The sequence below is a fragment of the Ischnura elegans genome, chromosome 3 (assembly GCF_921293095.1).
Source record: "Ischnura elegans chromosome 3, ioIscEleg1.1, whole genome shotgun sequence".
Classification (NCBI taxonomy): domain Eukaryota; kingdom Metazoa; phylum Arthropoda; class Insecta; order Odonata; family Coenagrionidae; genus Ischnura; species Ischnura elegans.
Window position 1 is genome coordinate 119,929,540 of NC_060248.1, and position 1,153,433 is coordinate 121,082,972.

The following is a 1,153,433-nucleotide window of genomic DNA, read 5'->3' on the forward strand; positions in this document are numbered from 1 at the left end:
AGTGAACGTCCTCATCATTCCCATAGCTTTTCTTTTGTCTTTCCTGGTCAACAAAATCCCAATGCAACCAGCCCTTGCTTACATACTTTGCCCCTTGTAAACTCTTGGCCATAACGGCCCGCCCTTAGGACTCTTCTCCCCTTCCGCGCCGTGTCAATCCCTATCCCCACCTGCAATGGCCTTGTTTTCCTCTCCTTTATAATGTCCTTCTCCCCCTGCTACTCCCCCCCCTGCACCCCTCTGTCCGTATGAAAACACACTTTGCTCCCCCGCCCTCCCCCTCGCAAACAAGGGCGCGGCCGCCCGACTGACGTCCTCGTCGTCTGCGAGTGAAATGGAGACAGACGAAGAGCAGCATGGAGGAAAGGAGAGACGGTTTGTTCTCAGATGCACTGCAGCATAAACAGGATATCCGAATGGAGATCAGTGGCGCTTATGAGGAGATACAATGTTATTGGCATTCGGAGGATAAATGCTTGAAATTTATTATATTCTGGGTACATACCCCTGAAAACCACAAATACATAAAGTAAAATGGCATTTTGGGTTTAGAAATAGTAAAAGCAACACTGAAAACTAAATATAATTCCTATAATAAAGAACATATATAATTATATAATCCTAAAATTACTGTGATTTAAAGTAAAAAAAAGTTCATCACTGAGGCAGCAGTCATTAACAGCATTTGTACTTGAATGATTCCACAGTCGTATAATTTTGTATATCGTTAGGAATTTCATTCCATACAGCTGCTGGTCTGGCGACGAACTATTTATGCGGTGGGAAATAGAAAGATACGTAGATGTGAAAAGATTAGCTGATGGGAGAACTGAGTGGTGAGCTGCGTCAAACCAATCCTAGTATTGTTGACCAGTGATGATTATGGTGAAATAGAGATTAGAGGTTTCACTCCGTGTTATCATGGTCTTGGCTGTGGGCGCGTACTGAAAGAAGTCAGTAAATATTTCAGTATTTTATTTTTGAGAATCGAAAAGAAAAAGATAAAATTAAGGTATTCCCGCGGAGTGATAATATCCATCCATAAATTTTTCCTATAAGGGGAAATGTGTTCATCACAGCGAAGGTCTTGGATGAATTGAACACGTAAGTTTTTCAACAGTTGCAATTTCAGATTCAGTTGGCTAGTCAGATAAGATACTGTTATAGGAGAGAGTAAGGTAGAAAAGGAAAATTTATTGAAGAAAATATAAATAAATGATCTTTACGCTTCACTTAGCGTGTGATTCCAGTGCCCGTAGGTCAAATTAGCGCGATGATTCCATTATATTGAATTCAGTGGTCATAGAGCGAGAACCCATCAAGCCAAACCTTACCCTTTGATTAATTACCGCGAAAAATTGGCATGTTTTCTAGTCTCATATAATTCGAACTCATAAACTCGTAATATTGCGACTTGGAAGATAAATTAATTAGATGCCAGATGAAATTTTTCGCACCACAAAAAGCGCTACTCAAAAGAAAAACATATTTTGCGCAATGTCCCATTTCAAATGTACAGCCGCATTTTCACTACGTAACGATGTTATGAAGCATGTTTAATAAACAAAGTTACGAACAAGCATTTACAGACGGCCAAATTAAACTGTGGCAAAGTTATATGACACTATTTTATAACTTCTTTTGATCTTTACCGACACTGGGTGGGAAACACGGAGGACTGATGTATAACATATTTTCGATGTTATGCAACAAAGTTATATAAAATTTTGGTTTGTCAAAGTGTATACCTTAAAAGGTGTTTGTATTATAGTGCGAAATAACATCTCAATTTTGAAAAACTGCATTCCATTGCAAAGTGTTTTAAAACTTTGTTATATAGCAGTGTTTTGTAACATAGCGTAAAGGCTACTCTTGGTAGTCAGCCATCTTTGAAGGGCCCGGACGAGCTTCAACTGCTCACGTGCGGGATGAATGGCATCCAGGATTGTATTTCAACCAGCTAAACTTTACCCTTTTAAAGACAAAGAGAGACACATTGTAACTATGGATATGTTTGCAGTTAATGAATTTAATTTCCCCTCGCTTAGGGCTGGGTAGTAGAAAAAAGCGATAAATCCGTACAAAAAAATTTTTTAAATTCCAATGCCCTTACTTTCAATGGCGGCAGAAAATAGAAAAAACGAGCGCAGAACCTGGTAAAAATTTGCGCAAAAATTAGCATGGTCTTGGTCGATTATGAGTTAATGGGGGAAATTAAGGCGATATTTAGAAACGAGAATTGTCGTATTCAGAGTATATCTTGTCTTTGCAACTGTAATGTTATTTATTACCGTGAATCATGGAAGAAGCCAACTTTGAATGAAAAAAACATGTACAATGTATGGAACTTAGAGGTAAACTTCGAAAAGGAAATCTTTTCGGCTAAGACACAGCTCAACTCAATTTCAACGCCCTCTATGTGGCAGTTTTATATTATATCTCTGCATTAGAACGATAGAAAGCCTTTAAATCTCGCTATTTTTTCTATTTGAAGCTATGTTTTCGTTAATACTAATTTGTAGAATCTACAGCTGAAAATAAAACTATAGAAGTGTGGAACGCATTTGCTAGATGCTACATATGGAGCATGTTCACCTATGAGTGCGAGACGTGGACGTTGAAAGGTGCAAAGAAGTCAAGAAAGGAAGCGTTCGAAACGTCGCACTGCCGTGAGATAATAAAGATAAAATGGATCCACCGAGTAAGTATTGAGAGAGTATTAAAATCAATCGAAGAAAAGACTAAAAAATCCTGCGCCTATGATGGGATAACTTAGTTGGACACATTATTAATCATTATGAACTGTGGAAAACAGCCGTAGAAGGATAGGTGGATGAGAAAAACGATTAAATGCGTTACCATGAAACGGCTAGCGGATAGGAGAGCGGAATGGAGAGCTGCTTCAAACAAATCACAGTGATTTTGGATGATGAAGGCCTCGTCGCGTCTTTCCTCGTTGGAGCCGGGTAGGATATTTTCCGTAGACAAACATGGCAGATTGTTTATTATCAACGATAAATAAGGCCGAATATCTCTAATTTACATATGAAAGGTTATATGGAAACCGGCACAGAAAGACTAAATCCGTAAACTTATTAAAATACAAAGTAAATGTGTGCTATCCATCAAAAACTGCTGCTGGCGTTCATGTGGTCTATTCTCTAAGTCGAAGCTCCCGTTCTGGTAATTCGAAGTAGCTACCAGAATTGGCTACCAACCGTATTCCCTAACTGGAAGTAGCTACCTCGGACCGAGAATTTCTGGTAGCTTTCTCAGACGGGATATGGGGTATGAAGAATATTTCGTGCGAACTCAGTTTTTACTATTAGAACCAATGAAATTGCTCGTTTCATTGTGTTACCTGCGGGAAAATCATAATGTAGTCGCTCTCGGCTGACCCTCTCTTCTAGTTGAAATTATCACACTTTGTAAATTACGAAATGCTAAGTGCCTTTAGCTTTCATTATTGTAGAAATACGTAGAAATAATTATATTAGGCTATGCGGCATATATATCAATTCAATAGTTTCGATCGTTGTAGAAGTTTAAGTCACGAATGTTAATCATAACCAGTAGGTCATGTAAATATGGTTGAGAGAAAATGTTATATGGTGATAAGTAAACTACAAACACATAAAATCAATGCAATAACATTGTCATTCTAATTCACGAGAATATTTCACTCATCGCTCCGTATGCTTCTACATGTTTGATACAAATAATTTGATGACCAACTGTTTCTGAGCAGAGATTGTTCTTTCTTGCACTGCGAAAGAATATTGCAATTACACGTGTATACGATAAGCAATTATTTTGGGAATATTTTCAACAAAGTTAATGGGAAAGTGGAGAAAATTATTTTTGAGAGTTGCGTCATTTGGCTCAAATTGGCCTAAGCAATAATTTTAGGCTCACAAAATGCTTCAAGCGATATTCACACAAAACTCTACTGTCGTACCATTTTCATGACGGCTAAATCAATATTTAAAAGTTTTTATGAATCAGTATTCCATGCCAACCGACAGCCTTGCACTATTGCGAGGGCTAGTCATTATAATTTGACCATCATAATGATAAACCAACCTACCTAGTTACTTCTCTCAATATTAAAGTCATCTACTATTATTTTTTGTGATGACTTCCTGAAAAAAAGTCAACACTTTCCTTGTTTACCAATCCATTGCTAGCCGTGCCAAGAAAAATACTGATGGAATACAACAAAAAATTAGCGGCAAGCGCCACTTGGTTCACGGCGGTTCCTATGTATTTTGATGGTAGCTAGCTGAAGCGCGGGGTCCCGAGGGCCGCTTCGTGAAGCTACCGTGGTACCTAATTTGAAGCTAAGAAAGTAGCTTATCAGCCCATAGTGAATACGAGTTGGAGCCTAATAAGCTACCGCTGGCTCCTGCTAGCTCTTTCGCCGGTACTTCAGCGTTAGAGAATACAAGTGGGAGCTTGTGGCTTAATTAAGCATCTTCTTTCCAGAATTCTTCGCGCGCTTCGAGTTACAGAATAGACCCCAAGAAAGCGTGACAGATCCTAAAAAAAATTAGGCCGGGACCGACTAGAGATTCGGAGGCTTCGCGTTAGGCTTATATCGCTTGGGCAATTGAAAATGAATATCTTTCAGAGCGATACGGAGAACGACATATTAGAGGCCCGTCATATTTCCAGGTCCAGCAGATAAGATGAATTAAGAGAGATATTTTTCCGAATGGATAAGTATGGGAATGCGTTTCTTCCCCGAGGAATAAACGACCTCCATTGGAACTAGATGGAAATTCGTTTGAGTATTACCTTTTTATTTGCGAACAGCTGTTGTCCCAATACACCCCACCACACCCCTGTTGAGGCGGGTTCCGGGATAGTATGTAGATGTAGATGCCCATTTAATGCCCTTCTATCTTACTTCCTTATCAAAGTAAATGACTGATGCTAAGTGCTTTTATCCAAGGGGACTGCAAAAATGATGGGAAAATAATTGAAAACATCCTCCGTTTGATACAGAGAAAATAAATGAGCTTATGGCTAGTAGCCTCCGTGGCTACTATCGCAATGCGTGCAAATGGTAAGATCCAGTGTTCATGGTAAACCAGATATAAAGGAAGGAATTTATAACCTAATTAATTAATTATTTAAATTAATTAAATATTTCTAATTAATTTTCCCCCATGATTTGATTCATCGTATCCATTTAGTTGATTCACCGAGAGGAAGGTCATGGTAGAAATAATAACGAAGCAAAAGGTCGTACTAAAAATACTTTTACCGAATGTTTCGTAAAATTAAACTGGCTGGATCTGAGGAAAGTGCGTTACCTAGTACCCATTGAAATTTTGTAATTGATTGTGTGTACTGTCACCATGAGCAATCGGTCAAAGTTATGACCCGGCGCGGGCGTGTTAAGTCGTTGCGAACAGCGAGTTATGGCCCAGAGATCCTCTTTTCATTTCCCTGACGAGTATCATCGAAAGGGACCCCAAATATTTTCCAGTTCATTCATCAAGCTCAGTTATGCGATGTTAGTCTTTCCGTTTCAACAATTTCCCTTATGTGATTCGAGTTATTTAGCACGCTCAATGATCCTTGCAATCGCTGAAGTTATTAGGTTGTCCGCATGTAGATATGGCTATATTAATCGAATGGATTTGATTATGAGTCATTTCCTCTGCCCATGCGTTGAAGTTAGAGCCACGTAATATGCCAAAGGCCTTTTGATCCGCTTGAAAAATTATTAAACGAATTTTAATATTGCACCTAGTGCCAGGCAACTCTGCAGAAAAGTAAAAATCGGGATCAGCCTCATCATCATTGATCGAATTGACTTTACTGACACCTCTCTTGCTTGCCTTATTTGAAAGTCATAGCTTCACTTTTAGTAAAAATATGCCTTTATCTACCTAAAATAGGCAAAGTATCCGTACTCATAAAATAAACTAAATTTTTACTTCACCGCTAAGTCCATAGGACTTATCAACATGTCACTAATTTTAAATATATATATATTTTTTTTGGTAAAATTCTCAGTTTTTTTAATGCAGTAACCCGTTTCAATGCTCAGAATACATTAAAATTTAAATACTCAACATACAACTAATTATTCAACACCAATATAATGTAAACAAGGTAAAAGTTTTTATTCGTTGATAGTGGCGTCTAATAAAATTCTCTATTTGCTGTCATTTGAATTTAAGTTAATTCTATACCATGTGTATTGAAAGATAAAAAGTGTTTTCTAGCTGCTCGGAGATTTTCAATCTTTCTTAAAAGACGTGTTATTTTAAGCTGACACAGAAATAATTATCTAGCATAATTATACTCCTGTGTATTTTTTATAATCTCATTATATCTAAATATTTATACATATCTTCAATTTTAGTTGTTTTCTGTCCAGTTTAACAAGAAAACTTTGATGAGTTTCTATTATCTTCATTGTATTATTTTCTAGATGGTATTAACATTCCCCCATATCATTAAGTCATACCGCATTAAGTTCTCAAATTAACTATGATACATTAATTTTATAGCAGAAAAAGAAAATAATCTTTTTATATATTTCATGTGAAATTGATAGCCATGATTTTGATTTTAACTGTCCCCTACTTTGCATAAATTTGATTCCAAGAGCTCTCTTGGTTGGTATCTTTAGTATGAAGCAAAGAAAATTAATTTCCTTCAACCTTTGCAGTCTACTTCGTGGAAACTAGTATAGTAAAGTATATTCGCAGGGATAATGTAGATAACTGTTCATTTTTCCACCAAACGTAACAGAAAGGCGCACAAATATCCGAGAACGGAGGCCGATTGGATTAACTTCAGGTCCTCCATGGTTAATTGAAACTGAAAACTGTTTCATTGGATCGCGTGTCAGCAAAATTAGGCTAATACGGTTGGCACCGAGTCGGATTAGCCGTAATATTATTAAAAACCGGGTTCAAACGGAAGAACGCATCACAAGCGTATGCAGTGCATAGGACCACGTCGCTGGACAAGACTGCTCACGCCCTAGCCATTCTTCGACGCATCACTCACACTCTGACTCTTAAGGTGCGTTTACACTGTGTAACATTTTATATTAACAAGTTATATATAACACGTTTTACGAAAAAGTTACAAATCCGTGTAACAAATTACATTCAACATTGTGTTACAAAACAAAAATTCTTGTTACATAACAAGTTTTTGGGTTCCCGCACGAAGTGGGAAAATGTATAACATAACATGTGTACAGAAAAGAGGTGAGGTATAGGCTGTCGGTATAGAGGGATAGCCAGTTGATGGGTGGGCTAGGACTGAATCTGTAACGTGTTACTTGAGCACATTTGAGACTCTTTGAGACTCTTTTCATAAAACAAATGTTATTCAATGCAAATGTTACAAGTAACTTGTTACAAATAACATGTTACACATTGTAAACGCACCTATAGGCTCGCCTGATACATTCGGCATTCGTCACTCCCCAATACTTTGTGATCTGATGCTGCAGTGGGAATTTCTGATTAAACTACTTCACATAAACGGCCCTCCACTGTACTTATTGGGATATATTTAAATATTTGAATTCCAGAAACCAATTGAAATTCAGCATGTATTTAGTAATCCTGTGTACCAATCATATGCAAATGATCGCAGAGTAATTCGTCAATTACTAAGAGCTAACAGAAAGCCGTAACCAACTTTTACGCGAATTAGGCTGGGGGCCACGAGAAACCCGAAGGTTGCGGACTATGATTAGATTTCCTTATGAAAGATGAAGAGGTATTTTTCAGGTCGAAACGGAATGTATCATCTAAATAGCTCACTATATTTCTATGTACGATAGAAGCGATAAACTATGAGGGCTATTTTGCCGAGCGGGTAGGTAGAGGAATTCATTTTTCCCCGAGCAATATTTTGACTAAAATAAATGCTAGGTGAAAGTAAATATTTGAATCACTCTCACGCGCGCCTTCTTTTGCGAAACGCGCATATTATCTTTATTATGCATTTATTTAGTTTTTTCGTTAACTGCGGTCATCTTATAACCCCTGCCGCACGCATGTTAAAACGGCTGGTGGGTAGAATTAATATGAATGCTCTTACATTATCATTCTTACCGTCCCTTGCTGAAGTCATGATAAAGATAAAGAAATGTTTATTGTTCTTGGGGCCTCGTTCCATTAAGAACATACAAAGGTATAATTTATTATCAAAAGTCGAGTACACAGAAAAATTGGAAACAAGCAATAAATCATATAAAAATGATAACAGAAAATACAAGCATATTGCTAAAATAAAATTTTTCCATTAATATCATCTTATTGAACAGTATATTTTTGAGACATCAGTGATTTGGAGTTTGTCATTAGTTCAGGGGTACTATTCCAAGTCCTTGTCCCAAAAACAGAAAAGAGTTTATTAAATGTAGTCTTTCGATGTTGTGGGACAGTTAAAACATTTCGTGGCATTCGAGTTGCAATATTTTGATTTTTCCCAAAATAAATCCGCAATAAATGAACCATTCCATGAATAAAGACGCCTTTAAGGATACTAGACCTTTCAAAAGAAAGCATCAAGTAATCATGAGGCACTAACATTGCTCCTTTCTATAGCATATTTCAGATTCCAAATATGTATGCAAACAGAATTCTTCGGATTAATGAGCCAAATTGTACGGGCTCCAATGCGTACCAAAACACCAGAATGTTCTGAACGTAATTCTACTGGTCCTATCAATGTTTTTTTTCTGTTGTACTCCATATCGATGGGAATTTTCGAAGTGTAAGTCAATAGCGAACCGGGTGCCATTCATTCTGCTCTATCTTGTTTCAGGCGGTTGATTTATATCTAAACAGATAAGAGCTCCCGGAAGTAGGTGTGGTCCAAAAGGACCAACGTCATTGGTCAATGGGTGGTGGTGAAAAGGCGGTGTTGAAAGAAAAGCAATAAAATTTAAGTCTCCTCTAGGAGGTGGCGAGGATCATAGGGAATGGAGAGGCTTATAAAAAAGAAAGAAAACTAGAAGACGCAGACTCGCGCATAAAAAAGAAGATAAAAAAGGGGGCGGCGGCTTGACCTACCAAAACCTCCCCCACCCCTCTCAATCGCCGTCTCCACGGAAACGGATCCCCCAAACCCTTCTTTCTGCTTATCCTCCTTTTTTCCCAGCAGCCCCTACTCCCTTCTCCCTCAAGTTCCACCTTCCGCCCTGCCCTGCCGATATTGCCATGGTAACCTCGCCAACAACTCCCCGCTCCACCCGCGAAACCCGTCGTCACGGGGCGTGGCCCCCCTGGTGGTCGTCTTGGGAACCACAGGGAGCGGGATAAGTTCTAGAAGACGGACGGAGAGAGACGCCTGGAAAAAAATGGAAACGGATAAGGAGGGTATCGTTCCATGTGAGGAGGAGAATTTTGGGAGGAACATTTCATGGTTGGGAGGTAAAATCTCGGAAGATTGTATGGGAACAATGCAGATTACGCCAAGTTTCCGGGTCCGCCGCCTGGCTCTCCAGGAAACAGCATATGTCGCCACCGTCGTTTTACCCCGCAACTGTTCGTGACCATCAACAAGTGAAGCTGTGAAACATGACCATTCCGCCTCCAATCTTGTTTTTTTCCTCAGCGACGTCAGGTGTCTTTCGCATATGCCTCTCGAGTTGAGAAGCTCATTCCCTTATACGTTAGCCACTTGATGTATCTGACAAGCCAGGTCAATTCGTGTGACCGCGATCCAATCAACAACCCGCAATAAGATGTCAGCTTATCTTAATGCGATTTTTACTTGAAACAGGTGAAGTATTAGCGGCAGAAAGGTAGCTCTTTGATATCGCACATTTGGGGTGGCAATGATGAAAATATGTTTAAAATATAGTTTTGTTGTAACATAAACATATTCCATTACTTTGTTTTTTCATTAACTTATGGCAAATTATGATCATATTTTACATGTTTATAATTATATATATATATATTTATCTATTTGTTTATTTATTTCTTATTATTTATTTTTTTGACGTATTTGAGTAGTCTGCTTCAAAATATTTTATAGGATGAATCGTCCTTTTTGATATATAATTGACAAGATTTTGTCCTTGAGGGCTACATATATTGTGAGAGACATTCGTTTATGATTTGTATATAAAATTTATCATACTCTACTAAGATATAGTGATAGTTCCTATGATCTGAAATTGAATTCTTGTCGATTTTAATACCAAATGGCAATGCTCACTCTATCCAAAGTCATCTTCTATCAGTTTCGTTTTATTTATTTGTGCTTACATATTTCATTTACATTTTACTTTTATTGCATAAGATAGCTTCTGGTAATGCATAAGAGTCCGTTGGAACTCTGTCCTAATCTAATGAGACCAATGGCTCTGACCTAAGTTTGTTTCGTCATCTAATATAAAAGATCCATCACAATTTTCAATTCGTCTTATTCAATGAGCGAAATCAGCCATTGTAAGCTATTCTTATCATTTCACCGGTCTGTCGAGGTTTAATGTGGTGTGAGTTTTTGTGGGAAGTATATAACTATATTTTACACTGAAAGCAATATTCGCAAAACTCTGGTTGGTCAAAAAAATCAAATCATTGATCGATCTTGAGATTTTTCCATTCACTCGTAAGTTTTATTAATTTAATTATTTTAGTTAAATAAAACGCTGCAATTATTCCTCTGAATTGATTTTGCACGACTCGTTTTGTTGCTACAGCAACATCTTGAACAACCTTTGAAAAGGGAAAAATACCTTGAAAATATTGTCGTAACTACAAAACGCGCCGTGCAAAAATAAATTAAGAGGAAATATTGCAGTGCCTTATTTAACTAATATTAATAACTTACACCACATCATACCACAAATCATACATGCAGTGGCACCGACTCCATGGGGCCTGAGGGGGCCCAAGCTCCCTCAAAAATTCGTTATGGGTGCGAGGAAAAAATGTGTCAGGCTTGTCAATTTTCCCCGGAGTGTCCAGATATCGAGATTAGAGTTATCAGGGTTCTAATATTGATCATATGATTTTTCAAAAATGCTTAAAAAACTTATTACGCACTACTTACAAATTTTCCTTGCGCAAGATCCCCGGTTTGGGCCCCCCCAATATTTTTTGTATACCGGCATCCCTGCATGCATGAAACTCATGAGTTAATTGTGTGACTCAATTTGTGAATACAGTCTTTTTATCAATGCGCAATGATGGGAAATATTTTTGTGCAAAAATGGGTTTCAGCTCTCTGTGAACGCGTCTCGCCTTTCCTCCCCTTTCGTCGGAAGCGCGTCGGCTTTTTAATGCGATTCAATTACGGCGCGGTGGACACCCTTTGTCCTTCCGGCGCTTTATGGCGCTGGGAGGGTTTTCATTTGACGCCATCCCTGCCGAAAGGGAGGGGGAGAAGGCTGTGGTTTTAATGCCCAATCCGCCCGTAACCGCGCTTATGTGAGCGACCGTCGACTCGCCGCTGGTGGAGCGGAGAAAGTGACGACGCGGCGAGAACAATAACAAACATTCCTCCGAATCTCATCGCGTCTCCATGAACGACCTCTCCTGGCCGCGTTTTTCATGATGCCTTCATCAAAAGTTTATTAAAGCGCTCAAAAATTTCACGTCCGTCATCGAGACGCCGGTTTTTTCTCCTGCGCCGATTACGACCACAATGTATGTGGTCCAAGGCTGGGCAGAGACGGATACAGAAAAAACTGAGGGGGTAGGGAGGTGCCTAAAAGATTCCTATACATATATCGTAGTAAAAAATAATCAAGTCACTTTCAAAGTTTAAGAGAGTTTTATTTAAACTGATTTTCGCACTATAAAGGGCAATGCCACCTTGTGATATAAAAAATAAGTTACAATTGTTGTTCTGTAATGTTCGAAAATGCGGGCGCCCCCATTATGTAACCCACACTGGGGCTATGAGTGATGTGGAGAGCAATGACGTAGTTCAATCCTTTTCAGTCTTTTTGAGATTTAATATCCAGTATATCTTTTTTTTCCATGTTCAACCAAATTCAGCCGGTGTTTCTTGAAACACTAAAACTTACCCTTCCCATGTCCTATACCTCGGACAAATACTTATAAACGGACAATACTAATATTTTTTTTATTTGTATCTGGCTGTAATCTCTTTGATTCTTTGTCCTTATCTAGAAATTTTCCTCTTATCTGTCCATATTAATTGAAAAGTTATTAATCACTACCTTAGTGAGCACTTATTTCGACTAATTAAATTTATTAATAAATACAAATTTATTTTAATTATTATTTATGATACATATTAATTTATTTTTAAGGCATGTTATTACAAATTATTAGGCTAACATTTTCCTGATTTTTCTCTTCCTCCTGATTATTACTATATGTTCTTGTTACTTACTAAGTGTAATTTTATTACAGTGTAGTACTTTTGCTACTTATTGCCAAAATAATCGTGCCAGGTACATTTTCAATTTTATTGTTTGAGCATGTATTTTCATGTATACTTGTATTTGCTCTTATGGAGAAACCCAGAGCATAAATTAACTGAATTCATCAAATTCATTGATAAGTTTGGATAATACTGGAGTTTTCTTTTTCAACAATTTTTTAATGAAGAGGGTGGGGTGGTACTCCAATTTTGTCCCCTCTCGTACCCCGTGTGATTCTTCCTCAAGAGTGGGAGTGGCGTTGTTTGTGTTCAGTTTGTGCAGGCACGAATGAAAATTGGAGGGCTGTAGCGCTTACATTTCCATTGGAGTCATATCATTTCTCGCCGAGTAAGCCTCCAATCAATCTATACCATTTTAAATGAAAAATCAATCTGCCGGACGCGTTACGTGCGTGATTGTTCGGGGGAGGGAATATTGGTTTAAGATCAAAAGGAGGTAACTATATTCATCGCGTAGAAGTCGACCTCTTTATGTCTGAATGCCAACTGTTTTTAAACGTTTTGCATTTTTGGAATGGTCAGGGAGAGTTAAGCTGAAATAGCTGTGCCTATCCTGTGGAAAAGTGCACTCAGGCTCTTCTCAGTTAGGAATAAAAGTGTTGGAAAACTGAAGAAGGTAGTCGAGCAATGGTTAAATGTTCAAAAAAGTTTTTCAGAAGTCAGCGTGCAAAACGTATAAAAACGTTCCCGCAGTCTATGGGTTGACTCAACGTTGGACTTTTGAGTCAGTGAATTTCCATGCTTATGTTAGACTTAAACCTATACCAATAAATGTCTTTTCTCATTGTTATTTACTTTTAAGCCTTTTTTTTTGGCGGGCCGATCTACCGGCACTTGAAAATTTCTCTCAACTTTATGACATTGATAGAAATGTTTATAATTCCGTAAACGCAAAAATATCATTACTAACTAGTTACACCTCATCAATTTAAAAAATGCATATACGTGTATAAAAATTGGCTTCATATTTCTTCCCAATTGCTACAGTTATTAAACTGCACTCCGCATTTCTCACGAGTACTCAGGAAGAAAGAGAGCTCTATAAGGATTTCTGATTGAGACTTCCATGACTTATGATTTCATGTCTTCCTGAGAAAGAACAGCTTGACTGAATCATTTCAGAATGAATCTTATAGCGTTAATATAATGCATTCTGATAACTTAATGCCACAGTTAGCTAGCAGCTCCATGTCTTAGGAATAAAATCGGCAAATGATGTTTTATATTTTTAGTTGAAAAAGGAAGGTTTTTGAAAGCTGAAAAGGAAATAGTGTAACGATGGTCAGTTAATAGAGTGAATGATTATAGCATGCATTTTTGTATTAATTTACTTTGTATAACTCCTACGTTATTTATCATCATCACATTTCTGCTATTTTAGTCGCTTACATAACCAATGACCTTTTTACATTCATATTCATATATAATTTTGACATTTACTGGATTAGTATGAAAATAAAACTTGCTAGAAAAGGCAATATTTGTATCTTATTTTAGACAATAATCCCTTAAAATACTCAAAATGTTGACGATAAAATAAATATTCACTTTGATGATTGTCGGATCCTTCAAATGAAATTTTATTTATCTGATGTAAGTAAAAAGTAAAATTTTGTGTAGGGCATTGAGTTTTGAAAATCAGTGCAAAAAGTTGTAATGAATCGGTCAAGTTTTTCGACTCCCATTTTTTCAAATAGGATGGTCGTATAATCTTGGTGTGTGAAAAAAATTAGCATATGCCTCATGTTCGTACGTATCCAAGGCTGAGGCTTCATGACATCACCATCATGTGCTGGTGTGACTGATTTTTATGGCAGTGGCACATATGCATTTTCATATTAAAGGACCTTAACCTCAACATTGCATATTTATAAAATATTATCATGTGTTTTTTTGTGATCCAAAAAATATATTGTTATGAGGATTTCTCTTTTAACTATTTTTACGAATATATCAGCCCCTTAAAGTAGAAGTCCAATTAACGTTGGATTTTCGATGAATCACAGCCGCGTTTTCCTAGGCCTTTTTAACACCATGGCCGCTGAAAAATGGGAGCAAGCAGCTCTGAAAGAGTTTTTATGGAGTACAGCGCTACACAGAAAAAAATCTGTGACGCCTGAAAACAGTGAAAACCTTTCCCGCATTTCATAAAATATATAGCATACCTTACTGTATAAAGTAGAAAAAATGTAAGCTGACATCTACCGAAAGGATTTTTATCTCATACATGATATAGTTCAGTTGCGTTATAAATAGCATTTTTTACTGTTGGCTTTTCGTTCGAACACCCTCAAAAATGTGGTAAACGCAAGTAAAATACGTGCTTCATTTTTTTACAACGTAAAATTGAATAAGGAAAGTGATTAGATAACTAGTTGATCATAATTCCTCTTCATTTATTAGTCATTATTTTCCAAACATGAGTGCACATAATTTCTCCGTCGATAGAACTGCCGATATCTTCCAAGTTGCCGCCTCCACGTTTCGTTGCCCGGCTTGCATGTAGTTCAGCGTCACTCCGCAAGAGACCGCCGTCTGCGGATTATGCTTCTGGAGGGTGAAGTTGTGAAGGTTGCCGCTGGGATGGCAGCACTTACTCTCTACTCCACTTCTACTCGTTCCGCTTCTGATTATCTTTAGCGATGAAATGCTCCTAAACCAGTGATAAACAAACTACGGTCCTCGGGCAAAATGCGGCCTCCTGAAATGTTTAATCCGACCGGTGGATAATCATTACTTATTTGATGAATAACTGGCATTGAACCCGGTACTTCCACATTCAAAATGAAGAAAATCATCTACCACACTAGCCTCTTCCTGATTATATGATATACATGGCACTAAAGTGCCAACGGGCAAGAAAATAGCGCGAAAACCAGTTGTGGGTCAAATGACCCCTAGCCGTCCTTCTAGGTATAACACGTCATAAAAGTTTAAAACAAAGCATTGTTGTTGAATTTTCACTAATTTATCAAAATATAGACCAAAATGAACAAAGTCAAAAAGTTTCAAAATTTAAAAAAATATTTTAATAAGAGAAAAATAAATTGGAATTCTGAAAATGGGTCAAATGACCCCTGCCGTCCTTCTAGTGTTAAAATAAAAATTCAAAGAAATTCTACCATTGTAAAATATTTTCAGAGACCAATTTATTTTGATGGAAATGCTTCTCGCCGATGTGTTCTTGACTTTTCTATTTATTTATTATACTTTTATATCCGTATAATTATTTTTGAAACTTTTTCCCTACACATTACACATGCGAAAGCTGCATTGAAAAAAGAGTGGCACTGGCTATTGGAAATTTTCTGGAAGCAGAAAGAAGACAAGAATTTTGTAAATTATATCACTTATTGTAAATATTAATTTTTTATAACTTAAATTTGCCTGCTTAGTGCTACTCCCTTTTCCTTCGGCCTTGTTTTTAAAAAAATCCCATCGCTGCCCTAAACCAATGAGATGAAACGAATGAACTGTTTTCTTTGCTGTCGTACAACCGTGATTTTCAAGGGGACGAAGAACACGTTGCTAGTTTTCACTTATTCTTGATGTACTTCAAAAAATCATAAAAAATATTGCCCCATTAAAAGTGTGTTAATCATGATTTATAATTCCTCTCACACCATTTTTGTCAAATTTGAAATGGATAGTAATTGTTAATTTCTATCTATGACTGTTAAGGTTTCGGCACTGCCATAAAATATATATTTGTTGAAAAGCATCCTCCAAACTCGGAAGGGCAGCGCTGACATGATTTGTTAAAAAAACAACATGTTGAATTATATATATGCTTTACAGTTTGGCATGGCAGAATAAAAAGTAGAATTTGTTTTAGCTTCCTATCTGCTGAGCTCTTATCGTTCTCCTTCCTGAAGACTTGCGTATATATCTTGTGACCGGTTCTAGAAATTTAGTTTTTCCCATTTTTAAATTGGATAAAAAGCATGAGTATCAGCTGGTATATATGAGCTGAAAGAAATAAACCTTGCTCATTACTGCAGGAGAGCATTTGACCGATTTTTGAGACTCGAGACGAACAAGTTATAGTCATGTTAGGATGAATTATTGAGTCACAGTAGTGCAATGTTTAAACCTCAGATTTGCATTTTTAGAGGTTTGAATTTTTTTCTTCAGCATTTTGGAACGAATTTTTATTTATGAGGGTTTATTAAAACAATTCTTTCATAACGAGCATTTCATGACTCCGTGTGGCTTTTTTTATAAGCTGCCGGTCCTTTTTCGGCTGGCTGGGTTTACCAACCCTTGTGATGACGCTTCAGATTTTTTAGTGCCGCAGTTTTACGGTCGGGGTCCAGCGCTGGACCCTTTTCTTTGGCACACCCTCGATCTTCCGCCCGAGCGGCCGCCGGCGACCAATTCGCTTCATTTCTTCCGGGTGCGAGGGTGTTTACATCGTGGAAATCGAATCACTCCTCTTCAGGGAAGGGTTGGCGAGAAGGACCACGGCATATCTCAAAGGGGACGTTTGTTTTCATTGCATTCGGTGCGACTGTTTGGGGGATAGCTGCTCATCCAAGTCGGATAGTCCTCTTCTGTGATTCGACTGCTCTCGGTCTTGTCCGAGGCCCTTCTTTTACTCCTATTCACATTCTTTGGTTTCACCCGAAAGAGTTTCTGTCAATGTTACCTCCATTCGTGAAGCCTAATTTGTACTTGGAAACTTCATTAGGCTGACGAATAGAGTCATGGACGGGTGGAGGCTCTATTACTCAAGCCTCTTAACACCATTTCTTTTTTAAGTAATGTTGCACCCTGCAAAGATGTTGGTGATCTAAAATTTTCCTTGATATGATGTGATTATTATTATTTATACCAAATTACTGTCCAAGCTAACGTAAAGTTACACTGAGCGCACTTCTGTCGGCCTCCGTGGCGGTGGGGATAAGTCCTTGCCTACCATACCCAGAGGTCGTTGGTTCGAGTCCCGCCTGGATAGGTTGCCCCTTCCAGGACATAGGTGTGTGTGATTGTTGGTTGTTAAAACTCCTGATTTAAAGGCCCCATTGTGCTGTTTTCGGGGGTAATTGAGATAAATAAAAAATAAAATAAAAGCGAGGCTTAACTCTTCTCCCGAATTTGACTCACTTTTTTATTTAATGGCCTACTCCCTTTCATTCTATATATAAATCATATTCTCTTTACCGCCTTTCATCTTTAATTTTTTTTTCTGATACGGTTTTTAACATCCACTTCCCTATCACATTTTTACGGTTTTTAACAGGGATTATCTGAAGAAGTCCTATGGCTTCATTTCGAATTGTTAAACAAAAACCCCACTCCTATTTTTGAGAAAACTTAATCCTCGGTGAACAACAAGCAGCCGGTCTTCCTTACTTCAACTCGTGAAAATAACACCGGATAATAACTATCCCACTGCCACATGCACGACCTTCCCAAAATCCACAGGTCCAGTGTCCCTATGCGTCCAGTGGTCTGCCATTTTCCAGTTCCTCTCCACCAGAAGTAACCCTTTTCATTCTTCTGGATCAAATTGCTCGTTGTTGGTAAAGTAATAAATCTAATTCAATTTTGTCTTGGGGGAATCTAAATGACATTAACCTAGGAAGAATCATCAATCCATGTATCATACGAAAATCGAGAAATGACAAAATATGTTCAAAAGCCCGCTCCGTTCTTCTGGTGTTAAGACGATTCTTGCTCTAAAATCGACTTGTTTCCGGCACCTTTGATGGTAAAGAGTTCCCACGAGTGAGATACTTAAGTTAATAATGACTATGAAAGTAATAACGATTTTTTTATTCAAATTACGCTGAGAAAAAAGGTAAACTTTACTTTTATTCCTTAAGAAAGTGGCATTTATTTGGAATTTTTATCCCCTGAGTTCAAATGCTTAATTATAATTATGCTGCAACACTTACTTTACTTTGATGAATCACTTATCGACTTGTCTACTTGCTAATGAGAGTGTACGCTGGTGTGCGTTTGTTGAGAATGTCCGTATTCATGGATAGCAATTAATATTACCTTACTTATCCCCCATGAAATTCCAACTGATTCGACCTATAAGAGTTTTTCCTGTAATTCGGAATCATAAAGATTAAAAATTCATTTGACGGCCCCTCACCAAATACATTGTTCAAATATAGCTTCATAGGAAACTTCTTTGCTGATTGAATGAATTACATTGGAAATTGATACAAATAAAAGTAAACTTAAGAAAAATCCATAAGGAAAAAATATCATTCGCCTTGACCGGGATTCGAACCCGATTCCTGCGATTTCCGGTCGAATGGTTCAAGCGTCATTCTCTCCGGTGGAGAATGACGCTTCCGTAACATTAATGGTTAAAGCACACCACTCGAAATTGAGAGTTCGGGGTTTGAATCCTGGTCAAGGCTAATGATTTTTTTCTTTGTTTGATTTTTCGCACAATTTGTGCATTCCGGGTGACTCCGTAAAAGATGTCACCGTGGCTAGTCCCGATATACCTACTTAAATTATTCAGTGATATCCTTTTATAACTAAAATTATATTCAAAGTATTAAAATATTTTCAGAAAAAATAATAGATTCAGCCTATTTTTGTGGGATTTCATATCTGCTATTTTTTTACTTTTATAGTTTTTACGAATATAGTTTATAAATTTTACGAATTAATCCGTTTTATTTTGGATTAATTTTGGAACTACGTCCTTTATACGTCGTCATGATTTATAGAAAATATTTTTTTTGTTTCCCAAAAATATCTGAATAATTTTGCCATTTTAATTGCAATTGTATATCATAGTCGTTACTGAACAAGTTATTATTTACCACATTTTAATTTTGAAAATTCCATCTCCTTTCTTTAAAAATATTTGTTGGATAAATTCATCCAGGAAAGCTGTTTACACTTAGCAATGCGCAGCCTGAGTTTTCTCTCACGTTATTTCTGTATACCTTTATAATAGGCGTCTCAAAATAACGGATAAGCATTTTGTGACCATTCACGAAATCTCTGGAAAATCCTGAGCGTTTTAGATGTCGTGTCAACAGCACGTGAGCCCTTAAAAAAAGGAAATCGTTACATCGTCTTATGCTCTTGTTGCTTTTTCATCGGTGAATGTTTTGCAGAACTTCAAAATTCTATACACAAGAAAAAAAACGGGATACGTAGAAGTGCAATATAAAAAGTTAAGCAATTTTTCGTGATTGCTCTTTTTCTCTCTCAGTTTGAGGAATTATATTCAAAACATCATCAGTCGTTAATCTCTCGGGGATGAGAGTTGAAAGGTGCCACCGTAAAAGGGAAGCCTGTGAAAAGGTTAGAAAGTTCCATCCTCATTTTATAACGAATCCCTTTGAATGAAAGGGGAATATTCAAAGACGTCGTGAATGGGTTAAAAATACCTGCCTCATGGGGATTCTCTCTCTTCGATAACGAACAGCTCTGGCAGCGAAAGGGAATGGTTTATCGGGAAAAAATGCAGAAGTCATTAGCGGCTCCAACTCTCAACCCGTTCACCATCTGACGGTCTCCCTCCAATATCGCCTCGTCCACGTGGTCTTTCACAGCCAACCTTGACGTTCGCGCTGACGAGGCTGATTTAATGCTATATATTTTCCGCCCATTTTTTAAAGCATATAGTAATGGATAGGCTGAAGTTCAATATTTATTTTGGATGTCGATTGATTGTACGAAAATTCTGATATAAATGATAGTGACAGTCTATTATTGTTATTTTACTCGGTAGGTAACAGAGAATCACGGTGGCTTAGTGAATATAATTTCGCCCGTGATCGATGACTTCGCATTGTAATTTGGGTGGAGCTGTAAGACCAAATTCCTACGAAAATACAGCATTTCAAGGTTGAAATACCTTGGAACGCGAAATTCAAAACCATATGTTAGTTCGGCATGAGCTCTAACTCCTACTTAAAGGAATCACTTACCTATTAGTTAGAGTTTAAAAAGGCACACTTTGTGTAGGTCATCAACACTGGCGGATCCAGGACAAGAATAAAGGGGGGCAGGTGGGAGCCAAGAGGATAATCCCCGAATAGTACTGGGGGTCCGAAAAATATTACTATGTATTTTATCTAGTTTATATTGGATACTTAAGAGGGTCGCTATAGCCCCCCCCTAGCCCCTCTCTCGATCCACTACTGGATCATCAATTATGTGTCATATCAGTTATTATATTCCCAGTTACAATTATTTAGGCTTTTGTTACTGGTTAATCAGTCCCTAGTTGACATATCAATTAATGTAGTTGACTTTTCACCTTGCTATCGATTGATTATAAGCGGTGGATCAACCATTGATTCTCAGTTAGCTTTCGAAAATGGAAAATGAAGTTTCCAGTTCGTCATCTTTGCATTAACATCACCACCATATTGTCGATATCTCGTAAGCGATTGACGATGATTTCGATTGATCGAAGTGAGCCTTCAGCTGACTCCCCACCTGCCCGTTCTCTCCCTCCTCCTCGCTCGCAGCCGCTCAATAATGCATCCACGCCTGTGCCGAGCAGAAGCGGCGATCACCGTCGATCTCAGAGCGTCCGTGTGGCGGCCACGCCCCCTTTTCGCCCGCCCTTTTCGTTGCCATGGATTCCGAGCGCGCAGAAAGGGTTTATCCTCTCGTGGTTGCCTCGTCCGCCAAAAGAGGGACCGGAGGCGCCAGCCTGCTCTTCCGAGTTCCCATTGTGCTCGGTAGGTGTCCCGGAATGCCTTCGCAGGGCCTTGCTTCCTAAACGAGTTCATTCTCTCGCATTTTTCTTTCCCCCCCTTTTGCGGATACGCTAGTTGGGAAAAAGTCGAGCTTAACTTATTCTGGAAGGCGTAAATTTAAACCGCTCACCGTCGTCTCCAGTGATGAAGAGCGTTTGCACCGAACGGTGGAAGTTCCCGTTTTAGGTCAACGATGTTTTTCACTGGGTGCAAGAGAAAAGGGGAAAAAATATATATCTGTCGAGAGAAGGGGGTTGGAAGCTTTCCGTGGATGTCGGGAAGTTCGAAATAAATCACGGTCAAATGTGCAAGTTGTTTGCGACGCATCGGGTGTCAGATAACTTTCCGAGGCTCCCTCAACGGTTTGCGTTCGACGTAAATGCTTCTGATTGAGCGGTAATGTGCTTGTTTCTAATTGTACCTGTAAATCCACAGAAATCCTTTTAGTCGGATTGTTCTGGCAAATTAAATATTTCGCCTCATCTACTATGAATATTTTTGCGATTTCTTGACTGGTGATTCTGGTATAACCTATTGGGTTTGAGTTTTAATAAAATGATAATTCAAATATCATTTATAATTACAAGCTTATTTCAACTGCACTAATTTGATTTAAAATATTATAATTTACTTCAGAGAATTTTTAGGGTTTTTCTCAAGTATTTCTTAAATACCGTTGTAACGATAAGAACTTGTGCCTTGTGAGTAAATTAATTTTGCTATTGTAAGAATGCCTTTTATGATGTCTCCATGCTTCTTGGTATCACCGCGTGGATTTTCTTTGCGACGACAGATTCTCCGGTATTCCAACCGGCGTCTTCAGGTCGATTGAGATCAGGTCAGAGAAACTGTTGTCGCAAAGAAAATCCACGCGGTGAAACCCAGAAGCATGGAGACATCATCTAGACAACGCCGCGGAAAACTACGCATCAACTCAATTCCTTTTATTGCATAATTAGTAAACAGGTAAATTCTTGAATCCCATCCAGTCATGCTGTTGTCACCAGGATATTTGATATAATTCATCATCATCTGCCTTTCATACCATTGATCTACGTTTCTTGCTATTTATTTTCATAAAGAGTCTGTTCTTGAGAAATCAGTCCATTGCGTAAACAAGACTTGTTTGTCTTGCATCGTTCCCGTGATTATGCCGTCTACAAAGTACATTATCATAGTAATTTTACTCCCGTGTTTGACTTCCGGCCCAGTCATTTTTCACTTCATATAGCTTGGTGCATATTTTATTAAACAATATTGGAGAGTACGTATTCTGTTGGATTAATAATAATTGCTTCTTCCACGCGATTTTCACCCGTCATCTCAGGCAACTGGTCCGTATACACGCTGAAAATCACTCTCCTATCCTTGAATTTGAATCACCCTTATAGTATTTGAAATATCACAATCTTGGTGGCACAATTCTTCTTGTCCTATAAAGTAATATACCTGGATATACAGAATTATAATACCGAAGGAAAACTCCACATGAATATTGAATAGCAATTTATAAGTGTTTGTTAAAGTACGGCCACTGACATTCGATATTTTCTTTGTTTCACTAATCAGGATGGTAGAAATCCAAGGAGACTAAGTTTCCCTCTGATAAACTCTAATCAAACCCTCAATGCAAATTTTGTTGTAAATAGTTTTGCTGCCAAAGAAGCTGCGCGAAGGACTATTCGGCGCTTTTATTTTCCAACTAACGCTCTATTTTGCGATTTATTTTTATCATTATTTATGGCCAGCTAAATATCAGACTTGCTGACAGTGAAAATTATACTCTAGTTGTAACAAACGTTTTATTTTGCTCACACTGTTTTCTCAATGAGAGTCTATGTGATACCTTCATTTCTGATTGGAGCCTCATTCAGCATAACTAAAGTAGCGGTATTGACTTAATTACGTTACTCTCACATCCATAATATTTTTTTGTTTTGCGAGTGCTTGTGGGTGCACCTCTGATTAACCATGCACCTTCAATAAGGTACTTTCAGCACGGTGAGCAATCCCAGTTGGGAAAGGCAGCCTTGGTGGGTCCTATCAGAGCTTTCAGAGGATTTTAGTCGGGTTGTATGGGAGTGGCTGTTTTTGCGTCACTGACGAGGATTCTCGTTAACCACCACAGTTGACAATCCTGTTGATATCCTGGGGTTTGGTCTCACAATCAGCCGTGAAACTTACACCATCCCGCAAACTAACTTATAGTTAAAAAATGGTCATTTAGACGACATTTAGATTGAAAAGTAGACTAAACCTTTTAGATAAATTAAAGAGCAGTGTCTTTTATGACAAGGTCAAATATATCTTACGGACGCCAACATACTACGGAAGATCAGATCATATAAATAAAATAAGAGATATAGATTGTAGAACAGACGGATTCAGAATGTTTTTTTTTTCCACGATCAATAAGAGATTATAACGGCAGAGATATAACTCATAAATAGATTGCATGACTTGTAGTGTAGCTTACTAACCTATGTAAAACTTAATGCATGTTTCTTAATTTTATTTTTATTTCTAACAGCATATGATAGTATAATTTGTTATTATGCGTGACGTTTTTTGGACCGTGTATTGTGCATGTGGGAGTCCAATTGCATGCTGCATGCTGGTGATTGATCACTCCCTGCCAAGCACCCTAGAGGTGGAGAGATGTAGATGACCGTCCGACAGAAAAATGTGATTGAGGCCTTTTAAGCGCATCTTTAATGTAGCTACACTTAGTGCATGAATTCTCTTTACGTTTTATGGAACGTTCCGAGTTTTTTTAGCTTTTGGTTTGAAGACCCAAGATTGCGATCATCATTCACCCGACTGGCAAATTGTTGTCGGAATTCCTTGGAGTCTGCGAAGCGGATTGAGTGGTTGACGGGAGGGGGCTCAACGCGGAGGACATCTCGCGGTGGCTCTGTGAGACTGACGGCGGATTAATTCACCGCGATGGGTCCGTCCCCTTCCCTTGTATTCCTTCAGAGCCTTCTCAGTATTCCAGACACGCCCGTTTATTTATTATTCCGCTTCCGAAGAGGAGAGAAAAAACGTGGGAATCCGTGGGGTTAACCACGCCACCAATTTGCACCAGCAGTTGCGAACGATGCTGCTTCATTTCCTGCCCAAGTTGGGCGTACCACCGCCCATGTATCATTCAGTGTCATGATACTGACCCATTTTTGCCCGCACGAGGATATCCTCCGTTAGTCAGATACTGCTTTTTATTCGTTTCCCGTGTTTGTTTTGTTTTACTTCCGCCGTGAATGCCAGCGAACATTCCGAGAGTGCATCTACCTAGCGGTGTAGGTGGCAACCATTATCATAATGAAAGTACTTGTCAAATTCAACGCTTACTCATTTCTACAGACCCAGGTTTCGGAACATAATGCCATTTTCAAGGTGAAATAACTTGGTAATAGTATTTGTAGTTTAATGCCTCAGTAGTAAAATAACTAGGAGATATTTCCGTGAAATTTCCGTGGTGAAATACCCAAGGTATATTGCTTAAAAATGGCATTAAGTGCCGAAACCTGGGTCGGTAGAAATAAATATATATAGAACTAGGCAAGCGCTTTCATTATATTAAATATCAAATATTTCCACCGAATAACGCCGGAAACTATCTTTTATTTCAACCATTATGCTACCTAGATGGGAAACTGTGGGATCTGTAGTAGCATGGTACCTAAATTCCGTACCTTATACAATAAGAGAAGTCACACACTCTTATGAAATCAATGTGCAAATATTTATTTCAAAACTATGCGTTATTTTTCTCCGAAAATTAATTTTACAGACATATCACAAAATCTTAAATTTAAAAGTTATTTACTAGTTTCTATATCAAGCGGTTGCTTATAAATATTACATAGATGAATATTAGAAAGTTTTAAGTCGAAAGTTTAATGGTCAGAAATTAAATTGTTTATGTGCTCCAGAGTACTGCACGAAACAAGTAACAACGTTATGCATACCGAGGATGGATTTCACCAGGCTTAGCCAGGATTCGAACCCGGATCTCTCGATTACAAATCAGATATGGTACTAGTTTCACCACCAAGGCATCCTCTTCCAAGGTGAACTCATTTTTTCCATGGCTGATTTCATATTTTGTGCGTATAACTTTGCACCTGTGCGCGTGACCACGTACATAGTTGCTCCCTTCATGCTGTTCTTTGAAACACGTCCGTCGCGGAGTGAATTTTTTTTCTAATGGCCGCGCCGCGTTTACTAATGCCGCCGTTGGTAAAGTAGGGTTTATTTCTCCGACAGCGGCTTAGTAAGCACCACCTCAGTCTTTCGGGCGACTGTGTGAACTTATGAAGTCAACACATTCTTCAGTAAAACCCACCCTTGGGAAGAAGATGGCTTGGTGGTGTAACTTGTGATATACGTGACCGGTAATTGTGGGATCCGGGATTCGATCCCTGCTAAGCTAAATATTTTTTCATGCTGAAATTCATCTTTGGTGTCTATACTTATGTGCTAATTGCCTGTATCTTATGGTGGTATCCCTGAACATGACCTTTTGTTTTTGTATTGAGCCATATGCCATCTTGAACGGGCATGAAACTCAGCAACTCTTGAGGCAGGTTAAGGGGCTGGGTGAAAAAACATGGAAATTCAGCATTCATGGAATGTGTGTTTCCTTGTGGTCTATCACGTATTCGAGACACCTGGTGCTCGCTTCCTAGTCTTCATATTCTGCTCGGGGAAAAGAACTGGGTCATTAGGAGAAGGGTGGGGACAGGGCCGTTGACGATGAACAAGTGGACGCCATGACAATAGGTTTGCCAGATGGCGAAGGGTCCTCCACGAGGGTTCGGTCGTTTGAGCAAACGTGTCTTTGGACCCTTTTCGGCCACTCTCAAATAAAATGCTTGAGCGGAGAAGTTTATCGCCTTCCAAAGTGTGTAATTTGGTAAAAAAGAACAGAAAACTGCCGTACTCATAAGCAGTGGAGATATTGCAAAACTATTTCATTACATAAGAAAAGGTTTCTTACGACTTCATTCCGAGTGCGCAAATGCATGGGTGGGGCCAACGGGTACTCGGTGATGCTCATTGAAAATGTTCGAACTGATGACAACGACAAAACGATGGAAATGAACTTGGCGTCACTGATTCCATTAAATACGTTGAACATACTTACAGGGGTGTCATTGTGTTATCTCGAATTATCGTAAATTTAGATTTTCCTTTTTATCAAGTGAGTGTTTTTCAAGGACGGCGAGTTACACAGCAAACTATAAATTACTCAGCTAAAATATAATGCCTTCTTGATGACCATGAGCCAATGGTACCACTGTTTATCAAGGCTATTTTTCAAAGAAATTCTTTCACCCACATTTCAGCTCTTTCCTTTTCGTAAAGCTTAATTGTAGCTCACAGTTTCATTTGATATCACTTTACGGTAATAAATAGGGTTTTCACTTCCTAAATTCATGCGAGGTTGTATGCTGGCCCTATTTAGAAAAAAATTCTTACCGTAGGAAAATATTTTGAATGAAATAAACCCTCGAGAAATATCCTGCTGAAAAGCGGCAGAGTAAATGGCTATCCAGGTATTCTCAGACTCTCGCGGGACGGCTTTAAGGGGATACTCACTTGGGCGTGCAGCTGACACGTTAATTATATACATAATGCGGCGGAGGAGGTGAGGAGGTCCTTTTTGTTTACCTAAGAGGCAGCCAGCCTCCGGGCTCTTCTAGCTCAATCTACCTGCAGCGTTTTGAAAGACTTCCCACACTGACCGCATTAAACATTGCCCTCCCTGAAAACCACCCCCTCCCCCAAAGTTTAACCCCGAAACTAACTTCCCCTAAGCAGAGTTTATCCTTCCCTCATGAGCCCTTTAATCTACATCGCCTTGTCCCAGTGCGCAGACCTGCATTATGGAGGTGGAAGGACGGGCATGAAGAAAAAGCCCCCCCTTCAACCCTTCTCTTCCCATACCGCACTGTAGTCATTATGACCCCCCTCCCATTTCGCAACCCCTTTCACACTTACAGCCCTTGCTGCAGTATTTTTGTCCCTTCTCGGTGATACCGAGGCCTGCCACGCTCTTCTCTAGTTTCCTCCCTTTAGGGCCGACCTTAGCGGCGGCGAGCTCAATCCAAAATCTCGGCTCAAATGCGTTTTGAGAGAACTCTTCTTGCCTCCCAACCGCTTAAATTACTTAGGCGCAGAAACTTTTTGCTCTCAGAATTAAATTTGAAGTCTAATGCTCTTTGGATTATTGTCCAAGATCATTGTTGTTCAAGATCATTGTTGTTTACTTCGAGAAGGGTAAAAATGATTATTTTTGTAAAAAATCGAATGAGATGTTTAGTAAATCTCCGTGGAAATTGTTTATTTCAGAATTATTCGCCATTTTCTACTATTAAACAATAAATGAATTACAGCTTCAATTCGATGGAGGAGACTATCGGGTAGCCATTGAAATGATACAGTGTATCGAAGTAAGAAGGCTTTGAATTGGTTTGTAAAAGTAAATAAATCATTCTTATTACATGATGTAAGTTGCACCGCGTAGACTTTGGTACCTTAATTATTACTCCGTGGAAAGTTTCATTCAACATTTTTGAAATACTTATAATTAGTAAATTTATTCAGTTACCAAATAAAATTTGTTTGATCAAATAAGTTACCAAAGCTGTGACTCAGATAAACGGGTCATAAAATGGAATAATAATTTGATATAAAACGTGGACGTTATTTTATTGTTAGGTTGAGGTACATCAAGGTCAAATATAGATAAAATTTTGGAATGTACGAAATGTACGAAAAAACGCCTTAGTCTTGGGTGAGCTATTTCTTCATCTACTCAGATAAACGTTTGGATTGAAGCCAAAAATAAAGGAGTATTCCGGAACAAATGTTTGGTTTACTTTTTGGTCCCTTTTTCCTTAAATTTCATATGATTTTTTTATTCCCCACGAAGCTACTTTTTTATTATTCGAAAGTGTTTTCTCAGCAGCTGGAAGGCTGTAAGCAAAATAAAAGGCAATTTAATCGAGTAAAAATAATATTGCATCCGGGGCACTCGGAGTGAGCATCATAAATTAAATTATGGTTATTCAACGATTATTTGATCGTATTCCCGTTAAAGTTCTTGCAACGGTAGAAATATTTGTTGGAGTATGAAATATTACAACATGTATTGGGTTTGAACATTTGGTAACCTTTATGCTTTATCACAAAGTGTCAGGCTATACTTAAAATATTTGACTTAATAGTATCTCGGAGAATCAAGCTCCAAAAAACATTTTGCCCTGATAATATTTTATGAACATTTTATCAACAGAAATTTTAGTACCGTCTCATCAAATTTCAGTATAGGAAGAATGGCGTGAATAATAATTTTGTGATTGGAGCTGATGTTGCGATATATGCAACGCAATGCAGTTCACAAAATATTATCTGTATTAATAATGCTCTTTAGATCTTATTTTAGAGATTTCAGCCGCAAAAAGATGAGATTTTACATTTGTTTGGAATGTATTCCATTCCTTGTTCAGGACGCAGAGATGTAATGGAAGTCTGTACTGAATTTAAATAACCTTGCAGCCGCAGGAGAAATATGAAATGGACATCCGGAAGACCGTAAATTGTCCGTTTCTTCTTTATCTAAATTAAATCTTAAGTTAAATATGGTATTTTTCCCAATCTAAGAAAAGATTTTCGGCTTTAACTGAGGATAATTCTCTGTGTAGTATGTGCTTGAAATGGAAACTAAAGCCTGTTCTTTATAACCTCAAATCAAAACGGCATGGCAACTGTTTCCTGCCTCTACGGATGAAGAAACATAAATAACCCTCAATATTTCAAGGTCCTATATTATTGGAATTCGCGGACGCAATCATTTTCTGGGCAAAGATTTGAGATTAGTCCTTTAGCAACAACATGCGGCAATTAAAAAAATTATACATTCCCACAATAACTTGGAATGGGCACGAATAAGTATTTTATCTTTTATAATCTTGGATTTTAAGCTAGTCGTGAAATGTATTTCACTGGAGTAAATACGGAATTATGGCGGTTAAATGCCCGCGTTTGTAGTTTACAATTAAAATTGCTTTATTGGTAATTAGACGTAATTAAAGAGATTGCCATTTCTTAGACTATCCGCTGATTAAACCATTTTTTTTTTCGTTCCAGGTAAGCGTCGATTTTCTGGTTTAAGTTTTCCTGTTATTGAAATTGGTAAGTCGTCATTCATATACTAATCTTAAAAAAAAACAGCACTCCAAAACTTTTCACTCACCTGGCCTCATTGGATCTATTAAGATGCATAGCAAAATGGCAAGTAAAGCGTTCATTTATATTTCGCACATTTTCAATATTTACTATTATCCCCTTCATAGAATTATGTTCGTACAATATTGTGGGTTTCATCTACTTCATTGGAATTTATATTAATTTTAAGGTGATTGCGATCAGATATTTGGTTACAACGCCATAATAGATTTTGTGCGTTACACGGTCGATATTCTTAACAAAAATATCAAGTATCCCGAAGTCATAAAATGGACGCAGATTGGTCAACTGCAATATATGGGAGAGAGCCATTGACAGATCCGTAAGATTTCTTTCTTCGCTAGTAGGAAAATATTTTCAATTCATGAAGGGTATATTTTTCAATTTTTTATGCGTTACATATCTATTGCGTAGTTTCAAAATTATATGTTTTCCCTTAATTTTAGTTTCTCCAACTCGTATCTGAGGAGTTGGAACACAGAATATTATTCAATTAACTTGAAGTGATTAATTAGCCATTTGATGAAGGGATGTACTACATCTACAATATGTTAATTTATAACATTTACGCTTCAAAATTGTTTTATTTCGCAAAGGAACACTCGTATCCTCATATGTTTTGAGAGTTTTTGAAGTATCAGGCCATACGTTAGAAAAGCACGAAAGAAATTATCATGTAAACTAAATTATACAGTTTCCAGAACGATTTGATTGTTCAAACTATGTTTCAGGAAAGAATTTCTATTACCGAAGAGAAAAATAATTAGAGATCATTGCACAAAGGTATCGTGTGAAATGTGGGATCTAATAAAGGAGACTGATAATGGGAAGGGAGAAGGGAATTCGTGGAGCAACTGGAGAATAATGATATTTGACCAGTGCGGCGGAATCCTGACACGGCAGAAAAGTGAGGTGGTTGGAGTTTGTAAAGCTATTAGAGTTTAGGGTGTGAAGCTTAGTGGAAAAAACGTCCAGAACCTAACGGATTCAAAATTTAGAAGCATCGATGGTGGTAGAAAAACATGAATCTTATGGTACTGGACTTCCAATCAAGTAGTTCAAATCCTAGGTGAATTCTTTGGACATTCCTGAACTAAAATCCACTTATTTCGATAATGCTCAGAGTAAGCAAAATATCCTTCGACTTTGAATGCTTGAATTCACACGCTAATGTGAGCTCTAACATCACTCATCTTAACCAACGTTCGGGTGACAGTAGATTCTTCAACCTACTTCTAGAGGTCTGATGAAGTAATTAGCCTGTTCTTCCCCGACGGAGTTGCATATTGTAAATAAGATAATGATTCTGGAATTACCCATTCAACCTTATTCCATTTCTTAAAATTATTCAGAAATCTCGGTTGGCTGAAAATGTTTCGACTTTTGTATGCTCTTTAAAATATTGCTTCGACGTATTGAACAATCGACATTCTCGTAACTTCCTTATTATTAATCCAGCAGTGCGAGTAACTTTTAATTTATTTCTTTCTCCTGATAATTTATCTCAGCTATACCCTCTACCACCCCGTGAAAAATCCTTCGCGCGATAAAGGGCGAAACTGTATCTGTAAAATATTATCCTTCTCCGTCTCCCTGCCATTCAGAGCTTTCTAATTAGCGAGCTCGTTCGAGGATAAAGAGTTTTTATTCTTGCACTCATACAGCACGGTCTTGGCCTCCGTCTTCCACGCGTTCGAGGTCTGGTGACCCGAGTGCGCCTCGGGGACAGAAAGCGACTTGAATGTCTGCAACTGCTCCATTCATTCCGAGGTCTCCATCGCCCTCTTTCCCCGTTCCCGTTTGGAATTCTTTACCCGCTCTCGTCAGACGCAGAATGAAAACTCTGAAGACGTCGGCAATACCTCGTTTCACGTTGTCCTTGGGAATAAGTCTAATGCGTCATCACGGGTTTCTTTCAGAATCTCATATGTGCGCGCTCTCTCGTGCAGTTATTCGCCATGACGTTCGTTGCCGGCGGCCTCCGTGGCGGCGGGGTAAGGTCCTTGCCTGATAGTTCAGGGGTTGAGGGTCCGTGTCACGCCTGGGTTAATTTTTTCCAATAGAAGACATGGATGCATGTTTATGTCCATCTACTTAAGTGGAATAGAGGACTGCCTAGTCCTAGAATCGGGTAGTAAATAAAGACCAAATTAATATAACTACTATGCCGTTGAGGGGCAGCTCTGATAACATAAATTTATAGATAAAATTATCTTCCTCCTTCTTTTTATCACCACAAGCGATACAGAACATAAATAATAAGAATATAAAATATGTTCGCTATTTATATGTTATAAAGGAAATGAAAATTTAGGCTTCTACCATACTACTTGGGGGTAACTTTTCCCCGTAACTAAACCTATTGGCGCAATTAAGACAGATCTTTTAAAAATAATTATTTGCTAAAAATTGTTGATGCTTGGTAAACAATTAATATCATATTTAGTAATTGTTTAATAATTGTTGAAATAAAGTAAGTTTATTAATATATGACCTATTTCTGCATTAAAATGAAGGTGCGGTTTTTACCTCGGAAATGTTATGACAAGTGCCACATTCAATAGTCACTATCGTGCTAGCTTGGTTAAAACGTGTTGCTTGCAAATATTGACAAATCATAAAATTAAACGATAAAAATAAAGCACTATTTGTTTACAAGCCCTTAATGTTGACTGCTGAATTTTCAATTTAGCCAATTGTGATTCATTTCAAAGTGGGATTATATTTAGATATACCACCCTATTTTTATTTAAAATGTCAGTATATCATACTTAAATAACGTATCTGACAAAATGCGGTAATATTTGAGGTATTCAAAGCATATAACCTCTACAATGCGATAAATATCACCAAATCTTTATAAAGCAGGATTTTTTCCCTAAAAAAATCTCTCACGGCAAAATAACGAAGTTAAATCTTGCTCATTTTATATTTCTTAACAATTTTGAAATTTATTTTGTTTCTCATTCAATAAAACACGTATTTCGTATGTTGCATTGTGAATATTACAAAATTTGTTAAAAATAAAACAAATCATTCATAAGCGTTTACAAAATGTAGTTTTTCTTTAAAAAAAATATCTCCAATAATGACTCGAAACTTTTCATCGGGGTCTGCATGAGTTTAAATGGAATGACCTACTACGAAAAAAAAGAAAGAGGAAATAATTTCGAGAGCAATGCTTTTGAGAGTAGCGGAAGAGCTTCCGTCGATATGGTCAGTGACAGGGTCATCCACGAGTAGGGATGATGCTGCGACAGTGCCGCGAGTAGGGGGTAAAGCTTTCATTATTGGAGACTTTCTTCGTTATTGGTGGCGCCGCCGTGAGTAGAACGTGAAAGAGTTAAGCTCCCTTTCTTCTCAACAGCGAGAATGAATGCCGCGACCTCGCAGGTGCACACATGTGCATCCTTTGAAAAGAATGCACGTCGTGCCTGATGAAAATGGCTTCGACAGTATTATGAAAGGTGGTCACGGATTTATCTAGCTTTGAAATATTCCCGCTGTATATGTCCCTCTGGGAAATATCCAACATCTGTCCAATCAGGGGTGGATTGAGGTCATTGTTACATACATTGCTACGAGAATGTTAATTGTTGAATTAGGTTTATTGGCGCGTGAATTCATCCCTGCACAAAATATGCAGATTAAGGCAACTGTTATTGTTTCTTTAAACGATTTTTAAAGGTGTTTGAAGCCTAGTGATGCAAAATAGAGTCATATACAACTTTCTACAAAAAAAAATTGAAAAATAGAAAGATGATTAGGGTAATTACGAGAAAAATAATTTATTTTTCGGAGGACGTTACATGGTCAGCATACATCACAGCAATGCTGGGACGTTATAGAACTCCATTGGAAGATTCAAAGATAAGAAATGCTTGCGCGAAGTGAATGGATGTTGCATAGTAAACTATTCATATAGATACTTGAGTTGCAGAAAAGTACAGCAAACGTGTCGTTTTCTCAGTATTTACGGATTGCAGAGGGTGATTTGACTATCTCTGTTTTCGATTAGAACAAAAAAATAGTTTTACTCCATTTAAACATCTAGTTGGGGTATAGCTACAAACACGCGCTGTGACATTAAGGGAACTCAAAATCAAACAAGGTCTCGGATCCTTGCTGAGAGCAAATTACTACAGAAAAGAAGTGATTCTAAAGGATAGGTTTCGAGCAAAATTGAAAGAGATAAAAGGAAATAATTCACACTGTACTTTAGGATGTAATAATTACATTTTGAAACCTATAAGCATTTTAATAAAGAAAAAATGACAAATTTTCTACAGCACCTCACATGGAGTCTCTTTTTAAAAGACAAGTTGGCTCTCTACTGTCGAAAGAAAAAATTTAATAGTTCTTGTTTGAAACTGAGTATTCATCGCTACAGAATAATGGGTTAGTAATTTTCCCTTGCCCTGTATTTCATTAATGAATATGTATTTTATTTTGAACTTTTTACTAATTTATTCAATCTCTTCATTTACAACTAATTACATTTTTTACATGCCGTGATACAGCTGTAAAACCTAGAACGATTTTTCAAATCGGAAGAAAAGGTTTACGATGCGTCTATTTTAATCTTCTTCTCTTTTTAATTAGCTTCATGATTCAATGTGTTATTTTTACGTTCTCCGTCAATGATACGCAGTTTTTGCTTCTAATTTTTCGCAGAGTCCAGTCTATCCAGGGAAGACCTTGTTGGTATCGTGTTAATTTAAAAAATGATGTTTGCATAGTTAACCAGAAAATACATACTTAGAAAGATTTTTCAGCTGGTTATCTTGATCTCGACGTTACTCAGAAAGCATTTCAATGCATCATGAAGCTCATTTTGCGCATTCGCATGGAAATATTAAATCATTTGTTCAATAGAGGAAAATAGTGAATTACATAATGTGTCAGAATTGTAGGTACCTAATGAACTAAATCGGAAAATGTACAGCATAGTAATTTTGGTTCAAATAATAGGTAGAAATCAGTAGGGGCATCGCGTATAATTTATAATACTTGATAGTAGGGATGGACGAATCCACGATTTTTATCGGATCCGGATTCGGATTGGATCCTTGATTTTCGGAGCCCGATCTTTCGGATCGAATATTTTCGGATCCAAATGCATTTTCAAAGTCCTGACGCTGAGATTCCCCCGATGATTGTTCAATCTCTTGGGAAGAGTCACGCTATATGCCAGTCGTATTTTGCCTTTTTTATTTTCCATGGTTGAAATTCTCCTACGTAACCTCCGCGAGAGCTAAGTAAAGCAGTTCATGAGTATGACAAGAATCGCATGCGACGGCGCATTCGAAGAGAGAATCGGAACTCTTTCCACCCTTATATTCACTGAAGTTATTATTTAAAATCTCGAGTCCAGAGTGGATGACTACTCTGTTAACGGGACGCCATAGCGAGTCCTGGCTTTCCTTAGCGGAACAATCGTCATTATTCACAGTCATCAATTCTGATATTGGTTTGGCGCAGCTTAACACTCATTCATACTGTCGGCTGATCTTGAAACACCCACATCATAGTTATGTTTTACATCCTTCATCACTAACTCTACGTACCTCATCCGTGGTCAACCCATGCCGTGCTTCCCATTCACCTTCATTATCCATTGATAAGTTTTATTCTTCCAATGTGTCGTAAGATGAGGCTGATTAATATTTCCCGTCTTCTTCCCAAGGTTTTAAATAGGCTTCCCACCCCTCCTAATCTTTTTAGAACGTCCGTATTGCTCACACGATCTATTCATTTGATCTTCATCATTCTTCTATATCATCGCTTTTCAGAAGCTTGCATTTTCACATGTAAGGAGACGGCTATTTTTGAGGTATGACCTTTTTGCTTTGGCTATCCTAATGAATACCTTCTTCTTGCGTCGTCCATCGTTGGTCACTCGACTACTAAAGTAGTAACACTCCTTCACCTTTTCAAGTTCATGATTTCCTAATTTCTGATTGGTCCTCGCCTCTTCTCTTCTACTGCAGACTTATGTTTTCTTTACGTTGACTCTCACTCATATCCAGTCATTATGTTTTCAATTGTTATTGGAATATTTTTCCGGTAATTTCTCTGTCAAGGCTTCTATGTCATCTGCAAAACGCAGCATTTTACTTCTTTTCACCATGGATTTACACTCACGGCGCCTTCTCTTTTGTTTCGCTGATGGCTTTCTCAATGAACACATTGGACTTTAATTGGGACCGAGCACATCCGATTCTTCTCTCCTTTCCTTATTCTTGCTTCAAGACAGATGGATCCAGATTTAATGGCGGCATTTCATAAACTTTTTATAAAATTATGGATAATTCTGCGGTCATTATAAAACACTCCAATTTATTTCAGGATTGGGAGCATTGCAAACAAATTCACGTCATTAAAAGCCTTTTTTTGAGTCCTCAAATGTGATCAATTTGCGTTTCCCTTCTTCATTCCCTTCTCCACGGGCAGTCAAGGAGTCAATATGGCTTCCCTCGTGCCCTTGCATCTCCAATATCTGAATTGGTCTTCATGCAGGAATTATTCTGCTTTCCGTTCTATTCTCCTTTATATGATTCTTCTTAATATCTTCGTCTCATGAGTCTTTAGGATAATGGTCCTAAATTCCTCATATTTCTCCGCTCCCTTCTTATTTAGAATACGAGTAATGTTCTTCTAGATGTCCCTTGTTAGTTTGCCTGTTGTTTGCATGTCGCAGATTGTTTTTTAGAGTTGAGTTAATTTATTATATTTTATTCCTTTATTCGTGAATTTTAATAAGATCAGTAAGAATATCGTCAAAACAATTGCTTTATTTATTCCTAGTTCCTTAATTAGGGCTCAAAATTGGGTCTTAGATAGAAGCTCACAGATCTTTCTTGTTAATTTATTTTTCCTTCTCAATTTTTTTGCGTTGTAAGATTATTTCCGCTGCGCAAATCTTCCAGGTACTCCTTCCAACTCTTCAATCCGTCTTCATTTTCAATCAGGAAATTCCCATTATTGCTCTTGATGGCACGGCATCTGATGCTCTATTTCTTGAAATGGTTCCTTAATAACTTATAGGGAGATTCTTGTTTACCACCTAAGAGTCTGTTCTGCTCATCTTCTTATTTCGTTCCTAATTTTCTTGTATAATAGTTTTGGTCTTACGGTTTTAGCATCTATGTACCTTCTTGCACTTAATTACGGCTTATTGGACGAGTAAATCCACTTATACTGCAGCTAACCTCTGCGGCTAAAGTTTGATTCACCATCCACAACACGGTAGACGCACTCAGTGGCTTTAAGCTTAGTCCCCAGTTACGAATATTATCAAGGATATAAATTAAATTCTTCCGTTTGCTATGTCATTACGTTTAAGTTTCAATTTTTTGCGCTTCCTCGTGTTCATCATCGGAGTAAGAGGAGAATGCTTGGAAGGGGGGATTAAAACTCAGGAAAAGGCAATGGCACAGTAATGACGTTAATGGAGCGAAAATGGCTTTTTGTGGTGAGCGAACCTGGCACCTTGTCTTGAATGAGGCGCCGCGGGACTCCGCCACCTCCTGCTCCATTGTTTTGCGCGCGGCGGGCCTTGACGAAAGTTTAGATGGTAATGAGGCTGTGAGCTATAACAGGTCGCTCCCGCTGGCTCTTTTCCCGGTGCGCCGGTCTTGGGACTTCCAGCTGCGGTGGGAGTGTATCTATCTCTCGTTTAGAGTCAGATATCCACTGCTAATCACAGCTTCGACGGAGATTTTCTCAGTAAATTATTTAAAATGGGGTTCAATGGAATATTCTGAATTTACATTTTCACCCGGTGAATCTTGCTTTCATTTCGTCTTAATGTTTCATTTCATTCGATTTAATCGTCGTTTATCTCCATAAGGAACTATTGACTTTAAAATTTCGTATGGCGCATCGTCTTTTGTGAACTTATATGAAAATTATGAAGAAAATACAACGCTACGAATTTTGGTTCTCATAAGTACTTAGCATTAATAGAAATAAGCAACAAATTTTGCTTAAACTCGAGCAGAACGAAATGCAGCGAAAATTGTTCATTGGATAACTAAATAAAATTTTATTGAAGATTTTTACTTTATTCTCTTCTTTTTCTGATTCATAAGTAATAAAAAATATTGGCTGAAAAGCAGTAGTTCGGAAATTTTAAGCACTTTTTTACTGTATGAAAATTGAGTCTACACAAATTTGAGGCTTTCAAAATCTATCTAAAAACATAGAGCTTAAACTAATTTTCCAATACAGATTGTTCCTAATTTTGGATTAATAAATGTGTTGAGAATTATTTATATGAGAGTAGGAGATGGAGCAGAGTTCTAGGCTAACATTGGCATTTGGTTATACGCATACAAAATTTAAGAGGGCCGAGTATTTCGGCAGTTGAAAATTCAATGATTTTGTGTTTCCATCTTTTTTATATGGAACCACAGGGTGAGTATTAAAAATAATAGTTTTTATATATTCATTATTGATATAAAATCTCTATGCATGTTATGTTAGTTTATTAATGGGAAAAATTTCATACAAATCGATAATCTCATTATAATGAATTGTGAGGTATATAATCTCTGCCCACACTTAAAATAATCATGAATAATGTGATAGCATAAGTTTGGCATAATTAGCGTTCAAAATAAAACATGTATTGCGTGATATTTTCTGTGTACTCGTGTATAGCCGAGTAGCTGAAATAAAATAGCGCCCAAGGCAACCGGTACTGCTAATAAACTGACCTCTCCAACTAGGATGCATCGGTATTAGTATTAAAAAATGCAACACCGGCAAGATAATTTTCCCTATAAAAATTAATGTTTAGATAAGAGATTTTTAACCCTTATAATCAAGCTTTTCATTGCTCAAACATTAATTTTAACATTTGTCCTTGTAATTTTGAACGACTGTATAAAAAATACCACTACGGCTCCCCTCTCGCCGAGAAGTCCGGCAATGTGGATTTATTAACATGCAGCATTGTAAAACGGTTTGTTTATTTGTTCGATTGTAGATATCGTTTTCACGACTTCTATTCTTACCATAGCCAAGCAAAGCCCTCTTTACATGTCACGAAAATTGGCATCAGTGCAATTGTAAGGTTATAATACAGTTTAAATAATAAAATTATATAAATTCAGGATTATATAAACGTAACGTTTTCTAGGAGTGTTATATTGATGGCTATGTAAGCTAAAATATTTTTTCGTTGATTAGAGCTCCAATTATTTTAGATGTAATTTAACATTTAAGCTATTTTAAATTTAAGCTATTATAATTTAATTATAACTATAACAGAATCGTTGGAATAACTTATTTCAAGATGCAAGATAGTTCCCTCAATGTGGATTGAATCATGTTGAATATGAACTGATCTGGGAATAATAACTCTCATGGCACGCTCGTCTCAAAATCAACCGTTTTTTTATGCAAAAATCTTAAGAATTAAGAATCTGATAAAATAAATTTCGGCAATGGAACTGAGAAATAATTGCCGTATGCAAAGAATGTTGAGACTTAGATGGGGCTCAAGGATGCAGGAATCTACTCATGCGTGGTACATTCCGTTGAAATTCATCTTCAATTAAAATTCAAAGTGCAGTAACATAGGGGATAGAATTAAAAGCGCACACGTCTCAAAGGAGCTTAAATACCGCAGACTCAGAGATCTCGCGCTAATTACTTTTATCCCTTTTAATTCCTTTGGCGGCAATTTCCTTCAGAAGAGCTCGGCGAAGGGTAATACGTGGTAATACTACTTGAGTCAGATGTCACGACGCCGAAAGGCGACCTTTTTCCTGCGGCTGCCGCCTAATCCACGACGGGAAACCTCCCTAATCCCGCGGGAGAGTCTTGTTCAAGGAGTGAATGTATGTTTAAAAAATCATTCACTAAAACGCTTTCCGCCAACTTGGTCGGAAACTGAACAATGCAGAAGCTACTCCGTTGGTGTAGGATGCTATTGGACCTTGATAATTGTTTTTGTGCCTTTTTTTTACTTTAAGTAGAAAGAAGAAATGACTTATCGTTTTATATTTATCGTGGCCTTTGGTAGATTTATGACGTGAATACTACAATAGGGAATATAATCTGAGGTTCCATACGAGATGGATTGGAAACGCTACATATTTCCAACCATTGCTTGTAATTCTTTGTTACGATAAGGGACTTTCGCCAAGTCGCGCCCGCTGCTATTACTTAAATCATTTAATGATTCTAATTTTAAATCGTCTTTTCTCAATGTTAACTCCTAAATTACAGATAAAAAACATGTTATTATTTTGGAACGGAAGTATGCACGCATTCGCTGCTCGATGGCTATGGCTGTCCCTTCCTTTTCCTATTTTGTTTTCCCTCATTTCCCGAGGCGTATAACGGACTTGTTTTGTTTTTATTGTGCTTGTTGTCGCTACTAACGATGGCAGAGGGAAAGGTAAGGGTTAGGTGTGAATCGTCTAGAAGACGTACGACTGTTCTCTCTCTCTCCTTCCAAGACGTCGCGGACAGTTCGTCCCTCTACGAAGGAGGCATAGGCTAGCTGCCAAAGTACAATAGCGAGGACGTCTATCTCCCTCTCCCAATAGTACAATTTCATTCCTCAACATCCAGCTTCGCAAAGTCTATCTTGACAATTGACCTTTTTATCTAGTCATTTTTCAACGACCCCGAGTTGGAAATGATCAGTGTAAATTATTTCAAATGCTTCTGTCAACTTTAAAAACTGTTTGAGTCCATATCGATGTACTTGCTATTGAATCTGTAGTTGGTATCTATGTTATGTTATTGTATGAATCTGTGCCTGTAATACCACCTCACGATTTGAAAAAATGAAAATAGAATATAATATTTATGAATGGTTGGAGTCCGATCAGCATGTAAAAAAATCCTGCCTTACGGAAAGTATTTAAAGTAAATTATTTTTGCGCCATTAGTGCTAAGATAGTGAGCTTCTGGGGCAACAATGAGACTGCGATATCTCCAACAACTTTTATCCCCACTACTTTTACTCAAGAAGTAAGTGCATGCCACCTAGCACAGGATACAAAAAGGCCTACTTCCTCGTGGTAGTACACGATCTTACCGCCAGCACCCTTATTCCAGAACTCGGGTGGACGCGAGCTACTTAAAGCGCGAAGGGTTTACAGCTAACGGCAGTCACTTTGCCATCGTATTCTGGTGACCGGGCGGTTAAGTGAAAGTCCGTGAATCCGTCTCTCTAATGGCCTAGCCATAGACGTCACTGATGTTGGTGGCGTAGATCGTTGCGACCAATAGGGATGGCAAATGAAACTAAACGAAAGTCAAAACCAGTAAAATTTAAATATTTTCGTTTCCGGGAGCGAAATTCAGAAACGAAACTAAATGGATTTAAATTCGTGGAGCTAAACTCAGGGTTGAAACGAAATTGGAATCAAAACTACTATGGGTCGAAAATAAACTTAAACTCTGGGACGAAACGAAACACAGAATGTTTCGCACCAATGGTACCACGTGCTTCACCTTCGCACAGTTAAGTTTCGACCCACACACCGAGTACAAATTGTGGCAAGACGGAGTGGAGGCTCGGCCTACCGCCGTTAGGTGCATGGGGAACTCATATTTTTACCTCTAAAAGTAGAACGGTGAGTACAAACAGGCTATTCTATTTTCAAGCTCAATTTTTTAACCTCTCTACTCGTAAGTCAAACGTAATGGGTAAAAACTATTCCCTCTTTTTCCCATCCACTTAGCTTCTGGAATCGAAACTTACGAATCAGTAGCAGAATTTCGTTTAATTTTGTAATGTTCCTGGGAGTAAAGTTTCGTCCTGGGTTGAAACTAAACTCCTTGGTGATTTTAATTTCGTGCGGGGACGAAAATAAAGCTATGCCTGGTATTTCCGTTTCTCTCCGAGTCGAAACGAAACATTTTCGTTTCGTTTCACTTGCCATCCCTTCCTACTGTTAGACCAAGGTAGAACTACTGCCGCCGATGAACACGTGTAGCGCAGAGCTTCCTTGGCCCTCTAATGGACAAAGAGAAAATCAAAAGAAAGCAGAATCTGCACGGACGCTTCCATCAACTTAAATTACACAAAATGAATGATATTAGAGTTAATTTGAAGGAGATGGAGATAATATTCTACAGTTATTAACAATTAAGTCATTCTAGTTTATCAAAAATCTCTTTTCGATATCAATTTTTCTGATCGGTATATTATTTTCTAAGCTCAGAGAAATATACTTTAGCTTGGTAAAACGTATTCTTTGAAATCTAAAAGAGTACGTGAGATGAACATGGTAGTCGAGATTTCACGTGGACAACTCACCTAGCGAGAAATTTTTGTAGCCTTTATATACGGCCACTCTGTAAGGCTAGTATTCCACGTGCACGAGCTTCAAAATTAAGTCAAAACACTACTCTTGATTACTCGTTTGAAAACTTAGGCTTTCTTGCTGTGGCAAATTAATTAAACAAGACTAAAGTCTAGAACGTCATGAACAGTAAGTGGTTGCAATTATTATCAGAGAACCTTGCGATAAATATTTAAATAAATACCAACACATTTAATTTACGAGGCTGCTAATAAGGACTAGTTACTTAATATCACTTTTATGAAAATGTTATTCAAATAAAGAGCAAATATGAAAGTGTTTTTCTTATTCAATGATCCAGTTTAAGCATATTTTTTTTCTTATAGGCTTGAAGCTCTGCATGGTTATTATTTCTCGGCAGCAGTATTATCAATCTAATCGACTCAGAGAACTTGATGACCATCGGAAAACGTGATGAGCAACACAAGAGAGAACTTAAATACCAGTATGAGACAGTTTATCGCTACTGCTTACTTCATTTTCTAGGTCTAACAAGGATAGTCCCTATAGCGTCAACACCAGATCTCTGGAAGTACCAAGAAAGCGCCTAAATATATGCAACCCACATTGCACATATGAAAGATCTTTCGAAAGATCATTCGAATGATCCATCATTCACCGTGTATAACGGAAATTTCCTGGAAATTTCCAGCGCGAATGATCATTCGAATGAAATTTCAGGCCTGTTCTAATTTGCTTGAATGATTTCCGTGAATGATATGAGCGCACGGCGTCCATCTTGCCATTGGCATCCACCTCGGAATTTTAATATTTTATATAAAAACTTTGGAAGCATAACCCATGAAATAGATCAAATAATTAATATGTACTTTGAGAGAACATAAATTCACAAACATCAACTGTCTAAAGTCAGTAATTTGGAAATAACATTTCGGATAGTTAATGAATAAAAACGTCATTTTTCTCCTGGATTGCGTCTATATTTTGTTTAATTTACAATTATTAAACTATAGTTCATGATTTGAGCGCTAAAGTTTCGGGTTGGAGTCCCAATTTATCACACAATATCTGTTTATTCGGTGAACACATTCCAGCCAACACGAGCCGCTACGTTATCTTGGCTCACCTACGGGATCACAATATTGCCTATCTCTAATCATTCAAGGAACTCACCCGAAAGAAATTTCGAGCATGTCCTAATTTGCTTGAATGATTCCGTGAATGATATGAGCGCATGGCGTCCATCTTGCCATTAGCACCACCTCGGAATTTTAAGATCATATATATAAACTTTGGAAGCATATTAACTCATGCGATAGCTTAAATCATTAATATTTACCTTGAAAGAAAGTAAATTCACAGACATCATTCCTCAAAATAGAGTATTTTGGAAAAAACATTCCGGATTTTTAAAGTTCAAAATCGTCGTTTTTCTCCTCGATTGCGTCTATATTTTGTTTGATTTACAATTATCAAACTGTATTTAATGATTTGAACGCTAAAGTTTGGGGTGAGACTCCCAATTAATGACAAAATATCTGTTTATTCGGTGAACACATTCCAGCCAAAACGAGCCGTGACATCACATTGGCCCACCTAGGAAGTCACAATCTCACGGGGTTGCCTATAATTCAAGGGGCAAACCCTATAAGTTAGCCCATGAATATCACAGTCCACTTTCTTCACCTGCTTCGATAGCAAGCAATGAGATGACACTGAGCCAACTTCATTGTAGAAAGTATGAGGATGCTGAAGCGCACTCTTTCGAAAATAGAACAGGTCGCTTCCTTATTTATCTTCCCGTTACCTTTCTTCTCTAGCACAGAAGTCCATAAACTGGGATACTTACACTGTAAAACCGAATTCAAGGAATAAAGAAATCAGCGAGGTATTACTCAACATACTTGCAAATCACTCTCTCGCCCAAGTAGTTGACAAACCTACGAGAGGAAACAAGCTATTAGACCTTTTAGCAGTAAGCGATCCTAAGTTGATAAAACAAGTCGATATTATTGACGGTATAAGCGACCACAGAGTAATATTTGCAACGTTAAAAGTTGATGTGGTGTCAGCCGTAAAACCAAAACGCAATATTTACCTATTCGATAAATGTAACTTCACTAAATTTGGCGAGATGCTTAATGACTCCTACAAAAAATTCGTTGTTACATCAAAGGACCAAAGCACAGATGAAATATGGACACGTTTCTTAGAAATTCTGCGCCAAGGAATCAACGAACATATTCCGCAAAAACTGAAATGTGGTAATAAGGAACCTCGCTGGTACAACAACGATGTCAGAAGAGAACTTAGGAAACAGAGAAAACTATACAACTTGTACAGAAAGTCCATCACGTCTCGTAATAAATCGAAGGAACTTGAAGCTAAAGAAAGTTACGCTGCTCAACGCTCAATAACCAAGAAATCAATGCGAACTGCAATGCGAAAATTTAAGAAAAAAGTACTTGGTGAATTACTCGAAGAAAATCCGAAATCCTTTTGGTCGTACGCGAAAGAGCTTCAGGGAAAACATTCAACCGTAGATTCGTTATTTGATGAAGATGGTAAACTTGTCACCGAAAATATTGACAAAGCTAACACTTTAAATGCCCACTTCGAAAGTGTATACACTACTGACGATACTCAATTCAATTTAGACATCCCATATACTGAGGACTTGATGGAAGAAATATCTATAAAACGTGATGGGATAACTAAACAACTACAATCAATTAAGAATAGTAAATCTCCGGGTCCGGAGGGAATACCCGCGCGTGTCCTCAAAGAGTTAGCTCCACAGATCGCGCCTTACTTAGAGATCATATTCAAGAAGTCACTCTCCGAAGGGAAGTTACCGCCCGACTGGAAAATTGCAAGTGTTACACCCATTTTCAAAAAGGGAAACAGAAATGACCCAGGCAACTACCGTCCAATTTCCCTAACATCAATTATAGGCAAGATACTTGAACATATCGTTGTTAGTAATATCATGACTTTCTTGGACAGACGTAACTTCCTCCATGACTGTCAGCACGGATTCCGAAAAAATAGATCCTGCGAAACACAGCTCGCGCTCTTTCTTCACGACGTTATAAAATCTGGTGAATCGAAAAGACAAGTTGACGCACTATTTCTAGATTTTAAGAAAGCTTTCGACACTGTACCTCACAACAAACTTTTATACAAATTACAGTCATGCGGATTAAACGAAACAGTTGTAAACTGGATACGCGACTTCCTCAGAGATCGTAAACAAAAAGTAGTTCTTGACGGAATTAGCTCTGATGTTGTAAAAGTTATATCAGGTGTTCCACAAGGAAGCGTAATCGGCCCCCTGTTGTTCATTATATACATTAACGATCTCTGCTCCCGCATTAGCAGTAAAATACGTTTATTTGCTGACGACGCTGTCATCTACCGCGAAATTAGTGATCACTCTGACTATGGAAATCTATCATCGGACTTAAACAACGTTCATTTGTGGAGTCAAGAGTGGGGACTCGAACTTAATCTGAGCAAATGCATGGCGGTACATTTTTTGCGGAATTCGTCCAACACTAACAATGTTTATGCAGTGGATGGCATTAACATAAAGGCAACAGACGAAGTGAAGTACCTGGGAGTTACGATAACCTCGAACCTCACGTGGGGAACTCATATAAAGAATATTTGCGGCATAGCCCTGAAGAAATTAGGATTCGTCAAGCGTATTGTGGGAAGATTTTCGGATGAGAAAGTAAAAGAAAGGTGCTATTTCGCTCTCGTCCGACCGCACCTTGAATATGCAGCGAGTGTATGGGATCCAGTGCAGAAAGACTTAATCCGCGAGCTGAATAAGATACAAAGGAAGGCTGCGCGTTTCGTCAAAAACCGCTACGGGCGTACAGACAGTGTTACCCAGATGTTAAGCGAATTAGGCTGGGAGCCGTTGGAGACTCGGAGGCTGCGCGCTAGGCTTAGATTGCTTGAGCAATTGAGAATGGATATATTTAAGAGCGACACAGAGAACATAATCTTAGAGCCACACTATATTTCCAGGTCCGACAGAAGCGATAAATTAAGAGAGATTTTTAGCCAAACGGATAGATATAAGAATTCGTTTTTCCCCCGAACAATAAAGGACTTTAATAAACGCTTGTCCCAACCTCGTTAGAGCACTTCTTCTTTTTTTTTAATAGCTGTAAACGGCTGGTGTCCTAACACCCCCTGCCACACGCCTTTTAGGCGGCTTGCGGGGTATTATGTAGATGTAGATGTAGATGTAGAAGTGATCTTTGCTCGACTGTATTGTGAAGGCTGTGTACCCGAAGGGACCCCAAACATAAAAACTTATGTTTTACCGGCCTTCAACCTTGAGGAGCTTTTGCTTTATGCTTATTATGTTCTTTTATTATGGACCTGGACGCCGCGGCGTCAATACGGGACTGGTCTCCATAAGATAGGATTTTTCTGAACGAGTAACCATGTGCAGATTTTCCCCAAATAATCTTTTCACTTACTTTATAATTTAATGAATCGGAAGGGAAAAGACCTCGGGCAGCCATTTGAATATTAAGTTCCCTTACGATCATGTTACAGAGCACTTTATCTTGAAGCATAATCATCTTTGCTCTGCAGCGAAAACAACCCATTATGTACTTCGTTACAGGATTACAAAACGCACGCTTTATTAAAGTGGTTTTCCGCTGTCAATACGTACCGTTCTAATTCGCCTCATTACTTAGTGCGCCATACCCCACCGAAAGTCAAAGCAATACCAAAGTATACTGAAGCGCACATGTAAACAAAGCGTTCCATCGTCTGCGAGCTCCAAAACAAATCATGTGGTGAGAAACGGTCGGAAATATCGTTAGAATCGAAATACACTATCGATAGTCGCACCAGTGCGCATCGTTTCTGCGCAGAACTTTCACCGAAATCATTCACGGAAATCTTTCACCGTGTATAGCGGTACCGGCGAATGAATTTCTTGCGAATGATCATTCGAATGATCTTTCGAAAGATCTTTCGAATGATCTTTCACCGTGTAAAGCGGCCTTAAGGGTTTGTTGTTGCATTGCGGGTAGCATACATGTAGGCGTTTTCCTGTTCTTTCCCTCGCTAATATCTCGAAAACCAATGAACGTTGGCGGATGAAACAAACACTAGACATCGTGGGTATCTATTTCATATCACATAGCAAAATTTGAACGAGATCTGGTGGTTGCACTCGAGGGAGTTCATTTAAATATAATTCTTGATTTAAGTACACCAAGCCTCAGTGTTTCACTAGTTTTCCCTATCGAAACCACTATACTGCCACGCCCAAAAGGAAACCTGAGCCATGGTCTACCCAACCTGACCCACATCACACGGAGCGAAAGTACGGCACACATTGTTCTTGGCACCTTCGAAATTGCAAAACTTGAGGGGTCGTGAGTGCGTCCCGCGCCGAATATCTCCATGAATTATTCACTGCGACCTCCTCCTCAACCCTTTCTCCTTGCCCCTCGCCCATCCATTCTCCCCTTTCTTTCACCTTGACTCCTTCGCATCTTCGTCATCAGATGGCAGGGGCGGCGGCCCTTCATTAACCCGGAGAGAGAGGTCTCCTCGGACTCCTCGCCTTCAGAAAGCGCTGTTTGCCCATCGCTTTTACGGCTCGCGAGTCGGAGTGACGCCATTGCAATTGCCCTGAGTGCAAGCGCGACTCACACATCACGAAAGTAATCTTGGACGCAAGCCGCCCGCCCATCTCTTAACTTGCCGACGCAACTAAGTCGACGAGTTTTGTGGTCCGGGCATATCAAGGTGAACGGTATAGGAGGGCTCTTGCATATATATGCTTACTTTAGTGTGGATCTTACAAAATAATGTCTGAGAGAGAATGGCAATTAAAACTTGATGTGGACCGCAATGCTCGTTACTTACGTTGGTAAATTTTGTGCAAAGTCGCTTGGAGCTGCTTGAGAGGGACTCATGTGTAGCTAGCTATAGTTGCAGATATTGGTGAGGTAAATATAGGAAACGTCCTGGACATGCACAGTAGTCCAGTGCATCATAGGAAATTGAAGGATCTATCAGAAAAAATAATCATAATATTTCTCGCAAAAATAGAGGTTTGCCACGGTTAGCATAACACTGAATAAATGAGTAGCTTATAATCGAAATAAAATTGGTTGAAGATCTAAGAAATTTGCTTGGGATAAAAAAACATAATAAATTATACCTCTAGTTGATTACCACTGAAGGCAGTGCACCAAGAAAAATTAATAAAATAGGTGTAGCCAGTGATGGGAATATTAGAGCCGAGGGATGTAAATTTTAAAATAAATTTGCGGAAGTAAGATTGTGAACAATTTTATTACATCCGGTTAAATTTCTCTTAAAAGGATATATACATTTGAAATATAGGTCGCCCTGTGGAGAAAATGAAAATATGATAAAATGAACCAGTGTGCGCAATTTTCTGACATTTTCTCAAATCAAACTGAATGTATAAAAATATATAGTTTTTTATATACATAGTTTTACCAGTAAAATATTCACATTTCTTAGAGACATGATCATTTGATAAAGATATTTTGATGACGACATTTCCAAACGGTATAACTTCACATGACTTTCTTCACATTTTCACGTTTTCATAAACACTATGCAATCTGTTTGATGATTAAGTATGTTCACAAAGTAAGACTTTAACGTGGCTTGGGAAATTATTAAAAGAGTAGCCGGTGTAGAAAGCGGCTTATGATTATTAATGCTGCAAATAAACAACAATTTGTCGAAAAATTCTTGCATATTTTTGAATGGAGATACGAATTAACTCTTAAATTATGTAAAAAAATATGTATGCTACTGTTTACTGTTTTGCTCAAAAATCAAAACTCAAGAAAAATATGACCTTATCAAATAAGACATTCCTGATAGTAATTAAAATTTGCTATAATTTAATATATTTGGCTGAAAGTGTCTATAGAAACCTTAAAATTAATGTTAGGGCAACAAAGAAAAGCTATAAATGCTTTTCAGATATAGTGACTTTTGCCATCAATTTGTTTTTTGCTTTAATGTGCTGAAGATCGGATGGAGGAATGAATTAATTTATAATTTCTCTCTTTTAGTATGAAGGTTTGTGAGTTACCACTCTTTCAATGAATATTATTAAGCATCGAAGGCCTCATAATGTAAACAGTTGTTAAAAAATTAGGCGTTTTTATAAAATTCCTTATGAAAAGCGATCGAATCGAACACATGCATTTCATTGGAATGAGATGCGATGAAAGACAAGCTTTGGACTCATAATGGCATCTCTGTACGATAGTGGTAAATTTATGCTCGCGGTGTGGTGATAGGGGCTTGCAATTTGAAAACAACAGCGGCCCTCTCCTAGCTCGGATATCGTACTTATGCACATCCTCCGCACGTTGTTTGCGGTGTCCTTGGACCGGTGCTTAAGCGCCCCTTGTTCCCACGGCTCTTCTTCCATCGCCCGCGCGTGTGTTGGTGAATATAAGTACGCTGAGTGCTCGCAGGCGTGGAATTCTCGTCCGAGACGAAGGCCTTCGGACGTCGTCGTGTTTTGTTTCCAGCCCTCCTCCTTCGCACATCCGCAAGTCCGTGAGATTGCCACCGGAATGGGCGCTGTATGAGCTCAAGATGGATGGACGGGGAAGGCGGTGCGAAAGAAAAGGTTTTCTCCATGCACACAAGCTCGAAGCTGACCTCGAGGAGAATGCAATTTGGGGCGCTTGCCGTTCTCTCCCCCTTACTGCTGTACTACTAACACCCCCTTAGATTGAAACGGAGATATGAAACGCACACTTTAGCCCACCTCCGAAGGTCAGCGTAGCAGCTATTACGGCTATCACTTTTCACCATGAAGGATGTAATACTAATATGGTCTACGCCTTTGACTCAGTCAGGTTTCATGTTTTCCTTCTGTATTTTCTTCAATTTAGGAAAGATAAGGTTTCCTTTTCTTTTCATTCTAGCAGGAATTTTTCTGCTTCACTGCTTCTATTTCTGAGGACTAAGAACTGATTTTAAGGATAATAATGAGACGTATATGTGAAAATCATATTTGAAGGTCAACGGAGAAGGCAATTCAGACATTGAATTACAGTCCGGTCAGATGAATTTAATACTAATATTCTGGAAGGCTTTTTTAGTTAGTATTTCTTTTCCTACAATTTATTCTTCCATTTAGGAGAGTCCCAATTTTCTGTTATTTTCTTAGTGCCTAAGTTTCTCAGTTCTTGCTACGTAAATAATTCTAATTCATGATTTATAAAGCAGAATTAGCGGTTTTCAATTTGAAACGGAGATGTAAAACGTACTTGAGGTTCAGCGTCGGTGCTATTACGGGTTTGGGATGACAAATAGAAGGATTTAACACTGATGTGGTCTTCAGACTTTAACTCAGTCTTCTCATTTCTTTCCGATCTTTTCTTCAAGTACGGAAATCCCAGGATTACAAAATTTTGTTTTCTCGGATTTTGAAACAGATTTGAGGAATAATATGGTCACGGAGATGTGAAAATATACTTTATCCACACGAAAGATAAAAAAAATGCATTATAGCTACTGAAAATCAATTGACGATGATTTTCATCCTAATATCCTGTAAATATTTTATTTATTCGTTAATTTTTTGCTTCGAATTATTATACCATTTAATAATATCAGAATGTCATTTTCTTACAGTTATTACCACTTAAATATAACTAGTTATATTTCTTTTATGCAGGAAAAGCGGTTATCAATTTAAAACGGAGATTAAAATGCACGCATTGAAAGGAGTAAGAGCCACCTCAGGAGAGCATCTCATTAGAGAGAGACTATAAAATTAGTAATTGCTGACCTGTGTATACCAGATTTGTCTCCTAGCGAAAGCGAATGCAATCTTACATGCGCATAACGTAATTTTTTATATCCGAAATGTTCTTGTAAAACTTATTTTTCTTTCTCATCAATCATATTTAAAATTTTCAATAATTTAAGGGGCCTTGTGCAATTATTTTCTTCTTTTAACAAAACGTGGTTTTTTGTTAAAACATTAACTGTTAACCTGTTATTTTTATACTTTAATATTATTTCTACAATATTTAATTCGAGTAATTTAAGCCCAAGTATTTAAAAATTTTATCATCTCCGGTATTTTTCTGCCCAATTTCTTATTCATGATGATTAAGAAGTCACTTTAAGCCTTTATTCATACACAGGGATATTAAATGCACTATAGGACCATGTATGTCTATGCTGAAGGTAATTTGCCCGTGGAAACTCAATCCGCGATTAATTCAATCCTAACTTAGTGAATTTCTTTGAATCTGTCAGTAATTTTTTTCCCTATAAATACACTCTTCCATTTGGGAATGCCCCAATTTCCAGACTTCCATGTTTTTTGAGATTAGATATTTTATAGAGCATAAAATATTCGTCGATAAAACTCAAATCTCGCAGTTCATTAAATGCGCATGATTAAAGCTTTTAATCCCTCTCTGCTCATCCAATCTGCTACTGCATTCATCGGTAGCCATGGCGATGGGTTTATCACCTCCTAGCGGTGCATTGTCGGGATTTTAATCGCACCCTGAAATGGACCTGCTTCCTTGCAGATGTCGCTCCCATATTACCCGATAACAACGCAGCGTTCGCTCATTCTGCATGATTACCTCTCGCTGCACCATATCACCTCACACGTGGCACCATAGAACAAGAGAACTGAAGCGGAGCTTTAATCGCCGTACTGCCCAGCATATATTCAGCCAGTATCACGGAGAACGTATCCCATTGCAATAAAAACCTGTGAAAGCCCATTGAATATTTTGCACGGTAGAAAACCTTAATGTAATATAGTGCTGCATCTCAGAGGGTCTGACTAAGTAAATTTAGGATTAACCTTTCGTTTTCTTAAAAATTATTAGCCGAGAAGTCTCATTTCAACAAAGCTAAATTAAATTCATCCAGTCGGTAATACTGCTCGAATGTTTGGTTAAGGGATATAAACTAAGTGAAACAGTTATTTCGTAAAAAGCAAAAATTAGTAAAAAAATAACGTGATTGCGAATTATTTTGAATGAATGGTAAAAAAGGGGAAACAATAATTCTCAGTAACTAACTTATGACAATTATTGCAGATATATTATTCAGTATCAGTCGATGATTCTTTATTTTTTCATGATATACCTTTAGTGTTTAAAGCACAAGCAATTTAGTAGTAGCTTTTATCTGCTAAAGTATTTTTCCCTCATCAAACTATTTTTTGGAGAATATGCTTGAGGATATAGATGGGAGCTATAATACGGTTAGGATCTTGGAATTCGGAGTAATTGGTAACGGATAAAGCAATGGCGACCTTATGACTTTATTCTCAAACCTGTCGGACAGGAGTACATTATGAGTTTTTGTAAAAAGAATTACTCTATATTAAAGCATGTGTTGCCGAATAAAATATTTTTGTATTTATTCCCCTGTGTGTATGTACAAAATATGCAACAGGTCTATGAAATTAAGCTACCTTCAAAATTCTTGACCAAGTACCTAAATCAATCACATCTAACGAGAGGAATTTTTAAAATTTCTTCGTTTCAATGAACAAATGCGTCCACTATGTGTCCCAACGAATGGGTATTGAGAAATAATCAAACTCAGAGCGCCTAGTTCAGCTCGTTGAAAAGTTTACCTTCAAATAATGTCCGGGTTATTAGTTATACCATAATGCGTTATATTGTGTGTTTAGGGATTTCGATTGGATTTTACTTGAACATGAGTATAGCAAATGTGCAAAAAATAATTTGTTCTTCATTTGAATTTTGGTAGACATTACGGATTAGTACCAAATTAATGGCATTTCCAATGTCGCATACATTATTTATTATTTCCTTTCTCTCCAACCGAGGCCAGCCCATGTGCAGCTCCGTAATCACATGGATAGAAGAGTCAGCTGAAATGACTCGTGTGTAATGAATAGCGTACTTCTGTGCCACGAATAACACTCGAACGATACGAGTGTTGCACATGCAAATACCAACGCTAGAACAAATGAATCGTAAATGAAAATGGCCCTTTCTTCCTGTGCCCAGCAAAGTAGTAAATCAGTAAGCGTTCCTCTTCTGATATGAGTTTCTTTTTCTTGTCCAGCATGTGGTGTGGTTTTTACGAGTATTAGGCCCTTTTATTTCCAACCCATAGTCATTTTTCGGCCCCAACAAAATGTAAAGATTTTTGATCACCAACCTCATGTAACAATTACTTAAATAAGTAAATACCTGGGCTGATTGCGCCTCATATAATTTGTTTATTGTTATGCTGTAACGATGATCATGCTATGGCATTTAATATAAAAGTCACTTGAGCATAATTGTTGCGGCATAAAGCTTTAAATCTCAATTAGAGATAAATTAATGACATGAAAACTAGTTCAATAGAGTAGCAATACTTTTATCTTTTTAATTCCGTTTGCAGGCATCTGTGGCGGTAGGGTGAGGTCCTGAACGCGGGGTCACCATTTCGAGTCCCGCCTGGATAGACTGCCCATATTCTGGAGTGTTTTTGATCGTCCATTGTTATTGGTCAATAACCTTAATGTACAAGGATTCATTGTTTTTTCGTCGTGATGGAAATGACTAATCAAAATAGATCAATCAATTCTTTCCGAAGGTGTTGGTAATGGATTACGTAAAATAGCCTTAAAGTGAGGGATATAGAAATGAATCGTTAAGTATCGATTCCTTTTGGATTACAGTATTTTTTGCGGAGAGAAAGTCATTTTGATATTCCTAATATGCTTTAAAAATAGCTGCTCAGCTAGATTCCATATGCTTCCTTTCCAAATAGACAAGGTTTGAAATTCAAATGGAGCAGATGGTCTATTTATCGTGGATAAAATTATAGTAGCTTTGCTATTTATGATGATAGTAGGGACAACGGGAAATCCAAAGCTAAAAATAGCATTTATTCAAGGTATGCCTACAGTCTCAAGGTGAAATAAGAATCATGGCGAGAAATTCAAGGAAAAGAAACATTTTTGAAAGAATCCAAATGGATGATAAATAGCTTATTTTATCCCACCCTTTTCTTGGTTGCTTTTTAGGAAGAGAGAATAATCTGGCCACGAATGTATAGGTATAAAACAGAGATTGAAGACTCATCGAGTCAATGACCTTAAGTTCGGATATCAGAATGCATCTGTACTTTTTAATTGCATTTTCTGTCATATTACTCTGTCTAAACCTATTTATTCACGAGAAGTATAAAGCTGTCGGATAATGGATTTCAAAAAAATATCTTTCAAAATGCAATGTCCATAAGATTTTATGAATAATGGAGACTGCACTATAGTTTGAAATAACACTTACAGGGAGGTATGTAATCTTATGTGGCCAATCTATTTATGCCTGTGGAGGCGAGAAATGTATTGTTCGTTGAAGTTAGAGCTGATCAATAAAGAAACAACCTTCAGGGCACATTAAAATTTCACTTTGAGCTACCATGCAATGTAAAACAATCTTGACTCTTTTAATTTGCTCGCTCAAAACCCTGAAAATTAGAGGGTGGAGTTAGCAGCGACCACGGAAAAGTTTCTTATCGGTCGAAACGCCGATGGAAATTACGCCAAGAATCAGCCACGCCATCTGGTCGTAAACACGCAAAGCCAAAATTATAATCCGTGGTAGCTCAAACGAAACGGCCTGAGCATGCTCCTCGATCCCAATACAGGTAACACAGTATCTGCACATAATCCCCTGACAATGTCCAGCAGTTGCGGTGAGAAATTTGCTTGTATATATATTTAGCTATTACTAGGCTCGTGAGCGCTTCCTCGCTTCAGCCGTTACTAAATCATATGCTACTCAATATAGCTTATACTAGTTATTCTGTATTCCCTGATGAAAATGATCACATGCGGAGAGCTATTGGATTTTTAAATGAATCGCTCACTGAGTATCTCATTGCTGGAGTCAACAAACATGACATTATGGAAATGCCACGTTTCTGTGGAAGTAAGCCCTTTAAGTGAGCTGTAACTCGTTCTAAATTGAACATTCAAAAAATTTCATCAATTAGCTTGCTGGTTATTCAAATTTCAGTCCTTATTCGAACCTCACAGGCAATCAAGCTCACACATACCTATGCCATATTTCCCTGATAATATTTGTGCTCATTATTTAACATTTCTACTACAGTTTAGGCTAGGATATTAGTTCTTTTAAAAATTGTATGGTACATGAAGACCCTTATGTCAATTTTAGTACCTATACTTATATCATCATTGGTATATTTTCAGCGGTAGATAGATGACGGATTCAGTGAAATTAGTGCAGCCTTCATTAAACGTATCGGGCCGTTTACTGCAATTACTTCTCGTAGATATCTGAAAGGTAGCAACGCTCTGCATGTTCTTCGGTAGTCATCCTGCTTCTAATAGCAGTATAATTTAAGTAATCGATTTCTACATAGGTGCCAGTTATGCTGAGTGTGTAATCGAAATATAGCTCAATTTTTGGTTTAGAATTGGTTGGAATGTGTATATAAGACATGTTTGTCAGTAATATTTTGGTAGGATTTCAAGGTTTATAATTGATTAAGTATATCATGCGGAAGTGATCGAAATGAACTGAAAATAAAGCAGAGTTTTTCAACATTTGTAATACGCAAATACCGTTTCATAATTTAACTGTCAAAATATCTGTCAAGTGTGTAAGAAGAAGAGAAGATTATAGTTCATTGACATCATCGAAAAAAATGTGGCTGTTATTCATTTAAACCGTAGTTGAAGAGAGATTTTAGTGTTCAAATGTCTAATTATTGTTTCAAATTCATGTATTCACTTATTTTTAGTAAACTTAAATGTATTTACCCGTTGTTCGCTCACCGTGTAACCGACAGTAGCATGCATATAGAAGTAAATACGAGTAGAAGATCGAATGAAAAAATGTGCCATCGAAGATGCTTAATGTTAAGGAGATGGTGAGGTGGTAAAACTGAAAAAAATATCACGTTATATCTTAATCATAAATCTGAATTCACACCAAAACAAAATCTTCTTTGTAGCTCTTGGTACTATCAACTCAAAGGGAATTTCATTATTAGAATCAAATACATGATAAAAATAAAATTCGGTAAAATACCATTTTTCTGAAAAGATCATCATTAAATGTTGCTGATTATTTCAATTATAGTAAAGTATAAACAACTAACCTGCAGGTCATCATCAATCTCATCTCCGATGGTTGGTATTCAAAGATCATAGAAAACAATGGGGATAACAAAAAACCGCTATGGACATCCTTATTAGATATTCATTTTCTCTCAAAGTGATATCGATCCGTTTTTTCATAGCAGTGTGAGTTTAAAATGCTCATTGCGGTCATTGTTTAAATATTTTTAATTTCTGTGCCTATTAAGTAATATTCAAGCCCACGGACAATTAATGCAGAGAATGGCATGCCAAATGATGAAAATAAATTACATAAAGAAATTCGGTACTCATTTTGAGAGAGTACATTTCACATGAAAAATAAACTTTGTACTACTCTACAGTTAAAATATTACGCAAGTGGCTTCAAAAACTCAGCGAAATTTGACTCAGCTAGTACTATCTCTGCCATTTTGCAGTTCTAGTTCTTGAAAATGTGATAAAGTTTTGTAACCTAGGAAGTCGAATTATCAACAATGGACGAGGCAGGAAAGAAATAGTAAAATAGCACAGGCGATGAGGGCTTTAGACACAAACAACAATCTACTTATAGCTTCAAATTTAAGAATGGAAGTGAGGGAGCAAGTCATCAGATTCTTCTTATGGAACGTGTTTTTCTGTGGGAACGAGGCTTGGACGTTGACAGCAGCAGAGAAATAATTAGTGGAAGCATTCAAAATGTGATTGTTACCGAAGAATGATGAAGATAAAATGGATCGACCCAGCAAGTAATGGGGTAGTGTTGAGAAGGGTGAGCGGAAAAAGAAGTATTTTAAAAACCTTAAAGAGAAGACAGAAGAACTTAAGTTGGACACATGATAAGGCATGGTGGCCTGATGAAAGCAATCGTGGAATGGCAGTTGGATGGGAAGAAGTATAAGAGACGACTCCGAAGGAGTTTGACGGACAGGTTGAGGATGTAAATTCGTCGCTATGAAGAATGGAGAGCTGCGTCGAACCAATATCACGATTGTTAAATTATGTTGACGATTCTCTTAATAATTGCATTTAAGTGTTGAAAATGCATCCATTTATTCGGCTCAATTTCATTTCCGTGCCTATTAAGTAATATTTAAGCACACAGAGAGTTTGTATGGGGAATGACAAGTCAAACGAATGATATGGAGAACTTCAGTCTTCATTTCGTGGGAGCCAATTGCACCTGAAAGAATATACTTTGTGTTATTCCAAATTTAAGCTATAAGCCAAGTGGTGTCAGCACTATAATGCCATTTTTCTAAACTAGTCCCTTCAAGGCACTAAATTGTTGTAACCACCTAAATAAAGTTGGCTCAGTTTAAATAGATATGATATAAATTACTCAGTGCTATTTTTCTTTTCGGTTGACCGTGACAGGAGTAGAGAGATAGGAGTGGAGCGTGGAGATTCAGGCAACCTCTGACTGACGTACATTTCTTTCCATCGCTCGAAATCGTAACTTCTTTACAATTCCATGTGCGGCGCATTCCGCAGTGAGTCGATGGGAGAAACATGGTCTGCATCAAGATCCCATTTTCTCGTTCTCAACTCGCTCCCTCTCTCTCCGCGCGAATTATCCTCTCGAGGCAAGTTTCAAGTGACTGGAAGGCTACTCGAATCCTTGAGAAGGGCTCACCAATCTCACTGGACTCCCAACTCGTCATTCCTTAGTGTAGGTTTTTAAAATCTCCGTGTGTTTAAAATGGAACGAAATACACAAAATGGTTGAAAACGCTAATTGGCTGCTGGATCTGATGCACCATTTTTATCTCAACCGTCCATCAAACCCATGTTTTAAAACGTGAGACTCCGAGATCAAATTTGCGGAATTCCAATTTTAATTAAACTACACGAGTGGAGTCTTACAAAGTTTATGTCAAGGTCGTGTTGCTATGCTTTGTAATCAGGAAGAGTATTTCTCGTTAGATTCGCCTTTTTCATGCGGAAGTCGTCCTCATTGCAACAAGTTTTTTAAATGTTGTTTGCCTGCTTGAGTCAGCCTCTAATCAATGAAGCTCATCAAATCCTTATAACATGCTTCAAGTAAGATGAAGAGGTATTTCATGTTTTGTTAGTAACTTTATATGTGAAAATCACGTTAAATAAAATTGGATGCGGTGGAAGAGGATTTTATATTACTTCTTCATGTACTCATATTTATTTGTAAGTACCAGAAGTTTAATTTGCCCTGAAAATCAGAAGCTTAACGATTGATTCTCATTTTTAGCTGCTTGGCTGTGTACGCTTCAATAGACGCAGGAGATATAATCTCAATTGATTGCGCGCATAATCCGAATATTTTCGGATTTTAAATTTGTAATGAGAGGGTACTTGAAAGTAATTATGTTTATGAAAGTTTTCTTGTTTGATTATGGATTGCTACCAAGTCGTTCCAATTCACTAATATATCCTGTTAATGCGAAAAAAAACGGTTCAGATGGGATTTCAAATGCTTAAGCGATCTTTTTTTTTGGGCCGAAGAAAGACTGGTAAATTTAAGCCGAATGATAATATGGCGATGTATACAGTGGATCAGAAGGCGAGTGTCCAAATCCTGAATTTCATTTCTAAAAGGTTAGTCCATTGCTTGGAGAGGAATTTTTATTATTCGTATCTACTTACTTGAGCGAAAGAAGTTTGTCCCGCTTCTGTTTCAGATATAAATCCGCTCCACTGCGTCGAACTTATCTTACGGAGGATGAGAGGAAGTCCTGCCGTAATATTCTTCTTGCCCTGCGCAGTAACTGTTTGTCCCACTTTTTCGGCTGTTTGCGAGCGACATTGTCCCCTTTTCCTTCATCCCTCAAACCCTCAGGGGCGCCACCACACTGGCTCCATGCACGCCTCCCGTCCTCTCTACCCGCGACATCTAGCGATGGGAAAAACAACTGCAATCGCCCCTGCGCGGGGAGACGTCCACCGATTATGCCGAACGCATTACACCGAGTTCCCAAGGCGAAGGGCGTCGTGTTCTTTCCTTTTTTTGTCTTTGGGGCTATAAACCCTTTTTTTCGTTTGTATCACAGCAATGAGGCGTTAAAGTGTGTGTTTCTTCAAAATTCTGTTTGCTCATCTTCTAGATTATTCCAGACATGCGAAAGAGCAAGAGGATGATAGTCTTTTTTTGCATGTGTTTTTTGTTTTTATTTTTTTGGGAAAGCAAGTATGTTTCTTCGTGAAAGATCTTATGCTGGAACGTGATTGTAAATATTCTTTTTTTATTATCAAGGTCAATGCTTCCAAATGCTTCTATTAGCAAAATATATTATCAGGGATGAGAGAAAATTTTCAACGATATAGTCAATATTTTACTGCTTTCTTGTTTGTGGAATGAAAAACCGATGTTAGGGGACAGGATATATACTGCAATTTGCCTCATAATAGCTCGGTTTTGCCGTAGCCGGTAATGGTGTTCCGGTTCATAAATTTGGTCTCCATGTATATTGAACTAATAATTTTTGCAGTTTTGGCAGTCATCCCGGTTTTTTGCTAGGATAATTTTTTAGAAGAATTTCAAAGCCAATGCAGTGAGGTACTAAACAGTTCAGCATCGTTTAAACGTGTTACAATCTGGCGTTCTTTCCAATATAAATCTCGAAACTCTCTGTTAACATTTTATACTTTACGTAACAATTATTCATGCATATTTCTACGGTTAATGCTTGTTACGCCAAAAATGAGCTTAATTTAATTTTGATATTTTTTTAATAATTAAAAAATAATAATTTTTAATAATTTAATAATGAATTTAATTTTAATAACAATTGAATTTTATTTACTAAGCGATCCGTAAATTAAAGTCTTGGAATATTGTTGATTTTGCTTTTAGAGACTTATTGGAGAAGTTACAATAGAGGTAAATATTAAGATTTTGTTTTATAAATAATAGTAGCGGGCGTAACTTAGTGGAAATCCTTTATCGTTTGAATAGAAGATATAAAAATTTGGCTATTTCCACATGGTAATTTATTGTGACTGGCCATGATTTCCTTACAGCGTAACGTTATCAAGATTTTTCACTTAGATAATGTTACGCTGTAACGAAACCGTGGTCGGCCACAATAAATTACCATGTGGAAATAGCCAATTTTTTTATTTCTTTTATTCCTACGATTTTAGTTTTTTATTCCTACGATTGAGTTTTATATTAATCATAATTTTTTGGAGGAATAAGTTCTCAGAATACTGAGTACAGAGAATTAAGGTGCGTTAGAAAAATAAGTAGAGTTAAGAATAAAATATAAACAATCAACACTACATATATATCTGTATGAAAGGTATTTTTTAGATCGAGAATATATGTATTTGTAAATTGTTTTTAAGCGTTGCCTATGTTTTATGATATATTTCACTTGGCTGGCAAATAAAGAATGCATTTAACCAGATGCAGATTTATACACCGGGGCATCATTAGTTTCTGGTGCAGCTCACCTGAAAAATGGCCATGCACTTGGGAAATGCATCTGTCCCTGAAGACGCCATCTCGCTCTTACTGCAATATAAAATGCGTCATCACTGGCGTACTTCTGGCTGAAATGAAAACATTAGTACAAAATGTCACATGCAGTTAACGGTAATTGCTGCTCCGTGTCTCACTTTGCGATCACATCTCCATCATCATCATCTACCTCTCTCTTCGCATATTTTAATATTGTTTCCAGCGAGCTTTTGGCACAGTTTTATTGCTTCACTTACCCCAACCTTCCAAATCAGTTACACATAGGGCATTAGATAGATAGATGTATGCTCCGAGATTTTGTTTTTATGCCTTTTAATTCCGTGAGCCATAATACGCCCTTACCCCCGTTTCATACTTTTTGGCCGTATTCTGGATCTGGGAAAGAAGGGAATCCAATCGACTAAATCAAAGTTATAGTATATTGAGGACTATTGGGGAAGCCTTGTGGTATTGGCAAAATTATAAAATTATATAAATGGGTGTTAGTAACTATTCATTTCTTTAGTTTTGATTTTTATGGAGCAGTTTCCCAACCCATGAATACCACTCTTAACGCACGACAGGGATTTTTTATATCATCAGAAATCGTTGTTCCAAATTTACTAATCGAACTATAAATTTGAGCTCATTTTTACATGTATTGGTACATTGGTATATAGGTACTTGCATCAAGCCACTATTCTTTTTGTAATTTCGCATAGCCAGAACATCTTACTGCAGTGATATTCTCTTAATTTCATAGTTATTCATACATTTATTTTCGTCGAATGTTCCTTCAACGATAATCAACTTCTAACGACTCTTCAAAGACGTATCATTTTAAACTTTCATCATATTCATTATGAGCATTATATTGTTTGTATCCTTTAAACTTAATAGACATTGATAATGTATCCTGAATACAAAACATTAACAACTACTGAAAGTTTCTTTTCCAGAAAGCAGATGAATTATCCTTCATACAGAACATATAAGTGCTTTGATTACATTGAATGTAATAGTAAATTTTTCAAATGTACTTTCACAATTCATAAAGACGCAAAATTTGTACTGCATAAAAATTAAAAAGACATAATTTTACATTGATAAATTAGGGAATAGAGGTATCCTTAGACATTTGGTTTTTATGCCGTTTTATTCCGTGAGCTATAATGCACACTTGCCCCCGTTTCCTACTGCTTGGCCGTATCCTGGATCTGGGAAAGAAAACGTGGGTCTTTCCTCGCTATGGGCGTTTACACACCAATCCTGGAATTCAATTCGAGTTCAGCTGCGTAGCGAACAGTCTGAAACCTATTAATCATCAGCTGGGAATGGGATTTGTGGCCACTCCGGAGAGAATTTGACAACGCATTCATTACCAATATTCCCTGTAAGAATCATTGTTTAGCTAGAACAGCGTGACCTCATTTTTTTGCAACCTCTAGCACCATTCCCATTGCCTTTCGTCGGCATTAATCTTACATATATTTTTGGACTCTGAAGATACCTCACGAGGAATAAAAATATTCATTGCAACTGGGAGGAAATGCCACATTTTTGTAAATTATTCGATATATTTGCTTATAACTAGTGATTCCTTCTTCGGAAATGAAGATTTCTCGGTATGGGATTGAGAAGCCACAAAATTGAAATGTAGCATAAATTGAATGAACAACCTCGTTGGCTCTGAAGATACCTCAGTAATCCAGAGCTTGGAGAATAAATTGTAGTGAGAAAAAGGTACTGAGAGATACGTAGGTTTATCTAAAACTAGGGCAAATAATCTACTAGCACCACGTAAACTTATTGTTTGCTGGAATCCGACGTCACGCTCAGTAAACATGGCGATAGGCCGTTTCGAACGCAATATAACTATACAATTTTCAAAGTTGTATCTTACGAATAATACACAGGCTAGAAAAGAACTGCTTTCACTATAATTTACAGTGTTGAGGATATTTTTATCGCATAATCATCCATTTTAAGAGGAATTCCCAATTGTGGTTGCAGTTTAATACCTGAGATTAGCGTTGATAAATAAAAGGTATATAATTATTCAATGAGAAGAGTCTAACCAATTTTAATCTAAATTTATAGACATAGAGTGGCCCTACAACTTCTTAAGTTGAAGACTTGTGATCTGGTCTCAGGGACAGTGGTCAATACGGGGGAAGGTTCTGGATACACAATATATCTTCTCATCCTATGGCATTGTTGAAGAATGGATTCGTGGTTTTTCCTTAGAAGAAGCCTTACAGCTTCCATGAAAGTACGATTGTAGCTCTGACTGACTTCTAATGCCAAACTTCAGCTTGGCGTACGAGGTGGCCAATAAGTGGTTCTTTGATGCAAGAATTTTCCATAGGATATCAAATTTCATAAGAGTTTCAATCGTAGTTAGAGAGGATTAGAATTAGATTTGGCGACGATAAGGCAAGATTTGCGATTAAAACCTTTATTTTTTTTAAAGTTATTTATTTCACTATCGGGCCTTATTTACTTGTAAAATTCAAGGCTTATGGTGTTGTATGTTTCTTGGAGACAAAAGTGAGCATACGGAATTGGTATAGGCTTTTATCTTCCTTTGTGAATGAGAATACTTTTTTAATTCCCACAGCATCATTTATATACTCCTACTAAGTAAAAAGAGTTCTGATTCAAGATAAAGAAAACGTTTATTTTACGTTTCTCACCGAACTGCCGAAGCTCGGGAATGCTATTGCGGGTGCGATTCACACCGCTTTGTAATTTGAACTCTCAACGTTAAAAATAAACATAGAATTCTATTTTTATTATATATAAAGGCTACAAATTTTTTTGTGTTTTTTGAGCTTCATTGTACCCCATCGCTATATCGGCCGGTATTTTTTTCCGGCGGTCCACTAGTATTTGTACACTTTTTAATATCCGGCGGTGAATATGAATTAGAAAAACTTTAAGCTTGGTAAAAAAAATGTCAGAGCTACAGAATGAAGCCTATTGAAGCTGGTCACTTGCCTTTGATTGTGACTGCCCATTGAAAAATCGAAATTTTGTTTTCTCTAGTATCGCTGCGAACGGATACTCCATCGTACCGTATTGGCTCCGAATTTCAATTACCTCAAGTTATTGGATTGGATTGCAGCGTTGAAGAGAGCTCTCCACGCCTGATGATTTTTTTCCAGCTCTCTCCTGCAGCTGCTGAAGAGGCGTTCTCAAAAGCCAGTGGAGCGTGTCCATTCTGTTATTCAGAAAAAGAAAACTTGCCCGTATTCTGTGAGAAAAGCAGACTGTGGTCGTGTACTTCTCCTGTCTGTGAGGCCTTACAGGTCCACAGTAATCTCCTTGCTCATATTTTTTTTTTTTTATTTTGTTTGATAATGGCAGTCATTTCCAGCAATTATATTAGATAAGATATAAGATAGACAGTATAGATTTCTGCTGATTATCTAATGATTTGGTTACGTCTAAATACTATCCCATAGTACGAAATAAATCACTATGTAATATTCCATAAAACTTTTTCATTCCGACCCTGGGTTTGACTACTACATAGTCATTATCAAGGTGTTCTAAAGTTGTTGAAACGCAGGGTCGGAATAATAAAGCTTTGTGGAACACTATATAGTGATTTATTTCGCTATATGGATATGTGGTTCCACCAAGTGAATCGAAATTCCGTCTGGTACCTATTCATTGAAATCTTTTATTATTCGGTGAGAAAACGAGTTCCCGTACGAATTACTTTAGTGCATGTCTCGCTTATGTTACCGTTTCTGTCGGACTTGATAATATAATAAGGTTCTAATATGATGTTCTCCGTGACCCATTAGAAAGACATTTATTCACTAATTATATTATATTTTCTCAATAATTTTAAGCCTAGCACGCAGCCTCCGAGTCTCTAGCGGCTCCCAGCCTAATTCGTTTGACATTTGTGTAACGCTTTCTGCACACCCGTCGCAGTTTTTTTTTTACAAAACGCGGAGCTTTCCTTCTTATTTTAATTGAGTTCACAAGTAATTATATAAAAAACATTAAAAATGTCCCCGTTGTTTAAGAACCAGACATTAACAAAATGGTCTCAGTTGTAATTGCTATCCTACTAGTCCCATGTGGTACCCTTAACCCATTTGTAGAAATAATATATCGATTCTAGTTCCAAAATTACTTTTTTCTTAGAATATTCTAAAGTCCCTTCAGCAAGACGCAAGCAACATGATTTACTTTGTTGTTATTATAAGCAAATAATTTGAAAGAACAATGCAAAGCTTATTCCTTGAGGATAAAAAACTTAAGTTCCAAGTTTGGGGAATGTAATGATGAGAATTTTAACACAATGTATGGTGGTATGCCTGTGATATTACCTGAAGTTTTAATTGAGATTCATCCAAAGATACAGTTTTGCACCATTGCCTACCAAGTATCATTAGGATCACAAAGGTAACATGGCTGACAACGTTAGTGAAAGTCAACTTTTATCTTTATGTCTGAATTTTCATGCAATTCCACGTTGAACTCAGTGGCACAATCCATTACCGGAGTAAAATATCAGTTAATTGTCCCCATGACGTTTTTTATGCTTGATTGTAAGAAATTTCATGCAAAAATAAATAAAACGGGTAGTGCTTATTAATAGATGAAGGATGTTGTTAAATATGAAAAACTAAGATAATAAACTCTTCAATAAAATTTTCATGGTTCATACGAATGCATTGATTCTAATTAGGGCATTAAATTGTGATTTAATAATGTATTACGACCGAAAGAAAGGATTAATTTGATAATTATTTATTATTTTCATTTCGCTTTCCAATGTTTCAATCAATTACTTCCCGGAAAATTTTTATGCCAATGGATTAAAACTACTAATGGGTTTCATTCATTATTTTGAATAAATTATTGAAATCATTTGCCCATAAAATTGCCTGTTAACACCTAACATGCAATATTAATTTAACGCTATCTCAAAATTCATCATTAAAAAGTCGTTATTTCGCATCAAAATTCTGCGTGTTCTTCAAGAGCAATAATTTTGAATTCGGTCCAATTAACAAAAGAGTGCAATTGTTTTTTTTTAACTTGCCATTCGGCTGGCCAAGCACCCAGTGCTGGCGCCCGACGGACTCTATTTCTCCTGCACCGGAGTTACATCATATCTTATTTCTCTTCCGTTGCATTCCCGAGAGCCTAGTTACGCTCGTCGAAGTGGGCGCTGTAAATCATTGGCGGCAATAAGGGATTTAAATTTCCCGGAGGAAGGACGAAGTTTTATCCCAGAGGTAAAAATTTAGAAAGAGACTTCTCTCTCGAAGTCTTAAATTTTTTTCATGCCGAAACTCCTGCAAACTCACTAAAAAATTAATTTCGTCCCAGGAGAAAATTTTGGATGCATCTGGAATTTTATGCGATGCATTTCGGCGGGCCAATTTTTATTCCTCCTGTCGTCGTCTTTCTAGCGCACGGAGGTACGTATAAAGCGAAGCGGTTCCAGTGATTTGGCATTGGCCTCGGTGAGGAGGTCATCGACAAATTATGTACCAGCCTCGATCCATGCCCTGCTTTTACATTCATAAGCATTTGAATGAGTTCAATGGCGGGATTGGCCTCTTTTGCGACCAGCCAGAGCTTACCTAAGCTATGAAACAGTGTGAACAGACAACCTCCGAAACCTTAGATCAGGCATTCCGAGTGCTCGTCAGGACGTGATCACTGAAAAGGGGGTCACCTTATTGACGTCTTCGGAAAAAACTGCGTGCCCTTTCAATGCGCTGATTCGTGTTTTTTTGGCAAAACCAGCTTATCTATACTTTACTATTCACCGCAGACTGCACATTTTCTTTACGGGGGAACTCTCCCACGAGTCGTAATTCTACGCCGACGACAGCTTTATTCTAAAAGTCGGTATGAAGTGTCGATTTCTGATCTTTAGTGCCTGGTAGTTCATGAATTTTAATGGATCTCCGGATTTGCATTACAGTATTTTGCAATGCATTCACGAACTGTCATATAATTGAATAAAAATTAAGAACGGGTCATAAAATTTCTTTGAGGCGAATACTTTTGAGATCATTTATATTTTGTTGCTTAGCAAGGTACCAGAGGGCGACAATTATATACCTTTATAAGAAAACAGTTATGATTACTGATGCGCGGAGTATCAGTTTCATTTTTTTCGTCGATAAAGAACTTGAGCGCAAATCTAATGTAAAGTAAGGTGACACAAGTGATATTAGATTTTATTTGCCCTTTTCTCCTTGCTCTCAGTAATGTTTGCAATCTTTATCTGTTTGAATGACAATTTTCATAAAAATAGCGGATAAAATTATGTTATCTGTGAAAATATATAATATCGTGACTCTACTATGGACTGAAGGCAATGTCACATTTTTCCTGGCAATTCATACTGTATGCAGATTTATAATGATTTTGACGTTATTTTTTATTTAACAAGAATTTTCTATTCTCACCCATCTGAAATCCACATTAAAATGCCGTCCATTAATCATGCTCTTACCAAGAAGCATCGATTTTACCACAAAACCAATCAAAAAATACCTTTTTTATTAATTTTTCAATAATTTGTAGGTTTTTACAATATACTGATTCTTAATTATATGTTTTAATGAAATGTGAGTAGTTGCATTTCTTTCATTACTAAACAGAAAACAAATATTTTATTTCTTTACAAATTGACTCACTTCAGAGTGACTTTTCAGTGTCTTCGTATTTTGGTTTGTACTACTCGTTGTCGAGCTCTTTGGAAGTGTACTCGTATTACCCAGTCGATTTGACAGTGTTGTTGTGTTTGCCTTTTGTGGAGTTTTCCCTCATAAGTGTCGCCAACAGGTGGAAAGTGTTCTTGTCCCCGATAGGGCTAACGTTAGTAAACCCCGATTTGAAAACGTTACGCCACATAGGAACATTTCTCTTTAGGCTTCGTATAGCTGTACCAAAGCCAACTTATCGGTACGTTAACAAAACTGATTTTTTGAGATAGGATTTTTGGCCTTTCGGTCATGTTCACTTCTCTAAATGAAATTTTCCACTTGTGAGTTAATGACTTTGGAGCATCATTATGAGATACTAGCTGACCCGGCGAACTTCGTACCGCCTAACAATCAATGAACTTACAGTTTACTTACACCATTTATAAATCAAGAGCGGCTGTATCGTTTTTAATCATGTTTAATTTATTATAATAAAATAAGGATACAAATTCAATAAAACTACGTAATTGAGTACCACAATTGCTTGTCAGAAAGACATTTTCTTTATTGAATCTATATAGGGTGGATCGGAGCACGTTTACGCGGATTTTTTTCAACAAATTTTCTTACGTTTTAGCTTAAGAAATTTTGGGCATTGTGGTTTAATAAAGCAGTTCATGAAATAAAAATTATACGCATTCAGTTGTTGGCTATTTGCGTTATTAGCTGTAAAAAAATGTTTTTAGGTCCAAGTCTGTTGCATACACTTGGCCCATTCAGGGGGGAGGTTGACACAACCCCAGACCGACGCTTGACTGATGCTCAAAATCGTGCAAGAAAAGCCCCGATGAGGCAGCATTCGCATTAAATGACTTAAGGCGCGCCAGTTTTAGTATCTCTGTTTGGAAAAAATGCACTGCGTAAACGTACTGCATGCGTAAACGCACCACGGTGAGCCCTACACATTCGGGTTTAATGTCTTGCGTCAAGCACCTTCTGATAAACAACAGTTTTTGTTTTGTTATCAGGCGCAAGATGAAGCGGATGAAGCTAAATAAATATAGCGAAGCAAAGCAGTGACGCAGCGAGGGGAGGTTTCGGGAGATAAACCCTCCCCACCCCCCAAGAGCTTAGAGAATTTTTTTATGAAAGATTTTGTTATTAATATTAGGGGGACGGATGACTAACAAACAAAACATATTTAACTATTCACACAGCCGCAAAACCCACTATTTTGAACCATTTATCTTAAAAAATGTCTGGGGGAAGTGCCCCCACACTTCCCGCTTACCTTAGCGAGTTTTCTAAACCCTACAGACCCGTGGTATTAGCTGCGCCCAAAACCCCTATCCTAGCTACGCACTTGAAGCGAAGGAAGAAATACAGAGGATGGTTTATCGACTCGTGAACATAGCACGTTAAATTGACCATGAGGAAATCATGGGTTTTCATTAGTACATGAGCACAAACAACACAAAAACTGAAAGACTGACCATGCGATTTTTTAATCGTTATCACGAATGCAACACGAATTGGAAATTGAATATGTTTAAGCTCAAAAGGGCATATGAGTTAAGATCATGGAATCTACGGAATAAGGACTTCCTCACCTTTGAATTTTCCTTTGAGTAAAGTTGCGTGAATCGCATTCATTACCAATTATTTTAATCACCAAACACGTTCCGTTGGATAGTTTATGGTTGGTTTAGGCTTCGAAAGATCATGAACACAGAAACTACACTTTGCTGTAAATCGCGCCTTGGTAAGCCAGGTACGTCCAAGGAATTAAAATATTCAGATAGATAGTTGGTGATTTCGTCTTCGTTTGTAACACATTTAAAAGATTCGAATTCATGCAGAGTACGAACTATTTGAATTTACCTCGTTTTAGTCATCCACATCTTCGTACTTGCTCGCTAAATCAACCATCTTTGATTCTTTTGGCGATCAATCATATTTTGAAACTCTTTGTTGATGAGCTCACCTCAATCATTCCAAGGAAATGAGTTAAAACTACTCGACTCCTCGACAGGAACACGGACATTACCGTTTGTCAACAGTTGCTTGGAGATTTGTTTACAAACACGGTAGTGAAGTGTCAACTCGAGCTGGGCCACGGCTGGGCTTACAATTAACTCGAATTAAATTTTTAAAATGTAATTTCAATTTAATTAATATTTTGAATATATTTAGTTATTAAAATGTTATATTGTTACCAAATTCAGTTATTAAAGTGGTAAAAACAAAACAAATTATTTAATTTGTAGTTTTGACCGACTTATCAATTGTTGTGTTACTATAACTCCTAAAAGCATGCCCATAGGAAAGAGATGAATTTTTTGTGTGAAATTATCCTTTTTTTAATAGCCTATATGTTAACCCCGCCTGAGACGAATCCAAAGAACCAAATGTCATTGAAATCGGTGCAGCCGTTCTCGAGTTATAAGTGTTCTAACTAACACGATTTTCGACTTTCTTTTATATATATAGATTACATAAGATAAGAGAATTTTTCCGCGATAAAGTTGTCTATCTACTACCACTCTTTTTGAGATGTATGTGTCCCACATTGTCCTAAGGGACATCCTTTCACAATGAATGTCATTCCGTTCATCAGTAAATAAAATTTGTGATTCAGAGTCAAGAATGCAATCACGGATAAAGAACGACTTGCAATTTATGGGATAGTCGTGGGAATAATACTTTTTTAAATCAATTTCAAAAGTTTTCTGAAAGCTTTTGAGGTTCATCAAGTAAGGAAATGGAAAAATCATATAAAATTTTAGAGCTTTCCAGCTGATGTTTTGCTTTCCAGGATCATAGAGATTCATTTTAATCCGTTGTTCGTAATCAATAAGGAAAGTATTGTTTATTCAACTATGCCTCATCTCATTGCCATAATCTCTATTGATTTATTTACTTTTGAATGGTTTGACATAATTACAAGGTGTGTATAATTGCTAATGAAGACTTAACATATGACTTAAAACGCACCAACTGTCATGCACGATCACGGGCCAATATCTTCCGCCTTAAAACCGTATTATCATTGATATCTTTGTGATATGAAATTAATAGCAATATAATATATATATATTTTCTGAAATCTTCTTAGACATCTTACCTACAATGTTACCTACGGTGAAGATGGATCCTTGGTCATGTAACCTTAATGTATGTTTGTAAGGTTCACGTTCAAAAATCGATAATTTCCCACATACCAGTTTGCCTTAATTTTTTTATCCGACGCAAGTGATCCATTACACTCTTACGTGTCGCACTAAGCACTAAATGGGACGCGAAAAGGTACTTTTTTCGCCAAGCGAGGGAGAAAATGGGGGTGAAAAAAAAGGATTCCATGCGAAGTCACCAAATGTAATGGAGGGTAGAAATGCATCACAGAAATTGCGGAGTCCCACATCTTCTCTCTTCATTTAATTTTGTTGCTAACCTTTTATTTTCTTTTCGGAAGATCACCGTAATCCATTTTACTTGTTTTTTTCAAAATGACTTAATGGGTTCCAGTATGAAACGAGAATTGGAAGCGCGTCGACGGGCGCTCTGTTCCAGGAAAGAGAGGTCGCTTCTACGACTGCGGGAAATTCTCTCCGTTAGTTTTTGCTGAGACGCTGGAACTCCACTTTGCGCATCTGTTATTGTCGGTGTTGCATAATTAGTCGGCGCGATCAAGATTCTTAGGGACATTCATCAGGTAGATATTTTGAATGGCTTATTTTGAAAAAATTATTACAAAAAGCCTGGAAAAAGATTTATGAATATAGAAATTAAAATGTAATAAACTAGCACGATGCTTCCAGAAATGAAGGAATTCTTTGAGTTATTCCCGCCAGAGTATAAGGATGGTCTGTCTATTTATTGGTCCTAATAAGGGCCTATTTTGAGGCGTATGTGCGTGGTTTTGTAATTCAACAATATTATGTACCAAACAGATAAAAAGAAAAAAAGTGATTAGAATAATCATTTTTATAAGCTTTGATTACTTAGTCACAATCATTCAATGATTTTTCTGGCGCTACTTTTGATGTATGTTTACTCTACATGTACGTTATCAATATTTTCAGGGGTTAATGTAAGGTATTCTGTATCTAATGTAAATGATGAAATGCTTCTTTTTGAAGTTAATAGATATTGCTAGACATGATATCTGTAGTTGACTTGTTATAATTGTGAAATGCCAGGTGATTCAATAAAAAAACTGCCATGACCTGTACTTAAACCTTTTCTTTTTTTCAGGTAAGTACCAGACGTGCTTGAATAGGACTCATCTCACTGCGAGGATAGCTACATTTGTAAAGTAGTGCTCATCTAGGCTCTACAAAAAGGTAATGTTCGTCTTAATACCACCGGTTTTTATTTTCGCAAAAAAAACGCGTGCTTTAAGTCTTTGGTATGACATCATTTTGAAACCAGGGTCTTTCATACTGGATAGCTTACTTTAAAAGTTGAGAGCCATAAGATGGTTTAATACCCCAAACGATTTGAGTTTGTGGAGTAAAAACCTTACCGTTGATAAGACACAAGCCTTCGAAAATTGTGGTTAAAATTTAAGATTTTGCCTAAATTAAGGAATTAGTATTTATTAATTAAAAAAGCAACAACTATATGCGATAAAAATCCACTTGTAAAATGTTAATCGTTAGAGAATACGTAAAATATTATATTTTTATGGTAGAAATTTCCCTTCGCCCAACGTGGATGATAACAGTCCTAATTTTGGTTTCTGATGAGTCATAAGGACTACAAACCAACACCTTGCAGGCCTAGAAGTGAATTGAATATGTTGTATGACCTTTTCACTTTTTCCTGTATTCTATCTCTTTTCTCTATTCTGAACTCATTGACGGTCACTTTTCTTGTGTTTCATATTTATAATTGATTCATACGCTGAATATATAATTTCGACATTGATGGATCATTTATTTATTGCGTTAGTATTTTATTAAATAAAGCTAATCGGAAAGAAACTACATTGGTTGTACAGATTTGACATAATCGGTCTAATCGTCATGCAATAATAGGTAATTATATACAAATAAGAAAAAATTATTACGCCAGAGCACTCATCCAACAGGCTTTGGAGTTTATGTAAGACCATCTACTACTATATTATTTTTTTATCTTTATTAAATATAATAATTATCTAATTATTTATGAATTCCTATGTTCCTAAATAGATGCGATATGTTCGCTGGTTATTTTATGCTATGTACATGGCATAAGCAGTAAACAAAACATATATTTCTCAAATAAGAGGTTAGCATTCCTTTTTCGGCATTTTGGTTACTATTAGTTTTAATTAGGCTTTCAAATTGTTTGTTTTCATCCCCGCGTTAATTTTTTGAGCTATAATAATTTATGATAACGCCATATAGTTTTCTTATTGAGGCTGAAATGATAAATGCTGTATTGTTTTCTAAACAGGTCGCCTAACATGGAAAAAGAAAGCAAATTAGAGCACGTATAGGATTCTAATTAAGAATAACAACCAGGAAGCCATACAACGCCTTATTAGATGAGCTTTTTATTACGAATAATTTCTTGATTTTCTCAAGTATTTTTCGTACTAAAAAACGAATTGTTCTTTGTGAACCCTCAAATTCATTCAAGTTTTCACTTACGTGAAAGAGGACCCAAGTCCTCATTACCTCATGCAATCGAGATTCCACTGAGCACATAATTTCCGGGTATCAGCGAGGCCGTTGGCATGGCAACGGCCTCCCGGGTCCGGACCTCGGTCTCCGCCAATGGGCGGACCGGGGCACCCGGGGCGCCGGAGACGCCGGCCGGGACCAAATCATCCCTGCTGCTTCTCCCCTGCGCCACACATCCTTTCCATTCACTCCACCTCAACCACTGCGACTGGTGAATGGATTCCTATTCCTTCGCAAGAGGGAATGGTAACATGGTTTTCTACTGGATAGTGCGTTTGGCTACTGACGATGGTTAAAATATAAGGTTTCCGGCTTAATTCGATGGATTTTTTTTCTATTTAAAATAATGAAAAGTACCAGTCTATTTTCATACTCATTTATTCATTACAAATGACCCGAAGTTTCGATAAGTGAAATAACCTTTAAAATGGCATTATGTGCCGAAACATAGGTTGGTTGTAATGAATAAAGAAGTGTGGAAACAGACAAGGACCTTCATTATGTTTAATACTGATACTGGTACTTTACTTGGGTTCGAGTGAAGTTATATGGGTTTGTGTCAGAAAAGTATCCCAGCAATTGGAGTAGCGCCACTTATTATCTTGTATGAAATAATACCTTCTATAATCCCGTGTGTTACGCTAAGACCACGCACTTGAAGCAGGTTAACATGGTAACAGACGAATATGTTTAATTTCCATCAGAAAATAGTAATGAGGTGAATGTGCCTTCCCAGATATCGTGCTTATCCGTCCTGTAGTAAAAAAATTACAACCATCTCATTTTTCCCCTCTCTTTTTCTATATAAAATTCGATTAAAACTTTTGCAGGGTATCAAGCTCCCCGTAGATAGCAAAAGAAAAGTATTTCGGCCTTAAAATAACACGCTGCAGTTTAGAAAGCCCAACTTTGTCCTTGGGGAGCTGTATCAGCCCTTATCAATTCGGCCACCTGATGATGCTGAAAAGCGAAACCGGTCGTATTAATAAATGTAAAATTGTGGAAATTGCTCCTGCTCTTTCATTTTCATTATGTCACGTTTCCACTCCATCTCGCCTGAAACCTCAGACTTATCACATCCTGACAGAAAACCTCGTGGTGTGAAGTGGAACAGGGAAAGAAACTGCAATGAACTTATCATGAATGTTCGGAGTGAAGATACCTGCGGCAAGCAACGGGATGAGCTACACCCCAAACCATTCCGAAGTAACCTTCATGTGCAAATAGGAGTGAGTGAAAGAGTGGTGAGAAAAAAAATCGTATAAGACTTTTAATCTCCATTATATGGTGTAGAATGACAGATCATATAAATTCCAAATGTTTTATACTTTCTGGGTAAACATGGGTGAGATCTCCTTGAGAATTAAGCCTTATTTTTGTGGTTAATTTGCCCGCAGCATTTATATGCTCTGTTTGCAGTTTGCATAATGAAGTTTCTATATTTATTATTTAAAGTTGCTACTTGCAACGAAAAAGAATAACATTATTTGAGACCTTTGAAAAAACGCGGAAAAATCATAAAAACTGTTAAAAAGAGAATTTATTGTTCCGATTTTCAATGTTTTCTAATTTCATCAATGTACTATTTAAGTTTCTGCAAGCACAAACAACACAGTACACTTACAACACAAACATATGCGCACAATATTTGTTGTAATTGTAAACTGACTGGTGGTAGTGAATCTGGTTTACCTGGACGGCTTCAATTGATTTGAGATATATCACTAAGGACATTTTATTGCGGAAGATATTTTAGCTGCAGTGGTTTTATCTGGCAACACAGTAACTAATAATCACCAAACGTCTCACTTATCTCCAAATTTAGGTTTTAACTTGACATTCAAAAGAATGTATGTATAGTTCATTTTCATCTACAAATGCAAGATTTTAGGAAGAACGCTTCTCTTCTGCGCAGATCAAATGTTATAGATTTCAATGGTTATTTATGTAACCAAAAATTCATCCTATATCCAATGTATTTCAGCCTATTGATTTTATTTGAATTGAGATTTGATGATACCTGGATTGAAGTAACGCGACGGCATGGAGTTAAAACACCGTGAAGAGTTGTATCAAATGTCAAAGCGTTTATGTGGACCGCTTTTGTGAGTCATTCACTCCATTTTTCAATCCTTCCGGTGCTGGCAGCATGTGTGAAAACGGCCGAGAGGATAGGGAAATATTTTGTATTTTTTTCTGGATGACTGTAATAGTAAAAATTTGCCATCAGGTGATGGATTTCCACTGAAAGAGATTTATTTCTAGTATTTCACCGGGTAAAATGGGAGACTAGTATCTACTGACACCAAGTTTCTCTCTCTGTATCAACTCGTCTCTTTAAAATACCATTTAGATTTTAGGACTAGATTTTGGTCATCTGTGTATGACGGTAGCCTATTTCAAAGTAAAATTCAGTGAAATTCGTGGGTAAATACTGTAAATACTGATATTTTATACTACTCCGCTTGAAATATAATAGTAAGCTCAGGCAAGCATATTGTTTGAGAGTGATTTAAAATTTTTGAGGATTTTTATTTTGGATTCGTTGACTCGTTAAATTTAGATAAGGCGATGGATTCACATTTAATTAGGCACAGTTTAACGTTTCTGGAGTGTCTTGAAGTATAAATTGTAAAAAAATGTAGCCATATTTATAGCTTTACTGAGGTTGATAGCTCATCAGGAGATTCGAGATGATATACATTATATAATATTTCACTTATGCAAAGGCAAGCACTATCTTGGTGATCAAGAATTTTATTCTTTTTTATAGATTGAAAAAAATTACCTCCGAAAAAGTAATGGATTAATGTCTAAGTAGAGGAATCATAATTCTATGACCGTATCTAGTATGCCATAGTCATAGTATTGGTTGAAAAACTAATACTCATGCTTACCCAATGATGTTTGCTATTGAAAATTTTATTCACCTTTAATTGACAGCAAACTCAATAAATCAGATTGCCTTATTATTTTCTTATCGACTGATTAAAAAAAATATTTTTCACTGAGATTGATTTTTACATTTGTTGGCATGCGTGAAGTAGGGCTTTGTCACATATACATGCAATTTGCTTGCCATTTTTATGTAGATTGTTTGTTGAGGCGAAAGAATAAGACATGCCTCAATTGAAAAACGCTTCCTTAAATATTGACTTTCTTGGAAGCTAGAGAGTAACTAACCTTTTGAAAAAATTACGCTCTTACTTGGTGTATAGGATTTGTACTATGAGGTTAAGAAATAATCTACATCACAGTTTCAGGTGTGAAAATAATTGAAAACGTAAGCATTGTAGATATTGAAGAAGCAGTTTTCCATGGCGAAAGCAAATTTTGAAATGCATAGAATTTACTCTGGTGAATGTTGTCAAGAATATATTTAATTATTATCGTATGATTTCTATGGTAACTGTGAAAATGGTAACTTGCAAATTTAAATAGGAAAATTGACATTGGCACAACCGCAACAATGCCCGTAGTTGCGCTTGAAAAGAAATATCTCTTTAGTTTGGTGCCATTATTTTAGTAGTTTAAACGCTTGGAAATTGATAAAAATCTATTATCCGCCATATTTATGCAATGGCGCTTTGTGCAGTAGTAAATTCTAAAACAGTATTTCAAACATCATCAAATAAAATTAAGTCTCGTGTAGTGGAAATAAATGTAAATAAAAGCAATATAGAAATTTTCTGCATCCATTCAATTATTTCATCGAAATGCGAATATTATGTATATCAAGCATAATAGTTTACATCGTGTCACCCCTGGTTTGACTGATATTGACACCAAATGCCAGTGTAGTTAAGTACGAGACAAGCAAATGATCATATACTAATGACTTGATTAAGAAATTATAATTATGTATGTAACGTATTATTGTTATAAGTAATGTTACTGTAATTATATATTTTTTAAGTGGCAACATCATAAATCGCCTGCTCACGATTTTTGCCATGCGTATTTATATTTTATTTCTGGCAACTTATTTCATGCTTAAAATAACTAAAAGATAGCATGAAATGTGTATCATATTAGGTGGAAAAAATTCATTTTTACGAGATGAATATTCCAATAAGCATAGGATGTCACAGTAAAAATCTTATATATTATTCGGTTCGATAAGTGCATTATGATGAAATTCTCCTTAAATATCCCACTCCTTGAATAATCTCAAAAGTTAAATTCCTGAGGCATCAAATTAGTATTGTGAGCGATAATTGGCTTATGAGCCGGGAAGGAACTTTTTACGCAAAGAAATGTTGTTTTTTATTACTATCTTAAGGAATCAACCAAGCCGGCCTCGGTGGCGGCGGGGTAAAGCTCTGATCTGTCAAACAAGAGGTCGCGGATTCGAGTCCCGACAGGATATGTTGCCCCTATCCAAGGCAAGGTTTTTCGTGTACGTTAAAATTATTGATGCGCGGAAAACTACGGTGTATAAAGCCGTATGGAGCTGTTTTCTGTGGTATGAGAATAAAATGAATGAATAAATAAATAAATATATTTCCCAGTGCACCACTTTGTGTAGCTTTCACGGAGAACTTTGTTCAACTGTACCTAAGTTGGGGTGTATCTAAACCTTCTTTATCGCGGTCGCATTCTAGGAGTTTCGCGTGCCTCTGAGGCTCGGCTTGAATGTAAAATACGAAGAACCGCGGATATAAAATTTTAGAAAGTATGCGACACGCCCAGCCAAATGCTTCCCTTCAGGTTAGTTTCCCGGGTAAAGTTCAGAGGGCAGCTAGAGCGCGCGAAAGAGGATGTCCGCTGTCTTCCCGCCCTGGATGAAGCTCTCTCTCTCCCCCCCCCTCCCTCCACCTGTCATTTGAATATCCCGCATACTCCACCCCTTTCTCTCCTCCCCACCTCCACTGGATTGAGACGCAACAGGCGATAACCATTGGTCCGCGCAGTCGCCGGACACGGTCCAGCCCCGTTCTACGCGGCAGGCATTAACAGACGCGGGAGCCCTCTGTGGGACAAGCTAAGAAGGTTGGCAGCACGGGGTAAGAGTGTGCCGCGGGAAGGGTGGGGAGGTTTGTGTATTTTGTCCTCCAGAGGGAAGTGGAGAGATAAGGGTCTACTTCTACTCGGAAGGGTTGAAGGTTTGTTAGGGTCCGGCCGGGACCTTCCTGATATGGCTTATCTACCCCGCAGGCCCAAGAATGAGGGCCCTTTAGGTAATCCGCTCGTCGCGCACACATCGTAAATTTCAACTTGAGACGCAATAAGTGTATTTATCCATAGAGGCTATAGCGGTGGCTCTTCATATTCATTCACGTATCCTCTTAGTGCGTTGGTAGTGATAATTGATGGGTTTGCGTAGCTGAGCACAAGTTCCAAAATAAGCATCCCTTTGTTTTCTTTTTCTACTCCAATACATTGCCATCCACTTCCTTAAAGTCAAAATTCATCACATATACTAGGCTGATGAGGATAATGATATTTTTACTTGTGCGGAGAGGGTACAGCGCACAAGGTTTGCTTGCACACTTTTAAGATATTATCTACTCGTTTCAGTACAGTAGCCTACTGCTCTTAGGAACCTACAACTTATCCTTTTCTCCGCATATCCATTATTTTTATGATCAATTTTATTTTAAATTCAAATCCACGTAGGCGCACCTCTTTATTGTAACTTGGTTGCTAAAAATCACTTAGTGTCTATTATTTTGGTAATTAATTAGCGGAGAGTGTAGCTAATCCTAAAAGTTAAATTTTGACGTGAGTTGATCGTAACTTATGTATTTTTAATAATTTTGGAGATGGCACGCGTAATATTTTGTAAGTCACATATTTATAATGTTGTAGCATTTACGGATACCATCAGCGTACCTATGTTTTTTATAGTATACATGCAATTATATTTCTTTTTCATTAGTAAGGATAGGTTCCTGTCTTCTCAATACATGAGCCGATAATACTCGATATCCAATGATTTATCGTGTTCTCTACTTATTCTATTCTTCTAGATCATTGTTAATGTGTTTGTAGCTCAGCATATTCAGCGTATCCAGGATCTTCCTTGTGCTACTCTTGTGGTTTCGTTTACTAAACATCACGTGGTGAACCTCCGATTTTTTAATAAAAATGAACGAGTCTGAGGCGTGTTTTAAATGTTATTATATGGCACGTTATGAAACCATTTACTGAAAAGACGGGTGATATTATTCTTCCTGAAATTTAATAATACATCATTTTTATCTTCGTAAGCCCATATAACACATTAAGTACACAATTATGTTTATAATGAGCCGCTTTTTCTGCTCTTCAGCTGAAAGGTGGGTTTGGATGCGTATGAGTGGCCTCATCTTGGCTCATCCCGTCTCATGGCCATGGCATATGATTTACACAACGTCAAAAAAGGGATAGTGGCAGACCTTTCTCCCTGGCAACGGGAAACTAGATCCTCATAATTTTTTATCAAAAATTTCGTTTCAACTTAAAAAACTTATGAGTGCTCCAGGAAATTCCATGCATAGTGGAAGTAGTGTAGCTTTAGAGGTAACACTTTTTAGAAACAATCAATTTTATCTCATGAAAAGGCTTCATAAATGACTCTGAGAAGGTATTATTCGTTTGTTCCATGGTCAAATTTCTATTTGCGGATTAGATTCAATTTATATACAATATAACGTAGAATACCATGGCTTTTGATTTTGTTATTTGTTAGAATTTTGTTATTTGGTAGGGTACTTTATGCTGTCATATAATGAACTTTTCTCGAAATAATATTCTTTCGAGGTCTCTTAAAAAAATAAAGGAAGTTTTCAAATCTCGCTAGTTTGGAAATTACTCTTGTCATTGTTTTTAGTATGTTGGTATATATTTCCCTGAAGTATGACATAAGTTTCAGCTGTATACATTGTTTACTATGTCTGTGGCAACCGCTGACGTTAATTTTGCTTTTACGACATCGGCGATTTTCGTTAGTTAAAGTAAATGGATCAAAGAATGATTGCAAAGCGAAGAACGATCAGCAAATAAGGGTGTAACATGTTAATAAAGTACAATGAGCCTACTATGAGCATAATAAGAATTTACGAGTGGTATAAACGTTTCTATGGTGCAGTAAAAGCGTTGAAGATGAGAAACATCTTTCGAAGAAAACGTGAAAAGAGTTATTGAAGTGGATATAAACATCTATTACAATGAATATATATAGTGGGGGACTATTTTAAATGCGACAACATTAATGCAGGCGAGTAAATAAACATTTTTTCAAAGAACTAAAATTCTCGTCATTTTCTGCGCACATTTAACATGTTTATGGGTGTAGACATCTTACTTCGATGGGGTGGTGCAGGTGGCGGGACTTGGGGGCTAACCTCGATAACCTCACAGCAGTAGTGGGGTCCGGGAGGTTATGAAATTTTTTTGGCTTGTAGTAGCACTTTTAAGTTCGTCAAGTTTCTAATTTTCCAAAGGAATAAGTTTTTAAAACATCTATCTATGGATATCTTTTGTAATTTTACTTCATGGTTAGTTTCTACAATTCATTACGCTTTTATTCCTTATAATATAGAGTCCAAATCAGAAATATTGGCGACAGCTGGACAAAGGTACCATTTTGGATACCCCAAATTGTTGATTGTATTATATCCGATGTGGGTTTGGGTACCTCTAGCCCTTCTCTGGATCCGTCACCGAGTGATAGCAAAACCTTCTTCCCTTGGAGACGCGCGAGGGTTCAAGGCACTGCGGAAAAGGTCCAGGCAATGTGATGCTGAAGTGTGAATGAATCCTCGGCGAAGGGGGAAGCGCGCATCCTGCCCCTCTTTCCCCCTCCTCCTCCGCCCGAACTCTCGGAATGCTCCCATCCCCCAGTCCACGCGCTGCGGGACCCCTCCCCTCCGCCCCCACCCCACATTCCTCCCCTCCCCTCTCCCAGCGCGCGCTGGGATCGCCTGGGCGCCGGGCTCCCCGATCGCAGTTGGCGGCTGACATCGCTGCTCTCGACCCGCTGACTCTCTCTACCGCGGTCCTGTACGGCGGTGCTTCTCTTCCTCATAAAGAATACCGTCTCTTATCCAACCCCACGAGGGTTGTCTGTCATCATCTCTCTAGTTGTCAACCCTAATTAAACCGGCACACAAAGGACCGATAGTAATACAAGGAAAATCGTGGCGTGTGTCTCCGCCCACTTCTGCCCGACAACATTCCCTTTGGTGTCAGTGAACTCGGCTTTTTGTTCGTCATCTTAAGGTTTACGCTCAGTGTGTTTACATTTTTCTGTATTTTACCATTTTGGATGTGGTGTAGTGTTATTGTTAGAAAATGACCGCCTGGGAATTGTAAACAGTGCAAAATAATAATGTGAACGCATAAAATAAGACTCAAAACTTTTCTTTACTACGGTGATATTTTTATTTTTAACGACGTCTCCGGAATGAGATAAAATAAGTCAAAATGCCAGGAAGGAAGAGGCCAATGGGGTGATAAATAATGTGTTTTTTACACCCTGGGTAAGACTACCGAAGAGGTATTGTGGCGTTCGGTGTTCATTACTTAAGTGCTGACCAAATTTTCCTCGAAAGGACTCACCTCGTCCATAAGGTCACAATTATTGGAAGAAGCGGGGAAAACAGAAGCTTACTTTGTAGACTCCGTCGGCCCTCAACGTCTCACCAGGTGACGATTTAAGTGGCGTCTAAAGGCACCGCGGCGAACGCTAACCGTACTCAGGACTCGTGACTAAGAGCCGGCGGTCGCTATTCCTTATTAATATCCCGTGACGACTCATCAAAAGTGTATCGTCATTCCTCACTGTATCCAAACTGCTTTTATCTAGGCATCAATGATTTTACTGAAATGTTAAATCAATGCTTCTCACAATAGTAAATCGGGTGAGATCGGATGAGATTGGTAAAGAGTGGAAAAGATGGTAATGATGGACCCTAAAGGGTGTATCTCATCTTCAGAACTCTCCATAATCTATTCCAGCATTCTTTTTACTGATAAAGTCAATTTTAGACTGGTGATTCCACCTTAATATTCATACGAAGAGTTTTCAGTTTGTTGCGTTGTTTGCGGGGGGATACTTCATGTGATATATCCCACCTCCGGTTTAAAATTTTCCCCCGAGGGAGGAATATTGGCCTGCGGCTAGTTTGAGTGAGAGATTTGTCCCTGAGACGTTCCGTGAGTCAGAAATATTGAACCTCATAGCATTAGTGAGATTTCGTGGGTAAGATGGAAGAAGACCTAGGTGGTGCGAGCGGTGTTTTGGCCGCCCTCGCTCGGCAACCACGTGCCGGCGCCACGCCCTCGACCGCTCGACCGCCGCACCACGACCCTCCGCCCCCACACCCTTTGCCTCCCGCCGCGCTTTGAAGAAGATCCCGAAAGGAAAGAGTGTGGGAGGGTCCAAGGGGCGCCCTCTCTCTCTCTCTTTATCATTCTCCATACCCCCATCCTCCTCACTTCTCCCCACATCACCATCATCCTCCGGAGTGCTTCCGTACCGAAACTCTACTGATCCGCGGAAAAAAGGACTAAAACTAAAATTCTCTCCCGAATATGTCTCAGCAGTCTTGATCTAATCTCTCTCTTTTCATCCCGAGGAGGACGCCCCGAAAATACTTGCTCATCGCGGAGAGCAGTGAGGCAAAGAGGGAATATAATGCGGAAATATCCTTCTCTTAGCAGAGATCTATAACCTGTTGGAATTATTTGATGTTGCTAATGTTCTCTCAAGCAGCACGGAGTCGAGCTTAATGTAAACCTTCGCAGAATCGATGTTGTTCCTGCTGTAATTCGAAGCGAAGTGCGTATTCGTTACGGGAGTTCTGTATTTGTTGCGGAAATATTGTTGAGCATTGAAGTCAACCTCAGAATAATCAGAAGCATCACATTATTTTTATCGGGTATTCACCAAAACAGTTTTGCATAGTTTTAAATATCTCCTCCAATTTTCATCCTTGGAAAATTATCTGGAACGATAAAGGAACTACTAGGCATTTAAAATCCCTTTTTCATTTGGTTGAAAAAAATCCTTTTAACAAAATTTCCTCGTTAATTCTGTCAGTATAATTTTCTAAATGTGTGGAAACCACTGATTGGTTTACTTAAAGTATGACACTATAATGAACATAAATATATGGCAGGAAACTTAATCTGAATTCTTCTTCACTAAAATTAAAAAATTCATGCACCATATAATCCTCTTCCATAGGTGGAAATCGTTCTCCAAATTTTTGACGATAATCTTTTCCATATCTTTAAATCTTACGTCTTACTATTCTCTTCTCTTTCTATAATTATCTTCTAATACTAATATTTCGCGGGGTTCCAGTAACTTAACCTAAGAATTTGCGTCGCAAGAGATGTGATTGTTGCTTAAGACAACACGTTTTTCGGTACGACAATCAATGAATGTTGTTGATATTATTTTTAATACTCGCTTTTGAAGTTGCATTGTAAAGGTTCAGATTTTAATAAATTGTTATCATCGTAAAACGTGAATGAAAGTTATCCTTTTAAGAAAAACCTTTAGAAATATAAGATTCTTTCAGACAACAGGGTATCGAGTCGTTAGTACTGAAAGACCTCTGAAAGGATCCGATACTTTGTAATTTATCATTAAAATAAGGGTTTTAAAATAATTATAACGCTCTATAACACGAGGCATTTCGATGTTGTAGTAGCAGACAATGTTATTCGTGTGAGTTTGTACGTTGTGAAATGCTGAAGAAAAATAATCTAGCGCTCTTTCTCACATTCATCTTGTTCTGAGAGACATCTCCGCATTCATGACGGTATTAGCCATTTAAATCGATCTCTAAGTTTGTAGCCAAATTTTAAGGCGCTGAAAAAGTCTGAAGAAGCAAATTCTAGAGAAAAAACGCAGTATCATACCCTGCAGTAGCAGTTGAATCAACCCCGTCCGAAAGTCCCCGTTCGAAGCAACCTCGAAAGAATTACCGATTTATAGAAAACCGAAATCGATTCCGATAGATTGAATGCCCAAGACAAATCTCGAAGTTGATACATGCTGCAAATATCGCACGCCAGTTGAGCAGGTGGGTCGTGAAGTAATATACAATATATCCGTCAGTCGGTCTCCATAAACTGATTTCTCTCTGAGGAAGCTGAGCGTGAAAGTTGAAAACAAGGGATTGAACTTTTCCACTCTCTTGTAAGTTAGGATCGCTGTTCAAAAACTTTGGGGGGTCAACGACTTGGTACCCGAATCAAGACAATTGCCAAACTATCTGGGCCGTACTTGAGCAGGGACGTCGACCTGGTTCAGTAGACGGTTCCTACGTTGACTTGTGAGGGATACAAAGGGCTCTGAGGCTCCTTTCGGGAGAGTTTGGGGAGGTGTTCCGTTGTGGGTGATAGGAAAGGCAATTAAGAGGGCCAAGCGATCTTGATAGCTGCAGTTCCTTCCAACCCGAACAGGGTTATCGACCATTTGTTTAGCCAACGCCAACCCAAATTAGATACGTCGGCCCCCGCGACAGGACGGTTCCTCGACTCCCCCAAAAGAAGGAGACTTCCTGTCTGTCCATTCCCGTTAGCCCGGCTTGGTAAAGTTTTCGGGCCTTCCTGGAAATTCCACCCATTCAACTCCCCTGTGTGCTCCGGTAAACTTTCGAGAGACTCGTGTGCTCCTATTTCTCACCGCTCCCAATCAGTGCGTCGGTCTCGGGATTTTGCAAGTGTTTGAAGGCACCCCTCTCTCGACGCCTGTTTTCCGGAGAGAGAGCTGACGGTGAAGGCGATATTTCTCGTCAACAGAGCCTTGTTTTAAGCGAAGAGGACATCTGAAGTCTCCGAGATGAATACGGTGCAGAGTGGAGGCGGCCAAGGAGTCGCGTCCAGCGGCAAGAAAGGAGACGCTCTCGAGGTAGGTGAGTCATCAGAGCGGGGAAGAGGTGGCCAGAGGGGGGAGGAGGTAAAACGGGTTAAGGGTGTTTTTGTTGCCATGGAGACGGATGCTTATCGCCCCCGAGGCCCCTTGACGCTGTTGTTAAGGGGGGGGGGGGGAGAAAATAAAGAAGAAAGCCATTAAAAATATAAGCAACCAATCCGGAAGCTATTCTAAACCCTCTTTGTGTACAAGGGTTTGGAGAAAGGTTGGAGAAATCTCGCGTTATCTCTTAATTGCCCCTGGAATGATTATAATTATTTCTGAAACTATCTTGTTTTTTAGTTTTTTTTAAATTTTATCAATATCCTGGCCAATTGTGGGAACTTAATTTTCACTTTCTCGGGATGTTGCTCGTCGTTGACACAGGATTGCATCCACGCTACGTTGTGCAACATGTATCCATTGTCTCCAATTTAGTTGAATTCGGCTGGATATTAACATCACAAATGTGGGAAATAAATTACTTGGTAATCGAAAGCCTTTGCCCTCAAGATAGCCTAATTATCAATGATATAACCATACTCTAGATAAAAATCAAGTACAATTACTAAACACATTTTTGGGGAAGAAAAATATAGATTAAATGTTATAAGATGGCCATGAAGCCATCAGATCTCATTAGGCTCTTCTGTCTATTTCTCAGGATTTTAAGAAAGTAGCTTTTATCTTTCACTCTTCGGATGAATATCTTATATCTCTTTCTATGATTACCCAATAGCGGAACGATAAAAACGGAGCAAACTCAGGTTGCACATATTTTATTCCTATGCCCACTCACACTGGTTTATCATACTTTTGTGAAACTTCTACCACCTGAGATGTTGGTAGTCTTATCAAAAGCGTCATCATATATGTTGCTTAGGCTCATAGCTTCCTTTTCTCAATCTTATGCGGCTATGGGTTTATGTGCTACCGGTACTCACATTACAAATTAAAATATCTTCGATTAGACATTTTCGACATTTATAAATGTATCAATAGTTTTTCATTTTAAGGAGGATTACTCAGCTGGAGAAGGCTTTTGGAATTTATATCGCTTTGTGGCAACTGTTTATGTTGCCAATATTTTCATGTGAAATTTCATGGCGAGCAATTTTTTATATTAGATATTTTAAGAAGACGGATATGGATGATTTCGCTTCAGAAATAAATTATAATCATAAATATTGTAACCCTCCTTTAGTTGCGTCTACCAGACGCGTTTTTTCTTTCCCCACATCGTATTTTCATTGTTAGGAAATCCATATTCCTCGTATATTGTTATTTTTTGATTCTGAAATATCACCAATATGGTTATATATTATGGTATGCTATGGTATTGGAGGAGGCGACCGACAGCTGAGGTCATTTGCGCCATGAGGAAAGGTATACGTAAGGAAGGGTGGAGAGAAACCCGGCGTCGGCATGAGCCTGCTCTTAACGAAAGGCGCCTAGGGGACCACCGCTTACCGTCCCATTCGACGGACGGAGTGCTGCGCTTGAAATTTTTATCATACTTATGGAATAAATGTTGATATTTTGTTGTTTTTGGAGTCTGGTCGACGCCACGAGACGACTTGATTTACAATACATGTTTCCATGGTAATATCTTCGTGATATTCACCGCTAAGTTTTTAAACACGCTCATAATTCCAATTAAAAAATTTCTAAAGCACTAATTTTTGGGATAACTGAATTCGTCCTATCGCTACGAATTATTATTGCAATAAATTTGATATAATTTCGATGGAAGAGAAATAGAAAGAATCATCAAAATAAGTATATTCAGTATTTTATTAATACAAATATCTCCACCATTACTATGCATAAATCTGCCTTTGTCCACTCATGAAATTAAGTATTCAATGAATGATTTATTGTAGTTAAAAAAGTTATTTCTACTTTCATGAATTTTCTTTAACCCTTCCAAAATGGTGTTAGTGAGACTCCGCACGACAAATAGCGTTCCAAAATGTGACGCTGCTGACAAAGGGTTAAGTTGCCCATCTACTACACAATACCCTATGATTTCTTTAATATTTTTTTGTTTATTTTCTCAATTTTAATCGCAAATTTTTTATTTTTGTTTCCAAATTTATTGATGCGTCATACATAATGTTTACGAGCATTTAAGATGCAGTGCCCAGAAATTGAAAATCTAGAAATTAAGTGATTTAACACATGTATTGCTTTTTAAATAATATATTTGGCTTCAAAAAGTCTATTGAATACAGTATATCGTTCGGATAACTATTTATGCCTTCCCTAAGAAAATTTTTAAAAGGAGTGAATAAAGATTTATTTTATGGATCATCCAGGCCATCAACTTACTGGTATGTAGGGAATAGGGCCTGCATAATTTTCAACTCTTTTCTGCAAAAGCTCAATAAAAATTCTCTTCAAGTCACAAAACAGCGAATTCCAGGAACTTTGGAGAGCTAAAAATAAAAAATACATGCAAAATTCCAAGAAAATAAAGCTGGAAGAACCACAGTTTTAGATAAAAACGTTTGTCTTATACTTGTTCCCCTTTGCTGTGATTTGGGAAAAGTTTTCCGTTTTACTTGGTGGAGGGATAGGAAATGACTTTTACAGTAATAAAGTTGTGCTACAAAAGATGCTTTTGAAACCTGCCGGATTCTTATGACTCTACCATATTGCCTTTTCCTGAATTAGTGGAAAAGCTATGCCAAAAACTAACAGAAAAATTTTTTAGGAGATGATCTAAAGATGGTGATTTCAACTTTTAAGGTAGTTTATTATAAATTTTATATACGCTATATTTCTTCTCCAAATATTGCAGATGGTTTCGCGTTGCGTGGCCTTAGAATGTAGGGTGATTCTATAGGGCATAATAGATTTAAGTATGGGGCATCAAAGTTAGCATTTACTCATTTAGGCAACATCAACTCAGAATAGCTTATGGAGATAGGGGAGGAAGTTTTTTGTTTAGGAATGTTGTACATCGTGGGAATATTTTCTCTTATTATGAACACCAATACTCCAATTGATTGGTGGTGCACTCAAGTGAGTTTGTGGGTGCATTGCAAGTATTGCAGGTTAAAATTATTATAGGATGATTTTTCCTGCGCGTCTAAATGTAGTTTTCTCGGCACTTCCTTTCATATTGTTAGCATTTAGCATTCTTCTCTTTCTAAAAGAATGATCTCAGAGCCCCCATAGTGAAAATGCATGAATAAAGTTGATTTCTATTCTCATTGTGAATTAATTATTAGCGCTAAGAAGCACTCATGTTATACTCGTATTTTGTATCAGAGGCATTATGTTTTTGAAACGATTACTGAGGCTAGTGGAGTATTTATTAAAATTACATACTATTATATTTAGACACAAATGCAAGAGTTATGCGTAAGAGCGTTTATTTATGCTATTTTCCAATCGTTAATAATTTTCTCATCTCGCCAGTGTAGACTTACAATTTCAAAATTTTCTTGAAATTAGTTGTATTTTTTAAGAGCATTCAGTCAGTTGTATGTTGTTGTGAGTAGAAACAAAGCCCTATGATTTCAGTGATTCCTGATTGGCAACACGAAGGTCCTCAATATTTGAACTTTTACACAGGCTCTTATTGTCAGTTTTGTCTTATACCACCACATTTTTTAATGAATACTTTTTTCCAAAATTGTTTGTTTTTGTTTTCTCTATTACAGATAATCTTCTCATCATCATATTTGTAGATGTAAATGCAAATAGGAGATGGAATTATTCAATCAAAGATTCACATTTTTATCAATTTGATATTCTTACGCAAATGCCATAACTTTACAGTACTTGTTACTAAATTGAAGCAGAAGAGTAGTAGAAATCCAGAAATACCAAACAGGCGAATTATAAGTTTTTTGTTGGCTGGTACGAAACGGCATACCTACTGTGTAACCATAAATATTATTGAATGCACTTATTTGCTTTACATATTGTAATATAAGTTTCAGATTTTCTTTTCCAAAACGTCATTGAATATTACAAAAATCATAAACAACGGAAGCAAAATCCCACTATCGATAAGGTTCCAGCACTACATGCAAACCTCCCCTGCTTATATAATTTTGTGCTTTTGGTCTAATCTAGTCTAGCCGCTAGCAGCCTTCGCCAAATGAAGTCGATTCTTTCGTTGGATATTGCTAAAATTTATTTACCTTAAGGTATTTTTCGACTGATTTAATTGCTTCAAATATTCTACTGTGTCAAACCTTGTTGGTGCCTTTAGAAAGTAATATCTTGCATTTCACTGAAGATATTTTGAATAGCTATCATGAGTCATGCAAACAGGTAGACGAGTATCCATATACGCATTTTATGCTTATTGAACAATTTATATATTGCCAAGAATGCAATCACATATACCTACTTGGGAGTCTAAATATGCTTATGCGTATTCCATTTTATTTGCATTTAAGTTGGAATAGAAGGAAACGAGAATATCGCCGTTCGCTGATAGCCAAACCGAATTACAGCGTCCTCCGGGATCGAACTCTTTCCCGAGCCAACTCAACCCTTTTCCGCTCGTGGACCTCAATTTTTAGGGATTCTGGCTTTGGAGCGAGAGAAAGACAGAGCTGAACTTTGCGGAGGGATGGAGAGAAGACATTTCACTCGTGTCCTATCTCTTTCTCCCTCTCTCCCTCTCTGGAAAGTCAAAGGAAGCATGTCCGCGATCAAAGACGGAGCCAGAGGGGCTCCAATTTTAGAGTGTTTCTCCGCTCTCACGCTGGACCGTTTTGCCCGAGTCTGCATTTCCCTCGATTAAGGCGGTCGTGAAAAAGGATTCAGGAGACAGCCAGCTCCTGGCTCGCTCTCTCTCTCTCTCGCTCTCCAACTCCTTTTGCGACCGACTGACTTGGAGTCACTTGGAATGGGAGGAGGGAGGGGGTGAGGAGAGATATGTTGCCGACCAAATCTCTTTCTCTCTCCAATGGTGCGACCGACTTCGACTCCGATCGCCTTGGGGTTCGATTCCTGATCCGTTTCCCGCCATCGCGCACCAAGAACGTCGAATGCTCCCGGGCCCCATTTAACCTCCCATCCATTCCTACCCCCTACCCTCCGCTCACTCCCTAGCGAGCGCTTTCTCGTTTCGCGTACGTATAGATCTGGGTCAAGTGTCTCCGCTCCGGGGATCTTTTAATTGATCCAATCGTCGATAGATGACGCTTCTATAGAAAATTTCTCTTGCTCCTCACGGTCGATTCACCCCCATGATCACTTTATCACCTTTTTAAACCTGTTAAACTCGGAGGAGGATGAGTGTCTGTGCATGGGGTCGTAATCAGTTAATAATAGAGGCTCGTAAGTTATTTTCATCACTCGGGACAAAGGAAGAGTTTTAGCTCAGATTTGATTGAAGAATGCAGTGCCATTTTGACTGTAGCTCTTCCCCAAGAAAAGTGCTTTTTTTACTTTTTCTTCTCTACTATCATCATCTTTTCTACATTGATTTCTTCAGCTTCAAGTCGTCAGTATGTCAATGCGATAAATGAATGCATTCACTGGCGGATGCTGGTTTGCAACAAGGCGAGTAAGAACCAGGGAAGTACGTCCCCACACAGGTGGAGTTTGGAGTGCCTCCCCATAAACGTTTCGATTTTCAAGGTTCAAAGGAAAGGATGTATTGGCATACATCATATTAATTATTGTATTTATTTTCACTATTTTTAATTAATTTTCCGGTAGGTATAGCTTGATACTTGCACAAAGGCGGCCTCGTTGGCCTAGGGTAGGTTGCCCCTATCAACAGTGTGGATGCTTGTGTGTTGCGAATTATTAACGTACTCCCGATTTAACGCACAGTAAGTGCTGGATACTTGGTAATTGGAAATAAAAATGTGGTACCCTCCCGAAATTTAGATTTGTCTATTTGCTAGTTAATGCATTATGTGGGTGGGGTATAATGGTATATCATGAAGTGTTAGACAGCTATACACTGTGTAATATGGAAACCGGATCACAGCGTGTACAGGAATCGAACTTTTTCCGAGGTTATATATTATGTTAAATATACCTGACCAATATCCAACCGAATGAATCGACTTCATTTGGCTAAGGATGTTTGCGGCTGATTCAGTCAGCATAATTAGGTTCTAACTGATTTCCCGCATAATATTGTAGCGTTTTAAAGATGAACCTCCACAAAAGCATAAATGCATCTATAAGAATGGGAAGTTCACATATAGTGGCGAATTATTATCTCATCCATAGTGGAATTGTGGATCCCGTTGTCTATGATTGTTTTTATATATTCAATAACTTTTTGGGGCTGGAAATTCAAATTTGAAAAATTTTCAGGATCCGGTAATGGCAAAGCCCTGTTAGCTCATAAACATGTCGCAGATTTTTTCAAATTTCTTAGAACTAAAATTGAAGTGACAACCAATTATAACGCACATAAGTTTGGATTATCATTTACTTAAATCCATTTTGTTCAATCGTTTAAAATTGTGATAGTTCGTTTCTTCTCCGTTTATGTATGGTGGATATTGACAATCGTATTCATCTGTCATCCCTTGTCCAAACAGCCTAAGTAGGATTTTGCTCGAGTAAATTTCCAACAGGTATAACCATCTCATTTAATATAGCACGGCGCTGAAATAATTCAGCGTGCAGTGTGCAAGAAGCTTGTTTGTTTTTCGTAGCTTGGGAGCCATATTTTCATGGAGATCCGGGGAAGAGCATGGCTTTGGTCCATGTATCGTGTGAGAGGATCAAATTATTAGTTCGGCGCTGCGGCTGCCAAGCGTCCTTGGCTCTTGGTATCTCTAGCATGTTGCATTTGAATCCAATTATTCATCAGTGAAAATTCACTCTTTGAGAGTAGACGTTGCGCTTATGAGCCGCTGAACCTTGCAGATTGCTTCAAGTAATTAGTTAGTGAATCGTTTTATACACCAGTATTAATCGCTATGTTGCTTTAAATTAAACCAGCGACCAAAGCAAATGCAGCAAACCTAACAATAACGCCATGTACAAATGCAACTTTGAGCTCTTAGTTAGATAGAATGCTGGATATCGGCGATGAGGTCCGCGCGTGTAAATGCATAGGAAAATTTCAATAGAGGAGAACGCCAATAAGCCTTAATTGAACAAAGCGATCGGAGTAATAGGGTGGATCTGGATTACAGTCCCATCACGAAATTGTACTGCGTACCCTGCAGCGCACTAGATTCTGTTTCTTGACGCGAATTCTCCCGCATAGTTTGTGATGCTAAAAATTCAGATTTTAAATCTTTCTGCGAATTGAATAGCGAAAATTATATATCATTGAATAATATAGGTATCGTACGTAAAAGGATAGTGCATGCATTATAACTCTGTAACACTCCTTGGCCTAATAATTCGGAGTTCTCCTCCTAATCAATTGACACCCACCTGATAGGAATATCGGCATTGAAGACCTTATTTCAAAACAATTATCTTTCAGTTGTCTCCAGGTTAAATAATATTTCACGTAATTATGCTCTCTTACTTACGGTGCCAATTATAGTTGTAATTTACTGTCAAATTTAGTGTGAAACTTCTGCAGAAAAATATATCGAGGCTGAGAAAGCAAACAATTATCTCGGGAAGCATGGAGATATTTTACTATCCTCTGTCAAAAAAAATCGTGGTGACAAAGAAGCTTTCACTCTAATTAACCTCGATTTGAATATCATTTTCTACCGTTAGCTTACATAGATCTTCCAAGTGGCTATTCAGTCTTGCTGCTTTTTAGAGGACACAAATCTACGAAAAATCGAAGCATATTTAATTTATATTACCTTTTGTATTAAGGTTGAATTAATTTTTAACTAATTAAAGTTCCTCAATTACTTGAGGTCTAAAAATTCATGGCGCTTATTGTAGCGTAAAGAGTTGAATCCATCATTTATTTTAGTGAGTATGACACATTAGTGCATTACTTTCGCGCTGGCATATTTTAGCCGCTACGTAGAAACATGCCGGAGCTCTCAAGATTAATACTTTTTATGAATTACGTTAAAACAAATATAGCATATGTCTGCGGCACGTATGCATATGAGACACAGCAATTTAAAGTAGCTCAGTTGTAAATAACTGGTACAGTGGGCCTTACGGTCTGTCTAATGCGAAACTACGCCAGCAATCGATTGGTTTGATTTTATCAATGAAATGAGAAGGTTTTCCCTGTCGAACTGATGATTTTCCTAATACTGGTGTCTCTGTACAAAATAATCATTTGATAATCTAAATACTCTGGAGTAGACAGTGGTTAAATATTTTAAAGTAATTATTCCTCAATGGAATATCTTTTTGTCTTCCAGCCTCCCGTGGAATAATTTCAAGGACTTAAAAGAGCACAATATATTCATTGTTAAAGTTTTACTTAATGCGTACATAATCGACATTTAGGATCTTGGCTGTCATTATATGATATTATTTCAGCCATTTAGATAAATATTATAGTTGATTATGGCATGGTGAAGTTATTCGGGTGATTTTCTTTCATGAAGTACTTCTCCTATGACTTACATCAATTATAAATAAGTGATGAATTACTGGTGTAGCGGGTGTCACGATTTTTCTAAACCAGAACTACGTAAGCTACCGACTGATTTGGATATATCTCTGAAATCAAAACTTTTCCTTCAAACTATTGATGGCAGCATTAGAATTTCTTCCCAACACTTACGTCTCTGCACAAATCATTATTTGATAGCGCGAAGACAAATTTTACTCGGAAGAAAATCGGGAAAAATGTCTCGCTGGTTTTTTTTGGGTAGGCAAAAGATTTCGGCGCGACTGACACTGATTCCCAAAACCCCTGAGAGAGTTGCGTGTTGGAGAGTGTCTTATCTTCCTTCGCGAGGAGGATAGGGAGCCGACCAATAATTTGGCCCCAATGCGGCGCCACCCTTCTCCTTTGGGGAATCCGCTTCGCATACATAATGCTCGGCGAGGGATCTGTCGGGGGTTGGGAGGGGGGGGGGCAGGGGAAAGCGGGTGTTTTAGAGGGGGAGGCAAGTTGGGAGGAGAGGGGGAAGAGCGCAGATTGGGGAATGCACCCATCCCCATTCTTTCTTCTCCCTCCTCCGCACGTCCTTTGGGGACCCGGAAGAGAATCAAGGGCCGGCCAAATATCGTGGGGGCGTATACTGACTAACAACACCCAACGCCTCTCTGCGTTACACTATAAAGACTCGATGAGAGAGAGAGAGGCATGATGCCACGACGCATAGCAAAATGGGGCCAAACTACGCAATGTTCATTAAAATAACTCTTTAGAACTGGTAAAGTATTTTCAAATAAATTGTTCTTCAAGTTAAATTAAAAAGTAAACTTTGTCGTATTCCGCATAGTATTTATTGAAAGACTCGACCGGTTTCGACTTTTTCAGGCCATTATCAAGAGGTATTCACCATCAAAACGGTCGATTCTTTTATTAAATACTGAGTGGAATCCAACAAAGTTTAATATTAACTCTATCATGTCACGATTCCACAAAGTAACCTTGCAAACCAATGATTTCATTGTCTTAAAATTTTTAAAAATGCCAGAGTTTTATCCTTGATAGTATGTAAAAAATAAATGGCATTTTCGTAATATCTGACTTCACTAGCGACCATGATTTCGACACACTATGTCATTTTGAAGGACAACAGAGAAAATTAGATTGAGTGAAATTTGCACGGAGTTACATAGCCATTATCTAGAGTGTCGAAACCAAGGTTGATAGTGGAGTTGCATATTAACGTGTGGAATTTAACATCTATTGTTTGTATGTTAACAAGGCATTTTTTGCATTTCCACCACGTCAAGCCATGAATGGTTTCATATGCCACCGTATTTGAAAAGGTGCAGGGAAAAACTAAATAATTAAAATGTTTTACGGAATGCATACTTATTAATATTCCTGCCGTTTCTCGTTACTTTATAATTATGACGCAACAGGATTTAATGGAAAATTAAAGAAAGAGAGAACTAAGTTCAGAAAAATTTAAGAGATTTTTAATTTTCCCACAAAAAAATTTTGATACCTTAATTATAATTGAAACAATTCCTGAAATGTTGAACTCGATATAAGCGGAATGTTTAGTGAGCTCGCAAGGTAGGAGTGAATGGGAGGCATTGCAGCTGGCTCACCTTTCTCTGTCTCCCTTAAGGACGCACACTTGCGTCCGCTCGACCTTCCCCGCAGCCGAATGATGATGTAGCGCAGCCGAATCAATTATGGGAATTCATCGCTTCGGTTTCCGCCAAGTGATATGGGGGGAGACCAAAGCGGGAGACCACTCCAGCGAGCTGATAGCGCGGCCTGAGTGGCCGAAACCAGTGCCTGCGGCTTCCCATGGTCGAGCGAGTGACATTGGGTTTTAATTTATCATCATCGAGTGCCACTCTTGACTTGCTTAATTAATAACACTCGCAGTATTAAGCTGGGGCCTCCTGAGCCCTAAGAAATATATTTCCTAAATTTTTTATTCGCTGAGTAAATGATATTAAACAAGCGATGGACCTTTCTCGGGCTCTCCATTTCTGACGACGTACGTTTCGTAGGAATACTCAACCAACCACGTACAGCAATTACCACCGGCGTAATCCACCCTTCAACTGTGTATGAGCCCGTCATCTGACCACTCAGCGTCAATCAAGCCTGAGGACGATCGAAAGGTATTTAATTGAAACTTATAAACAGGAATTAAATGCCTGACCCAGGCGGTATATTGAATCGGTATGTACCTTTTTTGTAATGAATATGATTTGCTTATTGATTGTAACTAAACTAATACATTTCATAGATACCTATCAATTCTCATTTTTTAAATTTAAATAAATTTTGCCATTGTCGATGCATTATCTTTCATTACATTTTTGTTTTTAATGAGTTATAAAAGAGTACATATATTTTTAGAAAAGATCGGACGCGGTGCTCTCAACCCTATATAGTATCATTAGTTCCAACGAATGATATCTATGTTTCAATTAGGGTTTCCAAGCTAATATTAAGTTCTAACGCTGAGCATGTCCATTGTAATGCATTCTAATTATTTCGAAAGCTGGGTAGCTCTAAGTGGACTTTCTCTGTGTTTCATGATTTGCGTTTGAATGTATTTAAGTTTTTTTAAAAATTTTGCTGCAAAAATTAAACATTTAAAATATGGGTTCTACAGGAATAATATCCATATTATGAAGACGGAGACTCATATTTCCCGATATGGTATTTTGCTTTTCATTTTAGTTATGAGTCAGTGAAGTGCGATTGTTTTCATTCATTTATCTGATATCCACATCCATTTTTAAAATTATAATATCACAAGTCACCTTGCTTGCCGAGAGTTCATTAAAGCATTAAATAAGTTTTTAAGTCTTAATTAGTATCGGTTACATTATTACCGCAATAATCATCTCTTTCAGTCGTCAAATAGAGAAAAATTTAATCGTTCCCCCTGAGCAAGCATACATTTTTTTATAATAGTAGTTATAGTATAGTTCTCAGATGTCTTGTCCATGATTCTGAGTAATATCGATCTATTAATTGCTTTCTGAATTCTATTTCGCAGCATGTTAAGGTAGTAGATAGTTTTATTTTGTTTTGCAATTAACAGTGAGTTGTCTTTGTCAGCTACGTGTTTTGGTGAAGTATGATTAACTTACCCTTAGCCGAACGCCAATGCAGGGATTACCAGAGAAATTTTGTTGACGTACCTCTGAAAAAAAACTTCCGACTATTATAGTTCAAAGTATTTTTGAATATCATTAAATGAGCGTCATTCTCATCAATTTTAGTCATCGATATCTAGCGGTTTTATATTTGTACTACAAAATTTGGGACAAATTTAATCCCTTGGAAATAGCGACATGATGTGCAGCATTAATTCCTCCGAGCTTTCTCATCGTCCTCTGAGCGCACCTCCATACCGATAAACTGATACCACCACCGCTCTGCACCCCTTCCTCTCTTCAATCAACCCCTTAGTATCACTCGCATTCACCCCTTTGAATTATCGCTCTCGAATCAATTTTGGATACCGGGAAAGCGGGAGGTGAGTGTTTCGGGAGGAATTTAAATGAGAGCGGGCCATCTCGGGATATGGATACCTCGCTTGCACCCTAAATACCGCCAAAATCACTCTCTGAAGCATGACCCCCCACTCACTCCCTCCCTTTGTCCCAATATTTGGAAGGAAACATTGTTGGTCTACCTCTCCACGCGCCTATATTCAGCGCGTTGCTACCCGGCCGTTCTGAGGAATATTCGAAGTTTGTTTATACGAATAATTCTGTCCTTGCAAAAATTCGAAATATCCAAGCTTGAAATTTTATATATAAGTAATTAAGCAGTGCATGCATATGCTGCCGACAGTGCTTTCAAATTCTCGGTTATTGAATAATAAATTGGCAGTGATTTTTAACATCAATTTTCGGTGCTTATATTATAATTGAAGTGTTCATGAACAAGAAGGAACTTATGAGAGGATCGTTATGTAATTGTTTAAAGGAAAGGATAGTGATGAGCTTGAGCTGGATTGTAGCGCTTTATGCTGTTGAAACGGGGACGCTTCGGAAAGAGGACGAGAGAAGGATGGAGTTATTGGAGATATATGGGTGTGGCGAAGAATGGATGGTGAAGTGGACGGAGAGGAGGAGGATCAACGAAGTTCTGGACATGGTGGTTGAGGAGATGTAGCTTTTAAACGAGATACAAAAGAGACAGAAGAATGCATGGATAGAGCGAATACTTAGTGGGGAGGGAATATTGAAAACAGTGGTAGAAGGTTGAATATTAGGGAAACGAGGTAAAGAAGAGAAAAGGTTTTTTTTATGTAGAAGGAAAGGGAATATGCCTTATTGTGAATTAAAGAGTGAAGTAGATGAAGGAAGTGGAGGCTGCCAGAATATTTCGTAAGTACTTCATGGAAACCTAAAGAAATCGGTAGATTACTTTTACTGTAGTAATATTATGATAAAATAGTAATGCTCTAGGATATGCATTCATATGTGGCACTTCATCCATTTCGGGGACATCAATCTAAATGCATACAGGAGTTCTTGAATAAAAGCGTAAACATTGAAGCAACTGTTTTACGAGCGCCAAAATGCAAATATTATAAATACAAACCAGGATAAATAATTTTCAATGCCAGGATGAGTTCATGAAGTTGATGAATGAAATGAGTTCATGATATTGACGAAACATGGTTATAAATTTCATTTCATTTTCAGTTTATTTCTCTACAACCGAACGATTAGTTACTGAGGTAAAGCACGAGAATCTCGTATTGCAGAAGAATATAGTGTGGTAATGGTGGAGTATTTGGCCAAACATCTTTATCCTACGCATTTTTTCATAACATAATTTTTGATAGTTTTTAGCTCTGAAACAATCCATAAAGATCGCAAATCCTTTGCTCTCTATCTTCAACTTATGCTTCTATTCACCCATTGTATTGAGTATCATTAACCCCACATTTCCATGAAGAAAGTTTTTGTTCACTGCTATCATAAGTAATGAATACTATATGAATCCGAAAAATTCCGTCGTTATTTAAGGTAATTCTCTAGTTTACAGAACTGATATAATTTTGTAGAGACTTATTCATGTTTTGAACTTATCTCTCCTTACTCATCTCAATATTGCGTAAATTTTCTAGATCACTAAAAACATAAGCTTTTCGATTAAGTTCATCAATTTAATATAAAAAGATGATTAGCTGTCATATATTATCGGATAATATGATATTGTTCTTGATTTAAAACCCTTATAGAACTTAAACTCTTATTTTACTTTAGTGCTTTTGTCGTACTTCAAGCGTGATTTAACCGTTTGATACACTCTATGATACATACTTTCAATGAGGAGATTCCAATTTTTTCTCTTATTGCGTAAAATATAGACGGGAATCCCTAAACTTCTGATTACTGAGTAGAGAAAGTGATTTTGCTTTGGCCATGGGTTATGAGGGAGGTTCAATCAAAATATAAGTTAATATAATAGTTTTTTATACTTGTTTATACTTTTTCGGATGTCACAAAATAATACAATGATATACCTCGATGGTGCAAGAGATGGGTTATAAGTTGACTCGCGAGCGAGTCCTTCTTTTATCTGACGTAATCTCGAAGTTGACCGGCTTTGATGGCGGAATACAGTATTTGGAAGAAAGAATCTGCTCAAAGAGTCAATCCCCTTAGGGTATATTTTGCTAGCAAACCAAACGAAGTGTATCTGTAAAGCGCACCCACCGAGTAAGAACCTATCACGAGGACAGTACATTTCATCGTGGCCCGGTCATTTTTTTTTGCTGTGCACGCAATCCTTACATTTTTTCCCGTAAAAATACCTCCTGACTCTTGCCTCCGATCTAAAATTAGATTGTTAGATCCTATCCTTTTGATGTGGACTTGTCGAATCCTGTCTCTCTCTCTTCGTCCGCCAAACTCATGGGATTACATTTTGGTTGCCCGCCAGGTCTCAGGTTCCCATAGATTCAATTTATATCGAAGGGAAAATCTGTCCCGGGTGGAAGAAAGGCAACGAAGAAAATGACTACAATCGAGCGATCTCTCGACCTCGGAGCCAGTGGCTGGCGACGTCGGGGCACATTGTACTGGACGTGACAGGCGGCGGTTGGAGGGGCCGCCGCCGTGGGAGAACGGATTGTTCACGGGTAGCACTGAAAACACGCCGCGCCGTGGGGTAAATCAAGAGCGTCTCACGGATTTATTTCCGTTTTTATTTCGACCCGATCGTGACTATGTACATTCCCACAAAATTGGTGGATGGTGGCTGAGATGGAAAGAAAATTTTAACTTGGCTTTTTTCCTGTTGTGGCTTTATTACTTTTGACCATGTCTGGTGGTCCGCCTCTGTTGCGAAGTCTGGGTGAATACCGAACTAAGTGAAAATGTGGGTTCAATCCGCACTAGCAATCCCTTATAGTCGTGGGTTCGAGTACCACGTGTATATCACTGTGTACCAGTTTATACCACTGTGAGCATAGTTTTATGAGAATGTCTGAGGCATTTTGTGATAAAAATTTTCCTTTCATTTTTTTATTACCAACTGATTCATATCATGCTGAATATTTGTCCACGGCGCTTGCTTACAAACATTCAATGAAGCTTAAAAAAGAGTGTATTGTGAGATATAATAAGGCAACTCAGGAACATAACATAGAAAGAAGAGAATGTATCTCAATAAATTTGCTTATCATCACTTACATTTATGCGATAATAAATTGTAATTTTACTTGCTGTTCTGTGGCAAGGCAACTTCTTCTAAGAAGAAGTACAGCTTATAAGTATAGTAATATAGCAGTGAAAATTATATGGTAGTAATGAATACATTGAAATGAATTATTACATGCTAAAAATTATACACATAATTTATTTTTCCACCGGTAGATACCGGTAGAGAAAACTTCCTTGAAAATAAAATAATTTCCTCTTGATTGTTATCCGATTCATCTTTCATTTCCGTTCTTCATAATTAACGTCTCACCTTCATGTTTCCAATATATTTCTTTCCCAAGGTATGCACATAGTAAATGGGTGAATGTTAATCGATGAATTATACATGGAGAAAAAAACATGGAGAATTATTTTTTCTGTACTACCGACTCTTTTGTAGACCAACTGGGTTTTTTATCAGCGATTCAGGCTGCCTCTCGGCTTACTATTTTTTAACTCTTATGTTTGGTTCTCGGTGTCAGGTGACCGCTTTTAGGTCCTGGAATCCTCCGGTCTTTCGAAGGCCCCAATTTTTTTTCGATTCGCTTCTACTCATCCTGTCGACAGCAGGTGAAATATTTGCAACTGTGTTGAGGGATGTAAAAAATGCGACCCGCCGTTGAGTTGGCTTGTCCGAGGACCAATTAGCTGAATTCTGAATGCGGCAGTAACTCATTAGAAAGAGCGCAGTTTAAAATGGAGATTTTTGAAAACGTGCCAAATTATGGCATCTATGATTTTTTTATTCAGGAATTCTTTCCAACGTTTATGCTCCTTGAAGCGATAATATGCAAATTCTACGACTATTTCCTGCTATCTTAGAGTACTCTTTGAGCAAATTTACATGATTGCAGGTTTTCTCATCACGCTGTTCTCCAGCGTGGACGATTTTTTTCGCGAGCCTTCGAATTGTTGTAGGCGGTGGATTTTGTTTTCTTGGCTCCTCGCACTACATTTCGTTTCCACCGTTTCAACGATTACTCTCTTTTGCCTCCTTATCAAAAAATTTAATGTATTCAGCACTAATGCAGTGAGAGAATGTGAATTTTTTTTAATATTTAGGTACTATTTCAAACACTTGCTGCTTCCATTTAATAATTGCATTTTTTACAGATTGATTTTAATAGAAGCAGTCATCTTGAACTTTCAAATCTTACACGTTATAAATATCATAAAAAAATTTTAATTTCAATTTGTAGCAGAAGAATTAGTAGCATGAAGAAATGAGAAAATAATAAGGTCATGTAATTTGCCTAAAATTTCCTCAATATCCTACCATACCATGTTTTTTTGAAAGATACTTTAGATTTGCTTAAATTTCTATGTCCCACAAAAAATTAATTTTGAATTGTCAGTATTTTTATAATATATTCTTTAAGCTTTTTTAAAAATTGTATTTGGTCTAATCTTAGTTGATTAGGTTCTCCTGGTTCCTCGCCATGCATTTCGTCTCCTCTGATTCAACGAATACTGTCACTTATCTCCTCACACGATCCGCTTTCCTATCTTCGCCCCAGGGCATTAAGTCAGTGATAGGGTGAGTGTGATGGGCCCTGGTTCGTTTGAAATGGGAGAAGGGGTGGAACAGAAGAACTCAGTAGACCCTTCCGCAAGCCAGCCCTTCGTCGTTATTCTCGAATAATTACTTGCCTCGTTAGCGATGTCCTCCTCCTCTTCCTCCCTCTGTCACCTGTTTCACCAGACCATTTACCCAATTCCGAGTTCATTCACATCAGCAGTGCCCGTATGTCGTTAATGCCGGCGAAATGATTTTTTCCCTTTTTTTGTCTCTCTACCAAGACGATACTCTCATCACTGACCTCTTAAACGGTGACCTTAATCTCAGGAATTCATTAAAAAGCTTATGGAACTGTCCTCATAGCGATGAAATAGCGATGGCCCATCTGGTTCAATGAATGAAAGGTAAATTATTTTAAGTAATAGTATATCTCTACAACTTATTTGTGAACATCTTTCCTTTAAAGCATATTATATTTATTTCACCTTTTGTGTCAGGATTGACCAAACTTTAAGCTTATTTTAACTTCTCGATGTGCTTATTACTACAAAGTCATTGTGTTATTGCATCATAATTAATTGAAAACATAATTCATTTTGGCAAATGTTTCATGTCAATGCATTATTTCCGCGCTAATATATTTCAGCCGCTATCTAAAAACATGTAAGGCCTCTCAGAATTCATATTTCTGTCACAATTTGTGTGAAAATAAAAAAAACATGTGGCAGGAGCACGTATGAGACCTTGAGATTGTAACTCATAAAATGGCTGGAACGATTAACTCTTTGATTACTGGTGTTACCATTGTCTGTTTTCTGGCCTCTGTTCGGGAGCTAAGCAGGTAAGTAACCGACTGGTTTCAATTTCTATCTGAGATGAGAAAATATCCCCTGGCAGACTAAAGATGGCAGTAATAGTTTTTTTCCCGATGAGTATTGTCTCTGTGCAAAGTAATTATTTGATAATAATTGAATACTCTGAATTTGGCAGAAAACGAAGTTTTTAAAGCTCTTTTTCCCTTCCGGTCTTCAGTAAAATGATTTTAAAGACTTATACGAACACAAATTATTCATTCTGAAAGTTTTACTTGATGTGTAAATAATCGAGATTTAGAGTTTTGATAATTAATCCAATAGTATTGTGCCACTTAATATCATATTATAATATCAATTACTTAGAACATGTTGACGTGACTAGGATAATTTTCAGACATTAAATACTGCTTCTATGGGTTCTGGTTAAAGTTAAGTAATAAAATACAATGACTATAATAGTTAACCAGGGGAGTATAATTATCTTTTTATGTGATCGACTTGAATACTCATATTAATTCCATGAGTTTTATCTTATTGATGATTTTAAATATGATAAAATACCTAATAGGTTATTATATATCTGGTCGAAATTTAACAACTAATACTGTGAACGTAAAGATCAAGTGGCGACTACACATTTGATCTCCATGTAGTTATGGATACATTTGAGAGATACCTTTCTTCCATTCTATGTCCTAACTGCTGCAGTATGAAATGGAATGTAAAGAACATTAAAGTAAACGAAGTCATTATTCTTGGAGCAAATGATATTCAACATCTAGCTTGAGGAAAATCTTTGTGAATATAATATAGGAAGTTAAATTGCACGACTGGACTAAAATAAAATGCACATTCTGGTGTGTGTACCACAAACCCACGCCTTAGGCTTACATAATTAGGACAACCTCACCAACTGACGTAGGCTATTACGTTCCCATATTGTACCGCCCCGTGTGGAATTCTCAGTAGTCCCCTATCATCTCGGGATATCAACGAAATTATTTGAAGCTCCAGGCTACGGCTTCCGACACAGAGGTTAGGCCTCACTGGCCACGTCTCTGACCAATTCCTCGGTGGATAGAACCACGAGGACCGACTAGACGGTCATCTCGATTGGGCAGCGAGGCGGATCACGAATTAGGGCCAATAGATCAAGGGGCTCGAATTAGCCGGATCCCGCATGGAACATTGCCACGTACCTCAACGCAAGGCGGGTTAACCAGAAGTAACTGAGCGAAGCTGCTTGGACGATTCACTGAAGGAATATTTTTCGAGCCCCAGAGAGTGGGTGGTTGAGCTAGAGTCGGAAGTAGGAGTTTTTTCAGCAAGGGGGAGATCAGTTTGCCGCCCCCTTTTCATGATGTCCCCTCTCTCTCCCTCCCCCAAACTACTAAAATATAATATATCCGTTAGCTATTTCTTGAGATGCAGTACTTGGAATTATACATCGCACGTTTGCTATTAATGAAAAATATAAATATTTTTGTTGAATAATTTATTAATTAATAATACATGCAAAATAATTTAATTAGAAAAAAAATCATATAATTTTTAATGTACTTTTCAAATTTTGCCGCCCCTGAAATCTACTGCCCGGGGCACGTTGCGGAACGTTTACCCCCTTCCCCCCCTAGTTCCGAGCATAGGTTGGTCTTTTCGTTTCCATTAATTTAACGACTTCTTTTGGTGCATCGATAAGTTTTGTGTAATCAGAACCACGTATTAAGAAAGACTATTTTCGCCTGCCAACAAATTACTGGTATTTTAATACTAAAGTCTTAAATCATTATATTTGGATTTTAAGCTCTATACAAGCTGAATATGCGTACTTATTCCAGTCCGTAGCGTCAAGTGTAGTATTTTTGCGCATCATTTTCTTCATGTTGCCTTAATATTTTATACATATTCAAATATATAACATCTATTTAAATATTTAATTGATGTTATATCGAATTTGGTTTCAATGGCGGTATGTAATGTGCTTCTTAAGTTAAAATTTGATAAATATACATATAAAGAGTCAGAGGAAAAATGATTTTTTTGATTTTATATTAATAAAGTAGAGTTTCTGTAAGATCGTTGTGGTAGTTGTACTTGTATGATGACATAAAAATCACGAAATATACATTGCTTTAATTATCCTCTGCTACGGTTTGATTTTCTTGCTTTTGTTTCGGGCCATATTCAAAACGGGTAAATGCCAGCAGGCAATGCGCAATGGAATTAGATGTTTGCCATTTTTTGTTGATTTTTCATAACGCGTTAAATAAAGAAAAGCACCGATTTATTAACCGGTGCTACTGAAAGTTTTAATAAATTACCGTAATTTCGAGCCTTTAAAATGCTTCAATTGCAAGAGAGTAAGTAATCGTACGATTCATTATGATAGTCTTACGTCTATAAATTGATGGGCAATGCTGTTTTCATTGGTATCTATTCACTCCTTTTAATAAAGGTCTACATAATTTTGTAAAAGCTACATAAATCGTAAATGTATCTTTCAGGTCCGGCAAAAGTCAAGCAAAGTCAGCTGAAATTATTGATTTTATTTTGGGAGAGTGTACTATAATGTATTTGATGAAGCAAATATTCATACATCTCTCTTGTAATCGCCTAAAATATCCCGTTAATATTTTTAGGACAGCTGTAACTACAGAAACCTTCCATTACTGGAGGTGTTGAGAACTTTGGCTGCACGCTCTTTACAAAAATGGCACTCAATTACGGCACTTTTGTCGCGAAGTGCCTTACCTTTGTAATCACACTGCAAAAGATTTTCTCTCAAGTACTCTTCCATCTCGTTGACTTTAACTTACAAGTTTTAACGCAGAAAAACATTTCAGAATTAATGTTCCTGTTTATTTTCACATTTATTCCTTCAAATTGGGCCTTGCGGAATTTCCGTTTGCGACGAATTAAACACACTTGGACCAGTGCAGCCGCAAACTTTTGACAAACGACACGGACCAAGGACCTTCGTGAGGGAGGTGGGTGTATCCCAAATATGTTGAAGCAGGCTCAGCAGTCGCTCCGTTTTGAATTTCAAATCCGGAAGGAGTTGGTCTCCTGCCAGCGGGGTTTGTGGCTCTGTTTTTGCCACAGTCATCATAAATCCCTCGGGAAAAAGTGACTCGATTAAAATTGATAAGCGTTTACGGTTATGCGTGTGAGGTCACAACAAGAATGTCTTTGAGAAGTTGAATGCCATAGATTTTCTGAAAATTCCCAACTATAATAGCCACTCATGCCTAGCGCGCTGGTCAACCGTTGTTTATTATTCGCATATCTCCAAAATTTCATGTATAATGAGCACTCATAGTTATTATTCGCAGGACACCCATAGAACCTTGAGTGCTGCAATTCATATTTTTGAAACTATTGAAATTTGCAAGCAGTATCAATACTAGGAAATATTTCTGCATTGCCATATTAAAAACTGTAATTGAATTCACAATTATTTTATGTGCAATTATGAAATTATAGACATCATAATTACATGATGTCATAATCTATAAAATAAGCTGAAAATAGCAACGATATATACAGAATAATTTTTCATCATGAAGACAGGATTCACACATCCCTTTCGCAAAATGCCAAAAGTAACCCTCGTCTGTACCAGCGAAGTCCAATGGCGTTTAGTTTCATCAACTCTTTCAACTCATCAACTTGCTTCATTTATTGAGAAGTTTTTAGGTGGATTAACTACTTGCACTCGCAAATATTCATTTACGTATTATGGTAGCTGATGCACGAAAAATTACGTGATAACTACGAGGAAATATTTTCCGAGTCAAAATTTTCATGATGTGGAAATGATTTAAGTCTGTATAACCATTTATTACCGCATCATATGGAGAAAATCATTATATTTGTTTGCATCAAATTATGAAAGGTTGCAAGATAATTTGGGAACAGTCGACTGTGGAATTGTCATAGATCGATCTTGATTTCAATATCGATCTTACAGTTCTCTCCCCCTTCAACTAATTTTAGATTTTACAACGTTTAATGCGTCCTAGTTGTCGCAATGTGCTTCAAATGTCTTAAAAGTCACACTTTAAGTTATTGATTCGTATAAAACATAGCACAAACTTTTGTGCCTTCAATCTATCATTGTGAAAATTGAGAGCACTCACTTTATCCTCATAAACCAAATCTTGACGGCAAATTCTGACGCCTTATCTCTGGCGTCTAAAAAGCACGCACTTAGGATTTGGCTTTGGATTTCTTCTTCGCGCGGATTCCTGAAATCTTCCCTTGCCACTCCGTATGGGCACTGTGCATTTCCTCCCAATCCCAGCTCTCCTTCCTCCGGTCTGTCTACGAATCCCTCTTCCACATCCCCAATCCCAGGGCTTGCATTAATCACAAAGCAACAGCCGTGACGATGGCGCCGCGTTCCCATGGCACCCTCTCTCTCTCTCTTTCCTAACAGCTTTTTCCGATTCCACGTGTACCTCATAGCACTGGATATCGGGTCGGATTAACATCAAATTGCGTTCTTTAACTTAGGTCTCTCAACCCTCTATCGCTATATGGAGCATTGTAATGTGAATTTCAATGTTCCCAATATTCATTGATGTGATTTTTGTAGTGGCTGTATAAAGCGGTGATTGATGCCGGCTCAAGTAGTATAAAAGTGATGTTTTGTCTAGAAAAAAAATTATTTTGAATTATTTCACAATAAACATTTCCACCGCGAGAAGATGACATCAAATGAATCCTATACATATCATGCTAGCTGATATCCACCAGCCATATGTGTGGCATAATTTTCCAAGAGTATAGCAATAAATCAGGTACCCAAAATGCCTATATTTAATCACAAAATGTATCAAAATGTATCTTCAGGAATCTCAGATCACTTACGAAACTCTTAATGCAAAAACTTGGCTCCTTCGACTGCATACCAACTCTCTCACGATTCCAATTTTGTGTATCCTTAGCAGGTTTTTTTATACATCGTGTAAGATTTGGAAAATATTTTGCCCCTCAGAGCAACTTAATTGTTTTCTTTTTTTCTACTTTAATTTTCTTTACTCAATATTTTTTTAGCTCTTAAAACTCGATACCTGCATAAAAATAGCGTAGTTGGAGGTAATATTTTTCTCTCTATTTCTTGCACTGAATTCCATGACTTATTGTTTCAGACATTTACAAATCAGCATATGCATGCTTGTGATTTTTTATTAGGCAACTGATTGATAACTATGGTCCTTAAGTAGTCCTACTGGGTTTCAGTATAATTTAGGTTTATAATTTGAGGAAACATGGTCAGAACAACCTGAGGACTTGGGTCCCTGGCTTGATTGCAAGCGAATTCATCAACGTTAGTGACTTATCTAGACAACTATTTTACCTTGATTTTGGCTTGACATATAAGCCCTCTTACTCCGAAATCAAATACTTTTAAGAGCATTACTTCCTGTCAGGGTTGCTGCTTCCTTCAGTAAAATTAAATTTAATGTTATTTAGTACATTAATTTAATGTAATTATAATTATATATTATATTAATTTTATGTAATTTCCTCTGTTCGTTCACAACTAATACAAAGCAAGGAAGACATTAGGAAAACTTGGCAATTAATTAATAAACTTCGGGGGATAACCAGGAAAACAAGTATTGTTATGCATATCAAAACATATTTCAAGGACAGCAATTTGAGTGATGTTTGTGAAGCTTTTGCATCACAGTTCACCAATAACATAAAAAATATATTGCCTAAATGTTCAAAACCCCTTCTTAATTCGGGAAATACAAGAACTGTCACATCCACCATCTTCTTGATGCCGGCAACCACACTCGATGTTCAAAACATTTTAAATCACTCGAAAAAGAAATGTCCAGGACATGATGGTATGAGAATGGTCGATCTGAATGGTACACAAGACATGATTGCGGCCATAACTCACTGGGTAAACCTAAGCATAAATCAAAGCAAACTCCACAACGATTTAAAGCTAGCTGCGATCAGACCGATATACAAACAAGGCAAGAAAAATGATACGAATAATTATCGTCCGATCTCAATCCTACCTTCTATGGACAAAATTATTGAAAGATACTTTGCCGAACAACTAAAAAACTTTCTATGTAAATTTAACATTATCATAAATCACCAATACGGATATCAAAGCAATAAAAGCACTAAATTACTCCTTGAGAATTTTTGTGAAGAGGTTCGCAGAAGGCTAAACAAGAACTGGTCCACTGTGGCAGTCTTTATCGATTTCAGCAAGGCTTTCGATACAATCGATATCAACATACTCTGTAGAAAACTGGAACGTTGTGGAATACCACTATCATGGTTAAAATGCTACCTTAACAACAAGAAGTTATTTGTTAAACTATCTGATCATTGTAGTACTATCAAAACAATAACTTCTGGTGTACCGCAGGGTTCCATTATAGGGCCGATCTTATTTTTAATTTACATAAACGACATTCCAGATTTCATCAGATATTTTTATATATAAATGTACGCTGATGACATTGCGCTACTTGCAAGTAGTAAATCCTTTGACAGAGCAAAGAAAAACTACAGGATAATTTTTGTGCTATTCAAGGATGGTGCCATGATAATAAATTAGTCATTAACAACAAAAAAACTGTATCCATGCAATTCCTAAACTTTAAGGAGGACAGAAAGCTGATTAATTTAAGATTTCACTCACATTTATGTCTACATTCCAGTAACTTGTGTCATGAAAGGAAAAGGAAAAGTTGTGATTTACTTTCATGTTCCGTCATTTCTCAAGTCAATAATTTTAAATATTTAGGACTGATATTAGACAAAAATTTAGAATTTAGATTGCACTTAAATTCCCTATGTTACAGGCTAAGATGCATCTTGTTTCAGTTATATTATTTAAAATATACCCTGCCAACTCCTGTCAAAAAAATGATCTATCAGGGTCTTGCTGAAGCCTTATTGCGTTACGGGATTAAAATATGGGGTACCACGAATAAAAGATTATTGAACAATGTGGAACAACTTCAACATAAGATGGTAAAGCAATTGGATCCATCAGAGAAAAATTTGTATAAAATTTATAAAAAACTCAATTTACTTCCTTTGACGGATTTATTTAAATATATCGTAATATGTGATAATCAATTTAGCAATAAGTTTAAAAGAAAAAGGAATGTCCATCATGATAAGGAAATGTGAGAAATTCGAGGTTCCCAGGTATTATAATGTCCACGGAAAGAGAACTTTAGAATATACAGTTCCTAAATTGTTTAACCTAATACCTAATTATATCGAGTCTATAGAAAAAATGTCAATATTGAAAGAATAATTAAGAAATTGGTTATGTGAGAATTATATGCTCTAACATGTACTTTGGACATAATCGGGATGATGTATATCTATGTGCACATGTATTCATACACAAAATTGTATGTGATGTGCATATTTGGGTTCTTGAGTGAATGTATCCGTGTATGTCACAGTTTCCTTTTCATTTATTTTTGAGTTTTCTTGTGGGAGTGGAATAACGAAAAATATTTGATGTAACTTTGTATTTTTTTTTTACAAACTACCTTATTCACTGGTAAAATTTTCCGTTCACCTAATACTTGTTGACTATTTATGTAAAAATTCCAATCTTTAGGTTAAAAGTGGCACCTGCTGACAAGCCTTGTATGGCTTAGCGGGACCATATAATTTTTACTATGCATGTTAATCAGAGTTTTGCATGTATATACTTTTGTCTAGCGAAATATAATATTTATGATATGCTACGAAAAATAAAATCTGTCATAAATGTTTATACCAGAAGGTATCATGCTCGAAAGTGCAAGTTGAAAGAGCGGCAGTGGTTGGATATTCAAGACATTCCTGCTAGATATCAGGTAAATTTCTTTCGACGATCTCACATTTTATTTTTCAAATGAATAATAACATCCTTCGCATTCATATCATCTTGTTGCTAGGTGTTTGGAACACTACACGCCACCAACTGTGTCGGTCTGTACTTGAGACCTCACCGTTGAAATCTAGGCTCCGATAATGACTCATGATATACCGCTTAGATATTCTACCCCAATCATCTCCAAGAATGAAAGTATATCTCCAGAATAAAAAGCACAATCTGCATTCAAAATCCAGTTTTTACCATAAATCTATCCATCGTTCTCCGTAATCCCTTCGCCACAATTCCTTCTTAGCTCAATAATCTTTATCATATGGCGAAAATTTCCATGCGAAACTATGAAACCTGCATTAAATCCTCCGCCGAGAACCCAAGCTACCTCTCTGGGTCCTCGCTGCGTTCCTGCAGAAGAAATATTTGAGCTAAACTTCTCTTTCCGCTGCTCTCTCATGTAAATGACTTCGGAGAGATAAATGCAATGTCCGGGTAATCTCCCAAGGATTCTCCCATAAAGGAGTCAAGATTGAAGATTCATCCCATCCGTGAGACATATGACTTCCATATTTTTACCCTGTTCCACCACTTCCACCCTCGAGTAAAGGAAACCTTTTTTACGTCCTGTGGAGAAAGATGGCATTCCCTCGTGACACATTGAATTAGTGTCCCAGAGACGGAACACGTATTGTCTCACGTGTAGGAGGGATGAGAAACATAGGGGTGGAAGGCCATTAGGGAGGCTGGAACGTCGGGTTTGGTCCGTTAAAGCGGTGTTAAAGCAGTTGAGGAGGAAAAGAAGAAATTTGGGGGATAATAATGATGAAAATGAATATGAAAGACATACGAATTAATTTTTTAATAATTCGATATGTTCGACGGTTTTTATAATCTGAGCTAAATAAATTGCAGATTTTTTAAATTTTGATAGCTATAATTCTTCATTTTTTTGTAAAAAAATTCTGTGACTCATTCTTAAGGCAAAAATGACCTCCTGAAATCATTCAAAGATGATTTTACCCTGGTTTTATTGTATACAAAATGATTATCCCCATGAAGGATATTACTTTGGCCACCAACATATTTAGATAAATATCTAGGGGTGTAGTAGTTTCCGTGTAAGCCCTTTGGAAGTTATTTATTTTCGTAAACAGTTAATTATATCAAATAAAGATATTGGTAATTCTTCCAATATCTCTTCAAAATGCTCAATTTATGAGAAAAAAATCCTGGCGATTTTGTTTATCACTTATATTACACCTTGAAGTTATTTTAGCCAAACAGTTCCAATGGTTTGCTTTATTTAAAATTTTACTTTCTCAAGTATGGAATGGAATTGAGCCGTAATTAAGGTAGTTATAACGGTAGTTTAGTGAAGACATGCTTCAGTGAGGCGTGGAAAATATTTTACTACTCTCCCAGTAGCTAGTGGTGCGCAAGTTGTTTCACCGAATGCGTGATTACGCCTCTCTTAGCCAATTGGAGTTGAACGTGTCGAGAAAATCTATTTCATCGGGACACGCCATCAAAACGATCGTTCCCCCGAGCCAACAACGGAGGTGTGTGGCGAAAGTATAGCATAGCGGCGCGACGCCTCCATACAGCTCAATGCCGCGACGAAAATGGCCCACCCACTCAGGAGAGGGGGTGTTTAATGACACTTGGAAGGGCACGTGACGTCGTGGGAGATGGAGACGACGATACCCGAGTCAGTTCAGCCAGATAGCAGCGCGTTCGGAGAGGTTTGAATGCGTGCGACCGGTGGAAATGGTATTCTGAAAGCGATACCTATTCTTGCGGGAGTCTGCGTGTGTTTATCGATGTAGAACACACGTGCGCACACGTTTATATGTGTAAGCGAAGTGAGGGATTGTTCGAATGACTTCGGAGAATGCTCGTATGCGTGGAGTCGGGAGTGAGTATAAGGGAAAGTGAAAGGTAGGACGCTTATTGTCGCCCCGGCCGCGTCATCTGTTAGCTCCTGGGTCGTAGTTAGGGAGAGGGTTGTTCGAGGAAGAAGGGGTTGGAACGGGAGAGAGAAAAAAAGGGCGGGCATAACTTTTTCTCCATCTGTGAGAAGGGTCACGTGATGAAGCTTTTCTTGATTTCCGTTCGAGATATCGTACAGGAGGTTAGCGATGGATGGAGGTGGGGTCAAGTAACATTTCGGGAAAATCTGCTGCTACTACTACTACTTCGTCTTCCTCTTTTGATGAGGAGGAGTGGGGTCGAATTAATGGCCACCGTGCCGTGCCTACCATCGCCAAAGATAGGGAATGCGGGGGAGAGAGAGAGAGATTGGGTAAGGGTAGAAGTGGTGGGCGAGAGGCGACGTGACCCTTCACGAGTTGGCTCGGATTAGTGTTCGCGCGCCGCCTTTCAATTATTTGAGCGTGTCCAAAAGTTGGGGAGGACGCTGTTCGGAAGGGCGCTCGGAGCATGATGGGATCGTTTGCTCCTTCATCTTGCGAGGCGGCGTCACAGGGTAATTTGGGTAATTGGAGACATCCCGGGCGTTCTTTTCTCGACAAATTCGTGACCGAAAACTTCCGGAGTGATGCGCTAATGCCCCGTAGATTGCCACGAGGCAAACTGGGTGGATGAGCTTAGATCATGGATGCGCTAACTTTCCTATGTTCACTTCTGATCATCTGTCGTAGTTGGACCAAATTATTTTTTTAATTTACTGTTAGATTGATGCAAATCAACTGCTTTACATGGAATTTGATAATAATTTCAGTAATTATATATATAAACATGGCGTATATCTAAATACTACCCCGCAAACTACCTCGATAAGCGTGTGGGCGGGTTGTTAAAACAATAGCCGTAAGCGAATAAAAGGAAACGAAGTTCCTCTCAGCGATTATTCAAGTCTTTAATTGCTAATTTAGCTAATAAGTCATTTTGCTAATTATGGACGGATGGAATGCCTTTCCGTGGATGGGAGTAACCCACCCAGGTAAGGCTCGAACCCACATTCATTGGTTAAGAAAGTGAGAAATTTATCCCACCGCCACCCCGGCTACCAAATGCATTCATTGTCGTCCTACCTAAGACAATTTTGGAGACGCAAATAAGAGCGTTTATCTGAATCGCTCTTGAATAGTGCTTGTAACATGGAATATCTACTGGCTCGCTCCAAAATTCCTTGATTGGAAGTGAAATAAATGAGGCGATGTGGCATTACGAAAAAGCGTGCGAGAAAATGGTGACCTCACCAGAATAAACTCCATGATGCTTTCTTGTAACCCCATCTCCGTTAAGTTCTACCTTACTCACTGTGAAGGCACCAAGTATATTATAAAATATATTTTAGACGCAATAATTTGGAAGGATTGACAAAAATTGGAAACATTGCTGTAATTGGCAAAAGCAATAGATTTTTTGGACCTACATAAAGCGTTGCACAGATGTTAAACGAATCGAGCCACAAGAGGCTCGGAGTTTGCGCGCTAGACATCGATTGTTGAGGATTTGAGAATAGATATCTTTCACAGCTACGCAGAGAACATCATATATGAGCCCCATTGTATTTCCAGGTCCAACAGAGGCGATAAATGAAGAGAGATATTTTGGCGAACACATAAGTATGGTCCTTTGAGTCCTTTGTTTACTTAGGGCCTAAACTACTTAATATTACACCAAAAAATTTAAAATTTTTAGAAAACAAAATAAAAAATCTAAAGCTGCTGAAGGAATGAATACTTTCGATAAATAAAATTGGTATTTCGTATTAACTTGTGACTCAAATTATATGAAAAAATTGTAACTAATCATGCAAATTGTATCAGTTATGTAGTGGCGTAACTATAAATATGCTTTAGGGGAGGATGGAATGGCCTGGGGTGGCGACCAGCCAATTGGGGGGGCGGGAAAATTTTTGAAAAATGACATGCCTGGAAAAACATTTTACATAATTTTGGCACTAAAAATTTAACCTAAAGAAGACGCAGTTATTATGTGTCTAAACTATACAATAGTTTTTAATAATTCTTTTACTTCTCTGGGAGAGGATCTATACCCTCATTCCCCCCCATAGTTACGCCCCTGACTTAATGTATTGTAAAAAGACGTATGTATTTTTTTGTTTAAAAAAGTGGCGTAAATGAAATGGTCCTCGTTTGTGTACATACGCAGTATATATGCTCAGAAAGTTTCTGCTATTGCACAACAAAACCAAAAATTGGCATGTAATTACGCTCGTATTTACGGGAGGCAGTCTCGATACAGGTGCTTGTACCTTATGGGCTGCCGAGGCTCCGATTTATTTGCACTTGAAACAATAAAGAACTCTAGTATATCTATGCTCTGCGGAACTTCGTTAAAGCATTTAGTTTTTATTTGCCATCGGCTAATAGAATTACTTATAAAGCATCCCAATACTCCCGCCTCATGCCTATCGAGGCGGTTTGCGGGGTAGTATGTGTAAGGGATGCTGTTTACCGAGTGAACACGTCAGGATACACGCGTTCAGCCTCCACTCCCGCCATCTCACGACCTCCTTCCCTCGCGCCCCTTATCCACGTTCCCCTCCTTCGACGAGAAATTTATGGCGGCTCTCGCCTTCTCCGATTTCTATTTCCGTGCCCATGGGGCGACATCACACGGCACTAAGTTATATAGGAAAGGGGTCGAGACCAGGTCACGAGATATCGAGTTGTGCGGCGGAGTAAAGATTAAATAAAGGCAGAGAGAGGGAGTGGGAGATAGTAGATTAAATCTACCATTGACGGAAGGAAACACATTCACCTCTCTCGGTCGTTCATGCTTGAGAGATGACGATATCTTCAAGAAATGAGCTTAAGACCACTTCATTCGAGTTCCTCTTAGATTATGCAGGGTAGTTACAGTATCTTTCCTATTCTAGATACGGTTATCAAAATTTCCTCTCCCCTCATGTTAGCACGTACTTATTATTCATAGAAACACATGGACGATGGTACTATAAAGTTATACTACAGAAGAAGTTTCATGATTGGCAATGACTATAGAAGCCACTGGAAGAAAATAAGAGCCTGAGACTTACTTCCGTATTATCAGCATATCCATGAAATAAAATCTTAGTGATAAAATGTTGTTGTATACATACATACAAGTGTTATTCTTCTTTAAAAATCATTTAGGTGCTCAATTTTCTTAATCTGTAGAATATTCACGTTGTTTTTACACCGAAAGCGTAAATATGGCCATCTTTATTTCTCTCTTATTTCAATTGCATTTCAATAATTGCCGGCCTCAGTGGCGGCGGGGTAACGTTCTCGCCTGCCAAACAAGAGGTCGCGGGTTCGAGTCCCGCCTGGGTCCAGGTTTCCCAGGTCCAGGGCATGGTCGTTTGTGTACGTTTACTTGTTGCATTTGTTGAACACCCCGGTGCAAAATGGCCAATAAGAGCTGTATCTGGTGGTTTGAGAATAAAATAAAAATAAAATAAATAAAAATAAAATAAATAAAAATAAACTAATAATTGTTCTTTACACGCGGCGCAATGCATTTGGTTAAAATACGAAAGTAGAAATAGGTATTCTTGATCGTATTATTTATAATGATGTCTAAGCAAGCATTAGAAACTTTTTATCATCAAACTGAGCGTATGCTTACCGTTCGAGACTGCAGAAAGAATATTTTTTAAGATATATTTTTTTATTGAGGAATAATATTTTATATTCTGTCTGCCTGATGCCTTTCCGGTGGATACAGTTAATATCGATTTCACCTAAGAATTAGTAAAGCAGAAATATTTCACTGGCATGGCGTGAATTGTGTCAAGATAGAGTTTTATTGATTTGATCCAAATATATCTGCTTCTTCGGTGATTTATATTTAGCTTCGCATCAGTTTTCCTTCCGTTTCATTGAATTTGCATTTTGATGCAAATGAAAGATTCATATAGGCGTTTTTTAGAAAGTAAAACTACTTGCCGTAGTTTGCTAAAATACGTATCGTACTACCTTATCAATAATACTCAAATTTCTTTTACTGATGTCCAAAAGGTCAATTTTTTATCTAAACTAGCGAGTGGTTAAGATTACCGATATATATTGTTAGCATTTCCTTTTATAGGAACGATTTTGTATTTGTTTATTACAGCCTACAAAATTTTACTCTTTATTTCTATGTCTTTTAGATTTTAGAAGCTATTTTCTGGTGGACTACATGGTTACAAATTTGTTTATTTATAATGTGATAGGTGGCATTGCTTATATTTTCCATTCTATATCAAACCTTCGACCTATTTGGTGTAACTACATACATACACGCATGAGGAAACAAGATATAAATGAAGTTAATTTTTCTCTCGTTATAATGCTTTAACATCCATACGCTTCACTCGAACCCATTCGACTTTTAGTCCATGTGGTTATTTACATCTTGCCCGGCTGGTTTATGTGCGAAGAATAACAAATGAAAGGCCCGCGACACTAAGAGCAAATATAACACACTTGGAGTAAAAGCACGCGGGAGATAGTGCTATAATACTAATCTGTTTAAAAGTTGCTACTAGATTTTACTATGATATTCTATTACATTACAATGAATTCATATTGGTTAAACTGACGTTAATGTGAGCGTATTTGACGAACCCTGATTATTTCACTATCACGCGTTTTTTCTGGTTTCTGCAGCTGCCAAAACTTATTAAGTTATAATGCGTGATTTACCCTGAAAATAAAAACTGTGCGTTTAAAAAAATAATACATCTATATTCACCGTATTTCTCAAATTTACATTCCAAAAAGATAAAGATATCCGTATAACTTTGATAGTATTTGTCATCTTATAATGATTACCATTAGTTAATGCACTGAATAATACTCTGAAAAGTATAAAACTTTAACTAAATCAATGGTCGGCATTGCTTCAGTCACCAAAAGAGGTTTAACTATGTTCATAGATTTCACTATCTATTGCAGTTTGTACTACTCTATTTTGCCAGACAAAGTTTGCCTAAACGTTTTCCGTCTCCATGACTCCGTTCCTTATCGGTGCCAGCGTTCTGAGGATCCGTCGCGGCGGCGGCAGGACGAAGGCAACAATAGCCCTCATACGCATCTCCTTATCTCTGAGCATCCTCTGATATGCAAATAATCTGTTCTCGTACATCCATTCTCACGAAAGCATTTGTGCCCTTCTTGATCAATCCGCTCCGCTGCCCCATGTCTGTTTAGAGAGCTCAGTTGCTATTTGTTCCTTCAGCCTGGTATGAAGGAAAATATGCAATAATTTTTCGCATTTTATTGCACACGATCACCGAAAGATATGTAATTAAGGAGCGTTCGTAAATAAAATTTGTGAGAACAGATGAAATTGAAGAGGAAATGGTTTAAAAAAATACTTTTCCTTTACCCAATATATATTTCCCTCCAACAATTATTAAAAAAATATTTAATTTATATTTATCATCAATCTAACGTTAAAAATTAAGAGTTTTACATAGCGTACCTGGTATTTCTGAGCATCGAATTACGCTGCATTACAAAACTGATGTTCATTTTTCAGGGAAAACAAATGGCCCACAGCATATTACGAGGGTGGATCGATAAGTAACGCACAATTTTTTTAACAGAAAGTTTAATCAGTTAGGCAATATAAGTTTTAAAGCATTAAAGATACACATTTTTCCTATTTTTCAACATAAGATACAAGTCCTTCGACACATTTCTCCCATCGTGACACTAGTTTGGAAATATCCAGTTCGTAGAAGTCCGTTTTTTGAGAATACAACCATCTCCACACAGTCGATTTGACTTCTTCATCAGCGTCGAAACGCTGCCCCCCAGACATTTCTTCAAATGACCAAACAAATGAAAGTCCGAAAGTGCAAGATGTGGACTGTAGGGTGGGTGTTGGAGTACCTCCTAGCCAAAGTTGTCAATTTTTTCACGAACAGAAACAGCGATACGGTGACGAGCATTGTCGTGGAGCAGTATCGCATTTGGCCTGTTGCATTTGTCGCGAATGGCACGATGCCACTTTGACAATGTCTTTCCATATTTTTCAGCAGCGTATGTCACTCTGGCTTAGTCTTTTAGCCCAAAAAAAGCGAACTACACTTCGTTGCTCTTCGCGGGTGGACAATGTTAACACGCGCGCCATCTTAGCTCAGTAGTTCACGCTCCTACCGCAAGAGCTATACTTTATCCAAATATGGCTACTCTGGCGCAAGCCTTCAAACTAAATGTTCGCAAAATTTCAACTTCCCAGTCATAATAACATGGCGGAAATAATATGTTGTGCGTTACTTTCAATCCATCATCGTAATTGGATTTCAATATTTATTGGCTTCCTTTGCGCATTTCCGTGCAATACTTTACAATGCAATATTGATCAAGCGGAGAGTTTTGGTTATTCATGCTTTATATTTTATATTAACACTATGATCAATTAAATTATCATTTTGCTGAGGTGCTTGTTAAAAATCGATGAAAATTTAGGCGACTTATTTCGGTATTCGATTTCAAAAGTATTATTTTCTCACTCTCTACGTTTGGGACAAAATTTATATTATTTTAGTTAATTTTATTCGATAGCTGGTGTGTATAATCTGAGAATATTTGGTAGTGAACCATTTTGTCATTCCCTTAAAAAGAACACATCCATTTTCTTGAGTTTAGTTCGGGGGCATATAACGTTCTTTGTAAATATTATCGCTATAAAGAAATAATATCAATTTATGTCCCAGAAAAGCGTTTAATATTACCCATAGTTTTTCTTAACACTATTATACCTCTATTTACTAATTACTTAGAGAAGAAAACAAACATAATGCCATTGATTTTCTGCATTTCTGATTATCATCTTACAACCGTTTGATGTAACGGTTAGGTACTTGTGAGCGTATTTGCTAAGTTCTATATATTTTGTGTTTTTCACTATTAGAGCCGTTCTTTTGGAAGAACTGTTGATAAATATGAACAGGGCAAATGTCAAATAAAGTTTTTATAAAAAAAGGGAATATCAAGACTAACTCTAACTAAGATCAAATGAAGTGATCGAATGAGCAATTTGGAAGTCCTAAAGAGAGTAGAAGAGAGAAAATACCTAGTGATATCGCTAGACGAAGACGGAGCAACGTACGTATAAAATCGTTTCTGGGTTGATTTAATGGAAGTTCGATACATCCATGATGAAAGAACACAAATAGTGATTTCCATACTTTTTAAATTGATTACCTTGAAAGTGACACAATGTGTTGAAACCATTGTCGGTTGGTGAGTTATGAAATTTAAAAGTGTGGGAAATCTGTGTTCTTTCATCGTGGGCGGAGAAACATAATTGGACATATATTGAAGCATGTTTGCATGATTACGCAATAGACGAGGGACAAGCGGATGGCAAGAGTGCATAAGATACACCTCAAATAAATCAAATGGAACAGGTAACGATGGAAGAGAATTATGTTGCCGTGAAAAGATAAGCTGAATGAAATAATTGAGTTGGGAGCTGCGTCAAACAAATCTTAGGATTGCTATCCAGTGATGGTGAGGTCGATGATGTTTTGCCTATGCTTTAACCTTTCAATTGAACGTAAACAATGTGAAGCTTAAATTATTAGATTTTAAATCAATGTTAAATTTTTGTGACACCGAGAACCATCGTATAAATACGTACCTTATAGAAGGGTAAGAGAAAACGTTTTTAGGCTGCCAAAGTCACAACAGGTGAAAAATTATAAGGCTACCAAGAATGGTTATATAAAATGTTTTATATTTAGTTACACTCCCGAAGAAAATTAAAGAAATTTATCATGAAGTACCTCCTTCGCATGTTTACCGCCAGTCTGACATGCAAAAAATCTTCATTGAACTTTGTGGTATATTTATGGCCCGCAATTACTGGAAGGTTACCCCCTTTTGCTATAAATAATTCTCTAGAAAGGTGAAAGGGTTATTCAATCCTCTCCTTTCTCGTAAGTCGCGGCTGAGGAAAAGTTGGCCTGAGATATCTTGGGAATGTCTTGAGGAAGGAGTGTGGAGGTGGTTTACGGTTGACCCTGGTGTTCCTCCTGGAAAATACTGCGTCACGTGTTAGACTAAATTGGCTGCGTTAAAACATATGCACATGGGCCAAACCCTTAACCTTTCTCTCCCCTTTTGAGGTAATTTTACTCCGTGGGAAGGCTCTCACGTGCACATATATACATTTCATCCCCTTTTTTATTCGGTTATAAAGTTAAGCCCACGCTGCCATACGGTTATCGGACATTAGCGCATAGGTTTTATCTTAAATAAGCGCTCCAAGTGGTAGCTGGAATGAAATCAAACTTTAAGGTATACAAACAACCAGATTGTCCGCATTCTCTTTCTGGTTTTGCCGCGATGATTCATTTTCACGGGGCAATATATAATTTTTCCTTCCCACAGTCGCAAAGAACGCATTTTTATAACCTGGTCAAGCAATTAATGTAATATGTTTTAGATCATAGCCATGGAAAATGTCTATTTTCCTCGGCTAATAATAGATGATAAATAGCGAAAAGCACAATAAATAAATTTTAATAGAGAAGGCGGGTTATCCGCTAGCTTCCACGTTTAAACCGCTCTTCCAACAATTGAGTTCGAATTTCATTCCAGTCAATTGGTGCACGTCTGACTTATACCGCACAAGGAAGTGATCAGTGAAACTGTTATTCCACCCTAAATGAATCGACGCTGCAGAAACTAGGGATGGTCGGATCGGATACCTCGGATCCAAATATCCGCGGATATTGCCCTTCATCGGACACATCGGATCCAAATTCGCGGAAGGCATCGTATCTAGATCCGAAATTTAAAATAATAGCTTCAGTGAATGCAACCATGCCCCATAAGGGTGGAGAAAGTTCCGATTCTATCTTCGAATGCGCCGTCGCATGCGATTCTTTTCCTATTCATGAACCGTTTTGTTTGAACGCTCTCGCAGAGGTTACGTAGCAGAATTTCATCCGTGGAAAATAAAAATAGCAAAATACGACTAGCACATAGTGTGGCTCTTCCCAAAAGATTTAAAAAGCATCGAAGAAATCTCAGCGACAGGAATTTGAAAATGCATTTGGGTCCAAAAATATCCTATCCGAAAGATCCGGCTCCCAATATCAAGGATCCGATCCGAATCGGATAAAAATCCTGGATCCGTCCATCCCTAGCAGAAACCCAAAGAGAATACGTCCATTTAACTATCTTGGAAGCCTTCATCTATTTATACGGGGGAGGTATATTTTTCAACTTCCGATAGTTCATCAAAAACACCATACTGCGGAGTGAAAGCCGGAAAATTCGCCGAATGACTTCATGGTTGACATGTCTTAACCTTAATGCCGATAAAAGAGAATTTTTAAATGTAATGCGGCTAGAGTGTGAAAAAGTTTGAAATATTACGTGCATTTTCATTCAAAATGAAAGAAGAGACATGCTGGCATCTGGAAGTGTTCAGATCCATGACAACGCCCGTCATCTTAGCGTGATGCTGCCCAACTGCACCTAGAGCAATTTCAATGGAACATTTTCGATCACCCGCCGTTAAATGCCAACCTAGTGCCAGGAGACTTCCATCTTTACGCTAAAATGAAGATTTGGCTAGATTTCAAGGGTTTTCAAACGGGCGATGAGCTTCAGGACAGCGACATAATTCATTAGAAGTCATTGGCGGCAACATTCCATGAAGAAGGATGTTTAATCAATCATCGACTTTTGATAGTGTCCCGCGCGTTCTTTGCATCGTTTTCTCACTATCGGTTGTTGCAATACTTCGTACTGCTTCTGCGATTGGATTTTCTGTCTTGATGGGAAAATATAACTCAAAGATTCTAAACTCAACTATTTATCTAATCGGTGCAAAGCTTTATGTTGGAATATGTGTTCAGACGACGTCTTTGGTCAACACACGCACAGACGCACGCAACGGTCAAAGTTATAGAGCGGGATATGAGCCAATCCCGTGCGCGGTTTACGGAATATTTTTTTCCATTGTTTCTGTCGCATGTGTATACCATCATCATTCCTTTTCCTAAACTTTCATCAAAAATCATGTTTCTTCTCCTAAAATTCCTGCAATGTGTCCATGATTTCCAAGTTCCAAGCTTCCCACTTCTCTTGGTACTAACCGTTCCAAGCATCCCCGGGTGGCCTAATTGTACCAATATAAAAAGGATTTAATGCTATAGTGACAGGTTATTAAATCTTGACTTTTTCCCTTCATTTTATTTTAAAATGAAACTTTTTTTGTCAAAGCAAACCAAAACTGCTCTTGAGCATTTTTTCCGACACTACTATACACCCTCGAAATAGCTTTGCTGTCGTGAACCTTGCGGTAAATAAATGGGGCTGTAAAACATTGCATCATTAATCTTATCCTGTTATAGAAGGCAATTCCGAGTCGATACTTTTCGAGGAACTACGGTTTTATTACAGCCGTAAACTTATTAATGGCTCTCGATGGAGAGCTAAACTGAAAAACTACATCAAAAATTGACTTGTCTTATTTTTCAATCTTCGATGATTTTATAACTACTTATTTGGAGATAAAAACAAAGTGCACCATAAAAAAACCTCCCATCTTTGGTTGTCAAATTAGGTAAGGGGCTTCTTCATACGCGTTAAAATTATGCTGACTCTGGAATTAGAATCCTTTCCTTCATATTTAATGCTAGATACTTCTTTGAAGTTTATTAGTAGGATTTACGCCATTAAATTTATTTTTTGATTCCTAATACCGTGACAAACATTATAAATAGAAAAACTGAGAATGGCAAACCTGAAGAAAGAGGAAAATGGAAATACTGAGGAAAAAGTAAAAAATAAATCCAGAGAAATTGAGAATTAACGTTAAATACACGACCTGACTATAATGAAATAAGTTTATTATATGTTCATATTTGTGAACGGAATTCAACTAATTATGAGACTACAAGCGCAATAGCTATGTCATAAACGAGTTCATTTTACTGCCTTCGCGTAAAAACTAGTTTCTTCGAATTACAAACATTTTGAAGTGTGATTTTTTTACTACCCCAGTTTTAATAAATAGAAAAAACGTGTTTTATTTTGGAGGTCAAACGTGCATCGAAGTGTCTGCCGTCCTGGAAGTTGTTTCTTTTGGACGAAAAACTTGATGACACTCCTAGCTGGGTCCTCGTTTTAGGGATGCGACCTCATTTTCGTTTAACGGGCCGACTCGCCGCCCTGAGATACTGAGAGGGCTGTTCCCATCCACAGCGGCTCACTTAGTCGCCGCATTGGGGAGCAGACAGGACGTCGACCGGGCAACGCACGCACACCCTCCCATAGTTAGGCGTGCGCAACACATATCCCCAATCTATTCTTCCTCTCATCGACACCCCTTCACCCCAGTCCTTCATTCAGACAGATGGACTTCAATAGTTTCGAAATCACAGGCAAGATGGTTTTTTCCATAATTATGGCCGCGAATATTGTTGTAGAGGATTCTCCTGTCGGACTGTTGTATGCTATATACTTTTAACACCACTTTTATCAGATAATTTTTCCAAAATTATGATGCATTAATCTTTATAAGAACGCCGGATATTTAACCGTTAATGTATTTTTATATTACATTTTCACATCTACACATAGTTTAATGCATGTAAAATCCTTCGCAAATATATTTACGCCAGAGCTACGACCCTATGTCAGCAGAAAATGTGCTGCCACCTCTCGCGCATTTAAATAAGTTTACTGAAGTTAGCTCTCTCATCGCTGATGGGCAAGGGTATCCGAACTTCACGGATAAATAATCTATGTTCAGGGTTGGTAAGCGATATATGTATACGTTATGAATCTATCTATTGAATTCGTAATTTGTAAATGCAATCCGTCGCGATTTCAGATATGCTATTACAAATACTAGGAATATATCTAGATAGCTTCGAACTCTAACTGAGCTGAGGAATTTAAGTGCGCCTGCAGAGGCAGCAACACCTAAGCCTGAACAGGACGGCCTGGTGACGGCACTGCGTTATCCCATTGGATGCGACTCCTTCAGTAATAATGATGACTATCAACCAAACAGAACTGTATGTGATGGTGCCTAATCAATCAGGATACCAAACTTGTATTGATTATTGTGCTTGGCAATATTTTGACTCCTTGCGAATTCAGTTACTCATATTATTTATTTGTACATCTAATTGGTCTATGGTGTTAAATAATAGTCATTGGAGCCCAAAAAATGGTTTCTTTCTCTAAACAGTAACTGAAGGCTTTTAGAAATTTCTTGAGCACTACTTTGGTCGACAATTTCTCGAGTATATAGCTGTTTCCTAAAAATACCTCTTCCACTTCCCTAAATATATTTATGATTTCGAAACGAAAATATCAAGGTTTCATAAACACAGTATATGCGAATGCATTATATTTTATTTTGATATGAGGGGTATTTCCGATTCATAATAAAAAAGCAATCCTTAGCTACCCTACCGATAATAGGTTATTCACTTCTTAAAATCTGTCAATGTTATAATATGATGTTCGTGAGGTATACTGGAAATTACCTTGAAATATAATGTATGTCAATCATTTTCAAAATTGGAATTCATTTTTTGCTCACTGATAATACTACTTGTGGAGGAGAGATACTTGAGTTAGAAAATTAAGTCCTTTACTGATAATAGTTTGGGTGTTACTAAGAAAGACGTTAAGTCAAATTTATATTTCCTAATAGTATGATTTGTGATTTTTGGCCCCAATTCTCGAGGTTAAACTGTCGTTAAAATCATGAAATAGTTTATTCTCACGACCATTATCAATACATTATGCGTAATATTAATATGAAAATGAAAAGAAGTGAGTAAATTCATGAATGTAATAATGTAAAATATCTTGATATCGGTCATGAGATTCTAGTGTTCGTTGAAAAATGCAAATGCATTTTAATTTTTCATTGATATTTCATGACAGAATTTCTTTTTGAAATTTTGGTTAGTTAACTGAGTGGAGAAGCGCATATTTTACAACCTACAACTTATGGCATAAGCTTTTGATACTACCCTTAAATGATATCGAATAAGAAATACCGAACTATATTATCCAAAGACAAGGATTAATCATTCAATGTGGAAAGATTAATACTTTATCACATAATTTTATTGGATGACATTACTGCATGATAAGAAAAATAATATAAAAAAATAGGTGGACTTTAAAATGCGGAACCACTAAGTAGTGCGTCGCACATTTTTTATGGCCTCCCTTGCAATTAATTCTAAAATATATACCACATGATTATGATTTCTTACTATTTCTTAGGAATTACTTGAAATCTTAAATGGTAATACAGTGTGAGCATTTTATCAGTTCGGAATTATGATCAGAAAATACTTGAGCAAAACGAATTTATCATTAAATTTTGACGTTGCTTTTTCGAATATTTTTTACAGATTTATAAGGATTTTAATCTGCATGAGGACACAGGGAGAATGGTATTAACAATCTAATTTAGGTTTTTAACTCTATGTGTATTTTAATGTGACAGTTTCAAATCTAACCAGATGTCAATATGGGTGTACGTATAAAATCCTTCGAGAATGTAGTTAAAGGACTCCAGAACCATCACCCTATGTCAGCAGAAAATAGTCCCGCTAGCACATTCTCCTCCACATTCAGTAGGATTCCGTTCCTCCGAAGACCAACCCTTTTCGTCGGCCTCCCACGCACTCTCGAATCAATAGAGGCGTCCCGCACACTCCCTTGCGGCTAGCGAGCCCTCAAGATACACTGCCATCTTCTCTATAACAGTAGTATGGTCGCGGCCAAGTTTACGGTCACTCGCTATACAAATGTTTTATGATCTCTTTTTAAGAACCGATTTGACGCCTAACTTCATTAATTATTTACCTGACCTTCGACATGCAGCTAAAGTAAGTTAATTAAACGATATTATATGGCCTTCAAAATTTGACTAATACGTATGTCAAAGCTGATAAAATTGTATTTGTTCGAGAACATTTCCTTTTTTATTTCTTTTCCAATTTTCAAATTTAGTTAATTCTAAGGATTAATTCAAGACCATCCTTGAGGTTTTTACCATTCAAAGTTATGTATTAATACCTTCCATATAAGCAGCTTGTGAGTATTTTCGGCCTCCAATCAGTCTTTATTTCGAAAATAATATAATGTGATGGTAGTAATATGTAATGTGATTGGACCCCTCTTCTTACTATAAATGTTTTTTATTACAGACAGACCCTAATTCGAAAAAGAATGATAAATAAACTATGTTTAAAAAAATATGAATGCATGTATTACTTTTAAGCACACTATAAGCTCTCTGTCATTGAAGCAGTGTTTAATTTGACCTCTATTTTCATTCCAGGTAAGCATGCATCTATTCGTGAGGATGTGTAGAGTTGGTCGATGAGTTCTAATTAATAGAAAAACATTTATTGGATCCAATTCCCTTTTGAAATAACATTTATTCTCAAAATACTAGCATTGTTTTTTATAATAGTGATTCTCTATTGTGCAGTTTATCAAACTTCTGACTCTGAGTTTTTGATAATGCACTCCGTTAGGAATGAAAACAGAGTTAAAAAAAAAGGCAAGATAATTTATTGCTCTATCATCTATAATATCTGCAACATTTTGTGAAATTTATTTATTGGTATATCATAATCACTCTAGCGAATTTAATTTCGGTATATTTGATGCGTATTTATTGTTCCAATATATACAAATGAGTTTTTACTTTATTCTACTCCCCACGAGCTTCTTGTTAAATACAACAAGGCTTTGATAATGCATTATTACTGGTACTCCGCAACTATTTCTCATATCTGGTATTTTGGAATAAGAGGTTACCTATCCGTGTTATTTTTTGTGAGCGTTACTATAGTAAGAAGATGAACGGTATAAGTTGTTCCTTGTATACTTGGTTATTTAAAAATTATTCCCTTATTAGCAATTTCGCGATAAGAGTTTTTTGAAAATCATGAAAATCTACTCATTGACATCCCTATTTACGAATTATTTTAAAGGAGAAGTACACATATACTACTGCAATGTACCGAGATTTACTAAAATGCAGCCTACATTACCGCGATTTACGTTAATCTATCGGAGAAGACCATACGTTAATACTTTTTCACCTTTGAAATTAAAATACAGTTCAGTTTTTGTTACATAATACCTAGGATTATAATTATGTTGCTATTACTTATATTTTTAAGCGGTTTATATAGTTAAGAGTTAATGCAAATATGTAATTATATTAGATGCTAACACACGCTATTTACAATATTTTAAAATAACAATAGTGGTGAATGAAAATTGCCTTCAAAATCTTTTTCTCGTGTCCTGTCGCAAATACAGGTGGTCCTAGACATGAACGCGGTAAAAGTAATTCCTTTTCCAGGCCTCCAGCACTCATTCAAGGACAGGTTATACGAATCCCACGGTTAAGGCGCGAATTCGCCGTCTCTCCTGACTTTTATCTCCAGTTCCATTCGTTTTCTTATCGGGGAGTTCGGGGCCGATTGTTTGTATAAAGAGGGAATAAGAGAGAGAGAGAGGTAGCGAGAGGGATGGAGAAGTTTGAATGGATGGTGAATATAGGGGCGGTGTGCATTGGGAGCTTCCTTCGCCCATTCGCACTTCCTTCCCAGGGCCTCCGCATACACACACCCCCTCTCTCCAAGGAGAAGGGAAGGGCTTTGTCGAAGGGGAAGAGTGTATTCTCACCCGCTCTACTCTCGCTCAATCTTTCGTTTCCAAAACTCGTTTACACACATCACCTACCTCCGTTTCTTTCTCCCCCTATTCCCTCCTTCACGTCAACCTGGCTCCCTTGTCTCTTCCTTTTCCATTCCCTCCCATACATAGAATCACACCCTCATAACTACAGTACCAAACACTCCCATTTCTTTCATTTTTTCCTCCAGCTTTCCACGGCTCCATAACGGAGAGATCTCTCTTCTGATGCCAATGAGCAAAGATGCATTATTAAATATTGAGTAAAATGACGATAAGAAATATATTTTATTCGTAATAAGTTTTGGCATTTTCTATTGTTGTTATTCTTTCAGCCTTATTTGCCCAGGTGATTTTTAATACAACCTCTTTGCTTAGTAACAACTTTTTCCCTTGGTGGGGAGAAAATATAAATAAAGAGCGTAAGATTTTTTAAGTCAGGTGGCACGGAGAAAACTCATTGAGACTAATTTATGCAAATTTTTGCAATGAACTTTCCTCGTTTACCAATATATATTTTGAAATGTTGCCAACATGGGTGCTTATTTTTTTAACCCGGAGAGTTCACATTTCTCTCATATTTCTCACATTTGTTTCATATTCTGCTTCCTTTTTCTATCCCTCCCACATTTACCCCACTCCCTATGACTGAAGTCCCTACCGCCCCGCTAAGGAATCCCTTTTTTTGATGGAGTGCCAGCACACATCCTCCGTCAGAAGCACAATAAGCGTCCTTTCCTCCATCCGTTTCTTTCTTTTTTTCCTCCTCCATCCATCTCCATGGCTCCATGCCGGAGATATCACTCCTCTGTAGCGAATGAGCAGTGATGCATTACCCAGCCCGTCTTATATCAACTCAGGTGTCATTCTGAAAAAAAGTACGTTATTTTGTTGCTGGGTTGCCATCGGTATAAAATCATTATAAGTCGCAATGATAGAGTGAAATGTCTAGAAGCGAATATTTTGTTTGTAATTAATCTTGATACTTCATTACCATTGTAATTAATTGAGCCTAATTTGCACAGCTGAATTTTTTTATATCGCCTCTTCGATTAGTAGAAATTTTGCCCAGGTGGGGAGAAAATTCCAGTTTTTAAAAAAGAGCGTAAATTTTTTCATGAAGGTGGTACGTTGAAGGATCGTAGAGAAGTTACTCTTGTTCGCCAAAATGCATTATGTGTACGTGAGTGTTTATTTTTTTTAATTGGAAAAGGCATTTCTTCTTATAATTGGTTGCATAGTTCCAAAAGATATTATCCGTTTATTTTTATTAAAAATTTCTAGAGCTAAAGAAAATTTCCTAATATCCATTAAAGAAGCATCAGTAACTTTGATATTACACGGCATCTTATTTTTATGACAAAATGTGACTTACATATAATATCTAGGATTTCCATACTCTCTTGAGTATAAAGTTTTATAGATTTTATATTTTATTGAAATCAAGTAAAAAGGAGGAAAGACCTAATTTTAATGTTATAAGTGAACGGATGTTCTTCCAATGAACATCAACTCTTCATTGAAGCCCATGCCCATATATCTTCAGCAGATGAAAGGTGATTGGTTATTTCCGAATTAAAAATAACGCATTTTGCTAAATACATTAACTTTTATTTATGAAAAAACGTCAGCAGTTGATATGCGTGCTTTGAGCAATAATGTAATATGGATAAATGATTCTGCATTGAATATACAAACATTGGGTTGATACAATTATTCGAAAACAAATCTGAACTATAAAAATAGATTCACCAGGACGATTCTCTAATTGATATTCGTTGTCGCTTCATTCTTGTTTTCTTTTTCTGGCAAGTGACCCAACATTTGCTTATTTTGAATAACTAAGAAATACAGCGTAAATGATGCCGAACACGTTGCCATGGAGAAAAAAAAGCCACTCCAAAATTAAAATTAAATTTAAAATCGCACATTAGCAGTGTAGTATGCATATGGATGATATTGTGATTGCTACTTGTCAGTAAATAGGAACGATGATAGAACTAAAATTTGTGAAGATCAGAACATAATCCATGTGAATTCATCGAAAAATTTGGTTTTATTTTGAAGTAATTTTAATTACCGCCAAGTAAAATTCTGGATGTATATCCTACGCGAAATTATTTAACATTATTATTTCTTCGGCACTTTCTTTTTGTCCACTCTATTATTATATTTTTATGACCTTATTTTCATTGAATACACGCTTAAGTTGCTTAAAATTATCTAGATTACCTCTGATATCATGGACGAGATTAAAACCGCCTAAAGCAAACGGGATGATGGCGTAACTGCAGCGGCCATTCCGCGCGTTGTGAGTCTTGCCATCACTGGGATATTTTTCAGTCGGATGCTCTCCGCCCAGCTTTATTATTCCTAGCCCGTAGGATGTTCATTATCCATTCCGTACCTCATTTCCATAATTACTGTATGCGTTTGTTATGATATCAGTAGCGAAGTGGCTATACCTGCGAATTGACTGGCGTTACAGAGTACAGTTGGAGTTAAAAGCACACAAAGCGTATGGAATCGAAAACACTTGCGGTTTGTGTGTATATCAAATGCTAGATATTAATTAGCAATTAATATTCAGGCTTCAACTCCTATATCCTTAACACTCTCCAGCAGCTTGTAATGAAACAGGTCAAGTTTATCATAAAAAAATATACCCGCATCACTTTTGATGTACTAAAAATATTTTGTAATTATCTCTTTCGTATAGGTGTAACTTGCGTGATTATACTAATAATACTTATTTTCATTAAAAAACAGACTCAGAGCAAAAATTCTTTGATGGACTGTTAATGAATAAATGACCAAAACAACCGGTATAACGTTACCAGTACTAACCTAGATGTCAAGTTATTTGTAAAAAAACTCATTGCAAGCTTCCGTGGTGGAGATTTTGGCAATGACTCTTAGAGAAAAATGCTAACCGAGCTTTTGGGCATCCCAGACTCCAGAATGATTTAGGCAAAACGATTTTTTGAACAAAATATAGAAAATTTGGCGGAAAAAAGATGAAAATGTGAAGTTATTCATTTATGATATGTTTTCAATTTATACATTCGTGGATTAATAAAAGCTGATGCTCGTAGCATTAAATTAAAACTAAATATTGAGTTGACCCCAAACTCTTTTAAAGTTTTAGGAATTAAGTTTAGGTGTACAAGCGAAATGGAAGAGCGGAAAGAGGGCATTAGGAAGGGAATGAGATGAGAGACGTCTGTTTAGCTCTTTCTCCTCGGGAAGAGGCAGTTTTGGGCATTGCTGAAAAGTATTGTTTTGCAAAATTTGGACAAGCTAAAAGCAAAGCTAAATTTGGGCAGGTATAAAACATATTCTGGCATCTGCCAGTGCTTAGTTTCTAAAATTTTATGTGATGGAAACCATAACTAAGCGTTTAACCACGTGATTACCAAATATAAGGAATTATGATTTTTTAACATTCTTCTGAATTTTTTTCTGATCATTTTTTCCAATTTTTCCTGAGAAGTGCCGGAACAAAACAATTTTTTATCCGGCAGAAACGTATCACTGTGTTTGTGTTCGGGAAGGGGAGAGTCTCACCAAAGAGGTGCGTTCCGGTCAAAATTAATCACTACTTAAAGCTCAGTTTAAAGAAAAACTACACAGAGCAAGTAAATTTTAATTTCTCATCTGTACGCATTTCCTCAACAAACGAGTGGGCAGAAAACTAAAAAAAACTATTAACTACCGAATTTTAAAACAGCCCCTAACGGTATATTACATACTCTCTATGCAATATGTATCTTATATTTGTATACCTTCAATGTGATATACTTAGTTTCTTCCTGGATTGATTTCTGCGCATGCTCGGCTCACCCAATCTCAATGGCGTAGTAACAATACTGTGTCTCGATCAAGAAATAAACAAAAAAATCAAAAAAATTGAATTTGCTTTTTATATTTTAGTTTAAATGCTGCAAATCTAACTTTCTTCTAAAACAGAAAATTTTTGCACTCTGCAGACGAACAGAAATTAAAAAGAAATACGAGATAATTTGGTTCCGTATCGAGCTAACGCTTCTCTTTGAAAGAAGGGAATGAATATCTTTCTGCTAATGTTTTTTATATTTTGTAATGATACGTAAAAAATGCTAAGGCTAAAATATATAGGGCCCTTACCACTTAATTCACGAGCAGATTTCATAGTTATTCTTCAAAGTTATAGAAGCCCTTCTGTAATTTCTTCTCAAATATTTTTTTTAATCAACGGAAGACAGTGGGAGAGATTACCACCAAGATTACGAAATCCAAGGGAAATACAAAAGATTTAGACCCTAAATTAATGCTATATTAAATTATAAACTCAAATTTCAGTATAAAATCTTCCCATGTTATTCCATCTAGCAAAAATGTATCACTGTGTTGGTGTTCGGAAAGGGGAGAGTTTTACCAAAGTATTTGAATGGTCAAACTCCATCCTCTCAACTGGAATGGCCAAACTAACACATACAAGCAACCAGGGAGGGTATTCTGGTTGACAACCCGGGATTATTCGCAGGGTGAAGAGACCCTGCTAAGGATGCCTAGTTGTTGGTAGATGAACACACACAAGCACTCGGAATAATAAGTCACTCAGAAATTCGCTCACACACAGACAGTGGCAGATCTATAGAGAGCCCATGGGGGGCTTAAGCCCTGGGGTATCCGATTTACACTTGATAAAATGATAATTTTGTTCAGTTGTCAGATATATGTTGGAGAGGAAAGACTTTTTGGACCTTTTATAATGAGGAATTCAACCGTTGTGCATTATGGGAACTTAACATAAGATAAAGTTTCTAAAAATGTGCATAAATGTTTGTTTCAAAGGCTTAATTCTTTGGAAAATTAATAATGAGACCACATATGTGTTGTTAAAAGTCTAGAAAGTCTCTACATTATATAAACTTCCGTACCCCCGCAACTGCTGAGGGGTTACCCTCCAGCCTCCCCCTCTACCTCCCCTCTTTTCCCTATCCTGGATCCGACACTGCATACGGGTATGTTGGGAGGTATTATTCGTCCATTTTATCTTTCATATTTAGTCATTGAGACCGTAAAGCTGAATACTCCCCCTTCTGCACCTCAATTAATGGTTATATAAACAGTATTTATAATGTAAAATTCATATAATTTTCATAGCATAGTAAATCTATTCAAGGGAATGGTGTTTTGGTGCCATGGTTTGGCAAAAACAAAACGAGTTAGTTGGCGAACATCGGAGATGAGAGATTTAATTTCGCGTTCCTGACTCGTCCGCGAGTGGCTCGACGTTTGACGATGATCGATTGCGGTGCTCTCTGGCGGGTGTATCCTGGGACTTCGGCAGGGTCTGAAGAGTTTCCCCTTGCAGTGTAAACAAAGCAGTTTCGCGGGAATTCATTAATAGAGTGCGGTTGTGGGAACATTTGCACAAAGTGGACCTCCAGTGCCATCACCTGCACTCGATATTCCCAACTATCTGACCGCACGATCATTGCTTGTTTTGGAGCGTTATTGATAGATGGAGTTATGCTATGCTCCCTCGTTTGGTACCCTAGCTCAATATTTGGAGGTATGTTTTTCAGTACGGTGTAATTTCAAATGCATTAGAATCATTTGGATAAGGAAATTTAAATAAAGAATTCCATCAAGTTATGAGTCTTAATATCTTTTACAATTATTATTATGACTAAAAAAATAAATGCACGAGTCGACCATTCGTTCAGTTGGTAACTTGGGTTTGTTTTACCCAAGTTAATACGTGACGCGTTGACGTCGTGACGTGACGTCGTTGGAATGAGAAAATATATATATGGAGAAACAACTAAGCAGGAATGCAATATAATCTTTACCCTAAACATTGTAAACACATAAAAGGAGAAAGACTGAAAATTCAATATTAATTAACTTTCTCATATAAACTAGCTTGAGTTGACCGTTCTAATCACCTATAACGAGCAGGAAAGAATATTTCACAAAAATATAAAGCTGTTTCAGAAGGTCTGTTTTGTGCTTGTGATCTTTTTTTACAGAGAGTGTGGCTCTTCAAATCTAATTTTATTCGTTTCCGCGCAGCATTACCAACACATTCTGTTTAGTTTCACATAATTTTACCAGCTTCACTCTTTTTTTACAATATAAAGTCTTTTGTTATATCTGCATAGATCTGCTCTGGATTTTACTTTTATATTAAAAAAGGCTGCAATAAATCTAATACAGTTTTAAAATTACGAAGAACGTGTTCAGGGATGGAAATGCAAACTTTTTGTTCTCAGTAACGGAAACCAATTTTTAAAAAAATCACTTTCATGTTTTTTAATTCATAGAACATACATTATCAAGTTTTCTTGTATCTCTAAAAAATCATAGAATGAATTGTAGACAAAAAAATTGTGATCATTTATCTATGTATTGCCTTACGCAAAGCATGAATGAAAGGGAAAGGCAATGACGAAAATGAAAACTCGGCTGAAATTTACTTAATGACAAATAAAGCTATATCTAATGGTAAACTGTAAACCCTTTCGTTAGGTATGGATGCAGCAATAAAAATTAGTAGAATGCTCACCTGGATATATTCTATTGATCACCCGACTGTTGGTCGGTCATTGTTCTCAATTTTTCCCCGTCTGCCATTACCCTTGAAGCCGATTGCCCAACGTACTCTCTTTAATTCAACACAAGCGGTCACATATTTGTGGGTAAATGCGTAAAAATCATCATTTGTATTTATGCGTAATAATCTCGTTAGTAAAAATATCGATTAGCTCTAAACTGATAATTTTGACATAGTTTGTTATTTCCGTCAAGAGAATTTTTAAATCGATCTAAAAATATCCTCTGCGTATAAAGGCAAAGCAATACATTTTTACTGGGCTATTTTTTTGTGCAAAGGGTTATTTTCTGCACTAAAAATAGTTCACAGTAAGCTACACTGAGAATATATTGTGCAGTAAAAGAAAAAGGAGTGACTTCGAATATTTTAATTATTATTTTTATTATTGTTATCATTACCTTTGATTTCCTTTCTAAATTATTTAGGTCCAATCGGAAAGTGGCTCTTGAGAATATACTTTTTTATGGCTGGAAGTTAGCCAGGATAATTCGAGGGTTCGGTTGGTCGGAATGATCTCTGCTGATAACTTCAATCAAACATTGACGACGAAGGAAAATTTTAGAAATTGAGGGAGCATTTCTCACTCCTCTTATTCAATTCCAATGTCCAGAAATTTTTTTGCCCTTTTGAAGAAAATTACCTTTGGCTTGCCCAATTTCAAAACCATCGGGACTTCAACAAGGGAAATCGTGGGACTTCATTTTCCTCAAATTTATTGGTACAGAATCAGCCGCTTTAAAATTGTTTCACCACAGGCCTTTGGAGAGGCGGGCGTGTTTTTCCACAGCCTTTTGACACATGCGTGCCCCCCTTGCTCCTCTCCCTCCCTCATACACTCGCATACATCAGCCAGTGGAACCGTTTCGCTATCTTTTTTCATCCGTCTCACCTTTTCAGAGGCTCACCCTTTCAGCTAACTCGGAGCGAAATCCATTCCCCTTTATCAGATTCCAAATGGCGCTTTCACTGCGATATATAACTGCCTCGTCCTCGTTATTTAGGCAGGTAATAAAATTACCCCGTTTCCACGCTACGGAGAGATCCATCATGCAGTTTGGAGCGCAATTAGGGGGTCACTTCAGTTGCGCAAAAATTAATTTATTTCTCCAAGGGTAGCAGTGCGTGCATAGCGTAAAGCTGTATTTTCTCTCTTTTGAATTCATTGGGGGATGATTTCGTTTGATTCTTCAATGTGAATAAAGCAAAAAGAGAAAATTAGGATATTTGAGCATTTTAGTTGACAATACGTTCATGCGGTTAAAATTTAGATTGGTGAGAAATGGTATTTGAGAAGAAATCCGAATACTGAATAATTGTTAAGAATAAAAATATATTTAAAAAATTTTATTTCTTAGATAAATGGAAGCTAGGTAGATACACTTCCTCCTATTTTACCGTGAAATTTACACCGCCATAGCTCCAAAGAAATTAGAATTTGCTGAATGTTTGTACGTTACGCCAATGTGTATTTAAGGGTACTTGGATTTTTAAGTAATTCTTTGCATGCTTAATTTTATCCATCAAATTTTTGGTGTAAAATAGCCAAAACTTTCTATATTGTGCTATGACTGCATTTAGGCCTAGGTTACTAGTGTAAGCGACGCCAAAGACTCGGATATACGAATACTAGTCAAACACAAAATTTTGAAACATTCCAGGATATTTTTATAAATTTCACTGTTTTGAACATCGCGAACAGGGAAAATAGTATTCATGCGAATAATATTTTGATATGGTCTCATTGTTCATAGCAGCCTTCATTGTATTTTACTAAGATTTTCATTCTATATCACATGAACTAAATATCCGTAAATCTTTTAAAATGGAATATATACGGCATATCTTGTTTATTTTTTAGGGTAAAGGGGAGGTTTTTCAGTTTATTCTAACAGAATTAGAATTATCTGACCTATGTCCATGTTAAATATGGTTGAATTAAGATATTCCAAAACCTTCTCATGGTTCAAAATAATCTTTACCCTTTAAATTCATAGCTATTCAATTGTTTATTTTTCCCTATTGTAATGTCTGATCTTGAGTATAGCGCTTTATGGTGTGGAAATATGGACACTTAAGAACGAGGTTGAGGGAAGACTGGGGGCGCTTGAGATGTGGGTGTGGAGAAGAATACAGAAGGTAAAGTAATGTGGACAGAGAGGAGGAGGAACGATAAAGTTCCGGAAATAGTGTGTGAGGAGAAGGAGCTTTTATATGAGATACGGAGGAGACAGAAGGTACGCATATGTACTGTAGGTATGCATGTATACAATAATATGTACATGTTTTGTTACTGGGAAGGGGATGTTAACAACAGTGTTAGAGGGTATAATTTTGAGTAAACAAAGGAGAGGAGGGAAGAGAATAAGATTTTAATACACAATGAAAGGGAGCGGGCCTTATTGTGAACTGAAAAGGGAAGTCTATGAAGGGAGGGGGGCTACCAGAATACTTCGTGAACATTCCATGATAATCTACCTTAATCGGTAAAATACTTTAATAATAATAATTTTAATATATTTAGTACATATTTGTGTTTTCTTCCATCATAAGTTTTCCGCGATCCACCTAGAACGTTAGTTGCGGGAGTGCAGTAGGAAGGTATAGGTACGTTTCTCTCCTTTATTCGCTCCGTCTCCAGCTCCTGCTTCCCTTTCTTCTCTTTGTGAGCGTCTTTGATGATATTGCGGTTATATGGGAAACCGCTCCTTCTTCTTTCCTTTTGAAGCCTTTAACCTTTTCAATCAAAGGACTTGCCTCAGTATCACCACGTTAGGCTTCCAAAGAAGGAAAACCTGTCTGCTCAGCTGAAGCTCTTTTGGGCGAAAATATCACTTCTCTCTCCTTCACGACTTCCTCTTATACGGACACTAGGTAGAATCTTTTTTTTTATACTTTTCTGACTTTGCTGGGCGATATTAGCCGACCCATAGGTCAAGATTCTCTTACTGTGTCACTTGTGTAACCTAGCTTTATCATGAAATCTTACCATATAATTTACCGGATCATTAAAAAAACTGCGCGGTAAAATAGTTTAAATGATTCAGTCTTTATTCTTGCTTGGAATTTGGTCTTAAGGGTACCATTTACCTTCAAAGTATGCATAAAAAGACGATAATTGTCAAATATTAGATAGAGTTTACACAGAGAGGAATACACTGACGCTTTGGTGACTTAAATCGAGTATAACCCAGAAAATCCATATTATCCGAAAAATATTTCTTGCAAGGTGATCTATTGATTGATTGGAGACCATTCTTCGGCCCCGCAGAATGATACCATTAAGCATTTCTCATTGAAAAAACTGTTTTCTCGTTTTTCATGAATATAACCCTAATAATTTATAATTTTTGGGTAACTTTGTATGTAATTTCTTGACGGCTGGTACCTTCCGTGGCACTTGATACCAATGCCATAAGTTTCGCTGATATGAACCTGGAGCAAAGAAGGGTTTTTTAAGGGCTTTTTAAATCAGTCGATTCCTCAAAATGCTGTCTGTTTTTTTTTCGTTTCTTAGTTTTAGACATTCTATACTAGTCGCGTCACCTACTCACACGAATAATTCAATTTTTGCGGCCTGTCAAATGTAAGAGACTTAAATTTTATGAATTTTAAAATTTTATTCTTCCTTTTCAATACTGATCGTAATGCTTTCATTCATAACTGCTGAGATACTACTACTCTTATTCTCACGTGGCATCCGAGTATTTGTAGGGCAAAATACCGAAATTTGTTTTATTTTCGCGCTAAAATTCGTTGATACTTTAAATATTTGGCGTTTAGATTTTTTATTTTAAAATTAAAAATCCAATTCCAAATCAAAAACTTCAATTTATAATTTATGCATTCCGCAGCTTTTTGCAATAGCGAATGAAACTACATTTTATATTTCTTAACTTGGATGATGTTTAAAGATACTGTCTGGTTGCGGTAGATTGTTTCGGTTTTAAATTTAAAATACCTGTAATTTAAAATGTTAGCACCTCAATGCCTTCTTTATTTTGCAACCTTGCTCGATACATATAAACAGTTGAAGTAATTAAATTGTCTCCCGGTTGAATCGCAATAAGTGTTGAATGTCTCATCACGTTTTCGAAAACCGCTTCACATTTTTTTATTATCTTCACGTTTTAGCTACAACTAGGATATTTTCACGTTAGTATCTCAGAAGGAATCAAATTTAAACGATATTTTCTAGTTTCGGCAGATTGTTTTTTATTTTAAACTTCCAAATACCTGTAAGTTAAATTGAGAACACGTCATATCACTCGTTCTTTATTTATATTTTTATTAAATTCTCAGAAAATCTCATTAATATTTTATTAATTACTACTGTAGTAGAATTTCCAGAAAAATATTTTTTCAGTTTTATTAAATATCATTGACGATGTACTGGGTGGATAAAAATTTTGCTACGAAATATTATTTAACCTTTTATATCTGATACCAATAGGAACCAAAATTACTTTTGATCTTTAGGTAAAAAAATGCACCATTTTTAAACTACAGGTACTTTGCGACAAGCGCTCCGATTGGCCGCGAGTTTGCCTTGTTGATGGATGCCGTGGATAAATTGCAAACTTCAGCAGGCTAAGCATTCGAAGTTATGAGTTGTCCAGAGTATCCGGCAAGAGGGATAACTCGCGGCCAAACGGAGATTTCTATACTTTCAAACAAGAGTTATGAGGTGTTCTCAACTTAGCTAACAGGTATTTTGAAGTTTAAAGTAAAAAAGATTTTACCGCGACTAGAAAATATTGTTTGAATTTGATTCATTCTGAGATATTAGCGTGAAAATATCCTAGTTGTAGCTAAAGTTTCTGTACTTTGAAAATGATGCGTTTTCGTTCTGAGCATCATCGGTTTTGGTAAAAAGTTATATTCCTACAGCTTGGCATTAGCCATCCTACGTTAAAATATCGTGACACAATTTTTTATACCCTATGTATCCAATAGCAAGTGTCTCAAAATTGCTCCGTCTACTGACATATATTCCGTTTGCCCTCACATCGCTACCTGGTCGTAAGAGCATCAGATAATTCCATTCGCAGCCAATGTCCGCGTGTGGAACATGAGCGAGGAACGAGTTTATGGCTGTGTGAACGCCGGCAATGATGACGAGTTGTGAATCATTTTTCTCTCCCACGGCCCTCAGGAAAATGGATTCGCAAGAATACCGCGAGGAGCCTCTGGGTCGCAAGGAGGGAGACGGAGAGTGGCCAAAGGGTTCCACGTTTTCCATTTGCGAGAGAGAAAAAAGAGAAGAAGGGGTGGTAGGATCGGGAGGAGAGAGATTTAGGAGGATGTTCGAAGGCATAAAGTATGGAGGGGGTAGGTATTCCTATATTCGTCCGCACGTGTGGCTCTTCAACATTCCCCTCCCGACCGATGAATAACCTCCCCTTTTATGCATCAACCTTTTTCTCCCCACGGAGTATGGAGCATCCATTTTGGAGGAGCACGCTCACACGGATACACGCGAGAGACGACACAGCGGTACACATGCTGGAGCGGAAAAAGGATTCATCAGTGTGGTGTTGAGCAAGTGAACTGTCACGCTCATTGTGGAATGCAGACCCTCCGCTGTCCGCATTATACATAATGTGGGCCGCCCTGCGACGACGATTTCAACAATGCCCGTCCCCCCCCTCTCTCTCTCCCCATGGCGACCCCCTCCCCTCCTATTCCACTCCCGAAGCACATTTACAAGCTCCGCGCACAGAGATTGAACAAATTGTTTGGTGCATTTCCATACGGCCGTCCTTGCTTGAAGAGTAACGTGTGTCCCAGTTTAATATTTCATCGCGGTAATAAGCCACATATTTCTTCATATGCTCGCGTCAGGCGCTATTGCGTTTTTCTCCTCCGCTAGAAGAACCTTGGGGAAATTTCTTCTCTCGTGCTAGGTGGCGCGCGATATTGTATTCCATTTGCATATTGAATAGCTTGGTAATCACGGGTGAAAATGTGGCGAGCTGAAGTTTTCTTTAAATCTCCAAAGCCATAATTTTACTTCATATTCTGTGACGGCCGTCTTCATACCGTGACCTTTACGAGTCCTTAAGTTCTTGATCGATTGCTACTACTTGTTTTCATTTTTTCTCCTGGATCTGTAGGCTTAGAGTAATCCATTTAATCCTCGCAGGATCATTTGTCATTGAGATGTAAATGTTTTTGTTTTTCTGTAATGAATAAGGCATTTTAGATTTTTTTAGAATAGCTGGTACGATATTCACCAATTTAACAGTTACGGACTTTGTTGCTAACATTATATTCGATTTTTCCTTTATTTTATGTTGAATCGGCGAAAAGCTACGTATTTTTAATGGCACCTGTGGAACAATTTCGTGTAAGCTGCTATTGGGTAAATTTTATTGATGAAATGAATGCCAACGAATACTTTGGAACTCAGACTAGGATGAACATACTTCTACACTTTGTGCGGTGAAATAGAAGTTTCACATCCTAATATCATTCCTAAGATAGATTTTGCGAGACGCACAGACTTTCACGCGTATTCCTCTAAAATCTACATTTCTAAATCAAAAATATCAGCCCTCGGTTTCAATTTTGCCTCCTGCGTGCATTTTACATGGCCCATCACAAGCTGGAGTTCATATTTTTAAAGTTCATGCATAGTGTTAGGCTAGGTCTATCATAGTTTTAGTATTTTATATTCGTCACAAATTACCAAAATTAAAATTGAATCCATCGCTCTATGTATTTATTCCGCAGCTATTTTTGGGTTTTAATGTTTCAGTTGATTTTTGTGTGCGTTGCCGCTAATCTGTCTTGTCTTTGAAAGTTTCTCCTCATCATCTGATACCACCAGTTGGAGTGTTCTCCAAATTTTCAAACGATAGAAAATCTGCATAATTACCTCCCGTGTGTGCAGTCAATTTGAAAATATAACTCGTTAGTCAAATGTAGGAATTTCATGGCTGTCAGTAATCACGTCGACCTATTTGATTTTTATATTATTTTATCAACCATAAATAAATATGTTTATGTTTGACAGATTAAATTTACCTCGCTTTTTTCTTGCTTTTTTCGTTCAGCTGCGGGAAATATTTTGTACTGTCTAAGGGTAAACATTCTCACGATATTACACTAAATATTGTTACGTATTTCGAAAATATTTTGGGAACACCACCATTATATACTCTCCTCGAAACTTATTCATTTGGATTATTTTATTTCTTTTTATCCCATATTATGTATTAACCCATCTCTAATATGATCACAACACTAAAATATTTTTCGCTTTACTAAAACAAGTCCTTTCTTATGGACAAATTTTAATTAAATCTAACAACGATTAAAGAACTATCAAAAGTTGGTTTAATGATTTGTAAACAAAAAGTTCTGAGTGACTATACTATTGGTTAAATCGATTTACTCGACGGGAGAACGTTGGATTAACGACTCGAGTCCGTTCATTTTGCAAGTTTTCATCGGCGCTATTGTCTTATTTCTGAGCCTTCCCTTCATCCCATCTCACGCATTCCACCATCACTCTCGGGAAGATGAAAAGAAACGGAAACATTACTCTCTCTCTTCAATGACAGCGCTTATAATGGTTCAAAAACGGAGATAACACGTCTATCAGCTGTCCAAAAAATGAAAGCGCAAACATGCGGCAGGTGACCATGACATCTCTGGTTTAGCTACGCCCTTCCGGAACACCAAAAAAATTAAAATCGCCTTGCTGCCGCATTTCTATCTTTCTAGCTAGAATTTAAATCACCGTTTAATTGTGAGGCATGTTTATTTTTAAAAATTAAAATTATTTAGATAATACACCTTATCCTGTTCATGTGTGGTAATAAATAGATCTATATAGGTTATTTGATTAACATAAGAGTATATTAATTGACATTTCACGTCCACGGAGGAAGTTGAAATATGAGTGAACAAGTTGAAATATGTGAGAAAAGCTTCTAGTACTTTGGCCCGTAATGGTGCTTTATCAATAAACAATGAATATCAATTTAGGTTGATAATGACGATTAACTGGAAACACTTATTCCATTTTTCTATTCCTTTTTTTCCCATCCATTTCCCTTCGGTATCAGATTTGCTTTCCCATTGGGTTTTAACATGTTTTTATGTAAAAAAAACTCTAATTTATGTCAAAGGTTTACAAACCATTATTATTCATCGAAAAATCTCTCTCCGTAAACCTCTCTAATGATGAACTCCTCTGTCTCCAGTTATCAAAGAAACTCATCGATTCATCTCTCAATTATATTGCACCCTTATTGTGTTTGTATTAGCGAGGTTAACTAAACAATTCAGCACCTTTAAGAAAAAAAGTGAGAAAAAACTTTTGAGCAAATATTATGAAAGAACACGCTTTTTTTCAAACGCATACAGTAAATTTGGTTAGGCGAGAAAGATTAACTTCACTCTTTCATGCCATAACTTTTTCCCTCAACTTCAGAGCAGCCTCAGCGCTTGCTCTTTCGACCATGAGACTTGCACCTCACCTTTTGCCCCAGCATAATTAGACTTTATGAACCATGTAATAACCTACTTAACCTTTTATCACCGCGACTTACAGAGCCCTAATAATAATCTTTCTCCTGTCTGCCGCTGCTGGGACTAAGGCTTGTTCCGCTCATTGTGAGTCGAGGTTCTGCAGCAAGAAGCACTTCATTCTGGTGGCACTGCAATTATTTTTTGCTCATGAATGGAAATCTCACAAGGGCTCTCGGATTATTCATTTCTCTCCTATTGTACCGACACAAGTACGTAGAAAAACAAAGCTATCCAGGTCGGAAACTAGTTTCTGAGACAAAATAAGTTAATATAGGTACTACCTACATTATCTTCTTGTGCATGTAACGTAAAATTTTCATTTTTAACTTATTATTTGTTTCAAATGGATGATCTTAAATCGTGATTATATCTATAACCAGTAAATATTCCATTTTTCTGCTTTTTATCTTCTTAATTAAATATGATCATGTAACAGTTTTTCCTACAAGGTATTTTCTTCTACTTAATGAAACTTTATAGCAACAATTCTCTCACCTTTCTGTTCGTTTCTGCTGGATTTCGCTACCATAAACGATTTATCTTACTTTTTTAGCAATGAATACTATGATATTGTTCCTTTGTGCTCCCATAATTGATGCGTAGAATTTTCCCAGAGTTTGTAATTATCATCAACGGGTTGCCTAGCGATGGGTCCCTTTGATGGGTAACTCTGAATAAAACTGCGGAATAGTACTTTACTTCAAAAGTACTGAGGGCGAGGCAGCTGGGATTGTTGTCGGAAGGGGCGTCGGCCGTTCGGAGTGCATGAGAATCGATCCGGGGATAAGCGTAACCTTTTGTGTTACGTAACGGAGCGAAGTGCATATGATGGACACGACCTCTCCCTCCACTCTGTTTCCATGGCGCCCAAGGGCACTCCCGCATCCACTCCTCTTAGTTCTCCTGCTTGCAGATGACAGCTCCAATTAATGGACAATTAGCTGGTAACTAGGATTTCACAAATGCAAGAGCATATACTTTTTTCAGAGCTTAAAAATTTCACAAAAATACAGAATTGAAAATATTGATGTTGCATATGGTCTCAAATGTCAGTAACTTTTGCACACATCAAAGTTGTGGTGTCACAGGCATTTACTTTTTTTAATGTCACAGTCAAACTTGCGAACAGCGCAAATTTAAGGTTTGAATGACGAAGGTCGTAGCATTTTTCAGGATACAACTATTTTTTTAACTACATACATCTTTGAATTAAAATGATATTATTCTTTTTGAGATCAGTAGTAACCCAATTTTACACACTCTTTAGATTTCAATGTCGTCGAAATTTATAAATTTGGCAAAGCGATAGGAGAAGGTAAAAGGGAACGCAAAGTCAGTGTCTAATCGCTAAGTGCGTGATATTTTTTCAGATAATAAAATGATTTTTCAGAAATATTTTGCTTTATTTTTTTATCCATTAACAGTGAGCAAAAATAAGGACTTTTAGCGTTAAAACAGAGAATACTTATGCTCAAGGTCAAATAACGAATAGCATGATGCTTGTTCCTGCAGATATGTTTAATGTTTAAAGAAAATATTTCTCTTTTTATTTAAAATCGCATAAAATCAGATTGGTAGTTGAAATAAAACTGTTGTGCTTAACAACCTAACAATGTTTTTTAAATTATTTTGTAGGTAGCACTACGGTCAGCTTGACATAGCAGAATTCTGTGTGCTATATTCAAATTCAATACTCCTGGAGAGTCGGACATTTTGCCATGAAATTTCAACCCCTTAGCAATTAGAATTAGCAATTAGTATTTTAATGCAGAATTTCGAAAACATTACAATGCTAGTCATCTTTTTCCGGAATATGCTATATTCCTTTTCCTTTTTAGCTGAAATAGGTCGTTTTTATTGCAATTAGTTATTCTTCTGCTCCATGAATAACTATTAGACACAGTATTAATGTAAATAATTATCTTATTAATCTCAAGTTATAAACGCCGTTGTTCTCTCTTTGACTGACTCATCTTATCCTGTAACTAATCAACAACTCTTGACCCTTGGCAACCCTTTTGCTTGTTTCTTTTAATTTAAATTAGCAATTTGTTAATTCATTAACTTCCCCTCTTTCCCTTTCCCCTTATTTCCCTTGCAAATTAACATTTCGTTAAATCAATTACACAAGCTCTATCCCTAGTTAATTAATCAATAATACAACTCATGGATCCATTAATCTAGAAAAGATCCATTTTAGATCTCCATATCTTAAACCGAAATTTTGCCTAGAAAATAACCTGTTATTAATCACCTTTGTACTATTACTAAAGAGGGTATAATTTCCGTTCATTATGACCTCATTAAGTGATTCGCAACATTATTTTCATCATTTCTACTTCTAAGTTAAGAGTGAATTGTTATACTGGTGTTAGTACTTGCTCTAAATTTCATTCACTGTAGGAAGTGACGTTTCATTGTGCATGTCAAGATTCTATTTCCTACCCTTGCATATGTTTTTAGAATTGGGAAGGTATTCCGAAGGGCTGCCATTCTTCTAGGTCTCTTTTTATGGGACATTCTTAAGAGAGACATTCTCATGTGACAAGATAAAGCTGGGGGCTCTGAGTAGGCATAATATGACGTTGGGGGTTTCTCATTCTTGTAATCTTGAAAAATGGAAACAGTTTCTCAAAGAGGGGGAGCTTAAAGTAGTCTAAATCAGAGAAAGTAATGGAATGTTAAAACATTTCTGCTCCGTGTTCGCTAGCGCTATAATTTTCTTTAACCCAATTCACTCTTCATGTTTTAACTGGAAAGTTAACTTTTTTCTTTTCGATGAAATCATTTGTTTTGAAATTTTTATAATTCCTAATTTACCTTAATTTTGACAAGGGATATTGAATATAAGTATCTTTGAAAACAAATGAAAGTACCGCACGTCACATTAATATAATTAATCCGATTTTTACCTTACATTACACATATTGTGATAGATTAAAGGATATTTAACCTTTTGCGTCGTTGAAAAATGTATGGATGAAATATTCAGTGAATTCATGTTTTTCCAGAGTAATAAATCGCTAAATAACTTTACTCTGAGCTCTACGCGACTTAATGTAGTCAACTCAATTTTATTAAATTTAATTTCGACTATAATTTATAATAACCAATTTTGAATTTATTTTACATTCCATGAGTAAAATCAACCTTCTAAATGATGGAAGGATTTTAACCGACAATTAGATTGGGAATAAAGTTTTACTTTTGAATATTGAGCTCATTGCCTCTAACTTTACAGCCTCTAACTACAGTATTAACTCATGCATCCATGTCCCAAAATTTCTAACCGAGCGTTCCAGATATGATTTTATGAGCGAATAAAAAGATGAAGTTATCCTTAGCGATGTGTCCCTGTCTATGGCTTCCTACATCAAAGTTCGTCTTTATCACCTTTCTGACCTCGATTCCGAATTCTCTCTCGCGGAATCATCTCACGTATCATTGCTCAGCTCCATTATTCATCCTCTGGGCCTCAAACTTCGCAGACTCAGCGCGTGGAACTCAAAAATATGCCATCATTCTTTTTTTAAATACCTTAAAGTATAACCACTTTATTCTTTAACAAACTGAGAAAATAGTTATTAACTTTCATACTCCAGAAGATGCAAACATAGAAAAGGAAAAGTACTTGTTATACAACCTCTGCGATTTGTTTTTAATTCGTTTGGGTCACAATGATTAAGATGTTAAGATCCAAAAACTAAGATTTAAAAATGATAAGATGTCGGTTATTTTCAAATGAATATTAAATTTCTGTAGCAAAACGGCTAATGAGTTACATACTGTTTGGAATTGGCGGCTGCAATTAACGGTCTGACAACCGGTTTTGGCGATTTTGTCATTTTTTGAAAATGCAAGTTTCGGCGATACTAGGATAGCGGGAATAAAAAGCCCCGTCTATGTTTTTTTGTATTTGGAGCTGTTTGGCTTCCGTAGAGGCCCACTAACCTCCTATGTTTGCTTTTGTCGGTTAGGTTGTGCATCCATGAAATATTTTAATATTTTACCATTTCAGGCACACGGCTATCCCTAGTCCGCTTTGGAAAAACAACGTTAGACCGTGGGACGAACAGAAGTGCGTAAGCACTTAATACAGAATCTTTATTGAGTCACATTAAATAAATATTATTGTTTTTATCGTAATATAGTTATCTGATTTAGTGATCCAAATGCAAGGAAGAAATATTGATTGATTAACGCTAAAGTATTCATTTACTCAAAGAATAATCATTGAAAATCATGTTCAAATATCGTATTATATATCATCAACTAAATAAGGTTGCTGTTAAAAAAATTATAACTCCCCAACCATACATTATGTATCTGTTGGAAAATACATCCAACAAAGGTTGTTACATATTTTCAATTTCTCAGCCGATGAAAGAGTTAATAAATTCGGCGAAAAATAAAATTAGGCGAAAAATGTAATGTGAAAAATGTTTCATGTATTTCATGAATAAGGTTACCATTCCAAAGATATTAGCAATTATGGCAATAGTATATAATTAATTATTACAAATTGAAAAATAGTTATATTCTGGATAATTGTGCCTTTTAACTATCTGAAAAAAAGTTAGATCCATCCAATATTATCTATTTTCTACTTCAGACTTAGTTTTCCTTTATAGTATCTTCATTTGTCTATTGTATATTATATATTTGTATATTGTCTTCCGTTCTTTGTGTACCATATACCCTTAATGCAGGGGACGCATCTATCCCTCTTGACTCGTAATAATACGTCAGTTTCGATGGCTCATTCCTTGTTTAAAACATATGCTGTCATCTTGAAATACCCTGGTTTTGCAAAAAGGACAATTTTAAACTGTTTTTTTGTAATATCACTCATTCTATAATTCAACTAGGATAGTGGTATGGTTAGGTGAGGGTAGAGCTCACCCCGAACTAAAAAGATTTACAGAAAAACATTCAACTTGCTTATACAATTACAAGACAATAAAAGATAAACGAATGAACTATAGCAGGAATATTACATTCAACAGGAAATAAATATTACCTTCCACATAGCATCAGTAACTTCCACTCATTACATAACTAAATATGAAACAGTGCTGATATGGCGCAAAATGAAATTTGAACAAAAAATGGGATAAGTTCGCAAAGTATGAAAGAAAAAGTTACTACACTGAGATGCACAATAGCATACTATATACACATGCACCACGCCTTTTTGCCATTTACAGGTACACAAACTTACACTGCTGCGGGAATATTTAACAAATCGTGCATAATAATTATAACACAGTGAAATAAAATCCAAATTTATGATACTTTCTGTTCATGAATTGTGCTTAGAAATACTCTCTGTTTCCCAAAAAAAAATATTTGAATAATTTTATTTTGAAACTAACGAAATATTGAAATAATATTTTTTCTCCCGGGATTGCATACCAATACCTTGATATTGTATCAATGAAGGAGTTATGAAGCAATTCAGTTTTGTGCTGGGAAGGCTGCTTCAAGAAGAAATCAAATTTCAAGATTTTTGACTTTGAAAACATGAACATTCTGCACTCAATCATAATTATCGTGGCACCTAATTCGTCACTACAATTTCCATTGCAAAATAATGCGTAGTTAAGATATTTCCTAAATAGAGCAGAAAAGTTATACATGTTTGATGTTGCTTAGAAGTGAAATTGGGTAATAATGGGTTAAGGGGCTTATAATATTGTTTTTAATAATAATAATGATTATTTGTTTTACTTCTATATTTTTATTTTACAGCTGAATAACAAGATCACAAAGAGAAAAGGCTTTAGGTGGTCTCCAAGGTCGTAGGACCAGAATTGAGCCACTATCAAATAACAAAAATATATGCCAAATAAATAAAATAATAATGCATAAAATAATACATGATTGTCTTAAAGAAATAACATCAAAGTAAATGTTCAGTTATTTTTTGTGAGAAAAGTCAGTCTTTGGCAGTCTTAACATTTTATTTGATGATTTTTTTTTTTTTTATTTTAGCGAGCAGTAAATGAAATAACTAAAGTCCCATGTAAAGAAAACAACATTTCTATAATGTTAACCGTGGTCTGTTTGTTACTACAAATGAAACTCTACTTAAATTATATTTATCACATCCACTCGGCATATTGTCACTTCTGACATAAAACAATTTTAGGGCATAGAATAAATACAAATGTCTTAGTGGCAACTATTTTAGGGAAATATCGGAAATGAATGTTCATAAGTATTTTTGGACAATATTACCCAAGTTATTTTTTTTGTAAAACGAATACACATTTAAATGTGTTCATGTATGCACTGCCCCACCAGATTATACCATAAGGGAATTTGGAATGAACAAGAGCATGTAAAATGGTTTTTTTAACCGGAAGGTGACATTTGTTTCTTTAGTTGTAAAATTTGGACTAGGCACTTCTAAGGCGTTTGTTCGAAGTGCGTAAATGTGAAAGAGTTGAAAATGTACTGGAAATGGTGTCGGCATTCGATTCGCCTATTATTTCTCTGCCGCGCGGTTGTTCCCCCTTCCGATATATCCTTCTCCACCAAATTCGAATGGATTCGTGGGAACGTGTGTGGGAGCATCTCGAGTCCCGTGATGCGCGAAAATTATTCATGCATCACTCCATGCCCTAACGACGATTGCCAGTCACTCCCTCGCTCGAATCATTTGTCTTGGCTCTTGGGAATCGTCCCTCGTGCTCCAAACCGAATATCCAGCCGAATCAAGCGGTGCGAACGACGTGTGGGTATATAAGGGACTGGTGCATTTCGCTCACGTTTTTCATGCAGAAAATATCTTAATGGATGAAATTATAGCAATTAAAGTCATCCATGGACAATTTATTCAAGTCGTATGGTTTTTTTCTTTGATTATATGATAAAAAGACTCATTTTTATTTTAGCTTTAACATCATGGCAAGGCAAGCTTTATAAATCTTTTAGCAGTTGATCAGATTTATAAAGAAGTCAGTCACGCCTTTTCCTGTCCACTTAGGGTACTATCAAATAAAAGAATGCTTCAGAAGGATTCTTTAGGCCTGAGGACATTAATCATCCATCCTAAATTTGTTTATTTTTACGAAGAAAAATACCTCGCAAAATTGTGTATAACACAAGTTAATCAAAACTGAAATTCTATTTCCATTTCATTTAAGTTGCCCTCTTTTAATTGATTCGACTTTTTAAGTTTTACCGGTTAATTTCTGAAAATATTCAAAGGAAAAACCGAAACAAGCCCGATACAAATTAATTAAAATATTGAATATTGAAAATTTTAATGTATCTTCGTTTGCTCCAACCTTATTTCTATTTTGTTTTACTTTGGTATTACTAATTTTTTGCAGTTTAAAGCGAAGGATGTGACGAATGCGTTTAAATCAAACGTATTTGATAATGGTGATGCAATGATGACTCCTTCCAAGAATATTTTATTTGCTGAGTTATTGGAAATGTATTATCCGTTTTTTCTTTTATTCTTCTCATTTTAAGGGAAAATTCTCAGATTGATATTTTCAATGAGTAAATGCAAGGATGTTACGACACCTTGGATTAAATTTGATTTGGTTCGGCTGTAGTCAATTGAGCGATTGGCTTAAAGGCGAAGGGAGTGAAGCCGAGGTGGTTACGTACCTTGCTCTGATCGTTGTGGTCTGACGATTCCGATTCGAGTCGGTCGCGGTTCTCGTTCGTGCTGATCTGATTTATCTCGGGGCGCCACCTCTTGCTGCCTCTCACGATCGCGTACCCGCATGTCCTTCTCTCTCTCTCTCTCCGTCGGCCGTGTTACATTTGCATTCTCGCGTCTGGTTGAAAATCCCAACTCAAAAAAGCACACGTAACATTAAATTAATTAATCCATATTTTACCTTAAATTACAGACATTGTAATAGACTAAAGGATGTTTGCCCTTTTTTGTCGCTAAAAATATATGAATAAAATATTCAGTGAAGTCGCTTTTTTACAGATTAAAAGCCGCTGCAAAACCTTTCTTTGTGCTCTACTTGACTAGATGTTGTCAACTCAATTTTATTACATTATTTGTTTCGACTATAATTTATAATAATAATAATTTTTAAATTTTTTAGAATATTTCATGAGTTAAATGAGCCTTCTAAATTATGGGGAGATTTTATGCGGTAACTAGATTCGGTTGTTAGAATAGGTTGACGATTCTTAGAATCGGATTTTTATAAACACACTGAAACTCGCCTATAACGAATTACAGAGGACTTTATTCTATTTTATTTTACACGGGATTTTGTTGTATCCATAATAAAGGATTTTGCCCGGTACAGCATAGGATTGCCGGCTAATATTTCGTGAATCGTCTTAATTTAAGCATTAGATCCGTAACATTTAACCATCTATCCACCCTTTCCATCAAACGGCTGTATAGGGAAGGGTTTTAAGATCAACAGTAGAACCATGTGGTGATGAGAACACGAAAAAACAAGTGATGATAAGGTAAGGGACAGTTAAGTACCCCCGATGGCCGCAATTTCTTTATAAAAGAGGAAATAAGTCCCCAAGACTCTAAAGAATAGTTCGTAATAGCGGGGATTTCGTATCACCTGAACTCGTTTCATGCGGGGAAATTAACATTGGTGATAATAGGAAAGTCCAAGGGACCGGGAAATCACCTCGTAATAGGCGGCGTTTCTTTACATGCGAGATCGTTATAATCGAGTTTTCCTGTAATTAGAATCTTTAACAAAAGAACTAATATGTTTTGTAGCACTAGAACGGGAGAGCTAGCCTTTGTGGCTTTTAAAATAATTCTTTGTGGAGATGAGCTAATAATTCACATCTAAATATTGGTTTTATATGCGTTACTTTTCACTCTTTATAATTACCTTTCTGCTTGTAAAATTAAACTTTCAAGTGTCTTACGTGCACTTATTTTGATGACGCACATGATGTCGGAATAAACATCCATTTTGGCCAACATTATTACATTTTTAATGTAATTACCTATCTTCTATTCCGTGTATTTCATTTACTGAATAAAAGTACCAATGGATCATCCAAATTATAAAATTTATACATCGATGAAAGTTTTTAATTGTTAAATTCTTTCTAGAACTATTGTGAACTCAGGCAGCCCTCTGTTTGCATGTAGAAAAAGTTTTATTTTATTTTCTGTAGTTATAAAAATGATATAAGTAGTCGTTTACTTTTGTAAATAAAACGAACTTAATCTTTTTAAATTCAGTGTAGACTATTTAATTCAATCCCACCTCCCCAAAAACCAGAGGTATCAGAAGCAGACTCCGTTCAGATTAACAAAATTTTTGTGTTAAATTGGCAAAAGAAAACTTCCTTTTAAAGTAATTTCTTTTAAAACAATGATTTAAAAATTATAATTACTAATGTGAGTTTTTTTTGTTTTATTACAGAGAGAATGGTGACGCAAGTATTTCGATTTGGATTTATGTACTTATACCATGCAGAAGAAAATATATTATCAAACTTTTTCCGATATGCGTGCTCAGTTAAAATATCGTCTCTCTCAATTCCGTTTCAAATGAGTTATTATACGCACCTTCCTCTTCCCACTATTGCTATATTACCCTCCGTTTTAATGTCTCAATATGGGAGCCCTTTTTATTCTACTCTAGCCTCAAGCAAAGGAAAATACGTTTGTCCCGAGCAAACTAATAGGTTATTAAATTAATCTTTCTTCGTCCTGAATAGATGGGAAGAGTCAGAATTTATTCATCCTCCATGGGGATTATCAATTTCATTGAACTTAATCGCTAATTTTGAGCCTTATATTGAAATATCAGTAAGCATTGCTTAATTAAAATTTAGTTCAACGCTATTTGTAAGATAACTCTTGACCAGTGACTCAATTCATTCTGATTCAAGTTGCTTTAAAACACGACTAACTTTATAATTAATCTATCATTTAACAAATTAATATATTTTACAGAAATCTAATAGTGAAAGCCCTAACTCAACTGCATATAGGTAATTTGTGATGAACTGAACTATGTGAATTACGTTCATAATAAATGAAATAATAATATGTGCAAGTATATGTTTTTTCGACGTCCAAGTGATTCCAAGACGATGAAAGGTGGCTTAATTAGGGTTTGAGGTGTATTAAAACTTCTAAAATTGTGTGAGTAAATATATTCAAACACTTTGATGTGTTGAACTAATGAATAAATTTAATGTATTTTTTTCCATTTATCTAAAAATTCATTACCTTCGCGGCAGAGCCCCACCACTTTAAAAATCCAGGATGGAGGTACATAAAAATTATTTTTCCCTTTAAGTGACGGCGGCATACTTATGCATCAGTCTATATTGATTTATTAGGAATCATGTCAGAGTGAAAATTATGTGAGTCTTACGGGTATCTATTATAACTCAAATTTTTTGATCGTGATAAAAAATAGCCCGTATTGGTGGTGGACTTTATCAGTTCTAGAGTGGTCTTTTGACGATACGCCTGGTGAGAACTAATTTTACGGCCATCACGCCATGCGTAACTCATGAATTATGGCCCTCGGCTCACTTACGTCCCTTGCGACCGTAAGTACCGTACCATCACCATTTTATGGACGATTATCAGTTATGGCCCTGAAGCACACGAGTTTGAAATAGCGCCGTTGGGAAGGGAATCCATATTTGGAGGTTTTTTTAAAGGTTACTTTCTTTTCGCCTTCTGTAGGTAAACTCATCCCTCATGATATTCCCTAATAGGTCTCATAATTATTTTAATTATATTTTCGCTATTAACCACTTTTTAAACATTTCAGAACGGTTATGAAATTTTGACACTAGGCAATATTTTTAAAAGGTTCAATATTTATCGCTCACATTTCGTTCTTTTAATGCGAATATCATCAGGACTTCAGCTTCAAACAGTTGTATCCAGGTAACATAAAAATTTATCTTAATTTACGTCGTAATTATTGTTTTTTTTTTGTTACTTTGGCACAACTTTTTAAAACTATACGGTTCGTATTAAAGAACTTACCTTTGACGATAAGTTGACTTTTTTTTAATATTACTTACGATGAAAACTCCATAACCCCTCTGAAGTATATTTATAATGTCGATATGATACACGAGGCACTAACATACGCTATGAAAGATATGACATAAATTTTTCTCCCCCAAAATGTCAACTATTCTGTCCAAGATTCTGTTAGAGACCAAGCCATGGAATTGCTTTCGAATCCTTCAAATTTATTCTATTCTTTGTTAGATGCTTAATGCAATACCTAATCCGTATTTTAACTTGAGAGCCTATGACTTTATTCCAGGCGGTGATACAGGTAGTCCACTGGTAATCAGTAATGAAATAACTTTGTTCGTACTCATCCTTATCCTAGATAGCTAGTCAGTGTGGATGAAATAAAAATGCGTCTTATCCATTTCGCTAGTTTCAATTCAATTGCTATGCAAGTTCGTTTGGATTGCCGTAATAGCGGGTAATTTTATTCTCCACGAAGGAATACTTATTAACTTATGAAAAAAATGTGGAATTTTTTTACCCTACTTTGGCATACATTTTTTGTATTTATTAATAATTAATATTCCGTCAAAAAGTGATGACCTATGTGAAAATAAAATAGCAAAAAAGTGTGCGCAAAGACGCAGCAGGGTATTTTTTATTTGGAATATTTAGTGATAATAATTTAAGTTAATACTTTCTTGGCATATCGCTGTAAATGTGTTCCTATGGGCCTTTAACATTTAAACCAGAAAATCACTTAACATAGAAGTCAGGGAAAGGTTAGGAGGGTAAGCAAGATCTATGGATCTAAAGGAGGAATCCCAGACGACCAGAATGGATTAGTTTTGATCAAAACGACTCTCCTGAAAGATGACGATGGAGTGAGTGCTAATGAAAAACAGAATATATTCCTGCGCCAATGGTACTCAAGTATTTTCTTAAACTAATTATTTGGAAATATATATATATGCGTGACTGGATTTTGAATTCAATATCTAATAAGAAGGAAAGATATTTACCCGATAGCCAGTCTCTTCTGCGACTCTATGGAGGACAATCTTTCAAAACTGATTGTTCTCCATCGCGGTGGAGGTGAACCAGATAGCTAAAAATATTAGCTAATAGAATGGATTAAAGTTGCCAAGTTTTTATCTTTCCTGCTGATGCCAGAGGCCAGTAATAAGTCAAAAGACTATCCAGAAACATGACGATTGAAAGTATGTGATTTCAAAACAGAATGTTTCTCTATGCTTACAGTTCTCAAATATTGGATTAGATTAGACCAATTACTTGGAAAAGCACATGCGAGGCTGACAAATGAATTCCGAATCAAGTGAGAAGGAAAGAAACTTCCTTGATAGCTAGTCCAATGCGCAGCTCAATGGAGGACAATCTTTCGAAGCTAATCCCTCACCATCGCGGTGGAGGTAAACCGACTAGCCAAAGCTCTTCACTCTCAATTGCTCCCCGGAACACTCCGCAGTATTTCATCACCTATTCTTGGGTATGGTGGAAAATAAAATCATAACCCTCCTTTTTGCCGCTCGTTCTCGGTTTTTATGGGAAACGGCAATCTTTGATCTCACGTAAGCAGTGTTGACGTGGTAAACCCAGCAGGATGCATTCTCTTGTGCATTAGTTTGTGCGGAGGAAGAGTGGGCTATGCACACTACCGCTCATGTGGCGGAACGGGTAGCTCATGGGGTCAATGCAGGGGCTCAGGGCCGAGGTTGAAAAGGGTTTTAGGGTGGTTCCGGGCCATAATCTTCTTTCGAAGCCCACGCTGTCCACCGGTCAAATAAGATATTAGCTTGGCAGAGTGCTCTGGAGTTCGCGCCGGGGCAGCAGCGGTCGTAAATTGAGCGCATGCTGAGCCCTACAGCCTCTCATTTCACCTTTTGTATCGAAACTTCTTTATCGGGAATACCTTTACAACCTCCGCCATTCTGAAGGCGTTTTCTTTGCTAAAGGTGGCTGTACACTTTTCTCGATAATGTGCTGGTATATGTGAGAATTTTGCGAGTATTTATTTCGCAATTTTCGAGTGTAAAACGAATATGTATGTTCATCACAGTTTTCGCTTCGTAGATATCCAATGCAATTATAATATGCAGTTTTATGAATCATAATATCATTTATCTCACACGCTAATAATGACTTTCTTATTTCATTATTCGCTATGCCATTAATAGCCAAGATGGTATTTGGCCTCGCCAAATTTCTATCTACAATTCTTCCAATCTTCTGCATCCTCCTCACTGGCTCTCTTTCTCTTCATAGCAATAATCACCTCATCCTTCCATCTTTTTTTTGGTCGTCCATCAGGGTTTTCTGTCCAGACTTGTTTTCACGAGGTCTTTTGTTATCGCCTCATGATTTCATGATTATTGTGTGATACACTAATTATGAACATACAGATACTCTTCATAGGAATATGTCGTAAAAGTAACTAAGGCCGGCGATAAGTAGCAAAGGAGTAGAAGTATGGCAAAATAGCTTTTCTAAAGTAATTGGGTTGTAAAAATAAGTTCTAAGATTATTTTTGGGGATACATTTATCAATTTTGTTTGTCAAAAATGTCGCTAATGAACTGCATTTTACACCTCTGCGGTAATAAACTTCCGTCTGGTGATAAAAACGGCCATTAAATACAAACTAGTGTTGGTTGTTACAGGTTGTCACAAGGGTCAGAATTTCCTCAATTGCATTATTGCTATTGAACAAAATAATTGTGGTCCCTCTCATTGTTTATTCTATAGTTCATGGCAACTTCAAATACGAGATCGATGAGTCCCAAAATTTAACTTATACGTACCTGCATTTGACCCGAACGTAGTTCTTCACAGGCGTGGTTGTACAATAAATATGAGCTCTTTGAGATCACTGGTTAACATTCAAGACGCTTGCATCACTGTCGCTCGGCCGTTGTTACCTGACGATATCTCTTTTAAAGGCTTAACTGTAACAGGTAAGCAGCTAGCAAAAAATTATCTAACAACTAATTTCATTTAATTTTATACTTGTATTAGCTAGCTTCCCTGAAATAGTTTTTGGTGTGTGTACCTAAAAAGCAGTGATTGCAATATTGAATGGTTTTAATGTGGTCTTGCATTGAGATTCCAGGTTTGATAAGTTACAAATAATTAATTACACAGAAATAAACACCCCACCCATAATGGTCTTTAGAACTAAGGGGAATATGAGTTATTTGTAAAATTCAAGCAGAAATGCTTAAGAGAACTGTGTTCAGAAAAATAAGTAGGACCCTTTGTCATAGTCAAAAGAAGATGGAGGCTGTGAATCTAAGTATGTATTTTTTAGACCATTGATGATATACGTGTGTGAGACTACCTTTTATTTCTTTGAATCCGTGGCATTCCTGGTTAAATTCTATGGTCTCGCCGCCCGCATAAAGCCGAATGCATTTTAAGGCTTGCGTTATGAGAACTTATTGCCTACCATCCTAGAAATATATTTCGGTTTCCAACGTTTCGTGGTTTTTTAGCCTCTGAGACCGTCGCCAACCTTGGCGTCTCCTTTAGCGCAGAATAGACTCAATGGAAGGCGATGTGGTGTCGATTCTCATCTGCTTCGTGTGTTTTACGAGCGATATTGAAAAGGAAGTGGAAGGGGTGGGTGTGCGGAAAAGAGAGGGGATGGAGGGCCGTTCGGAGTCATCAATCACAGCTTAAAGGGATCAAGTTTTATGAACTCTTTTTCACTCCCTCCCTTCCGTCCCCTTCCCACGGTCAATTCAATTCCTAATGCATATCGAGACCGCTAATAGAGAAAATAGTACCCGAATCAACTCGTTTTTATTGCAACTAATATACTTATTGTTTTCCGTGCACTATTTTGGTTAAATTTCTACAGTATGTTTTAACATGTTTTATCTTCATGTATATTGTACATATTTAGTGTAGCTTCGTTTTTCTATCTTAGTTAAGACGATATTGTATTGACCGACGATGGAAAGTAGAAAAAATGTTATTATGGTGGTTACTAGTCAAAAATGTTTTATTTATCGAGTGGAAGAGACTTTTAGCAAGAGAAAAACAGCTAATACCTATGAGCTGATTTATCATAAACACGTTTCTATGCGGCGAAATCAATTGCATAAAGGCGATAACTTTCTGTAGAAATTTACAAATAGCATAATGAATATGAAAGTTATACACCCTTTTCATTGCTACTTTAACACTAGGAGGACGGGAGTTTCGCGCTACCTAGAAGGACGGCCAGGGGTCATTTGACCCCTAAAATGTATTTTGGAATAAAACGCCTAATTTTCAACCAATATTCAGTTTAATCGTATTAATTGTTGAATCAGTTCATTAAAAACACTATTTAAAATTATTAAATATTATTTCCATCGTCAAAAGTTAATAACAATTATTTTAAAGAATCATGAATTAAACCGTATGTAGTTGTCGATTGCAAATCAAATAATGAAAATACATACACTCAATACAAAAGTTGTGTTACATGTGTAAAAAATAGGGGTACTGGGTTTACAAAATTTGCATTAAAATATTAAAAACTTATTACTTTGCTGTAAATCTCAGGCAGACCGTATTTTTTCAGCGCTGTTTCCACAAAATATTTTTTTGCGCTGAATGCGTTCATTGGACGATTTTTTCATCTACATCTAAATCTACACACTAACCCGCAAGCCGATTAAAAGCGTGTGGCAGGGGGTGCTAGCACACCAGCCATTTGCACATGAAAAGGAATTTGGAAAATGGAAAGGAAATTGGTGCAATGATTCAATTTGATGGTATTTGGCACCTTTTTCTTTTTTGTGTCTATGGAGGTATGGCTGATGGATTTGGAGACGTGTAAATAAAATGATACATGCTATCCATCATATCTACTCCCTCTTTGTTTTTATTATGAAATAGGATGGTCTCTGGTACTCTTTTATTCGTTTCGGAAATAGTGTCGTCTGAGATCATGCTGCTGAGTGAAAGTACATTATTGTTCTAGTTTGCCTGATTCTACGTAAGAGTATGGCCTATGGTATTTTTGAGCACTCTGTTTGAATGGATTACATGCCTATTTTAGGGGTCATGGATATTTGTGCATCACGCCTGTTTTTTCAGATCGTCCATGCAAGAGAAGTTTTCCATTTTTAATCACTTCCTGCCAGCTGGATGGATGGAAAATAATTGTCACAAGTTACATTTATTCCTGAATTCTTGTATGTTACGGTCACTTTAGTAACTATTTATTTCCCCAACGCTTGATTTGATGGCCAACCATCATCTTTGCCACAACATGGAAATTCATTTAGGCTGTATTTTCATTTCATATCTGTCAAAACCCAGTACTCGATTCCAAATTTGTCTGGTTTATTTGGAATTTACCTCATAAAAGGACAGCTGCATTTTGTTGGATAGAGCTGTGCATTTGCTATCACGCCAAAGTCCACATCGGATTCACTATCTTGGACTTCGTCGCTTCCATCACACGCAGATGTTGATGGATTGGTCAGAATGTCCTTGAACTGATGTTTACGACTCACTGCCAGACTGATCTTCAATATTGCCCACAGCTATTTGAATCGCGACGATTCTCTTCTCCTGATATATTTCTCGCCTTCTTACTTTCTTCCTCAACTCGCTACTGATATGCATGCAAAAAAATCTATAAACGAAAGCGCATTATGGTAAAATCTTCTCTAGTTGCATTGGAGGTATAGAGAGTTGGAGAGCATTAGAAATTCATACAAAAGGACAAAATTTTCAGAAGTAACGCTAATTACCGTTCGAAAGGCAGGGACTCAACCGCCAACCGTATCCTGATTTGTATCTTCCAGAAACTTGCAGTAATGCTTCTTCTCCGACCTACGTGCGGATCCCAAGGGTAGAATTTACAGTAGAATTTTACAGTCCACCCAATTCCTCCGCTCTCTCAAAAAGAGAAAGGATTTTTCCCCAGGACGCAGCGTGCAGTCAACCCGCCCCAAACCCTGACGGGGTCAGGCGGCACTAATGCTGGACACACGGCAAAGGGGCTAGATCAAGTGACAGTGCCGTCAGGCCAGAAAAATGAAAGTTATTCGTTAACCTGATGAGTCGATATTGAAAATAATGTCTCTAAGAGCTCTGAATCTTGGACGACGGAAAACAATTCTTGGGATACGTGACGATTTTCCGGTGTGGGTAATACAATAATCATTGAGCAATAAATAAAACAAAATTAAAATATCATAATTACATGAATTTACGCAAATCAAGGATTGGAAAGGTTTTATTTCCCTTTGCTACCCAAAAAATATCGAAAGATTGTGCTTTTCATTTCACTGAAGCCTTAAGTCGCTATGCCTAGGTTTTCGAATACAGATAGGAGCCCTTGGGACGAAACTGGCATTGAACCGGGTACTTCCAGATTCAAAATGAAGCAAATCATCTACCACACTAGCCTCTTGCTGATTATATGATATACATGGCACTAAAGTGCCCACGGGCAAGAAAATAGCGCGAAAACCAGTTGTGGGTCAAATGACCCCTAGCCGTCCTTCTAGGTATAACACGTCATAAAAATTTAAAACAAAACATTATTGTTGAATTTTCACTAATTTATCAAAATACAGACCAAAATGAACAAAGTCAAAAAGTTTCAAAATTTAAAAAAATATTTTAATAAGAGAAAAATAAATTTGAATTCTGAAAATGGGTCAAATGACCCCTGCCGTCCTTCTAGTGTTAATGATAGCATTTATATATACTATTTATTTATAGCAACGAATTTTTTATCGCCTTGTATCATCAAATCGTATCCATTCCGCATCCTGTTATCTTTAAATTTAGTATCGTTTCGGGTACCTGGCTTTGTTCTGTCTTGATTCTTCGTATAGTGGTAAACTTATCTTTTTATTTCACTCTGTACCTATCGCGCCAAATTTTTCTTTACAGTTTTTTAGTACCCACACTCCAAGGAACTTTGTTATTTCTATAACTTTCCTAGGTTGATTGTGCTGTAAGATATATTCCACTATACTGTAAATAATTTTATTGAGATGAGAGTAACATAATTGGTAAAATAAGTGCCATTAAGTTATATGTATTTAGTTAAAAATAGTCGAAAAAAGACAATGAAAATTTGTGGCCAAAATTATTTGCGAAAAAATTGAAATAATAAATCGTATTTATGTAGTAACCATGTATTGGCATTTATTTGTCAGAGTTACAGTGTTTAAGGCTGAAAGTTTTCATACGCAAATGTATTCTAGTAGCTATCTGCGGTTTGAGTTTAGTAAAAAAGTTGTAACAAATGGATCAAGATGATTGTTTCGTTCATTTTTGGCAAACAGGATATACTGATAAATCAGTCTCAATAACCGAAAATTGACTTTTATAATGAAAAATGGATTTTAAACAGACTAAGGAAATAAAGAGGTATGTGTTACTGTGAAGATAAATATAATTATATAATTCGGACGCATTAATTTCTTCAATTGTAGAATAAGTATTTTGAAACTCTTATCTTTTTTATTTATTTTCTTTATTTTTTATTATTTTTTTTCAAACCACCGGATACAGCTCTTATTAGCCATTTTACACCGGGGTGTTCAAAAAATGTAAGAAGTAAAAGTACACAAACAACCATGCCCTGGAAGAGGGAAACCTACCCAGGCGGGACTCGAACCCGCAGCTTCTTGTTTAGCAGGCGAGAGCGTTACCCCGCCGCCACCGAGGCCAACAAACTTGACAATCTTGAAACTGTTTTCAAATGTAGACCATTAATTTACTATTTAATAGTTAAGTACTCCAATTTAGTCAAAATGCACAAAATATGATGAAATGGGAGCATTTTTTTTCGTAGAAATAGCGTCCTTTTCAATTCTATTGGCAACACTACGATGAAATTCTTTATAATTCTTAGAAATTTTAGAAAAATTTGTTTTAACCTAAATTATTTTGGGTGGAATTATAGGTAATTTTTACATTCATGCATTTGATTTTAACTGTCAAGAAATACGCTTAAGATATTAATGAGTTGGTGGTATTATTTTATAATAAAGAAAAACTTATAGGAAATAAAGTGGCCTACATTTACGAAACGTGAAATTTCTCGGCTGATAAAATGATATTGAAGAAATCGCACGTAAAAAAATATAAAAATTGTTACATAATTTGCCTATTTCACGCTCAACAAAGTTTTTATCCCCGTTCTAAATTCAAATCTTGTGCCGCTGCTCGAAATCCGTATTGTCGGTTGGTCTGCCTATTTTTTCGGATTTGCTCCCACTTTTCCGACAGTTTTATCGATGACCCGGAAAATTCCCCGAGTCATGTACAAATGGCGAGTATTTTTCAGCCATCTCTGGGGCATTCATGGCCGGTGCAAATTTATCCCCTGACAAGTTAACAGTGCGGTACGTGTCCTTTGAAAGACTTGCCCCCATCCACCTCCGCCAATCTAACCTTTCGGAATGCACTCGGATGTCTCCAATTAATCACCATCGTTTTGTCAAGGTTGTGTTTTCACTGATTTCTTCTGTCATGTACGGTATTGATGCATTTTTTACTATCAATCATAAAATTTGTCGCTCTACCCCTCAATTAGTTCGCAAAAAGTGCTGGTTACTTGTATACATTCTCTATGAAATATTAAATTCTTTTTTCTTTCATGAGAGTAAAATATGTCCTTTTTATTTATGTCTTGATGTATCTATCTGAACCGTTTTGTATCACTTAAGGGTAAACACCGCTATTGCTTCTTTTTAGAGGCTCGATTTTCAGGATAGAGTAATTACGAAAACAATCACGAAAAATTGTGCAATCGGGCCAAATTTGACGACATATGTTTTTTTAACTTCATTCAATAATGAACGAACGAACGAACCATATCAGCGAACTCTAAAAGCATTGTGGTACGTTCTTCATACTTAATCCAAATTAGTGTCAAGATATGGTTTTATCTCCAACCAAGGAATATTGTCTTATTAATTCTCAAGCCTTTGTTAGACACCTTCAAATATGCCTTTACACCTACAATCAGCCTCCGAAAAAAGAATTTGAAATTTTAAGAGGTCTTTCCATGAATGCCAAATCTTTTTCAAATATTAAAGAAATTATTTATCTACAATAATTTGTACCTACAATTAATTAATAGTAGTTTTTTCAAAATTTATTCTGTCTTCTACATTCTGAAAAACAAATATCGTAGGTCAATATTCACTTGACTACTAGGCGTATTATCTCCTGGAGTCTTGCTTTTCAATACTTACTAAAAATATAGGGGAAAAATAATTAAATATCGCCTCGCAATTTATAAAATTCTTAAATTTCCGATCATGGTAAATGTGTCGTTGTTACTGAAAAACATTGTTAAAAGATTTTCCGTTAATGGGTACAAGTTCTCTGGATTCAGAGTAACTACCATTTCATCAAATTGAGTGTGTTAAAAAAATCAAATTCAGATGTCAATTAAAATTGAGGTTAAATAAATATTTATTTTCCGTCTCTTAGAAAATTGGCAATCAATATGAAATGTGATCACAATGCACTCAAAATGTTTATTTTTTAAAAATTCATTCTACATCAGGCGGAGTAATGTCAAATTTTTATCAATTTGTCTCATTATTGTTAATGTAAAAATTTTATATTTTGTTATAATATTTTCGACAGCCCTTATTCTTCCGAAAAAATAGAATTTTTTTGCCCTGTTCAACGATTCTCACATAGCAATTTCTTCCAAGCCACCTTCGGCGAAGACCATTCTTTGCTGCATTATTCATGACTTTTTTATTCCTCCGCAGAGGCTAAAGAGGTCAAAAGGCTTCCATAGGTCGTTGTGATATTTTTTTCCAAAAGATTATCCATTTTTCTTCACAAAGTTGTTATCGCATTGTTGGAGCTAGCTTTTCTGCCGTAGCATAAGGTGTAAAACATTTTTCCTGATAAATTTGTGAAAATTGTTTCACCTTCTTATTGAATGGAGCAGGAGCATTTGTCTGATTTTTGAGGAACGCATTTTAAACCCATTGTAACATTTTAGTGAATAATAAAGTCTGTTTATTGCTAATTTCATGAAGATATAATATAAAAATATCTTTAATTCACCAATTCTTGCACAACAATAGTTCTATCGATGCTGGTATCATTCATCCTCTTTTTTCGTAGTAGAATATAACTGAGGCGTGCCATGCCATTATTGGTGTTAGGTGATATCCATAAATAATATTTGACAGATCAGCATGACCTTAACTAGGTGATTGGTTATATAGGGGAGTGTGGTAGAAAGTTCCTCCCTTCTCCGTCAACTTATAAACTAAACAGCCGCGTATGCGATTGATTATCAGATTAGACATTGAGAACTCTTTTCTGCTCATATTTTCCTGAAATGAAACCATAGCTATTAAAAATTAAAAAATTTGTGTCTTTTAGCATAAGTAAAAAACTGTTAGTTAAAAATTGGAGTGAAACAAATTTCTTTAAAAATCCTTTTGAAATACCGTGTTGCTCTTTATACCGTTCATTGTAATTTACAAGCCTTAATTTCTTCCGCGATGTAGAGAAGGCCGTAGAAGCGTGTATTCGGATCGTTCCCGTAGACACGTTCTAGTTCTTTTTGCATTATTAAACGGGATTTTTTTTCCATTTCTCCTCCACAAAAACGGTTTATTTATACCTACTTTAATCCCTTTATCTTCGCCGTCACATCACTGTCTCTTAAATATGAGAAAAACTTTTTTTATTTCCTTGAAACTTAATTTTTTTATTTAAACCTAAACTCTCTCTGGCATTAGTTCGATATTTTGTATTTTTAACGATACCCTTTATTTGCTCTCTAATGTTTTTAATTTTGATTCATTGACTACATTATCAGCCTTCGATTTGTGCTTCACGCAAATAAACTTTAAGAGATTGTTATATTCCCTTCTGATGACTGTATAAGTCGCCCTTATATCCAGTAAACCTACTATTCCCCATACTGCAGGCGTGATAAAGGGTTTAAAGGTCGAATATTTCTGTACATTTAACGTATTCTTGATTGTCACTGATGCGTCTCATTTTCCTACACGATACGCATAGCTGATCATTGTGATTACAATATTAGCACTCACGTAACCTGTGAATCGTTTTCAAGGGGGCAAAACTTCTGTTGGATCGGGTGATTTTCGTGATGTGCTAGTTGTTTAAACCTGAGTCAAGCATCATAAAATTTTGCAAAAAGTTTATTTAGTTGAATTTGTAGTTCAACTCAAATCTGCCGCGTGCGCGCCAGTGAATTTCACATCAATTCCCATGAGAAAAAATTTCCCCGGATCGTGAATTGAAGCACGGTCCGTTGGCTTTTTTGGCCACAGCGCAGATTACTACGCCATCCAGTTTTTTTTTTTTAATTTCCATGGCAATTTTACCGGGAGTCAACGGTGCTAGGTGATAGGCCCTTGCGGTCAATCAAGGATCTCAACGCGAGGCATCGATCTAGCACTCTTGAAGCTCTCGATAAAATTGCCATGAGAATTAAAGATTCTGGATAGCGTAGTGGATTGCGCGGAGCCCAGGAAAATCCAAAAGTCTATGGCTCAATTCCTGGTCCAAGGTAATTTTTGCACGCAGCAAATAATATGGACAGTAGATTCTGCCACACATCGACTGCATTTCAAATTAAAATTATATTTCCTAAGTATTCTCTCATGAGTAAAATTTTCATAGTTGGTTCACTTAACTGTCAAAAAAGGGATACGCAATCCGAAATTTTCAAGATGATGTCGTTAGTCTCAAACGAGTGATGAGAGGAAGTGATGAATTTTTCCTTTGAACTCATTTGTTGAAAATACAAGAAAGGGCCGACACTCATTTTGTATGGGAAAGAAATATTATTTATTTCGATGGTGACTGCTTTTTCCTGCTCCATAAAGAGTGAATTACTTTTATTTTCCTACTAAAGTTTTATTTTCTTTTCAATAGGCTATATGAGATTAAAAGGAAATGTTTTTTAAGCACTGTATGAAACAAGTAACTTTGTTCATAGTTTTACTCACGGGTGTTGCTTACAGCAAGGTTGAAATTCGCTGGCCTTAGCCGGGATTTTTTTCATAGCGAATTTCATCGTTGGTGCAAATAAATAATGTTTTGAAAAGCGGTCAAAAAAATCTATCCTTTCATTTTTTTCTTGCACAACTTGATCTGCTAGCATGGGTTGGATCAATTAGTTGTGGCAAATACTTGTGTTTTCGTTTGAATGCTGCCCTTCCAGGTCACCTTAGATTTACAGGGAAAATTGACGGAACGATCTTGGAACAAGATCACTGCCTCCCTTCGCGCACCGAGTCGATGGAAAACACGCGAGGCATGCATGTTGCTGCAATTAGGCAAATCTGTCTCGGGTCTTTAACGTGCACACATTACTGGACGCTCAACCGAGTCGTCAGGTGGGCACTTGTAACCAAGGGTGGAGCATTGCTGGCTTGGAAAATAGGAGAAGTTGTTTGCGAGGAGAGAGGGAGGGAGCCTTCATCAGGCACTTTCTGGATGGAGTGGCGTGAGATGGGAGACCCATTCACGCGAAGCCTTCGCGCGAGTTGTGACCCACATTCCACGCTCCCCTTAACAGCAATCGCGTGACCTTCCAGGGTGCCAGAAACTCTCGGAGGAAGGGCAGGGGCTGGTGGATTGGCATCCTGCTAAAGATGGCCGAGGTTTGTAACTGAGGTTGAGTTGGTTGGGGAGGTAAACAAGCTCTTATCACGTTGATGGTAATAGGAATTAGGTGGACTGGCATCGACGCAGTGCCAGCTTGGGCGTCTGACAGTTGTGTGAAGTGTGAGAAAGAATCGCGAATATTTCATCATAGAATTCTTCAGTCGGCATACAGATGAGTTGTCACCGACCGCGCATTGAAATGGGTTTGCGAAAGTTGCCATTCAAGATGCTAATGGGCAGAGCTATCCGAATTACACATTTAAATAAGCTTTATATAGAACGGTTGCCCAAAAGTTAAATCCGGGATGATATGATGTATCACTTTCATAACTTTCCAATGCTATTCCTCGCGATGGTAAATATCATGTAGAATAAAAGCTGATGTTTTCCCGGTGAATATATTGAAAATGAAAATGGCTATAAGGTACAGTTTCCGGCGTGATACGGTGGAAATCTTTGATATTCAGCTTATTGAAACTACTTGTCTGTTTCCACACTCTTTTATTTTCACCGACCATGGTTTCGGCAACTTGTGCCATTATCAAGGTTACCTTACGTTACATTAACAAGGTTACCTTGATAATGGCACAAGTTGCTGAAACAATGGTAGGTGAAAATAAAAGTGTGGAAACAGGCAAGTTGTTTTAATAAGCTAAGTTGTAAAAGGCTATTCGGGTTTCCAGCCGGGTGGTCTCCCTCCATTCTGCCAACGTTTCGGAACACGAGTCATCAATGCTGCGATATCATTAAAATATTCTGCTTCGCTATGAAAGATGCGATTTCCTGATGACAAAACCTGTTCCGTGAGATCGGTAGTAGATTCCAGTGCTACTTTATTCAAAATTTTAGGGAACCAATTGCATTACAAGCGCTACATTCATTCATGCATGTAATAAGGAAGTTGAAAACGGAAAGTTTTTAAAATTAAATTTTCCGTTCACAGCCTTAGATCATAAATCAAATCACATCAACTTCAAAATTTCTACTTATTTAAGAGTGCATCCTTTTTAATTTTTACATCAAGAAAGCTATCGATGTCATCAAGGAGAAGGCTTTGGGTGTCAATATCCATGGAGAAAAAATTAGTACGCTGCGATTTGCTGACGACATAGTCTGAGAAGGATTTGAAGAAGACTTTGACAAATATGGAAAGGAAGATGGCCAGATATCAGCTGAAAATCAACAAAAAGAAGACTAAGATATTATTATTCAGAAAAAGAAAGGATACTAAGAAAAACATTAACCTAGAGACGCATAAGCTTGAAGAGGTGAAAGAGTTTTCTTACTTGGGAAACCGAATTACAAACGATGGAGGAAGCAAGAAAGAAATAATCAGTAGAGTAGCGCAGGTGAAGAGGACTTTCTACAAAAAGAAATATTTTCTTACAGCTGAGTATACAAGCATAGAAGTCAGGAAAAAATTGATGAGCAACAAAGCTGCTACATATGGAGCATGTATGAATCTATGGATCTATGGAAGCGAGGCTCGGACGTTGACAGGAGACGAGAAGACAAGAAAGGAAGTATTCGAAATGTGGTGCTATCGTAGAATGATGAAGGTAAAATGGATTGACCGTGTAAGTAACGAAGAAGGTCTAACAAGAGTGGTGAAAATAGAACTCTTCTAAAAACCTTAAGCAGAAGACGGGACAACTAAGTTGGCCACATTTTGAGGCATGGTGGCCTGATGAAAACAATCGTAGAAGGGCAAGTGACGGCTGCGAATGAGTTACATTGGACACGTTATAAAGAATGTAAAAGAGAATAAATACGTCACTAAGACATGACCAGCGGATAGGAGAGATGAATGGAGAGCTGCGTCAAACCAATCTTTGGATTGTTGACTAATGATGATGATAATGAAGAGTGTGGCCATATTAATTACTCATTTCGGTGTTTTCAGCTAGAACGATCCGTTTCTCTCGCAGAATATCCCATAGAGGATAATGGAATGAATGTAGTTTGCTTCCTAGGCTAAGTAATGTCCCAAATACATTCAGGAGAGGAATTATTTTGGGAAATACAATCGATACCCGCACAAAACTTAAAAGTTACGTTTCATTTGAGTTTGCAGCAAGTTATCTCCCTTTTAGCTTTAATCTCAGCATTTCTAGCCCTGTATTCTGAGCACTGTATCACAACAAGGAGCCTTACTCGTAGCGCGGGTGACTCATTTAAATGCGGAATTCTTTTTTAAGAAGAGAACTATTTTCTCCGCGTCAATTGTCAGCACGCGAGACGGCTGTGGTCGGACGGCTATTCATTTTTATTTTTCTGAGAACAACGCGTAGCCGCAGCGGCGTTTTCCTTCGTCTTCGCATTGAAGGCTGAGGGGGAAGTGTAAGGCGTTCGCTGTCACGCGAGAGGGCCAGAAGACACGCAGGCCCTTCTCTATTGCCACCCCCTTTCTTACTCGAGCGCTGAGCGTGTTGAGGTTATTGGGGCAGCTAACACTGCTCGATTTGCATATCGCTCCGTAGTTATTGCCTCGGTTGTCGAGAGAGAAGGTGATAGAGTGACACAGTAAGAGGAGAAGTGCAATAAAATTTCATGACCGAAGTTCGGTGCAAAATTTTGTATTGTTAGAGGGTTATAGGGGGGCAAGCGGGAGCGAGGTGAGTAAATTCGATTGGGAGGAAGAGAAAATGGTGGACCAATCGCATTGTTCTGGGAAGGAGGAAGTTTTGCAAACACTCGAGGCTCACTGTGCGGGACTAATTACAGATGCTAATCCTCCTATAAACACGCTGCGATGCGCATGCATATATTACCGCATTTCCTCATCAGCATGCCGGTCATATTTGGGACAATGGGAACTGGAAACTTTGGCCGTCCACCTATTTCACTGAGAATTAAGGTCTGGATAGATATCACCAGAAACCTCATAGTTTGAATCATCTATGCGTTGAGTGGTCAAGCTCTACTACCTAAAGTCTCATATTAATAAAGTTCATTGAAGACTTCTTTTCATTAGTTTTTGTTTTTTTTTGTCAGCTATCAATGTTAACTGTGACTTTTTAAAAGTTGTCAAATCATGAATTTTTATTTTATTATAGCTCTCAATGAATATAATCCAGCCAATTTAATTTGCAATGCAATCATTAGGCTATCCAATCGTTATTTTGGACTAATCAAAGCCGTCAGCTGTGCCTATTATGGGCGGGTAAATTTGGTTATAGTCAATGCATTTCCGTAAATTTACAATTTAAATTATCTTTTGGCCTCATTAAGATTTTATGTAACTACCTCTGTCGGTGCCAGGGGCGCCGACTTATAAAAAATATTGGAGGGGCCCATATCGGGGGTCTTACCCCGGGAAGAGGTTAAATTCAAAGTGTGTCGCAGCACCGTAACACTATCATAATTCACACCACTTTTTTCAGTTAACCTGCTTACTACCTTAAAATTATTTATTTTAACACATTATTGAATGTATTTTAAAATGTATCTATCGTCAAACGTGGGAAACTACCAATATATTTTTGTGATTTCACAAGGCATAATACAACTTAATTATTTTCTTGAATTATTGAGGGGGCTCCGCCCCCCCTAACGAATCTTTGAGGGGGCTCGGGCCCCCTCAGGCCCCATGGAGTCGGCGCCACTGGTCGATGCCACTTTTACGTTGCATTTATTTAGAAACTATAGAAGTAAATGTAAAGATGAGAATTACTGCCGTTACCGATTAAGAGGAGTCGCTAAATAAGCTGCGGCTTCGTTAAGGTATACGTAAAATTCTCTTTCTTCTTCAAAGAATACAGGAAAACGGATGCTCGGGCGATGTGCTGCAAGATATCTAGCGTGCAAAAGTTTTTTTGCGCGTCATGTTTACCAACGGTGTACGAGAACCACCTTAGTTCCAATGTTCTGGCTTTCATACTTTATAGCATGATCTAGCTTAGCTCGACTTAATACAAAATTAAAATATCCCCTCTTTCAAAGAGTCCGCAAACTCCGCGAACGTTAAGAGGAAAGTGGGATTCATAACTATATTTATTTGCCATCCCTAAAAATGAAGGTATTTTTAATGTTTTTCTTTCATTATACCTACATTACCCTGAAAGGCTAATTAAACGAATTTTCGTGGAGTCAAAGCACACCTGATCCATGAATAAGCTATCATCACTTTCCCGTGCAGCAGTCGTTCTATTTTTCTTCTCATTGCTCAAAGGGACCACTCTCTTCAATAACAAGGTGAGCTACCAATTTTACTCTTCTGTGATATTCTTCTTCAATCACCGAAAATGAGGAATCTTTCCATCACGGCATACAGATACCCATCATGCATTCTTTTCAAGATAAAGAATACATGATTGATAAAATATCGTAGGCAAATGTGGCTAGCAATGAACGGAGGAATATTCTATTTTAATTTTATGTTCTACTAAAAAGAAATCAGTCACTAAATTCGTATTTTTTTCCATTGCAAAGCAAAACTGAACAAAAAATATATATTCATCCGGTTGCGTATTAAAAGCGATCACTAGTCATTGATAATATGGATAACGACTTTCAAAATCATTTGAAATTCCTTGTTTTAGTTGTCATTTTTCTTAAGAATGAAAAGACCACTAGCTATGGATGATATGGAGCTTGACTTACGAAAAAATTTGCAATTCCTTTTCTTGGAACCGTCTTAAGAAGTATAAAAAAATCTGCAATATTTTAGGAATAAATTATTTTCTGTAATAAAGTGAGTCATTAGAGTATCTGAAGTTCAAATGAGAAATACTCGCGCAAAACATGCTCTTTTCATTCTTTACCGGTAAATATGTTACTGTTCTCTATGTCAATGGATATTAGGCCTCATCTTTTAAGTTGCTCTTCCAGTTGAAGGGTTTACTATTTAATACTTTTACAATTTAATACATCATACAATTTAATATTTAGCACTCATACTACATGTCCTGCCAACTATTCAACATTCCTAATTTTTCCCCACTCTTGCTCTTAGTACCTCGGAAATCGAAACAACAATAATCAATTAATACGTTAATAGTTCTTATGAATATTAAAGGAGTTGCTTAAATGCCATTCGCTGTTACAATTTACCATGCAGCGATATATCCCCTGAAGCTAATATGCAAATCCATTTTTGCTAAATATTCTTGGATTCCATATATTACTGATCCATAAAATTGTATAATAGCAATTATTACTTTACGATACGGTATATATGCATTTATCCTTTAATGCTTTAGTTTATGAATACTTTTTAAAATCAAGTTTGATCAATTTTTTTTTACTCCATTCGTCTATGTATTGATATCGAGAAGATAATTCATGAATAATCTCAATAGAGAACATATTAAGTGTTTCAACCTATACCCAAAACGTGGAATAGTGCAGTTAGTTTTTAGTTTTGGAGAGGTGTGATGCGGAAAAATATTTCATTACATCCTCGATGGCGTCGGGAATAGTTCAATGGTCTTCTACGAACCGTTGCAACCCTATGGTTTAATATTTTTCCCATATTGTAATATATCGGGTTCTCTTCTTGCCAAAACCGTGGCAACCAGCTCTTTGGCGGCAGCTTACAAGGGGAGCGGGGGGGAATGAAAAATCAATGTCGATCACAAGGAAGGCCGAGATTAAAAAAGGGCGAAGACATTGAGGGAGCGGAGACAGTGGGCGGGATGAGGGTGCGTGGGTGACGTCGATGTCTCCGAGAAGTGCTTCCCTCTCTTTCCCTGGGGCCTCCTCTCGAGCGATGAAAAAATGAAAGCAGGGTCCCTGGAAAAAAAAGTCCAGGGCCTTTCTCCTCATCCAATCCCGCGCCGGAAGGCCCTCAGCGCAGCGGAGACCCTCAGGGGTAGGTGGTCCTCATTCTTTGGAAGAGTGGGGACCGAGCAAGAGGGTTGTCAACGGGTGCAGGCGGTCCTGGTGCCCGTCTCCTCCGCCTGTCTTTCCCCGATAGAAGTGTAGAGGACTCACTCCAAAACCACCACCTCTCTTCCAGCCTGTTCAATTTTCTTTCGATCCTCCCCTCTCCAGTTTTGTTTTTTTTTTCACTTCTCGTCCCCGAATTAAAGCAACCAATATCTTAGCCTAAGTGTTATCTTAGAATATGGAGCGTCAGTTTTGAATCCTCATCTGAGAGGGGAGAATTAAAATTAAAATATGACAAAAGTTTAGAGCTTAGCTGCAAGACCTGTAATGGTAAATTTAAAAGGAAGACAAGTGTTGTCAAGAAAAGCAAGAGATGATAGATTCAAAAATAAGCTTCTTTATGTTCTTTATGGTATTTATTAAAAACCCTACCGATTTCGACCTTTTCAGGTCATTATCAATAGGTAGGAACTCCAAAATCTCCATTCTTACGGTGCTACCGAGTCTGGTTGATTTTTGATGACAAAAGTTTCGCTGGTGCAGCTGCTAGGGTTTTCAGATATGATCGTCTTCGACTTAGCTTCGAGCTAGCAGGTATGATAACCTTCGACTAGAAGACGCTAGCAGCTGTGTTAGCGAAACTGCTGTCATCAAAAAAACAACCAGACGCGGTAGCAACGGAATAATGGAGATTTTGGAACCTCAACACCGCGAAAACCTACGCAGTCTCAAGATAGCAGAACTGTAATCAAGCTAAGAGAGCATTATCAAGTGGTAACAGATCAGAGTTTATGTTATTTGTTAATATATCACAGTACCATTCCACGAAAAGAACTCGCGACCATTGATTTGAGATGGCTTATTCCGGAGATGTTTAAAATTTTGGGCTGGAGCTCATTAGAGTCAAGGAGGAGATAAATTAAGGGTATAGGTACGTCGGTAATCCTGCGTGGAGGCACCTATCATACAGGATTAAAGGACCTAGTTATTTGGCGAGGTACGATCATAACTTGAGAGATATAGCTTCCGAGGATTAAATCTGGGGATGGAAGACTGGAATGGTTTATCATAGGAAATATTGGAGCCCGTCCCCATCAATACTACTCGCATTTTTATGAGGAGGTTGAAAATATTGAATTATGAGGGCCTTTTTGTATTTATTAGTATATATTTTTCATTTTTCACTATGTATATTTTGTGCTGCGTTTCCACCCGATCGCATGGTTTATTTAAAAATGCTCTTAGCAATAATAATACTCGTAATTTTAGCATTAATAAAAATAAAAATAATGTTAATTGTAATAAGTGCAATAATAAAAATTTACCCGGTGAACCCTTCTGGAAAATTCTTCGTTCCGAATTTGTCTAAGGTTGATTGCGTAAATGTGTACTCGTATTCCCCTGGTTCAGCTGCCGGGTTTACGCCCTTTACAATCGGTCAACAAAATTCCATTGACGTGGTAGAATTAAATGAAGTAGATTGAAAGATGGAAGCTAATACTAGACGTCGCGGAAAGATACAGTAGAATGTAAACCGGTAGTTTATTTAGATCACTTATTGTTAGTAGTGTAAACGCAGTCGTGTTATGATATAGTTCAACATATAAGTTAAGTATTGCTTCACTTGCTTGATGAAGACCCATTCGTACAAATTATGTAAATCAGTAAAATTATCCATTTACTCCTTTGAGTTTCCATCGTAATGCAAAATTTGACCTTATGTACGTCTTTTTATCGCTGAAATTCATTGTGAATCTAGTTTTATGGTAGAAAGCGTATAGCGTAAGCTGATCGGATCTTGTATACCGATTTTTTCAAGTGAATCAGATAGAGGAACTCCAATACTCTACTTATACAAAACTATTCGTGATAAAACTTAAAAATATATTCGTTTCTCTGGCGAAATCAATGCTATTTGCTATCGATAGTGCTTTTTGATAATCTTGAAATATATTTTCTGATCTAATGCGATGAGAGTATAAATAATATTCATAAAAAATCTAATCAATGTTTCCACGTGAGCTCATTGCTTTCCTTCACTAAAGTTGAAATTGAGAGATGAACAATGGCCATATTTCAAAATTTTCTATCCGCTCCATCAATGTGGTGCCACTTTTTCTCTTCAGAAACAATAATGAAGAATTAAGTATCCGTTAACGATTTCTCCCGCCTTCTGATTCTCCGTGGTTCTTTATTGCATCTATTATTTTTTTTCACATTATATTCCAGATTTTATGGGTAATTGCTACTAAGGGTGTAACCGTCTTAACAACGGATAGCAAGAGAGGGTTTTTTTCTTGAATTTATAACGTACAAGGCACCAATATATGCATGCCCTTTTAATAATATCTGAAGCCAGTTGAATTAAAACGAAAGCATGATTGAGTTCGACGATTAATAACGACCGGATTTTCACCTTGTCACGGTGCTGTTATTAATCATTTTCGCATGGCTTTAAATTAATCACTGCTTTTTGTAGCTGTCTGCTCCATCGGATTTATCGGAAAAAGAAATTAAATATCTATTATTCATTAGTTCCCCCCTTATTAATCCGTAAACTTTGAGCTGAAACCAATTTCACGGGAAGCCATTGAGCTTCACCACCGATTCTGTTCCTGGAGGTTCATTAGAGATTGGATTCGGCAGTCCTTTGGAAATCATTTTTTCGAGGAATCTTTTGTGATCTATTATACCAATGTTGAAAGCATTTAATCTGTTAATTAAATCCTGTATTAAGTTCTTTTGAAGTTCTGTATTATATCCCACGTTTTATTCGTTAAGATAAGGGATCATTTATTTCCACGAGTTTATAAGTCAAATTATTACAAGATAAGTCAATCCAATTCAGCCAAAGCAACTATTGTTTATTGCAATTGTTTAATGAGTGAATACCAGTTGAGAAATTAACTCTAAGCTATTGATTTATTGAGCATAGAAGTATTGGATATTCGAATTGATATCCTAAATTATCCCTGTTATACTAGGGTTTAAAAATAAGTTTCTTTTTTTCTTTATCTTATCTCCAACCATTAAAATCTTTCTATAAATAATATGAAGCTCCCAAAAAGTCCATATTTCCCTATTATTAGTTACCCTATACTCCTCACTATACTATCAAATGTGGCTGAATATGTAGCTCTCTGCACTCACGACTGCTTTGGTCTCCATTCTCCTCTGATTGGAAATCCATGCCTACGAAAACATGAACTCACCAAGGGAATCAATTCAGATCTACTAACTGGAAGAGGATTTTTTATCAGCATTTATCCAATTCTAGACTACCATTACACTTTTTTGCATTTATTGGCATTTAAAAATGACATTCATTACATTTGAATTATGTAACCATGGAAATGGGTAAGGTTGGATATCTCGTTATTTTTCCAAGCGTTCAAAAAGTTATAGAAAGTTTCTTTTAGGTGTATTGAATGCCTTTTCCCAGTTCAAAAGCTCTTACCCTCTCTCCTTAATGCTTGAAACAACCCGTGTTAGGTTTTGAACTCCCGTTTGTTCTACCTTTAGAGGGCATCTGTGGCTCAGGCGCCATGCTGCTTCAGTCGCTGCGATTTGATTTATCGTTGTCATGGAGACGATCGAGTTACAAGAGCGTCCTATTCCGTTGATGGATGGCATCGTGGGATGGGACGAAATGGCGGACAGACGGTCACCACACATGGGCGTACACTAGGATATGGCCGCGATTTGTCGGAAAAATGTTGCCCTGCTGTCGGGGCATCAAAACTTGTTTGATGTTTTTTTCTCGGTTTTTCTCTTCAAATGCATACATTGAGGAAACAAATAATAACCGAAGAAAAATTTAAACGGAGAGTTTTAGCAGACAACACTTTAAAACATAGTTAATTTTGCCGGCCTCGGTGGCGGCGGGGTAACGTTCTCGCCTGGCAAACAAGAGGTCGCGGGTTCGAGTCCCGCCTGGGTAGGTTTCCCCGGCCCAGGGCATGGTTGTTTGTGTACGTTTACTTGTTACATTTGTTGAACACCTCGGTGTAAAATGGCCAATAAGAGCTGTATCCGGTGGTTGGAGAATAAGATAAAAAATAAAATAAAAATAATTCAGATAAAGTAAGAAAATTACTCCATGTATTAACAAGGTCACTGCAGCCATGCGACCTTATGCTCATAATGGCCAAAGAATGAGTCACTTTTTTGGCCACTCATAGCACGCCGTTCGTGGCAGCTAATTCAGTGCCGCATATATGACGTGAACGACACGGCGCACGTAGCCAAATGCACACGAAAGCCTAAATGGAAGAGAGCAGACATATAGTTTAAATTTTCTAATTTTTAATTGTTTTAAATTATTGTAACCATGAAAATGTTCGGATTTATTGAATAATTTTTTAAGCACTATTTAAATTCGTAAAAAATGGTAATGTGCTAAAGTTTCGCTCTTTCATCTTGAAAAATGACTTGGCTTTTTTATAAAGATAGTAATTTTGGAATTTTCTACGGTTGCTATGGCTACAAATTAGAATGTACAGAAAAAAATAATGTGGCCAAGAGGCATCTTGCTAATCGACTGTGATTTCTATAAAATTTTATTTTGTGAGAGAAAAATTTATTCTGTAAGTTATTTTTCAAATCTTCATCTCTACGCTTTTGTAATCTGGTTCATGATTGGAAGAAAATAATGAGACATAACACGCGAGAAACCATTCACAGTTTTATAAATGGTATTATTTCCTATATTAACTATCTCTTATCTAGCATTTTGTTTTCCTGCAAGGAGTTTGGTATCCATTGGTTCACTTAAATTTTATGAGGAAACAGAGAGGCTTTGAATCTAACTCATTGCAGCGTGGAAAATTGAAGCATTATGCATAATTTAAGAGAAACCTTTTATACCAGATGACGTAAGTATTTTCCCGTAAAATGAATTGCTAAATAATAATTAGCAACGGAATTGTGTGATTAACTAGATTATAACATGCTAAGTTTCATGAAATCTACGAATAAATTGAGCTAAAAAAATTCTAAAATATATTACCACAGTTGGAACAAGTCACCAAAGTTGAAATTTAAGATATGTAACTAACTACACGTTTTCATTATTTTTGGTCTAGTGAAGGTACTTTTCCCAACGTCAATGTAGTAGTTACGTAATCATTGAAACGTTGCCAAAATTTCTGTTCCACATAGTCTTACACGGTACAACCTCGACAATTTCAACGCTTCCGTATCATTATCAAGAGAATAACTGTCTGGGTCATTATATACTACGGTATTTCTTCTTGGTGATGACACGAAAGTGTTGGAAACGGCTGGGGTTGTACTAAGTAAAACTGCGTGGAATTTACTTATTTTAATATACATATTTATTTTTCACGAGAAAGTTTCACAAAGTTAACTTGCTAACAGTTCAAGATAATGAATTATCAGTCCAATTTTATTTAATTCCTGGATTTTGAAGCCCGGTATCTTAAGTCAACCCTCAGGTAGTAACAACCAACATATCAGCTTGGAAGCGTCATCAAGCGAAGGGGGAGATGGAAAGAGCATACGGTATATGACCTGCGTTATATAATTATATGTAACTGGATATATCAATTGATGATGTTTATATTTTGTGCATTCGTCAATTTAACACCATTGCTGATGCATGTGCTTGACTAAAAATCTGCTTTACACCTCCTTAACAGAATTCTGCATTCACAAGTTTTATTTTGTTGTGATGAGGTTGGTTCAATACTGTACCTACTCTAATTATTCAATTTCGATGTAATTATTAAATTAAACATTTTTTCATTTTATTATTGAATTGACCCGAAATTGCCATATTACGGAGTTCAAGTGCGTAAATGAATACTCCATATGTTCCAAAGGTTATTATCCTAGGGCAATAAATTTATTAATATTATTATTATTCTTAATTATCTCCAATTCTTGGTTTATGAAGGCTAATGTCTTCAGTTTAGCTTCTGGAAATAACAGTCAACACTCTGGCTTGGAAATGCCGCGACTCCAAAAGAGAGAGGAGACGAACGTGCGGGATGCGAAAAGGGGAAGAGGCGTGTTGCCTCGCCTCCGGAAGGCACTGAGGGCTCCATCCTTCTCCCCAGAAATACCCTCTGGCCGCGGTATTCGCGTGAATTTTGACACACCAGGAAATTGAACCTATATCCCCGTTGCTTTGCAGGAACTGTCACAGGTGGTTTTCCTGCCACACTACATAACAACTGTTTCCCCAACACACTCGACAATTCCACTCCTGAAGCCCATAAAAATCCCAAATTCAATTTAAGTCTGTATCCAAATTGAATTTACTCAAGTATCTAATTTTTAATTCATTTTTCCGCAGAGCAAATTATTTTTAAATACTTCAGTTGATAATTTCCATTAAAGGATACCAGAACAGAGGTCTTATACCCTGATAACACGCGACGGGCGAATAAGAAATTACGATAATAATTATTTAGCTGCTTTATTGCTTTTTTATTTTTATTTATTGCTGTATGCCCCTAAAACAGATCGCGATTGTTGCTACATCGAGCATCCCAACAATTAACAACTTAATAAGTACTAACTTCCTTTCTCTGGATAGAATGGACTTAGCCAGGCGGGACTCGAACCCACACTTTCGGAATAGCTAGCGAGGACTTTACACAGCCTCCTCCGAGCCCGGCGAGAAAAGAGTCGCAAGAAGAGGAGCCACCAAGGGAAGTGTTTTCTCTTGTTTTTTTAATGAAACCCGATGCTTTTACAAAACGTGACATGCCCGAATGTTCTCCCGCCGAGGTCGTCACACGCGCAGGGACAACTTTCACTCAGCCTTCCCTCTCAGAGCAAGGAAGGCTTGCTTGTCGGAGCACCCTTGCCTTCTCCGCCTATCTCTCGCTGCTTCATCCCCTGTTCGGAGAAGCCCTCTCCTATGGCCCGGAACGCTCCCAGCCCGGGAGAGAGAAGGAAGCCTAGAGCCCGCCCCCCCTCCACCAAAATGCCCCGGGAATGCTTTATTTTATGCGTCCGGGATAGCGAGGGAGTCAAGGGGACGGAGGCTTTGGATGCGGGGACGGACTGGCATGGGGTCAGGGGATCACGTGGTTTGGCTCCCTGGAGCACCTGAGTCGAGAAAGGAAGGTGGGAATAACAGCCAGGAAGTGAAGAGGACGCGAGTGGAGAGGAGGAATGGAATGGTAAGGAGCAGCCACAGTGGAAAAGAGGCCCCAGGACCCCTTCATACATATATATATTTATAAGAAAAGGATGTCTGTTTGTTTGTCCGCTATGCGTTTCCATTCGGTTCCACGGATTGCGACCAAACTCTGTACATTAATGTATCTCATACTCAAAAACCCCGTAGTGCTACCTTCGGTTGGTACGACGCGTCCTTAGCAGGGTCGCAGCCAGGAATTAAGGCCAGGGGGAGTTTCAGGTTTGGCCCTGGTAAAATAAACAGCAAAGTCAAGTCAGGCGCAACCAATACTGGGGGGCCTGGGGGTGTGGTATACCCTCCAGGGTAAGCGGGAGGTGCGGGGGCACCCCTTAAGAAAATGTTTAGTATAAATGGTTCAAAATGGTGAGTTTTACGGCTTTCGGAGGGATGTATCATTTATATTTACACTATTCTGAAAGTAATATTAATCTAATTCAGTCAAATAGATTTAACTTAAAAAAATCTCTAAGGTCTGGGGGGGTTAATACCCCAATGCCCCCCTTCACTGCGCCACTGGTCCTTAGCGTCATTTTCTCATCACTGTTGGTTACATCACGTGGCTTACGAGAAATGGCTCATTTTTTTAGGAAAGAAGAAAGGCTTACGTTTCAGTGACCTCCTTTCCTTCTGTACTCCAAGCCGATTAAATGAAAACACATCCGCTGGCGCAGAAATTCATGAATAAATATTGGTGATCCAGTTTTTCAATTTCATTTTGCTATAATTGACTCCATACCTAGGCAATTATTGAGACAAAAATTCTCTTCTGTAGCTAATATTTCATGTCATGGCTTTGCTTCTTTATGATACATTGCCACCTCAGAAATGCAGCTCAATATTCCTCGGGTACGGAGAGTGGAAGAATGAAGGAAAAATAATGAATTGCATTTCTAAAAAGGAAAAAACGCCGTTAACTGTCATACTTCCGCTTCTGTCTTAGTTCCTGGGAGTACGAACATGCATTTATTGGATTCCGAAAACGGCAAATAATACCATTAACTGTCGTATTTCAGATAATGTTTTCAGTCCCTGGGCATAAAAAAGCAAAAAAGTGCACATTTCTCATTACTCATAAAAAAATGTGTATTGAACCTTCAACGATAAATTTGCTGCTGTTTGGATTAGAAAATATTAAAACAAAGCGATATCCTTGAGGTTATGTTTCTTTTCCTTTCACCACAATGTTGCGGGAAGTATATATTTTTGAAGCAATGTCGATTGCGCGGGAGGTAATATGGGAAATAGGTAAAGAATAAGGATAAAGACTAGGAGAGAAATACTTAGATCGAGTTCTAAAAGGATAAACAAACTTATTCACTGTTGTCCTTCAGTTTTGTTTTAGCTTTGTGGGAATGAAATGCGTTATTTACATTTTATTTCAGACATTGTACTATATTTATATTAATTTTTTCAGCTGTCAACCATAAATCTTGAGCATATGCTTGGCGTTTTCTGTTAAAGTTCGTTTACAATGCTATTCATTTCTGGATTGGACGGTGAATTATAAACTGCTACCTAAGGCCAGAGAGGATGGTAGGTAGATATTCCACAATGAAAACGACGAATAAGTGAAGGGTGTAGAAAAGTAATAAAGCTTCAAAAGTAATTTTGTATTATTTAATCTCTGACGTTGTATTTTCCACATTTGGTGACTTGCTTCTTAATTTGATGAATTTTTTTCGTGAAAAAATCTTTTCCTACACTCTTTCCAAATCTTTTAACTCGCCTGATGCATTTCAATTTGAGATTAAATCTTTCCGTACCATTTCATCAATCCATCTTTTCAATGCCTGTATTCAAGCCAATTTTGTAACTGGCTAAGAAGCGACTATGGTGAGGCGGTTGGCTGAGGCAAAAAGAAAGATTTTTCGCCGTATTATATATAACAGCTTGAGTTTGAAGATGAATGAAGCGGGCATGTAGTAATTGAAGTTCCGGATGGAACGTGCGATGCAGTTTTATTGACTTTTGCCTATTTCGCACTCTCTATAAAGCAAACAACCTTTTCTCCCTTTGCAATGGCATGAATAATTTTGGAGCTACAATCCTATCTTTTGTATCGGTCGAATGCAAACTTTAACGTCGGTACAAGAGAATTTTGTCCCATAAAACTTCTATTTGCTGTCACCAGAATTTTTTGGTCTATGTAAAAAATTGAAAAAATTGCCTTTGTATTCAGTGTCCGAAAAAATTCTGTTCAAAATATAAAAAATATTCCAAATAGACTAAAAAAATATTTCATTTCCGATTTAGATAGTCTGTCACCACAATTACTGATGAACAAAAGGGTAATGAAAAGCTCTGCCAGAGCATCAATACCGAGTACATCCATTGTGAAATCGTCACTAACTCATCAAAAACTTCTGGAATTCCTGGTTGAAATTGCTTCATATTAAATGAGATAACTATGTAAATTTTACCTACTTAATTTCACACGACCGGTTTTGTCGCAGTGCGGCATCGTTTAATTTCAGTTTTTTAAATGATTCTCGGCGTCATAGTAACGCCCCTGTATCTAATCATAGCTAATGAAATGAATGATTTTGAATATTACTAATTTTTCCAACGATTCAGATATTTATTTTTATATTTTAGTTATCCTAATAAATCATGAATAGGGTATAGTTCAGATAGTAAATATAGAATTGAGGTTAAAAAATGTTTTTATGTATTATCGATAACATTTTGCTGCAGGAGAGTGGCAAATTTTGCCCATTTACTTAGGTGTGCTGGAAATATTCGTTGCGAAAATAAACGCTCATTAAAAGATTTTTAAATATTCTTGGATTTATGCCCTTTTTTCCAACTAAATAATAGGGAAAAAATGTATCCAAAGCTGCAATACTTTGCCGCATAGCAAGTTTCATAATATTATGGGTTAGGAATTAGAAAAAAAAATTTGCCAACCCTAAATTTCCTTTTCACCCTCATAAACACCGTTTTCTTGCGTGCCATTAGCCTTTCTCTTTTTTTAGTGGCCTCGATTGCACGCCACAGACATCTAGGTCATTTCTTGGTCCTCCTTTCCAAAATGGCGTAAATCACTTTAATACTTTGCGATAACACTGATGATTTCCAGCTAAAACGGGATATGTTGTTTGCACTTTTTAAACGCATTTTATCGCACGAAGTATTCCCAACACTATTTTCATTCAAAACTATTCAATGATTTTAACTATGCTTTGATGGAAAATTTTAATCCTCATAAGGACAAATTTATCTGCTATTTCATACACACCGCGTCAAGCGTCATGTCATTGAAATATGTTGTTCTAAGTTTTCATAATCATATTCAACCAACGAGGAAATACGTCATGAAAAACACACTGCACGTAGCCGTAATTCGAACCCGGATCTCTCTATTGTAGGTCGAGAATGCTACTAGTTAAAACGCAAACCACCTTCTTTAAAGGTGTTTCTCACAATCAGTGTGGCTTTACCTAACTTATCTTTTCTGCCCAAATTTTAGTGTATAGTATTCACCCTAGGGTTTTTTCAGAGTTTACTCTCAATTTAGCGTGCTGATTTTCTATAGATGAAATTAGGAAGATGCTGCTGTAGATTTTCTTTCTCGTTATTCAGAATGGTAGAATAAAGGGAAAGGTGAATCACTATATAATCCAATACAATACTGATCACACTACGTAGATACTACTGTATTGTTGAACGTGAAGAATTTCAAAAGACCTATAGCCAATCGAACGACATTGTTGTCCTCGGTAAACGGTCGATCCGGTTTAGCGTGAAATTGGACTGCCATAAAGTAACACAGCCTTGAAGGTGGGAGACAAGTCGTCTCCCGAAACGTCGGCGTATATAAAAGCATTAACCTGGCTGAGAACCCGAAAAATATTCGTCAGTAGTATTCACCATGAAAAATTAAAATCGTTTATTACTGTATTGTGATTTTCTTTTTCGTAGTACAGGAAAATAGAATATATCAAAAGATGAATCATATTTTAGTGCCACTATAGTATTGGTCGCGCTGCGCACGTTTTGTTTATTATTTTGTTCTGAACTTCGAGAAAAAGAAGAGTTACCATTGCTTCGCGTGACCGCCAAAGTCGTCTTCGTTTTTTTCCTGTTTTGTCCTTTGTCTGCCGCTGACCTGTATAGTTTTGCTCCCCGCAGAATCTCTTCCGTTGCTGAACTATTTCTTGCCATCCTTTGAGCCGCTCACCGCTGAAACTTGGTCGTCTGAAAATTACTCAACATTAAAAACAAAACACCCCCAAAAACTTGTGGCGGTGACCCAGTTATTTAGCAGATCGTAGCGCTTCGGTTGTCAAAGCAAAGGGTCATGGGACAAAACACACACGAGGAAACACTGACGGTCCTCGAGTGTTATATATGTATATACGTGTGTACCATCCCTCTATCCCTTCTATATGGAGCAGAAGGATGAGACTAATAAACCAGAGAGAGTACACCATCTAAAATTGTACCTAAGAGTATGAGGTCCCTACGGGAATAATACTCATTATCATCTTTTGGTCGGCATAAATATTATTCAAAAACTATAATAAAGCGCAAAAATTAAATTAGAGAAGTTTAGATAAAATTTTAAGACATCGCATCCAAATATTAAATTATGCAGATATATCACAATAACGTATACTTAGATGTACATATATCTTAATAAGTATGTGAAAAGTAAAACAGTGACTGACCATATTATTAAACACTGTCGACTCATATTATTTACAGATTTTTCCGTTCTCTGCATACGTATAACATACAGTATATGTTGTACAACATAGAATAATATCAGAATCAATGACAGTGTTTTTTTGCCAGTCGTTTATAAAATATGGGCTACATTTTATTTAATATTTACATCATAGTGCAACGCTGGCCAATTTGAATATATTGTTTTTTTACTTTTAATCGTTTATTTAGAGTATTGTTGATTCAAAAGCAGTATTTTTATTTGATTGAAATGCCAAAAAAGAAACTCATTTTAAGCCCTAAGAGAATTATGCCAACTAAAACAATGGGACCTTCTTGTACATAAACCAATTCCGTCACACATAGCTAATGCCTAATTAGCTATAATTTCAATTGCTTCAAAATTGAATTTGAGGAGTTTATCTTTTAATTTTATATTCGCATCTGACTTATTACAAGGTGTGTTCAGAATATCACGAGAATTTTTGTTTTTCGAAAAAATATTCATTCATCCGTCTAAATTAATTTTCTGACCTCCAATATATATATAAGATCTTTGCTATGAATATCTTATATAAGATCTTCATAGCAATGTCTTTCACGTATTCAATATTTTCATCAGATAATATGTAATGAAGAGTCCAGGTCTACCGTCATGTTCACCATCTTCACGTTCATCTTGGAAACGCTTCTACCACTCCTAAACTTTATTTTACTCATAGCAAACTGATCATAGCAGACTCGTCATACACATAGCCGACTCACCATGTGTTTGCATTTCACTGACTTTTTTTATAACATTTTATTTTATTATTTCCTTTTTTCTGATCATTATTTGCTTCGCAACTATTCTTACATCCTTTCAACGATCTAAAATCGCCGAAGTTATAAAAACGCATTCAACCGTAGCGGCTTCCACAGATGAACGTTGAATTCAGATAAACCTTTTATTATGCTTCAGGGAAAAAAAGAAATTAAAAAATTCCTAATATTTAATGAATACAGCTCGTAAATTAGCACAAAGAAATTTCACCTGGACAATTGAAGAGAAATGAGTAGTCGTGGGAGAGATATAAAACGGAGGTGCGGAGAACATGCGGTCATTAGCCACAATTTCTCTATCTCTTCACCCAAGGGTGGATCCAGGATTTTTCTCTGGGGAGGGGCACAAGGGTATGACAGGCAAACGGTCATCTCATACTTCAGATTAAGAACTACAGACAACAACTACTATACGAAATATACTTTTTGTTTTAATATAAAATTTATTAATTGTAAAATATCAATAAATTTCACATATATTTACGACAGTTTTCTAATATATTTCCTTTAGGCAGCTTATATATTTTATTAATTCGTGTTTAATAGCGACATAGGATATTTTCAAGACGGATTATTTTCATATTTGCATGGCATGCTCCCTGTTGCCTTAATGAATTTCTGTCATTTGCGTCACCCCATCTCGGTTCGCTACCTTCTTTTCTTATATTACTTGGAAAATAACTTTTGGTACCTGAATTAACGTACGAAAGAAGAACTTTCCATGCACCCTCTAGATTTTACTCTATTAATGGTGACACAACGCAATATTAATGTAATATTAACGGGACGGTATTAAAAGTCTTGTCTATTTTTTAAGCACCGAGGGAGGGGGGGGGTGCCCCCGTGCTGCCCCCACCTAATTCCACCTATGTGCCACCCCTTTGTATCGTTGCTCGAGGGACGAAGAATCGCAGAGACTGAAAATTGAATTTGATTGGCGGGTGGAGACGCGTTTCCTGCCAACACTCCACCTGCTACGTACATCTCCCCCCTCCCAACCTCCTCTCATTATCCACCCCCATCCTCTTTGATGGCCACGAATCTCCACATGCGCCCACATAAGGCCACATGCACACACTGTTGTTGGCTTTTGGCGGTGGCTTGGCCGCTTCGGCAAACATCCTATTTTCAATCCAGTCAACCGCTGACTGAGAACAGTGATTCCGTTTACTTCTTTTGGCCTCGCATTTGGAGTACGGTACCCACACTTTTTGAGCTATTGTGGGCATTCAGAGGACACTTGACGTTTGATGGACGTTCCTGCCGGGGAAGTTTCACGAAACGCCACTGTTAGTTCAAGGGACACCGAAAACAAAGCATATTAGTTTTAACGTACTCACATTATTGTGTCTGGATTACGTGAGCATATGGGTGATGAAACTTTTTTTCTCCACCCAGCGGTTTTATTAATAGAACAAAAATACGTGCAAGCCCTTGGTTCTCTAAACCCTTTGTCGTAGAATGTGTTTGTATGAAGCTGAAATAATATCGTCGTTTGCTAAGAAATTTCAATTTCTTTTTGTCAGACATTCCCAGCGGGTTAGTCTAATTATTTAGTTTTCTCTTTTAATACCACAAATAAGTGGTCTTCTCACAAGTGCTCTTTCCATAAACTTATACTGTTAACTTAGTGATTCACCGGAATAAAAGTCAACAAGATAGATTATAGCTCTCCGTTGCGACGCGTCCTTATGGATTCCTAATCAAATTTTATGGCCATCATTCTACCCAAAAATATTGATTCTTATAGCTCAAGGTGCATTTTAAATTTTCTTATACATAATGATAGAAGTTTGTATGCACACTTGGCTTTAGTAAAATTCCGATCTAATGCTACTAATATGTTCCGGCTTGTTGTACAAAGTGAGATGACACAGGAGACATATTATTGGCACTTGTGCAGTAAGTCGACGCTTTCATTGACAGTCCATGGTAGCTTCATGCTAATATGAGGGGATGAGAAGGCAAGGGGTAGAAGTGATATTTTTACAGAATTGGATATAGAAATTGATAGATGAAATATACAAAACCTTGGTGACCAAGGGATACGAATGAGAGTACGTTCTGTGCTAACATCTATTGAAATACTGAATTTTTTATCAAAACCTTTTCCCAACAGCTCCAAACTGCTTTAACTTTAAATTATTTTTCTCAAAACTATGAAAACGTCACTTGTACCACTTGGACTTTAATGCCCTCATATTTATTTATCATTTCCAATTTTCCTTAAATTTTTAATTATATTGCATCATTTAAACTGTGATGCAGCGGAAGCTACACATTTCCACATCCGTTCCTTTTTCTCTCCCTCACGTGAGAATGCGTTGTGCAGTAAATTTTTTTATTAAAGCGAAACTATATTTTTTCGTATTATTTTCGAGCCCTTCCAAACCGATCATTTGCCTCCGCATCGCCAGTTGAACGCCCGATGATGTTGGTTCGGTGAGCCGATGGAAATTTTGGGAAGCGGAGGCACGCATGAAAAACGCTTTTACGGGCCACGGACGAAATTCCGTGGTTCTGCGGTGGATTTACGCATCGCGTTCGGCAGAGCGGCGGTGGGCCGAACCGCGGTCTCGGTTTCACGCTTCGGGTCGGCGGGATTAGTGTGGGGGAGTTAGATGGGCCAAGCCAAGGGCCCGGCAATCGGGTGTTTGGGAGCACTAAGTCAAATGGGGTGGTGTCGGTGGTGGAGTTCCGGGGAATGCTTTCAGTCAAATGGGGTGGAGTTGGAAGAGGAGTCGGTGGCAATGGCGGGATCAGCGCCGTCGGAACGTGGTGTGGTTTCCCAATTTCGGCGCAGGCATTCACGCGGCCATTCGCACCGAACTGCCTCTGCGGCCCTGCCCACTGGGACGTGCCTCTTTGCGGCCATCGCCTGCCTCTCCCAATTCTTCGCAGAGGGCGTGCCCGCAAGAGGCATCAACCGGATGCGAAGGTGATGGAAGCTCCGGCAGAAAGGCTAGCTTGTGGAGCATAAATCTTGAATGGGTAGGTGGAGCATGACGTCGTGATAGTGAAGCAAGTATGAGCCACCAAGTTCACCAAGCTGCTTTTAGCGCATTTTCTCATGTATGGGAAAAAGGCGCTATTGCATTCGTTTTTTTGCATAAATATCTGTCCTCCCTTTCAAGTCAATTTACAGAACTCCATGCAATGTAACATGATTTCGATGGTGGATCTAGGTTTGGTATGGAATGCCATTTCCAAAAACATGCTCAGGTCTCGAATCTACGACCTTAGGCTGAGGCTTTGTATGATTATAAATGATGAATTTCTTCGCAATTTTCAAGAATTTTGTTTTCGATTGCGTTTAGATAGAAATATTTGTAAACACTACATTAACTTTAAAATATTGTGAAAAAATTGTTTCTTATAAATAATTGCCTTAATATTATATCTAGTTTTCTATACTGCCAGTAGTATTATTTTTTTCAGTACTTTTTTCGCTAATTTTGGCATTATACCTATCTCAGCGTAGTAAAGTAATTGCAGTTTGATATACTTATCGCAGTAAAAAAAATGATCTATACAAGATTATATATGCGCTAAATTCCACTCAATGCAGTGAGTACTGATCTATTATTTGTATATACTTCCATCACCCGGAGGAGAATGAGGTAAAATGAAATCTTGAAAATTTAGAAAATACGCGAAAATTGAGAAAAAAATACGGCAAAATTGATCATTTTTTATGCGTCTTTATAAAATTTACCGCGGTTTGGCCCCCACCTTTAGGATTAATGTTCACGTTTCAGAAATGTTCACCTTTGTAAGCCCTCAGAGAAAATTCAAATGTTAAAATAATCCTATTCATCCCTCAAAATTAACAATAAAGTGATAAAAGTGGGAAGATCCCAGCGGCTCCCCCGAAAATGGTGGGTGTTCGGGAAAACCGGAGGTCATTTTCCTGAAGAATCAGCAGGAATGTTGTCAGGGCCAATTTTCATGTCATCCAGAGTAGCCTTATAACTGCCATAGAAACACGAAATACTCTACAACCGCTGCTCTATAGTGGACATTTTTCATGGTAGAACAAATACAAAATCACTTTTTCACAAACAATTGAATGTATTCAATTATTTTCAACGGCTTAGCTTCATTATTAATACAAGCAAACCTACTTGACTCTTGTTACAAAAGATTCGATACCACCACTGCAAAAACCACTGCAACAAATGCCCACCGAGTCAAATCCGCTCACCAAGTAGCCCAACAATACGAATCCGCTCAACTGGCAGAAGCCGGAGCACAAACGCTCACCTCCGAACCTTGGAGCATAGGAGATGAGCGTTTATGCTCCGGACACTGCCAGCTGAGCGGATTCGTATTGTTGGGCTACTAGGTGAGCGGATTTGATTCGGTGGGCATTTGTTGAGCGTTTTTGCAGTGGTGGTATCGGATTCACTTCTGTTAAAAATTTACTTCATAAGTGTGGAAGATAAAATACAACCAAAGTGGGAATGCATGTACCATATACAATAGATAAGAATCTAAATTAGTTTAGCTTACTTTGCTTCGCAGTTTAAATATTGAAAAAAAAAATACTTTGGTTTTGCATTGTTTTACCGTGAATATTACTTCCACCGAAAATGGATTCCACCTCAGGTCACGCCGAAATCAGTTCTTTTTATTAGACAATATGCGAAGAAGTTCACTGGAAATTTGCACACTTGATACGGCAGGGTCAAAGATAGTGTTATCAGGCTCATTTTTTTTACCTATTTTGTTACAGATAAATCTATACCAATTATCAATCTGCTTTCGCAACTTCAAAAATTTAACTTATATTTCTATATTTCCATGTTATATTGGGCAGTCGGGCAGTTGAAATAATCTTTTTTAATCATTAAAATTTCCGAGAAACAAGGTCGGAGCACATAGGATAGTCGAAAGCTAAGTTCAACAACTATACCCCCAACTAAAATATTTTTCTAGAACCTATTAAAGGCTGATAAATTACATACTTATATATTTGATATATATGCTGATAAATCTCTTCATTTATGAGAACTATTTTGCATTGAATTTAAATTCCGTTGAAACAAAAACATGATATCAAACTCACCGGACCATAACTCAAACAATCAGCAGATTGAGCGCTGCAATCAGCTAGTGGTGGGAATCAGACAAATCTCCGGAATCAGGCTATCACCGATCTCCCCAGACACGGAAGTCAGGTGGGTTGAGAAAACGCCTGATTCCTTCCCTATTACTCAGCGTAAAATTGATAGTATCGTGCAGACCTCGGACTGCAATCTTCCATGTTCCTGGATTCCTATATTTTGGCGTATGGCAAATTCAAGACCCCGAATTTAATGACGCATAGTGCACGGTGTTGAATTTTCTGGTTGCCTATGCTTCAGACATAAGTAACGATTAGGTATCATCACCTAGTGTCCAGAATACAAGCGCGAACCATCCGCAGTAAGGCAGGAGAGCCAACAACTCGGGTATTCCCGATTGATGTTTTGGTGTTGCACAGTACTGCCATCTATTGAAATGCATCGTGACCCTTCCAAGTACCCTACGGCCCAAGTATATCATTTGAGTTCTCTTCCTTGAAAAGTGTGGTAATTAGTTTACTAAATTGTCGGCCGAGATAGTTTTTTATTTGTGGTTAAATTTTACGTGAGTGAAAAGTCACGTTCTGTAGTTGGATTCTGGGTTTCAATTTTTTGTAAGTTACACGCCAGTATCAGATACTTACAAGCTTACTTGAGTATGAAAACTTCTGATGTTCAAGGCGCTCAAATGAAAACTAAATGCGTCAATAGACAGAGGTACGTTTTGAAATCACACAGAGCATAATAAGCTAAAAGAAATGTTTTACTGTATTTACGAAAACATCAGCGTTAAAATATTATGCATTTGTAACATATGTGTATGAAGAAAATACTTGCAATCGGGGATAGAATGCCGAATCGGGCGCTCTGTTTTAAATGCAGTTCTCCTCTTAGTTGCGTTTTTTTTTGCCGAAGTCGAAAAGTTGACGATGGTAACTTTTGAATTAATAACTTGCATAATTAATTAATAAGGCTGCCTCCATAGACATTTCGATAATGTTTTGATTCAAGCTCCTTTCTATATCAATTCGTAGCCGTACCATTTGAAGAAAACCAAATAAATAGACAGCATACGAAGAAGAGATATATTACATCAATTTAAAGGTAGGGTATTTCATCTCACATTGGCAGTGTCTCCTTTTTACTACTCGGTGTTGCCCGAACGAGAGACTTTCATCTTTTATGCAAGAGTTAAAACTGGTTGCTGAAAATCAACTTAATATCCTACCATGACCCCATCCCTTATTGTTTTCAAGTGCTTTTCCAACTTGGTTGACGAACACTTCGAGCGCGTTTTCCCTCGGATATGCTTGAGTCATAAAAACGTACATTTTACGACCCACTAACTTTCGCACCTTATCAGGCTGGAGTTGATATTTTCCTCTTATTTGAATATATCGATTCTGCTCCTATAATCCGCTCCCAATTCGAATCCTTCTCACCTTTAACTCTTGTTCCGCGAAAAGTATTGTATTCGTCGTAGAAATAGTCCTCGATTTTCACCATCTGGATGCGTTAGAGGGTAACAAGTGGCTTATTCCTAAGAATATGTATCACATAACTTTTTATAACAGTTTTAATGAGGAAAACGTCATAAAGGTAATATTTCTTAGATTTCTGAATTCATTTAGAGATTGGTTAGGTAGTATAAAAATTACCACTCCTCGTGCATATTATTGAAAATTATCTCTGCAACTTTGCTGTGTGATTTGGACTCTTTCTTTATTAAATAATTGTAATTTAATCAATATATAAATTTTTTATCATTATAAAAATCTAGTTTTTTCACAGTAATAAAATGATTTTAATATAAATAGTATAGCTTATGCCCTGTTGAAGGCGATTAAATTCATGGAGTCATCGATATTTTCCTAAACCAAACATTATTTCCGGACCAGTGCTCTAGATACGACGCATGGGAAAGAAAAAGGTAGACAAATGTCTAATAAATATTGTTTATGCATTTAGAGGGTTGAAATGAGAGGACATATCTGAGAATTGGGTTCATCTTTGATGTGATTAAAAGGATTATTATTTATGCTACATATACGAGAGAAGATTATAATTGAAGAAATATATAAAATTACCTACACATCATGCTAACCCGTGAGATCAGAAAAATAGGGGTATTTTACATCCCCGTTTGTATTACGCGGTCACACGATTCGTTCTTAAAGTGATCACAGTCCTTACTCGCATTATTACATGATCCCTGTGAACTAAATTGCTGCACGTGCTACGTTTGCGCACACGTAGCTTTTACAGAACCCTGTAAACCCCCCCAGTCACACCTATTCCCTCAGCCAGCAGCGTTACCTCCCGGCTGGTCCCGTCGACGACGCCCGTAAACCTACTTCCAGTTTAACGACGTGGTTGGGGAGCGCAAATCCCTTGAAAAACGCCGCCCTGGCTGCGGAAGTGTCGCCCTCTGCCTCCACGTGCAAGGAACCTCTCTTTTTCCCTTTCTTTCCTTTGTCTGCCCTCTCTCACCACCGACATTCTCTGCGTGTCACAGGTGAAGGCTATAGCGACGGAACCGTTTGCTTTCCATATTGATTTCAGTTCGTATCACCATGCAGTGGGAAAGGAAGCCAGTTTATGCATGAATACGAAGAATAACAGTCGGTGCTCGATGAGTTTGTGCCGAGTCGAGGTATATGGCATCCCCAGATAGCAACTGGAGCCCTTTGTGATGATAGCTTTCCAATTTTCCCGTAAAGTTGAGCGCAAGCCGTAAGCTTCTATTCGTGCCCAGCGAAGTTTTGTACGTTTTTAATATACGTCTAAAATTGCTTCTTAAAACGGGAATTGCAATTTTATTGACTTTAAGCTTGGATTTAAATTTAGATAAACACTTGAATGAATGCACTGGAATTTAGAATTTTTTGTAATCTTTTTCGATAGAATATTTATCTATGAATATAAGACTCGCATTTATAGTTAGAAGTGTATTTCTTATCTTCAGTCGTACGCAAGTTACGTTTGTGGAACTTTTTCAGGGTAGAATAAACATGCATAAACACTTTGTCAATTCTACATGGCGTTATTCGGTTTACCCAGCTGAAATTGTACCGAATAATTTTGTGTGAAATCAGTGTTAGTTGTCCTGAACATTGGAATCTCTGTTGGTCGTAGCAAATAAAATTCTGTGAAGGTGACAATGCTTCCAACATGTGTATTTATTGCAGATATCGCTTGATTTGTTTTAATCCTTCGACACAAATTTAGATTTCCCAATGTCTATTTAATGTTATTAGTTGATTAGATTAGATATTTAGTTTAATCTGACATAGGTAAAATAGTTGTCCCCTGCTTATTTTTGTGTATAACTAGCATTCGGAATCACTCTGCGATGATACTATTTGATGCGATGATATTGGTTTTAAGAGAATGTCGGCAGAATATATATGTTATAGCTAAACATTGGTGGAACACACAAATTCTGAATTATATCCTTGAAGTATAAGAGATGAGTATTTGCTTTCCATTTGGAAGTAACACAAAGTACAGCATAGAGTATTATGTCAAATATGAATATTAGGCAAAAAATTTTCCCTTTATGATCATCTAACTCCCATTTTCAGTCTGTTGGTTAGCAGAGTCTGGCGGACTTATCGCTTTGACATAGTCATATTATCCGTTTCTGTTCATAATTGTAACAGGAAATCATCGCTCTTTTTATTGATGGTTACGATCTAGCATGCGTTGAGCATCATATTCATTTAAAACCATTTCTGAATTCACATAGTGGCTTGTTAGCTTAGCTTCGAGATTAATTTCGAGCAGTTTCATGACGTGCTTTTGACAATGGGTTTACTCCAAAGATTAGTACAGCTCATAGAGAATAGCTGTTTATCTGCAACACTTAACCTCAAAGAAGAAATTGGGAACGATTTCGCTGATCATTTTACATGGAAATACTACCATTTGAACATCATTAAATGGGTTAATTTTTTTCGTTTTTGGCCAATTTGGACAATCATTGGCCTTTCATTACTACCCAATTTTCAGTGAGATCTCAGAAATTTTAAATGCATGCTTTTATCACCGATTCACACACAACATTTTAACGGGTACAACATTACATTTTTAGAGAACGTTTTTAATATATTCCTGAAATTATTCACGCAGGTAATTGACTAAATGAAAAAGCTCCATAGTTAACCGTTTTATCATATTTACATAATGATAAGTTAATTTGCGTCCTCTTTCGCTACGTTTTACCTTGACACACAACTCAAGTACTCACTTATTTGTTTTCTTCTTCAATACTGGCAATAGGTATTCATTCTCCCTCACCAAAACATTGAAAACAGTTTGAGCGTTTCCTAATATTAATTTTGCTTTTTCCGTAAGTACCATATACACTTATTTAAGATAAATATTTTTTAAATAGACATGTACATTATAATTACCTTATTTTCGTTTATTTTGCGCTAAGTAGTTCCAAATTTTTGCGTTTTCACTGAATCGTTAAAAAAATTCCATCCATACATATATCTAGAAACGTGGGTGAAAATTCAACTGCAAATTCATATCTTTCTCAAGTCATTTATTTTTGTGCGGAGTAACACGTATACACACACAGGTGCAAAGCTATAATTAAGTGTTAAATAAACCAAGAACCTGGATATCGCGATCACCTTGCATTGTGGCTGTTGCCGGTACATTGCGCCTCGTGTTCGATTGGCAGATTGGAGCGTAGACATTGGTCAAGTTCAAGAATAAAAACATTTGACATAGTTTTTATGGTGTAGAATTTTTATAAAATGACAATAGTAGAAAAAAAACTTCATTAATAATGATCCACACTTTCATTTTAACTCACACCGGCCAGGTTTGGACTGGTGACTATCACCAAGGTGCCAAACGCCAACAAAGGTCAGCTGTGATGGGTAGAGTTCTGAGGAAGAAACAGGGGTGATGAAGGATTCGCTCTGAGGGCTCTATACCTGACAATAACTAAGCTAGTTAAGGATCAACTAGTCAACACTTTGTTGATGGTTTATTTAGGCTGAATTCCTATCGTTCCTAAGGTTAATAGACGTACTTCAATTTCCTCAAGTTCCGGGTGTGAATTTTTCATCTATTTTTAATAGCCCTTGTAGCCCTGGTGGATAATGTGCGTGAATTTCCAAAATTTTTGACTATTTTAATATTTTGATGCCTGTCGCGGGAACTTATGTATGAATTACCACGGGAAAAAATTCTCCTTGACCAGAGATCAAACCACGGACCTTTGGCTTAACGTGCCACTGCGTAGACCAGAACGTTATCCAGGCTAACATGAAAACTCTGAATTGAGCTCAGTTAAGCCTTATGGAAAAATTCTTCAATTGTGTCTGTATATGTGGAAATCATGCTTGACAACTTCTCAACAGCCCAAGAACTCGTGGTTTCGTGATTGGAAATGTTCCTCGTCTCCGGGCATTGCCGCAAAATCAATCGCGGTCAACTCGTATTCGACTTGCACGCTCGTCGCCTCATCCATCTTTGCGCTCTGAATGCGAAATCAGAAATTTTGCATCGCCTCGCCCTTTTCCGATGGATATACGAATATGTGTGGGTAATATTACCTTCGGAAGGTGACATCCTCGCTCACCCATCCCTCATACTTGCGGTGATCCTTGGGTGACCTCCTGCGGAGCTCTCCAAGAAGATGACGCTTGCTGAAGCGGTCTTTCATCCATTTTGCAAATCCCTCAGATTCACCTCCTCGAGTCGGTCACGTCGCCTCTCCTGCGGCTCTTCCCTCCTCATTCGTCATTCCTCCCCTGCCTGGATTTCCTTACAGTCTCCCATCACAGACAAGGCATAAACCCTCTGGTAGCTTCTGTGCATCCCGTTTTCCCTTATGGCACGGCATGGGCCGTCACATAGCTGAAAAAAACTTTTCAAATAAATTATTTTGAGCTAAATTTCTATTAATATGCTTTAATATTCCTTAATTATCTTGCAAAGAAGATAAAATAATTAGGTCCGACGTTGTCGGCCGAGATATGGTGTAACATGTTACAAGAATTTTTGATAAATTTATTAGAAAATTTACTATATTAATACTTTCTGCAAAAATTTCGGCTATAAAATGTAATGCATTTGATAGATTTTGAGGTAATAAGGTGTTGGCATGGTAATGAACTTCCCATGTAGGTACCGAAGGATTATTTACCCTCGTACAGTCTTAAAGGTTAATCTGACCATAATTTGTCATCGTTTATTAGTATTTTGCTATCCTACTAGTTTCCTGAATGAAAACTCATACCTATAGTTTTTCTTCGTGCATTTCATACCTATATAATACACATCAATCGTAGATGAGAGTTGTTAATGAATTGAGCTACTTTTCACGTTTTATCTTCTGACTATCGATTAAAATTGAATCATTTTCGTCTTGCGCTCACATTAATTTTTGTATTTATTTCTTTTTTCAGGTGAGTACGAGGATATACTACTGGAAATATGAAAAGACAACTTTGATCACTCTGTAATTGGTAAGTTCTGAATAAAAAGTTTAAAATTCGAAATCTCTTTGTATTTACGCTGAGGCATCTGGCTCAGGAACACTGTTGGTTCTTACAAATTTATAAATAGAGATAAGAAAAGAGAGGTTGTTTATGGGGATTGTTACGAAAGTTGGAGGGCGTACTTTTCGTACTATTCATAACTATAATTTATTTTATTAACTTGCATTATCATTAGAAGCTGATAATTTCATTGAAAATCTCAGTTACGTATTCAAAGTGGACTAATCATACTTTATGTGTGTGTAGATTCAGTGTTATAAAGTGGAGGGCTCTGTATGCTCTACTAAAAGGAAGTATGAGCGGTGCTTTTTGTACACCCACGCTCCAACATCAAGGAAAACTTATTTCAAGTCACTTGCGTTACAGTTAGAGTAACAGCTGGAATCTTAGGAACTACCAACTTAGCCACTTTTCTCGTTGTCGCTCACAAGAAGCATTGAAACAATGCTTTATGTATAAAAACATTACGTTGCGTTTACCTGCGTATGCAGTGGCAGATGTTTTAGACAAGAGCTAATATTACTTGCATATGCAATATAGGGGCCTGATGAGGCCTGTACTTCCATAACACATTTAAATTACGTAAATTGTTCCATTATTTCTTGTATGTGTTACAATTTTCGTCAATGACTTAACAATAATGAGTTTTTAGGACGCAACTTTTAACAGACATATTCTGTGCAAAAATATTCTGGTAATTACAACGGCTGAATTCATCAAAAATATTTTTGTTTGTTTCCAAATGCGATTGTTCACTCAAACCCGGAATTGAAATTCATTCCAGTTATTCGATTGATGGAAGTGAAGGATAAATCACGGCGAAGATTCAATCGTTTAACCATTCCCTCGTAAGTGTAAAAATTAAATTTGTAAGTTACCGCCATTGTTTTCAAGAGTTGGTGACGTCATTCGAGGTTTTGGCTCCCTTACTCTTTCAAGGACAGCCTTTAATTGAAGGAAGGAATCTCTCTCAAGAGTATAAGCAGAGGCGAATAAAGCTCGGCCCATGTAAATGTCGGATTCGCGGAAAAGTGGTGACACGCTTGGCACGAGTTCTTGACGTCATCAAGTTCTTTAATAAAGGCCGAGGCCGTCGATTTTGCATGATGAGTAGCTCGAGAGGTAGGCGACGTATCGAATAATGATATTATACGGGTTTATTTACATTTTAAAATCTAACATGATGCACAGTCCAAAAAAGATGAGCGAAAGAAGACCGCGATATCATTTATTTTGCACTCACTATGTTCTTGCGAAAAATATTCTCTCCATTGCGCTTCTGCCGGAATTTCTCGGGACAGCCTCCGCAGGCACTGATGTGAGTAGGAATTCCATGAGAGTAAGGTGGAAGACCGTGTAAACAGTTGTTTCGCTGGATCGCGGGCCGTCGACTGCCGGTCGTAATTTTAAACTGCGCGCTCCAGCGTCGTCCCCGCCCATTCCAAAGCTCCCTCACCGCTCCTCCTCCTGCTTTTCCAACGGCGGCTTCACCTCGCACCTCACCCGTTTACAAGGTTCTCTCCCTCTTCCCCACGGCTCGTGTCGTGAGCTTATCTGGAGTTTGCGGAGGAACATATATTTGGGGCGTTATAGCTTCATTTGACGATGAAAGCGAGGCGTTGTGTCTTGTCGAGTGAAATCGCTCCTTTATTCCTCGCCACAAATCCCTGGCTCAGTTCCTACGGCATTATATATATCCCCCCATGGCTTAACTCTTTATTTTTTTTTGAGCTTATGATTTTAAGCTCTTCCTCAATGATGACATTAATAGCCTGAGAACACTCCCGTAATTCACTGCGCTGTTGATGAGGTTGTGGCAAAACTAATTATCAAAATCGGATTTATATTTTTGGGATCTGTTTTTTTTGGGGGGGGGTTGATTCTTTTTTCCAGGACCCCCTTATAAAAGATCAATTATGCGGAACCAATGATTTTTTACCACTTCCCGTTTTCTTTGTGTATTTTCTGACGCTTTTTTCATTTTGTTTCGTTTAATTATGGCAGTTTTTTTGTACAAAATCAGTTTTTATCATATTTGCTACAAATCCATGTATATTGCGTCCACGAGTTCAATGGAAGTTCTAATGCGTCAAAATTTATTACACTAGACCGAAATGAATTGATTATAAGCATGCGCAGTTGAGTTTAGACAAAAACTTGTATGTATATATGTTAGATTTTTCCCCTTTGCAATGAATATGGTCACCAAGTTCATTCTTGTCCACGTCAGCAGCCAACCATAATATAACACTCAGCGGTTAAAAAGAATTTCTCGGTGAGGTACGTTTTTGAAATCGTGTATTTTTGTTCTATATGACACCATGTTCAGCAGAATACGCCACGCTCTTTTGAAAATGTCGTTCCTCGTGTGCTTTTCTAACTGTTGCTATACCCTTACCTTATGCGTATACCCTACCGCACCCAAAGGATAGCTATGCAGAATTTAGCTTAGTTAGGATGCAGTGTGATTCATCGTCGCATTTTTTCGATTTTCATTTCTGACGACCTAGTAGATACCACGTACCCTGAGTATAAAAATAAAATTTTCGGCGAATTTTACGCAGATGAGATTTTCCAGTGACATGGAAAGGCTAAAAGAAACTTTTTAAAATTATAATCTACTTTGTGCTTACCAATAGCTAGGGACTAGGTCCCGTGACTGCTCAATCAGTAGTCAACCGTTTTGCCTACTAGGATGCGATTCAACTTACTACGCTTATAAGGTGCTAATTAGCTTCATATACCTATTCAATAATTGTAAGCATCCCTCATGCCTTCTACTAAAGCGCTTGCCGTTTCAGGTTCCTGCAGTAGTAAAATTTAATTTTATGTTACGTAAACGTGAATTTATGTGTTATAATAATTATTACGCAATAATAATATTAATTGAAACGAACATTTTAACATAAATTTAGCCTTGAAATACACTTATTTGCTTACGACACTGTCATCTATTGCGAAATTAGTCACTTGGAATGTCATTGGACCTAGACCGCGTGCATGCGTGGGGCCAATAGCTGGACAAGCTTAACAAATGGACAAAACAAGCAGAAACTAGAATTAAATCATAGACAATGGCACGGCTGTACATTTCTTTCGGGCGTCCAACTATCCCTTTGTGCTTGCTGTGGATGACGTTATCATAAATGCGTCAAACGATATGACTGTGAGTTATGATACATTCAAATTTATCGCGAGAAGCACGCGTAAGAAATATTTTAGGCATAACCCTAAAGAACCTAGGCTTCGTCAAGCTTTTTGTGGGATGCATTTTGGATGATAATGTGAAGTAGAGGCCACTTTCCACTCATCGTGCCGCACGTAGAATGCGTGGCGTGAATATTAGACCTATCGGGGAATATTAGTAACCTTTAAATTAAATAATAAGAAAGCCAGGCGATTATTAGATGATAAACTGATATAGTAATAAAATACGTTCCTTATGGCGAAAGAAATATTATAAAATGGCTATATTTTGTCGGTTAAGTATGAGAATGCCAAAAAATGATGCTCTATTATACTCTGGGCCAAGGAATGAATTAGGTGCCATCAGAAAAAAGTTTAAACAGTACGGCGAGTTTTCACTTTTAAATTGCAGGCTTCAACAATATAAATAGCAATAAATTGGAGTCAGTTATCATTGAAGAGAGGTATGTTGTGACGGTCTTGAAGAAATCTAGATGTGAAATATCCCATTTATATTTTTCTTTGGCTGTTAAAACCTTTTTCCATCTTCATCTGGTCACTGAATAGGTTAAATGTCCGGCGATACAAATCTATTTAAAATTGTGTTACTATTTATAGAAAGGACTCATTTAGGCAGGTTCGGGAATATTAGCTGTCTGAATTCTCCTTTACGATCATCATAACTATTAAAGCATGTGACTGGTAGAAATTTACCACTAAAATAACTCTCACTAAAATCACTCGTTGATACATGTGGTTTGTAGAAAATCTTTGCCAATCAGTTAAAACTTTCACTATTTATAGAGCAGCTGCTATGGTAATCGTGAACTAAACGGATTCTTGATTAATGCTGACGAATATATGAGTGATTCCAATTACTATCATTGCTCATTCGTCGAATCTTTCGTACAGCTCTTGTAAAAAAAGGGCATGCATAACTTAGCGGAAGATAGCATAACTGGAAGTGATCAACTACTTTTGACGGCAGTGGTTAAACACTGAATAGATTTTTGATACGCAGAAAAGTTAAATTTCTTTCTCATTATTGAGATGAAATGTGTAGTATTTTCCGAAAATATTAATATTTTCTCGTATAAATGCTTTTTCGTGGAGTAAATTACCCATGTAATCAATGAATAAAAATTCGGAATGTGTATAAAGTGTCGATGCTTGAGATGCATTCTGATAGAAGGACACACAAGTCTCGTGTGCCACTCACCCAGAACTCGAGTACCATCCCTCATTCGCAGCCTCAACAGCCTCACTCACTCTCTCCATTTGCTATCCATCCAAATAGTGGCCGTAAAGAAGGGAAGAATGTGAGTGACGCCGCTCCGCTGGGGGAGTCAACACATTTTCGCGGGAGGAGATTAATGACGATGGCTGAGGATTCGGAGGAGAGAGAGAGTTGCTTATGGGAGTTAAAGCGTTCCTCTCAACAATCCCCTCCTTCTTCCCTTGGCATCGCTCGTTGCCTGGGAAACGGACTCTTCCTTTCATCTTCCTCCGATTCCTATCCCAGAATCCGCTATTTTGGCTCGTTTCCTAGGACAGGCATGTGTCCTTTTTGCCTTTTGTGTGTGCCATTATGTATATTTGTGTGTGTGTCGGTATGTTTCGTCCCCTTAATGGCTCTACACTTAAGGAAACAAACAACGCTGCCTCGCCCCCTATCCTGCCCTGAAGGCAACCAGCGTTTTCACGACAATAATGGCTCCGATCGGGAGATATCAAGATGGCGACGCGGCGCTATCCGTGCTCTCCCTCTGTCTTCCCATCGGAACTCCCTTTTTATATTAGCGGAGCCTACGTGGGAAAGTGCTCCCGCCCACTCATGTGGAGAAGGAGCGAAGGGAAACCCTTCCGAGGGTTTTGCACCCTTCAGAGTGGAAAGGCACAAAGGGAAGGGAGAGAAGAGCAAACAGTTTGTCGTTCCTCTTTGTCTCCTTTCCCTTCCTCTCCTCTCCGTCCTTGCTTCTTCGTCCTATCGTCCATTTGTTCGTAATCCATTCCATCGAACGACTAGTGACCTTGGATCCTGGAGACAGAGAGAGAGGGAGAGTGGCCTACGTGACCAATGGTTCAACGCTGATCCCTCAAACCCTTCCTTGGTGGGGCCATGGTGACCTCCTCCACGTGCTTAGAAAAGATCCCTGAAGCGTGAAATGAAACCTAAACATTTTTATGGCTAGATTAGCGTTTTGGCTGTAAGTTTAACTTGTCTCACAAGTCCTCCTTGTTAAAGACACTGGATGATGATTATCGTCTGTAATCTCACTCCAACTTTGATGGTTTTAGAGGACAGATGTACAGTACGCAGTCGGTCGGATAAGTCACCGAGGCGTGGTTATCTTGCCGTCTTCTAAAAAGTTAGCTCAATAGATGGGCGTGGAGTTTATATAATATCTTGCCGCAAAACGCCCTCTCATATTCTTTCCATTCGGAAGCCACGCATCGTGCGGATTAGAATTAAAGTTCGTCGAAACAATCGAAAAATGAAATTTTACCTCACGATGCTGAATGCGATAAGTGGGGTATTTTATCTTGAACTTTAAAGCTCGCATTTGGTGTAGCAAATTACTAAATTAAGTGGATATTTTAATATCCTTCGGACTCTTCTGTGATTTTAAATTTAAGTGCTCACCTCAGCCTTCAATTACATGTTCCAGATAAACATCTCATCTTAATCGTTAGGTTTTTAAGGTAAATTACGTAATGTTTAAATGGTGCAAACAATTTTTTCACGATCAATGAATATCATGCGTAGACTGCCTGTTCTTGGAAAATTATATATGCTATTGGGTTCACAGTTATTTTGGCGGACAGTCCGATATAATTTGGGGATATCTTTACAGAATTAATGGAATCAAATATGCATATATATGTAATCACTTCTTTCATTATTATTATAAACACTTTATGCATCATCTCCTAGTAAAAAGATCATCCTGACGACTCTCATGAGAGAGGAAGGAATGGTATTGGCATACCGCCAACCGTTGAAAAGTATTGGAAGCCTTAATTTGAAAAGATGTTTGCTATTAAATTTATTGCCATTGGACGAAAGTCGCGGTCTTTGAAAAATCCCGTTTTTTATGTTCTCCTAGAGTGTACAGGTCATTTATAACATTGGGGGATTCATCTTGGAACTCCGTTCGTGAGTAAATTCTTATTTAGGAATCTACCATGTGCTTTTATTTAATCTTCGGAGTATGTTTCTCTATGGAAGCGAAACTTGGACGTTGACAGCAGCAGAGAGGTCAAGAGTGGAAGCATTCGAAATGTGGTGCTACCGAAGAATGATGAAGATAAAATGGATTGACCGTGTGAGTAATGAGGAAGTGCTAATAAGAGTGGGAGAAAAGGGAAGCATCCTTAAAACCTCAAGCAGAAGACGGGACAACTTAGTTGGCCACATTTTGAGGCATGATGGCCTGATGAAGACTATCGTTGAAAGACAAGTGGAAGGAAAAAAGGGCAAGGGACGGCCCCGGATGAGTTACATAGGACAGGTTATAAAGGATGCAAAAGAGAAGAAATACGTCGCCATGAAAAGATTAGTGGATAGGTGAGAGAAATGGAGAGCTGCGTCAAACCAATTTTAGTGTTGTTGACTAATGATGATGATGAACATCCCTTTAAATATTATTCGCCGTTGAACTCAAATGTGACATTAAAGTGCTACTTACCCTCATAATATGACTTATTTTCATACTTCCACCAATTGAGGCAAAAAATATTAATATAATTTAATAGAGTTATTACGTTTCTCCTATGAGCATCTTCTATCAAGATACATTATTTCTTATTGAATTCACGTTCTCGACTGATGTTATCATGTTAAAGTATTTAGGTTTAAAACTAAGTTGGAAGGCATAAACATCATTGATAAAAAGTCTTAATCATCTCGGTTGGCATTGAATCGCGCAGCAAAATATGATTATTTAAGCAAAGTAAACTAATCTGATTTACAACTGCATATGCCTCCTATTTCTGTACACTTTATTCCATAAACAAGGACGGTTTTAATCTAACTGGCATAGACCTTATGCAATATGTTCCCCCCATTTATAGAGACATAAAATATGAACATGTGATTTATTGAGAGCACTTTCTATTACAGCACTAACTTCAGGAGTTATTGAAAGTACTATCTACTAAGTTGTACTACTATTACGGTAACTATCATGGATTTATATCCATCTTGGAAATGTTCAGCTTAATATAAGGTTTTTTTTTATACGTCAGCTCTAGCTAACTCCAGAATATAATTCAATAACGTTTTCCTTAACATTATCTACCACTAGAAATGTGTTGCACTAAAGCTTTTAGGCATTACAAAATCGTACTTCCTCAGCGATATAACTCTTGCTGTATCTTCAGAGGTGTTTACTCTAAGCTTTTGTGTGTAAACACATTGGGAAGCGCTTTAGAGGTTTCCTCAACAAATTTATTGAGTGTGTTCTTCGCCTGTATGTATTAAAGAGAAGATTCGAAACGCAGTTATATATGCGGTCCTCTTCCTTTCCATGTCTCGAATGGAAGGCGTTCTAGCTCCATTCTGTAAACAATTCTATCTCCAGATGAGCCCATTCCCACAAAACAAACAAGGAAGAGGTCCTATTTGTCCCTTAGTTACTCCTATATATATTTCTAGGATCAAGGGAAATGCGGTTGGTTTTCACGATCTGAAATGGCATTCTGCAGGAATTGGCATTTGTAAATCTTTATTACCCTGGAAAGATTAGGAGTTCCAAGTTTCTTAAATAAATAGTCGTTCATTTTGCAATATTGTGGAAGGCCTTTTGATTTGCAAGTTGAAGGATGAAAGTAAGTGAGGAGAATTTAAGTGTTTCCCCAAGAAAGAGGAATTCTGATATTATGTATGGTCAAATAATTAAGTTTCGTTCGTGGAAACCTGACTTAAAATGGCTTAACTATGAAGTTCAAAAACTCAAAATGAGCGTCCGTTAGTTCATAACAAATTGAATAGGCTCAATTCGACTGAGGTTGGCCATTAGCTGACAAAAGACAAAAAATAGTTTTGAAATTGACTGATTGCAAGGAAGATGGTACAATTTATACTAATAATTATAATATCAATGTTGCCTTTATTACAAGCGAATTTTAGCTCTATGCAGTCCTAATTTACAATTTACTTGTTTCACAATCACATACATCCGTGCCCTGGATGGTAGTCTCTCAATAGTAGTAGACTCAGGTGGGACTCCAACCCGTGACCTCTAGGTTGGCAGTCGGGGTCGTTACCCCGGCGCCACCGGCAATGCTATAGACAGATGCAAGAGCTACCGCTAGTTCTCTTAAATAGATTTCACTATTTATGTACCTTTTGTACGGTCATTGAAGGAACTAACATCAATTGCTCTTGCTAATGAAAACTCAGGTTACGCCAAGTTACATTTTTGTGAAATCATGTAGTTCAATTTTCCGGTAGTATGTGCATAACTAAAATGTCACTAAAATGATGGATAGTGGCTTCAAAACTTGTCCACTTTGGACGTGTTATGATTTTGAGGGTTGACTTGATTTATATATTTTCATTGCTAATTATTTATTGAATTACAATATTGTCAATTGCATTTATTTCGTTTCAATTTACACTATTGTCACTGTTCTTTTTTAGGAATTGAATCTGTTTTTTTGTTGCTGAAAGCTGATGAAAAATCGAATTGAAAACATTCAGCATGAATATTTTATAGTACACCTTTTTCAACGCCAATAAATGCCAAAATAATGACCTTTTGTTTCCTGTTTCGTTTCATTTTGGGGGACCGTTTAGATATTTTAAATGCTGGAGGTACAATTAGGTCAGGAACTCAATTATAAGCTAGTGTATTCGTAATTATTGAATTAGAAATTACAAAGGCCTGTCTGTATGTAATTTCACTATTATGTAACTTCACGGGTTGAGACCTTTCAATAGTAATTAATATATAATTTAGTAAAGTATTATATTTTTGCTCGTTACGATAGTTTTTCTTACAAGTTTCCACATAAACTATGCAAATGGTTGTAACTATTAATTTATAAAATTTTTGTTGCTCAAAACCTTTGTAATACACGCAATTAAATATTATGTTATTCTCAGTGAGATTTACACGTTCATTGCGGATGGCATTGGTCCTGAACTAAAACCAAAAATATTTACTCTATATATCCAAACATTAAATAATGTAATCGAGTAAAAAACGTGCCTATGAGGGACATTCATGGATTTGAATTAAGGCATTCATATTAGATATAAAATTAGAGGCAAATATTCTTCAACTTCTTGGATTACTAATTTGGCTTCTCTCTAACATAGATCTAATTTTTATTGACCTGCAGCGAACGTTTGAACTAAGCATTTCGTCTGGGACAGAAAACTTAAATTTTCAAACTAAACGAAAAATAAATTGCAAAGTGATCACGATCTATCTCATGATCATCTATCTCAATGAAAGAATAATCGCTTCAGAGAAAGTTTTCCCTTCTATATTTCGTCGTTCACTCCACATCGTTTACTCCTTCGCCGTCCGTTCTCTACTCACTATCCAGCAAGCATTAAGCCTTAAGCTAGAGGAATGGGTTGTCCGACATACATTTAAACGTCAGCTTACACTCGCCTAACTTTCTTCTTACAAGTCTTTTCTGCGCCCATTAATTCTCCATCTTCGACAGCGGCGAGGGGAACTTTGGCCCCCCATCCCCACTCGGTCGGCCGATCCCAGTAATCCCGTGGACATCACGAGCTGCGTAAAGAAGATATCTTGCCAGCCGTGGAGAGGGGGGGGGGAAAGGGAGGGTGGAAGGGTTTGGGAAGGAACGTGCACGACTCCAGAAAAATCTGGCGAAAAAGCAGGCGAGGGCACGTACAATTTAAGGGGAAGCATACCTCCCTATCGAACGGTCTTTTTTTGGAGACGGATTATGATTACGCTTAAAACGCGTGATGAGAACATCCATTCATGTTAGAATATGCGGCAAAACTTTAAGTCCCTAATTTCCATAGGATGAGAATGAAAGACAGAAGTATATTTTCATAGAATTTTACTATTGATCGACACGGTTTTATTACATCCTTTTTAGTAACTTGATTCGTCTATTTATCTGTTTTATCGATGGAACCTTGTAACTTATTTTCTACCCACTTCCCATAGCCGGATCGGCTTCAAATTCTCGTTACGGAAATCAGAACAAGGTAAAAGTGTGTTCTCACTCTATTCTAAGGTCTTTAGAGGTAGTATGAACCACATTTTTTAGCAATCGACATGTGAAATGATCACTTAGCTTCAGGGTAAGTATTAATGATTTCATTCTTCCTATCCTTCTTCCTTCATTTCATTCTAGTAGACCAGTCAAATTAGCCCAAAAATAGGGGTACCCTTTCATAAATTCCCAACAAGCTGAAATTTTTCAGGAACGTTAGAAATACTACTCTTATGAAATCCTGAAAAGTCCCCATCGATTACGTGTGTGCAAAATATTTTAATCTAGGTCATAGCTCACAGAAATGAGTTTTTGCATTCTTTGGCTAAACGGTTAGTTTTACGATGAAAAATGTTCAGACCAATGTTGCAGATCAGAAAATTATCTTCAAAACTGTGATCATACTTTTTCTCTAAGAGTTACCTAATCTGAGAAAAAGCCATTCAAAAGTTGGCTGGAGTTGTCTAATAATGTTGGGAGAACGCAACAATAGAGTCATGCATATTACGGAGAATACGGCTCCAACTATACGGAGAATACGGCTATAGCGGAATGATAATTACAGGTTCAAATCGAATCGAATCATAGTGTAGTTGGTTGTTTTCCATACATTGTTATATGTTGTTTGCAAGTTGACTTATAGCGTCTTTCATCGTTTAAGGCTTTGCTATTTTGCATTTTGTGGAAAATTTCGGTTGCCTTATGGGCCTCACCCTTATGAAATAAGATTATACAAAAAATATTAAGGTGGATGAAAAAAACAAATTGAAATTCACGTTTATATTCTTACTAAAAAAATACAAATTAGAAAAAGATAAATAAACACGCTGTTTCCAAGAACATACTAAATGCACTGAATAGTGAGAAATAAGCTTTTCATCTCGAAGAATAAAGCGTGGGTACCAATCCATGCTCGCCTATTTCGCCATTTTACACTCATTTCTAAATAAGTAGATCGTGCTTCATAAAAAGTGTCTTTTTTCCATTTATTATATTTAAACATCCCTTCTCGCCGTGTGCATCCGTAGCTATTTTTTAGAAGATTTTACCGACATTCCTTCCTTTCCATTCTTTACTTGGCCGATTATTAATACTACTTACTGCTCACTGCTTTTACATCATCACCCCGTGAAATGGCCTCCCCCATTACTCAACTCCCCTGAATACTATGACAACTGCCGTGTTTCAAATGCTATTTCAGAAAATGTAGCATTGTGGAGTGAAGGTCTTTAAGAATTAAATGCAAAATTTTGGCCAACGTTTCGGTATATTTTCTGGCCCTCTTCATGGCTATGAATGAATATGATTATATTTATTTGCTAAATAAGGCATGAGAGGCGGTTATAATATTTTAGCAACAATAGATTAACCATTCCATGGTAAATTACTTAAAAAGAAGAGACAAGAGATATCAAAATTCTCGTCTCTTCTAAGAGTATAAAAATATAACGAATCATTGGCCAAAAGCTTTGCATTTCATCCATAAAAAAGTTCGCAAATATTTTCCTGATAATTTTCCTTCCAAACATAGAATAAATCGATAAAAGGCAGAAACACTTAAAGAACTATAGAGTAATCAAATTAATTCACGGTTTTTAACGAATTTGAATAAGATAATCTTAACCGTTAATGAAAAGACTGATAACTAACGTATTTGTTTTTGGAAAAATAAAATGACAGTGGACATGGAGGAATGAAAATTATTTTGCAGAAAGGTAGCTTATCCAATGGATGAATGCGAATAAAAAACATATTTGATATCACTATAGGATGTTGTACACGTTTCACTGGGGAGAGTATCGCTAAAAGCAATGAAAACTTTTGCTGTAAAGCTGAAAGATACTTTACTTCTCATTGGTAATGGAGCACAATATTTATGACCGTGAGGTTTCTCCTATGTTCATGGATTTATCAGTTGAAGCACTTACAACTACCTTCTCAGTTCTATAAGTGAAGCTGCTATCTCCTGTTCCCAATCCTTACTCGTATTACTGTCATGATGGAGTGTATTTTATTCACGTGTTTTATGTCCGCACTCAAACATTACTCAGCCCTTATCTATCGTTCGTGGAAATGATTTATGTGGCTCAGAGCCGCATCATCGTGATAGATGGGAGTTTTTTGGGAAGTGAAAACGTCTGTGCTCTCATTGCTTCTGTCCCACGAACGAGGGTCCACCCACTCTTAGGCAACCACGTCTTCCTTCCGACGAGAACTACTTCCCTTTTTCTGAATGGGGTCATTCACTCAAACTCAAAAATCGCAATTAACTGAAAGAAATCGGTGGATGGAAGTGAAAGGTACGTTGAAGCGAAAAAAAAACAATCTACCCTATTCAGCCATTCTCTCTTTTCATGTTTTAAATAAGAAAATTGGAGAGTTGCCGATCACTTTTCGTGAGTTGGTGACGTCATCAAGGTTCTTGTTCTTTTATTCGTTGAGTGAGAAACTTTCATCGAGGGAAGGAATCTATCAATGGAGGAAACAAGGACGAACAAGATACCATGAACAGTGCTGAGGATTGCATCTATATATCACCATTCATACCGACGTAATAGGCGCGTGGCGTAGATTGTAAAGGCCGTTTTACACGAGACAGGTAAATGAGCAATTAGACCTGTGTACAAATGCGCATTCAAAATTGCGTCGTGCAAAGTGGTGAATTGCTAGCACACGAGCGAGAACGCATGGAGCTGAACTAGAAAAGTTTCCCGTTTTAATTTCGTTCGGGTATTCGCGCAATTTCATGCCATAAAGAGAATTTAATTCAGTTCTAACCCGCGCACTCACGTGCCCCGTGTAAAACGGCCTTTAGGCTACCAGCCGTCTACAGATAAATAGGAAATGCTCAAACTAAATGCCACCTAGCATGTATCTAAATCCTTCATATTGAAAAACGATTACCCATTCCAATTCTTGCGGAAAAATATGTCTCCTATTTATCATTTCTGCCGGATCTGAAAATCTGAAAAAAATTATCTGAGCTATAGAAACGCAAGCATCTTTTTGGATGCACTTTACAGTTGACTGCGCAATCTTTGAGCTTAGTTAAGCCTGAATCGCACGATTATTTTTATTCGTCATTTTCGCGTGATCACTCGCAAATGATCGTCGCCGGCAATTGTTTTTCGCGATCACTCCAACGATCACTAGAGCGATCACTTTTCCGGTCGCGAAAAGCAATTGCTCGAGTGATCACTTTTCGTGACGAAAAAAATGATGCTGTGATTCATGCTTTAAACTATAGCTTTGAGCGAATATTAACAATACATTTGAGCAATCTCTTCCATTTGAAGATTTATTTTTTCATATAGGTACTTATAATCGCACATTTTCGTCCAACCTAAAGTATTTTATGTCCTCAAAAATCCAGGCTATTAAATAAAATGTCGAAAAGGCTGGAACCTAAGAAAAACTGTTTTCATGGTAACTGCTAATAACATCCGAATAATTTCGGCGTTGCCATAGCTAAGTAACTAAGGAGTTGCGACCCCATGTTTAAAGGACAAAAATTGCCTGAAATTTTTTTCCCATACCACCTGCTAAAGCGCCTCACATTCCACCGGAAGCACCCTGTGTAATGAGTGAACGAGCCCATTCATCAATGAATCGATTCCCCAATGCTCCTTAATCAGCAAATACTCAGGCCTGGACTATATAACGATATATGTTTAAGACGATCTAAGTAAAGCAACGCGTGCAATATTGCGGTGATATCGATGTTGGAAATGTACACTATATGTGCATTACATAATGGGAAAATACACAAATATTTCTGTTTTCAAGGGTCGCAGCTGTCCTTAATCCCTTGTTATTTTTTTAAAATAAGTGTTCAAAAGATGGAGTAAACAGCGATAGATATTTGATCCGTAGTTGCGTTGCTGTCGATCAGGATTGTTTACCCAATTGGGTTTGTAGTCATTTTTCTAAGACTTCGGTTGCTTACTTAGGGCATATAGAGATATAACTGATGAATTCTTGATACAATCTCATATATTGTTCTAATTGGAGTTCTTAAAAAGTTCAAACCTATTGACAAAATCAAGACCTGTTGAAAATAAAATTAAGATGGAAGCTAAAGATTGCTCTTCTTTCATTGTGAAGTGTGAAAAAAAAACTTCCGGAAAGGGACGGCAAAAAAATTCTTGCTTTATGGCATATCTAATTTTGTAATAAATGGTGTGAAGTAGGTAGTTCGTTCAAGTTCGGGATTTATGCATCTTATTTTTTAATGACTTGAGTTTCCACGCTTATGTGGTCATTAAACTTAAACTTAAACTTAAAATTTTTTCCTTATTTTGACCTTAAAACAAAAATTTACTTGGTAATGTCCAACCAAAGGGTCTCTTTGGTACATCTTCATGGATATACGGGCTTCAGACCAACAAGAGGATTTTTTCAACCTACATAGTCTAAAAATACAAGCGACTGCCGGAGTTTCTGGACTCTATTTCCCTGTAGGCGAATATGTTCCCCCCGTAGGAATCCCAGACGGATGAATGCAATGTGATTTACCACCTCCCGAGAAGTTTGAAGAGGCCTTCCCCATCGCGCCGAACAGCTGTCGCGCGCAATCTTTCCCGTTTGAGGAGAAGAAGAGGGGATCATAATACACGCCCAGCGCTCACCACTGGCACCTCGTCATCCCCCAAGACGAGACCGCGATGCGACGAGTCACTTCAAATGCACGGGCCCCAGTGTGTGTTTGAGCGTGCACGAGCCATCCATAAATTCCTCCGAGATTTCCTAGCGTGCGCGGGGGAACCGATGCATATCTCATATCGGAGCGCTAGGAATCTGCAACGGCAGCGGAGCCCTGCACCCCTTTCCCGCTATCCTTGAAAACCAACTCCCCGCTGCGATTCGCATCCCTTTGTTGGGGCGAGCATATTATCCCGCCCTTGCGAAACTAAGCCAATCCTTTTCGCTTTCTTCCTCCTACGAAACCCCCCTCCTCCCTCCCTCTTTCTTCCACAATATTTGGTGCATTCCTCTCGTCGTCATGGCATTCCTCCGGGGTCTTATCCTCTTAAAAGAGCCCCGTGCCAAAAAGAGCGCGCGTCACAATCCACCAAGAACTTTCCTGTCAACCCTCGTGGAAATTTTTTGTGGATGCTTTTAAGCGGATACCTTCTACCTCCGGCGTGCCTCCTTACTGTTGACTCCGTTCCTAGAATACTTCTTTCAGCGGCAAAAATCAATTTTCCGAGGAGTTATATGGGAAAACCATTTTTTTAAGAAATACAATTATGAGTCAAACACATTGGAAACGTATTGGAAAATCATCGGCTGTTCGGAAATGTTTCTTTCTTATAAAATTAATACTTCGTACTAAAATTTTCCATTAAGGCTTAACTGCATCGAGGTATTTAAGCCCTTTTGTTTACATTTTAACACCCCCCTATTTTCACCTCTATACATGGTAGGTGACATTGTCACAATTGTTAAATTGGTCCCCATTTTAAGCCATTACTGATTCCGAAGATTTTTTTCTCACTGCTTGCTACATATGCTTTCCGATACCGTTTTTTCTGAAAATTTAGATTATTTAACAATTAAGATTTATTTGTGCCACTAGGTGGCCTAAGCTTAGGGCTAAAAGAAAAAATGCTAGTTAAATACGCAGTTGTTATGCCCAAAGTTGAAGAAGACCTCGGGTATTTTATAATATTTCTGCTTGAAATAGTGCCTGGTAGAGTTTATGCAATAGATGGTTTTCATTTTTTAATGGCGTCCTCACTGTCAAACAATATATATAAATAATCAGCTAAAATGAAAAATTTATACAAAAATAGGAAATCTATGCCTCCAAAATCCCTCAATGGCCGGCAATCAAAAAATATTTTGCAATCTTTTAAGCTCTGCTAATAATCTCAATATAATAATGCTGAACATTTTTATCCAGGAAACGTTTATATCCATCAAAGTTGGGAAAAAGTACTTGTTTTATTTAATGACAGTGGAAGAATATTCTTGAGAATTTGAAACTCATTGGTATTATTTTAGACGTAAAAAGGTATCTTCTGATATTTGAAACGTTTTTAGGCTTATATCAAATAAATTAATGATGGTGTTATCCATCAAAAATATATACTATGACACTTAATGATAAATCCAAATAAATCAATCTCATAATTAATCGTTCACGGCATTAGGATCCATATATTCAAGTCATTTTCATTTGAAATCCATTCGCAAGCAATTCTCCATCGTCATCAACAAAGCCCTGACCGGGTTAGAATCATTTTCGATTTCATGATTCCGAGAGCACCGATGATAATTTATGCATCGGTCCAAGTCCACTTGGCAATTATCTCTGTATCGTTATTGCGATAGAGCTTTAATGGGTCGGCATTAACTGGATTTATTTGATTATTTTGTCACGCCTACTAATCCAGTGGACCTAATACAGGTTAAAATCTCCATAACAAGGGGGGACGTTGGAGTTGCTCGTCAATTGAACCCAATTACCGGATACTAGTGGTAAATTATGCAAATGAAGTTATAAGTGAGCTCCCAATAGAAATCAGAATGGTTTTCAAATCATGTTGAGAAGCTGGAAATCCAACAACTTCAACCTGATTTCTTACTGCCACATATTTTACCGCCTCAGTGATAGGATTTTCACCGAATTAATACAGCCTCCGTACCAAGTTTATTAAATTGTTTATTTTTCATATTGCGGTAAATTCAGAAAGGGAAATTCTTATGTTGGGCTACACGTATATCATCCTTTGCATGCGTTGCACTCATTGGCTGGAAGTTATCAACAACTTTTGGATTGGATCCAAGAGATTATCATTGCGATTGTTACTAGCTTACGTAGAGTGAAGCCTGCGTTATTTACTGATATATGATTAGGGCCATGAGCCAGAATAAATATGCTAAAAAGCCAAATGATGAATCAGGCAAGTTATATTTCATAATTATCGAGATAAAATGCTATAATTAGCAGGCTTTCATGTTGTCGTGATTTTTGTGGTTATCAGGAATGTTATTCTAAAGAAAATAATGCATTTTACTTAACAATAGTAAAGTAAAACCATTTTTTAATATCTTCTCTTATTGTTATTTTTTTATTTAAATGGTCAGCACGTGTGAGGGTCGTTTGCTATGGACAAGAATCTATTTGCTATTGTTAAGGTTAACTTGCTAGACGTGAACTAGAGCTATTAGGGAGTTCGTAGTATTGATATAGATACTGAAGTCTTTTTTGTTTTTGGTAGTTAAAAATAAGCTCTGCTTTAACTAGTAACCGGAGGAAATGAATTTTCTTGACGGACGTGAAATATTGCAAAGATTGTTCCTGTTCTTTGAGGGTATTGATGAGACTTTCAAGGTTTACGCAAGCATCCCGTGAGGAAGGGTCATGTGTATACTAAATAATGGGAGGGACGGCATAATATTACTTACGTAACGAAGGAAGTCATAACTCATGAGTGATAAAATGGAGGATTGATCGAGAGAAACGCATTGTATTTATATATACAGGATGCCTCAATAATATATCCATAGTATCCAACGAAATTTCTCTCATAGCTGGTATGAATTTTTAATTTTCTAATAAATTTTACATTTGAGTTGACTATGTAGAGGCACTTACAAATTCTTTGGCAAGGAGGATACCAATGAAGAAATATCTTCTACGATGTAATCTCCACCAGACGCTATTTCCAGCAGATATACTTTAAAAAAGAATTAATTGATAAATTTCTTACCTTAATGATAACAATTTATTAATAAATACTACATAATTTTGGAGGTTGGTAATCTAGTGGGTATACCACTTGGTTGATGATCGAGGGGTCGCGGGTTCAAGTCCCGGGTGAAGCTTTCGAATACCTTTAAATAAATAAAACCTTCAATAAGTGCGAGGTAGCCAGGATATGAAGCTGACCTTTATGCCCAGGGTGTGCGATTTCACACGCTTATGGCTTAGTCTGGGGTGAGCTCTACCCTCGCTTACCCATTCCAACCTTCGGGGAGATTCACAAAGAACTACTAAATTACTAAAGGCGCAAAAAAGGTGGAATGCTGAGTTTTAAGCATCTGTATGAAAATTTGCTAAAGCTCCATAGAGTCGTATGACATATATCGTTGTACTCATTGATTATTAGACTACATCGATGAACATTAGACATTATTCAAGCTAAACATTTAGCTTCTACGGTCTAAATATTCAAGAAGAACGCGCAAAGAACTACAAGAACGGCGTAACGGTCGTCTTCTTCATACCGTCACGGGAAAAATATTTGATTGGTACATTTAATTGTATTTTTATACAGAAAAGGACATCTACGCATTGCAAAGAGCTTTGTCAAATTAAATTTCATCCATAATTTGGTTTTTTAAATGATCGAAAGTCATATTTAAATTTCCGAGTAGCAGAAAAGTACATGGGTACCGAAGTTACGTATGCTATATGAAAAAAATATTTCCAAACTTTAATGTAAGGAAATTCTTATATTGCTCCTCTTACTTAAAATAAACCAAATAGATGAATACCGCATTCTTGGTGGTGTGCATTGCCGCGGAAGTTGTTAATAAAATGATAATAAATAAGGATTGATGAAGGGAAGGAGTGAGCTTAGAAGGGAGAAGAGGCGATTAAAGTTCAGCGCTTACTTAACCCTGCGTTGGTTGCGTGGCGTCTATCAGACGCCAAGCCATTTTCTTAAATTTGCCCACATCGCATTTTCATAGTAAGGAAACTCATATTCCTTTTATTTTATTATTTTATGATCCTGAAATAGTCACCAATATGACTATATGTTTTATCATATTTATGGAATGAATTTTGATAGTTTGTTGTTTTTGGAGTCTAGCAGATGCCACGCGACAAGTTGAGTTACAAGACGTTACATGCTAAAAGCTTCATGAAATTCATCACAAAGTTTTTAAGTATTTTTAAAATTTAAACTAATAACTATTTAAAGCATTTAATTTTGGACATGCGTCTTATTGATCAGAATTTTTTACTGTAATCGATTTAACACCTGAATAAAATAAAAATATCATTGCGAAGAATTTACTTTGATTCTCACATAATTTGAGTTAACTTTGGCTGTTTTCCCTCTGCTACATATGGTGGCTTATTACATTGATGTAGATGCGTAAAATTAACTGCAGTCTGCAAAATATGTTTCCATTTCCGTCCAATTTAAACATGTTCATATAATTTTGATAAAAGAAAAACTGTGAGAAACGTCAAAATAAGTAGTAGTCAGTCTTTTATTAATAAAAATATCTCAATCATTATTGTGCATAAATTTCTTGTTCATTCATGAAATTTAGTATTCAATGAAGGATTTAATGTGGTCCAAACAGTTTTTTTCTATTTTCTTGCATTTTGTTTAACCATTCCAAAAAGGTGTCCGTGAGACGCCGCGCAACCAATAGCGTTCTGAAATGTGACGCGACTGACGGAGGGTTAAGGAGATCCTGAGAAACGGCAGATGGAGTAGGGAGAGCGGGCGGGTGGAACGAGTTGATATTTTAAAATTCAACGGGGAAAGGAGTTCATGGCAGTCAGTAGTCAAGATTAGGGTAGTATGAAGTAATTTTAAATTAATCTCAAGCCTTAGGTTCTGCTGTTTAAATAAGAAGAAAGAAAACAGTATAGCATTAGAGGGCATGTTGTGTAAATGTTGATTAAAATGAGTTATCCATGCGTAAATGAGGACATATAATATGTGAACATCGTTCTAATTAGTGAAGGGTGATTGTACAGCATGGATATAGTTGTACAGATATAATCTAAAATTTAAGGAGTGCACAGACACATTTATGGCCTTTTTTTACTCCCCTACTTTTTAAGCAAGATTTATATATTAAGATAGTTGTATATAACCCATCCACTTCCCCACTTTAATAAGGAATACTTCAACAATTCATATTTTCTCAGAATAAAGAAAATAAATGTAATTCTGACTATTTGTGCAAAGAAGTGAGAGATGCAATCGAGGGTTTTTAGACTAGTCAGTGCTGGCATTAACCGAATTGGGGAGCGATATGTAGCTACGGGAAGGACTTGGCTGTGTTTGAAAGTAGAGGGCATGTATAGAGAGGGACGGCACCGATTGTCTCGCTTCCACTAGACCGTGAATAGTGCGGGCTGTTTCTTGCCCCACCCCTTACCCATTACTCTTCTGGGAAACAATCCTTTTTGTGCAGAGGCGTCATCAATAATAGAAGACGATCGTCTGGCGCTTGCTTCGGCGCCGCTCACACCTCCGCCCCCTCCCAAGTCCTCCCTTACTTTCCTCAGTCTCTCTCACCAAACACCCATGTGTACCGCTAACGTCTTCCTTTCCTCCCTGGGGGATCATTATCTTTTCCCACGTGAAAATTCATTCGCAAAACATTCGCATTCTTCAAATTAATCTACTTAAAAGTAGACAGCGATGTTTTTTTGGAATCATGCAACAGATAATATTTTTTTAAAGTGTTCGCATGATCCACAGATGTATATTACATCCGACTTTTTTTAATTCAAGGCCACCTTAAAAAATGGTTTCAACCCAAAATTTGTAGATATCTTCTAGCTAATGAGTGCAATACAAGCAAAGGATGATATACCTACGTACAGCCTTGTATCAGAATTTCCCTTTCTGAATCTACAGCGACATAAAAAATAATCCATTTGATAAAATCAGTACGGAAGCTTATTATATTTTATGAAAATCTTATCACTCAGACGATAAAATATGTGGTAGTAATAAATTAGGTTAAAGAAGCTTCTCTACATGATTTGAAAACTATTCTGATTTGTATTGGGAGCCCACTCATAATATAATTACTAGAATTTAATTCTAGCGGCCGATAATTAGTTTTATTTGACGACCAAATCTAACGTCCCTCCTTTATATGGAGATATGGAATCATGCTATAGATAAAATTTCAACCAAACGGTTGCATGCTCCACAGATTTTTACTTAAGTTCAAGTGGTAATTTATTCTAGGTCACCTTGAAAATGGCTGAGTTCGTCGAAACTTGAGTTGCAATAATATCTATACTATAACGTTTTTCAGTCATTATGTTACCTTCAGATGAATCGTGAATCGTGAAATCGTGAAATTTATTGCTCGAAAAAAAATGATGACTCGCTGGTAATGTTCCATTCCCGTGGAAATGCGAAAAGCCTTCCAAAAATCATCTTTTGAAATTATGGCATCCTTTTTTATATTTAATACCACCTATTCGAAATTCCTCAGCCTCTCATTATCTCCAGTAACCTTGGAAAATGGCTGGAGGAAGAAATAGTTCACAATCACTGCGATAAATCCGTTCCCCGTTGCTATCCGTATCCGGGAAAGGTGGTGGATTGCAATCATTCCGATTATCGCATTTTGACGGGTTGGAATTCAAATGTGTTGGTCGCGAGCAGAAAAAAGAGGTGGATGACTTTCGGTGTGAAATGCTTAACCAGGGTTAACAGTGGGGGGAGGGTGGAGGGAATGGATATTTTGTAAATAATTACTCGAGCCCGGGTGGGGTTGCTCATGTCACATAATGCGAATCGGTGGCAACGGAACCTGGATTTACATAATTGATTCCATTAATGAGACCGCCAATAAATCAATCTCTACGCTCATGCTCATGAGTGACGCTTGCGGATTGCGGTAATTTCGTCGAATCGAGGCTTTCTCTCCTTCTTGGCAATTGGAAACCCATTATTTGGCCGAAAATTCGTCTGCAGTATCCTTCATTCAATGTCTCAAATCCGCCAGACTCGTTCTCCTTATCTAATCTGGAAAAGGGATGAATATTTTTTAAGGTATAATGCACTCGATGGAGATGTGATTGTCATTTTGCTGAAGCTCTATGAAGCTTCTAAGACTGATAACTTCTTTGAAAAGTCTCTGGCCTGTATTGATACGTTCATAATATAAATTGTGCATGGAGGCTATGGATTTGATGACCTTATTTATTGAAATATGCCAATAATTCAGTAAGCTCTGCAATTTTTATCGCAATCAGATTTCATGCCTTTTTATCTTAACCTAAGTCTTGACAACGAATTTGCATGGCGTATAATGTAGGTTTTATATGGGAAGTGAGCGATAGTTGTTTCTTTATTACTCACCTTTTTATTGCAATTAATTCTTCAACAATTTAATTATTTTATTTTGTTAATTGTAAATGGAATGGTTGATTATAAGTAGAAAAAGTAAGTTGACTAAGTTGCGATGACCTAATTACTTTAATCGTGCTCATAAAACTCTGAAAGGTGCTGTTTCTTATTTTAAACCTCTCTAGCTGTTAATACGGGAAACATAAGTATTGAGTTAGGTTATGTAACTGAACTTAGCGTGGCCGTATGTGCATCTAGGAGAAGAATCACCTAAACTAGCATGCAGATGAATTTTACATCTACCCCATGATGTCATACTTTTTGGACAGGAAGTTTTCCTTCATCTAACCACATCCAGATGCTTTTTTGGTACATTTTCCCGTCGCTCAATAAGCATCTCCACGTTCACTACCTTCTGAGATTTAAAATTATGTTGAAGCTTTGTTTAACTATATATATAAAAGAAAGTCGAAAATCGTGTTAGTTAGAAAACTTATAACTCGAGAACGGCTGCACCGATTTTAGTGACATTAGGCTCTTTGGATTCGTCTCAGCCCCGGATAACATATAGGACAAATAATTTAAAAAATAGGAAAAGTTCACAAAAAATTTCAACTTTATCTTAGAGATATGTTTTTAGGAGTTGATTGTTAAGACGGTCAAAATAATAAGATTTTTTTCGTTTTTACTAATTTATTGACTGATCTTTTTAACAATATTTAAAAAATTTAAATGTTCAAACATGTTAAAAACATTAAAGTAATATTAAAATAGTATTTAAATAATTGAATTAGAGGTAAGCTCAGCTCTAATTGAGTTGTCAACAAACACATAGCTACCGTGTGTGTAGACAAATCTCCAAGCAATTGTTGATTATCAGTAATGTCCGTGTACTCTGCATGAATTCAAATCTTTTAACTTTGTAATAAACGAAGACGAAGTCACCAACTATCTATCTGAATATTTAAAGTCCTTGGACGCACCTGGCTTACCACGGCACGATTTACAGCTAAAGGTAGGCTCTGTGTTCATGATCTTTCGAAACCTAAACCAACCAAAACTATCCAACGGAACGTGTTTGGTTATTTAAAAAAACTGATAATGAAGGTGATTCACGCCACTATACTCAAAGGAAAATTCAAAGATGAGGAAGTTCTCAATCCGAAAATTCCATGATCCCAACTTATATGCCCTTTTGAGCTTAAACGTATTCAATTTCCAATTCGTGTTGCATTCGTGATAACGATTAACAAATCGCATGGTCAGTCTTTCAGTTTTAGTGATGTTTGTTCTCATGTGTCAGTGAAAACCCATGATTTTCTCATGGTAAATAATATGTGGTATGCTTACGAGTCGGTGAACCATCCGCTGTATTTCTTCCTTCGCTTCAAGGGCGCAGCTAGGAATTAAGGATAGGCGCAGCTAATACTGGCGGGTCTGTATGGTATAGAAAACTCGCCAAAGTAAGCGAGAGGTGTGGGGGCCCTCCCCAGACATTTTTTAGGATAAAAGGTTCAAAATGGTAGGTTTTGCGGCTGTGTGAACAGTTAAATATTTTGTGACTCATCCGTCCCCCTAATTTTAGTAACCAAATGTTTTATAAAAAGATTCTCTGAGGTTTTGGGGGGATTTTAACCCCCAAAAACCCCCTCTCTGCGTCCCTGCTTCGCTTCGCTATTTTTATTTATCTTCATTCACTTTATCTTGCGCCTGATAACAAAACAAAAACTGATGTTTATCAGAAGGCGCTTGACGCAAGACATTAAACCCGAATGTGTAGGGCACACCGTGGTGCGTTTACGCATGCAGCAAGTTTACGCAGTGCATTTTTTCCAAACAGAGATACTATAACTGGCGCGCCTAAAGTCATTTGATACGAATGCTGCTTCATAGGGGCTTTTCTTACACTATTTTGTGCATCAGTCAAGCTTCGGTCTAGCGTTGCGTTAACCTGCCCCGTGAACGAGCCAAGTTACGGTACGGACTTAGACCTAAAAATATTTTTTTACGGTTAATAACACAAATAGCCAACAACTGAATGCGTATAATTTTTATTTCATCAATATTTTCTCATTTAATTTATAATAAATCAAATATGATTAAAACGATACAGCCGCTCTTTATTTATAAATAGTGCAACTAAACTATAAGTTCATTGAATGTTAGGCGGTACGAAGTTCGCCGGGTCAGCTAGTATTAATATATTTGGTTTAATATTATTCTCACAATTAGTAGTTTTAGCGATAGGAAAGTACATACGTTACAAATTATTGTGCAGAATCGCAAATGCAAACGTTGGGGATTCCTAATCATTTAATGGACCTAAAATTTACTCTATGCTCCCATACGCCTCGCATTTAATATTTTTAATTAAATTTTCATTAATGCACCATAAAAATTCGCATTCTTGAGTCGTGGAAAAGGGCATCAGCCTTCAACTTTTGAAGGATATAGTGACAGCAACGTGATTTGTTGAGTCATTATGATGCCGGCGTAAAATTTATCTATTTATACGGACTCTTAAATCGCAAAAGGATTTGGTAAAGGTCCTGCCGTAGCTCCGGTGTTACGTTGAGTTTATGCATACCTCTCTGCACTTGATCTACTAGCCGTAGTCTTGGGCTCCCTAGTGGTCGTCTGCCTCCTGTTTACGAAGCCAGTCGAACTTGATTTTCTGCTTTTGATTTGGACAATGATGTCGGGATCTTGTCACATACTTGGCCAAGAATACTGCATAGAATTTTATTTACGAATACCATAAGATTCTTTTCTGATTTTTTACTTAGTGTCTAGATCTCAAATTTATAAAATAAATAGGCATTATAATACTCTTATAGAGCCTTACTTTTGTGTTATTTGACTTGATATTGCTTTTTAACAGTTTTAGTTGACCCAATTAACAGTCTATAAACATTCAAGATTCTAATTTTAATTTCATCCGCTTCAATTTTACTCTCGTTTATTATGACTCCTTATTACTTAATGTCTTGGCAACTTCCGAAGATATAGTCATCTACATTCAAAGAATTTTTTTTTTATATCTGGGTTTCTGCTTACTGGAAACTATTTGGTTTTCTCTTCAAAAACTTTACGTCCGACCTTTTCTACCAGTTTTATAAGCATTTCTGATAAATATTTCCCATATTAAATCTTCAGATATTAAAAACTATATTGTTAGCACAAGCTTAAGTATTGATTTTCTGCCCAAGTTTCACATCACATGCAAGAAAACTCAACGCGAAATAAATCTCAAAACCATTCCCGGGAAACAAAAGAGGATGAGAAATATTTCTCATTTAATTGAACCGGTGCTAATGAAAAACTCATGATATCGCCTGAGTAGCTGCACCCTTTGCTATTGCGCATACGCCGGGCACGTCATGGCCACTAGCCGCGCCCACCTACGTTTCTCCCGGGTCGCTCCTATTCGGAAGCCAGCGTAGCTTCTTCACTTCGCTTCCTGCGTTCCACGCCGAGAGAAAAGGGCCCTTCCGAGTCTCCGTTCTAATGAAGACGAAAGAAGAAGACGTGGCGTCACGTGTGAGAGGGTGGATGGAACTGCATCCTCGGAGTCGTTACGTGCCGAATTCGGAGCCGCTCTTCCTCTTCTTCCATTCCATTTCTTACGCCCCCATTTCATTCTCCTGCGTCTCTGCGGTCTTACTTCTTCCGTTATGACCCCATCCGCATTGATACGAACTTCGATTCAAATTCCCTTGGCATCCATTCCTGCCAATTATTTGAAATTGGAAAAAGTGCGTGCGAATAGAGCGTGAAATATCATTTTAAAGAGACTTAGGCTTTGATTTTTTGCGTGATAATGCTGCTAAATGTTTTTATCTTATGGAAGGAACTTAAGAATTAAGGAAGTTGAAAGGAATTAGCACTTTTGGAATGAGGCAAGATTTTTCACTCTGAACCTACCTTAACCTTTTGAATAACATTAATAAAACAGCAGAATTTTTAATATTGTCTCGAATTCATGGGTACTCCCAAGGGCAGGACACGTTTATGGGATATTTCATTATTTAATATCATTACTCTTCATCATATTTGGACGCTATTGACTAGAATATTAATGATATTTATACCAATCACTCTTTTATAACTGTGTTGTGTCCTTTCTGGAGTGTTGGTCGGGAAAATGTTTTGGTTTGATTCCGATTTATTTTTATCGACATTTAGATTTTACATATAATTTCAATTATTTTAAAATATAAAAAGGTATAGGATATGCTCACAATAGTTTATTGATTTTATTGTACAAAAATGAATAGAGTAAACCCTCGCTCACTTCTTCGATGTCTGGCTGGGAATTTCCTCATTGCGGTTTCTTGCGTCCTCAATCCAACTGGAGCATTTCAGAAATGCCTCTGAAAAGCTTTTGTTAAAGAGTGTGTGGAAATAAAAGGTGTTGAATCTCGTTGTTTTGGGGACTATGAGGGGACAATTTCTGTGGTGAAATGTCTCAGATTACAATGAAAGATGGGGAAAAAAATAATTATAATGTCTTGGGAAGACTGAGCTTTAGTTGGCTGTTCTGTGAGCTGCGTTGAAAGGAATGGAACATCTAGAGGGGTAGCATTGTGCTTATTCTTATGATGCATGGTTTTCTTTTATCCCCAAGGTAATCACCATCGTTTTCCATTAGTATTAGCGTTTTGTATTCGCAGTTAATGAAAACAAGAGCGTAAATGTCAACCGAGTAATGAAAGTGGCTTTATGTCGATTGTTTGAAATTTTTAAAATTCTCATTTCAATGTATTCGGGTGCTCATTTCAAAGTATATTTGTCAAATGCTATTAGCTCAAGTGGAATAATTATTCCACCCTTCAGTCTTACAACAAAGCATTGCTATGAATGACATAAAATTGTTTCACGTACTCGTAAGCCATACTTATTTAGTCTTAATTTTATAATTCCATGCTCCTGTATTTTATCTTATCCTCAAATCGCTTATGTGTTATGTTCATTTTTTTCTTAAGTTAGAAGAAATTCTATATAAATAAGAGTGTTTCTTCAATATCATTTTCAAATAATTGACTGAAGCGGTTTGTCGTAACCATAGGATAGATTTACATGGTATTAAGCGAACTGCTGGTGCTTCACCACATTCAAATGTCCCTTTAGGAAGTAATGACTTTTGCTAAATTTCTGCTGTGAAAATCCTTACCTATATTTTTTTTACCCTTAGCATGGTTTTGGGGTTTAATGGTATTCTCCGGAACATTTCAGATGCTACCATGGGAATTGGTTTTGTAATTAGTTTTTGAATGGGGATCGGAGGGTACCCTTAAAAATAATTGGGCATAAAATTCTTCGGTCTTCTCAGCCCAATTCCCAAGGGTCTACAGAAGGAATTTTAGATTAAGCCTTCCTAATTTCGGAAATGAGCGTCCCGGGTACCCTTTCCTCAATATTCTATAGTTCTGGCTAACTGAGTCAGTGATCCGAGTATGTTTTTCTAGTGTTCAACGGTGAAATCAAGGTGTGTCTTCCTGACAAGCTAGCTTTTTTTCTCCATTTTGTGTCTATTCAAAAACTAACCAAAAGTCAAGGGAGTGATGTGAACACATCTAAAACTGCTTGCCCTTTTAATGGTACCATTTCTCTTTTATGTGTGTCAATATTAAAGAGAGAGAATTGTTGTAAAGATATAATGTAAAATTTAAGGAGTACATAGGCACATTTTTGACCATTCTTTTAACACTTTCACTGCGGAGCACGTCTATCGACGTGGTCGCGATCTTCTGCAAGCGGCGGAACACGTCGATCGACGTGCTAACACACTTTCGTATGAAATGGCTTCTGATTGGATTAATTCTATATATACCAACTTGTGCTTAATCATTCTTCTTTTGTATGACCCAGACATCATATATGCGGATCCGTTTCAAGATGCCTTTCTTACATTGAAAGTAATGTTTATCATTACCTCGAGTAACTTTTATCATTTTCTTATGCTCTCTTTTGAGATTTAATATAATCATTTTGCGAGATAATTGGGGTTTCACATAATTTATTAGTCAAGAAATCCGTAATTAACTTTATAAATGAAATATTATGAAATTTAATTTATATTTACGAACAGTTCTTACCGCGTGGTAAGCTAATACATACATAATAAATATTGATTATCTAAGAGACAACGACACAATGCTCCTTTTTTCGCCATCTTTAGTATATTTCTTAACGTGTGAAGACTAATATCACAGCTTTCAAAATTATTACTTCTACGACGGTGCTGTGGTAGATGAAAAAAAATTAAATATATATATATATATGTATAAATATATTCCCCCCCCCCATCTACCACGGTTACAACTGTGTGTATATGTATATACACAGTTGTAACTGTTGGTTGAATCGCGCCATACCCGTCGATTTTGTTAGCGGACGTTTTCTCTCAGATTTTGCTGAGACAGCTATGTTATGAGTACTAAAGAACCCATTGGTACACAATGAATACAAAGTGGAAACTTCGTTAGAAAAAATTCTACCGTGATGAAGAAGCAATGCTGCCGAAAATATTTTCAGACCCGACACGGTAAGATGAGAATACGCAGAATGGACGTCGGTATAAATTCGCTGTAATTGATATTTCTGGAACAGGATACCATTACGTCCTAAAGGAAACTTTTGCTGCTGTCACATTCTGTGTTGTAATCAGTAAAATACACGACAGATTTAACATTTTGCTACAATAGCTGTGCTTCTGACCTACTAGTCGGTGAGCAACAATTCAGAAGCAATGTACTACAAAGTGACGGCACGGTTGAAAATTAGCCTGAAGTTTTAGATTCAAGAACGCAGAACAGACGTGAACGTGGAGGAGAGACGTTCTGACATCGGGCAGTGCAATTTTAGCTCCAGCACATTAGGTCAGTGGTATCCATAATGGGGAAAAGAAGACGCCAAGTAGAAATATCTCCCCAATATCTAGGTAAGGTTTTACCTATTTTAATAGTTTGTGTACAGTGCTAATTCTCAAGTTTTCATTTTCTATAAGCTAAAAAACGAATTTTCTATTAAGGGGAATCATCGAAACAAAAATTAAAAAAAAGGGATTTCCAAAAACAAATTATCATCTTCTCCTGAAGTACAGTCAACTCCAGGTAATTATTGCTTTATTACTTCATCTGTTTAATTGAGATTGCTCGGACACACTCGGACTATTAACTCTTTCACTCTTTGCATTAACGTTTTAGATTCTGATTCGTCGTTGGATCCAGTTTCCATACCCAAAGAGTCTCCAGCTGGTCCTTCAAATGCCTCTTCATCAATACTTGGTAAGAAAAGCAAACATTTTTCAAAAATTGATGACAAAATATCTGCCTGTTAAAATTTTCTCCTCCTATGTGTTTTTTATTTATATAATTTATTTTATTCTATCGACGAATGTAAGAATGCCTTCACCCAACGCAATTTCGGGATACAGAGGTAGAAATTTACCAGAGAAAGAAATTGAAGCGATCCTGGAAGATGATATTTCCGGTTCAGGGGACAGTGATGACAGCTTTCTTCTAAGTAGCGACGATATGGAGGATGATGGAAGCACCGAGTCCGAAGACTGCGCATATCCAGAGGATGATGACGCTTTCGGAGATTCATCCATAGGTATGTGTGATAGCTCCTCAAGTTCCCTAAGCCATGGCTCAACTGTGACTCCGGGTTTGTCTATCCACGCGCGTCGCACTGAGCGCACTTGGTCTATGGAAACACCCGCATTGCCAGAAATGACTTTCACTAGACAGAGGAATTTGAAAGTGAAACCAAATGGAGACACTCCATGGGATTTTTTTCGTCTGTTGTTCACTGACCAAATAGTAGAAACAATTATTCAAGAAACAAATAATAACGCGGACTGTTTCTTGAAAGAGAGGCTATCTCCTCGCGCACGCATAGGATGTTGGAAACCTGTCACAAAGGATGAGTTTTTCGTGTTTATGGGGCTACTACTGCACATGGGACTGATCCAAATATCTCAGATTCAGGATTACTGGCGGAAAGACAAGTTTTATAACATCCCTTTCTTTCCCTCACACATGTCTCGGGACAGGTTTCAAATAATTTTACGAGTATTACATTTTGCACCTGCCGAAGGGACACAAAAACCACGTTCATCTGACCGCCTTCAGAAAATAAGGCCACTGTTAAATCATTTTGATGACATAATGGATGAAATATATTACCCTTCCCGAGAATTGAGTATTGACGAGTCCATGATTTTATGGAGGGGGCGATTGTCTTTCAGGCAGTACATCAAAGGAAAAAAACATAAGTTTGGTGTAAAGCTATACATGCTAGCTGAACCCACTGGCCTTGTCACTAAAATTTTAGTTTACACAGGAGCCGGGGAAAACTCTGAGGGAGGGCTTGGGCACGCGGGCTGTGTTGTTCATAAACTTTTGCAGGCATATGGAGGAGTAGGACACTGTGTATTTATGGACAACTACTTCACCAGTGTGGACATTGTTGCAAGTTTAGCAGCAAATAAAATTTTGTGCACTGGCACGTTGAGGAGTAATCGAAAAGGTAATCCCGCGGAAGTTACTGCGAAAAAAAATAAAAAAAGGAGAAGTTGTGGAAATGTGGTCCGACGACGGGGTTTGTGTGCTAAAATGGAAGGACAAAAGGGAGGTGACAATGATTAGCACACAGCACTCGGGAAAGTTGGTGAATAGCGTGAGCAAAAGGAAAATTGAAAGGAGGGTTCCTGAAGCTGTGAGGGAATACAATAAATTCATGGGTGGTGTTGATAGGTTAGATCAACTTTTGTCCTACCACATAACCTCAAGAAAGACCTTGCGTTGGTATAAAAAGGTTGCTCTCCATATTGTGCAAATAATGCTATTAAACAGCTTTCAACTGTATAAAATGTATTCAAAGGGAGAGAAAATGAATCTACAGAGTTTTAGACTCAGTATTATAGGAAAACTCGTCAATTTTGGCCGGACTCAGGAAAACGTCATCGTTTCCCAAACCCAACCACTAGAGATGCACTTTCCCAAGTTCAACCCCATGACAGCTAAAGGGGATAGAAGGAAACAAAAAAACTGCCGTGTATGTACAAAAAAAGGAAAACGCCAACAAACTATATACCACTGCCCTGATTGCGCAGAAAATCCTCCTCTTTGCCTGGAAAAGTGCTTCAAAGAGTTTCACGGTATGATTGATTAAATTACGTGCATCATGTTTGGAGAATATGTTTTAGATATGTTTGTTTATGTGAGTGTTTTTATCATATTCTTGTATATTTACTGACGTTTTATTTTTTAATGGTCATAAAACCTGATAAAACATTTGTAAAAGTCATTCTATTTTTATTATTTTACTTGCTAAGAATGCAAATTGTTAATCTTAATTCGAGATAAATACATATTATCCTACAAATTAAACTTTTACCAATTTATTAGTGTATTTTCAACATAGAGGAGTGCATGAATTGTAATATACCTCTACTCTTTTCCACCACTCTTCAAGAACCATCGAGTATAGCGGGGCGGTATCATTCAAGTGGGGAGTATAAAAGATAGTGATCTAAGATAGGTTTCCAAGGTAAGTATAATGAGGCTAGGCATAAAAATTACCTAATTCCGGTATTTACCTCAAATATGTGCAGAAGATCAACATCAAAATGTATATTCTTCCCATCTAAGGTGAACGTCCAAAAATGTTTTCTGCATAAAATGTACGATAAAAAAAGAGCATCAGGTGGGATTCCGAGGTCAAATATTCAGTTAATGGTACGAGGGTAGTAATTAAATACGGATTAACTATCTACTTGTTTTAATCATCGATATTTAGCGACTAAAGAAGAAGATTTATGCATTAGAAAATTTACAACCTTCTGTAATACGGGTTGCATAACCACGGACCTTTGTCAACGGCGGACCACGTCGATCGACGTGGAAAATAAATTATCCAATTATACCGAAAAAAATATTGAAAATTTTAGTTTGGTGATACTGGATGTTCATTACATCCAATTTCAAACCTGTTGGCGAGAAAAAAAAATTCCGCATTTTTGGATCATAGGGCACCTGAACAGTCGCAGTCAAAGTGTTAACTGCGCTAATTTTTTTAGCAAGATTAATATATAAAGATATTTGTATGAAACCCATCCTATTCCCCTCTTAATTACGAAAAACTGCAATAATTCACGTTTGCTCTGAACAAATGACATAAATGTAATTCTAAGTCTGACTATTTGAGCAAAGAAGTGAGGGACGCAATCAAGGGGTTTTAGACTAGTCAGGGCTGGTATGAACCGAATTGGGGAGGGACATGAAGCTATGGGAAGGACATGGCTGCGTTTGAAAGTAGAGGGCATATATATAGAGGGACAGCACCGTTCGTCTCGCTTCCACTAGCTTCATAATGAATAATTGTGTTTTTTATGGTATTCTTTCACACTCTATTTCACCTTTCACCCTTTTTCATCCTTAAAAGATGATTTTTCCTTGCTCTAGCATTTTTCTTTCTATAAAATAATACATTTTTCAATATTTGTGCCTTTTTATGAAAACGGAACGTGGTTTCTTGGTCATAGGGGCGATGTATCATCCCATAGAATATCCGAGGATTTATATAGTTTGACGAAACATATCGCGTATTTCCGTCTTTATAGCACTGAAAAAACATAAGGTTATATACCCATTGAATTTAAATGAAATAACAAGCTTTAGCTGAGCAATCAGTTATTTCTATTGAGGAAAATATTTCTCTCTGAGTAACTTTTAGGTGAAGTTTCTAATAAATATTTAATTTACAAAGTATTCCATTTTTGGATACTCTTTTTTTATGGATCTGTAATTGTTTTGAAAATTACTATTCCCTGAAGCAGTGGTTATTTCATTCAAAACTAATTTCCGTCAATTCGTTTAAATAAAATATTTAAATTAGTTTTCACCATCTAAGTTTAATTTCATTATGTTTGCAAGGACAATGCTCTGCCGAAAGTATTGTATTTGGCTTATTGACTTCACCTACATGAAATCAGCTACCACCGGGATTTAAAGTCGGACCCACGGTGTGGGAAGCCAACACCTTAAAAAAACACACCAACCATATCCCTTGCATTATTAAATGGAAAAGCGACATATTTCACATATTAATATGATGAAATAGTATTCTACTGCTTCGCAATTAACCAAAAAAGTGCTTTTAATATGGCCGCCAAACTCAGCAATTGGCTTTTGCACCATGCACACGAGATGAGCGGCAAGGACTTCCAACGCCTGGAGTTGATTGGCCCAGCTGTAACGCCGCAACAGGCAAGGAAATATTGAACATACAAAGCTATTGCTCAGATAGAGATTTTTCTTGGAATTGAGGTTTTCTATCCTTCCTCATCATGTCCTATGATTGCTTTGACGCAGCCATTCATTCCGCTCTCCAATCCACTAGCGTTTTAATAGCGACGTATTATTTCTACACCTTTACATCCTTTATTGCCGATCCTATTTCCTGTCCATTTCTATGTCACCCATTCGGGGCCGCCCCTTGCCCTTCTTCCCTTCCACCTGTCCTTCAACGATTGTTTTCATCAGGCCATTACACTTCAGAACTTAACCTACTAACTTGTCCTGTCTTCTACGTACGGTTTTTATGAGACTTTTCTTATCTCCCACTCTTCTTAATCTTTCCTAACTACTTACTCGATCGATCCATTTTATCTTCATCATTCTTCGGTTGCACCACATTTCTAATTCTTCTACTATTGACTTCTCTGCTGCTGTCAACGTCCAAGCTTCGTTCTTAGAGGAAAATGCTCCATAGATAGCATCTGATGAATATTTTCCTTACTTCTATGCTTATATTCTCAGCTGTAAGTAGATCACGCTGCTTTTTGTGGAGAGCCCTGCTTGGTTGTGTTATTTTACTGACCCTGCAGTTCTATCAGTATCATTTAAAATGGAATTAATCGAGTGAACCGCGTAATCTCATGTGTGAAGCTCACCCTGCTTTTGACTTCACTATATAGAAAAAATAGGTGTACGTTGTGCATAACCAAATACTAGCAATGTGTGCGTCAGAGAAACGTATTTCCGGATGAGCAGGAGGAAAGTAGAATCATGCAAAAGAGATTGTTTTCCATTGCACTACGACTGCATAACAGAAGCCATCATTTGCGCTCTACAGCACACGCACGAGAACTGGGGCATCTATCCATTCCGGAGATGACACGATATCGCAGAAAGTGCATCAACTGACTTTGACCCAGTAACATTCTCACGGGAAATCTGGTGTGAAAACCATTAAGCAAACGGCGATTTGTGAAATGTGTTCGTTATAAATTTCAAAAGGTATGATTTATAATTTTACATATCGATGGCTAAATTCTAACAACACATATCTCAAAAATAGCAAATTTTCAGGAGAGCTAAAAACGATTAATTTCTTTTGCTTGTACACTGATATTAAAAATCAAAAGTTCATAAAACTGAAAAAGAAGCATTCATTTGCAAACAAAGAGTTGGTTTTTGCTCGTATTTTATTTTTTGATTTTATCACACTTTGCTTAAGATACCAATCTGAAACCGGCCGAATTTGAGATACATATTGTTAAAAGTTAGCCATCGATATGCTAAAAACATGCTTTTATATGTATGATCCTATTCTATCAAATTCGTATTTTTTTAACTATATGAATTTAAATATAAGAGAATTTATATAAGTTGAATATTGGGAGCGTGGTAGCCTAGTAGCTAGAGCGTTCGGCAGCTGAGCGAGGGGTACTAAGTTCAAATTCCGGGTGAAGCCTCCGAACAGGCGATCGGGTTGGTGTGGTGACAAGACTTCCTACCCCGTGGGCTCGGGTTCAAATCCCGGCGGTGGCAGAAAATTTTCAGACATTGCTCGGTGCCTGCTTGTTTGTTTCGTGGAGGGCACTTGTCCGTCGGATGGGACGTTAAGTGGGAGGTCTCCTTGGCACCTTTAGTTAATTGAAGGCTATTGCTGAAGCCGGGTTTCTCTGGGTCATTCACCCATAATCGTACAAAATTATTTCCATGGGCTGCCATAAAAAAACAATAATATTAAAACAAAAGTACCCAGCAGGCTCCTGGCTTATTATTTTATGTGCCCTTAATTACTTAAAAAGTGAAAAATTAGTAAAAAAAAATATATTTCCCAAATTTAATGTCCTCAGTCTATGATTGGTCATGTCCGTGGACAGTCTCACATTGGTTTTTTGAGAGGTGTTGATTGTAGCAACAACCTTCACTAAATAAGTTATAATAAAATCACTCATTAAGCAAATTTAAACAATATAAACATTATAGAATAGTTTATTTGGTTCCTTTTATTTCACAATATTTATTATTAAATATAAAAAATTTGTCCTACCCAAAAATACAATGTCCGTGTACTTACACACAGGAAAAATGGGGAATTAATCATAGGAAATGGTAGCAGCCCTGAACAACCAGTGTTTAGAGAAGGAGATTGTCAGCTTTATTGGGTTGTTTGAGTTTATACTCGGTTTAGTGAATGTTTTAATCCTTACAGAAAAAATTTAGTTCAGTTTGTTGAGAGATCCAAGATCACTAGTAATGCCCTTGGACAAGTAAAAAGAAGTAACTCGGCACATTTTACTAATTACAATTGAAATGTTTTTACGACTATAAGATGCAATTCCAATGTAATAAGGACAGTGTCCTAAACTATTATCAGTCCCAATCACAATTAGATTTAGTAGAAATTATAATGTCCGTGGACTGCAGAGTTCACTGATGGTAACGGACATGATGATACATTTTGACTAGTTACAGAATGTCTAATGATTGATTAAACAAACTTTTTCTCGTGAGTAAACACGTAATATTCCTCCTCTGTCGTGTCCGTGGATGTGTATATGCTCGTCCACCGAATCAAATCCGCTCATCTAGTAGCCCAACAATAGGAATGCGCTCAGTTGGCAGTATCCGAAGCACAAACGCTCACCTCCGAACCTCGGAGAATCGGAGTTGAGCGTTTATGCTCCGGCTTCTGCCAGCTGAGCGCATTTGTATTTTTCGGCAACTAGATGAGCGGATTTGACTCGGTGTGGGATTGTTGAGCGTTTTGTGCAGTGGAGGTATCGATATATCATGTTCGTAGACAAATGATTCATGTCCGTAGGCAATACAAAAGTAAATATTAACAAAAACAGTGTAATATTACTAACGATCTCTACCTTTTATGTCATTAACTTGTATGAATGGCTAGCTGTAATTTACACAATTTGGTTCTTACATTAACAAAAACTATTTTTTTTTAATTTGTCTCTAGAAATTGTACGTTTTTGGAAGAATTATCCCTCTCCTCACTTCCTTCTATACCCATACCTCATGGCGCAAATTACTTCATCTCAATAGTTCAAATACTATACCTTATGGCCACGGATAACACAAATGAAAATCCTCCTAGGTGGCCCAGGGAAAGGAACTACCCTCGTACCCTGAATGCGTGACATTAACGCACGTGTGGCTTAGTATGATGTGAGCTCTACCCGGTGATACTCAAACCAACCTCTATGTTTAGCCACTGAGTGAGCGAAATTTAAGATAGCCGGGTTACTTCATGGAAATGAAATTTGAAACGTAATGATTTCGGTCACATGGAATTATTTCGAAGTTTGATCTAAAAAAATTATGTTTGCTTAACAACGTAGCTTTTTATTTGGCTACCTATTGTTGACACAGCTTTAAAGCAGACTGTGATGGATAGACATGGTATTCTTCCGTGAAATATTTTACCCTGAGATTGTTCATTTTGTGTTTGTCGTCATGGCGGCCTAATCAGCGTGAAAAAATGCCCCAGACATGTTTGTCATCGTGTTGAGGTCACTTCCAGCTGCCAACTCGGATTGTTACTCTGAGCTTTCCGTAGTTTGTGTGATCTTTTGTGTAGCTTCCGGCGAGCGATGAAGCCATTGTTGCGAAAACAATGAAAAGTCTTCCCTAAAAGCTTCTTGATTAATTTTTTTTTCAGAAAACTCTTCTCCAAGCTCATGTTTTGTACTCGTTTGCTTGGCTTGTCTTAGTTTTTTTCTATGGAATGATAAAACGATAATTATCACCGAAGAAAATTTTATTTATTAATCCTTATTTTACTTTTTGAATTCATCCATTGTTTTCTTTTTCATGTATAAATTATAGCTAATGGTGCTTTTAATCTAATTTTACCATTTTTTCTTTCGTACTTTCTGCGCGGAAAAGTTCATAACTTTTCGAATTATTGTTATCTTGATAAATTACTAGGGTAGCGCACAGCAAGCCTCATTCGTTCTGTATTATCTAAGTGGCTAATTATAGCTGACATATGGATGAAAATATCTGTCTTTGTAATTTTCTCACAGGCAATGTATAGCGGCCAGGATTTCTGCACTTGTGTCATTATCAAGGCACTTTGGTTGAAAAATATTTATTTATTCATTATGCTTTATGTTCGCCCAACATATACATAATCATAGGGTGTCTGTATGAACATAAGTGTCTACTTACCCCTGAGGCCGCCTCAATAAAGTGTGGCAATGGATGTTTGGACACCATCCGAATACAAAGAGCAACAGGATTAATGGAAATTGAAAGGAAGGACTATTTCGCGTACTAAGTCCCATCGAGTACTTCATTGTTTTAGGGAAAAACGAATTTCTATACATATCCTTGCGGCAAAATACCTCTTTCAATTTATGCCACCTGCCTATCCTAGAAATATAGTGGCGTTCTAAGTTGTTCTCAAAGTCGGTCTGAAAGATATCTAGTCTTAATTGCAGCACGTAGTCCCCGAGTATCTTGCGGCTCACAGATTCATTCGCGTAATAGCTGTTTCACGGTTCCTGTTTGCTGACATTCGGACGCAACCATTGTAGGGAATAGATTATCAGTGTGAAAAGTACATTTTGAATTTTCTTTTCCTATGATTATGAATTAGTTAATAAAATAAAATAACTTTGTTTTATTCCACACCTGATGATAGCATTCGATGCTGAAACCCGGGTCGTGCTATTTAAAATAAAGTGTGGAATAAAACAAAGTTATTTTATTTTATTATATAATGAATAAATTCCACAAAGTAACGCCTGAGACCGTGTCTTATACTATGACTTTGAATGTTCAAAGATGATACATTGGTTACACATATCCACATTGATCGCCACCTCCGCTCTTTCCCTCGTGCGCAGTGGGACAGGGGCGAGTTTGGAAGAGGAGACGGGTCATTTCCAGGCGATGGTGGCCATAGTGCGCTTCGCTGGGGTGTGTGATGCGGGGTCCTTTGCTTGTTTGTTTTCACCGATGGAGAGGGAGAAAAAGGAGCTGGTTTGAAGGGAACTCTCTATTCAGCCATACACGTGGGCGAACTTCTCCACTCTCCATCGGATATTTTTATTTAATCTCGAGGCTCCACTGCGCTTGAATTTGCTCTGCGAAAGAGTAGAAGATTAAAAAAATGGGAGGATTGGCTTCCCTTTGCGTGTCTTCATGAAATAGATACTCATACTCGAGCCACGTGATCATGTTTTATTAAATTTATTCCCATATCACCGAATGCAGCACATATTGGCCATTTTACAAGGGGGTGTTCAACAAAGTTAACAATTAATAGTGTACAGACAGCCATTCCACATATATGGGCAGCCTGCCCTGGAGGGAGTCGAATTTGCGACCTATTGTTTGGAAGGCGAGGACTTTACCCCGCCGCCACCGAGACCAGCAAAAAATAAATAAAACATAAAGGTTTACTATGAAGTTCTTTCCGTATTTTCTTTTTTTCATGACGTGCGTACCACGTGTTTAAAACTTGGGGTATCTTCTTTAAATTTTCAGCATTCGGTAGTGTATCATGTGTGAAAATGCTTTGCCAGGAGTATATTTTGTTTAAATTTTTAACTTTTAGAAACGGGAAAATTTAGATAAGGGTTTTTGCTAATTTTTTACAGCTTTTGATTTATATGCAACACTCAAAAATGATTATCATTAATGGTATGCAATTTTCTCCGAGAGGTATACTAACGAAATTTATAAAGCACTTTCAACATTGAAAACTTCGAGGTGACGACTTAGTTCTGAATTAAGCGAGTAATCCGCCTTCGGAAAAAAATACTAGCCGAGCAGGTGTGTCGCTTCTCCCAAACGGGAAGAGGACAAAGCCCCACCGGAGCAACTACGGCCCTATTCTTCGGCTGCACACTCTCTCTCCTTTCCAACCGGCATGCCGGCCGGAATCAATCGTCACCGCGTCGAAGTCGAGGAAGAGAGGGGTGGAGGAGAAGAGTCACAGAGGGAGGATGTGCAGTGGATGATTTGAGGAGAGGGGGTGGAGGAAGGGGGGGGGTCTATCCCACTCCTCTCTCCCCTCCCCCTCCGAAACACAACGAACCCAGTCGCCTCGACACCCGGGGAGGACTCCGTCGTCATGGAAACGGGGAGCTTCCTCTCTCTCTCTCCCTTCCATCTCCACCCACTCCTTCCTCTCACGTGACTTTCCCAGTCCAACACGACGCCCATTTTTCTATCCACTGAGCACAAATCCACCGAGGATTTTTCGGAGGTAGGCGGGGTAGGTAGGCGTTGGGAAGTGTTATTCCATCAAAATTGCCCCTTAGCATGAGGCAGCCAACGGTTTTCGGCTGATCAGGTGGTGAAAGAAAGGTTATTTTTTTTTTTTTTTATAACTTGCCTCTCGTTGTGATTCGACATCTTTTGTGAAAAAAACATCAGAGAGAGATAGAGAGAGGAATTTAGGGTTATCGAACAGCACCTCATAAAGAATATATTCAGGATATTGTGGATTTGGGGAAGTTAACAAACGCATGGATTTGCGTCAATAGCGTTCAAGTTCACTAACTAATTCTTAACTATGTGGTATTCTATTACAAAGTTTCTTGGATAGCTCATTTAATGTGGTAAATATAAGATAAAAAATAGTATCTGTAATAGTTTTGAATTAGACTCTAGAAAGCAGTTATAATTTTTTAAAATTATTGAAATTCAGGACAGCACTCAGATAAGCGAATATCATTACCCATCCTTTTCCCCTATTCTGGCGTCCGTTTTAAAATTCATCTCTTATTCCGTTAGGTAGTTAGGTCACATTGAAAAGATAAATACATCATAATTTACACCTGAAGATGATGATTACTCATCGAAACCCGGGTCCGTTGTGTAAAAAAGTAGTGGTAAAATAAAAGTGAATTGTCTAAGAAACCTCCCAGTTAAAGTACTCTGAAATTATTTTTTTACATCCACCGTCCGGTAAACAGAGTACCTTTACATCGGGAGGAATCTAATGAATTACAACTCCGGACGATCATAGACACCGTGCCTGTATAGGAGCAATCTACCTAGGAGGTACACAACCAGCGTTTGGTACAGCGCATTTAAGGCTTTTAGAATTATGGTGGAGTTCAAATATTTAATTTGCTCACGATTGATTTCGGCATTAAAAACCTAGTAGTTTGAGAAAGATGTGCATAGGTATTTATCGCAAAGTAAATCTACTCTTTATCAATCAAGCGATAATAGTGCTTTGGATAAAAGTTCAATAGTTGCATAAAACCCTTTTCTATGGATTCGATGACTAATATTGATAATGCTCAATCGATGTTATTACAACAAGCATTACTTTTTGGTCAGTAACTTCCAATTTTGAAAGAATTATTTTTTTTTCATGGCGAACTTCATCCTTTGGTGTATTTAACTTTGCACCCGTGCGCGTGACTGCGTACAAAGTCACTTGTTCCTTCAGTGCTTTGAGAATTATTTTTGTCTGTATAAATTTATATATGTACACCACTCGATCTAATCTTTTCCCTTTATCTGACTACACCCTTTATGCATATTCTTATAAATATATTCAATGACTGAGTGATGAGTAGAAGATATAACATAAAGTGATATATTTTACAAAGTTATTACAAATACTTATGTCATTAAGATTCCCCATGCTTTACTTAAGCTGTTGAAAGTAAAAAAATATATAAATATTTCCTTTTCCCTTCGATCAGATTTTTTAATCACTGATCAACAATAATTTTTATAGTCCACAATTCGCAATTTCCACTAACAAAAATGGCTGAGTAATCAATCAAATAGGGTAACGGATATGAACTTTTTGTTCTAGTGTTGTAATATCTGTAAGTAATCTTCATCCTCTTAAAGATTTATATGTTTATCATTTTCAGATTTCCTTATATTTCTTCCCAAGAAATTTTAAGTAAATATTTCCCAATAAACCACAAATGTGTCCGCTTAAATGAAACATTGAATTAAGTCTATTTTTTACCCGGTTGAAAAGGACATTTTCTCCATTTTAAATGGTTGAAATTAAGAAAACTTTTTCATTAGCATCTAATAATGGTGCTTAATTTTAATCATCTAAGAAATATGTGGGCCAAAATATCTATTTTTCCACTAAATACGGAAAATTTGTCTGATATAATCATTTATGACCTGAAAAAATAGAGAAATAGAGATAGATATATGTATATGTTTCCTATAATATCTACGAGAGCTTGATTAATAATCTTACGTCTGCCATTCGATGTAAGAGACAGCCAAAGAATATCAATGGAATTTAAAAAAAAACATTAACTATCCGCAGGTAGGTGTCACGACAGTCACGACACTGGAAGGTGGAAAAATGTCTCCTTCTGTTCATCTTAAAAAGAAAAGCGGTCGGAATTCATTGGCGTTACCTCCGTTGGTATCGGCTATCTGAGGTCGCAAGCTGGCACGAACCCACACATTCATCCATATACATATCTTACCCGGAGCCATTTACATCCCGTTATCAATATGTGTGGTTGGCCCTCGGCTGATCGGAGGGCAGGGCACAAAGCAGGAGGGCGTAGTGAGGGGTGGCAGAAGGGCCATTGTTGCGTGATTGTGGACAATGTGCGGTCGAAATCTATTCCCGGTCGAAACAAACAATTTCCCATTCCGTCCCCTTACTCCACCCTGTGCCAGCACCTTACGTGGCAAAAAAAGGAACCCTCTCAGTATCTTTTCTAACCCTTTACGTCTCCCACGCCTTCCGTTCTCAAGGCAATCCCATACTTCCTTCCTCCATCATAGTGAGTTTTCTTTATTTATAGGATCTTTCCTTCCGATTTCTTCCTTTCTTATCCTCAACTGTTATCAGTAGTACCCTGCCTCCTTTCTTGAAGGTTTATATATTTATCATTTTGAGGCACATATCATTAATGACACGATGGCTGTAGCCATCTAAAATATTCACGTCTTCAAGTTGCTGCAATGAAATCTTGAGAGTAATGATGCCAATAAATTCCGAATTTTCCGTTGAAATTAAGTCCGTATCGTTTTTGTACGGGGTCGATGCAAGAAAATAATATTTTCTCCATTTTAATTTGTTGAAAATAAGAAAAGCTCAGTAAGTTGTCTTCGTTTACAAGATCTTTCCTTCCCATATATTCCTTTCCTATTCTTGTATCAGTAGTTATTGTAGTACATCAATAGTATTAGTATTATTAAAATTATAAGTAGTAGTGGAATAACCTTCCAAACTTTGCATAAAGTGTTGGAATACGATCACACTTGTGAAAGGATGCATAGAGGAGTGTCTCCATTGTTCTTGCTTCAATCGGATTCTCTGCCGCAAAAATCTTAATAGCTGTAATTTTTTAATCTCTATGAATCGTGTTATTTGCGTTGGTCGACAAACTGCGTCCCTGAGATGCGTTTTATCTCGGTTTTACACTGCATATTATGCCATGTGTATTATAGGGTTGGCCTAATTTGCACGGATTAACAGGTGTTTACTCTATTTTGTTCATTCACATTTTCTGTTGTATTAGGTAGTGCATTAGCGTTTTACGCTCAAGCAAATCTCGCTCTATCTGTATGTAGGTGATGTATGAAAGCCTTGCGTTGAGTGACATTTCGATGTACGACTTCGCATAGGCATGCGAAAATCAGCCTTGGGGTAACCGCAAAATTATAGCTCTTAGTATACGTTTTATTTCTCGCTTGTAAAAAGATAAGTCCACCTTTTAGAGCAATCAATGAGTCGTCTTTTTTTTTGAAAAGGCTAACAGCATCACCTTTTAGCCCAAATGGTAACCCTTTACCCTCACCCTTGGAAACCATTTCCATACCTTCCCATAAAACTGCACGATAGGTACGTCTTCGACCCCCGGGCATTAATCACTCCGAATTCCTCTCCACGATGAGTGCGGTGCCCGGAATGTTTCCCGTTTCTACCTCCCCCCTCTGTCTTCCCCCGCCTCCTTTCCGACCACTCCCTCGCTCTTATCTGCGTGCGAAAAGATTTATGCGCGCGCCTGACGTGGAAATCCAACAGGGAGAGAATGGTGTGAAGCCCGGGGCTTTTTGCTCACAAGTCTATGAAAATTCTAGCTTCTGCATCTTGATGAGCACTCCCTACGCTAAAGCAAGAGTTCAAATACTAATGGTCAGTTACTTGGATGGTTCATACTTCATTAGCGAATCAGCCGAATCTTTGAGAGGCAAAATTTGCTGCACAAAGTTGGGTTGAACAAGTTTGTAGTAACCAAGGAGGTTGTAAATAATATCTGGAGGCGCTGTATTCGAGTTTTAAGCGTGGTCAGAATTCCACCATCATGGTTCGACAATTTTCGGACTTATTCTCAAACAGTCTTCGAGTATAATCAAGTTTTCTATTCCTTATATCGCCTCTGATTTATAAAATGAAAATGTAGCAATTACTTCTTGATTGTCATCGGAGTTTTCCAATCGTTCGTCGTACAACTGTGTATATTTAACTGTCCATATAGTCATATCATGGTGATAATATATCGTCGTGAACATACTTTCGTACTATTATTGCGACCATTCCGCTATAGTAAGATTTCCATTGGCTGTAATCTTATTAATTATCAGTAGAATTGAAGGGGAATGGTTATTTTACACTTCTAACATGTCATTTTCGGCTAAGCTAGTTGCACAGTGGAACCGTGGTGATTGACAAGAATAATTTTACATTGCCCTGGCATATATTCACGAAATCTTTCCATAATGATAGAAAAAAGGTTTACTGTGTTCGTTTTCGATAGTGCATTTTAACGAAACAACGATCATGACCGAATATTTCACCAAATAGTTAGCATCGACTCTTATGGGATTATCAATGTTTTGGTCAAAGTAGGCGTGCCTATCCTACCCAGGCACCCCCATTCCTGCCACACTGCGCTCAACGCTCGGAACCAGTGGTGCCCCCTCCAGTATATTTACAACCTCCTTGGTAGTAACGCATTGTTAACTTGTCTTCGGGAATTTGTGCGAACTAAGTGCGTAGAAATTTATTCTTGTTGCTAATACTCTTTTCTTTGTCAGCGATGAAAAGAAAAGGTGCGATTTATACCTATAGTTGTTAGAGTAAAGTTTTGGACTTTTTATAAAATAACACAAATGGTAATTTCCACAATTTTTTAACTTCTCAACTCAAAAACCGACAATAGTTTCGACACATTGTGTCATTTTCAAGGTGATACAATCAGCGCTCTCTCAGTATTTATAGCCAGGCCAAGGTAGGTGGTGGGTGCAAATTGAATTGCTGTGAGGGGAGTGGGTGGGGGAAACAGTTTGGGTGAAAAAAGAATGAAGGCCGATAACAGAAGCTTACAAGTGGGGCGTGGGTAAAGGTCAGGGTTTAGATTTCATGAAATGACGCAATGTGTTGAAACCATAGTAGCTTCTTGGGTTTTGTATTAAAAGTGTGGAAATTACCATTTGTGTTCTCTCACCATGGATATATCTAACTTCCACAAAATCGAGCCTGAAACGTTGATCTAAATTTTTAATTGAAAGTTTTCGCTTTTATGATTAACTTTGGGAGTAGACGTTAACGTAATGGTGTTTTCACTGATATGCCTTAGATAATTGCCCGATTGTATTCGTCATGAAATATTTTAATCCATTGAACCTTTGTTGATAATTTTTTCGTTCCTTCTGCGGCATTGACTGGGTAGAAGTTTCTTACCGCTTGCTGCCGAAAAAAGAAATAGACATTTTTCTGATCGAAGCTTCATAGATGCCTTCGCCTTAGGTGTAATTCATTCAACGAAAAATCTGTAAGCGATAAGAATATCAAGGTTTTAATTCGTATTCTTTTGCAACTTTATTCGATATTACTGACTACCGATATAATTTTTAATACACCAATGATGGCTCTATCTGAATAAATAAATTACCACAAGGTTCTAGCTGATATTTTGGCCGACGGCGAAATTTTGAGGCGTATATCCCATTTAAAAATGTGATATCCATATCAAAAGTGACTCTTCAAGAATTTTTCAGCATAGCTACCAATCTACTAATACCAAATTTGATTTATTTTTATTGAAAATAAACGTGTGGTTAGACCGATAATAGTCATAATCACCTATCCGCTACATTAATGATGAGTTCCGGAACCTTATTGTTAAAAGATAAGCCAAAGAAAGATCGAAGATCAGTGCTTACTTCTTGGTTAGATGAAATTGCATTTGGTATAAAATTTTAAAAAGGAAAGTTTGACTGTAACTAGTGTATTTGTAGTGGTGAACGTGAATAGAAAAAGTGATATGCTTTAGGTTTTGAAGCCGCTATTTTTTATTAGTTTTATTTATTTGCCGTAATTTGACAACAGGAAACCTTTGATGTGGATTTAATGATCCTTAATTATCTGAGAATATTATTGGTTTGTGATGCATCGATGTTTTTAGCTGTTTATTGCTTTATTTTGCGGATTGTTTTTAAGTAAACGACGGCGTGAGATTAGTTAAACATTAGTTCTCATAATTGAGGAATGTTGTACAATTGATTATTTTTCATTATTTCCACATTTAGTAAGTATTTTAACAGGAAATACCTAACGAAAAAATTACTGCTGTACAAAAATATCTAATTTAAGGAATTTTTATTCTTATGCGTATCAATGGAAAAGCATATCCATCAACTTCTCTTCATTTTTATTTTTAACTATTTTATTTCTCTAAATATTATCAGGAAAATCCATTTTCCTCCACAGGCATTGGGTCATGATTTCTACACGATAAAGTTTCTGTAATTATGCATTGTATTTTTTTGTTCTCCCCAACTCTATGCTAATCTCATTTGAAAAAAACATTCTTGCTCAAAACTTACGCGTAACTTTACAACACTGGTTATCCATACGTAGAAATTTACTTTGAAACAAAACAGGTGCTTTGTCGTAATTTTCTAGGATGCTAAGCGCGTGCCTTTTTAAGCAAAGTTTGAGCCGTGGGTCCTTGATTTATTTCGAGCATCTTTACAGTTCATTTGATAAGAAAGTCTAGACTAGTCTCTCATTTCAAATTTTTTTTTCGCTAAAAACTGCTCTACTAGTCGTGATGAAGCCGTCCGATAAAAAAAGAACGGAATGGTAACCTTTCTGGCGCCCTAAAAGTGTTGACCTTCAAGTTCATTTTCCGAGTGCCTTTGTTTAATGCCTTAACCCTTGTTTTCTCATCCAAACTTTCGCGGAGAAACTCCTGTTGAAGAAAATTCAAGAACCAGTACGTTGAAAGTTTAAAATCCAGAAGCTCAACGATTCATTTTTTTCTTCGTTTATGTTGGACAAGTTTTTGGAGATCCGGCTACGAGGGGTTTCCTCCCCTTTCTCTTCGTTTCTACGTACCACCCCCTCTCCCATCTCACCTCTTCCTCCTCTTTGGCTACCCCCCTCCCCCCGATATCCCTCTCCCTCCTCCGAACTGTCTCCGAGGACGACGGACAAAACTCTCATAGTTCCTTTTCTTTCAACTCCCCCCTTTCAGCCTCTTTGAGGACCTTCTAAACTCCCCTGCCGCGAGCGGCAGTATCGGCTGAGGTTTCGGCTACTCAGGGTTCGCCGAGGCTTCCTTTTATTGCCGATAGGGTTTTGGGCTCGGCCCCTGGAAGGACTTCGCCGTGAAGTTTCTGCCTCGGGCGGTGCGGAGAGGGTAAACGCCGAGTGCAGACCTTCTTGAAAGCCATCTCGTATACGACCGTTGGTCTCCTCTTGAAATCGCTCTGCTGCGGCTACTTCTGCGCGTACCTTGCGGCGTGCCCTCGTCATGCGGTGACCTTTCTTCATCTAAAGCGGTCCCTTCGGTTTTGCCACTCTAGAGAAACCGGAAACTGCACCCATACAGCTCGAAGGACGAAGATGTGGTATTGAAGCTGGGTCAGTGAGTAGTAAAAATGACCAGATAGCACTCGTTTGATTCTGATACCTACCCTAAATTTTCTGGACTCAAATTTTAAAGTCGGCCCCGGATAATGAGTATTTTTTTCATTCAAGTACACTTTCGATTCCACTCGCGCCTTAAAGCCCATAATGTGAAGTAAAACTCATCATGGTTGAAATGTAATAAAAAGCTCAGCACAAAATATCCCTTCCCATGATAATTAGTGCAGCTGATTTTTGCCAATCAGGTTGTTCTGGCCATTTGATACTTCATGATTTACTCAATATTGTTACCATCTTATCATGAATCCACTCATAAATTCTATACTACCAGTGATGTATTTAGATTTACTTCCGACGCATATGTTTAACTTTTCCTTTTCTAGTTTCCTAACTGCGGATTGTAATATTTCTGATTTTTTATGCATTAACTATGTATATTATTATATGTATTGATAAATTAGACTGTAAATGAAGTGGGTATGGTTTTAGTCCTATGCACAAAGTATTTATATTGCTTGATCTCATCATTTGATTAGGTGAAGACACTACTTTTGTGGATTTTTTTGGAGAAGACCTTCACATGGTAACTGAATTTTTTTGTAGGCACTCAGCCAAAGGTACAGCAATATCCAATGGTACACATGGTTGTACATAATCACAATATTTCATATTAACAACCACTTTTTTAATCGACTAATACCGAAGCATTTTCAAGGCATGCAAATATAATCATATCCATATGTAAGGCGTATTAAATACAACATATTTAAATGCTATTAGGTTGCGTAAATGTAGCCGAGAATCTAATTTTTATCAACCGTTTTTCAAGAAATCGTGTTGAACTTATTTCCCTATGCTCTTCATCTCATTACTACTATGCCAAATGATTGCTGCCGTCGTATTTATCAGGATTAAAAAAAGCTCCTTTGTTATTTTTTCGTGCCAATATTATGTTAAGTCATATTTAAACACTATTCACGTGAACCACGGCAGCCTAAAGTTTGCTTTTCAAATATTTATGAGCTGTAATTATAGGTAGTAGAATAGTTTAATACGGTCGACAATTCGGAAAGAGACTGTCCCCATCAAAATGAAGGAAATAAGGTCTCGAATTATTGGGATTATATACTTTTTTATTTTTAGATCATTGATTTACTATCATATTCTTACCTAAGTACTAATTTCTTTATGGCCATCCATCAAAGTTTTTTTCGACATAATTCATCCCTTTTCATGCAAGAATTGAGCAACTAAGTTCAGAAAATCGAAAATTGCGGCGTCTGAATAAGGGACGGCCCATGAACGACAAATTCACTCAACTGTTTTCTTTCCATGGAGAGAATGAAGCGATGGGTAGCAAATGTGCTGAAATGGACGGGGACAAACAACAGTGCCTCTAGTGGGGAAACGGAAGACTGAGCACATCCCTCGTGGGCTGAAGATTAGCTCTTTGATTCTCTTTGATCGCGTGTCTTGCTCTCGTTTGCGTCCGCCGTTTGGGAAGACTCCTTCCCGGAAGCGCATTGGGCGATGTAAACGCGTCCGCTGATACACTTACAGCCTTTACAGAGCGTCTACTTGAATACTGTGTCTTCATCCTCGACAAGATAACGTCGAATCGCAATCATCGCGTCGTAAAGAATGAAACTCAATCCCACAAAATGAGGAGTTTCTTTTTTCCTGTCTCCCCAGAAGCGTTTTTTAGAGCGAATTTCGCCTAATTTCGTCTGGGTTCTCACGCTGCCTCTTCTCTCAGATAATTCTACTGGCATCGTCAAATTTTATGAGCTGTTTAAGATTGCATCACTGTCACAGCACTTTTATTTCTGTTTTACCAATTTTTTTTTTGTTGCTCCACCAGTTTTGTTATACCAATATTTTTTACATTGACATCATGCGATGCGAAGAGTGCAATTATTATTTTTATATCTATCATCCCTGAAACTTATTGGGGCGTTCCATCGGGGGCTTTAACACAAAACAATATAAGAAAACCACAAATTCCATGCCCCGGTTTGGGCTAAAAACTCAAGCGGTACGACCATAACTTTGGCAGGACAGGACTGCGCCCCGCCGCCGCTGAGCCTGAGGTGGGAGCAAGGATACGCTTTCAGACCATCAGAGCAATCTACTCAATCAATCTCACGCATAGAACTGTCTTCAGAATTTCTATTATTTTTAAGTATCCATGGAGTTGAAGATAAGGGAATGAGACCTCTCGAAATTTAGGGTGGTCACCGCACAATGTGTGTTGGATATGTGCGAGCAATTATCCTTCGATTGTATGAGAATACAGTTACTTTCAATAGTTTTAGGACTATGTTTGTGGCGCGACTTCTGCTTTCCAAGGAAATTTACTTTCCCTTAGTTATTATTACATTTGAATTTATGTTGGGTTAAATAATTATTTTGTGTTCATTAACTGCGCACTTACCCCAGAATTCACCATTTGATTTTATTTTTCTTATTTTAAGGCTTACATTTCACGGAGCTCTCGTGTTGTAAAGCTTATATTGCAAGGAGCAATGCGAGTTTGTTAAAGATTATTGATTTTATTTGCCAGTATTTAGATACGTGAAAAAGTGACTTGAAGTAGTGGTTTCGGATATCTGAGTTTTAAAAAGGATAAAAATCATGCAATATAAAATTTAAGACTTTAAGTTTCCTGTCGACTTTGCAGAGGCCTAGTGGAGAACATTTGTAGTTAGAGACGTAAAGGTTGTGGAATCGTCTCACCTTTGTGGTACCGTGCATAAACAAGACCGGTAAAATAAGCAGGGGAAAGTAAATTTCTTTGAGAAAGAGAAATAGCGCCCGATATTTTGTCCTAAAACTTATGAAAGTACATTTTTGACTGTACATTATGGTATACAACCCTATAGCAAGGAAACACGTTCATTGTTACCCTACTCTACTCAGGTAAGGCATCATTCATCATAAAAGTATTTTGAAGATTTTTTTTCGCTCTGCATTACTCTCTTGATGCAGGAACCACTGAAATCTAATTAGCTCTTTCATGTGCTACCGTGCCTTTTTCAATGCTGCCCATGGGTGATGCTTTTTCAAAGCCACGGTGTGACAGATGTTGAAAGCTATCGCGAAGAATAATCAGCGGACCTTTTGATTGCCGTCCCCTTTTAATGGAAGTGGGCACGCGATGCAAAGTACACTCTCAATTCACTTATTGACCTTCATAAAACAGAAATAGGAACCTTATTGGCATTCCGTGGTGAAATTTAGACCCCTTTCTTTCCACTTCTCAGATTTTTTCGACCAAACTCCGGCCATTTAGCCAGATTAAGAATCTCAAGATGGTTCAAAATGTCAAATTAGCTGAGTAAAATTTTAAAGCAACGTAAGAACAAAAATAAAAACGAAACATTGGTAGAAAAATGCCTAATAAAAGCGCTGTTTCGGTGGAAAAGTCTTACCTAGCTCATGAAGTACGATGTTGCCGGTAAGATAATCTGAGAAAACAAATAGAAGCTGCGTGCGAACCCAACCAACTCCATATACCCAGCCCACACATTATTTATGTACCCATTTCCATTTTCTCGCTTCTTTTTTATGCGTTCATGATGTGATGTAGTTCATTCAGCTAGTTAGTATGAAATAACATTTATCAACCAAATCTAAACTATAGTTCTATTAATGTTCTTCTCCGGTTTCAAATTTTATTTACAATAGTGCACTTATGTGCATTGATATATTGATCAAATTACTGTAGTGTGAAATGGTCATTCAATGCAAATATTGTCAATGTTAATTTACTCATCGAGGAAGATAAAACATTGATTATTTCAAAGTCACCGTCTCACTCATCGCTGGAGTTCATATTTTTGGCAGGAAGGCCTACTTCGTTTTCATATAGCTTTCTCCCCGTTATCTATTCAAAATGCAGCTTCTTTTTATTCAGATTAAGTGACAGAAATTGAAAAGCTGAACTCGTGGCTTTTGCTCATCGTAAAGAATTATTAATTTTAACAATATTGCATTTACCTCACTTTGTATGTAGTCTAACATGTAGTTTTACCGCTTCACTACACCTCTAGCAACTAAGTGTTGCTAGCTAACATGAAAATTTTTATCTAAATATCTATCTTCTACAAAGTTTAGCCGAACTTTGTTGAAAATATCCTATTTTTCCGTACCTCAATGTTTTAGCCTTTCTCTCATGAATATGAAACACCTTCGTCTTTGGTCTTAACCCGATATTGGTTTTTTTATTAAGTTTAAAGCAACCCCTGTCATTCGAAGAATAAAATTGAATTCAGTCGCATCACTCTTTCTCCACGATAAAATTTTGATCATCTAGTAGCTAAAACCAGTTGAATAACCGCAAAAGAAGAAATGAACATGGATAGGCAACTAGTCAAAGCTAATGAAATGAGGCTGATTGTGGAGAAAATTATCGCTTAGATAAGACAGCATGCAAGGCATTCTTCGATGAGGAGAAAGCAATCGATAATGTGGCACCGAAAGAGCCGTTTGAAATACTGAAGGAAATTGGCTTGAGGTTCAAGGTTTGAAGAGGGAATTTGAATTTTTACATACCTGTAAAAGCTGTAATGAAGATGATATATGATAAAGAAGTTTGTATACAGGAAGGTCACCAAAGCTCTTCCATCTATATACATATACAGAGATCTATTGACGACATTTTTGAGCGGGCTCAAGGTGGGATATTAGTGCAAGGAAGATAAATCCGAATGCTTCAATTTGCGGATTACATCGTGGTTTTAGCAGAGAGTGATATAACCAAGGAGTATTGCAACATGTTAAAAACAGACACTATATCCTGGGGTTAAACCTGCTGAAGAAAAAAGTGAATACTGGATGCCATCAGAGACGGAGATAAGGAGGTGAGGGTTTTGTTAGATAGAAAGTTTCTAAGGCAAGTACAAAAGTTTGATTACGTAGTTAACAAAATAAAATTTTAGGAAAGAGTACCAAAGGAATAAAGGATAGAATACTCAGAGCAAAGATCAAATAAAAAAGAGAATTTTTCACTTCTGACGCAGTCCACATATCGCTGAGAAAAATAGATGTGTAAGATCTTTGTGTGGTGTGGGAATGAACAAGGACCATCGGGAAAGCAGAGAGGAAAAGAGCAGTGACTTTTGAGATGTGGTGTGAGAGGAAGGTGTGCAAAATAAGTTGGACTGTGAGATGGACCTACGAAGAAGTCTTGAGGAATGTGTAAGAAAAGCTGAACCTGTGGAGAAATTCAAAAATAAGACGGGATGGATGGATTGGACATTAGGCCGGCCCTTATTTTTCAGATTTCCGAAAAGTTATGTTTTCCTGGTCTCAAAATGATCCAAATGATGTTCATATTCACGTGTTTAAATTTGGTTACTTTAAAATAACGGCAACCCGTGCCCCAAGGGCCCTAAGTACTAAGGACCCTCAATTGAGTTTTTTGTGGCCGAAAAAGCACTATATCTATGTAAAACGTAAAAGTAAAGCCCTTTAGGGCCGATTTTCTGTTTGTTTTAACCTATCTCTAATCGTTTAGGAGATATCGCCCGTCGTAATGCAATCTCCCCCCTAGGGCGCCACCCCGCACCGCGGCATCGCTGAGGTATGTCCCGCACCACTTACTAGAGACTTCCCCTCAACCCCCTCCCCTCCCTCGGCAAAGACTTTGCTCCTGATGTCAATATCTAGCCTCTGAAGAAATGTGCTTACCTTAGAAAGAATTTAATGCCATAACAATACTTCCAATCCAAGAGATCAATTTATTTTCACTCTGTCCATGAATTTCGGTACATTAACCAAAATAAAATAGATTTTCATTGTATTTCTAATTTTTCACTGACATCCTACATTTGGAAATGAAAGTGCCTTTCCGCACGTAAGGATTGTATTGCGATGAAAAGTCACTCTTAGTAATAAATTTTGAAAGCTCTCTTCCTTCAACGTGACTGCCCAAAAATCTTGAATTAGTTTCACTCCTCTCGCTGCACAATCATTTCCCACTTGATGACCCCGAATAATTTGCATATCGTTCTTGCATGTTCATCCCATTCTCGTATGTTCACATCAAAGAATGCAATGCACATTTACAATACATTAAATAGCTTTCTCGAATTAGTGGTGACAAAATTTGGTATAGATACCTTAGTCATGTCTTTACGTTTATATAATGCCTTCTTCGGTGGATCATATTTTCCTACACAAGACCACATACGGCGTATCACGTTTTTTTCACACCTAGAAATGGATCCGTCAAAGAAGGACAGGCCTACGAACTCCTCACTCATGTACCACAAGTAGTTTGAAAACCTCTTTTGTGCTGCTTTCGCTATGTCTTGGTTAACACTTCCGTAATTTACAAGTCTTTGTAGGAACTACGGGTCTCTGATGGGAGCTAATGCAACAAAAGGAGCGGAGAACCACATCTTTTCATTTCTTCTTGAATATATTGAAATCTATTCCACCAATAACTGCATTTCGTTCTCCTCTTTATTTGCGTAAGAACTTTATTTCTTCAGCCCAAGCACATTTATCCGAGAGATTAACTGCACTTTCCTCCTCGCGCGTCAAAAATTCAATGGTACCGCTCCTTGTAATGTCAAGCAAATCATCAAGTTTTGTTACGAAAGATTTTCTTCTCTTCATATCCACCGTAGTTTGCGTTCTCTTTATGCCGTTGCACGTTCATCCATTCTTTGCGTCATTTTTCTAACTTTTCAATCGCCTTATTTTCCGTAAAAACAGGAATTCTAGTTTTATACTAAGGATGAGACGCATTTCTCACGGTTTTTCTCGCACTAAGTCTTACAAATTTCGAACCCATTAGGAGATAGAGAAAACACATAGTACTTCTCTCACTGTCGGTAAATTTGAGCCGAGTATTTCTTCACTTTCTGTTCCAACCAGTTCAATGCCTGGATTTAGCCTTGATTACATGCCTTTCCTTGTTGGTCTATTCTTAAAATGAACGTCACGTTCATGATAAAGTATTTATTTCACCACTTTTCTCCTTACATCCTAAAAAACTCAGCTCTTCCTATCCTTTGCACACTATACACAAGAACTATCTCTATCTATCCACAGTGATCTACATCCGTGAACTTTCTACCTCCTTTCTTCTCCTTGAATATTTCTATCTACTGTTGGAGCCCTGGAAGCCCTGCTCAATCCCTTCATTCCTTTATTATTCATAGACACATTTCTATCACATGCTTATAATATTTTGTACATAAAAAGCACTTTGGAACAAAGCCTGTTGGAATGGTTCGCGGCCGTTTGGCGGCAAAAAATCAAGGTTTAAGGGGTCGGTACCCAATACATAGGACGGCGTTGAAGGGTTAAAATTGACATTATAGGCTTTAGCAACATTAATCATGACACAAGAGGAACAACCTATTCAATACTGTACCACTAGCATGTAAATCTTGTCATCAGGAGCAAAGTCTTTGCCGAGGGAGGGGAGGGGGTTGAGGGGAAGTCTCTAGTAAGTGGTGCGGGACATACCTCAGCGGTGCCGCGGTGCGGGGTGGCGCCCTAGGGGGGAGATTGCATTACGACGGGCGATATCTCCTAAACGCTTAGAGATAGGTTAAAACAAACAGAAAATCGGCCTACTTTTACGTTTTACATAGAAATAGTGCTTTTTCAGCTCCAAAAAACTCAATTTAGGGTCCTTAGTACTTAGGGCCCTTGGGGCACGGGTTGCCGTTATTTTAAAGTAACCAAATTTTAACACGTGAATGTGAACACCATTTGGATCATTTTGAGGCCAGGAAAACATAACTTTTCGCAATTCTGAAAAATAAGGGCCGGCCTATTGGACATACGCTGCGGCATGAGGGATTGCTGGTGATATTAATTGAAGGAATGGTGGAAGGCAGAATATAAACTAGAAGGTCTAGATTGGAATAATGGAAGCATATAAGGGAGAATAAGGCGCATGTGGACGGTTTACGGGAACGAAGAGAATGGCAGAAAATAGAGAGAGATGGAGAACTGACGCCAACCAACCCTGTGGTGTTTTGGTGGTGTGGCCAACCAACGATTTTTTTGAGCTAGGAAGTTGAAATATCGTATACATATTTTCAAATAGGTAAATTGCGCATAATTTTCCGGGTTATTTCTTTCCTGTGCCTTCACGTTAACAATGTAGTTGAGGTCAAACAAAATTGAATAAATTTAGCGAAAAGCGACCACCCTCGCTTTTTTTCTGAAAATAGACAACTTTATCCTCGTGCAGTGGTTTCATGAATTGTTTAACTGACAAAAATGTTAAACCATCTTAATAAACACTTCTTTTTCTTCCATTAAGAGGGTTTTTAAAGATTTTATTTCATCATTAACCATAAATATATATACAAAGCAAAATGGTGGAGCCTTTTTTCAGCAAATATTTTAAATGAACTTAGAGAAAAAATAGATACTTCCGCCGACTTCTGTCAATTGACTTGTACCACGTAGCCAAAAATGGCGATAGTCTGGAAGTATTAAGATGAACACATCAATTAGATTCACAAAAGCACAATGCATGACATTTTCACACCAAAAGTTGCAAGTCAGAATCAATCACTGAATAAACAGGAAGTCTGGCCGATTGATGATTGATCAATCCACCGAACAAACCGGAAGTCGGACTGTTTGGTGATTGATGCTCGACCTTATTTTGCGAAATGAATCATGAGTCATTTGAATCACAAGGTGATTCCATCATTTTGAACGAATCGATCACGAACGACCCATCACTAAGTACTAAGTACTGAACCTTGTTTCACACCGATTTGAAAGCCCTCGAACCCAACAGCAAGATTCTCAAGTACGAGGTGACTTAGGAAATGGAACTGGTCCTTCTGCTCTCGTGAAAAACTCGTAAAAAAACGGTGAATTTTTTGTACGAAGGGACCCATTTTGGGTCACGAGCTCACCAAAAGTGAACGGAAATAGTGGCTACCAGCCTCTATTCTGAAATGATGGCAGAGGGTGTTGTGACAGCTTACGCTATCCTGAAAAACAGCACAAGCTAGTTTGAATTTTAGTGTTGCATAGCAAGTGCTGTGATTAGTGCCTGATTTTTTAATGGTTCCATACTAATGCCAGGACAATGAATCGAATATCTATGTCAATCCATTGACCGGTCATATTTACTTTTTTTAGATATAAATGTATAGTGACTCTTAAATTCAATTCAATTCAATAATGATACTCCTCGTGTAATGAGATTCTAGCGTGTAATCTTGCAGCCTGTAGGAGTTCCTCGGTGTGAAGTCTGCGTAACCCTCTCTGTCCTATCATTCCGGAAATGGAACGAGTATGGTCCCTAGCTCATCATGAACGATCAACAATACAAACAACAATAACAACAATACTTACAATACGTTGGTCAAGTGGTGCGGAGTCCCTAAATAGCTTGTAAAAATAAATGGGAAACATGTAAGATGATTATTTTTGAATTAGAAAGTTCAAGTCTCTAACGACTACAGCTTTCTACGGACTGAATTTATTAATACCTATAAATTTTTCCTTAATTCATATATATTCAGGATTAGATAAGAGTGCTGCTTACGAGTATAGCGTTGGATTTAATATTTTTACCACTGATATTGAATAGGTGCCCCAGTTCAAATGATTAATCCCTGAGAGTCAATGCCTTTATCAAATTCATCGGAGATCTAAAAAGCGAAGACAAATCCACTCTTATTATATTCGGCTTTAACATGAATCAGTTACATCAGATAGTGTGTTAGGTCGAATGGAAACATAACATGGCATAGCGTTTGTTCAGCCTTCATCAAATAATTGTGGAACTCCAGGACATAGAATATTAATTTGATACATTGATTTTTTTTAGTTGTGTGGATGTTAATATTTGACAAGCCGTATTAGATGATGAGGCCGAAAGTTTTCGGAAGTGGGTAAAATTAAACGCTATGGATTTAACTAACGAAAAATCCTTCTCGGTACATTTTGCCCGTTAATACTAACCAATCAGTGGTGTCATGGTGCCGTGACGTGCCGGAACGCCGATCCCGCACTAGTTAAGAAAAGATATTAAGTATAGTCAACTAACACTTTTATCAATTTTGGTGCCTCGAAATTGTTAATATATATACATTCGTAACGAAAACAAAAATTACTTTAAAATATGCTGACGCATCTTATTTTAAAAAAACACTCGGAGAATAATTTCACTTGTAAAAAAGTAAAGGAAAATGCGTTCTAGCACTGTTAATTCTGCCATGACACTACTGTAACCATTGCCAGTAAATCATACGGCATTTCGCATTCGGTGCGTTGAAATAGTGGCGCTGGGTCGTTTTTGAGTCTCCGGATAGTTCGACATTGGTGGGACACGACCCTTGGAATGGTCTTGTATCAGAGGATCACTCGCTTATCCCTTTTAGTCCCCTGTTGGGAGGGCCAGATCCCGTTCCTAAGATTTATAGCGGCACTCTACAACGCCGCGTTGATCCTCATACCGAGAGACATGTTCTGCGCGGAGGCATAAACAAGTAAGTCTTGGAGGAGTTAATCATAAGGAGAAAGCAGGGAGAGACAGAAGGAGTCGTTGAGAGCGCAGAGACGTCTGGCCGAAGCGCTGACTGGCGACGGCCTCTGGAATGAAGCATGTCTTCGCAGCGAGGCAATTGTCGGGGAATTTTGCGGGCGTCGCCTCTTAATCCTTCCTCCAAGGGTGCGGGAGTCGAGATCGGGTTGCACGCGAGAAAATAATATATTTCTCCCCCGAGAGGGTCGCAGCGGAAGGGAATGTATAGAAGGCAGCTCGTTTGTCTACGTCAGCTCGAATCGAGGAAAGGAATTAGCATATAGCTCGGTTAAAAACACAAATAAGTACGCGCTATGTCGGGAATAGCCGTAGAAATGAACTTACTTGGGCGAAATGATTTTTTTTAATTTACCAACTATTTGTGTTGATTAGCATTTCATTGGATTTTTAATTCATGAAAATTGAGGTGGATAAATTATGTATATCTATCCACCAATGATGCATTACGATCTGATTATTTTGTGTTCCAGAACCCCCTAAGCCCATTTTCTAAACCAAAATGAGGCAGGAAACTTACCCAGAAGATTTTATGTGCTCTATTTTTTACGATGCTTAGATGAATGACGAAAAAAATGTAATTATGACGGCATTAAATTATAATGCGTGTGGAAAAACCTATGGGATGATTTAATTTTGAAGCTCTTTACTAAGATGTTACATTATGCTAAGATATTATTGATCGTATTCATGTTGTGAGTCTGTCCTGATGAAGAAACAGCGTAATTTAGTCATTATGTTCTAAAACCGTTCTGTTGATTAGTTCAGTGATCGGTTGGAATTTGTGAGGGGGAAGACCGTTGACTAAAATGAAGTGATTGGCATTTGTGGCTCGCGAAAAGTATTCAGCAGTAAAATCTACCTAGATTTCCGCACCGGCTGCCATGGTCAGTGTTTTTAATTATTGACATGTATGGAACATAAGATAAGCTTATAGACGTCCAATAATATTTTTCACTAAACAATAATTAACCCATGTCATTCTTTGTATGATTGATAGCTTACTATCGATAGATTTCTCTTTGAATTAATTAATTTTTCATACTGGTGTAGGTATTTCTTCCGTATCGAACTACTATTAGAATGATTTGTTATAAATAATAGTGTGTGTATATGGATGAAATGTTTCCTCTCTCATCCGTGATATTTTGCTATGGTGGAGATGGTCAAGTGCAATTTTTATAACGTTGGTTTTCAAGACAGCGAGTTTCATTGGTTTATCCAAGTGCAAAGGTGCTCTTGCTTTGTTATAAATTGTGCTAAATATTTTAAAATTGTAAAGTAACAATCTTCAGAAAGTTTAGAGCTAAAAGGTTAGCTCAATAATTCTACTCGAGCCACTATTACTGAGGAAAGTAATTGTTTGAAATAATTTTACGTATCCTACTTCAATAATTGTTGATTCTGCCGAATATAAATGAAATAAATCGCTTTGCCATGCTTTCATCCTCAATGTACACTTAGATTCCTGGTGAGATAGAACCTTTTTCAGTCTAAAATGTGATTTGCAAAAACAGTATTCTTAAGCATTGTCGTGTGGTATGCACTGTTAACTCTCTAGTTATTTCAACCCACCATATAAACCTCTGCGCTTTAGAGAACGTATTGACGTCAACCTTGAAAATATACTAAATCTTGATTCAATGCGAAACATTTTCTTTTCCAGAAGAATACTTGGGTGCCAAGAAAAATATAAAAAACACCCTTTTGAAAGAAGACATGAACGATCTGTCAGACGCTGAGAGCCTACTAATGGTCCCCGCGTGGGTACGTAGCAGCTCGGGCGACCCGCACAAGATGCCACGTTCTGCCACTAGGATTTCATGTACTATATGTGTGTCAAAACTTTCATTCGCCCGCCGCGTCTGGAAAGAGATAACAACAAGAAGAGGGAGGAGGAGGCTTCAACTTCTGCGCTGCCGACGGTGAATTATTTACTCATTTTTTCCGTTCCCATTGTTTGCGGTGAAGCGCATTTAGCATTCGGAGCGCCACGACGCGACGGTGGCGGGTTCGTGAAAATGCATGAACCCCCCGACGAGCAGTGACGTTGCACAGGGACTGGTGGGGGTATAGTGTTGGAGTTGAAGTGGCGGTGTGGTGGGTGGGGGAATGAGTGAAAGACAAGTAGTGGCCGGGGGAGAGAATGGGTAGCAGCGACGTCGAACTTGCAAAATGATTCTCACTGCGCGCCACGGCGGAACCTCGCCCTCATTTGTCTGCTGGGATTGGGATTCAGTTTGCCGAGGACGGATCGCCGCGCGCCGCGGTCGGCCGGCCTGCCTACCGCCAGGGGTGGCTTGACCACGGCTTTCAATATTCAGGCAACAGACTGGCTCGGTGGCTGCGGAAGAGAATGAAAAGGCCGGAATGGGAAGCAGAGATTTTAGTAGCGCGGAAAAGGAGAGAGGAGATGACCGTTTAAAATGATAATTTCGGTGGAAAACACATTTTCCGTAGCTCATATTACGAAGTCAGCAGAGCTTACGAAAATACGTGGGTGAGCGAGGAAAAATAACGGGAATGGAAATAGAAATGGTGATATGCTAATCGGAGAATGGGAGGAGAGAATTGCAAACCCCGGGAGTTCTCTTGGGATGTTGCTGTATTTTTACCGTTGTTCCGTAATCCATGATCTTGAATGAATAAGAAAAAATGATAATTCGAAATAAAAGATACAAAAAAATAAGAAAACATACTTTTAGAGCTGAAATTATTTTTCAAATGTGAGTAATTTCATTTCTTTCCTTAATACCATGCATTAAATGACATATTTGATTAGAAATCGAAATATAAATTTCAATGAAAGTTATCTACATGTAAATTCCATGATTTCTTTTTCTCATGAAACATTTTAAACTATCGGTCTTCAAAATTTATACCCGCATGTGTTCGGGGAATATATGTTATGATAGTGTGTTTTAATTTAGTCATTATATCCTTATCATCATAATACATTAAGGCAATTTGTTTCAAGTAAGTGGTGTTTCTATTATTCATGATTTTAGGCGAATAAAAAAAGGAAAACTTATTCTTGCACACTTTACGACATCAGTCATTAAGTAAATGATTAACCTTAATTCTCTACAATTGAGGTACGAATACTTGGGTCAAGAACATAAGTTAGGGGCTAAATAGAAGTCCATTTTCATTTATTCAAATGGTGAAAGGTTTTACTTTAAATTTTAATCTAATAAAAACCCTTAATATTTATCATGTTGCATTTTTTTATTATCAATTTCGAAACTGGTTGAGATATGTACTTGTTTCGTTTGTAATACCCACATAGGATAGAAATACACCTAGCACCGATCGTTTGAGTGATATTAACTACCAATGTATGGTGATAATGGTGTAAGGGGCTATGATTAAGAATAAATAGTGATGAATATTATATAAATAGCGTATTAAAATATAAAATGGGTTTATATAGTTTTTTCCGCCTCCAAATATTTCAAAATTTCAATCAGTATTGGATTATAATCATGTAAGATATTGGTATTTAACTTTGGTGCGCATCACGTAATTTTAGTTTAGTGTAGCTATAAAGTGGATGTGGCAAACGATGTCAAATTTTTAATGAATTTTTTTTGTCTCCATTTGCAGGTAAGCTTGAATCTACGTGGCACACGTGCGAGGCCCGTTCCCGCTGAGAATGAAGTGAGTGGAAAGGAATTGAGAGAGAATTCCCGTTCTTTGTGCCGACAGCTTTTCCAACTCGGCTCTTGAAAGAGTTTAAGCTCGCATTTCGCCGAGCTGTCTCCAAGTCCCTGCATTCTCACCAATACACATTCACAGTTACACCTTTCTCATATAAGTATGTTTGGAGGCATAGGCCACATGTCTTGAGCGTGGTGGATTCCATTTCTTTTATGGCGCAATGAGAATAAAATTTGTTTAGATGTATGTGTTCCGACAATTGGGGAAAGTGCTGTTAAATAGAGCGTGAGTTTTTAGTGGAGCATTTTTAATTAATTCCGGCGTTAAAGGAAATCGCGCTAGCATTCCGGTAAAATTTTTAAAATGAGTTTATGATACTTTCTTTTGCCAGAAAATGTTAGGTTCCTGTTTTTATTATCATGGGAATAATAGAAAATCCATTACAATATTTATCCTTTGCCAGTATTAAAAAAAAAAAGGAAATCTTAGTTGAGGGACTTAACGAAAACAGTCTTAATGTAAATTTTAATGCTAAATCTCTCTATTAATTGCGGTTAATACCCGTGTTTCAAGTTTTTAACTTCCTGGTCCATTTATTATTTGTCCATTTACCTGCTATGTTAGTTGTTGTAATTTATGAAAATAGTTCTGAAAAACGTTACACATTGAAGTATCAACGTTTGGAAGTTCACATTCCATTGATAACTATCCGTAATTCGTATTATTAGCCGTCCTTACAACAAGCAAAGAGCTCTTAGTGGTCAGCCCATCAATTATGCTCGACGTAATGCATTTTGTGGCATTAGTTCATATCTTTCTAGGTACATGTTTTACTAATACATTTGTGTTCAGCTTTCAATTTACTATTTCAATTCGACGCACAGACGAACGACATTTCCTCACCTATAATCCGAAAATTCTTCATGTATTACTTGTCGAAATATTTCAGCAAAATCAAACGCAACAGATCAGGTAACCTTAGAGACAGTAACAGTTACTGCTATTTCCGGCTTCCAAAGCATTTTCATCTTGTACCTGAAGATGGCCAGACATCAGAAAACGCTAGTAGGCATCTTAAATTTAAATAATGTATCGATTTTGCATGGATAAATTTGCTGCATAAAGTTGTAAACAACTTTCACAGTGTCATGTTATGAAAATATTTAGTATGAGACTTAATGTAATATGAGATTTAAAGATCGAATGATTGAGCACAGGAACAGTTTTATCAATAATGATGAAAAATCATCTTTTGCTAAACATTTGAACTATTGCAAACATTTTAGTAACTTTGATTTTGATATTTTACATTGCATAGACAAAGGGCAAAATCTGGAATTGTTGACTTGAACTTGAAATTGTTAACAGATCGCATAATCTTTGTAACGATGAAGTGTATCCTACCCAATCGCCTCTTTTTAACCATGAAATTTCCTCCCCGCTCTGTGAATACATAGATGTTTTTAATTTCTGACCTTTCCTGGTTGCTATGACTTCTCTTCATACCTCCCCCATTAACTGGCTTTACGTAATCCCTCGTCCCCCCACTCCTTCAAAGACCTTCCGTAGTACCCACCTTTTTAGTCAAACTGTCTCCCCCTCCCTTGCTGTCTTTTCCACCCCGACCTTCTCTTGCTGGACGGTATATATAGAAAGAGGAAGGCCAAATTAGTGCTTCGATAATGACACTACGTGTCGAAACATGGTCGGTACTTAAGTAAATAAAATTGTGTGGAAGTTTACCATTTTAGTTTATTCTCATGGTTATGTAAATATGTTCAATTTGATGCGATCATTTTCCGCGATAGCTCCAGGGATGGGAATCCCATCCTTTTTATTCATTACTCGGCACGTCCTTATTTCCCTTGCTGAAACCATGGTTGGTGCCGTCTTTCACCCAACCAGAAAGCATGGCCACTGAAAGTCATGGTACCGCTGCGATTGGTTTTTAATTGTACGACAATTCGTAATACGGAAAGTGACGGAATAAGCGACGGAAAAAGGGACGGTGGTAATGAGCGTGGGATTCAGAAAATGATAGGTCGAGCGATCACTCTTACCGTCCCCGAAAACCTATCGCTGGAGCTATCATTCTAAGGGATGAAAAAAACGATATTGCGATTCAGGCTTCAGAGTAGTTCCTACTTGATAAAGTAATACTTGAAGGAATATAAACTTGGGTTTTTCCACATAGTGATTTATTTTGTCCGATCATGATTTCGTTACTTTGTAACATTTTCAAGGTGAGGAGCAGTGGCGCCGACTATATAGGGCCCGAGCCCCCTTGAAAATTCGTCATGGATGTGAGGAAAAAATGTGTCAGGCTCGTCGATTTTCCTCGGAGTGTGCAGATATCGAGATTCGAGTTATCAGGGTTCTAATGTTGATCATATGACTCTTCTAAAATGCTTAAAAAACATAAAACTCACTACTTATCAAATTTCCAGGGGCAAAATCCCCGGTTTGGGACCCCCCAATATTTTTTGTAAGTCGGCATCCCTGGTGAGGAGTACAGGTAAAGTGAGCAGTATGGTGGTGCGAATAAGCTCAAGTTAATGGACTTAGAAGTATATCCTTCAGTTATAACACCAATTTCTACAAGTACACTTGTTGCTATAGCAGCAGCTGCACGGTCAGGCAGTATTGATCACAATGCAAAGCTGTAGTATGTAATTTTACCCTCATTTGCCATGGTGATTTATTTTTTTTTGTATGTACTAGGCAAGTCATATTCCTTGTCAACAAATTTCTCCATGATTGTTGAACTTTTCGTTGCGTCATTTAAAACCTTAACATCTTCATTTTCGGTTTCAACGGTTAACATGCTGCCTTTTTAAAGTGCAAGATAGCCTTTCAAGTCTATTGGTCAGTTTTATTGTCATTTTTAATCAACAGGGCTAATTAAAATCTCTCAAAAATATGCCTCAAGTAATTGTTACACAACTCCCAAAAATCGGCTAAATTGCTAAATTTATACATTTTTAATGATCTAGTGCAATCGGAAATAACTGTTAAAACCATAAATATGTAGTTAATAATAATAACCTATGCTAATTGTAATCATTTTTTGCTATTGCGTAGAAATATATTCACTTTATTTTATTTTTTTACAACGGAAAGAAAAACATTTTTTTCGTTTTTTTCATTTTTTCAGGTGCTTTGCGGGATCGGAAGATGACGTACAATTTTTATTATTCTTTTTTTTGTTTTTCTTGAACTAATGTATCGCAACTTTTCCGCGCTATAGCGACACGAAATTTGTAACTTGAGTTTTTTCGCACCACCTTAGTGAGCAGTATTCATTGCATTCAAATGAATGGGAAAATTTATGTTGCTAAGGGGTTGGTGGTTAGGGGGAGGTGGCAGTTGGGATCGGAGCTAGGGTAAGCGTCACTATGTGTAGGTGAAGCGTTTTATTTCCCAAGGTTATTATTTTATTTTCCAAGTTTTTATTCATTCGACTTTTACGATAAAGGATCTCCGCCAAATCATGCCCGCTGCTAATAAATAATTGATAAAGAGTAATGAACTTCTAGGAGTATAATCCTCGAGACCTTTTTTTCTACAAATTCATGGTCATTCTTCCAACCTTAGACGTAATATTCACGCCATTAGCTCAAGCCCACCCCCGAACGCCTCCCCAAAAGACTTCAGCGCCCCCGCATTCCTTCGTGAGTGGTTCTCATCCCTCCATTCCCCACTGCTTTCTTGCTCCGCACAACGCATAAACAGCGCCACAAAGCGGCCCTGTCCCGCTCATTTTATTCGTGCGGTCCGGGAACCGCAACGAAGCGCAGGCTAGCCACCAAGACCCTCCCTCCCCACTGCCCTCTTTCGGTCAGGAAGCGAACTCAACCTCCGGAATCCACAAATATGGTGCGCTCTCCCCCAAATTTCCGTTTTTCCTTTTTTTTCAGGAGACGAGGGCAATTTATGCCCTCGCATTTAGGACCACGCCCTTCACGCCGCGTTTAACATTTTTTGGGGGAGGGGTGGGAAAGATTTATTCACGGAAATTTAGTCACAGAAAAAATTGTTAATATATATATGTGCACTATATGCGAATGCGGTCGTCTTATCTCGCTCGTCGAATTTTCCATCTCCTGCCTAAGCGGAATTTGCTCGGCGGAGAAATATATATTCGTGAATATATATTCAGCGGATGTGCGTGAGCCACAAATCAGTGTTTCCTCTCTTTGAGGTTGTGGGAGAATGAAAATGGTGTTCATTATCCTCATACTTTATTGCGGTATGAGTAAAAAGCGGAATAAAAATAGCAAGATGGCTGCTTCTGGGAGAAATTAAATTTCAAGACTTTTCACTTGAAAAAAGTGAAACTTTTCTACTCATTCATAATTATTTTGGTAGCTACATATTTAACCATTAAAATTTACTGCACAAAATAACGCGTAGTTGAAATCTTTCCTGAATAGAGCTGAAAATGTATGCATTTTTGTTGTTACTTGGAAGCAACATTGGGTTATACTGGGTTAAAATATAAGCTACGACTTTTCAAAGATAAAATATTTAATTTCTTATCGTGTACACTAATATTTACACATCTTCAGAGTGATGCTGATGATTTGAGTGATTATAAAAACTATTTTCTTTTTCAGTTTATAGTTTTGATGTGAATTAGAAGATGGCTTAGTTTCGGCGACTTTTTGCCAATATTTACACTGAAAAATATGGAGCAAGTGTAAATATTCCTTTGATTAGACGTTTATCCTTCTAAAATGCTTACAGCTTATGCTTTGAGAGCATAAAGGGCCATTGAAAAAGAATTGTTTGTCATAATTAATTGAAATTTTTCCTGCATATCACACAATTACTTATACCACCTCTTTTTACAAAGTATACCACCCGGGTTTCAATAAGTTATCATCATCTTCAGGCGTAAATTAAGATTTGCGCCTGAAAATGATGATGAAGGTTTGTGCAAATCATGATGTGCGCCTAAAGATGATTATAATTCATTGAAAACCGGGTTGGGCTCTGTAAAAAGAAGTGGTATAAGTAATTGTGTGATATACAGGAAAACTTATAATGGAATAGCTCAAAGTTAATCTAGAGTTAGTGAATTTTATAATTAGTTGATTTGATAGTTGCACCGTCTAATATCATGGCAGTCCTAATTTTTTTATGATTGAAATATCAAATTCTGTCGTAACTATTGCCGAAAATTGGTAAAAACGATAAATCATTTTAAAACACGTTTTAAATTCTTTCTACTAGTCCTACCATTTGTTATCGATTGCTAATCAGATTTATAAATTGTGAATTTCTGTTTAGAAATTTGATACGTTGGATAAAGGTTCCCTCTTAATTGTTCCTCGAGAGAAAAGCAGCTTAAATATTCTTTATCTTTATTCTGCCGGATTCTTTAGCTTCGGAGGACAATTTATCTAGGTACATCATTTATATGATATAAACTTAATAATTTGTTTCATGGAAATCCAGTAGGCTAAGAAACTATGTAGCTATATTTTACATTTTTTCAGTTGCCACGTAATTGTTCCCGAAATTCAAAGGTAACCGTTTAACATAATTTTATAGTATCTGCAAATTTTATTAAAATTTTATACTGTACTGATTACATCACTGTGCATTACAACGTGGGAGTTTTCCCGGACTTAAATGTATTCAAGGATTTAAGAAGGCGATAAGATGTGTAAAACTCCGGTCGAAGAGTGAGAGAAGAGTTGAAAACTTGGAAGTGTGCGGAAACACGAAATGTATTCCCGTGAGGAGATGGCTTGAGTTTTAAGGAGGGCGGCAGACTGAATGTCTCTCTCCTCGGGTGATAGTGGCGTCGATTAGCGGGATCGGATTGAAGTGAACCAACTATGGGGGGGGGGGGGGTAAAGGGGTGGTTTCTGGCACCACCCTCACTCAACCTCCTCGCCTTCCACCCTCATCCCCTTTCAGCGCGATGGCCCACCAATTTCCCTGTCGGCCATCAATCTTCTCCCTTCCGAAATCCTTTCAACCCCCGCAGAAAAGCAGCTTTGTCGAATCCCTCTAGCCCCCCAACATCCACTTTCCCTTATGAAATCGCATCTCGTGGCATTTTACAAATCATCCCCGTATGACCGATTCCGTCTGCCCTTGCTTTCTCTCCGCGGCGGAATATATCCGAACCCTGGCTTCCTCCCCGGTGAATAATTATTTCACTTTGACCCTGGCTTTTCTCCTCCGATTTTGGCTTTGGGTGCCCTGCCGCCTTAAATGCTCCCGTATGCATCAAGGTGCCAAAATTTGGATTACGATTTATCATACGCATCTCAGGAGACTTTATGACAATATATTTGTGCATCAACTAATGTTGGCCCTATATCTCGGGTCTATGTTAAGAAGCAGTCAAAATAATGCAGTTTATTTCTTTTGCCCATAGTTTTAGCCAATTTATGGCCATAATAGTAATTCTTAATTATTCATGGAAGCGGCTGATCATTTTTTTTCCGCCAACCATGGCCTCAAAATTGGTCCTTAATCACGCTTTTGTTTGAGAAGAGTCGAAAAAATGCAGTTCACATCTTTGCCAATAATTTTTGCCAATTTATGTCTATAATAGTGAATCCTAAACATATTTGCAACCCAGTATTTGGCTAATAGTTGTAAAACTGTTCATCTATCAACTCTCAACGTACCGATTTCTTTAAAAGTGGTACGATAATCTAATTCAAATTCCCCGTCCAAGGGATAAATTCACAAAAATTAGAGTGACGTTGGGATTAATTTAAAAATTTTATGCGCCACACGCCTTTATACTGAGTGCAAGAAAATTAATGTTTGAATTTGGTTGTACCTTCTAAGTGACCTTGCATCAGTGAAAATGAATTCCCCCATCGTTCCTGTTTTAATCGTTTGGAAATTGGTGCAATAAACATACTGTATATGGCATTTAATTTATTTCCATCATATAGGGATAGTTGGTCTGCTATTAACTTTCTAGGTAGTGCGAAAAATCAATTGCCGGACAGTTTCACTGGCCTTATAGATCACTATGCCTCATGCACCTTACATCTTTTTCCAGACCAGTTTTTAAGAACCTTCTAAGTTCTTATTCTACCTTTTTGCAGTTAACTAATCCAAAAAGGTTAGATTCAGCATTGTGAGTATCTTACACTTTGACGTTTCCGAACTAAATTACCGGGGAAATTAATATGCGGTGATTTTTACCCATCTCCCTGAGAGAATTCAGTTCCGTTGATTTTGCATTGCCTTTACATTTCTTTAATAATGAAAAATGGAGGTTTTTACGCCACGGGAGGTGTACATATGTAAGACGAATGGGACTTGTGAACATTGAGCCAATCCTCACCAAATTATAGCTGTAAAGATAACTTCAACCGATTCAGGCGTGATTGATGTAGTGGAAGTTCGATATGCTAAAATAAAATGTAATTGCCCTTTTCCACAATTTTGTTAACGCGAGCGTTTTGACTCACAAAGCCATTATCTGGTACAAGATTCGGGGGTATACAATATAATAATTTCGGAGAATTGCAATTTTACTTTATATTAATGCGATTATAAAGCCCAAATATTATAGAATAACTCACTGAAAATATAGTGCGAATTTTCCAGCGATATCTTTGACAGCCTTGAAAGCGTGAGCATATTTTCTCGATCTTATTTAATATCTAAGCCGAGGTACGCATCTACGAATCCTCTAGCATCTCTTCCGTATGGAGTGTCCGTTACTTTCATCCTTTTCCCAATATACCTTCCCTGCTTCGGACATAAAAGAGTGCGCCTCCCACGCTTCCTCCGACGCTTCGCCCTCCAGTCGTTCTCGTGGTTCCTTGCCCGCCATTTCCGTGCTTCCGATTTATGAGAGCTTCCTTTGACAGCTTCAGATCCTCCCCACGAAACCAAAATCAATATTTGTTTGCGTGAGCCGGCTGACACCACTGCAGTGCATATGCAGTCTAGGGACCTCTCTATTTCCCAGAGATTAGACTTATGCGTCTCATAAAATTTAAATCTAACTTCGATAGGTACATTGAGGATCCCAATTTGGTCAAAAACAGTATATTTTTAAATCAAGGTCACTTCTATGGAAGGAATATTAATGAAACCTTATTTAACATAGTGAAAATTTCATGTTTATTTCCACACTTATTGATTCCAACCAACCCACGTTTTGGACATAAACTCATTTCCAAGCTGAACTTGGTTTCAAGGCTTCAACTTGAAAGTGGCATTATGTGCCAAAGCCTGTCTGTCTGTCTGCTGGAATAAATAACTTTGGAAATTGATGAGTACATTTTATTATGTTAACTATCAAACATTTCATCGAATTACGCCGGAAACTATCTTTTTGTAATGAATCCATCATTTCAGTAAATATGAGGTGCAAATATCACAATGATCCCTTCAAAATATCGCAGTTCGCGTCTTAATAGGTTTGAGAATCACCCGTAGTCCATAATTCATATCTTTATTTACTTAGTTATCATTAAACGTCGGTTACTTTTACTTTACATTTTTTATTCAATATTCAGTGAAACGATTCAAAGTCAAGTCATCGTTGACCGTTGCTTATTTATAAATGGCATCATTTAAGACCTTAGCCCAAAATGGAAATTATTAGTGCCTGACTAAAAAAAAACTTGCCAAAGTTGATACCTGGAATCGGATAAGAGAGAAATACACCCGAAGTTACAACTTAGCCTAATTACGCAATTTTGTATACTCGATTTGGTGAATCAAAAGGTGATCCCATATTTATACAATAGTCATATTTGTCTTTCTTATTTTTGAAATAAAGAGAAGTCAAAATTTTTGTTCATAAAAAGAATTTTTTTCCTAACATTGTCGACAATGTGTAACAATGTGTCGAAACATTTAACCATCGTTGTGCTAATGCACGATAGATTCAACGATTGTTGGAACAATTATAATCTGAACGAGGTACAAATCGATCAAAATGAACGATGGAAGATTCAAATCCTCCACATCCAAATCGTTCAACAAGAACGATTTGAATTCGGCTTGACTGCTTTGATGCTAGCTATGAAAGGCGGGGAATCATCTAGATCCGGACGAATTGCCAAGTCGGTTGGCAATAAAAGTAAATTCTTCACCATACTTACGATTGATTTGACTCGTAGGAATATGCCGTATGTACGAGTATTATAGTTTGACGGAACTAAACATACGCTGATATTGTGGAATGTGATAAGAGCTTTTTCACGGAGTAATCAGTGCTATAAGTATTCTTCTGACTATAACAGTAAAATGATTCTTGAGGCAAGGGATTTTTTTTAGGTGGAAATATAATGAATTCCCCATTTTCACAATTAAATGTTTTAATAAGCAAAAAAGTATTTGAGAAATAGTTGTATGCAATGAAACAGTTAAAAATATCTGTAATGTGACGATTTGAACTTAGTTTTAAGAGTTATTCACATTAAGAGTAATTGCATTTCGCAATTAGTTTATCGTGAACTACTGATTTGTATAGCAAAACATTCAGACAAATCGAGGATGTTTTAAAATCTGAAAGCATTATTAGAGTTGCCTTTAACATGGAAATTAATAATCACAGCGAACTGCTATCCGTCCGATATAATATTTGAAATGCGTTAGGTTGGCAGATTCTCATGAATTCAAGCATGATTAATACATTACACATACATATAATGTATTCTCCATGGATTCAAGAATCACGCAGATTCGAGATTCAGATGGATTCTATGTTCACATGGATTCGATAATCACATGGATTCGATATTCACATGGATTCGAGATTCTCACAGTTCATTCGGTTCATTATGAACGATTCAAAGAACCGATTCATTGACACGAATCAATTCCCATGAACCGAATCCGCCAAATGGACCGAAATTCCCACCTCTACGGTGTACCCAAGAGTTTACGTTACTAGTACGATTCATCTATCCAGTTAAGTACCTTTATCATTCTTTTATAACGCCACATTAATAACAGGTCCAAATGTGCCTTCTCCCCTGATGCATTCGTCCATGAAACATCACTGCAGAGAGGTATGCTTCAAATGCAATTCATTATAAGTTCCGATTTTGCTTCAATTGGGACCTATACACCTTACCCTTATAAGAGCAATATCACACATTTCAAACAAAGTATAATCTAAGTTTTGGCATCGAAAAAAAAGATTTTTTTATTAAAGTAATAATTACCTTTGGCCATGTTTTTTAGCTACGAATATGCATAAGTTCAATCGCTGTACGATTAATTTACACCACATTTCTTCGATCATTGAAAAAATATGGCAATAGATTAAAATTTTATTTTTCATCTCTTGTATCCAGTAGTTTTCATTCTTCAAAATATCTAAAACATTTAAGCTAGTTTGCTTTTCCTACCTGGCTCCCTTTTATGACCTCTTCCGAAATTCTCTCCACGCTCTTTTCAGTTCTGTTGCCTTCAAAGAATCAAGTTAATCAGCTTTCTCATCTCCATTATCTCTTCCCATTCTCTTTAATGTTTTTTATCGCCTTCCTGGTAATCCCATCCCTCACCGTAACTGGAGCTCACACCCCCAGGAGTACCAACTTTCCCCTTCCAAAGTGAGGGAATGTCCTATAAGCTGCGTATATAATGAAAGTTTTTCTCTGAACGAATGCAATTTTTCGCCCTTAAATGATTAATTGACGTCTTAAATTTCATAATTGCCGTTTACCTTTTGTTAAAGGTTATTTTTTTCATTTAAAAATTTATTTTCTGTTTGAATTTTATCTCTTGCTTGAATTAAGATTGTTTTGAGATATAATCCCCGCGAATGTTCGTCTACAGATGGATATACTGAGTTTTTACCTTTTGAGTTTTTGCTTGGATTCTTATCAACAATAAAATTCTTTGGCCTGTTGTTGCTAATCTTTGTGACATTCACAGCCCAATTTCAGCTCTTACCATTCTTCCATGGACATTTTCGCCGAAAGGAATATAAAGGTTACTGTACGGTGAACATCTGACCTTCACCTTCCTACAAATTGCTACTTTCACTTTAGTCTTTCAATTCAGAGCCTTTGGGCATTGGAAATTATTTTGTTGGTCCATAAATAAACTTTCGCATTGTCTCTACAGGAGGACCATATATCAGTTTTACCCCATTCCTCATGATATCAATGCAATCAAATTGAAATAACTAGTGATATAAACTCTCTTCAATATTTCAGTGCATCTTCATGAAATGTTTTTGTATGAAACACCCCGCCTTTGAATGAAATCACAAACACCTTTATATGAAATTCCCCGGTCAATAGTTAATTTTCATTTTAAGACAAATTTGATTAAAATAATAACTTAACGGACTGCAAAAAGATGAAAATGTGGTTGTTTTTTCTTATTTTCTGGTGGATTGAGAACTTTTATGATTAAATTATTTACCTACAAGGAGAAATTATTAGGTTGAATTATTTATCTTTATCCTATGGATAAAAATTACATTGCTGTTTAAAATATTTTGGAAATAAAGCGTACTAAAATTAAGATTTTCAAATAGCACTGAAGTTTTTGTTGAAAAATTTCTACGAGTACCTATAAGCCTCCAATATGGTTTCGAAATATTGTGTAAAATATTTTACGAAATATTGTTGGAGTGGACGTTGAAGATTTATTCATGCCTTCAAATCCTTTGACGAGAGCATCATTTTTATGCCTATAGCTATCAATGGAGTTATTAAAAATAATTATCTTAATCAAATAATAATTTGATACACTCAAATGTTACAGTTATTTGCATTGGATTTCATTTTTGAGAGACTTTTATGTGCAAAAATTTTAAAAATTAAGATTAGTGGAGCATATTTTTAACCGGTGGACTTCAGTGGACCATTCTGTTTTGATGGCCAGTTCTGTAATTCCGCGAATATTAAGTTGAAGTCTTAGGATGAAATATTCAATATCAAATTTTTTTGTGTTTTTATGATTCTTATTTATTAATATTAATTTATATTATTAGTATATTCCCTGGAAATTATGCTATAAAATGTTTTTCAAAGCATAAGAAATAACTTTCTGCTTCACATTCCGCGATTCCGTCTTTCCATCTCTCAACGCTCTTTGCTCTACCAAATCCCGTCCTTATTTAACTCCATGGCCTCAAAAATCCCTTCCTTGGACCTATTTTCCTCTGCCATTAGTTACAAATCCTGCTTAAAATGCCATCTGAATAATCCACCATTGTCTAATCAATAGTGCCTCTTCTTGTGTTTAAAAATTTTGTTTTCTGTTAGCTTTTATTTATTGTGCTATTTTTTGTTATCTTTTAGGTATTATTTATTTAAGAAATAGCCAATGTAAAAGCCTTTTTGCCGTTTTTGGTGATGAAATAAATAAAGAAATGCATATTAGCTTGAGTCCGATATTTTTTTCACTGTTCCTAATCGTTCGACCCGCGTAAATTACGGCCGAGTTCCTTCATGTGGAATGGAAATACGTACCCGTGATGTGACAATTTAGTTCGTGCATGGCGCCGGTGACGCTGCAGATATGGTGCGAATATCCCGCATAGGCCTGACCTGGTACCTTGCCTCGATCCTCATGCTCGCGCACGCGGATAATATCTGTGTGCACATTAACTTCGCTCCATCTCCTCTACTCCCATACTTCGCGCAAATGTTCGCGGCCGCTCGTGCACCAGTGCACCGCACGACTGGATAACGCCGCGAGATGACAGTATGCCAACTTAGGTGTCCTCTAGGAGGTGCATTGCATGACTTGTCCCTCAGGGAGTCGGAGGGGCAACAGAGAAGGGCAAAAAATATCGTCCGTTGAACGCGAAGACCGGGACGCGAAACTTATTGAGAACGGTGGACAAAATTATGCGTAAAACAGCTGAATAAAATTGCAAAGGTTTGGGTATACCTTTCTTGTTGCATAAAATTGGTGATTAAAATGGTTATGCTGTGATTGAGTTGGTCCTGTTTAACTTTATTTTCATTCAAGTCTAGTCACAAAATAATATGCATAGTAATTCAGTTTGGCTGAAAATATATGAAGAAATTATACACACAATTTCTGCATTATCTTTATTTGCATTACTTATGCTTAGCACTCGGTATCTTTTGGCCTATTTTAGCCTTAAACTCCTCTATTGATTTTGATAACTTTTTTGCTGTTGGACATAACCAGAAGGTGAGGGCGACATTATGAGTGAGGGTAAAATAATTCCGGAACTAATTTTTTTCTCCGTAGGCTGAAAATAAGGGATGAAAATAAAGCAATTTTCACGTCCTAAAATATTGTAGTTAAACACGAGTCTTTTTCTAGGCGTAATGGAAGATAAATGTTTTTTGAAACGATATAATACATTTTCATAGCAAAACTCGGCCGCAGTCATGGGCCAAAATTAATGGCGTCCCTTTACAATGTCGCATTCGAGAGAAAAAATGGAGTGATTCTTTATATGCTTTCCCCTCCAAGTACTCCTCATCGGTTGCAGAATGATTTTTTGTGGTATAACCCGCCGGAGACGATTCTTTATTTTGCCTAAAGGTAGCTGTTCTATTGTATAGTAATTATGAAAGGTGAAATTACTCCTGCAGAAACTGAAACTGAGCTATTGCTTTTCCAAATTTTCAGGAATGTCATTTTTTCTTTCATGTCGCTTATATCAACATGATCGGTTACATGTTCGGTTATCATCATCCGTTATTGGCAAGAATTTTTATCTCTCATTCTAAGTTTCGGTATAGATGTTGGAGTAATTTTTTGCCTGACATGGTAATACACAAACATGCATTAATTGACAGTAAAAAAATAATGTTGGAAAAAATTATATTTATGCTTTCAGCGTATTTGCCAATAATGGCCCGATTTAAACTGCATCTTTCGTCAACATGAGTCACCCGTTAAATAAATCTCTTTCGCTAGTACAGGCGTTTCTTTTTTATTGGAACTTCTTTTGTGTTTTACGGTGAAGTAGCTAAATCTTTTCCTTGATACATTTTTTTCATATTTCCAGCTTGGACAGCTTGAGAAAAATGATTGAAAGTAATTGGAACCTCTTCTTTCTTCAGGATGTTTTTTTTGCATGGCACGTTCAAAAAAGCTGCGAAACTCGCTAATAAGATTTAAGTTAAGATAATGTCTGATTTGAGAACAAATTTAGAGATATTATCCTCTCCTTTCATGTTATCTGTATAGGCTTCTGGGGAAAATTTTCTCGAAAGTGTCGTCTGATACTCTTTACGTCTCTAATTACCAGTATCTATGAATTTCGTTTTGTTGAATTTTCTGCGATAATCTTTGCTGCCGCTGCTCTATTTGCTTTGATCCGGGCAATGAATGATGTGAGATGAATGCTTTAACCACACAGATACATTTCCTTTTCTAATAAATTTTCTGTACTAGGTATTCCTTACATAACTCCATCTGGAGAGGCCTAAAGCCCTATTTGAATGTTAAACCATGGCACTTACAAGTATATCCATCTACATTCTATCTTCGTTGTGGCTGGTTTGGTGCGAAATGAAATTCTGTTTTTAAACTTTTCTCCTACTAGCGTTTGTGCTAAATTTTCCTTTTTTATGATTTGGGGATGATTACCTACTGATTGCTCTACGCCCTTCTGTTCCTCTATAAAATTTATTTGGTATTAACTCGAACGGATGGCAAAATGGACGCTATTTTTCGTCATTTATAATTTCTATATTTTTTCAATTGTTTTTCATTAATAAATAAGCAAATAAGCGCTTCATTGTTTTTGGCTGATTAGCTATTCCATTTAAACCATTAGAACGTACCTACCAAAAGTTGTGAATATTCACAGAAAATTTGCCCAAACGTTGCGAGTCTTGAAATAGTCTCCCCATGTGTTTAGTAATATTTAATACCTCACACAAAATAATGTTAAAGAGGCATGCTACTTTTCGGATTTGGCTGTTTTACGGTACTCCTTCTTTGTGTACTTTGTTCTATAGCTGTTCACTTTTGTGTGAATGTATACCATCTCGGCCAGGTGCGCCATGATTTAGTATCTGTGTCCTGTAGTAGTTTATATCCTGAATAGTTAAGGATGATTTTTATTTATTTATATATTGGTTTTTATTGTTTTCCCAGCAACATAATTACAGGAAAAACACAATTGATAGAAAGTATATAAACATAATACTAAAATACAATCCCAGTTTCTTAGAATATAACACATTAAATTTAGTCATCAAAGTTCATTAACAATATCAGAGCCATACAATACTCATTTCTTTGTTGAAACAAATTAAGTTCATTACAATATTTATCATATGTCTTGCACATTCTACGTAATGGTGAAGTTTTTGCATAATCATGTTTCGCATAATTAAAGTAAAACAAAGCTTTGGTCCTCAAATTAACATTTGAAGCATAAAAATTTAAGCTCGCCAAACAGAACTGGCATTCACCAATATTTATAATGTCAAATAAATACATGAGATCTTTAACATGCCTTCTCTTTTCTAAACTTTGACAGTTAAACCGTTTCAACGAGCTTTTATACGGTAAACAATTCTCTTGAGCGGGGTAAATATTGAAACAAATATAATAAAAGTACCTAATGAATTTCTTTTGAATTTTTTCCATCTCTTCAATGTATGAATTCATAGGAGGATTTAAAATGCCTCTCGATCATACATCTCATACTCTGTGCCTTATCTGTCACGTACTTCTTTCGTGTTATTTTATACAGCAATGAGAACTCTTGCATAACATTCTGTCAAAATTTTAGGCACATTGCGTGAGTTTTAAAATCCCCATATCAACGAGAAATGCATAACTTTTGTAGATATTCAATGCAGGCTCTTGGGGCTCTCTATGAGGAGGATAGTACACATCCCGGAATCCTATTCTCTTCCTAGCTCGCCCCTCACACTGACGAACATACTGTGTACCAGAGCTCTACCCGATAGCCTGCTTCACATCACAGATTCCAGGCGTAGAGCGACCTTGCATGCAAATGACTTTCGATTTGTAATTAATGCATCCTTTAATGCCGTTAACAATGATTGGCATTGGGGCGCTCTTTCAACCGTTGATAACCCATGTATATTCATGTGAGATCAGTCGGAATTCGAGATAAGCCCAAGTACACCACCGAACGCCAGAGTTTGGTAGTGATTAAATCGGTCCTATTTAACTTTATTTTCATTCAAGGCTAGTCACCAAATAATATGAATAAAAATGTGATTTGAATAAAATTATTTGAAATTATACACAACATTTGCGCTAGCTTTTATCATTAGCTTACACTCATAAAATCCCCTAAACTGCCTTTTTCCCCGAGAAGGTCTCACAATGTATACGGTTTGGTTGAGTCTAGGTAGATAGAACTCGGGCGTTTTCCTCAGATTCATTGAAATTCAATCACATGACTGGATTTAGGCATTTTTATGGACCATCCAGCTCCATAAAGTGCTCTGGCAATATAATTTAAACTATGGAAAGTGAAGCCTCATGATTAGCTGAAAATCCTCACCAAAACAAATTCCCGAGCCTATGCCTATACAAGCTTCGAGATACGAAAGCAGTATCAATGGAAATTACTACAACCCATTCAACTCTCGTGATCTGATCTGTTGAAGCGGTTTTCCGGAAATAAAAATAATCGAAAATTCCAAATACTTTTTATTATAATTCGAAATCTTATCTAATAGTAAACGCTCTCTTTGATCGCGATTACTCATGTATAAATTGCATCCTAGAAAGAACTTCGCAAAAAATGGAAATTATCAATGACCGGTGACCCCTAATTGAAAATTTGCGAAATTTGAAAAATCGAAAAACTACAAGAGAAATAAACCTAAAGTAAGCATTTACAAGGTATATTCCATATTTTCGAGCTTACCTTTCACAAGAATGAAGCTTATAAATAATTTCCATTTGTGTTCCAGTGACAGAATATGAGTAGTTTTGTGATTTTCTTCTGGTTTCCTCGACTTTATTATTTATTTTTTTTTGCTTTCCTAAAATCATATAAAATAAATTACTGCATTTAGATCCGGTTTTAAAGTGTATCGTCAAAGCTTATCAAAGTATAATGCAGCCCCCATTTGCAACCCCCTGATGGTAACGTCCCCATTACTTACCTTATCTTGAGAAATTTTTAAAATGACAGTAAAGATTTCACAGTTCACTTAAGCTCATATCTTTACATGAGAGAATTCGTTAGCTGCAGTTTTTACTTAACGCAAAATATTTATCAGGTATTGAAAAAAACCGGCACATAACCTTATGGAGCGTATGGATATCGTCACATGACAGCCGTTGCCAGCTTCAACGATTTTAATGAACTTCTTATTCTACATAACGTATGTATTACGAGAAATTAACATCCCTTCTATGATGATGTCACCTTGGGTTTTTTATTTGGTGTTATATGTTTGTCTTCGGTTACGTAAGAAGAAATATTGATCAGGCATTAAAGAGCCGCCGATAAACTTTATACATATCGCATGACAACCGTGGCCGTTTCAGCGATGTAACAGAATTTCTTCTTATAATTTCCGTATATAGGGTATTTCAAGAGGAATCTGAAAATTCAGCAACAGCAAAAATCTGATGTTAATGAGGTGGGAAGACAATTTTAAGCATATTTTTCGTCCACAAACATGGGGTCGCAACTTCTTACTTACTGAAGCTATAATGAGCTAGCTGAGTACGCAAAATTTATTGGATGCACTTTATAGTTACCATGTGAACGGATTTTATCGGGTATACAGCCTTTTTTTATTTGACGCCCTGAATTTTTAAGGACATTAAATAGTTTGGATTGCACGCAAATGCGCTATTATAATTGTCTGGACCTTAATTTTAATACAGCTTTGAGCAAGTATCAACAATACCATTGCGCAATCTCACCCATTTTGAGACGTGAGATTAACATCCCATCTATGAGGATGTGAACTTTGGGTTTTTTTATCTGCATCAGCAGTATCTCTAAACGGTGGGGATGGTAGAGTTCGGAGCGTAGGGAAGGGAACGTGAGCCCATCCATCAACTTCTCATTCTTCCTCACCATCTCCCGCAATCTCTTCATCTCGAGCAGGTGACGACGACAGGCAACCCTCTCCACATCTCCATTACTTTCCCTTTCACCCTCAGGCGCACAACTCCTGGCCTACCCCAACTCCTCTTTTCATCTCTCGTCGTTATGCTCGTGACAGATAGATTGGTCACCTCAGTTGCGAGTTTTATGTTGCTGTCATGTTTTTTTCTGACTTATACTGTAACTTCAAAGCGTCACACCTGGCTCAAATACAAGTTCAACGTTACTTTAGCTGTGATCACCTACTATCCCACGCAGAAGCTCATATCTTTAAAAAGTTTTCCCGAATCACATCTAAATCTTTATTTTCAATTGTGAAACATAAACCTAAGTTCCATCTTTCATTGCAGTTCAATTGAAGGATGATTTAAATGTTAAAATGAGGTGCCATTTCATCTTGTACCTCGGTACCTTTGCATCAAATTTCATCGTGAATGGAATCAATCCATTTCTCTATCAACTGAATGCTGGCAAGGGTCCGATTATATTATTTATTAACATTTCGGACCAATTTATAGTATCTCTTCTACCTCATCGGTTTTTGAGAAAAGTTAACATGCTATCCTCGGCCTCTGTTAAGTGGGTTTTACGTTTATGATAGAAATAATACCTAATCGGTAGCTAATAGCTCATAATACCCTAAAAAAATATGCCTTGCCAGCAATTACTGTTTAACAAGAAAATACCAAATCTATTACGCTAGGAGAGAAAGATTTCACTCAACACGAATGAACTATTTACTATAATACAAAGTTATCAAGCCATTTCTTTAAGTCTTCCCTGGGGCATGTTGCGTGTCATTGAGGCGTAAGGAAAGAAGTGAAAATGTCTACCATTTTTGACCTCTGGGAACTTATTGGTTTATCTCGTGGTCTAATGGCCCAAGAACGTTTCGTGCGCCGCCGCGCGGACATTTCTCACACGATACCGTTTCCCTCACGCGCCCCTCTAACCTTCTCACCCTCCCCAGGGTCCCGAGTTCCCTTTCCCAACTGTCCTTTAAGGCCTGCCATATTTCGAGGGGCCAGCGCCCTCTCCAAAGTGTCCTGCGTTGCGTGCGCGTCAACTCAAATAAGAGGCTGTCACGTAAATTACGTTTATATCCACTTTCCACGCTGAAAGCACGTAAGAAAAGGGCCTATTTAAGAACACCACACCGATCAATCGGAGAATGTCATGGGAAGCAAAGAATCATATGCATATTTTCCCAACTTGAATTGTATTTAACCAATGATTCGAACCAAAGTTTTTTCCTATAAATAATTTTCGAAATTTAAGAGTACGCATTCCTCCTATTGAATGAGGCTTTTTGGTGACGGATATATCGCTAACAACCTATCTCATCAACTTGATATTTTCGGGGCTTATAAAGTATACCTACCCTGTTAAGCATTAGCCGGGGTGTCAAATTTGAAAAATGTTTCCTTAGTACTTTCTCAGATGCAAATCTATTTAAATTTGTGACAAGTAAATGTAAACAAATGTCTTCTGTATAAACGCCGGCAATCTGCAGATGTTTTAAGTATTAAACGACTTTTGAACACGAAAAAGGGAAAAAACGAATGGTAGATCTGCATAGTGCTCATACTCTCCACGAGAACGATTGCCCTCAAATTTTAATAGCAGTTTAGTTTAGGTACTCTGTAATATCATGATGATAGCAGGAAGATTTAAGCAAATAATTCGCCACTAAAATATACGGGCCGAGAGTGAAGCATGGGTCCTACCGGTCCTACCAAATATAGGTGTGTATATTAAGTAATGGTTATAAAGTAATTTTACTTAAAAAAACAAGTCAATCAAGATTTATTAAGATTGATGTATTAATTAATAAATAAGGGGATAAAATAATTTAAATTACTTTGCGAATTTTGTCGAGCATCTGAAGGACTGACGAAAATTTTCTTCAATTAAACACAGCAAAAGTTGATTTCTAAGAAAATGATCCAAATTGCTTGTTTAAGGATAAGCCATATTTCAGGGATAACTGTACACACAAGCTCAGAATTATGAATTGCAGCCCCTTGAATTAAGTCCAAGAAGTGAGACCCATATTCATTTGTCTACCTACATCGCACTTGGCGAAGCGGATGAGAAAACAGGGAAAATGAAAATACGTTTTACAGGGTGAGAACTGAAAAGTTTTAAAGATGTGAGAGCTTCACTAAAGATATCGATAGAAAACTATTTTGGTTGATACAAATTGTGCTTCTTCAGGCGATTTTTCCTCGTTCCGTGCGCTCTCTGGAATTCAATAGCCGAAATATCCCACTTACTATGTGTGCGAGCGGCTTTGACAACTTCCAGGGTTTGTGGTTACCGATCAGCCAGCCAAAATTAGCGTCATAACGATTTCCCAGCCTCTCTACAGCCCCAATATTGCCCCATAGACTTTTTCCCATTCCCAGAGTTAAAACCGCCCTTTTAGGACTCGAACGTGGAGCCCTGGATGCCATCAAAGCGGCTTGCCCTCATGGTTTGAGGAATTTACCGATTGGCCGCTACCAGGGTGCGTAGGGAGCATGGAGAACTCTAATGCAGGAGTGCGTTGATAGTGAAAGAGCATACTTTGGAAGCTACCAGAGTTTTGTATCAATATTTCTAATTAATATCTTTACATCAATTCATTCTCTTTACCGAAAGTATATATCATGTGAATTTTTTTTTCGTATTTTCACATCCCCTTCCCCAAATTCGATGTAGAAATTCAAATGAGTATGGCTCTCACCTCGTGTACTAAATCTGAGACAAATACTTACAAAATTCTTCTACTTCTATGGCTTCCATGCCAAATTATCGCATTTACTTTCATAAAAATTATCGCATCGCATTATTTTGTACAAATTTAATGCATAATTCTGAGCTTCTATGGCGAAATTATCGCGGAAATATAGCTTTTTCTTCAGCGTATCATACTTGACATTCTCTAAGAATTTGACTTTTGCTTGAATTAATTAAGGAAATTTTTCGTCAGTCCTCTAGAAGCTCGCTAAATGCTCAGGGTAACTAATTCTTGGAAGAAAGGGGCGTGGTATTCAGAAGCATTCGAATCAGAAGGAAATATGGATCTTTTGCATGTTTGGGCGGGGAATGTGGAAAGTAAGCGCGCTTTTGGGAAATTGGATGTTATGAACGTATGTATGAAGAAATAAATTTCATGTCTGAGTAGGATCCTGAATACTTTGACCTTAAAGAAATAACGAGCAATTATTCAATTATTTACGAAGAAGGAGGTCATAGAAAGGTTTTTGCCCAAAACAAGGTAGAGTAGTACACCAGAAAGGCCCATCTCGCCAGAAAAATCCCCTATTATCAATGCAGTAAACTAACACTGTATCAATTTTAAAAAAATCGCATAAGCGTCGTCTCAAGATACGGGCTAAAATACGTCATGTGCCTTCTGACGGTTGCACTTTGTTGAAAAATTTTGTGCAGAAAAAATCTGTGTGGTCCGGTGACTTTAAAATGTTTTCTTAACAAGCAGGTTTTCCTCATGCATATGTGTTCAAATATTATGTTTTGATATTTTGACACCCATCGCACTCGCATTTAGATTCGCAGATATATCGATAACTAGTAGAGCAAAAAATAAAATATTTCATTTAATAAATGATTTTAATTTTTTCTGGTGAATACTTCTGACGAATACTTCTCGGGTTTGCAGCCAGGTTAATGCTTTTTTGCAAGCCTTAACCTGGCTGCAAACCCGACAAATATTCGTCAGAATATTTCTTTGCTTCACGGGTCACTAGTGAGCCTAATTATACGCATAGCTTCTTTCGCTAAAAGTAGGCAGTTTCGGAGGGGCACTTCTCCAAGAAGTTCTTTTCAGCCAAATGCTTTCTTTGAATAGGCTAGGAATGAGTTCCGATTTCGAGATTGATATCAACTTTTCTGTGACGGTAATTAAGCAAACATTTTTACTCATTTTCGGTTCCGAAACGATTTCATGGTATCATAAATGCCGGTGGCTTTTGATTAACGAATATATTGTCAATGGATTCGTCGACAGCCGTTGATCATCAATGAAAGATAGGACTATTCCATGTTTTGTGAACAATATTGCTGTGATTAAAGATTGTTACAAGTAATATCTTTTGGTCATCTTTAATCGCTTCAAATAAAATTCATTTTACTGATGACTGCTTACTGGAAAAGTCACAAATGATCGTTTGAAACCATATTTCTAGAATCCCACAAGGAACCAATTCCAAAAGTCTAGAGAAATTAATAAAGTTGAACCAACCAACCACTTTTAATAGACAAAAATATCAACCTTTAGTTGGCGACTGCAATATGGTCTAATTGGTAGCATGCATGCCTTACCGGCCGCTGGAAGAACCAGGTAGACGATATGCATTTACGATTACAGCCAACGCTCCAAATTATTGATTGCTAGAGCATGAAGTACCAAATATTTGTGGGATTCATAAAGAGAAAATTCTTTATTCTGAAGGTCGTTTGGCAGATTAACAATTCTCTCATCCTTATCTGTAATTTCCTTCCAGGTCGTTTCTGCAAGATATAACCAACTAGAATCGTATATGTTATTACGCAGCCCAAGTATGCACGATCATTTTAATTTAAAGGCATCATTAAAGGACAAAAGTAGTAAAAGAAAGATAATATGATCTTCAACATTTCATTTTAGATATAGAATCGGTCTGACTGATGATGACTGACTGAAACATTATTCTAAGTATGGCAAGTTTTATCATTGGTGCAAATACTTCTTGACCCTTGATTACCGTGCTACAATATTTTCTTTCGTGCCAGTGGTGTAGCAATAGGGACCCGGACCCCTCCTGCCTTCCGAAATATGAAAACACGATTACTCTACTTCGTAAAAGAAAACAAAATATTGAAAAATCATGTGCTTGCAAAAGATTTCTTTAAAATTAAGTGTTTTCCCCGATTATGAAAAATGTTAACATTAGTTTAAAACCCTGAATTTAGAATCCTGTTTTTCAAAAAATTTCCCCCCTGGTTTTGAACCTCTCCGAAAGAAATTCCTGGCTACTCCACCGTCTCATGCATGCTCTATGGGTTTGGATTCAAGGTTGATTCTTGGTGTAATTCCATGTTTGCTATCGCTTCTTCGTTTTTTTCACGAGATCCCGATCTTTCGTCCTGTTTGCACGATGCATGCTCACGCACTCCTGCGACTTTTTGTGACCACCGCGCTTTATGTCCAGGGGAGGAGGAGTCTTAATCCCACCGCAGATAACATTTTTAATTACGATGCTTTATGACGCACTGCGTCAGTTATGTTTCGTAATTTTCAAAGATCCGCATTGCGTCAGCAACGGAATGATTTTTTTTTCTTTTCGCCTGCATTGATATGGGACAATTAACCAGGACTCCTTAGACTTGTTTAAATTATCCCATAATCTTCTGGAAGAGAAACGATCATTTCTGCAGTCAGACCGATATCACATCTAATAGACAATGTTGAAGCTCATATCCCTAGAATCCTGGGGGTTAAAGTGAAATTCTAAAAATTCTGAGAACAGTAAATAATGTTTGGTAGGGTACACAATATTTTTGTAAAAAAAAGAAATAAAAGTGAAACAATGAATCTCTGTTTACAGGCATATCTACTAATCAGTGATTTAATTTCACCCTATACCACAACAATAATATCAAACCAAATATTATCTGCGCTTATCTTCGGGTTTATAAAATTGCTCTTGTACCCAATGGCTCGTAAGGTCCTCGCATAACCTTTCTTGTACTACTTTTGCCTTTTTAATTACGTTATTCTAAATAGGGTATGTTTGTGCTGTGCAATACTAAAATGATTCTAGTTGATGAGATATAGTGGAAAAGACAAGGAAAGAAAATACAGAAAGGATGACAGATGATAAATCTGCCGGACGTAAGACTGGAAAATTTAAATTTTTACGAATCTTGCACAAATTTGGCATTTATTTATCTCGTAATCAATTTGCTGGTGCGTAGGCTTTAATCGTGAAGGCATATCTTCCATAGTGTTACTTTGGCGTAGTTTTATTTATAATATCTTCCTATATCATTTCATTATATCATAGCCTCCTTACTGAAAATTTTATTCTTTGCCTACCTTTAACTCTCGATAGTTACAAATCCCAGATGGCCATAAGTGTAAAGTCTTGTGCATCAATTGTTTGCCTTAAGATACTCGGCATATTAAAAAACTGTTTATGTTATCAAATCATAGATGTTTTACTTAATTTAAATTAATTTGTCATTTTTAATGTTTTTGTATCTACAATCTAATATTTGTTTGCTAGTTCCGATATAAGTTTTTCAATAAAAATTCAATAAAACCTTTCCTCGTTAAAAGAAGGAAAAAAAATTAAGTTTCTCTCTCATTGTTCAACCTTCAGCTATATCTGTTTCATTCTCTCCATAAAAGATGCATAGGATATAACGCAGCGCTTTAGTGCCTATCGTGACAAGGCCGTCGTCATCTTTTCTGCATTTATTTCAGGATTTCCTTCAGCCGTGGAAACGATCCGTATCACTTTGTAAAAGACCTTTTTTCGTTGTTCTTAGAATACGATCCGCTTCCGTCTCAGTAAGAACTTCAAAGGTTTTGACGCGCTTTAATCAATTCGCTTTTGTAGAGCGGAGCGTCTTATTCAAAGGGCAAACATTTCCGTGTGAAAGAAGGAGGGCAATGGCGACTGTTTTATTTCTTGGAGTCCTGGTTAGAGACTGTCCTGGCGCCTCTGCTGTTCGCAGTATTTATAACCGTAACATGTTTTTTTCAGTGCTGCGTCTCATGCACCATGGGATAACAACAACGCTTAGATCTCCAGTGGAGTTTTGCTCATTTCTTTAATTTTTACCAGCGGCACAATGGTTGATGTTGTTTTTTTGTTGTCATTTCACCAATATTGTTTTCCAATTGCATATGCATTGCATTGCACGTAATATGTAGCCTAAAGTTTAGCAAGTATTTTTTCTAAATTACATACACAATTAAGCCTGTGATACTGGAAATATTTTTCTTTGGTTATTGTTAAATGTTGCTTTATTTAATACGCCAGTTGACTGTAGGAATTCTTGAATTGAAAACTTCACCGTACTACTTTTTCTCAAGTTCAATACTATGCATACATACTCCTCCGTTGAAAATAAAATAAGAGGCCTTTGCTTCAGTACCACAATTCATCTCATCTAGTGTCAAAATATTTCCCAATTATCAATTTTCATTTTCAAGCCAAAGAAACTGCGTGGCCATTATTTTGATTAGGAAAAACTTACTTTAAGAAGAAATATCGTGATTTAATGGCTGGGAATACAAAATATATAGGTATAACATTTTATGCGTGTGAAATCCTTTTTATTTTGAAACTTTTAAACAGTTTTTATTTAGTTAATTTTATCATGCGTAAGAAGAAAATACGGAGGTAGAGCTTTAGAAGGAGTCTCTGATGTAATCATGTTCCTAAAAATATATTAAGGTTCATTGATTTTCATCACATCCATGCACGCACAAAAATCAGATTAGTCGAATAGAATGCCTGAAAATTTCATACAATTTTTTTAAATTTAATTCATTTTATATTGTGAGAAAATATTGTAGTATGAGTGAAAGACAATGGTACCACTACAGTATTGATTTTGCATGTATTTTTCTTCTGGCACATAGGTACTGTAGCGTTGATAGCATGACGTAATTTATGAATGACATTTGCGGTACGTATATAGGACTAAAATATAGCATTTTTTGTCTAGTTGCTGAATGAGAGCTTGAAATTAATTATCGATCCACTTAACTTCATGTACATTATGGAAAGATGGCTGCATAAAGTTATTTTTGGCTCTGTTCCACCCATCTGTTGTCCAAAAACACACTTCTTCAAAGACAACCCTTTTTATCATTCAGAATTTTTAAGTCTACGCAACCACTATCGTACGCTGTTGATAAACTGATTTTTTGTGTGTTTCTACCCTGTAGCATTCATTCTTATTGAGGAGAGTGTATTCAATAAAAATAAAAATTTTAGATTTGACATTATAAGCAATAAGATATTCTTTATTCTATTACTCGATATGAGGTTGAAAATATTTTAATCGAGCATCACTGAATTTTTTTCCGTCAGAAAACAGGCCACTTAGCCACGGAAATCTTTTGCTGCTCGATAATTCCCACAGAAGATTTCATGCAGACGTTTTGGTATCTATTGCTTTTGAGATGCGCAAACACTGGAAACCTTTTGTACCGTCTAAAATTCTCAGTAATTTGCACATCTCTAATTATTACCTCCATAATTTCGATTAAATATCTATCCTTGCATGCGTGCTTACAAATTAGTGATAATCATAAATACCTAGTATTATCAAGACAATATGGGCATTGGGTCTATAGGTTCTGGTGAAAAATCGATGGCTCAGTCTATAAGTATTTCGAAATAGAGCTCTTTAATGAACCAAGGCATGCGAATTTCGCCCGTTCCAATGCTTCTTCATCGCTCGTTTACTTTTGTTGAGCGACCGCGAGGTCACGCAATCAGAACATACCGCGTCCTTCTCGAGGTTAACTGTGAAATTACGAGCAGCCATTCGATCCCAAAGAGAAGTAACAAGAGCCGTTTGTGGTGAGTGAGGTAGTGATTTTTTTACCTAAAGGTAAACCAAACACCACTGTTTCCACACAATGTAATAATGTCCTTCATCCGGGTGGGGGATGAGTGTCAGCCTTGATGGCTACGGTCCCTCGCATTATCACCGCGACGCGAGAAGAAATTCCGCCGGCAATCTCCAAGATTGCTCTCTGGAGGGAAGCGAAGGAAACTTTACTGGATCCACACCTTAAGTTTTAACGCTTTATATCCTCTGTATTGCGAGACTGTGCTCTGAGCAAAGCATTCCGTGCACGCTCTCACGTCTAAGGTTTCAGTCTGTGTTTACTCCGAATTTCGGCCTTCACAGCAGAGTTTATTCCATCCTAAGGGGAAGGCTTCAAGTTTCTACTCATCCCTTTCCATCGCCTTCTTATTTTATTTCTGTCTTATGTTCGAATATTGGGTAAGGTTAAACAATTTTTCGAATAGGAATTTCCGTTTAATTTTGGAATACTACTTGCTACGGTGACGAGTAAGATGAGGAATAATTTGAGTTCTGGTTGTTGCGGTTAGAATCAAGCGGTGTGTAGGCTAGAGGAAGTTGTCCTACAATTTTTAAAGCGTGCTTTGTGGGCTATAGTTAACTGATGAAATTTCTTTCTTAGGAAAATAGTGTAGAATACCAGATTCATATCATTTATGTTAACCTCATTTTTAAGAAAGCTTGAATATCTTTACTGAAAATAAGCGATGGCTTGGAACTATAAAAATGTTAAATCTTAGTAGCAATTTTTTTATCAGGCATTCAACTTTGCATTATTGGAGTAGTGGAAGTTAATATTAAATTTTGATGATGCTTTCAGGATCATCAAATCAGGATGCTTTAATTGGAAAAGGGCTGTAGGAGTTGGAAGAATGTGTGGTATTTCCACATTTTTACAATACTTGTACATTAGAGGACAATAAGTTGCAAAGTTATGCTCCTTGGGCCAAATTTTATATTTGCATCCGTTTAATTAAATTTCTATTATAGATAGTTATTTTTATAAGAATCTGTACATTGATCCTGCCTATAGGCTATGTAAAATCAATCCATTAAGAAATTCAAACGATGGACTTTATATCAATGTTTTATCATTATGACTACGTGTATAGATGGAAAGAGTTGCACGGTCTTATCTTAATGTTTTTACCTCCATATTTGAAATTTCGTTAACTTTTAGGACTGCGATTGATATAAAACCTTGCCGCCTTAAAATGAAGATAGTAAAATTGATAGCAGTAGTAATAGAATTGATAGTAAATAGTGCGTAGTAAGTTAACTAATACGTCTCTATAGGTTGCGAATAATGCTTTTAATTACTGTACTCTTGACCATATTGACACTAGACAGGTATGTTTGTCGCGCTGAGTGTACAGTAAAACGGATTGAAATTGATTACATTCGAGAGCAGGGATGGTATATTTGTGTGTATATATCTCACGAAATAACAGTATTTATCGATTGCTCCTTGCCATAATTTAGTTTAAGCAATGATATTTAAAAGCTTCCTTTAAATTCAGGTTAATCCAGGTTAAAAATTAACCTAGTGTTCCACTCGATTTTCTATAAAAATGAATTTTATCATGAAAATGTAATCCACGGTACGCTCCAGGAATTGAAACCTCATCTTCTATCCATAATATATGCTCTTCGAACAAATTTATTTCCTCCACATGGTTGCCATTCTCACCTTACCTAAAGGTCATTTTACGCGTCGCAAGTAATGGTGCAAGTTTGAACAGCATTAATTTCTCATAATGGCATGCAATTGCGCAAATGCACAAAAGAAAGTAGAACAGGGGCCATTTTACCAACTCGCGTCTATTCATTCTCGCATGCGTTCTTGCAATACACCGCTATGCACGACGCAATTTTGACCGCGCCTTCGTTAACACGTCGGATTGTGCAATTAAGTTCTTAAGAGCCAGAGAGTAATACAAAGACACATGCCATTCCAATACTCCAGTGACATAGGTAGGAACGATCATAAATTCAAAATTAAGTCCAAGAAGCAGATAATAGACAATTTTAAAAACTACCTCCCACATAGAGGAATAAAGGAGTGGAACCACCTACCCGAATACTAAAATAAATGCTAAAAATCATAATAATAAGTGTTCATCGATTCTGGGTCGATGACATTTTGTTTTATTATGGAGAATTTAATTGGGTTATTTGGGTCAATCTACATTTGCTAGTTGTATGATATTCAAATCAATGTATTTTCATCCTACTTATAGGTATATTTTCTGTTTGTTTACTTTGCTATTAGATAGGTGGACTTATCATTAATTTGTTTAAATCTAATGCTGCCACCAGGCAATAGCCTCCTTGCATTAATGTGTAACAAATAAATATTTCGGTGGTGGAAGGGAGGATATTTCTCCATCCCAAAAATTAGCAAACCCCCCACCCCTCTCTCTCTCTCCCTCTCTCCATACCTTGTTCCTCTTTCGTCTCTCGGAATGACGTAATTTATGGATGCCTCCCCAATTCGTGGATCCCCCGCGTCTCAAGTGCTGATTATGTTCCCCGAATGAGTTCATCAAAAATTTAGTCAGTGGGGGGGCGCTTTCGCTGCATTCATAAGACTGTCTGCCTCCTCTCGTTCGCAAAGACGCGGCCCCAAAGCGGGGGCGGGAGTGCAAAAACCGCTCCCCCCCCTCGCTGCTCCGCTGTCCTGTGTGGTGAGAGCAGGGGGTGCAGGGGGGAAGAGGTAGGTAGTCGTGTCTGTCGTTGGAGCGATTGCTTCGCCGAGAAGGTAGTTGGGAGACTGTAGTGGCGGTTCATGTAGTGATCAATCTCAAAGACAGGAGGTAGAGTGGAGTGGCTTCCAAGATGGTTCGTAGGGAGGAGGGAATTTCATCTACATCCCAAGACGGGATTGGATTGACAAAAATCAAAGGTCTCACTGAGCAGAATCAATCCATAAGCTGAAGATTTTTTTGTAGAACAGTTAGAATAATTAAATTCCGAAAAAGTGAAGAATGGGAAAAATATTCACGTTGAAAAGTTATTAACCAGCATCAAAGCAAATTTAGTTCGTAATTTAAATTTCAATTGAGGGAATAAATTATTCAATATGTTCTCTTTTCCCTAACAGTATTTCAATCATCGTTGGCTCTAATCTGGCAACAAATATATTACATATTAAGCCCACCTGCGTCCATTAGTGTAACCATAGGGATTTAAACCAGGTAAAACATTCGTACGAGCTTGGGAGCTTGCCTTGTTGTCCTTCGCATTTACTTGATTATTCTTTAGATTTTAAAGCCTTAAATTTACCGACATTACTTTACAAGACTACTATTTTTTACGTGACGGCAGTTATTTGCACACAAAAATATGTACTACTTCTATTTTTCTGATGTATATAAATTGTTAATTTTGGCTGCGATGACTCTTTTTTCTACGACGTTTGTTTTACCCATTTATCCTTTTTCTAGTCTTTTTACAATGATTATTACCTTAATTCGTTGAGCACAAAGCACAAGCTCGTCTTGCGCCCAAAGTCCAAAAAGGCATTGGATCAATAAATTGAATATATAGACTTTTACATGACCAATAATGAAATAACCGCTTGTATTTATGATGCATAAACTGTTTATTTTAGAAGTTATACCCCAGTTCAATAAAAAATATGAACAGGTTATTTTGTTACTATACGGACTTTAACCAGGTGAAACATTCGTGCGAGCCTGCCTTATTTTCCTTCACCCATATCGTATTTACTTGATTTATCTTTTGTTTTTAAAGTCTTAAAATGTACCACATACTTTTAAAAAGTATTTTCACTGTAGCTTCTTGCCTGTTTTTCAAGCCGAGATTTTCGCTGTCTTTACACGAGGGATAAAATTTTCCATGAAAAAGTTTTTGGCACCGTGCCTTTTCCACAGTTTGGGCTTGAGACGTCAACACCGCGTTCGGGAAACTCAGTCAAGAGATGTAGCGTCGGAAGAGCATGTAGCTCGGTGGAGTAACTGGTAGCATGACACGTGACCGGTAATTGGGAGATCCAGGTTTGAATCCGGGAAAAGCCAAAGAATTTTTTTCATTGCGAATTTCATCCTTGGTGTGACTTTGACTTTGCAGCCGTGCCTGCGCACAAAGTTACTTGTTTCGTGCAGTGCTTTAATTAGAATGTTCATTCAAGTGCGCCTTGCTAATATTTATATGTTCCCATGGGAACAAACTTGTGAATGAGACAGTGCCAATCCGGGCCTAAAGGAAAGTTCCTCAAGTTCCTCCAATACCCCCTCAGATCACGTCCTTCCTTTGCGGAATTCCGACGACTAACTCCGCCTTCCGCCTTTCAAGCGGAACTCTCGACACCAGGACTCCCATATAAGTCAGTCTACTTTGGAAACACGTGAACGACATCTGATGTTTAGCGCTACAACTAAGGGCAACTCCCAAGTTACTTGCCGGATGTAGGTTTATCGAATACGTTCGCCAATGCGTCAGTTTTGTGAAAGGGAATTCAATTCTTGAAAACTTGGAGCAATAAGTATGCTAAAGCGTTTTCTATAACCAGTTAAATGCTATAGTTATACTAATTCAAATAGGTCAAGATATTTCCCTTATTTTAAGCCATTGACGAAAGAAAATACGTACCATTTCGTTATGAAACAAAAAAGCACCAAATAAGATATGCGCATTCTTTAATCATGCTAGTTAGGCTTAGATAGACAAATGGATGTCCATTTCCTTCACGGATTATTATTTTGAATAGTTATGCTATCATTTATATGATGCATTGTAGTAATTCATCTAAGATTAAGAAGTGAAGTAATAAATTCTGTGATATTTTTGCTATTCCTTAGCACTTATGTACTTATGAGATGCGTTCTATTGAAAATTTGTTGAATGATGATAATTGATTTTTTGGAAGTTTATTCATCAATTATCATGAATATCTATTGACTACGGAATCTTAATACTGACATTAACGAATATTAGCCTTCATTTGGCCGTTTTATCGGCTTGTATGAACCCATCGCGTGATAGGTTTGGTTAAACAGCATTAATTGTTATCTTTATTAAAGTAACTTAATCCTTATGCTTTATATTTTTGTATACCCTCATTTTTATCAAAATTACCATGGTTATACTGAGCATATAGAAGAAAAGTCTCACATAAAATATTAACCATCTCTCTAGGAGCTATGAGGATTTTCCACCTCAACCTGCGCATTCAAATATAGCTATGAAGCCTTTTGGCATTAATTAAAGCTAACCAATGAAACCAGGACAGAGAGATTAAAAAATACGAAAACAAATTGCAAAAAGTTTGAACTTAAAAGGTAAAGTAACCTTCTTCGCCCATTAAACGAAAACTTCTACGGCTAATTCAAAGACGTGGAATATTATAATGCGACATAATAAACATTTATGGCACTTTTTCACACAATTTATCTATCACGACCGGTTTCGTCGCAGAGGCGACATCTTCAGGTACAGAAATTGTTATTTTTATTTTGTTGTTTATTCGTTGATATTACGCGTTGATAGGGGAGGGTTGCGGTGAGTTTGGAGCGTTATTCAACTTCAGGGGAATTTTCAATGGATTTTCACAAAGTTAAGCCTGAAACAAACGAGTTTATTATAATGTGAGTCAAAATTCTCAATGCCTCAATTCCATTATTAACTGTACTACATGATACGGAGGGCATGAATTCCTGATTAAAAAGTTAACCATTTTTCCGCATATTTACATTTACAGATACTAGTTTATTTTATATATATATATATATATATTACGTGTTTTCAAATGCATAACGAACGTTAACTTTCCATCTGCAGTAAAAATTTCTTCTGTATTTGCTTATGCTTTTTTTTGACATTTTTAAGCAGCATAAAATTGAACTGTTTTTATTCGGAGTAATTTGATTTAATAAGCAGCTGTACATTCGAATTTGAGATGTAGGATATAATCCTTTTTATCGCTTTATGTCCGGGAAGTTTCAGTGGCCAAAACGTGGGAAGTTGCGGTGTAAAATTTAAGTAGCTCATCTGGTAAAGCAGTTTCCGCAACTAGGGCAACAAATAGAAATTCCAAAAGGTTATCTCATCGTGCATCATTACAAAGATGAGAAAAATCCCACGTGCACCAAGGACCGTAATGATGGCACTCAATGCACGTGCACAGTGGTTATAGTATCTCAAGCCCTGACCCTAGTAAATCCAGATAATCCCGAAAAAAGTTAAACTGTGGCCAAGATTCAATTCTAGGTGCGCGAGGGCTCCTTGTGGTGAACTTAACGCGGGTCTGAAAGCTTAATTTCATTCCTTTAGTCTCTCGGCTTCATTTATTCAGCAGTAATTCGAAGCTAGGGATATTTCATTAAGGATGATAAGTCGGTACTTACACTAATCGGCTTTAAAATCTAAGCTAGTTGAAATGCTTAAAAAATTACACAAAAGGTGCATGAAGGTTGTAACGTTAGAAATTATTAATGCAGTACATATCATATTTTAAAATCAGGAGTTTTCATATAATTTGGAAGCGTGGCAGCATTATCAAAAGGTAGATTTAAGTCTAGCGTACATGTTGAAATGTATCAATTTTTAATTTTTTTAACGAAAATTTGCTACTGAATTTTCTCCTCAGACACTATTGCAAAGTTTACGTAAACACTCGGCCACAAGAGCATATTATATTGGGAAAATTCGTAATTTTATTTGCTGCATTGTAATCCGTATCAGCATACAATTGTAATTTCTTTTTCGCACGCGTTTTTCCATTAAGCATCGAAATTCCAGTAAAATATTCGACGCGAAATATAATTTGAAATATTTGTAAGTTTGATTCGATCATTCTTACACTAAACACAGCATTTATTGCACTACTGACTTTTTTATTCCGTGTTAAGTTACTCACTGGTCAACAGCTAAAAATTAAAATTTAAAAATATTTAAAAACTTGAACTTATTGCAATTTTAATCGTCATCGCTAGAATAATATCATTATTTCAAAGTTACGAGTTCGTTGAAACACTCAGTAAAATTAACTTTTGACATTAACTACGTTAGTAAAATTGGAGTCCTATAAGTACTAATTTATCTTCGGGTACTTCGTTTGACCAAATGACATGATCAAATTATTAAAATGCTACAATATTTCTAGTGCTTTTAATAAAATCATTTCAGTATGAAAAATACCTGGAAATTTGTATCATAAAATTCACCACTAAATTTTACTCCATAACATGACTTACTCTTTTTCCTCCAATTACTCCAATTTTATTTTCTTTAAACACATAAAGGCGTTTTTCTTCACAGGGAAAATTTCAATTGTCAATTTACCTCTGATTCAACCATTCAGAATCTATCTACCTCACCTTTTTTTATTTAGCAGGGTGCCTAAAAAGACGTTCTCACCCCAAAAGGACGCCAGAAAAATAGGAACCTCCTGAATGAAGTATGAGCGTAGCATTATCGTAAACGCGTGCCATTAATTCCAATTTCACAAGAAAGGCTGAAAGGGGGAAAATAAGGCTGCTGAGAGAAAAAGCCTGGGTGTTGCGGTGTAGGACCCCTTATAGAAAGAGGTCGGTTGCCTTAGTTTTTGCCGACGGTACGATCAGAGTCCCTCAATCCCTGAAAATAATGGATTTTCCGTCGAAGCGACTACGTTAGCTGTGACCTTCCCATATTGGCTGGTTTCCTTCAGGAGTGAAAAAAATTGTTCTATGCAAATTCAATACCTTCTTCTCTCACTTATCGCTAAGATGGTAGAAGAGTTTATTGCTTCGACGTATTATCGATATTTTTTATTTGTCAACGAATTGGATGTATCCCAAGTTGATATCATTTTTATAGTTCCCAAGAATTTAATTTAATTTTCATGAGCATTACATGCTTTGTAAGTCCAACAGTTATACCTTAAATGTGTTACAGGCACGTATGTAATATTCTTCTTCACCTCCTGCCTCATACATATCTTTTCTTGAACATCATGTGAGTGCCCCACCATATTTGACACAGCAGGAAGCACATTAGGTACCTAATTTTGTCTTAATTACTCAAGGTAACATTGAAAAAATTTTTATTCATAATTGAATAGGAATTAAAAAATTCCCATTGTAAACGATTATATATTATATCCTTCTTTGCAGGAGAAAAATGTTCTCTCCAGGAATGATCAAAAATATGTTTCAAAGGTCTTCATTCTTACTTTCAATGGAATAAATTAATCCATTGAAGGTTTAATATAAACTTTATAGGCTTAAAAGTAGAGTTTTCAGTGAACTATGCCTTACTTCACTGACTTCTATAGTGGCAAAAGTTATCTCTAGCAAACTTTACCATTGCATGAACCTAATATATTTCTCAAGGTACATTTGCTGATAGTTTTAATGCATTCATTTATTTTACACTGTTTATGACAACACACGATCATATTTGTAACTTCACAGTGCAGTCACGTCTCTCTAAGGGCTGAACTCCTTGCAGAGAAATGGTAGGGAATAATGAATGGATATTGGGGTATGAAGTTAATTACTCGTGGACAGGCAAGCATTAGAATATTTTATACTGCAATATATTTATGCTAAGGGTGAAAACGTTTCTGCCAAAGGGCAGGTAACAACTCTTAAGCACTTATTTGTGATCTTCATGGGAATAAAATTGTATCTAATATATTCATGAAGCCTTTTAGAAAAGATTTTGTTTCAGAATGCTATGCCAGGCTTTGTAGAAAATATTTTTTCTGGATAGCGTAATCAAGGTTGGTCAAAATTACTTCCTTGTTAAATGCTACCTCCGATATTTAATTTTTCCCTTATCGATTTATGCCTGAATCTATTTAATGCTGGGGTCTGCTTTCTGTCTAAGTTTCATGCCCCAATCCAAGTAGCATCTTTTTTTTTTTCAAATTCCAATTCCACATTTTTCTTCTGGGCTTTTTTTTGGACGAATCTATTTCAGAAAATATTATTTTTTCCCCAGTTCCATTAAAACCTTTTCGAGTTCGGTGGCAAGTTTTGAATCATCGCTTCGAGAGGATGAGGCTCATTCCTCGCGTTCCATTTTCACATCGTAGGACGGCGCTCGTATTCCTCCTCTTTGGGAGACTCGTTCATCTTGTTTTAAATAAGCCTTCAGATTTCCCTGGCCCACTGAGGCATTCCATAAGCTCCCCGGTAATTGCCTCGTCGGAACAAAGTCTTTTTCCCGACGTCCGTCATTCCGCTGCACATCCCGCGGGAAGAGGAAGCGGCTCGGTCGCTGATAAATTGGAGACTGCGGCAGGAGATAGAAAGAGGGCCGCGCCTCTCTCTCTCTCTGCGTGCGTAAAATGTGCGGACATGTCCATCCAAATGTCCATCGGACATTGGAAAATTCTTTCTTCATTAATCATCATAATTAATGACTATTAAATGATGAAAAATAACCTGGGGATTTACTATGAATTATTATAAAGCCCTGCATTTTGCATCACTAGTCCCGCACTCCTACTTCAGCTCGCTTTACACCCACGCCCGCACATCCCTTGATTCCTGCGCGGTTTATTTCTCTTTCCCCGCGAAGCGGAACGGGCAGTCAAAGAGAGATAAGGCCGGAAAGTGAGATGAAAGGAAGATATGTTCATCCGAGCTCTTTATAGAATTCCTTTCCTTCCGCTGTTGCTGTTACGCAGCACTCCCTTATTCCTCCTTTCCTTGCCTCGTTAATTTTTCTTTTCGAAATTGGAGTCGCTTATAGCCACAGCAATTCGTTTGCTGGAACATATTAGCGGATTCTACGACGTTTTTGTCTCGTGTATAATTAGCTATGATCTGCTAAACTCATGAGGTATCTCATTGCAAAAGCGGTTTGCAAATTGCAAATATTTGATGGAGCATTCCAATGCCAAGTATCACTTCGTAAAATGTATTTCCTAACATGGCTACTGGAAAGCCGTAAACGAAACTGGGTGGTCACTCTGCAGGCTACTTTTTAAAAGCTATAATTTCCGGGCTTCGAAAAATATTGAAATGAAGTAAATTCACGTGCTAAAATTGGGTTACTATATAAAAGGTAACGGAAACCCGTGCTCCAGGAAGCATGGACTCGGACTTGAGTTTTTGGAGCTGTAAAAAACAAATTTTCCATAAAAATTGAAGGTAAAGCCCTCTCGCACCGATTTTTCTATTTTTTGACGAAACGCGGTAGGTTCTATGCTTGATTATAATATGGGTGTATAATTAATATAGGTAAGTAAATACTTGTAATAATAATATTGTATTCTTCAATACTAACTATCTGTACGAATTTTAAAAGGAAAAAATTTAGATATAGTATTTTGCAGTAATTTCAAGTAGAATGCTTTTTCCCTAATATTCAAGATTTTAATTGAGTGCCTAATTATCTTAATAAAACGATCAAAAGGAGAAGCATTAGGGATTTATGTCAAGGGAAGATTAGGGAAAGAATGCAGAACCGACAGATTAAAGATTTTGGCTTTTTGCGTACAATAAATGACCATAATACCCGCGATATTTAAGCTCCATGATAGCTTGACTCGGAAATAAATGTAAAATAGGTTCTGCATGCATAGTTTATAATTTACTTTAATGGTCAATACTAATATCAATAGATGGCACATATTTACTCATGCACGAATCACTTAATACGTTAAGTTTTCGTTTTTTAACTACTAAACAGTGCTTTTACCTTCATGGTAGTATGTTCGTGTCCTTAGTACCTTTTAGTTACTGATCTGGCCGCCTGTCGTTGTCCTGTGTACTTGGCCTTCGTCCAGCAAACGAGCACGTTTTTGATAAAGGCTAGGATGAATGCTGCAAGCCTGAAGTGGAATCACCCCATGCCACACGCCCTAGAGGTGGCATGCACGGTACTACCTCGTACATGTAGATAGATTTTGGAATATGGCCCTTTGAACCCTCGCACCGCGGTGCGACCAAAGTGTGGCCCGCAACACTTCCTTCCAATAATAATCTCCATTCACCATCTCCTTGCCTCCGGCAAAGTTAATGCTCCCGGTATAAAGATCTTGGCTTTAATTTTACGTATTTCATGGGAATTTTACTTTTCAACCCCAAACAAAACTCATTTTTGGCCCTTTAGCAATTAGGACCCTTTGAGGCACGAGTTACCATTGCGTTGCAGTTATCAAATTTTATAATGCATATTCATTCGATCATTTTGATAAAAGGGAATCATAAATTTGTCCATTCCGGAAAAATAAGGGTCGCCCTAATGGCTATATACAGTCTACCATGTCTGCCGTTGGTGATTATCGTTAGGAATGATGTTTCTTTGGGATGCCTGTGTAATCATCTCTCTCCGACTGGAAATGGAATGAAACTCGAGAAAGTTAGGGCGTATCCAATTTTTTTCAGCCAGTAAACAGTTATACTACCGACGTTAGGGAGATCGCATTATATCTCGCGGAATTCATTGAAACGAAATGACGCAAATAACAAGTGTTCTGTTTTAATCATGGACGCATGCAAAGATGTACCAGTGTAGAGGCACACTGGAGTGAAATTCGAGGCGGTGGATAACTTTCCCTTTTGTATAAAAAATTCTAGCTAATATGTGCCACTACTCAGTTACCTAAAAATACATAGTTTTCTTCATCTGCTTCGATCCAAGCACGAATCAAATTAGAGTTAAATTTGGTGAAAGCTTCAAATAGTTTCAACGTTAATGTTAAATAAATAATCACGATGTCGTATCATCTCTTTATGAATTTCATCAGTAAATCAAAGAATCATTATTGTCAACTTTCAAACTCGTTTGATTGGTACAGAAAAGCACTGATAATTTTATGCTATTCAACAGGCCTTGGTCAAAATGAGTTAAATTAATCCCTTCCAAATTACCACGGAGGCAAGAGAAAAATCAGTATGGGAACTTCTCATTATTTCGTATTGGAGTATTCTATTATCTACGGAATACTCCTAATAATTCTGTCATATACATTATACTCCTATAACATGTCATTTATATCAATAATGACATTATAAAGAAATGATGAGAGATATTATTTGTAAATCAAAAGGTTTACCAGTTATGACAAAAACCAAGTAATTATTCGGTCATAAATACCCTAATTTGTGGCCCTTATTTATTTTCTGCACTTTCTGTTGCATTAATAATTAAGGAGCATGTATAATTTTTATAATAGCTTGTTGGCCATTAAATAATGTACAAAAACTTTTGTTTTTACTTCATCAGGGACATAGTCTACTCTGAAAGTAAAACGTTTAAACTGATCACCCTGCAATACTACAGATTTACCATTAATATTGTTTTTATTAATTTTGCATGCATTATTTACCTGCTCAAATCCGTGGACGTTGTAATTTTTGAAATAAATACACCCCTTTAGTACGCTCGTTACTTTCGAGAGCGTTTAAATTCATGTAAACACTTTCTCTTCCAGGGCTGAAAAGAATTTTTACGAAAAAGTCGTCGAGCGGAGACAAACAGTTGAGAATCGAGCCAACACTTAGAGCGGAGGGCGACCCTCTTTTGTTTTGACTCGGTTGTTTGTTGTCTCGCTCGGTTGACGACGGCGGGGTGGGGTCTGGTGACGGGAGGGAGTAGGCAAGAAATTTTTGGATGTCTGTGCACATTCAGCGGGTGACACACAACCGATTTCTGTGCATGCTCAAACCTCAAAGCGCGGAATCAAAAATCTGTCCCAAAGTTTTTTCCCTCCCCAGTGAGTGTCAAATTTCACTGAATGTTTGTGCACGAAAAATTTTTTACCCCAGAAATGGGGTTATTTGGGCCATTTAATCCTCCGAGGCGAAGCAATAACGGATAAGCCAGCAGCCATTCAAGTGGTGACAACGCTGGAATATATTATACGAGAATATTTAGCTTCAGTAACGTTTTTCTCTGCTTCGACGAGTATAATGGAAATGTGTCCATACCGCATGTGTGTAAAATCCCTTATCGACGGATAAAAATGTTTCTATCCGGCTTCAAGTGAGCTATATGCGATAGAAGTAGTATATAGGATTGGAAATGCATTACTTGAAGAATGTTATTTTGGATTTTTCTTCACCCAATGGGTTGAAATGGTAAGGATTTGCGTTACTGCTTTTATGTTTAACTAAAAAAGTTTTCATTTTATCAAATAATTCAAAATGCTGTGCTACTTTGAAGCCATACGTAGTTGTTATGAAAATGTATTAGAAAATCGCTTCATTTTCTTTGAATAAAACGTGAATAAGGGAGCATTCATGTTAAAATATCTGATTCGCAAGTAGACATATCAAATGAGGGATTTCATATTGGGGATCTGCATTGTAGTTTATGTCATTAGAATAGAAAAAATAAGCTAATTGCATAGTCTTTACTCATTTCTCTTGATATCATCGACTGCCTGCGTAATCACTTTTTTATCTATGCCTCAAAACAACAAACAAACGCCTATAATTTGTCATGTCGATTTGAAAGTCAATGATGGATGAATTTGAATCATAATACTAGCATTTATTCTCTAAAATCACGGCAATGGTAGGTAAAATATTGCGCTGGGATCTACATATTGATATTCATTCAAATATGATTCTACAAAAATTAATATAAGAGTACAATATCTTTAATTTTTCCATAGCTAACTAGTTCAAGTGACATAATCCATGATTTAAGCTCTTCTTAATATCATTATTATCCGGTGCAAGTATTTCCAAGATTGTTTGAGAATTTTGACTCATTTCTAGAATAAAATATCAAGAATGTAAGTCATTTTTGACTTAAAGCGAAGATAAACATTAAAATCTATCTTTTAGTAGAATACTGGAACCAATGTTGACTGCTCAACAATAGTTGTAGTCCGTATTCATTTCATGGGTGCGTTCTAGCTTTCTTCATTTTGCATTATTAATTTATTTGTGCTTGGCCCTAGAGGTGTAGAATTTCATTTTCGAAATACATTTTTCTAAGTAAATCTTTATCGAAAAAAAATGTTTTAGGGCTTAGTCTACAGTACAATATATCCACATTTATTTTAATTTTTGAATAGCTGTACTGTATGTGCGAAGATAATGGAATTCATATATATTCTTCAAAAACATTGTATAATATGGTTAGTTGCAATAGTTTTATTTTCTGTCTAAGGGAAAGGTCAATATGATTAAAATAGCAACCATTAACCTCAATAAAGTAATTTCATAGCATAGAAGCTTTTATATCCTGCTGTTAGTATATAAACGCAATCCTTTTATTATCGACGGTAACAATAGGAGATAACAATCTTCAGCTTTAGGTATGTCGATAATATTAAGTCAGTAAGAAATTTCCGTTTGTGTGTACAGAGTTCATTTTTTTTTAATTATTCTATCCCTAACCCAGTCCAACCCTTAATGACTGTTGAAGGTTATGAAGATCATAATTAGTGATGAAACTTTAACCTTTGTAATAAGAGCTAAACCTTCAAGGTACTGGTCTGCTGTGAAGTCAATGATTTAGGTTATTATTTGCTAAAAGATAAATTTTATTTCTTACCATTAATATTTACAGATTTCTGCAGTTTTTTAATAGTGGTCTCGGGTTTAATGTACTTTTTATCTCTAGACCATCACTAGGTTTTTAAGGAAATAAAAAGTTTTTCGATTGGTTAATTTACAGGCTTATCCTTATCATTCCCTATGTCTGAATGCATTTGTTTAGACTCTTCGGGTAACGATTACCTCGTGAAAAATCATTGAATCCTACATTAATCGCCGTAATGATCCAAAAGTTCCAGATTACGTCACAATAGACATGGATTTATTTTAAAGGCAAAACGTTTTCTCTTCCCCTTCTATTCATTAATATTATCAAATTCCTGCGTGTGCAATGCAACAGGATTCAAATTTAGATGGACACTATATTGCAGGTGATTTAATGATTAGCTTGTTGATGTAATTCCTTCTACCTGCAAATATTAATGAAATTTTGATTTTGTCCTAATGAGCAAATATTCTACGGTTTGATCATTTTCAGGAGTCTGATGTATTAGCTACAAAACGTTACTCCTCCAATACTTCTACTACATTCGTGTATTTCAGTACACATTTTCAAGTGAACGAACATTTCATGAGGTCAATTGATCTATAGTACAAAATTATGAGGAATAGAGAAACTGCCAAGGGAAAGCTGTAATAGCATTGTTAACTTCCTCTTTTCGAGAATCTCAGGGGTCAGAAATCTAAGATTGTTCGCTTTTACGAAATATTTCCTGTATCATAGCTTGCATTTTTTCTAGTAGGTCTCCTTTCATGTTCCAAAATATGGGTTTATTCATGGGAGACTTTTGCAATGTTCTAAGCATGAAGCGATACTTCGAGAAAAAAAATTAGAATCGTGTAAAATTTTTCATCAAAATCTTGCTTACTGCCTGACTTTCTTCACATTTTTCTCGAGCCTTGACTCTTGTATAAAAATAAATTTAAAAAACCGAGGCGGTTATCGTCCGCTAATGCTATCGGCCTGCTCTTTAGAAATGCCGGGCGCTTGGAGTGATATAATATAACGGCGGTCACACGCAACTCTTTTTTTACCTACACAATTCAGGGGTTCATGCGTGTATATACTACATCTATCTTCATGCGGGATCATCTCTGAATGTATAGATTCATTAGTATGAGGAATACAAGAGTATGAATTGATGCCTGAATACTTTTAGGGGAGGAGGCGGTTGCATTAAAATATCGCTCAGCTGAATAAATAATATATATATAGAGGGATATAAATATACGGATTTTGGGTCGGTTTTGGTGGGATCGGAGATTTTTTTTGGAGAAAGAGTGGATTTTTCGGGAGGAGGGTGGGGAGATGTGGGGGAAGTTAGGTGGGGGTGGGGTTTTTGATGGCGTGGGAGTGGTATCTTGTGTGTGTGTGTGCACGATGGGGTGAGGTTGGCCACCCTGTTGGTGACGCATTGCAGCAACGCCGCTCCCTCCCGACGGGAGAGAGGGGGTCGAGGAGGGGGTGGGGGCGTGGGTGGATTTGGGGAGGGCGTGGAGGGAGGGGAAGGGTTGAAGAGGGGAGGGGTGAAAACTATTTGAGGGGAGAGAGGGGAAGTTTTGAGGGAGCGAAGAAATGGGCGGTGGTGTAGGTGGTGGGGGGAAAGAGGGGGGCGTAACGCACTTGGCACCAAAGTGGTGCGGAGCCCTCGGAGCTCTCTCGTTTGCATTCCCATTCCTTGTGGATGCCGCGGCCGCGCTCATCTAGGGATCAGCAGAAAAAAAATAAACAGTGCCGCTGTGTTGGGGCAGGAATGGGATAGTTTACTCTGCATCTTATTTTTGTACATGAGAAAAAAACAAACGTAGCACACAAAGTCGCAACTTTTCACGTGTTTGCGAGGTCTTAATATAATTACGTAATCGAGTAAAATCCCACGCTTGTTGTGGTGGAAACTTTTAGCATTGTTTAAATTAGACCTTGAATAATATTTGTGATGATTTTATGTGATTACGACGCGTTTAGTTGTAAACATCTATATTATTCAGTTTAAAAAAATTGGGCAGTGTCAAATTTAATCAAAATTGTGTGAATGCTTTCTAAATGCTAAAAATGCCAGGAAACTGCTTTTACTTTCTTTTGTACGTCTTAAACTGTAAATATTTCTCTTGTTACCTCCTGATCTTGTACTGAGTAAAGGTTTTGTCACTAAATTACGACTAAGTATAGCTCACTATAGCGTTGGTAGGATCTTCTCTCTTTTCCCTATATGTGGACTTCATCGTTGAGTTCGGTCAACTGTCTCGTATAAATTACTACTTGAGTGTATCCACGTGGGATTTATTCTAAATATGTCCCGTTATTGTAATGTTTACATGTCAGTTGTCTTTAAATTTCACTAATATTCGACTAGAGACGTTGGTTTATTTTATTGCAACTTCTTACCGACTGATACGCGGGAAAATCGTTTAAAAATTAAGTAATTTCCTTACAAAAAGTAGAAAATTCAAAAGCATAATTTTTCTTTCCGTCTCAAATTTCTTGATATCAGATATTTGTAAGCATGAAATATAAATGGGGAGGCAATTGGAAATTCCATTTTGAGAAATTTTTTAGTATCCCTGTTAAAGAGGAGAAATTTTAAGTTGAAAACCGTGGTACGGCACTCTAATCAATCAAAAAATCCATAGTCAATTAATAAGTCAGGTAAATGCTAGTGGGGGCTAGAAAAACACCTTTGCTTATATTTTTCAGAACTAATTTTTGAAAAAAAAATTATCTTATTTCATAGCACATAGCAGGTCATGACTGCTGTTAATACCTTCAATTATTATAACATACAGTAAAACCTATTACCATATTATAGGCATGGCCTATGAAAATTATGTCCTTCAAAGGGTGTTGGCCATAAGTAGAGGTTACCAGAGGAAAATCTGTCATATTTATTTCAATGAGCAAGTATAAATATTTGATATAAATTCAATAAAAAAACTTTTAATCGGTTGCTTTTGGTATTGGTTTGTACTGAAGAAAATTTGGTTTCCTTTCCTATTTAACAGTCTTAGAAAAGCCGTAAAGAATAAACTGAGCACCGTTGTAAAAGGATTAAAATGGTCTTTGCGTTACTTAAAGTTCCTGCGAGATCCTCACAAGGGTCGGGGAAGCGTGAGACACTTCTTCTCCAACTGAGTGGTACCAAAAGTCAGCGCTTTTTTCTAAACATTAGGATTTCTGTGGACGTATGTCAATAATTTGTACTCCGTGTGTTGTTCATCATCAAAGCTCTTCATAAACTTAGCATGTAAAGATATAGCACTCTATTCTATATCCTAGCACTCAATAGCAATTCTGAGAAATAGGTGGGAAAACTCGCGCAAGAGAAACAATAAGCCTTCGACCAAATAAGCCAAAAACAATAAGCCAAAAATTCGACCTTTTTCCACAGGTTCAATCCTCCTACAAAAGAGGCTATACTTCTGCTGAGAATTCAAAATTTTCCCAAGTCTGGCATTGAGAATTGAGAAATATCCGTTAGAAGAGGTTTCGCTGGATATATATTTCACATAAAAAAATTTGTCATCAAACCATCTTTTAAATTTTGAGGTTATGTGTGTGTGTCCATATTAGATACTTTTCTACCTCAATAGCATATTAAAAAAAAACAATTTAGAGATTTTCGTCGGGCATCGGAGATACATGGGTCGGATATTGGACATGAATTCTGTTTTTATTTAATTTGAGAAAGCCTAGGAGGCGGTGATTAATCGCCTACCAAAGCCGCGACGCCTTTTAACTTGTCTTTTATTAAGCTCCAGCCAAAGTAAATTCTCATCTTTGGTTTGAGTATAAAAGCACTAAATACGAAGTTATCTCTTAAATGAAAACCCCTTATTTATTTCTTTAATCTGTATATTCAGGTCATTATCTCCTGCATATTTCTCCCCTTGGTAAGATACCTCTCTTATATATCCGGTTGGATTATTTAGTTGGAAGACTTCTTACTGTAAGATAAGCAGCTTATGGAAACACAAACTCAGATTAATTCTGGGAACGTTGCCATCTTTCCCTAAAAAATTAAAATAGGGAGTATTTTTTATAAGTATAAATTTCGTTTAAAAAGGTTTAAGCTACAAATTGCAGATTCCTGGAACTCAGTGTTGATTTTTGATTGTTTATCGCTATTCTTCCGTCATTCACCACGTATTTTTATATTAGATATTATTATATGTAAATACCTACCTACATTTCTCAATACCTACCTATATTTTCTTATTCTTAAGGGTATTTTTCAGCCCAAAGGGAAATTCACGCGGTATTTTTATGTCTGGGTTGCTTATTTTTCATTTTTTTACTCACAACTTTCTACAAATAATGTTTAACGCAATCAATTTGTGATTATCCAGAAATATATATTCAGCGATATTTGGATAATTTAATTATTTCCCCAGTCTTAGTTCTAGTATGACAGATATGCAACTTCTCACGGAGATATATTGCAGAAAAACCATTTCAAATAGTTATTAGTTATTTTCCGATTCAATTCCTTTATTTAAGTTCTTTATTCTTGAAGACTTTTATTTTGATCCATGCTTTATGTTTTCTATTTTTTAACTTTACCTTATCTTCAGTTTTTGAATAAAATTTTTCAAGAAATTATTCTAGTGTTTCATCTAATAGCGTGCCTCATGATACCATTTGCCGATTTCACTAAAGAATATCAGTACCCGAAAATGCTTTTAATACGGAATAACTTATTTTGATGAAAATCATTATTCGACCCCTGTTGGTAGTACGTTGGGCTCTTACCTTGTGTTAGATTGCTTGTTTTCCATTACAATGTCAATATATTTGATAGCATTTTCTGACGCATGAATTTCTTACGCTATGACATGGGGAAAATAAATTAATGATTCCGTATTTGTGTTTTCTACTGGCTTTTAGCTTTTAAAATAATTGTCGGTCGGGTACAGGTTGGAAAACTTTCTTCCACTGCACGACTCTTCAGCATCACTTTCCTAATGGGAAGAAATAATCTGCTGTGGCAGAAGTAGCCCTGACGCTGTAAAGAGTTATTTCTCACTCGACCTACGTTTGGAATAAAGGTGGTCATTAAAAGTTAGTGTAGCTGAGGCAGTTGACGAGGAAAAACTAGCTGTAAGCTCGAAAACTTTTGTCGAGAAAACGATGGAGTGACAACTGCCGTCGCGTCGTCACATCCCCTTCAGCTGTTTTCCTCTCCCCACCACCTCCACCACTCCTGCCTTTACCTTACCCAGCCCCCCGAAAAAGGCAGTTCCCATCTTAAAATCTCTCTGTACTCACTTATATCCTTCGTTCTTAGCTCGCCCGTGCCATTTTCACCTTTCTACGAGTAATATCATCGCTTTTTACCATCTTTTGCCTATTTTACGCCTATTCTTTTTTTATTTTGCCTATTCTACGAAAAGAACACATGCAATGTCATGTTACAGTGATATCTAACTGTTCTATTTACCATCACGCATTGTTAAAATCTCATTTCCATGGAGATAATGTTTTTTAGCACAATAGCTGCCTGACCATCAGCAGCAATGCTCAACATCAAGCCTACCTGTTTATCATTCATATTTTCCGAAAACGTAAGGTTTATTTTCTGTTCTATGACTATTTTCTATTCTATTTACGACTTAAATTTTTTCTTGATTTATGTATTTCCACCTTTTTACACGAGCATCACTTTTACGTTTCCTTCAGTTGTCTATACGATATTCTCATTTAGAAACATTTTATTTTATTTTTGTAATATCTGTTTCTTTCCCGGCGAGCAATAACAGTGGATATTTCTCGGACTATGCACCGGGTAAGGTCCTCCATATCTAATTCCAACATTTTGACAAGCATCGTTCATCGTCTTCCAGGATGCAGGTATCAAAGCATTGGATTACAGAATCCCGGATTCCAATGAATATGAATCTGAAGACGATGGGCGAGTTGCTTGTAGAAACGTTGGATAGGAGATATGGAGGACCTTACCCGGTGCAGAGTCATAGCAATCTTCACTGTGATTTTATTTTTTGCCTTCGGTGAATCAAATTACGAAAAAAAATCTCTGACTGAAATTAATTATTTATTTTTAATCCATATTGTCATAAATATCTACTTTTCCTCTTCTAGGATGATTGCTATTTCTCATGAGTAAGCTCTTTTCACTAAGTTTGACATTTGCTTAGCTCTTTTTTATTTTATACTGAGAAAACATCTATAGACTATTCAATGCAGGGAGCTGATGAGAAACACATGCTTTCTGGAGGAAGTCAAGTTCAAAGCACGTGGCCTTTACTCACATAAATCAGTAAAATATTTGTTTCCCGGTGTATAGTTGCGGAATTAAATAGCTCGTCGAACAATTTAAGGAGAGGAGTGCGAACTTTGAAAAGATATCTTTCATTTCCCCTGACGACGTGCTAAACAACCAGGGAGTCTAATTAGAGATGGCATTAGCCCAATTCACTTGTTTTTTCTCAATTTATTTAACTGTCCGTATTCCGTTGGAAATTTTTTCAAAGACTCCCGCCGCTTATTTTTTCTGTTAACTTTGATGTGTATTTTTTGTGCCACGATTCCAATGACTTATAGTTCGATTTCAAAAAATGATGCAACCAAATTTTTATGCTCGAATGAAATTATTGTGAATTTCTCGTTCTCTCTTGTTCGAATTTTCAAGATATTTTTATCCGTAACAATTCAAACCTACCATTTCTCCATTTTATTAGATATCGGGTACGTTAAAGACTTGAATAATGAAACTTTCAGTAAATTTTGTCCTCATATCAAGCCTACGCTTCTCCATTGCCTATCTGTTTTTTTATTTTTACAGGAAGGTCTTTTTCTGTCATTCCGCATATGCCCCGTTAACACTGCAACTAGGTTGGTATCATTTTAAACGTTGAATCATCGGCGTCTAACGAAAAATACAATCTTAATCTCAAATTTCAATTTTTTACCCATTAATTTGACGTAAAAGTTTTGATTTTTTTATGTCGATTACTCGCTCGAGGTCTATCGACTCCAAACATTTTTTTGTTATTCCAAACATCAAAAACCCGTCCGTGCCTTTCCAAATGAAAAGAAAGCATTTCTCTATCAGAGTGGCTTTTCCAATAACAAGTAATAAAGCACAGGGGCAGACTCTTCAAAGAGTCGGATTGTACTTGCCAGAACCCGTGTTTTTGCATTGACAGTTGTATGTACCATTTTCTAAGTTCGCTCTTTTCGTGATATTTATGTTTGTGTAAAAAAACTCATGACCAAAAAGTTACATACGACAAAATTACTACTTATAATATTGTCTTTAAAGAAGTTTTGTAAATAGCGTACCACTTTTCAGTAACAGACGTCTTGATTGTTACCACTGGTACCGAATTCTCTTGCTTATATTGTTTGATAAGTATCATATCTTTTTGTGAGAAAAAATTAAATAATGTAATTTATGATGCACTTTCTTCTCTATTTTAAACCCAATAACACCGTTTCTTTGACATACTTCTTACCTGATAGCTTGAAAGTGTGAAATGTTCGCTCGTCTTATTTAGTATATTCCAAAAATTTCGAGACAGAAAGCTCAATGCAAATCTATTGTTGGCTAATTTGTGATATCAAAGAATCTAATAATATTACCGTGAGTTTGAAAGAATATATACTATGTCAATGACGGCCTAGTAGAATATATGGAGTGTATCATATTTTAATCATAGATTCAACGAATTCTTAGTATATTTTCTTGTGTAAATAAACAATCTCCATCTTGGTGTCATCTCTCAATTCAGTTAATCTAACACATTTTTTTACCACTTATATCTGAATTTTATAACTGTATACTTAGTTCATCTTTCATTCATACAGTTACATATGCAATTGATGTAACTTCAACTAATAAACTTTTTGAATTCATGCGTCATTGTATTTAAAAAGATAAAAATTATTAGAAAATGGAACCTTCTCAATTTCTACTGCTTTTATTCATCAGTTTGTTATCAAAATTGTATTGCATTTCAGGAGAGTTCTTCTCAGGCTCTAAACCAGGCTAATTCAGCCGTGTTGGCCAGCATAATCAAGGAAGCTATAGAGATCCACCTCAATGCGAAAAATTTCAATCAAGACACTGGCTTTCATCTAAGATACCTGGACACCTGTACTGTAAATTGCATAAAAACATAAGGAAAATACACACAGAACTTCAAAAGACCTTCAAAGCCAATCGCATGATACCTGAGCCTTATAGATTTACTACTCAAACGGTAAATTTGATAGAGTGTGAACTTGGATATTTTGACAGCAACACGTACTAAGAATGGAAAACAAGTCGTTTCCCGAATCTTTAATAGGCCAATGATACTGAATTAACCTGATATCGAGCTCGAGAAGAAATTCTAAATGTTATTCACGAAGAAAATTATTTTTGTATTACATTTATTTCCCAAAACTTCCAACTAATATATCCCATCTCTTAGCCAATAATTTTCTTGTCAAATTTTATTGACCATTAGTAAAGAAATTTGTTAAATTATATTTTTTTTAATTTTCCAATTCACCTACTGATTTTTTAAAAACTCTTCCGTTAAAATCTTTGTTTGAACCCTGCTTTTCTTATGCACTGAATATAATTAGGATTTTATGCAGGGCGTATAATTCAGATTTTATGCAGTGCATACATTTGGATATATTCGTTTTGTATGGTGGACTTAATTTCCAATTGTAGCTCGTAATGTAATTCGTATTTTACATTCTAAGGGTATCACTTATGGTTGATTAGGGCTGCGTGCTAATCCTGTAGTATGTTAAGTGGGTGACCAATTGCTTCGCATAATGATAATGCGGAAGGCGTTCGTGGGATGCTCATATACACCACACCAATTTTACTTTATATTACGAAAGACAGTTACGTCAGCCGATTTAAGACATGCAATTCTTCATCTCTCAAATTTTCGCTTTTCCGATTTTACGCACATTGCTTCTGGTGGCTAATGGAACGCAAGGACTGATTCCTGACGCCAAAATGATTCCGGACACGGCTTATGTGCGCATATTTGAATGGGGAGAAAAAGAGAGGGTGTACGACGGATCTGTGGATACGTTTGTTTTTTTCCTTCCTGCTTCTCCTCTTTTCCTTCGTTCGTGGGAGATTAATGGCTGATGTGGGGGAATACCGAAGGGAAGAGGTGTGAGATGTTCGAAGGCGGGAGTTGCGGATTACGCGCGAGGTTGCGGGGGAGGTTTGGGGGCGTGTTCCGCGGGGAAGCGGGCGTTTTGGTGCTCGGAGGATTTTTGTTGGAGGAGATGATATCGCGACCTAGCTTCCATCTAGTGGCGTGAGTGGGATTTGAGAGAGATAGAGAGAAGGGGAATCCGAGAACGAACGAATGCAGAGACCTCCTTTAGGGATGAGATACAAAAGAATTCGTTTCCGAGATCTCTCTTACCCAATCGCAAAATTTTTCTCTTGCTTAGCTCTTTGCTGAGTGACCTGTATGCGAGAATCCATTTTAAACATCCATTCCCAAAGCTGGGGAAATAAAACGGTGTGCTCATCCTCTGCGTAAACGCATGGCAATGATAAAATAAAAATTTTTCCTTGCCTTATTTAACTGAGATATTAGGATATCTCTTCGGAGAAAAACTGGAAGAACCGCAACTTTATGCTTATTTTTTATAATAGTTCAAAATGTAGAATTGTGCTTTATTTATGAGGTGAATTTGGTTTTAAAAATTGCTTTACGGGAAATTTTTGAAACTAGGAGGATATAAATTGAGAAAAATTAGGATACTGATTCAAGTTTGGAAAAGAATGATAGCAGATGAATGGTATAATTTAATTACTGATTCATATTTCTATACTTGAGTTGTAATTCAAAAAGAGGATAGCTAACAGTTTAGAAAGCATCGCCATTAGGTCAATTTTAGGTTGAAACGCGTTGTAATTAGCCTTCAACCGGATGAGTAAACTGTATAAATAAGTATTCTGTCGAATTCTTGTTTTTGTACTCTCATCATCATCATCAGTGATTACTGTCCTTAGACAGGTTTCCACTGGACTTCTCTCCATCTTTCTCTATCCTGAGCATCCTCCTTTAGGTCTTTGTATTTTCTTCCTCTTCTTATATCATCCAACATTCCCATCCTCCTTCTTCCTCTTCCTCTCTTTCCTTCTATCTTCCCTTTTCTTCTCTATCAACCATTAATGTTCAAATTACATATAAAAGTAATCATTTATGTGACTTTTATAGTACTTTTAATGATAAAATTAAGGTGTTTCAAATGCGAATGCTTATGGATATTTCATTAATTTATTTTGTGTAATGAAACATTCAAATATGGTATGTTTTTGGCTCACGGTCCCGTCATGGTTTCCACGGGGAAAAAAAGGGCAGAACAAGGCCAGTGCTCTGAGATCAGCGGAGTGCTTTTGTCAGCGTAGCCGGGGATGTAGCGCCGGCTTATCTGGAGAAAACCCGAATGACCTACTGGCGGGAAAGAACGATGAGGAACGCACGAGGGATCAGAGTTCCAAGATTAAATGTAAAGACTCCCAAAATTGGAACAAAAAATATTCTGCAGACGAGGAAAACAAATCGCAACAATGCAGAAACACAATAATGCGTCTTATTGACCTCGACGCCGTGGGAGCATTGGCTGCTGGTAGCCGCTGTTTTTTTTTTTGTTTTTGGATTCGATGTGCCTTTAATTGAAACAGTCACCCACTGGAAATGTTCAGCGGCCGCAAGGAAGAAAAAGTCACGAAAAGAAGAATAATTAGCTCATTTTGCGGAGGATACTAAATTGCATATCGGTGGCTAAGTTCTAACAACACGTATCTCAAAAATAGCTACTTTTCAGGAGAGCAAAATGACGATTAATATCTTTTACTTGCACACTGAAATTAAAAACCAAAAGTTTATAAAACTGAAAAAGAAGCATTCATTTGAAAATAAAGAGTCATTATTTGCTTGTATTTTATTTTTTAATGTTATTACACTTCGTTTAAGAAAACTGTCTCAAACCGGTCGAATTTGAGATACGTGTTGTTAGAACTTAGCCATCGATGTATCCTTCTGTGATAATGGTTGACCCTTTTTATCCTTTATATCTAAACAATGTAATGTAGGTAAGTATTATAAGCATGACGCATTCAAAACCTTCTGTCGATTGTAAAGCTGATGTCAAAAATTTTGACCGCCTATCTTTCTCGGTAGAAATACTATATAATTCAAATTTAGCATAAGTGGGGTCTAGTTGATCTTTCATTTCCTCTGTTTGCATCCTTCCAAAGTTGCAATATGCCATAAAATCAGAAAGCAACAAATCAGTAGAAGAGATGATTTGATTTCTAACCATGCTGTTTGTTTAGATTTTCTTAAAATACTATAGTCGCAATTTTAAAAGATAAGTTTTAATTTTAACGACAGCATTTTAGGAATGATATACACTCTAAAAATTCTTTTGTTTTCCATGAGACTGATGTTTGAAGGATGCCAAGCACGGCAAAGTAGAAGTTTTAATTATAATTGACTTTGAGATAGAGTGACACTATCGCATCAGTGGGATGCGTAATTTTCCCCAAGCATTTATCTTTCTTATCTTATCTTTCGTTAATAGTGTGCCAGTGAAAGATTTTATGAGCAATTTGTTAATTCTATATGCGTTAAAGTTGCTTGCAAACGTTCAGCATGCCAATCAACTCAAACTTTGAAGAGCTATGATGAAAACATTACCTCAAGAATTATCTTGGCTTCTGTAGTATAAGGTCTATTCTTTTGCGTAATTGCTGTAAACTTCTGACTTCCTCGCCATTTACTGATGTTTTTCCGCTATGTTCAAATAAAGTTTTTTTTATAGATTAAGCGTTTTCTCACTAACCTCTGATGTTTTATGTATCCGTCCTCCGAGGTCCAATTTCGAAAAGTTTCTCGTTGAAATTCCAGTTATGGGAGTAGCTACGTAGCAGCGTAAGAACCGCCTACACATGCCCTTTCCCATGAGAGCCGTCAAAGGCCATTCACGGCTGCTGTTACCGGTATAAGACAAAGCAATTCCTTCTCTCCTTTTTCCTAGGCCAAGGAAAAAGCAAGGAATTTGATAGTAGTTTCAAAGTAGTGATTGAGTCTTATCAATTCTAAAATATTTTTCGGCGACTGATATATTTCTATACTATTGTAAAAAAAATAACTTTTTTCAATTGCATTTTTCTTGGTGTCTTAGAAAGGGAATATTTTCTCTCACAGCTGCCACTTCAGCATTTGATATTTCAACACTTTTCAACACATATTCAACATAAGCAGTAAAATAGTATGCGCTAAGAGCCTCAGAAACATAATTAGGGATGCAACAAAGTGTCACATTCTTCCAAAATCTTACAGCTATTTTACTTATAACTGACCGATCTATAGATTCTCTATGATCTACCGTCAGAAAATGTGGTCAAACTTTTTATAAATCTTTATTAATCGCCGGCCTCGGTGGTGGCGGGGTAAAGTCGTCGCCTGCCAAACATGAGGCCGCGGGTTCGACTCCAGCCTGGTTAAGTTTTCCTTATCCAGGGCATGGTTGTTCGTGTACGTTTCATTGTTGAATTTGTTGAACACCCCGATTTAAAATGGCCTATGAGAGCTGTATACGGAGGTTTTGGAGTAAAATAAAAAAATTAAATAAATTACAACGGGTGCTTTATTGAGAGGATTGGAGCATGTAAACGGTGAGGGATAAAATATAGCTGGTCCATGTAAACTAAGGTATCCGAAGATATGATTCAACCATGATTGAAAATAAAATTGTCAGTTTTCGGCTTTCTATCACGTGATTTATTGCCTGAGACAAGTTCTCTTATAATTTTAGGATACTGTTACATATTTGTTTAAAAATCGTGAAAATAATAATCAAGGATACTGGAAAGAGGAAACTTGATCTATTCGCTTCATTACGGGTTAAATTCTCCAATTCTGTGCTTTCGTAAACGTTTGCCTAACTTTTTTCAGAGAATTTTCTCTCGCTCTATAATACCGAGGCTTATTCAGTCTTCTCACCACTCTTTTGTTTTCTTATTTCATTATCATTCAGAAACGCTGAGAAATTTGGTTGAAAACCTAATTAGCCCGATTAGATCCAGTTTTCGATCTCTAGGTCATGATAAAAACCTGCGAGTAGCGATTAATTGGCTTGAAGTTTTTCATTACATGATTGTCTGTTTCTTAAATGACCTAAATTAAAAAAAACAATGCATTCGTAACGTAACTTTATTTTGGGAACAATACATAAAATATGAAAAAATATCCTAATGCCACAACCTGGTTGAATCAATTTTAATTTCCTGAGTGTTCTTTGCCAGTGCTTGTATGACATCCTTATCCGAAGATTATGCATGAGAATTAACGCTTGTTATAGTGGCTTCACTAATGAAATTTAAAAAGTAGGGGGAAAAGAAGACATTTTTATTCTAGTTAGCTCAAAACTTGGTGAAGTACCGAGCTTAATTAGGCTCATATTATTCCACCGGCTCCCTACATTTTATGATATTTATACCCTTATCGTCCTTTTACACCTCCATGTACATTATACATGGTATACTATATGCACACTCAGTTCAGCTAGGCCCCTATGTTTTTGACAGTGACTCATGATGAGCCCCTCCTGTTTTACTCATCACCTTTACAAAATCCGTAATTTGAATCACAAAACAAACTCGTTTTTAGTGCCATACTAATTTGTCGTGAGAAAGAAAACATGAGTGGTTGAGAAATGAACTTCCGTTGTAGCTGTTATTTTTGAGTGAGTAATTTTTTATACGGTTTTTAATTCACCATCCCACAGCGTGCCTTGTTAGTTTCACTCCTCTATTACGTGGAATTTTATATAGAATTCCAGCCAAGGCAGCCATTTAAATAGCAAGAGGCCTTGTTTTTGCTTAGAGTTGAATATCTGAATATCATTAGCTTCAGGAATAAGTCTTAAAGTAGATGTAGCATGCATTATTTGGAAAGATATTAAGTCAAACTTCATCAAAGTAAACTGGAAATATTGAAAATGTTACTTAGATTAGAAATGGAGAATATTAGCTCTGTGGAGAAAATTATCAATTTATTACAAAATATAAAATATATCCGACGATATTAAACATCTCCCATACTTATACTAGTTTGAAGTTGTATAGCTTACCATGAATATCGCTAACACTTTCGTTACGCATGTACTGAATCTTAAAAATTTTCAATGCACCACTATTTTTTTCCAACAAAATTTATTATAAGGAAGAACTTATAGGTGAAATATTTAAACGGATAATTAATTTTTTGGGACGTTTTCATAAGGATTTTCCATCTTTCTCTTTGCCTCAGGCCATAAGACTCGTTTTTCACCTATTTATTTTCTGCAACACATTTTTATTACCTATTTCCCTCATAAGAGCGTTATTCTCTCCCTTCCCATGCCTTTTCAAGACATCCATTAATATCTACCTTTACTGTCGAGCAGTGACGCATATTTTCAGAGAAGGATGTTTTTGTCTTTAAAAATTTCTTTTCCGTGGATTTATTTCTTTTCTGTTTAATTTCTTTTCCCTTATTTGGGTTACGATGCCGTTTCGAAATAATATGAAGTAACTTATGAATTTAACGATCATCAAGTCAAACTCTGGTCTTATTGATAACTAGCAGGCCTCCTAGCGTTGCTCGGGAAGGATAGTAACCAGAGAAGTGGCAAACTTGGAACTTGAAACTCATGGTCACGTAACAGGATCTTTATGTTATCTATTTGAGCGTGTCAGTAGGTGTGCCTACCTGTCAAGATTCCAGCCGCAGAAATGGTATGACGTGACGTGACAAACGGTAATGATAAAACTACGCAAATAACGTGACGGACGCAACTGAAAATAGCACTGCTGGGCTTAGTAGCATGAGATGCACCTATGTACTAACTTTTTTGCAATCCTTGCAGCCGTATGGAAACTTAAAAACGGACGAACAGAGCTTCCATATGAGGGGGTAGAAGCCAAGCGGAGCAGGTGATTTTGTATTCTAAACAGAGTTAGGTACTGGAAATTAGGCAAAGAAAACAAACGATATCAATTAGATACTTAGTAGTGCATTTGATTTTCCACTCCATCTCAGCACGGAACAGAGACTCACTCGAACCCTTGGCCACCAAGTTTTTATTTATTTCCTTTACCAATTTCTGAACCTTACACTCTTTATAGAAAAAATTCACTGTCACCCCTTTTCTTCTTACCCCCTCATATATGAGCATAGAGGAAGAGGCAATCATTTGCATCCAGCCATATTGGGAATAACGTATCTGTAAAAAGTTACTGAAATGCTCTAACTCTACATTGATGATGGGAAATCTTTTCATTTATGCCGATCCTTCTAACGTGGCAACAAATAACCTCGGGAGATAAAAATCACCAATCACTGATAATCATCTTGATTGATTTTTTTGTTGGATATAGAGTTGATGGATGACGCTCAGTTGTAATCTGCTGTGAGCCAGATCCCATCCCCTCATCGCGATAAAGCCGAACGAATCTCGAATACCTACACCTTGTCGATCACGTCAATTCGAACAGATGAGTCAACTGCAGATAAAAATATCCGATTTGGAACCTCGTTTCCCTATATTCTATCAATCACACTCTTTTTTTACATGTATGGCTCGCTAGTGATGGTAGATTAGAAACATGTATTTGTGAAAAGAAAGAGAACAAAAAGCGGGATTTCATTCATCATTATACTTTGCCCTGCCCGAAGCAAGTAATTAAACCACCAATCTTGATTTGTCTGCATTCCGAAGGTTGAGCAAAGAGTATATTTTGATTTACTTCCTAAAAAATCAGCTATTTAATTTTAAATTCGGACTTGTAAACTATTTTAAAATCTCTGCACTGAACGATACGATTGTATTTGAGACGCCGGTCCTCGTAACTATGTGCATAAATAAATAGATGTATTGAGATGGAATTATCATTGTTTTTAGTATGCTCATTTGTCAAAGAGAATTTTAATTATATTGAGTCCTTTTTATCGTCAATAGAATCCTTAAAAATTTCCCGTATTAAACTATCAATGATTGCTTCAAATACAATTCCCCTAAGGATCTCCAAGCATTGCAAATAAAGAAGAAAATAAATTTTATGCATCCACATTATGCAAGTTTTGTTACTATCGTAGGGCGTTTCTTTTACATTATACTGGAATATATTTTATATATTTTCCTGCTCAATGTAGGCAGTCAAATTACTGTGAAATAGGTATTTTATATGCCCTCTTCTGTTTCGAGTCAACCTCCGCGAATCACTTCACTGTCCAGAGGCATCACTTTGATTGCCTTTTTAACCCACGGCACTCCACTGCTCGCCCATCATCAAGCGGACAGGTAATACCTCTCAGTGAAATGTCGGATGCTTCAGTGGCCCTGAAACCCGTGCAGCAAGACCAGATCAATTGCCCCTCGCATCACGATCCGATGCGATGGATCTTCGATCCTTCTTGTATGTATACAAAAACTTTCAGTTTGAATTTAGTTGATAGGGTTTGAGTTCACTTAGAAAACGATACCACCTGCATTTTCGTATCGCCAGTCAATCAAGTTGTTATTTATTCATTTACGGTTCACTGAATTCTTAGGCGGTCATTTTGTTGGTTATCGTCAATTATAAGCTGAAATGTTTTTGATGGCTTCGGCATACTTGTTTTAAGTTTAACAAAGAAGCATTTAATTCTGCGTATTAAATAGTATTTTCACTAATACAGCTGTTGTCACCCTCCTAAAAAACCTTTGGATCCAATCAAATGTAGTTAACAAATTTTAGGAAATCTATTGCAGTAATTTTGAGTACTTTTCTCCAAAAAAAAAATTTAATTGGTGATCAGAAGTTTAATATACACCCTTCATAAGTGTTTTTGCCAGTAAGTAAGTAACCAAATTCATCAGCCATTTTTGTAAAGTAAGCCGCTTAAACGCTGTTTGAAATTGTTTGTTTAATGCGAGGTCTAACACTGTCGTATTCGGTACAGTATCTATCCCATTCAGTGTTTTTTTTCCTACCCAAAAGTTATTAATCATCTTCACTGCAATCTCTATTGGAGTTCTAGTTGTTCAATTGCTCCATTAACATAGAATTACGCAATTATTAACTGCGTTTAAAGCACATTTCACCACCATATTAAAACGATTATGCGTTGCTAGATTTACTTTGTTTGAATATCCAATTTATATTTTTTGAAAATATAATTATTTTTATTCTTCATGGTTGCATTTAATATATCTTTTAAATATCTCTTCAACAGCATTTCTTTTTCATGCGTATGCTCTTTCTTATACTTCTTCGCATGCACACCAGATACCAAAATAGTCCATGCGACTTTACAGCCCTAGTTCTCGGGGATAATCACATCCGAGCTTTGAGTGCTTTGAATTTTCCTCCTAACTTAAGAGCCTAACGCATGTACGACTGACGGAGACGAAGCGAGACTCGATATTGAATGTGTCGATGGTTTGTGGAAATGGAGTCGGTGATACGATATTGAGGAAGAGGGAAGAGAAATGGTTCCAACAGGAAGTGGAAGGAATGAGGGCGATGGAAATGCAGTATTTTTGAAGGTGAAAGAATAGACGGCGGACATGCAGCACGCTACCAAGTAAAGTGTTGATAAATTGCAAGTGTTGAGGAAATATTTCGTTCTTGGATCAAAAAATGATTGCTGTTTCCGTTTGGCTTGAAGCCGAGTATTGCGTTGCAAATTTTGGTGAAATAGCTACTCCTCTTCGCGGTCATTTTAATGGGAAACACAGAGACTTTGGCCTATTTTTCTTATTTATTTCACAAGAATTTTATCCTACATTATTATATAATTTAAAAGTGGACTATAAGTTGAATGCCTTAGGTTAAAAATGGATTATTTTCGAATTATACTATTTTTTTATATAAATGCTACAGATATTCATGAAATTGTATATCTCACATGTAAATTTGATGGAGGCACAGCTGGGAGGAAAAAAGGGCAAGGGAAAGCCACGAATGAGTTACCTAGACCAGGTTATAAAGGATGTAGAAGAGAATAAATACGTGGCTATGAAAAGACTAGCGGATAGGAGAGACCAGTGGAGAGCTGCTTCAAAGTAATCTTAGGATTTTTAACTAATGGCGATACTATTTCTCCTTTTATTTCCCTCTCATTTCGGGAAATCCAAATATTTTAGTTACCCTTTGATATATTTACAACGTAGATATATAATTGAACTTCATCATCAATGTAGTGAAAACGCAATCCGTAAGCAGTTGCAACCCGCTACGTCTTCTTTAGAATTGGTGAGATCGTAGGTGATTCATCTGTTTCAAGTCAATTCCGTGCGACCACCTCCGTGGTGATTAATCCGAGAACAGTCCGTAACACTTTCAAAAAGCACTCTGCAGAAGCTTCAAGGACGGCCGTAAAGTTTGGTGAAAAAATACACGTCTCCACTTTGACTCGTAGTTCACTGAGCCGGGCCGTCACCCATCAGTTCGGACGTTGTCCACTCTTTGTCGATTGGGAAAAGTTCGCGGGAGAGAGAGAGAGAGGGATAGAGAGGCAGACAAGGGATTCTCGTCGTTTGTCAATCCGTCCACTTCGAGTGCGACCCCAGCGGGGACTTCTCCCCTCAGCCACCCCTCCCCCTCCTCTACTCCTTTCCCATTCCACTCCATTCTATTCTAACAAACCCCTCCCAAGTACGCTATAGAAATACCCCTCTAAAAAGGCCACCACGATTCGTCTACGCCTACACGTACAAGGTAAACTGCAGTCAGTGTTATTCAATAGTGGCTGATCGTTGACTGCTAACCGTTCCATTCATTATTTATCTAATCCAAAAAAATGTGAATGAAGGCATAGTAAAATTTAAAAAAATCTATCTAACAATGTGTGACAATTACAACCACCCCCTACAAAAACTTATTACGCTGTTGATATATCTCTCCGATAGCCCACCAGAAGTCATATGCCTCTATATTCACGTGGTTAACTGCTGTCCATGTAACTTATAATATAGCTATTTTCCAATCTCACACTACATTATATTCTCATGTTATTTAGATGACAATTAAGTTGTATTTATGTTAGAGTTCATAAATTCGAAATTCTCCTTAGTAATGCCTTTAAATTACATCCAATTAGTCCTCGCCCACGTTAATGATAAATCTGAGTAAAAAAAAGACGACCAGCAGTCGCACACTTCCACTGATAGATGTTTAACTATAGGGGTACCCTTGCATAAATTGCCAACAAGCTGAAAATTTGCATGAACCTCAATGATACCACTCTAATGAAATCCTGAAAAGTCCCCATCGATCCCGTGTGTGCAAAAACATTTATTCAAGGTCAAAGGTCAGAAAAATGAGTTTTTTGCATTTTTTGGCCAAACGGTTAGTTTTATGATAAAAATTGCTCATATCAAAATTTTAGATCAGAAAATTACCTACAAAATTGTCATTTCACTTTTTTCTCTAAGATTTACCATTTCTTAGAAAAGGCCATTCGAAAGTTAGCTGGAGCTGTATTCTCCGTAATATGCTTAACTATATTGTTGCGTTCTCCGAACATTATTGGAACATTATTAGTTATTATTTCAAAGTTTTTTTTTCTCAGAAACGGTACATCTTAGAGAAAAAAGTGAAATCACAGTTTTGTTGGTAATTTTCTGATCTACAATTTTAATCAGTGCAATTTTTATCATAAAACTAACCGTTTGGCCAAAAAATGCAAAAAACTCATTTTTCTGACCTTTGACCCTGAATAAAATTTTTTCCACACACGGGATCGATGGGAACTTTTCAGGATTTCATTAGAGTGGTATCATTGAGGTTCATGCAAATTTTCAGCTTGTTGGCAATTTATGCAAGGGTACCCCTATTTTTTGGGCTAATTTGACCGGGCTATTAGTTGCCTGCATCATCATTGGAGACCCAATTTTAAGTAACAATCAGTTCTCATCAGTTCGTTATTGATGAACTCAGTTGTACATTTTTATCCCGTTCGCGATATTCAATTACTGTGCGATGGTCATATATGGTTCCAATTTTAATAAAATTTTGTTTTCCTGCAGTTTTAATTTAGGATCAAGTACATTTCCACTTTGCTACAGTTCAACTTGAAATAAATTTAATTTCTTTTTTTTGGCACATGAAATTTTCCCCCATTTCGAGCAGGGCGTGACTTTGCGCAGTTAAATCAAAGATTATCGTTTATCACCAGACAAGACTCATGGGCATTTCCATGAAAATGTCAACTATTTCTCTCAAATTAAAATTTAAACTGGAAATATTTTGATGAATTATCAGCTAAATGGCTGAATTTTATGAAATCAGTATTTGGAACATTATTCGGAGCCTTATTAAAAGTTTTCAGAATATACTTAGATTCACAGAATTTTGAAGATGTTTGAAATCATTACACTTATGAGTTGACCTGGTAGTAATTCCGTCACATGTTAATTATGGGCATATTTAGAAGGTATTTCTATAATAAATTATTTTTTCTGCATAAGAACATCACCTCAATGAATTTTTTTTGATCATGCACAGTAAGAAGTTTTGCATATTTTTGTATTTTACAATTTTTTCGAAATATTCCATCTCATAATTTCCTCTTAAGATAATTCCGTCACAAGTGGAATCGCCCTTATAAAATTTCAACATTATATGAGCATCTAGCATTGACGCAGATTATTATGGATGACGAAAATCGCCCCTGGAACGAACCATTAAGGACAAGGTAGCGAGATGAGAATTCGTACATTGAGGCATTCCGAAGTCACTCTCTTTCACTTATCCTTTTCTCGTTCTCTCTTTTAACTCTCGCTTCCGCCGAGGGAGTCGCCCCTGGGCTCACCCTCTGGCGGTGGCACACTGAAGACGACAGCCCAAACGGCCGCGAAATTCCGAAGCAACCGCTTATTAAAGAAGTTTAATCCTAGGGAAGAGGAATTTATCTTTGAAGCTTCCCCTCGGTGAATTTCTCTTGAAAGCGAGCAAAAAGAAAACTCCATTCTTGCGCATAAATTAATTAACTTTTCAATTCGAGTGAGAAACGCTTTTGAATTTGTTCTCTACCTTTAAATTACATTAGCGGGGGTATCCGAAGAACGCAGAAAACCCTCGGCTCTATGAATTGACCACTCGGCTGAAAAGTATTCCTATAATGAAATTCATGGAATAGTCACAATAAAATGTAACAGTACACGTTGTACTTTAGCAAATTGTTTTGGAAAATTCTCTTAAGTAAACCGGATTGAATGGTGTTAATCCCCTGCGGCCTGCATGGACAAATAGCGGCGACTAAGACGTAAAAATGATAATATTTTCTGTCATAGCGGATCCTTAGTATGGCCAAAATGATTCTGGTCGTGGTCTTTAGAAGATTATGTAATAATAATAAATTTTTACCTGACAAACGGAACAAAAAGTTACATGCATTTGTATACAGAAAAGTTCATTCGGGTTAAGCATATTAAAGTGCTAAAATTGAGTCTAAGATTTTACTGATAATACTGAAAATTTACCTATATTCCAAGAGAATAGTCATTAAAAAAGCAATGATTAAATTTTGCAGTACCATTACGCGTCACTTTTATTCATTCGATTCGCATTGATACAAAAGTATACAGTAACTCAATACGGAGTCAACTTTTTCATCAACTGCTACATTCCAATTTCTATTTCTTTTCAATAGTTTATAATATTAGAATATATAAATGAGATGCAAAACAAACAGTTCCCTTAACTTTTCGTCATACCTATCTGGAACCACTTAAAACATAAAATTCAGCATACAATACCTCATTTCACTGGCAATCCCTTTCATCGACGAATCGGCATAAATATGCAATATTATATAATACGTGTAATATGTATATGATCTCGAGGATCAAAAATGGTTAGACATTCTCGTGGAAGTATTCCAGCGGAAGGAAGCGATTTCTTGACTCCATAAATATTTCTCAAATAGTGGTAACTCAATAGCTGGGACCTATACCATGCATGCTACGTTCCCCAATGTAAAAGTCCATTTTGTATTTTGGCCAAACTGGACGCGGCTACTCGTCTTTTCTCGTTGCCAACTCAGCTTCTAAATCCCTCTCGTCTCCCCTTCCATGTACCCGAGGAGGCCGACTCTATCGTTCGGAATTGACTTCGACGAAAAGTAATGAGGAAAAAGCTCTCTCGGGAAATCTGTGGACGTCGCCATCGATTCTTTCTCAATACCTCTCCTTTTATGATTTCAAGTGCAAAATATTCTGACAATTTTCAGCTATGATAACTCATCATATTTTTTCATCGATTCGTATGTATTTCATCAGCGTCCCGGAGTCGACGTCTTCATAAAAAGTTAAAATGCAATTTTTTCCCAACGTTTCGTTATGTTGATATGCCTTAATCAGAGCTTGAATTAAAAATGAGTTCATAATTTTAATAAAAATCAGAAGTATAGAAATTAAGCAACTATTCTTATTATTTAATTAATCAAAATTGATAGGTGAACGTGAATTGCATTAGCTTACGATTAGTTACCATCCATAAACATTGAAAAAAGGTAAGTATGTCAACCTAAAAGGTTGTCTAGAAATTTTCTAGCCATTGATTTTTTAATTAACTGACAACTGAATTTTATTTATTTATTATATTTTATAATCGCAAAACAGATTTGTATTACCTTTTATGCTTTTTATGCATCAAAATTAATTACTCATTTTCATTCCAAGTCTTGATGAGGATGTATAATTGAAACATTTACATTGTATTGAGTTACTGAAACGGTGGCAAAGAATTTATCATTTAAAACTTATCAAGACCGACACACTAGAACGCTGATTATATATTTAATATAAAGGTCAAGGAGAAAAAACCTAATAAATTGGAATTTATATGTATAGTACACGGAATAATAAATTATTCACTCGTTTTGTATTTCACAATTATTTACTTCGGCGCAGATTTCATTATTATCATTTTTACCTAGAACATTTACTAATGCCTGAATAGCAATGCGGAAAACCTTGCCACATTTACTTGAAGTCTCGTAGTTAATACTTTGACCTCTTCCGCCCCCCTTCCCTGAATTCCTTCTCCCTATCTCCTCCCCTCCCCCTGTCTCTCTTTCTCGCTCAGCACCTTGTAACTACCTCCTTTCCAGCCTGCCTCAGGTCGAAGTTCCACCGGCACGAGTTGATTTCTTAAAAATTGAGATACTTCACAGTCCCATCGATTCGACCTAAGGTTGTGCTATTGATTACTTTTATGGACCTATCGAGGGCTTTCTATCCAAGCTAAATCAAGCTCGGATTTTGTAGAGATCCAATTGTTGTGTTGCGGAATGTGGAATAAGTTGTGGTGGCGGATTCATTCTCCGGTTGAATTTTTATTTGGTCTCTAAAATAACTTGGCTGTATCATTCTCATGGAATTATTTTGTCTGTTTTGAATACTATTAGGCATTATGAAGTCTCTCTATTTCTATTGGAGGAGAATAATTTCCTAAGTACCACAGAGTGCCCTTACTAGATACAGTAACTCTTTGATTTAAAATATACCTTTCAGAAACTTCTTACCGTGACCGTATTCGTGATTTTTATTTTATTATGCGGTGGCACTTGTATTTATGTGAGATTTTAAATTGCTATGAGTCATTATTCGCGCCGAAAAGTTTATGTATATTAAATTTTAAAAAATTTCCACACAAAGTTCTGTCATGCTCTTTTTGTTTTGACGTCTATTCTCTCTATTTACGCCGTCAGATCAATGTCTCAACTAGTTCCCAAAACAGATATTTATTTTTAAAGGTAGGCAATTCCGAGGCAGATATCTTTCTAAGGAACTTTTTAATTTTTCTTTATTTTGTCTATTGATCGATCTTTTACCTTCAGACTCGTCTCTAGCTACAGGTGTCAGGCATATTATTTCCCTGGAACGATCTTTTTTTACTGCTCTAATATTGATTAACAGAAGCGAATACTCTACAAAGAAGTAGTGACGTTTCTTCCGTCGTTCATCGGTATGAAAGTTCATGCCTTTTGCTTGGAAACCCTCGACGTTGTGTATTTTTACATTAAAAGGAATAGAACATCTGAGATTTAATTTCTATAATTTTGCCTTGTCTTTCATCATAAATGGTACTACATCCACATCCTAAGTGTGTATGGATTTCACCTTATTTCACTTGACGATTTCTTATTCTAAGAGGTCTCTTTTGATCGATTTTAGAGACATTTTTCATATTATATAATTAAGATCTAAAATTCATTCGATGAGGCTACGTAGCTGCATTAACCCTCAACAAAAACGGAGCTGATTCTTCCACCGTGAAGCTTGTTTGTCCCTTCTAACTTCACCCTCATCCGCATAATACCCTATTTATCATACAATTCCACCTTCTCCTAAATTTGATAGACACCTGCCGAGAGAAATGAAAAATAAAACTTTCGATTGTGAAGTCTCACTGAATTTACAACAGAAATCGTGTTTTTCTGGAATTGTATGGAGGGACTGAAAACATTGTTATGACACGTGTAGCTGCCCACGGGCATATTAAAAGCAGGGATGATACAATGGATTTGACAAAAAAGGATGAAATGACACACTGGTTGACTGCTTGATGAAAAGACCTCGCCACTTTCTCGGCCGCATGGCTCGGTACAGAAAAACAAGGATACACATTCGTGGCCTGCGATCCTTTTCATTCTCTCCCTTACGCGAGCCCTTTATCCTTGCCATCTACTCTTTCTTGAATAGAAGTATGGTCCAGAACCTTCCCTCCACCCCGTGGCGAGTCGAGCCTCCACAAGAGCACTCGTGGATATGTGCTCAGAGTCCCTCTCTCCAGTTCAACGCCGTCCGTCGGCCCTCCAGTCGAGGAGGGTGGTGGCGAGGTTAAGATGGAGGGAGGGGCTTAGGGGAGGAGGGAGGGCAAAGGGCAATTGACCATGACCTCCCTTTCTTTCTTTATCCCTTCGGTGGGCAGCTAGATTGCAACGGGAGACTACGAGCTCACTGCCAGGGGAGAGGGGGGGGAGTTGGGATAGGTCTTAATGCAGAGGCCCTTTCCTCCCCCCACCCTACCGTACCCTAAACCCTCACTATACCCTCTCCATATCCTATAAAACTCAACGCGAAAAGGAATGAAAGCCTTTAATGACCTCTCGATCTCTCTCCCTCTCTCTCTCTCTCTCTCTCTCTCTCTCTCTCTCTCTCTTTCTAGTAACGCTCGCTACCGACCGGCGAACTGGGGGATTCCATTTGGGAAAGAGAGAGCGAAAGGTATGCGGAAGAAAGGGGCTATATCGTGGGTAATGATGCGGTCTTCCACGTGACCGAGGTTCAGACGGGTGGGAATTAAAAAAAAGAGGGAGTGTAGAAATACCTATGCCTCTCTTTCTTCCATCCTAGATCGTGAGGGTGGTGATTGTAAGGCGTGATTAAAATCGTCAATGGAATCTCTTTCAATCTCCATTTGCCATTCTCAACCTTGAGGTGTATTATCGTCTGTATTTTTTATAGCTGTATGGATAGCAATAATTAATCAAAGAGTGCAAACCATTTCTTACACGTCTTTCAGTATGTGTTTATGTCCTATAATATACATTCACTGAATAGTATGTGCATTTTTAAACGATTGAATGTCTCAACATCAACTGACATCTCTAAGTTCTTTGTTCAGTAACATTTATTCTTTTATCCTGGTGAGGATGGGGGAGTCGTTCTTTAAAAAGTTGGTGATATACTACAAATTACGAAATTACGAAGGAAATGCCGATGAGACTTCATGCGATTGATAATTTTTGCTATGCATAAAATTAAATAAATATATTTTTCAATATAATTAATGCTATATGCCATTTTTCTTCATTAATAAAGTGAATGGAGTCTCTCCACTGCCATTTGCCGCTGTGGCCCTAACAGTGTATATTGCTGTGTTTTTTGAGACGTTAGCATAGTTTTAATGTAGAAATTACAGTTATTTTGTTTTTAAAATCTATTGAAAAAAAATCAAATTAAATTCTGCATAATCCATTTGCCCATTGCTATTTAATTAAGTAGAATTATGAATCGTATGGAAACCAGAAGGTTTTGCAAATAGTTAAATTTTGAATTTTTTGTCTAAGGATTTTGTATTCTTGTATTTACACTAGTTGATCATCGTAAAATATTTCCCCTTGGTGACCTCCCGATTTTCCAGGACAGTAGTGGGCAAATTTTTTTTTCAAATCATGCTTATTGATTTTTTTAGCATCTAAAATGTACTCTACGGTAAAAATCGAGGCCCCTTATTATATAGATGAATAATAGCCTTTTTGCGCTCAAACTTTATTGGCGTATTCATAGTATGATAAATTCCTTTCCTGTGCAATCACATATTTATAATCTTTTATCTCATACGTCAAGGAAAAAGTGACGTAAAAGATGAAAATAATCATAAATTTAAAAACGATCTGTTTTTTTATATTTAAAACTACGAGTATGGATCTTAATTTAGAGTGGATAGTCATGTACCCTTTATTATATCATAACCAATAATGATGAAAAATGACAATGTTTGCATTAGACTTAATTGAAGGTTTTCAAATACGGCAGTGCATGAGAAATGTGTGGATTGAGTTCGCTTCGCCTGCCCCTCTGAGCATGACACGGCTTGCGTAGGCAAACATTTCAAGTTTTCTCTCCCCATCTTCCTGCTTATCGAATTTCCTTCATTTTCCCAGCCCTCCCCAACAACAGTTCCAATTAATGTCCAACAGAGGCGCTCATTTTTCCTTTCCCAAGGGAACCAAATTATTGCCATTCCGGCGTACGCTCCGGGTCGTTAAAAAAATGCCTTAATTAACTCGAAAACTGAATGTAAATCATATCGCCGGGCCAAATATGAATTTCAACTTTGAGTTCATCTAGGTCCTATATTTCACCAAAAATTAGTTCCATAACGTGGCCATCAGTGAATTTCAGTAATGCATACTTTCCTGTATAATGATTCATTTTCAAAATAAGAATGTAGAATGTAGTTATCCAGCGACTCAGACTTGGAGTGTGCGTACGTTTCAGATAAAACGGGCTCCCTTGAGATCTCTTACCTTCAAAAATTAAGAACTTTTCTTCAATTTGGTTATGGGCCAGAGTAGTCGAACCCTGAACTAGTAGGCCAACTCTGAATATTCAACTCACCTACTCCTGCCTTCACATAGGTTTGGGCATTCAATTCAAGGCTGATGAATCGTCGCACCTTATTGGATATTGAATTATTCGATGGAATAAGCCACAAAGGTGAATTTATATCATTGCGAGTGCGAGTGATTTTTTTTTTATTTTTGAGTTACCGAGGTTCTTCGGTATTTAGAGGTAAATTATTATTATTAGATTTGTATTTGCTAGGTGACATAAACATAGAGCTATTTGAATCAGCGTCATTAACAGAAATTATTTACATTATTTACAAAATACCTTATTATTTTCGATTTTATAAATACCTATGTACTTTACTACTGCCTTGAATATTTGATTGTGAATAACTTTTTGCATAATCATGTGAAACATCATGTATTTTTTAAAGAAAAGCATAAAATACAAACATTTGTATATGAATAAAATATATTTTAGCACATTTATAAGGGTAACTAGGCGGAATAAATTAAATGAAAACGTAGGTGACCTAAATATATGAATTACATATAATTTTCGATACATATACAAGGTACCGTGCAAGCCACTACCATGATGCGTGGCACGGGCACAGATAAAAACTGGTTGCTCATTCATATCTTAGTACAGGAACTTCTGCGTTCTCGAATTTGTTCCTATTATTTTATGGGTGAGTTCATCTATTTTACTGATTAGGTTCTTTAAATTGGTTGAGATAATTTTGTTTACAACAAGTGAATGGATCTTAGGTATCTTTAAGATAGATTTGATCCATGTTAATCCGAAAAATCGCATTTAAATTCTTAAATCTAAATATGCTATGATCGAATAATGATTTCCATCCAAGATATCGAAGTAACCTGGTGTTGAGTAAATAATTTTCCTTTCTCTGCATTATAATGTAAAGATTACATTCTCCTCGCAAAGACTGCAAGAAATTTCGGAGCTTCCCAAATTATATAGACGTAATGAGTCAGAGGGAGCCTTATCGACCATTAAAATATAAATTAAATTAAATAGCTATATTTAATTATATATTGACAAAAAATTTACAATATGTTAACTATAGCATTGATGCACATAATTACGATATTATGTTTTAAAGTCCTAGTTGTAATGCCATGCATATTGTTAGCAAAGGTCGAATGTATCCGCATTACACCCGCGATCTGTCTTTTAGAAGCCCGTGCTGAGGTGGCATTAATCGGAAGAAAAAGTGGAATGGGAGCCCGTCGCGCTCCGCGGATATGAATGGAACTGCTCCCCCACCTGAATCGAACAGAAGGGAATCTTTTTATCGGAATGAGATCGGAGGAGAAGCACAAAGAATCAATCAGGCACTTCAAGCAGGGAAACCCTTTATATACATCGAGAGTGAGTTTTCTTCCTTTATTTTCAATAACTATGCTATCGCGTCGATCCCTTCTGCAATATCTCTCAAGCACTCGAAAAGGGGCCTTGGTTCATTGTTCCGATGATATTTTTTCCCTCTCTGCATCCAATGTCTTTCCTCTATCACCCTCTTGCACTCAGAAAAATGTGAATGAAAAAAAATTAAAGGAGGAATAGCTCGTGGAGTAGAAGGGGTAATGGAGGAAAAGGAGAAGCAGGAGAATGAAAGGAGAGGAATAAATGAAAAGAGGGCAGGAGAAAGGAAATAAATGTGAATGTGCACTTTAAAGAATCCTTGGAGGAGGAAAATCCTTGGAGGAGCATTAGGGGCGCCGAGAACGGTGGGTGGAGGGTGTAGAGGAGGGGGGGATGTAAATGTAATGGTTTTCCGTGCTCGGGGAAAAATAATGTGAAGATGAGGTTGGAGGGAGAGGGTGGGAGGAGGAAAAAGGGGGGGAGGTAGTTCCGAAAAAGGGTGTGGATATTCTCCCACTGTTTCCAAGGGGATTGAATGGGGCTGGGGGGGGGGAGAAGAGACAGACAGGACATCATCTCTGGCGAGTGCATTTTACCAACTCACCCAAAAGAATATTTCTATCAGGATAGAATGGTAGAGGCTCATGTCTGCTTCCAATGGAAATATTTAAGTATGCAGCCGAGCTACAAATATTGGTACGTTTTCAATCTCAGAAATTAACCTTTTGTCTTATATCCTTATATCAGATATCATAAAAAATGTCGCTACAAGTCATCAGCTGTCAAAATTGACTGCAAAATACTTAAGCTTATTTTGTACGAAAAATCCGAAAATTTTGATTGCTTTATGTTTTGTATTCTATCCTCTGCAGTAACCGGTGAAATTAAACTTAATTGAAAGATTTGTCGCCTAAATACAGCGTAAATTTCATATATATAAAGCCAAATAAAATTTTGAATTATGAAAGTAACTACGTGCAATTGACGTAAAACTTGTTTTACATAAATCATAAAAGTAATAGTGCGAGATATTAAAGGTACCTTTTTTGGGAATAATTATCACATCGCAGACTAGAAAGTATTTCTTGATTATCGACTTCGAATTTTACTTTTCCTCCCTTATTTATGTTTTGCGTGTATTTGCCATCGAAGGAGACAGTTGCGACGCTGCTCAAACAGCTTGATCTAATCCAACGACTGCATCACTTGAGCTTGACGAATACCTATCTCTTAATTGTTGTCTGAGGCGACAATATTCGTTTAATGATTATTCTTATCCTCATTTCTTATGTTATTTGTTAATCTGTCCCTGATTTTTACATTAATACATCGATATAATTAGAATAGCAATTAAAGTCGTGTTGCCTCGCTAAGTGAATGTATTATTCCATCCTACTAACTCTTGTGAACTAGTCAGCCAGTAACCCGCTGTTGCCGTTTATGATAATGTTGCTTATGTTAATAATGATTCAGCTGGAGTTGCTGCTGCTCTTTAGGTCTGATTCGTAGTCTTCATGTAATATCCAAGTCATTTTATTATTTTTAATTTTGTTTATTACTAAATCTTCTCCAATACTTGACACTCGTTTACAGAGTACAATTTTATTTTATATAAGCAATAGTAACCCACGCCTATATCATATACATATCATGGTCTCTAAAATCTTATGACCCTGGGACCTTTTTCCAACGCTTAGTTACTTAATCTTTTCTTGTAGTTACTAAAACGGTATAGTTCATATATATTTTTCTGAACTACATGGCCAATATTATCCCTTAGTTTTCTTCATTTTATATCACAACTCCTCCGTTTTTAATGTGTAGTGTCATCATAACGTAACCTTATTTTTTGGCATCCTGTTCTCTCTTTCGGGCTAGTTATTTGTCTTCAGAAATATTGTAGAAATTAACTTTTAAATTATATTTTAGGATGTTTTTTGTATCATAATTAATGTATTTTGTAAACTTTTTTATAAGTGGCAGCATTTTATTTACATATATTTCCTTTTTATTTTTCAGGTAAGTGTTGCTGGTCTGCACCATGGTGATTAGCTGGGATCCCCGTCAGCACTGATAGCGAAAGGAACCATTTCCGACCGGTTGTCTTACAGTAGATCGTATGTAATATAGGCTTCCTATATAAAAGGGTTATCATGTATATTGTAAACGCTGTATTGGAATATTAAACAAGCCATTTCATTCTTTCTACAGTATCCGGCTTCCATCATATTCCATTAAAATGTACGTTATACGCGCACATTACAAGTTCCTTTAATTCACAAAATATTATTAGATACTAGAAGAAACATTACTTTAATGACAACGTTTTCATTCGATTCGATCCGACTTGCACAATGTTATATTAATGAATAGTGCAACAAATGATGATGCATGCAATGTACATAAACTTAATGTTAATTTCATGACTGCCATTTGGATTACTTACTAAAAACGTTACGTCACATCTACTCGAACTCCTTAAAATATGCATAAAATACAATTCCTTTGCCTTTATGAGAACATTTCTCTCATTTGAATGTGAAAATATTGTTGTTTGTTTAATTCTATTTGGCATGTCCATCGCTTCGAGGATTAAAGTCGCACTTCCATTTTCTCTGTTGCTCCTCTTACGCATCCGTACATTAGCACGTTGACGTTCATTACCACGTTGACCGCCATTATGTTTTTAGTAGATATGTCCTCTGACGCCATTAGTGTTTTTCATTCCGTCAACTATTCCCGGATCATAAAACATTATTGTGTTTTGGTACTTTACTTTAAATTAAATATTTATATTCTGACGCTGCAACGGTCATGGCCCATACGTTAGCAAGAGATTCCGGTCACTCGTGGCGTCAGAAATCCACTTTGAAACAGCCGCTCGGAGGCCGGTCAGTATGACCGGCGTGGCGTGACAGGAGCCACTCGACTCCGGTCATTATGACCGGCATGGCGATCAACGTGTTACGCAGCCAAGCGGAATCCTTATTAAGGAACTCTTAACCAGCAATAATAAATTTCCGCCTGCATTATATATGATACCACGGTGACTTCTTCGTTCCTGCAGCCATCGTCAAATGTCCAAGAATTCAGTCCACTCGACTGACAATGAGCATTACTCCTTCATCATCGTACTTCGGCGACCCCATCATCACGGTGGCGCAGAGTCCTCTAGAGATGAGCGAAGTCGTTCTTTCCAATGATTATATTTTTATGTATCAAGTCTTTTGGGTGATTCAATCACTTCGATGTTTTGATTCTCAATGAATTGAAATAATCGTATACTAATAAATCAATCTATGGCGTAGGAACTGTATTTATTTGAACTGCACTATTTTTTTCGCCTGCGGATGTAATCGCCAGAGCATAAACTGAAAACTTAAACACGTGAATCATGGATCGTGACGATAGTAGGAAATTTCACCATTTTGTTAGGATACAACGAATGATTATTTTTTTAAGGATTTTTACTCTGCGTTTTTATGTATTTTTAAGAGCCTCATCCCTCATCAGCTGTAGCCTAATGATTTTTAGTCATAGCTTCACTACATGATCATGAACTTGTTACTTGTAACACATGTTGACGTTAATATTACTGGGTAAACGGGGAGTTAAAGCGGGATTTATATTTAAAACGCAGTTTTATTTTGCAATGCAGAACTATTTCGGAGTTACTTATCTCTATTTTTGTAGTCTTTATACAGAATATTTATAATTTTAAAAATTGTTTTGGTCCATTCAAATGCTAAACTATTCACACGCCTTTCAATGGTAGCCTGTTCAAATGAAAATAAAACAATCAATTTTTATAAAAGGAGCATCTGTCCAATACTGCCATCAGCTACTTGCTAATTTCTATTGCAAACCCTATGAATTTTAACAGTGAAATTTCTAATAATCATAACTAAAATAGCTATATTGAATTTGACGACATGAATTTCTTTGAATAGAGGAAAATATTTGAAAACAGCTTTATTCAATTTTTGTTTAGATATTTTTCAATCTATGTAAACAAAAAATTACATGTCTACACACTCACCAACAGAAAAAATGGACAAGTTCAGAAGAATTAAAGATACACACACTCACACCATACCTGAAAAGAGGCATGAACGAGCGTAAGAGTCATGCTGAGCCCAAGTAAAGCAAGCCAATATGACCTATTTACTCCTTCGCTCATTCATACAACGCCAAAAGCGCAAATATACAAGAGTATAAATTAATATAAAGGAATAGGAACACATAACATAAAAAAGACGAGGACAACGGTGCTATAAGTAGATTGAAAAAAAAACATTAATTTGAGGGTAAAAATGTGGCCTGTCTGGGATTCGAACTCAGAACCTATCGAGTCTCGGAACTTTTTTCCATCCACCATAGCACCGTTGTCCTCACCCTTTACCAGTTATGTGTTCCTATCCCTTTCTTTCCCTCTCTCTGAATTTATATTCGCGAAAATATATGTGGTCTATTTTGTGGAGCCCACATAGGTATGTTTACTCGATGCAAGTGGCAATTTCGACTCCAAGGAATGTGTTCGGTGTAAAGTGTGTGCTGGTAACGGGCGAGTGTGTTAGGCCTCCCACTCGCCATGGCGGCGAAGTGGAAGCTTGAGTTGGACTGCCCGTCTCTCTTCGTGCCCTTTTCTCCGCGACCCCGGCTGCCCGGACGATGTCCTTCTCGCCTCGGACGTGCTTTCCTCCCGTTACCCTGACGACCGGACAAAGGAGGTGCGTCGCGCGATCACCCGAAATGCGGTAATTGGAAAGTGGGAGAGCGGGGCGATTGTGTGAGCTGGAGAAACATTGGGAGAGGATGGTGACGAGGCGAGCGGACGCGAATTTAAACGGAAAGGTCAGGTGCCAACGAGGAAAATGCGTCTTGCGCTAATTTTCCGTTTATTGAAACTAAATGACGAATGGAATTCTTTTCAAGCTATGATTTTTTGTCGTTTTCTTTCAAACATTTTTATTTCCTTGGTACCACCAGGAGGTAATTTAAATCCTATAGATTCGCAAGTTTCGTCGGCTCTCTGTCCCAATGAAAGGGCTTAGCTTTTATTTTTGCGTCATAAATAACGGAAGCTAGTTATTATTTAAGCTTTCTATAAGCTAACAAATAAAATGATTGCCGTATTTTACATAAATCCAAAAATCAAGTCACATTTTTATAACTCTCATTCACGTAATGTTCGACAGTTACAGTTGAAAAGAATGGCTAATAATATATTTCATGAGGGAAAGATAATTTAATACTTTTAATTAACTGATAAAAGACTGAATATTATGTGATAAAAGGCTATCAGATAAAAAAATGTATAATTTGACTGTACACACATTTAAAATAAGTTGATTAAATGGTTGAAGGTGAGCCCAAGTGAAGCTTTTGTAATAATATGGAGAGGTTTTCTAGAAATCACTGAATTTTTAACAATCTTTCACAATCTCTCTGCAAAGTAAATAGAAAATATTTGCTTTTCAACTAACAGTGTACTACCAATTCAAATTGTGGTATATCCTTCGGGCGCTTAAGGCGTACACGTTTCTTATAGAAAAATCAGCAATTTTTCCTCATTGAATGCCTCTGCAGTTCACCCTTCACACTTGCAAGCGTAATGTGAGCTGATCGCTAGCCACCAGTATTATCTCCCTTCAATAGAAAAACATTTCCACATAAATACCCTTGATTGGTGAACAGTACATGACGGGAAAGGGACGGGTATTAAGAAGCAATGTTTCCAAAGACATGGGTCCAATCGATGGTCGTGATTTTCTACCCTACTCATTGAATGAAGTGGTCGAAACTTTGAAATTTGACCGACTCCTCGTTTTCATGTCCATACCCGTATCTTCATATATTTATGTTTCAATTTTAATCTTCTCATTAATGGGTAAAGTTTTTATATAATGAGAACTTATATGCACAGCAATAATTCTAATGGACACCCCCGAATATGTGATTCATGTTGGATTGTGATATCGATTTGAGCAATTAGTGGCCACTTCTTCTTTTCACTGGTGGAGGAAGCTTGATGGAGTGTACAGTGAAGACTGCACACCCTGCAAGTGGCTCACAGGGTATAATACAGATAAATATAAATAATTCTTAGAAACAGCCCCGAGGATGATGTACATATTTTGAGCCAAAATAAAGCGTATCAAGTTTTGGTCCACGGTACATTTCTATTAGCGGGAAAATTAATACAGAGCCTATTCAGTTACCTTTTGATGGTAATAAATTGAGCGTTTTTGAGGAGCATGCGGCCGGTGTTGTCCGTTGCATATATATAGCAATTAATGAAAAATAAAATTAACAAGATACCTTACTTTTTTTACTTCCTCTTTTGTCGGATTCACTTTCTTTTCCGTTTCCTTCTTTCTTTCACCGATTTTTTAATTAAATTTTAGTTCAATTAATTCTTCAATAATTATTTGAGTAAACAAATTTTAGATAATTATATGGCAATCTTTTTCCTTTTGTGATCGCAGCGCTACTATCGAATTCAGGTGGCCATTTGTTTATACTCTATTTTTACTGTAAATTCTGAATAAAAATTGAAAAATAGTTCCAGTCATAAGTGATTAAGTATAGTTGAGGTGTCCTGGGTCCGTACAGTAGGAGATAAAACTAAAGCTTGTTAGTCTATAAGAAAATTAGTTCAAATTGAGTGGCTAGATTTAACCCGGACAAGGCGGCGAAAAAACAAAAAGCGAGTAAAAATAACGCTGTAAAAATAAGTTCACTTCGTCTCTTGGGCGACTGAAATTTAATCTAAAATTCGATGAGTAGTAATTCTGAAGTATTTCAATGAGTGTAAATTTCGGCAATTATCCCCTGGGAATATTCGTAGCGTTCTTTCATGCGAAGTCTAGCGAAATTTAACTTCTGTAGAGCTTTCAAGATAGATATCACTGTTGAAGAGGCAAAGTTAATGTTGGTAGGAATGAGAAGGGTATCTAAGCGTGCCTGCTTTCGGGGTAGAGGAATGGATTGGTGAAAAGGTAGGGGGGATACGGAGGCGGGGGTTGGTGGTCGGTAGGGAGACGGGCAAACAAAAGAAAGATTAAATCCGTTGCAAGAGAATAGACGCGGCCGCGAGGGAGGAAATCATTCGGGAGATTTTGTTATCTTGGAGAGGATTAGGGGAGACGGCTGGAAAAAATAAATGAATGTCCGCTATGCGCAAACATGGAAGAAAATATGCCCATATCGTTCGAATGTGATCGAGAAACTGAGTAAGGAATCCAAATTCTGTTAGATTATTGGTCATGCTGGAAATGCTTGGTCCCGATCGGAAACCCATAAAAATCAATTATTCCCAGTTATTACTCTCAATCCTTATGATAATAAGTATTAACTCCGTTTTATGGATGAAATCACTTTATTTTTTTAAATCATGAATATTCCGACGGGTGAGTGAGTGCTAGAGTCTTATCTAATCCTGCTGGTACCCTGTTTTTCCTTCGTTAACTTCTAATTAGTGGCGTAGGCTTTGATCTTTAGTAATTGATGCCATGGGTTTCCATCCTTGTATAGTGGTCACTGAAACATAACTGATCCTCCTTCTCTGAATATGCACTTAACTGTAGCGTAGGGTAATTCGGGGAGAGATGCCACATACGGGAGAGACTGTGCACCCCCCTTATTTTCGGAGTTTCCGGACTGATTGCGGGTAGATGCGCAATTCAGGGGCACAGTAGATGCCATTGAATAATTGAGGATGTCCCATTTGTTTTTCATTGGTTTTGCAGATTTTAAACCGCAAATACCGAGATAAGTCTGGTATTTTACCTTAAAATTTTTTCCTCGCCTTGCACCACATTCGTATCGGACGTTGAACTACTGCTATCTTACGATTTTTTTAGGTTTGCAGGAACAGTACCTTCTGTTCGGAATGGTTTCAGTCTAGTTACGCCATATTGGCCTTTAAGGCTATAGAGCCACGAGGTGCGGCGCCTCATCCGTAGAGAAAGGGAGAGACGCCGCACTAATCTTTGGTACACATGCCGCATTTCTCTCATGGGCCGCGCGGAATGAAAAATGATTTCAAATGTATTACAACACAATTTTAGCAACGTTTTAACATTCTTGGTGTGTATACTAAAATTAAAAATTGTTTTTTTCTATGTAGTATTCAATTATTTGTACGCATATTTTGAACATTACAATGCTAAGTTTATAGGCAACAGCAATTTTTGACTTAAGTAAAGTATAACTTAAATTGATTGCCTTAATTTATTTTTCAACTTGTATTTTGGGATTCCAAAAGATAAACTCCTGAATTAAGTTTCTGTTAACTGAAATTCTTAGGTTCAACTTGTATTTTCAATAAAAATTGGATTAATATAGCCCATGTTAGTTAAATTTCTTGGTAAATTGTATGTTTATGATGTAATGGCATAAACATAGCTCTGCATTTCAGTTGCATTATAATCGTATACATGCACTATTATTTAGTTGAACAGTAAAAAATATATCAAAAGTATTTGTATATTTTATTTTCCTCAAAAAACCAATAATGCGGCAATTTTTCTTTTCTAATGGAGCTGCAGAATACAGAAATCAGTTTTAGTCGGTTTTAATAACATGCAGCGTATCATCCTTATAGGTGCGGCTCGTCACCCGCAACATACGGGATAGACGCCGCGAGGTACTGTTTTACAAAAATAATTCTTACTGCTAACAGAAGAGTGATATAAGTATACGTTTTTGTGTGTACGTCAGAAACAAGACTAGTCACCATTGTTACTACTTAGTTTAATCTAAAATACCAAATTGGACAAAATGCAGTTATTTCACAAAATGTGCGGCATCTCTCCCTAATTGACCCAAAATGCTCGGTGAGTTGAATAAATGTGTGGTTAAATACATAATGTTATATGTCTTTGCAGGCATTGTGGGAACGCAATAATGCCCTGATTTGGAATGAAAATTAATTGATAATACAATTATATTGTTCTCATGTCCAAACACCGTGATTAATTTAAATTTTTACATTTAAAAACTGTTGATAATTAATGGATTAACAGGGAAAATCATTCAATTATTTAAAGTATACAGTATTACATGATCGATTCCTATAGAGGTTCAAATAGAGATGTTTTCTTGCACGGAGAGATTAGTATAAGTAATATGCCATAATAACGCTTAAAACTTTTAATCCCTATTTCATTTTGTGTGGTTGACGCTAAGAGTATGATGATGCAGCTTTCAACTGTACCTGGTTGTGACTTAATGTTCTGGTTAGCTGCTGTCTAATGTCAAACGTCAAATGAACCAAGACTTTCAGTCACCGCCAAGTAAAGTTGTAGGCGATATAATCTTACGGTTAGCTCTAAGCAGACAATAAAAAATCAGCTCTTATCGGTTAAGTGCCATCATTCTCTAGCGCATCGTGAATTAGAGGTCCTTTCGAATGTTGCATTTAAGAGTTTGATTGTTATTCATTTGCGTACACAGGGATTTCTCTTTATCGTGAGGAAAATGTTTTCATGTTCCTTACTTTCTGTTTTAATTTAAACGGTAACTCTCATACCAGTTGAGGACTTGGCCTGAACTCTTTAAGAAATAGTTTACGAGGATCACGCTTATTTTTCTTGCATGCACCCGTCCGTAACTAAAGCTCTAAGCACTTCATCACCCTTCGACAGGCCATGATTATCCTCAGCCTGCCTTAGAAGGCCATTCATTGTAGAAGCAGTTTTCTTCAGAAAGGAATCGCAATTCTTCTCCATATCCGGCGCGGCTGACGGGCAATTTCCTGCATTCCCTCTATCATGGAAGAGGTTTCTTTCCCCCTAAAAGCAATCAAGGGAATGGCTTAGAATGAATTCCGCGCAAAAACGCGGAGCCAAGAATGAGGAAGATACAATGCCTTCATTTCATTTCTGATCCATCGTGGGATTCATTCGTGGAATAAATATTTTCCCGTTAATAACATTTTGAATTTTAGCTCAAAATAACTCTAATGAGTATCCTGGTATGGGTGAGAATGTCTACGCTTTTGTATCATCCGGGAGTCTATGCAAATGATCATGTACACTACTTCATTCGTGTATACTACATATACTTCAGAGGAATGAGATTGGTGGATTTGATGGCGTATAATTGATGAAGAATAGCAAATATCGAGAAGATGGAAAGCAGGAATGAGGAAATTAAATCAGAATACAAAAATCACGAGGACTGTAACAAATTATGTGATAGGCATGCGGCTGTAATGCATAAAAATAGGTTTATTTTAAAGAGATATATGTTGCGTTTTATTTTCACACTGGCAGAAAATATAAAAATCTGGAGGTTAGCCAAACATTTACATATGCATATTTCTGATTTTATTGAAGTGCTCTCTAAGTTGAAAGGATTTTACTTCCATAAAAATTTTAACTATTCGCCTTATACTTCTACTGTTTCCTTTCTAATATCTTTTGTATCCCAAATTTTTCCATCCTTGGTGTAAGTAACTTTACACCGATCGCGTGACTGCGTACAAAGTTACTTGTTTCCTGCAGTTCGTTGTCGCGATAATAATTAAATAATTGATTCAGTTTTAAAATGCTTTCAGTTTTCTAATTTGATCGGAAATATATGCATGTCAATGTAGAGAATATGTACTTTAATAAAAAGACAAGTCCTGTATCTAAATGTTGGCAATATTATGTCTTATCACACGGCGTGAATCCCTTAAAATGTTTGTAAATACGTATTATGCACCAGGGAAAACTTCAATCTTTTAAGTTGGAAATTTTTAAGCACGCTGCATTTTGCTTTTAATCAAAGTGGCTTACATTATCTAGTGTACCAAAAATACATTAAGACCCAGGTTATTTTTTCCTGCCACGCACAAACCGCTCGACCAGGAGTTCACTTAATTTCTTATGAAATGTATGAGAATATCTTTGAGGATTGAGAAATGAAAACCGCTTTTTAAAAAAAATCATCCTGCCATGGATTCCACCCTCTCTGTTTGCCAAGGGCTAATATTAATTTGGGGACATTTAGATTTCCCTCCACAATCCCAGACCTTTTTACCGCCCGTTTTTCCTCCTCATTCACTCTTTTTTTTCTGACCGTTCCTTCTGGAATAATATAAGAAGCGCGATGGTTTGCTAATGGGTCGGGACGGTTAATTTGCAATGCAAAGATCTCTTGGGGCCGAGTGGAAGGGATTGAAAGGCATTTAATGAACAGGGAAGTTTCGGAGCCTTTTCGACCATTTCCTCTCCCAGCCTCTCCCAACCCTGACCTCAGTAACCCCCGCCTGCACCAAACGATCCAGAATTACCAATGAAGAGAGAAACTAGTTTATTTAAATAAATAAAATATCGTTGCACTTTTCCACAATTTTTTTACTGCGTACAACGCGTTTCGACTCACTGAGCCATCATCTGGTGCAAGACTAGACCTATCTTTTTTATGGAAAAGCACTACTATCTTTTATTTATTTTAATATGTCTAGCTTCCGCCAGTTGAAGCCTGAATCTGTTGAACTTATTAGAGAAACTAGTGGCTGCAATATAGAGAGGGTTTGGGCGGTCATTGTTTGCTACTTTTTATTAGCTCTTTTCAGGGCCAGAATTAGGATGTGGGTGGCCAGGGGCCCATTCTGGTGGGAGGCCCCCAGTTTCAAGGTATTGCAATTTGTAAACTAATGGTAGGAAATGCTAGTAATATAATATCCAGCAAAATTTTTTCTCTAAGTGAAGTTAACCAATTATTAACGTCAATTTTGATGACTACGTGTTAGCCAAAATCAGCACAGCTTCACTTCGAGTACCCTGGTGAATTCATACATGATGTTTTTTTTCTATTTATCCGGTTTTGTCAGATTGTTTTCGATATTGGCGAAAGTCTTGGAGGGTTTGGTTGGCGGGCGGTCCAGGGCCCGGGCTCTTTGTGCCACTCCCCTTTTATCCAGCCCTGGTTCTTTCTTTCCCTCTCTTCAATGGGAGGAGCTGCTACATACAGGGAGGAGAAGTCAGTGCACGTGCAAAAGAGACCACTACGAGAGAGCTAGGTGGTATCTCGTTGTGTGGGAGGTGTGATATCATGACCGAATAGCCAAGTAAATAGTCCCCCTCGAAAATGTGCATAGCCTGCGACTCAGGCGCTAAGCCCCTTCCAAACACTTCCAATTCCAGGCGACGAAGAGCTCTTCGGAGATCTGCCACTCTTGACCTTTGCCGTTAAAGCGAACCAATGCAGGGGATACCATTAGAGTCCACCATTTCCACAAAAAGCGCCCCATATATGCAGGATATGGCTCTGAAATTATTGGATACTGTATTCCATCCGACGCCTAAGGATCGTGATCGTTTTAAAAATCAGGTTCCGACATGTACAGGGTAAGAATGTGGGTATATTCTTGAAGTATTTTCTGAGCAGTCTGTTTGAAAATAATGTACACCTTATTTTTATACCAATGATGCATGAAAATTTTTATATCGTTTTTCAAACGGTATGAATTCATGTATGAACTAAACGATAAGTGTGTTTGAAATGGTAAAAAGAGATGATTGGAACGGGTAGAGACAGTGCATGTGGCACAGAAAGTAATTGGAAACCAAATTCAAATGGATGAAAGGATTGGCAGTTTCATTTAATTATCCCTCATTTGCCTTTCATCCACGACATATTATTTTTTCACCGTTTGGTGGTTAACAAACTTGATCGTTTACGGTCAGGTGTTAATTTTTTCGCATTGATCAAACATATTGAAATTTTCTGATAAATCGTCCATGGAGAATATTTAGCTTTATTTATTCACAATGCTATTGGAAATAATCTTGAACATTATTAGAGTTAGTACTAATATTTTAACTACTTTCTGCCGTAATATCCTGCGACTAAAGGTTATTCTGCCGTAATCATTATCTTCTGCTCTAGCTCAGAACCTCAATAGGCTTCTCTCAGCTTTCATTTTCATGATTAGGCACTATTTTCCTTGAATTTGGTCTATATTCACAAAATAAAATCAATTTTCTCCCCGTGTTTCTTAAGGCTGTGTTACTTCCATTGGGTGCGATCTAAACGGTTTCATTTTTTATCATTTATCCGTTTGATGCTACTTCGTACCTCTGATCACGGCTATGCTTGGAGAGGCTGAGAAATAGGCCACTTCATTCAGAGAGCGAAATGAAATAAGGGTCATGCCTCATTTGGGATAGTTCTATATAAAGACGTGAAATAGATATTTCCATTTTTTTCAATTTCCCCTGCACCTGTTGTTATATCCTCCTCGATTCATGTTTTGCTTTTGAATTTGTCCGGAATTCAAAGTTCTGCCCGTCTATTTTCAGAAAGAAGTACTAATTGTCTAAAAGTCTTTATGGAGACATTCTGTATTCTTTTAAGCCCTTCAAACCATCTATACATCTAAAATTTGGCGTTTTAAGAATAGATAGGTCATTTAATAAGATCATGGTCCATTCTCAGAAAAGGGACTCGAAAAAAATCTCGTAATTAGAAAAGTGGATAATTTTGACCTTTACCCAACTGTGTTGAACCGATAGTTTCATTTGCACAGGATAAGTGGAGATATTAAGGAGTTAAAATATAAGTATCAGTCCAAATAATGCTCGCTATTATTCCCAATAAAATGTGCTAAATACTCTCAATGGATCAGTTGCCACAAAATTGCCATATGTTTGATCAGTGTTTAAAAAATTCATCACTAAAATGTTAGCGATCAAGTTTTTCCACTGAGCTAAGTGGGCCAATCCATGGAATAAATAGTCAATATGCTCTCTGAGCATGATAAAAAATACTGGTTGGTCTTGATACGATAATAACCTATCGGGTAAGTCCGAATGATCTCTGTTGAATGGAACGCTATCGCTCTTAATATATCGCGGCCGAGGGTGCAGGGGGATACGCGGGTCAGTAATCCTAGGGATACAGAGCGACCTGCGTGTAATCAAGTCGGGATTAAGTGCACGACTGCGACCTCTGTACGATCGCGGTTATCGTGCCACAGCCCCTCACCCCTCGAACATCTCTCCTCTCAGCCAGAACCACTCCCAATCGGGGAGTATATTGCTTTTCACGCGTTGGCTGCAGAGTCCTGCATATTCCATGAACTACCGTGGTTTCAAAGGGAACGAAATTTCGTATTAAAGGATTAAGGCTCTATGAAAGGAAGGGCTCAGAAAATGCATCAGTTGCTAACTCCATTAACAGGGACGAGATTTTTTTCGAGACTAACACCGCTGTATACTGCGGTGTAGGTGCATCAACGGAGCTGGCGTTTGAAAAAAAAAATGAAATACCTACCCTTTTTTTCTTCCTGACCACTTGTGCAACGCTCCCTGATGGTTGAACTGCGTGTTTCTCGCATACGTGCGTCTTTTTTTTCGAGAAATATATGTAGCCAACGAAAAGATTCATGTAAAAAGTAGTTTTCCAATATTTTTTTTATTGATTGCTGGCAGTGCATGCCTACAAGCAATAGCATGCAGGCAGTGCTGTGTTTGCACTTGAACGATAGGTTATCAGGTTATACATTGAATGATAGGTTATCAGCTATGAAAATGTAGGTCAAAGAAGCAATATCCTTAAAAATAAAGTGAGAGCCAATTTTTTACGGACATCGGGATTTGTTGTGCTATTTTCTCCTCCCGAGAAACGGAGGAGATAAAATAATGATCTAGGGATGCACTAAAAGCTATTCACAATTTTAGTCAATTTAGAGTTTTGTGATTCCAGGTAGCATTCAAGATAATTTGCCTGTTAGAGTTGTGGTAAAAACGAAATACAGTTTTGGGTATCCATTATTGCTCCTGAGCATGTATGTATTCTGCAACACGTGTTTTTCTGGATCATGGTAAAGTAGGTGACACGCGTTGGATAGTTAGGAAAAAAATATATTTATCTGTGCTCCAGTTTCTGTGCTCAAGCTCATTTTTACTCCATAATTGCAGAATTTGATGCATAAAAGCGTTGACAATTTTGTTACTGCAATTTAGTAGAATGATACGCTTTTCCGGCGTTTCGTGTTACCTACCTACTCGGTTCTCCGACGTGGTTTAAATTACCTTCATCGACAGCCGTATAAAAGGATGCATTTTTTCAGATTGTTGTCTTTTAGAACCATCCTGTCATTGCAAGTTTTTTCATGCCTCATATGACAAGATAATCAGGAATAACATCGGACTACAATATCCTTCAGAACCATTCCAAGGAAGTTTTTCCATTAACGTTGTCTTTCGCCGCCTCTAATCGTGATGGTGAAAGATAAATTGCGCCATAAACCACGTTCATCTTTCATTTCATGGCAAACATCATTTTACGAATTATTAGTTAAAACCTTTGTCTCACCACTTAATGCTAATCATCCTAAATTCATAAGTAGATTTTCTATTTTTCTTGCTATTCTAGTGGAAAATTTTAAATAGTAAAAGAAACGGAAGGAAGCAATTTATCAGAACATGGAGTATGCTTCTCGGTGAAGGTGAGGCATGGACAATGACAGCAACGGAGGGTTGAGGCCTTTGAAATGTGTTACTGCAGAAGAATGATGACGATCAAATGGATCTGCCGAGTTATAAACGATAAAGTCCTGAGAAGAGAAGCCTCATAAAAACCTAGAAAAGAAGAGAGAACAATCTTATAAGCCACATGCTGCGACTCCATTGCCTGATGAAAACAATCATCCAGGTAAAAGTAGATGGCAAGAACGAAAAAGGAAGACCTCGAACAAAATAATAAAAGAGGTAAAGAAGGATGTAAAAGAGAAGAAATTTAGGTAAGGAAAGATTAGGTTATAGGGGAATTGAGTGGAGATCTGTTTGAAACCAATCTAAGGATTTTTGACGAGTGATGATGAAAAGAAACAGTTAATATAAGGTGCATTAGGAAAGTGAACACCTACTCCATGATTTTCAACAGAACGCAACAGTAGGGTATCAAAAACGTAACACACTTTCATTTATTTTTTCCCCAACTCTCGTTCAATTATTTACATCCTGCAGAGGGGTTGGAATAACGGAGACAGAGGGAAGGAGAGAGAGAGAGAGAGTGAGAGAGAGAGAGAGAGTGGAAAATGGTTATTCTCCGAAGGGAGTCCTTGACTGGAGTCGAATCAGAAGTGGAATGCTCTCATTGCAACCCTTTGGCCAGGAGCCCCTAATGGAATGGCCGTGTGCCGGACGAGGGGAGGGAAATGAGAGACAGGCTCTCGATAAGCACATCCCCCGCGCGTCCAACCGCCTCCTGCTCCCGCTAAAAGCGTCCTCGTGTCGAAAGGGAGCAATTGCTTCCGCGGGCAGATTAGAAATTCAAATGATGAGAGAGTTACTACTTTTTTAGTTATCTAATATGTCCACCAAAGGGTCTTACTCGTGGCGTATTCAATTATAAGTTAATGGAAAATACTTCATAAATCTGGGAAAATTTCAATTAATACGTGTATAAAATCATTTTAGAACGCTAGCTGCTGTAGTTTCAATTCATTATAACTGCATAAGTCGTACAGTACGTTTTGAAGTAAAACCATAATGCTGAGACAATGCATTCGTTTTCTATGAGAAACAACCAAAGTTTGAAATCCGTGTAGTAACAAATTAATTTAAGCTAAACGCCCGATCAAAATGCTTCGGTAAATTTGTCGGTGATCACGGCAAAAATATTTGCCTTTAACTTTAACTTGATGAACTTGTGTTCAGGTTTGCGGCTAATACACATTCCGAATGCAGAGAGTCTTTTGATTTGCTCCATTTCTTTTACTTTCCAATCATTGTTTTTTAGGCGGCATTGCAGCCATGAGAAACTTTGTATTTCAATACTAAAGTAATTTTCAATATAATCTAAAATTAATATTGGAACGTAATAAATCATATTTAATAATACTAAAATTTAGATGGTACATGAGTAAAAACAGTTAATCGTTTTTTCACGGAATTCGACTGGCTTTAATATTTTTTTAATATGATCGCTGTAACCCTCTCTTATCTCTCCGTAATATTCGTTCAGAGAATGATATTAATGCCTCCCGTACCCCTTTATGTAAATGTAAAATTTTTGCTGTTATTTTAATTATTTTTTTTCAATTTTACATTATCCCCTTGCCAGCGTGCGATGAAACCGTGTGATTGATTCAAAGCGTAGAAGCTTAATGATGCAGTGTATCAGTATGCAGTATGAATAATTCTACTAATTATGCCCACTGCATATTGATTTTATCGAAAGCATGCATTCTAGAGATATTGAGTATATTCGGCGATAAGGAGGCCTTTTTATTTTTGCAGTGCTGTACGAAATTTCATTCAACTTGTCCAGCAGTCAATCAGGTTTACTTAGTCCTAGCAATCTTATATCGCATTGATTATTGGTTTCCGTGGGAAACTCTTATTACTCCCCTCACATAGAAATATCACATCCTCATGCTAATTCTTAGTGTCGAATCATTTCTCATTCCATGAAAAGAAGATTGCATTTTTCCTCGCCAAACTATGGCTGGATACCGATGAATTAATTACTTAACGGAATTTCTTAAATGTATTGAAGATATGAGGGGAATTTAATGTTCATTTAAATGAAAAAGCATCATCCTTGAAATGTGGTTCTGAATTAATTCTAACTTTCCTGCAAAACGTGTGTGGAATTAGGATTGCAGACCCGACCAGAACTTAAGCCTTTAGCGAAGAAATATCGTTCAGCCTGAGCTTTTTATGCTTCAAGCTGTATCGTAGTTCTATCTCGTTTTGTCCCGGCTATACAGGGGATTTTCCATGTTGTGGACGTGACTCTCCCAAGCGGCTCCCTCACATCCACCGCTTACCTCTTTCACGGCCTCCCATGCGCGGGAAGCCAAGCCACGACTACTTTCTCCTCTGTAATACAGCCATGAGGGACAGTAAAAGCGTTCTCTCCATTTCAGTTTGTCCCTTTTGCAGTTAAATGCTTGCGACAACTCCTTGTTAAATGCTCTGTGCTCAAGTTTTTTATTACGTGCTAAAAAGAGAGTGTGAGAAGGGTATTCGACTGCATGGAAGGGGGCGCAGGAAAACAGGAATATTTACACTAAAATTAAGAGTAATTGGTCTTATGCTGAGTTGTGGTAGGAAATTCAGTTTAGTTATGCTCAAGAAAAAGTGTTTTTCTTCAAAAAGGTTTACTGTCTTACATGTAAATTTACCTAAGTGGTTAAACCGTTAATTACAATTCCATCGATAGATTGTAATTTTACTTCAGTTTTATTAGCACAGTTGTACTTTCATTGATTAATCAAGCAAGTATTTACGTAAAAATCTAATATAGGCATCGGAATAGAAACATCTTAATATTGAGGGGATGGAAAATTTCTGTTGTTTGAAGCCCATTGGGATGCCAATATTCTATTCATAGTTGATATTTCATTATGATTTCCATGCACGATTCTGAGAGTTACAAAAAAATCATAGCGGTGATTAATGATCCCTATTCAAATTTAGGTGTTACAATTATAGATGCTGGAAAGTCTTACTCTTTTTGGGGTATTAAACATTACGTGAATCTATATGCTCGCGCTCTATGTTCCTTGAGCTGTAGGCTCAAAGTGTAGATTTTATTTTTTTCGCTTTCTCTTCATTCCTTTTTTTTCAACACTAGTATGAATCCTTCTTTCTACTCCTTGCATCGCTTTGACACAAAAAATTGATTTCCGTTAAAATTAATGTGCGACAGCTAAAAACCTTCTCCTATAACTCCATGTGCCACCAGTAGGTAGCACCGTTAGGATTCCTCGGAGAGAATCAAATTCTAGTCACAGTGTTCTCAGGGAGAGTTTATCTTGAGAATAAGGGTATTTTTTTAGGAAATAAGTTCGCATTTTTTTTAAAAATCGAAGGCTCATATCCATTGAAAAAAATATACTTCGTCATGGTTTTAACAAATTAATTAAATAGATAAATAAATTATTATCCTTCGCATCAATTGCTATGGGGAAAATGTTTTACTGGACTTCGGTTCGAAACATGGACCTTTGATTTTCCGGGCCATTACGTAGATCACTACGCTATTCCCTCTATTAATTAAATCACATTAAATTAATGGAATTTAATGTGAATTTCACCAACGTTCACGCGGCAGGATTGAAATAAATGAATATGTGGCTGTTATTGATAAATAAAGCAAATACCAAACTAATTCAGAATTGAAGCCAGTGCTGCTATCTGTCGACTGATGCAAGAACACAGTCGGTAACTCAATGCAAATGGCAAAATACAGAAATATGAATCTCATTACGTCTCTGGACAAAAGTTACCTGTAAAGGGCCAAAGGTACCCCATTTTGTACTTACTTAAAAATATAATAATTGTATGTAATTATCATAATTATCATAAAAAGATCAAGGAGATTGTTAGTTGCTATTTTTTTAAACCATTGCTATATCAGGGTTCTATTCATTGCCGATTATAATCTATATATAATAATTATCTATTCGTTATGAAATTCAATCATGAATTGATTTCAATCATGCTGCACAAAATTAGAAAAAAAATCATAGGGATTTTTAATGAGCGCTTTTTAACTCTATGTTTGTCACTACCACGTACCGTACCCATGAGGAGCCTAATCATGCTCGCAGTAAAAAATTCTAAGAATCAATCTCATTCGTATTTCAATTCAAAATGAAATTTTTATGGACTTCCACAAGTAACTTTTAGACCTATAATTTCCTCATTCGTTCATCGATTTTTCAATTATTTATTTTCCTTTTTCTTGCTTCTTTTCTCCATCACAAAATTTACTTGAGGATTTTGGTATTGTAATAACAACATAATTGTTTGCAATGGGTATGGATTCTGCCATGGAAACCGTACCTACTCCGGAGCATGATTTTTTTATTAACGCTAATGAATTCCGAGGAAATTGCTATGAAACGAGAGGTGTGGAATGCCCTGCTACTCTCTTTTTATCTTTCTCCGTATCTAATTTATTTTTTATAATTATGTGCTCGACTGTAATTAACGGAGAGAAACGTTTGAGGCATTTAATAACGTGAGGCCTCGCGGAGTACTACTGTGGCCACCTGGGATATTCTTTCCGGCCAAATGTATGTCCTTCAGGGACAGCGACGACGCGACGTGGGTTTATCCTTGCTCTTCTCGCCGGAAGGCATTTTAATTACGCTGAAATATTTCCACGCGTGGCCAGACTGGGAAAGTAATCCCTCGCTTGTTTTATTTATTCTCACTTTCCCTCCTCGTTCCTTCTTTCCGCTCAAATGAGGTTGCGAAGGAGGTGCCTGACGCCGTCATGAATATTAAGGAACACGAAGCCTCCCGTTCTTCAAGGGATTACCGTTATTGTTATTATCATGCACGCCGCCTTCTGCTTATTAGTCAATTTCTCCGAACAGCGCTTGTGCTTCGTGAGATGGAGAGATTGTTCCGGAGTAGCATGGCCTAGGGTATCGTCTCGTGGAGTTGGAAAGGCAAAAAAAAATAACTATCTACCGATGGCGGCATAGTAAAATGATATTCCCTCAACCCAGCGATCTCATTTCTGTAGTCGCAGCAAGTGTCGTGTGGCAATGAAGATCCGACGGCGAAGAAACTATATACCGTATCTTAAAAAGGATACGCAGTACAAGTGCCATCTGACGCTTTCTAAAAAAACTGCAATGTCTTAACTTACAAGAGCCTCAGTGATCGCTTCAAAACAGTTTCGAAACCAATAACTTCAGCATACATTTTCTATCTAGATCCGTAAAGTGAAAGTGAATGGAATTAAATAATTTAACATGTATTTTCTTAACTTACTTCATCTGTCTCATGGATGGAATCTTGTTTCTGATTATATATAATTCCACTTATGTGTGTGTTGTTTTAGTATTGTTTGTTTCAATTATATTTATAATACCTGGTAGGTCGTTATAGTATTTGGAGACGGCGGTTGATAGCTGAGGTGATTTTCGCCAAGAGGCAAGGTGAGCATGGTAGGGAAGACAAGGCACAGGTAGGGAAGCATGGGGGAGAGAAATCCGGCGTCGCCGTCAGTCTCCTCTTAGCTAAAGGCGCCAATGGAGCCACGGCTAAACGTCCCATCCTAAGGACGGAGTGGTGTATTTAAAGTGAGATCCACAGAACTCTCAACATGGCACAGGCAATGACTGAGAAATCAACTGTACCGCCTATATTTGAACCCGGGATTTGTATGTTTGAAAGGTAGCAAACAACCCGACACCACACCAACCTTAATTCTCTTTTTGTTATTCCCTCTATTTGTTACCTTTTGAAAAATATTAAATTCTGACATGATATTTGATTTCAATACGGTTAAATGTGAGACAAAAAGTCCCCAAAAAGAAACAAGTCACAAATTCGACTTATTTATCTCCACTGCAATAAATTATTTATTGGCCAACCGTATCAATGACTTTCATTATTTTATAAGGGCACTCTAAAATACTTAACCCTTAGAGTGTGCTATCGCGCTTCTCATGCAATTTCACTCTTAGATACTGATAATCAACTAATCATACAATTGTCAATATTCATTTTATTTTAACATTAACTATTTTCTTCAAATTATAAAAATTAACTCATATTACCAAAAAATTTGTCAATTAATATAATAAAAAGGTGAAACCACATATAATAAAGATTACGTAAATTTTTTTAACATATACCTTTTCTTGTTTTTGAGACCTAATTTTTTCCATAACCTGCAAAATGAGCAAAAATTCCTCGGCACTTTTGGCATAGTAACTAGAAAATCGGTTGTCACTCAAAGGGTTAAGGATGGCTGAAACTCAAGGGGAGCGTAGCAGCCTGGTGAGCAGAGTGCTTATCTTGGGTTCCCGGGTTCAAATACCGGGTAAATTCTTCCGACACCCCCTGTACAAATCTCCGAAGTGCGAGGTAGCCCAGGAAAATGAGCTGGCACCTCGTATCTCCGATCATCGTATCTCTCTCTTCTCTGGACAGCCCTTGGGTCAGTTATCTTTTCCCGTGGGAGGTGGACTCCTTCACCGTTGGTAGCTAGTTCCTTTCTATCGACTAGAGCTTATTTTTTCGCCTCGTAGACTTTACACGACCTTAAATAGCGCAAGTAACTTCAAAATTAGATAACAATACACTAGGCCCTAGTGACTAGGGTAATCCTTATAGGGTGGCAAAAATATACCCGTGTTTTAGTTAAGCATTTAAAACCAAACTTATAACATATCGATGCCTCCATCCACTCTCATGATATCAAGGGAAAGCATAACCAGAATGTCAATACTGAAGACTTAAATACCCACAATCAGTCTAAAAACTTTTGATTAAATTCATTTAATATTTTCCAAGGAAATCCGTCTACGTGAGCTCTCAGAGTTTTGGCGAATATCCCTGCTTGAGTATGATCCGTCGTATGGTCCACTAAGCTGCGACACTTTTCTGGTAGAGCAGGCTTCTGCTGTGGCAGGGTTTTTATCCACTCATCATTGGATACCTTTCCCACAAGGCGCAAAGGATATTAACTGTAGATTACCTCCATGAAATACCGATGTCATCGAGCAGTGCAGGAATGGATTGCAGATTTAAATGAATTCTACTATTATAATGCTTATAGTAAGCATATTTCACTCATGCCATGCATATCAATCATGTTGTCATTATTGCTTGGTCAATGTCAAAATCTCAGGATGTCTCATATGTTGCCTGTTGTCAGCTTGTTTGCCGAAATCACGGGACAATAGGATCTATCATTCCGAGATACTCCCACTTCTTTTTTCCAATCATCTCACTCTCAACCCGCACCCAACGCTTTCATTTGTCATCACTAGGAGAGAGAGGCGGTCAAAGTTGGCGCCGTTCGACGCCAGAGGTCTCCCAGGGCAGCGTCCTTCAGCTCCGCACATCCATCAAATGACGTGTCGATGATAATCAATCGGCAAACTTGACGTATCCGGTCAGGAGCTTCCCTCCTCTCTCCCTAAGAGCCTTTTGGCCTCCTTTTAACCCGTGATTGATGTGTGGGGGCCAAGTGAGCCATCTAAAAGGCATCGCTTGCATCTCTCCCATGAATGACTCTCGTGATCTCCATCAGCAGCATGCGGTGCAAAAATCCTCGAGGTAACGATCTATTTCAAACTTATCAGCATTTGCCGATCCGAGACTTATTGCACGGATAGCCAACACTCCTTTTTGCTCTCAGATTGCTGTTTTCGTCGTTGAATATCCACCCCTTTGACATCCTACTTCATTAGCCTAATGTCTATTTCAACCCCCGCTTTTCTCGTCAGTGAGTCTTTTCGTTTATATAACTTAAGGTACCGAGGTAGATGTAGTGATACTGATCTATCATGCGTAACATAATGATTCGCAATTCTTTGCTTTTATTAAAAAATTTAATGGTGACTAGTTTTCGATGCACGCAAACTTGTCATCATTAAATTGTTTGATAAAAGTGAAGAATGGCGAATCATGTTGTCACGCATGATGGAATAGCTTCACTATATCTACCTCGGTACCTAAAGTTATATAAAACAGGAAATCTTACTGTAGGAAAAGTCGGATCCATTACTTCACTGTACTTTCCATACGCTGCACAAGTTTTTTTAGTCTCATAAACGATACAGTTCATCGGAACTAATTGTCATTGAATTGATTCACAAAACTCAGGAAGTGCGAATTATTATCTTTACGTTTCGTTTCTGTTCCATTACTTCCTTCATTATCTTGTCAGGTAATAATAATATGGCAAAAACATATTTTAAAGCGCATGGTACAAGTTTCCAGAGTATTTTCTTCATTTCATTCCGATTATAAGGAAAAGTAGTGGTTTTTCCACATTTTTTCTTTTAAATCATTTCAATGTGTTCAGCAGTTTTTATTGTTGCCTCAATATACCCCTTACTTTAATTTCTTTCAAGGGCGCAACAGTAGTGCATATTTTCCATCATCAATTTTTATATTCTGTAGGTGTGTTCATAATCGTCAATATTCACAGTAAATTATTAATATGCAACGAGACCGTTTTTAATGGTGAAAAAAGGTAAGTGTATTTGGCAAGCTTGAATCTAATTTATTATCTGAACTCGAAAATTCTCAGCTTATATCGTTAATCTTTATTATAGGCAAAATTTACATTATTTTCATATGAAAAGCACGTTAGCTCAACGATCATTAATCACCTCGTGAAGCACGCGTATTCTAATTGTGTGTGATCATTTTATAGCCATGAATTGATAATTTTTCAACATAAATTAAATATTTATAAATTCCATCGATATTCCTATCATACGACATTTATTTAGGCATGGAGGTACTCGAGAAAAATCGATACTTTTTCTTTTATTTTTTCCCATGCATATTCATTTCAAGTGAATAAAAACAACTTCATTTTCTACGCTCATTTTTTTATTTATGCCCGTCCCGTTCTTTCTACTGCGTATGGATCTCCTGAATTTATGAATACATCTATTCAAATTTTAATGAAAATGTTACCATTGAGATCTAAAAATTTAAATTAGAGTCAAAACCCTCATCAAGTCTTGGGTTTACCGATTTGGTACGTACAATGATACTGTGTTTTATTCTCATTGTAATGAAATATAATTGCAAGTGAAGTGTACTTAAAATGTGAATACCTACTTTACTTCTTACTTCTTTCTCGAAGGAAGAGCTGTTTTGCTTTGATGATCATAATTTACTTTTCACCAGGAAGATGCTCTACCCGTAGTACTAAATGAAAAATAGGAATGGGTTTGGGACGTTTTATCTAAAATTACTGGAAATAAGTTTTTTATCGTTAGTTCCTTTGTAGGAAGAATATTTGTTACAGTGTACACGCTTCTTTGCCTTTTTAACTCTTCAGCTGATTTTAGCAAAGTGGCTATCGTAACATCACTTGAGCTGGGACAGATTTTTTCAACATAGTTTTTGGTGCTGACAAATTCACCATAAAACTTATTTTCTTGTATGTAAAAGTTTCGTTTTGGGGAATATTAGTTGTTGTTTCCTATTACTGATTCACTTACTGTAACTGGCAAACCTACTGAATTTAAAATATTTATCCTTCAAATACTAGTTAAAATAAGTTCACATGTACTTTTTACATGACTGCATTTTCGTTCGTTTTTTTCCATTTGTCTTTGTGGAGTTTTTCCCTCACTTGACCGGTGCCACATGAAAAGAGTTCCTTGTGTCTGGACTTACTTAAAAAATATCCAAGATTTTGACAACGTAACGCCACATAATTGGTTTACTACCCAGACCACTTTAGTTGGAAACTGAAATTTTTCTATTGAATTTATTTTCGCAAACCCGCTTCCTTGCCAAACAGTTTCAAGTTCATCATGTGCGGCCAACTTCTTTCACAAGTATTTTAGTTCTAGAGCCATTTATGAGGGAATAATGATGTTTGTGGTAAAAAGAGTCGTTTTTCGGGCCTTGGGATACGAAGGGGTTGGCAAAAGACCCTGGGTGAGGGTACAACGAACGGCTTTACTGTCTTAATATTCCCACGTTCTGACACCCAAACGCCATCAATCCTCTTATGCCCTCCTCTCTAGCAGAAGGGCATATTAGGAAGAACTTGTCTGCACATGATGCATTTGAAAATGTCGTTTTAACAATGGACAGCATCGTGCGAAGATAAACTCAGTGGAAATATCACAATCCTTGTGTAGGCTTTCGCGGTGTGGTGAAGATTCAGCAGACTGGTTTTCGGGGTTACTACCGCGTAGATTCATCTCTGCAGACGACAGTTTTTTCAGGTCAATGAAGTGACCTTGAATGAAGCCTGCTGCAATGCCGGCGAGACTGCCGTCTGCAGAGATGAATCTACGCGGTAGTAACCCCGAAAACTAGTCTGCTGAAATATTACAATGATTTATTTAATTAAAATTATTCCTATTAAATCCAGTGCTTATAAAGAAGGAGAAGTATCCGGTTTATAGTTAAACCTAGCTTACTTTTTTATTTCTCTCTGTAATATTGATGTCGGGGGTTTCATTTCTGACCTCAGCTCTTGGTAACGGCGCATCCTCCCTGATTTCTCTTGTTTATATTTAATGTGGGTTTGAGGCTATTTAGTCTCATAAAGGAAGCAATTTAAATAAAGGGGTGACACTATTGACCGATGATTACGATAGCCATTCGATATTAAGAAATCGACATTAACTTTTGCCTTAAAAATCATCAGCCACCTTCTTCTCTGTCATTAGCCATCGTCCCATCCTTCCTCTTACCCTCTATATTTAAGGGATAACTTGGTGCTCATGATGCACTTGAAACATTTGTTGTATGAAGAAAACGCGTCACGCGAAGATCAATTCAGTGGAATATTTGCAATCTATTGAAGAAATGATTCTCGGATTTCCCACCGGGTATGGTTTTGGGTAATTGGTCCCAACGTTTCGAAGGCTGAGTCTGCCATTGCCTTCCTTCTACCTCCGAAGACCATGGTAGAGCCTTCGAAACTTTTGGACCAATTACCCTGAATCACACCAGAGAATTATTCCTTCAAAATATACATCGGGATAAAAATTAAATTAAATATAAATGTTAATAGCTACACATGCAGAACCTACCACGATACGTCGAAACAAATATGCCCACAATGCAATGTTTTATTTAACCAATATTGATATTGTCCACCAAATCGTGTCACCTATCATACAGGATCAAGAAGTATTGTTCATTCCTGGTGTAACTGCGATACTGAGAGCCAGCGAAAAGATTCTTGTCGAGTTACTGGGAGTGAGAATGAAGTGGGAAAAAAAGGAAGAGCACGACAAGAGATGAATAGAAGGAAACGAATTGAAAGAATGTCGTCACCACTCTTTGGCACGACTTTCTCCACCCTCTTCAAGATTTGGTCTTCCGTTGCAAATGACGTTCTGTGTTTTTCGTGCGTCATATCTGTTCCGAGAGAGATTTCATCATTTTTCTCCGTCGTCGTTCGTTAGAACGCCATTCTTCCATAAAGAATTTCAATCTCAACCGTGAATACTTCTCCGTTCCTTTTCAAGTCGCTCGGCTGACCTGAGATTTCATTTAATGTTTAGCCTGTGGAAGTGTCCTTGTGTTTTTGGCTCCGATTTCATATATAAAATATACTGCCATTGAGGCAGGTAAGTTTTACAACTTTCAACCTTCATTTCTCGATCCACGATGGCAAGCCATGGTTGTTCACGTAGTAGGTAAGATTTAAGCATGTAAAAAGTGAATGAAATCAACATTTTAAGGAAACTGTAACAGCTCTTTATTAGTTTTTAAAATTATTTGCTTAAAAAAATATTATTTTCCTTAATAACATTTGCGATTTTTGCTTCTTGGGGGAGGGGGGGGGGGCAGCTGCCCCCTCCTGCCCCTCGCTGGGTACGCCCATGCACGAATGGTAGGAAGGGTAAAAGAAGTCTGAGGTGTTCACTTAGAGGTGGAGGAAGTTAGCTTAGTTATACTAGAAGACCTCGGCATAGATTCTGAAAAATATATCACTGATGATTCAGCGGATTTTAATGCATGAGCCAGGCATTTTTTTACAAAAAGGTTCAAGACCTTTTTCCAAATTGAGGTATAGCACTGCAATCTTATCACCTCTAGTGTCCCAAAAATTACATTAAAAACCTGTTTAAATGGAAATAAATTATATCCACTTCAAGGGGGAAAAAGCATTTTTTCCCACCTTGTTTAAGTAGACACCCTACTAACATATGCGTGGTTGATGGAAATTTTACCAATAGGACTGTTAACCATTATTCCTAAAGTGAATAGTATTACATTCATATTCTGGTTAGATGTTTTCTTTGGTTTCTTTGGTTACTTACCTGTTTTTCTTTCGCTGTATTTCATTTACAACCGCCAGGTTCATCGGCCTTTTGCCTCTTCCCTCTCATGAAAAAATTAGAATAGGATTCGTTAAAGGTGCAACGTCGATTAATGAAAAAAATACCATGAATAGCGTGATGATTGCAACTGTCACAGTCACACCCTTTTCCTATTTTTTTTGAGGTACTGAGTTCTATCTCGTCCCAATTTTATTGTCGATGGAGTCGACTTGATCTTATTTTTAGCCTCACGTCTTGCTTCAATGTTACCTCCATAATAGATCCCAATTGCAGATTTATTTTTGTAACCTATCCTTTAGCCTCATTGTTAGTATATTGCAATAGAGTGTTGTAATCATACTTGTTCTGTGTCATATTCCTTGTCTTATTTTTATATGGGCAACACTAAAGCCACACAATTTTATTCACTGATTGCAATTATACGATATAATTAATATTTCGAAATTGTGCCACTGCTGCACCTACCATTCAATGTTTTGTTACTCATTACCATTTCATCCCTATTAATCACCCAAATATGTTCTATCCTATTTCTGAATTATATTTTACTTGTTTTTATCAATTTGTATTAAACGCCAGCTTAGGAGATCCCGTAGTTCCTGATTTTATACCAGATGAAAGATAATTTTGTGCTTGGTCGATCGCGATTCTTTCGCAAATGACTTTTTCCTCCCTAGAATGCAAGACCGACGGAGAGATTGGAGGTTTCTCTCCCTTCGCCCGAGTCATTGAATGCCGCTGACCCCACGAACCCAACTCACCTCTCTCTGAGCGCAGTCCCCGTTTTCATTATTCCGCGGTCCACTTTTTTTTCTCGAGAGATTCGAAGGCATTCATCGTCCCTCTGCAGCGCGATAGACTCTCCGCACCCTTGTCACAGTCGTCTCTGAATCGGAGCAGATCCGTGTGATTACCACCACCACCAATATAAGGCCGTGTGATTAAACTTGCCTCCCAGTTCGGCGCAGGAATTTAAATCCGATTCGTGTCCTCAGCGGATTCTTTCCATCCCATCCCATCTCCGAAAAAACGGAAAGAAGTTCCGAGAGCTGACGAGGATGGGCGCTGCTGGAAGTGACGTCGACATATTCCTCGTCCACCCGAGTCACAAGTATTCGAATTTAGGGGAACGTCCGATAAAAAAAATATTCCTTAAGCCTTTAGTTTGAATTTCGTCTTTGGATTGCTCCCTATCACTTTGGGGAAGAAGGGAAGCATATTGAGTCTGACGGAAAATCTCCCGGAATTGTGATCGAGTATCTCAATATTATCAAACGTCCAAAAACATTAATTCCAAATTGATAAAAGGAATTAAAATATAATCCATAAATAGGATGGCACATGCACATATGAATAATAATAACAAAAACAAGCAATAATAGAGATGTCATGGGGATGAGTAACAAAGAATTGAGTGGTAGGATTAGTGGTGATACAATTTCGAAATACTTTGATCATATGATGGCAATCAGTAAATAAAATGGTTTGGCTTGAATTTTACCCATATAAACGTTTAAGGGGAACGTGAGATTTCAAGAAATATTCCTTAAGGCTTTAGTTTGACTTTCGTCTGTGAATTGCTCCCTCTCACTTTGTGGACGATGGAAATCACCATCGGAATAAGACATAATTCCCCGGGAAATAAAGGCAGGCAGAAAACCTGCCTTGCCTGTAGGCATCGAGTACCTAAATACTATAAACTACTTACTTTGTCATCTACTGCAATGGAATATTTTTAATTTCTCTAATCACCGAGTATCATCATTATTAGTCAACAATCATAAGATTTGTTTTACGCAGCTCTCCAATCCCTCTCTCTTATCCACTAGCCTTTTCATAGAGATGTATTTCTTCTCCCTTCCATCCTTTTTCACCTATCCTATGTAACTCTTCTTTGGGGCCGTCCCTTGCCCTTCTTCCCTTCCACTTGTCCTTCTACAATTATTTCCATCCGGCCATCATGTCTCATAATGTGGCCAACTAAGTTTTCCCGTCCTCTCAATAAGGTTTTTTAAAAGACTTCCCTGTTCTCCCCTTCTTCTAAGCACTTCCTCATTGCTTTCGTACGATGTGTAGAGACTAAAATAAATAGTGCGTAAATTAATCATCTTCTGTTGCCAAACTACTGCATGAAAGTAGTAACTTTTTACGCAATCACGCTCGCAAAGTTATATCTACCAAGGGTGATATCCGCAAGGAAAAAATCATTTTACTTATCCGGGATTCGAATCTTGATCTCCCGATTGCCGTTCAGGTATGCTACCAGTAACTCTACCAAGTAAATTACCTTCACGGTGAATCTCTGACTGGGTTTACCAAGGGTAGTGACTTAGTGAGCACGACCGCCGTCTCCTGCGCCACAGTGTGTACCTAAGACGTCAATAACTTGTTCGGTAAACCCAGTTTGAGATTCGCCTGGGGATAAAGCTGATTGGGGATGTAACTGGCAGCATGCCTGATCGTCAATTGCGATATTATGGATTGAATCTTGGCTCACTATAAATAAACACGATTTTTATCATGGCGAATTTCAGCCATGGTGCCTGCTCTTGGGTAAAATTCTATCTTCCACTTTTTTTTAAGTGAAAAATTGCTTTTCATGGAAGAGTACGCAATGTAACAGCTCCACCTTATCAACCGAAATAGTTACCATAGCACATGAACATAAATATATTTCTCATTTCCATAGAATACTATTTTTTTCTTTTTTGCGTTACCGAACTAATGAATAAATGGTATCAAAGATCACTTGCAAAGTTTGGTATATGGTAAAACAAAATTATCTTATTCTGGCTCTTTGTTTTCCACGGTGATGATCTGTATATGTTACCGTAGCTTCTGTATATTACTGCATTTGAAATCGAGCACTGCCTGATGTACATTTTTTTCACTGCCATTTTAATCACAGAGTCACTGTCCCCTGGACTTATCCCACCTGGCCGAAGAAATAAATGCATGCCGAGCAGTAGGATTTATTTCCCTGCCTTTATATTCAGTTAGGGGTAATAAGGAAATGTTTTGATTCTTCGCAGAGATCCGAGAAATATTGTAACTCTCCGTAATTAAAGTTGTGCAGAGTAATTGGCATATGAAACTGGATTGCAAAATATTTAGATACCTGCATTGAGAAATCAAGAATTTTGAAATAATCAGTGCAAAATCAGATTCAAGATATCTCCGATGTACATTTTAATTTTTTTAGTGTTTGGTGGAACGTAATAATTTTTTACATTTTAAATGGCATTTTTTAAAAATTCCATACGGTTTGAAACTTTGTCTGCCAAAACACTCTGCCATGAATTATCTTTTTTACATCGGGAGAGTTTTTATATGGCTCATTAATACCAACAAAGTAATCAGAATGTTGGCTTAAATATATTATTTATATAAGAATCACAGAATGTAACGTAATGTAGTTTGTTTAATTTTTTCCTGAATACTCATTTTTTATATAAAAAAAACTCACCGTCAACATTTCCATTCAATTTGAACGAAACTTCAATAATAATGTCATAAAAGTTTTTATCTTCCGCAATTTATTCTCAGCTTGCGGGTATCAAGACCAACTCTGCCACTCATTCCCTTTCGTTGGTCATTAGTAACTAACTGTGCACGAGGCTTTATAAACACGGACGAGGCGAGAAAGGAATAAAATGGCATTGAAAATAAATTCTGCGGTCTCTTGCTGCAATCACCATTTTCCAGATGAGTCTGCAGTCGGGGTTAATTAACGCCCTTGTTTGATTGCCTCCATGTGTGTTCAAATTTTCCCCTTCCGCCCATTTCCTGTTTTCGCGCCTTCCTCGCCGTCACCTCGTTTTAGTAGCTGTGATGTTGAGCAAACAAGAGAGAACGGAAAAAATTGAAAGTCGAGAAAAAAATAGGCATTTATAGAGTACGGTACAGCATTAACTTAGTTCCGCGTATTAGTAGAACAAGTACCTTTTTAATAACGAAATGTTATTCTTCTCATTTGTACATCTTGATCTAATATAATTTGAGGACGAACAGATAGTATACATCAATAAATTGGGTTTTTAATTTCATGGAAAGATAACACATTCTTTATCTTATATGACAGTTACGGCTATAAGATTTTATATTTATTAGTAAAAGAAGACTCGTTCTCTAAACTCCTACTATGTTCGAATTTTTAAAGAATTTCGATAATATTAGGAAGAAAATTATTGAATATATTTTTTCTCTGGTCTATTCTTTATTTATCCCTTCAGCTTCAAGCTGTTTCAAGCAAAAGCTTTATAATTTCGTTTTGTTCACATTTTATAATTAAAATTGGTGAAAGTACAGTTCCTTTCTAAAGCATATTTAAGGTAGTCCAATCATTGCATCCCTTCATTCATCATCATTGTATAAGCAAGCTTTATCACCAGGTTGTAAGGTATAAATTAAGTTGGTCTTGGATGTGGAATGAAATCCTGTGCCTTCAAAACACGTAAACCGCAAGTACTTCGTTCGCAGGTTTTAGCGTAAAAGATTGATAATATTTCTTGGTTATGAATTTCCGCAGGATTCAAAAGCACAACATGGCGTCTTCCTGGATTCAAATAAAAAATATTTACAATTTTAAGCTTCTCTCCAATGAAATTCAAGGATCCAAGACGAACTCAGTTAGGATAAAATGCATTTTTTATGTTTATAAATTGGTTTAGCTAATGTAACGATCCTATGTCCCGTCACTTATTTCATCTCTGAGCTTGTTTAGTTTCATTGTGCAACAAAAACATTTTCTGTGCCAAAGAGCAGGAATCGGTCCATAAAATCTAGATTTCATATGAAATCATCAACATAACTCTGTTCGCTTTTCCCCGCCGTTATTTTTGAGATTATTTGATAATTTTCAACTGACGGACAATCACCAGTTAGTTTTCTTAGTAAATGCATGGTTACGAACTTGCTGTGCAGTCCATAGCTACCGGACTACATTTTTAATATTACTGTGCCAAGATATGAGAAAATCAACCGTACAGGTGCTGAAATGAAAGGGGGTAGAGGATAATTCTACAGCTCAACTGCTATGATAATCACTCAATTATTGCATTGATAATATTATTTTATCATGTTAATTAAAAAAAATATATATATTGTAGTGCATGTTTGATATGTTGATAACATGCTTGGTGACACGCTAATTTTTCAAGCTTTAGGGGAACTGAAAACTTTATATACCAGAATTTCAAAAAATCCGCACGGAATGAAATGAAAAACGAAGTAGTGATACTACCTACCTATTTCACGATTTTTTCTGCCGAATCTTTTGAAATACGTCTTTGATGAGATGATTTAGATGAGGGTTCCAACGTTAACATGGAGCTGATCCAAATTGGCTTTTTACATATTTTCTGGGTTTTTTTTCGTGGGCTTTCAGTCGGGCTGACTACGGTTTTTCGGTATCACGAATAGTCTATTCAGTTGGTGGGAAGTTTGTTACGAATGAATAGCACTTGGGAAGAATGTAACAAGTGCCTCAAACTTCCCGCCTTTCAAAATAGCCTGAATCTTCCTTATCTGCGAGTAGTTCTCCCCTTCCTCGCCAGATGGGCTTCCTCTCGCGAAGAGCGGCTCCCCCCTCTCTGAGCTTCCTATCGCCCCCTTCCATTTTCTTCCTTTTCAACACCCGTTGATCCTCACCCGCGCCTACCTCCGACTCGCTCGGCCGAACTATTATACGGCTAAAAATATAGAGAGAGAGAGTTCCAATCCACTCCTACATTCTGGAATAGAGCCCTAATTTGGCAGCTGTTGATTCCTCTTGGCACTCCCAAGAGAGGCAGCAGAAAGTTCTTGAGGTTTTCACGTAACGCGAATGGAGAAGAGGATTCATTTTTTTTTTGCGACCACGCTAACGCGCGCTTTATTGGAGAAGTCTTTCTTCAAATTATCTTGGTCGAATTTCCTAATGATTGATGCAGTTACCGGGCTTGTTCGCTTTTTTTAGTTCGTTATTTAGGCCATCCTGTGGAAAAAATCTGTCCTGATTCAACCGGTAGCGTATTGATTTAAATATATTTCGTAAAATCAAAAATGAAAAGAAACTGAGCGTGTTGAACACGGATGCATAAGGCACATAAATGGCTAATGTCCCTTCCCTTACGAAATAAATACTAACTCGAGTAATTTAATGCTTAACACTAAATACAATTATAAAATTCTGAATACAATTGGTATATATCTTGGCTGAAATTTTCAATATATACTGTTGCGTATGATTTCCTTTTTCATAGTTTTTTATCCAGCATGCATAAACAAAAAACATTTTTAAGAACTCACGCTCTAATTTAATAATGTTAAGTAAAATATTTTCATCAGAAATGTGATATATGATATCCAAATACCTAAGGATTCACTATTTCCTTCCAAGAATGACATACCCACCTATTTTACTATTGGAAACGGGCCTCTGGACGAAGTATCTTTATAACTTCCTGAAAATAAGATGCAGATGTTACAAAGTATTGATGCGATGCATCCAATCTGTATTTTATACTCAGTAATTCGTTGATGCCCACAGTTTCTTTGCACTGTCGTAAGCGTTATTTGAAATGTTCTGTTCTCATTTAGCAATTAAAACGTAAGGTAAGCACTGATACAAAACAGAAATCCTTATCGGAAACAACATAATTTACGTAACAACTCTATTTCACATTGAATTTTGCTTCACTCAATCGGAAATGGAGTATCGGGCATGTACAAATGCAAACTTATAATTTAGTCAATGCTACGCTGGCTATCCTGAGGTCGATATTTTATGAAAGATAAAACTTTTTCTGATACCTTAATAATACTTTTAATTGGCATCAAAATTAAGATACCTACATGTACATTCACATATTGAACTAAGCTGTTATCAAGAAGCCCATGCGTAAGTTAGCGATTTTTAAATAACATATACTAATTTTTGTATGAAGATTTTCACAGCTTCTTTTATCAATGTTGGTGGTTGATTTCTGGATATTCTGTGTAGGTAATTAGTATTATCTGCTCGACGTTTCACTCCTCCTACTGGGAGAGTTTTCAAGAGAAAATTTGGCGCCTTTTACTGAAAACATTTCGTTAATTATTTATTCTCATAATTTGTTAATGATTCATAAAAGTGTAAATGATTCGATTTTTTCCTCAATCTAATTATGAACTTCTTGTAAGGTATATTTTTGCTACGTTTGAGGGGTAAAGTGGCCATGAAGTGACCAGTAGGAGGAGTGAAACGTCGAGCAGATAATTTTACCTACGCGGCATTTCGCGAAAGCATCCACCAATGTATACTATTCGAAATTTTATCATAATAAATCGAATGGCATTCCTGGAAATTGAAATGCATACAGCAAACTTGCAGATAAAAGAAAATAGTAACATGGCAGTTCGGAATGATAGAAAAAGAACAATATTTAAATTTATATTTTAAGCGTAGGTACATGAAATAATCTACGCAAGAGGAAAAAGTCGCAGAAAGATATTTATTGCGTAAATTTAGAGAAACTTTGGCGTCTTTTATTGTAAACATTTTGTTAATTATTTATTCCCATAATTTGTTATTGATTCATAAAAATATTAATGATTCGGATTTTTCCTCAGTCCAATTATGAAGCTCTTGTAAGGTTCCTAAGTTTGAGGGGTAAAGTGGCCATGAATTGGATACAAGAGACTTGTTATCTTCTCCTCAAGCATAAATCCAGTGCGTTTGTCATTTAATTTTTTGTCAGTATAGATTCAGAGTGATTACACATAAATTTGACATCATCATAGAGGAACCTGTGTATTTCTAAGAATAAGCCAAAATAGGTCATAGTTTCAAATTGAATTGCGATGACATCTTGGAGCCCTTTGATCTATTGGCTCCTCCTGCAGATGGTATTCAACTATGGAAATCCTATCCGGTCACGATTGGTGAGTGTATTTGTGAAAATTATTACAGTTTTACAATGTGTTTTCATAAAATAACGGGAATTTTAGTTTTTTAAACTTATTTATTCGTCAACATTAATGTTGTCACCTTCAAAATGGTCCACATTAGATTAGATGTCCATAGCCATGTCTTTTTTTCCTTATCTTGACCTCGTTTAATTCATGTTAAAATAGTTCTTGGAGTGTAGTTCAACGCATGTTATGCAAATAAAAGTTTTAGCCAACGTTTTTGTTTATTTTAAACCATCCTCAGGGCTTCAATATGTTTTAAGATTCCTCTTGTATTTCTTTTTAAATTTTTCATTTTCGAAGTCCAAAAAATGGGTTAAGGTTTGATGTTGTTATATAACTATTTCTTCGGATTCGTCTCCTTGTACTTCTATATTGTAGTATGAGATGACGGGGATATGAATGTGATGAATAACTTTCCTCCTTGGTTGATTAGATAATTATTTTTTTCTGTTGATGTTACTGGGGCGACGTCACAGTCAACGCTCAACCATCTTGGAAACGCGTATTCAACTCTTAAAGTCTTGTTTTTCTCATAGTAGACTTGCGTGGTCCTTTTTTAACATTTCCACACACTTTTTTACACTTTATTGCTGGTCATTCTTTCATTCTTAAATATTCTTGGAACCATTTATTTCAGCAAACGAAAATCACCAACCACAATGTGGTTGGTGATTTGACAACCAACCATTGTGGACCTGTCACAGGCACAGTAAACAATGAATAATGCTGAACATATCATCATAGTTCAGGGGAATTTTTATCAAAAAGACAAACAACTGACAATCAGAATCTCCTAACCCGTGAAATCTAAAAATTCCCGTTACTTTCTGAACACAACTCATGTAAACATCATTTCAAGAAAACTTCACTGCTCGAAAGTATCATATCGATGGCTAAATTCTAACAACATGTATCTCAAAATCTGTTGATTTGAGACAAGTATCTTAAAAATAGTGCAAAAATATTTTTAAAAATAAAATACAAGCAAAAAACATCTCTTTGTTTGCAAATGAATGCTGATTTATTTCAGTTTTATGAACTTTTGGATTTTGATTTCAGTGTACAATTAAAAATATTAATCGTGTTTTTGCTCTCCTGAAAAGTTGTTATTTTTGAGATACGTTTTGTTAGAACTTTGCCCATCGATATGCCCTTACATAAAAAAGCATCGTTATTCTTCGTTACGTTTAATTTAATCCGCAAATCGAATTTTAACTGTGGAACTAACAAATAATAGAAACATAAAAAATATTTAACGATCGGAGCCCATGAAATTTAAGCTGCTTCCTGAACAAACCTCCAATATCTTTCTCGGTCTATTCTAATTATTTTTTATTCCTTCCTTGTATTAACACTAGGAATACCGGACTTGACACCCCCCCTAGAACTACCGAATGGAGTCATTTTGACTCCTACCATATAATTGTTTATTTTTGCTTTTTATGTCTGTTTTTATTGATACATTGTATTATTTAATCATTTTTGTTGATTATTGCGATATTTCAGACGTCGTTTTAACAAAAAAATATAGTAAAAAAAATGCGAAATTCGACAGTGTTGCTTTGAAATTCTTTTTTCTTATATGTTATGTTGTTTTAATAGAATGTTAATAGAGGAATTGGATAAAACAGCAAACGTAGACTTTTCAACACATTTTATGATATTGTTTGAATGATCAAAAATATTACTTAGGCTACATGGAAGTTGGGAAGATAATTAAATAAAGCAAAAGAGTTGCTGTTGATACGCCACGCATTTGTCTAAGGTGCTTTAGAGTTCAAGCATTGTCGTTCATTTTCATTGCCCACACAAAGACTTTTGGCAAGTCATACAATTCCCAACTGATCGATTATTTTTGCACTTTGGTTTTGCCTGGATATACTTATTTTGCAGAAACCCGTCAGAAGAATCTGCGGCATTGGACACGCAACGCTTTTATCTACATCTTACATGAGGAGCCAACTCTGTAATGAAATATTTCTAAAACGTCTTGGGCGAAATGTTTTAGGTAGTCTCATTGCACACTATCCATGAATACCTGCTGAGTCGGTAGTATTTTCCAACGAGTAGATAGGCTATCACTGAGTAGACGTTCTTGTGGTATATTTGTGATTCCATCTCTTTTGGTTCTTCTTTTCTCTTTTATTTACCTTTCCCACAATGCCGTGGATTTTTTGCTGTTCAGCGAGTTTGACTGGGGTAAAGTAATTATATACAGTAACATTTCGCCCTTTTTCAGAAAGGGTTGCAATAGCTTCAGTACTGCTAAACGGCAATCTGCATGAAGTGAATTACCTTTTCCAACATAAGGGAAGGCGTTTGCAAGATATTTGCTATCCTTGTCAACAGGTAGCCAATATCCATGGGCGTATTTGTCCGGATTATAAGGAATGTACAGAGTGAAATACACCTAATTATACTGGGAAAAAGTTGTTCATCAACTATAATGTACGGACCAGGTTTGTAACAAGCAATTTAATTCTCTATGAAACTATCGTACACTATTGAAAAGAGGGCAAACTTAACAGTTTTGAACCGATGGAATCGATTAGATTTCTCATCAAATCTTAGACATTGCAAAATGTTAACAAACCTAGTCGTTCGTTGTAGAAAATGGTATTCCCCAGTCGTTTGACCAAATACTCTCAATAGAGTGATCATTTGTACCTGATATTCCACGTGCATAAAATATGGCTATACATGCAACTAGCTCCACATCGGAAAGAGTAAAATCTTCGTAATTTTGCCTGCGTGGTTCCACAATTGTACATCGCTTTATGTGAGTCAGTATCAACGAATCGATAAATAAGCGTAGATAATACCTTTTTTGTAACTACCTATGAAAGGGGAAGTAAATGTAAATTACTGCTTATATTTTGCACGCTTTTTGTCTGAATCTTCAGACTCGCTAGAAACGTTTTGAGGAATAAAATCCTCGACTTCGTCACAGCCGAAATGATCTTTTGTTTCGCGTTCCGATTCACCTTCCGGTATAGAATGCAACATAGATAGGACTTCTTCACGCCTTCGACTACTTCTTCTAGCCAAACTGCCAGTCAGGAAGAATGATCCTTGCTTCATAGGAGTTTTGCAGTCCACTCGAGAGTTCACTGGATTCACTAATGCGAAGGACAGCGCACGGTTTTCCTGTGCGGCACCCGGCAGCCAGCGCTGTCAGAACGTGATAGGACAGTAACTTTATTTCATTCTACTGGTTTATTTTCCTGGTTCATCAGTGTATCAATTTTTCTGGGGAATCAGTATATCAAAGGTACTTTTACATATTTGAAAATCAACTTCCACGCTGTCAAGGCTGAAATAATAGTGCTGCAGCGCAATACACAGTATTAGCGGGCGGCGGCAAAGGTGGGCGGCGAGAAGGAAAGGGTAAGGGAGAAGGGGCACACACGACGGATTCTAAACACATGAATTTGAAAATGCTATGAATTGCATATTCACCACTTTATTGAAAGGTAAAATAATATCAGGACATTCACATAGTTTGTAGATCCAAACACAGACCCGTAAAATAAGAAATGCTTTCAAAGTCTCGCAAATATGGGCCAAAAGGAAAATAATTGTATATTCAAGCCATTGATTGATTTCAATTAATTATTATTAACATAAGAAGAGATAAATACTTGAATAGATATTACTATTTGGTGAAAAGACAAGCAAAATACATTAGGGAGTCAAAATGACTCCCTTTGGTAGTTAAAGGTAAATTTTGAAAAACGTGCACTATTTTATTTTCTAGAATTATTTTAATCGCAAAGCCTTATTTTGTGTCAAAAATGAATAAAAGTCACGGAATTTCAGGCCGGAATTCGGAAAATTTTAGACAGGACAGAGAAATAAAAATGGCGAGGAGTCAAAATGACTCCATCGGTAGTTCTAGTGTTAATATTATTACCTAACCACCGAATACAGCTCACATCGGTCACTTATATCGGGGTAATCAACATATGTAAAAGTTGCTGGTACACGAGCAAATATGCCCTGGATAGGGGAAACCTACTTAGACGGGACTCAAACCCGCGACCTCTAGTTTGGCATGCTAGCACTACTGCCGCTATTGAGGCCGACGATATTACATCTTTCTACAGTTTGTGTCGCTATATGCGAGATGCTTACACCGATTACCAACATTGGATCCAGCGTAGGATATTATTTCATTCTATTCCAATTAATCATGAAACTACGTGCGTGCGTTTTGATCTAATGGCTTCCCCCACACACACAGCTTTCGATTCCGGATATCCTACGTGTTCTCTGGCGGTGAGTGAATTTGTTGAAATAATTCCAGTTTAATTTCATTCTCGGGCTTAGTTATCTCCCTCTCTCTCTCTCTCTCTCGACACACTGTCACGCTTCATGCGTAATAATGATAACCCAAATCCATCGTTGGACCCATTCTAAAATTTCCGCATTCCCTTTTTTCTGACTCTTGCGCTAATTGCTGCCACCGCCGCCGGGGGGGAGGGCGGGAGCGATTTGATCGTGCACGCGGGGATTCCGACGAGAGGATTATTAATTGCAGTCCGCGCGCCAGCCTCCGTCAGACCATTAATAATCGTGGAAACGAGGAGTATCCCGGGCCTCTAAAGGGATTTATTCTGTCGACGCGGACCTCGGGAGTCTCGTGTTCCGGATACGGCCGGCCGAGATTTCATTAGAACGGGCGAGCATAATATATATTCGTATGAGCGTGCATGCATGGGATATTAGCCGCGTCCCTTCCATATTCCATATGAATCCAGTGTTTTCTTTCAAACTGACGAAAACTAAGCTCCAATAAGCATTGATATAGATGCCCGCATTCATCCGTGCAGTCGTATTCGTTGCCAAGTTCCAATTAGAGGGCGGAAAAACGAACCGGCCATCGATCAAGGCAATTGAGGGCGATCCGTATACATCATACTAATGGTTTTCACATTACAGAGAAAGAATTGTTTTGGGTTGAGCATTCCAGTTTAGAATAAAGGCGGAATCCATATTCATATCTAGTTCATTGAGGGATGAACTGACTGTAATTTCCATGTTAATTACGGCGGATGAATGTCCGTAACTTCATGAACTGCCCATTATTGTCTTCAGCTGAGCAGATAATGATAGAAGTTCGCTACCTTTTCATTATTTTACCCAAATTGATCACCGTCTATGTTCTCATGGAAAGAAAAACTGATGTATTATTTTCTTTCAGAGTTTACGATAAATTAAGAAATACTTCCAGAACCCTAAAAATTAACTTTCCTGAAGTTTTTCGCGTGTTTTGGACCTTTTATTTTTGTATTGAATGGTATTCTACTTTTAATTTTTCCGTAAATGAATACAATACCTTATTTAAAACACTATTTGGAGAATTTGGGAACTGTTTTTACTACTTTAGATTTCGCTATTACAGGTCAATGCAGTCTCAAAAACATGGCCTCTTTTTCAGAGAGAGCCATTAAAGAAGTTTTTCAACGTGAGTATAGTTTAACAACGAGTCATGGGTTTTCAAATATAATTGATAATTCACACACCGAGTGGTGTACGTAATCAAGGGCTGTTTATCTGAATTTTGATTTTTAAGCTGTTTATCACATTTATTGGTGAAAAATTTCTTATTTATTAGTCCTGATTTTAAATTCTGAATTAAAAAATATATGGCGATAACTTTTTCGAATGGATTAATATGACTATGCGATAATAAATATATTTACGTGGCGTCTAGGGACGCAAAGCTTTTCATAATGTAGCGTAAAGCTCAGATTGGAATACCCGTATTTGCCGATTTGTGGATCCATATCGGCGAATTTCCACTGACACATCAATTGTTTATCAAGTACCCCCATTGTGAGACTTAATCGCACCTTCCCTAGGTATAAGTCAAATTGATTTCTTATCTAGAATATTATTTTGATCTTTTTAACGCCTACAAATATCCATTACCGGTAACTAGCGTGAATTCTTCTATGAATACATTATTACATTACGGGCCGGATTTCCTAATATCATGCGTTGGGTTAGCTGTATGGCTTACCTACTTCCTAAGGATGTGAACTTACTCTTTTACTATAACCCAGTTTTATCCTGTTTTATGTGGAACAATATCCTACTAATTTGCCAATTTAAATGACCTGTGAATGATATTGCAAATACATATAAGGAAGTGAGACTCTAAGGGTTAGAAGTGATTTTTTTATAAAAAGAGTTAGGTACAGAAATTAGGTCAATTTAAAAAGGAGAGCAGCTAAATATTTATCAGTGCATTTGATTTTCCACCCGGTTTCAACACAGAATAGTGTCTCAATCGTGCCCTATGGCCACCAAGTTTTTATATATTTCTTTTATAAATTTATATACGTAACTATGTTTCGAAATAAAATCACTTTTGCCACTAATATGATGAATTACCAAAGTAATTCACGTCTCCAACCAGTGAGAAATTATGAAAAAATATTTCTTTACATCGCTGCTACAGCTTGTAAAATGAAATACTCATCTAATAAATAAATACTTAGAGACAGTTTCAACAACGTTAATGGTAAAAGCTTTGGAAAATCTCCGGAACCAACGCTCAAAATGTTGCGCATGTCACTCACGAACCAACTCTGTTCTGTATTTCGGTAATTATTATGTGGACCGACATATTCCTTTTCGTAACCACAAACATTGGAGGCAATTTGCATTTTTATAAATAATATATCCGTGAATATTTTTCACTCTGAAGCTCGTCGAGATGATTTCACCGTATGAGAGTCTTTCTGTTAACGACAATTTTTAATTCGAAGGGACTTCTTAGTGTGGCTTGTTTTCATACCTAAATGGTTAGCCGTTCGCTTGCCGCGGATTCTATTTGCAAGCGCATTACCAAAAAATCGAGAAAAGGCAAAAAATGCTATGAAAATTTTTAAATTACATCCTGAACGCGTACCCGTAGGAAATATCGGATTGAGTGTAATGAATCCGTATAATTAATTCCAATTTATAATGTTTACATGGCATTTTATATTTAATGCCATTATTAATAAACTTTAAGCATTTTTTTGGATTAACATTTTTCGGCTCTCTACACTACGGAAAAATGCAAGCTCTTAACCCGATTCGGAAATAATTTAGGCTCTCCCGATAGGAGTTGCTTCATTTCAATCTGTGGATACTCAATTCCACTTAAAGTGCACTCGCATTTAACCTAATTGATAGTCGTTCCTACGAGTCCTGGAGCACATTTAGATCCAATTTATTGCTAATTATAAAGAGATTAAATCCAAGCTTAAAGCCTGTGAGTCCCTATATCAGGTTATTGGATTCTACTTCTGGAGTTCATTCGGACTTCATTGATCCACTAATTAATCATTTCCCAGGCGTTCATTAATTTGTCAAGAAAACTTATTTAGAGCTACTAATATTTAATTATCATAAAATTCATTCAATTTGCAATGATTACAAATTAGTAGAATATTAAATATTAGTAATGTATTTTGTGAAACATAACGCTTGAGAATGTTGCTTTTATTTTTGCTGCGGAAATCACAAAATCTTAGATAATTAAAATAATTTTGATGCTTTAATGCATCTATTTTACAGATATCGGCGCATAAAAATGTTGTAACTGGTATAATCAAAACCTATCATTTACAGCGCTAATTTAGAATTTTTTCATGGACTTCGCCATTCATGTAACTGAACCTTACTTTAAGAGTTAATTTTTTAGATTTTTATTTTCATGTATAAAGGGGTTGCTGCAATTTAATGAGATATTTTTAATTTATATATTTCAAACTGAGCCAAGTCATCAACCAGGATTGTGATTTTTATTCCAATCAGGATTCCGTTTTATTTTTGAGACAATATTTTCCTTGATTTATGTCTAATTTCGACGATATATTTACATTTTTGTATGGTGGTCCCAATATATTTGCCTGATAAAATGAAACTTTGCTGATATAAATATTACATTATTATAAATGAGAGCCATTAAAAATGTGGTCATGGAATCCTATAATATCATCAAACCAAGACATTCTCCTTACTCTGAAAAAGACGAGAGAAATATTTACTCTTAATACCTACCTAAATAATAAAATAAAACTTGGATAACGGAGAAAATGGTAAGATAAATGGAGGAGAGAAGATAATGGAAGAAGATGGACTCAGACCAGGGTAAAATGTGAAATTGTGTATATAGATAAAGTCGCAAAAGAGGGCAAGCCATGTCAAAAATTAGGCTAAAGATGAAAGGATGCTAAACGAGCAGAAAAAGGTTCGGAGTAGGTGGAAGGAATACGAGGTGTATTAGAAAATTAATCAGACTGATTATATAATAACTAACGTTTTCATTTTTTTTCAAACAATAATGTTATCCCCTTCAAACTAGTTCCCTTAGGCAGCAATACACCGGCGGAGTCGTTGTTCCCACTCTTGGTAGCAGCACTGGAAGTCTTGAAATGGCATGGCTTTTAACTGGTCGGTCACAGTCTTTTGAACGTTCTCAAGAGTTCCAAAATGATGTCCTTTGAGGGCATGTTTCAATTTCGGTTTAAGAAAAAGGTCACAAGGACTCAAATCAGGTGATTAGGGGGTTTAGAAACAACAGAAATGCATATATAGAGATCAAAACTTCACCAATGGAAATGGCCGTGTAACACGGGTTATTGTCATGGTGAAGCATTCACTTGTCTGCAATATCTGGTCTCACATGAATCACTCTTGACAGAAATCTTTCGCATGATCAAATCGTACGTCAAAATTTGATGCACGGTGGAAGTGTTTTAATTTAACTGTTGTTAATGTTAAACGACGGTCTGAGCTCACAAGAACCCTCACATTTTCAACGTTTTCGTTAGTTTTTTAAGTTGAAGGTCTCCCTGAGCGAGGTTCATTATCAACATGTTCTCGGCCTTCCAAAAATTGCCTGTGCCTGCGGGAAACTTGTGATCTTGATAATCTACGTTCCCCAAACGCCACTTTTAATTTTTCAAAACTCACACTCGCGGATTCACCAAGTTTACCACAATACTTTTTCGCACGACGTTGCTCAAAATTCCGATGCTCCATTTTTGTAAAACACAACAAAAACACAACATCACTGTTGGCGCTGTCAAAAATAATGTGTTAGATGTATGGAGTTAAAACTCGCACTGAAGAACTGGAAGAGATGAACAACGTGGTCTATTACAGTCCGGTAGACACAGCATTGCCCGTTCGTCCGCAGTATTGCCAGTCTCATGACTTTTCTAACACGCCTTGCACGAGGAGGATCTGCATGACGAAAGTAACAGGCCAGAGAGATTGAATTTTGAAGAGGAAAGTGCAGTGGAGGAAGATAATCTTGGGCTGGGAATCTTATACACGGAAATCAGGGGAAGTCTTCGTGATAATAAGGCTAGAAAATCGGTGGGAGTGTACAATATCCCGTGTGAGCTTCTGAATAATCTAGGGAGACGTAGTAAGAGTAAGTAAGTAATAGCAAGATTTTTTGAACTGGGACGTAGGATTCAGGACGCAGGATGAGGAGCGGTAAATGGTAAGAGAGGCATGGGATAATCTGAAAGCTGGTTTGAAAGTGAGGGAATGATGTTAAAATCAGTGATTTTCGCGGGTGATCATGCGCTGACTAACCAGTCAGCCTGAGGGCTAAGGCTCCAGCGGATGCGCTAGAGGTATTAGCGTAGCGAAAAATTCAATATCAAATTTATATTGTACATTTATAATTTCTGCCCCAAAGTTATTTTTTTCTTTGGAAAGGATTTTTGCCAGAATTCCATTCTAATGTGTTCTATTTCCTCGTGAAATACTTTTTTAATCCTCTCTAAATTGCAATGTTCAATATAGAAAAATATTAAAAAATGTCGAATAAATGTATTTCTATTGGTCTTGATCCTGCAACGCATTTCTTAATTCTTTTTTGCTTCGATTATGCATCAGTGTCTGTTTTTTTAATTCCTCGGGAGACATTTCTTTTCAAATTGGCCTTGGGTTGCCTTTAATGGCTGTTCCTAGTATAACTTTGGCTCCGTTGGAGTGAATAATGAAACGGAAATGAAAGACGGGGGCAGATAGCACTTTTCCCCTGATCCCACCCTCCCCCTCGCCTCGTCGAAGTGTATCGCTCGGAGTTAATTTGCGCCCACGTCTGCGGTTCCAGCCGATCCACCTCCCACCGCCCTTATGGGACCCGAATTCCATTCAATGCAATTCATCCGCGACGCATTCACGGCGCTAATTGATGTGACAAACTAAATTCAACCCCACCGCAAGCACTTCCCCTCCTTCGCCCTCGGCCTCCCCTCCCCCCACCTCCCCTCACACTCCCTCGACTCCCCCTGGCTCTTTCGCACCCCTCCAAAAGGTAGTGGTAAATTTAACTCCAAAATATTATGATTCTAAAGTTCTCACTATATGTGAGTAAAATTTTCTCGGGATTCCCACCGGGTTAAATTTCACCTTATAGGCAACGTTTCGAGCCCCCACTCGGATATACATTCGGATACATTACGTGGTCTTGATTTTCTTAGGTTTTTTAAGACGACAGGATATTCAAGTTGATCAATTTAAAAAATAAGTTCAACAGATTCAGGCTTCAATTGGTGGAAATTAGACATATTTAAGTAAATGAAAGGTCGTAGCACTTTTCCACAAGAATTTTTAATGCGTACAACGCGTTTTGGCTCACTGAGCCATCATCTGGTACAAGACCAGAGTTCTTGTACCAGATGATGGCTCAGTGAGCCGAAACGCGTTGTACGCATTAAAAATTCTTGTGGAAAAGTGCTACGACCTTTCATTTACTTAAATTTAAAAAATACTTAATCAGACACAAGGTGGAGAGCGTCCTTCTTAAAGAAAGACATCAATCAACAACTTCAACAATACGTTAAGAAAAAGATAAACACAGCGGAATAACAAAAATAAATAAACAAAATACAAACGATTACACTGTACATCAAGTAAGAGAAATTGCTCTGTACAACTCTTGGTAATGACTTCTATGTAAGTAACGATTTCCAGGTGCAAATGCGTCTTAAAATTTCATTCAGAGGATGACGTCTCCTTGGTAACGCTCAGAAAGGACCAAAGGTCGTTAAAAATGATTTTATTACAATATTGAAAATATTTATTGTTTACTCTTGTGATCTCGCTGTTGCGAGATGCGTCTAATCGTTTTTACCTTTCGATGCGTTGGCTATAATGGATAATTCAACCCGGTGGGAATCCCGAGGAAAGTTTACCCACAGTATTCGCCGGGATAGCATCAAATCATATTTCATCTTACCATATCTTCATCATATTACTATGATAAACATTTATTTAAAATAACTATATTTCAAGGGTTCATACTTACTCCCATTGAAATAAACCTTAATGTCTTCAATGTTCGCAAATTTTGTTCTTGCTTTGGTAAATCATCTACGTCTACATAATACTCTGCGAGTCCCCTCTAAGGTTTTTGGCAGATCTTTGATAGCTTTCATTCGCTCTTTTGGAAAAAGCTCAACCCCTGTTTACCATCTTTATACCTATAGAATAATCATTCATTTTTCGTAGCTCCTCACCTTCATTACCTGCTTGAATTTTCGCGGAGGTGATCAATTGCATGCAGGAGGACCGTCATAGGCACGACGCACGGTCATAAAATATTACGCATAATTCAAAAAGTACGTGCACTTTCATGAAAAGTCAAAATTTGCCAATGGTTTGTAATTCCTATGATAATTCCATTTAAGATCATAAAAATTGAAAAAATAAAAACATGCAACGAGTCGACCTAACGAGTGATGCCAAGGTGTCACGATATTTTCATCATAGTACTATGACTATGTTTCTTTTTAAATATCTACTTTTATTAATATCTACATCATACTTTCCCCCATTGAGATAGACCTAAATGGTTTTAATAATTGATGAATTTGGTCTTACTTCAGTAATTATTGATGGTGGTATCCAAGCGCTTAGCTGTAAACCGAGGATTCAAGGGTTCAATTCCATAGATGGAGCATTGAGAGACACCAAAATAAGAGTGAGTGAGAGTAGGCCCAGAGAAAGGAATTGGCCCACCGACCCCTGAATGGGCGATGTTCACGCGCCTGTGGCTACGCCTGGGATAAGCTGGGTGAGCTCTATCTGTAGCTATTCAAACCATCCTTCAGGGTAAATCTCTGTGCGACATTAGTAATTATTCGGTTCTGTGATTAATTCAATAATTAATATTCACTATGACAATTGAACATGCACACATTAGTTGCTCTTTTACGTTTCAGTAATAATTAATGCTCTAAAAATATGAGAAGGCAAACCGTTTGAATAACTATATTGAAAAATAATTCCGATTTACTTTCGCACATATTTAATGGCAGTGAAAGGAGAATAATGAATTCTCCCCTGTAGCTATGATTATTTTATTAGGCAAAGATTTCCTTAAGAAACTACGTCTTTACCTCTCATTACAAGGCTACATTTCTCAGATAACATTCATCAGAAGACAAAGGTCGTGAAAAAGAATTTTCTAACAATATTTAAAATATTTAGCGGTAAATTATGATATTTCTGTAATTATACGGGTCGGAGCACTCTAATCGTATCAACTTGTGTAGTTATATTTTTTCACATAAATAGGAAGAAAATTATTTTAATGGATCGTTTTAACTCTATTTTATGGAAAAACATGAGATCGATTCATTAGTTTCTCTCAATACTAGAGAACAACCATCAATTATTCAGTGAACAATGTGAAGCTTATTAATGAGATACGAATACTTGTTCGCCGTAATCATTCTCAATCGAAAAAACTCATACGTGATGGAAATTCCGTTTTTAACCAATGTTAAACCATTAGCTCCGATGAAAAATATGGACATCTTTAAAACGTAATAATAGGTTGCTTTTTTTGCTGTTTTTGCCCCATTTACTGCAAAACTTCAACAAATTGGAAACCTTAAATAGTTGTTGGCCGTTTCGTCAAAAAAAAAATGAAGTCCATGTCGTTGTAATATTATTTATGAATATCGGTGTACGGGCTTTATTTAGGATTTTTCAAATAACTACTTCTTTGTGGCCAATGCTACACTTTCTACCTAACTAATGACCTGCTTACTTATTCTGCTATGCAATAAGTGAAATCACTCTCTGCATTATCTAATACATATCATCATTTTGATCTACCATCCAGTATCGTGCCACATATTTTAGCATTCATCTCTTTAGTAATACGAATATTGCTTCCGTTGTGAGGCACTGATGAATAGCAAAATATGTTCTCTTTCCATGACTAGGATGCGAACGGTGTATCTCTGACAGAGGTTCGGCGAATGGGTTCTTTTCTTAGCCGCCTAGTCAAATGGACCAGAAGCCTCGAATTTTCCATTTCGGCACCCATTTGCATGCAAAGTGATCCGCCTTGTAACAGTACCTCTGTATAGCCTCCCACGCTGTTCGCATGTAAACAAATTTTGAGGCCGATCGGGTGAACTTTTCGTCGGAAAGGGGGCTCAAAGCTAGGATGCGCTCCTCCAATTCCCTCCCACAGACTCACAAAAGCATTCTGTAACCATTTCCATGGCAACTGCGGAGCACATCGATGCCGCTGTTGCAGCCTTTCGGTTTTCTCAGATATCATTTCTTTACCTTGAATGGTAGGGGATGCTTATAGGTATTCTAGCTCCCACGTCAAAATTTGTACAAAATAGCATGTTATATTATGTCTTTTTCCCGGTTGTTGGAATAAAAAGCTATTAATTGGCCTCCGTTGTGTGGTAAATTGTTCCTATCATATTATGTTTTGTAAACATATCAACAATCAATATTCAGTGCAAAAATATGTAACAAAATATTACCGTTTAGGCAAATATTACCATTTGGTGATAGCCGATAATAACAATATTAAATTTCTGTGATATTTACTTGATTCAGCACTAATCTTTTGACAAAATTTTTTGGGATAATATATTTTACTTAAATAAATAGTGCACTTAGCGCTGTAAAATGCGTAGTGAAGTGGGATGATGGACATTCCATTCGAAAATAAATTCCTAAAAATCAATTGGCAAGCCATTAAGAGCAGCTAAAGACTTCACGTATGGAATCTTTTATTTTTTTAATTAGCTTTAGGTTTGACATTTTGGTTTGCGGAATTGTTTTCTACTGTTATTGAAGTATCTATTCTTTGTATTAAACCTATCCTAAGTGTTGCACATTATAATAAACATTCTTACCTAAGTTTTTTCGGTCCTTTTTCTTTTTGATTCATTTCTTTACTAAGCAATCCTCGTTTGAAGTAATTCAGTTATTAACTTCTTGAGGAATATTTACACTTTACTCCAATCACTTTATATTTGAGGTTTACAAAATCAGCTTGAACTTCTCTGATGTAAAGGGATGGATAATTTTTTTTTGCCAATTGCGACGATAAGATAAGAGGATTTCTGATTTCTTGAGGGAATGGAAGGGGAATGGAAATCCGACATGGTGGAATACCGACATGGGTCTTTTTCCTTCAATCCAACTCAAGCTTGATCCATTACTTACAGCTTTAGTGGCTATCAATCAGCTCTTCTTTGAGAGTGTTCGTATTCATGTGAGCTCAGGATCAAATTTTACTGTGTATGTAAATGGTATGCATTGAAGAGAGGATTCAGCTTGTTTGTAAGTGATTGGGAGGATTAAAATATCTATAAACATTGACAATCAGTTCGTGCATGTAAGAGTAGAATTTCAAATATAAAAGCATACTCTTATCAATATAATCTTGGGAATAAAATCAGGCTGAGCCTGCATAAACGTTACTGTCACTTCTGCCGAAACAAAATCATTCTTTCTTTTATTGAGTTTTTATGCCTGTGCTTCTCTACTGTAAAATATAAATAGGCTTGCTTTTGAAATGATGAAGAGCTATTGGTGTCAGAATTGAAAGTAAACGTGGATGAAGACAAAATGGAAATCCTTGTGAGGGAATATATTGTTTATGTGAATTTATTCCAATATTCTTCATTTGCAAAGTTTATGGGATAGTGAATAAGTTAAGTAAACTATGGCAAAGGGACTAAGATATTAAAGAGAAGTTGGATAACGAGATATTTTAAATTTGGACGTTTCGACATTTAATCTTTCTTCAATTCAAAGGAAATGTAACGAGAATGAATGTAGTTAACTGGCTTGAAATATCTAATACAAGCAATGATAAAAAACACAAATGGTGATTTGTGCACTTGAAATTCAAAATTCAACTACAGACTATGGGTTCAATGTACTTTAATTGTATTGAAAATGACTTAATATGTTTTCAACCATGGTCAGTAGTTGAGTTTTGAATTAAAAGTATAGAAATAACTATTTGTGTTTTTTTTATCATGGATATATCGAACTTCCAGAAAATGAAGCCTGAAAAGATTTTATACGATCTGGTTCCAAATTTTGTATTCGTAAGAAATAAGCACTGGGTGAGTGACAGTATTCACTGCTGATTTTGTTTTGTTACAGGTAATTTTAGCTTGAGGATCAGAACGTTTGGCGAAGATACCAGGACGAATGAAGATTTCCAATTCCGAAAATCTCCAATGTGAGCGGATTATGGGGGTTTGCGTGCTTGCAGGGGTAAAATAGGTTGCCAAGGGTGAATGGGGAGAATTTCCTTCTGAGCGCTGGGATTTGGAGAGGAATAATTCCATCATTTCTGCCGCCCCGATAATTTCCTTCCATCGTGTCACTCTCTCGTACAATGTCATATGTTCGAATGCAGGAATTTATAAATCAATCTCAATCCAATCTTACAATGACTTTTGAGTTATTGAGTGAAAAAAAGATACAAAAATGAAAGGTGAGATCAAGATTCAATTGTCCTTCCATGTCTCCTTCTTGCTTTGATTCTTGAGTCTATCTGACATTTTGGAGTCACATTTCAATAGCATTCATGTTTTTCCTTGATTTTTCAATCAGTTTGCAAACCTTTTTACAACATTTTTATGAAGAAATGTAGCATTATGTGGCGCCAATATGCTAGCCAAATTATTGATTAGTCTATCTATCTTTCACTGCGACATTTCGAAATAAAACTCTCCCCCCAATCGTTTCTCATCGTCAAATGAAATTTGAAATCAAAGGAAGCTCACTCACTATTTTCTCATACAGATTTCATTTTTTCAACATCCTAGCTATCATCCCTTCAGTTATTTTTTCCATATTATCTAATTTTGTTCATAGATGCGACTTTCGACTATTTTAGAAAATATTTTTAAAACGTCGGTGAGTAAGCATTCATGCTTTTCAGTGGTAAAACTTATGTGATAAGATCTATGAATTAAATGAGTCTATTATCAATTATAAACGTTTATGTCGAAAACAAAGCTTACTGAGTTATTACAAAATATGTAAGAACTTCTATGCGTGGCACAGATTGCCACGGTAAATATGATTAGTAAGTATTTTTACGGCCTTGTCAACTCCCTATGTTCTTACCTCTAACAAGATGTTTCTTTTTTTTCATTACAGGTGAGTTCTTCTATTACCTTGCAGTCAATATTCTATGTAACCAGTTCCTTCATTGATTCAGCAGAAAATCTTTTATGTCTCCCGACACCAGATGTCTTTTATCTTCGCTAACATTTCATCAATGAGTGAGTGAAAATATATTTTTTCTATCTTTATTCAAGACAGTGACTTATGGTGATTATGATAGGGTAGTTTACACATATGGAACGAACTAGCGCTTTTTCATCGTTATTTTTAGTCTGAGTAAAATTTAATTTGCAGAGTGTGCAATGAGAAAAGTTTTAGCTTACTTTCAACCGAGGGATATTTATGCTCCTCGCATTCCTATTTGAAACCGGTCAGTGCACAATATTATCATTTACTTTGATCTATCAAGATAAATAAATTCTATTATTTTGCAGTTGCACGCATAGATTAATGGCTTTTTGTAAAGACTTTCTTAACGGCTTTTTTGAATGAATGTTTTCTCATAAAAATGAAATATTTAAAAAAAAAACAGAGCAGACCTTGCTATGGTCAGGGAGTAAATGGTCCATGCATAGTGGTAATTGGTCCCAAAGTTTCAACAGCTGGATCTCGACAATTATTCCTTCAAACTATACGCTGGGAAAAACTAAAATTCTATATGGTCCATGTACAGTTCGAGCTTTCTGTCCTGGCCGTTTCTTGATAGATTTCTCTCCCTTCGCGATTAGTTGCATTGATTTTATGGCTCATTATGTATGTTAGAATGACAAAATATTAAATCCATTTATTCTTTTAGTATTTATAACTGTGTATTGCGTATTATTATGAGCTAAAGTTGGCACAAAAAATGTACATAAAATAAGCTCTGTGTTCTGCGATAACAATGTAAATTATCATACCAATCCCACTATTGAATATTTCTTCACCACTTAAAATTCTTAATTTTTGGGTTCTAGATCTCTTGACTTAATTCTTCCTCGTTCCGCAGCTTTCAGTGTGACCTGAATTCTTTTGTGGACAATACACGTGGTTGAATTAATGAAAAAAATACGTGTGGAATCGAAACCCACCTCCTCCACACGGCATCGACTCCGCCCTGAAGAGTGGCGGTGTTCCTCGTTGACCCAATTAGCCGAGAGGAGGAATGGAGAGAGGGTATAAGAGATGAGTGGTTGAGGTGCTCGGAGAGAGAGAGAGAAAGAAAGTGGGAGAGAGAAAGAGAGAAGACTGCTTGGAGCAAAGCGATTCGTGCCCAAGAGAGGGCGACACACAGAGAGAAAGATTGCAAAGCTCTTGAGAAGCCTTCCACTGTCCCTCCTTATCACTTCAATAGCCCGTGTATTTTTCCCTTCATTCCTGGCTGTAATTATTCTTTCCTAGAAATGGTTATTCATTGCATTTGCTGGACTAACGGTGATAGTTTGGTCATGTAAATTTTTTTCTTTTAGCTTCTTTTTTCTTACTTTTTCTACAGCCTGCTGAGAAAAACATTATGTTAAGTAAGACTGTTAAATGCGTGAAATTTTTTACTGTACACATATTCCCTTCACTGTTCCATCTACTTGCTCAGGTCCTAAATCGAATTCTCTTTCCTCAAGGTGACTAACCATTACATTAACTGAAAATACGTTAGTAGTTGCGAATAGTTTTTCTACTACCTGCTGATAAAAATATTATTTTACTGACATTCCATCTTTAATAAAGCTTAGCTTTTTTTTTAGCTATTGCATTCTTATGAAAAAATTGGAATCTAATTTGCCTTATTAATTTGAAAGAGAAAAAATGATTGACAAGTACTTGAAACCCTACCCCCCTCGCACTTCGTTATTCCGTCTGCCCCGCCCGTCAAAATTACCCACCTTTTCTACAGCCTACGAATGAAAAGAAATCATTGTCTAGCATTAATAGATTTCTAAATGCATGTTCCCACATTCATATCACTATCGCATCCACTTCTGGTGATCCTATCTCAAATTATCTTTCCCAAAAGTGGCTTGACATTGCATTTGTTGAACTAACGTTAGTAAATGTGATGTTAGATTTTAGTTTTTGCACAACCTGCTGATAAAAGTATTCTTTCGTGGTCGTTCTATCTCTTAACTGACGCTTTCTTTGTTATTTGTTGCATTTTTTTAAGAAAGAAGTTGGATTCTTATTCGTCTTATTAATTTGAAAGAGAAAAAAGGATTGATTAATACTTGAAGAATTCAGATATTCCCTCTGCACTTCATTCTTCAGTGTGCTGATCTCAAATTATGTTTCCTAACTCCTTAACTGTTTCCTAACTGGTTAACTATTGAGCTTGTTTAATAAAATTTGGTAGCTTAGTCGAGTATTTACCTTTCTTACAACCTACAGAGGAAAACATTTCTTTTCTTACATGAAAAAAGATTGCTAAATATGTGGAGAAATCGACCGTCCCCCTATTCATTTCACTGTCTCATCTTTGTGTTAGAATCTTGTTATAACTCTCTTTCTTGTGAGTAGCGACACATTGCATTTGTTAACAGATATTGTAAGTCAAATTGTGTGATTACGTTTTGTATAACTTCACAAGAAACATATTCATTCACTACCATTCCATTTCGTTTCTAACACTTGATACATAGGCCATTGCGTTTGTTGAAAAAACGTGAGCGTATGCTCCAATGGCCTTCACGAAGGCCTAAGTCATGAGCGCAGACAAACTTGTTGGCAAACGGATTTACTTGTACCTTCACAGTTAGTGGTTGCGTAGCATGTGTCCGGATCAAGAAATACTGATCCGAGTAGTACTATGTGGAAGGCAGTGTCATGGAAAGAGAGATATCCCTGGCCTTGGTGACAGAATGGTAACTGAATTTGAGATGTTGGCTCGATATTTAGATGGTCTCTCCGTAAAATCAGAAACGCAGGGATCCTTTTGGACACTATCCCACCCTACCCCCATACCTCTTAGCAGAATGGAACTTAATTTAGCGTGAGACAAGTGACGTCATGTTGACAGGCCAGTGTGATTGATGTGAAACGCTGGAAGCGGATAGTGTTGGAAAATGGAGAAATTGAATGAAGTGCGTGAGCGATCCGATAAATGGCAAAACCCTTTGGCGTCGAAGCTTCATCATAAATGAATCAGAGTCGGTGAAGGTAATTTTGAATCGTATATTATCCCGTTTATTGTAATGTGTAAATAAGATATGGGTATATATTTAGGTATTTAATGTTTAGAAGAATTATACAGGGAATAATTACACATGGTAATTATTTCTGTGATAGCTTTTAAAAATATGTCTTTAAGAGTGATCGAAAATATCCGAGGAGCTAAAATATATATTCTTCTTTTGCATTATGCATGATGTGGTAGTAACACAGGAGGTAATTCTAAAGAATTTAATCACATAAGACATAATTTAAGTAAATTTACGTAAAAAAAATTAAATTAAGGAAAAATTGAGAGATGGTTGATTGAAAAATGGTATCATTCAAAGTAAAAGAAAATCGTATTTAGCTGAAATACAAATAAATTAGAAATATAGGCGACGAATGAAAATTTTTACCTCACATTATCAGCTGGATTGGTATAGTATATTTCGTTAAATGTTGGTTTTTTGTATCGTAGGCTGTATAAATTGTATACTTAATTGTATATCGAGTATTTGAATGGGGTACTGTACATAAAAAGTGAAAAATGTTGACAAAAAATCATATATTTAAAATCATCTACTGACAAGTCTGTAACAACTTAGCGGTAATCAACAGATTCCTTTTATTTTATGAGCATGGATGTTTTGTATTTCTGTGTAAGTTAAGGCATCGTTATGATTCAGAATAGGTATATATTCGAATCAGTTTTCGTATTTATCATATTAAAGATTTTTTGTCATAAAAATTGGACATTTTCAAATTATTCAAGATCATTTGCTCTGAAGTTGCAAAAAGTTAAATTATTTCATGCTAAAGTTATTTTAAGAAATTAAAATTAAAATTTTTCGAAGCAAAATATTTTCGGGCTTAGGTAATTATGACTCTAAACTTAGTCGAAAATTCGTGGTGCAATCAGTTAAATTTAGTGGAATTGATCAGAATATTTTAATCATAGTCAGTGTCACCACTTTCGATAGGGTATCGTCCGATTCGATCTTCTTGACCAGCAAGATAGTTGCGGCAGCAAATTCCATCCACAGAGATATCTCAAAATACCTTCGGACTCTAAATATTTGTTATCTCAATGCTCTAATTTTTTGCCCACTAGCTTCCACTACTAGCCGGTACCTGATGACTTTTAATCACATAAAATTATTTTGTTGCAAAAATTTGTTGCCGTGATATTTTTTGACGTTAATTCATCATTATCTATGATATACTTCCATTTTGGCGTTTCGTGTGCAAATTTATTGCTATGCAAATATGTATGGACAGTTATGACTAATTTTGTCCCCAAGAAACGAATTTTTGCATCATCATTATCCGTGGCTTCTGAATCATTACCTTTCCCTCAAATCCGAAGGGCTCGATAGACATCGTGAAAGACTGACTACCTCCTCCATCTGTGAGGGAGAGATTGCACTTCGAGCACGCAGGTGGCTCATTCTCCGTCTCTACATCCACTTACTTCAAGTCTTTGACGCGAGATGGCAGAAGTTGTCGACTCGCCTCCCCTTCAACTGTCTCTAACGTTCTCAGGGTTCTCAGTTTGGAGAGGGTATTCAAGCTCGCTAGGTTCATTTATGAATTTGTGGTGTCGGTAAATCAGGGATAATTTATCAACTCTCTTAATCGTTTTAAATTTTAGAGATATTCACAGGCTTTGTCTTCCTTAACCGTTTACTTTTAGGAAATAACAGAGGTTGGTTTTGTCAGAGCAATAATACTGAACTCCTTCCCCCTCATATCTAGATATAATCTTATGCAGTTGCTCTCGTAAGGTTGCCTTTTGCGTATCCTAGCATGATTGTTCATTGGACTTGCGCAAGTACAAGTATATTCATTTATAATTCCAAGTAAAAAAATGAATTTGCCGTTACTGGCGGAAAATTGCCTTTGGGTCATGCTTCATAAGTACATCTGATGCTCTCTTACAGTCCTCCATAAAAATCATCTCAAAATTTAATGATTCGATTTTAGAAGATTTTGCGCAATTTCAAGTGAATTTCTTAGTAATGATATGAAACAATTTTCTATAATAAATTTATTTGAGTGGTGAATATTGCTGCTTTAATTAATCCTTGGGAAAAGAAAATTATTGAGCTAATTTTCAGAGAAAAAAAGGTTATTTTATGTGGACAGGATTAAGATGGGAAAGTAACTATTTCTGGAACTAGAGATCGTCCCATCATTAAACGGTGTGAAAATAATTTTTATCTAGTAAAAATGTTGAAGTATTGCTCATTATTTATGATTATATTAATATTTATTGAAAAGAGGCTATGGATTGCAAGCGTAGATCAATGGTTTCTCAAATTCAGATGTCGTTATCGAAACAAATCTCTCTTTTGGTCCCACCGCTCCTAGTCTTAGAGGATCAATCGCTTACTTGCTTCGTTTTAGAGTTCATATATTCAACTTCTATTTAATTAATGCTGGTAAAGGATTCACTTCTATTGTTACTTCACCACACTATAGGAAGCTACTCTTCGTAGAGAATTACTGCAACGTCTCTGAGGTCAATGATGAAATCATGATATGGCTGAAACGATGATTCCATAGTTATTTTATGACAGTTTTTGTTTTTTATTGAGAGCCACGAAGCCTTATTTTATTTTCTGCGTTTCAACTTGTTGTTGAGTCAACTTAATTAAGGTACTTATCATACAACCAGAAATGCGTATAATGAAGAATGAAAGCATGCGTTGTACATAGCTGAAATAGAGTTGTGTCTTAAATTAATATATATCATTGTTGTTTGGTGAAAACTGCGAATACATTTAAGTCGAATGAAGTTAATAATAATGCATATAATTCCCCATTTAGCAAAATTATGAAGCAAGTAAAACTAAGAGCCACTGAATACTAAGAACAGAAGCAGATTCCCATGTGCAACTGTTTTGTATAGCTATATTAGAAGTTCATTATTAATGCAAAAATTATTTAGCCACATAGCAGTCAAATAGTTCATCCAAAAATGACCCTACCACGCTCGCAAGCTTAAGAGCGAAGTGCTCTTTCCTTGCAATATACAAACGCATTTCCCCTTGGCTGGGTAGATAGGAAGGAAATTCATATAGACAATCATTGCTCCAGGAATCCCTTTCTGAAATTTCATTTCATTGTATGGGTTATTCACCTAGTTTTCCGGTTCGAATGTCGATACCGCTTCCTTATTGCGAGCAAGTGTCTACGCTGTGGGAATTTCAAGTTTATATTCCGCGATTTCGGTAAAAAATTTTGATTTTATTGCCATGGGGCGAGTGACATGTTTTTAATGGGTAGGAACCAAAAATATAATGGTGACTCTACCGATGACACCCGGTTCAAATGGTCGTGAGTATTCAGTAAGAGGATCGTTCCTTTCATAAGAGCGCATTTTAATTCTCCGCACGTACTCCTGCATTTCCCGCAGCGCAGGCTCTCATGTTGTTGCATCGAATTCCAATTTCCGCGCTCCAATGAGATGTTCAAAGTGCTTTCCCTCGTACGCAGCAAGCCAGCTTTGCGACTCGGTGTGCGCGCGATTTAATCCAGGTATTTTTTAAAAATATATCCAAATGTACACTTGTAAAAATCTTTTGATGCCTTTTGTTCACGATTTTTTTCCATAGCTTACGTTAGCATGATAGCACATTGAAGTGATACCGCATCATGGCCTGGATTAGATTTTTCGCTGCCAATTTATAAACAGTTTATCAACGAGAAACTTATGGCTCAGAATATTTTTTTTAATTAAAATGGGTGTATTCAAAATACTCTGCTCTGTGAATAATTGGGAAAGATTTGTTTGGACGGAATCAGCGAGGAATTACCTTTTTCGTAAATTAATTTAGGATATTGCATTATTTTTAAGAAATCAATACGCCTTTGTATATAATACGAATTTAAAACACCATCTTTGCCTAGCTTGAGCGTAATATTCGTTCCATTAAGTAAGGCCTGTTTTATGTCTAGTAACAATTTTGTCTTGCATGAGAAATGCAGTTAACAATATCCTCAACCTAAGTACATGAGTTTAACTAAAATTTATTCTAACCTATTTTGCTTTATTTTAAGTTTAAAACATCCTCAAGTTTATTTTGTGGCTGTCTCATTATCTGGTTAACGCTAATCAGATATATTACAGAGCCGACCCTGAGAGTATACAACTAAATGATCCAAATTTTGAATTCCGTGCATAATCCTCCAACTGGTCAAATGCTCTTACCAATTATTCTCGTTACCCTTGTACTAAAAGGGTATTTAATACACCACTCTATCCGTTTTTACTATACATTTATGTGAGGCGTTAAGGGGTTTTTCAACTGCGATGAAGTTACTATCATGGCTCCTTAAAACAACGGGGCAGGCTTCCTAATTATGCCTCTCATTTCAATGAAGTTTCAATACAGCTATTTTTACAAGAGTTTCGTCTTTATATTTTTGTGATTCAATAGTTCATTATTTGAAAAAGCTTCTTTGATGGTAATGCTTGAAATATAATTTCGTCCTGATCATCATTTTATTCCTCTTCCCTTAGTTCCAGTCCTCAGTAAATGATAGGCGTTGTCCTGCTGCGTTTCTCATTCATTACGATTTCCTTTGTCTATTTTATTTCAATCAGATGATTATGGATGCGTTTCGTCATGAATTAAATTCTCCGTATTTAAAATATTTGTGTTTTTTTTACTAGATGGCTCAGTTTCATGATCATTTATCACTTATGCTATTGGAGCGTCTTCGTTAGTCAATATCCTTTTTAGATCTTTAGTTTGCCTTTAGTTTGTTCATTACATTCACAATATATTGAAAGCGCTTAGTTATTGTTTGTGTTCATTCCCTAAGTACAAAGGACAAAAAATATCCATAGCATCTCAATCATAGTCTTTGTATTTTATTTTTTTATGTATTCCATAACCTCAGCTCTGTGCATTGACGGGGGTGTTCAAACGCAATGATGAAATTATGATAGGATCGGAATCTCTCAAACTTAAGGCTTCACATAGTGACTACTGTTGTTTGAAGATCCTAAGAGTCCTAGGCGTTCGCCTCAGCGAAATCCACTAATTTTTTCACGTCATCACTTTGATGTAAAGCGCGAAAGTGATGATGTGCAACCCTCAAACCCTCTTCCTTCAGGACGCCAATTACGTTCGGAGATGACCTCACGACCAAGAAAACGGAGAACGCAAGTTATGAGCCACTCTCTCTCCCTTATTTATGACAGACTCAACTGACCGTAGGCGAGCAAGAAGGATGCGGTGACGGCACCCAGCTCTTCTGGCGTCATCATCAAATTGATGGCCGCATCGACGACTTCCTCCATCCCCGAGGAATAGCTCCTTCTGCCGTTTCAATTTCGTGCGTGACGTCACTCACTCGGCCTGCCATTTGAATGGAAAATCTCATCACCAGAATTACGGCCGACGCATTGCTTTATCTAATATGCTTGTACAATTACTCGGAATCGCATTCGTCTACTTTTCGAGGGCGTGCCGTGAACATTTCTGGTGTGAACTTGGATTTTTTTATTATTTCACGAAATACATGGATGCAAGGAACTTTGGAGCACAGTTATGCACTTACTAATAGATAAAATAAGTATTCTTTTTTAATTGTCTGAGGTCATAGGGAATTAGTAGGGTAGGGTGGTAGCTGAGACACCAACATCTTATTCCAAGAGTACCAATGAGTATTCAGGTTAAAGATGTTGCGGCAGTATTCCTGTCCCCAATAGCTGCGTGAAAGGTACCGACCATTAGAGTCCCAAGAATACGGAATCCACTTATTGCTGCCCTTAGGACACTATTACTAAGAGCAAAGGAGCTCGTATTTGGTATTTACTATGAAGCCAATGCTTCCCAAATCATTCGGTTGACTCCGTTAATTATCCAATAACCGTAGAAATATTTCCATAAATCATTGATTTTAAAATTACCTATAACCCCTTTTTTGCAAATAATTCATTTAGGAAGTAGAAATAGTCATGATATACGAAAAAAACTCTTTGCTGGCTTAAGAGGACAGTTTTTCCCAAATAATTGTAGAATCAGAAACTCTAAGTTGCACGGGAAGTATTGTGGAATGGAAGGCTAAAAAGTTTTTGCTTATCAGAAGCTGGGGCGTCAGTTTTTATAGTGCCCCAATGTATTAAATCATTCAGATCTAAATATATTACATTCTTATGTGGTTCTGATTTTTATGACTTAGAAAATTTCTGGATGCTTATGGGTGTTTAAGAACGTCCGGTGATAAACACAAAATAAGATTTTTTTGGTTTTAGCATGAATGTCGCGAGCGTATTTAGGCTCCTTTCAGTCGTCTCTTCACAGATGGTGCTGATGGAGTAAACCACTCGGCTGCCTCAAACTTTCTAATGACTGCAGAGATGCCTTCTGAAATTGAATTTTAATGGAGCACCACCTCGCCATATTGCTATCCATTAGAGAAGAGTGCTCCCTTTCGGGATGGATGAAATTGAATTCTAAGTATCACTGAAATTTACCTCCACCGGGAGAAGTCTAGTATTCCAACGATATTCACCACGAGAACCATTTCCTACGGTTTACTTTAATTCCCTCAATTTCAGAAGTACTCCTCTAGCCTTCCAGAATACTGCACATGAAGTATCAAAAGTTTCTCACTCCGAAAAATGTTTGGTAATAACCGTTCACATGGGTTAAGTTTAATCAATCCATATTTTTGTAAACAAATTTCAGGAAGGTAAGATTTATGCGAAATCCCGCAAAAAAGTAAGATATCAATTTATATCATAATGTACTTTCCCTAATTTCAAGAGTAGATAACATTAGTTACGTTGGGAATTATTGGGATGGAATACAAAAAACATATAAGTGAAGCCATTAATTTTATCCTTATCACCCATTCATTGAGAGAAAGCTGTCGGGACATTTTCATTAATGTTTCACCACTATTAGTTAGTCAAACGCTGATATAGTATAGGTATAATTTGCTACTCTGTTCTTACACAGGTCCTTTAATAAATCCAACAAATTTCATTTTTTTATAAGTAAAATTATGGTTTCTGAATTCTCCCCTCACTCAAGTTAATTTTTATATAATGGCTAAAAATATTTTCGATAATAATTAGACACTGGCTGAAATAATTCCAATTATTTTCAAATTATTATATGTATTTACGAAACGTAAAAAACATTCTTATGCTTATTGCTGGTGACAATGGAGGTCCGATGACTGTGGTCGTGCATGAACTTCGTTACGGATTACGAATCTCAGGAAGGTAGCCACATGTGAGTCTCAAATGTGGGTTTCAAATAATGTCTTTCAGAAGCCTTTTATTTTTCTTACTAATCAGTCAGAATCGCATTGGGAGTTACACAATACGAGTTTATCATGAAGATGGGCGCGTGGCGGATTAGTTACAGCCCCAGCTTTTACTTCAACTATTTAGGTAGCCAAGACATAACCTCTACGGTTTACAATGTCTTCATTCCATAAAAAATCTAATGGTTTACCTCCTTGTTGTTTGATTAGTGATAATTGAAAGCTTCTAGGCAGGAGAAAATGATAGGAGGGAAGATAAACCAGTTCCGGATTCATAAAAATATTTTGGATGAAAGTTTCATTATTATTGTCTAAATATATACCTTAAAAGCACTAAATTTGTTTCTAATTTTCTCGCATGGAAATATTTCCATTCTTTACCCTCTCTTTTGCGCTGTCTCCTCAGTTTAAACGGCGCTCATTCCGTTGAAGACCGATCGCGGCGCCACAATCGCCCTTTCGGATCTGTGATACAATTGGGTGCACGACGTCAAAATGAGAAGGGACGTGCTCAATGATGTACAAATCAGTGAGAATCCACATGGCTGGAGTCATCTCTGAAAATGAATGAGTCACATCGTCATTTTAGGCGATGGCTTCAGCCATCGTTGAGGCTCCTGCCAAATGAGACGGAAAATATGGTCGTGTGATTGTGAATACAATTGCCTTAAGCTCTCATCTTCAAGGACGCCGTTAATATATTGCTTTACTGATCCATTGTAAATACAGAAAGTGTGGTTGCATGGATTAGACTTATCCAGTTCAAAAGAAATTTTCAATGAGGAATTTGCTTCTCAAGGAGGCTGGGAATGGTAAAACTACGGACGGCATACCTTAGTTACTAGGGATAATAATGTTAGCTAAAGCCCAGACTGAAAAAGTACGTAAATGGCATTAGCTCAAAGACAGAGCAGTAGCGTTCTGTAAAATCATGTAACATACCTTGCTTTGCTTTATTTTCGCCATTCACATGCGATATGACTCTTTCCGCGCTTGGCTTCAGCTAATTTTTACAACTTAAAAGATCTCTGAATTACGGAATTGTGATCAAAGATGTGACTGGTGCATGTGGTTTATCATATTATGGAATTCAAATCAATGGCTATTGATTAGTGATATTAATCACTAAAAGTTGTCTTTGTAACCGATAAATGCAATGCATGCCGCAGAAACCAAGGGAAAACACGAGGTTTGTCTATTTAAAGTGGGCAATCTATTTACGAGGGCCGTTTTTTTTCAACCTCCGATCACTCAGCAAAAGCATCATATATGCGACAGGTGGACACTGCGCGGATAGGGCAACTGCACATTTTCTGCACCACACACTCAAGTCATTTCTGACTATTAGTTGTGAGTTTAAGGCTAGTGGCAACTTCATTGACTACACTGCGTCAATTGATTCTCCCGCCAAGTGTGCACTTCAGGGCGACATCCAGAAAACTCTACGAATGGCTTCAGCATTGACATGTCTCCTTGCCGATGAAAGAGAATGTTTTCATTAATGCAGCTGCTGATTGTGAAACATTACACCCATTCCCATTCAAAACAAAAGAAGATACATGATGACTACTGGACGTGTTCTGATCCATAACTACGCCCGTTATCTCAGCGATGATACAGCCCAACTGCTCGTTTAGCAATTTCAACTGGACATTTTCGAATACTCGCCAGGCAATGTCGACCTAGTGCCGGGTGACTTCTATCTTTACGCTGAATTAAAGTTGTGGCTAGGACGAAAGCATTTTCAAACGCTTCAGGAGAAAGGCCCAATTCATTGGCGGCAACATATCCTATGAAGAAGATATAATAAAGATTATCCATAGGCACGACCAATTCTTCAATCGCTGAGGCGATTATGTCAAAAAGACACCACAAGTGTGCTCAATTTTTAGCTATTAAATAATTTTTAATCAAACACTTCGTCTTCATGTCTGATCGGAGCTCGAAAAAACCGGCTCTCGTAAATAAAAGAAGTCCGCTATGCATTTCCATGAGGTATAAATAGGGATGTTGACCGAAATTCATGTACATGATGATGTGACCTATCATATTTATTAATTTTCAATGCTAATCCTCTCAATTAAAAAACTCTATACTGAAAAATATTGGAAAAAAGTGTATCGCATTGCACTCATCACCGCGCCGCGGAATTTTTTGAAAGCTGATTAAAATGCGATCGAAGTGGCGACAGAAATCAGCCTTCTGTGAGATGGAATTGCACCTCCTCTATGCAGTCTCCTTGCCTTTCCAAAGAAGATTGAGTTTTGTTGTCACTTCGGGCCTTTTTTTTTAACTTTATATAAATTTTCTGACCCATCCATTTTCAGTATATTTACATTATAGTATTTCTAAATGAGATTAAAATCATTGAAAATTTATGAATTTGATAGATCGCATCAACATGAGTACGATGTCGGTAAACATCCCAAAGTTATTGACAGTCTAGGCAATTAAATCTAGTCAACTGACACGTTAACCATCGGCCGAATTCGGAACTAGGGCTCCGCGGATACTTGGCAATTACCTTAGGAAACCAGGTTGAGAAATCATTGGTTCGGATTTATCCTGTTATTTTGACGGCATTAAGCTATCATAACATTCTAATCAATATACTTTATGTATTCATATTTATGTATAATGCCTTTTAGCTGCCATTCATTCCTAGAATTCATCATTTATCTTGACGGTGGTTTGTATGTATCAGGTATTTAGGATAACCAACGTATTAAACTATTCCTTTTCTACCTTGCTATCCTTGTATTTTTTTCTCATGAAACACGCATTTATGGATGTTATGAATATTTTCAGTAATCGCCGTGCGCTATAGCGGATATTTCAGCTATAAGTTATTACTTCCTTAATCTTAATCGCTATTTTTCCTTGTTCCTAGGTATCGAAATACCTCCTTAAAACAAAGAAAAATCTTCCTTGACAATCTGTACCTCATTTTCGCTGTGGCATGACAACTCCTACTATTACACCAACGTTATCATCACAACATTATCCTCCATGCCTCGGCTATATTGGCAAATTACGTCAGCGTCGCCAGTCGGTGAATTTGAACTCGAATATTTTACTTCTCGGTGAAATACATATCGTTCTGTCCGTCAGTGACGCAAGTGGCGGCTTTTTTTTCAGCCTCCGATGAGCCATGAACAGAAGACGAAGTGATTGTTTAAAATTACTTCAATGCTAAATTATGAGCACACTTACGGTATCCCCCGACATAATCGCCTCGTCGATTGAGGAATAGGGTAGTTTCCATCATTAAAGACGACGAAAAGCATTGATTGCGATTCGTTACCCACCAGTTAGTGTATTCATCATATACAAATTATTTAGTTTTAGAAATTCCAGTTTAGACGAATTTTAGTGGTCAATTTTAATTTAAAAGGCCAGATTGGCGCCCATACGATACCACTCCACGTGATGTCCCAGGGACCCAGGTGCTATACGAGTCGTCAGGAGTTTACATCGTCTGAGATTCCCAATACATGCATGAGGCACAGAGCTCAGGGAAACATCTCTTAATAATCAATCACCTATTAAAATTGCCTTCGTTTGATAGGGTATTAAAAATCCTTATTTAAGCCAAGCGCTACCTGCTAGCAGCCTGCTTTGTAACAGCGCTCATAGCCTAGCACCAAGGTGGCCTCACATGGTGGTAGCTGGAACCAGAATGACCTCTCACGGGCTTTTCCCAGCATTCATACTTAGCCGTCACGTTTTCGCGCGCTTGAAATTTTTCACTTTACATTTAATCACTAAAATTAGATATCGTCATTCAAAAATCTAAAAGCGTGAAATACGTACTCCAGGAGAAATAATCTTTAGGCAATAAAAAAATAGGAAACCACCTTATTGGTTATGCCTGCGGACAAGCTTTACTATCCCTTTTTCATAGGATGCTGCCGCTAATGACTTCCTACGAATTTTCTCTTTGCCCTAAAGCTCATCGCCCATTTGAAAACACTTCTATCCCGGCCACTTCTTCATTTCAGCGTAAAGATTGAAGCGACATTGCGCAGTTGGTGGTCGAAAATATTGAAATTGCTTGGGCTGCATCAGCGCTCAGATAACAGGCGTTGATGTGGATCAGAACACTTCAGAAGTCAGCGTATCTTCTTTTGTTTTGAATGTGAATGGACGTAACGTTTCACAGTGTTTCACACTCTAGCCACAGTGCATTTTTGTATTCTCTTTTATTGGCATTAAGTTCAAAACATGTCAATGCTGAAGCCATTTGGTGAGTTTTCTGGCTGTCTCTTCGCAGTGCACACTTTGCGGGAGAATAAATGGAGGCAGTGTAGTTAATGAGATTGCTGCTAACATTAAACTAACAACTTAAAGTAAGAAATGACTTGAGCGTGTGGTAAGGAGTACGCGCAATTGTCCTTCATGCGCAATACCCGCCTGTGGCTTGTATGGGGTTATTGATGAGCAATCGAAGGTTTTAAAAAAAACCGCCCTCGTATAAACCCACTTTCACCGTGCGGTGGGTGACAGCCAGGGATGGCAATCAAAACTAAACGAAAGTCAAAACCAGTAAAACTTCATTAGTTTCGTTCCCGGGGGCGAAACGTAGAAACGAAATGGCTTTATTTTCATGGTTTAGTTTCGACCCTCACACCGGGGACGAAATATAGTTGAATGAAGTAGAGGATCGGCCTACCGCCATTAGATACTTGGGGCACTCATATTTTTACCACTAACAGGAGAACGGTGAACGCAAACTGGCCATTCGATTTTTAAGCTCAATGTTTTAACCTCTCTACACATACGTCAAACGTAATGAGCCGAAACTATTCCCTCTTATCCCCCTCCTCTCAACTTCTGGGATCGAAACTTGACAATGAGCAGCGGAGTTTCGATTAATTTAGTTTCATTCCCGGGAGTAAAGTTTCGTCCCGGGTCGAAACTAAATTCCTCGGTGATTTTAATTTCGTGCGGGAACGAAACTAAACCTATACTTCGTATTTTAGTTTCCCTTCGGTTCGAAACGAAACGTTTTCGTTTCGTATCACTTGCCATCCCTGCTATTCACCCGCACACATAGGAAGGGGGAGGGCGGAGAAGGAAATAGAGATAGGAGGCGCCACACGGCGGACTGAAATCGAAAAAAGCTGGAAAAAACCATAAAAACAATTTTTTTAGTACGGAAATTCGTTGCCTTACAGTCACATCAATCCCATAAGGAATGAAATGGTTACAGATAATTGAAGCCAAGGATACCCGCAAAAAAGAAAATGCGATTGATTTAACACAGGATAATGTAAAAATTTACATATAATTTTAATGTAAATATCTCGTGGTAACTCGGTAATCCCTATTGTAGATGAACGCAAAATTTCGATAGAAAACAGGGTCCACCATTTCGTATCTTATCGGCGATAAATATCGCAAGGCAGTGAATAAATTAGCTTAAATGAAATAGAAATAAATGTGGCCGTAATATATTATACATTTTATGCCATAAATCTGCTTAAAAAGAATCAATTTCCACCATCTTCGGAGCACGATATTCCCCATGGCCAACAGCGAGCTCCGGACTGTGCCGCACGTTCGAAAAATCAATCTTAAATTCGGCGTCGCTGGCGATCGCAATTCTCCTTTAGATATCACACTTGAAAGTCTTTGCTGTATATGTGGTGTAAATATGTCGAGGTTACTCGGTGATCCTTTTTTTATAATCGTACATGAACACAAAATTTCGACAAAAAACAGGGTCCGCCGTTTTGTTTCGTATCGGCCGCATATACTGAAATTGAAACATAAAAGTTAACAACAGTTATCAAAATTTTAATAATTTTGTAAATTTTTGTTGCTTTTTAATAACTACAGAAGGTTTGGCATTAATTTTAACACGCTGTATTTCGAAAATAATTCTCTGCGGGCAATGTTTGCGAAATTTGTTCAACTTTGAGGCCAAGTAATTTGTTTAAAAAAAGTTACCCATCCAAAACAGTTTGCGTCAAAAAATCCACTACTGTACAGAAAATAACTGTGCAAGGTTTCAATTTCCGTGCTCAAAAAATCGTTTTTGAGGTTTTGTCCAGCTTTTTTCGATATCAGCCCACAGTGAGCTGCCGCGATTAGAACCCGACACTCCTCCACTGATAGGGATAGGGATGGAATGGAGGGGATAGGGAATCCCAACGCCTCCATTAGGGCGACGTGAGCTTACTACTAGCGAAACCATAATTTAATATTTCTAAAGAAAGGAAAGATTTCCCTATGAAGAAGAGAAACCCAGATTTTCCGCAGGCACATCTGAAATTGATAACTGGAGTATCATTTATTGTAATAATCGCGGATTTAATGCATGTGAATCGTAGAGTCGTCGCCGCCCCGTTCCTCCCGGAGATGTTCGCAGCCTACCGCACTCGGCGTCGCCCGGCGAAGCAACAGCTGCTTCGGAGTGCTTAACGAGCCACTTGTAGCTGCCGGGGACGCGTGCCGCACGCCTTCCCCTCCGCTTTTCCTCTTTCCCCTCCAACCCCCTTCCCATATCGCCCCATTCACAACTCCCGCGCTTCAAGAGGGCGTGCCCGCGGAGGGGAAAGAAAACATGACCTTCCCCTACTCCAAGGAGCATACCTACGACGACGGGGGCCTCTCTCTCTCTCTCTGACTTTCAAAACACACGCGCCCCTCTCTTTTCATTTTTTTCTTCGTCCCTGGCCAAGATATTTCGGCAGTCATTTCACATTACTTTTAAAATTTACGGGTAAGCGGTGGTGTGCTGAAATCTGGATTTTTTCAAGGCAAAAATGTGGGTAAACAACTTAATGGTGACGTGAAACGTTTCCTAAACTTACGAGGCCTGGCTTTTGGGAGCCAGATGGTTGGTGGTAAAAAATGCATACCCAGTCACGTGTTAAAAAATATATTATAAAACAGACTGTTCCAGAAAACGGATAAAAAACTAATTGAATGCGAGAATACAGAAGACATTCACGTTACGATAATAATCCGCGCTGAGCACTGATCTTTGAGCGAATTTCAGCGCGCTAATTACTCGCTCGAATTCGCTAGACTGATACATACCTGTACCGAATCGCGTGTGGAAAATGAGATTTTTTCGGTTAAATGGACTGAAAACCAGTTTTTTTGCAGGGGGCCGTCGGATAGCTGCTTTAAAATACCGCATCCTTTCACACTCTAGTACAATACCTTATCCTATACCGCTAGGGAATTCGAGCTAACGTGCAAGGCTTCAATTGGTTGAGCTGTTAAGTAGAGATATGGCGACTCGGAGAACATAATTTGAAACATAATCTCACTAGGTTTCTAGGTGCGATAAAAAAATAAAATATAAAATACCTAGGTATTTTTTCGAAAGAATAGTTATATGTATTCGTTTTCCCCCGAACAATAAAAATAAACTTTTAATAATGCTAGCTGGGGCTCATTATTCACAAATATCTTCCTGAAATCTCATTTTTGTCCCTATCTCTCTTTATTTTATCGACTGGTTTCCTGATACTCCTCGCCATATGCCTGCTATGGCAGGTTTTGGGATATTATGTAGATGTATTGTGTGTTTGCGGTCCTCGATGGCACCGGGATACAGTCCTTGCCTGCGCCTCCAGGCCGCGGGCTCGAGTTCAGCCTCGGTAGGTTCTCCCTAACCACGGTTGATTGTTATTTTGTTGTAGCTCCCTGTTGCAAAGGCCAAATAGTGCTGTTTTTCGTGGTGATGAATATGAATAAATAAATGTATGTAAATTTACATATACATGCTATCTATGCCCGTGAGCCGCCTCAAAAGGTGTGCGGCAGGGATGGTAAGTGCACCAGCCGTTTACCTACTGTAGAGGAACTCTCTGATATCGACATGGATTGGGGATAGGGAATGAATGGGGAGTGCTCTGGAGTTCATTATCGTCCTATTTTAATTCCCATCGCGATGAATGTCCGGTCACCGGTCTCCCCAGGTGGAGAGTCAACCCTTCAAACGGGGATGCGACTCGGCGAGGGCGGTCGGAGATGTCCGGCCTGGATGGAGGCATTGGAGGGAGCACTCAGGGATATTAACGTTTTCCGGGCGACGGGGGGCGCGCGCTATGGAATCCCTGCTCTGAATGGAAGCCCCCCCTCCCCTCTATGCTGAACACTTGGAGTCTCTCAGAGAAAAGGCCCTCCCCGTAGGGTGCTCGCTACGATGGCCGAGAAAGAGGAGGGACCCTGGGAAAGCTCACTCTCTTTTTGTTTCTGAACGCGGGAGTGAAGGGATGCTGTAGGCGAGGGTCCATGAAAGCAGAGAATGAGATGAAAGGAGAGCGGATGACGGAAGATAAATGAGGGATTTGATGCTCCGCGCCGGGTGACGGCCTGCACACGGCCGAGGGCGAACACTCACTTTTGCATAGTTTCCCCATTAAAAGCCCCGTCCATCTTCCGCATGCTGGCTTTCTGTGCCATATTTGTCCCTATGCATCATGAAAAAAACATTTTAACGCATAATGCTTAATGGAGCAGTAATATGGAATACAAAAGAATGAAATAAATATAAATTGAGGGGGTGAGGGCCCAAGGATTGTAAGTGATTTTTTTTCTAAACAGAGTTAGGTACAGGAGTTGTCAAGAAGTGTACAAAAACTTTGTAGCCAAGGGATACGAGTGAGTCTCTGTTTTGTGTTGACATCGAGTGGAAAATCAAATGCACTACTAAATTTCTAGTTGATCTCGTTTGTTTTCTTTAGTAAACCCTGAATATAAATCTGTTTAAAAAAAAATAATCACTTGTACCCCTTGCCTTCTCACCCCTTCAATTATGATCAATATTGATTTTTTGTGAAAACTTGGCGTAGAGTCTGGAATAGGAAGAGTAAGGAATGAATGATAATGATAAGTTAAGAACGAAAAGGAGGTTGTGATGGAGAATTTCAAAGGCGAAAGATTAAGATGGTTTGGACATTTCCAAAGAATGGGGGAAGATAGTATTCCGGAAGCTGTGGCCTTAGGCCTTATATAAGGATACCAGATAGCAGAAGATAAGGACGAAGACCCAAGGTTCCGTGGTTGGAGAGATGAAAGAAATGAATTACTCATGAACATGTGAGAAATGGAGAGGACTTCCAGCTGTATACGATGAATATTTCGTTTGATAAGTAAAAACAGCTGTAAAGTGAAACTCTCCCCAAACTCGTATTCCTGAGACTCATATCATTACCATGTAATGGATGAAAGAACGTCCGGAGAACGCTCGAACCTTTTGAAGATGAAGCTGAGACAAAATATTAATATTTTCATGGTGAAACGAGCAAAAGGTTTTCACAATGCATTTAAATTTAATCTTATTGGTAGTGAAAATTAAATCTAGGTATTGGCGTATCAGTAAAAACTAAATTTTATACTATCTCGAATTTCTAGTTTTATTTTATATAGTTTTCATTAACGTCACAAAGCATCTCCAAATAAAATTAGGATTTACCTACTCCGCAGTACTCAATCTTCGACACTGGAAGATGGGATAGTAAAATAATGGAGATGTAGTCATAATAATGGTATGTGTTGGACCTGTTTATTTTCGATTACTATCTCAACAGATGCGTCTGAAAACTCACATTTTTAGCGATTCTTTTTGCCTTTGTTTCAGGCCTTGAGTGCTTTCCTAATCTTTTAAGCCGTCGTGGGAGTTTCGGAATCCTTCCTGCAATGTGTATCATTAGGAAAGGTCGGGTACCATAAGCGGATGGCTTTAAGTCAAATTTTGGATTATAACTCTTAAATCCAACTCACTCCAGAAGATATAAACTAAGTCCCTTTTGGGACTTGAAAACGCCGTCAAGCATCAGATCAGAATGTTAGTTGAGGTGGCTTATCTCGTGAAGTACGAGGAAAGTAGATGAACCAATGGAGGGTAGGATTGGATAATTCTTGAAGATTCACATTGGCTGAGGTTAACACACCTATGACATCAGAATATCATTAACATACCTTTTATTCCAAATGAAAAGGCTTAAGGTGAAAAGAGCATTCAATAATTCTATTTTCCGTCGTTTTAATGTATGTCTGATTCGTTATAATCTGTATCAAAATTGAGCTCAGTCCGTTCTGAACTTAAATTGGAGATTTTACTCAGTACTTTTCAAAAAGCATTTAATTCACTCACTTATCAACATGAGGCTCCCATATTGCATGTGTAGCGGAAAAGGAGAAAGGCGTCCGGACCTATCACTCATACAATACTGAGATTAGCTTCTCTCGCAATCATAAGCCTTTCCCCTCATTGGACTGCCAGTGCTTGAAATTTATTTCCCGTGGTCATCGTCATTAATGGTACCTATGTTGGTTTAGGGGTGAGCCTTAATGGGGGAATACAATGATTATTTTATCCCCTGAATAATTCAAACACTAGGTAATTTGAGATCATTACTCACTTTAAGATGAAATGTTTAGAGCGTGCAGAGAATTTTTCTGGCAAAATTAATTGTACGAGCTGAGATGCGGTTCCGTCCAGCCCTCATATATACGTCTCACCGTTCACCAAAACCATTTTTTTTCTATGATCCACGTGCCAATTTTTTTTCGCTCATCGTATAAATTTTTTGTGGGCCATGAACCATTAATAACTTTCGTTCACTAAAGTTGTTTAGCGTTAAATTTTTCTTTACGTGGTTGGCTTTCGTTTCCTTCTAAATGTTTTGAAAATGTGTACATATGTAAGATGGATAAATATTGCTCAGAATTCTCATGGGGTATCCGTAACGTATAGCCTAGTCAATTATATGAACAGTAGATCCCCGCTTCGAATTCAGATGGATTCGATATACCATTTGAGATGATAATGTGCTTGATTTTTTAAAGTTTCGCATCGTTAATGCGGTTTTCGACATTTAAAGTTCACGCTATATTCTACGCGTTGTCCCGGTCGCCTATATTGAATTCATTGGTCTTGACGCTCTTTGCAACAATTCCTCATCCGGACATAATGCCGTGCGAACGTGTGATAGGGTTTACTTTAGGAATCACTCCGCCGCGGGTCGATCTCTTCAAACGAGGGCCAACTGTGCCTAGAATCTGACACAACATGTTGCTCACCCGTTTCCATTTTTTTGTGATTCTCAATTTTTCCTGGTAAGTACGATGCGTACAATGAATTTTATGGAAAGGATAATAGAAAATTTCCTTAGAAAAAGGGGACATACAAAGCCCATGAAAGTTTATCTCTTGATTTTAATTTAATTCATTTAGTAATATGCGAGACTGTAGACGTTTTTTTTGTCGGTTGATTATTCGACTGCTGGAATATCATCACGGCGAGAAATATTTTAATTTATGTTAACCTCTTCGAAAACATGACATTTAAGATCTTAACGTCAAGGGACTTTTAACAATCAACAATGATAGAATATTACTAATACCCATTTCCAGTATAGTGGTAACTTACCCAGGCGAAACTCGAACCTGTGACCTTTGGTTTGGCATATAAGGTCTTTGAACCGCCTCGAGCGAGACTGGTATTGGTGGAATTTGGAGGTCTTGCATGCTTCGGCCTAATGATCGAGATTTGTAAGGATGAATTACATATAATTAAATTATTTGATCCCATTGATTTCAGTGAACGTTTATTTCGACCAACTACGTTTACCTACTTGTGTGTCACCCTGAGTCACCGACATAGCGGGATCCGCTCATCACCGGAGAAGTACCCCTCGTGATGAGGGAAATCGATGTTGAGAGTGCGTTGAGGAATTCTTAATCAAAGCCAGCTCGCATACTGAGGAGAGACAGGCGTGAGGGCATATCGCTCAACCAATCCCGGGATAGGATCCTCCTGACGTCAAAGGCACGCTCCATTCATTGAAGTGGTGGCGAATGGATGGATTTACGGTGGAATTATTGCGCGAGATGGCTGTTGTTTAGAGTAAATTGGAGTAGGAGAGAAAGCATGAATTTTCTCGAATAAAGAAGTTATTCTACATTTACATCTGCATTAAAACTGTATCTGTATAATACGTGCTTCTGAATTTCCTAATATTGATAACAGCATTCTTTGTGTGTTCTAGCTTTATTGACAGATTACCTTAATGAGTGGTTGGCAATTTTTCCATTGCATGAATGTAGTAGTATAATTTTTTAGCTTGCGTTACGTTATTTGGACCATGTGGTGCGCATGTGAGAATTGCATCCTTCAAGCTGGTGATTATTCACCCCCTGCCAAACACCCTGGAGGACGCTCGCAGGGTATTATGTAGATAGATAGAGAGAAAAACCACCCAAAATAACAGCCACCCATAAGGTGCTTGGCAGGTTACCCAAAATTATTAGCATGTGAAAGCTTTACCATGCGCGTACTACATGGTTATAATAAATCATGCACATAGCAAATTAATACGCTCAAATTCACGTAAATGGTGTGAGCTCCTACCGAGCATGAATCTCGCGCACTTGCAATCCGAAACTTAAACACAAATATACTTGCAAAAAAATATATTTTTCCAACTGCTAAAAATCAATTTTACTGTATCTATACCAGGATAGAATAATTCAATGGTTTTAGAGTGCATCGCTATCACTGAATACATCTCCGAAAGACAAATCATTCGAAATAATAAGTTGTCCGGAGCATTCGGAAACAGAGCAAACTCGCGAACAATTGCAGCGCTTGTCTTTATGTTTCTGTGGTATAAAAATGCTGCGTTTTCGACCCAAACATAATTTGTAATTTTGGTTCTAGCTGGCATCAGAATCCAGGGTTAAAATTTTGTGATACAATTTTTCTCCAACCTGTATTTAGGGAGAATAGAATATTATTAACGCACCACTCTTTTCCCCTCACTTTTAAATTTCGCAGCCAAGGTTGTTGAATATTTTCCATTTAAATAACGTTGTTAAACGTGTACACTATGCTTCCGTAACATAAATTTTTGAAAACTGATGAAAGTGCGCCCTATATAGGAACATGAACCAAGCTCCTTTCGGACGCCCAAAGTCCCCCTCAATGTTGCCCACCCCCACTTGGGCGCCGCCACCATAAGACATTTTGGTCAACAACCCGCGTCCAGGTGACTCCACCCTCCCCTCTTACATTTTCCCCTCCTCACTTTTTCCTCCCCTTCCTTCCCCTTGAGTGTATGCGGATGCACGAGCACGGCGATCACTCGAGTGAGTCACGGGAGAAGAGGGAATGGGTTGAGAAGGGAGGAGATGGGTTGGGGGCGCGAGTGACTTTGAGTAGTCGCGCGAGATAAAGTTACTAAACCACTACTCTTGTGACATGGACTCAGAATTTAAACCTCTTAAGTAATAATGGCCACAAGAAATAATATTAGATGCTTTCCCGGTAAATAATGTGGGTAAACGTTTCTCGGGATTCCCAACGGGCTAAATTCCCCATTTTAGCCAACATTTTGAGCTCTTAGTCGGAGTTCGAAACTTCGGCTAAAATTGAAAATTATATCCGGTGGGTATACCGAGAAATTTTTACTTACTATGGTCACATGGTTGGAAATAAATCTGGATTAATAAGTTATAAAAAACTGAAACATTTTAAAGCATTTTACAATCTTTTCCCATAAGTTCCAGTGGTCTTGTACATAGTTTTGCACTTAATTTACAGGCACTGTCATCTTCTTCGCAACCATCACTTTATATTATATACGCTCACGGCGAGCCGTAGAGCGGAGTGTTTTAGAGGAGAGTATTTTTCAAAACGAAAGCACACTCTTCGGGTCAAAACGCCAAAATATGATATATTATGCATGTATCCGGACACAAAAATGGCATGAAAAGAAGAAGGTAATTGCATTATGAGAAAGCATTGGACGTAAACTGCTAAAATATCTTACAGAATGTGAGTTTTATTCATTAAGAAAATACCTATTCGCTCATAGAGATCAGACGCGACTACTTAAAGGTTGAGATGAGGGGGTTGTCTGGCTGCCGGCGATCATCCCCTTTTCGGAGAGCCTCTCGTAATCCTGCCACCCTCTCGGCGCGCACCATATAGTTCCACAGGGAGCGAGGAAGGGGGTGCTATGCCTCGGAATCCTCATCCCGTGCGCAGCCTTTTATTTTTGACGCGGAGGGGTTGGAGAAATTGGAGGGAGGATTCACCCCCACCCCCGTTGCACGTTGGATGCCATGGCAACGGACGCCGCCCCCCGCCGCCGCAGCCCACGCCTGTTTTCCCGCCCCCCCTCAAAAGGCCTCTCCTCGCCACCGAGGCCCCGTCGCTAAGCAACGTCCCGGGGAGAGATGAGTGTGGGCGGCAGAGGGCGCGCGTGCTACGCAGTTGAGTTGTGCCCTCGCCCCCGAAAACAAGTGAGCAGAGATAGAGCGCCTCCTCGTACACCTTCGTCTCTCGGCGGAATAAAAATGGAATGCTAATTTTCGAATTGGGGAGTGCGATCGTATAATACCAATCCATGTCATCGAACTGGAGAACACCGTTGTGAACGCTGATGAATAATGAAAGTAGGTGTGCAAGTACCTAATGCCAGTGAGGAAGCACTATAAGTACCATCGCATACTCTCTCACGATAGGAATACCAATTTAAATTTCACGATCAAGATATCATCCAATCTTCGCGGGCTAATTCATGGTGGACACTGTCGCCTTCAAGTGGCAGATATAATAGTGATCGAGGACTGAAGAGAACACACACTCCAGAAGATCATGTCTGATTTAAGCGTCAAGGTGACCATATCATACCTCTCAACGTACTTGAAGATAGAAGTCTTCGGTGAACACAGCCACTTTCAAGGAACATATGTGCAGGCTGGCAGAGACTAAGCGGGAGCAAGACGGTCTATCGCGAAAGGAGTACCCACTTGAAACAGCGAGTAAGACTCGTGAAGTACCAATCTATTAACCTGTGAAGATTTCCCTGCGCTGATTGCTGTCACTCACGAGGAATAGTGGTGTTTTACCTTTCATTCGAGCGTGAGCTGTGCTTGTCTTCCAACCATCAACATATGCCGGCCTGTTGCGTTGAACACACGCCCCCTTTTTAGAACACGCTGAGTCTGAGTCATCTCCGGTCCATCTTCACGTCCGCTGAATAAATCTGATCACACCACTGCATATACATGTGAAGAAGCCTCTATACGACTCTAGTGTCTGCAAAGAAGAGAGTTCACTCGTTCCCTTGTATTGCACCGTGTTTGTCTCCCGAGAACCCGCGATTACCCGCTCGTTACGTCGAGTTGACGCCCCCTTTTGCGATATAAGCGTCTGCGCCACTCCCCCATTCTCCTTTAGTTCTGCCCCCCACCCGTGGAGAAACCAGAGTGTGCCTTTCCCATCCGACCCCTGGTGACGGTCATTGGAAGCGGCCCCCGGAAAGAGGGTGCCCCCGCCCCCCTCATCTCCGGCCCCCTCTGCTCCGAGCTCTCAGGTCTCCGCGTGATGGAGTCGGAGGCGAAGCAGCAGCCTCCACGGGGGCCCGGGGGCGGTTCCGCCTCCTCCTCCGCCCCCATCGCCTCGTCTTCCTCCTCGACCACCCCACCCAAGCACCACGCGCCGCCCCCGCACCACGTTGTGGAGGCCAGTGGCTCCCAGCGGCAGCACCAACAGCACCATCAGCAACAACAACAGCAGCAACAACAGAGCGCCAGGCACCGGAGGCCGTCCGATGACTCGTCGACGGGCGGTAATCTGCCCTGGTACCTCTGCAAAATCACTCAGGCCATCCAGGACTCGAAGGTATTCTTGAGCCCCCCGTCATCAAGTGGAAAAACTTTGGTCGTTTTTAGGTGAATTCCATGCCAATTAAATGTCATCATCATAAGTCAACAATGCTAAGATTAGTTTGACGCAGCTCTCCATTGCCATCTCCTCTCCGCTATTTTTTTATAGCGGATAAGAGAGAGGAATGGAGTCACTTCAAAATATAAACTCTGTACTTAATTATAACTAAATATAATTTTATTTCCCTTCCTTGAGAATGGCACAGAATTGCGGATATTGGCGCTTGGCATGATAATAATTGTGGAAAAAACTATTTTCATAATTTTCAGAAACTATCTTAATGAAACTCATCAGGCCTTCCAATTTTTTCAATCCGTGGAATATCAATATTTGGTCATTTTTAGCATTTTACCCGTGGTATTTCCAGTGGATATTCTCTGGGGTCAATTACTAACGCAGAGAAAAAGTGCCAAATTATAAATGGATGCGAAGAAAACGAATCTATTAATACACCGCAAGCGTCTACAAGCTAAGATTTTAATTCATTATGTCCTGAGGATCAATTAGGCCGATTTAGCGTGACAAGATGGTTCGTCAAATTCAATAGTAATCGGATACTTAACGTTCTAACGAAACCTATTTTTCGACTAACAAAACCATTATTTTGACTTGTTTTGACTCTTCACGTCTCTGATAATGGTCACCACTGTGCATCAACAATGCTTTATTTTTGCCATAATATTTTCATTTTTAAATTGATATTTTCCTTTGTGAATATCTCTGAGAATGTCTCTGAGAGTATTTAAGTTATGAAATATTTTACTTTAATTTCTGAAGTAATGATACCCAGGCTGAGATATATTTTTAAGTGTTTAGGATTGGCTTTCGTGAAATCGGATTTCTCTCCGTCCATATTGACACAAACGCGTTTTAACTCGAATATCATCAGTACACCTATTTCAATATGTGCTAGGCTTTCATTCCATATTCGATTTTCCAGTGATGAACCGCTATGCTAGTGAATATTTTGATTAAATGAGGTATTAATAATTTTGCTTTATATTAACTGTGAAACATTATTACTTTGTTTAAGATATCTTTTACTCTTTTATAAGGTCAATGTTTTCCATAACACCAGAAAAACATCAGTAAATAATTGTAAAACTGCTTTATACTGCAACATGTCTGCTTACTTGCTCAAAGCATTTGTTAAATAGTTATTTTGAAATTCTATACTATATATTTTTTTAATCAGGTGTAAAGAGTCCCAAAGTTTTCATCGGGGGGCGTTTAAATCTGCCGAGATTTACTCAGCGACTTCCGAGCAGTAATATTTTCACACAACCGAGCGATGATGAAAACGCTCTTAGATAAAATCAAGGACCCCTTTCTATTGGACCCTTCCACCAAGTCATAAATTCTACGAGATTTTTTTTGTTTCAGAATCTCCGCACTCGATGACTCTTCTCAAGAATGAATCTTTCACGCAAGATTCATGTCATCGATCTTTTAATAGCATTTTACATGTTTGACCGCGCATCGGTGCTTTTTCTTTTTTTTAAATTCCCTTCTCCACAATTTCTCCTGATTTTTTGCTCGCCAGTTGCTGAGTGTTCAACCCCGCTTTGCATCCCACACTCCTCCTCTCCTTCACTCTTTCCTCCAGCTAAATCTCCTCTCCAAAACACTTGCCATTAAGTCTCATCATGGTGAAAACTGAAACCTTTCCTCCCTCGCTCCCTGGCATATTTTCTGATGGAGTCCATTTCAACAACTTCACAATCCCTGTCATTATCTCAGGACTCCACTCCGATTAAAAAGTAGGCACTGTTGGTTAGACGAGGCAAGGTATGAATTATCATTATCAGCTTGAAATTCTATGCTTGCAACATTATACATTGATGTAGGTTTGAACAATGAGAGAGAATAGCACCATTCGACATTGAGCTGGTTCTCAGGCTATTTTGATCGCGTGAATTCGAGCAATTAAAATAGAGTGAAGGACATACACGATGCATCGATAGTATTGAAAATATTATATTCCATGATAGGTGTAGGAATTATTGAGAAAAAAAGTATACCAGAAAGTGGTATTTCTTTAGAAAGGTGCCTTCTTATTTTTTCAGGATTTTATTATTGGTTTAAATTTTGATTAATGCATTTGAAACACGACAAAAACTTCTATGATTTTATTTATCTCTTAAGTAGTATGTTAATTACTGTTTCTTTTTATCCATGTATATCTATTTACTTTTGTAGAAAGTTTTTTCCAGTGTTTTGAAATTCATTTTCCATGAATTCGGCGTACTAACTAATCAAACATTTCAAAAATGAAATTCTGCAAGTGGGTAGAGCGATGGTGAAATGGATTTAATGGACATGGCAAAGGTAAATAATGTTTGCTTACATTGTAAAATGGAATGCAAGAGTGAAATAAGAAGGAATTCGTCGGGAGGCATAATTACGAAAGGTTTGAACTTAGGAAAATATTTGGCTCAAGTCTATAGGCTAATTAATTTTGTTTGATTTTCAGTGAAAAGATTAATTCATTGTGAATCACCTTTTAACTCGGGTTTTCTTTGCTCCCTCGAAAGTATTTCCATATGTTATCTCTTGCAACTGTATTCAGTTGCTACTCCTCAAGATGTGCTGGCTGTCCCAATACAAATGTCGAAATAACGGGGTCAGCCATGAAGATCGTGGATGTGAAACTACGGAAAAAAACTAGTGTACTCGTAATTAACGGCTAAATTAAGTATTTAAATCTTTACATTGATATTTTTGAAATGTATAGTATTTTAATGGTTGAAAGGCAATGCTGTTCTTTCTCTAAATCGCATCAACAATTTAGTTGATTGTCAATTCTCGTGTTTCAATTAACGCTACATTGGCATGCGAATATTTCTGTATGATTTTATCTGAAAACAATATCCGCATACTACGTAGTCACTCGTATTATACCTATCTGTAATAATGTAGTTATTCACAAGCATAATAATAATTTCGTGGAAAAGTTGAATGGGCTGCCTCCAGATTTTATCTTCATCACCTTCCTGACGTGACCGGCTAGATTTTCTAAAACTCCAGTAAATCTTGTCCATCACCTAGCTTCAAACTTTTATCAAATATCTCATGAAGGTGCTGGATTCATATTCATCGTAATAGGTCTTCTATGGAGAATAAAAAGGAATTTGGAGCTAAATGAAGTTTTCTTGCTTGTCATTTTTTCGCTGATCCTGCGAGAAATGAAAATTCTCGTGTTCAGTCAAAACTAAAACTATGAAAACATAGGAGGCCGGTACAGATTTATGACGTCATTTTTCGGTAAATATAATTTCAACAGCCAAAATGTTATTCCAAACACAGATTGGAAATCCCTTCGATTAAGGAGCCTTAATTTTGACTCAAGCGTAATTTTCTATCTATTGGTGAGTCGTGAACATTTTAATTTGTCCATTTCTCGTATTTTCTATTGAATGAAAACACTTGAAGCCTAGGACAACCCGATGTAAAACGATAATGATGGTGCTTTATTATATAAATCTTACTAATCCAGTCGCGTGAGCAATTCCTCATTGGCAATATATTTTTCCAATATTCTCTCACATAAAATATTATCTTAACCGTCAGATCTAATCCAAAATAGCCCCGATTATCACTTGAGTCGGTCTTTTATTTTCGCTGAATCATGTGACTAATCGACAGACATTGCTAATTTGAAACATATCTTGTGAACCGTTTTCAATTCACTTTTCTGTGTGCCTAATGTTCGATATCAATGACCAATTGGCCACAAAATATTTATGGCTTATAATACAAGATATTAGATGGTATATTTCTAAGAATTTTCTTTATATTAGTGATTTTTCAATTCCTAAACAATTATTGAGATAATAATCTTATAGTTTTGCATATTTCATTTCATGCTATTAAATTATGCTTATCTTTTATCAATGAAATAAAATTAACGAAAATAATAGTCATTCGCATGAAAATTGAATAAGCTCAGCCAAATGATGGCGATTGTGTTTGTAGAAATAAATGACAATGTAAATGACTATGTATTGATGAATAGAGGAACTGCACTGAGTGTAATGGGAGGCTAAAATAGAGGTATAAGCATCCCAATGATGCAGGAAACGACAATGCTATTTCACTCAGCATTAAAAGGGTGCATGCTGGTGTACACATACAAGATCGGATTCGGTCATAAATCGGTACATTCAAGGAATCGATTCATGGATTCCATGTTCAACGTTATGGATCTTTCATATCCATCCAATATACATCTGGATAGCTACGAAGGTATTTTTAATTCTATTTTTATGAATATCTTGTATTTAGAGGTAATTATATGCCATGTGAAGTGACTTTTAGTGCTTCGGCCCGTGTTGAGGATGATTCTTTGTGGGTAGAGCTGACGCTCATTTTCATGTTCAAAGCCAAGGCATATTTTCTCGAAGTCTTGCTTCCCTACCATCTGCTCTTTGTTCGTAGCGCCACAAATCGCTCGCGGCGTGCGGCGCTGCTTGAAGCCGTGTGCGTAACAGGTGGGAGGGGGGAGGAGGTCAGTGGCCAGACGGGGAGGGGATAAATGTCCCGGAGGACGGGGAAGGAGAGGGGGCCGGTCACGTGTTGAATGTCCGACGCCCACCCCAACCTGAGGGGCACCGCCTTGGCCGCGCCCAGCGGCCACGACCGCAAGTGAGACAAGTGCTAAGAAATATGGCTCGTGGCTCATTATGGCCCAAGCAGAGAAGAAAAAAACAATTTCATCGTATCTTAGCGTTAGTGGTGTGTGTTTTTCCGCAGAAATGATGACGATCTATACGGTGACGAGTTTGAGTTGCAATATAATCCATCTTATATACATATAAAAGAGGATGTATGTGTGTCTGTCCGCTATGCTTTTCTATGTGGCTGCGCGGATTATAGCCAAAGTAAGTACTTAGGTGCATCTCATGCTCATAAGGCCAGTACTACTTGTCCAACGCGTCCTTTGCGTCGTTTTCCCATTACCGTTTGTTACGTCACGTCATACAACCTCTGTGGTTGGGCATACTGCTGGGTAGTCACACCTTTGCTGTTACATATATGTATACCACCATCATACCTGCTTTATTCCTTCACCTAAAAAATCGTGATCATGACTTCCAAGTTCCAAGTCTCCCACTTCTCGAGGTATTATTCTCACCGGGCAACGCCGAGTGGCCTGGTGGAAGCAAATGAATAGACACAGTCCGTCTGCTCAGTGTCTAATCTCAGATGTTCCAATTACTCTCCAATTTTACATCGTACTAAAAATGTTATTTAAAAATCGGGATCAACCATCAGAGAAAAAATAATACATGAGGCCATCAAAGTAATCTTCCCGCTTTCTTTAAGTTTTCATTTACGGTTGAGTTTTGTCATAATTAATTTTCAGTGGAAGTTATAAGAATTGTGTTGTATTGTGTATTGTGTATTGTGTATTGTGTTGTGCGCCAGTTCATACTCAAAATTTAGAGGCTACAATTATTAAACATTATTGTAATATAAAAAAAAACTCTGAAACACTAATAATAATTGGTATTCTACTGCGTCACTAATGTTGTTGTTGGGTTTGTTTCATGAACTAATGTTCACGCCGCAGAGTAATTTTAGTGGTCAGCCTGTTGAATTGCAGCTGCAAAAGTGGAATTTAATGATCATAATTAATGATGTGGTTAGTTATTCCGTGATAATTGATGGTTCGGGATACATAATAAATGATAGATAGGTTGCAACTGTTATACCTAGCAATACACTTCGTATAGTTTTTTTAAGGAATAAATACTACCCAATCCATTTCATGCCATCTCTTCTCCCTCTAAAGTCAAAAGTAGAGCTTGGGATTGGATACCGTTCCCTATTCTTAATTATTATATACTATTCTGATCCCAAGTCAATCGGAAATGACACCCACAGTTTTTTTATTCCTTTTTTGATTCAAACAGATCAATCATTGCTACCTCTGTATATCACAAAATATTACACGCAGGAAGACGTTACAGGATTAAAATACATATACCCTAAGAAGAAGGTTAGCGGCTAACATTTGATTGTTTCAGGTAGATATAGTAGATTCAAGTACTTTTGCAGTAGCATGTTTGAAAATCTAATATTTATTCTTTTAGTGAAATGTATGAGCCCTATAACTATATATTTTCATAACATTAATGAATTCAGAATAACGTATGGCAAATAATTTTATTTTTTATGACAGTGACCCGTAAATTTTTTGGTCTCTGCCAGTATTTCCTCCGCTTTCATTGTCCATTGTTTTCAATTTTGGTTCACCTTTCCTATATATTTTGATGAATCTCTTTGAGTCCAATTAATTATTCCCCTATTATTTTGAGGCAACCATGGTGATTCTGCGATCCTCTTGTCCAACGCTTGCGCGCTTATTTTTTAATATTATGCATTGCAAGCATTGAAAAATATTAATAAAATGACGAGAACAGTGCACGCGAGAACCGAATACCCGTTGATAATAATACAAAAAGCGAGAATCGAGGCTATCTACTAAGCATCGCGATGACGTTCGCGGAGCCTCATATGTATGCCATTCATCGCTTTGCAAGGGAGGACTGTATTTCCTCATCAGCGAAAACGGAGAGATAATTCCGGTCACCCATTGTTTCCAGCGGAGGATCCCTTGGAACATATTGCCGTACTCGGTGTCTCCAAGCGGCTCGGAGTTTGCTCGGAGTCTACGCTCTCGAATTCGGTAGCGAAGCCATTCTGTGGTCTCCTCATTAATGAGATACCCCGTTCCATTTCGAAAGCGTGTGTGCCTGCGTGCAATTGTCAGAGCCCGGAGAATCAATCTACGAGCGGGAGGGAAGATAAGAGCGAGAGGGTATACAGATGTACCTACATGCCTCCCCGTTATACTTTCCCCATTCCCTGCTCCACTCTCGTATTGGAGGAGAGGGTGACGGGAGAGATCGATAAATTCCGAAATAATACTTAAAATGTATTTGCAAAGAATAGGAGAAAAAATCAATTTCATTTCACAATAATAGTCATAATATTCAAACACTCCAATGTACCAGTTGCACCCAATCAGTACTCTGTGGTTATTTCACATCAGAATCTATATTTGGGCACTGTTACTATTTATTGCTACTTTCATGCTCCATTATGAAGAACTGAGCGGTATTGTATTGCGGCGGTAAAAGTTCTGTACCGATTTCTCCAATATATTTCCTTAACCAATCGGTAATCTAAGCTGACATCAAATCAAAATCAACATATGGGTACTGTACCCATTTCTCGATACCTTCATATTCCAGCAGTAGTTAATCGTGCTTAATTAAGCATGACTGCTCACATTTAGCTAACAGAGATATATTTAACAATAGACTAGAGTTTTGGTCGCATGAGAATATGAAGTATTTTTTATGTACTTTAATGGATAAGTATAGGTCTATCCCTGAAAATTTTAAATTTTATTCACTTTTTAGTTTACCTAAACTTCAAGTTAAATTCCAATTTATGTAGTTAATCTACGCGTTATCATAGCTTTAAGAATACTCCCAGAAATTGCTAGCAAGAAATGTCAGATCTTCGCTCTTTCTATATAATTTCCTGCACTGATCAGTTTTATTTGCCGAATTAAAATCGAAATCCATTCAATGAGGGCATTTTAATTTTCCTCTTGCCTAATCTAGTATGTATGACTGGGCAGTGATGATGAAAAAGTGGAGAATTCGTTCATTTCAGCGGGAAATATTCAAGAGGAAAACCAAATTGACATTGAATTTGCATTTTATCTGTTGTGTTCCTATGTAAGAAGGCCTTTGTCGTAAACCTCTGAACAATCATTTCCTTTCTAACTTCTCTACCTGTTACTAATTGTGAATACCATCCCGGAAACAAACCAATGAGTATTACACACTTCGTTTCTTTCACCATTCAGATGTTGTAACAGGGATGGCTAAATATTCATGGTGGAGGAGTTGAACGAGGAAGTTACCGAGGTCGTCGAATGTCGGCGATTGGATGGAAAATTGGAACGAGGAAATATTGTTGAGCTTGGAGTGGGGGAGTGTGGGCGGAAGGGATGCGCTTTCAAACTGCCTGTGCTCCTTCAGAGGCGTACCGAGCTGTGTATCTCGGTGGCTTTTATTTCGTCCATCCACGGAAGTCTTAACAACCTGCACATTGCTGCTCAGCTTATGTTGGGGCGGTCATCGGTGTATTCGTTACTACTATGCTATATAAATGTATATGGCCGAAATTTAACGTGAATTAAAGGCCATATCGTCCTGTTTTGGAATCATACTGCACCAATAGCAATATACAAAAGCGATATATATTGCTTTTATCTTCTGAATTGGAGTTGTATATTTTGAGAATTTACGTAACATACTGCAAGAAACCTCAGCTTGCGATTTTTGATGATTAAATACTGACTAGATGCGGAGAGATAAAGAAAACTTTATGGATAACTGAGTCGTAATCTGTGCGAAAAATCCACAGAGAAAAAATCATTCGCTTTGACCGGGACCGGGACTTTTTTTTCGCACAATTTGTGCATTGCGGGTGACTCCCGTAAAGTTATCACCGTGGCTAGTCCCGGTACACTTAAATTTATTAAAAATGAGTCGTAATCTATTAATATTTTTCAAAATAATGACGCGGTTCAGAGACATGACGATGGTGACGTGACAGGTCAATACAATGTGCAACACAAGTCCTTGTCGTCTGTCTAAACGACATTTTCATACATTTATTTATTTATTTAACTTTAAGAACACTCAACATGAAAACACAATGTTAGGGAAACCAATTTTAACAATTAATCATAATTACAATCACAATACAAAAGGAACTTAATACACAAATAGTACAGTGAATAGTCAAGGCCGGCTGAATGTCACATACTTTCTATTTTCTATACAAATTTATAATTTCGCTAACGTAGACGATATCGGTTAAATTTTCTCGGGTTTTCTGCCGGGTGAGTTAATTGTAGGCCGACAATTAAATGCCATCTCTGCCATCGTCCTCAGGGCAATCCTCAGGGCAGATGACTGCCTAATATCAGGTATCTAACGATTTGATCGTTGGATCCTTCTTTCTCATAGAATGGTCCTCCAAGATCGTTAGAACATTAATGGCTCCGCTTGGTTTCGCTAGGGTAGGACCCACCCGCTTCTGTGACGGTGCGGGATTCCTCGTCCCTTCCCTTCCTTCCCTATCCACTCCCAGGAGGCGTCGTCGGGCTCCTATCGCGGCGGCGCCTCCTTCCTTTCTCCTTCCTGTCCTCCCCCCTTCTGGGTGCAGAGGAGAAAAGCTCGCGCTTACAGTCCCTGCCCCAGGAGCGTAACCTTGCGAGCCCGCCCTTGAGTCTCGTTACCACTGCCTAACAGCAGGTCGAAACGTCGGCCTATAAGCTACTCATCCGGTGAAAAACCCAAGGAGATTTCGCCGGTAACACACGCCGGGAAAGATCAAAATCATATATCGACGATGCCTGTTCGCGTAGCATTTCCTTAGGTAAGTTTGTATTCAATTCACTTGAAATAGTAAGCAGGCATCCCAATTCACTTGAAATTCTAAGCTGAAATTATCCGTGAAACCGTCGGTGAAAAGCATTCCTGTACTAAAATATATGTTCCTGATATTCTGCACGCCCATGTTAGGCCCCAAAAGGAGTCACCTCTGCTCAGTGTAACGAACCCTTGCGTAAGTGATAGCCCTAAGTGGGTTGCGCTCGGTTTCTCGGAAAGGACGCATCCGCAGAATGGTATGGTGGAAATTGATGACGCGGGGAAAGGAATGGCGGTGGTAAGTGGTCCGTGGGAGGATAAACGAGGAGACGACGTCGAAGGAGACGACTAATTTCATTTTCTCCTAAGATTGTTAAGTTTATATTTAATTCAATTGAAATTGAATATATTATAACGTCCCCTTTTTTTTGAACATATCAAACGAACACACTTGTACAGGGCTATTATTCACGAAGAAAATCGGGAGCTACTCCACAAATCAAAATATACACACATCGCGAACACAATTCGTAAGTTTTTCGTTTCACGTTCGTTTCTCCATTTAATAAATTATTCATACCAATAGCTCATTATTTCCATAAAATGAAGAATTCATTTCAATTCAGAAAAATTCTCATCACTTTAAAAACAGTATAATAATCTCTAAGCAATGACCTGAAAATTCCTTTGATATTACCACCACTGTTTCAAATCAAAATTTTTTACGCAATAAATCAAGGTACGACAGAAATTTGTCGTACCAAGCTCTGAACATAACATGGAATAATATAACATTGAATCTCATGATTTTTCTGAAGAGCTTGGTATGAATTTGAGGTTAAGGGCTTTAAAAGGTATAATAATAATAAAATTTCCTGCATGCTTATGTAAGGCCCAAAAACGAGTCACCACTGCTCACTGTTGCGAACCCTTGCGTAAGTGATACACCTTGTGTGGGTTGTGCTCGGGTACCCGGGAAGGACGCGCACGGTGAAGGGTCTGGTGAAATTTAAGACGGGGGAAAAGGGATCGCTGTAAGGGTTCTTGGGAGGAGAGAAATGAGGAGAGGTCGCCGAAGGAAGCGAATAATTTCATTTTCGTGGAAGGGAGAGAAAAGAGGATGGAATGGGGAGGAAGGGAGAAATTTCGGAAAAGACTTTTCCACGGGAATCGGTGATATTGGAGGGAAGTTATGCGAGGGGCTGGAGGCCGAGGGTTGGTGCTGAGTGGGAGAGAACAATTTTCATCGATGGGTGGGTAGGAGGCGAGGACGGGGGAGAGGGAATCGGAGCCGAAAGTTTCAGAAAGCAAATATGTGTTATGGTGGGCGGGAGCGTTTGAGGCTCGTTTTGAATGAGTTCAAAGTGTAGCGAAGAGGTTTGGCTTCTAAAGACTCCTCCTAACTTCCTGCGTAGAATCATAGAGATACATCAGCCAGCCTTTTGCACATACATTGGCATTCCTGGGGATAGAATGTTATGATTTTTCTACTCATGATTGCCGAAACAATCAATTGCTAATGAAAATATATTGTATTTGGGTTCTACAATGTGTTAAGACTCTTTGTTCTTGATAGTATTTTTACGAGTCATAAAGGGAATGTTATTAAAACTTATACCTTCAAATTTGCATCATGGCTATATAATAATTAGTGCCAAAAATGATTTGATTTTTTATAGTATAGATAACATCTTTTCAAATGTTATCAGCATAAAGACATTTATAAATGGTTATCCTTTCAATGATTGTTCTCTAATAGTGGAATATATTACATTTCTTGAACTAAATATTTCACGTTGCTGAGATCTTCTGGTGTTTTCTCTCTTCCAATCTTTCAATGTTCTTCACTATGCTCGTATCTATTTCACCTAAGCCTTAGCTCTCGCTTCTTCCTGCTTTCCGAAATCAATCGTAAAACTCAAATAAATCAAGCATTCCTTTCTGTGCCAACATTTTATATTCACTGAATATTACATGTAATTTTCATGATAAAATATTTTCTTCTAAAATTGATTTCTGTATGAAGACTATAATATGTGATATAGAAATATCATTGTTCGCGTTTATTACATAATGATAAGGTTATCATAATGCATATAATTTGAATGACTCTGTTTTCATCAAAAAGGGTGCCTTGTGAAGTATTTAAGTTGACGAAGTATTTTTTACTACTCCTAACCTATTTTTAGCCTTGCCAGTGTTATCCTTTCCTCAATTTAATAAATTGTTCATATCAATGGCTTAGTGCTGCCATCAAATAAAAACTATATAATAATAAAAGAAAGACACTCCATTAATTCAACGAAAACTTCTCATTACTTTTAAAATAGTTCAATACTTTCCTGAAAAACAACCTGAAAATTCGTTTGATATTTCCACTGATTCAACTTCAATTTCTGCGCTTGACTTCTGGCACACCAACCTCTGAAAATACGTTGAATGGTAAAACACTGAATATCTAAATTTTGTGAATATCTGGGTATGAGTTAAAAAATAAAGACTTTCAAGACTTAAATAATAACTATTTTAACAAAGCAAGATAATTAGAGTTCAGTATATTCTTACCCCTCTATAATTTTTGTGAGAGCGTCTCGTAAGGAATCTCAACCACCTATGACGTCAGCCTCAAAATGAAGAGAATAGGTAGTGGGGGGGATGGGGGATGGATTTTGGTTGGCCATGATTGAGAAATCCAATGGATGGAGTCCTTGGAGCCCATCCTCACATCTAAGGGTTGGGGTTGTGAGGGAGGGCGTACACTTTGTGAGCTGAAAGTGGCGATTAAAGGTTGAAGATGAAGGGCAAGTCCTCACTTTGAGCAGAGGGGGAGATGGCGCTTAATTGAGGGAGAGAGAAAGTCAGGAAGGGAGGAAATGGCTGTGAGCAAAAGAGGAGCCGAAGCACTTATGTCTCTCTCCCTACTTATATTTCCCTCTATCGCCCTCTCTCTCTCTCCCTCCCTCGACCTTCTCTGATGATAATGATGACGAAATAATTGCTCTCCCTCCCACTGCCTCCTATATTCCGTTTTAAGATTGTCAACTCGGATTGGAATGGAAGTCATTCAATCGGATTTTATGCGAGAAAATTTGCGGCGGGCTCAGAGAACAAGCTACGTTGGCGTAAGGAGGGTTTGTCATATCGCAAAAATCCGGCCGGAAACGGTGGATGATCAAAAAAATCTTGATGCGCGTGAATCACAAGGCCCAGAGAACTCAAAAAAAAGTACGTAGAGGAAAAATATTTTTACTATGTCCTGCTATGAATCGATTATGTTGGCATCGAATTATTCTCAATGCTCAGCCCTCTCATCGAAATAAATGTAATGGATTCCTTGAGGACAGTAAACTGTAACGATCACTCGAATGATCGGACAAATTGAAGTACGGATATTTATAAATGCTTTACTTGCTCATTTGACCATAATTGCTGAGGAGCAGTACTACAAATACCTAACTCTCCATCGTTAATAGACGTTCGTATCTTTAAAAGCGTACATTTTTTCAGCTTATATCACCTCTGATGCGGTGAAATTTTTATTTCTCAGATAAATATTACCTTTTTATAGCTTGAGTTTCTAATGCTAAATATTTTCCACGATTTTCCCAAAAAATATTCTTGACTTAGATACTTTCATGAAATTTGGTCTAAGGATAAAACTAATGGTGCCCTCAACTATGATCGCTATATGAAGTAAGGACGTCATATTTCAAAAACATCCATGCCCTTGATAGGTAGGTTTTTCCCAGGCGAGACTCGAGCCCTCATCCTTTGGTTTGGGAGGTGAAGGATTTACTACTGATGCTGGTAAATTAATATTCTAATTATAAAAAGGCCAGCCGACCGTTTTCACGTAAGCAAATAATTCATTATTTTTGCCCGTGAAAATGCTCCTTCCGATACATTATATCGGATCTGTAACTTATTTATTGAAGGGCGTGATAATACTAAGTCCCGTAACCAAAGAGACACAGCTAATGTGTGGGGAAAGTTAAATGACTTATCTACCCTCGACTGTGATTCGATTTAGTGATAAGATTAAAGGCGCTCATTGAGTAAGAGAGACACGGAAGGATGTGCTGATGTGGAGGAAGGGGAGGGGGTTAAGATCCGGAGATCAGATCAAACCGTTGTGTACCGTTTGATGAAGTGCTCGTGGGGAACGTATCCCGCTGCTATGGGTCCCCATTTGGAGGTTCATAAAATTAGCTAGGCTGTAAATCGTTCTATCTTAACCCATTAATGTAGTTTTATTTTTATCGGAGTGATATGCAAAATCAGTGAATCTTTTAGAATTTAATGGTAAAAGGAGAGAGCATTATTACATTCAAGGCAGGGGTCTCAAGTGGTTGCTACACTCTAAATCCTATAGTAAAATTTTAAATGATATTTTAATATTAATTGTAATATAAAAGCCCCTAATTTTACAGTCAAAATTGTATGCTTCTAGCTAAGGTCCATATTACTTGATGGATAAAAGAAAATAACAGATTTGGCGATTGATGTATGGAAATAAACGAACTTCTCAACAAAATAGAGACTAATAGCAAGTAAATTTATGGAAACAAAATCAGTGTTATATTATTTTTATCAACTGCAAAGTTTGAACATATTTATGAAAGCTTTTGGGGTGTTGTCACAAAAATATTTAGCAATCATATTAAGTATTTAATTATAAACAACGTTTATTGAGCTATCTCAGTGCTTTCCTTTATTTTTTCTTAGAGCCTCAATATTGATTTTTTGTATCATTCTTACATTTAAAGTTACTCATAGGTACATGGATCGTTTTAATTTGAATTTTCATGTGTCGAAATGGAAGTTGAAGAGAAATTTGAAGTATGAATGCATGATAAAATGTGAAATATAAATTTTGCAAGTTTTGAACCGATATTTTTATAGTTGGTAAAATTTCTATTTATCGCTTTGTGATTTCAGTACAACGTAATACCATCCATAATTCATACTTCAAACTTATTACTGTTGATGAAAATCAGTCGGAAACCTTCATATCGTAGATATATGTATGAGAACGTCATCATCAAAATTTCATTGATATTGATAAGGCTTTGCATCGAATATTGTAATATCTAACCATACATTTTACAAAAGGGAATTTTCTTTTTTTTATTCGATGTTTGTTGAATTAATGCTTTAATTGTGCAATTCTGTTCTAAAGAACCAGTGTATTTTTAATTAACGTTCGAAAATTCATAATAATATAACGGTGAGAAGTGTATCACTTCAATCTCAGTTCCAACAAGAATACGTATTATGCCATACGTCTGAATCCATCATTCTCACAGTATAATTACGCGGGGAACTGGGGAGGCCGCTTCATAATGACGAGACAAAAGAGCATTCGGTAATAACTTTGTGGAATTCTCACCGTTGGGACTTTCCAGCTATTCATTATCGTCCTTCCATATCAATGATAATGAAGATGAAACCTCTTTCCTTCTGCATTTCTCTGGCTTCCCTAATTATTCGCTGAAGGGAAGCACACACGATGAATTGGATGTCTTGGATGATATATTTCATTTCCAGGTAACAGGTGGGAACAAAAGGAAGGCCACCTGTCTGTGTGTGTGGCTTGTTCAATAGAGATTCGAAGAATATACGTATTCACATCAATATCATTCTTTCCCGTTAAAAATTGCCGCTGCCGAGTATCGAACAAAAGGTTTCCAGGTTCCCATTTTCTCAAAAATCTTCTACGCTGAAACATTTGTCAGAATATGTCTCATATTATTGGACATATGTTTCTCCGTAAGAATATGATTGTCTCCTAACGTGGCACATACGAAACCTGAATACGATGAACCCCAGTTCAATTGTGTATAGGTAGTCGACGAGGTAGGTTGTAAGGCCGAAATTTCTATTTGGCTCTTGTGAAAAAAATGGTCCAGTGAGAATCCACGTTTGTTTTCCTATTTTTATCGTACAGATGCATGTTCTATTCATGCGGTTATTTTTAAATTTTGCTACTTAAAAGTATGACCTATTTTTATGGGTATGGTCTTGAATTATATTTTATGGGTGTTTCTCATGTAACTTTTCATTTTTTTGCTATGTAAAATTTAGAGCGATTTATTTTTTTAAAAATCGAAAACAACTTTCAAAACGATCTTCCGGGAGTTTTTGAGTCATCAGAATAGAAAATGGGTGTTTTAAACTTTTAGGTTCATCTTAGTATACCTACGCTTACATTACGTCAATTGGGGTTGAAACGTTTTTGCCTAGTCTACAATAATTTCAGCATTAATAATCTGCCAATTTATGACGTTCATAAACGATGTCGATGTATTTTATTTTTTCTTCTATTCTGGAATCCACGAAGTTTTTAATATAAATCCTACGTTCATGTCTTGTACGTGTTGCACTTTTGTTTTAATCTTATCTGTAAAATGTGCCTCCGAACATTGCCTTATTTACATTCACTGACAACCGCTACACAAGATGCTATTCTCGAGGGAGCCTAATTTCACTAATTTTCTATGTATTTTGGTGTGTGTGCTTTTTGGGCAGTAGAATAAAAATATTTTTATTTATCTATGTGTTGTATTTCTAACCCGTTTCTATTCAACAAAGATGGCAGAATGGCATAAATATGCATATTTATTTATGTCAGTGGTTTACAAGCGGAGAGAGAGAATCGGAGAATCCAACCAAGTGGGAGGAGACACCGGCGAAACTTCGAGCCCATTCGAGTCTGAGCATTAGCTTTGGGCTCCTCTTACGCGCCAAAAAGGAGAATGTAGTATTCGAGACGTGGGAGGACGAGCGGGAGAAGGGTGGTCTCCACTCGCAGTGGCCTTTCCGATCGGATTCGCATCATTCCGCGCCATTTGACCGCCGATGTTCCCTTGCAGGACGCAAAAGGCCAAGGTTCATGTCCCCTCTAAATGCTCTTCTTTCCTTCCTTTCTGCCCTTCTGTCTTTTTGCGCGCTTGGCCAATGTAACTTGTGTTCGCTTAACAATGTAACTTGTTAGGCGAATCATCTGTATTGGTCTAATGAGTTTGCTGTGTAAATTTTATTGGTTACTGTATTGATAATTTCTGCGGTGCCAGCCAAGTCAGCTGCATATTGCAGGTTTTAATGTGATTATTCTCATAGTAAATAAAGGTTTTAATTGAAAAATAAGACTTTATAACGATTACATTGAATGATTGAAAAATATCCCCATCGTATAGTAGGCTGTAAAAAATATATTTATAAATCCTGGATGCTGATTAAAAAGTGCTGGTCTTTTCAGTGGAGTCCTATTTTCAACAGTTGTGTATTATTTGGTTTATTTACAGCCTTTTCATAAGATTGAAATTTGCCACTTTTTCGCATCCAGATAACGTTAAAAATTTCATGTTTCCATAAAAATATTTCTCTCGCCCCCGGTTATGTTCAATTTCTAAGGTAAACTCAGAGGCCGTAAAATAAATGTGTCATATATCTAGCTTCTCCTCAAGAATTTACAACAACAAGAAAAGTAGGATATTTACTAGATATAACTAGAAATGACCTTGGAAATTCCAAGTGCATAGTAATCCTGAATTTTTTTCTGCTTATGGAATCTCCTTAAGCTATTGAAGGAGACATTATTTACGCAATATTTGTTTTACCTTATTAACAATGTCGGAGTGTGAAAAGAGACCCCAGGTGAATTATAGCAACTGGATGAACTTCTTTTTAAGGATATACGTTGAATTTGACCGGCTATGTCTGTTTTGCACTCGCAATGTATCTTCTTTTTAATATTTTCACCTTTTGAATGACTCGTGTCAACTTTGTTCCTAAACTCGCATCTGTACCGTGTTTTGTTGGTCATTCATTATCTCATTCATTCCTTCTCCAGTGTTTTTTATTTATTACATGTTAAGAATTTCACAATATTTATATCTTTTCCTCTTAAGAAAAACTTGGGGCACAAAATCTTCCGAAAACGATTCTAAAATATGTCATAGTTTTTATATTAGGCTTCAATTAATCTGGGAAGAATTTTTCTCCCATTCTTAATTAAATACAGTTTCCCTGCGTAAAATAATGCGAAAAAATATTTAGAATAGAAGGAAAATGCATTTTCTTTCTACTTATTTTAAGAAAGCGCGTGTAATAGTATTTGTGATTAAGATATAATACTCAGCAAACAATTTGTGTCAATCTATTGACAAACTTTGCTGCTGCATATCTCCTCCAAATGAGAATCTGGCAATGCCGATGGTGAAAGAGAGAAATCTGAAAGGTCGAGGGGCATTGTGATCGGTTGAAAGGTCGGAGGGCATCGAGAGAGGCATCGCGTGGGTGTCCTTACCTGGATAGAGTTGCCTGCCCTCCCGTGCCCTTATCGCATGGACCGCGGTGATGTCCTGCATGCATGAATAAATTTTCTCTATCCTTTGAAAGCTTTATTTCATTTCAATTCACTGAAGTCAGTGGATGGTGAAAGCCATTTATTTTTTTCCGCCCGATATCAGATCGAATTTTTCATCTCAATAAAATGTAATCATAGGTCGCCAGGAGTGCAAATTTAAATTTGCCTGTTTACTTAGCTATGAAAACTATTTTCACAATATTTATCGGTTTCCAGTTACCAGATTAACATTTGGAGGGCTTTGAAACATATTGGTTTAAGTCAAAAATAAAATTTTTTCAACTATGAAACTGCTTAGGTACCTACACAATAATGTGAGTCAGACTCACTTCACTATGATTCGCAAACAGGTTGGAAGTGTGCTGAGGGCTTCCAGTATGTGCTGCCCTGTCCGTCCCAAGTGAAACTATGCCTTACTATACTGTGTTTCTAGGTCGATAGACTATTTTGAAGTCGGTTACCATGGGCATCTCAAAATCAGCAAAAATTGACTTACGCCAATATATTTCTCAGCCCTCCAAATGTTAACTTGGTAACACTGGCCATAAAATCGAATCGCTAGTGTGGGTGAATATTTTCCTTTATAAAAGGTTTAAGCATTTCAATTCCATGAAATTTGACATTATTCGGCGAGTACGACATGCTCTCGTAAAAGGGTGGTGAGTAGATTTATTTTGCACATTATTTCAACTTTTGCCTACTGATTTCAATCGCTCTACCAATTTCATAATATCATGTTACATTATGCATCGCAGCCATATGCAATTGAAAAAGAATGAAAGTATAGCGAGCAATGTGGCATGAGGGTTAATCACAAGAAGGCTAAGGTTATGCGGTTTTGTTAAGGAATGTTAGACTCAAGATAAAAGTAATTGGGAAAAAATATTTAGCAGTTACAGCAATTTATCCGTTGATCAACGCATTATTGGAAAAAAGGATTCAACAATAAGGACATCAGGAAGAGAATTGCGTTAGCAAAGGAAAAGTTCATGAACTGGAAGGAGCTTATGAGAAGATCTTTATGTAAGAGGTTTAAGAAAAGGTTAGTGAAGAGCCTGAATCTGGGGTGTAGCTCTTTACGATGCGGAAACATGGACACTAATTTGGGTGGACGTGAAAATACTGGCGGCGTTCGAGATGTTAGCATGTAGAAGGTGAAGTGGACGCAGAAGAGGAGGAACGATGAAGTGCTGGAGGTGGTGGGTGAAGGAAGAGGGCTTCTCGATGAGATTGGAAGTGTACCTAAGGTTTGGATGAATCGAGTTTTGAGTGGAGAGGAGAATTTAAAGACAGTCTTAGAGGAAATAATTCTTAGTAAACGCGGGAGAGAATGGAAGAGAAGAGGATTTTTAGATAGAATAAAAGTAAATAGACCTTAAGGTGAATTTAAGAGAGAGTTCTATGAAGAGAAGGGAAACTGCTAGAATACTTCGTAAATTCTCCATGCACACCTACCTTAATCGATGGAATATTTATACATAGCCCACTATGATTACGAAAACTGCTTGTCTCACCGTATCTTATTGTCCACACAGCAAGGCAAAGTCGTCCCATCTACCTTGAGAGTCTTTTCACGTCACTTACCTTGGTAGTTGGTCTTTGTGTTGAGGAATCTTTGAAACAATGGAGAGCAGTGGTGGTCCCTCCATTTTCCTCCTATTGTCTTTGCTATCCACCCGTGTTTCGACGCTGAACACAAATTGTTGCTTGGCCCACTTTTGACAGCGTACTTGAAAAAACTCTTCTAAAATTCACCCGTTTTAAGTTCACAACTCCTGGATCGAGGGATGTGGTTGTTGACTGGTTTCCTAAAAAATATCACATGCTCATTTTACCTCTTACACATTCAAGTTTGATGGCACCAAACAGTTAGACTCCAAATGAGGTAACCTTGACGTATCTTCCCAGCCATCATCCGTCTTTCAGGATTTTCGTATTCAAAGATTATTATGTTCGTAATGAAAATAAAACTTCGTTTAACAAGAGAAAAATTTAACGGAGACATTATATTAACTCTGTCGCGCAATTTTTCTTTATGTTGTTTTATACTTGCACAAATGTTCGTAATCATGGTATGAGTTCTCTAACCCGATGATATTTAAAGCCTTTTCTTATTATTATCCTGGATGTTACGCCACCCGCAGTTTAAATGAGATGTGAAAGTTGTCTATCACAAGGCGTCCATTTCGATCCATTTCGGAAGTAATAGTTAGCGAGGGATCGGGAAATTTTGATCGTGCATGTTTACCGTTACTTCTAGAGCCCTTATTCCGCTTACCTTTTGTGTGGCTACCACAACATGCAACTGATTCGTAAGTTCACATATTTAGCTTCGCTAAATTTGGCTGGGGCGTTTATTAGATACTTTTGGGCGTAATTTGCTTTCCACTGGTGTTGTCACTGCCACAGTATTTCCTACGATCCTCCAATTTGCGATTACTTTTCATGATTTATGATCTTTACAGTTTTTAATATGGACATTATGTTTTTGTGCAAAAATAAAATCTTACGTTTTGCTTACTGATACGGCTTGATGACCGCGGAATTATTAGATTGTTACTGAAATGCTACATTTGTAGTGAGTTACTATTCATGTAATTCAAGTTAAATTTTGCGTAAAATTAATTGATTGAATGAAGAAAATTTATATTTGTGTGCCCTGGTGCTATCAAAAGTATCACATTTTCGATTCGTAGAATTATTTAGTATCTGATGCTAAGTAAATTCTGTCTATGAAAGACTTTCTTAGGACAGATTACGTTTCTTGGACAGATCATATTCAATCAGTTAATTCCTATTTACAAAAAATGTGCTACATAAATCATCGAACGCTCCCGCCTGAATTCAATCCACTCCAAGGGTACCTATAGGTTGGTGGAGACCAAGGTCGGTACGGACCTTGTTGGAAACATGTTACTGCTAGCTCCATCTCTGCGGGAAAGCTGAGAACTTTGCCTCAGGTGTCCAGAACGCGAGGTACTTCCCACCGTGTCCCTATCTGCCACCTGCCGGGAACAGCTTGAACGTGAAAGAGCGCAGAATCCCTCATGTCAAGACGATTGAAATATCTGTTTTACTGCCTATTTTCAAACTATAAAATATAGCTTCACTTAAAATATGAAGCTTTTACTAAGAGATAATGTGCTTTTTCATAATAAAGTCGCTCGTACCTACATATATTTTTCCACACATGCATTTCCTTCTAAAACTGGTTGGTGCTTGTTTTGATTAATTTATCAAACCATTTCAACGCTCTAACCCGCGTATTTATCGATTTTGTTTTCTGCTCGATTATTTGCCATTACAGGCATATATCTACTTAGTAGGAGACACCATTGCTTCACTTCGGTTTTGGCGACCTAAAAGAGTTCTTGGGCATTTACAAATATTTATTACCCCGCGAAATAGTTTCTGGATTCACTTGAAGGAAGAGATTAATTGCCTTCGGTGATTACTTAGACTTGGCTACGTAACAAATTTAACCACTTAGTATTTATTTATTTTATTCGTATTTATTAGTTGTTTTATTTACATAGTATTTCTTTCTGTATTTATCATCGATCACTATTGTCTGAAGCTATCCTTATATTAAATAATACTTTCTATTAATGAAAGGCAATTTAGAGTATGAAGCGAATAATGGATGGGATAGCCTATAGTGAAAAGAGCATTGATTTAAGGTTTTAAGATTCACCAATACCCATAGGTATCCTAGCTTGAATCCTCAAATTGGGAAATTGACGGCGGAGAGGAGTTCACTCGAATACCGATAATTATGTATTTGTACTGAAAGCTAGTGGAATGGTATGATGGTGTTCAATGAACCTTCAACAATGGTGAATGAGTTTAAATTTCAATATTGCCAATAGAAAACGCTGCTTTAATGCTATTGTTTGCGTTTATTTTATAAATCCAATATTTATTCAAATAACAAATGTTCCCGGTACATAATTTGCCTTAGGCTTAGCAGGACTAAGATGTCCACACAGAATTTAAATAATCCAGCGGAGGTATTCAACTAACCTTGGTTTGTGGACAAAAGCCCTTTTCAGTTATGAGGAGCTAATTGGTCACTGACGCTACAAACAGATACTAAATACCAGTGCATTGCATTTCAAACTCGCATTTCATGGCAAGCCATTGATTGCTCTGCTCCCTTCGAGTTTTCACGGATTAATTTTATCTATGCCAATGAACGCATGTTTCATGGAAGGAGGAAATCATTGACAAAAAATTAATTTGTTTTTACGTACATATGGTAGAGTTGGGTAGCTGGAGACAAATCCAACCTTGGTGTTATCGGATTGTTATTTAAAGACGTCAAGAAAGTTTCTGTTTTCCGGTGGATTTAACCGTAGTGTGTGGATTGCATAATGAAGACACCAAAATAATTATTTTTATGAGAGCTATGGTCAGTTTGTTAATTTATCCCAATGATTCACATAAAAGCAGAGAAAAATTGCCAAAAGGAGTGTAAGCTCTTTCGTATTACAGTCGCAGCGTAGCCATCGCTTATATTTCTAATACATTTTAAATACACCAACGGATGAAGTTCGCCATGAAAAAGTATTTGATTTAGCCGGGATTCGATCCCGGATCCCCCGATTGCCAGTCAGGTGTGTTGGCTGTTGTCGCCACAAGTCCACACTGTGGCACATGTGGCGAGGGTTTTACTAAGCCACTGTGGGAGTGAAAAACCCTTATTTTGTCGCTGGTCTGCGAACACCTTGTTCGGTAAAACCCATTCCGAAGTTCGCTTTGAGAAAATGGCTTGGTGGTGGAACTGACCGGCAATCGGGAGATCCGGGTTCGAATCCCGGCTATGTCAAATATTTTTTCATGGCGAACTTCATCCGTTGGTATATTTAACTTTGCACCCGTGCGCGTGACTGCGTACAAATTCACTTGTTCCTGCAGTACATTTTAAATAATTTATGTGCAAAATTTCCTCGCTCTGTAAGTTAAATGTCATGCATCATCCGTCCCGAAACACTCTTCCCTTCGATCATTGAACCTTTCACCAACAGTTCGGTGGTCTCGTCCTTGAATGATCCATGGTGATAATCTTCCAATACCTTCCGTAGAGCACCCAAGTAGGGACCAAAGTTCTTGAGAAGGGTCTGCAATTCTGACTATTTTGATAGAATGTTACGCTTTATTCTTCTATTCCAAGTTGCTACGGCTAAAATGCAAAGTCATTCGTCTCAGTCACTTTATGCGTGAGGTTTAACATTTTTTACAGTACTACAACCGTTTTTATTGACTCTTTCTGTTGTTTTATACAGTGACTTAATCTTATAATTATGTGTGTTTGAAATGTTTTTAACATTTTGGACATTTCAGTGCGATTGAATTTAAAAAATAATAAATAAATAAATAGATGATGTAAAAATGCCAATTTTTTCCCTTGAAGGCAATGGTAACTGCTCCTCCTAACATTTCTATTTTGGTTCCTGCAAATATTTTTCTCCTCAATGTGTCCATTATTCTATTGTGCTGTAGTGTTTTTTTTAAGACTTCTATATCCTCTCCAATGTGGATGTGCTTGCCTTTTATTTTCAAAAGTAATACCAACCTGGACAAAGACCTTTAAAAATATCATGTGCTAGCCCATACATGTCTTTCATGAAACAAAAAGGGAAATAAATTAAAAAAAGAACCTTTCTTCGTCACTGACAGCTCCCCTCGGTGTCTATCCATTAATTCTTTCTCCTCTTTTTTTGCCAATTCAGTGCTTCTTCTGCGCTTTGTTCCCCATCACTTCTGGTGCTCTCTCTCTCTTGCATATGGGTAAGGGCAATGCATGTGTTAGTGTGAAGCCACCACATACGCCCTTCACGTGAATTTTCGTCAGCGAAGGGATATTTCCTCCCCTCACTTGACCCACATGCCTCGTCTATCCGTCCCTTTTATCCGCGAGCACGTCCTCCTAGTCGAACACACACTCATCCCTTCCTCCCTCTTCCCCTCTCTCGTTCGCCATTTCTTTCTACCACTTACCACCAACACATACTGGTAGTGTGCGTTGTCGCGGAAAGATTTTCGTCTTTGTGGTTTATTTTAAGTCAGAGGAACGATATTAACTAGGGATGGACGGATCCAGGATTTATTTCGGATCCGGATTTGGATCGGATCCTTGACTTTCGGAGCCGGATCTTTTGGATCGGATATTTTCGGATCCAAATGCATTTTCAAATTCATAACGCTGAGATTCCCCCGATGATTGTTCAATCTCTTGAGAAGAGTCACTTTATGTGCCAGTCGTATTTTGCTATTTTTATTTTCCACGGCTGAAATTCTCCTACGTAACCTCTGCGAGAGCTTTCAAACAAAACGGTTCATGAGTAGGACAAGAATCGCATGCGACGGTGCATTTGAAGATAGAATCGGAACTCTTTCCACCCTTATTGCATTCACTGAAGCTATTATTAAATATTTCGGATCCAGATCCGATGTCTTCCGCGACTTTGGATCCGATGTATCCGACGAAGGGCAATATCCGCGGATATTTGGACCCGAGGTATCCGACCCGACTATCCCTAATATTAACATTTTCTTACACGAAAATTTTGGAAATATTTTTTGTAGATACATACACGTATGCATACGTAACTTCGATATTCATGTACTTTTCTACACCTCGAATATTTTAATATACCTTTCGACCATTAAAAAAATGAAAGAATTAGTAACGTATAATTTTGGAAAGCTATTTGTAATGCAAATATGCCGTTCTCTCCATAAAAATACAAAAAAATTCATCAATAAATTATTTTGCCCGTGACGAGGTGAAGAAGACGACTGTTTTGCCGTTCTCATAGTTTTCCTTCTTCACTCTTTCGACCGTGGAAGCTAAAAGTTTACGCTCTAACAATTTTCAATGATGCGCTAATGTAGTCAAATAAACAATGAGTAAAACCGTGTACGGCACGAACCCATGCAGCTTCGATAGAGTTTCATACAAATGCTTAAATTTTATCGTTCTACCTTTCTTGCGGCGATGTAGTGTGCTGCTCCATGTGCAAAGAGTGCCCCTCTCTTTCCCTTCATCCAGCTCTCAACCCCATTACTTCCCACCCCCTCTCCAATCGCATCCCTTGCACTTTTAGAGGTTCCCCTCCATTGTTCAGTCTCCTTGCGGGAACACGTGACCTCCACATACCCATATCCCATCACCGTCACATCATTAGGGAAAGGGGAAGGCCGTGGATGAGGAAGGCCGTCCGAATAACCACCAGCATTTCTTATATTCTACGGTACACAACGGTACCAATCAATTTTCAACTGACAAATTGGTTTCAAATTAAGCAGATATTTTCGTCGTTCAGAACAAATCAATCTGTTTTAGTGATGCAAAATATTTGTTTTCTGCAAACTGTTGATACTAGATCTGGCTTTCTTATATCGAAATTTCAAGTTACTGGAAAGAAAACTACTGGAATACCGATTGCTCAAAGTTGGGCAACTTGATTTTGTGCGCAAAAAACGGGTGCTTTTTTGTGGAAAAATTAAGTACAGAAATTACTATGGAGCCAAATATTTTTTGAACGATCCAACGTAAAAGTAAATTCCCTTTCGCATTATTTTCGTTACAATGAAATTGATTGCTTCGTTTAGACGCTAGAGCTTCTCAAACTCGGGTGTATTGCTTTTTTTACAATATGCTCTCGATTAGCAGTAAAACTTAGTGAAATTTTTGTCATTATAGAACTAATTAATATAGAAACTGATAATGAGTCTAAAAAAGTATTTACGTATCTATGAACAATTAAGGTTGTTGGATAGAAGTAGGCATGTTCTGGTAAAACACTGCATTCAGTGGTTCCTAGCTAAGTCCATATTTTATCAGGAGAACCTTCAAGGCATTTATAAAAATTTAGTTCATCGCATGCATCCAGCGTTAAAAGTAGTCGTGGAAGACAGATTTAATTTATCATCATCATGAGTCATCAATCCGAAGATTCGTTTGACGATATAATAACCGTTTTTATTGATCTTTTCTGTTATTTTAAAATTGTGTGATATAATAAAATCTCGTATGAGTTTAACGCTTCATTACGTTATGAGGGTGCCCATGTTACTCGCGGTAAATTATCCTCACGAAACGAGGAAACGATTAAATATAAGCTATTCATTTTTAGCTAAACGGGTTTAATTTTTTTTCACGCCAACTTTTTATTCATAATCATGCTCACACTTATTCTTTTTTTCACAGCTAGATTGAATGGTTTTTATTCATTCTGTTTAATTTTCATTCTACTGTAGTAAGTGTTGCATATAAAATTGCATTGAGACGGGAGGATAAGGGTGTCAACATAACTTTCAATACAACAAAAAAATTATCTGCATGCGAGGAGAAAAAAAAATCCATAAAGATAAAGCGGTCTTTCGTAACATAGGTGCTGCATATCCATAGCTTTGTGGGTTAATAAATTTCAGATAACACCTACTCACTGTGAGGTAACTTTTATCCCCCATCCTGGTTGAAAAGCCGATCACTTCGCTCACTGCACCCTGCGCCTCCGCACCGGTGAGCTCGTCCTTGAATGATGTAGACCGATGAAGCGTGAACACCAGGAGCAAACCACTGGAAAACGGGAGTTGGTCCGCCACTCTTGGTCACTTATCCAGCAGATGTTGCATGAAAGTATGAGAGGAGTATAGCATCGCGACGAGGTGAGAGTGTATTACTCAGAATGACGAGATGCTATCACCTTTAAGATTCTATACACTCACTCAGTGAGCCTAGCCAAAAATCTACTTGGATGACTTAGGGTAGAGTGCCGAACTAAGTCTCAGGCGTGTGAATTTCACTTTCACAAAGTAGGGTTCCAGTTCCTTTTCCTGCCTCCGAAGAAATCGAAGTGACGATTTATTTATAGACTATTATTTGGGTCTAACTGAGAAGACTAAGGGAATTATTTATAAAACAAATATAATGTGAAAAAATATTGGGTTATGTTTAAAAGCATGTTAAAAAGCTTTTTATCTATCATAGATGAGGGCATGATGATGAAATTCACCTATTTTAGTTAGCCTTTATTCTGTTTGATTCTATTTTTATTGTGTTGTTTACGCGTCCTCTCACACGAAGGATTTCGGAATTTGAAGCCCAAATCCCTTGATTAGCAACCAAGAACAGTGCTCTACCCTCTAAATCACTACGCTCCCCAATCTATACACTAGAGTAAAAAAATTACTTCAAATGTATGATTGTTTTGGATTAAGATGATACCACTGCTTTCCTTGAATAAGCCATTTTAGGACCTGTAGATAAAAGACCATTGTTTCACTTGCGTCAATGGATAATTAATTTTAAACGGTTCTGCGGCCGGTAATTCTTCCTTTCTCGTCAACTCTAGTTGACTCCCGCTCAAAAAGGGGAAAAAGTGTAATTTATATCAATAAAAATTGTCGTCTTCATCCACAATTTACCCTTCCAACATTATCCATCAGTACATTTTAAATTGTGTGTGAATGATTTCCATTTTATATCTTATATGGCGACGCATTGTGAATATCAGCTGCCATTACCTAAGGAAATAAAGGGAACAGCCTCATGAAACTGGAAATTTATTATATTTACACGCATAAAGGAAACGTTTTTGCTCATTATTATCGTTTGAGCTGATAAAATATTTATTGTATTGAATTTTAGATGCGTCCAAGATTCCGTATCCATATGGATATAATGAGGCGTATTACGTAGGCTTAATAATGATGTTTAATGGCTAAATTTTACCATGAACGCAAGACAAACTCTGTTTTGCCAATAAAAATTTATTTTTTGAATGTGATATTTAATCGCATAAATAATTCCGTTTCCTTTTTCAGTTAAAGCCCATTCCTTTCTTATTATTACTCCTATATCATTCCGTTAAGAATTTTTATTTCTGCTTATCCATCTTTCTGATTATAAAACTAAAGGAGGACTCGGGATACCCAGCAGGGGTTTAAAATAAAACCATTTCCATCCCTGCTAATTATTACCTTCATTTATTTTTTATATGAGGCGACACTTTCTTTAAATTACCTCACACTCACCGTATTATTTCTTTATTTTGATTACCTGTGGGGTCTCATTTGACAGTGCCAACTTCCCCTTAAAAAAAACTCTTAATTTGGGGCTTTCCATTTCGCTCCTACCCGAGGCAGGGATGGTGGGAACGTTGAGCAGAACTTCGACTTAAGGTTGTGGGAGCCACCTTCTCCATCCCCCCGCTGCGCGGCGCCACCTTCCTTCGCCTCCGTCCCTCGCCCTCTCAGCCGCTCAAGTGACTGACGGCGGAGTGAGTGACGCCCACAAGTGCTACTCCCTCTCTTTCTCTCTCTTTTTCTACACTGTGTGATTCTCTCCCAGGGGGTGTCGGAGCGGTGGCGAGAATATGGCAGGCCCCTCTCCTTTTGCACGTCTCTCTCTCCGCTATCCTTTCTCTCCCTCCACTCTCGTCTGGCCTCTTGAGCAAGAAATTTTCAAGAAGGATTTACAAATCGTAAGAAGTACGGACGGCATATTTTATTTTCGATGGAAAATAGGAATATATTTAAAATTAATTTGACAGTTTCGGTCGTAGTATTATTTATTGGCATGTAGGCTACTTATTAACCCATTAAAGCCCAGACGCATCCCTAGATACGTCATAAAATTTTAAAAATTCCTAAATGCTATTTAGCTTGCTGTTCATCCAATTTATTTACCAAATATGACAGAAGAATATAGTAATAGTATAAATATGATTTTAATTATTTTCATAAAATTTCAAAACGCTTATGTATATTGTAGTATACATGATAAAACTTTATCAATATTACATTATTTCATTCATAAAAATTAATATTTTAATATTAAAAACTACTGATGAAGACTTGTGATAGATTATTTAGTAAAAATAATGTATTCAATTGAATGATGAGGTACACTCTTGCCTACTCAAGTGCCACTTAGGTGTATCTTAAAATGCGTATAGGATTAAGTGCTATGCAAATGCTGGCGATGTTTAAAAACATTTTTCCTGCATTAGATATTATATCTAATCATATTTTAAGCAACGAAAGTAAAACATTTTGAAAAAAAATCTTCTCTGCATTAATGGGTTAAAGCAGTAAAGCTGAAAAAAAATGTGACATCATAAATGTTGTTGATATTCTAATTTATAATGGGTCTAAAAACGATAAACCTAAATATGAACAAGTATATTTTTGAAGAGAGGATTTTTCTGGTAAAGGGCTGTATTCAGTGATCAATATCTAAATTCGTCTTATCAGAATGATCTGAGAACCTTTATCTTTGAAGAATTGGAGTGTATATTTATTAAAATGGGCCATCTTCGATATTGCTAATTATATTTTACGTTCGTTTGCTCTTTAGACTACCGAAATGCACCTATGCATCACATTACTAGGATTTTATAATGACAAATGAGCTGTATTTTTTATTTATATCAATGAATTTTCTTCGCACCAAAATTTATTTGTATGTTAAGCTTCAACCAACTTTGACGCTATTATGGAATGAAAAGTCGTTATTTAGTCGACATTTCACAGCCTTTTCAACCATATACAGGAACACTCAATCAGTGAGCTTAATGAAATACTGAGGAAAGCTGCGCGCTACGTCAAAAACTAATACGGGGGTACAGAAAGCGTTATAGACCTGTTAAACGAATTAGGCTGGGAGCCGCGAGAGACTCGGTGGCTGCGCAATAGGTTTAGATTGCTTGAGCAATTGAGAATAGATGTCTTTCAGAATGGCTCGGAGTACATCATATTAGAAGCCCACTATATTTCCTGGCCGGACAGACACGGTAAATTAAGAGAGATGTTTTGCCGAACGGAAAGGTAATGTTATTCATTTTTCCCCTAGAAACAAAAGATTTTAATAAATACTAGGCGCAACTACATTAGAGCATTTCATTTTTATTTGTAAATGGCTGGTGACCTAAAACCCCTCGTCACACGGCTATTGACGCCACTTGCGTTGTAGCATATAGATTTATCTTAAAATTTCAATTCCTGGCAATCGTTGACCTTTATTGACCGCATTTTACCCGGCTCAAACCGGTGATATTTTATACTGTGCGCATTATAGTTACCTACGGGTCAGTAAACATGTTGAGACTTTCTGCACCTAAATTTTACAACCAGGAAATCGTGGAGTGAACTGTGAGACCGATTCCTCAGCAGGATAATCGACTTAACACCCCTATCTAATGTAGGACGTTATGTGGCATAGCAAACAATGAAAACGTTTATAATATCTGATTTAAATTTTTCGCTTGAGGTTTAGTATTTTAGAATGCTATAAGTAGCCTTATTTGCATTAAAATTGGAAGCTTTCATGACCCAATTCGTCCTTATTTTCATCATTAATTTTTAACGACAGGTAAGGATCTCCAATTTCCGGTGTTAGGCTTCTGTTCTTAGAAGAGGAAGTTCTAAGAAGAGTAGGAGAGAGGAGAAGCCTCATTATAACCTTCATAATAAGACGGAATAACATAATAGGCCACATCTTCAGAAATGATGGTCTCATGAAGATAATCGTTGAGGGACAAATGAATGGCAAGAACGTAAAAGAAAGATCTCGAACAAAATATGAAACAGATAAAAAGGATGTAAAAGAGAAGAAATACGCAAGTGTGAGAAGATTATCTGATTGGAGAATTGAGTGCGTCAAACCAATCTCAGGATTTTTGACCAGCGATGATGCCGAGTCTTCTGTCAATCTGGTATTCAAGCGGTAGTTTCAAATTTTCAGAGATTTTTGCTCATGTTGGCAGAAAAAATTAGCGCACGTTACTGATTTTGACTAGCGAACCTCGCCATTTTATTTCAAGAGACTGCCACTCGTATGCCAGGCCGCGATTAGGGGCAGTGGTCATAATTACTTCGTGCGTTCAAAGAAATACTCTTTATATCGCATTGATCTGAAGAGCGTAATGGAAATCCCATCAAAAACATTATTTTCTAAACCATTGTCAGAAACTCATATTAATGAATCAACGCTTAAGGTTAGTGACGGATACAAAAAAATTAAAATAAATGATAACAATTACCGTGACCAAATAAACGTTAAAGAAGTTATAAAATTGATAAAGAAGTATTTCTAAAATAAATAAACAGAGGAGTGACAATTGAATTAGTATGGGTGATCGCTTTCCTCTTGAACTGCGAAAGAGCAAATACGAAGTAGTTAATAATTGTCATTACCTTAATTCTTAATGGATTTTAAAACCGTTGGTAATGATTTTTATCGAATATATTAATTCAATCTCAGTAAAACTTCTGTAATACGTTACTCCATGACTTAAGTCTTAAGTCACTAAGTGTTGAGTATTGTAGGAATCTTAAATTATTGTAAATTGCATTAAAATGGGAGTTCCTTTATAAGGCACATTGGATATTCATCGAATCAGTCTGATTAGCGCCACTTGGCAGCGCATTTGCTTGACGTCACTGTTGAGGCATCTGCTTCTGTGTGTGTTTACGACTCGGTTGGAATCGCTCCCTCTCGGTTGCCGTGCCGGCCAGCACACCAGTGCCTCGAGGATGGACTTGATAGAGCAGAAAAGCAATTGGATCCCGGCCAAGCCGTGAACACTACTCACTCTCTCCGTCTTGCAGCCGGATATGCATCTTGGCAGGATTACTGCTGGCGGCGGTGGGGGCGAGGGAAAGAAAAGAAGAAGAAAACGATCCAGTGAAAGAGAGAACGAGGGATAGCCTTGGGGAAGTGTGGAGGATGTTGAGCATGGACAGTCGTCCGTGAATAATAAGGGGGTGCTTGATTCTCTCATTACTTCCACATTTCTTCCTCCATCACCCCGCCAATGAATTCAAAGCGTCTTCCATTCTCTTCTGCGTTATGTTGGTTATTTTTGGGCGAGGCGTTTGAGGTTAAATGCTCCATTAACTCATTAATGCCCAGAAGATATTTTTTTTTCAAAATTTTTTACTTTCGCCGCTTAAAATATGATTATATATAATATCTGATGCAGGAAAAAATGTTTTAAAACACCTTCATCAGTTGCATAGCACTTAATTCTATACGTATTTTATGATACACTTGGACACTTGGTCAAATATGTACCCCATCATTTATTGAGTACATGTTTTTGCTAAATAATCTATCACAAGTCGTCATCAGTTGTTTTTAATATTAAAATGTGAATTTTTATGAATGAAATACTGTAATTTTGATTATTGTAATTTTGAAGTATTATCATGTATACAATATACAGAAGCATTTTGAAATTTTATAAAAATAGTTGAAATCACATTTATGCTATTATTATATTCTTCTGTCATATTTGGTGAATAAATTGGATAAACAACAAACTAAAGGGCATCCATGAATTTTTAAAGTATGACGTATCTAGAAATGCGTCTTGGCTTTAATGGGTTAAGGGTAAGTCTTGATAAAGAGTAAAGCAATATTGTTGCTTGTCTCTTTCAAAGAAGGTAGCTTTGTAACTGTGCGATCCAAAACAAAGATTTTAGTCATTTAAAAAAAAAACGTTTTGGCATCATCTACCAGCGTTTAAAAGTAAAAATAGTTTACAAGTATTTTTTATTGATCAATCATCATATTTTGTACTTCTACCAGTAATCAGCTAGCTATTATTGCCTACTTTTTCCAGCTAAGTGGCCCATGTTGGAATATTTTATGTGATTTGGATCAAATTACATTTCTTGCTTGCTAACAACTCGAAAGGTGGAACGATGAAGTGCCAATTTTTCTAGTTATCACCATTTTTGTAGAATCAAATAACAAATCCTGCAGTAGATTCTTTAACCACTTGGGCACCTAAAAGGCTGAAGTATAACCCTATAAACAGAAATAAATGCTAATGTGACAACAACTTAATGTATTGTATGGTATTTGGAGGAGGCGACCGACAGCTTAGGTCATTCGCGCCATGTGGGAAGGGTATGGAAGGAAGTGTGGAGAGAAACCCGGCGTCGGCATTAGCCTGCTCCTAACGAAAGGCGCCACGGGGGCCATGGCTTTACGTCCCTTCCGACGGACGGAGTGTTGCGCTTGAAATGTTCTCCACACAACATTCAAGCAGGGATCGGGCAGTCTCTGAAAATTCTCTGCCGCCGCCGGGATTTGAACGCGAGTCCACGGGGTGGGAAGCCAACACTCTAGCTACCACACCAACCCGATCCCCCGCAACTTCATGTCCCATGACACGAAAAGAGTAGTGTAGGTATCTGTTTATACCTCAGAAAAGTACCCAAACAAGGATTTGTAGTCTTATGGAAAATGTTCATTTCGTCCGCTAATGGTGCAAGGCCTGCGGGTGCGAAAGAGAACAAAGAAGCCACCACAGGCAGCCATGTTCCAGTAAAATTATCCTCATCTAACCCCTTCTCTTTTTTCGTCCTACTTAGGGCTTGCACCAATGAATGACATCCTTTACATCGCCCCAATTAATGCCAGAAGCGGAGACTCAAGAAATGAGGGAGATATCGAGCATTTAAGATGAAGAAGTGAGAAAAATTGCGACGTATGCTCTCAAGAGACGTCCATGTCTTTCAAGTAATTGCTCTCCCGTCTCCAACCTACAAACTTTTTCATGCATTAAGGCTCTCTCCGTTGAAAGATATACCTCGCCCATTAATTTTACTCGCACCTCTGTCCTTAAGTTTTTTTTTGGCACAGCTTACAAAAAAAACGGCAAATTGCCATTTTAGCTGCTATAAATATGGAAATTCGCAATTTAAATACGCTATTAATACTTTATGCCTAGCAGGGGATGTGAAACAACCATTTCATCGGATTTTTCTTCACATTCGGTTGTAAGATATAAGCCTTCGCTCTCAAATGTTCATGTAATGCGTTTGTTATGGTTGAAAATCATTATAAAATATGTCGTAAAATCTGCTTTTGCTTTATTTTTAGTTAGAATAATAAACTTGGGCGAATGGAGCCTGAAAATTTCATCTGTTTTTATGCTAGTATTTTTACATTTTTTCATGAATAAATCGTGCCAAATTCAATAAATTACCGCTGCTTTAAAAACGAGTGTTTCGGTGACATATTACGAGTACGAAAGTCTAAACACGTGAAGTAATTTGTTTGAGTCTTCTATCGCGCAGGACATGCACCTGGTACCACCATACGAGCGTCTCTGGTAGTATTTATATTTCGTGGCAGATTTTGTCATTGAATCATTTTGTCGAGGCTCTTAAGGTGTGGAGAATTTGACTCAAAATATTTAGTATATTTCCGCAACCTTTCGTGATATATGGTAGAGCTTGTCACTTGATTCCTTTGAAGTAGAAATGTATGCATAGGTGACTGTAAGTTATGAAACCGAGGTATTTTATGCAATATATTACAATTCACCCTCTAAGTTGTCTAAATTCATCTTAATTTTACCCAGCAGTGTCAAAATTTGACACTAAAGTGCTGTTTTGGGTGGCAAATGTCCCCTGCTACGGTGTCTCCTTCAATATTTACTATTTCTTATCTCCATCCGGACCTTGGAGCCTGTTGTTATTTTTATTCCAAGTTACCTCCCACGTTAGTGGAAGTTTGTTCATGCACGGAGACGTGGGCCCGCGACGATATATCGCCCGCGACGCATCGCGGACCCCCACCGTAGAGAGACAGTTGCACGTGCCGGTTTTTCGGCATCTGATCGCCCCTTCAGACCCTCGGAGCGTCTTTGCAGAAATCCTCGCCATTTAATCATTTGATCCCATGGGTTAGAGAGGCTTTTCAGAGAAAGTGGGGCACCTATCTTTGGACCATATTCTCGTCCTTTCGCATACAGCAAACGGAATGCTCTAATATCCCATAGCCATGTCATACAATTATCATTTTGTGGTTACGTGGGACTTGAATAACCTTCCATTATTAAGGGGGCTACCGAATACTTTCGTGGAAAGCGTCATTGCAGGCATCATTACTTTTGTTTTTATCGCTTACCTTGAGCCATGATGCTTTTGAATATTTCAATGTGTGCAAAGATAAAATTATTATCCACTCATTGCTGGAAAATGTTTATTTTACTTCTGACGTTAAGGAAATTTGATTCAAATTAATGAAAATTCCTTTTTTTAACGTGCCTTCTAGAAACGAGTTTTTCACCCTAAAAAGAAATATATTCCATAACAGTTGCGACGATTGGCCCTTTATCTACGCAAGAAAGCAGTATGCATTTCGTAATTTGCGCATGAAAAATTACAGTATGGAATATAGAAATTTATTTTTCGAGTTGTGAACTCAGACTCAAAATCTATTTAAAATGCGTTCTAATATTTTATGAAGTATTAATTTAAATTAGTAAAATTATTATTGAAAATTCCATATGGTATTGAGACTTCATTGTAATTTTGCTGCTATTAGATATAGTGCCAAGCGGTTACTGGTAATGTAGCATGTGATATGTGCATTTAATAATTACGGTGATTATTGTGTTGCAATTATAAATTATTCAATAAAGGACAAAGAGATATGGACCCGAATCTGGGTGAATGCTCTGCATACTCAACCATTAAGTCATTCCAATATGGTTTGCGTCATAACTTTGTGATGCATTACAGATGGGCTTGGGAAAGAAAATAGCCCCTATACTCTGAATATTCTCTACCGGTCCATATGTCCCAACTGTTGGAACCCAACTTTCCGTTCCTCAATCTAACCATAGATTAAATACTCATAAGTTATTTGAATTGTTTTCTGAGCCATTCGTTCTTTTTTATTCTTTGCTGTTAAAGGTAGAGCTTTTATCTACCGGCTATAAATGGTTTGTTATTCATATTTCACCAATTTTATGCCTACCCCATTAATTTTAGTCAGTTTTATGCTTCGACTAAATCGGTATTTATATAGGGAGTATCAGTTTGGTTCGCGGGTGAGAAGGCATTGATTAGCCAGTCAGCGAGGGAGGCTCTAGTGGATGCGTTATGCGAGCGTTGCGAGGGGAATGGGATGAGGTTTAATCACAAGAAGACCAAGGTTATGCGGTTTTGTAAAGCATCGCGAGCGAGGAATGTGAGACTCAAGATAAAGGTGGATGGGGTAAAACTTGAGCAGGTTGAGCAATTCAACTATTTAAGTAGGCAGCACGCTTGAGGAAAACGGGTACAATGGTAAGGGCATCAGGAAGAGAATTGCATTAGCGAACGAGGCGTTTATGAACATGAAGGAGCTTATGAGAGGATCGTTATGTAGAAGTTTAAGAAAAAGTTAGTGAAGAGTCTGATTTGGATTGTAGCGCTTTACGGTGCGAAAACGTGGACACTAAGGTAGGAGGACGAGAGGATACTGGAGGCATTGGAGATGTTGGTGTGGTGAAGAATGGAGAGGGTAAAGTGGACGGAGAGGAAAAGGAACGACGAAGTGCTGGACATGATGGGCGAGGAGAGGCAGCTTTTAGATAGGATACGGAGGAGACGGAAGGTATGGATGGAGTGAGTACTTAGCGGGGAGGGGATCTTGAAAACAGTGCTAGAGGGTAGAATATTAGGTAAACGAGGGAGAGGAAGGAAAAATAGGATTTTTTGACCGAATGAAAGGGATTAGGCTTTATTGTGAAGTGGAGAGGGAAGTGGTTGATGGGGAGGGAGGCTCCCAGAATTCTTCTTAAGGAATCCATGGAAACTTACCTTAATCGGTAGAATACTTTCATTATAATATTGAGAGTATTTCGAGTGCACTAACGCCGAAAAAATTTCACTAGAAAGCTGATGGTTAATATTTCGCCCCAAAAACAAGTTTTAGCGTATTATGTTTGTTATACATCTACCCCATCTGAGAGACTATTTGATAAAATTCCACGAATGAAGTTTAGGCTCCGGCTATTCAAGAAGAAATACCACTGAATATTTTTCTCCGGGGAATATTAATGAAATAGAGATTGAAAGAAGAACAGTAGAAAAAGCTTAGTTCATAAAGAGATAAGCTGCTATCAACCCAAGATATAAGAGTGCTCAGGTACAGCGCCGCGAAACACGCATTTAACATCTTGGTGTACCATATGGTAAAATTTATATTATTACAGATTTCGTAAAGTTGTGGGAATAGTCTTAAATATTTCAGCACTCATTGTGAAATGTTATCGTGTCTGTCAAAAAAAACGATATGGTTATGAATACTTGCACAGATCTTGTCTCTTGACAAAGTAAGTGGTCCTTTGGTTGCTAGAGCAGTCTACTAGATGATCCCATTTATAGCAGTGAAAATCCCATTCTTATGATATTAACTAAACATATTCGGAACGATTTTTGGCCATTCAGTTTAGTAGATATTGGGTAATTTTTTGATTGCAGAAAGAAATTTGTGCCTTCGTCCGCCTTACCTCTGGAAACCCTTCCCACTGGTACTCGCAGTGGGTAGAAGAGTGGCAAGTAGATATTTATCCCGTGCTTATGAATAAGTCCTGAAGGCAGGGGTGACCCCTCTCACCCACGAATGTCCGCGGATGGGAATTCAGTACCACGCGCAATTGTGTATGAGGAGGTACGGCAATGTGGGAGCGATGGAAAGGAGCGGAGGCTGTGCGGCCCATCACGCCCAGGGGGAGAGGGAGAAACGCAGAAAGGAGCGATTGATTCGATAAAACATTCACAGGGCGCGCGTCGCCTCGAAGCGTACGTATCCCCGACTCCCATTCCACTCCGCCTGCTGGGCGGGTGAGGGAAAGGTATGAGTGTCAACCGCCAGCCGATCCTCCATCGGAATCTCAAGGGATAGAACGGAATAGATTAGATTATTATCGAATAAAATACGAATGTCCAAACGTGGTGGAGTGGGCTTTTTCGATATTGGAATAAATACTTGCAATTGCTCAAGATTATAAAAATTATTACGTCTCAGGCTTCCATTTTACTATACATTATCTTCATTTGCATACATTTAATGAACTTCACACCATTTCTACCTTGAAGTTGATGTACTAACATTGAAACCTATGTCGTAAAAAATTTTATAATCGTAGAAAATTGCAAGTATATATTTCAATATTATCATAGGTTTATTTTCGCAGGAATACATGCTTTTTGGGACATCGAATTCCTTTATTAAATTAACTTTACATTTAATAGTGGCGTTAGAAAACAATATATTAAAGGGAACTTATAAATAAAAATTATACTTGCATAAACGAGTACAAAAATATTACATAATTCGTGTAATAACATGCATAACAAATTATTCGTCTCTAACCAATGTAACATATAATTAACAATTAATACAATCATTTATCAAACAACTGTAATTTCGATTAATCTCCATCTTAATAATAATTTACATAGCTGGCATGAAATTATTTCGTGAATTAAGGGTGCAATACAATAATTAGCAATTGCAATGCGATAATAAATAGGAAAGATATCTTTGTTTGATCGATCACTTATTCTGAAGCCTGCCTGCATGCATGGGCTACTAATTTTCAATGCAACATCAGGGTTTTTGGTCACACGCGAATGATATGCTTTGAAACTCCAGGGTTGCTCTAATTACATGGATTTGAGCAGCTTACTGTGCGATCGGTAATGCTTGGCTTTAACCCCTACGATTTTTCAATATTTATTAATTAAATAGTTTTCCATATTGAGCCGGCTTCTTCTCAGAATTTAAAATCAAATCGCCTATAAATGTAAAAAAGAAATTAGTCGGTGGTAAATGATTTTAATGCAATCAATATAAATCAATCAAAATAAATTTCGATAGAAATTTTTCGTGTTTATGGGAATTCATGGGTATTCGAGATGTGGGTTCGGGGAAGAATGGAGAAGGTGAAATGGACGGAGAGAAGGAGGAACGGTGATTTGCCGGACATGGTGTACATGGACAGAGAGGTAGCTTTTAGATGAGATACGGAGGAGAGAGAAAGTATGGATGGAGCGAGTACTTAGCGGGGAAGGTTGTTAAAAACAGTTTTAGAAGGTATAATGTTAGGTAAACGAGGGAGAGGAAGGAAAAGAATAGGAATTTTAGGCCGAATGAAAGGGAGAAGGCTTTATTTTGAAGAGGGAAGTACTTGGTGGAGAGGGAGGCTCCCAGAACTCTGTTTTGTACTCCATGGAAATCTACCTTAATCGGTGGAATACTTGAATGATAATAGTAAAAAGGAAAATTCAAAATTGTACTTTTACCGTTATGAGCGATGCTTTCACATATTAAAATGGTTTGTATAGCGATAAGGAGAGGAAGGCAAAAGTGTAAAAAAATGCAATTTAATGTAATGCAGCAATAAAACACTAGATTGATACTTTGAAAATGTTATGATATTATTTCGGAATACCGCGAAGGCTATAGATTTTTATCGTGGTAGGGCCTATAGGATATCACAAGTAATATATAGAAGTGTACGGTGCCATCAACGAATGCATTTCATTCACTCAGTGCATGATTACACTTTCTGAGGGAATAAAATAGGGGCAGAAACAGCGGAAGAAATCATACAAATACATACAAGTTGTAACACAATTAACGAGTTGACTTCATTTTACATACCTACTATTTTCTGGAATATTTACGCTAAAACGAGGAAGTATAATTTATAAAAATTGTACTTATAATTTTATTTTTGAACTAAGTGCTTCAAATCTCATGATATCGAATCTTGGGAACTTTAATTACAAATCATTTTTCGTATAGTATGTGAAATGCCGATTACATGGACTCAAGACTGCGTGTATTAATTTTTATAGAAGTTTCATAGATGCCTCGTGGATTTTCCGTCACATGTTTCCGCTATCTATTTCCTCTGTCTGAGGATCGCGATTGCCCTATGCATTTACGAAATGTCACGAAAAGAATTTTATTATCTATAGTATACGCCAACATTTTGTTTCTCCAAGCTATTAGCTTTTCCGAGATAACTTTCCAAGGAAGTGCTGTCTTCCCCATTGAAGGGAATATGAAAAAGATGATCCAAGGAGAGACTCGGGAAAAGATTTTAATGTGTTTTCTGTACACTTAAAATGCCTACTTGTCTCACGTCTTCATCGCTAAATATCCCGTAAATGATATGGTATTCCTTCCCTTATACTCCCATTCAAAACAGAGACAGTGGATTTCCCGTGCTCTGCATTAATCTCTCTCTCGTCTCCACCTACTCGGTTTCACCCATTCCTTCCTTTCAGAGACGGGAACTGACTTCACTTGCTCGGTACGTGCAAACCAGACCAACAAAACACGCTTCTTGGCTTGGCAACCCACGTGCATTTAATTCTGATGGGAGGACTATTGTCCAACGCGTGGTAGATGCAGGTTCCTTCACGCTTTTTTCCACCATGTGGTCCCGTACATTCTAAGTCCATTTAACACTTAAACATGATGGTGAACCGTCGCAGGGTACTGTGATAATTATATATTGTTGAGCTTCAATGTTAAAGATGTATTATCAGGATTTTTCACATTTATGAAAAATAATGATAATGCCATTTAATAGGATACAACACTGGCCTTGATGTACCTATATAGTTTAGGTCTTTCGTCCTACTAGTTCCATTAGTGCTTATGCCAGAAGGTCGGTTTTGATAGATGATGGCGGAATTCGTACAATTCGCCGCAGGAATTAGAAAATACGCATGCATAGTTAAGCGGGGCTATTTTTTTCTTTTCATCCCACCTCATAATGCCAGTATATTTGTTTGGGACGTCTTAAAGTTCCTCGGTTGTTTAAGTCCATTTTTTTAGTCCTAAATGTTAGTATTAAAATATGAAATTATTTTTCGATCCTATGAATGATAGAGCGAATTTTTTTACCTGTCCCATAAAGCATATGAATACTGAGTAGCCTTCTAAAGGTGAAGTATCAACAATAGCGTTCAATTATTATCAGTTGATAAGTCACACGAGTACGAGCATTTAAGGTGTGGATATACTTCTGGCTGCCTCAGATGTTGTGTTTTCTGATGAATTAAGAACAAAAGGATCTGAAAATAAATACCTTACCTGCTAAATTTGCTGGCCATATATTTAGATTTTCAATAAATTGGACCTCGACAGGTGTAGCTATATTTATTATGCCAATTATTTATATAATTAGTGAACTAATAGATGCTTTAATATGAGTGTGTGAGCTTCTCACTCAAACCTTAGAGTATAACTGCCTCCTCCAAAACTCTGTGAGCCCAGGCTCAACCGAGGTAGGGGTAAAAGGAAAAGGCAGAGGGATATTGGAAAGAGCAAAGAGAAAGCACCCGACGACAATCGTCATGTACGCGCCGTATCCATGGCAGCATTCCGCCATGCACTCCCCCATTCATCGCCACGACGTGCTCAGTGACGTCACTGCGCGACGTTGCCAAATCCCCAACATGGAGGGGGAAATCCCATAGTGCTTGTGATGATTTTGGACTGAGACGGAAGGGTTTGGACTGGGACGGGCGGTGTCCCCCTGAGGGTGACAGAATTTTCTGAGGCGGGGAATGACCCACACTCTTAAATCCCCTATGTACCGTTTTTCCCTTTGAATTCCAGAATATATGAAGATTTTGAGATGAAAGGACCCTGTTTGTTCCGCAACTGAAAAGAGCTTTAGGGATACTAGGGTCTATGGTACATAAAATTACCGAAGGTACATGCATAAAAGTAGAACTGTACTGTTTCAGGAATTTATAGGTGAAACCTGATACCGTAATATATAACGAAACTTCAATTAACCCATAAATATCTTCTGCAGTGCCCATCCCAATGCACCCCGTATTTTATATTATTTCAATCCGCAAACATAGTGACTTTGTAACCTAGAGATCCAAGTGTCTTGGGTACAAATCTACTCATTTTATCTACACATTTCGTGAAAGAAATTATAAGGCGAAGCTTGGAAGCTTGGAAGAAAAGGTACTGCATTCAGTGACGTCGCTGCGTGATGTTACGATGTTTCCTAGTTACGTAAAATATAAATACGCATTATTCAATCCACAAATATCATCTCCGGTGCCCACCCCAGTTGTAGGAAAAAACTAATTTTTGATGTATTTGCGAAATTCACCTCCCTGAGGCTTACTCCGAGGTGAGGCGTTAACTTATCAATCCTCAGGAACCTTCGAGTTGACGCACACTGTGAAGTAGGCGTAAAGTTATCGAAGAAAAAAACGACACTTTTGGAGAAAAACATTCATTAATGAAAAGAGTGCTGCAGCGCTGGTAGTTATTTTATGATAAATAATGTTAGCTCAATCAGAACATACAATGTATGCGAAAACCCCATCGAGTTTGATTTTCTGCTTCGGTAATAATGATTACTGGGTAAAAATTCTGATACCTCGTCAAACAAACTTTAGGGGGTTAGGACCCAAGCCGTTTGCAAATTTTTATTTTTTTATTTTTAAATTTTATTCTCAAACCACCGGATACAGCTCTTGTTGGCCATTTTACACCGGGGTGTTCAACAAATGTAACAAGTAAACGTACACAAACGACCATGCCTTGGACCGGGGAAACCTACCCAGGCGGGACTCGAACCCGCGACCTCTTGTTTGGCAGGCGAGAACGTTACCCCGCCGCCACCGAGGCCGACGAATTGCTATAGGTACCGGTCCGTTGGGCAAAATATCTCTCTTAATTAATCGTTCTGTCGGACCGGGATATACAGTGAGGTTCTACTATGGTATACTCCATGTCGCGTAGAGGAGTATCTATTTTCAATCTGCTCAAGTAACCTAATCCTAGCGCGCATTTTCAGTGTCTTTGTCGGCTCTCAGCCCATTGTGTTTAACATCAGCTTAATGCTTTCTATTCACCCGTAGCAGTTTTTGACAAATCGCGCAGCTTTCTTTTGTATATTGTTAATTTCAAATCTTTCTGCACCGGATCCGATATAATCGCTACATGTTCAAAGTGTGGGCGGACGAATGCGAAATAGCACCTCTCTTTTACGTATTCATCCGAAAACCTAGCCATATAATTAATTCAGCTCGAATGTAATCATCCTGGTTCTCATAGATTCATTTGAGTTCTCGAGCGATAATTTTGAGCATTCCAGAAATCATAATGGTACTTCACTTGTAATCAGAGATCACTTTTGCCTCGGCTTCACTCCTAAGCCACACTATGAGGTCGTCCGTTCATTATCTCTTGGCATCCTTGGGCCTGGTCTCATAGGGCCTCATCGGTCTTGTCGTCGCCGGACAAGTCCAGCTCGGTCACCGGTATCGCTTCTGAGTCTCTTTGGTTGGCGGTCGAGAGAAAGGATCAACATGCTGAGAGCATCCAGGCGAAGTGAAAACTCTGAGAGATGGTTCTGTTAACAACAATGGAAAATGGTTTTTCCCACTAGTGTGACCACTGCGAAGTTCATCCTCATGGAAGGTATATAGGGTATTTCAATTTGGTACTCTCCTTCGCTGAGGAAATTGCGGACTTCATCGTAATGTAATTTGCTTGCATATTTAATGGTTGGTTATTTATTGGTAGGAGGCCATCGGCAGCTTAGGCCATTTGTGTCGGAACATGAAAGGGCAGGTAAAGGCATATGCAGAAAAATTAAGTCGGCATTGTTCGACTTAAAAAGATAAGTGCTGAAGGAACAAAGACTTAGCGCCTTATCCGACGGCCTATATTAGAATGCGAGAGTGCTCAGGGCTGCAGGGTAGTCAAAAGTTGAGGACAAAATTGAAACATACGTTCAAATTGGAGAAAGTGAACGAATTAAATACCAATGGATATACGAATAAATTTATGGGGACAATTCCTCTGACTTGGGATTCCAGTTAATGACCTCTTAGGCCCATAAAGCCAAAGGTTTGTTGTCCATTATAGGTCCAAGGCATTTTTTTCATGGTATTGAACGCGGATTTCACCACCGTCCAAGTGGCAAGCTTGAATTAATCTGCTAATTAATAATTGTGTATGCCTTTTTTAACAAAAAAAATGCAAAATATTTATGCATAAAATAAAATTAATGTGTAGTTCGCCGCTAAGTCGCTAAGGACTTGTCAAAAGGTGTCATCATTTACATATATAATTTTAGCATTATTTTTAAATTGTTCAGTATACGGTAGCCAATAAAAATGCTGAATACGCATTACAATATGAACTCTGAATACCAATGCATATTGAAATATACAATACCATAACACCATAAATTATAAAGTAACGTTATACACTATATGGAACTAGCCCCTCTACCCTGAATCTGTTGTTTCACTCATCTATGACTTAACATTATTCCGGAGAGAGCTCTACCCTGACCTGTCCAAACCAACCCTCAAGTTAAATTACCGAGTAAGAAAGTGATACCTCTCTTTCTCGTGCGTGCTCAATTTAATGGAAATGAAATCTGCATAATTAACGCAATACCCGGTTTAGTGGTTCTTGCATGTTTTTTTATTATGTTTTTTCAATTTTTCTTTTGCGGTATCAATCGATTTTCCATTCTTTTTATTGTTTTCCCTGAAAATTTTATTTTTATTCTTGGCTTTTTTTCTTTGCGTACTGGTGTCTGATTTTTTCTCATTTTACGCGTTGGTTGCCCTTTAAATGTGTTTTTCCACGTCATAACGTGACACATTTGTACACAGTTTACATACTTGGTTTCGTTTTACAATAAGAATAAGAATAGTAATTAGAAAAACCGGACTCTGAGCGTTTACTCACCGTGAACGCGGCTATTAATCGCTCTTAAACCATGTTGACTGAGAATGGAGAAGCACGCTCAAGGTGCATCTGAGGAAGATATGCGACCCATAATTCGGTCATCGCTCCCGTGCCAAATTACTCCAGAGGCTGTTCCTGCTTTATAAGCTATTAGTGCGTAAATTCCTCCTCTCTTCTTTAAACTAACTATTTTTACCACTCCATCCACACTACACTTCCCCCCTTCCACCTAACCTGCCTCCCTCACGAGAGAGTGAAGGAAGCTTTAACCCGCTCGACTGACTTCATTTGTTTTGCCCTCTCGGGCGCGCGTCGCCACGCGACCCACGCGTCTTTTGCCCCTCCCTCCCGGCCCTGTCGGCGGTCGCGTGCATTAGGGCGAGTGGATGGGATGGGAGAGGGGCGTTTAAAATAAAAAAAGTGAAGTCCTCGCGGCGCGCGCCAATCCACCCCTTCCATCCCCCACCCTCCCTCCCATTCCTCGCTTCCCCTCCTCGTACACAAACCGACCGCCCGCGAGTGAGCGAGACAGAGAGAGAGATAGGGATAGTGTGTGGTTGGTTGTTGTTGGTGGTGGTGGAGGCAGGAGTTTGCTGCATCAGCCTTCCGACGTTCCTCTGTCTCCACGAGCTGAACAGAGTCGAGTCAGTCAGTCTCCTTCGCAGCGAGAGGCTGGAATAACACGCTTCCTGTCCATCGTGCCGACGCGGCGAGTTTTTCCGCGAGAAATCCAGAAGTGTTCGTTTCCCTCCATCAATCGCCGCCGTCGAGAAACACCGCCGCCAGAAAAGTAATAGGAACAAGTGCGGTCTCAGTTGCGCACGTGACATCCGCAAAAGTGAGCGTCCCAGCAACGAGGAGTGAAATGAGTTGTTAACTTCCGCTCCGCTAAGGTGAAGACCGGTTTGGATAACATCTCTCGTTCGGGGGAGGAATCGCTGAAAGCAGAAGGCGAACATGGGAGAGGATTACGACTCGCAGGAGGAAGACGTGAGTGATGGGTAGAGAGTAGCGGTAGTCCTTTAGTGACGCCTTGATCCTGCTCGACTATAATAATACTCGCGTAAAACAGGCTTACCATTTAATACTTCAAATGCTAAGATAATAAGATACATAAATTAAATTGAGTGCAACAAAAACATTATAGAAGCAGGTAATCATTTTCTCCGTTTGAGTCTTTCTGAGAAATTGTGGCGCAACAGAAGGTTCTCTGCCTTTTCCTTTTATCATTGCTGCAATTAAAATAAAAAATTAACTGCTGATAAATACATGCCATAATATAAATATTCTACATTAATATTCTTCATGATGTCGTTATCTTAACATTTTGTTTGTTTATAGTAAAATCGACCATTTTCAACATTTGACTTAACCTCAAATTTGATAATTTTACGTTTAACCTTTCTATTTTTTGCTCTTATTAACTATTTTATGTTTGAGATTTCAATTAAATTCATTTCAAATGTAGAACAATCTCTACTCTGCTTAACCCACCAATTTCAAGACGTAAGTTTAAGTTTTATGCAAGTTTTTTGTCACGAAAAAGGCCAATGGATAGGGAAGTTTGGTTCATAGTGTGCATCGGTTCCACCCGACCGATCGTATTTTCCTTTTTTCGCATCAAGTTACTGGCTTTAAACCTAAAGTTATCATGTTGAAAATTTCAAAGCATAGTAAACAATTTTCCTGCATCTCATATAAAAATGTTTTGCATCGTAGAAAGAAGTACTGAGGTGCAATTTTAGAATTTGAGATGCATGCAAATGTTGACACGGGTCTTATTTATGCACCTTAAAGTAAAAGAATGGCTTTGACATTAAAAACTTATAATTAACAAAAAAATTATCAAGTTTTTTGTGAGTTAATTATCACAAAATAAAAGACAAATCGTTCGGGTGTGACGTATCCTTATTGCGCTGCTCCCGCTCAAATGACCGTGTTTTTTTTCTTGACGCTTTGCTAGTACGAAAATTAAGCCGTGATCTTCACATTTTCAGGAAAAATTGACTTGTGAATACCTTGTTGACGTTTGATTGCATCTCAACTTCAAAAATTTGAAGATTCAAGAAAAATTCTGAGTTGCAAACATTTATTTTTCAAATCAATGCAAATGTAGACAATAATCTTGCCTATGCGAAATGCATTCCCTAATCAATGTGATAGCTCAAGTTCTTAGCAAGTCATTGTAATAATTCTACGACCATTTAAGGGGGAAAATGGAAGTGGTGTACCCTCTTAAGCCCTTTCATTTGAATTAAAAAAGGAAGTTCTTTCATCTAGTGCTAACTTTGAGTTGATGGTTGTTTTTAAATTAAATATCTCCCGCAAAATGTAACGCATAATTTAGCTATCAGCAGCATAAACTGTTTTATTGGTGGAGACAGAAATATTTCGGTAGCGTTCCTAAATTCCCGGAATTAGATATTGAATGGATAAAATTCCAATCAAAGTCAATTTTGTATAGCAGAAAGGTACTTATTCTCATTTCGCGCAATCTCAGCCTGCCCATTGTTTGTTGATTTTATCTTCAAGAAACAAGGAATACGGTCGGTTAATTTAGATAGATTAATTTGTTCTCAAAATTGATAGATATGTTTTCTGCTTACATATTATTCGAAATATTGATGACATTAAATGAGCAATCATGTCGATGAGAAAATCATTATTTTCACTGGTCAAAAATTCTAAGATTTGTTTGAAGGAGCCCTCCATTGAATTCTCCTATCAGCTAATGTTTCACACCTACGTATTTCTTCTCTTTCACATCTTTCTTTATTTGACCAATATATTTCATTCGATTTGTTTCTTTTCTGTTCTTGCCATCTACTTGCCCCTCTATGATTGTCTTCATCTGGTCATCATGTCTCAAGATATGGCCTATATGGTCTATGGTCTTATTTTCAGACACTTGTCTTCCCTCCTATTCTTTTTAGGACTTCCCCATTACCTGCTCGGTCGACTCATTGAGGGGAAAATACTATTTTTAATTGCTGAATTTACGGCATTCTATTTAATTAAAAAGGAGAGCGTGGTTACCGATAGGGTAGATTGCTTGGCCGCTCTTCAAGGAGTCCTGGGTTCAAATCCAGGGTGAAGTCTTCGGACACCCTCAAAAACATTTCCCCGAAGGTGGTGAGGTGGTCCAGGGAAAGGAATTGGCCCAAACCTGAATACGTGAAATTTACACGACTGTAGCTCAGTTCAGGGTGAGATCTACCTTCGTCCATCCAAATAAACCTTCAGGTTGAATCACTCCGTGATCAAAAATTAACATGGAACGTTTCTACGTAAAGGATGTGTTGGGTTGAGAAAAAGGCGACAGGAAATATATGGATCTAACAAAGGAGAAAGCTTGGAAATTTTATCAGCTAATTGGAGTATGATAGCCACACAGTGAAAATAGATCGAATTTTTGTATCTATAAAACTGTATAGTTAAAAATTAGCCAATTGCCGAACAAAGGAATCCCACGAGCTGACCAATCCAAAGACACAAAGATTGTGGCGCTGGCACCATCAGCGGCAAGAAAGTGAAAGACAGAATCAATTAAAAGTTTTCAGAGGCGGAGTTTTTCCCCCTTAATGTGCTTCTGGAGAGAACAATTTCGCTTAAAAATATGGATCGATAATTTTCATGACTAAAAAATGAGAAGAGTATTCGGGAAAGAGGGAAAGATTTTCAATTAATATTTCCCATTTGAATTACTTGCCAATGGTGTTATCATCACCATAACTCGCTTTCCGCTAATTCATGCAACAATTATTATATATAAGAATGCGCAAACTAAATGTTGGTTAAAATTATTATTTAAATTTGGAAATAGGGAATAACTTTCTATTAATCTCTACTGCGTGCAGAAAAGGTGAAACCATTTTTAAAGTGTCGCTAAAAACACGCATCTTTGGTCGTCTATGAATCTTTCCTTGCCCATGCGAGTATGACTAATTCAGGAGAAAGATTTACCCCCTACAATTTAAAAAATACTTCCACCTGCTGAAAATGTCTATACGTAGAAATTAGATAAACATATCAATTAGTTCATTAGTTATGCTAAGAATTGTATAAGAGATCTAATAGAAGTGAGTCATTTCTAGTAGCAAACATACCTAAGTTAACGGTATATTAACGCTGTTTTCTTCACATGGGGCCAAAGTGCCCAATTATGCCCACTAGAAATTAAAAAAAATAAAAGATAAAAATAAATAACTATTATTTTCATCAGATTTGACTTTCATGGACTCAATTACGTACAAAGGACGTTTTCCGCGCTGCCACAGAGTAATAATTGCATGAAACCTTTGCAGACACTGTATTCACGGCATTTTATGAAGATCATTCAGTGTAAACTACGTTAATAGAACTAGTATATGTATTTATGCGAGACACAAATTAATATATGGGAATGCAACCCAGGTGGGGGTAAACATGATTAAAAATTTGGGAACACAACGATTGTCTATCTATCCATATTTTAAGTTTTTTATTGCCTTATTCACTCGAAGCAGCAGTTCTACAATTAATTATTGCTCTTTCGTGGGACGTTAGCTGTTTACCCGAAATGAGTCATTACATTCATTTCGCTAAATTTTCGAAAACCGAAGTTAAATTTCCAACTGATCTAACAATTCATAATTACTCAGTCATTTTCAACTAATATTTCCGCTTGTATGGCAAAAAAATGCTTTGGTTTCATCAGCAGCCCATTTGAATTGCCGTAGCGCTTATCTGTGGGCACTAAAATTTTAAATTCATTGTATAATGTGTGAAAAATGCACCATATTCAACAAATTAGTGAGGGGAACGAGTTGCCGCTGAGCGCTGATTTTTTAAATGTCATCCCACGTTTTCCTCTAGACTGCGATATAAGGAGGACTCAAAAGCAGGTGATATTTTACTGTACCATATCAGGCGAATTGTGAATTATTTGTTCGAAGTTATATTTGCCGCATATGCACACTTTCCACGCGTTTAATAAAATTCAATGTGGTACATATTTTGGTGGTATTAGATATATTGGAAAGATAAACGGGTTTTCATTGCAAATGTAGGCTCATTTTATCAAAGATTTAAGATCAAAATTTATTTTTAATGTATGTAATCCTAATAAAATATTTTGAAATTTTGGTGTTTTAGGTAGATAATTTTTCATTTGGAATTTTGTGACGAGTGACCAACTCGCAGTAACTTAAGCTAAATATTTTAGCAGTGTTGTTAGGGAATAAAACTTATTATTACTGAAGTCAAAAGAGATGAATCAGCGGCTTTGGAAAATGTACTTTAATAAACATTCATTTCCGCAACAATTAGGTAGAATCATACTCAGGGAAAGCATTTACTTATAATATTGATAAATAAAATTTATTCTAATTTTATTCTATACTGGTAACAAAAATTTCAGTTTAGGCACAAATATCTGATTAATTATTCGTATTAAATTATTTATCTTTTATAGCGTCTTTGATTGAAGTTTATTCCTTAATCTGAGATTTTCGTGGGCACAATCTCTTGAAAACTTTATTACAGCAATTTCTAATGAGACAATTTCTACATCTACAGTTTAGATGATTTCCTACCATTCCCTGACAGGAGTGGTATGGTTCGATGCGATTATCACTAATTAAGTATTGATCCATGATGAATAAATACTAGACTTTGTCATCCCTTACAGCTTACACCACCTACCATATTATCTCTTCTTAATTTCCATAACTACCATTCATTATAGTACCAATCATTCTGTTTCGCCGTATTTGTAGTTATTCAAAACATTATTCATGTTGTTTAACTCAAACAGCTGTTTACATTGTATTGTAGTTAGGTTCGAATTCGATGCCTCTTATTTAGATATAGGGCATGGAAAAATAAATTATGAAGGGAATATGAAGAGGAAATTAATGGAAATATTGGAGGACAGAACTCATGATCGCGCAATGTTTAATTCTGTTATTTTCTCTGCTAATTGTCATTTCCACCACTTATGTTCTCTCTTTTTTAGTGATCCATCGCGTCTTTAAACTTGAAGTCAAGACATAGCATCGGCAAGATTCCAGCAGCAGCAGAAAAAAGTCCAACAGTCTTCCAAAGCTTCCAACAGTCCTAATCTATCGCATCACATGTGCGTGCCATAATGTGTAATTAAATCTTATGAGACGTAGTGAATCGTTAGTTTTCAGCCAAAGTACAAGGATAATCGAATATCATCAAAGAGTTACAACAAGACTATTGCTATATAGCCTCATTGTGGACTTGAATTTAATTATTTGAGGAGAAAATTCTGATTATTTAAGGAAGGAGCGCAATTAGTAAACCCCACGAATGGCACTCAAAAAATTTGAACTTTCAATACATTCAGGTCTCCCACATTTTATATTCCGTTCAAATATATTTCCATAGATATCCCTTGAAGCTAAGCGGAGCTCGCGCGCGAAGATATCACTTTCGGCAGCCGCGCTGCCCCGGCGCACTGAAGAATTTATCGGGCAAATAAATTATTTCTATTGTTCCTGGCATGGAGCGTTGAATTCCGTCCTTGTGGGACGAAGGACGTCCGCTTCCGCGATGTGTTTGTGCGGCGTCGATGGACGCGCGGCCAGAGAGAGAGACAGAGGCTAGATATCTCGGGCGGGGAAGACGCTCTCCCATCGACAATCGATCATATCCACCCCACCCTCTCCCCGGCGAATAACCTTCTCGTTAATTTTTTTTCATTTTTTCCCCCTTCCACACACCACTCTTTTTCTCTTTTTTCCATTCGGAAATCTCTTACGGAACCCTACGATGTCCCCCGATGAAGGGGGGACTGCTTTCCGTGTCATAAGTATTCGAACCTACCCGATATTAATGTTACGAACATATTATCATGTAGTGTATATTTAATATATTATCAAGTAGTTTATATTTAATTCTTAGCATATTATCTTTTGCATAAATTAGTTACCGTTGTATGTATGTATGATTGGTATTTCATGAAACCATCAACCAAATCTTAAAATCAATCGAATGGTTAGATTGTACCAATGTTAAATTGTACTTTTTGGAGATATTTCCTTCATTAGGACCTCTTACTTTTAAAAATCGAGGCCGATGATAAATTATGCAAGAATTTAATTTATAATATTCACCACATTAGTTCACAGTTTACATCGAAATGGATTCAATGTTTAGTATGATGTCTGAATTAATAATTATGTTTTAAATAATGACGGATATCTAGAGTTCCAAATTTTTAGCGATGACCGTAATATATTTAATTTTGATTTTATAGTTGTAAATGCGAACGACATTTTTAAAAACAATAAACTGAAACTGTGCATCTATCCATGCATAGAAGACATCCGTTCATTAAGACTCCAAGTGGAGAAGAGCGTGTGAGATTTTTTACCATGTATAATTGTAATTACCAGTATCATCTTCATCGACGAATTCAGACATAATATTAGACAGATAGAAGGTTAACATATTGATCAAACTGACAGGCAATTTTACACCAAAATTTTTAAGCAACCATTTAAAATAAATTTAGTATCTTCGTCTGGTGGCTATGACGAAATTTAGTATCACCATCTGGGGGCCATGGTGGTGGAGATTTTATTCCAGGTATTAATATATACTATATGCACATTGTAAGTTTTTCCAGAAAATAAATTAACAACGTTGAACCATATGCTTTCTAATATTTCTGCTACCAGTTCTCATACAGAAATGATTTTTAGCCAATTTTAAAGCTATATTTTGCACAAGACTATAAATATAAAAATGGGTTTAATGTCATCTCCAATTATTTTCTAACATTATCGCTTCCAAAGCTCTTTAATTACTTTTTTATGAAAAATTCCAAATCACAAATGGTCGAAACTTTTATTAGATCACCTAGGTGCAGACATATTGATATCAGTTTTATCAATTTGATATTGAGTTTTCGCGCATTGAAAATGTGCGCAGAATACCACGACGGGCGTCTGGAGCGTGTCTCTCCTCCGCTTCTCCCGTCCTCTCTTGCTTCGCCCGCATGCACTCTCCGTGTCCGGCGCCGGGGATCGATGTGCAATCCACCGCCACCAGTGCGTCCGGAGGGAAACGGAGAGAGTGGAGGACGGACGAGCCGCCTTCCGACTGTCATTTGTTTATCAACGCGAGCTTGGCGAAATCATAAATAGTGCACGTGGCAAGCGCTGGATTTTCGCGGCTCCCTTTTTTATGCCCGTGTAAGAGAGAGGGTGAGGGGAAGCGGGAGAAGCGGAGGTTAGAAGGGAGGAAATTTACGATAAAAAGCTTAAATCGAACCAGTAGGAAACAATACTTTATGGATTACATGTATTGATATAGCCATAAATTCCGAAATGCTTTACAACAACGTGATCGAGGTACGCAATACTTATTTATCTACACTTTCTTCAGTATCTCTGCTTCGTTCATTCGATATGAATGGCACAATAGTTTTCAAATAAGTAAATTTTATTTTTTTATATTTTCGGGGTAATCGGTGGTTTGAATATTTTTTTGCACGTGCAATGTTAAGGGTGTTCTTTTTTCTTCCGTGCCACTGTGTTATTCAACTGTATTAAATGGTTGCTCCTCACGGGAAACTTATTCCCTTACCTTGAAATCAACGGCAGAAAATTTGAATGTTTTAAATATTCCGAGATGTATTCCATTTCCCTGAAGTCAAGTCAGCAATTAAAAAGGCATTTATGGATACAAGAGTTTTTCTTGATTCATGCAAGTGATAACTATGCAATTAACGGGTATATTTAATTTACTTTAGAATTTTCGTGGACATTAAGCTGCTCTCTTTGCGAGATTGGAGAGCGTGGTGGCCTATTGAGTAAGGCCCTTGGTCGCTGATCGAAATGCCCTTTTCTTTTAAGGAAAGTTTTAATCTCGGGTGAAGTTTTCAAACAACCCCAAATAAAAATTCCTCAAAGTGCAAGGTGGTCCAGAAAAGGGAACTGGCCTATCTTCTCTGAACGCCGACGACTAAGTCTGGGGTGTCCTCAACCCTCATCTATTCAAACCAACCTTCTGATCTCATCACTGAGGTAGTATGTGTTAGCCTTTCTACCGGAATAATCATGATGATACCTTTTATAACTCCGTTTAGTACTCCGGCCATTTATGAGGCAAATTGAAACGGTGTTGCTCATAATGTAAACATATGTTTTCGTCAAAAATATTTCATCGCCATATTCCCCGCGAAAGACTCGTATCAAATATATCCCAGTTATAAATTTAGCCTCTGCTAATTAAGTAATTTTACATCGCCAGCATTCACAAAACGGTGTACTATATCGTCTGAAACTTTAGAAACTAATGCAGCCGTATTTTAACCTCATTTTCTACACAGAAACGTATATTTTGAGTACCAATGACACCACACCCTTTGCGCTGGAAGAGTGGTGATGGGAGCGGCACGTGATGAGCCTGGGGTGTTTCTGAGGTGTTTGCGTGCGCGCGTGTGATTGCCGCAAAGGATGATGGGAAGGTAAAATTATCAACGGGAGGAGGGAGGTCGGAATCGCATTAAAGAAGGCTAGAGTCGCCTCCTGTAATTAATTAATGATGTCCCACGCCGAGTAAAAACCCTTAGGCTAATGAGTTCCAAGTTTCCGTGACTGCTTAAGGTTATACATATTTTATTTTTTTCATTTCGGTCGCCCGAGTGATATTGAATGAAAGTCGCACGCAGAGTGAATCTCAACGCATAGCGGGGATTTTTTTCGGAAGATGTAATTGCTTTTTAGGTGACCTGTTGTAGATATTCACGAAAAGTTAATTTGCCCGTGGGTCTTACCGCGAAATGGTGATACTTCCGAAATTTTTCGCCTTAACTTTTATGCGCACACAAGTTGATGGATTAAGTGTTCATTCACTGGATTCTTTTAGATGCCTAATATCGATCACTGAACGAAGTGATGCGGGAAAGTTACATAATAAAGAATTGGTTTTATTTTCGACGTACTCAAATTGAAGCAGCCATGTGAATGAAAACTATTGTGTTTTACTCGGATAGTATGTCGATGATAAGAAAAAGAACTCCTGGCATGGTGATATATCTTGTGTACAAGTGAAGTCACTTGATTATTTTTAATTTCAGGGTAACATTTTTTATTTTTATGACAAACTAGCTGACCCGGCGAACTTCGTATCGCCTAACAATCAATGAACTTACAGTTTACTTACACCATTTATAAATCAAGAGCGGCTGTATCGTTTTTAATAATTTTTAATTTATTATAATGAAATAAGGATACAAATTCAATAAAACTACGTAAATGAGTACCAAAATTGCTTGTCAGAAAGACATTTTCTTTATTGAATCTACATAGGGTGGATCGGAGCACGTTTACGCGGATTTTTTTCAACAAATTTTCTTACGTTTTAGCTTAAGAAATTTTGGGCATTGTGGTTTAATAAAGCAGTTCATGAAATAAAAATTATACGAATTCAGTGGTTGGCTATTTGCTTTATTAGCTGTAAAAAAAATGTTTTTAGGTCCAAGTCCGTTGCATACACTTGGCCCATTAAGGGGGGAGGTTGACACAACCCCAGACCGACGCTTGACTGATGCTCAAAATGGTGCAAGAAAAGCCCATATGAGGCAGCATTTGCATTAAATGACTTAAGGCGCGCCAGTTTTAGTATCTCTGTTTGGTAAAAATGCACTGCGTAAACGTACTGCATGCGTAAACGCACCACGGTGAGCCCTACACATTCGGGCTTAATGTATTGTGTCAAGCACCTTCTGATAAACAACATTTTTTGTTTTGTTATCAGGCGCAAGATGAAGCAGATGAAGCTAAATAAATATAGCGAAGCAAAGCAGTGACGCAGCGAGGGGAGGTTTTGGGGAATAAACCCCCCCCCCCCAAGAGCTTAGAGAATATTTTTATGAAAGATTTTGTTATTAATATTAGGGGGACGGATGACTAACAAACAAAACATATTTAACTATTCACACAGCCGCAAAACCCACTACTTTGAACTGTTTATCTATTTTGTAAAATGTCTGAGGGAAGTGCCCCCACACTTCCCGCTTACCTTAGCGAGTTTTCTATACCCTACAGACCCGTGGTATTAGCTGCGCCCAAAACCCCCTATCCTAGCTACGCAATTGAAGCGAAGGAAGAAATACAGAGGATGGTTTATCGACTCGTGAACATAGCACGTTAAATTGACCATGAGAAAATCATGGGTTTTCATTAGCACATGAGCACAAACAACACAAAAACTGAAAGACTGACCATGCGATTTTTTAATCGTTATCACGAATGCAACACGAATTGGAAATTGAATAAGTTTAAGCTCAAAAGGGCATATGAGTTGAGATAATGGAATCTACGGAATAAGGACTTCCTCACCTTTGAATTTTCCTTTGAGTGAAGTTGCGTGAATCACATTCATTACCAATTATTTTAATCACCAAACACGTTCCGTTGGATAGTTATGGTTGGTTTAGGCTTCGAAAGATCATGAACACAGAAACTACATTTTTCTGTAAATCGTGCCTTGGTAAGCCAGGTATGTCCAAGGACTTAAAATATTCAGATAGATAGTTGGTGATTTCTTCTTCGTTTGTTACACATTTAAAAGATTCGAATTCATGCAGAGTGCGAACTATTTGAATTTACCTCGTTTTAGTCATCTGCATCTTAGTTCTTGCTCGCTAAATCAACCATCTTTGATTCTTTTGGAGATCAATCATATTCTGGAACTCTTTGTTGATGAGCTCACTGAAACTAATTTGCAATCATTCCAAGGAAATGAGTTAAAACTACTCGATTCCTCGACAGGAACACGGACATTACCGTTTGTCAACAATTGCTTGGAGATTTGTTTACAAACACGGTAGTGAAGTGTCAACTCGAGCTGGGCCACGGCTGGGCTTACAATTAGCTCGAATTAAATTTTAAAAATGTAATTTCAATTTCATTAATATTTTGAATATATTTAGTAATTAAAATGTTATATTGTTACTAAATTCAGTTATTAAAGTGGTAAAAACAAAACAAATTATTTAATTTGTAGTTTTGACCGACTTATCAATTGTTGTGTTACTATAACTCCTAAAAGCATGTCCATAGGAAAGAGATGAATTTTGTTTGTGAAATTATCCTTTTTTTAATAGCCTATATGTTAACCCCGCCTGAGACGAATCCAAAGAACCAAATCTCATTGAAATCGGTGCAGCCGTTCTCGAGTTATAAGTGTTCTAACTAAAGGCCGTATCACACTAGCGACTGCGGCCGGCGCTGCGGCTGCGACCGCGACTGCGACTGGCCCGTCGACCAATCAGAGCGAGGCAGTCGACGCTGCGACTACGACTCCGAAGAATAGCCGACCGGCTATTCTTCTGAGTCGCAGTCGCAGTCGCAGCCAATCAGAGAGCTCCATTTCAATCTCGCGCGCTGGCGGCAGACGTGTTTGTTTGTTTTGGTTACCGTAGCGAGGGAAGTTCAAGAAGGTTATAAGATAACGCTGAGATAATTTCGGATTTTTAAAGTGAAGATGGAAGCCCAGTATATTGGATATTGCACCCGAGTACACAGGTGAATGAAAATGAAGTACGTTTTAACATATTTTAGGAACATTTTCAACAATTGCTGCTCTCTATCTATTCTTTGGGCTTTCGTAAACAAACAAGCCACAAGCAGAAACGTTCATACGTGCGCATGCGCGATCGTGGCGTCGGCCGCAATGTGTGATGGGGTGTAGTCGCAGCCGCAGCCGCAGTCGCGGTCGCAGCGGCGGTCGCAGTCGCTAGTGTGATACGGCCTTAACACGATTTTCGACTTTCTTTTATATATATAGATGTATTGGGATTTTTGTTGAACAACGTATTCTTAATTACGTTGATGTATTTATACGTAGTATGAACAAACTATCTTTCATATTTAGAGCTTAATTTGAAGTCATTTTCGATGATAGAGCATATAATCAAGCGTTTACTTCATTAAATACCTCATATGTATTCATTCTTATAATAGTTATCACTTACCAAATTATGCTATTCACACCACTTAGTTCAACAATGATTGGCTAGTTCTCCTTTCCTTGCATTCGGCAACAGTTTTTCTTCCATTTTCGCAAAAGAATCATCGGTAAATGGCGTATGCTCAGTCCTAAACATTGGTCGCTAGGGAAATTACTACGATAGCTTCTCAATTTTTTTCCTTTTCACTGGATTGAAAAGTTACATTAATAAACGATTAGCTTTTAGAACCTTTACACTGTAACGATTTGCGTGTATTTTCGAGCGTTTCAATGTTTTCATCGAAACGTGTTACTATTTCATATCTCGTTTGAAACTATTTTTTACCTTTCATTATGAAATTGAAGCTTCCGTATAGTATTTTGTTGGTATATAAGAAAGAATTCACAGCTTTTTCATATGTGTAGTGCACTAGTAAAATCGCGTAATCATATTTTATTTTAGAGTTAAATTTTGTAATTATTTAGTGGTTATTGTTGTCAATTTTTTTACGCATTATGCCATATTATTATCTATTATTCCTTCTATAGAAACTCTATTTTTCCCCCTCATTTATGATCTCAACGCCTCGGCGTCGCTAATTCCTATTCTACCGGTCCTTAGAGATACCAGATGTAGCCAGGCAATGGTATTTCGAGGAGATGAAATCTTCATTCTCTGCTTAGCTCGTGCTATTCTGGTGGATTTTAAAAAGGTTGGGAGGGGGATCGGGAGGCGGTGTTTATAAGTGATCTTGCCCTCTCAAAAGCGGCGGTGAATTGTTGGGATCGCACCTTCCCCCCTCTTCCTCACCCCCTCCCAACCCCGACCCACTTCGAGAGAGCTGAGTTGTCTCGTTGCCTCCGGATCCCCGCGTCGAATCCTCTTAATCGGGAACATTCATTCATGCATCCAGACATCCCTCCAACACGATCTTTCCCCATTCCCTTTTCCCGATCAGAGGGAAGGGAACATGTTTTTGCAATGGGATCGCCGGAAATCCAAGGAATCCAAGCGTTCGACACAATGAGGTCACTTCCGTTCTTATCTTGTTGCCGAGGAACTTAAACGGCGGTGAATCACTCTCACAGTTTGAGAAGAGTAGCTATTAACCCTTTCTAACCCATAGCTGCTTCTTAGAGTGATTAAAATATCAAGACCTCTCATTTTAAAAACGTGAACATTTTCTTCTCAATCATAATTGTTGTGTTAGCTACATATTTTGGAATTAAACTTTGCAGCACAAAAGAGCACTTAGTTTAATTCTTTCCTGAATAGAGCTGAAAATGTGTACATTTTTTATGCTACTTAGAAGCAGCATTCGGATAAAATGGGTTAATGTTGTTGACTAAGTTATTCTGAAAGCACAAGTTGTTAATTTTTATCAAAATAATTTCTCCAGTAAGGTGAAATAAATACATATAGCATATGTAACTGAATATAAGATATTAACATCGCCGATTTAATGGTAGTAATTCTGAAATCATATAAAATGAATGGAATGTAACGTTATTCAAATAATGTGCACAAAAGGGTAAAAGAAATGCTTATAGGATAGGTATCATAATGCAAGTTACTAATGTCGTTTACTTCATGGAATTGATTCTGAATTCATAGATAATGAATAGTTATTAGGATGATTTCCATTATCAAGTAAAAGGTATGCTCATATGATGGGTCACAAAATGTTAGCTGTTAATGTCGTCGATTGTATGAAAGTGGTTCTGAAATCATAAATTATGAATGATTGTCAAAATAGTTTCCACAATATGGTAAATTAATGGTCATTTGGTACAGCATGTGACGTTTTTTACTTTTAGGATTCCGAGTGATTGAAAGCTGATTTCTTCCTTGGGTAGAGAACCGTCGGGACAGAAATTGTCAAATTGTTCCAATTGCATTCGTTTACTTAGTAAAATCATGAAGAAAAGAGAAAACATCTTTATTTTACGTTTTTATTTTCCAATTTCATCAATATCTACCATTTTATGAATGCATAAATATTTAATGTAAATGCATCAGAAGTTTCAAATGATTGCTTTCATATAAGGAAAACGGTCATACTTCCAAAGAATCTACGTCATGGAACGTCTAGTGTAGCAGAGTCTCTCTCTCTACTTTTAAAATCTGGGCATGGAAATTTGAAAAGTAGCTATGAACGTATTCATTTTATATTCTGATGTCTATGCCATAATGATTTAAACACCTTTACGCATTTTTTCGGTAGCATTACATCTCTAATAAAGGTGTGTTAAGGGACTATGCCGTCATCATATGATTTAAAAACAAGAAATCGGGTTTTGTGTGTGATCATTGAATTGAACTCTTGGATGGAGGGGACGCTAGTGGTAAAAGGTTGTTGAATAAGCAGTGGTAGCGGTGAAATATTTAGCTGCTACCCGAAAAACATACTTAAATGACGTGTTGTCGAACATCTAGGCATCAACAAAATTATATACTTAGCGAATATTTAATCTTAAAATGAACATCAAAGTCAAATGGATGATAGTTTTAACCTCAATTAAGAATTCCATTCCTTCGTGTGTAAAAGTGTAAATCCCGTGACTGCGATGCATTTTTGAAGAACACTCCTATTTCGTGCTTTAACTTTATGCTAAGGAGACTTTTAATAAAGTAATACAACTTTTAAAGAACATGCTACCGTTTGATCTCCCTAGAGATTTGCTGAGGAGTATATCAACCCAGTAATATAGCTATTTCCACCCGTCTTTATGTACCATTTCGTCCGTGGCATTAACAACCATGCTGGACGAGATCTCCCCCAAAGAACTAATCGAATAATATTTTGGAACGTGTACAAAATTCTCTATCCTAAAAATATAACTAAACTGAGCTCCATAAGGTTGTATGAATTACTATCAAGTCAGAAATCTCCTTTAAAAAAAAGACGCAATTGTTGAGTAGTCAACTACAGCTCAAATTAAGCGTTGTAATGTTCGTGGATTGGGGTTTAAATTGGATTGATTCTAAATTAAAGTAAATAATGACTAAGAAATGATTAATGCTCTTCCTTTGTTATTTAAAGTGTAACTTTTTTCAGCATTCGTGTATTTTTTAATTGAGGAAATGCTTTTTTCATTTCTATTTCCAAGTAACTATTTTGAGGCTAAACCTTTTCCCAAATAATTATCAAAATTTGCAAGTGCTACTTTATTCTGTGGAAATATTTGGCAATATTCGTAAGAAAAGAATAAATATTTGTCGTTTGGAGAATTCATAATTTATTTCTTAAAAGATAACATATTGTCCCATGGGCTACGCAATTGAGGTTTCTGAGAGGGATAACAAGCACCGCGGATATCTGGACTAAGGAAATTCGTGGAATGGGTTGTTTACAATCTTTACTCCACGTGTAGTTTTTGAAGAGAAGATGGTCTCCAAGAGAAGCAAACACAGCTTAGTTTTTCCAGCAGCAAACGCCGAAGTTGATTTATAGCCGTAGTAAAACCTAGTCAAAAGCATATCTGACGATTTTTAAACCTACCTGTCGGAAGTTGCCTCCGTTGAGTAGAGGTGGAATGCCATTCGGCTCAACAAGGTTCTTCTCTTTCTTCGTTGTGACACAGGAACATCTTTTCACCTTTGCTTATGCTGTAAAAGTTTGAAAAAGAAAAATAATCTGTCAAAACCAGGACACACACTTTATTTTTATCACCTGACATATAATATTGGTGCTGCGTACATGCGTACGTGCAAATGGATTTGGTTATTTTGATAAACTGAAAATTTTATCGGTAAAATTTCGAAAACTCTTGTTTTCATTGGCATTTTACGAAAGGCACTTACCTACAATACCATTTAAAGGTGTTTGCATCCAAATTTTGCCTTACTCTTAACATGTTTTTAAATCTAGAGCTCTTCAGAGCTATGAGAATAAGATTCATGCTTGAGAGAATGCCTCTTTCTGTTCGAGGATTGATTTTCTGCTTTTGTATTTAGAGGATGTTCTCAGTGTTTAACTAACGCGGTGTTTAATGCAATATTAAAAATTTTTCGGATTTGACACCTCAGTATGTCTCCAACTTTTCTTTACTAGGAAAACTTTAACCTGAAAAGAAATTATATTTGGCCCACCCGATTCCATTACTCCCTTGCTTCAAAGATATTTTACGAGTATTAGGATGTCCAAACTCAATTTCCATTGCCAGTAAAGCTGAAGTATAACAAAAATTTCGAAAGTCTCTGTGTATATTAGATACCGCTAGCGTAAAAAGTGAACCGTGGGGCCTCATTTGAATGCCCATTTTAGGAAACAACTTCTCCTATGCAGTAAGCAGGTTATTGGTAGGGACTTGTTTTTTGTTTTTATGTGGTTATTTTCAAGTTCCACTCTCGGAGTTGTCTATAAAAGGTCTTATTCAGCAAAAGTTATCGGTGATGTTTTTAGCCGTCATGGTAGGGATAGTAACTCAATGAATAGTTATGAAGCATTCATACATCTCTTTATATTTTAAAAGATTTTTTAAGCATGGCTATGAACTTGGTTGTATTCAGTTTCTTTCGAAATGTTTTTCGATTATTTGTCCTTTAATATATTATAGATCAAACACCTTTTGTGAACTTTATCCTAAGTACCAAAATTTGCATGTTAGTAGGTCTAGTAGTTCGTAATTTTCATATAACTGAGAATTGTCACGTTTATTTTCTGTGGAAAATGCTAATTCAAAACGTTATAAAAACATATATTTTCTATTTCATAGCCCTGAGGATGATTTTAAATAAATCGAAACGTTGGCTATAACTTGGTTTTTATTGGCCTAAACTCCTAGAAATATCATAAAAAGTTATTAAACAAGGTCAAGAATAGAAGAGGAAAAGTAATAATAATATTTACCATCGTCATCAGAGCAATATTCCATTGAAACGTTGGCAGAATTGGAGAGCCTAACGTGGTGGGAATCCCGAGCACGATTTTCACATTTTATGAAAGTAAAGAAAGTCATTCAAACCTTTCCATCCTATGCACAAACTGTAAGTCATGATCTAATCTCAATGATTTGCACTCACGAAAAACAAGGAGCCACATGAATTAGGTATTTATATTTAAATTAAGAGGTGGGCGGGGCGTTGAACCTTTATTTTGTGAGTAATTTCGATCGGTACATATAGGAAAACAGTAGGAATACGGTAGCTTGCACTGTGGCAAAATAAGTCATGGCCCATCATGGCTCAAGGACGAAGAGCAGCAATTGTAGTGCTCCTCCAATATATCCCATGTGGGATTTGGAATTTCGTATAAATATATCCTACTTCACGCTTGTAAGGTTTTCGGTAACGTCTTAACTTTTCGATGTCTAATTTCTACCCTTTTCGTAAGCTTTACACCCAGTGAGTCCGGGGTGTAATCCCGGCGGTGGTAGAGATTTTTCAGAGACAGCTCGATCCCCGCAGGAGTGGTCTAATTTTGGATTCGGGTCTGATCTAATTTTATCACGGGAAAAAAAAGAGCAAATGAATAATACGAGAAAGTTTCGATAAAAAATTCAGCATCCTCAATATTTGGTAGATTATCAATCGTTAGTGGTTCTCCATCATTTGTCATTCATTAAATCCATTTCCATTTTTTACATTAACACATTAATCATGTTTTGTGAACGTAGGTTGAATGTGGTTAGCCCACTAACAAGTGGGTCCGATTTCCAATCCTGGCGCTGGGAGAGATTTTTCAGAGACGTGAGACATGACCCCATTGGCGTCTTCAATTCAGAGCACGCTAATGACGACTCGACTATCATTCCACACTTCCTTCCCTTTCCCTCATGGTGCAAATAAACTCAGGTGTCGGTCGCCTCCTCCACACTAACTACTACTATTTTCAAGGCTATGGGTTACCATTCCACTTGTTTCTCGCCTTCATTTCACGATGGTCCTTTTCCCTTTTTCGGGAGATTTTTTATTTTTGTAAGTTTCTCAATAAATTTTTTGTAACGACAGGATGAGGTGACTTTTTAAAGTTTCTAGCGGTCATCACTTGTTATAATTAATTCTCGAGAATCCTATGATTTCAAAGTGAATGCTGCTTATGCATTTGTGCATTTAATCAAGTAAACTGTTATTCTCCATAATTTCTGAGGTCAACGTTCAGTAATTATCTTATTATCGACATCTTTAAATTTTTATCTTGTGATCTCTGTAACTATGACAAAGCCGGGGAAGAAAATTTAAATGAGAAGAAGTAGAAATTTGAAAGTTTTTTTTATATTTTCATACGCAAAAATTCCTCATATTCCGTCTTTATATGATCTCCGATGAAATCCCCGCAGTCCGTTTTTGCCAATTTTTGGCCTCCCGAGTATTGGCTATGAATAAATGAGATAAAAATTGACCCGTACTTCCGACGTCATGGTACTATCTGCACCTATATCTCAATATGATTCCGCAGCACTCGGCAGTGGCCGTGCCTACCAAGTCCTGGCTCCCGATGTGAAAGGGAAATGGAAATATGAACGTCATTTGATACTATCACTGGTAGTCCAACCAACAAAATATTTTAGTTTCGGTGCGCCCTTAAACTCTGGGACATCGTGAAATCATGAAGTCGGCCTCAACCTCTCCTCCTCCTCCTCTTCGCTCTCTCAATGGAGTGATTTGTTTGATCAATAGTTGGTATCCGGTCCCCCGTCGCACTCGGGCAACGACCACTACACGCGTTGCCTTTGCGGGCATTTGCCGGAACAGGTCGTTGAGGAGGAGTTCGCACGCCAAATTCTAAAACACTTACTTGGAATATACCCAAGTGGATGCCAATTGTTTCAACGCCGTGAAATTTACGTTTATCTACCTGTAAGTGCATGCTCAGTTCACATTGTGTACGTATGAATGCAGGGCCGGATTTACCCAAAGTTACGCTACAGGCCCTATACTTCTTACTTGAGTACCTCTCCTCACTTACCCCACCCCCCCCTCCCCGATTTTTATGATAAGGCTAGTTACTTCGGAAAAAAGTAATAAACAGATATATGGCTGACAGCATAAGTTTATGCTTGAATTTTTACGCAGGAAAAACATAAGACGATTCAATTAAAGAAATACAGCTTGGAGTAAAACTACATCAAACAGTTTAACTTTTATGCAACTAAAACACTTTATGAATGCTCTTTTCAAAAAGAATGTCTAGTCTTAATTCATACAACAAAATAGAAGAGTAACTTCAAATATAAAAACATCACGTACTGTTGTAACTGAATGAACTGTCGCCCTTGAAGGTGCCCCTTGGACTGAGACGCTCCTAGGCACTTGCCTATTTTCCCTTACGGTAAATCTGACCCTGCATGGATATGCAACGAGCATATGGGATCCGGTGCAGAGACTTAATTCGTGAACTTGGTAAAATACGAAGGAAAGCTGCGCGATTCGTCAGAAAATGCTGCGGGAGAACAGAAAGCTGCAGATACAAGATGAATTAGGCTGGGAGCCGCTAAAGACACGGAGGCTTTGCATTAGACTTAGATTGCTTGAGCCATTTAGAATATATATCTTTCATAGTGACACGGAAAATATCACATCAGAAATTCACAATATTTCCGGGTTCGACAGAAACGATAAATTTAGAGAGATATTTTTTCAAGCGGACAGGTATGGGAATTCTTTTTTCCCTACGAACGATATAGGACTTAACTAAATAATGGCTGGAACTTAGCTAGAGCAATTTCCTTTTTATATGTAAACGGCTGGTGTTTTCATAACTCTTGCTACACGTCTATCGAGGCAGCTTGCGGTGTAGTGCGTAGATGTAGATGTATGAAAATTTTTCGCTTATTTTTTCCTAAATATGAAGCCTTTGTTACCCTCTTTGAATTTCTTTCATGAGTTACCTAAATGTAATATGTAATTTCTCTGTAATTCCGACCTGTAATAGGCTTAAGAAACCGCTCATAGATTTAATTTGTTTTTTTACTAATTTTTAGGTATTTCTTTTGACCAAGCAAAGAATAATTAAACTAGTGTAATTAATGTGAATTTTACCTGTTATAAATTATGTTAATCATGTAATAAAATCCCGCAAAAATAACCCAAGATTGTTTTATTTCGAGTTGAAATTTCAATCGGGTTAAGTTCTCAGTTTTGTTCAATTGCAAAATGTCTATGCGTTACACTTGAAGAAACTCACCCCTTGCTATGCATGTATCCTATGGGATCGTCTCATTACGGGTTCTGAATTAATTGATTATGTTTCAAGTTTGTCCTTTACTTATTCGTAAGCAATTAACCTTTATTGTTTCCTTCTTTTTCGAATGTGAATACGTAATTTCTTTATAATTCCGACTTTTAATAGGCTTAAGAAACCACTCATAGATTTAAATTGTTTTTTTACTAATTTTTAGGTATTTCTTTTGACCAAGCAAAGAATAATTAAACTAGTGTTATTAATTTGAATTTTACCTGTTATAATTATGTTTACCATATAATAAAATCCCGCAAAAATAACCCAAGATTATTTTATTACGAATTGAAATATTTATCAGGCTAAGTTCTGAGTTTTATCCAATTGTAAAAATTCTACGCGGTAAATTTGAAGAAACTTGCCCCATGTTATGCATGTGTCATATGGGGTCGTGTCACTACGGGTTCTGAATTAATTTATTATGTGTCAAGTTTGTCCTTTACCCATTCGTAAGCAATAAACCTTTATTCTTTCCTTCTTTTTTCCAGGTGAGTACGCACATCTGCCACTTTCCCCCGATGCTTCCGAGGGCGCCAAACCTCCGCCGCCACTCGGCGTGATGAGGAGAGGTTGACATGACGGGCGGATAACGTGAGTGCAAGGGGCCCAACACACACAGCAATGTGTGGGGGAGATGAGGATGGGGAAGGGTGGTTGGAGGCGACGCCTCGTGCGTGAGAAGAGGTGAGCGGGACAAAGGGATGATAATGGACGAGGTGCGCAGAGGTTGGAATGCGAGAGTGAAGGGAAGAACACCCTCACCGCCTCCGTCTTCCCTCTGGAGGATGTGGTGCTGAAGGTTTTTCCACTTGTCAAAAGAGCCGAGAGAAAAACTTTCCAGTCTGTTCCGGTTCAAGTTTTTGAAATACCCCATTCTTTTAATTCAACCGTTGGTGGCTCGGCATTGTGGAATTTACGATGGTAGATTGCGTAATTGTTAAATGCACCGAAGGATGAATTTCGCCTTGAAAAAATATTTTACTTTAATTTTTTCGTGGCAAACTATACATCCTTTGGTGTATTTAACTTTGCAACCGTGCGCGTGATGCCTCGTTCACATTACGATTGTCCGAGCGATCGTCCTAACGATAGTTGGCCGAATTAGCAGTGTGAATGCATGTCCTGACAATAGTTCACGTAGTTCCGAACGTTGCCACTTCATGATGGTTAGGCACTTGGATACCGGAAAAGGAAGCGATAAGAAAAAGACGAAAAGTTCGTGAAGCTCTCTTCGCACTATTTTTTTCATTGAACTGTCCTAGGAAGAAAGAATATGGGCGGAATAAAAATTATACGGTAAATACACCCTGAACACAGAAATATCTTGACCCTGCATACCTCAACAACTTTGCTAACCGTCAATTTCTCGTTCACTTCAGATGTCAGAACTAGAGAACAGCACAGGTTTTAAGCATCGTCGTGTGAATGTACGATAGTTCCAACGATTGCTGGAACAATCGTAATCTGAACGAGGCATGACTGCACTCAAAAGCACTTGTTTAATGCAGTGCTGCGTTATTGTGTATATCATTCATAACGCGAGCGAAAGAGAGAAAGAAAGCCCGCGATTTGCAGCCGTGTTCTGTTCGTTCCAACCGTGGATCGTGGAAAAAAGACTCCTTGGAATGAAAAATAACGTGGGTATATTATAAAAATTGATTGGTTAACTCCGGAAAAGACATGAATTCTACTAAAAGACGGCATAAATCAATTTCATTACCTAATTCACACCAGTTTGTTTTTATTGTTTGAAAGGAGAGTGATTGGTGTGGTCCAATCCGCACTAATTTTTTTCTATGGACACTTAGGAGCTGTGGCGCCAATTTTTCCGTCAATACTAATTCATATTTATTTTCAATTTCTTCTATAATCGGCCTTTACTCTTGTCATCGGGGTAAATTAAACAATTTTCGGGAAAGAAATAAGACATTGCTGTTACGCAAAGTATAGATTTAATGCGACAAACAAATGCATAATAGCATTGAATGAAAAGCGGACGTGGGCTAAAAACATTAATTAGGAGAGGGGTTGTTTTCTCCCATTACACTCACCTCTCGTTGCCGCCTGTCCCTCTACTACCCTAACGCCACCACCACTCATACCGTACTAATTAAGTATGTGATGTGCCTATGAGCATTGCCACATGATGATAGATGATGACCTTATTGAAACCAGTCACATTAAATTTACATGGAATAGTCGAGTTTTCTTGCTTCCCTACACATTTTGTATTTTAACCACGATGGCGGGAGTAATTTCCGGTTTATAGAGTAAATTAGCAATAAATTTACATTACAATTAACGATGAAATTAGCCTCACGGCTTTGTGGCGTTGATAGAATAAGCGCGGGCTATTAGTCGTTAATAATTCTTTTGCTGAGCTAGAACCGTAAACTGCTGCACATGAGGTATTAAAATTGAGATGAGCTGTCTCTTTGCCTCATCGATTTCCTTTCCGAAGCTTACTACTCAATTTCATATTAAACCCACGTTTATTTTACATCCATAGACGTGTTGTCATTACAATTTTCTTGTGATTTCTCAACGACTTACGGTTTTAACTAACAAAAAACGGTTGCAAATCGCACGAGACATTTGAATGCGACACTGCGGTTTCCAAAGTTTCACGCTAATTTTCCCGATAGTTCAAAATCAACCGAACTCCACGCAAACTTTCGCGACAAGTTTTCTGTCGAAGCCGCCATTGGCGTACGGGTGCTGGAGTCTCACGCAATCGCTCCATACGAATTATTCATTGCTACATTATTCAATAAAACGGTCTTAATGAAGAATTTGTCATTTCCCTCACTCTACAATTCACTCTACCGGTTGCGACAGTCACCGTTCCGTTATGAAGTGTACACTGTACACCATTAGGGAGTACATGGGCGGCAGTGGCGCTGCGAGTGGGGGGTTTTAGAGGAATAAAATCCCCCCCAGAGCTTAGTGAAATTTTTAAATTTATTCCATTTCACTCAATGGATTAGTATCAATTACAGAATAAGGTTAGGATTAATCTAATATCCCTCAGAAAGCCGTAAAACTCGCTATTTTGAACCATTAATCTTAAAATTTTCTGGAGGAGGGCCCCCGCAACTCCCGCTTACCCTGGCGAGTATGCAATACCCCCCACCCCAAAGTATTATAGTTACGCCCAAAACCCCCCAGCCATAATTCTTAGAGTATAGCGCGAAGTTGCCACTTCATTCCCGGTATGGTGAATCAAATTATGTTGAAAATTACGACGTCGTTATTACTCCGAATCATTGCGTTCATTCTATTCTTCGTATCATCTCATGAAAGCCTTGGACCCAATTCTTGAAACATCGCATCAAGAAAATTATTCCTAAAATTAAGAATTTCCCATTCTGCGGCTCATAAGTCAAAGAAAGACTTGCTGAATTTGAAAGGTAATAAATTCAACGTTTTCCTACGAATACATATATAGGTCTTGAGCTCCAATGGGCATGGCTTCTGGACACGCAAGCATTAATTTATTTACGCGATGTTTTGATAAGTATATAACTTCAAGAATTTAGTTGATGTAATCAATATACACTCTCCTTAAGGAGTTTAATTCCCTTAAGTGTGTCTGTTATAAATTATGTGGGCCGCTAAAAACAGTATATTTTTGGAGCTGTCCGTGGCCATTCCCCAATCCATGATTTTATGCCATTCGTTGTTGTCAAGTCCAAGTTTCAAGATAAATTTTATTGCTTATCTCCATTTATTTTATATTTATACCTTTTTATTAGCACTTTTATCAGTTTATGCGATTGTGAGATTTATCTTTCGTTGAATTCTTGATTCATTTCATTCAAGTTTTGTGTCGTATATTGGTTATCATTTTGGCACTTAATTCTTCTAAATGCAGAGATGGCCTCGAATCATCAGTCAATTTTTACTTCAGTGGACATATAGCGTATTAATGCCATTCCTCTTTGATTTACCAGGGTATTGGCGCGCAGAAGCTGCGGCTTACTTTCTCAGTGTGCATAGTATTCCGATTATAACCGCTCCATACTGATCATACGAAAGAGTGATGAATATGGAGCAAGAGTTTCCTTGGATTTATTTTAAACTTTAAAAGACCGAATTAGCTTACCAACTGGTTTTTTTTTGCGTTTCCCATTTATTTTACAATTAATTAAGAGATATTATGAAAGAAAATTCGAACAAAAATTTTTAATTGCGTTTTCAAACATGTTCCCAAATGGGAACGCGCCGAAAAATCTTGCTATTGTATGAAAAATAAATATGAACTTGACCAAAAATCTAAGTTTAACAAAGTAATAGATATCGATATTGTAAATAAATGAGCATTTGTCACTGGAGAGCGAGTATAGGGGAAAATATCGAATAAACCACATACTCAATACAGAGGTGATCAAAACAACCATATAGGAAAGGCGTAATTAACAACCAATGTATGCACAACTCATGTGATTTACTTTAAAAAATACTTCCATACCTTATTTACACGACAAAAGCTATAAAAGTGATCACAGATACGAAACATAATTTTCACGAAATTTTATAAATCTGTTCCCAGTAGGGAATATTGGACAGCAAACTGTTGAGATTATCGCCGATACGAATTTGCGTTTCCTCTGTGACTGTGTTACCACCTCCATGGCCACTATTCCATTGCTCTTTTTTATTATCTCGGGGAAGAACAACGTAACCTTTTTTTGTTTTCGACAAATAAATTGAATCTCATTATCATTTATCTTATTCTCAAACCATCGAATAAAGCTCACATGGGCCATTTTTTACCGGGGTATTCAACGAATTTATCAATGAAACGCACACAAACAACCATGCCCTGGAAAGGAGAAACTTACCCCTGCGGGACTTGAAACCGCGACCTCTTGTTTGGCAGGCGAGGAATTTACCCCGTCTCCACCGAGGCGAGGCATTTAGAAGTTAAGTGTGAATTATAAGTACGTATTTCGAGAGAAGGTTACTCTCGAAAGGTTCTCTGGTAAGGATAAGAGAAGGATAATTCGTCGTACCCATCCCGGGGTAGTATTGATGTCATAGCGCGTTGGCTTCGGTGAAACGATATAGATCAATATTATGACTGATCAGACAAAAAGAAGACTCGTCCGACCCATGCGGAGAAGACGTCCCTGGAGGGAATTTACGTAAGAGATGACGGTGATCGTTATCTGGTAGGATTTCATTTGGCGTGACCCAAAATGAAAGGGAGATTAGACTGATTTGGAAGCAACGTGCGTGAGAATGCATGCCAAGCCATACGATTGCGGCTTTATATATTCATCCGCTCAAAAGACTCCGTATTCAGCAAAAGCTCTAAGCCATGACTAATGCAAAATCTTCCTCCACGGCTTACGTGGTCGGGATTTTATGTCACTTTCGTGAGGTAGCGTATCTTTTACTCTCTTGGTTTCCACCGAAAAATGTAAAATACTAGGCGTCGTAATTTATTTTTATGATTTTTTTTATGTCACGAAAATCGAGTACATAAAAGAAGAGCAAAATTTAAATAGGAAAGTTGGCACAGAGTTAAAATTAATAAATGGTACTTCATAAAGTTAGCGCTCATTTAGGAAATGTTACATTTTCATGCGGTTAAAAGCCAGTAAAATTGGGAAACAGTTCTAGTATGCTCTATTTCTAAGACTTTGTTTTTGGTTTTATACCTACATTACGTGGCATGAAGTATTGTAAGCGGTTGAAACCCACGTTTTGATTTTAATAACAAGGGCTGGAATAATTTCCATTTAAAATTTATAGTCACAAGATGGTTTCAAAAAGTAAATTCTGCAAAATGGTTTTGCATTATACCGTAGTTTTTTCCACGAATGCTGCAAAAGAGGATCCTCAAGTAGGTCTCTGAATATGTTGTCACCCGCCGCGTATTTCAATGGATTTACAGAGGTCGCCGCTCGCGTTGCCGACGGACAGATTGATCCGAGCTCCACGGGAGAAAAAAGTTAAATCAGGGCAGTTAACTGAAAATTGTATGCTGTTTGAAATACGATCCAACAAATTCATATATTTTAAATGCTATGCCTCGCGATAGGGTAGTTTCCTTCATCAAAGAAAACGAAAGGCATTGATTGCGATTCGTTACCCACCATTAGTGTATTTATAATATACAAATTATTTGGTGTTAGAAATACCGGTTTAGACGAATGGCAAGGGTCAATTTTATCCTCATTTGAAAAAGGCCAGATTGGCGCCCATGCGATGCCACTCCACGTGACGCCACAGGGACCTAGTTTCTATACCAGTAGATAGGAGTTTTACATCGTCTGAGGTTACCATGCATGAGGCACAGAGCTCAGGGAAACATGTCTTAATAATCACCTATTAAAACTGCCTAAGGTCGGAAAGTTTCCTTCGTTTGATAAGGCATCAATAATCCTTATTTAAGCCAAGCGCTACCTGTTATCAGGGTACTCTGCTACCTGCTAGCATCCTGCGTCGTATCAGCGCTCAAAGCCTCGCCCCAAGGTCACCTCGCTTGCGGCAACGGGAACCAGAACGACGTCACACGGAGTTTTCCGGGCATTCATACTTACCCGTCGCGTTTTCGCGCGCTTGAAAATTTTCACTTTTCATTTGATCGCGAAAAATAGATATCGTCATTTAAAAATCTAAAAGCGTGAAATACGTACTCCAGGAGTAATAATCTTTCGATTTATGCAATAAAAAAATAATAGGAAACCACCCTATTGCAAACATTATAATGCAAAATATTGGATCGCATTACACTCATCACCTCGCCGAGGACATTTATGAAATTCGATTAAAATGCGATCGAATGAGCAACAGAAATCAACCTTCAATGAGATGGAATTGAGCCTCCTCTATGCATGCTGTCCTCTTGGTTTTTTTTTTATTCTGAAGTGGGAAAAAGGAAGAGGTGGGCCTCTTATAAGGCGTTATTTTGCTCATATCAATGGCTAAGTTCTAACAAGTATCTTAAAATTTGGCCAATTTGACACATGTATCTTAAACAAAGTGTAATAAAATTAAATATTGAAATTCAAGCATAAAACAACTCTTGTTGGCAAATGTATGCTTCTTTTTCAGTTTTATAAATTTTTGTTTTTAATTTTAGCGTACAATTAGTAAAAGAAATCGCTTCTTTGCTCTCCTGAAAAGTTGCTTTTTTTGAGATACGTTTTGTTAGAACTTAGCCATCGATATGGTGGTTTAATCGACCTTCCTATGCATTGGTTGCCCAGCAGCGGCCTTGATTCGCGCAAAAAAGACACCAGTAGATGGCGTTTTAATTCCTACCCGAAGGCCCGCTAGCCAGCGTTCATTTGTTTCCGTTGAGCGTCTGACAGCGATCGAAGTTGTCGCGCGCTCGAAGAAGAATGAGAGGCGCAACGACAAGTGAAGATCGTCAATCGTCGTCGCCTTTCTTGTAATTCCTCTCTCTCGCCATCGGCCATTTCCCCTTCCTTCCTCTACCATTACTATCTATGCCACAAGTCTCTTTTTTCCCAGTCCATCGACGGTCCCGTTGTAAAAGTGCTGACAGCATTGGCTGCGTCCGGCTCACCCCCAGTATACAATTGGGTTCTACCCCCCACGAGGTCGATTTTCTGACACAGCTAAGGCAATGGTGGCATTGAAAGGGCATTTTATCTTACACCATCGACTCAGCCTCGTATCGACTCCTACGTTCCGGTGTTTGCATTCATAAAGCTTGAGGCGAAAATGTAGGGCAGTCCACAGAGGCATCGGTACCAACCAGTGACTGTGTCCGGAACAATTCAGAATGATATGGCTTGTAAGAATTTGAATATTATACAGGGAATATTATATCTTGGGTATCCAGAATTTTATTTGCCTCTTTAAGAATATTAATTAATTAAGGTTGGACCAAAATGGGCGATTATAATTGTCTGAAATGATCTCAAAATGGGAGAGATGAACAAATCGTATTTTCGATGCTCGCTCAAAGCTTTCGTTTAATAAAGCTAAAAGATTTTTTTTCAGGCAAAAATAATCTCACATTTTCGTCCGATATTAATTATTTAATGTTCTTAAAACTACAAAGCATTAAAAAAAATTTTAAAGGTTCGATACAAAAATAAACGTTGTCATGGTAACTGCAAATTGCATCCAAAAAATGTTTGCGTTGCCATGGCTCAGTAACTAAGGAGTTATGACCTCATGTTTATGGGAAAAAATACTTAAAATTGTCTGACCAACCACCTCCTGAAGTATTGAAGACTCCTCCTAAAACACCTTGTTACATTTTTTATGTTAATCAAGTAAGCTGTAGCCATACATTTAGCGAGTATTTGGCAAAGTTTCTCTATTTCTTGCGAAAATTTGAAAAAAGAATATTGCAACATAAATACCTTTCCCTACTCGTATAGTTGGCAGGAAAAGTTTTCTTGAGATACTAACAGTTAGAATGCCTTACTTGACATCTAATTCTCATAGTGAAGAATTATTTATTGCTTACGCTATCAAATTTAAAATAATAATTTTTGGTAATTATAATAAGCTGATTCAAGGCAACTCCATGATATAATTTTACTTTTAATATTAAAATGTTATTTATTATGTTTGGAAAATTTCTTTAGCAGTAGAAAGTGTGCAGCTATTGTATGTAGCTCTCGTTCATTGTTTAGGTGTTCGGTGCATATATTTTGTAGGCACTCCTTCATACGATACGAAGCTGAAGACTGTGTTTAGGACTGCTCGATTGCTCTAGAAGTTTGCTATCGCAAGTAAATGTGTATATGAAGCGATATGGGTTGTATGAGAGGAATGGATCATGTGCCAAGGATTTTTATCACTAATGGATCTTTCCCATGAAAAAGTCAGGTGTATGCAACCTAAGTACGTTTTTCTTATATAATATTTTATAACCTTGTGTAAGGTATAACCTCCATATTTTCTCAATGGAAAATTTCCAAGGACAATAAACCATATTATTATTTTTTAAGTATTCTTTTGAGCTCAAATTTGCTATCAGTAGGTAAATTTTCTAGGTTCGGTTCTAAATCAAAGGTAGTGTAAATGATCAGCATATTTCACCTCACTTTTCTCTATAAACCATAGTAGTTTTCATTGCATTTTCAATCGTTTCTTGTCAAAGAAATATTTTTTGAGCAAGCGTTTATGAGATGTTTTCTTTCTAAGATTTCATTTGATAATATCTGCGAATATGCATACGGTATAGAAAAATTTCATTACATTATGAAGCTGTATTGTTTTTTTCAGTCCATTAGTGTAGTACTTTTACAAGGTATTCAAGGAAATCTTATGCTTGCTTTTGAGTAGAAAGCTAATTTTAAGAAAATAATTACGTTTATTTAATTCTTCAATCCAAGAGAATCGATAATAGATTAAGACTTAGACACACCAATATATGAATAAAATGAGTTTTGATACTATTTGAATTAAGAATTTTCAGTGCTTTCATGAAGATGATGTTTCATATAAACCGTTTCTCGATATGATTTTTGTGGTTGATTTATATTATGCAAGTGAACCTGTATATCAGATTTATTCATAAAATTCTAATTTATGGAAGAAATCGATGAGAGAAAATCGGTGCCTTCAATGAAATTCGAAGTTTTATCATTTTTAGATTTTTTATTTTATTTGTATATTATTTATTTATATATTTATTTGTATATTGGGTAAAATACAATATATTATTATATATTGTATTATATATATTATTATATATTGTATTATATATATTATTATATATTGTATTTTACCCAATATAAAGAATTTTTATTGAAGCTGTCGGAAAATTCATCGAAATGTGGTAAAACGTAGCCTGAAATACTATTGAAATACAATACGGGTACGAATTTTATTATTAATTTCGATAATGTCATTTTTGATTTCATGATAATCAAACTCCCTACATGGGTCTCTGATTGAGCTGCTGGGCTAAAGGAAGTAATCGTCGTACAGCACACTGATCGATATTAATTAAATTAGGCTTACCTTCTGGTGTATGCCAAATTTCACCACATTGAGGCTGGGATTTAAGGAGAAAAAAATTCCCTTATGCATATGTAGATATATATGGAATTGAATTTTTTTCAAAATTCCGCTTCAATCTACTAGATTATGTTTCGATGCCCTCTTGTGCTATGATACCTTTGAGCACCAGACGAACATCTAATCTTTCAAATTACCTCCAGCCGGCCGCATCTCTTGTGCTGCAAAATATCAATGCCTAAATTGGTTGCATTGAATTTTTTTCCGTGAGCATTATCATTATTATTTGACAAGTTTTCGATGTACAATATGATAATTGGTTACAAACTCTACTTGAAACGAAATTGCATTCCGAATTAAAAATGTGTAAAAAAGTAATTTAATAATGGAAGATCCATCCCCTTGAGAAAAAAATCACTAATATAACAATTAAATAAAAAATCTAACAATAAGCCAATGTCAATTATTGCAGAAATTTATGTGACGTCATATGCATATTTGAATTCTTGCCGTATAAATACATGCTTCCAAATAACTATATGAAGTAGTATTGATGCGATCGTGCTATTTCACTTATCATCATCATCATTAGTCAACAATCCTAAGATTGGTTTGACGCAGCTCTCCATTTCTCTCTCCTATCCGCTAATCTCTTCATAGCTACATATTTATTCTCTTTTACATCCTTTATAACCTGTCCGATATAACTCATTCGGGGCCGTCCCTTGCCCTTTTTCCCTTCCACTTGTCCTTCAACGATTGTCTTCATCAGACCATCGTGCCTCAAAATGAGGCCAACTAAGTTGTCCCTTCTTCTGCTTAATGTTTTTAGGAGGCTTCTCTTTTCTCCTACTCTCCTTAGCACTTCATGGTTACTCACACGGTCAATCCATTTTATCTTCATCATTCTTCGGTAGCACCACATTTCGAATGCTTCCACTCTTGACTTCTCTGCTGCTGTCAACGTCCAAGCCTCGCTTCCATAGAGAAACCCATTTTACCCATTTACTTATATGATTTTTTAAATGGAAATTCTGGTACGCAAAAACAGTTGGCTGGATACTTCTGCTAAATTTTGCGGGTATAGATGAAACCTGTCAATACACAAGAGAAATGAAGCACGTCAGCCAACAACCGGTAAATTGTCTTGTGTTCTTTAAATGACTTTGGAGCTAAACACTCATTTATCCTCTCACTGGAGGTGCAAACGAAGGTTTTTCGGATATGGGACTGGTACGAAAGCTTTTGAGTGGAGATAGAGATTTAATACCTGGCAACATTGTATCATTTTGTTGATTCCAATCTCTGATTGTAGCTTTAAGGTGCGGATAGGAGCAGGATAGGAAGTATTTGAACTCGTTAGTTTTTGCCTTTGGATACCTTTCTTCTGGACTTTTTCCCTGACGATTCTGAAGGGGATGGAGTTAGGGAAGGAATTAGATTACAGCTTCCTGGACGTGATGAGCACGACGAATCCCCTGGGGTCGGGATCGGTTTGAGTTTGCTTCAGAACTTTGGGAAGGTACGCTATCATTTGGACGGTGCAATCTACCAGTAGCAAATACTGAAAGGTATTGTATCTATTGTACCTAGAGGAAGCAAGAGCCACCTTACGAGTAAGAAATTATCACGAAAGTTTTTTTTATGTTTTATTCTTTTCAATCTTTTTCATTTTTATTCTTTTCAGTTTTTATTCTTTTGCCGCATATTATTTTAAAATGTAATTTATAAAAATTAATTATTGTTATAGAGGCTCCCTCTCGAATTTTGCTTATTTATCTCCGTATCGTATGCGAAAGTAAAGCACTCATTCTGAGCCTGTCGAATAGGACGGTAAAGCCGTGTCTCTTTCATACTTTTCTTTGAGGAAAAACAGTCTGACCCCATGTTTCTCCACGTCCCATCTCTTTTTTTATGGAGCCACTTGCAGAAGTCGTTGCTTTCTTCTCCCAAAAAGCATGACATACGTACCCTACATCGATGGTGTTTTACCCATTATATCAAGTAGAACGGTAATTGATACCATTCAAAGGCAAGCCATGATAAGTATTTTTTCCCTTCAGTAAGATATTTTACTCAACATTTATCATATTTCAAACTTCTCTTTTATCTTAAACCATAATACGATTTGGTCCATGGTAAACTGTACTGTCACAAGATCTCCTTTCTGAAAGGAATAGAAAGCCTCTACCACTATAATTTGTTGTAAGGACTTGGCAGTTACTGATTCGTTTTCCTCTACTCTTAGGGAGTTTCATTCCCAGTATGTAGATTTCAAAATAAGGGTTCCTGCATTGCTCACTCAAAATGGGACGAACGCTGCCGTTGAAGTTTGTGGCCGATTCATCGCTGGTTGTTCCTTTCATATCTACACCTGGAAAAAAATAATTTACTTTGTTAAAAAAACTATTGTGCGGCCCAACTTTATGACTCAAAAGGTGAAGAGTATGAATTTTGTCGGATAATCTTAGTTTCAAAACAGGTCAACTATGTGGTATGGAGACAGAGAGAAGAGTTACGAAAGATAAACTGTATCTGCTATTAGAATGAAATTTTCTTGGAAGCAAGAAAGTACTAACACGTCAAAAATGAAACACTTAACTAAACTGGTATTTACACCGGCAAAAAAACTGATCTTGGGGAATATTGAAAACGAGATAACACATTATTCTATGATCTCCTACCCAAAGCAGTTAATCCTATCACTCAATTTTTAATGTTTGCCTCTTCGCTTAAGTTGCTCGTTTCATCCATGTTACATAAATTACAAGTATTAATGCATGGGCATCCAAGATTTTTGCATGTTATTCCTACTTTATGAATATCGTGTTATATTCCATGGGTAAAAGTGCATCATTCTACATCTTAAGTCAGTGTGATTGTTCTGTATTCTTATACCAGTCAGTATGTTATATATTAACATATGCAGTATGTTATCAAATGGAGAGCAACAGCATCGGAAAATCCGCTCTTAGCACTTTCAGTTTGCCTCCATCACGTGGAGCCCTCTTGCGAAAAAGCTCAGTACTCACGTGGCACCAGCGCCACAGGTTCGAGCGTTGGGCGCAGAGAGGACTCTGGCTGTCTGCGAAGGCGCGCATACGACGACGCCCTCTGGACGCCAATCGATTCCTCTCCTCTCTGTTTAACTCTTTTAGCACCCCCTGCCCACCACCCCGGGCACCTATGTCCCGATCTTCTCTCCTCTCCTTCAAATCGTCCCGTGACCATCATTTACTCTCCATAATCAGCGCTGTCTCTCCGCCATTTAACAGAAGATCCCGGACATCGCACCCTGCTGTGTGTTGGGTAACCTAAGCGCGGGAATGGGTCGCAGTGACTCAAGTGATATGAAAAATTACGGTGTTGATGACTAAATTTAAGTTTAATATTTACTGATTTAAATTCTCAAAATATATAAATCCCCGAATATTGTTAATAACGTCTCAAAATGGGTAAACTCCTGCAATGAGAGGATTCTAGGTATAATAGCATTTGAGATGCCATGGAAAGGGGTTTTCAATAATTCAGATGACATACATGAATTACATTTTTATATTCGAAAAAGGTAGGCAAACAGCCATTTTAAGGGCAATGTATGGTCTATGTACGGTACTTTTGAGATCCTAGCTCTCATTAACGTATATGGATTTTATTTCTTTCGGGGTGGGTACAGATCAACGTGTGGATAGCTAAATTAGGATTGAAGGAAAGCAACCCATGATTTATATTATGTTTTAGGAGTGAGGAAGTTTGGAAATTTAAAAATGTTAATGCGGGCGGGAATGCTAATAAATGGAAACTACTGTTGGCGCACATGTACCTCAAAAACATACAACGCCTACTTAATCTTACTCATATCACCTCACCAAATTGCAATCACTCTCAATTTATGGAATTTACTTTGTTTTTATTGGAAATCTGGAGCTCCTTCATTAGCATAAATGCTGGAAAAACTGTATGACCCATTTACACTCAATTCCCGATAATTGCCCTATGCTTACTCAATATATGTTTCCAACCAATGGGTAATGAGCAATCTTAGATAAACTCTCGACCCTTGTTTGCCTATTTTCAAGTCAATATCGAAATATCATTCCCTCTTTCCAGGCCATTAATTATATCCCACGAAACGGTAATAGTAAATAGTGTTTTAGGGATATTACACGAGAACTCAAAGCTTTGCTAAACATCGGAACCATCCAGTCAGAATATCCATCCTCTCTCTAACAGTTAGCATTTGCCTGCATAGAGACCCAACTTAATTTTGGTGGATATATGAACTGTCAGAGTCAAATCAGAAGTATAGTATACTTAACGCTATATGTTTGTGTGTTTCAATCTTGTGCGTGACCAAATTACGTAATTTACACATACCTTTATTATTACCTGCAGAATTGAAATACCCTCAAAAAATCAAAAAAGTTCCTTTATTGCACCAAGAAGTAAAAACATGAACTATTTATGCTAATAATTCATGCTTATTAAGTTTATAATTTCACCCGTCCTCAGCCGATTAATGTACACTTTTGGCATCTTTTTTTCATATTTCCTTTTATCTGACCGTTTTATTTTCAGTCTCAAAATCTACATTGGAAGTATTTTGCGGTCAGCATATTGTATTAACCACCGTCATTGCTGGTTTTTGGTCAAAGAAACTCTTTCTCTTATCACGAAACTTTATGTCGATCGATATTTATATTACTTTCACACGCTTCTTACATTCTCATGTCACATGATATCATTGTCATTGTTTTCGATATTGTAGACTAGCGGGCTACCCGGCGTTGCCAGGGAAGGATAGTACACAGAGAAGTGGGAAACTTGGAACACCCCCAATGCATCCCAAGGTTCATGAGCGTACCCAGCGGGGGTCAGAGGGGGCTACCGGCCCCCCAGGAGCAAAAGTTAATATAGATCAAAACGAAAGTTTTTGAACAAATTTTCATTAAATTCAAGAAAACCAATATTAGTATAAAACACGTAATTAAAATCAAAACTCAATTTTTTTCCAGTCAATGATTTTTAAAACTAATTAAGCCCTGTTTAATTTTCTTGAAATTTTGGTTTCCTTAACCTTCTCCGTGTTAAAATTTGAAGGACCACGGCTTGCCCCTCTCTAGTTTTTATCCTGGGTACGACCTTGCCACGGTTTACTCGAGATTGAAGGAGGACGGTGAGCGGAAGACGCTAAATGGTAAAAAATGGAGAAAAGAACTATTTCTGCATACCGCGTACGGGATCAGGTAATGCCCCGCTCCACATTATTAATCGTTTTGTGTGCGACGTTCGTAGACTAATATATGTATAATTTATACCTCCACTGGTGATTCTCCTCAATGCAATCAAGTTAAATTGTACTTAGTGAATTTCCTCTGGTTATAATGGTCGGTTTTCTCGGGTTTACAACCGGAATAGTCGGGCTCCCATTTTTCCTGACGATGACCGCTAGCGTGTCGGTCCTTGAAACGTAGGAAAAAATGGACACTCATACTCACTTGAGCACACCTTATTAAGCCTATTCGCCGGGAAAGTACCAGACTTTCTCCTCTTGTCATATTATTCACTCTTCTAGAATGTGGCTTGTCTTTTTTCTCCCATCTTATTTCGCCCAATGAAATTGCCTTTTGGAAATTTAAGTGCACCCGCTGGGCAGTGAAATTATCACAAATAATTATCAGGCTTTAAATCCATGCATCAAAAATGAATACTCAAGCAGCAATCGATATCCCTACAACGTGCAGACAACATTGTCGGCGTTAACATATGACATTCGTGCAATATCCAAGATACTTCAATTGTCGTTGTACGGATATCTGTCAAATTTCCAAAAGGAACCGCTAAGCAACGTTGCAGGGATGTCCGACAGTTGATATCGAGACGACAGTTGATATCATTTTACGACATCTCGTGGATATCATCACAAAATCTAATAAGTATAGAGTGGTTATGCTATTTATGGGTTTTGGTAATACCCAGACATACAGAAAAATAATTTGTGGTCTTCAATTCCATACAGCACATATGTTACCTATGGATATTGTTTGGAATAAATTATTTTTAGGAAATAAGTACCACTTCTTGAATTGATGGTAAAGGCGATAAATATAATAAGTACAATAACATTTTCCACAATAATTGTTTTACTCTAATAGTCATTTCGTTGATAACACTTTTAATGTTGCAGTACCTATAGCGTCATAATCAATCCAATCAAGAAGTTTCTTGATTAAATCTAGGTGGGAGTTTTATAGTTTGACTTATTAACAAACCGATTCTTTCAATATAATTCGAAATTTAGCCTTTGTCGTGAATTTAGGACATAGTGAATGCTCTGAAAAGGTTTAATATGAGAAAGAATTACAGCATTAATTCAAGTAAAATAACTGGAGAGAAGGCGTATTTTATGGTCCTGATTTATGATACTGAGTTTTTTTTTTAGAACTGAAGAGAAAAAGTTGTCTACGATTTATAAACGTAGAAAGAAAATCGGGTGATTGTGATATTTAATTGTAAACCAATTCCAACCTGGATCTGAATCAATTAATTCGCTCATGAGCTAATCTCCTTCTGCCATTCTGCATTTATCACTACCCACGGCCTGGTCTCCTAATCCCACAGGTCACCACAGGGCTTATGAAATAGGTGATTGGAATGCGAATAAATTTCATGGCGTCCACTATGGAAGGGATTGCATTAACTTACGACCGATTGAAACTCAACCGGCTTCATCCTTCTCGAGCTGGCGTCAAACTGTCCCAGGGTGCGCAAAGATCGAACAAGAAGCTTTCCACCCACGGCATATTTTTACTACCATGCCTTTTTTGTGTTGAATTTATGACTCTTTTTCATAAAGTTTTCATTTCACATTGCTTAATTAAGTATGACGCATTTTATGATAGTAGATTGCATCATGCGTTACATAATATTTTGCATTTTATTACACAGACCACCCGGCGTTTCTTAATAATAACAATAATAATAATTTCGTCTTTATTATTCAAGCAAATCGAGGACAACATTGCCCTCCCCTACAATTTACTTGATTGACACTCACAGACATCAATGCCCTTGATGGTGGTCAAGCCACCCAGGCGGGATTCGAACCCGCGACCTCTAGGTTAGCATACGGGGACTTCACCCCGGCGCCATCGAAGCCGGCAAGGAAGGATAGTACCATGGAAGTGGGAAACTTACAAGTTAGAATTCATGGTCACATATTAAGATATTTTGGTAAAGGACCAAAAAAAAGGTATGATGGTTTATACGTGTAACAGCAAAAAATTAAAAAAAAAAACGATTTCCATATGCCTCGCACGGAAATAGCGTATACCCCGCTCCACAACTGACCAGTATGTGCGTCCATACGTGTGTAGACCATAATCGTTGTGTGAACTCATACCCCAGCAAAAAGGATTTGCACCAGCAGGAGAAATAGTTAAGTGTAGAACCCTCTGAGCTTGTTTTCCCCTTTGATAGTGCCAAGAGGTGTGCCTACCCTGCAGGATGTGCAACCACAGAAGTTCTTTGGCGTGACGTAAGAAACAGTAATGAGAAAACGAAGCAATGGACACGTCACACACTACCAGAAATAGCACTTTAGACTTTGGGAGCATAAGATTCACCTACATACCATATTTGGTAGCCATATTTAATCCGTGTAGACGTATAGAAATGCAAAGTGGACAAACAAATAGACATCCTCATAGTGTATACAGGTCAAAAAATCAACAATACGGACGGATCTATGAACTACAAAACTGACTTGGGCACCCTTTAAAACCTATGGTTCTACACGTTGGTTGTCACGATAGCCCGACGTTTAGCTCTATGACCTTGGAGGTCAACTAGTGGATAATACTGGTATTTGGACAATACCATTGACTTGGGCACCCTTGGAAAACCATGGATGGACACCCTTGTTGGTATGCTATTCCTCTTGCCAGCCTTATGACCTTGAGTGTGACCTTACTGGGTCAACGGTTGACTTTTCGTAAATAAAAGTGTTATTTTCGGTTTTCTCGTGTCCCAAAACCTATGAATTTACATCTTGGTTACTGAAATTCAGACTTTTTTCTATCTCAATTTTTTAACATTGAAACCCCATAAGGCAAATTCAAGTTTTTGGTTTTCACCTACATTGTTAGGCCAAAGGTCAAAATTGTAAAAGTTTGCTTACACAAAAAATGGGACCTATTCCCATAAGTAGGCAAATTTTCATGGATATTAGTCGATGAAAAGTTACTAATATTAGAGGTAAAAAATGACATACGACCTGTGGGACAGTCTGTATGTATACAAAAATCTTTTGCCCCGAGGAGGATTCTGTAACTTTGTTTTATCACTGCTTCTATACCATTAGCATCACAGCACAATCTGAGAGCGATATTTACAATACTTACACTCCATTTTCGTGAGGTATATTGGTTTATAGTTATGCTACGCTGCATAAACTTTTCACGGTTTAATTTTTATTCACTTATCCATTATTTATCCAATGAAAACATTAATGCCTTTCAAGTACAATTCAATGGCGTTTCAGTTTCTTTTCATCGTTATTCAGTACATTCCGGCTTTCTAGCTTCTCGCATTCAAATCATGGCTTCTTTTTCCAGCTGGGATATGGTCATTTTTTCATTCTTATCGACTGATATCACTTCCATTTTTTATGATCTTTTTTTTGGGAAATTTTCCATTTTTCTTGAATCACTGCGACTTCTCTTTTTTATTATAAGCATTGCCTAGCTCAAGTTTCTGTGTTCTAGTTAAAGGGTGAAGTATACCTTAGCATTTTTCATCTATGTAAATCTATAGGTCTTTTGTACACATAAATTGTTCATGATATCTGCCTAATAATTTATTTTGGAACTAAATTATTGTGCTGGGCTGCTTCGTTGACATGCGTTACCTCATACATGGCGCTATCAAACCTCATTTTTGTCGTTAAATGGACGCTATGAAGTTATTAAGGAGCGAAATTTCTCGGGTTTATCTGGTGGATTTTCTTATCCCTCCGGAATACGCAATGTACCCGTGTTCGTTATGCAAGCTCAGCTCATTTACACTACTAATGAAATTCACCATGAGAAGGTCATTTGGCTTATCCGATGTACTCTGATGTTTTTGGTTCGGGAGTGACTTTTTCCATACTCAATTTTGTAACTGGTGTGAATAACTACGCATTCTTGCAAGTGATCGCGTAAAAAGTTCGTTGTCACGCGCAGTTGGTTGACTGCGGATTGAGATATTGAGATGGCTTTCTTTTGCTGACTGATAATATATTTCCGTCTGTATGATATATTTTTAATCGTTATTTAATTTTCTACAATGCTATATTCCATTGTTTTATCAATTTTAAAATGAGAACTAAGATATCCCATGAAGGTACCACAGGGGAAATCATTTTGACTGGAGCAACTTACCCCACATTACAAAGCTACCGAAGCATCGAACCGAATTTTCATCTTCATTTATTTCATTGTAATAAATAATATTTTTATTCTAAATGAATGAACTATTTTAGTTGAATCAAGCTAAGTGTGAAATCGAAGAGACTGCAATTTTGTAAAAGTATTTTTTTATTTTTTAAAAGTATTTTGTATTTTTACTGGACCACTGTAAACCTAAATTTTAACACGAAACCTAGATTTTTAAGCCATCAAAGAGCACCTTGCCGCACTTTAATTCTTGATTAAACCACCGTTCTTACTCGAATAAATGAGGAGGTGAAAGCGAAGAGACCACTACGAGTTCATCAAGGTCTAGCTTTATCACTGGAGCGCTGTAATTTATTTTGGAAATGAAATGGAAGTGACCGCTAGTACATCAAGGTGCAGCTCTTTGACTGTAGAGTTTTAAACCTTCTTTTTTTGGCCACCAAAACACAGTACACCATTCGTATTCTTTTTGCCAAGCACTGCCCGCCCGAGAGGTAAAATGGAAAGGCTACAATCGAAATCGCCCGCAATACATTTTTTGGTTTATCCTTCTCATTCGGAATGCATCGCGTGTGCTTGCTTCCCAGCAGAGGGAGGTGTGTTTCCTCTGCGCGGCGCCGAATTTGAGAACGACCAGGACCCCCGGGGCCCGCTAACAAAAAAAACAACCCCTCTCCCCCTTCACCTCCCTTCTTTATGGGGGTGCGCGCGTGGGGCACTGTGGGAAACGGGGTCAAAGCGCCGATAACGTCCTCCGGCCCCCAGGGGGCGGTGGTGGGATTTCTGAGGAGGAGACGGGGTTAGGGGAAGGTCGGAGGGGCCTTTTCCCCCTCCCGCCACGCTAAACGGTTCCCACCGCCGCCGTCATGTGCGTATCGCTCTCTCCCGTGTCTTTCGGGAGAAGAGAGGGGGGAGGTAGGGGGAGAGTGGAGGGAGGGGAGGGGTAAAGAATGAGGGAGTCGGCGGTGAAATTTGTGTACTCGCCCCGGCCTCGACGTGATTAGAGCTGCGAGTACTCCGCACGGCTAAGAGTGAATCACGTACTCACGTATTTACGTGCAACCTTTTTTTGGCCAGAAAGAAAAGTAAACCTCTTAATGATTTGATTCTACTCGTACTATCTAAGTGATTTGCAGGGAAAACGACAAATTGGGACCCAAGTGGAACCATTAAAAAATTAGCCCTACTACAAATGTAAAAGTAAATTCCATCTTTTCCTGCAGGTCAGAGAATTGAGCCAGGTAAAGCTAAAAGTCAACAAATTGAAGTCATAAGGATCCAATGAAAATTACATATTTCTCCAACAAAGATCATGAAATAAATGGGAGTATAATTAGCCGGCGGGAGGGAAAGATGATTATTTATTGAACTGGAATCGAGGAGCCATAAGATGAATGAAGGAAAGTTGGATAAAGGTTGCACATCTACATGCTTGAAGACGAGGAGAGAAAGAGGAGCATCGAAATGGCGCATGTTGGAAACATGATTGTTTTCCACCGTGAAGCAATGGATAAGTCAATAAGAAATCAAATGAGAAAATTTAATAAAGTGTGCAATCATTCTACGTTGAATTCTCACACGAAAGTGGAGTTTGAGGAATGTTTTTTTCCCCTCCCACCCCCATATAGTCCAAAGATTCAAATAGAATGGCAGCAATAATAACATTACAGACTCTTCCTTATGGCACATCCACAGCACCAATTAGTAAGTAAATGTATAATTTAATGAAAAGTAATTTCTAACGTTCGTGTGTCACCCTCCCTATTTTTTCCTGGATTCTTTAGGGTCTCGGTTCGCGAATGAACGATTCAAATGATTTTTTTCCTTTTTTATATTCTACCGACAAAGTAAGGTTTGCACGTAGCATTTGATTGAAAATTACTACAGTTGTCTCCACTCCAATCTTGGACTTCTCTTGTGAAGTCACCTTATAGCCTACTCGATTTCAATATATGTACCTATAAATCCCATTTTCTTCCTCCCTTCTCCTTCCTGACAAGCATTCTTTCCACTACCAGGATTTTTAACATCCCCAAAAAGGGGATATCGTGATAGTGGGAAGTGGCTTTTTCCGTATCTCATCTTAAGTCTTTCTTTCCTGGCCAAGCATTTCTTGCACTCGTCATTTCTCTTCGTATGCATTCACTGCAGCTCCTCCATTCTGAACCACACCCTTATTTTAAACGCTTCTAGTCCCTTCTCGTCCTCCTTCCTAAAATGTTCTTTTGTTAATGTTTTGCCACTATAGATGATGGCCATCGAGATCAAAAATGCAAAATATTTATGCAGACAACGTAGTAAAATATGTGCACAGAGAAGTTTTATGCTGTTACACTAAATCTTTCTAGCTATTTTAGCCAAGCGTGGCGCCATTTTGATGTTATTTGAATGCAATTAAGACGTTGAATTTAGTCACAACAGTTAGTCTAATATCTTTCAATATGTTATAATAATGTATTCGTGATATCTATAAACACATCAGCTGCGCCACGAAATTAAAAATTTCTATTTTACAAGTCCCTACCAGCAGTACTTTGGCGGAGAGAGGAGATAATCGGCGCGAGGTATAGTCTATCATTTACACAGTTGGTAACGGCTTTGCATTATGATTAAGTAAACTACTATTCCCACTAATGTGTGAGGTGGGGAACAGGTGTATTAATCATTTGAAACATGAGGAATCAATGCAATGAAATACTTCTTACAATCGTAAATAACCATAAATATTTCCACTAATTCACCTACACACATAAAAATGAAACTTAAAAAAATTAATTTTAGGCAAACTATTTTCTTTCAAAATTTATTATTATTATCTATTCCGTTAAAGTTTTTTGCGATAAATATAACTTCAAATGAAACTTCCATAGAAGTTGAACGGCTGGATCATGGATGAAAGTTATGGATGGAAATGTACCTCGAGAAATGATTCCCAGCTTACGGCTGCATTACAAAGAGCTCATCCTCCATGCAACGTTTATTTCTGGAGGAATGGTTCGTTCCCTAGCAATAAACAACGTCCCGCAATGTTGCTATGACACCGGTCGCCCCACATCTTATCCCTTACTCTCCATCGCATATCCTCTCTCATCTTGGGAACTGACCCCTTCTCCCTCTGCACTCCAAGCTAACCGCAGTCCCATTCTCTAAATGCGTCCAGAAACGTCCCTAGCATTCGCATTCTTGATTGAAAATGGCGGCAACCCAGGAGCCTGTGGTCTCAAGTGCAAACGGAAAGCACCCTCCCCAAGTGGATGTTTTGGGTTCAATATGGTTTCAACGCTCATGGGTAGGGAAGTCACACACTTATTAATCATTAGAATTCTCTAGCAAGAAACTATAATGGTGAATATCCCATTCTTTAAGGATTAAAACTTTCGCGTTACATTCTCGTCAAGGAGTAAATGTTTTTTTTATTTAAGCCTCGTCATGGTTTTAAAAAGGCCAGCGTTTCCTCTCCTTTACCAAAAACCACATCAGCATGAACGACCACGTTATCTTTTTTTTGCATCACTTCATAGACCCCATAATTTCCCAAACCAAAGGTTTATTTGTTTTAGCTAAGATTCCTTTAATTTTAACCAAAGTTTAAATTTGGTTGACAAAATACGATCAAAGATAGTAAAAACATGTAAACCCTCCTAAAGGAAGTTTAATGTGTCGCCATTTCTTAATCTAACATGATTGAGCATTCGATCTAATTACAAACCCTATTTTCTTATTTTTTAGGTGTGATTTCATCCTCCAGTCATACTAACTCTCCTTTTGAAATTTTCGTGTGGCATTCCATTGCTCATTCCAAGTCTCAATAGAATATTTTACACAATCTTTTCGTAATAATATAATCTTAGGGTACCTACCCCCACTGTACTCATAAGTTTCAGCATTTTCTTATAACCCTATTCATAAGGCGATAAAAATATTCTCCATAGTATTCAATGAGGTATTGTTTTTTTCTCGATGTATAAAGTGTTCAAATAAAGCATAAAAAATAATAATCGATCGATTTTCTGCTGCTTAGTTCATCATGTCCAGGCACGCAGCTATAAATAAAGGCTAACGGGGTTTTAGGCACAACTAATATTGGAGTTATGGAATACGGGCTCCCCAGAAAATCTTTAAGATAAATGGTTCAAAATGGCGAGGTTAATGGCTTTCTGAGGGATATTTTATTCATCCTTAAACTATTCAATAAGCAATAGTTTTCCCATTAAGAAAAATTGACTAAATTTTAAAATATTTCTGAGTTCTGGGGGGGGGGTTATTCCCCTTAAACCCCCCTCGCTGCGTCACTGCATTCATGTCCAAGGTGATTCTTCCACTGACACATTTCCTATGTCCAGCGTTGCTAAGATGAAAATCTCAATAATACCTATATCTTTGACGGGAGCTAATTTCTTTAGAAGCTACATAAACTTCGTTATTTTATCCCACCAAATACTTTTTTAAAGTAAACGAATCATACTGAAAGGGTTTTCAAAGTTTAAATTGTTGATTTCTGTCGAAACAACTGTGGTGTGGTTAGGTCTGGGACTCTTCATCGGAGAAGCGTCACAAAAGCATTAAAGACATAGAATCTGAATTGATGTAAAATAAAAAGGCTTTGCGTCTTAATCACTGAACACATCTGTGAAGATTTCAAGGAAAGGATAATTAGAACGAATGCGATACTTCACCATAGCATAATCGATTTCTGCTGAGACAACTCTCGCATGTTTCCTATTGATATGTTTTGGAATTATGATTAATCATTCACCGTTCTCAAACTACATTAGTCGCGAAGTTTGAGTGGAGACCCCGGTGGTTACGTCGAAGATTATTTGCGGATGTTTCCGCTCTACATGCGGCCGGCTTCGCTCCGGTTACGATCCGGGATGGAACAGCTCCCTGAGGATTCCGAACTTCAGTGAGCTCGCGGAGGAAAATTTTATTTTCCGCGACATCTGAGGCCGAGCCATTCCGCTGAGAACGCGGATCGGACATCGTTCTGCTGCCCTGACATCTGGAGGTAGTCTTTAAAGAGACGACTGGGCATCGGGGAGGACTGTCGACTCTCGAAAGAGAGAGATAGAGTCCTCGAAGAAGTTGGGAATGAGATTTGGAAATGGGGCTGACCTTTATTCGGTTTGTGTTTTTCTTCCTCCTTGTTCTAACGACCCGATCCATTCATCATCGTCTTCCGTGGATATGTCAGAGGGGCAAAGTGCACCTGGATCGAAAGTCGTGGTGTGACGGGGCTGCCATGCCACTGCTCCCGCTTGAGTGGTAGTTTTAGTGGATGAGGGAGGAGTAGGAAGTGAAGCTTTAATGCATTTGTTTCCCCTTCCGCCAAACTGCGACAGATGTCCCCATTTCATCCTCCTGGAATGATTTCCACGGAAATTCTTGGGCACCCTTCAAATCAACTCTACTACCTTAGTTACTCTGAGAGATAACGATATGAAGAACTGCAATTAAGAGGGACAATTTTGCATTGATCCCAGCAAGGATTTGCATATGCAGAGAATATAGCACAAGTTGCATTAAATGTGAATGACCTAAAAGAAATTTTTAACGTTTTAGAAAACACTAGTGAAGAAATGGGGCTGAAGATTAATAATGAATAGATAACCAAATACTTTAAAATGTCACCTTCTAAGAACAAACGAGACCGATAAAACATATATTATTATTAACTGAGAGTTTGGAGGGGCCGTGAGTTTATCTACTTTGGAATAAAAACTTAATAATTAAAATCAGATATCCACTGACATAAGCCTAAGTGTACTAGAAGGGAAAAAGGCATATTTTCAACGTAATTTTGTAATTAAGTAAAATATGTAACGTAAATATTTTGTACTTTTTCTTGCAAATGTAACACTGTTCAAATAAACGCTACTATCAAGGAATACAAAGCTTAAGATCTGTAAAACTCTCAATAGACCAGTTGTAACTTATGACACTGTAACATGAACCTCATTCATTCGGAAACCGTTAAAAATTTTAAAAGACCGATCATCAGGAGAAGCTGCGGCCCAATTAGAGAAGGACAAAGATGGAAAACCAGAATGAACATGGAGATAAATGAAATACTAAAAGGGAATGGGTGGCTTGGAATAATGTAAAAGGACAAATGCCCTAGGTTATACATAATAGTAAGACGGAAGAGAAAATTAAAAGAGGTAGACCGTGGAAGAGATGACTACAGGATGTAGAGAATAATAATAGTAATAATGTCTACATTGATCACGGGTTTCCCTAATTTCTCAAGGTTACGATCATTTTTATATAAATGGATAACGCATTGAAACACACCCATGTCCAGGCGGGACTCGAACTCGCGACCATCGCTTTGGCTGGTGAGGACCTTGTCCTGGTTGCAGTTACAGATTTATGTCAAGCTAATTATTTCAAAATATAAAAGCAGGTCCATCCTCTATCCTTAGCTATTTAAATGCGTCTCATCATCATCACTGGTCAGCAATCCTAGGATTGGTTAGATGCAGCTATCCACTCAGTTCTCCTATCAGCTAATCTTTTCACACCTACGTATTTCTTCTATTCCAAATCCTGCTTAACTTGTTCCATATATTTTGTTCGAGATCTTTCTTTTACGTTCTTGACATCCCCTTGTCCCTCGACGATTGTCTTCATCAGGCCATCATGTCTCAAGTTGCGGCCTATAAGGTCGTTCCGTCTTCTACATCTCCTAGTCTAACTTGATGCTGCATTCAATCTAATTACAAGTATTGCTGATGATTTGAAGACAATGGGGGATGCAAGAAAGCAAGAATAAGAACTGAACGGTGGGATTTGATTGATCCGAAAGGCCGACAGCGAGCTGCATATGAGGAAATATTTTGACACCCCTTTCGCGAGTAACATGAATGACGACTTTGCAAAGGGCAGTCTCTTGAATGCAGGGATATTTTTCAACTACCTTTTCCGAATAAAATAAGATCATAAGTCGCAAGTGCTTTCCGAAACATATTGAAGATGTCTCTAACAAGGCATATGTGATTTAATTTCATGATTAACTTTTCATTCAAAGTATGTTGATGCATTTTTCTAATGATTATTTTAATCAAATTTCAAAATCAATTTTTTTTTTCAATTTTCTAAATAACCATAAAAAGGTAATATTTATGGAGGTTTTTATTCCCGGACTAAATCTTAGGCGTATGAATTATGCCCTTTTATGGTTCCTTCCCATGTTTTTTCCCATGAATATTTTTTCATCTCTCAAATTTTCCGTACATTTTGTTCAAGGAGATATATACTAAAACCTTGCCTGTTCCTAAGGGTGACATATGCTTACACTCAAAACTTACCTAAGTTATTTCTTATCAAATATATTAAACTAGCAAGGAAAGCAGCGCTATCATATAAAAGTTGCTATTTTATTTGGATTCAGTGATAGCTTTATCCACGAAAATGAGAGAATAAAAAATTACTTTCTACTTTCTGACATTTCCGTCGATCATTGAGGCGATTATTTGCAAAAAAAGACCTCTTAAAAATATCTTCTGTGCATCTTACTGTCGATCTTTGTTTGCGTTTGCCTCCATTTTTAAGAGAAAGAGGGAGAGATTGGATGCCTCAGTTGGACGTGAATAAGACGATGATGCAGACCCGTTGTTTACAAACGCATCTAATCCGAAACCATGTCACGTTTCCCCCCTCTTATCTTTGGCCGACATTTCCGGGTCGCGGAATCCTTTGCCAGCATTTCGCTCCCACCGAGAAATGTCAGCAAAGGGAAAACGTCTCCCAATTCAGCCATTCTTGTGGAGCATTGCGGTTTGCGGTCAAATGCGGAAGTGAGGAGTCGCCCACTAAAAGCATGGAAGACTGAACGCCCACATGTTGGATTTGATCTCCTCATCCCTACGTGGTGAAAATCTCGTTATCAGCATAGTTGCTTTGCGATATAATTTTGACAGCGATGGAGAACATACGTCTCTTTACCAAGCAATCAAGCGATTCTACTTTAGGTGGCTGACAGCTGAGATTATTTACACCATGAGGGAAAGGGGAGGAATGGCGGAGAGAAACCCGGCGACGGCATCAGCCAGCTCTTAAAGATAGACGCCAAGGGAATCACGGCTTAACGTCCCATTCAATGGACAGTGTATTGTTCTTGTAGTGCCTTCCTCTAAGCATTCAAGCAAGGATTTCAAAGTCTAAAAAATATCCGCTAGCACCGAGATTTGAACCCTAGCCCATTGGGTAAACAGTCAACACTCAACACTTCTACCTTTAAAAAAATATTATTCTAGTGTAAATGGGTCATTCATTCTCTCATAATCGTAAAAAATTATGTCTATGGAATACCATAAAAAATCATATTAAAACAAAAATATACTGGCTTATTATTTTATGCACCCTTACTAATTTTATTGAAAAATTAGTCGAGAAAAAATATATTCCCCAACCTTAATGTCCACAGAAGATGATTCGTCATGTCCGTAAACAGTCCCACATAGATTTTCAAAGAGGTATTTATTGTATCAACAACCTTCAATAAATAACTTACTATAAAATATATCATTAAACAAGTTACAAGAATAGAATCATTCCAAAATAGTCTTTTTGGGTAGCTTTTATTTCATAATATTTATTGTAAATAAATAAAAACAATTGTCCTGTCCAAAAAAGCAGTGTCCGTGGGCACACAGGAAAAAAAGGGGGAATTATGCATGGGAGATGGTTGCATCCCTGAACAACCAGTGTGTAGAGAAGGAGATTGTCAGCTATATTTGGTTGTTTGAGTTTATACTTGGTTCAGTGAATGTTTTCACGTCGGAAGAAAAAGTTAGTTCAGTTAATTGAAAGAGACAAGATCATCAGTCATGTCCGTGGGCAGGTAAGAATTAGTAAAAGTAAAATCTCTTACTAATTACAATTTAGATGTCTTTTACAGCTACAAGATGCAAGTTTAATGTAGTAAAGACGGTGTCCTAACATATTGTCAGTCCAACTATAACTTTATTTAGAGGAAATCGTCATGTCCGTGGACACTGGACATCATGTTGGTGAACTAGTGACTAGTTAAAGAATGTCCAATGACTAATAAAACAAACTTTTTCTCGTGAGTAAACACAATATTCCTCTTCTGCTGAGTCCATGGACATATATATCATGTCCGCAGACAGTACAAAAGTAGAAATAAAAAAAAACAATGCAAATAACAAAATTAACTAACTCTTGGTTAACCTTGTGGTACTCCATTATAAGTTTTTCCTGGGTATACACAATTGCTTATACCACCTTTTTATATTGGATCGTGACCCGGGTTTCAATGAATAATCATCATCATCAGGCGCTAATTATGATTATTATTACCATAATTAGCGCCTGAAGATGATGATAATTCATTGAAACCCGGGTCGCGCTCTTATATAAGAAAGTGGCATAAGTAATTGTGTATATCCCGGAAAAACTTATAATGTAAATAACACTAACGATCTCTGCCACTTACGTCATTATATTGTATTATTGACAAACTGTAATTATACAATTTTGGTTCTTAATAAGCAAAAATTATTTCTTTAGAATTTTGCCTATAGAAAATGCACGATTTGTGGGGATTGACCGAAATATAATATGGTGACGGACTTAATGAGTGACGAATGACAAATAATGCAGAACCACTAGATAGACCACCAGGATATAAATTAATCATTGATAGAATTGTTGGTCAATTGATTGAAATCTTGAGGGTACTACTTTATAACCCATTGTTGGTTCTAATTAACATAAAAAATGTAAACATTTTCCGCTCTATTCAGGAAATATTTAAACTACGTGTTCTTTTGTTCAGTAAAGTTTAATTGCGAAATATTAAACTGAAAAAATAATTATGATCGAATAGAAAATTTTCAAATTATTAATTTTAGAAGTCTTGAAATGTAATTTCTCTCAGAAGTAGCCCTGGGTTAGCACGGGTTAATCACAAATATCTCATAGTTAATGACATATTTTCTTTATTTCACTCTGTGTACAGATATAATCAGATCAGACCCTAAAGGATACAAGTAAGGGTTTAGGACCACTCTCTACTTTAATTATCAATTGCATATTCGTGCTAAATAATTTATTATCTACTAGGTCGTAGCAAGTATAAAAACTGGGGTTCCTATATTTGGGAAGATTCAGTGCACAAAAAGAGATGCAAGTGTTCATAGTTTCTAAGAAACTCAATTCGATCAGCTACCATTTCCTTGGCAGTATTTCTTGGTTATATATATGATGTCCTTATGTAAACTCTAAAATACATTTATCTCCTCTAATCCAAATAGTAAATGCATATATTTAGAGCAAGCATGTTAATATTCGAAGGAAATGCCAAGATATTAGTCTCTATTGTGCTAAATTTCGTCGACCCACGTTCACTGCTAATATCGGTGGTATTTTAAATTCTGGGAACACATTTGACTCATCCTTAATTTCTGAACATTACTCATGTACACAAAATTTTACTATAATAATTCATAAGGCACCATACTTTCATATAAAATTGCTTTTTAAGGATTTAATGCAACGGGCAGTTCCATATATTTAGGTAGCTACACAATCGCAATAATCTCTCCCCGGAATTTTCGTGCAAAACCTTTCAAGGACGTTTTTATAGCGCAAATAATCAAGTTAATCTGATTTTGAATTCATTTGATAACGAAAGGCAACAATCTCATACGACTATTTACGAACTGCCTCCGACGGAAGAGACATCTAGTGGTCATCGCCGAGTTTGAAAAATGAGCATCGAATTTCCAATTACATATTCCCATAGTGCCAAAGCCATAAACTCTGCTATTACCACTAGATTTCCTATCTACTGTTGGAGGTGAGTAAATTTTCATCGGAGAAATCCTAAGAAATCATATTAATTTGTTTCTGGCGGTCTCGGAAGGGCTCTCTATATTATGATTCATTCTCTACACTTAAATGAGGTCATATGTTTTGCGCTCCTTGCAAGGTCAAAACGTCTTTCCAAGTATATTCACCTAAGTAACGGTTTTTTCCGTTTGTTACTTGAGTGGGTTTCATAAGGTGGTTCATCATTAGCGAGGGTAGTTTACAAGTGAGATATTTTGGTTACCATTAATAATTAATTATTTCCTAGTATTATTTGTGCTGAAGTGCGTATGTGCATAAGGACGCAAGGATACCAATGGAACTAGCCTAGCTAAATGGAAGAAATTTTAAGCTTGAAATTTGAGATTATTTTTATATATTGTGGGATCCAAGTATACAAGTACATATGGTGGTAACTATTGGAAGAGAAAATGGTGTACGAGTCGCTCAACAAATTGTGAAATGATATTGAAGTTCCTATGCCCTCCACTGTAAAGTCAGGGCACCACTTTCGACGCGAGAGCAAGTTGTTCTCTGCCTACAGCATACGCCATACGCTTCTCTTTTATTTGTTTACATTCTCTCGTCGTCTTCGTGTTGCTCCTCTTCAATCACATTTTTTCACGGCTGCGCGTAAAACACAAACGGATCCACATGTTTACTATCTCGCTGCTCGCCATTCTTCCCATCCTGTTTAAAACGTCTCCATGAAACCCTGCGGACGTAAACAAGTAAATCCCGGATGTCGTCTTCATTTCTGCTCCCTTTTAGTATTAGTTATCTGCATATTCAGATCTTCTGAATTTATCGCTGGGTCACACTCGATCACTTCACAAGATTTCCGATATAATTATTTGCTCCCATTCTTATCTATGTTTGTGATAAATACAACTGCATATAAAATAATTTGACTGGCCATTTTATCCTTTAAAAAATATTTAAATGGTGTCCCTCTTTTCTAGTCGTTTTTGTTTTAACTGATGTATAGAAGTTTTGGTTTAATATTGGAGAAAAAATATTAAAAACAATAACTTCACTAGGAAACGTAACAATTGAGTAAATTTTGTTCTTTTATTTTACGCCAATGCACTATATGTAATAAACTCCCTCAAAGCATTAAGTTTTCATCATATCTCATTTGGATACCAATTTTCGTATCCACAGGATATGTAGGATGAAGCTAATTTCATAAGTGCTCAAAGTATATTAGTAAATCAGTCCAAAATATATTACCTACGAGATTCTTAAATTCGGTATATTTTCTCTAATGCTCCTCGGTGACATTATCACATTTTAAAAAACTGATAAATAATAATACTAAGTTTTATTTACTAAAATAATAATACTAAATTACTTCCCAAAACAGAAAAACAATCTTCACATATTATTTACAGCCTTCTTCAAATACAAAGGAGGATTAGTTAGTCTCGAATAAATAACTGCGGTGAGGTAATCCCAGTATTTGTAGCCTTATAATTACATTATATTACAGTATTTAGAGCTTATTTTTTTTAAATAGTGCAAATATTGATTTTTATGGATAGAAAAAATCTTCTTAACCTCTCCTGGGTTGGCTCCAAAAATACGTTCAATAAGATCTATACGAATGCATCATATTTGATTTACATATTTCAATTATACGTGGCAAATCGCTTGATCCGATGGTTAATGCTGAATTATTGATGTAAATTGTATCTATCACAGTTAGTATGCATTCGTACGTCATAACATAAATTTTTCATTAAATCTCATTAGGGTACCCATTTTCTTATCCATTAAATATGCAGGATAAAGCTATTTTTTTTTAGAGTTGTCAATGTGAATTAGTAAATATACCCGTAATAAATCACCTCTGAGGTTCCAAAAGCTATATTCTTAATCGAAATATATCGTCCGGTATAGTTCACATGTTTTCGAAGAGGGGAACGACGCCTCGTCATCTTAAATGGCTAAAGCACTCGACCGGAAATCGGGGATCCGGGTTCGAATCCCGGTCTAGGCGAATGATTAGAAAAAGTCTCTTTGACCTTTTCTTGCTCGTGCAAAACATTTTTTCAGCCAATAATATCATTTAAGAAATGCATTTTCTTTGCTTGACGTATTTCTAACTGCTTGATTGCATGGTTTATGCTGAATTATTGCCGAAAATTGTATCTGTCACAGTTAGCACGCATTCGTGCGTCAGAGAAGCAATACCTTCGTGAGGGGAGGTCGTAAAAGCAGGAGGGGTGGTATAGGAGGGATTAGAGTGCTTCAAACGAGGGATTGGCCGACTGGATGAGAAGGGAAATGGATGGCGGGGTGGATCCGTGAGTAATTAACGCCCGGGGATCCGCGGCAGAGTTTAGCGGAGAGCTTCAAGAGGAAAACATCGGGCCTCCGGCGCAAGTGGGCTCATGGGATATGCATTATGTGGTTTCTGCAGCCTTCTCCTTTGGGCGAGAGTGAAGGTGGAGGAAATGCGAGGAGAGGACACACAACGCTGATTTCTATCCACAAATGTAACGAGCTCGAATTTTTCTGTTGAGACATGTGTTTGAATTTCTTGTTCTCGGGTAAATCTATCCGTGAATGAATCCAAACATTCAATCCTTATCAACCTTTTGTAACGAGCGTTCCATGCGACCGAAAGAATCGTGCCCACATATGAATTAATTGACTAAATATAAGTTGATGACCCGGCGAAGTTTCTCCTTAAAAAAAAAAGTGAAATGTCCATTGTCTCAGCAGTAAAATAAGCTTAAATCGACAATTGGCTCAATGAATAAAGCATTCTTTCATCTTAAATGTAAATTAAGGAGATGGAATGGCGCGTTTCTCTATCTCGATTATTTTCAGTCTAATGAAGAAAATCCGTCAACTCATTGACCAATGGCCGAGTTAATCTCACAATCGTTTCGGGGTTTTCCACTGTATTTTCATAAATACTTCCGTTATATAGCATTACGGCATAAGTCTTGAAATCAGAGAAATAATTTTCAATCGTCTTTTATAGAATATTTTCATTGCCTTCGTTTACAGTGTCCTGAATTCAAGCCAGTCAGTAGACAAACGAACAATTTATGAAATGAAGACGCCAAATATCTTTGCCGTAAGTCAATATTTTGGTGTATTTGTCCCTGGAGGTTGAAAAATCTATACCTAGCACCCATATACCCGCAGAGCTCCTCGTGCAATGAACGTGTAGCTGAGATAAAGTATTATTATTGAAACGAATTTTGGGGAATTCTTAGCTTATAAGGGGGCACATTATTTTTTCTACGCTTGGAAGAGTTTGTATTAGGACTATCTCTAGGGCAGGGTTTAATACTCCATTTTCTATAAATTACGATTTTCTATTTTGAGCATTTTTAAATATATTCTTTATAAGATAAATTTAACTCCTCCGATCCCAAGCAAATTATTTAAATTTAGATGCGAACAATGATGTTTTGTGTTTCTGGTAATTAAGAGAAAATAATGAAATGAGGCAAAGAGCTCTGGATATTCCTCTCCTGTCTTAAAGATTAGAACTTCAGTAACATTTTTTGTATTCGAGGAAATTGGAAATGTTTAATAATACTCGAGAGCAGAAGACCCAACCTGAAACAGGTATGAATACAATTTTTTTAAATGTACTTTTGTGTTAGTCTTTGTATGCATAGATTTGGGAGGGGAGCGGAAAAAACTTCTCCCATCAAAACTTCAGCTATATCACCGTGCCTGGCGTCACACCAATCGACTTTTCTCGGTCTCACAGACAATTTGATGCACGCGTGCTGTCTTGTATGCTCAATTTTCGAGGTCGCCTCCTTGCGTGACCCCTCCCAACCCCCTCCTCGCCTCCGTCTCCGCCCATTCATTGATTGATTCGTCCCCGGAATACGCTCCCCCCACAAGGAGTCCTTCTTCCCTCTTCCGCACACTCTCGCCGTTTTCCCCGACTTCTCAAGCTCTCTTCGCTTATTTTTCTCTCTCTCTTAATCAGAAAACACAGGCGAGACACGTGGCTGGACATCGATTGATCTTAAACGTTTAGCAGAGCACTTGTAATCGGTCTAGACAGCGTGGTAAAAGAAGGTCCATTTCACCACCACCGATTTCACATCTTCCGGAAGGCAACAATGCTCCACATCACTTTATCAGCACGCCAGTAAACAAAATATCACATAATTTCAAATTGCAATAATCTTTATTGGCTGAAAATTTCAGTCAAATAATGCAGTTTTTGGCATTGTTTACTTTTGACGAGTGTGTCGATATATATTTTATACTATGTGGCGCGATACAATATTTTCTTTAGGCTCTTGGGGCCCCAAGAAATTAGCCGGCCCTGGTGCCACGGGTTGAAGACCCTTGGCTAAAAGGTAGAGGAAAGGTTTTCTGTCCGTGGAGGTTGGAAGGAAACGTACCGAGGTCACAGCTAAAGGGTTGTATAAAGGTTGTGACCAATTCTCCAGAATTATCTCAGAACTGCGTCCATTGGAGATTAGTAACACGAGGAAAGTCCTTCTAGTGTCACTAGCAGAACTCGTTCAAATTTTGCTAGGTGATAAGAAATAGATACCAATGAGATGTAGGTTTTGTTTCATTCGCCAGCGGTCAATACTTTTCGATATTAGCGACTTAAATTAACATGAACATTGGTTAAAAATGTATGCAACTCGCAATGCAACAATAAACCCTTTTTCCGTTGCTAGGGCGAAGAGCACCGACATGACATTGTATTGTTTCTCTGTGGGTTGCATAAATTTGGTTGTTTCCCTAGTGCTTTCCGTCGTTTATATCTCGAAAACTATTGAGCGTTGGTGGCTGAAACGACAACTACGCCTCATGGGTTTCCATTTCCTATCACCTAGCAAAATTTGAACGAGATCTAGTGGTCACACCAGAGGTACTTCCTTGTCAGCCTCAAATAGGTCTCCGATACTCTTGTAGATTTATCTCAACAACGAGTCTGAGTTCTTCAAGCGGGTGAGTAAATGGGATTGTGACATATTAGTGTCATGTGTCTTGTATTATTGTGTTTATAAGCGGTTTTAATAGCGAAAACGTCACTCGATGATTTTTTTAAAGGAACAGACTCCTTCACCGTCATCAATGCTGTAGCTCTATTAACCATTTAGTGTATTGGAACGAATTCAAATAGCGTTATTAGCGAATTAAAGCGCTAGAATAATAAATTTACTGATGTATTTAAAAATAATACTACGTTACCTACGTTATTGTCAATGCCGGGAGATCATGTGTCATTGTTTTTTTAACTTTAATGAATCCAAAATCACAAACTTGCTGAAAATATATTTACCTCCCGTGTAAAATAGTATTGAAATTATTTGGTGAGTGATGTGTATTCAGTGATAAGGTAAATACGTAAATCTGTGTCCGTTAGTTGCGTTTCCTACAATTTTCTGGTATCAGGGCTATAATGTGTCTACTGTAGGAAAAATACTGAAAATTACGCCGCTATTGTTCTGACACACGTCTTAGAAGAACGAAATTATTTCGAATTTTAGGATTTTTCATGCGAGATGAAAAGTATGCGTGTCTACTGGCAAATAATTAAAGTCCACGAGATTAAGTTAAAGTGCACCGGTACTAGCCACGATGATAACTTTACGGGAATTACCCGCAATGCACAAATTTAATTCAGAGTCAAGCCTGGGCCTTGTTCTGCAGCTGTGGCGCTGGACGCACGATTTGGACTGCGTGTCGCATCAAATGCACAGCAGTCCATACCACCTTGTCCGGTAGTGTCCACAAATATCCACAGGTTGGAATGTCGCCTCGGTAGCTAATTGGCTAAAGTACATGACCGGAAAGCCAGGGGTCCGTATTCGTATCCCGACAAAGGCGAATGATTTTTTTGTCTATTCATTTTTCTACGAGATCTGTCTCACGTTGTCTCCGAGAGTGATCTTACATCTATGTCCACACTGACTCTACTCACAAGACTCAATCTCAGAACTTTTTGTCCTCTATTAACATTACTTTCTACTGCATTAATCGAAAGGCAGTAGTAGTTCTTCTTCGTTCCACAGAGTTACGTACCGATCGCCAGTTTTAGGTTCGCTGCGGAATGCTTGGGCTCTGACTGATGTCTCAGTGATTGTCCTTTTTCAATGTTCATGGGTATATGAATCAGCAGTCACTTTCTGGGACAAAGATGATTTTTGCTTCAATATTAGTTTTCGTGGCAGTGTATTGAAAAAATTATGGAGTCCATACGGCGTCCATACGAGTGCATACATAAAATTTAGATCATAAACATGAAGAGAAGAGTTTCATGAGTTCATGCATTTTTAGCTGCAGTTTTAGCTCTCCGTTTAAATTGCATACCGTTTAATGCCTTTTTCATCGACATTTTCCGAATGCAGTCATAATAATGCACCTATTTTGGATACTTAACGTAATTGATGGACACTAGCATGGAAGAGAAGAGCTCAATTTCTAGTAGAGATAAGTTCACCTCATTTTTATCTGTTTTAAATATCTAAAAAGCGTACTGCCGTTGCTGCGGAACAGTAACTACTTTTTCAAAAGTGAAAGCTATCCACTGGAATATATGGATTAACTTCACCACTTGAGAGTTAGTCGTGATTGGAAAACTTAGTTCTCGGAAATCCAATCTTCAGTAACAAAAAGTTTAAATAGCTATTTTTATATTTGCGAAAGCAAGAAGGCATCATAAAAAATTTCGTACCCGCCTGTTTTTGAATATTCCCACACGAATCCGCCTTGCTTTGATTCTTATGAAAAATCGGACCGGAATACTGCTACTGAACCAGTAATTTGCCTACTTTCCCTTGTTATGATACCGATTATAATAATTATAATCACATATATTACTACCTACTTGTTTTTGATGCGTACTTGGGTGGTTCTAATGATCCTTCGCTACTATTCAAATCACTGTCAAAGAAGTGTTTGAAATGACCCTGAAAGAAAGTCTCGCGCAGAACACAAATAGACTCCTAACGATCGAAGCTTAGAGGAAACATTTCAATAAATCAAGCTTTTAACACTTATTTTGATAAACAAAAATAAAAGACCTTTGATCCTGGGAATTTTCTCCCAGGTGATCGCGGCACACCCAGGTATTATTGACGTTTTCCGTTCTGCAAATTCGAACAACTCAAAACCTTCGCTCATTTTTTATTCATTCGATATTTTCGAGGTAAATAATTCCCGACTAAACGATTTGATACTCGCTGAAGGTGTACCTCTATTTGACCTGTAGAAAAAAGAGTTTTCAGTCAGTGTTATCGACGCTAACACGAACCCTGTTATAAAATTGAACTTTCAAGTTGTGCATGCACCCGTTCGTTACGTTTTTAGCCCTTCGTTGAATATACGATAAAAATGTACTAGACAACGTCAGATATGAGGTAGTATTCCATTTGAGAAGTATTAACTCTGAGGATGAAATGAAATACAATGTATACGTCTTACTTGAGTACTTGATATAAGATAATATAGATAATAAGCATGATTTTTTTGACTCATAAAAATATAGATAACCTGAGTATAGTCGCATTAGTTACTATCTCGATTATAAAAATGCGAAATTTTCTTATAAATATTACACTGCTCCCTTAGCACTAGTATCTCCAATTTTTCGCCTTCGTGCAATTTAGTGCAAACTCTTCCGTTCATTTACTCTCACCGAGACTGCTCCCGAATAAATTCGCGAAAAGTTTCCGCATGCAAAATCGAGTAGGATTTTTGGCTGGACAGAGGTTTGAGGTTTGTATAGCTGGATACACACTGAGAAAAATGTTTTAAAGGAAACGCATGTTAAATTGCCTAAAAATTGGCAAGTTTAGGATAAGAATGGTCTAAAATTCTGAGACTGTTTCAATTTTTTCCATACCCTTTGCAATACCCACGGTATGTACTCCATCTCTGTATATTTATTACGATAGGAAAAGTTCCACCATATCTGTCTTGGCACTATCTCCCTTTGTCAATATATTTCATTTATGCCAGGCTTGTTTACTTTTACCTTCGGGGCTACATATGTTTAATACGTAGACAGACTCTAAAAAAAAGGCTCATTTCGCGACCAAGTTCAAGATAATGGAATGGGATTTAGGAAAAACGTCTTAAAAACTTCAAGGGATGGCAAGAAAGCTTCCATACTTAACACATTTTTCGAAGCGCAACACATCTCTTTATTTTATCTATATTTTATTCAGATTTCTGCATTTAATAAATAAACGGAGTACTTGAATGGTGTCCCAAGCGCTTTGGTGTGAGGTGGGTTTGTGCACCTTAGCGATAACACCATATAACTGCCATTTTGGCCTTGAAGGGTCAGGAGAGTTCTAACTGGTTGTTTCCCATGAAATAATACACCAAAGGATGAAGTTCGCCATGAAAAAATTTTTGATTTAGCCGGGATTCGAACCCGGATCTCCCGATTGCCGGTCAGGCGTGTTAACCAGTTCCACCACCAAGCCATTTTCTCAGAGCGAACTTCTCATGATTTCTCATGAAAAACTTTAGTGAATTTAGTCATATTCTTAATTATCGTATTTTAAAGAGATCTAATAGGTTTGTCACCCCATCTGGCTTATTTGTTTTGAAACTGTTGAAATTTCAAACCTTGAGAGTCAATTTGTTATGTATTCATTTTTTTTGGCTATTTTAAATGGTTCCTAGGTTTTTCCTCCACTTACATGTGCTATTTAAAGAATAGGTCATGTGTTTTCTCTTGATGTATTGATTAAAACTTGCAGCGAACAGTTAATTTAAATGAGACAATGCCTTCGTAAGGTGGCGAGCACTCTCTTTCTAGTATCGTGCCTGACATTGTTAATTAATGAATGCTTGGATACTTGACGCGAGGGACCCGTGTTCCTGCATTTGCAAATGAAGCCGATTGGTGGAGGTAATGGCGTGGTGACAGGACATCGGATGCGGATTGTATGTCGCCGTTTGGTGAATGGGGTTTTCGCTGTTTGCACTTCCAAGAACAGATGGATCGATGTTCTTTATCAATCTTTCATTTCCACTCACTATTTTTCGAAGGCTTTAGCGTATTCGCCGATTGTGTGCATATAAATGTGCTGGTTGAACAAAATGACAAAATTCTTGCATGATAGACGGTACGATGTGGTGCAAGATCAAAATATTTATTAGTCAAATGAAAAAATGCAATATTTCCACAGGATTTATTCGAACAGGACGCGTTTCGTTGTTACAACAACATTATCAATATAGGTATTAAAAGAAAATAGAGATGGCCATTTTCCTAAGGTTTATTTAAAGTACGACGCGTTTCAACCGTTCGGTCACTATCAAGTGCCATTGTACTTGATAATGACCTAACGGTTGAAACGCGTAGTACTTTAAATAAGCCTGTGGAAAAGTGCCATCTCTATTTTCTTTTAGTACTTATAGGATGTCATTCCACCACATTTCGCCTGCTTCTGTTACTTTTAGCATTATCAAAATGATTGCAAAGTCTCATTTAGCCAATTTGTCGGCCTCGGTGGCGGCGGGGATAAGTCCTCGCCTACCATACCGAAGGTCGGGGGTTCGAGTCCCGCCTGCCCGCCTGGATAGGTTTCTCCTTCCAGTACATGGGTGTATGTAATCGGCTGTTGTTGATTGTTCAAAATCCTGATGTAAAGGCCATATTGTTCTGTTTTCGGGGGTAATTGAGATAAAAAATAAATAAATAATTAAGTGACAAAATTTCGCTTTCATGAAATTTGCCGAAGTGTAATGTGATTATAAACTCTCTATTTTCATCAGGTGTGGAGGATGCACATTTGCTTGCCAAACATCGCTTCCGAACATATTTTAATCGGCACAGAGAAATACAGACATCTATTTCAGTGGTGCCATAGTGCCGGAACGCGACGGAACGACGTTCCGGCACTGGTTGGCAAAAGACATAATAGTGAAATGAAACTTTTATCAATTTCGTTTCCTGAAAATTTCTAATATATACATTCGTAACCTAAACAAAAAAAATAGTAATAAAATGTATATAATGACTTGTAATGAAAAAAGCACAGAGTAATATTTCACTTCTAAAAAAATTAAGAAAAGTGCGTTCCAGCACTGCTAATTTTGCCATGACGTCACTGAACTATTCTAGATTGATTATTAAGCATTTGTCAAAGACAAATTATTACCAATGTTTTGAATTAAGGAATTAAAACACACCTCAAGCAAATAATTATTCTCCCCATTTTGACCATTTACAATATTCTTCTCGGATTTTAGGTGTCTGTAATTATTTCTTAAACTATTCTTGGCCGATGTTATATTATTTTAACGTAAGGGCAGCATTGAAAATAATAACATAACGCCTAACATTTCCATCCCTATGTTTCAAATTGCGTTTATGTCCTAAAGTGATCTGTATAACTTCCACCGATCGATTCAGGGCTAGCAGTTTGCGATGATTTGTCTTTCTTATTATATATCAGCGACGTACATGTGGTGCTGATATTCGTGTTAATGACGAAAATTCCAGACTCGTACTAAATCTAAAGGCTCAATTTTCACTCTGTTTCTTGTTCTACCAACTTGGCAAGTAGATAAATTGCCTTATGCTATACACGTGCAAGTTATTAAAAAGCGGTCTATTGCTGTCATTTTATTTCACTGTTGGCTTCACCACAAGCTATTGGCATAAAATTCCTATGCACCGTCAAAAACATCTATTTTAATTCATAATTCACTTTGTGTTTTTTTTAGTTTTGCTGACACTATGGACACTTATGTTGTAATTATTTCATCTACCGGATATTGAATCATTCTTTTGTTCGATGGATTTCCTACTCACCTATTTATTTTCACAATTTGTAGTGTTAATAATGTTTCCAGCCTATTTTGTATTTAACAAATACTTTTTTGGCATTGAATAAAATGGATTTTACAATTAAATAGTTTTTCCACCCATTTATTGCGTTCAATTTTTTTGATTGCTTTATAATGATCATTTTGACATAAAATGCGATTCGAGAAAAAATTTTCCGTTCAAAATTTTAATTTTTGTATGAATTGCCGAATTCATTTTTTTTAATATTCCAGTATTATTCATGATTTTCTAAAGTAGCACAAATTTTCTATTCTTGTCACAACGTATTCTTAGCCTTTCCGTTAGAGATTTTCAAAACTTTTTTTTAATGATTTGGCATTATCAATCGTATGCCTATTCATACGTTGAAGAAGACCTGTACCGAAAAAGAGAAAGGATATCGTTACTTGTTGCTCTGAAGCGGCAGAAGTTTTTTCATTGAATGAGAAAATAGAGCGAATTCGAAAAGTCTTGAATAAAGAGTTTTTGAATTCATAGAGGGAATTTTTAATAACTGGTTATATTACATTTTATTATAATTTAATAACTGTTATGAATGAATTTGCTCAGAACATATCCGATATTTCATCATCAATTCCTTGTATTATGAACTTTTTAAAAATCATTTAGCTATCTGAAAGCATCCTTATCCCTAAAGTATCGTCGATTTGTAGTCTTCAATATTATTAAGTAAGGATGGATGGATCCAGGATTTTTTTCGGATCCAGATTCGGATCGGATCCTTGATTTTCGGAGCCAGATCTTTCAGATCGGATATTTTCGGATCCAAATGCATATTCAAATTTCTGTCGCTGAGATGCGCCCGATGATTGCTCAATCTCTCGGGAAGAGTCACACTATGTGCCAGTCCTATTTTGCCTTTTTTTATTTTCCACGGCTGAAATTCTCCTACGTAACCTCTGCGAGAGCTTTCAAACAAAACGGTTCATGAATCGCATGCGACGGCGCATTCGAAGATAGAATCGGAACTCTTTCCACCCTTATGGGAAGTTGCATTCACTGTGGCTATTTTTTTAAATTTCGGATTTAGATCCAATATCCGGGAATATTTGGATCCGAAGTATCCGATCCGACCATCCCTATTATTAAGATAAATTATGTGTATAATTTATCTTTAGGACTGTTCACTTTTTTAATCTCCCAATTGCATCCTGTTTCTAATTCATATGAACTTCCACAATTCCGACGTTTTATCAGAAATGTAACTTGGACCAACTTGTCCCTAGCTTTTGTATTGGTTCAATGTTTATTCATTCTTATTTTTCTTGATTTCTTGATATTTTTCAAAATTGTACTTAATAGCAACATTCTAGCTGTTCAAATTGTTTAAATTTATATTGTAATCACTAATAGAGCACACAATTCCTATTCGAGAACATTTTTTTCCGTTTAAAATTTGTAAAGGAAGTCCAATGAAATTTCCTAGGAAAATATATCCTAGGTTTATGTTGATTCCACTGGAGGCATAATTGCACTGTTGTGCACAGGTACCCATTGATAGGCGCGATAGGCAGAGGAGTCAATGGCCATTGCTTGCTAGGACGCGACATTATTTCTGACACATAAGTATTGCTTTTGCGTTCAAATTACTATAATAAAAATTTATTTTCAGTATTAGTGTTATCTGTATTATGAATTGATGTAATTCTATTTTTCTTGAGATACATGTGAATTTACCTCTTTATATCTTAAAGCATAAATTGTTTTATCATTGAAAACCTCTGAACTTTTATAAACATGCTAACCTGATCAATAATCTGCTCTTATTTTGCATAAATTATGTTTTGTGATGATGTAGAATTCTCAATAAACAACTCATCACAAGTTCAATTTTTTAATTTGTGTATACTTTTTCCGCCATTTTTTTTATTTTATCATATTTTCCAAATGATAAGTTTATTATCTGCAGCTGTATGAACTTTCATTCATATCAGACTAGTATTTGGTATTTTGCCGACTCTCTCCGATTTTGGCTCAGGTGTGCGACGGTCAAGCTGGTAGCTAGTCTCGGAAGCATTCGGTTTCGGAGTCTGGTCGCTTCCATTTGACGATATGGGCGGTGACCGCAGCGCGAAATCAAAGCCATGTCCCATCCTCAACTCCATCTTCCCATCCCTTGAGATCCCTTGAGTCTCCGAATCTCCAGCGGCTCCCAGCCTAATTCGCTCAGCATCTGGGTAACGCTGTCTGTACGCCCGTAGCTGTTTTGGCGAACCGCGCAGCCTTCCTTTGTATTTTACTCAGTTCGCGGTTTTAGTCTTTCTGTACCGGATCCCATACGCTCGCTGCATATTCAAGGTGCGGTCGGGCGAGTGCGGAATAACACCTTTCTTGTACTTTCTCATCCGAAAATCTTCCCAAAATACGCTTGACGAATCCTAATATCTTCAGGGCTATGCTGCAAATATTCCTTATATATGTTCCCCACGAAAGGTTAGCGGGTATCGTAACTCTTAGGTAATTCACTCCGTCCGTTGCCTTTATGTTAATACCAGCCACAGCATAAATATGGTTAAAGTTGGACGAACGAAGTTGTGCAAAAAATGTACCGACTTGTACTTGCTCGAATGAAGTTTGAGTCACAACTCTTGGCTCCACAAATGAACGTTGTTTCAATCCGATGATAGAATTTCATAGTCAGGGTGATCACTTATCTTACGATAGATGACAGCGTCGTCAGAAAAAAAATATTTTGCTTCTAATTCGGGAGCAGAGGTCATTAATGTATATAATGAACAATAGAGCTGATCAGGCTTCCTTGTGAAACACCTGATGTCACTTTAACTACGTCAGATCTAATTCCGTCAAGAAATACTTTTGTTTACGATCATTCAAAAAGTCGCGTATCCAGCTTACCACTGTTTCGATTAATTCACATGAGTGTAATCTGTATAAACTTTTGCTGTGAGATACAGTGTCGAAAGCTTTCTTAGAATCTAGAAATAATGCGTCAACGTGTATTTTCGATTCACCAGGTTTTGAGAACGTCGTGAAGAAAGAGCGCGAGCTGTTTCTCGCATAATCTACCTATGTCGGAATCCCTGCTGACAGCAATGGAGGAAGTTACGACCATCGAAGAAAGTTGCTAACGACGATGTGCTCAAGTATCTTACCTATAATTTTTAATGAGATTGGAAGATAGTTGCCTAGGTCATGTCTGTTTCCCTTTTTGAATACTGATGTAAGGCTTGCAATTTTCCAGTGTAGCGGATTCTTTCCTCCTTTCCATCGATTCCCCAGTATATGGGATGTCTAAAATAAAAATTCAGTATAGTCCGTACTGTATACACTTTTGAAGTGGGAATTTAACCTGTTAGCTTTGTCAATATTTTCCGTGACAATTGTACCATTTTTATTACATAACGAATCTACGGTTGAAGATTTCGCTGAATCTCTCCTAACTATAGCCCTATTCTCCTTTCATTTTATCTCTGCGGGCGAGCTGGTGTGGCCAAAGAAAGTGGAGATGAGGGGAGGGAAAGTTTCTTGACATGTGACTTTGCCTTTGCCAAACAGAAAACAACAGGCGAAGCCTCCGTGAGTCGCTCTCAGACCTCCCCCGAGTGAACATCATGAATCTGCTCGCGGAGCAGTGTTGCCAAACCTCACGCGTTCTCTTTGTATGTGACTAAGTGTGCCTTCCACGGGCTTCTGTGAATGATTATCCCCAATACCTTCCAAATAAGTAGGTATATTGTCTCAGCGCCGGGGTCAAAATACCTCTGGCCACCTATGACTCGCACGTTTTCAGTGACAAAGCTACGTTACTATTTGGCAACGTTATGTTCGCTCCTCCTCCCTCTCTCTCGGTACTACCCCTCCTCTATCAGCGAAGCCATCCGAGAGTGTCCAGACTCTCACAAAAGCTCACCCACAGACATATATGTAGTAGAGACTATAATGTTCAAAAGAAGTACTTATGGAAAGCATAAAATTAATCAACCGCTCTTGAGTCAATGCCGATTTTGTGGCACCGCCTTTTAGGTGGCGTAGATCAACTTGGACAATTAAAAAAACACAACCGAGTATTGTAAATTTTTTACATATGATGGCAGTAAATTATAGGTGAAATCTTCGTGAAGAAATTCTGTTATGTTATCTTTTATTGCGTTCTGTAGACGCCTTTGATTGTCGATCTCGGAGGCAGCGGGGATACGTCCTCACCTGACAAATCGGAGGTCGCTGTTTTGATATCCATGGCATCCCATCTGGATATCCATAGCATGGGTGGTTATATATGTGTTTTTATGACATTGAATTGCTTAGAAATGGGGAAAAGTGTAAAAATAAAAATTATTATTGCTATTTTTAATATCAACATCCTGTTTTACATTTTTTTGTATAAATTATTGAATTTGTAATTAAGCAAAACTGTACAATTCATAAAATGAATTTTATTCAAGAGTTTTGTTTCTGCATAATTATTAATTACAACAATGAACTACGTCAGAGCTGATATTTCGGTTCGTTGCACTTTTCGGCTGAGAGGTAAAATCCGATACATCGGCCCGCGGCTCTAAAAGGTTTTTTATTTTTTAAACAGTCTGAAGAGAAGTAAGTTTTTGCTTTGAATGGAGCACTCTTGGGCGACCTTCAAACTCGGCCCTTAATACTCTGCCGGCCATTTGCGGCGGCTCCATCAACCAGGCTTTCAGGAAGCCTCTCTTTCAAGTACACGTCCCTACACATACACGCTAGCCCATCTCTCTCGTAACTCCGCGGTCGCGACTGCCGCTCCCCAGCGCCTCTCTCCAAAGGGATCGGCCGAGGGTGAAATGTTTGTGCTCCCTCTCTCAGACGGCGGCATATTCGGCGGGCGAGAAAGCGACCGTTTATTTGCCCGACGACGGCGAGTGCGACATTGTTTCGCGCTGTCGACGCCTTTGATTGCCGTCTCCTGGGATATGGCGAGAGCACAGCTTGTGGACGGGGTGTTGCGCCCGGTGCATTATGGGCACTTTCCAACTTGGGGGGACTCCGCCACGTTGGTTCTGGTACGGGTAATGGCACCGGTGATTCGCGGGTATCCCATGCTTTTTCGTCTGTATAGATTTTTGGAAATTGCCGCCCAAATTTATGGTGCTCAACGCAAATGAATATGCCCTTCATAATTAATATGCAAAACCAAGGGTGAAAATTCCCCACAAAAGTTTCATTTGTTCTTTTCTGATGGTTTTTCCTTATTATTTTTATCCAAAGCTTACTCCAAAAAAATAAGAATTTATTTTGCTACAAGGTACAGAATTAATTTATGTACCAAAAAATTAGGAGTGTAGGATTTTAACAGCGTATGAATAAAATACTTTGAAGCTAGACGAAGACTATCTGGGAAATTCTAAAGAGGAGATGAAGTTGAAATTTTTAAGTACTCACGTATTTTTTTATTTTTTCTCTCGATGGATTACTAACTCAATTGCTTTACAGAAATATAACTCCACATTTAAATGAAAATTATAAAAAAATAATGAGTTACTGTGACGCGGTTGAAAATTTTACATTGGTGCTTTGGAAATTCCGCACAAGGTTACGAGTTTGAAGAAGCAGCAACTAAATGAATTGCAAATTATATGACTAACAAAGAACCTCAACCTTTTATTATCTAGCATAACTGTTTAGTATTTTCTCGTTATCTCTTTGAGATTATGGGAAAAAAGGATCTAACGAAGCCCAAGTAAGAAAATTGAAGGATCTATTGTATTAAAGGAAATTAAATGTTAGCTATTCACTTCAAATTCCCAATAAACTTTGAGCTCGCATGCATATACTATTTCTTTTTTGGTAGTAGCCAGGGTAACATAAAGCTGTTTAATTTGCTGTGTCCTTAAATAGATTTTTGGTGCCCGAATATGTTAACATTAAAATGGATTTTTATTCGTTTGAATTGATGTATTGAATGAATTCTGACTTCGGGTGCGAGAGGTCCGGGCCATTAATTTTTTGCTCCCCTGAGAAGCGACGGGGTACATTCATTATTTGCCAAACCTAAGGACTCGGGTTCGAGTATCTTGCCCCTATCCAGGGTATGGCTGTGTGTGATAGACCCTTGATATTAAGCCGTAGACCCCCGATGTAAAGGCGTAATAGTGCTCTTTTCGTAGTGATGAATATAAGAAAATAAAATAAATGTTACCATCAAGTACATCAATGGATATTTTGCCAATGTTGCAAAAAACGCACACCCTATATAATGCATCATTTGGAGTGAGTTTGCGGTATCAACAATGACTCTAACATCCAAATGAAAATACAAAGACTTCCGTAATATTTATCCTCTTTAAATAAGTCAATATTCATAAAAAATAAACCAAAAACTAGTATTCTTGATGTCTTTTCTCTATTTATTTGAGTAGTGAAGCTATTCTTTCTGATATTTACATGTCTGCGCATGCAATACTTCATCTGCAAAGCTCTATACTTGATGTGTTCTATTTTAATTCGTTATGCTTCTCCACGCCTTTAAGGAACTACTTACGAACGCACAAATAAGTACTTGCTTTCTTTCAAAATGATGCTAGCTCTTTAAGTTCTTAGAAATGATACGTGATTTGTTCGAGTTAATTATGGTCGGCACTATTTGTCTCATTATGTATACTTGCATATTTATTTTAAAGAAAAACTTTGTCAATTTCACCCAAATAATTTTGAACGACCTGCTTCTTCGCCATGCGAAAGCCTTGGCACGAATGCAGGGAATACACAATTTGTTGCAAGTGATTTGTGTGACAAAGTGATGCAAGGTTTATAAAATGAGAAAGTGACAGTAAAAAAAGTGTTTCATTAGGAAAAAACCCTTCATAATGATCCTTATACATGATCTTTAGTTATTAAGTATCTAAGTGAATTATAAAAGCTTATTAAAAAATAATGTAGAAAAGGACTATCTGCGGGATTATATTTTAGTTTCTTATGATAAACTTAGCAATGTTTCTCTCTAGGCACTTACCTAAAGTTTAGGCAAGAAGCATGCGAGCTGCGATGTGAGTAAAAAAACTAGGGATGAGTCGATTCTCGGTTCCAACGATTCTCTAACACAGAATCGGAATCAAGAATCGATAACTTGAAATTGAATCCGATTCCATCGATTCTGGGATGATAAATATTTTGAAAATAGGCTATAAGCTAGGGGCATAAAGGCCGCTTGGCATCCGAGCTATCGTGCACTGTACAGTACTAAGATAGCAATTTATGACTGAATCAGTTAATATTTCTATTATTTTATTTGAGCTGAGAGAATTAGTATTACGGTAATACTAATTCGCTATTTTTAATAAATATAATCTTTTGCGCCACATAATTGTTTTTGTTATTTTATTCCATTCTCAAATTTTAATGGCAGCAATGCTACTGACAATTCAATATCTCACCTGATCGTATGAGTGAGAATCGATGGGATCGGAATCGAGAATCGATTTGAAATAATCGAAAATCGGATTAGAATCGAAAAAAGTGGAATCGACTCATCCCTAGTAAAAACACTGAGTGTAGTCCAAAGATTTTTATGATGGTGTACATGATACGTACCTTCCTGCTAAACTGCCGAATAAACGAGTGAGAGTAGCATTCGTTTAGCACGTGGTGGTTATAAACTCGGATTAACACGGATATGCTGCTAAACCTACTTTGCGGAAAGTGGCTCGTTGGTGACCTTTTCCCGCAGATAGGCCCCCGCTGCTGAGTCACTCCGTGAACTGCAGCTAAAATTTATGGCGGGACATTTTGGGCCGTTTATGGCGATTAATAACGGAAGTGCATCCAGTAGTCGTCGGTGGCCCCTCCTCCATTACCCCGGCTTTTCCTCACGCTCGGCCGTAACCGCAAACTGCTCGTGTTAGCAAGATGGCCCCTCTCGTACCCAAGGAGGTAGGCAGGGAAGGAAAGGTCCGCACATTTCGCTAACCCCTTTGGGAGTCGGCGGCGAACATCACAGGTGATAAGAGGCTCGTGAACGTAATATTTACGCAAGCGCATCAATCAGTAAGAGAAGTACCGCGGGAAAGTAGGGCGAGGTCGTCTCGGTTAAGAAGGATAAGTAGGATATGGCCCATCCTGTGTCTTTTTAGGTACGTGGGTGAAGGAGGTGACGATAAATTCCGCCATGCTCTCTCACGATGATGAGAGTAAATCATTCTATTTCTCCATCCGTTCCTGTACCTTTTTACTGAAGAATCATCAAATCCTCTGTCACGAATAAATCGAACATACACTCAGGGAAGTACGTGAGTCTGTAGAAAAAGGTATAAAAATAAAAAAGGTACAAATTATATTGGGTAATTTTTTAATGATTTTCATAATGATCTCTTTTCAACACTATAAACTTTTTAAAACATTTTTTCAAGTATTCTTAGCTGTCCTAAAAGTAGAATTCCGGGATATCTCAAAAATACGCATTTTTTGGGTGATGACCTCCTTTTTAAACGTAAAAATTTGTCCGTCAAGCCATTTTTTCCAGTTTTGAGACTATAAAGAGTCTTTGGATTCCAAATCTGGTGAATGAGGATATTTTGTAATAGTTGAAACATCAATTCCGTAATTTCGGCGATTTCAACTAAACAGGTGAGCAACTGTGCATTGCCTTGTTGAAGGAAGAACATTTTCTGTTTCAAATAAGGACGCTTTTCTTGATTTCAGCCATCAACCGGTCCAGCAACGATGCATAATACTCGCCTTTTATCGTTTTTTTTCCTTTCACAAGTAATCGATGTAGATTATTCCGCATACATCCCAAAATATCGTTGCCATGACCTGAACGGCCCCTTTCACCATCTTTGCCTACTTTGGAGCCCGGTATTTGCATTTTTTTCACGCGTTTTTTTCTCTGTAGTCTGGTGATGAAACTATGTTTCACCAAAAGTTATGCATCGATGCAGAAAATTCTCAGGATGACGATGGAAAAGCGCCAAACCAGCCTGTGAGTTTACCGCACTATTGCGTTCATTCTCCACTGTGAGGAAACACGGCAGGGATCCTGCGAAAGTTTTTTTCACACCCAAATTTTCGTGCAAAATTAAAATAATTGTGCATTACGATATGCTTGTGGCCTTACCCATAACACCCACTTTGATTAGTTTATCTGTAATCACCACATCGTGAAATTTTTCAATCATTTCGGCGGTAGACACTTCCACAGGGTATCCGGAACAATACTCATTTTTTTGGATGTACACCCTAGTATATATCCATTACCACCTTGGAAAACAAAAATAGTTGTGACATGAACTTGATGCAAATCAGTTTTGATTTCCCTCAGCGTTAACCATTTAAAAATAAGTTTTTAATCACCGCACGAAACTCCTTTTTTTCCATTTTTATATACAATTGTAAGCTGTTCACTAGAATTGGTAACAATAATGACACTATGAAATGGATACCGCTGAAACTTTAATAGCTGACAAGTCACGAGTCCTGCCTTCTGGTAAACATTCATTTTTTATGATATAAGGGCAATTTCTCTAAGATTCTAAGGATTTCTTGAATGACCTTCATATGCGTTCGTAATATTTAGCCGAAAATTATCCATTATGAACTATGTAAGACTACGGTACATGTATTAACTTTCAAAAATTTAAATCCGTATATATTTATTTACTTTTGTATTTTACCGAACAGTTGAAAGCTCATAAAATCGTAAATACCTGAAACTTGAATAGTGTTACTAATAACGAAACAAGAAAATACCAATAATGAACCAAGAAAATCCCGTAACCCAAGTGACAAGCACCTAATATTAGAGAGTTTTCACAAGGTGGATCACTACTTAATCGGAAAAGGTCGCCGCAGTTCTTCACAATATTCCTTCTCTTACTTTAACGTTTATCAACTCTGATTCTGTACTTAAGTATCCAAGTGACGATTTATTAACCCTTCCCTTATTATTGTGCCCTTAAGCTTGTCATTCCAGGATTGAGTTGGTCTTGCTTATGTTCTTTTTCTCTCCCTCGTAACCCACCATAATCTCCATATTTACCTCTCCTAATACCTACCTACCTCAAAATACGAAGATAAATCTGTTTGTCCATTGCTTTTTACGATCTTTTCAAAATTTTTAAATCGTCATTCAAGTACCAGGAGTCATTCTTAACCGTTTCCCTGACAGTTACTTCCTCAGTTCATCGATATCGTAGCCTACAAGTACAAATTGGGTTCCCCATGCCTTGGTCGGCTTTGTCATTTGAAATCCATTACAAATTCTCATTTTCAATGGTAATTTCGAGAAAATAAGGCTTAAGAAGCCAAAAGTATTCAATATCCAGTCGACACTCTCTTTAAGGATCTGCAGTGACAACGGCGTGAGTATAGTCATGTCTTGCAAAAAGGCAGTTCAACGTAATTATTGCGTGAAAAAGTTTGTTGAAGAATTGCGCGGTAGGCTGAATATTTTGCTTACATTTTTGACAAAATCAATAGTTTGCGGAGTGAAAACTTGAAATCGCCATGTAAAATATTGAAATGAAAAAAACTAGGAATCTCCCGGAGCCCTCCTTCCCCATGGCCAACCGCATTCACCGAAAAAGGCAAACTCCTTCGAATTTTCGAAAATTTATGTAATTTTTGCTAACAAGGGTTTTTCTTAATGATGCCCTTTTACCTTCCCTTCCTTTTTTTCTAAATTTTCCATCACTCTTTGTCATTTTCTTTCGGCCCCAATCGGACAAGTATATTTGATACTGTTTATTCCCTGTATTTATGCCCGAGGATATGGCACCGCGACGGAACCTATATTTTAAAATAATCCTCGTGAAATTCTCCAGGTTTTTATTTCTTTTTATGTATTTCTGACATTTTAAGCTATCGCATGTAATGGAGAACAACATCGGAGAGTCCTCTCTCTAACATCACAAAATCGGGGCCATATATATATAGCAGCGTGGGACGACGTACGCTCTTATTACACTTCAGGTCTCCAATTTAAACAGAGTATTTTGAAATTTTCTGGGAAATGACATTTCCTTCTCGTCGCTCGCTGGATAAGGAAGCTTTGTCGGCTCCAAAGTCTTTGGCGTGATAGACGAGAGGATGGGGATTGGTGGGGGTGAGAAACGAGTGGGAAATGTACTGAGGACTTGGTTCTCCTTCCCCATTCCCCTAACCCCTTTTCGTACTTCTCCGATTAATCGCGATCGCCGGTCGCCATGACAACCCGGGCGCTCTATCGACACGGCGCCAGCGCCCGACGACCAACCCCCTCCCTCCCGTTCCCCCCACCACCCCGATCCTCCCTCCGCCCCTCTTGCTTCTATTTTAGGGGAGGGAGAGGTCCTCCTATGCTCCAATCCACCCACGCCGAATCGCATACACCCAAGAGACAAGAGTTTGGTCTCTCCCATTTCCTCTCATTTGGTCTCTCAGGAGATAGAAAGAAGATCCTGGTACGATTACCTACAAGCCCGCTCAGCAAATGTAACGCTTTAATCCAAAGTATAATGATTCTTTAATTCTTGAGTCCAGACCAGTGTCGGATGTTTCTATTTAGATCTCCAATTAACCGGGACTGCGTTGTATTCACATGTTTTGTGTTGTTATCTTCGAACAAATGTTGCTCCCAAAATCCTTATATATTTCTTCTTTCACAGCAAGGCCTCAGTGTGACATTGGCAGCAAGTTTTTAGCCTCTAGTTACAAATTCTGTTGGAATTACATTATTTATCATGAATTTTGTTGTATTAAAATTTTAACAACGTTAATAATGAAAATCAAACTCCCTGAACTCTTTAAACGGTCGCTGGTGTAAATAATTTTGTTTTGGCGTATTTTTTCTACAATAATATGATTTGAATTGAATTTACTATTTTTCCTGTCGAAGAATTGATGCAGCCATTTTAAATTTGAAAAGGGTGGCAATATATGGATTATTTTATGTACGTATTAGCGGTATTTCAAAGCCAATTTTTATGCACCATATTCTTTGCGCACATACTTCGCTTTCGAAAATTATTCTGCATAAAAATATTATTCAGTATTTAATTTCAATGGCATGATATTTCTTTTGGTGCTACGTTTTTCATTTTCTGGAATACCCTAAGACGATTCGCGACTTCACATTATGCAAGATAAGTTTCCGTGGCTTAATTTTCATGTGTGAATTAAAAAGTTTTCGCTATTTATGATGTAGAGTCGTAATTTAGAATCTGGAAAATAATCTCTAGTGGTAAGAATTTATTTTAGCCAGTTTTGATTACCAGGAATGACGAGAATTGAAATTTGATGCCAATTATCTCGTGGATTGGTAGTTTTATAGCAGTAAGTGTCCATCGCCACCTTTATTGTAGCATTTTATTTTAAAATAATATGCACTATAAGTCCTTTCGAGGGTTTGTCTTGAGCGAAGAGTTATCTTACTTTTCCCTTGGTCGCATGTCTTAAGACTGCCCACCCAACATTGATGTCGTCGCTTTGAACTCGACTGCCGGTCTTTGCTCCCTCGCTGCTGGGACTAGAGTGGGTGGTTGAGAGGTAATGAGGAGTAAGGGTAACCATTAGCAGTTCACTCCGTGAAGGCACTAGCCACAAGGGGGGCTTAAAGTTGAGTGTAACCGCCAAGCAGGAAAGTAAGCCTGCGGCCAAGAAAGTCAATTCCCAGAGAGAAATTATACAACTGTAAACAATAGCGAGAATGTTATGGCACTTAAACTCAATGCATGATAATCGGAAGTGCTGAAACTTACTATGGCGTTCTCTTCGCTAATATTTATTTGTTTTAGATGAATTAATATCTCATTGTTTTAATATAATTTTAAGGTATATACATTAGTGCTTTCGAAACATTCACCCATTTTATGCGTAAATAATAATTCCATTTGCGTTAATGCTGGATTTATGATAAAGGGAATTTTTTTGTATGCCTACATTTATCTCCTCATAACTGCCGAATTGTTTCTCCTGATCGACGGTTATATGGTTGATGCGAAATAGATGAAAGGTGATAAATATATCATTTGAATTCTTAGAGGCTCATGGCATTAATTACTTGGTAAAACAGTTTGTTTCTGCTTATATTCTACAATAATTGAATATGAATATCGTAAAACGAGGGTATTCCCAAATCTAGAGAAATCTTTTCGATCAAGATTGATTCAGGGTGGCCTTAAGAGCATATTTCGGCCATCGTCGCGCTGCGGTCACTTTTGAAAACTGATATTAAAAAGCGACTATCAAGTGGCAAAAAAATCAAGTTTCTTTTACGGGACGGTCCGCGTACTCATCAATGCGGTCCCCTCTTAGTGCCGCGGGCCACGCGCGGGCCGATGAATCGGCTTTTGCATCTCAGCCAAAAAGTGCAACGAGCCGAAATATCGTCTTTGAGGTAGCTAATTTTTTAAATCAATAATTATACAGCAAGTAAAATAATAAATAAAAATTCAGTATTAATTATACAGTTAAAAAATGATATAAAATGAGAAAAAAATTAAAAAAACAGCATGTTGATATGCTAAAAACATGACAAAATATAAATATTTTCTTGAATATTTTACATAAAATTTAAATACCTTTGGCATTTCTCGCCTGTGCCTTTTCAAGAAGGCGACACTAAGAGGGTCAAACCGTCAGGGGAGCATCATGCATGCAAATTCGAGGTCGGAATCGGCGGACAGGGCACTCAGCGGGCTGGGATCCGCGCCGCGGGTGAGCTGACGTTCCAATTCTCAGTCTTGCCTGACTGCAGGGGGGGGGGGGGGGCAGGGGCGCCCGTCAATCGAGGGATCCCCCTTGATGGGGAGGAGTCGCCGCCTCTCAACCCCTCCGTCCTCCCCACAGCAAATGGATATCGAGATGACCACACGGCCGTTTCCTGCCCCCGAACATTCTCCCTCGCGTGTTGACATGCGACCTCCCACCCTCACTTCACTGCATTAAAAGGCCTCTCTCTCTCTCCCTCGCCCGCCAATCCAATCTCCAATGGGAGACGGCACGGAATCAAGGTTTGGTGCAAATTTTCGTCGTTTCCTGAAGTCTCGCCGTTTGCGGATTCATCAGCGGGGAGGGTGGTGTCTAGATCCTCTTCCTTCGCTGCAGAACGCCGCAAAGCAAAGAGACAAAAAATTAGTTGCAAGCGCACAATGGTTATGCAGCAGAAAGATATGAAGCTATCATTTTTTTTCATTTTTTATCAAAGAAAAAAATATGTCAGAAACTTTTTTATATGGAGGGCTGAGAAACATATTGGTGTAAGTCAATTTTTTTCTGATTTTGAGATATCCAATGTGCCGGTTGCCATGGATATTAACTTCTCCACATGCTGGGAAACGTCAGCACAGTTACAAATTGAAAAACTTTGATTTTTGACTTGAACCCAATTTTTTGTAACCGAGTTTTTGAGGGAGCATAGTAGACCAACGGGTTTGGATGCTGGCCGAAGGGTCCTGGTATCTAATCCCGAATGAAGCCTTCGGACCCCCCCCCCAAACAAAATCCTCGAGTGGCGAGGAGGCCTAAGGAAATGAACTTACCCTGGTGTTCTTAATGTGTAATATTCACACGCCTGTCTAATATGGCTGAGCTTTACCCTCACCTATCCAAACTAAGCTTCGTGTTGAATCACTAAGAGAGTGAGTTGGTGAGCCGATTGTCATGACTTTTTATTTATACTTATCGAGATACGCAACACAATTCAGGACCCTGATATTCGTTGAGCATCGGTGTTTACATATTAATATAAAACCAACTTCTGCGAAATACATCGTGATGTATACACCACCATTACAGAAGGGCGTCTACAGAGTGTGTAAGTTAATTAAAACTTCTGCGACCGTCATTGACGCCGGAAATGACATTGGTTTTTCACCTTTCGGCGCAGTCTAAGTTAGCTCCGACGTTGCATGCCGTGGTGTTGCGTGAATTGCGATGTGTTATGGTACTCTAGGCCTCGATACGGATTTTTTAGGCCTTAACGTTAATGACTAGAATACAACATTTTTATCAGCTAATTCTCGTTTTGTGATGTACAAAATATAGGTTATATAGAAAGCTATATTTAGCATGCGTAATAGTCTAAACTTCCGCACTAAAAACATATTTGTTATTTTGGTTAGCTTTCTTCCGATTTCAGCTCTCCGAGCAGGGTCTTCTCCATACATCAAGTAATTGATGTATTTTTCTTTAGAAATATACCAAGATACTAATTGATTTGTTTCGTGTCACAGACAATTGCGTATTTAATTTAGTTCAGTAATTTGGTAATTTGACCATTGATTGACCGTGTGTGAGATAGCCATAATAAGGGTGGGAGAGAAGATAAGCATTATGAAAATCTTGATGAGAAGGCGGGAAAACTCAATCGGATGATACTAGTTGTGGAAATATAAGCAATTTAGAAGAATTGAGTGGTTCAAACCAATCTTATTATTTTTGACAGTTGGTGGTGATGATAATAACTCATCATCATCATCATCATTAGTCAACAATCCTAAGATTGGTCTGACGCAGCTCTCCATTTCTCTCTCCTATCCGCTAATCTCTTCATAGCTACTTATTTATTTATTTATCATTAGGTTATAAAGGATGTAAAAGAGAATAAATAAATAAATAAAAATGATAGTAACTAATAAGTTTTATAGATTGACATGCAAGTAGATATGTTAGTCCGACCGTATTTTTCCGTTATTTCATAGTGAATCAATTTTTATTATATTTTTTACGTTGTCGAGTTCTGTTTCAATTATTGATGGACAACTACAGCTGTCATTTTATGTTATTTTATAATCGTTACCAACATTGTACCTCTGAACTTCTGGTTAGTGTCACATGCTAATAAAGTGATAGAAATTAATGGATAAGTATACATCTCATGTTCCTTTGACCCGTCCTTTTTCTTCTTATTGTTTTGTAAATTATGCACATTTTTAAGATTTTTGGGACCGTGGTATCTAGATGCAAATTACTGTACACTTAATGAATGGGATTTAGGAATGTTGATTATTTTGGTCATCGTCCTATCTTTTTGTCTAATACATTCCGAGGATTCGTAATGGGAACATCTTTGTAATTAAAAAATTATTTACTTTTTTTCTAAAATCCTCATCTGCCCTTACGAACTTTTAAAAGGACTCTTGCCTTGGATGCAGATGAATAGATACCCCACATCATTCTGTTCGTGTGCAGAATGTCTATTTTCGGGAAAGGGTCGTTTTGTGATCGTGTGTGTGGCTGTTTACGATGACACCTCCATATCTGCACCCTGGCACGGCTTTTGCGTGTGCGGGGTGTGCAGATTGCTCCGTTTCATCACCCACTCCAAACCCCCGCCCACCAATGCACCAATGCCACCCGCTGCTGTCATGCGACGTCGGCGATAGCCTTTTGTCTGGGCTGGAGTGGCGATGGAGGCTGGGAGGGGTAGGGAGTGGCGCGCTGAGGGGTCGTCTACGGCGGGCACCACCACCGCGGAAGCAGCGGTGCACTCTAGTACGAGAATAGCACTCCGGGTGCGGCAAAAGTGGATGCGGTAACTTCCTCGTCCCCCACCTTTGCTATACATTCCACTTTTATTCATATATCTATCAATACTTGATGCACCGATGATGAATTACCATCGAATCACTTCTGCACTTGTTTTTATGTACGTTATCTTGGTTTCATTCCTTGTTTGTTTCATTTATTGCTTCTATCCTGATCCTTATTTGGGTGCTGTGAATATGGCCTTATTTTTACAACTTCAGTTCGTAGGCACGCTAACACATGGTTTCAGGCGCAAAAATATCGCCAGAGCTCGGCGTCTTTCTATATTTTTCGAATCCGATGTTTTTTCATTGGTGTCGCCAGTTTCCAATTACATATATTCAAAAGAAATCTAAATTGAAAATGTGCCAAAAAGTGTACTTTTTCAGCTTTAGAATCTTTTTATTTCCAATATTATAAATTAGAGCAAAAATTGATTACTTCTCGGAAGCTGCATCCGAATCGCTCCAAGCAGTCAACCTCACTCAATCCTTTTCGAGCTTTTCGTCTTACTCTGATTTCTGCACTTCCCGCCAAGTGATTTACACTAATACTTCGTTTGGACTTTACAGACTCCATATTGTGTACTAACATTGTCATTTATAAGCTAGAATAATAATTTTTTCCCCATTAGAGGTAAATGTTGAGTTGATGGTATTTTTATTATATTCACCATTTTTTCATCAAATTCCAGCCGTAAGCAGCGTAATGCCGTATTAAAAATGAGAATTTTTATACTCAAAGCTGAAGACGATATTTTTTACAGGGTAAATCCGATTTCCATAGTCAAGGCAACTGGAAAATCTTGGGTGAATGTATCTACTTTCCCAAACTATGGGCTGATGTCATAACGATCGCATGATAAAATCCACATGGGTTGAAAAAATTATTGAGCAAAAGCTCTTAAAGAAATGTCCTTTTCAATTCTTTGATTGATTGCTTCTCGGAAGCTGCATCCGAATCGCTCCAAGCACTCAACCTCACTCAATCCTTTTCGAGCTTTTCGTCTTACTCTGATTTTGATGGAGCTCCACTCACCGGCTTCTGCATCATCCTCTAAAGGGAAATTTCGTCTCCCGTAATGGGAGAACACACGCGTGAGTGAAACGGAGTGTGGTCGGTAGGTTCGTAGTCCGTAGACGCAGTAACCACGGAGAGAGATACCTATCACCCCTTACTCTCCTGCTGCTCCGCTTTTGAGCGAAAAAGAGGGTCTTTGGCGCGCTGAAAAATCGCTCAGCGGATTTTATTGGCCGTGAAACCGACGGTGGTGGTTGAGAGAGCAGCGGAAAAAAATATCAGAGAGCGGAAATCGTCGGCGAAATGTCAGGATGCAGCCAGCCGCGTTCAAGCGACCGTAATCGTATCTAGCGTCAGACCCTCACTCACCAGCCACCATGGATCCCATAGGCTAGCCCTGAAAGTGTTATGTTTTTTTATTTATTTTTTTTATTTCATAGAAGCATAATCATATATCATGTCGCACCATTAGATACTCGTCGAAGCGTCTGCTTTCAACAGCCGTAGCCAGTGCGTGATCCGAGAGAAATTCACAAAAAATAACGATATTTGACTTTAAAAATCCGTGCCATTACCGCATCCTTAATCAGGCATTATCAATAATTAACCAAGCTTTTAGTTGGTTAACTTTTAATTACATCACTACTTTTTTACGTAAAGTCACGCGGGTTTCTCAGGGTTTTGTGAAACACATTAAATGGTAACTGCCATAGGAGTGATTTTAAAGTGAATATTTAAAAATTATGCAGCGACCGCCGAATTAGATTCTAGAGAGCAATTGGAAAATTGATTGTTTTAAAAATTATTGAAAACCAGGACAACGCTCTCATGAATGAATGTCATTATCCATCCTTTTCCCCTATTATGGTGTCCGTTATAAAATTCATCTCTTCCTCCGTTAGGTTACCTAACTCAAAAGTTAGGTAACTACGTTACAATAATAAGATAAATACATCATAATTTACGCCTGGATACATATGATGGTTGCTCATCAAAACTCTGGTCGCTTTATTAAAAAAAAGTAGTGGTATAAGTAAAAGTTAACAAACCAAGAAACCTTATAATGGGATACACACAGTTAAGAATGAGTAGGTGAATATTTTACAATTCAGTTTGATGCCTTCCGCCAAAAAATGATAGGATCACACCAAAAACCCTTCTCGTAGCATCTTAAAATCTCTGGGTTTGCACCTATTGTTGAAAAGAGAAGAAATGAACTATGTACAAACGGGCCAATTGAAATTTACAGAGCATTAATTTCAGAAATACCCTGGCAATCCTGCGATAAAATTTAAAATAATAAAACGCAATAAGCTTGGTGGGAGAGAAACTCTATTTAAGTCTTTAAACTCTGGCTTTAGCGCAGGTTTGAGGCTCTCAACCGGTTGTGGCTTCTTGGAAGTCCTTTCTCCCTCGCGTTGCCATCCTTGATGGACCGCGAGGGCCTAACATCTAGTACCAAGAGCCTCGGTATAATTGCCATGAGAATTAATGAACCTGGATAGCGTAGTGGTCTGCGCAGTGGCCAAAGGTCCGTGGTTCGATTCCCGGTCCAGGGGAATTTTTTCTCATGGCAATTCTTGTCTATTTAAGTCACCTATTGGAAAGGGCAAGGGTAATAAAGAATGTGTGTGGAAGTACAAAGGGATCATTGCGTGGATTGGAGGAAGTGCAGTTGAGGAAAATAGAAAACCGTTTTGTAATCAAAAGTCTGGAAATAGACGTATCTAATAACAGGCTAACAAAAATCGAAGCGTAGATTATATGGCATAAAAAATGCGGAACATATTTGCTGTTAATGGTTTATTTTCCAAAAAAAAATTCAGATAGGTACATTCAGAGGATTAAGCAAAGAAGAAAAAACATTTTTGTAGTCAATGGTAAACATTCTCCTCATCCGTCGATGAAAAGATAATTTCTTATACTTTTTATTGTGTTTACAAATCTATCATTTGTTGTGACTCTACGTGTATTTGACGACACATTCCATACAACAATGGATATTTTTATGATAAAACAGTCAGAAAATGGATTCACATTGAGTCTTGATGGAAACAAATTTCCGTGCGAGATTTGATAAGTATAATACCATCCTATTCCAACCGTTAGCCCCAATCTTTAGCACTGTTCCAATTAAAATAACTTTGGATTTAATTAACATGTCCTAGGGTTTATCGAGCCGTACATCTAAATACGCATTCTAAAGTTCAATCAGTGGTGTTTTTTAAATTGTAACTATCTATACTTATATTCATGGTTAGGTCCTCAGTTGCTAAGTTCTGCTGTAGCGGAAATAATCTATGTGTGTATCAATACTGATATTTTTTATCATCTAAAAATCCCCGTTCCCTAGTTATTCGTAATATTTTATGTTGCACATTTTTATCTGTCGGCTCAATGCTAGTCGTATAATAAAAATCTGCCCTGATATTGTCGCATGTACGAATCCGTTTCTGCGCTTCCTTGTGTTTATAATAAATGAAATAATTTGAACCAAAAGGCGTCTTGAAGATGCATAGGTTAAATTAATTTTTAAAAGTTGCTGAGAGCTTAAATTTTTTCGCAGTTCACGGCTATCTCCAAAAATTTCCTAGTATTTAACAAGAGGGAAAGCAATGCTATATAAGCTATATGTTATGTATGTTTCCAATTTCTCATTATTATTCCCCCCCCCCCAAAATGTATCCTAAATAAAAGTCAGTAACGAATAATATTTACTTAAAATGTAATATCCTATGTTTCCTGTGATATACTTTTGTTTTTCCTAACGGCATGGGCACATTTACCGTTATATCAAGAAAGTGATTTATTTTTCGCTTTCTCATGGAGAATTTTTTTGATAAAGGATTCTCTATTTTCTAACTATTGAGTCGTTAAATTATTCAGTATTTAATGGAAATTTCGTCGAGTGTACGCAGAGTTATATCAAATGACAAGTTTGTAAACACCTAAAAAATATTAGGGAAGAAATTGTTTTTTCATCGATGGAGAAAAAGAGTGTTTACCATCCTTTTTTGCCATCTGAATGCAGATACATGCCTGAATTTTTTTTGGAAAATAAATCATAAGCCGCAATAAGTTTCAGATTTTCAAGGCAATATAATCTACGCTTCCATTTTCGTCGTTATTTATAATTACTATTATCCATAGCTCTCCGAACTTTTTTCAATAAAACTTTTTTTTCGAATCCTGCTGGGTTGGTATTAATTCATAAACAATTAAGTTTCAAATAATTAAATATAGAATGGCTTTAGACATTTTTTTCATTATTCTAAAGCTTCAAGCTACACGATTTCATGAAACAAATATGGTTAAGTTGATGGAACTCACAATCCGTAGCAGATTCAAATAATCAAAATTATTGAGGAGGAAAAATATTTTTGTTTATTTTATTTTTTATCAAATTTATTGAATTTTAGTCCTTCAGATACATTGCCGCAGATACATACAACCAGATACACACACATGCATACAACTACGTATACATTCAGATGATTTTACACAGCAGCGCGATTGTGCAGTAATCTCTTTAGGAAGGTAGGCTTCTTTTTTCGTGTGGACTATATGTTCAGATACAGATATGGCGTTTCCTTTAAAAAAATATCTTATATTTAGTCTTTCAGACTGGCCTTCGCCTATTTATTTCAATCTGATTAAACACATATATATCACTTAATAAGTTTAAGCAACTGTAAAACAGGGTAGATCAGTGAACACTCACATAGTCAATGCTATTGTATGTGCTTTGCTTTTTGGTGAACGAATTCAACTCCCATGAGTAATTTAATTATAGTATAGTTCGTATTAGGTTAGTTTTTACGGTTCATTAAGCTCCTACTTCATATTTAATATCAATTTAATTCAAAACTAGCGAGCAATCCATTTTGGTTAACCACTTTAAATCATTTTTTTATGAAACATTATTTTTTGCCGTTTCTAAGCTGAGCACTGATCCCTTTGGGAGATTTCACTGCTTTTTGTAACCGTGTGAATGTTCAAAAATAGAGGCGGCGTTTTATTCCAGGAAATGATATCCCTTTCAGTATTTTGGACTGGCCCTGCCTCGTTCATTTCCCTTTCAGCCATTTCCGCCACATTTTTTTTCGGGGCATCCCATGGGAAATCAATTTTGGCAACCGCTGGAGCATTAAGCATATTTCTGAATCACGGCTTGCGGCTCCAACAAGTTGACTTTTTCTTCCTGCGAAGGCCATGTGGAACACGTTTTGGAAGGGATAAAATTTTACACCGACCCATCATCTAATGCCAGTATCTCATATAAATTGACACCGCGTGATTAATTTATTGCTCCTCTTCCTGTTGGACGACGCGACGCGGCGATTACCTGTCTTTAAATAAAATCTGCTTGCTTGATAATTTATTGTAAATTCTTTTTAAATTACCATTTAGTATAATTTTATTTTATAGCCAACAAAAAGGTGTAATGAGAAAGGATTTGGGAAAAGCTGGTAGTAATTTCAGAACTTCTATGTGGGGTTTAATTTAGAAGGCGACTGATATTTTATTATTTCCATCTGGTAGCTTGATAATTCATCATAGATTCTTATTAAATTACTATTTAGTAAATTATTTTTGCAGCCGAAAAAAGGTGTATTTTGAAAGGAAATGGAAGACAGCTGATTGTTTATTTAGAATTGGTTTGTGTTTCAAGAAAGCGACTGATTTTTTTCAACGCTAATAGTTTTTCGAAAATTGTAGTTTGAATAATACCTTCGTATCATACGAAGCCTCTTTAGTGTTACTGATAGAAAATGGATTAGATTTCCGATATGATTATTATTTGGAGATAAACCAAAGGATACGTTACGCGATACGATAAGTGTTTATCGGTCCTTCTCAACCATACCATGGATTTGTAAAAGGAATCGCCATAGATAACATTTTCCGTTGGCAGTTGCATTAATAGAGAATAATATACCACTTCCAGGTACCCTGCGGGGAAATAAAAGAGAAATATCCAAAGTTTTCGAAGAATAGAGCATTAAATTACATTTTTTTGAGTTAACTCAAGAATTAACGCTAGTTTGTTATATCCTGAAAAAGAAGACATGTGACGTGCTCATCAACCCAAATTCACATGGCCAAAAATTATGCACAAATGAGGATGTTTATGGCAAGCCTGAAATAATACTTGCGTACAATCAAACGAAAGGTGGGAGGGATAAGGGAGTGTCTTTGTGTTAGCAAAACCGAATACTGGGCATTCCGTTGGTTCATGGAGATGTTAGATATTGTAGCTCTGAATTCCTACGCAATTTGTACAAATAAAAATGAGTAATGGGATAATGCTATCCCCTAGCAACGAAAGAAATATTCTTCATGAGCTGTTTTTGCATTTAATGTTATCATGTATCCACTAGAGAGAAAATAACTCATTGGCTTTTCATAGTGATTTAAAGTAACCGTGGAAAAACATCACTAGAAAAAGATGTGCCCTTTGCAAGAGGAGTGAGAACAAAAAAACTAGGATCATATGTACGGAGTGTGGTAAACCAGTATGTTGCATACGTAAGAGGAAACATGCTTAAGGGTACAAATACTGCTTTTTAGAATATTACATAGATATTATTGAAATAAATATTGCTATTTTATGTAAATATTTATTAATACAAGAGGCGTGCGGTAATAAATTATTTTTGTCAGAATTTACCCTCTAAAATGGAAATAAAACCTATGCGGTAACCTGATTAACCCTTTGGGAGAGTTTAGATGTAAAAATACCTTGGTAGCCAAAGTGTTAATTCTTACCAATGGCCAAATGATAATGTTGTTATTATTTTTTTAAATTCAATCTCATCTTTCTTAAACGTTTCAGTGTTGTGAGAACTGGAGCGGCTCAAAATCCTCTGTTTCCCTCTCTTTCTCAAGTTAACCTATACATAGCAAATGCCATTGGGGAATTTGGGGAGCATGTTCCCCCCAGACGCTTAAAAAATTGACAAGATTTTTAATAATCATCATTACGTTCGTTTTGTTTTGTGTAATCAGTAATAGATTTAAAGGTAGAGGGTACTTGAAAAGCTTTCCTTTTGCACGTAAATTCTATCATCAAAAGTTATATCCCAAAAAAATAAAAAAGAAGGCTGTAAGACGCGAAAGTCAGACAGTCAGAGTCACAAAGGCGTTAGAGAGTATTCCATCAAATCATGAAGATAATCATGCTGATATATTTGCTATTGATCACGAGTTATTAATAAACAAGCATAAGCTGTCGAAAAGAAACATAAAAGGAAAATGTCGTTATTAATTAGGTATTTAATTTATTAATATTTTCATATCAATTACTTATTTATTAAAATAAAAGGATATTGTGTACAGTGATAGTTTTGTGATTTTTTTTTAATCTCGTAATATAGGATAAGACCGTTTGCCTGTCAGAGCCTATAAAAAAAGCCCCCCCCCCATAAAAAAATCCTGAATCTGTCATCGAAAAATGCAACATCTATTCTACCATAGTGCACCCTTCAATGTCGCAACGTCTCTCCCAAGATATCTTTGCGAAGCAGTATTTCATTTACCTCATTTATAAATTTATTCTCTTAAAACTTGCCATTTTATCTGTTCTAAAATAAAAGCAATTATTCATTAATCAAGAACTTATCTCCAATCAGTGAAAGTTTGGAATTTGGCTGTGTGATTTGAGATGTATTTGATAGTCGACAATAAACACGGAAAATATTTATGCCCATCCGTCTTTAATTCGTGTTTCCGTGTAATATTTCAATTAATATCTTTAAATACACCCGCTGTGTACATTTTTTTGAATAAAGAGCTTTAAATAGCTGTTATCTTATCTAAATAGAGGAAAGGGTCATTAAATCATGACCTTTGCTGTATTTTATATATCTTGAGGTATTATCTGGAATTTTTTGGGATATAATTAGGGGAAAATAAAGTGCTCACAAGATATTAACTCGCAAAAAAGTTTTAAGGTTATCAGCCGTTAAAAATTATAATGAAAACGAAAAATGTTTGTGTTGATCCATTGAATTATAAGTTGACTGCCATTTTCTCCTCTATACCTCTTTCTGAATGCATTTCTCGCGTTCTCCTCTTCCAGTTGTCACTATTTTTGAGTCCATTTTCTGCTCCAGTGTTCGGGAGTTACGCAAAAATGCACGTTAAGACGAGCTTGCGGAGGAATGCTCGTAAAATATGACCGCCCTGAGGCTCTCCTCCTCCTTCCATCCTCTCGACTGCTCTTGTTGCAGCCCATTCCAGTGCTGCCCGTCGCTCGTTTTGGTTCCAGAATATTGCGCACTCCAGGCGTCAGACGTTAGAGGGCGTTACGTAAGCCATCCTCAAAGTTGCTCAACTTCCAGACTTGAGATCCAGGAGCAGTCCATCCCGTAGAATTTTGAGTTTTGTTGCCAAATTATAATCGGTTTTCACAAAATGTTTTTACTATTTTAAATGGTCATTTAACTTGAATATATGTGTGACTTTGTACCATCCGAGCACCAATTACATCCCTCAAAATTCTTGATAGTACAATAATATGTATGAAATGCAGCAAATATCTTGATTAAGTGACCCATTCCTCTCCCTCGGTAAGGTAACAGCGCTTCATTCATTCTAAACCGAGCGATTCATTTATTCTAAATATTTATCATCGTCATCATTTTCACTGGTCAACAATCCTAAGGGTGGTTTGACGCAGCTCTCCTTTCAATTCTCCTATTTGCTCTATTCTTCATTCTCCGCCCCCTCCTTGATCCTCATCATTCTTCTGTATCACCACATTTTGAAGGCCTATACCATTGATTTCTCATGTCGAAGGCCTCTATCCTTACTTTCTCCGTTGCTGTTATTGTCCATGCCTCACTTCCACATAGGAGCATACTCCAAATGTAGGTTCTAATAAGTTGTTTTTTTTTTACTTCTATGTTAAAGTTTCCCGCTGTAAGCAAGTATCTCTTTTGGTTGAATGTTCTCTTTGCTCAGGATATTCTCCAGATAATTTATTTCTTGCTTCTCCAGTCGCTAGTGATTCTGCTTCCGAAATAACAGAATCCATTAGTGAGATCAATATTTATTACATGTATTATTTACAATCTTAAGGAGTAGCAATGAAAAGCTATGAATTTGAAAGATCACAATATCACCATTATAACTTTGGTTAACATCCCTAAAATACAGCTTATTTTTCCATAAATTTTGGATCGCTTTACCTGCCAGCAACGCTAATGGCGGTTTTTCTAAGCTCATTCAAAAAATTGGGATATCAACATGTCTAGCCTTGAGAGAGCTCGTGGCAATTTTAAAAATCAAGAGCATTATTTATGGTAAATAATAATAATAATAATTTATGTACTCCTACATTTTGTTTTTACATCTGAATAAAAAAATAGCAAAGAGGAGCTTTAGGTGGTCTTCAAGGTCATGGGACCAGAAGTGTGCCACCATCAAATAATAAAATGTATGCCAATAAAAAAATAATAATGCTTAAAATAATTCATGAGTGTTTTAAATAAATAACATCAAAATGAATTTTCAATTATATCTTGCGAGAAAAGCCAGTCTTTGGCCAGTCTTGGCATTACATTTGAGGATTTATTTTTTTTTATTCTAGCGGGCAGTAAATTAAATAACTTTGGCCCCATGTAAAGAAAACAGCGTTTCCATAATGTTAACTTAGGTCTATTTGCTACTACAAATGACATTTTTTTCAATTGAATGGTCATTAAACTTGAAAATGAAATTTGAAAATGAGTATGACATCTCAAATTAACATTCCGGGCAGAATGTCTAACATCACTCCATTTAACAAATCGGATTGATCCACCATCGCGAGTGGCGACTTTTGTAATTCCATATACTTGGACATACATGAAATATGTGCGGTGAGTAACGGCGCATTTAGTGGCCGACTGGATAGCCCTCTGTTGAAATGATCGCGTATGAGACACGTTGCTCCCTTCCGTAATATCCTTCCCATGAACAAAGATCTTGACTGCATCACCCTGTTCCCCTCTTAATAGTAGCTCTAATTGAGAATAACGGAGGAAGTTAGGTTTATGTAGAACTGTGGAAGATATTAAGATCAACGATTCCAATTCTTGAGTTGATTTCCGTGTTGAGCCTAAGAGGTGATTGGTGTAGAATGCTGGCTGAATATTAGTAGTAAATCAATTCAGATCAACATTCAGCTGGTAATCATTATGTTTAATTACTTTCACCATTTCGTGGGTGAGAGAGCTGGTTTAAAAATGCCGGTTAAATGATGGCAAAATGGAAATATGCGAGTATTTATTACTTCTTCAAGGCCTTAGATTGATGCACTTTGGGTGATATTCTATTAAGAAAGGTTTCAGCTAAAATGTTCTGCTTTCGTAGGGACCTTGACGTTTATTTGCTTTACTTTTATCTATATATCGGTTTCTAATTTTAATGGAATTTTCTATTGTTAAATGTATCTTTAACACCAACTTTTGTGTCGTAGCTCGGCGCTGCGGTTTCTTTGTGTATATGCCCAATGCAATTTATTACGTGTCCAGTCAAGTACATACATATTGGAAAAATTACTTCCTTTCCAAAACACCCTTAATGTGGCTGTGGATCGATTATGGAGGAGCTGCAGGATAGTCATGACTGACTTTAAATGAGGCTTTAATCACGTAAAATTACGTACGTAATTGGTAACATAGGGAAATTATACCGTAGCCAAGGTTGCTCAACTCCTTTGAAAAGTTTGGCTTGGCTAGCCACATGTAACCAAAGTCATTACTATTTGAGCATAAAACTTCAACTGAAGATGAAAATATTTCTTCTGCCACCACCACCACTGTAATGAACTTAGCCAACCTGTTCCCACGAAAATGGCGACTATTCCAATCTATCCCGGTTCCTCTGTGTTCCCGAAGATGAACTTTACGGTGAACTCCCGGCTAATACCTTGTGGGTGGGTGTATTAAGGCCTTTGCGGGAGCGCGCAAGTCTTCGCCTCAATGGATACTCTTTGAACCTCGAATGTGCTCCGGCAATTGTCTCACCCTTTGACGGGAGAGACTCGGGGTCACCTCTTCCCATCGCGAACGCCGCTCCGGCCAACAATCGCGCCCTGATTGCGCCTGAACTTTGGCCCTGAAAGATGAGTCGCCCCAATGACGGAAGAAAGGATACGGGACACTCTCCACATCTCCATCCCCGCATGCGTCCCCTTCTCTAAAAGACGGGATGGCACTCCTCCTTGCCTTTCCTCTGATTCATCCTTTTCCACGTGATGAGCATCGTTTGAGCAGAATTTCTCCTCCGCAACCTCCTCTTTCACTTTTCCATCTTTCTTTTGTATGATTGTACTATGGCCACTATGGTTGTATAGCACTGATTTCTTGCCAATTTACGAGCTAATTCAATAGTAGATAAATAAAACAGTGCAGCATTTTCGCTGAATTTCTTCTTTCTATGATTGTACTATGACCACTATGGTTGTGTAGCACTGATTTCTTGCCAATTTACGAGCTAATTCAATGGTAGATAAATGACACTTTGCAATGTTTTCCCTGAATTTCTGTTCGCGCGAAGCGTTTCGTTTTTACGTCATTTCAAGTGCCGAAATTGTTTTTTGTTGTGACCACAAAACGTGTTCCGCGTAGTAAAATTCAGTGGAAATATTGGAATTTCTTATTAAACAAGAATTTCTTTAAACAAGAAAACAACTTTCGACCATATCGTGCCACATTTTATGATTCTATTTTGTCATGCGAAACGTGATGGGACTCGTTCATGATGGTGAAACAAGGAAAGGTAATGGCAGGTTCAAGTATTATTTATTGATTCGACCGGTTTCGATTCAAAATATCATCATCAGACACTTCATATAAATAGCATTTCCATTATTATACACATATATTTGCCTGATGATGATAGTATTTATCGAAACCAGTTGAATCAATAAATGCTTGTAGAAATTGCCATTGCCTTTCTTTGTTGTACTATTAAGAGCTATTTTTTTAATAAATAGCTTTAAATATATGTTTTCTATTCCACAACGAGTATATGGCCGTATATGATATTATTTGTAGTATTTAATACGTATTTCGGATTTTTCTCTTATTTGTGTGGTATATATGTAGATAATGAAGTGCTCAAATGGATCCTAGCCACAAACATTTTTAATGATCAGACGAATATTGATTGCTATCATCTTACTCTCCAGTTTGAAATACCTATTTTTACCTTAAAATAGTGGAACTTATTGGTGGAAAATGGTGGAGAATGGTGGAAAAAATATAGATTGCCACATGAAAATTAATTCGAATTGAATTACCGTTAATATTCAGCTAGAGGAATTCACACTTTCCTCGTCTTCGGCTCCCTACGTAAACAAGTTCAAAAATTGAGATCCTTGGTTTTTCATCCCACAGATGTTCAAATACTTCCTCTTGCTTCCTATTTCGCAGCACGTATTCTTTGTATTCGGATGATATTGGGTTACAGGTAAATCTCACAAGTTCCAATTGATGGCCTTGATGAACGCGTTGGGAAAAGCGACTAATTTCCGACAATCAGTGCCTCTATTACCGCATTGAGATGGAACTGTGACGTAGAGGCTAAATTTAGAGAAGGCACATGGCGTCCTCGTGTTTCATCCACGTGGCATGGGAAATGTTCCATGCAAGTCTACTCTATTCAGACCTTTGTTAATTTATCTAACCATGTTTCTTTTCTTTCGAAAGTCGATGCAAATGAACGACACACAAGCATTTATCTTCGAATGATGAAGAAAGAGAGAAGGTCACGCGATCAAGAGTGTTTTGCGGAGACCAATATGAAAGAGTCTGCTTTGTAACCTCAACTTAAAGAGAAATGCAGATTACCCTGGTGCAGTTGCTTTGACCTTCAGTTTCTCGTTCGCGAAAGTGCTTTTGTTATCGGCAAATAATGAGGATAATCTCGTGTCTAAGAGAGACATTGCCTCAGAACTTATGCAGGTGATATTGGAGTGGTTGAAGGCATTTACGATGGACACTAGTTCTAATGGGTACACACTGATCTGGAAAGTAAAATCTCGGCCTTTTTTGATAAATCTGCGGCAGTATAGATAGTGCTGTAGATTTTTTTAAATATCTCTGGACACGCTCTTTGGAGCAAGCATTCATAGAAATGAAACTTTACAATAATGTGTGTTCATTAAAAATAAACATATAGCAACCAATCTCAGCTTCAAATATGAGATTTAAAAAATGAGGTTTGATATTTAGAGGACTGGACAGGCATCTCTGAGATCATCTACGCCGCATGGAAAGGGTAAGGGAAAGGAGAATGCGGAGAAACCCGGCGTCGCAATTATCCTGCTCTCAAGGAAAGACGCCATGTGAACCACGGCTTAACGTCCTATTTGACGGACGGAAAACTGAGCATAGAGTACTTTCCAAAAAAACACTCCATAACGGATCATGCAGTCTCTGAAAAATCTGGGGAAAACTTCGAAAGTACTCAACACAAACCTGCCATAATCTATAGAATACTTAAATAATAACCAGACTCCACACAAAAGTTATTACGCATTGGTCACATTATCTGCTTTAATATAGTTTCCAATCACAATGAAGCCCTTCTAAGAGTCCCAAAATACTCCATACTAATCAATCTCCCCAAGGTTTGAATCATATTGCTCCTTTAATTACTTAATCAACTGAATTAGTTGATATATTTTGATGTTTCTCTAGATATTCTTTATTTAATGTGGTTGGGTGGATTTGTTTTAATGACGGCAATGTCTACAATTTTATACCCTTCCATTTTTTTACGATTCTCCCAAAGGAAACATGGTCAAAGTGATGAATATTGTGTCGCCGGTGATTGAGTGTGCGTCATGGTGTTCGTCGTCATGGCGTCCAGTGCCTGATAGCCCTCACACACGCCATTCCTCGGCAGATACATCATTTCGGAAACCTTTCGCTGCGTACCAATCAACTTCCCATCTGATGTGTTTCGGAGTGACTGGTCGTTTGCTCTCCCTCGCGATAAAGGGTGTATCACGCGTTTCGACCATTGCGAAAGCAGCTGACCTATTCCATTCCCCTGATAACACCGTAAACTTCCAATTGTAGCATATTTCCGCTACTCAAGTACCCAAGCAATTCTCTAAAACTTTGGATATGCATCGACAATATGGGATCCGACGCAGAAAGACTTAAACTTAATAAAATACGGAGAAAAGCTACGCGATACGTCAAAAACTGCTGCGAATAGATAACGGAACGCGTTTTTCCCAAACCTCTACTTTGGGCACAATATCTCTCTTAATTAATCATGTCTGTCAGGCCTGAGAGCATAATAGGTTTCTAATATGATGGTCTCCGAGTCGCTCTGATATTCTAAATTGCTCAAGCAAGTTAAGCCTACAAGTCTCTATCGGTTCCCTGCCTAATTCGTCTAACATCTGTGTAACGCTTTCGGTACGCCCGCAACATTTTTTGACGGATCACACAGCTTTCCTTTTTATTTTGTTAAATTTTGTGGGTGGAGTCTTTTTGTGCCGGATCCCATGTGATTACTGCGTATTCAAGGTATGACCGGACGTGTGCAAATTGTACTTGAAATGTTCTCGAGAAAGCACTCTAGAAGAGATAAAATCTCCGCCAACGTCGGGATTGGAAACCGCACCCTAAGGTTGGTAAGCGACTTAATGGCCAGCAAAACAAACCGAAACCATGTCATAGATATATATAGGTATTCATTGTCGAATAACACTTATTGCTGATATTTTCACATTTTGGTAGGCATTGTGCCGTGATTGTTGAAATCATTACCTACCATTTACTAGGTATGAAAAATTCATCAATTTGCAGTAACCAGTGTACTCCAGTTTATGTGGACGCATTGGGTCATTTTCATGAACGTTTTTTATGCTGTAATTTTGTACCTTTTACCTTCGCGTTTCGCGTTCCTTGGAAAATACACCTTTCAATCTCATAATTTCAGTCTGCTAAGTAAGAGACTATAGAAAATGCGTTGATGCATCAGAGCATTATATTGAAAATATTTCTTTGTGTATTTTTACTTTTATTATTTAGTGCGTCTGTGTTTTTGCATTTTTCCGGAAAATATTTGTATGGTTTCCACTTAACCGTGGTAAATACCTCCATCTACTGCGGGCATACAAAAAGCTCTTCCCAGATGATAAGCAAATTAGGCGGGGAGTCATTAGAGACTCGGAGGCTGGGCGAAAGGCTCAGATTGCTTGAGCAATTGAGAATGGATATCTTTAGCAGCGACACGGAGAACATGACGTAAGAAACCCACTATATTTACAGGCCTGACAGAAACGATAAATTAACGGGGGTATTTTGCTGAATGGGTGGAAATGAGAACTCGTTTTCCCCCGAACAATCAAGAACTTTAATAAAAGCTAGTCGTAATTTTGTTAGCATTTCCTTTTTAAGAGTAAACGGCTGGTGTTCTAACACCCCCTGCCACATGCCTTTTAGGTGGCTTGCGGGGTGGTATGTAGATGTAGACCTGACGATGTTCACGCTTATTCTTCATTTAAAAATCCTATATTCCTCTCAAGATGTTTTAGGAAAAAACAAAATTTTCATCACGACCCCGGTCAGTGTGTATATTTTTTCCAACCTCTCCCGCTATTAATATCTAACCTGAGCGATTTAATTTCCCGTTTAAAATCTCTCATTTCGCAATCCCTCTCCTGTTTTGCAATTCCGATCTGGATTCGGCGAGACTATTTGAAATGGCTGTGGTAATTTTTCTCGCCAGATACCTTCGCAATTGTGTGGAAATTTCAATCCCGCGTGATTCACCTGAGCGACTTTGAGCGCGTCGTCCGTCCGCGGGGTCGCCTCTCCCACTTACTTCTGGGGATAACTTTTCCCCGTCCAATGTTTCGCGAGGGCCCGGGAGAGACGACGCGGGCTGCAGCGGTTCTTCCTGCGCCGCCCGAGTTTCCAATTAGGACTGAGGAGGTGGGGTTAAGTGAGTCAACAGAGGAGGGTGAGAGAATACACGCAGGATACTGGGGTGGAGGCGACAGGGTTGTAGACGGAATGGTGGTGGGGGGAAGTCAGTCTTTTGTTAGCGAACTGGAGGACCAATGAGAACAGACCAGCCATTCCACCAGTCTGAACCAATTTCGAGGAGGATTTCTTCGCCTCTCGATTTCGTTTTGTTTATTTTCCTCCGTAATTCTACCATTGTGCCCCGCGTGGAAGATTGCCGAAGCGCAGATTGAGCAATGAACAGGTGTTACTGCCACGGTCTTCGGTAAATTCCATCGACGCGTTTACTAAATGCTTTGCTCGAAAATTGCCGTATTGGTGAAAGCGAGCGCTTTGGAATGTATTGTGGCTTGAAATTAAGAGAAAGAAATCCGCAAGCTTTATTTTTCTACAAAGTAAAATTTTTCAAGCACTGTATTGCAAATGCATTTCGTTAATCAATTTCTTGATCAAAAACCATATTAGGGCAGTGATTAGTGACTCAACTTCTGCTTATTACTAATATCTTTTTGTAAAATATGTCGAAAATTTTCATGCATGAAATAACAAATATGCGAATCGTTTTAAAATAGATGAGTCCAATGTGGAAAGATTAACTTTCATTTTATTAAGAATTGTGGAAGTACTAAAGGAAAAATAAAAGTAACATTTTCGAACGCCAAGTTTGCTGACACAGATGTTAAAAATTGAACTATTTAATTACAGTTGTATTGTTTTCTCAAGATATTTTTTAACACATCGGACTCAATGCTTGCAAAGGGTACTATAAATCCAATAGCATGGCAAGTAGGCGCACAATATTCTTTTTGAAAGTGCGTTTTCAATATACAAAAGGCCTTCCTAAGATTTTGATGTTGATGACGACCTTGAAACATAATTGGATTTAGAGACAGAGGGTGGACGGAAGTATATTCTGCTAGTGTTTTTTGATTACCGTAGGTGGTGTGAATATCTCAATTGTACACTGATTAGCTTCAGCATCTAGACCATACATACATACATAACAGCATCAAGCCCAAAGGTTTGGTGTAGCCTCAAAAACTGTAGGAAACAGAGGTTGTTAGCCCAGCAAATGACATAAATGGGATTGCATGAATCTGTCGGTAATCAGAAAATACATGTAAGAGTCCTGTATGGTTGAATCCTCTAGCAATATAGATCAATCGTAAATATTTTTTATAGAGTATTTATATTTTTCTCTGACTTCAGAGGGGAAAACAAGCCCTACCATGTAACAACAGTTACCTGTACTCAGATAATATTTTCACTCTGGTCCTTACTAGTAATTTAGGTAATAGGTTGAGATAATTTATATTCGACAATTTTTAATAATTTCCATGTATTCCCTATTCATTTTTAGCAGAATTTTTAATGGTGAGAGAGAAAGTTCTGGCTTCAGTACAGTTTTTGTCACAGTATCTGAGTAATCACCTGAAATGGATTATGTATGCGTTAGTAGTAGGTTGGTGAAAATTAAGGGTGCAACTACAATGTTTCGCTCCTAAAATTGACTCTGCACACGTGAAAGAGTATCTTGCTTTAAAATTCCTGTCAATACCTCTATTATTCTAGCGAATATCTTGAATTTTAGAGTAATCTAGTCGACTATTCTCAATGAAGAGTACTGCACATCTGCCGAAAAATCTACCGCACAGTCCCATTCGGCAACTTTGAACTCATCTGAGGACGTGGAAGGATTCCCATCCCTAGGTAGATGGTAGACCGCAGCTAGCTCTCCACCAACTCTCCGAAACTCTTCCTCAGCCTCGTTGCCCTGCGAACCCTCCTCAGCAAACCGCCGCAATCTGGCCACCACCCCCTCAGCCCCTTTCATCCCCCTTCGTCACCCAACCCCCTCCAGTCCACCCTCATTTAACCACCCTGGCCGTGTGCCCAACGCCAAGTGCGCGAAGCGGTGACTGCGTCAGTAGACGGAGAAATCTAGATCCCCTAATGGAAACCGAACCCCAGGGTGGCAGACCGGATGCTAGACTGAATTTCCCGGGACTCCGTTCTCGTGACGTGTGATTCAAACACGCATTTTAGTCGCTGCAAAAAAAAACTGTTGAAAGATAACTTTGGCCTACATAAATTTCATTCTATCGTATATTTTTTTACTGCTGTATGATGAAAATCATCGAAAGTGGTCGGTCACTTACCGTTTTTAACCACAAAGATTTTTATCCGTGGTTTTCATTTATATTTCTAGATCGTTTCATGTTTATGGCATTTATTTTTATAAAAATACTTTAAAAAGAAATTCAGAAGTTATATGGGCTTGGAGATCTTAGAAACCTGGCATATTTTATACGTTAGAAACGGTTTCATGGTAGGGCCTGAAAAATGTAGTCATTGCATTGAAGTCACATAATTTGAAGCCCTAGAGTGGTAGAGATGATACGGAGAAACTGCAAACTCTGCAGGGCTCACTTGAGTGAAGCACCTCAAATACGCTGCTCCACCTGTTGAAAGAGACACCAAGCAGTAAAAATGTTGTTTTTCCTTAGAAGTAATCCAATATTGGGTTTCTTTCCAATCCCCTCTCCATTCCCATACTGATGTCCTTTTTATCACCCAAGACCCGTAAAAGTAGGATTCAATGGCACACGTCTCATAACTTCATAATGAAATACTTCATACAAACAAATAATTCATACGTATTGCCCAAACCAAGTGTTTATTTGTTTATTTTTCTTTACTTGTGGTCAAGAATTTACAACTGTTTGCCAAAAACAACCAAATAAAATAACAACAAAAGTATATATTCAACAGCAATATATATATTCCTAAAGCATGTGAAACTCTCTGGCTATTTACCAACAGATATATTGTAGGGGATATGTCATATAAGTATTTTCAAGCCGTATTTTTTTTCTAATTTAATTTCAATCCCGTTTTTTCTCTGCTGCATCAATAATGCATATCACTTATGTATCAAAAGTTCATCAAGGAGACATTTATGTTATGCAATAATGTGCACAGTAATACGATTGTTGTCTGAAAGTTATCTCACCTACAGGCAAAAGCCTCTGGGTTCGCTTACAGCTCCAATCTGGTTTTTTATCTGTGCATTATAAAACATTGAAGAAGGAATAATATATTATTATTGTTATTAATGCAAAAATAGATAAGGAGTTATTGGATATGCATTAGTAATGTAATTCAATTAACAGGAAATAAAAACCACTCTCGCTAGGTTATCTCACATTGTTTATTAAAAGAGTGGTATCTTCAAATAAATCAATTTTTTATACATTTTTTGGTCATTTTTGAAATCAAATTCAAACCTCGGTATTAAAGTCCACGTTGAATTATAAATGATGTTAGAATTGAGTTTTCTGTTTGATTTATGACGCAATGATTCTAATTATTTTTCATTTTTCTTTTCAGGTAAGTCAATGAAAGCTGGGATTCATATTAATTACTGAGTATGTACCTCATTTGGCTCATTTGGTGTGGTGAGTACCATTTATAAATCTATGGTCTTCATATCATTTATCAGTTCTCAGAGTTGGCACCCTAAAGAAAGGAATTATTCCTTTCTATACAAGTAGTTAATGAATTATTGTCTCATTATTATTTATTTACACCTGAAGGTAGAATTTATTGATATAATTCCATGGACGGTTATTTTTTATTCCTTTATATGTATTTAGAAATATAGGGGTCTCATTTTTTTTCTTAAATCCCCAATAAAAATTGCTACTTAATTTCTCTTTGGAATAGTTGTTTCAGAAATACGTTCATATGTTTCGCTTTATCCAAAAACTAGTATTTTATCGAAGAGCATAATCATTTATTCACTTAAAGTAATCATAAATTTCCTCTCATTACTCTTTTCTCTGTTAATGGTTTTTAAAGATAAAAGAAGTGATAATTTTTTTATCACAATTCTTGCAAAAGAGCATTAAATCTAGCTTTTCCAAATGTGCTCGGCGATGATTGGCTGTCCATATCCTATGGTTTTGAAAGTAAGAGACTTGTAGCCCATTTACTCTGCTTTTATTTGTATGTTTGTAATTAGATCCCCATTCACGCTAACTCTCGACTTAGGTCCTCAGTAACGGTCACTATCAAAGATCGAGTTAAATAACAGTTATATCCATGTATTGGGCAAAGGAAAAGGAACAGGAATAATAATGGTGTTGGGAAAGAGGCAAAGGCAAATAAGGGTCTCCAAACGCATAGTGGCTGTGGTGAACAGGTGATAACAGGTGTAAAAGAGATCTATAGGATTCAATATTCACGTAATTTTACATTCATGTAACCTAGAAGTTATATGAATTCCTTTTTACGATTGAAGGAATTATTTATACAAAATGGAAAATAAGGAGAATGGGTAATAAGGTGAATTAATTTCTATACGTTTAGCAGCCTTGTGAAGCCTATAATTGTTTAGGTATCTATTCAATTTCAGCATAAATATGCAGGTGATATCTTTTTAGGAGAATATTTATCGGAGTGCAAGTAGACTACGAAGTGTGGAATGAAAATGTACTGTCACATTGGATTTAATTCCATATTAATCGCATAATATTTTTGGATCCAATTAGTGTTCATTCTATCACAGAAACTAGAATTCCTACTTTTCTGATGCAATCCTTGGGCAATATTCGTCTACTTTATTCGACATGGAAAGATTGTAATTATTTTTTTATGAAATGATATGACCCCATTTATTAACTCCGCAAGTAAAATATTATGTTTACTAAGATGAGATTTTACTAACATAATATTTTGCTTTAATTTTCGCATTCGTGAATACGTAAGATCCCTAATACTTTTTGTAACTCGTTAATTACCATCTATTTTAGCCAATTCCATTTAACATATCGGAGATCTATTGAATTGCACGTCTTGCCTTGCCATTGTCTCGACTGCGGGAATATTTGCTTAACCAGAGCAACTGGAGCTCAGCATAGTGATATGAGATTGCGTGGCAAACGGAGTGAATTGATAAACAAGTATTGTCCTCCTCCCCATTATCTGACCACTGATCTCACACAGCACTGGCAGTTTTCGTCTTCCTCTTCCACCATCTAGTAATTTGCTGCACGCTTGCTCACTTGCTAATTTGATCGTGGCAGTTTCATTCAATATCCCTTTTTTACTGTCATACCATGAGAGGTATAAGAAAGAGTTAAAGCTTGAAGTATGTGGTAGGTTTTGGACGTAATTTTATTGAACTGTGGTAGAGAGATTTATCTTGTCATGATAATTGCCCCTTTCTTGCCCTCAAGGTGACTTCAGTTCAACGCTCAATTATCAGATAGCGTTCAGGACTTCGAGTCTGATGCATGACCTCCAACTAATTTTCCCTTCCATCAAAACTGGCCAAATCAGGTTCATCAATTCGTTCATCAATTACAAATTTATCTACAGCCGACAGACATAACAGTTGCATCAAGTTGCAATGATTTCCATTGCATTTTTTGTTGATTCGACGTTACTAGAGTCTTCCTCTAGCATAACTAAATTATAAATCACTTCAGATAAACAGATCACCATAGATACATCAGGTAATCTTCAGCTCTACATGTACAAGTGGTTTGTCTAAGAAAGAGATTAGATTGAAACTTAAAGTGTAACTGGAAGGAATTTCCGAGAATTAGACTCACCCCCTCTGATCCGACCATGCCTTTTCAAATGGCAAGAAAATAATTCCCTAACAAAGTGGCTTTTACGGTGACAGTTAAAAAGTCACAGGGTCAGACTCTTCAAAGATCCGCGTTGTACTTGCCTGAACCCGTGTTTTCGCATGGGCATATGTATGTAGCATTTTCTATAGTTCGCACTTCCCGTGATTTTTATGTTTGTGTTAAAGGAACTCACAGCTAAAAAATTACAATGACAACATTGTTACGTCAAATATTGTCTTTAAAGAATTTTTGTAAATTGCGTTCCATTAATCAGTAACAGACGTCATGATTTTACGTACGGGGACCAAACTCTCTTCCATGTATTGTATTAAGGTGTTTTGTATATTTTTGCAAGAAAACAAAGATATACAAAAGGATAAAGAAAATACCTTCTGATACACCTTATTCTCTATATAAAACCTAACTACACCGCTTCCTCAACATACTTATTCCTTGATTGCGTAAAAGTGCGACATCCGTCCGTACGGGTTACCTAGTTCCATTTTTGCGGACATTTTTCGATTTTTGCGAATCGCGGTCGTTAAAATTAGTTTCGGAATGATTTTCCATTCCCGTAGGCTAAGCCGCTAATATATATATATATCGCGTTCTTGCGCTGATCTTAAATATCCTTGAGGGTTGCGGTTGAAATCCGCTCGGAGGCAATGTGCTTGCAGGCGGGCGGCGGCGCGGTGCTATCAGCAATTTCAGCATGAGCGACGTAGCATTACCTCTCTCCTAAATATCCAAAAATAGGCAAACCGCGAATGCGCAGCGAACTGGAAATTCAATCTGCTCCCTACCGCCGCAATCAACTGACAATTTCCACGATCACTCTCTAATGTTTTTTTGTCGAAAATTCTTTGGTTTCGCTTCCGTTTTTTTTAATTAATTCCACCAATTTAGAGAAAATCCCACAGACTCCTCTCCTTCGCCTCGCTGACTCTCGACCAATGAAATTCGAATCACAGGAGGGATTTGAATGAGAAAAAAAGGATATACATTTACGACCCGTCATTAACGCACTGACCCGAATCGGCATCCCATTCGCCGTTGGCCTATCACTTGGTCGGCGCAAGTGGAAAGGGAGGCTAGCGGAATACGTTTCGGATATATTTCAAGTATTATCTCTCAGTCGTAGTTTTATAAAATAAAAACGAGAAAATTTTCGGATTTGGGGCTTTGTAAATAGAAAAGGGATTCATGACTTCCCCTTTTCACCCTTTGGCATCAAAATTGAATAAACTTCAGGGTATCTGATTCTGCTAAAAATCGACTGAGAGTTTATATCGATATAAATATGAGAGTTTATATCAAAATATGAGTCAACGCGGAAGGAACCCGAAAAACAATCACCAACAAACTCACCGCGGAAGCCTCCGTAATAATTTTATATCGATGTTATAATGCTAAGTCCATTATCGTTGTTATAAACAATAGTTTTCCACCAAATTGATCCAGAACGGAGACGATTTTCTACTACGTGCTTTTATAATATATATCTGGCTGGGATATCGAACTGAAGCTGTAGGCCATCAGTGTTTATTTCTAATCCAGGGATGAGTTATCTATTTCAGTTGTAGAGCTGCTACATTTCAGTTCAAAGAATAAAAATCTATATAAAACCTGTACCAAAGCATTAGAAAGAAATTGAAGGAATCACTGACGCATTGTAATCACACGTGAAAGGTAAATATCATTTTTAATCCGGATACTGAAAATCGCGCGGTAACTCAGCGTAAAAGATCTAAATTTCATTGAATTAAATGATTTGAAGAATTTGAAAAGAGAAATCGATCAATTTAAGGGAATTTCATGAGTAATCAATGGGGTTAAGTGAAATCTGAAGAATATTACCGTCTCCAATAGAGAAAAATATCGTAATTAGAATGAATTGAGCAACTACGCAAGCAATTTGTTTTATTAATATTGAATCATTTTATGAATCACTTGGGCCTATATTTTATCCAGAAGAAAGTAATTTAAGTTTGCCACTGTGTTTCGCACACTGAAAAAATTTTTGCTACAAATATCAAATTCTGAGGAAATTTATCAAACTTTTCGGTTCATATGGAGCATTGTATATTTTGGTGGCACTGACCAAACCAGTTTGATAAATATCAAAATGACCACAGTAGTTCGATTAAAACTTCTAAAATCGATAAAAAAAACCGACGTAGCGTGCGCATACGTATGATTTTTCCCCCAAAAAATCAGTTTTCATCTAAAATCATGAAATTAGAAGTTTAACCTAATTTTCCGCAAAAGACATACAATAAAAGTGGAGAAAAAATACAACTTCAGGAAGCATTGAACGTGGGCCCCCGCGTGATATAAAATTAATCAAGTGCCTCATTATTTGCATCAAAGTTTAAGTATCTTTGACTAAACTACACCCAATCAAACTAGTTTGATAATTTTTCATAAAATGTTTTTTTGTGTACTGCATTCAGCAATGAGGAGTAAGATATTTTGAGTGATTCATATTTATGGAGTGCAGCGGTATGATGTGTTTAAGAAACGAGATGCGTCAATATTCGGTATCACCTATCTCGTGCAGAGCGCAAATCTTCTTGCGCATCCATGCATTTGCTGGTATCTCCTGTCGTGGTCGACGGCTGCGTATCCGTCAGCTGTTATTTGTTTTCGCACGTGACTCACGGGGGCGGAGATCGGTGGAGCCGTCTCCCGCCGCTCGAAGCAGCCATCGCTCGATGTTTGTGTGTTTTCAATGGCATAATAATGCGATGTTGTTTGTGAGCCCAGTCGGAACTCGACTGACGTGCTCCGCTTCGAGATAAGCTACGAATGCACCGCTATTAATTTTTATCTCGGGCACGAAATTCACCAATGAATAAAAAATAACGAAACTCATGCATCCATCTCCCTCTTTGATCAAAAACTTACATAGGCTATCTAGCGATGTGGTGTTGTTTTCGATGGTTTTCTCTCTGCTAATAATATCTCTGCGAAATTAATAGCCAAATAGGAAGCGAACAAAACACGATTAACGACGATGTGCAGAGGTATATTCCGGAGCTTTTGCTGTTGCTTTAGTGTTCATTTGTTATTTTTTGTTTTCTTGTTTTTATTTGGTCACGTCCGTACCAAAAGCTGCCTGGTTTTATGACCACACTATTCATCGTCTTAACGTAGGGTTAATTATTGGCGTGCAACTCAGCGAGGCCCATTTGGACAATGAAACTGAAGCATTGATAGATTCGCGTCGTAGATAATACAGAGGGACTGAATTATCAAAATGGGCATCAGCCGTAATAAAACCATCCAACTCTCGGCGTTGCGTGAGAGAAATCAAATTAACGTGACCAACTGGAAACGGAATATTTGTTCGTGTTTTTAAATCAGTGAACAACGATCAGGTAATAATTTCTGGTCATTATTTAGGAAAATGTTTAATTTTACCTTTTCCCCACATGCAGTTCTTTCACTCATTTCTGCGGCTTGTGTTTGGTGTTTTATTTTTATTTGCGCGATAAAAATGTTGAATTTACACATCAATTTACTCGGATTAAAACACAAAATTAATTTCTGTTCAAAAATTAAATTTCCTTATCTCCAGTTTTTGGAGTTTTGTACCGTTTTTCAAATTTTGCCATAAAACTAACTAATTACGTGAAAAATATCTCTGCAGGTACTTCATACTTATCTGAAAATGGTATATGATTTATTTTTATGATGTCAGATATGCTAAACCTTTCTTCAGGCACAGTATTGGAATTTCTGAGTTAAGGCGCAAAGTGCCCGACAGACACCGGGGTTAAAAAAATCATTATAAACTCTTAGTATGGCTCAATAATAATAATAAACTCATTTATTGCTCCAGGAGTTTTAACTCATTTGTTACATAGTAATTGTTAAAATGGAGAGTTAAATAGTAAAACAGTGAGTAACATAGTAAAACTGGAAAAGAATAATTTCTTTTTCTAACAGAAAAAACGAACATTACCAAGAGGATACCAAGAAATAAATATCACAACTTTAAAAAAGGAAATTTAGCTTAACAAATGAAACAAGAACTATATTAATACTTCTAACACAACAATAGGTATTAATCACATCAATGAGCAGATAAATGATTATTAAATTACATGATCAGTGTTCATGGGTGGCCAGAAAGTAGGTGGGTGACAACCCTTTTCTTAAATACTTCCTGTGATCACTGTCTTTTACATGTTTCGGCAAATCGTTCCACAGCTTTGAGGCAACAGCAGTAAATGATTTCTGAACTTTAGCTGTGCGGAACTAATGGTACACCTTTAAATCAACATTATAAATGCAATCGAACACTTACATGATGATACACTTTTGTGCTATGAATAGATCTCTTTACATCAGTAGCGGATACAGAAAAAAATCGAGGGGGGCGCAAAATATATCTTGAGTTACCTTTATTTTTATCCTAATAAAAAATAATATAGTTTTATTTAAATTTATTACACACGTATACAAGACAATGCCATCTTGTGATATAAAAAAGTTATAATTGTGGTTCTACAATGTTTGGCCCCCCCTTGTTACTACCAAAGTACTACCAAATCCCCTGCGCCCCCCATCCGTATCCGCCACATACCGTCAAGACGGCCGCGGACCGATCTAGCAAGGTGCGATCTAACTTCCTCTTTAGGCTATTAAGTATCTTTATATATAATGCATTTTAGGATGTGAATTCTATAACATTAGTGTTTTTTATTTTGCTATTAAATTTCTCTAAAAATGCTTGTGTTTTCCTCCATTATGCCATTGTTTTGCTTAATAATGCTGAATAATCTGATTGAACTGATCTGTCGGCATAAATGCGGAAAGTGAAATAGCACGTCAAAACAAAAAGCTACTGTAGGCGTCATAGTCTATGAAAAGAAAACTCGCGCTGTCTGTCAGATCCATTGCGCCCGAAGGAAGGTTAAAATACTTATCTCTTTGCAACTTCTATTTTACGTAGGGAAACGTAGAAGGCTATTGGTTCGAGCGCTTGGCTTCAGGCCGAAGAGTCTTTGGAACTCAAGTCCCGCGTTAAGCTTTTGAACCCCGCCGACCAGAAATCCTCGAGCTGCAAAGTTGCTCAGGGAAAGGAAACGAAAGTATCACACATTAAAAGGAAAAATTCCCCCAACCCTGGATGTGTGTTGGCCACACGCCGGTAGTTTAGTTTGTTGTAAATTCTACTCTCACTTATGGGGACTAGCCCTTGCTCTCATTCACTATGTGATTGAGAGAATATATTTATGACTGAAAACATAATTACTGAGATTTGTTCTCTGGGATCTTAGTTACATCCAAGTAACGCCTTTTCATAAGATATGATATTAGTTTCTTCTTGCTGTCCGATGTCAGGAGTTTATTGTTCTTCAGTCTTCACTCTTTCACCATATTACGAAGACGATAGTTTGCCTATTTTAGGGTAGTATAACGTCTTGACATGCGTAAACCGGAATGCAGGTTGCATCTCAAAAAATTGATGAGTTACTTGTATCGTAAAACATAGTAAATATGCAAAGAAGTATGTGTGTTTTCGGTGTAAGTAGGTAACTATTCTCATAAACGGAAGTCACACCCTGTCTTTTATGTAACTTTATTTTCTAAGCAGTAATATTTTTTTCTATTTTTCAACATTTATTTCAGATTTTTGTTCATAATATACATTAATGACCTCTGTTTTCGAATTAGAATTAAAATACGTAATTCGCTGATGACGCTGCCTTCTATCGAGGCAAAAGTTACTCTGACTTTCTATCTATCTGATTATCAGCGTTCATGAGTGGAGCCAACGTTAAGAATAGGGAGGCTTCCAATTTTTTTTATTGCCTAAATCGAAAGGTTACTTCTCCTGGAGTACGTATTTCACACTTTTAGATTTTTAAACGATGATATCTTTTTTAACGATTAAATGAAAAGTGAACATTTTCAAGCGCGTGAAAACGCGACGGCTAAGTATGAATGCTGGGAAAACCCCGTGTGACGTCACTTTGATTCCGGCTGCCTCCGTATGAGGCCACCTTGGTGCGAGGCTATGAGCGCCGCTGCGGTGCTGGCTGCTAGCAGGTAGCGCTTGGCTTAAATAAGGATTATTAATACCTTATCAAACGAAGGAAACTTTCCGACCCTAGGCTGTTTTAATAGTTGATTATTAAGAGATGTTTCCTTGAGCTCTGTGCCTCATGCATGCATTGGTAATATCAGACGATGTAAACCTCCTGACGATTCGTATAGCATCTGGGTCCCTGTGACGTCACGTGGAAAGGAATCGATCATGGGCGTCAATCTGGCCTTTTCCAAATGAGGTTAAAATTGACCATTAACATTCGTCTAAACTGGGATTTCTAAAACCAAATAATATGTACATTATGAAGACACTAATTGTGGGTAACGAATCGCAACCAGTGCCTTTCGTTTTCTTCCATGAAGGAAACTACCCTATTAGAAATTAAACTGAGCATACGCACATTTCTGGCGCAGATCGTCCAACTGTCCCCATATAAATGTGTTGGATGGCGTCAGCATATAGGCGATTGATGAAGTGAATAACCTTGGAGTTCCGATAGCTTCGAATATATATAGGATTTAGTGGGGAAAACGTGAAAGAGATGTATGATCTCAGGTTTTCCCGGCGTATCAGGTGCAGAAAAGCGAGAAACTTTTCTGGACATGAAAAAGATAATTGTGCCAGAGATTAAAAGAAGGTATCTTTCGTCAATCGCGTTTTAGGAAGACTTTAGGATGAAATAATGAAGGAATTATGCTATTTCACACTCGTCCGGCCACACCTTGAATGTGTCGCGAGTCTACGGAAACCGGAGCAAGATGACTTAATCCGTGAATTTAATAAAATACAAAAGAAAACAGCGCGAATCGCCAGAAATTGCTGCGGGCTTACAGAAAGAGCGATACAAAGATGTTTAACGAATCAGGCTGGGTGCCGTCAGAGACTCGGACGCATAGATTGCTTCAGCAATTGAGAGATATCATTCTGAGCGGCACGAAGAGCATCATATGAGAACCCCATTATATTTCTAGGCCCAACATAAACGATAAATTGGGGGATATATTTTGCAGAAGGGATAGGTATGGGAATAAAGGACTTTGCTAGGCTGAACATTGATAAAGCATTTTGATTTTATTTTCTAACGTCTGGTGTTCTAACACCTCCCCCCCTCACCTCCGTACGCCTATCGAGGCGGCTTGCAGGATAATTAGTAGAGATTGGTGTATATTTACAATATTATAATTTAATTTGAATGTAATGCATCTATAAAGCGTTACAAAAACAGCTTAAAACATTCATGAGATTGATTAAATGAGGACCCGTAGAAGCCATGGTGCACACGTGAATTTTTTTATAATTTTGGAGACAAGTGCAGATAATGTGGAGTACATATTATTGTTCTGGCAGAGGTATGGTATGGTATTTGGAGGAGGCGACCGATAGCTGAGGTCATGAGCGAAGGGTATAGAAGGGTGGAGAGAAACCCGGCGTCGGCAGTAGCCAGCTCTTAACGAAAGGCGCCAAGGGGAAGACGGCTTAACGTCCCTTCCGACGGACGGAGTATTGCGCTTGAAATTTCCACCACACAACAATCAAGCATGGATCGAGCAGTTTCTGAAAATTCTCTGCCACCGCCGGGATTTAAACCCGAGCCCACGGGGTGGGAAGCCAACACTCGAGCCACCACAGAAACCCGCACGCGATCCCTCTTCTGGCATAGGGATAAGAGTAAATCACTGTTATGTACATCAATGTTGATTCAGTGATTCATTGTGATCCCTTGATTACAACAATATTATTTTTCCCACCAACCATTACCTGTGTTCATCTCCGAGTACATAAGAATTGTCCTGGAACACCTTAGCTTCTAGGGTCTTCAAATAATATATCTATTAGCAATTAATAATATCTTGGAAAAGGAAAGGATGGACTCGAAGGCTGAGTTCACGAAGGTTCAGTGATATACGTATCTCCCAGCCGTATGCGCTATTTTGATCGTGGGTTGCGGAGAAGGCCTTGGGAACGCCCTAAGGACCGGTGAGTCCGTTCTTCCTTTGATCGCGCCCTTCCTACCGCCTCGATATTTGCGCCCTCTCGGCGCGCACCTGATGGACGGGCGTGAATTGCTGCCCTCGCTTGATTCACGTCTTCCTCCCTCAAGCCCTTCCTTCTATTTTAGACACGTTAGGGTGTCTGGAAAGGAGTTCGCGGAGAGTGTTTGGCGTAGCGGGTATATCGAGGCACGGTGCGTGCTTGTCACTCAAACCGCTACTTGCCTTCACGTTGCCGGACTTCGGAGGGAATAAAAATAATAGCCTTTTTTCACCCTAATCTAAAGACATTGACGGCCCAAAAAATGCTCGTACATGCCGAAAGAAAGTCAACTTGACCGTCATTTCGATTCTGCAAAAATGCGAAAATGAAAATGACAGGTATCGCTAGACCTCTATCATAAACGAATTTATGACCTTGTGTATTAGTCTTCCGGGTGACTTAATTCTCAGAAAATGTATAATTGTATATGTGTGTATATAATGTGTATAAATGTATATTTAATACTTTTGTAAACCGTACAAAAAAATCAAAACAAAAAATAATGTGTATAAGATATGGTAACAAGCTCAGTTTAGTGTTTTTATAATTATAATTCTGCAAGGTTCAGTTTTCTTTAACCAAATGAATTGATATCTAATATATGCGTTAAGTATGATAAATTCGTGTTGAGCAAAACGTTGACGAGGTGAACGCTCCGCTTGATATTATCAATAATTCAAATTAGACTTGGAGGAAAATTTTGATTTAAATATTTCCAAAAGAAGCCAAATTGTCATTTCTCTTTGCGTTATAAAATATATACGGTTGGACAATTACCACTGATGCTAGAATTGCTCATGTACTACTAGCAGATTTTCAATAACCAAGTGTTTGGAAACATCTTCAAAGTTTGATTCAACCCAGATTAAAAGCGGCGTTTGCGTTCCAATATAAGTAATTATTTAGTATTGCATAAATTATTTATTTTTTAATTTGAAAAGCTTTTTGTTTTAAATTTTCACGTGAATTATATTTGACTCAAAATGAACGTATGTAGTGAGGAATGATGATTTCATTTCATTTTACGATCAGGTACTAACTAATGGAAATTCCCCAATCGGTAACCATAGAGCCGAACCTATTACCTCGATAAATTTTGAATTTGCATGATAAAAGATATACGGTTGGGCAATTAACACTGATTACTCATGTACTACTAGCAGACGATTTTCAATAACCAAGTGTTTGGAAACATCTTCAAAGTTTGATTTAACCCAGATTAATTATTGCATAAATTATATATTTTATAATATGTAAAGCTTTTTGTTTCAAATGCCCACGTGAATTACATTTGACTCAAAATGAGTGTATATATTGAGGAATAGTGGTTTCATTTCATTGCACGATTACTAATGGCAATTCCGCAATCGGTAACCATAGAACCGAACTTATTACCTCAATATATTTTGAAATTCAAGTTTTCAATGCTAGGTCTACCTAGGCCTAATTTTGTGGGAGAAAATAATGGATGTGGAGTTAGGAGTCTTTTTGGCGGTGAAAGTCTGTAGTGTGGCCTCATCTTACTTCTTTTTGTGGAAAATTGAGGGGCGCGTGCTTCTGGTAGGAGGAAATCGATTCGAACGTTCTCTTGGGAGCAGATTGTGATCCGGAGGTATAAAACACAAGTGACTCTCGGAGAAAGCTAGGGTGTGTCAAAATCCGTTTAATATCTATGCATGACTGTAAAGAGATTCGGAGTGCTGAAAATCACTTTTATAGGTAGTTGATATTTTCTCCTACTGAATTATTGAATTCCAGAGTCCCATGATTAACTGAAAGATCGACCAGATTTTTAGTATTTCAGCCTCCGTTTATACACGAATATCAATGTAAAATTGTGGTTTTAAAAGTATTATGGCATGATAATAGATAGAAATACATATTATACAAATATTATGTCTTGGAGGATGGTATTGTGCAGACGCTATCTTTTCGGCTAGTTAAAGTATCCCTGTGGTAAAGGCTGTGTGGTATACTTTAACATAAAATGTAGTAATAAAACCATTAGGTTCTTTTTATTTATTAATCTTTATGAGATCCGTAGTTTCTTAATGTTTTTCAATACAATTTATTCACCATATTTTCAAATCGGCTTTTTCATATTTTCATTTCAGTAGTTCGGTTTTATATAATTCCGTGTCTTTCCCCAAAAATCCACTCAGTGATAAAGTTTTCTGTTTTTCATTTGCATATGACTGCATTCGTTGCTGTAAACTTTATTAGAATAATTTATAACAGTATTGCACTTAATTTTGACAAACAAGAAGAAATGCAAATGCGTTGTTTTAAATGTGTCTTATTTTGTTAAATATAATATATTAATAATAATACTTATAAAATGTAATGATAATATAATTCATTTTATATTTATATTTTTATTTAATAAAATCCTACATTTTACGTGGAGAATAGATGAAATTTTTCCATTTACGCTTTCTATATGAATTGGAATTTGAACATACAAAATATATTATATCCTAAACTTTGCCAAAATGGGCTAAAAATTTTCTGTTACTTCTAAGCGTAATATTTTGCTTCCTTTCGAAAATGTAGTAAAAACTTTGAAGCAATAGTTATTGAGGTGAATGGCATTGAGGAACCGCCAAAAAATATCGTGGTCATAGCATTATGCAATATTAATGTTCACTTAATAACCGTCAATGACATTGAGTCATTATGTAAATGAGTGTCATATTAGAAGCGTTAGTGAAGGTCTAAAAAAAAACATTTTTCGCACACTGCATCAGTGCATTTCTTCCCGTATCACGTATGTAAAATAAATCTCAGGATTTTTCCTGACTTGTAAACGTTTCGCTGGAGAGTATGACGCCAATTTAATTCGTTTCAATACATTTAGTTTTAGATATTTCAACGAAAATTTAAAGCTGCTATATTAGTCTTGCTATCACGAGGCTAGTCATAATATTATGAAAATTTGTTGGCAAACATCGTAATATGTTATTTTAGTTTTCCCAATCTGACGGAGAAAATTAAGCCACTATTTGCTCCTCAAGTGCGGGAGTGACCCTCCGATCCGTTTCCAACCAGATTTCACAAATAGCAGCTTAGTGTCGACTAAACCAAATCTGATTTGGTAGGAGGAAGAATAATTCATATCTCAGGTACCTGCACGTCTTCGGTAATCACTTTACGTACATTAATTTGGCATAATGGAGCAAAAAAAGTAAATTCTTGTCTTTCGTTGACTCCCTTCTCTGTCACTCTTGAGATATGACACTCTTAGGATAAAGAAATAGGGCTGTTATGGAGTATAAGTAGCATAAATATATAAAGTGTTTTTCACTCTATAGAGATATTTCGTCATTGAACTTTGCTGGAAAGAAATATTTATCGAAAATGAACGCAGATAAGGTTTTGTTAAAGAACTGTTGTCATTTCACGCAACCGTTTTTATTATCTTCGAAGAACGCCATAAAAATTAATTATTTTCTTGATATAATACCATGCATTTATTTATCATGGATATCTCCCACTGTTTCCTGATACATATTTAGAGCATGGAGTATGGGGCATGAAGTTCTATGTCAATTCCTCACGGCTTTCAGGAAATATTATATTCTTCAAGGGTATTAGGCAGTTATGAAGTAAAAAATATTTTGGCTTTTATTTTGCGTGCTCACGTCTCGGTTCAGGCTTTGCGGTGATTGCAAGTAAAATCGCAACGAAAATTGACCCAAGTTCAGGCAATTTTAGGTGGTATTTTATTTTTCATTTTATCCGAGTTTTATGATTCTTTCCGTGAGAGAGAAATGATTTGTTTTTTTTTTATGAATGAATTTTCTATGGGATGAAAATGGACGTCAACCGTCGTATCTCGCGCCTCACGGGAGAAAGTCTCTATTCCTCCCGACCCCATTCCAAGAGACACTTCAACAGCTGCCGATGCTATTATGCATTCTCTTGCTCAAAACTTTAACACTTAATGGAGAGCATGAAAGGCACTCAGTGACCGATTGGAAATTTTTACTTAATTATGGCAAAAATGTGGGATTTAATTTCCGTTAGTCTAGAGGGTAATCGATTCAAATGAATAATATGTATAGGCATTTATTTTACCCTTGGCAAAAAACACTCAAACAAAATAGCAAAAATGAAAAATCTATGTTAATTAAATATGAAAATATCGGCCAAAATTGAGAAAAGTCGAATTTTATATATAATTAGGTGAGAAGATGTGAGATAGCTCTGAAATTTTTAGTGACTATTTTATGGTCAAATAACATTCACAATTTTTCCAACTGGAATTTCTTTTTGGTATCGTTTATTTATGTATCATGTCATTGTGAAAAAAGTAATGAATTAAATGACTATGAATTAAAAATTATTGGGGGGCATAAGGGTCTGACAGGCCAACGTTCTTCTTATATTTGAGATTAAAAACAAAGTACTTACAGTAATTACTATGCGAACTATTCCCTTTATTTTGATGTGAAAATCATTAATATGAAATTAAATAATTAATGTTACCTAATATAAAATAACAAAACCAACGGAATGAATACCGTATTAAAAATCTTGTCCATTTCTTAAGCGTGTGGGGGGGCACATTCCCCCCCTTAATCCACTTATGAATTAAGTGTATACAAGTTTATTTATGGGAAAATTCTCGAATTATTCTGTTTTTTTGCATTGTAATTTAATAAAAATCATACCAAAAAGCCGTGCATAAATCAATGTGCATACAAATAAGGGTGAAAAGTATTCAAAAAAGGTTTTTTCAATGGATTGGTAATTCGCTTTTGAGTGGAACATTTATTCTCTAAAAGAAAATAATATAAAATACAAAAAAGAGAAAAATGATTATGACGCGGGAGAAAAATTTGAATCATTGTAACTCATTACGATTCATACTTAGTGTCTGATTTTATAGCATAAGTAGGTATGCATTGTCAATGTATTAGGAATCACTTTAAATTGAAATATTAAATGAATTGTCGTAGCATAGTTCGTGGAGCTATCACTTTAATCGGGGGATTATTATTAGAAATGTTATCTTTGTAAGAAAAAAATATTTATCCAAGGGAATTATTAATGCATGAAAATATTTCGTGACTAGCCTGACATATGTTTTTTAAACAGAATCATTGCTTAAGAAGTTCTTTAGAAGCATGATTTATTTCGTTTTTTATTATGATAATTCATGACACACTCATTTTTCCTTGCATGTCTTCATCGCGCTTTTTCCAGTTTAACTAGAACAAATGTTTTACTGTCAGTGAGAATTCTCAACATTCCAGCATTGTAAAGAACCTATGAGATATTTTAAAGTTGGATCTTTGGTTAAAGAAGAAATAACGCCATAAATATTGCCACCTCAAAGATGCGTGAGGGATTCAGGTTTGTTTGGATCAAGGAGCTACACTAGTCTTTTTTGAGCCACTATCGCATCATCTTTTCCTCGGCATTATAAATATTGACACGGATTTAATTATATAAATCTAGAAACACACCCGTGTTTATGGTAAATCTTTATCGAATGGAAATAAATCGAGTGAGGGAATCCAGGTGCCAAGCAATCGATTCCAAATGATCAACCCGCCGTATACAACCACAATCGAATAACAATCCACGTAGTTTGGGCGAGTTGAGGTTTGCAAAGTTCCAGAGGAAGAAGATGATTTCCTGCGCAAACAGCAGTGTTTGAGGTTCTATGCTTGTGCATTATCAAAAGAATTGGATATAAACTGATATGTACCGCTTGAGCAATATCAGGAAATCTAATTGGGAGGCTGTGATTGACTAAAACTTATTGACTCACTTTATTACATGTACCTTGAAAAAGTGAACGTAAAAACAAATGAATAACAGTCTCTGGCAGCTTTATTACCTCATTCAGTATAATAAAGTTTTCGCAGATATTTATAGCCAGGTATTCTCCATTTCATTTCGAGTAAATACCCGGTTGCACGCTTTTTATCTACGATTTCAATTAACAATATGATACCATTTAACTTTTTGGCTCTTTTTTATATTTTATTTATCTTCACTATCCCGAAAACATCGTATTTAAGGCCTTAACCCTTAATAAACCAATGTTTCTTTAAGCAACATCACAAATATGTAAATTTTCAGCCCTATTTTAGAGATTTATTTTAGCATTATTTTGTGGTGTAAATTTTCATGACGAAATATTTAGCTACCACGACAAACATGATTTGCTGCAAAATTTTCAAGTTCTCAAAATGAAAAATCATGAAAATTGATTTCTTCCTGAAGTAGCTCTGGGCTAGAAAGGGTTAGCAGCAGGGAAACCTAAAGGGCAACAACGTAAGGTCGATCATTAACACCCATGCCTTGGAAAGGGGCAACCTACACGGGCCAGAATCTCGAACCCGCGACATTCGGTTAGGCAGTCGAGGACTTCACCCCGACACCACCGAAGTCGAAAAAATATATTGTCACGTTAGACATTTAAATACTGATATTTACTGTTATCAGGTAGTCGTTGACAAAAAGGATAGGGAGATTGTTTTGAAGGAAAGGTATATAATTTTTCATCTTTTTTCAATGCATCATGTATGATACTTTGTCTCCTTCATAAATGCATATGCTATGAATATCTCATTTAAACGCAAACATACCCGTCACTTTATATACATAGTTATACAGGCATGTAAGAATGAAAAATGTACCCGTATGTTTTTAAAATGAATGACTGCAACCAAAATGGTCTCCATCACATTATGCCCCCAGCTTCCTTCTTCCCTATTGTCCTCTACAGTCCTTCTAGTCTTCATATCTCGATAGTGTCCTCTCTGGTGGCCATTCAGCTTTCTTCCTCGGGGCATGAGAAAAAAACTCTGGGGCGAGTGACACTGATGTGCGAAGAATATCTCTCACAAAACTTGGTCTAGTTGACTCGTGGCCATTATGGGAGGGGATTCTACCCCCGTCTCTGGTTTCGCCATTACTGTCGTCTATCCGATATGCCACCCTCTTCTTCGCACTATCAACTCCTCTATTTTCCTGAAAAATTCTCTCTCCTGTCTTTTATTCGTCTCCTAGCCCGAGGTGACAAATACCAATTTTTGGGCACCTCATTATTCGGCGTTGTTGTTGATGTATATACTTATACGGGTTCACTTGCTGACGGACTCTGACAGGGATGTCTTCCGCGCCTGTCGATTCTTAAAGTTTCGGGTCTCAATATTGAATGCTAGGATTTCAGCCAATCACTATATAACTAATTGTGTGTGTTTCAAAGAATGATAAAAACGTTAGTACTCGTTGTAATGTTGCACTAGACGGCTAGGTTGTGATTAAAACTACTGCTGGTTATCCAAGTCCACGGACTAGTATATTGGTTATATAACCCCTTCTGGGCTAATATAATCAATATGATAGGCCTTCTGGGGTTATAACCAATAACTTCTGCACCGTGACGAACATGAATTTTAAAACTTTGTTAAATAGTCTGAATTTGATGTTATAGCTAAGCAAGATACTGGGAAACCGTATGGAACTTTTCCCTGATTATATTTTACTTTTGGTACCATGTGTTCTCATTTTACCGTAAAAAGCTAATTAGCATACGAAAATAACGCGTTATTGACATTAAAATTTGTGAATAATCTCCTTTTCATACAGGTACCTAACAGAGCTAAAATAGTATTAATAGCAGTAATTAGAAATTGGAGGCTTATACACTCATTTAATATTCTTTACATATTTTGTTGTTATTTTTTAATAGTGAAATTCTCTGCATGATATTCACCAATCAATATGTTTTGATTCTCCGATTTATAATTATAATGAAAACTGCTCAAGGATGAACTGGTTATTTGTTAATCTCAATATTGTTGTATCTATTGCATTCCCGTCGTGAAAAAAAACTACTCTAGCCCTGTAGCATGTAAATATTTTTCATTGTAAATATTCATGTTACGATTGCGGACTCGAATATTACTCTTGAATAAATGAGTTGTTTTCTTCTCCACGTCCTACTCTGTCCCTATTTATTATTAATTTTTTATTGCGATGGCAACTGGTATCACTTCAACGTAGATAGACACGAGTATGTCACTCATCAAATTGTGAGGATTGTATGTGCTCCTGAAACCACATTTTTTTAAGCACCTTACTCAACGTTATGTTTTATGCAAAAATCTTAGACGTCGTCTCAACTCTTCATCTGAACTGAATAGAGCATGGTCATATTGGCAGCCGTTTTATACTATTAGCCTGCGATCAAAAGTCTTCTATCTCTTAAGAATGAAAAAAAGTTTTGATCACTGTCACCTTTAGCAACATATGAACCATACACAAAGGTTTTAATGGAAACGAGGTCCTCCGCTGAATCTAAATCGATCGCACATCATTTAATCGTATGAAAAATGATATTTAAATAAATATATCTCGTGTATGCTGGTAAATAACAGCGTTGAATCAGTACTATTACACCGCATTCAAACTAGCAATATAGGCATTAAGAATAATAATTAAAATCCATAATATACTTCTACCACTCGTAAATATTTCGGTTTTGCTCTTTTTTATAAAGAGTGAAAGACATTTGGTTGTTGATTCAATTTGAAGATAAGTAACGCATGTTTTTCTCCTACGAAAATTTCTCACACACAAATGCTTAAATATTACAGATTATGTTTTTTAAAAACAAATAATATTTGCCTCGAAGCGCATTTACGAGCGGCGGATCTGGTCTTAATTATCTTGGAAATGCCAAAAGAGCAGGTGAGTCCTCGGTGGTGGGCGTTACAATGAAAAACTTTCGCTTCCTTATTGGCCCTTATAGCTCAAAATGAAAGCAGAGATTAAAGCGATGAAATTGTATTCGTATTTTATGGACCATGAAATACGAAATAAACGTTTCTATCGCTCATTTTTGGCAAAGATGTGGAAAAGAGATTATTATTAAATAGGAAAACGCTCTAGCTGGTATTTAATTAAAAAATAACTACGCTACAGATTATTCAACAAGTCTAAAAAATTTTTAATGTATCAAGTCTTATATGCGTTCATCTTTTGCAATTAAATGACGAGGAACATTACAGACACGTGTGGAGATTTCTTTCAAATGAGAATTCAAATGAGAGTTTCAGATAAATTTAAATGTTATCCAAATATATTGTTAGCATGGTCGATAACATTTTTTCTGTGTGTTAATAAAATTTCTTTGCTTCCATTAAGACATTCGTTAATTCAACGGTCGAGTCATGTTCATAAGTACCAGCCTCCACTTTTGCTCCGCGCTTATAAATTTCCGATGCCTGGCCACAGAGCTTGTGACTAATGGAGAGGAGAATGAATAAAACCTATTTAAATCAAAAAGAAAGCGAGGAAACTTCTCAGCTCAATGCGATAATCGAAATTATTTGCTGATTTTAAAATTTTTTTATTCGATTGAAAACTCAAAACTACTCCCGCTATTGAGAATTGCAGCTAGATGCAATTAGTGCGAGTTAAAATCTAAATACATGTATTGGAATTCTTCTTTACATTTTGCTTTTTTATGCAATAACTTGTGGCCCTTTTCATGAAAATTCTTCTGTTAACGGCGATATAACTCTTAAGAGGAAGTGAAACAACGGCACTCTCAGAATGAAGAAGATATCTAAATTTAAAATTGTCTGAAAAATCGTTTCAATTGTTTGCGGGACATCATACATATCTGTGCATCCTTCCGTCCGCTTTCTTAATTTACATACCACTATATATTCTTTTCACTTCGTTCCATTCATTATTAATTTTTCATTGTGATTTCAAGGATAAAATAACTCAATTTTATTATTCATGCATAAATATGTACATTTATAAATGATACCGCATCACGTGGCTATTTCGAGAGAAGCCTGAATATTTATGCCTGCCATTTTTTACCTATGTGAACCATCGCTTTTTGACACCATTTACCAACTATGATACCCTGCATCATTTTCAATCTCTAAGACATAGATGTTTATCTCGTCCTCATCGAAACACATTTATGGTTCATTTATTACTCAATTTTTTTCTACTTTTGAGAACATTTTCTAAATTGTATACATTACTTAGAAAAATACGACAAAAAAACTCAATAAATTGTAATAAAATGACACCAAAAATTTTCGCCTGATATTCACTGAGATAACAAGCTGGTTTGATCACGTTTTTTTATATACTTAAGGGTAATACGGAGATCATTACATTATATCTGATACTTTATACAACACTGTTGCTTTATATCAATTCTCATGCCATTTTATTCGCAAAATGGGATCAGTTAAACCAGCATAATTTGTTAAGTTTCCCTTGGATTTTCGTAGAATCTTTTAACTGGCTGAGATATACAAATTTGCATGTGTAGATTGAAGAAGTGGGGAGGTTTCAATCAGAGAACTTTTGGGCCCAAGTATTGAAAATACGTACTCCATCCAAAATTATCCCATCCACGTAACCCCAGTCCCAGTTTTTTCATCAACATCCGAAAATATTTTTATCTCTTTATTTATGGAACACATTCCTCTCAAAATTCGTCGACTTTTGCATAGCTTAGTTAGGATGACACTCTTCGGAAGCGCAAAAATAAAAATTCTTCCTATAAATATGGTGATTCAATCCCTCTTTTCTGATGGGATAAACATCTTGACATAGATTTGAAATTCAAATGCCGAGCGACGCTTGACTTAAGTGCGGATTTCCTCACCTCGGATGCGCGACGCCACGCTTACCGCTCTTCGTTTGTCCGACAGCGGAGCTCGTGTCCACACAACAATGCACGAACCGAAAACAAAATCCCTTTCCGCCGCGCCACCTCTCGGCGTTCTCCCGAGGCACATTGTCTTTTTCAACGAGGTGGCGGTAGTTGAGTTCACGCTGAGTTATGCGAGGAAATATTTTTTTTCTAATTGAAGTACGCAGCGGTATTTCCTCCACTTGTTGGATTCACTTGGCTTCGTCCCGGGGGAAGTGCCAATTTTTTTTCTACAGCTTTCACTCTCTCTCTCTCTCTAATAGACCCGATGTGCAGATGCTCCCCATGAAGACGTATTTATTTCTAGTAACGACTTCTTTCATTTGTTATTGTTTTTCATTTAACGGCGTTCTAATCCCAACAGTATATCGCAAGTCAATCGTGTCCCTAATATAATACAGAATGCCCACCTTTACTTTTTATCCCGGTATGAAGACCATGGATTAGAAATATTTGAAGCATTCAGGTATGAATAAGAAGGTATACTCCCAGCCAGCACATTATAAGTTATTGACATAAGGTGAAAGGAAAAAATAGGGAATGAGCTTAAAAGTAAGCAGGTTGGCGTTTTTTTATGGGTTTCTTATAGCCAGGCCGATAAACATCCACACAAAATGGAGGCCTAGCTTTCAGAACTTACCTATCTGATGTTATTATTTCATCGTTTCAGCGTATTCATTAAGGGATTCGTGTATATAAGAATAATTTTTCCATTCTTGGTGCATAGCATTAGTAGAAATAACATCATGCGGCTATTATTTTAAAGTCATTCACATTTATGAAATGACAGCAAAACCACGGTCGTAAGAAAGAAAAATGTTTTTCTATAGATAAGGACGAATTTCAATGGAAAGAAAACTATTATGTCAATAGATTATTCATCAGTTTAACTGAAAATAAATAAAATTCATAATTGTCAGACCGTGTGGACCTTGAATGAATTCAGTTTGTTTCATGCACGATGCATCCAATTTTTTTCTACACAATTGCAATTTAAATAGGTACGTACGCCTTCCCTTTTAATTAAACATAGTGGTGTAGTAGTTAGCATGCTCATCTGTTGATCTAAAGGATATTAGTTCAATTCTCCTTGTACTTTTTCTTTTCGTCATTAGTAAAATGTACGTATTTTATACTTTGTATCTTTAACAGCCAGTCCCTTGCTCTTGTTAATTTTTTTCTATTTACGGGAAAATCTATTATCAGTTGTTCAGCTCTTATAAAGACTCGCTGAATATAATCAGTAGGCTTTAAATTCATGTCGCACCGAGTAGCGTAGCAAGTGTAGTACGCTGTTCTGCAGCCTTTGGCGTAAGCAACTTATATATCTTATAACTTATATCTGAGGATATTTAACGGCATTCCTTACCTATTCTTCCCTTACCTATTAGATATTTCCCTCTTTTATTTAAACTAAACAGTAAATACATTATTAATATATTCTTACAGGCATTATATTATTAAAACAACATCAGCGTAGTGTTCTTTTAATCTTAAATTTGGCACTTTTTTCATCAATTTTACCCTGAAATCGATCAGGTATTGATTTCTCATATTTAGGCCAATGAAGTTTCACTGAGCGTTGGATCAATGCATTATTGGCAATAAATTCCTGTTTTTTATCGCCACGTATTAGTGGAACCCAAAGACAATGGTAATTTTTTGCTACGAAAATTTTATAATAATTTATACTCTTTTATTTTCAAAATTAAAATTCATTCAAAATTGTTCCATCTTTTCTTCAACATTTATTTCGTGCTTGATAGTGACAGTTTTCCCCCGTTATAGTTATTCTTGCAATATCTTTTAAAATTGAACACAAAGTCTGATTATTTATAAATGAGTAACCGCTCAATCTTTGGTTCTATTATTTACATTCAATCGAATTCTCTTGAATTCAGTTTTTAAATCGCCTGTTCATTTTTTCCACTTGGGGTGTAAATATCTTTCTTAAAATAATTCATCCATTTTTTTTGGTGAACACCTTAAAACAATCCTGACAAATTTTCGATGCATTGAAAATATTTCTGAAAAGGTTTTTCTCTTTGTTTTTCTCTCATCATGAAAATATTCAAATTCTTAAATTATTAGGAATTAAGAATTTTTTCGGTGATAAACCTTACCAATAATTCAAAATGCTCAAACGTTTTGCTGAGTGGTTCTTTATCCAAAATTGGATGGCGTAAAAATAGTTACATTAGTCGGAAAATGACGGAGAGCTTGAGGAAGGATAATAAGCGGAACAGTTCACAATGCCACTATCGAATCACAAAGTGCACAATGGGCTGGAAACTTCAAAGTATCATCCAGATAAGAGTGATAGAGCAAAGATTAGGCCAGATGGAGTGGCCCTCATATTTTCTGTCAAAGATGAATCAGCTGTGGCGAATGAAGCGTTGAACTTCGTCAAACAAGGCCATAGATGGAAAGAAATGGCTTGCATGATGTCTTAAAACTTTGCAAAAATTACTTCGATAGGTCAATTTATTTTTTATGTAACTATTAGTATTAGTAGTAACTAATAACAAAGGAATTTTGGTTGGGATCCTCTGATTTACGAGAAAATAGAGATTAGTTCGATTTTCGCTTGAAAAAATTCGGCAATGTATTTATTTTGTTTGTGCATAATTATATTTCCACACTTAAGAGTGAGCCCTTCCATCACTGAGCGGCTTTCCCTAAACTAATCACCGATCCAGTACTCTAATGACGTCATCAACTCATGGGTAGTGGTCGACAATCTGTTACCCCCATCGTTCCTCCCCCTCAATTTTTAGGGTGAATGATTGAGTTAACAAAGGTGAGGAGGTGCTACTTTTGTGGCAACAGTATGAATAATACTATTTTTATGGTTAATCTCAACTCCTTAAAGTATGGCTACTGTTAAGAGCAAGTTTAGACAAGAATTTCAATTAATAGTTATAATCAGGTTCAGTGTTGGATTTGTTTTCCTTTTTTTCTTGATGGTTCTAATACGAAACTCTAGGAATAATGTCATATTGATAATATGTGACTGCTGCTGACATTTTTTTGTGAAACATTTCATCGCACGACCGCTTTCAATACATTTTTAAACTGATGTTGGGTGAAGATGATGTGAAATCTATTGAAACCGGTCGTGTGATTCAATTTAAAATTGCCTGTAGTTTCTTTTATCACAGTTTTCAATATCCCCAATAAAAAGCCTGAAAACACTGTCCATAAACTGTCGTCAAATTTATGTCTGTGTTCATAAGTTTTGTGTTTTCGGCTACCTTAGAGCCTATGACAAAGCATGTGTCCACGGCATAATTGTAATGGGATGATGTTGGCCTCAAATAGCACACGAATTGTCTTAAAGCAATGATGAAAATAATAATAAATGGTTTTATTTCATTTATTTTATATAATTCAAAGCATACATAAAGTATCAGCTGTAATGGAATGAAATGTGATCCCGCAGAAGAGCACTATTTGGGTGGGGTAGCCATCTGATAACAAATGGCTGCACTGACAAACAAAAATACTTAAGCCTCAATGCAAGTTTATACAAATTAAAAGTGTTCCTTTTTACAAAAATATCGAAATCATTTCAAAATAACAACAAAATATAACTCATTATAACAAAAACAAAATTATGGATGCATAAATTGCTTATCAAACCAATCTCTAGTCGATAGTTTTAAAAACATTCCATATACGGTCCTGTACAAACAGCCAGAATTCCTATTTACCGAGAAACACGGATTCATTCCCAATTTTTTTATTTCTCTCGGGATTTTTAGGCAAGTTTTAGGGGCACTATGTTAGTATGAGTGTTTATAAAAATTTTAGGGGAATTGTTTTGGTCGTCTAGATCAATTATGGGGGCATTATATTGGCACGAGTGTTTCAAGACTTCAACATTAGGTTTTGGAACGATGACACCGACCCGATAATGAGAGCTTGGGTCGTTCAGGATCGGTCACGAAATCTGCGCATCGCACGGCGTGCTCTCCGGGCGCGTGGCTCGCGCTCTCCTTCCCCCTGCCCCCGCCCACCCACCCCCTTCGAATATCCTCCTCCCCCTTCCCCACTTCTACGGTGAGTGATTGAGTGAGCGGGGGATGGAGGCGGTGAAACCTTTGGATGGAGTACGCACGCTCCGCATCTTCTGGTGGTGGGGGAGGGCGTGATGGAGGGGAAGAAGGGGGGGGGGAGGAAAGGACCCCTCCACCATCATTGCGAATAACCCCCGTCAGAGCGGGAAGGGAGGGGAAGCGTTTCGGGGGGTGGTGTGGTGTGAGAGGGTAGGGGTGGCGCCCTGGCGCTTGAGTCCCGGCCGGGCTCAGGCAGTCTTCGTCGGGGTGGCGGTCGCGACGCACTACCCTGGGATGGAACCGCGCCGGGTGCAGAGCTGTCCGCCTGCGTGCCTCGCTGCGTCTCCCGCGCGTGACGACTCCTAAACCCTCCGCGCACGGGCGTTCCTCGGCGGGCGCCGGCGCCTCCTCCTTCACATCGGCAGGGAAAGGCGGCGCCGAGCAGTAAAAGGAGACAGTGGAGACGCGACTCCTCCGCCTTGCCTGGCGTCCTTCGCCGTCCATCCACGTCGACGTCTCCGTCCGTTCAGCCTTCGTTGTGTTCGCGACGGCACATACGATTTCGATTGAGACTCGGCGTGATCATCCTTCCGGAGAAATGAAGTGGGCGTGACCATCACTGGACTTATGCGTTCGTGTTATCATCGGTGAATACTGCTCCTTGAAGTGACATTGAACGTTTGCGGTGCGGAGGGCATATCCCGCCCAACCAGGTCGCGGCCCTGACAGTGGTGTCCCCTCGTCATCCTCACTAAAGGGCGACATTTTTTGTCTTAGCATTTTATTGCGCATTGCAATAAATCGTGTTCCGAAGGCTCTTCGGCCTGAACTTGGTCTCTTCTTTGTTCTCGCACGTGCAGTGACAACACTGCGTTCAATGACTGATTTTTGAGTCGTATATGAGAGTTAATATCCCTTTACTGGGGATATTCTTTGAGAAATATACAAATAATCGCCGAATGATCCTTGGATTGACTCGCAATTTTATGTCATATGTGTCAACTCTATAGTGAGCATTTCACGTAGGTATGTACTCTACGTTCTGATCAAGCGAGCAGCATTCCTTCGATAACATATCTCTCCATTTTCTCAGGAAACTCCATTTGCATAAATTATTATCAAGGGCGAGCTAACATTATTTTGTAGATATATGTGAGTGGTTACTTTCTAAATCGTCAAGAAAGCAGTTTTTATTGTTGAAAGACAAGGGTGTTCATTGGCTTCATTACCAAGAAACAGTGCTCTTGAGGACTACTTTACGCTCCAAACTGCTGTAGTAATCAAGATACCATTGGGAAAAGTTTCAAATAGTTCCTTATGAAATGTGAATTTTTGTAAATCGTTGATTATATTTAATGTTTGGTAGTAAACACTGAAGGGGTTCTATGCATCGTAGGACAGTGGACTGTTCACGTTCTGTGTTGTCAATGATATGTTTTAATGTAATAGTTTTACAGTAGAGGAAGTTGCATTAATGTAGTAGATATAGTATAGCAGCATATAGAATTTGGTATGACTAAATCGAACGATTAAATCGAACTTTGCAGCCAAGGTCTAAACTGCAAAAATCCAAAGAGGCCGTGAAAATAATATATTCTGCTGACATTTGCGCATCTCGTTGGAGGCAACGCGCTGAAGAGTAGCGTAACGTCGACTTAGCATTGCAAGAGAAAGATAATTACCTCCACATCATGTGCCGTTGAATTCGTTTTGACCTCATAGCAAAGACCTCCCAACCAAATGGATCTAACGTGACAAAAAACGCTCCCCTTCCGACTATCTCGTTCGACTCTTAAGTGCTGCTGTGCTGAAGGTCAGCAAAAAAAACCTGAAAGGAGTCGTCACGGTGAACGTGCTTGATGGAACTGGGAAAGTCCGCGACCATTTCGACGAAGATGATCGCCGCCTCATCCGATCCAGGAGCGCTCATCAGTGTGCAATTCAGCCGACTTCCGAGCGATTACTAACCCAGTTCCGGAGAGAAAAGAGAGAGCCATCAGAGGTTTTGGGGGGTTGGGGAAGCTCCCATTTTGCTCCGTCGAGCGAGGAAAGAGTTTGTGCGTGGGAGATAAAAACGCTCTTCCTGCCCTAGCACTACCTGCGCGTGCTTCGCGTCTATGTGCTGCTGACGAGGGGCTCTCCACACCACTCCACGCTACTTTTTTTTTATTCTTCTTCCGCGTGTCGACGATTTGGAGAAGGGCGGAAGAAGAGAGGAAAAACAATTCTGCCTTTTTATAGAGAGGAGGGGGTGTGGTCGCCGCCTTTCTTTTCAACGACGGGAGGTGTTTAAAGTGGGGGGAGTATGATGGACCTTCTCCTCCTCCACATTGAGTTTCCCCTCAGAGGGAGAGAGTAGGAGGAGAGGGGGGGACTTGGTGGTGGTGGTGGGGGTAAAGCGCCCCCGCCGTGAGTGAGTGATCTCGGTTGAGGGTTGGAAAGGAGAGCCGCCACGACGGAGCGGGGCGGGGGAGCCTCGGGGGTGGAAGGGGAGGGAGGGGGAGATGGGGGAGGAGGAGGAGGGGTGGAGGGCGGGGGAGGGGAGGGGCCGAGGCCGCCGAAAGGCGTGCTGAAGGGGGGGCAGTTGTCGGAGGGGGGCGGGAGTGCCAAGAGCGGAGAACAGCGCAAGGTTGTCACCGTGGTGTCCAGCAAAGAGGTAAGCACCAAAGCGCCTCTGTCTCTCAATTCAATGGACCTCCACGAGCAATGACAAGCAGGGTGATTATGTTTGATATTGAAAGAATATCCCTTTCACCTATGTGTCATCCAAATAAAGTACATCTATATGCTACCCAGAAAAAGAAAGGGTGTCAGGACAACAACCGTTTGCAAATAAAAAAGAAATTCTCAAACGATGTTCCGCATAGCATTTATTATAGTCCTTTATTGTTATGGAAAATAACAGTTTCTCATACCTATCCATTCTGCATAGTATCCCTCTTAACATTTCTGTCGGACCTGGAAATACAGTGCGGTTCATATATGAGTACCTTGTATGATATACGGCTGGATGTGGCGGAAGATCTTAATACGAGTTAAAAGAAGTATGGAAATATTTCATTTCACTAATTCTCATATGACGTTCCCCACGTCCCTCTGAAAGATATTGTTGTGTACCTATTGCTCTGGCAATCTAAGCCTAGCGTGCAGCCTCCGAGTCTCCAGCGACTCCAGTAGTTCCCCCTGTTATGACCAGTGATGGGAAGCATTGAAAAAATGTAAATGGGTTCAATTGCATTGTCAAATTTGTCATTAATTACAATTATAACTTACGCTTTGAAAAGGTAATCAGCATGATTTCTTTTTCAAAGAGGTTGAGACATTACTTTTAATTTTGATCTCGTGCATAATATATATTCATTCATATATATACATTTTGATCTCGTGCATGTAAATATACACATTCACTCGAAACATGATTACAAATTTACTTTAACAGCATTGCATAAATAATTATAAAAAAGTTTAATTTAGGTAATTTAGGCATGAATAAATCTTTCCTACCCAAACTGGTAGGTATTGGAGGTAAGGAAACGAGGTTGTTCTCCATCGATTGAATGCCATCGCAGTGCTTTCTTCAGAAGCTTCTCCTGAGGTCGGTCGTCAATCGTAAGCGAGGCATGGGAACGGAGGTAATTGGAGGAACCATAGGTTTTAGGAGTCCCAAAATCATACTATTATATTGTTATGCCGTATTAGCAGCGAAATTTCAGCAAATACACGTAAAATAATTTCACGAGCATGCCTTTTTATGCATTTAAAATAATTAAAATAAATATTTACATGCAAGGATGAGGGAATAAGTTATACCTCCACCCAGTCTTTTTCGTACAGACTTCAAGCACAGAGATGAGGAAATGGGCACTTATATTATTTTTTTTTTTTTGGGCTTGCGGTATTTTTTCAAAATAAAGAGAGGCGATATTTTCAGTTTATCGATTACTTAAAAAAAAAGACATTTTCAAAATTCGCCGTTAATAAATTCCTAAATTAGAGCAAAATTCGACTCTCATCGTTTAATTTACAGATTTTCCACAAATTAATTTATTATTTTTATCGTAATTCATTTTTTAGTCTACCTAAATCTACGCCAGGCTACACAGACTTTGGGGCAACAATCGTAACCACATCACACAAACATAACTGACACATAGAAACCACACGAAAATTTACTTATTACTACTTCTAACAACTCTCTTTTTTTAATTTCATAAGTTTTAGTTGCAGCAGTTGTATTACTGTTAACAAGTGGATGTTTATAATGGATATTATGATTCTTACGTGGCATGGTAATAAAAAAGGGACGGTTTGAAAATCTCGCTTCAATCATAATAAATAACCGATAACTCCCATTAAAGACGCGGAATATAATCTCTCCGAAAACTTCCACTTCCTGCCCAGCATTAGCTGGAACTGCGCGTAGATCAGCGCACGTGGAATTCAAATGTTCACCTTTGATTGGTAAAATGCAACGGTTACTCAATTGTGACGGTTACACTCAAAAGCTTTGGAGCAGATTGTAATAAAAATTACCTTAAAAATGTATCGAATCCACGATATTACCTTTCAAAATACTATGGAATTTACGCTAGAAAGTTCCGAAATCGTGTTGCATTTCATAAGTATTCTCCTTCGATAAATAAAATTGAGTTATTTAAACCTGGGTTCATTACTAAAACTCATCACAAACAAACGTTATGCCGTTAAACGTTAAGTAGGAAAAAAAATTGGGATAATTCGCACATTCTATCGCATTTTTAACCACACCAATCGTCTCAAAAGTACGCGATGAGATGTAACCCGATTCTTGGATATCAGGGCTCAATAAAATGAGAGGGGGTTCAAGGAGAATTACAAAACCTGTAAAATATTAATTCTAAAATATATATAATAGCGTCTTTTAAGGCGGAGTAACAGTTATTAATCGAATAAATTTATCTAGAGGGACTAGATTGCAATCCCTACTTATCCCTCTTTTGCAAGAGTGAGACTAATCAAAGGAAGAACCCCTTACAATCGATTCCAATTCATGTAATTTTATTTATTTTATCCATTTTCGAAGCTCTTTTTTCTGTTTCTTGAAAATGAAATGGTTTTAGCAATTTTATAGCTTTTGCCGGTTTATTTAACTCTCAAAAATATTTTAAGACATTTAATTTGATGAAAAATCAATTACAAGGGAATATTAAGTGCATGCGACACCAAATAGGCTTTATGTTATTACTACGATATGTTTGGGAGGGTATCATTCATTTTTTTCATAAATCATTCATTCATAAATTTTTTATCGCTTGAGAAGATACATTTCCCAAGAGGATGTTTCCTTGCTTTTAAATAACACTGCGCAATTCTTCGGTGATTGAATGATTACTCCGGGTCCATACAAATTCCGCGAAAATGCTTATTCATCCGCCGATGGCTCTCAAGATTACTGGAACTTGCGGATCTCTAAAGTACTTTCCTATATGCGATTTCAAGCTTGTTTTTGGTAGGAGATTGATTGCCTGTATGACTTCGCAAATTTTCTAGTGGAATTTCCCATTCATTTGGTTGTTATTATCTGCGTTTAACTAACAAAGTTGAAATTAAGATTAAAGGGATATGATTTATGGATATTAATTGCATATAAATTTGAATGGAGCATCTTTTATCTTCATTGTAAATGTCAACAACATATTTCATACCTTTCCATTAGAGTTTATATGACTTTAAATTCCGACTGATGGTGTTTTGATTGTATTATCAATGCGGTCATTGATATAATAGATGCTACTTCATTTTTATTGATTTTTTTATCATCATGACAACCTTATTCGAAGCTTTTAAAATTTTAAATCGGACTGTATATATTCCAAATCAGGTTACAGCTCATGGGCCTCCGTTGATAAAATTGATGTCTTTTGGAAATTATATCACAGTACAATTCATCAGTAACTAACGTTTGTTGATTGCCCTCAATTCAATGCTAAAAATTATTCTAACTTTCACGGCATATTGCATTTCTCATTGCCTCTGCCGGACTGGGGACCGGAATAGTTATAAACAGCGCACTCATAACTCACCAGGTTTCCAGCATCATCCCAAACATCACTTTGTACTCCTTACGGTTGCAGTAAACTTTTTTGGCGTGATTTCTTTATGCAAGCAGATTTTCATATCAGGTTCGAATGTATATTTTGGTGAAGAAATACGTTAGGTCAAATCCTTAAATTTTGATCAGATTTTCAGGTCAAACTGGTTCATATTTGCAATAAACAACATATACTGGTGCATATATGCAAAACAACTCTTCAGCGACCTCACACAAAACAATACCCATATCATCAAAGGACCCCGTGCAATGTGCATGAAACTATATATTTAAGTGCCTTCCTGTAAAAAATGTGATGATAGAAAACCTGTGTTTAAAAAAATGGTCTTTACTTACCTTGTCGAAAAGTGCTTCTATAGTATTAATGATTATTTGAGTCTGTAACTTGTAAGTCCTCATATTTTAACATTTTACATTCGATATGTATATCATACTTTAAATTAATATTTTATATCTTGACGTGTCCTATATACCTGCCTAGTATGGCACTAGTGTATTGTATCATGTGGACAAAAAAAATTCTAAATTTTAAAACCTGATCAAATTCAAAATATACGGGCTTTCAACTTCGAGATCAAAATTGAAGAGCTTGAAATTAATTCTCTTTACTTATTAGTGCTATAACGACGTGCGCTCTCTAAAAAATTATTTTTTATACATCATGATCTGAATGGGATGGATCGATTAAAATACTTAAATGCATTTCCAAAAGTTATCATAATAAGCTCACATCCTGATAAAACTTTTTTATATTACCCAGTAGGATTAGAACTGACTTGGATCAGCTGTTAATCAGACCTGTTATATTTAGATCAAATCTGATATTATTAGATCAGATTCAATATCTTTCGTGATCACACTTATTTTGGTTAGATCAGAAAGTCTCACATGGTGTAACATATTCACCAATTGTAGTCAATTGAACGAGAGCTCGCCTGCGACTGGCAAGTTCTGAGTCGTCTGAACAGCGCTCATTCCATTTTGCTTACTGTTATAGAAGAAAGCGCCGCACACCGTTTTTAATTAGCGGTTTTTTGTGTAGAAAACAATTGAAATCCATTGCTTTAATGGAAACGGTAATTGGTCTGTATTAATTCCTCGAGTTTTTCGAAAAAATTCCATTTAGAAAAACTATATCTCATCATGCTAAATTGGATAAAAGCCTTTCCAATGTACTGTACTGCATTGCCCACTTTTTGCGACTATGATTCGAATTCTTTTATACTTTGCAATGTTGCGGGAATTCGATTAAGTAGGAAAATTGTCCATGTTCGGCTATCTTAAAATTTAATTCTCCTGGTACTAAGCGACCCATTTTCCCTACTAATATTTTAATTAAATAATTGCCAGTTTATCATTCAGAGCAATTTTTAATCACTTCGCATTTAAGCCTTTCATTTGCCCTCAATTTAAATTTTCACTTTCAACATAACTAAGTAGTTAAAACATCCTCCATGCACTACAACATCATTTTTTGCTTTGCGTTGTATGTAGTTAGTACTTAAAATTAGGGTCTACGTAATTTCAGTGGAGACAAGGTTATGGTATTTCCATATAATCATGTAGAAATTATATAGCATCTTCTCGCCGTGCTAGAAATTTTGCAGAATATTTAATAAAGAATTTAAGGAATTATATGAAAAACGTAGTCGGTTCCATAAAACGCGTTCCTATTCTAAGGAACTATTTAGGAAAACTGATTCACGTTCCGTTCAGATCTGTAGAAATGATTTTTGTAGAATAATCATGGACGCCCGCCTCCACTATTTCCGTATAATCAGTTCCGTAAAACATAAGAAGCATTTGGATTTCCTTTTCTAAGGTTTTTTTACACAACACTGGGTCATGTTCCGTACAAAGATTTCCGTACGGCCTTGACTACTTATTCTGTGCTGTGTTCCGTAGAAAGTAAGGAATATCTATCAAATGCAGGCTATTTTCATTCCACTCACATTATATGAGTATACATATGCACACATGGAACATTGGTTTTACTATAAATAATAGGGGAAACTTAAGTACTCCGAACAAACTAAAAATATACTCTATATCGCAGGTGTATGAAGGTAAACTACCCACGATTTCCTTAGAAAAGTATGTCCTCTGGGTATGGTCTTGACGCCGCGTACAGTAAAGCTAACAGATAAAGAATACTGCTTGACGGAAAATTCTTTACATCTAGTTTCAGTCCCAGTAAAATATATTTTCTTTTATCTACTCTGGTCTGGTGAAAAATGTATAAAATATCGTTATATTGATTATAAAGATAATATGCTCAATATTTCAAGCCTCGCCTAAAAATTGTATATTCTTGCGCTTTAAGAGTTAAATTGATTTTCCTATCAATATTCCGTACGCAGATATTCTGTATTTATTATGTTGATATTTTTATTTATTGGGCTTCTCAGTGATACGATGAGTGGTTCATTTACTCTTTCCTTTGCACTCAAACTTCAAATCCTCAAAAAGCAAGTGATGGGTGACATCTTATTGGCATATATGGCTGGCTTATCGAGTTCAATTATTTTATAGTGGCAGAAATTCATTTCGCCGCAGCATCATCATACGTGCGGTGTATGTGCTGTGCCTGAGTGAGTCTCCCAATTATTTACAGCTCACTGAAGCTTAAATGGACGTCCCATGGATTTACGAGGTCACAATGACTGAGCAACCCGTCCCATTGATTACTTCTCAATGTTGACACTTCTGATTTCTTTGGATTAAAATTAGCCATACGAAATCCTTTTATAGCCGTTATTTTGATGGATCTTCGCATTTGACACCTATAAAAAATACACATTCGCGAAAAATATAATTCATTGATAATTATGGGGATGATTCATTCGGTAGATATTTACACAAGCGATCCGGAAGTCACCTGTACTTTTTCGCGCTAAGCCTTTCGAGACGTACCGAGAAATAAATTGTTTCATCGCGGTGGCTGAGATTGTTCTATTTTAATTAGTAATCCTTGACTTACCTTGAATAGGAAGGCGTGCAATATTGCGGTGGGAGAAGGAGCAGAATATGAGTTTTAAATAATACTATTTATTAAACATGAGTGGAGTATAAACACGCATGCAAATCGGTCAAAGGATTTATCTAGTCTTTAGACCTGTTTTCCCTTTTCCTTACTTTCATAATGTATTCTTGCGATAAAAATATTTTCGTTTTGCTGGAAAACATTTTATTATGGTTATTTTTCTCTCTCTCTTTACCGCCTAATATGCTCCGCTGCAATAAAAAGTTTACTCGATCAAAATTATTCTTTTTTTCTAGTAACTTAACTACCTTTCCTTTTTTCTTGATATTATGTAATTTGTTTTAATTTTTTCCTTAATAAATAATATTTAACGTCTGTCCTAGATTCCATAAGTTACTATGATTGCTAGTCCACTTCTAAGCCTCAAGCATGTAACATTGTAAAATCGTATTTTACAGTCATAAATTACCTTCCAGTTTCTATCCCTTTCTCTTTCTTTCTTTGCCTTTACAATTCAGAAATTTTCCGTCACTACGAGTGTTGTTATCTCGTTATTTCTTTGCCCGAAAACATCCTTTGTGAATGTGCAATTCTCTTTTATTTATTTACTGATGTTTGCGCTACTGTCATTCCTTCTCTTATTTGTGTTGATCTCATGTTTCAAGAGTATGTTAAATTCATCTGTCTCGCAGAAACTTTTTTCTTCCTACTCATGGCTAAATTTATTTACATTTTTTTCCGGGTCTTTCAAGCTTTTTCGCCTTTTTTGACCTTTTAACTCGCTTTTATATACTTATCATCAATTCAATAAACATAATCTGCGCCAAAATTTACTTTAAAATGATGCCTTTATTGGGAAAAGTGCTTCAAGTGCACTTTTGGTTCATAACGGGAATTCATATATTCTTAGCATTTGATTTTACTCTGCTCGTACACGCCGACTTCAGTTTACTCAGTATATTAATAGCCTTTTGCTGTAAATCATATCTCATAGAGTGGCCGCAGATACGAGTAAATACTGTCTCGTTGCTTGAGTCGATTTTTTAACACGTGGAGGGTGACATTGCTTGAGATTGGAAAAGGAGAAAAAATTTTGAGTAGGTTTGACTTTCACTGGAGTTTGTAATAAGTTTGCGACCTCTTTTAGCAACCAACATCACTTATGTAAGCTTTATTTCGGCTATTTTTCTTTAAAAAAATTCAACTTGGTATCTGCGAATGAAATTTCATTATGAACGGAAATAGCGTCCGCAAAATATTTCATTGCGACGGATCCCACCATGGTTTATGCTGCCGGAAAAATCCAGGATTTTATTTCTGTTGGTGATTCGATAAATGAAATTTATAGCTTGAATGAAAATGGGAGGCCAATGGGTCACTCAACTAACTGATTTCATCACACAATCCACTTTGATCTTTCTAATTAAGATTATCATTTTTTCTGCTTTATATTGAAAGACGATTTTCAAGAACCAAATTTGGCAGCTAGTGTTGTTATGCTCTTTTTAGGTGTTGCATCGCCAGTTTTATGTACCAAATCTCACAAACAGTGCAGTAAAAATTTGTGGTGATATTTTAAGTTACTGAACACAGAATAACGGGAATAATTTTTAAGATATTCCTACTCCAAGGATATTTTGTTTCTCATAAATTTGCCATTACAGTCTGCATACCATAATTATTGCGAATTAATTCTCTCGAAGTCCATTTATCACTCACTATTATGTAGTAGAGTCGTGAAGACAAAAATCATTCACAATTCCATTTTTCTGGCGTCGTGTTACAGCAAATACGCAACTTTGATTTCATTCTATATAAATTTCTTTCCTCGAATACTGTGATCATTATGATTTGACATATTTGTTCCCACAACATGAAGTACATCATGATGTCTTGACTTAATTGGTTATCCTTGCGGCTGACCCTTGCGACCATCCAATTTTGTTTGATGTAATGATCGCGATACAAAGAAAGAAATAGCGGCGGCCGTAACTGATTCCAAAATTACGTAATGATTTAGCGTAGTATTTACTTTTTTTAGAGCCAGTTTAACTCATGACTGCACTAATATCTGAATAAACCGTCATCAGCATTGCCCGCGTATCAAATACTATTCCTACATTTAGGAAATGGATTGCATGATGCGATGGCATGACTGTATATGATCTTACAAGGAAGGAAAGAAATTTAATTACACCCAGAGAGCAAATGAGATCCGTATTATAAGTTATTACGCTTATTCTATTTTTCCAATGAAAGCACATTTTTTTGGGTATAGGTTCTTCATAAATATTCCGAGCAAAAAGCACCTTTTATGCTTTTCTTGCAGGCACAACTCGAGATGCAACAACTACAATGGAAAAATAGAAGATTACTTATTTTTGTAGGGTGCAGTGTCTAATGCGTAAATATGATAAAGTACAAAGATAAGGCGTGTGACACGTAAAAAACTGATATAACGAACAAAGCGATCAAGTGAACGAAGAACATAATTCAGCATTTACGTGAAATAGACTGGGAGCTACTATAGGCTCGGCGACTACGTGATAGGCTAAGCTTGCTTTAGCTATCAAGAACATAGGCACTCGTACCTTTTATAGCGATTAAAATATTTTTATTAAACATTATTTTAGAACCCGTTTATGTTTTAAGGGCCGTCGGAGACGATGAAATAAGAGATTAATTCTGCCATAGGTACGGAAATGTACAGAAATTCGGTTTTCCCCACTTTCTATAAAGGAGTTTAGAGAGAGTTTAGTCATAACTTTTCATAATGTAGGAGAAATTGTATGCTAGGTTGGACTCAGAAATCATATACATTTGCAGTTCATATTTTATTTTATTTTTTTGTTAATGGCCGTTGTATTGAAGGGGCAGTCGTTTTGGGTAGTGTTTAGATGAAGACATAAAATCAAACCTCATTTCCAACTCTTATTTGAACTACTTATTTCATTTTTAAGGAAATAGCTCATACACAGCAAGATTGCCAATTTAGAGTACACTTATAGCAGTATTTATTACAGTTTATGTATAAATCTTTAACTTTAATTACATTTATACTAGAAAATTATTCTTTTTATGTGCCCCTCAATTAAGTCTCAAGATTTTGTTATTTCGTCCTATAGAAAAAGAGAAAACGAAAAAAGGTCCAACAAGTAACCCATTTTCAATATTAAAAAACTTACGAAATTAGATTGAAAATTTAGTCTTCAACTCTTCGCAGGAAGATTTTTTGAACGGAAAATAGCCAAAATACCTTTCATCAAACCTCCTCTTCACTCTTTTCTTATTAACCAGCTGCCCACGTCCTCGCACGTTATCTCTCTTGATTGGCTTTCTGCGTTCCCCATCCCGTCTGAATATACTTTTTCATTCCCTCAGTAAGCGCCTTGCGCCGACTCGACCTTCCCAAAGAGCCCCTTTACCCTGCTCCCCTGCCATTTCATTTCGGTCGTTCTTTGAATTCCCTTCGGAGTGAAATAAAACGCAATCATTTCGGCTGCGGGGATTAATTTTTGGCAACCCCGAATTATTTCTGTTTATTTTTGCTCTAGGCTTTTTGAAGGACCATTCCTCCGTCACCACTACCCTCAACGAGTCCGAAATATAGAAACAGAGTGAAAAATTGGTAATTAAGAATCATTTCACAGCTCTTAGTTTGGCTCAGGCTTAGCTTCTACATATACCTGGTGTGAAACGTGCAAAAATTTAGTTGCCATGGTAGGAAAAGTATTACGCTGCGGGTAAATGTTCAGAGAAGCGAAAAATCGAGTTTATATTGAATATGAGTTAGAATTTATTATCAGTTCAAAATTAGATACTTTCAAGGTTCAAGAGATTCTATGAATAACTAATTTGATAACCCTTTGATACTCAAGGTTATAATTATGATAATCATTATGTCACCTTTATTTTCCTAGCCAAATTTAGTGTTGTTTGTTGAAATTTCGAACAGCATAGATACCGTTTACTTTCTTAATATGGGAAAGCGGAGAAGAAATACTAAGAAGAAAAGGAAGAAGTACAAGTTGTGATAGCTGTAAAAATAAGTGAGCATGAAGAATGTTAGAGGTATCTTCAATAGATGGCTTGCTTAGCAGTGTAGTATTGCTGATAAACGATCCAATAACGTGTTTATATTCTCCAAAAAGATAGTGATGCAAAGGTTTTGAAATTAATACAAAAATGTATAAAAAATAGGTTTAAAAAATTTTGTTTAAACTTGTATAATCTATAGCTTTTACAAGGAAACTTTCAAGGAACGAATACGTTGCAAGTTTAGGTATAACAATAACAAAAGCATGTGGATTTTATTTTTCCATGCTGAACCTACATTAATACGTTCAATGTACTCCTTAATGACGCCCAGCTAAGCGTTAGGGAAGTTCGTCAATATTTTGGGACCCATCTGCTTTCACAATTGTAAAAGAGGGGTGAACTTTGATTTTTCGTCTTAGATTTCTGAAAATTATAATCAGTGAATTTTGAAATGTTCATTTTATAATTATTCATTTTATAAAGAAACTACTGTTTTGAATTAAATCAAAACTAAGAATTTCAATATAACGCCAAGTAAGTAGCATGCATTAATCACTTTCTCGACCAAGCGACCTTGGGGTCTTCAACTACTTGTTGCTGGAATCCGTGAATGCGCAAATAACGCTACCAAGTGTCTCAAAGGAGCATTTAAATCATGTCAATGGTCAAAATAATATGGCCAAACAGGGGCGGATCCAGGATTTCTTTCTGGGGGGGGGGCAAGCAAGGCCCTGTCCAGGATTTTGTTCTGGAGGGGCACAAGGATACCTCATAATACAAAACGAACGCAATTATAATGGGGCTTCATTAAAATCTTCCATACTTTTAAGTTGCTGTGGGGGGAACTTGCCCCTGTGCCCCCCCCCCTAGGTCCCCCCATGTGGCCAAAGGTACATTCTTATTCTCTATTTTGCCTCAAACTTTTTGAAAAATTCCCTTTCGTTGGTGGTTTGATCTCCTTCAGTTTAGCGAAATAAAACATGTGTAGAAGAAAAATGCTTTAAATTTATAAAGGCTTAACTTTTTTCTGCTTATGTTTCTCCGTCTAAATTGATCATTCCCAATATGTTTTTTTATAACTTTTGTGGACATTGTCTTTTCTGTCTGAGGATTTTATGCATAATGGCTGCCAGCACTACCAACGCCACCTGAAGTAAAAGGCCTGGTGACACCGAAACTTTTCAATTAGGCACCTAAAACTTATTCACCATTTAAGAAATTAGCTTCCGATGAAGTTAAAGATAATTTCGGACAACAACGGCAATTAGCAACTTCGATTGACTCCATTCAAAGTAAAACTAGATCACTTTCTCCCATATACCTACTCGCGTTGCTTCAAGCACAAATATAACATGGAGTCCCCTTGACTACAAGTAAACATTGGCCTCCGCTCAGTGACGCCACATGACAGGAGCTTTGAGGTTCTCAGGCCTTTTACTTTAGCAGGCTTTGGTACTACTATGCAACGCACTTAAAAATATGTTTAATAGATGCTCCTATGTTTTTATTTCACATCACCATCACTAACTGACATCACTGGTCAACAATCTTAAGATAAGTATGATGCAGCTCTGCAGTCAATTATCCCATCAGCTAATCTTTTTACAGCTATTTATTTCTACTCTTTTCCCATCCGTCTTTACCTTGCCATATTTGCCTTCATCAGGCCGTCATGTCTCAAGATGCGGCCGGTAAGGGTGTTCCGTCTTCTTATCAAGGTGTTCATGAGGCTTCTCTTCTTTCCTTTTCTTCTTTGTATTCCCTCATTACTTGATCGAGCAATTTTATCCTCATCATTATTCTGTAGCATCACATTTTCTACCCTTGATTTCTCTTCTTCTGGTATTTTCTATGCCTGTCTTCCTAGAGCGTAGAACTTTTGGTGGAATGCTCTTTTCGCCTAAGCTATTCTACTGATAGTTTCTTCTTATTTTTTCCATCGCGAACTCTCTTGATCTTTTTCTTTTGCTTTGTACAAAAATCTTAGTTTTTTTGAGCTCATTTTCAGCAGATATCTACCAATTTTAACCTACAAATGCTAACCAGAATATTTTTCAAATCCATCTCTGCTTCTGAGCTATGTCATCGGAAAACTGTAGCATGCTATTTTTTTCTTCTTGGATCTTTTTACTCCCGAGGCCTTTTCTTTCATTTCATTAATGGCTTTCTCTAAATGATACCAATGCATATTCGTATTTTATAATATTTTGGAAGAGTTTTAATAATTAGATAGGATAATACAAAGGACTATGATATATTCAGTTGGCTTTTGCATCAATGCATATTCCTTTTTCCCTATGCATTTTCTCTCAAATTAATGAAGAGAGTGGTCTCCTCTCATAATCTCTCTCCAGTTTTCACGCTCAATATAGGCTACGTGTAAAAAGTCATAAAGTTTAATGCCTGCTTCGTAAATGATTGTTATACTTTTCAGTTACTTGCATTATTTTATTATTTTTGAGCAAACTTTTTTTTCCTCAATTTTTCATTTTACTATAGAGAAATTTGAATACAGTGCGAAGACTTCGTATATGAAAGGCCCGAGAACCACTTCATAACGCTTTCAAAAAATATTACGTTAATTAAGATGAATCCATAGTTGGCAGATGTATTTTGTCCTTATTTCTTCTAATTTTTTTCAATTTCTCTTAATTTTTTAGAAGCTTGAAAAATAATCAACTTCTTTGCAACAATTTGAGGCGACATTATGCTGTAAATATTAAAGAAAAGATAAAAATTATCGATGCATGAAATAAAAAGATAATTGATGCGTTATAACCTTTTAAAAAATGCATCGAAATTGGAGTTTATGACCGAATATGAAATCAGTTGGGCTTTAAAATACAAACTCATGTGTGTTATAAACTTGGAAGCTAGTTTTTGGAAAGTTACGATTAATCCAGTAGGTTTGGAGATAATGAATTGGTTTTCTCGTGTAAAAAACGAAAAAAATTGGCTGAATTAAGCCATATATGTGGGAGATTAAAAGCAGCTCGAGGAGGTAAGGCAGAAAACGGTTTGATGATGATAAATAATGGTGGATAAAAGGCGTGTGTAGCGAACATGACGCATAGGGAGGCAAATGAAGGAAGAGTAGAGTGGCTGGCTAGCGAGTGAGAAGGGAATATTAGGGATTATAACGACGTGGGAGTAGCTCGATAGAATTAAGGGCTTTAGAGAGAGAAATTATGTGACGCAGAGGGTACCATGTTGGACGTAATGCTATCCATACTGAGAGAAGAAACTACAGAGGTGGATGACCCCTTCAGCTGCCAGGGAAATTGCGGCCAGCAATCTCTGAAGAGCAGGCTAATTTGTTTTGATGGCCATGACGGCATCCGCGTTATTTTTGTCTAAAAGGTCAGACCTTTTATCCTGGTTCAAATAAGAGATTAGCGAGCCCTGGAGAGGGTAGGCTTATATTATGTGTACAATTTTTCGCGGAAATATTTTTTCTCGTTTTTTTATGTTCCACCCGCGTTTATAAAAGGACTAAGTATTTTTAACTCAGGAAAATTCATCACCTAGGTCACTATCACTCAGCCAGTGTCATTTCAGTCAATTATCTTATCCCTTTCCTTTCTGGATATCTAATAATATCATGAATTTTCATAAAATATTAATCATTTTTTCTTTCATTGCTAACGCTTTTTGTCCTCTAATGGGATTCCTATTCTCAGTAAGCGTTTGATTATAAATTTTGCTTTCTTCAAACCTAATTATTCACATTTCATGCGTTATGAATTTAAATTTAAAATTTTGAACTATAACTTTCAATTTCAATATTTATTCCCTTTTTTAACATATATTTTATTAATATGTTTTTTTAAATTTTTATCAATTTGACACACATATTTTTGCTTCGGGCTGTAGGATTCCAATCCTTGTAGCATAAGTTCTCTTTAATCCCCCTTTTATTTTAACTTCAAATCCGTCATATTTCTTTAAATTATGCACTTCTTTAAGGTACGTAATGGATTTCTCTTCATCAGCGCTAAGTAATTGTTTTATTAAATATGCAGAGATGACAAAGAGTTCGTCATCTCAGCAGTTAGAAAATTCTGGTGTATACGCTGTTGTTTCTGATGGTGATACTTATTGTATGAAACCGGCTGTGTTGTAAAGCTTTTGTGAGAAAATGTGACTAATTTTGGTTTTATTGATATTTCTTAATAAATGATGGATATTCAGGGCGAGAAGGGATCTGAAAGTGGAGGATTGTATTCATCGTGAAAATAAAAGTTAAACCTTTTCTGCTATCAAATCGGACATGATTGCTATACCTGTACTATGCAAATGATCAAATTCTTAAAAAGAAGCGTATGACCATGAACCACATGGTTAGGAAACTAAAAGGCAACGTTTGAGTAATATGGGCTCACTTTTTGCAAAAAAAGGCAGAATATTTTGTTATTGTGTTATGGTCGGTTAAGTGATAAAGCGGCAGTGGTAACTAAGAGATCAACAATATAATTAGGAATGGAAGAGCTATCATGAGAACTCTAAGTTCTAATTCATATGACCAACACATTGGCGGCAAAACCTGGGTAAGAATATATAAAATAATGGTAGAAAGTATGATAGCCTATGTAGTAGAGGAATGGGACATTAAGGACAAATCAGAATAAGGTTGTAGACGAATGAGAGAGATTACATGAGAAAGAGTTGCAGATATAGTAGAATGGATAAATATAGAAATGAAGCAACAATTATGATAACTGATGACGTAATTGTAAAAAAAGTTGTAATCGACAAGGTAGATAGGAAGCAACTTCTCTTGTTTGGCCATTTTAATGGGATGGATGACACCAAGATGGCCCAAGCCTATATTGGATTGAAAAAACTGAAAATTCAGAGACCAAGAGTGAATTGGAGAATACAGAGAGCAATGGAAAAAATAGGAATGAAAGAAGAAGATTAAGTGTCATAACAGAGAGAAATAGAAGCTTAGCGAAGGAAAACGACGACATTTGTAACCAGCTTGCTGTATATAAATCGGACATAAATGGTTTTAGATGTTATCTATCTGATATTGTATGGCATTGTGGCTTTAGTGCGTGCTTCCCAACCAGATGGCCCGGGTTCTAATTCCGGCAGTGGTAGGGAGCTTTCAGAGACTGCCCTACTTGAGTGCTTTGTGGAGGGTCTTTCAAGTGCAGCACTCCGTCCGTTGGATGGGACGTTAAGCCGTGGTCCCCTTGGTGCAGTTCGTTAGGAGCAGGCTAATGACGACGCCGGGTTTCTCTCCACCCTTTCTTCTCTACCTATCCCTTTCCTGCCGGCCTCTGTGGGGCCGGGGTAATGTCCCCGACTCCTAACCTAGAGGTCGCGGGTTCGAATCCCGCCTGGGTGGATTAATCACCAGGGCATGGATGTTTGTGATTGTTAATCAAGTTAATTTTAAGAGAGGACAATGCTGTCCTAAATTCGCTTGAAAAATGTAATTATATTATACTTCCTTCATTGGCGCATGACCTTAGCTGTCCGTCGCCTCCCCAAAATACCATCCTATCTCACCTAGTGGATAAATGTTTTCCAATTGTTCAACACACAAGGGCAACACCTCATTTGGCAAGGAGATAAGGCATACCACATGTCCTGGGAGGGTGTGCCGTAGCAAAAGATTTGGCAAGGATCGTGGCGGAAGGAAGATAGTTAGATGTGGGATCTGAGAGGACCACTGCGAGGGGGTGGTGGTGTTGGCGAGGAGGGTTGGGTTGGGAATGGAGGGAGAAAGCGAGGGGGAAGGAGGGAGGAGGGAGTTTTGTTTTTGGTGGGTAGAAGGTGGTTGGGGGGACGGGGGACGGGGGAGGGTGTACAAATGGAGGGCCATTATCGACCACCTGACCGATCCCTCGTTCCGGAAAGAAAATAGAAAGCGGTAAACAGTCTGCTCGTTTTCCCAAAAAGTCTCGAGAGTCATTCACGCGCCCGAGATTGCATTTGATTGGCCACTTTGCGAAGGACGAGCATCAGCAGCTTCCCATTAACTGCCTGCCGTTGTTGTTCCCATTCCCCGTGCTCCTCCCTCTCGTATTTTATCCTCGCTACACCATCCATCCGACGTCCCAGTGGTGCAGAGGGACAGCTCTCAGGAGAAGAGCCAGAATATTCGAGTCTGCTTTCTCTAGAAACATGGAGCTATTTTAAGTATGTGGCAACCTAATTTTGTTTGTAATAATTAAGTCTAACAATGTAAGTTTTCATCTTTAATGTTTATAAAAGTTAGCAAAAATTCCTATTTCAAAATTACGATAACAATTTATAATATGGATGATAGAATTGAATAAAATTACTCAATTGTAGAAACATCTCATGCTATCATCAGGTGATGTCACCTAATGACAGCATGAGATGCATAAACTCGGGTCGTACTATTTAAAATAAGGTGTGGAATACATCAAAGTAATTTTATTTTATTATATGATGAAGCAGTTCCACGCAAGTCACGCCTGAGACCTTGTCTTACATTAATAATATGGATGCAACATCTTCTCATTATTATATGATATTACAAAGTAAAGTACTATAACTGTAGTCTTTATTCTCACACCACCAATTCCGACGTAAAAATTTAATATTCATTAAGAGAAAAATAATTATATTGGGAAAATTTTAATTGCTCAAAAGTCAAATGCTATGTTAAAAAAATGGCGATTTTCAGTATTTCTTCTGAAATCATTTTATTCAACAAAGAAACCGAAATACGATCGAAATTGAAAAATTGTAGGGTATTTTTTCATCCTTTACCAATTGCCTCACCACCCGCGGTAGCTTTGGGCCCCTCGGCTAATCCAAATCCTTCCTTCATCCCTCTTTCACTGGACCAAAACCCCTAGCCTTCCCGCTCCACATGAATGCCATTATCGGCCGGTCATCCCGAATTTTCTCCCGAATTGATCGAACGGATCCTCTGGTCCGGCATATCCAACCGGGGAGGAGGAGAGAGGGATTCTGGAGTGGATAGTTAATCCCAGATCGGCCGTTGAGAGCCCCTGCAGCCGTCCATCGCCACAGTGGACACCACCACCACCTTGTACGATGTGTCCCATCTTCTTTTTTTTTAACTCTCTGCCACGCTCGTTTTAATGGCAATGAGAGGCTGGACACACTATCCTCACTCGATCCCGGGGTTGCCTATCTGCCGGGAAATCCATTTGGAGCACACGGGGATTGCAATTTGCATCGTGTCGGCGAGAGAGTGACGGCAAACCCCAGATACTTTCCAAGATCCGATCTCTGAAGAGACAAGGGTTTCACTTGACCACACGACGGTCTTTATCCCACTATTGTGTGGGAAGCATATCAGTTTAACCTACAGGTTCTGACAGGTGCGAACATATGATCATGGATCTATTCAAAAGGATCGTTCACCAGTTCTATTTTTCTGCCGTTGTGATAGAGTTTGAAAATTAAAAAGACTTGCATGATTCCATTTTTCGACCTGTTGCCTGCTTCTCCAGTTATTCGAGACGAAAAATCGAATTACGGCAAAACTTAATTCTCTAAATATTTACCGAGATCTTCGACTGACTACGCAGGTAAAAAAGTATATTATCATTCTCTAAGGATTAGCACCGAGAAATTGGAGGAGATTATATTTCCCTGGCCAGATAAGTTGATGATGTCACGAACTCATGCGGAGCGGGTGGCCGCTTCTACGCCACTCCTTGGTCTTCTGCATGGGTATCGCTTGGTTCATTGGTGTTAAGACTTTAGGTAGCTTTTACGGCACTAAATAAAGGTTCTCTCGTATCGAGTATGAGAACCAGAACTCTATTGACGTCATCAACTCGTGAAAATTGCAAGGAAACTTTCGTGTTTCCTATTTTAAAGTTACGAGAGAATTACTGAGAGAATAGGATTTTTGGTCGTAACTAATCTTTCCCTTTCAAATGGCGAATTCTTTCAATAAATTTAAATTTTGCTGTCTGAGTGAACAACCCCGTTACTAGCTCATGCCTTCCTCTTTAGATGGCGCGTGAATCCCGATCATCTGGTTTTTTTTAATGTATTGCTCGCTAAAAATTTACGCTTCTATCTAAATATTTTCAGAATATATGAGTTTTTTTGTCTCAAATATGAAAATATATTTAATTATTCTATAAGAACAGATATTTTTTTATGCTGGAAAATGTTGACATGGGCCGCCCACTGTACTTAGAATTTCCATATGAATGAAAAAAGGTGTACCCACAAAATTACTAATAATTTTTATAACTAAATAACCTTCAATTGTTCAACAGCGGTTACATATCCTTCATTTGTCATCTTTTCAAAATAAATGTGTCTACTGACTTACTTTTAAACTCAAATAATTTAATTTTTAGTAGGTCAATATATTTCCATTAGTTTCCATCACTCTTTCGTCTATTGTGCGCAAGGTACCACATTTCCATACGTTTTCCATCACATTTTTCTCGGCCTCATTCAGCAATGGAATAAAATTCAAATAAAAAATATTTTAGGTGAAAGCAACAATGGTTTTCAAATACTAAAATTGTTCCGAATTCTCAGAGGCTGGAAATCATGCATGACAGAGAAGATAACAGTTTTTACGCCGATGGTGGCCAGATGGTCCCCTACTTATTAAAATAGTACCTTTACTGAAACAGAGATAAAGTTTTCAATTTGGCCATGCATGTATTTATCCCATTTTCGTTTTGGAAGCATCCTAAAGTAACCTATGAGGTTTGTCATGATGCTAGTTAAACCTTTGCTTTAAAGTATTGCCGATTCGATCAAAGGATCGATAATATCTTATATTGAGGTACTTACGGCCTACTTTTCTAACTTAATGACTATGCATAACATGGACAGGTATTTCTTCTAATCATCCGCTTGAAAAATTGTAGAAATCCTCAGAAATATTCATGAACCAATAAGTAATGTAAATAAAGAAAAGTAGCTGCTTTTTTGTATAACTAATTCGTTTCGTTATATTTCAATCAGTGAAACTCGTCTGCTCTTTCACTGAAAAAATGTAATGTATTTCTTGGTGAGTGGTGTTGTATTGAAACAGGGAGCAAGCAAAAAGGAAAAGCATGACGCTTAAATGGGAGTCAGAATGGCCGTGAATGAAGCGTATCGTAGTTTTCCAACGAGGAAATTGAGGAAAAAATCAGCAAAGAGCTTTTTCACGCGGCTTTACATTTACGGAAGCCAATCGTCCTAAGGGGCACTCCCATAGACGAGGTTTCGTCCGCGTAATCCCGTCCTCGGTCATTATTAAGGTGGTTGTGTCTCTTTTTCCACTGTTGACACAAACTTCGCAAGTGGCCTTCGTTAGAGACACAGGAAATTAGTTATTTTTGTAGCAGAACGGGACATTGCATGCGACATTTTTTCCGATGTTAAGGAAATTGCTGGCGCTATCAACCCACGCCTAATTTTTGACTGCGCGAATTGCTTTATTGTGACTTTTGTCGTTATAAACGAGTGAAAGTCTCCTGAATTTGAAAATTATTTCATTATTGTACAGTTTATAAACATAATAATAATAATAGTCCCATGGCCATGGATACCCATGATGGTACTTGGCTTCAGCCGCCCCCAAATCACCCTGTCACAGTTTATACAGTACATGAAATTCAATGGCCATGTTGGCAGTTGCTTCAATTCCACCGTATTTTTCGGTTTTAAATCAGGGATTATCTACCTGAAGAGTTTTGTGGTATTCAAGATTTTTCAATCAGCGTGGGCTTTCTGGTAAATACATACAAGACATTCTGTTTGTGGTAATAACTACGATATTTAGTTATCTATAATGCTGAAGTATATAAAGTCATGACTAATGGAGAGTTTATAGGATAATTGGTCTAATAATTAACATCAAACTCTTTACTCATACGATGAAATCTCATTGATGCAGCAATGTTCAGCTAAAAGGACTTCCTGAAGCAACAATCGGTTGAGATCGTCAAACCTGCGCTAAAGCCGCAATCTACGCCATTATATACCTGAGCCGTAAAGCGGTAATGTGTAATATTTCAGTCCTGCCGCTTAAACAGCGGTGGAATTCACGTGAATTTCAATGAGAAAAAATTACCCTGAACAAGCAAATGAACCAAGGTACTATTGAAATTAAATTAAAATTAAAAACAAGCGTCAAAATTGTACGAATCTAATCTGCATTTAAAATAAATTAAATTTAAATAAATGATTTCAATAAATAACTTAAAAGAAGAAAATCAAATCATGATAAATTATACCATAACATATTTTTAAAGATGGTTATTTTAGCCCTAGTGAATGTATTATTTTTAAAATATTTCTAGTGAAAATAGAGAGCTTGACATCCCGAGCCAATAGGCAGACTTCTACGCTTACCAGTTTCTTGATTCTCCATGGAAATTGCACCAAAGGTCGTGGCAATAGATGCTAGGCCATTAAAAATGTTTAGTAGCATGTTTCACGTAAATCCAGGTGATATAGCTTTTTTATTGCATGTTTAAATGAAGTCATTGGATTTTTATGGAAACCTTTGATGCCTCGTGGGATCAGAATTCCCGAAATGTCATTATTTCTTATCTGGCAATCTGCAGCCGACCACTTAACTGCAGGGGTCACCGCACCGCCCCTTATTGACCAGCACGCGCCCCTATCCTCCCTCCCGGATATCGAGTGTTCTCTGCGGGCACTGGACCGTGGTTGAGGGTTGTCTCCAAGAGCGTGACGTCATTTCCTCCACCGGAATGGATAATTGTGGGGTAGATATCTCCATTCCCCTTCCACGCAGTCTTCCCACTTCCGGTTGGCACTCTCTCTCTCTCTCTCTCTCTCTTTCTCTTCCGGCTAATTCTTTATTCTTGTCGCCATTATTTACTTTTCCACCGGGAGGATAGGGAGGATTGCAGGGAAAGGAAGTAAGCGGAGGGAGTTGTTGTACTTCGCTGGTATAAGTGGGGAGGGGGTAGTTTCATTTCTGCCGACCCGCTAGGGGGGCACAGTACTTGGTACGGCCGGTCTGGCTGGACAATAGAGCTACAGGCACCTATGTTGCCCGCAGAAGTGCCAAGTTTTACTCGAACATATCGTTATAATTTTGAAGTTTCCTAGAAAAAGAAATTTGTAGTTAAAATAGTGTTGCATAGAAACACAATGCGTGTTTACTTTATCGTCAAAGAGTGTTGTGAAGGCTGTAGAAGGGTTCATTGCTCTAAACCGACCATGGACGCTGCGAAACTTGAAAGTTGTCGGGCAAAAAATATTTTAGTGAACAAATATAAGTTACGAATAAATTTATTCGCATATTTTTTTAACCTATGATGCGATAATATTCAAATTATTCCCATGGAATTATCCCAGAGTAGTCATTCTCTCTCGGTTGTGCGACCTGTTTTAATCCCGATCAATTTAATTGGTTTTCTTATCGCTACCGCACGCTGCGACAACGCCTTACTTATGGCCCGCCCTGATAAGGGTAACCAATATCCTCGATCTGCCGTTCGAAAACCACTCTTTTCTTAAACAGCCGTATTGGCCCCAAAGCAGGAGGAGACTTTGTTGACTACTGTATTGGAGTGGCCTCACTTCCTTTCGGCATACCTTCGGTGGTGAGAGTGGTATTTCTCCAACAGAGAGAGTGCGCAGCTTATCTGGAATAGCCCCAGAGTCAGGGAATATGGTTAAGATCACTTATCTGACCGCTGAAAGTAATAATATTCGTTCAATGATTGCTTTATGTTCTCCTTGAGGGTGGAATCAATAAATCATCTACAAGGCAAGGACTGGAGTATGATTTTATATTTTTAAATCTCAAATTTTCGCTCATTTTTTTTAATATCATGACTTCATTTTAATGATTTTTGCAGTAGCAATCTTGATTTTAAACTTTCCGATAGTCATTTTCAAAACACAAAATATTCTCATCAAATAATTTCTCATAATGGATTTAATACGTTTTTAATGAGAATGTGCCATAAATCATAGCCCCTTGTAGTTCAGCAGTAAATTGGTTCACCTGGAAACTTTCAAATTTTTGTAAATACGATCGTAAAAGCAATTTTCTAACGCCGCACAGAGGGCTAGAATCGAAAAATGCTGGCCAAAACCTTAAAATCGATTTTGTTGAGCTAGGAAGTTGAAAATTCGCATACATATTTTCAAATAAATTGTGCATAACTTCCCATATTATTTATTTCCTGTGCTTTCACGTTAACAATATATGTGAGATCAAATTTGAACAAATTTAGCGAAAAACGACCACCCTCGATTTTTTCTGAAAATTGCCGACTTTATCCTCGTGCAGTGGTTTCATGAATTGTTTTAACGACAAAACTGTTACAAACTCTTAATTGGCACATCTTTTTCTTCAATTTGAAGGGCTTTTAAAGATTATGTTTCATCAATAACCATAGATTTATAACAAAATGGCGGAGCCTGTTTTCAGCCCATTTTTTTACATAAACGTAGAGAAAAAGTAGATATTATCATCGACTTTCACTAAGTAACTTATATAATTTCGTTCTTTGAAGCTTCTATATTGTGAATCTATAGTAAAACCTTGCACCAACTTGCAACCCCGAATTTTAAATCGTTTTTTCGAGCGTGCGGTCGACTCCGGTTCTGGCCGGCGGCGACGGAGAGTACGGCGACGCGGCAAGCGTGTGCATGCAATATGGTCTCATTCACTTTTGTAAGTGGATAACAGATATATTAGTGATAGAAAATAATCACCAGAAAGTAAAATTAACAAATATTGCTACGAATGACTCTTATTATGCAATCGCTAGGCACTGCAAGAGGTGCACTGAATGGTTTCTTTCTTTGAGTGCATTCCATATACTACGGAGAATGGACTAAAATCGTTTGTTTAAAGTAGGGAAACGGTCTCTTTTTCCATAATAATTTTTAATAATAAATAAATGTTTTCCATAATAATTTTTGTTCAAAAGTTGTGTGATTATTTTTCCTTCGTAATTTTCCAGTGACAATGTAAATTTTTCTTTCTTAAAATATTTTTTTTTTAATGAGGCATGTAATTACGTAGTAGATGAAAAGTTTTGCGAGCGGAAACAAAAATGGCCACATTTGAATTATGAAAAGCGATACTATGAATACTATACATATAGCGGTATATATAGTAGGTATATATAATTAAATATTCAAAGTGAATGAGCTAATTATTATTAAATATTAATTAATAAATGCAAGAAAATATTTTTTTTCTTTGCGCTGCATTGGAATTAGTAAAATTTATATGTTTGTCTGATATATTTCATGAAAGTCTTATTATGAGCATCTTATATATAAAAATGAATCGCAAAATGTGTTGGTAAGCGCATAACTCAACAACGCCTGGACCAATTTGGCCAATTCTTTTTTTAAAATGTTCGTTGAAGTCCAAGGATGGTTCTTACGGCGAGAAAAAAATCGAATAATTGCCGGGAAACCCTAAAAACAGCCCTTTTCTTTTTCACACCTGGGACCTGGGACGACGAAGTCCAGAGTCGGGACCTGGGACGACGGAATTTCGGATCTCGAAAAAAGATCAACCCACGGCGGGATCAGACTACGGCACCAGTACGATCATACTACGGAATAGACCTACGAATCTGCAGGCGCTCGAAGGGAAGAAAATTTTTTTGACGATTTTCGAAGTGCCGAAAAATTTCAGTCCAGAGTCCGGACCTGGGACGACGGAATTCGGACGACATTTTTCGAAGTCCGAAGCCGGACCTGAGACGACGGAGGGACTTTATTTATTTATTTATTTATTTATTATGTTTAATGTTCGCCCAACATGTACATAATTATAGGGCGAACAATACATGATTATAACTACAAAAAATAGAAAATAAATTGGTCACAGCCACAAAAAAAGTAACAATCATGATAACAAATGGTAAAAATATTAACTAAATACTATCACAGTCGCGAAACATATTCTTAACATCTTTTAAAAAGCAGTTTTTCTTTTGATACAGGTCTAAATCATTGAAGGTTTTGTTATATAGTACACAGATCCTTCGTATTGGCGTATTGGAACAATAGTTTGTTTTAACCTTAGATGTGTAAAATGTTCTTTTGAACCGGCTATTAACATTTGGTACTATTATTTTTATTTCCTTAAGCAATTCATAACATTGACCCTTATTAATGACATCATGCAGAAATAGCAGGTCGTTTATGGTTCTTCTATTTTGCAGGGTATGGAGACCAAATACTCTTAACAAATCACTATAACAGACATAATTCTCGAAAAGCGGATACACATGATATAATACAAAATATAGAAATCTTAAAAATCTCTTTTGAACTTGCTCTAGCAGTACAATATGTTTCTTTAAATAGGGATTCCAAATAACTGACCCATATTCCAACTTACTTCTTACATAAGAGTAATACAATGTCTTAAGTACCATCTCAGAGTCAAAATATTTTGACATACGGTGTATAAAGCCCAAAAGTTTACATGCAGTTATGCTAATATTCAATATATGTTTGGTGAAATACATTTTGCTATCAAAGGTGACCCCTAGATCCTTCCATTCGTTAGTCCTATTCAATTTGGATTCTTCCATATGGTAATTGCATTTGATTACATTTTTTCTCCGTGAAAAAGATAAAACAAAACACTTATCAACATTAAAAAATAGACCATTTTCATGAGACCAGGTGACTAGACTGTTTAAATCTGACTGTATCTGGAGACAATGTTGTAAGTTATTCACCTTTCTATATATTTTAACATCATCTGCAAACATTAGGCATCTTGAATGATGGATACATTGTGGCAAGTCATTAACAAATATCAAAAACAGAAGTGGACCCAGGTTCGAGCCTTGAGGCACACCAGATACAACAGAGTATTTGTCAGACACCACGTTTCGATACACTACGTATTGTTTTCTTTCATTTAGAAATGAACTCAAAAGAGTTAACAAAGAGCCTGCAATGCCAATACTTTTCAGTTTGCTTAGCAATATGTTATGTTGTACAGTATCAAAGGCTTTTTTAAAGTCTAGGTAGACTGCATCCACCTGAGAACCGCTATCCATGGAATTCATAACATAATCAGTTAAGATAGCTAGGTTGGTCGTTACTGACCTATTAGCTATAAAGCCGTGTTGTGTATCACTTATCCGATTTTTTAATAGAAAGTTAATACGCTTACATAAAATACCCTCAAATATTTTTGAAAAAACAGACAATATACTTATAGGCCTATAATTTTTTATGTCGTTTCGTTCTCCCTTTTTAAAAATAGGACACACCTTGGCAGTTTTCCATTTTGTGGGAAATACCCCACTTTTTAAAGAGTTATTAAACAACTGACATAAAGGTTGAGCTAAGATCTCTTTACAGCCTTTCACAATATACGTAGGGATATTGTCAGGACCAATAGATTTTTTGGTATCTAAACTTTGGATTGCTTGAAAAATTTTCGAAAGCGGGGGTCTCGCCGAGTAAAGCAAGACGAATCCCCCAAGCTAGGGCTGAGTCTCAAGAGATCGCAGCGTGGCAGCTGCTCTACCGAGTACAACACCCCGCTCGGTACCAAAGTCGTCTACAGACAATTCCGAGACCCGACGCCGTCCTCAGTCGGTCACCCATGTTCGACCGCTTGGGGGAGGCATCCCGTCGGCGCTGGATACGCCCCGGGAGCCCCGGTTTCCCCGATCGGCAAGTCGGCTCGGATGCCGACGCACCCCTAAGCAAGGCGCGTCGACTAAGAGCAAGAAAAGTGTCTCGAGCCTGCCGGCTCTCGGGCCTCCTCAAATCACCGTTGCCTCATCGGCTAGAGGGGATTCTGCCTTAGAGGCGTTCAGGCATAATCCCAATAATTCACACCGAATTATTACCAGGGTGACGGTTCTGTTCAGGATAATTTTTTGCAAAGAATATAAAAAAGGTAGGAACAAAACACTGCCACATTACAAATTTTTTTGACAGGACGAAGTCTGTCGGGTCAGCTAGTTAATTATACAATATATTTAGTATATATGAAACGTATGCTATACTATTTATACCGTCGACGATGCAACCGTTGGCATACTAATTCGATTTCTTCTGTTAGTTTTGCAGTCAATTCTGTTGGTTTATTTCTCCGCCTGATCTTTACCGTTGTTGATTTTGCAGGAGCTGGTGGCGTCGACCCCCAACCAGCGGAACTGGCGGGGCATCCTGATCGCGCTGCTCGTCATCGTGGCCGTCCTCGGCCTCATCATGTTCTCCATCGTGCTGCTCTCGCCGCCCGACGAGGGACCCAGGGTGTCCGGGAGAAAGTTCTCCATATCCGACCTCACATCGGACAGATTCAAGCTACCCAGGTTCAACGGAACATGGGTTTCAGGTAGGCTGATGATGCATTAAAAAAATCGCTAGGAAAAATTTTTCAACAAGAAGTGACCGATTATCTTGAATAGTATTTCCATGTTCGAAATTCGCTTTTAATCGATGTTCGACTTCACTAATGGTGTTACCCTAGGTTTAACGCAACGTGGGTTATTGGTGAGAAAAGTTCTTAGGTGAACATACTTTACCATTAAATGAACAATTCTCTTGAATATTTGTGTTTGGTTTTCCTGTTCCATGCACGACATTTCGTATTTCTCGCTGCGCATTGCCGCTGATTTATTTTAATTTCTTCGAGTGATAGCTGATTCAGGCTTTGAAGTAGGTCTACTCTCTTGATATTTATGACAGAGTAGACTTCTGCTTGAGAATGAAGTTATTAATCTTTTCTAAACATAATATTTTTTTCTTTGTGCTGCATTGGAAGTAGTAAAATTTATATATTTGTCTGATATGTTTCATGAAAATCTTATTATGAGCATTAATGTTGCTCGATGCATAAATTCTCATCCCAGAGTACATTAGTCTTATGACAAAACGTGAACAAGTGAATATGATTCAGTGAGTCATCGTTAGATATAGATATGTAGGCAACCTGTCATTATTATAAGTATGTTAAGTTGCATATTAACAAGGATCCATTCAATTAAAGCTACCATTGGAGTGCCTACTTACAGGAGCTCTTAACCTCGTCGAAAAGGGTTCCTACCGCCCAAGCGAGTATAGGGTAAAGATAATTTTGTGATACCATTAAAATCGACTCTGCACGTAATACAATTATTTTCAATCAATAAAAAGTTACATTATTGAAAATGCCAACTCATATTTCGAAAATGTTTCATAACGGCATAATCGGAAAATTTCAATTTATGCCTTCGTACATTTTATATTGGATTTTTATGATATTAATGCAGTATTGGAAAGCATTTTGATACAAAATAGAGAGTCATTCGCTTGTTTTAATTTTTTAACTTTGCGTGTTCCAAAGAGTTAGTGCGCTTCCTTTAAGTTTGCGAATCAGATATTGATGTGTATTTAACTTAGGAAAAATTATTCATTAACTTACCCTTTCATGAAACCCTTGACACCTAGGTGTTGAGAGAGGGCCCCCGCCTTTCCCAAAAAATACATGTCTTTTATTTTCTTTAGAATAGTTCAAAAACCTTTTCCTTAAGCAAAAATATACGAAAAGACGTAATGGAATTGACAACATTTCATTAACCTCATTTTAATTGTATTAAATCAACGTTTAGATCAGCATAAATTTAGGACAAATTCAACTATTAATTTTAATTGAAACCAAACATCTAACTATTCTTCTTGAATTTTGGGATCCTAATTCGATTCCCCGAGAAGGCAAATGATTTTTCACATGTTGAAATTTTCGTGCGTTCTCGCAAGTGACTTCATGGAGGTTGTTTTGGTAGGTGCGTGCTTACACACTGACTTTTATTGCTGTACGTCAGGTTTTTGCGTCAATTTATTTTATTAAGCCACTCCAGGGGTTAGATAATTCCTTTCTAGGGAATTTTGCGGACGCATGTTGGCGATCATAGCAAGATTATATTCGTGAAAAGGTGAAGTATTCCTTTCTCCTCGCCCTCCTACTACTCTCTCCTCTTTCGCTTTATGGGGTCAAAGCCTCTGCAACCGGGAAGGAACGACCTTTTCTTTCTAATTTGAATCGTCACGGGTTTCCTGTGGATGTTGTCTTTTATGACAGGCTATATCGTGCGGGATATCTCTCCGTCCTGAGATTGTCCATTCCCTCCGAAGGAGAATGGGAAAGATGGGTGGCTATTTGCAAGCGCAGGGGTGAGGATTAAGACTCGTCACCTTGAGATAGAGGCTGGAAGATTCCTCTTCCCATACCTCTCCTCACTTGTCTGCCTATTTGCTGTCCGTTACGCCGTCACGATCGCTTCTCGTTTGTCCACCCACTCACAGCTGCCCGAGCAAGTGATGGAGGATAACGCGGAGCTTGGGGTAATCTATGCCATCGTACCTGGAAGCTTTTTGTTCTGAATGCCTTGCACGCGACGCAGCAGTGAAGGATTATCATATATTCTGTATTAGATAAACTTTAAACATTATTTACGAGGCGCGTTTTCTATGTAAGTACCGTTTTGAAATATTAAAATATACAGTAAACGATGTGAAACAATTTTATTTTTATATAAAAGCGCAGATATTAAACTATTTTTCACATAATTTCCGTAAATTTTCAGGGGCTTATCATTTCGAAAAACAGGCTTTTGCATGCCGTTATCATGGAAAATGCCTTCTGAGTTAATAGCTACTGTAAAAATTGTTTTTATGCTTTCATCTAATGCACTGACCTCCTAGATATTTCTTTAGATAAAAAAAACGTGATAGTCACTTGGCGGTAAGTCGGGACCATATGGAGGATGATCAAATTATTCCCTACCAAATGATACCCTGAGATCTTGAGTTCAATTGGCTACATGTGGTACAATTTGTTTAAGGTCTTATAATATCTCATAGCATTTATTTTTTCATCACGAGGGAAAAAATTGAAAAGCAAAACCCCTTTTCTGTGTAAAAACAGGGGTACAAAACAGTTTTTCAGTGCCTTTCAAATCAGTTAGTCGGCAATTTTATTAGAAAACGGTATACATAAGCTTGCTTTCGACGCGATTAGTGCCCTAATATTAACGGAAATTATGTGGAAACGTAGTTTTAAATGTGGGCTTTTATGTAAAAGCTAAATTGCAACAAAATGTTTTCTGTCTGCTTAATTTCTCAAAATGATGATTATTTTCATGCAATAAAATATTTCATGGCTCTGAATCAAAGGCTATATTTCAATGAATCAAGCTATTTTGACCTTTGATTGTGTGATTTTTTTAAAAAATGACACCTTACAGTTAAAGAAAGGATACTTTTAATTCAAGATAAATACCCCCAACTATTCATTATCCGGAGAAAGTTGTTTTGTTTATTTTTTAATAATGAATTTGTATAAGTCATGCTATTATTTTCTGAAATATGAAAGTAATGAGTTTTTGGTGAGCTTGGTTCAAATTAAGTCCACGGGAGAATTTTCTCACACCAGGTTTTATTCATGCTTGCTCTTAATAACTTCATCAAAGTAAGCAGTAAAAATTTCCATGTTATTGGGATCAAACTTTTATAGGTAAGCTACCGATGCAATTTTAAATTACTTTGCTCTTGTCACCTATTGATTTAAAGTACATACTTACGTCATTTTGATCAATGTATCTAAAAATAACTAAATCATTCATATACAAATATTTCATAGCACTACGCACCTAGGAATGTGTGCTTTTGGATATGTTTCGTTGCCAGGTGTATAGCTTACAGACAATTTTAGGCATCAAAAGGTTGGCACTATATTTTTTTATGGCTCTAGCCACTTCATTATTGTTTTAAATATTAGACAAATTGACTCATATTCTTATATTTTAGGGGAATACAAGCGCAGAGTATTTATTGGCTGGTACCGAACGACAGGAGCTATTCTACTTACGTTTTAAGTAATGTTACCGAATGTAACGTTTTCAGTTTGCGAGAATACGAATTAGTAACAGTTGCATTTACTATTTACTTCCTTCGTTTCCTTCAAGTAAATCAGTGTCAATTTTAAAAAATGGTGTTTATATTTTATCATGACTCTATGGCTGAAATCATAGATTTTGACTTTGTCCTATATCGCTCCTTCCATCGTTATGCGACTCCAAAAAGTCATTGCATAAACAACAAATAAGCTCCGGGATATTGGTCGGGAAAGTCAAAGTTGGAAAGAAATAGTCATAGGGCTGTTATCATGATAACGCTTCACGGGGTCAAATAAAATTCAGGTTGGGGAGGAGGACAATAAAAACGGAAGCAATTTACCCGAGAGCAAATTTCAAGGAAAGATCACCCCTTCAGAAGAGTTCCCATTCGTCAGTGCTTGCTTTTCCTCTGCTCTCCCTCAATACCTCTTTATTTTCTACCCTGAAAAAGATGTAAAGTTGTCCCAACGTTTTTTTATGAATCTCAAAAGCGACTGGTGATGTCTCTCTCTCCCCTTGCGAGCGAATAAAACTGGTAGATATCATATAAGCTCAGCAGTAAAATCCCAAAGTTGTGTCAAGCCGAGAGTGACTGCCAGGAGCTCAGCTTCCTGATCCAGAGGCGCTCTGCCACCATATCCACTTGTATTCTCTATCCCTTTCTTATATCCTTTACCAGGTTCTTGTCACTGTCTTTTTTTTCTATCTTTCCAAGTCCGAAAGAGCACCATGAATGTTCCTTCCTGTATCCCTTGGCTGACTGGTTCGCGGTAATTTTCCGTTCCTCTGGCAACGCTTGTTTTTTTTTGATTGATCAAACTTCGTTCTCAGGAAAAATATTGCTTCTTCGATCATCTCTTGTATTTTGACTGTGAATCGTGCAGTGCAATAACCCTCCTCCGGAATATCCGGCCTCGAATGACTGAAGTCAGTTTTTGAAGAATTTTTTTTTATTACACCGGAAATAGAATCACGCACTGGTATCTTGTGGGCTACTGCGTACCCTGCTACGTCCTAGTATCCATTGATATTATGCGAAATAAAAGCAGGAAATCTAAAGGTTTTTGTGGCTAGATACTTTATCCATAAAATCTTTATTGTATGATAATTGCTAATGTGAATTTTAATATCGGCCATTCATATGGTTTAAATTTAAGCACGCAATGGAATAGTTTTAATGCTTCCCCAATGCTTTTATTGGCATGCTTTGAAAATCATTTTCAATCGTCTGTCGTATGGAACTACAAAAGCTACCATTTACTACCGACTCTCTCAATATTCCTGCTATTTGAAATCGTTATCTGTTCCCTCGGAATCCTTAGCTCACTTGATGAACTTCTGCTATCTTCGGTAATAATCAGTGTGAATTATAAGATTCTAGTGCTTTATTAGCCTTTGTATATTCAAAAATACTTCACCGCCGTTCACGCGGCAGACTTCGAACTATTATATGAGGTAATGAGTTCAATATTTTTCATTTTTTTTAGTCATTACCTTTCTCTTACGACGAGTTTCCTCCTAATCAGTGTTTTCGACGTCATGAATGGGCTGGATTACTCGTATTCCAAGATGCATATGGCTGTATGCCCCTCACTGTCCCATTTGTAGAGAAAACTTGCTTTCGCCTACGCTTAGTACAAAAAATCAAAGTAGTATTGATATTACCCGGAAGTAGCTGTGATGTAAAGTAATGATCGTTTCTCCTTTTCTTTACGTGAAAATGAAGCTCAGTTTCAGAAGTAGCTATATTTTATTTGCCTAGGCAAAATCATATCGTGCATATATATTTTTATCAATATGTCATCATCGTTGAGACAATGGTTTATTGATTTACTGCGGTGAGCAATTTAATGTGATAATTTCATCTTGTGCAAGCATAGACGTCATATTCTATAGACTAAATTTCAGCGCTAAAAGTATTCAGTGAGTCAAATACTTTATGGAAAGCTGGGACACATTATCATGACGATAAAAACCTGTTATTCTCCCACTTAATCATCGTCAAGCTTTTCACACACACTGAGGGAAACTCATTATATTTTTTAGGCAACGCTGCCACTATCATGCAGTGGCAGGCAGTTCATGCGGAATGGAGTCACCTCTTTAATCACATTATCCTTAAAAGCTTCAGAGCTGTTTCTCGTTGATAACTGAATCACTGACACCAATCTCTAACCTTGGCAGAGTGCCATACATATATTTACAATTTTTTCCCCTTATCTTCTTAGTAGCATATTACAACTTGGTCTTCTGAGAGTCACACCCGAATATATTGCTTCAAACCATAATATTTATTTATAATTCGGTAGTATTAATCCAATGATTACTTATACCACTTACTTTTATTTTAGATAAATAAATCATAATTTGCGCCTGAAGATGATGATAATTGATTAAAACCCGGGTAGCGCTCTGATAAAAAATAAGTGGCATAAGTAATTGTGTATAACCAGGAATACTTATAATGGAATACCACAAAATAAAGCAAGAGTTAGTGAATTAAGCATACCATTACTATTACACACACTTATAACACGCTTCACGAATCATGATATTTATGTGGACGACCGGTTTTAAGAATAGGAGGAACTGGTGGTCCATGAAAACGAAATGAATATAAGATGTTAGTAATTTTTATCACAGCATCTCATTTCTTTCCCGCTTTTCGAGCTTTAAATGCATATTGTTATCAATAATTCAGTTGTACACTTTATGTTGTACCTTATGTTAATGTACCGAGTAAAGTACGTGAGTTGCGAGAGAAAAATAAAATACGAGGCTATCCACCCTCAGTGTTTAAAAACAAAATTAAATATTTGACCTAATCGCCAAAACGTTTGTTCATTTTAAATGCGTTTTAGGAGTCTACAAAGCTCGGGACATGATGGAAAATATCCTTCATGTTCAATTCTGGCGATGCCTTTAGTGCGGAGCAATGCTGCTTGGATCCCTTGAATTCCCTTGCTATGGATAGCGCTAGAGTTCCCTCTCGTCCATATTCACGTAGACGTCTTTCCTCCACCACCGCGACCACCACGGTCGCCGTCAAGAGGGACAAAAGTTGTGAAGGGGCAATTGGAGATCAGAGCCCCCTGACCTGCACCCCCCAACCCCCACCCCTTCGGAGTGACCGTGACCTTTGGCCAAGGTCATCCGTTCCTCCTCTCGCATCCACGCGCAGCACCCCCTTTCCTCCCCTCCTCTTCTTATTCCATTCAACCCCACCCCCGCCACCCTCCTCTCGACGTCTCATTCCCGTAAAATCCAACACATCCCTGCATCCCATAGTACTGATCTCCATCCCACGCTTATTTTTCACGAGACGAGGCTAACAGGCGATTCGCGAGCGCGAAAAGAACGTGATCGGAAGGAAAATTCCCTATTTTCATGAGAAAAGTTGAGGTGATACTATTTTTGTTCGCCTGGATAATACTGCAATATATGAAACCATCGTTCAAATAATTTTTTTGCATAACACCATTTGGACGAATCATGGTATTTTTATTTCAATGTGATAAAAACTTTTCGTGTAAATAAACAAGTTATTTTATTGATTTTTTGTAATGGATACTCTATCCCCACGTTTACATGATTCGTTATTTATTCTAATATTGTTCGTAAAATGTCTTCACTGCCTTCTATGCATTAATGAAGTCCTTCAAAAATATTATAGATTCAAAAATAAATGTTTTTATATTCCAACGTATATATTTTGCTACCTCTGGGCAATGACTTCAAAAGGTTGAAACCCGTAAATGTTTCGATAAATACTGTGTAGAATTTAACATCGTTTATTTTTTTATCTGTCACGTCACCTTTCCACGAAGTGAACTGGTGAACGACTGGTTTGACTCATGAAAATAGCCGTTTGTGAACCGCATAATTGTTAATTTTAATACTATGGATGCTAGTAGTTTTAAAAATGCAACTCCTAAGCGTATGACAGCATTTACACGCTTCTTGAATTTTTTATATTCATTAACATTGAAGAAGAAAATTTTAAAAATTATTAAGCAAATGCCATTTATATAGTAAAATTTAAAATACACGTTGGATTACCCAAACACTGCCTCAGAAACTTTTACGGTCATTTTGAAGCACACGAACGTGGGGATTAAATAAGATTGTTATATTGTGCCATGTTAGATGAATAGAGAATCATCTTTGGTACAGCAACATTTTGTGTTTTTTATTTAAATTTTCAGTTCGTATCTTATGTATTTTTTAAGAATTTTTCATGTTAGGGCGCTTTAACACTAGAATGCCGGGAAATTTGTATTCCCTAGAATGCCGGGAGGGTGTCATTTTGACACCCATGTTTTTACATGCATGTTACGTTGCAGATTAGTTTTATTTCGGGGTCGATAGTGTCAACTTTTGTTTAATACCGATTTTGTGCCCTAATATTTAAAAAAAACTTAATGTTTTAATAGATTGCCATTGAAGTAAAAAAAAATTACAAAAAAATACTCTCCTGGAATGCGGCATCCATCGAAAAGATTGCGCAGAAACGTCGGAGGGCGCATGAAAGTGTAATAATACCTATACATAATCATAGACTACTTTTTATAAGTACTTATTGTTCACTGTAATTGGTTAAATTTTATGTGCATAAAACAATTAAAATAAATATGACAGGATTGTTTTTCTTTTTATTATTATTGTTAACTTTTTTCATAAATTTTTCGTCATAGAATGTAGAAGTGTGCTTCAAAAGACGAAAATTAAAATAAAACCATTGCGGCCACAAAACTACGAAACTTTTAAAATAAAATACAAAAACTTCGTATGAACCCAAAAAGAAATCGAATGCTTTTTCAAACAAACTTACAAAAGGCTTCATCTAAATAGTAGATTCTCTACATTCTGGCACTTTTGGTCTGTTTTGGCCGTAGGTTTACTGACTTTTCACTAAGCTTACAAAAAGCAACAGTTCTGTTTTCATTGCATTTTATCTATACTTGACAATCCCTAGTCAGTTCTGGAATTGGTTGCCAGATATTCGTTGACGCAATGTAAGGAAAAGCAAGCTATTCTAATAAATTTTGTAAAAATAATTCGGGACATCTTTTGTGAAGTTATTTCCTTATATATATTATCCAGGAATTTATATTGACTAAGTCAAAAGTATTCTGGAGAGAAAAAAAAGGAAATCGACGGGTTGTAGTTCTGACCAAATATTTCCGCCCCATATGATCAATAATATCTACTTCAAAATTTATCTCATTACAACACCTTACAGTTCCGGGTGATTTGTTAGAGTTGTTACTAATGTCAATAAGGGGGCGAAGATATCATAGAACAAGAACACATTTTTTTCTGTTTGCCCTGATGAACAGTAAGTTTTACGTCACCATTTTGGTTCAATTTAGTTGATTGCAACTCTTTCCGAGAAGCTTTTATTTAACCAGGTATTTCCTTTCTTCCCTTATTTACGGTTCCCGAAAAGCAAGTACCCTTTTGTTTCGAGTAGAGCTAGCAAAAGAGATGTGAAACAAATGCCAGTGATTACATTCGCCAGCTTAACGAGAGCCGTCCTTGACGCCTCTGGTCAATCTGGAAGTTAATGGAATCAGTTTAACAAATACATACTGTCTTTATATACTGCAAACCTGTATTTATGCCCATACTATTCAGGCTTTGGTGCCATGAATTGCTTGAATGGACATCTAGCTTTGCTTAGAAACAGCTGTTCGTCAATGGTTATGTTAGGCCCAGGTTATGATTCCTCAGCATGGCCATCTCCTTCTAAGGATCTTGAACAAGGAGGTAACATCGCCTTGAAGTCTACTCAGCGCTCCTTCCACGTCGGTGCACCACGTCACAACCACGTACAATTTTTTTCTGTCCGATAACTAGTGCAGATCCAGTAACTCAATTATGTGTATATGCGTATTGTAAAATAAATATGTATATCTTTCGTGATTAAATTACTAAACAGAAATATACAAAACACGGAAACTGACCGTGGTCACTATTTTCATCATTTTTGGATGATCTAAATTGCACCTCCTGTGCAACCCAATCGTTGTCCGACTCAACATCTGCATCAGACCCTTTCTCCGACACGTCTCCAAAAATATCGTTTAGTATTGCAATACTTTGCTCCGTCGTAACACGTCTATGCAGTGCCATTATCAAGACAGAACTGCCGAAGCAAGTCAAGCAGCAGGTCGCGACACACTAGCGACCCAGTCCACCAAACACGAGCGCGAGCCAGGCAGCCGAACACAAAGGCTCGGCAGCAGCTAACTGCATTGTCGCGCGCGTCACTTCACTGCAATGTTTCAGGGCAAATAAGTGTCACCGCGGTAAAAACATTAGCTGGTTTCAAGGCGAATCCTTTGCAAAAGGCGGCGGAATATACTTACCTTACGAGCTACTAAACTTTTGAAAAAGTGGTATACAGCCGATGCTCATTGAAATTATGTAAAACAAACAATCATGAAGGTAATATACTATACTAAAATATACTATACTATTCATAAAGGTACTACACGTTAAGATAATGTACTAAACTATACTAATTTGACAAATAATTATCAAGCTGCAGCCCACGAGACACCTAAACCGAAAAAAGAAATGATATAATATTCTGGGTGTCACAATGACACCCTCCGTCATTCAAGGTATATTTGAATTTTTGAGACGAAAAAAATTAGGGGGGGTATCCTTTTTACTGTCGTTTTGTTAAGATCTAAAAATGAATAAAAGTCACGAAAGATTTTTTTCTACAACACTCTCCCAGCTCCGTAAAAAATGTACGCGTAGGGTGTCAAAATGACACCCTTCGGCATTCTAGTGCTAAAAGGCGAGCATAGAAGGTCAAAATAGAAAATAGATACCGGAAGACCTATATAGCAAGCTTCTTCCTAAAGTGAATCAAAAAAATAAAGCCTCAATCTATTGCAAATAAGGGATATACTACTGGTAATATAAGCACATTTGAAAACTCGTATTTAAAGGAAGCAACGATAACATACGTCAATCCCTATACCAAATAGGGTGAATACAAATGAATAATGTGACATTTACAGTAAATGTCTATAAAACATGTCCCAAATGACGGTGAAAAAAATAGTTATTAGCTGCGCATTATTCGCACATTCTCCGAAAATATATACATTTCCCCTACTCACCATCTCCTTCTAAGGCGCCGCCGCGTCAAAACTATTAATTCGGCGCTCTTACTGCACCCGGTTGCATCACTGCGCCGGTCAACTGCACAACTCGGCAGCAATCCAAACCCCACATCCGCCACATAAACTCTAGAACTCCGCCTCCAACGACTTCCGATCCCACTCTTTCTTGAAATGCACCCTCTGGGATTTGTTTCATCCGACCCTCTGATGCATTTCCCGTGACATCCTCATTTCTCGTGCGCGTCGACAAATATTCTTGCCGATGACATTTGTAAAAAAGAAAAACTGTAGAAAAAGGAAGAAATCGATTTAGTTAGAGTGAAACACCAGATGATGTTAGATTAACATCATTTCTGAGGCTTTCTTTTGAACTTTTACTTTATATTTTTTACTTTATCCATTTTATTTCCTTGCATTAAACCTTTTGGAGCTGTCTATTATTTTTCACGCACGTTTGGGACACATTTTTAAAAAATATTCACAGTAAAGTTTTAAGGTTACTGGGACTGGCCACGGTGATAACGATAAAGGAGTCAACCGAAACAAAAGAATACCACCGCTCGGTAGGTTAACTAAAACACTCGACCGGAAATCAGGGGGATTCAGGTTCTAAACCCGGTCAAGGCGTCTGATTTTTTCTGTTAGGAATTTTCGCACTTTTTACTATAAATTTCATATTATTTATCAATAATCGCTCTATTTTTTGTGCGTATTGACCCTAGGTTACAATTTTTTGCTTTAAACACGAGTCTACGAATGTGTGGTGATACATGTCGTGTTTGCAATTGATTGTGGTTTTATTATTTTGGTTTACTTTAGGTAGTAGTTTGTAAATATAGTCCTTCCGGCATCTACTTTGACCTGTTTACGCCTCCCATGCTTGCCTTTTTAAGCGTCTTGGCATTCTGATTAAACCGACATCCCCAATCGATGTCGACGAAGTACGATGAGCGTGAGATGGCAAGCGCAAACCTTCATTTTGATTTGCGGAACTTCTCCTTTCCAATTCTCTTTTATTGCATTTCTTTCGAAGAAATCCTTTTATGTTGGCTCGAAAGATACGAATCATTTGGACGACTGGTATACGGGGCCGTATAAAAATCAAACTCCAATCGATTTCCCCAGTTATTGAGCGTAAACTCTTGCCGGAGAGAGGGCAATGAAAGTTGTTTATTTATGTTCCAAGTCCCGACCAAACTTCGCTCGGTTGCTACGTCTGATATGTGGACCTTTATATATATATATACATATTCTCATTTGCATCTATTTCGATCGATTCCCCTACGTTTTACTGGAGCGTAATCGTTCTAATCCCATTGTTATCGAGGGGTTTAAAAAAAAATATATATGTTTCGATCTTAAAATTTCCCAGGGAATATTGAGCGCTTTTACGATCAGTGCCATTTTCCCAGCTTTCATTCTTGCCCTCAGGATGAGAAATATTAAGTACCTAAATATATAGCATCAGCTGTGATTAACACTCTGTCATAATGGTATTATTTTAGAATGCATTTGTCGAATGAAATAAAATGAAACAATTCCACAGAATAACGCCTGAGACCGTGTCTTATATTAAAAGTGCATTTGTCGAATTGATTCAATGGTTCATTACTGATTCAAGCAGTTCATTACTGATTGTCATTTCTGCCTTGACCGTTTTCTTTAATACTTTTGACTGCCTAAGAAGTAAAAATTACTTCGAATTTAAGATGAATGGCTATTAATTAATTCCGTATCCTTTTCTAGTACTCGAAGATAATTTATATGAACAAATTATGATCAGCTCCAGTCATATCATCAGTCTATCTCATCATAATTTTACCGAGTGCATGAGCCTTTCCTAATTTCTGTTGGTATCTTTATTTCCTCCCCTGGTAAAGTTTCTCTTATTTTCGAAATAATTTCTTGATTTGTTATTTTTATTCCATTTTAATAAAAAAATGGTATGTTTCCCAAAATATCTGTTAATTTAATGTCTCCGATAGGCTTAAAAATATGCCAAAATTCGTGATACATACTTCAAGTCACCATATTCTCTCCCGAGGGGTGCAAACTGTAATAAACAGATAGATATCATTAGAATATTGGTTAGATATATTAACGGCTCAAGAAATACATTGACAGAAATAAAATAATGGAGTAATGTAAATATATCTTTGTGAAAGACTAGCAATATAAGTAGTTAAGTTAACACAGCGATAAAAAATTCGGGAGGAAATCGTTGTGGCATGGTTGAGGATAGGTCACTGCGCCAAAGAGCATTCGTACCTCTTCAAGGAAGAGAAAATTCAGCCCCAAATTGGTGAGTCATGGGTGAGTCACAACGTCAGGGTAAACTTAGCTGAAGTGCTTAAGAGACAACTCCGAATGTGTCACTCGACTCATCAGATTTTTACGATCAACAAAATATTAAACAAAATGTTTAACAAAGATTATTTCAACAACTTTTTTTTTATATGTTAAGATCAGACTTTTCGATAAGCATTATTATTTTTTCCGATCAGTGATTGAAGCAAAATGGCCTTAGTCGACGACGCACCCGACAAGCTAAATACTGCTACTACACCACTGAGAGGAAACGTTTCGCATTGCCCATTGTCACTTTAGCTAAAAGTTTCGGAAACGGCTTTAAAATTGCTCCGTTGCTAAGAGCCAGCCACTACTCTTCAAGAACTCAGGGAAAGTTTCCAAGGGCTCCATCAGAGGCTCTTCACTTCCCTTGCCCCCTCATCGATTCCATTTATTTCTCGCACATCTCAAACTTTTGTTATCTGCTCTCCATCCTTTTACTACGGTCATTTCGTACTCTTGTAGCACCTTCCTGTGAGCATAAGTCGCCTCTAAAACGTGAAACAAGGCCATCAATGAGAATACCTTGCTGAAGCCATGATAAGCATCATGTGCGTGCTCTAGAGTGTAATGAAAATTTATCACGCCTTTTATGTACGCATAAAAACTTTGCTTTATATGCTAGCGGTACAAGTACGTGCAACCAAGGAATTAATGCTATTAAGATAAAGCATAGTTTGCTAAGCTGTATCAAAAGTGTAAAAGTGGCCACGTAATAGTAGTTTGTTCCTAAACCTTTCACCAGGAACAATCACAGATTATTTTGTAGTTCATTCGTAATACTGGTAGCTTCGTTAAATAAATAAAGGTTGTTAGGTAAAAAGATTTCATTTATTAACGGCTATTGTGCTCCATGGAAAACTTATTTGAATTATTACTTCGCTACTATTATTATTCGCTATTACTACTATTATTATTACATCAGGGTAACAATTGATCTCAGAGATAAATATAACAAGCAATCTTAAAATGATTTTTGTGTGGTTGCATATTTGTGCCAATACTGTAATCCGTGGTTATAACTGCTGATAGTCATTAATATTACTCAAATTTCTATTATTTTCTTTTACTGAACCCATAGCGGAATTTCCACGGCATACCATTTTTGCTCGTCTAATCTAACAGCTTGACTTAAGACTGTAAAAGGAATTCAGAGGAAAATAGGAAGGGCGAGCTATCATCGTGCATTTCATCACTACCAGCCATTCTATTCATCCAGAAAATTTGCTTCCATTTCGTCCTCCCATTATTCTCTGCGCCCGTATATTCACTTTTCCATCGGAAGTGCTTCCACCGTAATCATTCCCTCAGCCTCTCTAACCTCCCCTTGGCCCGGAACTGGCTGTGACGTTCGCCTTTGTCGGACTTCCCGCGCGTCGTCTTCTCAGTACATTCTCAGCAAATGGAAGCTGCTTCTTTCCCCTTAAAATTTGGTGTCCATAATAATTTTCAAGCGTCAAAGCCGGGAATTATTTCCACCCTGGAGGTGACATGGAATTTCCTGAACGAAAATCATGTATCTGTAATTCAGTGATTCGACTCGGAGGTTATTACAGGTAGGTGAGGGTAGATCCAAGAGCTTTTGGGATACAAGTAGATTAATAACTGAATGAATATTCCGCTATTATAAAAATAGACCGCAAGCGTTGATTGCGTCCACTTTTAAGTTAATAATACGCCATTTTGGCTAAATTACACTGCTCTATTTTCATCCCAGCATTCTCAGTTTTCCTTCTAACCCTCTCATGATCACTTTAACCTTAAGGGTTAAAAATGTTCCTATTCAGGCCTAAGGGCCGCATTCTTTCCCTGGGGCGTCTCGCACTTCAAGTATTTTTGTTTGGGTACCATTCCCGAATGCTTCAACCGGTTATGGGCGTATTAAATTTTGAATAAATAAGGTGGTATAGGATAGTTGATCGTAATTTCTTTGAGATCAGACTTACAAATTCACCTGCCAAATTTGTCATCATCTGGTCAAACAATAAAATGTTTAAAATGTCCTGACTTCGTCGACGCTTACCATTTATGGTTTCGGTACATATTCATTCTAGCTTCTACTAATTTTTTAAGATATTTTTGGCTGATTCATTTTCACCTCAGTCAAAATTTTCTCATTTCATTCACAGGAGCTATTTAACTTTAGGTCTCATGCTGACAAACTTACATATGGCCAGTTTTTTTTAAGACTATGTTTTGAATTGGATGTCCTTTACAGGAGAGCCATTGTCTTAATAGATTACTAGAATTTTTATAAAGAGCTGATAGGCAGTTTAATAGGTAGATAACTTTTCCCGTTAGCTCATGTGATAGCTTTATGATAAGCATGTATTGCATTAGTATTAATTGTCGCATTTCTAATGAGTCGGAAGTTGATGTGTGAGACCTGCTTTTCCGAACCTCAAAACCTAGGTCACTACTCAATTCATCCATCAGTTGATTATAGCATGTGCAACATTTTTTTGTCTTTTTTGAGTTATTCATCACCTGGTTATGCATCTCTTGCTAGGCTTTTCTTCGCCATTCTACCGATTGTTTTCACATCGAAGATTTTATGATACGGAAAGCTGTGTCTTATGATGTGATTATGTCACATAAAAGTTATTCCTAAGACAATTGATGAATTAGTATATTTCCCAAGAATTTTGTTCGCCAAGATACAAGAACGAATGCATGAATATACTAATGCAATTCATATGTTTGGCGTTGAATGCTTCCAATTTAAATTGTATAATAAGTCGTAGTGGCTGAATAACGCTGCTCCATACAGTTTTCCTCCTACCCTTTTCATGATCACTCAACGGAACACGTAAAATATCAAACTTTCCTCGTCACTAATCAGGTATTTTCCTCCATTTTATTTACATTTTATCTAAGTAATCAAAGTTTTTATCTTCTGTAATATCTTGCGTAAGCTTCTGTTATCGAATTTCATTTTACTGTGTTTATTTTTTATCGAGAATAAACCCCAAACTATATCAAAGCCTTCTTTTGCTGCATCAAACCGATCTTTTGTCCTTATGACCGTGGATGAGACTGTAACAAACTAGAAAGTCATTTCCATGGCAGTACTCGGTCTCTAGTACGGCAATTAAAAAGTCTGTAAAAAGTTTTTTTCCTCTCTCGCAGTTCTAAGTAATTGGCTCCAGTCACCTCTTTCCTTCTTTTTCCTGTTGGCCAAAAACAGCGAGAGTTCAACTTTCTCTTTCGATTTTTTTCTGGTGTCCATATCAATCTTAACTTTATCCATGATTCCTTCATGAGAAGTAATGGTATTTTTCAAAATGCCCTATTTTTCATATTTTGGCTCCGTTTCCTTGGAATGATCGTTTAACTGGCATGCATTCCAGCGTTTCGGCCGTGGTATCAATTAATTTGACTTCCAATAATTCGTTTTCTTCAGGAAATTTATTAAACGAACAACATAATTCATATCATATGCATACATCTACATTTACATAATACCCTGCGAGCCACCTCTAGGTTGCTTGGCGGGGGGGTGCATACTATGACCATGAACCTCACAAAGTCTGTTACAACAGCATTGGCTCTTTTCAGAGCCTTTTTAGGGTAGGATGATTTTATTAAATTTTATCCAACACAGTAGGCCGTCGTTTTACGATACACTTATGATGATGCTGTTCCTAGGGACCGATCGTAAAACTAATTTCATCTTATGTTGAATCATTTCAGGCATCGTTTATTGGCATTATTTCACGACGGGGAATCGTGATAAAAATAGTCAGTGCATTTAAATGCTTCTATGTAGATAATTTTCCGTTGGCAAATAAGTTATATAATTACACTAGCTGACCCGGCGAACTTCGTACCGCCTAACAACCAATGAACTTACAGTTTACTTACACCATTTATAAATCAAGAGCGGCTGTATCGTTTTTAATCATGTTCAATTTATTATAATATAATAAGGAAACAAATTCAATAAAACTACGTAAATGAGTACCAAAATTGCTTGTCAGAAAGACATTTTCTTTATTGAATCTACATAGGGTGGATCGGAGCACGTTTACGTGGATTTTTTTCCACAAATTTTCTTACGTTTTAGCTTAAGAAATTTTGGGCATTGTGGTTTAATATAGCAGTTCATGAAATAAAAATTATACGCATTCAGTTGTTGGCTATTTGCGTTATTAGCTGTAAAAAAATGTTTCTAGGTCCAAGTCTGTTGCATACACTTGGCCCATTCAGGGGGCAGGTTGACACAACCCCAGACCGACGCTTGACTGATGCTCAAAATCGTGCAAGAAAAGCCCCTATGAAGCAGCATTCGCATTAAATGACTTAAGGCGCGCCAGTTTTAGTATCTCTGTTTGGAAAAAATGCACTGCGTAAACGTACTGCATGCGTAAACGCACCACAGTGAGCCCTACACATTCGGGTTTAATGTCTTGCGTCAAGCACCTTCTGATAAACAGCAGTTTTTGTTTTGTTATCAGGCGCAAGATGAAGCGGATGAAGCTAAATAAATATAGCGAAGCAAAGCAGTGACGCAGCGAGGAGAGGTTTTGGGGGATAACCCCCCCCCCCCAAAGAGCTTAGAGAATTTGTTTATGAAAGATTTTGTTATTAATATTAGGGGAACGGATGACTTACATCAAAACATATTTAACTATTCACACAGCCGCAAAACCCACTATTTTGAACCATTTATCTTAAAAAATGCCTGGGGGAAGTGCCCGCACACTTCCCGCTTACCTTAGCGAGTTTTCTATACCCTACAGACCCGCAATATTAGCTGCTCCCAAAACCCCCTATCCTAGCTACGCACTTGAAGCGAAGGAAGAAATACAGAGGATGGTTTATCGACTCGTGAACATAGCACGCTAAATTGACCATGAGAAAATCATGGGTTTTCATTAGCACATGAGCACAAACAACACAGAGACTGAAATACTGACCATGCGATTTTTTAATCGTTATCACGAATGCAACACGAATTGGAAATTGAATACGTTCAAGCTCAAAAGGGCATATGAGTTGAGATCATGGAATCTACGGAATGAGGACTTCCTCACCTTCGAATTTTCCTTTGAGTAAAGTTGCGTGTATGATATTCATTACCAATTTTTTTAATCGCCAAACACGTTCCGTTGGATAGTTATGGTTGGTTTAGGCTTCGAAAGATCATGAACACAGAAACTACATTTTTCTGTAAATCGTGCCTTGGTAAGCCAGGTACGTCCAAGGACTTAAAATATTCAGATAGATAGTTGGTGATTTCGTCTTCGTTTGTTACACATTTAAAAGATTCAGAGTACGAACTATTTTAATTTACATCGTATTAGTCATCCACATCTTTGTTCTTGCTCGCTAAATCAACCATCTTTGATTCTTTTGGTGATCAATCATATTCTGGAACTCTTTGTTGATGAGCTCACCTTCCACTGAAACTAATTTGCAATCATTCCAAGGAAATGAGTTAAAACTCTATTCCTCGACAGGAACCCGGACATTACCGTTTGTCAACAATTGCTTGGAGATTTGTTTACAAACACGGTAGTGAAGTGTCAACTCGAGCTGGGCCACGGCTGGGCTTACAAATAGCTGGAATTAAATTTTTTAAATTTAATTTCAATTTACTTAATATTTTGAATACATTTAGTAATTAAAATTTTATGTTGTTACTAAATTCAGTTATTAAAGTGGTAAAAACAAAGCAAATTATTTAATTTGTAGTTTTGACTGACTTATCAATTGTTGTGTTACTATAACTCCTAAAAGCATGTCCATAGGAAAGACATGAATTTTTTTGTGAAATTATCCTTTTTTTTAATGGCCTATATGTTATCCGGGCCTGAGACGAATCTAAAGAACCAAATCTCATTGAAATCGGTGCAGCCGTTCTCGAGTTATAAGTGTTCTAACTAACACGATTTTCGACTTTCTTTTATATATTGGTTATATAGTTGGTGAAATTTAAAATGTGAAGAGGCTCGCATATCGCACGCCGAATCCATCGTAAGTCCAACGTATCTTGAAACGGGGTTCTGCTGCATTTTATTTAGGAATTTCTATATTATTCCAGCATTGGGACCCTAAAATTGTAGCGTAGAGAAAAAACGCAATCATCCGGAGGCAATCGCTTTTCCTTCCTTGCGAACCCTACCTCATTCCACGTCAGTCTGAAAACTGAACTGCCGGAATTTATCGAGTGCAGAGAGCAAGGCAGAAAAAGGTTTGTGACGTAAGTGGATGAAGGGGGAGATGGATGTGAGGGACCGGGTTGTTGAAGAGGGCGTTTAGGATCGCACCGCACCAAATAAAGCTACGCGAAAAAATTGTTTTCGTGTTTTTCATCCAAGTTTGATGTATTTTAGCCCTTAAGCCAAACATTTCATTATATTGCATGTGTCGCCCTTGCACTTTCATCAATTGCTAAGCGTAAGTAGCGTTTGTTATTGATTTGTGCTTTACGTTGAGTTTGATATTTATGATGAATGTAGAGGGATGGAAGGTTGCCAAGGAGTTATTGTGGGATGAGAGGGGATTATTTTGAGAGAAACCATTAAGAAAATATCTTCAAGGAAAGAAACGGTGCAGACATTTATTTTTAAAGAATATAAAAGGTTTGGCAAGAAAAAATTGTCTGGTGTTACTCGTATTATACTTTGCAATCTCTATTTATTCCAAGGCTTATTTATCCATCAAGAATATCGAGTGTGATCTCTGCATGTTTTTAGTTTTTTTCGCGTCAGTTTTGTTTTTTTTGCTATCCTGCCAGCGAAGAGCACTTTCAACCTCAGGACGCTTGCAGGATATCCAACCAAAGTTATGTCCACAAGCAAACTGACGCGGGAGAAACCCCAAGAAAAGACCTGTAGCGAGAACATTTTTTATCAGATAGTATTGTATTAAGTCAGCCAGAGTATATTTTTTATGTGTCCATCGGCCTCCATGGCATACCTTGCCACCCTAACGATCGGATTATATTTGCTGGCGGATGACAGTAAACCTTTCGGGAAATCCAGGGGTTGCGTCGGCCACCTGCGCACTGACCGTTTTCTCTGGGGAGTTAGGGATGGAGTAAAGAGAAATAGTTAATGATGGTCAGTAATGGTCCACCGGGTGAAAACACAAGTTAGCACAGTCTCGTGCTTCGAGTGTTTTTCCTTACGGCCAGTAACCCCCGTAGCAGGATAAAAATGAGTTGCCAGCCTAGATTGGGGAGCATTCAATTATTACGTAAGCAAATGTTTGCCCATTTTTGGCTCTTCCCTCCCCCATAAGCATTTCAAATATCCCTCTCTCCCACCTACTTGCTTACGTAATAGGTTTTAATGTTTAGTGTTGCCTCTATATTAAGAAAAGCAAGTATTGTATTCTAAACGAAGTTTTTTTCAGCATTTCACATGGTAACCTTAAAATGAGAGAGCTTTCACAGAGTTTACTGTTAAATCAAATCCATTAATTTATTAATAAGTTATAATTGGTAAAACTTACGCCGTATACTATCTGTGCGTTTCGTATGGTGTGAATTAATTTACTTTGGGTGGTAAACCAACAAAAAAACTCTGGTCGACCATAACTCCTGTCTTTCATTTTCTGCTTTGCTAATGCAATGTTGCCACACTTACCCATCCTATAGTCAGCGAAAGTAAGCAAACTCGTAACAAAGAGGTACTAACGTGACTACTTAACCTCAATTTAGAGTGAGCTTACTCGGCTATTTTAATGGCCGATTTTAAAACCTGGTTTTAAACAGAAAAGATATTTTCCTCTTTTTATCTTTGATACTTCTTGAGTGGAGGATAGAGACAAATAGAAATCGCTAACCTATTAATGAACAATATGGATGTCACTTGCTTCACTCGACCAGTGGCCATGAGCATGAGCTAGACGGTGTTCTGCTCTTATTCCTCCGAGATAATTTCGTTCCAAGTCAGATGTTTAATGGCGATAAGAAATTATCGTGAGGTCGGAAACCTGAGCAAATTCCATGCTTACTTCATAAGTATCTATAGAAAAAGTATCTCCACCGAAGAAACGATACCTAACCAACCACGAATTTAAAGAATTAATTTACGATTTTACTTTAAAATAAATGGTATATTATCAACCGCAATCAGTGACAAATTTTCGCTGTCTTCTAAATTTTATTTCACTATGGTTTCAATTAAGACCATTTATTGGCCCTCCACTACCGTGATTCCTTTAGGTGTTTGAGTCAACCTATTTCACTTCCATGAAGGAGGAGGCTTCGCATCAATTTTGTAAAGAAAGTAGCGTTTACATATGAAATAGTTTCTTTTGTATGCAAACAGGCTTCAAGAAGACCGTTTACGAAGGCAGGCAAAGAGGAACGCTGTTGCAGAATTGTGTTACACGAGTACATCTGGTATTTGAAAAATACAGGTGACTCATCAATTGGCTCTGAACGGAGCTTAGTGACTTTTTTCCAATCTACGCAACCTCATGCAACCCATGCTGATCCATATCTAATTGGTAGCCATGTTCTTTAATTCGGTTAGGTAATCATCATTCGATAATTTAATAATCCTCCAATGTTAATAGAAACTCATGACATCAAATCGAAAGAACGTGGATGTAACGTGAAACACCTCTTGTTTCGTTACTTAAGATTTAGCTTTTTCTCGGCGAATCGTGTTTGTAAATAATGTTCGGGTTTCTAGCCGAGTAATAACTTTTGAGGCTAATTTTTCAACGGAATACTCCTCCTCCGTCTTCAAGTGAATTTCTCCGTTTCGCTGTCACTATTTGTACGACTACCGTCTCCAAGCGGAAAATTGAGGAATCGTCCCTTGCGTAGCAATGGGTTATGAAACCTTTTCAGCTCCTCATTAATTTCACGCATCACTTAAATCAGCGAGACAAATAATATGAGTATTTTTTAGCTTAAACCCACGGTATTCATTTGAAACTACGCGTACTATTGTGTTTAAGTAGAGAATAAAATAAATTTCTCATTATTACTCCGAGTACCGACGGTTTCCATGAAGTGGGCGTAACCCCTCTTTGTGCGTAACCAATTGAAGGTGAGCGTAGCGTAAACAGGCCATGGGTGTTGTGGGATATTTTTCCCCCACTCCACCCCACCCTCCCTCCCTCCCAAGGGATACAGAGGCGATGGAGGGGGGGTGGAGGTGAAGGGAGAGGGTGGGGTGCGGGGCTCGAGGCAGAGAGAGCTCCCCCGTTTCCATGGTTACCCGGGGAAATTTCCTCCCTCTGCACGCACGCACTTGCAGTACGCACGTTGTCCTTCCGCCGTCCTTCGCGGCAGGGGTGGATGATAAGGGGGTTGGGGGGATGGGATAAGAAACAGAGGGAGGGAGGGTGGTTTCTTTCCCCTCTTCAAGAGCAGCAGGGAGGGTAGAGGAAGGAGGATGGAGCTTCCACAGTTTCGCCTCTGTTTTCCGGGATCGAGGTTACGCCCTCTTCTCTTCTCCCCGAGCGGAGTGCGTGTCTCTTCTGTTTGCACACACCATCATCGATCTCCGGAGGCTACTCGGTTTTCCAACCAGGTTAATGATGACGTATATTGAAATATTGTTTTCCTACCATTGAAAATTTTATTACAGATTGCTGGGTATGTTAATCGAATTGAAGTTAGGATGAGGAAAATAATAAAAAAGGAAATCAGCAGTAAAAATGCAAACATTTATTTATATATGGAAAAAATCCATTGCATCACCCATGAGTCTTCGGATTTTATTCAATGATGATATAGATTTTCGATTATTGTAGCTTTCGGTTCCCATCGTCATGGCTGTACAATAATAGGCTGGGTTATCATAGAAATCGTGCGGTTTTAAACATTGCTTAAACGAAAACAGAATTACTTACAGTTTATGTTGTCTTTCCGAATTTGTCTTCTCAAACAATTTTTTACACGATTGATAAATTCTCAGCTTCGATCCAAACATAACATTTCTTCGTTAATGATTGTCATTGCTTCCTTTATTTTGTTCATGGAGTGGTTTGGTAAATTTTTATCAACAAACGACGCTTTGGGTGTAACCCTACAAGGAAATGTGCATTGTGTGAGATTTTCTATCTCCTTATGAATTACTTAAAGCGCATCATTCTTTGTCGTAATCCTGTGTCGGTGTAATGGTCAAAATTTCTTATAATGACTATAAAGCCAATAAATAGTCCTGGAAAACAAAATTCTACGACCTATTTTGGCCAAGTATATTCGACGTAGGCACCGGGATGACACGGACCGGCAGATAGCTAAGTGGCTACCAAGATCCCAAGACATCATCGCCCAAGTTAAAAGCAAAATATTAAGATGGGCTAGCCAGGTGTATTGGACGGTGCTGGACTCAGAGAGCAGGCTAGAGCACCGCGGTTAAGGTATGAGTCGTCAGTCATGTAACCTAAGTCTAGCAAAAAAGAACATAGCTGAACATCGGTGATATTAAGGGATATTACAGGGCTATATTTTGCCTGGGCTGGCCACGTGAGCTGGAAGGAGCTGGATTCCACACACTGATGATAGTGGCAGAAATTATCTTAGAGACAGACGACCGCTGAGGCACCCAAGACTACGCTGGTAAGATCAGGTGCAGGAAGATATGTAAAGGCTCAGTGTAACATTCGAGCTGATTCAAAACCAAGACGGGCGGAGAGAAGCTGACATGAAATGCAGTATGTAGTTGCATCTAAATGATGCTGAGTTTAGTTCAAATTGATATCATAAATCAATGTTTTAAATGATAATTAATCGCCTTATTTGTATACTGAGTTACTTTACTTAGATTTTTAGTAGTGAAAGATGCTATATATTCTGTCACTAACCTAAGGTGCACGCAAAATTTGCACTAAAGTACAGGTGTGTTTTGAATCGCTTAGCTGTGGCTCATAACTACGGTGACTGAGAGGAAATTTATCCGCTTTCGTTTCCACGTTTCACCATTTCTTCGTTTCCTCATGCAATGTTTCAGGATTCAACATCTTTTCATCAATTTCGGCATAGTAATTTTTTCTAAAACAATTTTTACATTGTTTACATCACTCAAGCTAGAACTTGCATTTTAATTTATTTGATTGGGAAAGGATCTTTTTTGACCAAATTTCGCCAGAGCTGCAAAGCATCTCAGACTCATCTTGTACCTTTTCATTCTTCTTATGGTCCTCTATCAATTTTTGCTGACTTCAAATTGCTCATTGTTCTTATTCAACTTTTTTTAAATAAACAGAGGATTAGAAGATATATTAGATATATTAGAAAAAGAAGAACATTTCAAAACATGTACCTGCAATCTACACGGTTACCATTAAGTACGTCCATAAAACTATACCTAAATATCGCGAATTCCTTCGATTGATTTAAAAACGAGGAAAACGTTGATATATACAATGAAATGAGCAACAAAGCTTGAAGTACACTCACAGACAAGAAATTATGCATTATAACCTGAATGCAGAGATTCCGCAGGAACATCATTTCTCATTTCCTGAGGCAAAACATATTCGGGAAATAAAAAAATTTACTCCATAAATATGAACTAAAAATCCCTAAGGCTCCAAAATATGTTATTTGCTCTATTATTGAATACTAGTGTCATAAAATCTCAGTTAAACTAGTACAAATAAATGAAAGAACATTAAACATAGCAATGGCCAAATTTAACCCCCTACCGCCCTTTACCATAATTACATATTTTTTCAATCACACAGGATAACAATTACAATATATTGCCACCTTATATAAATAGATATAATATATAAGCAAGTATGTCAAATCAATAATTGCAAATATTTCAGAAACCGTTGTAAATGTTGAAAAGTGCAAAATACTATTCTTTATTGTTACAATGTATCTCCACAAGGCATCTGCCTCTTCAATTCAATTTATTTTATAATCCCAAACGTTGACAATGAATGATTTCGTTAATCACTCAAAATTACGGCCTACATTCGATATATATTAAATCTACGTATAAATCAAGAGTTCGAGAAGGAAGATGCTGTCATGCTGTATATAATAATTTTTCACCAACTACGAAGAACGTAGAAGGCGAGAATAGACGAAGCTCGTTTTCTGGATAAGAGTTCACACCCTCGCCCGATACCTCTCTTTCTCCCCGCTCTGCCCATCTACCACCTGCCCATCTACCCGCTCACCCCCCTTCCCTACTCCATCTTCCAACACCTTCCCTCCCCCTCCCCCTGACCCCATTCCCTTCCTTAGGGGCTTCACCTGTTGCTTACCCAAGGATCCCCCGACTCCCCCCACCCCCTTGTTCCCTCGAGAGATGCAGTTGGATATGGGCACGGTGGCTGAGATACACTCTTACACGCGGTATCATGGTTTCAAGCAATTATACCCAAGTGTTCACTTTGGTGAGGATTTAATTGGTTGAATGGCTGTAAAAATTGAGTGTTAAACTACGACCTCAACATCATGAATGGAGAGTAATATTTTTCCGGCATTGGTGCTTTCTCTAATTTTTGTTTAGATAAATATTTAGTGTTTAAAACTAATATCATTTTAAAATTTGTATTGAATTTATTTTTATCCGAAAATGTGATGATACTTGGGGAACAGGCAAAAAAATTAATAAGTGAGTGAGTTAGTTAGCCTACTTTTCCTCCTTTTGTAGAATTTTACTCACAATCGTTACTTTTACAAACTAAAAATTGCAAAAATGAAAGCTGTAGACCCGTAAGTGCAAGTTTTTGAATTTCATGCCATGAGTTTTTGTCCGTCAATTTTTCTATTTAGCACCATAGAAGCCAAAGGCTAAAAGCGAAATTTGTATAATTTTGGAGAAAAGTGCAGAAAATGGTTGGAGGGGTAAATAAAATTGCAGTGGCAGAGGGATACAAGTGAATCTATTTATTTACTTACATGCTGATAACCATCAATCATTATTTACATTTATATCCAAACTTATAAATATTGCATTGCTACCCCTGAATTTCCAGGTTCCTAAATTGGAGTTTTGAAATATTTTTTTTTAAATTAGAGCCGAGATAAATTGCTAGCAATCTCAAAGGTAATATCATACATCGTCACTAGTTTCCTATCTCATCATTTGTTTTACCTATTTACCAATGCCCAAAATTTTATTTGAGGCTGAAGTTAGGGAGAGATTTAAAATAATTTATGATTGAATGGATGAAATGTTCCCAAACCAGATTTTTTAACTTGTTCATCCAAAATCCATTGCAACTATATAGTTCATTGGCTGAAATATTTTCTGGAGATTATTAATCGGAATGTTTGAGCTAAGGAATTGGCCCTTAAAGTTCCTGCTGTAATTTTTAATATTTGGGAACAAAAAAAAAACATTTGGTGGATGAAGCATGAGAAACATGATTACATATAATTGATAGAAATATGGATAAAATATAACGAACAGGCTCAACCTACTAAAACCGGAAGCTACAGAATCTGGATAGGTTAAGGAAGAACGAATTCCAAATTCACAAATATATGTGCGTAGGTAAAATAATGTAATCGAATTATTAAGAGGAAGTAAAACGACATGATTAATGTAAGGTAAAGATTAAACATTCCTGGAGGCAAAAAATACGTGGATAAAAAGAGGGAAGAAAGAAAAAACAAAATATTGAGACGTTAGAAGGACCTAATTAACATAGTAGGAAAGACAGTGAAACGATCAGGAAATTTTCAACAAAATGGTTCGCCCTTAAAGCTATGCGATGTGGCTTTAGTTGCCATTTTTTAAGTTCATGAATTAATCTAAAAAAATTGCTAAAGGAGCTAATTTTTATTCGCCGTGACAAAATCATAACGTATCTACACAGGGTGTTTCATGAGATTTTGCAATATTTCAGGCAGGGAGTGTGTAGGGGAGACGATTTTTAGCATTTTTTATCCAAAAACATGGGCTCACAACTCCTTAGTTACTGAGCCATGGCAACGAAAACATTTTTTGGATGCACTTGGCAGTTACCATGAGAACGGTTTTTTTTGGATATCCAGCCTTATTTTTAAGGAATTTGAATAATTAAGGTTGAAACATAATGGAAGGTTATAATAAGATATTAAAAGGATAGTTATTATGAAGTAGGTTACTAAAAGGATAATTAGGAATGTTAATCTGAAATAATTAAGCTTTAATTTTAATTAAACGAGAGCATTGAGTGAGTATCAACAATACGATTGCGCAATCTCATCCATTTTGAGATTGATTTTGCTCAGATATCCAAACTGAATAGCAACATTCAATTAAATTTTTCATTGAATTGAAAGTAAAAATGTGATGAAAATGCGATCATAAACGATGCTTTACGGAAGCGATGATCTTTTCCAATTTTTATGCTCACAGTCACCCGTTGAATTTTTAATGACGTAAGTACAACGAATTAAACCATTGAAAACTCTGAGAAGACGCAAATAATTCGTCGGGAAAGAATTACACCATATAAATTTTTTCCTTTGATATTTCCTCCTTATATTGTAGTTCCCTCACTTTGAATATATTCTCACGTGCTTGAAGCAGGCCAACAATGAAATGACGTCGAGGTTTGCCTCATGTTTATAGCCACGCGGTTTGATTACTTCCTTCGCCTTCGCTTTGAAGTCACCGTCGCCGAAGCCGGAGAACAACTGTAGTGAAAGGAAGGTCTTTATCGTACAACTAGCTCAAGGTTTATCCATCCCTTCCGTTCAGCCCTCTTTTCTGCCTCTGCGTTTTTTTTTTCTTTTCGCATGTTTGATAGATGGACACATCTTGTTTGATCCCGAACGCGACATAAAGGGTGGGTTCTCTTCGCGGCGTTCCTCGAGTTCAAACGCGGTTGCAAATTTGCGTCATTCACTTCGAACCCCTCTCCTGCTGCAAATAAGCGTCGCGGCGCCTCTCTGTTCGCGCTTTGCGCTAATTAATTAATTAGTTCACCGGATCTCTTCAGCTACCGCGAGCTTTATCGACCTCCCGGTCTCCCTCTCTCTCTCTTCCCCCCTCTCCCCTCGATCCGTCTATATATAACTCTTTGTGAATGGGAGCCGCGGGGGGTGAGAGGGGAAGGGCCGATTTCCATCCCCGCGGTGCGTGTCCACTCGCGAGATCCACACTCCATTGCGTTCCCCAGTACATTCCCCCGGCTTGACCGTTGAGATCCTTCTTGAGCCGCCGGTTTTAAGCAACCCGTTCATTGAATTGAGAGTGAAAGTGCCATGTAAAATGCTCTCGTGAAAGATGCTTAATCCATTCTACTTCAATTAATTTTCTGAATATTGTGCCCATATCCTCTATTTTATTTTCTGTGGTTTTCCTTAAATGGAATAGTAGGTAATGATATTTTTAGTGTGTGATAAACATAGAGCCATCATAGAGTCATCACCTCGTTCTCCTCTTGTTTTCTCTTTCATTGCTATTTGAAATTTTATTCCACTTGATGTTCATCGCAGTTTTAAGTGATTTGATGGCGTATGTTTATTTTTCATAGTATCCGGCGCCTATTTCAGGATTGATTATTCTTTTCTTGTAAGCCATTAACTGTCAATCAAATAGAGAATCCTAATCCACTCTATTTAAATTCAGAGATATTCCAAGCTCTATTGGGCGATCACCAATTCTCAAGTGGGTGTTTCATTTGTTTATCGCACGTGCTTTAGGTATCCATGCAGAGACACCGCAATCCTCATACATGTGCATGCAATACATCCGCTTACACCTAAATACTGCCTCTCACTATCATATGTATCCATTACGAATCGTTTCAATGCGGAGAATTCCAAATTGCTTGTTTGCCTAGGGGGTAGATGGCTTGGCTGCGGATTAAGGGGTCCCGGGTGGAGCCCTCGTACATCCCGAATCTAAATCCTCATAGTGTGAAGTGGCAGAGGGAAGGAAGTGGCTCAACCATCCAGAATGCGTGATATTCACAAGCTTGTGGCTTAGTTCCTGAAGCTCTACGCTTACCCATCCGAAAGCTCTGTTGTACCATTGATTCTAATGATCTAATGACCCGGCGCACGCTGCTGTCTCAAGCTGCACATTTTATCTGCCTCGGTAGATATGAACGTCCGTTTTCCGGACAGTGCCCGCAGCCGCCTTAAGCACGAGTTTCCGATTTCCGCACATTACCCCTTACCAAACGCATTTTCTAATTTTCGCATAGGGTCTTTAAGACTCTTTACCAGTAAAAACAATTAAGACACCTTATCCCCGTCCCTCTTCGCCAAAAATTAGTTGACACTCTTATTTTCCCTCTTATAGATTACACAGCTCTACAAAAAAAAAATTTTTTGTTGTTGCCGGAGATATTTCAACGAATACTGGGTATATTTGGTATGCTGAATCTGAATCTGAAAACGGATTTCCCCAATTGGCTCTAGTTTCTTAGATACAGGCTATCTCTGACATGTAGCGTTTAATCGTTAAATTATCAGTAAATCGGTTGTGATTCCTCAATTCTTTATGCCTATTCATTTTATATTTTGTAACTCCGTATGTACAAATGTAATATCTTATATGTTACACAATATAGAGGAGAAGGTGAGATTATGGGACGTGGTAGTAATTTGAGACACCCTCATGTGTCTCACAATTTCAAGGAGCGTCAGTTAGTCACACTGTTGCAGTGAAGGTGAAGGATAACACTGGTGAAAGTGAAGAAAGAAAAGGAAGGAAGTGCAACTTTAGCGCAGAACGGCTGTTGGGACCATTGAGATGGGGGGTGGAGGCAGGCGTGACAAGAGGTGGCTTTGCTCGACGGGCTTCGTCGGCTCAGAGACACGGACAGTCTTCAGCGCGGCGTCAGATGAGATATCTGTGGAGAATACACTCTGCAATAACAACGGAAGAACATTACTGACTTTGTGAAACAGGCCTATCTTGCATATTTTGGTGTTAAACTGGGAGACCAAGATAAACATTGGGCTCCTCATAAAGTTTGCATACGCTGTGTGGAGTCTTTACGACTGTAGACTAATGGGAAACGAAGGGGTTTAAACTTTGGAATGCCAATGGTGTGGCGAGAGCCAAAAAAATCGCCATGATGATTGCAATGTATGCATGGTCAATGTAAAAGGTTTCAATCGCCACAAGAAGCATAAGTGGGAATATCCCGATTTGGAATCAGCAAGGCGACCAGTGCCACACAACGATGACATTCCTGCAACAGTCTTCACCACTCTGCCAAAACTACCCTCTTCAGATGACGATGATTTGCAGCACGTGAACACTAGTAGTAGTGAATGTGAATACGAAGGAAGCTCCACAAGACATCAGCTCTTCAGTCAGGAAGAGCTTAACGATTTGATAAGAGATCTCGGTCTTTCTAAACAGTCTTCTGAACTCTTGGCATTTAGACTTAATGAGAAGAATTGCCTGCAACCAGGAATTAAAATCACATCTTACTGGACAAGAGAAGCAGATCTACTTCCATACTTCAGTCAACAAGATGAACTTGTTTACTGCAGTGACATTCCTGGTATACTACTGAAACTGGGACTAACAAAATATCAACCTCAAGACTGGAGGCTCTTTATCGATTGCTCAAGCAGAAGCTTAAAATGTGTGTTGTTGCATAATGGTAACCGCTATGCATCCATTCCAATTGGCCACTCAACAAAACTTCATGAGGAGAACGAAAATATCCAGATGATTCTCCAGAAACTTCGTTATAACCAACACCAATGGTCTATCTGTGTTGATTTGAAAATGGTTAACTTTTTGCTTGGACAGCAAAGTGGATACAAAAAATTCCCCTGCTTTATCTGCGTGTGGGACAGCAGAGCAAAGCATGATCACTGGGAGAAAGTTTCATGGCCATCAAGAGACACCTTTACTGTAGGAACAGCTAATATCCTAAAAAAACCATTAGTTGATGGGGACAAAATCATTCTTCCACCACTTCATATCAAGCTTGGTCTAATGAAGCAATTTGTGAAAGCATTGGACAAAAATGGTGAATGATTCAAATATATATGTAAATCATTCCCTGGTCTCAGTAATGAAAAATTAAAAGCTCTTTATCGATACTGTACCATTAAATATTGATGGATTGGTAAAAAAAAAACCAAATTCGGAAACTTATGCATGATTTGGAATTCATTAAAGTTATGAATTGCATTGAAGCATCTGCGTGGAGCAGTTTTGCATCTGTTGTCAATAATTTCTTGGGTAACTACAAAGCACATAATTATGAGGAACTGGTGAAAAACATGCTCAGAAACTTCAAAACCTTGGGGGCAAATATGAGCATTAAGATTCACTACCTCCACAGCCATCTTGATAGATTTCCGGACAATCTTGGTGACTACAGCGAGGATCAAGGTGAAAGATTCCATCAAGATTTTCAGGTGATGGAAGAACGATATCAAGGTAGATGGGACCAGCACATGATGGCAGACTACTGTTGGAACCTTCAGCATGACTGTCCTGATGTTCAACACAACAGAAAATCACACAGGCGGAGTTTTTCGAGATGCTAATTGCAATAATTTTCAAAGACTGTGTTTTTTCTTTCTTTTTCTATTACTTCTGAATGAACAATGGATCAACATTTTTGTGATTATTTTCATATGTTTTCTCATTTTCATTTGCTTGTGTGCACAATGTATCTCAATTAATATTTTGAAGTTTTTTGTTTTTTTTTAAATCTATATAGTATACGTTATAACAATAAATAGAGCCAATCTAGCAAAACAAATGACATATTCGAATTCAGGGCCATAAAGTTATCCTAAATTCATTGTAAATTAGTTGGCAACAAAATCACTGTTGACCAGTGTTATTGCTGTGTGGTATATTCTGACCTTAAAAATGGCTCTAATCTGAAAATACAGAGGATTCAGAATGCCTGTATAAGGTATATTTTTGACATCACATATTATGAACATGTGACACCATATTTTGAACAACTAAGATGGTTAAAAATACGAGATAGGAGCTTACTTTATAAGGCAACATTTATGTACAAGTTAATAACGACAGAACTTCCCACATATTTACACCAAAATGTACAATAAAATGCTAGAACAAATGTATATCCAACACGCCACATGGAAGAACTTTACATACCACACTATCGAACATCTATTTACGCTAGGTCTTTTTATATAACCTCTTGCGAAATATGGAATCAATTGTCATGCAATTTAAAAAAATCTAAAAATGCAAGTTAATTAAAAAAGAAATACTATGAAATATTGCTATATGTGAATTGAATATTGTAAGTTAACTGAATATTGTACTAAAGTTAATAAAATCAGATGTATTTATGAGTCCATACCTTTGTCTTGCTTATAATTATTATTTTTTGTTTTATCTTGTCATTTATTTAGTCGCATTCTGTGACAGCGATGTTTAATGTAAATCTACATATTTTTTGTAATATTTCTGACTCTATTATATTTTTTATCATGTTCTAAGGGACTAAGGGACACACTTGTCCCGGAATAATAAATTTCATTTCTTTCTATTCTATTATAATTTTGCATATTGCTGCTATACCAACGGCAGGAGGTCGTATATTAAGTATGCATTTATTTCATTTATTTATTTCCCACTTCCCCGTAAACAGCATATTGCGGCCTTTAAAACGGGGTTTCAACATAAACGAAGCACAACACCAACATCCATGCCCTGGTTAGGGATCATCTACCCAGGCGGGATTCGAACCCAGGACCTAGGGAATGGCAGGCGAGGGGTTTACCCCATCGCCACCGAGGCCGGCCGGTATGAAGTTGTATATGCCTAGTGCCTTTAAAAAGTTGGACATAACCGAGCTCACCAAAAACCAAAATTAAATTTCAATTTTCTCGGATCAGCCGATTCCGGTCAGAAACCGGTTCGATCTATTGTATCGGTGCTCCGGACGATGCAAGATTTTATTTATCGTCCAGCCCTGGAGCACGGCGTTGCTCCGTGTCGTCAAGGACCACTCGCCACGCCCACCTGATGCTCTCTCTTGAGCTGGTGCACGCAAGAACGGAATGGAACACGCGAGAGACTGGGAACACGCCCCGGCGAACCACACATTTACTCGCTAACGACTTCCATCTAATGTGCGCGTGCCTGCTCGTTTGAAACTCCACTCATCACTGAGGCTTTATCGGGGTAATGGCGGCGCCGTCGCCGGCTGAGATTCAAGATCTTAGGCCTGTTTCTCATGGTCATTTCCCAACAGCGAGTGGTTTTATCACAGCAATGCATCTAGTAAAGTGATATTCGTTTAAATTTCATGCTTCAATGAATTACTGTACAGCGCATTGGGGAACAAAGATCTCATACTTATTTTCTGGCTGTGATTCAAGATTATAAGCCAATTTCTCATGGTTATTTCCCACCTGCGTGTGGCTTTATCACAGCAATGCATCTGGTAGCGCAACATTTCTGTCTCAGTGAATTAATGTATAGCATTTCAGTGGAAAAATACCTCATACTTATTTTCCTGTGAAGAATGAGGTCTAACATGTGGCAGCTTATACGTTTGTATTACTGAAATCTTTTGATAACCAAGGAATTATAGTAAGCTCAAATTATTAATTTATTATTAGAAAGTTTATCTATTTATTGTTACAGATTGGTTAGCGATTTTTTACTTGGCAATAACTAGGAAAAAGAAACCTTTCCTTCAGATTTGAATTAAGTTGAAAACCAATATTTAACTTCATGTCATAATGTTTAATAACTCGAGGTTTCACGAAAAAATTATGCTAAAGATGATTCAATGCGTCTCTAACGAAATTAACTAGGTTCCGTTATTGTAACAGTTTTACGAGGCAAAAAAACTGAGCTAATATTATTTCATGCGCAACTAGAGATGAGGAGATTACCAGGATCGTTCATGGGACTTTGGAAATAAGAAGCACCTCTTTGAGTGTAGCTTCATCTTTCATATTTAATGAGTCAATCGAAATTTTTTGTGAGATGGACATATAAGTTATAGAGAGGTATTTTCTGTTATTTTTAATCATGAAGATCACCTATTATTCTCCTTTCTTCCTATTCGTATTTTAAGATGGGTAACTCGAACTATTTGCCAGTCCATCTCACTAGTAGACTTATGCTCTTCACTTGGCTTGTTAACCTCATTGGTCAACTGGATCTAAGGCGGTCAACTCTGTCATTGCACCCATCACACTTATTTTTAGCAACTCGTAAATAATAACAGAGCGAGTTGAAATAAGATAAGAATAATTTATTGGAAATAATAAATAATTTATATCTCGTCTTGCGGATGAAAATGTTGGTGGTGTGCATGAAATATCTAATTTAAATAATGAAGAAATTTTAATGTTGCCGTCTTTTATTTTATTCTCTGGGCCCTATCTTATGTACCTTTTCACTTCGAAAATTCTTTGAATATTACCCGCTCACCATTGGAAATTTTTTATTATGTGGTGTTCTTTTCAATAAATTATTCTTGACATTAATAAGCAACAGTAAATCAAAAATTAAGTTTGCTATCAGCTATACCTTACTTTTGAGTGTTGAAATATACTTTTTCTATTTTTCTCAGCCAAATCACGGAAATTATTCCGTTTTTTGCGCAAAATTTCCTGAAGTATTAGTAAGTTGTGATGTTATAATTTTATTCTCTGAAGTTTTTCTCGATTCATTTTTTCTAAGACGGAGGATTTCTGGTCTATGTCCATAAGTTAAGAGTTACCATCATATCTTTATTGTTAAGTAACCAGTTTGAGCTACTTGTTAGTCCCTCAGAGTAAGGATGAGGGAGAGTGCGCTTTGGCTACTGCGCATGTAGTAAAGATGCCGCATATACAGCATATACATCGCACACTTCCCACAATTCCTCCCACAAGGGATTCCCGCACTACTTCCCGCGATCACGTGGTAACCATGTTGACTACAAGAATCTGCTACTGCGCAGCCTGAAAGCGCCCTCTACCCCAATCCTTACTCTGAGGTTAGTCCACGGTTTATTGAATTAATCCCTACGCCACGGAGCAATCAAGTACAGGGAACATAGCAAGTCTTTGATGCAAGGCATATTTTTGTACAGATATTTAGTAGACGATTTTGTGATGCACAGCATATGTGATTTATGCTACACATAGTTTATGTTATGGTTACTGTTTTTCGTGAGTATTTTATCCCAGAGAACCAAAAGCAAAATTTCAGAATTTTTTCTAAATTTGGCGTCATTATTCACTTCCAATTTTTCATTCTATTCCCATTTACATGGAAAGAAAATTTTGCAGCTTCATAAAGCGTCACGTGATTTACTGCGACAATACAGTTTTTGGTTCATTCTAGGAGACGAGAAGTAATCGATAATGCACTAAAAATAAACCAGCTTGCTCAGAGGCTGCCATTTTGGGATCGCCTTAAGTCATGTACCGTTGTGTGTGCATTTTTAAATTCACCATTACCATACGTAATATCCAAGTTCATTTGAATGGATCAATATCATGTATACACTAACCTCGTGGATATGGTACGGATTGATCCCTTTCGAAAGAGTCTCTCTTCGCACGATTAAAATACTCCATTTACATCAATCAAAGCAGATATCTATATCTTTTCAATTGTCTTTTATGTTTGAATCTCCTCTTCTATTATTTAACTCCTGTGTTAGATTTATATTTGATTTACGTAGAGATGAACATTTGTCCAAATTCTACACTGATCTGAATTGGTTTGCTCTTCACAGCCGAAGGGATTATGTCCTGGGATCTTTTCTGTTCTCCTTATTCCAAAAACAGACTCCTGCATACCTGTACGAATTATTCATCCCCCGCAAAAAAGTAACTGGAATTTCCTGCCGCCGTATTTCTGACCTTCAAAGTCCTGAATCCCGCACCAATATATATTTCAAATCTTTTCATCCAACTGCGTCTAGATTCTGGCTATTCCCTCTGGCAAATATCATAGAGCCACTAGGATCACTGCATGTTCCTCGGGCTTCCGTTAAAAACTTCATCGTCGCCAACGTTTCGTAGAGCGCGCTGCTCATTTTCTTCGGGACAGTCTGAGGCAGGGATCGAACCATGGACCCGACATCTCAGAAGAAAGGCTAGACTACTTAACAGTGCCACCTTTCCCCTCCAAATTTTCCCCTCCTTAGAGAAGATAGTTTCTGCACGCGGTGGTAGAGGTGTTTCATAAGTAACAAGTCACATGGAGTTGTATGACTTTTAAAGTTAAAAAGTGAATGTTAATTGGTGGTTCAAATGATTGGAATCGATTTAGAAAAACCTTTAATTTTCCTGAGCATATTGTAATTGAATGTTGCGTTTTCATTAACTATCTTTTATCGCTTATTGACGATTTTTATCACTCTTATGTAGTGTCGTAAGAAACTTCATTTGGCTGCTGCCGTTGGTAGGCGTGGTTTTTGGAGTCACAGACTCACAGACAGCTGCGGAAGTCGTTGACGCCAACCTAAAAGCTGCATTATGTAGAGAATTTTGTGCCAAGAGTCGATTTTACTTACCTTTATAGACGGATTTTTTGCACGCATTGATAGCTCTTCCTTTCTTTTGAAAACGCCCAGAAGAAAACGTTTCCTAAGAAATGAACATGAGCGGTGTAGACATTTTTATCGGTGTAAGTAATTCGGTAAGTTCGGAATAGTAATTTTTTTCATCAAAATTTCAAGCATTTTCATCATCCGCAGCCGCCACACTTTTTCACCGCCGAATAGTCTGTCTCAAAATCGGAAAACCTCCTTGCGTTATGGTATGCTATTTGGAGATGGCGCTGAACACTTAGGGTCATTCGCACCATGATGGAAGGGCAGGAAAGGATGGGAAGTGATAAATCCAGCGTCGGTGTTAGGTCTGCTCTGAGCGGAATGCGTGAAGGGGACAACGGATTAACGTCCCATCCGACGGACGGAGTGCTGTGAGAATTTTTATTTCCGCAGTGTTCAGTTAGTGATCATAGCGCTATCTTTTCTAGCTCCTTCGTAATGGCCCTAATGACTCTTGATCCGTATATCGTGATCCACAATTCTCCATATTTATCAGCACCGATTTTCTCTACTGAAGATCGTCTGTTTTAAAATGGGAAATAATTTATAAATGCTTAATCAGTATTCTTGTTAAACATTTGTACGATATACTATACTCGATTTTTATTGGTTTATAGTGGCTCGTTTTACAATCAAGCAAGTATCCTGAAATGTAAGGATTCCATTTACGCACAATTTTATGGCGAGAATAAGTCTATTAAGTTAAGTTCTCTTCATAATTTTAATAGCTGTATCCATCAACTAGTAGTCTATTTTTCTGAGGTGATACAATATCACCTACGTATCTTCTGGGTATTTATATATAAAAAATATTAGCTTCTCTCTGCGATATTTCTTTCAACGATAAAACTTAATTTATATACTACTTATATTGAGTATTTGTTTGGTAGTTGTCAAAACATTTTATTTTTGTGAATCTTAACTATCATTTCTTTTAAACATAAAAATACATTTTCCTTGTATTACTGGTATTGGACTTTATATTAAAATGATATTCAATTGTTTATGAGCAGAAAAACACATGTGAATTATATAATTTACTTTTACAGGTTACCATAGAGCATTAAAAAACATTCATTAATTTATTCTTAGGATCCAACACCAAATTTTTACCGAATTTATATCCACTTTGATCCTTAAATCGATGCAAAACAACAATCGTGCTTTTTTGTGTGAATAAACTCGCGAAACAGAGGCAAAATGCATACATCCTGTCATGGCTTAACTCGTTCTTCCCCAGGTTCCATGCTGAAAAGGTGGCAAAACATGGAATGCTAGTTTTTCTTTTAAAAAACCGCGAGTAACAAGGTTGGTGCGTAGATCACATCGTGTGGAAGGAAGGAGTCGGGCAGGGTTGGGGTAGATGCGTGTTTTCCGTGTAGGACGTTTGTCCCAGGATTATATATGGCCAACGTCTAACTCACCGGAACGCGCGAGTGGTTCTACCCCCAACCAACCCTCTCCTCCCCCTCCGTCAGGGTGATGAGGGGGAGGGCACGGAGGGGAGGTTTTACACCCTCCGCCACTCCCTCTATCGATTCTCCTCCCTCCCTTCCTCCCCTCCTGCAACCCCATCTCTAGGGGTTGTGCACGAGAAAGTGGAGGGGTAAGTCCCGGGGCAAAGGGACTGCCTCAGAAGTTGCATTGAATTGCTTTTTTTTGCGGGCGCTCATCTTTGCAAAAACCACTTCGAAACACAATGATGTCAACATAAAAAAATACTCTCATTTCTCCATTCACATCAGACCTGAGATTTTGGCGAAGACTCGCGTTATCTATTCTCCCGGATAACGTGAACTGTCCCTTCGCCTTGCAAGCAAGTTTTTTTCCACTGATATACAATGCGGATCGCCAAAGGTTGTCTATCATGCATACAATATCTTCTAAAGGGGTGGTCACACAATAAACTAACACGTAAAAAGTAATGTCTGAATGCATGAACGCGTGAATGAACACGAAAATGCACTGTGTAACCACCTAACTTGCGCAAACGCATGAGCAGAAAAAAGAACCTGATTTAATTTGGCTCATGCGCTCGCTTCGGCTCACCAAAACCGCTCGTTTATGCACGCATTAATTTGTAATGTATCGTGTAACCTGGCCTTCAGGTTGTTAGTTGGAGGTTAATGTTGATCCACTAGCTGAAATAAATTAATAATTCCATTACTACCACTTGAATTAAGACTTGAAATATCTATTTGAGCCCATAATCTCTTTTATTTTTTTATGACCGTAATGTTCCAATAAATATGGAAGGCATCAAAGCTATCATCTTTTTTATGCAAATTCGAAAACCCTTCCAAAGAAAAAAATCCTCGCTTGGCATACCCTTGATTTTTTATTTAGCGTGAAGAGCATGGGTTTTATTATTATTCTTGTAACGTTTACTTGTTTTGCCTCCGCATGTATTCTGTGTTTGCGATTTCTACTGAATTAAGTTTAAAATGACTTACATAAGGATGATATTTACGGTTCCTCATTTTTTGCCATTGGTTCGTAATCGTTCATCATTCCGCAGGTAATTCTTACTATTAACTAGCGGTGAAAATTTAGTATTTAAAAAGCAAAAAACTCACTGTATGATTGCTGGCTATGTTTATATTAAAGGCATATGCTTAAAATAAATTTGAAATTCAACGCATGATGACCATAAGGATAAAATTGAGATACTAAACTTCTTGCTTGGTGAGGAACGCTTGCATGCGATCCACTAAGACACCAGTTATTTTTGCATGAAACCTAACCTAAGGAAAGAGTAGTAGAAAGGATAGGATATAGTGATGAGCTATTGATCCCCTTCTCGTGAACACATGGAATTAATATGCATGGAGGTTAGCCTAAAGTGACCTTTATCGCCTCCTATCCATGCAATTCTTCGGGTTGTTGCATTCAAATGGTGAGCACAAATAAATCATGACTTTAACAGATGAAGAAAGACGGCAACGTTGCTAGTGTGTGAGTGTAGATGAATTATTCAGCAAAATATTCACTAAATGCATGGTGGGGTAACTTGTTTCAAGGATACAATTCTTTGCCGGACATTTTGAAACATGAGAATGTAGGGAAAGTGAGTCTGCCTAATGGCACAAAAGCCCTCGTATCAATCATTGACAAACGCATTTGAGGTTATGAATATTTAATTTCGAAATTGAGGAGGATCATCTCTTTCCATCAGAGTGGATTGTTCATCTTCATGAATTTTTATTGCTTCTTGCGACGTTTTATGAGCATAGCTTTCAGCAATGATTTGATATTGGAATTCTTTGTGTATGCTATGTACAAATTAGTATATAGCCACTATTAGGACTATCCGAATCAATATAATTTTGCAGATGAGACATATGACGGCATGATATATTTCAGAAGGCAGTGATCGCTAGCTTATGAAAAAATCGTCATCCTTTGAATTTAAGGATTGATTAATAAAATGTGATTCATTTGTAGGTCATTGTTTATTTATTTTTCAATTCCTCGTAAAGCTGTTTTAACTTTAAATCATGCATTCAAGGTATAGCTAAAATGTAATTGATATTAGGAGGATGCTTTGTGCTAAAATGAATTTGATTTTTTTTCTATAATCTCTATTAAGTTTTCTTTATTGATAGAATTTTGATATGTATAGGGATACTTTATTCTACATTATTTCTCTGAAGGACGATACCTTGGAAACACCAAACTATCGTTCCATTGTCGTCAAGTATCGAGCTAATTTTTCGAACATTTGGCCAAATTTTTCTAATTGATTTATTTATTTGAATGTAAATCTTAAAAGACCAACTACACTTGAAGTTCCATTGTAATTTGGACCATTTTAGAATAGATTTAGGAGAACTAGAGCATCTCTGCAGGCTTGGGTGATTTTCTTGCTACACTCATGAAATACAGGGTGAGGGTCTTTCCCTGATTATAAAAATGTATTACAGAATTACCGTTTGTTATAATACTTTAAATTTGATGCTGTTACATGGGTCAGTGTTACTAGTTTTTTTAAGACACTTACTTTAGTATACTTCAACGTGTGCCCCCTTGGTAGCTCGGAGAATGTCAAATCAGTATTCAAGTCCCCACCAGTTATTTTGTAAAATGTGTTCTATCACAGTACTCACAGCAGCTTGTATCCTAGCCTTCAGTTCGTCAACGTAAGAAACTGGAGAGGTGAAGACTCTGTCCTTGATAGAGCCATTTAAAGTTATATAATTATGTGAAACCGTTTTTCTGTAATAATTCTTTATGATCAGGGATAGAGTTGATGCTCACCCATTAGGTGTATCACTTTCATTGAGTAAATGACCGGCGCAATTTCTTAAGCCATCAGTTCAAGAATTTTTTATCATCATCATCATCATCACTGGTCAGCAATCCTAGGATTAGTTTGACGCAGCTCTCCACTCAGTTCTCCTATCAGCTAATCTTTTCACACCTACGTATTTCTTCTCTTTCACATCTCTCTTCACTTGTTCCATATATTTTGTACGAGGTCTTCATTTTCCATTCTTGCCTTCCACTTGTCCTTCGATGATTGTCTTCATCAGGCCATCATGTCTCAAGATGTGGCCCATAAGGTTGTTCCGTCTTCTTATTAAGGTTTTCATGAGGCTTCTCTTCTCTCCTACCCTTCTTAAGACTTTCTCGTCACTAACTCGGTCGATCCATTTGATTTTCATCATTCTTCTGTAGCACCACATTTCAAAGGCCTCTATCCTTGCTTTCTCCGCTGCGGTCGTTGTCCATGCCTCACTTCCGTATAGGAGCATACTCCAGTTGTAGGTTCTTATAAATTGTTTCTTTACTTCCATATTTAAGTTTCCCGCTGTAAGCAGGTCTCTCTTTTGGTGGAATGCTCTCTTCGCCTGGGCTATTCTGCTGATAATTTCTTTCTTGCTTCTCCCGTCACTAGTTATCTTTTAATGGAAACAAAATTGTAAAAACATTTTAGGTACAAATTGCTGCCAAAATTAAATATTCTGGATGAGCAGCAACACACTTTTTTCTATGCAAATTAAATTCTACATAATATTAATTTAGTAAAAATGTTGAATATTAAAATTTTAAATAAAACCGTATAGTTAAACTTGCATCCCCAAGTTAGTCCATCCCGATCACTGTCCTCTTATTATGAATTCATTCGAAATTATGCTTCAGTTGATATGAACCAATATGCTCTTCCGTGGCATTGAAATTGTCTCCATGACTTGTGATATAAGAATTTTTAATCCTACTTACTTAAATGATTCAACTCTTCGAATTTTGTGCCTTTTCTGTGCTATTCATTTTTATTATTTTATCTATTTATTGCTCTTATTACAATTTAAAGGACTGGATATTGTAAGTTACATTGGAGTATGACTTTTTGTGATAGTAATACAGAAAAATTTCCAAATCCGTGTTTATTTTGATGCTGAAATGTGAAGCATATAATAAAAATCAAGAGCATTAAAGTAAATTTTAAATAAGTATCACCCACCATCAAATTATCAAATTAAAGAGAGAAAGAAACATCGTGAGATCCTCCCTGTATTTATCGAAAAACCTTGACGCCAGCAATTGCCTGCATAATCAGAATCTGAAGCCTTTCTGGATATTAAATGTAAACACAGATTGGAAATAATGGAATTCATGGCTGTTTACGTTTGAAATGACATGGTTCCTCAAAATAACGCCCGAATCAATGTCTCGCTTTGAAGTTTGTTTACAGAAGCAGTCATACGCTCTCAGCAGCCTGTTAATGAGGTGCATCGAAAATTTGTGGTTCGATTGAAATTTGCATATGACCAGTAAGTTTATGCGATGGTGATTGAATGATTGAGAGGTTGTTGGTAGTTGCTAGCGGTTAACAGATGGAGCGGATGGTTTTTGAAATATGCACGAGGCTTTCTCAACCGGTCGACTGCAAGGCCGAGATTCCTATTCGATACATCGTCGGATATTTATTTTTATGTGTGGACAATTATGATGATATCAGTCTGCTTTTTATGGGACAGGGAAGGGTTCAAAAGCGAGGCCGGAGTTTATCTTCAGACCCACTCCTCTTTTGGAAAATAGAAATTCATTATTGATTTTTATATTTTTCTCCATATTTCGTTTAAGTAACCTCTCATATACTGCATTGTCGCTGTAATTTTGCAGAGTAAAATTAGTTTTAGGCAATCCTCAATTGATAATAACATCTCTACCTGCACATTGTTTATTACCGGTGAGTTGACGACGAGCATAAACGTGATGAATATGACCTGGTCGAAATATACCTCCTTTCTTTCGTCAACGTTTTTCTGCATAACGCTGCTCACATTCCAGAAGCCACTTCGTCAATGATTTTGCGTCAACCTATTATGCAGCCACCAGCAAGGCGAATTAATTCTCAATATTAATATAGCATAATTAAAGTGTTAGCAACCAGAAATAAACCTTAATATATAAACCTTTATTCTGTAGACTTAAATAAAATATCACTAGTATGCTTTTATCAATGATTAATCGTGCCTCAGGATTATAATTTTCTTATGAGCTATTTTTCTATGAATTTTAGTGCCCTTCGTTCAAATTCACAGCAATTCACCAGTTCGTGAATTGAGAATAGCTTTGATTGGAAGTCAAGCCAATTTCTGTTTTTGAATCTAAATATTATTTTTTACCTATGAATTCTTGCCTATATTGTTCGTAGCAATGTAAAATTCATTTTCTTCCTAGGTCCACTCCCCTTTAAAAAGCATGTTAACTTAAGTGATAAGTAATGGTGGATGCCTTGAAAGCGTGTTCAGTTGAACTAATCTTACATTTATTCTCCTTTAGCCTTCTGTCTAAGGCTAAATATAAATCAGCTCATTGCCAAGGCCACGACTTCCCATAGATTCTTTATAGAAAACAACCATTTTCGAGTGATATTTTATGGCATTTAGTTGGAAAAAAATTCCGGAAAAGGTTATAGCAACACTATAAATTTATATTTTTACTTATTTTTACCTTGTATCTATATTTAAAGGAATGCTAGGTTAATTAGCATATGAATCGAATAAAAATCATGTGCGCAATTCTATTTGGTCATAGAATGCAAGGAAATAAATATTTTTACAAAATTATCGAAAAAAGATATTCTCCTATCATGACTTTGACTAAGTACTTGCAAATTTGATATTATAAGTTTTAAATCACTTTTTAAATTATTTGCAAAAATGTTTTATGAGAGCTTTATGCCGATAAATCTTCCAAAACACTCAGTAGCAAATTGAAAACAGGGGTGGTGAACGCCATACGTCTGATAGATAACATCTTTTGGAACATTTATTTAAATTTACTTTGTTTTCAATCTCGTAGATTTTTTCGAAAGCATTACGTGCTTTAAAACCATCTATTTTATTTGAAGCAAATCGATCTAAAAGTCAATTTTTGAAGGCAGTGTCCGTTGATGTATCACGGAATTTTTCAAAAGTTCCTGTTAGGAGTCTAGGTCAAGGAAATTGATTTTTCCTCTTTGCAATTATCGCTTATCGGGAATGCAGAACGAAAAATACCACCGCTAGCTTGTCGGCGGTGGTTTCCTAATATTTGTCTAGTGCGAAGTGTATAGGATTCTAAGTGAGACTTTGACCTCAGGGCTATAGTGGCGTTCGTTGTTCCCATGTTGCATTGGCGTAGCTAGGAATATGCTTTGGGGGGGATGAGATGGCCTGGGCTGGTGACCCCACCCCCCCCCCCCCCATCGCAGGTAACGGGGTCCGAGAAAATTTTTGAATTATCACAGGCCTGGAAATACATTTCACATCATTTTGGCAATAAAAATTTAACTTTAAGCAGATGCGGTTATCAAATGTCAAAACTAGACAATAGTTTTAAATAATTTTTTTAATGCAACGTGGCAATCTCACTATGAAAAATTTCCACTCCATCGCTCTTACATCTTCGGATTTTATATGCAACGAGATCACATCGCCGGCCTCGGCCGGTAAAGTCCACGTCTAGCAAACCGATGGCCGCGGGTTCGAGTTCCGCCTGGGTAGGTTGCCCATAGGTAGAGAATGCATGAAAACGATCGTTAATTGTTGTCGTCCTTTGCATTCCTTTTATGTAAAGGTATTTAATGCGCTTTTTTCATGGTTTAGAAAAAAGAAAAGGATTTGAAAATCCAAAGTGATTTTTTTTACCGCTGTGATATCCAAAGAATGAAGTATCCATGTATGTTACTAATACGTACGTCTAGGCACACATCAGATAACCTGAAAGGATGCGCTTTCTCCGAGTAAAGAATAAAATACACAAAGTGATTATTCATTCATTTTCCTCTACTTCTCTGGTCTTCCGTTAATAATTTACGCTCGGAAGAAATATTCCATCAGACCTCTTGAAAAGAATGTGTTCCAACGTATATGGTACAAAAAAGAAAATATTATTATACATTTCAACGAAAAATAGTTGGTAAACTCCTAATGTTTCGTCCAGTTCCGTCGAATACCAGTAAATTCCAAAAACAGAAATATCATGAATTATATCATTTTGTAATAATTGTGTTAAAATTCCTATAAAAAGAGCGTTCGAAATCCTCTCCATGATGTATCATTGCAAAGTCGTCCAAAAGAAAGTCGTGAAAAATCAATTTTTCGAGGGAGTTTGGAGAACCCTTCATAAATCAAGCGGAGACCGGAGACCTTTTGCCCGGAGGGCGGCGACGAAGTGAATCTTGGAAGAAGAGTCCGATAGCAGAGAGTGCGGGTGGAGATAGAGAGGGCCACATCTTGGGCCGAATCCACCCTCGTGAAGTGAGCGGACGTTAAGATGAGTCGCCTTTGCCCGTTACGTCCTCCGCTTTTTTCCTTTACTCCGGACTTACACGGAGGAGACTTTTTTGATCGCTCTATTCAGAGAGAGAGGGGGACATACATATATATGTTTTATTGATGCGGATTTGTGGTAAAGGTCTCAGAGTGGCCAACCCACGTGTCGAATTTGGGTCGTTATGGCCTTGATCCATCAAATATTCGATTTTTTGTTAAGTTACTTCTTTCAACGACGTACTTAAGTCATAAATGTTTTTTAAGAAGACATATTACCTCCATTCCTACGTGCAAATAATATCAACGCATAAGCAATGAAATTCCATTGCGTTTTTTCATTTCGTATTCAAATTAACAGAAGACCTTCTCATCGAATTAGTGTCGTAAAAAACTTGATGCACCTAATCTTCATTTTTTGTCAGTTTACTTTCTTCTGCGACATACTTAAGTGACAATTGTTTGAAAAATAAATGTAATTTCCATTTCTACGTGTATTAAGTATCAAAACACATACAATGAAATTTTATTGCCTTTTTTCACTTCAAATGCAGTGTGGCATAAGATTTTTCTAAGCTTCTCAATGCTAGTTGCGTCCACGCTAAAATTTTCCAAGCTCTCGTTTCGATGTCGTCTCTTCAGGATTTTAAGCGTGGCGATGCGAATGGCTTAGACGTTATAAATTTCACATTGGTGTAGGATTTTTTCAACTCATATGGCCCAAAAGTAATTTTTGTCTGAACACAGTAACCCCTCAAAGGAAATTGCGAACGAAGAAGAAATATTAATAATTATAATTACCCAACAAGTTATATGCAAGTTATTAATTATTATTTTTGCTCATAATTGCTTTTCCAAATGGGTTTTGGAAGTTATGATCCATCCGACGCATTTATTTTTTTATTTTGTAAAAAAATCATATGTAAATGTAAAATTGCTGCTTTTACTTTTATAAATAACTTATGATGGTTTGAATGCAGTTATAAGTGAAAATAATCGGCTTCTTCCATTTCTGATGAAGTTCGATGATATCGATTGATATTAGATGAGTTTTTTAAAAATCATAATTGATGTCACTTCAATTAAAAAGGATAATGTAGTTTATTTTCAACTCTTATGATTTTTAGGGTTCTACCCTTATGTCAACGAAGGCATGATTGCACAAGGCGGAAAACGTAGAGAAAAAAACTTCGTGATATAAACTCACTCACGGTAGAGATAAACGAATTGGAATGAGGCCTTGCACGCAATAACGCCATTGAGATAAAAATCAACATATCGTACTGACATTAAGAATTTCATGTGCTACAAATTTGGAGTTGATTTCCTACCCGAATAATAAGAGCCCCGTTTATAAACTGTATTTTATAAATTCTATCAAAATTTCAAAAATGATTATTGTACCTATTTCCGATAAGAAAAACACTAAAAATGCATGTTGTGTTCGTAATTTTTTGTGTTTGCTTACTCTCCACAGTTATATGGTAAGCCCTTCACTGTTAAATTCAATCTTATTCTTTTAACTATGTGAAGTCGCTGAATTATGTTAATTTATATCGTTAATGACAACTTATTGCCAGTATCTTGGTTTGTGAGACGCCTGAGAATTATTTTATGATATAATTAAATCGGGCATATTTTCTATATTGCTTTCAAGAATTGATTCTTTAGCTTACTTCTTGGAATGTGTATTAACTCATTCCCCCCTATAGTTTTATGAACTAGAACAGGAATGACGTAAAGCATGGAAAGATAAGAAGCCTCCCTCATCACTAGGCGGTGGGAAAGGAATTCCCCTCACATCGAAGGAAATTTCCTTACTTCCTGCAAAAACAGTTTTCACGTGGAGAAAGGGAATGAATGCTTTTTGCACGATCGTAACTCATGGCGAATAACTGATATCCCAAACCCACGAAAAGGTATCCATGTGGAGAGTTCTACGGTTGAGATTTCTTAACATCCCTGTGTCGGCAAAAGTTACCCGAAATTGGCCATGCTATTCTATGTAGAAAGGAGTCACTAGACGAGAATGAATTGGTTAAATGCATGCGTCTTTACTGAAATATAAAACGTTTAGATTTTTTATTGCTGGAAGATTGGTTAAGGTGCATGTCCAATGATGAATTCAGATACCTGATGTGTGAACCTGAAACGATATGCAAATGGACGTAAATAACCATTCATAAAGGGAATTAAGCGTTGAGTAAGGAGCCTTGCCTAAAAGAGAGTGTTAATAGTACGTAGTAGTAGTATTTGAATTTAGGGTGCGTCGACGGCTAGGTCATTTTGCACCTCTACTGTGTCAATTAATTACAAAACTTATGTAGAAAGTGATCCACTGCATATGATGTCTTCGTACGAAGAGTTATTAATACGCTTATGTAGCCAAATAGTTTCAATATTCACCAATATTTCGTTTTTAGTGGATAATAGGGAATGGTAGTTATGAATTTTATATGATGTGAATGATCATTTAATTGATAACTGTAACTTTGGACACACGTAGTGTTTTACTAACAAACTGCTTACTTACCAATCTTTCCAATCTTCCAATTTAAATACTTTTAACTACTCTCGGTCCTTAAATATTCTATGTGCATATTGCATCAACCCACAAGATACGTGAAGGTAGCGTAATATGGCAAAACGTGGGCTTAACAGGGAAACTTTAGCATTAAACCACAGAACCGCGGTATTAAATTTTATGATTACGAGAGAATGATTAAATATGAAGTCAGACAAAAGGAGACTCATCTTATTTGTTAATCCAACTATTATATTTACTTCTTTCGTGTAGCAGTAAAGTGACTGATCTAATATACGTCCAAGATGTTACGGAGGAGGTCATTAAGAAGGGGATATAAACACTCAAACATTTTAACCCATTAAAGTATTTTTAACTCATTTCCATCTTAGCGTTATTCAGAAAACCATTTTTGATGCTACATTTTTTTCTTATGTTGAATGGTGAAAAACAATTTCAGCGAAGACTAAAGAGCATTTCACCCTATTGAGTTTATTCGCGGATGCATTCCAAAATATTCCGCTATAACCACTCCAAAGTGTAAAATAAAATATTTTGAGCTATATCTAGCTCCCTTTATTACATTCTCATTGGAGGTCGAAGTCCAAATTGCCAAATTAGCTTACAGCAGAATAATTTTTCAAGTTTTTAATGAAGATGGCGAATGAAAGAGTGAATTCATATTTATTGGAAACGCGGAGGAAATGAGCTCTTAATTAAAGATTGTATCCCTTAATGGACTTTTTCAAGCAAGCTCTTCACGGAATATTTTTTTTCAAATCGCTTTCATTTTACTTTTATTTCGTTTCAAATGAGTTTCAACCACTAAGGACCTTGCCCTCGTATTTGAATTGCTTAAATTTTTTCTTAATTACCCCTTTATTTTCCTTTAGTAAGGGTCGAATATTTATTCTAACAGCATTTTGTGTCGTTGTTTCAAGCAGTACATTATTCAATGGATGAAAATCGCGAATAATTACTGATTCCTAGCTTTAACATTTTTCTATTTTTCTTGACGTATTGCCAAAATTCTCACTCACTGATCTTAAAGAGATCTGGTTGTCACAAAATAAGTTTCCTTTTTGATTTTACATCGCCCTATCACTTCCAGCCATTGCTGTCATCACTGAATGTTTCATGTCTGACTCACGACCGCTTTGCATTGTAAAAATGGGCATACTCGGCCAAGGCAAGTAAATTAAGTGTTCCACCAGCCAAAACTCAAAATGAATTTCAGTCATACATACAAGTTTAAGATTTTCCATAGATTTTATGACTGTTATTATTGAATATACAAGACTTAAGATAAAGCTGAGCTTTGTTTCGAAGTATCTCCAAGTCAGGATGTGACGATTTATTTTATTTTGGACTCTCAAATGTTCTTTCCGAACCCTAAACTCGAAAACTTCGTTTACTTATGCTTAGTTAGGGCAACGGCCTAGTGATGCTGCTCACCGCTTCCCGTAATATCTATCTTCCTATGTGGCAACTCAAACCCCAAAACGTTTTTGACCTCGTCAACAGCTTCTCGCCATCCGTCTCGTTCCTACGTCAGCTCCGATGTTCCGTAGACCCTTTGCATTTCTTTCTGCACTTCATCTCACCACCGTACTCTTGGGCGCCCAAGTCTGCCTTGTGGAAGATTTTCTGCCACTATCATCAGTGTGCTGAGTCCAGCTCCTTCCAGTTTACGTGACCAGCCCAGCTATTTGTACAATATTCCTTAATATCACCGATGTTCAGCTATTTTTTTTTTTCGTTAGACTATGACATGGGTGACGACTTACACCTTAACCGTGGTGCTCTTGCCTGCTATCTGCGATTTGCAGGAAGGGTAAACATGGGGTCAGCAAAATGGGCCAAGAAAGGTACTTATAAGAGGTAGGGAACATAACGATGCCAATCCCCTTCACGCTTACAATGCACACCTATCAAACTATATGAAGTAGAAACTCAAATTACCGTAAAATATTATCCGTGAATTTCGTCCCACTTACTCAACAGATCACTGCGTTGGTGTGCGGGAAGGGTAGATGTCGCCGCAGGAACCAAACCCGAGCCTCTCAACTGGAAATTCTAACGCACATTTTCATACACGCACATGCATACATACAACCTAGACAGGATACTTCGTATTGGATGACTGGATCAAACTATGGCTTTCAACGAAATTACTATCGCCGCATAAAAAGGTAGAACGCAGAACTTAAAGCAGTTGTATAAAATTCTGCCGAAGCTCCAGAGAGTCGTGTCATATATCTTTTCACTCATTGTTTATTCGACTGCAACAATGAATCATTAAAAATTGTTAAAACGTAAAAGTTAAGCTTCTACGGTCGAAAGGGTGTAGAAGAACACAGCGAATTCTTCATCTCGTCACGGGCAAAATATATTTAATAGGTACATTTCATTTTATTTTTTATAAAGAGAATGACATCTTCGCATTACAAGCAGATTTTTAAAATTAAATTTTACCCCTTCTTTGATTTTATAAATGGCCGAAAGGTAGATTGCAATTTACGAGGTTTAGAAAGAGGGCATGATATTCGAAGTTACGTATGCTACATGGAAAAAAGTTTTCCAAATTTTTCATATGAAGAAATGTTTATATTTTTTCTCTTACTTAAAATAAACCACAAAGAGGAAAATCGCCCCGCGACATTACACACTATCAAATATTTTTACGTTTAAACAATGTTTAATGATTCATTATTGTAGACGAATAATCAATGAGTGAAACGATATTCATGACACGACACTATGAAGCTTCGGCAGAATGTCATACAAATGCTATAACGTCAGCGTTTTACCTTTTTTGCGCCGAAGGCAGAAATTATTTGAAGAATTTCAAAAACTCCTATTTTCGATGCAATATCGGAGAACTCGTAAATGATGCAGTGTTGTCGCTTTTAAAATTATTTGAAAAAGTGAAGAATTGCAAATTATTCACTGCTACATGATGGAACATTTCAACCACATAATAATTATAATTTACCCCCAATTAAGTTGTCATGAGCGAGGTTCTACAGTTTAATTTTTTTTGTAAATTTTATTGACATTAATTCATTCGAATGCATTTACAGGATGTTAAGAATAAAAATTACTATAAAATCTTCAAAGTATGCTGAAATTAATTTGTTACTTAATTAAAAGCACTGTAAGGAAAACACCTTGTTCCGTCGTCGTCAAGGAGGCGGGCATTCGTTAGGCCCAAAGGCGACGGCGGCGTCATTGTTGATCGACTCGACCTTCGAAACCACTGGGGGTGTGGGTTGGTTGGATAACACCCTCTCCTCCCCCCACTCCTCTCCGCTCATTAAAGAAGGGTAAGTTGGAGAAGAAGGGGGTGGGGGGTATGTGGCCGCCCTCTGTGCCAGTCGCAGTAAGCCTTCCCTTAATAAGGAATGCAATCCTACCCCTAATCCTTCCTTTCGACCTCGCCCCCCCCCCCCACCCTAATTGGCGCCTTGCGGCGCCTCACACGGGAGCACAAGGGGATGGGTGCGGATCTCACCCCACCGTTTTGTAATATCTGTCCGCATTTTCCCGAGTTATAGCGCCCTATTCCGCGCCTTCCTTTTCCCCGTCGCTTGTTTGACATGCTTGGCAGTCTCCTCGCGTCGAACGAAACTGCATTAATTTGTGGTTAAGTAAAGTCGTCGCGATTAATTACTCTGCATCGGATAATAATGTAGCTTAATTACATATGTATTCTAGCTTATATGTATTGTATTTAAGTATAGATTGTAGTTTTTCCTAAAAAATGTTTTTGATAATTATTGTAGCTTATATGTATTGTATTTAAGTATAGATTGTAGTTTTTTCCAAAAGAAAATGTTTTTGATTCGGTAACAAATTTAAATGACTCCCAATACTCGCATCCGCCATAATATAACCAGAAGAGGAACATTAATATAATAAGTAGTATTATTGTGAAGGTGCACGTAGGATAAAATTCAACTGTGTAATGAGCTAACGTTAATGCAATTTTCAAATTAAAGGACAGGAAGGAACAACTGCCCCACATTGCCCACTAGTTCCCCTCCACCATGAAATTAATTACGGTTATATTAAAGCTCAAAAGATAACATCAGCAACCTCAAGTAGAAACTATTACTTCCAATTCTTTATAAATATTTATTTCATGTGTTACTACATAGTGAAGGCACTAATATTTACTCTTTATTTTTATATTTTTCGTCTCCTTAATTTTAGATTATTACACCCGAACCCATACCTGTCTCTATATTCCAAATCTAGCTTGGATCCACATTTAATCTTCGAAAGAACTCAGTATTCCGTATGTCCTTTACTGCACGATCGTACGAATTAAATATACGTTTGAAATTACCACAAAATGTGACTAGATTACTAGATGGCGCCATATTACTTCACTCTAGACGCGTGAAATGTATTATTTCACATAAGGTCTACTTCATGGCAGTAGCAAATATTTAATATATTTTTGAGGTGGGGGCATTATCAATATAATGGTGGATGGATATGAGAAACCACAACATCACTAAGCATCTTTAGGTAGACTTGTCATTGCAAAAAATCGTCCAAAATTCGGGAGGCTTGTGCTCCATGACTCCCTCTTGATTACGCCCTTCCTTTATGGGAAGGCCCTTCTTGGTGTCAGGGGCGACGATATTATCTATGAAACAACTTTTTTTGCTTATTTTTCTCCATGATTACTGTGAGATTGTGCAAAGTTGCTAAGAAATTAAAACAAGCTATTCTGAGAGTAAAATAATAATTTACTTTTCCTCATTGGTCGTATAATAAAGTTAAATTATGTGTAATTATAAGTTAAATTTATGGTGATATTTTTCTGCGTACCGAAAGCCCCTTAATGTTTTATTTATGAGAGTTTATCTGTTTAGCCTGATGGCATTGTGCCCACTCTGTGAAAGGTGAGAAATTTATTCACCAAGTTTTAATGTCAGAGTGCATCATCGGTATACACGATGCCAGCGGCTAATGAACGGCCACGAAAAAGAAAGGTGATGGATTCAAGTAAATCTCTTCCGCTAGGGCTCCAATGTTTAATTTTTTTGCGTCATGTGTTCGCTGCCAAAGTTACTTTCCTCATAGGAGTTGTGGAGGTCGCCCTAAAATCTAAAGTTTACTTTGCTGTTCCAAACAAATTGGTGCATGTAGGAAAGCGATTAACGAGTGACAAAACAGAAATAAAGGACAAACGGGATTCGAGTTAATCTCTCTGAATTGGATTCCAATTTACAACTTCATTCCAACAACGCTTTAAAAGTTACCTCTGCTCCCCTGGGATTAAGCCACTTGCATTCGCGAGCCTTGAAGAGTTAGTAAATCCGTTGTTTCTTTTTTTCATTCCCAATTAATGACGAACAAAATAATGGCAACTCGTGGCTTTCCTGACAACTCGTCAAATATTTTCCCCCTCTGCTGATAAAATGGACAACGTACACAGCAGCATTATTAGTTCACCGCAAAAGCCTTGCGCACCCGTCACGACGCGTCGTCATGATGAACCAGAGTCTGTGCCTCAGTATTTCACCGTGAACTTGCGGAATATTCCCCATCTACGTACTCCTCCGAAACTACGAATCCGCGCTCACGTAGAAGGTACAGGCCAGTTAATTCCCTGCGCCTCCGCGGCCGGCGCGCATTCCACACTTTTTTTGTTTCGGCGGAAGCGATGCGGCCGCGTCACACGTTCTCGCTTTGGTCTTGTCTTCTTTGTTTGTCTGGATCTCCCTTAGGAAAAAATAGGATGCCTCTATCATTAATTATTCTTACTCATATTGCACGCGTTAAACTTGCTGCAAACGAAGACTTTTGCAGCTTGCCCATGTCTGTTCATAATCACAATAACGTTTATTAGTACTCCATACAACAAATTAAATTTACATAGCAAATTTAGAGTAATTTTAGGTAGCCTTGAGGGAGATCCTGTTTCAGGCTATCATCAAATAAGAATACATTATCCTTTTACTTATAAAGATACATGTAGCTCGTGTAGTGATACCATGACAATCTCTCCACAATGTAAGTGCCTAACTTAAAGGTACTTGTTAACAGTTTATTTAAAACTCATTTATATCAGTTATTTACAACATTGTTTGCTCAACTCTCCCTTTTTTGAGAATCATAATCCCATAATGGTCATCCTCAAGGAATTATATTGTATAAAAATGTTGGTTACATAAGTTTCAATATTATATTATACTATATTATATTTTGCTTCTTAATGTATTGTGCTGCATTTTTATTTTTGGGGATCAGAATGGTGCGGTGGCTACAGTTTTGGCTGCCCACCCCACGGAGCAGGGTTCAAATCCCCGCGGTGACGGAGATATTTTAGATATCCATGCTTGCGAGCCTTATGGAGGGTACAGTATAGTATTACAGGGTGCAGTATAGTACAATAGAGTATTCCGTCCGCCGAATGGGACGTTACGCTGTGTTATCCTGGGCATCTCGTTATGGGCAGGCTAATGCTGACGCCGGATTTCTTTCCACCCTTGCCTCCCCAACTATCCTCATGGCGCAAATGAAGCTACCGGTCGCCTCTTCGAAATACCATGCCGAATCTTTTATATGTTTCTTATGCTCGGTTTAATTTTCCCTTCAATGAACATAATGAAAATGACATATTAATAAAATTTAAAAATATTGTTTAAATAATCAAAGAGGTGAATGGGAATTAAATAATTGGTTGTAAAAGCTTAGGCATTCGGCTGGCATTAATTATTATTACCTCCAGGAATTCAATTTTTTCTCATCCTCTGGAGTGTATGAATGCATCTGAAAGGAATTATTTTCCACAGATTTTGAAAATGTGGTTAAAAATTCTCCACTACTTCATGTTCTTTGAAAATTGATGTTGTTGAAAAATATCCGGCTATATTCAATAATATTTGGAGCCATAAATAAGGAAAGTTTACTGTACAGCCGTCGATTTTTATTAAAATTGGTCCTGGACTTAGAGATCGCTCCATTCTTTTGACAAAATCCTTACTATAACTTAGTTTTTTAGCGTGGATAATTCGTGTCCTAATTCCTTGTCTCTCGTAACTTGATGAAATAATTGTGCGCATTTATTCCCTGTCTAACTTGATGACTCGTTGAAAAATCCTAAAATTCGCGTGCCGATAAAAAGGCTGGGCTATTTAATTCTCCGCCTCTCCGCGTCCGCGGCGCATTTGACACAGCGCCACACGTCGCGGCGCTCGCCTCGCCCTTGGGCTCCTTAGATTGGCTGGCTCTTCTTCCTTGAGACAGACTCGGGTCTTCCCGGGAGGAAATGAGTTGAGCAAACTCTTCCTCCGCCACCTCCGCTGCTGCACCGTCCCATCGCGCAGGAAGGCGGTTTGCCGCACTCAATCCAAGGGATTTTGGATTTTTTGCTATTTTTGCTCCCTTTTTCCCCAGGGCGACATAACCAGTGAGGCCATTTAGGGCGTCTTTTCTTCGCCCGCATCCGTCGGCAGAGGCTGCTGAAAATTAAAGAGGGTGGGGGGGTGAAAAAGTATGGAAGGGATAGGGAGGAAGGTTGTGAGTGATTCTGCTAGCTACGGGGATAATCTACCCAAACTCCAGTATCACCTTCACCGCGTTCTCATTCTTGAACGCCTATGACGTGTCATTATCATCCTTCCTCGTCACACCAGTACTATTAGATCACTTCTCATCCTTCTCCTTCCAATTCCCAGTTTTTTGTTTTCTTAAACAAGGCTGTCCGCTGATTTGATCAATCAATAAAAGATATATTTTCAACACCAACCTCAAGATTTTAAAATTTTAGTCAATATTCTGACATAAATCACTTTTAATCAATGAATGTTGACGCTTATCATCATTTATATATTATAAACGTTCATAGGATGTACGAAGGCGTCCAATTCTTGCAAAACGTAATCTACAATGTAAGAATTCTACGTAGGTAGTCGAAAGGTTCGGACTTTAATGCTTCATCCATGAAAAATAATGATTTTTTTATATCTAGTTCCTATATTATCATTCAGTAACAAAGGGAACTTGTCGTCCATCAACAATTATTGCACTTTATATAGTGTAAACCATAGAGGATGAGCCTTACTTTCTTCCATAATTACAGTTAAATCAAATCATAAGAATTCTTCTCATAATCTCTTACTTAATAAGGTGAGTATGAAACTTACATTTTAAATGCATAAAAAACGTAGAATGGTAAGCAATAAGTGAGCTAAGAAAAATTATAGTATATCTGTCGTCTATATAACATTTTACACCACTATGATGAAAAAAAACTTTTCCCCCATTCCTTAAACATTTTTATTTAGGAAGTTGAAGTGTTCAGGCCATGGGCTATTGTAACATTTAACCACATTAAAAAGTATTTTATTCTTTAGTTGTGCGGGAGTAAAATAATATTGGCATGCAATGCATAATGTATCAGAAACTTATGTATTCTTTCATCACATTGTTCATTAAGTTTTCAGATATATTATTATTAAATTTACATCTATAACACAAGGAATCGGTTTTTTAATAAATGAGTTAATTATTCCTACAAAAGTAATTTGAAAAAATTAGTAGTTGAAAGGATAGGCTGAAAACCTTAGAGACAATATTAGATAACGATGTACCCGTAATCATCCGCATTGAGAGATAATTTTCCTCCAAATTCATCGTGTTTAAAAGCAGAGTTTGAAACACAGAAACTTGTCCTGCCTCGTGGAATCGATAAAAGCATTCTGAGGAAACGTGACAGTCGGCAATTTCGCTTTTCCGGAGAATAGCAAGCATGGAAAATTTCCTCTTACTTCGATGTGGGCTAACGTACAAACCTGTCTCAACGCAGGCTGATTCATTGGTTCTAAAACTTAGTAACCACGTTTATTATCCACGGTTCATCCTGAAACATCGTGAAAACTTTTTATCTGGTGCTATTCATCACGGGTATTTTTACTGGAAGAGGGAATACCTAAAGCTTTTCTTTGCGAGAATTTAATAAAAAGGAATCTAATTATTATTCTGCAGGTGCATAAGGCTCAGACACAAATGCTAGCAAAAAAATGTGCTGCAGGAAATAGTGGAGCAAGTGATTTCTACGGTCGTTTACATTATAACCCCATATTTGTCGAGACACTGGAACATTATGATTATTCAGATTAGAGGGAGGCAAAAAAGGGAGGGAATCAATTATAAAAATATATTTTTCGGTAATTTTTCGTTTAAAGTTCTATATAAATTACTTTATTCTTCTAGAAGCTCTTCTTAAGTACATGTTAAAAACAAATAAAGGAAATATTCAGTGTAATTTTCACCGATTGTTTTAAGGATGAAGGTTAGCCGGATAGTGTATAATTCCTCAAATAACTCGTGAAACAAGAACTACTATCATTTTGGCTTGAAAAACATCAAATCTACTATATTTACACCACAAAAAAACAATATAAATAAAGTTGATTTATATCTTATGTTCTCCTAAAATTTATTCTGTTAACTAATATCTGTATTAACATGAAAATGTACAACTTAGCTTCACTTCATCATTGAGGCCACAATTTTGACGTAATTTGAATAACCAATCATTCAGTTCATGGCCAATTAAACAGTTTAAAAAATATTTTACTGTATTTTTCGATAATTCCAGTAAAAGTTTTCATTAAACGCCATTCACGAAGGGAGACGGGCATTTTGCATGGAGATGATTAGATCTTACTCAAACCCCAGTGTTGCACCACCATAACGTGAGGATTTTATCTCCTTTCCATTAGCCTCGCGTTTAAAATAAATGAGGAATCGTTCGTGAGTGATGGATTTCTCCCGTGGGTGCAAATAAATTCGAGGAAACTGAATTTTATTGGATGCGAGGAGGAGAAGTCTTTTTGGTATCGGGTCTGCATTGCATGTTTGCTTGTTCGCGTGGTCGTTCAACCCCTCTCCCTCGCTTCTTCTCCTCGCCACCCTATTTCATCCCCCGCGTCACTCCTTTTTAGCTGACCTGCTTTTGTCTCCGCATTCCCACCCCCAGATCTGAGGAGAGGGAGGGAAGTCAACCCGCAGTCCACGACAGTAATGCAAGTTGCCAGAGCAGTAGGATAAGCGGGGAATAAGTTTTTTTTCCAAATTAATAGTGAAGTGTGACTCAAGCTTTTCTCCTCAATTCGTTTAATTAACGCTAAAAAATCAATTTTATGAATTTTTTATCTGCGTAACTCGTGAAAGGTTTAACAACAGGCATTTCGTTTTTTTCCATTGCCAAAATCTTCCTGCGCATTGATGAAAAGTAGAATTGCAATCTAGCTTCATGCGGTTATGATATTGGAAATTGGTTACTTGTTCCAACAAAGAATTTGAGTCATTGTTTCCTCCGTCCCTTAAGGAAGAGATCTCAATATTTTAATCGAGTGGCCGATGAATAGAATCATTTTCGAATAAATATACTTTTAAATTAAAAAATAATTATGTATTAACTATATTGCCCACTATTACAAGTAAACTCTAAATCAAATATCTTGCTTTATGTGTGCCATCTCCTTAAAATATAGATGAAAATAGGTAGTTCAAGTAACTTCCTACAATGAACTAATATATGTCATTCGGGCATTTAGTAACGATAGCCCGAGGCAGGCTTATTTTGAAAATGATGAAAGGTGTCCCACAACGATTTTTATTTAGCTATCGGTAAATCTTTTCATTTTGTTAGTTTTATGTCCTCTTTATTTCAGCTGTGCGCTTTCACCTTTTTGTTCTTAACCCATAATTCATTAATTTCCTATTTCCATTGTGTGTGTGAGAAGCCAATATATACGTCTTGGAGGAGAAATTCAAAATGCTTCTTCAAAAAAGGCCGCCTTTAGTTTAGTATATACCTTATGTTGTGTTTCACCAGAATTATCCATTTTTTTTAACTTCAGCCTTCTTATGTTACAAACTATTCATCTTTCTGTCTCCTAGGTTCGAAATTCTAGGTAGGTACTTGGTATTTCTATTTCCTAGAAATCCTATCATTCCCTACATTTGGGAGTTACAATATATCTTTCAACTGCGACCTTGAATTTTAGAACCCGTTTTTTCCATTGATATCAGATCTAAAAGATTTGTCCATGGTCAACCGTGCGTTTTTCAAAATCTCTTACCATCTCTTCAGTGATGGTGAAAATGGTTAAATAAATACCAAAGTATTTCAAAATAATTACATTCGAAGAGAAGAAAACTTCGAATTGGAAAATATGAGATATTGGGATCAGACAATGTTTCGTTCGTGAAACGGAAAACGAAATAAGAAAAACATCCGCATGAGACCAAGAATATCTGGCAGAAAATAATATATCTTACATATATCTTTTCCCTATCTCAAAGTAATCCGATGAAGTTATCCTTTATCATATAAATATTTCAAGTAAGTTCTACTGATTCGTCGGTATCATTGATTTAAGGCAGTTGCAATAATTCTAAATTAAAATAACGTAATTCGTTTTTAAAAACGTATATTTGGCCTTAAAGACTAAAGGATGAATTTCTGTTCAAATAAGCTTCATTTAAAAATAATACTAATTAAAAGTTTCACCCATTAGCATTTCCTAAAAACGTCATATAATATATTCTAGCCATAAAATGGTAGGCAATAAACAAAACAATCATTTTTGATGGAATATTTTAAATATTTTGGCAATTAATTCATCATGTGGGACACTCAAATGGTGATTATTCTTGAGATTAAAATCTCAAATTTTACATCCGCTCTATCGCGATTGAAATATAAATGAAACTGGCGCCAAAAAGGAAGTAATTATTCGAAGAAAACATTCAATTTTATTCGTAGGCTATTCCCTCTGGTGATGGATGGAATACACGCGATCAAGTCTCTTATCATTATAATACAAATTTATATTATTTTCATGCAATCGATCAATAGTTCAGCAATGGTTACATCTCGAACATTGGACTTCCTACGATTTTTATTGCAATTCACATAATTTACATGGTTTTCGATGGAGATTTATTGGAACTCAAATGAAATTTGACATCGTTTAATGCGATAAATTATGGTATCTTGAGCAATTCAGCTATTTAGGTAGCCCGATAGAGGAAACGGATACAGTGGTGAGGACAACAGGAAGAGAACTGCACTAGCAAAGAAGGCATTCATGAACAGGAAGGAGCTTCTGAGATTTTCGCCATGGAAGAATTTAAAGAAAAGGTTAGTGAAGAGTCTGATCTGGAGTGTAACGTGGACGCTTAGGAAGGAGGACGAGAGAACACTCAAAGAGTTCGAAATGTGGGTGTGGCGAAGAATGGAGAAGGTGAAGTGGACAAAGAGATGGAGGAACGAAGAAGTGCTGGACATGGTGGGTGAAGAGAGGCAGCTTTTAGATGAGATACGCAGGAGACAAAAGATATGGATGGAGCGAGTACTTAGCGATGAGGGGATATTGAAAACATTGTTAGAGAGTAGAATGTTATGTAAACAAGGGAGAGGAAGGAAAAGAAAAGGATTTTTAGACTGAAACGAATGGGATTTAGAATGAAAGGGAGTAGGTTTTATTGCGAATTGAAAAGGGAAGTGCTTGATGGAAAAGGAGGCTCTCAAAATTCTTCTTTTCTATTCAAAGTACTCCATGGACACCTACCTCAATCGGTTGAATACTTTAATAAAAAAATAATTTTTGCGCATTCAATTAATTCTAGATACTTTCTCAAGTCCAAACAATATATTGAGAAGTGTGGAGATAATAAATGCGTCTACGAAGATGGATAAAGCAAGCAGGAGACAAATTAGGAATGTGAGTTGACTAAAAGGATGTATTTACGCTCATTGAGACATATTTTGCAACGCATGGCACACCACATATCTTCCTAGCATCTTTTTAGCTCTTCCGACCATCTCAATATATCTAGTTAACAAAGCTCATAGTCTTTCAATCATAAACGTGTGTATTTAGTAACATAACTAATGTGTAATATTCTATAGGACGAAAAGAAATTGTGACCATTTAAATCACCCAAAACACCGGATAAATAATTTTTCTGCAGGCGAGCACTTCAGAATCACGCTTACATCAATTTTGAAGGAATTCTTGGGAAATATATTTGCATAGCCCCGCCTAGCTCCCGTATATCAAAAAAGTACATTTCATTCTGTTAGGACATTTCATTAAAGAAGACGATGATTTGATTTTGCTTCTCCTCGACCAAATTCTCCAAATTTGGGCCACTGAGTTCCTCAATCATAGTTTTTTAATCTTCATTGATTTCAAGTGATCCCTTTATGCGTATCATGCTGTCCCGCTTAAGATATCTACTGTAGTGATTTATTTTCAGCCATCATTTCCTGTTGCACAAAGGATTTATTTCATTCATCCGCAGATATAAATTGCATCTTTTAAAACTTGCATGATATTACTATGTATTGCAGAATCAAATCAAGAACTAGTTTTCTCAAGCAACATTAAATTATAATTAGTACGATGTATTGATATAAAACGTAGTCGCACTATTCTACAATAATTTCATGCGTACGACGCGTTTCGGCTGTTTGGAATATGAATCTATGAGCCGAAACACGTTATACGCATTAAATAATTGCAGAAAAATACAACCACCTTTTAATTCAATATGCTGAACTTCCAATGTATCATGCCTGAATTGGTTGAACATAAATAAGATAATTTATTTACTATTTGAATAATGAAAGCCAGTTCGTAATTTTTTTCATACGAACAAATACGAAACATTAACTATATTGGTGGCATCTCAATCGAATTTCATGGTTATACGTTGGGTTTTCCTAAATATTCTTCGAAATCAATTTATTAAAGGACTATATGTCTGCATTATTTTCTTCTCATATTAATTTAATGGTGATTTTACTCTCAGCCTTGAGACAGTTATCACTCGAGCAGAATTGAGCGCGTGAGCCAGTGTCAATGCTACCGGAGGTCGTAGTACTAATTAAATACGTTGTATGCAGCCATATGACAACATACGATCGTGGCATCGATCTCCATACTGGAATAAACTCATTGATATTCAAATGGAGTTGAGGGCATTGTTACTCCAGGGGGAAGCATTGTTGAGTATATGTCGTTGATGAGTGATATGAGGAATCAATTGTTTAACGAGGAAAAGGGTGCACTTTTATTTCATAAGTATGTTACTTACCATAGGAAGGGTAATACTTATAGATCCTTCTAGGAAATTTACCATTCCTGGTCCTTGTCTAGTGTTGAAATACGGTCGGGCAGAGAATTCAGGGTCTGGTCACTAGTCTTCCTATCTCCCTCTATCATGGGTCGAATCGAAACGCTTACGCATTCCAACGGCTGCGGGAGTCGTGCATGTCAAAGAGCGTCACTGAATCACAAGCGAGCGGCCTCGACATTCCTGGTTGGCAGCGAGAACTTATATATACTAGGGTTGAAGTATAGGGACATTTGTCTGGGGGGGAAAGGGCGTTCATCCATTGTTCCGAAGAGGGACGGCGATGAGAGAGGAGGAGGGAAGGGGAGAGTGTGACGTACAGCGTTTTAGTTGATGGCAATACAGCGGAACTTCCATTGAACGACTCTCTCGGTTGTAATACAAATGTGCGGGTTTTGCCGGAGTTAATACATGAATTTCTGTGAGGAATCACTCTCAAGTGTACTACCTTCAGTTATACGACATTCATGGAGTTAAGGCGCTAAAATCCTAACCAGACTAATCTTATTACTTGTAAACGGACCTTAGATTTACGACGCCGCTAATATCCTGACAGGAATGTCGCGCGTCCCATGGATTAGGCCTACTGTGAACTGTATCGAGGAAGGAACTTAAATCAACGCTTATTTTAACTAGCCTAGTCCTACCATTTATGTTTTCATTCAATCCAATAATTTTATTCAAATATGTTTCTTGACCAATTTAGGGTAGAATATATATGTTTTTACCAAAAAGCGCGAGGTGAAGTTTATATTTTTGTGTTTATGCCAAATAAGCTCGCAAACTACCTTTCTCTTACCCAATTTTGTGTTTTTTGGAAAAATTTTCGCTTATTTTCAAGGCTGTAAATGCTGTAGAAAATTATATATAAATATATATATATATATATATATATATATATATATATATATATATATATATATATATATATATATATATTTCTTCAAGTAAACTCTTCCTTTTTTGTAAATTTATTTTTAACGGAATGTTTCTAGTAGCTATGATATATAAGCTTCCTAATCAAGACTTCACATTTGTACGACGATCTTACTTTTGCGACGATTTTTCTTTGGATCTGTCGTGTGAAACAACTCAAGTTCCACTTTATAAGGAAAAGGAGTGAGTGCAAGTGATATCGAGGATAGGATTGGAAGAGTTGGTTATCATTGTTTCTTCAGGAGGAAGGAATGCGATGTTCATCGGCGAAAGATGATTTAATTGTTTCGTGGTTTTATGACTGCTCCACCTCTGTTTTACTTTCCTTTCTATACTCTCAGATCAATTCAATTTTCGTGGCTCATAATCATCATTATTTTACACCTCATCGAATGAATTAATGACCGCACCTAAAGATAATAAACCAAAATCTAGGCTCCAAAACCAGTTTTGCGTAAGTTGACTATTTGAACTAAAAAGCAGTAAATAGAGTAAGAAATGCAAATCCTCACAGGTGTTGGCATCCATTTGACAAAATACATTGAAGAAAATTTAGGAATTATTGAGATAACTGATAAGATACGGGTAAAAAAGTGAAAATAGGAAAAATAAAAGGAATAACAAGCTGTTTTTAGGAATTGAAGTGGTTAGAGAAGTTTTGGTGGGCATTATTGCCAAAAAGGCGATGGTTTTATTGATCTCCATTATGGAATAAACGTTTTAACGTTTTGATTCTCGAAGGGAGTTGAGGACATTGTTGCTCAAGGGGTATTCATTGTTGAGGCAGGAATCAATTGTTTTACCAGGAAAAGGGAGCACTTTTATTTCAGGAGTGTATTGTTGCTCCGGAAAGGAGTAGTGCATTGTTGCCCCACAGGGTGGGAGAGCATTTTTGTCCCAAGAGGATGGAATACATTGTTGGCTGAGGAGAAGGGAAGCATTTTCCCTTGCAGGGTCGAGTGCATGTTTGCTCGCGGAGGGGCGGGGAGTGCATGTTTGCTCGTGGAGGGGCGGGGAGTGCATTGTTGCTGCAGTAGAGTGTATTCCATTGTTGCGCGATCGAGAGGGGACACAGCCCTATCCCCCTCCCGTCCCATCCATCGCATTTATTTTGCTGCTTCTTTTTAACTCGAGCGCTCGCAATGCCTTCCTCTTTTTTCTCCCTCTCCGAGTCCTTTCCTGTGCATATGTGTTTCCAGCCACGTTTGTGCCGTTGGCCTACTTTCCACTCGCCTCCCGTTACTCACTTTATCCCCCTCTCACCCCTTCCCTCCCCGTTACGAACGGGAGACCCAAGTAACCGCGAAAAACAAGACCGAGGAAGAGAGGCATGCACAAGCAAATGCAATCGATACGGGGATTCTCATCACTTCGTGCAATTCCAGAGAGTGAAAGAGAGCTGCTCCCCTCATCCCCTTCACTGCCTCCACTACAACCCCGCTCCCTGCTCCTTTCCCTCTTCTTCTTCCCGCAGAGGGCGCGCACCCAAGTGCCACTGCACTTTGTGATGGATGGAGGCCCACAGCCATTCCATCGGCCTATCCTCCCCGCGTCCATTTCCTCTAATTCCCTCCAACTTAGGCTTGCTCCATGGCATCTGCGAGTCCTATTCCAAATAAATGCACTCAAATGATTAAGCGGATCAATTCTTGCAAAATTAAGCCATAAAAATATCAGTGGTCAAGAATCCTGAATTTGATTTATCCTTAATTTGAATACTGGATTTGAAAAAGCTCTTTACGTTTCTATCATCTAACCTTTTCATACCGCCTAGGCCACTTGTGGTTGGTGTTCCTCCATTTTAAGTAATGATATTCATGGAAGAGAAACTAGTTCATTCTACCTTACTATCTTAGGTAGCAGTAATCTGGGAAGGTAGGGATCTATTTAAGGTACTTTTGTTTTTCATCATCACTAATCACCAACTAACTTACCGCGGAAGCTTCCGTAATAATCTTAAGATTGATTTAACGCTGCTTTCCACTGAATACTCCTATCCGCTAATCTTTTCACTTCTACATGTTCCTTTTCTGTAAAACCCTTCTTTACTTGCTCCATGTATTTTATTCGAGATCCCCCTTTTCTATTCTTGTCATCTCCTAGTCTCTCGACGATTGCCTCCATCAGTCCATCATGTCTCAATGCCTGGCCTATAAGATTGTTTCGTCATCTTGTCAAGGTTTCCACGAGGTTCCTATTTTCTCATCCTCTTCATCGGACTTCCTCATCACCTACTCGGTCAATCCATTACAACCTCATTATTCTAATCGTAAAACTAGCTATTTTAATGTACTTGATCACTCAGCTTCTCTCAGTTCACCACGAGCAAGTGGATGTTGCTTGTGGTACTAGGCAAAAACTAGCCAAAATTTGGAGTAATTCGTGAGGCTACATTTAAGTGGGCATAGTTGTTGTTTCGAATTTTCGATGAATGGAATACCTCAGCCATTTGATCAGGCTATCCTTTCATCTTCTTTTCCGCCTATTTACCATCAACACTTGAGTTCGAGCGACTTCTGCGAGCAACTCACCTATACCGACGAAATGTATTTTAATAATCACAAATATATTAAAACAGACTGATGTATTACGAACGTGAATTTTATATGCTTTTCGTGTACTGCAATTATTTTGAGCTATGTAATATACTATTACCAAGTATTGATTGAGCCGCGACACAAAGCTGAACCTCGCGCGCGTATTGGCTACTCACCGAACGTGGGTCAATGTCAAAGGTAGCCTCTGATGACTCCGTTTGAAGTCTGGAGTCTCGATGTCTACTGCACCACGTTCAGAGAAAGGCTGGCAAAGGCACAAATTCACTCTGGATCCACGGAGTAAAATCAAGTGAAAAACTGAAACCGAAAGTTTTGTGGCAACGCCACAAGGTGGTGGTAAGGAAATTTAAAAAAACAGTATGGGTCACCAATTTTTTTACTATCAAATGTGATAGATTTTTTAAATAAAGAGGTGGGCATTTTTTAGTTTTTCGGTCCATCGCCCAATACTTCAACTCTTTGGGGTCGAGCGTAGAAGGTCTTAACCCTTTCAAAGATAAGTTGATGACGCCAAAAAATTATGAGAAGTAATAATTAAGAGAAGAAACTACGTGTAAGTTATAATTAAGAGAAGAAAGAAGTTCACCACAGCCTGTGATAGAGTTGAGGATATTGTATTTTTGGTCACTTTTAAGGCGTAAGTTTGTGAATGGAGAGAGAAGTTAGAATGGTGTTAGTGAAAACATTACGCATGTGACGTAATCCATATTTCAATATGCTCGAAACTTTCTTTGCAAAAAAATAGCATCCTTGTTAAAAACTACAAATGTAAATTTCAAATGCAAATCTTAAATTCAAATCTGAACTGCTGACTAAGGTTTCAACATTTTATATCATTTTCAATGCCATAAAATGACACCTTGTAAATGACATAATATGCTGGAATCATGGTCGATAGTTGAGTTTTGAATTAAAGTGAGGAAATTACCATTTTTAGTTTTGTACATCAAACTTCCACCAAGTCAAGCCTGAAACGCTTTTGTACGAAAAAAATACATCTGATGAAGTAAGCATGAAATAAGACGTAGTAGTTCCTTATAAACATACGTTACCAACCCGCGGGTCGAATCACTGACTGAGTGTAAGAGTTCCTTATAAGCGAAGATCTTTCCCGAAATGCCGTTATTTTCACCATAAAATGATGTAATTCCGGCGTGGAAAGATGAAATGGATTGGATTTTCATTCTTAAGTATACCTAAACCCTATATTTGTATTTGCAGACATTTTTTACATTAAACGTGAGTCCGTAGATAATGATGATGAAAATTAAATTTTACTCCTATCGTCGAAATTGAAAACTTATCGTAAACTTCATCACTGATATATCTTCATCCCTTATTTCTGGATTTTTTTTATTTTTGGTGATGAAACTTTTTTGAATTGCGTTATTTCCTTCCAAACTTCGTTTTTATCAGCATTGCTACTTAGAACATGGATGCACATTTGTTTTGAGAGAAAATTATTATCTTAAGGACCTAATTTTTAATCCCACTATTCACATGCATTTTTTTAAATTATTCCACTAAAAATCCATAATTCTTAGCTTCGCCTATTCCGTGATGATCGGAGAGGCAGCTAACTCATGTAATTCATTTTCATGCTGATAGAAATGAGAGAAATACAGTTTTACAATTCATTGAGGAGATGTATCGTTTTTCTTTCGGACCTCACATTGGCGTATTTTAGGTTCATTTGGATTTTTTGCAACTAGAGGGTAAAATGCGTAATGATCAATGAGTCTTATTAATCACACCGTAATTGCTTAGTTGATCTCGATGGACATTTCATCAGATGCTTTCTTAATCGTACCTCCATGGAATTTTTATGTCTTGCACATGGGGCAAATTGGTAGCAATATATACACTGGCTCTGCACACACGAGACTTTTACGTAATCGCTCCTAACGCTACGTTGGGCCAAAAAATTATCCTACAGATATGCATGAACACGAGATATTTTATCAAGCCAGGAACCAGATGAAAAAAATACTCTTATACCTTATCCGTAAATATTAGTTCCAAGCCTATGAATATTGTAATTTTCCCCGTTTTATCTCTGCTTCAAAGATTTCTTATCTCCTCTCTTTCAGATGTGGAGCTGGTGTATAGAGACATTCACGGAGGCCTTACACTTTTCAACGCCGAGAACCTAACGACAAAGGTCCTCATGAGTAATAGCACATTCGTAAGTATCAAATTTTAGTAATTATGTAGGAAAATTGTACATATTAATTCATATGTTATATCTTGGTGTAATCTGTCCCAGTAAGAACGTTCTTAATAACTAACTTAAGAATAGGAAAAGGCTATAAAATAATACTCTTTTTACTACGTGCAAATAATGTTAATATTGACCCCCATAGCTCGATGTTAGGTGCATTGTAAATAATTTTTTAATATTTTTTTCATTCTGCAGGTATTATTACGTAGCTGTCACATCACATTCTTTCAAATTAATTTTTTGCATATATCCATCATTCTATTGCACAGCTACGCAAAATTATTGAAAAAGTAGGTAGTTGATTATTTTTTACGACATTTTTATTTCCAAACCTAGTTTCGTTCAAAGTTAATTTTACTAGTAAATTAATTTTTCTCAAGAGTTACAAGTCTTCACATTCAATGTTAATAACCACTAAATTATGATTAAATGAATTTTTTAAACGTTAAATACTTGCAAACCTTCCTTTGGATAAAAGTGCGTCCCGCGCTTAACTTAGTCGCTAAATGATCCGAGCAGGTTACCCCTTTGTTGGAGGAGTCCATGAATAGATAGGAATAGGAAAAATTAAAGTTCTCGTGATTGTAGTAGCAGCTGTTAATAATTAATTAGAACACCAACTTAAGTTTTTGTATTTCCTTTTTCTTCCCATTTCATACACCATGCTTTGGCCGGAAGTAGTTTTATTACAATTTTATGATCATTGTCTCCAAACTTTATTTTGTATTCGTAATTAAAAGTAGATTTCACCACTACTTTAATCGTCTTTTCTTAAAATTTCAAAGCATTTTTCAGAATTTAAAATGTTAAAAACACTTGAGAAATTATTTATAAAACAATTTTTTGCTCTAAAAACGCGAGTAAATTTATTTCCTCTAGCAATTATACTGACAATGATGCATATAGATATGAAAATTTCTCGTGCAAAGTTTTCTGAAAGGGAAAATTCTTCAAAATTTTAGATTATGGTGGTTAAAATTGGCTTCTGGCCTCCAGTTACCTTTTCTCCCTAAAATTCTTTTGGGATCTCATCGATCCTTGATGCTATATTGTAGTGACATGCGAAGATAAAGAAGTATTACGGAAATCTTGAATCACATGAATGCATATTGAATGATTATGATAATGGCGACTTATTCCTAAATAAATTCCTGACGTTCATATGAAGAAAGAAATTCTTATATTTCAGTTTATTATAGGTTGTTGTCAGAAGAATATTTCAGAAACCTATTTTAGGATAATTCTTTTCGAGAAAAAATATACCCAGCCCCATATCCTGGTCTTCCTCCACTTAATACTAGCACGTGAGGACTTACTGTAACTAATATTATTGCATATAGCTTTGGTTTGAAGATTTATGAACTCGTCCTTTAGCCATAATATTTTATGAAAATATTTTCGGAAGGAATTATTCTTTCAGATTGAACGATGGGGAACGTCAGTTGGATTTGCTTAACTGATTGGCAATGTTTATTGGGGCTATTGGTTGGATTGGTTTATGGCCCTGGCCCTCATTCATTCATTCATGGCTAGAGCACTTTACTACTGACCAAAGGGTCCCGGGTTCTACTCTAGGGTGAAGTCTTCGGACACTCCTCATAAAATCCTCGAAGTTTGAAGAGGCAAAGTCTCCTACCCTGAAAGTGTGATATTTACACGTCTGTTCCTAATTCCGGGGTGAGCTTTACCCTCACCTATCTAAGCTAACCTTTGGGTTGAATCAGGGGCGGATCAATGGAGGGGCTAAAGGGGATATATAAGGGGGATAAGGGCCCCCCTGTAATTATTCCCTCATACCAATGGCTTTAAGGTGTTCATTTGTAAAAAAAATCTTATTGCTGATCTTATTGAACACCATATTATTGTCATACAAATAGTACAAGAGTTTTGTCCAACGTGGTTCTGTTTAATCATACTTACTTTTACTTCCCTTCTACTTCTTTAGGTTACTCACTCTAGTCCCAAAAGGGTAATCTTTTTATTGTATTTGGGAAATTATGGAACGAAACTCATTGTGCGGGATTATATTAATTTAAGACTTTATTTTGTTAGGGGGTGTAGTGCATAACTTTATGAAATTTTATACATTTCCTTAGAGTGACTTATGTTTCATCCCCGATTGCCTCGTCTTTTGCAGAGGCAGCTGAATGCGGTGGACTTTAGCGTTTCCAGTGACCTGCAATACGTGCTACTCATCTCAGATGTTCGGAAGGTAAGAGTTGAGTCAGCATTTCCCTTCATTTACCGTAAATGTTGCTCTTTCAAAATCCCACAGCATTCACTCATTAGTTATGCATGTGGTACAAAATACAAACGTCACCGTAGAATTTCCACGTCTATCTGCTTTCCACTGTTCCTAAACACTATTAGCAGGTAGAGGGTGACTTTTTGTAAGTCTTGACTGTACATGTACCCTAATTTTTATAGTAAAACATTGGAACAACAATTTGTTTATTTCAATCTCAATAAGTGTGGCTGAAAATAGAGGTGTCCTTCACAGAACACAGTTTAAAAATTTAAATTTTAAAACACTTGCAAAAACTTTATTTGAATTGATTCGACACAAAAAATTATTCTCTCACTTTTTCAGGTGTTCCGGTATTCGTTTGAGGCCAAGTACACCATCTACGAGCTCGCAACTGAGTGAGTTTAGTTTTTCTTTTCTCAATATTTTAAATTTTTGTCCGTGAAAAATCGTTTCATTGTTCCTTTACGAATTCTATCTCGGAAAGTTGTGACTTTATTTTTTTTATTTTAAACTTCATGCTCGTAAATTAAACACCCTTATGAAACACCCTAAAGAGGATTAACTAAGTTATGGTCTGAAGTATTTGCGAATGATTCCAATGTATATTGTATGGCAGGTTATACAGCGAAAAGTCGTGAATTTAATGCTTTTACATTTCATTAATTAATAATTATTAACAAATGGCTATTAAAACTTGAAAGACCAGCGCGCATCTTCTGGCGCGTTTTCTATTTTTTATAGCTAAAGGTACTTGTTCAGAACATCAATCCTCCTCGATTGCTCTTTCTCGGTCTCTTATTAATTGTTTAAAACTTAAGCCATTGTTTTGACTTTTTTATGGGAAATATTTTAGAACCTTTCCTGCGGTGAATAGAGTAGTAAATATTTGCTTGTGTTTAAAATTGGATAATTTCATCTCCAAATTTTCTCGGCTGTAAGATTTTTTTAATCCAAGAAACAGGCAAAAGTTGATAAGATTTTGTGCAATACAGTCCTGGTAATTTAAAAATGTTAGTGTATGTTTTAAGCGAGTACAGCGCTCAAAAATAGATAAAGTATGTACTAGAGTAACGCGTCTTCTTGGTTGGAAACTCTAAATATAGTCGAATGGGGTAAACAATTTTGCATATCATGAATATTTTTTCATCTGTGGAGGCTGCGGTTGAAAGTTTTGTTTGTTTTGTTGTTGTTAAGTTTCTCTTGGTCCGAGACCAGCCTATCTAATGACTGTGGGGACACTTTTCATTGAGGGCAGGCAGCGGGGCATGCGACATGTAGGAGGGCGAGATCAACACGTGTGAAGCGTGCGCGAGGGAAAAACTCGCGCAACAGGTTACTTTAAGCGTTGACCGTCCCAACAGAGCACTGTTGTGAGGAGGCGGGCGTGATTGCCCTTTCCGACGCGTTATTGCCGCGACGCGGAGCGGAATTGATTATTCACGCCGTGATCTCATGGGGTGTAGGTACACACGGCATGATCATAAAGCAAATTGATCCTGTGAATACTGATTAGGCTGCTTCGAGAAAAAAATATATATCATAGCATTTCTATTCGCATTTCACGTACTTTTTCGTGAAGGGAATACCTCAATCGACTATTTTTCCCCGTTTATTGACATTATCTAATAATTATCGGAAGAGAAATAGTTCATCGAGGGTGTACTGAATGGTATGCTGAAATAACATGCCTTTTCTCAAAAAAGATTGCCTTTTTCTCCACCCAAAGAAAGAAGAATAGTGAGGAATAATTGCGACAATATTTTTCAAAAGCAGCTTAGAATAAAGAAGAACGCTATGTCACTTAGCAATTCCAGGTTTCCCCTCCAGATAAAAAACCTACGTACATTTTACTTTTACGCATTGAGAGAGTTCAAAGCGATATATTTATTTACGACTAAATATATTTATTTTTCTGAAAATGCAATAAAATGTCAATTATAGTATTAGAATAATTATTTGAAATGCATAGCATGCAAGGATAGCATATTCAATATTATTTCGAACCAACCATTTCGAATAACAAAGCGTCCCAATATCTGAAAGCATGCAAAAGTATTCCCTTGCAATTTTTTTTCGTATCATCTCAAATTAGCATGATAATTTATATTTTATATATAAGAATTAATCGCTCGCTACGTCATAGTTTCTGTTTGACTTTGTAAAACAACTTTGTATGTTTCACACTGAATATTTATTAACACCGAACATGGTTTCGATCCTTTACATCATTATCAAGGTAACAGTATCGAAGCCATGTTTGGTGTTAAGAAAATGTTCACTGTGGAACTTACAAGCGAATTTTATTTCCCGAATTTATCACTATTTTAAATGAATTCGCAATGAATATACATTTATATTTATGTTGAATATGTATAAATAATATTTAAATATGATGCTTTTAATTTCGTTTTTCATTTAGTATCTACATTTCATAATTTTAAAGCGAATCAAAGATCAAGAATTATTTAATCCATGTAGACACGTCTCAAACAGTTTTCGTGTGCAGCTTCCACTCGATGACATTCTTCCCCTCTCAGTGGTCCATTCTTTCGCGTACTCCTTCACATCTTCCCATCAGTCAAAGCCCTTCATCTTTCCCCACTCAATGTCTCCATACCTGCCTTCCAGCCGCAGGACCTTCCTGCCCTCAAGCCCAGCCATTTTTTGCTTGTCTCCCTCGCCACGTATCACGTGTCATCAATCATTCTTCCGATCAATACTTCAGTATCATAAAATATCCCGCGACCCACGCACGTACTTCTGAACCAATAATCAGAGGTGATTCCCAGATACAACTTTGGGAATTTAGTTCATAATTTTCCCTATAAAACCTGCCTGGCAGCTATAAATTATAATAATCCACGAAGACTTCGGATCATAACTTACTTGGTTCAACCTTCTCAGATTGTTAAATAAAGTATTTTTTATGAGAGAACACGAGGACAAACTGAAAATTTATTTACCAAAATGATAGCATTTTGGAAAATATTTTTAGACCTAATAGCTTTGTATTAGATCTAATGATTGATTATTTTATCAAATCAATATTTTGTTGTGAACATTGATTTGGTGAAGTATTTTCATATTTTATGCATAAAACATGCGACATTCATTGAGACTTATTGCTTCAAATGCTTATGCCACTCTTTTATCGCACATTTTTCAAGTCATGGGGTTATTCGTGCTTCGAAGAAAAAATTATAAGACCCCAAGAGGTATTGATTTGCGTTGAGGAATAGCATTAAATCATGTGAAGGATGTATCGGGGAGGCTAAGTCGATGAAGAATGTGCAGTTTTCTTACGAAGAGTATTTGCCATTCCAAAGGCAAGGAGAAATGCTCGGTCAAATGCATTGAGATTTATAGGGGAAGAAGAATGCCTTAACACTTAACCAGTAGCATTGAATGAAGTAACGCTTCAATTAATCAATGGAGGGAGGCCACACATTAGTGGTGAGCATTCCCTAAGTTTTAGCCTAAGTCTACACATATTTTCCAATAATTCTTTGAATCTAGCGCTTCTGCACAATTGAATAAGGTGCTATTCATCTTTTTTTCAGCAATTTTAAGAGAGGTTTACTTGACTTCCATCCCCTGCGCAAACTGATATCCTGTCCGCAGCGCTTTATTAGTGACGATCAAAATTTGCTGAAAATTATCGCTGTACTCCAGCGGGTTTGTTTAACATTTTTCTTTGAATAGTCTGTGGTAGTGATTTAAAAATAATCCGATAGGTATTTTTCTGTTAATTATGCTCTAGTTCTGGGACAATTAGCAGTGGAAAATTAACGACCTTGGCCCTTTCACAGATGAGTTGATGACGTCACGAACGGTGAGGGCGTCGCTTCTTTTCAGCTATTTCTTAGCCTTGTTCGTGGTCTTCGCGTGGTTCATTGTTGTTTTCTCCCTTTTTAGCGATTATTTCCCTCACTCAAAGGTTCTTCCAGAACGAGTAATTAAACCAAAACTCTTATGACGTCACCGACTCCTGAAAAAAAAGTTTTATTTGGCTATTCGGACCTATAAATAGAGTGCGGCTTTAGTATTATTTTCTCCGTGTCGCTGTTAAAGATATCCATTCTCAATTGTTCAAGCAATTTAAGCCTAGCGCGCAGCATTCAAGCCTCCAGCGGCTCCCAGCCTAATTCGCTTAACATCTGGGTAACGCTGTCTGTACGTCCGTAGCAGTTTCTGATGAACCGCGCTGCCTTCCTTTGTATTTTATTCAGTTCGCGGATTAAGTCTCTCAGCACCGGAAATTGTTACTAGATAAAGTTGTAATCAAACAAAATTTGCAGAAAGATAGAAGAGTATAGTGCAATTAACATAAGCAGTGGAATCCATATCTTGAGAAAAATCAAGTCATTGTCTCGAATAGAAACTATATCGTGGCTGTAACGATTTTTCATATGCTACTTACAAATTTCCATGCGAAAACACGGGTTCTGGAAAGTAAAATCCGGCACTCTGAAGAGTCTGACCCTGAGCTTTTTTAATTGTTTTCATTTTATGCTCTCAATTCCTGCTAATAATAATTCTTGAATACTTTCAACGCGATACTTTTACTTATTCGTTATACACGTTATCTTTTGAGTTCCTTACACACGATGCCTCTTTTAGAGAACGTTTAAAATTCTTCATACTTCTTAGATTTTATTTTAAATGTTTTTTTAGCTTATGTTACGTTTTTTTGGTTTAGCTATCGATTGAACGGGCTTTAAAAACTTTCTTTGAAGTTTAGAATTAAGATAAGGTGAGGAGACGATATACCTAGAGCGACTAATCGCCATGGAAAAATCGAAATTTTGAGTCAAATTAATGGGTAAAGAGTGAAATTTTAAATTTGAAATTGTTTTTTCGTCAAAAGCCGGTGATTCAATGTTTAAAGTGATACCTCATTTATCACTTTAGGTTCAGTATTAACGGAGAATAAACGTAATGACAGAAAGAGACCTTTCTGTAATAATAGACGCATATGATCTTTCCATTGTATATCCACTCATTCTTCTTTCCTGAGGATTATTGAAGACGCTACCGACTCCAGTCCTTACTTTTCCTCCGCTCGAAATATGTCTAGAGTTCGCCCCCACTTCCCGAGACTCCGCTTTGGGTGCGTAACTGTCAGGAGCAAAACCCTCTCTGGTGTATTATCCTCGGAACCCGGAAATGCTGTTAGAAATCGCTGGCGCTAAACGCCGTAGATAGGAAAAAAATCGCCGTGTAAACTTCCTGTCGAGGGCAGAGAGTGATCATCTCGCTGATATCGTAAAGGATATTAATTCAAATCGATATACTTTATATATAATTCACCCTCACCGCCCCATTACGAGTACCTTTCGCACAAATGAACGTAAAAACAAATGAATAATTCTTTCTGGGAGCTATTGTTACTTTATACAGAATTATAAATTTTTCACAGACTTTAAAAGCCAGGTTATCTCCATTTGATTTCGAGTTAATATCTGTGGTCGTATATTTTTTACCTTTGTATAAAATTGATACGGCGATAATATTGATCTTCTCAGCTTTTTATTATTTTTTACTTTATCATCACCACAAAAACAGTGCATTAATGAGGGCTTTGCAGCGGAGGAATCTAACGAGCAACAACGTAGGAAGATCCCAAGCACCCATGCCCTGCTTAGGGGAAATTTACCGAGGCGGATCTCAAACCCACGACCTTCGGATTGGGTGGCGAGGACTTAACCCTGCCGCCACCGATGCCGGCAAATCAAACCTGCCAGCTGAGAGGAATAGGCAGATTTTTCCTAGGATCCACCTCTCGTCAATTAGGAAACGCTTTTTTTATTTTCCACACTTCAATAAACTTATACCAACCTAAGTTTAAACGAATAATTGTCATTATCAACGAATCCCTACCTTGAAAACTACAGTTGTCCGTCAAAACATAGTTTGGTGTATGTTTGATGAAAATGTGGAACAATTACAAATGTCGCTGTGTTCTATCAGCATCATATTTGAAAATTTTCACCAAAGTAAACCTGATTCTCCTGTTTATATTCGGAAACGTTTTCATGGTTATAAAATCTCACGTAATATAATCTAATATATTTCACGTAATATTATGTCTTCTTTTCTTGACATTTTTTTCTAGTCACGAGGACTTAACCCGTGGATCAACTACTCCTAGTTTCATTGCAATAAATTATTTAAAATCGTAAAATCAGCCTACCCATTGTCAAAACTGTCCTGTGATTGTTAGGTGATTAGCCTAGCGTTTTCCGTATTGCCCTCCTAGTTGGTTCGAGGTCCGAAGAGGTCAACTTTTTCCTTCACTGATCGTAAAAATTTGAAAATATTTTTCAACAGTTATATTTTTTATGTACCTTTGCTTCTTATATAATATAATCCTTTAATACTAGGCTTATTATCCAGCGCTGGTGGGGAAATCACCGTCGGTAGGCTGATTTTTAGATTCTAAATACGTAATTGCAATGGAACTAGGAGGCTTTGGACCAATTAGTTACTGAATAACCATTTCTATTTGCCCTAAGAACCACAGACAAAATACGACATTCAAATCGCGCAGTCAACTTTTGTACCCTTTCCATTGTTGGAGTGCATTTTATTCGATCGACAATCGAACAATAAAAATTATTTCCTCAGTGCGGCTGTGAGTCCCGAGTATGGGGTGCATTGCGATCCATCAACTTCAAATATATATAATTGAGTATTTACAATCGCGTGGCAGCGCAGGCAGGACTGAGAAGAACGGTTTTGAATACCATACATTATCATAAACTTTTTCATAGTGACGTATTTCTTCCTTTTACTATTTTTTTTTAATAATCTGTCGAATCATCTCTGTTCATGTAACTCGATTCTCTATTATAAATTTTGATTAGCAGCCCAATTTTTGTCTTACATCCCCGTGAAATTGGGGTCGCTCTGCTTTCAGAGACGCGCGTGGCGACTTTTCAAAGTCTTTTAAATGCGTAGTGGCTGACAGCACATCCATTGGAAGCTATCTCATAGCATTGTCATATTAGAAATACCTTTTAATAGCCACCATAAATTCACTGTGCGTGCGAAAAATATCAGCCAATTTTTTTTTTCAACACTAATATTTTTGCGTATATTTTTATAATGTTTTCCTTTGATACTAAGTCAATTACCTAGCTCTGGCTAGAGGGAATCACCGTCGATAAGCTGATTTTACGATTCTAAATAATTTTTTAAACAATTTTCCGACCCGAAGAAGTAATCTATTTTTCCTTCACTGATCATGAGTATTTGAAAAAAAAATTCAACAGTTACGTTTTTACGTATAGATGACTCTTTAATAATATTTTCCATTTATACTAGGTTGATTACCTAGCTAAGGCTGGAAGGCATCGCCGTCAGTAGGCTGATGCGAACATGTTCAGCAAATTTATTATTTTTTTCCGACCAGGAACAAGTACCCGCTGACGCCGTCGGGTGAGGGCAGCGTGCGTGCGGGGTCGTCGATGCCCTCGGGGTACGGCGGTCTGGACAGCGAGGATGTGGACGACGAGGAGCAGCCGATGCTGCAGCTGGCCGTGTGGAGTCCCCGGGGCAACGGCATCTGCTTCGTGCACCGCAACGACCTCTACTACCGGCCCACAGCCAAGCGAACCAAGACATATCGGCTGACAAACTCCGGCACCCCCGGCGTAATCTTCAACGGGGTCACCGATTGGCTGTACGAAGGTAATCCACATCTACATAATACCCCGGAAGCTGCCGAAAATTCGTGAGGCAGAAGGTGTTGGGACACCGGCCGTTTAATATAAGAATCAAATGCTCAAACAAAATTACGACTAGCATTTATTAACCCTTTCTAACCCAGAGCTGATTCTGGGAGAAATCCAATTTTAAGATTTTTCAATTTAAAAACTTGATCATTTTACGCTCAATGATAATTATCGTGGCAGTTTCATATTTCGTCAATTAAATTTACACTACAAAATAGTAGGTAGTTTAGATATCTCCTAAATAGAGCAGAAAGTTTACACTTTTTTGATGTTGCTTAGAAGCAACATTGGGGTATAAACGGTTAAGGTCCTTTATGGTTCGGGGACCAATAGAATAATTCTCGTATCTATCCGTTCGGCCAAACATCTCTCTTAATTTCTCGCTTCTATCGGACCTTGAAATATAGAGGGCTCTAAGATGATGTTCTCCGTGTCTCTCTTAAAGATATCCACTCTTAATTGTTCAAGCAATCTAAGCGAGCTCCAGCAGCTCCCAGCCTAATTCGCTCAACATCTGCGTTACGTTGTCTGTACGCCCGTAGCAGTTTTTGACGAACGTACCGCGCAGACTTATTTTGTATTTTATTCAGTTCGCGGATTAAGTCTATCTGCACCGAAGCCCATACACTCGTTGCATATTCAAGTTGCGGTCGGACGAGAGCGAAACAGCACCTTTCTTTTAACTTTCTCATCCGAAAATCTTCCCACTATACGCTTGACGAATCTTAATTTCTTCAGGGCTATGCCGCAAATATTCCTTATATATGTTCCCCACGTGAGGTTCGAGGTTATTGTAACTCCCAGGTACATGACTTCGTCTGTTGCCTTTATGTTAATAAATGTAATGATGCAATGATGATAAATATAATGTAATGATCGGCATTGGTGATCATTTTCCATGGGTAGTGGCGTAGCCTTCACATGGTCTTGAACCCAGAACTTACATATTGGAGGATAATGAAGTAATGCCTTAACACCCCGGCTATCAAGGTACTTGTGAGACAGTGCTTCTCAACGGAAGTTACACTGCAAAATCTTAATATGAGATTCGCACCCGGGCCTATGTGGAAGAAAACTGTGACTTTTTTCTACCACACCTATTTCGTTTCAGAAAATCAGATCGGCATTCAAATACCGAACTTCACTCTCGCGATGTCTCATTGTCAGCCACACAAATAGATAAAAACACACACACAAATCCTAAAAATGTGAATGAAAGAACTTCTAAATGAGCTTTTTTCACACAATTATAGAAACTATTGTGTACAGTGGCGCAGCCAGGAATTTCGTTCGGGGGGGTGGGGCGTCCAAAACCAGGTGGGAAAATTTTTGAAAAACAGGATACTAAGTAATGGGTTTTAAACTAATTCAAACATTTTTCATAATTGAAAAAACTTCAATAGGTAAATAAATATTTTTAAATTCATTATTTTTCAATATTTTGTTTTCTTTTAAGAAGGAAAATGATTGTGTTTTTATTAGAGATGGGTCGAATAGCAGATTTCTCGAATTCGAATATCGAATTCGAATATTAAATCATTGCTCGAATATTCGAATACCTCGAATTTCGAATACCTCGAATACTAGAATTGCACAAAGCGTATTATTTCTTTAAGCTTCTTATTTCTTATTAAGTTTCTATTTCCCTTGATGAATGTATAAATAAAAAGGTATACAGTGGAACCCCGATCTATCGTTTTTCAGGGGGGGGGGGCGAAAAAAACGATAAATGCGGGAATGTTTGACTAGGTTGCCTATGCAGCAGGAAACCCAGGATTTTGGCGAGTAATTAAGATTTCCTTTAAAGGATTCAAACCGGAATTTAGCTGATTAATGGAATATTTTAATTTATGGAAACAATTTGGGCTTATAGTTGATTCAACTAACATCTCTTTCAAATATCCTAAGGGGACACACCACCTCGCAAAAAAATGAATTCATGCCATCTAGGCTTTTACAGTGCTACGATGGATTTCTGTCTAATGTATATATTCTTATCTACCAAACTCCATTTCTGCGGCATGCCGATCTGATACTCGGCTTCATCCAACTTCTCATTTTCAACAGGTAGCTCGCTTTACCCTCACTCCTACTGTCAAGTGCTAGCGGACAATCTAAGGCGTTTTGTAAAATACACGCGCTTCTCCACCGGATTTCTTCAATTATTTTCAGTCCATCTTTGGAAGTTCTCACGAGATAAGCAGATGAATTCGAATTGCTAGCGGGGAGAAACCAAATATCCTGAGAAAATGTCCCTTTGACTGTGACAATAGAGATTTATAGCATAACTCATAAATTGTAACTTGATGTATGTTTTCGAAAAAAAATACGGCATCAACTTCCGAGGAGCTCAGTTGCGAGGATATCGAGTTTCGCCAGAATGCTAAGTCTCCGTCGTATTTTGACATTTATTTCTTTGCGTAAAATGCTTAAATAAACTCAGAAATACGTCGTGTTTGGTCTTATTTTTTTTGAAATTACGCGCACATTAATAATATTTCAATTCAATAAAGGTGTAACATCAATTGACGAAAGTCATTCTTAGACACTTTTTGTGCTAATAGATGACTCATGCAGCGGTTGACCTCCACAGAAATGGGGAACTTCGAAGCTGGTAGGGAAAAAAAGGTCAGTGGGAGAGAAAAGGGAGGGCCCCAAACACGTTTCTATTGTTCTCGTGTAACTTGGTATTTTTTCGAAGCTAAGGTCTTCGTAATATGATCCCTGCGCGTGCTGTGACCTTTTTTTTATTTCGAAGAAGAGGAAAGCCTCAGAGGGGGGGCTAGTGCTGAATGGAGGGGGATACCGGATCTTGGGAAATGCGCTAATGTAAGTATCCCACGGTACTCACGCAGCAGTTGACCTCCAGAAATGGGGAACTTCGAAGCAGGTAGCCAGAAAAAGGTCAGTGGGTGAGAAAAGGGGGGAGGGCGTGAAACACGTTTTTATTGTTCTCGTAACTTGATATTTTTTTCGAAGCAGGGGTCTTCGTAATGCGATCCCTGCGCGAGCTGGGACCTTTTGTTTGATTTCGGAGAAGAGGAAAGCCTCAGAGTGGGTGAGGCGAGTGCTGAATGGAGGGGGATAGCGGATCGTGGGAAATGCCCTAAGGTTGCTATCCCACGGCACTGAGGTTCTCCTGGTGGGGGGAATCGGGGATTTTCGGATTTTTTCACCCGACCATTTTCGGTTCCCATCGTCGAACTCTTTTCACCGCTAAAATCCACGAATTAGATGTAATTCGCCAACTTGCGTAAATCGGCGCTGCGAGCACTAAATGACTACAGTTCTCTACATTTTTCCGAGTCAACTACCAACGACGTACGTGCGACAGTGTATGACGCGAAATTCAAAGTATTCGAGGTATTCGAGGCGGTACTTTTCGCATAACTATTCGAAACCTCGAATATCGAATACTTTCTATTATTCGAGGTATTCGAGTATTCGCGGATACTATTCGCACATCCCTAGTTTTTATATTTCAGGGGGTGGGGGATCCGAACCCCCCGGGACCCCACCCCTGGCTGCGCCACTGAATATGTATATTATTGCTTTCCTTAGGGGAATTTTAAAGATTAGGTGTGCAGCTCATCTATCTTTGCTTTCAAAGACTGCTTACGTTATTGTTCAGAACTCAATACTCTTTAGCACGTGAAAGTAGCTGAGGAGACACTTTCAGGATATGTTTTCCTCAGCAATAAATGCTAAGTTCCAAGGAAGGGTAGACGAAGGATATTCCCACCCTTCCCTTACCCTTAATGGTGGCTAGAGGTAGGGTAGACGGATGGTAAGGGAAGGAGTTCCAAGGAAGGGTAGACGAAGGATTTTTCTATCCTTCCCTTACCCTTAATGGTGGGCAGGGCGTGGGTTGTGCAAGGGTAACTACCCACCATGAAGGCTACTACCCTTCCTCTACCCACCATGGTGGAGTTTATTTTTATCAGGGATGCCATTACATGGCATATTTGGTGGGCCCAATTAGCTTTCTCAGTATATCAGGCTTGAAAGATATTCTTTGCATCATTTATCACTTCTTCTCAGCAAAATCGGACCACAGTCATTGTGACATATCAATTGTAAGGAAACTAAGTGCCTGAGGGGCACTAAGTAAATTTCCTTAGTTTAACTCTACCAATAGTTACCAAAATAGCAATAAGAAATATATATAAGAGAAATAAGATAAAAAGTACCGATAAGAAAAAGTAGGGGACTAAGTAAATTTCCTTAAACTTTTGAAGTTTTTGATAGTTTTCATCAAAGGTTAAAATACCTTGTCACTCATCCCTTTTTCATATTTTGCAGAGGAAATCCTCAACACGCATAGAGCATTGTGGTTCTCACCAGATGGCCGCTGGATTGTGTACGCCACCTTCAACGATTCCCAGGTTGGTGAAATGAGGTTCCCCTTCTACGGAGGTGGCAGCAATGGTGTCGGAGCCCCTAGATACCCACAGATACGAAGCCTGAGGTATCCTAAGGTGAGAAACATTCCCCAGAATGCTTCCAAATGCCTTCATTTCTCTCTATAAGGCTTGTCATAACTCCTGTCTCTTCTCTTCACCCTTCAAGGCTGGTACACCGAATCCTGTGGTGACACTCTGGGCATTGGAGCTGTCTTCTCTCAGCCATCCAAGTCATTATCCAACCACTACAGATCTGAAACCATCGCTTGGAGTCAAAGACCAGTCAGTGTGGTTTGTGGTTCAAGCTTTTTTTGTCTTTTTTATGGCTATTCATAGTTTATTTTTTCTTTTCCATTCCAAACAACCTTTAGCCAACCAGCAGCCCCTTCACTAGACAGTACCTACCTACATGAAGACTAATAGTTCTGAAGCCTCCATTCAACTTGACCAAGTGGGGATTGGTAGCCAGCCATGTTCATTGGGATACAAGTATCAAATCTCCCATCTGGATCATCTTAAAATACTTCATCAGAACAACTACTACAGCAATGATTCTTTTCTCACATAGGCATAGGATCTATAACATATATCGTTTGCTAGAATAGCTTTCACAGATAGTAAGCATAATTAGTGCCTATGATCTGCTAGTTTACAACAACTTTAATTACTACTGAATGTCATTTTGGCTGGCTTAACCTGAAACAATCTTAAATATCTCTATATTAAGGGTAGGATTCAGCACACAAACATACTTTCTGTGGTACATTTTATTGGTGGAGTTAAACTAAAAACAGACTGTAAACTGGCAGATGATAGAATATTAGTTGATATTGTCCACACAGAAAACTGGAGATGAGTAAATTCGGTATAGTAGTGTTCACAGTTGACTGTACCATAGCATTACTAAATATCCACACACGTGTTCTCCTGGAAACAAAAACTATTTTGACATGATCAATCCTCACTGAAAATATATATATACATGCTTTTCAAATTGGTTTATTTTGCATTTTTTGTTTGCTTTTAATTTTGGAGCTTAATAAGAATATTATCAATTTTATTGCAAAATGAAGATTTATTGCTTCTGCTGACATGCATGTCAAAATATTTTTTACAGTTTTGTTTGAGCTGATCTTTTATGAAATTGACGTATTGCTATGTCTATCATCAATATGCACTTTTATGTATTAAAATTTGTATTTCTAAAATGTTTTATTTATTAACACATTTTATTATGCAGAGCAAGGGTGTACCCAGGATCAAAACAAAGGGGAGGGGGCAAGCCATGATTGTTCTAGTTGTAACGTTTAAGCTTGGAAAAGATGAATGAAACCAACATTTTAAGAAAACTATAACAGTGCTTTATTAGTTTTTTTAAATATTTACTTAAAAAAATTATTTTAGTTACATTCTTATACTAATACATATCATTTTTTATGGGTTTAAAGAAAATTTGTTGAAAACTTTCGTTTCCATCAAATCCTGATTTTCCTTGAAGACTTTTAGGATTTTTGCTTCTGGGGGGGCAGCTGACCCCTCTTGCCTCTCCCTGGGTATGCCCTTGATGCAGAGCATGCCTATTAGCCATATCTTGATCTTATACCACAAGAATGTCAAGTAATGTGCTCGACCATTCTCATTGTACATAGTGTGATGCAAATTGCAAATGGAAAAAATGATCCAACATGAAAACCATATGATATTTTTCTCACTTCACATGCCACACTTAAAGCAATTGAGAAGAGAGAAATGGCAGATTTTTGGGTTGAAGACTTTGTTAACAAATATATGCAGTCAAAGCATTTAAAATGTTAAAAGGAAAAAAAAAACATTTTTCTGTGTATTTGAAGCCTTTATCAGGAATGAATTATTCATCATTGGCATCAATTTCTAAGGCTACCTATTTCTCTTACAGTGAATTATGGTATTTCTTTAATTTTTGTAAAACTATAAGTTTGACAAGTTTATTTTGCCCTGTGAACAATTAGATTTAGTGTAATACTTACCAAATGGAGTATTTGTATTATTAGTGGCTCAACTAGAAAAAAAATTGGTTCACAAGTGACAATGGTGAAGTACCTATTCTGAACTTTGTGAGCAGTGTTTTGCTATATCATGATTTGAGCTCTGAAAAATATACTTCCATGAAATGTTCATTAATGCCTGTTATCATTACTAGGGACCATTATTTCACCGCTGTGACGTGGATCTCCAACCGCCAAGTATCCGTTATTTGGATGAATAGACGTCAAAATGTGTCCATCATTTCAGTCTGCAAAGGACCACTCTGGAATTGTGATGATGTAAGTGTGTATTTATGGCTAAAATGTTGTTGATATGTACTTATTTTGGCGTATAGATTTCCATGAGTGGATGAGGCATGGCAATAGGGTAGTTTCCTTCATCAAAGAAAACAAAAGGCATTGATTGCAATTCGTTACCCACCATTAGTGTATTCATAATTTACAAATTATTTGGTTTTAGAAATACTAGTTTAGACTAATGGCAAGGGTCAATTTTATCCTCATTTGAAAAATGCCAGATTGGCACCCATGCGATGCCACTCCACGTGAGTCACAGGGACCTAGTTTCTATACGAGTAGATAGGAGTTTTACATCGTCTGAGGTTACAAATGCATGCATGAAGCACAGAGCTCAGGGTAACATATCTTAATGATCACCTATTAAAACTGGCTAAGGTCGGAAAGTTTTCTTCGTTTGATAAGCTATTAATAATCCTTATTTAAGCCAAGCGCTACCAGCTAGCAGGGTACTCTGCTACTTGCTAGCATCCTGCATTGTATTAGCACTCAAAGCCTTGCCCCAAGGTCACCTCACTTGCGGCAGCGGGAACCAGAACGATGTCACACGGAGTTTTCCTGGCATTAATACTTAGCTGTCGCGTTTTCCCGCACTTGAAAATTTTCACTTTTCATTTAATCCCAAAAAATAGATATCGTCATTTAAATCTAAAAGCGTGAAATACATACTCCAGGAGTAATAATCTTTCGATTTAGGCAATAAAAAAATAATAGGAAACCACCCTATTTTACTCCAAATGTAAATTGCATTCCCATTGTTAGGGTGGAGGTATTTTCATATGAATCAAAACTGCTCAAGGTGTTACAGTTGCATATGTAATTGATTGACACTGAAAGCACATTGCTAATTACCACCAGTGTCAAGTAACAAAGTAAAAGTAATCAATTGTGTCAAAGAATAATTTAGTATAATTTACTCTTAAGCTCATGCAAGTAATCTTTATATGAATTTGAGTAGTTATTATATTTTAGTACTCAAAGGAGAGACTTTGACTGTCACACCTCAGATTGAAAGGCAATTCCAGCAATTGTAACCTCAACTGCAGGTTTAAATATGTGACAGAACATATTTATTTATGCCTAAACTCCCTGTTTGACTGGGATGGATGGAATGGAATTTTTTTTCAATTGTAAAAATTTTCATTTGAACTGTTCCATTGAAAATTTTTCAATTGAACTGTTCCATTGAAATTTGTCACTTTTCAATGGAACATTTCAATTGAATTTTTTCCCATTGAATTTTTCCAATAGGGGAGGAGGAAAATTAGAAGTAATGAAAGGTAAAATAAAAAAGTTGCATTAGGATTGTAATCCAAATCCACCTGATCACTTTTTCAAAGAGTAATTTGTAATTTTGGTTGATAACAAAGTGGACAGTGTAATTGTAAATCGCCATAGTGCATTTTTCAATACTTATCCCATCACTGCTAATTATCTAAGTTCATACTTAGGTCCTGTTTCTCTTGCCGTCTGATTTATATTGTCTTTTCATGACAATGCCTTTCATTTATATGGTTTTTACATCAATTGTGCATAATCATTGACACATTATTTCTATACTGTGAATATAATGGCTAGTATGATTTACAATGTCATCTATCACGGCATCAGCCGTAAGGAAGTAAACTGTACCTTCTTCTCTTTGATTTGTCAAACTCTCTTCAATGTCATACAGCTATTGAGATATTTGGAGAATAATTGATCTGGAAATGAAAAATTTGGCCTCTTATTTTTAACTAGAGTTCCCAGGTCCTCAGGCATTAAAAATTGAAGCCTTGTTATATCAAAGATCTTGGAACCTAAAATATGTGGTGGGTGAGGCCCACAAGAGGGTAAATGAAGGCCTGCCATTTTATGGGTCCCTGTTCATTCTTCCTCATAGTATTTCAAAGGATGACATTGCTATCCAGGCTCATCAACCTTTATAAAGCTCAGGTGGATACCAAACAAAACTGTCATTACAATCCCACAAAAATAAGATGAAGCCCAAAAAATGGGCAAGACTTTGTCTACATATAGTTGCCTGAAAAGCTATACCCTGAATTTCCACTAGTAAATAACGGTAATCTAATTCACCCTTTCCCTCATAGTAATTTTCAATGCTAAAATATGCATTGTTTTATGCCAGAATGACCCTGCATCAACTTATTTCTCATGAATTTTCAACTCATTTACCATTCCCTCTACTTTCCTAATTCTTCTTCAGACTCGATTTCATGTTCCATCCTCTTCCTGGCCCGCCGGTATTGGCTCTTGCATTTAACCCATTCACAATATTTGCTATTGGAAAAAATTTCCCTGGACCAGGAATGGAATCACAGACCTTTGGGCTTCTGGATTAATGTACTGGCACTATGATATCCAGGTTCCTTGATTCTCAAGGCAATTTACTGAGGTGGCAATTTTCTAGGTGTTACACCTGGTCAATGAACCTCAGTCCATCACAATGGGAATCAAGGAAGCTGTATAGCATAGTGCACCTGTAAAACGCAGTATTTACAGAGTATAGTGGCCTGGAAAATCAGAGTTTCATGGTTCAGTATCTGGTCCTGGGTAATTTCATACCATGGCATTTTTTGTGAATAATTCCATGGCAATTTATGTGAATTCACCACCATTCTCGCAGAAAATTGAAATATCCAACTATCATTAATGTATAGTATGTGAATTTCAGAATAAGGTTGATGGCCATGCCAACATGTAAAATGTCTATACAAGAATTGTCATGAGAAAAAATTCCCCTGGACCGGGAATCGAACCAAGGACCTTTGGCTTTCCGTAGTCTTGTAAAATGTCGGTTAGAATTTTTAAATATTACCATGCTTAAGAGTCCAATACTTAAAATAAAAAAACGCCACACCTTAGTATCATTTTTTTTAAGGAATCTCCCATGGAGAGTAACTCATTTTCATAATATTTATGTATCATCCGTAACTTTTTCAAGTCTATCTTTCTAGAAGTGACTCATATTTTTTTGTGAAAGTAAAAGCGACCTGATAATCCTCTATGCAGTATCTGCGCATCATCAGCTTATGATTTTAAACTTAGTGGTAAAAAGTTGCAAGACAGTGAACATTCTTTTCACCTTAATATAATTGTTACTTAGTCCATTAGGGATTGAATTTATTGAAATAAAATTTATATCGAGGTACATTTTTGACAGATATTCTAAGAACAAGGAGCCATCTTTTTATAGCAGTACATTTCAATGAATCTTTGGTATCCCCAGTTCTAAATTTCATCTTTAAAAGCAGTGCTTTTTTGGAGAACCAAGACAATTTTTTGCCAGATTTGTGCCATGGAGGCACTACACGAAGAAGCACTGCTTATAGTCCATTTATTCAACCTCACTTCTGGTATCTTGTATAGTATGTGGTAGGATGAGATGGAAGGTATGAATGTTAGTCAGATAAGGCATAGCAAAATTTCCACAGAATATATTTTCTCACAACATGGTCCATTGATACAGCAACATTCTCAAGTGCATCTTGTGCAGCCAAGTTCTACCTCAACCCCTCCGCTGCAGATGTTGGTGATGTTAGAAGCTACCAGTCTGTGTGGGAAAGAAGAAAGATATATATTTCCCCTCTAGCCTAGCCGAGTGTCTTGCAGGAAGTGAACCCTTATATTCTGGGGTGACCCTTCCTTCTGTCTTACCTAGGGCTGGGCCTACATTTGGGCACATGTCGTAAGCATATTGATGAGCATTCACTGCTATGAGGGCTGGCCCAGGAGAGTTAAGCCCCTTAGTAATCCCTACAGTGATGGAAAGTGTGCTAATGCAAGATATCCAGGTAGTATTGACACTTTGAGTGCCATGGACATAATATTTCATCCTGTTAATCTTTCTGAAGATTGCCATGAACGTGATATTATGTCTTTCTATTTCATTGACTTTGTTTGTGAGAAGGCGTAATATTTTGCCCGTGGTACTTTTCCAGTTTACTGCTTAGTGGTTTTGTCATTTCAAAAATCAACTGCTTGATGGAAAAAGAGATCTTTTAATGTCTTGAGGACGAAAAGTCCAATGTAGCTACCGGCACCCTTATCTCAGCCCACTTTGTGTGAAAATTCTTTGGAGGAAAGAACCGTTCTTTGAGGGTGCAGTGACCCTTTTTGTCATCTAGGATTTTGAATGCTATGCTTGGAACAATGCTTTTTATGATTTCCATGGTTAAAATAGTTCAAAATGAGCATAATAAAAATATTATGCTTTTTATGGTGGTACATCATTTGTTGCAACTTTTTCATTAAAAAAACAGTAGGTTTTGATTGTTAAAAATTATATTTAAAATTCAGCAATAAATGTTATTCAACTCATTCATAAATAAGAGCAAAGTCCATTTTTATTGAAATACACATCGATATAAATAAATTTTTGATGCTAATCTTTAAAAAAAATTGCTAACTTAGTAAAAATGGCTGGATTTTTCAGTAGGGCTCTAAAATTAGCGGCCAGCATTCAGAGTGTTGAAAATTTTGGGAAACTGCTGTAGCTGGTTGAGCAATGGTCAAACGCTTAGTAACGTGCGTTTTGCCTGCAGTCAGCATACAAAACTTATAAAAATCTTCCCACAGTCTAGGGGTTAAATAGGACCTACTGGCAAAGGAGAGTGGGTGAGAGGAAGGATGGAGTTTTGGCATCGAAGAGTGGGAATATTGAAGGCCTCAGGAGAAAGTGTCATTTTTTCAGGGTCTCAGGAGGGGAAGGGTCCCCTTCCAAAACCTTCAATATTCTCACTTTCTGACACCCAAACCCCATCCTTCCTCTCATCCCCTCTCCTTTAGCAGCAGGACGTATTCAAGGAAGAACTTGGCTGCACATGATGCCCTTGAGAATCTTGCTGTAACCACAAAATGCAGTGTGAAAAATAAATGCAGTAGAAATATTGCAATGACTTATTTAAGTAATACTTACTTGTCATGTTTTTTTCCTCTGATCAATACTTTTGTGACTTTCAATTTTCATTTTAGGCTCACACTGAGAAGGTGAAGGGGAATTCTGGTTGGGTGGACGCAATGGAGGCGCCGATCTTCATCCCTCCCGCAGAGGCTGATGCAGATGAAGACCCGCCACCGTTCGTTGCTCGCCTCCCCGTTCTAGATGGGAATGCTGGGAATTTCCACCACGTGGTGCTAGTGGAATACAATCCAAATGGTGCTTCAGGGAACAGGAAAACGACTCCTTTGACCCATGGAATGTATGAAGTGGTGAAGATCTTGGCGTGGGATCCAGAACGGCATTGGATGTGAGTTTTTTTTGCTGCAGATTATGTTAGGCTGATTTTTTCCTTATTTCATCTGTTCAAATTCATCGTAACGGTTTTTTTTCATTTTGCCACCTTTTCTAGCAAGCACAATTTGCTTATTATTTTGTTGATTTTGGATATTTTTTAAATTTTCACCAAAGAGAGAAAAAATTACAGCTGCCTCCCTTGACAATTCCCATTGATCATTATTTCGTAATAATATAGTATAATTTATTTATTTATTTATAAAATATTATATATACTTGTATATTTATACACAATGTTTTGGAAACATGAGATGCACGTAGCATGTAATATAAATAGTTCAAGTCGATATCAATAAACATAGAAACACAAAAAAAGAAACACTCACATGGGAAAATAAACTTGGGAGCTTTCGATGTAGTGACTTCTTCATCAACCTGAGTAAGAATGGAGATTACCTACTCAGGTTGATGAAGAAGTCACTATGTGCTTCGAAAGCTCCCAAGTTTATTTTCCCATGTGAGTGTTTCTTTTTTTGCGTTTCTATGTTTATTGATATTGACTTGAACTACTTATATACTTATACATATACATTATATAATATATACATAATCGATCGATCATTACAGGCAGTCCTCGACTTTTGTACAATTCTCACTTTCGTATGTTCAAAAATTGACACCTTTTACTTGACTTTCATTTGCTAAATTCAGACTCTTGGACATTGATATGTTATTTCTTTTAATTCCCGCGATGTTTACTGCGCATCTTAACATTCAACTGTTTCACATGGCACAGTTTATGCGAACAATACGAACGTATGCAATCAAGGGAATTGTTGGATGTTGACTAAAATCTAGGTGATTTATTTGAGAGAGACATTGCTTGCTTTAAGCTATCTAACGATTTGATCGTTGGATCCTTCTTCCTCATAGAATTGTCCTCCAAGATTGTTAGAACATTAATTGCGTAAGCTTGATTTTGTTAGTAGTAGGACCCGCCCGCCTCTGTGATGGTGCGGGATTCCTCGTCCCCTCCCTTCCTTCCCTATCCCCTCCCAGGAGGCGTCGTCGTGCTCCTATCGCGGCGGCGCCTCCTTCCTAGTTCCTTCCTGTCCTTCCCCTCCTGCGGGCAGAGGAAAAAAGCTAGCACTTAGAATCCCTGCCCCAGGAGTGTAGCTCACAAGCCCACCCTAGGTGTCTCGTTTCCACTGCCTGCTTTAAGCTCCTACATCACAAGAAGAAGAAAGCTGTAGTTCAGCCTTCATTGGAGAGATAGTTCAAAAAATTTGACTAAACATCATCAAACAACTTTCAATAAAACTAGTAAGTTCTTCTTTCTAATTATGTTTTTCTGTTTGAGTGCTGTTTAATTTATATACACCTTTAGCAAGGATATTGCACAAAATATCATCCAAATTCCGTTTGCCTTCTGTCTTTTTTGAATAACATGTGAAATATACGCGATCTCAAATGTTACCTGCCGAGGAGTTTTGATGAAAAAATTAAAAGGCATTCAGAGTGAGGGTTCAATAATTACATTTTCTTATGCTTTTTGATATATCTTTTTATTTATAGTGGATATAAAAAGTGGAATCTCAACTTAAACCCCGAGAGGAAGTTTCACTTGGTACCCACCGGATTTCTTGTTTTTTTACATTTTCTTTTAACCCCTCAAGCATGTGCGACACAGCATATGCGTCCTTGCTATTCCGTCCCTATACGGTGCTTTAATCGTAGGCATTTAAACCACCCAGGGTGCTTTAATTTAGAGGCACTTCAGATTTTGTGCAGACATGAAGTAAAATATTTTTTTGAATCTTATCACTATGCAAAAAAAAATCCAAAAAATATATTATATAAATAATTGTTTAAATTTTATAATTATGAACACGTACTTACAATTTTCAGACCCATTAACTTTTCCCTGCTCCTCTTATCCGGTGGTTAATAGTTGACCTGTGTGTGATACTGCTCAAAACAGGGTTCTAAGCAGAGTGAGGGTTCCTGGGCAGTTTTTGCATCTATATCTTGTCTCTTTTCTCTTTCCGTTTTTTGTGCACACAACACACTTTCTTCTTCCAACCTTAAATGTCTCAGTTTTCGGGTTTTGTTGAACAAAATGCTGCCCGGTCAATTGCGTACATTCCGTATCGATATCCGAGTGCCGTCCTTTGCGCTGTTCTAAATTCTGTTCGTGATACTTAGCAATTATTTTGTTCACTAAGCTCATTCTGAATGATAGGTGATCTTTGTTATTACCAGCCTTACGGTATAAAATGTACGCGTTCAACACAGCCGTATTAACTAAGTGATTGAATAATTTCTTGCACCACACTTTTGTCCATTTTCTTTCCAGCAGGAACGATTCTAAAAGTTGATCTTTTAAATCTACACCCCCTGATCACTTCCGAACGTGATTATTTAAATGTGGACTGTATATTGTTTAAATCAAAGTCGAGCCGGGCCGATGGCATACCACTCACCGCTGCTGTTGTTCCCGTCTGGGGCGCGACATGGCTCCTTCTCCTGGGGTTGCTCATACGCTTGCGAAGTTCACTGGACGACTGCCTATTCACTCCCATTCTCGGAGTGACAAACCAAAAACAAAACCAAAACGAAAACCCGACAATTGGTGGTATCGCCAACAGGTGGCGAGGCTCGACTTTTTCTGGGAAATTCACAACCAAACATTCCCCCGCCCTTGGAACAACGTTCCAAAGCAAAAAGTAAAAAAAAAAAAACCAAAAGTAATTATCAATTAAATTAATATCGAATAGATAAACAATCATATATTACTTCACCTTTCGAATGTGATCATATACTCCAACTTTAACTAAACCAACCTCAACTTTGGGTAAGGACAGGGAAAGACAAAACAAAAAGGAAAGGATTGCTTATTCTTCACTCCAAGGGGGCCATCAAGGAGACTTAATAGGAATGGGTAGCCCTCGGAAAGGTTCACAAATACGAAACACTAAATTATCAACTACAGAACTAAACCTAACATTACAAAAAAAACAAAACGAAATCCTGACCTCAAACGTTAATTACCCGATAGAGGTAATGGACACAAATCTTTTACTGACCGTCTAAACACTCCCTGCTCGGTTTTAACCTCAGCAACCCTAACCAAGCCATCTGTCCCTAAGAAGCAACGGTTTATTCGACCAAGTCTCCACCTACATGGGCTACGATTCGGTTCCTTCAATATAACTAAGTCACCCTCCTTGATATTACCACTTTTTGAGGTCCATTTTCCTCTCCGCTGCAGAGTCATTAAGTACTCATTTTGCCATCGCTTCCAGAATGTCCCTACTACTTGTTGCAGCAAACTCCATCGTCTCCCCAATCCACTATTACCATGCTCCAGTTCTTCAGGAAGTGCGTAAATTGGTTCTTGTAGGAGAAAGTGGCCAGGAGTTAAAGCCTCAAAATCGTTAGGATCCGAACTAACTGGAGTAATAGGCCTTGAGTTTAATACAGCTTCTACCTGTACTAACACCGTGTAAAATTCTTCGTACGTCAGCACTTGACCGCCGAGTGATGCTCCCAAATGCCTTTTCACCGATTTTACCCCGGCTTCCCATAGTCCTCCCATATGAGGACTGCCCGGTGGTATGGATTTCCATGTGATTCCTCTTCCACCCAGATATCGTTCGGCTCTGTCATTGAAGTCAGTTGATGACGTTACTTTCCTCCAATTCGCCATCCTTCTCTGTGCCCCTACAAAATTAGTACCATTATCACTATGGATTTCTGTCACAGCGCCTCTATGAGCGATAAACCGCATTAGCGCGGCTATGAAGCAGTCTGTGCTTAAATCCGAAACAAGCTCTAAATGTATTGCCTTTGTTGCAAAGCAAACGAACAAGCAAATATATCCATTTAATATCTTAGAATTTCGGATTTTAGCCATTTTTAGAGCAAATGGCCCGCCATAGTCAACACCCGATATGCTGAAAGCATTCATTTTTTTCAATCTAGAGGGCGGTAGATTGCCCATAAACTGCTCTTTCGGTTTGGGGTTTGCACGAAAACATTTAATGCAGTGCAATATTCTTCGACGAACAACGTCTCTAGCATTAATGATCCAAAATTTCGACTGGATAAGGCAGTGCAAATGAAGTGACCCAGGGTTTAGGTAGGTCTCATGATAATAATCGATAATCAAAGCCGTTAAATGATGAGAACTTGGAAGCAACATTGGATGTTTCTGGCTGAATGCAATTTTGGCATGCTTCAATCTGCCTCCAACCCTTAAGACACCTTCCTCATCGATGAATGGGTTCAATTTTCTTAAGCGACTTGGCACTTCTTCTTTCCGTAGTAAATCCAATTCCTTTTGAAACTCAATTCGCTGCACTAAGATCACCAACCGCACCTCAGCCTGATCCAACTCTCCAGTAGTGAGATAACCAATATGTTTCTCGGTAGAGTGCTTACAATTACGAATGAATCGCAGCAAATATGCTGCTATCCTCTTCAGTCGTGAAAATGAGGAAAACATCAACAACCAAGTCAGCGTGTTTTCCTCTAGTGCCGTATGGAGATTAATTGTTCGAGCTTCCACTTCAAGGGCATCACGATCCGTTTGGCGAGATAGGCTGGGAGCCCTCGGCCATGCCTCCGATTGTTCACTTAGCCATAACGGGCCCGTCACCCAACCTGCGTCCTCGATCAATTGACGAGGAAGGGCTCCTCTCGATGCTATGTCACTAGGGTTAGAGTCTGATGGAACATACCGAAATTTGTTCGGAGATAATTTCTCTTGAACCATAGTGACTCTGTTTGCGAAAAATGATTTCCAGCGGTGAGGAGATGACTTGATCCACTGAAGAGCAACCATTGAATCACTCCATACGACAACATCAGAAATTACGCAGTGAGGGAGCAATATATCTCTTGCGTAATCAATAAGGTTAGTAGCCAAAACCACACCTAATAATTCTAATCGAGGTAATGATATCCGCTTGGTCGGTGCCACCTTAGACTTAGCTATCAGTAATGACGTGGCAACCGTCTTGTCGGAATTCACAATTCGTAAATAAACCACCGCCGCATATCCCCTCTCCGAACTATCCGCAAAGGCGTGCAACTGAAGGTCGATTGCCGAGTCTACTTTCAAGCAACGACGTAATTCAAATTTCTAAATGAGTGGTAACTCAAGTCGGAATTGTTTCCATTTGACAACCACTTCTTCGGGAGGAGTGTCATCCCACTCAAGTCCGCAATGCCAAAGGTGCTGGATGAGCCATTTTCCATAAAATGTGACAGGGCTAATAAATCCAAGTGGATCAAATAAGCGAGCGACTTCCGACAATATGGTTCTTTTCGTGATGACACCAAATCCAGCCTCAAACTTAAACGAAAATTTATCCTTCCTAGGATTCCATGCCAAACCCAAAATTTCAGCGGCAGGTTGGTTTTCATGCTGAAAAGTAAAACACTCTGGCTTCAGAATGCAAAATTCTGAGGGTACACTCTCTAGCAGTTCCAACTGGTTACTCAACCATTTGCGCAACTCAAATCCTCCACGATCTAAAAGCTTCTTTAATTGGCTCTGCAATACTAATGCTTCGTCAATGGTTCGAACTGAAGAAACTATGTCGTCCATGTAAGTATTTTCTCTAAGTATTCGAGATGCAAGTGGAAATTCTGTGCCTTCATCGCATACCAACTGATGAAGTGTCCGAATTGCCAAAAATGGAGCTGATTTCATTCCATAAGTCACAGTGGTCAAGCAATATTCTTGGAGCTCTTCCTCGGGACTAAATCTCCAAAATATTCGTTGCATATCATAATCGGCCGGGTGTAGCTTAATATTTCTATACATATGGCGTATATCAGCGATCACCACAACCTCATGCAATCGAAAGCGCATCAAAATGTCGATTAGATCCACTTGTAATTTGGGACCCTTATGCAACACATCATTCAATGATATGCCATTAGTGGTTTTCATAGAACAATCAAAAACCACTCTAAATCGCGATAATTCCGCCTTTGAATGATAAATGCAATGGTGCGGAATGTAATAAGATGTTCTCAATGGGACACTCGTTGCCACAATCATATGGCTTTGCTCAAAATAATCCTTCATAAATTCGTTATACTTCGAGCGTAAAGCGGAGTTTTTGGTTAATCTGCGTTCTAGCATATAGAACCTTTGCAGCGCGGAACCATGGCTTTGTCCCAATTCAAGGGTAGATGAGATAAAAGGTAAACGAACAACATACTGTTTCAATTCACGAGAAATATTGTTCTTATAATGCTGCTCGCAAGCATCATCTTCTGGACTACACTGATATCTCTTAGGAGGTTCCTCAGACTCCCAGAACTTTCGCAGTAAACCTTCAATATTATCACCAAGTGTTGAGCAGAACACTCGGATTTGATTTACTTTATTTTCAATTTTCCCCATTAGGCAATGGCCAAAAACAGTTGGCAAAATATCTGGTGTCCCTGGAGGACCAATTATCGGCGCGTTAACTACCACGCGTGCAAACCATTCTGCCCCCAATAATACGTCTATTTCTTCCTCATCGTAATAGCTCGGGTCCGCAAGTTTCAACCCCTTTATATGAGGCCATGATCTATTAAAGACCGATAATTTTGGGCATTGAGCAATATGAGGAACCACCATAGCTTTGACTTCCAATTTCAACGTGCTTTCAGACAAAGGTTTCATTTTCAAACTGACAATTCCAGACGATATCACGGAATTATTATTTCCGAACCCAAAAATAGGAGTTCTAATTTTATTGGAATTCAACCGTAGCTTTCGAACGCAAGATTCCGTGATAAAGGTTCCCTGACTTGCAGTGTCAAGCAAGAGTTTAATTACGCGGCTATTGCCATCAATATCCAATACGATCGCCCTGGCAGTCGCAAGCATCACGACAGACCCCAACCGATGAGTGCACGTTTGGAAAGAAGACACCTCTCGAACTGGATTTTCTTTCGTCTCATCTGGGTCTGCGCTCACTGATTGAGGGTTTTGCTGCTTCTGCTCTACCGCAGTATTATCTTTATCTAATTTCGAACATGAACCCTCACGATTGGCAAAACAAATTAATTCATTGTGAGGCAATTTACACTTAGGGCATGGCATTTTGAATTCACAATCTTTTAAATGATGGTCTTGGCTGAAACAAACTAAACAACACCCTTTAGCCTTAACTAATCTTAGCCGAGATCCCACTGACAATTTCAAAAACTTCCTGCATTTTTCCAAAGAATGCGGCAACGAACAAGTTGGGCACGATTTCTGGACCCTTTGCCTATCAGTATTAACAACCATACTAGTAGACTTTCTTAAAGATTGCATTGGCTTATGGGGCCTTTTATTCAGACCAGTATCTGAATGAAACGATGAAGCTGCTTCCAAAATCTTGGCTTCCTCACTTAAAAAATCAAAAAATGTTTGTAGGGAAGGCTCACCAACATTGAGCGCTACCTTTTCCCACCGCTCCCGTAACACGGAATTGAGTTTGCGGCGCAACATAAAAAGCATTGGGACCGACCAACTTTCGACATTATGCCCCACAGCGCTTAACGCACCAACATACTCAGTAATTAATGTGCAAAATTTGCGAATAGCTTGACCTTCCCGGGTGATCGGGTTGATATCGAACAAAGCCTCCAGATAGGCATTAGTCAACCTGTTTGAGTCCATATTGCGCGCTTTCAAACTCTCCCACGCGACCGAGTAATTTGCCGAGGACACAGGTAAAGACGAAACATACGAATGAGCTTCCCCCTTAAGAATAGATTTGAGATACAAAAATTTCTGCACGTCACTCAAGGATGGGTTTTCATGAACCGCAGATAGGTATACATCATAAAATGACTGCCATTGCATTAAATCACCATTAAACGCGACTAAATCGAGCTTTGGGAGAGCTACGGTATGAGTTGAATTACTTTCCCCGGTCGCAAGAAGGCCCGTTGACCTTAAGTGTGGCTCTATATCTGGGAAATATGTCAGAAGAATTGCCTTAGTATTAAAAAACATAGCCTCGAACTCCTCCGTAGACTTACGTAATTCCTTGTCCTTTTCGACGGGAGGGGACTGTTTTGCGTGCAACGAGGCTAATTTCAAAATACCCTCATTGAATTCCTCCAAAAGACTATCCACGTGGTCCGTCATAGCTCGTAATAAATTCCTCATTTTTACATCACTCGAATTCTTTTCGAAATCTTTAGCGACATTATCAATACGACCCATCTTCGCTAAGAGAGATGCAATACGAAACTCTACATCGTCGATCGCTGGCATTTTCAACGTTCCCTAATAAAACCAACCAAAAAAGGGAAAACCAAAAGTATTCTAACACCAACACTGATTCTACAACGACAAATCCGGCCCGAAGGACCATATGATCACTTCCGAACGTGATTATTTAAATGTGGACTGTATATTGTTTAAATCAAAGTCGAGCCGGGCCGATGGCATACCACTCACCGCTGCTGTTGTTCCCGTCGGGGGCACGACATGGCTCCTTCTCCTGGGGTTGCTCATACGCTTGCGAAGTTCACTGGACGACTGCCTATTCACTCCCATTCTCGGAGTGACAAACCAAAAACAAAACCAAAACGAAAACCCGACAATTGGTGGTATCGCCAACAGGTGGCGAGGCTCGACTTTTTCTGGGAAATTCACAACCAAACACCCCCCATATATTTATTATATTCTGTTACACACATAGGTTTGTTTTTACATTCTAGCCCGCCCTTTCGACTTACGGGTTGCATTTGGTCTGAATGCTTTGTAGTCAGCAATGCAACATCGCGTTTATCCTTCCACTTCAAAGCAACCAATTTCCCACACTTTGCACTAACAACTTTTTGAGGTTTACTGGCATACCTTTACGTGTGATTTTCACGGTTCCAACAGCATCTGTTGTCCTCTGAACTAACCTATGGAAAAGATCGGGACTACTGTAAAAATTGTCCATATAAACACATCTACCAGAGTCTAATAGTTTCTCACACAAACTTAGAACAACTTTAGTTGAAAAAAGATCTTTGTCCTTTGTGATTTCACAGCCCAATTTTGTCCCTGAGCCACAGTAAATAATAAAATTCCATAAATACCCTGCGGAGTCACAAAGTTCAAATAATTTTATCCCAAACCGGGAAGCTTTCATGGGAATATACTGATTCCACGACAGTCTACCTTTCCACAACAACAAAGACTCATCTACACTGATTTCCTTACCGGGTATAGATATACACTTTTTGGAACTTATTTTTCAAATATTCACTAATTGGTAAAATTTTATACAGTTTTGGATCCTTTTTTACAAATTCCTCATCGGTATTATCTACAAAATGGAGAAATTTGGTGAGCAATGACAATCTTTGCTCACTCATTACATTGGGAAAAAATGGAGTCTCTAATAAATGCTTTCTGCTAAAATACATTCTGAGGCTTGGTTTCTGAATTATTCCCATCAACATCAGTAAACCTAAATACACCCTTATTTCCCCCAGAGTTGTGGGGACCCACTTTTGGAAGCGCGACTTTTTTGTTTCGTAATTTTCTCTTTCTCACGAGCAAGAAACTAAAGCGTAGCGGTTTGTCTCAGTCACTATAATTGAAATTATTTCATCATCAAAAAATAATTCAAAATATGCCAAGGGATCATCTATACACGGAACAGGCAATATTTGTTTTCCCACTAATTCACACGCAAAAGGTTGAGGAGGGTCAGCTCTGTCGATCTCTTGCCAATTATTTTCTTGAAGATTCACAGAAAAATGAGAAGGTCCTTCGCTCTCTTCGGAACTGGAATCCAGAGAGTATCCAATTGAAATTTCCGAAGTAGTATCTGAGCATCCTGCGCTCTCTTCTTCCAAAGCATCAAGCACTTGCTCATCGCACAACTCACGCGGCTAGAAGCCATGGTCAACTAAAGAGGGGTACAGATATGGAGTGGATTCAAGGCCGAAAAAAAAATAAAAAAAATCACCAAAGCAAGCATAGGGGCGAAAACACTCCAACCCTTAGCCTCAAACGTCGTAAATAAGATACCAAGATGCGGGGATGCTGGCCGGTCTTCGAGGCTCCGAGAGGCGTTGAGTGACAATGCCTGGACTGACTATGCCTTCACTATCATTGCCTCGACAAAAGAGAAAGGAAACAATGGGGCAGAGAAGCAGATGATAATGAACCAGAGACAAAAGCATTCAGCATCCCCACACGTCACACACAATCGCTAAGAAAGCACATAACCAGAGCTTGAGTGGAAGGATATCTTTCATTAGCATTCACCAGACGCTGACCCTAGAGGAAGCGTTTCTTTCCTGACATCAGCTAGAAAAAAATATTCTAAAAAATACGAGAACGCAAACACAGACCACACAGGGGCACAGAATGATAGCAGGCAGATGTGTCTCACTTATATACTCACTAAAAGTACATTTATGGAAGCTTAAGAGATAGGAATACCTAATGAAACATTCAGACGCATAGGGTGTGTCGCGCATGCTTGAGGCATGGCAATCGGACGGCACAAACGCTGTGTCGCACACTCTGAGAGAACGACCACGGGCATTTAAAGTCACGCTTGAGGGGTTAACTTTTATTTACATTTTCTGCATATTTTTGAAAGAAATTACATGATGTGAGGAATTTTATTAACATATTTCTAAAAATTAGTTTATAAAAATGAAATCCTTGTAAAAAATAAGGTTTTAGAGAGTGTATTTCTCTCTTTTGGAACATAACCTCAAATTAGTATGGAACTCAATGGTTTGAATTTCATACGCGTTTTCAGGAATGCATTGTGAGTGAAAGTCAGGGACAGCCAGTATTTCTTTCAGCATGTCACCATTATGACATTTCCATGGATATAATTTAACTACATGTAACACCGTATGTTGTTTTTCACAAGCTTAACATTTATCAAAATCAGCATCAAAATCTTTAAGGGTGAAATATTATGGAGAAGAATTAGAACAATTTTCACAGCTAGAATTTTACTAATTCTTATATTTTCTTCTTATATTTAATTATAATCACTCCCACTTAGTTCGCATTGAGTTTTACTGATCTCGATAAATTCTTCAAATGACGTCAAAAAATTTTGTTTCATTGACTGTACACCCAAGATTACAATTTTTCTTTCAAGAGAAAATCTTTCAGTAATTTGGATCAATTGTTAGATACCTTGCATTTTTCAGAAAACTCAAAACAGAAACCTATTACTGCATTTCAAGGGGTTAACGTAAGCATGATTACAAATCTAATATATTATTTAATCTTTTCCCACTGTTATACTCAACATAATTTAAATTGGCCTTTTTATGATGTGCATCACCATGAAATACCTTCTCAGAATGAGAGGTGTTCGCATCCTTATGAGTATGCAACACAACATGCACATCATATCCTGCAATGTATGCTATATACTATCACATACATATCCTGCAATTTATGCAATTCACAGGACAACATCTCTTTGCTCTTCTCATGAGCGATAGGTTCCGCAGGAAAGATTTGCAAGGAAAAAACATCCGCTGTTTCCCCATGTCCATAGTTGGAGCAAAATATCTCCTGTCACATTATCATACTTTTCAAATTAAATAAGGCATCAGGAAAATTACAGAATGTACTAGGCGTGCTCAAAAAATAACGTAAACTTTAGTTTTTTAAAAAAAATATTTATTTATTTTTCTACATTTATGTTTTTGCCTTCAAAGTATTTGTCATCAGATATTCATTAGATTGGATTTCCATAACCATTTCTTTTTTCTTTTTCCATTTTTTCTTCGGTTGTTGATGTGCTAGGGCAATTGTCATCTTCAAAGTCTTCACAGCCATTGTAGAAACGCTTATACCCAGGGTCGGTCTGGCCAGTTCGGTAATTACCGAGGACCCCAAGCTTAGTGGGCCCCCACAATGTTTGTGCCTATCGTGAAGCATGTAGGAAATGAGTAATAAAAAAAGACTGATTATTAGAACCAAAGTTTTTTTGCCATTATAAAATTCTACATTTTCATCAGTTTGTTTACACACATACTCAGTGCAAAAATATTATATGAAAAAGAAATAAAATAAGAGTGTTAGAAGATAAAAATAGAACATGATGCTTTTTTGAAAGGGCTACCGGAAAAAGTTATTTTAGAGATTTTTTTATTAACTTTTCTCTGGTTTTTACCAGCCAGAATAGCGTAAAAATCCACTTACGGGCATGCAATTTCCTAATATTTTCCTGGAGAGGACCCCTGAATCCTTATTATGAGGCCCAGCTGAGGGCCCCCAATCATCCCAGATGGCCCCTGCTTATACCACTTGTAAATTCTTGTTTTACTCATTGCAGACTCACCATACACTTTTGTTAACATCTCAAACACTTTGTGACATTTTAGTTGCAGATCATTCTTTGCTTTGCAATCATACTTTTATCTTTTTCTTTAAACAAACAAAAATCACTGAGCTCATAAAAAACATATCTAAACCTTAGCAGCACTTACGGACAAAGTAAACAATGAACATAGCTGAAAATTTTCTGGGGAGACATAGGGAGCATGTATGCCAACATAATACATATACAATTTTGACAGTCAGACCCTCCAAAACAACAAAATTTAAAACATGTTAAGGGGAGATACAGCAAGCCCAATACCCAAGCACCACTCAAGCATCATGCACGTATTGCTATTTAACTTCAGTGTTAACTTTGGTCAGCTTAGCAGCCAGATTATTATTCTTAGTAGCTCTTCTTTATTGCCAACATTTTGATGGGCAAGTTCTCTATAATGTAGAGCTTGATTTGGCTACTTACTGAAAAACATTTATCAGGACCATATACCACTAAAAATTTGGACTATATTTTCACTCCAGTACCTCTAATAGCCTCAACTTATTTCAATTTTTTCCTATGTTCATGTAGATACTTCATCGCTGCGCCTGAAAGGAGACCAGGTCAGCGCCACCTTTATCGAGTGGGTGATCTGAATGGAACATCCCCGCGGGTGAACGAGTGCCTGACTTGTGGTGGCTGTGATGCCCGAAGGGTGTCCAACTGGACCGAGGACGGTTCCCCAGCACCCACCAATGGTGAGCAGCCTTCGCAGCTGCCAACCAATGGCCCACAACCACCCTGTCTCTTCACTAGTGCCATCTTCAGCCCAAATGCACGATATTTTGTGCACGAGTGCCTTGGCCCGGATCCACCAGTAATCACCCTCGTTGACGCCGGTGCCATCGTCATGACAGGCAGCGGGGAGTCACATTCATCCAACTCTGTGTCTTCTGGGGCTGGGAGTAGCTCAAACAGCTCCCAGCAGCCACCCACAAATGCTTATGAGGCACGGATTGCTATCCTTGATTCCCATGACAGACTGAGGGAACATCTGAGTGCAATGGCCATGCCGCAGGTGAGTGCTCCACCAAAATTTGTATTCACCCTTGTGATGAGATCAAACATTTCTGTACAATGAGATGATGATGGTGGTTCGCCCAGGCTTCTCATATGTTAGATAGAATACAGGTAATCTCCACTTAACATGAGACACACATCCTAAAAAAGAGTCACATTAACACGTTGCGTACGGATGGCGAGAATTCTTGTTATTTTTTCCCAAATGCTTCGGACGGATGACAAAGATTCTCGTGATTTAGGCGTGTCAACCTAAACAATTTTAAAGCATACAGCACGTATTTGTTAGTATGTTTTCAGTTGTTGTTCATTATTCATAATGAATTGATGCATCATAACATTTGTTGATTGGGTAAAGTTATATTCTAAAAATTAGCTTAGGCATTACGCCCTAATAGGGACATATTTCCAATCTCAACACCTCCACCCAGAATCGGCATTCCTAGGAATCTGAATACCCCGGTACGCACCGTGTTAACACATTTGCAGCAGAAATGAATCTCCCTTCCCAGGTTTAGACATCAGTGGGTCATGAGTATACTTCCTTCTGTGCAGGTTCGAAGATTTTCGCGGCGTTGGTTAGATGAACTTTCCATTCTATTCGGGTTTCTTCACCGCGTTTGTTGTATTTTGGAGAAAACAGTTTCGCCGGCATTACAGTCGGCGTCAGCCATATCTGAGCATGCTTGGAGTGAACCTGGGCATAACATCCTCTTTGAAGACGCCAGGACAATAGCTAAAGAGAATAAATACTTCCCTCGCTTGATCAGAGAGGCTATTGAGATAGCGAAAACGCCCGCAAATTTCAACAGAGATCAAGGCTACAGCTTGCATACTGCATGGAAGAGGATTCTCCGACCACCAACAATGGGAGATGGACAACCAGCCAATGAGAGAGCAGCAGCGGATCAGCAACCGCCGCCGCCTATATAAGGCGGAAAATTTTATGCCTATAAAAGGCGGAATGAAATTTTCCAAAAATTTTACCTTCGACCTGAAGACGCCGACTGTAATGCCGGCGAAACTGTTGTCTTCAAAATACAACAAACGCGGTGAAGAAACCCGAATAGAATGGAAAGTTCTTCCTTCTGTGCAGTTTGGCCCACCACAGGCTCATCTTCTGGCCACTACCTGGAGATAGTGCCACTCTTTGTGGCCTTCTCTGGATGGGAGCAGTTAGAGGGGAAGATAAGGAACATGAGCTCAGGCCCACTCCAGCTAGGGACTACACTACAGGCTATTCACTCAGAGGCCCTCCCAGGGCAGTGCCTCAAGAATATGGCATGAGCCCACTGTTGGGATTGCTAATTTCTGGGCTTTGGCAAACTGAGCATTAGGCTAAGGCCAGTGTCCAGCGTAGCCACCCTGGTGGCATCAATCTTATTTTCTTCAACTTTAATTGTAAAACTACATTCTTAAGACACATCAAGGGGTGGGATAGTGTAGCATGTCTGACATATTCTTTTCACACAAAATTGCATGCTGGCAGGTTTTCTCTGATCAAAAGTTTTGGGCCAGTTTGCGATTTTGTATGGTGCCACCCAGCCTGGCAAGAATGTGGCCAACTGGTGGGTAACTGTTAAATTCCGATTGCACCAGATAGGTTACCACATATAGTATAAGTTTTTAAGTCTCAAACTTCTCCTTTTGCTAAAAAGCAAAAGAGGCAAAATGAAGAAAAACAGTAAATTTGCTGTAGCACTGGGAGGAACTTGGCTGTGCACTACTGGTGGGTCTCAGCATAGTGAATGTGTTGAGGAAATTAATGTTAAAAGGCCATAAGAAAGCATGTTGTAGTCTGATAAAAACACTACTACCATACAAATGTTTGAACTTGAATCCCATATTAGGGAATACATATAGGACTATAAAAAATTTTAACTACTTAGGTTTGCTAAGCATGTGAGCACAAAATCAGTAACTATTCTCCATTCATCATTGCTGGTCATGGTACATTTCTGCAAGAGGGAGAACGTAAAAATTAAAGGAAGGTTATTATGTACTTCCGATAAATAGATATGAAAACCATTACCCAAACTATGGATATGAATTCTCTAAAATAGAATGATTATTACAGAAGAAATTCTAATGTTCTAGGAGTTTGGGCTATTGCTGGAAATGCATCACTGATGGATATATACCTATGTCAATTTTATCATAATGGAGGGCAAAGCCGTTGGCACCACTGATTGTGATTCACATTTAGGAACTATAGTTCAATTGTGCTTCGATTGATGCACTTAAAAACATGACCAGAAGAAGACCTATGAAATTGGTAGTCTCGCTTTTTTTTTAAATTTTCCATCTTGTTTATGCTGGAGATTACCTATTTTGTAATACTTTTCTCATATTAATCTGTTTTTCACACAATTCATCCAAAATTTCTTTTAGAAATCTTGAATTTTTTATTTATATCCCCTTGAAATAGTGCACATATTATGCCTTTCACTCCAATGATTGATGCATTCTTAAGGTAACTACTCGAAGCATTGTTCTTGATATATTTTTGTCCTCTCAGGTGAAGACATTCCAAGTGGAGGTAGAAAATGGATATCATGCCCAGGTGCGCCTTCATCTGCCTCCAGGACTGAGGGAATATGAGGAAATGACATTCCCCTTGGTGCTTCAAGTGTAAGTGTCACAAACAGACCAAATTTTATTCCTTCTCATGTTAATGTTCCTAGTGAAGAAGCATTTTTTTAACAACCTCTGCGCTTTTACAGCTATGGTGCTCCTGGATCACAACTTGTTTCAGAGCAGTGGGGTATTGACTGGGGTACCTACCTTGCAAGTCGTCGGAATTTCATTTATGCACAAGTGGATGGGCGAGGGTCTGGTTTCCAGGGAGAAAAAATGCTGCACGAAATCTCAAGACGACTTGGGTCCATTGAGATAGTGGACCAAATAGCTGTTATCACGTGAGTTGATGATCTTGTACAATTTGTTGGACTACTAATTGTAACAGTGGTAAACTTTAAAGATAAATAATATCATTAAATACTTGTCCCAGCACTATCAAAGTTTCCTTAGCATAATCCTTCATTTTGATAAATCCGAGATACGTGGGCACCATAATAATAATAATAATAATAATGTTTATTTGTCCAGAGATCTAGAAGTACAAGGGGTGCACTGGATATAGGACACGTCAAGATAAAAAAATATATATACAATAAATACAAATATACAATGATGCAGGATACATCAAAATTTGTTTAAGAATTCATCTACAGAATAATACATTCTTAATTTCAAATATTTAAGTAGGTTGGTCTTAAAAGTAGTGACACTTGATGGTGCCTTTAGTTCAGGTGGCAATTTATTGTAGAGTTGAAGGCCCATACAATTTGGACCAGCGCTGGTATTCTTGGTGCGCACATACGAAACATGCAGCTGGTCAATTTGCCTCGTGGAATGATGGTGGACATCACGGTTCTTAATGTAATGAAATAGATTTCTTTTTGTGTAAGCAAGTAAATGAAAAATATACACACATGGTAGTGGTAATATGTCCAGTTTCTTGAACAAGGGACGACAAGGTGAATCATAGGGGGCATTGCACATCAGCCTTATAATTCGCTTCTGAATTTTAAAGATTTCAGTAGAATGGGGAGAGGAACCCCAAAACAGGATACTGAAAATAATGTGCGAGTAAAATTCACTATAGTAAATGGACAATAAGACATCATTATTTACCGTGTTCCTGATGCTTCTTATGAGAAAGCATGTTGAACTGAGCTTGCTGCGCAATTTGCTGATGTGCTCTACCCATGTCATATTTTTGTTCAGGATAACTCCGAGGAACTTTGAACTGGAAATTTGTGGGAGTTGTTTCCCCTCTACAACAATTGGTATTGCTTCGGATTCTTTATTTTTGTTACAAAAATGAATAAGGCCAGACTTTTCAAGGTTCAATTTAAGAAAATTATTTTGACACCATTCATATAGGAGTTTAGTGGCAGTGACTGCTGTAAGGGACAAGCTATTCAATGATGGGGCAGATACAATAACATTAGTATCGTCAGCATAGAGTATAGGTTTGACACCTGTGACAGATTTAAGAGTACCTGGTAGATCATTTATATACAGCAAAAACAGAACAGGACCCAAGACAGAGCCCTGTGGCACACCTAGTAGGACTTCTTTACCAGGAGAGATAAACTGAGTGCCATTTTTGTATAATACAACATGTTGGTGACGTCCACTCAGATACGATTCAATCCACTTATAAGGAGTACCTCGTATACCATAAAAACCCAGTTTTAGTAGGAGTAGTTGGTGATTGACAAGATCAAAGGCTTTAGAAAAGTCAAAGAAAAGACCCAGAGTCTCCATTCTTTTGTCCAGATTTGAAAGTATGTGGGTCACCACTTCATAGGTAGCTGTGGATGTGGATTTAGATTTTCTGAACCCATTCTGAGAAGGGGACAAGAGACTAAATGACTCAAGGTATGATACCAGACGGTTGTAAAAGACCTTCTCAAAAATTTTACTGAGCTGGTTTAACAAGGAAATCGGACGGTATGAATTCATATCCTGTTTGCTTCCTTTGCCTTTGTAGAGAGGAACAACTTTGGCAGTCTTCAGAGAGTCAGGGAAAACTCCCAGCCTTAAAGATTCATTAATGAGGAATAGGACTTGATCCTTAATGACAAGGATAGATCTTTTTACAACTCTCCCGGGGATACCATCTAATCCATGACTATTTTTATTAGGCAATTTGTTAACAATATTGGTCAGTTCAGATTCAGTACAAGGAAGCAGGTACAACGAGTTGCTTGGCGATTGGGTTACAGAGTAGTTAGGGGAATTGCATGGGATTGTGGGATCCGACTGAGACAGGAAAAAATCATTGAGATTGGATGACATGGTAGTATAATCAGAGATCAGTTCCCCTTTAGAGTCTTGTAATTGAAGGATGCAATGTTGATTGTGGTGAGCTTTGGATTCTTTGATGATTTTCCAAATTTCTTTTGATTTATTGTCAGCATTTACTATTCTTTGATTGTTGAAGGATTTTTTTGCTGTTTGAAGAATTTTACGGTATCTTTTCTTAAGCGCCAAGTACTCTAATCGATCTGACACTTCAGTTTTATGTTTGTAGTGAATGGCAGCCTCCTTCATCTCACTTGACAGACGTCTAATTTCATCAGTAATCCATGACTTTTTACGCTTGGAAAGTAAAGGATTTTTCACCTTCTTCAGGACTAAAGGAAAACAAATGTCGAAGTAATGTTGAAAAGTAGAATAGAAATACTGAAAACTATCATCAAAGGACATCAAACTATACATTTCAGACCAATCATGTGAATATAATGTTTCTTGGAAAGTTGCTATATTCTGCTCGGTAATATATCTTTTGTAGAAGCTGCTGGAGTAGGGGGAAGATGAATGAGAGATAGAACAATTGGGAGGCTTGGGGATAAGAGTGTCAAAATCAACATGCACACAGAGGCCAAAGTGGTCAGACAGGCCAGTATTTATAGTTTCAAATTGTAGCTCAGAGGCTGGGATGTTTGTGATGAAATAATCAATGAGGGACTGACAATTTGCAGTAACTCTGGTAGGTTCTGAATTTACAACCTGTAGCCCAAAGGAGGAAAGCAAATCCATGAGGTCACTCTTCATAGTGGAATCTTTTAGAAAATCAACGTTTAAATCACCGAATATTATTATACCATTCAGACTTCTGGCCAGTAGGGACACAAGAACATCATTTATAGTATTTAAAAAAATGCTAAAATTTCCTCCAGGAGGCCGATAAATGGATAAAATTGCAAAAGTTTGGTTTCTCACTTTGAGTAAAGCACCAGAGCACTCACAAATTGATTCCACTGAACCGTCCAAGTTCAGACAGATCATATTTATCTTTGGATGACAATACAGAGCAACACCACCACATTTGTGCTGTTGTCTACAGAAAGAGGAGATTAGGTTTAGGCCTTCGATGGCAAATGAAGATATTTCCTCCTGGCGTAACCAGTGTTCAGCTAGTGCCAAAACATCAATCCCTAGCTCACTCATCAGTAATTCAAGTTCAAGGTATTTATTCCTAATACACTGAATGTTGACGAAGAAAAACTTCACTGTTCCATTTATCTCCCTACATTCACTGTAACCTTGGTGACGACACTTGTTTAGGTTTGAAACTCCTAGTCAGGAGCTGCCTGGTGTAGCAGTTGAACCCTCAGAGGAGTCAGTTTGATTGCTATTGATGCCATTAAGGGGTAGATATTCGACACTCGTGGCACTTAATTCTGATTTGGAGATAAGGGGTAGAGATTCGACACTCGTGGCACTTAAATCTGATTTGGAGACAACCGGGGGCACATCAGGCTGTTGGCTCACTAGTGGCTTTTTGGGGGGAAAGTACTTGCCTATAGAGACATTGTCCGGCCATGTATTACTCTTGAGGAGGACGTTCACAAGTTTCATGGGGGCGGTAACCACGAAAGAATTATATATTCTGCCGCAGTTTAAAGTGGAGCACTCGAAATCGCTAGAGGGAAACTTTCTTCTAAGGTAATTCCCTATTACCTCCGATGTGGTTGATTTGTTCACATTCCCGACGTATATGTTTACGCGTCGGGGCACTCCAGAAAAGGAACACTCATCACTGACCACTGTATTTGATCCAAAAATGGTGCTCTTTCTTTTGGATTTACGCTTATGCGTAATTTTCGTGAAGCCGTCAGCGTCGGTTTCGCTGTCAGCCCGCTTGTCAGCAGGAACACCCGGACGGCTCACATTCACGGACACATTTTTCCCGCCGCTGAACTTAGCACTCGGGGTATCACAAGATTCATTTATCCGAGGCGGATGTCGAGGAGGTGCATCAGGTTTGGCAACTGACCCGCCATTAATTTTTGATGAATCCACAGGTTGATTCTGCAATGTCACTTCACTAATTGGAATTGCGACTTGTTGCGTGGTGTCTTTCGACTTTCTCATCTCGGGAACGAGATTGGCCGAAATAGCATCCGTGAAACTGACTTTTTTAGGAATAGTCGGGTTCTTATGGGTCGAAAGCTCGAGCTTCAGAGCTTTAAACTCCGATTTCAGATCATCAATGTCGGACGCCATGTTGGCAAGCCGGTGCTTCAGATAACGGCAGGAAAAACACTTCCAGCTAATGAACACGTGGTCACTTAGTATGCGCAAACATATTTCGTTCAAGCCAGAACATTTATGGTGATAAATATTATCACAGACGTCACACGGAATGACTTTATCCGCGACCTCGAGACTTAAATTGCACGACGTGCAACTGTGCGAAACCATCTCCGCCGCCATCTTGGAATTGAACTCCAGTGTGAGGGGATGCTGCATTTTCAGGAGAAACAACAGAGGAAAATTTACTTCAAAATGTCTTTAGATTTTATTAATAGTTTCTTCAACTGGATCTGCTATGTGTCATACAGTTGATTACTGCTTAAAAATTGTTATAGTAATGCTAATATTGATTCAATAAGTATTGCCAGGATATTTGATTTTCTAAATTCACACAAAAGTTCACATTTAATATTTGGATTTTTTAAAATAATAACCATACTTTATCTGACAGCAGTTTACTGAAATGAAATTTCTTTTAATGCCAGGATAATATTAAAGAATAATCACTGTCTAATATTTTAAATACTGCAATAGAAATGATAAAAAACATTGAAGCTTTACATTGTGATGGAAAAGAGGTTGAACCATTGAAAAAATTCCAATTATTGAGACATATGATTTAAAAGATAAAAATGTAATGAATTTACCATGAATTGGGATAAAAATGGCAAAACGTGAAGTACAGTGGAACCCCGATTTATCGTTCCCGCATTCATCGTTTTCCCGCATTCATCGTTTGCCGCTCCTGGTCCCAAATTAAGTTCCATAAAGACATTGTAATTTTTTCCCGCATCTATCGTTCCCTGAAGATTCGTTTTCCCGCATTGATCATTTGGAGATCGCGGTCCCGTCGAATAATTTTCCCGCATTCATCGTTTGATAAAAATGAGATGAAGTGTTTACAACGTGTTATTTATGGCTAATAACAACAGACACATAGTTTGAATCTTCCCCAGGAGATTGAAATGCGATAGGGAGAAGCAGAGTGCCGTGGCATTAGCGCATTTCCCAAGATCCGGTATCTCCCTCCATTCAGCACTCGCGTCCCCCCCCAGTTGAAGCTCTCTTCTTCTCTGAAATAAAAAAAAGGTCCCAGCTCAAGCAGGGATCGTATTACGACGACCTTAGCTTCGAAAGAAAATATCAAGTTAAGTTACTCGAGAACAAAAGAAACCTTTTTCACGCCTCCCCCTCTCTCGACCGCTGACTTATTTTTAGCCAACTCGCTTCAAAGGTGGAGGTCAACTGCTGCATGAATCACCAATTAGCCCAAAAGGTATCTAAAAATGAATTTCGGCAATTGGTATTATACTTTTATTATATTACTTCATTCATTCAAACGGCGCCTTAAGCGCAAACATACAAATAAATTCACAGGTAAGGAAAGAAAGGGATAGGAACATGGAATAGAAAATGGACGAGGACAACGGTGCTGTGGTAGATGGGAAAAAGCCAGAAATCAGAGGGTAAAAATGCGGCCTGACTGGGACTCGAACCCAGAACCTCCTGGTTGCCGGCCAGGTGCTCTACCAGTTGCGCTACCAGGATGCTTAGATTTACCATGATTTCGGCGGGGGTTTATACACAGGAAACTCCCTTTGCTATGGCCCACAAGAGTAACCAATAGATGGCACTGGGGCAGCTCACCACTCACCAACGGAAGGAATAGACGAGGACACAAGGATGAAAGGAAAGGTACACACTCACACGATAGCAGGAAAGAGACAGGAACATGCGTTTCGGGGCACGCAGAGCCCAAGTGAAATAAGCCAATATGACCGATACACTACTTCATTCATTCACACGGCGCCTTAAGCGCAAACATACAAATAAATTCACAGGTAAGGAAAGAAAGGGATAGGAACATGGAATAGAAAATGGACGAGGACAACGGTGCTGTGGTAGATGGGAAAAAGCCAGAAATCAGAGGGTAAAAATGCGGCCTGACTGGGACTCGAACCCAGAACTTCCTGGTTGCCGGCCAGGTGCTCTACCAGTTGCGCTACCAGACGCTTTTATTATATTGATATATTAGTGATGTGCACGTAATTCATTAAAGATTGATACCAAACACGACGTATTTCTAACGTTATTTAAGCATTTTGAGCAAGGAAATAGTTGGAATAATACAATGGTGATTTCTGGCGAATAACGGTATCCTCGCAGCTGATAGTGAGCTTAATGGCAGTTGATGCGATTTGTTTCGAAAACGTTGCGTCTGGTTACAATTTACAAGTTATGCTACAAGTTTCACTTGCCTGAGTTGCTAACAAAGCGATGTCTTCTCAGGATAATTTGTTTCTCTTGACTAGCAATCTGAATTCATCTGCTCATCTAGAGCTACGCTACTTATTGTTACAAATGAGTGGGTAAGTTGCCTTCTCTATAGGATAAAAAATTTCATTGCGCAGTCATATGGTCATGCTTCACCCTCTGCAGTAAGCTCTGCCTACGCCGTACGCGATAGCAGTAGTGCCAAACTTCACGAACGAGTAGTTCCGTACTTTCCGGGGTGGGTTGACTTAAAGCTAGCGAGTGTTTTCCGTGTGGGTTCAATGGAGTCCGGTTTCATTTTAATTAGTTTTACTCTTATTCGTCTTCGGACCATGGCCCTTCCGAAGACACAAGTGAGAACTTTAAAAGATGGACTGAAAATATTTGATGATGAAGAAAAGAATCCAGGCTAATATGCGTGAATATTGCAGAACGCCTCGGTATGTCCGGTAGCACATGACGGCAGGGGTGGGGGTAGAGTGAGATCCCTGGTGAAAACAAGATATGGGATGAAGCCGAGGATCAGGTGGGCGTGCCGCTGACGATTAACGCCACATTGCCTCAATCATATTAAAAATTTAATTGCTAGAAAGGAACATTTCAAATAATAAACTATTTTTGGCCTTCTTGATCCATTTCATAACCAATCACTGCGACGGCGAAATCAGTTGTTTGAGGCATAACACGCACATTTCTTTCGTAAATACGTGTACTTGAAATGGCATTTGATGGATAAGAATTTATACATCAGGCAGAAATGCATAATAGCCGTGAAAATTCCGAGTGGAGTGCAAACATTTTATAGCAAGGTGGCTTGTTCCTTTAGGATTTTAGAGAGAGAGATAAGTCGAATCAACAATATGACCTAAGTGTTTCGATAAAGTAATAATATTCCTGTAATCAGCTGAAATCTCGTTTGAATCCATTAATGAATGTCATAATTTGCAAAAATCCAGCGGATCCTGGGACATAGGCAACCCAGACAACCATTCCCGCATTAATCGTTTTCCCGCATTCATCGTTCTTTTCATCCATCCCCCTGAAAAACGACAGATCGAGGTTCCACTGTAAAATAAAACCACAAGTCGCAAAAACATTTGTTGGTTGAATGTGTGTTGCTTAAGCTCATAAATTTCTTGTCAAGTTTCACAAAACCATAAATATCATTGAATAAGCTATAAATTATGCATACATAATACTGAAAACCAAAATCATTATGTGTTATGACTGAAATGGTCATAGTTATTTTGGCTTGGTCATGATTGGTATTTTTTCCTGAAATCCACATGGTTGCTTTTTTTATTTATGCCTCTATTGATTGTGGTTCATTTTTTTTTTAAATCAGACAGGGCACTCTGATTGATCTCTACACCTGTCAGAGTGAGTCTCTCATCTGGGAGTTATTTTTTGTGGGGAACAATTTTGATCCCAAAAAATAAAGTTATTTTTTTGGCCTGCTTTAATGTAGAATGTTCGAAATTTGTATTACGTATCTTGTAACATGGCTCATGATATCAGCTCTTCAACTAATGCTTTGGTGTATTGAAAAATATATTGGATTCTATCATGAAAAATGAAAAACAAAAATATTGTATGTTTAGCTGTTTTAGAGGAAGCTAGTTTTTGCGGATACAAACCAAAAATACCAATTTTAAATGGTTTGGAATTGTTTTTCATAGAAAAACTCCATGGGAAAACATTACAAAGAGTCCATGGATTTCTTTTGGCCACGGAATTTACCTTGCCAGAGTATTTTCTTGTTTTAAATATATGTACTGAATTAATAAAGCAAAGGTATTGCCTGTTGTATGGATATATTGTTCCAAATGTATTCTTTATAATTTGATTATAGGTATTTACGTGACAATCTCAAATTTGTCGACAAGCAACACATTGCTGTTTGGGGTTGGAGTTATGGTGGTTTTGCCGCAGCCATGATTCTTGCCCAGGACAAGTCAGTTTTCCGCTGTGGTATATCTGTTGCCCCTGTAACAAGCTGGACACATTATGGTGAGCCCTAGTTATGTATGGTTATTGAGATTTTGCAGTTTGGTGCAGAACCAGCTTTGCATATTGGCTCTGCATAATTTTCTCCTGGTTTTGAATAAAATAATATTATCATAATAGCAACAATTTCTTCTGACTATTCAGTTTACATAGCTGGTATGTTTTGGCTGATGAATTAGTTAAGAAATTCATGCATTCTGTTTCCAGATTCAGCCTATACTGAGCGATACATGGGCCTACCTAATGTGACTGACAACTATCGAGGTTATGAGGAAGCAGATATGACAAAACGAGCCGGTAATTTGAGAGAGAAAATGTTCCTCTTGATCCACGGGACGGCAGATGATAATGTCCATTATCAGCAAAGCATGATGCTCATCAAAGCTCTTACGGAAGAAGGGGTACTCTTCCGTCACCATGTGAGTATCCCCTGTACCTTTGTTCTCCTTTCTATTCACTTCCCATGGAGAAATTATTCAAGAGGTAATTGCAGCTACCCTAGTAAGTAACAGGGATATGTACCATTTGTTAACCCTTTCGAGACCGCGGAGTTTTCGTCTTAGCTTCACTGCTGTACCGAGCCCCAAGAGACTTCTTTCTCGTGGTATGGAGCATTTTTGGAGGGCATTCATTAAGAAGGGTCTCGCTGAACCTTTTTCGACCCCTCCACGGTGGGACTCCGCATTATCTTGGACTCTGAGAGTAGTTGTGCTCCCTCCTTTCCGGGTTTATGACCATACCTGCAGCATTGGTTCGCAGTCAACTTATGTATTGCTTATATGTATTTAGCAAATGGATAATTGTTGCTTGCACGTAAATTACAGACATAGAATGTAATTCCTCATTTTTATCTGAGCATTGTCAAATTTTAAACGAAGTTCTAAGGCCATTATCAAAGCATTTAACGCAGCAACAATTTCCATGTTGATGTTTATACATAACTCGAGATATAAGTTAATATTTGTCGTAGAATTTCGTTTAAAAATTCTAAACGCTGCTCAAAAGACAAACAATTCAATTCTTAGTTTATATTTCTTGAGAAATGAACAAATATTTATTTCGAAAATTGACTCTATAAACAATTGTATGACCGCTGTCCCTTACCACTGAGAGGGGTTATAAAAGACGAAGGGTCCGGGTACCCGCTCCCGGATTCGGAGGGTTAATCCTAAACCCCGAAGTGTTGGGTCCCGAGACAAAGGCGACCTAAACCCATGACCGTCCTGAAAGGGAGAGAGCTAGAAAACGTATATATACGGGTTCCGTTTTCTTGACCGGGAAAATCTCACACGTACATATACGCCCGTGGTCTCCCGGGTCAGGAAACGTCCACACGTATATATACGTGTACCGTAGGGAAAAGGTTAAAGAATAGATTGGAGGCATTCAGGGGAGTGATTGCTCAGAGCTCTTGCCTACCTCTGAGGAAGACCCCTATACATACAGCATATTCTCAGCCTTACTGAATGGAAAATGGAAAAAGTTAGGTGGTTGCCATGTAGGGGCTTTTGAATCATCTATCAACGCACTATTGTCCACCCAAAACTAATATTTGAGCTTCTGTCAATCAATAATGAGTGATCTGACAATGGCAGCAGAAAAGTGCTCTGGGATAATGACTGAATGCTCTTATTGAGCTGCTATGTTGCGGTTGCTATTAGTGTGAAATTCTGCAGCTGTTGTGCTAGTGCCCTGAGCCCTCACCACCCCTCAATGTGCCCACTAACCTTCTTAGTGCAGCATTAATATTCACAGGAAAAGTTTGTTTCAGCAACGTATTTTGTTTCCTCTAAATATATATGTATCGTGAAATTTTATGACACTGCAATAATGGCATTTATTTTTCACTTGATCACCAAATTTTATCAGCATTAATTATGTAGTTCAAATGAAATCATCATCACTGGTCAACAATGCTAAGATTGGTTTGATGCAGATCTCCATTCCATTCTCCCATCAGCTAATAATTTCACACCTAAGTATTTCTCCTCTTTCACATCCTCCTTTATTGAATTAAATTCGTAAACAAATTAAATAATATAGAAAAAAGACAACTATGGATGCATTTAATTTGGTATCATAATACTAAGTATTTCTGAAGGCACTGCATTGCATGTATTAAATTTCCATAAGCACTTTTTGCTAGCATTCCAGGAGGGTTTAGCTCTATGAGTGTTAATGGAATGGACAATGGCTTCGCAACTGTGTTAAGGTTCTGTTACCTACTTGCCATCATCACAGTGCATATGTAGGAAAGGAAAAGTTGACTGCTCAGTGAAGTCTTAAGCATGTAATTTGTTTGGGAGGAGCTCTATCCAAAACTAGTGAAAATAAGCAAGGATGCAATAGAGCTGTTTAAAATGTACTCATTCTCCTTTCTAATGAGCAAAATATTTTTTAATTGGATAAAATCATCAAAAATGCATTTTGATTCCAAAATATCTATTTATTAAAAAAATTGGCACATATCAAAGGGATTTAATTGTTCCGAAAGAATCATTGATGCATAAAAAAGGAAAGCTTTTGAAAAAATACTCTTTTCACTGCAAATTTGGCTTCCAAAAGGCAAAATGAATGGTGACACCACATCCAGCCAGACATTTTGATTGGCGTGCAGGTTGCCTATGCATGAAATTAGTTGATCATTGTCACCCAAAATAAAAAAATTGAGTATGGACTTAAAATGTTTCATACAATAAATTCAGCGCTGAAAGTTATAGCCATAGTTACATGTTAATGAAATGGCCTGTTTACAGTGAATTCTTCCCCAAAGTTGTTTGTTTCCAAAATCCTGCTGAATTTTAAGTTAAGTTTTAACTTTGGGAGCAGTAGCAGTTTATTCCTGAAAATAACCATTTTTCTGCCCACCCTAAAGCTCACCATTTGAGGAAAGGTAAAAATAGCATGTGAAGAGTACCTAATGAGCTTATAGATCTGAGATGATGTTGCAAAATAATTGTTTGAAGTACCTATTTTAAATAGAGGTAGTATTTATTAAAATTATAATGTGATACTAAACCCAGTCAGCACAAAAGATATTTTACCCCATTATTATCCTAATTTTACACGGGTAAAATTGTGGTAAAAGATGGGATGCATGATAAATGAACGAAATCGACATTGAAATTGAAGAATGAACAATGAAAAGTTCATACACTAAATATACAAATACGACATTTCTATTAGGAAATAACCACTTGGTAAAAGAAAAATAATGACAAAAATAAAACCTGCATTCATGAGGACATACGTACTCAAAGAAAGAGAAATTACCAAAATATATAACTGTTATGTTTTAAGAAGAATAGCCGATTTGATTTCTTTTAAAATAGAAACAATGTTATACTTGGAATTAATTTTCTTCCGTTGAGCACTTGTTGACAACAGCTTCCACACTGAACTCCTAAGGGCATGATTACGAGGAAACAAATTCGACAAAAAAAAATCCTAAAACCTGCTTTTCCAAAGTTTTTCACCTGAAATTTTCAGTGAAATCACTGTAAATAAAGAGCGCTATCCTTTAGCAGAGGTTGAGGGAACCAATTTTCAGTTATATTGGTTATTAAAAAGTATATCATCTCACCATGTCTCGCAACAAAAAGTGATGATACTCTCTGGTTTAATTTTCCATTGAATTATATTTTACTATTATCAGCATTGTATCAGGTACCTTAGTTTAGTTTACTTCATTTCCAGTAATAGCTAGAATTATAATTGCCAGGCACGTTACTTCGGCACTTGCAGTTGCATTCATGTTCTTCCTTCATTGTTTATTTGTCCACTCGTAGCCAAGGTTACATTCCACTAGTCACAAATCGCAGTTGAGGATCCAAAATAGCCAACCATCAAGATGGGGATTCGATCTTTCATAAAATTATTTTAATGAAAACAATTATTCAATGAAAATTAGCACTCTTCTCCATGTATTTACGAAAATAATCTGGTAATTTTTAAGTACTTGAATTTTAGTTAATGACCATAGCCTTTCCTCGATAGCATGTATATAATGTGAGACTATTTGCGAAATGAAATCAAAAATAATTTGAAAAATATCACTACAGTGTCGCTGTGGATATGTTGAACTTTACTTTTCTATTTTTAACTTTTCTCAACCTCATACAATTAAGTAAACGCCTCACTATAAATTTTTTATGACTCACTATTGGCAACTCTGCACATGAGTAACTACGTGGTAAAGAGAAGGTAAAGGTTACTAGAGTAAATTTGCCCCAAATTACCAGAAAATTTGCATCTAAATTATCTTTTGTGATGACTGAGAAAGTTTTCAACTGTACAATGCTTTTACACCACAAAATTATGAATCTATACATGTGCTTCAGCAGAGGTCTAAGTCTCCTCTAGCCTTTTGAGGGTGTAGATAAAAATTTTAGTTTCACTGCTACCAAGTTTTCCCAATCAAAGTTATTAAATTGATGCCCTGCTAGTAATGATCGACTCAAATAATTTCATGTCCGCTGGAAAATGCATGTTACTGGCTGCATCACAAAAATGACTAGGATGAAGTTCAACCCTTTTGGGCTTTGCATGAATGTGCACAAATACATACTGAAATTATGACATCCTTTGCAGACCTACCCAGATGAGAACCACAGCTTCTCGGGTGTCAAGGAGCATTTATATCGGAGCATGGAAGCGTTTTTGGATGACTGCTTTGGCCCACTAGACTTTGAAGAGTGGGAAATCGGTACAAGTTTCTTCACTTTCAAGCAGTAGTGTACTGATGACATGAACATAAGCATCTGGGAAATGTTTGTATCAAAGATTCAAAGGCAATGAAATTGGCAAATCTTGCATTGTCAAATAAAATTTTGTTAAAATATTTTACAACAAGAAACAGTTCCAAAATGAACCAGGATGGTACCAAGGTGCTCTTCCATCAATGAGTTGAAGAGGAAGAAGGTATTTTGAAGCTGAAATTTTTTAACAAAGTGGTACTCTGAATGTAATCAGACAGTGCTAAAAATATTGTGCATATATTTGGGGCCAATTGTAATTTTCTTTTGTATTTTCTCCTTTTAGATAATTAAGTCACCACACACTTCAATATTGAGTCAATGATTTTTTTCTCTAACTATTGAATTGAAATGATTTAATGCTAAATACCTGTTCAATCTCATGTAGTGTTATTATTATTTGGAAGTGATTATTTTAGACTGCTTCTAAAGCCTGCGTTTGCATTTCCAACTCAAGCCATAAATGTATTTGGGATTGATTAAAATTTTATGAAATAAATGGGCTGATATTTTTGAGAAAGGAAGAGAATACTCAAGCCACCTTCTAATTGTGAATCTATTCACCAACGACTACTTTTTTTGATAAGATTACTCTCAAACTACATATACTACAATTTTTCCATGGTTTGCTTGATTCTAGAAATATTGATGACAGGTTTGCTCAATCGCTTACAGATGATTATATTCATCATAATTATAATAATCAGTTGAATTTTAAATTTATTCATGGGATATTCTCAAGTATCAGCCTCAATAATAATCATTTCTAATAATTTTGCAATTAAAGTTTTACTTTTTCATGGAGAATTGTCATAAATTTTCAATCTTGGCCACCTCAAAAGGAAAGGGTATTGAAACACACATCTGTTATTTTTTAATGCCAACTAAACTCTGGGCAACAGATGTGATACATATTGGAGTAATGATGGCGGAACATTTGTTTAAAGGAAATACCTGTATACCAATAAAAGGAAAATGTGCAGACATAAATCTGCTCAAATGAAAAATAACATCATTACTCTAGTTAGATTGTTACTAGAAGTAACATACCATGTACCTACTACCTGTGCTTTCACAATGAAGAGCAAATTAAGTTTGTAAGTGTTTGGTACTTGGTCAGATGTCAGAGTTGTTTTTAAAGGAGTTCTGTGAATCATAGATTGAAACTTATACACTGCCAAACAATATTCTACACAATCAGTTAAGATTTGATTGCTCTTCGTTTAGCTACTACATAAGTGAAGACTCATTCAATTGCAATGAAATTGTGCTGAGGTGACAGATTGGTATCATTCTTGAAAAATATGATGTCAACTTTGAATTGGATGAAACATGTTTGACCTCAAATGTGTGATCAATATGTAGCAAATGAATTTTCACCATTTTATCATGGATTGCAGAATAATAATATTTTGTTATCAAAGATTAACTGTCATTTGGCATGTAAAAAGCTAAGATGCATTGGTGTTACGCATGCAGTAATGAAAAAATATTGAAATTAGAAAATGAATGAGTGATACAAAGGTCTCTTCTTTTTTAAAAACTTGGAATCTATTCATTGTAAATGGAAATTAATTTTCTTGAAATAGCTATGCTGTACTGAAACTATGTACATATTGTTGAAAATATCAGGAATTATTAATTTTTAATGACAATGGCATGTACTGCTTTTGTCACAATTGCAATGTGAGAGATTCTTTTTCCAAATAATGGCCAAGGCGCAGCATTAACTCTACATATTTTGTAGACTGATCTGCAAACGTCATTGAACACTAGAAGATGTGGTTATTGAAAGTGGAAAGACATTGAAAACTGTGAATAACTAAGTGTTTATTTGTGAAGGCTATTGCCTCAAATTCAGGGAATAATTTTTTCCCAGACTAAAGTGAAAAACAGTATCATTGGAGATATTGATGTAACTTATGTGAATTGGAAGACTAGATATTTTTGTGGCAACAGAGGGTTTATCTTACATCAGCCAAATGGCAAAATCAAAGTGCAGCTTGCTCTAGCATTATTTTTTTTAAGTGAAGGTGATAGAATGTGAAAATGTGTTCCCAGCATGGACAACCTTTATCAAGATGTGAAGTACAGTCCTTTAAATGACTCATTTACAGGTAGATATCTCTGTGGACACATAAGTGTACCTGGGTGCAAGAGTAAGAGATTATTGTTGGTGCCAAAGCATTTTACTGAATGAGTTAAACTGCTTTAGTCCCATGTTAAGATATAGTTTCAAAATTTGTGGAATAAATATAAAAGTGTTGCTAAATATTGCTGTTTTTCTGATACCCTATCAATACCATTACCAAGCCAATGGCATCATCGTGGACTTCACTGCAGCCTCCCAATCGTTGCACACAATAAGTTACAAAGAGAAATTGAAATTGAAAACTGCCACTCCTCCTGTGACAGTTTGAGCCTTGGTGCTGGAAATAAAGGAGAAAAAACTCAAGTGAAAAAAATCTCCAAATATGTATGTTGAAATGAAGTCAGGAGACATTATATCCCAATCCCCAAGTACATGATTGTGATAGGCAATCACAAGCTCAATAGAGGGAGGGCATAGTAAAGCATTTAGTTAGATGGCAACAATTTTGCTGGAGGCAATCTTATTTCTTTGGCTTTCAATATTTTGATGATGGGTAGGAGTGAGGAGATGCAACAATATTGGATGCATTTTTGTTTTTTGGGGGGAAAGTTTGGGAAGAACCCTTTGAGAATTTAAGTATTTCCACTGATTTTTGAAGTCACCGAAAATTGATTTAACACCATATCTCATTGATGATCACCTAATACCTTTAGGAGCTACTGAAACACTCTTCCTGAGGAAATACATCCTACAGTCAATAATCTCACTCTTCAAAAATATACTTAACAACTTTCCGAACAATAAATACACAAAGTATTTTTTATGAGCAAGAAATACCTAAGAAGTTATTGACATTCTCTTCCAATTTTAATAATTTCGCACTTCAAATATTTCAAATAAGATAGATCTTTCCCTTGGAAAAACGTAAAATTGTGGGCAAATATACTAAAAACAACTAAGACAGTATTAATTGCTTATCAAAGATATTTGGTGTTTATTTTTATAACTACTGTTCTAACATAGATTCAAATTTCTCACCTTTTAGTGGAAAGGATTGATTTTCATACAGAAAAATCTAACATGAGTGCAAATTTCACAAGTTTATTCATTGTAGTTATTTCATTTTCATTAATGAACTTATACAATACTTAAATAAAACTTACTTAATACTTAAACAATGGTACCCAATTATAATTTATTGTAACCCTATTGTAAATTTTTTATAAGTCTTACAGAAATTATTATAGGATTCTATAAGTCTTACAGAATTCTTATAGGATTTTATAAGTCTTCAGAAATTCTTTTAGGATTTTATAATTCTTACTGAAATACTTGTAAGAACTCTGCATATCTTATAGAATTCTTACGAATGCTGCGCGGGTTGCAACCCTTTCAAGTTTTTTATCTGGCACGGGTTTAAGTCACCGATGACTTATGTCGGTAATAGATAATTCTTTAAGTAACTCTAATTAGATTTTTTTTGAAATTACCTATGTATAACTCTTAGTTAAGTAGTTGCTGCTAAGTTTATGGCGTTTCAATCATGTATCATAAATGGTCCTGATAAGTTGAGGCTTCTTTTTTCGGAACTTATTAGTGTATATACCGTATTTGCACGAATCTAAGACGAACACGATTCTAAGACGACCCCCCCTTTTTTGGAACTCCACTATGGGGAAAAAAATTTTCCTGGGGAAAACGTTCGATGCGGGGATGTTTGGCTAGGTTGCCTATGTCCCAGGAACTGCAAGATTTTTGGTACGTAATGACAGGAATAGTGGTACTTTATCGAGACCCTTAGGTCTTATTGTTGGTTCGACTAATAGTTTCTTCGGAGGGGCCATGGTCCGAAGACGAATAAAATTAAACTAGTGAAAATGAAACCTGACTTCATTAAACTCACACGGAAAACACTCGGTGGTACGAAGGCAAGCCACCCTGGAAAGTACGGAACCACTCGTACGAGCTATGCTATCGCGTTCGGCGTACGCAGAGCATTCTGCAGAGGGTGAAGTATGACCGTATGACTGCGCCATCGAATTTTTTGTCCCAAAGATACCCATTCTTTTCTAATTAGCGTAGCGCCAGATGGACGGATGAATTCGGATTGTTAGTAGGGAGGAACAAAATATCCTGAGAAGATATCCCTTCGTCAGTAACTCAGACAAGTGAGACTTATGGTATAACTCGTAAAATGACTACTGATAATAACCTGATATCCTGTTTTCGGAAAAAAATGCCGCATTAACTGCCGAGAAGCTAAGCTACGAGGATATAGAGTTTCCCCAAAAATCACCATCCTATTTTTCCAGCTAGCTCCTTGCTTAAAAATACTTAAATAACGTTAGAAATACGTCGTGTTTGGTCTCGTCTTTTTTGAATCACGAGCACATCGCAAATATTTCAGCCTAATAAAAGTATAATACCTATTGCCGAAATTCATTATTAGACACCTTTTGAGCTATAGGTGATTCATGCAGCGGTTGACCTCCTGAAACTAGGAACTTTGAAGCAGGTAGGCTGAAAAAGGTCAGTGGGTGAGAAAAAGGGGGGCGTGAAACGCGTTTCTATTCTTCTCGTGTAACTTGATATTTTTTTCGAAGCTAAGGTCTTCGTAATACGATCCCTACACTAGCTGGGACCTTTTGTTTGGTTTTGGAGAAGAGGAAAGCGTCAAAGGGAGTGCCGAATGGAGGGGGATAGCGGATCTTGGGAAATGCGCTTATGTTACTATCCCGCGGCTTTGAGCTTCTCCCAATGGTAGTTTCACTTCGTGGGGAAGATTTAATCTATGTGCCTATCGTTATTAGCCATAAATGACAATTTTTATTTATTTCGTCTCATTTTCGTCAAAAGATGGATGCGGGAAAATTATACGTCGGGCCGACGATCTTCAAACGATCAATGCGGGAAAACGATACTTCGGAGATGCGAGAAAAAATTACATTGCCTATATAGAACTTTATTTAGAACCAGAAACGGCGAACGATGAATGCGGGAAAATGATCAATACGGGTACGATAGATCGGGGTTCCACTGAATAACTTTTCTTTTGAAAGCGGGAGTGTAATAACTTTTTTCTGCCATCGTAATACTCTGTAAGGCACGGAATCACAACTGAATCATCTCTCTAATCAGAGGCAAATCATGTTGCCTTCTTACCGTTGCTCTGAGAAAAATGCAACGACTTTGTAGCAGTTTATTCCACGACGGCATTGAGGCTTTAACGTTACAATTTAGGTAAATTGTAACCAATAACACGAACATTTTGTGAGTTGATCGAGCTTTAACTTGAATGGAGCCGAACCCAGGGTAAAGTAGGCAATCTCGCGGACACGGCAGAAGTTCACCCGGCGGCTGATCGGCACGCACCGAATCTTTGCCTGCTGCGCAAAAATGGAAAATGTTTTTTTTTTACTGGTACGCAAAATTAAATATACTAAATTACTGTTTAGCTATTTTTGACGTTTATTTTTCGTTGTAAAGCTATCAGGTGGCAAACTCAAGTGTCCATAATGTTTCCGACGTAAATTATGCAACCCGATTAACGTCGAGAATTTTGCATCCGATTGTAAGACGAACCCTCTTTTCTGCAGGAGTTAGGAGGAAAAAAAACCTCGTCTTAGATTCGTGCAAATACGGTATGTGAATATTATGTAGCTATTACATATATAGAAGTTTGCGTTATGTGTTTTAAGGATACATTGATCCCTAAAAACACAGCATTTGCATTACATCTGTATTACATCAATAATATACAAAAAATACATGACCAAATGCATGTGTATAAGATGGAATACTCCTATTACATCTGTATATTTCACGGAAAAGTGGCTCAAAAGTCCCTCAGGATGTATGTATATGCATGTATTACAAATTAGAAATCTGAATACCATACTTGAAATATACATACGTATACGATGGAATATGACCGTATTATGTCTGTATATTTCACATAAAAGTGCTTCAGAAGTCCCTTAGGATGTATGCATACGTGCATAGTATTACAAATTGGAAATCTGAATAACTATACCTGAAATATACATATGTATATACAGGCCGTCGTACAATGATTATACATTTCATTTTCTAGCCAAAATCCACTTCATATTCTTAATAATGTAAGCCCATGCAAAATTTAAAAGATACAGCATTTATTTTTTTGATTTCAAAAGGAATTTAGTGTTCAAATTTTTCTCAATCTTCATGCACCTCAGAATTATCCATATAAATAAAATTATAGGGCATGTTATATGCCTCGATTAAAAATTATGCCTTGAAAATCGAGTGTAAAAGAAGGATTTTCATATCCAAGAAACACTTTTAATTTTTTCACTCCACAGTATAAAATCGAGTTTATAGCAAGGATATTCACATGCAAGAAACATTTTTAATTTTTTCCCTCCGCAGAAAAATCGAGTTTATAACAAGAATATTTATATCCAAGTCACCTTTTTAATTATACCACTACGCAGGATAAAATCGAGTTTAAAATAAGGATTTTCATATCCAAGAAATATTTTTAAATTTTTCACTCCGCAGTATGAAATCGAGTTTATAACAAGGATTTTCATCTCCAAGTCACATTTTTAATTTTTTCAATCTGCTGAAAAAAATTGAGTTTATAACAAGGATTTTTATCCAAGAAACATTTTTAATTTTGTCACTCGGAAGAAAAAAAATCGAGTTTATAACAAGTATATTCATCTCAAAGCAATATTTTCAATTTTTTCACTCTGCAGAATAAAATCGAGTTTATAAAAAGGAAAATCATATCCAGGAGATATTTTTAATTTTTTCACTCCGCAGAATAAAATCAAGTTTATAACTAGAATATTTATATTCAAGGAACATTTTTAACTTTTCCACACCGCATGATTAACCCCTCAAGCGCGGCGGTCACTTAATTAAATCCCATCTCAGCGGATGAGATTTAAATGACTTCGCCTTTTTGGCATAGTATCATTCAATAATTTATCTCTTTCATAATATACGATCAGTATCATTGAAAATTTTAGTAAACTTGCGTAATATAATGCGCTACTATATAATAATTTTTCGAGCGATTTGAAAAAATATTTATTGTTTTATGTATCTCCTTTTATGAACTAATGAATAAATTTACAATTTTGAAAGATTTTAGTTTGGTTTCGAATAAGCTGCGAGATCTCTAACATTCCCTGCATTAAAAAAAATGCAATAACATGATGTAATTTAGTTATTTGGGGTTGAAAATGCCATAAGAGGTCGGATATTTTCGATAGGATTACCCGTTTCGCCTGCTTAAAAATTTACCACTCCGGCCACTTCTCTGACTTTGTTCCATTATTACCGTATCATTTCATTCAGGTAAACACGTGCTAATGTTTCAAACGTCAATATGTGAACAATCAAATGATTTACCTTAGAAAATCTGCTTTGTGTGACATGATTTGAAGCAATCCTAACATAATCCCACTGCATATTTTTCACACCAGTACACGCAGTCTCTTCATTTCCCATATGAGGAACAAACTGCACACCTCCTTTGAGACTTTGATTTCTTCCCAGCTGAGGAATTGTCTTTAGGAAATGTATTTCTGAGAGTCTTGGTACTAAATTGTGTAATGAGTGAAGGCCATGTCCAAACAGTTTGTATGACGTTGGATATTTCAAAAATATTACCTCGACCAATGGCACGCGAAATGATAAGTCACATTTTTATACGTGTTTTTCCTACGATCAACGTATGAATTTAGGATTTCCGCATTCAATAGTCTCCTAAATAACTTCATACACCACTTGTAATGGCGTTTTCTTTCCATTAGTTACGAATGCAATAACAGGTCCTTGAAATTCACCCCACCAATGAATTTACTATAACCTAACAAACAAACAGACTTCCTAGTCTCTATTTTGCCTTTCAATACTATTCCCATTTCGTAGGATCCCCAATTATAAAAAAATACCACTCACAGGAAGTACACTTGATGAGAATTTCAACACACTGCCTGAAAGAACACCACACAGTATGAATGACTCTAGTGGACTGAAGCTCGTGGTTTAGAAGCTCCCTCAAGAGACGAGAAAATATCTCGAAGGGCCCTGGTATATGCTGACTGTTTAGATGGAATCTTATCTTCGTTGATTACTGTCCAGAAAAAAAATATAAAAAAATAAATGCTGAGCGAAGCATATGGCCCCTTCGCCTAGCACGCTAAGGACTAACGAGGCGGGCCAAACACACTTGGGGCTCGAGGTAACGACAAACAAGGAGAAAACGGAGAGAAGGCATTCAGCTTAGAAGATACCATATCTCAAGCTAAAGTAGCTGAACCTTCTTGAGGCCTCTCAAGCAGAATAGGCGGATTTTTTCATGATAGAACAGTCGAAGGAAGGCGTTGAGTTTTTGGACCGCAGTCGTCAACGCGCTGGTTTAAAACGGAATTTTATCGAAGCATTTTAAAAACATCTTGAAGCTATAAAGCCGTTATGAATATTTTATTGGAGAGGAAAAACATTTTTTCAAATGATAGAGTAATTAGTTTTAATTTAGCATGCAATATCTCGCGTAGAAAAAATATTATATACAGTAGGTTAGGAAGCGTACTGGGTACGCATGACGGCGGCATACGAAATTTAAAGGGCGCGTACAGGGTACGCATAACGGCGTTGAGGGGTTAAATCGAGTTTATAACCAGGATTTTCATATCCAACAATTTATTTTAATTTTTTCACTCTGCAGAATTAAATCGAGTTTAAAACAAAGATTTTTGTCTCCAAGTCACATTCATTACGTTACTCGCACTGCAGAATAAAATCGAGTTAATAACAAGGATTTTTATCCAAGAAACATTTTTAATTGTTTCATTCCGCAGAATAAAATCGAATTTATAACAAGGAAATTCAAATCCAAGAGATATTTTTAATTTTTTCACTAAGCAGAAAAAATCGAGTTTATAACTAGAATATTCATATTAAAGAAATATTTTTAATTTTTTCACACCGCATAATGAAATCGAGTTTATATCCAGTTTTATCATATCCAAGATTTATCTTTAAATTTTTCAATCCGCGGAATAAAATAAGATTTTAGCAGAGATTTTCATATTCAGGAAACATTTTTAATATTTTCACACTGCAGAAAAAAATCAAGTTTATAACAAGGATTTTTATATCTAAGAAACTTTTATAACTTGATCACTTCGCAGAATAAAATCGAGTTTATAACGAGGATTCTCATTTCCAAGAAATATTTCTAATTATTTCACTCCGCAGAATAAAATAAAGTTTATAACAAGGATATTTATATACAAGAAATATTTTTTATTTTTTCACCACAGAATAAAATCGTGTTTATAATAAGGATTTTTCTAACCAAGATTTATTTTTAATTTTTTCTCTCCGCAGAATAAAATCGAGTTTATAACTATAATATTCATATTAAATAAACATTTTTTAATTTTTTCACACCGCATTATGAAATCGAGTTCCTAACCAGGATTTTCATATCCAAGAATTACCTTTAAATATTTCAATCCGCAGACTAAAATAAGATTTTAGCAGAGATTTTCATATTCAGGACACATTTTTAATACTCTGCAGAATAAAATCGACTTATCACAAGGATATTCCTCTCTAAGTCATTTTTTTAATTTTTTCACTCCGCAGAATAAAATCGAGTTTATAACGAGGATATTCATATCCAAGAATCATTTTTTATTTCTTCACTCCGCAGATTAATATCGAATTTATAACTAGGATTTGCATATTCACAAACAAATTTAATTTTTTCACTCCGAAGAAAAGAATCGCGTTTCTAACAAGGATTTTCATATCCAAGAAATTTTTATAACTTTTCCTCAGCGCAGGATAAAATCGAGTTAATAACGAGGATATTTTTATCGAAGAAATATTTTTAATTTTTTCAATGCGAAGAATAAAACCGCGTTTATAACCTGGAATATCATCTCCAATACACATTTTCATTTTTTTTACTGAGCAGAAAAAAACGGAGTTTATAACAAAGATATTCATATTCAAGAAATATTTTTTTTTTATTTTCACTACGCAGAATAAAATCGATTTTATAACAAGGATTTTCACATTTAAAAAAAATATTTTTATTTTATTCACTCCGTAGAATAAAATCGAATTTAAAACAAGAATTTTTGTCTCCAAGTCACATTCATAAAGTTGTTCGCCCCACAGAAAAAAATCAAGTGAAATACAAGGGTTTTTATCCATAAAACATTCTTAATTGTTTCACTCCGATAAATAAAGTCCATTTTATAACAAGGATTTTCATATTCAAGAAAATTTATAACTTTTTCACTCCGCAGAATGAAAGCGAATTTATAAAATGGATTTTCATCTCCAAGTCACATTTTTAATTTTTCACTCCGCACAATAAAATCTAGTTTTTTTAGAAGGATTTACATATCCAAGAAATATTATTAAATTTTCACTGCGATGAATAAAATCGAGTTCATAACGAGGATTTTCATTTTCAAGAAATATTTTAAATATTTTCACTCCGCAGGAAAAAATCGAGTTTAAATCAGTGATTTTCACCTCCAAGTCACATTTTTAATTTTTACACTGCAAAAAAATCCAGTTTATAACAGGAAGTTTATCCATGAAATAATTTAATTTTTTCGCTTCGCAGAATAAAATCGAGTTTATAACGAGGATTCTCATTTCCAAGAAATATTTTTAATTATTTCACACCGCAGAATAAAATAAAGTTTATAACAAGGATATTTATATACAAGATATATTTTTAATTTTTTCACCACGCAGAATAAAATCGTGTTTATAATAAGGATTTTTCTAACCAAGAATTATTTTTAATTTTTTCACTCCGAAGAATACAATCGTGTTTATAACAAGGACTTTCATATCAAAGAAATATTTTTAATTTTTTCTCTCCGCAGAATAAAATCGAGTTTATAACTATAATATTCATATTAAATAAATTTTTTTTAATTTTTTCACACCGCATTATGAAAACGAGTTCATAACCAGGACTTTCATATCCAAGAATTACCTTTAAATTTTTCAATCCGCAGACTAAAATAAGATTTTAGCAGAGATTTTCATATTCAGGAAACATTTTTAATATATTCACTCTGCAGAATAAAATCGACTTATCACAAGGATATTCCTCTCTAAGTCATTTTTTTAATTTTTTCACTCCGCAGAATAAAATCGAGTTTATAACGAGGATATTCATATCTAAGAAACATTTTTTATTTCTTCACTCCGCAGATTAATATCGAATTTATAACTAGGATTTGCATATTCACAAACAAATTTAATTTTTTCACTCCGAAGAAAAGAATCGCGTTTCTAACAAGGATTTTCATATCCAAGAAATTTTTATAACGTTTCCTCAGCGCAGGATAAAATCGAGTTAATAACGAGGATATTTTTATCGAAGAAATATTTTTAATTTTTTCAATGCGAAGAATAAAACCGCGTTTATAACCTGGAATATCATCTCCAATACACATTTTCATTTTTTTTACTGAGCAGAAAAAAACGGAGTTTATAACAAAGATATTCATATTCAAGAAATATTTTTTTTATATTTTCACTACGCAGAATAAAATCGAGTTTATAACAATGATTTTCACATAAAAAAAATATTTTTAATTTATTCACTCCGTAGAATAAAATCGAATTTAAAACAAGAATTTTTGTCTCCAAGTCACATTCATAAAGTTGTTCGCCCCACAGAAAAAAATCAAGTGAAATACAAGGATTTTTATCCATAAAACATTCTTAATAGTTTCACTCCGATAAATAAAGTCTATTTTATAACAAGGATTTTCATATTCAAGAAAATTTATAACTTTTTCACTCCGCAGAATGAAAGCGAATTTATAAAATGGATTTTCATCTCCAAGTCACATTTTTAATTTTTCACTCCGCACAATAAAATATAGTTTTTTAGAAGGATTTACATATCCAAGAAATATTTTTAAATTTTCACTGCGATGAATAAAATAGAGTTTATAACGAGGATTTTCATTTTCAAGAAATATTTTAAATATTTTCACTCCGCAGGAAAAAATCGAGTTTATAACAGTGATTTTCACCTCCAAGTCACATTTTTAATTTTTACACTGCAAAACAATCCAGTTTATAACTGGAAGTTTATCCATGAAATAATTTAATTTTTTCGCTTCGCAGAATAAAATCGAGTTTATAACGAGGATTCTCATTTCCAAGAAATATTTTTAATTATTTCACACCGCAGAATAAAATAAAGTTTATAACAAGGAATTTTTTATACAAGATATATTTTTTATTTTTTCACCACGCAGAATAAAATCGTGTTTATAATAAGGATTTTTCTAACCAAGAATTATTTTTAATTTTTTCACTCCGAAGAATACAATCGTGTTTATAACAAGGACTTTCATATCAAAGAAATATTTTAAATTTTTTCTCTCCGCAGAATAAAATCGAGTTTATAACAAAGACATTCATATCGAAGAAATATTTTTAACTTATTCACTACGCACAATGAAATTGAGTTAATAACAAGGATTTTATTATACAAGTCACATTTTAAAGTCTTTCTTTCTGCAGAATGAAATATAATTTATAACAAGGGTTTTAATATCCAAGTCACATTTTTAATTTCTTCACTCTACAGAATGAAATCTATATTATAAGTAGTATTTTCATATCCAGGTCACATTTTAGTTCCTTCACTCCGCAGAATAAAATCGAGATGAGAACATGTATTTTCATATCCAAGTCACAATTCTAAATTTTTCACTCCGCAGAATAAAATCGAGATTATAACTAGGATGTTTATTTCCTAGTCACATTTTTAATTTTTTCACTCCGCACACTAAAATCAAGTTTAAAACAAGGATATTCATGTCCAAAAAAAAATTAATTTATTCACTCCGCAGAATGAAATTTAGTTAATACCAAGGATTTTCATATCCAAGTCATTTTTTTATATTTCTCACTCGGCAGGATAAAATCGATATTATATCAAGGATTTTCATATTCCAGAAACATTTTTACTTCTGTCACTCCGCAGACTAAAATGAGTTTATAACAAGGATATTCATATCGAAGAAACATTTTTATCTTATACTCTACGATAAATAAAATTGAGTTAATAACAAGGATTTTTATATCTAAGTCAATTTTTAAGTCTTTCTTTCTGCAGATTGAAATACAATTTATAACAAGGATTTTCATATACAAGTCACATTCTAAATTTTTTCACTCCGCAGACTGAAATCTAGTTTATAACAAGTATTTTCACATCCAAGTAACATTTTTAATTTTTTCACTCCGCAGAATAAAATCGAGTATATAAAAACGAATTTCATATCCAAGAAATATTTTTAATTTTTTCACTTCGTAGAATGAAATTAAGTTAATAACAAGGATCTCCATATCAAAGACACATTGTTTATTTTTTTTCACTCCGCAGACAGAAATCTATTATACAACAAGGATTTTAATATCCCAGAAACATTTTTAATTTTTCACTCCGCAGAATAAAATCGAAAATATAACAAGGATTTTCGTATCCAAGAAACATTTTAATTTTTTTCACTCCGCAGAATAAAATCGAGATTACAAGAAGGAATTTCATATCCAAGTCACATTTTTAATATTTCCACTCCGCAGAATTAAATCTAGCATATAAAAAGGAATTTCATATCCAAGAAATATTTTTAATTTTTTCACTTCGTAGAAAGAAATTGAGTTAATAACAAGGATCTCCATATAAAAGTCACAATGTTTAATTTTTTTCACTCTGCAGACAGAAATCTATTATACATAAAGGATTTTAATATCCCAGAAATATTTGCAATTTTTCACTCCGCAGAATAAAATCGAAAATATAACAAGGATTTTCGTATCCAAGAAACATTTTAAATTTTTTCACTCCGCAGAATAAAATCGAGTTTACAAGAAGAAATTTCATATCCAAGTCACATTTTTAATTTTTTCATTCCGCAGAATAAAATGGAGTTTATAACAAGGATTTTCATATTCAAGAAACGTTTTTAATTTTTTCAATTTTCAGAAGAAAATCGAGTATATAACATGGATTTTCATATCCAAGTAACAATTTTATTATTTTTTTTTCGTAGTATAAAATCGAGTTTAAAACAAGGATCTCCATATCAAAGTCATATTGTTTTTTTTGTTTTTCCCTCCGCAGACAGAAATCTATTATACAACAAGGATTTTAAAATCCCAGAAATATTTTTAATTTTTCACTCCGCAGAATTAAATGGAAAATATAACAAGGATTTTCGTATCCAAGAAACATTTTAAATTTTTTCACTCCGCAGAATAAAATCGAGTTTACATGAAGGAATTTCATATCCAAGTCACATTTTAAATTATTCCACTCCGAAGAATAAAATCGAGCATATAAAAAGGAATTTCATATCCAAGAAATATTTTTAATTTTATCACTTCGTAGAATTAAATTGAGTTAATAACAAGGATCTCCATATCAAAGTCACATTGTTTAATTTTTTTCACTCTGCAGACAGAAATCTATTATACATCAAGGATTTTAATATCCCAGAAACATTTTTAATATTTCTCTCCGCAGAATAAAATCGAAAATATAACAAGGATTTTCGTATCCAAGAAACATTTTTAAATTTTTTCACTCCGCAGAATAAAATCGAGTTTACAAGAAGAAATTTCATATCCAAGTCACATTTTTAATTTTTTCACTCCGCAGAAAAAAATCGAGTTTATAACAAAGATTTTCATATCCAAGAAACGTTATTAATTTTTCCACTCCGCAGAATAAAATCGAGCTTATAAAAAGGAATTACATATCCAAGAAATATTTTTAATTTTTTCACTTCGTAGAATGAAATTAAGTTAATAACAAGGATCTCCATATCAAAGACACATTGTTTATTATTTTTCACTCCGCCGACAGAAATCTATTGTACAACAAGGATTTTAATATTCCAGAAATATTTTTAATTTTTCACTCCGCAGAATAAAATCGAAAATGTAACAAGGATTTTCGTATCCAAAAAACATTTTAATTTTTTTCACTCCGCCAAATAAAATCGAGTTTACGAGAAGGAATTTCATATCCAAGTCACATTTTTAATATTTCCACTCCGCAGAATAAAATCGAGCATATGAAAAGGAATTTCATATCCAAGTCCCATTTTTAATTTTTTCACTCCGAGGAATAAAATCGAGTTTATAACAAGGATATTCATACCCAAGAAACGTTTTTAATTTTTTCACTCCTCAGAAGAAAATCGAGTATATAACATGGATTTTCATATCCAAGTAACAATTTTATTATTTTCCTTTCGCAGTATAAAATCGAGTTTAAAACAAGGATCTCCATATCAAAGTCAGATTGTTTATTTTTTTTCACTCCGCAGGCAGAAATCTATTATACAACTAGGATTTTAATATCCCAGAAACATTTTTAATTTTTCACTTCGCAGAATAAAATAGAAAATATAACAAGAATTTTCGTATCCAAGAAGCATTTTAATTTTTTTCACTCCGCAGAATAAAATCGAGTTTACAGAAGGAATTACATATCCAAGTCACATTTTTAGTATTTCCACTCCGCAGAATAAATTCGAGCATATAAAAAGGAATTTCATATCCAAGAAATATTTTTAATTTTTTCACTTCGTAGAATTAAATTGAGTTAATAACAAGGATCTCCATATCAAAGTCACATTGTTTAATTTTTTTCATTCTGCAGACAGAAATCTATTACACATCAAGGATTTTAATATCCCAGAAACATTTTTAATATTTCTCTCCGCAGAATTAAATCGAAAATAAAACAAGTATTTTCGTATCCAAGAAACGTTTTAAATTTTTTCACTCCTCAGAATAAAATCGAGTTTACAAGAAGGAATTTCATATCCAAGTCACATTTTTAATTTTTTCACTCCGCAGAATAAAATCGAGTTTATAACAAAGATATCAAAGACAAAGATATCAAAGAAACGTTATTAATTTTTCCACTTCGCAGAATAAAATCGAGCTTATAAAAAGGAATAACATATCGAAGAAATATTTTTAATTTTTTCACTTCGTAGAATGAAATTGAGTTAATAACAAGGATCTCCATATCAAAATCAAATTGTATATTTTTTTTTTCACTCCGCAGACAGAAATCTATTATACAACAAGGATTTTAATATCCCAGAAACATTTTTAATTTTTCACTCCGCAGAATAAAATCGAAAATATAACATGGATTTTCGTATCCAAGAAACATTTTAATTTTTTTCACTCCGCAGAATAAAATCGAGTTTACAAGAAGGAATTTCATATCCAAGTCACATTTATAATATTTCCACTCCGCAGAATAAAATCGAGCATATAAAAAGGAATTTCATATCCAAGTCCCATTTTTAATTTTTTCACTCCGCAGAATACAATCGAGTTTATAACAAGGATTTTCATATCCAAGAAACGTTTTTAATTTTCTCACTCCTCAGAAGAAAATCGAGTATATAACATGGATTTATATCCAAGTAAAAATTTCATTATTTTCCATCCGCAGTATAAAATCGAGTTTAAAACAAGGATCTCCATATCAAAGTCACATTGTTTATTTTTTTTCACTCCGCAGACAGAAATCTATTATACAACAAGTATTTTAATATCCCAGAAACATTTTTAATTTTTCACTTCGCAGAATAAAGTCGAATATATAACAAGGATTTTCGTATCCAAGAAACATTTTAAATTTTTTCACTCCGCAGAATAAATTCGAGTTTACAAGAAGGAATTTCATATCCAAGTCACATTTTTAATATTTCCACTCCGCAGAATAAAATCGAGCATATAAAAAGGAATTTCATATCCAAGAAATATTTTTAATTTTTTCACTTCGTAGAATGAAATTGAGTTAATAATAAGGATCTCCATATCAAAGTCACATTGTTTAATTTTTTTCACTCTGCAGACAGAAATCTATTATACATCAAGGATATTAATATCCCAGAAACATTTTTAATATTTCACTACGCAGAATAATATCGAAAATATAACAAGGATTTTCGTATCCTAGAAACATTTTAAATTTTTTCACTCCGCAGAATAAAATCGAAAATATAACAAGGATTTTCGTATCCCAGAAGCCTTTTCAATTTTTTCACTCCGCAGAATAAAATCGAGTTTACAAGAAGAAATTTCATATCCAAGTCACATTTTTAATTTTTTCACTCCGCAGAATAAAATCGAGTATATAACAAGGATTTTCATATCCAAGAAACGTTTTTAATTTTTCCACTCCGCAGAATAAAATCGAGCTTATAAAAAGGAATTTCATATCCAAGAAATATTTTTAATTTTTTCACTTCGTAGAATGAAATTGAGTTAATAACAAGGATCTACATATAAAAGTCACATTGTTTAATTTTTTCACTCTGAAGACAGAAATCTATTATACATCAACGATTTTAATATCCCAGAAACATTTCTAATTTTTCACTCCGCAGAATAAAATCGAAAATATAACAAGGATTTTCGTATCCAAGAAACATTTTAAATTTTTTTACTCCGCAGAATAAAATTGAGTTTACAAGAAGAAATTTCATATCCAAGTCACATTTTTAATTTTTTCATTCCGCAGAATAAAATCGAGTTTATAAAAATGATTTTCATACCCAAGAAACGTTTTTAATTTTTCACTCCTCAGAAGAATATAAAGTATATAACATGGATTTTCATATCCAAGTAACAATTTTATTATTTTTTTTCGCAGTATAAAATCGAGTTTGAAACAAGGATCTCCATATCAAAGTCACATTGTTTATTTTTTTTCACTCCGCAGACAGAAATCTATTATACAACAAGGAATTTAATATCCCAGAAACATTTTTAATTTTTCACTCCGCAGAATAAAATCGAAAATATAACAAGGATTTTCGTATCCAAGAAGCATTTTAAATTTTAACACTCCGCAGAATATAATCGAGTTTACAAAAAGAAATTTCATATTCAAGTCACATTTTTAATTTTTTCACTCCGCAGACTGAAATCTAGTTTATAACAAGTATAAATATATCCAAGAAATATTTTTAATTTTTTCACATCGTAGAATGAAATTGAGTTAATAACAAGGATCTCCATATCAAAGTCACATTGTTTATTTTTTTTCACTCCGCAGGCAGAAATCTATTAAACAACAAGGATTTTAATATCCCAGAAACATTTTTAATTTTTCACTTCGCAGAATAAAAGAGAAAATATAACAAGGATTTTCGTATCCAAGAAACATTTAAATTTTTTTCACTCCGCAGAATAAAATCGAGTTTACAAGAAGGAATTTCATATCCAAGTCACATTTTTAATATTTCCACACCGCAGAATAAAATCGATCATATAAAAAGTAATTTCATATCCAAGAAATATTTTTAATTTTTTCACTTCGTAGAATGAAATTGAGTTAATAACAAGGATCTCCATATCAAAGTCACATTTTTTAATTTTTTTCACTCTGCAGACAGAAATCTATTATACATAAAGGATTTTAATATCCCAGAAATATTTGCAATTTTTCACTCCGCAGAATAAAATCGAAAATATAACAAGGATTTTCGTATCCAAGAAACATTTTAAATTTTTTAACTCCGAAGAATAAAATCGAGTTTACAAGAAGAAATTTCATATCCAAGTCACATTTTTAATTTTTTCACTCCGCAGAATAAAATGGAGTTTATAACAAGGATTTTCATATCCAAGAAACGTTTTTAATTTTTTCAATCTTCAGAAGAAAATCGAGTATATAACATGGATTTTCATATCCAAGTAACAATTTTATTATTTTCCTTCCGCAGTGTAAAATCGTGTTTAAAACAAGGATCTCCATATCAAAGTCACATTGTTTGATTTTTTTCACTCTGCAGACAGAAATCTATTATACTTCAAGGATTTTAATATCCCAGAAACATTTTTAATATTTCTCTCCGCAGAATATAATCGAAAATAAAACAAGGATTTTCGTATCCAAGAAACATTTTAAATTTTTTCACTCCGCAGAATAAAATCGAGTTTATAACAAAGATTTTCATATCAAAGAAACATTAATAACTTTTCCACTCCGCAGAATAAAATCGAGCTTATAAAAAGGAATTACATATCCAAGAAATATTTTTAATTTTTTCACTTCGTAGAATGAAATTAAGTTAATAACAAGGATCTCCATATCAAAGACACATTGTTTATTTTTTTTCACTCCGCAGACAGAAATCTATTAGACAACAAGGATTTTAATATCCAAGAAACATTTTTAATTTTTCACTCCGCAGAATAAAATCGAAAATGTAACAAGGATTTTCGTATCCAAAAAACATTTTAATTTTTTTCACTCCGCAGAATAAAATCGAGTTTACGAGAAGGAATTTCATATCCAAGTCACATTTTTAATATTTCCACTCCGCAGAATAAAATCGAGCATATAAAAGGAATTTCATATCCAAGTCCCATTTTTAATTTTTTCACTCCGAGGAATAAAATCGAGTTTATAACAAGGATATTCATACCCAAGAAACATTATTAATTTTTTCACTCCTCAGAAGAAAATCGTGTATATAACATGGATTTTCATATCCAAGTAACAATTTTATTATTTTCCTTCCGCAGTATAAAATCGAGTTTAAAACAAGGATCTCCATATCAAAGTCAGATTGTTTATTTTTTTTCACTCCGCAGGCAGAAATCTATTATACAACAAGGATTTTAATATCCCAGAAACATTTTTAATTTTTCACTTCGCAGAATAAAATAGAAAATATAACAAGAATTTTCGTATCCAAGAAGCATTTTAATTTTTTTCACTCCGCAGAATAAAATCGAGTTTACAAGAAGGAATTACATATCCAAGTCACATTTTTAGTATTTCCACTCCGCAGAATAAAATCGAGCATATAAAAAGGTATTTCATATCCAAAATATATTTTTAATTTTTTCACTTCGTAGAATGAAATTGAGTAAATAACAAGGATCTCCATATCAAAATCATATTGTTTATTTTTTTTTCACTCCGCAGAGTGAAATCTATTATACAACAAGGATTTTAATATCCCAGATACATTTTTAATTTTTCACTCCGCAGAATAAAATCGAAAATATAACATGGATTTTCGTATCCAAGAAACATTTTAATATTTTTCACTCCGAAGAATAAAATCGAGTTTACAAGAAGGAATTTCATATCCAAGTCACATTTTTAATATTTCCACTCCGCAGAATAAAATCGAGCATATAAAAAGGAATTTCATATCCAAGTCATTTTTAATTTTTTCACTCCGCAGAATAAAATCGAGTTTATAACAAGGATTTTCATATCCAAGAAACGTTTTTAATTTTCTCACTCCTCAGAAGAAAATCGAGTATATAACCTGGATTTTCATATCCAAGTAAAAATTTTATTATTTTCCATCCGCAGTATAAAATCGAGTTTAAAACATGGATCTCCATATCAAAGTCACATTGTTTATTTTTTTTCACTCCGCAGACAGAAATCTATTATACAACAAGTATTTTAATATCCCAGAAACATTTTTAATTTTTCACTCCGCAGAATAAATTCGAAAATACAACAAGGATTTTCGTATCCAAGAAACATTTTAAATTTTTTCACTCCGCAGAATAAAATCGAGTTTACAAGAAGGAATTTCATATCCAAGTCACATTTTTAATATATCCACTCCGCAGAATAAAATCGAGTTTATAAAAAGGATTTTCATACCCAAGAAATGTTTTTAATTTTTTCACTCCTCAGAAGAAAATAGAGTATATAACATGGATTTTCATATCCAAGTAACAATTTTATTATTTTTTTTCCGCAGTATAAAATCGAGTTTGAAACAAGGATCTCCATATCAAAGTCACATTGTTTATTTTTTTTCACTCCGCATACAGAAATCTATTATACAACAAGGATTTAAATATCCCAGAAACATTTTTAATATTTCACTCCGCAGAATAAAATCGAAAATATTACAAGGATTTTCGTATCAAAGAAGCATTTTAAATTTTTTCACTCCGCAGAATAAAATCGAGTTTACAAAAAGAAATTTCATATTCAAGTCACATTTTTAATTTTTTCACTCCGCAGACTGAAATCTAGTTTATAGCAAGTATTAATATATCCAAGAAATATTTTTAATTTTTTCACATCGTAGAATGAAATTGAGTTAATAACAAGGATCTCCATATCAAAGTCACATTGATTATTTTTTTTCACTCCGCAGACAGAAATCTATTATACAACAAGGATTTTAATATCCCAGAAACATTTTTAATTTTTCACTCCGCAGAATAAAGTCGAAAATATAACAAGGATTTTCGTATCCAAGAAACATTTTAAATTTTTTCACTCCGCAGAATAAAATCGAGTTTACAAGAAGGAATTTCATATCCAAGGCACATTTTTAATATTTCCACTCCGCAGAATAAAATCGAGCATATGAAAAGGAATTTCATATCCAAGAAATATTTTTAATTTTTTCACTTCGTAGAATGAAATTGAGTTAATAATAAGGATCTCCATATCAAAGTCACATTGTTTAATTTTTTTCACTCTGCAGACAGAAATCTATTATACATCAAGGATATTAATATCCCAGAAACATTTTTAATATTTCACTACGCAGATTAATATCGAAAATATAACAAGGATTTTCGTATCCTAGAAACATTTTAAATTTTTTCACTCCGCAGAATAAAATCGAAAATATAACAAGGATTTTCGTATCCCAGAAGCCTTTTCAATTTTTTCACTCCGCAGAATAAAATCGAGTTTACAAGAAGAAATTTCATATCCAAGTCACATTTTTAATTTTTTCACTCCGCAGAATAAAATCGAGTATATAACAAGGATTTTCATATCCAAGAAACGTTTTTAATTTTTCCACTCCGCAGAATAAAATCGAGCTTATAAAAAGGAATTTCATATCCAAGAAATATTTTTAATTTTTTCACTTCGTAGAATGAAATTGAGTTAATAAAAGGATCTACATATAAAAGTCACATTGTTTAATTTTTTCACTCTGAAGACAGAAATCTATTATACATCAACGATTTTAATATCCCAGAAACATTTCTAATTTTTCACTCCGCAGAATAAAATCGAAAATATAACAAGGATTTTCGTATCCAAGAAACATTTTAAATTTTTTTACTCCGCAGAATAAAATTGAGTTTACAAGAAGAAATTTCATATCCAAGTCACATTTTTAATTTTTTCATTCCGCAGAATAAAATCGAGTTTATAAAAATGATTTTCATACCCAAGAAACGTTTTTAATTTTTTCACTCCTCAGAAGAATATAAAGTATATAACATGGATTTTCATATCCAAGTAACAATTTTATTATTTTTTTTCGCAGTATAAAATCGAGTTTGAAACAAGGATCTCCATATCAATGTCACATTGTTTATTTTTTTTCACTCCGCAGACAGAAATCTATTATACAACAAGGAATTTAATATCCCAGAAACATTTTTAATTTTTCACTCCGCAGAATAAAATCGAAAATATAACAAGGATTTTCGCATCCAAGAAACATTTTAAATTTTATCACTCCGCAGAATATAATCGAGTTTACAAAAAGAAATTTCATATTCAAGTCACATTTTTAATTTTTTCACTCCGCAGACTGAAATCTAGTTTATAACAAGTATAAATATATCCAAGAAATATTTTTAATTTTTTCACATCGTAGAATGAAATTGAGTTAATAACAAGGATCTCCATATCAAAGTCACATTGTTTATTTTTTTTCACTCCGCAGGCAGAAATCTATTAAACAACAAGGATTTTAATATCCCAGAAACATTTTTAATTTTTCACTTCGCAGAATAAAAGAGAAAATATAACAAGGATTTTCGTATCCAAGAAACATTTAAATTTTTTTCACTCCGCAGAATAAAATCGAGTTTACAAGAAGGAATTTCATATCCAAGTCACATTTTTAATATTTCCACACCGCAGAATAAAATCGATCATATAAAAAGTAATTTCATATCCAGGAAATATTTTTAATTTTTTCACTTCGTAGAATGAAATTGAGTTAATAACAAGGATCTCCATATCAAAGTCACATTTTTTAATTTTTTTCACTCTGCAGACAGAAATCTATTATACATAAAGGATTTTAATATCCCAGAAATATTTGCAATTTTTCACTCCGCAGAATAAAATCGAAAATATAACAAGGATTTTCGTATCCAAGAAACATTTTAAAATTTTTAACTCCGCAGAATAAAATCGAGTTTACAAGAAGAAATTTCATATCCAAGTCACATTTTTAATTTTTTCACTCCGCAGAATAAAATGGAGTTTATAACAAGGATTTTCATATCCAAGAAACGTTTTTAATTTTTTCACTCTTCAGAAGAAAATCGAGTATATAACATGGATTTTCATATCCAAGTAACAATTTTATTATTTTACTTCCGCAGTGTAAAATCGTGTTTAAAACAAGGATCTCCATATCAAAGTCACATTGTTTAATTTTTTTCACTCTGCAGTCAGAAATCTATTATACATCAAGGATTTTAATATCCCAGAAACATTTTTAATATTTCTCTCCGCAGAATATAATCGAAAATAAAACAAGGATTTTCGTATCCAAGAAACATTTTAAATTTTTTCACTCCGCAGAATAAAATCGAGTTTATAACAAAGATTTTCATATCAAAGAAACATTAATAACTTTTCCACTCCGCAGAATAGAATCGAGCTTATAAAAAGGAATTACATATCCAAAAAATATTTTTAATTTTTTCACTTCGTAGAATGAAATTAAGTTAATAACAAGGATCTCCATATCAAAGACACATTGTTTATTTTTTTTCACTCCGCAGACAGAAATCTATTATACAACAAGGATTTTAATATGCAAGAAACATTTTTAATTTTTCACTCCGCAGAATAAAATCGAAAATGTAACAAGGATTTTCGTATCCAAAAAACATTTTAATTTTTTTCACTCCGCAGAATAAAATCGAGTTTACGAGAAGGAATTTCATATCCAAGTCACATTTTTAATATTTCCACTCCGCAGAATAAAATCGAGCATATAAAAGGAATTTCATATCCAAGTCCCATTTTTAATTTTTTCACTCCGAGGAATAAAATCGAGTTTATAACAAGGATATTCATACCCAAGAAACATTTTTAATTTTTTCACTCCTCAGAAGAAAATCGAGTATATAACATGGATTTTCATATCCAAGTAACAATTTTATTATTTTCCTTCCGCAGTATAAAATCGAGTTTAAAACAAGGATCTCCATATCAAAGTCAGATTGTTTATTTTTTTTCACTCCGCAGGCAGAAATCTATTATACAACAAGGATTTTAATATCCCAGAAACATTTTTAATTTTTCACTTCGCAGAATAAAATAGAAAATATAACTAGAATATTCGTATCCAAGAAGCATTTTAATTTTTTTCACTCCGCAGAATAAAATCGAGTTTACAAGAAGGAATTACATATCCAAGTCACATTTTTAGTATTTCCACTCCGCAGAATAAAATCGAGCATATAAAAAGGTATTTCATATCCAAGATATATTTTTAATTTTTTCACTTCGTAGAATGAAATTGAGTAAATAACAAGGATCTCCATATCAAAATCATATTGTTTATTTTTTTTTCACTCCGCAGACAGAAATCTATTATACAACAAGGATTTTAATATCCCAGATACATTTTTAATTTTTCACTCCGCAGAATAAAATCGAAAATATAACATGGATTTTCGTATCCAAGAAACATTTTAATTTTTTTCACTCCGCAGAATAAAATCGAGTTTACAAGAAGGAATTTCATATCCAAGTCACATTTTTAATATTTCCACTCCGCAGAATAAAATCGAGCATAAAAAAAGGATTTTCATATCCAAGTCCCATTTTTAATTTTTTCACTCCGCAGAATAAAATCGAGTTTATAACAAGGATTTTCATATCCAAGAAACGTTTTTAATTTTCTCACTCCTCAGAAGAAAATCGAGTATATAACATGGATTTTCATATCCAAGTAAAAATTTAATTATTTTCCATCCGCAGTATAAAATCGAGTTTAAAACAAGGATCTCCATATCAAAGTCACATTGTTTATTTTTTTTTCACTCCGCAGACAGAAATCTATTATACAACAAGTATTTTAATATCCCAGAAACATTTTTAATTTTTCACTCCGCAGAATAAAGTCGAAAATACAACAAGGATTTTCGTATCCAAGAAACATTTTAAATTTTTTCACTCCGCAGAATAAAATCGAGTTTACAAGAAGGAATTTCATATCCAAGTCACATTTTTAATATATCCACTCCGCAGAATAAAATCGAGCATATAAAAAGGAATTTCATATCCAAGAAATATTTTTAATTTTTTCACTTCGTAGAATGAAATTGAATTAATAATAAGGATCTCCATATCAAAGTCACATTGTTTAATTTTTTTCACTCTGCAGACAGAAATCTATTATACATCAAGGATATTAATATCCCAGAAACATTTTTAATATTTCACTCCGCAGAATAATATCGAAAATATAACAAGGATTTTCGTATCCAAGAAACATTTTAAATTTTTTCACTCCGCAGAATAAAATCGAAAATATAACAAGGATTTTCGTATCCCAGAAGCCTTTTCAATTTTTTCACTCCGCAGAATAAAATCGAGTTAACAAGAAGAAATTTCATATCCAAGTCACATTTTTAATTTTTTCACTCCGCAGAATAAAATCGTGTTTATAACAAGGATTTTCATATCCAAGAAACGTTTTAAATTTTTCCACTCCCCAGGATAAAATCGAGCTTATAAAAAGGAATTTCATATCCAAGAAATATTTTTAATTTTTTCACTTCGTAGAATGAAATTGAGTTAATAATTAGGATCTACATATAAAAGTGACATTGTTTAATTATTTCACTCTGCGGACAGAAATCTATTATACATCAAGGATTTTAATATCCCAGAAACATTTCTAATTTTTCACTCCGAAAAATAAAATCGAGTTTACAAGAAGATATTTCATATCCAAGTCACATTTTTAATTTTTTCACTCCGCAGAATAAAATGTAGTTTATAACAAGGATTTTCATATCCAAGAAACGTTTTTAATTTTTTCACTCTTTAGAAGAAAATCGAGTATATAACATGGATTTTCATATCCAAGTAACAATTTTATTATTTTCCTTCCGCAGTATAAAATCGAGTTTGAAACAAGGATCTCCATATCAAAGTCACATTGTTTATTTTTTTTCACTCCGCAGACAGAAATCTATTATACAACAAGGATTTAAATATCCCAGAAACATTTTTAATATTTCACTCCGCAGAATAAAATCGAAAATATTACAAGGATTTTCGTATCTAAGAAGCATTTTAAATTTTTTCACTCCGCAGAATAAAATCGAGTTTACAAAAAGAAATTTCATATTCAAGTCACATTTTTAATTTTTTCACTCCACAGACTGAAATCTAGTTTATAGCAAGTATTAATATATCCAAGAAATATTTTTAATTTATTCACATCGTAGAATGAAATTGAGTTAATAACAAGGATCTCCATATCAAAGTCACATTGTTTATTTTTTTTCACTCCGCAGGCAGAAATCTATTAAACAACAAGGATTTCAATATCCCAGAAACATTAAAAATTTTCACTTCGCAGAATATAAAAGAAAATATAACAAGGATTTTTGTATCCAAGAAACATTTAAATTTTTTTCACTCCGCAGAATAAAATCGAGTTTACAAGAAGGAATTTCATATCCAAGTCACATTTTTAATATTTCCGCACCGCAGAATAAAATCGATCATATAAAAAGGAATTTCATATCCAAGAAATATTTTTAATTTTTTCACTTTGTAGAATGAAATTGAGTTAATAACAAGGATCTCCATATCAAAGTCACATTGTTTAATTTTTTTCACTCTTCAGACAGAAATCTATTATACATCAAGGATTTAAATATCCCAGAAACATTTTTAATTTTTCACTCCGCAGAATAAAATCGAAAGTATAACAAGGATTTTCGCATCCAAGAAGCATTTAAAATGTTTTCACCTCGCAGAATAAAATCGAGTTTACAAGTAGAAATTTCATATCCAAGTCACATTTTTAATTTTTTCACTCCGCAGAATAAAATCGAGCTTATAACAAGGATTTTCATATCCAAGAAACGTTTTTAATTTTTCCACTCCGCAGAATAAAATCGAGCTTATAAAAACGAATTTCATATCCAAGAAATATTTTTAATTTTTTCACTTCGTAGAATGAAATTGAGTTAATAACAAGAATCTCCATATCAAAATCACATTGCTTAATTTTTTTCACTCTGCAGACAGAAATCTATTATACATAAAGGATTTTAATATCCCAGAAACATTTTGTAATTTATCACTCCGCAGAATAAAATCGAAAATATAACAAGGATTTTCGTATCCACGAAACATTTTAATTTTTTTCACTCCGCAGAATAAAATCGAGTTTACAAGAAGGAATTTCATATCCAAGTCACATTTCAAATATTTCCACTCCTCAGAATAAAATCGAGCATATTAAAAGGATTTTCATATCCAAGTAACAATTTTATTATTTTCTTTCCGCCGTATAAAATCGAGTTTGAAACAAAGATCTCCATATCAAAGTCACATTGTTTATTTTTTTTCACTCCGCAGATAGAAATCTATTATACAATAAGGATTTTAATATCCCAGAAACATTTTTAATTTTTCACTCCGCAGAATAAAATCGAAAATATAACAAGGAAATTCGTATCCAAGAAGCATTTTAAATTTTTTCACTCCGCAGAATTAAATCGAGTTTACAAGAAGAAATTTCATATTCAAGTCATATTTTTAATTTTTTCACTCCGCAGTATGAAATCTAGTTTATAACAAGTATTAATATATCCAAGAAATATTTTTAATTTTTTCACTTCGTAGAATAAAATTGAGTTAATAACAAGGATCTCCATATCAAAGTCTCATTGTTTTTTTTTTTCACGCCGTAGGCAGAAATCTATTATAAATAAGGATTTTAATATCCCAGACACATTTTTAATTTATCACTTCGTAGAATAAAATAGAAAATATAACAAGGATTTTCGTATCCAAGAAACATTTTAATTTTTTTCACTCCGCAGAATAAAATCGAGTTTACAAGAAGGAATTTCATATCCAAGTCACATTTTTAATATTTCCACACCGCAGAATAAAATCGAGCACATAAAAAGGAATTTCATATCCAAGAAATATTTTTAATTTTTTCACTTTGTAGAATGAAATTAAGTTAATAACAAGAATCTCCATATCAAATTCACATTGCTCAATTTTTTTCACTCTGCAGACAGAAATCTATTATACATCAAGGATTTTAATATCCCAGAAATATTTTTAATTTTTCACTCCGCAGAATAAAATCGAAAATATAACAAGGATTTTCGTATCCAAGAAGCATTTTAAATTTTTTCACACCGCAGAATAAAATCGAGTTTACAAGAAGAAACTTCATATCCAAGTCACATTTTTAATTTTTTTACTCCGCAGAATAAAATCGAATTTATAACAAGGATTTTCATATCAAAGAAACGTTTTTAATTTTTCCACTCCGCAGAATTAAATCGAGCTTATAAAAAGGAATTTCATATGCAAGAAATATTTTTAATTTTTTCACTTCGTATAATGAAATTGAGTTAAAAACAAGGATCTACATATCAAAGTCACATTGTTTATTTTTTTTCACTCCGCAGACAGAAATCTATTATAAATAAGGATTTTATTATCCCAGAAACATTTTTAATTTTTCACTCCGCAGAATGAAATCGAAAGTATAACAAGGATTTTCGTTTCGAAGAAACATTTTAATTTTTTTCACACCGCAGAATAAAATCGAGTTTACAAGAAGGAATTTGATATCCAAGTCACATTTTTAATTTTTTCATTCCGCAGAACAAAATCGAGTTTATAACTCGGATTTTCATATCCAAGAAATGTTTTTAATTTATTCACTACTGAGAAGAAAATCGAGTATATAACATGGATTTTCATATCCAAGTAACAATTTTATTATTTTCCTTCCGCAGTATAAAATCGAGTTTAAAATAAGGATCTCCATATCAAAGTCACATTGTTTATTTTTTTTCAATCCGCAGGCAGAAATCTATTATACAACAAGGATTTAAATATCCCAGAAACATTTTTAATTTTTCACTTCGCAGAATATAATAGAAAATATAACAAGAATTTTCGTATCCAAGAAACATTTTAATTTTTTTCACTCCACAGAATAAAATCGGGTTTACAAGAAGGAATTTCATATCCAAGTCACATTTTTAATATTTACACTGCGCAGAATAAAATCGAGCATATAAAAAGGAATATCATATCCAAGAAATATTTTTAATTTTTTCACTTCGTAGAATGAAATTGAGTTAATAACAAGAATCTCCATATCAAAATCACATTGCTTAATTTTTTTCACTCTGCAGACAGAAATCTTTTAAACATAAAGGATTTTAATATCCCAGAAACATTTCTAATTTTTCACTCCGCAGAATAAAATCGAAAATATAACAAGGATTTTCGTATCCAAGAAACATTTTAAATTTTTTCACTCCGCAGAATAAAATCGAGTTTACAAGAAGAAATTTCATATCCAAGTCACATTTTTAATTTTTTCATTCCGCAGAATAAAATCGAGTTTATAACTCGGATTTTCATATCAAAGAAACGTTATTAATTTTTTCACTCCTCAGAAGAAAATCGAGCATATAACATGGATTTTCATATCCAAGTAACAATTTTATTATTTTCCTTCCGAAGTATAAAATCGAGTTTGAAACAAGGATCTCCATATCAAAGTCACATTGTTTTTTTTTTCACTCCGCAGACAGAAATCTATTTTACAATAAGGATATTAATATCCCAGAAAATTTTTAATTTCTCACTCCGCAGAATAAAATCGAAAATATAACAAGGATTTTCGTATCCAAGAAGCATTTTAAATTTTTTCACACCGCAGAATAAAATCGAGTTTACAAGAAGAAATTTCATATTCAAGTCACATTTTTAATTTTTTCACTCCGCAGACTGAAATCTAGTTTATAATAAATATAAATATATCCATGAAATATTTTTAATTTTTTCACTTCGTAGAATGAAATTGAGTTAATAACAAGGATATTCATATCAAAGTCACATTGTTTATTTTATTTCACTCCGCAGGCAGAAATCTATTAAACAACAAGGATTTTAATATCCCAGAAACATTTTTAATTTTTCACTTCGCAGAATAAAATCGAGTTTACAAGATGGAATTTCATATCCAAGTCACATTTTTAATATTTCCACAACGCAAAATAAAATCGAGCATATAAAAAGGAATTTCATATCCAAGAAATATTTTTAATTTTTTCACTTCGTAGAATGAAATTGAGTTAATAACAAGGATCTCCATATCAAAGTCACATTGTTTAATTTTTTTCACTCTGCAGACAGAAATCTATTATACATCAAGGATTTTAATATTCCAAAAAAATTTTTAATTTTTCACTCCGCAGAATAAAATCGAAAATATAACAAGGATTTTCGTATCCAAGAAACATTTTAAATTTTTTCACTCCGCAGAATAAAATCGAGTTTACAAGAAGAAATTTCATATCCAAGTCACATTTTTAATTTTTTCACTCCGCATTATAAAATCGAGTTTGAAACAAGGATCTCCATATCAATGTCACATTGTTTATTTTTTTTCACTCCGCAGACAGAAATCTATTATACAACAAGGATTTTAATATCCCAGAGACATTTTTAATTTTTCACTCCGCAGAATAAAATCGAAAATATATAATATTTTCGTATCCAAGAAGCATTTTAAATTTTCTCACTCCGCACAATAAAATCGAGTTTACAAGAAGAAATTTCATATTCAAGTCACATTTTTAATTTTTTCACTCCGCAGACTGAAATCTAGTTTATAAAAGGTATTAATATATCCAAGAAATATTTTTAATTTTTTCGCTTCGTAGAATTAAATTGAGTTAATAACAAGGATCACCATATCAAAGTCACATTGTTTATTTTTTTTCACTCCGCAGGCAGAAATCTATTAAACAACAAGGATTTTAATATCCCAGAAACATTTTTAATTTTTCACTTAGCAAAATAAAATAGAAAATATAACAAGGATTTTCGTATCCAAGAAACATTTAAATTATTTTCACTCCGTAGAATAAAATCGAGTATACAGGAAGAAATTTCATATCCAAGTCACATTTTTAATTTTTTCACTCCGCAGAATAAAATCGAGTTTATAAAAGGGATTTTCATATCAAAGAAACGTTTTTTATTTTTATACTCCGCAGCATAAAATCGAAAATATAACAAGGAATTTCATATCCAAGTCACATTTTTAATATTTCCACACCGCAGAATAAAATCGAGCACATAAAAAAGAATTTCATATCCAAGAAATATTTTTGATTTTTTCACTTCAAAGAATGAAATTGAGTTAAAAACAAGGATCTCCATATCAAAGTCACATTGTTTAATTTTTTTCACTCTGCAGACAGAAATCTATTATACATCAAGGATTTTAATATTCCAAAAAAATTTTTAATTTTTCACTCCGCAGCATAAAATCGAAAATATAACAAGGATTTTCGTATCCAAGAAGCATTTTAAATTTTTTCACACCGCAGAATAAAATCGAGCTTATAAAAAGGAATTTCATATGCAAGAAATATTTTTAATTTTTTCTCTTAGTATAATGAAATTGAGTTAATAACAAGGATCTCCATATCTAGGTCACATCGTTTTTTTTTTCACTCCGCAGACAGAAATCTATTATTAATAAGGATTTTAATATCCCAGAGACATTTTTAATTTTTCACTCCGCAGAATAAAATCGAAAATATAACAATGATTTTCGTTTCGAAGAAACATTTTAATTTTTTTCACCCCGCAGAATAAAATCGAGTTTACAAGAAGGAATTTGATATCCAAGTCACATTTTTAATTTTTTCATTCCGCAGAATAAAATCGAGTTTATAACTCGGATTTTCATATCCAAGAAACGTTTTTAATTTTTTCACTCCTGAGAAGAAAATCGAGTATATAACATGGATTTTCATATCCAAGTAACAATTTTATTATTTTCCTTCCGCAGTATAAAATCGAGTTTAAAATAAGGATCTCCATATCAAAGTCACATTGTTTATTTTTTTTCAATCCGCAGGCAGAAATCTATTATACAACAAGGATTTTAATATCCAAGAAACATTTTTAATTTTTCACTTCGCAGAATAGAATAGAAAATATAACAAGAATTTTCGTATCCAAGAAACATTTTATTTTTTTTCACTCCACAGAATAAAATCGGGTTTACAAGAAGGAATTTCATATCCAAGTCACATTCTTAATATTTCCTCTCCGCAGAATAAAATCGAGCATATAAAAAGGAATATCATATCCAAGAAATATTTTTAATTTTTTCACTTCGTAGAATGAAATTGAGTTAATAACAAGAATCTCCATATCAAAATCACATTGCTTAATTTTTTTCACTCTGCAGACAGAAATCTTTTAAACATAAAGGATTTTAATATCCCAGAAACATTTCTAATTTTTCACTCCGCAGAATAAAATCGAAAATATAACAAGGATTTTCGTATCCAAGAAACATTTTAAATTTTTTCACTCCGCAGAATAAAATCGAGTTTACAAGAAGAAATTTCATATCCAAGTCACATTTTTAATTTTTTCATTCCGCAGAATAAAATCGAGTTTATAGCTCGGATTTTCATATCCAAGAAACGTTATTAATTTTTTCACTCCTTAGAAGAAAATCGAGTATATAACATGGATTTTCATATCCAAGTAACAATTTAGTATTTTCCTTCCGAAGTATAAAATCGAGTTTGAAACAAGGATCTCCATATCAAAGTCACATTGTTTATTTTTTTTCACTCCGCAGACAGAAATCTATTATACAATAAGGATATTAATATCCCAGAAAATTTTTAATTTCTCACTCCGCAGAATAAAATCGAAAATATAACAAGGATTTTCGTATCCAAGAAGCATTTTAAATTTTTTCACTCCGCAGAATAAAATCGAGTTTACAAGAAGAAATTTCATATTCAAGTCACATTTTTAATTTTTTCACTCCGCAGACTGAAATCTAGTTTATAATAAGTATTAATATATCCATGAAATATTTTTAATTTTTTCACTTCGTAGAATGAAATTGAGTTAATAACAAGGATCTCCATATCAAAGTCACATTGTTTATTTTTTTTCACTCCGCAGGCAGAAATGTATTATACAACAAGGATTTTAATATCCCAGAAACATTTTTATTTTTCACTTCGCAGAATAAAATAGAAAATATAACAAGGATTTTCGTATCCAAGACACATTTAAATTTTTTTCACTCCGCAGAATAAAATCCAGCTAACAAGAAGGAAGTTCATATCCAAGTCACAATTTAAATATTTCCACTCCGCAGAAAAAAATCGAGTTTATATCAACGATTTTCATATCAGAGAAACGTTTTTAATTTTTCCACTCTGCAGAATAAAATCGAGCTTATAAAAAGGAATTTCATATCCAAGAAATATTTTTAATTTTTTCACTTCGTAGAATGAAATTGAGTTAATAACAAGAATCTCCATATCAAAATCATATTGCTTAATTTTTCTCACTCTGCAGAAAGAAATCTTTTAAACATAAAGGATTTTAATATCCCAGAAACATTTCTAATTTTTCACTCCGCAGAATAAAATCGAAAATATAACAAGGATTTTCGTATCCAAGAAACATTTTAAATTTTTTCACTCCGCAGAATAAAATCGAGTTTATAACAAGGATTTTCATATCCAAGAAACGTTATTAATTTTTTCACTCCTCTGAAGAAAATCGAGTATATAACATGGATTTTAATATCCAAGTAACAATTTTATTATTTTCCTTCCGAAGTATAAAATCGAGTTTGAAACAAGGATCTCCATATCAAAGTCACATTGTTTATTTTTTTTCACTCCGCAGACAGAAATCTATTATACAATAAGGATTTTAATATCCCAGAAACATTTTTATTTTTCACTTCGCAGAATAAAATAGAAAATATAACAAGGAATTTCGTATCCAAGACACATTTAAATTTTTTTCACTCCGCAGAATAAAATCCAGCTAACAAGAAGGAATTTCATATCCAAGACACATTTTTAATATATCCACAACGCAAAATAAAATCGAGCGTATAAAAAGGATTTTCATATCCAAGAAACATTTTTAATTTTTCCACTCCGCAGAATAAAATCGAGCTTATAAAAAGGAATTTCATATCCAAGAAATATTTTTAATTTTTTCACTTCGTATAATGAAATTGAGTTAATAACAAGTATCTCCATATCTAGGTCATAATGTTTATTTTTTTTCACTCCGCAGACAGAAATCTATTATAAATAAGTATTTTAATATCCCAGAAACATTTTTAATTTTTCACTCCGCAGAATGAAATCGAAAATATAACAAGGATTTTCGTATCCAAGAAACATTTTAATTTTTTTCACTCCGCTGAATAAAATCGAGTTTACAAGAAGGAATTTCATATCCAAGTCAAATTTTTAATATTTCCACTCCTCAGAATAAAATCGAGCATATAAAAAGGAATTACGTATCCAAGTCCCATTTTGAATTTTTTCACTCCGCCGAATAAAATCGAGTTTATAACAAGAATTTTCATATCCAAGAAACATTTTTATTTTTTTACTCCTCAGAAGAAAATCGAGTATATAAAATGGATTTTCATATCCAAGTAACAATTTTATTATTTTCCTTCCGCATTATAAAATCGACTTTAAAACAAGGATCTCCATATCAAAGTCACATTGTTTATTTTTTTTCAATCCACAGGAAAAAATCTATTATACAACAAGGATTTTAATATCCCAGAAACATTTTTTATTTTTCACTTCGCAGAATAAAATAGAAAATATAACAAGAATTTTCGTATCTAAGAAATATTTTAATTTTTTTCACTCCGCAGAACAAAATAGAGTTTAAAAGAAGGAATTTCATATCCAAGTCACATTTTTAATATTTCCACTCCGCAGAATAAAATCGAGAATATAATAAGAAATTTCATATCCAAGAAATATTTTTAATTTTTTCACTTCGTAGAATGAAATTGAGTTAATAACAAGAATCTTCATATCAAAATCACATTGCTTAATTTTTTCACTCTGCAGACAGAAATCTATTATACATAAAGGATTTTTATGTCCCAGAAACATTTCTAATTTTTCACTCCGCAGAATAAAATCGAAAATATAACGAGGATTTTCGTATCCAAGAAACATTTTAAATTTTTTCACTCCGCAGAATGAAATCGAGTTTACAAGAAGAAATTTCATATCCAAGTCACATTTTTAATTTTTTCACTCCGCAGAATAAAATCGGGCACATAACATGGATTTTCATATCCAAGTAACAATTTTATTTTTTTCTTTCCGCATAATAAAATCGAGTTAAAAATAAGGATCTCCATATCAAAGTCACTTTGTTTATTTTTTTTCACTCCGCAGACAGAAATCTATTATACAACAAGGATTTTAATATCCCAGAAACATTTTTAATTTTTCACTCCGCAGAATAAAATCGAAAATACAACAAGGATTTTCGTATCCAAGAAACATTTTAAATTTTTTCACTCCGCAGAATAAAATCGAGTTTACAAGAAGAAATTTTATATCCAAGAAATATTTTTAATTTTTTCACTTCGTAGAATGAAATTGAGTTAATAACAAGGATCTCCATATCAAAGTCACATTGTTTATTTTTTTTCACTCCGCAGGCAGAAATCTATTATACAACAAGGATTTTTATATCCCAGAAACATTTTTATTTTTCACTTCGCAGAATAAAATAGAAAATATAACAAGGATTTTCGTATCCAAGACACATTTAAATTTTTTTCACTCCGCAGAATAAAATCCAGCTAACAAGAAGGAAGTTCATATCCAAGTCACAATTTTAATATTTCCACTCCGCAGAAAAAAATCGAGTTTATATCAAGGATTTTCATACCGAAGAAACGTTTTTAATTTTTCCACTCCGAAGAATAAAATCGAGCTTATAAAAAGGAATTTCATATCCAAGAAATATTTTTAATTTTTTCACTTCGTATAATGAAATTGAGTTAATAACAAGAATCTCCATATCAAAATCACATTGCTTAATTTTTTCACTCTGCAGACAGAAATCATATCCAAGTAACAATTTTATTATTTTCTTTATTTATTATTCTTCTTTATTATTATCTAATTTTTCACTCCGCAGAATAAAATCGAAAATATAACAAGGATACATAAAGGATTTTGATATCCCAGAAACATTTCTAATTTTTCACTCCGCCGAATAAAATCGAAAATATAACAAGGATTTTCGTATCCAAGAAACATTTTAAATTTTTTCACTCCGCAGAATAAAATCGAGTTTACAAGAAGAAATTTCATATCCAAGTCACATTTTTAATTTTTTCACTCCGCAGAATAAAATCGAGTTTATAACAAGGATTTTCATATCCAAGAAACGTTATTAATTTTTTCACTCCTCGGAAGAAAATCGAGTATATAACATGGATTTTCATATCCAAGTAACAATTTTATTATATTCCTTCCGCAGTATAAAATCGAGTTTAAAACAAGGATCTCCATATCAAAGTCACATTGTTTATTTTTTTTCACTCCGCAGACAGAAATCTATTATACAAAAAGGATTTTAATATCCCAGAAACATTATTTATTTTTCACTTCGCAGAATAAAATCGAAAATATAACAAGGATTTTCGTATCCAAGAAACATTTTAAATTTTTAACTCCGCAGAATAAAATCGAGTTTACAAGAAGAAATTTCATATCCAAGAAATATTTATAATTTTTTCACTTCGTAGAATGAAATTGAGTTAATAACAAGGATCTCCATATCAAAGTCACATTGTTTATTTTTTTTTTAACTCTGCAGGCAGAAATCTATTATACAACAAGGATTTTAATATCCCAGAAACATTTTTAATTTTTCATTCCGCAGAATAAAATCGAAAATATAACATGGATTTTCGTATCCAAAAAACATTTTAATTTTTTTCACTCCGCAGAATAAAATCGAGTTTACAATAAGGAATTTCATATCCAAGTCACATTTTTAATATTTCCACTCCGCAGAATAAAATCGAGCATATAAAAAGGAATTTCATATCCAAGTCCCATTTTTAATTTTTTCATTCCGCATAATAAAATCGAGTTTATAACAAGGATTTTCATATCCCAGAAACGTTTTTTATTTTCTCTCTCCTCAGAAGAAAATCGAGTATATAACATTGATTTTCATATCCAAGTTATATTTTTTTATTTTCCTTCCGCAGTATAAAATCGAGTTTAAAACAAGGATCTCCATATCAAAGTCACATTGTTTATTTTTTTTTCACTCCGCAGACAGAAATCTATTATACAACAAGTAATTTAATATCCCAGAAACATTTTTAATTTTTCACTCCGCAGAATAAAATCGAAAATATAACAAGGATTTTCTTATCCAAGAAACATTTTAAATTTTTTCACACCGCAGAATAAAATCAAGTTTACAAGAAGGAATTTCATATCCAAGTCACATTTTTAATATTTCCACTCCGCAGAATAAAATCGAGCATCAATAAAGGAATTTCATATCCAAGAAATATTTTTCAATTTTTTCACTTCGTAGAATGAAATTGAGTTAATAACAAGGATCTCCTTATCAAAGTCACATTGTTTAATTTTTTTCACTCTGCAGAAAAAAATCTATTATAAATCAAGGATTTTAATATCCCAGAAACATTTATAATTTTTCACTCTGCAGAATAAAATCGAAAATACAACTAGGATTTTCGTATCCAAGTAACATTTTAAATTTTTTCACTCCGCAGAATAAAATCGAGTTTACAAGAAGAAATTTCATATTCAAGTCACATTTTTAAATTTTTCACTCCGCAGGCAGAAATCTTTTATACAACAAGGATTTTAATATCCCAGAAACATTTTTTATTTTTCACTCCGCAGAATAAAATCGAAAATATAACAAGGATTTTCGTATCCAAGAAACATTTTAAATTTTTTCATTCCGCAGAATAAAATCAAGTTTACAAGAAGAAATTTCATATCCAAGTTACATTTTTAATTTTTTCACTCCGCAGAATAAAATCGAGTTTATAACAAGGATTTTCATATCCAAGAAACATTTTTAATTTTTTCACTTCGTAGAATGAAATCGAGTTAATAACAAGGATCTCCATATCAAAGTCACATTGTTTATTTTTTTTCACTCCGCAGGCAGAAATCTATTATACAACAAGGATTTTAATATCCCAGAAATATTTTTAATTTTTCACTTCGCAGAATAAACTAGAAAATATAACAAGGATTTTCGTATCCAAGAAACATTTTAATTTTTTTCAGTCCGCAGAATAAAATCTAGTTTACAAGAAGAAATTTCATATCCAAGTTACATTTTTAATTTTTTCACTCCGCAGAATAAAATCGAGTTTATAACAAGGATTCTCATATCCAAGAAACATTTTTAATTTTTCCACTCAACAGAATAAAATCGAGCTTATAAAAAGGAATTTCATATCCAAGAAATATTTTTAATTTTTTCTCTTAGTATAATGAAATTGAGTTAATAACAAGGATCTCCATATCTAGGTCACATCGTTTTTTTTTTCACTCCGCAGACAGAAATCTTTTATTAATAAGGATTTTAATATCCCAGAAACATTTTTAATTTTTCACTCCTCAGAATGAAATCAAAAATATAACAAGGATTTTCGTATCCAAGAAACATTTTAATTTTTTTCACTACGCAGAATATAATCGAGTTTACAAGGAGGAATTTCATATCCAAGTCACATGTTTAATATTTCCACTCCTCAGAATAAAATCGAGCATATAAAAAGGAATTTCGTATCCAAGTCCCATTTTTAATTTTTTCACTCCGCCGAATAAAATCGAGTTTATAACAAGAATTTTCATATCCAAAAAACGTTTTTAATTTTTTCACTCCTCAGAAGAAAATCGAGTTTATAAAATGGATTTTCATATCCAAGTAACAGTTTTATTATTTTCCTTCCGCATTATAAAATCGAGTTTAAAACAAGGATCTCCATATCAAAGTCACATTGTTTATTTTTTTTCAATCCGCAGGCAGAAATCTATTATACAACAAGGATTTTAATATCCCAGAAACATTTTTAATTTATCACTTCGCAGAATAAAATAGAAAATATAACAAGAATTTTCGTATCCAAGAAATATTTTAATTTTTTTCACTCCGCAGAATAAATTCGAGTTTACAAGAAGGAATTTCATATCCAAGTGACATGTTTAATATTTCCACTTCGCAGAATAAAATCGAGCATATAAAAAGGAATTTCATATCCAAGAAATATTTTTAATTTTTACACTTCGTAGAATGAAATTGAGTTAATAACTAGAATCTCCATATCAAAATCACATTGCTTAATTTTTTCACTCTGCAGACAGAAATCTATTATACATAATGGATTTTGATATCCCAAAAACATTTCTAATTTTACACTCCGCAGAATAAAATCGAAAATATAACAAGGATTTTCGTATCCAAGAAACATTATAAATTTTTTCACTCCGCAGAATAAAATCGAGTTTACAAGAAGAAATTTCATAATCAAGTCACATTTTTAATTTTTTCACTCCGCAGAATAAAATAGAGTTTAAAACAAGGATTTTCATATCCAAGAAACGATATTAATTTTTTCACTCCTCGGAAGAAAATCGAGAATATAACATGGATTTTCATATCCAAGTAACAATTTTATTATTTTACTTCCGCAGTATAAAATCGAGTTTAAAACAAGGATCTCCATATCAAAGTCACATTGTTTATATTTTTTCACTCCGCAAACAGAGATCTATTATACAACAATGATTTTAATATCCCAGAAACATTTTTAATTTTTCCCTCCGCAGAATAAAATCGAAAATATAACATGGATTTTCGTATCCAAGAAACATTATAATTTTTTTCACTCCGCAGAATAAAATCGAGTTTACAAGAAGGAATTTCATATCCAAGTCACATTTTTAATATTTCCACTCCGCAGAATAAAATCGATTATATAAAAAGGAATTTCATATCCAAGTCCCATTTTTAATTTTTTCACTCCGCAGAATAAAATCGAGTTTATAACAAGGATTTTCATATCCAAGAAACGTTTTTTATTTTCTCACTCCCCAGAAGAAAATCGAGTATATAACATTGATTTTCATATCCAAGTTACAATTTTATTATTTTCCTTCCACAGTATAAAATCGAGTTTAAAACAAGGATCTCCATATCAAAGTCACATTGTTTATTTTTTTTCACTCCGCAGACAGAAATCTATTATACAACAAGTAATTTAATATCCCAGAAACATTTTTAATTTTTCACGCCGCGAAATAAAATCGAAAATATAACAAGGATTTTCGTATCCAAGAAACATTTTAAATTTTTTCACTCCGCAGAATAAAATCAAGTTTACAAGAAGAAATTTCATATCCAAGTTACATTTTTAATTTTTTCACTCCGCAGAATAAAATCGAGTTTATAACAAGGATTTTCATATCCAAGAAACATTTTTAATTTTTTCACTTCGTAGAATGAAATCGAGTTAATAACAAGGATCTCCATATCAAAGTCACATTGTTTATTTTTTTTCACTCCGCAGGCAGAAATCTATTATACAACAAGGATTTTAATATCCCAGAAATATTTTAAATTTTTCACTTCGCAGAATAAAATAGAAAATATAACAAGGATTTTCGTATCCAAGAAACATTTTAATTTTTTTCAGTCCGCAGAATAAAATCTAGTTTACAAGAAGAAATTTCATATCCAAGTTACATTTTTAATTTTTTCACTCCGCAGAATAAAATCGAGTTTATAACAAGGATTTTCATATCCAAGAAACATTTTTAATTTTTCCACTCAACAAAATAAAATCGAGCTTATAAAAAGGAATTTCATATCCAAGAAATATTTTTAATTTTTTCTCTTAGTATAATGAAATTGAGTTAATAACAAGGATCTCCATATCTAGGTCACATCGTTTTTTTTTTCACTCCGCAGACAGAAATCTATTATTAATAAGGATTTTAATATCCCAGAAACATTTTTAATTTTTCACTCCTCAGAATGAAATCGAAAATATAACAAGGATTTTCGTATCCAAGAAACATTTTAATTTTTTTCACTACGCAGAATATAATCGAGTTTACAAGGAGGAATTTCATATCCAAGTCACATGTTTAATATTTCCACTCCTCAGAATAAAATCGAGCATATAAAAAGGAATTTCGTATCCAAGTCCTATTTTTAATTTTTTCACTCCGCCGAATAAAATCGAGTTTATAACAAGAATTTTCATATCCAAAAAACGTTTTTAATTTTTTCACTCCTCAGAAGAAAATCGAGTATATAAAATGGATTTTCATATCCAAGTAACAGTTTTATTATTTTCCTTCCGCATTATAAAATCGAGTTTAAAACAAGGATCTCCATATCAAAGTCACATTGTTTATTTTTTTTCAATCCGCAGGCAGAAATCTATTATACAACAAGGATTTTAATATCCCAGAAACATTTTTAATTTATCACTTCGCAGAATAAAATAGAAAATATAACAAGAATTTTCGTATCCATGAAATATTTTAATTTTTTTCACTCCGCAGAATAAATTCGAGTTTACAAGAAGGAATTTCATATCCAAGTGACATGTTTAATATTTCCACTTCGCAGAATAAAATCGAGCATATAAAAAGGAATTTCATATCCAAGAAATATTTTTAATTTTTACACTTCGTAGAATGAAATTGAGTTAATAACTAGAATCTCCATATCAAAATCACATTGCTTAATTTTTTCACTCTGCAGACAGAAATCTATTATACATAATGGATTTTGATATCCCAAAAACATTTCTAATTTTACACTCCGCAGAATAAAATCGAAAATATAACAAGGATTTTCGTATCCAAGAAACATTATAAATTTTTTCACTCCGCAGAATAAAATCGAGTTTACAAGAAGAAATTTCATAATCAAGTCACATTTTTAATTTTTTCACTCCGCAGAATAAAATAGAGTTTAAAACAAGGATTTTCATATCCAAGAAACGATATTAATTTTTTCACTCCTCGGAAGAAAATCGAGAATATAACATGGATTTTCATATCCAAGTAACAATTTTATTATTTTACTTCCGCAGTATAAAATCGAGTTTAAATCAAGGATCTCCATATCAAAGTCACATTGTTTATATTTTTTCACTCCGCAAACAGAGATCTATTATACAACAATGATTTTAATATCCCAGAAACATTTTTAATTTTTCACTCCGCAGAATAAAATCGAAAATATAACATGGATTTTCGTATCCAAGAAACATTATAATTTTTTTCACTCCGCAGAATAAAATCGAGTTTACAAGAAGGAATTTCATATCCAAGTCACATTTTTAATATTTCCACTCCGCAGAATAAAATCGAGCATATAAAAAGGAATTTCATATCCAAGTCCCATTTTTAATATTTTCACTCCGCAGAATAAAATCGAGTTTATAACAAGGATTTTCATATCCAAGAAACGTTTTATATGTTCTCACTCCTCAGAAGAAAATCGAGTATATAACATTGATTTTCATATCCAAGTTACAATTTTATTATTTTCTTTCCGCAGTATAAAATCGAGTTTAAAACAAGGATCTCCATATCAAAGTCACATTGTTTATTTTTTTCACTCCGCAGACAGAAATCTATTATACAACAAGGATTTTAATATCCCAGAAACATTTTTAATTTTTCACTCCGCAGAATAAAATCGAATATATAACAAGGATTTTCGTATCCAAGAAACATTTAAAATTTTTTCACTCCGCAGAATAAAATCGAGTTTACAAGAAGGAATTTCATATCCAAGTCACATTTTAATATTTCCACCCCTCAGAATAAAATCGAGCATATAAAAAGGAATTTCATATCCTAGTCCCATTTTTAATATTTTCACTCCGCAGAACAAAATCGAGTTTATAACAAGGATTTTCATATCCAAGAAACGTTTTATATTTCCTCACTCCTCAGAAGAAAATCGAGTATATAACATTGATTTTCATATCCATGTTACAATTTTATTATTTTCTTTCCGCAGTATAAAATCGAGTTTAAAACAAGGATCTCCATATCAAAGTCACATTGTTTATTTTTTTCACTCCGCAGACAGAAATCTATTATACAACAAGGATTTTAATATCCCAGAAACATTTTTAATTTTTCACTCCGCAGAATAAAATCGAATATATAACAAGGATTTTCGTATCCAAGAAACATTTAAAATTTTTTCACTCCGCAGAATAAAATCGAGTTTACAAGAAGGAATTTCATATCCAAGTCACATTTTTAATATTTCCACTCCGCAGCATAAATACGAGCATCAATAAAGGAATTTCATATCCAAGAAATATTTTTTAATTTTTTCACTTCGTAGAATGAAATCGAAAATATAACAAGGATTTTCGTATCCAAGAAACATTTTAATTTTTTTCACTACGCAGAATATAATCGAGTTTACAAGGAGGAATTTCATATCCAAGTCACATGTTTAATATTTCCACTCCTCAGAATAAAATCGAGCATATAAAAAGGAATTTCGTATCCAAGTCTCATTTTTAATTTTTTCACTCCGCCGAATAAAATCGAGTTTATAAAAAGAATTTTCATATCCAAAAAACGTTTTTAATTTTTTCACTCCTCAGAAGAAAATCGAGTATATAAAATGGATTTTCATATCCAAGTAACAGTTTTATTATTTTCCTTCCGCATTATAAAATCGAGTTTAAAACAAGTATCTCCATATCAAAGTCACATTGTTTATTTTTTTTCAATCCGCAGGCAGAAATCTATTATACAACAAGGATTTTAATATCCCAGAAACATTTTTAATTTATCACTTCGCAGAATAAAATAGAAAATATAACAAGAATTTTCGTATCCAAGAACTATTTTAATTTTTTTCACTCTGCAGAATAAATTCGAGTTTACAAGAAGGAATTTCATATCCAAGTGACATGTTTAATATTTCCACTCCGCAGAATAAAATCGAGCATATAAAAAGGAATTTCATATCCAAGAAATATTTTTAATTTTTTCACTTCGTAGAATGAAATTGAGTTAATAACAAGAATCTCCATATCAAAATCACATTGCTTAATTTTTTCACTTTGCAGACAGAAATCTATTATACATAATGGATTATGATATCCCAAAAACATTTCTAATTTTACACTCCGCAGAATAAAATCGAAAATATAACAAGGAATTTCGTATCCAAGAAACATTTTAAATTTTTTCACTCCGCAGAATAAAATCGAGTTTACAAGAAGAAATTTCATAATCAAGTCACATTTTTAATTTTTTCACTCCGCAGAATAAAATAGAGTTTAAAACAAGGATTTTCATATCCAAGAAACGATATTAATTTTTTCACTCCTCGGAAGAAAATCGAGAATATAACATGGATTTTCATATCCAAGTAACAATTTTATTATTTTACTTCCGCAGTATAAAATCGAGTTTAAAACAAGGATCTCCATATCAAAGTCACATTGTTTATATTTTTTCACTCCGCAGACCGAGATCTATTATACAACAATGATTTTAATATCCCAGAAACATTTTTAATTTTTCACTCCGCAGAATAAAATCGAAAATATAACATGGATTTTCGTATCCAAGAAACATTATAATTTTTTTCACTCCGCAGAATAAAATCGAGTTTACAAGAAGGAATTTCATATCCAAGTCACATTTTTAATATTTCCACTCCGCAGAATAAAATCGAGCATATAAAAAGGAATTTCATATCCAAGTCCCATTTTTAATATTTTCACTCCGCAGAATAAAATCGAGTTTATAACAAGGATTTTCATATCCAAGAAACGTTTTATATTTTCTCACTCCTCAGAAGAAAATCGAGTATATAACATTGATTTTCATATCCAAGTTACAATTTTATTATTTTCTTTCCGCAGTATAAAATCGAGTTTAAAACAAGGATCTCCATATCAAAGTCACATTGTTTATTTTTTTCACTCCGCAGACAGAAACCTATTGTACAACAAGGATTTTAATATCCCAGAAACATTTTTAATTTTTCACTCCGCAGAATAAAATCGAATATATAACAAGGATTTTCGTATCCAAGAAACATTTAAAATTTTTTCACTCCGCAGAATAAAATCGAGTTTACAAGAAGGAATTTCATATCCAAGTCACATTTTTAATATTTCCACTCCGCAGAATAAATACGAGCATCAATAAAGGAATTTCATATCCAAGAAATATTTTTTAATTTTTTTAATTCGTAGAATGAAATTGAGTTAATAACAAGGATCTCCATGTCAAAGTCAAATTGTTTAATTTTTTCACTCTGCAGACAGAAATCTATTATACATCAAGGATTTTAATATCCCAGAAACATTTATAATTTTTCACTCCAAAGAATAAAATTGAAAATATAACTAGGATTTTCGTATCCAAGTAACATTTTAAATTTTTTCACTCCGCAGAATAAAATCGAGTTTACAAGAGAAATTTCATATTCAAGTCACATTTTTAATTTTTTCACTCCGCAGACTGAAATCTAGTTTATAAAAAGTATTTTCATATCCAAGAAACATTTTTAATTTTTTCACTCCGCAGAATAAAATCGAGTATATAAAAAGGAATTTCATATCCAAGAAATATTTTTAATTTTTTCACTTCGTAGAATGAAATCGAATTAATAACAAGGATCTCCATATCAAAGTCACATTGTTTATTTTTTTTCACTCCGCAGGCAGAAATCTATTATACAACAAGGATTTTAATATCCCAGAAATATTTTTAATTTTTCACTTCGCAGAATAAAATAGAAAAAATAACAAGGATTATCATATCCAAGAAATATTTTTAATTTTTTCACTTCGTAGAATGAAATTGAGGTAAAAACAAGGATATCCATATAAAAGTCACATTGTTTAATTTTTGTCACTCTGCAGACAGAAATCTATTAAACATAAAGGATTTTTATATCCCAGAAACGTTTCTAATTTTTCACTCCGCAAAATAAAATCTAAAATATAACAAGGATTTTCGTATCCAAGAAACATTTTAAATTTTTTCACTCCGCAGAATAAAATCGAGTTTACAAGAAGAAATTTCATATCCAAGTCACATTTTTAATTTTTTCACTCCGCAGAATAAAATCGAGTTTATAACAAGGATTTTCATATCCAAGAAACGTTTTTAATTTTTCCACTCCGCAGAATAAAATCGAGCTTATAAAAAGGAATTTCATATCCAAGAAATATTTTTAATTTTTTCACTTCGTAGAATGAAATTGAGTTAATAACAAGGATCTCCATATCAAAGTCACATTGTTTATTTTTTTCACTCTGCAGACAGAAATCTATTATACAACAAGGATTTTAATATCCCAGAAACATTTTTAATTTTTCACTCCGCAGAATAAAATCGAAAATATAACAAGGATTTTCGTATCCAAGAAACATTTAAAATTTTTTCACTCCGCAGAAAAAAATCAGGTTTACAAGAAGGAATTTCATATCCAAGTCACATTTTTAATATTTCCACCCAGCAGAATAAAATCGAGCATCAATAAAGGAATTTCATATCAAAGAAATATTTTTTTATTTTTTCAGTTCGTAGAATGAAATTGAGTTAATAACAAGGATCTCCATATAAAAGTCACATTGTTTATCTTTTGTCACTCTGCAGACATAAATCTATTAAACATAAAGGATTTTAATATCCAAGAAACATTTCTAATTTTTCACTCCGCAGAATAAAATCTAAAATATAACAATGATTTTCGTATCCAAGAAACATTTTAAATTTTTTCAATCCGCAGAATAAAATCGAATTTACAAGAAGAAATTTCATATCCAAGTCACATTTTTAATTTTTTCACTCCGCAGAATAAAATCAAGTTTATAACATGGATTTTCATACCCAAGAAACGTTTTTAATTTTTTCACTCCTCAGAAGAAAATCGAGTATATTACATGGATTTTCATATCCAAGTAACAATTTTATTATTTTCCTTCCGCAGTTTAAAATTGAGTTTAAAACAAGGATCATAATATCAAAGTCACATTGTTTATTTTTTTCACTCCGCAGACTGAAATCTATTATACAACAAGGATTTTAATATCCCAGAAACATTTTTAATTTTTCACCATTCAGAATAAAATCGAAAATGTAACAAGGATTTTCGTATCCAAAAAACATTTTAAATTTTTTCAAACCGCAGAATGAAAACGAGTTTACAAGAAGGAATTTCATATCCAAGTCACATTTTTAATATTTCCACTCCGCAGAATAAAATCGAGCATATAAAAAGGAATTTCATATCTAAGAAATATTTTTTTTTTTCACTTCGTAGAATGAAATTGAGTTAATAACAAGGATATCCATATAAAAGTCACATTGTATAATTTTTTTCACTCTGCAGACAGAAATCTATTATACATAAAGGATTTTAATACCCCAGAAACATTTCTAATATTTCCCTCCACAGAATAATATCGAAAATATAACAAGGATTTTCGTATCCAAGAAACATTTTAATTTTTTCACACCGCAGAATAAAATCGAGTTTACAAGAAGAAATTTCATATTCAAGTCACATTTTTCATTTTTTCACTCCGCAGAATAAAATCGAGTTTATAACAAGGATTTTCAAATCCAAGAAACGTTTTTAATTTTTCCACTCCGCAGAATAAAATCGAGCTTATAAAAAGAAATTTCATATCCAAGAAATATTTTTAATTTTTTCACTTCGTAGAATGAAATTGAGTTAATAACAAGGATCTCCATATCAAAGTCACATTGTTTATTTTTTTCACTCTGCAGACAGAAATCTATTATACAAAAAGGATTTTAATATCCCAGAAACATTTTTAATTTTTCACTACGCAGAATAAAATCGAGTTTATAACAAGGATTTTCATATTCAAGAAAGGTTTTTTATTTTCTCACTCCTCAGAAGAAAATCTAGTATATAACATTGATTTTCATATCCAAGTTACAATTTTATTATTTTCCTTCCGCAGTATAAAATCGAGTTTAAAACAAGGATCTCCATATCAAAGTCACATTGTTTATTTTTTTTCACTCCGCAGACAGAAATCTATTATACAACAAGTAATTTAATATCCCAGTAACATTTTTAATTTTTCACTCCGCAGAATAAAATCGAAAATTTAACAAGGATTTTCGTATCCAAGAAACATTTTAAATTTTTTCACTCCGAAGACAGAAATCTATTATACAATAAGGATTTTAATGTCCCAGAAACATTTTTAATTTTTCACTCCGCAGAATAAAATCGAAAATATAACAATGATTTTAGTATCCAAAAACATTTTAAATTTTTTCACTCCGCAGAATGAAATCGAGTTTACAAGAAGGAATTTCATATCCAAGTCACATTTTTAATATTTTCATTCCGCAGAATAAAATCGAGCATATAAAAAGGAATTTCATATCCAAGAAATATTTTTAATTTTTTCACTTCGTAGAATGAAATTGAGTTAATAACAAGGATATCCATATAAAAGTCACATTGTATAATTTTTTTCACTCTGCAGACAGAAATCTATTATACATAAAGGATTTTAATATCCCAGAATCATTTCTAATATTTCACTCCACAGAATAATATCGAAAATATAACAAGGATTTTCGTATGTAAGAAACATTTTAAATTTTTTCACTCCGCAGAATAAAATCGAGATTACAAGAAGAAATTTCATATCCAAGTCACATTTTTCATTTTTTCACTCCGCAGAATAAAATCGAGTTTATAACAAGGATTTTCATATCCAAGAAACGTTTTTAATTTTTTCACTCCTCAGAAGAAAATCGAGTATATAATTTGGATTTTCATATCCAAGTAACAATTTTATTATTTTCCTTACGCAGTATAAAATCGAGTTTTAAACAAGGATCTCCATATCAAAGTTACATTGTTTATTTTTTTTCACTCCGCAGACAGAAATCTATTATACAACAAGGATTTTAATATCCCAGAAACATTTTTAATTTTTCACTCCGCAGAATAAAATCGAAAATATAACAAGGATTTTCGTATCCAAGAAACATATTAAATTTTTTCACTCCGCAGAATAAAATCGAGTTTACAAAAAGAAATTTCATATTCAAGTCATATTTTTAATTTTTTCACTCCGCAGACTGAAATCTAGTTTATAACAAGTATTTTCATATCAAAGAAACATTTTTAATTTTTTCACTCCGCAGAACAAAATCGAGAATCTAAAAAGGAATATCATATCCAGGAAATGTTTTTAATTATTTCACTTCGTAGAATGAAATTGGGTTAATAACAAGGATCTCAATATCAAAGTCACATTGTTTATTTTTTTTCACTCCGCAGGCAGAAATCTATTATACAACAAGGATTTTAATATCTTAGAAACATTTTTAATTTTTCACTCCGCAGAATAAAATAGAAAATATAACAAGGATTTTCGTATCCAAGAAACATTTTCATTTTTTTCACTCCGCAGAATAAAATCGAGTTTACAAGAAGGATTTTAATATCCAAGTCACATTTTTAATATTTCCACTCCACAGAATAAAATCGAGCATATAAAAAGGAATTTCATATCCAAGAAATATTTTTAATTTTTTCACTTCGTAGAATGAAATTGAGTTAATAACAACGATCTCCATATCAAAGTCACATTGTATAATTTTTTTCACTCTGCAGACAGAAATCTATTATACACAAAGGATTTTAATATCCCAGAAACATTTTTAATTTTTCACTCCGCAGAATAAAATCGAAAATATAACAGGGATTTTCGTATCCAAGAAGCGTTTTAAATTTTTTCACTCCGCAGAATAAAATCGAGTTTACAAGAAGAAATTTCATATCCAAGTCACATTTTTAATTTTTTCACTCCGCAGAATAAAATAGAGTTTATAACAAGGATTTTCATATCCAAGAAACGTTTTTAATTTTTCCACTCCGCAGAATAAAATCGAGCTTATAAAAAGGAATTTCATATCCAAGAAATATTTTTAATTTTTTCACTTCGTAGAATGAAATTGAGTTAATAACAAGGATCTCCACATCAAAGTCACATTGTTTATTTTTTTCACTCTGCAGACAGAAATCTATTATACAACAAGTATTTTAATATCCCAGAAACATTTTTAATTTTTCACTCCGCAGAATAAAATCGAAAATATAACAAGGATTTTCGTATCCAAGAAACGTTTTAATTTTTATCACTCCGCAGAATAAAAACGAGTTTACAAGAAGAAATTTCATATCCAAGTCACATTTTTAATATTTCCACTCCTCAGAATTAAATCGAGCATATAAAAAGGAATTTCATATCCAAGTCCCATTTTTAATTTTTTCACTCCGCAGAATAAAATCGAGTTTATAACAAGAATTTTCATATCCAAGGAACGTTTTTAATTTTTTCACTCCTCAGAAGAAAATCGAGTATATAAAAGGGATTTTCATATCCAAGTAACAATTTTATTATTTTCCTTCCGCAGTATAAAATCGAGTTTAAAACAAGGATCTCCATATCAAAGTCACATTGTTTATTTTTTTTCACTCCGCAGACAGAAATCTATTATACAACAAGTAATTTAATATCCCAGTAACATTTTTAATTTTTCACTCCGCAGAATAAAATCGAAAATATAACAAGGATTTTCGTATCCAAGAAACATTTTAAATTTTTTCACTCCGCAGACAGAAATCTATTATACAATAAGGATTTTAAAATCCCAGAAATATTTTTAATTTCTCACTCCGCAGAATAAAATAGAAAAATAACAAGGATTTTCGTATCCAAGAAACGTTTTTAATTTTTCCACTCCGCAGAATAAAATCGAGCATATAAAAAGGAATTTCATATCCAAGAAATATTTTTAATTTTTTCACTTCGTAGAATGAAATTGAGTTAATAACAAGGATCTCCATATAAAATTAACGTTGTTTAATTTTTTCACTCAACAGACAGAAATGTATTATACATCATGGATTTAAATATCCCAGAAACATTTCTAATTTTTCATTCCGCAGAATAAAATCGAAAATATAACAAGGATTTTCGTATTCAAGGTACATTTTAAATTTTTTCATTCCGCAGAATGAAATCGAGTTTACAAGAAGAAATTTCATATCCAAGTCACATTTTTAATTTTTTCACTCCGCAGAATAAAATCGAGTTTATAACAAGGATTTTCATACCAAAGAAACGTTTTTAAATTTTTCACTCCTCAGAAGAAAATCGAGTATATAACATGGATTTTCATATCCAAGTAACAATTTTATTATTTTCCTTCCGCAGTTTAAATCGAGTTTAAAACAAGGATCTCCTTATCAAAGTCACATTGTTTATTTTTTTTCACTCCGCAGGCAGAAATCTATTATACAAGAAGGATTTTAATATCCCAGAAATATTTTTAATTTCTCACTCCGCAGAATAAAATAGAAAATATAACAAGGATTTTCGTATCCAAGAAACGTTTTTAATTTTTCCACTCCGCAGAATAAAATCGAGCATATAAAAAGGAATTTCATATCCAAGAAATATTTTTAATTTTTTCACTTCGTAGAATGAAATTGAGTTAATAACAAGGATCTCCATATAAAATTCACGTTGTTTAATTTTTTCACTCTGCAGACAGAAATGTATTACATCATGGATTTAAATATACCAGAAACATTTCTAATTTTTCATTCCGCAGAATAAAATCGAAAATATAACAAGGATTTTCGTATCCAAGGAACATTTTAAATTTTTTCACTCCGCAGAATGAAATCGAGTTTACAAGAAGAAATTTCATATCCAAGTCACATTTTTAATTTTTTCACTCCGCAGAATAAAATCGAGTTTATAACAAGGATTTTCATACCAAAGAAACGTTTTTAATTTTTTCACTCCTGAGAAGAAAATCGAGTATATAACATGGATTTTCATATCCAAGTAACAATTTTATTATTTTCCTTCCGCAGTATAAAATCGAGTTTAAAATAAGGATCCCCATATCAAAGTCACATTGTTTATTTTTTTTCACTCCGCAGACAGAAATCTTTTATACAACAAGGATTTTAATATCCCAGAAACATTTTTAATTTTTCACTCCGCAGAATAAAATCGACAATATAACAAGGATTTTCGTATCCAAGAAGCATTTTAAATTTTTTCACACCGCAGAATAAAATCGAGTTTACAAGAAGAAATTTCATATCCGAGTCACATTTTTAAGTTTTTCACTCCGCAGAATAAAATAGAGTTTATAACAAGGATTTTCATATCCAAGAAACGTTTTTAATTTTTCCACTCCGCAGAATAAAATCGAGCTTATAAAAAGGAATTTCATATCCAAGAAATATTTTTAATTTTTTCACTTCGTAGAATGAAATTGAGTTAATAACAAGGATGTCCATATCAAAGTCACATTGTTTATTTTTTTCACTCTGAAGACAGAAATCTATTATACAACAAGGATTTTAATATCCCAGAAACATTTTTAATTTTTCACTCCGCAGAATAAAATCGAAAATATAACAAGGAATTTCGTATCCAAGAAACGTTTTAATTTTTTTCACTCCGCAGAATAAAATCGAGTTTACAAGAAGAAATTTCATATCCAAGTCACATTTTTAATATTTCCACTCCTCAGAATTTAATCAAGCATATAAAAAGGAATTTCATATCCAAGTCACATTTTTAATTTTTTCACTCCGCAGAATAAAATCGAGTTTATAACAAGGATTTTCATACCCAAGAAACGATTTTAATTTTTTCACTCCTCAGAAGAAAATCGAGTATATAACAAGGATTTTCATATCCAAGTAACAATTTTATTATTTTCCTTCCGCAGTATAAAATCGAGTTTAAAATAAGGATCCCCATATCAAAGTCACATTGTTTATTTTTTTTCACTCCGCAGACAGAAATCTTTTATACAACAAGGATTTTAATATCCCAGAAACATTTTTAATTTTTCACTCCGCAGAATAAAATCGAAAATATAACAAGGATTTTCGTATCCAAGAAACATTTTATTTTTTTCACTCCGCAGAATAAAATCGAGTTTACAAGATGGAATTTCATTTATAAGTCACATTTTTAATATTTCCACTCCGCAGAATAAAATCGAGCATATAAAAAGGAATTTCATATCCAAGAAATATTTTTAATTTTTTCACTTCGTAGAATGAAATTGAGTTAATAACAAGGATATCCATATCAAAGTCACATTGTTTAATTTTTTTCACTCTGCAGACAGAAATCTATTATACATCAAGGATTTTAATATCCCAGAAAAATTTTTAATTTTTCACTCCGCAGAATAAAATCGAAAATATAACAAGGATTTTCGTATCCAAGAAACATTTTAAATTTTTTCACTCCGCAGAATAAAATCGAGTTTACAAGAAGAAATTTCATGTTCAAGTCACATTTTTAATTTTTTCACTCCGCAGGCTGAAATCTAGTTTATAACAAGTATTTTCATATCCAAGAAACATTTTTAATTTTTTCACTCCGCAGAATAAAATCGAGTGTATAAAAAGGATTTTCATATCCAAGAAATATTTTTAATTTTTTCACTTCGTAGAATGAAATTGAGTTAATAACAAGGATCTCCATATCAAAGTCACATTGTTTATTTTTTTTCACTCCGCAGATAGAAATCTGTTATAGAACAAGGATTTTAATATCCCAGAAACATTTTTAATTTTTCACTCCGCAGAATAAAATCGAAAATATAACAAGGATTTTCGTATCCAAGAAACATTTTAATTTTTTTTCATTCCGGCGAATATAATCGAGTTTACAAGAAGGAATTTCATATCCAAGTCACATTTTTAATATTACCACTCCGCAGAATAATATCGAGTATATAAAAAGGAATTTCATATCCAAGTCCCATTTTTAATTTTTTCACTCCGCACAATAAAATCGAGTTTATAACAAGGATTTTCATATCCAAGAAAATTTTTTATTTTTTTAACTCCTCAGAAGAAAATCGAGTATATAACATGGATTTTCATATCCAAGTAACAATTTTATTATTTTCCTTCCGCAGTATAAAATCGAGTTTATAACAAGGATATTCTTATCCAAGTCACATTTTTGATTTTTTCACACCACGTACTAATATTCCATTACCCCAGCATTAGTTTACAAAAATACCTAGCCTCATTTCCTGGCTGCGCCCGTGATTGGTGTTATCCGCTTCGATTTGAAATAAATGAGCTGAGTCAAAAATTATCGAAATTAGTACAACCGCTCTTGATATATAGTGTACGATGTTTGCCTACGTCATGTAGTTTTATACATATCTTATTCTTTACTCTATAATTTCCGCAGTGGGCCAGTAACATTACCCGCTTGTTATAAACGCAATTTTACGTCAGAGATATAAAAAATTAAAAATGTGACATGAAATGGAAAATCCTTGCTATGATCGCGATTTTACTGATGATAGATAAAAATTTAAACATGTCTTTTGAAATGGAAAATCCTTAAAAAAGTAGCCATTTTACTGCTGAGAGATGAAAAATTAAAAATGTGACTTGAAATGGAAAATCCTTGCTATTAACGCGATTTTACTGCAGAGGGAAAAAAGTTAAAAATGTGACATGAAAGGAAAAATCCTTGTTGTAATCGCAGTTTTGCTGAGGAGAGATGAAAAATATAAAGAGGTGACATGTAAATTACTGCAGAGAGATAAAATATGTTACATGAAATGGATAATCCTTGTTTAAATCGCGATTTTACTGCAGAGATATCAAAAATTAAACATTCGAATTAAAGAAGAAAATCCTCTTTATAAACGCGATTTTACTGCGAAGACATAAAATATGAAAAATGTGACTTGAAATGGAAAATCCTATACATCATCGCGACCTTACTGCAGAGGGATAAAAATTTAAAAATATGACTTGAAATGGGAAATACTTGTTATAATATCGATTTTACTGCAGAGGGATAGAAAATAGAAAATCTGACAAGAAATGGGAGATCCTTGTTATAATCGCGAATTTAATATGGGAGATGAAAAATTAAAAATGTGATTTGAAATGGAAATTCCTCGTCATGATCGCGATTTTACTGCGGAGAGATGAAAAATTAAAAAAACGACCTGAAATGGAAAATCCATGTTGTAATCGCGAATTTACTGCGGCAGATGAAAAATTAAAAGTGTGATTTGAAATGAAAAATCCTGGTTATGATCGCGATTTTACTGCGGAGAGATAAAAAATTAAAAATGTGACATGAAAATTACTTATGAGAGATAAAAAATGAAAAATGTGACATGAAATGGAAAATACTTGTTTCAATCGCTATTTTACTGAGTAAATATAAAATTTTATAATGTCGACTGGAACAGGAAAATCCTTGTTATAATAGCGATTTTTCTGCGGAGATATAAAATTTTAAAATGTCGACTGGAAATGGAAAATCCTTGTTATAATTGCGATTTTACTGCGGAGAACTAAAAATTAAAAATACGACTAAAAATAGAAAATTCATGTTCTCTTGAAGATTTAACTGCTATGAGATAAAATCCTTATTGTAATCGCGATTTTTCCGCAGAGAGGGAAAAATTTAAAAATGTGACATGAAAATTACTGCAGAGAAAAAAAAGAAAAATGTAAAAGAAATGGAAAATGCTTGATATTACTGAGGAGAGATAAAGTTTTAAGATTGTGACTAGAGATGGAAAATCCTTGTTAATAACCCCAATTTCACTGCAGAGAGATAAGAAATTAAAAATATGACTTGAAGTGGAAAATCCTGTGAGAGAGAAAAAATTTTAAAATAGGACTTGAATTGGAAAATACTTATTGTAATCGCGATTTTACAGCCGAGGGATAAAAAATAAAAAAAAATGACATGAAAATTACAGCAGAGAGATAAAAAATTAAAAATGAGACATGAAATTAAAAATCCTTTTTATAAGGGCGATTTCACTGAGGAGGAATTAAAATTTAAAAATGTGACATGAAACGGAAAATCCTTGCTATGATCGCGATTTTACTGATGAAAGATAAAAATTTAAAAATGTCTTTTGAAATGGAAAATCCTTATAAAAATAGCCATTTTAATGCTGAGAGATGAAAAATTAAAAATGTGACTTGAAATGGAAAATCCTTGATAAAATCGCGATTATACTGCGGAGATAAAATAAAAATATGACTTATTAAGGAATATCCTTGTTCTAATCAAGATTTTACTGTTCAAATATAAAAAATTTAAATGTGACTTGAAATGGACAATCCTTGTTATTAACGAGATTTTACTTCTTGTTGTAATCGCAGTTTTGCTGAGGAGAGATGAAAAATATGAAGAGGTGACATGAAAATTACTGCAGAGAGATAAAATATGTTACATGAAATGGAAAATCCTTGTTTTAATCGCGATTTTACCGCAGAGATATAAAAAATTAAAAGTTCGACTTGAAATGGAAAATCCTCTTTATAAACGCGAATTTACTGCGAAGACATAAAATTTGAAAAATGTGACTTGAAACGGAAAAATACCATTTATCATCGCGACTCTACTGCAGAGGGATAAAAATTTAAAAAATGACTTGAAATGGAAAATCCTTGTTATAATATCGATTTTACCGCAGAGGGATAAAAAATAGAAAATCTGACATTAAATGGAAAATCCTTGTTATAATTGCGAATTTACTGATTTGATTTGAAATGGAAAATCCTCGTCATGATCGCGATTTTACTGCGGAGAGATGAAAAATTAAATATACGACCTGAAATGGAAAATCCATGTTGTAATCTCGAATTTACTGCGGCAGATGAAAAATTAAAAGTGTGATTTGAAATGGAAAATCCTCGCTATGATCGCGATTATACTGCGGAGAGATAAAAAATTAAAAATGTGACTGGAAACGGAAAATCCTTATTGTAATCGCGATTTTTCCGCAGTGAGATAAAAATTTAAAAATGTGACATGAAATTTACTTATGAGATATAAAAAATGAAAAATGTGACATGAAATGTAAAATGCTTGTTTCAATCGCGATTTCACTGCGTAGATACTAAAAATTAAAAATATGACTTAGAATGGAAAATTCATGTTCTCTTGAAGATTTTAATGCTCTTAGATAAAATCCTTATTGTAATCGCGATTTTTCCGCAGAGAGAGAAAAATTTAAAAATGTGACATGAAAATTACTGCAGAGATAAAAAATGAAAAATGTAAAATGAAATGGAAAATGCTTGATATTACTAAGGAGAGATAAAGTTTTAAGATTGTGACTAGAAATGGAAAATCCTTGTTAATAACTCCAATTTCAATGCAGAGAGATAAGAAATTAAAAATATGACTTGAAGTGGAAAATCCTTTTTGGAATCGCAATTTTTCCGCGTGGAGGTAAAAATTTAAATATGTGTCATGACAATTACTACAGAGAGATAAAAAAGGAAAAATTTGGCAGGAAATGGAAAAAGCTTGATTTTACTGAGGAGAGATAAAATTTTAAAATCTTGACTAGAAATGGAAATCCTTAATGTAATCGCGATATTATTGCAGAAATATTAAAAATTAAAAATGTGACTGCAAAAGGAAAATCCTTTCTACAAATGCGATTTTACTGGGAAGACTTAAAATACGAAAATTGTGACTTGAAATGGAAAATCCTTGTTACAATAGCGATTTTACTGGAGAGAGGTAAAAATTTTAAATAAGGACTTGAATTGGAAAATCCTTATTGTAATCGCGATTTTACAGCCGAGGGATAAAATATAAAAAAATGACATGAAAATTACAGTAGAGAGATAAAAAATTAAAAATGAGACATGAAATTAAAAATCCTTTTTATAAGGGCGATTTCACTGAGGAGGAATTAAAATTTAAAAATGTGACATGAAATGGAAAATCCTTGCTATGATCGCGATTTTACTGATGAAAGATAAAAATTTAAAAATGTCTTTTGAAATGGAAAATCCTTATAAAAATAGCCATTTTAATGCTGAGAGATGAAAAATTAAAAAAGTGACTTGAAATGGAAAATCCCTGATATAATCGCGATTATACTGCGGAGATAAAATAAAAATATGACTTATTAAGGAATATCCTTGTTCTAATCAAGATTTTACTGTTCAGAGATAAAAAATTTAAATGTGACTTGAAATGGACAATCCTTGTTATTAACGCGATTTTACTGCAGAGGGAAAAAAGTTAATAATGTGACATGAAAAGAAAAATCCTTGTTGTAATCGCAGTTTTACTGAGGAGAGATGAAAAATATGAAGAGGTGACATTAAAAATTACTGCAGAGAGATAAAATATGTTACATGAAATGGATAATCCTTGTTTTAATAGCGATTTTACTGCAGAGATATAAAAAATTAAAAATTCGACTTGAAATGGAAAATCGTCTTTATAAACGCCATTTTACTTCGAAGACATAAAATATGAAAAATGTGACTTGAAATGGAAAATCCTATTTATCATTGCTACTACACTGCATAGGGATAAAAATTTAAAAATATGTCTTGAAATGGAAAATCCTTGTTGTAATCGCAATGTAACATCGAAGATATAAAAAAAGGAAAATTGTGACTTGAATTGTATATCCTTGTTATAATCGCGATTTTACTGCGAAGACATAAAATATGAAAAATGTGACTTCAAATGGAAAATCCTATTTATCATCGCGACTTTACTGCAGAGGGTTAAAAATTTAAAAATATGAATTGAAATGGGAAATTTTTTTTATAATATCGATTTTACTGCAGAGGGATAAAAAATAGAAAATCTGAAATGAAATGGAAAATCCTTGTCATAATCGCGAATTTACTGCGGGAGATGAAAAATTAAAAATGTGATTTGAAATGGAAAATCCTCGTTATGATCGCGATTTTACTGCGGAGAGATGAAAAATTAAAAATGGAAAATCCTTGTTGTAATCGCAATGTAACTGCGTGGATATAAAAAATAAAAATTGTGACTTGAAATGGAATATCCTTGTTATTATCGCGATTTTACTTCAGAGGGATAAAAAATTTAAAATGTGACATGAAATGGAAAATCCCTGTTGTATTCGCGATTTTCCTGCGGGGAGATTGCAATGAGCGAAATTATTTAAAATTAAATGCAACGTGACCATATTTTTAAATTTAAAAATGCTTTATTCTCTCAAAGCCATGCGTATATGGACAAAACCCTTCAACAGTATTCCTATCTAAGTGTCTACTTACAACTAAAACAGGTTTCATCTTCTTTCTTGAAATCAGTAAGGCAAAATCTCCTTGTAAGTTCAAAGGTGTACTACAGAGCCGTCATAAGAATTAATTATTTTACTTGATATCTCTTTCTTTAGGCACATCGTGCGTCAACTCAGCAATTCCAATATTGTGCCTGACGTAAGATTGCTGCTAATACTGCTAATGTTGTAATAGTCAACAAAAACTGATATTTCATGGACAATAAAAACAATGCGCTTTGATTTGATTAAAATAAATAACAAAAATTCTGCCAAAAACGCGTTTTTAATGCCTATGTGCCTACATGCAATACAGCTTCGAAAATGGCAATTAATGTGAAAAACTGGTTTTAAATTCACAGCAAAAAATGCAAATTCAGTTTATAGAAGTGAAAAAAATCTAGTCAACAACACGTTTTTAATGTTCTTACACAAATATAGACTGTTAATGTGATAATTTGTGACTAATTCTGGTTGTGCAAGCACAGTAACAAAGGCGAATTCAGTTGATATAAGTAAAGGTATTCGTCAAAAATGCGTTTACAACGCTCACGCAAAATTGAGAAATTATTCTGAGGATGCGATAATACATGGCAAAAACTTATCTTTCCACCAGGTACAAATCATAAATTTAGCTGATCGAGGTAAAAAATTTTATCAACAATGCATTTTTAATAATCGCAGGCAAAAATGAGAAATTGTACTCTCAATCATGCATACCGCAAGCACAGCTCAAGTAAAAATTTCTCCCATGAAACAGAGCTGATTCTTGGCTGAAACACCACTGAATGTGTTAAAACTGCCTTGAAAAAACCTTGTAGCTGCACTGCACTGCCTTGTCCTCAACAAGAAAAAGAGCACTCAACTGAAACTCTGATGCCATTCTCCCTTGCAAGTCCATTGCATTTGAACTTCTTCTCCCTTGCTGCATGTCTGCCCCACTGATACTGAACTGGACAATAGGATCAGGCCAGGCCGAATTTATGACACCACTGCATCTCTCTTGCCGCATGTCTTTAACTGCCTTGCCACAGAGCTGCACCACGGAGCTCGCAAGGAAACACTCCAAAGGCCCAACCTGTGCGTGGACATGAGTTTCCTCAGTTTATTCTATCCGCTAGGGCATTTGAGCCTGTAGTTTGACTCCTGTCTCGCTAGCCCGGTCGCCCCCGCGTCCGTCCTTGTCGGCCAATGCTGGCGTACTGGTGAGGGATGCAGGCTACCTCATGTGCCAACCTTCCAAGTTTTTACCAACCCTACCGTATCAGTTAAGTGGGGCTTGTGGGTGTCTACATACTTTTGAAAACAATAGAACATGTTGAATTGAGCTCTGATTCAGAGGATCTGGAGGACATTGCTGTTGCTTTCCCACCAAAATACGATGTATTAAAGCCCCTTGAAGTAATCAATGACGTGTAATGGGTAAGCAGTGCCTCAGCAGACGATCTTGGTTCGTTTACTGCTGTTGAGAAGTATGTAATGCGTGCAACAGAAATAAATTTGAAGCAAGCAACGCTGGACTCTTTTTTTTAATTAATTTTCGTTGAAATTAAATTTGTACTTAGTATTTGATTTCGTTATTGAGTCTAAGTGAGTTCCCAAGCCGTGGGGGATTGAAATAACGGCAAGTTTATTGTCTCACACAAGTTTGTTTGAATAATATATTTTGTTTATTATTGTTGGACATTTGCTTCAATTAATTTTATAATTTATGAGGAATTTTGCAAATTATAATTCATTACCTATTCTAGATGCAGGTAATGTGCTGTTGGCGAGGGCGTCTGTAAAAAGCTAAAGGTGCACCTTAATTTTATTTCAAAACTTCTACATCCTTTTTAAGGTTTCACAGTCATGAGAGAATTGAGAATGTTAAATTAATAAATTGATATTTGTAAGATTTGTTATCCATAGGGTTCATTAAATAAATATGCTTTTCCATTTCATAGTTACATATTATTTCCCATGCATCTTATATTACACGTTGTCTTGCAGCTTACTTTTGTATTACTTAATTGACATCTGCATAATAATTGCATAATATATTTCATGAAGAACTTTCAAGTTAATATCTTTTGTGCCATAACTAATTTTGATTGAGATCATTCACATTTCAGTGCATACACTCAATATATTATATCAATAACATCATGGGCAGAACACTCAAAATAGACCTTTATTATTGAGAAACAACAGCTGTTATAATAACATTATTTTGCATGGCTAGCAAATTTTTTTACGTGAATAATGCAGATAAATGCACTCGATAAAACAGGAAGTTTTCCGAGGCAAGGTCATTCCACCACCTTCTACCATTTTCGTCTGCAGAAACAAATGCGATATGATTTATCACCTACCTTCCACGAAACGCACAGGTACAATTACCATAATCAAATAAAAACCAATGTAAACATTGGATGAAAGATACAACCGCGATACAGCATTATCAATAATTCTTTGAATTTTCAGTAAACAAATACCATAATAATGGATTGATCACTTAAGTGCTGTCAGTGAAGAAAAGTGTGGCTTGGTCAGTTGTGCATTGGAAAAAAGGCTGACAAAGCAATGATTTACATGATTTTCATTCAGTACAGGGCTTATAATTTGAACGACTAGTTTGTTGTTGAGGTAAGAAAATTTAGTGATGCAAAAAACATCGCATTCTTTCTGAATTCTTGCTTCTGTTTCTCAGATAGAATTGTCTTCGTCCCCACACAAATCTTGCTCCTATATAAGTGTTGACAGTAGGTAATAAAGTGTACTTGTAATGAAATTTGTTATTAAGGTAAGGAAATAATGTGATGCAAAAACACATCGCCTTCCACTAGGATTTATGCATACGCTTATTGTATAGGAAATATCTCAGTCACCACACCAACCCTGTTCCTATATAAGTGTTGACAATAGGGTCATTGGCTATAATTTGATCCACCTCTAGTAAAGTGACAATTCGCTATAGCGACTGTTTATTGGAGCACCTTAGGGTCTCATTTTATCGAGGTTGCACTGTATACCATTGAGCTAGTTCTTTCATGGGTATTCAGGCTTGCATTCCTTTTTCCCTACCCTTTTCCCTTTAATGAAAAAGAAGGATGGGAAGTATTATATCTAGGTTTATTCAAAGAAGAATTTTGACGCCTAACCTTCTGTAAATAAAAGGTCCTAACTAGGTTATTATCAATGCTAGAAATCCGTTTAAAATTCCACTATGCTTAAAAATATGTAAGTTATTATTATATAAGTGTAAATTCTCAGAAATCATAATCAATAATTATTTATAAAAAAACACCGGTAAAATAATAAGTTGACCACGGTCTCCTGCTAAGAAAGGGTTCAAGGATTGTGTGAGAGGCAGAGATAATGGCCTGGCACCCCCTTGAGTTCGGTCCCAAATCCGAGGGATGAGAGTATCCCGGCAACTCACCCCCAAAAAAGAGCTCCGAACACAGAGGTTTAAAATATATTCTTATGCTACACGTAGCGAGGCAACTTTTTGCTTTCGTAGTCTCCGGCAGGAAAGGGTTAAAGAAATATTTTGTAAATTCATGATAATGCTGTGTCTAGGTTGCCTATGTCCCAGGAAACAAACATTCCTGCATTGATCGTTTTCCCGCATTCATCCATCATCCATCCCCCTGAAAAACGATAGATCGATTGATCGAGTTCCACTGTATAGATTCTAAGTGGCACACCACTTCCAGACTAGGACTGCCACACTACTGCAGACTAGGGAACCTGTGACAGGTATTTGGTCAAGATACAGTGATGCATTTGGAAAAGTATCCAAAGTCACCGTAGCAAACACTGTTGAAGCTGAAGTGGAAGCTTTTTCATCAAAGATGAATGCACCACCAAATCCCTTCCCTGGGAAATACTGGAAGACTTGCATCTCCTACCCAAGGCTGAAAGTATTAGTGAAAAAGTTTCTTGCCATATATTATATTACATTGCCAGACATTATATCCCAAGTAGCCACCCAATATCTGGCTTATGTCTGTCTGCCAATATAGGGCCAATATCCAAATGTAACATTTTGCGGTTTTTAGCCGACATTGGCAGCCCATATTGGCCCAATAATGGCAGACTATATTTACCCACTGTACCGGCATTCACCCAATATTGGACCGATATTTCTCCGCTTTCTTCAGCCATTGACGGACCAATATTGACAGCCAATATAGGGCCAATGGCCATATTATGACTTTTGCAGTCTTATTGCCTATATTTGCAGCCTTTATTTACCCAGTTCACTGGTGCTCACCCAATATTGATTGATCTGCTTTCTTCAGCCAATGCTGGACCTATATTTAGAATTACAAATGAGAATTGAACAAGACGTGTCCAAAACAAGTAAAAAACATCAATATGATAGCATTTGTTGTCATGAATGGTATTGGAGTGCTCTACAGTGATCTTAGACCTCTGCACATCTTGTATAAAAACCAAATTGTTATGATAAAATGTGGACCTAAATGTGCAGAAGCAAGAATAGCTAAAGGATTGATAAAAGGGTATGCATTGTCCCCCGCACTATTTAATGTTTACATCGAGACGGCCATCAATGAAATCAAGGGTAAGGCCTTGGGTGTTAACATACAGGAATAAAGAATTAGTATGCTACGATTAGTTGATGACATAGCAGTCATAGCAGAGACTGAGATTGATTTAATGATGATAATGAAGGAGTAGGAATGAAAAAACACTTTTAAGGTGAATGTAATATTTAATAAGATTCTATTTCTACAAATAAACTACTGAACCACAGCTTTTGACAGTCTTCTTTCATGCCTGTGTCCTCTGTCTTTAACACCAGCCAAAATCTTGCTTATGCAGGCCTGAATATCCATATCAGTGGATGTGTTTAACACTTTCCTAGTTGCTCCATTAAAAGTGTAACAGCAAAATTACATTTCGTGAGCTAAGAAACAGCTTCGATGACAATAACTTTATACCAGCTGACACTTAATTGTGATTGCTTGGAATAAAACAAAAGAAGAAAGGATGTTCACCTCTTTCCATTTGCCTTTTAAGGAATCCTTCCAGATTCCTCGAGAGGGTATCAAACTTATTTACTTGCTTCAGCAGCATCTAGATGAGTAGATTATTAAAATTCCTATTAGCCAGATTTTATATTCATTCCATCTTGAACCATTTCCACCAAGTGGATTTCTAGAATATGTTTTGCCCACGCCAAACTCTTGCAGACTTCTACTTAAATAACTCTGGGATAGATCATTGCATTTTAAAGTGATTCAGGTCATCAATTAGATAATTTTTTCTACTGACCAATTTCTTGATGCATTTTTTGGACGTTTTTTGCGTTAGAATTATGGCAACTCGAAGAGTTTGACACCAAATGAATCTTAAACACACTGCAGCCATCAGGTTTTTCTTCATGTTTACCAAATTTCAAAATTTTACCGAGCATTCATATAGGCATTCTTTAGTTTTTAAATTTAAATATTCTCAACAACTATGCCTCATGCGCCATGAGCGAAATCGCTGCCTTCCAATTAAAATTCCTTATTATTATTCCTGCAGGAAGCAGTCATTGGAATAAAATAAAAACCTTATTATTTTCGCATAACATGTTTTATGCGAAAGCGCGGTGCCTCAAGGCAGGAATTTTGTCAATGGACTACTGCATCTTTATTGTACAGATTCTAGCTAGGAGGAATCGCACGTTCACAGTAAATATATGATTTAATATTAAGTAAGCTGTTGGCTTTAACGCTATGATAATATCTGATTACTTGTTAAAGTTGAAACCCTAGTCTACAAGATAATTGCGCAGACAACAAAAAATCAAGAAGTCCAGAAGGTAAAAATGGTTCACAATAATATGGATATAACTGCTGCCTAGTTTGAATTTCAATACAAAAAAATCTACTCACCCTGTTCTGATGAAGCAAGTAAAAGAATCTCAATGGTCGAAACCCTTTCGAGTGATCTAGAAGTACACAGAATGTAAACAAAACACCGCACTGTCAGATAACCATCGATTCGCAGCTCAATGCACATGATTGCAACTTGATTTGGATCACAGTAACACTCATTAAAGCACTCTAACTTTGCATTCTAGGGTAACACTCATAGTCATTAAGCAAGTTGATGAAAATGTGGCATGCGGTGGCAGGAGACAGCAAAATAGTGGACATTTTCTATCGATGGCAATCGATATACGTTTACATCGATGGTAGCCGGTAGATCGATAGTTTTAAACTACGAGCGGTAGTTTGAAAATAGGTATTCAGGAATGGGAAAAGCGGACTGATGGCTTGAGTAATATTCACCACTGGGAGAAGTACCAAATACATTCCATCGCTCCGATGTATAAAAAAAATTAAAACCTTATTAAAAGAGTGTTTTTGAAACAAAAGATACTTTACTGCTTCATCAATATTTGTTTCGTAACAAAATTTCTCACTAGGCCACAAAAATGGTTAAGTCCAAAGTAAGTTAAAAAAATCCTGACCAAATATTTAATAGTTTACATACTTCATGAATTGCCTTTTATAATATGCTTTTGGAACTTAGATTTTTGACTCATAACATAACATTAGCAGATGATGTCGGTCCTATATAGGCTGCCAATATCGGGCCAACATTGGCAGAATGATGGCGATGAGGGGAAAATGTTCTGGGCCAGAAATGCATAAGTCCAAAGTGAGTAAAAAAACTCCTGACCTGATGTTTAATAGTTTACATACTTCATGAATTGCATTTTAAAACATACTTTTGGAACTTAGATTTTTGACTCATAACATAACATCAGCAGATGATGTCGGTCCTATGTAGGTTGCCAATATCGGGCCAACATTGGCAGAATGATGGCAATGAGGGGAAAATAGGCTGGGCCAAAAAATTGTTAAGTCCGAAGGTAGTAAAAAAATTCTTGACCTAATGTTTAATAGTTTACATACTTCATGAATTGCATTTTTAAACATGATCTTATTGGCACTTAGATTTTTGTCTCATAACATAACATCAGCAGATGATGTCGGTCCTATAAAGACTGCCAATATCGGGCCAACATTGGCAGAATGATGGCAATGAGGGGCCGATATGACAATCTGAAGCCCATATTGGACCAATATTTAGCCGATATTCATGGCTACTTGGGTAAGTTAGGCAGCTGGAGCAAAAAATGGTATTGTACTCTCCAGAATTCTAAAAGAAATCATTGGAGGGAACTGCATTAAAAACCTTGGTACTGATGTGGTGCATGTATGCAATGATGACCAGTCTGCAGTAAAAAATACAAATTGTGGAGATGGAAGGTCAAAGAACAGAGGTTAGACATCATTTTGTTAAAAACTCTGTTGCCAAAGGAAAAAATAATTGCTGATTACAAGTCAACAAAATACGGTAGCAAATGTGCTTCCAAATGGGCTTAACAATGGTAAGAATTTGAACCGCATTAATGAATCGGATTTTGTAGCTGATGGAAGCAACTAGTTGAAGGGAGGTTGTTGTGCTTCTAACCTATAGTTGCAAAGTTAAGAAATAAATAGCTACAATATGTTAAAATAGTTCTTGGAGTATAGGTCAATGTCTCATTTTTCAACATAGGTACATATTTTACTGTTCCAAGTCCATAAAAAAAGCCTAAATCACAATAATATTAAGTACAAGTTGTGGATTGGATAGTTGGGCAATGTCCATTTTCTTAGAGTGGCATTCATCAAATAGAATTAAGCATTTCCTTCTGAACTTACAAAATTTTATACGGTGTAAATATGACTGAAAATTGAACGTAAACATTGAAAACAGGAAATTACTATGGTTATGGTGATTTCTGATTTTCAATGTTTTTTGTTTTCTTTTCAATGTTTGATATCATACGATTCAGCTTCTTAAGACAAATACCCAAGTTCAACTGAGAACCATTTTGGAAACCCATTACTTTTGATAACATTGATAGAAGTGTGCCTTTAGTTGGACAATATTTAGGAGGACACTGAAAATAAGTTGGCCGCGTCATCAATGCGTCGATTAAAGAGTATTTGGAGCCAATTTATAAACTAACTGCAGTACTGCAATACGTATTTATCCGGGCTTACCAAATCACACGCTATGAACAAAACAATTGCACTGAATACTCAATCAACTCGATGGGGTTCTTCAAGCACACATCACTGCAGTGTACATGTAAATCAAGCACACATCCGTGATCCTTGCATAAATAAATTAATTGATGATGTTATTTATCACGGCATCACTACCCTGAATGTCCCTTTACTTGTGATACCACAACGTGAACTAATCTAGATCTAAAGAGCTCTTCAGCAGGGGAAAATAATTTTAGTACCTACCGAGCAAATTCACTTGCAATGAATGTATAGTTTCGCACATTAAATAGCTAATAAACGTTTGGCAAAATGGCAATAATTTGCAACATATATGCCTTCAAATGATAGACCAGTGAGATTATGCAAATCGTAAGCAATTCTAATATTCCGACGAACAAAGTCTTATATTGTTATTTTGAAGATACTATTATACTATAAACCACAGTCTCTGTGCTATAAACACTCCCTGATATAGCTTTTCAACTTATCTTTTCACAATATAACGTTAAAGTGTCGAAAATGTCCACACGTTAGTTTACAGAAGCTAAACTACGGTTAAAAATACCACGCCTGCATTTCAATGTGTGAAATTATAGATCGTATTTTGCATTTTTACCACCAATGAAATTAATAACGGTTGTAAACAAGTTACATACACTCACACTTCAACGCATCGGATATAGATTTCCCCATTTTATATGGACTTATTATTTCAAAAACTAATAACTATGACTCCTTCAACTATTTCTTCTGATCCTAGAAGCACAATAGAGTCGTGTAAACACCCTATGCAAACACCAAACACACAGTCACAATTTTAAAGGTTGCGCCCATTTTCGCCTTCGCATCAACTGCATCAAGAATTTCTGATGCGAGCCGATGCGAGTTGATGCTTCCGAAACCTCGAAATATGCTCGTTGCAGGGCCGCGTCAATGCGCATCAATGCTTGATTCGGAACGGCCTGATGCGCATCATGTGCATCGATGCGCATCAGGCCGTTCCGAATCAAGCATTGATGCGCATTGATGCGGCCCTGCAACGAGCATATTTCGAGGTTTCGGAAGCATCAACTCGCATCGGCTCGCACCAGGAATTCTTGATGCAGTTGATGCGAAGGCGAAAATGGGCGCAACCTTTAAAATTTTGACTGGTGTTTTGTGTTTGTATAGGGTGTTTACACGACTATATTGTGCTTCTATTGTCGTAGGAATGAGTTTAAGGAGATATAGATATTAGTTTTTGAAATAATTAGTCCAAATAAAATTGAAAACGGGAAAATGTATATCCGTTGCGTTGAAGTGTGCGTGTATTTAACTTGTTTACAACCGTTATTAATTTAATTGGTGGTAAAAAATGCAAAATACGGTCTATAGTTTCACACATTAATATGTAGGCGTGGTAGTTTTGACCGTAATTTTGCTTCTGTACACTAATTTGTGGAAATATTCGACACTTTAACGTTATATTGTGGAAAGATAAGTTGAAAAGCTACATCAGGGAGTGTTTATAGCACAGAGTCGGAATATTAGAATTGCTTACGCTTTGCATAATATCACTGGTCTGTCATTTGAAGGCATATATGTTGCAAATTATTGCCATTTTGCCGAACGTATATTAGCTACATAATATGCGAAACTATACATTCATTGCGAGTGAATTTGCTCGGTAGGTACTAAAATTATTTTCCCCGGCTAAAGAGATTAGTTAACGTTATGGTACCACAAGTAAAGGGACATTCAGGGTAGTGATGCCGTGATAAATAACATCATCAATTAATTTATTTATGCAAGGATCATAGATGTGTGCTCGATTAACAGTGATGTGTGCTTGAAGAACCCCATCGAGTTGATTGTGTATTCAGTGCAATTTTTTTGTTCATAGCGTGTGATTTGGTAAGCCCGGATAAATACGTATTGCAATACTGCAGTTAGTTTATAAATTGGCTCCAAATACTCTTTAATCGACGCATTGATGACACGGCCAACTTATTTTCAGTGTCCTCCTAATTGCTGTTCAACTAAAGGCACACTTCTCTCAATGTTTTCAAAAGTAATGGGTTTCCAATATGGTTCTCAGTTGAACTTGGGTATTTGTCTTAAGAAGCTGCATCATATGATATCAAACATTGAAAAGTAAACAAAAACATTGAAAATCGGAAATCGCCATAACTGTAGTAATTACCGGTTTTCAATGTTTATGTTCAATTTTCAGTCATAAGTACACTGTATAAAATCCTTTTACTTCCGAAGATCTGCCATCAAATAAGCTGTACCCAGATTCATTAAACAAGACAGCTGTGTCTTTTTAATTAGCTTGCTTACAGACAGTACATTGGTTGATAAATTAGTAACATTTTGATCTGAAGTATAGCACTTTACAGTGTGGGAACATGGGCACTTAGGGAGGAGAATGGGAGAGGCTGGAGGTGTTCGAGATGTGGGTAAGGAGAAAGTGAAGTGGACTAAGAGAAGAAAGACGGTCAAAGTGCGAGACATGTTGAGTGAGGAGAGACAGCTTCTGGATAGCATTCAAAGGAGACAGGAAGTATGGATTAGGCAAGTAATGAGCTGGGAGTGGATGTTGAAAACACTATTAGGGGATAGAATGTTGGGTAAACAAAGGAGAGAATAGGATTTTTAGATAGCATGAAAAGGGTGAAGTTGTGAATTCAGGAGGGAAGTCAATGAGGGCAAGGGGGACTTTTGGAATGCTCCATGAAAACCTACCTTAATACCAAGCGGTATAATACTTAAATAAAAATGTCTTGGTGTTAATTTTTAAGCATTATATGTGCAGTATGACAAAGTGTTAGAGAAAATTTTATCGAGGTATTAAGTATTCCTTCCCGATTTTTATGAAAAAAATTTGTTTTCAAGTCGTATATCTTGTCGGAAAGCCATAAATTGATGTCTAGCAGCTAAATCTACGTACTATTGATCGTAAAAATCGTCTCTTCAAAACAATTTGACCCGTAAAACTCACTGATGGCTGAGATATACTATACACTACGCTTCCTTATTGACCGTTTTTCTAGTTAGCTGCAAAAATTCCAGTTAATTCGCTCAGTCTATCACTATTTTAAGTAAATATGAGTTGCACGTTACGGCTTGGAACTTTCGATCGACCGTAATGAATATAATTAAGTTTTAACATACGCATCAATAAACGTTTTTCGTCATCATAAGTACTATGCACATTAAATTCAATATCAATCATTGTGTTATCGCTTAACCCGAACTATCTTCCAGCACGGGTGCCTGCGGGTATTTTGAATGGCGGAATACTTCCCGCTCATATCGCATCAAGCCGTTCCGAAACACGCATCAGCATATGCGCATCAATGCCTTGTTGCAATTTCGGAACGGCTGCATCGTCATGCGTTGATGCGCATGATGCGTGATTCGGAACGCACCCTTGGCAAGTTAGGAGCTCTCGTGATCCGTGTGATACGTCTTTATTTTTATAAAGTGAAAATGAAGCACCACCGTAGTGTTTTGGAGTGTGGTGCCCATATTTCGGATGGGAGGTGGTGTACTGCCTTTTGCTTCGTATGTCAGTGTTATAGCCAGTTCTCTGATTTATATTCAGTGCTCACGCGCCTATTATACCATATTCCCGAACTGAAGGCGGCTGGGTGGAAAATAGAAAGTAGCCAATGGGAAGCGCTGCCCCTTCCACCTCTCCGTTCCCCTCCATCCCCTTCCCTAAAGCTGAAATCTTATGGTCTAGACGAAGATGTCATTTCCTGGATTAGAGAATTTTTGAGCGACCGCGTCCAAAGAGTAGTATTAGACGGTGCAGTCTCCAATGAGGTTAGAGTCACTTCTGGCGTTCCTCAGGGTAGTGTCATAGGCCCACTCCTATTCCTTCTTTATATAAACGACATTGGCGAAGTAGTGCAGAGTAAGTTACGATTATTTGCAGACGACGCTGTAGTTTACAGAGAAATCCGTTCCAGCAAAGATATAGATGAACTAACGACCGACCTTGCTGCTATTCAAGCTTGGTGAGATGCTTGGCAGTTAGAATTAAATTTGGAAAAATGCGTCGTAATGAATTTCTGGAAGAAGAATAACTCCCTACAGCGTAACTATATCATTCGGGGCACCCAATTAAAGGCAGTTGAATCCGTGAAATATCTAGGAGTTAGACTCAATAATGATCTATCGTGGAATAAACATATTCGAGAAATAACCGGTCAAGCTAATCGTAAAATGGGTTTTGTTAAAAGAATATTAGGTAAATGCGACGACAAAGTGAGAGAAATTAGCTACTTTTCCCTCGTTAGACCACATTTGGAATACGCTGCCAGTGTTTGGGACCCTCATGAAAAAGGCTTAATAACAGAGTTAGAACGCGTGCAAAGAAGAGCTGCCAGGTATGTGAAAGGTCGTTACGATAGTCTTGTTAGTGTAACTGACCTCTTAGATAAACTCGGATGGGAATCTCTGTCGGACCGTAGATTGAAAAATAGACTAAACCTTTTAGATAAATTCAAGAGCAGTGTCTTTTCTGACGAAGTTAACCATATCTTACGGACGCCAACGTACTACGGAAGATCAGATCATATAAATAAAATAAGAGAGATAGATTGCAGAACAGACAGATTCCGAATGTCATTTTTTCCACGATCAATAAGAGATTATAACGGCAGCAATAGAACTCGTAAATAGATTGCATGACTTGTAGTGTAGCCTACTAACCTATGTAAAACTTAATGTATGCTTCTTAATTCAATTATTATTTCTAACAGCAAATAGTAGTATAGTTTGTTATTATAAGGGACGTTTTTTGGACGGTGTGGTGTGCATGTGGGAGTCCAAATGCATGCTGCATGCTGGTGATTGATCACCCCCTGCCAAACATCCTAGAGGTGGCTCGCAGGGTATTGTGTAGATGTAGATGTAGATCTACATCCGGAAACATTCCGTTAGGCAGATATATGCTATTTAAACTTTGCATTCGCAGATGGTTTGCTGCTCGGCTTACAGGTGCAATAATCGCGCGGAAAGGAAGAAAACAGGCCTTTTTTTCCACCGGTGAGTAAAATATAGAATAAAATAGTAAAAAAAATGCAATACAGCGTGAGATGTTCGCTACACCTGATACATATTGAATTTGTTACCTACAACGTGCTCGTGTTTGGGGTGCCTTTTAATGTGAATAGTTGATAATGTTATTAGTCGACGGTAGTAATTAAGTATTTTATTTGTATTTTAAGTGTCATGTTAACTATTTTGTTGCGAGTATAATATTTTAAGTGTCATGTTAACTATTTTGTTGCGAGTATAATAGTAACGATGGGAAATAATGCGACTGAAACACGTGTCACACACCTTTTAGATGGCTTGTAAGGTATTATGCGGAGTTATGTGGTGTTCTGTAATTTTTCAGTTAAAATATTGAAGAAGACATAGCAGTTATGATGCCTTGGAAGTGTGTAACATTAATAGGGAACTTGCATATATTTCAGATATAATCAATAGCCCCAAAATTATTTAAAAATATATGTTTGCATACCTCGGTGAAAGTTTTTTTATTATTTTATGACGTGGTTTGCGATATTTAATGCATCAAAGATCACGAGAATTTTCAAATGCAAGTGAGAAGGGAAAACGCCCGATGATTGGCTGGTAGAAAAGTGACGTCATAGTTCAGTACGAGGCACGGCGGCACGGCCGTAGTATAGGTTGCGTGCTTGAATAAATGCGACGGCGAGGTTATGATTCATTTATTGAAGTGCAGACGTATCGGAGTTGTTCATTGTGACTTCAGGGCTATTATTTGAATTATTTCTCCTACTCATGTGAAATGTGTATTCTTTTGGCAGTCCGGTAGAGTCTTATGGTGAACTTATTTCCACCTCGAAGCTGTCGATGATACTTTCAATTTAAAAATACCTTGCCTGGAGGGCGACAGGAAGCTCTGAGGAAGCCAGACTATCAATGTTTCAATTTAGTAGCGATAATATAGACGAACTTTCAACACAATCTACCATCTTGTGACTAAAAACCCCGAAACCACTTCCTATTCTGCAGAAAGAATCGGTCAACCGCCCTTCGATCAATATAATAAACACAACGTCTTCAGGTGTTAATGAGTTACTTTTGAAATGAAATACTTCCTAAATTAGCATTAAAATGTGCATGTTTTCCAAACAGAGTCTTTAATACATTTTGGGAGCTTTTCTCACGATATATCTGAAACCTTCTCTAAAGGCGAGCTCATCGTCATTGCGATCGGTTGTCACTTAAAAATTCCGTATCGGAAATCCTAAAGGGATGACCTTCGACGATGTCCGTGATTGTTGGTATTTTATTGGAAAGCACTGGTAGTTGTAAATGAATTAAATGCAATAACTCTTCATATTTTAAAAGTTTTAGTAGTACCGTATTTTAACTTCACACACATAAGGATTGTTAACAAATACAGATCAATAAACAATCTTGGTAACCAACCAACAGAGACAAAACACAACTGAAAATTACAAATGTCAACACCCCCCCGTAATTGAAGATGTGCTGAAACAGCTCTTTAGCATTTCCATCAAATGAATTACAAATTTTTTTTTTTTTAATTATTTTTAAACCATGCCTAAACCTCTCATACATTTTTCATGTTTTATACGATTTAAGCCCTTGGTAAGTATGTCAGCTGTCATTTCCTCAGTGGAGAGAAAATCTACGTTTATATTACCGTTTTCTACTTGTTCTCTAACAAAATGGTATTTCACATCTACATGCTTCATTCTATCATGGAAAACAGGATTTTCTGCTAACTTGAGAGCGCTCTGATTGTCCTCAAAAATAGTAATAATTTCTTGTTCCTGAAATAATTCGGAAATAAGATGTTTTAGATGAATAGCCTCTCTAGTAGCCTCGGAAAGAGCAATATATTCTGCCTCACAAGACGATTGGGCAACACATTTTTGTTTTCTACTACTCCAGGAGACTGGTCCACCTGCACAAGTGAAAACATATCCAGAGTATGAATGCCTATCATTTAGATCATTTGCAAAATCTGCATCAGAAAAACCAAAAATAGGCTTCCCAGTGCATTTGTATGTGAGTCCCATTTCCATAGTACCTTTTAGATAACGAAGTACCCGCTTGGCCATCTTCCAGTGTATATCTGTATGCTTCTTATTAAACTGGGAGAGATAGCTAGTAATGAAGGAAATATCTGGCCGCGTGTTGACGGAGAGATACATGAGAGTTCCAATTAATGACTGGTACGGGACATCTATGATATCCTTACCCTTCTCTTTCATTTGACTAACGTCAACTGGGGTCGAAACAATCTTACAATCTTCCATGCCAAAACTCTTTAAAGCATCTTTAATGTATTGTTTCTGGTCTATCTTGAATACTCCCCTCTTCTCATCTCTTGTAAAATTCATTCCCAGGGCATGTTTGATCTTGCCAAGATCCTTAATGACAAATCTCTTCTTCAATTCTTCCTTCAATTTCTTCTTTTCTTTCTCATCATTGGAGAATATAAAGAAATCATCAACATATAATGTAATAATAACTATTTTAGTTCCAATATGTTTAAAGTAGACACAGTGTTCATGTTTTGATTTAATATACCCTATCTCATACAATAACTTGTGAACTGTTTTGTTCCAAGCACGACTAGCCTGCTTGAGTCCATAAATAGACTTCTGTAATAGACAAACCTTCTTCTCTTCACCTACAGCTATGAAACCTTCTGGTTGTGTCATATAGATGGTTTCATCTAAAGTGGCATTTAAAAAAGCAGTTTCGACATCCAGATGTTCAACATCAAGATTCAGTTCTGCTGCCATAGCCAACAGCAAACGGATAGTTGAACCTCTGACTACCGGAGAAAAAGTTTCTTCAAAGTCTATACCATGAGTTTGAGCAAAACCTTTAGCAACTAAACGAGCTTTGTACTTGATGATCTTACCACCATTGTCTCTTTTCAATTTGTAAACCCATTTACATGGTATTACACTTTTATTTGCAACTCGCACTAGCTTCCAAGTTTCATTTTTTCTAAGACACTCTAATTCCTCCATCATTGCTTTCATCCAATGCTCTTTGTCTTCACTTTGCATAGCCTCTTCAAATGTGGTAGGTTCTTTGTCAAAGAAATTTTTTGCTTGTAAAACAACATGATCAGGAAATTGTTTCTTGTTACGTACCCTTTGAGGATATCTAGGACTCTTAGCAGTTTCTTGAACATTAGTCCCAGCTTTATCTTCTGTTGAGTCTGCATTTTCACAAGGAGAATCCAAAAGAATTTTAACAGCAGCCGCAGCTTCATCTTTTGTTGAATCTGCATTTTCATTGTAAGAATCCAAAGGAATTTGAGCATCAGTACTGCTCTCACCGGAAAAATTATTTTCTAAAAACACAACATCTCTAGCATGGACTACCTTCATATAATTAGAAAGATCCCTAAATTTGTAAGCTTTCTTATTCTCACTATATCCTACAAATATATGTTCCTTGCTTTTGCTATCCCACTTCTTGCGTTCCTCCTTTGGAATATGTACAAAAGCTCGGCAGCCAAATACTCTTAAGTGTGTCAAGTTGGGACGCTCACCTGTCCATTTTTCTTCTGGAGTCATTCCTGTAACGGATCTATGAGGTGATTTATTCTTGAGATACGTAGCAGTTCTCACAGCTTCTTCCCAAAATGACTTAGGTAGTCTGGCACTATGCAACATGGAACGAGCCTTCTCCACAATGCTTCTGTTTCCCCTTTCAGCAACACCATTTTGCTGAGGAGTACGGGGTATGGAAGTCTGGTGAATAATTCCTTCTGACTTAAGATAATCTGAGAATTCCCTATTAACATACTCAGAACCATTATCTGATCGTAAAATTTTAATTTTCTGGCCAGTTTGCTTTTCCATGAGGTTTTTAAACTCTTGAAACTTTACTCTAACTTGATCTTTTGTTTTAATGAAATAGGTAAATATCATTCTAGAGTAATCGTCTATAAATACAAGTAAATACTTATTTCCTTCTAATGATTTTACACTGAATGGTCCACAGAGGTCAGAATGAATCAACTCTAGGCATTTAGTCGCCCTTTTACTTTTGATTTTAAGAAAAGGTTCTCGACTCTGTTTCCCTTCTAGACATGCAGTACATACAGTTCTATTTTCCTCAGGGGCGTAATCAACTCCATCAGCTAATCCATTTCTCAGTAGATTCATACCATAGCGGCAGAGATGTCCCAACCTCCAATGCCAAAGAGTTTGCTGAGAAGGGTTAGTTGTAGCAGCCAGGGACTTTTCTGATACCTGTGACTCTATCTTATATAACCCGTTACTGGGAAGAGCAGTCATTAAAACATTCCCTGAAATACTACAATCATTATCATGAAAAAATTTAGCACCTTCTTTCGTAAATACTACAATAAAACCTTTTGAAACACATTTTGACACAGATATAAGATTTGTAGCAAGATTAGGCACATGAACAACTTCAGAAATACTACTAATACTGTTGTTGTTATTACTTTTGTGAATCATGACATCACCTATACTGTCACTCTGCAACTTACGTTTATCAGCACACACAATCTCCAAACCAGAGTTACTTTTAACATTGAACAGAATATCTTTATGAGGAGTCATATGGGCAGTTGCCCCGGAATCCACAAACCATCCTGAATTCTCGAGTGCCATTACTAGGGGGTCGTAATGTGAAGGAAGACCTCCAAGCAAAATAGCAACTAAATCCTCATCAGGAATCTCCTTCCCAATATCAGCAAGCTTCTGAGCGGTATCCATTACGGCAGTTAGGTACTCTTCAATGGACGTATAATCTCCGAGGGATAACCGGTACAAAGTCTTTTGAAGGTTAAGTCTCCGGGCAAAACCCTTATCTTCATATGCATCGGCAAGAACTTTCCATGCTTCAGCAGCTGTTTTGCATCTTCTTACATGTATGATAGCGGAATCGTCCACGCACAAACAAATCTTAGCTAGGGCACGCTCATCCTTCCTGGACTTTGAAGCAGCATTAGTATGATCATCATTTGGGTATCCATCAACAGCATGCCACAAGTTTTGATCTATTAAATACGCCTTCAGCTTAAATTTCCAAGTTGGATATCCTTCACGCCCACACAACGGCTTAATGTGAGACGATATACCGGATGCGTCAGACGACATTATGAAGACTTCACTTACTTCTTATAATTTACCAGTGCTGGGCCCATAACCTCTGTTGGTATTTTATTGGAAAGCACTGGTAGTTGTAAATGAATTAAATGCAATAACTCTTCATATTTTAAAAGTTTTAGTAGTACCGTATTTTAACTTCACACACATAAGGATTGTTAACAAATACAGATCAATAAACAATCTTGATAACCAACCAACAGAGACAAAACACAACTGAAAATTACAAATGTCAACAGTGATCACCTCCACTCTCACTATCACTGGAACCTGTGGTGAAAATATCATCCCAATCCAATTTCTATTTGGTTTTAACTGGGGAAAGAGCAACATAGAACTGCACATTCTTTGGGCAACTTTGGGTTTCACTTTCCCTCAAACACCCCATTTCCCCTGTGGTGCACATCAGGATCCTATCTTTATACGATAGCCTGACAACCTTTAAATGGATCCTTGGTTTATCCTGACAACCAACTAAATGGAAATTGCTGATCCACACGTCTTCCTCTATCTACACAGTTTCCAAATCAAGGGCCGCTGAACATTCCTCTTGTGACTCAACTTTTTCTGAAAAGCAAGCAACGGCGTAGAATAAAATCAAAGAATGCTGCGATTAATTTTTTGTGACCACCTCTGGATTCCATTTTTTTCCATCTACAACTTCCTTTATCTTTCGGGATAAACTATGGGACAAGATAATGTTTAAATATTTTCATTAATTTATAACAAAATATAAGTTCTAAAAATACCCAAAAGTCATTTTATTAATCCGCACTAATGAGTGTAAATTAATGTGGAAGATGAATGCTGTAGACGTAGTAGTTTTCCCTAGGTTGAGTTGCAAATTTCATGAAGTTGACAAAACGGCTAATTGTTCGGTGCGCGGAGTCATTTATTGCACTGGCCGTGTCTACATTTTTGAAATTTTTTGTAATAAAATAAATCAGAATTTAGGATAAAATTGCCTTTAAAATGACGAATAGTTCATTATTATAGCATGCAATGAAGCCAGGATATAAATTTGCAAAGTACAGCGGCACATCATTTTGACGCCGATAGTAGAAGAAAACGCTGTCTTCTTGGCTGGCACTCGAATGCATGAGGATCAACGTTGCTCTATATTTTCATATTTTCCCCCTTGATTTTAAACATCATGGAATTTTATATGTAACTGAAACTGAACAAGTGCCTTAATAATTTGAGTCCATCGTAACGATCGTAGCCATCGAGAAACACCTATCTCGATTTTTGTTCGGAAGTTGAGTTTTTGTTCTACGTCGGCCGAATTATCGAAAATTCTCAGTTTCAAGTTATTCAGTCAATGAAATATGGAAATATTATTTATATTAATGTTGTCTTCGCTCACATAGCACACGGGTTTATCATTCCGTTTATTGTACTCTTATTTTTCCGTAACGCTCATCCCGACAGACGGCATGTATCGAGGCTTTTCTTCTAATTTTCTCCGTGGGAATGCAGACGAAAATTTTTTCTGGGGTGTTATTGCACAGAGGGACAATGCAACAGTTGTAATTTTTCCTTATTTCACCCATGTTCTCCTTTAAACGCAACGTGGCTCTTCCAAACCTGCAGTTACTGGGCTTGGATCTTGGACTCGTACTGAACTATGACGTCACAGCCAAAGATTAGTGGGGGCGGTGATCACTTCCGAACGTGATTATAATTGTGGACTGTATATTGTTTAAATCAAAGTCGAGCCGGGCCGGTAGCATACCACTCACCGCTGCTGTTGTTCCCGTCGGGGGCGCGACATGGCTCCTTCTCCCGGGGTTGCTCATACGCTTGCGAAGTTCACTGGACGACTGCTTATTCACTCCCATTCTCGGAGTGACAAAACAAAACAAAACCAAAACGAAAACCCGACAATTCGTGGTATCGCCAACAGGTGGCGAGGCTCGAGTTAGTCTGGGAAATTCACAACCAAACATTCCCCCGCCCTTGGAACAACGTTCCAAAGCAAAAAAAAACAAAAGTAAATATCAATTAAATTAATATCGAATAGATAAACAATCATGTATTACTTCACCTTTCGAATGTGATCATATAGTCCAACTTTAACTTAACCAACCTCAACTTTGGGTAAGGAGAGGGAAAGACAAAACAAAAAGGAAAGGATTGCTTATTCTTCACTCCAAGGGGGCCATCAAGGAGACTTAATAGGAATGGGTAGCCCTCGGAAAGGTTCACAAATACGAAACACTAAATTATCAACTACAGAACTAAACTTAACATTACAAAAAAAAACAAAACGAAATCCTGACCTCAAACGTTAATTACCCGATAGAGGTAATGGAAACAAATTTTTACTGACCGTCTAAACACTCCCTGCTCGGTTTTAACCTCAGCAACCCAAACCAAGCCATCTGTCCCCAAGAAGCAACGGTTTATTCGACCAAGTCTCCACCTACATGGGCTACGATTCGGTTCCTTCAATATAACTAAGTCACCCTCCTTGATATTACCACTTTTTGAGGTCCATTTTCCTCTCCGCTGCAGAGTCATTAAGTACTCATTTTGCCATCGCTTCCAGAATGTCCCTACTACTTGTTGCAGCAAACTCCATCGTCTCCCCAATCCACTATTACCATGCTCCAGTTCTTCAGGAAGTGCGTAAATTGGTTCTTGTAGGAGAAAGTGGCCAGGAGTTAAAGCCTCAAAATCGTTAGGATCCGAACTAACTGGAGTAATAGGCCTTGAGTTTAATACAGCTTCTACCTGTACTAACACCGTGTAAAATTCTTCGTACGTCAGCACTTGACCGCCGAGTGATGCTCCCAAATGCCTTTTCACCGATTTTACCCCGGCTTCCCATAGTCCTCCCATATGAGGACTGCCCGGTGGTATGAATTTCCATGTGATTCCTCTTCCACCCAGATATCGTTCGGCTCTGTCATTGAAGTCAGTTGATGACGTTACTTTCCTCCAATTCGCCATCCTTCTCTGTGCCCCTACAAAATTAGTACCATTATCACTATGGATTTCTGTCACAGCGCCTCTACGAGCGATAAACCGCTTTAGCGCGGCTATGAAGCAGTCTGTGCTTAAATCCGAAACAAGCTCTAAATGTATTGCCTTTGTTGCAAAGCAAACGAACAAGCAAATATATCCATTTAATATCTTAGAATTTCGGATTTTAGCCATTTTTAGAGCAAATGGCCCGCCATAGTCAACACCCGATATGCTGAAAGCATTCATTTTTTTCAATCTAGAGGGCGGTAGATTGCCCATAAACTGCTCTTTCGGCTTGGGGTTTGCACGAAAACATTTAATGCAGTGCAATATTCTTCGACGAACAACGTCTCTAGCATTAATGATCCAAAATTTCGACTGGATAAGGCAGTGCAAATGAAGTGACCCAGGGTTTAGGTAGGTCTCATGATAATAATCGATAATCAAAGCCGTTAAATGATGAGAACTTGGAAGCAACATTGGATGTTTCTGGCTGAATGCAATTTTGGCATGCTTCAATCTGCCTCCAACCCTTAAGACACCTTCCTCATCGATGAATGGGTTCAATTTTCTTAAGCGACTTGGCACTTCTTCTTTCCGTAATAAATCCAATTCCTTTTGAAACTCAATTCGCTGCACTAAGATCACCAACCGCACCTCAGCCTGATCCAACTCTCCAGTAGTGAGATAACCAATATGTTTCTCGGTAGAGTGCTTACAATTACGAATGAATCGCAGCAAATATGCTGCTATCCTCTTCAGTCGTGAAAATGAGGAAAACATCAACAACCAAGTCAGCGTGTTTTCCTCTAGTGCCGTATGGAGATTAATTGTTCGAGCTTCCACTTCAAGGGCATCACGATCCGTTTGGCGAGATAGGCTGGGAGCCCTCGGCCATGCCTCCGATTGTTCACTTAGCCATAACGGGCCCGTCACCCAACCTGCGTCCTCGATCAATTGACGAGGAAGGGCTCCTCTCGATGCTATGTCACTAGGGTTAGAGTCTGATGGAACATACCGAAATTTGTTCGGAGATAATTTCTCTTGAACCATAGTGACTCTGTTTGCGAAAAATGATTTCCAGCGGTGAGGAGATGACTTGATCCACTGAAGAGCAACCATTGAATCACTCCATACGACAACATCAGAAATTACGCAGTGAGGGAGCAATATATCTCTTGCGTAATCAATAAGGTTAGTAGCCAAAACCACACCTAATAATTCTAATCGAGGTAATGATATCCGCTTGATCGGTGCCACCTTAGACTTAGCTATCAGTAATGACGTGGCAACCGTCTTGTCGGAATTCACAATTCGTAAATAAACCACCGCCGCATATCCCCTCTCCGAACTATCCGCAAAGGCGTGCAACTGAAGGTCGATTGCCGAGTCTACTTTCAAGCAACGACGTAATTCAAATTTCGAAATGAGTGGTAACTCAAGTCGGAATTGTTTCCATTTGACAACCACTTCTTCGGGAGGAGTGTCATCCCACTCAAGTCCGCAATGCCAAAGGTGCTGGATGAGCCATTTTCCATAAAATGTGACAGGGCTAATAAATCCAAGTGGATCAAATAAGCGAGCGACTTCCGACAATATGGTTCTTTTCGTGATGACACCATATCCAGCCTCAAACTTAAACGAAAATTTATCCTTCCTAGGATTCCATGCCAAACCCAAAATTTCAGCGGCAGGTTGGTTTTCATGCTGAAAAGTAAAACACTCTGGCTTCAGAATGCAAAATTCTGAGGGTACACTCTCTAGCAGTTCCAACTGGTTACTCAACCATTTGCGCAACTCAAATCCTCCACGATCTAAAAGCTTCTTTAATTGGCTCTGCAATACTAATGCTTCGTCAATGGTTCGAACTGAAGAAACTATGTCGTCCATGTAAGTATTTTCTCTAAGTATTCGAGATGCAAGTGGAAATTCTGCGCCTTCATCGCATACCAACTGATGAAGTGTCCGAATTGCAAAAAATGGAGCTGATTTCATTCCATAAGTCACAGTGGTCAAGCAATATTCTTGGAGCTCTTCCTCGGGACTAAATCCCCAAAATATTCGTTGCATATCATAATCGGCCGGGTGTAGCTTAATATTTCTATACATCTGGCGTATATCAGCGATCACCACAACCTCATGCAATCGAAAGCGCATCAAAATGTCGATTAGATCCACTTGTAATTTGGGACCCTTATGCAACACATCATTCAATAATATGCCATTAGTGGTTTTCATAGAACAATCAAAAACCACTCTAATTCGCGATAATTCCGCCTTTGAACGATAAATGCAATGGTGCGGAATGTAATAAGATATTCTCAATGGGGCATAAGTTGCCACAATCATATGGCCTTGATCAAAATAATCCTTCATAAATTCGTTATACTTCGAGCGTAAAGCGGAGTTTTTGGTTAATCTGCGTTCTAGCATATAGAACCTTTGCAGCGCGGAATTGTTGTCGTTGTCATTTAAATTGTTGTCGTTGTCATTTAAATTGTTGTCGTTTTCATTTAAATAGTTGTCGTTGTCATTTAAATTGTTGTCGTTTTCATTTAAATAGTTGTCGTTGTCATTTAAATTGTTGTCGTTGTCATTTAAATTGTTGTCGTTTACATTTAAATTGTTGTCGTTGTCATTTAAATTTTTGTCGATGTAATTTAAATAGTTTTCGTTGTCATTTAAATTGTTGTTGCTGTCATTTAAATTGTTGATCCTGTCATTTAATTTTTGTTGTTGTCATTTTAATTGTTGTCCTTGTCATTTAAATTGTTATTCTTGTCATTTAAATTGTTGTCGTTGTGATTTATTTTGTTGTTGTTGCATTTATATTGTTGTCGTTGTCATTTAAATTGTTGTCGTTGTCTTTTAAATTGTTGTCGTTGTCATTTCAATTTTTGTCGTTTTCATTTAAATTTTTGTCGATGTCATTAAAATTGTTGTCGTTCTCATTTCAATTGATGTTCTTCTCATTTCAATTGTTGTCGTTGTCATTTAAATTGTGGTCGTTGTCACTTAAATTGTTGTCGTTGTCATTTAAATTTTTGTCGTTGTCATTTAAATTGTTGTTCTTGTCATTTAAATTGTTGTCGTTTTCATTTAAATAGAGTTCGTTGTCATTAAAATTGTTGTCGTTGTCATTTAAATTGTTGTCGTTTACATTTAAATTGTTGTCGTTGTCATTTAAATTGTTGTCGTTGTCATTTAAATGTTGTTCTTGTCATTTTAATTTTTGTTCTTGTCATTGAAATTGTTGTTCTTGTAATTTAAATTGTTGTCCTTGTCATTAATATAATTGTCGTTGTCATTTAAATTGTTGTCGTTGTCATTTAAATTGTTGTTCTTGTCATTTTAATTTTTGTTCTTGTCATTTAAATTGTGTTTCTTGTCATTTAAATTTTTGTCGTTTTCAATTAATTTCTTGTCGTTATAATTTAAATTGTTGTCGTTGTCATTTAAATTGTTGTCGTTGTCATTTAAATTGTTGTCGTTGTCATTTAAATTGTATCGTTGTCATTTAAATTGTTGTCGTTGTCATTTAAATTGTTGTCGTAGTCATTAAAATTGTTGTCGTTATCATATAAATTGTAGTCGTTGTTATTTAAATTGTTGTCGTTGTCATTTAAATTGTTGTCGTTGTCATTTATATTGTTGTCGTTGTCATTTTAATTGTTGTCGTTGTCATTTAAATTGTTGTTCTTGTCATTTTAATTTTTGTTCTTGTCATTTAAATTGTTGTTCTTGAGATTTAAATTGTTGTCCTTGCCATTGAAATAGTTGTCCTTGTCATTTAAATTGTTGTCGTTGTCATTAAAATTGTTGTCGTTGTATTTAAATAGTTGTCGTTGTCATTTAAATTGTTGTCGTTATCATTTAAATTGTTATTGTTGTCATTTAAATTGTTGTCCTTATCATTTTAATTGTTACTCTTGTCATTTAAATTGTTGTCGTTGTCATTTATATTGTTGTCGTTGTCATTATAATTTTTCTCGTTGTCATTTAAATTGTTGTCGTTTTCATTTAAATTGTTGTCGTCATTTAAATTGTTGTTCTTGTTAATTAAATTGTTGTTGTTGTCATTTTAATTGTTGGCGTTGTCATTTAAATTGTTGTTCTTCTCATTTCAATTGTTTACGTTTTCATTTAAATAGTTGTCGTTGTCATTTAAATTGTTGTCATTGTCATTTAAAATGTTGTCGTTTACATTTTCCTTGTTGTCGTTGTCTTTTAAATTTTTGTCGTTGTCATTTAAATTTGTTTGGATGTCTTTTAAATTGTTGTTGTTGTCATTTAAAATTTTGTCGTTGTGATGTAAATTGATGTCGTTGTCATTTAAATTGTTGTCCTTGTCATTTAAATTGTTTTCGTTTTCATTTTAATTGTTGTCGCGTTCATTTAAATTGTTGTCGTTGTCATTTAATTGTTGTTCTTGTCATTTTAATTTTTGTTCTTGTCATTGAAATTGTTGTTCATGTAAGTTAAATTGTTGTCCTTGTCATTAATATAGTTGTCGTTGTCATTTAAATTGTTGTCGTTGTCATATAAATTGTTGTTCTTGTCATTTAATTTTTTGTTTTTGTATTTAAATTGTTGTTCTTCTCATTCAAGATTTTGTCGTTTTCATTTAATTTCATGTCGTTGTCATTTAAATTGTGTTCGTTGTCATTTAAATTGTTGTCGTTGTCATTTACATTGTTGTCGTTGTCATTTACATTGTTGTCGTTGTCATTTAAATTGTTTTTCTTGTCATTGAAATTGTTGTCGTTCTCATTTTAATTGTTTTCGTTGTCATTTAAATTGTTGTTGTTATCATTTAAATTGTTGTCGTTGTCATTTAAATTGTTATCGTTGTCATTTAAATTGTTGTCTTTTACATTCAAACTGTTGTCGTTGTCATTTAAATTGTTGTCGTTGTCATTTAAATTGTTGTCGTTGTCATTTAAATTGTTGTCGTTGTCATTTAAATTGTTGTTCTTGTCATTTTCATTTTTGTTCTTATCATTTAAATTGTTGTTCTTGAGATTTAAATAGTTGTCCTGGTCATTTAAATTGTTCTTGTTGTCATTAAAATTGTTGTCGTTGTGATTTAAATAGTTGTCATTGTCATTTAAATTGTTGTCGTTGTCATTTAAATTGTTATCGTTGTCATTTAAATTGTTGTCGTTTACATTGAAACTGTTGTCGTTGTCATTTAAATTGTTGTCGTTGTCATTTAAATTGTTGTCGTTGTCATTTAAATTGTTGTCGTTGTCATTTAAATTGTTGTCGTTGTCATTTAATTTGTTGTCGTTGTCATTTAAATTGTTGTTCTTGTCATTTAAATTGTTGATGCTGTCAATAAAATTGTTGTTGTTGTCATTAAAATTGTAGTTCATGTCATTTAATATGTTGTTCTTGTTATTTAAATTGTTGTCGTTGTCATTTAAATTGTTGTCGTTGTCATTATTATTGTTGGTCTTGTCATTTAAATTGTTGTTCTTCTCATTACAATTGTTGTCGTTGTAAATTAAATTGTTGTCGGGGTCATTTAAAATGTTGTCGTTGTCATTTATATTGTTGTCGTTGTCATTATAATTTTTCTAGTTGTCATTTAAATTGTTGTCGTTGTCATTTAAATTGTTGTTCTTGTCATTTTAATTTTTGTTCTTATCATTTTAATTGTTGTTCTTGAGAATTGAAATGTTATCCTTGTCATTTAAATAGTTGTCCTTGTCATTTAAATTGTTCTCCTTGTCATTAAAATTGTTGTCGTTGTGATTTAAATAGCTGTCGTTGTCATTTAAATTGTTGTCGTTGTCATTTAAATTTTTATCGTTGTCATTTAAATTGTTGTCGTTTACATTCAAACTGTTTTCGTTGTCATTTAAATTGTTGTCATTGTCATTTAAATTGTGGTCGTTGTCATTTAAAATGTTGTCGTTGTCATTTAAATTGTTGTCGTTTTCATTTAAATTTTTGTTGTTGTCATTTAAATTGTTGTTCTTGTCATTTAAATTGTTGATGTTGTCAATCAAATTGTTGTTGTTGTCATTAAAATTGTAGTTCTTGTCATTCAAATTGTTGTTCTTGTTATTTAAATTGTTGTCGTTGTCATTTAAATTGTTGTCGTTGTCATTATTATTGTTAGTCTTGTCATTTAAATTGTTTTTCTTCTCATTACAATTGTTGTCGTTGTCATTTAAATTGTTATCGTTGTCATTTTAATTGTTGTTTTTGTCATTTATATTGTTGTCGTTGCCATTTAAATTGTTGACGTTGTCATTTAAATTGTTGTCGTTGTCATTTAAATTGTTGTTCTTGTCATTTAAATTGTTTTTCTTGCCATTTAAATTGTTAACGTGTTCATTTAAATTGTTCTCGTTGTCATTAAAATTGTTGTCGTTGTGATTTAAATAGTTGTCGTTGTCATTTAAATTGTTGTCGTTGTCATTCAAATTGTTATCCTTGTCATTTAAATTGTTGTCGTTTACATTCAATCTGTTTTCGTTGTCATTTAAATTGTTGTCGTTGTCATTTAAATTGTTGTCGTTGTCTTTTAAATTGTTGTCGTTGTCATTTAAATTTGTTTGGATGTCTTTTAAATTGTTGTTGTTGTCATTTAAATTTTTGTCGTTGTGATGTAAATTGTTGTCGTTGTCATTTAAATTGTTGTCCTTGTCATTTAATTTGTTGTCGTTTTCATTTTAATTGTTATCGCGTTCATTTAAATTGTTGTCGTTGTCATTTAATTGTTGTTCTTGTCATTTTAATTTTTGTTCTTGTCATTGAAATTGTTGTTCATGTAATTTAAATTGTTGTCCTTGTCATTAATATAGTTGTCGTTGTCATTTAAATTGTTGTCCTTGTCATTTAAATTGTAGTTCTTGTCATTTTATTTTTTGTTTTTGTATTTAAATTGTTGTTCTTCTCATTCAAATTTTTGTCGTTTTCATTTAATTTCATGTCGTTGTCATTTAAATTGTGTTCGTTGTCATTTAAATTGTTGTCGTTTTCATTTACATTGTTGTCGTTGTCATTTAAATTGTTGTACATGTCATTTAAAATGTTGTCGTTGTCATTTTCATTGTTGTCCTTGTCATTTAAATTGTTGTTGTTATCATTTCAATTGTTGTCGTTGTCATTTTAATTGTTGTCGGGGTCATATAAATTGTTGTCGTTGTCATTTATATTGTTGTCGTTGTCATTATAATTTTTCTCGTTGTCATTTAAACTGTTGTCGTTGTCATTTAAATTTTTGTTCTTGTAATTTTAATTTTTGTTCTTATCATTAAAATTGTTGTTCTTGAGATTAAAATTGTTGTCCTTGTTATTTAAATTGTTGTCCTTGTCATTTAAATTGTTCTCGTATTCATTAAAATTGTTGTCGTTGTAATTTAAATAGTTGTCCTTGTCATCTAAATTGTTGTCGTTGTCATTTAAATTGTTATCGTTGTTATTTAAATTGTGGTCGTTTACATTCAAACTGTTGTCGTTGTCATTTAAATTGTTGTCGTTGTCATTTAAACTGTTGTCTTTGTCATTTAAATTGTTGTCGTTGTCATTTTAATTGTCGTCGTTGTCATTTAAATTGTTGTTGTTGTCATTTAAATTGTTGTTCTTGTCATTTAAATTGTTGATGTTGTCAATCAAATTGTTGTTGTTGCCACTAAACTTGTAGTTCTTGTCATTTAAATTGTTGTTCTTGTTATTAAAATTGTTGTCGTTTTCTTTATTATTGTTGGTCTTGTCGTTTAAATTGTTGTTCTTCTCATTACAATTGTTGTCGTGGTCATTTAAATTGTTATCGTTGTCATTTTAATTGTTGTTGTTGTCATTTATATTGTTGTCGTTGCCATTTAAATTGTTGTCGTTGTCATTTAAATTGTTATCGTTGTCATTTAAATTGTTGCTCTTGTCATTTACATTGTTTTTCTTGTCATTTAAATTGTTTACGTATTCATTTAAATAGTTGTCGTTGTCATTTAAATTATTGTCATTGTCATTCAAAAGGTTGTCGTTTACATTTTCATTGTTGTCGTTGTCTTTTAAATTGTTGTCATTGTCATTTAAATTTGTTTGTATGTCTTTTAATTTGTTGTTGTTGTCATTTTAATTTTTGTCGTTGTGATTTAAATTGTTGTCGTTGTCGTTTAAATTGTTGTCGTTGTCATTTAAATTGTTGTTCTTGTCATTTTCATTTTTGTTCTTATCATTGAAATTGTTGTTCTTGAGATTTAAATAGTTGTCCTTGTCATTTAAATTGTTCTTGTTGTCATTAAAATTGTTGTCGTTGTGATTTAAATAGTTGTCATTGTCATTTAAATTGTTGTCGTTGTCATTTAAATTGTTATCGTTGTCATTTAAATTGTTGTCGTTTACATTGAAACTGTTGTCGTTGTCATTTAAATTGTTATCGTTGTCATTTAAATTGTTGTCTTTTACATTCAAACTGTTGTCGTTGTCATTTAAATTGTTGTCGTTGTCATTTAAATTGTTTTCGTTGTCATTTAAATTGTTGTCGTTGTCATTTAAATTGTTGTTCTTGTCATTTTCATTTTTGTTCTTATCATTTAAATTGTTGTTCTTGAGATTTAAATAGTTGTCCTGGTCATTTAAATTGTTCTTGTTGTCATTAAAATTGTTGTCGTTGTGATTTAAATAGTTGTCATTGTCATTTAAATTGTTGTCGTTGTCATTTTAATTGTTATCGTTGTCATTTAAATTGTTGTCGTTTACATTGAAACTGTTGTCGTTGTCATTTAAATTGTTGTCGTTGTCATTTAAATTGTTGTCGTTGTCATTTAAATTGTTGTCGTTGTCATTTAAATTGTTGTCGTTGTCATTTAATTTGTTGTCGTTGTCATTTAAATTGTTGTTCTTGTCATTTAAATTGTTGATGCTGTCAATAAAATTGTTGTTGTTGTCATTAAAATTGTAGTTCATGTCATTTAATATGTTGTTCTTGTTATTTAAATTGTTGTCGTTGTCATTTAAATTGTTGTCGTTGTCATTATTATTGTTGGTCTTGTCATTTAAATTGTTGTTCTTCTCATTACAATTGTTGTCGTTGTAAATTAAATTGTTGTCGGGGTCATTTAAAATGTTGTCGTTGTCATTTATATTGTTGTCGTTGTCATTATAATTTTTCTAGTTGTCATTTAAATTGTTGTCGTTGTCATTTAAATTGTTGTTCTTGTCATTTTAATTTTTGTTCTTATCATTTAAATTGTTGTTCTTGTCATTTTAATTTTTGTTCTTATCATTTTAATTGTTGTTCTTGAGAATTGAAATGTTATCCTTGTCATTTAAATAGTTGCCCTTGTCATTTAAATTGTTCTCGTTGTCATTAAAATTGTTGTCGTTGTGATTTAAATAGCTGTCGTTGTCATTTAAATTGTTGTCGTTGTCATTTAAATTTTTATCGTTGTCATTTAAATTGTTGTCGTTTACATTCAAACTGTTTTCGTTGTCATTTAAATTGTTGTCGTTGTCATTTAAATTGTGGTCGTTGTCATTTAAAATGTTGTCGTTGTCATTTAAATTGTTGTCGTTTTCATTTAAATTTTTGTTGTTGTCATTTAAATTGTTGTTCTTGTCATTTAAATTGTTGATGTTTTCAATCAAATTGTTGTTGTTGTCATTAAAATTGTAGTTCTTGTCATTCAAATTGTTGTTCTTGTTATTTAAATTGTTGTCGTTGTCATTTAAATTGTTGTCGTTGTCATTATTATTGTTAGTCTTGTCATTTAAATTGTTTTTCTTCTCATTACAATTGTTGTCGTTGTCATTTAAATTGTTATCGTTGTCATTTTAATTGTTGTTTTTGTCATTTATATTGTTGTCGTTGCCATTTAAATTGTTGACGTTGTCATTTAAATTGTTGTCGTTGTCATTTAAATTGTTGTTCTTGTCATTTAAATTGTTTTTCTTGCCATTTAAATTGTTTACGTTTTCATTTAAATTGTTCTCGTTGTCATAAAAATTGTTGTCGTTGTGATTTAAATAGTTGTCGTTGTCATTTAAACTGTTGTCGTTGTCATTTAAATTGTTATCGTTGTCATTTAAATTGTTGTCGTTTACATTCAAACTGTTTTCGTTGTCATTTAAATTGTTGTCGTTGTCATTTAAATTGTTGTCGTTGTCTTTTAAATTGTTGTCGTTGTCATTTAAATTTGTTTGGATGTCTTTTAAATTGTTGTTGTTGTCATTTAAATTTTTGTCGTTGTGATGTAAATTGTTGTCGTTGTCATTTAAATTGTTGTCCTTGTCATTTAATTTGTTGTCGTTTTCATTTTAATTGTTATCGCGTTCATTTAAATTGTTGTCGTTGTCATTTAATTGTTGTTCTTGTCATTTTAATTTTTTTTCTTGTCATTGAAATTGTTGTTCATGTAATTTAAATTGTTGTCCTTGTCATTAATATAGTTGTCGTTGTCATTTAAATTGTTGTCCTTGTCATTTAAATTGTAGTTCTTGTCATTTTATTTTTTGTTTTTGTATTTAAATTGTTGTTCTTCTCATTCAAATTTTTGTCGTTTTCATTTAATTTCATGTCGTTGTCATTTAAATTGTGTTCGTTGTCATTTAAATTTTTGTCGTTTTCATTTACATTGTGGTCGTTGTCATTTAAATTGTTGTACATGTCATTTAAAATGTTGTCGTTGTCATTTTCATTGTTGTCTTTGTCATTTAAATTGTTTTTGTTATCATTTAAATTGTTGTCGTTGTCATTTTAATTGTTGTCGGGGTCATATAAATTGTTGTCGTTGTCATTTATATTGTTGTCGTTGTCATTATAATTTTTCTCGTTGTCATTTAAACTGTTGTCGTTGTCATTTAAATTTTTGTTCTTGTAATTTTAATTTTTGTTCTTATCATTAAAATTGTTGTTCTTGAGATTAAAATTGTTGTCCTTGTTATTTAAATTGTTGTCCTTGTCATTTAAATTGTTCTCGTATTCATTAAAATTGTTGTCGTTGTAATTTAAATAGTTGTCCTTGTCATCTAAATTGTTGTCGTTGTCATTTAAATTGTTATCGTTGTTATTTAAATTGTTGTCGTTTACATTCAAACTGTTGTCGTTGTCATTTAAATTGTTGTCGTTGTCATTTAAACTGTTGTCTTTGTCATTTAAATTGTTGTCGTTGTCATTTTAATTGTCGTCGTTGTCATTTAAATTGTTGTTGTTGTCATTTAAATTGTTGTTCTTGTCATTTAAATTGTTGATGTTGTCAATCAAATTGTTGTTGTTGCCACTAAACTTGTAGTTCTTGTCATTTAAATTGTTGTTCTTGTTATTTAAATTGTTGTCGTTTTCTTTATTATTGTTGGTCTTGTCGTTTAAATAATTGTTCTTCTCATTACAATTGTTGTCGTGGTCATTTAAATTGTTATCGTTGTCATTTTAATTGTTGTTGTTGTCATTTATATTGTTGTCGTTGCCATTTAAATTGTTGTTGTTGTCATTTAAATTGTTATCGTTGTCATTTAAATTGTTGCTCTTGTCATTTACATTGTTTTTCTTGTCATTTAAATTGTTTACGTATTCATTTAAATAGTTGTCGTTGTCATTTAAATTATTGTCATTGTCATTCAAAAGGTTGTCGTTTACATTTTCATTGTTGTCGTTGTCTTTTAAATTGTTGTCATTGTCATTTAAATTTGTTTGTATGTCTTTTAATTTGTTGTTGTTGTCATTTTAATTTTTGTCGTTGTGATTTAAATTGTTGTCGTTGTCGTTTAAATTGTTGTCGTCATTTAAATTGTTGTTCTTGTCATTTTCATTTTTGTTCTTATCATTTAAATTGTTGTTCTTGAGATTTAAATAGTTGTCCTTGTCATTTAAATTGTTCTTGTTATCATTAAAATTGTTGTCATTGTGATTTAAATAGTTGTCATTGTCATTTAAATTGTTGTCGTTGTCATTTAAATTGTTATCGTTGTCATTTAAATTGTTGTCGTTTACATTGAAACTGTTGTCGTTGTCATTTAAATTGTTGTCGTTGTCATTTAAATTGTTGTCGTTGTCATTTAAATTGTTGTCGTTGTCATTTAAATTGTTGTCGTTGTCATTTAATTTGTTGTCGTTGTCATTTAAATTGTTGTTCTTGTCATTTAAATTGTTGATGCTGTCAATAAAATTGTTGTTGTTGTCGTTAAAATTGTAGTTCATGTCATTTAATATGTTGTTCTTGTTATTTAAATTGTTGTCGTTGTCATTTAAATTGTTGTCGTTGTCATTATTATTGTTGGTCTTGTCATTTAAATTGTTGTTCTTCTCATTACAATTGTTGTCGTTGTAATTTAAATTGTTGTCGGGGTCATTTAAAATGTTGTCGTTGTCATTTATATTGTTGTCGTTGTCATTATAATTTTTCTAGTTGTCATTTAAATTCTTGTCGTTGTCATTTAAATTGTTGTTCTTGTCATTTTAATTTTTGTTCTTATCATTTTAATTGTTGTTCTTGAGAATTGAAATGTTATCCTTGTCATTTAAATAGTTGTCCTTGTCATTTAAATTGTTCTCGTTGTCATTAAAATTGTTGTCGTTGTGATTTAAATAGCTGTCGTTGTCATTTAAATTGTTGTCGTTGTCATTTAAATTTTTATCGTTGTCATTTAAATTGTTGTCGTTTACATTCAAACTGTTTTCGTTGTCATTTAAATTGTTGTCGTTGTCATTTAAATTGTGGTCGTTGTCATTTAAAATGTTGTCGTTGTCATTTAAATTGTTGTCGTTTTCATTTAAATTTTTGTTGTTGTCATTTAAATTGTTGTTCTTGTCATTTAAATTGTTGATGTTGTCAATCAAATTGTTGTTGTTGTCATTAAAATTGTAGTTCTTGTCATTCAAATTGTTGTTCTTGTTATTTAAATTGTTGTCGTTGTCATGTAAATTGTTGTCGTTGTCATTATTATTGTTAGTCTTGTCATTTAAATTGTTTTTCTTCTCATTACAATTGTTGTCGTTGTCATTTAAATTGTTATCGTTGTCATTTTAATTGTTGTTTTTGTCATTTATATTGTTGTCGTTGCCATTTAAATTGTTGACGTTGTCATTTAAATTGTTGTCGTTGTCATTTAAATTGTTGTTCTTGTCATTTAAATTGTTTTTCTTGCCATTTAAATTGTTTACGTTTTCATTTAAATTGTTCTCGTTGTCATTAAAATTGTTGTCGTTGTGATTTAAATAGTTGTCGTTGTCATTTAAATTGTTGTCGTTGTCATTTAAATTGTTATCGTTGTCATTTAAATTGTTGTCGTTTACATTCAAACTGTTTTCGTTGTCATTTAAATTGTTGTCGTTGTCATTTAAATTGTTGTCGTTGTCTTTTAAATTGTTGTCGTTGTCATTTAAATTTGTTTGGATGTCTTTTAAATTGTTGTTGTTGTCATTTAAATTTTTGTCGTTGTGATGTAAATTGTTGTCGTTGTCATTTAAATTGTTGTCCTTGTCATTTAATTTGTTGTCGTTTTCATTTTAATTGTTATCGCGTTCATTTAAATTGTTGTCGTTGTCATTTAATTGTTGTTCTTGTCATTTTAATTTTTGTTCTTGTCATTGAAATTGTTGTTCATGTAATTTAAATTGTTGTCCTTGTCATTAATATAGTTGTCGTTGTCATTTAAATTGTTGTCCTTGTCATTTAAATTGTAGTTCTTGTCATTTTATTTTTTGTTTTTGTATTTAAATTGTTGTTCTTCTCATTCAAATTTTTGTCGTTTTCATTTAATTTCATGTCGTTGTCATTTAAATTGTGTTCGTTGTCATTTAAATTGTTGTCGTTTTCATTTACATTGTTGTCGTTGTCATTTAAATTGTTGTACATGTCATTTAAAATGTTGTCGTTGTCATTTTCATTGTTGTCTTTGTCATTTAAATTGTTGTTGTTATCATTTAAATTGTTGTCGTTGTCATTTTAATTGTAGTCGGGGTCATATAAATTGTTGTCGTTGTCATTTATATTGTTGTCGTTGTCATTATAATTTTTCTCGTTGTCATTTAAACTGTTGTCGTTGTCATTTAAATTTTTGTTCTTGTAATTTTAATTTTTGTTCTTATCATTAAAATTGTTGTTCTTGAGATTAAAATTGTTGTCCTTGTTATTTAAATTGTTGTCCTTGTCATTTAAATTGTTCTCGTATTCATTAAAATTGTTGTCGTTGTAATTTAAATAGTTGTCCTTGTCATCTAAATTGTTGTCGTTGTCATTTAAATTGTTATCGTTGTTATTTACATTGTTGTCGTTTACATTCAAACTGTTGTCGTTGTCATTTAAATTGTTGTCGTTGTCATTTAAACTGTTGTCTTTGTCATTTAAATTGTTGTCGTTGTCATTTTAATTGTCGTCGTTGTCATTTAAATTGTTGTTGTTGTCATTTAAATTGTTGTTTTTGTCATTTAAATTGTTGATGTTGTCAATCAAATTGTTGTTGTTGCCACTAAACTTGTAGTTCTTGTCATTTAAATTGTTGTTCTTGTTATTTAAATTGTTGTCGTTTTCTTTATTATTGTTGGTCTTGTCGTTTAAATTGTTGTTCTTCTCATTACAATTGTTGTCGTGGTCATTTAAATTGTTATCGTTGTCATTTTAATTGTTGTTGTTGTCATTTATATTGTTGTCGTTGCCATTTAAATTGTTGTCGTTGTCATTTAAATTGTTATCGTTGTCATTTAAATTGTTGCTCTTGTCATTTACATTGTTTTTCTTGTCATTTAAATTGTTTACGTATTCATTTAAATAGTTGTCGTTGTCATTTAAATTATTGTCATTGTCATTCAAAAGGTTGTCGTTTACATTTTCATTTTTGTCGTTGTCTTTTAAATTGTTGTCATTGTCATTTAAATTTGTTTGTATGTCTTTTAATTTGTTGTTGTTGTCATTTTAATTTTTGTCGTTGTGATTTAAATTGTTGTCGTTGTCGTTTAAATTGTTGTCGTTGTCATTTAAATTGTAGTTGTTATGATTAAAATTTTTGTCGTTGTAATTTAAATTGTTTTCCTTGTCATTTAAATTGGTGTCGTTGTCATTTAAATTGTTGTTCTTCTCATTTCAATTGTTGTCGTTGTCATTAAAATTGTTGTCGTTGTCATTCAAATTGCTGTCGTTGTCATTTAAATTGTTATTCTTGTCATTTAAATTGTTTTCGAAGTAATTTAAATAGTTGTCGTTGTCATTTAAATTGTTGTCATTGTCATTTAAATTGTTGAAGTTGTCATTTAAATTGTTGATCTTGTCATTTAAATTGTTGTTGTTGTCATTTTAATTGTTGTCCTTGTCATTTAAATTGTTATTCTAGTCATTTAAATTGTTATCGTTTTGATTTATTTTGTTGTCGTTGCATTTAAATTGTTGTCATTGTCATTTAAATTGTTGTCGTTGTCATTTAAATTTTTGTCGTATTCATTTGAATTGTTGTCGTTGTCATTAAAATTGTTGTCGTTGTCATTAAAATTGTTGTCGTTGTCATTAAAATTGTTGTTGTTATCATTTAAATTGATTTTCTTCTCATTTCAATTGTTGTCGTTGTCATTTAAATTGCTGTCGTGGTCATTTAAATTTGTTTCGTTGTCATTTAAAAGATTGTCGTTGTCATTTAAATTTTTGTTCTTGTCATTAAATTTTTGTTGTTCTTGTCATTTAAATTGTTATCGTTTTCATTTAAATAGTTGTCGTTGTCATTTAAATTGTTGTCGTTGTCATTTATATTGTTGTCGTTTACATTTAAATTGTTGTCGTTGTGATTTAAATTGTTCTCGATGTAATTTAAATAGTTGTCGTTGTCATTTAAAATGTTGTCATTGTTATTTAAATTGTTGTTGTTGTCATTTTAATTGTTATCATTGTCATTTAAATTGTTATTCTTGTCATTTAAATTGTTGTCGGTGTCATTTAAATTGCTGTCGTTGTCATTTAAATTTTTGTCGTTGTCATTTAAATTGTTGTCGTTGTCATTTAAATTGTGTCGTTGTCATTTAAATTGTTGTCGTTGTCATTCAAATTGTTGTCTTATCATTGAAATTGTTGTTCTTGTAATTTAAATTGTTTTCCTTGTCATTTAAATAGTTGTCCTTGTCATTAAAATTGTTGTCGTGGTCATTATAATTTTTCTCGTTGTCATTTAAATTGTTGTCGTTGTAATTTAAATTTTTGTTCTTGTCATTTTAATTTTTGTTCTTATCATTTAAATTGTTGTTCTTGAGATTAAAATTGTTGTCCTTATTATTTAAATTGTTGTCCTTGTCATTTAAATTGTTCTCGTTGTAATTAAAATTGTTGTCGTTGTAATTTAAATAGTTGTCCTTGTCATTTAAATTGTTGTCGTTGTCATTTAAATTGTTATCGTTGTCATTTAAATTGTTGTCGTTTACATTCAAAATGTTGTCGTTGTCATTTAAATTGTTGTCGTTGTCATTTAAACTGTTGTCGTTGTCATTTAAATTTGTTTCGTTGTCATTTAAATTGTCGTCGTTGTCATTTAAATTGTTGTTGTTGTCATTTAAATTGTTGTTCTTGTCATTTAAATTTTTTAATGTTGTCAATCAAATTGTTGTTGTTGTCATTAAAATTGTAGTTCTTGTCATTTAAATTGTTGTTCTCGTTATTTAAATTGTTGTCGTTGTCTTTATTATTGTTGGTCATGTCATTTAAATTGTTGATCTTCTCATTACAATTGTTGTCGTTGTCATTTAAATTTTTATCGTTGTCATTTTAAATGTTGTTGTTGTCATTTATTTTTTTGTCGTTGCCATTTAAATTGTGTTCGATTTCATTTAAATTGTTGTCCTTGTCATTTAAATTGTTGTTCTTGTCATTTAAATTGTTTTTCTTGTAATTTTAAATTGTTTACGTTTTCATTTAATTAGTTGTCGTTGTCATTTAAATTGTTGTCATTGTCATTTAAAATGTTGTCGTTTACATTTTCATTGTTGTCGTTGTCTTTTAAATTGTTGTCGTTGTCATTTAAATTTGTTTGGATGTCTTTTAAATTGTTGTTGTTGTCATTTAAATTTTTGTCGTTGTGATTTAAATTGTTGTCGTTGTCATTTAAATTTTTGTCGTTGTCATTTAAATTGTTGTCGTTATGATTAAAATTTTTGTCGTTGTAATTTAAATTGTTGTCCTTGTCATTTAAATTGGTGTCGTTGTCATTTAAATTTTTGTTCTTCTCATTTAAATTGTTGTCGTTGTCATTAAAATTGTTGTCGTTGTCATTGAAATTGTTGTCGTTGTCATTTAAATTGTTATTGTTGTCATTTTAATTGTTGTCCTTGTCATTTTAATTGTTATTCCTGTCATTTAAATTGTTGTCGATGTAATTTAAATAGTTGTCGTTGTCATTTAATTGTTGCCATTGTCATTTAAATTGTTGACGTTGTCATTTAAATTGTTGATCTTGTGATTTAAATTGTTGTTGATGTCATTTTAATTGTTGTCTTTGTCATTTAAATTGTTATTCTAGTCATTTAAATTGTTGTCGTTTTGATTTATTTTGTTGTCGTTGCATTTAAATTGTTGTCATTGTCATTTAAATTGTTGTCGTTGTCATTTAAATTTTTGTCGTATTCATTTGAATTGTTGTCGTTATCATTAAAATTGTGTTCGTTGTCATTAAAATTGTTGTCGTTGTCGTTAAAATTGTTGTTCTTATCATTTAAATTGATTTTCTTCTCATTTCAATTGTTGTCGTTGTCATTTAAATTGCTGTCGTGGTCATTTAAATTGTTGTAGTTGTGATTTAAATTGTAGTCGTTGTCATTTAAATTGTTGTTCTTGTCATTAAATTTTTTTGTTCTTGTCATTTAAATTTTTGTCGTTTACATTTAAATTGTTGTCGTTGTCATTTAAATTGTAGTCGTTATGATTAAAATTTTTGTCGTTGTAATTTAAATTGTTTTCCTTGTCATTTAAATTGGTGTCGTTGTCATTTAAATTGTTGTTCTTCTCATTTCAATTGTTGTCGTTGTCATTAAAATTGTTGTCGTTGTCATTGAAATTGCTGTCGTTGTCATTTAAATTGTTATTCTTGTCATTTAAATTGTTGTCGAAGTAATTTAAATAGTTGTCGTTGTCATTTAAATTGTTGTCATTGTCATTTAAATTGTTGAAGTTGTCATTTAAATTGTTGATCTTGTCATTTAAATTGTTGTTGTTGTCATTTAAATTGTTGTCCTTGTCATTTAAATTGTTATTCTAGTCATTTAAATTGTTATCGTTTTGATTTATTTTGTTGTCGTTGCACTTAAATTGTTGTCATTGTCATTTAAATTGTTGTCGTTGTCATTTAAATTTTTGTCGTATTCATTTGAATTGTTGTCGTTGTCATTAAAATTGTTGTCGTTGTCATTAAAATTGTTGTCGTTGTCATTAAAATTGTTGTCGTTGTCATTAAAATTGTTGTTGTTATCATTTAAATTGATTTTCTTCTCATTTCAATTGTTGTCGTTGTCATTTAAATTGCTGTCGTGGTCATTTAAATTGTTGTCGTTGTCATTTAAAAGATTGTCGTGGTCATTTAAATTGTTGTTCTTGTCATTAAATTTTTGTTGTTCTTGTCATTTAAATTGTTATCGTTTTCATTTAAATAGTTGTCGTTGTCATTTAAATTGTTGTCGTTGTCATTTATATTGTTGTCGTTTACATTTAAATTGTTGTCGTTGTGATTTAAATTGTTCTCGATGTAATTTAAATAGTTGTCGTTGTCATTTAAAATGTTGTCATTGTTATTTAAATTGTTGTTGTTGTCATTTTAATTGTTATCATTGTCATTTAAATTGTTATTCTTGTCATTTAAATTGTTGTCGGTGTCATTTAAATTGCTGTCGTTGTCATTTAAATTTTTGTCGTTGTCATTTAAATTGTTGTCGTTGTCATTTAAATTGTGTCGTTGTCATTTAAATTGTTGTCGTTGTCATTCAAATTGTTATCGTTGTCATTTAAATTGTTGTCTTATCATTGAAATTGTTGTTCTTGTAATTTAAATTGTTTTCCTTGTCATTTAAATAGTTGTCCTTGTCATTAAAATTGTTGTCGTGGTCATTATAATTTTTCTCGTTGTCATTTAAATTGTTGTCGTTGTAATTTAAATTTTTGTTCTTGTCATTTAAATTTTTGTTCTTATCATTTAAATTGTTGTTCTTGAGATTAAAATTGTTGTCCTTGTTATTTAAATTGTTGTCCTTGTCATTTAAATTGTTCTCGTTGTAATTAAAATTGTTGTCGTTGTAATTTAAATAGTTGTCCTTGTCATTTAAATTTTGTCGTTGTCATTTAAATTGTTATCGTTGTCATTTAAATTGTGTTCGTTTACATTCAAAATGTTGTCGTTGTCATTTAAATTGTTGTCGTTGTCATTTAAACTGTTGTCGTTGTCATTTAAATTTGTTTCGTTGTCATTTAAATTGTCGTCGTTGTCATTTAAATTGTTGTTGTTGTCATTTAAATTGTTGTTCTTGTCATTTAAATTTTTTAATGTTGTCAATCAAATTGTTGTTGTTGTCATTAAAATTGTAGTTCTTGTCATTTAAATTGTTGTTCTCGTTATTTACATTGTTGTCGTTGTCTTTATTATTGTTGGTCATGTCATTTAAATTGTTGATCTTCTCATTACAATTGTTGTCGTTGTCATTTAAATTTTTATCGTTGTCATTTTAAATGTTGTTGTTGTCATTTATTTTTTTGTCGTTGCCATTTAAATTGTTGTCGATTTCATTTAAATGGTTGTCCTTGTCATTTAAATTGTTGTTCTTGTCATTTAAATTGTTTTTCTTGTAATTTTAAATTGTTTACGTTTTCATTTAAATAGTTGTCGTTGTCATTTAAATTGTTGTCATTGTCATTTAAAATGTTGTCGTTTACATTTTCATTGTTGTCGTTGTCTTTTAAATTGTTGTCGTTGTCATTTAAATTTGTTTGGATGTCTTTTAAATTGTTGTTGTTGTCATTTAAATTTTTGTCGTTGTGATTTAAATTGTTGTCGTTGTCATTTAAATTGTTGTCGTTGTCATTTAAATTGTTGTCGTTATGATTAAAATTTTTGTCGTTGTAATTTAAATTGTTGTCCTTGTCATTTAAATTGGTGTCGTTGTCATTTAAATTTTTGTTCTTCTCATTTAAATTGTTGTCGTTGTCATTAAAATTGTTGTCGTTGTCATTGAAATTGTTGTCGTTGTCATTTAAATTGTTATTGTTGACATTTTAATTGTTGTCCTTCTCATTTTAATTGTTATTCCTGTCATTTAAATTGTTGTCGATGTAATTTAAATAGTTGTCGTTGTCATTTAATTGTTGTCATTGTCATTTAAATTGTTGACGTTGTCATTTAAATTGTTGATCTTGTCATTTAAATTGTTGTTGATGTCATTTTAATTGTTGTCTTTGTCATTTAAATTGTTATTCTAGTCATTTAAATTGTTGTCGTTTTGATTTATTTTGTTGTCGTTGCATTTAAATTGTTGTCATTGTCATTTAAATTGTTGTCGTTGTCATTTAAATTTTTGTCGTATTCATTTGAATTGTTGTCGTTATCATTAAAATTGTGTTCGTTGTCATTAAAATTGTTGTCGTTGTCGTTAAAATTGTTGTTCTTATCATTTAAATTGATTTTCTTCTCATTTCAATTGTTGTCGTTGTCATTTAAATTGCTGTCGTGGTCATTTAAATTGTTGTAGTTGTGGTTTAAATTGTAGTCGTTGTCATTTAAATTGTTGTTCTTGTAATTAAATTTTTTTGTTCTTGTCATTTAAATTGTTATCGTTTTCACTTAAATAGTTGTCGTTGTCATTTAAATTGTTGTCGTTGTCATTTAAATTTTTGTCGTTTACATTTAAATTGTTGTCGTTGTCATTTAAATTGTAGTCGTTATGATTAAAATTTTTGTCGTTGTAATTTAAATTGTTTTCCTTGTCATTTAAATTGGTGTCGTTGTCATTTAAATTGTTGTTCTTCTCATTTCAATTGTTGTCGTTGTCATTAAAATTGTTGTCGTTGTCATTGAAATTGCTGTCGTTGTCATTTAAATTGTTATTCTTGTCATTTAAATTGTTGTCGAAGTAATTTAAATAGTTGTCGTTGTCATTTAAATTGTTGTCATTGTCATTTAAATTGTTGAAGTTGTCATTTAAATTGTTGATCTTGTCATTTAAATTGTTGTTGTTGTCATTTAAATTGTTGTCCTTGTTTTTTAAATTGTTATTCTAGTCATTTAAATTGTTATCGTTTTGATTTATTTTGTTGTCGTTGCATTTAAATTGTTGTCATTGTCATTTAAATTGTTGTCGTTGTCATTTAAATTTTTGTCGTATTCATTTGAATTGTTGTCGTTGTCATTAAAATTGTTGTCGTTGTCATTAAAATTGTTGTCGTTGTCATTAAAATTGTTGTTGTTATCATTTAAATTGATTTTATTCTCATTTCAATTGTTGTCGTTGTCATTTAAATTGCTGTCGTGGTCATTTAAATTGTTGTCGTTGTCATTTAAAAGATTGTCGTTGTCATTTAAATTGTTGTTCTTGTCATTAAATTTTTGTTGTTCTTGTCATTTAAATTGTTATCGTTTTCAATTAAATAGTTTTCGTTGTCATTTAAATTGTTGTAATTGTCATTTAAATTGTTTTCGTTTACATTTAAATTGTTGTCGTTGTCATTTAAATTGTTCTCGATGTAATTTAAATAGTTGTCGTTGTCATTTAAATTGTTGTCATTGTCATTTAAATTGTTATTGTTGTCATTTTAATTGTTATCATTGTCATTTAAATTTTTATTCTTGTCATTTTAATTGTTGTCGGTGTCATTTAAATTGCTGTCGTTGTCATTTAAATTTTTGTCGTTTTCATTTAAATTGTTGTCGTTGTCATTTAAATTATGTCGTTGTCATTTAAATTGTTGTCGTTGTCATTTAAATTGTTGTTCTTGTCATTAAATTTTTGTTGTTCTTGTCATTTAAATTGTTATCGTTTTCATTTAAATAGTTGTCGTTGTCATTTAAATTGTTGTCGTTGTCATTTAAATTGTTGTCGTTTACATTTAAATTGTTGTCGTTGTGATTTAAATTGTTCTCGATGTAATTTAAATAGTTGTCGTTGTCATTTAAAATGTTGTCATTGTTATTTAAATTGTTGTTGTTGTCATTTTAATTGTTATCATTGTCATTTAAATTGTTATTCTTGTCATTTAAATTGTTGTCGGTGTCATTTAAATTGCTGTCGTTGTCATTTAAATTTTTGTCGTTGTCATTTAAATTGTTGTCGTTGTCATTTAAATTGTGTCGTTGTCATTTATATTGTTGTCGTTGTCATTCAAATTGTTATCGTTGTCATTTAAATTGTTGTCTTATCATTGAAATTGTTGTTCTTGTAATTTAAATTGTTTTCCTTGTCATTTAAATAGTTGTCCTTGTCATTAAAATTGTTGTCGTGATCATTATAATTTTTCTCGTTGTCATTTAAATTGTTGTCGTTGTAATTTAAATTTTTGTTCTTGTCATTTTAATTTTTGTTCTTATCATTTAAATTGTTGTTCTTGAGATTAAAATTGTTGTCCTTGTTATTTAAATTGTTGTCCTTGTCATTTAAATTGTTCTCGTTGTCATTAAAATTGTTGTCGTTGTAATTTAAATAGTTGTCCTTGTCATTTAAATTGTTGTCGTTGTCATTTAAATTGTTATCGTTGTCATTTAAATTGTTGTCGTTTACATTCAAAATGTTGTCGTTGTCATTTAAATTGTTGTCGTTGTCATTTAAACTGTTGTCATTTAAATTTGTTTCGTTGTCATTTAAATTGTCGTCGTTGTCATTTAAATTGTTGTTGTTGTCATTTAAATTGTTGTTCTTGTCATTTAAATTTTTTAATGTTGTCAATCAAATTGTTGTTGTTGTCATTAAAATTGTAGTTCTTGTCATTTAAATTGTTGTTCTCGTTATTTAAATTGTTGTCGTTGTCTTTATTATTGTTGGTCATGTCATTTAAATTGTTGATCTTCTCATTACAATTGTTGTCGTTGTCATTTAAATTTTTATCGTTGTCATTTTAAATGTTGTTGTTGTCATTTATTTTTTTGTCGTTGCCATTTAAATTGTTGTCGATTTCATTTAAATTGTTGTCGTTGTCATTTAAATTGTTGTTCTTGTCATTTAAATTGTTTTTCTTGTAATTTTAAATTGTTTACGTTTTCATTTAAATAGTTGTCGTTGTCATTTAAATTGTTGTCATTGTCATTTAAAATGTTGTCGTTTACATTTTCATTGTTGTCGTTGTCTTTTAAATTGTTGTCGTTGTCAATTAAATTTGTTTGGATGTCTTTTAAATTGTTGTTGTTGTCATTTGAATTTCTGTCGTTGTGGTTTAAATTGTTGTCGTTGTCATTTAAATTGTTGTCGTTGTCATTTAAATTGTTGTCGTTATGATTAAAATTTTTGTCGTTGTAATTTAAACTGTTGTCCTTGTCATTTAAATTGGTGTCGTTGTCATTTAAATTTTTGTTCTTCTCATTTAAATTGTTGTCGTTGTCATTAAAATTGTTGTCGTTGTCATTTAAATTGTTGTCGTTGTCATTGAAATTGTTGTCGTTGTCATTTAAATAGTTATTGTTGTCATTTTAATTGTTGTTCTTGTCATTTTAATTGTTATTCCTGTCATTTAAATTGTTGTCGATGTAATTTAAATAGTTGTCGTTGTCATTTAATTGTTGTCATTGTCATTTAAATTGTTGACGTTGTCATTTAAATTGTTGATCTAGTCAATTAAATTGTTGTTGATGTCATTTTAATTGTTGTCTTTGTCATTTAAATTGTTATTCTAGTCATTTAAATTGTTGTCGTTTTGATTTATTTTGTTGTCGTTGCATTTAAATTGTTGTCATTGTCATTTAAACTGTTGTCGTTGTCATTTAAATCTTTGTCGTATTCATTTGAATTGTTGTCGTTATCATTAAAATTGTTGTCGTTGTCATTAAAATTGTTGTCATTGTCGTTAAAATTGTTGTTCGTATCATTTAAATTGATTTTCTTCTCATTTCAATTGTTGTCGTTGTCATTTAAATTGCTGTCGTGGTCATTTAAATTGTTGTAGTTGTCATTTAAATTGTAGTCGTTGTCATTTAAATTGTTGTTCTTGTCATTAAATTGTTTTGTTCTTGTCATTTAAATTGTTATCGTTTTCACTTAAATAGTTGTCGTTGTCATTTAAATTGTTGTCGTTGTCATTTAAATTGTTATCGTTATTATTCAAATTGTTGCCGTTGTCATTTAAATTGTTGTCTTATCATTGAAATTGTTGTTCTTCTCATTAAAATTGTTTTCCTTGTCATTTAAATAGTTGTCCTTGTTATTTAAATTGTTGTCGTTGTCTTTTAATTGTTGCCGTTGACATTTAAATTGTTGTCGTTGTCATTTAAATTTATTGTTGTCATATAAATTGTTGTTGTTATCATTTAAATTGTTGTCGTTGTCATTAAATTGTTGTGGTTATCATTTAAATTGTTGTCGTTGTCATTTAAATTGTTCTCGTTGTCATTAAAATTGTTGTCGTTGTCATTTAAATTGTTGTCGTTGTCATTTTAATTGTTGTCGTTGTCATATAAATTGTTGTCGTTGTCATTTTAATTGTTGTTGTTGTCATTTATATTGTTGTTGTTGCCATTTATATTGTTGTCGTTTCATTTAAATTGTTGTCGTTGTCTTTTAATTGGTCCGTTGTCATTTAAATTGTTGTCGTTGTCATTTAAATTGTATTGTTGTCATTTAAATTGTTGTTGTTGTCATTTAAATTGTTGTCGTTGTCATTAAATATTTGTCGTTATCATTTAAATTGTTGTCGTTTTGATTTATTTTGTTGTCGTTACATTTAAATTGTTGTCTATATCATTTAAATTGTTGTCGTTGTCATTTAAATTTTTTTCGTATTCATTTGAATTGTTGTCGTTGTCATTGAAATTGTTGTCGTTTACATTTAAATTGTTGTCATTGTCATTTAAATTGTTGTCGTTGTCATTTAAATTTTTGTCGTATTCATTTGAATAGTTGTCGTTGTCATTAAAATTGTTGTCGTTGTCATTAAAATTGTTGTTGTTATCATTTAAATTGATTTTCTTCTCATTTCAATTGTAGTCGTTGTCATTTAAATTGCTGTCGTGGTCATTTAAATTGTTGTCGTTGTCATTTAAATTGTTGTCGTTGTCATTTAAATTGGTCTCGATTTAATTTAAATAGTTGTCGTTGTCATTTAAATTGTTGTCATTGTCATTTAAATTGTTGTTGTTGTCATTTTAATTGTTGTCATTGTCATTTAAATTGTAATTCTTGTCATTTTAATTGTTGTCGTTGTCATTTAAATTGATGTCCTTGTCATTTAAATTGTTCTCGTTGTCATTAAAATTGTTGTCGTTGTAATTTAAATAGTTGTCCTTGTCATTTAAATTTTTGTCGATTCATTTAAATTGTTGTCGTTTACATTCAAACTGTTGTCATTGTCATTTAAATTGTTGTCGTTGTCATTTAAACTGTTGTTGTTGTCATTTAAATTGTTGTCGTTGTCATTTAAATTGTTTGTCTTCTCATTTCAAATTTGTCGTTGTCATTTAAATTGTTGTCCTTGTCATTTAAATTGTTATTCTTTTCATTTAAATTGTTGTCGTCTTCATTTAAATTGTAGTCGTTGTCATTTAAATTGCAGTCGTTTTCATTTAAATTGTTGTCGTTCTCATTTAAATTGTTGTCGTTTTCATTTAAATTGTTGTTGTTGTCATTTAAATTGGTGTCGTTGTCATTTAAATTTTTGTCGTTGTCATTTAAATTGTTGTCGTTGAAATTTAAATTGTTGTCGTTGTCATTTAAATTATTGTCGTTGTCATTTTATTGTTGTTCTTGTCATTTTAATTTTTGTTCTTGTCATTGAAATTGTTGTTCATTTAATTTAAATTGTTGTCCATGTCATTAATATAGTTGTCGTTGTCATTAAAATTGTTGTCGTTGTCATTTAAATTGTTGTTCTTGTCATTTTATTTTTTGTTCTTGTATTTAAATTGTTGTTCTTCTCATTCAAATTTTTGTCGTTTTCATTTAATTACATGTCGTTGTCATTTAAATTGTGTTCGTTGTCATTTAAATTGTGGTCGTTGTCATTTACATTGTTGTCGTTGTCATTTAAATTGTTGTTCTTATCATTTAAATTGTTGTCGTTGTCATTTTAATTGTTGTCGTTGTCATTTAAATTGTTGTTGTTATCATTTAAATTGTTGTCGTTGTCATTTAAATTGTTGTCGGGGTCATTTAAATTGTTGTCGTTGTCATTTATATTGTTGTCGTTGTCATTATAATTTTTCTCGTTGTCATTTAAATTGTTGTCGTCATTTAAATTTTTTGTTCTTGTCATTTTAATTTTTGTTCTTATCTTTTAAATTGTTGTTCTTGAGATTTAAAATGTTGTCCTTGTCATTTAAATAGTTGCCCTTGTCATTTAAATTGTTATTGTTGTCATTTTAATTGTTGTCCTTGCCAATTAAATTGTTATTCATGTCATTTAAATTGTTGTCGTTGTCATTTATATTGTTGTCGTTGTCATTATAATTTTTCTCGTTGTCATTAAAATTGTTGTCGTTTTCATTTAAATTTTTGTCGTCATTTAAATGGTTGTTCTTGTTATTTAAATTGTTGTTGTTGTCATTTTAATTGTTGTCGTTGTCATTTAAATTGTTGTTCTTCTCATTTCAAATTTGTCGTTGTCATTTAAATTGTTGTCCTTGTCATTTAAATTGTTATTCTTTTCATTTAAATTGTTGTCGTCTTCATTTAAATTGTAGTCGTTGTCATTTAAATTGCAGTCGTTTTCATTTAAATTGTTGTCGTTGTCATTTAAATTGTTGTCGTTTTCATTTAAATTGTTGTCGTTGTCATTTAAATTGGTTTCGTTGTCATTTAAATTTTTGTCGTTGTCATTTAAATTGTTGTCGTTGAAATTTAAATTGTGGTCGTTGTCATTTAAATTGTTGTCGTTGTCATTTTATTGTTGTTCTTGTCATTTTAATTTTTGTTCTTGTCATTGAAATTGTTGTTCATGTAATATAAATTGTTGTCCATGTCATTAATATAGTTGTCGTTGTCATTAAAATTGTTGTCGTTGTCATTTAAATTGTTGTTCTTTCATTTTATTTTTTGTTCTTGAATTTAAATTGTTGTTCTTCTCATTCAAATTTTTGTCGTTTTCATTTAATTACATGTCGTTGTCATTTAAATTGTGTTCGTTGTCATTTATAATTTTAGCATTTAAATTGTTGTCGTTGTCATTTAAATTGTTGTTCTTGTCATTTTAATTTTTGTTCTTATCATTTAAATTGTTGTTCTTGAGATTAAAATAGTTGTATTTGTTATTTAAATTGTTGTCCTTGTCATATAAAATGTTCTCGTTCTCATTAAAATTGTTGTCGTTGTAATTTAAATAGTTGTCGTTGTCATTTAAATTGTTGTCGTTGTCATTTAAATTGTTATCGTTGTCATTTAAATTGTTGTCGTTTACATTCAAACTGTTGTCGTTGTCATTTAAATTGTTCTCGTTGTCATTTAAATTGTTGTTGTTGTCATAAAAATTGTAGTTCTTGTCATTTAAATAGTTGTTCTTGTTATTTAAATTGTTGTCGTTGTCTTTATTATTGTTGGTCTTGACATTTAAATTGTAGTTCTTCTCATTACAATTGTTGTCGTTGTCATTTAAATTGTTATCGTTGTCATAAAAATTATTGTCGTTGTCAATTAAATTGTTGTTCTTGTCATTTAAATTGTTTTTCTTGTCATTTAAATTGTTTACGTTTTCATTTAAATAGTTGTCGTTGTCATTTAAATTGTTGTCATTGTCATTTAAAATGTTGTCGTTTACATTTTCATTGTTGTCGTTGTCTTTTAAATTGTTGTCGTTGTCATTTAAATTTTTTTGGATGTCTTTTAAATTGTTGTTGTTGTCATTTAAATTGTTGTCCTTGTCATTTAAATTGTTGTCGTTATGATTAAAATTTTTGTCGTTTTAATTTAATTGTTGTTCTTGTCATTTAAATTGGTGTCGTTGTAATTTAAATTGTTGTTCTTCTCATTTCAATTGTTGTCGTTGTCATTTAAAATTGTTGTCGATGTAATTTAAATAGTTGTCGTTGTCTTTTAAATTGTTGCCATTGTCATTTAAATTGTTGAAGTTGTCATTAAAATTGTTGATCTTGTCATTTAAATTGTTGTTGTTGTCATTTTAATTGTTCCTTGTCATTTAAATTGTTATTCTAGTCATTTAAATTGTTGTCGTTTTAATTTATTTTCTTGTCGTTGCTTTTAAATTGTTGTCATTGTCATTTAAATTGTTGTCGTTGTCATTTAAATTTTTATCGTATTCATTTGACTTGTTGTCGTTGTCATTAAAATTGTTGTCGTTGTCATTAAAATTGTTGTCGTTGCCATTAAAATTGTTGTTGTTTTCATTTAAATTGATTTTCTTCTATTTAAATTGTTGTCGTTGTCCTTTAAATTGCTGTCGTGGTCATTTAAATTGTTGTAGTTGTCATTAAAATTGTTGTCGTTTTCATTTAAATTTTTATCGTCATTTAAATGGTTGTTCTTGTTATTTAAATTGTTGTTGTTGTCATTTTAATTGTTGTCGTTGTCATTTAAATTGTTGTTCTTCTCATTTCAAATTTGTCGTTGTCATTTAAATTGTTGTCCTTGTCATTTAAATTGTTATTGTTTTATTTAAATTGTTGTCGTCTTCATTTAAATTGTAGTCGTTGTCATTTAAATTGCAGTCGTTTTCATTTAAATTGTTGTCGTTGTCATTTAAATTGTTGTCGTTTTCATTTAAATTGTTGTCGTTGTCATTTAAATTGGTTTCGTTGTCATTTAAATTTTTGTCGTTGTCATTTAAATTGTTGTCGTTGAAATTTAAATTGTGGTCGTTGTCATTTAAATTGTTGTCGTTGTCATTTTATTGTTGTTCTTGTCATTTTAATTTTTGTTCTTGTCATTGAAATTGTTGTTCATGTAATATAAATTGTTGTCCATGTCATTAATATAGTTGTCGTTGTCATTAAAATTGTTGTCGTTGTCATTTAAATTGTTGTTCTTTCATTTTATTTTTTGTTCTTGCATTTAAATTGTTGTTCTTCTCATTCAAATTTTTGTCGTTTTCATTTAATTACATGTCGTTGTCATTTAAATTGTGTTCGTTGTCATTTATAATTTTGGCATTTAAATTGTTGTCGTTGTCATTTAAATTGTTGTTCTTGTCATTTTAATTTTTGTTCTTATCATTTAAATTGTTGTTCTTGAGATTAAAATAGTTGTATTTGTTATTTAAATTGTTGTCCTTGTCATATAAAATGTTCTCGTTCTCATTAAAATTGTTGTCGTTGTAATTTAAATAGTTGTCGTTGTCATTTAAATTGTTGTCGTTGTCATTTAAATTGTTATCGTTGTCATTTAAATTGTTGTCGTTTACATTCAAACTGTTGTCGTTGTCATTTAAATTGTTCTCGTTGTCATTTAAATTGTTGTTGTTGTCATAAAAATTGTAGTTCTTGTCATTTAAATAGTTGTTCTTGTTATTTAAATTGTTGTCGTTGTCTTTATTATTGTTGGTCTTGTCATTTAAATTGTAGTTCTTCTCATTACAATTGTTGTCGTTGTCATTTAAATTGTTATCGTTGTCATAAAAATTATTGTCGTTGTCAATTAAATTGTTGTTCTTGTCATTTAAATTATTTTTCTTGTCATTTAAATTGTTTACGTTTTCATTTAAATAGTTGTCGTTGTCATTTAAATTGTTGTCATTGTCATTTAAAATGTTGTCGTTTACATTTTCATTGTTGTCGTTGTCTTTTAAATTGTTGTCGTTGTCATTTAAATTTTTTTGGATGTCTTTTAAATTGTTGTTGTTGTCATTTAAATTGTTGTCCTTGTCATTTAAATTGTTGTCGTTATGATTAAAATTTTTGTCGTTTTAATTTAATTGTTGTCCTTGTCATTTAAATTGGTGTCGTTGTCATTTAAATTGTTGTTCTTCTCATTTCAATTGTTGTCGTTGTCATTTAAAATTGTTGTCGATGTAATTTAAATAGTTGTCGTTGTCTTTTAAATTGTTGCCATTGTCATTTAAATTGTTGAAGTTGTCATTAAAATTGTTGATCTTGTCATTTAAATTGTTGTTGTTGTCATTTTAATTGTTCCTTGTCATTTAAATTGTTATTCTAGTCATTTAAATTGTTGTCGTTTTAATTTATTTTCTTGTCGTTGCTTTTAAATTGTTGTCATTGTCATTTAAATTGTTGTCGTTGTCATTTAAATTTTTATCGTATTCATTTGAATTGTTGTCGTTGTCATTAAAATTGTTGTCGTTGTCATTAAAATTGTTGTCGTTGCCATTAAAATTGTTGTTGTTTTCATTTAAATTGATTTTCTTCTATTTAAATTGTTGTCGTTGTCCTTTAAATTGCTGTCGTGGTCATTTAAATTGTTGTAGTTGTCATTTAAATTGTTGTCGTTGTCATTTAAATTGTTGTCGTTGTCATTTAAATTGTTATTGTTGTCATTTAAATTGTTGTCCTTGCCATTTAAATTGTTATTCTTGTCATTTAAATTGTTGTCGTTGTCATTTATATTGTTGTCGTTGTCATTATAATTTTTCTCGTTGTCATTAAAATTGTTGTCGTTTTCATTTAAATTTTTGTCGTCATTTAAATGGTTGTTCTTGTTATTTAAATTGTTGTTGTTGTCATTTTAATTGTTGTCGTTGTCATTTAAATTGTTGTTCTTCTCATTTCAAATTTGTCGTTGTCATTTAAATTGTTGTCCTTGTCATTTAAATTGTTATTCTTTTCATTCAAATTGTTGTCGTCTTCATTTAAATTGTAGTCGTTGTCATTTAAATTGCAGTCGTTTTCATTTAAATTGTTGTCGTTGTCATTTAAATTGTTGTCGTTTTCATTTAAATTGTTGTCGTTGTCATTTAAATTGGTTTCGTTGTCATTTAAATTTTTGTCGTTGTCATTTAAATTGTTGTCGTTGAAATTTAAATTGTTGTCGTTGTCATTTAAATTGTTGTCGTTGTCATTTTATTGTTGTTCTTATCATTTTAATTTTTGTTCTTGTCATTGAAATTGTTGTTCATGTAATATAAATTGTTGTCCATGTCATTAATATAGTTGTCGTTGTCATTAAAATTGTTGTCGTTGTCATTTAAATTGTTGTTCTTTCATTTTATTTTTTGTTCTTGCATTTAAATTGTTGTTCTTCTCATTCAAATTTTTGTCGTTTTCATTTAATTACATGTCGTTGTCATTTAAATTGTGTTCGTTGTCATTTAAATTGTTGTCGTTGTCATTTACATTGTTGTCGTTGTCATTTAAATTGTTGTTCTTGTCATTTAAATTTTTGTCGTTGTCATTTTAATTGTTGTCGTTGTCATTTAAATTGTTGTTGTTATCATTTAAATTGTTGTCGTTGTCATTTAAATTGTTGTCGGGGTCATTAAAATTGTTGTCGTTGTCATTTATTTTGTTGTCGTTGTCATTATAATTTTTCTCGTTGTCATTTAAATTGTTGTCGTCATTAAAATTTTTTTTCTTGTCATTTAAATTTTTGTTCTTATCATTTAAATTGTTGTTCTTGAGATTTACATTGTTGTCCTTGTCATTTAAATAGTTGCCCTTGTCATTTAAATAGTTGTCATTGTCATTTAAATTGTTGTTGTTTTCATTTAAATTGTTATCGTAGTCATTTAAATTGTTGTCGTTTACATTCAAACTGTTGTCGTTGTCATTTAAATTGTTGTCGTTGTCATTTAAATTGTTGTCGTTGTCATTTAAATTGTTGTCGTTGTCATTTAAATTGTTGTCGTTGTCATTTAAATTGTTGTTGTTGTCATTTAAATTGTTGTTCTTGTCATTTAAATTGTTGATGTTGTCAATAAAATTGTTGTTGTTGTCATTAAAATTGTAGTTCTTGTCATTTAAATTGTTGTTCTTGTTATTTAAATTGTTGTCGTTGTCATTTAAATTGTTGTCGTTGTCATTATTATTGTTGTCCTTGTCATTTAAATTGTTGTTCTTCTCATTACAATTGTGGTCGTTGTCATTTAAATTGTTGTCGGGGTCATTTATAATGTTGTCGTTGTGGTTTATATTGTTGTCGTTGTCATTATAATTTTTCTAGTTGTCATTTAAATTGTTGTCGTTATCATTTAAAGTGTTGTTCTTGTCATTTAATTTTTGTTCTTATAATTAAATTGTTGTTGTTGAGATTTAAATTGTTGTCCTTGTCATTTGAATAGTTGTCCTTGTCATTAATATAGTTGTCGTTGTCATTAAAATTGTTGTCGTTGTCATTTAAATTGTTGTTCTTGTCATTTTTTTTTTTGTTCTTGTATTTAAATTGTTGTTCTTCTCATTCAAATTTTTGTCGTTTTCATTTAATTACATGTCGTTGTCATTTAAATTGTGTTCGTTGTCATTTAAATTGTGGTCGTTGTCATTTACATTGTTGTCGTTGTCATTTAAATTGTTGTTCTTATAATTTAAATTGATGTCATTGTCATTTTAATTGTTGTCGTTGTCATTTAAATTGTTGTTGTTATCATTTAAATTGTTGTCGTTGTCATTTAAATTGTTGTCGGGGTCATTTAAATTGTTGTCGTTGTCATTTATATTGTTGTCGTTGTCATTATAATTTTTCTCGTTGTCATTTAAATTGTTGTCGTCATTTAAATTTTTTGTTCTTGTCATTTTAATTTTTGTTCTTATCTTTTAAATTGTTGTTCTTGAGATTTAAAATGTTGTCCTTGTCATTTAAATAGTTGCCCTTGTCATTTAAATTGTTATTGTTGTCATTTTAATTGTTGTCCTTGCCAATTAAATTGTTATTCATGTCATTTAAATTGTTGTCGTTGTCATTTATATTGTTGTCGTTGTCATTATAATTTTTCTCGTTGTCATTAAAATTGTTGTCGTTTTCATTTAAATTTTTGTCGTCATTTAAATGGTTGTTCTTGTTATTTAAATTGTTGTTGTTGTCATTTTAATTGTTGTCGTTGTCATTTAAATTGTTGTTCTTCTCATTTCAAATTTGTCGTTGTCATTTAAATTGTTGTCCTTGTCATTTAAATTGTTATTCTTTTCATTTAAATTGTTGTCGTCTTCATTTAAATTGTAGTCGTTGTCATTTAAATTGCAGTCGTTTTCATTTAAATTGTTGTCGTTGTCATTTAAATTGTTGTCGTTTTCATTTAAATTGTTGTCGTTGTCATTTAAATTGGTTTCGTTGTCATTTAAATTTTTGTCGTTGTCATTTAAATTGTTGTCGTTGAAATTTAAATTGTGGTCGTTGTCATTTAAATTGTTGTCGTTGTCATTTTATTGTTGTTCTTGTCATTTTAATTTTTGTTCTTGTCATTGAAATTGTTGTTCATGTAATATAAATTGTTGTCCATGTCATTAATATAGTTGTCGTTGTCATTAAAATTGTTGTCGTTGTCATTTAAATTGTTGTTCTTTCATTTTATTTTTTGTTCTTGCATTTAAATTGTTGTTCTTCTCATTCAAATTTTTGTCGTTTTCATTTAATTACATGTCGTTGTCATTTAAATTGTGTTCGTTGTCATTTATAATTTTGGCATTTAAATTGTTGTCGTTGTCATTTAAATTGTTGTTCTTGTCATTTTAATTTTTGTTCTTATCATTTAAATTGTTGTTCTTGAGATTAAAATAGTTGTATTTGTTATTTAAATTGTTGTCCTTGTCATATAAAATGTTCTCGTTCTCATTAAAATTGTTGTCGTTGTAATTTAAATAGTTGTCGTTGTCATTTAAATTGTTGTCGTTGTCATTTAAATTGTTATCGTTGTCATTTAAATTGTTGTCGTTTACATTCAAACTGTTGTCGTTGTCATTTAAATTGTTCTCGTTGTCATTTAAATTGTTGTTGTTGTCATAAAAATTGTAGTTCTTGTCATTTAAATAGTTGTTCTTGTTATTTAAATTGTTGTCGTTGTCTTTATTATTGTTGGTCTTGTCATTTAAATTGTAGTTCTTCTCATTACAATTGTTGTCGTTGTCATTTAAATTGTTATCGTTGTCATAAAAATTATTGTCGTTGTCAATTAAATTGTTGTTCTTGTCATTTAAATTGTTTTTCTTGTCATTTAAATTGTTTACGTTTTCATTTAAATAGTTGTCGTTGTCATTTAAATTGTTGTCATTGTCATTTAAAATGTTGTCGTTTACATTTTCATTGTTGTCGTTGTCTTTTAAATTGTTGTCGTTGTCATTTAAATTTTTTTGGATGTCTTTTAAATTGTTGTTGTTGTCATTTAAATTGTTGTCCTTGTCATTTAAATTGTTGTCGTTATGATTAAAATTTTTGTCGTTTTAATTTAATTGTTGTTCTTGTCATTTAAATTGGTGTCGTTGTCATTTAAATTGTTGTTCTTCTCATTTCAATTGTTGTCGTTGTCATTTAAAATTGTTGTCGATGTAATTTAAATAGTTGTCGTTGTCTTTTAAATTGTTGCCATTGTCATTTAAATTGTTGAAGTTGTCATTAAAATTGTTGATCTTGTCATTTAAATTGTTGTTGTTGTCATTTTAATTGTTCCTTGTCATTTAAATTGTTATTCTAGTCATTTAAATTGTTGTCGTTTTAATTTATTTTCTTGTCGTTGCTTTTAAATTGTTGTCATTGTCATTTAAATTGTTGTCGTTGTCATTTAAATTTTTATCGTATTCATTTGAATTGTTGTCGTTGTCATTAAAATTGTTGTCGTTGTCATTAAAATTGTTGTCGTTGCCATTAAAATTGTTGTTGTTTTCATTTAAATTGATTTTCTTCTATTTAAATTGTTGTCGTTGTCCTTTAAATTGCTGTCGTGGTCATTTAAATTGTTGTAGTTGTCATTTAAATTGTTGTCGTTGTCATTTAAATTGTTGTCGTTGTCATTTAAATTGTTATTGTTGTCATTTTAATTGTTGTCCTTGCCATTTAAATTGTTATTCTTGTCATTTAAATTGTTGTCGTTGTCATTTATATTGTTGTCGTTGTCATTATAATTTTTCTCGTTGTCATTAAAATTGTTGTCGTTTTCATTTAAATTTTTGTCGTCATTTAAATGGTTGTTCTTGTTATTTAAATTGTTGTTGTTGTCATTTTAATTGTTGTCGTTGTCATTTAAATTGTTGTTCTTCTCATTTCAAATTTGTCGTTGTCATTTAAATTGTTGTCCTTGTCATTTAAATTGTTATTCTTTTCATTTAAATTGTTGTCGTCTTCATTTAAATTGTAGTCGTTGTCATTTAAATTGCAGTCGTTTTCATTTAAATTGTTGTCGTTGTAATTTAAATTGTTGTCGTTTTCATTTAAATTGTTGTCGTTGTCATTTAAATTGGTTTCGTTGTCATTTAAATTTTTGTCGTTGTCATTTAAATTGTTGTCGTTGAAATTTAAATTGTGGTCGTTGTCATTTAAATTGTTGTCGTTGTCATTTTATTGTTGTTCTTGTCATTTTAATTTTTGTTCTTGTCATTGAAATTGTTGTTCATGTAATATAAATTGTTGTCCATGTCATTAATATAGTTGTCGTTGTCATTAAAATTGTTGTCGTTGTCATTTAAATTGTTGTTCTTTCATTTTATTTTTTGTTCTTGCATTTAAATTGTTGTTCTTCTCATTCAAATTTTTGTCGTTTTCATTTAATTACATGTCGTTGTCATTTAAATTGTGTTCGTTGTCATTTATAATTTTGGCATTTAAATTGTTGTCGTTGTCATTTAAATTGTTGTTCTTGTCATTTAAATTGTTTTTCTTGTCATTTAAATTGTTTACGTTTTCATTTAAATAGTTGTCGTTGTCATTTAAATTGTTGTCATTGTCATTTAAAATGTTGTCGTTTACATTTTCATTGTTGTCGTTGTCTTTTAAATTGTTGTCGTTGTCATTTAAATTTTTTTGGATGTCTTTTAAATTGTTGTTGTTGTCATTTAAATTGTTGTCCTTGTCATTTAAATTGTTGTCGTTATGATTAAAATTTTTGTCGTTTTAATTTAATTGTTGTTCTTGTCATTTAAATTGGTGTCGTTGTCATTTAAATTGTTGTTCTTCTCATTTCAATTGTTGTCGTTGTCATTTAAAATTGTTGTCGATGTAATTTAAATAGTTGTCGTTGTCTTTTAAATTGTTGCCATTGTCATTTAAATTGTTGAAGTTGTCATTAAAATTGTTGATCTTGTCATTTAAATTGTTGTTGTTGTCATTTTAATTGTTCCTTGTCATTTAAATTGTTATTCTAGTCATTTAAATTGTTGTCGTTTTAATTTATTTTCTTGTCGTTGCTTTTAAATTGTTGTCATTGTCATTTAAATTGTTGTCGTTGTCATTTAAATTTTTATCGTATTCATTTGAATTGTTGTCGTTGTCATTAAAATTGTTGTCGTTGTCATTAAAATTGTTGTCGTTGCCATTAAAATTGTTGTTGTTTTCATTTAAATTGATTTTCTTCTATTTAAATTGTTGTCGTTGTCCTTTAAATTGCTGTCGTGGTCATTTAAATTGTTGTAGTTGTCATTTAAATTGTTGTCGTTGTCATTTAAATTGTTGTCGTTGTCATTTAAATTGTTATTGTTGTCATTTTATTTGTTGTCCTTGCCATTTAAATTGTTATTCTTGTCATTTAAATTGTTGTCGTTGTCATTTATATTGTTGTCGTTGTCATTATAATTTTTCTCGTTGTCATTAAAATTGTTGTCGTTTTCATTTAAATTTTTGTCGTCATTTAAATGGTTGTTCTTGTTATTTAAATTGTTGTTGTTGTCATTTTAATTGTTGTCGTTGTCATTTAAATTGTTGTTCTTCTCATTTCAAATTTGTCGTTGTCATTTAAATTGTTGTCCTTGTCATTTAAATTGTTATTCTTTTCATTTAAATTGTTGTCGTCTTCATTTAAATTGTAGTCGTTGTCATTTAAATTGCAGTCGTTTTCATTTAAATTGTTGTCGTTGTCATTTAAATTGTTGTCGTTTTCATTTAAATTGTTGTCGTTGTCATTTAAATTGGTTTCGTTGTCATTTAAATTTTTGTCGTTGTCATTTAAATTGTTGTCGTTGAAATTTAAATTGTGGTCGTTGTCATTTAAATTGTTGTCGTCGTCATTTTATTGTTGTTCTTGTCATTTTAATTTTTGTTCTTGTCATTGAAATTGTTGTTCATGTAATATAAATTGTTGTCCATGTCATTAATATAGTTGTCGTTGTCATTAAAATTGTTGTCGTTGTCATTTAAATTGTTGTTCTTTCATTTTATTTTTTGTTCTTGCATTTAAATTGTTGTTCTTCTCATTCAAATTTTTGTCGTTTTCATTTAATTACATGTCGTTGTCATTTAAATTGTGTTCGTTGTCATTTATAATTTTGGCATTTAAATTGTTGTCGTTGTCATTTAAATTGTTGTTCTTGTCATTTTAATTTTTGTTCTTATCATTTAAATTGTTGTTCTTGAGATTAAAATAGTTGTATTTGTTATTTAAATTGTTGTCCTTGTCATATAAAATGTTCTCGTTCTCATTAAAATTGTTGTCGTTGTAATTTAAATTGTTGTCGTTGTCATTTAAATTGTTGTCGTTGTCATTTAAATTGTTATCGTTGTCATTTAAATTGTTGTCGTTTACATTCAAACTGTTGTCGTTGTCATTTAAATTGTTCTCGTTGTCATTTAAATTGTTGTTGTTGTCATAAAAATTGTAGTTCTTGTCATTTAAATAGTTGTTCTTGTTATTTAAATTGTTGTCGTTGTCTTTATTATTGTTGGTCTTGTCATTTAAATTGTAGTTCTTCTCATTACAATTGTTGTCGTTGTCATTTAAATTGTTATCGTTGTCATAAAAATTATTGTCGTTGTCAATTAAATTGTTGTTCTTGTCATTTAAATTGTTTTTCTTGTCATTTAAATTGTTTACGTTTTCATTTAAATAGTTGTCGTTGTCATTTAAATTGTTGTCATTGTCATTTAAAATGTTGTCGTTTACATTTTCATTGTTGTCGTTGTCTTTTAAATTGTTGTCGTTGTCATTTAAATTTTTTTGGATGTCTTTTAAATTGTTGTTGTTGTCATTTAAATTGTTGTCCTTGTCATTTAAATTGTTGTCGTTATGATTAAAATTTTTGTCGTTTTAATTTAATTGTTGTCCTTGTCATTTAAATTGGTGTCGTTGTCATTTAAATTGTTGTTCTTCTCATTTCAATTGTTGTCGTTGTCATTTAAAATTGTTGTCGATGTAATTTAAATAGTTGTCGTTGTCTTTTAAATTGTTGCCATTGTCATTTAAATTGTTGAAGTTGTCATTAAAATTGTTGATCTTGTCATTTAAATTGTTGTTGTTGTCATTTTAATTGTTCCTTGTCATTTAAATTGTTATTCTAGTCATTTAAATTGTTGTCGTTTTAATTTATTTTCTTGTCGTTGCTTTTAAATTGTTGTCATTGTCATTTAAATTGTTGTCGTTGTCATTTAAATTTTTATCGTATTCATTTGAATTGTTGTCGTTGTCATTAAAATTGTTGTCGTTGTCATTAAAATTGTTGTCGTTGCCATTAAAATTGTTGTTGTTTTCATTTAAATTGATTTTCTTCTATTTAAATTGTTGTCGTTGTCCTTTAAATTGCTGTCGTGGTCATTTAAATTGTTGTAGTTGTCATTTAAATTGTTGTCGTTGTCATTTAAATTGTTGTCGTTGTCATTTAAATTGTTATTGTTGTCATTTTAATTGTTGTCCTTGCCATTTAAATTGTTATTCTTGTCATTTAAATTGTTGTCGTTGACATTTATATTGTTGTCGTTGTCATTATAATTTTTCTCGTTGTCATTAAAATTGTTGTCGTTTTCATTTAAATTTTTGTCGTCATTTAAATGGTTGTTCTTGTTATTTAAATTGTTGTTGTTGTCATTTTAATTGTTGTCGTTGTCATTTAAATTGTTGTTCTTCTCATTTCAAATTTGTCGTTGTCATTTAAATTGTTGTCCTTGTCATTTAAATTGTTATTCTTTTCATTCAAATTGTTGTCGTCTTCATTTAAATTGTAGTCGTTGTCATTTAAATTGCAGTCGTTTTCATTTAAATTGTTGTCGTTGTCATTTAAATTGTTGTCGTTTTCATTTAAATTGTTGTCGTTGTCATTTAAATTGGTTTCGTTGTCATTTAAATTTTTGTCGTTGTCATTTAAATTGTTGTCGTTGAAATTTAAATTGTTGTCGTTGTCATTTAAATTGTTGTCGTTGTCATTTTATTGTTGTTCTTGTCATTTTAATTTTTGTTCTTGTCATTGAAATTGTTGTTCATGTAATATAAATTGTTGTCCATGTCATTAATGTAGTTGTCGTTGTCATTAAAATTGTTGTCGTTGTCATTTAAATTGTTGTTCTTTCATTTTATTTTTTGTTCTTGCATTTAAATTGTTGTTCTTCTCATTCAAATTTTTGTCGTTTTCATTTAATTACATGTCGTTGTCATTTAAATTGTGTTCGTTGTCATTTAAATTGTTGTCGTTGTCATTTACATTGTTGTCGTTGTCATTTAAATTGTTGTTCTTGTCATTTAAATTTTTGTCGTTGTCATTTTAATTGTTGTCGTTGTCATTTAAATTGTTGTTGTTATCATTTAAATTGTTGTCGTTGTCATTTAAATTGTTGTCGGGGTCATTAAAATTGTTGTCGTTGTCATTTATTTTGTTGTCGTTGTCATTATAATTTTTCTCGTTGTCATTTAAATTGTTGTCGTCATTAAAATTTTTTTTCTTGTCATTTAAATTTTTGTTCTTATCATTTAAATTGTTGTTCTTGAGATTTACATTGTTGTCCTTGTCATTTAAATAGTTTCCCTTGTCATTTAAATAGTTGTCATTGTCATTTAAATTGTTGTTGTTTTCATTTAAATTGTTATCGTAGTCATTTAAATTGTTGTCGTTTACATTCAAACTGTTGTCGTTGTCATTTAAATTGTTGTCGTTGTCATTTAAATTGTTGTCGTTGTCATTTAAATTGTTGTCGTTGTCATTTAAATTGTTGTCGTTGTCATTTAAATTGTTGTTGTTGTCATTTAAATTGTTGTTCTTGTCATTTAAATTGTTGATGTTGTCAATAAAATTGTTGTTGTTGTCATTAAAATTGTAGTTCTTGTCATTTAAATTGTTGTTCTTGTTATTTAAATTGTTGTCGTTGTCATTTAAATTGTTGTCGTTGTCATTATTATTGTTGTCCTTGTCATTTAAATTGTTGTTCTTCTCATTACAATTGTGGTCGTTGTCATTTAAATTGTTGTCGGGGTCATTTATAATGTTGTCGTTGTGGTTTATATTGTTGTCGTTGTCATTATAATTTTTCTAGTTGTCATTTAAATTGTTGTCGTTATCATTTAAAGTGTTGTTCTTGTCATTTAATTTTTGTTCTTATAATTAAATTGTTGTTGTTGAGATTTAAATTGTTGTCCTTGTCATTTGAATAGTTGTCCTTGTCATTGAAATTGTTGTCGTTGTCATTAAAATTGTTGTCGTTGAGATTAAAATAGTTGTCGTTGTCATTTAAATTGTTGTCGTTGTCATTTAAGTTGTACGTTGTTATTATAAATTTGTCGTTTACATTCAAACTGTTTTCGTTGTCATTTAAATTGTTGTCGTTGTCATTTAAATTGTTTTCGTTGTCTTTTAAATTGTTGTCGTTGTCATTTACATTGTTGTCTTTGTCATTTAAATTACTGTTGTTGTCATTTAAATTGTTGTCCTTCTCATTTAAATTGTTGATGTTGGCAATCAAATTGTTGTTGTTGTCATTAAAATTCTAGTTCTTGTCATTTAAATTGTTGTTCTTGTTATTTAAATTGTTGTAGTTGTCATTTAAATTGTTGTCGTTGTCATTATTATTGTTAGTCTTGTCATTTAAATTGTTTTTCATCTCATTACAATTGTTGTCGTTGTCATTTAAATTGTTATCGTTTTCATTTAAATTGTTGGTTTTGTCTTTAATATTGTTGCCGTTGCCATTTAAATTGTTGTCGTTGTCATTTAAATTGTTGTCGTTGGCATTTAAATTGTTGTTCTTGTCATTTAATTTGTTTTTCTTGCCATTTAAATTGTTTACGTTTTCATTTAAATAGTTGTCGTTGTCATTTACATTGTTGTCGTTGTCATTTAAATTGTTGTTCATGTCATTTAAATTGTTGTCTTTGTCATTTTTATTGTTGTCGTTGTCATTTACATTGTTGTTGTTATCATTTATATTATTGTCGTTGTCATTTTAATTGTTGTCGGGGTCATATAAATTGTTGTCGTTGTCATTTATATTGTTATCGTTGTCATTATAATTTTTCTCGTTGTCATTTTAACTGTTGTCGTTGTCATTTAAATTTTTGTTCTTGTAATTTTAATTTTTGTTCTTATCATTTAAATTGTTGTTCTTGAGATTAAAATATTTGTCCTTGTTATTTAAATTGTTGTCCTTGTCATTTAAATTGTTCTCGTTGTCATTAAAAATGTTGTCGTTGTAAATTAAATAGTTGTCCTTGTCATTTAAATTGTTGTCGTTGTCATTTAAATTGTTATCGTTTACATTTAAATTGTTGTCGTTTACATTCAAACTGTTGTCGTTGTCATTTATATTGTTGTCGTTGTCATTATAATTTTTCTCGTTGTCATTTAAATTGTTGTCGTTTTCATTTAAATTTTTGTCGTCTTTTAAATGGTTGTTCTTGTTATTTACATTGTTGTTGTTGTCATTTTAATTGTGGTCGTTGTCATTTAAATTGTTTGTCTTCTCATTTCAAATTTGTCGTTGTCATTTAAATTGTTGTCCTTGTCATTTAAATTGTTATTCTTTTCATTTAAATTGTTGTCGTCTTCATTTAAATTGTAGTCGTTGTCATTTAAATTGCAGTCGTTTTCATTTAAATTGTTGTCGTTCTCATTTAAATTGTTGTCGTTTTCATTTAAATTGTTGTTGTTGTCATTTAAATTGGTGTCGTTGTCATTTAAATTTTTGTCGTTGTCATTTAAATTGTTGTCGTTGAAATTTAAATTGTTGTCGTTGTCATTTAAATTGTTGTCGTTGTCATTTTATTGTTGTTCTTGTCATTTTAATTTTTGTTCTTGTCATTGAAATTGTTGTTCATTTAATTTAAATTGTTGTCCATGTCATTAATATAGTTGTCGTTGTCATTAAAATTGTTGTCGTTGTCATTTAAATTGTTGTTCTTGTCATTTTATTTTTTGTTCTTGTATTTAAATTGTTGTTCTTCTCATTCAAATTTTTGTCGTTTTCATTTAATTACATGTCGTTGTCATTTAAATTGTGTTCGTTGTCATTTAAATTGTGGTCGTTGTCATTTACATTGTTGTCGTTGTCATTTAAATTGTTGTTCTTATCATTTAAATTGTTGTCGTTGTCATTTTAATTGTTGTCGTTGTCATTTAAATTGTTGTTGTTATCATTTAAATTGTTGTCGTTGTCATTTAAATTGTTGTCGGGGTCATTTAAATTGTTGTCGTTGTCATTTATATTGTTGTCGTTGTCTTTATAATTTTTCTCGTTGTCATTTAAATTGTTGTCGTCATTTAAATTTTTTGTTCTTGTCATTTTAATTTTTGTTCTTATCTTTTAAATTGTTGTTCTTGAGATTTAAAATGTTGTCCTTGTCATTTAAATAGTTGCCCTTGTCATTTAAATAGTTGTCATTGTCATTTAAATTGTTGTCGTTTTCATTTAAATTGTTATCGTAGTCATTTAAATTGTTGTCGTTTACATTCAAACTGTTGTCGTTGTCATTTAAATTGTTGTCGTTGTCATTTATATTGTTGTCGTTGTCATTTAAATTGTAGTCGCTGTCATTTAAATTGTTTTTGTTGTCATTTAAATTGTTGTTCTTGTCATTTAAATTGTTGATGTTGTCAATAAAATTGTTGTTGTTTTCATTAAAATTGTAGATCTTGTCATTTAAATTGTTGTACTTGTTATTTAAATTGTTGTCGTTGTCATTTAAATTGTTGTCGTTGTCATTTAAATTGGTGTCGTTGTCATTTAAATTTTTGTCGTTGTCATTTAAATTGTTGCCGTTGAAATTTAAATTGTTGTCGGGGTCATTTATAATGTTGTCGTTGTCGTTTATATTGTTGTCGTTGTCATAATAATTTTTCTAGTTGTCATTTAAATTGTTGTCGTTGTCATTTAAATTGTTGTTCTTGTCATTTTAATTTTTGTTCTTATCATTTAAATTGTTGTTGTTGAGATTTAAATTGTTGTCCTTGTCATTTGAATAATTATCCTTGTCATTTAAATTGTTCTCGTTGTCATTAAAATTGTTGTCGTTGTGATTTAAATAGTTGTCGTTGTCATTTAAATTGTTGTCGTTGTCATTTAAATTGTACGTTGTCATTTAAATTGTTGTCGTTTACATTCAAACTGTTTTCGTTGTCATTTAAATTGTTGTCGTTGTCATTTAAATTGTTGTCGTTGTCTTTTAAATTGTTGTCGTTGTCATTTAAATTGTTGTCTTTGTCATTAAAATTGTTGTTGTCGTCATTTAAATTGTTGTTCTCGTCATTTAAATTGTTGATGTTGGCAATCAAATTATTGTTGTTGTCATTAAAATTCTAGTTCTTGTCATTTAAATTGTTGTTCTTGTTATTTAAATTGTTGTAGTTGTCATTTAAATTGTTGTCGTTGTCATTAATTTTGTTAGTCTTGTCATTTAAATTGTTTTTCTTCTCATTGTAATTGTTGTCGTTGTCATTTAAATTGTTATCGTTTTCATTTAAATTATTGGTTTTGTAATTAATATTGTAGCCGTTGCCATTTAAATTGTTGTCGTTGTCATTTAAAATCTTCTCGTTGGCATTTAAATTGTTGTTCTTGTCATTTAATTTGTTTTTCTTGCCATTTAAATTGTTTACGTTTTCATTTAAATAGTTGTCGTTTTCATTTACATTGTTGTCGTTGTCATTTAAATTGTTGTTCATGTCATTTAAATTGTTGTCGTTGTCATTTTAATTGTTGTCGTTGTCAATTAAATTGTTGTTGTTATCATTTTAATTATTGTCGTTGTCATTTTAATTGTTGTCGGGGTCATATAAATTGTTGTCGTTGTCATTTATATTGTTGTCGTTGTCATTTTAATTTTTTTGTTCTTGTAATTTAAATTTTTGTTCTTATCATTTAAATTGTTGTTCTTGAGATTAAAATATTTGTCCTTGTTATTTAAATTGTTGTCCTTGTCAATTAAATTGTTCTCGTTGTCATTAAAATTGTTGTCGTTGTAAATTAAATAGTTGTCCTTGTCATTTAAATTGTTGTCGTTGTCATTTAAATTGTTGTCGTTGTCATTTAAATTGTTAATGTTGTCATTGAAATTGTTGTTGTTAACATTCAAACTGTTGTCGTTGCCATTTATATTGTTGTCGTTGTCATTATAATTTTTCTAGTTGTCATTTAAATTGTTGTCGTTTTCATTTAAATTTTTGTCGTCATTTAAATGGTTGTTCTTGTTATTTAAATTGTTGTTGTTGTCATTTTAATTGTTGTCGTTGTCATTTAAATTGTTGTTCTTCTCATTTCAAATTTGTCGTTGTCATTTAAATTGTTGTCCTTGTCATTTAAATTGTTATTCTTTTCATTTAAATTGTTGTCGTCTTCATTTAAATTGTAGTCGTTGTCATTTAAATTGCTGTCGTTTTCATTTAAATTGTTGTCGTTGTCATTTAAATTGTTGTCGTTGTCATTTAAATTGTTGTCGTTGTCATTTAAATTGGTGTCGTTGTCATTTAAATTTTTGTCGTTGTCATTTAAATTGTTGTCGTTGAAATTTTAATTGTTGTCGTTGTCATTTAAATTGTTGTCGTTGTCATTTTATTGTTGTTCTTGTCATTTTAATTTTTGTTCTTGTCATTGAAATTGTTGTTCATTTAATTTAAATTGTTGTCCATGTCAAAAATATAATTGTGGTTGTCATTAAAATTGTTGTCGTTGTCATTTAAATTGTTGTTCTTGTCATTTTATTTTTTGTTCTTGTATTTAAATTGTTGTACTTCTTATTCAAATTTTTGTCGTTTTCATTTAATTACATGTCGTTGTCATTTAAATTGTGTTCGTTGTCATTTAAATTGTTGTCGTTGTCATTTACATTGTTGTCGTTGTCATTTAAATTGTTGTTCTTGTCATTTAAATTGTTGTCGTTGTCATTTTAATTGTTGTCGTTGTCATTTAAATTGTTGTCGTTGTCATTTAAATTGTTGTCGTCATTTAAATTTTTGTTCTTGTCATTTTAATTTTTGTTCTTATCATTTAAATTGTTGTTCTTGAGATTTAAAATGTTGTTCTTGTCATTTAAATAGTTGCCCTTGTCATTTAAATAGTTGTCATTGTCATTTAAATTGTTGTCGTTTTCATTTAAATTGTTATCGTAGTCATTTAAATTGTTGTCGTTTACATTCAAACTGTTGTCGTTGTCATTTAAATTGTTGTCGTTGTATTTTAAATTGTTGTCGTTGTCATTTAAATTGTTGTCGTTATCATTTAAATTGTTGTCGTTGTCATTTAAATTGTTTTTGTTGTCATTTAAATTGTTGTTCTTGTCATTTAAATTGTTGATGTTGTCAATTAAATTGTTGTTGTTGTCATTAAAATTGTAGTTCTTGTCATTTAAATTGTTGTCCATGTCATTAATATAATTGTAGTTGTCATTAAAATTGTTGTCGTTGTCATTTAAATTGTTGTTCTTGTCATTTTATTTTTTGTTCTTGTATTTAAATTGTTGTTCTTCTCATTCAAATTTTTGTCGTTTTCATTTAATTACATGTCGTTGTCATTTAAATTGTGTTCGTTGTCATTTAAATTGTTGTCGTTGTCATTTATTTGTTGTCGTTGTCATTTAAATTGTTGTTCTTGTCATTTAAATTGTTGTCGTTGTCATTTTAATTGTTGTCGTTGTCATTTAAATTGTTGTTGGTATCATTTAAATTGTTGTCGTTGTCATTTAAATTGTTGTCGGGGTCATTTAAATTGTTGTCGTTGTCATTTATATTGTTGTCGTTGTCATTATAATTTTTCTCGTTGTCATTTAAATTGTTGTCGTCATTTACATTTTTGTTCTTGTCATTTTAATTTTTGTTCTTATCATTTAAATTGTTGTTCTTGAGATTTAAAATGTTGTCCTTGTCATTTAAATAGTTGCCCTTGTCATTTAAATAGTTGTCATTGTCATTTAAATTGTTGTCGTTTTCATTTAAATTGTTATCGTAGTCATTTAAATTGTTGTCGTTTACATTCAAACTGTTGTCGTTGTCATTTAAATTGTTGTCGTTGTCATTTAAATTGTTGTCGTTGTCATTTAAATTGTTGTCGTTGTCATTTAAATCGTTGTCGTGTTCATTTAAATTGTTTTTGTTGTCATTTAAATTGTTGTTCTTGTCATTTAAATTGTTGATGTTGTCAATAAAATTGTTGTTGTTGTCATTAAAATTGTAGTTCTTGTCATTTAAATTGTTGTTCTTGTTATTTAAATTGTTGTCGTTGTCATTTAAATTGGTGTCGTTGTAATTTAAATTTTTGTCGTTGTCATTTAAATTGTTGCCGTTGAAATTTAAATTGTTGTCGGGGTCATTTATAATGTTGTCGTTGTCGTTTATATTGTTGTCGTTGTCATTATAATTTTTCTAGTTGTCATTTAAATTGTTGTCGTTGTCATTTAAATTGTTGTTCTTGTCATTTTAATTTTTGTTCTTATCATTTAAATTGTTGTTGTTGAGATTTAAATTGTTGTCCTTGTCATTTGAATAATTATCCTTATCATTAAAATTGTTCTCGTTGTCATTAAAATTGTTGTCGTTGTGATTTAAATAGTTGTCGTTGTCATTTAAATTGTTGTCGTTGTCAATTTAAATTGTACGTTGTCATTTAAATTGTTGTCGTTTACATTCAAACTGTTTTCGTTGTCATTTAAATTGTTGTCGTTGTCATTTAAATTGTTGTCGTTGTCTTTTAAATTGTTGTCGTTGTCATTTAAATTGTTGTCTTTGTCATTTTAATTGTTGTTGTTGTCATTTAAATTGTTGTTCTTGTCATTTAAATTGTTGATGTTGGCAATCAAATTGTTGTTGTTGTCATTAAAATTCTAGTTCTTGTCATTTAAATTGTTGTTCTTGTTATTTAAATTGTTGTAGTTGTCATTTAAATTGTTGACGTTGTCATTATTATTGTTAGTCTTGTCATTTAAATTGTTTTTCTTCTCATTACAATTGTTGTCGTTGTCATTTAAATTGTTATCGTTTTCATTTAAATTGTTGGTTTTGTCATTAATATTGTTGCCGTTGCCATTTAAATTGTTGTCGGGGTCATTTATAATGTTGTCGTTGTCGTTTATATTGTTGTCGTTGTCATTATAATTTTTCTAGTTGTCATTTAAATTGTTGTCGTTGTCAATTAAATTGTTGTTCTTGTCATTTTAATTTTTGTTCTTATCATTTAAATTGTTGTTGTTGAGATTTAAATTGTTGTCCTTGTCATTTGAATAATTATCCTTATCATTAAAATTGTTCTCGTTGTCATTAAAATTGTTGTCGTTGTGATTTAAATAGTTGTCGTTGTCATTTAAATTGTTGTCGTTGTCAATTTAAATTGTACGTTGTCATTTAAATTGTTGTCGTTTACATTCAAACTGTTTTCGTTGTCATTTAAATTGTTGTCGTTGTCATTTAAATTGTTGTCGTTGTCTTTTAAATTGTTGTCGTTGTCATTTAAATTGTTGTCTTTGTCATTTTAATTGTTGTTGTTGTCATTTAAATTGTTGTTCTTGTCATTTAAATTGTTGATGTTGGCAATCAAATTGTTGTTGTTGTCATTAAAATTCTAGTTCTTGTCATTTAAATTGTTGTTCTTGTTATTTAAATTGTTGTAGTTGTCATTTAAATTGTTGACGTTGTCATTATTATTGTTAGTCTTGTCATTTAAATTGTTTTTCTTCTCATTACAATTGTTGTCGTTGTCATTTAAATTGTTATCGTTTTCATTTAAATTGTTGGTTTTGTCATTAATATTGTTGCCGTTGCCATTTAAATTGTTGTCGTTGTCATTTAAAATCTTCTCGTTGGCATTTAAATTGTTGTTCTTGTCATTTAATTTGTTTTTCTTGCCATTTAAATTGTTTACGTTTTCATTAAATAGTTGTCGTATAATTTACATTGTTGTCGTTGTCATTTAAATTGTTGTTCATGTCATTTAAATTGTTGTCGTTGTCATTTTAATTGTTGTCGTTGTCAATTAAATTGTTGTTGTTATCATTTAAATTATTGCCGTTGTCATTTTAATTGTTGTCGGGGTCATATAAATTGTTGACGTTGTCATTTATATTGTTGTCGTTGTCATTTAAATTTTTGTTCTTGTAATTTTAATTTTTGTTCTTATAATTTAAATTGTTGTTCTTGAGATTAAAATATTTGTTCTTGTTATTTAAATTGTTGTCCTTGTCATTTAAATTGTTCTCTTTGTCATTAAAATTGTTGTCGTTGTAAATTAAATAGTTGTCCTTGTCATTTAAATTGTTGTCGTTGTCATTTAAATTGTTATCGTTGTCATTTAAATTGTTGTCGTTTACATTCAAACTGTTGTCGTTGTGTTTTAAATTGTTGTCGTTGTCATTTAAACTGTTGTCTTTGTCATTTAAATTGTTGTCGTTGTCATTTAAATTGTCGTCGTTGTCATTTAAATTTTTGTTGTTGTCATTTAAATTGTTGTTCTTGTCATTTAAATTGTTGATGCTGTCAATCTAATTGTTGTTGTTGTCATTAAACTTGTAGTCCTTGTCATTTAAATTGTTGTTCTTATTATTTAAATTGTTGTCGTTGTCTTTAATATTGTTGGTCTTGTCGTTTAAATTGTTGTTCTTCTCATTACAATTGTTGTCGTTGTCATTTAAATTGTTATCGTTGTCATTTAAATTGTTGTTGTTGTCATTTATGTTGTTTACGTTGCCATTTAAATTGTTGTCGTTGTCATTTAAATTGTTGTCATTGTCATTAAAAATGTTGTCGTTTATATTTTCATTGTTGTCGTTGTCTTTTAAATTGTTGTCGTTGTCATTTAAATTTGTTTGAATGTCTTTTAAATTGTTGTTGTTGTCATTTAAATTTTTGTCGTTGTGATTTAAATTGTTGTCGTTGTCATTTAAATTGTTGTCGTTGTCATTTAAATTGTTGTCGTTATGATTAAAAATTTTGACATTGTAATTTAAATTGTTGTCCTTGTCATTTAAATTGGTGTCGTTGTCATTTAAATTGTTGTTCTTCTCATTTCAATTGTTGTCGTTGTCATTAAAATTGTTGTCGTTGTCCTTGAAATTGTTGTCGTTGTCATTAAAATTGTTATTGTTGTCATTTTAATTGTTGTCCTTGTCATTTTAATTGTTATTCTTGTCATTTAAATTGTTGTCGATGTAATTTAAATAATTGTCGTTGTCTTTTAAATTGTTGTCATTGTCATTTAAATTGTTTACGTTGTCATTTAAATTGTTGATCTTGTCATTTTAATTGTTGTTGTTGTCATTTTAATTGTTGTCCTTGTCATTTAAATTGTTATTCTAGTCATTCAAATTATTGTCGTATTGATGTATTTTCTTGTCGTTGCATTTAAATTGTTGGCATTGTCATTAAAATTGTTGTCGTTGTCATTTAAATTTTTGTCGTATTCATTTGAATTGTTGTCGTTGTCATTAAAATTGTTGTCGTTGTCATTAAAATAGTTGTCGTTGTCATTAAAATTGTTGTCGATATCATTTAAATTGATTTTCTTCTCATTTCAATTGTTGTCGTTGTCATTTAAATTGCTGTCGTGGTCATTTAAATTGTTGTAGTTGTCATTTAAATTGTTGTCGTTGTCATTTAAATTGTTGTTCTTGTCATTAAAATTTTTTTGTTCTTGTCATTTAAATTGTTATCGTTTTCATTTAAATAGTTGTCGTCATTTAAATTGTTGTCGTTGTCATTTAAATTGTTGTCGTTTACATTTAAATTGATGTCGTTGTCATTTAAATTTTTCTCGATGTAATTTAAATAGTTGTCGTTGTCATTTAAATTGTTGTCATTGTCATTTAAATTGTTGTTGTTGTCATTTTAATTGTTGTCCTTGTCATTTAAATTGTTACTCTTGTCATTGTAATAGTTGTCGTTGTCATTTAAATTGCTGTCGTTTCATTTAAATTTTTGTCGTTGTCATTTAAATTGTGTCGTTGTCATTTAAATTGTTGTCGTTGTCATTCAAATTGTTGTCGTTGTCATTTAAATTGTTGTCTTACCATTGAAATTGTTGTTCTTGTAATATAAATTGTTTTCCTTGTCATTTAAAAAGTTGTCATTGTCATTTAAATTGTTGTCGTTGTCATTAAAATTGTTGTCGTTGTAATTATGATAGTTATCGTTGTCATTAAATTTGTTGTCGTTTTCATTTAAATTGTTGTCGTTGTCATTTAAATTGTTGTTGTTGTCATTTAAATTGTTGTCGTTTTCATTTATATTGTTGTCGTTTACATTTAAATTGTTGTCGTTGTCTTTTACATTTTTGTCGTTGTCATTTAAATTGTTGTCGTTTCATTTAAATTGTTGTCGTTGTCTTTAAATTATTGCCGTTGTCATTTTAATTGTTGTCGTTGTCATTTAAATTGTATTGTTGTGATTTAAATTGTTGTTGTTGTCATTTAAATTGTTGTCGTCGTCATTAAATTGTTGTCGTTATCATTTAAATTGTTGTCGTTGTCATTTAAATTGTTTTCGTTTCATTAAAATTGTTGTCGTTGTCATTTAAATTGTTGTCTCTGTCATTTTAATTGTTGTCGTTGTCATATAAATTGTTGTCGTTGTCATTTTGATTGTTGTTGTTGTCATTTATATTGTTGTTGTTGCCATTTATATTGTTGTCGTTTACATTTAAATTGTTGTCGTTGTCTTTTACATTTTTGTCGTTGTCATTTAAATTGTTGTCGTTTCATTTAAATTGTTGTCTTTGTCTTTTAATTGTTGCCGTTGTCATTTAAACTGTTGTTGTTGTCATTTAAATTGTTGTCGTTGTCATTTAAATTTGTTTGGATGTCTTTTAAATTGTTGTTGTTGTCATTTAAAATTTTGTCGTTGTGATTTAAATTGTTGTCGTTGTCATTTAAATTGTTGTCGTTGTCATTTAAATTGTTGTCGTTATGATTAAAATTTTTGACGTTGTAATTTAAATTGTTGTCCTTGTCATTTAAATTGGTGTCGTTGTCATTTAAATTGTTGTTCTTCTCATTTCAATTGTTGTCGTTCTCATTAAAATTGTTGTCGTTGTCATTGAAATTGTTGTCGTTGTCATTAAAATTGTTATTGTTGTCATTTTAATTGTTGTCCTTGTCATTTTAATTGTTATTCTTGTCATTTAAATTGTTGTCGATGTAATTTAAATAATTGTCGTTGTCTTTTAAATTGTTGTCATTGTCATTTAAATTGTTGACGTTGTCATTTAAATTGTTGATCTTGTCATTTTAATTGTTGTTGTTGTCATTTTAATTGTTGTCCTTGTCATTTAAATTGTTATTCTAGTCATTTAAATTGTTATCGTATTGATGTATTTTCTTGTCGTTGCATTAAAATTGTTGTCATTGTCATTAAAATTGTTGTCGTTGTCATTTAAATTTTTGTCGTATTCATTTGAATTGTTATCGTTGTCATTAAAATTGTTGTCGCTGTCATAAAAATTGTTGTCGTTGTCATTAAAATTGTTGTTGTTATCATTTAAATTGATTTTCTTCTCATTTCAATTGTTGTCGTTGTCATTTAAATTGCTGTCGTGGTCATTTAAATTGTTGTAGTTGTCATTAAAATTGTTGTCGTTGTCATTTAAATTGTTGTTCTTGTAATTAAAATTTTGTTGTTCTTGTCATTTAAATTGTTATCGTTTTCATTTAAATAGTTGTCGTCATTTAAATTGTTGTCGTTGTCATTTAAATTGTTGTCGTTTACATTTTAATTGATGTCGTTGTCATTTAAATTGTTCTCGATGTAATTTAAATAGTTGTCGTTGTCATTTAAATTGTTGTCATTGTCATTTAAATTGTTGTTGTTGTCATTTTATTTGATGTCCTCGTCATTTAAATTGTTACTCTTGTCATTTTAATAGTTGTCGTTGTCATTTAAATTGCTGTCGTTTCCTTTAAATTTTTGTCGTTGTCATTTAAATTGTTGTCGTTGTTATTTAAATTGTGTCGTTGTCATTTAAATTGTTGTCGTTGTCATTCAAATCGTTGTCGTTGTCATTTAAATTGTTGTCTTACCATTGAAATTGTTGTTCTTGTAATATAAATTGTTTTCCTTGTCATTTAAAAAGTTGTCCTTGTCATTTAAATTGTTGTCGTTGTCATTAAAATTGTTCTCGTTGTAATTTAGATAGTTGTCGTTGTCATTAAATTTGTTGTCGTTTTCATTTAAATTGTTGTCGTTGTCATTTAAATTGTTGTTGTTGTCATTTAAATTGTTGTCGTTTTCATTTATATTGTTGTCGTTTACATTTAAATTGTTGTCGTTGTCTTTTACATTTTTGTCGTTGTCATTTAAATTCTTGTCGTTTCATTTAAATTGTTGTCGTTTTCTGTTAATTGTTGCCGTTGTCATTTAAATTGTTGTCGTTTCATTTAAATTGTATTGTTGTGATTTAAATTGTTGTTGTTGTCATTTAAATTGTTGTTGTCGTCATTAAATTGTAGTCGTTATCATTTAAATTGTTGTCGTTGTCATTTAAATTGTTTTCGTTTCATTAAAATTGTTGTTGTTGTCATTTAAATTGTTGTCGCTGTCATTTTAATTGTTGTCGTTGTAATTTAAATTGTTGTCCTTGTCATTTAAATTGGTGTCGTTGTCATTTAAATTGTTGTTCTTCTCATTTCAATTGTTGTCGTTGTCATTAAAATTGTGTTCGTTGTCATTGAAATTGTAATCGTTGTCATTAAAATTGTTATTGTTGTCATTTTAATTGTTGTCCTTGTCATTTTAATTGTTATTCTTGTCATTTAAATTGTTGTCGATGTAATTTAAATAATTGTCGTTGTCTTTTAAATTGTTGTCATTGTCATTTAAATTGTTGACGTTGTCATTTAAATTGTTGATCTTGTCATTTTAATTGTTGTTGTTGTCATTTTAATTGTTGTCCTTGTCATTTAAATTGTTATTCTAGTCATTTAAATTGTTGTCGTATTGATGTATTTTCTTGTCGTTGCATTTAAATTGTTGTCATTGTCATTAAAATTGTTGTCGTTGTCATTTAAATTTTTGTCGTATTCATTTGAATTGTTGTCGTTTTCATTAAAATTGTTGTCGTTGTCATTAAAATTGTTGTCGTTGTCATTAAAATTGTTGTTGTTATCATTTAAATTGATTTTCTTCTCATTTCAATTGTTGTCGTTGTCATTTAAATCTCTGTCGTGGTCATTTAAATTGTTGTAGTTGTCAATTAAATTGTTGTCGTTGTCATTAAAATTGTTGTCGTTGTAATTTAGATAGTTGTCGTTGTCATTAAATTTGTTGTCGTTTTCATTTAAATTGTTGTCGTTGTCATTTAAATTGTTGTTGTTGTCATTTAAATTTTTGTCGTTTTCATTTATATTGTTGTCGTTTACATTTAAATTGTTGTCGTTGTCTTTTACATTTTTGTCGTTGTCATTTAAATTGTTGTCGTTTCATTTAAATTGTTGTCGTTGTCTTTTAATTGTTGCCGTTGTCATTTAAATTGTTGTCGTTGTCATTTAAATTGTATTGTTGTGATTTAAATTGTTGTTGTTGTCATTTAAATTGTTGTCATCGTCATTAAATTGTTGTCGTTATCATTTAAATTGTTGTCGTTGTCATTTAAATTGTTTTCGTTTCATTAAAATTGTTGTCGTTGTCATTTAAATTGTTGTCGCTGTCATTTTAATTGTTGTCGTTGTCATATAAATTGTTGTCGTTGTCATTTTAATTGTTGTTGTTGTCATTAATATTGTTGTTGTTGCCATTTATATTGTTGTCGTTTACATTTAAATTGTTGTCGTTGTCTTTTACATTTTTGTCGTTGTCATTTAAATTGTTGTCGTTTCATTTAAATTCTTGTCTTTGTCTTTTAATTGTTGCCGTTGTCATATAAACTGTTGCTGTTATCATTTAAATATTATAATTGTCATTTAAATTGTAATTGTTGTCATTTAAATTGTTGTCGTTGTCATTAAATTGTTGTCGTTATCATTTAAATTGTTGTCGTTGTCATTTAAATTCTTGTCGTTGTCATTTTAATTGTTGTCGTTGTCATATAAATTGTTGTCGTTGTCATTTTAATTGTTGTTGTTGTCATTTATATTGTTGTTGGTGCCATTTAAATTTTTGTCGTTGTCATTTAAATTGTTGTCGTTGTCATCTTAATTGTTGTTCTTGTCCTTAAAATTGTTTTTCTTGTCATTTAAATTGTTGCTGTTTTCATTTAAATAGTTGTCGTTGTCAGTAAATTGTTGTCATTGTCATTTAAACTGTTGTCGTTTACATTTTCATTGTTTTCGTTGTCTTTTACATTGTTCTCGTTGTCATTTTAATTTGTTTGGATGTCTTTTAAATTGTTGTTGTTGTCATTTAAATTTTTGTCGTTGTTATTTAAATTGTTGTCGTTGTCATTTAATTTGTTGTCGTTGTCATTTAAATTGTTGACTTTATCAATTAAATTGTGGTCGTTGTAATTTAAATTGTTGTCCTTGTCATTTAAATTGTTGTCTCTTTAATTTTAATTGTGTCGTTGTCATTTAAATTGTTGTTATTGTCATTGAAATTGTTGTCGTTGTCATTTAAATTGGTGTCGTTGTCATTTAAATTGTTGCTGTTCTCATTTCAATTGTTGTCGTTGTCATTAAAATTTTTGTCGTTGTCATTGAAATGTTTGTCTTTGTCATTTAAATTGTTCTCGTTGTCATTTAAATTGTTGTCGTTGTCATTTAAATTGTTGTCGTTGTCATTTAAATTACTGTCGTTGTCATTTAAATTTTTGTCGTTGTCATTTAAATTGTTTTCGTTGTCATTTAAAGTGTGTCGTTGTCATTTAAATTGTTGTCGTTGTCATTCAAATGGTTGTCGTTTTCAATTTAATTGTTGTCTTGTCATTAAAATTATTGTTCTTGTAATTTAAATTGTTTTCCTTTTCATTTAAATAGTTGTTTTTGTCATTTAAATTGTTGTCGTGGTCATTTAAATTGTTGTCGTTGTCATTTAAATTGTTGTCGTTGTCATTGAAATTGTATTCATTGTCATTTAAATCGTTGTCGTTGTCATTTTAATTGTTGTCGTTGTCCTTTAATTTGTTGTCGTTGTCATTTAAATTGTATAGTTGTCATTTAAAGTTTGGTCGTTGTCATTCAAATTGTTATCATTGTCATTTAAATTGTGTTCGTTATCATTTAAATTGTTGTCGTTGTCATTTAAAATTTGATATTTGTCATTTAAATTGTTGTCGTTGCCATTTGAATTGTTGTCCTCTAGTCATTTAAATTGTTGTCCTTGTCTTTTAAATTGTTGTCCTTGTCAACTAAATTATTGTCGTAGTTATTTAAATTGTTGTCGTTGTCATTTAAATTTGTTTGGATGTCTTTTAAATTGTTGTCGTTGTCCTTAAATTATTGCCGTTGTCATTTAAATTGTTGTCGTTGTCATTAAAATTATATTGTTGTGATTTAAATTGTTGTTGTTGTCATTTAAATTGTTGTCGTCGTCATAAAATTGTTGTCGTTATCATTTAAATTGTTGTCGTTGTCATTTAAATTGTTTTCGTTTCATTAAAATTGTTGTCGTTGTCATTTAAATTGTTGTCTCTGTCATTTTAATTGTTGTCGTTGTCATATAAATTGTTGTCGTTGTCATTTTAATTGTTGTTGTTGTCATTTATATTGTTGTTGTTGCCATTTATATTGTTGTCGTTTACATTTAAATTGTTGTCGTTGTCTTTTACATTTTTGTCGTTGTCATTTAAATTGGTGTCGTTTCATTTAAATTTTTGTCTTTGTCTTTTAATTGTTGCCGTTGTGATTTAAACTGTTGTTGTTGTCATTGAAATATTATTGTTGTCATTTAAATTGTTGTTGTTGTCATTTAAATTGTTGTCGTTGTCATTTAAATTTGTTTGGATGTCTTTTAAATTGATGTTGTTGTCATTTAAATTTTTGACGTTGTAATTTAAATTGTTGTCGTTATCATTTAAATTGTTGTCGTTGTCATTTAAATTCTTGTCGTTGTCATTTTAATTGTTGTCGTTGTCATATAAATTGTTGTCGTTGTCATTTTAATTGTTGTTGTTGTCATTTATATTGTTGTTGGTGCCATTTAAATTGTTGTCGTCATTTAAATTGTTGTCGTTGTCATCTTAATTGTTGTTCTTGTCCTTAAAATTGTTTTTCTTGTCATTTAAATTGTTGCTGTTTTCATTTAAATAGTTGTCGTTGTCAGTAAATTGTTGTCATTGTCATTTAAACTGTTGTCGTTTACATTTTCATTGTTTTCGTTGTCTTTTACATTGTTCTCGTTGTCATTTTAATTTGTTTGGATGTCTTTTAAATTGTTGTTGTTGTCATTTAAATTTTTGTCGTTGTTATTTAAATTGTTGTCGTTGTCATTTAATTTGTTGTCGTTGTCATTTAAATTGTTGACTTTATCAATTAAATTGTGGTCGTTGTAATTTAAATTGTTGTCCTTGTCATTTAAATTGTTGTCTCTTTAATTTTAATTGTGTCGTTGTCATTTAAATTGTTGTTATTGTCATTGAAATTGTTGTCGTTGTCATTTAAATTGGTGTCGTTGTCATTTAAATTGTTGCTCTTCTCATTTCAATTGTTGTCGTTGTCATTAAAATTGTTGTCGTTGTCATTGAAATTGTTGTCTTTGTCATTTAAATTCTTCTCGTTGTCATTTAAATTGTTGTCGTTGTCATTTAAATTGTTGTCGTTGTCATTTAAATTACTGTCGTTGTCATTTAAATTTTTGTCGTTGTCATTTAAATTGTTTTCGTTGTCATTTAAAGTGTGTCGTTGTCATTTAAATTGTTGTCGTTGTCATTCAAATGGTTGTCGTTTTCATTTAAATTGTTGTCTTGTCATTAAAATTATTGTTCTTGTAATTTAAATTGTTTTCCTTTTCATTTAAATAGTTGTTTTTGTCATTTAAATTGTTGTCGTGGTCATTTAAATTGTTGTCGTTGTCATTTAAATTGTTGTCGTTGTCATTGAAATTGTATTCATTGTCATTTAAATCGTTGTCGTTGTCATTTAATTTGTTGTCGTTGTCATTTAAATTGTATAGTTGTCATTTAAAGTTTGGTCGTTGTCATTCAAATTGTTATCATTATCATTTAAATTGTGTTCGTTATCATTTAAATTGTTGTCGTTGTCATTTAAAATTTGATATTTGTCATTTAAATTGTTGTCGTTGCCATTTGAATTGTTGTCCTCTTGTCATTTAAATTGTTGTCCTTGTCTTTTAAATTGTTGTCCTTGTCAACTAAATTATTGTCGTTGTCATTTAAATTGTTGTCGTTGTCATTTAAATTTGTTTGGATGTCTTTTAAATTGTTGTTGTTGTCATTTAAATTTTTGTCGTTATGATTTAAATTGTTGTCGTTATCATTTAAATTGTGACCGTTTCATTTAAATTGTTGTCGTTGTCCTTAAATTATTGCCGTTGTCATTTAAATTGTTGTCGTTGTCATTAAAATTGTATTGTTGTAATTTAAATTGTTGTTGTTGTCATTTAAATTGTTGTCGTCGTCATTAAATTGTTGTCGTTATCATTAAAATTGTTGTCGTTGTCATTTAAATTGTTTTCGTTTCATTAAAATTGTTGTCGTTGTCATTTAAATTGTTGTCTCTGTCATTTTAATTGTTGTCGTTGTCATATAAATTGTTGTCGTTGTCATTTTAATTGTTGTTGTTGTCATTTATATTGTTGTTGTTGCCATTTATATTGTTGTCGTTTACATTTAAATTGTTGTCGTTGTCTTTTACATTTTTGTCGTTGTCATTTAAATTGGTGTCGTTTCATTTAAATTGTTGTCTATGTCTTTTAATTGTTGCCGTTGTCATTTAAACTGTTGTTGTTGTCATTGAAATATTATTGTTGTCATTTAAATTGTTGTTGTTGTCATTTAAATTGTTGTCGTTGTCATTTAAATTTGTTTGGATGTCTTTTAAATTGTTGTTGTTGTCATTTAAATTTTTGTCGTTGTGATTTAAATTGTTGTCGTTGTCATTTAAATTGTTGTCGTTGTCATTTAAATTGTTGTCGTTATGATTAAAATTTTTGACGTTGTAATTTAAATTGTTGTCCTTGTCATTTAAATTGGTGTCGTTGTCATTTAAATTGTTGTTCTTCTCATTTAAATTGTTGTCGTTGTCATTAAAATTGTTGTCTTTGTCATTGAAATTGTTGTCGTTGTCATTAAAATTGTTATTGTTGTCATTTTAATTGTTGTCCTTGTCATTTTAATTGTTATTCTTGTCATTTAAATTGTTGTCGATGTAATTTAAATAATTGTCGTTGTCTTTTAAATTGTTGTCATTGTCATTTAAATTGATGACGTTGTAATTTAAATTGTTGATCTTGTCATTTTAATTGTTGTTGTTGTCATTTTAATTGTTGTCCTTGTCATTTAAATTGTTATTCTAGTCATTTAAATTGTTGTCGTATTGATGTATTTTGTTGTCGTTGCATTTAAATTGTTGTCATTGTCATCAAAATTGTTGTCATTGTCATATAAATTTCTGTCGTATTCATTTAAATTGTTGTCGTTGTCATTAAAATTGTTGTCGCTGTTATTAAAATTGTTGTCGTTGTCATTAAAATTGTTGTTGTTATCATTTAAATTGATTTTCTTCTCATTTCAATTGTTGTCGTTGTCATTTAAATTGCTGTCGTGGTCATTTAAATTGTTGTAGTTGTCATTTAAATTGTTGTCGTTGTCATTTAAATTGCTGTTCTTGTCATTAAAATTTTGTTGTTCTTGTCAATTAAATTGTTATCGTTTTCATTTAAATAGTTGTCGTCATTTAAATTGTTGTCGTTGTCATTTAAATTGTTGTCGTTTACATTTAAATTGATGTCGTTGTCATATAAATTGTTCTCGATGTAATTTAAATAGTTGTCGTTGTCATTTAAATTGTTGTCATTGTCATTTAAATTGTTGTTGTTGTCATTTTAATTGTTGTCCTTGTCATTTAAATTGTTACTCTTGTCATTTTAATAGTTGTCGTTGTCATTTAAATTGCTGTCGTTTCATTTAAATTTTTGTCGTTGTCATTTAAATTGTTGTCGTTGTCATTTAAATTGTGTCGTTGTCATTTAAATTGTTGTCGTTGTCATTCAAATTGTTGTCGTTGTCATTTAAATTGTTGTCTTACCATTGAAATTGTAGTTCTTGTAATATAAATTGTTTTCCTTGTCATTTAAATTGTTGTCTCTTTAATTTTAATTGTGTCGTTGTCATTTAAATTGTTGTTATTGTCATTGAAATTGTTGTCGTTGTCATTTAAATTGGTGTCGTTGTCATTTAAATTGTTGCTCTTCTCATTTCAATTGTTGTCGTTGTCATTAAAATTGTTGTCGTTGTCATTGAAATTGTTGTCTTTGTCATTTAAATTCTTCTCGTTGTCATTTAAATTGTTGTCGTTGTCATTTAAATTGTTGTCGTTGTCATTTAAATTACTGTCGTTGTCATTTAAATTTTTGTCGTTGTCATTTAAATTGTTTTCGTTGTCATTTAAAGTGTGTCGTTGTCATTTAAATTGTTGTCGTTGTCATTCAAATGGTTGTCGTTTTCATTTAAATTGTTGTCTTGTCATTAAAATTATTGTTCTTGTAATTTAAATTGTTTTCCTTTTCATTTAAATAGTTGTTTTTGTCATTTAAATTGTTGTCGTGGTCATTTAAATTGTTGTCGTTGTCATTTAAATTGTTGTCGTTGTCATTGAAATTGTATTCATTGTCATTTAAATCGTTGTCGTTGTCATTTAATTTGTTGTCGTTGTCATTTAAATTGTATAGTTGTCATTTAAAGTTTGGTCGTTGTCATTCAAATTGTTATCATTGTCATTTAAATTGTGTTCGTTATCATTTAAATTGTTGTCGTTGTCATTTAAAATTTGATATTTGTCATTTAAATTGTTGTCGTTGCCATTTGAATTGTTGTCCTCTTGTCATTTAAATTGTTGTCCTTGTCTTTTAAATTGTTGTCCTTGTCAACTAAATTATTGTCGTTGTCATTTAAATTGTTGTCGTTGTCATTTAAATTTGTTTGGATGTCTTTTAAATTGTTGTTGTTGTCATTTAAATTTTTGTCGTTGTGATTTAAATTGTTGTCGTTATCATTTAAATTGTGACCGTTTCATTTAAATTGTTGTCGTTGTCCTTAAATTATTGCCGTTGTCATTTAAATTGTTGTCGTTGTCATTAAAATTGTATTGTTGTGATTTAAATTGTTGTTGTTGTCATTTAAATTGTTGTCGTCGTCATTAAATTGTTGTCGTTATCATTAAAACTGTTGTCGTTGTCATTTAAATTGTTTTCGTTTCATTAAAATTGTTGTCGTTGTCATTTAAATTGTTGTCTCTGTCATTTTAATTGTTGTCGTTGTCATATAAATTGTTGTCGTTGTCATTTTAATTGTTGTTGTTGTCATTTATATTGTTGTTGTTGCCATTTATATTGTCGTCGTTTACATTTAAATTGTTGTCGTTGTCTTTTACATTTTTGTCGTTGTCATTTAAATTGGTGTCGTTTCATTTAAATTGTTGTCTATGTCTTTTAATTGTTGCCGTTGTCATTTAAACTGTTGTTGTTGTCATTGAAATATTATTGTTGTCATTTAAATTGTTGTTGTTGTCATTTAAATTGTTGTCGTTGTCATTTAAATTTGTTTGGATGTCTTTTAAATTGTTGTTGTTGTCATTTAAATTTTTGTCGTTGTGATTTAAATTGTTGTCGTTGTCATTTAAATTGTTGTCGTTGTCATTTAAATTGTTGTCGTTATGATTAAAATTTTTGACGTTGTAATTTAAATTGTTGTCCTTGTCATTTAAATTGGTGTCGTTGTCATTTAAATTGTTGTTCTTCTCATTTAAATTGTTGTCGTTGTCATTAAAATTGTTGTCTTTGTCATTGAAATTGTTGTCGTTGTCATTAAAATTGTTATTGTTGTCATTTTAATTGTTGTCCTTGTCATTTTAATTGTTATTCTTGTCATTTAAATTGTTGTCGATGTAATTTAAATAATTGTCGTTGTCTTTTAAATTGTTGTCATTGTCATTTAAATTGATGACGTTGTAATTTAAATTGTTGATCTTGTCATTTTAATTGTTGTTGTTGTCATTTTAATTGTTGTCCTTGTCATTTAAATTGTTATTCTAGTCATTTAAATTGTTGTCGTATTGATGTATTTTGTTGTCGTTGCATTTAAATTGTTGTCATTGTCATCAAAATTGTTGTCATTGTCATATAAATTTCTGTCGTATTCATTTGAATTGTTGTCGTTGTCATTAAAATTGTTGTCGCTGTTATTAAAATTGTTGTCGTTGTCATTAAAATTGTTGTTGTTATCATTTAAATTGATTTTCTTCTCATTTCAATTGTTGTCGTTGTCATTTAAATTGCTGTCGTGGTCATTTAAATTGTTGTAGTTTTCATTTAAATTGTTGTCGTTGTCATTTAAATTGTTGTTCTTGTCATTAAAATTTTGTTGTTCTTGTCAATTAAATTGTTATCGTTTTCATTTAAATAGTTGTCGTCATTTAAATTGTTTTTGTTGTCATTTAAATTGTTGTCGTTTACATTTAAATTGATGTCGTTGTCATTTAAATTGTTCTCGATGTAATTTAAATAGTTGTCGTTGTCATTTAAATTGTTGTCATTGTCATTTAAATTGTTGTTGTTGTCAATTTAATTGTTGTCCTTGTCATTTAAATTGTTACTCTTGTCATTTTAATAGTTGTCGTTGTCATTTAAATTGCTGTCGTTTCATTTAAATTTTTGTCGTTGTCATTTAAATTGATGTCGTTGTCATTTAAATTGTGTCGTTGTCATTTAAATTGTTGTCGTTGTCATTCAAATTGTTGTCGTTGTCATTTAAATTGTTGTCTTACCATTGAAATTGTAGTTCTTGTAATATAAAATGTTTTCCTTGTCATTTAAAAAGTTGTCCTTGTCATTCAAATTGTTGTCGTTGTCATTAAAATTGTTGTCGTTGTAATTTAGATAGTTGTCGTTGTCATTAAATTTGTTGTCGTTTTCATTTTAATTGTTGTCGTTGTCATTTAAATTGTTGTTGATATCATTTAAATTGGTGTCGTTTTCATTTATATTGTTGTCGTTTACATTTAAATTGTTGTCGTTGTCTTTTACATTTTTGTCGTTGTCATTTAAATTGTTGTCGTTTCATTTAAATTGTTGTCGTTGTCTTTTAATTGTTGCCGTTGTCATTTAAATTGTTGTCGTTGTCATTTAAATTGTATTGTTGTGATTTAAATTGTTGTTGTTGTCATTTAAATTGTTGTCGTCGTCATTAAATTGATGTCGTTATCATTTAAATTGTTGTCCTTGTCATTTAAATTGTTTTCGTTTCATTAAAATTGTTGTCGTTGTCATTTAAATTGTTGTCGCTGTCATTTTAATTGTTGTCGTTGTCATATTAATTGTTGTCGTTGTCATTTTAATTGTTGTTGTTGTCATTTAAATTGTTGTTGTTGCCATTTATATTGTTGTCGTTTACATTTAAATTGTTGTCGTTGACTTTTACATTTTTGTCGTTGTCATTTAAATTGTTGTCGTTTCATTTAAATTGTGATCTTTGTCTTTTAATTGTTGCCGTTGTCATATAAACTGTTGTTGTTGTCATTTAAGTATTATTGTTGTCATTTAAATTGTTGTTGTTGTCATTTAAATTGTTGTCGTTGTCATTTAAATTGGTTTGGATGTCTTTTAAATTGTTGTCGTTGTCATTTAAATTGTTGTCGTTGTCATTTAAATTGTTGTCGTTATGATTAAAATTTTTGACGTTGTAATTTAAATTGTTGTCCTTGTCATTTAAATTGGTGTCGTTGTCATTTAAATTGTTGTTCTTCTCATTTCAATTGTTGTCGTTGTCATTAAAATTGTTGTCGTTGCCATTGAAATTGTAATCGTTGTCATTAAAATTGTTATTGTTGTCATTTTAATTGTTGTCCTTGTCATTTTAATTGTTATTCTTGTCATTTAAATTGTTGTCGATGTAATTTAAATAATTGTGGTTGTCTTTTAAATTGTTGTCATTGTCATTTAAATTGTTGTCGTTGTCATTTAAATTTTTGTCGTATTCATTTGAATTGTTGTCGTTGTCATTAAAATTGTTGTAGTTGTCATTAAAATTGTTGTCGTTGTCATTAAAATTGTTGTTGTTATCATTTAAATTGATTTTCTTCTCATTTCAATTGTTGTCGTTGTCATTTAAATTGCTGTCGTGGTCATTTAAATTGTTGTAGTTGTCATTTAAATTGTTGTCGTTGTCATTAAAATTGTTGTCGTTGTAATTTAGATAGTTGTCGTTGTCATTAAATTTGTTGTCGTTTTCATTTAAATTGTTGTCGTTGTCATTTAAATTGTTGTTGTTGTCATTTAAATTGTTGTCGTTTTCATTTATATTGTTGTCGTTTACATTTAAATTGTTGTCGTTGTCTTTTACATTTTTGTCGTTGTCATTTAAATTGTTGTCGTTTCATTTAAATTGTTGTCGTTAACTTTTAATTGTTGCCGTTGTCATTTAAATTGTTGTCGTTGTCATTTAAATTGTATTGTTGTGATTTAAATTGTTGTTGTTGTCATTTAAATTGTTGTCGTCGTCATTAAATTTTTGTCGTTATCATTTAAATTGTTGTCGTTGTCATTTTAATTGTTGTTGTTGCCATTTACATTGTTTTTGTTGCCATTTATATTGTTGTCGTTTACATTTAAATTGTTGTCGTTATCATTTAAATTGTTGTCGTTGTCATTTATATTCTTGTCGTTGTCATTTTAATTGTTGTCGTTGTCATATAAATTTTTGTCGTTGTCATTTTAATTGTTGTTATTGTCATTTATATTGTTGTTGGTGCCATTTAAATTGTTGTCGTTGTCATTTAAATTGTTGTCGTTGTCATCTTAATTGTTGTTCTTGTCCTTAAAATTGTTTTTCTTGTCATTTAAATTGTTGCTGTTTTCATTTAAATAGTTGTCGTTGTCAGTAAATTGTTGTCATTTTCATTTAAACTGTTGTCGTTTACATTTTCATTGTTTTCGTTGTCTTTTACATTGTTCTCGTTGTCATTTTAATTTGTTTGGAAGTCTTTTAAATTGTTGTTGTTGTCATTTAAATTTTTGTCGTTGTTATTTAAATTGTTGCGGTTGTCATTTCAATTGTTTACGTTGTCATTTAAATTGTTGACTTTATCAATTAAATTGTGGTCGTTGTAATTTAAATTGTTGTCCTTGTCATTTAAATTGTTGTCTCTTTAATTTTAATTGTGTCGTTGTCATTTAAATTGTTGTTAATGTCATTGAAATTGTTGTCGTTGTCATTTAAATTGGTGTCGTTGTCATTTAAATTGTTGCTCTTCTCATTTCAATTGTTGTCGTTGTCATTAAAATTGTTGTCGTTGTCATTTAAATTGTTGTCGTTGTCATTTAAATTGCTGTCGTTGTCATTTAAATTTTTGTCGTTGTCATTTAAATTGTTGTCGTTGTCATTTTAAGTGTGTCGTTGTCATTTAAATTGTTGTCGTTGTCATTCAAATTGTTGTCGTTTTCATTTAAATTGTTGTCTTGTAATTAAAATTATTGTTCTTGTAATTTAAATAGTTTTCCTTTTCATTTAAATAGTTGTCCTTGTCATTTAAATTGTTGTCGTGGTCATTTAAATTGTTTTTGTTGTCATTTAAATTGTTGTCGTTGTCATTGAAATTGTATTCATTGTCATTTAAATCGTTGTCGTTGTCATTTTAATTGTTGTCGTTGTCCTTTAATTTGTTGTCGTTGTCATTTAAATTGTATAGTTGTCATTTAAAGTTTGGTCGTTGTCATTCAAATTGTTATCATTCTCATTTAAATTGTGTTCGTTATCATTTAAATTTTTGTCGTTGTCATTTAAATTTTGATATTTGTCATTTAAATTGTTGTCGTTGTCATTTGCATTGTTGTCCTCTTGTCATTTAAATTGTTATCCTTATCTTTTAAATTGTTGTCCTTGTCAACTAAATTATTGTCGTTGTGATTTAAATTGTTGTTGTTGTAATTTAAATCGTTGTCGTTGTCATTCAAATTGTTGTCATTATAATTTAAATTGTTGTCGTTGTCACTTAAATTATTGTCGATGACATTTTAATTGTGTACGTCTTCATTTAAATTGTTGTCGTTGTCATTAAAATTGTAGTCGTTGTCATTAAAATTATTGCCGTTGTCATTTAAATTGTATTCGTTGACTTTAAAATTGTTGTCGATATCATTTAAATTGTTGTCGTGGTTATTAAATTGTTGTTCTCGTCATTTACATTGTTCTTCTTGTCATTTAAAATGTGGTTCTGTCATTAAAATTGTTGTCGATGTCATTTAAATTGTCGTCGTTGTCATTTAAATTTTTGTCGTTGTCATTTTAATTGTGTACGTTGTCATTTAAATTGTAGTCGTTGTCATAAAAATTGTTGTCGTTGTCATTAAAATTGTGGTCGTGATCAGATTAATTTTTATCGTTGTTATTCAATTGCTGTTCTTGTCATTTATATTGTTGTTCTTGTCACTTAAATTGTTGTTTTGTCATTTAAATTGTTGTCGTTGTCATTTAAAGTGATGTCGTTTTATTTTAAATTGTTTATGTTGTCATTTAAATTGTTGTCGTTGTCATTTTAATTGTTGTCGTTGTCATTTATATTGTTGTCGTTGTCATTAAAATTGTTGTACTTTTCATTTTTATTTTTGTTCTTGTCATTTAAATTGTTGTACTTAAGATTTAAATTGTTGTCCTTGTCATATAATAGTTGTTCTTGTCATTTATATTGTTAACGTTGTCATTTTTATTGTTGTCGTTGTCATTTAAATTGTTGTCGTTGTCATTTACATTGTTGTCTTTGTCATTTAAATTGTATCGTTTTCATTTACATTGTTGTCGTTGTCATTTAAATTGTTATCGTTGTCATTTAAATTGTGTTCGTTAATATTTAAATTGTTTTCGTTGTCATTTAAATTGTTGTCGTTGTCATTTAAATTGTTATCGTTGTCATTTAAATTGTTGTCGTTATCATTTAAATTGTTTACGTTGTCATATAAATAGTAGCTTTTGTCATTTAATTGTTAACGTTGTCATTTTACTTGTTGTCGTTGTCATTTAAATTGTTGTCGTTTTAATTTAAATTGTTGTCTTTGTCATTCAAATTGTATCGTTGTCATTTAAATTGTTGTCGTTGTCATTTAAATTGTTATAGTTGTCATTTTAATTGTGTTCGTTATAATTTAAATTGTTCTCGTTGTTATTAAAATTGGTGTCGTTAACATTTTAATTGTTGTCGTTGGCATTTAAATTGTTGTCCTTGGCATTTATATTGTTATCCTTGTGAATTAAATTATTGTCGTTGCCATTTAAATTGTTGTCGTATTAATATAATTTGTTGTCGTTGTCATTCAAATTGTTGTCGTTGTCATTTATATTGTTGTCGTTGTCATTTCAATTATTGTCGTTGTCATTATAATTCTGTACGTTGTCTATTAAATTGTTGTAGTTGTCATTAAAATTGTTGTCGTTGTCATTTAAATTGTATACGTTGACATTTAAATTGTTGTCGTTGTCATTTAAACTGTTGTCCTTGTCATTTAAATTGTTATTGTTGTCATTAAAATTGTAGTTCTTGTCATTTAAATTGTTGTTCTTGTTATTAAAATTGTTGTCGTTGTCTTTATTATTGTTGGTCTTGTCATTTAAATTGTTGTTCTTCTCATTACAATTGTTGTCGTTGTCATTTATATTGTTGTCGTTGCCATTTAAATTGTTGTCGTTTTCATTTAAATAGTTGTCGTTGTCATTTAAATTGTTGTCATTGTCATTTAAAATGTTGTCGTTTACATTTTCATTGTTGTCGTTGTCTTTTAAATTGTTGTCGTTGCCATTTAAATTTGTTTAGATGTCTTTTAAATTGTTGTTGTTGTCATTTAAATTTTTTTCGTTGTGATTTAAATTGTTGTCGTTGTCATTTAAATTGTTGTCGTTGTCATTTAAATTGTTGTCGTTATGATTAAAATTTTTGTTGTTGTAATTTAAATTTTTTTCCTTTCATTTAAATTGGTGTCGTTGTCATTTAAATTGTTGTTCTTCTCATTCAATTGTTGTCGTTGTCATTGAAATTGTTGTCGTTGTCATTTCAATTGTTATTCTTGTCATTTAAATTGTTGTCGATGTAATTTAAATAGTTGTCGTTGTCATTTAAATTGTTGTCATTGTCATTTAAATTGTTGACGTTGTCATTTAAATTATTGATCTTGTCATTTAAATTGTTGTTGTTGTCATTTTAATTGTTGTCCTTGTCTTTTAAATTGTTATTCTAGTCATTTACATTGTTGTCGTTTTGATTTATTTTCTTGTTGTTGCATTTAAATTTTTGTCATTGTCATTTAAATTGTTGACGTTGTCATTTAAATTTTTGTCGTATTCATTTGAATTGTTGTCGTTATCATTAAAATTGTTGTCGTTGTCATTAAAATTGTTTTTGTTATCATTTAAATTGATTTTCTTCTCATTTCAATTGTTGTCGTTGTCATTTAAATTGCTGTCGTGGTCATTTAAATTGTTGTAGTTGTCATTTTAATTGTTGTCGTTGTCATTTAAATTGTTATTTTTGTTATTAAAATTTTGTTGTTCTTGTCATTTAAATTGTTATCGTTTTCATTTAAATAGTTGTCGTTGTCATTTAAATTGTTGTCGTTGTCATTTAAATTGTTATCGTTTACATTTAAATTGCTGTCCTTGTCATTTAAATTGTTATTCTTGTCATTTTAATAGTTGACGTTTTCATTTAAATTGCTGTCGTTGTCATTTAAATTTTTGTCGTTGTCATTTAAATTGTTGTCTTTGTCATTTAAATTGTGTCGTTGTCATTTAAATTGTTGTCGTTGTCATTCAAATTGTTATCGTTGTCATTTAAAATGTTGTCTTACCATTGAAATTGTTTTCCTTGCCATTTAAATAGTTGTCCTTGTCATTTAAATTGTTGTTGTCATTAAAATTGTTGTCGTTGTAATTTAGATAGTTGTCGTTGTCATCAAAGTTGTTGTCGTTTTCATTTAAATTGTTGTCGTTGTCATTAAAATTGTTGTTGTTGTCATTTAAATTGTTGTCGTTTTCATTTATATTGTTGTCGTTTACATTTAAATTGTTGTCATTGTCTTTTACATTTTTGTCGTTGTCATTTAAATTGTTGTCGTTTCATTTAAATTGTTGTCGTTGTCTTTTAATTGTTGCCGTTGTCATTTTAATTGTAGTCGTTGTCATTTAAATTGTATTGTTGTCATTTAAATTGTTGTTGTTGTTGTCATTTAAATTGTTGTCGTTGTCATTAAATTGTTGTCGTTATCATTTAAATTGTTGTCGTTGTCATTTTCATTGTTGTCGTTGTCATATAAATTGTTGTCGTTATCATTTAAATTGTTTACGTTGTCATATAAATAGTAGCTTTTGTCATTTAAATTGTTAACGTTGTCATTTTACTTGTTGTCGTTGTCATTTAAATTGTTGTCGTTTTAATTTAAATTGTTGTCTTTGTCATTCAAATTGTATCGTTGTCATTTACATTGTTGTCGTTGTCATTTAAATTGTTATAGTTGTCATTTTAATTGTGTTCGTTATAATTTAAATTGTTCTCGTTGTTATTAAAATTGGTGTTGTTAACATTTTAATTGTTGTCGTTGTCATTTAAATTGTTGTCCTTGGCATTTATATTGTTATCCTTGTGAATTAAATTATTGTCGTTGCCATTTAAATTGTTGTCGTATTAATATAATTTGTTGTCGTTGTCATTCAAATTGTTGTCGTTATCATTTATATTGTTGTCGTTGTCATTTCAATTATTGTCGTTGTCATTATAATTCTGTACGTTGTCTATTAAATTGTTGTAGTTGTCATTAAAATTGTTGTCGTTGTCATTTAAATTGTATACGTTGACATTTAAATTGTTGTCGTTGTCATTTAAACTGTTGTCCTTGTCATTTAAATTGTTATTGTTGTCATTAAAATTGTAGTTCTTGTCATTTAAATTGTTGTTCTTGTTATTTAAATTGTTGTCGTTGTCTTAATTATTGTTGGTCTTGTCATTTAAATTGTTGTTCTTCTCATTACAATTGTTGTCGTTGTCATTTATATTGTTGTCGTTGCCATTTAAATTGTTGTCGTTTTCATTTAAATAGTTGTCGTTGTCATTTAAATTGTTGTCATTGTCATTTAAAATGTTGTCGTTTACATTTTCATTGTTGTCGTTGTCTTTTAAATTGTTGTCGTTGCCATTTAAATTTGTTTAGATGTCTTTTAAATTGTTGTTGTTGTCATTTAAATTTTTTTCGTTGTGATTTAAATTGTTGTCGTTGTCATTTAAATTGTTGTCGTTGTCATTTAAATTGTTGTCGTTATGATTAAAATTTTTGTTGTTGTAATTTAAATTTTTTTCCTTTCATTTAAATTGGTGTCGTTGTCATTTAAATTGTTGTTCTTCTCATTTCAATTGTTGTCGTTGTCATTGAAATTGTTGTCGTTGTCATTTAAATTGTTATTCTTTTCATTTAAATTGTTGTCGATGTAATTTAAATAGTTGTCGTTGTCATTTAAATTGTTGTCCTTGTCTTTTAAATTGTTATTCTAGTCATTTAAATTGTTGTCGTTTTGATTTATTTTCTTGTTGTTGCATTTAAATTTTTGTCATTGTCATTTAGATTGTTGTCGTTGTCATTTAAATTTTTGTCGTATTCATTTGAATTGTTGTCGTTATCATTAAAATTGTTGTCGTTGTCATTAAAATTGTTTTTGTTATCATTTAAATTGATTTTCTTCTCATTTCAATTGTTGTCGTTGTCATTTAAATTGCTGTCGTGGTCATTTAAATTGTTGTAGTGGTCATTTTAATTGTTGTCGTTGTCATTTAAATTGTTATTTTTGTTATTAAAATTTTGTTGTTCTTGTCATTTAAATTGTTATCGTTTTCATTTAAATAGTTCTCGTTGTCATTTAAATTGTTGTCGTTGTCATTTAAATTGTTATCGTTTACATTTAAATTGCTGTCCTTGTCATTTAAATTGTTATTCTTGTCATTTTAATAGTTGACGTTTTCATTTAAATTGCTGTCGTTGTCATTTAAATTTTTGTCTTTGTCATTTAAATTGTGTCGTTGTCATTTAAATTGTTGTCGTTGTCATTCAAATTGTTATCGTTGTCATTTAAAATGTTGTCTTACCATTGAAATTGTTTTCCTTGCCATTTAAATAGTTGTCCTTGCCATTTAAATTGTTGTTGTCATTAAAATTGTTGTCGTTGTAATTTAGATAGTTGTCGTTGTCATTAAAATTGTTGTCGTTTTCATTTAAATTGTTGTCGTTTTCATTAAAATTGTTGTTGTTGTCATTTAAATTGTTGTCGTTTTCATTTATATTGTTGTCGTTTACATTTAAATTGTTGTCATTGTCTTTTACATTTTTGTCGTTGTCATTTAAATTGTTGTCGTTTCATTTAAATTGTTGTCGTTGTCTTTTAATTGTTGCCGTTGTCATTTTAATTGTAGTCGTTGTCATTTAAATTGTATTGTTGTCATTTAAATTGTTGTTGTTGTTGTCATTTAAATTGTTGTCGTTGTCATTAAATTGTTGTCGTTATCATTTAAATTGTTGTCGTTGTCATTTTAATTGTTGTTGTTGTCATTTATATTGTTGTTGTTGCCATTTATATACTTGTCGTTTACATTTAAATTGTTGTCGTTGTCTTTTACATTTTTGTCTTTGTCATTAAAATGGTTGTCGTTTCATTTAAATTGTTGTCTTTGTCTTTTAATTGTTGCCGTTGTCATTTAAATTGTTTTCGTTGTCATTTAAATATTATTGTTGTCATTTAAATTGTTGTTGTTGTCATTTATATTTTTGTCGTTGTCATTCAAATTGTTGTCGTTTTCATTTAAATTGTTGTCTTGTCATTAAAATTATTGTTCTTGTAATTTAAATTGTTTTCCTTTTCATTTAAATAGTTGTCCTCTTCATTTAAATTGTAGTCGTGGTCATTCTAATTGTTGTCGTTGTAATTTAGATACTTGTCCTTTTCATTAAAATTGTTGTCGTTGTCATTTAAATTGTTGTCGTTGTCATTGAAATTGTATTCGATGTCATTTAAATCGTTGTCGTTGTCATTTTAATTGTTGTCGTTGTCCTTTAATTTGTTGTCGTTGTCATTTAAATTGTATAGTTGTCATTTAAAGTTTGGTCGTTGTCATTCAAATTGTTATCATTGTCATTTAAATTGTGTTCGTTATCATTTAAATTGTTGTCGTTGTCATTTAAATTTTGGTTCGTTGTCATTTAAATTGTTGTCGTTTTCATTTAAATAGTTGTCGTTGTCATTTAAATTGTTGTCATTGTCATTTAAAATGTTGTCGTTTACATTTTCATTGTTGTCGTTGTCTTTTAAATTGTTGTCGTTGCCATTTAAATTTGTTTAGATGTCTTTTAAATTGTTGTTGTTTTCATTTAAATTTTTTTCATTGTGATTTCAATTGTTGTCGTTGTCATTTAAATTGTTGTCGTTGTCATTTAAATTGTTGTCGTTATGATTAAAATTTTTGTTGTTGTAATTTAAATTTTTTTCCTTTCATTTAAATTGGTGTCGTTGTCATTTCAATTGTTGTTCTTCTCATTTCAATTGTTGTCGTTGTCATTGAAATTGTTGTCGTTGTCATTTAAATTGTTATTCTTGTCATTTAAATTGTTGTCGATGTAATTTAAATAGTTGTCGTTGTCATTTAAATTGTTGTCATTGTCATTTAAATTGTTGACGTTGTCATTTAAATTGTTGATCTTGTCATTTAAATTGTTGTTGTTGTCATTTTAATTGTTGTCCTTGTCTTTTAAATTGTTATTCTAGTCATTTAAATTGTTGTTGTTTTGATTTATTTTCTTGTTGTTGCAGTTAAATTTTTGTCATTGTCATTTAAATTGTTGTCGTTGTCATTAAAATTTTTGTCGTATTCATTTGAATTGTTGTCGTTATCATTAAAATTGTTGTCGTTGTCATTAAAATTGTTTTTGTTATCATTTAAATTGATTTTCTTCTCATTTCAATTGTTGTCGTTGTCATTTAAATTGCTGTCGTGGTCATTTAAATTGTTGTAGTTGTCATTTTAATTGTTGTCGTTGTCATTTAAATTGTTATTTTTGTTATTAAAATTTTGTTGTTCTTGTCATTTAAATTGTTATCATTTTCATTTAAATAGTTGTCGTTGTCATTTAAATTGTTGTCGTTGTTATTTAAATTGTTATCGTTTACATTTAAATTGCTGTCCTTGTCATTTAAATTGTTATTCTTGTCATTTTAATAGTTGACGTTTTCATTTAAATTGCTGTCGTTGTCATTTAAATTTTTGTCGTTGTCATTTAAATTGTTGTCTTTGTCATTTAAATTGTGTCGTTGTCATTTAAATTGTTGTCGTTGTCATTCAAATTGTTATCGTTGTCATTTAAAATGTTGTCTTACCATTGAAATTGTTTTCCTTGCCATTTAAATAGTTGTCCTTGTCATTTAAATTGTTGTTGTCATTAAAATTGTTGTCGTTGTAATTTAGATAGTTGTCGTTGTCATTAAAATTGTTGTCGTTTTCATTTAAATTGTTGTCGTTGTCATTAAAATTGTTGTTGTTGTCATTTAAATTGTTGTCGTTTTCATTTATATTGTTGTCGTTTACATTTAAATTGTTGTCATTGTCTTTTACATTTTTGTCGTTGTCATTTAAATTTTTGTCGTTTCATTTAAATTGTTGTCGTTGTCTTTTAATTGTTGCCGTTGTCATTTTAATTGTAGTCGTTGTCATTTAAATTGTATTGTTGTCATTTAAATTGTTGTTGTTGTTGTCATTTAAATTGTTGTCGTTGTCATTAAATTGTTGTCGTTATCATTTAAATTGTTGTCGTTGTCATTTTCATTGTTGTCGTTGTCATATAAATTGTTGTCGTTGTCATTTTAATTGTTGTTGTTGTCATTTATATTGTTGTTGTTGCCATTTATATACTTGTCGTTTACATTTAAATTGTTGTCGTTGTCTTTTACATTTATGTCTTTGTCATTAAAATGGTTGTCGTTTCATTTAAATTGTTGTCTTTGTCTTTTAATTGTTGCCGTTGTCATTTAAATTGTTTTCGTTGTCATTTAAATATTATTGTTGTCATTTAAATTGTTGTTGTTGTCATTTATATTTTTGTCGTTGTCATTCAAATTGTTGTCGTTTTCATTTAAATTGTTGTCTTGTCATTAAAATTATTGTTCTTGTAATTTAAATTGTTTTCCTTTTCATTTAAATAGTTGTCCTCTTCATTTAAATTGTTGTCGTGGTCATTCTAATTGTTGTCGTTGTAATTTAGATACTTGTCCTTTTCATTAAAATTGTTGTCGTTGTCATTTAAATTGTTGTCGTTGTCATTGAAATTGTATTCGATGTCATTTAAATCGTTGTCGTTGTCATTTTAATTGTTGTCGTTGTCCTTTAATTTGTTGTCGTTGTCATTTAAATTGTATAGTTGTCATTTAAAGTTTGGTCGTTGTCATTCAAATTGTTATCATTGTCATTTAAATTGTGTTCGTTATCATTTAAATTGTTGTCGTTGTCATTTAAATTTTGGTTCGTTGTCATTTAAATTGTTGTCGTTGTCATTTAAATTGTTGTCGTTGTCATTTAAATTGTTGTCCTCATCAATTAAATTGTGGTCGTTGTAATTTAAATTGTTGTCCTTGTCATTTAAATTGTTGTCGCTTTAATTTTAATTGTTGTCGTTGTCATTAAAATTGTTGTCATTGTCATTAAATTGTTGTCGTTGTCATTTAAATTGGTGTCGTTGTCATTTAAAATGTTGTTCTTCTCATTTCAATTGTTGTCGTTGTCATTAAAATTGTTGTCGTTGTCATTAAAATTGTTGTCTTTGTCATTTAAATTGTTCTCGTTGTCATTTAAATTGTTGTCGTTGTTATTTAAATTGTTGTCGTTGTCATTTAAATTGCTAACGTTGTCATTTAAATATTTGTCGTTGTCATTTAAATTGTTGTCGTTGTCATTTAAAGTGTGTCGTTGTCATTTAAATTGTTGTCGTTGTCATTCAAATTGTTGTCGTTTTCATTTAAATTGTTGTCTTGTCATTAAAATTATTGTTCTTGTAATTTAAATTGTTTTCCTTTTCATTTTAATAGTTGTCCTTGTCATTTAAATTGTTGTCGTGGTCAGTTCAATTGTTGTCGTTGTAATTTAGATAGTTGTCCTTTTCATTAAAATTGTTGTCGTTGTCATTTAAATTGTTGTCGTTGTCATTGAAATTGTATTCGTTGTCATTTAAGTCGTTGTCGTTGTCATGTTAATTGTTGTCGTTGTCCTTTAATTTGTTGTCGTTGTCATTTAAATTGTATAGTTGTCATTTAAATTTTGGTCGATGTCATTCAAATTGTTATCATTGTTATTTAAATTGTGTTCGTTATCATTTAAATTGTTGTCGTTGTCATTTAAATTTTGGTTCGTTGTCATTTAAAATGTTGTCGTTGTCATTTAAATTGTTGTTCTGTTGTCATTAAAATTGTTGTCCTTGTCTTTTAAATTGTTGTCCTTGTCAACTAAATTATTGTCGTTGTCATTTAAATTGTTGTTGTTTTAATTTAAATTGTTGTCGTTGTCATTCAAATTGTTGTCGTTGTCATTTAAATTGTTGTCGTTGTCACTTAAATTTTTGTCATTGTCATTTTAATTGTGTACGTTGTCATTTAAATTGTTGTCGTTGTCATTGAAATTGTAGTCGTTGTCATTAATATTATTGTCGTTGTCATTTAAATTGTATTCGTTGACTTTAAAATTGTTGTCGTAATCATTTAAATTGTTGTCGTGGTTATTAAATTGTTTTTCTCGTAATTTACATTGTTCTTCCTGTCATTTAAAATGTGGTTCTGTCATAAAAATTCTTGTCGATGTCATTTAAATTGTCGTTGTTCTCATTTAAATTTTTATCGTTGTCATCATAATTGTGTACATTGTCATTTAAATTGTAGTCGTTGTCATAAAAATTGTTGTCGTTGTCATTAAAATTGTGGTCGTTATCAGATAAATTTTTATTGTTGTTATTCAATTGCTGTTCTTGTCATTTATATTGGCTTTCTTGTCACTTAAATTGTTGTTTTGTCATTAAAATTGTTGTCGTTGTCATTTAAATTGATGTCGTTTACTTTTAAATTGTTTACGTTATCAATTAAATTGTTGTCGTTGTCATTTATATTGTTGTCGTTGTCATTTAAATTGTTGTACTTTTTAGTTTTATTTTTGTTCTTGTCATTTAAATTGTTGTTCTTAAGATTTAAATTGTTGTCCTTGTCATATAAATAGTTGTTCTTGTCACTTATATTGTTAACGTTGTCATTTTTATTGTTGTCGTTGTCATTTAAATTGGTGTCATTGTCATTAAAATTGTTGTCTTTGTCATTTAAATTGTATCGTTTTCATTTCAAATGTTGTCGTTGTCATTTAAATTTTTATCTTTGTCATTTAAATTGTGTTCGTTATCATTTAAATTGTTCTCGTTGTCATTTAAATTGTTGTCGTTGCCATATAAATTGTTATCGTTGTCATTTAAATTGTTGTCGTTATCAGTTCAATTGTTTATGTTGTCATATAAATAGTTGCTTTTGTCATTTAAATTGTTAACGTTGTCATTTTACTTGTTGTCGTTGTCATTTAAATTGTTGTCGTTTTAATTTAAATTGGTGTCTTTGTCATTCAAATTGTATCGTTGTCATTTAAATTGTTGTCGTTGTCATTTAAATTGTTATAGTTGTTATTTAAATTGTGTTCGTTATAATTTAAATTGTTATCGTTGTCATTTAAAATGTTGTCATTAACATTTAAATTGTTGTCGTTGTCATTTAAATTGTTGTCCTTGTAATATATATTGGTGTCCTTGTCAATTAAATTATTGTCGTTGCCATTTAAATTGTTGTCGTAGTAATTTAATTTGTTGTCGTTGTCATTCAAATTGTTGTCGTTGTCATTTATATTTATGTCGTTGTCATTTCAATTATTGTCGTTGTCATTATAATTCTGTACGTTGTCATTTAAATTGTTGTAGTTGTCATTAAAATTTTTGTCGTTGTCATTTAAATTGTATTCTTTGACATTTAAATTGTTGTCGTTATCATTTAAATTGTTGTCGTTGTTATTAAATTGTTGTTCTTGTCTGTTACATTGTTCTTCTTGTCATTTTAAATGTTGTTTTGTCATTTAAATTGTTGTCGTTTTCATTTAAATTGTTGTCGTTGTCATTTAAATTGTTGTCGTTGTCATCTTAATTGTTGTTCTTGTCATTAATATTGTTTTTCTTGTCATTTAAATTGTTGTTGTTTTCATTTAAATTTTTGTCGTTGTTATTTAAATTGTTGTCGTTGTCATTTAAATTTTTGTCAATGTCATTTAAATTGTTGTCCTTATCAATTAAATTGTGGTCGTTGGAATTTAAATTGTTGTCCTTGTCATTTAAATTGTTGTCGCTTTAATTTTAATTGTTGTCGTTGTCATTTAAATTGTTGTCATTGTCATTGAAATTGTTGTCGTTGTCATGTAAATTGGTGTCGTTGTCATTTAAATTGTTGTTCTTCTCATTTAAATTGTTGTTATTGTCATTAAAATTGTTGTCGTTGTCATTGAAATTGTTGTCTTTGTCATTAAAATTGTTCTCGTTGTCATTTAAATTGTTGTCGTTGTCATTTAAACTGTTGTCGTTGTCATTTAATTTGCTGTCGTTGTCATTTAAATGTTTGTCGTTGTCATTTAAATTGTTGTCGTTGTTATTTAAAGTGTGTCGTTGTCATTTAAATTGTTGATTTGTAATTAAAATTATTGTTCTTGTAATTTAAATTGTTTTCCTTTTCATTTAAATAGTTGTCCTTGTCATTTAAATTGTTGTCGTGGTCATTTAAATTGTTGTCGTTGTAATTTGGGTAGTTGTCCTTCTCATTTAAATTGTTGTCGTTGTCATTTAAATTGTTGTAGTTGTCATTAAAATTGTATTCCTTGTCATTTAAATTGTTGTCGTTGTCCTTTAATTTGTTGTCGTTGTCTTTTAAATTGTATAGTTGTCATTTAAAGTTTGGCCGTTGTCATTCAAATTGTTATCATTGTCATTTAAATTGTGTTGGTTATCATTTAAATTGTTGTCGTTGTCATTTTAATTTTGGTTCGTTGTCATTTAAATTAGTTTCGTTGTCATTTAAATTGTAGTCCTGTTGTCATTTAAATTGTTGTCCTTGTCTTTTTAATTGTTGTCCTTGTCATTATAATTCTGTACGTTGTCATTTAAATTGTTGTAGTTGTCATTAAAATTGTTGTCGTTGTCATTTAAATTGTATTCTTTGACATTTAAATTATTGTCGTTGCCATTTAAATTGTTGTCGTAGTAATTTAATTTGTTGTCGTTGTCATTCAAATTGTTGTCGTTGTCATTTATATTGTTGTCGTTGTCATTTCAATTATTGTCGTTGTCATTATAATTCAGTACGTTGTCATTTTAATTGTTGTCGTTGTCGTTAAAATTGTAGTCGTTGTCATTTAAATTATTTTCATTGTCATTTAAATTGTTTTCGTTGACTTTAAAATTGTTGTCCTTATCATTTAAATTGTTGTCGTGGTTATTAAATTGTTGTTCTCGTTATTTACATTGTTCTTCTTGTCATTTAAATTGTGGTTCTGTCATTAAATTTGTTGTCGATGTTATTTAAATTGTCGTCGTTGTCATTTAAATTTTTGTCGTTGTCATTTAAATTATGTACGTTGTCATTTAAATTGTAGTCGTTGTCATAAAAATTGTTGTGGTTGCCATTTAAATTGTTGTCGTTGTCATTTAAATTGTTGTCGTTTTCATTTAAATTGTTGTCGTTGTCATTAAAATTGTTGTTGTTGTCATTTAAATTGTTGTCGTTTTCATTTATATTGTTGTCGTTTACATTTAAATTGTTGTCATTGTCTTTTACATTTTTGTCGTTGTCATTTAAATTTTTGTCGTTTCATTTAAATTGTTGTCGTTGTCTTTTAATTGTTGCCGTTGTCATTTTAATTGTAGTCGTTGTCATTTAAATTGTATTGTTGTCATTTAAATTGTTGTTGTTGTTGTCATTTAAATTGTTGTCGTTGTCATTAAATTGTTGTCGTTATCATTTAAATTGTTGTCGTTGTCATTTTCATTGTTGTCGTTGTCATATAAATTGTTGTCGTTGTCATTTTAATTGTTGTTGTTGTCATTTATATTGTTGTTGTTGCCATTTATATACTTGTCGTTTACATTTAAATTGTTGTCGTTGTCTTTTACATTTATGTCTTTGTCATTAAAATGGTTGTCGTTTCATTTAAATTGTTGTCTTTGTCTTTTAATTGTTGCCGTTGTCATTTAAATTGTTTTCGTTGTCATTTAAATATTATTGTTGTCATTTAAATTGTTGTTGTTGTCATTTATATTTTTGTCGTTGTCATTCAAATTGTTGTCGTTTTCATTTAAATTGTTGTCTTGTCATTAAAATTATTGTTCTTGTAATTTAAATTGTTTTCCTTTTCATTTAAATAGTTGTCCTCTTCATTTAAATTGTTGTCGTGGTCATTCTAATTGTTGTCGTTGTAATTTAGATACTTGTCCTTTTCATTAAAATTGTTGTCGTTGTCATTTAAATTGTTGTCGTTGTCATTGAAATTGTATTCGATGTCATTTAAATCGTTGTCGTTGTCATTTTAATTGTTGTCGTTGTCCTTTAATTTGTTGTCGTTGTCATTTAAATTGTATAGTTGTCATTTAAAGTTTGGTCGTTGTCATTCAAATTGTTATCATTGTCATTTAAATTGTGTTCGTTATCATTTAAATTGTTGTCGTTGTCATTTAAATTTTGGTTCGTTGTCATTTAAATTGTTGTCGTTGTCATTTAAATTGTTGTCGTTGTCATTTAAATTGTTGTCCTCATCAATTAAATTGTGGTCGTTGTAATTTAAATTGTTGTCCTTGTCATTTAAATTGTTGTCGCTTTAATTTTAATTGTTGTCGTTGTCATTAAAATTGTTGTCATTGTCATTAAATTGTTGTCGTTGTCATTTAAATTGGTGTCGTTGTCATTTAAAATGTTGTTCTTCTCATTTCAATTGTTGTCGTTGTCATTAAAATTGTTGTCGTTGTCATTAAAATTGTTGTCTTTGTCATTTAAATTGTTCTCGTTGTCATTTAAATTGTTGTCGTTGTTATTTAAATTGTTGTCGTTGTCATTTAAATTGCTAACGTTGTCATTTAAATATTTGTCGTTGTCATTTAAATTGTTGTCGTTGTCATTTAAAGTGTGTCGTTGTCATTTAAATTGTTGTCGTTGTCATTCAAATTGTTGTCGTTTTCATTTAAATTGTTGTCTTGTCATTAAAATTATTGTTCTTGTAATTTAAATTGTTTTCCTTTTCATTTTAATAGTTGTCCTTGTCATTTAAATTGTTGTCGTGGTCAGTTCAATTGTTGTCGTTGTAATTTAGATAGTTGTCCTTTTCATTAAAATTGTTGTCGTTGTCATTTAAATTGTTGTCGTTGTCATTGAAATTGTATTCGTTGTCATTTAAGTCGTTGTCGTTGTCATGTTAATTGTTGTCGTTGTCCTTTAATTTGTTGTCGTTGTCATTTAAATTGTATAGTTGTCATTTAAATTTTGGTCGATGTCATTCAAATTGTTATCATTGTTATTTAAATTGTGTTCGTTATCATTTAAATTGTTGTCGTTGTCATTTAAATTTTGGTTCGTTGTCATTTAAAATGTTGTCGTTGTCATTTAAATTGTTGTTCTGTTGTCATTAAAATTGTTGTCCTTGTCTTTTAAATTGTTGTCCTTGTCAACTAAATTATTGTCGTTGTCATTTAAATTGTTGTTGTTTTAATTTAAATTGTTGTCGTTGTCATTCAAATTGTTGTCGTTGTCATTTAAATTGTTGTCGTTGTCACTTAAATTTTTGTCATTGTCATTTTAATTGTGTACGTTGTCATTTAAATTGTTGTCGTTGTCATTGAAATTGTAGTCGTTGTCATTAATATTATTGTCGTTGTCATTTAAATTGTATTCGTTGACTTTAAAATTGTTGTCGTAATCATTTAAATTGTTGTCGTGGTTATTAAATTGTTTTTCTCGTAATTTACATTGTTCTTCCTGTCATTTAAAATGTGGTTCTGTCATAAAAATTCTTGTCGATGTCATTTAAATTGTCGTTGTTCTCATTTAAATTTTTATCGTTGTCATCATAATTGTGTACATTGTCATTTAAATTGTAGTCGTTGTCATAAAAATTGTTGTCGTTGTCATTAAAATTGTGGTCGTTATCAGATAAATTTTTATCGTTGTTATTCAATTGCTGTTCTTGTCATTTATATTGGCTTTCTTGTCACTTAAATTGTTGTTTTGTCATTAAAATTGTTGTCGTTGTCATTTAAATTGATGTCGTTTACTTTTAAATTGTTTACGTTATCAATTAAATTGTTGTCGTTGTCATTTATATTGTTGTCGTTGTCATTTAAATTGTTGTACTTTTTAGTTTTATTTTTGTTCTTGTCATTTAAATTGTTGTTCTTAAGATTTAAATTGTTGTCCTTGTCATATAAATAGTTGTTCTTGTCACTTATATTGTTAACGTTGTCATTTTTATTGTTGTCGTTGTCATTTAAATTGGTGTCATTGTCATTAAAATTGTTGTCTTTGTCATTTAAATTGTATCGTTTTCATTTCAAATGTTGTCGTTGTCATTTAAATTTTTATCTTTGTCATTTAAATTGTGTTCGTTATCATTTAAATTGTTCTCGTTGTCATTTAAATTGTTGTCGTTGCCATATAAATTGTTATCGTTGTCATTTAAATTGTTGTCGTTATCAGTTCAATTGTTTATGTTGTCATATAAATAGTTGCTTTTGTCATTTAAATTGTTAACGTTGTCATTTTACTTGTTGTCGTTGTCATTTAAATTGTTGTCGTTTTAATTTAAATTGGTGTCTTTGTCATTCAAATTGTATCGTTGTCATTTAAATTGTTGTCGTTGTCATTTAAATTGTTATAGTTGTTATTTAAATTGTGTTCGTTATAATTTAAATTGTTATCGTTGTCATTTAAAATGTTGTCATTAACATTTAAATTGTTGTCGTTGTCATTTAAATTGTTGTCCTTGTAATATATATTGGTGTCCTTGTCAATTAAATTATTGTCGTTGCCATTTAAATTGTTGTCGTAGTAATTTAATTTGTTGTCGTTGTCATTCAAATTGTTGTCGTTGTCATTTATATTTATGTCGTTGTCATTTCAATTATTGTCGTTGTCATTATAATTCTGTACGTTGTCATTTAAATTGTTGTAGTTGTCATTAAAATTTTTGTCGTTGTCATTTAAATTGTATTCTTTGACATTTAAATTGTTGTCGTTATCATTTAAATTGTTGTCGTTGTTATTAAATTGTTGTTCTTGTCTGTTACATTGTTCTTCTTGTCATTTTAAATGTTGTTTTGTCATTTAAATTGTTGTCGTTTTCATTTAAATTGTTGTCGTTGTCATTTAAATTGTTGTCGTTGTCATCTTAATTGTTGTTCTTGTCATTAATATTGTTTTTCTTGTCATTTAAATTGTTGTTGTTTTCATTTAAATTTTTGTCGTTGTTATTTAAATTGTTGTCGTTGTCATTTAAATTTTTGTCAATGTCATTTAAATTGTTGTCCTTATCAATTAAATTGTGGTCGTTGGAATTTAAATTGTTGTCCTTGTCATTTAAATTGTTGTCGCTTTAATTTTAATTGTTGTCGTTGTCATTTAAATTGTTGTCATTGTCATTGAAATTGTTGTCGTTGTCATGTAAATTGGTGTCGTTGTCATTTAAATTGTTGTTCTTCTCATTTAAATTGTTGTTATTGTCATTAAAATTGTTGTCGTTGTCATTGAAATTGTTGTCTTTGTCATTAAAATTGTTCTCGTTGTCATTTAAATTGTTGTCGTTGTCATTTAAACTGTTGTCGTTGTCATTTAATTTGCTGTCGTTGTCATTTAAATGTTTGTCGTTGTCATTTAAATTGTTGTCGTTGTTATTTAAAGTGTGTCGTTGTCATTTAAATTGTTGATTTGTAATTAAAATTATTGTTCTTGTAATTTAAATTGTTTTCCTTTTCATTTAAATAGTTGTCCTTGTCATTTAAATTGTTGTCGTGGTCATTTAAATTGTTGTCGTTGTAATTTGGGTAGTTGTCCTTCTCATTTAAATTGTTGTCGTTGTCATTTAAATTGTTGTAGTTGTCATTAAAATTGTATTCCTTGCCATTTAAATTGTTGTCGTTGTCCTTTAATTTGTTGTCGTTGTCTTTTAAATTGTATAGTTGTCATTTAAAGTTTGGCCGTTGTCATTCAAATTGTTATCATTGTCATTTAAATTGTGTTGGTTATCATTTAAATTGTTGTCGTTGTCATTTTAATTTTGGTTCGTTGTCATTTAAATTAGTTTCGTTGTCATTTAAATTGTAGTCCTGTTGTCATTTAAATTGTTGTCCTTGTCTTTTTAATTGTTGTCCTTGTCATTATAATTCTGTACGTTGTCATTTAAATTGTTGTAGTTGTCATTAAAATTGTTGTCGTTGTCATTTAAATTGTATTCTTTGACATTTAAATTATTGTCGTTGCCATTTAAATTGTTGTCGTAGTAATTTAATTTGTTGTCGTTGTCATTCAAATTGTTGTCGTTGTCATTTATATTGTTGTCGTTGTCATTTCAATTATTGTCGTTGTCATTATAATTCAGTACGTTGTCATTTTAATTGTTGTCGTTGTCGTTAAAATTGTAGTCGTTGTCATTTAAATTATTTTCATTGTCATTTAAATTGTTTTCGTTGACTTTAAAATTGTTGTCCTTATCATTTAAATTGTTGTCGTGGTTATTAAATTGTTGTTCTCGTTATTTACATTGTTCTTCTTGTCATTTAAATTGTGGTTCTGTCATTAAATTTGTTGTCGATGTTATTTAAATTGTCGTCGTTGTCATTTAAATTTTTGTCGTTGTCATTTAAATTATGTACGTTGTCATTTAAATTGTAGTCGTTGTCATAAAAATTGTTGTGGTTGCCATTTAAATTGTTGTCGTTGTCATTTAAATTGTTGTCGTTGTCATCTTAATTGTTGTTCTTGTCATTAAAATTGTTTTCCTTTTCATTTAAATTGTTGTTGTTTTCATTTAAATAGTTTTCGTTGTCATTTAAATTGTTGTCATTGTCATTTAAATTGCTTTCGTTTACATTTTCATTGTTTTCGTTGTCTTTTACATTGTTCTCGTTGTCATTTTAATTTGTTTGGATGTCTTCTAAATTGTTGTTGTTGTCATTTAAATTTTTGTCGTTGTTATTTAAATTGCTGTCGTTGTCATTTAAATTGTTGTCGTTGTCATTTAAATTGTTGTCCTTATCAATTAAATTGTGGTCGTTGTTATTTAAATTGTTGTTTTTGTCATTTAAATTGTTGTCGCTTTAATTTTAATTGTTGTCGTTGTCATTAAAATTGTTGTCATTGTCATTATAAATTTGTCGTTGTAATTTAAATTGGTGTCGTTGTCATTTAAAATGTTGTTCTTCTCATTTCAATTGTTGTCGTTGTCATTAAAATTGTTGTCGTTGTCATTGAAATTGTTGTCTTTGTCATTTAAATTGTTCTCGTTGTCATTTAAATTTTTGTCGTTGTCATTTAAATTGTTGTCGTTGTCATTTAAATTGCTGTCGTTGTCATTTTGATTTTTGTCGTTGTCATTTAAATTGTTGTCGTTGTCATTTAAAGTGTGTCGTTCTCATTTAAATTGTTGTCGTTGTCATTCAAATTGTTGTCGTTTTCATTTCAATTGTTGTCTTGTCATAAAAATGATTGTTCTTGTAATTATAATTGTTTTCTTTTCATTTAAATAGTTGTCCTTGTCATTTAAATTGTTGTCGTGGTCATTTAAATTGTTGTCGTTGTAATTTAGATAGTTGTCCTTTTCATTTAAATTGTTGTCGTTGTCATTTAAATTGTTGTCGTTGTCATTGAGATTGTATTCGTTGTCATTTAAATCGTTGTCGTTGTCATTTTAATTGTTGACGTTGTCCTTTAATTTGTTGTCGTTGTCATATAAATTGTATAGTTGTCATTTAAAGTTTGGTCGCTGTCATTCAAATTGTTATAATTGTCATTTAAATTGTGTTCGTTATCATTTAAATTATTGTCGTTGTCATTTAAATTTTGTTTCGTTGTCATTTTTATTGTTGTCGTTGTCATTTTAATTGTTGTCCTGTTGTCATTTAAATTGTTGTCCTTGTCTTTTAAATTGTTGTCCTTGTCAATTAAATTATTGTCGTTGTCTTTTAAATTGTTGTTGTTGTAATTTAAATTGTTGTCGTTGTCATTCAAATTGTTGTCGTTGTCATTTAAATTGTTGTCGTTGTCACTTAATTATTGTCGTTGTCATTTTAATTGTGTACGTTGTCATTTAAATTGTTGTCGTTGTCATTTAAATTGTATTCGTTGACTTTGAAATTGTTGTCGTTATCATTTAAATTGTTGTGGTGGTTATTAAATTGTTGTTCTCGTCATTTACATTGTTCTTCCTGTCATTTAAAATGTGGTTCTGTCATTAAAATTGTTGTCGATGTCATTTAAATTGTCGTCGTTGTCATTTAAATTTTTGTCGTTGTCATTTTAATTGTGTAGGTTGTCATTTAAATTGTAGTCGTTGTCATAAAAATTGTTGTCGTTGTCATTAAAATTGTGGTCGTTATCAGATAAATTTTTATCGTTGTTATTCAATTGCTGTTCTTGTCATTTATATTGTTGTTCTTGTCACTTAAATTGTTGTTTTGTCATTTAAATTGTTGTCGTTGTCATTAAAATTGATGTCGTTTTCTTTTAAATTGTTTATGTTGTCAATTAAATTGTAGTCGTTGTCATTTTATTGTTGTCGTTGTCATTTATATTGTTGTTGTTGTCATTTAAATTCTTGTACTTTTCATATTTATTTTTGTTCTTGTCATTTAAATTGCTGTTTTTAAGATTTAAATTGTTGTCCTTGTCATACAAATAGTTGTTCTTGTCATTTATATTGTTAACGTTGTCATTTTTATTGTTGTCGTTGTCAATGAAATTGGTGTCGTTGTCATTTAAATTGTTGTCGGTGTCATATAAATTGTTATCGTTGTCATTTAAATTGTTGTCGTTATCATTTAAATTGTTTATATTGTCATATAAATAGTTGCTTTTGACATTTAAATTGTTAACGTTGTCATTTTACTTGTTGTCGTTGTCATTTAAATTGTTGTCGTTTTAATTTTAATTGGTGTCTTTGTCATTCAAATTGTATCGTTGTCATTTAAATTGTTGTCGTTGTCATTTAAATTGCTATAGTTGTCATTTTACTTGTTGTCGTTGTCATTTAAATAGTTGTCGTTTTAATTTAAATTGGTGTCTTTGTCATTCAAATTGTATCGTTGTCACTTAAATTGTTGTCGTTGTCATTTAAATTGTTATAGTTGTCATTTAAATTGTGTTCGTTATAATTTAAATTTTTCTCGTTGTCATTTAAATTGTTGTCGTTAACATTTAAATTGTTGTCGTTGTCATTTAATTTGTTGTCCTTGTCATTTATATTGTTGTCCTTGTCAATTAAATTATTGTCGTTGCCATTTAAATTGTTGTCGTAGTAATTTAATTTGTTGTCGTTGTCATTCAAATTGTTGTCGTTGTCATTTACATTGTTGTCGTTGTCATTTCAATTATTGTCGTTGTCATTATAATTCTGTACGTTGTCATTTAAATTGTTGTAGTTGTCATTAAAATTGTTGTCGTTGTCATTTAAATTGTATTCTTTGACATTTAAATTGTTGTCGTTATCATTTAAATTGTTGTCGTTGTTATTAAATTGTTGTTCTTGTCTGTTACATTGTTCTTCTTGTCATTTTAAATGTTGTTTTGTCATTTTAATTGTTGTCGATGTCATTTAAGTTGTTGTCGTTGTCATTTAAATTGTTGTCGGTTTCATCTTAATTGTTGTTTTTGTCATTAAAATTGTTATTATTGTCATTTAAATTGTTGTTGTTTTCATTTCAATTTTTGTCTTTGTTATTTAAATTGTTGTCGTTGTCATTTAAATTGTTGTCGTTGTCACTTAAATTGTTGTCCCTATCAATTAAATTGTGGTCGTTGGTATTTAAATTGTTGTCCTTGTCGTTTAAATTGTTGTCGCTTTAATTTTAATTGTTATCGTTGTCATTTAAATTGTTGTCATTGTCATTGAAATTGTTGTCGTTTTCATTTAAATTGTTGTTCTTCCCATTTAAATTGTTGACGTTGTCATTAAAATTGTTGTCGTTGTCATTGAAATTGTTGTCTTTGTCATTTAAATTGTTCTCGTTGTCATTTAAATTGTTGTCGTTGTCATTTAAATTGTTGTCGTTGTCATTTAATTTGCTGTCGTTGTCATTTAAATTTTTGGTCGTTGTCATTTAAAGTGTTGTCGTTGTTATTTATAGTGTGTCGTTGTCATTTAAATTGTTGTCGTTGTCATTCAAATTGTTGTCGTTTTCATTTAAATTGTTGTCTTGTCATTAAAATTATTGTTCTTGTAATTTAAATTGTTTTCCTTTTCATTTAAATAGTTGTCCTTGTCTTTTAAATCGTTGTCGTGGTCATTTAAATTGTTGTCGTTGTAATTTGGATAGTTGTCCTTTTCATTTAAATTGTTGTCGTTGTCATTTAAATTGTTGTAGTTGTCATTAAAATTGTATTCGTTGTCATTTAAATTGTTGTCGTTGTCATTTTAATTGTTGTCGTTGTCCTTTATTTTGTTGTCGTTGTCTTTTAAATTGTATCGTTGTCATTTAAAGTTTGGTCGTTGTCATTCAAATTGTTATCATTGTCATTTAAATTGTGTTGGTTATCATTTAAATTGTTGTCGTTGTCATTTAAATTTTGGTTCGTTGTCATTTAAATTGTTGTCGTTGTCATTTAAATTGTTGTCCTGTTGTCAATTAAAATTTTGTCCTTGTCTTTTAAATTTTTGTCCTTGTCAACTAAATTTTTGTCGTTGTCATTTAAATTCTTGTTGTTGTAATTTAAATTGTTGTCGTTGTCATTCAAATTGTTGTCGTTGTCATTTAAATTGTTGTCGTTGTCACTTAAATTATTGTCGTTGTCATTTTAATGGTGTACGTTGTCATTTAAATTGTTGTCGTTGTCATTAAAATTGTAGTAGTTGTCATTAAAATTATTGTCGTTGTCATTTAAATTGTATTCGTTGACTCTAAAATTGTTGTCGTTCTCATTTAAATTATTGTCGAGGTTATTAAATTGTTGTTCTCGTCATTTACATTGTTCTTCTTGTCATTTAAAATGTGGTTCTGTCATTAAAATTGTTGTCGATGTCATTTAAATTGTCGTCGTTGTCATTTAAATTTTTTCGTTGTCATTTAAATTGTGTACGTTGTCATTTAAATTGTAGTCGTTGTCATTAAAATTGTTGTCGTTATCAGATAAATTTTTATCGTTGTTATTCAATTTCTGTTCTTGTCATTTATATTGTTGTTCTTGTCACTTTAATTGTTGTTTTGTCATTTAAATTGTTGTCGTTGTCATTTAAATTGATGTCGTTTTCTTTTAAATTGTTTATGTTGTTATTTAAATTGTTGTCGTTTTCATTTTAATTGTTTTCGTTGTCATTTATATTGTTGTCGTTGTCATTTAAATTGTTGTACTTTTCATTTTTATTTTTGTTCTTGTCATTTAAATTGTTGTTCTTAATATTTAAATTGTTGTCCTTGTCATATAAATAGTTGTTCTTGTCATTTATATTGTTAACGTTGTCATTGTTATTGTGGTCGTTGTCATTTAAATTGTTGTCGTTGTCATTTAAATTGTTGTCTTTGTCATTTAAATTGTATCGTTTTCATTTAAATTGTTGTCGTTGTCATTTAAATTGTTATCGTTGTCATTTAAATTGTGTTCGTTATCATTTAAATTGTTCTCGTTGTCATTTAAATTGTTGTCGTTGTCATTCAAATTGTTATCGTTGTCATTTAAATTGTTGTCGTTATCATTTAAATTGTTTATGTTGTCATATAAATAGTTGCTTTTGTCATTTAAATTGTTAACGTTGTCATTTTAATTGTTGTCGTTGTCATTTAAATTGTTGTCGTTTTCATTTAAATTGTTGTCTTTGTCATTTAAATTGTATCTTTGTCATTTAAATTGTTGTCGTTGTCATTTAAATTGTTATCGTTGTCATTTAAATTGTGTTCGTTATAATTTAAATTGTTCTCGTTGTCATTTAAATTGTTGTCGTTAACATTTAAATTGTTGTCTTTATTATTTAAATTGTTGTCCTTGTCATTGAAATTGTTGTACTTGTCAATTAACTTATTGTCCTTTCCATTTAAATTGTTGTCGTAGTAATTTAATTTGTTGTCGTTGTCATTCAAATTGTTGTCGTTGTCATTTATATTGTTGTCGTTGTCATTTCAATTATTGTCGTTGTCATTATAATTCTGTACGTTGTCAATTAAATTGTTGTCGTTGTCATTAAAATTGCTGTCGTTGTCATTTAAATTGTATTCGTTGACATTTAAATTGTTGTCGTTATCATTTAAATTGTTGTCGTTGTTATTAAATTGTTGTTCTTGTCTTTTACATTGTTCTTCTTGTCATTTTAATTGTTGTTTTGTCATTTAAATTATTGTCGTTGTCATTTAAATTGTTGTCGTTAACATATAAATTGTTATCGTTGTTACTAAATTTGTATCCTTGTCATTTAAATTGTTGTCCTTGTCAATTAAATTATTGTCGTTGTCATTTAAATTGTTGTCCTTGTCATTTAAATTGTTGTCGTTGTCACTTAAATTGTTGTTGTTGTCATTTAAATTATTGTCGTTGTCATTTAAATTGTTGTCGTTGTCATTTAATTGTTGTTCTTGTCATTTTAATTTTTGTTCTTGTCATTGAAATTTTTGTTAATGTAATTTAAATTGTTGTCCTTGTCATTAATATAGTTGTCGTTGTCATTAAAAATGTTGTCGTTGTCATTTAAATTGTTGTTCTTGTCATTTTATTTTTTCTTCTTGTATTTAAATTGTTGTTCTTCTCATTCAAATTTTTGTCGTTTTCATTTAATTTCATGTCGTTATCATTTTAATTGTGTTCGTTGTCATTTAATTGTTGTCGTCGTCATTTACATTGTTGTCGTCATTTAAATTGTTGCTCATGTCATTTAAAATGTGGACAATAGGAAACATTGGCAAAATGAAATATTGAAAAAAGGAAATATTGAAAAAAGGAAATATTGATAAAAGGAAATATTGGCAAAAGGAAATATTGACAAAAGGAAATATTGACAAAAGGAAATATTGACAAAAAGGAAATATTGAAAAAAGGAAATATTGACAAAAGGAAATATTGACAAAAGGAAATATTGACAAAATGAAATATTGACAAAAGGAAATATTGAAAAAAGGAAATATTGACAAATGGAAATATTAACAAAAGGTTATATTGCAAAAACGCAATATTGAAAAAAGGTAATATTGAAAAAAGGAAATATTGACAAAAGGGAATATTGACAAGAGGAAATATTGAAGAAAGGAAATATTGACAAAAGGAAATATTGACAAAAAGAAATATTGCCAAAGGAAATATTGACAAAAGAAAATATTGACAAAAGGAAATATTGACAAATGGGAATATTGAAAAAATGAAATATTGAAAAGGAAATATTGAAAAATGGAAATATTGAAAAAGGAAATATTGAAAAAAGGAAATATTGAAAAAAGGAAATATTGACAAAAGGAAATATTGAAAAAAGGAAATATACACAAATGTAAATATTGAAAAAAGGATATATTGACAAAAGGAAATATTGACAAAAGGAAATATTGACGAAAAGAAATATTGAAAAAAGGAAATATCGAAAAAAAGAAAAATTGAAAAAGGAAATATTGACAAAAGCAAATATTGAAAAGAGTTTATATTGAATCAAGGAAATATTAACAAAAGGAAGTATTGAAAAAAGGAAAAAATATTGAAAAAAGGAAATATTGACAAAAGGAAATATTAACAAAAGTAAATATTGAAAAAAGGAAATATGGACAAAATTAAAAATTCAAAAAAGGAAATATTGTAAAAAGGATATATTGATAAAAAATGAAATATTGACAAAAGGAAATATTGAAAAAAGGAAAAGTTGACAATAGGAAATATTGACAAAAGGAAATATTGAAAGAAGGAAGTATTGGCAAAAGGAAATATTGAAAAAAGGAAATATTGAAAAAAGGATATATACACAAAAGGAAATATTAAAAAAAGGATATATTGACAAAAGGAAATATTAACAAAAGGAAATATTGAAAAATGGAAATATTGACAAAATTAAATATTGATAAAAGGAAATGTTGACAATAGGAAATATTGACAAAAGGAAATATTGAAAAAAGGAAATATTGAAAAAAGGAAATATTGAAAGAAGGAAATATTGATAAAAGGAAATATTGACAAAAGAAAATATTGACAAAAGGAAATATTGACAAAAGAAAATATTGAAAAAAGGAAATATTGACAAAAGGAAATATTGAGAAAAGGAAATATTGACAAAAGGAAATATTGGCAAAAGGAAATATTGAAAAAGGGAAATATTGAAAAAAGAAATATTGACAAAAGGAAATATTGACAAAAGGAAATATTGTAAAAAGGAAATATTGGAAAAAGGAAAGTATTGACAAAAGAAAATATTGAAAAAAGGAAATATTGACAAAAGGAATATTGAAAAAAAAAATATATTGAAAAGAGGAAATATTGGAAAAAGGAAATATTGAAAAAAGGAAATATTGACAAAAGGAAATATTGAAAAAAGGAAATATTGAAAAAAGGAAATATTGAATAAAGGAAATATTGAAAAAAGGAAATATTGATAAAAGGAAATATTGTAAAAAGGAAATATTAACAAAAGGAAATATTGACAAAAGCAAATATTGAAAAAAGGAAATATTGACAAAAGGAAATATTGAAAAAAGGAAATATACACAAAAGGAAATATTGACAAAAGGAAATATTGACGAATGGAAATATTGAAAAAAGGAAATATTGAAAAAAGGAAATATTGAAAAAGGAAATATTAACAAAAGGAAATATTGAAAAAAGTTTATATTGAAAAAAGGAAATATTAACAAAAGGAAGTATTGAAAAAAGGAAATACTGAAAAAAGGAAATATTGACAAAATTAAATATTGAAAAAAGGTAATACTGTAAAAAAGATATATTAATAAAAAAGAAAATATTGACAAAAGGAAATATTGAAAAAAAGAAATGTTGACAATAGGAAATATTGACAAAAGGAAATATTGAAAGAAGGAAATATTGAAAAAAGGAAATATTGATAAAAGGAAATATTGACAAAAGAAAATATTGAAAAAAGGAAATATTGAGAAAAGGAAATATTGAAAAAAGGTAATATTGACAAAAGGAAATATTGACAAAAGGAAATATTGAAAGAAGGAAATATTGAAAAAAGGAAATATTGATAAAAGGAAATATTGACAAAAGAAAATATTGACAAAAGAAAATATTGACAAAAGGAAATATTGAAAAAAGGAAATATTGACAAAAGGAAATATTGAGAAAAGGAAATATTGAAAAAACGAAATATACACAAAAGGAAATATTGAAAAAAGGATATATTGACAAAAGGAAATATTGACAAAAGGAAGTATTGGCAAAAGGAATATTGAAAAAAAAATATTGAAAATAAAATATATTGAAAAGAGGAAATATTGGAAAAAAGAAATATTGAAAAAAGGAAATATTGACAAAAGGAAATATGGAAAAAAGGAATTATTGAAAATAGGAAATATTGACAAAAGGAAATATTGAAAAAAGGAAATATTGACAAAAGCAAATATTGAGAAAAGGAAATATTGACAAAAGGAAATATTGAAAAAAGGAAATATTAAAAAAAAGGAAATATTGTCAAAAGGAAATATTGACAAAAGGAAATATTGACAAAAGGAAATATTGACAAAAGGAAATTTTGAAAAAAGGAAATATTGACAAAAGGAAATATTGAGAAAAGGAAATATTGACAAAAGGAAATATTGAAAAAAGGAAATATTGACAAAAGGAATATTGAAAAAAAAATATATTGAAAAGAGGAAATATTGGAAAAAGGAAATATTGAAAATAGGAAATATTGACAAAAGGAAATATTGAAAAAAGTAAATATTGAAAAAAGGAAATATTGACAAAAGGAAATATTGCAAAAAGGTAATGTTGACAATAGGAAATATTGACAAAAGGAAATATTGAAAAAAGGAAATATTGAAAAAAGGAAATATACACAAAAGGAAATATTGAAAAAAGGATATATTGACAAAAGGAAATATTGACAAAAGGAAATATTGACAAAAGGAAATATTGACAAAAAGGAAATATTGAAAAAAGGAAATATTGACAAAAGGAAATATTGACAAAAGGAAATATTGACAAAATGAAATATTGACAAAAGGAAATATTGAAAAAAGGAAATATTGACAAATGGAAATATTAACAAAAGGTTATATTGCAAAAACGCAATATTGAAAAAAGGTAATATTGAAAAAAGGAAATATTGACAAAAGGGAATATTGACAAGAGGAAATATTGAAAAAAGGAAATATTGACAAAAGGAAATATTGACAAAAGGAAATATTGCCAAAGGAAATATTGACAAAAGAAAATATTGACAAAAGGAAATATTGACAAAAGGGAATATTGAAAAAATGAAATATTGAAAAGGAAATATTGAAAATGGAAATATTGAAAAAGGAAATATTGAAAAAAGGAAATATTGAAAAAAGGAAATATTGACAAAAGGAAATATTGAAAAAAGGAAATATACACAAAAGTAAATATTGAAAAAAGGATATATTGACAAAAGGAAATATTGACAAAAGGAAATATTGACGAAAGGAAATATTGAAAAAAGGAAATATTGAAAAAAAGAAAAATTGAAAAAGGAAATATTGACAAAAGGAAATATTGAAAATAGTTTATATTGAATCAAGGAAATATTAACAAAAGGAAGTATTGAAAAAAGGAAATATTGAAAAAAGGAAATATTGACAAAAGGAAATATTAATAAAAGTAAATATTGAAAAAAGGAAATATGGACAAAATTAAAAATTGAAAAAAGGATATATTGTAAAAAGGATATATTGATAAAAAATGAAATATTGACAAAAGGAAATATTGAAAAAAGGAAAAGTTGACAATAGGAAATATTGACAAAAGGAAATATTGAAAGAAGGAAATATTGAAAAAAGGATATATACACAAAAGGAAATATTAAAAAAAGGATATATTGACAAAAGGAAATATTAACAAAAGGAAATATTGAAAAATGGAAATATTGACAAAATTAAATATTGAAAAAAGGAAATATTGTAAAAAGGATATATTGATAAAAAAGGAAATATTTACAAAAGGAAATATTGAAAAAAGGAAATGTTGACAATAGGAAATATTGACAAAAGGAAATATTGAAAAAAGGAAATATTGAAAAAAGGAAATATTGAAAAAAGGAAATATTGACAAAAGGAAATATTGACAAAAGAAAATATTGACAAAAGGAAATATTGACAAAAGAAAATATTGAAAAAAGGAAATATTGACAAAAGGAAATATTGAGAAAAGGAAATATTGACAAAAGGAAATATTGGCAAAAGGAAATATTGAAAAAGGGAAATATTGAAAAAAGAAATATTGACAAAAGGAAATATTGACAAAAGAAAATATTGTAAAAAGGAAATATTGGAAAAAGGAAAGTATTGACAAAAGAAAATATTGAAAAAAGGAAATATTGACAAAAGGAATATTGAAAAAAAAAATATATTGAAAAGAGGAAATATTGGAAAAAGGATATATTGAAAAAAGGAAATATTGACAAAAGGAAATATTGAAAAAAGGAAATATTGAAAAAAGGAAATATTGAATAAAGGAAATATTGAAAAAAGGAAATATTGATAAAAGGAAATATTGTAAAAAGGAAATATTAACAAAAGGAAATATTGACAAAAGCAAATATTGAAAAAAGGAAATATTGACAAAAGGAAATATTGAAAAAAGGAAATATACACAAAAGGAAATATTGACAAAAGGAAATATTGACGAATGGAAATATTGAAAAAAGGAAATATTGAAAAAAGGAAATATTGAAAAAGGAAATATTAACAAAAGGAAATATTGAAAAAAGTTTATATTGAAAAAATGAAATATTAACAAAAGGAAGTATTGAAAAAAGGAAATATTGAAAAAAGGAAATATTGACAAAATTAAATATTGAAAAAAGGTAATATTGTAAAAAAGATATATTAATAAAAAAGAAAATATTGACAAAAGGAAATATTGAAAAAAAGAAATGTTGACAATAGGAAATATTGACAAAAGGAAATATTGAAAGAAGGAAATATTGAAAAAAGGAAATATTGATAAAAGGAAATATTGACAAAGAAAATATTGAAAAAAGGAAATATTGAGAAAAGGAAATATTGAAAAAAGGTAATATTGACAAAAGGAAATATTGACAAAAGGAAATATTGAAAGAAGGAAATATTGAAAAAAGGAAATATTGATAAAAGGAAATATTGACAAAAGAAAATATTGACAAAAGAAAATATTGACAAAAGGAAATATTGAAAAAAGGAAATATTGACAAAAGGAAATATTGAGAAAAGGAAATATTGAAAAAACGAAATATACACAAAAGGAAATATTGAAAAAAGGATATATTGACAAAAGGAAATATTGACAAAAGGAAGTATTGGCAAAAGGAATATTGAAAAAAAAAATATTGAAAAAAAAATATATTGAAAAGAGGAAATATTGGAAAAAAGAAATATTGAAAAAAGGAAATATTGACAAAAGGAAATATGGAAAAAAGGAATTATTGAAAAAAGGAAATATTGACAAAAGGAAATATTGAAAAAAGGAAATATTGACAAAAGCAAATATTGAGAAAAGGAAATATTGACAAAAGGAAATATTGAAAAAAGGAAATATTAAAAAAAAGGAAATATATTCAAAAGGAAATATTGACAAAACGAAATATTGACAAAAGGAAATATTGACAAAAGGAAATTTTGAAAAAAGGAAATATTGACAAAAGGAAATATTGAGAAAAGGATATATTGACAAAAGGAAATATTGAAAAAAGGAAATATTGACAAAAGGAATATTGAAAAAAAAATATATTGAAAAGAGGAAATATTGGAAAAAGGAAATATTGAAAATAGGAAATATTGACAAAAGGAAATATTGAAAAAAGTAAATATTGAAAAATGGAAATATTGACAAAAGGAAATATTGCAAAAAGGTAATGTTGACAATAGGAAATATTGACAAAAGGAAATATTGAAAAAAGGAAATATTGAAAAAAGGAAACATATAAAAAGGAAATATTGAAAAAAGGATATATTGACAAAAGGAAATATTGACAAAAGGAAATATTGAAAAAAGGAAATATTGACAAAAGGAAATATTGAAAAAAGGATATATTGAAAAAAAGGAAATATTGGCAAAAGGAAATATTGATAAAAAAGGCAATATTTACAAAAGGAAATATTGACAAAAGGAAATATTAAAAATAGGAAATTTTGACAATAGGAAATATTGACAAAAGGAAATATTGAAAAAAGGAAATATTGAAAAAAGGATATATACACAAAAGGAAATATTGAAAAAAGGATATATTGACAAAAGGAAATATTAACAAAAGGAAATATTGAAAAATGGAAATATTGACAAAATTAAATATTGAAAAAAAAAAGAAATATTGTAAAAAGGATATATTGATAAAAAAGAAAATATTGACAAAACGAAGTATTGAAAAAAGGAAATATTGAAAAAAGGAAATATTGACAAAATTAAATATTGAAAAAAGGTAATATTGTAAAAAAGATATATTAATAAAAAAGAAAATATTGACAAAAGGAAATATTGAAAAAAAGAAATGTTGACAATAGGAAATATTGACAAAAGGAAATATTGAAAGAAGGAAATATTGAAAAAAGGAAATATTGATAAAAGGAAATATTGATAAAAGAAAATATTGAAAAAAGGAAATATTGACAAAAGGAAATATTGAAAAAAGGAAATATTGACAAAAGGAAATATTGACAAAAGGAAATATTGAAAGAAGGAAATATTGAAAAAAGGAAATATTGATAAAAGGAAATATTGACAAAAGAAAATATTGACAAAAGAAAATATTGACAAAAGGAAATATTGAAAAAAGGAAATATTGACAAAAGGAAATATTGAGAAAAGGAAATATTGAAAAAAACGAAATATACACAAAAGGAAATATTGAAAAAAGGATATATTGACAAAAGGAAATATTGACAAAAGGAAGTATTGGCAAAAGGAATATTGAAAAAAAAATATTGAAAAAAATATATATTGAAAAGAGGAAATATTGGAAAAAAGAAATATTGAAAAAAGGAAATATTGACAAAAGGAAATATGGAAAAAAGGAATTATTGAAAAAAGGAAATATTGACAAAAGGAAATATTGAAAAAAGGAAATATTGACAAAAGCAAATATTGAGAAAAGGAAATATTGACAAAAGGAAATATTGAAAAAAGGAAATATTAAAAACAAGGAAATATTGACAAAAGGAAATATTGACAAAAGGAAATATTGACAAAAGGAAATATTGACAAAAGGAAATTTTGAAAAAAGGAAATATTGACAAAAGGAAATATTGAGAAAAGGAAATATTGACAAAAGGAAATATTGAAAAAAGGATATATTGACAAAAGGAATATTGAAAAAAAAATATATTGAAAAGAGGAAATATTGGAAAAAGGAAATATTGAAAATAGGAAATATTGACAAAAGGAAATATTGAAAAAAGGAAATATTGAAAAAAGGAAATATTGAAAAAAGGAAATATTGAAAAAAGGAAATATTGACAAAAGGAAATATTGAGAAAAGGAAATATTGAAAAAAGGAAATATTACCAAAAAGAAATATTGATAAAAGGAAATATTGTAAAAAGGAAATATTAACAAAAGGAAATATTGACAAAAGCAAATATTGAAAAAAGGAAATATACACAAAAGGAAATATTGAAAAAAGGATAAATTGACTAAAGGAAATATTGACAAAAGGAAATATTGACGAATGGAAATATTGAAAAAAGGAAATATTGAAAAAAGGAAATATTGAAAAAGGAAATATTGACAAAAGGAAATATTAAAAAAATTTATATTGAAAAAAGGAAATATTAACAAAAGGAAGTATTGAAAAAAGGAAATATTGAAAAAAGTATATATTGACAAAAGGAAATATTAACAAAAGGAAATATTGAAAAAAGGAAATACTGACAAAATTAAAAATTGAAAAAAGGAAATATTGTAAAAAGGATATATTGATAAAAAAGGAAATATTGACAAAAGGAAATATTGAAAAAAAGAAATGTTGACAATTGGAAATATTGACAAAAGGAAATATTGAAAGAAGGAAATATTGAAAAAAGGAAATATTGATGAAAGGAAATATTGACAAAAGAAAATATTGACAAAGGGAAATATTGACAAAAGGAAATATTGAAAAAAGGAAATATTGACAAAAGGAAATATTGAGAAAAGGAAATATTGACAAAATGAAATATTGGCAAAAGGAAATATTGAAAAAGGGAAATATTGACAAAAGAAATATTGACAAAAGGAAATATTGACATAAGGAAATATTGAAAAAAGGAAATATTGAAAAAAGGAAATATTACCAAAAGGAAATATTGAAAAAACGAAATATACACAAAAGGAAATATTGTAAAAAGGATATATTGACAAAAGGAAATATTGACAAAAGGAAGTATTGGCAAAAGGAATATTGAAAAAAAAATATTGAAAAAAAAATATATTGAAAAGAGGAAATATTGGAAAAAAGAAATATTGAAAAAAGGAAATATTGACAAAAGGAAATATGGAAAAAAGGAATTATTGAAAAAAGGAAATATTGACAAAAGGAAATATTGAAAAAAGGAAATATTGACAAAAGGAAATATTGACAAAAGCAAATATTGAAAAAAGGAAATATTGACAAAAGGAAATATTGAAAAAAGGAAATATTGAAAAAAGGAAATATTGACAAAAGGAAATATTGACAAAAGGAAATATCTACAAAAGGAAATATTGACAAAAGGAAATATTGAAAAAAGGAAATATTGACAAAAGGAAATATTGAGAAAAGGAAATATTGACAAAAGGAAATATTGAAAAAAGGAAATATTGACAAAGAAATATTGAAAAAAAAATATATTGAAAAGAGGAAATATTGGAAAAAGGAAATATTGAAAATAGGAAATATTGACAAAAGGAAATATTGAAAAAAGGAAATATTGAAAAAAGGAAATATTGAAAAAAGGAAATATTGAAAAAAGGAAATATTGACAAAAGGAAATATTGAGAAAAGGAAATATTGACAAAAGGAAATATTGGCAAAAGGAAATATTGAAAAAGGGAATTATTGACAAAAGAAATATTGACAAAAGGAAATATTGACAAAAAGAAATATTGAAAAAAGGAAATATTGAAAAAAGGAAAAATTACCAAAAGGAAATATTGAAAAAACGAAATATACACAAAAGGAAATATTGAAAAAAGGATATATTGACAAAAGGAAATATTGAAAAAAGGAAGTATTGGCATAAGGAATATTGAAAAAAAATATTGAAAAAAAAATATTTTGAAAAGAGGAAATATTGGAAAAAAGAAATATTGAAAAAAGGAAATATTGACAAAAGGAAATATGGAAAATAGGAATTATTGAAAAAAGGAAATATTGACAAAAGGAAATATTGAAAAAAGGAAGTATTGACAAATGGAAATAATGACAAAAGCAAATATTGAAAAAAGGAAATATTGACAAAAGGAATATTGAAAAAAGGAAATATTGAAAAAAGGAAATAAAAAAAAAAGGAAATATTGAAAAAATGAAATATTGATAAAAGGAAATATTGTAAAAAGGAAATATTAACAAAAGGAAATATTGACCAAAGCAAATATTGAAAAAAGGAAATATTGACAAAAGGAAATATTGAAAAAAGGATATATACACAAAAGGAAATAATGAAAAAAGGATATATTGACAAAAGGAAATATTGACAAAAGGAAATATTGACGAATGGAAATATTGAAAAAAGGAAATATTGAAAAAAGGAAATATTGAAAAAGGAAATATTAACAAAAGGAAGTATTGAAAAAATGAAATATTGAAAAAAGGATATATTGACAAAAAGAAATATTAACAAAAGGAAATATTGAAAGAAGGAAATATTGACAAAATTAAATATTGAAAAAAGAAAATATTGTAAAAAGGATATATTGATAAAAAAGGAAATATTGACAAAAGGAAATATTGAAAAAACGAAATATACACAAAAGGAAATATTGAAAAAAGGATATATTGACAAAAGGAAATATTGACAAAAGGAAGTATTGGCAAAAGGAATATTGAAAAAAAAATATTGAAAAAAAAATATATTGAAAAGTGGAAATATTGGAAAAAAGAAATATTGAAAAAAGGAAATATTGACAAAAGGAAATATGAAAAAAAAAGGAATTATTGAAAAAAGGAAGTATTGACAAAAGGAAATATTGAAAAAAGGAAATATTGACAAAAGCAAATATTGAGAAAAGGAAATATTGACAAAAGGAAATATTGAAAAAAGGAAATATTAAAAAAAAGGAAATATTGACAAAAGGAAATATTGACAAAAGGAAATATTGACAAAAGAAAATATTGACAAAAGGAAATTTTCAAAAAAGGAAATATTGACAAAAGGAAATATTGAGAAAAGGAAATATTGACAAAAGGAAATATTGAAAAAAGGAAATATTGACAAAAGGAATATTGAAAAAAAAATATATTGAAAAGAGGAAATATTGGAAAAAGGAAATATTGAAAATAGGAAATATTGACAAAAGGAAATATTGAAAAAAGGAAATATTGAAAAAAGGAATAATTGAAAAAAGGAAATATTGAAAAAAGGAAATATTGACAAAAGGAAATATTGAGAAAAGGAAATATTGACAAAAGGAAATATTGGCAAAAGGAAATATTGTTATAGGGAAATATTGACAAAAGAAATATTGACAAAAGGAAATATTGACAAAAGGAAATATTGAAAAAAGGAAATATTGAAAAAAGGAAATATTACCAAAAAGAAATATTGATAAAAGGAAATATTGTAAAAAGGAAATATTAACAAAAGGAAATATTGACAAAAGCAAATATTGAAAAACGGAAATATACACAAAAGGAAATATTGAAAAAAGTAAATATTGAAAAAAGGAAATATTGACATAAGGAAATATTGCAAAAAGGTAATGTTGACAATAGGAAATATTGACAAAAGGAAATATTGAAAAAAGGAAATATTGAAAAAAGGAAATATTTAAAAAGGAAATATTGAAAAAAGGATATATTGACAAAAGGAAATATTGACAAAAGGAAATATTGAAAAAAGGAAATATTGACAAAAGGAAATATTGAAAAAAGGATATATTGAAAAAAAAGGAAATATTGGCAAAAGGAAATATTGATAAAAAAGGAAATATTTACAAAAGGAAATATTGACAAAAGGAAATATTAAAAATAGGAAATTTTGACAGTAGGAAATATTGACAAAAGGAAATATTGAAAAAAGGAAATATTGAAAAAAGGATATATACACAAAAGGAAATATTGAAAAAAGGATATATTGACAAAAGGAAATATTAACAAAAGGAAATATTGAAAAATGGAAATATTGACAAAATTAAATATTGAAAAAAGGAAATATTGTAAAAAGGATATATTGATAAAAAAGAAAATATTGACAAAACGAAGTATTGAAAAAAGGAAATATTGAAAAAAGGAAATATTGACAAAATTAAATATTGAAAAAAGGTAATATTGTAAAAAAGATATATTAATAAAAAAGAAAATATTGACAAAAGGAAATATTGAAAAAAAGAAATGTTGACAATAGGAAATATTGACAAAAGGAAATATTGAAAGAAGGAAATATTGAAAAAAGGAAATATTGATAAAAGGAAATATTGATAAAAGAAAATATTGAAAAAAGGAAATATTGACAAAAGGCAATATTGAAAAAAGGAAATATTGACAAAAGGAAATATTGACAAAAGGAAATATTGAAAGAAGGAAATATTGAAAAAAGGAAATATTGATAAAAGGAAATATTGACAAAAGAAAATATTGACAAAAGAAAATATTGACAAAAGGAAATATTGAAAAAAGGAAATATTGACAAAAGGAAATATTGAGAAAAGGAAATATTGAAAAAAACGAAATATACACAAAAGGAAATATTGAAAAAAGGATATATTGACAAAAGGAAATATTGACAAAAGGAAGTATTGGCAAAAGGAATATTGAAAAAAAAATATTGAAAAAAAAATATATTGAAAAAAAAATATATTGAAAAGAGGAAATATTGGAAAAAAGAAATATTGAAAAAAGGAAATATTGACAAAAGGAAATATGGAAAAAAGGAATTATTGAAAAAAGGAAATATTGACAAAAGGAAATATTGAAAAAAGGAAATATTGACAAAAGCAAATATTGAGAAAAGGAAATATTGACAAAAGGAAATATTGAAAAAAGGAAATATTAAAAAAAAGGAAATATTGACAAAAGGAAATATTGACAAAAGGAAATATTGACAAAAGGAAATATTGACAAAAGGAAATTTTGAAAAAAGGAAATATTGACAAAAGGAAATATTGAGAAAAGGAAATATTGACAAAAGGAAATATTGAAAAAAGGATATATTGACAAAAGGAATATTGAAAAAAAAATATATTGAAAAGAGGAAATATTGGAAAAAGGAAATATTGAAAATAGGAAATATTGACAAAAGGAAATATTGAAAAAAGGAAATATTGAAAAAAGGAAATATTGAAAAAAGGAAATATTGAAAAAAGGAAATATTGACAAAAGGAAATATTGAGAAAAGGAAATATTGACAAAAGGAAATATTGGCAAAAGGAAATATTGAAAAAGGGAAATATTGACAAAAGAAATATTGACAAAAGGAAATATTGACAAAAGGAAATATTGAAAAAAGGAAATATTGAAAAAAGGAAATATTACCAAAAAGAAATATTGATAAAAGGAAATATTGTAAAAAGGAAATATTAACAAAAGGAAATATTGACAAAAGCAAATATTGAAAAAAGGAAATATACACAAAAGGAAATATTGAAAAAAGGATAAATTGACTAAAGGAAATATTGACAAAAGGAAATATTGACGAATGGAAATATTGAAAAAAGGAAATATTGAAAAAAGGAAATATTGAAAAAGGAAATATTGACAAAAGGAAATATTAAAAAAATTTATATTGAAAAAAGGAAATATTAACAAAAGGAAGTATTGAAAAAAGGAAATATTGAAAAAAGTATATATTGACAAAAGGAAATATTAACAAAAGGAAATATTGAAAAAAGGAAATACTGACAAAATTAAAAATTGAAAAAAGGAAATATTGTAAAAAGGATATATTGATAAAAAAGGAAATATTGACAAAAGGAAATATTGAAAAAAAGAAATGTTGACAATTGGAAATATTGACAAAAGGAAATATTGAAAGAAGGAAATATTAAAAAAAGGAAATATTGATGAAAGGAAATATTGACAAAAGAAAATATTGACAAAGGGAAATATTGACAAAAGGAAATATTGAAAAAAGGAAATATTGACAAAAGGAAATATTGAGAAAAGGAAATATTGACAAAATGAAATATTGGCAAAAGGAAATATTGAAAAAGGGAAATATTGACAAAAGAAATATTGACAAAAGGAAATATTGACATAAGGAAATATTGAAAAAAGGAAATATTGAAAAAAGGAAATATTACCAAAAGGAAATATTGAGAAAACGAAATATACACAAAAGGAAATATTGTAAAAAGGATATATTGACAAAAGGAAATATTGACAAAAGGAAGTATTGGCAAAAGGAATATTGAAAAAAAAATATTGAAAAAAAAATATATTGAAAAGAGGAAATATTGGAAAAAAGAAATATTGAAAAAAGGAAATATTGACAAAAGGAAATATGGCAAAAAGGAATTATTGAAAAAAGGAAATATTGACAAAAGGAAATATTGAAAAAAGGAAATATTGACAAAAGGAAATATTGACAAAAGCAAATATTGAAAAAAGGAAATATTGACAAAAGGAAATATTGAAAAAAGGAAATATTGAAAAAAGGAAATATTGACAAAAGGAAATATTGACAAAAGGAAATATCTACAAAAGGAAATATTGACAAAAGGAAATATTGAAAAAAGGAAATATTGACAAAAGGAAATATTGAGAAAAGGAAATATTGACAAAAGGAAATATTGAAAAAAGGAAATATTGACAAAGAAATATTGAAAAAAAAATATATTGAAAAGAGGAAATATTGGAAAAAGGAAATATTGAAAATAGGAAATATTGACAAAAGGAAATATTGAAAAAAGGAAATATTGAAAAAAGGAAATATTGAAAAAAGGAAATATTGAAAAAAGGAAATATTGACAAAAGGAAATATTGAGAAAAGGAAATATTGACAAAAGGAAATATTGGCAAAAGGAAATATTGAAAAAGGGAATTATTGACAAAAGAAATATTGACAAAAGGAAATATTGACAAAAAGAAATATTGAAAAAAGGAAATATTGAAAAAAGGAAAAATTACCAAAAGGAAATATTGAAAAAACGAAATATACACAAAAGGAAATATTTAAAAAAGGATATATTGACAAAAGGAAATATTGAAAAAAGGAAGTAATGGCATAAGGAATATTGAAAAAAAAATATTGAAAAAAAAATATTTTGAAAAGAGGAAATATTGGAAAAAAGAAATATTGAAAAAAGGAAATATTGACAAAAGGAAATATGGAAAATAGGAATTATTGAAAAAAGGAAATATTGACAAAAGGAAATATTGAAAAAAGGAAATATTGACAAATGGAAATAATGACAAAAGCAAATATTGAAAAAAGGAAATATTGACAAAAGGAATATTGAAAAAAAAATATATTGAAAAGAGGAAATATTGGAAAAAGGAAATATTGAAAAAAGGAAATATTGACAAAAGGAAATATTGAAAAAAGGAAATATTGAAAAAAGGAAATAAAGAAAAAAGGAAATATTGAAAAAAGGAAATATTGATAAAAGGAAATATTGTAAAAAGGAAATATTAACAAAAGGAAATATTGACCAAAGCAAATATTGAAAAAAGGAAATATTGACAAAAGGAAATATTGAAAAAAGGATATATACACAAAAGGAAATAATGAAAAAAGGATATATTGACTAAAGGAAATATTGACAAAAGGAAATATTGACGAATGGAAATATTGAAAAAAGGAAATATTGAAAAAAGGAAATATTGAAAAAGGAAATATTGACAAAAGGAAATATTGAAAAAAGTTTATATTGAAAAAAGGAAATATTAACAAAAGGAAGTATTGAAAAAAGGAAATATTGAAAAAAGGATATATTGACAAAAAGAAATATTAACAAAAGGAAATATTGAAAGAAGGAAATATTGACAAAATTAAATATTGAAAAAAGAAAATATTGTAAAAAGGATATATTGATAAAAAAGGAAATATTGACAAAAGGAAATATTGAAAAAACGAAATATACACAAAAGGAAATATTGAAAAAAGGATATATTGACAAAAGGAAATATTGACAAAAGGAAGTATTGGCAAAAGGAATATTGAAAAAAAAATATTGAAAAAAAAATATATTGAAAAGTGGAAATATTGGAAAAAAGAAATATTGAAAAAAGGAAATATTGACAAAAGGAAATATGGAAAAAAGGAATTATTGAAAAAAGGAAGTATTGACAAAAGGAAATATTGAAAAAAGGAAATATTGACAAAAGCAAATATTGAGAAAAGGAAATATTGACAAAAGGAAATATTGAAAAAAGGAAATATTAAAAAAAAGGAAATATTGACAAAAGGAAATATTGACAAAAGGAAATATTGACAAAAGAAAATATTGACAAAAGGAAATTTTGAAAAAAGGAAATATTGACAAAAGGAAATATTGAGAAAAGGAAATATTGACAAAAGGAAATATTGAAAAAAGGAAATATTGACAAAAGGAATATTGAAAAAAAAATATATTGAAAAGAGGAAATATTGGAAAAAGAAAATATTGAAAATAGGAAATATTGACAAAAGGAAATATTGAAAAAAGGAAATATTGAAAAAAGGAAATATTGAAAAAAGGAAATATTGAAAAAAGGAAATATTGACAAAAGGAAATATTGAGAAAAGGAAATATTGACAAAAGGAAATATTGGCAAAAGGAAATATTGTTATAGGGAAATATTGACAAAAGAAATATTGACAAAAGGAAATATTGACAAAAGGAAATATTGAAAAAAGGAAATATTGAAAAAAGGAAATATTACCAAAAAGAAATATTGATAAAAGGAAATATTGTAAAAAGGAAATATTAACAAAAGGAAATATTGACAAAAGCAAATATTGAAAAACGGAAATATACACAAAAGGAAATATTGAAAAAAGGAAATATTGACTAAAGGAAATATTGACAAAAGGAAATATTGACGAATGGAAATATTAAAAAAAGGAAATATTGAAAAAAGGAAATATTGAAAAAGGAAATATTGACTAAAGGAAATATTAAAAAAATTTATATTGAAAAAAGGAAATATTAACAAAAGGAAGTATTGAAAAAAGGAAATATTAAAAAATTTTATATTGACAAAAGGAAATATTAACAAAAGGAAATATTGAAAAAAGGAAATACTGACAAAATTAAATATTGAAAAAAGGAAATATTGTAAAAAGGATATATTGACAAAAAGAAATATGAAAAAAAAGGAATTATTGAAAAAAGGAAATATTGACAAAAGGAAATATTGAAAAAAGGAAATATTGACAAAAGGAAATATTGACAAAAGCAAATATTGAAAAAAGGAAATATTGACAAAAGGAAATATTGAAAAAAGGAAATATTGAAAAAAGGGAATATTGACAAAAGGAAATATTGACAAAAGGAAATATCTACAAAAGGAAATATTGACAAAAGGAAATATTGAAAAAAGGAAATATTGACAAAAGGAAATATTGAGAAAAGGAAATATTGACAAAAGGAAATATTGAAAAAAGGAAATATTGACAAAGATATATTGAAAAAAAAATATATTGAAAAGAGGAAATATTGGAAAAAGGAAATATTGAAAATAGGAAATATTGACAAAAGGAAATATTGAAAAAAGGAAATATTGAAAAAAGGAAATATTGAAAAAAGGAAATATTGAAAAAAGGAAATATTGACAAAAGGAAATATTGAGAAAAGGAAATATTGACAAAAGGAAATATTGGCAAAAGGAAATATTGAAAAAGGGAATTATTGACAAAAGAAATATTAACAAAAGGAAATATTGACAAAAAGAAATATTGAAAAAAGGAAATATTGAAAAAAGGAAATATTACCAAAAGGAAATATTGAAAAAACAAAATATACACAAAAGGAAATATTGAAAAAAGGATATATTGACAAAAGGAAATATTGAAAAAAGGAAGTATTGGCATAAGGAATATTGAAAAAAAAATATTGAAAAAAAAATATTTTGAAAAGAGGAAATATTGGAAAAAAGAAATATTGAAAAAAGGAAATATTGACAAAAGGAAATATGGAACAAAGGGAATTATTGAAAAAAGGAAATATTGACAAAAGGAAATATTGAAAAAAGGAAATATTGACAAAAGGAAATAATGACAAAAGCAAATATTGAAAAAAGGAAATATTGACAAAAGGAATATTGAAAAAAAAATATATTGAAAAGAGGAAATATTGGAAAAAGGAAATATTGAAAAAAGGAAAAATTGACAAAAGGAAATATTGAAAAAAGGAAATATTGAAAAAAGGAAATAAAGAAAAAAGGAAATATTGAAAAAAGGAAATATTGATAAAAGGAAATATTGTAAAAAGGAAATATTAACAAAAGGAAATATTGACAAAAGCAAATATTGAAAAAAGGAAATATTGACAAAAGGAAATATTGAAAAAAGGATATATACACAAAAGGAAATAATGAAAAAAGGATATATTGACAAAAGGAAATATTGACAAAAGGAAATATTGAAAAAGGAAATATTGAAAAAGGAAATATTGACAAAAGGAAATATTGAAAAAAGTTTATATTGAAAAAAGGAAATATTAACAAAAGGAAGTATTGAAAAAAGGAAATATTGAAAAAAGGATATATTGACAAAAAGAAATATTAACAAAAGGAAATATTGAAAGAAGGAAATATTGACAAAATTAAATATTGAAAAAAGGAAATATTGTAAAAAGGATATATTGATAAAAAAGGAAATATTGACAAAAGGAAATATTGAAAAAACGAAATATACACAAAAGGAAATATTGAAAAAAGGATATATTGACAAAAGGAAATATTGACAAAAGGAAGTATTGGCAAAAGGAATATTGAAAAAAAAATATTGAAAAAAAAATATATTGAAAAGTGGAAATATTGGAAAAAAGAAATATTGAAAAAAGGAAATATTGACAAAAGCAAATATTGAGAAAAGGAAATATTGACAAAAGGAAATATTAAAAAAAGGAAATATTAAAAAAAAGGAAATATTGACAAAAGGAAATATTGACAAAAGGAAATATTGACAAAAGGAAATATTGACAAAAGGAAATATTGAAAAAAGGAAATATTGACAAAAGGAATATTGAAAAAAAAATATATTGAAAAGAGGAAATATTGGAAAAAGGAAATATTGAAAATAGGAAATATTGACAAAAGGAAATATTGAAAAAAGGAAATATTGAAAAAAGGAAATATTGAAAAAAGGAAATATTGAAAAAAGGAAATATTGACAAAAGGAAATATTGACAAAAGGAAATATTGACAAAAGGAAATATTGGCAAAAGGAAATATTGTAATAGGGAAATATTGACAAAAGAAATATTGACAAAAGGAAATATTGACAAAAGGAAATATTGAAAAAAGGAAATATTGAAAAAAGGAAATATTACCAAAAAGAAATATTGATAAAAGGAAATATTGTAAAAAGGAAATATTAACAAAAGGAAATATTGACAAAAGCAAATATTGAAAAACGGAAATATACACAAAAGGAAATATTGAAAAAAGGAAATATTGACAAAAGCAAATATTGAGAAAAGGAAATATTGACAAAAGGAAATATTGAAAAAAGGAAATATTAAAAAAAAGGAAATATTGACAAAAGGAAATATTGACAAAAGGAAATATTGACAAAAGAAAATATTGACAAAAGGAAATTTTGAAAAAAGGAAATATTGACAAAAGGAAATATTGAGAAAAGGAAATATTGACAAAAGGAAATATTGAAAAAAGGAAATATTGACAAAAGGAATATTGAAAAAAAAATATATTGAAAAGAGGAAATATTGGAAAAAGAAAATATTGAAAATAGGAAATATTGACAAAAGGAAATATTGAAAAAAGGAAATATTGAAAAAAGGAAATATTGAAAAAAGGAAATATTGAAAAAAGGAAATATTGACAAAAGGAAATATTGAGAAAAGGAAATATTGACAAAAGGAAATATTGGCAAAAGGAAATATTGTTATAGGGAAATATTGACAAAAGAAATATTGACAAAAGGAAATATTGACAAAAGGAAATATTGAAAAAAGGAAATATTGAAAAAAGGAAATATTACCAAAAAGAAATATTGATAAAAGGAAATATTGTAAAAAGGAAATATTAACAAAAGGAAATATTGACAAAAGCAAATATTGAAAAACGGAAATATACACAAAAGGAAATATTGAAAAAAGGAAATATTGACTAAAGGAAATATTGACAAAAGGAAATATTGACGAATGGAAATATTAAAAAAAGGAAATATTGAAAAAAGGAAATATTGAAAAAGGAAATATTGACTAAAGGAAATATTAAAAAAATTTATATTGAAAAAAGGAAATATTAACAAAAGGAAGTATTGAAAAAAGGAAATATTAAAAAATTTTATATTGACAAAAGGAAATATTAACAAAAGGAAATATTGAAAAAAGGAAATACTGACAAAATTAAAAATTGAAAAAAGGAAATATTGTAAAAAGGATATATTGACAAAAAGAAATATGAAAAAAAAGGAATTATTGAAAAAAGGAAATATTGACAAAAGGAAATATTGAAAAAAGGAAATATTGACAAAAGGAAATATTGACAAAAGCAAATATTGAAAAAAGGAAATATTGACAAAAGGAAATATTGAAAAAAGGAAATATTGAAAAAAGGGAATATTGACAAAAGGAAATATTGACAAAAGGAAATATCTACAAAAGGAAATATTGACAAAAGGAAATATTGAAAAAAGGAAATATTGACAAAAGGAAATATTGAGAAAAGGAAATATTGACAAAAGGAAATATTGAAAAAAGGAAATATTGACAAAGATATATTGAAAAAAAAATATATTGAAAAGAGGAAATATTGGAAAAAGGAAATATTGAAAATAGGAAATATTGACAAAAGGAAATATTGAAAAAAGGAAATATTGAAAAAAGGAAATATTGAAAAAAGGAAATATTGAAAAAAGGAAATATTGACAAAAGGAAATATTGAGAAAAGGAAATATTGACAAAAGGAAATATTGGCAAAAGGAAATATTGAAAAAGGGAATTATTGACAAAAGAAATATTAACAAAAGGAAATATTGACAAAAAGAAATATTGAAAAAAGGAAATATTGAAAAAAGGAAATATTACCAAAAGGAAATATTGAAAAAACAAAATATACACAAAAGGAAATATTGAAAAAAGGATATATTGACAAAAGGAAATATTGAAAAAAGGAAGTATTGGCATAAGGAATATTGAAAAAAAAATATTGAAAAAAAAATATTTTGAAAAGAGGAAATATTGGAAAAAAGAAATATTGAAAAAAGGAAATATTGACAAAAGGAAATATGGAACAAAGGGAATTATTGAAAAAAGGAAATATTGACAAAAGGAAATATTGAAAAAAGGAAATATTGACAAAAGGAAATAATGACAAAAGCAAATATTGAAAAAAGGAAATATTGACAAAAGGAATATTGAAAAAAAAATATATTGAAAAGAGGAAATATTGGAAAAAGGAAATATTGAAAAAAGGAAAAATTGACAAAAGGAAATATTGAAAAAAGGAAATATTGAAAAAAGGAAATAAAGAAAAAAGGAAATATTGAAAAAAGGAAATATTGATAAAAGGAAATATTGTAAAAAGGAAATATTAACAAAAGGAAATATTGACAAAAGCAAATATTGAAAAAAGGAAATATTGACAAAAGGAAATATTGAAAAAAGGATATATACACAAAAGGAAATAATGAAAAAAGGATATATTGACAAAAGGAAATATTGACAAAAGGAAATATTGAAAAAGGAAATATTGAAAAAGGAAATATTGACAAAAGGAAATATTGAAAAAAGTTTATATTGAAAAAAGGAAATATTAACAAAAGGAAGTATTGAAAAAAGGAAATATTGAAAAAAGGATATATTGACAAAAAGAAATATTAACAAAAGGAAATATTGAAAGAAGGAAATATTGACAAAATTAAATATTGAAAAAAGGAAATATTGTAAAAAGGATATATTGATAAAAAAGGAAATATTGACAAAAGGAAATATTGAAAAAACGAAATATACACAAAAGGAAATATTGAAAAAAGGATATATTGACAAAAGGAAATATTGACAAAAGGAAGTATTGGCAAAAGGAATATTGAAAAAAAAATATTGAAAAAAAAATATATTGAAAAGTGGAAATATTGGAAAAAAGAAATATTGAAAAAAGGAAATATTGACAAAAGCAAATATTGAGAAAAGGAAATATTGACAAAAGGAAATATTAAAAAAAGGAAATATTAAAAAAAAGGAAATATTGACAAAAGGAAATATTGACAAAAGGAAATATTGACAAAAGGAAATATTGACAAAAGGAAATTTTGAAAAAAGGAAATATTGACAAAAGGAAATATTGACAAAAGGAAATATTGACAAAAGGAAATATTGAAAAAAGGAAATATTGAAAAAAGGAATATTGAAAAAAAAATATATTGAAAAGAGGAAATATTGGAAAAAGGAAATATTGAAAATAGGAAATATTGACAAAAGGAAATATTGAAAAAAGGAAATATTGAAAAAAGGAAATATTGAAAAAAGGAAATATTGAAAAAAGGAAATATTGACAAAAGGAAATATTGAGAAAAGGAAATATTGACAAAAGGAAATATTGGCAAAAGGAAATATTGTAATAGGGAAATATTGACAAAAGAAATATTGACAAAAGGAAATATTGACAAAAGGAAATATTGAAAAAAGGAAATATTGAAAAAAGGAAATATTACCAAAAAGAAATATTGATAAAAGGAAATATTGTAAAAAGGAAATATTAACAAAAGGAAATATTGACAAAAGCAAATATTGAAAAACGGAAATATACACAAAAGGAAATATTGAAAAAAGGATATATTGACTAAAGGAAATATTGACAAAAGGAAATATTGACGAATGGAAATATTAAAAAAAGGAAATATTGAAAAAAGGAAATATTGAAAAAGGAAATATTGACTAAAGGAAATATTAAAAAAATTTATATTGAAAAAAGGAAATATTAACAAAAGGAAGTATTGAAAAAAGGAAATATTGAAAAAAGTATATATTGACAAAAGGAAATATTAACAAAAGGAAATATTGAAAAAAGGTAATACTGACAAAATTAACAATTGAAAAAAGGAAATATTGTAAAAAGGATATATTGATAAAAAAGGAAATATTGACAAAAGGAAATATTGAAAAAAAGAAATGTTGACAATTGGAAATATTGACAAAAGGAAATATTGAAAGAAGGAAATATTGAAAAAAGGAAATATTGATGAAAGGAAATATTGACAAAAGAAAATATTGACAAAAGGAAATATTGACAAAAGGAAATATTCAAAAAAGGAAATATTGACAAAAGGAAATATTGAGAAAAGGAAATATTGACAAAAGGAAATATTGAGAAAAGGAAATATTGACAAAAGGAAATATTGGCAAAAGGAAATATTGAAAAAGGGAAATATTGACAAAAGAAATATTGACAAAAGGAAATATTGACATAAGGAAATATTGAAAAAAGGAAATATTGAAAAAAGGAAATATTGACAAAAGGAAATATTGACAAAAGGAAGTATTGGCAAAAGGAATATTGAAAAAAAAATATTGAAAAAAAATATATTGAAAAGAGGAAATATTGGAAAAAAGAAATATTGAAAAAAGGAAATATTGACAAAAGGAAATATGGAAAAAAGGAATTATTGAAAAAAGGAAATATTGACAAAAGGAAATATTGAAAAAAGGAAATATTGACAAATGGAAATATTGACAAAAGCAAATATTGAAAAAAGGAAATATTGAAAAAAGGAAATATTGAAAAAAGGAAATATTGAAAAAAGGAAATATTGACAAAAGGAAATATTGACAAAAGGAAATATCAACAAAAGGAAATATTGACAAAAGGAAATATTGAAAAAAGGAAATATTGACAAAAGGAAATATTGAGAAAAGGAAATATTGACAAAAGGAAATATTGAAAAAAGGAAATATTGACAAAGAAATATTGAAAAAAAAATATATTGAAAAGAGGAAATATTGGAAAAAGGAAATATTGAAAATAGGAAATATTGACAAAAGGAAATATTGAAAAAAGGAAATATTGAAAAAAGGAAATATTGAAAAAAGGAAATATTGAAAAAAGGAAATATTGACAAAAGGAAATATTGAGAAAAGGAAATATTGACAAAAGGAAATATTGGCAAAAGGAAATATTGAAAAAGGGAATTATTGACAAAAGAAATATTGACAAAAGGAAATATTGACAAAAAGAAATATTGAAAAAAGGAAATATTGAAAAAAGGAAATATTACCAAAAGGAAATATTGAAAAAACGAAATAAACACAAAAGGAAATATTGAAAAAAGGATATATTGACAAAAGGAAATATTGAAAAAAGGAAGTATTGGCATAAGGAATATTGAAAAAAAAATATTGAAAAAAAAATATTTTGAAAAGAGGAAATATTGGAAAAAAGAAATATTGAAAAAAGGAAATATTGACAAAAGGAAATATGGAAAAAAGGAATTATTGAAAAAAGGAAATATTGACAAAAGGAAATATAGAAAAAAGGAAATATTGACAAAAGGAAATATTGACAAAAGCAAATATTGAAAAAAGGAAATATTGACAAAAGGAATATTGAAAAAAAAATATATTGAAAAGAGGAAATATTGGAAAAAGAAAATATTGAAAAAAGGAAATATTGACAAAAGGAAATATTGAAAAAAGGAAATATTGAAAAAAGGAAATATTGAAAAAAGGAAATATTGATAAAAGGAAATATTGTAAAAAGGAAATATTAACAAAAGGAAATATTGACAAAAGCAAATATTGAAAAAAGGAAATATTGACAAAAGGAAATATTGAAAAAAGGATATATACACAAAAGGAAATAATGAAAAAAGGATATATTGACAAAAGGAAATATTGACAAAAGGAAATATTGACGAATGGAAATATTGAAAAAAGGAAATATTGAAAAAAGGAAATATTGAAAAAGGAAATATTGACAAAAGGAAATATTGAAAAAAGTTTATATTGAAAAAAGGAAATATTAACAAAAGGAAGTATTGAAAAAAGGAAATATTGAAAAAAGGATATATTGACAAAAAGAAATATTAACAAAAGGAAATATTGAAAGAAGGAAATATTGACAAAATTAAATATTGAAAAAAGGAAATATTGTAAAAAGGATATATTGATAAAAAAGGAAATATTGACAAAAGGAAATATTGAAAAAAGGAAATGTTGACAATAGGAAATATTGACAAAAGAAAATATTGAAAGAAGGAAATATTGAAAAAAGGAAATATTGATAAAAGGAAATATTGACAAAAGAAAATATTGACAAAAGGAAATATTGACAAAAGGAAATATTGAAAAAAGGAAATATTGACAAAAGGAAATATTGAAAAAAGGAAATATTGAAAAAGGGAAATGTTGACAAAAGGAAATATTGACAAAAGGAAATATTGAGAAAAGGAAATATTGACAAAAGGAAATATTGAAAAAAGGATATATTGACAAAGAAATATTGAAAAAAAAATATATTGAAAAGAGGAAATATTGGAAAAAGGAAATATTGAAAATAGGAAATATTGACAAAAGGAAATATTGAAAAAAGGAAATACTGACAAAATTAAAAATTGAAAAAAGGAAATATTGTAAAAAGGATATATTGACAAAAGGAAATATGGAAAAAATGAATTATTGAAAAAAGGAAATATTGACAAAAGGAAATATTAAAAAAAGGAAATATTGACAAAAGGAAATATTGACAAAAGCAAATATTGAAAAAAAGAAATATTGAAAAAAGGAAATATTGAAAAAAGGAAATATTGAAAAAAGGGAATATTGACAAAAGGAAATATTGACAAAAGGAAATATCTACAAAAGGAAATATTGACAAAAGGAAATATTGAAAAAAGGAAATATTGACAAAAGGAAATATTGAGAAAAGGAAATATTGACAAAAGGAAATATTGAAAAAAGGAAATATTGACAAAGAAATATTTAAAAAAAATATATTGAAAAGAGGAAATATTGGAAAAAGGAAATATTGAAAATAGGAAATATTGACAAAAGGAAATATTGAAAAAAGGAAATATTGAAAAAAGGAAATATTGAAAAAAGGAAATATTGAAAAAAGGAAATATTGACAATAGGAAATATTGAGAAAAGGAAATATTGACAAAAGGAAATATTGGCAAAAGGAAATATTGAAAAAGGGAATTATTGACAAAAGAAATATTGACAAAAGGAAATATTGACAAAAAGAAATATTGAAAAAAGGAAATATTGAAAAAAGGAAATATTACCAAAAGGAAATATTGAAAAAACGAAATATACACAAAAGGAAATATTGAAAAAAGGATATATTGACAAAAGGAAATATTGAAAAAAGGAAGTATTGGCATAAGGAATATTGAAAAAAAAATATTGAAAAAAAAATATTTTGAAAAGAGGAAATATTGGAAAAAAGAAATATTGAAAAAAGGAAATATTGACAAAAGGAAATATGGAAAAAAGGGAATTATTGAAAAAAGGAAATATTGACAAAAGGAATATTGAAAAAAAAATATATTGAAAAGAGGAAATATTGGAAAAAGGAAATATTGAAAAAAGGAAATATTGACAAAAGAAAATGTTGAAAAAGGAAATATTGAAAAAAGGAAATAAAGAAAAAAGGAAATATTGAAAAAAGGAAATATTGATAAAAGGAAATATTGTAAAAAGGAAATATTAACAAAAGGAAATATTGACAAAAGCAAATATTGAAAAAAGGAAATATTGACAAAAGGAAATATTGAAAAAAGGATATATACACAAAAGGAAATAATGAAAAAAGGATATATTGACAAAAGGAAATATTGACAAAAGGAAATATTGACGAATGGAAATATTGAAAAAAGGAAATATTGAAAAAGGAAATATTGAAAAAGGAAATATTGACAAAAGGAAATATTGAAAAAAGTTTATATTGAAAAAAGGAAATATTAACAAAAGGAAGTATTGAAAAAAGGAAATATTGAAAAAAGGATATATTGACAAAAAGAAATATTAACAAAAGGAAATATTGAAAGAAGGAAATATTGACAAAATTAAATATTGAAAAAAGGAAATATTGTAAAAAGGATATATTGATAAAAAAGGAAATATTGACAAAAGGAAATATTGAAAAAACGAAATATACACAAAAGGAAATATTGAAAAAAGGATATATTGACAAAAGGAAATATTGACAAAAGGAAGTATTGGCAAAAGGAATATTGAAAAAAAAATATTGAAAAAAAATATATTGAAAAGTGGAAATATTGGAAAAAAGAAATATTGAAAAAAGGAAATATTGACAAAAGCAAATATTGAGAAAAGGAAATATTGACAAAAGGAAATATTGAAAAAAGGAAATATTAAAAAAAAGGAAATATTGACAAAAGGAAATATTGACAAAAGGAAATATTGACAAAAGGAAATATTGACAAAAGGAAATATTGACAAAAGGAAATTTTGAAAAAAGGAAATATTGACAAAAGGAAATATTGAGAAAAGGAAATATTGACAAAAGGAAATATTGAAAAAAGGAAATATTGACAAAAGGAATATTGAAAAAAAAATATATTGAAAAGAGGAAATATTGGAAAAAGGAAATATTGAAAATAGGAAATATTGACAAAAGGAAATATTGAAAAAAGGAAATATTGAAAAAAGGAAATATTGAAAAAAGGAAATATTTAAAAAAGGAAATATTGACAAAAGGAAATATTGAGAAAAGGAAATATTGACAAAAGGAAATATTGGCAAAAGGAAATATTGTAATAGGGAAATATTGACAAAAGAAATATTGACAAAAGGAAATATTGACAAAAGGAAATATTGAAAAAAGGAAATATTGAAAAAAGGAAATATTACCAAAAAGAAATATTGATAAAAGGAAATATTGTAAAAAGGAAATATTAACAAAAGGAAATATTGAGAAAAGCAAATATTGAAAAACGGAAATATACACAAAAGGAAATATTGAAAAAAGGATATATTGACTAAAGGAAATATTGACAAAAGGAAATATTGACGAATGGAAATATTAAAAAAAGGAAATATTGAAAAAAGGAAATATTGAAAAAGGAAATATTGACTAAAGGAAATATTAAAAAAATTTATATTGAAAAAAGGAAATATTAACAAAAGGAAGTATTGAAAAAAGGAAATATTGAAAAAAGTATATATTGACAAAAGGAAATATTAACAAAAGGAAATATTGAAAAAAGGTAATACTGACAAAATTAACAATTGAAAAAAGGAAATATTGTAAAAAGGATATATTGATAAAAAAGGAAATATTGACAAAAGGAAATATTGAAAAAAAGAAATGTTGACAATTGGAAATATTGACAAAAGGAAATATTGAAAGAAGGAAATATTGAAAAAAGGAAATATTGATGAAAGGAAATATTGACAAAAGAAAATATTGACAAAAGGAAATATTGACAAAAGGAAATATTGAAAAAAGGAAATATTGACAAAAGGAAATATTGAGAAAAGGAAATATTGACAAAAGGAAATATTGGCAAAAGGAAATATTGAAAAAGGGAAATATTGACAAAAGAAATATTGACAAAAGGAAATATTGACATAAGGAAATATTGAAAAAAGGAAATATTGAAAAAAGGAAATATTGACAAAAGGAAATATTGACAAAAGGAAGTATTGGCAAAAGGAATATTGAAAAAAAAATATTGAAAAAAAAATATATTGAAAAGAGGAAATATTGGAAAAAAGAAATATTGAAAAAAGGAAATATTGACAAAAAGGAAATATGGAAAAAAGGAATTATTGAAAAAAGGAAATATTGACAAAAGGAAATATTGAAAAAAGGAAATATTGACAAAAGGAAATATTGACAAAAGCAAATATTGAAAAAAGGAAATATTGACAAAAGGAAATATTGAAAAAAGGAAATATTGAAAAAAGGAAATATTGACAAAAGGAAATATTGACAAAAGGAAATATCTACAAAAGGAAATATTGACAAAAGGAAATATTGAAAAAAGGAAATATTGACAAAAGGAAATATTGAGAAAAGGAAATATTGACAAAAGGAAATATTGAAAAAAGGAAATATTGACAAAGAAATATTGAAAAAAAAATATATTGAAAAGAGGAAATATTGGAAAAAGGAAATATTGAAAATAGGAAATATTGACAAAAGGAAATATTAAAAAAAGGAAATATTGAAAAAAGGAAATATTGAAAAAAGGAAATATTGAAAAAAGGAAATATTGACAAAAGGAAATATTGAGAAAAGGAAATATTGACAAAAGGAAATATTGGCAAAAGGAAATATTGAAAAAGGGAATTATTGACAAAAGAAATATTGACAAAAGGAAATATTGACAAAAAGAAATATTGAAAAAAGGAAATATTGAAAAAAGGAAATATTACCAAAAGGAAATATTGAAAAAACGAAATATACACAAAAGGAAATATTGAAAAAAGGATATATTGACAAAAGGAAATATTGAAAAAAGGAAGTATTGGCATAAGGAATATTGAAAAAAAAATATTGAAAAAAAAATATTTTGAAAAGAGGAAATATTGGAAAAAAGAAATATTGAAAAAAGGAAATATTGACAAAAGGAAATATGGAAAAAAGGAATTATTGAAAAAAGGAAATATTGACAAAAGGAAATATTGAAAAAAGGAAATATTGACAAAAGGAAATATTGACAAAAGCAAATATTGAAAAAAGGAAATATTGACAAAAGGAATATTGAAAAAAAAATATATTGAAAAGAGGAAATATTGGAAAAAGAAAATATTGAAAAAAGGAAATATTGACAAAAGGAAATATTGAAAAAAGGAAATATTGAAAAAAGGAAATATTGAAAAAAGGAAATATTGATAAAAAGAAATATTGTAAAAAGGAAATATTAACAAAAGGAAATATTGACAAAAGCAAATATTGAAAAAAGGAAATATTGACAAAAGGAAATATTGAAAAAAGGATATATACACAAAAGGAAATAATGAAAAAAGGATATATTGACAAAAGGAAATATTGACAAAAGGAAATATTGACGAATGGAAATATTGAAAAAAGGAAATATTGAAAAAAGGAAATATTGAAAAAGGAAATATTGACAAAAGGAAATATTGAAAAAAGTTTATATTGAAAAAAGGAAATATTAACAAAAGGAAGTATTGAAAAAAGGAAATATTGAAAAAAGGATATATTGACAAAAAGAAATATTAACAAAAGGAAATATTGAAAGAAGGAAATATTGACAAAATTAAATATTGAAAAAAGGAAATATTGTAAAAAGGATATATTGATAAAAAAGGAAATATTGACAAAAGGAAATATTGAAAAAAGGAAATGTTGACAATAGGAAATATTGACAAAAGAAAATATTGAAAGAAGGAAATATTGAAAAAAGGAAATATTGATAAAAGGAAATATTGACAAAAGAAAATATTGACAAAAGGAAATATTGACAAAAGGAAATATTGAAAAAAGGAAATATTGACAAAAGGAAATATTGAAAAAAGGAAATATTGAAAAAGGGAAATGTTGACAAAAGGAAATATTGACAAAAGAAAATATTGACAAACGGAAATATTGAAAAAAGGAAATATTGACAAAAGGAAATATTGACAAAAGGAAGTATTGGCAAAAGGAAATGATGACAAAAGGAATATTGACACAAGTAAATATTGACAAAAGGAAATATTGAAAAAAGTAATATTGACAAAAGGAAATATTGACAAAAGGAAATATTGACAAAATGAAATATTGACAAAAGGAAATACTGAAAAGAGGAAATATTGACAAAAGGAAATATTGAAAAAAGAAAATATTGAAAAAAGGAAATATTGAAAAAAGGAAATATTGAAAAAAGGAAATATTGAAAAAAAGGAAATATTGAAAAAAGGAAATATTGAAAAAAGGAAATATTGAAAAAAGGAAAAATTGACAAAAGGAAATATTGAAAAAAGGAAATATTGAAAAAGAAAATATTGAAAAAGAAAATATTGAAAAAAGGAAATATATACCAAAGGAAATATTGAAATAAGGAAATATTGAAAAATATATATATTGACACTAGGAAATATTGACAAAAGGAAATATTGAAAAAAGGAAATGTTGACAATAGGAAATATACACAAAAGGTAATATTGAAAGAAGGAAATATTGAAAAAAAGAAATATTGAAAAAGGAAATATTGAAAAAAGGAAATATTGACAAAAGGAAATATTGATAAAAAGAAATATTGAGAAAAGGAAATATTAAAAAAAGGAAATATTGAAAAAAGGAAATATTGTCATGAGGAAATATTGAAAAAAGGACATATTGAAAAAAGGAAATATTCAAAAAAGGAAATATTGACAAAAGGATATATTGACAACAGGAAATATTGACAAAAGGAAATATTGAAAAAAGAAAATATTGAAAAAAGGAAATATTGAAAAAAGGAAATATTGAAAAAGGAAATATTGACAAAAGGAAATATTGAAAAATGGAAATATTGAAAAAGGAAATATTGACAAAAGGAAAATTGAATAAAGGAAATATTAAAAAAAGGAAATTTTGAAAAAAGGAAATATTGAAAAAGGAAATATTGACATAAGGAAATATTGAAAAAAGGAAATATTGAAAAAAGGAAATATTACCAAAAGGAAATATTGAAAAAAGGAAATATACACAAAAGGAAATATTGAAAAAAGGATATATTGACAAATGGAAATATTGACAAAAGGAAATATTGAAAAAAGGAAATATTGACGAAAGGAATTATTGAAAAAAGGAAATATTGAAAAAAGGATATATTGATAAAATAGGAAATATTGACAAAAGGAAATATTGATAAAAAAGGAAATATTGACAAAAGGAAATAAAGACAAACGGAAATATTGAAAAAAGGAAATATTGAAAAAGGGAAATGTTGACAAAAGGAAATATTGAAAAAAGGAAATATTGAAAAAAGGATATATACTAAAAAGGAAATATTGAAAAAAGGAAATATTGACAAAAGGAAATATTGAAAAAAGGAAATATTGAAAAAGGGAAATGTTGACAAAAGGAAATATTGACAAAATGAAATATTGAGTAAGGAAATATTGACAAAAGGAAATATTGAAAAAAGGAAATATTGACAAAAGGAAATATTGACAAAAGGAAATATTGAAAAAAGGAAATATTGACAAAAGGAAATATTGAAAAAAGGAAATATTGACAAAGGGATGTATTGGCAAAAGAAAATTTGACAAAAGGAATATTGACACAAGTAAATATTGACCAAAGGAAATATTGAAAAAAGAAATATTGACAAAAGGAAATATTGACAAAAGGAAATATTAACATAATGAAATATTGACAAAAGGAAATACTGAAAAGAGGAAACATTGACAAAAGGAAATATTAACAAAAGGAAATATTGAAAAAAGGAAATATTGAAAAAAGGAAATATTGAAAAAAGGAAATATTGACAAAAGGAAATATTGAAAAAAGGAAATATTGAAAAAAGGAAATATTGACAAAAGGAATATATACCAAAGGAAATATTGAAATAAGGAAATATTGAAAAAAATATATATATTGACAAAAGGAAATATTGACAAAAGGAAATATTGAAAAGGTAATGTTGACAATAGGAAATATACACAGAAAAGGAAATATTGAAAGAAGGAAATATTGAAGAAAAGAAATATTGACAAGAGGAAATATTGACAAAAGGAAATATTGACAATAGGAAATATTGACAAAAGGAAATATTGAAAAAAAGAAATATTGAGAAAAGGAAATATTAAAAAAAGGAAATATTGAAAAAAGGAAATATTGACATGAGGAAATACTGAAAAAAGGACATATTGACAAAAGGAAATATTGACAAAAGGAAATATTGACAACAGGAAATATTGACAAAAGGAAATATTGAAAAAAGGAAATATTGAAAAAAGGAAATATTGAAAAAGGAAATATTGACAAAAGAAATATTGAAAAAATGGAAATATTGAAAAAAGGAAATTTTGAGAAAGGAAATATTGACAAAAGGAAATATTGACAAAAGGAAATATTGAAAAAAGGAAATATTGAAAAAAGGAAATATTACCAAAAGGAAATATTGAAAAATGGAAATATTGAAAAAAGGAAATATTGTAAAAAAGATATATTGATAAAAAAGGAAATATTGACAAAAGGAAATATTGAAAAAAGGAAATGTTGACAATAGGAAATATTGACAAAAGGAAATATTGAAAGAAGGAAATATTGAAAAAAGGAAATATTGATAAAAGGAAATATTGACAAAAGAAAATATTGACAAAAGGAAATATTGACAAAAGGAAATATTGAAAAAAGGAAATATTGACAAAAGGAAATATTGAGAAAAGGAAATATTGACATAAGGAAATATTGAAAAAAGGAAATATTGAAAAAGGGAAATGTTGACAAAAGGAAATATTGACAAAAGAAAATATTGACAAAAGGAAATATTGAAAAAAGAAAATATTGACAAAAGGAAATATTGACAAAAGGAAGTATTGGCAAAAGGAAATATTGACAACAGGAATATTGACACAAGTAAATATTGACAAAAGGAAATATTGAAAAAAGAAATATTGACAAAAGGAAATATTGACAAAAGGAAATATTGACAAAAGGAAATATTGACAAAATGAAATATTGACAAAAGGAATAACTGAAAAGAGGAAATATTGACAAAAGGAAATATTAACAAAAGGAAATATTGAAAAAAGGAAATATTGAAAAAAGGAAATATAGAAAAAAGGAAATATTGACAAAAGGAAATATTGAAAAAAGGAAATATTGAAAAAGGAAATATTGAAAAAAGGAAAAATTGACAAAAGGAAATATTGAAAAATGGAAATATTGAAAAAGAAAATATTGAAAAAAGGAATATATACCAAAGGAAATATTGAAATAAGGAAATATTGAAAAATATATATATTGACAAAAGGAAATATTGACAAAAGGAAATATTGAAAAAAGGAAATGTTGACAATAGGAAATATACACAAAAGGTAATATTGAAAGAAGGAAATATTGAAAAAAAGAAATATTGACAAAAAGAAATATTGTAAAAAGGAAATATTGACAAAAGGAAATATTGATAAAAAGAAATATTGAGAAAAGGAAATATTAAAAATAGGAAATATTGAAAAAAGGAAATATTGTCATGAGGAAATATTGAAAAAAGGACATATTGACAAAAGGAAATATTGAAAAAAGGAAATATTGACAAAAGGAAATATTGACAACAGGAAATATTGACAAAAGGAAATATTGAAAAAAGAAAATATTGAAAAAAGGAAATATTGAAAAAAGGAAATATTGAAAAAGGAAATATTGACAAAAGGAAATATTGAAAAAAGGAAATATTGACAAAAGGAAATATTGACAAAAGGAAATATTGAAAAAAGGAAATATTGAAAAAACGAAATATTACCAAAAGGAAATATTGAAAAAAGAAAATATACACAAAAGGAAATATTGAAAAAAGGATATATTGACAAATGGAAATATTGACAAAAGGAAATATTGAAAAAAGGAAATATTGACGAAAGGAATTATTGAAAAAAGGAAATATTGAAAAAAGGATATATTGATAAAATAGGAAATATTGACAATAGGAAATATTGATAAAAAAGGAAATATTGACAAAAGGAAATATTGACAAACGGAAATATTGAAAAAAGGAAATATTGAAAAAGGGAAATGTTGACAAAAGGAAATATTGAAAAAAGGAAATATTGAAAAAAGGATATATACACAAAAGGAAATATTGAAAAAAGGAAATATTGACAAAAGGAAATATTGAAAAAAGGAAATATTGAAAAAGGGAAATGTTGACAAAAGGAAATATTGACAAAAGGAAATATTGAGTAAGGAAATATTGACAAAAGGAAATATTGAAAAAAGGAAATATTGACAATAGGAAATATTGACAAAAGGAAATATTGAAAAAAGGAAATATTGACAAAAGGAAATATTGAAAAAAGGAAATATTGACAAAGGGAAGTATTGGCAAAAGGAAATATTGACAAAAGGAATATTGACACAAGTAAATATTGACAAAAGGAAATATTGAAAAAAGAAATATTGACAAAAGGAAATATTGACAAAAGGAAATATTGACAAAAGGAAATATTGAAAAAAGGAAATATTGAAAAAAGAAAATATTGAAAAAAGGAAATAAATACCAAAGGAAATATTGAAATAAGGAAATATTGAAAAAAATATATATATTGACAAAAGGAAATATTGACAAAAGGAAATATTGAAAAGGAAATGTTGACAATAGGAAATATTCACAAAAGGAAATATTGAAAGAAGGAAATATTGAAGAAAAGAAATATTGACAAAAGGAAATATTGACAATAGGAAATATTGACAAAAGGAAATATTGAAAAAAGGAAATATTGACAAAAGGAAATATTGAGAAAAAGAAATATTGAGAAAAGGAAATATTGTAATGAGGAAATATTGAAAAAAGGACATATTGACAAAAGGAAATATTGAAAAAAGGAAATATACACAAAAGGAAATATTGAAAAAAGGATATATTGACAAATGGAAATATTGACAAAAGGAAATATTGAAAAAAGGAAATATTGACGAAAGGAATTATTGAAAAAAGGAAATATTGAAAAAAGTATATATTGATAAAATAGGAAATATTGACAAAAGGAAATATTGATAAAAAAGGAAATATTGACAAAAGGAAATATTGACAACGGAAATATTGAAAAAAGGAAATATTGAAAAAGGGAAATGTTGACAAAAGGAAATATTGAAAAAAGGAAATATTGAAAAAAGGATATATACACAAAAGGAAAAATTGAAAAAAGGAAATATTGACAAAAGGAAATATTGAAAAAAGGAAATATTGAAAAAGGGAAATGTTGACAAAAGGAAATATTGACAAAATGAAATATTGAGTTAGGAAATATTGACAAAAGGAAATATTGAAAAAAGGAAATATTGACAAAAGGAAATATTGAGAAAAGGAAATATTGACAAAAGGAAATATTGGCATAAGGAAATATTGAAAAAGGGAAATATTGACAAAAGAAATATTGACAAAAGGAAATATTGACAAAAGGAAATATTGAAAAAAGGAAATATTGAAAAAAGGAAATATTACCAAAAAGAAATATTGATAAAAGGAAATATTGTAAAAAGGAAATATTAACAAAAGGAAATATTGACAAAAGCAAATATTGAAAAAAGGAAATATACACAAAAGGAAATATTGAAAAAAGGATATATTGACTAAAGGATATATTGACAAAAGGAAATATTGACGAATGGAAATATTGAAAAAAGGAAATATTGAAAAAAGGAAATATTGAAAAAGGAAATATTGACAAAAGGAAATATTAAAAAAATTTATATTGAAAAAAGGAAATATTAACAAAAGGAAGTATTGAAAAAAGGAAATATTGAAAAAAGTATATATTGACAAAAGGAAATATTAACAAAAGGAAATATTGAAAAAAGGAAATACTGACAAAATTAAAAATTGAAAAAAGGAAATATTGTAAAAAGGATATATTGATAAAAAATGAAATATTGACAAAAGGAAATATTGAAAAAAAGAAATGTTGACAATTGGAAATATTGACAAAAGGAAATATTGAAAGAAGGAAATATTGAAAAAAGGAAATATTGATGAAAGGAAATATTGACAAAAGAAAATATTGACAAAAGGAAATATTGACAAAAGGAAATATTGAAAAAAGGAAATATTGACAAAAGGAAATATTGAGAAAAGGAAATATTGACAAAAGGAAATATTGGCAAAAGGAAATATTGAAAAAGGGAAATATTGACAAAAGAAATATTGACAAAAGGAAATATTGACATAAGGAAATATTGAAAAAAGGAAATATTGAAAAAAGGAAATATTACCAAAAGGAAATATTGAAAAAACGAAATATACACAAAAGGAAATATTGAAAAAAGGATATATTGACAAAAGGAAATATTGACAATAGGAAGTATTGGCAAAAGGAATATTGAAAAAAAAATATTGAAAAAAAAATATATTGAAAAGAGGAAATATTGGTAAAAGAAATATTGAAAAAAGGAAATATTGACAAAAGGAAATATGGAAAAAAGGAATTATTGAAAAAAGGAAATATTGACAAAAGGAAATATTGAAAAAAGGAAATATTGACAAAAGGAAATATTGACAAAAGCAAATATTGAAAAAAGGAAATATTGACAAAAGGAAATATTGAAAAAAGGAAATATTGAAAAAAGGAAATATTGACAAAAGGAAATATTGACAAAACAAAATATCTACAAAAGGAAATATTGACAAAAGAAAATATTGAAAAAAGGAAATATTGACAAAAGGAAATATTGAGAAAAGGAAATATTGACAAAAGGAAATATTGAAAAAAGGAAATATTGACAAAGAAATATTGAAAAAAAAATATATTGAAAAGAGGAAATATTGGAAAAAGGAAATATTGAAAATAGGAAATATTGACAAAAGGAAATATTGAAAAAAGCAAATATTGAAAAAAGGAAATATTGAAAAAAGGAAATATTGAAAAAAGGAAATATTGACAAAAGGAAATATTGAGAAAAGGAAATATTGACAAAAGGAAATATTGGCAAAAGGAAATATTGAAAAAGGGAATTATTGACAAAAGAAATATTGACAAAAGGAAATATTGACAAAAAGAAATATTGAAAAAAGGAAATATTGAAAAAAGGAAATATTACCAAAAGGAAATATTGAAAAAACGAAATATACACAAAAGGAAATATTGAAAAAAGGATATATTGACAAAAGGAAATATTGAAAAAAGGAAGTATTGGCATAAGGAATATTGAAAAAAAAATATTGAAAAAAAAATATTTTGAAAAGAGGAAATATTGGAAAAAAGAAATATTGAAAAAAGGAAATATTGACAAAAGGAAATATGGAAAAAAGGAATTATTGAAAAAAGGAAATATTGACAAAAGGAAATATTGAAAAAAGGAAATATTGACAAAAGGAAATATTGACAAAAGCAAATATTGAAAAAAGGAAATATTGACAAAAGGAATATTGAAAAAAAAATATATTGAAAAGAGGAAATATTGGAAAAAGGAAATATTGACAAAAGGAAATATTGAAAAAAGGAAATATTGAAAAAAGGAAATATTGAAAAAAGGAAATATTGAAAAAAGGAAATATTGATAAAAGGAAATATTGTAAAAAGGAAATATTAACAAAAGGAAATATTACCAAAAGCAAATATTGAAAAAAGGAAATATTGACAAAAGGAAATATTGAAAAAAGGATATATACACAAAAGGAAATAATGAAAAAAGGATATATTGACAAAAGGAAATATTGACAAAAGGAAATATTGACGAATGGAAATATTGAAAAAAGGAAATATTGAAAAAAGGAAATATTGAAAAAGGAAATATTGACAAAAGGAAATATTGAAAAAAGTTTATATTGAAAAAAGGAAATATTAACAAAAGGAAGTATTGAAAAAAGGAAATATTGAAAAAAGGATATATTGACAAAAAGAAATATTAACAAAAGGAAATATTGAAAGAAGGAAATATTGACAAAATTAAATATTGAAAAAAGGAAATATTGTAAAAAGGATATATTGATAAAAAAGGAAATATTGACAAAAAGCAATATTGAAAAAAGGAAATGTTGACAATAGGAAATATTGACAAAAGAAAATATTGAAAGAAGGAAATATTGAAAAAAGGAAATATTGATAAAAGGAAATATTGACAAAAGAAAATATTGACAAAAGGAAATATTGACAAAAGGAAATATTGAAAAAAGGAAATATTGACAAAAGGAAATATTGAAAAAAGGAAATATTGAAAAAGGGAAATGTTGACAAAAGGAAATATTGACAAAAGAAAATATTGACAAACGGAAATATTGAAAAAAGGAAATATTGACAAAAGGAAATATTGACAAAAGGAAGTATTGGCAAAAGGAAATATTGACAAAAGGAATATTGACACAAGTAAATATTGACAAAAGTAAATATTGAAAAAAGAAATATTGACAAAAGGAAATATTGACAAAAGGAAATATTGACAAAATGAAATATTGACAAAATGAAATATTGACAAAAGGAAATACTGAACAGAAGAAATATTGACAAAAGGAAATATTGAAAAAAGAAAATATTGAAAAAAGGAAATATTGACAAAAGGAAATATTGAAAAAAGGAAATATTGAAAAAGGGAAATGTTGACAAAAGGAAATATTGACAAAATGAAATATTGAGTTAGGAAATATTGACAAAAGGAAATATTGAAAAAAGGAAATATTGACAAAAGGAAATATTGAGAAAAGGAAATATTGACAAAAGGAAATATTGGCATAAGGAAATATTGAAAAAGGGAAATATTGACAAAAGAAATATTGACAAAAGGAAATACTGACAAAATTAAAAATTGAAAAAAGGAAATATTGTAAAAAGGATATATTGATAAAAAATGAAATATTGACAAAAGGAAATATTGAAAAAAAGAAATGTTGACAATTGGAAATATTGACAAAAGGAAATATTGAAAGAAGGAAATATTGAAAAAAGGAAATATTGATGAAAGGAAATATTGACAAAAGAAAATATTGACAAAAGGAAATATTGACAAAAGGAAATATTGAAAAAAGGAAATATTGACAAAAGGAAATATTGAGAAAAGGAAATATTGACAAAAGGAAATATTGGCAAAAGGAAATATTGAAAAAGGGAAATATTGACAAAAGAAATATTGACAAAAGGAAATATTGACATAAGGAAATATTGAAAAAAGGAAATATTGAAAAAAGGAAATATTACCAAAAGGAAATATTGAAAAAACGAAATATACACAAAAGGAAATATTGAAAAAAGGATATATTGACAAAAGGAAATATTGACAATAGGAAGTATTGGCAAAAGGAATATTGAAAAAAAAATATTGAAAAAAAAATATATTGAAAAGAGGAAATATTGGTAAAAGAAATATTGAAAAAAGGAAATATTGACAAAAGGAAATATGGAAAAAAGGAATTATTGAAAAAAGGAAATATTGACAAAAGGAAATCTTGAAAAAAGGAAATATTGACAAAAGGAAATATTGACAAAAGCAAATATTGAAAAAAGGAAATATTGACAAAAGGAAATATTGAAAAAAGGAAATATTGAAAAAAGGAAATATTGACAAAAGGAAATATTGACAAAACAAAATATCTACAAAAGGAAATATTGACAAAAGAAAATATTGAAAAAAGGAAATATTGACAAAAGGAAATATTGAGAAAAGGAAATATTGACAAAAGGAAATATTGAAAAAAGGAAATATTGACAAAGAAATATTGAAAAAAAAATATATTGAAAAGAGGAAATATTGGAAAAAGGAAATATTGAAAATAGGAAATATTGACAAAAGGAAATATTGAAAAAAGCAAATATTGAAAAAAGGAAATATTGAAAAAAGGAAATATTGAAAAAAGGAAATATTGACAAAAGGAAATATTGAGAAAAGGAAATATTGACAAAAGGAAATATTGGCAAAAGGAAATATTGAAAAAGGGAATTATTGACAAAAGAAATATTGACAAAAGGAAATATTGACAAAAAGAAATATTGAAAAAAGGAAATATTGAAAAAAGGAAATATTACCAAAAGGAAATATTGAAAAAACGAAATATACACAAAAGGAAATATTGAAAAAAGGATATATTGACAAAAGGAAATATTGAAAAAAGGAAGTATTGGCATAAGGAATATTGAAAAAAAAATATTGAAAAAAAAATATTTTGAAAAGAGGAAATATTGGAAAAAAGAAATATTGAAAAAAGGAAATATTGACAAAAGGAAATATGGAAAAAAGGAATTATTGAAAAAAGGAAATATTGACAAAAGGAAATATTGAAAAAAGGAAATATTGACAAAAGGAAATATTGACAAAAGCAAATATTGAAAAAAGGAAATATTGACAAAAGGAATATTGAAAAAAAAATATATTGAAAAGAGGAAATATTGGAAAAAGGAAATATTGACAAAAGGAAATATTGAAAAAAGGAAATATTGAAAAAAGGAAATATTGAAAAAAGGAAATATTGAAAAAAGGAAATATTGATAAAAGGAAATATTGTAAAAAGGAAATATTAACAAAAGGAAATATTACCAAAAGCAAATATTGAAAAAAGGAAATATTGACAAAAGGAAATATTGAAAAAAGGATATATACACAAAAGGAAATAATGAAAAAAGGATATATTGACAAAAGGAAATATTGACAAAAGGAAATATTGACGAATGGAAATATTGAAAAAAGGAAATATTGAAAAAAGGAAATATTGAAAAAGGAAATATTGACAAAAGGAAATATTGAAAAAAGTTTATATTGAAAAAAGGAAATATTAACAAAAGGAAGTATTGAAAAAAGGAAATATTGAAAAAAGGATATATTGACAAAAAGAAATATTAACAAAAGGAAATATTGAAAGAAGGAAATATTGACAAAATTAAATATTGAAAAAAGGAAATATTGTAAAAAGGATATATTGATAAAAAAGGAAATATTGACAAAAAGCAATATTGAAAAAAGGAAATGTTGACAATAGGAAATATTGACAAAAGAAAATATTGAAAGAAGGAAATATTGAAAAAAGGAAATATTGATAAAAGGAAATATTGACAAAAGAAAATATTGACAAAAGGAAATATTGACAAAAGGAAATATTGAAAAAAGGAAATATTGACAAAAGGAAATATTGAAAAAAGGAAATATTGAAAAAGGGAAATGTTGACAAAAGGAAATATTGACAAAAGAAAATATTGACAAACGGAAATATTGAAAAAAGGAAATATTGACAAAAGGAAATATTGACAAAAGGAAGTATTGGCAAAAGGAAATATTGACAAAAGGAATATTGACACAAGTAAATATTGACAAAAGTAAATATTGAAAAAAGAAATATTGACAAAAGGAAATATTGACAAAAGGAAATATTGACAAAATGAAATATTGACAAAATGAAATATTGACAAAAGGAAATACTGAACAGAGGAAATATTGACAAAAGGAAATATTGAAAAAAGAAAATATTGAAAAAAGGAAATATTGAAAAAAGGAAATATTGAAAAAAGGAAATATTGAAAAAAAGGAAATATTGAAAAAAGGAAATATTGAAAATAGGAAATATTGAAAAAAGGAAATATTGTCATGAGGAAATATTGAAAAAAGGACATATTGACAAAAGGAAATATTGAAAAAAGGAAATATTGACAAAAGGAAATATTGACAACAGGAAATATTGACAAAAGGAAATATTGAAAAAAGAAAATATTGAAAAAAGGAAATATTGAAAAAAGGAAATATTGAAAAAGGAAATATTGACAAAAGGAAATATTGAAAAATGGAAATATTGAAAAAGGAAATTTTGACAAAAGGAAAATTGAAAAAAGGAAATATTAAAAATAGGAAATTTTGAAAAAATGAAATATTGACAAAAGGAAATATTGACAAAAGGAAATATTGAAAAAAGGAAATATTGAAAAAAGAAAATATACACAAAAGAAAATATTGAAAAAAGGATATATTGACAAATGGAAATATTGACAAAAGGAAATATTGAAAAAAGGAAATATTGACGAAAGGAATAATTGAAAAAAGGAAATATTGAAAAAAGGATATATTGATAAAATAGGAAATATTGACAAAAGGAAATATTGATAAAAAAGGAAATATTGACAAAAGGAAATATTGAAAACGGAAATATTGAAAAAAGGAAATATTGAAAAAGGGAAATGTTGACAAAAGGAAATATTGAAAAAAGGAAATATTGAAAAAAGGATATATACACAAAAGGAAATATTGAAAAAAGGAAATATTGACAAAAGGAAATATTGAAAAAAGGAAATATTGAAAAAGGGAAATGTTGACAAAAGGAAATATTGACAAAAGGAAATATTGAGTAAGGAAATATTGACAAAAGGAAATATTGAAAAAAGGAAATATTGACAAAAGGAAATATTGACAAAAGGAAATATTGAAAAAAGGAAATATTGACAAAAGGAAATATTGAAAAAAGGTAATATTGACAAAGGGAAGTATTGGCAAAAGGAAATATTGACAAAAGGAATATTGACACAAGTAAATATTGACAAAAGGAAATATTGAAAAAAAAATATTGACAAAAGGAAATATTGACAAAAGGAAATATTGACAAAAGGAAATCTTGACAAAATGAAATATTGACAAAAGGAAATACTGAAAAGAGGAAATATCACAAAAGGAAATATTAACAAAAGGAAATATTGAAAAAAGGAAATATTGAAAAAAGGAAATATTGAAAAAAGGAAATATTGAAAAAAGAAAATATTGAAAAAAGGAAATAAATACCAAAGGAAATATTGAAATAAGGAAATATTGAAAAAAATATATATATTGACAAAAGGAAATATTGACAAAAGGAAATATTGAAAAGGAAATGTTGACAATAGGAAATATACACAAAAGGAAATATTGAAAGAAGGAAATATTGAAGAAAAGAAATATTGACAAAAGGAAATATTGACAATAGGAAATATTGACAAAAGGAAATATTGAAAAAAGGAAATATTGACAAAAGGAAATATTGAGAAAAAGAAATATTGAGAAAAGGAAATATTAATAAAAGGAAATATTGAAAAAAGGAAATATTGTAATGAGGAAATATTGAAAAAAGGACATATTGACAAAAGGAAATATTGAAAAAAGGAAATATACACAAAAGGAAATATTGAAAAAAGGATATATTGACAAATGGAAATATTGACAAAAGGAAATATTGAAAAAAGGAAATATTGACGAAAGGAATTATTGAAAAAAGGAAATATTGAAAAAAGGATATATTGATAAAATAGGAAATATTGACAAAAGGAAATATTGATAAAAAAGGAAATATTGACAAAAGGAAATATTGACAACGGAAATATTGAATAAAGGAAATATTGAAAAAGGGAAATGTTGACAAAAGGAAATATTGAAAAAAGGAAATATTGAAAAAAGGATATATACACAAAAGGAAATATTGAAAAAAGGAAATATTGAAAAAGGGAAATGTTGACAAAAGGAAATATTGTTAAAATGAAATATTGAGTAAGGAAATATTGACAAAAGGAAATATTGAAAAAAGGAAATATTGACAAAAGGAAATATTGACAAAAGGAAATATTGAAAAAAGGAAATATTGACAAAAGGAAATATTGAAAAAAGGAAATATTGACAAAGGGAAGTATCGGCAAAAGGAAATTTGACAAAAGGAATATTGACACAAGTAAATATTGACCAAAGGAAATATTGAAAAAAGAAATATTGACAAAAGGAAATATTGACAAAAGGAAATATTGACAAAAGGAAATATTGACAAAATGAAATATTGACAAAAGGAAATACTGAAAAGTGGAAATATTTACAAAAGGAAATATTAACAAAAGGAAATATTGAAAAAAGGAAATATTGAAAAAAGGAAATATTGAAAAAAGGAAATATTGACAAAAGGAAATATTGAAAAAAGGAAATATTGAAAAAAGAAAATATTGAAAAAAGGATATATATACCAAAGGAAATATTGAAATAAGGAAATATTGAAAAAAATATATATATTGACAAAAGGAAATATTGAAAAGGAAATGTTGACAATAGGAAATATACACAGAAAAGGAAATATTGAAAGAAGGAAATATTGAAGAAAAGAAATATTGACAAAAGGAAGTATTGACAAAAGGAAATATTGACAATAGGAAATATTGACAAAAGGAAATATTGAAAAAAGGAAATATTGACAAAAGGAAATATTGAGAAAAAGAAATATTGAGAAAAGGAAATGTTAAAAAAAGGAAATATTGAAAAAAGGAAATATTGACATGATGAAATATTGCAAAAAGGACAAATTGACAAAAGGAAATATTGAAAAAAGGAAATATTGACAAAAGGAAATATTTACAACAGGAAATATTGACAAAAGGAAATATTGAAAAAAGGAAATATTGAAAAAAGGAAATATTGAAAAAAGAAAATATTGAAAACTGGAAATATTGAAAAAGAAAATATTGAAAAAAAGGAAATATTGAAAAAAGGAAATTTTGAGAAAGGAAATGTTGACAAAAGGAAATATTGACAAAAGGAAATATTGACAAAAGGAAATATTGAAAAAAGGAAATATTACTAAAAGGAAATATTGAAAAAAGGAAATATTGAAAAAAGGAAATATTGTAAAAAGGATATATTGATAAAAAAGGAAATATTGACAAAAGGAAATATTGAAAGAAGGAAATATTGAAAAAAGGAAATATTGATAAAAGGAAATATTGACAAAAGAAAATATTGACAAAAGGAAATATTGACAAAAGGAAATATTGAAAAAAGGATATATTGACAAAAGGAAATATTGAAAAAAGGAAATATTGACAAATAGAAATATTGAGAAAAGGAAATATTGACAAAAGGAAATATTGAAAAAAGGAAATATTGAAAAAGGGAAATGTTGACAAAAGGAAATATTGACAAAAGAAAATATTGACAAAAGGAATTATTGAAAAAAGGAAATATTGACAAAAGGAAATATTGACAAGAAGAAGTATTGGCAAAAGGAAATATTGACAACAGGAATATTGACACAAGTAAATATTGACAAAAGGAAATATTGAAAAAAGAAATATTGACAAAAGGAAATATTGACAAAAGGAAATATTGACATAAGGAAATATTGACAAAATGAAATATTGAAAAAAGGAAATACTGAAAAGAGGAAATATTGACAAAAGGAAATATTAACAAAAGGAAATATTGAAAAAAGGAAATATTGAAAAAAGGAAATATTGAAAAAAGGAAATATTGACAAAAGGAAATATTGAAAAAAGGAAATATTGAAAAAAGGAAATATTGAAAAAAGGAAAAATTGACAAAAGGAAATATTGAAAAAAGGAAATATTGAAAAAGAAAATATTGAAAAAAGGAATAAATACCAAAGGAAATATTGAAATAAGGAAATATTGAAAAATATATATATTGACAAAAGGAAATATTGAAAAAAGAAATATTGAAAAAAGGAAATGTTGACAATAGGAAATATACACAAAAGGAAATATTGAAAGAAGGAAATATTGAAAAAAAGAAATATTGACAAAAGTAAAATATTGTAAAAAGGAAATATTGACAAAAGGAAATATTGATAAAAAGAAATATTGAGAAAAGGAAATATTAAAAAAAGGAAATATTGAAAAAAGGAAATATTGTCATGAGGAAATATTGAAAAAAGGACATATTGACAAAAGGAAATATTGAAAAAAAGAAATATTGACAAAAGGAAATATTGACAACAGGAAATATTGAAAATGGAAATATTGACAAAAGGAAATATTGAAAAATGGAAATATTGAAAAAGGAAATATTGAAAAAAGGAAATATTGAAAAAGGAAATATTGAGAAAAGGAAATATTGAAAAATGGAAATATTGAAAAAGGAAATATTGACAAAAGGAAAATTGAAAAAAGGAAATATTAAAAAAAGGAAATTTTGAAAAAAGGAAATATCGACAAAAGGAAATATTGACAAAAGGAAATATTGAAAAAAGGAAATATTGAAAAAACGAAATATTACCAAAAGGAAATATTGTAAAAAAGGAAATATACACAAAAGGAAATATTGAAAAAAGTATATATTGACAAATGGAAATATTGACAAATGGAAATATTGAAAAAAGGAAATATTGACGAAAGGAATTATTGAAAAAAGGAAGTATTGAAAAAAGGATATATTGATAAAATAGGAAATATTGACAAAAGGAAATATTGATAAAAAAGGAAATATTGACAAAAGGAAATATTGACAAACGGAAATATTGAAAAAAGGAAATATTGAAAAAGAGAAATGTTGACAAAAGGAAATATTGAAAAAAGGAAATATTGAAAAAAGGATATATACACAAAAGGAAATATTGAAAAAAGGAAATATTGACAAAAGGAAATATTGAAAAAAGGAAATATTGAAAAAGGGAAATGTTGACAAAAGGAAATATTGACAAATGGAAATATTGTGTAAGGAAATATTGACAAAAGGAAATATTGAAAAAAGGAAATATTGACAAAAGGAAATATTGACAAAAGGAAATATTGAAAAAGCGAAATATTGACAAAAGGAAATATTGAAAAAAGGAAATATTGACAAAGGGAAGTATTGGCAAAAGGAAATATTGACAAAAGAAAATATTGAAAAGGAAATGTTGACAATAGGAAATATACACAAAAGGAAATATTGAAAGAAGGAAATATTGAAGAAAAGAAATATTGACAAAAGGAAATATTGACAAAAGGAAATATTGACAATAGGAAATATTGACAAAAGGAAATATTGAAAAAAGGAAATATTGACAAACGGAAATATTGAGAAAAAGAAATATTGAGAAAAGGAAATATTAATAAAAGGAAATATTGAAAAAAGGAAAAATTGACATAAGGAAATATTGAAAAAAGGACATATTGACAAAAGGAAATATTGAAAAAAGGAAATATTGATAAAAGGAAATATTGAAAACAGGAAATATTGACAAAAGGAAATATTGAAAAAAGGAAATATTGAAAAAAGGAAATATTGAAAAAAGGAAATATTGAAAACTGGAAATATTCAAAAAGGAATTATGACAAAAGGAAATATTGAAAAAAAGGAAATATTGAAAAAAGGAAATTTCGAGAAAGGAAATATTGACAAAATGAAATATTGACAAAAGGAAATATTGAAAAAAGGAAATGTTGACAATAGGAAATATACACAAAAGGAAATATTGAATGAAGGAAATATTGAAGAAAAGAAATATTGACAAAAGGAAATATTGACAAAAGGAAATATTGACAATAGGAAATATTGACAAAAGGAAATATTGAAAAAAGGAAATATTGACAAAAGGAAATATTGAGAAAAAGAAATATTGAGAAAAGGAAATATTAATAAAAGGAAATATTGAAAAAAGGAAAAATTGACATGAGGAAATATTGAAAAAAGGACATATTGACAAAAGGAAATATTGAAAAAAGGAAATATTGATAAAAGGAAATATTGACAACAGGAAATATTGGCAAAAGGAAATATTGAAAAAAGGAAATATTGAAAAAAGGAAATATTGAAAAAAGGAAATATTAAAAACTGGAAATATTCAAAAAGGAAATATTGACAAAAGTAAATATTGAAAAAAAGGAAATATTGAAAAAAGGAAATTTCGAGAAAGGAAATATTGACAAAATGAAATATTGACAAAAGGAAATATTGAAAAAAGGAAATATTGAAAAAAGGAAATATTACAAAAAGGAAATATTGAAAAAAGGAAATATTGAAAAAAGGAAATATTGAAAAAGGAAATATTGACAAAAGGAAATATTGAAAAATGGAAATATTGAAAAAGGAAATATTGACAAAAGGAAAATTGAAAAAAGGAAATATTAAAAATAGGAAATTTTGAAAAAAGGAAATATTGACAAAAGGAAATATTGACAAAAGGAAATATTGAAAAAAGGAAATATTGAAAAAACGAAATATTACCAACAGGAAATATTGAAAAAAGAAAATATACACAAAAGAAAATATTGAAAAAAGGATATATTGACAAATGGAAATATTGACAAAAGGAAATATTGAAAAAAGGAAATATTGACGAAAGGAATAATTGAAAAAAGGAAATATTGAAAAAAGGATAAATTGATAAAATAGGAAATATTGACAAAAGGAAATATTGATAAAAAAGGAAATATTGACAAAAGGAAATATTGAAAACGAAAATATTGAAAAAAGGAAATATTGAAAAAGGGAAATGTTGACAAAAGGAAATATTGAAAAAAGGAAATATTGAAAAAAGGATATATACACAAAAGGAAATATTGAAAAAAGGAAATATTGACAAAAGGAAATATTGAAAAAAGGAAATATTGAAAAAGGGAAATGTTGACAAAAGGAAATATTGACAAAAGGAAATATTGAGTAAGGAAATATTGACAAAAGGAAATATTGAAAAAAGGAAATATTGACAAAAGGAAATATTGACAAAAGGAAATATTGAAAAAAGGAAATATTGACAAAAGGAAATATTGAAAAAAGGAAATATTGACAAAGGGAAGTATTGGCAAAAGGAAATATTGACAAAAGGAATATTGACACAAGTAAATATTGACAAAAGGAAATATTGAAAAAAGAAATATTGACAAAAGGAAATATTGACAAAAGGAAATATTGACAAAAGGAAATCTTGACAAAATGAAATATTTACAAAAGGAAATATTGAAAAGAGGAAATATCACAAAAGGAAATATTAACAAAAGGAAATATTGAAAAAAGGAAATATTGAAAAAAGGAAATATTGAAAAAAGGAAATATTGAAAAAAGAAAATATTGAAAAAAGGAAATAAATACCAAAGGAAATATTGAAATAAGGAAATATTGAAAAAATATATATATTGACAAAAGGAAATATTGACAAAAGGAAATATTGAAAAGGAAATGTTGACAATAGGAAATATACACAAAAGGAAATATTGAAAGAAGGAAATATTGAAGAAAAGAAATATTGACAAAAGGAAATATTGACAATAGGAAATATTGACAAAAGGAAATATTGAAAAAAGGAAATATTGACAAAAGGAAATATTGAGAAAAAGAAATATTGAGAAAAGGAAATATTAATAAAAGGAAATATTGAAAAAAGGAAATATTGTAATGAGGAAATATTGAAAAAAGGACATATTGACAAAAGGAAATATTGAAAAAAGGAAATATACACAAAAGGAAATATTGAAAAAAGGATATATTGACAAATGGAAATATTGACAAAAGGAAATATTGAAAAAAGGAAATATTGACGAAAGGAATTATTGAAAAAAGGAAATATTGAAAAAAGGATATATTGATAAAATAGGAAATATTGACAAAAGGAAATATTGATAAAAAAGGAAATATTGACAAAAGGAAATATTGACAACGGAAATATTGAAAAAAGGAAATATTGAAAAAGGGAAATGTTGACAAAAGGAAATATTGAAAAAAGGAAATATTGAAAAAAGGATATATACACAAAAGGAAATATTGAAAAAAGGAAATATTGACAAAAGGAAATATTGAAAAAAGGAAATATTGAAAAAGGGAAATGTTGACAAAAGGAAATATTGACAAAATGAAATATTGAGTAAGGAAATATTGACAAAAGGAAATATTGAAAAAAGGAAATATTGACAAAAGGAAATATTGACAAAAGGAAATATTGAAAAAAAGAAATATTGACAAAAGGAAATATTGAAAAAAGGAAATATTGACAAAGGGAAGTATTGGCAAAAGGAAATTTGACAAAAGGAATATTGACACAAGTAAATATTGACCAAAGGAAATATTGAAAAAAGAAATATTGACAAAAGAAAATATTGACATAAGGAAATATTGACAAAAGGAAATATTGACAAAATGAAATATTGACAAAAGGAAATACTGAAAAGTGGAAATATTGACAAAAGGAAATATTAACAAAAGGAAATATTGAAAAAAGGAAATATTGAAAAAAGGAAATATTGAAAAAAGGAAATATTGACAAAAGGAAATATTGAAAAAAGGAAATATTGAAAAAAGAAAATATTGAAAAAAGGATATATATACCAAAGGAAATATTGAAATAAGGAAATATTGAAAAAAATATATATATTGACAAAAGGAAATATTGACAAAAGGAAATATTGAAACGGAAATGTTGACAATAGGAAATATACACAGAAAAGGAAATATTGAAAGAAGGAAATATTGAAGAAAAGAAATATTGACAAAAGGAAGTATTGACAAAAGGAAATATTGACAATAGGAAATATTGACAAAAGGAAATATTGAAAAAAGGAAATATTGACAAAAGGAAATATTGAGAAAAAGAAATATTGAGAAAAGGAAATATTAAAAAAAGGAAATATTGAAAAAAGGAAATATTGACATGAGGAAATATTGAAAAAAGGACAAATTGACAAAAGGAAATATTGAAAAAAGGAAATATTGACAAAAGGAAATATTTACAACAGGAAATATTGACAAAAGGAAATATTGAAAAAAGGAAATATTGAAAAAAGGAAATATTGAAAAAAGAAAATATTGAAAACTGGAAATATTGAAAAAGGAAATATTGACAAAAGAAAATATTTAAAAAAAGGAAATATTGAAAAAAGGAAATTTTGAGAAAGGAAATGTTGAAAAAAGGAAATATTGACAAAAGGAAATATTGACAAAAGGAAATATTGAAAAAAGGAAATATTACCAAAAGGAAATATTGAAAAAAGGAAATATTGAAAAAAGGAAATATTGTAAAAAGGATATATTGATAAAAAAGGAAATATTGACAAAAGGAAATATTGAAAAAAGGAAATGTTGACAATAGGAAATATTGACAAAAGGAAATATTGAAAGAAGGAAATATTGAAAAAAGGAAATATTGATAAAAGGAAATATTGACAAAAGAAAATATTGACAAAAGGAAATATTGACAAAAGGAAATATTGAAAAAAGGAAATATTGACAAAAGGAAATATTGAAAAAAGGAAATATTGACAAATAGAAATATTGAGAAAAGGAAATATTGACAAAAGGAAATATTGAAAAAAGGAAATATTGAAAAAGGGAAATGTTGACAAAAGGAAATATTGACAAAAGAAAATATTGACAAAAAGAATTATCGAAAAAAGGAAATATTGACAAAAGGAAATATTGACAAGAGGAAGTATTGGCAAAAGGAAATATTGACAACAGGAATATTGACACAAGTAAATATTGACAAAAGGAAATATTGAAAAAAGAAATATTGACAAAAGGAAATATTGACAAAAGGAAATATTGACATAAGGAAATATTGACAAAATGAAATATTGAAAAAAGGAAATACTGAAAAGAGGAAATATTGACAAAAGGAAATATTAACAAAAGGAAATATTGAAAAAAGGAAATATTGAAAAAAGGAAATATTGAAAAAAGGAAATATTGACAAAAGGAAATATTGAAAAAAGGAAATATTGAAAAAAGGAAATATTGAAAAAAGGAAAAATTGACAAAAGGAAATATTGAAAAAAGGAAATATTGAAAAAGAAAATATTGAAAAAAGGAATAAATACCAAAGGAAATATTGAAATAAGGAAATATTGAAAAATATATATATTGACAAAAGTAAATATTGAAAAAAGAAATATTGAAAAAAGGAAATGTTGACAATAGGAAATATACACAAAAGGAAATATTGAAAGAAGGAAATATTGAAAAAAAGAAATATTGACAAAAGGAAATATTGTAAAAAGGAAATATTGACAAAAGGAAATATTGATAAAAAGAAATATTGAGAAAAGGAAATATTAAAAAAAGGAAATATTGAAAAAAGGAAATATTGTCATGAGGAAATATTGAAAAAAGGACATATTGACAAAAGGAAATATTGAAAAAAGGAAATATTGACAAAAGGAAATATTGACAACAGGAAATATTGAAAAAGGAAATATTGACAAAAGGAAATATTGAAAAATGGAAATATTGAAAAAGGAAATATTGAAAAAAGGAAAAATTGAAAAAGGAAATATTGACAAAAGGAAATATTGAAAAATGGAAATATTGAAAAAGGAAATATTGACTAAAGGAAAATTGAAAAAAGGAAATATTAAAAAAAGGAAATTTTGAAAAAAGGAAATATCGACAAAAGGAAATATTGACAAAAGGAAATATTGAAAAAAGGAAATATTGAAAAAACGAAATATTACCAAAAGGAAATATTGTAAAAAAGGAAATATACACAAAAGGAAATATTGAAAAAAGTATATATTGACAAATGGAAATATTGACAAATGGAAATATTGAAAAAAGGAAATATTGACGAAAGGAATTATTGAAAAAAGGAAATATTGAAAAAAGGATATATTGATAAAATAGGAAATATTGACAAAAGGAAATATTGATAAAAAAGGAAATATTGACAAAAGGAAATATTGACAAACGGAAATATTGAAAAAAGGAAATATTGAAAAAGAGAAATGTTGACAAAAGGAAATATTGAAAAAAGGAAATATTGAAAAAAGGATATATACACAAAAGGAAATATTGAAAAAAGGAAATATTGACAAAAGGAAATATTGAAAAAAGGAAATATTGAAAAAGGGAAATGTTGACAAAAGGAAATATTGACAAAAGGAAATATTGTGTAAGGAAATATTGACAAAAGGAAATATTGAAAAAAGGAAATATTGACAAAAGGATATATTGACAAAAGGAAATATTGAAAAAACGAAATATTGACAAAAGGAAATATTGAAAAAAGGAAATATTGACAAAGGGAAGTATTGGCAAAAGGAAATATTGACAAAAGGAAATATTGAAAAGGAAATGTTGACAATAGGAAATATACACAAAAGGAAATATTGAAAGAAGGAAATATTGAAGAAAAGAAATATTGACAAAAGGAAATATTGACAAAAGGAAATATTGACAATAGGAAATATTGACAAAAGGAAATATTGAAAAAAGGAAATATTGACAAACGGAAATATTGAGAAAACGAAATATTGAGAAAAGGAAATATTAATAAAAGGAAATATTGAAAAAAGGAAAAATTGACATAAGGAAATATTGAAAAAAGGACATATTGACAAAAGGAAATATTGAAAAAAGGAAATATTGATAAAAGGAAATATTGAAAACAGGAAATATTGACAAAAGGAAATATTGAAAAAAGGAAATATTGAAAAAAGGAAATATTGAAAAAAGGAAATATTGAAAACTGGAAATATTCAAAAAGGAATTATGACAAAAGGAAATATTGAAAAAAAGGAAATATTGAAAAAAGGAAATTTCGAGAAAGGAAATATTGACAAAATGAAATATTGACAAAAGGAAATATTGAAAAAAGGAAATGTTGACAATAGGAAATATACACAAAAGGAAATATTGAAAGAAGGAAATATTGAAGAAAAGAAATATTGACAAAAGGAAATATTGACAAAAGGAAATATTGACAATAGGAAATATTGACAAAAGGAAATATTGAAAAAAGGAAATATTGACAAAAGGAAATATTGAGAAAAAGAAATATTGAGAAAAGGAAATATTAATAAAAGGAAATATTGAAAAAAGGAAAAATTGACATGAGGAAATACTGAAAAAAGGACATATTGACAAAAGGAAATATTGAAAAAAGGAAATATTGATAAAAGGAAATATTGACAACAGGAAATATTGACAAAAGGAAATATTGAAAAAAGGAAATATTGAAAAAAGGAAATATTGAAAAAAGGAAATATTAAAAACTGGAAATATTCAAAAAGGAAATATTGACAAAAGGAAATATTGAAAAAAAGGAAAAATGAAAAAAGGAAATTTCGAGAAAGGAAATATTGACAAAATGAAATATTGACAAAAGGAAATATTGAAAAAAGGAAATATTGAAAAAAGGAAATATTACAAAAAGGAAATATTGAAAAAAGGAAATATTGAAAAAAGGAAATGTACACAAAAGGAAATATTGAAAAAAGGATATATTGACAAAAGGAAATATTGACAAAAGGAAATATTGAAAAAAGGAAATATTGACAAAAGGAAATATTGAAAAAAGGAAATATTGAAAAAAGGATATATTGATAAAAAAGGAAATATTGACAAAAGGAAATATTGATAAAAAAGGAAATATTTACAAAAGGAAATATTGACAAAAGGAAGTATTGTAAAAAGGAAATGTTGACAATAGGAAATATTGACAAAAGGTAATATTGAAAAAAGGAAATATTGAAAAAAGGATATATACACAAAAGGAAATATTGAAAAAAGGATATATTGACAATAGGAAATATTGGCAAAAAGAAATATTAAAAAACGGAAATATTCACAAAAGGAAATATTGAAAAAAGGAAATATTGATAAAAGGAAATATTGACAACAGGAAATATTGACAAAAGGAAATATTGACAAAAGGAAATATTGAAAAAAGGAAATATTGAAAAAAGGAAATATTGACAAAAGGAAATAATGAAAAAAGGAAATATTGACAAAAGGAAGTATTGGCAAAAGGAAATATTGACAAAAGGAATATTGACACATGGAAATATTGACAAAAGGATATATTAACAAAAGGAAATATTGACAAAAGGAATTATTGACAAAATGAAATATTGAAAAATGGAAATATTGAAAAAAGGAAATATTGAAAAAAGGAAATATTTACAACAGGAAATATTGAAAAAAGGAAATATTGAAAAAAGAAAATATTGAAAAAAGGAAATATATACCAAAGGAAATATTGAAATAAGGAAATATTGAAAAAAATATATATATTGACAAAAGGAAATATTGAAAAGGAAATGATGACAATAGGAAATATACACAAAAGGAAATATTGAAAGAAGGAAATATTGAAAAAAAGAAATATTGACAAAAGGAAATATTGACAAAAGGAAATATTGACAATAGGAAATATTGACAAAAGGAAATATTGAAAAAAGGAAATATTGACAAAAGGAAATATTAAGAAAAAGAAATATTGAATAAAGGAAATATTAAAAAAAGGAAATATTGAAAAAAGGAAATATTGACATGAGGAAATATTGAAAAAAGGAAATATTGAAAAAAGGAAATATTGAAAAAAAGAAATATTGAAAAAGGAAATATTGACAAAAGGAAATATTGAAAAATGGAAATATTGAAAAAGGAAATATTGACAAAAGGAAATATTGAAAAAAGGAAATATTGAAAAAAGGAAATTTTGAGAAAAGGAAATATTGACAAAAGGAAATATTAACAAAAGGAAATATTGAAAAAAGGAAATATTGAAAAAAGGAAATATTACGAAAAGGAAATATTGACAAAAGGAAATATTGAAAAAAGGAAATGTTGACAATAGGAAATATTGACAAAAGGAAATATTGAAAGAAGGAAATATTGAAAAAAGGTAATATTGATAAAAGGAAATATTGACAAAAGAAAAAATTGACAAAAGGAAATATTGACAAAAGGAAATATTGAAAAAAGGATATATTGACAAAAGGAAATATTGAAAAAGGAAATATTGACAAAAGGAAATATTGAGAAAAGGAAATATTGACAAAAGGAAATATTGAAAAAAGGAAATATTGAAAAAGGGAAATGTTGACAAAAGGAAATATTGACAAAAGAAAATATTGACAAAAGGAAATATTGAAAAAAGGAAATATTGACAAAAGGAAATATTGACAAAAGGAAATATTGGCAAAAGGAAATATTGACAAAAGGAATATATTCACACAAGTAAATATTGACAAAAGGAAATATTGAAAAAAGAAATATTGACAAAAGGAAATATTGACAAAAGGAAATATTGAAAAAAGGAAATATTGACAAAATGAAATATTGACAAAAGGAAATACTGAAAAGAGGAAATATTGACAAAAGGAAATATTAACAAAAGGAAATATTGAAAAAAGGAAATATTGAAAAAAGGAAATATTGAAAAAAGGAAATATTGACAAAAGGAAATTTTGAAAAAAGGAAATATTGAAAAAAGGAAATATTGAAAAAAGGAAAAATTGACAAAAGGAAATATTGAAAAAAGGAAATATTGAAAAAGAAAATATTGAAAAAAGGAATAAATACCAAAGGAAATATTGAAATAAGGAAATATTGAAAAATATATATATTGACAATAGGAAATATTGAAAAAAGAAATATTGAAAAAAGGAAGTGTGGACAATAGGAAATATACACAAAAGGAAATATTGAAAGAAGGAAAAATTGAAAAAAAGAAATATTGACAAAAGGAAATATTGTAAAAAGGAAATATTGACAAAAGGAAATGTTGATAAAAAGAAATATTGAGAAAAGGAAATATTAAAAAAAGGAAATATTGAAAAAAGGAAATATTGTCATGAGGAAATATTGAAAAAAGGACATATTGACAAAAGGAAATATTGAAAAAAGGAAATATTGACAAAAGGAAATATTGACAACAGGAAATATTGACAAAAGGAAATATTGAAAAGAGAAAATATTGAAAAAAGGAAATATTGAAAAAAAGAAATATTGAAAAAGGAAATATTGACAAAATGAAATATTGAAAAATCGAAATATTGAAAAAGGAAATATTGACAAAAGGAAAATTGAAAAAAGGAAATATTAAAAAAAGGAAATTTTGAAAAAAGGAAATATCGACAAAAGGAAATATTGACAAAAGGAAATATTGAAAAAAGGAAATATTGAAAAAACGAAATATTACCAAAAGGAAATATTGAAAAAAGGAAATATACACAAAAGGAAATATTGAAAAAAGGATATATTGACAAATGGAAATATTGACAAAAGGAAATATTGAAAAATGGAAATATTGACGAAAGGAATTATTGAAAAAAGGAAATATTGAAAAAAGGATATATTGATAAAATAGGAAATATTGACAAAAGGAAATATTGATAAAAAAGGAAATATTGACAAAAGGAAATATTGACAAACGGAAATATTGAAAAAAGGAAATATTGAAAAAGAGAAATGTTGACAAAAGGAAAATTTGAAAAAAGGAAATATTGAAATGAGGATATATACACAAAAGGAAATATTGAAAAAAGGAAATATTGACAAAAGGAAATATTGATAAAAGGAAATATTGAAAAAGGGAAATGTTGACAAAAGTAAATATTGACAAAAGGAAATATTGAGTAAGGAAATATTGACAAAAGGAAATATTGAAAAAAGGAAATATTGACAAAAGGAAATATTGACAAAAGGAAATATTGAAAAAAGGAAATATTGACAAAAGGAAATATTGAAAAAAGGAAATATTGACAAAGGGAAGTTTTGGCAAAAGGAAATGTTGACAATAGGAAATATACACAAAAGGAAATATTGAAAGAAGGAAATATTGAAGAAAAGAAATATTGACAAAAGGAAATATTGACAAAAGGAAATATTGACAATAGGAAATATTGACAAAAGGAAATATTGAAAAAAGGAAATATTGACAAAAGGAAATATTGAGAATAAGAAATATTGAGAAAAGGAAATATTAATAAAAGGAAATATTGAAAAAAGGAAATATTGACATGAGGAAATATTGAAAAAAGGACATATTGACAAAAGGAAATATTGAAAAAAGGAAATGTTGACAATAGGAAATATTGACAAAAGGAAATATTGAAAGAAGGAAATATTGAAAAAAGGAAATATTGAAAAAAGGAAATATTGAGTAAGGAAATATTGACAAAAGGAAATATTGAAAAAAGGAAATATTGACAAAAGGAAATATTGACAAAAGGAAATATTGAGTAAGGAAATATTGACAAAAGGAAATATTGAAAAAAGGAAATATTGACAAAAGGAAATATTGACAAAAAGAAATATTGAAAAAAGGAAATATTGACAAAAGGAAATATTGACAAAAGGAAATATTGACAATAGGAAATATTGACAAAAGGAAATATTGAAAAGGAAATGTTGACAATAGGAAATATACACAAAAGGAATTATTGAAAGAAGGAAATATTGAAGAAAAGAAATATTGAAAAAAGGAAATATTGACAAAAGGAAATATTGAAAAAAGGAAATATTGAAAAAGGGAAATGTTGACAAAAGGAAATATTGACAAAAGAAAATATTGACAAAAGGAAATATTGAAAAAAGGAAATATTGACAAAAGGAAATATTGACAAAAGGAAGTATTGGCAAAAGGAAATATTGACAAAAGGAATATATTCACACAAGTAAATATTGACAAAAGGAAATATTGAAAAAAGAAATATTGACAAAAGGAAATATTGACAAAAGGAAATATTGAAAAAAGGAAATATTGACAAAATGAAATATTGACAAAAGGAAATACTGAAAAGAGGAAATATTGACAAAAGGAAATATTAACAAAAGGAAATATTGAAAAAAGGAAATATTGAAAAAAGGAAATATTGAAAAAAGGAAATATTGACAAAAGGAAATTTTGAAAAAAGGAAATATTGAAAAAAGGAAATATTGAAAAAAGGAAAAATTGACAAAAGGAAATATTCAAAAAAGGAAATATTGAAAAAGAAAATATTGAAAAAAGGAATAAATACCAAAGGAAATATTGAAATAAGGAAATATTGAAAAATATATATATTGACAATAGGAAATATTGAAAAAAGAAATATTGAAAAAAGGAAGTGTGGACAATAGGAAATATACACAAAAGGAAATATTGAAAGAAGGAAAAATTGAAAAAAAGAAATATTGACAAAAGGAAATATTGTAAAAAGGAAATATTGACAAAAGGAAATGTTGATAAAAAGAAATATTGAGAAAAGGAAATATTAAAAAAAGGAAATATTGAAAAAAGGAAATATTGTCATGAGGAAATATTGAAAAAAGGACATATTGACAAAAGGAAATATTGAAAAAAGGAAATATTGACAAAAGGAAATATTGACAACAGGAAATATTGACAAAAGGAAATATTGACAAAAGGAAATATTGAAAAGAGAAAATATTGAAAAAAGGAAATATTGAAAAAAAGAAATATTGAAAAAGGAAATATTGACAAAATGAAATATTGAAAAATGGAAATATTGAAAAAGGAAATATTGACAAAAGGAAAATTGAAAAAAGGAAATATTAAAAAAAGGAAATTTTGAAAAAAGGAAATATCGACAAAAGGAAATATTGACAAAAGGAAATATTGAAAAAAGGAAATATTGAAAAAACGAAATATTACCAAAAGGAAATATTGAAAAAAGGAAATATACACAAAAGGAAATATTGAAAAAAGGATATATTGACAAATGGAAATATTGACAAAAGGAAATATTGAAATATGGAAATATTGACGAAAGGAATTATTGAAAAAAGGAAATATTGAAAAAAGGATATATTGATAAAATAGGAAATATTGACAAAAGGAAATATTGATAAAAAAGGAAATATTGACAAAAGGAAATATTGACAAACGGAAATATTGAAAAAAGGAAATATTGAAAAAGAGAAATGTTGACAAAAGGAAAATTTGAAAAAAGGAAATATTGAAATGAGGATATATACACAAAAGGAAATATTGAAAAAAGGAAATATTGACAAAAGGAAATATTGATAAAAGGAAATATTGAAAAAGGGAAATGTTGACAAAAGGAAATATTGACAAAAGGAAATATTGAGTAAGGAAATATTGACAAAAGGAAATATTGAAAAAAGGAAATATTGACAAAAGGAAATATTGACAAAAGGAAATATTGAAAAAAGGAAATATTGACAAAAGGAAATATTGAAAAAAGGAAATATTGACAAAGGGAAGTTTTGGCAAAAGGAAATGTTGACAATAGGAAATATAGACAAAAGGAAATATTGAAAGAAGGAAATATTGAAGAAAAGAAATATTGACAAAAGGAAATATTGACAAAAGGAAATATTGACAATAGGAAATATTGACAAAAGGAAATATTGAAAAAAGGAAATATTGACAAAAGGAAATATTGAGAATAAGAAATATTGAGAAAAGGAAATATTAATAAAAGGAAATATTGAAAAAAGGAAATATTGACATGAGGAAATATTGAAAAAAGGACATATTGACAAAAGGAAATATTGAAAAAAGGAAATGTTGACAATAGGAAATATTGACAAAAGGAAATATTGAAAGAAGGAAATATTGAAAAAAGGAAATATTGAAAAAAGGAAATATTGAGTAAGGAAATATTGACAAAAGGAAATATTGAAAAAAGGAAATATTGACAAAAGGAAATATTGACAAAAGGAAATATTGAGTAAGGAAATATTGACAAAAGGAAATATTGAAAAAAGGAAATATTGACAAAAGGAAATATTGACAAAAAGAAATATTGAAAAAAGGAAATATTGACAAAAGGAAATATTGACAAAAGGAAATATTGACAAAAGGAAATATTGACAATAGGAAATATTGACAAAAGGAAATATTGAAAAGGAAATGTTGACAATAGGAAATATACACAAAAGGAATTATTGAAAAAAGGAAATATTGAAAAAAGGAAATATTGACAAAAGGAAATATTGACAAAAGGAAATATTGACAATAGGAAATATTGACAAAAGGAAATATTGACAAAAGGAAATATTGAAAAAAGGAAATATTGAAAAAAGGATATATTGATAAAAAAGGAAATATTGACAAAAGGAAATATTGATAAAAAAGGAAATATTTACAAAAGGAAATATTGACAAAAGGAAGTATTGTAAAAAGGAAATGTTGACAATAGGAAATATTGACAAAAGGTAATATTGAAAAAAGGAAATATTGAAAAAAGGATATATACACAAAAGGAAATATTGAAAAAAGGATATATTGACAAAAGGAAATATTGGCAAAAAGAAATATTAAAAAACGGAAATATTGACAAAAGGAAATATTGAAAAAAGGAAATATTGATAAAAGGAAATATTGACAACAGGAAATATTGACAAAAGGAAATATTGACAAAAGGAAATATTGAAAAAAGGAATAATTGAAAAAAGGAAATATTGACAAAAGGAAATAATGAAAAAAGGAAATATTGACAAAAGGAAGTATTGGCAAAAGGAAATATTGACAAAAGGAATATTGACACAAGGAAATATTGACAAAAGGATATATTAACAAAAGGAAATATTGACAAAAGGAATTATTGACAAAATGAAATATTGAAAAATGGAAATATTGAAAAAAGGAAATATTGAAAAAATAAAATATTGAAAAAAGGAAATATATACCAAAGGAAATATTGAAATAAGGAAATATTGAAAAAAATATATATATTGACAAAAGGAAATATTGAAAAGGAAATGATGACAATAGGAAATATACACAAAAGGAAATATTGAAAGAAGGAAATATTGAAAAAAAGAAATATTGACAAAAGGAAATATTGACAAAAGGAAATATTGACAATAGGAAATATTGACAAAAGGAAATATTGAAAAAAGTAAATATTGACAAAAGGAAATATTAAGAAAAAGAAATATTGAATAAAGGAAATATTAAAAAAAGGAAATATTGAAAAAAGGAAATATTGACATGAGGAAATATTGAAAAAAGAAAATATTGAAAAAAGGAAATATTGAAAAAAAGAAATATTGAAAAAGGAAATATTGACAAAAGGAAATATTGAAAAATGGAAATATTGAAAAAGGAAATATTGACAAAAGGAAATATTGAAAAAAGGAAATATTGAAAAAAGGAAATTTTGAGAAAAGGAAATATTGACAAAAGGAAATATTAACAAAAGGAAATATTGAAAAAAGGAAATATTGAAAAAAGGAAATATTACGAAAAGGAAATATTGAAAAAAGGAAATATTGAAAAAAGGAAATATTGTAAAAAGGATATATTGATAAAAAAGGAAATATTGACAAAAGGAAATATTGAAAAAAGGAAATGTTGACAATAGGAAATATTGACAAAAGGAAATATTGAAAGAAGGAAATATTGAAAAAAGGTAATATTGATAAAAGGAAATATTGACAAAAGAAAAAATTGACAAAAGGAAATATTGACAAAAGGAAATATTGAAAAAAGGATATATTGACAAAAGGAAATATTGAAAAAAGGAAATATTGACAAAAGGAAATATTGAGAAAAGGAAATATTGACAAAAGGAAATATTGAAAAAAGGAAATATTGAAAAAGGGAAATATTGACAAAAGGAAATATTGACAAAAGAAAATATTGACAAAAGGAAATATTGAAAAAAGGAAATATTGACAAAAGGAAATATTGACAAAAGGAAGTATTGGCAAAAGGAAATATTGACAAAAGGAATATATTCACACAAGTAAATATTGACAAAAGGAAATATTGAAAAAAGAAATATTGACAAAAGGAAATATTGACAAAAGGAAATATTGAAAAAAGGAAATATTGACAAAATGAAATATTGACAAAAGGAAATACTGAAAAGAGGAAATATTGACAAAAGGAAATATTAACAAAAGGAAATATTGAAAAAAGGAAATATTGAAAAAAGGAAATATTGAAAAAAGGAAATATTGACAAAAGGAAATATTGAAAAAAGGAAATATTGAAAAAAGGAAATATTGAAAAAAGGAAAAATTGACAAAAGGAAATATTGAAAAAAGGAAATATTGAAAAAGAAAATATTGAAAAAAGGAATAAATACCAAAGGAAATATTGAAATAAGGAAATATTGAAAAATATATATATTGACAATAGGAAATATTGAAAAAAGAAATATTGAAAAAAGGAAGTGTGGACAATAGGAAATATACACAAAAGGAAATATTGAAAGAAGGAAAAATTGATAAAAAGAAATATTGACAAAAGGAAATATTGTAAAAAGGAAATATTGACAAAAGGAAATGTTGATAAAAAGAAATATTGAGAAAAGGAAATATTAAAAAAAGGAAATATTGAAAAAAGGAAATATTGTCATGAGGAAATATTGAAAAAAGGACATATTGACAAAAGGAAATATTGAAAAAAGGAAATATTGACAAAAGGAAATATTGACAACAGGAAATATTGACAAAAGGAAATATTGAAAAGAGAAAATATTGAAAAAAGGAAATATTGAAAAAAAGAAATATTGAAAAAGGAAATATTGACAAAATAAAATATTGAAAAATGGAAATATTGAAAAAGGAAATATTGACAAAAGGAAAATTGAAAAAAGGAAATATTAAAAAAAGGAAATTTTGAAAAAAGGAAATATCGACAAAAGGAAATATTGACAAAAGGAAATATTGAAAAAAGGAAATATTGAAAAAACGAAATATTACCAAAAGGAAATATTGAAAAAAGGAAATATACACAAAATAAATTTTTGAAAAAAGGATATATTGACAAATGGAAATATTGACAAAAGGAAATATTGAAAAATGGAAATATTGACGAAAGGAATTATTGAAAAAAGGAAATATTGAAAAAAGGATATATTGATAAAATAGGAAATATTGACAAAAGGAAATATTGATAAAAAAGGAAATATTGACAAAAGGAAATATTGACAAACGGAAATATTGAAAAAAGGAAATATTGAAAAAGAGAAATGTTGACAAAAGGAAATATTGAAAAAAGGAAATATTGAAATAAGGATATATACACAAAAGGAAATATTGAAAAAAGGAAATATTGACAAAAGGAAATATTGATAAAAGGAAATATTGAAAAAGGGAAATGTTGACAAAAGGAAATATTGACAAAAGGAAATATTGAGTAAGGAAATATTGACAAAAGGAAATATTGAAAAAAGGAAATATTGACAAAAGGAAATATTGACAAAAGGAAATATTGAAAAAAGGAAATATTGACAAAAGGAAATATTGAAAAAAGGAAATATTGACAAAGGGAAGTTTTGGCAAAAGGAAATGTTGACAATAGGAAATATACACAAAAGGAAATATTGAAAGAAGGAAATATTGAAGAAAAGAAATATTGACAAAAGGAAATATTGACAAAAGGAAATATTGACAATAGGAAATATTGACAAAAGGAAATATTGAAAAAAGGAAATATTGACAAAAGGAAATATTGAGAATAAGAAATATTGAGAAAAGGAAATATTAATAAAAGGAAATATTGAAAAAAGGAAATATTGACATGAGGAAATATTGAAAAAAGGACATATTGACAAAAGGAAATATTGAAAAAAGGTAATGTTGACAATAGGAAATATTGACAAAAGGAAATATTGAAAGAAGGAAATATTGAAAAAAGGAAATATTGAAAAAAGGAAATATTGAGTAATGAAATATTGACAAAAGGAAATATTGAAAAAAGGAAATATTGACAAAAGGAAATATTGAGTAAGGAAATATTGACAAAAGGAAATATTGAAAAAAGGAAATATTGACAAAAGGAAATATTGACAAAAAGAAATATTGAAAAAAGGAAATATTGACAAAAGGAAATATTGACAAAAGGAAATATTGACAAAAGGAAATATTGACAATAGGAAATATTGACAAAAGGAAATATTGAAAAGGAAATGTTGACAATAGGAAATATACACAAAATTAATTATTGAAAGAAGGAAATATTGAAGAAAAGAAATATTGACAAAAGGAAATATTGACAAAAGGAAATATTGACAATAGGAAATATTGACAAAAGGAAATATTGAAAAAAGGAAATATTGACAAAAGGAAATATTGAGAAAAAGAAATATTGAGAAAAGGAAATATTTATAAAAATAAACATTGAAAAAAGGAAATATTGACATGAGGAAATATTGAAAAAAGGACATATTTACAAAAGGAAATATTGAAAAAAGGAAATGTTGACAATAGGAAATATTGACAAAAGGAAATATTGAGAGAAGGAAATATTGAATAAAGGAAATATTGATAAAAGGAAATATTGACAAAAGGAAATATTGAAAAAAGGAAATGTTGACAATAGGAAATATTGACAAAAGGAAATATTGAAAGAAGGAAATATTGAAAAAAGGAAATATTGAAGAAAGGAAATATTGACAAAAGAAAAAATTTACAAAAGGAAATATTGACAAAAGGAAATATTGAAACAAGGAAATATTGACAAAAGGAAATATTGAAAAAAGGAAATATTGACAAAAGGAAATAATGAGAAAAGGAAATATTGACAAAAGGAAATATTGAAAAAAGGAAATATTGAAAAAGGGAAATATTGAAAAAAGGAAATATTGACAAAAGGAAATATTGAGAATAAGAAATATTGAGAAAAGGAAATATTAATAAAAGGAAATATTGAAAAAAGGATATATTGACATGAGGAAATATTGAAAAAAGGACATATTGACAAAAGGAAATATTGAAAAAAGGAAATGTTGACAATAGGAAATATTGACAAAAGGAAATATTGAAAGAAGGAAATATTGAAAAAAGGAAATATTGAAAAAAGATATTATATTGAGTAAGAAATATTGACAAAAGGAAATATTGAAAAAAGGAAATATTGACAAAAGGAAATATTGACAAAAGGAAATATTGAGTAAGGAAATATTGACAAAAGGAAATATTGAAAAAAGGAAATATTGACAAAAGGAAATATTGACAAAAAGAAATATTGAAAAAAGGAAATATTGACAAAAGGAAATATTGACAAAAGGAAATATTGACAAAAGGAAATATTGACAATAGGAAATATTGACAAAAGGAAATATTGAAAAGGAAATGTTGACAATAGGAAATATACACAAAAGGAATTATTGAAAGAAGGAAATATTGAAGAAAAGAAATATTGACAAAAGGAAATATTGACAAAAGGAAATATTGACAATAGGAAATATTGACAAAAGGAAATATTGACAAAAGGAAATATTGAAAAAAGGAAATATTGAAAAAAGGATATATTGATAAAAAAGGAAATATTGACAAAAGGAAATATTGATAAAAAAGGAAATATTTACAAAAGGAAATATTGACAAAAGGAAGTATTGTAAAAAGGAAATGTTGACAATAGGAAATATTGACAAAAGGTAATATTGAAAAAAGGAAATATTGAAAAAAGGATATATACACAAAAGGAAATATTGAAAAAAGGATATATTGACAAAAGGAACTATTGGCAAAAAGAAATATTAAAAAACGGAAATATTGACAAAAGGAAATATTGAAAAAAGGAAATATTGATAAAAGGAAATATTGACAACAGGAAATATTGACAAAAGGAAATATTGACAAAAGGAAATATTGAAAAAAGGAAATATTGAAAAAAGGAAATATTGACAAAAGGAAATAATGAAAAAAGGAAATATTGACAAAAGGAAGTATTGGCAAAAGGAAATATTGACAAAAGGAATATTGACACAAGGAAATATTGACAAAAGGATATATTAACAAAAGGAAATATTGACAAAAGGAATTATTGACAAAATGAAATATTGAAAAATGGAAATATTGAAAAAAGGAAATATTGAAAAAAGAAAATATTGAAAAAAGGAAATATATACCAAAGGAAATATTGAAATAAGGAAATATTGAAAAAAATATATATATTGACAAAAGGAAATATTGAAAAGGAAATGATGACAATAGGAAATATACACAAAAGGAAATATTGAAAGAAGGATATATTGAAAAAAAGAAATATTGACAAAAGGAAATATTGACAAAAGGAAATATTGACAATAGGAAATATTGACAAAAGGAAATATTGAAAAAAGGAAATATTGACAAAAGGAAATATTAAGAAAAAGAAATATTGAATAAAGGAAATATTAAAAAAAGGAAATATTGAAAAAAGGAAATATTGACATGAGGAAATATTGAAAAAAGGAAATATTGAAAAAAAGGAAATATTGAAAAAAAGAAATATTGAAAAAGGAAATATTGACAAAAGGAAATATTGAAAAATGGAAATATTGAAAAAGGAAATATTGACAAAAGGAAATATTGAAAAAAGGAAATATTGAAAAAAGGAAATTTTGAGAAAAGGAAATATTGACAAAAGGAAATATTAACAAAAGGAAATATTGAAAAAAGGAAATATTGAAAAAAGAAAATATTACGAAAAGGAAATATTGAAAAAAGGAAATATTGAAAAAAGGAAATATTGTAAAAAGGATATATTGATAAAAAAGGAAATATTGACAAAAGGAAATATTGAAAAAAGGAAATGTTGACAATAGGAAATATTGACAAAAGGAAATATTGAAAGAAGGAAATATTGAAAAAAGGTAATATTGATAAAAGGAAATATTGACAAAAGAAAAAATTGACAAAAGGAAATATTGACAAAAGGAAATATTGAAAAAAGGATATATTGACAAAAGGAAATATTGAAAAAAGGAAATATTGACAAAAGGAAATATTGAGAAAAGGAAATATTGACAAAAGGAAATATTGAAAAAAGGAAATATTGAAAAAGGGAAATGTTGACAAAAGGAAATATTGACAAAAGAAAATATTGACAAAAGGAAATATTGAAAAAAGGAAATATTGGCAAAAGGAAATATTGACAAAAGGAATATATTCACACAAGTAAATATTGACAAAAGGAAATATTGAAAAAAGAAATATTGACAAAAGGAAATATTGACAAAAGGAAATATTGAAAAAAGGAAATATTGACAAAATGAAATATTGACAAAAGGAAATACTGAAAAGAGGAAATATTGACAAAAGGAAATATTAACAAAAGGAAATATTGAAAAAAGGAAATATTGAAAAAAGGAAATATTGAAAAAAGGAAATATTGACAAAAGGAAATATTGAAAAAAGGAAATATTGAAAAAAGGAAATATTGAAAAAAGGAAAAATTGACAAAAGGAAATATTGAAAAAAGGAAATATTGAAAAAGAAAATATTGAAAAAAGGAATAAATACCAAAGGAAATATTGAAATAAGGAAATATTGAAAAATATATATATTGACAATAGGAAATATTGAAAAAAGAAATATTGAAAAAAGGAAGTGTGGACAATAGGAAATATACACAAAAGGAAATATTGAAAGAAGGAAAAATTGAAAAAAAGAAATATTGACAAAAGGAAATATTGTAAAAAGGAAATATTGACAAAAGGAAATGTTGATAAAAAGAAATATTGAGAAAAGGAAATATTAAAAAAAGGAAATATTGAAAAAAGGAAATATTGTCATGAGGAAATATTGAAAAAAGGACATATTGACAAAAGGAAATATTGAAAAAAGGAAATATTGACAAAAGGAAATATTGACAACAGGAAATATTGACAAAAGGAAATATTGAAAAGAGAAAATATTGAAAAAAGGAAATATTGAAAAAAAGAAATATTGAAAAAGGAAATATTGACAAAATGAAATATTGAAAAATGGAAATATTGAAAAAGGAAATATTGACAAAAGGAAAATTGAAAAAAGGAAATATTAAAAAAAGGAAATTTTGAAAAAAGGAAATATCGACAAAAGGAAATATTGACAAAAGGAAATATTGAAAAAAGGAAATATTGAAAAAACGAAATATTACCAAAAGGAAATATTGAAAAAAGGAAATATACACAAAAGGAAATATTGAAAAAAGGATATATTGACAAATGGAAATATTGACAAAAGGAAATATTGAAAAATGGAAATATTGACGAAAGGAATTATTGAAAAAAGGAAATATTGAAAAAAGGATATATTGATAAAATAGGAAATATTGACAAAAGGAAATATTGATAAAAAAGGAAATATTGACAAAAGGAAATATTGACAAACGGAAATATTGAAAAAAGGAAATATTGAAAAAGAGAAATGTTGACAAAAGGAAATATTGAAAAAAGGAAATATTGAAATAAGGATATATACACAAAAGGAAATATTGAAAAAAGGAAATATTGACAAAAGGAAATATTGATAAAAGGAAATATTGAAAAAGGGAAATGTTGACAAAAGGAAATATTGACAAAAGGAAATATTGAGTAAGGAAATATTGACAAAAGGAAATATTGAAAAAAGGAAATATTGACAAAAGGAAATATTGACAAAAGGAAATATTGAAAAAAGGAAATATTGACAAAAGGAAATATTGAAAAAAGGAAATATTGACAAAGGGAAGTTTTGGCAAAAGGAAATGTTGACAATAGGAAATATACACAAAAGGAAATATTGAAAGAAGGAAATATTGAAGAAAAGAAATATTGACAAAAGGAAATATTGACAAAAGGAAATATTGACAATAGGAAATATTGACAAAAGGAAATATTGAAAAAAGGAAATATTGACAAAAGGAAATATTGAGAATAAGAAATATTGAGAAAAGGAAATATTAATAAAAGGAAATATTGAAAAAAGGAAATATTGACATGAGGAAATATTGAAAAAAGGACATATTGACAAAAGGAAATATTGAAAAAAGGAAATGTTGACAATAGGAAATATTGACAAAAGGAAATATTGAAAGAAGGAAATATTGAAAAAAGGAAATATTGAAAAAAGGAAATATTGAGTAAGGAAATATTGACAAAAGGAAATATTGAAAAAAGGAAATATTGACAAAAGGAAATATTGAGTAAGGAAATATTGACAAAAGGAAATATTGAAAAAAGGAAATATTGACAAAAGGAAATATTGACAAAAAGAAATATTGAAAAAAGGAAATATTGACAAAAGGAAATATTGACAAAAGGAAATATTGACAAAAGGAAATATTGACAATAGGAAATATTGACAAAAGGAAATATTGAAAAGGAAATGTTGACAATAGGAAATATACACAAAATTAATTATTGAAAGAAGGAAATATTGAAGAAAAGAAATATTGACAAAAGGAAATATTGACAAAAGGAAATATTGACAATAGGAAATATTGACAAAAGGAAATATTGAAAAAAGGAAATATTGACAAAAGGAAATATTGAGAAAAAGAAATATTGAGAAAAGGAAATATTAATAATAATAAATATTGAAAAAAGGAAATATTGACATGAGGAAATATTGAAAAAAGGACATATTTACAAAAGGAAATATTGAAAAAAGGAAATGTTGACAATAGGAAATATTGACAAAAGGAAATATTGAGAGAAGGAAATATTGAATAAAGGAAATATTGATAAAAGGAAATATTGACAAAAGGAAATATTGAAAAAAGGAAATGTTGACAATAGGAAATATTGACAAAAGGAAATATTGAAAGAAGGAAATATTGAAAAAAGGAAATATTGAAGAAAGGAAATATTGACAAAAGAAAAAATTTACAAAAGGAAATATTGACAAAAGGAAATATTGAAAAAAGGAAATATTGACAAAAGGAAATATTGAAAAAAGGAAATATTGACAAAAGGAAATAATGAGAAAAGGAAATATTGACAAAAGGAAATATTGAAAAAAGGAAATATTGAAAAAGGGAAATGTTGACAAAAGGAAATATTGACAAAAGAAAATATTGACAAAAGGAAATATTGAAAAAAGGAAATATTGACAAAAGGAAATATTGACAAAAGGAAGTATTGGCAAAAGAAAATATTGACAAAAGGAAATATTGAAAAAAGGAAATGTTGACAATAGGAAATATTGACAAAAGGAAATATTGAAAGTAGGAAATATTGAAAAAAGGAAATATTGAAAAAAGGAAATATTGAAAAAAGAAAAAATTGACAAAAGGAAATATTGACAAAAGGAAATATTGAAAAAAGGAAATATTGACAAAAGGAAATATTGAAAAAAGGAAATATTGACAAAAGGAAATAATGAGAAAAGGAAATATTGACAAAAGGAAATATTGAAAAAAGGAAATATTGAAAAAGGGAAATGTTGACAAAAGGAAATATTGGCAAAAGAAAATATTGACAAAAGGAAATATTGAAAAAAGGAAATATTGACAAAAGGAAATATTGACAAAAGGAAGTATTGGCAAAAGGAAATATTGAAAAAAGGAAATATTGAAAAAAGGAAATATTGAAAAAAGGAAATTTTGAGAAAAGGAAATCTTGACAAAAGGAAATATTAACAAAAGGAAATATTGAAAAAAGGAAATATTGAAAAAAGGAAATATTACCAAAAGGAAATATTGAAAAAAGGAAATATTGAAAAAAGGAAATATTGTAAAAAGGATATATTGATAAAAAAGGAAATATTGACAAAAGGAAATATTGAAAAAAGGAAATGTTGAACCCAGGAAATATTGACAAAAGGAAATATTGAAAGAAGGAAATATTGAAAAAAGGAAATATTGACAAAAGGAAATATTGACAAAAGAAAAAATTGACAAAAGGAAATATTGACAAAAGGAAATATTGAAAAAAGGAAATATTGACAAAAGGAAATATTGAAAAAAGGAAATATTGACAAAAGGAAATATTGAGAAAAGGAAATATTGACAAAAGGAAATATTGAAAAAAGGAAATATTGAAAAAGGGAAATGTTGACAAAAGGAAATATTGACAAAAGAAAATATTGACAAAAGGAAATATTGAAAAAAGGAAATATTGACAAAAGGAAATATTGACAAAAGGAAGTATTGGCAAAAGGAAATATTGACAACAGGAATATTGACACAAGTAAAAATTGACAAAAGGAAATATTGAAAAAAGAAATATTGACAAAAGGAATTATTGACAAAATGAAATATTGAAAAATGGAAATATTGAAAAAAGGAAATATTGAAAAAAGAAAATATTGAAAAAAGGAAATATATACCAAAGGAAATATTGAAAAAAATATATATATTGACAAAAGGAAATATTGAAAAGGAAATGATGACAATAGGAAATATACACAAAAGGAAATATTGAAAGAAGGAAATATTGAAAAAAAGAAATATTGACAAAAGGAAATATTGACAAAAGGAAATATTGACAATAGGAAATATTGACAAAAGGAAATATTGAAAAAAGGAAATATTGACAAAAGGAAATATTAAGAAAAAGAAATATTGAATAAAGGAAATATTAAAAAAAGGAAATATTGAAAAAAGGAAATATTGACATGAGGAAATATTGAAAAAAGGAAATTTTGAAAAAAGGAAATATTGAAAAAAAGAAATATTGAAAAAGGAAATATTGACAAAAGGAAATATTGAAAAATGGAAATATTGAAAAAGGAAATATTGACAAAAGGAAATATTGAAAAAAGGAAATATTGAAAAAAGGAAATTTTGAGAAAAGGAAATATTGACAAAAGGAAATATTAACAAAAGGAAATATTGAAAAAAGGAAATATTGAAAAAAGGAAATATTACGAAAAGGAAATATTGAAAAAAGGAAATATTGAAAAAAGGAAATATTGTAAAAAGGATATATTGATAAAAAAGGAAATATTGACAAAAGGAAATATTGAAAAAAGGAAATTTTGACAATAGGAAATATTGACAAAAGGAAATATTGAAAGAAGGAAATATTGAAAAAAGGTAATATTGATAAAAGGAAATATTGACAAAAGAAAAAATTGACAAAAGGAAATATTGACAAAAGGAAATATTGAAAAAAGGATATATTGACAAAAGGAAATATTGAAAAAAGGAAATATTGACAAAAGGAAATATTGAGAAAAGGAAATATTGACAAAAGGAAATATTGAGAAAAGGAAATATTGAAAAAGTGAAATGTTGACAAAAGGAAATATTGACAAAAGAAAATATTGACAAAAGGAAATATTGAAAAAAGGAAATATTGACAAAAGGAAATATTGACAAAAGGAAGTATTGGCAAAAGGAAATATTGACAAAAGGAATATATTCACACAAGTAAATATTGACAAAAGGAAATATTGAAAAAAGAAATATTGACAAAAGGAAATATTGACAAAAGGAAATATTGAAAAAAGGAAATATTGACAAAATGAAATATTGACAAAAGGAAATACTGAAAAGAGGAAATATTGACAAAAGAAAATATTAACAAAAGGAAATATTGAAAAAAGGAAATATTGAAAAAAGGAAAAATTGACAAAAGGAAATATTGAAAAAAGGAAATATTGAAAAAGAAAATATTGAAAAAAGGAATAAATACCAAAGGAAATATTGAAATAAGGAAATATTGAAAAATATATATATTGACAAAAGGAAGTATTGTAAAAAGGAAATGTTGACAATAGGAAATATTGACAAAAGGTAATATTGAAAAAAGGAAATATTGAAAAAAGGATATATACACAAAAGGAAATATTGAAAAAAGGATATATTGACAAAAGGAAATATTGGCAAAAAGAAATATTAAAAAACGGAAATATTGACAAAAGGAAATATTGAAAAAAGGAAATATTGATAAAAGGAAATATTGACAACAGGAAATATTGACAAAAGGAAATATTGACAAAAGGAAATATTGAAAAAAGGAAATATTGAAAAAAGGAAATATTGACAAAAGGAAATAATGAAAAAAGGAAATATTGACAAAAGGAAGTATTGGCAAAAGGAAATATTGACAAAAGGAATATTGACACAAGGAAATATTGACAAAAGGATATATTAACAAAAGGAAATATTGACAAAAGGAATTATTGACAAAATGAAATATTGAAAAATGGAAATATTGAAAAAAGGAAATATTGAAAAAAGAAAATATTGAAAAAAGGAAATATATACCAAAGGAAATATTGAAATAAGGAAATATTGAAAAAAATATATATATTGACAAAAGGAAATATTGAAAAGGAAATGATGACAATAGGAAATATACACAAAAGGAAATATTGAAAGAAGGAAATATTGAAAAAAAGAAATATTGACAAAAGGAAATATTGACAAAAGGAAATATTGACAATAGGAAATATTGACAAAAGGAAATATTGAAAAAAGGAAATATTGACAAAAGGAAATATTAAGAAAAAGAAATATTGAATAAAGGAAATATTAAAAAAAGGAAATATTGAAAAAAGGAAATATTGACATGAGGAAATATTGAAAAAAGGAAATATTGAAAAAAGGAAATATTGAAAAAAAGAAATATTGAAAAAGGAAATATTGACAAAAGGAAATATTGAAAAATGGAAATATTGAAAAAGGAAATATTGACAAAAGGAAATATTGAAAAAAGGAAATATTGAAAAAAGGAAATTTTGAGAAAAGGAAATATTGACAAAAGGAAATATTAACAAAAGGAAATATTGAAAAAAGGAAATATTGAAAAAAGAAAATATTACGAAAAGGAAATATTGAAAAAAGGAAATATTGAAAAAAGGAAATATTGTAAAAAGGATATATTGATAAAAAAGGAAATATTGACAAAAGGAAATATTGAAAAAAGGAAATGTTGACAATAGGAAATATTGACAAAAGGAAATATTGAAAGAAGGAAATATTGAAAAAAGGTAATATTGATAAAAGGAAATATTGACAAAAGGAAATATTGAAAAAAGGAAATATTGACAAAAGCAAATATTGAAAAAAGGATATATTGACAAAAGGAAATATTGAAAAAAGGAAATATTGACAAAAGGAAATATTGAGAAAAGGAAATATTGACAAAAGGAAATATTGAAAAAAGGAAATATTGAAAAAGGGAAATGTTGACAAAAGGAAATATTGACAAAAGAAAATATTGACAAAAGGAAATATTGAAAAAAGGAAATATTGGCAAAAGGAAATATTGACAAAAGGAATATATTCACACAAGTAAATATTGACAAAAGGAAATATTGAAAAAAGAAATATTGACAAAAGGAAATATTGACAAAAGGAAATATTGAAAAAAGGAAATATTGACAAAATGAAATATTGACAAAAGGAAATACTGAAAAGAGGAAATATTGACAAAAGGAAATATTAACAAAAGGAAATATTGAAAAAAGGAAATATTGAAAAAAGGAAATATTGAAAAAAGGAAATATTGACAAAAGGAAATATTGAAAAAAGGAAATATTGAAAAAAGGAAATATTGAAAAAAGGAAAAATTGACAAAAGGAAATATTGAAAAAAGGAAATATTGAAAAAGAAAATATTGAAAAAAGGAATAAATACCAAAGGAAATATTGAAATAAGGAAATATTGAAAAATATATATATTGACAATAGGAAATATTGAAAAAAGAAATATTGAAAAAAGGAAGTGTGGACAATAGGAAATATACACAAAAGGAAATATTGAAAGAAGGAAAAATTGAAAAAAAGAAATATTGACAAAAGGAAATATTGTAAAAAGGAAATATTGACAAAAGGAAATGTTGATAAAAAGAAATATTGAGAAAAGGAAATATTAAAAAAAGGAAATATTGAAAAAAGGAAATATTGTCATGAGGAAATATTGAAAAAAGGACATATTGACAAAAGGAAATATTGAAAAAAGGAAATATTGACAAAAGGAAATATTGACAACAGGAAATATTGACAAAAGGAAATATTGAAAAGAGAAAATATTGAAGAAAGGAAATATTGAAAAAAAGAAATATTGAAAAAGGAAATATTGACAAAATGAAATATTGAAAAATGGAAATATTGAAAAAGGAAATATTGACAAAAGGAAAATTGAAAAAAGGAAATATTAAAAAAAGGAAATTTTGAAAAAAGGAAATATCGACAAAAGGAAATATTGACAAAAGGAAATATTGAAAAAAGGAAATATTGAAAAAACGAAATATTACCAAAAGGAAATATTGAAAAAAGGAAATATACACAAAAGGAAATATTGAAAAAAGGATATATTGACAAATGGAAATATTGACAAAAGGAAATATTGAAAAATGGAAATATTGACGAAAGGAATTATTGAAAAAAGGAAATATTGAAAAAAGGATATATTGATAAAATAGGAAATATTGACAAAAGGAAATATTGATAAAAAAGGAAATATTGACAAAAGGAAATATTGACAAACGGAAATATTGAAAAAAGGAAATATTGAAAAAGAGAAATGTTGACAAAAGGAAATATTGAAAAAAGGAAATATTGAAATAAGGATATATACACAAAAGGAAATATTGAAAAAAGGAAATATTGACAAAAGGAAATATTGATAAAAGGAAATATTGAAAAAGGGAAATGTTGACAAAAGGAAATATTGACAAAAGGAAATATTGAGTAAGGAAATATTGACAAAAGGAAATATTGAAAAAAGGAAATATTGACAAAAGGAAATATTGACAAAAGGAAATATTGAAAAAAGGAAATATTGACAAAAGGAAATATTGAAAAAAGGAAATATTGACAAAGGGAAGTTTTGGCAAAAGTAAATGTTGACAATAGGAAATATACACAAAAGGAAATATTGAAAGAAGGAAATATTGAAGAAAAGAAATATTGACAAAAGGAAATATTGACAAAAGGAAATATTGACAATAGGAAATATTGACAAAAGGAAATATTGAAAAAAGGAAATATTGACAAAAGGAAATATTGAGAATAAGAAATATTGAGAAAAGGAAATATTAATAAAAGGAAATATTGAAAAAAGGAAATATTGACATGAGGAAATATTGAAAAAAGGACATATTGACAAAAGGAAATATTGAAAAAAGGAAATGTTGACAATAGGAAATATTGACAAAAGGAAATATTGAAAGAAGGAAATATTGAAAAAAGGAAATATTGAAAAAAGGAAATATTGAGTAAGGAAATATTGACAAAAGGAAATATTGAAAAAAGGAAATATTGACAAAAGGAAATATTGAGTAAGGAAATATTGACAAAAGGAAATATTGAAAAAAGGAAATATTGACAAAAGGAAATATTGACAAAAAGAAATATTGAAAAAAGGAAATATTGACAAAAGGAAATATTGACAAAAGGAAATATTGACAAAAGGAAATATTGACAATAGGAAATATTGACAAAAGGAAATATTGAAAAGGAAATGTTGACAATAGGAAATATACACAAAATTAATTATTGAAAGAAGGAAATATTGAAGAAAAGAAATATTGACAAAAGGAAATATTGACAAAAGGAAATATTGACAATAGGAAATATTGACAAAAGGAAATATTGAAAAAAGGAAATATTGACAAAAGGAAATATTGAGAAAAAGAAATATTGAGAAAAGGAAATATTAATAATAATAAATATTGAAAAAAGGAAATATTGACATGAGGAAATATTGAAAAAAGGACATATTTACAAAAGGAAATATTGAAAAAAGGAAATGTTGACAATAGGAAATATTGACAAAAGGAAATATTGAGAGAAGGAAATATTGAATAAAGGAAATATTGATAAAAGGAAATATTGACAAAAGGAAATATTGAAAAAAGGAAATGTTGACAATAGGAAATATTGACAAAAGGAAATATTGAAAGAAGGAAATATTGAAAAAAGGAAATATTGAAGAAAGGAAATATTGACAAAAGAAAAAATTTACAAAAGGAAATATTGACAAAAGGAAATATTGAAAAAAGGAAATATTGACAAAAGGAAATATTGAAAAAAGGAAATATTGACAAAAGGAAATAATGAGAAAAGGAAATATTGACAAAAGGAAATATTGAAAAAAGGAAATATTGAAAAAGGGAAATGTTGACAAAAGGAAATATTGACAAAAGAAAATATTGACAAAAGGAAATATTGAAAAAAGGAAATATTGACAAAAGGAAATATTGACAAAAGGAAGTATTGGCAAAAGAAAATATTGACAAAAGGAAATATTGAAAAAAGGAAATGTTGACAATAGGAAATATTGACAAAAGGAAATATTGAAAGTAGGAAATATTGAAAAAAGGAAATATTGAAAAAAGGAAATATTGACAAAAGAAAAAATTGACAAAAGGAAATATTGACAAAAGGAAATATTGAAAAAAGGAAATATTGACAAAAGGAAATATTGAAAAAAGGAAATATTGACAAAAGGAAATAATGAGAAAAGGAAATATTGACAAAAGGAAATATTGAAAAAAGGAAATATTGAAAAAGGGAAATGTTGACAAAAGGAAATATTGGCAAAAGAAAATATTGACAAAAGGAAATATTGAAAAAAGGAAATATTGACAAAAGGAAATATTGACAAAAGGAAGTATTGGCAAAAGGAAATATTGAAAAAAGGAAATATTGAAAAAAGGAAATATTGAAAAAAGGAAATTTTGAGAAAAGGAAATCTTGACAAAAGGAAATATTAACAAAAGGAAATATTGAAAAAAGGAAATATTGAAAAAAGGAAATATTACCAAAAGGAAATATTGAAAAAAGGAAATATTGAAAAAAGGAAATATTGTAAAAAGGATATATTGATAAAAAAGGAAATATTGACAAAAGGAAATATTGAAAAAAGGAAATGTTGAACCCAGGAAATATTGACAAAAGGAAATATTGAAAGAAGGAAATATTGAAAAAAGGAAATATTGATAAAAGGAAATATTGACAAAAGAAAAAATTGACAAAAGGAAATATTGACAAAAGGAAATATTGAAAAAAGGAAATATTGACAAAAGGAAATATTGAAAAAAGGAAATATTGACAAAAGGAAATATTGAGAAAAGGAAATATTGACAAAAGGAAATATTGAAAAAAGGAAATATTGAAAAAGGGAAATGTTGACAAAAGGAAATATTGACAAAAGAAAATATTGACAAAAGGAAATATTGAAAAAAGGAAATATTGACAAAAGGAAATATTGACAAAAGGAAGTATTGGCAAAAGGAAATATTGACAACAGGAATATTGACACAAGTAAAAATTGACAAAAGGAAATATTGAAAAAAGAAATATTGACAAAAGGAATTATTGACAAAATGAAATATTGAAAAATGGAAATATTGAAAAAAGGAAATATTGAAAAAAGAAAATATTGAAAAAAGGAAATATATACCAAAGGAAATATTGAAAAAAATATATATATTGACAAAAGGAAATATTGAAAAGGAAATGATGACAATAGGAAATATACACAAAAGGAAATATTGAAAGAAGGAAATATTGAAAAAAAGAAATATTGACAAAAGGAAATATTGACAAAAGGAAATATTGACAATAGGAAATATTGACAAAAGGAAATATTGAAAAAAGGAAATATTGACAAAAGGAAATATTAAGAAAAAGAAATATTGAATAAAGGAAATATTAAAAAAAGGAAATATTGAAAAAAGGAAATATTGACATGAGGAAATATTGAAAAAAGGAAATATTGAAAAAAGGAAATATTGAAAAAAAGAAATATTGAAAAAGGAAATATTGACAAAAGGAAATATTGAAAAATGGAAATATTGAAAAAGGAAATATTGACAAAAGGAAATATTGAAAAAAGGAAATATTGAAAAAAGGAAATTTTGAGAAAAGGAAATATTGACAAAAGGAAATATTAACAAAAGGAAATATTGAAAAAAGGAAATATTGAAAAAAGGAAATATTACGAAAAGGAAATATTGAAAAAAGGAAATATTGAAAAAAGGAAATATTGTAAAAAGGATATATTGATAAAAAAGGAAATATTGACAAAAGGAAATATTGAAAAAAGGAAATGTTGACAATAGGAAATATTGACAAAAGGAAATATTGAAAGAAGGAAATATTGAAAAAAGGTAATATTGATAAAAGGAAATATTGACAAAAGAAAAAATTGACAAAAGGAAATATTGACAAAAGGAAATATTGAAAAAAGGATATATTGACAAAAGGAAATATTGAAAAATGGAAATATTGACAAAAGGAAATATTGAGAAAAGGAAATATTGACAAAAGGAAATATTGAGAAAAGGAAATATTGAAAAAGGGAAATGTTGACAAAAGGAAATATTGACAAAAGAAAATATTGACAAAAGGAAATATTGAAAAAAGGAAATATTGACAAAAGGAAATATTGACAAAAGGAAGTATTGGCAAAAGGAAATATTGACAAAAGGAATATATTCACACAAGTAAATATTGACAAAAGGAAATATTGAAAAAAGAAATATTGACAAAAGGAAATATTGACAAAAGGAAATATTGAAAAAAGGAAATATTGACAAAATGAAATATTGACAAAAGGAAATACTGAAAAGAGGAAATATTGACAAAAGAAAATATTAACAAAAGGAAATATTGAAAAAAGGAAATATTGAAAAAAGGAAAAATTGACAAAAGGAAATATTGAAAAAAGGAAATATTGAAAAAGAAAATATTGAAAAAAGGAATAAATACCAAAGGAAATATTGAAATAAGGAAATATTGAAAAATATATATATTGACAATAGGAAATATTGAAAAAAGAAATATTGAAAAAAGGAAGTGTGGACAATAGGAAATATACACAAAAGGAAATATTGAAAGGATCAAAAATTGAAAAAAAGAAATATTGACAAAAGGAAATATTGTAAAAAGGAAATATTGACAAAAGGAAATGTTGATAAAAAGAAATATTGAGAAAAGGAAATATTAAAAAAAGGAAATATTGAAAAAAGGAAATATTGTCATGAGGAAATATTGAAAAAAGGACATATTGACAAAAGGAAATATTGAAAAAAGGAAATATTGACAAAAGGAAATATTGACAACAGGAAATATTGACAAAAGGAAATATTGAAAAGAGAAAATATTGAAAAAAGGAAATATTGAAAAAAAGAAATATTGAAAAAGGAAATATTGACAAAATGAAATATTGAAAAATGGAAATATTGAAAAAGGAAATATTGACAAAAGGAAAATTGAAAAAAGGAAATATTAAAAAAAGGAAATTTTGAAAAAAGGAAATATCGACAAAAGGAAATATTGACAAAAGGAAATATTGAAAAAAGGAAATATTGAAAAAAGGAAATGTTGATAAAAAGAAATATTGAGAAAAGGAAATATTAAAAAAAGGAAATATTGAAAAAAGGAAATATTGTCATGAGGAAATATTGAAAAAAGGACATATTGACAAAAGGAAATATTGAAAAAAGGAAATATTGACAAAAGGAAATATTGACAACAGGAAATATTGACAAAAGGAAATATTGAAAAGAGAAAATATTGAAAAAAGGAAATATTGAAAAAAAGAAATATTGAAAAAGGAAATATTGACAAAATGAAATATTGAAAAATGGAAATATTGAAAAAGGAAATATTGACAAAAGGAAAATTGAAAAAAGGAAATATTAAAAAAAGGAAATTTTGAAAAAAGGAAATATCGACAAAAGGAAATATTGACAAAAGGAAATATTGAAAAAAGGAAATATTGAAAAAACGAAATATTACCAAAAGGAAATATTGAAAAAAGGAAATATACACAAAAGGAAATATTGAAAAAAGGATATATTGACAAATGGAAATATTGACAAAAGGAAATATTGAAAAATGGAAATATTGACGAAAGGAATTATTGAAAAAAGGAAATATTGAAAAAAGGATATATTGATAAAATAGGAAATATTGACAAAAGGAAATATTGATAAAAAAGGAAATATTGACAAAAGGAAATATTGACAAACGGAAATATTGAAAAAAGGAAATATTGAAAAAGAGAAATGTTGACAAAAGGAAATATTGAAAAAAGGAAATATTGAAATAAGGATATATACACAAAAGGAAATATTGAAAAAAGGAAATATTGACAAAAGGAAATATTGATAAAAGGAAATATTGAAAAAGGGAAATGTTGACAAAAGGAAATATTGACAAAAGGAAATATTGAGTAAGGAAATATTGACAAAAGGAAATATTGAAAAAAGGAAATATTGACAAAAGGAAATATTGACAAAAGGAAATATTGACAAAAGGAAATATTGAAAAAAGGAAATATTGACAAAAGGAAATATTGAAAAAAGGAAATATTGACAAAGGGAAGTTTTGGCAAAAGGAAATGTTGACAATAGGAAATATACACAAAAGGAAATATTGAAAGAAGGAAATATTGAAGAAAAGAAATATTGACAAAAGGAAATATTGACAAAAGGAAATATTGACAATAGGAAATATTGACAAAAGGAAATATTGAAAAAAGGAAATATTGACAAAAGGAAATATTGAGAATAAGAAATATTGAGAAAAGGAAATATTAATAAAAGGAAATATTGAAAAAAGGAAATATTGACATGAGGAAATATTGAAAAAAGGACATATTGACAAAAGGAAATATTGAAAAAAGGAAATGTTGACAATAGAAAATATTGACAAAAGGAAATATTGAAAGAAGGAAATATTGAAAAAAGGAAATATTGAAAAAAGGAAATATTGAGTAAGGAAATATTGACAAAAGGAAATATTGAAAAAAGGAAATATTGACAAAAGGAAATATTGAGTAAGGAAATATTGACAAAAGGAAATATTGAAAAAAGGAAATATTGACAAAAGGAAATATTGACAAAAAGAAATATTGAAAAAAGGAAATATTGACAAAAGGAAATATTGACAAAAGGAAATATTGACAAAAGGAAATATTGACAATAGGAAATATTGACAAAAGGAAATATTGAAAAGGAAATGTTGACAATAGGAAATATACACAAAAGGAATTATTGAAAGAAGGAAATATTGAAGAAAAGAAATATTGACAAAAGGAAATATTGACAAAAGGAAATATTGACAATAGGAAATATTGACAAAAGGAAATATTGAAAAAAGGAAATATTAACAAAAGGAAATATTGAGAAAAAGAAATATTGAGAAAAGGAAATATTAATAAAAATAAATATTGAAAAAAGGAAATATTGACATGAGGAAATATTGAAAAAAGGACATATTGACAAAAGGAAATATTGAAAAAAGGAAATGTTGACAATAGGAAATATTGACAAAAGGAAATATTGAGAGAAGGAAATATTGAATAAAGGAAATATTGATAAAAGGAAATATTGACAAAAGGAAATATTGAAAAAAGGAAATGTTGACAATAGGAAATATTGACAAAAGGAAATATTGAAAGAAGGAAATATTGAAAAAAGGAAATATTGAAAAAAGGAAATATTGACAAAAGAAAAAATTTACAAAAGGAAATATTGACAAAAGGAAATATTGACAAAAGGAAATAATGAGAAAAGGAAATATTGACAAAAGGAAATATTGAAAAAAGGAAATATTGAAAAAGGGAAATGTTGACAAAAGGAAATATTGACAAAAGAAAATATTGACAAAAGGAAATATTGAAAAAAGGAAATATTGACAAAAGGAAATATTGACAAAAGGAAGTATTGGCAAAAGAAAATATTGACAAAAGGAAATATTGAAAAAAGGAAATGTTGACAATAGGAAATATTGACAAAAGGAAATATTGAAAGTAGGAAATATTGAAAAAAGGAAATATTGAAAAAAGGAAATATTGACAAAAGAAAAAATTGACAAAAGGAAATATTGACAAAAGGAAATATTGAAAAAAGGAAATATTGACAAAAGGAAATATTGAAAAAAGGAAATATTGACAAAAGAAAATAATGAGAAAAGGAAATATTGACAAAAGGAAATATTGAAAAAAGGAAATATTGAAAAAGGGAAATGTTGACAAAAGGAAATATTGACAAAAGAAAATATTGACAAAAGGAAATATTGAAAAAAGGAAATATTGACAAAAGGAAATATTGACAAAAGGAAGTATTGGCAAAAGGAAATATTGAAAAAAGGAAATATTGAAAAAAGGAAATATTGAAAAAAGGAAATTTTAAGAAAAGGAAATCTTGACAAAAGGAAATATTAACAAAAGGAAATATTGAAAAAAGGAAATATTGAAAAAAGGAAATATTACCAAAAGGAAATATTGAAAAAAGGAAATATTGAAAAAAGGAAATATTGTAAAAAGGATATATTGATAAAAAAGGAAATATTGACAAAAGGAAATATTGAAAAAAGGAAATGTTGACAATAGGAAATATTGACAAAAGGAAATATTGAAAGAAGGAAATATTGAAAAAAGGAAATATTGATAAAAGGAAATATTGACAAAAGAAAAAATTGACAAAAGGAAATATTGACAAAAGGAAATATTGAAAAAAGGAAATATTGACAAAAGGAAATATTGAAAAAAGGAAATATTGACAAAAGGAAATATTGAGAAAAGGAAATATTGACAAAAGGAAATATTGAAAAAAGGAAATATTGAAAAAGGGAAATGTTGACAAAAGGAAATATTGACAAAAGAAAATATTGACAAAAGGAAATATTGAAAAAAGGAAATATTGACAAAAGGAAATATTGACAAAAGGAAGTATTGGCAAAAGGAAATATTGACAACAGGAATATTGACACAAGTAAAAATTGACAAAAGGAAATATTGAAAAAAGAAATATTGACAAAAGGAAATATTGACAAAAGGAAATATTGACAAAAGGAAATATTGACAAAATGAAATATTGACAAAAGGAAATACTGAAAAGAGGAAATATTGACAAAAGGAAATATTAACAAAAGGAAATATTGAAATAAGGAAATATTGAAAAAAGGAAATATTGAAAAAAGGAAATATTGACAAAAGGAAATATTGAAAAAAGGAAATATTGAAAAAAGGAAATATTGAAAAAAGGAAAAATTGACAAAAGGAAATATTGAAAAAAGGAAATATTGAAAAAGAAAATATTGAAAAAAGGAATAAATACCAAAGGAAATATTGAAATAAGGAAATATTGAAAAATATATATCTTGACAAAAGGAAATATTGAAAAAAGAAATATTGAAAAAAGGAAGTGTTGACAATAGGAAATATACACAAAAGGAAATATTGAAAGAAGGAAATATTGAAAAAAAGAAATATTGACAAAAGGAAATATTGTAAAAAGGAAATATTGACAAAAGGAAATATTGATAAAAAGAAATATTGAGAAAAGGAAATATTAAAAAAAGGAAATATTGAAAAAAGGAAATATTGTCATGAGGAAATATTGAAAAAAGGACATATTGACAAAAGGAAATATTGAAAAAAGGAAATATTGAAAAAAGGAAATATTGACAACAGGAAATATTGACAAAAGGAAATATTGAAAAAAAAAATATTGAAAAAAGGAAATATTGAAAAAAAGAAATATTGAAAAAGGAAATATTGACAAAAGGAAATATTGAAAAATGGAAATATTGAAAAAGGAAATATTGACAAAAGGAAAATTGAAAAAAGGAAATATTAAAAAAAGGAAATTTTGAAAAAAGGAAATATCGACAAAAGGAAATATTGACAAAAGGAAATATTGAAAAAAGGAAATATTGAAAAAACGAAATATTACCAAAAGGAAATATTGAAAAAAGGAAATATACACAAAAGGAAATATTGAAAAAAGGATATATTGACAAATGGAAATATTGACAAAAGGAAATATTGAAAAATGGAAATATTGACGAAAGGAATTAATGAAAAAAGGAAATATTGAAAAAAGGATATATTGATAAAATAGGAAATATTGACAAAAGGAAATATTGATAAAAAAGGAAATATTGACAAAAGGAAATATCGACAAACGGAAATATTGAAAAAAGGAAATATTGAAAAAGAGAAATGTTGACAAAAGGAAATATTGAAAAAAGGAAATATTGAAATAAGGATATATACACAAAAGGAAATATTGAAAAAAGGAAATATTGACAAAAGGAAATATTGAAAAAAGGAAATATTGAAAAAGGGAAATGTTGACAAAAGGAAATATTGACATAAGGAAATATTGAGTAAGGAAATATTGACAAAAGGAAATATTGAAAAAAGGAAATATTGACAAAAGGAAATATTGACAAAAGGAAATATTGAAAAAAGGAAATATTGACAAAAGGAAATATTGAAAAAAGGAAATATTGACAATGGGAAATATTGAAAAGGAAATGTTAACAATAGGAAATATACACAAAAGGAAATATTGAAAGAAGGAAATATTGAAGAAAAGAAATATTGACAAAAGGAAATATTGACAAAAGGAAATATTGACTATAGGAAATATTGACAAAAGGAAATATTTGAAAAAGGAAATATTGACAAAAGGAAATATTGAGAAAAAGAAATATTGAGAAAAGGAAATATTAATAAAAGGAAATATTGAAAAAAGGAAATATTGACATGAGGAAATATTGAAAAAAGGACATATTGACAAAAGGAAATATTGAAAAAAGGAAATATTGATAAAAGGAAATATTCACAACAGGAAATATTGACAAAAGGAAATATTGAAAAAAGGAAATATTGAAAAAAGGAAATATTGAAAAAAGGAAATATTGAAAACTTGAAATATTGAAAAGGAAATATTGAGAAAAGGAAATATTACAAAAAGGAAATATTGAAAAAAGGAAATATTGAAAAAAGGAAATATACACAAAACGAAATATTGAAAAAAGGATATATTGACAAAAGGAAATATTCACAAAAGGAAATATTGAAAAAAGGAAATATTGACAAAAGGAAATATTGAAAAAAGGAAATATCGAAAAAAGGAAATATAGATAAAAAAGGAAATATTTACAAAAGGAAATATTGACAAAAGGAAGTATTGTAAAAAGGAAATGTTGACAATAGGAAATATTGACAAAAGGTAATATTGAAAAAAGGAAATATTGAAAAAAAGATATATACACAAAAGGAAATATTGAAAAAAGGATAAATTGACAAAAGGAAATATTAACAAAAGGAAATATTGAAAAAAGGAAATATTGACAAAATTAAATATTGAAAAAAGGAAATATTGAAAAAAGGATATATTGATAAAAAAGGAAATATTGACAAAAGGAAATATTGAAATAAGGAAATGTTGACAATAGGAAAAATTGACAAAAGGAAATATTGAAAAAAGGAAATATTGATAAAAGGAAATATTGACAAAAGAAAATATTGACAAAAGGAAATATTGACAAAAGGAAATACTGAAAAAAGGAAATATTGACAAAAGGAAATATTGAGAAAAGGAAATATTGACCAAAGGAAATATTGGCAAAAGGAAATATTGAAAAACGGAAATATTGACAAAAGAAATATTGACAAAAGGAAATATTGACAAAAGGAAATATTGAAAAAAGGAAATATTGAAAAAAGGAAATATTGACAAAAGGAAATATTGAAAAAAGGAAATATTGACAAAAGGAATATTGAAAAAAAAATATATTGAAAAGAGGAAATATTGGAAACAGGAAATATTGAAAATAGGAAATATTGACAAAAGGAAATATTGAAAAAAGGAATTATTGAAAAAAGGAAATATTGAAAAAAGGAAATATTGAAAAAAGGATATATTGATAAAAGAAAATATTGTAAAAAGGAAATATTAACAAAAGGAAATATTGACAAAAGCATATATTGAAAATAGGAAATATTGACAAAAGGAAATATTGAGAAAAGGAAATATTGACAAGAGGAAATATTGAAAAAATGAATTATTGACAAAAGGATATATTGAAAAAAGGAAATATTGACAAAAGGAATTATTGACAATACGAACTATATTGACAAAAGGAAATATTGAAAAAAGGAAATAATAAAAAAAGGAAATATTGACAAAAGGAAGTATTGGCAAAAGGAAATATTGACAAAAGGAATATTGACACAAGGAAATATTGACAAAAGGAAATATTAACAAAAGGAAATATTGACAAAAGGAATTATTGACAAAATGAAATATTGAAAAATGGAAATATTGAAAAAAGAAAATATTGAAAAAAGGAAATATTGACAACAGGAAAAATTGAAAAAAGGAAATATTGAAAAAAGAAAATCTTGAAAAAAGGAAACATATACCAAAGGAAATATTGAAATAAGGAAATATTGAAAAAAATATATATATTGACAAAAGGAAATATTGAAAAGGAAATGTTGACAATAGGAAATATACACAAAAGGAAATATTGAAAGAAGGAAATATTGAAAAAAAGAAATATTGACAAAAGGAAATATTGACAAAAGGAAATATTGACAATAGGAAATATTGACAAAAGGAAATATTGAAAAAATGAAATATTGACAAAAGGAACTATTGAGAAAAAGAAATATTGAATAAAGGAAATATTAAAAAAAGGAAATATTGAAAAAAGGAAATATTGACATGAGGAAATATTGAAAAAAGGAAATATTGAAAAAAGGAAATTTTGAAAAAAAGAAATATTGAAAAAGGAAATATTGACAAAAGGAAATATTGAAAAATGGAAATATTGAAAAAGGAAATATTGACAAAAGGAAATATTGAAAAAAGGAAATATTGAAAAAAGGAAATTTTGAGAAAAGGAAATATTGACAAAAGGAAATATTAACAAAAGGAAATATTGAAAAAAGGAAATATTGAAAAAAAGAAATATTACCAAAAGGAAATATTGAAAAAAGGAAATATTGAAAAAACGAAATATACACAAAAGGAAATATTGAAAAACGGATATATTGACATAAGGAAATATTGACAAAAGGAAATATTGAAAAAAGGAAATATTGAAAAAGAGAAATGTTGACAAAAGGAAATATTGAAAAAAGGAAATATTGAAATAAGGATATATACACAAAAGGAAATATTGAAAAAAGGAAATATTGACAAAAGGAAATATTGACAAAAGGAAATATTGAAAAAAGGAAATATTGAAATAAGGATATATACACAAAAGGAAATATTGAAAAAAGGAAATATTGACAAAAGGAAATATTGAAAAAAGGAAATATTGAAAAAGGGAAATGTTGACAAAAGGAAATATTGACAAAAGGAAATATTGAGTAAGGAAATATTGACGAAAGGAAATATTGAAAAAAGGAAATATTGACAAAAGGAAATATTGACAAAAGGAAATATTGAAAAAAGGAAATATTGACAAAAGGTAATATTGAAAAAAGGAAATATTGACAATGGGAAATATTGAAAAGGAAATGTTGACAATAGGAAATATATACAAAAGGAAATATTGAAAGAAGGAAATATTGAAGAAAAGAAATATTGACAAAAGGAAATATTGACAAAAGGAAATATTGACAATAGGAAATATTGACAAAAGGAAATATTGAAAAAAGGAAATATTGACAAAAGGAAATATTGAGAAAAAGAAATATTGAGAAAAGGAAATATTAATAAAAGGAAATATTGAAAAAAGGAAATATTGACATGAGGAAATATTGAAAAAAGGACATATTGACAAAAGGAAATATTGAAAAAAGGAAATATTGATAAAAGGAAATATTGACAACAGGAAATATTGACAAAAGGAAATATTGAAAAAAGGAAATATTGAAAAAAGGAAATATTGAAAAAAGGAAATATTGAAAACTGGATATTGAAAAAGGAAATATTGACAAAAGGAAATATTGAAAAAAAGGAAATATTGAAAAAAGGAAATTTCGAGAAAGGAAATATTGACAAAATGAAATATTGACAAAAGGAAATATTGAAAAAAGAAATATTGAAAAAAGGAAATATTACAAAAAGGAAATATTGAAAAAAGGAAATATTGAAAAAAGGAAATATACACAAAACGAAATATTGAAAAAAGGATATATATTGACAAAAGGAAATATTGACAAAAGGAAATATTGAAAAAAGGAAATATTGACAAAAGGAAATATTGAAAAAAGGATATATCGAAAAAAGGATATATTGATAAAAAAGGAAATATTGACAAAAGGAAGTATTGATAAAAAAGGAAATATTTACAAAAGGAAATATTGACAAAAGGAAGTATTGTAAAAAGGAAATGTTGACAATAGGAAATATTGACAAAAGGTAATATTGAAAAAAGGAAATATTGAAAAAAAGATATATACACAAAAGGAAATATTGAAAAAAGGATAAATTGACAAAAGGAAATATTAACAAAAGCAAATATTGAAAAAAGGAAATATTGACAAAATTAAATATTGAAAAAAGGAAATATTGAAAAAAGGATATATTGATAAAAAAGGAAATATTGACAAAAGGAAATATTGAAATAAGGAAATGTTGACAATAGGAAAAATTGACAAAAGGAAATATTGAAAAAAGGAAATATTGATAAAAGGAAATATTGACAAAAGAAAATATTGACAAAAGGAAATATTGACAAAAGGAAATACTGAAAAAAGGAAATATTGACAAAAGGAAATATTGAGAAAAGGAAATATTGACCAAAGGAAATATTGGCAAAAGGAAATATTGAAAAGCGGAAATATTGACAAAAGAAATATTGACAAAAGGAAATATTGACAAAAGGAAATATTGAAAAAAGGAAATATTGAAAAAAGGAAATATTGACATAAGGAAATATTGAAAAAAGGAAATATTGACAAAAGGAATATTGAAAAAAAAATATATTGAAAAGAGGAAATATTGGAAAAAGGAAATATTGATAATATGAAATATTGACAAAAGGAAATATTGAAAAAAGGAAATATTGAAAAAAGGAAATATTGAAAAAAGGAAATATTGAAAAAAGGATATATTGATAAAAGGAAATATTGTGAAAAGGAAATATTAACAAAAGGAAATATTGACAAAAGCAAATATTGAAAATAGGAAATATTGACAAAAGGAAATATTGAGAAAAGGAAATATTGACAAGAGGAAATATTGAAAAAATGAATTATTGACAAAAGGATAAATTGAAAAAAGGAAATATTGACAAAAGGAATTATTGACAATACGAACTATATTGACAAAAGGAAATATTGAAAAAAGGAAATAATGAACAAAGGAAATATTGACAAAAGGAAGTATTGGCAAAAGGAAATATTGACAAAAGGAATATTGACACAAGGAAATATTGACAAAAGGAAATATTAACAAAAGGAAATATTGACAAAAAAAATTATTGACAAAATGAAATATTGAAAAATGGAAATATTGAAAAAAGGAAATATTGAAAAAAGGAAATATTGACAACAGGAAAAATTGAAAAAAGGAAATATTGAAAAAAGAAAATCTTGAAAAAAGGAAATATATACCAAAGGAAATATTGAAATAAGGAAATATTGAAAAAAATATATATATTGACAAAAGGAAATATTGAAAAGGAAATGTTGACAATAGGAAATATACACAAAAGGAAATATTGAAAGAAGGAAATATTGAAAAAAAGAAATATTGACAAAAGGAAATATTGACAAAAGGAAATATTGACAATAGGAAATATTGACAAAAGGATATATTGAAAAAATGAAATATTGACAAAAGGAACTATTGAGAAAAAGAAATATTGAATAAAGGAAATATTAAAAAAAGGAAATATTGAAAAAAGGAAATATTGACATGAGGAAATATTGAAAAAAGGAAATATTGAAAAAAGGAAATATTGAAAAAAAGAAATATTGAAAAAGGAAATATTGACAAAAGGAAATATTGAAAAATGGAAATATTGAAAAAGGAAATATTGACAAAAGGAAATATTGAAAAAAGGAAATATTGAAAAAAGGAAATTTTGAGAAAAGGAAATATTGACAAAAGGAAATATTAACAAAAGGAAATATTGAAAAAAGGAAATATTGAAAAAAGGAAATATTACCAAAAGGAAATATTGAAAAAAGGAAATATTGAAAAAAGGAAATATACACAAAAGGAAATATTGAAAAACGGATATATTGACATAAGGAAATATTGACAAAAGGAAATATTGAAAAAAGGAAATATTGACAAAAGGAAATATTGAAAAAGGAAATATTGATAAAAAAGGAAATATTGACAAAAGGAAATATTGATAAAAAAGGAAATATTTACAAAAGGAAATATTGACAAAAGGAAATATTGAAAAAAGGAAATGTTGACAATAGGAAATATTGACAAAAGGAAATATTGAAAAAAGGAAATATTGAAAAACGGATATATACACAAAAGGAAATAATGAAAAAAGGATATATTGACAAAAGGAAATATTAACAAAAGGAAATATTGAAAAAAGGAAATATTGACAAAATTAATATTGAAAAAAGGAAATATTGACAAAATTAAATATTGAAAAAAAAGGAAATATTGACAAAAGGAAATATTGAAAAAAGGAAATGTTGACAATAGGAAATATTGACAAAAGGAAATATTGAAAAAAGGAAATATTGAAAAAAGGAAATATTGATAAAAGGAAATATTGACAAAAGAAAATATTGACAAAAGGAAATATTGACAAAAGGAAATATTGAAAAAAGGAAATATTGACAAATGGAAATATTGAGAAATGGAAATATTGACAAAAGGAAATATTGGCAAAAGGAAATATTGAAAAAGGGAAATATTGACAAAAGAAATATTGACAAAAGGAAATATTGACAAAGGGAAATATTGAAAAAAGGAAATATTGAAAAACGGAAATATTGACAAAAGAAAATATTGAAAAAAAGAAATATTGACAATAGGAATATTGAAAAAAAATATATTGAAAAGAGGAAATATTGAAAAAGGAAATATTGACAAAAGGAAATATTGAAAAATGGAAATATTGATAAAAGGAAATATTGAAAAAAGGAAATATTGAAAAGAGGAAATTTTGAGAAAAGGAAATATTGACAAAAAAAATTATTAACAAAAGGAAATATTGAAAAAAGGAAATATTGACAAAAGGAAATATTACCAGAAGGAAATATTGAAAAAAGGAAATATTGAAAAAAGGATATATACACACAAGGAATTATTGAAAAAAGGATATATTGACAAAAGGAAATATTGACAAAAGGAAATATTGAAAAAAGGAAATATTGACAAAAGGAAATATTAAAAAAGGAAATATTGGAAAAAGGATATATTGATAAAAAAGGAAATATTGACAAAAGGAAATTTTGATAAAAAAGGAAATATTTACAAAAGAAAATATTGACAAAAGGAAATATTGAAAAAAGGAAATATTGAAAAAAGGAAATATTGAAAAAAGGAAATATTGAAAAAAGGAAATATTGAAAAAAGGAAATATTGAAAAAGGAATTACTGACAAAAGGAATTATTGAAAAAAGGAAATATTGACAAAAGGAAATGTTAAGAAAAGCAAATATTGACAAAAGGAAATATTGAAAAAAGGAAATATTGACAAAAGGAAATATTGAGAAAAGGAAATATTGACAAAAGGAAATATTGGTAAAAGGAAATATTGAAAAAGGGAAATATTGACAACAGGAAATATTGACAAAAGGAAATATTGACAAAGGAAAATATTGAAAAAAGGAAATATTGACAAAAGGAAATATTGAAAAAAGGAAATATTGAGAAAAGGAAATATTGACAAAAGGAAATATTGGCAAAAGGAAATATTGAAAAAGGGAAATATTGACATAAGGATATATTGACAAAAGGAAATATTGAAAAAAGGACATATTGACAAAAGGAAATATTGAAAAAAGGAAATATTGACAAAAGGAAATATTGACAACAGGAAATATTGACAAAAGGAAATATTGAAAAAAGGAAATATAAAAAAAAGGAAATATTGAAAAAAGGAAATATTGAAAAAGGAAATATTGACAAAAGGAAATATTGAAAAATGGAAATATTGATAAAAGGAAATATTGAAAAAAGGAAATATTGAAAAGAGGAAATTTTGAGAAAAGGAAATATTGACATAAAAAATTATTAACAAAAGGAAATATTGAAAAAAGGAAATATTGACAAAAGGAAATATTACCAGAAGGAAATATTGAAAAAAGGAAATATTGAAAAAAGGATATATACACACAAGGAATTATTGAAAAAAGGATATATTGACAAAAGGAAATATTGACAAAAGGAAATATTGAAAAAAGGAAATATTGACAAAAGGAAATATTAAAAAAGGAAATATTGGAAAAAGGATATATTGATAAAAAAGGAAATATTGACAAAAGGAAATATTGATAAAAAAGGAAATATTTACAAAAGGAAATATTGACAAAAGGAAATATTGAAAAAAGGAAATATTGAAAAAAGGAAATATTGAAAAAAGGAAATATTGAAAAAAGGAAATATTGAAAAAAGGAAATATTGAAAAAGGAATTACTGACAAAAGGAATTATTGAAAAAAGGAAATATTGACAAAAGGAAATGTTAAGAAAAGCAAATATTGACAAAAGGAAATATTGAAAAAAGGAAATATTGACAAAAGGAAATATTGAGAAAAGGAAATATTCACAAAAGGAAATATTGGTAAAAGGAAATATTGAAAAAGGGAAATATTGACAAAAGGAATATATTGAAAAATAGAAATATTGACAAAAGGAAATATTGAAAAAGGGAAATATTGACAAAAGAAATATTGACAAAAGGAAATATTGACATAGGGAAATATTGAAAAAAGGAAATATTGAAAAAAGGAAATATTGACAAAAGGAAATATTGAAAAAGGAAATATTGACAAAAGGAATATTGAAAAAAAAAATATATTGAAAAGAGGAAATATTGGAAAAAGGAAATATTGAAAAAAGGAAATATTGACAAAAGGAAATATTGAAAAAAGGAAATATTGAAAATAGGAAATATTGAAAAAAGGAAATATTGATAAAAGGAAATATTGTAAAAAGGAAATATTAACAAAAGGAAATATTGACAAAATAAATATTGAAAAAAGGAAATATTGGCAAAAGGAAATATTGACAATATGAAATATTGACAAAAGGAAATATTGAAAAAAGGAAATATTGAAAAAAGAAAATATTTAAAAGAGGAAATATTGAAAAAAGGAAATATTGAAAAAAGGAAATATTGAAAAAGGAAATATTGACAAAAGGAATATTGAAAAAAAATATATTGAAAAGAGGAAATATTGGAAAAAGGAAATATTGAAAAAAGGCAATATTGAAAAAAGAATAATTGACAAAAGGAATTATTGAAAAAAGGAAATATTGACAAAAGGAAATATTGAGAAAAGGAAATATTGACAAAAGGAAATATTGGCAAATGGAAATATTGAAAAAGGGAAATATTGACAAAAGAAATATTGACAAAAGGAAATATTGACATAGGGAAATATTGAAAAAAGGAAATATTGAAAAAAGGAAATATTGACAAAAGGAAATATTGAAAAAAGGAAATATAGACAAAAGGAATATTGAAAAAAAAATATATTGAAAAGAGGAAAAATTGGAAAAAGGAAATATTGAAAAAAGGAAATATTGACAAAAGGAAATATTGAAAAAAGGAAATATTGAAAAAAGGAAATATTGAAAAAAGGAAATATTACCAAAAGGAAATATTGAAAAAAGGAAATATTGAAAAAAGGAAATATACACAAAAGGAAATAATTGAAAAAAGGATATATTGACAAAAGGAAATATTGAAAAAAGGAAATATTGAAAAAAGGATATATTGATAAAAAAGGAAATATTGACAAAAGGAAATATTGATAAAAAAAGAAATATTGACAAAAGGAAATATTGAAAAAAGGAAATGTTGACAATAGGAAATATTGACAAAAGGAAATATAGAAAAAAGGAAATATTGAAAAAAGGATATATACACAAAAGGAAATATTGAAAAAAGGATATATTGACAAAAGGAAATATTAACAAAAGGAAATATTGAAAAAAGGAAATATTGACAAAATTAAATATTGAAAAAAGGAAATATTGACAAAATTAAATATTGAAAAAAAAGGAAATATTGACAAAAGGGAATATTGAAAAAAGGAAATGTTGACAATAGGAAATATTGACAAAAGGAAATATTGAAAAAAGGAAATATTGAAAAAAGGAAATATTGATAAAAGGAAATATTGAAAAAGGAAATATTGACAAAAGGAAATATTGAAAAAAGGAAATATTGACATAAGGAAATATTGAGAAAAGGAAATATTGACAAAGGGAAATATTGAAAAAAGGAAATATTGAAAAAAGGAAATATTGACAAAAGGAAATATTGACGAAAGGAATATTGAAAAAAAATATAATGAAAAGAGGAAATATTGGAAAAAGGAAATATTGAAAAAAGGAAATATTGACAATAGGAAATATTAAAAATAGGAAATATTGAAAAAAGGAAATATTAATAAAAGGAAATATTGTAAAAAGGAAATATTAACAAAAGGAAATATTGACAAAAGCAAATATTGAAAAAAGGAAATATTGACAAAAGGAAATATTGAAAAAAGGAAATATTGAAAAAAGGATATATTGATAAAAAAGGAAATATTGACAAAAGGAAATATTGATAAAAAAGGAAATATTGACAAAAGGAAATATTGAAAAAAGGTAATGTTGAAAATAGGAAATATTGACAAAAGGAAATATAGAAAAAAGGAAATATTGAAATAAGGAAATATTGGAAAAAGGATATATACACAAAAGGAAATATTGAAAAAAGGATATATTGACAAAAGTAAATATTAACAAAAGAAAATATTGAAAAAAGAAAATATTTACAAAATTAAATATTGAAAAAAGGAAATATTGACAAAATTAAATATTGAAAAAAAAGGAAATATTGACAAAAGGGAATATTGAAAAAAGGAAATGTTGACAATAGGAAATATTGACAAAAGGAAATATTGAAAAAAGGAAAAATTGAAAAAAGGAAATATTGATAAAAGGAAATATTGACAAAAGAAAATATTGACAAAAGGAAATATTGAAAAAAGGAAATATTGACATAAGGAAATATTGAGAAAAGGAAATATTGATAAAAGGAAATATTGGCAAAAGGAAATATTGAAAAAAGGAAATATTGAAAAAAGGAAATATTGAAAAAAGGAAATATTGAAAAAGGAATAATTTACAAAAGGAATTATTGAAAAAAGGATATATTGACAAAAGGAAATGTTGAGAAAAGTAAATATTGACTAAAGATAATATTGAAAAAAGGAAATATAGACAAAAGGAAATATTAAGAAAAGGAAATATTGACAAAAGGAAATATTGACAAAAGGAAATATTGGTAAAAGGAAATATTGAAAAAGGGAAATATTGACAAAAGGAAATATTGAAAAAACGAAATATTGACAAAAGGAAATATTGACAAAAGGAAATATTGCAAAAAGAAAATATTGAAAAAAGGAAATATTGACAACAGGAAATATTGACAAAAGGGTATATTGAAAATTGGAAATATTGAAAAAAGGAAATATTGACAAAAGGAAATATTGACAAAAGGAAATATTGACAAAAGGAAATATGGACAAAGGAAAATATTGAAAAAAGGAAATATTGACAAAAGGAAATATTGAAAAAAGGAAATATTTAGAAAAGGAAATATTGACAAATGGAAATATTGGCAAAAGGAAATATTGAAAAAGGGAAATATTGACATAAGGATATATTGACAAAAGGAAATATTGAAAAAAGGACATATTGACAAAAGGAAATATTGAAAAAAGGAAATATTGACAAAAGGAAATATTGACAACAGGAAATATTGACAAAAGGAAATATTGAAAAAAGGAAATATAAAAAAAAGGAAATATTGAAAAAAGGAAATATTGAAAAAGGAAATATTGACAAAAGTAAAATATTGAAAAATGGAAATATTGATAAAAGGAAATATTGAAAAAAGGAAATATTGAAAAGAGGAAATTTTGAGAAAAGGAAATATTGACAAAAAAAATTATTAACAAAAGGAAATATTGAAAAAAGGAAATATTGACAAAAGGAAATATTACCAGAAGGAAATATTGAAAAAAGGAAATATTGAAAAAAGGATATATACACACAAGGAATTATTGAAAAAAGGATATATTGACAAAAGGAAATATTGACAAAAGGAAATATTGAAAAAAGGAAATATTGACAAAAGGAAATATTAAAAAAGGAAATATTGGAAAAAGGATATATTGATAAAAAAGGAAATATTGACAAAAGGAAATATTGATAAAAAAGGAAATATTTACAAAAGGAAATATTGACAAAAGGAAATATTGAAAAAAGGAAATGTTGACAATAGGATATATTGACAAAAGGAAATATTGAAAAAAGGAAATTTTGAAAAAAGGATATATACACAAAAGGAAATATTGAAAAAAGGATAAATTTGTCAAAAGGAAATATTAACAAAAGGAAATATTGAAAAAAGAAAATATAGAAAAAATTAAAAATTGAATAAAGGAAATATTGTTAAAAGGATATATCGATAAAAAAGGAAATATTACCAAAAGGAAATATTGAAAAAAGGAAATATACACAAAAGGAAATAATTGAAAAAAGAATATATTGACATAAGGAAATATTGACAAAAGGAAATATTGAAAAAAGGAAATATTGACAAAAGGAAATATTGAAAAAAGGAAATATTGAAAAAAGGATATATTGACAAAAGGAAATATTGATAAAAAAGAAATATTGACAAAAGGAAATATTGAAAAAAGGAAATGTTGACAATAGGAAATATTGACAAAAGGAAATATAGAAAAAAGGAAATATTGAAAAAAGGAAATATTGAAAAAAGGATATATACACAAAAGGAAATATTGAAAAAAGGATATATTGACAAAATGAAATATTAACAAAAGGAAATATTGAAAAAAGGAAATATTGACAAAATTAAATATTGAAAAAAGGAAATATTGACAAAATTAAATATTGAAAAAAAAGGAAATATTGACAAAAGGGAATATTGAAAAAAGGAAATGTTGACAATAGGAAATATTGACAAAAGGAAGTATTGAAAAAAGGAAATATTGAAAAAAGGAAATATTGATAAAAGGAAATATTGAAAAAGGAAATATTGACAAAAGGAAATATTGAAAAAAGAAAATATTGACATAAGGAAATATTGAGAAAAGGAAATATTGACAAAAGGAAATATTGGCAAAAGGAAATATTGAAAAAGGGAAATATTGACAAAAGAAATATTGACAAAAGGAAATATTGACAAAGGGAAATATTGAAAAAAGGAAATATTGAAAAAAGGAAATATTGACAAAAGGAAATATTGACAAAATTAAATATTGAAAAAAGGAAATATTGTAAAAAGATATATTGATAAAAAAGGTAATATTGGCAAAAGGAAATATTGACATGAGGAAATATTGAAAAAAGGACATATTGACAAAAGGAAATATTGAAAAAAGGAAATATTGACAAAAGGAAATATTGACAACAGAAAATATTGAAAAAAGGAAATATTGAAAACTTGAAATATTGAAAAAGGAAATATTGACAAAAGGAAATATTGAAAAAAAAGGAAATATTGAAAAAAGGAAATTTTGAGAAAGGAAATATTGACAAAATGAAATATTGACAAAAGGAAATATTGAAAAAAGGAAATATTGAAAAAAGGAAATATTATCAAAAGGAAATATTGAAAAAAGGAAATATTGAAAAAAGGAAATATACACAAAAGGAAATATTGAAAAAAGGATATATTGACAAAAGGAAATATTGACAAAAGGAAATATTGAAAAAAGGAAATATTGACAAAAGGAAATATTGAAAAAAGGAAATATTGAAAAAAGGATATATTGATAAAAAAGGAAATATTGACAGAAGGAAATATTGACAAAAAAGGAAATATTTACAAAAGGAAATATTGACAAAAGGAAATATTGAAAAAAGGAAATGTTGACAATAGGAAATATTGACAAAAGGAAATATTGAAAAAAGGAAATATTGAAAAAAGGAAAAATTGATAAAAGGAAATATTGACAAAAGAAAATATTGACAAAAGGAAATATTGACAAAAGGAAATACTGTAAAAGGAAATATTGACAAAAGGAAATATTGAGAAAAGGAAATATTGACCAAAGTTAATATTGGCAAAAGGAAATATTGAAAAACGGAAATATTGACAAAAGAAATATTGACAAAAGGAAATATTGACAAAAGGAAATATTGAAAAAAGGAAATATTGAAAAAAGGAAATATTGACAAAAGGAAATATTGAAAAAAGGAAATATTGACAAAAGGAATATTGAAAAATAAATATATTGAAAAGAGGAAATATTGGAAAAAGGAAATATAGAAAAAAGGAAATATTGAAAAAAGGAAATATTGAAAAAAGGATATATTGATAAAAGGAAATATTGTAAAAAGGAAATATTAACAAAAGGAAATATTGACAAAAGCAAATATTGAAAATAGGAAATATTGACAAAAGGAAATATTGAGAAAAGGAAATATTGACAAGAGGAAATATTGAAAAAAGGAATTATTGACAAAAGGAAATATTGAAAAAAAGAAATATTGACAAAAGGAAATATTGACAATACGAAATATTGACAAAAGGAAATATTGAAAAAAGGAAATAATGAAAAAAGGAAAAATTGATAAAAGGAAATATTGAAAAAGGGAAATGTTGACAAAAGGAAATATTGACAAAAGGAAATATTGAAAAAAGGAAATATTGACAAAAGGAAATATTGAAAAAAGGTAATATTGACAAAAGGAAGTATTGGCAAAAGGAAATATTGACAAAAGGAATATTGACACAAGGAAATATTGACAAAAGGAAAAATAACAAAAGGAAATATTGACAAAAGGAATTATTGACAAAATGAAATATTGACAAAAGGAAATACTGAAAAAAGGAAATATTGACAAAAGGAAATATTAACAAAAGGAAATATTGAAAAATGGAAAAATTGAAAAAAGGAAATATTGAAAAAAGGAAATATTGACAAAAGGAAATATTGAAAAAAGGAAATATTGAAAAAAGAAAATATTGAAAAAAGGAAATACATACCAAAGGAAATATTGAAAGAAGGAAATATTGAAAAAAAGAAATATTGACAAAAGGAAATATTGACAAAAGGAAATATTGACAATAGGAAATATTGACAAAAGGAAATATTGAAAAAAGAAAATATTGACAAAATGAAATATTGAGAAAAAGAAATATTGAATAAAGGAAATATTAAAAAAAGGAAATATTGAAAAAAGGAAATATTGACATGAGGAAATATTGAAAAAAGGACATATTGATAAAAGGATATATTGACAAAAGGAAATATTGACAAAAGGAAATATTGACAATAGGAAATATTGACAAAAGGAAATATTGAAAAAAGGAAATATTGACAAAAGGAAATATTGAGAAAAAGAAATATTGAATAAAGGAAATATTAAAAAAAGGAAATATTGAAAAAAGGAAATATTGACATGAGGAAATATTGAAAAAAGGACATTTTGACAAAAGAAAATATTGAAAAAAGGAAATATTGACAAAAGGAAATATTGACAACAGGAAATATTGACAAAAGGAAATATTGAAAAAAGGAAATATTGAAAAAAGGAAATATTGAAAAAAGGAAATATTGAAAAACGAAATATTGACAAAAGGAAATATTGAAAAATGGAAATATTGAAAAAGGAAATATTGACAAAAGGAAATATTGAAAAAAGGAAATATTGAAAAAAGGAAATTTTGAGAAAAGGAAATATTGACAAAAGGAAATATTAACAAAAGGAAATATTGAAAAAAGGAAATATTGAAAAAAAGAAATATTACCAAAAGGAAATATTGAAAAAAGAAAATATTGAAAAAAGGAAATATACACAAAAGGAAATATTGAAAAAAAGGATATTTTGACATAAGGAAATATTGACAAAAGGAAATATTGAAAAAAGGAAATATTGACAAAAGGAAATATTGAAAAAGGAAATATTTTAAAAAAAGGATATATTGATAAAAGGAAATATTGACAAAAGAAAATATTGACAAAAGGAAATATTGACAAAAGGAAATATTGAAAAAAATAAATATTGACAAATGGAAATATTGAGAAATGGAAATACTGACAAAAGAAATATTGACAAAAGGAAATATTGACAAAGGAAAATATTGAAAAAAGGAAATATTGAAAAAAGGAAATATTGACAAAAGGAAATATTGACATGAGGAAATATTGAAAAAAGGACATATTGACAAAAGGAAATATTGAAAAAAGGAAATATTGACAAAAGGAAATATTGACAACAGGAAATATTGAAAAAAGGAAATATTGAAAACTTGAAATATTGAAAAAGGAAATATTGACAAAAGGAAATATTGGAAAAAAAAGGAAATATTGAAAAAAGGAAATTTTGAGAAAGGAAATATTGACAAAATGAAATATTGACAAAAGGAAATATTGAAAAAAGGAAATACTGAAAAAAGGAAATATTGAAAAGGAAATATTGAGAAAAGGAAATATTGACCAAAGTTAATATTGGCAAAAGCAAATATTGAAAAACGGAAATATTGAAAAAAGGAAATATTGACAAAAGGAAATATTGAAAAAAGGAAATATTAACAAAAGGAATATTGAAAAATAAATATATTGAAAAGAGGAAATATTGGAAAAAGGAAATATTGAAAAAAGGAAATATTGAAAAAAGGAAATATTGAAAAAAGGATATATTGATAAAAGGAAATATTGTAAAAAGGAAATATTAACAAAAGGAAATATTGACAAAAGCAAATATTGAAAATAGGAAATATTGACAAAAGGAAATATTGAGAAAAGGAAATATTGACAAGAGGAAATATTGAAAAAAGAATTATTGACAAAAGGAAATATTGAAAAAAAGAAATATTGACAAAAGGAAATATTGACAATACGAATTATTGACAAAAGGAAATATTGAAAAAAGGAAATAATGAAAAAAGGAAAAATTGATAAAAGGAAATATTAACAAAAGGAAATATTGACAAAAGGAAATATTGAAAAGAGGAAATATTGAAAAAAGGAAATATTGAAAAAGGGATATGTTGACAAAAGGAAATATTGACAAAAGGAAATATTGACAAAAGGAAATATTGACAAAAGGAAATATTGAAAAAAGGAAATATTGACAAAAGGAATTATTGACAAAAGGAAATATTGAAAAAAGGAAATATTACCAAAAGGAAATATTGAAAAAAGGAAATATTGAAAAAAGGAAATATACACAAAAGGAAATATTGAAAAAAGGATATATTGACATAAGGAAATATTGACAAAAGGAAATATTGAAAAAAGGAAATATTGACAAAAGGAAATATTGAAAAAAGGAAATATTGAAAAAAGGATATATTGATAAAAAAGGAAATATTGACAAAAGGAAATATTGATAAAAAAGGAAATATTTACAAAGGGAAATATTGACAAAAGGAAATATTGAAAAAAGGAAATGTTGACAATAGGAAATATTGACAAAAGGAAATATTGAAAAAAGGAAATATTGACAAAATTAAATATTGAAAAAAGGAAATATTGACAAAATTAAATATTGCAAAAAAAGGAAATATTTACAAAAGGAAATATTGACAAAAGGAAATATAGAAAAAAGGAAATGTTGACAATAGGAAATATTGACAAAAGGAAATATTGAAAAAAGGAAATATTGAAAAAAGGAAAAATTGATAAAAGGAAATATTGACAAAAGAAAATATTGACAAAAGGAAATATTGACAAAAGGAAATACTGAAAAAAGGAAATATTGACAAAAGGAAATATTGAGAAAAGGAAATATTGACCAAAGTTAATATTGGCAAAAGGAAATATTGAAAAACGGAAATATTGAAAAAGGAAATATTGACAAAAGGAAATATTGAAAAAAGGAAATATTGAAAAAAGGAAATTTTGAGAAAAGGAAATATTGACAAAAGGAAATATTAACAAAAGGAAATATTGAAAAAAGGAAATATTGAAAAAAGGAAATATTACCAAAAGGAAATATTGAAAAAAGAAAATATTGAAAAAAGGAAATATACACAAAAGGATATATTGAAAAAAGGATATATTGACATAAGGAAATATTGACAAAAGGAAATATTGAAAAAAGGAAATATTGACAAAAGGAAATATTGAAAAAGGAAAAATTTTAAAAAAAGGATATATTGATAAAAGGAAATATTGACAAAAGAAAATATTGACAAAAGGAAATATTGACAAAAGGAAATATTGAAAAAAATAAATATTGACAAATGGAAATATTGAGAAATGGAAATACTGACAAAAGGAAATATTGACAAAGGAAAATATTGAAAAAAGGAAATATTGAAAAAAGGAAATATTGACAAAAGGAAATATTGAAAAAAGGAGTTATTGACAATAGGAATATTGAAAAAAATATATATTGAAAGGAGGAAATATTGGAAAAAGGAAATATTGAAAAAAGGAAATACTGACAAAAGGAAATATTGAAAAAAGGAAATATTGAAAAAAGGAAATATTGAAAATAGGAAATATTGAAAAAAGGAAATATTGATAAAAGGAAATATTGTAAAAAGGAAATATTAACAAAAGGAAATATTGACAAAAGCAAATATTGAAAAAATGATATATTGACAAAAGGAAATATTGAGAAAAGGAAATTTTGCCAAAAGAAATATTGAAAAAAGGAATTATTGACAAAAGGAAATATTGAACAAAGGAAATATTGACAAAAAGAAATATTGACAATATGAAATATTTACAAAAGGAAATATTGAAAAAAGGAAATATTGAAAAAAGGAAATATTTAAAAGAGGAAATATTGAAAAAAGGAAATATTGAAAAAAGGAAATATTGAAAAAAGGAAATATTGACAAAAGGAATATTGACAAAAGGAAATATTAACAAAAGGAAATATTGAAAAAAGGAAATATTGACAAAAATAAATATTGAAAAAAGGAAATATTGTAAAAAGGATATATTGATAAAAAAGGAAATATTGACAAAAGGAAATATTGAAAATGGGAAATGTTGACAATAGGAAATTTTGACAAAAAGAAATATTGAAAAAAGGAAATATTGAAAAAAGGAAATATTGATAAAAGAAAATATTGACAAAAGAAAATATTGACAAAAGAAATATTGACAAAAGGAAATATTGAAAAAAGGAAATATTGACAAAAGGAAATATTGAGAAAAGGAAATATTGACAAAAGGAAATATTGGCAAAAGGAAATATTGAAAAAGGGAAATATTGACAAAAGAAATATTGAAAAAAGGAAATATTGACAAAGGGAAATATTGAAAAAAGGAAATATTGAAAAAAGGAAATATAGACAAAAGGAAATATTGAAAGAAGAAAATATTGACAAAAGGAATATTGAAAAAATAATATATTGAAAAGAGGAAATATTGGAAAAAGGAAATATTGAAAAATGGAAATATTGACAAAAGGAAATATTGCAAAAAGGAAATATTGAAAAAAGGAAATATTGAAAATAGGAAATATTGAAAAAAGGAAATATTGATAAAAGGAAATATTGTAAAAAGGAAATATTAACAAAAAGAAATATGGACAAAAGCAAATATTCAAAAAAGGAAATATTGAAAAAAGGAAATATTTAAAAGAGGAAGCATTGAAAAAAGGAAATATTGAAAAAAGGAAATATTGAAAAAGGAAATATTGACAAAAGGAATATTGAAAAAAAAAATATATTGAAAAGAGGAAATATTGGAAAAAGGAAATATTGAAAAAAGGCAATATTGACTAAAGGAAATATTGAAAAAAGGAAATATTGAAAAAAGGAAATATTGAAAAAAGGAAATATTGAAAAAAGGAAATTTTAAAAAACGGAAATATTGAAAAAGGAATAATTGACAAAAGGAATTATTGAAAAAAGGAAATATTGACAAAAGGAAATGTTGAGAAAAGCAAATATTGACAAAAGGAAATATTGAAAAAAGGAAATATAGACAAATGGAAATATTAAGAAAAGGAAATATTGACAAAAGGAAATATTGACAAAAGGAAATATTGGTAAAAGGAAATATTGAAAAAGGGAAATATTGACAAAAGGAAATATTGAAAAAACGAAATATTGACAAAAGGAAATATTGACAAAAGGAAATATTGCAAAAAGAAAATATTGAAAAAAGTATATATTGAAAAAAGGAAATATTGACAAAAGGAAATATTGACAAAGGAAAATATTGAAAAAAGGAAATATTGACAAAAGGAAATATTGAAAAAAGGAAATATTGACAAAAGGAAATATTGAGAAAAGGAAATATTGACAAAAGGAAATATTGGAAAAAGGAAATATTGAAAAAGGGAAATATTGACAAAAGGATATATTGACAAAAGGAAATATTGAAAAAAGGACATATTGGCAAAAGGAAATATTGAAAAAAGGAAGTATTGACAAAAGGAAATATTGACAACAGGAAATATTGACAAAAGGGAATATTGAAAATTGGAAATATTGAAAAAAGGAAATATTGACAAAAGGAAATATTGACAAAAGGAAATATTCACAAAAGGAAATATTGACAAAGGAAAATATTAAAAAAGGAAATATTGACAAAAGGAAATATTGGAAAAAGGAAATATTGAGAAAAGGAAATATTACAAAAGGAAATGTTGGCAAAACGAAATATTGAAAAAGGGAAATATTGACATAAGGATATATTGACAAAAGGAAATATTGAAAAAGGAAATTTTGACAAAAGGAATATTGAAAAAAAAATATATTGAAAAGAGGAAATATGGGAAAAAGGAAATATTGAAAAAAGGCAATATTAACTAAAGGAAATATTGAAAAAAGGAAATATCGAAAAAAGGAAATATTGAAAAAAGGAAATATTGAAAAAAGGAAATATTGAAAAAAGGAAATATTGAAAAAGGAATAATTGACAAAAGGAATTATTGAAAAAAGGATATATTGACAAAAGGAAATGTTGAGAAAAGCAAATATTGACAAAAGATAATATTGAAAAAAGGAAATATAGACAAAAGGAAATATTAAGAAAAGGAAATATTGACAAAAGGAAATATTGATAAAAGGAAATATTGGTAAAAGGAAATATTGAAAAAGGGAAATATTGACAAAAGGAAATATTGACAAAAGGAAATATTGCAAAAAGAAAATATTGAAAAAAGTAAATACTGACAAAAGGAAATATTGACAAATGGAAATATTGACAAAGGAAAATATTGAAAAAAGGAAATATTGACAAAAGGAAATATTGAAAAAAGGAAATATTGACAAAAGGAAATATTGAGAAAAGGAAATGTTGACAAAAGGAAATATTGGCAAAAGGAAATATTGAAAAAGGGAAATATTGACAAAAGTATATATTAACAAAAGGAAATATTAAAAAAAGGACATATTGACAAAAGGAAATATTGAAAAAAGGAAATATTGACAAAAGGAAATATTGACAACAGGAAATATTGACAAAAGGGTATATTGAAAATTGGAAATATTGAAAAAAGGAAATATTGACAAAAGGAAATATTGACAAAAGGAAATATTGACAAAAGGAAATATTGACAAAGGAAAATATTGAAAAAAGGAAATATTGACAAAAGGAAATATACACAAAAGGATATATTGAAAAAAGGATATATTGACATAAGGAAATATTGACAAAAGGAAATATTGAAAAAAGGAAATATTGACAAAAGGAAATATTGAAAAAGGAAATATTTTAAAAAAAGGATATATTGATAAAAGGAAATATTGACAAAAGAAAATATTGACAAAAGGAAATATTGACAAAAGGAAATATTGAAAAAATAAATATTGACAAATGGAAATATTGAGAAATGGAAATACTGACAAAAGGAAATATTGGCAAAAGGAAATATTGAAAAAGGGAAATATTGACAAAAGAAATATTGACAAAAGGAAATATTGACAAAGGAAAATATTGAAAAAAGGAAATATTGAAAAAAGGAAATATTGACAAAAGGAAATATTGAAAAAAGGAAATATTGACAATAGGAATATTGAAAAAAATATATATTGAAAGGAGGAAATATTGGAAAAAGGAAATATTGACAAAAGGAAATATTGAAAAAGGGAAATGTTGACAAAAGGATATATTGAAAAAAGGATATATTGACATAAGGAAATATTGACAAAAGGAAATATTGAAAAAAGGAAATATTGACAAAAGGAAATATTGAAAAAGGAAATATTTTAAAAAAAGGATATATTGATAAAAGGAAATATTGACAAAAGAAAATATTGACAAAAGGAAATATTGACAAAAGGAAATATTGAAAAAAATAAATATTGACAAATGGAAATATTGAGAAATGGAAATACTGACAAAAGGAAATATTGGCAAAAGGAAATATTGAAAAAGGGAAATATTGACAAAAGAAATATTGACAAAAGGAAATATTGACAAAGGAAAATATTGAAAAAAGGAAATATTGAAAAAAGGAAATATTGACAAAAGGAAATATTGAAAAAAGGAAATATTGACAATAGGAATATTGAAAAAAATATATATTGAAAGGAGGAAATATTGGAAAAAGGAAATATTGAAAAAAGGAAATATTGACAAAAGGAAATATTGAAAAAAGGAAATATTGACAAAAGGAAATATTGAAAATAGGAAATATTGAAAAAAGGAAATATTGATAAAAGGAAATATTGTAAAAAGGAAATATTAACAAAAGGAAATATTGACAAAAGCAAATATTGAAAAAATGATATATTGACAAAAGGAAATATTGAGAAAAGGAAATTTTGCCAAAAGAAATATTGAAAAAAGGAATTATTGACAAAAGGAAATATTGAACAAAGGAAATATTGACAAAAAGAAATATTGACAATATGAAATATTGACAAAAGGAAATATTGAAAAAAGGAAATATTGAAAAAAGGAAATATTTAAAAGAGGAAATATTGAAAAAAGGAAATATTGAAAAAAGGAAATATTGAAAAAAGGAAATATTGACAAAAGGAATATTGACAAAAGGAAATATTAACAAAAGGAAATATTGAAAAAAGGAAATATTGACAAAATTAAATATTGAAAAAAGGAAATATTGTAAAAAGGATATATTGATAAAAAAGGAAATATTGACAAAAGGAAATATTGAAAATGGGAAATGTTGACAATAGGAAATATTGACAAAAAGAAATATTGAAAAAAGGAAATATTGAAAAAAGGAAATATTGATAAAAGAAAATATTGACAAAAGAAAATATTGACAAAAGAAATATTGACAAAAGGAAATATTGAAAAAAGGAAATATTGACAAAAGGAAATATTGAGAAAAGGAAATATTGACAAAAGGAAATATTGGCAAAAGGAAATATTGAAAAAGGGAAATATTGACAAAAGAAATATTGAAAAAAGGAAATATTGAAAAAGGAAAATATAGAAAAAAGGAAATATTGAAAAAAGGAAATATAGACAAAAGGAAATATTGAAAGAAGGAAATATTGACAAAAGGAATATTGAAAAAAAAATATATTGAAAAGAGGAAATATTGGAAAAAGGAAATATTGAAAAATGGAAATATTGACAAAAGGAAATATTGCAAAAAGGAAATATTGAAAAAAGGAAATATTGAAAATAGGAAATATTGAAAAAAGGAAATATTGATAAAAGGAAATATTGTAAAAAGGAAATATTAACAAAAAGAAATATGGACAAAAGCAAATATTCAAAAAAGGAAATATTGACAAAAGGAAATATTGACAATATGAAATATTGACAAAAGGAAATATTGAAAAAAGGAAATATTGAAAAAAGGAAATATTTAAAAGAGGAAGCATTGAAAAAAGGAAATATTGAAAAAAGGAAATATTGAAAAAGGAAATATTGACAAAAGGAATATTGAAAAAAAAAATATATTGAAAAGAGGAAATATTGGAAAAAGGAAATATTGAAAAAAGGCAATATTGACTAAAGGAAATATTGAAAAAAGGAAATATTGAAAAAAGGAAATATTGAAAAAAGGAAATATTGAAAAAAGGAAATTTTAAAAAAAGGAAATATTGAAAAAGGAATAATTGACAAAAGGAATTAATGAAAAAAGGAAATATTGACAAAAGGAAATGTTGAGAAAAGTAAATATTGACAAAAGGAAATATTGAAAAAAGGAAATATAGACAAATGGAAATATTAAGAAAAGGAAATATTGACAAAAGGAAATATTGACAAAAGGAAATATTGGTAAAAGGAAATATTGAAAAAGGGAAATATTGACAAAAGGAAATATTGAAAAAACGAAATATTGACAAAATGAAATATTGACAAAAGGAAATATTGCAAAAAGAAAATATTGAAAAAAGTAAATATTGAAAAAAGGAAATATTGACAAAAGGAAATATTGACAAAGGAAAATATTGAAAAAAGGAAATATTGACAAAAGGAAATATTGAAAAAAGGAAATATTGACAAAAGGAAATATTGAGAAAAGGAAATATTGACAAAAGGAAATATTGGCAAAAGGAAATATTGAAAAAGGGAAATATTGACAAAAGGATATATTGACAAAAGGAAATATTGAAAAAAGGACATATTGGCAAAAGGAAATATTGAAAAAAGGAAATATTGACAAAAGGAAATATTGACAACAGGAAATATTGACAAAAGGGAATATTGAAAATTGGAAATATTGAAAAAAGGAAATATTGACAAAAGGAAATATTGACAAAAGGAAATATTGACAAAAGGAAATATTGACAAACGAAAATATTAAAAAAGGAAATATTGACAAAAGGAAATATTGGAAAAAGGAAATATTGAGAAAAGGAAATATTACAAAAGGAAATGTTGGCAAAAGGAAATATTGAAAAAGGGAAATATTGACATAAGGATATATTGACAAAAGGAAATATTGAAAAAAGGACATATTGACCAAAGGAAACATTGAAAAAAGGAAATATTGACAAAAAGAAATATTGACAACAGGAAATATTGACAAAAGGAAATATTGAAAAAAGGAAATATAAAAAAAAGGAAATATTGAAAAAAGGAAATATTGAAAAAGGAAAATATTGAAAAAAGGAAATATTGAAATAAGGAAATATTGACAAAAGGAAATATTGACATGAGGAAATATTGAAAAAAGGACATTTTGACAAAAGGAAATATTGAAAAAAGGAAATATTGACAAAGGAAAATATTGAAAAAAGGAAATATTGAAAAAAGGAAATATTGACAAAAGGAAATATTGACATGAGTAAATATTGAAAAAAGGACATATTGACAAAAGGAAATATTGAAAAAAGGAAATATTGACAAAAGGAAATATTGACAACAGGAAATATTGAAAAAAGGAAATATTGAAAACTTGAAATATTGAAAAAGGAAATATTGACAAAAGGAAATATTGAAAAAAAGGAAATATTGAAAAAAGGAAATTTTGAGAAAGGAAATATTGACAAAATGAAATATTGAAAAAAGGAAATATTGAAAAAAGGAAATATTGAAAAAAGGAAATATTACCAAAAGGAAATATTGAAAAAAGGAAATATTGAAAAAAGGAAATATACACAAAAGGAAATATTGAAAAAAGGATATATTGACAAAAGGAAATATTGACAAAAGGAAATATTGAAAAAAGGAAATATTGACAAAAGGAAATATTGAAAAAAGGAAATATTGAAAAAAGGATATATTGATAAAAAAGGAAATATTGACAAAAGGAAATATTGACAAAAAAGGAAATATTTACAAAAGGAAATATTGACAAAAGGAAATATTGAAAAAAGGAAATGTTGACAATAGGAAATATTGACAAAAGGAAATATTGAAAAAAGGAAATATTGAAAAAAGGAAAAATTGATAAAAGGAAATATTGACAAAAGAAAATATTGACAAAAGGAAATATTGACAAAAGGAAATACTGAAAAAAGGAAATATTGACAAAAGGAAATATTGAGAAAAGGAAATATTGACCAAAGTTAATATTGGCAAAAGGAAATATTGAAAAACGGAAATATTGACAAAACAAATATTGACAAAAGGAAATATTGACAAGAGGAAATATTGAAAAAAGGAAATATTGAAAAAAGGAAATATTGACAAAACGAAATATTGAAAAAAGGAAATATTGACAAAAGGAATATTGAAAAATAAATATATTGAAAAGAGGAAATATTGGAAAAAGGAAATATTGAAAAAAGGAAATATTTAAAAAAGGAAATATTGAAAAAAGGATATATTGATAAAAGGAAATATTGTAAAAAGGAAATATTAACAAAAGGAAATATTGACAAAATCAAATATTGAAAATAGGAAATATTGACAAAAGGAAATATTGAGAAAAGGAAATATTGACAAGAGGAAATATTGAAAAAAGGAATTATTGACAAAAGGAAATATTGAAAAAAAGAAATATTGACAAAAGGAAATATTGACAATACGAAATATTGACAAAAGGAAATATTGAAAAAAGGAAATAATGAAAAAAGGAAAAATTGATAAAAGGAAATATTGACAAACGGAAATATTGACAAAAGGAAATATTGAAAAGAGGAAATATTGAAAAAAGGAAATATTGACAAAAGGAAATATTGAAAAAGGGAAATGTTGACAAAAGGAAATATTGACAAAAGGAATTATTGACAAAAGGAAATATTGAAAAAAGGAAATATTGACAAAAGGAAATATTGAAAAAAGGTAATATTGACAAAAGGAAGTATTAGCAAAACGAAATATTGACAAAAGGAATATTGACACAAGGAAATATTGACAAAAGGAAAAATAACAAAAGGAAATATTGACAAAAGGAATTATTGACAAAATGAAATATTGACAAAAGGAAATACTGAAAAAAGGAAATATTGACAAAAGGAAATATTAACAAAAGGAAATATTGAAAAATGGAAATATTGAAAAAAGGAAATATTGAAAAAAGGAAATATTGACAAAAGGAAATATTGAAAAAAGGAAATATTGAAAAAAGAAAATATTGAAAAAAGGAAATACATACCAAAGAAAATATTGAAAGAAGGAAATATTGAAAAAAAGAAATATTGACAAAAGGAAATATTGACAAAAGGAAATATTGACAATAGGAAATATTGACAAAAGGAAATATTGAAAAAAGGAAATATTGACAAAAGGAAATATTGAGAAAAAGAAATATTGAATAAAGGAAATATTAAAAAAAGGAAATATTGAAAAAAGGAAATATTGACATGAGGAAATATTGAAAAAAGGACATATTGATAAAAGGAAATATTGACAAAAGGAAATATTGACTATAGGAAATATTGACAAAAGGAAATATTGAAAAAAGGAAATATTGAAAAAAGAATAATTGACAAAAGGAATTATTGAAAAAAGGAAATATTGACAAAAGGAAATATTGAGAAAAGGAAATATTGACAAAAGGAAATATTGGCAAAAGGAAATATTGAAAAAGGGAAATATTGACAAAAGAAATATTGACAAAAGGAAATATTGACATAGGGAAATATTGAAAAAAGGAAATATTAAAAAAAGGAAATATTGACAAAAGGAAATATTGAAAAAAGGAAATATAGAGAAAAGGAATATTGAAAAAAAATATATTGAAAAGAGGAAATATTGGAAAAAGGAAATATTGAAAAAAGGAAATATTGACAAAAGGAAATATTGAAAAAAGGAAATATTGAAAAAAGGAAATATTGAAAAAAGGAAATATTACCAAAAGGAAATATTGAAAAAAGGAAATATTGAAAAAATGAAATACACACAAAAGGAAATATTGAAAAAAGGATATATTGACATAAGGAAATATTGACAAAAGGAAATATTGAAAAAAGGAAATATTGACAAAAGGAAATATTGAAAAAAGGAAATATTGAAAAAAGGATATATTGATAAAAAAGGAAATATTGACAAAAGGAAATATTGATAAAAAAGGAAATATTTACAAAGGGAAATATTGATAAAAGGAAATATTGAAAAAAGGAAATGTTGACAATAGGAAATATTGACAAAAGGAAATATTGAAAAAAGGAAATATTGAAAAAAGGATATATACACAAAAGGAAATATTGAAAAAAGGATATATTGACAAAAGGAAATATTAACAAAAGGAAATATTGAAAAAAGGAAATATTGACAAAATTAAATATTGAAAAAAGGAAATATTGACAAAATTAAATATTGCAAAAAAAGGAAATATTGACAAAAGGAAATATTGAAAAAAGGAAATGTTGACAATAGGAAATATTGGCAAAAGGAAATATTGAAAAAGGGATATATTGACAAAAGAAATATTGACAAAAGGAAATATTGACAAAGGGAAATATTGAAAAAAGGAAATATTGAAAAAAGGAAATATTGACGAAAGGAATATTGAAAAAAAAATATATTGAAAAGAGGAAATATTGGAAAAAGGAAATATTGAAAAAAGGAAATATTGACAATAGGAAATATTGAAAAAAGGAAACATATAAAAAAGGAAATATTGAAAATAGGAAATATTGAAAAAAGGAAATATTGATAAAAGGAAATATTGTAAAAAGGAAATATTAACAAAAGGAAATATTGACAAAAGCAAATATTGAAAAAAGGAAATATTGACAAAAGGAAATATTGAGAAAAGGAAATATTGACAAGAGGAAATATTGAAAAAAGGAATTATTGACAAAAGGAAATATTGAAAAAAGGAAATATTGACAAAAGGAAATATTGACAATATGAAATATTGACAAAAGGAAATATTGAAAAAAGGAAATATTGAAAAAAAGAAATATTTAAAAGAGGAAATATTGGAAAAAGGAAATATTGAAAAAAGGAAATATTGAAAAAAGGAAATATTGACAAAAGGAATATTGACAAAAGGAAATATTAACAAAAGGAAACATTGAAAAAAGGAAATATTGACAAAATTAAATATTGAAAAAAGGAAATATTGTAAAAAGGATATATTGATAAAAAAGGAAATATTGACAAAAGGAAATATTGAAAAAAGGAAATGTTGACAATAGGAAATATTGACAAAAGGAAATATTGAAAAAAGGAAATATTAAAAAAAGGAAATATTGATAAAAGAAAATATTGACAAAAGAAAATATTGACAAAAGGAAATATTGACAAAAGGAAATATTAAAAAAAGGAAATATTGACAAAAGGAAATATTGAGAAAAAGAAATATTGACAAAAAGAAATATTGGCAAAAGGAAATATTGAAAAAGGGAAATATTGACAAAAGAAATATTGACAAAAGGAAATATTGACATAGGGAAATATTGAAAAAAGGAAATATTGAAAAAAGGAAATATTGACAAAAGGAAATATTGAAAAAAGGAAATATTGACAAAAGGAATATTGAAAAAAAAATATATTGAAAAGAGGAAATATTGGAAAAAGGAAATATTGAAAAAAGGAAATATTGAAAAAAGGAAATATTGAAAAAAAGGAATATTGAAAAAAGGAAATATTGAAAATAAGAAATATTGAAAAAAGGAAATATTGATAAAAGGAAATATTGTAAAAAGGAAATATTAACAAAAGGAAATATTGACAAAAGCAAATATTGAAAAAAGGAAATATTGAAAAAAGGAAATATTGACAATATGAAATATTGACTAAAGGAAATATTGAAAAAAGGATATATTGAAAAAAGGAAATATTTAAAAGAGGAAATGTTGAAAAAAGGAAATATTAAAAAAAGGAAATATTGAAAAAGGAAATATTGACAAAAGGAATATTGAAAAAAAAATATATTGTAAAGAGGAAATATGGGAAAAAGGAAATATTGAAAAAAGGCAATATTAACTAAAGGAAAATTTGAAAAAAGGAAATATCGAAAAAAGGAAATATTGAAAAAAGGAAATATTGAAAAAAGGAAATATTGAAAAAAGGAAATATTGAAAAAGGAATAATTGACAAAAGGAATTATTGAAAAAAGGATATATTGACAAAAGGAAATGTTGAGAAAAGCAAATATTGACAAAAGATAATATTGAAAAAAGGAAATATAGACAAAAGGAAATATTAAGAAAAGGAAATATTGACAAAAGGAAATATTGATAAAAGGAAATATTGGAAAAAGGAAATATTGAAAAAGGGAAATATTGACAAAAGGAAATATTGACAAAAGGAAATATTGCAAAAAGAAAATATTGAAAAAAGTAAATACTGACAAAAGGAAATATTGACAAATGGAAATATTGACAAAGGAAAATATTGAAAAAAGGAAATATTGACAAAAGGAAATATTGAAAAAAGGAAATATTGAAAAAAGGAAATATTGAGAAAAGGAAATGTTGACAAAAGGAAATATTGGCAAAAGGAAATATTGAAAAAGGGAAATATTGACAAAAGTATATATTGACAAAAGGAAATATTAAAAAAAGGACATATTGACAAAAGGAAATATTGAAAAAAGGAAATATTGACAAAAGGAAATATTGACAACAGGAAATATTGACAAAAGGGTATATTGAAAATTGGAAATATTGAAAAAAGGAAATATTGACAAAAGGAAATATTGACAAAAGGAAATATTGACAAAAGGAAATATTGACAAAGGAAAATATTGAAAAAAGGAAATATTGACAAAAGGAAATATTGAAAAAAGGAAATATTGAGAAAAGGAAATATTGACAAAAGGAAATATTGGCAAAAGGAAATATTGAAAAAGGGAAATATTGACATAAGGATATATTGACAAAACGAAATATTGAAAAAAGGACATATTGACAAAAGGAAATATTGAAAAAAGGAAATATTGACAAAAGGAAATATTGACAACAGGAAATATTGACAAAAGGAAATATTGAAAAAAGGAAATATAAAAAAAAGTAAATATTGAAAAAAGGAAATATTGAAAAAGGAAATATTGACAAAAGGAAATATTGAAAAATGGAAATATTGATATAAGGAAATATTGAAAAAAGGAAATATTGAAAAGAGGAAATTTTGAGAAAAGGAAATATTGACAAAAGGAAATATTAACAAAAGGAAATATTGAAAAAAGGAAATATTGACAAAAGGAAATATTACCAGAAGGAAATATTGAAAAAAGGAAATATTGAAAAAAGTATATATACACAAAAGGAAATATTGAAAAAAGGATATATGGACAAAAGGAAATATTGACAAAAGGAAATATTGAAAAAAGGAAATATTGACAAAAGGAAATATTGAAAAAAGGAAATATTGAAAAAAGGATATATTGAAAAAAAGGAAATATTGACAAAAGGAAATATTGATAAAAAAGGAAATATTTACAAAAGGAAATATTGACAAAAGGAAATATTGAAAAAAGGAAATGTTGACAATAGGATATATTGGCAAAAGGAAATATTAACAAAAGGAAATATTGAAAAAAGAAAATATTGAAAAAATTAAAAATTGAAAAAAGGAAATATTGTTAAAAGGATATATCGATAAAAAAGGAAATATTGACAAAAGGAAATATTGAAAAAATTACATGTTGACAATAGGAAATATTGACAAAAGGAAATATTGAAAAAAGGAAATATTGAAAAAAGGAAATTTTGATAAAAGGAAATATTGACAAACGAAAATATTGACAAAAGGAAATATTGACAAAAGGAAATATTGAAAAAAGGAAATATTGACAAAAGGAAATATTGACAAAAGGAATATTGACAAAAGGAAATATTAACAAAAGGAAACATTGAAAAAAGGAAATATTGACAAAATTAAATATTGAAAAAAGGAAATATTGTAAAAAGGATATATTGATAAAAAAGGAAATATTGACAAAAGGAAATATTGAAAAAAGGAAATGTTGACAAAAGGAAATATTGAAAAAAGGAAATATTAAAAAAAGGAAATATTGATAAAAGAAAATATTGACAAAAGAAAATATTGACAAAAGGAAATATTGACAAAAGGAAATATTGAAAAAAGGAAATGTTGACAATAGGAAATATTAACAAAAGGAAATATTGAAAAAAGGAAATATTGACAAAATTAAATATTGAAAAAAGGAAATATTGACAAAATTAAATATTGCAAAAAAAGGAAATATTGACAAAAGGAAATATTGAAAAAAGGAAATGTTGACAATAGGATATATTGACAAAAGGAAATATTGAAAAAAGGAAATATTGAAAAAAGTATATATACACAAAAGGAAATATTGAAAAAAGGATATATTGACAGAAGGAAATATTGACAAAAGGAAATATTGAAAAAAGGAAATATTGACAAAAGGAAATATTGAAAAAAGGAAATATTGAAAAAAGGATATATTGATAAAAAAGGAAATATTGACAAAAGGAAATATTGATAAAAAAGGAAATATTTACAAAAGGAAATATTGACAAAAGGAAATATTGAAAAAAGGAAATGTTGACGATAGGATATATTGGCAAAAGGAAATATTAACAAAAGGAAATATTGAAAAAAGCAAATATTGAAAAAATTAAAAATTGAAAAAAGGAAATATTGTTAAAAGGATAAATCGATAAAAAAGGAAATATTGACAAAAGGAAATATTGAAAAAATTACATGTTGACAATAGGAAATATTGACAAAAGGAAATATTGAAAAAAGGAAATATTGAAAAAAGGAAATTTTGATAAAAGGAAATATTGACAAACGAAAATATTGACAAAAGGAAATATTGACAAAAGGAAATATTGAAAAAAGGAAATATTGACAAAAGGAAATATTGACAAAAGGAATATTGACAAAAGGAAATATTAACAAAAGGAAACATTGAAAAAAGGAAATATTGACAAAATTAAATATTGAAAAAAGGAAATATTGTAAAAAGGATATATTGATAAAAAAGGAAATATTGACAAAAGGAAATATTGAAAAAAGGAAATGTTGACAATAGGAAATATTGACAAAAGGAAATATTGAAAAAAGGAAATATTAAAAAAAGGAAATATTGATAAAAGAAAATATTGACAAAAGAAAATATTGACAAAAGGAAATATTGACAAAAGGAAATATTGAAAAAAGGAAATGTTGACAATAGGAAATATTAACAAAAGGAAATATTGAAAAAAGGAAATATTGACAAAATTAAATATTGAAAAAAGGAAATATTGACAAAATTAAATATTGCAAAAAAAGGAAATATTGACAAAAGGAAATATTGAAAAAAGGAAATGTTGACAATAGGATATATTGACAAAAGGAAATATTGAAAAAAGGAAATATTGAAAAAAGTATATATACACAAAAGGAAATATTGAAAAAAGGATATATTGACAGAAGGAAATATTGACAAAAGGAAATATTGAAAAAAGGAAATATTGACAAAAGGAAATATTGAAAAAAGGAAATATTGAAAAAAGGATATATTGATAAAAAAGGAAATATTGACAAAAGGAAATATTGATAAAAAAGGAAATATTTACAAAAGGAAATATTGACAAAAGGAAATATTGAAAAAAGGAAATGTTGACGATAGGATATATTGGCAAAAGGAAATATTAACAAAAGGAAATATTGTAAAAAGGAAATATTAACAAAAGGAAATATTGACAAAAGCAAATATTGAAAAAAGGAAATATTGACAAAAGGAAATATTGAGAAAAGGAAATATTGACAAGAGGAAATATTGAAAAAAGGAATTATTGACAAAAGGAAATATTGAAAAAAGGAAATATTGACAAAAGGAAATATTGACAATATGAAATATTGACAAAAGGAAATATTGAAATAAGGAAATATTGAAAAAAGGAAATATTTAAAAGAGGAAATATTGGAAAAAGGAAATATTGAAAAAAGGAAATATTGAAAAAAGGAAATATTGACAAAAGGAATATTGACAAAAGGAAATATTAACAAAAGGAAACATTGAAAAAAGGAAATATTGACAACATTAAATATTGAAAAAAGGAAATATTGTAAAAAGGATATATTGATAAAAAAGGAAATATTGACAAAAGGAAATATTGAAAAAAGGAAATGTTGACAATAGGAAATATTGACAAAAGGAAATATTGAAAAAAGGAAATATTGAAAAAAGGATATATACACAAAAGGAAATATTGAAAAAAGGATATATTGACAAAAGGAAATATTAACAAAAGGTAATATAGAAAAAAGGAAATATTGACAAAATTAAATATTGAAAAAAGGAAATATTGACAAAATTAAATATTGAAAAAAAAGGAAATATTGACAAAAGGAAATATTAAAAAAAGGAAATGTTGACAATAGGAAATATTGACAAAAGGAAATATTGACAAAAGGAAATGTTGAAAAAAGGAAATATTGACAAAAGGAAATATTGAAAAAAGGAAATATTGAAAAAAGGATATATTGATAAAAAAGGAAATATTGACAAAAGGAAATATTGACAAAAAAGGAAATATTTACAAAAGGAAATATTGACAAAAGGAAATATAGAAAAAAGGAAATGTTGACAATAGGAAATATTGACAAAAGGAAATATTGAAAAAAGGAAATATTGAAAAAAGGAAAAATTGATAAAAGGAAATATTGACAAAAGAAAATATTGACAAAAGGAAATATTGACAAAAGGAAATACTGAAAAAAGGAAATATTGAAAAAAGGAAATATTGAGAAAAGGAAATATTGACCAAAGTTAATATTGGCAAAAGGAAATATTGAAAAACGGAAATATTGAAAAAGGAAATATTGACAAAAGGAAATATTGAAAAAAGGAAATATTGAAAAAAGGAAATTTTGAGAAAAGGAAATATTGACAAAAGGAAATATTAACAAAAGGAAATATTGAAAAAAGGAAATATTGAAAAAAGGAAATATTACCAAAAGGAAATATTTTAAAAAAAGGATATATTGATAAAAGGAAATATTGACAAAAGAAAATATTGACAAAAGGAAATATTGACAAAAGGAAATATTGAAAAAAGGAAATGTTGACAATAGGAAATATTAACAAAAGGAAATATTGAAAAAAGGAAATATTGACAAAATTAAATATTGAAAAAAGGAAATATTGACAAAATTAAATATTGCAAAAAAAGGAAATATTGACAAAAGGAAATATTGAAAAAAGGAAATGTTGACAATAGGATATATTGACAAAAGGAAATATTGAAAAAAGGAAATATTGAAAAAAGTATATATACACAAAAGGAAATATTGAAAAAAGGATATATTGACAGAAGGAAATATTGACAAAAGGAAATATTGAAAAAAGGAAATATTGACAAAAGGAAATATTGAAAAAAGGAAATATTGAAAAAAGGATATATTGATAAAAAAGGAAATATTGACAAAAGGAAATATTGATAAAAAAGGAAATATTTACAAAAGGAAATATTGACAAAAGGAAATATTGAAAAAAGGAAATGTTGACGATAGGATATATTGGCAAAAGGAAATATTAACAAAAGGAAATATTGAAAAAAGAAAATATTGAAAAAATTAAAAATTGAAAAAAGGAAATATTGTTAAAAGGATATATCGATAAAAAAGGAAATATTGACAAAAGGAAATATTGAAAAAATTACATATTGACAATAGGAAATATTGACAAAAGGAAATATTGAAAAAAGGAAATATTGAAAAAAGGAAATTTTGATAAAAGGAAATATTGACAAACGAAAATATTGACAAAAGGAAATATTGACAAAAGGAAATATTGAAAAAAGGAAATATTGACAAAAGGAAATATTGACAAAAGGAATATTGACAAAAGGAAATATTAACAAAAGGAAACATTGAAAAAAGGAAATATTGACAAAATTAAATATTGAAAATAGGAAATATTGTAAAAAGGATATATTGATAAAAAAGGAAATATTGACAAAAGGAAATATTGAAAAAAGGAAATGTTGACAATAGGAAATATTGACAAAAGGAAATATTGACAAAAGGAAATATTAAAAAAAGGACATATTGATAAAAGAAAATATTGACAAAAGAAAATATTGACAAAAGGAAATATTGACAAAAGGAAATATTGAAAAAAGGAAATGTTGACAATAGGAAATATTAACAAAAGGAAATATTGAAAAAAGGAAATATTGACAAAATTAAATATTGAAAAAAGGAAATATTGACAAAATTAAATATTGCAAAAAAAGGAAATATTGACAAAAGGAAATATTGAAAAAAGGAAATGTTGACAATAGGAAATATTGGCAAAAGTAATATTGAAAAAGGGATATATTGACAAAAGAAATATTGACAAAAGGAAATATTGACAAAAGGAAATATTGAAAAAGGGAAATATTGACGAAAGGAATATTGAAAAAAAAATATATTGAAAAGAGGAAATATTGGAAAAAGGAAATATTGAAAAAAGGAAATATTGACAATAGGAAATATTGAAAAAAGGAAACATTGAAAAAAGGAAATATTGAAAATAGGAAATATTGAAAAAAGGAAATATTGATAAAAGGAAATATTGTAAAAAGGAAATATTAACAAAAGGAAATATTGACAAAAGCAAATATTGAAAAAAGGAAATATTGACAAAAGGAAATATTGAGAAAAGGAAATATTGACAAGGGGAAATATTGCAAAAAGGGATTTTTGACAAAAGGAAATATTGAAAAAAGGAAATATTGACAATATGAAATATTGACAAAAGGAAATATTGAAATAAGGAAATATTGAAAAAAGGAAATATTTAAAAGAGGAAATATTGGAAAAAGGAAATATTGAAAAAAGGAAATATTGAAAAAAGGAAATATTGACAAAAGGAATATTGACAAAAGGAAATATTAACAAAAGGAAACATTGAAAAAAGGAAATATTGACAACATTAAATATTGAAAATAGGAAATATTGTAAAAAGGATATATTGATAAAAAAGGAAATATTGACAAAAGGAAATATTGAAAAAAGGAAATGTTGACAATAGGGAATATTGACAAAAGGAAATATTGAAAAAAGGAAATATTGAAAAAAGGATATATACACAAAAGGAAATATTGAAAAAAGGATATATTGACAAAAGGAAATATTAACAAAAGGTAATATAGAAAAAAGGAAATATTGACAAAATTAAATATTGAAAAAAGGAAATATTGACAAAATTAAATATTGAAAAAAAAGGAAATATTGACAAAAGGAAATATTAAAAAAAGGAAATGTTGACAATAGGAAATATTGACAAAAGGAAATATTGACAAAAGGAAATGTTGAAAAAAGGAAATATTGACAAAAGGAAATATTGAAAAAAGGAAATATTGAAAAAAGGATATATTGATAAAAAAGGAAATATTGACAAAAGGAAATATTGACAAAAAAGGAAATATTTACAAAAGGAAATATTGACAAAAGGAAATGTAGAAAAAAGGAAATGTTGACAATAGGAAATATTGACAAAAGGAAATATTGAAAAAAGGAAATATTGAAAAAAGGAAAAATTGATAAAAGGAAATATTGACAAAAGAAAATATTGACAAAAGGAAATATTGACAAAAGGAAATACTGAAAAAAGGAAATATTGAAAAAAGGAAATATTGAGAAAAGGAAATATTGACCAAAGTTAATATTGGCAAAAGGAAATATTGAAAAACGGAAATATTGAAAAAGGAAATATTGACAAAAGGAAATATTGAAAAAACGATATATTGACATAAGGAAATATTGACAAAAGGAAATATTGAAAAAAGGAAATATTGACAAAAGGAAATATTGAAAAAGGAAATATTTTAAAAAAAGGATATATTGATAAAAGGAAATATTGACAAAAGAAAATATTGACAAAAGGAAATATTGACAAAAGGAAATATTGAAAAAAATAAATATTGACAAATGGAAATATTGAGAAATGGAAATACTGACAAAAGGAAATATTGGCAAAAGGAAATATTGAAAAAGGGAAATATTGACAAAAGAAATATTGACAAAAGGAAATATTGACAAAAGGAAATATTGAAAAAAGGAAATATTGACAATAGGAATATTGAAAAAAATATATATTGAAAGGAGGAAATATTGGAAAAAGGAAATATTGAAAAAAGGAAATATTGACAAAAGGAAATATTGAAAAAAGGAAATATTGAAAAAAGGAAATATTGAAAATAGGAAATATTGAAAAAAGGAAATATTGATAAAAGGAAATATTGTAAAAAGGAAATATTAACAAAAGGAAATATTGACAAAAGCAAATATTGAAAAAATGATATATTGACAAAAGGAAATATTGAGAAAAGGAAATTTTGCCAAAAGAAATATTGAAAAAAGGAATTATTGACAAAAGGAAATATTGAACAAAGGAAATATTGACAAAAAGAAATATTGACAATATGAAATATTGACAAAAGGAAATATTGAAAAAAGGAAATATTGAAAAAAGGAAATATTTAAAAGAGGAAATATTGAAAAAGGAAATATTGAAAAAAGGAAATATTGAAAAAAGGAAATATTGACAAAAGGAATATTGACAAAATCAAATATTAACAAAAGGAAATATTGAAAAAAGGAAATATTGACAAAATTAAATATTGAAAAAAGGAAATATTGTAAAAAGGATATATTGATAAAAAAGGAAATATTGACAAAAGGAAATATTGAAAATGGGAAATGTTGACAATAGGAAATATTGACAAAAAGAAATATTGAAAAAAGGAAATATTGAAAAAAGGAAATATTGATAAAAGAAAATATTGACAAAAGAAATATTGACAAAAGGAAATATTGAAAAAAGGAAATATTGACAAAAGGAAATATTGAGAAAAGGAAATATTGACAAAAGGAAATATTGAAAAAAGGAAATATTGACAAAAGAAATATTGAAAAAAGGAAATATTGACAAAGGGAAATATTGAAAAAAGGAAATATTGAAAAAAGGAAATATAGACAAAAGGAAATATTGAAAGAAGGAAATATTGACAAAAGGAATATTGAAAAAAAAATATATTGAAAAGAGGAAATATTGGAAAAAGGAAATATTGAAAAATGGAAATATTGACAAAAGGAAATATTGCAAAAAGGAAATATTGAAAAAAGGAAATATTGAAAATAGGAAATATTGAAAAAAGGAAATATTGATAAAAGGAAATATTGTAAAAAGGAAATATTAACAAAAAGAAATATGGACAAAAGCAAATATTCAAAAAAGGAAATATTGACAAAAGAAAATATTGACAATATGAAATATTGACAAAAGGAAATATTGAAAAAAGGAAATATTGAAAAAAGGAAATATTTAAAAGAGGAAGCATTGAAAAAAGGAAATATTGAAAAAAGGAAATATTGAAAAAGGAAATATTGACAAAAGGAATATTGAAAAAAAAATATATTGAAAAGAGGAAATATTGGAAAAAGGAAATATTGAAAAAAGGCAATATTGACTAAAGGAAATATTGAAAAAGGAAATATTGAAAAAAGGAAATATTGAAAAAAGGAAATATTGAAAAAAGGAAATTTTAAAAAAAGGAAATATTGAAAAAGGAATAATTGACAAAAGGAATTATTGAAAAAAGGAAATATTGACAAAAGGAAATGTTGAGAAAAGCAAATATTGCCAAAGGAAATATTGAAAAAAGGAAATATAGACAAATGGAAATATTAAGAAAAGGAAATATTGACAAAAGGAAATATTGACAAAAGGAAATATTGGTAAAAGGAAATATTGAAAAAGGGAAATATTGACAAAAGGAAATATTGAAAAAACGAAATATTGACAAAAGGAAATATTGACAAAAGGAAATATTGCAAAAAGAAAATATTGAAAAAAGTGAATATTGAAAAAAGGAAATATTGACAAAAGGAAATATTGACAAAGGAAAATATTGAAAAAAGGAAATATTGACAAAAGGAAATATTGAAAAAAGGAAATATTGACAAAAGGAAATATTGAGAAAAGGAAATATTGACAAAAGGAAATATTGGCAAAAGGAAATATTGAAAAAGGGAAATATTGACAAAAGGATATATTGACAAAAGGAAATATTGAAAAAAGGACATATTGGCAAAAGGAAATATTGAAAAAAGGAAATATTGACAAAAGGAAATATTGACAACAGGAAATATTGACAAAAGGGAATATTGAAAATTGGAAATATTGAAAAAAGGAAATATTGACAAAAGGAAATATTGACAAAAGAAAATATTGACAAAATGAAATATTGACAAAGGAAAATATTAAAAAAGGAAATATTGACAAAAGGAAATATTGGAAAAAGGAAATATTGAGAAAAGGAAATTTTACAAAAGGAAATGTTGGCAAAAGGAAATATTGAAAAAGGGAAATATTGACATAAGGATATATTGACAAAAGGAAATATTGAAAAAAGGACATATTGACCAAAGGAAACATTGAAAAAAGGAAATATTGACAAAAAGAAATATTGACCAAAGTTAATATTGACCAAAGGAAACATTGAAAAAAGGAAATATTGACAAAAAGAAATATTGACAATAGGAAATATTGACAAAAGGAAATATTGAAAAAAGGAAATATAAAAAAAAGGAAATATTGAAAAAAGGAAATATTGAAAAAGGAAAATATTGAAAAAAGGAAATATTGAAAAAAGGAAATATTGACAAAAGGAAATATTGACATGAGGAAATATTGAAAAAAGGACATATTGACAAAAGGAAATATTGAAAAAAGGAAATATTGACAAAAGGAAATATTGACATGAGTAAATATTGAAAAAAGGACATATTGACAAAAGGAAATATTGAAAAAAGGAAATATTGACAAAAGGAAATATTGACAACAGGAAATATTGAAAAAAGGAAATATTGAAAACTTGAAATATTGAAAAAGGAAATATTGACAAAAGGAAATATTGAAAAAAAGGAAATATTGAAAAAAGGAAATTTTGAGAAAGGAAATATTGACAAAATGAAATATTGACAAAAGGAAATATTGAAAAAAGGAAATATTGAAAAAAGGAAATATTACCAAAAGGAAATATTGAAAAAAGGAAATATTGAAAAAAGGAAATATACACAAAAGGAAATATTGAAAAAAGGATATATTGACAAAAGGAAATATTGACAAAAGGAAATATTGAAAAAAGGAAATATTGACAAAAGGAAATATTGAAAAAAGGAAATATTGAAAAAAGGATATATTGATAAAAAAGGAAATATTGACAAAAGGAAATATTGACAAAAAAGGAAATATTTACAACAGGAAATATTGACAAAAGGAAATATTGAAAAAAGGAAATGTTGACAATAGGAAATATTGACAAAAGGAAATATCGAAAAAAGGAAATATTGAAAAAAGGAAAAATTGATAAAAGGAAATATTGACAAAAGAAAATATTGACAAAAGGAAATATTGACAAAAGGAAATACTGAAAAAAGGAAATATTGACAAAAGGAAATATTGAGAAAAGGAAATATTGACCAAAGTTAATATTGGCAAAAGGAAATATTGAAAAACGGAAATATTGACAAAACAAATATTGACAAAAGGAAATATTGACAAAAGGAAATATTGAAAAAAGGAAATATTGAAAAAAGGAAATATTGACAAAACGAAATATTGAAAAAAGGAAATATTGACAAAAGGAATATTGAAAAATAAATATATTGAAAAGAGGAAATATTGGAAAAAGGAAATATTGAAAAAAGGAAATATTGAAAAAAGGAAATATTGAAAAAAGGATATATTGATAAAAGGAAATATTGTAAAAAGGAAATTTTAACAAAAGGAAATATTGACAAAAGCAAATATTGAAAATAGGAAATATTGACAAAAGGAAATATTGAGAAAAGGAAATATTGACAAGAGGAAATATTGAAAAAAGGAATTATTGACAAAAGGAAATATTGAAAAAAAGAAATATTGACAAAAGGAAATATTGACAATACGAAATATTGACAAAAGGAAATATTGAAAAAATGAAATAATGAAAAAAGGAAAAATTGATAAAAGGAAATATTGACAAACGGAAATATTGACAAAAGGAAATATTGAAAAGAGGAAATATTGAAAAAAGGAAATATTGACAAAAGGAAATATTGAAAAAGGGAAATGTTGACAAAAGGAAATATTGACAAAAGGAATTATTGACAAAAGGAAATATTGAAAAAAGGAAATATTGACAAAAGGAAATATTGAAAAAAGGTAATATTGACAAAAGGAAGTATTAGCAAAATGAAATATTGACAAAAGGAATATTGACACAAGGAAATATTGACAAAAGGAAAAATAACAAAAGGAAATATTGACGAAAGGAATTATTGACAAAATGAAATATTGACAAAAGGAAATACTGAAAAATGGAAATATTGACAAAAGGAAATATTAACAAAAGGAAATATTGAAAAATGGAAATATTGAAAAAAGGAAATATTGAAAAAAGGAAATATTGACAAAAGGAAATATTGAAAAAAGGAAATATTGAAAAAAGAAAATATTGAAAAAAGGAAATACATACCAAAGGAAATATTGAAAGAAGGAAATATTGAAAAAAAGAAATATTGACAAAAGGAAATATTGACAAAAGGAAATATTGACAATAGGAAATATTGACAAAAGGACATATTGAAAAAAGGAAATATTGACAAAAGGAAATATTGAGAAAAAGAAATATTGAATAAAGGAAATATTAAAAAAAGGAAATATTGAAAAAAGGAAATATTGACATGAGGAAATATTGAAAAAAGGAAATATTGACATGAGGAAATATTGAAAAAAGGACATATTGATAAAAGGAAATATTGACAAAAGGAAATATTGACAATAGGAAATATTGACAAAAGGAAATATTGAAAAAAGGAAATATTGACAAAAGGAAATATTGAGAAAAAGAAATATTGAATAAAGGAAATATTAAAAAAAGGAAATATTGAAAAAAGGAAATATTGACATGAGGAAATATTGAAAAAAGGACATTTTGACAAAAGGAAATATTGAAAAAAGGAAATATTGACAAAAGGAAATATTGACAACAGGAAATATTGACAAAAGGAAATATTGAAAAAAAGAAATATTGAAAAAAGGAAATATTGAAAAAAGGAAATATTGAAAAAGGAAATATTGACAAAAGGAAATATTGAAAAATGGAAGTATTGAAAAAGGAAATATTAACAAAAGGAAATATTGAAAAAAGGAAATATTGAAAAAAGGAAATTTTGAGAAAAGGAAATATTGACAAAAGGAAATATTATCAAAAGGAAATATTGAAAAAAGGAAATATTGAAAAAAGGAAATATTACCAAAAGGAAATATTGAAAAAAGAAAATATTGAAAAAAGGAAATACACACAAAAGGAAATATTTAAAAAAGGATATATTGACATAAGGAAATATTGACAAAAGGAAATATTGAAAAAAGGAAATATTGACAAAAGGAAATATTGAAAAAGGAAATATTTTAAAAAAAGGATATATTGATAAAAGGAAATATTGACAAAAGAAAATATTGACAAAAGGAAATATTGACAAAAGGAAATATTGAAAAAAATAAATATTGACAAATGGAAATATTGGGAAATGGAAATACTGACAAAAGGAAATATTGGCAAAAGGAAATATTGAAAAAGGGAAATATTGACAAAAGAAATATTGACAAAAGGAAATATTGACAAAGGAAAATATTGAAAAAAGGAAATATTGAAAAAAGGAAATATTGACAAAAGGAAATATTGAAAAGAAGGAAATATTGACAATAGGAATATTGAAAAAAAAATATATTGAGAGGAGGAATAATTGGAAAAAGGAAATATTGAAAAAAGGAAATATTGACAAAAGGAAATATTGAAAAAAGGAAATATTGAAAAAAGGAAATATTGAAAATAGGAAATATTGAAAAAAGGAAATATTGATAAAAGGAAATATTGTAAAAAGGAAATATTAACAAAAGGAAATATTGACAAAAGCAAATATTGAAAAAATGATATATTGACAAAAGGAAATATTGAGAAAAGGAAATTTTGCCAAAAGAAATATTGAAAAAAGGAATTATTGACAAAAGGAAATATTGAACAAAGGAAATATTGACAAAAAGAAATATTGACAATATGAAATATTGACAAAAGGAAATATTGAAAAAAGGAAATATTGAAAAAAGGAAATATTTAAAAGAGGAAATATTGAAAAAAGGAAATATTGAAAAAAGGAAATATTGAAAAAAGGAAATATTGACAAAAGGAATATTGAAAAAAGGAAATATTAACAAAAGGAAATATTGAAAAAAGGAAATATTGACAAAATTAAATATTGAAAAAAGGAAATATTGTAAAAAGGATATATTGATAAAAAAGGAAATATTGACAAAAGGAAATATTGAAAAAAGGAAATGTTGACAATAGGAAATATTGACAAAAATAAATATTGAAAAAAGGAAATATTGAAAAAAGGAAATATTGATAAAAGAAAATATTGACAAAAGAAAATATTGACAAAAGAAATATTGACAAAAGGAAATATTGAAAAAAGGAAATATTGACAAAAGGAAATATTGAGAAAAGGAAATATTGACAAAAGGAAATATTGGCAAAAGGAAATATTGAAAAAGGGAAATATTGACAAAAGAAATATTGAAAAAAGGAAATATTGACAAAGGGAAATATTGAAAAAAGGAAATATTGAAAAAAGGAAATATAGACAAAAGGAAATATTGAAAGAAGGAAATATTGACAAAAGGAATATTGAAAAAAAAATATATTGAAAAGAGGAAATATTGGAAAAAGGAAATATTGAAAAATGGAAATATTGACAAAAGGAAATATTGCAAAAAGGAAATATTGAAAAAAAGAAATATTGAAAATAGGAAATATTGAAAAAAGGAAATATTGATAAAAGGAAATATTGTAAAAAGGAAATATTAACAAAAAGAAATATTGACAAAAGCAAATATTAAAAAAAGGAAATATTGACAAAAGGAAATATTGACAATATGAAATATTGACAAAAGGAAATATTGAAAAAAGGAAATATTGAAAAAAGGAAATATTTAAAAGAGGAAGCATTGAAAAAAGGAAATATTGAAAAAAGGAAATATTTAAAAAGGAAATATTGACAAAAGGAATATTGAAAAAAAATATATATTGAAAAGAGGAAATATTGGAAAAAGGAAATATTGAAAAAAGGCAATATTGACTAAAGGAAATATTGAAAAAAGGAAATATTGAAAAAAGGAAATATTGAAAAAAGGAAATATTGAAAAAAGGAAATTTTAAAAAAAGGAAATATTGAAAAAGGAATAATTGACAAAAGGAATTATTGAAAAAAGGAAATATTGACAAAAGGAAATGTTGAGAAAAGCAAATATTGACAAAAGGAAATATTGAAAAAAGGAAATATAGACAAATGGAAATATTAAGAAAAGGAAATATTGACAAAAGGAAATATTGACAAAAGGAAATATTGGTAAAAGGAAATATTGAAAAAGGGAAATATTGACAAAAGGAAATATTGAAAAAACGAAATATTGACAAAAGGAAATATTGACAAAAGGAAATATTGCAAAAAGAAAATATTGAAAAAAGTAAATATTGACAAAAGGAAATATTGACAAAAGGAAATATTGACAAAGGAAAATATTGAAAAAAGGAAATATTGACAAAAGGAAATATTGAAAAAAGGAAATATTGACAAAAGGAAATATTGAGAAAAGGAAATATTGACAAAATTTAATATTGAAAAAAAAGGAAATATTGACAAAAGGAAATATTGAAAAAAGGAAATGTTGACAATAGGAAATATTGAAAAAAGGACATATTGGCAAAAGGAAATATTGAAAAAAGGAAATATTGACAAAAGGAAATATTGACAACAGGAAATATTGACAAAAGGGAATATTGAAAATTGGAAATATTGAAAAAAGGAAATATTGACAAAAGGAAATATTGACAAAAGGAAATATTGACAAAAGGAAATATTGACAAAGGAAAATATTAAAAAAGGAAATATTGACAAAAGGAAATATTGACAAAAGGAAATATTGGAAAAAGGAAATATTGAGAAAAGGAAATATTGACAAAAGGAAATGTTGGCATAAGGAAATATTGAAAAAGGGAAATATTGACCTAAGGATATATTGACAAAAGGAAATATTGAAAAAAGGACATATTGACCAAAGGAAACATTGAAAAAAGGAAATATTGACAAAAAGAAATATTGACAACAGGAAATATTGACAAAAGGAAATATTGAAAAAAGAAAATATAAAAAAAAGGAAATATTGAAAAAAGGAAATATTGAAAAAGGAAATATTGACAAAAGGAAGTATTGAAAAATGGATATATTGACAAAAGGAAATATTGAAAAAAGGAAATATTGAAAAGAGGAAATATTGAAAAAAGGAAATATTGACAAAAGGAAATACTGAAAAAAGGAAATATTGAAAAAAGAAAATATTGAAAAAAGGAAATATATACCAAAGGAAATATTGAAATAAGGAAATATTGAAAAAATATATATATTGACAAAAGGAAATATTGACAAAAGGAAATTTTGAAAAGGAAATGTTGACAATAGGAAATATACACAAAAGGAAATATTGAGAGAAGGAAATATTGAAAAAAAGAAATATTGACAAAAGGAAATATTGACAAAAGGAAATATTGACAATAGGAAATATTGACAAAAGGAAATATTGAAAAAAGGAAATATTGACAAAAGGAAATATTGAAAAAAAGAAATATTGAATAAAGTAAATATAAAAAAAAGGAAATATTGAAAAAAGGAAATATTGACATGAGGAAATATTGAAAAAAGGACATATTGACACAAGGAAATATTGAAAAAAGGAAATATTGACAAAAGGAAATATTGACAACAGGATATATTGACAAAAGGAAATATTGAAAAAAGGAAATATAGAAAAAAGGAAATATAAAAAAAAGGAAATATTGAAAAAGGAAATATTGACAAAAGGAAATATTGAAAAATGGAAATATTGAAAAAGGAAATATTGACAAAAGGAAATATTGAAAAAAGGAAATATTGAAAAAAGGAAATTTTGAGAAAAGGAAATATTGCCAAAAGGAAATATTAACAAAAGGAAATATTGAAAAAAGGAAATATTGAAAAAAGGAAATATTACCAAAAGGAAATATTGAAAAAAGGAAATATTGAAAAAAGGTAATATACACAAAAGGAAATATTGAAAAAAGGAAATATTGACAAAAGGAAATATTGAAAAAAGGAAATATTGACAAGGAAATATTGAAAAAAGGAAATATTGAAAAAAGGATATATTGATAAAAAAGGAAATATTGACAAAAGGAAATATTGATAAAAAAGGAAATATTTACTAAAGGAAATATTGACAAAAGGAAATATTGAAAAAAGGAAATGTTGACATTAGCAATATTGACAAAAGGAAATATTGAAAAAAGGAAATATTGAAAAAAGGATATATACACAAAAGGAAATATTGAAAAAAGGATATATTGACAAAAGGAAATATTAACAAAAGGAAATATAGAAAAAAGGAAATATTGACAAAATTAAATATTGAAAAAAGGAAATATTGACAAAATTTAATATTGAAAAAAAAGGAAATATTGACAAAAGGAAATATTGAAAAAAGGAAATGTTGACAATAGGAAATATTGACAAAAGGAAATATTTGAAAAAGGAAATATTGAAAAACGGAAATATTGATTAAAGGATGACAGAAGAAAATATTGACAAAAGGAAATATTGACAAAAGGAAATATTGAAAAAAGGAAATATTGACATAAGGAAATATTGACAAAAAGAAATATTGGCAAAAGGAAATCTTGAAAAAGGGAAATATTGACAAAAGAAATATTGACAAAAGGAATTATTGACAAAGGGAAATATTGAAAAAAGGAAATATTGAAAAAAGGAAATATTGACAAAAGGAAATCTTGAAAAAGGGAAATATTGACAAAAGAAATATTGACAAAAGGAATTATTGACAAAAGGAAATATTGAAAAAAGGAAATATTGAAAAAAGGAAATATTGAAAAAAGGAAATATTGAAAAAAGGAAATTTTGATAAAAGGAAATATTTTAAAAAGGAAATATTAACAAAAGGAAATATTGACAAAAGCAAATATTGAAAAAAGGAAATATTGACAAAAGGAAATATTGAGAAAAGGAAATATTGATAAGAGGAAATATTGAAAAAAGGAATTATTGACAAAAGGAAATATTGAAAAAAGGAAATATTGACAAAAGGAAATATTGACAATATGAAATATTGACAATGGAAATATTGAAAAAAGGAAATATTGAAAAAAGGAAATATTTAAAAGAGGAAATATTGAAAAAAGGAAATATTGAAAAAAGGAAATATTGAAAAAAGGAAATATTGACAAAAGGAATATTGACAAAAGGAAATATTAACAAAAGGAAATATTGAAAAAAGGAAATATTGACAAAATTAAATATTGAAAAAAGGAAATATTGTATAAAGGATATATTGATAAAAAAGGAAATATTGACAAAAGGAAATATTGAAAAAAGGAAATGTTGACAATAGGAAATATTGACATAAGGAAATATTGAAAATAGGAAATATTGAAAAAAGGAAATATTGATAAAAGAAAATATTGACAAAAGAAAATATTGACAAAAGGAAATATTGACAAAAGGAAATATAGACAAAAGGAAATATTGAAAGAAGGAAATATTGACAAAAGGAATATTGAAAAAAAAATATATTGAAAAGAGGAAATATTGGAAAAAGGAAATATTGAAAAATGGAAATATTGACAAAAGGAAATATTGCAAAAAGGAAATATTGAAAAAAAGAAATATTGAAAATAGGAAATATTGAAAAAAGGAAATATTGATAAAAGGAAATATTGTAAAAAGGAAATATTAACAAAAAGAAATATTGACAAAAGCAAATATTAAAAAAAGGAAATATTGACAAAAGGAAATATTGACAATATGAAATATTGACAAAAGGAAATATTGAAAAAAGGAAATATTGAAAAAAGGAAATATTTAAAAGAGGAAGCATTGAAAAAAGGAAATATTGAAAAAAGGAAATATTGAAAAAGGAAATATTGACAAAAGGAATATTGAAAAAAAATATATATTGAAAAGAGGAAATATTGGAAAAAGGAAATATTGAAAAAAGGCAATATTGACTAAAGGAAATATTGAAAAAAGGAAATATTGAAAAAAGGAAATATTAAAAAAAGGAAATATTGAAAAAAGGAAATTTTAAAAAAAGGAAATATTGAAAAAGGAATAATTGACAAAAGGAATTATTGAAAAAAGGAAATATTGACAAAAGGAAATGTTGAGAAAAGCAAATATTGACAAAAGGAAATATTGAAAAAAGGAAATATAGACAAATGGAAATATTAAGAAAAGGAAATATTGACAAAAGGAAATATTGACAAAAGGAAATATTGGTAAAAGGAAATATTGAAAAAGGGAAATATTGACAAAAGGAAATATTGAAAAAACGAAATATTGACAAAAGGAAATATTGACAAAAGGAAATATTGCAAAAAGAAAATATTGAAAAAAGTAAATATTGACAAAAGGAAATATTGACAAAAGGAAATATTGACAAAGGAAAATATTGAAAAAAGGAAATATTGACAAAAGGAAATATTGAAAAAAGGAAATATTGACAAAAGGAAATATTGAGAAAAGGAAAATTGACAAAAGGAAATATTGGCAAAAGGAAATATTGAAAAAGGGAAATATTCACAAAAGGATATATTGACAAAAGGAAATATTGAAAAAAGGACATATTGGCAAAAGGAAATATTGAAAAAAGGAAATATTGACAAAAGGAAATATTGACAACAGGAAATATTGACAAAAGGGAATATTGAAAATTGGAAATATTGAAAAAAGGAAATATTGACAAAAGGAAATATTGACAAAAGGAAATATTGACAAAGGAAAATATTAAAAAAGGAAATATTGACAAAAGGAAATATTGACAAAAGGAAATATTGGAAAAAGGAAATATTGAGAAAAGGAAATATTGACAAAAGGAAATGTTGGCATAAGGAAATATTGAAAAAGGGAAATATTGACATAAGGATATATTGACAAAAGGAAATATTGAAAAAAGGACATATTGACCAAAGGAAACATTGAAAAAAGGAAATATTGACAAAAAGAAATATTGACAACAGGAAATATTGACAAAAGGAAATATTGAAAAAAGGAAATATAAAAAAAAGGAAATATTGAAAAAAGGAAATATTGAAAAAGGAAATATTGACAAAAGGAAGTATTGAAAAATGGATATATTGACAAAAGGAAATATTGAAAAAAGGAAATATTGAAAAGAGGAAATATTGAAAAAAGGAAATATTGACAAAAGGAAATACTGAAAAAAGGAAATATTGGAAAAAGAAAATATTGAAAAAAGGAAATATATACCAAAGGAAATATTGAAATAAGGAAATATTGAAAAAAATATATATATTGACAAAAGGAAATATTGACAAAAGGAAATTTTGAAAAGGAAATGTTGACAATAGGAAATATACACAAAAGGAAATATTGAGAGAAGGAAATATTGAAAAAAAGAAATATTGACAAAAGGAAATATTGACAAAAGGAAATATTGACAATAGGAAATATTGACAAAAGGAAATATTGAAAAAAGGAAATATTGACAAAAGGAAATATTGAAAAAAAGAAATATTGAATAAAGTAAATATAAAAAAAAGGAAATATTGAAAAAAGGAAATATTGACATGAGGAAATATTGAAAAAAGGACATATTGACACAAGGAAATATTGAAAAAAGGAAATATTGACAAAAGGAAATATTGACAACAGGATATATTGACAAAAGGAAATATTGAAAAAAGGAAATATAGAAAAAGGGAAATATAAAAAAAAGGAAATATTGAAAAAGGAAATATTGACAAAAGGAAATATTGAAAAATGGAAATATTGAAAAAGGAAATATTGACAAAAGGAAATATTGAAAAAAGGAAATATTGAAAAAAGGAAATTTTGAGAAAAGGAAATATTGCCAAAAGGAAATATTAACAAAAGGAAATATTGAAAAAAGGAAATATTGAAAAAAGGAAATATTACCAAAAGGAAATATTGAAAAAAGGAAATATTGAAAAAAGGTAATATACACAAAAGGAAATATTGAAAAAAGGAAATATTGACAAAAGGAAATATTGAAAAAAGGAAATATTGACAAGGAAATATTGAAAAAAGGAAATATTGAAAAAAGGATATATTGATAAAAAAGGAAATATTGACAAAAGGAAATATTGATAAAAAAGGAAATATTTACTAAAGGAAATATTGACAAAAGGAAATATTGAAAAAAGGAAATGTTGACATTAGCAATATTGACAAAAGGAAATATTGAAAAAAGGAAATATTGAAAAAAGGATATATACACAAAAGGAAATATTGAAAAAAGGATATATTGACAAAAGGAAATATTAACAAAAGGAAATATAGAAAAAAGGAAATATTGACAAAATTAAATATTGAAAAAAGGAAATATTGACAAAATTTAATATTGAAAAAAAAGGAAATATTGACAAAAGGAAATATTGAAAAAAGGAAATGTTGACAATAGGAAATATTGACAAAAGGAAATATTTTAAAAGGGAAATATTGAAAAACGGAAATATTGATTAAAGGATGACAGAAGAAAATATTGACAAAAGGAAATATTGACAAAAGGAAATATTGAAAAAAGGAAATATTGACATAAGGAAATATTGACAAAAAGAAATATTGGCAAAAGGAAATCTTGAAAAAGGGAAATATTGACAAAAGAAATATTGACAAAAGGAATTATTGACAAAGGGAAATATTGAAAAAAGGAAATATTGAAAAAAGGAAATATTGACAAAAGGAAATCTTGAAAAAGGGAAATATTGACAAAAGAAATATTGACAAAAGGAATTATTGACAAAAGGAAATATTGAAAAAAGGAAATATTGAAAAAAGGAAATATTGAAAAAAGGAAATATTGAAAAAAGGAAATTTTGATAAAAGGAAATATTTTAAAAAGGAAATATTAACAAAAGGAAATATTGACAAAAGCAAATATTGAAAAAAGGAAATATTGACAAAAGGAAATATTGAGAAAAGGAAATATTGATAAGAGGAAATATTGAAAAAAGGAAATGTTGACAATAGGGAATATTGACAAAAGGAAATATTGAAAAAAGGAAATATTGAAAAAAGGATATATACACAAAAGGAAATATTGAAAAAAGGATATATTGACAAAAGGAAATATTAACAAAAGGTAATATAGAAAAAAGGAAATATTGACAAAATTAAATATTGAAAAAAGGAAATATTGACAAAATTAAATATTGAAAAAAAAGGAAATATTGACAAAAGGAAATATTAAAAAAAGGAAATGTTGACAATAGGAAATATTGACAAAAGGAAATATTGACAAAAGGAAATGTTGAAAAAAGGAAATATTGACAAAAGGAAATATTGAAAAAAGGAAATATTGAAAAAAGGATATATTGATAAAAAAGGAAATATGGACAAAAGGAAATATTGACAAAAAAGGAAATATTTACAAAAGGAAATATTGACAAAAGGAAATATAGAAAAAAGGAAATGTTGACAATAGGAAATATTGACAAAAGGAAATATTGAAAAAAGGAAATATTGAAAAAAGGAAAAATTGATAAAAGGAAATATTGACAAAAGAAAATATTGACAAAAGGAAATATTGACAAAAGGAAATACTGAAAAAAGGAAATATTGAAAAAAGGAAATATTGAGAAAAGGAAATATTGACCAAAGTTAATATTGGCAAAAGGAAATATTGAAAAACGGAAATATTGAAAAAGGAAATATTGACAAAAGGAAATATTGAAAAAAGGATATATTGACATAAGGAAATATTGACAAAAGGAAATATTGAAAAAAGGAAATATTGACAAAAGGAAATATTGAAAAAGGAAATATTTTAAAAAAAGGATATATTGATAAAAGGAAATATTGACAAAAGAAAATATTGACAAAAGGAAATATTGACAAAAGGAAATATTGAAAAAAATAAATATTGACAAATGGAAATATTGAGAAATGGAAATACTGACAAAAGGAAATATTGGCAAAAGGAAATATTGAAAAAGGGAAATATTGACAAAAGAAATATTGACAAAAGGAAATATTGACAAAAGGAAATATTGAAAAAAGGAAATATTGACAATAGGAATATTGAAAAAAATATATATTGAAAGGAGGAAATATTGGAAAAAGGAAATATTGAAAAAAGGAAATATTGACAAAAGGAAATATTGAAAAAAGGAAATATTGAAAAAAGGAAATATTGAAAATAGGAAATATTGAAAAAAGGAAATATTGATAAAAGGAAATATTGTAAAAAGGAAATATTAACAAAAGGAAATATTGACAAAAGCAAATATTGAAAAAATGATATATTGACAAAAGGAAATATTGAGAAAAGGAAATTTTGCCAAAAGAAATATTGAAAAAAGGAATTATTGACAAAAGGAAATATTGAACAAAGGAAATATTGACAAAAAGAAATATTGACAATATGAAATATTGACAAAAGGAAATATTGAAAAAAGGAAATATTGAAAAAAGGAAATATTTAAAAGAGGAAATATTGAAAAAGGAAATATTGAAAAAAGGAAATATTGAAAAAAGGAAATATTGACAAAAGGAATATTGACAAAATCAAATATTAACAAAAGGAAATATTGAAAAAAGGAAATATTGACAAAATTAAATATTGAAAAAAGGAAATATTGTAAAAAGGATATATTGATAAAAAAGGAAATATTGACAAAAGGAAATATTGAAAATGGGAAATGTTGACAATAGGAAATATTGACAAAAAGAAATATTGAAAAAAGGAAATATTGAAAAAAGGAAATATTGATAAAAGAAAATATTGACAAAAGAAATATTGACAAAAGGAAATATTGAAAAAAGGAAATATTGACAAAAGGAAATATTGAGAAAAGGAAATATTGACAAAAGGAAATATTGAAAAAGGGAAATATTGACAAAAGAAATATTGAAAAAAGGAAATATTGACAAAGGGAAATATTGAAAAAAGGAAATATTGAAAAAAGGAAATATAGACAAAAGGAAATATTGAAAGAAGGAAATATTGACAAAAGGAATATTGAAAAAAAAATATATTGAAAAGAGGAAATATTGGAAAAAGGAAATATTGAAAAATGGAAATATTGACAAAAGGAAATATTGCAAAAAGGAAATATTGAAAAAAGGAAATATTGAAAATAGGAAATATTGAAAAAAGGAAATATTGATAAAAGGAAATATTGTAAAAAGGAAATATTAACAAAAAGAAATATGGACAAAAGCAAATATTCAAAAAAGGAAATATTGACAAAAGGAAATATTGACAATATGAAATATTGACAAAAGGAAATATTGAAAAAAGGAAATATTGAAAAAAGGAAATATTTAAAAGAGGAAGCATTGAAAAAAGGAAATATTGAAAAAAGGAAATATTGAAAAAGGAAATATTGACAAAAGGAATATTGAAAAAAAAATATATTGAAAAGAGGAAATATTGGAAAAAGGAAATATTGAAAAAAGGCAATATTGACTAAAGGAAATATTGAAAAAAGGAAATATTGAAAAAAGGAAATATTGAAAAAAGGAAATATTGAAAAAAGGAAATTTTAAAAAAAGGAAATATTGAAAAAGGAATAATTGACAAAAGGAATTATTGAAAAAAGGAAATATTGACAAAAGGAAATGTTGAGAAAAGCAAATATTGCCAAAGGAAATATTGAAAAAAGGAAATATAGACAAATGGAAATATTAAGAAAAGGAAATATTGACAAAAGGAAATATTGACAAAAGGAAATATTGGTAAAAGGAAATATTGAAAAAGGGAAATATTGACAAAAGGAAATATTGAAAAAACGAAATATTGACAAAAGGAAATATTGACAAAAGGAAATATTGCAAAAAGAAAATATTGAAAAAAGTGAATATTGAAAAAAGGAAATATTGACAAAAGGAAATATTGACAAAGGAAAATATTGAAAAAAGGAAATATTGACAAAAGGAAATATTGAAAAAAGGAAATATTGACAAAAGGAAATATTGAGAAAAGGAAATATTGACAAAAGGAAATATTGGCAAAAGGAAATATTGAAAAAGGGAAATATTGACAGAAGGATATATTGACAAAAGGAAATATTGAAAAAAGGACATATTGGCAAAAGGAAATATTGAAAAAAGGAAATATTGACAAAAGGAAATATTGACAACAGGAAATATTGACAAAAGGGAATATTGAAAATTGGAAATATTGAAAAAAGGAAATGTTGAGAAAAGCAAATATTGCCAAAGGAAATATTGAAAAAAGGAAATATAGACAAATGGAAATATTAAGAAAAGGAAATATTGACAAAAGGAAATATTGACAAAAGGAAATATTGGTAAAAGGAAATATTGAAAAAGGGAAATATTGACAAAAGGAAATATTGAAAAAACGAAATATTGACAAAAGGAAATATTGACAAAAGGAAATATTGCAAAAAGAAAATATTGAAAAAAGTGAATATTGAAAAAAGGAAATATTGACAAAAGGAAATATTGACAAAGGAAAATATTGAAAAAAGGAAATATTGACAAAAGGAAATATTGAAAAAAGGAAATATTGACAAAAGGAAATATTGAGAAAAGGAAATATTGACAAAAGGAAATATTGGCAAAAGGAAATATTGAAAAAGGGAAATATTGACAAAAGGATATATTGACAAAAGGAAATATTGAAAAAAGGACATATTGGCAAAAGGAAATATTGAAAAAAGGAAATATTGACAAAAGGAAATATTGACAACAGGAAATATTGACAAAAGGGAATATTGAAAATTGGAAATATTGAAAAAAGGAAATATTGACAAAAGGAAATATTGACAAAAGGAAATATTGACAAAATGAAATATTGACAAAGGAAAATATTAAAAAAGGAAATATTGACAAAAGGAAATATTGGAAAAAGGAAATATTGAGAAAAGGAAATTTTACAAAAGGAAATGTTGGCAAAAGGAAATATTGAAAAAGGGAAATATTGACATAAGGATATATTGACAAAAGGAAATATTGAAAAAAGGACATATTGACCAAAGGAAACATTGAAAAAAGGAAATATTGACAAAAAGAAATATTGACCAAAGTTAATATTGACCAAAGGAAACATTGAAAAAAGGAAATATTGACAAAAAGAAATATTGACAACAGGAAATATTGACAAAAGGAAATATTGAAAAAAGGAAATATAAAAAAAAGGAAATATTGAAAAAAGGAAATATTGAAAAAGGAAAATATTGAAAAAAGGAAATATTGAAAAAAGGAAATATTGACAAAAGGAAATATTGACATGAGGAAATATTGAAAAAAGGACATATTGACAAAAGGAAATATTGAAAAAAGGAAATATTGACAAAAGGAAATATTGACATGAGTAAATATTGAAAAAAGGACATATTGACAAAAGGAAATATTGAAAAAAGGAAATATTGACAAAAGGAAATATTGACAACAGGAAATATTGAAAAAAGGAAATATTGAAAACTTGAAATATTGAAAAAGGAAATATTGACAAAAGGAAATATTGAAAAAAAGGAAATATTGAAAAAAGGAAATTTTGAGAAAGGAAATATTGACAAAATGAAATATTGACAAAAGGAAATATTGAAAAAAGGAAATATTGAAAAAAGGAAATATTACCAAAAGGAAATATTGAAAAAAGGAAATATTGAAAAAAGGAAATATACACAAAAGGAAATATTGAAAAAAGGATATATTGACAAAAGGAAATATTGACAAAAGGAAATATTGAAAAAAGGAAATATTGACAAAAGGAGATATTGAAAAAAGGAAATATTGAAAAAAGGATATATTGATAAAAAAGGAAATATTGACAAAAGGAAATATTGACAAAAAAGGAAATATTTACAACAGGAAATATTGACAAAAGGAAATATTGAAAAAAGGAAATGTTGACAATAGGAAATATTGACAAAAGGAAATATCGAAAAAAGGAAATATTGAAAAAAGGAAAAATTGATAAAAGGAAATATTGACAAAAGAAAATATTGACAAAAGGAAATATTGACAAAAGGAAATACTGAAAAAAGGAAATATTGACAAAAGGAAATATTGAGAAAAGGAAATATTGACCAAAGTTAATATTGGCAAAAGGAAATATTGAAAAACGGAAATATTGACAAAACAAATATTGACAAAAGGAAATATTGACAAAAGGAAATATTGAAAAAAGGAAATATTGAAAAAAGGAAATATTGACAAAACGAAATATTGAAAAAAGGAAATATTGACAAAAGGAATATTGAAAAATAAATATATTGAAAAGAGGAAATATTGGAAAAAGGAAATATTGAAAAAAGGAAATATTGAAAAAAGGAAATATTGAAAAAAGGATATATTGATAAAAGGAAATATTGTAAAAAGGAAATTTTAACAAAAGGAAATATTGACAAAAGCAAATATTGAAAATAGGAAATATTGACAAAAGGAAATATTGAGAAAAGGAAATATTGACAAGAGGAAATATTGAAAAAAGGAATTATTGACAAAAGGAAATATTGAAAAAAAGAAATATTGACAAAAGGAAATATTGACAATACGAAATATTGACAAAAGGAAATATTGAAAAAATGAAATAATGAAAAAAGGAAAAATTGATAAAAGGAAATATTGACAAACGGAAATATTGACAAAAGGAAATATTGAAAAGAGGAAATATTGAAAAAAGGAAATATTGACAAAAGGAAATATTGAAAAAGGGAAATGTTGACAAAAGGAAATATTGACAAAAGGAATTATTGACAAAAGGAAATATTGAAAAAAGGAAATATTGACAAAAGGAAATATTGAAAAAAGGTAATATTGACAAAAGGAAGTATTAGCAAAACGAAATATTGACAAAAGGAATATTGACACAAGGAAATATTGACAAAAGGAAAAATAACAAAAGGAAATTTTGACGAAAGGAATTATTGACAAAATGAAATATTGACAAAAGGAAATACTGAAAAAAGGAAATATTGACAAAAGGAAATATTAACAAAAGGAAATATTGAAAAATGGAAATATTGAAAAAAGGAAATATTGAAAAAAGGAAATATTGACAAAAGGAAATATTGAAAAAAGGAAATATTGAAAAAAGAAAATATTGAAAAAAGGAAATACATACCAAAGGAAATATTGAAAGAAGGAAATATTGAAAAAAAGAAATATTGACAAAAGGAAATATTGACAAAAGGAAATATTGACAATAGGAAATATTGACAAAAGGACATATTGAAAAAAGGAAATATTGACAAAAGGAAATATTGAGAAAAAGAAATATTGAATAAAGGAAATATTAAAAAAAGGAAATATTGAAAAAAGGAAATATTGACATGAGGAAATATTGAAAAAAGGAAATATTGACATGAGGAAATATTGAAAAAAGGACATATTGATAAAAGGAAATATTGACAAAAGGAAATATTGACAATAGGAAATATTGACAAAAGGAAATATTGAAAAAAGGAAATATTGACAAAAGGAAATATTGAGAAAAAGAAATATTGAATAAAGGAAATATTAAAAAAAGGAAATATTGAAAAAAGGAAATATTGACATGAGGAAATATTGAAAAAAGGACATTTTGACAAAAGGAAATATTGAAAAAAGGAAATATTGACAAAAGGAAATATTGACAACAGGAAATATTGACAAAAGGAAATATTGAAAAAAAGAAATATTGAAAAAAGGAAATATTGAAAAAAGGAAATATTGAAAAAGGAAATATTGACAAAAGGAAATATTGAAAAATGGAAGTATTGAAAAAGGAAATATTAACAAAAGGAAATATTGAAAAAAGGAAATATTGAAAAAAGGAAATTTTGAGAAAAGGAAATATTGACAAAAGGAAATATTATCAAAAGGAAATATTGAAAAAAGGAAATATTGAAAAAAGGAAATATTACCAAAAGGAAATATTGAAAAAAGAAAATATTGAAAAAAGGAAATACACACAAAAGGAAATATTGAAAAAAGGATATATTGACATAAGGAAATATTGACAAGAGGAAATATTGAAAAAAGGAAATATTGACAAAAGGAAATATTGAAAAAGGAAATATTTTAAAAAAAGGATATATTGATAAAAGGAAATATTGACAAAAGAAAATATTGACAAAAGGAAATATTGACAAAAGGAAATATTGAAAAAAATAAATATTGACAAATGGAAATATTGAGAAATGGAAATACTGACAAAAGGAAATATTGGCAAAAGGAAATATTGAAAAAGGGAAATATTGACAAAAGAAATATTGACAAAAGGAAATATTGACAAAGGAAAATATTGAAAAAAGGAAATATTGAAAAAAGGAAATATTGACAAAAGGAAATATTGAAAAGAAGGAAATATTGACAATAGGAATATTGAAAAAAAAATATATAGAAAGGAGGAATAATTGGAAAAAGGAAATATTGAAAAAAGGAAATATTGACAAAAGGAAATATTGAAAAAAGGAAATATTGAAAAAAGGAAATATTGAAAATAGGAAATATTGAAAAAAGGAAATATTGATAAAAGGAAATATTGTAAAAAGGAAATATTAACAAAAGGAAATATTGACAAAAGCAAATATTGAAAAAATGATATATTGACAAAAGGAAATATTGAGAAAAGGAAATTTTGCCAAAAGAAATATTGAAAAAAGGAATTATTGACAAAAGGAAATATTGAACAAAGGAAATATTGACAAAAAGAAATATTGACAATATGAAATATTGACAAAAGGAAATATTGAAAAAAGGAAATATTGAAAAAAGGAAATATTTAAAAGAGGAAATATTGAAAAAAGGAAATATTGAAAAAAGGAAATATTGAAAAAAGGAAATATTGACAAAAGGAATATTGAAAAAAGGAAATATTAACAAAAGGAAATATTGAAAAAAGGAAATATTGACAAAATTAAATATTGAAAAAAGGAAATATTGTAAAAAGGATATATTGATAAAAAAGGAAATATTGACAAAAGGAAATATTGAAAAAAGGAAATGTTGACAATAGGAAATATTGACAAAAATAAATATTGAAAAAAGGAAATATTGAAAAAAGGAAATATTGATAAAAGAAAATATTGACTAAAGAAAATATTGACAAAAGAAATATTGACAAAAGGAAATATTGAAAAAAGGAAATATTGACAAAAGGAAATATTGAGAAAAGGAAATATTGACAAAAGGAAATATTGGCAAAAGGAAATATTGAAAAAGGGAAATATTGACAAAAGAAATATTGAAAAAAGGAAATATTGACAAAGGGAAATATTGAAAAAAGGAAATATTGAAAAAAGGAAATATAGACAAAAGGAAATATTGAAAGAAGGAAATATTGACAAAAGGAATATTGAAAAAAAAATATATTGAAAAGAGGAAATATTGGAAAAAGGAAATATTGAAAAATGGAAATATTGAAAAAAGGAAATATTGCAAAAAGGAAATATTGAAAAAAAGAAATATTGAAAATAGGAAATATTGAAAAAAGGAAATATTGATAAAAGGAAATATTGTAAAAAGGAAATATTAACAAAAAGAAATATTGACAAAAGCAAATATTAAAAAAAGGAAATATTGACAAAAGGAAATATTGACAATATGAAATATTGACAAAAGGAAATATTGAAAAAAGGAAATATTGAAAAAAGGAAATATTTAAAAGAGGAAGCATTGAAAAAAGGAAATATTGAAAAAAGGAAATATTGAAAAAGGAAATATTGACAAAAGGAATATTGAAAAAAAATATATATTGAAAAGAGGAAATATTGGAAAAAGGAAATATTGAAAAAAGGCAATATTGACTAAAGGAAATATTGAAAAAAGGAAATATTGAAAAAAGGAAATATTGAAAAAAGGAAATTTTAAAAAAAGGAAATATTGAAAAAGGAATAATTGACAAAAGGAATTATTGAAAAAAGGAAATATTGACAAAAGGAAATGTTGAGAAAAGCAAATATTGACAAAAGGAAATATTGAAAAAAGGAAATATAGACAAATGGAAATATTAAGAAAAGGAAATATTGACAAAAGGAAATATTGACAAAAGGAAATATTGGTAAAAGGAAATATTGAAAAAGGGAAATATTGACAAAAGGAAATATTGAAAAAACGAAATATTGACAAAAGGAAATATTGACAAAAGGAAATATTGCAAAAAGAAAATATTGAAAAAAGTAAATATTGACAAAAGGAAATATTGACAAAAGGAAATATTGACAAAGGAAAATATTGAAAAAAGGAAATATTGACAAAAGGAAATATTGAAAAAAGGAAATATTGACAAAAGGAAATATTGAGAAAAGGAAATATTGACAAAAGGAAATATTGGCAAAAGGAAATATTGAAAAAGGGAAATATTCACAAAAGGATATATTGACAAAAGGAAATATTGAAAAAAGGACATATTGGCAAAAGGAAATATTGAAAAAAGGAAATATTGACAAAAGGATATATTGACAACAGGAAATATTGACAAAAGGGAATATTGAAAATTGGAAATATTGAAAAAAGGAAATATTGACAAAAGGAAATATTGACAAAAGGAAATATTGACAAAAGGAAATATTGACAAAGGAAAATATTAAAAAAGGAAATATTGACAAAAGGAAATATTGACAAAAGGAAATATTGGAAAAAGGAAATATTGAGAAAAGGAAATATTGACAAAAGGAAATGTTGGCATAAGGAAATATTGAAAAAGGGAAATATTGACATAAGGATATATTGACAAAAGGAAATATTGAAAAAAGGACATATTGACCAAAGGAAACATTGAAAAAAGGAAATATTGACAAAAAGAAATATTGACAACAGGAAATATTGACAAAAGGAAATATTGAAAAAAGGAAATATAAAAAAAAGGAAATATTGAAAAAAGGAAATATTGAAAAAGGAAATATTGACAAAAGGAAGTATTGAAAAATGGATATATTGACAAAAGGAAATATTGAAAAAAGGAAATATTGAAAAGAGGAAATATTGAAAAAAGGAAATATTGACAAAAGGAAATACTGAAAAAAGGAAATATTGAAAAAAGAAAATATTGAAAAAAGGAAATATATACCAAAGGAAATATTGAAATAAGGAAATATTGAAAAAATATATATATTGACAAAAGGAAATATTGACAAAAGGAAATTTTGAAAAGGAAATGTTGACAATAGGAAATATACACAAAAGGAAATATTGAGAGAAGGAAATATTGAAAAAAAGAAATATTGACAAAAGGAAATATTGACAAAAGGAAATATTGACAATAGGAAATATTGACAAAAGGAAATATTGAAAAAAGGAAATATTGACAAAAGGAAATATTGAAAAAAAGAAATATTGAATAAAGTAAATATAAAAAAAAGGAAATATTGAAAAAAGGAAATATTGACACAAGGAAATATTGAAAAAAGGAAATATTGACAAAAGGAAATATTGACAACAGGATATATTGACAAAAGGAAATATTGAAAAAAGGAAATATAGAAAAAAGGAAATATAAAAAAAAGGAAATATTGAAAAAGGAAATATTGACAAAATGAAATATTGAAAAATGGAAATATTGAAAAAGGAAATATTGACAAAAGGAAATATTGAAAAAAGGAAATATTGAAAAAAGGAAATTTTGAGAAAAGGAAATATTGCCAAAAGGAAATATTAACAAAAGGAAATATTGAAAAAAGGAAATATTGAAAAAAGGAAATATTACCAAAAGGAAATATTGAAAAAAGGAAATATTGAAAAAAGGTAATATACACAAAAGGAAATATTGAAAAAAGGAAATATTGACAAAAGGAAATATTGAAAAAAGGAAATATTGACAAGGAAATATTGAAAAAAGGAAATATTGAGAAAAGGATATATTGATAAAAAAGGAAATATTGACAAAAGGAAATATTGATAAAAAAGGAAATATTTACTAACGGAAATATTGACAAAAGGAAATATTGAAAAAAGGAAATGTTGACATTAGCAATATTGACAAAAGGAAATATTGAAAAAAGGAAATATTGAAAAAAGGATATATACACAAAAGGAAATATTGAAAAAAGGATATATTGACAAAAGGAAATATTAACAAAAGGAAATATAGAAAAAAGGAAATATTGACAAAATTAAATATTGAAAAAATGAAATATTGACAAAATTTAATATTGAAAAAAAAGGAAATATTGACAAAAGGAAATATTGAAAAAAGGAAATGTTGACAATAGGAAATATTGACAAAAGGAAATATTTGAAAAAGGAAATATTGAAAAACGGAAATATTGATTAAAGGATGACAGAAGAAAATATTGACAAAAGGAAATATTGACAAAAGGAAATATTGAAAAAAGGAAATATTGACATAAGGAAATATTGACAAAAAGAAATATTGGCAAAAGGAAATCTTGAAAAAGGGAAATATTGACAAAAGAAATATTGACAAAAGGAATTATTGACAAAGGGAAATATTGAAAAAAGGAAATATTGAAAAAAGGAAATATTGACAAAAGGAAATCTTGAAAAAGGGAAATATTGACAAAAGAAATATTGACAAAAGGAATTATTGACAAAAGGAAATATTGAAAAAAGGAAATATTGAAAAAAAGGAAATATTGAAAAAAGGAAATATTGAAAAAAAGGAAATTTTGATAAAAGGAAATATTTTAAAAAGGAAATATTAACAAAAGGAAATATTGACAAAAGCAAATATTGAAAAAAGGAAATATTGACAAAAGGAAATATTGAGAAAAGGAAATATTGATAAGAGGAAATATTGAAAAAAGGAATTATTGACAAAAGGAAATATTGAAAAAAGGAAATATTGACAAAAGGAAATATTGACAATATGAAATATTGACAATGGAAATATTGAAAAAAGGAAATATTGAAAAAAAAAAATATTTAAAAGAGGAAATATTGAAAAAAGGAAATATTGAAAAAAGGAAATATTGAAAAAAGGAAATATTGACAAAAGGAATATTGACAAAAGGAAATATTAACAAAAGGAAATATTGAAAAAAGGAAATATTGACAAAATTAAATATTGAAAAAAGGAAATATTGTATAAAGGATATATTGATAAAAAAGGAAATATTGACAAAAGGAAATATTGAAAAAAGGAAATGTTGACAATAGGAAATATTGACATAAGGAAATATTGAAAATAGGAAATATTGAAAAAAGGAAATATTGATAAAAGAAAATATTGACGAAAGAAAATATTGACAAAAGGAAATATTGACAAAAGGAAATATAGACAAAAGGAAATATTGAAAGAAGGAAATATTGACAAAAGGAATATAGAAAAAAAAATATATTGAAAAGAGGAAATATTGGAAAAAGGAAATATTGAAAAATGGAAATATTGACAAAAGGAAATATTGCAAAAAGGAAATATTGAAAAAAAGAAATATTGAAAATAGGAAATATTGAAAAAAGGAAATATTGATAAAAGGAAATATTGTAAAAAGGAAATATTAACAAAAAGAAATATTGACAAAAGCAAATATTAAAAAAAGGAAATATTGACAAAAGGAAATATTGACAATATGAAATATTGACAAAAGGAAATATTGAAAAAAGGAAATATTGAAAAAAGGAAATATTTAAAAGAGGAAGCATTGAAAAAAGGAAATATTGAAAAAAGGAAATATTGAAAAAGGAAATATTGACAAAAGGAATATTGAAAAAAAATATATATTGAAAAGAGGAAATATTGGAAAAAGGAAATATTGAAAAAAGGCAATATTGACTAAAGGAAATATTGAAAAAAGGAAATATTGAAAAAAGGAAATATTGAAAAAAGGAAATATTGAAAAAAGGAAATTTTAAAAAAAGGAAATATTGAAAAAGGAATAATTGACAAAAGGAATTATTGAAAAAAGGAAATATTGACAAAAGGAAATGTTGAGAAAAGCAAATATTGACAAAAGGAAATATTGAAAAAAGGAAATATAGACAAATGGAAATATTAAGAAAAGGAAATATTGACAAAAGGAAATATTGACAAAAGGAAATATTGGTAAAAGGAAATATTGAAAAAGGGAAATATTGACAAAAGGAAATATTGAAAAAACGAAATATTGACAAAAGGAAATATTGAAAAAGGGAAATATTCACAAAAGGATATATTGACAAAAGGAAATATTGAAAAAAGGACATATTGGCAAAAGGAAATATTGAAAAAAGGAAATATTGACAAAAGGAAATATTGACAACAGGAAATATTGACAAAAGGGAATATTGAAAATTGGAAATATTGAAAAAAGGAAATATTGACAAAAGGAAATATTGACAAAAGGAAATATTGACAAAAGGAAATATTGACAAAGGAAAATATTAAAAAAGGAAATATTGACAAAAGGAAATATTGACAAAAGGAAATATTGGAAAAAGGAAATATTGAGAAAAGGAAATATTGACAAAAGGAAATGTTGGCATAAGGAAATATTGAAAAAGGGAAATATTGACATAAGGATATATTGACAAAAGGAAATATTGAAAAAAGGACATATTGACCAAAGGAAACATTGAAAAAAGGAAATATTGACAAAAAGAAATATTGACAACAGGAAATATTGACAAAAGGAAATATTGAAAAAAGGAAATATAAAAAAAAGGAAATATTGAAAAAAGGAAATATTGAAAAAGGAAATATTGACAAAAGGAAGTATTGAAAAATGGATATATTGACAAAAGGAAATATTGAAAAAAGGAAATATTGAAAAGAGGAAATATTGAAAAAAGGAAATATTGACAAAAGGAAATACTGAAAAAAGGAAATATTGAAAAAAGAAAATATTGAAAAAAGGAAATATATACCAAAGGAAATATTGAAATAAGGAAATATTGAAAAAAATATATATATTGACAAAAGGAAATATTGACAAAAGGAAATTTTGAAAAGGAAATGTTGACAATAGGAAATATACACAAAAGGAAATATTGAGAGAAGGAAATATTGAAAAAAAGAAATATTGACAAAAGGAAATATTGACAAAAGGAAATATTGACAATAGGAAATATTGACAAAAGGAAATATTGAAAAAAGGAAATATTGACAAAAGGAAATATTGAAAAAAAGAAATATTGAATAAAGTAAATATAAAAAAAAGGAAATATTGAAAAAAGGAAATATTGACATGAGGAAATATTGAAAAAAGGACATATTGACACAAGGAAATATTGAAAAAAGGAAATATTGACAAAAGGAAATATTGACAACAGGATATATTGACAAAAGGAAATATTGAAAAAAGGAAATATAGAAAAAAGGAAATATAAAAAAAAGGAAATATTGAAAAAGGAAATATTGACAAAAGGAAATATTGAAAAATGGAAATATTGAAAAAGGAAATATTGACAAAAGGAAATATTGAAAAAAGGAAATATTGAAAAAAGGAAATTTTGAGAAAAGGAAATATTGCCAAAAGGAAATATTAACAAAAGGAAATATTGAAAAAAGGAAATATTGAAAAAAGGAAATATTACCAAAAGGAAATATTGAAAAAAGGAAATATTGAAAAAAGGTAATATACACAAAAGGAAATATTGAAAAAAGGAAATATTGACAAAAGGAAATATTGAAAAAAGGAAATATTGACAAGGAAATATTGAAAAAAGGAAATATTGAAAAAAGGATATATTGATAAAAAAGGAAATATTGACAAAAGGAAATATTGATAAAAAAGGAAATATTTACAAAAGGAAATATTGACAAAAGGAAATATTGAAAAAAGGAAATGTTGACATTAGCAATATTGACAAAAGGAAATATTGAAAAAAGGAAATATTGAAAAAAGGATATATACACAAAAGGAAATATTGAAAAAAGGATATATTGACAAAAGGAAATATTAACAAAAGGAAATATAGAAAAAAGGAAATATTGACAAAATTAAATATTGAAAAAAGGAAATATTGACAAAATTTAATATTGAAAAAAAAGGAAATATTGACAAAAGGAAATATTGAAAAAAGGAAATGTTGACAATAGGAAATATTGACAAAAGGAAATATTTGAAAAAGGAAATATTGAAAAACGGAAATATTGATTAAAGGATGACAGAAGAAAATATTGACAAAAGGAAATATTGACAAAAGGAAATATTGAAAAAAGGAAATATTGACATAAGGAAATATTGACAAAAAGAAATATTGGCAAAAGGAAATCTTGAAAAAGGGAAATATTGACAAAAGAAATATTGACAAAAGGAATTATTGACAAAGGGAAATATTGAAAAAAGGAAATATTGAAAAAAGGACATATTGACAAAAGGAAATCTTGAAAAAGGGAAATATTGACAAAAGAAATATTGACAAAAGGAATTATTGACAAAAGGAAATATTGAAAAAAGGAAATATTGAAAAAAGGAAATATTGAAAAAAGGAAATATTGAAAAAAGGAAATTTTGATAAAAGGAAATATTTTAAAAAGGAAATATTAACAAAAGGAAATATTGACAAAAGCAAATATTGAAAAAAGGAAATATTGACAAAAGGAAATATTGAGTAAAGGAAATATTGATAAGAGGAAATATTGAAAAAAGGAATTATTGACAAAAGGAAATATTGAAAAAAGGAAATATTGACAAAAGGAAATATTGACAATATGAAATATTGACAATGGAAATATTGAAAAAAGGAAATATTGAAAAAAGGAAATATTTAAAAGAGGAAATATTGAAAAAAGGAAATATTGAAAAAAGGAAATATTGAAAAAAGGAAATATTGACAAAAGGAATATTGACAAAAGGAAATATTAACAAAAGGAAATATTGAAAAAAGGAAATATTGACAAAATTAAATATTGAAAAAAGGAAATATTGTATAAAGGATATATTGATAAAAAAGGAAATATTGACAAAAGGAAATATTGAAAAAAGGAAATGTTGACAATAGGAAATATTGACATAAGGAAATATTGAAAATAGGAAATATTGAAAAAAGGAAATATTGATAAAAGAAAATATTGACAAAAGAAAATATTGACAAAAGGAAATATTGACAAAAGGAAATATTGAAAAAAGGAAATATTGACAAAAGGAAATATTGAGAAAAGGAAATATTGACAAAAGGAAATATTGAAAAAGGGAAATATTGACAAAAGAAATATTGACATAAGGAAATATTGACATAGGGAAATATTGAAAAAAGGAAATATTGAAAAAAGGAAATATTGACAAAAGGAAATATTGAAAAAAGGAAATATTGACAAAAGGAATATTGAAAAAAAAATATATTGAAAAGAGGAAATATTGGAAAAAGGAAATATTGAAATAAGGAAATATTGACAAAAGGAAATATTGAAAAAAGGAAATATTGAAAAAAGGAAATATTGAAAATAGGAAATATTGAAAAAAGGAAATATTGATAAAACGAAATATTGTAAAAAGGAAATATTAACAAAAGGAAATATTGACAAAAGCAAAAATTGAAAAAAGGAAATATTGACAAAAGGAAATATTGACAACATGAAATATTGACAAAAGGAAATATTGAAAAAAGGAAATATTGAAAAAAGGAAATATTTAAAAGAGGAAATATTGAAAAAAGGAAATATTGAAAAAAGGAAATATTGAAAAAAGGAAATATTGACAAAAGGAATATTGACAAAAGGAAATATTAACAAAAGGAAATATTGAAAAAAGGAAATATTGACAAAATTAAATATTGAAAAAAGGAAATATTGTATAAAGGATATATTGATAAAAAAGGAAATATTGACAAAAGGAAATATTGAAAAAAGGAAATGTTGACAATAGGAAATATTGACATAAGGAAATATTGAAAATAGGAAATATTGAAAAAAGGAAATATTGATAAAAGAAAATATTGACAAAAGAAAATATTGACAAAAGGAAATATTGACAAAAGGAAATATTGAAAAAAGGAAATATTGACAAAAGGAAATATTGAGAAAAGGAAATATTGACAAAAGGAAATATTGAAAAAGGGAAATATTGACAAAAGAAATATTGACATAAGGAAATATTGACATAGGGAAATATTGAAAAAAGGAAATATTGAAAAAAGGAAATATTGACAAAAGGAAATATTGAAAAAAGGAAATATTGACAAAAGGAATATTGAAAAAAAAATATATTGAAAAGAGGAAATATTGGAAAAAGGAAATATTGAAATAAGGAAATATTGACAAAAGGAAATATTGAAAAAAGGAAATATTGAAAAAAGGAAATATTGAAAATAGGAAATATTGAAAAAAGGAAATATTGATAAAACGAAATATTGTAAAAAGGAAATATTAACAAAAGGAAATATTGACAAAAGCAAAAATTGAAAAAAGGAAATATTGACAAAAGGAAATATTGACAACATGAAATATTGACAAAAGGAAATATTGAAAAAAGGAAATATTGAAAAAAGGAAATATTTAAAAGAGGAAATATTGAAAAAAGGAAATATTGAAAAAAGGAAATATTGAAAAAGGAAATATTGACATAAGGAATATTGAAAAAAACATATATATAAAAGAGGAAATATTGGAAAAAGAAAATATTGAAAAAAGGCAATATTGAAAAAAGAATAATTGACAAAAGGAATTATTGAAAAAAGGAAATATTGACAAAAGGAAATATTGAGAAAAGGAAATATTGACAAAAGGAAATATTGGCAAAAGGAAATATTGAAAAAGGGAAATATTGACAAAAGAAATATTGACAAAAGGAAATATTGACATAGGGAAATATTGAAAAAAGGAAATATTAAAAAAAGGAAATATTGACAAAAGGAAATATTGAAAAAAGGAAATATAGAGAAAAGGAATATTGAAAAAAAAATATATTGAAAAGAGGAAATATTGGAAAAAGGAAATATTGAAAAAAGGAAATATTGACAAAAGGAAATATTGAAAAAAGGAAATATTGAAAAAAGGAAATATTGAAAAAAGGAAATATTACCAAAAGGAAATATTGAAAAAAGGAAATATTGAAAAAAGGAAATATACACAAAAGGAAATATTGAAAAAAGGATATATTGACATAAGGAAATATTGACAAAAGGAAATATTGAAAAAAGGAAATATTGACAAAAGGAAATATTGAAAAAAGGAAATAATGAAAAAAGGATATATTGATAAAAAAGGAAATATTGACAAAAGGAAATATTGATAAAAAAGGAAATATTTACAAAGGGAAATATTGACAAAAGGAAATATTGAAAAAAGGAAATGTTGACAATAGGAAATATTGACAAAAGGAAATATTGAAAAAAGGAAATATTGACAAAATTAAATATTGAAAAAAGGAAATATTGACAAAATTAAATATTGCAAAAAAAGGAAATATTGACAAAAGGAAATATTGAAAAAAGGAAATGTTGACAATAGGAAATATTAACAAAAGGAAATATTGAAAAAAGGAAATATTGACAAAATTAAATATTGAAAAAAGGAAATATTGACAAAATTAAATATTGCAAAAAAAGGAAATATTGACAAAAGGAAATATTGAAAAAAGGAAATGTTGACAATAGGAAATATTGGCAAAAGGAAATATTGAAAAAGGGATATATTGACAAAAGAAATATTGACAAAAGGAAATATTGACAAAGGGAAATATTGAAAAAAGGAAATATTGAAAAAAGGAAATATTGACAAAAGGAAATATTGAAAAAGGGAAATTTTGACGAAAGGAATATTGAAAAAAAAATATATTGAAAAGAGGAAATATTGGAAAAAGGAAATATTGAAAAAAGGAAATATTGACAATAGGAAATATTGAAAAAAGGAAACATTGAAAAAAGGAAATATTGATTATAGGAAATATTGAAAAAAGGAAATATTGATAAAAGGAAATATTGTAAAAAGGAAATATTAACAAAAGGAAATATTGACAAAAGCAAATATTGAAAAAAGGAAATATTGACAAAAGGAAATATTGAGAAAAGGAAATATTGACAAGAGGAAATATTGAAAAAAGGAATTATTGACAAAAGGAAATATTGAAAAAAGGAAATATTGACAAAAGGAAATATTGACAATATGAAATATTGACAAAAGGAAATATTGAAATAAGGAAATATTGAAAAAAGGAAATATTTAAAAGAGGAAATATTGGAAAAAGGAAATATTGAAAAAAGGAAATATTGAAAAAAGGAAATATTGACAAAAGGAATATTGACAAAAGGAAATATTAACAAAAGGAAACATTGAAAAAAGGAAATATTGACAACATTAAATATTGAAAAAAGGAAATATTGTAAAAAGTATATATTGATAAAAAAGGAAATATTGACAAAAGGAAATATTGAAAAAAGGAAATGTTGACAATAGGAAATATTGACAAAAGGAAATATTGAAAAAAGGAAATATTGAAAAAAGGATATATACACAAAAGGAAATATTGAAAAAAGGATATATTGACAAAAGGAAATATTAACAAAAGGAAATATAGAAAAAAGGAAATATTGACAAAGTTAAATATTGAAAAAAGGAAATATTGACAAAATTAAATATTGAAAAAAAAGGAAATATTGACAAAAGGAAATATTAAAAAAAGGAAATGTTGACAATAGGAAATATTGACAAAAGGAAATATTGACAAAAGGAAATGTTGAAAAAAGGAAATATTGACAAAATAAAATATTGAAAAAAGGAAATATTGAAAAAAGGATATATTGATAAAAAAGGAAATATTGACAAAAGGAAATATTGACAAAAAAGGAAATATTTACAAAAGGAAATATTGAAAAAAGGAAATATTGAAAAAAGGAAATATTTAAAAGAGGAAATATTGAAAAAAGGAAATATTGAAAAAAGGAAATATTGAAAAAGGAAATATTGACATAAGGAATATTGAAAAAAACATATATATATAAGAGGAAATATTGGAAAAAGAAAATATTGAAAAAAGGCAATATTGAAAAAAGAATAATTGACAAAAGGAATTATTGAAAAAAGGAAATATTGACAAAAGGAAATATTGAGAAAAGGAAATATTGACAAAAGGAAATATTGGCAAAAGGAAATATTGAAAAAGGGAAATATTGACAAAAGAAATATTGACAAAAGGAAATATTGACATAGGGAAATATTGAAAAAAAGGAAATATTAAAAAAAGGAAATATTGACAAAAGGAAATATTGAAAAAAGGAAATATAGAGAAAAGGAATATTGAAAAAAAAATATATTGAAAAGAGGAAATATTGGAAAAAGGAAATATTGAAAAAAGGAAATATTGACAAAAGGAAATATTGAAAAAAGGAAATATTGAAAAAAGGAAATATTGAAAAAAGGAAATATTACCAAAAGGAAATATTGAAAAAAGGAAATATTGAAAAAAGGAAATATACACAAAAGGAAATATTGAAAAAAGGATATATTGACATAAGGAAATATTGACAAAAGGAAATATTGAAAAAAGGAAATATTGACAAAAGGAAATATTGAAAAAAGGAAATATTGAAAAAAGGATATATTGATAAAAAAGGAAATATTGACAAAAGGAAATATTGATAAAAAAGGAAATATTTACAAAGGGAAATATTGACAAAAGGAAATATTGAAAAAAGGAAATGTTGACAATAGGAAATATTGACAAAAGGAAATATTGAAAAAAGGAAATATTGACAAAATTAAATATTGAAAAAAGGAAATATTGACAAAATTAAATATTGCAAAAAAAGGAAATATTGACAAAAGGAAATATTGAAAAAAGGAAATGTTGACAATAGGAAATATTAACAAAAGGAAATATTGAAAAAAGGAAATATTGACAAAATTAAATATTGAAAAAAGGAAATATTGACAAAATTAAATATTGCAAAAAAAGGAAATATTGACAAAAGGAAATATTGAAAAAAGGAAATGTTGACAATAGGAAATATTGGCAAAAGGAAATATTGAAAAAGGGATATATTGACAAAAGAAATATTGACAAAAGGAAATATTGACAAAGGGAAATATTGAAAAAAGGAAATATTGAAAAAAGGAAATATTGACAAAAGGAAATATTGAAAAAGGGAAATATTGACGAAAGGAATATTGAAAAAAAAATATATTGAAAAGAGGAAATATTGGAAAAAGGAAGTATTGAAAAAAGGAAATATTGACAATAGGAAATATTGAAAAAAGGAAACATTGAAAAAAGGAAATATTGAAAATAGGAAATATTGAAAAAAGGAAATATTGATAAAACGAAATATTGTAAAAAGGAAATATTAACAAAAGGAAATATTGACAAAAGCAAATATTGAAAAAAGGAAATATTGACAAAAGGAAATATTGAGAAAAGGAAATATTGACAAGAGGAAATATTGAAAAAAGGAATTACTGACAAAAGGAAATATTGAAAAAAGGAAATATTGACAAAAGGAAATATTGACAATATGAAATATTGACAAAAGGAAATATTGAAATAAGGAAATATTGAAAAAAGGAAATATTTAAAAGAGGAAATATTGGAAAAAGGAAATATTGAAAAAAGGAAATATTGAAAAAAGGAAATATTGACAAAAGGAATATTGACAAAAGGAAATATTAACAAAAGGAAACATTGAAAAAAGGAAATATTGACAACATTAAATATTGAAAAAAGGAAATATTGTAAAAAGGATATATTGATAAAAAAAAAAATATTGACAAAAGGAAATATTGAAAAAAGGAAATGTTGACAATAGGAAATATTGACAAAAGGAAATATTAACAAAAGGAAATATTGAAAAAAGGAAATATTGACAAAATTAAATATTGAAAAAAGGAAATATTGTAAAAAGGATATATTGATAAAAAAGGACATATTGACAAAAGGAAATATTGAAAAAAGGAAATGTTGACAATAGGAAATATTGACAAAAAGAAATATTGAAAAAAGGAAATATTGAAAAAAGGAAATATTGATAAAAGAAAATATTAACATAAGGAAATATTGAAAAAAGGATATATTGACAAAAGGAAATATTAACAAAAGGAAATATAGAAAAAAGGAAATATTGACAAAATTAAATATTGAAAAAAGGAAATATTGACAAAATTAAATATTGAAAAAAAAGGAAATATTGACAAAAGGAAATATTAAAAAAAGGAAATGTTGACAATAGGAAATATTGACAAAAGGAAATATTGACAAAAGGAAATGTTGAAAAAAGGAAATATTGACAAAAGGAAATATTGAAAAAAGGAAATATTGAAAAAAGGATATATTGATAAAAAAGGAAATATTGACAAAAGGAAATATTGACAAAAAAGGAAATATTTACAAAAGGAAATATTGACAAAAGGAAATATAGAAAAAAGGAAATGTTGACAATAGGAAATATTGACAAAAGGAAATATTGAAAAAAGGAAATATTGAAAAAAGGAAAAATTGATAAAAGGAAATATTGACAAAAGAAAATATTGACAAAAGGAAATATTGACAAAAGGAAATACTGAAAAAAGGAAATATTGACAAAAGGAAATATTGAGAAAAGGAAATATTGACCAAAGTTAATATTGGCAAAAGGAAATATTGAAAAACGAAAATAATGACAAAAGAAATATTGACAAAAGGAAATATTTACAAAAGGAAATATTGAAAAAAGGAAATATTGAAAAAAGGAAATATTGTCAAAAGGAAATATTGAAAAAAGGAAATATTGACAAAAGGAATATTGAAAAATAAATATATTGAAAAAAGGAAATATTGGAAAAAGGAAATATTGAAAAAAGGAAATATTAAAAAAAGGAAATATTGAAAAAAGGATATATTAATAAAAGGAAATATTGTAAAAAGGAAATATTAACAAAAGGAAATATTGACAAAGCAAATATTGAAAATAGGAAATATTGACAAAAGAAAATATTGAGAAAAGGAAATATTGACAAGAGGAAATATTGAAAAAAGGAATTATTGACAAAAGGAAATATTGAAAAAAAGAAATATTGACAAAAGGAATTATTGACAATACGAAATATTGACAAAAGGAAATATTGAAAAAAGGAAATAATGAAAAAAGGAAAAATTGATAAAAGGAAATATTGAAAAAAGGAACTATTGACAAAAGGAAATATTGAAAAAGGGAAATGTTGACAAAAGGAAATATTCACAAAAGGAAATATTGACAAAAGGAAATATTGACAAAAGGAAATATTGAAAAAAGGAAATATTGACAAAAGGAATTATTGACAAAAGGAAATATTGAAAAAAGGAAATATTGACAAAAGGAAATATTGAAAAAAGGTAATATTGACAAAAGGAAGTATTGGCAAAAGGAAATATTGACAAAAGGAATATTGACACAAGGAAATATTGACAAAAGGAAAAATAACAAAAGGAAATATTGACAAAAGGAATTATTGACAAAATGAAATATTGACAAAAGGAAATACTGAAAAAAGGAAATATTGACAAAAGGAAATATTAACAAAAGGAAATATTGAAAAATGGAAATATTGAAAAAAGGAAATATTGAAAAAAGGAAATATTGACAAAAGGAAATATTGAAAAAAGGAAATATTGAAAAAAGAAAATATTGAAAAAAGGAAATACATACCAAAGGAAATATTGAAAGAAGGAAATATTGACAAAAAGAAATATTGACAAAAGGAAATATTGACAAAAGGAAATATTGACAATAGGAAATATTGACAAAAGGAAATATTGAAAAAAGGAAATATTGACAAAAGGAAATATTGAGAAAAAGAAATATTGAATAAAGGAAATATTAAAAAAAGGAAATATTGAAAAAAGGAAATATTGACATGAGGAAATATTGAAAAAAGGACATATTGATAAAAGGAAATATTGACAAAAGGAAATATTGACAAAAGGAAATATTGACAATAGGAAATATTGACAAAAGGAAATATTGAAAAAAGGAAATATTGACAAAAGGAAATATTGAGAAAAAGAAATATTGAATAAAGGAAATATTAAAAAAAGGAAATATTGAAAAAAGGAAATATTGACATGAGGAAATATTGAAAAAAGGACATTTTGACAAAAGGAAATATTGAAAAAAGGAAATATTGACAAAAGGAAATATTGACAACAGGAAATATTGAAAAAAGGAAATATTGAAAAAAGAAAATATTGAAAAAGGAAATATTGACAAAAGGAAATATTGAAAAAAGGAAATATTGAAAAAAGGAAATTTTGAGAAAAGGAAATATTGACAAAAGGAAATATTAACAAAAGGAAATATTGAAAAAAGGAAATATTGAAAAAAGGAAATATTACCAAAAGGAAATATTGAAAAAAGAAAATATTGAAAAAAGGAAATATACACAAAAGGAAATATTGAAAAAAGGATATATTGACATAAGGAAATATTGACAAAAGGAAATATTGAAAAAAGGAAATATTGACAAAAGGAAATATTGAAAAAGGAAATATTTTAAAAAAAGGATATATTGATAAAAGGAAATATTGACAAAAGAAAATATTGACAAAAGGAAATATTGAGAAAAGGAAATATTGAAAAAATAAATATTGACAAATGGAAATATTGAGAAATGGAAATACTGACAAAAGGAAATATTGGCAAAAGGAAATATTGAAAAAGGGAAATATTGACAAAAGAAATATTGACAAAAGGAAATATTGACAAAGGAAAATATTGAAAAAAGGAAATATTGAAAAAAGGAAATATTGACAAAAGGAAATATTGAAAAAAGGAAATATTGACAATAGGAATATTGAAAAAAAAATATATTGAAAGGGGGAAATATTGGAAAAAGGAAATATTGAAAAAAGGAAATATTGACAAAAGGAAATATTGAAAAAAGGAAATATTGAAAAAAGGAAATATTGAAAATAGGAAATATTGAAAAAAGGAAATATTGATAAAAGGAAATATTGTAAAAAGGAAATATTAACAAAAGGAAATATTGACAAAAGCAAATATTGAAAAAATGATATATTGACAAAAGGAAATATTGAGAAAAGGAAATTTTGCCAAAAGAAATATTGAAAAAAGGAATTATTGACAAAAGGAAATATTGAAAAAAGGAAATATTGAAAAAAGGAAATATTTAAAAGAGGAAATATTGAAAAAAGGAAATATTGAAAAAAGGAAATATTGAAAAAAGGAAATATTGACAAAAGGAATATTGACAAAAGGAAATATTAACAAAAGGAAATATTGAAAAAAGGAAATATTGACAAAATTAAATATTGAAAAAAGGAAATATTGTAAAAAGGATATATTGATAAAAAAGGAAATATTGACAAAAGGAAATATTGAAAAAAGGAAATGTTGAAAAAAGGAAATATTGAAAAAAGGAAATATTGATAAAAGAAAATATTGACAAAAGAAAATATTGACAAAGGAAATATTGACAAAAGGAAATATTGAAAAAAGGAAATATTGACAAAAGGAAATATTGAGAAAAGGAAATATTGAAAAAGGGAAATATTGACAAAAGAAATATTGAAAAAAGGAAATATTGACAAAGGGAAATATTGAAAAAAGGAAATATTGATAAAAGGAAATATTGTAAAAAGGAAATATTAACAAAAGGAAATATTGACAAAAGCAAATATTGAAAAAATGATATATTGACAAAAGGAAATATTGAGAAAAGGAAATTTTGCCAAAAGAAATATTGAAAAAAGGAATTATTGACAAAAGGAAATATTGAAAAAAGGAAATATTGAAAAAAGGAAATATTTAAAAGAGGAAATATTGAAAAAAGGAAATATTGAAAAAAGGAAATATTGAAAAAAGGAAATATTGACAAAAGGAATATTGACAAAAGGAAATATTAACAAAAGGAAATATTGAAAAAAGGAAATATTGACAAAATTAATTATTGAAAAAAGGAAATATTGTAAAAAGGATATATTGATAAAAAAGGAAATATTGACAAAAGGAAATATTGAAAAAAGGAAATATTGAAAAAAGGAAATATTGAAAAAAGGAAATATTGTAAAAAGGATATATTGAAAAAAGGAAATATTGATAAAAGAAAATATTGACAAAAGAAAATATTGACAAAGGAAATATTGACAAAAGGAAATATTGAAAAAAGGAAATATTGACAAAAGGAAATATTGAGAAAAGGAAATATTGAAAAAGGGAAATATTGACAAAAGAAATATTGAAAAAAGGAAATATTGACAAAGGGAAATATTGAAAAAAGGAAATATTGAAAAAAGGAAATATAGACAAAAGGTAATATTGAAAGAAGGAAATATTGACAAAAGGAATATTGAAAAAAAAATATATTGAAAAGAGGAAATATTGGAAAAAGGAAATATTGAAAAATGGAAATATTGACAAAAGGAAATATTGCAAAAAGGAAATATTGAAAAAAGGAAATATTGACAAAAGGAAATGTTGGCAAAAGGAAATATTGAAAATGGGAAATATTGACATAAGGATATATTGACAAAAGGAAATATTGAAAAAAGGACATATTGACCAAAGGAAACATTGAAAAAAGGAAATATTGACAAAAGAAATATTGACAAAAGGAAATATTGACAAAAGGAAATATTGAAAAAAGGAAATATTGAAAAATGGAAATATTGACAAAAGGAAATATTGAAAAAAGGAAATATTGACAAAAGGAATATTGAAAAATAAATATATTGAAAAGAGGAAGTATTGGAAAAAGAAAATATTGAAAAAAGGAAATATTGAAAAAAGGAAATATTGAAAAAAGGATATATTGATAAAAGGAAATATTGTAAAAAGGAAATATTAACAAAAGGAAATATTGACAAAGCAAATATTGAAAATAGGAAATATTGACAAAAGAAAATATTGAGAAAAGGAAATATTGACAAGAGGAAATATTGAAAAAAGGAATTATTGACAAAAGGAAATATTGAAAAAAAGAAATATTGACAAAAGGAAATATTGACAATACGAAATATTGACAAAAGGAAATATTGAAAAAAGGAAATAATGAAAAAAGGAAAAATTGATAAAAGGAAATATTGACAAAAGGAAATATTGACAAAAGGAAATATTGAAAAGAGGAAATATTGAAAAAAGGAAATATTGACAAAAGGAAATATTGAAAAAGGGAAATGTTGACAAAAGGAAATATTGACAAAAGGAAATATTGACAAAAGGAAATATTGACAAAAGGAAATATTGAAAAAAGGAAATATTGACAAAAGGAAGTATTGACAAAAGGAAATATTGAAAAAAGGAAATGTTGACAATAGGAAATATTGACAAAAAGAAATATTGAAAAAAGGAAATATTGAAAAAAGGAAATATTGATAAAAGAAAATATTGACAAAAGAAAATATTGACAAAAGAAAATATTGACAAAGGAAATATTGACAAAAGGAAATATTGAAAAAAGGAAATATTGACAAAAGGAAATATTGAGAAAAGGAAATATTGAAAAAGGGAAATATTGACAAAAGAAATATTGAAAAAAGGAAATATTGACAAAGGGAAATATTGAAAAAAGGAAATATTGATAAAAGGAAATATTGTAAAAAGGAAATATTAACAAAAGGAAATATTGACAAAAGCAAATATTGAAAAAATGATATATTGACAAAAGGAAATATTGAGAAAAGGAAATTTTGCCAAAAGAAATATTGAAAAAAGGAATTATTGACAAAAGGAAATATTGAAAAAAGGAAATATTGAAAAAAGGAAATATTTAAAAGAGGAAATATTGAAAAAAGGAAATATTGAAAAAAGGAAATATTGAAAAAAGGAAATATTGACAAAAGGAATATTGACAAAAGGAAATATTAACAAAAGGAAATATTGAAAAAAGGAAATATTGACAAAATTAATTATTGAAAAAAGGAAATATTGTAAAAAGGATATATTGATAAAAAAGGAAATATTGACAAAAGGAAATATTGAAAAAAGGAAATGTTGACAATAGGAAATATTGACAAAAGGAAATATTGAAAAAAGGAAATATTGAAAAAAGGAAATATTGATAAAAGAAAATATTGACAAAAGAAAATATTGACAAAGGAAATATTGACAAAAGGAAATATTGAAAAAAGGAAATATTGACAAAAGGAAATATTGAGAAAAGGAAATATTGAAAAAGGGAAATATTGACAAAAGAAATATTGAAAAAAGGAAATATTGACAAAGGGAAATATTGAAAAAAGGAAATATTGAAAAAAGGAAATATAGACAAAAGGTAATATTGAAAGAAGGAAATATTGACAAAAGGAATATTGAAAAAAAAATATATTGAAAAGAGGAAATATTGGAAAAAGGAAATATTGAAAAATGGAAATATTGACAAAAGGAAATATTGCAAAAAGGAAATATTGAAAAAAGGAAATATTGACAAAAGGAAATGTTGGCAAAAGGAAATATTGAAAAAGGGAAATATTGACATAAGGATATATTGACAAAAGGAAATATTGAAAAAAGGACATATTGACCAAAGGAAACATTGAAAAAAGGAAATATTGACAAAAGAAATATTGACAAAAGGAAATATTGACAAAAGGAAATATTGAAAAAAGGAAATATTGAAAAATGGAAATATTGACAAAAGGAAATATTGAAAAAAGGAAATATTGACAAAAGGAATATTGAAAAATAAATATATTGAAAAGAGGAAATATTGGAAAAAGAAAATATTGAAAAAAGGAAATATTGAAAAAAGGAAATATTGAAAAAAGGATATATTGATAAAAGGAAATATTGTAAAAAGGAAATATTAACAAAAGGAAATATTGACAAAGCAAATATTGAAAATAGGAAATATTGACAAAAGAAAATATTGAGAAAAGGAAATATTGACAAGAGGAAATATTGAAAAAAGGAATTATTGACAAAAGGAAATATTGAAAAAAAGAAATATTGACAAAAGGAAATATTGACAATACGAAATATTGACAAAAGGAAATATTGAAAAAAGGAAATAATGAAAAAAGGAAAAATTGATAAAAGGAAATATTGACAAAAGGAAATATTGACAAAAGGAAATATTGAAAAGAGGAAATATTGAAAAAAGGAAATATTGACAAAAGGAAATATTGAAAAAGGGAAATGTTGACAAAAGGAAATATTGACAAAAGGAAATATTGACAAAAGGAAATATTGACAAAAGGAAATATTGAAAAAAGGAAATATTGACAAAAGGAATTATTGACAAAAGGAAATATTGAAAAAAGGAAATATTGACAAAAGGAAATATTGAAAAAAGGTAATATAGACAAAAGGAAGTATTGGCAAAAGGAAATATTGACAAAAGGAATATTGACACAAGGAAATATTGACAAAAGGAAAAATAACAAAAGGAAATATTGACAAAAGGAATTATTGACAAAATGAAATATTGACAAAAGGAAATACTGAAAAAAGGAAATATTGACAAAAGGAAATATTAACAAAAGGAAATATTGAAAAATGGAAATATTGAAAAAAGGAAATATTGAAAAAAGGAAATATTGACAAAAGGAAATATTGAAAAAAGGAAATATTGAAAAAAGAAAATATTGAAAAAAGGAAATACATACCAAAGGAAATATTGAAAGAAGGAAATATTGAAAAAAAGAAATATTGACAAAAGGAAATATTGACAAAAGGAAATATTGACAATAGGAAATATTGACAAAAGGAAATATTGAAAAAAGGAAATATTGACAAAAGGAAATATTGAGAAAAAGAAATATTGAATAAAGGAAATATTAAAAAAAGGAAATATTGAAAAAAGGAAATATTGACATGAGGAAATATTGAAAAAAGGACATATTGATAAAAGGAAATATTGACAAAAGGAAATATTGACAAAAGGAAATATTGACAATAGGAAATATTGACAAATGGAAATATTGAAAAAATGAAATATTGACAAAAGGAAATATTGAGAAAAAGAAATATTGAATAAAGGAAATATTAAAAAAAGGAAATATTGAAAAAAGGAAATATTGACATGAGGAAATATTGAAAAAAGGACATTTTGACAAAAGGAAATATTGAAAAAAGGAAATATTGACAAAAGGAAATATTGACAACAGGAAATATTGACAAAAGGAAATATTGAAAAAAGGAAATATTGAAAAAAGGAAATATTGAAAAAAGGAAATATTGAAAAAGGAAATATTGACAAAAGGAAATATTGAAAAATGGAAATATTGAAAAAGGAAATATTGACAAAAGGAAATATTGAAAAAAGGAAATATTGAAAAAAAGAAATATTGAAAAAAGGAAATTTAGAGAAAAGGAAATATTGACAAAAGGAAATATTAACAAAAGGAAATATTGAAAAAAGGAAATATTGAAAAAAGGAAATATTACCAAAAGGAAATATTGAAAAAAGAAAATATTGAAAAAAGGAAATATACACAAAAAGAAATATTGAAAAAAGGATATATTGACATAAGGAAATATTGAAAAAGGAAATATTTTAAAAAAAGGATATGTTGATAAAAGGAAATATTGACAAAAGAAAATATTGACAAAAGGAAATATTGACAAAAGGAAATATTGAAAAAAATAAATATTGACAAATGGAAATATTGAGAAATAGAAATACTGACAAAAGGAAATATTGGCAAAAGGAAATATTGAAAAAGGGAAATATTGACAAAAGAAATATTGACAAAAGGAAATATTGACAAAGGAAAATATTGAAAAAAGGAAATATTGAAAAAAGGAAATATTGAAAATAGGAAATATTGAAAAAAGGAAATATTGACAAAAGGAAATATTGAAAAAAGGAAATATTGACAATAGGAATATTGAAAAAAAAATATATTGAAAGGGGGAAATATTGGAAAAAGGAAATATTGAAAAAAGGATATATTGACAAAAGGAAATATTGAAAAAAGGAAATATTGAAAAAAGGAAATATTGATAAAAGGAAATATTGTAAAAAGGAAATATTAACAAAAGGAAATATTGACAAAAGCAAATATTGAAAAAATGATATATTGACAAAAGGAAATATTGAGAAAAGGAAATTTTGCCAAAAGAAATATTGAAAAAAGGAATTATTGACAAAAGGAAATATTGAACAAAGGAAATATTGACAAAAAGAAATATTGACAATATGAAATATTGACCAAAGGAAATATTGAAAAAAGGAAATATTAAAAAAGGAAATATTTAAAAGAGGAAATATTGAAAAAAGGAAATATTGAAAAAAGGAAATATTGAAAAAAGGAAATATTGACAAAAGGAATATTGACAAAAGGAAATATTAACAAAAGGAAATATTGAAAAAAGGAAATATTGACAAAATTAAATATTGAAAAAAGGAAATATTGTAAAAAGGATATATTGATAAAAAAGGAAATATTGACAAAAGGAAATATTGAAAAAAGGAAATGTTGACAATAGGAAATATTGACAAAAAGAAATATTGAAAAAAGGAAATATTGAAAAAAGGAAATATTGATAAAAGAAAATATTGACAAAAGAAAATATTGACAAAGGAAATATTGACAAAAGGAAATATTGAAAAAAGGAAATATTGACAAAAGGAAATATTGAGAAAAGGAAATATTGAAAAAGGGAAATATTGACAAAAGAAATATTGAAAAAAGGAAATATTGACAAAGGGAAATATTGAAAAAAGGAAATATTGAAAAAAGGAAATATAGACAAAAGGAAATATTGAAAGAAGGAAATATTGACAAAAGGAATATTGAAAAAAAAATATATTGAAAAGAGGAAATATTGGAAAAAGGAAATATTGAAAAATGGAAATATTGACAAAAGGAAATATTGCAAAAAGGAAATATTGAAAAAAGGAAATATTGAAAATAGAAAATATTGAAAAAAGGAAATATTGATAAAAGGAAATATTGTAAAAAGGAAATAATACCAAAAAGAAATATTGACAAAAGCAAATATTAAAAAAAGGAAATATTGACAAAAGGAAATATTGACAATATGAAATATTGACAAAAGGAAATATTGAAAAAAGGAAATATTGAAAAAAGGAAATATTTAAAAGAGGAAGCATTGAAAAAAGGAAATATTGAAAAAAGGAAATATTGAAAAAGGAAATATTGACAAAAGGAATATTGAAAAAAAAAATATATTGAAAAGAGAAAATATTGGAAAAAGGAAATATTGAAAAAAGGCAATATTGACTAAAGGAAATATTGAAAAAAGGAAATATTGAAAAATGGAAATATTGAAAAAAGGAAATATTGAAAAAAGGAAATTTTAAAAAAAGGAAATATTGAAAAAGGAATAATTGACAAGGGGAATTATTGAAAAAAGGAAATATTGACAAAAGGAAATGTTGAGAAAAGCAAATATTGACAAAAGGAAATATTGAAAAAAGGAAATATAGACAAATGGAAATATTAAGAAAAGGAAATATTGACAAAAGGAAATATTGACAAAAGGAAATATTGGTAAAAGGAAATATTGAAAAAGGGAAATATTGACAAAAGGAAATATTGAAAAAACGAAATATTGACAAAAGGAAACATTGACAAAAGGAAATATTGCAAAAAGAAAATATTGAAAAAAGTAAATATTGACAAAAGAAAATATTGACAAAAGGAAATATTGACATAGGAAAATATTGAAAAAAGGAAATATTGACAAAAGGAAATATTGAAAAAAGGAAATATTGACAAAAGGAAATATTGAGAAAAGGATATATTGACAAAAGGAAATATTGGCAAAATGAAATATTGAAAAAGGGAAATATTGACAAAAGGATATATTGACAAAAGGAAATATTGAAAAAAGGACATATTGACAAAAGGAAATATTGAAAAAAGGAAATATTGACAAAAGGAAATATTGACAACAGGAAATTTTGACAAAAAGGAATATTGACAATTGGAAATATTGAAAAAAGGAAATATTGACAAAAGGAAATATTGACAAAAGGAAATATTGACAAAAGGAAATATTGACAAAGGAAAATATTAAAAAAGGAAATATTGACATAAGGAAATATTGAGAAAAGGAAATATTGACAAAAGGAAATATTGGCAAAAGGAAATCTTGAAAAAGGGAAATATTGACAAAAGAAATATTGACAAAAGGAATTATTGACAAAGGGAAATATTGAAAAAAGGAAATATTGAAAAAAGGAAATATTGACAAAAGGAAATATAGAAAAAGGGAAATATTGACATAGGGAAATATTGAAAAAAGGAAATATTAAAAAAAGGAAATATTGACAAAAGGAAATATTGAAAAAAGGAAATATAGAGAAAAGGAATATTGAAAAAAAAATATATTGAAAAGAGGAAATATTGGAAAAAGGAAATATTGAAAAAAGGAAATATTGACAAAAGGAAATATTGAAAAAAGGAAATATTGAAAAAAGGAAATATTGAAAAAAGGAACTATTGACAAAAGGAAATATTGACATAGGGAAATATTGAAAAAAGGAAATATTAAAAAAAGGAAATATTGACAAAAGGAAATATTGAAAAAAGGAAATATAGAGAAAAGGAATATTGAAAAAAAAATATATTGAAAAGAGGAAATATTGGAAAAAGGAAATATTGAAAAAAGGAAATATTGACAAAAGGAAATATTGAAAAAAGGAAATATTGAAAAAAGGAAATATTGAAAAAAGGAAATATTGACAAAAGGAAATATTGAAAAAAGGAAATATTGAAAAAAGGAAATATTGAAAAAAGGAAATATTGAAAAAAGGAAATATTGATAAAAGGAAATATTTTAAAAAGGAAATATTAACAAAAAGAAATATTGACAAAAGCAAATATTGAAAAAAGGAAATATTGACAAAAGGAAATATTGAGAAAAGGAAATATTGACAAGAGGAAATATTGAAAAAAGGAATTATTGACAAAAGGAAATATTGAAAAAAGGAAATATTGACAAAAGGAAATATTGACAATATGAAATATTGACAAAAGGAAATATTGAAAAAAGGAAATATTGAAAAAAGGAAATATTTAAAAGAGGAAATATTGAAAAAAGGAAATATTGAAAAAAGGAAATATTGAAAAAAGGAAATATTGACAAAAGGAATATTGACAAAAGGAAATATTAACAAAAGGAAATATTGAAAAAAGGAAATGTTGACAAAATTAAATATTGAAAAAAGGAAATATTGTAAAAAGGATATATTGATAAAAAAGGAAATATTGACAAAAGGAAATATTGAAAAAAGGAAATGTTGACAATAGGAAATATTGACATAAGGAAATATTGAAAATAGGAAATATTGAAAAAAGGAAATATTGATAAAAGAAAATATTGACAAAAGAAAATATTGACAAAAGGAAATATTGACAAAAGGAAATATTGAAAAAAGGAAATATTGACAAAAGGAAATATTGAAAAAAGGAAATATTGACAAAAGGAAATATTGGAAAAAGGAAATATTGAAAAAGGGAAATATTGACAAAAGAAATATTGACAAAAGGAAATATTGACATAGGGAAATATTGAAAAAAGGAAATATTGAAAAAAGGAAATATTGACAAAAGGAAATATTGAAAAAAGGAAATATTGACAAAAGGAGTATTGAAAAAAAAATATATTGAAAAGAGGAAATATTGGAATAAGGAAATATTGAAAAAAGGAAATATTGACAAAAGGAAATATTGAAAAAAGGAAATATTGAAAAAAGGAAATATTGAAAATAGGAAATATTGAAAAAAGGAAATATTGATAAAACGAAATATTGTAAAAAGGAAATATTAACAAAAGGAAATATTGACAAAAGCAAATATTGAAAAAAGGAAATATTGACAAAAGGAAATATTGACAACATGAAATATTGACAAAAGGAAATATTGAAAAAAGGAAATATTGAAAAAAGGAAATATTTAAAAGAGGAAATATTGAAAAAAGGAAATATTTAAAAAAGGAAATATTGAAAAAGGAAATATTGACATAAAGAATATTGAAAAAAAAATATATTGAAAAGAGGAAATATTGGAAAAAGGAAATATTGAAAAAAGGCAATATTGAAAAAAGAATAATTGACAAAAGGAATTATTGAAAAAAGGAAATATTGACAAAAGGAAATATTGAGAAAAGGAAATATTGACAAAAGGAAATATTGGCAAAAGGAAATATTGAAAAAGGGAAATATTGACAAAAGAAATATTGACAAAAGGAAATATTGACATGGGGAAATATTGAAAAAAGGAAATATTAAAAAAAGGAAATATTGACAAAAGGAAATATTGAAAAAAGGAAATATAGAGAAAAGGAATATTGAAAAAAAAATATATTGAAAAGAGGAAATATTGGAAAAAGGAAATATTGAAAAAAGGAAATATTGACAAAAGGAAATATTGAAAAAAGGAAATATTGAAAAAAGGAAATATTGAAAAAAGGAAATATTACCAAAAGGAAATATTGAAAAAAGGAAATATTGAAAAAATGAAATATACACAAAAGGAAATATTGAAAAAAGGATATATTGACATAAGGAAATATTGACAAAAGGAAATATTGAAAAAAGGAAATATTGACAAAAGGAAATATTGAAAAAAGGAAATATTGAAAAAAGGATATATTGATAAAAAAGGAAATATTGACAAAAGGAAATATTGATAAAAAAGGAAATATTTACAAAGGGAAATATTGATAAAAGGAAATATTGAAAAAAGGAAATGTTGACAATAGGAAATATTGACAAAAGGAAATATTGAAAAAAGGAAATATTGAAAAAAGGATATATACACAAAAGGAAATATTGAAAAAAGGATATATTGACAAAAGGAAATATTAACAAAAGGAAATATTGAAAAAAGGAAATATTGACAAAATTAAATATTGAAAAAAGGAAATACTGAGTAATTAAATATTGCAAAAAAAGGAAATATTGACAAAAGGAAATATTGAAAAAAGGAAATGTTGACAATAGTAAATATTGGCAAAAGGAAATATTGAAAAAGGGATATATTGACAAAAGAAATATTGACAAAAGGAAATATTGACAAAGGGAAATATTGAAAAAAGGAAATATTGAAAAAAGGAAATATTGACGAAAGGAATATTGAAAAAAAAATATATTGAAAAGAGGAAATATTGGAAAAAGGAAATATTGAAAAAAGGAAATATTGACAATAGGAAATATTGAAAAAAGGAAACATTGAAAAAAGGAAATATTGAAAATAGGAAATATTGAAAAAAGGAAATATTGATAAAAGGAAATATTGTAAAAAGGAAATATTAACAAAAGGAAATATTGACAAAAGCAAATATTGAAAAAAGGAAACATTGACAAAAGGAAATATTGAGAAAAGGAAATATTGACAAGAGGAAATATTGAAAAAAGGAATTATTGACAAAAGGAAATATTGAAAAAAGGAAATATTGACAAAAGGAAATATTGACAATATGAAATATTGACAAAAGGAAATATTGAAAAAAGGAAATATTGAAAAAAGGAAATATTTAAAAGAGGAAATATTGGAAAAAGGAAATATTGAAAAAAGGAAATATTGAAAAAAGAAAATATTGACAAAAGGAATATTGACAAAAGGAAATATTAACAAAAGGAAACATTGAAAAAAGGAAATATTGACAAAATTAAATATTGAAAAAAGGAAATATTGTAAAAAGGATATATTGATAAAAAAGGAAATATTGACAAAAGGAAATATTGAAAAAAGGAAAATATTAAAAAAGGAAATATTGACATAAGGAAATATTGAGAAAAGGAAATATTGACAAAAGGAAATATTGGCAAAAGGAAATCTTGAAAAAGGGAAATATTGACAAAAGAAATATTGACAAAAGGAATTATTGACAAAGGGAAATATTGAAAAAAGGAAATATTGAAAAAAGGAAATATTGACAAAAGGAAATATTGAAAAAGGGAAATATTGACGAAAGGAATATTGAAAAAAAAATATGTTGAAAAGAGGAAATATTGCAAAAAGGAAATATTGAAAAAAGGAACTATTGACAAAAGGAAATATTGACATAGGGAAATATTGAAAAAAGGAAATATTAAAACAAGGAAATATTGACAAAAGGAAATATTGAAAAAAGGAAATATAGAGAAAAGGAATATTGAAAAAAAAATATATTGAAAAGAGGAAATATTGGAAAAAGGAAATATTGAAAAAAGGAAATATTGACAAAAGGAAATATTGAAAAAAGGAAATATTGAAAAAAGGAAATATTGAAAAAAGGAAATATTACCAAAAGGAAATATTGAAAAAAGGAAATATTAAAAAAAGGAAATATTGAAAAAAGGAAATATTGAAAAAAGGAAATATTGATAAAAGGAAATATTTTAAAAAGGAAATATTAACAAAAAGAAATATTGACAAAAGCAAATATTGAAAAAAGGAAATATTGACAAAAGGAAATATTGAGAAAAGGAAATATTGACAAGAGGAAATATTGAAAAAAGGAATTATTGACAAAAGGAAATATTGAAAAAAGGAAATATTGACAAAAGGAAATATTGACAATATGAAATATTGACAAAAGGAAATATTGAAAAAAGGAAATATTGAAAAAAGGAAATATTTAAAAGAGGAAATATTGAAAAAAGGAAATATTGAAAAAAGGAAATATTGAAAAAAGGAAATATTGACAAAAGGAATATTGACAAAAGGAAATATTAACAAAAGGAAATATTGAAAAAAGGAAATGTTGACAAAATTAAATATTGAAAAAAGGAAATTTTGTAAAAAGGATATATTGATAAAAAAGGAAATATTGACAAAAGGAAATATTGAAAAAAGGAAATGTTGACAATAGGAAATATTGACATAAGGAAATATTGAAAATAGGAAATATTGAAAAAAGGAAATATTGATAAAAGAAAATATTGACAAAAGAAAATATTGACAAAAGGAAATATTGACAAAAGGAAATATTGAAAAAAGGAAATATTGACAAAAGGAAATATTGAAAAAAGGAAATATTGACAAAAGGAAATATTGGCAAAAGGAAATATTGAAAAAGGGAAATATTGACAAAAGAAATATTGACAAAAGGAAATATTGACATAGGGAAATATTGAAAAAAGGAAATATTGAAAAAAGGAAATATTGACAAAAGGAAATATTGAAAAAAGGAAATAATGACAAAAGGAGTATTGAAAAAAAAATATATTGAAAAGAGGAAATATTGGAATAAGGAAATATTGAAAAAAGGAAATATTGACAAAAGGAAATATTGAAAAAAGGAAATATTGAAAAAAGGAAATATAGACAAAAGGTAATATTGAAAGAAGGAAATATTGACAAAAGGAATATTGAAAAAAAAATATATTGAAAAGAGGAAATATTGGAAAAAGGAAATATTGAAAAATGGAAATATTGACAAAAGGAAATATTGCAAAAAGGAAATATTGAAAAAAGGAAATATTGACAAAAGGAAATGTTGGCAAAAGGAAATATTGAAAAAGGGAAATATTGACATAAGGATATATTGACAAAAGGAAATATTGAAAAAAGGACATATTGACCAAAGGAAACATTGAAAAAAGGAAATATTGACAAAAGAAATATTGACAAAAGGAAATATTGACAAAAGGAAATATTGAAAAAAGGAAATATTGAAAAATGGAAATATTGACAAAAGGAAATATTGAAAAAAGGAAATATTGACAAAAGGAATATTGAAAAATAAATATATTGAAAAGAGGAAATATTGGAAAAAGAAAATATTGAAAAAAGGAAATATTGAAAAAAGGAAATATTGAAAAAAGGATATATTGATAAAAGGAAATATTGTAAAAAGGAAATATTAACAAAAGGAAATATTGACAAAGCAAATATTGAAAATAGGAAATATTGACAAAAGAAAATATTGAGAAAAGGAAATATTGACAAGAGGAAATATTGAAAAAAGGAATTATTGACAAAAGGAAATATTGAAAAAAAGAAATATTGACAAAAGGAAATATTGACAATACGAAATATTGACAAAAGGAAATATTGAAAAAAGGAAATAATGAAAAAAGGAAAAATTGATAAAAGGAAATATTGACAAAAGGAAATATTGACAAAAGGAAATATTGAAAAGAGGAAATATTGAAAAAAGGAAATATTGACAAAAGGAAATATTGAAAAAGGGAAATGTTGACAAAAGGAAATATTGACAAAAGGAAATATTGACAAAAGGAAATATTGACAAAAGGAAATATTGAAAAAAGGAAATATTGACAAAAGGAATTATTGACAAAAGGAAATATTGAAAAAAGGAAATATTGACAAAAGGAAATATTGAAAAAAGGTAATATTGACAAAAGGAAGTATTGGCAAAAGGAAATATTGACAAAAGGAATATTGACACAAGGAAATATTGACAAAAGGAAAAATAACAAAAGGAAATATTGACAAAAGGAATTATTGACAAAATGAAATATTGACAAAAGGAAATACTGAAAAAAGGAAATATTGACAAAAGGAAATATTAACAAAAGGAAATATTGAAAAATGGAAATATTGAAAAAAGGAAATATTGAAAAAAGGAAATATTGACAAAAGGAAATATTGAAAAAAGGAAATATTGAAAAAAGAAAATATTGAAAAAAGGAAATACATACCAAAGGAAATATTGAAAGAAGGAAATATTGAAAAAAAGAAATATTGACAAAAGGAAATATTGACAAAAGGAAATATTGACAATAGGAAATATTGACAAAAGGAAATATTGAAAAAAGGAAATATTGACAAAAGGAAATATTGAGAAAAAGAAATATTGAATAAAGGAAATATTAAAAAGAGGAAATATTGAAAAAAGGAAATATTGACATGAGGAAATATTGAAAAAAGGACATATTGATAAAAGGAAATATTGACAAAAGGAAATATTGACAAAAGGAAATATTGACAATAGGAAATATTGACAAATGGAAATATTGAAAAAATGAAATATTGACAAAAGGAAATATTGAGAAAAAGAAATATTGAATAAAGGAAATATTAAAAAAAGGAAATATTGAAAAAAGGAAATATTGACATGAGGAAATATTGAAAAAAGGACATTTTGACAAAAGGAAATATTGAAAAAAGGAAATATTGACAAAAGGAAATATTGACAACAGGAAATATTGACAAAAGGAAATATTGAAAAAAGGAAATATTGAAAAAAGGAAATATTGAAAAAAGGAAATATTGAAAAAGGAAATATTGACAAAAGGAAATATTGAAAAATGGAAATATTGAAAAAGGAAATATTGACAAAAGGAAATATTGAAAAAAGGAAATATTGAAAAAAGGAAATATTGAAAAAAGGAAATTTAGAGAAAAGGAAATATTGACAAAAGGAAATATTAACAAAAGGAAATATTGAAAAAAGGAAATATTGAAAAAAGGAAATATTACCAAAAGGAAATATTGAAAAAAGAAAATATTGAAAAAAGGAAATATACACAAAAAGAAATATTGAAAAAAGGATATATTGACATAAGGAAATATTGAAAAAGGAAATATTTTAAAAAAAGGATATGTTGATAAAAGGAAATATTGACAAAAGAAAATATTGACAAAAGGAAATATTGACAAAAGGAAATATTGAAAAAAATAAATATTGACAAATGGAAATATTGAGAAATAGAAATACTGACAAAAGGAAATATTGGCAAAAGGAAATATTGAAAAAGGGAAATATTGACAAAAGAAATATTGACAAAAGGAAATATTGACAAAGGAAAATATTGAAAAAAGGAAATATTGAAAAAAGGAAATATTGAAAATAGGAAATATTGAAAAAAGGAAATATTGACAAAAGGAAATATTGAAAAAAGGAAATATTGACAATAGGAATATTGAAAAAAAAATATATTGAAAGGGGGAAATATTGGAAAAAGGAAATATTGAAAAAAGGATATATTGACAAAAGGAAATATTGAAAAAAGGAAATATTGAAAAAAGGAAATATTGATAAAAGGAAATATTGTAAAAAGGAAATATTAACAAAAGGAAATATTGACAAAAGCAAATATTGAAAAAATGATATATTGACAAAAGGAAATATTGAGAAAAGGAAATTTTGCCAAAAGAAATATTGAAAAAAGGAATTATTGACAAAAGGAAATATTGAACAAAGGAAATATTGACAAAAAGAAATATTGACAATATGAAATATTGACCAAAGGAAATATTGAAAAAAGGAAATATTAAAAAAGGAAATATTTAAAAGAGGAAATATTGAAAAAAGGAAATATTGAAAAAAGGAAATATTGAAAAAAGGAAATATTGACAAAAGGAATATTGACAAAAGGAAATATTAACAAAAGGAAATATTGAAAAAAGGAAATATTGACAAAATTAAATATTGAAAAAAGGAAATATTGTAAAAAGGATATATTGATAAAAAAGGAAATATTGACAAAAGGAAATATTGAAAAAAGGAAATGTTGACAATAGGAAATATTGACAAAAAGAAATATTGAAAAAAGGAAATATTGAAAAAAGGAAATATTGATAAAAGAAAATATTGACAAAAGAAAATATTGACAAAGGAAATATTGACAAAAGGAAATATTGAAAAAAGGAAATATTGACAAAAGGAAATATTGAGAAAAGGAAATATTGAAAAAGGGAAATATTGACAAAAGAAATATTGAAAAAAGGAAATATTGACAAAGGGAAATATTGAAAAAAGGAAATATTGAAAAAAGGAAATATAGACAAAAGGAAATATTGAAAGAAGGAAATATTGACAAAAGGAATATTGAAAAAAAAATATATTGAAAAGAGGAAATATTGGAAAAAGGAAATATTGAAAAATGGAAATATTGACAAAAGGAAATATTGCAAAAAGGAAATATTGAAAAAAGGAAATATTGAAAATAGAAAATATTGAAAAAAGGAAATATTGATAAAAGGAAATATTGTAAAAAGGAAATAATACCAAAAAGAAATATTGACAAAAGCAAATATTAAAAAAAGGAAATATTGACAAAAGGAAATATTGACAATATGAAATATTGACAAAAGGAAATATTGAAAAAAGGAAATATTGAAAAAAGGAAATATTTAAAAGAGGAAGCATTGAAAAAAGGAAATATTGAAAAAAGGAAATATTGAAAAAGGAAATATTGACAAAAGGAATATTGAAAAAAAAAATATATTGAAAAGAGAAAATATTGGAAAAAGGAAATATTGAAAAAAGGCAATATTGACTAAAGGAAATATTGAAAAAAGGAAATATTGAAAAATGGAAATATTGAAAAAAGGAAATATTGAAAAAAGGAAATTTTAAAAAAAGGAAATATTGAAAAAGGAATAATTGACAAGGGGAATTATTGAAAAAAGGAAATATTGACAAAAGGAAATGTTGAGAAAAGCAAATATTGACAAAAGGAAATATTGAAAAAAGGAAATATAGACAAATGGAAATATTAAGAAAAGGAAATATTGACAAAAGGAAATATTGACAAAAGGAAATATTGGTAAAAGGAAATATTGAAAAAGGGAAATATTGACAAAAGGAAATATTGAAAAAACGAAATATTGACAAAAGGAAACATTGACAAAAGGAAATATTGCAAAAAGAAAATATTGAAAAAAGTAAATATTGACAAAAGAAAATATTGACAAAAGGAAATATTGACATAGGAAAATATTGAAAAAAGGAAATATTGACAAAAGGAAATATTGAAAAAAGGAAATATTGACAAAAGGAAATATTGAGAAAAGGATATATTGACAAAAGGAAATATTGGCAAAATGAAATATTGAAAAAGGGAAATATTGACAAAAGGATATATTGACAAAAGGAAATATTGAAAAAAGGACATATTGACAAAAGGAAATATTGAAAAAAGGAAATATTGACAAAAGGAAATATTGACAACAGGAAATTTTGACAAAAAGGAATATTGACAATTGGAAATATTGAAAAAAGGAAATATTGACAAAAGGAAATATTGACAAAAGGAAATATTGACAAAAGGAAATATTGACAAAGGAAAATATTAAAAAAGGAAATATTGACATAAGGAAATATTGAGAAAAGGAAATATTGACAAAAGGAAATATTGGCAAAAGGAAATCTTGAAAAAGGGAAATATTGACAAAAGAAATATTGACAAAAGGAATTATTGACAAAGGGAAATATTGAAAAAAGGAAATATTGAAAAAAGGAAATATTGACAAAAGGAAATATAGAAAAAGGGAAATATTGACATAGGGAAATATTGAAAAAAGGAAATATTAAAAAAAGGAAATATTGACAAAAGGAAATATTGAAAAAAGGAAATATAGAGAAAAGGAATATTGAAAAAAAAATATATTGAAAAGAGGAAATATTGGAAAAAGGAAATATTGAAAAAAGGAAATATTGACAAAAGGAAATATTGAAAAAAGGAAATATTGAAAAAAGGAAATATTGAAAAAAGGAACTATTGACAAAAGGAAATATTGACATAGGGAAATATTGAAAAAAGGAAATATTAAAAAAAGGAAATATTGACAAAAGGAAATATTGAAAAAAGGAAATATAGAGAAAAGGAATATTGAAAAAAAAATATATTGAAAAGAGGAAATATTGGAAAAAGGAAATATTGAAAAAAGGAAATATTGACAAAAGGAAATATTGAAAAAAGGAAATATTGAAAAAAGGAAATATTGAAAAAAGGAAATATTACCAAAAGGAAATATTGAAAAAAGGAAATATTAAAAAAAGGAAATATTGAAAAAAGGAAATATTGAAAAAAGGAAATATTGATAAAAGGAAATATTTTAAAAAGGAAATATTAACAAAAAGAAATATTGACAAAAGCAAATATTGAAAAAAGGAAATATTGACAAAAGGAAATATTGAGAAAAGGAAATATTGACAAGAGGAAATATTGAAAAAAGGAATTATTGACAAAAGGAAATATTGAAAAAAGGAAATATTGACAAAAGGAAATATTGACAATATGAAATATTGACAAAAGGAAATATTGAAAAAAGGAAATATTGAAAAAAGGAAATATTTAAAAGAGGAAATATTGAAAAAAGGAAATATTGAAAAAAGGAAATATTGAAAAAAGGAAATATTGACAAAAGGAATATTGACAAAAGGAAATATTAACAAAAGGAAATATTGAAAAAAGGAAATGTTGACAAAATTAAATATTGAAAAAAGGAAATATTGTAAAAAGGATATATTGATAAAAAAGGAAATATTGACAAAAGGAAATATTGAAAAAAGGAAATGTTGACAATAGGAAATATTGACATAAGGAAATATTGAAAATAGGAAATATTGAAAAAAGGAAATATTGACATAAGAAAATATTGACAAAAGAAAATATTGACAAAAGGAAATATTGACAAAAGGAAATATTGACAAAAGGAAATATTGACAAAAGGAAATATTGAATAAAGGAAATATTGACAAAAGGAAATATTGACAAAAGGAAATATTGAAAAAGGGAAATATTGACAAAAGAAATATTGACAAAAGGAAATATTGACATAGGGAAATATTGAAAAAAGGAAATATTGAAAAAAGGAAATATTGACAAAAGGAAATATTGAAAAAAGGAAATATTGACAAAAGGAGTATTGAAAAAAAAATATATTGAAAAGAGGAAATATTGGAATAAGGAAATATTGAAAAAAGGAAATATTGACAAAAGGAAATATTGAAAAAAGGAAATATTGAAAAAAGGAAATATTGAAAATAGGAAATATTGAAAAAAGGAAATATTGATAAAACGAAATATTGTAAAAAGGAAATATTAACAAAAGGAAATATTGACAAAAGCAAATATTGAAAAAAGGAAATATTGACAAAAGGAAATATTGACAACATGAAATATTGACAAAAGGAAATATTGAAAAAAGGAAATATTGAAAAAAGGAAATATTTAAAAGAGGAAATATTGAAAAAAGGAAATATTTAAAAAAGGAAATATTGAAAAAGGAAATATTGACATAAAGAATATTGAAAAAAAAATATATTGAAAAGAGGAAATATTGGAAAAAGGAAATATTGAAAAAAGGCAATATTGAAAAAAGAATAATTGACAAAAGGAATTATTGAAAAAAGGAAATATTGACAAAAGGAAATATTGAGAAAAGGAAATATTGACAAAAGGAAATATTGGCAAAAGGAAATATTGAAAAAGGGAAATATTGACAAAAGAAATATTGACAAAAGGAAATATTGACATGGGGAAATATTGAAAAAAGGAAATATTAAAAAAAGGAAATATTGACAAAAGGAAATATTGAAAAAAGGAAATATAGAGAAAAGGAATATTGAAAAAAAAATATATTGAAAAGAGGAAATATTGGAAAAAGGAAATATTGAAAAAAGGAAATATTGACAAAAGGAAATATTGAAAAAAGGAAATATTGAAAAAAGGAAATATTGAAAAAAGGAAATATTACCAAAAGGAAATATTGAAAAAAGGAAATATTGAAAAAATGAAATATACACAAAAGGAAATATTGAAAAAAGGATATATTGACATAAGGAAATATTGACAAAAGGAAATATTGAAAAAAGGAAATATTGACAAAAGGAAATATTGAAAAAAGGAAATATTGAAAAAAGGATATATTGATAAAAAAGGAAATATTGACAAAAGGAAATATTGATAAAAAAGGAAATATTTACAAAGGGAAATATTGATAAAAGGAAATATTGAAAAAAGGAAATGTTGACAATAGGAAATATTGACAAAAGGAAATATTGAAAAAAGGAAATATTGAAAAAAGGATATATACACAAAAGGAAATATTGAAAAAAGGAAATATTGACAAAAGGAAATATTAACAAAAGGAAATATTGAAAAAAGGAAATATTGACAAAATTAAATATTGAAAAAAGGAAATACTGAGTAATTAAATATTGCAAAAAAAGGAAATATTGACAAAAGGAAATATTGAAAAAAGGAAATGTTGACAATAGTAAATATTGGCAAAAGGAAATATTGAAAAAGGGATATATTGACAAAAGAAATATTGACAAAAGGAAATATTGACAAAGGGAAATATTGAAAAAAGGAAATATAGAAAAAAGGAAATATTGACGAAAGGAATATTGAAAAAAAAATATATTGAAAAGAGGAAATATTGGAAAAAGGAAATATTGAAAAAAGGAAATATTGACAATAGGAAATATTGAAAAAAGGAAACATTGAAAAAAGGAAATATTGAAAATAGGAAATATTGAAAAAAGGAAATATTGATAAAAGGAAATATTGTAAAAAGGAAATATTAACAAAAGGAAATATTGACAAAAGCAAATATTGAAAAAAGGAAACATTGACAAAAGGAAATATTGAGAAAAGGAAATATTGACAAGAGGAAATATTGAAAAAAGGAATTATTGACAAAAGGAAATATTGAAAAAAGGAAATATTGACAAAAGGAAATATTGACAATATGAAATATTGACAAAAGGAAATATTGAAAAAAGGAAATATTGAAAAAAGGAAATATTTAAAAGAGGAAATATTGGAAAAAGGAAATATTGAAAAAAGGAAATATTGAAAAAAGAAAATATTGACAAAAGGAATATTGACAAAAGGAAATATTAACAAAAGGAAACATTGAAAAAAGGAAATATTGACAAAATTAAATATTGAAAAAAGGAAATATTGTAAAAAGGATATATTGATAAAAAAGGAAATATTGACAAAAGGAAATATTGAAAAAAGGAAAATATTAAAAAAGGAAATATTGACATAAGGAAATATTGAGAAAAGGAAATATTGACAAAAGGAAATATTGGCAAAAGGAAATCTTGAAAAAGGGAAATATTGACAAAAGAAATATTGACAAAAGGAATTATTGACAAAGGGAAATATTGAAAAAAGGAAATATTGAAAAAAGGAAATATTGACAAAAGGAAATATTGAAAAAGGGAAATATTGACGAAAGGAATATTGAAAAAAAAATATGTTGAAAAGAGGAAATATTGCAAAAAGGAAATATTGAAAAAAGGAACTATTGACAAAAGGAAATATTGACATAGGGAAATATTGAAAAAAGGAAATATTAAAACAAGGAAATATTGACAAAAGGAAATATTGAAAAAAGGAAATATAGAGAAAAGGAATATTGAAAAAAAAATATATTGAAAAGAGGAAATATTGGAAAAAGGAAATATTGAAAAAAGGAAATATTGACAAAAGGAAATATTGAAAAAAGGAAATATTGAAAAAAGGAAATATTGAAAAAAGGAAATATTACCAAAAGGAAATATTGAAAAAAGGAAATATTAAAAAAAGGAAATATTGAAAAAAGGAAATATTGAAAAAAGGAAATATTGATAAAAGGAAATATTTTAAAAAGGAAATATTAACAAAAAGAAATATTGACAAAAGCAAATATTGAAAAAAGGAAATATTGACAAAAGGAAATATTGAGAAAAGGAAATATTGACAAGAGGAAATATTGAAAAAAGGAATTATTGACAAAAGGAAATATTGAAAAAAGGAAATATTGACAAAAGGAAATATTGACAATATGAAATATTGACAAAAGGAAATATTGAAAAAAGGAAATATTGAAAAAAGGAAATATTTAAAAGAGGAAATATTGAAAAAAGGAAATATTGAAAAAAGGAAATATTGAAAAAAGGAAATATTGACAAAAGGAATATTGACAAAAGGAAATATTAACAAAAGGAAATATTGAAAAAAGGAAATGTTGACAAAATTAAATATTGAAAAAAGGAAATATTGTAAAAAGGATATATTGATAAAAAAGGAAATATTGACAAAAGGAAATATTGAAAAAAGGAAATGTTGACAATAGGAAATATTGACATAAGGAAATATTGAAAATAGGAAATATTGACAAAAGGAAATATTGATAAAAGAAAATATTGACAAAAGAAAATATTGACAAAAGGAAATATTGACAAAAGGAAATATTGACAAAAGGAAATATTGACAAAAGGAAATATTGAAAAAAGGAAATATTGACAAAAGGAAATATTGGCAAAAGGAAATATTGAAAAAGGGAAATATTGACAAAAGAAATATTGACAAAAGGAAATATTGACATAGGGAAATATTGAAAAAAGGAAATATTGAAAAAAGGAAATATTGACAAAAGGAAATATTGAAAAAAGGAAATAATGACAAAAGGAGTATTGAAAAAAAAATATATTGAAAAGAGGAAATATTGGAATAAGGAAATATTGAAAAAAGGAAATATTGACAAAAGGAAATATTGAAAAAAGGAAATATTGAAAAAAGGAAATATTGAAAATAGGAAATATTGAAAAAAGGAAATATTGATAAAACGAAATATTGTAAAAAGGAAATATTAACAAAAGGAAATATTGACAAAAGCAAATATTGAAAAAAGGAAATATTGACAAAAGGAAATATTGACAACATGAAATATTGACAAAAGGAAATATTGAAAAAAGGAAATATTGAAAAAAGGAAATATTTAAAAGAGGAAATATTGAAAAAAGGAAATATTGAAAAAAGGAAATATTGAAAAAGGAAATATTGACATAAAGAATATTGAAAAAAAAATATATTGAAAAGAGGAAATATTGGAAAAAGGAAATATTGAAAAAAGGCAATATTGAAAAAAGAATAATTGACAAAAGGAATTATTGAAAAAAGGAAATATTGACAAAAGGAAATATTGAGAAAAGGAAATATTGACAAAAGGAAATATTGGCAAAAGGAAATATTGAAAAAGGGAAATATTGACAAAAGAAATATTGACAAAAGGAAATATTGACATGGGGAAATATTGAAAAAAGGAAATATTAAAAAAAGGAAATATTGACAAAAGGAAATATTGAAAAAAGGAAATATAGAGAAAAGGAATATTGAAAAAAAAATATATTGAAAAGAGGAAATATTGGAAAAAGGAAATATTGAAAAAAGGAAATATTGACAAAAGGAAATATTGAAAAAAGGAAATATTGAAAAAAGGAAATATTGAAAAAAGGAAATATTACCAAAAGGAAATATTGAAAAAAGGAAATATTGAAAAAATGAAATATACACAAAAGGAAATATTGAAAAAAGGATATATTGACATAAGGAAATATTGACAAAAGGAAATATTGAAAAAAGGAAATATTGACAAAAGGAAATATTGAAAAAAGGAAATATTGAAAAAAGGATATATTGATAAAAAAGGAAATATTGACAAAAGGAAATATTGATAAAAAAGGAAATATTTACAAAGGGAAATATTGATAAAAGGAAATATTGAAAAAAGGAAATGTTGACAATAGGAAATATTGACAAAAGGAAATATTGAAAAAAGGAAATATTGAAAAAAGGATATATACACAAAAGGAAATATTGAAAAAAGGATATATTGACAAAAGGAAATATTAACAAAAGGAAATATTGAAAAAAGGAAATATTGACAAAATTAAATATTGAAAAAAGGAAATACTGAGTAATTAAATATTGCAAAAAAAGGAAATATTGACAAAAGGAAATATTGAAAAAAGGAAATGTTGACAATAGTAAATATTGGCAAAAGGAAATATTGAAAAAGGGATATATTGACAAAAGAAATATTGACAAAAGGAAATATTGACAAAGGGAAATATTGAAAAAAGGAAATATTGAAAAAAGGAAATATTGACGAAAGGAATATTGAAAAAAAAATATATTGAAAAGAGGAAATATTGGAAAAAGGAAATATTGAAAAAAGGAAATATTGACAATAGGAAATATTGAAAAAAGGAAACATTGAAAAAAGGAAATATTGAAAATAGGAAATATTGAAAAAAGGAAATATTGATAAAAGGAAATATTGTAAAAAGGAAATATTAACAAAAGGAAATATTGACAAAAGCAAATATTGAAAAAAGGAAACATTGACAAAAGGAAATATTGAGAAAAGGAAATATTGACAAGAGGAAATATTGAAAAAAGGAATTATTGACAAAAGGAAATATTGAAAAAAGGAAATATTGACAAAAGGAAATATTGACAATATGAAATATTGACAAAAGGAAATATTGAAAAAAGGAAATATTGAAAAAAGGAAATATTTAAAAGAGGAAATATTGGAAAAAGGAAATATTGAAAAAAGGAAATATTGAAAAAAGAAAATATTGACAAAAGGAATATTGACAAAAGGAAATATTAACAAAAGGAAACATTGAAAAAAGGAAATATTGACAAAATTAAATATTGAAAAAAAGAAATATTGTAAAAAGGATATATTGATAAAAAAGGAAATATTGACAAAAGGAAATATTGAAAAAAGGAAATGTTGACAATAGGAAATATTGACAAAAGGAAATATTGAAAAAAGGAAATATTAAAAAAAGGAAATATTGATAAAAGAAAATATTGACAAAAGAAAATATTGACAAAAGGAAATATTGACAAAAGGAAATATTAAAAAAAGGAAATATTGACAAAAAGAAATATTGAGAAAAAGAAATATTGACAAAAAGAAATATTGGCAAAAGGAAATATTGAAAAAGGGAAATATTGACAAAAGAAATATTGACAAAAGGAAATATTGACATAGGGAAATATTGAAAAAAGGAAATATTGAAAAAAGGAAATATTGACAAAAGGAAATATTGAAAAAAGGAAATATTGACAAAAGGAATATTGAAAAAAAAATATATTGAAAAGAGGAAATATTGGAAAAAGGAAATATTGAAAAAAGGAAATATTGAAAAAAGGAAATATTGAAAAAAAGGAATATTGAAAAAAGGAAATATTGAAAATAAGAAATATTGAAAAAAGGAAATATTGATAAAAGGAAATATTGTAAAAAGGAAATATTAACAAAAGGAAATATTGACAAAAGCAAATATTGAAAAAAGGAAATATTGACAAAAGGAAATATTGACAATATGAAATATTGACTAAAGGAAATATTGAAAAAAGGAAATATTGAAAAAAGGAAATATTTAAAAGAGGAAATGTTGAAAAAAGGAAATATTAAAAAAAGGAAATATTGAAAAAGGAAATATTGACAAAAGGAATATTGAAAAAAAAATATATTGAAAAGAGGAAATATGGGAAAAAGGAAATATTGAAAAAAGGCAATATTAACTAAAGGAAATATTGAAAAAAGGAAATATCGAAAAAAGGAAATATTGAAAAAAGGAAATGTTGAAAAAAGGAAATATTGAAAAAAGGAAATATTGAAAAAGGAATAATTGACAAAAGGAATTATTGAAAAAAGGATATATTGACAAAAGGAAATGTTGAGAAAAGCAAATATTGACAAAAGATAATATTGAAAAAAGGAAATATAGACAAAAGGAAATATTAAGAAAAGGAAATATTGACAAAAGGAAATATTGATAAAAGGAAATATTGGTAAAAGGAAATATTGAGAAAAGGAAATATTGCAAAAAGAAAATATTGAAAAAAGTAAATACTGACAAAAGGAAATATTGACAAATGGAAATATTGACAAAGGAAAATATTGAAAAAAGGAAATATTGACAAAAGGAAATATTGAAAAAAGGAAATATTGACAAAAGGAAATATTGAGAAAAGGAAATGTTGACAAAAGGAAATATTGGCAAAAGGAAATATTGAAAAAGGAAAATATTGACAAAAGTATATATTGACAAAAGGAAATATTAAAAAAAGGACATATTGACAAAAGGAAATATTGAAAAAAGGAAATATTGACAAAAGGAAATATTGACAACAGGAAATATTGACAAAAGGGTATATTGAAAATTGGAAATATTGAAAAAAGGAAATATTGACAAAAGGAAATATTGACAGAAGGAAATATTGACAAAAGGAAATATTGACAAAGGAAAATATTGAAAAAAGGAAATATTGACAAAAGGAAATATTGAAAAAAGGAAATATTGAGAAAAGGAAATATTGACAAAAGGAAATATTGGCAAAAGGAAATATTGAAAAAGGGAAATATTGACATAAGGATATATTGACAAAAGGAAATATTGAAAAAAGGACATATTGACAAAAGGAAATATTGAAAAAAGGAAATATTGACAAAAGGAAATATTGACAACAGGAAATATTGACAAAAGGAAATATTGAAAAAAGGAAATATAAAAAAAGTAAATATTGAAAAAAGGAAATATTGAAAAAGGAAATATTGACAAAAGGAAATATTGAAAAAAGGAAATATTGAAAAGAGAAAATTTTGAGAAAAGGAAATATTGACAAAAGGAAATATTAACAAAAGGAAATATTGAAAAAAGGAAATATTGACAAAAGGAAATATTACCAGAAGGAAATATTGAAAAAAGGAAATATTGAAAAAAGTATATATACACAAAAGGAAATATTGAAAAAAGGATATATGGACAAAAGGAAATATTGACAAAAGGAAATATTGAAAAAAGGAAATATTGACAAAAGGAAATATTGAAAAAAGGAAATATTGAAAAAAGGATATATTGATAAAAAAGGAAATATTGACAAAAGGAAATATTGATAAAAAAGGAAATATTTACAAAAGGAAACATTGACAAAAGGAAATATTGAAAAAAGGAAATGTTGACAATAGGATATATTGACAAAAGGAAATATTGAAAAAAGGAAATATTGAAAAAAGTATATATACACAAAAGGAAATATTGAAAAAAGGATATATTGACAGAAGGAAATATTGACAAAAGGAAATATTGAAAAAAGGAAATATTGACAAAAGGAAATATTGAAAAAAGGAAATATTGAAAAAAGGATATATTGATAAAAAAGGAAATATTGACAAAAGGAAATATTGATAAAAAAGAAAATATTTGCAAAAGGAAATATTGACAAAAGGAAATATTGACAAAAGGAAATATTGACAGAAGGAAATATTGACAAAAGGAAATATTGACAAAGGAAAATATTGAAAAAAGGAAATATTGACAAAAGGAAATATTGAAAAAAGGAAATATTGAGAAAAGGAAATATTGACAAAAGGAAATATTGGCAAAAGGAAATATTGAAAAAGGGAAATATTGACATAAGGATATATTGACAAAAGGAAATATTGAAAAAAGGACATATTGACAAAAGGAAATATTGAAAAAAGGAAATATTGACAAAAGGAAATATTGACAACAGGAAATATTGACAAAAGGAAATATTGAAAAAAGGAAATATAAAAAAAGTAAATATTGAAAAAAGGAAATATTGAAAAAGGAAATATTGACAAAAGGAAATATTGAAAAAAGGAAATATTGAAAAGAGAAAATTTTGAGAAAAGGAAATATTGACAAAAGGAAATATTAACAAAAGGAAATATTGAAAAAAGGAAATATTGACAAAAGGAAATATTACCAGAAGGAAATATTGAAAAAAGGAAATATTGAAAAAAGTATATATACACAAAAGGAAATATTGAAAAAAGGATATATGGACAAAAGGAAATATTCACAAGAGGAAATATTGCAAAAAAGGAATTATTGACAAAAGGAAATATTGAAAAAAGGAAATATTGAAAAAAGGATATATTGATAAAAAAGGAAATATTGACAAAAGGAAATATTGATAAAAAAGGAAATATTTACAAAAGGAAACATTGACAAAAGGAAATATTGAAAAAAGGAAATGTTGACAATAGGATATATTGACAAAAGGAAATATTGAAAAAAGGAAATATTGAAAAAAGTATATATACACAAAAGGAAATATTGAAAAAAGGATATATTGACAGAAGGAAATATTGACAAAAGGAAATATTGAAAAAAGGAAATATTGACAAAAGGAAATATTGAAAAAAGGAAATATTGAAAAAAGGATATATTGATAAAAAAGGAAATATTGACAAAAGGAAATATTGATAAAAAAGAAAATATTTGCAAAAGGAAATATTGACAAAAGGAAATATTGAAAAAAGGAAATGTTGACAATAGGATATATTGGCAAAAGGAAATATTAACAAAAGGAAATATTGAAAAAAGAAAATATTGAAAAAATTAAAAATTGAAAAAAGGAAATATTGTTAAAAGGATATATCGATAAAAAAGGAAATATTGACAAAAGGAAATATTGAAAAAATTACATGTTGACAACAGGAAATATTGACAAAAGGAAATATTGAAAAAAGGAAATATTGAAAAAAGGAAATTTTGATAAAAGGAAATATTGACAAACGAAAATATTGACAAAAGGAAATATTGACAAAAGGAAATATTGAAAAAAGGAAATATTGACAAAAGGTAATATTGAGAAAAGGAAATATTGACAATAGGAAATATTGGCAAAAGGAAATATTGAAAAAGGGAAATATTGACAAGAGAATTTTTGACAAAAGGAAATATTGACAAAAGGAAATATTGAAAAAAGGAAATATTGAAAAAAGGAAATATTGAAAAAAGGAAATATTGACAAAAGGAAATATTGAAAAAAGGAAATATTTAAAAGAGGAAATATTGAAAAAAGGAAATATTGAAAAAAGGAAATATTGAAAAAGGAAATATTGACAAAAGGAATATTGAAAAAAAAATATATTGAAAAGATGAAATATTGACAAAAGGAAATATTGAGAAAAGGAAATATTCACAAGAGGAAATATTGCAAAAAAGGAATTATTGACAAAAGGAAATATTGAAAAAAGGAAATATTGACAAAAGGAAATATTGACAATATGAAATATTGACAAAAAGGAATATTGGAAAAAGGAAATATTGAAAAAAGGAAATATTTAAAAGAGGAAATATTGAAAAAAGGAAATATTGAAAAAAGGAAATATTGAAAAAAGGAAATATTGAAAAAGGAATTACTGACAAAAGGAATTATTGAAAAAAGGAAATATTGACAAAATGAAATGTTAAGAAAAGAAAATATTGACAAAAGGAAATATTGAAAAAAGGAAATATTGAAAAAAGGAAATATTGAACAAAGGAAATATTGAAAAAAGGAAATATTGAAAAAAGGAAATATTGAAAAAGGAATTACTGACAAAAGGAATTATTGAAAAAAGGAAATATTGACAAAAGGAAATGTTAAGAAAAGCAAATATTGACAAAAGGAAATATTGAAAAAAGGAAATATTGACAAAAGGAAATATTGAGAAAAGGAAATATTGACAAAAGGAAATATTGGTAAAAGGAAATATTGAAAAAGGGAAATATTGACAAAAGGAATATATTGAAAAATAGAAATATTGACAAAAGGAAATATTGAATAAGGGAAATATTGACAAAAGAAATATTGACAAAAGGAAATATTGAAAAAAGGAAATATTGAAAAAAGGAAATATTGAAAAAAGGAAATATTGACAAAAGGAAATATTGAAAAAAGGAAATATTGACAAAAGGAATATTGAAAAAAAAAATATATTGAAAAGAGGAAATATTGGAAAAAGGAAATTTTGATAAAAGGAAATATTGACAAACGAAAATATTGACAAAAGGAAATATTGACAAAAGGAAATATTGAAAAAAGGAAATATTGACAAAAGGAAATATTGAGAAAAGGAAATATGAACAATAGGAAATATTGGCAAAAGGAAATATTGAAAAAGGGAAATATTGACAAAAGAATTTTTGACAAAAGGAAATATTGACAAAAGGAAATATTGAAAAAAGGAAATATTGAAAAAAGGAAATATTGAAAAAAGGAAATATTGACAAAAGGAAATATTGAAAAAAGGAAATATTGAAAAAAGGAAATATTTAAAAGAGGAAATATTGAAAAAAGGAAATATTGACAAAAGGAAATGTTAAAAAAAGCAAATATTGACAAAAGGAAATATTGAAAAAAGGAAATATTGACAAAAGGAAATATTGAGAAAAGGAAATATTGACAAAAGGAAATATTGACAAAAGGAAATATTGAAAAAAGGAAATATTGAAAAAAGGAAATATTGAAAAAAGGAAATATTGACAAAAGGAAATATTGAAAAAAGGAAATATTGAAAAAAGGAAATATTTAAAAGAGGAAATATTGAAAAAAGGAAATATTGAAAAAAGGAAATATTGAAAAAGGAAATATTGACAAAAGGAATATTGAAAAAAAAATATATTGAAAAGATGAAATATTGACAAAAGGAAATATTGAGAAAAGGAAATATTCACAAGAGGAAATATTGCAAAAAAGGAATTATTGACAAAAGGAAATATTGAAAAAAGGTAATATTGACAAAAGGAAATATTGACGATATGAAATATTGACAAAAGGAAATATTGGAAAAAGGAAATATTGAAAAAAGGAAATATTAAAAAGAGGAAATATTGAAAAAAGGAAATATTGAAAAAAGGAAATATTGAAAAAAGGAAATATTGAAAAAGGAATTACTGACAAAAGGAATTATTGAAAAAAGGAAATATTGACAAAAGGAATTATTGAAAAAAGGAAATATTGACAAAAGGAAATGTTAAGAAAAGCAAATATTGACAAAAGGAAATATTGAAAAAAGGAAATATTGACAAAAGGAAATATTGAGAAAAGGAAATATTGACAAAAGGAAATATTGGTAAAAGGAAATATTGAAAAAGGGAAATATTGACAAAAGGAATATATTGAAAAATAGAAATATTGACAAAAGGAAATATTGAATAAGGGAAATATTGAAAAAAGGAAATATTGACAAAAGGAAATATTGAGAAAAGGAAATGTTGACAAAAGGAAATATTGGCAAAAGGAAATATTGAAAAAGGAAAATATTGACAAAAGTATATATTGACAAAAGGAAATATTAAAAAAAGGACATATTGACAAAAGGAAATATTGAAAAAAGGAAATATTGACAAAAGGAAATATTGACAACAGGAAATATTGACAAAAGGGTATATTGAAAATTGGAAATATTGAAAAAAGGAAATATTGACAAAAGGAAATATTGACAGAAGGAAATATTGACAAAAGGAAATATTGACAAAGGAAAATATTGAAAAAAGGAAATATTGACAAAAGGAAATATTGAAAATAGGAAATATTGAGAAAAGGAAATATTGACAAAAGGGAATATTGGCAAAAGGAAATATTGAAAAAGGGAAATATTGACATAAGGATATATTGACAAAAGGAAATATTGAAAAAAGGACATATTGACAAAAGGAAATATTGAAAAAAGGAAATAATGACAAAAGGAAATATTGACAACAGGAAATATTGACAAAAGGAAATATTGAAAAAAGGAAATATAAAAAAAGTAAATATTGAAAAAAGGAAATATTGAAAAAGGAAATATTGACAAAAGGAAATATTGAAAAAAGGAAATATTGAAAAGAGAAAATTTTGAGAAAAGGAAATATTGACAAAAGGAAATATTAACAAAAGGAAATATTGAAAAAAGGAAATATTGACAAAAGGAAATATTACCAGAAGGAAATATTGAAAAAAGGAAATATTGAAAAAAGTATATATACACAAAAGGAAATATTGAAAAAAGGATATATGGACAAAAGGAAATATTGACAAAAGGAAATATTGAAAAAAGGAAATATTGACAAAAGGAAATATTGAAAAAAGGAAATATTGAAAAAAGGATATATTGATAAAAAAGGAAATATTGACAAAAGGAAATATTGATAAAAAAGGAAATATTTACAAAAGGAAACATTGACAAAAGGAAATATTGAAAAAAGGAAATGTTGACAATAGGATATATTGACAAAAGGAAATATTGAAAAAAGGAAATATTGAAAAAAGTATATATACACAAAAGGAAATATTGAAAAAAGGATATATTGACAGAAGGAAATATTGACAAAAGGAAATATTGAAAAAAGGAAATATTGACAAAAGGAAATATTGAAAAAAGGAAATATTGAAAAAAGGATATATTGATAAAAAAGGAAATATTGACAAAAGGAAATATTGATAAAAAAGAAAATATTTGCAAAAGGAAATATTGACAAAAGGAAATATTGAAAAAAGGAAATGTTGACAATAGGATATATTGGCAAAAGGAAATATTAACAAAAGGAAATATTGAAAAAAGAAAATATTGAAAAAATTAAAAATTGAAAAAAGGAAATATTGTTAAAAGGATATATCGATAAAAAAGGAAATATTGACAAAAGGAAATATTGAAAAAATTACATGTTGACAACAGGAAATATTGACAAAAGGAAATATTGAAAAAAGGAATTATTGAAAAAAGGAAATTTTGATAAAAGGAAATATTGACAAACGAAAATATTGACAAAAGGAAATATTGACAAAAGGAAATATTGAAAAAAGGAAATATTGACAAAAGGAAATATTGAGAAAAGGAAATATTGACAATAGGAAATATTGGCAAAAGGAAATATTGAAAAAGGGAAATATTGACAAGAGAATTTTTGACAAAAGGAAATATTGACAAAAGGAAATATTGAAAAAAGGAAATATTGAAAAAAGGAAATATTGAAAAAAGGAAATATTGACAAAAGGAAATATTGAAAAAAGGAAATATTGAAAAAAGGAAATATTTAAAAGAGGAAATATTGAAAAAAGGAAATATTGAAAAAAGGAAATATTGAAAAAGGAAATATTGACAAAAGGAATATTGAAAAAAAAATATATTGAAAAGATGAAATATTGACAAAAGGAAATATTGAGAAAAGGAAATATTCACAAGAGGAAATATTGCAAAAAAGGAATTATTGACAAAAGGAAATATTGAAAAAAGGAAATATTGACAAAAGGAAATATTGACAATATGAAATATTGACAAAAGGAAATATTGGAAAAAGGAAATATTGAAAAAAGGAAATATTGAAAAAAGGAAATATTGAAAAAGGAATTACTGACAAAAGGAATTATTGAAAAAAGGAAATATTGACGAAATGAAATGTTAAGAAAAGAAAATATTGACAAAAGGAAATATTGAAAAAAGGAAATATTGAAAAAAGGAAATATTGAACAAAGGAAATATTGAAAAAAGGAAATATTGAAAAAAGGAAATATTGAAAAAGGAATTACTGACAAAAGGAATTATTGAAAAAAGGAAATATTGACAAAAGGAAATGTTAAGAAAAGCAAATATTGACAAAAGGAAATATTGAAAAAAGGAAATATTGACAAAAGGAAATATTGAGAAAAGGAAATATTGACAAAAGGAAATATTGGTAAAAGGAAATATTGAAAAAGGGAAATATTGACAAAAGGAATATATTGAAAAATAGAAATATTGACAAAAGGAAATATTGAATAAGGGAAATATTGACAAAAGAAATATTGACAAAAGGAAATATTGACATAGGGAAATATTGAAAAAAGGAAATATTGAAAAAAGGAAATATTGACAAAAGGAAATATTGAAAAAAAGAAATATTGACAAAAGGAATATTGAAAAAAAAAATATATTGAAAAGAGGAAATATTGGAAAAAAGAAATTTTGATAAAAGGAAATATTGACAAACGAAAATATTGACAAAAGGAAATATTGACAAAAGGAAATATTGAAAAAAGGAAATATTGACAAAAGGAAATATTGAGAAAAGGAAATATGAACAATAGGAAATATTGGCAAAAGGAAATATTGAAAAAGGGAAATATTGACAAAAGAATTTTTGACAAAAGGAAATATTGACAAAAGGAAATATTGAAAAAAGGAAATATTGAAAAAAGGAAATATTGAAAAAAGGAAATATTGACAAAAGGAAATATTGAAAAAAGGAAATATTGAAAAAAGGAAATATTTAAAAGAGGAAATATTGAAAAAAGGAAATATTGACAAAAGGAAATGTTAAAAAAAGCAAATATTGACAAAATGAAATATTGAAAAAAGGAAATATTGACAAAAGGAAATATTGAGAAAAGGAAATATTGACAAAAGGAAATATTGACAAAAGGAAATATTGAAAAAAGGAAATATTGAAAAAAGGAAATATTGAAAAAAGGAAATATTGACAAAAGGAAATATTGAAAAAAGGAAATATTGAAAAAAGGAAATATTTAAAAGAGGAAATATTGAAAAAAGGAAATATTGAAAAAAGGAAATATTGAAAAAGGAAATATTGACAAAAGGAATATTGAAAAAAAAATATATTGAAAAGATGAAATATTGACAAAAGGAAATATTGAGAAAAGGAAATATTCACAAGAGGAAATATTGCAAAAAAGGAATTATTGACAAAAGGAAATATTGAAAAAAGGTAATATTGACAAAAGGAAATATTGACGATATGAAATATTGACAAAAGGAAATATTGGAAAAAGGAAATATTGAAAAAAGGAAATATTAAAAAGAGGAAATATTGAAAAAAGGAAATATTGAAAAAAGGAAATATTGAAAAAAGGAAATATTGAAAAAGGAATTACTGACAAAAGGAATTATTGAAAAAAGGAAATATTGACAAAAGGAAATGTTAAGAAAAGAAAATATTGACAAAAGGAAATATTGAAAAAAGGAAATATTGAAAAAAGGAAATATTGAACAAAGGAAATATTGAAAAAAGGAAATATTGAAAAAAGGAAATATTGAAAAAGGAATTACTGACAAAAGGAATTATTGAAAAAAGGAAATATTGACAAAAGGAAATGTTAAGAAAAGCAAATATTGACAAAAGGAAATATTGAAAAAAGGAAATATTGACAAAAGGAAATATTGAGAAAAGGAAATATTGACAAAAGGAAATATTGGTAAAACGAAATATTGAAAAAGGGAAATATTGACAAAAGGAATATATTGAAAAATAGAAATATTGACAAAAGGAAATATTGAAAAAGGGAAATATTGACAAAAGAAATATTGACAAAAGGAAATATTGACATAGGGAAATATTGAAAAAAGGAAATATTGAAAAAAGGAAATATTGACAAAAGGAAATATTGAAAAAAGGAAATATTGACAAAAGGAATATTGAAAAAAAAAATATATTGAAAAGAGGAAATATTGGAAAAAGGAAGTATTGAAAAAAGGAAATATTGACAAATAGAAATATTGAAAATAGGAAATATTGAAAAAAGGAAATATTGATAAAAGGAAATATTGTAAAAAGGAAATATTAACAAAAGGAAATATTGACAAAATAAATATTGAAAAAAGGAAATATTGACAAAAGGAAATTATGACAATATGAAATATTGACAAAAGGAAATATTGAAAAAAGGAAATATTGAAAAAAGGAAATGTTGACAATAGGAAATATTGACAAAAAGAAATATTGAAAAAAGGAAATATTGAAAAAAGGAAATATTGATAAAAGAAAATATTGACAAAAGAAAATATTGACAAAGGAAATATTGACAAAAGGAAATATTGAAAAAAGGAAATATTGACAAAAGGAAATATTGAGAAAAGGAAATATTGAAAAAGGGAAATATTGACAAAAGAAATATTGAAAAAAGGAAATATTGACAAAGGGAAATATTGAAAAAAGGAAATATTGAAAAAAGGAAATATAGACAAAAGGTAATATTGAAAGAAGGAAATATTGACAAAAGGAATATTGAAAAAAAAATATATTGAAAAGAGGAAATATTGGAAAAAGGAAATATTGAAAAATGGAAATATTGACAAAAGGAAATATTGCAAAAAGGAAATATTGAAAAAAGGAAATATTGACAAAAGGAAATGTTGGCAAAAGGAAATATTGAAAAAGGGAAATATTGACATAAGGATATATTGACAAAAGGAAATATTGAAAAAAGGACATATTGACCAAAGGAAACATTGAAAAAAGGAAATATTGACAAAAGAAATATTGACAAAAGGAAATATTGACAAAAGGAAATATTGAAAAAAGGAAATATTGAAAAATGGAAATATTGACAAAAGGAAATATTGAAAAAAGGAAATATTGACAAAAGGAATATTGAAAAATAAATATATTGAAAAGAGGAAATATTGGAAAAAGAAAATATTGAAAAAAGGAAATATTGAAAAAAGGAAATATTGAAAAAAGGATATATTGATAAAAGGAAATATTGTAAAAAGGAAATATTAACAAAAGGAAATATTGACAAAGCAAATATTGAAAATAGGAAATATTGACAAAAGAAAATATTGAGAAAAGGAAATATTGACAAGAGGAAATATTGAAAAAAGGAATTATTGACAAAAGGAAATATTGAAAAAAAGAAATATTGACAAAAGGAAATATTGACAATACGAAATATTGACAAAAGGAAATATTGAAAAAAGGAAATAATGAAAAAAGGAAAAATTGATAAAAGGAAATATTGACAAAAGGAAATATTGACAAAAGGAAATATTGAAAAGAGGAAATATTGAAAAAAGGAAATATTGACAAAAGGAAATATTGAAAAAGGGAAATGTTGACAAAAGGAAATATTGACAAAAGGAAATATTGACAAAAGGAAATATTGACAAAAGGAAATATTGAAAAAAGGAAATATTGACAAAAGGAATTATTGACAAAAGGAAATATTGAAAAAAGGAAATATTGACAAAAGGAAATATTGAAAAAAGGTAATATTGACAAAAGGAAGTATTGGCAAAAGGAAATATTGACAAAAAAAATATTGACACAAGGAAATATTGACAAAAGGAAAAATAACAAAAGGAAATATTGACAAAAGGAATTATTGACAAAATGAAATATTGACAAAAGGAAATACTGAAAAAAGGAAATATTGACAAAAGGAAATATTAACAAAAGGAAATATTGAAAAATGGAAATATTGAAAAAAGGAAATATTGAAAAAAGGAAATATTGACAAAAGGAAATATTGAAAAAAGGAAATATTGAAAAAAGAAAATATTGAAAAAAGGAAATACATACCAAAGGAAATATTGAAAGAAGGAAATATTGAAAAAAAGAAATATTGACAAAAGGAAATATTGACAAAAGGAAATATTGACAATAGGAAATATTGACAAAAGGAAATATTGAAAAAAGGAAATATTGACAAAAGGAAATATTGAGAAAAATAAATATTGAATAAAGGAAATATTAAAAAAAGGAAATATTGAAAAAAGGAAATATTGACATGAGGAAATATTGAAAAAAGGACATATTGATAAAAGGAAATATTGACAAAAGGAAATATTGACAAAAGGAAATATTGACAATAGGAAATATTGACAAAAGGAAATATTGAAAAAATGAAATATTGACAAAAGGAAATATTGAGAAAAAGAAATATTGAATAAAGGAAATATTAAAAAAAGGAAATATTGAAAAAAGGAAATATTGACATGAGGAAATATTGAAAAAAGGACATTTTGACAAAAGGAAATATTGAAAAAAGGAAATATTGACAAAAGGAAATATTGACAAAAGGAAATATTGACAAAAGGAAATATTGAAAAAAGGAAATATTGAAAAAAGGAAATATTGAAAAAAGGAAATATTGAAAAAGGAAATATTGACAAAAGGAAATATTGAAAAATGGAAATATTGAAAAAGGAAATATTGACAAAAGGAAATATTGAAAAAAGGAAATATTGAAAAAAGGAAATATTGAAAAAAGGAAATTTTGAGAAAAGGAAATATTGACAAAAGGAAATATTAACAAAAGGAAATATTGAAAAAAGGAAATATTGAAAAAAGGAAATATTACCAAAAGGAAATATTGAAAAAAGAAAATATTGAAAACAGGAAATATACACAAAAAGAAATATTGAAAAAAGGATATATTGACATAAGGAAATATTGAAAAAGGAAATATTTTAAAAAAAGGATATGTTGATAAAAGGAAATATTGACAAAAGAAAATATTGACAAAAGGAAATATTGACAAAAGGAAATATTGAAAAAAATAAATATTGACAAATGGAAATATTGAGAAATAGAAATACTGACAAAAGGAAATATTGGCAAAAGGAAATATTGAAAAAGGGAAATATTGACAAAAGAAATATTGACAAAAGGAAATATTGACAAAGGAAAATATTGAAAAAAGGAAATATTGAAAAAAGGAAATATTGAAAATAGGAAATATTGAAAAAAGGAAATATTGACAAAAGGAAATATTGAAAAAAGGAAATATTGACAATAGGAATATTGAAAAAAAAATATATTGAAAGGGGGAAATATTGGAAAAAGGAAATATTGAAAAAAGGATATATTGACAAAAGGAAATATTGAAAAAAGGAAATATTGAAAAAAGGAAATATTGATAAAAGGAAATATTGTAAAAAGGAAATATTAACAAAAGGAAATATTGACAAAAGCAAATATTGAAAAAATGATATATTGACAAAAGGAAATATTGAGAAAAGGAAATTTTGCCAAAAGAAATATTGAAAAAAGGAATTATTGACAAAAGGAAATATTGAACAAAGGAAATATTGACAAAAAGAAATATTGACAATATGAAATATTGACCAAAGGAAATATTGAAAAAAGGAAATATTAAAAAAGGAAATATTTAAAAGAGGAAATATTGAAAAAAGGAAATATTGAAAAAAGGAAATATTGAAAAAAGGAAATATTGACAAAAGGAATATTGACAAAAGGAAATATTAACAAAAGGAAATATTGAAAAAAGGAAATATTGACAAAATTAAATATTGAAAAAAGGAAATATTGTAAAAAGGATATATTGATAAAAAAGGAAATATTGACAAAAGGAAATATTGAAAAAAGGAAATGTTGACAATAGGAAATATTGACAAAAAGAAATATTGAAAAAAGGAAATATTGAAAAAAGGAAATATTGATAAAAGAAAATATTGACAAAAGAAAATATTGACAAAGGAAATATTGACAAAAGGAAATATTGAAAAAAGGAAATATTGACAAAAGGAAATATTGAGAAAAGGAAATATTGAAAAAGGGAAATATTGACAAAAGAAATATTGAAAAAAGGAAATATTGACAAAGGGAAATATTGAAAAAAGGAAATATTGAAAAAAGGAAATATAGACAAAAGGAAATATTGAAAGAAGGAAATATTGACAAAAGGAATATTGAAAAAAAAATATATTGAAAAGAGGAAATATTGGAAAAAGGAAATATTGAAAAATGGAAATATTGACAAAAGGAAATGTTGCAAAAAGGAAATATTGAAAAAAGGAAATATTGAAAATAGAAAATATTGAAAAAAGGAAATATTGATAAAAGGAAATATTGTAAAAAGGAAATAATACCAAAAAGAAATATTGACAAAAGCAAATATTAAAAAAAGGAAATATTGACAAAAGGAAATATTGACAATATGAAATATTGACAAAAGGAAATATTGAAAAAAGGAAATATTGAAAAAAGGAAATATTTAAAAGAGGAAGCATTGAAAAAAGGAAATATTGAAAAAAGGAAATATTGAAAAAGGAAATATTGACAAAAGGAATATTGAAAAAAAAAATATATTGAAAAGAGAAAATATTGGAAAAAGGAAATATTGAAAAAAGGCAATATTGACTAAAGGAAATATTGAAAAAAGGAAATATTGAAAAATGGAAATATTGAAAAAAGGAAATATTGAAAAAAGGAAATTTTAAAAAAAGGAAATATTGAAAAAGGAATAATTGACAAGGGGAATTATTGAAAAAAGGAAATATTGACAAAAGGAAATGTTGAGAAAAGCAAATATTGACAAAAGGAAATATTGAAAAAAGGAAATATAGACAAATGGAAATATTAAGAAAAGGAAATATTGACAAAAGGAAATATTGACAAAAGGAAATATTGGTAAAAGGAAATATTGAAAAAGGGAAATATTGACAAAAGGAAATATTGAAAAAACGAAATATTGACAAAAGGAAACATTGACAAAAGGAAATATTGCAAAAAGAAAATATTGAAAAAAGTAAATATTGACAAAAGAAAATATTGACAAAAGGAAATATTGACATAGGAAAATATTGAAAAAAGGAAATATTGACAAAAGGAAATATTGAAAAAAGGAAATATTGACAAAAGGAAATATTGAGAAAAGGAAATATTGACAAAAGGAAATATTGGCAAAATGAAATATTGAAAAAGGGAAATATTGACAAAAGGATATATTGACAAAAGGAAATATTGAAAAAAGGACATATTGACAAAAGGAAATATTGAAAAAAGGAAATATTGACAAAAGGAAATATTGACAACAGGAAATTTTGACAAAAAGGAATATTGACAATTGGAAATATTGAAAAAAGGAAATATTGACAAAAGGAAATATTGACAAAAGGAAATATTGACAAAAGGAAATATTGACAAAGGAAAATATTAAAAAAGGAAATATTGACATAAGGAAATATTGAGAAAAGGAAATATTGACAAAAGGAAATATTGGCAAAAGGAAATCTTGAAAAAGGGAAATATTGACAAAAGAAATATTGACAAAAGGAATTATTGACAAAGGGAAATATTGAAAAAAGGAAATATTGAAAAAAGGAAATATTGACAAAAGGAAATATTGAAAAAGGGAAATATTGACGAAAGGAATATTGAAAAAAAAATATGTTGAAAAGAGGAAATATTGCAAAAAGGAAATATTGAAAAAAGGAACTATTGACAAAAGGAAATATTGACATAGGGAAATATTGAAAAAAGGAAATATTAAAAAAAGGAAATATTGACAAAAGGAAATATTGAAAAAAGGAAATATAGAGAAAAGGAATATTGAAAAAAAAATATATTGAAAAGAGGAAATATTGGAAAAAGGAAATATTGAAAAAAGGAAATATTGACAAAAGGAAATATTGAAAAAAGGAAATATTGAAAAAAGGAAATATTGAAAAAAGGAAATATTACCAAAAGGAAATATTGAAAAAAGGAAATATTAAAAAAAGGAAATATTGAAAAAAGGAAATATTGAAAAAAGGAAATATTGACAAAAGGAAATATTGAAAAAAGGAAATATTGAAAAAAGGAAATATTTAAAAGAGGAAATATTGAAAAAAGGAAATATTGACAAAAGGAAATGTTAAAAAAAGCAAATATTGACAAAATGAAATATTGAAAAAAGGAAATATTGACAAAAGGAAATATTGAGAAAAGGAAATATTGACAAAAGGAAATATTGACAAAAGGAAATATTGAAAAAAGGAAATATTGAAAAAAGGAAATATTGAAAAAAGGAAATATTGACAAAAGGAAATATTGAAAAAAGGAAATATTGAAAAAAGGAAATATTTAAAAGAGGAAATATTGAAAAAAGGAAATATTGAAAAAAGGAAATATTGAAAAAGGAAATATTGACAAAAGGAATATTGAAAAAAAAATATATTGAAAAGATGAAATATTGACAAAAGGAAATATTGAGAAAAGGAAATATTCACAAGAGGAAATATTGCAAAAAAGGAATTATTGACAAAAGGAAATATTGAAAAAAGGTAATATTGACAAAAGGAAATATTGACGATATGAAATATTGACAAAAGGAAATATTGGAAAAAGGAAATATTGAAAAAAGGAAATATTAAAAAGAGGAAATATTGAAAAAAGGAAATATTGAAAAAAGGAAATATTGAAAAAAGGAAATATTGAAAAAGGAATTACTGACAAAAGGAATTATTGAAAAAAGGAAATATTGACAAAAGGAAATGTTAAGAAAAGAAAATATTGACAAAAGGAAATATTGAAAAAAGGAAATATTGAAAAAAGGAAATATTGAACAAAGGAAATATTGAAAAAAGGAAATATTGAAAAAAGGAAATATTGAAAAAGGAATTACTGACAAAAGGAATTATTGAAAAAAGGAAATATTGACAAAAGGAAATGTTAAGAAAAGCAAATATTGACAAAAGGAAATATTGAAAAAAGGAAATATTGACAAAAGGAAATATTGAGAAAAGGAAATATTGACAAAAGGAAATATTGGTAAAACGAAATATTGAAAAAGGGAAATATTGACAAAAGGAATATATTGAAAAATAGAAATATTGACAAAAGGAAATATTGAAAAAGGGAAATATTGACAAAAGAAATATTGACAAAAGGAAATATTGACATAGGGAAATATTGAAAAAAGGAAATATTGAAAAAAGGAAATATTGACAAAAGGAAATATTGAAAAAAGGAAATATTGACAAAAGGAATATTGAAAAAAAAAATATATTGAAAAGAGGAAATATTGGAAAAAGGAAGTATTGAAAAAAGGAAATATTGACAAATAGAAATATTGAAAATAGGAAATATTGAAAAAAGGAAATATTGATAAAAGGAAATATTGTAAAAAGGAAATATTAACAAAAGGAAATATTGACAAAATAAATATTGAAAAAAGGAAATATTGACAAAAGGAAATTATGACAATATGAAATATTGACAAAAGGAAATATTGAAAAAAGGAAATATTGAAAAAAGGAAATGTTGACAATAGGAAATATTGACAAAAAGAAATATTGAAAAAAGGAAATATTGAAAAAAGGAAATATTGATAAAAGAAAATATTGACAAAAGAAAATATTGACAAAGGAAATATTGACAAAAGGAAATATTGAAAAAAGGAAATATTGACAAAAGGAAATATTGAGAAAAGGAAATATTGAAAAAGGGAAATATTGACAAAAGAAATATTGAAAAAAGGAAATATTGACAAAGGGAAATATTGAAAAAAGGAAATATTGAAAAAAGGAAATATAGACAAAAGGTAATATTGAAAGAAGGAAATATTGACAAAAGGAATATTGAAAAAAAAATATATTGAAAAGAGGAAATATTGGAAAAAGGAAATATTGAAAAATGGAAATATTGACAAAAGGAAATATTGCAAAAAGGAAATATTGAAAAAAGGAAATATTGACAAAAGGAAATGTTGGCAAAAGGAAATATTGAAAAAGGGAAATATTGACATAAGGATATATTGACAAAAGGAAATATTGAAAAAAGGACATATTGACCAAAGGAAACATTGAAAAAAGGAAATATTGACAAAAGAAATATTGACAAAAGGAAATATTGACAAAAGGAAATATTGAAAAAAGGAAATATTGAAAAATGGAAATATTGACAAAAGGAAATATTGAAAAAAGGAAATATTGACAAAAGGAATATTGAAAAATAAATATATTGAAAAGAGGAAATATTGGAAAAAGAAAATATTGAAAAAAGGAAATATTGAAAAAAGGAAATATTGAAAAAAGGATATATTGATAAAAGGAAATATTGTAAAAAGGAAATATTAACAAAAGGAAATATTGACAAAGCAAATATTGAAAATAGGAAATATTGACAAAAGAAAATATTGAGAAAAGGAAATATTGACAAGAGGAAATATTGAAAAAAGGAATTATTGACAAAAGGAAATATTGAAAAAAAGAAATATTGACAAAAGGAAATATTGACAATACGAAATATTGACAAAAGGAAATATTGAAAAAAGGAAATAATGAAAAAAGGAAAAATTGATAAAAGGAAATATTGACAAAAGGAAATATTGACAAAAGGAAATATTGAAAAGAGAAAATATTGAAAAAAGGAAATATTGACAAAAGGAAATATTGAAAAAGGGAAATGTTGACAAAAGGAAATATTGACAAAAGGAAATATTGACAAAAGGAAATATTGACAAAAGGAAATATTGAAAAAAGGAAATATTGACAAAAGGAATTATTGACAAAAGGAAATATTGAAAAAAGGAAATATTGACAAAAGGAAATATTGAAAAAAGGTAATATTGACAAAAGGAAGTATTGGCAAAAGGAAATATTGACAAAAAAAATATTGACACAAGGAAATATTGACAAAAGGAAAAATAACAAAAGGAAATATTGACAAAAGGAATTATTGACAAAATGAAATATTGACAAAAGGAAATACTGAAAAAAGGAAATATTGACAAAAGGAAATATTAACAAAAGGAAATATTGAAAAATGGAAATATTGACAAAAGGAAATGTTGGCAAAAGGAAATATTGAAAAAGGGAAATATTGACATAAGGATATATTGACAAAAGGAAATATTGAAAAAAGGACATATTGACCAAAGGAAACATTGAAAAAAGGAAATATTGACAAAAGAAATATTGACAAAAGGAAATATTGACAAAAGGAAATATTGAAAAAAGGAAATATTGAAAAATGGAAATATTGACAAAAGGAAATATTGAAAAAAGGAAATATTGACAAAAGGAATATTGAAAAATAAATATATTGAAAAGAGGAAATATTGGAAAAAGAAAATATTGAAAAAAGGAAATATTGAAAAAAGGAAATATTGAAAAAAGGATATATTGATAAAAGGAAATATTGTAAAAAGGAAATATTAACAAAAGGAAATATTGACAAAGCAAATATTGAAAATAGGAAATATTGACAAAAGAAAATATTGAGAAAAGGAAATATTGACAAGAGGAAATATTGAAAAAAGGAATTATTGACAAAAGGAAATATTGAAAAAAAGAAATATTGACAAAAGGAAATATTGACAATACGAAATATTGACAAAAGGAAATATTGAAAAAAGGAAATAATGAAAAAAGGAAAAATTGATAAAAGGAAATATTGACAAAAGGAAATATTGACAAAAGGAAATATTGAAAAGAGAAAATATTGAAAAAAGGAAATATTGACAAAAGGAAATATTGAAAAAGGGAAATGTTGACAAAAGGAAATATTGACAAAAGGAAATATTGACAAAAGGAAATATTGACAAAAGGAAATATTGAAAAAAGGAAATATTGACAAAAGGAATTATTGACAAAAGGAAATATTGAAAAAAGGAAATATTGACAAAAGGAAATATTGAAAAAAGGTAATATTGACAAAAGGAAGTATTGGCAAAAGGAAATATTGACAAAAAAAATATTGACACAAGGAAATATTGACAAAAGGAAAAATAACAAAAGGAAATATTGACAAAAGGAATTATTGACAAAATGAAATATTGACAAAAGGAAATACTGAAAAAAGGAAATATTGACAAAAGGAAATATTAACAAAAGGAAATATTGAAAAATGGAAATATTGAAAAAAGGAAATATTGAAAAAAGGAAATATTGACAAAAGGAAATATTGAAAAAAGGAAATATTGAAAAAAGAAAATATTGAAAAAAGGAAATACATACCAAAGGAAATATTGAAAGAAGGAAATATTGAAAAAAAGAAATATTGACAAAAGGAAATATTGACAAAAGGAAATATTGACAATAGGAAATATTGACAAAAGGAAATATTGAAAAAAGGAAATATTGACAAAAGGAAATATTGAGAAAAAGAAATATTGAATAAAGGAAATATTAAAAAAAGGAAATATTGAAAAAAGGAAATATTGACATGAGGAAATATTGAAAAAAGGACATATTGATAAAAGGAAATATTGACAAAAGGAAATATTGACAAAAGGAAATATTGACAATAGGAAATATTGACAAAAGGAAATATTGAAAAAATGAAATATTGACAAAAGGAAATATTGAGAAAAAGAAATATTGAATAAAGGAAATATTAAAAAAAGGAAATATTGAAAAAAGGAAATATTGACATGAGGAAATATTGAAAAAAGGACATTTTGACAAAAGGAAATATTGAAAAAAGGAAATATTGACAAAAGGAAATATTGACAACAGGAAATATTGACAAAAGGAAATATTGAAAAAAGGAAATATTGACAAAAGGAAATATTGAAAATAGGAAATATTGAAAAAGGAAATATTGACAAAAGGAAATATTGAAAAAAGGGAATATTGAAAAAGGAAATATTGACAAAAGGAAATATTGAAAAAAGGAAATATTGAAAAAAGGAAATATTGAAAAAAGGAAATTTTGAGAAAAGGAAATATTGACAAAAGGAAATATTAACAAAAGGAAATATTGAAAAAAGGAAATATTGAAAAAAGGAAATATTACCAAAAGGAAATATTGAAAAAAGAAAATATTGAAAAAAGGAAATATACACAAAAAGAAATATTGAAAAAAGGATATATTGACATAAGGAAATATTGAAAAAGGAAATATTTTAAAAAAAGGATATGTTGATAAAAGGAAATATTGACAAAAGAAAATATTGACAAAAGGAAATATTGACAAAAGGAAATATTGAAAAAAATAAATATTGACAAATGGAAATATTGAGAAATAGAAATACTGACAAAAGGAAATATTGGCAAAAGGAAATATTGAAAAAGGGAAATATTGACAAAAGAAATATTGACAAAAGGAAATATTGACAAAGGAAAATATTGAAAAAAGGAAATATTGAAAAAAGGAAATATTGAAAATAGGAAATATTGAAAAAAGGAAATATTGACAAAAGGAAATATTGAAAAAAGGAAATATTGACAATAGGAATATTGAAAAAAAAATATATTGAAAGGGGGAAATATTGGAAAAAGGAAATATTGAAAAAAGGATATATTGACAAAAGGAAATATTGAAAAAAGGAAATATTGAAAAAAGGAAATATTGATAAAAGGAAATATTGTAAAAAGGAAATATTAACAAAAGGAAATATTGACAAAAGCAAATATTGAAAAAATGATATATTGACAAAAGGAAATATTGAGAAAAGGAAATTTTGCCAAAAGAAATATTGAAAAAAGGAATTATTGACAAAAGGAAATATTGAACAAAGGAAATATTGACAAAAAGAAATATTGACAATATGAAATATTGACCAAAGGAAATATTGAAAAAAGGAAATATTAAAAAAGGAAATATTTAAAAGAGGAAATATTGAAAAAAGGAAATATTGAAAAAAGGAAATATTGAAAAAAGGAAATATTGACAAAAGGAATATTGACAAAAGGAAATATTAACAAAAGGAAATATTGAAAAAAGGAAATATTGACAAAATTAAATATTGAAAAAAGGAAATATTGTAAAAAGGATATATTGATAAAAAAGGAAATATTGACAAAAGGAAATATTGAAAAAAGGAAATGTTGACAATAGGAAATATTGACAAAAAGAAATATTGAAAAAAGGAAATATTGAAAAAAGGAAATATTGATAAAAGAAAATATTGACAAAAGAAAATATTGACAAAGGAAATATTGACAAAAGGAAATATTGAAAAAAGGAAATATTGACAAAAGGAAATATTGAGAAAAGGAAATATTGAAAAAGGGAAATATTGACAAAAGAAATATTGAAAAAAGGAAATATTGACAAAGGGAAATATTGAAAAAAGGAAATATTGAAAAAAGGAAATATAGACAAAAGGAAATATTGAAAGAAGGAAATATTGACAAAAGGAATATTGAAAAAAAAATATATTGAAAAGAGGAAATATTGGAAAAAGGAAATATTGAAAAATGGAAATATTGACAAAAGGAAATGTTGCAAAAAGGAAATATTGAAAAAAGGAAATATTGAAAATAGAAAATATTGAAAAAAGGAAATATTGATAAAAGGAAATATTGTAAAAAGGAAATAATACCAAAAAGAAATATTGACAAAAGCAAATATTAAAAAAAGGAAATATTGACAAAAGGAAATATTGACAATATGAAATATTGACAAAAGGAAATATTGAAAAAAGGAAATATTGAAAAAAGGAAATATTTAAAAGAGGAAGCATTGAAAAAAGGAAATATTGAAAAAAGGAAATATTGAAAAAGGAAATATTGACAAAAGGAATATTGAAAAAAAAAATATATTGAAAAGAGAAAATATTGGAAAAAGGAAATATTGAAAAAAGGCAATATTGACTAAAGGAAATATTGAAAAAAGGAAATATTGAAAAATGGAAATATTGAAAAAAGGAAATATTGAAAAAAGGAAATTTTAAAAAAAGGAAATATTGAAAAAGGAATAATTGACAAGGGGAATTATTGAAAAAAGGAAATATTGACAAAAGGAAATGTTGAGAAAAGCAAATATTGACAAAAGGAAATATTGAAAAAAGGAAATATAGACAAATGGAAATATTAAGAAAAGGAAATATTGACAAAAGGAAATATTGACAAAAGGAAATATTGGTAAAAGGAAATATTGAAAAAGGGAAATATTGACAAAAGGAAATATTGAAAAAACGAAATATTGACAAAAGGAAACATTGACAAAAGGAAATATTGCAAAAAGAAAATATTGAAAAAAGTAAATATTGACAAAAGAAAATATTGACAAAAGGAAATATTGACATAGGAAAATATTGAAAAAAGGAAATATTGACAAAAGGAAATATTGAAAAAAGGAAATATTGACAAAAGGAAATATTGAGAAAAGGAAATATTGACAAAAGGAAATATTGGCAAAATGAAATATTGAAAAAGGGAAATATTGACAAAAGGATATATTGACAAAAGGAAATATTGAAAAAAGGACATATTGACAAAAGGAAATATTGAAAAAAGGAAATATTGACAAAAGGAAATATTGACAACAGGAAATTTTGACAAAAAGGAATATTGACAATTGGAAATATTGAAAAAAGGAAATATTGACAAAAGGAAATATTGACAAAAGGAAATATTGACAAAAGGAAATATTGACAAAGGAAAATATTAAAAAAGGAAATATTGACATAAGGAAATATTGAGAAAAGGAAATATTGACAAAAGGAAATATTGGCAAAAGGAAATCTTGAAAAAGGGAAATATTGACAAAAGAAATATTGACAAAAGGAATTATTGACAAAGGGAAATATTGAAAAAAGGAAATATTGAAAAAAGGAAATATTGACAAAAGGAAATATTGAAAAAGGGAAATATTGACGAAAGGAATATTGAAAAAAAAATATGTTGAAAAGAGGAAATATTGCAAAAAGGAAATATTGAAAAAAGGAACTATTGACAAAAGGAAATATTGACATAGGGAAATATTGAAAAAAGGAAATATTAAAAAAAGGAAATATTGACAAAAGGAAATATTGAAAAAAGGAAATATAGAGAAAAGGAATATTGAAAAAAAAATATATTGAAAAGAGGAAATATTGGAAAAAGGAAATATTGAAAAAAGGAAATATTGACAAAAGGAAATATTGAAAAAAGGAAATATTGAAAAAAGGAAATATTGAAAAAAGGAAATATTACCAAAAGGAAATATTGAAAAAAGGAAATATTAAAAAAAGGAAATATTGAAAAAAGGAAATATTGAAAAAAGGAAATATTGATAAAAGGAAATATTTTAAAAAGGAAATATTAACAAAAAGAAATATTGACAAAAGCAAATATTGAAAAAAGGAAATATTGACAAAAGGAAATATTGAGAAAAGGAAATATTGACAAGAGGAAATATTGAAAAAAGGAATTATTGACAAAAGGAAATATTGAAAAAAGGAAATATTGACAAAAGGAAATATTGACAATATGAAATATTGACAAAAGGAAATATTGAAAAAAGGAAATATTGAAAAAAGGAAATATTTAAAAGAGGAAATATTGAAAAAAGGAAATATTGAAAAAAGGAAATATTGAAAAAAGGAAATATTGACAAAAGGAATATTGACAAAAGGAAATATTAACAAAAGGAAATATTGAAAAAAGGAAATATTGACAAAATTAAATATTGAAAAAAGGAAATATTGTAAAAAGGATATATTGATAAAAAAGGAAATATTGACAAAAGGAAATATTGAAAAAAGGAAATGTTGACAATAGGAAATATTGACATAAGGAAATATTGAAAATAGGAAATATTGAAAAAAGGAAATATTGACATAAGAAAATATTGACAAAAGAAAATATTGACAAAAGGAAATATTGACAAAAGGAAATATTGACAAAAGGAAATATTGACAAAAGGAAATATTGAAAAAAGGAAATATTGACAAAAGGAAATATTGGCAAAAGGAAATATTGAAAAAGGGAAATATTGACAAAAGAAATATTGACAAAAGGAAATATTGACATAGGGAAATATTGAAAAAAGGAAATATTGAAAAAAGGAAATATTGACAAAAGGAAATATTGAAAAAAGGAAATATTGACAAAAGGAGTATTGAAAAAAAAATATATTGAAAAGAGGAAATATTGGAATAAGGAAATATTGAAAAAAGGAAATATTGACAAAAGGAAATATTGAAAAAAGGAAATATTGAAAAAAGGAAATATTGAAAATAGGAAATATTGAAAAAAGGAAATATTGATAAAACGAAATATTGTAAAAAGGAAATATTAACAAAAGGAAATATTGACAAAAGCAAATATTGAAAAAAGGAAATATTGACAAAAGGAAATATTGACAACATGAAATATTGACAAAAGGAAATATTGAAAAAAGGAAATATTGAAAAAAGGAAATATTTAAAAGAGGAAATATTGAAAAAAGGAAATATTGAAAAAAGGAAATATTGAAAAAGGAAATATTGACATAAAGAATATTGAAAAAAAAATATATTGAAAAGAGGAAATATTGGAAAAAGGAAATATTGAAAAAAGGCAATATTGAAAAAAGAATAATTGACAAAAGGAATTATTGAAAAAAGGAAATATTGACAAAAGGAAATATTGAGAAAAGGAAATATTGACAAAAGGAAATATTGGCAAAAGGAAATATTGAAAAAGGGAAATATTGACAAAAGAAATATTGACAAAAGGAAATATTGACATGGGGAAATATTGAAAAAAGGAAATATTAAAAAAAGGAAATATTGACAAAAGGAAATATTGAAAAAAGGAAATATAGAGAAAAGGAATATTGAAAAAAAAATATATTGAAAAGAGGAAATATTTGAAAAAGGAAATATTGAAAAAAGGAAATATTGCCAAAAGGAAATATTGAAAAAAGGAAATATTGAAAAAAGGAAATATTGAAAAAAGGAAATATTACCAAAAGGAAATATTGAAAAAAGGAAATATTGAAAAAATGAAATATACACAAAAGGAAATATTGAAAAAAGGATATATTGACATAAGGAAATATTGACAAAAGGAAATATTGAAAAAAGGAAATATTGACAAAAGGAAATATTGAAAAAAGGAAATATTGAAAAAAGGATATATTGATAAAAAAGGAAATATTGACAAAAGGAAATATTGATAAAAAAGGAAATATTTACAAAGGGAAATATTGATAAAAGGAAATATTGAAAAAAGGAAATGTTGACAATAGGAAATATTGACAAAAGGAAATATTGAAAAAAGGAAATATTGAAAAAAGGATATATACACAAGAGGAAATATTGAAAAAAGGATATATTGACAAAAGGAAATATTAACAAAAGGAAATATTGAAAAAAGGAAATATTGACAAAATTAAATATTGAAAAAAGGAAATACTGAGTAATTAAATATTGCAAAAAAAGGAAATATTGACAAAAGGAAATATTGAAAAAAGGAAATGTTGACAATAGTAAATATTGGCAAAAGGAAATATTGAAAAAGGGATATATTGACAAAAGAAATATTGACAAAAGGAAATATTGACAAAGGGAAATATTGAAAAAAGGAAATATTGAAAAAAGGAAATATTGACGAAAGGAATATTGAAAAAAAAATATATTGAAAAGAGGAAATATTGGAAAAAGGAAATATTGAAAAAAGGAAATATTGACAATAGGAAATATTGAAAAAAGGAAACATTGAAAAAAGGAAATATTGAAAATAGGAAATATTGAAAAAAGGAAATATTGATAAAAGGAAATATTGTAAAAAGGAAATATTAACAAAAGGAAATATTGACAAAAGCAAATATTGAAAAAAGGAAACATTGACAAAAGGAAATATTGAGAAAAGGAAATATTGACAAGAGGAAATATTGAAAAAAGGAATTATTGACAAAAGGAAATATTGAAAAAAGGAAATATTGACAAAAGGAAATATTGACAATATGAAATATTGACAAAAGGAAATATTGAAAAAAGGAAATATTGAAAAAAGGAAATATTTAAAAGAGGAAATATTGGAAAAAGGAAATATTGAAAAAAGGAAATATTGAAAAAAGAATATATTGACAAAAGGAATATTGACAAAAGGAAATATTAACAAAAGGAAACATTGAAAAAAGGAAATATTGACAAAATTAAATATTGAAAAAAGGAAATATTGTAAAAAGGATATATTGATAAAAAAGGAAATATTGACAAAAGGAAATATTGAAAAAAGGAAATGTTGACAATAGGAAATATTGACAAAAGGAAATATTGAAAAAAGGAAATATTAAAAAAAGGAAATATTGATAAAAGAAAATATTGACAAAAGAAAATATTGACAAAAGGAAATATTGACAAAAGGAAATATTAAAAAAAGGAAATATTGACAAAAAGAAATATTGAGAAAAAGAAATATTGACAAAAAGAAATATTGGCAAAAGGAAATATTGAAAAAGGGAAATATTGACAAAAGAAATATTGACAAAAGGAAATATTGACATAGGGAAATATTGAAAAAAGGAAATATTGAAAAAAGGAAATATTGACAAAAGGAAATATTGAAAAAAGGAAATATTGACAAATGGAATATTGAAAAAAAAATATATTGAAAAGAGGAAATATTGGAAAAAGGAAATATTGAAAAAAGGAAATATTGAAAAAAGGAAATATTGAAAAAAAGGAATATTGAAAAAAGGAAATATTGAAAATAAGAAATATTGAAAAAAGGAAATATTGATAAAAGGAAATATTGTAAAAAGGAAATATTAACAAAAGGAAATATTGACAAAAGCAAATATTGAAAAAAGGAAATATTGACAATATGAAATATTGACTAAAGGAAATATTGAAAAAAGGAAATATTGAAAAAAGGAAATATTTAAAAGAGGAAATGTTGAAAAAAGGAAATATTAAAAAAAGGAAATATTGAAAAAGGAAATATTGACAAAAGGAATATTGAAAAAAAAATATATTGAAAAGAGGAAATATGGGAAAAAGGAAATATTGAAAAAAGGCAATATTAACTAAAGGAAATATTGAAAAAAGGAAATATCGAAAAAAGGAAATATTGAAAAAAGGAAATATTGAAAAAAGGAAATATTGAAAAAAGGAAATATTGAAAAAGGAATAATTGACAAAAGGAATTATTGAAAAAAGGATATATTGACAAAAGGAAATGTTGAGAAAAGCAAATATTGACAAAAGATAATATTGAAAAAAGGAAATATAGACAAAAGGAAATATTAAGAAAAGGAAATATTGACAAAAGGAAATATTGATAAAAGGAAATATTGGTAAAAGGAAATATTGAGAAAAGGAAATATTGCAAAAAGAAAATATTGAAAAAAGTAAATACTGACAAAAGGAAATTTTGACAAATGGAAATATTGACAAAGGAAAATATTGAAAAAAGGAAATATTGACAAAAGGAAATATTGAAAAAAGGAAATATTGACAAAAGGAAATATTGAGAAAAGGAAATGTTGACAAAAGGAAATATTGGCAAAAGGAAATATTGAAAAAGGAAAATGTTGACAAAAGTATATATTGACAAAAGGAAATATTAAAAAAAGGACATATTGACAAAAGGAAATATTGAAAAAAGGAAATATTGACAAAAGGAAATATTGACAACAGGAAATATTGACAAAAGGGTATATTGAAAATTGGAAATATTGAAAAAAGGAAATATTGACAAAAGGAAATATTGACAGAAGGAAATATTGACAAAAGGAAATATTGACAAAGGAAAATATTGAAAAAAGGAAATATTGACAAAAGGAAATATTGAAAAAAGGAAATATTGAGAAAAGGAAATATTGACAAAAGGAAATATTGGCAAAAGGAAATATTGAAAAAGGGAAATATTGACATAAGGATATATTGACAAAAGGAAATATTGAAAAAAGGACATATTGACAAAAGGAAATATTGAAAAAAGGAAATATTGACAAAAGGAAATATTGACAACAGGAAATATTGACAAAAGGAAATATTGAAAAAAGGAAATATAAAAAAAGTAAATATTGAAAAAATGAAATATTGAAAAAGGAAATATTGACAAAAGGAAATATTGAAAAAAGGAAATATTGAAAAGAGAAAATTTTGAGAAAAGGAAATATTGACAAAAGGAAATATTAACAAAAGGAAATATTGAAAAAAGGAAATATTGACAAAAGGAAATATTACCAGAAGGAAATATTGAAAAAAGGAAATATTGAAAAAAGTATATATACACAAAAGGAAATATTGAAAAAAGGATATATGGACAAAAGGAAATATTGACAAAAGGAAATATTGAAAAAAGGAAATATTGACAAAAGGAAATATTGAAAAAAGGAAATATTGAAAAAAGGATATATTGATAAAAAAGGAAATATTGACAAAAGGAAATATTGATAAAAAAGGAAATATTTACAAAAGGAAACATTGACAAAAGGAAATATTGAAAAAAGGAAATGTTGACAATAGGATATATTGACAAAAGGAAATATTGAAAAAAGGAAATATTGAAAAAAGTATATATACACAAAAGGAAATATTGAAAAAAGGATATATTGACAGAAGGAAATATTGACAAAAGGAAATATTGAAAAAAGGAAATATTGACAAAAGGAAATATTGAAAAAAGGAAATATTGAAAAAAGGATATATTGATAAAAAAGGAAATATTGACAAAAGGAAATATTGATAAAAAAGAAAATATTTGCAAAAGGAAATATTGACAAAAGGAAATATTGAAAAAAGGAAATGTTGACAATAGGATATATTGGCAAAAGGAAATATTAACAAAAGGAAATATTGAAAAAAGAAAGTATTGAAAAAATTAAAAATTGAAAAAAGGAAATATTGTTAAAAGGATATATCGATAAAAAAGGAAATATTGACAAAAGGAAATATTGAAAAAATTACATGTTGACAACAGGAAATATTGACAAAAGGAAATATTGAAAAAAGGAAATATTGAAAAAAGGAAATTTTGATAAAAGGAAATATTGACAAACGAAAATATTGACAAAAGGAAATATTGACAAAAGGAAATATTGAAAAAAGGAAATATTGACAAAAGGAAATATTGAGAAAAGGAAATATTGACAATAGGAAATATTGGCAAAAGGAAATATTGAAAAACGGAAATATTGACAAGAGAATTTTTGACAAAAGGAAATATTGACAAAAGGAAATATTGAAAAAAGGAAATATTGAAAAAAGGAAATATTGAAAAAAGGAAATATTGACAAAAGGAAATATTGAAAAAAGGAAATATTGAAAAAAGGAAATATTTAAAAGAGGAAATATTGAAAAAAGGAAATATTGAAAAAAGGAAATATTGAAAAAGGAAATATTGACAAAAGGAATATTGAAAAAAAAATATATTGAAAAGATGAAATATTGACAAAAGGAAATATTGAGAAAAGGAAATATAGACAAAAGGAAATATTGCAAAAAAGGAATTATTGACAAAAGGAAATATTGAAAAAAGGAAATATTGACAAAAGGAAATATTGACAATATGAAATATTGACAAAAGGAAATATTGGAAAAAGGAAATATTGAAAAAAGGAAATATTTAAAAGAGGAAATATTGAAAAAAGGAAATATTGAAAAAGGAATTACTGACAAAAGGAATTATTGAAAAAAGGAAATATTGACAAAATGAAATGTTAAGAAAAGAAAATATTGACAAAAGGAAATATTGAAAAAAGGAAATATTGAAAAAAGGAAATATTGAACAAAGGAAATATTGAAAAAAGGAAATATTGAAAAAAGGAAATATTGAAAAAGGAATTACTGACAAAAGGAATTATTGAAAAAAGGAAATATTGACAAAAGGAAATGTTAAGAAAAGCAAATATTGACAAAAGGAAATATTGAAAAAAGGAAATATTGACAAAAGGAAATATTGAGAAAAGGAAATATTGACAAAAGGAAATATTGGTAAAAGGAAATATTGAAAAAGGGAAATATTGACAAAAGGAATATATTGAAAAATAGAAATATTGACAAAAGGAAATATTGAATAAGGGAAATATTGACAAAAGAAATATTGACAAAAGGAAATATTGACATAGGGAAATATTGAAAAAAGGAAATATTGAAAAAAGGAAATATTGACAAAAGCAAATATTGAAAAAAAGAAATATTGACAAAAGGAATATTGAAAAAAAAAATATATTGAAAAGAGGAAATATTGGAAAAAGGAAATTTTGATAAAAGGAAATATTGACAAACGAAAATATTGACAAAAGGAAATATTGACAAAAGGAAATATTGAAAAAAGGAAATATTGACAAAAGGAAATATTGAGAAAAGGAAATATGAACAATAGGAAATATTGGCAAAAGGAAATATTGAAAAAGGGAAATATTGACAAAAGAATTTTTGACAAAAGGAAATATTGACAAAAGGAAATATTGAAAAAAGGAAATATTGAAAAAAGGAAATATTGAAAAAAGGAAATATTGACAAAAGGAAATATTGAAAAAAGGAAATATTGAAAAAAGGAAATATTTAAAAGAGGAAATATTGAAAAAAGGAAATATTGACAAAAGGAAATGTTAAAAAAAGCAAATATTGACAAAATGAAATAATGAAAAAAGGAAATATTGAAAAAAGGAAATATTGAGAAAAGGAAATATTGACAAAAGGAAATATTGACAAAAGGAAATATTGAAAAAAGGAAATATTGAAAAAAGGAAATATTGAAAAAAGGAAATATTGACAAAAGGAAATATTGAAAAAAGGAAATATTGAAAAAAGGAAATATTTAAAAGAGGAAATATTGAAAAAAGGAAATATTGAAAAAAGGAAATATTGAAAAAGGAAATATTGACAAAAGGAATATTGAAAAAAAAATATATTGAAAAGATGAAATATTGACAAAAGGAAATATTGAGAAAAGGAAATATTCACAAGAGGAAATATTGCAAAAAAGGAATTATTGACAAAAGGAAATATTGAAAAAAGGTAATATTGACAAAAGGAAATATTGACGATATGAAATATTGACAAAAGGAAATATTGGAAAAAGGAAATATTGAAAAAAGGAAATATTAAAAAGAGGAAATATTGAAAAAAGGAAATATTGAAAAAAGGAAATATTGAAAAAAGGAAATATTGAAAAAGGAATTACTGACAAAAGGAATTATTGAAAAAAGGAAATATTGACAAAAGGAAATGTTAAGAAAAGAAAATATTGACAAAAGGAAATATTGAAAAAAGGAAATATTGAAAAAAGGAAATATTGAACAAAGGAAATATTGAAAAAAGGAAATATTGAAAAAAGGAAATATTGAAAAAGGAATTACTGACAAAAGGAATTATTGAAAAAAGGAAATATTGACAAAAGGAAATATTGACAAAGGAAAATATTGAAAAAAGGAAATATTGACAAAAGGAAATATTGAAAAAAGGAAATATTGACAAAAGGAAATATTGAGAAAAGGAAATGTTGACAAAAGGAAATATTGGCAAAAGGAAATATTGAAAAAGGAAAATATTGACAAAAGTATATATTGACAAAAGGAAATATTAAAAAAAGGACATATTGACAAAAGGAAATATTGAAAAAAGGAAATATTGACAAAAGGAAATATTGACAACAGGAAATATTGACAAAAGGGTATATTGAAAATTGGAAATATTGAAAAAAGGAAATATTGACAAAAGGAAATATTGACAGAAGGAAATATTGACAAAAGGAAATATTGACAAAGGAAAATATTGAAATAAGGAAATATTGACAAAAGGAAATATTGAAAAAAGGAAATATTGAGAAAAGGAAATATTGACAAAAGGAAATATTGGCAAAAGGAAATATTGAAAAAGGGAAATATTGACATAAGGATATATTGACAAAAGGAAATATTGAAAAAAGGACATATTGACAAAAGGAAATATTGAAAAAAGGAAATATTGACAAAAGGAAATATTGACAACAGGAAATATTGACAAAAGGAAATATTGAAAAAAGGAAATATAAAAAAAGTAAATATTGAAAAAAGGAAATATTGAAAAAGGAAATATTGACAAAAGGAAATATTGAAAAAAGGAAATATTGAAAAGAGAAAATTTTGAGAAAAGGAAATATTGACAAAAGGAAATATTAACAAAAGGAAATATTGAAAAAAGGAAATATTGACAAAAGGAAATATTACCAGAAGGAAATATTGAAAAAAGGAAATATTGAAAAAAGTATATATACACAAAAGGAAATATTGAAAAAAGGATATATGGACAAAAGGAAATATTGACAAAAGGAAATATTGAAAAAAGGAAATATTGACAAAAGGAAATATTGAAAAAAGGAAATATTGAAAAAAGGATATATTGATAAAAAAGGAAATATTGACAAAAGGAAATATTGATAAAAAAGGAAATATTTACAAAAGGAAACATTGACAAAAGGAAATATTGAAAAAAGGAAATGTTGACAATAGGATATATTGACAAAAGGAAATATTGAAAAAAGGAAATATTGACAAAAGGAAATATTGAAAAAAGGAAATATTGAAAAAAGGAAATATTGAAAAAAGGAAATATTGACAAAAGGAAATATTGAAAAAAGGAAATATTGAAAAAAGGAAATATTTAAAAGAGGAAATATTGAAAAAAGGAAATATTGAAAAAAGGAAATATTGAAAAAGGAAATATTGACAAAAGGAATATTGAAAAAAAAATATATTGAAAAGATGAAATATTGACAAAAGGAAATATTGAGAAAAGGAAATATTCACAAGAGGAAATATTGCAAAAAAGGAATTATTGACAAAAGGAAATATTGAAAAAAGGTAATATTGACAAAAGGAAATATTGACGATATGAAATATTGACAAAAGGAAATATTGGAAAAAGGAAATATTGAAAAAAGGAAATATTAAAAAGAGGAAATATTGAAAAAAGGAAATATTGAAAAAAGGAAATATTGAAAAAAGGAAATATTGAAAAAGGAATTACTGACAAAAGGAATTATTGAAAAAAGGAAATATTGACAAAAGGAAATGTTAAGAAAAGAAAATATTGACAAAAGGAAATATTGAAAAAAGGAAATATTGAAAAAAGGAAATATTGAACAAAGGAAATATTGAAAAAAGGAAATATTGAAAAAAGGAAATATTGAAAAAGGAATTACTGACAAAAGGAATTATTGAAAAAAGGAAATATTGACAAAAGGAAATATTGACAAAGGAAAATATTGAAAAAAGGAAATATTGACAAAAGGAAATATTGAAAAAAGGAAATATTGACAAAAGGAAATATTGAGAAAAGGAAATGTTGACAAAAGGAAATATTGGCAAAAGGAAATATTGAAAAAGGAAAATATTGACAAAAGTATATATTGACAAAAGGAAATATTAAAAAAAGGACATATTGACAAAAGGAAATATTGAAAAAAGGAAATATTGACAAAAGGAAATATTGACAACAGGAAATATTGACAAAAGGATATATTGAAAAAAGGAAAATTGAAAAAAGGAAATCTTGACAAAAGGAAATATTGACAGAAGGAAATATTGACAAAAGGAAATATTGACAAAATAAAATATATTGAAAAAAGGAAATATTGACAAAAGGATATATTGAAAAAAGGAAATATTGAGAAAAGGAAATATTGACAAAAGGAAATATTGGCAAAAGGAAATATTGAAAAAGGGAAATATTGACATAAGGATATATTGACAAAAGGAAATATTGAAAAAAGGACATATTGACAAAAGGAAATATTGAAAAAAGGAAATATTGACAAAAGGAAATATTGACAACAGGAAATATTGACAAAAGGAAATATTGAAAAAAGGAAATATAAAAAAAGTAAATATTGAAAAAAGGAAATATTGAAAAAGGAAATATTGACAAAAGGAAATATTGAAAAAAGGAAATATTGAAAAGAGAAAATTTTGAGAAAAGGAAATATTGACAAAAGGAAATATTAACAAAAGGAAATATTGAAAAAAGGAAATATTGACAAAAGGAAATATTACCAGAAGGAAATATTGAAAAAAGGAAATATTGAAAAAAGTATATATACACAAAAGGAAATATTGAAAAAAGGATATATGGACAAAAGGAAATATTGACAAAAGGAAATATTGAAAAAAGGAAATATTGACAAAAGGAAATATTGAAAAAAGGAAATATTGAAAAAAGGATATATTGATAAAAAAGGAAATATTGACAAAAGGAAATATTGATAAAAAAGGAAATATTTACAAAAGGAAACATTGACAAAAGGAAATATTGAAAAAAGGAAATGTTGACAATAGGATATATTGACAAAAGGAAATATTGAAAAAAGGAAATATTGAAAAAAGTATATATACACAAAAGGAAATATTGAAAAAAGGATATATTGACAGAAGGAAATATTGACAAAAGGAAATATTGAAAAAAGGAAATATTGACAAAAGGAAATATTGAAAAAAGGAAATATTGAAAAAAGGATATATTGATAAAAAAGGAAATATTGACAAAAGGAAATATTGATAAAAAAGAAAATATTTGCAAAAGGAAATATTGACAAAAGGAAATATTGAAAAAAGGAAATGTTGACAATAGGATATATTGGCAAAAGGAAATATTAACAAAAGGAAATATTGAAAAAAGAAAATATTGAAAAAATTAAAAATTGAAAAAAGGAAATATTGTTAAAAGGATATATCGATAAAAAAGGAAATATTGACAAAAGGAAATATTGAAAAAATTACATGTTGACAACAGGAAATATTGACAAAAGGAAATATTGAAAAAAGGAAATATTGAAAAAAGGAAATTTTGATAAAAGGAAATATTGACAAACGAAAATATTGACAAAAGGAAATATTGAGAAAAGGAAATATTGAAAAAAGGAAATATTGACAAAAGGAAATATTGAGAAAAGGAAATATTGACAATAGGAAATATTGGCAAAAGGAAATATTGAAAAAGGGAAATATTGACAAGAGAATTTTTGACAAAAGGAAATATTGACAAAAGGAAATATTGAAAAAAGGAAATATTGAAAAAAGGAAATATTGAAAAAAGGAAATATTGACAAAAGGAAATATTGAAAAAAGGAAATATTGAAAAAAGGAAATATTTAAAAGAGGAAATATTGAAAAAAGGAAATATTGAAAAAAGGAAATATTGAAAAAGGAAATATTGACAAAAGGAATATTGAAAAAAAAATATATTGAAAAGATGAAATATTGACAAAAGGAAATATTGAGAAAAGGAAATATTCACAAGAGGAAATATTGCAAAAAAGGAATTATTGACAAAAGGAAATATTGAAAAAAGGAAATATTGACAAAAGGAAATATTGACAATATGAAATATTGACAAAAGGAAATATTGGAAAAAGGAAATATTGAAAAAAGGAAATATTTAAAAGAGGAAATATTGAAAAAAGGAAATATTGAAAAAAGGAAATATTGAAAAAAGGAAATATTGAAAAAGGAATTACTGACAAAAGGAATTATTGAAAAAAGGAAATATTGACAAAATGAAATGTTAAGAAAAGAAAATATTGACAAAAGGAAATATTGAAAAAAGGAAATATTGAAAAAAGGAAATATTGAACAAAGGAAATATTGAAAAAAGGAAATATTGAAAAAAGGAAATATTGAAAAAGGAATTACTGACAAAAGGAATTATTGAAAAAAGGAAATATTGACAAAAGGAAATGTTAAGAAAAGCAAATATTGACAAAAGGAAATATTGAAAAAAGGAAATATTGACAAAAGGAAATATTGAGAAAAGGAAATATTGACAAAAGGAAATATTGGTAAAAGGAAATATTGAAAAAGGGAAATATTGACAAAAGGAATATATTGAAAAATAGAAATATTGACAAAAGGAAATATTGAATAAGGGAAATATTGACAAAAGAAATATTGACAAAAGGAAATATTGACATAGGGAAATATTGAAAAAAGGAAATATTGAAAAAAGGAAATATTGACAAAAGGAAATATTGAAAAAAAGAAATATTGACAAAAGGAATATTGAAAAAAAAAATATATTGAAAAGAGGAAATATTGGAAAAAGGAAATTTTGATAAAAGGAAATATTGACAAACGAAAATATTGACAAAAGGAAATATTGACAAAAGGAAATATTGAAAAAAGGAAATATTGACAAAAGGAAATATTGAGAAAAGGAAATATGAACAATAGGAAATATTGGCAAAAGGAAATATTGAAAAAGGGAAATATTGACAAAAGAATTTTTGACAAAAGGAAATATTGACAAAAGGAAATATTGAAAAAAGGAAATATTGAAAAAAGGAAATATTGAAAAAAGGAAATATTGACAAAAGGAAATATTGAAAAAAGGAAATATTGAAAAAAGGAAATATTTAAAAGAGGAAATATTGAAAAAAGGAAATATTGATAAAAGGAAATGTTAAAAAAAGCAAATATTGACAAAATGAAATATTGAAAAAAGGAAATATTGACAAAAGGAAATATTGAGAAAAGGAAATATTGACAAAAGGAAATATTGACAAAAGGAAATATTGAAAAAAGGAAATATTGAAAAAAGGAAATATTGAAAAAAGGAAATATTGACAAAAGGAAATATTGAAAAAAGGAAATATTGAAAAAAGGAAATATTTAAAAGAGGAAATATTGAAAAAAGGAAATATTGAAAAAAGGAAATATTGAAAAAGGAAATATTGACAAAAGGAATATTGAAAAAAAAATATATTGAAAAGATGAAATATTGACAAAAGGAAATATTGAGAAAAGGAAATATTCACAAGAGGAAATATTGCAAAAAAGGAATTATTGACAAAAGGAAATATTGAAAAAAGGTAATATTGACAAAAGGAAATATTGACGATATGAAATATTGACAAAAGGAAATATTGGAAAAAGGAAATATTGAAAAAAGGAAATATTAAAAAGAGGAAATATTGAAAAAAGGAAATATTGAAAAAAGGAAATATTGAAAAAAGGAAATATTGAAAAAGGAATTACTGACAAAAGGAATTATTGAAAAAAGGAATTATTGACAAAAGGAAATGTTAAGAAAAGAAAATATTGACAAAAGGAAATATTGAAAAAAGGAAATATTGAAAAAAGGAAATATTGAACAAAGGAAATATTGAAAAAAGGAAATATTGAAAAAAGGAAATATTGAAAAAGGAATTACTGACAAAAGGAATTATTGAAAAAAGGAAATATTGACAAAAGGAAATGTTAAGAAAAGCAAATATTGACAAAAGGAAATATTGAAAAAAGGAAATATTGACAAAAGGAAATATTGAGAAAAGGAAATATTGACAAAAGGAAATATTGGTAAAACGAAATATTGAAAAAGGGAAATATTGACAAAAGGAATATATTGAAAAATAGAAATATTGACAAAAGGAAATATTGAAAAAGGGAAATATTGACAAAAGAAATATTGACAAAAGGAAATATTGACATAGGGAAATATTGAAAAAAGGAAATATTGAAAAAAGGAAATATTGACAAAAGGAAATATTGAAAAAAGGAAATATTGACAAAAGGAATATTGAAAAAAAAAATATATTGAAAAGAGGAAATATTGGAAAAAGGAAGTATTGAAAAAAGGAAATATTGACAAAAAGAAATATTGAAAAAAGGAAATATTGAAAATAGGAAATATTGAAAAAAGGAAATATTGATAAAAGGAAATATTGTAAAAAGGAAATATTAACAAAAGGAAATATTGACAAAATAAATATTGAAAAAAGGAAATATTGACAAAAGGAAATTATGACAATATGAAATATTGACAAAAGGAAATATTGAAAAAAGGAAATATTGAAAAAAGAAAATATTTAAAAGAGGAAATATTGAAAAAAGGAAATATTGAAAAAAGGAAATATTGACAAAGGAAATATTGACAAAAGGAATATTGAAAAAAAAATATATTGAAAAGAGGAAATATTGGAAAAAGGAAATATTGAAAAAAGGCAATATTGAAAAAAGAATAATTGACAAAAGGAATTATTGAAAGAAGGAAATATTGACAAAAGGAAATATTGAGAAAAGGAAATATTGACAAAAGGAAATATTGGCAAAAGGAAATATTGAAAAAGGGAAATATTGACAAAAGAAATATTGACAAAAGGAAATATTGACATAGGGAAATATTGAAAAAAGGAAATATTGAAAAAAGGAAATGTTGACAAAAGGAAATATTGAAAAAAGGAAATATAGACAAAAGGAATATTGAAAAAAAAATATATTGAAAAGAGGAAATATTGGAAAAAGGAAATATTGAAAAAAGGAAATATTGAAAAAAGGAAATATTACCAAAAGGAAATATTGAAAAAAGGAAATATACACAAAAGGAAATAATTGAAAAAAGGATATATTGACATAAGGAAATATTGACAAAAGGAAATATTGAAAAAAGGAAATATTGACAAAAGGAAATATTGAAAAAAGGAAATATTGAAAAAAGGATATATTGATAAAAAAGGAAATATTGACAAAAGGAAATATTGATAAAAAAGGAAATATTTGCAAAAGGAAATATTGACAAAAGGAAATATTGAAAAAAGGAAATGTTGACAATAGGATATATTGGCAAAAGGAAATATTAACAAAAGGAAATATTGAAAAAAGAAAATATTGAAAAAATTAAAAATTGAAAAAAGGAAATATTGTTAAAAGGATATATCGATAAAAAAGGAAATATTGACAAAAGGAAATATTGAAAAAATTACATGTTGACAACAGGAAATATTGACAAAAGGAAATATTGAAAAAAGGAAATATTGAAAAAAGGAAATTTTGATAAAAGGAAATATTGACAAACGAAAATATTGACAAAAGGAAATATTGACAAAAGGAAATATTGAAAAAAGGAAATATTGACAAAAGGAAATATTGAGAAAAGGAAATATTGACAATAGGAAATATTGAAAAAAGGAAATATTGAAAAAGGAATTACTGACAAAAGAATTTTTGACAAAAGGAAATATTGACAAAAGGAAATATTGAAAAAAGGAAATATTGAAAAAAGGAAATATTGAAAAAAGGAAATATTGACAAAAGGAATTATTGAAAAAAGGAAATATTGAAAAAAGGAAATATTTAAAAGAGGAAATATTGAAAAAAGGAAATATTGAAAAAAGGAAATATTGAAAAAGGAAATATTGACAAAAGGAATATTGAAAAAAAAATATATTGAAAAGATGAAATATTGACAAAAGGAAATATTGAGAAAAGGAAATATTCACAAGAGGAAATATTGCAAAAAAGGAATTATTGACAAAAGGAAATATTGAAAAAAGGAAATATTGACAAAAGGAAATATTGACAATATGAAATATTGACAAAAGGAAATATTGGAAAAAGGAAATATTGAAAAAAGGAAATATTTAAAAGAGGAAATATTGAAAAAAGGAAATATTGAAAAAAGGAAATATTGAAAAAAGGAAATATTGAAAAAGAAATTACTGACAAAAGGAATTATTGAAAAAAGGAAATATTGACAAAAGGAAATGTTAAGAAAAGAAAATATTGACAAAAGGAAATATTGAAAAAAGGAAATATTGAAAAAAGGAAATATTGAACAAAGGAAATATTGAAAAAAGGAAATATTGAAAAAAGGAAATATTGAAAAAGGAATTACTGATTAAAGGAATTATTGAAAAAAGGAAATATTGACAAAAGGAAATGTTAAGAAAAGCAAATATTGACAAAAGGAAATATTGAAAAAAGGAAATATTGACAAAAGGAAATATTGAGAAAAGGAAATATTGACAAAAGGAAATATTGGTAAAAGGAAATATTGAAAAAGGGAAATATTGACAAAAGGAATATATTCAAAAATAGAAATATTGACAAAAGGAAATATTGAATAAGGGAAATATTGACAAAAGAAATATTGACAAAAGGAAATATTGACATAGGGAAATATTGAAAAAAGGAAATATTGAAAAAAGGAAATATTGACAAAAGGAAATATTGAAAAAAGGAAATATTGACAAAAGGAATATTGAAAAAAAAAATATATTGAAAAGAGGAAATATTGGAAAAAGGAAATTTTGATAAAAGGAAATATTGACAAACGAAAATATTGACAAAAGGAAATATTGACAAAAGGAAATATTGAAAAAAGGAAATATTGACAAAAGGAAATATTGAGAAAAGGAAATATTGACAATAGGAAATATTGGCAAAAAGAAATATTGAAAAAGGGAAATATTGACAAAAGAATTTTTGACAAAAGGAAATATTGACAAAAGGAAATATTGAAAAAAGGAAATATTGAAAAAAGTAAATATTGAAAAAAGGAAATATTGACAAAAGGAAATATTGATAAAAAAGGAAATATTTGCAAAAGGAAATATTGACAAAAGGAAATATTGAAAAAAGGAAATGTTGACAATAGGATATATTGGCAAAAGGAAATATTAACAAAAGGAAATATTGAAAAAAGAAAATATTGAAAAAATTAAAAATTGAAAAAAGGAAATATTGTTAAAAGGATATATCGATAAAAAAGGAAATATTGACAAAAGGAAATATTGAAAAAATTACATGTTGACAACAGGAAATATTGACAAAAGGAAATATTGAAAAAAGGAAATATTGAAAAAAGGAAATTTTGATAAAAGGAAATATTGACAAACGAAAATATTGACAAAAGGAAATATTGACAAAAGGAAATATTGAAAAAAGGAAATATTGACAAAAGGAAATATTGAGAAAAGGAAATATTGACAATAGGAAATATTGGCAAAAGGAAATATTGAAAAAGGGAAATATTGACAAAAGAATTTTTGACAAAAGGAAATATTGACAAAAGGAAATATTGAAAAAAGGAAATATTGAAAAAAGGAAATATTGAAAAAAGGAAATATTGACAAAAGGAAATATTGAAAAAAGGAAATATTGAAAAAAGGAAATATTTAAAAGAGGAAATATTGAAAAAAGGAAATATTGAAAAAAGGAAATATTGAAAAAGGAAATATTGACAAAAGGAATATTGAAAAAAAAATATATTGAAAAGATGAAATATTGACAAAAGGAAATATTGAGAAAAGGAAATATTCACAAGAGGAAATATTGCAAAAAAGGAATTATTGACAAAAGGAAATATTGAAAAAAGGAAATATTGACAAAAGGAAATATTGACAATATGAAATATTGACAAAAGGAAATATTGGAAAAAGGAAATATTGAAAAAAGGAAATATTTAAAAGAGGAAATATTGAAAAAAGGAAATATTGAAAAAAGGAAATATTGAAAAAAGGAAATATTGAAAAAGGAATTACTGACAAAAGGAATTATTGAAAAAAGGAAATATTGACAAAAGGAAATATTGAGAAAAGGAAATATTCACAAGAGGAAATATTGCAAAAAAGGAATTATTGACAAAAGGAAATATTGAAAAAAGGAAATATTGACAAAAGGAAATATTGACAATATGAAATATTGACAAAAGGAAATATTGGAAAAAGGAAATATTGAAAAAAGGAAATATTTAAAAGAGGAAATATTGAAAAAAGGAAATATTGAAAAAAGGAAATATTGAAAAAAGGAAATATTGAAAAAGAAATTACTGACAAAAGGAATTATTGAAAAAAGGAAATATTGACAAAAGGAAATGTTAAGAAAAGAAAATATTGACAAAAGGAAATATTGAAAAAAGGAAATATTGAAAAAAGGAAATATTGAACAAAGGAAATATTGAAAAAAGGAAATATTGAAAAAAGGAAATATTGAAAAAGGAATTACTGACAAAAGGAATTATTGAAAAAAGGAAATATTGACAAAAGGAAATGTTAAGAAAAGCAAATATTGACAAAAGGAAATATTGAAAAAAGGAAATATTGACAAAAGGAAATATTGAGAAAAGGAAATATTGACAAAAGGAAATATTGGTAAAAGGAAATATTGAAAAAGGGAAATATTGACAAAAGGAATATATTCAAAAATAGAAATATTGACAAAAGGAAATATTGAATAAGGGAAATATTGACAAAAGAAATATTGACAAAAGGAAATATTGACATAGGGAAATATTGAAAAAAGGAAATATTGAAAAAAGGAAATATTGACAAAAGGAAATATTGAAAAAAGGAAATATTGACAAAAGGAATATTGAAAAAAAAAATATATAGAAAAGAGGAAATATTGGAAAAAGGAAATTTTTATAAAAGGAAATATTGACAAACGAAAATATTGACAAAAGGAAATATTGACAAAAGGAAATATTGAAAAAAGGAAATATTGACAAAAGGAAATATTGAGAAAAGGAAATATTGACAATAGGAAATATTGGCAAAAGGAAATATTGAAAAAGGGAAATATTGACAAAAGAATTTTTGACAAAAGGAAATATTGACAAAAGGAAATATTGAAAAAAGGAAATATTGAAAAAAGTAAATATTGAAAAAAGGAAATATTGACAAAAGGAAATATTGATAAAAAAGGAAATATTTGCAAAAGGAAATATTGACAAAAGGAAATATTGAAAAAAGGAAATGTTGACAATAGGATATATTGGCAAAAGGAAATATTAACAAAAGGAAATATTGAAAAAAGAAAATATTGAAAAAATTAAAAATTGAAAAAAGGAAATATTGTTAAAAGGATATATCGATAAAAAAGGAAATATTGACAAAAGGAAATATTGAAAAAATTACATGTTGACAACAGGAAATATTGACAAAAGGAAATATTGAAAAAAGGAAATATTGAAAAAAGGAAATTTTGATAAAAGGAAATATTGACAAACGAAAATATTGACAAAAGGAAATATTGACAAAAGGAAATATTGAAAAAAGGAAATATTGAAAAAAGGAAATATTGAGAAAAGGAAATATTGACAATAGGAAATATTGGCAAAAGGAAATATTGAAAAAGGGAAATATTGACAAAAGAATTTTTGACAAAAGGAAATATTGACAAAAGGAAATATTGAAAAAAGGAAATATTGAAAAAAGGAAATATTGAAAAAAGGAAATATTGACAAAAGGAAATATTGAAAAAAGGAAATATTGAAAAAAGGAAATATTTAAAAGAGGAAATATTGAAAAAAGGAAATATTGAAAAAAGGAAATATTGAAAAAGGAAATATTGACAAAAGGAATATTGAAAAAAAAATATATTGAAAAGATGAAATATTGACAAAAGGAAATATTGAGAAAAGGAAATATTCACAAGAGGAAATATTGCAAAAAAGGAATTATTGACAAAAGGAAATATTGAAAAAAGGAAATATTGACAAAAGGAAATATTGACAATATGAAATATTGACAAAAGGAAATATTGGAAAAAGGAAATATTGAAAAAAGGAAATATTTAAAAGAGGAAATATTGAAAAAAGGAAATATTGAAAAAAGGAAATATTGAAAAAAGGAAATATTGAAAAAGGAATTACTGACAAAAGGAATTATTGAAAAAAGGAAATATTGACAAAAGGAAATGTTAAGAAAAGAAAATATTGACAAAAGGAAATATTGAAAAAAGGAAATATTGAAAAAAGGAAATATTGAACAAAGGAAATATTGAAAAAAGGAAATATTGAAAAAAGGAAATATTGAAAAAGGAATTACTGACAAAAGGAATTATTGAATAAAGGAAATATTGACAAAAGGAAATGTTAAGAAAAGCAAATATTGACAAAAGTAAATATTGAAAAAAGGAAATATTGACAAAAGGAAATATTGAGAAAAGGAAATATTGACAAAAGGAAATATTGGTAAAAGGAAATATTGAAAAAGGGAAATATTGACAAAAGGAATATATTGAAAAATAGAAATATTGACAAATGGAAATATTGAATAAGGGAAATATTGACAAAAGAAATATTGACAAAAGGAAATATTGACATAGGGAAATATTGAAAAAAGGAAATATTGAAAAAAGGAAATATTGACAAAAGGAAATATTGAAAAAAGGAAATATTGACAAAAGGAATATTGAAAAAAAAAATATATTGAAAAGAGGAAATATTGGAAAAAGGAAATTATGATAAAAGGAAATATTGACAAACGAAAATATTGACAAAAGGAAATATTGACAAAAGGAAATATTGAAAAAAGGAAATATTGACAAAAGGAAATATTGAGAAAAGGAAATATTGACAATAGGAAATATTGGCAAAAGGAAATATTGAAAAAGGGAAATATTGACAAAAGAATTTTTGACAAAAGGAAATATTGACAAAAGGAAATATTGAAAAAAGGAAATATTGAAAAAAGTAAATATTGAAAAAAGGAAATATTGACAAAAGGAAATATTGAAAAAAGGAAATATTGAAAAAAGGAAATATTTAAAAGAGGAAATATTGAAAAAAGGAAATATTGACAAAAGGAAATGTTAAGAAAAGCAAATATTGACAAAAGGAAATATTGAAAAAAGGAAATATTGACAAAAGGAAATATTGAGAAAAGGAAATATTGACAAAAGGAAATATTGACAAAAGGAAATATTGAAAAAAGGAAATATTGAAAAAAGGAAATATTGAAAAAAGGAAATATTGACAAAAGGAAATATTGAAAAAAGGAAATATTGAAAAAAGGAAATATTTAAAAGAGGAAATATTGAAAAAAGGAAATATTGAAAAAAGGAAATATTGAAAAAGGAAATATTGACAAAAGGAATATTGAAAAAAAAATATATTGAAAAGATGAAATATTGACAAAAGGAAATATTGAGAAAAGGAAATATTCACAAGAGGAAATATTGCAAAAAAGGAATTATTGACAAAAGGAAATATTGAAAAAAGGAAATATTGACAAAAGGAAATATTGACAATATGAAATATTGACAAAAGGAAATATTGGAAAAAGGAAATATTGAAAAAAGGAAATATTAAAAAGAGGAAATATTGAAAAAAGGAAATATTGAAAAAAGGAAATATTGAAAAAAGGAAATATTGAAAAAGGAATTACTGACAAAAGGAATTTTTGAAAAAAGGAAATATTGACAAAAGGAAATGTTAAGAAAAGAAAATATTGACAAAAGGAAATATTGAAAAAAGGAAATATTGAAAAAAGGAAATATTGAACAAAGGAAATATTGAAAAAAGGAAATATTGAAAAAAGGAAATATTGAAAAAGGAATTACTGACAAAAGGAATTATTGAAAAAAGGAAATATTGACAAAAGGAAATGTTAAGAAAAGCAAATATTGACAAAAGGAAATATTGAAAAAAGGAAATATTGACAAAAGGAAATATTGAGAAAAGGAAATATTGATAAAAGGAAATATTGGTAAAACGAAATATTGAAAAAGGGAAATATTGACAAAAGGAATATATTGAAAAATAGAAATATTGACAAAAGGAAATATTGAAAAAGGGAAATATTGACAAAAGAAATATTGACAAAAGGAAATATTGACAAAAGGAATATTGAAAAAAAAAATATATTGAAAAGAGGAAATATTGGAAAAAGGAAGTATTGAAAAAAGGAAATATTGACAAAAAGAAATATTGAAAAAAGGAAATATTGAAAATTGGAAATATTGAAAAAAGGAAATATTGATAAAAGGAAATATTGTAAAAAGGAAATATTAACAAAAGGAAATATTGACAAAATAAATATTGAAAAAAGGAAATATTGACAAAAGGAAATTATGACAATATGAAATATTGACAAAAGGAAATATTGAAAAAAGGAAATATTGAAAAAAGAAAATATTTAAAAGAGGAAATATTGAAAAAAGGAAATATTGAAAAAAGGAAATATTGAAAAAGGAAATATTGACAAAAGGAATATTGAAAAAAAAATATATTGAAAAGAGGAAATATTGGAAAAAGGAAATATTGAAAAAAGGCAATATTGAAAAAAGAATAATTGACAAAAGGAATTATTGAAAGAAGGAAATATTGACAAAAGGAAATATTGAGAAAAGGAAATATTGACAAAAGGAAATATTGGCAAAAGGAAATATTGAAAAAGGGAAATATTGACAAAAGAAATATTGACAAAAGGAAATATTGACATAGGGAAATATTGAAAAAAGGAAATATTGAAAAAAGGAAATATTGACAAAAGGAAATATTGAAAAAAGGAAATATAGACAAAAGGAATATTGAAAAAAAAATATATTGAAAAGAGGAAATATTGGAAAAAGGAAATATTGAAAAAAGGAAATATTGAAAAAAGGAAATATTACCAAAAGGAAATATTGAAAAAAGGAAATATACACAAAAGGAAATAATTGAAAAAAGGATATATTGACATAAGGAAATATTGACAAAAGGAAATATTGAAAAAAGGAAATATTGACAAAAGGAAATATTTAAAAAAGGAAATATTGAAAAAAGGATATATTGATAAAAAAGGAAATATTGACAAAAGGAAATATTGATAAAAAAGGAAATATTGACAAAAGGAAATATTGAAAAAAGGAAATGTTGACAATAGGAAATATTGACAAAAGGAAATATAGAAAAAAGGAAATATTGAAAAAAGGAAATATTGAAAAAAGGATATATACACAAAAGGAAATATTGAAAAAAGGATATATTGACAAAAGGAAATTATAACAAAAGGAAATATTGAAAAAAGGAAATATTGACAAAATTAAATATTGAAAAAAGGAAATATTGACAAAATTAAATATTGAAAAAAAAGGAAATATTGACAAAAGGGAATATTGAAAAAAGGAAATGTTGACAATAGGAAATATTGACAAAAGGAAATATTGAAAAAAGGAAATATTGAAAAAAGGAAATATTGATAAAAGGAAATATTGACAAAAGAAAATATTGACAAAAGGAAATATTGAAAAAAGGAAATATTGAAAAAAGGAAATATTGACAAAAAGAAATATTGGCAAAAGGAAATATTGAAAAAGGGAAATATTGACTAAAGAAATATTGACAAAAGGAAATATTGACAAAGGGAAATATTGAAAAAAGGAAATATTGAAAAAAGGAAATATTGACAAAAGGAAATATTGAAAAAGGGAAATATTGACGAAAGGAATATTGAAAAAAAAATATATTGAAAAGAGGAAATATTGGAAAAAGGAAATATTGAAAAAAGGAAATATTGACAATAGGAAATATTGAAAAAAGGAAATATTGAAAAAAGGAAATATTGAAAATAGGAAATATTGAAAAAAGGAAATATTAATTAAAGGAAATATTGTAAAAAGGAAATATTAACAAAAGGAAATATTGACAAAAGCAAATATTGAAAAAAGGAAATATTGACAAAAGGAAATATTGAGAAAAGGAAATATTGAAAAGAGGAAATATTGAAAAAAGGAATTATTGACAAAAAGAAATATTGAAAAAAGGAAATATTGACAAAAGGAAATATTGACAATATGAAATATTGACAAAAGGAAATATTGAAAAAAGGAAATATTGAAAAAAGGAAATATTGATAAAAGAAAATATTGACAAAAGAAAATATTGACAAAAGGAAATATTGACAAAAGGAAATATTAAAAAAAGGAAATATTGACAAAAGGAAATATTGAGAAAAGGAAATATTGACAAAAAGAAATATTGGCAAAAGGAAATATTGAAAAAGGGAAATATTGACAAAAGAAATATTGACAAAAGGAAATATTGACATAGGGAAATATTGAAAAAAGGAAATATTGAAAAAAGGAAATATTGACAAAAGGAAATATTGAAAAAAGGAAATATTGACAAAAGGAATATTGAAAAAAAAATATATTGAAAAGAGGAAATATTGGAAAAAGGAAATATTGAAAAAAGGAAATATTGACAAAAGGAAATATTGAAAAAAAGAAATATTGAAAAAAGGAAATATTGAAAATAGGTAATATTGAAAAAGGAAATATTGATAAAAGGAAATATTGTTAAAAGGAAATATTAACAAAAGGAAATATTGACAATAGCAAATATTGAAAAAAGGAAATATTGACAAAAGGAAATATTGACAAAAGGAAATATTGAAAAAAGGAAATATTGACAAAAGGAATATTGAAAAAAAAATATATTGAAAAGAGGAAATATTGGAAAAAGGAAATATTGAAAAAAGGAAATATTGACAAAAGGAAATATTGAAATAAAGGAATATTGAAAAAAGGAAATATTGAAAATAGGAAATATTGAAAAAAGGAAATATTGATAAAAGGAAATATTGTAAAAAGGAAATATTAACAAAAGGAAATATTGACAAAAGCAAATATTGAAAAAAGGAAATATTGACAAAAGGAAATATTGACAATATGAAATATTGACAAAAGGAAATATTGAAAAAAGGAAATATTGAAAAAAGGAAATATTTAAAAGAGGAAATATTGAAAAAAGGAAATATTGAAAAAAGGAAATATTGAAAAAGGAAATATTGACAAAAGGAATATTGAAAAAAAAATATATTGAAAAGAGGAAATATGGGAAAAAGGAAATATTGAAAAAAGGCAATATTGACTAAAGGAAATATTGAAAAAAGGAAATATCGAAAAAAGGAAATATTGAAAAAAGGAAATATTGAAAAAAGGAAATATTGAAAAAAGGAAATATTGAAAAAGTAATAATTGACAAAAGGAATTATTGAAAAAAGGATAATTTGACAAAAGGAAATGTTGAGAAAAGCAAATATTGACAAAAGATAATATTGAAAAAAGGAAATATAGACAAAAGGAAATATTAAGAAAAGGAAATATTGACAAAAGGAAATATTGACAAAAGAAAATATTGGTAAAAGGAAATATTGAAAAAGGGAAATATTGACAAAAGGAAATATTGAAAAAACGAAATATTGACAAAAGGAAATATTGACAAAAGGAAATATTGCAAAAAGAAAATATTGAAAAAAGTAAATATTGACAAAAGGAAATATTGACATATGGAAATATTGACAAAGGAAAATATTGAAAAAAGGAAATATTGACAAAAGGAAATATTGAAAATAGGAAATATTGACAAAAGGAAATATTGAGAAAAGGAAATGTTGACAAAAGGGAATATTGGCAAAAGGAAATATTGAAAAAGGGAAATATTGACAAAAGTATATATTGACAAAAGAAAATATTAAAAAAAGGACATGTTGACAAAAGGAAATATTGAAAAAAGGAAATATTGACAAAAGGAAATATTGACAACAGGAAATATTGACAAAAGGGTATATATAAAATTGGAAATATTGAAAAAAGGAAATATTGACAAAAGGAAATATTGACAAAACGAAATATTGACAAAAGGAAATATTGACAAAGGAAAATATTGAAAAAAGGAAATATTGACAAAAGGAAATATTGAAAAAAGGAAATATTGAGAAAAGGAAATATTGACAAAAGGAAATATTGGCAAAAGGAAATATTGAAAAAGGGAAATATTGACATAAGGATATATTGACAAAAGGAAATATTGAAAAAAGGACATATTGACAAAAGGAAATATTGAAAAAAGGAAATATTGACAAAAGGAAATATTGACAACAGGAAATATTGACAAAAAGTAATATTGCAAAAAGGAAATATAAAAAAAAGGAAATATTGAAAAAAGGAAATATTGAAAAAGGAAATATTGAAAATAGGAAATATTGATAAAAGGAAATATTGACAAAAGAAAATATTGACAAAAGGAAATATTGAAAAAAGGAAATATTGACATAAGGAAATATTGAGAAAAGGAAATATTGACAAAAGGAAATATTGGCAAAAGGAAATATTGAAAAAGGGAAATATTAACAAAAGAAATATTGACAAAAGGAAATATTGACAAAGGGAAATATTGAAAAAAGGAAATATTGAAAAAAGGAAATATTGACAAAAGGAAATATTGAAAAAGGGAAATATTGACGAAAGGAATATTGAAAAAAAAATATATTGAAAAGAGGAAATATTGGAAAAAGGAAATATTGAAAAAAGGAAATATTGACAATAGGAAATATTGAAAAAAGGAAATATTGAAAAAAGGAAATATTGAAAATAGGAAATATTGAAAAAAGGAAATATTAATAAAAGGAAATATTGTAAAAAGGAAATATTAACAAAAGGAAATATTGACAAAAGCAAATATTGAAAAAAATAAATATTGACAAAAGGAAATATTGAGAAAAGGAAATATTGACAAGAGGAAATATTGAAAAAAGGAATTATTGACAAAAAGAAATATTGAAAAAAGGAAATATTGACAAAAGGAAATATTGACAATATGAAATATTGACAAAAGGAAATATTGAAAAAAGGAAATATTGAAAAAAGGAAATATTGATAAAAGAAAATATTGACAAAAGAAAATATTGACAAAAGGAAATATTGACAAAAGGAAATATTAAAAAAAGGAAATATTGACAAAAGGAAATATTGAGAAAAGGAAATATTGACAAAAAGAAATATTGGCAAAAGGAAATATTGAAAAAGGGAAATATTGACAAACGAAATATTGACAAAAGGAAATATTGACATAGGGAAATATTGAAAAAAGGAAATATTGAAAAAAGGAAATATTGACAAAAGGAAATATTGAAAAAAGGAAATATTGACAAAAGGAATATTGAAAAAAAATATATTGAAAAGAGGAAATATTGGAAAAAGGAAATATTGAAAAAAGGAAATATTGACAAAAGGAAATATTGAAAAAAAGAAATATTGAAAAAAGGAAATATTGAAAATAGAAAATATTGAAAAAAGGAAATATTGATAAAAGGAAATATATTTAAAAGGAAATATTAACGAAAGGAAATATTGACAATAGCAAATATTGAAAAAAGGAAATATTGACAAAAGGAAATATTGACAAAAGGAAATATTGAAATAAGGAAATATTGACAAAAGGAATATTGAAAAAAAAATATATTGAAAAGAGGAAATATTGGAAAAAGGAAATATTGAAAAAAGGAAATCTTGACAAAAGGAAATATTGAAATAAAGGAATATTGAAAAAAGGAAATATTGAAAATAGGAAATATTGAAAAAAGGAAATATTGATAAAAGGAAATATTGTAAAAAGGAAATATTAACAAAAGGAAATATTGACAAAAGCAAATATTGAAAAAAGGAAATATTGACAAAAGGAAATATTGACAATATGAAATATTGACAAAAGGAAATATTGAAAAAAGGAATTATTGAAAAAAGGAAATATTTAAAAGAGGAAATATTGAAAAAAGGAAATATTGAAAAAAGGAAATATTGAAAAAGGAAATATTGACAAAAGGAATATTGAAAAAAAAATATATTGAAAAGAGGAAATATGGGAAAAAGGAAATATTGAAAAAAGGCAATATTGACCAAAGGAAATATTGAAAAAAGGAAATATCGAAAAAAGGAAATATTGAAAAAAGGAAATATTGAAAAAAGGAAATATTGAAAAAAGGAAATATTAAAAAAGGAATAATTGACAAAAGGAATTATTGAAAAAAGGATATATTGACAAAAGGAAATGTTGAGAAAAGCAAATATTGACAAAAGATAATATTGAAAAAAGGAAATATAGACAAAAGGAAATATTAAGAAAGGAAATATTGACAAAAGGAAATATTGACAAAAGGAAATATTGGTAAAAGGAAATATTGAAAAAGGGAAATATTGACAAAAGGAAATATTGAAAAAACGAAATATTGACAAAAGGAAATATTGACAAAAGGAAATATTGCAAAAAGAAAATATTGAAAAAAGTAAATATTGACAAAAGGAAATATTGACATATGGAAATATTGACAAAGGAAAATATTGAAAAAAGGAAATATTGACAAAAGGAAATATTGAAAAAAGGAAATATTGACAAAAGGAAATATTGAGAAAAGGAAATGTTGACAAAAGGGAATATTGGCAAAAGGAAATATTGAAAAAGGGAAATATTGACAAGAGTATATATTGACAAAAGAAAATATTAAAAAAAGGACATATTGACCAAAGGAAATATTGAAAAAAGGAAATATCGACAAAAGGAAATATTGACAACAGGAAATATTGACAAAAGGGTATATATAAAATTGGAAATATTGAAAAAAGGAAATATTGACAAAAGGAAATATTGACAAAACGAAATATTGACAAAAGGAAATATTGACAAAGGAAAATATTGAAAAAAGGAAATATTGACAAAAGGAAATATTGAAAAAAGGAAATATTGAGAAAAGGAAATATTGACAAAAGGAAATATTGGCAAAAGGAAATATTGAAAAAGGGAAATATTGACATAAGGATATATTGACAAAAGGAAATATTGAAAAAAGGACATATTGACAAAAGGAAATATTGAAAAAAGGAAATATTGACAAAAGGAAATATTGACAACAGGAAATATTGACAAAAAGTAATATTGAAAAAAGGAAATATAAAAAAAAGGAAATATTGAAAAAAGGAAATATTGAAAAAGGAAATATTGACAAAAGGAAATATTGAAAAATGGAAATATTGATAAAAGGAAATATTGAAAAAAGGAAATATTGAAAAGAGGAAATTTTGAGAAAAAGAAATATTGACAAAAGGAAATATTAACAAAAGGAAATATTGAAAAAAGGAAATATTGACGAAAGGAAATATTACCAGAAAGAAATATTGAAAAAAGGAAATATTGAAAAAAGGATATATACACAAAAGGAAATATTGAAAAAAGGATATATTGACAAAAGGAAATATTGACAAAAGGAAATATTGAAAAAAGGAAATATTGACAAAAGGAAATATTGAAAAAAGGAAATATTGAAAAAAGGAAATATTGATAAAAAAGGAAATATTTAAAAAAGGTAATATTGACAAAAGGAAATATTGAAAAAAGGAAATGTTGACAATAGGAAATATTGACAAAAGGAAATATTGAAAAAAGGAAATATTGAAAAAAGGATATATACACAAAAGGAAATATTGAAAAAAGGATATATTGGCAAAAGGAAATATTAACAAAAGGAAATATTGAAAAAAGAAAATATTGAAAAAATTAAAAATTGAAAAAAGGAAATATTGTTAAAAGGATATATCGAAAAATAAGGAAATATTGACAAAAGGAAATATTGAAAAAAGGACATGTTGACAATAGGAAATATTGACAAAAGGAAATATTGAAAAAAGGAAATATTGAAAAAAGGAAATTTTGATAAAAGGAAATATTGACAAACGAAAATATTGACGAAAGGAAATATTTACAAAAGGAAATATTGAAAAAAGGAAATATTGACAAAAGGAAATATTGGAAAAAGAAAATATTGAAAAAAGGAAATATTGACAAAAGGAAATATTGAAAAAAGGAAATATTAAAAAAGGCAATATTGAAAAAAGGAAATATTGATAAAAGGAAATATTGTAAACAAGAAATATTAACAAAAGAAAATATTGACAAAAGCAAAAATTGAAATAAGGAAATATTGACAAAAAGAAATATTGAGAAAAGGAAATATTGACAAGAGGAAATATTGAAAAAAGGAATTATTGACAAAAGGAAATATTGAAAAAAGGAAATATTGACAAAAGGAAATATTGAAAAAAGGAAATATTGATAAAAGGAAATATTGTAAAAAGGAAATATTAACAAAAGGAAATATTGACAAAAGCAAATATTGAAAAAAGGAAATATTGACAAAAGGAAATATTGAGAAAAGGAAATATTGACAAGAGGAAATATTGAAAAAAGGAATTATTGACAAAATGAATTATGGAAAAAAGGAAATATTGACAAAAAAAAATATTGACAATATGAAATATTGACAAAAATAAATATTGAAAAAGGAAATATTGAAAAAAGGAAATATTGAAAAGAGGAAATATTGAAAAAAGGAAATATTGAAAAAAGGAAATATTGAAAAAGGAATTATTGACAATAGGAATTATTGAAAAATGGAAATATTGACAAAAGGAAAGTTGAGAAAAGCAAATATTGACAAAAGGAAATTTTGAAAAAAGGAAATATTGACAAAAGGAATTATTGAGAAAAGGAAATACTGACAAAAGGAAATATTGGTAAAAGGAAATATTGAAAAAGGGAAATATTGACAAAAGGAAATATTGAAAAAAACGAAATATTGACAAAAGGAATTATTGAAAAAAGTAAATATTGACAAAAGGAAATATTGCAAAAAGAAAATATTGAAAAAAGTTAATATAGATTAAAGGAATGATTGAAAAAAGGAAATATTGACAAAAGGGAATATTGAAAATTGGAAATATTGAAAAAAGGAAATATTGACAAAAGGAAATATTGAAAAAAGGAAATATTGACAAAAGGAAATATTGATAAAAAAATAAATATTTAAAAAAGGAAATATTGACAAAAGGAAATTTTGAAAACAAGAAATATTAACAAAAGAAAATATTGACAAAAGCAAAAATTGAAATAAGGAAATATTGACAAAAAGAAATATTGAGAAAAGGAAATATTGACAAGAGGAAATATTGAAAAAAGGAATTATTGACAAAAGGAAATATTGAAAAAAGGAAATATTGACAAAAGGAAATATTGAAAAAAGGAAATATTGATAAAAGGAAATATTGTAAAAAGGAAATATTAACAAAAGGAAATATTGACAAAAGCAAATATTGAAAAAAGGAAATATTGACAAAAGGAAATATTGAGAAAAGGAAATATTGACAAGAGGAAATATTGAAAAAAGGAATTATTGACAAAATGAATTATGGAAAAAAGGAAATATTGAAAAAAAAAAATATTGACAATATGAAATATTGACAAAAATAAATATTGAAAAAGGAAATATTGAAAAAAGGAAATATTGAAAAGAGGAAATATTGAAAAAAGGAAATATTGAAAAAAGGAAATATTGAAAAAGGAATTATTGACAATAGGAATTATTGAAAAATGGAAATATTGACAAAAGGAAAGTTGAGAAAAGCAAATATTGACAAAAGGAAATTTTGAAAAAAGGAAATATTGACAAAAGGAAATATTGAGAAAAGGAAATACTGACAAAAGGAAATATTGGTAAAAGGAAATATTGAAAAAGGGAAATATTGACAAAAGGAAATATTGAAAAAAACGAAATATTGACAAAAGGAATTATTGAAAAAAGTAAATATTGACAAAAGGAAATATTGCAAAAAGAAAATATTGAAAAAAGTAAATATTGACAAAAGGGATGATTGAAAAAAGGAAATATTGACAAAAGGGAATATTGAAAATTGGAAATATTGAAAAAAGGAAATATTGACAAAAGGAAATATTGAAAAAAGGAAATATTGACAAAAGGAAATATTGACAAAAGGATATATTGAGAAAAGGAAATACTGACAAAAGGAAATATTGGTAAAAGGAAATATTGAAAAAGGGAAATATTGACAAAAGGAAATATTGAAAAAAACGAAATATTGACAAAAGGAATTATTGAAAAAAGTAAATATTGACAAAAGGAAATATTGCAAAAAGAAAATATTGAAAAAAGTAAATATTGACAAAAGGGATGATTGAAAAAAGGAAATATTGACAAAAGGGAATATTGAAAATTGGATATATTGACAAAAGGAAATATTGACAAAAGGAAATATTGAAAAAAGGAAATATTGACAAAAGGAAATATTGAAAAAAGGAAATATTGAAAAAAGGAAATATTGATAAAAAAGGAAATATTTAAAAAAGGAAATATTGACAAAAGGAAATATTGAAAAAAGGAAATGTTGACAATAGGAAATATTGACAAAAGGAAATATTGAAAAAAGGAAATATTGAAAAAAGGATATATACACAAAAGGAAATATTGAAAAAAGGATATATTGGCAAAAGGAAATATTAACAAAAGGAAATATTGAAAAAAGAAAATATTGAAAAAATTAAAAATTGAAAAAAGGAAATATTGTTAAAAGGATATATCGATAAATAAGGAAATATTGACAAAAGGAAATATTGAAAAAAGGACATGTTGACAATAGGAAACATTGACAAAAGGAAATATTGAAAAAAGGAAATATTGAAAAAAGGAAATTTTGATAAAAGGAAATATTGACAAACGAAAATATTGACGAAAGGAAATATTTACAAAAGGAAATATTGAAAAAAGGAAATATTGACAAAAGGAAATATTGGAAAAAGAAAATATTGAAAAAAGGAAATATTGACAAAAGGAAATATTGAAAAAAGGAAATATTAAAAAAGGCAATATTGAAAAAAGGAAATATTGATAAAAGGAAATATTGTAAACAAGAAATATTAACAAAAGAAAATATTGACAAAAGCAAAAATTGAAATAAGGAAATATTGACAAAAAGAAATATTGAGAAAAGGAAATATTGACAAGAGGAAATATTGAAAAAAGGAATTATTGACAAAAGGAAATATTGAAAAAAGGAAATATTGACAAAAGGAAATATTGAAAAAAGGAAATATTGATAAAAGGAAATATTGTAAAAAGGAAATATTGACAAAAGGAAATATTGACAAAAGCAAATATTGAAAAAAGGAAATATTGACAAAAGGAAATATTGAGAAAAGGAAATATTGACAAGAGGAAATATTGAAAAAAGGAATTATTGACAAAATGAATTATGGAAAAAAGGAAATATTGACAAAAAAAAATATTGACAATATGAAATATTGACAAAAATAAATATTGAAAAAGGAAATATTGAAAAAAGGAAATATTGAAAAGAGGAAATATTGAAAAAAGGAAATATTGAAAAAAGGAAATATTGAAAAAGGAATTATTGACAATAGGAATTATTGAAAAATGGAAATATTGACAAAAGGAAAGTTGAGAAAAGCAAAAATTGACAAAAGGAAATTTTGAAAAAAGGAAATATTGACAAAAGGATATATTGAGAAAAGGAAATACTGACAAAAGGAAATATTGGTAAAAGGAAATATTGAAAAAGGGAAATATTGACAAAAGGAAATATTGAAAAAAACGAAATATTGACAAAAGGAATTATTGAAAAAAGTAAATATTGACAAAAGGAAATATTGCAAAAAGAAAATATTGAAAAAAGTAAATATTGACAAAAGGGATGATTGAAAAAAGGAAATATTGACAAAAGGGAATATTGAAAATTGGAAATATTGAAAAAAGGAAATATTGACAAAAGGAAATATTGAAAAAAGGAAATATTGACAAAAGGAAATATTGACAAAGGAAAATATTAAAAAAAGGAAATATTGACAAAAGGAAATATTGATAAAAAAATAAATATTTAAAAAAGGAAATATTGACAAAAGGAAATTTTGAAAAAAGGAAATGTTGACAATAGGAAATATTGACAAAAGGAAATATTGAAAAAAGGAAATATTGAAAAAAGGATATATACACAAAAGGAAATATTGAAAAAAGGATATATTGGCAAAAGGAAATATTAACAAAAGGAAATATTGAAAAAAGAAAATATTGAAAAAATTAAAAATTGAAAAAAGGAAATATTGTTAAAAGGATATATCGATAAATAAGGAAATATTGACAAAAGGAAATATTGAAAAAAGGACATGTTGACAATAGGAAATATTGACAAAAGGAAATATTGAAAAAAGGAAATATTGAAAAAAGGAAATTTTGATAAAAGGAAATATTGACAAACGAAAATATTGACGAAAGGAAATATTTACAAAAGGAAATATTGAAAAAAGGAAATATTGACAAAAGGAAATATTGGAAAAAGAAAATATTGAAAAAAGGAAATATTGACAAAAGGAAATATTGAAAAAAGGAAATATTAAAAAAGGCAATATTGAAAAAAGGAAATATTGATAAAAGGAAATATTGTAAACAAGAAATATTAACAAAAGAAAATATTGACAAAAGCGAAAATTGAAATAAGGAAATATTGACAAAAAGAAATATTGAGAAAAGGAAATATTGACAAGAGGAAATATTGAAAAAAGGAATTATTGACAAAAGGAAATATTGAAAAAAGGAAATATTGACAAAAGGAAATATTGAAAAAAGGAAATATTGATAAAAGGAAATATTGTAAAAAGGAAATATTAACAAAAGGAAATATTGACAAAAGCAAATATTGAAAAAAGGAAATATTGACAAAAGGAAATATTGAGAAAACGAAATATTGACAAGAGGAAATATTGAAAAAAGGAATTATTGACAAAATGAATTATGGAAAAAAGGAAATATTGACAAAAGGAAATATTGACAATATGAAATATTGACAAAAATAAATATTGAAAAAGGAAATATTGAAAAAAGGAAATATTGAAAAGAGGAAATATTGAAAAAAGGAAATATTGAAAAAAGGAAATATTGAAAAAGGAATTATTGACAATAGGAATTATTGAAAAATGGAAATATTGACAAAAGGAAAGTTGAGAAAAGCAAATATTGACTAAAGGAAATTTTGAAAAAAGGAAATATTGACAAAAGGAAATATTGAGAAAAGGAAATACTGACAAAAGGAAATATTGGTAAAAGGAAATATTGAAAAAGGGAAATATTGACAAAAGGAAATATTGAAAAAAACGAAATATTGACAAAAGGAATTATTGAAAAAAGTAAATATTGACAAAAGGAAATATTGCAAAAAGAAAATATTGAAAAAAGTAAATATTGACAAAAGGGATGATGGAAAAAAGGAAATATTGACAAAAGGGAATATTGAAAATTGGAAATATTGAAAAAAGGAAATATTGACAAAAGGAAATATTGAAAAAAGGAAATATTGACAAAAGGAAATATTCACAAAGGAAAATATTAAAAAAAGGAAATATTGACAAAAGGAAATATTGAAAAAAGGAAATATTGACAAAAGGAAATATTGAGAAAAGGAAATATTTACAGAAGGAAATATTGGCAAAATAAAATATTGAAAAAGGGAAACATTGACAAAAGGATATATTGACAAAAGGAAATGTTGACAAAAGGAAATATTGACAAAATAAAATATTGAAAAAAGGAAATAATGACAAAAGGAAATAATGAGAAAAGGAAAAATTGAGAAAAGGAAATATGAAAAAAAGGAAATATTGAAAAAAGGAAATATTGACAAGAGGAAATATTGAAAAAAGGAAATATTGACAAAAGGAAATATTGAAAAAAGGAAATATTGACGAAAGGAAATATTGACAAAACGAAATATTGACAAAAGGAAATATTGAAAAAGGAAATATTGAAAAAAGGAAATATTGAAAAAAAGAAATATTGAAAAAGGTAATATTGACAAAAGGAAATATTGAAAAATGGAAATATTGAAAAAGGAAATATTGACAAAAGAAAATATTGAAAAATGGAAATTTTGACTATAGGAAATATTGACAAAAACAAATATTGACAAAAGGAAATATTGACAAAAGGAAATATTGAAAAAAGGAAATATTGAAAAAAGGAAATATTCACAAAAGGAAATGTTGAAAAAAGGAAATATTGAAAAAAGGAAATATTGAAAAAGGAAATATTGAAAAAGGAAATATTGACAAAAGAAAATAATGACAAAAGGAAATATTGAGAAAAGGAAATATTGAAAAAAGGAAATATTGAAAAAAAGTAATATTGACAAAAGGAAATGTTGACAAAAGGAAATATTGACAAAATAAAATATTGAAAAAAGGAAATAATGACAAAAGGAAATAATGAGAAAAGGAAAAATTGAGAAAAGGAAATATGAAAAAAAGGAAATATTGAAAAAAGGAAATATTGACAAGAGGAAATATTGAAAAAAGGAAATATTGACAAAAGGAAATATTGAAAAAAGGAAATATTGACGAAAGGAAATATTGAAAAAAGGAAATGTTGACAAAAGGAAATATTGACAAAAGGAAATATTGAGAAAAGGAAATATTGAAAAAAGGAAATATTGAAAAAAAGTAATATTGACAAAAGGAAATATTGAAAAAAGGAAATATTGAAAAAAGGAAATATTGACAAAAGGTAATATTGACAAAAGGAAATATTGAAAAAAGGAAATGTTGACAAAAGGAAATATTGACAAAAGGAAATATTGAAAAAAGGAAATAATGAAAAAAGGAAAAATTGATAAAAGGAAATATTGACAAAAGGAAATATTGACAAAAGGAAATATTGAAAAAAGGAAATATTGAAAAAAGGATATATTGACAAAAGGAAATATTAACAAAAGGAAATATTGAAAAAAGGAAATATTGACAAAATTAAATATTGAAAAAAGGAAATATTGTAAAAAGGATATATTGATAAAAAAGGAAATATTGACAGAAGGAAATATTGAAAAAAGGAAATGTTGACAATAGGAAATATTTCCAAAAGGAAATAATGAAAGAAGGAAATATTGAAAAAAGGAAATATTGATAAAAGGAAATATTGACAAAAGAAAATATTGACAAAAGGAAATATTGACAAAAGGAAATATTGAAAAAAGGAAATATTGACAAAAGGAAATATTGAGAAAAGGAAATATTGACAAAAGGAAGTATTGACAAAAGGAAATATTGAAAAAGGGAAATATTGACAAAAGAAATATATACAAAAGGAAATATTGATAAAGGAAATATTGAAAAAAGGAAATATTGAAATAAGGAAATATTGACAAAAGGAAATATTGAAAAAAGGAAATATTGACAAAAGGAATATTGAAAAAAAAATATATTGAAAAGAGGAAATATTGGAAATAGGAAATATTGAAAAAAGGAAATATTGACAAAAGGAAATATTAACAAAAGGAAATATTGACAAAAGCAAGTATTGAAAAAAGGAAATATTGACAAAAGGAAATATTGAGAAAAGGAAATATTGACGAGAGGAAATATTGAAAAAAGGAATTATTGACAAAAGGAAATATTGAAAAAAGGAAATATTTACAAAAGGAAATATTGAAAAAAGTAAATATTGAAAAAAGGAAATATTGACAAAAGGAAATATTGAAAAAAGGAAATATTGACAAAAGGAAATATTGAAGAAAGGAATAATTGAAAAAAGTATATATTGACAAAAGGAAATATTGACAAAAGGAAATATTGACAAAAGAAAATATTGAAAAAAGGAAATGTTGACAATAGGAAATATTGACATAAGGAAATATTGAAAAAAAGAAATATTGAAAAAAGGAAATATACACAAAAGGAAATATTGAAAAAAGGATATATTGACCAAAGGAAATATTGACAAAAAGAAATATTGAAAAAAGGAAATATTGACAAAAGGAAATATTGAAAAAAAGAAATATTGAAAAAAGGATATATTGAAAAAAAAGGAAATATTGACGAAAGGAAATATTGATAAAAAAGGAAATATTTACAAAAGGAAATATTGACAAAAGGAAATATTGAAAATAGGAAATATTGACAATAAAAATATTGACAAAAGGAAATATTGAAAAAAGGAAAGATTGAAAAAAGGATATATACACAAAAGGAATTATTGAAAAAAGGATATATTGACAAAAGGAAATATTAACAAAAGGAAATATTGAAAAAAGAAAATATTGACAAAATTAAATATTGAAAAAAGGAAATATTGTAAAATGGATATATTGATAAAAAAGGAAATATTGACAAAAGAAAATATTGAAAAAAGGAAATGTTGACAATAGGAAATATTGACAAAAGGAAATATTGAAAAAAGGAAATATTGAAAAAAGGAAATATTGATAAAAGGAAATATTGACAAAAGAAAATATTGACAAAAGAAATATTGACAAAAGAAAATATTGAAAAAAGGAATTATTGACAAAAGGAAATATTGAGAAAAGGAAATATTGACAAAAGGAAATATTGGCAAAAGTATATTTTGAAAAAGGAAAATATTGACAAAAGAAATATTGACAAAAGGAAATATTGACAAAAGGAAATATTGAAAAAAGGAAATATTGACAAAAGAAATATTGATAAAAAAATATATTGAAAATAGGAAATATTGGAAAAAGGAAATATTGAAAAAAGGAAATATTGACAAAAGGAAATATTGAAAAAAGGAAATATTGAAAAAAGGAAATATTGAAAAAAGGAAATATTGAAAAAAGGAAATATTGACAAAAGGAAATATTGAAAAAAGGAAATATTGAAAAAAGGATATATTGACAAAAGGAAATATTAACAAAAGGAAATATTGAAAAAAGGAAGTATTGACAAAATTAAATATTGAAAAAAGGAAATATTGTAAAAAGGATATATTGATAAAAAAGGAAATATTGACAAAAGGAAATATTGAAAAAAGGAAATGTTGACAATAGGAAATATTAACAAAAGGAAATATTGAAAGAAGGAAATATTGAAAAAAGGAAATATTGATAAAAAGAAGTATTGACAAAAGAAAATATTGACAAAAGGAAATATTGACAAAAGGAAATATTGAAAAAAGGAAATATTGACAAAAGGAAATATTGAGAAAAGGAAATATTGACAAAAGGAAATATTGGCAAAAGGAAATATTGAAAAAGGGAAATATTGACAAAAGAAATATTGACAAAAGGAAATATTGACAAAAGGAAATACTGAAAAAAGGAAATATTGAGAAAAGGAAATATTGACAAAAGGAAATATTGAAAAAAGGAAATATTGACAAAAGGATTATTGAAAAAAAAATATATTGAAAAGAGGAAATATTGGAAAAAGGAAATATTGAAAAAAGGAAATATTGACAAAAGGAAATATTAACAAAAGGAAATATTGACAAAAGCAAATATTGAAAAAAGGAAATATTGACAAAAGGAAATATTGAGAAAAGGAAATATTGACGAGAGGAAATATTGAAAAAAGGAATTATTGACAAAAGGAAATATTGAAAAAAGGAAATATTTACAAAAGGAAATATTGAAAAAAGTAAATATTGAAAAAAGGAAATATTGACAAAAGGAAATATTGAAAAAAGGAAATATTGACAAAAGGAAATATTGAAGAAAGGAATAATTGAAAAAAGTATATATTGACAAAAGGAAATATTGACAAAAGGAAATATTGAGAAAAGGAAATATTGACGAGAGGAAATATTGAAAAAAGGAATTATTGACAAAAGGAAATATTGAAAAAAGGAAATATTTACAAAAGGAAATATTGAAAAAAGTAAATATTGAAAAAAGGAAATATTGACAAAAGGAAGTATTGAAAAAAGGAAATGTTGACAATAGGAAATATTGACAAAAGGAAATATTGAAAAAAGGATATATTGAAAAAAAAGGAAATATTGACAAAAGGAAATATTGATAAAAAAGGAAATATTTAAAAAAGGAAATATTGACAAAAGGAAATATTGAAAATAGGAAATTTTGACAATAGGAAATATTGACAAAAGGAAATATTGAAAAAAGGAAATATTGAAAAAAGGATATATACAAAAAAACGGAAATATTGAAAAAAGGATATATTGACAAAAGGAAATATTAACAAAAGGAAATATTGAAAAAAGGAAATAATGACAAAATTAAATATTGAAAAAAGGAAATATTGTAATAAGGATATATTGATAAAAAAGGAAATATTGACAAAAGGAAATATTGAAAAAAGAAAATGTTGACGATAGGAAATATTGACAAAAGGAAATATTGAAAAAAGGAAATATTGAAAAAAGGAAATATTGAAAAAAGGAAATATTGATAAAGGAAATATTGACAAAAGAAAATATTGACAAAAGAAATATTGACAAAAGAAAATATTGAAAAAAGGAAATATTGACAAAAGGAAATATTGAGAAAAGGAAATATTGACAAAAGGAAATATTGGCAAAAGGAAATATTGAAAAAGGGAAATATTGACAAAAGAAATATTGACAAAAGGAAATATTGACAAAAGGAAATATTGAAAAAAGGAAATATTGACAAAAGGAATATTGATAAAAAAATATATTGAAAAGAGGAAATATTGAAAAAAGGAAATATTGAAAAAAGGAAATATTGACAAAAGGAAATATTGAAAAAAGGAAATATTGAAAAAAGGAAATATTGAAAAAAGGAAATATTGAAAAAAGGAAATATTGACAAAAGAAATTATTGAAAAAAGGAAATATTGACAAAAGAAATATTGATAAAAAAATATATTGAAAAGAGGAAATATTGGAAAAAGGAAATATTGAAAAAAGGAAATATTGACAAAAGGAAATATTGAAAAAAGGAAATATTGAAAAAAGGAAATATTGAAAAAAGGAAATATTGATAAAAGGAAATATTGTAAAAAAGAAATATTAACAAAAGAAAATATTGACAAAAGCAAATATTGAAAAAAGGAAATATTGACAAAAGGAAATATTGAGAAAAGGAAATATTGACAAAAGGAATAATTGAAAAAAGGAAATATTGACAAAAGGAAATATTGAGAAAAGGAAATATTGACAAAAGGAAATATTGGCAAAAGGAAATATTGAAAAAGGGAAATATTGAGAAAAGGAAATATTGACAAGAGGAAATATTGAAAAAAGGAATTATTGACAAAAGGAAATATTGAAAAAAGGAAATATTGACAAAAGGAAATTTTGAAAAAAGGTAATATTGATAAAAGGAAATATTGTAAAAAGGAAATATTAACAAAAGGAAATATTGTCAAAAGCAAATATTGAAAAAAGGAAATATTGACAAAAGGAAATATTGAGAAAAGGAAATATTGACAAAAGGAAATATTGAAAAAAGGAATTATTGACAAAAGGAAATATTGAAAAAAGGAAATATTGACAAAAGGAAATATTGACAATATGAAATATTGTCAATATTTCCTTTTGTCACATATTGAAAAAGGAAATATTGACAAAAGGAAGAAAAAAATATATTGAAAAGAGGAAATATTGGAAAAAGGAAATATTGAAAAAAGGAAATATTGACAAAATGAAATATTAACAAAAGGAAATATTGACAAAAGCAAATATTGAAAAAAGGAAATATTGACAAAAGGAAATATTGAGAAAAGGAAATATTGAAGAGAGGAAATATTGAAAAAAGGAATAATTGACAAAAGGAAATATTGAAAAAAGGAAATATTGACAAAAGGAAATATTGAAAAAAGGAAATATTGACAAAAGGAAATATTGAAGAAAGGAATAATTGAAAAAAGTATATATTGACAAAAGGAAATATTGACAAAAGGAAATATTGAGAAAAGGAAATTTTGACGAGAGGAAATATTGAAAAAAGGAATTATTGACAAAAGGAAAATTGAAAAAAGGAAATATTTACAAAAGGAAATATTGAAAAAAGTAAATATTGAAAAAAGGAAATATTGACAAAAGGAAGCATTGAAAAAAGGAAATGTTGACAATAGGAAATATTGACAAAAGGAAATATTGAAAAAAGGAAATATTGAAAAAAGGAAATATACACAAAAGGAAATATTGAAAAAAGGATATATTGACCAAAGGAAATATTGACAAAAAGAAATATTGAAAAAAGGAAATATTGACAAAAGGAAATATTGAAAAAAGGAAATATTGAAAAAAGGATATATTGAATAAAAAGAAATATTGACAAAAGGAAATATTGATAAAAAAGGAAATATTTAAAAAAGGAAATATTGACAAAAGGAAATATTGAAAATAGGAAATTTTGACAATAGGAAATATTGACAAAAGGAAATATTGAAAAAAGGAAATATTGAAAAAAGGATATATACACAAAAGGAAATATTGAAAAAAGGAAATATTAACAAAGGAAATATTGAAAAAAGGAAATATTGACAAAATTAAATATTGAAAAAAGGAAATATTGTAATAAGGATATATTGATAAAAAAGGAAATATTGACAAAAGGAAATATTGAAAAAAGGAAATGTTGACAATAGGAAATATTGACAAAAGGAAATATTGAAAAAAGGAAATATTGAAAAAAGGAAATATTGAAAAAAGGAAATATTGATAAAAGGAAATATTGACAAAAGAAAATATTGACAAAAGAAATATTGACAAAAGAAAATATTGAAAAAAGGAAATATTGACAAAAGGAAATATTGAGAAAAGGAAATATTGACAAAAGGAAATATTGGCAAAAGGAAATATTGAAAAAGGGAAATATTGACAAAAGAAATATTGACAAAAGGAAATATTGACAAAAGGAAATATTGAAAAAAGGAAATATTGACAAAAGGAATATTGATAAAAAAATATATTGAAAAGAGGAAATATTGAAAAAAGGAAATATTGAAAAAAGGAAATATTGACAAAAGGAAATATTGAAAAAAGGAAATATTGAAAAAAGGAAATATTGAAAAAAGGAAATATTGAAAAAAGGAAATATTGACAAAAGGAATTATTGAAAAAAGGAAATATTGAAAAAAGGATATATTGACAAAAGGAAATATTAACAAAAGGAAATATTGAAAAAAGGAAATATTGACAAAATTAAATATTGAAAAAAGGAAATATTGTAAAAAGGATATATTGATAAAAAAGGAAATATTGACAAAAGGAAATATTGAAAAAAGGAAATGTTGACAATAGGAAATATTGACAAAAGGAAATATTGATAAAAGGAAATATTGACAAAAGAAAATATTGACAAAAGGAAATATTGACAAAAGGTAATATTGAAAAAAGGAAATTTTGACAAAAGGAAATATTGAGAAAAGGAAATATTAACAAAAGGAAATATTGGCAAAAGGAAATATTGAAAAAGGGAAATATTGACAAAAGAAATATTGACAAAAGGAAATATTGACAAAAGGAAATATTGAAAAAAGGAAATATTGAAAAAAGGAAATATTGACAAAAGGAAATATTGAAAAAAGGAAATATTGACAAAAGAAAATATTGACAAAAGGAAATATTGGGAAAAGGAAATATTGAAAAAAGGAAATATTGAAAAAAGGAAATATTGACAAAAGGAAATATTGAAAAAAGGAAATATTGGAAAAAGGAAATATTGACAAAAGGTAATATTGACAAAAGGAAATATTGAAAAAAGGAAATGTTGACAAAAGGAAATATTGACAAAAGGAAATATTGAAAAAAGGAAATAATGAAAAAAGGAAAAATTGATAAAAGGAAATATTGACAAAAGGAAATATTGACAAAAGGAAATATTGAAAAAAGGAAATATTGAAAAAAGGATATATTGACAAAAGGAAATATTAACAAAAGGAAATATTGAAAAAAGGAAATATTGACATAATTAAATATTGAAAAAAGGAAATATTTTAAAAAGGATATATTGATAAAAAAGGAAATATTGGCAAAAGGAAATATTGAAAAAAGGAAATGTTGACAATAGGAAATATTTCCAAAAGGAAATATTGAAAGAAGGAAATATTGAAAAAAGGAAATATTGATAAAAGGAAATATTGACAAAAGAAAATGTTGACAAAAGGAAATATTGACAAAAGGAAATATTGAAAAAAGGAAATATTGACAAAAGGAAATATTGAGAAAAGGAAATATTGACAAAAGGAAGTATTGACAAAAGGAAATATTGAAAAAGGGAAATATTGACAAAAGAAATATTGACAAAAGGAAATATTGACAAAAGGAAATATTGAAAAAAGGAAATATTGAAATAAGGAAATATTGACAAAAGGAAATATTGAAAAAAGGAAATATTGACAAAAGGAATATTGAAAAAAAAATATATTGAAAAGAGGAAATATAAGAAAAAGGAAATATTGAAAAAAGGAAATATTGACAAAAGTAAATATTAACAAAAGGAAATATTGACAAAAGCAAATATTGAAAAAAGGAAATATTGACAAAAGGAAATATCTAGAAAAGGAAATATTGACGAGAGGAAATATTGAAAAAAGGAATTATTGACAAAAGGAAATATTGAAAAAAGGAAATATTTACAAAAGGAAATATTGAAAAAAGTAAATATTGAAAAAAGGAAATATTGACAAAAGGAAATATTGAAAAAAGGAAATATTGACAAAAGGAAATATTGAAGAAAGGAATAATTGAAAAAAGGAAATATTGACAAAAGGAAATTTTGACAAAAGGAAATATTGACAAAAGGAAATATTGAAAAAAGGAAATCTTGACGATAGGAAATATTGACAAAAGGAAATATTGAAAAAAAGAAATATTGAAAAAAGGAAATATACACAAAAGGAAATATTGAAAAAAGGATATATTGACCAAAGGAAATATTGACAAAAAGAAATATTGAAAAAAGGAAATATTGACAAAAGGAAATATTGAAAAAAGGAAATATTGAAAAAAGGATATATTGAAAAAAAAGGAAATATTGACAAAAGGAAATATTGATAAAAAAGGAAATATTTACAAAAGGAAATATTGACAAAAGGAAATATTGAAAATAGGAAATTTTGACAATAAAAATATTGACAAAAGGAAATATTGAAAAAAGGAAAGATTGAAAAAAGGATATATACACAAAAGGAATTATTGAAAAAAGGATATATTGACAAAAGGAAATATTAACAAAAGGAAATATTGAAAAAAGAAAATATTGACAAAATTAAATATTGAAAAAAGGAAATATTGTAAAAAGGATATATTGATAAAATAGGAAATATTGACAAAAGAAAATATTGAAAAAAGGAAATGTTGACAATAGGAAATATTGACAAAAGGAAATATTGAAAAAAGGAAATATTGAAAAAAGGAAATATTGATAAAAAGAAATATTGACAAAAGAAAATATTGACAAAAGAAATATTGACAAAAGAAAATATTGAAAAAAGGAATTGTTGACAAAAGGAAATATTGAGAAAAGGAAATATTGACAAAAGGAAATATTGGCAAAAGGAAATATTGAAAAAGGAAAATATTGACAAAAGAAATATTGACAAAAGGAAATATTGACAAAAGGAAATATTGAAAAAAGGAAATATTGACAAAAGGAATATTGATAAAAAAATATATTGAAAAGAGGAAATATTGGAAAAAGGAAATATTGAAAAAAGGAAATATTGACAAAAGGAAATATTGAAAAAAGGAAATATTGAAAAAAGGAAATATTGAAAAAAGGAAATATTAAAAAAAGGAAATATTGACAAAAGGAAATATTGAAAAAAGGAAATATTGAAAATAGGATATATTGACAAAAGGAAATATTAACAAAAGGAAATATTGAAAAAAGGAAATATTGACAAAATTAAATATTGAAAAAAGGAAATATTGTAAAAAGGATATATTGATAAAAAAGGAAATATTGACAAAAGGAAATATTGAAAAAAGGAAATGTTGACAATAGGAAATATTGACAAAAGGAAATATTGAAAGAAGAAAATATTGAAAAAAGGAAATATTGATAAAAAGAAGTATTGACAAAAGAAAATATTGACAAAAGGAAATATTGACAAAAGGAAATATTGAAAAAAGGAAATAATGACAAAAGGAAATATTGAGAAAAGGAAATATTGACAAAAGGAAATATTAGCAAAACGAAATATTGAAAAAGGGAAATATTGCCAAAAGAAATATTGACAAAAGGAAATATTGACAAAAGGAAATACTGAAAAAAGGAAATATTGAAAAAAGGAAATATTGACAAAAGGAAATATTGAAAAAAGGAAATATTGACAAAAGGATTATTGAAAAAAAATATATTGAAAAGAGGAAATATTGGAAAAAGGAAATATTGAAAAAAGGAAATATTGACAAAAGGAAATATTAACAAAAGGAAATATTGACAAAAGCAAATATTGAAAAAAGGAAATATTGACAAAAGGAAATATTGAGAAAAGGAAATATTGACGAGAGGAAATATTGAAAAAAGGAATTATTGACAAAAGGAAATATTGAAAAAAGGAAATATTTACAAAAGGAAATATTGAAAAAAGTAAATATTGAAAAAAGGAAATATTGACAAAAGGAAATATTGAAAAAAGGATATATTGACAAAAGGAAATATTGAAGAAAGGAATAATTGAAAAAAGTATATATTGACAAAAGGAAATATTGACAAAAGGAAATATTGAGAAAAGGAAATATTGACGAGAGGAAATATTGAAAAAAGGAATTATTGACGAAAGGAAATATTGAAAAAAGGAAATATTTACAAAAGGAAATATTGAAAAAAGTAAATATTGAAAAAAGGAAATATTGACAAAAGGAAGTATTGAAAAAAGGAAATGTTGACAATAGGAAATATTGACAAAAGGAAATATTGAAAAAAGGAAATATTGAAAAAAGGAAATATACACAAAAGGAAATATTGAAAAAAGGATATATTGACCAAAGGAAATATTGACAAAAAGAAATATTGAAAAAAGGAAATATTGACAAAAGGAAATATTGAAAAAAGGAAATATTGAAAAAAGGATATATTGAAAAAAAAGGAAATATTGACAAAAGGAAATATTGATAAAAAAGGAAATATTTAAAAAAGGAAATATTGACTAAGGAAATATTGAAAATAGGAAATTTTGACAATAGGAAATATTGACAAAAGGAAATATTGAAAAAAGGAAATATTGAAAAAAGGATAAATACACAAAAGGAAATATTGAAAAAAGGATATATTGACAAAAGGAAATATTAACAAAAGGAAATATTGAAAAAAGGAAATATTGACAAAATTAAATATTGAAAAAAGGAAATATTGTAATAAGGATATATTGATAAAAAAGGAAATATTGACATAAGGAAATATTGAAAAAAGGAAATGTTGACAATAGGAAATATTGACAAAAGGAAATATTGAAAAAAGGAAATATTGAAAAAAGGAAATATTGAAAAAAGGAAATATTGATAAAAGGAAATATTGACAAAAGAAAATATTGACAAAAGAAATATTGACAAAAGAAAATATTGAAAAAAGGAAATATTGACAAAAGGAAATATTGAGAAAAGGAAATATTGACAAAAGGAAATATTGGCAAAACGAAATATTGAAAAAGGGAAATATTGCCAAAAGAAATATTGACAAAAGGAAATATTGACAAAAGGAAATACTGAAAAAAGGAAATATTGAAAAAAGGAAATATTGACAAAAGGAAATATTGAAAAAAGGAAATATTGACAAAAGGATTATTGAAAAAAAAATATATTGAAAAGAGGAAATATTGGAAAAAGGAAATATTGAAAAAAGGAAATATTGACAAAAGGAAATATTAACAAAAGGAAATATTGACAAAAGCAAATATTGAAAAAAGGAAATATTGACAAAAGGAAATATTGAGAAAAGGAAATATTGACGAGAGGAAATATTGAAAAAAGGAATTATTGACAAAAGGAAATATTGAAAAAAGGAAATATTTACAAAAGGAAATATTGAAAAAAGTAAATATTGAAAAAAGGAAATATTGACAAAAGGAAATATTGAAAAAAGGATATATTGACAAAAGGAAATATTGAAGAAAGGAATAATTGAAAAAAGTATATATTGACAAAAGGAAATATTGACAAAAGGAAATATTGAGAAAAGGAAATATTGACGAGAGGAAATATTGAAAAAAGGAATTATTGACGAAAGGAAATATTGAAAAAAGGAAATATTTACAAAAGGAAATATTGAAAAAAGTAAATATTGAAAAAAGGAAATATTGACAAAAGGAAGTATTGAAAAAAGGAAATGTTGACAATAGGAAATATTGACAAAAGGAAATATTGAAAAAAGGAAATATTGAAAAAAGGAAATATACACAAAAGGAAATATTGAAAAAAGGATATATTGACCAAAGGAAATATTGACAAAAAGAAATATTGAAAAAAGGAAATATTGACAAAAGGAAATATTGAAAAAAGGAAATATTGAAAAAAGGATATATTGAAAAAAAAGGAAATATTGACAAAAGGAAATATTGATAAAAAAGGAAATATTTAAAAAAGGAAATATTGACGAAGGAAATATTGAAAATAGGAAATTTTGACAATAGGAAATATTGAAAAAAGGAAATATTGAAAAAAGGAAATATTGAAAAAAGGATAAATACACAAAAGGAAATATTGAAAAAAGGATATATTGACAAAAGGAAATATTAACAAAAGGAAATATTGAAAAAAGGAAATATTGACAAAATTAAATATTGAAAAAAGGAAATATTGTAATAAGGATATATTGATAAAAAAGGAAATATTGACATAAGGAAATATTGAAAAAAGGAAATGTTGACAATAGGAAATATTGACAAAAGGAAATATTGAAAAAAGGAAATATTGAAAAAAGGAAATATTGAAAAAAGGAAATATTGATAAAAGGAAATATTGACAAAAGAAAATATTGACAAAAGAAATATTGACAAAAGAAAATATTGAAAAAAGGAAATATTGACAAAAGGAAATATTGAGAAAAGGAAATATTGACATAAGGAAATATTGGCAAAAGGAAATATTGAAAAAGGGAAATATTGACAAAAGAAATATTGACAAAAGGAAATATTGACAAAAGGAAATATTGAAAAAAGGAAATATTGACAAAAGGAATATTGATAAAAAAATATATTGAAAAGAGGAAATATTGAAAAAAGGAAATATTGAAAAAAGGAAATATTGACAAAAGGAAATATAGAAAAAAGGAAATATTGAAAAAAGGAAATATTGAAAAAAGGAAATATTGAAAAAAGGAAATATTGACAAAAGGAATTATTGAAAAAAGGAAATATTGACAAAAGAAATATTGATAAAAAAATATATGGAAAAGAGGAAATATTGGAAAAAGGAAATATTGAAAAAAGGAAATATTGAAAAAAGGAAATATTGAAAAAAGGAAATATTGAAAAAAGGAAATATTGAAAAAAGGAAATATTGATAAAAGGAAATATTGTAAAAAAGAAATATTAACAAAAGAAAATATTGACAAAAGCAAATATTGAAAAAAGGAAATATTGACAAAAGGAAATATTGAGAAAAGGAAATATTGACAAAAGGAAATATTGAAAAAAGGAAATATTGACAAAAGGAAATATTGAGAAAAGGAAATATTGACAAAAGGAAATATTGGCAAAAGGAAATATTGAAAAAGGGAAATATTGAGAAAAGGAAATATTGACAAGAGGAAATATTGAAAAAAGGAATTATTGACAAGAGGAAATATTGAAAAAAGGAAATATTGACAAAAGGAAATATTGTAAAAAGGAAATATTGATAAAAGGAAATATTGTAAAAAGGAAATATTAACAAAAGGAAATATTGTCAAAAGCAAATATTGAAAAAAGGAAATATTGACAAAAGGAAATATTGAGAAAAGGAAATATTGACAAAAGGAAATATTGACAAAAGGAATTATTGACAAATGGAAATATTGAAAAAAGGAAATATTGACAAAAGGAAATATTGACAATATGAAATATTGTCAATATTTCCTTTTGTCACATATTGAAAAAGGAAATATTGACAAAAGGAAAAAAAAATATATTGAAAAGAGGAAATATTGGAAAAAGGAAATATTGAAAAAATGAAATATTGACAAAAGGAAATATTGAAAAAAGGAAATATTGAAAAAAGTATATATTAAAAAAGGAAATATTGAAAAAAGGAAATATTGAAAAAAGGAAATATTGAAAAAGGAATTATTGACAAAAGGAATTATTGA

The 1,153,433-nt window shown here is 32.6% G+C and overlaps 1 protein-coding gene across 3 annotated transcripts; it reads left to right on the forward strand.

Moving 5' to 3' along the window:
- The first annotated feature begins 80,571 nt into the window (after nt 1-80,571).
- On the forward strand, nt 80,572-724,355 carry LOC124156447 (inactive dipeptidyl peptidase 10-like). Of its 3 annotated transcripts, none has more exons than XM_046531006.1 (16): nt 80,572-84,470; nt 602,776-602,989; nt 670,473-670,567; nt 672,741-672,815; nt 673,194-673,246; nt 680,266-680,543; nt 684,890-685,065; nt 685,157-685,281; nt 687,170-687,293; nt 692,286-692,560; nt 705,447-705,933; nt 708,454-708,566; nt 708,659-708,853; nt 717,175-717,332; nt 717,537-717,748; nt 721,920-724,355. In XM_046531006.1, the coding sequence occupies exons 1-16, from the start codon at nt 84,402-84,404 to the stop codon at nt 722,061-722,063; spliced, it is 2,793 nt and encodes a 930-aa protein (XP_046386962.1). In that variant the 5' UTR covers nt 80,572-84,401; the 3' UTR covers nt 722,064-724,355. The 3 variants fall into 3 exon arrangements, with proteins under 3 accessions (XP_046386962.1, XP_046386963.1, XP_046386964.1); XM_046531007.1 differs by having other exon boundaries at nt 685,157-685,272; XM_046531008.1 differs by lacking the exon at nt 80,572-84,470 and adding an exon at nt 450,992-451,431.
- Nucleotides 724,356-1,153,433: the final 429,078 nt, after the last annotated feature.

Excerpts from the sequence above, each read along its gene's own strand:
- LOC124156447 (XM_046531006.1), top strand. The coding sequence starts at position 84,402 with ATGAATACGGTGCAGAGTGGAGGCGGCCAAGGAGTCGCGTCCAGCGGC. Across the intron at positions 672,816-673,193 it reads TCATCTCAGATGTTCGGAAG|GTGTTCCGGTATTCGTTTGA; the intron begins GTAAGAGTTGAG and ends TCACTTTTTCAG. Across the intron at positions 687,294-692,285 it reads CACTCTGGAATTGTGATGAT|GCTCACACTGAGAAGGTGAA; the intron begins GTAAGTGTGTAT and ends TTTTCATTTTAG.